Raw genomic sequence first — 1,127,335 nt, forward strand, 5'->3', positions numbered from 1 at the left:
GAATGCATGAAAAACACTTTACTACTATTAATTTTAATTTATAAATTGTGCTACAATAAACCCTAAAATAGGTGTTTTTCTAACCACCTAAAACTTCCCATAGAGATAAGATGCACAATAACTCATATTTAAGAAGGGAGAATGATAAGTGCAAGCACGGAAGAGCCCAACAATGTAACCACTACACAACCCCCCTTCCAAGATGATGATGGCAAATACCTCATCGTGCCATTAGTTGTTATAGTTTTTGTGATGTTACTTTCACTACTTGTAAGTTGGTTATGTTAAATTTGCGGTTGTTAATGAGCCTTTACAGGTGTATTGTATGGCGAAAAGAAGAAAAATGGACAAACTTCGCAGAGATGTTGCCAGATTATATCATTTCGACCAAAAAGATTTGGAAAGGGAATCACTTTACAGCCAAGAACATTCTTATTATGGTTCAGGGAATCAAACCCCCCCCTTTATGAATGAGGGGGAAGATATCATGCCTACCACAAATCTATAATAATGATGTGTCATCATTGATTTTTTTGTAAATAGTTATTACCAATGCAGATCTCATTTTGTTCCAACAGGGGAAAAAGCCAATTTTGGATTGTTAAAACAATGACTCCTAATTGGAGTGGTACACTGCACATATTTCTGACTTATTAATACATTATTAGACCATTTGCCTTTTTGTGATATTATGAACATGTTTTATTGGTAAATCTCTATATGAATAGCTGAAAAAATTTTGACTGAATGAACAACTTTAGAGGATGTTGGTGGAAACAATTATAGAAAAAAACTGAGCTTCAATTAGAAAAAGTTTTATTGCTATAATTTGTATTTTTCAGACCTACATCTATTCCCATATTAATGATCTCCCAGAAGCTGTGAGAAGGATCAAGTTTGTGATATTTGCTGATGACAGAACTTTTTCTTTGGAGCTTCCATGCCTCAGGTTCTTCATGACAGGCCAAGGAGCATATTGTGCAATTCCGCCACTTCAACTCCTTCACTCCTGTGTGTGAGGCATCACTTCTGAATAGAATCAAAGAAAAAATTTGATATTTATTAAAAGACGCTAAAAGTAATCTTCTATGAGAGAGAAATCTATTAATATCACCAAGATTATTTTGTAGCTCTCAAAAATTTCTTGATAATAGAAAAAACATTGAGACACTCTCAAAATTATCTTTTCATTTTAAAAATGGCTCCTAATGACAATAGAAACTAAAGCTGGAAATTCACAAAAGAGCATCAAGAAGCACTCTAATAGTATGACAATTTATTATAGTCAAAAAATGTGCATGGTTGCCCAAGACTGCTTACTTTGTATTCATTGTTTGGATTCCAAGATTCCTTTTTAAAATTTTTCTCATTTACATACTTAACTAACACCCTATATGCACAGTCTCCTTAATTTAAACCTTGTTGGTTGTTTTTTAAGCCAAAAGACATGAAAATGCCGCAGAATATATAGTTTCAATTATTTTAAATTTTATAAGTTTTCCACAAAAAGATTTTGTAAATATATTAAAAGTATAATATGTAATGGAGGTCACATCCCTTCATAAGGATTTGCTGTGAGAATGGGTTAGAAATTACTGATAAAATGGAGATTTGGGCATACCAAAATCTTCAAAATCAATTTTATATTCAAAAGAAAGTCAACTGAGGTCCAAGATATCTATGCCCTTGTATTTCCTTTTCAACTTTCCCAGGCCGATCGTTCCACCGGATGTTGACTCTAAAACCAATTTATATATAAAGCGAGCTATTTTATGAATAAGTAATTCCATCGTACCTTCGAAAGTAGTTCTCTTTTTCTTCGCAGTACTTGAGATGCTTTCGTTTTTTTGGCTAAAATTTAATTTGTTATTGAAAGAGAGATTATGCTGCGTGCAATGTTATTATCATTATTTCTGATTATATATTCCCATAACCCATTCACTCATCTAAGTGTAAGGCACGTACTTTTCGCTCCCCATATCTTTGCGAGAGCTCCTGGTTACGTTTCCTGCTTCTGTGGATTTTGAACCAGACAAATTTAACCAACTGTGTGTCTTTAAAAACCCCTTTCGGACGTAAATGTTGTCAGCTTCATTTGTCGGTTCAGGACGTGGTTCATTTGAAGGACTCTGCATCTTTGAAACGCAAGAGTTGTCAACTCTTATGGTCAATTTTGAACGCAATAGATTTTGAGAGTTCTGCTGTTTCGGAAACTCGTTATGAGTACAAGTTTTGTCGCCTGAATATGTCAATTCTGATCGCGGCCCATTTGAGGAGCTTAGTACCTCTGAAAGCCAGTTTTCAACGCAAAAACTGCACGTTCTTTCTGTCGATTCAGAGGATAACAGATTCGGAGAATCCCTTTCTTCTGGAAACTCGTCTTGTGTGCCACCTTTGTGGGCCGAATTAATAACTTCTGGTGGATTTAAACATTGTTCATTTGTGGAGCTTGGTATTTTTGAAAGGCGTTTTTCAATACAAGCCATGCTGTCTCTTTCTGTCGATTCTAGAGGTAATTGATTTGGCAAGTTCAATCTCTTTGAAAAATCTTTTTGAGTAGAAGCTTTGCAGGTTGAATTAGTCAATTCTAATCGCGGCCTATTTGAAAAATTCAGTACCTCTGAAAGCCAATTTTCTACGCAAAAACTGCTGGTCCTTTCTGTCGATTCAGAAGGTAACACACCTGGTAAGTCCATTTCTTTTGAAAATTCCTCTTGATTACCAAGTTTGTGCGTTGAATCAATTATTTCTAATGGGTGTGTACCTGGCCCATTCGCGGAACTTGGTCCCTTTGAAAGCCGGTTTTCAAGGCAAGATCTGTTGGCTATTTCTATCGATTCTGGAGGTAAAAGACTTGAAAAGACCTGTTTCTTTAGAACATCTTTTTGAGCACAAGCTGTTTGAACGGGATTAGTCACTTCTGATTGCGGAATATTTGAGGAGCTTAGTACTTCTGAAAGCCAGTTTTCAACGCAAAAACTGCTAGTCCTATCTGTCGAATCAGAAGGTAATAGACTTGGAGAGTCTTGATCTTTTGAAAAGTCCTTTTGAACAGAATCATTATGAGCTGTATTAGTCGATTCTGGTGGTACAGAATGTGACTTATTTGAGGACCTGCGTGTCTTTAAAAGCCAATTAGGCAGCTTACTACTGCTATTCCCCTCTAAAGTCGGAAGGATTGCTCGACTTGAACCCCTCTTATTCCCAGATTTAGAGGCATCTTTCAATTCCTTTTTCTTCAAGTTTTTTTCAGTGTTGTGCGTCTTGGCATTAGATAAGTTACTGCAGTGCTTTTCCGCAGATTTACCATCTGACGTTGCTAAAGCTGACTCCCCAGATTCGTTTGTATTACCTAAAAACACTTAAGTTGACTTTCAATTACAAATCCATTTCAAATCTCACTCACATGGATAATTGAATTCACCCTTCAAGATACTTAAGCAGATATCATCCTTAGACATCTTTTGGATATTACGTTTTGCTGCCTTCAAAGACAACACACAATTATTAGCTTTTTCAGAGCTTTCTTGGGTATCAACCATCACATAATGGCATGACTTCCATTCCTCCAGCAACATGTTAATAAAGTTTGAATCTTGCTTATACAATAATGCCTGGCCACCTGCAATTTTATTCATACTAAAGACACTAACATTCAAACTTGTTTCAACTTACAGCACTTCTCAATAAAAACTCTAATTGACTCATAATCCTGTTCATCACAAAATATGAATAAAGCATTATTGAATAAAGTGTCTCTTTTTACTTGGGGATTTATATCTACAACACCCTTATTTCTCAAATCAACATCAATTTCTGGCATATACCTGTATATGTTAGGTAAAGCTGGCGCTTGGTTGATGTCCCTATTTAACTCTGTAAAGAATTTTGGGGTCACTACATATTTCCTTGCAATAAGGTAATGCAATATCGAAGTGCTTTCCATCATTTCTTGACTCACAAAGGATGTTACATAGTAACTGTTGCTTTTGGAGTAGTTATGAGTGTAATTAAACTGTAAGTTTCTAAGAGCTGACATTAAGGAGTATGTGTCTTGCTCTATGTGAATGTTGATTTGGGTTTCTATGAAGCTAAAATTAGGAGCTACTGAATTTTATTATTAAGTTTAAAGAATAATAGAGTTACGCATAGCTGCAATTATTTCTGCCAAAGGTTATAGTGTCCTTGTGCTTTAATTTGACACATGTCTTTATGGAGATGTCATTCACCTGAGTGCCATGCTTGGAATGTGCATCTTGAATGTATGCTATGCCATTCTGTAATAAAGTTTGACAGTTTCAAACTAAAGTCATAAAATTCTGATCTGACTGGTAAAAAACTGATATTTTATTTGCAGAATACAGGCTGTTAAGTTTCACTTTTAATGATTAAACAAGGACTATTTAATTATATACCTTGGTTTGCAGGCTTGCATGCTTTGCACCAACACTGGAATCTTTTATCTGGATATGGTTCCTTCTACTTCGACCAATGAAATATGTGTTATTGGATCCAAGGATATGAATATCTCCTAAAATAATTGATGATTAGTTGCACTAAAAATCTTGATAATACCGTCATTTGGATGTCAATTGCAAAAATTGTTTCAATTAATACATTGACAGAGTAATGAGTCAAATATGGGCTTGAAGAGATGCTCACCATTAGAAAAATTTGAATTAAGTGTATACTAATACAGGTGTCAAAATAAGTTATTAGTGTGTATACAAAATGCCAACATGATATCTTAAAAAATTGAAGGATCTGTGTGAGAGAGACCAAAATAAAATCTTGAAAGAAATCTGGACTTTTTAATACTCCTTTACTCAATAATGAAATACTTGTAGAGATATGTTCATAGAAAGTATTCTGCTTAAAATCATGAGAGCTATCACCATGTGGAACATTCACAAATAATTCTAAGATACTGTAGATATAGTATAGTGTATCTGTATAGGACCTTGGAACAGCAAATTCAAGAACAACTTACAAAATAATTTATTTCACTATTAAATAATGCACTTCAATCATATTTATGCAAATGATAAACTCAGTTAACAAAGTATATATCAATGTAATCATTTTGCCAAGAGTTTATAAGTTTTGTAAAATTTTTAAGGACTAAGGCTGAGAGATGTACTATGTTTGAGAGGGAAGCATCGGCTAAATTATTATCTGCATTTTTAAGGTTAGCACTTAGAAGAATAGCAAGATTGATCTTTAATTATAGTATTGCAATTATTCTGATTTAAAAAAATGTGGATATACTTAAACTATAGTTTTTTCAAAAAAGAGGGATGAAAATTTCATTATAAAAGGCAACCACTTTTTAAAGCTAATTAGTAATAAAATCTAACTATGTTAGGTGTTTCACCAAAAAAATGGTGATGCACATAAACTTAACATAAAAGTATGTTACACATCTCATAAGGCAAGATTCATCTTGAATTCAGGGGTGCGCCTATTGTGCAGAACTATACTGTATACTATTTATACTAAATATCTCATGTTACTTATAGTATTTACCATTTAGGATACTTTTTAACGCTATAACCATGCTTCAACTCTATATCAACTTTTTTAAATCAAATCTATAAAAAAGTGATTTCTTTGCAGGATGTAGAGAATGGCATAAAGTGAAACCTTGTGTGTGCACATTAACACGCAATGAAATATTTAAACATTAATATATATATTTTTTATTTAAAAATATCTATAAAGCGTTTAATCACAAACGGTTAATTATGACAATGTTACTGTCAATCTTGACAGTAAATATGTCAATAACGAAAAAAAGACATTTTGATTGTTCCAAATTGTCGCTCTCGGAGCAATTAGCGTGAAAAATTAGCGTAAAGCCCTTAAAGTTGAAGACTTCAATTAAATAATGGCAAGTGACGTCTTAAGAGTTCCCATCTCCACCTCTCGTTGAAATTTGCAAGTCTCTCATCTGTTTTTCGGGGTGGTGTCATTTTCCTGAAGAAATGTAAGAATTTCCTCAAAATACAAGGTTTTGCGGCCCCAAAAGCGCCTAAATATTGGTATCACAACCACCTTAGCTATTAACGTTCCAGTATGGTTCACTCGTTCATCCAGGTACCTCCTAGAATAACCAGAATATGCCAACATATCTGAATGCGTTTTACTTTTATTTTTTGCAAAAATACCTGTATATAACGATTTTCGCAATGTGTGGGGTATGCCGGTAATAAGATCAATATCAGTCCAAGTCCATTGCCAATTCTAGACTTTCTGCTTCTTATCTTAATATAGAATTTAGTTTTTCTCAGTCTTATTTGAAAATTGTCAATTCAGAACCAGTGTCAATGGCGGGATGTTTAAAAAAGAGGAATTCCGTAAGAAAATATAAGGAAAAGCTGATCATTAACTGCTTAGAGCATATATTTTGACCAAAATACAATAACTTTCATATCTAGTCACTTAATTTGCTTGTCAGTGCAGTAGAAATGCAGCTAAGCTCACTCCTAAATAAGGCTTTAAAACTTGACAATAAGATTTTTATATCAATTAAACTCAAAATGCTTTTTTTACCTCCTTTGATACATGTCTCAAAACCATTTTGTGAACTTTTGATCTTTAATTCCTAAGAGTTAGACCAAGTTATAGAATCTTGGCATTGTGATGTCTGTTAATGCCTTTACTACATTGTTATGTTTTTTATCATATATAGTAAGTATAATATCATCAGAGTATTGTCATATGTATGATCTTTTATTTATATGTTTTTTGTTTTTTAAGTCATGGTTGTATACATCATGATAATATACTTTATAAAAGAAGGGTGAAAAAGGCAAGCCCTGAGGGGGTTCTCATTTAGGAGAAAAAGGGAAAAAATATCACTAATTCATATTTCTAATTGTCTGTATTCTAATAGGTTTTTATTAATCTTAAGTAGGTATTTTGGGGTCGCTAATTTATGCGATTTACAGAGCAGACAGAAATTTTTAATTTTTTTTCCAGGATCTCCTGCAACTCCAATAACAATCTGACCCTTGGTGACTCCAGGCAAATTGTGATAGAAATCTTGCTTTAAGGGAATTACCCAAATTTAAAAATTACATAAGACTGTTTAAATCTAGCCAGAAACTCTTGGTCACACAATTCTAGTTAAGGCCTTGGTGCTCATTTAGGTTATAAGACAAACTACATAACTGTTCTGATTTAGTCAATTCAAATCAAATATTATTTATAGTAAGCTAGTTTCGTTATTATTATTTTTTAACTAGTAATACCTTATCAAATGCTTTAAGCTTTATAGTTGTCATAATAACGTAACAAGTCTAATCATTCATACTGGAGATAGATTCAAAAAGGTTAACATTGGTGCATTCTTATAATGGTTCCTGCGAATCGAAGAATTTTAATAAATTAGTGAGAGCACCTTGGTGCAGAGCCTGTCATCCTGAAAAGAAGGAAATCACGGGACAGACCTGCCCCAAGCTCCATCAAGGATCGTTAGTATAAATTTGTTATTCCCAAGAGTAGAATTCAATGGAGACAGCATTCACAGAATCTACCATCTGATGAAAACTGGCTGGATATTTCACCATTGAATTTCGCTCTAAAACATTTATTGCGTTGCTAATATGACGGATCCAGTTCTAAATCATGGTTCATTTGACGATTATACATAGGTCGACCTTTGCAACCATTCCGCGCAGTAAAGGCTCTTCCATCGACTCGGGTACAGGCGGTGGTGGATCCGGATCATCGGGCGGTTCCCGGGGGCGGGGGCCGCTGGCTTGGACTCGTTCGTTAACCGCGGGCGGCAGTAAGAAGGGAGACCTCGCACGTCAAAAAAGAGCGACATCGATTGCCTCGGTCGAGGTGGGGGAGGAGGCGGCTCTTGTTCAAACAGCCGTCGCCCCCCCTGGAAAATATGCTCATAAAGATGAGAGGGTAACTGCGGCTACATTGTCAAGAATTTCAGAATGATTTAAGTGTTTTTAGCCGAAATCCACAGTTTACCAGAGCGACCCTTCTTCAGCCCAACAGAACGCTTTCGACAAAATTGACAACATCGAGTTCATAGATCAGACTACGTCACCGCAAGATGTACCCAAGGTCAGTAAAGGGTACCACACCCTGGACTCCGATGGCGAGATCAGCGAGCTTAAAGGTCAATCCTTCGAAGAAGACGTTTTTAAGACGCCCCAAAAAGCGCAGAAAGGCAAAATTAAAAACAAGACCTCTAGCGGAAAGAAGAAGAGCAAAAAGATGAAAGGTGAGTAAATGATGACAGGCGGAGAGGATTAGCTAATTCTTTAGTGAAATAAACAAGTCAATTGATAATCTATAAGTAATGGTAAAATTTGCTTCCTTCAGCACAATCGCTAGAACCGAGCGCCTCGGACACCAGAAGCCAAAAATCTCCGCCCAAAGAGCAAGTAACTACTATTAAAACTGTGAAAACGGACACGGAAACCACGAAAATCGTAACTACTACCACCAGCTTGAACAGGTTAAATTTTTTGAAAAATGTTTAGTTATGGAGTGATAATTAACTTTAATTACCAGATATACATTTATGAAACTGAAAGAGGAGGAAAAACGTCCTGAAACGCAGTCTGAGAAGAAAATTAGAACACACAGTTGCAGTAGTATCCCCTACGACAACATAATAGAAAACTTGGCCCCGTTCAGGAAGCGGTTTTGTAATGTGCAGCTTTTCGGCGACAAGGAGAATGAGAAAGGTGATTTTTTTATTTAGAATTACTTTGAATGTAAGGGTTTTAAGAAGAGAATTTAACATAATATGCTTGATGAGTACTGAAAAAAAGCTTCTCAAATAATGTCGCTCTGTAGCGAAGCATTTACATAGATACTAATTTTTCTCTTGAGTAACTTATCTTCCAGGTCCCATAACCCTCGTGACAAACCAAGTAAAGTATAATCGTACAGATCTTAATTCTTTAAAGTTTATTAATTCGCACTAGGGTTGTTAAATATAGGACTTTCAATTACTCGCTACATAATCCATCCAACAGTTTGCTATAGTATGAATAATTTCTAATGGACTTTCTGGCTGAAATGGTGAAAGGAATTTTTGTTGGCCCTCCTACGCTGCCTAATCGATAAATCAGACATGATTATTTGTTATTTTTTGCAAATTCATTTGCAAGAGGTCTTAGAAGAGATCCTTTAAGAAGTACGTCGATTAATATGGTTTATGCAATCGCCAGCGTTTCATAGAAAATTTGTGGTCCTATTCTTCGACCTCTTGAGGTACCTAATCTGATACTCCTCGATTTGTATCTATGGATCTTCAAGTCTCGCAAGTTATATCCATGCACTTCGAGCGAGAGTTTGTGCTCAGGTAATGACTTCAGCTTCTCTATCCTTGATTTTAACATCTTCCCTGTTTACATCTCAAATTTGAAATTTAGACTTGCTGTTATTGAGCGACCGATGTGCGATTTTTTCCAGTGCACAAAATGCAACTTGAACAGGTTGCTATAAAAACGAAACAGTGTTACTTTTTTTAATAATCTTGGTTCTATTGCGGCGAGTTATCAGCCATTCTGGGAAGTCTTAACTCATTTTAAATGGAAGGGGCAGGCACTCGCTACAGGCACAAAGCAGTATATTGTACAGTAGTCCAAAACCCGGACCTTTGAGTTTATCTTAAGTAATTTGTCGAGTACATAATGAATAGGGGTAAAGTTAGGGGGCGCAAATCCTTTGGTGAGTAGTTTGAGTGATTCTATCGCAACTCACACAATGCACCTAATGATGAATTATTATTTATCAGAGTATACAGTTATTACTCAGTCACCCTACAGAGCATATAAAAATATCTGTAATGGTATTCTCCAGTAACATGCACCACTGGGCCGTAGTAATAACTCTCGTTATCTTTATTGCCAGGGAGCCGAAGTGCCGATCCTAAGAGCAACGAGGCCTATATTTTGTTACAGACACTTAAATTCGAATTAGATATTTAACTGAAGCAATTCGGAAACCGTCTAGGAAAATAACACTTCTTTTCGCCCCTCTAATACTTTTCTAAGCGCAAAAGATTCGAACCTGCGGCTTTCGTTCCAACGAGTCGCAAACATTACATCACGCTGTAAGCAGATCGTTCGCTGATAATTTAAATAATAGCACTTTTGTTCAAATGCAATATATTTAGTAAGCAAATAATGGGTTCTATTACCTCACCGACCATGGTGGTGTGCGAGAAGTGTCATCACAGGGTCAGTAGTTTTAAGCACGATTTTGGTTTGTCTTATTGCTATTTGCACAGTTGCGCTAAAAAAATTGTTTTTACGCCAGTTTTTGTTTATTTTATCTTACAGTAATTTCTTCCAAGGTTGGTCAATAATAGGATTTGAAGTTTAACCGGCTGATTTATGGGCAAAACTGCTGCCAGGTGTAACGCAATATTTTTTTATAGTTTGCAAATGTTGCACTTAGACGTCAATTGGGTGTTAGATAACAAAACCTTTTTCTTAATATTGACTTGTGCATATGTATTAAATCGTGGACAGAAGATAATTTCCACACGCAGTGTCAAAATCAACCCTTTCTTGACTTGCAAGAATGTCGAAACTCAAAGGAAAATGCCGTTTTGGTCTCTACTGATTCTTCAAGGGCCACTCTATCGATTTTTTTCTTTTTTAATTTTTCTTTACTTTCTCACATAACGAGGGAAATGATAATGAAATACTCGGAGGAAATTCCGTAAGGCATCAACTAATTATGGTAATGATAAGTGCAGGAATATAATCACTATAATCACTATCTTTTATTTTCTGTAGTATTGCTAACAGTGCCATCGTACAATTAAAGTGTTCTGCTTTCAGTTATGTATTTTCAGACTGAAACTGATAGTCATTTATTGTTGCAACAACCAAAAAATATGATTTTGTGCACCATGTTGATTTAACTGTTGAAATTCTCATTTGCTACCACTGAGGAGATGTCAAAAAATTGTATGCAGCGCCCTCTCACCCCTAGTATATACCTGTCTTTGTTTGTTATATGGGAATCCTACTGTTTTAAGTGGGGAAGTATGCTTTGGATGCGTGGAGACATACGTTATATTTTATTATTACTTAAAACGGTATATTAGGAGAATATACAGCACGATATTTAAGATTCACGATTGAGTCATAGCTCGATATAAACGGCGGCGGCAAATGAGAATTTAAACACACAAAATTAGAGACTTCTTAAAAAATATTTCGATAATTTTTGACGCCGAAAGAAAATGTCTGGACATATTGGAATTTGAATGCGAATTACCGAAACATTTTCCCCACAAGCAGATTGAATTTTTTTAAAAAGTTCAATTAACACACCATTAAAGTGTGCCTTAGGACTCTTAAATGAAGTATTGATGACTTTAACTGGAAGATAGGTTCCATAGAATCTAGGAATGTGACTAATGCTCGGTGAAAATGTTATAATTTCTATGGAAATTGTCCCTCTGATGCACTTGCCAAGATCTTATTTGCTCTTTGCGCGTGATAATTGAGGGAAACACCAGTGAAGGATGGACCCCGCAATGCTAAAATGATCAAGATACGACGGCGGGAGATCGAATAGCCCTTTAATTTCCCAGGAAACCGCACAGCCACTGAAAAAATAGGCATCAATTTGATAACTTAACTTTTCAACTCTACAATCCAATCAAAAAATTACATCCTTTCGAATCCGAACCATCTTAATTCTTCACCAAAAAGCTGGTACCTGCAATCATCCAAACAGAACCGGCTTAGGCGCGAACATACCCGTCCATCACCTAGTGACACGAACTTCAAATTCGGTTTGTCAACAATCGCTTAATCAAAACGACGAGCTCATTATCAAATTATCGGGATGTTTGTTTGTTAGGTTAAATCGTGCTCTCGGACACACATTATCCCATTAGCCCCTGGAGACCTAGTGCTAAATTTAGTCGGAAGGTATATGAGATAATAGTGCGGTCAAAATTCGCAGTGAATCTGATTATGGAGGAGATAGAGGAAGGACAAGATGGACAAGCTTAAAACACGGTATTCACGTTCAATTGGGCAAAGTTTTGATTGTTTACTTTGTAACAAGGTGCAAGTATTTTACATGCGGACCGTTTCAAATTTGTGCTTCATGGAAAAGAGATTTTGTCCGAATGCGTCACTTGAGAATAAACCCTACTACACACTCAGGACTGCATAGTTGTTGATATGAACGTAACTGAAAAAAATTCCCTGCCCGCGGGCGGAAAAGTGTGCTTTACCGCACTGAGCACCGTAATGTTTTTTAATAGCTCTGAGAAGGGCAAGGCTACTTTTCTGTATCAGATCCTTATGAGAAAAATCAAACGGTCATTTGTGCCAAGAAAATGCCTGATTACTCAATATTAGATTTCCTACCTGCAGGTACCTTTCGAAACGGAATAACCATAAAAGAAATGGAATTTAGTTCCTTTATATTGCCACAAACCATCTGAAGTGAATGGTCTTAAGATAACATTATTTCTAACAACAAAGGCCGGTTTATTAGTCACACATTGAATTAGACACTAATCGTTGGTAGTATTGACAAAAGTGCGTATGAATAAGGGATGACCAGAGAAGTGACTAATAAAACCAATTGCATTTGCACTCTTTGTAATCGACCAGTCAGCGCATTGAGTAAATCGTTCTCTAACTGCTTACAGAGGGGACTTGGAACTTGTATCGTCGCAAACGAAGCAATCTTTGATATGTTATTGTAAATTTGATACTTGATAATGCCGGATTAAGACGCAGATGTACGTTTCGAAAAATAGACGCGCTGCATCTTCTAATCAAGTCTGTTATCCCGAGTACGTAACTGATTAGGTACATATTTGCATTGAGGCCATCAAGGTGAGGTTTTACGATCTATTTAGAACAATCCGATAGCATTCCATGCTCTTAGGCGAATTTTCTAGTCAGATTAGCGGAAATTGGTCTGATAATCCCTTGGCTGGGCAATGAGTTTTTTGTGCTTTGATGTGTGGGTTCCGAACATCCCACAAGTTTAAAAATTTTAATATCTCATTGTCTTTGGTATCACAGTTTTCTTTACCCGCTCCGATAAGTAGTCTGTCAATGGGGATAAACACACATTTTTAAAATGGTTCAAGTTCGTAGTGTGATTTGCACGCAATGAACGTGGGTGCGTGGATATATGGAATTTAGGAATTTTTAAAGGAACACTTTCCGAATCGATTGGTGAACACAATGGCTCTCAGGCCACCACGATGGCTAGATTTGAATCTATGTGACTTTTTCATATGGTCTTGAACTGGTAGTTTTTCAAAGAAAGTGCGCGCCCCGAGTACTGCACAAGTTTTAAGAATTTTAACTTCTCATTATCTTTGATATCGCAATTTTATATCCCCGCACCGATAAGTTATCTATGTCAATGGGGCGCCAGATAAACTCTGCGTACAATGTAATTACTCACACTCAGTTAAAGGTAAAAGTTTTTTTACTATGAGGATCTTGTGCGTTTTCGCATTTTGCCACGGTTCAAAATTCGCCTTAAAACAAATAAAATGACTTGCTAACATGATTTTGATGAATACAGTTAGTAAGTTTCCCTCTCGAATCCGCAGCAAACAAGTGGTGTTACAAAGCACTTTTTTAGAGGCGGCCGCTGCTGCGCAGGAGACCGACTCTGACGTGCAGCGCATCGTCGAGGCGATTCTTGACCAGGTCCTTGATATGGCCATTGAGGTCGTCGAAAAGAACCAGTTGCTGCTCATCTCAAAAGCGGGGGAACTTTCACAAAGACCTAGTGAGGAAGGCGAGCAGGTCAAGGACTCGGAGGAGCAAAAGGAGGAGGAGGAATTCGAATACAAGGTAGAGCAAACCGGGGTGCTTTTAGATATGTATGTATGTGAATAATTCCACTGGGGTAGAAACGCATGATGGTAGATGGCTGCATTAACTTGCCAGCCGAGCAATTTTTTTTCTAGCAAAATGGGAAATTATTGGGATTATTGAGCAAGCATTAGCCAGTAATGGTTTATTTGGGTCAGGGTTGCTTAATTTGCATCTTTACGCTAGTAGAGAATACGTGAAAATGTATTTTTGTAGTCACGTATCCGGTGCAACACCGGTGACATACTCTCGGGGTTATATCCTCCCAAAATAACGCACGCACCCTCCAATGACACGCTTGTAGACGCCAAAAGTTTTGTCGAAGATTATGAGGAGTACCACGATTCCTGTAGCGAGATGCCAGATTCTGAGCTGGCCGTGGGGCAGGTAAGGGAGGAAGCGCTTGAAGCGAATTGCAAAAGAACACTCACATCACACACTACTAGAGCTGGATGGGGCTCATCATACTTCATTCCACATTGTTCGTCTTTCATTTATCGGTATGGTCTCATGCATACTAACGTGGTCGTATTGTTGAACGAGAAACCCTTAACTGCATCGTTTACAAAACAGTCATTACCAGTTAATGAGTAATATCAATGCGGTATGGTTGGGAGCAGCTGCTTGTTTGCATTGGCAGGATTCTCAACACTTTAAGTCTTTCGCAACAATTTTAAAATTTTCCACGAACTATTCCTTAACTTAACATTTTCTCCATGAACTAAAAAAGCAAAAAACCTATTTTTGGGTGCATTCCAAGCGATCTTCTAGTTTTAATTAAGAAGTTAATATCATTCCCTTAATTACGTTAAAAATCAATAACGTCCCTCATTATCTCTCTAATAGTAATCACGTGATTTGCCCGTGATTGACAATGTAAATATCAATAAATTCAAATTCCTTTCTTTTATTTCAGCGTTATTATCAGCAATTCACATACTAAGGACGTGATTTTTAAAATAGTTAAAAAATACAGTGTGATTCGCAACGCAGTAAATGTATAACAAGTGCGTTTAAGTTCAGGAATTTTTAGATTAACAGTTTCCATATAGATGATGAAAATCACCCCACTGGCCACCGCGATCGCCAGATTTAAGTAAATGTGACATTTCTGTCTGGGGAAATGACCGGTTGACGGACGGTTGCGTTAAAAGTCGACAACAATGAAAGAAGTGTAAAATGCAATTTAGTATAACATTGGAAGACCTTAATTGAAAATTAGAGTAAAAATATTTAAGGGTGGCCCACACCTAATGCGCCCTTCTTTCATCAGTTCAAATTTTAACCCACTAAAGAGGTCGATAAAAGGAACACCTTGAAGGCATTACTGAAATAGAGTTTTTCCTAATTTTCAAGACATTTCCTGTGACCAATACCTCAGCAACTGCAGGCATGAAGAATGCTTTCATATAGAAAATCGACATATTTTGAGGTTCCTCTACACGCACTTGTTCATTGCGCTTCGAATCACTGTATACAATATAGAAGCAATACTAATTAAAAAGAATAATAACAAACTTTACCAAGTACATTACCCAAATTCCTTATAAAGGTAATTCGAATAACGGCTCAAAGTGCAAGTGCGTCTTTCTGGGGGGAGCGGATTTACGACTTAGACACCCGAGATAGAGAGAGAGAGAGAAAGAGAGAGATAGATCAATGGTCAAATGTCATATCTTTCTTTTAAGAATACGCCTGCGATGGATCGCAGTGGAGAGGGTTTCTTTCAGGATTTCATGATAGAGAGAAAGAGAGAGTAGTAGAGTCATAGGAATCCTTAAAGCGCTATTGCCTTCCTTAGGGTCTTTCTCATATCACTAATGTCAAGAATTACGCCACCCTGGTGCCGTCGCACTCAACCGTGAGAATAAGTACCAATGGCTTTATCGCCATCCAATTGAGTTATCATCTTTAGTCTTGTTCGGTGTCTCGAACTTTATGGCACCCTCAATTATGAATAATAACGGTGGGAGGGTGCGAAAATGAATAAACAACTGCGTTGAAATTAAGAATGGTTAACGCTCTTCAGTGGAGATTCGAACTTGGTGATGTGCGGTGTTGCTCTTACAGTTTGATTTGAATTCTTTTGGTGGTTGTAAGAACAACACAATTTTTTTATTCTTTGACAGGTAATTGATTGAGGTGTAAACGTAGTAACTTATTAAATTTCTATTACGTTTTCGCTATTATTTATCTTCATTATACCGTGCTGCATTATCATCCATGGTGGATCCTCATGGGCGTAGTATTGATAAGCGTTATGCAGTCCTATTGGCGGATTTTACAGAAAAAGTCAGTAGCGCGGTCATTTTTACGCCATTGCGGAGCCATCATCGTACTGTGACGCGAGTTGCCAATCACCCCATTATCTCACCATACTGTTTTTTTTTCAAGTTCTTCTTCGAGGGACAATGTTGCCACAGTTTATCCCGTAGTCAGGTTAATGTTATATCAAATTTGACGTTTGAGAGAGGGCTTGCGACCTTTAAAAGACTATTAAGAGCCTTTTTTGCCGCATTGCAGTGTTCTGGTAGATGTAATTGCATGCGCAGACACAAGGCGTTTACTAAGACTTATAGGTTTATGAGAGTATAAGTTTCTGTACACTTTTGCCAACTAACACTTTCATCAGCTTGCAGTTTTTCCTAGCAGCTCCTTTCAATCTTTTTTATAGTAACAAGGGAATGGTTTTATTAGATTTTAAACGAGCTGGGTGACAGTGTTAATGATGCAATAGCCGACAGGCAACGACTGAAAAAGAAGAAAGAGAAATCCGTGAAGCATGGCGGAGTAACTAGTCTAATCCCCATTGAGACTGATTCCAACGCTGAGGACGACACCGAAGTGCAACAAAACGATATGAGATTACTTGAGGTATGCTGCCTCGACACCACCAGAGCTTGTTTGAGGGTTTGTGTGGGACTCTTAGGTAGGAACGAAGTACAACATCCCCAAAAACCTGTTCCAAAGCGCGGAAATGACGGAAATCACGGAACAAACCATCGACCGTCATGACGAAAACGCGGACAGCAATTTGGAGGTGGAGCAACCGGTGGTTGTAAATTTGCGTGAGCGCGAGGGGAAGGAGGATGACGATGACGTATTTCGGCCCATAGCAGTCAGCCCTGATGGGAGGTTTTTCAAATATGAGGAGGAAATCGGCAGGGGCTCGTTCAAAACTGTTTATCGCGGTTTGGACACTCAAACTGGTGAGTGTGATGCGAATCAAAGGGTTATTTCAGGGCTTTCGGGCAATAATCACATGCGTTAATGTTAAGTTTTTATCCATGACTTTGCACACGCTTCATTATTCTATTTAAAATTCAGGGGTGGCGGTGGCCTGGTGCGAATTGCAAGAAAAGAAGCTCAATAAGGCGGAACGCCAGCGCTTTAGGGAGGAGGCAGAAATGCTGAAGAAACTGCAGCATCCTAACATAGTACGGTTCTACAACTATTGGGAGAGCCCCGGTCCTAAAAGGAAAAACATCGTTTTAGTCACCGAGTTAATGTTAAGCGGAACCCTCAAGGCGTAAGTGGAGTCCGACCCTCTAGAAGTGGCTGCTACGTCATAATTCAAGTGCGTGTTGCTGAAATGATGACGTAGCGGTACACTAACTGATCTCCCACACAAAATAAAACATATGTTTGGATGAAGCACCAATTCCATTGTTATATTTCAGGTACCTTCGCCGCTTTAAAAAAATCAACCCAAAAGTCTTAAAATCGTGGTGCCGCCAGATTCTAAAAGGTCTGGCATTCCTACATTCCCGCGGTCCTCCCATCATCCATCGAGATCTGAAATGCGACAATATCTTTATTACCGGCACAACTGGTTCAGTTAAAATTGGAGATTTAGGTCTTGCCACTTTAAAAAACCGGAGCTTCGCCAAATCCGTCATTGGAACTCCAGAGTTTATGGCTCCGGAGATGTACGAGGAGCACTACGACGAAGGAGTGGACGTATATGCGTTCGGAATGTGCATGCTGGAGATGGCCACCAGCGAGTATCCCTATTCTGAGTGCACTGGGCCGGCACAGATTTACAAGAAAGTTATATCGGTAATTTATATGTTCAATTGGACCGCGACATAGTTGGCTGTAAATCTGTTCTATCTAGGGGGTCAAACCCGCTAGCTTTGACAAGGTTCAAAACCCAGAGATTAAAGACGTGATCGAAAGCTGTATTCGGCCCAGAAAAGAGGATCGTCCGAAGGTTAAGGATTTGCTTCAGCACGCCTTCTTTGAGGAAGATGTTGGTTTGAAGGTTGTTTCTTTGTCGTCAAGCCTAAAAATACGTTTTTGGTCATTTTTATTCTTTAATCAATTAGGTGGAGGTCGTATCTCAGGAAGGCCGGAAAATCGTCTTCAGGCTGCGAGTGGTCGACCCCAAGAAAAGGACTCATAAGCATAAAGAAAACGAGGCCATACAGTTTGAGTTTGATATGGAAACAGACAAGTACGACGCGATTTCAGCTGAAATGGTGAGTTAACTGATGTGACATACACGAATGACGTTTTCCTACACAAAATGTCATTAATTTTGACATTAAACCTCAATACTTGTAAAAGACTTTTCTTTTTGAAAACCGAGTCAACAAGAAGATTCATAACACATGCGCAAAGATTCGTTAAAATGCTAGAATTTTTTATTGCACCTATCCGCGAGCCAGTTTTCCTTACCCGGAAAATCGATAATTTCTAAACGTATTTGTCTAAGGCCAAGTCCGGAATCATCTTTGAGGAAGATGCCAAAACCGTTTCGCAATTGCTAAAAGCCCAGATCGTGCAGATCAACAAAGAGCGGGAGAAGCAAGAGAAACAGAATAAGGAACAAGAAGTTTTGGCGCAACAGCTGCAGTATCAGCAGTACTTGCAGCAGCAAGGTAGCTCGCTATTGCGTTTATTTAATAATACTTGATGTAACATAAATCCAAATTTTAGCTGAGCAGCAGATAAATCAACAGCAGCAACAAAATACTCAGCAACAGGTATGTTAATATTCCGTCAATAATTGGCAAGTTTCAGAATGTTTTCCGCGAATGTAGTTCCAACAACAACAGGCTCAATATCAGCAGCAACAGCCAAATATCTTGCAGCAAATGCAGCCAGATCAGCAACAGCAGTTCCAACAGCAACAGCAACATGGCATCGTTCAGCAGGAGCAACAACAGTACCAACAACCTCAGCAGCAACAGCCGCAAGATATGCAACATCAGTTTCCACAACAGCCAGCCTCACAGACGGTTATGAATGTCGCACCTGAAAGCCAGACTCAGGTAAGTTTTCGAGAATATCTTTAAGTTTTTAAATTTATAGTACAAACGTAATATACAACCCGTTTTCTATATACTCATGATGAACCTTTCGATTATTTCGTTAAACATTCTATTTTTTTTTAGCCTCAAACAGTTATCTACCAACAACAAGCGGCCCCTCAAGCGACCCAATCTCAGGGCCAACCTCAAGTCGACCAGCCACAAGTGTCGCCTCCTTCAGGAGTACAGTTGCAAAGGCAAACTTCAGTAGAGCCCAACGTTCAAAGTCAGCCCATTGTCCATAAGCAATCGGCCCCCACTCAGTTCATACAGCAGAATTATATGCCTGAGGGAGTTGCGCAGCATGCTGAATATATACAGGTAAGAATGTCGAGAGATTATGAATGATTTAAAAGAGATTTCGAAATACTCATTTACGTAATAGCAGGTAGCAGGAGTGAACCAAGCACCTCCTCATGAATCCACCTCCTTGCAGCCGGAAATGTTGCATCCCGGCCATGGAGACCAGCACCGCTTGAGTGATACTCAAATAGAAATTCAAACGCAAACTCCAAGCTTCCAGCAGCCTCAAAACTTCGCACCTCAACAACAACCTAACTTTCAGCACCAGCAGACCTACCAAACTCAACAGAACTTCAATAATGAACAGCAACAGTATCACCAGCAATATCAAGCAGAGCAGCAGCAACAGTTCGCCCAGCAACAGCAGCAATACCAACAGTCGCAAATGTAGGAAATTTAGATGCAAATAGGACCAAAAGTCAGAAAAAGCCAAAAAATATTTTACAACTTTCAATATTTCAACAGATACCAGCAGCAGACGCAAGTGTATCCACAGCAACAACAGCCGCAACAACAACAGCAAATGCCAGTCTATAATCAGCAATACAGTCAGCAACAGTCGCAGCAATACATGGCGCCCTCTGTGGAGCAGCAGCAACAATTTGTAGCATCTCAGCAACAGCCGCAGCAGCAAGGTGTCGACCAGCAAGTGTATCAGCAACAGCCACAGTTTACGCAAAATCACGTACAGATTCCACAAACGCAAGCACAGCCACTGCCTGTACAACAACAGACACAGCTGCAGGATATAACGCAAGAGCTATCGCATTCCATGGGTCATCGGTAAGAAAGAAATAAACTTATATATCTTAAATTTCCGGTGGTCTATTTTAACGACACTTCATGTCAAACAACGAGTACATTAGTTTGTCTTTTTCACTAAATGGTTTTACTCTTTTTTTCTTTAAGATTGTCAACCACCGAAATCCCCCCCATGAATCTTGAACAGCTGCAACAAAAGCTGGCTGCTCAAAGTCTGAAAGACCAGCACCGCGCCTCTACCACCTCCTTACCTCCCATGCCGTCCTTCGATCAAAGTCAACCGGATCACCGCAGACTTTCCACCGTCTCGCAGCCTGCCTGTCCTCAGGAATATACCCAATTACAACAGCAAACCATTACTGAGGAATTGGCGCAACAGCAACAATATACTCAATTGCAACAGCAAACCATAACTGAGGAAGTAGTTCAGCAGCAGCAACTGCCACACATGCAAGAAGAGGTTGCCCTTAAAAATGGTTTAGTAGAACCGATTTTGACAGCGGAACAGTTGGCTGCGAAGCTGAATCAGCAAAATACTGCGGCGATTTCGGGGCATACTCAACCACAGAGTGATGATATGGATCTGTCGGTGTCCGAGCAGGTGAGTTATGTAAGCCTCATTGTCCTTTAGAGTGTGTTTAGTGTTGGAATTATTACTAATTACATAGCAAATTAACTGCGTAACAATTGTAATATCAAAGCCTCTTGAGTTCCAATCTGTATGATCCTCAACAATCTTGACTATGTGCATAAAAACCTAACTAACACTCAATTTTCACGCCGTTCTCCCTAAAAAAGGACCACTCGTCTTCGACTAGTGCTGATCCAGAACCGTCGAAACGTCGCGCAACAAAACGTTCCTCGATCCGGCATCGACTTATAGTGGATTCGGTCCAAGCAGACGGTACCGTAGAATGCCGACTTGTTTCAAAACAACAAACGGTCAGTTTCAAGTTCAATCGTTTGGACACGACCGCGTCCGATATCATAGACGGCATGACCAAACAGGACTTGTTAAAACCCGGACAACATGAGAAGTTGAGGGTGCATCTCCAGGAGGTGATGATGGAACTCAAATTGAGGCCCGATCAGATCCCGGAGTGTGCTCGTTCTGGGTCCCACGGTCGCGAGGGGCGGAAGGTAGGTTTTGGCCATGATAAGTGAATAGTTTGGGTATGCGGAGCGCACGTTTTGTTTCAAGCTTTAGTAATGAATTTTTTGAAGAGATTTTTGAGTTCCTTTCGTGGGCTAAATTTTAATGTATTAATTTATAAATAACATTGTAAATTCAGTTATTAAAATTGTAAATTTATTGTAAATCAAATAGTCAAGTATTTATAAAATAAATTTTTATTCTGGCGGGTTTCGATAAATTCTTAATGCGTTCGACTGGTTAAGACTCTAGTTAAAATTGCGTTTATCACATTTTCAAGAAACATTTTTTTCCTTTCTAAAAAATAATCATTATAAACATGCTGCTGGAATAAAGGTTAGGCACCCGTCTCTTACGAGGCAATCCCACAAAAAAACCCACAGGCGGCATCGATCTGTAAGTATGGAATCTACGACACTTAAAGCTCGTTTCATACTTCGTTCACACTTTAATGTGAACGGATTGACTGTGACATAAGGGTCACTGTAGCATGAAACGATCTTAACAGGGCAGTTTTTAGAGAATATTTTGAGAAAAGAGCGTTTATCAAACTATTTCTTTCACTTCTAGAGAGACGAGACAAGTAGCCAACCTTTCAACGCCAAACTCGAATCAAACACAAACCAGAATGATCTTCAGACCATCAAAACCACCTTAGCAGATACGATTTACCAGAACCTAAGGTAGCATTAAAAATTTCGTAAGATTTCCAGGTAATTATTTATGACAATTTAGGTGCAGGGAGAGCTTAAACTCCAGCGGCACTGTCTCGAGAAAAACGAGCACCGCCTCGGAATATACCCCCGAACACACTTATGTCACCAACACTAAGGGGCCCCAAGTATTGCTGAAGCAAACCAGTGTCAGCTACGCTAATGACAGCTGCCTGGTGGCTCCACAAGAGGTCCCCACATCTGTAAAGATAGTATACATACAGACTTGCAAAAAATTAATAAAATCTTTCAGGTGCAAACTCAAGAAATCAACCATCAAGAAGAGTTCAGGAGTGACATCCCCGATCACTCTGACGCTTTTAAAACCGAGTTGGCCAATAGCTTAAAGCAAAAGGAGTCACCGCCACTGATACCCGGTCAGAAAGTGAATCTCAAAGTGTTTGTTATGAGTATGGGCAATGATACTCCTCCTCAAAATGGGGCTGGAACACCTAATGGAGAAGCATCCACTGAAGTTCCTAGTGAAGGTGCAGTTAGTTAGTTGGATATCGTTTGAAATTTTGAGGTTTATTATATATTTTTAGGTGGAATAGATCTTGCAAAGCCTTTGGAGAAAGTCGAGTTAAAAGATCTGCCAGTTAAAAACGCGCTGCTATCCCCACAACGAAAGATATCCAGGTTTTTGGTGAGTCCGGTTCTCAGTGGTCAGTTAGACGTGCCGAAGGGACTTGACTCGGAAATTCGAGAGAGCGCAGCAGGTGGGAATTTCATTTTTGATATGCACTTTGAGTTCATTTACTTGATTAATTAATTAATTAATTACTCGTAGACGTAACTCCTAAGACTATTGATGGGAAAAAAATTAGATATTCTTAATATCTTTAACCGGAAATCACCTGCTCACTATTGCTATCTTTGCTAGAAAATGCCCAAGTCGAATCCCAAGACGTTTCTCCTCAGCAAACCATTGTTCCTACCCAACAACCTCAACCGCCTAGTAATCAGCAGTCAATGTTGCCCCAACAATCTGAACCACCTAGTAATCAGCAGCTAACACTGTCCCAACAGTCTTTGGTTGCCCCAGTAAGCATTCAGGCGCCCCAGCCTACTAATTTCGAAAATACAGGGACGCCCCTGGTAATCCAACCTGCACAGCAACTGGCTCCATCTGAACCAACGGCCAGTATGCCCAACAGGAAAATATCAGCACCGTTGGAAAGCACAAGGCTGGACGTTGAGAAACCCATGGAGCAGAAAATAAGCGTGTGTAGTTTGAAGGAAGATTCTACAAGGGGAGAAACAGGTTTGTGGCTTAATTAATGGTTAACATTGGGTGGTGAAAGTTTAATAAAATTATGATTGGGACCTGGTTACTAATACCTCACTATAGGTCAAGTGTGTGGGCCAGAATTGATCAACACAATCGAGCAGTTGAAGATAAGTTTGGATAATTTGAAGAACAGCAGTCATCCAAAGAAGGAAGATGAGCCTAAGAAGGTGCTAAATAATGTTGAGGTAACTTAATTTCATTGCATTCTATTATGATGTTGATCATTGTTCTTATCAATACGAGAGATTTCTGACACTTTTAGGTGCCTCCAGCGAAGCAGCCACCCTCCCAACCACAGTCTGCTTTCACTCCCGCTCCGGCGGTGACTCAACAACAGCCCCAATTTACTGCTGTGCCTCCCGCAGCCTCCACTATCACCCAAACGACCGTACCTTCACAGCCAGTGCCTCAATCCCAAGTGGCACCTCCTGTTATCAGTCAACCACAACAAATACTTCAAACTCCTCCCGTTATCGAACAGGCGCAGGGAGTACCAAATTTGCAGCAACCTCAGGTACACAACCCATGTTAGCCATGCATTATTGACATAAATCAATGGAAGTTCCAGCAATATTTCGTTGAAAGTTGGCTAAAATGAATGTATCAAGTTGGTAATGGAACGGTAAGTTAATTATATGCCTCTACTTTAAATTATAGGCCCCGATTCTCGCGAACGTCCCATCAGTAGTGGCTCAGCCTCCACAATACGTGGCTCCTTCCCCATCACAAACCATAGTGCAGCCCCAGTACACGCAGGCCCCACCCATCCAGCACGCCCCTCCGATTCAACCGTTGACTTCTCAACAATTGCCGCAAGCTACACCTCCGATCGAACCGGTGACTATTCCTGTCCAACAAACCGTGGCTCAGCAAAGTTTTGTGCCCATGGGTACTGTTAACGGCCAATATGTGCCACAAGTAGGATTTCTTGATATTTTCACGTATATTATAAATAAAGTGGATGAATTTAGCCACAACCTGGAGTTCCAGTAACACAGATGACGTATCAAGCTGCCCCAGCCATGACGCAATCGGTTATTTCTCCGCAACAGCAAATGATGCAAGTAACCACCAATCAACCCAACGAAGTGGTTTACCAGCCCCAACAAATTTACGCACAACCACAGGCTATGCCTTCCTCGGGATCTGTCCAAAACCTGTCAACGGTTGTGCAACCGGCTCATTTCCAGCCCTCTTTGTCCGTAGAGGAAAACCTGCAAGGTTATGCTAAGAAGGTCTTACCAGATCTTAAACACGTGATTGAGAGGTGATTGTGGGGGGGACTTCCAAGAGATGGTGTTTGACGATGTTTGGGTTTTAGTGGATCTAGTAGGAGCAGCCAGGCTTCGACGCCCCAGCAAGAGATGATGTATGATCTCAATTTTCAGAGGAATCTCCAGCAAAGGTTGTCGAACATGGGACCTTCAGCTGGTCAGTACGTGCCCCCTACTACGGTAAGTTATTTCTACGCCATCTTTTTAGAGGCGCTCAGTTAATATGCTCAGTTGACTGCATTATTTGATCATTTGGCTAGTCAAATTCAAAGAAAAGTCAAGGTAAATTGCAACTCTTATAAATAGATAAGTACTATGAAATGAAAGTTCAACTTTTTATTATTGTTTCAGGCACCTTCAAGTCCCCATGCTTTAATCACGTCATTAGAATTCCCTCAAGAACCGATTTCAGTAGTGATAGGTCTAAATAAGGTGGGTAAAGAGATTTGAGAGGTTTGCTAAAGTTTTCTATTTGAAGTTTCTAAGTTTAAGGCATTTTTGTTTTATTTCAGCTTCGAGTGGAGTCTGGTAGCGGTTCCGGTAGCGGAGCAGCCTCCTCAGAACTACTCTCTCCTGTAATTGAGGTGGATCAACAAACTTTCAACACCTTAAATGGTCAAACTCCAGCTCAGTTCCCCACAGTCACTGATCCTAAAATCAGGGATTTGAGCGATTTGAATGATCAACTGAAGAAGATTAATGAAAAGCCTGTGGTGAGTACTGAATTTGTGGTAAAGGGCAAAGAGCTTCTTTTACAAATGCCACTTTAAAAATATTGCACGAGATGTTTATTACGTTCTTTGCGAGAGGGTAAAATTTATTTAAATATCTATTTGTTGCAGACTTCCAGCGAAGGTCAAGCTCCGCCTCAGGTGTCGGATAGTAAGGCGGCGGATATCATTGAGGAGGCGAAGAGGGAATTGAAGCTGGAATTAGAAAAATTACACGAAGGAGGCATGACTGTTAATCAGGTAAATTATTGAAAATTCGTTTTGAAAGGTGGTTATAACATAATCAAGGTACTACAGTCTGTGCGCCCAGAAGGCAGCGACAATGTTTTTGACAATTCCAGAAAAATTGAGAAATTTTATAGTTTTTCTCCAGTCGATGGTGGTGGTTGATGAGGACGAATTAACTTTTACATGTAAAAAATCGATTTAAAAGTTGTTTATAGTCGATAATCCAGTATCAAATGCCGAAATAAGCTACTAGTGACGTGCTTAGGGCAATCTAATACTCTCTTATTTCTCATTCACAGTTCAGACGTCGTGTCAGTCTTTTTATCAAAGATCAAAAGTTAAAATTGTTGCGCGTAAGTAAACAACAGGCCCATTTTTTACCCCCATCCTACCGGCTATAGTTAAATGAATAGAGAGCTTAAACCCCTTACAACCGGAAAATCAAAGTTCGGATAACTTTAGGGAATAATTTTCAAGAAAACGATCAAATAATTTCACGGTATCGACTAATTTCTTCGTTTCCATGGAAATTATCTCCAATGCAGAGTTGGCGGTTCTTTGATCTGTCGGCCCCTAAACCGTTCTTTTTGGTCTGAAATGTTTTGGCACTGACAACTTCACGGACAAGTCAGGTCAAATATTTTTTAACCACAAATTTTTAAATAGTAATAGTGGCTTTCTAAAATCATCGTCTTAGACATGGATAGTCGCCTCATTGTCATGTCTCAAATAGTTCAAATCATGATCTTATCGCTTTTCATTTGAACTAAGTTGCTAAATAGTTTTTGTTTTTCTCCCTTCTTTACTCGAAATCCTCACAGGCGCTGCAGGAATCAACTCCTGACTCGGCCGCACGTGAACGTCGGGTCTCACGCTTCAGTGTAAGCGTGGTAAATGAACCTGACCGAAGCAGGCTGACCCCTCCGAGTGCACTCAACGAATCGAAACCGAACTTTCCCGATCCTTCACGGAAAGAGAGCAACGATTCCACCTCCAGCGGTGGCAACTCTGCTCCTGTCAACCACGCCGGAGCAGTATCGGCCGCGGGTACGCCCTTAACAGGTGCAGTCCAATATCCCGGCATCGGGAGGGGACAACCAGTGGGCGTGACGTCTGGCGCGACTGGACAAGACTTCACTACAGTGATCAACACAACCTTTGATTCACTGAAGACGACCCTGGTCAAATCATTGCCCAATACTGGGGGTAAGTAGCATTAAAATATTGCTTTCTTTTACTAATTACGATATTGATGTTCTAGAAGAATTGCCTAGTGAAGAAGAAATCTCGCAAGTGAGGGTAAGTTGCTGCGTTGTTTGAGGATTTTGTTCTATCGCCGCTTGTTGTGTATGTTGTTGTGTTTGCCGTAGCAGTAGGGAACGATTTATTTTTTAATTAATGTTGTCAATCACCACCATTTCCTGCCCATTAACGCTTCCGTTGATTTTTGTTTTTATTTTGTGTTTTATGTTTATAGTTTCCTCATACCACTATCACCAAAACTCCCTACATATCGCTCAATCTAGATTATCCGGCTCGTCCTCTGAGGAAATCGTTGAGCTACATAGATTTGAAAAAAGAGATAGAGACTATTATGCCCATTTCAAAGAGCGAGGACGAGAATGTGCGTCGGGCATGCATGATGGGCCGCAGAAAGTCCAAGACATTTCGACAATTTCCTCAAATCGTGGTCGTTCCGCCTGAAGCCGACAATAATCTAACTACGAGCATGCCCGACATTCACAAGTCTTTGGATGACTCACAGACCTCCAGTTTATCTCTGGTTTTGAATAATGTATGGGACAAAAACATATCTTGCCCAGATTTAGCCGATTCGAGCATGTTCAAAACTCTTGATATTCAGGAGTTCAATACCAATGCGGGAGTATTTGACTTTAAAGAAGCCACAGCTCTTAAACCACGCAAGTCAAATACTGTAGCTGTCTTGGAGAGTCAATGCGGTTACAAGCGGAAGAAGAAAAGACGTCTAGAAACGCCCACCGAGGTAATAAAAAGGAACTGGAAATCTAAGCACTCCAAATCAATGCATAACTTGCTCAATGAGATGCCAAAGGCGGGAGTTGATGAACAGAAATATCACACCATTCACTCCTCAGAGCAATTATTCTGTCGTACCGATCAGAATCTCACAAAGAACATTTTCAATCGCCAATTTGTCTTTCCCCCTTACCCAGACACCAGGACATCCACTCATCAAACATCTCCAACGTGCAATAATTGCTGCTGTTCTGCATTTTCTACCCACCGCAGCTTATCCTGTCAAAACTTGTCCTGCTGTTGGAGATGCAACATTCCAATTTTTTCTTGTGATACATGCCCAGTGGCATTAGATGATAGGGAACGGTGGGCGTGTTCTACTAGACACTTTGAGGCGAAGCTTAGGCGTAAAAAGACGATTCCTATTGAGGAGTATCTGGAGACATATTTTGAGGGCGAAACGGTAAGGGGAGTTGAACAGATCAAGGCAATAAAATAGCGAATTTTGGGCTGTTCAGAGCGAAGTCTATCGTTTTCCTACTTAATTAGATAACATAGAATCAATCAGATGCTTTGACTGACGGGGACTACTTACAATAAGTGGGCTATTATCGAATTTATGAGACATTCTCCCAGAATTCTGGCTCATTTAGTGACGGGGCATCTTTCGTCGTAAAAAAATGCATGGTAGTGTATATATAACCAACCTCATTTAGTTGTCATTAATTACTAACTGTATAGAATTAATGGAAAAATTACCTAAAATATGTTTTACACCAATCTTAACCGCTTGTGATTAGTAGTAAAAACTGTTGCTTTTGCTTCAACCATTTAATCAAATAGAAACTAATTTGGGTAGTAATGAGCTCTATTAAAGGGGGCGTTAGTTAAACAATTTTTCTCTCTCTGTAATCAGGAAGAGACTTTCGAAGAAATGCTCAATAGACAGAAGGCGGAACTGAACGCTCTGATGGAAGCACACAGAAGACAACAGCTTGAATACATGGGGAAATACAAAAGGCAAAAAGATAGAGGTGACACCTAGAATAACACGGAATGAATTCAACCGACAGGTAGGCATCACCAGACTGATTTGTATATTATTTTGAATTTGAAGTTGCTCTTTCTGGTTAGAGTGAAGCTGTACCAAGAGGATAGAATTGATTACTACATTGAAAAAATTGTGAGAATGAAGGCTGTATAATCATAATTATTGTTTATATTGTATAATATTGATTTCAAAAAGTCTAGTTTATTAATTGTATTTGCTAATAATTTATTTTTAATATCCTGTTATTCTAGTTTATTGTTTATTATGATGAAAAGAATCAAGCAGTAAACCTTACTATAGGCACAAAATGGGCATTTTTTTTCAATTGACTATCCATTAAAGATCCTGAATTCTTACCCCTACATATACCCAGAGTAGTATAAATATGAATAAAAACCATAAATATTGTAAAAAAAATAATTTTTTCATAGAAACTGGGAAATCATAGCCTTCATTAACCAAACAAATCATGGAATGTTCCTCCATTGTATCCAACATCACTGGAAGGGGCATTCTGGAAAGTTATATACATCCTAAAACAAAGCACTTGCATAATCTTAATGTTTCCATGCATCCATAAATTTGGAAGCAAACCTAGTTGGTGGTACACCAAGCGCTTGCTCCACTGCTGCATATAGAGCTTTAGCATGTTTTTTATTTTCGTTAACTCCAAGCCCTCCAATGCTCAAAAGAACCCCTTGTGCTGTAGGTTCAGTGGTACCACCAAATGCCATATTTACACCTCCCACTACTGTGGCTGCACAATACTACATAGAAAGGTACTGTTCATTGAATTATTGGGTAAATTGATATGATTTTTGAAGAGCGAAAGTGGAATATGGTTCAGGTGAAAGTGGAAATTTCACATTTAGCGACGAAATGATAAAAGGGTTACATAACAGGTCATGTTTTAATAATTAATGGGCGAAAAGTGATATTGTTTTTTTGCACTTACGCTAATGGGCTTCCCTATCGACTTGGCAATTATCTCGCAAAGGGTTGCAGGAAAATCCTTAGGAATTTTTTCTTGGGGCACATTAGTTTCAAGCCGAAAATGAGGCATTTTGAGGAGAGAAAATAAACTTAAAATTTAATTTGAGACCTTTTAGGTTACAATATCAAGTGCGACTGTCAGCTGTTTTTATATACCTAATTTCGGATTCTGATGATTATCTGTAATGAAGGTTAGTCACCAGTTTTTCCTCATCAATTTTCAGTTGTCACGTGATAGTTAAGGAACAAAACGGATAATAAGTCACGTGATAGAAAAATGAGAGAGACGAAAACAAAATATGCCATAACCTTAAAAAATTAATAATACACAAGAAACTATTCGAATTCAATGGAAAAGAATGTGGTTATTTAAAGATTTATTTTCTGCGAGAAATACTTTAACTTGGCATCTATGCAGAAGTAAGGGTAATGGATATGGTATTCCATTTTATAATTTTATCACTTCACATTCATTGTACCTTCCTCAAAAGAAAATGCTAAAAATTCTAATTTATACTAATTAGTTTATCAGAAGGTTCTGTAAGCATTCGATTTAATGAAGAAAAAAACAACCCAACTAACTACTACACAGAAATTACAACGTTAAGAATTTATCCACAGATCCTGCTGAACTCTTCCACTAACAAAAAATGGGCATAAAGGACTTATGGAGCATTTTGGACCCATTTTGTGAGAGACGTCCCCTTTATGAACTGCAGAACAAAACTCTTGCCATAGATTTGTCCTGCTGGATTTGTGAAGCTCAAAATGTAGCTGATTACCAAGTACAACCTCGAATGTACTTGCGGTAATAATCATATCAATTTAGTATTTTAGTTTTATGTGATACTTTCAGAAATTTGTATTTCCGCACCTGTTATCTTCTGCTCATGAATGTGAGCCCAGTATTTGTGCTAGAGGGCAAAGCTCCAGAGCTGAAATATGATACAATTAGTGCACGAAATGCTGTGCAATTTAAAGGAGCAAAAGCAAAGACTGCAGGAGTTAAAACTGGAAAAGACAGATCCAGGTAAAAATATTGTCATATTTCTGTCATATGGCTTAAGGTGGGATTACTTAGGTTCCATTTTGTGTTGAAACAATGTGAGGAAATGCTCAACTACATGGGCCTTGCATGTGTTAAAGGCCAAGGAGAAGCTGAAAGTTTTTGTGCATATTTAAATGAGGATGGTGTAAGGGCAAATTTTTTGTATTATACTTTGATGAAGAATATTTTTATTTCTTTATTTTATCTTGAAAAATTGCAACTTTTCCTGTATGAGAATTTGTGAGCCTATATACCAATAAAAGCAGCTTGTAGATGGGTGTATAAGTCAAGATTCCGACTGCTTTGCTTATGGAGCCAAAGTGGTATATCGAAACTTTTCAATTTCAACTCAGGGCACACAGGTAACAAGTGGAGGATCTGTAGACGTTTATGATATACGAGTGGCAAATGAACGACTTAGTACAGTACCCTATAAGGCCATTGATTTATTAACTTAACCAATTCAACCCATAGATTTTGGACGCAACAAAATAGTGGCCATGGCCCTACTTATTGGATCTGACTACTCTGAGGGAGTGCATGGCATTGGCAAAACTTCAGTATTAAAATTCTTCAACACAGTCTCAGATGAGGAGGTTTTAAATAGATTAAGGTATGGTGGGAATATTAAAAATGTGTTAATCTCTTTCATTTCTGGCTCCATGTATATAGAAGTTGGAGGCAAAAGGAAAATCTTTATACCACCTATAAGAAACAATTAAATGATAAAAGTATTTGCTCTTCCTGTGGGCATAAAGGCAAGGTGCAAAGTCATGCAAAAAGCGGCTGTGAAGGCTGCAAGACTACAAAGGGTTGCGAGCCTTTTGAGTACAAGGAAGACCGTTTAAATACCAAAAATGAGATTGCCATGAGGAGTAAAGCCCTTGAAGACCCACATTTCCCTGATGAGAATTTAATACAGGAATTCTTGGTGAAAAAGGACAATGTTAAACAGTTGGATTTGAAGTGGAAGCAGCCCAATCTTAAGCATTTTGTTGTAAGGAAAGCGAAAGTAACAATTTTTGTGTATTAAAGGGCAGTTTTTAGAACTTTGCAGTAAAATTTCTTCAATGGGAAGAGCTCTATGCATTTGAAAAAATGTTGCCAGTGCTGACAAGGTGGCAATGCAGAAATCCTGAATTTTTGGAAGTCAAAGATGCACTGAAAGGAGTTGTGAAACCGGAGAGGATAAAGAAAGTTAGGAATCCAAAAGGTAGGTACTCTGAACGCTATAAAGTAAAGAGTAATAGTACTCACTTTGCACCATACTACTAGGAATCATTAAAGTTAAAGCTTAATATTTCGGCAGCAGTTTAATTAAACAAATTTCAAAACACTGCAAAAGGCACTCGCATTCATTTATACGTTTTAAAATTACAAGACTTTGAAAATGACCCGAAACTAGACTTAAAAATCCATCGACACGTATTTATACAAAAATTCGTAGACGGGAGTGTAACTTTTTGATAAGGAGACTATCGAAACAAAACAATAATGCTCCGGTTATCAGTGTTAATGGCGTCTCCGCCTTTCTTCCAATTTCGCTTGCGAAAACTAACAAATTTTGAGTGAAAATGTGAGAAAATTTTGGAAAAGTTCGCATGGAATTAAAGGACAATTTCACAAAAATGTCATAAGTGTACGTAGGAGATTACACCTTGCTGAAAACAGGTAAAAGACGTTCTTCGTTTCGATTTGGTTCAGAACTACCGGGAATTAATTTCGTTTACAAAGTCGTTCGACGACCGAGAAACAAACTTGGCAAGAGCTCAATTTGAATTTCGCTAATAGTTTTTTGCAACGTGACAAAAAGTCCTTCGCGGAGGTGCGATCAGTGCAGTATTGGGTCAAACATTATCAAATATCGACATTTAATTAAACTCTGTTTTTATGTTATAAAGATAATTTGTTAAAATCTTTATAGATTCAACTTTACTGTAATTTATTAACTAGGTCAAAAAAGTTTGTAAAACTACTTAAAACGAGCATTTACTTTTAAAAAATTAGTATTTTCTTGCACTCCTCAAAACTATTATTTTAAATTTTTGCATTATTTTTTTTATTTAAAACGTATTATCGTTATTTCTTCTTAGTTTGGAACGATAGGAACGGCGAATGAAACGCAAACAAGAAAATATGCACTACAGTATGTCAATTTAACTAATTCTTAAACTAATCTCACAGTTTTTTCCCACGTGCGGCCGTATTTTGAACTAAACTTTCCGCAAAAATAATAGAAATGGTGTATAACTATAGATCTATCTTACCCTGATTTACTCCTATCCCCCCATCCTGTCCGTGGGACTATCCTCCCTTCACTAGCCTTCCAAAAAGGGGCAGAACACCCAATTATCGTTTTATTCCGCACGACGAAGGTCTTATTTGCCTTTGCCCAACCGCTCGACTGAATCATCTAATAAGTGATACCGGTTCAAACCATGCAAAAAATCCTTTAAAGCTTGTTTTCGGCAAAGATGTACTCGCAAGTCGTACCATAAAGAACGATCAATACGCGGCTCCAAATACAGTGTTTCCAGATTTGGTTAAATGGGAGAAAAGTTGCGCATTTTAAATTAACAATTATTAAAAGAAAAGACAATTTTCAAATTTCCTTCTTATCGTTCCTGCGGTATGGTGAGAGAGAGGGAGACGAAAATCACCTTTTTCTTAACAGTTTTTCTTATAGGATTCTACAAGGCCGTTTGGTGTTATTTCCCATTTCGTTTGTCAAGAATGACCAACTTTTTTTGTCAAAAGACAACCCTGATAAATTTTTCTGTCGATTTTAACACTTTTTTGTTACAAATTCATTGATATACCCTACTTAGTAATTCACGTAATGCTTGGGGTTTTTTTTATTTAAATATCTATCACAGTTTACGAACCCCTCTGTTGAACGTCTTTCCTTGAATATTTGTGTATCAAAAACTATACAGGGTGTAGTATATCATCATGGAAATATTTTAGAGGGCGATAATGCAAAATCAGCAACATAATAAAACGTGCTAATAGATCTATGAGATCTATCAAAAACATATTTTCAATATACAAGGTGGCCAAGTTTCAGATATGTGTTTCTTTCACTTTTGGATTGAATTATAATTTTTTACAATTTCGTACACCTATTTTTTTTAAGTCGCTCGACAACAAAACATTAAATTGTCGGCAACCCTATACAGGGTGTTGGGTCATATATGCAATTTTATGGTTTGTATCTTTTTTTGAAATTCCCCCTCTGAATTCTGAGACCAAATTTAAATACCTTCCTCAATTCTTGGACTTTTTGGTATCTTGTAGTATTTTTGTCTCTTCCACTGATTTCTTAGCATTTGCAAAAATATCTATCAATCCAAATTAGGAATGTAAATGATTCAGTTATCAACAATCCGAAGCAATACGAAATATTTAATCAAATTCCTCAAAATAAAAAATCTAAACTAAAATAAAATCATAAAAACTGTTGAAAATGTGCCACTCTGCACATGGAAAGGCTATGTGTTTTAGTCTGCACGATGATATATTAAGAGTACATCCTGTATAATAAAATTTTGGAAAATCCAACCGGAAGTAACTTGATAGGTTTTTCTGTTTTTTAGGAGTTCCAAGCTACGAAATAATCTGGTCAGACAATAATGACGAATTAAAGGATTTAGTTCCAGAAGACCAGATAGCCAGCAGTAATACTGACAAAGAAAAACTTTGGTCGACGATAGAACCTCAACTGTTGGTAGAAAAAGCGTATCCAGAGCTAGTGGAGCAGTTTAAGCAATCGAAAGTTAATCCCAAGAAAGTTCGAGAAAAGCGTAAGAGAGACGTAAAAGAATTATCTGAACAGTTGCAGAATGTGTCAATTAGTCAACCCTTAGTTAAAAAGCTTACAAAGTCTCGAATCGCTAAAACAAAAAATATCGATGTAATTGAAAATCCAAATTCAAGCATCAAACCGTTAAACACTAAAAAGGCAATTAATACAAACACCAGGAAACACAAGGCAAAAAAAGTCGATGTTGCTCAGAAAACTTTGGACACTTTCGTGAAGAAAGCCACATTAAACTCGTACAGCCAAAAAGCAACTTTAAGCCCCATAGAAAAATATTCCACTCCAGTTAAAGGCACTAGGAGTGAGCCCGTATTTGATCTAGATATGTCATTATTTAGCGATGAAAGTGATGGGGACTTATCGGATATTGTAGACAAAATCATTTCGAAGAATCAGGCAGCAAACAAATTTAAAAATATAGCTGAAAATTACCTTAACAATCAAGGAAATGCCGATATTACTGCTTTAAACAAAACACAATACAGTCACATTAGCAACAGCGCAAGTTTCTTTACAACTAATCCTGGAGATGATGTAGATATGTTTGAAAGGGACTTTAATGAGACTTATAAGGACTTCCGAAGCGACACAGAAGAATATGAGTTTGATGATGATAGTGGTGAGGAGGTTGAACATCCAAAGGAATTAGATTCTGATGACAGTTTCTGTGAGAAGAACTATATACCTTTATATGATAGATTAAAATTAAAGATAAATAATTGATACAACAAATTTAATAATATTGGGAGATTAATACATTCCAAGATCTATTAAAGTATTTGAAGTGAATTCATGAATAAAATATCAGTTTGATTTTGGCGATAATGATATTTTTTATTGGGTAATTAATACCAATGATTTCCACTTCCTTTCCAAGTAATCACACGGTACCTAGATGCCCGAAACGAATCCAAGTCCCCCCTGATAATGACTACATAACTACTTAAGGCTCCTAGCTGGAAGGGGTATTCAGTTCTACCTGGAACGCCGTGTACCAATGACGCTTTTTTGTTTAAAAATTGAGGAGTCGACACAGGCACTAGTCGATTGACCCTATTCTCTTAAAATAATCAAACTTTGCGTGGAAGCCAAAGCTTAAATAAGCTTCTATCTGAAGTATGAAATGCGTTATCAATTGCCGCAGTACTTACTTTTATGTATGGCTTTCAGGTTAGCTCTCCGAGAGTTCCAGTTACAAGATAATTATGGAAAAAAGTTAATTTACTCAGAATTCAAATTTATTCACTTTTAATTTAAAAAAATTCAAAAATATCATGCAAGAACACAAAAATACAACGCCGAACATTTAAAAGTGGTTAATGATAATCATATCGCTAAATGAAACACAGAAAAAGGAAAATACCTGTATTGAGTATGCCTCCTCTAGGAATCCTGTCCTTATGATAGAAATCCCTTTGACGAATCCTAGATAAGGCTAAATTTGGGGGACCTTTCCAACATTTCCGACTAAAGCGATTAAAGACCGAACAGAAATCCTCATTAACAGATGTGACACTCTTTAAATTCCTTTTCTTTTTAAAACATCCTTTAAGCTTATTCGGACAGATTGCTCCGCAAAATCCCAAGTTTTCCATTTTTCAGACCTGGGATAAAACATCAATGTACAATTAAGTCGGAAGGTGTATTAAAGCAATATTTTTTGTGTTAATACATGAATAATGTACTTCTGTAAAAACCAATTGCTACTTCTGCCTCTATTAATTCGTGGAGTAAGTCTGAATAACGTGGGAAAGCTCACTTCTCAGTGAGGTTTTCGCACGATGCTTGAGGCATGAAGCAACAAATGTAGCAAAAAAAGGTATTAGAGCAAGAAAACGGAAAGTGAGGTTATGTTTGCTTTGCTATTTACCCTCATTCAGGTCCAGATTAATCCTCGGATCCTTTCGTTTTTTATCCTATCCTCGGGCAAATCCCTCCGTAATTCGTTCCCAACCTACCCGCAAGTTTGGATCGTTATAGCAAAAAATAAAGATGAAAGTTATCCCAATTTTTTGCCATGTTTTAAATTAGAGCCAATCTCCAGAACAAATATCTAATATGTGGTCTAAATTAACTTTTGACTAATTTAAGAAACTTTTCTGAATGGTGGCTTTTGTGAGAGTAAAACGAAACCCCCCTTCCCCTTTAAGTTTTACAAACATCCTTGAAATCCTTAGTGATGTTTCCATTGCAATCCAGAGCTTAATTTATCCTCAATTTCTGTTGTGTCCCTCCACATTTATCCCACATGGCTCAAGAGCCCTTTCCATCAGTATTTTCCTTTTTATCCAACGTTGTATGTCCAACATTGAAAAACAAAATACAATATTAGCCACTTATCAAAACTACACAGTATATTTTGCAAAACTCATCCGAAACACCACGAAGATTGTTATAATCATAAACTGAAACGGTGGCGTTTGAGTGGAGTTCGGATTCGTATCATGATCTTAATTTAATTATTGAAATCTTGCACGTTATTTACAGGAAATAACCTCGAGATATGGACAATAATAATCATTAAAACTGAGAGCGCAATACACATCTAATATGAGCGTAGAAAAGTAAGGAAAGCAATTTTTAATGATCAGAGGCAAACGCTCTTCCCAAAGGTAAACCTAGAAAAAATACAGTGGTGATAACAAACAAACTTCGAAATTAAATAAGATATTTTTATCACTTAATAAAATTATCGGAAAATCAATAAGCAATCACTGGAACTCATTGATTCATGTTCCAGTGACTGACTGACGTATCACATCTAATCGTGTACTTAAATCTAATAGATACTGACCTACTTCGATCCTTAAGAACGAGATCTGCTCCTGGAATAGCTCCTTTTGACCGGGCTGTAGGTTGGAGAGCCTCGTCTGCGTGGAGAGAAAGAGCGAGACCTCGATCGCCCTCCAGAACGGCGGCTGTCGCTTCCTCCTCTGTCTTCTTTCACACGGATGTACGCTACTTCACCCTGCAAATAGACGTTTTAAATCCTTAAAGTGTTCTTAAACTTTCCGTTCCGGTTATAACAATGTCCCGCATAACCTTCATGTATAATATATCAATATGAAAAAAAAAACAATATAATTGGTGCACAAATGGAAACACACTTACTGGAAATGTTAATAATTAAAACAATTCCCATTATTATCTATGGACTTTTGTCATTTATTGGATAGATGATAGATGCCGTTAAGATAGAAATTTAGTGTTTTTGAGGTAAAAATTATTTTTTTAATCATTTGCGAACTTTCAAGAACCACTTGCCACCTCGATGAGACTGCATTAATCTGAATAAGTTAAAACTGAAAGGAATTAAGTCAGAGAATATGCCGCATACTGGAGAGCCTAAAGAGAAAATGACTTCTTCCTGGGTTCGTTTTATTGTATACGGTCGAGTATTGTCACGCAGCAATATTACTTTCACTTCCTGGACCGCGTAAAGGACTCTTTTTTTCTTCAGAGTTGCACATAATTTGATTATTTGATTCTGATAACGTTAAACTGCGTCAGATAGCCCAGAATCTAGAAGTTCTTGGTAATAACTTCCAATCTCACCAGCCAGATAATGAAACTTTCTTAACTCAATATTTGATTTTGTAAATAAGGTTAATTGCTGCCCTAGATCAACCAATGCTTTCCTACGTTTAAGATTCTTATACAGTATCCACTTTTCATTGCATGCAATAAGTTTATGTAGAATTTGTTTGTTTTATACCAAGAAAGCAAGTTTATGCAGATGTATTCTCTTTAACTTTAATTTTAACTTTTTTCGTATTCAGTTAGATTAGAAGGACCTATTTTGTTTTTTGGAAACTTTCCCATTACATGCACTCAAAATTAAATTGCTTGGTGAAGCATTCCTAACTATTCTACAACCTTTTTTTCAGTTTGACATGGATTTATGTCCAATAAAGTTGGACTACAAGGGGTCTACGCCCGAACCTCGATCGTTCTCAAGGCAAAAATTTACCTTCCAAAATTCCTTAAAACACTTTAACTCCACAATCCAAATTAATCATTTCTGTAGTTTTAGCAGCTTTTTTTTTCAATAAAAAAAAAACCTTAATATTCTTAAATTTTGCCTGGAAATATCCATCACTTAATTGCATATTTCATGTACCGAATGACAGCTTCAGAGCAACTGAAATTTTTATCAGTAAAGAGCAATTATTAAATGGCACACACAAAATTACAGACTAATTGGATGCATTTATGTAAACATTTTAATGTAATTAACTTCACTGCTCAGTTTGTTTTTGTACATCTATTATGAGTAAAACTTCTACATAACAATTACTATTAAAACTTCTGAGCTACTCACCTCATGAGACCTAAACCTGGAATCATCCAGCTTCTTGATGGCATACTTCATATCCTCATATCTCAAGAATTCCACTACTCCTGAGCCGTCCTTAAATGCATCGGCAAAACATACATCTCCAGCTTCACGCATGTGGTCCTATAATTTAATAGTACCTCTTCAATATTTCATCAAAGCCCTTTTTCTAGTTAACATGATTCAAACTTTCAAAAAATATCAGTAGAGTGTATAGTGTGATTAATGTCAATATGAAGTGTTCAATGTAACACAATGTACAGCATAATTAAAAATCAATTTTCTACCCATTTTATATAAACCTCATTGAACAGAGGAAATATTTTGTTCTCACACTGAGTAACAGTTGCAAGTAGTGATAATCTCACACCTTCAATATTTTATCAAGAATTACCTACCTTCAAATCTTGCCAAGAACCACTGGGTGGTAGTCCTGTAACTAAGACACGGTATTGACTTCGTCGGGCCGGAGGGCCTCGGTTTCCCCGACCGCGGCTGCCTCCACGGAAACCACCACCACTGCTGCTGCCACCCCCACGGCCTCCACCACTTCCTCCTCTGGGAAATTCAACCCGGAGGCGATAACCATCATAGTCATAGCCATCTCGGGCATGTACCGCATCTTCAGCATCTCTATGTAACAATAATATTCATTTTTTTTTATCCCGGATAAGTAGAAAAGAGGTCCGCAGATTCTCGTCATAGAGAGTGAACTGTCTACTACAGAGAAGACTCATACAAGTACTCACCTAGGATCTTCAAATTCTACGAAGGCAAAGGGGGGTCCACGCCGATTTTTCAAATCTACGAATGTTACTTTACCAAATTTGTAAAATAAATCTTGAATGTCTTTGGTGCGGATATCTGGGGGTAAATTTCCAACATATATTCTGCAATCGTTTCTTCCTCCGGACATATTTAAAAGGTATTGCTAAAAGGTTTATTTCAAAAATTGCAGATTTGGGTTGCTGGACAAATGAAGTAATATACTAAATTTAAACAAGAAACAGTGAAAACACAAGGAAAATGTGGAGCAGAAAAACGTTGAAAAGAGAGACAACTTTTAATGGCGATGGCCTGACGCGTCTAATTCTGCTAGACTAGACATGCGCATTGTATTGCGCATAAGGCACAGATTTCGACAACCGTCATAATACACATCATTTCTACTACGACCAATCCGAGTGCTTTGTTACTGTCAATTTCAAATTCAGGTTATGATGAACTTAAAAATTTTGTTCTTGTATGATTTTTGGATTTCTTAAACAAATAGACTCGAAAAGTAGATTCAACTCAATTTTACTCTTCTCACCAGTGCTGACTAGAACTACAAATAGTATGAACTAAATTTTTTTCCTAGCAAAACTCAAATATGACTGAAGTAGATGTTTTTATAAGCAATTACACATTGGTTGATCCAGAAATTTACCAGCTATGGATAGAAGGATATACAGGTAATCTTTAACGAATATTAATCCTCTAAATCCAAATAACACCACAATCATATTGGAGCTAGTGAAGCTGTAGCGATCTTGGACAAGAAAGGTCTAGGTAAACAAACTGGAGCCACACTAGAGCTAATTGCCAGTGATGTGCTGGACCATTATCGCACTTATTCTTTACTAGAAAAACTGTTAAATAATCCTTACAAACTAAAGGAACAATCAGCCTTTCAAATTGAACCTGAAACCAGGTTGCTGCTTATTGAAAAGTATTATGAATTTGATGATGATGTGGTTAGGGAGTTGTTGGGAAAGAAATTGAGTTCTAAAAACCGTAAAGATTTGGATGAAGTGTCCGATAAAACTGGAAAGCCTTTAAAATCTTGCAGGTATAGATACAAGTATTGCAGTTGCAGTAACTATGTGGTGTTTCATTAATAAACTCAACAATGATAATTTCACAATAATTTGTAAAATTGTTGAAATTAACACTGTAAAAACAGTTTTATTGAAATTTTTAGGAGACAATTTGACAACATTAAAAGAGTATACAAAACTGTAGAGGAAATTCCTGGATCAATTATAGAAAACATTAGAAAATCATTTTATGTTTCTGAAGAATTAGCCAAACAATATGCATGTATAGTATTCCTATCCTCTATTAGATTTGAAACTTCAAAAAAGGTAATGATTCACCACCAGCCTATTCTTTTGATATAAGTTCACAGAATTCTACTTGTGCAGAAACTGAGCACAATGCAGTTCTCTGCCTGGAAAAAATGCTGTGAAGCTATAATGACTCATTGGACATATAAGCTTATTGGACCAGAGTACTATGACACTGAGATGGACAAAGAATTTTTATTGGAATTGAGGGAATTAAAGATTTTATTGGACAGAGAAAAGGAACACAAACAGTTAGATTTTGCCAAAACTCTTTAGATAAGAGGCAAATGCATTGAGCTTCTTTCAGATTGGTGTGTGTTAACTTGAAACCAAAGCTGTTACAGAAAAGTTTTACAGAACTGGATGCAAATTTTCGAAAATATACAGCAGCAATTTTAACTTTAGCTTCAACTCTGCATCGGTCTAGAGACATGAAAAACTTGTTTGTGGAATTTTCCCAGATATTAGATTTGTTTAAGACTGGGAATTGGACCACCCATGATCTGCAGCAGTTTTTCAGTGCCTATAATTCCTGTGCATTGGAGCTTGATGCAATTAGGTAGAAATTGTTACATTAGCATTGCTTCATTACTTATGAAATTGTTTTATCTATTTCAGAAATGACCCAACTCTAAGGACTTCTTGGGAAAAATATATGAAAGTTGTAGGAGTGTGTATGGTGGTAATGTATGCTGCACCTTAAAAATTGGAGCTTAAATAAAAATTGCATCAAGAAATTCTGCAAGTTAATGTCACTGTGAAAGTGGAATAAGGCATAATTTTGCAAAGTTACTGTGAAAAAAATAACTAGGACTTCCGGAATTTTTCAGTAGTAGTCATTGAACATTAATGTATGCTGTACATTATGTATATAGAGTATTTAAATATGTAACATTACAATATGTAGATATACTATGAAAGAATTTGAAGATAAAATTGTACGTAACGTTTTAATTTATGTTCATTTGAAGAATATATTAAATTTCCTTTGAATTCACCATATTGTCAGAAAAACAATAGCTGGCCAAATAAGGAAATTTGAACTTGTGAACGTATATAAAATAGAAATCAACAAGAAATATTTTTTACAATTTTCGGCTAATTTTACGCTGTTTTCCCATATATGGTAAGCAAAATTAATACTGACTGATAATATATTGCACATATGGCCCCAATTCTTAATTCCAATAGATGTGACGAAAAAGGAATGACGTTAATTTTATCCTTCATAAAACAATGGCCGCGAAAAGTCAAATGACTTGATTTGAGTTTCTTGCGAGCCGCATGTTGCCAGTGAGTCACCTATGGTACCGGCCGGTCGTTATATTAAAAGCTTGTTTTATTCAGATATTCATATTTGGTTATTTATTAAAATTCCTTTTTGTATTATTCAAAGCTTCCGGGATTGATATTTGGAAAATTAAATTATTATTATTATGATGTTTGAGAACATGTGGCAACAGTAGCAAGATTCGGACATTAATGGCAACAATGGCAAGATCCAAAAATCTATGGCAACACCGGCTGCTCCTTACTCAAAATGGCCGCTGCGTGAATCTCCAAGTCTGCTTTTTATTTATTTTTTTGCAGGAAGTTTAATTAATATTTTGATTATATTTGCGAAAAAGGACGTTGGTAAGACTATATCGCTTTTATATTTCCTAACACTGCTGCCCTCTTTTACCTAGACCCTCTGGTTATTGTGTTTTACGCAAATGTTTATTTATGGATGAGCAGCAGGAACATTAATACAAGGGAATGTCTTAAATATCTAAATAAGTAATTGCGAACTTATTCTAATGGGAAAACCACAAAAGGCACGTGTCGACAATTCAAAAGAACGCATCTAAAAAACAAGTTGAATCTCTTCCCTTGGCTTGATGGGACATACTCTATTTATAGCCCATTACTTTTATTTCGTATTAAATGTGACATATTTTAGAAAATAGCCAGAAAGCGGCTATTTTTACCACAGTGAGAGCGTTTTTTCACCTTTCTTTCGGCTTTTCAGAGCCGCACTAACGACATGGTTTGCGAAAAGTACAACTAAATAAGGTCAATATTACACTACTGCAGCCTGAACTTGGCTCTCATTCAGCAAGTAAATATGCCTGTGTTAAGCCCTCATAGGAGTTCGTCTTCAGGACTCTCAGGCTCCTATAGATCGACTTACAGTTCACCTTTGGATCGATCTTATTATGGAGGATATAATAATCCTCGTGTTTATTCTGAACGATTTACCACCAGATCCTACACAGATACAGACGGAAGAAGAATATATTCAAGGTAAGGAGTGGTCCTTTATGTTAAATGAAGGAATAACTTTAAAATCTTATTATTTTTTAATAGAATTTTTAATAAACAGTAATTTTTGGATCCTCCCACATCTTCATAAGCAAATAATAATGAGAAACAGGGAATCTGTACACATAATGACAAAAATAAAATCTGGCTGGCTTCATAACCTTGTTTTTTCTAATGAACAATGAAAAGCTATTAGATTCAACAGATTCCTGCATTTGCTAAAAGTTACTGGCAATATATGTGTTTTCACTTTAAATGTAAAAAGCTCAATTGTATCTATAGTAAGAAAACAAGAGCTATCCATCTGAAGTAATTATTGCATTGTTGCAGTTGCAAGTCTTTTTTGGTAAGAACAAGGCCTTATTTATGAAATCTCAAGAATTTGGGGACCAGTTAACCTAAAAAAACTAAAATACTCAATTTCATTAATTTCATATTACCTTACTACTTTCAGAAGTGGATCCATAACTGAAGATGGTGTCACAACTAGATTTCATGAAGAATCAAGAGAGGATTCTTTATCCAGAGATAATGGAATTAGTTCTATCAGAGAGGGAAGCCTTTACGATTATCCCATACGTAGGCAAGTCGCAGTGTCTACATTATTCATAACACAGATCATGTCAAATCTAATTTTGTAGGGATAATTCTTCAAGTAGATCAGATAGATTGTCAACATCAGGAGTTATAGAGTCAGTGGCCGAATTAAGGAATAAATATTCACCTGCCAATTATGTTCCAGCCATTTACAGAAACAAATATGAGAACATCTCCAGATCAAAATCAATAAATGATATTGGTAAGAATGCTGATACAGACTGTTATAAATAAACTTGAGAGATAAGTGAATAAGAATGTCTCAAATGCTTCAAAAATCTAAATGTGTCAATAACTATTGGGACCCTTTTATTAATCTTGCATATTGTGAAGAATAGAAAGGACACGAATTCGAACGTTTTTGGCCATATTTGGCAAAGTCAGCAATGCACGCAGCAAATTTATTTGCGATTAACATATTTCATCGAAACTTTCCCAATAATTGTTAATGAAATACAGCAGACGCTCGATAACGTAAATATGGGATAACTAAAACTTGCGCTAATGTAAACACATACTTCGTTCTATAGCATCAAACGGAACACGCGATAATGTAAACAATGTATACGCTCGATGACGTAAACAACTTTTTGCGACGGTGAATCGCCGATTTATGTTGGGGATTCACCTTTGCAAGAAAGTACGACAAACCTGGCAAACCAAGCCAGTCGTAGATGGTGTTTAGAACACGTTTATACATACGTTATAACAACCAATACATTGCATGCGTTAATACATTTTTACGATCATGGCATCCATGTCGTATAAAAGAAAATGTTTAAAATTAAGTGAGAAAGTGAAAATTATAGAAGAAGTTTCATTAGGCGCTGGAGTAACACAATTAGCAAAAAAATATGGTGTATCAAAAGCAACAATTTGCAAAATTAAGCGCATGAAAAGACAACTTTTACAAAGAACGTGCAATACATTTGGAGGACCGGGAAATAGAAGAACTTTAAAAAATGCAAAGGCACCCAAAATGGAAAATTCTCTGTATAAGTGGTTTTTACAACAGCGGGAAAATCATGTTCCAATTAGTGGCGAAATACTTAAAGAGAGAGCTAAATTGTTAAATCAAAAACTGAAAGAAACTGAAAATTTCGTTGCTAGTGATGGCTGGCTGCAACGATTCAAAGGAAGATATGGAATTCGACTGTTATCTATATCTGGTGAAAAATTATCAGCACAACCACAATTAGTACAACCATTTAAAGAAAAATTGATAAAAATCATTAAAGAGTTAGATTTAAGAATGGAACAAATTTACAACGCAGATGAAAGTGGTCTTTATTGGAAAATGTTACCAGAGAAAACTTACGCTGCATCATATGAAAAATCTGCTCCGGGTATAAAAACAGAAAAACAACGAATAACGTTTTTGGCCTGTACTAATGCTAATGGTTCACACAAGATAAAACCATTGGTAATAGGAAAAGCACAAAATCCACGATCATTTAAAAATTTTAAAGTTCCTGTTGATTATGACTGTTCAAAAACCGCCTGGATGACTAGCGGTATATTCCTGAAATGGTTTCATAAGCGCTTTGTTCCTCAGGTATAACAATAAACAAACACAAATGATCTGTGCATAATTTAAAGATGTTTTTCAATTTGTAGGTAAAAAATTTCCTAAAAGAACAGAAGCTTCCAATAAAAGCGTTATTACTATTGGATAATGCACCATGTCATCCTCCAGAACAACAACTGAGGAGCAGAGATGGGTCAATTTTTGTTATGTACATGCCTCCTAACGTAACATCAATAATTCAACCAATGGACCAGAATATAATAAGACTAACAAAACTGTACTATCGAAAGTTTTTACTTTCATCTGTTTTGTCTAAGAATCCTCAAAACATATCTGATGCTTTAAAAAAAGTAACATTAAGAGAAGCTGTCACAGATTTACATATGGCCTGGAGTGAACTTAATCAGGAAACTATTGCAAAATGTTGGAATAAGCTGTTTAGTACCAATGATGAAGATAATGAAGAAGAGAATGTTCCCTTAAGTGTAATTAGAGAACGTTTGCTATCCAGCGTTGACTCTATTGTCAATAGTGCATCATTGGATGTTGTTAATTTATTGAAAGTAGTGAATCCTAACACTGTTTGTACCTCAGCTGATATTAATATTTGGAACGAGGACAAACTAACGAATGATGCTACTAAAGATGAGAACAGTGAGAATGATGAAGACGATTCCATTGAAGCAAAAAGTTTGGTGACTGATGCCCAAGCTGTACATATATTTAATGAAGCTTTAGATTGGGCTGAAAGAAAAGAAGTGTCATACGCGGATATTTTAGTTCTTCGTAAATTACGGGCTCAGGCATTGGAAGATAATGCTAATCGCAAATTTACGCAGACTAAAATTGCTGATTATTTTTCTTCTAATTAATAACTACTTATTACTACAATAAAAGAATATTTGTTAATTTTTTATAGGTATGTTAGTATTAAACGTTTCTTTCAATAAATCTTTGAATTTTTAAATTACGTTCGCTAATGGAAACATTTCGATAATGTGAACCACACTTGGTTTTAATTAGTTCACATTATCGAACGTCTGCTGTAATTGGATTTTTCCGTGCTTTTGTTATACTTTATAAGGAAAAAAAATTTTAGCTTGGTTTCTCTAGGTTTGCCGCCAATTGAATCAAAATCCACAAGTCCATCTTCAGGGTTGTCGCGCAAAAAACAGGTAACTCTTGACGATACTGGCAACAGCGCCGCTTCGTCCGCTAACAGCAATAACGCTAACTGCAGCAGCAACAGCGCAAATAATAGTAAACACGGCGGAGCAACTAACGCGAATAACAGCCGTAGTTTGGCAGATTTGCCGGATATGGACGCGAACGGTAATCGACGCGCTAGCGTTGCTGACTTGTGCAGGCGGTTCGATGATAGACCGCCACGCACGGCCCCTGCCAGGGTCGTGGGAGGCCGACAAATAAGACGGGGCGACGAAGCGACCGCGAAAGTTCATAGAGAGGTGTGTTTTCACTCATTGTTATTTTTTTTTCGATAGTAAAGGTTGCGATGATTATCCGGGTTTGGTAGTTGCAACACTATCTCTGATAATTAAATTTTTGGCCAAATCGAGCTGAATTTTTAGGATGACTTATGTATTTTGAAAGATACAAAATAAAAAATATTTTGATCTATCGCCTGGCCAGGAACAAATTCCAAACATATTCTCCTGACAAAAGTCCAAACTCGAAAATTTTAATGTGAGCTAATTCATTTTTAAAATGTTCCATTTAAAATCACTCTGAAAATTCAAACGACTCGTCATTTGGCCAGAGGCTCGATTTTCAACTTCAAATTCTTAACATCATTCAAAAAAACGTTACATTTTAAACCAACTTGGAGAATAACATCTCCACCTCAAAGTTTAGTTTCTTCATGTAGCATTTTTCCACACACAAATCATACACCTCAGCCATCCTCACACGCATTTGTCCGCTTTTGCAAGGCTTCTCCGGCCCCACCCATCAAGTCGGCAGCTTTCAGTAACGGTCATCTGTCAGACACGCCGCTTAGCAATGGAAGTAGTAGCCCCACCCCTGTTTCGCTTAGCAATGGGCGTGCCAGCCCCTCCTCCCCCGTGCCTCATGACAACGATGATGGCTTGCTAGAAAATGAGCGTATGGATGAGGTATTAGAGATGCTGTTTAAAGCTAATTCGTTGTTGACACTGGTTGTTATCAAGCCATATGGTTGTTTTTTTTTTTTAGTTTAAAATGGATAAGAACGGAATTTCAATTAAATCTGGTGACTCTGAATCCGCATTTACCAACGTCACATGCTTTTTTCTTAAAACACACCGAGTTACAAATCTTGAGCAAAAAATCGCAATTGCCTTTGTAAATTAGAATAATTAAATCTTGCTTTGGCTCATGCTTCCGTGCTTTTTTGACAGGAGTTTAGCTGTTGGATCAGTTTAACTATGGTCACGGTGATTTTGCACTGATCAACATACTCATCGTGTATATATCATCAGGTCTATGACCAGTTCCAGCAACGAATATTAAATACCTACAACCAACGTTTTTGGTTGAAACTGACGCCTATTACAGAGAGAAAATTCTTCCAAGCTTGAAGCAAATGGCGACCAAGAAAAAGACGAAAAAGTGAACGGAGAGGAAAAAAAGAAAAGTTCCAGAGTAAACCAGTGTGCCAGTTTTATACCGAACGAGCCGCCTAACGATGAGTTGGAGAGCGAAAACGAGAAGATTGGAAGAAAATACAGCTATGTAAGTAGATAATAGCGGATAATTATTAAACAAAAAAACCTCGCAGTAGATGCGAAACCGTAATAGTAGAAGGTTGATTGAGCATCTGACTGAACCTACTTTCCCACATGGCGGTCAAATTAAAATTCTTTCAAACCCGTGAAAATTCATTAACTTGTATATATTTTGCTACCGAACAACAAATGCCGGACCGGTTAAATCGGCAAGTGGATGTAGGCTGAGACATGTATTAATCCTAGGCATGTCTCCTTGCATTTTGTTTTGAGGATGACCCAGTTCTTGCAGTTTGCCCCTAATTTTCTTCCTAAAATCCACATACAGTGTGAGTACTATTTTTCGTTCAAATTTGGTTCCTCCCACCAGTCCCCTTCACGTGCCATTATTTTGACAAAATCACCTTAAAAATTTCTACGTCAATTGCGTAAGTACCCAAAAAAATGAACTCTTAAGAGCAAACGGCGACCTTCGTACCTTCGACGTCAACAAATTTAAAACTATGTTGAAGAAGCGACCTACTCCGATACTCTTAACGAGGGAGCAAATTCTGGTAATGTACCTCTAAGCACACAAAAATCTCGGGGACTAATAAAATTTTATTAGGAATATAATACCAAAGTAAACAATCACTGTTCATTGTAGCAATTGATCTTAACGATAAACGGCTCTCCTCGTAGATCTCTTCGATAAGGAGTAGACCTGTGACCTCCTTTTCGTCCACATTCTCCGTTCCACCTTTGTTGACCTTTATTAGGCAGTATTAGCAACCAAGTTTAGTGCGGGTGAGCCTTTAAGGCATTTAGTTAATCTGAGGCGGTACGTAATTAATAATAATGAAAATTCAGCTAGTTTACGAATCTCATTGCTAGCCTTTCTAGTAAAACACGCATCAAATCAAAGTTTACTAAGTTTCATTATATAATTTAGTTATTGTGCCCTAAGTGGATAAACAAATTTAACTCTCGTTTTACTCAAAATTTAATTTCTTTTTGTACATACTGTAATAAAAAAAATGAGAAGCAAATACCTATGACACCGGACTAGGGACGTAGCTAAAAAACTAAAATGTAGTGAGTTTTATTGCAAACCATCGGTTCGGGATATTCGAGTTAAATTAAACCTGTATTTGCGAAAACTCCCTCACTCCGGACCTGCAATCGCCCAACTGAAATCACGCTCTTCTTTATAATGCTCGCGAAGGGATCGTTAGCATTGAACGACATACTCGAAAATCTCAAAGATTACGTCACCAACTGTAGCAGGAATGGAAGTTTACTTTCTATCTCGATATTACCCTAAGAAATAAGCGAAGATAGGTATATGATCAAGGAACAGACGGCGATGTGATGCGCGATGAGCAATGATAATTATGTATATATATATATATATATATATATTTGTAGATAATTTTGATAGACCAAATTACACATAATGAAAATATGTGAAAGTGTCGTCTAGACAAAAGGCAAAGATAAATAATAGATAGGCACATCATATATGTATGTTAATGGATAATGATGTGTGAATTGATTACATTATCGTTAGCGAAAATGTCGCTAAAGCTCCTCGACGACTCATCCTCCGTTCTAAACCGCGAGATATTTTTGATACCCCGTTAACATTTGGAGGAACGATATTTTTAGATTGAAACGTGTGTTTTTTCTGAATCGTCACGAATAATATTTAAATTTGGGTGTATTGCTTAGTTAATAATTGATGTTTATCGTCGATAGTTTATGGCTTACACCGCCTGAAATTTACCTTTCTCGCGCTAAGGAAATGTTTATCATCCGGTGATGTAACATTTTGACGAATCGTTCGGTACAAAGTGATAACGACGAGTGTAATGATAAGTTGACGTCTCGACGTGTGAACTAGCATTTAATTTATAATGGTGATCGGGAGAATCTTGGTGATTATCTAATTTTTTTTTCTCCTAATTATTACATAAACCACCTGTTGCTCCTCATAGAGGGGGCGGACATGGCCAGCATTGATATGATACACAATTTAAACTATGTTCTCATTGTTATCTGGAGCATTCTGCTACTAGCAATAGTCTACGGCTTCGCGGTATGGATTTTCGCGAGTTCTTCGCGAAATCTGAGACCATTTGCTGCCGAGGGACGCGGAAAGTATGAATTTTGTTGCTTAGGCGGAGTGGTACGTGATCGTTTTGTATCGCAGCATTTTCGAAAGTAGATTGTGGGAGACGGAATTCGGAAATTTCAGCGTTTTAGTCACCAAATAGGCCGACACCCCAGTAATCAAACTTGGGCATATACTGTGACTATCTATAATGCGTAAATTTATCTTCGGCAATACGTTTGTCATGTCTTAAAAAAGCAAATTGACACCGGGTGGTTACTGTTGCAATTATTGTAATCAGAATTTCCAAAAACGATGGCAATCACTAGATTAAATTAGGAATGAGGTGCGCATTTTTATTTACATTTACTCATCTTGGTAGTAGATTTGTACTGCTCTGGCTTCTGAGCGTTGAATTTATCAATTTTACATTGAAATTTCGCCTTGGGCTGCTAGTCCAGTTTGGCGGAAAATTTTATGATATTGAGTGGGTTTATTCGGCTTGTTTCAGCCACGTTGTCAAAATAAACGGGTGCATTCACTGAGTGTTCCAAATTTTTATTTCTAAAATCGACCTCCTTTTCGCTGAAAGATTCATGGTGATTTGAGTAGGTTTATTCAGGTTAGTTCAAGTTGGTGTAACCCTTTTTTTCCCTTTGCATATCGATATGTCTAGAATCGCTTCATATTACAAGATTTTTTTCTATTATCCTTTTCCAACATTTGTTATGCCCTTGTGGTTCAGATATTTCAGAAGCCGAACAGATAAATCTCTTCGACGTGGATCCTGAATAACCATTGAAATGTGCAACTTTTTCTTGATTTAACCGAACTTATAACCCTTAATATGCCATTTTTGTTTATTATTTTGTTGCGCTAATTCAAATACCAACCACCGAAATATTCCTTATATTACTTACGTATACGGTACTGATGTCAAGCTCATTTAGACCTCATTCCAATTTTTCCGCAGGACGTAAGCACATCGACTTCAACGGGCGGCGGGACTAAGGGAGGAGCGCGTGGCGCCACTACCGCCGCGGGCACCTCCCTCCGACGCTCGCTAGTGACCCTGTCCACAGACGGAGATGACGACGATTTGGGACAGACGCGCCTCGGCTTATCTTTAGACACCAAGAGCGGCCAAGGATTGGTCGGATTACGGAACATTGGAAATACTTGTTTTATGAACAGTGTTCTGCAGGTATTTTATTAACAATTTTATAAATAAACGCTGCTATGTCATATTTGTAGTGTCTGAGTAATACCAGGGTATTGTTGGACTACATTAAGAAAGACGCCTACCAGAAAGACGTTAACACCTCCACGTCTGCAATGAAAGGTTTGTTAATAAGAGTTTAAAAACCTGAAATTTCATGTAATCTGTTGTAGGAGCTCTGATTAAAGCCTTCGCGGAAGTCATTAAGGAATTGTGGGCTTACGATTCATCAGGCCCGGTAAATACCGCAGCTTTGAAGTCGCAGATTCAGAGATTTGCACCGAGGTTTATGGGTTATTCTCAGCAGGACGCGCAGGAGTTTTTGAGATATCTTTTGGAAGGTTGGTTTTGGGTTCTTTTGCACGGAGCATTTTCTTTGAAAACACGCGTTTTGTTTTATTTGAAAAGGTTTGCATGAGGAAGTGAACAGGGTGACCATCAAACCGAAACCGATCACCACAGATATCGATGACAATTTGCCGGATTCGGAGAAGGCAGCCGAGGCCTGGAGAAGGTATTTGAGGTCCGAGGATTCCTTCATAGTAGATGCCTTTGTCGGACAACTAAAGTCTACTTTAAAGTAAGAAATTTTCCTTCCTAAGTAGAATGCAGACAAATCTATATACTGAGTTTGATTTAAACAAATGCTGTGTATGTTGTTTGACAATATTTTCCCTATTAGATGCACCCATTGCGGACATTGCAGTGTAACTTTCGATCCGTTCTGGGATTTGTCGCTCCCCTTGCCGTCAGGCCGAAATGCAGGCCCGCTTCGTTTGTCGCACTGCTTGGAATCATTCACTAAAGAAGAGACGTTGGACGGTGACGAGAAACCGAAATGCGCCAAGTGCAATGAAAGGAGGAGGTGTACGAAGAGCTTTACCATTCAAAAATTCCCGCAAGTAAGTATAATTAAAGATAACTGCTGTGACCGTTCTCCTTAACGTTAAGCTAAGCTACGCAATGTGACATTAACTGTATGGTTTCCAGAAAAATGTATTTCTTTTTAAAGGTCCTAGTCATCCACCTGAAAAGGTTCTCACCTATGGAACGATTCCGGGGCAAGCTAAACACTCTAGTTGAATTCCCGTTGGAAGGTTTGGACCTTACCCCATATGCGGCGGAAACCCAAAGTGGTCCCAGCCCTAGGTATAATTTGTACGCGGTGTCGGAACATTCAGGTACTCCGTATTCGGGCCACTACACCGCCCATTGTAAGAACCCCATAGATGGAAGGTAAGTAGTTAAATTCATTCCAACAAGCCAATAAACTAATTCTATTCCGGTAAACATATGATCAGTAATCGATTGCGTGTTGCTGTGTATTTTTCTGATGTTTCGGACCTCTTTTATTTTTCTGATAGAAGGAAGTAATATTTTATGTTCTGATAAATTCTTTTTAGGTGGCATGAATATAACGACTCCCGGGTGAGTTCTGCCTCGAGCCGATCCGCCATCTCTCCAGAAGCATACGTGTTATTTTACGAACGCGAGGGCGGGGGAATCCAACGGTCATGTCTTTAAGTCTCTAAACAACATTATTGAGGCTCTATTCAAATAGCGACAAATACAGGTTTTCTCCATTTTAGAGGTAGCTTAAATACGAAGCAATTTCGTAGCAAGCAAGAAATTTAAGGTCAAAGTAGTTGAGCTTTCGATGGTCGGGTTCCAGTCTCTTAGCGAAACCTGTATTTTCATTTTGGTAGATCCTTGTAGCCATACCGTTTGGGCGTTTCCAAACCAAATTTGTACTTATTAAGTTCACCCGTCTAGTCCATTATTTTGTGTTTTCAGATGGGAAGTGGTTTTTGGAGAAGATACAAGTGATATTATTGTGTTTTTTTTCTTTTTTGAAAAGGTTGTTCTCGTGTGTACATATGATACATTTTGTTGACTATTTTTTGTATGTTCGACAACGCTTAACTGTCTTCGAATAAATTGCAGTTTTCCAAGGAATTGCAATGTTGTGGCGTCACAAATATTTACAATTTAGTTGTTTTGTTTTTACTTATTATTTAAACGTCTAAATGTTTTTATTATGATAGAGGTTTCGTTCCAAAACCACTTTTCTTCGAATTATTATTTTTGATATCTTTAAACCCGTTTTCTCTGGCGTTTCGCGTGTTTTGGCCTTTTGAGGTAAAGGCCGCTGTCCGGGAGGGAAAGGGCGCTGTCCTGCACATCCCACTACTCACTCTTTAAAACAATGGATACTCTTAAACACAAATTCTATGAGAATGTAATATATTCGATTTATTAAGCTTTGTATTGAGAAAATTGTTTTAAAAGCACTAACTTAATAAAAACTGTTTGCAAAGTGTTTTATTTCCTTTGATACGTCAGCCACGTCTTCTTTATCCTATTAATATTCTGCCCAGTTCGGATGTCGAGGTTTTAATAGTCATTTTCTTTTCTTAGCAAAAATTAAAACTGACTTATGTAATACCTATACACGAGTACGACTCAACCTTGTTTCATGGTACGCTCTTCAATGACCACAGGGAATTGCCGTATTGAAACACGAGAAATATACATATACATATTTAAGCACCTTGTATTGTCGACCATTAGTACAAACCTTGGTTTAGACATTTCACTCCCTACTTGCAAAACGAACCTTTACTGTACTAAATACAAAACCGCTACAGTTGACCATAAAACTATAAACAATAATATAACAACAAAACAACCACATTGAAAATGCGCTCGCGCGACTACTGCGAGTAAATAAGAGTTCAATCAATTTTCAGTTTAGCTTACAGCTGTCCTAGATTCTAAATTAAATGTTGGAAACAATTATTGCATTTCTGGATCACATAACACTGCAGTCAGGATTTGCCGATGGGTCAGCACTGGGGGGCATTGCCATTGGATTTCCTGTGGGGTCGAATTGGAAGGGTGTATCTACCTCTCCAACCAATTCTGCAGGGGGTTGACCATAATCCTGAAGCTGAAAGTCAAAACGTTTTGAAACCCGGCAGGAAAGTTTATAAGGAGATAAATACCTTTTGCATGAGGCTCAGAACCTTTGAAAACCTCTCCTTCTTCACCTCTACACTGTCATTTGCCTTCTCTTTGTTCAGTTCTTCCAACACCTCTTCCATTAATTTTTTCTGATTTTCATATCTTTCCACCTCTTCTGTTGGCAACGTGTTTTTATTTTTTTCTAGATATTGTGGTAGTTTCTCTACAAAATCTTGAAGACTAGGCGCCAATACTTCTTTTGACAGAAGCCCCTGCATCATACCTATAAGGAGGTCCTTCTTATTCTAATAAAAACATATTCTTATTATTAAATTGCCTTGCATAAATGGTAAAATTTCTCCCTCCTGTCCTCCACCTGCACCCCCAAACATCTTCATCAAATCGTCTTCATTGAAGGGCGAGCGGAGACTCTCTTGCCCTTCATTTAAACCTTAAATATATTTGTTATTAAGTTTCAGATTGATATATTATTAAAGACACACCTGCGATTGCTTGAGATATGCTTGCAGCAAAATCCACTGACTCATCAGAAATCTCAGTAGGATTGCTTAGCACCTGCTGTGCAGCATCTGCCATCTGCTTTAGTTTTTCCTGAACAACATCTGGTGATATTTCATTATTTGGGTTGCCCCCCGCCAAAAGTCGAGCGAAGTTTTCTTCAAATTGCACTGCGGCTTGTTGAACAAATTCGGTTGACCATTCTTGAGGGAGCTCTAATAAGAAAATTGATCCGTGAGAAAAAAAGTGGTTTATGCAAAAGAAAAATTGTTGATCCTATTTTAGTAATAATACAGGGAGTTCCACACTAGCTGGAACATTGGGCAACTTGCATGAAATTCTTTTGAAGAACCTACAACGTGGCAGAGAGTATGGCTCACCCTGTATAAAACCCTACCTGCTGCATTAATAACATTTGCCTTCTCAGTTGATTGTGTTCCAGCTTTATTGTCTTCTGAAGATTTGGCACTAGGGGTGCTGTCTCTAAAATCTTGGAGGGCACCTAATAAGTAAAACAATATATCAAATCAAATGAAAAATAGTTCTATGTGCTGTGAGAGAATGGGTAGTAATGTAAAGCACTATTTGATTCTCAAAATTACCCGAAGTTTTTCCTATTTAAAATGCCTACATTTATTGCTGGTTTTAGAGCTACTTGATGCAAAACTACTGAAGTGCCCATTAATTAAGTTATTTTTACATGGTTTATTAAAAAGCTAATACTGAAATTGGCAATATGAAATTTAACACTATTTCTTATGCTGGTTCATTTTAACCTCCCAATTCAACGAATCCTCCAAGTCACTATCAATATCTTTCACGACTTCCTCCTCTTTTTTCTCCCTTGATGTCCAACCGAAATCACTTAATCTTTGTAAGATAATATTCAATAATAATTCTCCACTTGTCTTGTTTGTGGTTGCATAATTGTACGTCGGCCTCGGTTCTCTTCTACCCCTATTTGCAAGGACACTAAGCCCCTGATAACACTTCAATAATGTGGCTCTTATTCAATGCTTTACTTACTATCCAATAAGTCTGCAAGCTCCTGATCCTCATTTTTGGGAGTAGACTTATCCTGTTCACTCATTTTTCTATAAATATTATCAATGATTTGCTATTTTAGCAATTTATTTGGACTTTTGACTATTCAGTTTCTTAATTAACTTAAAATTGGGGGTTGGGATCAGTCTACAGTATCATGTAACCCTATCTATTTTTGTTATTAATTTAATGTGAATTTTAAGCGTTATATTAATTATTTTCTAATAATCAAACTAAAATTTTTTTATGAAATCGTGATGTAATTAAACGAATAATCAAGAATTTGCATAGGAATTTTTCTGGAGGAAATTTGAGTTGAGACATCACATGAAGAAAAGCTGCATGTATGGCAGGCGTCAAAGCCATACACCATACTGTCAAGATACTCGCGTTCATAACTACACCTAGTGCATGTGATGATCGTTTTGGCCTATGTGGAAAGGCCTATATGGTCTTCTCACAGATAATTTGTTAGTACTCACTCTCATTGATGAAGAAATTTAGAGAGTCGTTTTTAATCCACAACTTCCAAAAAGAAATTGCTCCATTTGTGGACTTTGAATTGGACCAGAACCAGGATGGAACGAAAACTTCTAACTTTTAATCGAAATGGCAGTTGGAGGAAAATCAAAACATTTAGAAAAATTAGGTTATGTATTGTTGATTACCTGGAAAGAGAAAGTCGTGCGACCCAAAATTGCTGAGTTTTCAATTGTATATTATTGAATTTGAATTAGATAATTCAGTAGGAAGGCAAATGGCTTCAGCAAGCAGTACTTCTGCCCGTTCCTTATTTCAAGACTCGAAAACTCGTTTGGCAGACAGAGTGCAAGTAAATGTAAATAGCATTGTAGCTGTAGCCAAACAAATCATGAGGGGGTCAAAGAGTCAAGAGGTAGTGTACACTGACAGAACACATTACTATCCTCAGCATATTCTAGTACTACTCTCACTGATTCTCCTTTTCAGATATTAATGCATTCGGCAAGAAATTTTGCAGCACAAGAAATACTTATTGAGTGTTCAGAAAATAATTTAAAACGTTTGCAACTGCTTAGTGCCCATCTTGGCGTACAGCAGGACGCCCTACAAAGGCGAGCCGGGCAGATTGAGGAAGTGAAAGAACAAGTCCAAGCTATGCAAAGATGATTGGAGTAGTTAATTTTGGTTTCAATTTAATGATGAATACTAATATTATGCAATGTATTTAAAGCATGCATAAGAAACTTAATCATCATATCTATATATATTCATTTCTCTGTGATTTTTTTACCCTTAACAATAGGAATTTTTATCTTTAAAAGAATTAAAATACCTTCTGTGTTTGTTATATTATAATGTATGTATTTAGTTTAATGTGATCATATAGTATAGTCCGTAAAAGTGAATCAACATGTTAATTAAAGTAAACAATTGTGTTATCGGAATTTTAATATAAACTCCTTGGAACTTGGATATTTCAAATGCAAGACTAAAACTTTAGAAAATGGCCCCTGATTTAATCTTTCGCAGGATTGCCAGTTTTTCCGGTTTTCGTTTTGTTTTTAAAATTACTATTATTTCTTCAACTTTGTATCATTCTGCATTTTCTACCGAAGTGTTCTCTGTTGGGAATTTGGAAGAACTAAATCTATTCTTATGTCAACATTGGAAACATTCATATGTCACTGTCAATAAAAGTCACAACAAACAATAATGGCGTTAGAGGTGTATTAAATTTTCCTTCACTTCTTGAAAGTTAATTGCATTTTTCCGGCATCTTCCAAACGAAAATGTGAATTTCCCACCCCATTCTAAACAAAAACTCTACGAAAATGGCCGCAGCTTTAGAGAATATCGCTCCTGAAAAGGCGTGGGTGGAATTTTGCGAAAGACATGCCGTCGCCGCTGCACAAGACTTTTCCAAAAGTTGCCATAACTATATTAATATGTGTTTGCCGGATAATGCCCGGAATTTAGTGAACCATAAGGACCTAATGAAAAAATTTGTGGAGTACTTTAGTGAAGAGTTCGATCGGGATTTCAATAGAAGAAAATTGGGTACCAGCAAGTTTGCAAATGGAGTTGGAGGGACCACTACTGAGGATAGCTTTGATGCAGAGGATGGGAGTCCTAAGATGAGCCATAAACCTTTCTTCAGGAGGTATGTGTGGGGTTTTGGAATATATTTATGTTTCTATTATTATTTGTAAATGAGGCAATTGTGTCTATATAAAGCTTTCATTCCAGATTTAGTTTTAAAATGCTTAGAAAAAGTAAAGATCTTTTTCATAAGTATTCTGAAGAAGAGTCTACAGTAAATAATAAGACTAAATTGGCCAAAATTGTGGTGGAATGCCGAAAGGAGGGAATTGTCAACTATACAACCCCAGAATGTTTAGATCAACCATCAGGGCCTCCCAAATGGGAGAGATGTAGATTACAGCTTGTAAAGGCAACTGGTGGTTATATGTTGGAATTTTACTCACCTCCAAAGAATCCCAAAGTGAGTACTTAGGTACTTAGTTAAAGTAGTTCATTTATGTTGTAGTAAAGTGCATAATTTATGCTGTGATATTAATGAAGAAATTTGTATGAGGTTTTGCAACGATCTTCATATTATGGAGTAACTACATGTTTATTGTAGCCTCGTAGCGGAGTATTCTGTGCCCTTATTACAGAAGCTAGAGAAACTACAGCTTTAGAAATGCCTGACCATGAAAACACTTTCGTGTTAAAAGCCAGCAACAACATGGAGTTTGTTATAGAAGCTCATGATACAGATGATATGCGGTCCTGGTTGGCCACCATCAAGTAAGAACCCATGTTAATGAAAATATGATGTTATTGTCATTATAAGGGCTATTTAATCCAACAAACTGGCAACTTGACCTGGAAAATCATTTTTATGGAAATGTTGAAACTAGCCAATATTCTGCATTCATTTCAATATTGTTAAGCAATTTGTCTTGTCAAAATTATTTGAGCTTTAATTTCTTCTGTTCCATCAAATTTGGAAAATAGGCCAGCAACATAATTTCTCTAGAAATTGCAAAGTCAAACCAGCATCTTGGCAGAAAGTTATCAGGAGCTTGAAAAACCAAGCTTAAAAGTGGTTACAAACATCAATTTTTTTTAGGTACTGTATGCGTTTAGGACCTGGCTCTATAGAACCAGGTAGTGGGAATATAGATTATCAAAGTAATGCCCCAGATCTGCCCCCCAGAGTCTCTGGTGGTAGAGGAACAGATAGATTATCATCTAGTTCCAATTTCGAAATTTGCCCCAACGGTGATGGCCAAAGTGAGTTTTAGTTATATTTATGAGACAAAAAAATATGTCAATTATTTTTATATATACATATATACATTTGTAATATATGTAACTTCAGATGCAGAGTCAGATATAGGTCAGACCTTGAAAAAGGAGCTTTGGTTTCATGGTATGCTACCGCGATCCGAAGCCACCCAGCAGGTGTTGCATGACGGAACAACTGGACATGGCCGGTTTCTCGTCAGGCAGAGTGAAACTCGTACTGGCGAATTTGTGTTAACGTTCAATTTCCAAGTATGAATTTCTTTCTTTCTTTTTTTTTGGAAATAAGTGGCAAATACTAATATTTCATTCCAGGGCAGAGCCAAACATTTACGAATGACAATAAACGAGCACGGCCAATGCCGACTGCAACACTACTGGTTTTCCTCCATTTATGAAATGTTGGAAAATTTCCGCACTCATCCAATCCCCTTGGAGAGTGGCGGAAATTCGGATGTTACTCTGACTGATTATATTTTGAATCCATCTGCCCGGGCACAGGTAGGTTACTCTCCACAGCTATCCAATAAATGATGTAACCCATATTCTCTGCGCAATAGCTTCAACATTCAGCCACGCGCAGTAATGTTCCTTCTCCAAACACCGGTGGAACAACGCAGCCGAATGGGACGGAAGCTGTCGGAGCTATTCGAAGAGCGCCGATTCCGATACCGGAAGTCAGACAAGTGAGATAGATGTTAGACTGGATAGTAGATGTTAAATGTGAGTGCGAGAAAGAGAGTGAGTGAGAGGGGTGAGAGTGAGAGAGAGAGACAGAGACAGACAGAATGCGGTGATTGTATTAATTTATTATTGTCTTTTTTGTTTGTTTTTAATTCCGAGTGATGTTTTAATTTGTGCCTGCGCAGCTTTCTCGATGCACTCTCGATATTTTTTAGGTAATTTAAGATCTTGAGAATTCAAATTTTAGTACGAGTGTTCAAAGTTTTGGTTGATTGGGAGTATGTGGTTGTTTGCCTGATGCCTTAAATTAAGCTTTAATTCGTTGGGTGTTGCGAATAAGATATATACTTCTACACCTCTGTCACTCTTTACCTCATCATTTTAATTATTTTTTAAGTTATTTTTATTATCACTTTCTTATCCTCTACAAACTAAATGCGTCGGTATAGTTAAGGCTTTCTATTCGCCTGGATATCCATTATTACAACAATTCCTAGGAGGTTCATCATTAACCCTATTCTCTGGTTATACGCATTTTAATGTCATTAATTTTTTTTTGTTTTTGTAATTTGATATTTTCGTTATGGTTGTTATTTATTTTTGATATTGAGAGAAGCCATCTTTTTGAAACTACCTCAAATTTTTTTATTTAAATTATGAAAAAGAAAAACGTAATAATTTTAGAACATGCTTTCAAACAAACGTTATAATTTGTTTCAAAATCCATGTTCAGTGCTAATGAAGAATACTGCTTTTTAATAGTTAAAAGTCGCTGAAACTTCATATGAAGACCCGCGAGAATTTATAGTAAAATGATTAACAAACATCACAACGCAACGTTAGAAAAGGAGTATAAAACCGGCCGTGTGAAAGTAACGAAATGAGGTTAAAACATTTTAAAAGCATGAATATAAAATAATTGACTCTTCGGGTATACTATTTATAAAGTCACCGTAATGTCAAGATATATAATCCGTTGTGGATTTAGTTCAGGTTAGAAGGAATATGAATCGCTGTTTTACAATCTGTTATTCTATTAATTCTTACGCGTAGTAGTGAATAACAAAACAATATAGTAAATTTTGCTTAATTATAAAGAAATTGTTTACCATTGATTTTAACGCTTCGTAGATACTGATTCTTCGAATATGCTATTAAAAAAGCCACTATAAAGTCAAGATTTAATAGGAACTATTAAAAAGCAGAAGCAAATATAAAAATGACTACAAGTGTAATCTATCGGGTATTTTTGGGTCACAGCTATATAAATTCTCACAGAAATCTTTTTTACTGATTTACTTATCCAATGGGATTTTTCATATTATATTCAACGAGGTTACTGTGGGTGTTGAACATGGATTTGCTTTAGAACATCATTCGAGTGAATGTGGATATGTGTTGAGTTCACACAGTTCTTTCATTTATCATACAAACTGTGTAAAAGTAAAGTGCAATTTTTATTTATTTATTTATTAAGATTTAAGTGTGGTATATTTAATATACGAATTTCTATTAAAAGTAATTGTAAGCAAATGCCAGAACTCAAACGAAACCCTAATTGATAGATTTCTACTTTTCTAATTCTCCTGTTCTGGGATACATACAGCAATAATTTCATGGCTTTACCATAGTTTTTAAGGGTTATTTTTCTTAGATAATTAGCGTAGAGCTGAAAGGTCCGCTCGCAGGGCGGTCACCTTTTTTTTGTTTTGTGAAAACGTAGGCTTTACTTTTTAAGTACAACGTTCGTGTAAATATAAACGTATTCTACATTTTCGATTTTTTGTTTTATTTTGAGGTCATCCCCATTATCGCGTCCGAAGATTCATACAGATAAAACACAAATCTGTTAAACTGTGGGCATATTTAAGCCATTTTTTGCAGGTGGTGGCGCATGGAGGCAGCATCCGGACACAGGAAGCGGCATCCGAGCAACAGACTGAGACGCCCAGTAGAGCAGTGGAAAATCAGTACAGTTTCGTGTAAAATAATAATTTTTTCACGTGATACGTTTTTTATGCAGTATTATTTCTTGTCAGTTGTTTATACGATAAATACTAATAGCTTACATTCCATTTAAAAGCTTACACGTTTGAAAATATACAGGGTGATCATTATGGGTAAAAGTTGACTTAGTTTAAGATCAACCACTATTCTCTTTATGAGCTATTTTTTCGAAGGAAATAATCCTGTATGTCCTGTATTAGCTTTGTTGATGCTGGCTTCGTGTTCAAACCACCTTGTATTTAAGTGCCAAGTTTCAAATAATTTTGCTTTCGCATTGTACTATTTAAGGGGCACATCCCTACATCTGAGCATAAATTTTGTGCATGATATGATTTCAAAATGTCCAGTTGATGTCCTTTTCGTCCTTTATCCAAAAATGTTAACATTTCTTACACAATAACAGAAATATTGTAATTTTCCTATTGAAATGTCAAACTACATAAAAGTGATAAGAACAAAAATTATCTTTTATTTCACTAATTTTCGAGTTTACTCTAATTGATCTTCCAAAAAATAATCCAGTTGTCTGTTCAAGTATTCTTCAAACATATTCTCTGAAAGAGTCTCTTCTCTGCAATTGCCTATAATTCTAGCCAGATACACAGTCAATACATGGCAACAACTGATCCTATTTTTCAAATTCAGGACATGCTCTTTGAAGAAGCCACAATGGCAGAAATTTATATTTTCAAAGAGAGAATATTGTTCTTTCCTTGAGGAGATTTCATAGATGCCTCTCTGTGCGTTTGCAGCGCTGTATTTGACAATCCTGATTTTTTCCACCATTTCTACTGCCTTAAAGAAAGGCTCGCCAAAATATGAGTGCAGGATTTCAAGGATATCATTGGAAACTAGAAGAATAAGTTGGAGTTATCAATAATCATAATGTACACAATGGATTGAAAGAATGTTTACATTTTATATTCTTTTGTACATATTTTTTCAAAATTTTCAAATAGATTAAAGTGATGCATAACCCTTTGAAAAGGCGAGGATAAATGTGTTGCAGCTTAGTCCAGTTTTTATACAAAATAATTCAAAATTAGAGAATAAGGGTTTTAATTTATCGAAACATTTTTTTTTTAAATGAATATGACATATATTACTACTGAAATAAAATAATGAATTAATAGTTTCAGTTTAACTCACATGAGCCATTCTCCTTGAACTCTCTTTCTGCATCTTTAAACAGAGCAAATGCTTTTTCTGGTACAAAACTTTTCTTAAGCTGAATTTCGTTATCCTGCATTTCCATTTTTCCATTGATTACTTGCCACTATCTGTAAGGATTTAAAAAACAGCCTGCTATTTAATATTCTCAATTTTCAGTTTTTTACACACACACAAAAAATCTTATGAATTACTCAAAACACAAACCAGTTTAATGCAAAAACCTAACCTAAAATATATTATGGACTCTTCATAAAATTAATATAACTTTAAATGCCCAGTAATTTTTTCCAGAACGCTCCTTCGGGCGGGACCTATAGCAATCACAGTTCTAGTACCTAAAACTTATATGGTCAATATACAAAATTTTCACCCTATCAACATAAATAACCTGGGGCCACTTGTGTTTGCCCAGCATCTCGAATAATGCAACTTAACACATTATTCTCTTTTGCTTTCCTATCCAGCTCCAGCATTTGATCTTCTGAGTCAACTCGAAGAGCAATTTTAGTACCACCTAAATATCACAGATATAATAGATATTTAGTAATAATATTTTATCATATTTACCATTTTTAAGCCAATTCTTTAACAAACTAGGGGATGTGCTCAGTGTCGTGGCATATGCAGCCATCGCTCCATGCCCACACTGAGCAGCAACTTTCCCTTTTTGCATTTTGAGGTCGTTTCGAACCCCCAAAACCAGGCGAACTTCATCATCAGTGTCTCTAAACTAAAATTGATTTGATGTATAGATAAAGGTATGATTCATATATTTGGCTTCGAATGGACAGAACCAACCTCGTAGCGTTCTTCCATGCCATTAGACCATACAGGTTCGTGTTTTAGTTTGGGCTTATGGTGCCACTGATGCCTGAATTTCAGGATAAAGTACGTTGAGGCTGCTCCTATTAAAGTACCTGCCCCAAACACTGCTAAATAGGAGTTAGTGGTCATTAGGTTCATTTAAGGTTCCTTGTTGGTCAGTTAATTATGCACCTAATTACTAATTTTTTTTAATTTTCAATTTTTCATTGAGGTTAGAAAAAACAGTTGATCTGATCGGACTTTTAAATGTTTGTTGCAACGTTGCATGATTGGCCATAACTGTGAGTTAATTGTATTATAGTAAAGAAGAACGTGAATAGGAAAGAAAATGGAGAATCATATATAAGATCAAATTTTAAAATGTGACATTTGACCCAGTAAGTTATTTGATTAGACGACAATATTATCATTAAAAAAATCAAGAATTCGCTCTTAATCTTTTTCACATCATTCTTTTGGCAACACTTGGCAACACAGCGAAGGTCTTTCACTCATACTCAGCGGTTTGCTATCAAAATGAAAACCACGTGTTTATAATTTAAAAAGTGCAATTTAATTAAACAAACCGCATATTTCTGTTTTTAGCTATATTATACCTCTAAAACTAGTTAATTACGGTTAAATATGGACAATTCCAGCGAACTGAGTGATAAAACTCAAATGACAAATGAGGAGAGACTGAAATTATGTCGAAAACTTGATGCGGATTTGGAGGAATTTATCACTAATTTGCCAAAAAGGAAGTATCAGGATGGTTGGCCTGAAGATAGATGGGAAGAGGTAGGTAGACCGCGTATGTGGCTCACATAAAGAGTCAATCACGCTCGAAGTATCGTCCCCAAAATTAAACGTGAAAATGTTTTCGTAGTTGACCTTTCCCATTTCCTAACAACATCTTTAAGGTCTAAATTATTGAAATTTGGCCACAATTGTTCAATATTATTTAGCAATATCATGCATAGCATTTTTAGGAAATGGCCAAACATCCATTTTTCATGAAAAAAGTCCCAGAGCTTGGAGAAGAACTTCATCCCCTGTATGAGGGATTACAAAAATTGAAATATGATCCTGAGGAAAATGAGCCATATGGTAATAAAACAGTGTTTCTGATTAGGTATTTTAAGTCATAATGGAATGTCTATATAGAGTATTTGTATTTGACTGTCTCGTGTGCTTCTTGCAAAGATCATATTCAACCAGTTCACATTAGAATAATGCATTTCTAGACTTGGCCATTGCCTACAAAGACGACGGAAACTTTAACTTCAAACACAAAAATTACCGACTGGCAATAGTCGCCTATAGTGAGGGTATTAAGCAAAATTGTGGAGACCACGAGGTTGAAGCGAGCTTACTAAACAATCGGGCTGCTGCACACTGGTTTTTAAAGAACTACAGATCATGCCTGAAAGATTGTGAATTAGCCTTGAAAATTAAACCTATGTACAACAAAGTTTTAAACCGGGCTGCGAATTGCTGTTACCACTTGACTCAGTATAACAAAGCTTTGGAATTCTGTGATAAGCTCCTAGAAGACAATAGCAACAATAAAGAAATTCTAGATTTGAGGAAAAAGTGTCTTAAGGAGTTGAAGGAAAAGGAGAGGAATGAAAGGAAAAAAGATATTGAAAAGAAAAAGCAAAAAAAGCTGGAAGACGATTTAATTAAAGAAATTGTTGCAAGAGGTTATCAAATTGAGCAAGGATGTAGTGGTATGTGTGGTCTTGACTGCACCACTTCTCTACATTAAATCTAAATATTTCAAGGAAACATAAATTTGAGTCAATTAGAGCCATATTTTCCTGAGCTAGCACAATATAAGGTGTCCTTGAACAAGGAGTCAAACAGCCTAGTATGGCCAGTAGTATTTGTTTACCCAGAATATAAAATAATGGATTATGTTCAGCAATTCAATGAACATGACAGGTACCCTACAACAAATCAAAATAAAGTAAGCGATAATTATCCCATTTTCATTTCAGCATTTCCGAGCACTTGAATATAATTTTTGAAACTTATCCAGAATGGGATCAACAAAAGAAGTATGCGCCCGGAAACATAAATGTGTATTTCGAGAACTTGGAGCAGAAACTCGTTAAAGTTGACGACAAAAAACCGTTGGGGGAAGTTTTAATGAACCCGGGGTAAGGAGTTTTATGGGGTAATATACGTTCTAGCCGGAGATTATTTTGCAGTTATGTGATCAAAAGGGGCACTCCGTCTTTTATGATTTTTGTCAAGGGTAGTGATGCAGAGAAAATGTATCTTGAAATCAAATGATGTTGCTAGAATAATTTGTTTTTGCTGAATACTGTGTCAGGTATCTTCAGGCAGCCCCACCTTTTTTTGCAGTAAGCGGGCTATGGGACACATTTTATAAGAACAAAGCATTGCACAGGGTGACAACAAACTTACCCTTTCCGACCTAAAAATCTTAAATGTGAGGACAAAAAGACATTTCTCAGTTAATAAATTACTTTATTGTACTTTTAAGACATAAAAACAGATCAAAAAAATAAAAACATTTGAAATACAATTTTTGCACCTCACCTAACATTGTCGCTACTGATACCGATGGCTTTGTACCGATTATAGTCATAATTTATGCGGTTAGATATTACACGATAATCAAGAAATCGCCGTAACGAAACACGAAACACGCTCATCGAATGAAAATAAAGAAAAACGAAAAGTACATATAAAAATATATTTATAAGACTTACACGATAAGAAATCATTATTAAACGAAACGAAGATGGAGGGCTGGAGTAGGTAGACGTGGATCCAACAAATCGCGTATTTTCCCAAATTACAAACAAATACCTACAACTTTTAGACTTATTTAAACAGGACCATTTCTAGACTTCCTTAAGTAACAAGAGAGTCTTGTTCCAAGACTTACAATCTTAGTCTAGATATGAATTTCACAATTATTACTATTAATAATTAGGCGTCGCTAATCGGAATTTCCACCTAAGTCTATGGACTAGCTATTCAGGGGATACAGTTAACAGTTTCTGTAAAAATAAGGCTAAAAAGGCTAATGTTTATGTCATAGAGCTACTGCGAACAATAAGACTTAAAGCAAGGACACAACGATAAGACTTCCCTGGTGCGCGAACTTACAGTTCCAGAACACTATAGTAATTTCGTCACAACTTATAAATGAACAGAGTGATTGTGGTGTAAGTGGATCAACGGGCGACGCCCCAGGAACAGCTATTATTACAGGGACCTATCCGCCAACGTTGATAGTTTTCAAATCTAACCAAAAGGTGTTCTCCCATGACTTACTCTTATTATTTTATGATGAGATGTTCATTGTTAACGTAAAAAAACGAAACGATGAATGACTTAACGTTAATTAAGAACGGAGTTTTGTGATTCATGGCTGACGCAAATTGGCTCGGATAAGGGGAGACCATCGGTTCCATACAAAAAGTTAAAACGGGACTTCAGAAGGTTGTTTTCATCTAAGTCTTGAAATTCGCCGGCTGAACTACACACTCAGCCAGTTTCGTAATAATCGCAATAAAATCGCCCGAATTTACAATACAAAAAAGAGGTGGCAATGATCCCCCGTTACCGCTGGCGCAATGAAAACGAATTGAACAACGAAAACAGATCCGAATGGAAGAGATCTGTCTTAAAACTAGACAGCACTTGCTCCCTCTTTCTCACGCTCAGTAAATATGCCACCGTTTCACTTCTTTTTGTTTTTGTTAGTGGCGCCGCGGGGTGGCGTCACCGGCCGGCCCGCGTTCATGTTGTACTGAAATTTCCGTTTGTCCGCTGGCTTCAGGATCTGGAAGGAGCACATCAGCGTCTCGTCGACCGACATCATCGCGCCGGCGTTGTCAAATTCGCCTGTAAAAATAAAAAAATTAAATGACTGCTGAAATTCGTCTGTGTCAAAGCGTCAGTCCACAGTCTTGTCGTAGTAAATGTGAGCTGCATGGTTGTATTATTTCGTCAATACCCAGAAAACGGAGCGAGACAAAAATTGTCATCAGCGAATGATCTATAATAGATATAGAAGTATAAAAGAACTAACTAAAACAGAAGGCCGCCAGAGATTCGTCATGCACGTGTGACACATAGAATATCACGACGACGCCACTTCATTCGATTTTGCTATTGTGGATTAGAGTCTCAGTAGTTAAAATTGTAAAGAAACAATGCTGGTCGTAAATCGGTTTTTTTCCTTGCAATTATTGGAGATTGTCGAAAGACGGTTACTAATACCTATAGAGAGAATTGCAGGTCTATATAATAGGTTGCACTAATGCTTGCTTATGGTTTCCTCTTTTTTCCTTCCATCCTTAAGGCTAGACTTGCATGGATGCATGTTTTCAAACACGAAATAGAAACACACCTCATCGATTTCTTTAACATCCTCTTTCCCTGTCAAACGTTCGACTGATTTCATGGACTTACCGCCGATCTTTTCTCCATATATTATCCGCCACGAATATACACAGCAAGAATCCGTGGCAAAACTGTAGTGGATATATTGAACGCACCCCCGACACTGGTGGATCTGCACACAAATGTGCATTCAACTTCAGCAATGCGCAGCGCGCGTGTACTGCCTCGAACACACGCATGTCTAATGAAGCCAATAAGTAGCAACGCGTCACACTGGACTGCCCAAGGCCCGCTTCCCACTTCTGCTTGAACGCGGTCTATTTCCACTCTAGACTTGTCGATAAATTTTCTTACATCTACTCCAAATCGTTGTAGAATTGAAGCTATTATATTATCAGTTACATTGGGGCTGATTTTATTTAATTTTTTGTAATAAAGCAGCTTTCCGTTCCTTTTTGTTTGTAATTGAAAGTTTTTGAATATGCCCGTCAAGTTCTTCCCATAAATTTTCGATTGGGTTAAAGTCTGGCGATCAAGGAGGTGTATGTAACCTGTGAGGAGTGTTATAGAACAGCCACAGACGGACTATCTCTGCTGTATGTTTCGGATCGTTAACGTGTTGGAAATATTAATGATCCTCAAAGAGCAATTTTTCGGCACTAGTTAAATTTTCTTTTTAAATATTCAGATAGACACGTTTGTCCATAATGCAGCCCATGAAACCCAAATTTCCTACTCCATTTGCTGCCATACACCCCCATACCATTATACTACTTCCACCGTATTTAACAGGGAACATCAGATTTTCTTTATTTAACGCTGTCCTGGTTTCCACCACATTAGTTTTCTTCCATCGGAACCTCAAACGCTATATTTACTTTAATCAAATAAATATGACAATTTTCCAGAAATCTAAGGGCCTATTAACATATTTATTTGCAAACTGGAATCTTTTTTCTTAACTACTTTATTAATGTAAGGCTTTCTTCTAGCTACGTGAACCGTGAATCCTGCGTTTCTCAGCAAATTTCTAACGAGTCTTGGTGCAACACTCTTTCCAAATCTATCTTGCAAGACCGCACCTATATGTAAGGTTCACGGTTGGAAGGTAGAGAAAAAGCGATACAAGTTCTCGAAGCACTTCTTTATTCCCTGCGATCCAAAAACGGAATCGCTGATACAACCCGGTATCAACACCCAGAACACATCTCCTCTGCGTGAGAGAACCGATAGGATGGAAGGGTTGCCCACCCTTTTTCTCACAGTTATCTTAGGAGGAATTTAGAGCCAAAACCCCGTGATATTTTCAGATAATTGATTAATAGTTCTAACATAGACAAAGAATGTTCACACACACACACTATATATATATATATATATGTATATATACCTTAATTTTGTGAACGATTAAGGTGTGTATCACAATCGATTAAATAAAGACCTACAAAAAGTGCTCCCGAGTTTTGTTCGCCAAGTTCCATTACACTATTGTAATGTACTGATCAACCCTATTTGTATTTCCCATAAAGATTTATTCATACCCTATACTAACTTAACCTTTAGCCCAATAACCAAGCAATGAGTTAAGTCTGGAGTTCAACCAATTATGTAGTAGTTAATCACCCTTCTTTCGATAAGATACATATAAATACAGACTTAGGTTAGAGGAAGGGGGCAGTCATTATAAGGAATCAGTTATTATGAGGGAGTGGTCATTATAACAGAAGAACAGTTAAATACATCAGACCTAATAGGACCAATATGTTTCTTATAAAATAAGTATTATCTGTTATTCAGCATCGGGTTACGTTACACTATCAATAAATCGATTTATATTCAGTAGAACTCGGGTGTAATGAACACGTGCTTTAACGAACACTCTATTATAAGGAACGAATAACGAAGTCCCATCCAAGTTCCTATAAAGCTAATGTATTTTTATCCGGTTATGACAAACTCGGATGTAACAAAAGCTCGATTATAACGTACCATCTTTTTAATGTTCGAAAGCTTTGAGCTCGGTCGTAACGAACCGTCGAGAGATGCTGGTGTTGGCGAGCTGCCCGAATAAGCGCTGGTTATTATTGTTCTTTTATTTATTTTCCGGAATTGACTGGTGTCCGTAAAAGTTATTATAAACTACTGACCTCAGGGGAATAAAACTTGTTTAATGTTCTATTACGAAGTTGTTTAGTTTGGGGTGAACGATTCGTTGGTCAGTTATGAATGGAATAAAAACAGAGAGACCATTAGCAAGGGTGGCTGGCGAGGCAACTTAAGATTTGTAAGGTATTCGCTTAAGGTTTTTGTCAAGTAAAGATCCTATTGTATTTTTATCGTGGGTAACGCAAATGATTCGATAAAGCGCCCTAATTTCAAACGTATCTTTAAAAATGTGCAATGTTAATGAAGCCAAAGGCAAAGCCCTTTCTTTATCACATAAATTGAATATAATTCGTAAATTACAAGACGGTTATGCAAGCGCTCAAACTTGTCAAGAGCATGGGCATTCCAAGTCTACGGTATCAACCATTCGGGCTCAAACGAACACATCTTTAGACGTCCAAACACACACAAGTTCATCAGTGAAAAAAATTCACGAATCAGAAAGAAAAGATGTGGATGAGGCTTTGGTCAAATGGTCTTGATTAGAACGGAGTTAAAATGTTCCTGTTTCTCGTGTCGTCTTGCAAGAAAAAACAAACCAATTTACAAGATTGTCCACTTCAATCCAGGAAGAAATAGTCAGCGCTTTGGAGGATTCTAGCTGCACAACAGGGCGGATTGAGCGCCTTAAAAAAAATTCACAATAAACACAGTGGGAAAATTCATGGGGAAGCTGGCGATGTATCGATCGAAATAACCAAAAATTAGCTTACAGCAATATTGCCAGGTATGAAACAGTTGTTTGTATTTTTTTTTAAATTAAACATTACATTTTCATCTGTTTTATTGTATCTGGATTGCGACGACGGTATGCTGATAAGGATATTTTTAACGGTGACGAAATTGGCCTCTTCTACAAAATGCCACCCGATAGAACTCTTTAATTCAAAGGGGAAAAATGTTCTAGAGGAAATTTGTCAAAAGAAAGAATCACGGCTTGGGTATGTGCAAACATGGATAAATCGGAAAAGAAGAAGCTTCTTATAATAACAAAATCAAAATTGCTCAGATGCTTTAAAAATCAACTTCGACTACCTGTAATTTATAAAGTTAACAAGAAATCATGGATAATGCCAGTTATTTTTATCGAACTCCTAAGAACCTAGAATGATCTAGAAAAAATAAATAAAAGAAAATTTTCATTACGATTATAGTCGTCGATAACTGCCCTGCGCATTTAAAAATTGAAAATTTACGAAGGATCGAATTGGTTTTCCTCCCCCCTAATGTCATTGTGACCTTGCAGCCAATGGACCATGGGGTAATAATTCGATGTGTAAAATAGAATTACTAGAGACAATTATTGTTGAAATCAATTTTACTGTTTAATACAATCTGGAGAAACGTGTCTCAAAAGACAATTTCCAACTGTTTTAAATACGCTGGGTTTAATGTTGAGGAAGGATATACACACGAAGATAAACTCTTTGTACAATGGATTTTAACACAAAACAAGGCGAAAGGCACAGAATTGCATTTAAGAGAATGGGCCAAAAACCAGCACGTTTTTGAAAGAAATTAACTTAAAAGAATAGGACATGATTGATGAAAACGTGGAAATTACCGAATTTCCTAGTAATATGGACATGGTTCAAATAACTGAAAATAGTTCGAGTGATGAGAATGAAGTTAACCGGAACCATGAAGTTTTAATCTCCACAGTTCAAAAGGCTCTTTCTACTTTAAAAATCGCAGCATATTATATACAGATGACGTATCCCGGAAATTAAGTTTTTAATTGCGACAAATCTTTTGCAAAAGAAAATAACCGAAAAGATAGTGAAAACCCATACGGTGCAGAGTCGAATTACGGACTTATTTTCTATGTAAACTTCGATTTTATTTAAGAATTATTATTTTTTTCTTATCTAGATAATATATACCTACTTATTACAAGAAAAAATTGTTTTTTTTGGCATTTGATTGAAATAAAAATCCTGAATCAACAAGCTTTTTTCGTCTGTCGCCTAAAACGAACGACAGGCCAAGTCCCTTGATGAGCCTTTATAACCGAGTTCTGCTATATCTCTTTCGTATTTTACTTACTAATCTAACCTGAACTATTAAAGGTGTCACGCTTTGATTATATAAGCAAATGATAGTAATGACTGGGAAAATGTCTTATTCACATACATGAACATACTTTTGTCTCAACTCACACCCTGCCTAGATACTGTAGTTAAAATGAAGCCGATCTGTACATGTGTCCTCGGTATATTGCTTAATTTCCTTTTCGATAAACAATGTTATAAACAGTGGTGACTATATTTAGATTGTATTCAAAATAATTAGAGCACGACGATCATTTTTCAGACGTCATAAAAAATTTTCAGAAAATTTCCCATTGCGCTCTATTAGTAGAACAAAATGTAAAAATCTCCACTCGGTTCGCTTAGATATCCTTAATGGCCGTTGGACTATTGATTAATGAGCTAATAAAGCATCAAACATTATCTGAATCTGTTTTCCCGCAAAAAAAAAATGAAATAGATATAAACAAAAAAAATCCAACTTACCGCAGTAATTTGGAGCACTAAACAACGTAACAAGTTGTCGTTTGGCGAAAAACTCGTAACCATCCTCCACCACTTGATGTGCCCGGCAGATCAAATCGAAGTCATGTTTGTGAAGGAATTTGCCAACAACTTCCGCTCCAAAAGTAAAACTGACACCTCTGTCATTCTCGCCCCAACCCATTTGATCCTTGTCTGGATCCGACCAGAGGAGATCGCAGAGCAAACCTTGATCGGGCACGTCCGTAGGACGCATTATTCTCCTGATCTGTTCCATTGATTGGAGGTCGGGACTTAAACCTTCAAAGTTTAATACTTTACAAAACGCACGAGGTTAAATTGGAAACTTACCTCCGTGACAACAGAAAATCTTCTCGTCCACAATGGCAGCTACGGGAAGACAATTGAAGCAGTCTGTGAACGTCTTCCATAATTTTATATTGTACCTGAATAAGAGGAATATTTGCTTACATTTTTGCCCAACTAACAGCTGGCACAAGTACGATTTTTTAAAAAAGTTTTTACCTCCTTTTACATTCATCGTAAAATCCATAAATTCTATTAATGGAAGCACACTCATGGTTTCCTCGTAGGAGGAAAAAGTTCTCGGGATATTTGATTTTGTAGGCCAACAATAGGCAAATTGTCTCCAAAGATTGTTTTCCACGGTCCACGTAGTCGCCTGCAATAATCCGCGAAAGAAACCGCCTTAATTTACGTTTATATGGCAATTACTGTTAAACATAATATTTATCATCTCCCATTTAACTTTCCAGTGTTATTTATAGATTTTGACAAGGGGTAAATTTACCATATTACATCAACCTTATTACGCATGGGATGATGGAAATCCAGCATGTACCAAGTACATATACAGTTTGAGAATTAAACTTGTGGAGTTACGTCAGAAATTTGTCGATCGTACTAACATAAATTAAGAGAATAAAACTGGAAAACAATGTCATAGATATGTCGCGAGCTGTTAAAATATTTGTCCTCTTCTCTTGATTTTTGTTCCTTCTTCTCTCTTCATATCTTGTCAATTCCTCAGATTTTCCTGGGCTTTCAAATCATAGCCCTATTTAACATAAACCAGTGCAGTGCCAGCTTAAATGTATAATATCTCTAATTGGAACAACCTAAAAAAGTCTCAAATTAAAGATAAATCCAATTTAGGACATGCGACCATTTAGAAAAATGAGCAGGACTGATAACGCTACTCCGCAAGTTTAAAACTCAAGCTACTGATAACTCCATAAGCCTGCTAGCATAAATTCAAATGCCTTATACACCACAAAGGCCGATATTGATGGATATTTTCATTTTTAGCGTAATAGAAATCAAGATAGTTAAACGGAGTGAAACTCATGAAGAAATACTCCGTACCTAAGAATAGATAGTTAGACTCTGGGGGAAATCCTCCATACTCAAATAGCCGCAGCAGGTCATAATATTGACCGTGGATGTCGCCTGCAAAAAAAAGTAATGGTCATTTCACGGTCAAGGGAGAGTATATTGGAGCCTATGTAAGAATGTGATTTCTGCTTAGAAAAGCTATTTAAGGGGGAAATACATATAGAACGTTAAGTTTTTAAAGAATTTTCTCTCAAAAATTATTGAGTCATATGATTTGCAATTTTATATAGTTATTGTTGGCTATAATAACTACAAAGTATTTTTTTAAATACTTATTAAGTGTAAAAAAATGGCGGCTTAAAATTTACATGTAAAAAAATCTACGATTTACTGCGGAGATCACTATATTTATCTGTAACAGAAGCATAAAGAAATATAATTAATTCATGAAAACATGTCCTTAACAGGTTCTCATATATGGACCAAATGTTAATTTGCATATTTTAGTAAAGAGAAAGTGGGTGGTTGTATTCTTCCTGTCCAAACATTTCCACTAATTGCATGTTCCAATCGACCTAACGTTATAGCACTTTTAGCAAGAAGTAATACAGAAGAAAACCTGGAATCATCTTCACAACTTTTTTAAGGATACTCTAGAGATATTTTCCTATCATTTTAATAGGGAAAAAATGCTAACACTTTTTTTTGTATATGTATTTCCCCCCTTAAGAACATACCAATGATTCTCCACAAACTCAGCAAAAACGTATATTCTTCTGTTCAAAATACAGAATAAAATGCTGCATTTTAAACAAATGTTTTTGAGAAATTGCATTTTTTGGTTTCCCAGAAAATTAAAACTTATTAAGACCTTCAAGTGACTCATGAAAAGATATATCAGAATATACTTAACTAACATATATTTAAAGGACTTTAAAATAGGCCCATTTTCATATTTTTCTTAAAGGTATTTTATCTTTAATCATATTTGCCCAATTTTCCATACAATCAAAACAAGTATTCTTATAGATAACTATACTTATATACATGTTAATGTGATTGAAATTATAAATAAAGATGGAGCTCAAAAACCAAAGCTTTCAGGGCATTTATCTTTAGAACCAATAAACAAACAGTTAAATATCTTAACATGTGCATTTCTAAAAACAGGGTAAAAACAAGGGTCTAAATCGCAGTTTTAATTGGCTAAAAACCAATTTTTTGTAGACCTCTAGACCATGTGCTCTTTAAAATTATCTATTTATTAAAAAAGTTTCATTCAGCTTCATGATTGCTCATGAAAACTTTTCATAGGGAAGAAGTTTGGAATCAATGCAAATGAAAACATGATCACCTCTCATGTAAGGTTAGTGAACTAAGGTTAAGATGGTATTTTAAGAACGAATTTGGGATATGAAATTAGGGTTTAGGTTAAGCACACATTAGTCTCTAGGCAGACACCCATAGCATTTGTCCTGAAAAGGGACTGAACATGCCTTGGTACAAAATGAAAAGCTGTTAGTAAACATGCTTTGGGACATTCCATTGTTTGCAAGGTAGATAAAGAATTAAATTGAGCATAAATAGTCACAAAATGAAATAGTTTATTGAGGAAATTAAGCAAAAAATAGATGCCATTTTAAAATGTGGACCAACTTCTCCATATGTAATATATAAATAAAAAGGCATTTTTGGAGAGAGTGACTGTAAAATCACTTTCTGCAGATCTATAAATACATCTGCTTTACCAGTCTTTTCTCTGGGGATTTTTGAATAATAAAATCTTAAATTACTTTGACCTTTGCTGTATCAAAACTGACATAAAAAAAAAATTAAGAAGAAATACATGCAGAAATTAATGTAGAGGAAGCAAAAACTATAAAATGAAAATTAGCAAGTAAATCTGATTTGTGGTTACTTCATTAATTGTAATAAATGACAGGGCAGATGTGAATTTGAGAAAGACAAATGAACTGAACAACTTTGAGGACATGCAATTGATAGGGGATTAGCCCCTTAGATTTTTGAAAAGTGACTTCTAGTATGCAGTAATCTTTGGAAAGAGATAGAAAAAGTACCTTAACAGAAACAGATCAAAGATTTTGATGTTGGTGAATGGTGAAATGATAAAAAATGAGGGGTTGCCCAATTTGTTTACCCTTAATGTAGATACATTTGCTGAGCATAAAAATCAATAAAAGAATGCAATCTCCCATCCCTTTTTTTTAAGCTAGACGTTTCTGCAGTGTTTTGCAGGATGAAATACTATTGTTCCTTATGATATTAACCATTAGAAATTTGTGTTTGTATGCCCAAAAACAACAATCTATGAGCGATGAAATATTCATATTGTTATCATTACTCCATTAAACGGCTTTTACCTTCAATTGGTGCTTCTGTTTCTCACTTACCACATATTTTCAAAGGAGCCTCTAACTCCAATAAAATGGGTTGGCTAAGGAAGATTTCTCTGGATTTTAAGCATAAACCTCTGATCTCGTTTTCCGTAAGTTGGACATTCTTCCCGGGTCTGGCACCTCTCACTAAAAAACCACAATTCCTTGAACTTCACCCCTACATCTTCCACGACGAAAATATTCGGATTTTCTAGGCGTAAACCTCGGCCGCCATATTTTGTCAACATTAAAAAGCTTGACCTTCAGACATTTACCTTCCAATAACCGGGCTATAATCGAGTCAATATTCAGTTTATCGGCTTCGGCCATTGGGAATGATGTTCCTGGATATTTTCCGGGCTATTTTTGAAAGGAAATTAGGATGATTAATAAGATTTTTACTGATTTTTTTGTGGGAACCTGAAGTCCCAAACGTAAACAGCGAAATTTTTGTTAAGGAGAATGTCAGCTGTCATTTGTCACGAAGGAAAAACAATCGAGGTTGCCAACGTGGCCAATTCAAAATTGCCTGCCAATATTAAGAAGCGAGATGGGATTATTGAACTTGGAAGTTAATTGGGATAATGGAAGCAGGAGTTAACTCAAAATTGTAACAACAATAAATATGAGCGTCCATTAATGTATTGTACGTTAGGAAAGAATTTTTTTGTTTTGTGACTGTAACATTGGCTACACTAACTTGTCGAATCAAATCTGCCTCGTTGCCAATTTGCCAGGATATCTTGTTGTAAAAATTGAATTAATTTGCAATTATGAGTTGTCGAGCTAAAACTTGGCTTAACCGATGAATTAAACCACTCTTGAACTTATTTTGAATTTTTTGTGCAAAAACTGTAAAGTTTCCTTAGGATTTATTAAATTGAGGATGCAATAAGAAATGGCGAGTGATTTTGTTATTGGCAACATTGCCGAATTTTCAATAACGTGAAAACTAGAAATCTGTTTAGGACTTTGACAGGAAATGGCAGGAGCAGGATATGAGTCTAAGGTGACAGCTAAAAGGCAAAATGGTGTTGTAAACAAGTTGTTTTTCTTTTAACGTTCAAATAAAAGTAAAATTCAAACATAAAAATATCTAAAATGTCAGAATTAAGTGATAAATTCATAAACTTAGAAGCATGCGACGATATCTTCAAAGATATAAAGTATTTTATTACTGGAGAAGTTCATGAGAAGGTAAGTTAATGCGGCTAACTGCCAAGATTAGAGTAAAGGGTTTCGATTTGCATTGCGTTTAGGAACCATTAATCATATTTTTCCATTAAGAGCAATAGCTGAACTTCATTGGTTTTTGAGTATTTATTAATACAAATTATTAGTATACACAACGAAAGTCATTCAAGTGCGGTGTGGAAATTGAAACTCTTTCTATTTTTCCAGGTTGAAGAGTTGTTGAAGTCGGGCGGCGCAGAACGTCAAAACTACTTCTCCGAATATGTAACGCATTTAATTGTGGGCAACAATCCTGAAGAGAATGATGTTGCTGATGCAAATGATGTCTATGAAATTCCTGCAGTAACCCCCAAGTGGATTATCATGTGTGCTGCACTTAAAAGGCGCCTTAATCTTGAGCCCTATCTCTTCACTACTGAATCAAAACTTTTCACTGGCTTTTCCTTTTGTTTCTCAAATATAAGAGAGGACAGAAATACTCTCTGGGGCCTCATAACTTTTAATGGAGGGAGTGTACATTTAAAATTATCGCGATTTTGCAATTTTTTAATCACTGGAGTAACTAATAGCCTTAAATATGAAAAAGCCTACTCACTTGGTGCTGAGCGCATAAAAATTGTAACACCTGACTGGATTTTAGAAGCTGTAAAAACTAGATCTCTTCCAGACCCTGCACTCTTTCATCCAAAATTGATAAACTGGCCCAAACCAGTTAAACCACCAGAGCCAACTACTGTGATTACTGGGTTTGAGCCTGAAACATTAGAAAATGGCAGGAAGGTTGAAGAAAAGGTTTTGCCTGATACAACCCAAGCATTACTCGAAAAATTAAAGCAGCGCATGCCTTGGAATCAACCACCCCCTACTTCAAGTCCCTCAGAAGTATCCAGCAGTGAAACTGTAGGCCCTCCTAATGTAGTTGCTCCAAGTTTTCTAAGCAAAGTTCATGCTAGTCAGAGGGAGCCAGTATTTAAATCACCAGTATCACAAACTCCTCCTACTCATTCCATGTCAGTTCCTTCAAGTTTTGTGTCTGCAGGTACTCAACCACCAAGTCATGTTGCTAGATCTACAATCCACCACCCTCCCAATAATCAGCAAAACCATCAATTGTCACAACAGTCAAACGTCCAAAATAGCCCTCTTAATATCAGCCGTTTACTAGGACAAGCTCAAGTTAATAAACCTAACAGTTTACAGCAATTGCGAGGGCAATTAAATACTTCCCAGATCCATCATCAGTTGTTGCAACAGCGTATTCAGCAACAAAACATAATCCAGCGGACTTCTTCGGGGCAGGTCAATATAAACCAACAATTGTTGCATCGACACCTAAGTCAAGGACAACTCATAAACCAACAAAACATAATGAACCAACAAAATATAATGAACCAAAATCAAGGTTTAAATCAAATGGGACAAAACCATGTGGGCCAAATTGATTCTCAGAATCAAGATTTAGTTCAACAAAGTCAGAGCAATACTCCATTTAGTCAGTCTATGGTTCATACTAGTCAAGCAAACCAACAGGTTGATGCCAATCACCAAAGAAATCAGATTGAACACTCTCCAAGCCGCAGTCAGGTGATGTCTCCTCAACATAATCAAAGTCCGCTTTTAAGCCCTCACCATCAGCAGCAACAGATTCAGAACCAACATTTGAATCATCAGCAGCAACAGCAAATGTCGGTAAATCAGTTACAACAACAGCAACAAAATCAATTGCTTCAGCAGCAGACCACTCAACTTTTAAACCAGCATCAAATTCAACTAAGCCAACACCAAGTACGGGCTAATCAGCTACTAAATCAACAGCAAAATCAAAATCAATTGAGCTTGCAGCAAGAGAGGGTCAACCAGCTTTTGGGACAACAAACTCAGAACCAAATTCTGCAAGGGAATCAGCAGTTACAGCAGGCTCATGATGATTTACAGAACCAATTACTTAGCCCACCTCAGAGCCAACAGCAAATGATGCAGCAAGGCCAACAAAACCAACAGTTGATCCACAATCAGATGAATCAGCATGTGATGCAACAAAATAATCAGTTAATGCAGCAAAACCAGTCTAATCAAGACTTGATGCAACAGAATCAACAAGTTATGCAGCAGCAGAATCAACAAGTTATGCAGCAGCAGAATCAACAAGTTATGCAGCAGCAGAATCAGCAGGTTATGCAACAGCAGAATCAACAGGTTATTCAACAGAATCAGTTAATTCAGCAAAATCAAACAATGAATCAGCAAAATCAAACAATGAATCAGCAAAATCAACTCAGTCAACAGCAAGGTGCTATTATTAGGCAGTCGCAGATTATCAATCAACAGACTCAACAGTTATTGGGACATGGCAATCAACCCAATCAGCAAGCATTGCTGAGTTTACCCCCAAATCACCACTTAAGTCAGTTGAGCCCGCAACAAATTCAACAGTTGCAACAGTTGAAGAGAGAACAACAGCAGTTGTTAAATCAAACTCAGAATCAATTAGGCAATTTGAATCAGCAGAATGTGGGATTAAATCAGCAGAACGTGGGTTTAAATCAGCAAAATTTGAATTTAAGTCAACATGCTGTTGTTAATACCAGCCCAAATCAGCAGTTAGCCGGTCAAAATCAACAAATTATTGGGCAACAACAGATACAAATAAATCAGCAACAGTTAATTCAGAATAGAGTGATTCAGCAACAGAATTTAAATCAGCAACTTAATCAAGGGCAGGCTTTTGGAGCATCAGGATTAAATCAGCACTCATTAAGTCAAAAGCAGCAGATGTTTGCTCAACAACAGCAAATGAATACAAACCAAAACCAGCAAATTCTTCAAAATCAGGGAAATATGCCGAACCAAACGCAGTTCATTAGTCAGAACCAATTTGAAGCAATTCAGCAATCAAAGTTGAACCAAGTCAGTCAAAACCAATTGGGGCAAATAAATGTGCAATCCTTAAATCAGCAATTACAGCAGCAAAATTTAGGGCAACAGCTAAATCAGCAATTGCTGCAACAGAGCCAGCAAACCAGCGTGAATCAGGGTTCCCTCGGGCAGCAAAATATAAATCAGACTTTGGGGTTGGAGCAAAATTTGGGGTTGATCAGTCAGCAACAGACGGGCCTAAACCAGCAAGGGGGTTTGGCCTTAAATCAGCCAGCGATGAACCAGATGAATCCGGGGGTCAATCAGCAGGTGATACGGGGACAATTTCCGCAACAGGTGCTTGTGAATCAAGGGCAACAAGGGGGTGGACAGAGGGCGCAGTTGAACCAACAGGTTTGGGCTCCACAGCAGCAGCAGGCGCAGCAACAGCAAGCGGGGACGCCGATTCAAGGTAAGCTGGATTTAGTGGGATTGGTGTAACGAAAAAATAACCATTTTTTCAATGGTGAGATGTAAGGATTTTGTACGTGGTGAGTTGTTTATTAATGAAGGTGCTTCGGGTTTCAAATTCTTGTGGATGTTTTATTGTAGCTGGAACCGGAAAGAAGTTGTGTTTTTTTTCTTGTTTTAGAAAGTAGAAAAGTTTCTCGAGTTTTTTTTCAATTTGAATTTTTTCATTTTAAAAAATTAAAGCAAAAATCTGCGCGTACTGGAACAAAAAGGGTTCCTACAAGTTGAGATATGTTTTTTGTGTATATATGACAAGAAATATTAGTTTTAAAATAAATTCATAAAAAACCCACAAATATTCCTATTATATTCAGACAGCATAGGAATTTTGAATTTAGTTTGTAAATTCCAGTGCCTATTTGCTTCAGTTATCATTTGCAAGGCACATGCAAAGGATCAACATGAAACAATACTAATAACAATCATTTTATTATTATATTGTACGTTATTAAGTCTTATTCGACATGTGTGAAGAAGAAGAAGAGAATTGGGAACGTAAGCATTAACTCTTTAAATGCAATTTCCCTGCCCTCGTGAAAAATTCTACCCTAAGTGTCAGAACTTGATCCAGGCCAGCAGATAATCCGCCATCCTGTGAATGTGGCAGTACAGCAATCTGCTACCAACGCTGCCGTCGGCCCCAGAATACAGTGGCCTCCTGGACAACAACCTGGAGTACCGCAGAGGCAGTTCATCCAGCTTGGTGAGACAAAAATATATTACGCTTCGGGATTACTGACGTATCTTTTTACAGATGCACATACGCACAATCAGTTGCAAAAAATGCCGCCTGACCAGCAAGCCTTATTCGTGGCTAAATTGCAACAGAAACAGAGGCAGTTGCAGATGGCTAAGCAAATGCAACAGAGAGCAGGAGGCCACATATTAATCCGAGGTGGGATAGAAAGAAGCCGAAAGAATATTTTTGAATTTCTTTTACATTTTTTCGTGCAGGAAACGTCCCGCAAGGTTTAACCCCGCAGCAACAAGTACAGTGGTTGCAGCAACAGGCCAAACAGCAAGGAATAGTGTTACCACCGAATATTCAACAGAATCTAACTGCAGGTAAATCTCCAATAGCTCCAGGTTGAATTTTTTAATAATTTTAATTCTCATTCATTTTTTTAGGTAATATAACGCCCCAACAACCAGCAGCACAGTCGCCGGCTCCACAGCCGCCCCAACAGGCCCCCGGCTTGAGCCCCATTAACCCGCCAACTGCACCAGCAACCCAGCCATTTGTCGGAGGAGATCAACCTACAGCGCAGCAATTGCAGATGAGGCAGCAATATAGGTTTGATTTTTTTCTTATATGAGGAGTTTGTATCGAAAACTATTGGGCGAAATGAGTTGAATTTTATACAAATTTATTGTTGCATTTGTTACATATATATTATTTGAGAATGTAATACACTCTCATACTTTCTTTTCGGTACAGGTTACAATTGCAACGCGAACAGGCCCAGAAAAACGCACTGGTCCAACAAGGGCCGGCATTGCCAGGCCAAACTTTAGTCAGACCAGCCTTGGTTCAGCCCCCTGTCGCGGACTCCACTACCAACCCTCAAGTCCAAGTTAATCCGAAAACTAAGACTGCGTTAGCTAATATGCTGAGCATCAAACTACAGAGTGGTGGAACTGCCGGACCTCCTGTTCGACCTGAGGGTATTCCTGAACCTTCCGCAGCGGGTACTTTAAGGTATGCTCTTCGTCATTACAATTTATTTTTAAGAATGTATGTTGTCTTATGCAGAAGTTTATTCGTTACTTTGGAAGGTTAAGAATCGTTTAGAAGAATTTGTTTGAACTTGTTTAAGTCGTGGTACAAGAAAGAGAAAAGTTATGTTTTTTCTGTCCTTACGTTCAGAGCTAATGCTAGATATTTTTGTTTTTTGGATATGTTTAGACTGATTATTGAGATGCCTCATAAAATGCGTTTTCAGTGAAAGTTTTGGATGATCTTTTGTGAGTGTGTTCTACTCACCATAATGTTAAGAAAGGTTACTTCTGTTTAGAATCTAGAGAATCGTAATTTACAAATTGTTGGCAATATGCTCAGGGTACTACTTTCCTAGAGTCAACACTCCTTTTATTCATCAAATTGAAGAGAATAAGTTTGAAATGCATACTTATTCTCTATTTAATGAGAACTCTGATCGCTTTACAGAATGATGACCGCTCAACATAACGCAGCCATCAATTCGAAACCTCAAGAAATAATCGCCCTACATCAGCGAAGGGCCATCGGCGGCCCTGGTGGGGAAATAATAAAACCTCCAACCGGAGTGCCCACGTTGCCCCTTACACCTCAAAATGAGCCTCCAAAGTTGCAATTCAATCAAAATAAGGCTCCAGTTCCAGTCCAACATCGGGTCGGTCCGTTTTACGGGCATAACCCTAATCTAAAATGTGAGTTTGAGCCTTAAACCGGATTTTACGAGTTATATTAATGTTCGGTTTTTATCTTGAATTGATAGTTTTTAATATGGCTTAAAAATTCTGGTGTTACGGTGTGTATTGTACGTAATTTTTTTTTTTAGTACCCCCAGATCTATTTCTTTTGGGATGTATTTTTGTTGTCGTAGAAGTTGAGCAGTATTTAGAGGAAAAGTTGCCTGGATGGCAACAGAAAATTGAGAAATACGGAGGTAAAGTTGCATTTTTTACAAATAATTTGAGTTACATTTCGAGTGTGTTTTAATTTTTAGGTGAAGTGGAGAAGCAATATTGCAATAAAGTGACTCATGTCTTGTGCGAAACCCAGAGACATGGGGTAGTTATGCAAGCGTTAAGGGACATGAAGAGATGTGTGACTATACGTTGGCTTAGCGACGTTATCCTGAGAAAACAGGTGGGTTAAAAAGAAAATTAAGTTAATTTGGCTTGTTGAAAAACAGACATAAGTCTTACATGAATTTTAGGTCCTTCCTCCTTGGACAGCTCTCCACCTACCTCAAATATACTTAGACATAACCCCAGCTTCAAAACATTTAATCTCCACCAGCGGCTTTGAGGGTAATTTAAGGCAAGTGGTGAAGCAAATGGTGATGTATATTGGGGCGAAGGTAAGGGTCAAATAAAGAGTGATAATTAAGTATATAAATAAACTTGATGGCGTGAACCTTTAAAGAATTTTAAAAAACATTTTTTTAATAATTAATAATATAAAACATGTTTTCTTGGGGAGTCTCATATATTTACTAAATTTTGTGTGTACCAATAGACGGCACCCCATACTATGATATACCTGAAGTTAAATAGCCATAACTTTTTCATAGCACACTGATTACAATTTTGAATGAAAAAACCAATTGATATGCATTAATTACCATCAATAATTTTAATTATTGCAGTGCACTGTTTACTTTTCCAAACATAACACGCTATTAATATGCTCAAAAGCCGAGGGTAAGAAATACAATCACGCAAAAAAATGGGGAATACCAGTGGTAAATGTCCAGTGGTTAACGGACATAATCCTCGGCAATTTCACTGCCATGAACCAAATGGATAGCCAAGCGTATCAAACATACACGAATCCTCCAAATTTGAGCTTTGATCCCAAACTGGTTCCAAACATGATGAGTAAGTTTGAAAATTTGAAAATTTAGTTTGATATTAATTTACTCGATTAGTGGCGTGGAAGGCTCCGATCAACATTTCTCAGGAGTCTTACGAGAGGGTGAAACGGTCAGCGTCTCCGGTCAGTTTGCCCAAAACTAAAAAGCAGAAAACTGAACATACAGATGAGAACGAGAATATCACGGAAGAAGTCGTGAATTCTAATTATAAAGTGTTACTGTCACATTTTGATTCTGCGAGGTCGAAAGAGTTGGCCAAAGCAGTGAGGTGGGTTGATGATTTTTGACTTTGATTGGACGGTTTCAGTATAGGATTTTTTTTATTGAATTATATTAAATTTGTACCCAAAAATTCATATAGAGAAAAAAATTGGGTTCTTTTGTATAAACCTAATTTTTTTAATAGATCAAAGGTTCTGTATGTTATATGTAGAATATTAAAAGATATCATATTTTTGTGCTTTCAAATAAATTTAAACGACGTGCATTAAACTTTTAGGGCTTTATATGTTTCTAAAAGAATATTAATTTGTAGGGAACTGGGCGGAATCGTAGTCAAGGATCACAGAGACTTTACTCACTTGGTAGTACCGAAACTTGCAAGAACTCACAAACTGTTATTCGCAATTGTCAAATTTTGCCACATCCTCCCTGAAAAATGGCTTGAGGATTCTCTGCGTGCCAAGCAGTTCCAACCAGAAAACGGATTTTCCCTTCCGCTGGAAGAATTCAACCAAACCTACAACGCCAACTTCGAAAAAGTTCTCCAAACCTCCACCAGACAAAACTTGCTTGAAGGAAAATCCTTCTGGTTGACGCCGAGCGTGATTCCAAGCAAGAAAATTGTAGCCGAATTAATCGAACTTTCCGGAGGGAAACTGGAGAGAATACGCAGAAGCAGAGCTCAAATCGACGCTACTAATCTCACCTCTTCTCTTTCATACTTCATTATAACAGCGAAGGAGGATTTGCATTTGGTGGGGGACCTCCTAAAGAACAAAAAAGGCAAGCAAAGGGTTGTGTGCAATGTGGAGCTGATATTCAGTGCAATCTTGAAGCAGGAGTTTGAGATAGACCCGTACGCGGTGAGTGTTGTATGATCTTTGAGAAAACGGAGGTGAGATAGGGTAAAGCAACTACGCGAAATGCTCCTTGATGATTCGTCCTCGGAGAGCGATAGTTTGCCGGAGCGTCGGGAAATTTTTGATTGAAAGTGAAAATTTGATGAGTTGGTTGAGGATTTTTTTTTACAGAGAGACAATTTCGTGGTTATTTTGGGGTAAATTGACATGAGTGTAAATATGGTGCCAAAGTGTGTGAGTAGGTTTCTTGGCGGAAAAAAAACTTTATCCGCTGAAATTCGTCACAACCAAAGGCTTCTCCATACTAAATGAAGTACAAAACTAGTTCATCAATTGTGGTACTTACAACCCTGAAAACTGAGGTTAATTTCCATGTGTATATAGTTGTTTTTACTCCTGGATATAAGTCGGAATTTAGCCTTTAGGGTTAGGTGTAAATATTAGTGAGAGGTTTCCATTATTGTCATTAGCGACTCATTATTAATATGTAATTATTATAATAGGTTTCGATAACTTACGTTTATATATTGCAATATTGTATATGTTTATATACGGTGTTGCAATATTACCTTTTTGTTCTCATAATGACAAAACTATATTCTTGTGCGAACAAGTTTAATAACGATCTCGAAAAAATCATTTATTTTGTATATCTTCTATCTATCTACAGTGTATAATGTAACTTTAGTAAGTTTTCCTAAGAAATATCTTGGTATTGTCTATATAACTTAAGTCATCCCTATGCTGCCACTTACAAGATTCTTAAATCTCTAGATCATTGTGATTTATTTGTTACAATACGAATACCTACTTAAGAGGGTCTACAAGCTGGTGTTTAGTAGACTCTGTGATAAATAAGTAGGTAGTACTATTACCGATAGTTAAAGCACAATTTCACTTCGCTATGCGGTCAAATTGTATATTCTTTTAACTTTTGTTATTGTTAGGCATTATGAAGCTTAAACCAAGTTTTTTTACCCTATAGCATTTCATACATATGTAGTACTTGTAAGTGCTGTAGGTACCGATTACTAATTTGCCCTATGGGCAACTCTTATGTAAGGTGTATAAATGTTCAAGTTTAATACGCTTACATGTCTTCAAATAAAGATTTGACTTTAATTTAATTGTTATCCTTGATGCAGGCGGAAAAAATCATTCACCGAACGGGGGACAATTTGTCCTTATTATGTCGAAACACTCAAATAACTAAAAGTCCAACGCCCCGAAACAAAAGAAGCATTATTAGCTAATTACCATAATCATTATGGTAATTTTACATATAATCATACAATAAGCTTATTACCATAAAATTTCATTACCTTAGTTCATTGGTACCCGCCTTTATGAAACCGGGCAGGGTCTTTTGTTACCTACTCAAGAAAATTGGGGTGTCTGTCATCAAGCTCCGAGAGGCGTGATGCATTGTTTCCTTGTCTATCTTGCATAGGTAAACTTAATACGTATGTCAGGTATTGGATAATGTGCGGCGCTGCCAATTTGGCTTAGGTAAACTGCTCAACATTTTGGTTAACTCTATTGTATAAACTGATATTGCTCATTATTTTAGTTTGATTTCATTGTTTTTTCATTAACTAGGGCAATACACATAAAGAAGAATCTAAGAAAATAAGTGGCAAACATCTATCTTCATCAAATATATGTATCATCGTAAATTTTACATAACGAATAATTCTATGCAAACCTTTGATCTTACTTTGTTTTTTTATTAAAAGCTCCCCAAAAATAAATAAAACATTTTAATAATCATGAACGTTTAGATATTCTTCAATTTGCTGCCAGCTTATTTTGTCAACATTCCTAAAGGGTTGTTTTTTCGTTATCGTAGAAGCGGCAACAACGCAAAGAAACACACAAAGATGGCGTCGTGAAATGTTTCCTCGTCGGTGTCCCTTATCTCGATTTTGATTGAATAAATAAACAAATAGATCGAGGCGGCGTTTAAATAACGTTTAAATGATAAATGCAACAAACAATCTAGCTGTAAACCGTAAAAAATTTACGGTTTTAAGCCAAAAAGGCCGCGAAAATCGACCGTGAAAAATGTGATTTTCTTTGTTCGGACGGCTGTGCAAGTGTCCATGTTAGATCTTCAGTTGTTTCTGGTTATTTTTTGGACATCTCCGATCTCCCTGTGTCCCCGTTTTACCCTTTGGAGCATTTTTCCAGGTAAGTTTTACTGAGTTTCATTAAATTTCCGGTGATTTCCGTTAGTTTTCATTGAATATTTAAGTGTATGTTAAAAGTATTATTGGGCGTATCAGAGGGCACTGCTGCGAAGATCATATTGGGCCGCTGTTTTGATATATTAGGGTTTCTTCCAATTTTTATTAAAAATATCGATTGAAAGGTTATTGTGCTTTCCATGCGAGCCATAAATGGCCCTTAAGGATTTATAGCCAGAGTTAAGCTTAGTTTCATCCGGTTTACTTGAAAAATTAGGTTTGCCACTGGCAATTTATAGGGGTAGAATTCCTATAAAATGTTTCGGTTTCTGCACAAAGTGTCTTTATTTTTGGCGGTTATAAGATGCAATTTAGATTCTTAATCAGATCCTCCCTTTTCAACTCTCCCTTTTTTTAATTGTCTGAACCAATCTGCAAGATTTTTCTCCCTAAGTTTTTTTGCCCTACATATCAGTAGGTCATAGAACACTATTTTCATATTTATCTGTCAGTGCAACATATGCAAGTAGTCAATTTCAAATTTCCATGGTTTACGTATTCACTATCAGTTTGTTCAACACTTTTCAATTAAACAGAAAATGAAAAATATAGGGGAGCCAAAAATAAGGTTATTAATTAACTACATCTATTTTAAGCAAATATAACATTCCTTGATAGTAATATTTCAAAATCAGAACAAGCTCTTTGATATCCTGCATGTGATCTCCAAATAAAGTCTTTGTGATTTGATGACACCATGTGTAAGTCTCAAATGATGTATCTTCTCTCTGACTACTTCTATATTTTAACAATATTTGAGATTTTGGATAGTGTGTGTCAACTGGATTGTGATAAGTTTAAAGTGCGGTAAATAGCCAATTTTTTGTAATTTTTGAGATTTACATGTGTACAACTATTAGTTCAACTTTACATATTATTGATTTCCTTAAATAAAGGTAGCTTGAAACGGATATTTTATATAGGGTGTTTCTAAAAAAATGAGCGAAGTTATAACTTGGTTGTTTATGAACAGATTATGATAAACTAAAAACCAAATAAAATGATATTGTTCAGACTACTACCTAATATTAGTTTTTTTTAATTCAATTTCTTCTGTTTCATGAGTCAACTTCAGAATTCTAAACAGAACTCCATATTTTCATTTACATTTTTTGATAAAAAATAATTTTTAACTGAAAAAAATTTATTATTCTGGCAGCTCAACAGTCCTCAAAATTTTAATTCCTAAAACGCTCAACGACAGATTTATTTTAAATTTATGTCGAAATTGGCTAACTGCTGTGTTCCTAGGATTCTCTTCACTCCACCTGTGGTTGTTTCCTCAAAAACTCCATCTTTTGTAAATGAAGCCCTAGTGACAAAGAGAATATTTTTCATAAAACCTGGTTTGCGCTTTACTTTATGGAAAAGCCAATTGTAAAATGCTATCCTTTGAAAATCTGTTGGCAAGAGTTCTTGAATTTGTTAAAGGTGGTGCAGATATAGGTGTTGTTTCTTAGTTATCCCCCACACTATGGATTAAGATATATTTTGCATAGCATTCATTCATCTAATATTTAACATATTATCTTCTTTAAAACGCCTTAATACCTGTTCTTTATTGTCAACAGTTCCTGTCGTATGCAGTCTGCTAGTATCATTGTTAATGTTTCGAAAAACTTCTTGTCTCTCAAAGGCAACGGTCAATTAAAACAAACAGTTGCCTCGAAGGATTTCCCTTGTTAGGTTATATATTTTGGTATTATCTTCTTGCTGTCCTTGATTTATTGTCACATTTGCCAAAATTAAATGCATGACAGTAAGCTCTTAGAAAATGTATCTTTCAACCGATACCATTAAAAAAAATTACAAATAGTTTAGAAACGAGCAACATGACAAGAATCTAAAAGACTGACATTGACGAGAAAAAATAATACAAAAACATGGAAAGTTAAATATCTGAAGCTTCAACACAATGGTACAGCAGCGTGCAGTATCTCATACTTAGTTTTCTTGAAAACAGTGCCGTTATCGATTTTAAACGAGAGTACTTTTTTTGTGAAATTTTAAACAAACTTTAAGAAAAACTGACTAAATATATATTTTATTCTCGAAAAAAAAATCTATTGAAAAAATCTCTACGTCACCCAATTTTTCGCCACCGCAGTAACTAAGAATAATAATATAATAATGCTTCATTAAACAATTGCATTCAATTCCGTCAACTTTATGGCGTCCAATAATAGTACACAATAATTTTTTACAAATTAAATTTTTTTTACTCGTTTTTATCTATTTTTATTATTTTTTCGAGTTCTGTGTATATTAGCAAATTTCCTTTAAAACAATGTATCCTGTTTTTTTGCTAAAATATTATATTTCATGAACGAATACTGTTTTGTGCATCGTCTCTAAACATGGGATTTTTTTGGCATTATTGCTGAAAGTGGCCCATCAACGCCATGATGGTGGTAAATCATGCAGTTGTTTAAACAATCGGTCATCGCACATCTCTGGGCCACGCTGAAAATGATAGTCGCAGTGCAAATTTTGAATTTAACGCGGAAAGACAGAAGCTCGACTCCAGGTCAGTGGAACTCATACAATAAATTAAGTTTTATGGCTACATTGCATAGTTATTGTGAGAGATTGTTATTCAATAATCTCTTTTTTTGTTGTTTCATTCTATTGACTGAGAATAAGGCCTGACACACAAGTAGGGGTGGAATTGCACATTATTTGTAGTTATTCTGTATATTAGCAAATCCGCTAAAAGACAGTTAAATTTCCTTTATAATGATATATCATGCTCCTACGCCTAAATCGCCATATTTCACTAATAAATGCCGTTTTGTGTATCGTCTATAAATATTGAATTCTTTCGGCCCTTTTGCCGAAGGTGGCTTTGGAACGCCATGTTTTGCCAACAATTGCGTGTGATATCTAAGATCTCTGGGCCACGCTAAAAATGTTGCTGGAGCTGCAATTTCCGAATTGAATGTGAAAAGTGCAGTGGCTCGAATCCAGATCAGCGGCGCGCAAAAGTTTTATGACGATTTTGCCAAACAAATGTGTTATCCAATATTGTTGTGGAACAGTCCGTTTTTTTTTTAAATACTGTTTGTCGAAAAAACACTTCAAATAATATTAAACTACAACTTTTTAATCAAGTAAACAACAATTTTATTGTTTTCGTGTTTTCCCTGGCGGGAGGAACCATCTAGAGCGCAATATTGCAGTTGGCAATATTGACAAAGGTTGAAAATGCACGAAATGACTTAATTGAAAATATCGCGAAAACTGTTAGAAATGCGAGTCCTTTCGTAGAACACATTTCTGATACAGAACAGGTCAGTATTAAATAGAATTCGTAAAAATGTTAAAGCTATCGCCACTCATAGAAAAATTAGGTCGACTTATGCACCTTGGTAAGGCGCAAGCTTTGTATTGGGCAAGTTTAGCTGAGTCGCACCCAACACTCATTTGCACGATTGTTTCTGGACATCGTATATATGTCTACATATAGGACGCCGTCCTATATTTTAATTTTTAACAGTCACTCGGTCTGGGACACGATCCATTTTGCGTATAAAGTTATTTTAAAACAAATATCTCACAAACTGCTAGAAGCTCAACTAGAAATTCTAGATCATCGGCTGGAGGGAAGGCCAAGATATGAAAAATAATTAAAAGTAATATACTGTGTTGGCCAAAAGTGGATGAACTAAAAATATAAAATACAGGTTTTTAATAATTCACACTATAAAGCTTGTATTAAATTAAGTGGAATTTTTCGGCCGAATGGCTAATTGAATTATCAGGTATTGTTAAAACACGTGAAAAAATAAGGTTTTTTCTAACATAAAAATTATTACTCTTTAGAACTAAAAATTACTAGTAGTTCCCATTTCCGCAACGCTGACTGGCAGTAATTTTTGGTGAAATTACTGTCGTAGCGATTCTCAGCTGGGACCAGGGACTGCTGGTTCGGCGCACTCGCAATCGAGTTTTTAAATGAGCTGTGATTTATTTGTGATTTGTTTGCGGCATTTGCTAGTTATATTGGAAGTTACAGTATTGCTTGTTTCTTCTCTTTCAATTAAAAAAAAAATGTTAATGGACTTCGAAGGTGAGTTTATAAATTAAATTTGAAAAAATCAAACTATTATAATAAATAAACTAGGCAATATTGTTTTAGGTGAAATCAGTTTCTAGCTATAAACGAATACTTCTTTTAACTGAAAAACGAATTAGTTTATACATAAGCAAATAAAAAATAAACCGGGCACAACAGCTGTGAAAAATTTAATATACTCGTATTTATGGCAATTGATTGTCGCAGAGTTATCCAAGAATTAAGGTATTACCATTTTGCTAAAGTTATTTGAAAACAGCTGGAAAATACTGGACCGTTATTACAATAAATGAATTGAAAATAATAAGTTCATAGGAACAGGAAGAAAAGTTTTTGAATTTGCTAAAGCATTGAGGAAGCTGTATGAAAAAAGAAATATGTGAATCTTGTTTTATTACTAACCTCCAAAACAATCCACGAGGTAAAAGAAACACCAGTAGATCTGATGATCTTACGTATTGTAGCGGAAACTTTTGGTTCTAATGTGCAACGTGATTTGAGTTTAAAACGGAAACTTGAAAAAAGTCATTCGAAATCAAATACCTATGTATATCTAAAAAAAACATCGAATAGTGTTGGAGGAAGTACGCCAAGATCGTTTAAAATACCAAAACGCCAAATTCGAGCTGTTAAGACATTCACAGTCGGAAATGTTAGATTTACTTTGCCAAAGAATTGAAATAGAAAGAGAAAGAAATGAAATGAAATTTTAAAGAAGAAACTTTACTACGTTAAATTAGTTTAATTTTTATATTTTGTATTAATTTTTCTCCCTTAAGAACCAATAATACTTGTTTTTTTGTTACTGTAAGATTTTTTCACTTAAAAAAAAAAGTGATTTTGTTGATACTTTACTTACTCTTACATTTGATTGGAAAAGCTCTTCTAATTATTGCAGAGTTTAGTTTTCTAAAAAAACGAATTGGCAACGGCGTCTCAAACTTCCTATGCAGTTCTGTCACCTCCCATATTGTCTTCATTTATCTCATTGCTATTACCCTGCCTATAACCAACTTAATTTCCAGCTTCGTCTTCAATATTATTCTCAACATCAACATTGTCCTCTAACACAATGTTATGTAACACAAATACTAATCTTATTAAATGAACGAAGTATTTATTTTTTCTTAATTAATGTGATACAGTTGTCTAAATTTTTGTTTCAGGTTGCCAAACAAATTTTCCATAACGAATCTGTTACGTGCAAATTTCAGACTATAATTTGTATGGATATTATTAAATTGTCCATAATCCTTAAAATGTGTTAATTAATTTTGTAGAGGATGACAATTATCGTCCAGAATAAAATAAACTCCACATTTGGTGTTATGCTCGGCATATAGATGGAAATTTCGAAACAATCTGCTATCGTGAACTGATCTTCGGTGTCCAAAAAATATGAGCCCTAACAATTTCGTAAAAATACACATTCTTGAAAAAAAAACAACTTCATTAATGTGCAAATATATAATTTAGAATAATCACAATTTCAGCATAAATTCTCACAGAACATTTTGAGAAAAAAACGATGCAGTTCCAATAGTTAAGGGCTGTTTTATCTTGCCCCATCTCGCTGAGTATAGTATGGGCGCCACTTGTTCACGATACAAGCCGTCATGATTAACATGATACAACTATATGAGGTAGTGTGAAATGCAGATGATCACAAAATAATGCAGATGGCCCCATGACGGTACAGACGATTACATAATTCATAATGTCCAAATTTAGGATACTGATAGCTACATAATTCACATTGTTTAATTTTTTTTAAGTAAAAAGTTGTTTTAACATTAACTTGTCATATATCAGTAAATAAAAAAAATTATTTTCTATTAAAAGATGTAAAAAATGCAGTTCTATTTGAAATTCCGAAGTTGAGACCTGAAGCTGAAGAATTTGAGTTAAAAACAATCAACTTCGACATTATTTAGTTGTCCGAAAAATGTCATTTTATTTAGATTTCAGTTCGTCAAAATCTATTCATAAACAACTGAGGTATAGCTTCGCCCGTTTTTTTTTAGACACACTGTATATCTTAAAACCGTATTTTTGAAATTAGCAATAGTTTTCTCGTAAATAATTTTGAATTGTATTATAAAAATACAAGCCCAGATGTTTATCTGATTTTTTATGATTGGCACAAACCTGTGAATGCTTTCCAATATGTAACTCCTGGGTGCACCTCGACTAATTTGGTTGTACCTGGGTACGCATCTTTTTCGTTGAAAGGTATCATACGTTTGCGTACGCCTCGTGTAAGCGACTATGTATTTTCTCCTAGCGATAAAGATGAGTAAAAGAATATTACACCTAAAAATACAGAACACGTGGAAGATCTGAATCGTCTAGTTTTTATTGATGAGGGAAAAAAATTGGTCAAATTCCTGAAGAAGACTGGTAAATTTGATATTGTTTACAGTTGCCAACAAAAATAGAATTAATTTTTGGACCTATTTTTCAATATTTCTTTGTAACGAACAGGAAAACTGTAACGGTGAGAACTAATTCAACCGTTTTGGTGCAAGCAAAAACTTTCGTGGATAATACATTATTCTCGTAAAATAAAAAATAAGAGAGTTTCTTCTTTTGGCAGTTCCATTCGCAGATATACTGTAAAGTATTTTTCTTGGGGAAATAAAAACGAATTTAGTTCACGGCGAGAACATCTGCAAAAATTGTGTTTAGTAGTGTTAGACCAACAACTACGAAGAAGAGTGGTCTTCTTAGTTGTTTATAACAAATCTACCAAAGGACATAAAAAATAAGCCCCAGGCATACATGCAGTCCAAAACACCTCCGGTGGCAGGAGAAGCTTTGCTCGAGGTTAGCAGTATGTATGCAAAAAAAGAAAAAGCTGTAAGTCATGTCATTTAAACGAAAATAATTATAAAGAGCGCATTTATGTTTAAATTTGCATGCAAACACAATATACTACAACTATTTGGAATTGGAAATAAAGAATGATGATACTTCTGAGTAGTTTCATCAATCTTCATCTTCTATTTCATGTTTTGAATTAATATAGTTAATTAATTTTAATAAAAATGCGTAAATGAAATCTCTTTATTGACTCTTTAAATAAATATTTCCAATAAAAACAAATATTTGCTATATGTATCTGTAAGGTCGCGCCAGGACAACGCGTCCAGTCAAGACAACGCGACTAATGATATTGTTAATACCCACTTGACCAACCGAAGGTTAATGGCCCTGGCAAGTCTTTCTCCAACTTTTTTGGGAGGACCCGACTTTTTTAAACTGATACACGTCCCCTTTGATACCACCTTTCAGTTATCATGCATACAGTAGATCTTGCTAGTGGATGTTATTTTGCAGTCTCTAACTGACTCACTCCCGCATTATTAGCAGTTAACACACGTAGTTTAAGATCTTCGCCAATATTCGCACCGCGTGGGATTTTAAAACGATTAAACTCACTACTCACTACTACAATATCTACCAAAGTGATACTGCTAGGAACTGATATTTCAATGCTAAAAACGCTCAGAGTTTTTTTGTTCATTCACTTTCTTACTTAAACTAATAGTCGGTCGATAGTTTTTCGTGCAGCCTATCAATCCTTTTTACATGAAGTCTGTTGTTTACTGGCTCTTGAATGTTCTACAGACCTGAATAATATGCCGAACAGAATCGCGAACAGCCTAAATATCTCGATTTTAACGAACCGAACAACAAATGCATCCTGTTTGTCGTGTGTCTTCAAACAGCAAGCAACGCGCATTCCCTTTGATGTTCGGTACAAAACCGACACGTGATGTGGGAACACCGCAAACTGGTTGCAGAAATGTCATGGTTTGCGAACCTGTTTGCGCCCCTTTTCAAATTGGTGTTATCGTTTGCCGTGTGGTTCGTTGTATTGCTCGTGGTTCGGCGAAACGTTCTCTACGAGTTTCGCATTAAAACAGTGATTTGTAGGAACGTCGTTTAACTTAAAACTTAAAATTGACAACAAGTAGTTAATAATTTTGACCCCATTCACCTGAAACCGACAAATTCGAGCTCCAACTAGAGCCATTAGGAGACACCTTGTCCGAAGTATCGGACCCCACATAACTCATCAATTATCAAATATTAGCCCGTCTGACTATCCCCGTTCGCAAGTTCTGCGATCCTTTGCCACCCTTTCCGCCAATTTGGACACTTCCGTTATTTATCATGCTTTACCAAGTTTCTAAAGCATTTTGCCAAGTGTCCGGTGAATACCCGTCGGCCACTTAACAACTATTTGCCCATTTGCACCCTTTATGTTTGCTTTTCAAAGTTGCGGTCCTGTCCCTTGACTGGAAGTTTATTATTTATTGAAGTTGATGAAGTAGTCATTTTACCCTTGTTGTTTGGATTAAGTGCCCTCTGAATAGGATGCACCTGAGGCCGTATTATTTTCCTAAAGCGTTCACTTTATTAAAAAAGAAATTAATTTCCGTCTAGCGCCGGAATTGGAACGTAGAATTTTAATTAAGGAACGAGATAGAATTTGTATGCCCTTGGAGTGCATCTATGCACGTACGAAGAAAAGGGCCCTAAGGGAAATCGTTAAAGATCCGTCAGCGAGGGCCATTTTTCACGTCACTTTTTCCATGATTAACGCGAAACAATAAAATTCCACTCTAGGAAAAAATTAGCCTTGATTTACGGCAAAACTTTTTTCCGGGAGCACCTGCTTTATTCTCATGGCCCGCTCTCCTTTTTTCTAATAAACTTTTATGAAGTGGAAAACGGCTTTCATAATAAAAGCTCGGCCTCGGAAAATGTATCTAATTATACCTTTAATAAAACCTCTGGATTAGGGAGAGGTGTCGCATCGCCCTTCACTATGGGCCTCACGTTAAAAATAGCCCTAGACTTTCTATAAAGTCATTCTGTAACCACTGACGTCAGCACCCGGGAACTCCGCCATTATTGAATTGTTAACCAAATAAGTAGTTTTGAAGGTGGAAACTTTTTGGATGATTGCTAGTTACTTTTTGATTTATTTTAAATGGAAATGCACCAATAAGTTACACAACCTGGGGCCCCGCAATTTGTTAACGATAATTGGTGAAACATAGTCGACGACGTCATTTTCTCGTCACTTTAAAAACACAGGTACCTAGTAGTAATGAGGCCTACGTCATATTGACGTCATGCCTTGACCGGCGTTGATGCTGCGACAGGCGGATGGGAACTCTGCCAGGATAAATGTTATGTTCATTGCTGCCTCATTGATGTATGATCCAAGAGGTTCTATTTCATCAGCTGGTTCAGAATTAAACTCACGTGTAGACCACTCGTGTTTGATTCAGTAGCACTGTACAGGGCGCTTTGCTGGGCAACAGACAAGTGCGTCTAGTGGATCTCAAAACCAAACGTCGAAATCTACTTCTCTCTGTCAGTCGCATAACAGTTTAAATGATTGATTGATTCGTTTATATATCTCCAAGAGTTCGTGTTGATTTCAAAAATCGTTAGTGAGAAACTTCAAGAATTGTCGTGGTGGGCGTACGGTGGTGTGACTGCCTAGAATTTTGCGTTATAGAATCATCGAATTTTTGGAAATATCCACGAATGTTGCAAAACTTGAAAGTCCTCAGAAGCTTTTTTGGGATGGTTTTTGTAGATCCCATGTTGTCACAGACAATAATTTCGTTCATAGTTCTAGTGAAAGACCTGTGATTGAAAATTACTCTTGCTAATGCCGTTTGACACGCAGTGACCTTCCCTCCAAAAATAACAACCTGACGCAAAAACTACCTAATAAAACGAGTGAAAATACTTAAATCCCCGAACAATATAATCCTTTTTCTCACTCCCTAGGGTTCGTCGGTATTCCCGGTTTGCCGGAAAATGTTTTTGCCAGGGATTAAGAACTTGCTATTCGCACATCCATATACAGGAGGCCGAGCTCAGGGGCCCCCCTGTTTAAAGTAGTTGTTAATTGGATTTCGCGCCCGGACGTTGGTCCACGTGGGGAGGTTTAAAACAAATTCTAATTTCGTTAGTATAGCGCTTGTAGTCCCAAGTGCGATATAGTAACCGCATACATTTTTAAAGAGGTTGTTATTCATTGTGTTAATGTGCTTTTTGTAAGGTGGTGGTGGAAGGAAATCAAACTTTAAAGTCGCCAGGAATATCTTGGAAAACCATAATAAAACCAGAATGTCTTAATTTTCTTGTCTTCGCTAATAAATCACTCTCTAACTCTTTGAGGTTTTTGCATTAAATTCTAAAAAGATTTTAATAAGATTTGGTTCCTTGATGAGGCAAAGTGTGGTCAGGGGATTCGGCTCGAAGGGTTATAAATTCGAATTTTCTCTTTTGGTTCAAAATTGGCAAATCGATATGAATTTTTTTATGTATTTAGTTTCCTAGGGACGTGCGGTAAAATGGATTTGCCGCACGCATTTGCAAGCTGAGCGAAAGCTTTGAAAGTTTTGTTCGTTTGTTTCTATAGACAGATATTCAATACTTTCCATGTATTTACTGATTTTTGTTGGATCACTTTTTGCTCCAATTTTTAGTAAAAATCACTGTGAAATCGGGAAATGATTGTGTGAAAATGACACGGAGGTCCTCAGCGGATTCATCGAATTAAAGAGGCCTTTTCCCATACTTAAAACGCGAAAAAAAGCAATGAATAAATGTTTTTCAAATGATATCTATTGTTAATTTCTTAACTCTAATCTATACGGTAAACGGTGACTTTATTAACTACTTGGTATGCGACCGCAAAAAAAAAGAAAACTTAAATCACTGTGGTACAATATAAATGTTAATGAGAAGTGCATAATTTATTGTGCAAAAAAGTGGCAAAATCCAATTTTTCAGGACGAACCTCGCATACACCTTTGTCGATTTTACAAGGTTACATGTACTTTGCTTTTTGTGACGATCGATGACTGAAAGATCCTTGACTTAAATTCTGAATTTCGCTGACCCCTTCACAATTTTTTAAAATATTAATGATCTTCTCCCCTCATAACCGTACTCCGCCATTCCAGATCCCCTTATGATATGAAAATTAGACCTCGAAGATAGCTACCAATTCTAAAGTCGATTATTTCAGTTGGCAGGGAGGAATTTATGTTTAGTCATAGATAATAATTGAAGATAATCAATGACGCAGCATTGTTTTAGGTGCATTTCGTAAAAATGGCCTTGCTTTAATGCGACGTGACTATGGAAGATATTGAACTAATTAATCCAATTACCGAGCTGGGGCTGATGCAGTTTCTGTAACGAACGGCGTTTACAAATTAAAGCTTCCTCTGTGGAATATATTGGGGTTTTACCATAAAATTTACAACGCGCCTAAATAGTTGGTAAAACACCTCGCACCTACATTAAAATGCATTGACTGGAAATACTTTAAGGTCTTCCCAGACTCAATAAAACAATAATTAAGAAGGCCCCCGACAAAGGCCCCAGAAGGTGCGAAGGTAAAAGCCAAAAGGGCGTTATCGCAATGCAATTAGGGTGTAAATTTCTAGCACCTGTCGTTGCGGAACTTATAAAAATTACTGGGTAGGCTTCGTCAGATAAAACGGAGGGTTGACGGTTTTGATTGATTAAGGGTAGGTGCTCCACTACAAATTACTTCCTCGACGCAGACGTAACAACTGCGAAAGTTCGAAACTTAGTCATGCCAGAAATATTCTCGTCTTGCCATTGCCAATTCCCACGAATTCCGAACTTTCGCACCTCCCCTGTCGGCAACCTAAAACATTTGAGGTATTCCCAAGTCCAACGTACATACAGGGTGTCCCACAAGTGTTTCATTATATTTCAGTGGGTAATAGTACATTGAAAAATAATACGACTCCCTATATAAACCATATTCCAATAATGCTTCATTAAGAAGATACAGGGTGTTAAACTTAAAACACACCTAGAATATTTCAACGTATCAGAGTATCAATGAACAGGCGAGCTCAATTATGTATTGAACAAAATGGCCACCAATTTGAACAATTTCTATAATGTTATAGCAAATAAATAATATTTAAAACAAACTTAATATTATTAAAACCATTTAGAGAATATCGTGCATATAGACGGTATTCAATTTTTTACTGGCAAACGATACGTCGGACGAAAAAGAGTCAAGTGAGCATTTTTCTTCTAAATGAAATTAAACTTCTAAAAATAATTTTTATTTTGATAAAAAGCAGTGGCGCACCATGTTTTTCTTTAAAAATGTGCTGAAAGGTGTCCGTACGCACGTCACTGGTGAAACGAAAAATAGCCCTTTTGCATAAATAAATGCGTCTACATTAACTCTCAAAACATGCCAAATTTCACTTACATATCTCAAACGGTTTTGAATATATCAATAAAAGTTAGATTTTTTAAGTCAAGTTTAACACCCTGTATCTTCTTAATGAAGCATTATTGGAATATTGTTTATATAGGGAGTCATATTATTTTTCAATGTACTATTACCCACTGAAATATAATGAAACACTTGTGGGACACCCTGTATAGTTACATTTTGATCGCGCGTTCTAATTTCTAAAGCAAAAATTAACGCAAAAACTTTGGAAAATTTACACGTTAGCCTCTTCGGCTGTCCCGCGGCTCTCCAGTTTACAAATTTTGGAGAAATGCCCGATGAGGTCATTCGAAGCAGGGATCTCAGGCTACGAAATAAAGTTGGGACTTCTGAGAAATGTTGCAAAATGCGAGATGAATTATTTCAGAGACGGCAGTGAGGGCAAAAATTCTGCTATTACAAATTCCCACGAATTCGGAATTTCCTCACCTTCCCTCTCGGCAAACGTTATAAAACACTTGAGATATTCCAAAGCGCAACCCACATAAACTTCTATAGACTGTATAAGCCTCCATTATTATCAATTTCACAAATGATTTTGTGGCTAACTTTTACCTGCATTTACCGTTGGCCTTGTTTGCATCGAGTAATCGCACGAAGTACGATATACTTCTTTTATTTCGAATCATTCGACCAACTTCTACCTGAAAATTTACCAATGAAGAAGTGGATTTTTTGGTTTGGTTGCGCTCCTCCTGGCTTTATGTTAAAATATTTGAAAAAGGATTCTTCGAAGTTGATCAAACACTCTGAACTAAACCATGAAATGATAGAGTGGTGCTTGCAAAGACTGCGCAATGGGTCCCTCGCAGCGGCGTACCGGTCAGATACGCTCACCTCTACAGGCAACACATTGTTTCAAACGAAATGCCATTCATCAAAGCGAACATTTTTTAATTGCTACCTCACGACTATTCTTTGACTAAATTTTAACGGCAATATCGCTCATAATTTTCAATCGGTACAAGGCTGAATATGGGTCGTCGATTATTTTCGTGCTGAACCTACTGCAGAGAGTGTATCACGTTATTCTGTTCACTAGTTGGAACACAAGAACCAATCACTTGTGATCGGCATAAGGGGAACCGACGGTCCCGCAATAAGAATTGGGACATATTGTGGCGGTTCCGGAGTTCGATTGATACCGGTACCCTAGCATTCAACGTAAACAGTATTTATTGACTCACCGAATTAACATAACTACCATTCGCCAACTGATAGTTCATTAATAAATCACTATTTCATTACTAAACGCTTTAATACCGCTTAATGCAATCGCATCGTTCTTATATCTGTACCAGTCGTTGACTCACTAATTACTTAACAACAGTCCTCTTATTTAAAAAGAAATAAATCGTTTCGAAAAGAGTAATAGCAAATGCACTTAAAAAAAACACACCCCGTAGAGCTGAAGTCTTATGACAAGAAAATTCAATAATTTTCTTAGGAACGTGGAAACATTAGATAGATTGGGGCGGCCGCTCGCTGTAACAATATTATTTGGAACCAAAATGATGGGGAAGAGAAATCAAATCGAAATGAAATGGAGAGGAGGCTTTTTGTGTAAAATGCTGGTTGTAATAGAGAAACGAAAAGGCCAATGCGAACTCGTAAGATTATTATAGAAATGTACGGTTCATAATTGTACAGAGGTGGCGCGTCTTATACAAAATTCTACAGGGTGTTCCAGATGCCTTAATAGAAAGGATAAATATACGCGCAATTACGTTTTGACATCTCATCACCCAATTTGCACTAATGTTTCCGGGGCACCTTGTATAGTTGAAAAATCCACAAATTTTGCGTATTCCCTCTTTCGCAGTTCAAATCTCGATTCTTTAGTATCCCTCATACTTTTTTGCTTCTCACACTGTCTTCCGGTTCACATAATTTTTCCCCCACATTCAAGCAAATTTGTCTAGAGGGGTTCCTTAAATATATATATATAAAAAAAACAAACTTAGAATTATGAATTTATGAAGGACGGTGTCTTTATGTCAAACCTTTGTCTTCGGTATCTCGGAAACGAGATGTTTCCGGACCCACGCTCATATCAGCTTTTATTTTACTTGTCGCCAATTCAATGAGGAATACACCTTCTGTCGCCGATTGAATTATTGAATATACGAGTTGTAGATTTGTTTTCATTTATTTTAACATTCAAGAAATGTAATTTTCCAAGAATGAAGCTGCCGATTCTCTCTCTCTCTCTTTCTCTCATCCTCCGTCCCCCCCTTCCACATTGTTTGCCGCTCTACCCTCTTAACCTCCTTCCTCTCTGCCTCCTCCCTCCCTATCATCCTTATCAGGTTTTCAATTTTTCCTATAATCGCTTCAACCTCTGCTTTACTTTTTTCCTCGCACATTTTCGCTTTAAGAATTTTTGCTGCAATAACGTAGATCTTGAAGGGGGCCCAAATAGAATAATTCAAATGTACTTTTTTTTGTTTCAGGTAAGCGGAGCGTTCAATCTCGAGGACAAACAACCACAAAAGTGCCACTAACTGCACAATTGCTACCAAAGTTTCAGTGCGCAATATAGAGGTGGATGTAACTTCTGTTTGCACTTTAAATTTGCGTACGCGGTGAAATTCTTCCATATCGGCAGTATTAAATTTAATTTATATTTAACCAATCGCCGACAATTTTCTATTCACGTTACTATCGAATGTTTAATCTTTTCAGTGGGGGGGATTAATGAATGCCCCGTTGGTGATTCAAAACGTGATCAAGGCATTTCATAAATCGTCCCCAATAGTTCGAATTCAAATCCGTTTTGCCTTATAACACAGGCATGCAAACAAACGCATCAATTTTTGATCTTTGAGCCTCTATATCGAGAACCTCGTTGTGCTTTCAATGCCTGGAGGCCAACCCAAAACCGGTGCTCTATATTCCAGGAATACGTGTAGAATTTATTTATCCCAGCTGTTTCGTGTTTCTCGTTCACAAACTAAAACGGTTTATAGGTAGATATGACACGATTTCAAAATTCGGTGATATTTGCGTAGGTGATTGGAGGATGGATTTCGTCACGCGTCCAATTCTTGTCGAAAAAAACGAACATCCATATTACCAATCAGTGGTGCATTTGGTCGTCAATTAAAACACTCCTTTACCTTCTTGCCAGCGGCAAACAAGATTACGTCGTTCCAAGTAAATTTATTACTCTTGATTCGTTAAATGAATACCCCTCTGATGATGTAAGGGGCCAGTGGCAAGAAGTAGGTGCTTCAGCCATTGGGAAGGAATTCGTTATTCCTGGCAATTACAATTTCTAAAAACCTTTACCTACAGCTCGGCTTAACAAGACATGGTGTTTGCCGTGATCTACGCACCTTTAAAATATTAATATGGCTTGCATTGTACAGGTTTTATGGGAAATTATGCATTGTTGTTAACTAAACGAGTGTGCCCGATGATGTAACCCAGGCATAACTCTGTAGATGCATGTTTTTCTAGATACGTCTACCTATAAATCGCAACTTTCCCTTTTTGACTCTTTGTGTGTTGGAATCCTTGGGGCTCATTAAGAAAATTGTAAACGGCTTTCATTGTGCAACTCCGATGATTTAAATTTTTTTTCGTCTAGCTATATGGCCGCGAGTGATGAATGTTCGTAGATGCGTTTTTAGCACTCAAAGAATCGATTGCGGTAATGGTAATTAATATTTCCGCTAAAAGTTCATTCTCCACAAAAAAGGAAGAAACGCCAGTCTGGCTATTGAGCTGTCAAAAATGTGTACCAATCAATTCGGACGAACGTTTGGTGAGTCACGAGTGGGTTTTGGGTTACGTCGGGTTAGTGTGGAATATTAAGTTTTTAATTGCTTTTTATACATGCACTACGAGTGCTCAGATGCAGTTTAAGGATGATAGAGAAATATCAGGAAATATGTTTGAAATGAAAAGTCATATAACTACAAAAGTGGAAACTTTCAGTCAAGCCTAAATTAGCGCTGTATCCAGTTTTCTCTAATTGAAACATTTCATGTTCACTTTATGAACTTTCCATTATTTTCCATTGAAGTTTTAATACGAGTGTTTTTCCCTGAATCCCGGTATATTAATATGTCGCGTTGTACGATGAAAACTGTAAAAGTGTTTCCAAATTAATAACATAGAGTTTTCCAGCAATGAAACTTATTCACAAACATGAAAATATCTGGACAGTTGCTATTTAATTGCATTTTTTGTGTGCGGAAATGTAAACATACTTTTTCTAAATTTCTTCCAAAACGATATTTTCGATGACGCATTTAGCTGGCACGAGTTTGACTGAAGGTTGGCATAAGAAATGTGATACGATGTGACAGCACCGGGAAACCTGTCACATTTTAACCGCAAGATGTCAATGACGTAAATGAGCGGACAACTATTAGCGGCGAGGTTTAAATAATTCGAGTGTGATAACTACATATTTGAGATTACCTCGGTTACCATAGGAACATGAGTGATTGTGAAGAGTTTTCTGATACTCGAAAATTGAAAGAATGGCATTTATTTCTTGACAGAATGGTGTTCATTTTTTTGAAATTTTTGACTTATTATATCTCCAAAATCCGTCAACCCATTCGGCGCGAATATCAAACGAGTCGCTTCGACGTGTTACGCGAATGTCTGCTCGCGTGGCTTTGCTCAGCGTTTCCCTAATCGATAATCCATTACGTAATCGATTTTCCGATATTTAACGTCGTTTAGTGAAACCGCTGTAAACTGCATATGCAGTATTAAGCGTGCGTTTCTCTAGTTGAAGCATGTGTATTTATAATTTAGATCTAAAACTGTGAGTTTCAGTTATGACTAACGAAATGCACCATTGCCAAAGTATCCTCTCCTCTTCTGTCGAATCGCCCCGTACTACGAAAACCTTTTACATAGGAAATGGCATATGCACAAGCAGTAACAAATAGTAATTGTTGCTTCCCACAGAGACCTATCAAACCGTAAGAGATTAAAGTGATGATTAAATGGGGGTCAAAGTTCTGCAAATCGTTTTCTTGCTTTTAAATTGAAAAGGCCGGCAAAATCAATCAACAAATCGATAATTAATCACGGTCAAAATTCGTATTGATTTTATCACGAATTCCATAAACGACCTGAAATTAGCGAGAACTGTATGTCTTCATTTCCAAAGCAATGCAATTACATTACGTACCACGTATAAGAATTAATGACCTTCGAAGGCTCTTTAATATGTACACAATGTTGAAGCGATTGTTCAATTTCGACTTTCTTGTTTATTCGTACAGAATAAACCCGAAAAATTAATTGCCTCCGCTAACAATTAAGCATTCATAACGTTGATTGTTTTCATGTGTTATCGGATATTATGTCCCAAATGTACGGCATAACTTAAACAATTAGAGAGCAACTTCCAACCCTGATAAACTCTCAGAAGTAACTTAGGAATTTGGATGGTAATCTTGTTATTTAAAGTTAAGGGGCGGGAATATTTTATGGGCTCTAACGTGGAAAATTATCATGTAGTTCGCATAACGAGAGCCAACTGCTGGTTAGAACAATGAGTTACTTGCGAAATTACTTACGAGGAAAACTCCATATTTGCACATTTCGGAAACAAATCGTTTGCGTCTTAGATCTTTGAATTCACCGCTGGTACAAAATAGAAAACCAAACGTCAAAAGTCAATAAATAATTCGCCCTGCGTTCCCCGAACGGTTTTAAATATTTATTCGATAAAACGCGATCCAGCTGTTTCCAAAACGCTTTTCCATTTTTTCCCATTCTCGAATTTTAAACAATGGCTTCCTTACAGCCACCAGATTTTCCATACCGGCCGGAGATTTAGATTTTTTACCGTGTTTACTTTTAAATATTCCCCGGTTCCTTATCGCCACATTCACGCTCGGTTGAGATCATGCAAGTCATTCGGAGGGTACTTAAGAAAGTTTTTAGGTTTTTAAAGCCGGGTTCGTGTTTTATGGGGGTTTTTATGATCCGGGGGAGGGGGTGGCATTAATCCAACTATGCAACTAATACCGGATCGCTCGATATGCTAAAGTATTCAGAGCGAAAAGGTTAGGAAAGTCGTTCGAATTTCATGTTCTATTTGTGAGACTTTCGAAGCCGTCAATAGGGGTCCCGTTCCAACGGAAGATGAATCGATTCTGACTCGTTTAAAATATGCGCAGTGCACCGATTGTGACTCCTTGCACATACATCTGAACGTTTCTCACGATCCGGTATTGGTGATCTGTCCTGTTGGAACACGTCAAGCACTCAGACAACCTTCTGCGTGGGCCATTCAGAAATGTGTTTGCGGACTGGTTTTGATTATTGCAATTGGTGCGTTTCTCGAAATTAACGTTAGAGGTTGATTTAATACCTCGCTTTATGTCAAGTTAGTTGAACGGATGTGCAGCTGGATCACTTGGGGCTTCCACGTTCCATCCATAGGTGTTCTAAGAGTTTAGCGCTTTTGAGTGCATTTGAAACTTTAGAAAGTTTTCTCAAGTTGAGCGAAACAGAGCCTAACAGGTCTTAATGAAAATCTAAACCTGGAACAATATCATTCAGTAACTGTGAAAAAACTCATTTTATCGGCTTAAATTCTATTTTGCTACAACAATTCGTTTCAACCAATGACTCAGAACTAACGTTACTACTCCGTATCTTATAGTCACCCTGCTGGGTACGCGTTCTTCAATTAAGAAGAGAAAGAGTGCGTGTCTACTGTATCCAGACTCTATTTTACTACTTAGGATATCTGGATTTTTTTTTCTTTTTTTTATGTTCATTACAATCTGTCATTACAGGACATTTAGTAATATTTGATGAATTACATATACTAATTAGATTACATGTTTGTATAGGAAGTTCGACAATTCGAGCTCCCAATAATTATATCTTAAAATTTATCCGGAACTTCGAGAGGATTGAATCTTTTTAGTCTGTTGGTGTATTGTGACGAATCCGACAGATTGACGGCCAGATGATTGGGATGATGGTTAAGTCGGTCCAGATATTTGTTGCTATATTTGGTGATTTTTTCACGAACAGTAGGGGTTCGAAGGTCTGTGTGCAGAGTGTCGTTGGTCACATACCATGGAGCTCTGGTCAGTATTCTAAGGGTCTTTGGTTGGAAACGCTGAATGATATTTATGTTTGCTTGACTAGCTGTACCCCACAACTGCACGCCATATGTCCAAATAGGTTTGATAATGGATTTGTAAACATGTAACCTGTTGTTGAGGCTTAGTTCAGATCGATAGCCCAAGAACCAAGATAATTTTTTTAGTACTATATTCATTTCCTTTCTTTTTGCTTTGATGTAGTTTCTCCATGTTAGCTTCCTGTCTAGATGGACACCTAGGTACTTTGCCGAATCTCGTTGTGGGAGAGGGACTTCAAGCAGTTTCACAGGAGGGCAACTCCCCCTACGCAAGGTGAAGGTTACTCGGCTTGATTTGCTTTGGTTTATACGTATTCTCCATTTTCCTAGCCACTCTGTCAGTTGCTCCAGGTATTGTGGGCGTTCTTAAATTAAGACAGAAGAGAGAGCGTACGTGTCTACTGTATCCAGACTCTATTTTACTACTTAGGGTATCTGCATAGATATAGCATCCGGTCTAAGCTCATATAATAAATAAATGCAGTTTTACGTGCAGTGGCCGGCAAAAGTATTCATACATCTATAACGCTGTTAAATAAAATTAAATAACAGTATATTGCAATATCCTCTAATTATTTTACTTCTAAACGGCAACATGTCAACAACTCATCTGTAATAATTGTTTTATTAAATAATATTGTTTGTAAGTACTATTGCAAAATGTTTACAAACATGTCCCAAAAATTAGACCGTAAAAGTATTCATCCACTGCGTAGGTACGAATAAACAAGTCTACCTGCAATTGAGGCGATTATATCTACGGATATTTATTTTAAAATTGTGCAAGTTAATTGCAGCAGCTTAATTTATTAAACATTAGATCAGAGATTAAATGAAAAAAACTGTTCCAAAACTTAATGGGTCAAAAATTGGGAGAAACGACAGTTGCTGGAAGAGAGATAATACATAATGGGGTTACATAAACGAAATAAGTCGTATCGAGAAATAGGGCAAATAGTTAATAGGAGTTTCGCAACTTTTCAAAACATTGTCGAAAAGTTTAAAAACGAATACTCCGTTGTTAAAACAAGCGAGCAAGACGACTAAAAAAGATGACCGTGAGAGAAGAGAGAAAAATTGTACAAAAAGTCCAACAGAATCCAAGAATAAGTGGTTCGCATATGGCTGCAAGGATTGAAGGTATTTTTTTGAAAAAAAAGTAAGCCCCGATCCTGGACGATGGGTACCGAAAAAAGGTGGACACTTTTTAAGAGTGGCTACAAAGAAATATTTTATAAATGAAAGAAATAAACAAAAACGTTTTCAGTTTTTTGGATGAAAAGAAAAACTTAATATATTTGGTTCAGATGAGCGATAGCTGGTGTGGTGAAATAGAGGAAAAGCTTTAAATTCCAAGAATCTGCGAGCAACAATTAAGTATGGAAGTGATTTCCTGTATGGTAAGGGGTTACGTGTTAGCCAATGGGGTGGGAAACTTGGTAATCATTCCAGGAACCATGGATGAAATGGTCTAATTGAGTGTTTTAAATAAGAATCTCCTACGGAGCGCCTTAAAATTAAACATGCCTGGAGTTGATTTATTTAATCAGGACAGCGACCCAAAACAGTCCGCGAAAGTTGTTTAGGAATGGTTAATAGACAACATACCGAAAATCGTCAAGCCTGTACCACAGTCACCAGACATCACCCCTATAAAAAATGTATGGTATGAATTAGAGAAACGAATCAGGAAATGTCAGATAAGCAATAAAAGCGACTTACAACGAATTTTGCAAGAAGAATAGTTAAAAATTGATCCCTCTGTAACCCAAAACTTGGTTGAATCGTCACCTCAACGCTTGACGCTTTTCATTTAAGCTAAAGGCCATGCCACAAAATATTAATATTATATATGGGGTGTTGAAAAAAATAAACACGGCAATATTTAAGGGAGTGATTTCTCAGATCATTTTATGAAAAAAAAAATTATAAGGTAAAAAAATACAGGGTGTGACTTTTTAAAATAATAATGGTTTTTGAAATTTGGTAACGTTGTATGTAGTAATAAGGGGCTGATTTGGCCCTAACTAGATTAAAATGATTAAGTCCAGTGGCATCAGGGATGGGAGTGTGGCACACGTTTACCAAATTTATTAACAAAGGAATGGACGCCACTGACCTTAATTAAATTTCGATATTTTTTTGAGATAAATCAACTAAAAAGGCAACTTATTTGTCTCTTAAATTTTCGTCGTGCCTTGCTTCGTTTACGTGATAAAAAACAAAAATCCGTTTTGTTATATGTCCATTTATCATACAAAAACATTTTCAAATATTCTAGGAATATTCGCGAATAATTCGACTAAAAATAACTGCTTTATTCACTAGGATACGTTTAAAAATCAATAACGTGAATGTCATTTGAATGCGTCTCGTGATTAATCATTTTGTACCTGTCGAATTTGTTGAAGTTTAAAGTTTTTTCTAAATTTAACACCCTGTATCTTGAAAACAAACATTTCTGATCTTATGCTTGTAGGAACTTTTCTTCTTAAAATGACTGAGAAATCGCCCCCTTGAATATTGCCGCGTCTTTTTTAAACACCCTGTATATTTTAATATTGTTTATATTGATTTGCGTGTTTGACTTGTTTGTAAACAGTTTGGTATAGTATTTATAAACAATATAATGTAGTAAATCAATTATTATAGATTAGTTGGTCACGTGTTGCTGTTTAGAGGTTATTACAATATACTGGATATACTATTATTTTAATTTAATTTCAATGCGTTGAAGGTGTATGAACGCTTTGCCGGCCACCGTCTATACTGCGGAGTATGTGCAGCCGACTGTGATGTAAGAACAGCGGACATCGATGTCTAATGAGAGCTTTAATGGTCACAGCAGCATTTTTTACTATTATTTAACCTGTCCGAAATTCGAACCTAAGTAGAGCAGTCTTCAAAACGGTTAAGGATGCGAATTTCCATTCGAACACTATAGTGTTTATCGCACATTCTAAGTTCCCTCGTTCAGAACACGCCCGATTGGTGGTGACCCTCTTAAAATCTCTCCATGTGAATTCGTACCAGCCGAATGTGAGTTTAACGCCCTGCGGCAGATCTGTGATTTGTCTCCTCAGGTTAGTTTGGATTAGGTCGAGCCGAAATCTCTGAGCGATTACCTGAATTGCCTCGACCTTTCCGATATCTAAATTGTGCGTACTTCCTCGCAATGGAAAAAAACGCACTTAATAGACATAAATCTTTGACATTGAAACCCGAATAAACCGATTAGTTGTAGGCGTAAAACCATCAGACAAATAAAACACCGTTCGGTAAATAAATAAAAGAACGTATCGATGTCCTTACAGATTAGCCGAAGAAATCCATTGTTTAGCACCACAATATTAAGTAGTAATGAACTTAAATGCAGCCTATTATACGACCCAAATAGATACGAACCAATAAAAGTATTTGACCTATACTATTATTCTCGTTAAAAGTTGATTATAAATTCATTGTGTGATTAATCTTGGCTGCATTGCTACGCCCACAGGTTTACTGTTTGATCGTTGAATAACGTTATTAAAAGTTAAATCTTATGTGGGGTAATTATAACATTATCCCAGATAAGTTCATTAAGACGTCGCGTCGGTTATCTTTATGTATGACACCATTAAGCCGATCTAAAGCAAGCCGCAATTGCATCAGAGTTCAGAGAAATAGACCGGGATTTCAATATAGAAAAACGAGGTGGATGAATGACATTCTTATATTCGAAGAATAAATTCAATTTAATTGGTTAATGTCAAAAGGGAAACTTGAGGCCCTTTGCATATTTTAGCTCTTATTTCTGCACCACTTAAAGTGGAGTTTCGGGTTAGTCTGCATGAAGTTTGAGTAACGCGAAATAAAATATCTATAGTGCAAGTTTTATATTACTAAAGTTCTTCACGAATGACGTTATGACTAGGCTTTCGCCGGATCTCGTAGAGGAGAAGTATAACAACCTATTTTGTAAAATTTTACACGTTACGTCGGCTTCGTGTTAAAAGACAAAAGGTAACAGTATACCGGGTGATTTTAAATATAAATGGGACAAGCAAGTGTCTCGGAGCCGAGGAGGTCCACAAGAAAAGGGTCCGAATGAAGTCTCTTATTTTCGGAGGATCAACTTTTCTTTTGGAGGTTCCGACTTTTTGATGACAGTAAAAATGTTTCAGCGTTTTCTGCCGAAAGTATTAAAATTCATAATAATACTAGATCCAAAATAAGCGCTTCGTTAAGGTATTTGAGCAATTTTATTTGCTTTGTAGTAAATTTTATTTTATAATGAAACAAAAATCAGTCCAACAAATGTTCGGAATGGTGCCCCCGCTGTTCAAGGCACTTGACAATTCTGTTTTGAAACGATTGTGTGGTATTTTCAAACCATTTCAGGTGTGATGTGTCGAGAAGCGCGCATAGCATATACGTAGCACGGGCGTAGCGTAAGGGTAACTTAGTTTATTAATATCCAGAACTTGTTGCAAATATTACGAGGAATTTGACGACACTGAACGCGTGCGAAGTCTAAAATTTGGGTTTGGATTGGAAATTTCATTTGTCCGTTTGTTAGTTCAATTTTATCAAATTTTTGTTCAAACACTGCCGAAATGAGAATTTATTTTCCCTCTAGTGTCATTACGAATTTTATCACTTTGAGCAAAAAATGTTTCAAGTAAAAAAAAAAAAAATTACTGTCATCAAAAAATTCGAATCTCTAAAATATTCTCTTTGAAAAAATCAAGTCACCCCCAAAAGGCCACTGAATGTGATTTTGAAAAAAATAACAGCACAAAAACTGGGGCACCTGAAAATAAAAAATACTTTGTTCGGCCATTTTTCGTAGCTCTTCTCGGTTTCCGCATATTTGTTTGTCCCACTTATCCAGAATCACCTGGTGTAGGGCGTCTTGAACAACACAGTGAAATGACCACTCCATCCAAAAGCCTGCCGACCCTCCAGTATGTTAGCATAAATGACGAATGCTACATCTTTCCATTACGTCCAACCAGGACTTTTTTATTACGTCCCATAGGGGTTTCGACAATGAATGTAGGTTCTGTGCTTTTTCACGAAAATGTCTTCATGTTTGTTTTACCTTGCCGTTAACTGTTAAATAATAAAGCAAATATTAGCGAAGTATGATGTAGAAAATTGATAAATTTTAAACGTTGCATGTACTTGCTGATTTGTACGAGCGAATATTCAAACGAGTTAATAATGCATTAGTGGTGAATTAATTTTCGAAGGCCTACAGCGTTCCTAATTGTTTAATTTAAATCACCCTTGAGGGGGAGACATGAAAAAACACCCCAGTTTTTCTTCCATTTAGCGATGTGTCTAGACGCCCTCCGGCTTAGAAAAACCCATAGAGAAATAAATTCGAAATGTGGCTGCGCCCCCGGGGGTTGGAAAACATCTTCGTGTCCGTGACGTCGAAGGCTCACCAACTGACGGAAACACCTCTGAACGATACAATATTAAATTTGGAAAATCCGAACAGCCTGGAACGCTCACAATAACATTCGATAGAAGTTTCCAGGCTCGTAGTTTTAAAAACGCACATCACGGCAATTTAGGGTCCTGGAAGCAGACGCGAGGGCTAATTGTTAATTTCGCATCACCTGTACTGGCTGGTATTGGACTTTGCGATTTACATTTATAGCGAAATACGTCGAAATGTTTAACAACTCTATGAAAATGCAAACGACATGGGGGAAAAAGGAAAAAGGTGTGCACTTTTTGCCAGTGACTGACGTGAAAGACCGCAGATTTAATTGATTAACTACCGTTTGCACGAACATGTTTAAATTCCTCTTTGAGCCTATACAGGGTAAGTAAATAATGTTTTATTATAATTTACGGTTAAAGTCGGAATAACGTGCATGTTGTAAACACATTTTTATGGTACTTTCTGGGAATTATTTGAAGCTAGTCACCATTTTTATTTAGCATGCCAACGTACGCTATAAAGCAAGAGCGTCAGGGCACGTCCCTGGCGGTTTCCGAATGAGTTTGTTGCGAAATATTGTGTTCATAGGAAATTTGTTGTTTTTCCGTAATTTCGAGGCGACCCGCAAAGGAAATCCAAAACTTCAAGAAGCGCGCAAAGCTGCATTAAAAAAGGATTGTTTCGTTATCAAAATTGCAAGCGATTTCCCCTTGAACAAAACCAAACTGAGCCTTTTGTATTAATAATTCTGATTCAGCTAAAGTCCAATTTATCACCACTTGTTCTTTATCGTTGAATTATTTACCAAATGACTCTCAGCAGATTTCAGGAGACAATGATAAGCTTTCAGGCGAGGCAAAACTTGATACGCACGCTGCCGGAACTCTTCATCTGATCCACTACTCTAAATAAGTTTTTCCTCTGGTAATTCAAAACCGTTCTGACCTCGCTCGCGTTCGATATTGCTCCTCGTGCAGTTTTTTTGTTACATTTTTGGATTCAATCTGAATTTCACCGCCCAAATGTGCGGAAAAAATAGCAACAATTCAAGACAATTAATGTCTCGATTGCAGGAGGGCGGCGAGCCGGCACTATTTTTAAAAAGTCAGGCTCTCCTCGCATTGAGATCCTGGACCGGTAAGCAGCATTACAAATGTCGAACATGTGTTCAGTCCTACCTGTTATTTCTAGTAAAGTAACTCCAATGCAACATTTATCGGTCAGTGACATTTCAGCTAGATTTTCCAGCAAACCGGTGAATAAATCAAAACAAAAAAAATGTCACTCGCTGCCCACTTAAATTAAATATTTATAAAAATCTCCTCGATTTGAGTGCGTTTTAATGATTTTCGGATCGAGATGGCTATCGAACTTGGCATATTACACTAATAAATCGTGGATATGACGTAACTCGTCTATAATGAGTTAACATTTACATAAGTACATGTCTGCGTGCGGTAAGAGATCGGCAGCTGTATTCCATATTTTTTCGTTTAAAGGCAATTAAGGTGTCGATTTTTCAATAAGGCTCGCCTTAGGTTGTGTCATCACTACTTTCTCTTCTCTTTACTAACACTCGACCAACTGTTATGATAATTCAATAAGCCGTAAGTTTCGTCATAAAAACGTCATTTTACGCATCCAGAGACTCAGCTAGTCGAAGACTCGAAGATCGTTCTTTATAAGATTTGGATTTATATTTCTCTCCCCCTTTGACTGCGGTTTTGACAGGACGGGAGCGAAATCTTCATCTTGATGGATTTACGGCCTATTAAATCTCAAAATTTAAATATAGAGAACCAGTTTCGAGAGGGTGTCACAATGAAACATATGTCGTCTACAGTACGTTTTTGATACGGGCATTTTTAAGTGCGAGGGTGGGAAAAATCGGCGAAGTTGTTACTTGTTTAGCGAGTTGAAAGGTGTGCCGAGAATGGGAGAAAATTGAGTTGAATCGGTTCTTTGATATTGAGTTATGAGGGGTTTTGTTAGAAATGTACAATGGTTTAGAATTCTTTGATGATTGAAGATTTTCGAGGTAGATTTTGCGCTCAGTTGTTCGGTAAAAGAGTCGCTAAAAATCACTAAATACAATATGATTTTGTTTAATCCTGGAACGAGGGCAACGCTGAGCCCTTAGGATTTGTTTTTGAAAAAGGTTTATCCAAACAATTTGTTGGAAGGAATATGCGCCTTGTGAGTAAGCAACTTTGCCGGAGTGACGTGGAAAGTCAGTAATATGGCGCTTAAAAATTGTAATAGGTTTTTCCAAGTTTCTGATAAAGAGTTTTTGAAAAATTCTGTTCAAGTCATCTTCAAAAGTTTCACTTCATCGGCTTAAATTATACTTTTCAGGGAGTTTCTATTCGTGTGTTTCCGACTGAATTTCCCTTTTTTTTTTTTGAAAATTTTCATATTTCAACGGGCCTTGTTCGTAAACTCCAAACGGCGACCTTTGTCTAAATTAAATCGACCTCGTCTGAGCTCCAGACACCCGCTATACATGAAGTGGTAGCACGTTAGGTAACGGCTTAATTTTAATTACGTCCCGTGCTGATGCATTCTGTTACCCTACAGTTATTTATCGTACATAGCTGCATTATCAACACGGGTTCCTAATGGTTTCCTCTCAAAATGCCTTTCCAAATACATAACCGATCATAATATGATAAATCTGTTCAAATGGATTTCACAGATGCTCAACTCCTACACCTATAGCGGATATTTACAAATACCCATACTTCATCGTATTCATTTCCATGACAAAAGCAAGTGCAACGATTTGCAATTTCGTGCACTTTCCCAATAGAAAAGTGTGCGATTTTTCGGGCGTGCGCCCGATGTCTCTTGGTATCGCATTAAGAATCCGTAAAACGTTTCCCAATTTCCTAGCGAAAAATCCTCCCCGAGCGTCGGATTTGCATAAACCACCTTCGAATTGTACACTTTGTCGCATTATGACGGGAAATATATATTAAAAATGAGATTTACCGGGGAAATAACAAAATGTAATTTTATACCTGAATGCGGATCTATCCGCGCCTCGAATCCGGAATTAGATTACGTCGGGCGTGCGCTTATCGATTTCAAAATCGAAAGTTATTTTCGTAATCCTGGATTCGCAAGAAGGATTATTTTAATCTGCAGGCCCAGCGACGTGCAGCATCTATCAGGAAATTCTTTAAGAACATGTTCTAAAAAATTGCGTTAAAATTAGCCTCACTGTGCTCTCCTGTATGCACAATCAAAATCCGCAAACGCTTTCCCGCAGTCGATTTTTCATAATCAGAAGGAATGAAACAAAACCCATCGACAAGGAGGGTTGAGATCCATTATCTACAATATTTACTCATTTCCTTATGGAGCTTTCTCTCATTTTGCGGGTGATATATCGATTGGGAACCATTCTTTGTGCTGTGCCGAAAGTGTTAATTTTTTTTTTTCCGCGAAGGGGGGAGGGGAGGTTTTATCTTTACGTTTACGCCCCATCGGTCGCGAATGACAATCAATTTTGCCATTATTTCCAAGGGAAATTCTGAATTATGGTCCTCGAATTCAACGTAGATTGGCCAAGGAATATAGCCGATAATTTTGAATCTTCTTATTTTGAAAAGAAAAGGCGAGTTTTCTAATTGCCGAGTTAATTAATATATTGTTTTATCGACCTTAATTAAGTGTTTTCGGGGCTAATAATGATCTTCCACGCATAGAAAATTTATGTTTTTCTCATGAACCTTTCAGTCTTGTTTTTTTCCAGCTCGCATCAGTCATACGTGTTAAAAATTCATTTCTTTTCGAAGAGTTTTCACCTCGTGTATTTGACTTCTCATGGTAGACAGTCTAGCATATCATCATGGAGATATTTCAGGGGCCTACAGTAGTCCGCAAAATAATTTAAAAAAATGCTAATTACACCCATGATCAGAAAGTTTCAAGTTGTTTCTCATATTTTGCGTTTTTCTCATGCACGCCTTGAATGAAATTTTTGAAAATACGAAACGTCAAAAATCATAACAAAAGTATTACAATGGTTGAAGCACAGCCGTAGCATTTTACATTGCAGGCCGGAATATGTAAACTGGATTTCCTCAATTTACATTGATATGTATTTTTTTCAAATTCTACGAAAACAGTGATAGATACGAAAATACTGCAAGAAGCCAAAAGGCTAAAAAATTGTACCCTGTAGATAGGTATGGATGATCGTGACACTTTGTTGTGAAAGGTCACAAAGAAATAGGTGCACAAAATTTCCTAAAGTTTAACTCAAGGTTTACGTGAGAAAAACGCAAAATATGAGGAAAAATGTGAAACTTTACCACTCTGTATATCAAACAAAAGTTGCATTTTTGACCATGACTATTAGCATTTTTTATTATTTTGTAGAGCACTATTGACCCCTGAAATTTCTTCAACATTTTATGTTATACCCCGTATATAGAGAAACTAAATCGGGCACCCTATGACGTAAAGCAAATGCCTAGCCATCATCCGCGGATAGTGGTGGAACAAATCTTGATATTAGGTATATCTGACGTGTTTTGATGTGAAAATTACCATTAAGTGTAATTGTTTGATAGAAATCTCTATCGACTTAAGTAGAATGGCATCATCCCGTTTAGCGCGTGTTTTTATGAAGCACAGCAGATATTGGAGATTTTTACTTGAAAATTAACACGCACGTGTCAGAATTTTCAATAAAGTAGTCCGTTGCTAAAAGTTCCGAACTGCCTCGAAAGAAAAAAATATGGCAACGTCGTGATTAGAGTTCGTTTTTAGAAATAACAGTTATAGGCAGTGAACAAATATTTATCATAGAAAGTTTAATCAACTGCGGCACCTTGATCTAATCATGTTAAAGCACCATCTGAAAAACTCAAGTGAATTTTCAATTCCGGCGCTTATTGTGACCCACTCTTGTCATCATATGGCACGCTAATAGTGTATTACTTTACGAGCTTTTTATAATAGTCATTATGCTCTGAGGGAGACGTTTACGTGGCGAGGAGCTTAAGTCACTCGAGGGAACAATGGCCATAAAAAGTGAGTACATATAAAGCTATTTCGTGCCTAAGGTATCTTAAACGCAAATAACATTAGATTGCGCTTTAGAAATTATTGTCAAATGTCAATCTCGATTTCGCGTAACCGCCACTGCGCCATCTAGCAGTTCGACAAAGCTGACTGATGTGCTCTACAATAGGCGGCAGGATTGCCATGGCAATATGTGTTCCTTAAGTGGCCAGTAGGAATAAAGATTTTACATCATGTAGATCTCTCATTGTCCCCTTCTGCTGGAATCAACAACCTGAATATTGGTTCATTATTACGAACCGAAACTGTTTAATCATGAATGTAGGAAATAAAGTTACTACTTCCAGCGAGTGCGTGAGGTAGGACTTAACGGCTGTTTTGTGTGACTTTTCTATAACAAGTATGCGTTCGGTGGTATACTCGGATGTATCGATACTGTTCCCCTGGGCAAAACTTTAAAAAAAAAACTGGAAAAAGTATTGAAACCATTTGGGGAAATGGAGTAGGACAGGTCTCTTGAGTAAACAACATTACCGGACCGATTATGAAATTTTGATGATATCTTGTGGATATCGCGAATTTAAAATTTCTTCAAAATTTCCAAATATTGCATTAAATATGATTTAAAGATAGAAAAACGGAATCATTTCGAGGTTTAAGCTTCAAGGGCCAATGTTTCTACAGTTGTCGTACCGACGAAGAGATTCTTTCCATGGACGCTGTTTTTTAAAATCATTACTTAATAGGTCGTCCATCCAAGGACCAGCGTCGAAGGGGACTATCCAGAAATATCCAGTAACTACAGGAAGAGTTCTGGAAAATAATCAGTTGTCTAGAAATAGGTATGAATTAGAGCCGCCAGTGCAGGCGCTAATTCTACTTTTTGGGTTGCACAGAATCACATAAACAGTGTACGAACAATAGGACAGTTCAAGAAAAACATTTATGCCTATTTCTAGTTTGAATTTCGAATGGTCAGCTCTGTGATTTGAAATAAATAACGATCAACAGCAGTATTTCACCAGTGCTAAAGTGTGTTAGTCATCACAGCATACCACACAGCGGGCACATAGGCCACGAAATAACCCAATCCGAATATTAATTTGAAAACCATTACTTCCACATATCCAGCCAAAACGACATTGAGTCAGTGGTTCGTACCGGTTGCTAACCATTATTATTTGATTTGTTCCAGGTCCGCCCCTGCTTTGTGTGGAACAGCAATTGGATCCAGACATTCGACGATGAGGGACTGCAAATATTTGATGTGGATGCCGAGTGCGAGTGCCTTTGGATGCAGGTCACTTGTCTTGTGTTAGAATTTAATGGTCTCGTATTCCCCGTAATATTCATGAGGTATGTTCCGAGTCAAGATGAACTTAGCGCTTTGAAGTACTGATGTGTCGTTGTTTGCCCTACGCTCAGGGAAACTGTACAGATCGGTTCATGTTTATTCCGTTCATCCGCATCGCGATATTTATCCACGTGGAAAATGCAGAAAAGAAAAACAAGAAAAGCCGCCCCAGATACCGTGTATACGGCGACAAACTAGCTACTTTCGAAATACGACGTTATAAACTGTCTGGCAAAATTTCCTCAAACAAAAAACACGGAACTTAAACGAACTTTTAAGTTTAACTTTGGGGGAAATTTATCGTCTGGGAGTTACAATGGAAAATTTCAGCCGGCAAAAAGTCTCAGTATGCATAAAAGGCGTGTCCGAAGATAAATACGGATATTAAATGGGTTCTCAGAAAATAAGTTTATCACCAGGTGTACCAATTTATCAATTCATTAATAATTCGCGCACTTGCGCCGCATTAAACCGTAAAGTACCACTTTCCGCCCCGACTATTAGCAAATAGAGGTCACTGGTGTCGTGTAATCGAACCGTTCCCAAAACAATTATTTATAGGGTGTTTCCTTACTTCACGCTTGTTGTGGGAGTATTGTAAAATTTATAATAACCGCTTTTCTAACAGGTCCGAGCCGTTGCACACACAACTAGATAGTATTTATAGCCTATAATTTACTATATGTGTCACAATAAATTTATTGTATTTTGCATCGTTATTGAATTATGCAACTCTGTGTGTGCAATTCGAGTGAAGGTCTCCCTGGGAAGATTTCCGTGTCTTCTCATTGGCCGAAGCCTTCGTAAGCCTATAAAATATCCATTAGATACGTAGTAAACGGATAAGTGTTATTCTTCATGTTATTACGCCAACACTGTTGATCCGCGAATAAGGGTTAATAATGAATCTTATTGCGAGATTTTAATAGTTAATGTTTGCGGAGGCGGAATTGCGGAATTCGGATTTTTTTATTTTTGAAATTCTTAGCTGAATTATTCGTCAATCGTTCCGTCTACTTTCACGTCGAATTCTGTCTTCCCTCAAACCAAAAGATACCAAGGGAGGCAATTTCCCCAGAGAGATTGGCGCAGTTAAGCTTAATTGCTTTATTTTTGGCTCCTTGGTACCCATCTCTGCCAAAGTTCCTGGGCCTCCCCATAGAGTTTCAGCTGTATTGTTGTCCTGACTGCTAACAAGATGATGGATAGCGAGACACGCCCATTGAACGGCCTTTGCCTCAAGACAAATGCGCTGGTGTGTCGGAGACTCAATGGTAAACTCAAATTCAAAATAAAGGAAGGCCGAGAGGCGGCAAACCGATTTTCAAAAAATAGTCCAAATTAGATTCTCAGACGTTAACTAAAATTTAAGTTCTCTGATATCTTCTTTTGTTGAAAAGTAGCCTTTCCTGCCACTTTTTGGCCGGAGTTCACAATTTTGATTACCTTCTAACTTCAGCAAGAAGCATTTACAGTGGGGACATTGTTTAATAAATAAAAGCTAATCGTTGCCTTGGTAACCTGACGCATCATCACAGATATCTACCAGATTTTTCAATAGTAACGCAACGTCCATTTTGTACCGGAATAAATGGTCGATACGTTCCCGACATACATAAATGCAGAATGGGTACCATGTATTGACAGGCAATATGCTGGAATATCTTCGAAAGTAAAGCGGTGAATCAAAATTTTAGAAGAATGAAAAAATTAAGATAAAAGAATATTTAGTTTAAAAAAATTAAACACGTTTACCATTGGCGCGCGGAAAAAAAGTTGGGGGGGGGGGGGGTGACCCCGAATTTCCCTTTTCCGGTAAAAATTTTTTTTTACGTAAATTATAGGAAGAGAACGCCTCATCGAACTGTGCATCACTACAAAATTTCATTGAAATGCGATAAGAAGTACCGAAATTATTAACCAAATAAATTTATTTTTTAATAACTTTAACACTCTGTATATTGAGTATAAAACGCCAAAGAAAAAAGTCGCATAAGGAAAGTCGACTTATTGTCGCTCAAAGAATCTGTGGTTAGCGGATTGGCCTACTAATTTGTAACACCCTGTATATGTAAAAACTAATTGTCGAAATTTTGGACAGGACATGACTCGAAATCCAGCCAGTAGCATTTGCTGGTAAAACTTCTCTTGCAACTTTCCAAGTTCTTATTATTTTTTTTTCGGAACAAATATAACATGAAAGTTCTTGAAATGAAATTCCTTATTCTTCCTTGGGCTCTCAAAGAAATGCGAATTTTTAGAGAAATTCACGCATGAATTCAACCCAGCAAAAAGACTCATTTAACTGGTTTGCCAAAACGGTTCCTTTTGGAGGGCTGGATCGATATTTAAATAGTGACAAAATGACTATTTTCGGTTTGGCCAATAGTTTTTCCATCTTTCCAAACAGTCCCCTTGGTGGTGACACCGCCCGTATGTGTGTCCAGTATGTCCAGCGGAGCACCGTTAATCACTGCCAAATAACAAAACCTCCTTTTCGCAACCTAAGCGCGTTTCTTTAGCCATTACGGAACAAAACTGGGCAGGAAAGTTCGGTGTCAGGCCCTCCCGCTTTAAAAATATATCTCCGAACTTTTTTTAACTTTGATATTCGGCGAGTGTCAAGCCGTCGTACAAGAAATGCCCATAAATTTTGCCGGGCGCCTGTTTAAAAAGCCATAAATATTTTTGTATCATATTTCTGGACTGATACATGCCGGCTTTTCGTATGTCAGCCTGGGTCGCAACCAACGACAACGGAAAAAAGATTGTCGGTTATGTAAACGAAATTTATAATTTTTGATGACAGGGGTTTCTTTCCATTCTGGATAAATTAACGTGAACTGGAAACAAAACTTCAGACGACCCGTTATAATTTCGTATAACACGCGGTATACTAAGTTTTTCTATTTGTGACTCACATGTCTCTTGAATTTGCAGAAGTTGCACCATTTTATTGGTGTCATCGCCAAACATACGTACAGGGTCTCCACGCAAAAAGTCCCATTCCCCCTTTAACTTCTCAATGTAATGAAATAGATTTAAAAAATTCTAACAAAAAGTACTTGAAAGTTCATTTAGTTTTTTAAGATAATAAGCAGTTTTATGCGGGGTGTTTATTAAACGTGTGCCAACCCATTATTGCATTTTTTTTTTTTTTTTTTTTTTTTACTTTTTTTACGTATTCAAATTCTGCGTTTTATTAGAAATTCAACGACATACAGTGGTGGCCATAGAAATTGGACCACTACTGGTTCAATTTTAAACATGAAAAAAAGTTTATTGAAAGTTATTCTATCTCGTTCGAAATGGGGCTCTAAATTTCTACAAGGTTGGTAATTATGTGTGTCAATAGAAACCAGGGTAATTACCTTATACTATAATTGTACTTCCCCTGTTTCGTTTAGACAGTCAAAACTAAGGTGGTCATAATAATAAGACCAGTGTATTAAAAGCTCGTTATTTTTTTAATAACTTTCATAATTCCTCATTCATTAGAATAGTAATTGAAAGGTAAGTGTAATTAATTATTCCGAAGCATTTGGATGCATTTTAATAATTAATATACAAACAGGTGGGGCGTAAAAACCACTGTTCTTTAACTGAAAGAATTAGAATAGAAACACTTGGAGATGAGGGCAATTCCTTTCGTCAAATTTCTCAAAAACAAGGAAGATCGAAAACGTTAACAATAAATGCCCTCAAACACGAAGAACAACAAGAAAATCGCGGTCGTAAGAGGAAAACAACCATTTTGACCGGCCGCCGAATAAAGCGAGAATCCCAAAAAAACCCTTTTAAGTTCCAAAGAACTTCAAAAGGACCTAAAATTGGAAATAAGTTCCAGAACTATCCGAAGACGATTGCAGGAAGTTCATTTACATGGCCGAGCGGCTCGGAAGGTACCGTTGTTATCAAAAACAAACAAATTAAACAGAATAAAATGTGCAAAAAATCATCTTCGCTTTGAAAACGAAGATGATAACATAAAATTGTGAAAAAATGTTCTTTTTTCGGATGAAACAAAAATTGATTTGTTCGGTTCGGATGGTCGACGGTACGTGAGGCGGCCACCAAAACAGGAATTGCTTTCAAAATATACTCTAAAAACCCTTAAACATGGAGGTGGTAATATAAAATTGTGGGGTTGCTTCTCTTGGTTCGGTGTTGGTCCTATTTATTGTATAAAAGCAATCCTGAAGCAAGAGGAATACCTTAAAATAATGAAAAATGTTATGCTGCCGTATGCTTCGGAAGAAATGCCATTAATTTGGAAATATCAACAAGATAATGATTCGAAACATACGGCTAGGCGAGTGAAAAACATTTTTTTTTAATGAAGCAAATTCTGTTGTGCTATGGCCTTCACAATCGCCGGATCTGAATCCCATCGAAAATCTTTCGGTACACCCTAAGGCTACTGTGAGGAGTCACCAAAAATTAAAAAAAAATAAAAAATAAAAAAGAACTGTGGTCCATAGTCCAACGGGAATAGGAAGCTATTCCTGTTGAGCTCTGCCAGCGTTTAATACGATCAATGCCTAAAAGATTAAAGGCAGCGATTGTCCAAAAGGGAGAAGCACCCAAATATTAAACGTTAGGCCATATTGAATTGCTAATTTCGTTTTTTTTCCTTTTTTTTTTCTTTGATAATGTTTTACCGCTCCTATTTTTATGACCACATATTTATTTTGTTTTTATTGTTTTATTGAAGACTTTTATTTATTTTTCGTTAAATTATATTTTTGTATATTGTTTTCTTTATTATTAAATGTATTCTAGTTTTTTTGTTCTAATTTTTTATCTCTATACTGATAAAAATAAAAATTGAAATTTTTGAAGTGGTCCTATTTCTATGACCACCATTGTATATGTCAGACTTCAAATCTTATATTTTTTAAATATTAAAAAAAATTTACTCCCGCATAACATAGTTCAATGGCGGTGTTCTGCAAATATATTTCAATTAGTTTTAAAAACAATATGGCTGATATGGTCAGTCGTAGTCATCTGTTTAGTCGTTGTTATCGATTGTCTCAAAATTATATTAAATAGTTTATTGCGTTTCTAATCAATATTTTCTATGAAAAATGGTACTTACTGAAGAAAAAAGGTACGAAATTTTGGCAATTTAGTTAATATATGAGAAAAATGCTTCAAAAAGTTTTTTTTTTCTTTCAAATCCAAAAGATATTTAATTTCAAGCACTTTTTGTTAAAAAAACGTTTTTTACTTCAATATATTAAAACGTTAAAGGGGAGGTTGGACTTTTCGTGTAGACATTTTGAGGAAGGCTCAAGGCAGTTGAATTTGAGGAATTATTTAAAGGAATCGATATTGAAAAAAGCATAAAAATCTCTTGATAAACAATCCAACAGCCCATCTTTGTCGAAAAGACTTTTGTTCTTAGATTCTTCCAGTATTGAGGTGGTTGGGGATAAAACTTTGGAGAACCTCCATTATAAACAAAACATTGCAGGTAACTGCATTTCCCCTTAGTTAGTTCTCTTGATCAATTACGCGATAACGCTTAGATTTATACTTTTGCTTATATTTATAATTTGTTTAAATTTAAAAGGTGGCCTGTGGCCATCAAAATCGTCGTGTATAGGCATTTTAAAACGCTATAACGTGAAAGAAGAAGCATGCTATTCTTTGCTTAAATTACCGACTGTAAACTTCCCCAATTACCCTTTTTCACATCACGCACACCTGACAGGAGGATAAGTAGCCATTGTGGTAACCGGCCAAATACCCGGACGAGACAGACGTGCACTAACCCCAAAATGACCAAAAACCCAAACAAACACGACAAAAGAAATGGAGGTTTCAGCCCCCGGAGAGATCGAGCTCACACTTAACTCCAGGTTTAGCCCCATGTTTATCCAACAGATTATTTTTCTTTATAGTGTTTACGTTTGAAGGCCCGGTATGTTTGTAATAAGTAGAACGTTTGAGGGGCCCCGTTTCGAGCTGTTTTCTTTAATATTTGTTTTTCTTTCATGATTCTTGGGGACAAGACGAGCGGAGCCCTTAAATTAGATCGCCCGGCCTGATATGGTGGCGGTTTTTGTTTAAAATTGAAAAACGATGGAGATAAACAATTGCGGTGTGGGAGATCTCTCCGAGAGACCTGTGTTTGCTTAACATTAAATCTCTGAGGATGGTTGTGGTACTCGGGATGTTTAGTGCGGCGCAAATAAGCGTGATGTAGGGTCATAAAGGCGGCATGCAGCAACGAACAGGAATTAATGACGTTCTTCTGGTCTTAGCCTTGACACACTCCCATCTCTTTGAATTCATTAGAAATAATGCGAATTTATGTTCATAAGGAATTTTCTTCATTATGATTACCGTTGCAATGTTAAACAGACATTAGTTAACCTGAACAAGTCTCTATATTACCAACACCTAATTAATATGCACAACAATGAAGCGGTGTATGTTTCACATTCTCGTTTTTAACTGAAATTTGAATATGTATTTGTGAAAAATGCATTGAATGTTCGGAAATGAAACTCTTGCTAGAAACGACCGAAAAGCGAGGCATTTTTGGTTTTTCTTTTAAGAAAATTGTTTACTCGGCATTTCTCTGACACCTGTTTTTATTTCTTTTTGTCCTAATTGTTTAATTTTGGAGAGAATTTCGGAATTCACCAATAAATCATTAACATAACGGTGTAACGATTTTACACCCGTTTTAGCAGAAACATGCTACGCGTTCCCGATTCGGATTCAGGTCTTTTATTTACTCCTCTCTATAAATCTATGATGAAGCAGTTTTTGTATTCGTTAAGTTCGATTGAAGAAAAGCACAATCACCGTGTTAGAACTTCCTATTGAAATAGGCAATTAAAAAAAAGACAACATTTTAAAAGAACAAATCTCAGTGAAAAACAGTCTCATGTCATTCGATAGTTTACATAACGAGCTCCACTCAAACATGACTTATTGTGATTTAATGGCCCACCAAAGGAAAAAAACACATTTTAAACGCCCAATCGTTTATTTTGAAATATATATATTCACCCCTCGGAATGCCTTTTTGTTTACATTTTTCGAAAGCCCCAAGTTGACGGATTTAGGGCGTTCGAGAATGCCTCTGCATCTTATTCATTAAAGAGTTAAATAGGCTGTTTTGTGGACGTGTCGTCGAGGAATGTTTAGACTCCATTCCTTCTGTTGTTGCTTTTTTTTTTTTTAATTTGGATATATTTGGTTAAATTGGGATTTTATAGACATTAAGTTTTAATGACTATGTCCTATAATGAGTCTTCACGAACGGTTAGTGAGACCTAATTGAGAAGACAGCGGTTCAGAACCTGATATCTTTTGAGCATGTCAAATAACTACTCACTTCGAGTGATACGGGGTTGTGAACTACTTAGCAGGGCCAAAAAATGCGAAATTCTTTAATGCGTTCACAAATCCTGCGAAAATTGTATACCAATAATACAATATATTTCTGAATGAAACAATCTATTATGATGGACAACTTATGAACAAATTTTATTAAATATTCAAATAGTAGCTACAAAAAATCGACGGGTGTCGGATCGAGTGATCTTACTGGCCATTTTATGACATCTCGCCTGCAAATCCATTTGCCGTGAACCAGACAGTTGAACCGCTCTGTAACCGATGCGACGTAATGAGGGGCACCTCCATCTTGTTGAACATAGAGCTTCATTTTATTAAATTGGGTGTCTAAGGTTCGGACAATCAAACGCCTCTATGACGTTTTCGAAGAGCTCCAAATGCAAATGTCCCGTTAGATGTTCTTCAAGGACGACCGGCCAATAATTCCGTGTCCTAAAATGCCTGCCTTTACGTTGACTTTACGTGGAGGTTGTGTATATTGTTTCCTACGTATGTGCGGATTTTTTGTTTTGCGAGTTAGAGAGTGGGTCAACCATCGATTTCTCGGTAAATACATTGGTAGTTCCGGTGCAATAAAATGACCAATAGGGCATCGTTTCTTTGATAAAAAAGGAAAAGCTCCCCGAAAACCCTTGTCCTTCTTTCTTCGTTAGTGGCAATACTATCGAAAATAGGACACCTCGTACACTTCTGAATTCACGCGCACATAAATGAATGTGAGGAGAATTTGCGAAGTGCCATTATTCATTAAAATCATTGCTCAAGTATTACCATTATGTGGCATAAGGATCTGTATAATGAGTCATAATGGCAACCATTACCAAATGGAAAAACTTTCGGTAGAACTTATCTCATTCTCCTGGTACTGTAATAATAATAATAAGCAAGGTCTTTTCGGCACTGTGATAGGAAAAAAGGAGACACAACGAGAACACGCCGTAAAAAAGAACGAAACACGTATAGGAAGAACAGTTGTTTTGGTGCCTCGTGCACCGCGGCCAAGTTGCACCTCGTTTCTTCACATCTCCACCTCCTGGTGTTGCACCGCAGAACAGACCGTGGTGCCCGAGAGCCCTAGGTTGGCAACCTCGCGCCCATGCCCACTGAAATATTTAAAACCGACCCATCTTGCCTCCATAGATCGAAAGTTAATAGCGGTTACTCTGTTGCCAAGTGTCCCAAATTGTATCCCCTCACGGGAAATCTCCATCTGGTTCTGGCTAGTGCACACGTATGCGTAATGGAATTTCCAAGTTAATGCGTTTCGCCAACATCAAATTTATTGCCTTATATAAAAGTGATGCTGCGCTTTCATTATAATGCGTTATGGTCGTTAAGTAATAAATTTATAGCAATCAACTTCCCAGCCTCAGGAAAAGCATTTTGATGTGATAAATATTTTATACCTGTTAATAGGCTGTAACATAAGTTGTTTAAATTGCATTTTCCGACTTAAAGGTGCATTGTTGGCTTGAATGCTCCATATCTGTGGATAATCTGGTAATTTACAGCTGGCAACACCGCTTCTCCAAGAGGAGATCGGTGAACTTGAGGTGCGCTCTCTTCAACGTGTGTGCAACGTTGCCGAGAGCCCGTTGGAATTCTTCTCGGTAGTTGGTCGGTTCATACCTGCAAGTCAGCCTGTTTTTTTTTCACAGGCTATGCATAACATTCATGTTAATAGTCGAGTGTCTTGAGAATCGATCAAGTTTTTGCTTGATTAAAACCGATGTTCATGCGATTTGTTAAACTTTAAAGAAAACTCGAAAGAATTATAATAACTTGAATTTTTGCTTAAGGAGTTACGTGGTTTTATGAAACGTTACTAAGAAACCGGACAACAAGGAGAATGAGCTTTCACCGGGTTTAACAAGTTTTCCATTAGAGCCATTGAATAAAGAGTTTATATCCCGCAGATCCCTCATTATTCCGTCGGAAGCTGTATGACTCCCATTTTAACTTCAGTCAACAAGCCGGCTATCGGTCGTAGGTAATATATTAAACGTGCATACAAGTTCTTTGGTAAGAAACAGTTTCGTCTTCACGGACGCCATCAGGCGCTTTCATGACGCTTAAAAAGCATGGGCTAAGCTTGCATAGTTTTTTGAAGGTATAGAGGAGCATGGAACAACTTCTAGAGACGTACAAACTTGTTTGCTTTCTTGATACGGGAAACATTTGACGGTGTAACGAAAGAGGACATTCTTCACAGTGCATGATAGTACAGGTTAGGTTCAAATAATAAAACAAGAATATGAGCAATATGATGCGGCAATGATGGAAATCATTTTTGGGCATCCTACAATGAAAAGACTACTCCGGCTACTCAAAATCAGTTGAGCGGACGATCTCTTTGCACTACACAGAACTTTTGAGCCAGAAAGTCTGGGTATTTGAGAATTTATTGCTTTATGATTTAAATCTAAGATGAAGCGTACCGTAAAAGTCCAGAAATTTTTCATTTTTGGTAATTTAGAGTTGCAATTAGTCTTTCAGAATAAATTTTGCTTAGGGCTGAGTAAATTTTTGAAAAATAAATGTTTGCAGGAGCTCGCTCTTTGTTTTTTTTTTTACTGGCGTAAAGCATCACATTCTCATTAGAGCCGCTTAGAATTTCACCCTGTTTTAAACGCCATAAACTCAAATATTAAAACCGGCCATTTACCATCATTCCGCCTTAGAATGTACGAAGAACCCCTAATTTCGCACTCTCCAACGAGTTTTTAAAGTAATAACCTACAATGTGAAATATATTTTTGGCTCCTTGAGCTCCGGCCGGGTTTTCGCCATAATTTAAGCACATAAATCTGAACAAAAAAAAAGTGACATTTTACCCTCGTTCTGCATCAAAATAACTCAAATATTTTTCCGAGCATTCGTGTATATAATTCCACCAGAAGGGCCTTAAGTTTTGCCGTAAAAGCTTTTACGAACCGGCAACGTGGCTTTGCCACGGAACAGTTTCATTCTGCTTTTCAGTCAACTTTCAGTAAAGCTCTGAATACGGTGGAAGCTATTTCAAGTCGATAAATTCGGTAAGAAGCGTGAGATTCCTAAGGAACATTCCGCATTTCTTTCGTTTTGTTGACAGAAACCCACCGCGTTGCGACCTGTCAGAATCGCGTTTGACAGTTCTGGTGAAGTCAAACAGTAAACGAGCACGGCAATTATCTTCAACAGCAAATCCCGGATCGAAGAGTGCCTTGCCCGTATTTGACAGGTCTTCAGTAACAACAGTGTTTTGTTTGGAGATTTAGCATTTGTTACGTTGTTGGTTTGTTAACGCCGTGGTATCGCGCTCCGCTAGATTGGGAAACTGTTATTCAAGTGTTTCCGATCAGATTGTTCGTGCTTTTGTTTTTTTGGAGGAGTAAAACCAGTTCTGTTTTCGAAATGCGAATTAATCGGCTTGAAAAAGGTGCTTTAAGTGAGTTTTGAAGTTCATTTTGTGGATGGTGAACGTAAAGAGGATTTAGGTGGATTATGTCCGCGGAGGAGATGGAAGTAAGTTTTTGCCGTTAGGTTTAGGAGGTTTTCAGGCTAAACTGGAGGTTTAGCAGGGGGATTAAGATAAGTAGAAACAAAAAGTTGTAGAGGACATTGAAAATTAGTTCAAGTAGTTTCACGATGCAGATTCTTTTTTTATCTCACTGAACACGGATCGGAAGCTGAATTTTACCATGAAAATAATGGAAGATGGAATTTACCTCTTAATTACCTGAACGCGAAACGTTGAAAAAAAATTGAAAAAACCCAGAATTTTGTTTCCATATTTTTACATTTATTTCCAGCAAATTTGAAATATTTCGAAAAAATCAATTTTCATTTCACGCAAAACTTCATTAATTGTTTGAAGCGAATATTTGACAGTTCTAAAACACACAAGTTTCAGATCTAAGTTCGAACAGAAGGAAAGCCGCCCGTTTAACATGTTGAGCGCTTTGCCAGATACCGGTGTCCACTGGTATTCTGGTGTGCCGGACAGCACGCACTCCAATTGTAACTGCAAATCTCGCTGTGGTGGCCAAGTCAAATACGTCCGTATTCTTGGGCAAAATATTATCACAGACCTTCATTCTGATGGTGACCGCTTGTCTAACTATTAAGGCTCTAATTAACTTTGTAGCAGACGCTTCAGTTCATTGTTATGAAAGAGTTGCCAATAGCTCAAACGTGTCGTTCTCCGTCGCGCAAATTCGTATATACTTAAGGTGTCAATCATGGTCCTTTCAATTCGTCATTTGTGTCCGCTAAACGTGTCTGTTCTGGTCCACATTTTGTTATTGTAAAACTTTCAATATTGGATGATGTGCTGAGTAGGTTAGAAACAGAAGTAGCGTTCAGAGCCGCCATAACTGTGAATACACGACACCCTCCATAAAATCACAGTTTCTCTTGATCTGCTTTCAATTATTTTTTCGCTCCCTTAATTCGTCCTTATTGTTTAAAATTTGAAAAAGTTGGGGATGAGAAGTGGTTTATATCAGTAAATCTTGCATGATTCTCCTCAGTTCTATCGTTATTTCTAGACTTTTTTTTCAACACGGCTCTGATTCCTGAAAAGGTTACAGAACGTCACGGAAAATATTTGTAGATGAATGAAAGTTTGAATTTTTTGCACTTGTTTCCAACATACCGCAGTGGAGATGTGAATCGCAAGCGTGGCAAAAGGAAGCTTTAAATGTGAACCATTAGTACTCAGATCTGCGTTGTTACATTCTTATTGCAAATTGAACTTGAAAAATATTTTCGAAAACGTAGGAGTTCTGCATAATTTGATTATCTTTTGCGAATTAAAAAAATGCATTTGTTTCTTGAAAAAATAATCTTATTGCAGCTTTATTGAAATTGTACAATTTTCCGCCAGGACAAAGCGCTGTCCCAGATAAGCAAAATGACGTAAATTATATCGGCAGTAAGGAAATTTAATTAATTAAGAAACGCCTTTGCTTATTAGCCGCTCGACAATTCGATTAGTTCCGAATGTCACAAGATAATCCGAAGAAATCTGGAAAGCCACAATTTTTATTTTATTTATCCATTATTGTTCCAACACAATAGAAAATTCTGCAGTTTGCACGATTCGGGTTATACACGTTCCTGCCCCAACAATTGCTAAATGCTTTGCAAAGAAAGAAAATGTTTAGTGGCACTTTTTATCCAGGAAGTCTTGAAAAAATAAGCCGGATTTTTTTTGTTTTTATTTTTTTGAATTTGGACACGGCAGTTGCGTCAGTATTTGGGCCGCCTGATTGCCATTCAGCCATGTCCAATATCAGTTCGAAAGTTTTCTCCTCGCATCCGCAGGTTTGTGAGTGGAACATTTGATCTAGAGTAATTAGTTGCTGTTCTTATAGCTAATAAATAAGTTTCCTTCTCTCTCAATTCAAATTTGAAATGCACACAATCAAGTTAATTTACAAAGTAATTTGCATATGATATTGCAAATGAAATTCACGGTGCAAAACAACAGGCCCGTAAGTAGATAATTTACTTGGCTGCCTAGCAGTTATACGAATAACAGCCAGACAACTGGCAAAAGTTGGAAAATCATAATAAATGATTCATAATCTCCGTAAAAACTGTTTTATTGCGAAATATTCAGAAGCTTTTTTATTTAATGAACAAGAGGTCCAGAATATAAATGGATTAGTGGCATAAAGCCTCATTACTTACCAGTTACATGCAACCCGAATTCGTGTCCTAATTTGCTAATAATTTTACTTTTAAGTGAAAACTAGAATACACATCTCTGAAATGCCTCAATCGACGGCTTAAAGAAATACGTGTCCACGAGTCAATTCAACCACCGTCAATTCCGTAGTAAACATACATGTTCCATGCTTTATTTTACTAGGATTATAAATCCACCTGCTTTATTGTACTACGACTTTGCATAAGTTTATGGCCGGCAAACAGTGTCATAAAGATTCGAGTAAAGAGCCCTTTGAAATGGAATCCGACATTGAAAAATGACCAGTAAAAGCAGCTTAAGAACAGCATTACTGTCATAGAATGCACAAAAAGTGGCAGGAATCTTTCTCTTTTCTAACCCCATTTTGGAAATTATGTCCATGCTAATGTTACGAGGAGTTTCATCGTTTCAAACTTGGTCAATTATTTCCTAACTTTTCTCTGAAATCTTAAATTTTGAATGTGCTCGGGGCAAAAAAGCCAAAGTTCGTAACGTTTTAATCTAATTTCATATGTCTTGAATAGTGGCGCTGCAAGGATGCCTGGTGACCATGATAATTCCATATCTATGAGTAAACGTACATAAAAACTAACTGATAAAGAGTTGACTTAGTCTTACGACCATGATAAATATTTTTGTTGCGGAGACTCGTAAAATCTTTATGGTGGTACTAGGCGTGAAGAAAATTAGTTTGATACCATCTCTTCAAGTGGACGTAAAAGCGGTGCTGTTTACAATCCGAATCACCTTTAGGACTTTCATAAACTAGGTCTTTGTGTACTTGTCCGTGTACGTTTAAATACCGAAACAAACCGGCATGAAATTAGTTATCACTTTCGTTTGACATGCTCAGATATACAGGGTGTTTCCTAATTACGTGTAAAAAATTTAAAGGCGTAATTCTCGACTGATTTTGAGTCAAAAATGTCTAATAAACATATGTCCGCAAATGACTTGTTTCAAAGATACAGGGTGTTGAAATGTGACAAGAAAAAGAAATTTTATTTCCAAAATGACTCAATTTGGGTGTTTGAATTTTAGAAAAGACAATTCCGGGGGTTCCGGAGTTTTCTTCAATACGTCTTAAGATTTCTTCCTCCACTTCTGGTGTTCGACGTGTTATTGGCTTCCCTCCTCCTGGAGTTTTCATAAGAGATCCTGTATCACAAAGACGTTGAAAGAGGTTTTTAAAGGTTTGGTGGTTGGGAGCTTGGTGGTTTGGAAACCTTTCCATGTAAGTGCGCCGCGCTGCTAACACTTACCATCAGCAAGGCCGTAAACAAAAACCATATTGGCCATTTCTTGATTAGTGTAATTGGGCATTTGAAAAATTTTCAAAACTGAGGTATAATCTGATTTTTGGGACACAGAACTAAATTCTTTCACTTTAGAGAGTAAAACGCCAAAATAACACTGACTATCTTGTTTATAGTAGTGGAAGTAGCAAAAAAAAACTAACAATAAACAAGTTAGTAAATACCACCAAACCTTTAGAAACCTTTAAAACCTTTTTCAACGTCTTTCAGTCAACACCCTGTATCTTGGAAACAAGGCATTTGCGGACATATGTTTATTAGACATTTTTGACTCAAAATCAGTCGAGGATTACGCCTTTAAATTTTTTACACGCAGTTAGGAAACACCCTGTATTTTACCAAATCGACGATGATTCCTAGTTTTTACTTCCGCAATGAATTCACGTACTATTTAATTTTGCGTAAGTATTGGGGTTTTATGCATTATTTGCACATTAAATCTTTTCCTTGTGATTTTTTGTCCGCCACTTTCACAGGTAATTTAGTGCTCCGATCTACACAATCTCGGAATGCAAAAAGGCACTTAAATATTCCATTTTTTTTTCCTGTTATTTCTTTTATGTCACAATTTTCCCAAATTCGTCACAAAACTTGCGACAATGGTTTGGCGTGTCACAAACCTGGGCAAGTGACGATGGTTCCTAGAACGCTAGGTAACGTGATACGATCAGTGCCTCTTTCTAATTTGATGGCGTTGCAGAGGAAGATCCTTAAAAATGCTTTTCAAGGCGCTCCATGAAGGTGTCCAGGATTAACAATGGATCCACATCACTCCACTAAATCGAAAATCGACATATAGAAAATTTTGGTATTTTTTCTGAATGACGAGGGAGGGGAAGGCGCCATCGTTCATTTTCAAACGTCGATATCTCGGGAACTCGTGAACTAATTGTTCCAAAAAATAGTCCAAACTCACACAAACAGATTTCCAACAGCTCATTAATCTCTAGGAATCTATGGGCAGTTCAAAAAGGCATAGTTGAAGGGTTTAGTATGGTGAGTTCTAAAAGAATAAAATTACGACAAGGCAGAGTTGATATCAGAACTTTTCTTTTAAACTTACTCTCCCAACACACATCGCGACCTTTCCTTCCATATGGTACTCGACAATCGATTGTCGCATTGGCATTTATTGCTTTAAAAACGTAAAGTTATTCAGATCTCTTTATTGTCTGTTGGGTGAAGGTGAAGCGCGGGCTCCTGTTGCTGCGAGATACAATGCCCAGATCGAATGCTAAAATTATTACCTTATTGGTATTGAACCATTAATGCCTCTCGAACTTAAAAATGTCCGTTGTAAACACGAGCTCGAAAGTGCCGTGGAAAGGTCAATGCGTCACCATTAATGCACTTGCAATTTGATTTTCGGTCCAAAGGTGGTCACATAAACTGTTATTTATGTGACACGTGCCAAAGTCAACGAGAGAACCCCATCCAGATAGTCGTTTGCTCCAACTAGAGTTGCACAACAATCTCCGTATTGTCATTACTGGATTTTAATTTATTGATAACTTAGGGCGATTTTAGCGAAAAATGTGTGGCGCCATTCATGGCAAAAGGACTTATGTTCCAATAAATATACCCAGTGGCGTAACGTGTTCCGGAAATTTGATCAATATAAAAAATATTACGAGTCGGCCATTCTTCTTGAGTTCAGTAACTGTATGCGTGTAAATGTACCAAAATGAATAAATCAATAAACTGCTGATAATAACGCCCTCTTGCATGTTCGATTCTTTAATACATCATTAGTTGAAACTGTTTCAGTTAACTTAACGAGAATATAATAATAATCACGAGTTGAAAATCACTGTTTCTCCGTTTCTGTCATCTGTTTCTTCAAGCTAATAACTGCCGTTTGTTTAACCCCTAATTTTTTTAACTAGAAAAGTGGAATTAATACCACTTTCCCATTTTCAGTCTTCAGGGAAAATTCAATCCTAATTAAATCCTCCGTTAAATCCTTCTCTTCAACTAACCGAGGGAGGCATTTCTGGTATTTTCGGAAAAAGGTAATATACGTTAAGGCTCTTAACAGATAACGTGCTCTCACATCCCCAATCGACAACTAAACCCACGCACCGACCCACCGGGCCGGTTCGTTAGCTTAATTACGGACTTATCCGCGATTAGAAAAAGTTCCAGTTAGGTTGTGTGCGGTGTACCCTACTGGCTAACTTTTCTAAATCAATTTAACGATAAAAGGAATAAAGCGTGCGGTGTAAACGCGGTACCCAAGTGGGGAAATAGAGCGGATCAAGGCTCGCCAAAATTAGGTAAAAATGTTTCCTTTTTTTGTCGTTTTGTGTAAGATGTCACAACTTTTGGGCAATGGGTAAGCGGGTCTAGTGAGGCACGTCACTATTATTGTTGTACGATACGGTTTTGTGAGTAGTGTGGACAAGCAAGAAATCTGCATTTTATTTCGGCTATTGTGACGGTACGAGCTGAATTAAATTCTAAAAAGAAAATTTTTAATTTGTTTAAAAGCAGTAAAAAGGCAATAGGAACAGAAGGTTGAACAGAAACTGCTCAGATAGGAGCAAAGGGAAGAATAAAAGGTTCTCGAAGGGGAATTAAATGGATCGCTCTCACAGCTAGAGAACAACAGCTATAAAACAATGATTAAGACCGTTAATCAAAAAGTTCTGGAACAGGAAAATAAAATCTTGGAGAACCACATTGAAGGTGGCAACAATTATGCAGAGAGTTTTAGTATTTCTCACGTTAAGATTACGCCTCATAATTAAAGAGCTGTTCGTTTGGCTAGACAACCTGCAGAGGCTCACTAGCCTGTAAAGTCACTCAAACAGTCCCAGACCAAAGGGAGAGTCGTTCATCTGAACGAATTACGGAGATACCATGGAGGTCCGTCTGTTCGAAACGAACAGCCTTAAGAGGAGGCTATTGTTACGACTGGTGGATCCTCGCTGCAAGTAAAAGACATAGACAAAAAAAAGGTTTTATCGTGAGCGCTTGGCCAGTGATTTATTACTTCTTGTGTATGTCGAATGTTCTGGTGTGTTTGTTTATGCTAATATTTGCATGTTTGTAAGAAAAGTGTGGAATCTTCTAGTCATAGGATCTATAGTTATCATTGCAGCTATAAGAGCACAACGATTGTACTAACCGATATTAAATTGTTTAGTAGTAGTGAAATAGTGATTTATTAGTGGACCATTAGTTGGCGAATTGTAGTTCTGTTTATTTGCCGAGTTAATAAATAGTGTTTACGCTGAAAGCGAGTACGCTGGAATCATTCGAACCCCGGAAATCGTAACAATATGATTAATGTTTCGTTAGCGAATTATGCAATGTTGAAGTTTTTGCGAGAAATTCCTGTAGAATGCATTGAAATTGGTGTGTACAAACAACAAATCTCCAGTTAATACTAATGCGGAATACAATTTACAATTCATATTTATTTTCGTTTTAGAAATAGCACGTCGATCTAGAACATACATAAAAACTAAATCCCCTTGTAAAAGCCTATGTCCAATGCAAATTTGGCCCTGCATGGCTGCATTTCGCCTTCTGCATCACCCAAACCCAGCCCCCTCGTCTGATAGACGACTTCCCCCCGTGTTTCCCTACCAAAAATAAGGTTTCTGAACTTGGTATATTTAGGCTATAGGGGAAGCTTAATCATCCTTTTGCGTTTTTTCTTCGGTCAACATAAAATCAGAAAGTACCTCACACGGAACCAATTTGTCGCAAATTCACCAAACAATGGTCGACTTTTTCTCACAGGATTGTCGGGCGATCTCTGACACCGGCACTGAGCATTGTTGTTTTTAATACGATTTAGAGGACTTTTTAATCAGCGGTTGCCAGAGGGTCTGCTGGTTTTTCCCTGCCCTGCTCTATTAAGGTAATAGAGCGGTTAATTCGGTTCGTTAGAAAGGAAATACATTGTTTATTTTTTCTTGCGAGCAAAAAGTTGGAAATACGTTGCCTGAAATGTGAATTTGCAAATATCTACCAAATGCATCAGTCAGTCATTTGGTCGAATTGGGTAAACTGACCACATTTACACGTAACGTATGACATTGGCTAAATATTTAGTTTGCTTTCTACAAAAGTCTGTTGTTTAATCGAAAATAGAGTCAAATATTGAAGGAGAAGGATCAAATATTTACTTGAACTTGTTGACGAAAAATTTACCTTTCAAGACATCCCGTCACATACAAAGTTACTCATAATGTTAGTTAGGTACCAATATTGATTTTTCTTTGTTCCCATGATGTTCATGTGCATTTTACATGAAAAAGTGACTTGTTGTCGGTTTAAAACATCGAAAAAACCCTAATGTCATAATAATTTTGTTGGAAGCCAATTTAGCGAGAAATACTTTTCCCGGCACGCAAAGTCCTTTGGGTAATAGATCGTGAGTGCCGCCATGCATTATCTGCGCAATGACATCGGGGTCTTACAATTGAAAGTAACGACTATGACAAATTGTTTTATTTCATTACGAGCTTTTTGCTTTCTGGTCGTACCCTTTGCACTGGGTCTCCACAATTACAACTCCTACGTTTACCAAAGAAAACCTAAATATCCGATGTTTAGCTTAAATTCATTCCATGTTCAAATAGCAATCATTCTTAATAAACTTAACTGAGTTCGGCATATCGTTTGTGCTTATCATTGTTATCTGAGTTTGCACATAATTAACTCTTCTGAGTGCAGAATTCTTCCAATTTTAGAATGTATCAAATCACCGTTAGCAGACGCGTATTTGACTCGGCTTAACAGATTTTATATCTCGTTAGGTCTCCGGAGACTCCTAAACTTCTGGAATATATTGAATATATACCGGGTGATTTTAGAGAAACGGGACAAAGAAACATAATGAAACCGAGGAGATCTACAAAAGAAATATTCGAACAGCCTTTTTAATTTTCGAGAGCTCGACTTTTTATGCTGTAAATTTTTTTTCCCCCAAAGTCAACTTCTCCTGTTATTTGGGGTCAACTTCGTTTTTTCAAAACGAACACCAAATTTTTTCTAGAGATTCAAATTCTTTATTTGCAGTACAAACCTCTTTAATTGAAACATTTTTTACTTAAAATGATAAAATTCATTATTGTATTAGACACAAAATAAACTCTTATCTCCACATTGTGGCAGTCAGCGGCAGTCGTTTTTCGAATTAATTCCTATTTAGGTTAAGGTTTAGTTTAGACTGAAATCAGGCATTCCTTTATTCGGACTCGGCTAGCCTGGGAAATAATTTTATTATAATTTAATTTATTTTTCGTCCAAGTTTAAAAAGTTTCAGAAAGACAGTCACGTCTTTAGTCGGTTGGATCTTAGACTCGCATTTAGTCTCGTCAAATTGCTCCTAATAGTTGTATCAAGGAGTTCTCAATATAAATAAACCGTAATGTACCCGTATAATATGCCCATCTACTTCATCATTTTTTAGCCACATGTCTGACAGGGCCAGATTTCAGTATCCATTATTCTCAAAACCATTTTTTTGCTAGAAGAGTTACCACAGCTTCTTGAAGACGTTAATTTAGAGTAAAGATTGACAATGTGGTTTCCGCACTATGGCTGTCCTGCTCATTATGCGAGAAATGTCAGAGAAGTTTTAAAAGAACATTCTCCACAAAAGTGGTTTGGGCGTGGCAGTGCACTTAGCCGGCTAGCCCGTTCGCCAGATTTGACTTCATCAAATTTTTTTGTGGGGCCATTTGAAACACACAGTTTGTAGATCGAATGTCAGCTATTGTCGAAGACATGAAAATTCGAATCAGAACCGCTTGTCGAGACATCATCACACCTTAAATGCTAGAAAATACCACACAATCATTTTAAAATAGAATTGTCACGTACCTCGAACAGCAGAGGCACTATTTCGAACATTTGTTGGACCGATTTTTTTTTAACAATAAAATAAAATTTGCTACATAACAAATAAAATTCTTTAAATATCTCCAACTCAATATCAAATCGTTATCAAATATCAAAGGACAGATGGAGGTGACCTCGGGAAAAATTGACAGTATAAAAAGTACTTTATTCGAATAATTTTTGTAGATTTTCTCGACTTCAAGATATTTTCTCGTCCCATATAGAAGCACCGGGTATATAATATACATATGCTGGGTGTTTGGTAAGTAGTGTAGGTTACTCAATAGTGCATTAGAAAAGGTTATGCTCAATTGATTTCATCAAACATACCTATATATCAAGTGTTACAGTTTTCCTGATAATTAAGTTTTTAATATTTTTTAATTTGACCATACTTTTCCGCAATTATTGAAGTGCAGAAGAACAACAAGCTCTATTGTTAGCATTGATGTACTAAGTTTAAATTATTTTAGTAATAATATTCGGAAAATTATGTTTATAAAGTTCTAAATAACAGCGCAATTTTAGATTTTATAGCTTAAATAATTTAAACAATCTATGCATGCGTAATAAAAAAAATTACTACGTTTTTGTGATAAAAATAGAGTTTGTTCTTCTGCAATGTAATAATTTTAGAAAAGTGTGGGCAAATAAAAAAAAAACATGAAAAACATAATTGTTCAGGAAAACCGTAACACTTAGTATATAAGTATGTTTGGTTAAATCGATTCAGAATGATCTTCCCTAACACCCCATTCAGTGTCCTACACCTTCTACCGAACACCCTACATCATAAACAGCAATGGTATCATTGACATCACTTGTGCCCCTCTGACACATGAAGAGTCAAAAATTTACTTTGGAGAATTCCTTAAAACATAAAGGTTTTTCGGAATATTACTTATCCTGTATGTACAAAATCATGATTCACGTAAAGTCGTTGAAAATCTAGATTTAGATGTTTTGCCAGGGCGGAGATTCTCGTCAGTTCTGGAACCGAAACAAGTCAATTTTTTGTGGTTCACAACCAACAACTGTTCCTTGAACATTTCTAGAAAATCCGAACAGGACTATCACGGCAACTTGGAATTGCATAATTTTAGTGATTTCACTACTTCTAGAATAAAAGATAATTGCTGATTGATAGCACTTCGGCATGCCGTCTATGCTGATCACCATTCAAAATTCGTTCCTTACGCATTCCTTCAAATCCTCGCCGATCGGTTGAGACCCATCGAAATCCCATCGGACAAAACCTCAAAGCCTAAACCATCGCAACTAGTCCTTTAACCCTTTTCGAAAAGAAAAAAAAACGACAGCGCCAGGTGGTAACCGAACCATGAACACCACCCATGTGCACCCATCCCAATTTTCAATAAAATTATCGTCGTGCCTTGAGTTCTGCGGTTTCCTCGACGATGACTTCAAAGATTGTGCCTGCTCAACCCAGGCAAATAACACACACATGAAACCTCACATTAAATTGTACTTAGAAAAAAGGCTATTCCGGTGGACCAGAAAAAAAATTAGCCGGCCCTGTTATTAACTAGGCGTAATGGTATGGTATTAGTTTGGGGAATTAGCTGGTATTTTAATAATGACCCGGAATTTGAATGCGGAAAATTGGACGGTGTTATTGTTTTCCAAAAATGCTGCTATTGAATCGTTGGGCAGAAGTTGAGGCTAATAATTTCGTACATCTCGCGAGAATACACGGGATGATTCGTAATAAATCATTTTTAAGGCTGTGCGAGGAGTACGCTCTGTGCTATCAAGATTCTGCTCGATCATCGTCATGGCTACTCGTTGCAAGATATTCGTTTTGTTTGAAACAAGGGGACCCACTATATTCCGGGCCTCGAACGTTATTCTTGCAAATTGCGAATTTTGGGCATAAAATTGCTGCTGTTCGTAATTACTTTTTTACTCCTCGGTTTCGCTGGAAGTTTATGGGATTTTGGCTACAGAACGTGACGCTTCGTTGCGACAAAGCACTCAACCAGGAGTAAGGAAATGTAACAACAATTTTGGTGCATGGAGGAAACGATAAATTTCGCGTCAGATTTTAGTCACTACGTATATTATTCTGGTCAGTTAATTTGTGATACCACATCGAATGACCTTGAAGAGCCCCCCCCCCCCCCCCCCCACCGCTCAGTCACCATCCCAACCTTTTAACGTCGCATATTCGCCAATTGCGCCGGCGCACAGTGCACCCCTGTCACTGCAGGAACACTAATGAATGGCGACCTCTGGGCTGGAAACGGGGCCACTTTTTATCTCGACAAGTGCTAGAAAGGATTGGGCCGTTTCTTTTTTAGCTTTCAAGATACGTGTTCGTTTATTTCCCTACAATTTCCCTGCTCGTTCTGCCAAATAATGCGGTACAGCCACGACAAAAAAGTTCACCTTCTGAACACCGATTGCAGCCCTAATTGCGAGAGGTGAACCTCATTATGCCGTAATTTGCTTGAATTCATTAGCATAAAAGCTATAAACGCACAACTGGTGGTTTCGGAGCCCATTTTCCCCGTCATTTTGAGCCCGCTCGGATAGTGTCTTATGCGATGTCAATAGCAATTATTCTGTAATATTTTACCCTTAAACCCTGCTCGGTTATCAATATTTTCGCAGTCCTGCAGGGTTGCAGTCCAGCCAATCCGTTGAAAAATTCTTTTGATCTCACACTCCATCACATTTATTACGGCTAATAAAGTGCCTTAATGCAAGCGGATATCCTTCAAAAAGGGCTCAAATTACCCTGCAAAGCGTTTTAGGGACCTCCCTACCTGGCCTAATGCCTTGTTGGAGCAAACTTCGCACAATGCTGAACAAATATGACGGAAAATATGATAGTCCCGCTTTGTAGTTCTTTGTAGGGGTTCTCATATTCATATTTTTCTTTTAAATTTCATTGCTTTAGGGTTCTTACATTGTGTGCCTGGCGGGGCATTAGCTATTAAGCGCACAAATGGGTCTCGATGCTTAAAAAACTATTCGAAGACCTTATTGAAGCCTCTATTATGTTTCCCGAAGCGCTTCTTTCTAATACTGTTGGCCACTCGTCGGTGCAATAATAGAATAATAAAATTCCCCTGAATTCGATATTGAATCGAAAGCAAACTTGGTAGTTAATTAAAATCGAATAATTTTATTTCAAATATATCGCTTAAAGCCAAAATCGAATAATATCGTGTTTCTGTTCTAGCGAAATTACATAGAACAATATTTAATAACTTCACGGAAAGTGATGTTTTGTTGAACTAAATGATAACTATAAATATTGAGGCGGACAGTCTCATTTAAACTTTATTTCCCGTATTAAACATTGCCAATGTTTTTCCATCTAATTTTAAACAAATAAATGAATAAAAATTGAACGCACAATGGAATAATGTAATTGTGTTTGGAGTTTCATTTCGAATTTCGTATTTTTTACAAAGTGTTCTTTTATATTAAATGTGAATGCCAGTGTTTGCAGAATGGGAGCCTAGAAAATATTTCTGTGCATAATAACGGTTGAAAATCTTCACAATAACCTTTAAAATGCATATATTTATGTGAGCAACCTTTCAAAACGATATTTTCGAAATGAAGAGTAGAATATTATTAAACGATCATGTAACGGATGCTATCAGCCCCGATAGGAAAGTTTTTCCCAAAGGTACCTTGCTCATTATGCGCGAGCGGCGTATTACACTTTGTCCACTGGTAAATGTCTTTTGACGTTTCTTAAATTCGCTAAAAATCACCTTTAAATAGCTGCATCGGGAGAGTCCGTTGTTATCTACTCTAGACGTCCCATTTTAACGCCAACCCCCGGTGCATAAACAGACCACAATTAAAACAACTTTTCTTAATTTTCCAACAGTTTCTCGACGTCGTGGTGACTGGTAAACTATCAAATTCATTTTGCCATTTTCCGAAACCCCGGCTCGTGACGGAGAAAGGCTCGTGAGTTTCATCCACACCCTCCATTAATAACGATTAATTTATAGTGACTTGCTTTACCGAAACCGCGATTACATAAGAACTAGTGGTTACCATAACATTTAATATATCGGCTTGACAAATACTAGTAAGCCGATCATATTAAATGTCCCATTCCTAATCGAGAAAATTAAGATTATCTCGGAACAACTTGAATAAACATGAGATTAATATTATAAACTCGAAATAGGAATATCTTGTAATTAAAAACGGTCATAAGGAGAAAATCGCACGGTTTACTTACGGGAATTACCGCAATCTTAAGAAAGTCAAACCTGCCTTTAGGGATTGAACATATTGCATGAGCTTGTTTGTGAGAGTTAAAAAATTTACCATTTTCTATTTCAGATCTTCCTCCTGTGTGCTGCTTATGACTAATCGTTCGCACCCAATCAGTGAGTACTTTTTTTTTAAATTATTATTCCGTGGTTAACCTAACATCACATGAACAAACCTAGCCTGCGTAACACTGCTTTCTCACGTCTCGGGCAGAAGACAAATTGGGGAGATACGTACATAATACAGTATGTATGAAGCGGTATATGACAAATAAGGCGGTTTCGTTCACAATCTCTGATATTATAATAAAATCACGTAGACAACGGACTAACAGGCCCTCAAAAAGTGCACATGCGATAAAATAAAACCGCGGAATACCTGCCGCTCATAAAAATGAAGCTAAAAAACTGGAAACCATTAAAAGTATGCAAGAGATGGTCCCGAAACGACTCAAGAGATGCTATCTCGGTTTATAAACGAGACATACCGTCCTTCTGCCAACTTAGCCAACGGTTTTCGCATTATTCACGTTAGACTCGTTACGTTTATTGATGGTTAATGTAAGTGCCTAAATGCACCGTTAAATGTGGTTTTTGGATGGTTTTTGGAATTGTGACGTGTTAACAAGGCTTACTCGGGTGATCAGGTTCATGTACCCCACTTTGCAGTTTACCAAAGTGTTTGCAGTAAATGCACTCACTTCATTTCGCGATCACACTATAACTTTTCGGACAATTAGGTGGATCCGGATCGGTCCAAGCTGCACCTAATGCGGACTCGGTTTTCTCGTAAATTCAACCTCTGCTTTCAGAGGAATTTGAAGTTCACACACTGGGCGTTCCTTAATGGTGTATGGATATTTTAAGGTGGAATTCTACATGAAAAAATAATGACAGTCCGTCGTATACGCTACGTTTCAAATATGTTTCGTTACGAAAGCGTGAAACTGCAAGGTTTTAGAGAAAAAAATGGAAATTACCGAATATTTCCGAAACCGGTTGAGATATTTCTGTGAAGTTTAGTGTGTAAAAACGCTTTGTAAAGGGGACTTAATTGCATTAAAAATGTCCGTTTTAATGCAAACTTATTCAAAATTATTTTTATACGGCAAATAAAACAATAGAAAATTTAGCACGTTTATGGGTGGACATCGTAATGAAATGTGAATTACAACTAACAAGAAACAAAAAAAAAAAACGATTTTCGCAACAAGTGTTGAAAATGCATGCCCCTTTTACTTAATATGCATACTAGTTTACAATAAGCCCATTAATACTATAGAAGAAATAAATGAAAGTATGGTTGCAGCACGTGACATTATACGAAATACTCCGGGAAAATTGGAAAGAGTGCGCAATTCGATAAAAAGGGCAGAAGCATGCATATTAAGTGAAAAGTAATTTTAAACACTTATTGTAAATATGTTTTTTTTGTGCCTTGTTGGTTGTAATTCACATTTCATTACGATGTCTACCCATAATGTGTTAAATTTTCTATTGTTTTATTTGTCGTATGAAATAATTTTGAATAAGTTTGCATTAAAACGCATATTTTTATCGCAATTAATTCCCTTTTATAAACTACATTTACATACTAAATTTCACAGAAATATCTCAGCGATTTCAGAAATGTTCGTTAATTTCCATTTTTTTTCTCTAAAACTTTGCAGTTCTATACTTTCGGAACGGAACATTTTTAGAACATAATTTATGTGACAAACCATCATTATTTTTCCATGTAGATTCCCACCTTGAAATATCAACTCATCATTAAGGAGCACCCTGTATATTTCGGTGTATTATTATTATTATTATAGTACTTATTTAACTCCCTTAGAAACGGACCTCTTTCCGCATTTTTTGTCTGAACGACAATGATTCGTAGATGTCCATTGACGTAATACCAATCGATAACAAAACAGTATTAAATTGACAAAAATAATTGGGATCGTAACACTGCTAAACTGTTTTACAGAATTAATCTACTTTTCGCTTACGCATATTCCGAATTTTGCTCTGTTTCCGCTCTCACTAACCCTTATCACTAAATTTGAAACTTCTAAAGTGGTACTTAACGGGGGGCTTAAGAGTAATCATCATCAAAAGTTCATCAATAACCCCCGACACGAATCCTCATAAACTACCGAAAATTAATATCCCTGAGCCGGATAAATAGATAATAGTGCTCGAACCGGACGTTCATACAAATTTTAATATAATAAAAATTATCCATTAGAGCTCTAACAATACGGTTCTATAAATCAATATCTTCCAAATGAAGCTTCGCTCTCCCATAAATGGTATCCGCGTTTCATAGGGGCTTAGTGAATTATGACAGTATTTCAATATAGATTTCTATTATCTGCCATATTGGGGCGATTACTTAAAGGAAAAAACAGCCCATCGGCGGAATGTCTTATTAAACATTAAGCCCTTAAAGGAAAGTTAGAGTCGATTTACTTTTAAGCTGCATTTTCAAAGCATCATTTCTTATCATGGTCCCGACACGAATTTGGCGTGGTCGATCCTTAAAATTCGTCTCGAAATGCTCTTGAACATCGATAGATCGAAAACAGACATCTACAAGTGATTACGGGTCTTTGACAGATTTATCTCGAATCTCGGTGACGGACAGGCCATTGGCAGACCGGGCAGCAATAAGGGGCAAAAAAAGGCAGATAAGGGATCTTTTTGGTTAGTTAGAACAGATTGCATGAGGGAGATTAGAAAGGATCAGGTTTTTCTTAGGGTGTCACGTGTTGTTGAAAAGTGCTTCGTCTGGAATAATTGATCGCTGACGAGTGGTTGAAAGATAATTTTCATGGAAAGAGATAAGATTTTTTTATTTTCGGGTTTCGAAACACCTCTAAAATAGGTCCAAAAAGTTTCTTTTTTAAGAACCTCCGATACGCCATTGAAATTCACTGCAGATGTAGAATTTAATCTCCTGCATAAAACCAAAAATGAGGATTCCATCAAATTTCAAACGGGGAGTGAAACGAACGCTCGAAGTCGAGTTCTCAATTATGCTTGCGAAACTTTTTTCCAAACAAGGGAGGGAATGGACTTTGGGATGCGCCAATAATATTCGCTGCAGATGTACCCTTTAGTCTTCTATTCAAGCATAAAAATTTAAGGTAATTATCAGATTTGCCGACAGTTGCGCACGGGGGCCGGCACCCCAAGTGCAAAAAAGTTTCCGAACTCGGCTCATATAAGAACAAATGCTATTTTAGCAACCTGTTCTTCGCGATATATACGGTCAATGTTGAAAAAATCAAAACGAGTTATTAACTAAAACTATAGGACCTTCTGACCGCTCGATACCGCCTCGGCAACTCATCAAAACGCTCGTAAATCATGCAATTACACGGCAATCGGCAACGCCGAATGTCCGTATAAAATTTGCATTTAAATGTGTTTGCTTTATTTAATATAATGACTTTGGTAAATTCAAGTAATTCCCAGAATACCTCGGTGCCTTCGCACCGTTTCGAAAAACCTGTAGGGAATCGCTTATGCATACGATAACGAAAGGAAGTAACGATTATTGCCCCGCGAGGCCGCCGGATCTAACATCGCTAGACGTTTTTCACTAAGTAATTAGCACCAGGAATTTCGAAAGTAAAAGACTACAGGAAGTGTTGTCTGAATGTTCGTTCGAAGTACAGCTCATCAGCTTTTCCTGTGATGCAAAACTCATTAATTTGTAATTTATATGGCACCTACCCGAGTAGTCACTCCGTGGAGACCTCCATATCTAAAGTATTTGTTCGGCATTGACAGCGTGACCAAAAATCAACGATTTATGGCTTTTTAAATAATTTATTTTTCCTCGAAAACTGTTCGGAAATCGCTAAAACCATTAGTTTAGTCATCGTTTTTACCACACCGGGCGTTAAGTAACCCGCCCGAATAGCTGCGGTTTTTGTCTGATACTTTTTGAATTTCAGTGATTATTACCACTAATGGTGGCATTAATCGTGTTTTAAAGGCAAGCGTTTGTAGATAAAATCGAGATTTGCACGGAGCATAATGAACTCTTAAGTAAATTGCATCAGTTTCAAGTACGCAGTCAAAAGAAAATTCGAATGTGAGAGATGAATGTAAATGGAGAAATGCGAAAAAATTGTTGGTAAGCAAAATGTTAAGGGCGCTGGAGTACATGTAATGCGTATATCTGGAAATCTGAAACCAGAAACTGGTTATTTCCAAAGATCTTCGTACTTGAGGAAAAATTGGTGCTTTTGCTGTTAAAATAGCTAATTTGCCACTGCCGCGCCAGTGTCTTCGAATTGTATACAGCGCCATCTACCCCAGAAAATATAGAAGTCTTTGTTTGTTATAGGCGTGGTAGGTGAGGAGTCCTCTACTCTGATTAACAAAGTAGGCTCTGCATGCAGAGATTGATGCGTAACCTACATCTTTTATCTTCATTTAAGAGCATGCACCAGAAAGAGATGGTTGCGTACTACACAGAATTTCACATTATATTTCAGCCTTAGGTCGATACGAATAGTGGTGACAAATGAGATTTTGCCCTGACAAAATGACAATTTTTAGTCATCGATGTTAAGTGTTTTGATTGGTAATTTGTACGTTTATGGGAGTGTTCCCTAATATTGATGTCGTTTTTTCTATTGCTGCGACAATTACTTCAGATTGCGTCTGTAAAAAGCTGTTCGATTTATCAATAATCCTTCGATTATAGATATAGAAATGGGGAAATCGTGTGCATAAATGTACCCATCGTTTGAAGAACGGAACGCAGACAAAATTTATCGATTCTAAAAATAACGGTTGAGCACTATTCGATCAACGAAACTATTAAGGCCCGAGAAATTCGATTCTCGAAACGTCAATTACTCCATCACTAATTGGAAGTTAGCGGCTCTTCTGTAGGCGTAAACAACCAGAAGTCCAAAAAAAAAAGTACTTTAGCATAAGTACAATTCATGTTCTAAATATTTCTTAGATTTATCCGTAGTTGACGGTATCGTCAAAGGCGAGATTTAATACAAGCAAACTCAGAATTTCCTATTACACTGTCGCTTGTAACTTCGTTTTATTTCAAATTTGCTTCATAGACAAACTTGAACTAAAACTTACTCGCTGTACTACTGTGTGAACCCTAATTCATTTTCTCTGTGTCTCAGTCCCCTTTTCATCAAGGCACAAAAGTTTGTGAAAATATGGCATCGACAGAGATTGGCCTCCATTCAACCAGAAGTTCCGTCGAGATTATCTTTTATTATGAAAGTATGCCCACCTTACAAAAAACAGAATGGCTGCACTAGTTTAATATCCTCAAGAACCCGAGGAACTGCGCCTTGAACAATAAATCTCAACTGTAAACCGATTGGACACGCTACCGTCCAGAGCTAGACGGTTTTAATTAATTCGGACAAAATCGTGAATATTTTTTATTTATTTTTTTGATCGGTTCATTTCAGATTATTTCGTAATGGCAAACGTAGAAACAAACTTTCTTCTTGGGCTCATTACGATTGCGACCTTGCTGGATCACGAAATCATACCGACAGCTGAAAACTTTTCATTCTTCAGATTTCAAACAACTGCGATTTTGATTGAGCGGCACAAAATGGTTATGAAAAAATTACAAGGATACCTAAATCGGTTAAATTCCTTCCCTCATCTTGAAACCAGAAAATGTGAAATGAAAGGTTAGAACCAAGGTTCGGTCATTCCATAAAGCTTTTTATATTAAAATGGTGTAATGATGGTCAGGTTTCAGGACTTCATTAACTTAGACAAACAGCTTGCCGGGCAAAACTGAAACTTTTCAAATATTTGCCGGAAAGCAATTTTCTGGATCGCTCCAACCCACATCCAAGGAAAGTAAGCAAACTATTTCTAAAACATTTTTATTTTAGGACCGTTATTATTTCCCGACAACGTTCTAAGTTATTTTTATTGTGTTTACCTAGTTTCGGCGCTTATCGAAGACAATTTTCTTTGCGAACTTTTAAGTGGCTAGTTCGATTTTATTCCACTGCTTTAGATTACGTTTTCTAAAACGGGCTGTGGTTTTATTAAGCTCTGGATTTATTCAGTATGTTTGGATTATGGTGGGTTCTTGGCTAAAATTGATAACGGGGAAATGTCAAATATTTCCATTGGCGACATTTGGATATAGACGATGTCACTAAAGCCCTTGGAACGAGCAATACGAGTTTACCCAAGGAAGGCGGATTCACGGGAATTTTTTTTTATTACCTGAACTCTACTTTTTTTTTTATTTTTTTATTTTTTTTATATATATATATATATATATATATATAGAGGAGGGAAACCTTCGAAAGGTACCCGGTCTGATGTTGTAGCGACCGGGTTATGTGGGATTCATCCCTGTGTGGGATGCCTACCCACCAAAAAACCCTCCCCTCTTCACCCTGGGTCCCCCCCGATATCGCCGCCAGGCATTACTTCAGGGTGGGGGACCTGAACTCTACTTAACAAGTAAAAACCTTGCAGTGTGACTTCCCGTCAAATCGCCAAATTCGTCACTGAACATGACGAAATAGCAAATGATTCTCACGAAAGGCGCAGATCTCGATTGCCGGTGATTGATGTTAAACCACACCATTAAATAATGCATTTGGAGCTCGTCGTCACTCTTAATCAGTACAAAAACACACACAACATTTGCATAAACATTCCGGATTATTGTTTTTAAGACTGTTCCCAGTAGTGTTGACAATCTTAGGCGTGGGATGCCATGCCGGTGAGCAGCATGCAAAAGTGTCTGAGGAAATAAGACACTACTTGTTCCAAATTTTAACGACTTAGTACCGGGAATCCAACCGCAAAACCACTTAAAAATCCTTCTCGGGACCTCCTAAATTCACTGATTTATGCTCTATTGAGCCAGGCAATAAATTTTAAGTCCGCTTTATTCAACCTATATGCAAGCCTAACAAAGAACTTTTCACTGCCGCATATCTATGAGAAAGGAAGAACAGAGGTTCGTCGCGTGACCGCATCGCAATCAAAACCCAAAAAAAGAGTAACAATTTTTATAATCAAGAAAAGACATTTGGTCGAATATTTTTAAAATTATTAAGTTTTTAGGAGAAGAGCGATAAAACAGACATTATGGGCTCGGCCGTGTAGATTCCAGAATCGGAGTTTCAGTTTTAATGCGAAGCGATTAGCGGACGGTCAATGCGTCGGCTTTAAGAAGTTTTATTGGAGCTTTGTAATTCCGTTTTGATGTCGGCCGTGTAGTGTCTCTAGAAATTGCGGAACTTCATGCGATAATTGCCATTAGAACGGTAATAAGTGGCGGTGTACCGTAAGTTATGAAATTGCTTCTTTGATGCTGTGTCGTTAAAGTGGTAGGTGCACTTGAACCGGCTTAATACAGGGAACAAGTTGAATTATTGTAGGTCGGGGTCTTGACTTGTTGCCTACCTAGTTTCGAGCCCAGACAGCCCCCTTGCAGGAACTATAAGGCAGTCGCAGCGGAGGATCCGGTGGGCGACCGGATCTTTCTATCAAAACATTTTTACAGTCACACTGACATAAAAGCTTGATTCGGAAAACAAATTGGACGGACAAATTGGTTAATGGTAAAGTAAATTAGCCGAACGATTTCGTACCAGGCATCAATCACGTTTGGTGTGTGTCTGCATGTACCAGACATGGGATTCCCGTATCACCAGTCATTTCACTCCAACATTAAGGATGTATGTACATTCACAAAGTGGTAGATTCTAGTTGATCTCGCGATCTCTTTCGCAGTTCAAGTGCCCCCCCCCCCTCAATATTTCGTGAAGCATAGCCCGAGTTTTTAATCTGATAAAATCTTATATTAACAGCCGTTAGAAGACTCCGGATACCTTCATTTTGAATGTTTCCCTCCCGATCTCCTTCCGAAGGTTAACTTACGTAAGAGATTTCCCTTTGATTCCCCTGCCTTAAGTAGTACTTAATAATTAATTAATTGGATAAGTTCCGATGATCCTTCCTTCCACATGCATTGGATATGCCGTGAATTCTGCCTAATAGGAATGTCTGGCACTTTAATAGGTTCCCCTTGATTCCCTTTGCTACTGCGCTCGAATCCTTTGACATAAAAGCTCTATCATCTGCGCATAGCGGCATCTAACAAACTGTACTGGGTGGACCAAATGCGGGGCTCGTCCTTGGGATGTTAGAAACTAAATTACGCCTTCAAGATGTCGGTCTCATTCCTCTTAAATAATGACGCAAGTAAAGACATGAGCAAAAACCGAAAAGAACGCGAACCAAACAGAGTTTTAAGAATCGATTCCCCACTGTTTCCTCTCTTGTTACGTAATGCACGAGCCCTTATTGATCGGAAATAACTCATACTCGCCGGCCATTCGTGAGCAAAGAATAATTGTGATTAGGCGATAAACATGTCCAAAAACACAAAGCCATTGTCCCAAGATCGTTCCAAGAATGTCTGCTGCCATGCCCTTCCACCAGCCGAAGCGTAATGAAAATCAATATAGTGTGCTAATGCTGCTAACATCTTGGCACAAAAAGACCATAATCTTTAGGGCCAATAAATCCCAACCCTTCGTTAGCCAACCCAAAAACAAATTACACGCTTTTTATGGTCCCCTAATAAAGACGTTTGCTGGCAGAATGTGCTATGTGAGGGTAACAGATTTCTATATACTGCGACCATATGGCTGTATTGTTAAAAATTCGACCCGCAAATCCTGTCAATCTTTAGGTTTCCGATGCGCATTGCAAGACAAATTGTTAAAGACGACTACTCCATTTTAGCAAGAAAATAATCTGCAAAGCAACATCGGCTAATTTCTTTATTTCCATGGCAATTATCTTTTAGAGAAAATTATCAGAACGTTGCTTTACCGACCCTAAGTGGTTTGGCTGAGTTCTGTTGAGAAAAGGTTTTCCTTTTTGGAGAGATATTGCAATCAGACCATCAGCAGAAAAAAAATTTTCCTCGTTAGTTTCACTAGAAAGTTTTTTAGTTCCACCAAAACAGTTTTTTCTTCTATCTTTTATTTATTCTTGGACGTTATGGGTGTCTTGTAAGTTGAAAACGGAACGAGGCACCAAGCTCACATCTGCCGCCCAACAACTCATGCACCTACAACGTTAATTGATGACAGTCACGATTCTCACAAGGAAATTTTAATCGAAACCACCCCGTACTACCTGACTTTGTAGGGCGCTCTCGTTTAGGGTGGCAGCTGCACCCTCGAAAGAACAGAAAAGTGCCCCACCGGTGTCAATGAGAATGATATTCAAGGGCGACGTTCGGGCTTTAATCAATGGACAAACATTGTGGCCCATTTTTCTAAAAACTGAGCTTTTAGGAGGAATTTAAAGGTGGTCAATGTGTGTTAGTCGGGGATCAATATGTTGGGGCTTTGTTAGGGGGTTACGTTTGGGACAATAAGACACGGATGGTGAGATTGTACTTTCAGTTGGGGATTAAGTGTGTAATTTTTCAAGTTCGTTTGTAAATTTTAGTTTGTGATAAGGTTTTGCCGTGTGTTCGAACTGTGCGGAAGCGCTTAATTATCTTGCAAACTACATATCAGAAATGGCTTATTTCGGTATCTTGTTAACTTAAGTCGAGCTAAATGTCCGAATAACTACTTCGGTTTTGATATATCTCTGGAAGTTGTGCAGCTTTCAATTTGTAAATTTATTCATCGCCATGTAAACAGACTACGCCATTGAGTTTCTAGGACAAGTTTTTTTAATGTACACTTCGTCATATTAAAATGCTTCAGTGGCGGTCATGTTAACTTTATATGATTTGAGTTTCTAAATAAATGTTCCAACTTTGTTCATTCTTCAAGGCGAGTGGCGGCTTCAATTTGAGATTTTGTTGCTTGAAAAGGAAACAGATTACATCTCTGAATTTCGAGCTTTCTTTGCCGCATAAAAAGATTGCAGTGGTGTATCTTGTTCATTTTAGACGGCACTTTGAAAAATTTAGTACGCCCCAAATTTTAATTATATATTTTCTATTTTTGTTAATTTACTTTTTTTAAATAATACTTTCTCTATTCTGCGATTTTCCACCACTTCCTTAACGACCCCAGATTAACACGGAAATATTCCGTATACGGGGTGTTAGGGTGGTAGAATTTTTTGCATATAAACCTCCAGTTGAAAATGGGCCATTCCGGCTCTGGAACATTTTTTCCCCAGAAATGTAATGTTTTCCCATTGGCACTGAAAGACATTGATGTTTAAGTAATTTTTGAATACTCGTTCAAAACGACGATTCAAAACCTCACTACATCAATTTTTGTTTCTACCACGAATGGATCTTGCTGCACGAACAGACATGGGCCACCATGACTTCCTTACAGTTTCTTCGGGGCGGCTATTGGGGTTTCACAAGCCAAGGATTTGATCTGATCACAGAAGAGAGAATCCAATGGGGTTAAACCGGGAGTTTGCGCTTACCCAACTGATAGGTGATGCTGCACGTGGCGGGTAAAATGTGAAGGTGCACCATCATGTTGGAACCACACTCAGTTCTGCATTTCCATGGAAACATTAGCATTTTTCATTATCTGGGGAAGCACGCCGTACAAAAAATTATTTAAAATGTGCCGTGTTTGTGTCATCTTTGATAAAAGTTTCTTAAAATCGACGTCTTAGTTTGATCGAGAAAATTTTACATTTTTGGACGAAAACTGCTCCAGAACCAAAAACAGCTCGTTTTCCACTAGGTGTTCATATGCAATTTCGTAACCCATCGATTTCTATACCCCATTCACGTTTGTCACCACCTTTTTGAAACAACTCGTATGTGTTACTAGCAACTGGCAACTGGCAATATCGTCAGGGTTACCGGATGCTGTTTTGCTTCTAAATAACTAAGTGTTTGCATTTTTTAACGCACTGGCTTATTTCCATGAAATATGAAAATTTTACGTAATCTCGTATTCCTGAGCCCTTCTATTAAAACATTCCAACCGGTGCATTTACATATCGTTACACTTTAAAGGGAATTCTATTGTTTTATCAAAATAATTGCTGTTATTGAGTTAATTGGCTGGTGTATGGTGAACAGCAACTAAAAGCTTTCGCTATTTACGAAGTAGGGAATCCATATTGTAATTTTCAACAGGCCCGGAATTCAATTATTGTATGGGTACCCAGCTGAATTTGACTTTTTTTTTGTCATTCTTCGTCGAAAAGTCCCTCTCCGCCCTCTCGAAAGCAAATTAACTGAAAATCGAAAGAAAAAAAAAATGTCCCGTTGAATATCGTTTATTTGAGAAACACCTGAGTTCCCAACCGAATCCAATAATAAAGGCAAAACGATTACATATTCTAACTGCACCTCATTATCCAGCCCATCTGGATTGAACTTTTTAATCAGTGCCCAATGAACCTGGCAAAAACTTGAAAATCGTCCTATTAAGCAACTTTCCTTGATTTAAATTCAACAACTCTCCAAATCGTTAATTTATAGATTAAGTCTTAATTCCCTGAATCTTTAACGAACCAATTCGTTTCTGACAGATTCGGTGTTTCGCACGTGAATATTTAAAACGTCTCAGTAATGAGACAATTTTCATAAACACAGTTTTCCAATGGAACGACGACGGACCGGACTACACGGTTCTAAATAAAATATGTCCCAGGGGGGCTCTAAATATTATAATCCCGGGCAAGTCGGTCAAGTATACACGTAACATCAGTGTTACCTATGGAAAAACTATCCGGAACAACGGTGACGGGAAAATTTAAATTTTATGCGAGTTGAAATATTTAAATAGTTTCTCAAAGTTTCCTTATGCGGGAATTATCAGAGAGAATTTATGAAAGTTGTTAAACTTTAATGGGAAGTAATTATCCCTGAAGCTATCGATTTTCTGGGTGGTAAAAGTGGGCAAACAATGACGACGTAAAAATCTCAAGGGCTTTGCAGCACTCAAGGTATAACCCACGATAAATCCACGTGTAACGACTCGGTGACACCCCTCTCAAAAATTCCGACTACCGAAGCGTTTTTCATAAGGCGGTGGCAAAGGGCGGCATAAATTTGTAACTCGGGCGTCGAAAAACTGCAAGGCCCGCCATGGGCGGTCGTTTTTACCGTGCAAATCCGAATAAACCGATGTCAAGGGCCGTAAATACATTAACGGGCCCTTTCTCTGTCGAGGATGCCCGCTGATACTTCCAGTGACAGTTCAGGGCCGGAATAGCAATGAGCGGGTGGTTTCGGGTAAATTGGAGAAGTGATACGTACAATAGAGATGTATAATCGTTTCTGAGGAAACCTTGACAGTGAAAAGCGAGACTAATTGGCTAAATAAGTTGCCAAGCAACGTGACATTTTTGCTGAAAAGCCCTGGGCACGTTGAAGTGTAGCAATTACAAATAATGGGGTCTGCATGGGATGAGCGTCTCGCTTTAAGCGGAAATTCATGAGCAAGTGGTGGTCAGGGTTTTGGTTTAAGATCGAATTTGCCTAAATACCTCATCAGTACTTCTTTTTTGGGCTCTGAAGAGCTGCACATCCATCAAAAGACCTCCACCTTCGGTTCAACGTGTTCGTGTTCCGAATCGAACTTTTTCTATGAAGAGGGTCCGTGCCTTTGTTGGTTTTGCGTCATCACAAATCGTAATTCGCCCAAAACGTCGTCCCCTCATAGTGGAAGCAACGAACCACCACAAATCATTCGTATCATCATTTCTCCTTGCTGCGTGAAACCCATTTGCCTTTGACCTAATTGGACTTTATTAGTGTGGAACGCCATCGGCAGGGGTCATTTGAGGAATGTCCAGTAGCAGCAGCAGTATCCTTTCTAATTTCGGTTAATACTCTCCGGACGCGAATCTTTATTTCGGCGGCGGTGAGCTTAATAAAGAGATTAATTTGGCGAAGAAATCCCAGCTGGGAGAAACGCGTGAAACACCCATAATGAACTAGGTACCATTTCTCTTCATTGTTGGCAATTAAGCTAAAATTAGTTCCCAAGCCCGCCCGTATAAATAAACAAATCAAAACAAGTCAATTGACCCAATTCGACGCCCATTCCGGGTGCGATTAAAGATCCGAAAACGGTTCTTAATTTCACGGGTTAAATAGATTTAACAACAAACGAATTTATGGAGCTAATTTAGATTTATCGCCTTCTGCTCGTTCTCAATTTGCATAATAATTATTATACAAAGTCCGCGATTAACGTTTTCTTTACGTTTTGGGCGCCGAGCCGACGAATTCTCGCATCGTCTGCTTTGGCGACGGAAGAGAACCTTGTTCTTATGGTTCTTAGTCCTCTGACGTACATTTTAGCATGGGCTTTAACTTTATGCTATTTGGCGTGAAATTCTCCGGCATTCTGGAAGAAATATTCCTTTTAGTCTCCGGGCGCAACGAAGAAGCCGAAGGGGTCTTAAGTAAACCCTATTGTCCCTTGAGATCTAAAAAACTCAGTTTTTTAACTCTCAGGTGACAAAATTGAGAAAAAACGCAGCGATAGAGAGCCACCGACTAATCAATCAGTAATTGAGTTGAAATAAGGCCAAGTAAAAAGTTACGAGCCGGCAACCCAGCAAGTCAGGATGCCAGTGAGACGCGCACTAGTCACCATTTTGGACCCTACGTGAGGGTCCAATGATAATATATCCCTATATATTCCATCCCGAAATCGCATTACCAAATCTTAACCAAACGTGCCAAATGAAGAGGTCTGCATTGTTGTCACGTTTAGCTTCTTTTCCGATATTTAAAGCACTTTTAATGGACCGTCGAATAATTTATCGGTGATTTTCAACCAACCGGATTGATTCACGACGACAACCAACCAATCCGATTGGGTAAAAAGATTTATGCGGTCCAAGCAAAGCGGTAATAAATCAAATCTGCCTGCACATTCTCAGGTCCGATTTCCTTCCGAAGTGAAATTTTATGTGCCGGTTGCCTCACGGCCACAGGGCGTTGTTGTATAATCTTCCATTTGATCATGGCGCCGTATCTCCGCTATTATCGAAGATTACAATTCAGGCTTACGAGGTGGTTTTGACTGGCGAGCAGAATTTAAGCCCATGGATGGACCGGGGAAAGAACATACCCATTTGAGGTACCCGACGTCTACCAGTCGAAATCGCCTTTGGGGTGGCGTGACTGGTGGTGCTAGTGGCTAATGACGGACCGTTCGAAACATCAATTGATTTGGCAACCCCGAAATTCTGGATTCTTTGATGGCAGCGTTCCTTGCAGTTTGCGCACTAAGTGGCGCTCCGGTAAATTGCAGAGGGTGCCCCACCGAGGATGATCCGTAGGTGTTTCCCTGAAATGATTATTCTGTCCCGAGGCAACAGTTTTGCGTATAAGTCGCGGGACAATCTGTCTCGAAAGACGAAACCGATAACAATAAACTACGCATTAAGCCCAATAATTCCAAAACGGCACACAATTAGTTACAGTTATTAATGCAATTCAAAATTAAATCCTCAATATCAAGCCGCAGAACAATAGCGTAATATCCAGAAACGCGGCCTTAATTGATTGTATCCAATGCCACCACATGGGAGTAGAGATATTTATTAATTATCGTTAAATTAGAATTTTCCCCAATTAGATCTCTAATTGATTGCGTTCCGTGTGTATGTGCAACGAAACCGCAGAGCGAATTAGACCCGCACAAACATAGGAACTCCTCGAACTGGGGCAAACCATTATTTTTAATTCCCATTGCCGCCTTTTAGTACCCAATTAAATGCACGTAAGAAAGTAATTCATTCGAAAATATTCCACGAGTTCGTGAAAACTTGTCAAGAGCAATTTACAGATCGATACGCGCATTTATAACGTTTGTTTTCTATTGCAGAAAGTCAATATGAGAAGGAAATGAGTTTCTCAAGAAGTTCGGACAACAGCATGGCTTCTGACCGATGCTGTTGGAGGTCGTCGGAACACCGTCTGCGCAGCTGCGAACTGAGCAGACGTCCCAAGCGTAGTCATGGCAGAAATCGCGAGAAACGCCATCGTCAAGAACAACAACATTCGGCAATAGACACGTCCAGTGTCGACGTCACCAGTGACCCGAGTGAGTGCGGAACGCGCCTGTCCGCATGCGCCCCTGAACAACTCGAACCTAAAAATGTCTGTGATCGTTTATTTGAAGACTGTAATTTAGCGTTTAGTTTAGCGTTATCGGTACCGTGTAAGTTATTTGTGTGCCTATACTATCTAATGTGCGCCAAAGTGCGGAGGTCAATTTTCGACAAAGCGTTGATTCTGACGGTCTCGTTGACTGTGCTCGGCTCAAGTGGCGCGCACGCGTGGGCGAACGAATTGGACAAGAGCGAGCAATTCCTCGACAAAATCAATTTGGAACAGAGCATAGCAGCGGTGTTTAATAAAGTCGCCTATGGTAGCACCACCAAACGGAGTATACCGGATAATTCTTACCCTGTGACTACCATGGCAACGATGCTGCTCACCACTTATAGGTACTTTTGCGGTGAATTTAATGGATGTGACCTTACTAGTGTTCCTTTTCAGATATTCTGATGGATCGGACGAGTGGGCAAGAGTCGACTTGAAGAACCGGAATGCGCCTGTCGATTCGGATAGATCGAATGTTGAGTTTGACGACCGTGACTTTGAGCCGGAGAACAGTCGGAGGGACTTAGATGGGTATGGGTCTGACTTGGAGAAAGACCATGCTCTGCCTACGTCGGCCCCAGCGGCCGACATTTTGAAGAATAATAACAACAAGCATTACGGAAATCCTAATAGGTAAGCCATTTTTGCGAAATTTCTGATTTTGTCCAGAATTCTGGAAGCAGGAGTCTCCCAATTAGGAAATACGGCCAGTTATTTTATCGGCTTCCAAGATATCACCAGTGTGCAAAAAAAACCCGGTTGTACTCCATAAAAAAGTAATTTTATTTTCGTACATTTTGGCCCAAATTAACATGCGTCATGTGTACAAACGGCATTTAATTAAAATCGAAACTGTTGCAGGTGACCACCCTGCAGTTTTTAAATTATAGTCAGCATATACACCCCGAAAACCTAAATTTCAAATAACGAAAATTCTATTACGCACAATCCATGCGGATAGCACAAGTCCTCCTACTGTTTCCACGATATACAGCAATTTACGGACGTTTGTTTCCACAAACTACAAGATGGCGAACGTCTCACTGACTCCTCCGAAAGGCGCGACAGTAAGTAAAAGAACTAAATTAGAGCCCCCCCGAGTGGGTTGTCCGTCATTCGGCCTGTGAGCAAGTAGAAAAAAATATTTTCTTTGCACTGGAGGCCGACTCCGGTGATATTGAAGTGTATCCAGTATATGTAGTCAAAGAACTCCAACAAATTGACTGATTCGTGTTCAGCTTTCTTCAGTAGGAAAGCTGCTTCTATGCAAGAAAAATCATGGCCGACGCCCTTGTTGCGCACATTATAAGACTGGAACTCTGTAACTTTCTTGGTGAAGTATTTCCATAGTGGGTGCCTCCAAATTCGGCTCCCGATTACTTCGGCATTCCTCACTTGAGACAGCATAGTCTGGCAACTACAGTAAACTTCACTACCTGAGGCATCTAAAGCGGTAGTGTTCGAAACTCTGGATACTAAATTCTGGGATTTCGTCTCAAAAAGTCCTCGTTGAAAGCTCTCTGCGTCATTGTCATCGAACAGCTTTAAGATGCGAGTAAATCTCCAATATTGTCGAGACCGGCTGTCCTGGTACCACCACATGGCCAGGGTACTGCCTTTTGTGGCTTGTTCCTGGTTTCTAATTAGAGACCTCCATATGCCATCTTTTTCTAGGAGCCGTGTCCCCGTTCTTACCACCTCACGCACCGCCTCAAGCCCCTCCTCAACGGCCTCCGACTTACAGTAGCTTAAATTCTCTCGCCCCAACCCCATCAGAGCGATCGACCAAATCTCCTTATCGATGCTGTTAAAGATTTTGCCCGCACCTCGCTTTATGCGGCATCCCCCCGATTTGACCAACTCCAGCAATATGTCCTCTAATTGACCGGTGAACTTGACGGCCGTTTTGGTGATGATCATCTCCTCCTTGTCCCCCCCACCGTCCCCTGGGACGAGTCCCCTTTTCTCACCAACGGACTCATCCGCGCACGCGTCCGAGTAAACCGTCTGCAAGAGATATGAGCGCGGCAAAGCATAACAGTGTAATGGTATTCTTCGCAAAGTGCTCAGCAAGGTCATTTTTGGTAGTTTTCGATATTTTTTGTCAGCATTTTACGTGGAAATTTGAATGGTCAAATTGACAAATTTTTGATTTTCGAAAATATGACATGATAAATAAACGGTTGGTGGACACGCGTGCAGGTCTCGTTAATACAGGGGGGAGTTCTTCATGAAAATATTCACTAAATGGTGGTTTCATGTGTGTGCATCTTCTCCAAAGTGGAGATGCGAGATCGGTCACATGCACGTGATTTTTCTTGGAAAAATACCAAAAATATTAAAAAAAAATATATATATATGAGAAAGGGGGCTCACACAAACTTGCACTAAAAGCAGAATCTTAGACGTGTATGCGCTCATTTAATGCGCCCTCAGGGCAGCCGTGTATGAATTCAATTGGACGGCGCGCTTATTCAATTGTAAACGTCGTTTGACTCGCGGTACAAAACGGACGAGTTTCGTGGAAAACCTACTCACACGTTAACCAAGGTCTTGGAAAGGATGAGTTATTTCGTTAAACAATTAAATTGGATACGACATGTTATCCGGAAATGGCCTTTATACATACACGTAGCTATTTGGCCATAAGCCAAGGGGATATACAGAGCTCAAATTTTAGAATGCGGCATTGCGTATGTTAGAGGCATTCTACTCCTTTGTTTTATCCCTCTTACCTAACAATAATATAGTAATGTAACGAACTTGAAGAAACTACTGTTTATCAATAGAGAATTTATATCATTTTCATACAGTGGCTTTTCCTCTAATCCGCCGAATTTATTTCAGGTACAACAATGACCGAATACGCCCCGACGTCAACTCGCCCCAAGAACAAGTCACCGAGAACATCTATAAGACAACAACGACTTACAACCTCCTGCGCAACGTCAAACCCACCAAATCCATCTACGGTAAAGCATCACCCAGCTATGTACCACCAAGCAGGGCCTTCTTCACACCTCCTTTGCCACCAGCCCTTCAAAACCCTTACGCCGACAAACCGACCTTACGGGGTACCAATTCCGATAGCTTTGCTAACAGGCGGCCTATACCTCCCCCCTCTCTGATGCCTACGAAAGATCGCATCCCTTTCAGACCGGATTTGCCTAAAGTTAACGTGGAAAAACCTGTGATGAGGCCTGGGGGGGATGTGCAGCGCCAGGCTAATCAGCCCAGCAGCGAGGCCAAGACTGAAAAGAAGAAGACCTTGAACACTCCCAGTCAAAATGTGAAAATTGGAGAGTTTTATGGCAACAAAAATGATAACATTAGTAATTTCGAGTATGAGAAAAGGAGTGAGAAGTCGAGTATTACAAGGATTTTGAGTGGATCTAACGGGAGGCATGACGAAATACCTGCCATACTTTATCAAAGTGTTACTGCCACTCCTAATCTGGATAGGCCTGAGCCTAAGGTGCCTAAAACTAGGGCTCCAGCGGCGGAGCCTAGTTTGAAGAGGCAGGATTTAGAGCCGAAAATACCGGATTTAAGTGGGGTTAATGGTGATGATTTAAGCGGCGATGTAAATAAAAAGGAAGAAAATGTCCGGCAATCTAAGGATCGCTCAGAGAGTGTTACAGTTAAGAAAGATGTTCCATTGTTGGAGAAAAAGGATGTTAATGTGGAAGATGTTACTACGCAGATGTCAGACAGTGTGAATTTACCTAATGTAAAGGAGAAAGAGGCCAATGTAACTGCAGTTGGTTCCGATCAAATCTGGCAGATATGCTGGAACGTCCATGTCTACCTAGTGGTAGTGGGCTACGTTCTGTTGGCAGCGTTCAGCATTTACAAACTAATCCGCTACGAAAATGATCCACACATGTTCTCCAAATCATACTTCTTAACCATACACCTTATGCTCACTGTAATCTGCGTCTTAAGGATTTTCTACCTCATTTACGATGCTTATAACGTGCACGAGAGTTTCAGCATCTTCCTTTACGACTTCCTCCACGGGTTCCCTTTGAGCCTCTTGGCGACCACATTCGCAGTATTAATTCTATTCCTCTTGAAACGCACTTTAACCCACTTGGAAGTGAAAACCCGTCCAGTAGTCCTTGTGGTATTTGCCTTGCTTCACATTGTTTTGTGTTTCTGTTTGAGCATTTTCGAGTCTCTGGGACTGGGCCCTGACAGGGCTTCATTTTTGATTTGTAAACCTGTTTTTGTTCTATTAGCGTGGGCACTTGGTTTTAGCTATCTGTATTTATATAGAATAATCAAGAATGTTTTAGCAAAGAAAAGTCAGAATCTCTCAGAAATGTGCACTCAAAATATTTCCTACGCGAGTCACATAACTATCGCTGTAGCTTTGTTATTTATCCTCTTAGGACTGGTGCAGTTGTACGCTTTGTTTTTCATTAAGGTGCATAAGTTTACAATTACACACCACTGGATTTTATGGGGATTTGAACTGAGTGTGCGCTTCATTGAAATTTCCATTATAACCCTCCTGGCGATCGTAGTGAGTCTGCGTATGTCCCAAAGGGAGAAGCAGGCCTCTGGGGGATTTCCCCTGTTCCCGTGTACCACCAGCGATTCAAGCACGGACAATATTTACCCAACAAACTGCAATACAAACCCCAATGCTTTGAATTATAGCAGGCAAGAGATGATCCTGGATAGCTTGCCGACTGAGGCTGTGGATAGACCCAATTTACTTAAAAACGCCTTTCAGAACGACTCATTTGATAAAAAGAGCACCTTAGAGAGATATCAGAGCGATTCTGAGAGAAATTCCAACTTCGAAAGATTTGAAAGGCCCAAATGGGGATCGGACAGATTCGATTCTAGGCAGAACTTGGATCAAGGGAGTTTCGGGCAGCCCAGCAGTGGTAATTTCGAGAGAACCGGTCAGAATTCTGTGCACAATTCCATAAGGAATGAGAGGGGGTCGGGGCGAAAACACAGCGCCTATGAGCAAGCAAGCAAATATTACACAAACAATGAGGAGTACCAAAACGATATTCTTGCCAATTCCGAGAGGAACATTTATAGTGAGCCCATAGACAATCCGCATGGGCATCAGTACGAGAGGACTCGGCATGAGTTCGAAAGGAACGACTTCGATAGGAGGTCGAGGAACTCCACGAATACCTCAGGGAGAAGGTCCACAGGGAGGTCGCGGAAGGGACATCCGAGGCCGCATCTGGGAATCCAAACATTACCTAACCACGACAGGAACCAAACCATGTTGGTGGACGACCAAGGGTTTGTGCGGTTCAAGGCGCTTAGGCCGGACCAGAACCACTTTTCGGACGCATAATGTTTGATCCGGACAGAGAAAAAATGTGCTAAGGGGGAGGTTTTTCTGTAAGAGGGAGTTTTTGGTTTTTTCCTAATTTGGAGTGACTGTAGATGTTTTGGTTTCTTTTGGATTTCTAGGTGAATCAGACACTCCGTAGTAGTCTTGTGTTTGGGAAAAATTGCGTTCCTTCTTATGAAAACCCTTCTTTTGTATATTCTTTCTCTGTTGGTGATAGATCAATAGACTTTCCCATCTTTTCGGCTAGGATAACAAGCGATAGTGTTTTTGGCCTAAAAGTTACAAATGTTCCGTATAGTGATTGGAAATCGTAGACGAATGAATCTCTGAGCTGTATATTTGCGAGAGACTAATGCGAAGCGGTGAAACAAATGTTATATATCAAAAGGCAGAGGTAGTTTTCCTCTAAATTGATAAAGGCGGATATAATAATAGGGGGTGTCGTGAAATTTTGTGGACGAATTAAGGGGGATAATTTGTTAACAATACTAAGAACAAAATCCTTATAAACGTATGTGTTCATAAATGCTTTTTATACCAAAAACCAATTCCCACGAAAAATGCTTTGCCAGTGCTTACTGTGAGAAGCAAAGTGTTCGATAATTATTAAGTTATGTAATTATCATATCCAGTTTTTAACTACTACACTTCTCAAAGCATTCAATAATGAAATTAATATTCAATACTACTTAAGGATCCTTGCAGACCGCAGGCTACACAGTTGGCTGCTCACTTATTTGGTCGGATCAGGGTGTATCATCATGCGCATGCATTTATTAGCCGACTTAGAATCGGTAAATGTACTCGCACACGTATGTCTTTATAGCAATTATGCAACCGACTAAATTGTCAACCAGACTAAAGTCTGTGGTCTGCGGATGCATTAAATAACTAAAGCCGAGAGGAGAATCAGCTACAAAAATGTGTTCAGTGAAGTTCCGTTTTTTAAGAAAAAAAGTCACCTAAATGTGCATAAAATTCTATTGAATTCATGTTGGCATTAACGGTTGTTATGAGAGAATGTGCAGGCAGGTCCTCGCTCGAATGAACTCGGAAGGATGTTTCACAAGAATTGTATTCAGGAACCAAGTAGATTGCATTAATAAGACATACATAGATAATCTTCGCTTCGGGTCAAATGGCAAAGATTGCAAAGCTGACCATTAACTAGAGGGATTTTAGTGGCAAATATCAAATTACCTAAATAATAGTTTGCGTTAAACGCAAACTGTGATCAATATAGTAAGGGACTTGTCGACGCTGTCTAACAAAACATTTTCTGGACAATATGGTGGAAATTTTATTCAGATAGAAGTTTAGTTTATTAGATGGAAGTTTAATTCAGATATCACTTAAGATAAGAGGAGGATAACGGATTAACGGCGGCTTAACGATTTCACGTGGGTTCAACTAGCTTATTTGGAAAATTGCAGTTTCAGGAAATTTGTGAACTTTGACATATTGGCATTGATCTTTGCTTCATCAGATAGCAGTCTTTATGTCGTAGATTCTTAATAAATCCGTGAAGATTTGTTAATCATTAAATTTTTCTTAACGCTTTTTATATTCTAAATCTAAATGAACCTTTTCCAAACTTATAAGGATTTTTTAAAAATATTTTCTTGAAGAATGACCTTCTGAGGTGTGTCCCAGAGTTTTTGGATACCCCTGTAACATATGTAAAAAATCCATTTCTAGTGCCACCGTTCAAAAGTAAGTTTCGCACTAATCTGATCTGATTTCGAAATTATTGACCAGTGGTATACTGCATTCTCATGATTCGATGTAGGTTTATGTAAATAAAACACAGGTAATAGTGTTTGGAAATGCATTGAGCTTACTTGCTTCCAATTAAGGTTGAATTTCGTCCTATCTCAATATCAGTAAACGCACTGTTCTGTTTCACAGGCGGTAAACGGACCCTTGGGATTATAACAGAAACCACCCTAATGTTATGCTAATATGCAGTGGTCATCGAATTGGAGGATAGAAATTTAGAAGTTTGTTTTTCTTCTTAGGTGTCTTATTTTTTCTTAGTGAGACTTCGTTATCTATTTTTTATATTTTAATACACTTATTTATGTACTTTCTTTTTTAATGCGATTTAATGGACTTTGTATTTCTATTTTTTAACTAATGGTGTGAGTTTCCAATATAACGGGCATAAAAAAGAAGATATCTGCAAATTAGATAAATTCGAGAATATCTGTCAGTGTCATGTGAAGGGCAATGACAATAAGTGTCAAGTGTCAAAGTTGAACACATTCATGGTTTTTCTTTAATATGTCATTAGTTTTTTCCCGATTTAAATGGCCTTGTAACTAATACCCTCTCGGCAGCTCGAATGGGGCCCATCGAAATTTTATCAGCTGACACAACAATTTAAACCGCAAATAACCATTTATGTTAGTATTCATTTAAACCCTTGATCCCTGAAAATGTGCCTAGCAATGGCCCAAACCGCAGCTTCGCATCAATCCCTCGCATAAGCACAGCCCAAGCCTAAAGTGACTATAAAATACAAGCAAATCTTAGAACAAAATAATATTTATTTACACAAGTTTGGTAACGAACTGAGGAATTAGTGTACAGCGCAATGTTAATAGTTGGTACCGTCGGCACCTGCGGCAGAGCCTATTTTTCGGGCCCCTTATACAAGGTTAAGGTCGAATCCTGCGGTCAAGCGGATATCGAAACAGAGTTTTTCCTGATGTATAAGTGATATAACAAAATACTCTTAATTCGCGTTTTTTTAAATGTTGGAAGCGGTTAAAATATAATATTACACACTATATGGTTGTTAGGACTACGAGTGTACGGGTTATACACTTGCGCACAACGCCGCACTACACGTTTCGAATACTTTTATAAATCTAGTCCCCGAACATGCTGTTCCCGTGGCACTTGTATAACCGTCGGAATTACAAATATATTTAACTTATTAGACTGTAATGAAAAAAGTGTATAAACCTGCAAAGAGCGTGTACATACATAAACAAATTAAGTGCGAATATACATACATATTAATTTTAATTTTTTATATAATTTTTTACATTATGTGTACAATACAGGGTGATTATATAAAAGGGCAGCTGCATGTCTTAGCTACACTATTTAGCTACGCGAGCGGTAGCCTTGTTAAGCATGCTATCTGTTAAAATAGGAGAATTATGAATTTATAGGTTTAATATACCAGGAGTTCAAAGAAAGTGTCCCATATAGCTCCGTACTAAGTGTTTCGCTCTACTTCTTATTGATACTACATTTGACTGGTGTATTTTTAATACCATAGTGGAACCTGTGTAATCAGTTTTACGTTCGTATGATGCGCTACCTGGCGCGATTGTTTATACAAAAAGATTCGACTGAGTAAGAGATACATTGTGTAACACAGCCATTTATTTTAATTTCCTAGTATACATACTACTTAACAAAATTGACTATTACTACCGTCCTAAGTGTTTTTGTGCGTTACTTTTTGGAGTATTACGTGGTTACGTGTATGTCGAAAATTTTATTCAACAAAATAATCGTCTATCACCGGCCACTAGTGTCCAGTGTCGCGGACTATCACGTTTCGCGTGTCTAGCGCCTCATTTGTTTTTCAGTGAAGTCCAGATGCAACCGTAAGGGAACAAAAGCTCTGGTCGTAATTGTCTTTTGTTTCAACCGCTGTCGCGAACTATCGCGTTTCACTTGTTTCACACAGCGTTTGTTTTCCAACGAAGTCCAGATGCAGCCGTAAGGAAACAAAGGCTCTCACCGTAATGAATAAATCTTTTGTTTCAAGCGCCCTCGACTCCGAAAGGGCTCAGAGGGCGCTCGTTTTTCTGAGCGGAATCTTCGACGTGCACGAACCGCCCGCTTTCTGTGTAAATTAGTTGTATATAGCTTGTATTTAAAAAAATGGTATTATTGCCGCGATACGATACACTTGCCATCTTGATTTTAAGCCTTTATTTTTGTAACTTTTTTTACAGTATTATTGATGTTATTTTTGTAAATGCCGTATGTGACTCGTATAAGTACGTTTAAGGCGAAGAGAGCCCGTTTGCTCTTGCGCAAACAGGAATTTCACCCTTAAAAGCAACGAGTTTGTGCGTCCTATGAAACATTCCTCTGTATTCTTGCGTGAAACGTGTCCGCCTCATTTCGTGTGCTTAAAATCAAATTCTCAGTTCCTTTTTAACGAAACGTACTTATATCCAGCTTCCTCCCCATTTGCCAGTATTTAATTTAATCAAAGTCGCTCACCATTTTTGATTTCTCTTTGTTTCGGTGGTCGAGTGAGAGCGATTGTACCTCTATGCTGAGTGCGCGTGGAGCCACTTGAACAAAGATGTATCAAAGCTTTCACTAAGCGAAAACTGAGCAAACCGAACATGTAGGTAAATGTTTTCAGAGTTATCAAGGAAAAAATTGTAAATATGGCGATTTTTAAAGGTTTTTAAAGTGTATATAGGAACGATTTTAAAAATCGAGATATTTATAGGCTCGAATCGATTTTGTTGTATTATATACCTGTAAAATATAAACATGATATGATAAAAAGTTACGTACGTTTTTCTTTAACATGTAGTCCCGCATGCCCTTAACAAGAATGCTTAACACTCCTCGTCCTTAAGCCCCTTGTAGTTGGATAAATTTCTAGAACGTTCTTCGGTGTTTCACTGCTCTTTCGAAACAACAATGGAAGAAAAACAAAAAAAAAACTCCTTAAAAAACGCCAAAAAAAAAGAATTTTTTTCAGTTTAAAAACCGACAACTTTTTTGCATTTAAAAAAAAACAAAGATATTTTGCCTCTTAAAAAAAACGAAATGAGTTTTATGCTCTTTAAAAAAGGGACGTTATTTTTAAATGTATTGTAATGAATATATTTCTTCACATAAGTTTTCATGGATCCTCATGCGAAACGCACACATACACACACGATTGGTTTCTCAAATAAAAATTCCCCGGATCATCTCGCCTTGGACTCAAATTATTAATTTTTTGATTATTAATATTCGTAGGCTTTCTCAAGATGTTCTCTTCCAAATTAAGAGATTGTGCAATTTTCGTGAAGGTACTCATTTTATTATTGATGTAGTTGGTACGCGTTGTCGTTCCTTATCATTTCGGTTTGTATTTAAAATGTTGGACCATGTTGCCCCCAAGCCCATGAGTTTTACTATGGTAGTGGGCAGCCTTGGCCAGTACATACTTGGCGGAATTTCATCAAAACGAAGGTCGCGTACTGTAGATGCAGCGAATTAGCACATTTTTTTCCTCGACTTGCCTCACTGCAATAAAACTTTCACTACTTGTAACCGAGCTATTATCTTTTCAAATGATTATTCGCCAAGATAATAGTAATAACTCACATTCGGCTTCTAACCAGCAATTATTCATTTCTCGTGGAATGTGTGTCATCAGATAGTTACCTTTACAGATCTTACTCATTCTTATTTTAGCCCGTCATGTCTACGTACGCCTTCTATTTTATGTAAAACTACCTTTTCTTGTACAGGGACGGACTGAGATGAACAAGAGTACAAATCAACCATGTGCATCTATGCGAGGCGGTTATTTGTGGTGCGGCTTTTGAAATTCCCATTACTTGTGTACACGTCTGATTATTGAAATAAATGTAATGCAGTTCTTTTTCAAGTTGATTGGGCACAAGTACGAGTGAAAGTATGCAATGCAACGGGGGTCAGGTGTCAATCAGACCTCCTTATTCCCATGTTCATTTGAATGCGATAATATGTTACGATCAAACATCGTACGCCCATCGAATAAAAGAGCGACTGCAAAAGCCGAACTAAAGCACCGACCAATGACGCAATTGAATCCATTGAAATCAAACGCTCTTCATCCTTGATTACTCGTACAATTAATAATTTCTAAGAAATACCGATACTGAAATAATAAGCTTCGATCAGCGCTCTTAATAAGATTTATTGTTGCTCGATATGGATTTATTGTTTGGGTTGCCATCGGGGATACCTACAAATATTTATAAACGTTTCTTTGTTTGATTCAAACTGCAAGACATGCACTGTATTAGTTCAGCTTTGGGGTAATGCATTGTGCAGGTCAGCAGAAAAGCAATAAAACGGTATGGTCGACTGTGTGGAAAATTTCAAGTTTTTTTTTCTTTTAGAGAAAGAAAACTCCTCTGAAAAAAACAGGGCATGTTTTTCGCGTTATTCGATTAAGGTGGTATTTGCGTTTCCGATTGATTAATAAATTAAATGACGCAGCCAGGAGGCGTGTAGTGTGAATCCTGCTTTAGTGAACGCTAGTAATCTGAGCATTGTCTCCCTTTTTATTGTTGAGCATTTAGAGGATGATTGGAAATTAAGGATTTTGAGCAAAAACTTGAAAGAATGGACTCTCTTTGTTCGTAAATTTAATCAAACCGAGAGACAATTCTTTTGAAAAATTCCTTCAATTCTAAAAATTTTCATGGCTTATACGAAAATTTGGTCATCGAAAAACCAGTGGCGTTCATGACAATTTGGCATTAAAAAATGAAGTGAAAATTAAAATGCTCCGATTTCAACGATATTGGGTTTCGCAGTTGGCGTACTGTACAGCTTTGATATGTCGCCGTCAAAACTTAAATCGGACAACTTCGATTTTTGGGTCTAAAAAATATCATGGACTATACATCATGAAAATTTTTGACCAAAAAAATCGAAGTTGTACGATTTAAGTTTTGAACGCGACATATCAAAGCTGCAATGTATGCCGACCGCGGAACCAAATCTCATTTGATTTAAAGCCCTCAATTGTCACTTCATTTTTTTTGCACAAAATTGTTGGGTACGCCACTGATTTTCCAATCCTCAAATTAGTAAGGTTGTCGCGCTGTTTATATATTTAAAAGGTGAATTTTTCATGATTTTAGGAACAATATATTTTCATTATTGGTTTGTCGTATTCCGTTTGTGAGGGGAATCGAAACGTTAACTTCGCTGATTTGCGTCATTGCATTATAAGCAGACATGCCTCTAGTGCCATAAATGAAAAGAAAAGCAGTGAAAACAATTTTCATTTTATTTTACACAAATCACGAAAACAAAAATAGTATTGCAGTTTGTTCTATTACTATACATGAATAAGGCTGAGCTTATCTACATCCTGCTAACAATATCAATCATATATGGAGAAAATTAATTGCCTGAATATTGGAGCTGGGACACAGATAGATATATCCTAAAAGGTACTAGAATTTTAACTAGAAGTAATAATATAATTATTTAGTTGATATGGACGTAGGTCTATATGCTATAACCCGAGACTATAATTTCTATTACCTACATTTTGTTATCGGACAATATTACACTAATCCCTAGGTATGAAGAGAAACAGTTATTTGAGAGTTAAAAGTATAAAGATTTACCAAGGAAAGATATGTTATCTTAATAATACGAATTTCGTAATAACCGTTTCCCTTTAAACTGTATAGTAACGTACAGGATGGGCAAATTAAACGACCAAAAACATGGCATTCTTGGTAAAATCATCCACTCCGTATATTTTCTTGTCCTTTAAAATAGCTTATTTCGACTAGTACTAAGTAAACCTACAGACAAATGTTAGGTTGACTATACTGATTATTACACAGTTTTGAGCTGAAAAGACATGACATATACATTTGCCTTAAAAGAGCATTTATCAATTTAAATGGAGTTAATGTAAAATGCAAAAAAAATTATGTAAAAATAAGCATTGGCAATATATTCCATATCGATCTTAACAATCCAAAACCACAATTGGACTCTTTTAAAGAGAATATTTTAGGATTACAATTCACGGGGAGCCAATTGGATGCGAAATTTAGCATTTTGCAAGATTTATCGAAAGGGTGCAATAAAGCGGCTTTACCGCACGCCTTTGCGAGATGAAACTAACTGGCTTCTCGATTACCTTTATTTAAATGTGAACAGCGTGCGGTAAAATATCACTTTTTGCATTTGTTAGGTAAATAACTATTACCGAATACAAATAAAGGCTCAATATATGAAAGGCTTGTAACAGGCTTACAACTGAATATACAAGGTGTTCAGTTGTGTGAAACACTCATGGTTACATATTTAGACTGCTCATAAAGCGGATTTTTTTTATCACACTTTTATTATTACATTTTATGCCTAAGTTCCGTATCTTACAAAAACTTTTACATAATCAATACTTAGCCACTTACCAGTAACCACCTTGCATATTACCATCGTGAATCATCCTTAAAGAAAATTTCACTGTATCCTTCTTAAGTACGTGTTCTGTAACCTACAAGTAGTAAAGCTATTTTTAGAAGTTCCTCTTTGTAGCTCTACTTCACCTTAATCTTGGATGTGATGCAAAAATTGTCAAACCTACCTTAAGTGCACTTTATGTACATTTTAAATGTGCAAGGCTTTGTGAGCTTTAAAAATTCAATAAGGCGTTTTCATTCTACACTATCAATGAAGGCACTATTAAGTGCCCCGGATTGGTATTAATGGTCACGTACTACTCTATGTGTAAGTTGAAAAACAATAATCTCTTTGTGAATTAGACTATCTTTGATTTCTTATCTACCGCACACATACACCATAGCATAAAGAATAATATCAAGACTTTGTAAATATATACTTCAGATTATATATTATTCTAAAAAGACGCTTTCCTGTGGCGCCTTGAATTAAAAACTATGTAAAAATATATCTCTACAATAAACGTAATAAAATATAAATAAAAAGATAAAAATTAAAACTTTGTTCGACAACGAGGAATGTACGGTAAATTCAAGATCTTTTTTCATTGAGATTCTTGGAAATAAAGAAATTGCACCTAACGCTCTCGCTTATAATAAAGATGCTACAGAGCTAAGAAAAAAGTTAAATAAAAACTATATACCCTTACTTAAACAAAAAACACGATTATTTCCAATCGCCGTGTCATGCTGGAGAAAGGCCCTTTCGAGTCGTAAACCTGCATGGTAACTAATAACGAAAGTGCCTATTTTAGGGACTATTTTGTGTACTTAAAAGCTACTCAATTCTAGATTAATGGAGGTGTTTATCTAGGCTTGAAATATGCGCGAAAGTTCGCGAAAAAGGCACTGTCAATCATTGCAATTCCTGTAGAAATGGAAGTTGTAAACTGCGAATTCTAGCCCCAATTTGCCTTCTTCTAGATCACACAAATTCTAAAATAAATGGAAACGTGAAAAAATATTTTTAATGTCAAACAAAAACGAAATTATAATGAACAACTGTTTAGCGGTATATATAATATTGGTACACTTGTGCATTAAGTCCATACCCGCGGCATTCAACTACATCATCATGCACTCCGAACATTTCCGGAAATGTACGAACACCATCAGCTTTGACTGACAACTGGGATTGTACAAACTGCACACTGTAATTATTCTCTCAACGTTCATAAATTTTTAGCTATTTCCCTGACTGCCTGATTACAAATGGAAACATGAACCAGTATACTATGTTTTTTCTTCTGGGGCAAGGAGGAAGGAAGGAAAACCATAGAGATTTAAGCAAGTGACCTTACGTGTTATAAGGCTACAATTATTTATTATGGAGAGTAATGAAGCTCTTTGAGACCTACTGGATTCTAAATATACTCCCTTGCTTACTTCCTCCCAATGCGGAGTGTTTCATTTATTACGACACAATGCGTTCAATGTAGGCTCAAAGTATGGATAGAAAGAAAAATCTATCCATAATTTCGCTGTCGATTATTTCCATCGGCAAGAGAAATTTCTTACCTCAAGATAATCACTCAGACCAATCCTATAGGTCATCACTTTGAACTGGAAATCAGCCATGTCGACTTCAAACGAAATACTACCTGGAAGGTCCTCTTTATGAGCACTTTTGCTCTCATCGCTGTAATTGCTATAAGGGCTACATTCGTAATGTTTCAATTCATTCGGACAATTGTCGATAATAGTCGTAAATTTCCCTGTCGAATTGCACCTAGAAGAAAGGATAAACAGTGGCGAAAATGTGAAATTGGGCATAACTTACCTGAACTCGATATTGACAAAATGATCAGGCATATACTTAGATATCGGAATAGCATATGAGAAATTATACGCATTGTACTCCCTAAACTTAAGGTAATTTTGATTCATGGGCACGCTGAAGTTCTTTCCTCGAATAATCACCTTGCAAATCTGCTGGTCGTCTACCATCACAAACAAATAAGTTTTCCTCAATCCCGGGAGTAGCGCAACTCACCTGATAAGTCATTGTCGACATTAGCAACATTGCTTAGCTCGTTGCTATGCCGCCGTCTCCTTCTGTTTTGTTTATAAATGTCATTCGAGTGAATTGGTATAGAAATCCGGTTTTTCTCTAAAGCAACGCTTTGTTGCTCTTTAAATGGTGGCGGTACACTTTGAGTTGGACAGCAATAAATCTGTAACAAAATCTTTGTAGTAAAATGACTATAACTCTACTGAGTAATTACTTGACAAAACTTTTCATCCAATCGTTGATCTACAGCTTGACATTCATCAGGACTGCCGATCATCAGCGAGTGTTGCTGTTTTGGACTAGATTCTTGTAATATTTTATTGATTTCTGTATGATAATGAAAATAGTAAGAGATGGTACAGAGTTAACTTATGGAGGTAAACATACCATCATCTCGGTTCTCACGAGTGAACGAATTCGTAGAGCTTAAAGGAGGCAAAGTGGTCCACCGAGTATCGTATTTAGGCACTGAAGGGCGCTTGGTGGAGTACGTACTGTGGTTTAATTCCAATCCGGTATATACATTCCTTTTTATGCTATTTCGCGGGTTAGTTTCTAATAGATATAATGTGGTAATCGCTGCCAAACTAAAACGATGTTCCTGTGTTCAGAAAACTGTGAAACAAGCACAACTAAACTTACCATAAAGCCATAATAAGAACTAGAATAACTATAACAACTTGTATGAACTTATTCGAACACAAATCAGCCTCCTCTTTCTCACAGTATTTACACTTGTGCCTCTTTGAGCATGTGCACCTAGACGATGACTGAGAGTATTTTGAGCTGTACACTGCAAAATTTCCAACAGTGTTCTGATTAATATACTTTCACAATATTTAATTTCTTTTTACCTGTACTGTTTGACTTTAAACTGTCCCCCCTTTTAAGTTTATTCAACTTGGTGCTGATGCGTTCCATTCTCTCCACTTGGTCAATGCGTGTTTCTAAGTTACTCACTACCTTGCACAGCTCCTTCACAGCTCCTAGATTTTCCATGAAAAGTCGAGTCTAAAATAAGAAAAGGTGAAATAGGGAGATGGGTACAGGAATAAAGGTGGCAGACTGTGAATTCCATGACCAATTTTCCTTCCTCCGGATCGTTAAAAAATGCGGATCATGCACCGCATAAATAATGTTAAACTATTTTTTAGTTTATGTAATATTAGAAAACTTGTGCAGTTGATCTGTACTCGCGCTATGCGACGACATAGATACGCGCTACGAATGCTTCCGGAAATACACGAACACCACCGACTTTGCCCGAAAACCGGGATCATGTAAACTGCACAACGAATATGTTTTCTTCATATTCAACATGAACTTGTTATGGGTTAGCGAGTGAAATTCGCCTGATAATTTTAAAAAGAATAGCTTAGAACGCGTATGTTCTTGATGTAATCGAAACTCTCACCTCACCTTATCGACAACTAAAAAATTCCGAATCAAGGTCCCATCCTCGGATATAAGATCACCGGCAGCTCTCACGGCATCCGGTAAAATTTCGGCTACTTCCTGCGCAATCACACCAGTGTCTGTGAGATTCTTCTCCTTACTCAACTGCGACGCCACGGATTCCTTCAGATTATACCTATACACCTTTATCCTTCGGACGTTCTCCAGCTGGTCAGCGGAGTTCAATTCGACTAAGTTGCTCTTGGCGCGAGAGTCTGAGGGATGGAGTATTTGACCCGTGACTTTGACGTTCCCGTGAACCACCAGGGTTTCGTCAGGTCTGTCAGTGTTTATTCCGACTTTTCCGTTGTGAAATATGGAGTCCTAGGGCAAGGAAAAACAAATTTTGTATATAGATATATAGAAATATTTGGTGTGGTACCTGGGTTTGACCCTTTTGCCAGCACAGCTCTACGTCGCTCTCAAACTGACCCGGATTCGAGGCCTGTCAAAATGTCATTTACAAATGTTTGCGGAAAACCCATGAGAAAAACACTTACTCGAACAATAATTTTCTGACTAGCATGACTTATGACTGCGAAATTTCCGTTGCTCGTGTGTGCGTGGAGACCTACCACCAACTAAAAGAAAAACGTAAAATTTCACCAAGATGCTGTTGCAGTCTGAATTTACCTGAAAATATCTTTGTTCGGGGTTGGGCTTTCCCTTCTTCCGCATGTTGTTCGACGTCGTTTCACTGAAATGCAGCCTGCCTACTGTTATTTTGGTTACTTGGGAATTCACCAATTCTACCCTGAAAAATTAAGTTTACTGTTTCATATGCTGAACGACCACTTACCACCCTCACGGTAAAAGAACGTAAAAAACTGACAATGACATTGGTTAGCTTTGTTACCCAAACTTTCCTAATTTTAGAAGAAGAATGATCTGTTTATATGATATGAAATGATACACGAGACGTTGATGTTAATAAAGTGAAGAATAATTCCGCCCAGTAGAGAGGCCATCAACGAAATAAACATACTCGATTTGGTAGTAAAACAAAGATCTAGAAGGACTGCATGGATATTTCTCGGTATTTCAAAAAAATTACTTAATTTTTAGGCCAGATGGCGGCCATATGTACGACATAAGATGCCACGATGACGTCATTATGATTTCGTCGCCGTTAACTAGGGTCTATTTTGCTAAAAAACTAGAAAAAGCAATGCTACATACACTTCTTCTAGATCGTTATTAGTAAAATTAAATTCTGAACAACCTACCACGCCCGCCGCTGTAAATAAATTAACCTATTGGCTAGGTTTACCTTGGAGACTTTTCGACTTTTAGAAACTTTAAGAAAAGAATTCTTGTCGTAAGATTTCGCAGGAGACGTCGTTTCCTTTTGTGAGAGCAATTGACTCGAATTAATACAAGGTGAAAACTTACGGCACAGGATGAAAAGGCTTTTTGCTACGGTCGCTCTGACTCTGCTCCACTTTGATCGTCTGCGATGGGCAGTCATGCTTCACTCCGTAGAAATGCAAATGAAAACTGGAGATTTTCTTCAATCCCTCTGGCGTCTTCACGAACTGAGCATCACCCAACAACTGCACATGGCAAGTTATCTAAATACACAAATAAATGTTATATTATCACCTCCTAACATTTCTCTCTCGTTTCGCTACCTGAAAATGGTTCTTTTTCTGACAGACAAACGCGTCATCAGAGTTAGAGAAGTTGAAACCTTTATCTGCGTCCACTCGATAATGAGGAGTAGCCCTGAAAGTTCATCTTATTATTAGTGTCCATCACCGAAATTCTTAAACTCACAATTCTGCCAAATTTTGATCGCACAAAGTGTGCCAACTATTTTGCTGAAACGGACTGAATCTGATGCACTGATACTGCGACTCAGACAGACAGGCTTCGGTAGATGCGTAATCTTCGTCTACAGACCCGCCGAACTGATCTGTAGGGCTCAATTGGGCTGTGGGGCAATGGTCTGTTTGCAAAAGAGAAATGATTTTTGATGCTACCATATTTATTGTGATCAAAAAACGAAAAATCCTCTTACCAGGTTCACTTTTCACCAAAGCGTTCCCATCCTGGCTGATCTTTCTCTTCTTGCATGGACTCTGCAAGTTTGTATACACGTTGGGCAAACTGCTTTCCAGACTATTCTCTATGTTGATGTTCGCCGAGTTTATGTTCGTCCTGGACACATTTTCCATCTCTGGGGAGAAAGTGAGATGCACCATGTTATGTTTTTCATCCGTAAATTCCTTCTGCTCGTACAGGGGCCTGCTGAAAGTGGCTCCTTGCTCCGACTGAACATTGGGCAATAAAATGTGTCTGTTGTTATCTGAAAAGCCATTAAATCACCAACAATTTCGACTTTTCAGGCGAATAACCCACCAGGTACATTGTCGGATAATATTATGGTATGATCACTGGAAATGCTATTCTGCAACATTCGACTGCTCAAAATATTGGAGTTCCTGACGTCTTGAGTTACCAAAAGCCTGCTGTCCTGCTTCAAAGATCAAATTAATAAAAGCCGCAATTCCCCGACCATCCTCCCAAACCTGGTGCAAAATCTCATTTCCATCAACCAATCCATCACCATTCTGGTCAGTAACAACGATATGAGACCCCAAAATCAAGTTGTTGTAGATATTCGGTCCTAAATTGGAAGTCAGAGTAGTGTAGATCGAATCGGTCCCATTTAAGGGGGCTTCGCATCCGTCTTGAGGGCTGTACGGATGTTCTGAACTGGAGTCGGGAGGGCTTTCCGGTAATGAATGCCTGGGTATCCAATAATAGAGACTGTTTTGGGGGAAAAACTGAAAAATGTTGATCATTTACCCATTGTTGTTCCTTTTATTTTCGACGATGGCATTGGGAAGTTTGCCTTCAGGTGTGTGCGGCGTCAGATCGTTGAATGCGAAGTTTTGCTGAGTTCCGCCGTCATTGTTGAAGAACTCTTCATTAAGAAATGGTGGGAACACGTTGTCTATTGCTTCGTCAAAGTCACCTCTCCCTTCTGAAAAAGAATAATTTTTAATGTAACAAAAGCATTTAATGTTATCGCTTAATTATGTGTTTTTTTTGCGCTGATGAAAAATATACAGCAATTTCTCGCCAGTGGTCAGTAAAGTTCTCAGTTAAAGGTCGAACAATGAATAGTTACTTGCAGATGAAGCGTTAATAAAGATGCGCTAATGAACTGTTCCTGAAGATCTCACCTTTTCCACATAAATACTATTTAAATAAGTAACGAGTATTAGGTTCTTTCCGTAGATTTACAGAATCAAACAAGGAGTTTCTTTTCTTTTTCCTGCCTTTTTTACCCCAGGTTCTAGGCATTTCTCCCATTCCGCTCTATTTGAGAAATTAGTTTCGCGAATGAGCCCCAATAAACCGTTTAACCCCCCCACTTGTAATTCTTGCCGACTCTGAGATCTAAAACGCCGTTCTCATTCTCGAGTATCCATTTCTTCTGACTTCTCTGCCGCATTCTTACGCATTTCCCAACAATTCGTGCGCAAAACGCCCGACCATCCTCACTTGAATGATGTGAAATAGCGAGCAGTGAACTCACCAAAATTTATCACTCATAACAGAATTACGTATACTGTGAGTCTCAAAAGATGCGCACTATTGCCCGGCAACCACTAAACAAAGCCCAGATTTATCGAACAAATAAACAGGCAATTGAGAGTATGCTCTACCACTTTGCTCAGACTCTAAAATGGATTTTCCATGTAAAATGGCGGACTAGGGACGCTGATGGCGGAACGCCCTGAGAAAAGGCCAATTTATCGCAAACATTGTAAGATAACAATTGATAATTTATTGCGATGACGAAATCTTAGGGGGACCCAGAGGGAGCTCTGGAGGAGGCTTACAGAGTTTGGTAAAAAATTAATTATGCAGATCTTTTGCGGTAATCAGTGAAAGGCTGCCAAACCTCTAAATCAACTAAGCCACACAACCGTTCACCAACCTGAGCCATTTCTATTGATTCTGGTCTCGCGGCGATCATCCATGTCCCAAAATTCCATATTTCCCTATGTAGATAACATTATCAACGACGACTTAAACAGATTCAAAAACGCACTAAGACGCGGAGAATTTCCGATAATAACACACGAATGCACGAAGTCTTTATAGGAGCAACTTCAACAAAAGAACCCTGAAATGGACTGTTAGCGTACCTAAATCAGGAATTATATCGATAAAATGAAAATTTGTTATTTCCACCCCCTACCCCTGGTATGTGGTTGCCAGGCGACCAATCTACCATTAAATTGCAGGCTCAGGTAAGTAAAAGCTGGATAGAACTTGCAGATAAGTGTTTTCTCTGGTGATTACTAATCATTAAGCCACAATTTCAGTGAGAAATATGCAACTTACGCATATAGCATGCGACAAATTAGGCGGTTATCATTCCCGCTGATAAGATGTATAATCGCTTAATTATTAATTAAACAAAAATCTGTAATTTTCCAATTTTCTCATGATTATTTAACGCAAAACCATTGGTCAGTGGTGTGCAGTATCCAGGCCAATGATATAAGTAGAAATATCGATCTTCCTTCTCATTGGCTTCGTACTTAAATGCTGGTTTGCGTGTCTAGGGTCATTTAGGGTGAGGGAGATAAAAAGGCTGAAATTCGTAAGAACTGTATGAGGAAAATTTAAGGACCCCATAAATATGAGAAAAACTTCACTATTTGATTTTATCGCTGAGCAGTGGAAAACTGATACATTGCTACACCAGTTCAAATGGGCACTTTAGAAAAACGCCCTTGGAGACGCGTTATACTCGTAAAAATAGATAAATTGAGATGTAGCTAAACCTCAGAATTCGCGATTCCGGAACTGGATATAAAATGCTTCACTAAGAATATTTTAAAGAGCATGCTTCACACTTCAGGTTATTGTTTATTATTGTCACTAACATCACAAAGAATTAGATGTTTCTTTATACTTTTTATTTCCAACAAACGGCAGCAGCAAAAAGCAAGTTCTCTCAGCTCAAAATTATTTGCTATTCCTTCATAGAAACTTCGCAGAGTTTGGCGCATTTTGTAATATCCTAATACGTTGGCCGGCTCGCTCGCCAGATCTATCCCCATTAGATTGTTATTCGTAAAGAATTATGAAACACCTCATTTACAAATCTGTACCTGCTGATATTAGTGAATTACTAAGCAGCATTGCGACCGCTCAAAAGGACCAAAGTGAAAAAGCAGAGACATTTATTTAAAGGTCAATGCAAAATTTGGGAAAGCGCAAAGGTGTGTTTGGGCAAACAGGGTATAAACGTATCGGACACCTTTTATAATTTCTTTTATTAGTTTGTTGATGCTCGTAATCAGAAAAGGAAACGTCGTTCAAAACGTGATAATCCAAGAGGGCGCTTATGGAAAAAAAAGGAAAACTGATGATGGTTACCGAAACGTGGAATTTCAAATATGAAATCGCCACGTTGTGGAAGAGGAAAGGTTCAAATGACGAAGTGTCAATCATTTTAACTGACCTCGCATCATTTACGGTCATCGAGATCCCCATGGTTGAGCTCTAGAAACGGACACCCTATATAGGTCCGTTAGTATTAAATAAAATAGCAGCTTCAACCACTTCGAGTCAGTAAAACAAATCTACAATTGTCCGCCTGTTCAAAACCTTTCAGTACACAACCGCAAATGTGATATTAGAGAAATCCGGATCCTCAACGAAAAAGGAAAGGCGGCCACCAAATCCATCCAAATCAAGAAGGGTGATTAAAATGCCATGCTCCTATACCATTAACTTAAATGCAGCCGTAACCACAAAGAAGGGACCGACCCTATTAATCCACCGTTGGCCATTTTATTGATCAAACAAACCTGCTGTCATCGATGCATAAAAATGCTGTAAATCAAGATGGTGGCCGCACGCGACCAAAGCATTAAGAGAACACGCGCGGGCTTTTTATTCCGGTACTTCGGATTTATTTTGGCGCTTTTGTCCCCAATTTTATTTATTGAGAATCCGTCGGAAATATGCGATAAGAATCTTCCCAAGACACGCCAACGTTTGGTGATACTTGGTGGTCAACTGACCGTGCAACCGCCATCGCCTCCCTGCAACGCCATTGATCACGATGGCATGAACAACGAGCATGACTAATAAGCATTAGACAAAACGATTAGGACCAAGAGGGTGGTTTTAGCATATTCGAAGAAAAAACATGAAGCGCACATGAAATACTTCAACGGGTGGTCATGTGGTACTGAAAAAGTTCTAAAAAAACGTTTAAAGGAAATAAAATTATCCGCTTTAGCCGAAACAATGTGAAGAATGCATTAATGTTGGGAAAATGGGATTGCCGGTAAATGTACAAAGCGAAATTGTTATAATGGTGTAAATGAAGGTCGACCAACTTTGACTAGTGCGACGTAATTCAAATCGACAAAGGTGGAATGGTAAATGTTGGTATTCGCGCTATTTCAGTGCCCACGTAAAATGATCTATATAATCTCAAGAGCATAAGGGCCGAAAATTTGCTCGTTAAAATTAATGCATTTACACTAAATTTTATAGCATTTGACCATCTCGTGCACATGTCCGGCTCGGAACTTTTCCCTATTCACTACGAGTCTACTAAGTAGCTCTCACGACAATTAGCATGACACATTTATCGTTTACCGAGAACTTTGAATTAGGATGGTTTTTTGGAAACACCTAACCCATACTCAAAACGCATCACGGCCCCTACCTATTTCATTCGTTTAGTACCGATACTACACTATGTTGCAAGCAAAATATCACATGCAAATTGCAATAAGAACCGCAGCAAACGGAGTGTAAACGTATCGTAAATGTACAAGAAGTATCAGCAAAAAACATCACTTAAGCTCCTGCTAAGGCGTCTTTGACTTCTTCATCAAACTGTTCTTTAGTCCAAGTGGATCCGCATATGGCTGCTTCTTCCTCTTCAAAAGCGGTCTGGTTTAGGAGAATGATTTTGTTTGTAGTCGATTGCAACCTCAATTGCAAATAACCTGAATATGTCTCAATTTCGGGTTTGCGCATCATGGCCAGGTTCCAGGTCTTCAATGGAAGTGCCCAGGGTCAAACATCACCGCTGGACGAGTTGCTCTCTTTTTTTCTCAGTTTCTCAGATGTGGATCACTTTTTAATACAGATTTTCTCGATTTCAAAAATGCTTTGAAATTAAGGTCCTCTAGAATCTTAAAAATGTAATTTGAATGTTTTTAAAGTCTCAATGGAAGTATACACTGTGTCAACATAGGGCCTACTTACGTCCATTAAAGTATTAAACATCACTGTAAAAAATCGAAATTCTTCTGAAAAATTTCAAAGGGGCAGAAATTTCCCAACTTTAACCACTTTTTATATTGTTAGCGTTTACTTTTTGGAAAATCCTAAGAGCAATTTCATTAAAAATACAAATAAAACTAACGGCTTCAATAAGATCTACCAGTCTGCGACTGGTGGATTGCTCTCCTTCTTAGAGTTCCTGAGATATGGAAGGTATTTCAATCTGTGTTTTTGAGATGCTAGAACCGACAACTCTGGAACCCAAAGATCAACCTATTAAACTTCAATAATGATTGTACTGTTATATCATGTGTTACATATCTTCATGTTATATAAAGAGTTGATGGGGCTGATGTGATGTGGTGATTAAGACATTATCCATTGGTGTGTAAAGAATTATGAACTGTTAGTTCAATCTCTGTGTTGTATTATTCAGGTGAAATTTCAAGTGAAATAATGTAACGGGGTGACGTCAATGAGTTACCACATGAGAGTGGAACTGCCTCATCTGCAAGCTGGTTGATTTATGAGGAGTGGGATACAAAACATTATTAACATCAACAATGCATTGATAGGCAGATGGTGTTAGTATTCTTCTTTGACACAGAGGCATTTCATTAAACAAAGATCAACAATATTTGTGATGATGTCTTTGGCACCCATAGCACTCTATCCCAACTATCTGAGAGATTACCAGAAAAAAATCAGGATCACAAATGTGCATAACACCCCCAGTACTACTGAAGCTCAATGCCAAGTATGAATTACTAAGCTAAGTAAAAGGGGAACCATATAGAGCATAAAGGAGAGCAGAAAAAAAGTTTCTCCTAAGAACCTAATTACAGAGCTTTGGACAGTCCTCTTTAATATTACTTCATTTATTAAGTATTGGACAAAGTACACAAGGGCTATTGAAGGCTGTACTGGCTACACTCAACATTCAATTCAATCAGAGCATGCTTATTGATGCATAAAAAGGACAAATATCCGGATTTGACCAGCTCCTAAACTGTCATTTTATTTATTATTATATACAAAGTACATTAACAAGGTCCAAGGAAACTAGCAACAGATGGATGAAATTTGACTGCACATTCTCATGTCTAATTTTCAGATAAATATTTATTTTATAGTGATATTGTTTCAAAGTTAACTTTATGTATTTTTAAAAATCAGGGCGTTTTTGAAAAAAATTTCACAGTAATATATTGTTTCTCATTCAATTGGTTATGGGGCATGAAGGGCTCTTATAGGGAAAATACATTTCTAATCAATTTTTCAGAAACTAATAGTGATCAATATATGAAACCTTTCATCACTGGAATCAATTAAAAGAGAGTAGCTGAATCAACCATTAATGCACAGCATGTTCCATTAGAAAAAGCAAAAATAATGAAAAAATTCCCTAAACGAGGTAAATAAATCAAATTGGACAGTTCCGCAAGAACAGATTGTGATAAAAATTTTCCAAAAAATTTAGCTTTTATTACATTGTCACATCAACAACAGTCCTAACTAATGTTTCTATAGAATTTAAAAAGTGATCAATATTCCATTACAAGAAGAGTAGAAAAGTTGCAAAACTTTATAAAAAACTTTAGTCACTTCTAAAATAACTACACACGCGGTGCACATTTTCGAAAACTGAAGATGGTCATAAAAGAGACTGAAACTTCAAGATAGCTACGAAGGATATTTTCACAAAACTCAAAATGGTCGCCTATACCGCTTTTTCCAAAATTCAAAATGGCGCAGTATGGAGCAGACTCTATCTATCCAGAGTACTTTTATTGGTCCATTTGTTCTTCACAACCCAATTCAAATCAAACGACCACCTGTTAACCTGTTGATCATCTTCCAATGTCGCTTTATTTATGTGTTAAGAATGTAAACATAAACCAGTTATAGATTGGAAAGAATGATAGTTTATAAACAGGCTGGTTAAGTTCGTATATAGCATTTTAAAATAAATAGCTGTAAAAACACAACACTCCCCCCTAAGAGAAAGAAAGGAGCTGATGCATTTTAGACCCAAATTATTCAATTTATTTATTAAACTAGTTAACAAAGGAGGTAATTTGTCCTCTCTAGCATGAACTCCTATCAAATGAATCAATTAGTGGAGGATGCATGCAATTATAGCAACTATTAAAGGTGAAAATCTACTCAAAGTTTCAACATATTTTGTCTTCATGTCCTATAAAAAAAATGATCCCATTTGGATCAAACTGAGACTTACCAAGAATTGTTATTAAATCCTCGTTATACTGTTCCTCCATTTTCCAAAAAAACCACTAAACGTATCAGTTCATTTTTGATGCGAAACACTTTTTTCCCCGAAACGGAAGAGATTTTCACATTTTCACTAAAGTTTTGAACTTTTCGTTTGATCTAGCAAGCTGCTGTTTTTCTGGGTTTTCCACGTTATTTGACTTTGACAGATAACTCTTGACTAATTACTTCGTTAGCAGCATAGGCAATCAACATTACAGAGTATTTAGAAAAGAAGATAAGAATGTGTACGGCGGTAAAAATTTGTCTCGCTCTTGAAAAGCTAAATAAACTCCGAAACATCCAATCGAAAAATCCACAATTTTGAATCACAACGGCAGTAATATAAATAAAAAAAGAAAAAGCCCATAACTAAGTTAGTTGGAGATGGCGCCAGGTTAGAGCATTATAACATCCACGTCGGATATGCAACCAAACAATCCCGGAAAATAAAAAAAAGCTCACAATAATAAAGTTTTTTTTTCATTGTTTTGGCTTCTGCTTGGTTTCACATCAAAACTAGATAAAAAATTGCTCACTATAATCGCGTTATCTGCTCACCGTAAGGTGACATTAAATTTAGCCCCGTGAGTTACAGTCCCATTGATAATAAGCGTTTCCATTCATACAATTTGACTTTATTGATTGAAACATCTGACATTTCTTTGAAGAAAATCTAGCAAGCGATGACCTACTCTACTAGCCCGACTGTTTACAAATTCGAGTAGACATGGCCGAATTTTCTTGCCAGCATTTTCCACTAGTTTTCCAAACGAACGGCGTGTGAAGTTCCGTGAATTTCGTCAAGGGACGGTTGTTTTCCTATCGCATTGTGATTAAATCCAGTGAATCAGTTGACAGAGTGATATAAGGGCGTTGAAGCATTTCCAGTTTCCTCAATTTTGAGTGGGCTTGGGTATGTAGCAATAATAAACAAATGATTTGCGATTTTATCAATTGTTTCATTGTTTTGCTTTTGCGTGAATGGATTGTGTAAAACATCATAAATTTCTAAATTTACAACAATTACCCTGAAAGTTTTTATTTGCAATGAAATTATTTTGAAACTTGAGTAGTGATGTTTATTGAAATGGTTTAGAGCAACATGATTTGTGGTATTTTGAGGATCTTCTAGGTTTGGCATTAACATTTACTAAGCATAATAACGAATAGTAACATGTATGCTTCAGCTGTGTGCTGATACCTTTTTTCCAACATGTTTTCACAATCTGAGGATTTTGAGAGTTTCTATTTCTTGTCACTAACATGTCTGTAAGGAGGAATCTACACCTGCCCAGAGCCAATGTTGGTGCACAGCAGAAACAGGCATAATCTAAGTATCCCCACACACTAATCACTGTGCCTCATAAGCATTCACACCGCCTTGCCCCTAAAGCCAATTCAAAAATATACAGATACATATGTTTTGACAGACCAAGTCCCTTTTTACTGCCCCAACTTTTTTGTGGTACATCACTGAGATTTGCTGACTAAAACTTTACCCCTTGAAAGAATGCAGATTAAAACTGAAATATTATATATAGGATTCTTGAAAACTCTGTATGAATTTATAATACAGATAATATAAGGAAACATGCTGCAATTTGAAGCACCATAAAGTGGTTCATTACCTCTTCCTTCCATTTTATTGGTGAGTCACCTGCTTCATTGGCTCCATTGTCTACAATGCAGTTTAAACTTATAATTATTGTTGACCTCTAAAATGTGCAAATATAATTGTTCTCAGAAGAATTCTTAAGGCAGACACTTTATTCAGTTGAGGAATATTTATTTTCCCACCCTGTATATTGTGGGACCTAAAACTGCATTATTCAAAACTCACTAACCAACAGGATATCTACATAATACCAGCCAGTTTTTAACTACAAATAAACACACTCTTCTTTTCAGAATCATCAGATTTGCCCATTGTAGTCAAAATGGAGGTTACTGAAATTGAAACAGTACATGAATCAGAAATCCAAGAGACAACCAATCCTCCATCAATACCTCCAACCAGAAAGGAAAGGAATTTTCCGTTCTTGAATCTGACAGATCAAACTACATTGAACACAAGCACCCAACCAGTATTAATAGTACAGAGCCCAAAAACTCCTACTTTGTCTAGGAAACTAAAGGCGGTTAGTTTAGACAGTGAACCACAACAGCAAGGCAACACCCTAGAGGTATGAAACATACTAAGCTCTTTATTTTTTTGTACACAATTTGAGAGTCATTTGTCCAAAAAGGTATCTCGAGATGTCTTCTCGATGCCAAACACTCCTAAAAAACAAATCAAACAGAAGCACTCCTGTGATTTCGACGACGGGGCTCCCAAGAGCACTCTAGCACCAAGTTTCAACTCCAATCTCAAGAAATTTGCGTCGAACAACAGCATCAGTGGATCGCAGACCTTGAAAACTTTGCCTGAAGTTAATGCCCTGCAAGATTTTTCGGATTGCCCCAATCCAGAACCTCCAAAAGTTCGAACTAAGGGTCTATTGGAAAGAAGAGGGTCAAATGCTAGCTTGACCATAGATCTTGGCTCCACCCTCAATATTGCAGAGGTGAAGCCAGTGCCATTCAATAGATTGAACACTGCAAAAAGCGTGTCTAATTTGTATTTGAGTTCTATGAGCAGTGAGAAATGTATTTGCGCAAAGAAGTGTGGAGAAGCAATTAAGGTAAAAATCATATTTAAAGGTCAAATTTATGACAAGTATTATTTATTATAACCAGAATAGTACAGAACGACGGAAATCTCAAGAAGCTTGTGGAGACTGTACAATTTACGAATCGGAACCCAAAGTGCATTCGGGAAAACCGCGATGTCAGAATCTCAAACGATGCCACGGGTGTGCAAAATCACGGCGAAAATCTTTGTCCAATGAAAATCTCTACGTACCACCATGCGGATTTTGCGAAGGAGAAAGCAAGGAAAGCTCAGAAATGCGAAATTGCCGGAGCAGCAATAGAAAAGCGGTGTTTCCCAGACAACCCGACTTGGATTCCTCGCAACTCCTCTCTGACGACTTTAAGATGCACATACAGAACGTTCAGTATCTACAAACGGCCGGTAAACCCATGACTGTCGAAGATCTGAGACAATTTTGTGAGGTAATGATTAGAGAATTTAGTGTTTATTCAACATCACCAAATTCTAGTGTTTATAGCGTTAACCCTGCATCGACATTCAATCAAAAACACAATATTGTTGGTTAGTTCAAGACCCAATATTTGATTCTTTTACGATTGTTTTATTTATAGGCTGGTCGGGTAAGAAAGCTGCAACAGGAATTTTGGGAAGTGCCATTAAACCTCCAGGAAAAATGTTATGTTTCCGGAAGCCAAAGTAAAAACAGGTATCGGGGAGTGTGGCCTAACGAACACAGCCGAGTACGTCTTCCTAGTAGCGGGGGGTATATACACGCAAATTACATAAAGGTAGGACAGTTCAAAAGAAGATGGTTGGTTAGTTCAACCGATTTGTTTCTTTAGGGACCTGATTATACTGAAACTGCATATATTGCGACACAAGGGCCGTTATCGCATACTTGTACGGATTTTTGGGAAATGGTTTGGCACACACAAGTACGTTCTTGCTCAAAACACAACAAAATTTATTTTTGTGTACTGAAAACCCCATTTTTCTAGTGTAAATGTATAGTAATGCTGACAGGGCTAGTGGAGAAGGGTCGAAACAAATGCGAGCTCTACTTCCCTTTGGGTAAAAAGACTGACACTGCAGAAAAAACGTTCTTTTACGTCAAAACGCCCAAAGTGCGGGACAAATTCACCTTTGATAGCCATTTAAACAGCAACAGTTATGACATAGAAACTTACGAGTTCGAGGAGAAGAATGAGGTTACGTTTGGAAAATACAAAATAACTTACGTGGGCCAAAGAAACATTGACGACTGTCAAATCAGGCGATTGGAATTGATAAAAACAGATATGAATGTGGAAGCAAGGACGATCAATCATTACTGGTTGTCAAATTGGCCTGACCATAAAAAGACCAATGCAGCACAGGTGCTGAAAATGGCCATTGATGTGTTGAGATTACTAGATAGTTCCAAAGATGACATATCAGGGGGTAAGTTCTAAGTCAATTTATACACCCAAAAACATGGTTAATTCATTTCTGTTATTAAATGTTAGGACTGGAGCCACTTCATTTATAACAAAAAAACATTCTTTCTAGAATTTCTTAATGCAGTTACCAAACCTGGTGGGGAGTTGCCACAAATTGATCTCAGGAATGTTGAACCAGGGGGCAGCCATCCTAGGACACAAACAACTAGCGAATCTACTAATAGAATAGGTAACAATAGTCGTAGAAAAGACAACGGAAGTCAAAAAACGTTCAACTTCTGCATGGATAATAGTGAAACTTGCATAAACATTGACTCTCAGAATTCACAAACGGTCACCTTTAACTTTACTTCGGCTACTCAGTACAGTGAAACTGTTTATCAAAGCATTACCACTAGTGAATCCTGTTTGGCTCAAATAAGGCAAAAAGAATGCGAAGCTTCCACCAGCCAGTCAAAAAGCAGGGAAGGCTCTATATCTGACTTTAACAAAGAAGTTCTGACTAACAGATGCAGCTTAGACTCAAAGTTGCAGCATTTGAATAAAATGAGCGATTTTAAAAATAATTTTAAGCGAGACGTAGGGCCTCTGAAGGCGAAACCCTCAAGTTCGGAAAGAAAAAAGTCGGCCGAAAATATTCGATTGCCAATTGTTTGCCATTGCAGTGCGGGTATTGGTCGGACTGGCTGTTTTCTAGCCATTTTAAACGGAATTCAACAGCTTAGATCAAACAGTAATGTAGACATATTAGCGATTCTGTGTTCCCTGCGGTTGAATAGAGGCGGTATGGTTCAGACTGCTGAGCAGTACGAGCTAATACATCGAGTATTAAGTTTGTATAACGAGAGTATCTGAGATTTCTAGATTAATGGGCATTTATTTGAGTATTTAGTACGTTTGGAGAACTGGAACTGTGTTAACAAATATTAATAAAGTAAGTGATTGTATCAAAACGGTGGCCTGAGACACGCACATTAGATAGGAAATAGGAGAAGTGAGTTTTTGAAGAATTTTGGGTCTGTATAAAAGTGTACTTTAATCAGAGGCAAAAGTTATCATAATGGTTAATGCACAAGGTGTAATAAATGGGTATCTCTTTTGGGTGTTTTCAAAGTAACTGCAATCTGTATGATGTTAAAATTTAATATTGACCACCACTGAAGAGCACAATTTTGTCCGTATTTCACCAACTTTCTATCTCTTGCGATTTTCGAGATCGTCGAGTTGGAATTCGAATTTGAAACATTCTCAAAAAAGTCAAGTAACATAGTTAATTATCATATAAATCATACTTTTCTTTTGTAAACAATATGAAAGTGTTTGTTAACGATGGACATTAAATATTGTCAGAATAACCAGACACACACTGACTTGAACTGTGCGATAAGGAACCTTTTCCACCCGCACAGTTTTTCTGTAGAAATATTACAATTAAGCTAAAATTTTCCCATGTGAAAGTATCTTGTACAGTTTTCGATATACAGTATATTAAAGTTTATCTTATTTTTTTCCAATTTTAATTACAGCTCCACAGTTTTTGAGATAATTCCTTCAAATGTTCTATGCACTAGTTGAATTTCTTTTGGAACAGTTTCATGAAATTTAGGAACTCTTTTTCCCCCTACATTTTATTCTAAAGTTGTCACCATTTATAAACATAAAAAGTCTTTACCAGTGGATACCCGAGGGTAATAATTTAAAACAGACATCTAAAAAAAACTGTCGGAGCTGAAGGCAAAATTTCAAACCGATATCTAAAAAAAATTAGCCGAACTAGAGGCGTAATTTGAAAAAATATGCGAGTGACAGTTCTGTGTGTGGTTATCTAAGAACGAAGGCATAGACGCCCAATCGAGTATAATGTGTAATTTACACTTAAGGAATAAAAGACCATTGTATCGGACATATAGTAAAGCTGACCTTCATTGGCTGATATTTCTCACCTGAGTTGAAAATAGGGTTTTCCTCTCAGCTGAGCAGTAAAACATTCATTGTAAAGGCACAATATTAATTTCTACCCAACTTTAGAGACTGTCTTCATCTCCAAATGATGTTTTTAACCTAAACTAGTGAGGAATGTGAAGGAAATTATTTGAACTCTGAAAAGGTTATTTTATGTTACCATTAAATAAACCATCACTTTGTGCATAGCTCCAAAGTTTGTTCTCCCCCAGTGAATATGATTGGCACTAAACCCTCCCTTTGCTTATAACTTAACACTAGCTTAAAGCTCCGCCATTTTCCATAAAATCCTCGTAAACCCCAGGATTTTCTTCTAAATACTGTTTATTATGTGATATAATATTTTTAACTGTTGTAAATCTTGTACATATTTTTATATTTTTTTATATGTTATGTTATTGATTTTGTATGAGAAGGTATATTATATTATAATATCAAATGTTTTTATTGTCGGAGGATTTATCACGCAACGCGCGAAAGCAAACGGTTAGATTTAATCTATAAACCTATTGTTCAACTAATTTTATGTCGTGTGTAACGTGGATGCCAGAGAAGGCGTCAAAAATAACCGTTGTATAATTGTTTAGTTGCAGTTGTAGTTAGAAATATGGGTATTATTATTTCAGCAATATATACAGGGTTCATTATTGTACTATTATTCCCAGGGTATTCTTTTCAGTTTAACGAATGCTATCGAAGGGCGTTAAGTAGTCACTTATTGTAACTAAAAATATTTGAATAGGACATTCATAGTCATAATTCACTAATGGATGATCCAAGAAAATTTTAAAGTCGTATTTGCAATCAATTTTATAGTCCAATTTAATTAGCTATCAAAAATATAATTTTTCACTAGCAATGTAGTTAATAAAAGTAAATACAGGACAAAACTAGATGTGCACAAAACAACTGTTTTCTGCATAAGCTGAAAAGAGCCAGACAAAAACTACAACATTTAATTGACTTGAACCAGGAACCTTTTTGTAATAGCTGCTTGATTCCATATATTTCTTAAACTCTCCAGTATTCAGTACAAATTTTTTCACTCACGTCTAAATTCATTTTTGTTTTTACTATAATGGCAGTTCCCACTAGACACTCTTGTATTTTTTCCGTGTAAGTAGCTAAGGACGTTAGTAATAAATCAGTCTAAATATGCTCAAAAATTATCTGCGAATACCGAATGTGTAGACACAACCTTGTTTATCCAATTTTGTCGGTATTTGATTATCCTAAAACCTAATATTTTGTACCTAATAAGCAAATAAAGCTTTTAATTAAACAAATAAATTTAATACTAAAGTAATTATTACAATGTTAGATGTATGTGCCATATACTACTATTATACATACTAACATTTTGAGTAACGTACTGCATGGCAGGTGTCTCTTTTTCTGTAAGAAAACTTTGGGATAATACTTACGTCCCGTTTGAAGGGGTTTATATTTAAACGTTTTTTAATTGTATAAAATAAACAAGTAAAGTATTATCATTCTCGTTTTCTTCAATATTTCACCAATTTTGTAGGCACCTATCAGTTGATTGAAAAGGCAAAGGAGCTGTCTTTCTATCAACGGATTGTCTTGGATATTTCTCCAGGGTGGCGATTCTCCATGAGGTTGAAGGTTTGTTTTGCAGAGTAGCTCCCTGAGAAGCCCTCACTAACACCTGTATTTTGCTTGTGAGCCTCTGGAAAGAGACCTGAGCTTTGTTCTCTTTTAAAGAGGTCCCAGCGGATGACAGTGGTCTGATATGCCGTGTATATCTAGTATGAGGTCGATCACTGTTTGTTACAGCTGAAAGTAAAAACTCACCCCTTATCGACGATCTCAAGATCAATGAAGCCCAGAAACTTCATCAAATAGAGTCTCTTGTTTTGTTTCTGCCTGTTCATATGATATAATGAGAGTTAGACTTATTGTAAATATTCAGACCAGTTTTGTGCAATAAAAATTCGAGATTCTTAGTTCGCTTTAATTGCTGCTTTACTTTAATGCTGCTCATGTAAAAATATTAAATATAAAAGGACAAAATACTTAAAAACATTAGACTAATTCTGTGGAAACCTTTCTCTTCACATCTTACATCCAATCATTCTTTGATTGGTGCATCTTTCACATCATTTAGCCACAGAGTCTCTGACTTTCTTCCTCACATGTCTTAATCATTCTCTCCCATTCATTGCAGCTTTAGACAGGCGTTGCATGTCCAACTGAGCTTGAGCTATATCACTCAAAGCTGCCTGGATCTTCTCCAGTAATTCTTGACCAGATCGTACCACTGCATCTAAGCGATCTGCAGCTTCTTGATTTTCTTGTTCTAATTGGCGAAGACTCGCTAACTAAAAATAGTATTGAAATGGAAATATGTCACAATTTAAAAAAGTTGAACTTTTTGAATCTTCAAGTAGTAAAGTTAATATAAAGCAATCATATCTGTGCTTAATTACCTACCTGTAATTCTGTAGAATTTTCTTCGCTGGGTAATGATTCTATAAGGGTGTCAATATCCTTCGCACATCTTGCAATCAAGGTGGTAAAGAGTTGAACATAGTCTTCCTGGAGGAATTACTTAATAGATTTGTTTTTTTATTCACAAGCAATTGCAATATAAAAAGTGCCTGGGGAAGCCAAGGCAAAGAACAATTTTTAAGATATAAACAACTGAGATTATGTAAAACTTTTAAGTGGGAAAGTATGGGATACAAGTAGGTACCAAAATAAATAGAGAGTCAACTGGGGAAGTCTATGGTCCCCACTAACCTGGGTTTGTTGTTGGGGCGTCTGTGAACCACTCCTATCGAAATTTGGGAATTTACTAGGTGGAGCAAACTGCTGCAGAATTCCTATGCTGTTGCAGAAGTGTTCTGCTTGCTAAAAATCAAAACTATTTTTTGCCTTTTGCAGCACAACTTGGGAATGTGACACAATGTCTTGTAGTCTCCAAAAGCAAAGATACAAAGAGTCATTTCTTACCTGATTTATACAATCTTGTAGTTGTGTTAATCGATCTGCCATTGTATTTATATTGGCCTAGGAAATTTAATAGAAAAAATGCACTTAACACAAGGCACGAAGCTCTAACACAGATCGAAAGACCGCTGTGAATTCTGAACCAACATGAAACAAAATAATACTTAAAATGTAAATATACAAATTAAGTGTGTCACTGTCAATAAAAACACATTGACACTCAATTAAACTTACAAGTTAACCTCAATCTCTCATAACATCGGGGGTACTCTGAAAAAAACAACCGCTGGAAGGACATTTTGACCTTAAATTAGAAGTTTAAAACCATAAATAATCAATTTCAATTCAGTCACCCCCTATGCCATTAAAATACTTCGCTTCTAAAAATAAATTCATCAAATAAACCACAAAATACCCCCATAGTGCAATGAAAGTTTGGAATTAACTTCCGATGACATAACCTCATTATTCTTCTTAATAGCAATTTTTTTTCTATTATAATTTAAAAATTTTTAAAATTGTTTTTCTCAATTTCACCTCAAAGTAACAAGAAAGGTATATTTTCGATAAACAAGTAAAAACACCATTATATTACAATGTGGCCTGTAATATTTGCAGTGCTAAAAAGGTACTCCCCATATGTAACCCTGCCCTTTGCAGGGCTTGTGGGATTCATTGGATATAATTTAGAAAATATCTTGTCAGACAAATACACTCCTTACAACAGTAAGTAAATTCCAACTCTTTTCTTAATTTACTTCTTAATGCTGCACTAAGCTCATATTCCTTATAAGTTTTAGTCACAAATTTTAACTTTAAAGAGAAATAAAACTAGTATTTTTTCTTATACCTAGTGTGACAAGTTGACACTATTTCACTGTTCAATTTTTAGAATCAATAGAAGAACAACGCAAAGAGCGATTATTGGATGAAGAGAAACTAAAGAATGCTGAAAATATTGATAAACTGAAGTACAAGGCTAATGTTTTAGGGCAGAATTTATCCCCCTCTTTATCCAGTTAATTCTTAATTTATACTAGTAAACCAGGTTTTGTGATGTTATAATACTTGAGAGATGTCAACTAGTTATTAATTTATTTTGTAAAAGTAAATGTGAGTTAAAAAGTCAATGTTATTCTTAGTCAGTTTTAATGGGGTGTAGTTGGCAAATTCGTCGCTGCACTAACCCTTATTGGTATGTGAAGAGGTATTTAAACGAAACTGAAAATAAATCCAAGAATTCAAAATGTTAATACCAAATTTAACGTAATAAATTTGTTATTTAGCAGCGCTCGGCGCAACACTCCACTGGCCCGTGGCACCTCCGCCGCTTAGTTGACAAACGAATAACAGAAATTTTTGTCGCTCGACACACAATTTCAGAAATCCGAACGTATACGAAACAATTTTTCCAGTATTCTCAAATACGAATTTGAAAAGTGTGTTTTTCATCTGTTCAGCCAGACAGTCTTGCATGAATAGTCGTTAAGTTTCTATGAAATTAACTTTTAACTCCGTATAAACTTTTCGGAAGTTTTTTCACCCGAAACTTTAAATTTTCGAAACCTAAATGAGAAAATCTAGTTATGCTATTAATACTAACATTTTAAACATAATTGTTTTGTATCCAAAGCTTTTTTCGCAAAAAGTGTCGCACTCACGTAACACATTTTTATAAAAGCTTATGTAGATTTGTTTAAACTGACAATAATCAAACACTAATCACTTACCACAAATTAACCTTTTGGAATGATTGAGACAAGGAATTTTTAAAGTCTTTCGCATAATTTACATCCTCGTATTTTATACGCTTCAGTTCTATTAAGTTCTATATTTTATAACAATTTTCTCGTAACTCCTATTGATGTCCACCAAAATGTCAAGAGAGGTTTTTGTCGGGAACCTTAATGAACGATAAATATTAGTCTTAGTTTCAGTTCAGAATAGCAACGAAGACCTTTACAGGTGCGTGAAGAGTTTTTCTCGAAAATAACATTTTTGGGAAATTTACAGTTTTCGGTAAATTAAGTAATTTATTGTTTTCCTCTCAAGCAGGAAGATATTTTTTAACGTACACTGCTTTGGAAAAATAGCACTCAAAAAAAAAACAAAATAACGATAAATAATGAAATTGAAAAGTTGAGCACATATGCATGTATGTGCTAAAAGTCCGGGACAAAACAAATGCTAGCAGCGTTACCATAGAGATGAAATAAGTAGTTATGTGATTTCCCGCAGAAAATATACAAAAGGAGTCGCGCAAACACCAGAAAGAACAGAAATATAAATTCCATGAAATTCGTGGTTAATGTAGAAACTACTGAGAGACAAGGGCTTGGTAAACAAAAAATACTGTTATTTAAATTTGTTTGCGGCAGACAGAACTAGTAAAATACTAGGTGGTTTAAATTTAAAATGCGATAATTCAAAAATTTTTACATATGCCTGACCTCATAAAAATGACATACGTATATCAAGAGATGTTCATTGTATAAGTAAAATATGCAAACAATAATAATCAGAGGTAAAGATACTCAATCTAGGACACTGACTACATCCCTACTATATAAAAAATAAATCGATATTAAATATATCAAAATGAAGTCTTATGTCTAGTCATTGAAATGCAACCACAGCGTTATTAAACGGTAATCTAACGGAGTCATAATGGCAGGACTGCCTGAAAGAAATCCTAAATGCTACCAAACGAGGCGAATCACGTTATCAGCATGCCATAGGCTGCACAGGTGAGTTAATTAATGTTAGATCACTCAGTGGTTGATTCGGTAAACTCAAAGCTTATTGCAAGAAAAACCCCTGACAGCTGTTTTTTTTCTTCATTCTGCTCTAAGGATCGACTCGACATAGAATAAGCATTTTCATGTTGTATCGAATTTTACAATACACTCGTCACGCACTAGAATCTGAGTGTATACCATAAGTACACGCTGGTTCGAGATATTTGCATAACGTATTAATAATTTTTTGATATGTTTCATTGGAAAAAGTGAAGATAAATGACACTATTCGTACTTGATTCCACACGCCCATTTGCATTCGTTGCTGTCAAATATCGTATTTATTCAGCCCCAAAAACAAAATTGTATTAAGAGAATGTGTAATATATAGGGTGTTTCATAACAGTTTATAAAAAGTTGAAGAGATGAATTTCTGAATGATTTTAAGAAAAAGTTCATATCAACATGGACCTGTTTTTGCTTTATGCCTGAAACACTGAGTGATAAAAAAAGTTTCACTTCATCTTTTTCCCCAATAATAAATCAATTCCGGTATTAAATATTGTAAAGAAAATTAGAGAGTGTAAAATAGGCATAGAGACATATCTTTCAAGGGGAAAACAAGATTTTTAATTTTATCAATAGCGGCCCTGTTGTTGTTCCCCTGAATATTTTAAACGAAAAATATAATACGCCCCTGGTTAAAAAAACAAAAATAATTTTTTGAATGTTACATATTTTTGCGGAAACAAGTATCTTGAATATTTTTTGTAACGTATTACGAAACATTTTGCATAAAACATTGGGCCTGAAATCGTTAATAAACAATAATAAACATAGAGATTATTAGTGGCTAAAAATCCAACATAGATTGGAGACAAGAGTGGAAACCTCTGGGAGAAAGAAAACCATCGAATTTTAACACAATCACCACACGCGATACTGGTTATACAGGGTGTCTCAAAATTTGTAATTTTTTTATTACGAGTTTGAGAATTTTTTAAAACCCCTTATATATTCGGAGCGCACAAGACTCAAGACCATTTTTATTTTCAACTTATTTTCAAATTAATTCGACAATTTTGTATTTATAATCACATTTTGGTCTTCTTTTTCAGTCCACATTTGTCTGATGAAGATAACAAAAAAGTATTCGGAAAATGCAATCACATAAACGGACATGGTCACAATTATATTAGTAAGTTTTGAACCATTTAACAAGATATTTTTGTTCTTAGTATAATTTGGCACTTGCAGTAAAGGTGACCCTATTTGGGGAGATAGACTACAAAACTGGCATGCTAATGAATCTCACTGATCTGAAGAATTATATGGACCACGCTATAATGAAGCCCATGGATCACAAGAACATCGACAAGGATATTGAGTACTTTATGGACAAACCAAGCACCACTGAGAATGTTGCTGTTTATTGCTGGAAGCGTATGAAGGAAGTTATGGAGCATCCTGAATGGTTGCATGAAGTTGAGATCTATGAGACTGAGAATAATGTTGTTCGATATCGAGGAGATTAGCGCACTTTGCGGAATGGTGAGACAGGAACCAGAATATTTTATTTGAAACTAAGGAGTAACCATAATACTCCATATATCATATACATCATAGTCTTATTGAATTATATAATAATATAGTACGAGTTATACAACTATATACAAAAAGTTATACAATTTAAATTTATAAGGCACTTTAGGTATGGAATCTGAATCATTAAACGAGTTTTTTTATGTCGGCCATTTCGATTTAAAAATCAGCCATTTTTGAACTTTGGTTTTTTCGTCCCGAAAATATTCCGTTCCTTCATTAATTAATATAGCACTTACACCCGGAACAGATCTATTTTTGAACAAATTCCTGATTACATGACAAAGGGTGTTCGTCATTACGTCACTGTCAAATTTTGGACAGACGGACGAAAATGGAGAGTGGAAGATATTTTTTTCATTTTTTCGATGGAAACATTTTGATAAATTACAAAATTCCGATCAACACTCCATTTTAGCCGAAAATAAAGGATCTCGCTTTATTTCTCTTGAAAATGGCCAGTGCTAAAATAATAGAGCTTAACGAAAGCAACACATGTAAAATGTAAGTAAAATCCAAACGCTTTTTGGGTGTCAGTAGGCATTTACAATTTACCGATTTTGTCTTCATTTACCTCTAAATTTCATTGAATGAATAATGAAGACTGAAGATAAGTTTCCTGGAAAATCAATAAGAGATTGGATATTTAGTGCCGTGCCCCAAGATACCTAATTAATAAATATAATTCCATTCACCAAATCCCAACATAATTTACTACCACAAGGTAATTGGTTAATATATAGGGTTTCCCGGAATGTGTGGACGATCTCTTAAATTCACATAGAATACTTGAAAATAACAAGGCAAGTTCTTATAGATTTTTGTCCCACAGGCTCCCCTTACAGAGATAATGCAACCCAAAACTGGGCTGAAGATAACTTATATCATATAAAGTCCTGTCCAGTAACAATTTCTTGATCCTAAGGCAGCCATTCTCTAGGCAACTATAAATCAACCAAATCTGTTTATTATAAAAACCTAATTTATCACCACAGCGCAGTTAATAAAAAAATTCTATAGATGTGACAATGCCCTGGCAAGATATTCCTGCCCAAAATGCAACATAATCTATTGCTCCCTAACCTGCTACCAAGCAGTGGCACACCAGGAATGTTCAGAAAACTTCTACAAGGAAAATGTCATGAGTGAACTGAAATTAGACACCAACGATCCTCAATCAAAATCGAAAATGCTAGAAATTTTACAGAGGGCCCATGAGAGCAATAAACTGCCATCCTTTAAAGTTTCCAATGCAAGTAATGAGGACTCTGATAGGTTCTATTGCTGTTTTTGTATTTATTAAATGTGTTAACTTATCTAATTTTCAGTGAAGTGGACTTAGATGATATTGAATTAAATGGATTAGGGCCATTCTCTCAGTTTGTAGATATTGAAGATTTGGAGGAGGACCTGGACTCAGATGATGACATTGATTATGTGGATATTTCTGAAAGATTGGCTGGTGAAGACAATTTATAATGGAAAGTTGAAAAATTTTTGTTTTTAATGTGGTTTCATAGGTGTAAATCTTGATGATACTGAAATGGTTTGGGAAAACCTGACTGCTGATGAAAAGCAAGATTTTATGGCTTTCTTAAAGTAAGTTTTAGCTGAAAAAGATGAGCATTGAAATGAAATTTCTTTTAATATATAGATCAGAGGATGTCTCCAAATTAATTCCTTCCTGGCAACCCTGGTGGCTGCACAGGGAGGAAAATAAGGTTACAGAATTAAGCGAGGATGCAACTCAGACTTTCAAAAATAATTGTCCCAAATTGAGAAATATTAAAGATTTTTCCAGTATTTCGGTGGGTAAATCAATAACTGTTAAATCATAATTTCTTATTAAAAAGGTTTTAGACAAAAACCCCAGCAAATTGTGTCAAATATAATTTGATAAATTTGCTAGCGGCTTATGCGTTTACAGCGCGCTATTTCAATGGAGAGCATATGGACTTTCCTAATGAAGCTGTTGCTGCAGTAGCAACTACATCATTCGCTCTTAAAAAGGGTCAAAACTTCGAGAATTACGAGACAGCGTTGAAGAGTGTGGAACAAGCTTGTATTAATGTAAGTTTGTGTTTTGTCTTGTGTTTCTTTTAGTTTGGTTTTATTTTACAGAGCGAGTGGATTATTACTGATTCTGAAAACCTGGATTTAATGAGTGAAGATGTCGAAAAAATCTTGAACGGCCCAAATTCGGAAGAAAAGTCGTTTTATGTGCTGTGTGCTCTTACTGATTTTCAAAATTTACTGAGGGAGTGCCAAAAACCCAAGGAGCAAAACTCAGCTGGAGGTGATATTTTTTCTTTATCCGACGCCTTGGCTTTACATCGTATTTGTTTAGCTTTCAGCAAGCAATTCCCTAACGAACATTTCCCGCAGTTGCAGTACGAGACCAAAGAAAAGATAAAAAAGTATCTAAAAAAAAGCGATTACTTCCTGAGTTTCGCCAAAGATGTTCTGAAAATGTGATAAATTAAGTACCATATAAATTCATATAAGCGCTCGTTCGTTTATCCAGAAGCGCTGTTGGTTGTTTTTTAATTTTATATGATCCAAATCGCATGTAACTCGTACACAATATAAAGTCTTGTTTGTGTCTATTTGACTGAGTATTATACGAAACAGTTGAGAATAAAGAAAAACGTATTTCAGCAATGATTATTTCTTATTACAAAAGGGCCACAACGGGAGTATTTACAAGACAGTTAATTGAGAGGGGCCAAAGGTGTTAAAAATTACTTTTACGATTATGTACTTCGGCAATGGGCTCATCAATCCCCCCTATGTGGAGTTACAGTAGTCCAATTAACTCTATGTTGCTGACAAGTATGAAAATATCATTCTACCTTCATATTCGTCGCACATACATATGTGGCAACGTGCTTTTTCCATCTTGCAATCGCGTGCAATAAAGTCATTTTATCGACTATTCATAAGGAAACTATATAAAAATTGATCATGCTTATTATAAAAATAATAATTATTATGATGCAACAGCTGTCTCAAAGTTGCGTTAACCTTCATTACAAAAATGTAAATATAGGCAGAGAGCATTATTAGAAAGATATATTTAGCATTCTATAAACATGAGCAAGCATCTACTTTATCGATTTAAATCAAGTCGGTCAGGCCGCAGCCATACCTTCCTCACTTATTTCACGTAGATCCCTACTTTAATCATTCATTGTACTCGTGTAAACATCGAATAGGTACTATTATTTGATATGTGTATTGTAACCGTTGAATGCGCAGAGATATTACATATTAAGACCGATAGCAGCAATCTTTATTGCCCTTGGAATTAAATTATTCCAATCAAGTTGTGTAAATATACAAAAAGGTTCTGATAGTGTTAAGATTCTACATTAAATACCCAACTAAACAAAATAACTGTGCAACAAGAAGTAGGTAAGTAAGAAAATTACTGCAATAAATTAACTTCTTTTGTTTTGGTGGTCTAGAAATGTCTGATATAGAAGAATTTGATGGCCTGGAAAAAATTCTGGAGAGCAATTTAAAAGGAAAGGATTACGAACATGTCAGACAGCTTCTATATGGCCGGCCTGTGGTGTAAGTACTCGATTTTCCACGCTACATAATCTTAAAGGAAGCCTCCACAGAAATTTGAGCATTCCTCAATCCGCAAAAGGCCTGAGTTTTGAGCTCAAGGCCTACGGTATTCCTTGTCCAGAAGAACAACTGCGTAGCCCAAAAATCGTCAGAGTGGGTTTATTTCAAGTAAGACTTATTAAATATCGCCAAGTTCAAGAACCTCAAAGTCAGTTAATCTGTTAGCATCAAATACCACTACCTGCTACATCGAAAATACAAAACATGAAGGAAGCAATGTTCAAGATGGCCAAAGAAGTCATTCACACTGCAGCCCAAATGGATGTAAACGTGTTTTGCTTTCAAGAAGCTTGGAGTATGTGTCATCTCTTTAAAAAAGGTTGCGAATTAATGTATTCATTGGTTGATCACAGATATGCCCTTTGCGTTCTGTACCAGGGAAAAGTATCCTTGGTGTGAGTACGCGGAATCTGCCCAATATGGGCCAACCACAAAATTTCTGCAAGAAGTACGTCGGCTCTTCGAGTAACGCCCAATGTAAAATTAACGAATTTTCAGCTGGCCAAGCAGCACAATATAGTATTAATTTCGCCAATATTAGAGAGAGACGAGACTCATTGCGACACAATTTGGAATGCAGCGGTGGTAATAGACAACCATGGACAGTATTTAGGGAGACACAGAAAAAACCATATTCCAAGAGTCGGAGACTTTAATGAGTCCACGTATTATTTTGAGGGAAACACTGGACATCCAGTTTTTGAGGTGATGAATGTGACTGTACACACAGCAAATAAACTAATAAAACGGTATTTTAGACTGAATTTGGTAAAATTGCAATAAACATTTGTTTTGGAAGACATCATCCTCTGAACTGGTTGGCGTTCGGAATTAACGGAGCGGAAATCGTCTTCAACCCTTCAGCTACTGTAGATCAACTTAATTTGCTTTATTATTCTCCTTTACAAGTACTCAAAACTTTAGGTGGGCAGCTTAAGTGAACCCTTATGGGGTATTGAGGCTCGAAACGCAGCTATAGCTAACGGATATTTCACTTGCGCTATTAACAGAGTAGGCACAGAGGTATTTGAGAATGAGTTTACTTCAGGTAATGGGAAACCTGCCCATAGAGACTTTGGGCATTTTTATGGGTCTAGCTACTTGGCGGCGCCTGATGGATCTAGAACCCCGGTAAATCAAAAATACTTGTTTAAAGGCTTATAAAGAACCGTCTTAATATGCTCACTTGTTTTAGGGGCTGTCGAGAACGAAGAATGGCCTCTTGGTTGCTGAAATTGACTTGAATATGTGCCGGCAAGTGAGAGATCATTGGGGATATCAGGTATATTTTACATGTTATCAACTTAAACCCGATTTACGTTGTTTTAGATGACCCAGAGATTAGACTTGTACTCGAAATTCTTGCCAACAGTACTGGAGTCTGATTTTAAGCCTCAAATAGTGAAAAAACAATGATGATAATTTTTAAACAATTTTCAGGAATTTAAATGTGATAAAAGCCCTAGTTGTTTTACTTACTTATTGTATTTCTTACTAATTTCAAGTGCCGCTCGGTACAACTGAGCATTGACAATTCTTAACTTCATATTCTCTTCCGATAATTTTTTCCTAGTTAGTTCCTTTTGCACCCCTTTTTCATCATCAGAAAAATCTATGTCTTCAGTTTGAACTTTTGAAATAACAAAATCCTTAGAATCATGGTCTATGCTCCTCTTTAAGAGCTTGATTACCACTTGGGGATTTAAAGTCTGCACATAAAAATTCGCATAGTTCTGGACAAATTTTACATTACTAATCGCGGCTATATGCTCGAACTTCTGCAGAATTTGTTTGCTCTTCATTTCCCAGGTATAAACAAAATGGTCCTCCGCTGCTGTGGCCAAAATGCTGTTATTGAAATTCAGCGCCAATGCCACGATCTTGCCTTTATGCCCAATAAAATCTTTAGTAGGAGGAGTTTCCACAAAATGGTTTAAAGTTCTAGGAGGGCTCTTCAAGTAAAACTGCTTTACCAAACCAGATATTGTTCCTATATAAAGATTCCAACATGGGGAATCAAATAATATGGAAGTAAGCTGTTCCTTGAAAACTAAAGACAGCAATAGGTCACCTGTTGACAGGGTGTATAAGCGTGCAGTGTGATCGGCTGAGCATGTGGCAATCCTTGAACTGCGCCCAAAGCAGCCTGTGAATGAAAAGGGGCACTTCTTGGGAAACAATCAGAAAATGTGAAGTTTTAAAGAGAGCAAGCCAAAAATATGAATTAAATTTTAGCTCACCTAAATGGATATCTCTAATTGGCATGCTATGATCATTTCTAGTATATACAGGCTCAACTTGCCCTATGCTGCTTTGAGCTAACAGGCTATGATGAATGGCTATTAGGTTGGCAAGAAAATATACCACCAAAATCCCATCTTCACCCCCAACTACAACATATTCCCCATCACTTGAGAATTTTATGCAGGTTATGGGTTGAAAGTGCCTCTCCTGAACTGAAAGCAGTTTGCCCGAAGACAGCTGCCAAATATACAATTTTGTTGATATCGCTACTGCAAGATACCTGTTTTGGGGACAAACGGCTAGGCAGATTATTGGCCCAGGCATGATGAGTCTAGAATATTTATGTATTATTTTATGTTAAGTCTTTAAATATAGGTACCTTATATTTTTGTCAATTTCTTGACTGTTCAGGGGCCATGCATGCAGCAATGGTTTATTGGTTTCGGCAGTTAAAATGTAGTCTTCTCCAACAACTGATAGACACTTATTGGGTACAGTACCTCCATTTTTGTAGAGCTTTAAGACGTTTTTTGTATTGTAATCCCATAATGAGACAGAAAATTGTTGGGAAGATTGGGAGGTGGTTAATAGAAGTTCTTGATTTTCCATTTTGAGTTTTGCCCGTTTCACAATTGGACACTAGTTTGAAGTTTAATGGTTTTTATCACGTTTAAAGAGAAATATATAGGATTAACGTCATGAAAACGTGCTTTACAAGAAATCCCCCTGTTCTCGCTCGTATTTTTAGATTTAAAATTTAAGACTATATATAGATAAAAGAACGGTCACATAAACCTGGCTGAACGTTGCTATGGTGATGCAAGGCCACCGCGACAAACAACAAAAAACAACAGCTAGTTGGAAAGGCAAAACATTGAGGTTAGTTAACTGTGGTGTCTTGTATGTACAATTCAATTTATTAGAAATACCCCACTTTTGTAGTCTTGTAGGCTGTTTACTACATACTAAAGAAGAAAAAAACATTTTTTTTCCGACTACTTGCTCTTTTCCTAGCAGATAACGTAATTTGAACCCTGTCTATTGGACGCTGAAATACTTTGTGATGGCTTTAAAATGGGGGACCTCTGAGTGAAAGCTACTAAGAGAATGGACGTACTTGTTTTAGACATTTCAAAATTGGTAACTTCTTATTAATTATAAAGCGTAATATATTCCTTAGTTGCCGTCTATTTTAGATTAGAGCTAAACATATTGCTTTTAAAAAAGATCATACAAAAGACTTCGATATTAGCATGAAAGAGAGATTTCACCAAGACAACTTCAAGTTCAACATAGAACTTTAGGAATACTGAGTGAGTCAGTTTAAACTGATGTAAAACAGCAATATTTATCTTGAATACCTACCTCATGTTTATAATATGCACTTTAAATTTTCAAGGAAATTATTCAGTGGAAATATTTCAAAACCGTTAAAGATATGAATTTTTTTGTAGAATGCTTTTTTGTAAATCAGTAAATCAAAAACTTTGAGATTTATTCCCAGCATAGAATGAAAATGTGCAACTTTTTTATCAGGCAAATTTATCTAAATTGTTGTATTTTGTACACTGCAGTACTCAATACTAAATTGTATCATTGCCTTTGAGATAGCCTATTGAAAATTTTTTGTGAATATGCGAAATTTGGGAGAACCTCAAAACGAATATTAAAACCTAAATACCACTTTCAGATTTATCTAAATTGTTACTCTATAACGAATCTACTTCACTTTTCTATTACGTTGTTCTCGTACTGCCAAAACTTACCTGTAAACTACAAAAAAAGCACAATCAGAATCTCCCCTTTTAACTTAAACTGCAAATGCATCTTACCCCGATTTTGTACTCCCATCGCCCCATCCGAATGTGGCTCCATCCAACGCCGTCTTTTTAATAACGTTATCGTCATTAACGAAGTAAAACTCACCTGTAAATCCCAAAAATACAACAATTCGGATCTCTCCTTTGAAATTAAATTACAAACTCAACTTACCCAAATGTTTAATTCATATTGCCCCATCTTGTGACTCCTCCGAACACTAACAGAATAAGTACTAGAAGTTATACTTTCACCACAAAAGGAGAAAATTGTTTTTAGCGGCACTGATTTGCATTCTCTAAATGGCAGCTACATGACACCCAGTTTAACTCACTAAATGTCAGCGACGCGAGACGCACTAAATTTTCACTACATTAGTAATGCATCTCACGAGTTTTTATAACACGGGAACAGCCGATTATCCCAATCATGAGTTTATTCTGACTAAGATACAACTTGTTTGCAATCACACTAATTTTCGACGGAATCATTTAAGTGATATCCCTACAAATAACACAAAAAATTTTACAACTCGCCTTCGGCAAAGGTACTACTCATAGGTTGTACGATAAAGGACGATCAGTACGCGACGCAAAATTATATATTATTCCTGTTAGAGAAATGGAAAGTTAATTTGGTAAATGATCATTTCATTTTATCCTTTTATTGGGTATCCGTGCCTTGGGCACCCTATGGCGTTCAAAGTAGCGTTGGTAGAATTTGTATCCCACTTTTCGGTTTCACATCACCATTATCGACTTTACTTTCTTAAATATGAACATAGATTTATTAATCACATCTGAGATATGTATATCTGACAATGGCTATTTTAGCTACAAGAAAAAAACGCAATTAAAAGTTTATCTATTTCGATATTATTCCGTTTTGAGTTATGTGGGAGGACCTGTATTTGTATCTCTTAAAACTTATATTTAATATCAAATTCTGCGCTACTCATTATATTACCTTTATCTATAAGAGCAAAAAAAGCTCATATATGTATATACATATATATATATATATACAGGGTGGTCCACTTTTTTGTAGCAGGATTTTAACAGTCGATAGACAAACTTATTTTAAGAAGAAAAGTTCATATCAACATAGGCTCATAAATGCTTCGTCTTAAAAATACCGGGCGTTGAAAATTAAAAAAATATTCGATTATTTTTTTATAACACTCTAACCTTTAGAGATATTTAAACAAAATTTGGTGTACAGCATCACATTGTATAGTGCCATATTCAGTAAAAATATTACGGCCCACGAGCAACTAGTCTCGGAGTTGTAGGATTTTACTATCATAAAATTCAATAAATTACTAATACGGTCCTGTCTAAAGTCAAATTTCAATTTTTTTCTTAAATGAGTAATTCATTTTCTACAAAAAATGTCTCTTGACATTTTTTCATATCTGGCTCTGTTGCGTAACAAATTTATATTCTTTTATTAGATAGTTTCTATGAAAATGAGTAAGATAATAATTTTTTGCAGTTCTTAAATACAGAAATGCATAATATGTTGGAGGAAATTCCGCTGAATTTGAGATTAATGGGTTGGTTCCAACTTGACGGTTGCCCAGCTCATTTTCATAGAAATGTAAGGAACTGGTTGAACCATAATTTTCCGGGAAGATGGATTGGACGAATGGGGCCTGTCGCTTGGCCTCCACGTTCCCCCGACCTAACCCCGTTGGACTTTTTTGAATGGGGATTTTTAAAAGAACAAGTGTATGCAACTCCTGTGACAACAAGGAAAGAACTTATTGGCCGCATTAGAGATGCGTGCATTGAATTGAGAAATCATAATTTAATTGGGGTTCTCCGATCTATTAGACGTCGATGTGAATTATGTGTGCAACAAAACGGTTCATATTTTGAACACATACTTTAAAATAAGTGAATTTTTGTAGCTCTTTTTAAAAAATTGTTTTTATTTAAATAATGTTTTTAATTAAAATTATGTTTTATCTAATGAAAGAATACAAATTTGTTACGCAACAGAGCCAGATACGAAAAAATGTCAAGAGACATTTTTTGTAGAGAATGAATTACTTATTTAAGAAAAAAATTGAAATTTGACTTTAGACAGGACCGTATTAGTAATTTATTGAATTTTATGATAGTAAAATCCTACAACTCCGAGACTAGTTGCTCGTGGGCCGTAATATTTTTACTGAATATGGCACTATACAATGTGATGCTGTACACCAAATTTTGTTTAAATATCTCTAAAGGTTAGAGTGTTATAAAAAAATAATCGAATATTTTTTTAATTTTCAACGCCCGGTATTTTTAAGACGAAGCATTTATGAGCCTATGTTGATATGAACTTTTCTTCTTAAAATAAGTTTGTCTATCGACTGTTAAAATCCTGCTACAAAAAAGTGGACCACCCTGTATATATAACGAAAATAACGACGTTAGGGGAACTTCAAAAAATATTTAAAAAGACTTCTTAAATAAATGCCTACGGGGTTGTAGAAATTACATACTTCTCATCGTTTATGTAACTTTAATAACGTACGGTTAAAACAAGAATAAATAAATACATTTACTATACAAATAAAACTTCCCAATACGCATGTAATATTGCACTCCAGACTTTGCTAAAACCCACTCTTCTGACGCTAAAACTTTTTTAAATTTCTTATATCAAGCTACAGTCTGCCCCAAAATCATGAAATAGTGAAAAACGTATATCAAACTAAATCTTTAATATTTTCCTTAAAATAAATATCAATATTTAAAGTTTGGCCACGATGGGTTGGCCAGCCCGAAAGCCTGACTTCAATCCCATAAAATATTCGCGGATTAAACTACGCAAAAAATAAGGATTTAGACTGCCTTTCGAAAACGTTGGCTGAGTGAAAATCTCTCTGTAAATGATGCGGGTAGAAATGATCACGGAAACCTGATATTGATTATTATACCAGACCCATGCTCTTGGATTACAAATACTGAAGGCGGAAGCGCGCTTTTTAATCGTTTTATTAACATTTTTAGTGCTCGTTCTTTGATATTAAATTTGATGTACGTTTTTGATTATTCCCTCATTATGGAATCGAGTGTATAAGTTTATTCTTCTAAACGATTCATTTTATCGGTTAGGTCATATATTGTAACGTTCAATTTGTATTGTTCATTCGCATTAACGCTCGCGGTCAGGTTACAGTCAAGACCAAACCGATAATATAACTCGTTCGATTACTTAAATAACATGATAAATATACAGTGCATTTCTTTAAAGACACATACCTAATTAAAGTAAAAGGATTGCTTACTATTACTTACTTGATGGGAAATATTGCGCCCTAAGAGACACTGTATAAAGCATTGCATAAAATAATATTAACATTAATAGTGCTAAGATGAAGGTCTTAGAATGGAACAGCTTGACCAAGACCTCTATAACATGAAACTTTTTTCAACATTTTTTTAAATTTATTGGTAATACTGGAGATTCAAATCTTTTAAGTTTCACTGCATCTACTTCTAGCAGTCAACAACCTTTGCAACGATTTATGTGTATCCTTTTTTCATTAATTATTAATCAATTATCGTTGACTATCAAAGTTTGCATTGGAAAAGCTGAACATTTATACATAAACTTCTGATTAAGACCAACAGGTAAAAAGTAAATACATATACAGTTAATGTCCAAATAACCATTAAATATATAAATAATACTTTTCTTAGGAAACCAGTTTCCTTGAAAACAAGAAAGTAGTATGATACAAAAATACTTATTATATGCAACAGTACTTATAAAATATTCCTTTCATGATGATGTGTAGTCAGCATAAGAAGTATGACAATTGTTACTACTCAGAAAATTTCCGCATTTCCTACTCCAAACCTAAAAATTACTAATTTCGCCAAATGTCTTTTTTGAAAAATTCGTCCAATTCCTTATTATTTGCTATTGAAAGGCTTTAGTTCAATAAACCACCACTCAGGGTGAGCGAGTGTTACGCGTTTAAAATTCGGAAAATAAGCTCTAAAACTATAGAATTGTCGCCCAGATTGTTGGAGGATATCCGATGCAATACCTGAATCAGTTCATTATCTAAACTCAGCATGTAAATCGGGGCCAACTTAAGGCCACCACTCCCAGCTAAATACGAAACCTGGAAAATAATTATAGGAGAAAAAGAATTTTCGACAAATTTCGGCTTTTTAGTTTACCTGATCCACATGTAGCGTTGCCCTGATTCCCACCTTTTGACAATTATTGGATATTAAAAGGTCTAGATACTTGACGAGCGCGGTGCAGCACGCCTTGGCTATACTTTCTGAAACTTTGGAAATGTCTACTGGATCCTGGTTCCTAGGGTTGTCTTCTACGTTCTAAAAGAAGAATTAATTGTATGCACGATAATGCACAAGTGTTAAATAAAATAGCTTACTTGTAAAATGAAAACTTCTGTCCATCTGACAAGGGTCATCCCGCCGTTGGACAGATAATCTTGTCCGTTATGAACCCTTATAGATGGAACACCTCTCAGGTCTTTTAGGTCGATAGGCGATTTCACCCTTTAAATGATATATAAATATGAGACAGAAACTCAGAAAATCTCCGAGGTAAACCTAGTCAATAGTCCATATGGTGCATGTCTCTATTCTTTGAACCGTTGTGTATGTTGAGTTGCCTACCATAACATCCTTGTTATGATACATTTTGTATCTTTGCCTATCACGTTGTTGTGGAAAATTTACTTATTTTTGCAATGCCATTGTAAATATAAATAGTAAAATATCGACTAAAGCATTATATTCTTGACCTTATCTTCTATAGTCCTATTTACTCCAATATTGGCTAGGTTTACATGGTTCAAAATTATTCTTACGAGCAGATACTATCAATTTTACATTTAACTTACCCGGAGTTGAAGTCACAGTCATTTTCTCCCCAAACAATACTAACACTCTCATCTGAGTCCGCATTAATACACCCACAGGCAATAGTGTGATTCTTCATATTACGCAAATCATCTCGAATTTTATCCATATGTTCAGACGGTATTTGAATCATCAGCCCATCTTCCACAATGTTGGATTTCGCAGTTAAACCGCTGCTAGACTTCAAAGACCCGTTGAAAACAATGAAACTGGCCCCAGTTACTAAAAAAAGATCTTTTTTAGATATTTAAGACAGGAATATAGGAATATTTCTTACTTTTCCTGGGTTTATTGTGGATGTTTATAGCGTGAGTGGTGTAACAGTTCTCATGGCCTTGCGTATCTTGAATACACACCAAATGCGAATCGGCCTCTCGGCTGAAATTACCCGCAAACGCCAGAATATGATCGCTCGAATTGCTAATTGACTTCATTATCTGTAATTAATCATTAATATTAAAGTCCTTAGAGTAGTCGGCAATACCAACCATATCGTAACGATTCCTAGGTATGGTTATCGTAGTTTTCTTGTCCTCCATGTGGATTATTAAGCCTCGTATTTGAGGTAAAGAGTAGGTGAAATTCCTAAAGTCCTTTTAGGACAAAAACTCAATTATTGTTAAAATTAGTTTCGAATGTTTTTTAAACCTTACAGCGAGAAGATTGATTATAGTATGTCCGATTTCAACGTAAACACTATCCCTATGCCTACTGGAAATTAACGGGCTTGGATAATATCGGTACTCCGCTCCTAATCGCAAAATCAGCCTTAAAGGGAAGAGTTTAGCCCAGGGGGTTTCCCACCTGAAATATTACTTTACCAAAAGTTTTTTTTCGAGTCAAAAGTACCTATGTATTAGAATTCCTATCAAATAGGGTTCCTGAGGGATGATCACGTTCTCTAAACACTGGAATGTGGGTTTGATATATACGAAACCTGCGTGGTTTTTGGAGTCCAGAAAATTTGCAGTGTTATGCAGGGAAATGCCCAGCTCTTTGATTGATGTACCTATGGAACTGTATTTAAGATACTATATCGTTTTTTAGCAAAAACCATTTTTACCCTTAACAGCTTCAAGATAGATGTTATATACGTGGAAAAATACGTCTTTTGGCACATAACTCTCCTCGTCAATATACTCTATGAGGTAAACCACTTCGTCGCAGCCCACATTGATAAGTCCTTCTGACGAAAAGCACCAGGCATGTTTGTTTATGCAACAGCTCACTAAAGGAGGAAAAAAAAACTAAATATGCAGTTGAACAATATAAGAACAAACTTACTGTTGACGATTTTAACATGCACGAGTAAGTTTTGATTTAGTGCAAATGCCAATGACTCGTTTTTCAACATTTCTACCACTCCCGGTGAATTGGAGCATTCAGAATATACCATATCTGAAGAAACTTATTATCATAACTATATTTAACGCTGAGATCTGAGGAATACTACCTGTCCTATTCAAGGCCACAGTGGGTGGCAAACTAGTTTCACTCTTTGGTATAAAAGAGCCGGTACTTTCCTCGATTTTCGGCATATTTTTGGTGATTTTTGGAGCTACCACTACAGGCTGTACAGACTCAGTTTCCTTAGTTGCTTCTTTGGGTCTTACCGGAGATCTGTTGGTCTTTGCTTCGGGGTTATAGTTAAAATCTTGGTCCAAATTCGTCAAGTCACTTCCAGGTGCTATACCGTCACAGAACATCACAGATTTATTAGATTTCTTACTAGAACCTGTTTTAAAATATAAGTTAAATAGTGATTATTATATCTGTCAATAATCCTCCTACCTTTTCTTTTTAACACCCCAACTGGGACCATCACTGATGGCAATGATGTTCCAGTTTGTCCCGCCTGTTGTAACGGTGATACAGTGGAACAATATTCCAGAGGATTATTCGGATTTGGCCTGAAAGCTGGGGAATTACCGGAATCTGAAGACAGATTGTCCGAGCCAGCGTTGTCTGCACTATTTCTAAAATAGAGGAACAAGTGTGCCTTAATCCACACAGAAAAGGGAAAGAAGTGAATCTCAATATCAGTCATACTTGCTCAAGATCGTGTAGCATTTATTGCAAACTCTGGCTTCCGAGTCCAAGTATTCCAGCCTACACCGGAGATTACAGCACTTTGAACATAGAACCTAGAAAAATATCAACGTTTACGCCGGGCAATTACTTAAAGCAGGTACTCGATTTTATAACATCATATGGGTTTGAGAGTAAAGTATTTAGCGACGATACTCTCGCAAGTTATACATAGACCCACAGAATCCTCTACTTTACAGTATGTATGTAGAAATGTATTTTCACGTGACTTTTTATAGAACATCTTACCAAACCACAAGCTCTACAATGATGTCGTCTCTTTATTACGGTAAATTTCATATCACAGTGCAGACAGGCCGCAGCATCAGCGTCGGGTATCCACAAGGGCGCTTGTTTTCCCAACCAAGATTTGTCTAAAATTATTGATTTCCAAGGGAAAATGTTGAATGTTAGTCTAGAAATGAGAGGATATTATATACCTAAAAATGTTTCAGTTGTTTGCCCAGAATCTTCGCTAGCTCGAGATTCATTTATAATCTCTATTGAACTCGCCTCTTGGGAATTTTCCAGACTTGCAGCTTGTGTTACTGTTTGTTCGTTTATTTCGTCACTATCAATAGACCCTGCGGGGAAATGTAAAACAACAATTATTTCCATATAGTTGCAATAACAAGTAAAATTTAAGATATACTTACACACATATACTCACCTTGTATAGGACTGTCCCTCTTTTCTAAGGTACATCCAATATTCTCTGATTTAGGTTTAAAATTATGTCCTAAATTGGTATTTTTTAGTCCCACACTTTTGCTTGTGAATTTGTCCTCATTATTAGGCAACTCTTCAATTGATACAGTACTGGCAGTGCTGGTGCTACCGGTGCTGCAGTCAGAAAAAGTTGGACTGGCGGAACTAGTGTAGTCAGACTCAATGTTGTGTGTTGTTTTGGGGTCAATTGATTTGTTAATGTATACGTTGTTGTATGGTGTTGAACCTGGACTGCCTAGAATACAGTGAGACTCAGTATGCCTTCGTGGATGATATAAGTGAAGTAAATATACAAGGAAAATTGCTAATCATGAAAGATTCTAATAATATAAGACACATTTGGTCTAATAACTGACTACCATTTTTCAAAATCAAAAATATTTAATAGATCCTTAATAAAAATATCTAAAACAATATTACACAATGTTGCATGTTCCATTCCTATGATAAGCTTGTTTCATACCAATCAAGTTGATTTTTCTTCCTCCAGTCTGATCACTCAGCTGGTTGTTCAAAGACAAATCCTGAGGCCTGCTCAAGGACTCTTCAGGTTGATCATGTTGCAAGAATGATTCTTCCCTTCTGGAAGTTTCCTCCTTAATTGTGGAGCAAATTTCTACAGTCTCATTTTCAGGTGGAACTGAAAACGACTGCTGAGCCTTTTGCTGCGGCAGTACTTCCAAACACTTAAGGATTTGAGGCGCGGATGACGACGTTTCTTCTGCCAACGCAACTTCGACTACATATTTTTTTGTTCACTATAGGCAAATCAATTTTTTATAGAACTTACCTTCAGACATATGTATTTTCTCATTATCTGTATCTTCAATATCTTTGTGAGCTACCTTTTCACTCACTTCCTTATCATTTATTTCACACCTTTCTACGCTAATGGGCTCTTCGATCGGTTTTAAAACATTTTCCTCTTCAAGTTCCAGCTCTTCCAGCATCTTGTTCAACTGATTCTCATCAATATCTATGTCAGCAGAAAACCTAATTGCTTTCTGCAGAGAGACTTCAACAGCTTGAGGCTCTATTTGATTTAATTCACTTGCTTTTGTAGTGACTTTGTTGTTCTCAATTGGAACCTTATTATTTGTAGTGAGTTGTTTATTTGAAATAAAGTTCTTGTCTTGGTCTGGTAATGTTGCTTCCAGTGTGGGCTCTGTCAATTCTACCTCTTGCACTTTTTGGTCAAGCTTTTCTTCCTGAATCTGTGGAACATTAAAACAGTAGGCTAAATGAATGAATTTAATTTGCCTTGATGTAGAAAATACAGTTATACCTGAATTAGAAAATGATGAAACAAGTAAAATTCATAATCTTGAACAAGCTTTAACTGGCCCATGTAAATATTAAATCCCAATGATAAATTTTCAAAGCAACTTACCACATCATAATTATCTATTTCTATTACTTTCTCCTCACATTTTTCCTCTTCAGCCTCCCTTTTTTGTTCTGTAAGTACTGCAGATTCATCAAAATCTTTGGGTACCACTTCTGATATATTGTGTGTTTCAGTAACTAAATTTTCTTTAGTACTGTGTTCCTGATAATCTGAAATATCTACTAAAACTCCTTCTTTATCTATATTAACTTCTTCTGCAAGCTCCACATGCTTATCACAATTCTCTTCTGCCTCTGCATATTTTACACCATCAAAAGCTTTCCAATTTCTATTCTTATTAGAAAAATTAAAATCATTTTGCTCTAGCAAACTATCAGACTTGAAGTTAACATTTCTATCACATTCAGAATCATTATTTACAGGGTCTAAAGCTATGACCAAAGCTTCCTCTGTATTTGTATCAGTCTTAGGTGAATCGACAGTATTTGTGATAGAATTTTCCACTGGAGTTAAGCATGCAACTTCACTTGCATATTCATTATCAAAATCTATAGGTTTTTCCTTGGAATTAACATCAGTGTGATTTTTCTCATAAAACTCAGTCAACTTATTATTTGTGTTTAACCCTGGTTCTGACCTTTCAGAAACCTCATGTTTATCTGTATCTACAGTTTGTTTATCATTAACACTAAATTCTAGCTTATTGTCTTCAACATCAGGGCTTTTATTTTTGCGTGTATCACTCGTTTCTACTGTATGGTTTCCACTGCTAATGCTACTGTTCAAATCAAGGTTTAAATACTCATTTAAACTATGGAAAACATTGTTTATGCTGTGTTTGGTCACGGAGGGTGATTGGAAAGGAATATGGGGTTGAGAACTTTCAGGACCATTTTTTAGGTGTTGGTCTGTGAGTTCAGAGTATTCAAAGTCATTTAGCACTTGATCCAGATCCACAGTATACTTATCCATCTAGAAACGAGTGCAAAGGTGCGTTTATTGACTGAGAGTAATGTTTGAAAGAAAAAAGGACAAATATGTTTATTTTGTGCAAATGGGATAGAAATTAGCAAGAAAACATTGGGAATCTGCAACTACCTATTAAGCTACTTTTAGCACGATTTTTATTGCTTTCTCACCTTTTTCAATTATGTTTCCGGTTCTCATTGCCTTTTTTTGAAATTTACGAATAATTTTTACAAAAAGTGCTGTTTTTTTTTATCTAAATGTTTTTATTTTTCTTGCTACAAAAAGAAACTCGTCAAAACTTGAATAACGTCAAATTTATGAATCTGCTGTCAACTTGAGTTAGGGCTAACGTATAACTTAGCCAGTTCAAAAATTTGACGTTTCATTGAGGACCTAAAAAGATTTCAAAACTTTATCTGTATTTATAGTATATTAGAACAGATTTAATATATGTCATTTTAAGTTTTTACTGTATTATAAATTACCAGGCTTTATTTTATGCAATTTGCAAGGATTTCTAGCGAAATTTCCTCACTTCTTTATAATATTAATGTCGTTTATAACCCTTCAAAGTTCACCATACCACATTCTTAATTACGTCACATAATTAAAATCTTTTAAATGATATATACAACTATAATTGTCTTGAGTTGCCAACATAACGATGACAGCGAGTACAAGGTTACTGATTACTTAATGTACTAAAGAATGTTTAATAATATGTTACTAAAATATATATTTTGCAAGGAAAATTACAGTATTTTGTTTTTTGTTTTAAAGAAAACGATAGAACAATCTTCTGGACTAGACCTCGCTCTTTATGTCACAAAACTTGTACGTCAATGGTTACGAGTATTGTTCACTGGTATAAAAACATTGCTCATCTCTATTGCTGATGTACTTAAAATCAATACCTAACCTAACCCCACTTTCGTTTTTTCACAATTTTCGTTTCCTTCGCGTAACTTTTTGTTTAAAAAATCAGTAGATACGTGTAATTCGACTATCAAAATAGGTTTTCTAGCTCTTTCCAAACTTTTTCTGTTGCCAGGCAAAATGTCTGATTTGGAGGACATAAAGAAACTCTTAGAGGAGTGTAATCAAAGCCATCTACTCAAATACTGGAATGATCTCAATGAGAGTCAGCAAAAGGATTTCCTGGCTCATCTTAAGAGTATCGACTTTAAAGAGGCTTTGTGGATGTGGCATAAAGCTGAAGCTGATTTTGAGGAATGTGATAAAATAACTGAAGATGATCTTATGCCTGTTGATGTTGAGGTGTGTGTCTGTAAACACAGTTACAGCTTTCAAGGGTCAACCTTGATGTTCATTATTATTCATTTAGTAAAATATCGTGAAACGTTGATGCAACATTGTTTTTTTTATTAACAATTTATAAAAATTTACTTAAACTGCTTTTGTTGTAAATGATTTCAGGTTGAAAAAGATTTACCACACAGCACCATTGAAGAATATAGAAGTATAGGTTTAGAAGAGATTTCAAATAACAAAGTTGCAGTCATAGTATTAGCTGGTGGACAAGGCACCCGTTTAGGTATGCCTTATCCAAAAGGCATATGTCCTACTGGCATTCCCTCAGGTGATTTGCTGAAGCTCACAAATCAGAGCATTTAATCCTTATTGTATTTTTAGTTGCATACAGAAATTAATTTCTTTATTATTGTAGGCAAAACCTTATTTCAACTACAAGCAGAGCGAATTCAGTGCCTTGAGGATCTAGCAAAACTTAAAACAGGTAATAATGATTATTGAACAAAGAAAACCCCCACAAAGCTTGTATAATAATAACGTTTTTTTCAATTAGGTAAAAGCGGTACTATTTATTGGTACTTGATGACAAGTGAGGCAACACACATGTTAACTGAAAAATTTCTCATACAAAACAGACATTTTGGTTTAAACAAAGACCAAGTGACTTTATTCAAGCAGACACAAATTCCATGTTTTGATATGACTGGGAGAATAATCTTGGAAGAGAAAGACGAAGTTGCAACATCTCCTGATGGTAGTTAACAATGGCAGTTTGAAAGTTTGATTTCTTGAGGGTCAATTTTAGGTAATGGAGGGTTATTCAAGGCGCTTCAAGAGCAGGGGATGCTAGAGGATCTACAAAAGAAGGGAATTAAGTATGTTCATGTCCACAGTGTGGATAATATTCTGGTCAAAGTGGCGGATCCTGTTTTTATAGGCAAATGTGTGAAGGATAACGTTGATTGTGGTAAGCATTTTTCCAATTTTAGAACTATTTATCTGAGCTGGACTTTTTTTGCAGGGTTGAAAGTAATAAAAAAGACCGATCCCACCGAACCGCTAGGCGTAGTAGTGCTTGCAATGGATAAAATTGACGTGGTGGAATACACGGAGCTGCCACCCACGACGGCAGCTTTACTATCTCATTCGCGGGAGAATTTAGTTTTCAATGCAGGCAATATCTGCAATCACTTTTTCACAGTAGATTTCTTGAAAGACATTAGTAGCAAATATGAGTTTGACCTGAGGCTTCACATGAGCAAAAAGATCGTCACCCAAATAGGTCCGGACGGCGACAAGATTCTACCCCCGGTGCCCAACTGCATCAAAATCGAAAAATTCGTATTTGACGTAATAACCTATGCTAAAAACTTCCTGGTTTGGCAGGTGGAAAGGACATCAGAATTTTCTCCAGTGAAAAACAGCGATGTTTCGAAAAGAGATTGTTTTGCAACTGCGAAACGTGACCTTTTGGCTTTACACAAGACTTGGGTGGAGAATAATGGAGGGAAATGCCAGGGAGCTGGTGTGGAGGTTTCCCCCAGGTTATCTTATGAGGGGGAGGGACTTGATTTTGTCAGAGGAAAAGAGTTTAAAGAGAACGAGGTATTGATTACTGATAGAGAGCAAAGAATGCTAGATCGAAAAAGTTGAAATCAAACGTTAAATTTCGGAATTGATCAATGAAGGCAAAAATTGAATCAGGTTTCTTTTTTTTTCCCGAATTTTTTTACATAGTATTATAGCATTTATAGGTGCTCTGCATTGCGTGAAAAATAAAAATTTATAAGCAGTACCTGTGTTCCAGACTTTATTTGTTAAATACTTTGTGTATAAAACTACTTATCATTAGTTACAGTTGTAAATGATTATGGTTAAACCACCTATTGATGTATTCCGATCGCGGGTCGCAACTGAATGGTTTCTGTTAAAACATTCTTGATTCTGTTAATTTAGAATTAAAGTTAAATCTATTGGGGATGTAATATTAAAGAACTAGTCATAATAATCGGAAAATACAATTTCAAATCGTTTTCGCCGACTTTTATTTGCCCATTGGTTCATTTTCAGTTGGTTTGTTTAGGAAAATGTGATGCCCTAAAAACTGTAGTTTGATGCAGAGGATGTCGAGTTTGAAACTGTCAGTGTACGGTCCCACTACCTCATACCTCAATTAAAAAAGAACTACAGTCATTGGGCCAGTTTCGGTAATGGTTTATTTTGGACCTAATATTGTATGGAAATTCCACAGAATTCCTCTTTAACCTGAAAGTTCGTTTATTGATCTATTTGCAGAAGATAGGTACTCTATGTTGTTTCGCAGGAAAATCTATCCGTGATAACCTCATATCGATCAGCTCAGATATGCCTTTTTTTCGCTACCAAAACGTCTAAAAACAATAGTCCGTCCTTATTTGCCCAACATTTTATCAAGATTTCCATAGAGTAATTGACCAACATAGGAATAAGGGAGCTGCATTATTATTTTTGAGAGAACCATCTGTGTATGAAAATGGGCTAAAAACTCCTTCAAGAATTGTCTAAAGAGAGCCATAAACTCAGTTAAAGTTGCGACAAGATTGGTCGAAGCGTTTCATTAGCACAGTCTCACCGAAGTCGTCCCCAAAGGAGTATTGCGGGTGTTCACGAGTGGTTGGACAATCAATGTAAACCAGCTTTCTTTCTATATATAGTTTTTATTATCCTGTAAGTTTGTACATAGGACCTTACGCTCTATCTTTACTTCCTATTCTAAATTATATCTCACTTTTTTCTGTCGCAACAGCCGCTTGCATCTAGTGAAATTTATTAACGCCCCTACAGACTTTGGGCTTGCATTGATTCGAGTTCACAGGATTTCCAACGCGTGTGCAGACGACTTTTCAGGTGCTTTTTCTGTTGCTCAGTGTCGGCACACGCGTTATTAAATTTAATAATATCAAAAAATTGCCACCTAACAAAATCTAACTACTGCAAGCCACTGCTGTATTTTTAATTAGGTACCTATACGGTTAAGGTATAATATGTAGCTTTTAAGGACTATCTTAGACGTATTGCGTTTATGTTATTACACCTCTAAAATTATTGTTTGTTGGATATATTATTATTATTATTATTATTATTATTATTACGCAGACGCTATATCTTTATAATATTTATATAGGTACTTGTCTTAGGTAGTTGTTCTCAGTTTGCTGAAAAATATAACAATATACGGGGTGGCCTCAGTAGAAGACCACCCTGCATACCTCAAACAGTACGCACTGAACACCCAGGGCTCTCCGTTATATCTGAACACATACTTATTTATTTGCACATCTCAAACGCTCTATCACAAACATTTGGCTCAATCGCTAATAACACGAGTTCTCTTGTTAAGGACTGGAACGCGCGTTCTGCTGGTTATTACTAATTTGACCATGGAAATTCTTTTCTTTGTCAGTTCTCAGGAATGAACCACTCTATATTCCTTCCTTAAAACCTACTCAGTATCCACATACATTAGACTTATTCTACCATAGGTACTTATCCTTTACAATATATTAAGAATAATCCTTATTTTCTGCATACGAATAGGTACTACTTTACAACCTTATGAAGTTAACGTTTTATGCACAACCTTGAGTAGAGCATTTCTGTTTTTATACGTGTACCTATATTATATTGCGCTATTTACATGGAAACAACACGGATTCAAATTGACGGGTGTCTGGTAGGTATGATTGACGGAAATATTGCTTGTATATGACGCTTTGGGGTAAACATCCACGTAGTACTTTCAACTCTATTTAATCTTCGTTGACTAAGAAATTCTCGGTATGTAATACATCGTCTGAAAATCAACATCGTTTGGTTGAAATTCTGACTTCCAAGCCCGACTTAGGAGCTCGACGTTGGATTCAGATTTGGCGCTGACACGAAAAGGAGTCGCTGGCCTGTCCTTGAAACTAAATCAAACGCTCATGGCAAAACGCGTTTTCGTTCAACGTTATCAACATTCGACGTCACGTAATCATTTCCCAAACTTGGAACGCGGCGTTACATAACGCCAAATCCAAATTTAAGAGTATAAATCGAGCTGCTCAGGAGCGCCACGAAAGCGGCGACGTCGGTATCAAAATCGAGTTTACAAGTTCAGTTTTAAGCTTGAATCTCTCACCAATAAATGTTCGGTTTCTCCCTTTTCGCCGGCATGTGCGGTGGGGTTCTCAAAGAGGTTGAGGCAAGGGCGAAGTGATCGCCCTTTCTTTTCCTATCGAGGATGACCGAGGTGACGTTAAGCCGCTTCGCGTATCTTCACCATTTTTGTCCAGGTGTTGAAGTGTGCTTCAGTTAACGTGACAAATTTGTAATAAAAATTGCTAGTTTGCAGCTAATTGGAGGTTGAATCAAAGCAGTCAATAAAAACTTTGGAAAATACCTTGAAAGACATTTTGGAATAGTTAGTAACGCTGCTGTTGGTAGTTAACCTCATGAAATATATGCTCAGACCGATCGCAATTCAGTAAGTTACCGACAAGTGTAGGGTTCTAGTTAGGAACTTAATACAATTTCATTTCTATTAATCACCTCACCTTCGTTATCAAGATATAAAAATGATAATGCCCATTTTCGTCAACTCATACAGTTCATGTTTAAATCACTTTTTTATACAAAATATGTTGTTAGGCAATGTTTGAACGTCCAGTGGGAATTTTCTTTCAACATTTTTCCTTTGATTGGCGTCATTGCGAAGAGCATTTTCAGCAATTCTACCATGAACTCACAGTATAAATACAACTAAGATCCAGTGGCCACCTAAGTCAACCGTTGTTGAGTGGCGTTACAGATCACATCGACCATTCCTTGGGACAGTGCCCACCGCAAATGCGGGCGAACTGGGGATACGCTTTAGTATACAATTTAACCGGCCATGAGTGCCTTATTTAGTAATTTTAATTATTATTGTTTACATGACAAAATCGCCAACGAAGAGATTTCTGCAATAATTTCTCTTATACACCCTTATTTCACAGTTCCTCGTTGTAGAATAAACTTTAAAGGTCAACAACAGGAATGATTCAACAAAATTGTATGTACAACAGGTACGCATGTGTGCATTAAAACGAGGACAACGAAAAAAATGGTGAATGGAAACGGGGGTAGGAGATCGCTGGGGACAAACAAAAACAAAACGGTTTTGCGCTGCTGCGAATTTCATTTCTCGTATCAAATATTAATATTTGTTGATTAACAACAAAGGAAATTCTAGAAAATCTATAGTATCAAAAACATCGGACCCATAGCCTAATCAGGACGTTTTGGCCTTTGAATATATCATTAGGTATGATATAATTGTTTCGCTTAGGACTAACTTAGCGCTAAGAGTCTAATTATTATTATAACTAATAATAAATTACTAAACATCTTAAAAACTGTTTACAAGCTATGTATATGTATATACTTTACAACCTACAGGCTACGACTACTACATTCTAAATAAATCTTTGGATAACAAAAAACAGACAAATATAATTTAATTTTAAGCTCCTTAGGGGGCGGCGCTCAAACGGTGGAACGGCGCTCGGGGAACCACCTAACGACCCTACAGTCGCTAAATAAAACCTCTCTCTGTCAAGCCCCTTAAAGCATCGTATCGGCCGAAAACTGAACTCTTTAGCAAACATTAAAACAAACCACTACCTAACGGGTTGAAAAGAAACGAGTTTGGCTTATTCGCGTTACGGTTTCCAAAAAATTGTGCATATTAAGCTCCTTTGAAACACTTTTGATCGACAACGGTGTAATTTTGATTCGCGGTTAATGAGTTAGACCGCGGGCCAAGCTTCGTCGGCTCTCCAAAACGGTTTTAATGGGGAGAAACAACGGCAAGAGCCCGAAATCTGCCCCGCGGCCCCGTTATAAAAATCTACAAAAATTCAACAATTATCATTATATAAACGTCACAGCCCAAAAATTTAAAAAACGTTCGTTAAGAAATAAGCGGAGATGTGAAACATGAGGCTAAAGCAGAAAAAAACCGTTAAACGGGTCAAAGAGAATGCAGGGCGCAATTGACACGTATCGTTTATATACGTTTCGATAGTTGAAATTGACAACCAATTGACTGCAAAGAGCCGTGCGGCCTCGCGGGGAATGACACGCAAGGCGGGGCCAAAGGGAGAAGTGGGTCAAAAAAAAAACAAGATTCCGAATAATGAACGAATTGCATTTCAGTGAACTTGAATTTTCGAAAAAGGTTATGTCAACTTGATCAGTTTCAAGGAGCTGTATGGCCTGAACTTCAAGATAATTCATGATTGTGGGGCAAACTCCCTCCATAGAAGCTAGAAATGTTACAACTACACTGTCTGTTGCATTTAGGACATCAATATTATAAGGTTAAACTGGCGGTTTTTTTTAGAAGGGCGTTCATTATTCGGCATTTTCCGGTTCTCGGTGTCGCAAGTAACTACTGAAGACCTATGCGAGATGGCAACCATTTTGAGCAAGAATCTCACTTTTTGTCAAGTTTTCTTGGACAGCATGTGTAACCTAAACCTGGAAATCACCGCAATCGGTCCATTCGTTAAAAAAGTCGTTGTTTCATCGTCTAAAATCACCTAGCTGTGAAACTGAGGCGGCGATTGAGTGTCCCATGAATGACAATCGGAAATGACCGCTGATGGGAGCGGGGAGCCTGTCAGCGAAAATGGGTCCTTCTCCAGAATCTGTATTCTGGCGGGATCTTGGTGGCAATGGTTGGGGTAGGGTTGCTGGAAACGCGGTTACACATATAATCCCGAAAGAAATTAACGAACCTTAGCCGAAAATCTAGTAACCTTACATATTAAATAACAAGAAAGAGAGAATCACTTAAATATATCTATATGATGTATATCAATAATGTTGTATATATATTTCTTATCTTGATATAACCTAAAATATATTATAATATTCTGTATTAATTTCCCGTTATAATAGTTATGTATTTATCACTATATCTACAAACGTTAACGCTAAAAACCAACTAAAGATCTATCAACTGACTTAGCTTCACCTTAAACTTAACAAATAATGGCATATCACTTTTAACCAGACGTGACTACATTCCATGCCGCACTATTGCAACGTGTGTGGGAATTAAAGGGAGCCACGCCAAACCGAAAATCCGCGAATTAATATTGTCATTTTAAGTTTCAATTCAACTCATCAGATTGCAGATGGGAGAAAGGAAAAACACGTCTGGGTAATATCAATTTTTATCAGTTAACGTTCTTTCGGTGAAATTTTAAGCCCCTCCCCCTAAATTACCTTAAGAACGAATGCTTTAGGCACGGTTTGTCCAAATAGCGCTACGGCTATAGACAGATGACTTATGCGAAATGTTTTTAAGTGAAACACCGCAACACTTTATTCCTGGTTTCGTGTAGGCGCGGGCGAAAAGGCCTTTGAAACTATTAACCGATGGACCGTATTTGGAGTTTCTTTTCAAGGTGGTTTTAAGCATGAGGGAAGCTTCTTTTTCAATGGATATCCTACTTTGTGGAGTACCAAAGTCTAAAAAATTGGGAATAATGAAATCCAAATTCGCCTCAGTTTCTACTTCGGGTATTTCTGGGAGGTGATCCCCCATCTGAGTTTAACCACAAATAAACTACGTTTAAATCGACATAAAACATAGATTTTTCGCGATGCTATTCATACCTTTTTCCATATACAGGGCGTCTCAACATAACAGCACAACAATTCTTTTGTTCATGGTAATAGTGAAGGAGGGACTTTCGCTTCATCGTACGTAAGTCTGTGTCAAAAATCTACAAAAGTATTGACACACTGCCACTTTCTGACGCTTTGATGCCCCATTTAAGTGCGAGAAGGTGTACTTGGTGAAAGTGATTAAACCTTTGAATAATCTTCTACACTTGTCAGTTAAATGATTACTGATTACAATGTTATATCGCACATTTCCGAACAATGCGAGCATAGGGTATACCTTTTTCAACATTTTAAATTTCGAATTAATTACATTTTAAAAAATCAATTAGTGGAAAACCTTTGGGGAACCACCTTCTAAGAACACCCAGTACTTCCTTTTCAGGTGTACCACAAATGATTAAAAATACTAAAAATTTTTGATATACTGAGCTTGGATCTGTTTATCTGATTTTTTTTGTTAGCTAACCTGAACTCAAAACTTTATAGCACTCAATTCTCAGAGAATTCCCCTTCCAAAGGCTTGCGTTTTGTAACTGAACACACGTCTGGTCTCAGATATTATGTACAACAGTATCGGTCAAAGCTAATTAGGTGGTTGATGGATTTGATTCTAATGAACACTTAGTAAATTAACATTTGTCAGATAAACAAATATCGATAAGTTACTGCTATATAATTATCAAACATTGCGAAGCAGAACTTCAAAAATTCGTTGACGATGCGAGAAATCCGTTTTTCTTAAAATTTAACCATTTTTATTAATGATCTTGTGCTAATCTCATCTTATTGACAGGATTGTGTTGTTAGCTGAAGAGAAACTTCCCTCAACACCTTAATGAAACACACGCGCAGTCACACAATCACCAAACAGCATCAGAAGAAATGGACGAGACGCCCCACTTGAAGTCGCTTAAGTATATTTACCGCTATTACAAAATATAATACATTGCTTTGACATCTGAAGTCAAACGAATTTTTTCTAGGCATCACTAAAATTAAAAGGAGAATTATTAGGTCAATAATGTGGATAAATATTGAATAATATAAACTGCTAAACCATTGAAACGTGTAATAATGCCATGATATTAATCAGGAGCTATGCAGTATTCCACATATTGGGGTACCTAAGTGTTTTCGAAGACCTCATTTAATGGCGATATAAAATATCAAAATTTTAGGACGATTCCTGATTTATATTCCTACTTACATATTTGAAGAGAAGAAATGTTGCCAAATTTCTACAAAAACCTCCTTAGCTGGGAAATTTTAAATAAAGGAACACTTCGAAGTTTATAATCGAAAGTGGCATTATTATGCGTTTCTATGTTCCAGCTGTTTAGTTCGTTTGAAAGCTTTTCTGCAAACGTTTTACGTGCTAGTATTGACGCCTCGAAAAAAATACAGTGTTGTACTTCAGCCTTTTCAATTATGAAGGATTTGGTGTCGGTTCGATTTCGATGGTCCGTTACTTCAGAGAACAAAAAGCGTAGGCATTAACAAACATTAAATTGAGCTTACAAAAAATAGGAACTTTTATATTAGGCGAATTTGTTTGTGAAAATTGATAACCAATCTTGCACCAATACCTGCCGATGTAGTTGGAATATGTAAGGCCATGAAAGATTCATATTGATTCTCTAAAATCATAATCAAATATGACCTTATCCTGCAGTTGGTTCTGTAAGTATCAAGTTTCCACTTAACCATCAAATTCCCAGACATTCTAGGGTTTCCCCTTAACTGGCTTCATGGACATCGTGTACTTGAATTAATACTTAGCGGGTCACTTCCAAATAAAGACTATGTAGTCCAAACCGAAACCAATTAAATAGTCGAACCGCCGAATGAACCGGCTCCAAATCCGATGGGCTAACGGATTAAAAAACACTTGTACTATGGAATTAGTTTCCTAGTTTTTCTTGCGTTTAGGTGTACCTGGATGGGGTTAAATTTTAAGTATCTCCACTTGGGCAGCCAGGCCATCCTCCTGTGAGAGCAGTGGGGCATCCCCGGCGCCGATTTCGTTCGTTGAATTTCCCGAACCGATGCGGCGTGGTGGTTTGCGGGGCCGCCTCGTCGGGGGAACGAAACAAGCTTGTGGTGGTTGCTAATAAAAAAGGTAAGATTGAAATAAAATGTAACTAAAAAATAAAAATCATGTTTGGTAGTGTGTAGTTTGAAAAAATAAACACAAAGGTTGATTTGTTAGAACATGCATAACCACTGAAAAATCGTTGTCATGCGGTTACTGGAGTTGGGGACAAAGAAAAAAAATCACGTTCTATAAGTTATAAATTAAGCTTTAGAAAGCATTATTATTTAAAATCCTTGAAACCATTTACGAGAATGTCTAGGTGAGTGTGGCTACCTCTCACACCCACCAAGCCACTTTTCCTAGTTAACACCTGAAATTTTACTGAATTATTCAATCTGAAAGTAATTAAAATCTCTTTGAAGAATTCAAAAATTTCTTTTGAAAATAGGACGTAAAAACTGTCTTGACATTTAACCTGAAAACTATTTAGAACAACTTTGTCAGAAGGTTTTTTAATTACTACCGAAATATCACCGAATTTGGAACTTCGATCGTTTTCTAAATTCGACTACCGTCACTTTTCATTACATATTCCACTTATACAGGGGAGGAACGTTTACTTTGCGTGTTATTCCATTTATTTCTCGATGTTATTCTGTGTTATAAATATATAGATAGTTGAGCCGCATCACGGGAATGCCGACAGGCCGATACAATCTCTTAAAATAGCTCTTAGTATTTATGGCACATTTGGGCATCCAAAAAAATGCTATGCTATCTCCCTAAGTTTAACACGTTTAGAAAAATGGGTCATATTCTCGCCTGACTAGATTTTTGAATATGAGCAGTTGAACGCTATGGAAAAGTCGCAACAAAATGGCGCGTGATGACATCTTGTATACAGATATCATCAATTCAAGTGGAGCATGAGGATTTTGCAAGTAAAAGAAGGACCGCACAAGGTTTAATGTGATTCGGATAGACCAATGAAGTGGATTGAAAGACTAACGGTTTAAGTAAGCGGAGTTAGTCTGGTCGGGATATCCACTCCGATGTTTAGAATGGTATCACTTTCGCTGTCTTCTCGGCGAAGAAATTTTTAGAGATATCACTGCAAAATACAGCAATGTGAATAAAAAAAAACGACGTGTATTTTATGGCAGATTGGAATATTGCTTGGCACAAGGAAGTGGTTCGTTAGAGAATATCTTAAAATAATTCGGATTTTGTGCTTTACGATTTTTGTTTTTATTAAAACTTTTCTCGGTTAGTTTATTACACAATATTGGTTCGTTTATTCTAACATGGGACAAAATTAAACAGCCACAAAAAATTAATACGTCCATAGATGTGCATATTTATGTATTTTTTTGATGGAATTAACTGATAACATTAACATTCTCTCTACGCTACTGATTATTATTTTAAACGATTGACGATTTTTTTCCCTTTCCTGTAGGAGTTGACCTCGAAACTAATCAGTACTGCCGGCTCAGTCTTGGAGCCACCCAAAGATAATAACCAAATATGAGGGAATTCTAATCATCATATTCATTAACGGCATAACAACGTTATACGTTAATGGGAAATGTACAAAAGTTTTTAAATAAGTAAACATTTTGAAATTAATTTAATCCACTACTGACTTATATCAGAAAAAAATCTGAAACGGTGAGAGATATGGCATCAACGTAATGAATTCGCTCACTTCAACTCGGTTCATCTCACAATTCACTTCGTTGGTTTTTATTAGAGGCATATCGAACTTTATGCGGGCTTCCTACTTTCATAATCTCTATGTTTCCATTTGAACTAATGATACCTGTGTACCAGAGTTGTTTTGAATGAATTGTACTTAAGTGGCGGAGGATGACAACCATTTAAGGCTACCTTCATGAGTTCCCGACCTAAATTGAATGGAATGTGATTGAAACACGTAACAGAGCTCTAGACAACTATCAGTTTTATGGAATTATGTTCCACGAGAAACAATCGACGGTTGAATGGAAAATATTCGTTGAACTCCACAGACTTTCGCAATCACAGCAAAAATAAGAAAGTTTTAACAACAGCCACTGACGTTCAAAGGAAAGACATGGAAACAAAGAAAATAATTACTAGTTGTTCGTATATCCTATCTAGACAACAGAACAACAACCACCGAAACCAGCTTACAGCCCAAAATCACACTCAAGTACCTGCATCTTATAGGTGTTGTGCTGTATATTAAAAGGTCGGTTAGTAAACGGTCTCCGTGGAGCGCCGTTCATCTGCGGACCCCTCCTTTGTTGTTGTAGCTGGAGAGGCTGCGGAACAGGAAGCGCGTTTCGAAATGGTAAGTTGTTATTGTTGTGTTGAATGGTGTGCTGTGGGGGTGGCCGGCGCCCCCCCTGCATCGACGCGAGGTCTTTTTCCTGCTGGTAATCGAGCGACAGGATGGACACCACAGGAGTGGCCGTACTTCGTTGTTCGGACGGCGGAGAACCCGTCATGCCAGAGCGAGGAGTGCCACAGTTCTCTAGTCGGTCAGAGACTGATCCGTCCTACGTGCGGAATGAAAGTGTTAAAGAATGTTGGCTATGCCAATATTAAATCGCTATAAATGCTCTCAAAAAATGAAACGTTTTAAAGAAATTCTCCGCAAGAAGTCTGAAGAAAGTTTTTTCTACAATCGTCATGTGACAAGACATCCGTATCATCCGTAAAAACCGATACATTTTTTCATTATTAATAATTTTTCGCATTGTGAGTATTAAAAAATTAATTTTAATTGTCAAATGTCACATTTTATAAAATGACACATTCGGCTTACCTCGTTTATAGCATACGGGTTCGCAAGCGGTCCAAATTGTCCCATCGCGTGCGTAACCATAGGATCGAAAGTCCCGTCGGTGGAGGCATAAAGCGGCCCCGGGGCTCCGATGGTCGGGTCCATTGCTGCCGGATGAAACAAGTGCGGTGGTGGTCCGGAGTAAATTATGGCTTCGGCAGGCCCAGAAGCCGGCGCGTAACAGGGGGGCCGAGGCGGAGAAGAGCCACCGTTAGAGGCTGATGCAGTGGAGGCGAATGGTGGAAGCACGCCACCGTTTGCTGGCGGCCCCCCCGCCCCTGCGCTGTACAGCGTATAGTCGTACTGAAACGAATAGAATTTAATAGCTAGTTTTGGTACGGAAACATGTCGAGATAAAAACTTGTCCCCACAGAAACAACATTGAACCATTTCTATACAGGGTGTTTCCTAAATGTTAGGCAAAAATTTAAGGGGCCATTCTCTGAATAATTTTAAGAATTTCTTGTCGTTTGATGATTTTAGGAAAAATGCTTTATTTCCTAGATGCTGTTCATGAAATTCATTAAAAGCTACAATAATTGTTTAAAATGACTGCCGCTAGTTTCGATGCATGCTTCTAATCTTCTTCTCTTTCACAGCTGTACTTTTAAAAAAATACCAGAACTGTTTTTTATTGAATTGCAACTATAAATTATGCGATTTTTCAAATCTTCCAGGTTTCCCACTAGAATAGTGTAAACTAATGATTTTAAATGACTCCATGGGAAATAATTCAGAGGGTTTAAGTCTAGAGATCTAGCTGACCATAAGTGTGTTTCGCCACGACCAATTCAGCGATCTAGATATGTTCCCCTTAAATATTCATGATAAAAAAAGATTAAAAGCGATAAATTTGGAAACGTATTGAAATTAAATGAAGTCCAACATGTTTATTAGCCTTGATTTCAATATTCACACTATTTTGCTACGCTTATTTTAACCATTTTAATAAAAAAAGAAAAAATTTGGTTCATAAATATTTATAGTCTCGTATCTACGGAACGGCGTGTCGTTCCTAATATTATCAAAGAACAAAAAATTCTTAAAATTACTCAGACAATAGCCCCCTAAATGTTTGACTAACATTTAGAAAACACCGTGTATAGTTAGAAGAAGATCGTGAACACATAAAAGAATTTCTGAAAACACGTCACAATGACAAATGTTATCCCTCGTTTTTTCTGTGTAGACGAGTATTAACATGCAATAATGGCTATTCAACACAAATATAATCGTTAATATTTTCAAAATCCAAAACTGCTACTATATATCAACACTAAATTAGTTTTCGTCTAAATTGTAGTGCTTGAATAAGGAGACTAAAAAAGGCAGAGCTGACAAAAACTTGCCCGATACGTAAAAACCCGCATGGGTCTTAAAATCTCTGACGAAAACTCACCCTGATTTTACCCATTTGAATTTTTTTGTTCAGCAATACACACTAAAGGAAAATTCCTGAAATTCTTGAGAAAAAAAAGTCACAACACACAACATTTATAGTACCAATAATTAACACAGTGCTCTGCTGATACTGATCAAGCCAAAGAGTGCCCAACACAAACTGCAATCTCTTGGAACATCATTCAATTAAATTAAAAAAAGGAAAACTACTAATAGAATGACAACTTGGGTCGAACCTCAATACTGAAGCTGGGGCGCGGCGCCTGCCGCGTCCAGCAGCACGTAGGCTTGCGGCGCCGGGGGATAGAGCCCCGCCACGGCGCACTCCAACGGGCCTCCGAGGCACGCTTGGGCGGACTGCAGCGGTGCATTAAGGACAAACACAAACAATGGTTACTTTTAACGTCAATCAATTACAACGTAATTTTGGATAAATTGGAAGCTAATGTTAGTAACTACAGCAATAAATACAGGTTGTTCGCTTTTTTTTGGACTCTTTTTTTTTGTTAAGCATTGGATAACTGTCGAGATTAGTAGTAATCCAAATATAATCACACACTTGTACAGTTTCCAGAGGAAAGTGCCACAATTCAAAGGTGACAGAAAATGTAATGCCTAATTATGTTGAATGTGACTCCTTAAGTATGGATATAAAAACTAAATTGATACTAAAAAAACTTTCAATGGAAAAATGAAACTCCCACAAAATAATTATTTAAATAAGACTGTGTAGTGGAAAATTAAACTGGCCATATCCAAATATGTAGCTGCGAAGACCTGAACTTACCGGCACAAGAGAATACTGTTGCGGCATGTAAATGGCCTGCGGAAACATCATGGATGTGTAAGGGCCTGCCTGCGGAGGTCCTGTTTGCGTTTGATACATAGGAGGTGCTAAAAACAAGAAACAAACGAGATTGGATTAATTTAAGGTACAACCTAAGCCAAAGTTGGATATATATAAGAAACTACTTTCCATTGAAATATAAGAAACAACTTTCATATAAAAAGTTATATTAAAATTACAACTTACCTTGGTATACAGCTTGTTGCGCAGCAGCCGCCGCTGCTGCCTGTTCTTGCCCAGCTTGTGAAACTTGCACCTGCGCCTGCGCTGCTGTGCTTACCATGGTGGGCACCGGAGGTCCCGGATAATAAGCCGTCGCTCCAGGATAGAATGGCGGCGCGCCACCAAAGAAGAATGGGGGAATGGGTGGCTGAAGTGCGGCCTGGTGGGCGGAGGGGGCGGAAGAGCGACCGTCATTTTGACATTGAGTATCATATGGGGGAGCTGCCGGCGGACGTCCAAAGGGTTGTTTTTTGATGGCAGGGGCGATATTGAGACGTCGCTCGCGCAGAATAATGTTGTCAGGGTCGCGTAATGGACGACGGGCGTCATCCTAGAATATTGACATTAGTGGCTTTGTAAAATCAGACCTAAATATAATGGCTTTTACGGGCATAAAACTCAATAGATGACTTACAATATATAAATTTATAATAATCGAAAAACATAGAATGAGAACCACGACAATTTTTTCCCAATTTTGCTTTCTTGAGTTTTTTTTTGGGACATAGGGGGGTTCCTGGTAATGAAGAGGCAAATCACGTGACCTAATTGTGTTCTGGATCAATGTCTAAATTTAGTACTTGGGACAACTAGTCTCTCAAATAACTCCGTTTAGAAGAAATGTGGCAGCCCCGTTCTCTTGGCTTATTCAATTAATCAAAGAATCACTCAATTAATCAAAACTAATTTAAAGAAACGGAAGTGAAGGTCAAGTGTCAAAGACCTTGATTTGATGATCTTTTGGTCCTCGATATATGACGTCACTGGGTTCCTATTGCAACGAAACCCCCCCTACTAACCTCACTTTCGAAAGTAATAAACCCATATCCTTTGGAAACACCAGCGCGATCCTGAATAATTTTTGCCGCTTTAACGGTTCCGTAGGACGAAAACAGCTGCATCAGCTCGCCTTCAGTAGTACTGGCTGATATTCCACCGACAAAGATTCGGTTGGGAACCAGAGTCCCTGAAAAAAATATCCGTTACATATCAGTTTGCAAACCTAAATTAAAAGTCAAAGGAACAAATGTATAGTCTCTGGCTTTGCTCTTAGCTTTAATTTCGACCAGAATCTAAATTTTGAGGTAATTCGACCTCAATTCAACCTGAAAAAGAAATCTCTTATTGGATATGTTATATTAATTGTACTTTGGCATACACTTAAAATAAACAATCATAAAACATAAATATGAGTTCCACACACTGATCATTAACGAAAATTGCTTCGAGAAATAATATGTTGGGGTTGAAATATAATACTCATCTTAGGTTGCTTAAATCAACTTAATGGTTTAGTCTGAGTTTATTATTTAGGAGACGGAGCTTATCCGGCATGTTTATTGTTTGTGATTTTGTCTTTAAAGGGTCACCACTCCCCAAAGTCAAAAAATTATTCTAACTATTTGATTGCCTTCTCGATCACCTGATCTCACATACTTCGATTTTTATCTACAAGGCCTAAGGCCTGGCAAGTTTTACTGATTCATGGGTGAATTAAGGGAGATTTTTTGATCAACAATGGGATAACAACTTCAATTAACTACTATAAATTGGATAATCATCGTTTACATAAAAACAAATAATTTAAGATTGTTAATTGATAAATAGTTTAAAAAATATATATATGTGTTATTGTGCAATAATTATTACGGTGTTTTTAGTTTTCCTCTTGAGGGCATTCACCGTTAAAAAATAAAGTCACAAGACTGCAAACACCGATTCCGATCAATTAGATATTAACTAAAATCTTCCAGGCTGAAAAACGCAGAATTTTTGAACACACTATTCGTGCAAATATACTTTCGCCAAGTTCCACTTATGTAGAATTGTAAAGTACAAATATATCTAATATACTATATATAACACTTGGAACATTTTACTTACCATACTTCGGAGCATTATTTATCAATGGGGGAGGACTTGGCCCTTGCTGACCCGTCCCATTTTGAATAGGAGTTCCAGCAGGCGTAGGACCACCAGAGCTTCCATTTGAAGGTCCTTTCTTGCCGCTTATTGGGCATCCTCCATTGCTCTGCTGGAGGGAATTCTGCTGTGGTTGTTGCTGTGTCATTACTGCATTAGTCGCACCGTTGGACATGACCGGCTGCGGGAGTTGCCTTGCAACTAGACCTATGCCGATTTCGTGATTAGTGGGACAATAAAGTGTTATTAAATATTCTTAAAATTCGAGGAAGAATTCAAAAATGTCAGTTTCGTATGAAATAAAGGACTTGGTACGGTCGAAATTTTCATTACGCTAAAATAACGGTAAAGCTCAAATAGGCGCTGTTAGCAAATGGGCTACGAGAAAACCAGTAAATTTCGCTCACTTTTCTATAAGAGAATCTATGACTCAATTTGCGTTAATATGGTTCGTACAGTCCAATCACAACCCCCAGGACGACTTTTTATCGTTGTCGGCGTCGAAAATAAGTGTTTTTAATAAGTTAGTGTCAACAGGCAAGAAAATCAACAATGTAATAAATGCTCATTTTGCGAGGGTGACAGCGATAAAATTACGGTCTGGTGTACCTTCCGTCTACCTGAATAGGTAAAGTCGCCCTGGGCAATATAATTCAAGGGCGAAAGCAATTTTGTCCGACATAAAGCTAAGATTCTCTTCTATTCTACCTACTATTGTTCATATTTGAAATTTCCAATGCGATCGTAAATAGAGGCCCCCTAAAATCTTCATTTTTTAACCTCCTAGAATAGAATGTCACATGATATAAGGCAACTACTGTACAGTGTCACAAATTTGATGGTTTTTCCCAGTGTTTTAGTTACTACTAAAATTACGACATATTTCGTTAACTTCCTATGTTACAGGATTAAAAAAATAGAGCCTTTAGTTACGACTGTCGTGGGTGGGTTCCCTTTTCAAGTGAAATTTGGTTAATAAACCCATGTGCTTGCCTGTATAGGGCGGCCGCAAAAAATTGAATTAAATCAGTGTTTGTTTCTGAGATATTTTATACTTAAAACTATTTACATTCAAAGTATAAAATATAGTTCCTGATCTCTGGTTCCTTGCAGCCATAAGGTCCAAATTATTAATACGTTAGCAACTTTAACACCAAATCAGTTTCCCTAGTATCTAGACTTTATGTGAACTTCATATGGAAACTAACTGTAAGTTTAATTTAATAGCATTAATATTTTGGACCCAAATCACGAACATTTTCATATATGATAATCATAGTTATTTTATGTAACTTTAATTAACCTTCCAATACTTTGTCCAAAATGAACTTAAAAGCATCTATTTTTTTAACTAAATAACCCAGTAATCTAGAATGTTGCTAAAATTGGTCCTGTTCTTTGAACGGAACTCTGTCATTCACTAGTACCCTCATAACGTCGAAGAAATACGATGTAATGGTGACGTCAGTTCCCCCGATTTTCACGCCATGGATTATTACCTAACTTATCTAACAGGATGGATAAAACTGAAAAAGTTTCACTTCTAGATTCTTGGGCAAAAAATTATAGAAAGAGCAGGAAGTCAGTTAGTTGAATATCCAAAGAAATTTGGAAGGGACTGTAATCCAAATAGGTTTCTCCTACATAAATATAAGAAAATCCGTGAAAACCCTTCTAAACATGAAAAAAAGCAGTGAGATTGACGAACTGAACACCCTCATGAGAATAGCTTTGACATGCAGAGAGTTTTTGCCTATTAATTGTGAAGTTTACTGGATGAACTAATAAAGATGTGGGAGTCTGCCTGAAGTCTGGCAACATCAAATCAGACTTAATATGCCAATAATATACTAAAAAACATAAATCTTAACTTCAATTTTATTGAAAATGAGTGTTTCTTGTAATTTTATATAATCATACTGATAAAGTATGAATGGAAATATGTGATAAATAAGCTAAACATTTTTATCAATTCCAGGAATTAAAAAAGGAAAGGGCATGTGTTAAAAAGTGAAATATTTTACCTACAAGATGATTAAAAACCTTTTAAAACCTCATAATAAGCCCTTTCAAAAAGTCATTCAGGAGTTTTACGCAATTAATTGTTAGTAACCTCAGATTAAAGGGCTGTATGGATTTTTTTTTATATTTAAGTCAACAAACACCTCATAAGACATTCAGGTTAGCATTGAATAGAATAATTTTCCAAAAAAGCTTATTTTAGAGTCAAATAGTCGCGAAAAAAAAATTGAAGTTGAATAAAACAACACTTTTCTCCAGTTTTTTGAGGCATGGCTTACAAGCTTCTTTGTCTCCATGCTGCTCGTATCAACGTGAAGGGCACTATCCAATACAATTACCAAGAATGTTGGGACTTTAAGTGTTATAAAAAAAAAACTGCAAATTCCTGTTAACTTTCTTAGACTTGACCCACTTTCCGTGGCCCATTTCCGCATTCATCGCTTTCCAACTGATTTTTAGACAGAATGCAAACGGATCTAGCTCCTTTCACTTTGCTCAATTAAACCAATCAATAGTAAACAATGAAAATGGATTTTACACGGTTTACACACATTTTATAACAGGAGATATCTGTAAAATATCGAAAAATTTGTTCTAATAAAGAATTTTTACCCATTTCGAGGCGAACAGCCCTAGATGAACTGTTTTTCGGGGGCCACTATACAACAATGCACCAAACGAAAACACTGCAGTAAAGCTGCGGATTTTTAACACGAAACAGTGTGGGATATTGGTTAGTTTTCACGGCTAGTGGTACGAATCCTTACTTGCTTATTTTGAGGCCTTTGCACGCACATTGATTTGATCTGTATCTATTACAAAAAAACTTAAAACTATGCCGTTTTTCCCTATCTACTCAACAACTAAAAACTGAAAACTGACGATAAGATGGCGCCCACCAATAGGATACCTGGGAAGTGTGACGTAACACCTCGAAGCACACTTTCGCCGCGTTGCCGTGACTCCAATCCTTCCCCAAGCCTAGGCAGCTTCCAATCCACCAATCATTAAATCGAATAAATTTATCTAATATTTGAAATGCAGCGACGTAATTACGTTAAATACGCAAACTGCATGACTTAAAATGGCGCTGTACAGTGCATGAGCGTCATCTAGAACTTTGTTGAAAGAGTATTTGACACCTACTGGAGAATCGCCAAAATGACAGGATTTTCTCCAAAAATCCTTAGCAACGCAGCAAATTTATTTAAATAAATTATGACCGAAAAACTGACCCGCCAATTTCGATTTAATGATCAATTATTAACGATTTATAGCTCTTGTTTTTGGGAAAGACGCAACGAGTGCGGCTTTTTTGATCTCTTACCTGGTTGGCGAAACAAATAGATAACTGTTCCGATTTGAAGAGTCAATCCGCGTCGCTAAGTTTAAGAAGCAGATCTTCTAACGTAACTCTGCTATTTCCAAGTGCATTTTCTTCAAAATAGAAACTAACACAACGTGAACAGAAACTGCAAAAGTCAAAAACTTCAGAACTTGAAAAACAAACAATCAATTTACTGGTAAACCGAGTGCAACGCCAACTTCGACAACGAGGTTTAGGTAGACCATCCGAAGGTTATATTGTTGCGACAGTTAATACATTCAGATTTATGGAGAAAGAAGACTAAAGGGACTGGGACCCTTTCTTTTGCCCCTGTCTTCACCCCTCTCCGAATAGTGAGGGTGGCGGGTAGTGGTAGTCAAGGTCAAGATTCATGGTGTTCACGAGTTTTGCTGTACATTGCATTGTCGCTCGGCGTAATACGAGTTGGCAACAACGTAAAAGTTCAGTGTAAAGAGGTGACACTGACAGAGACAGAAGAACGGACCGCAACCCCAATAAATCGGACATTTTTGCATTTTTTGGCTTCCTTTACCTTTTGCTTTCATGTTACTACAATTTTTGGCTGTTTACAATAAACTAAGAAGCAGACGTTTGATTTCAAACATCATCGCTATCATTAATCTGTACATTTCAAAGCTTAAAATGAGTTTTGTATAGCTTTTGTAAAAGGTAACATAACTCTTTGTTGATGGCGCCATTTTAGAAAGTTTGTTTATTGAAGTGTGTTTTAATTAACTTCGGGTTCAAGTGGTTGTGGCGGGCTCCATAAGATTTCATTAAGGTAACTAACCTAATACTCAAATAGACACACGAATGTAAATATAATGCACTAAATTTTCAGATGGAGGGAACAAATGGCAACAGAACTGAAGATGCATCTCCAGAAAGAATTTGTTTAGAGGCAGCGTCTGAAGTTTTTAAAATGACTTTAAAAAATGAGACTGAGGCTACACCGCATTTATTTAGTAGTAATCCTAAAAAACGCAAAGTTATTAACTGTGATATGTGGGCAAGGAAAAATTTATTAACAATATGTTCTTCGACTCCTCAAGCATCCAGCACATTAAATGATAGTTTTACACAAGAGTTTGAAAACATTAAAATTGAGACCAGCTATATTACTGTAGACCTTTGCGATGAGGGACCAGCTTTAAAGCTGCGGAAGTCCAATAAGTAAGCCATTTTATAAATTCATTTTTGTGTTTTGTAAATTTCCATTGATATTTCTCTTTAAGCTGTGAGAAATTAGTGACGCCACCTTCCACCCCTGAATTGCATTTTAAATCATTTGATAGCACCCCTAAAAAAGCTAGCATTTTTGCCAGATGTTCCTCAGCTTGCAGCATTCCTTCCCCCTTGAAAGAACAACATGACATTTTATATCCCACTCTGAAGCCATTGGATCAATCCAGAAAGATATTAACTCCTCAAAAGTTGTCAGAAACAGCCAGTAGGAAGAAATGTGTTGCTGAGATTATTCAGAATCAATGGGGAGATAGATTGTTATACAAGATCATTGATAATGATGTTATTATGGGAAAAGTGTTTAGCTACTTGTCAAATGGGGATTTGTTCAGGTTTTCCAAAGTGAGTAGGGCATTTAAAGATGCCTTGTTTAGGAATCCAAAGGCTAGTTTAAGGTATGTCCAATACAACCCTAAATTTAATTTTTTATGTTCTTCAGACATTCAGACTTTACCTATTTGGAATGATTGACCTAATCAAACAGGGACATCCTATGTGAAGTGTTTATTAGTTTACAGGGTGCTTTCATTAAATAGTACCATTATTGCTGAGAAGCTTACACATAATTTAATATTCTTTTCAGGTGTGATGTATTCCAAGAGTGTCACAAGATAAATAAAGAGAATTACAAAATTACTCCTCCCAGTAGTCCCGAAAGCCAAACTTTATTTCCTGAAGGATCAATTAGTCCAAATCGTCAAAATTTTGCAGAATTTGCGGAAATGGGTAAGTTTTTTTTTGCAAAAATAAAAGAAAAAAATAATATTTTTGTACTTACAAAGGGGAAGAAAGAGTTATTTATAACAGTTTATATTATTATACTGTGATAATTAAGCTCTTTTACGGCCCATGCATAAATTAAATGGAGTCGGCTTGGTCTCGTGAAATCCAGGTACCTGCAGAGGTGTTCTATCTGGTCACAGTTCATTTGTCTAATTCTTCTCAAAAAGATAAAGACAGGTCAAAAATCGTTAATGTGTGGGCCTTTTCCGTCAATATCTTTATGAATATTGCCAATATAACGCTAAATTATTTAATTCTTATTAGCTGATATAAATCTTTTGCCCCCTTCTATTTCTAAATTAAATTACCCAACAAACATTTAACTACACTTTCGTCCAATGCCAATTTTTTTTTGCCTTTAAAAACAAAATTAAATGTGACTTTGATGGCTTTTATCTAATTTATTGTATGTATATGTTATCAAGGTAGCCACTTGAACCCAACTCAGTCCTTAACAAAATGCCCAAAGTGCACAAGACCCTCCATTGTAGAAGACCACATTGCCCAATGCCAAGAAGGAACCTTTTGTGGGTATATTTTCTGCCAGAAATGTAGTAGCTTCGCATATAATCCAAAAGAATTTTATGACAAGTCAGTTGAATAAAAAGCTTTAAGAATTCTTTTTTCTACAGATGATTAATTTTAGATGCCGGGGCTTGACTCTAGGCTGTTCGCCATTGAAAAGACGGCCGAAATTAGAAGATTTAACAAACTCATCCCTCGATTTCAATGTTAGTACTGTTTTTAATAGCACTGCTGAAAATGGATTCTCCTCTGGTGAGCATCTTTACTGCCACGTATTGCTGCAAAGTTATATCACTCATTTTACAGGCTACTATTCTGGATGTGATTCCACTTACAGTCCCCTATCAGTGAGAAGAAATTTGAATTCCTCTTTGAGCAACAGCAACGAGAGTTCGTTGAAGTCGCAAAAAGTTTTGTTTGAAAGCAACAGATCTTTGAGTACACCATCTATTAAACGCGAAGACAAAAGGAGATCCTCAGGCAGTATTAAACCTATTGTAAGAACTAACACTGTCAAGAGAAGAATAGAGGTAAGTTACTTGTAGTTTTGGCATTTCAATGTGCAACAGTTTTTCTATAGATTTGTGAACCCTCTTCACCACCAAAGGGACCAGTCTACAGTGCCTGCTCGAAAGAAAGTAGAAGGAGCCTCAAAAGGTTAACAAGGTGAAGGGCAATGGTCCTAAATACTAAAGATCGTCTTGGTCCGTCACATCCAAAAAGCTTATATTAAGCTCTCCTTTATATTAACGAATTCATCACGCAGTAGATGTAGGTAGGTACGGAGGAGTATGTATTCTCAAGACATTTGTTTTTTAATGTTACCACTCGGTTGTTCTTCATTACGTGTTGCAAACGTTGCAGTTTTATTCAAGTGATAAAAAATTTGTGTTGTATTTATTAAGGCGTTTTGCTGTTTAATTCACCGTTGTGGATCAAGTTAGGTAAACTTGAGTAAATTTACCAGGATTGGCCTATTTCCTTTTACTTAAAGGCACACAACAGCTTTATAAATGGTTTAAATTTAAAGCCTCATTCTGTGCATACAGATTTTATGATTATTACTTCAGGAACGGATAAAAGAGCAAGGTGTGTTGCTTAAATAAATTTAGATCCTAATTTCCTTGATTTCTGAGTTTTTAAAAAATGCAGATTTTATTTTTTTATTCACTTTTTTGAAGACATTATCACCATATAACTTAAAGGAATAGGACCTACGTTTATAAGAGTAACCTAGCATAAAATGCCTTTTTCTAATGGTACTTCTCCTGTCCTGATCATCAAATCTGAGACACCTTGTACAAACCAGACATTTTTACAAATGTTCGATCGGCAGTAGCAAAGATTGATGAATACAATAAGGTCATAAAGTTTTAAACAACAGTTTATATCAAAAATCGTAAATATTTTGGGACAAATTCACAACGTCGTAGTGAGAGTTAAATTATAGAAATATAATTTTTACACTATTATTAGAAGGAAATCAATATGTTATAAAACAGAATTGAAAATATAACTTTTTTATATTGAAAAATAAAATCAAAGGTGCAATCTCAATCAAAAAGTTCCCACTGTCTTTTGAATCACGCGTTAGTTATTGTTGATTGCAGGGCAGTTCCATAACAAACAGCCTTTATGTCGGGATATATAGGTTTAGCTTAAACTTCGTCTACGGTTAAACTGAAAATTTTAATAGATATAATCGATTATATGTCAAATCTATATATTTTTTAAGATTTCCGTTCTTATGACGATAAATTCTATAAGCGATGACAGATGCGGATTGAACCACTCGAATCCGTCTTGACCCTAGATTTTTTTAAATGCGTATCTGATGATCTTCATAATATTTTAATTAAGAATCCTTAAAAATCCATCAGTTTGACATCGTGCGAATACAGGATCGCCCGTTTCGTATCTAAAGAAAAATCAGTCCGACTGCCTGATATTTTTATCCCCTATATGCAAATTCGGACCATTTTGGTATCGAAATATGTTTTTAGCCCTATTAAAAGACGCCCGTGTGATACTTTTTTATTTTTACATACTCGATGTTTGCCGTCTTTAATATCTTCAAGGATTTTTACATAAATATTCCGTTTAGTACTTCTAGATGATGCCAATTTAATGTGCCTCTACTATGCTATCAAATATTTATTATTATTACCAAGGAAATTTTAAAGATCGTTAATCTTGCAACTTGGGCACATTGTTTTCTCATGACCTAGACCTTTGTATTCCATTCACTCTTTGCCGACTAGTCTTTACTTGTATTCTAAGACGCGTCAATTTTCTTTTCTTTTGCTGTAGGATACTTTCTCGATATACACAGAGTATTTCTTAAGCATGGTTCGTAACTTCAAGACTCAATTTTTTTATGGTATTTAGACAAAAAAATTCCAATAAACAAGTGACTGAAAACGCTTAGATTCGCTTCGATTCGAAATAAATTTGGAACGCTAAGTGCTAGATTTTTAAAATTCTGCAGTTATCGTACGTTAGTAAACAGCTGCATTTTTGGTATAAAGTTGTAATTCGGCGTGAGTCAGTCAACGTTTTCGCTACAAAATATAGAACACCATTAGATTTTTTAACTTTTATTATTTTCATTTCTTTTCTTCATTCACATTCGTTAATTTTTTATTATATATGCTATGGCAGATGCATCATATATATATATATATATATACATATATATATATATATATATATATACATATATATATATATATATATATACATCTATATATATATATCTATATACATATATTTATATGTATAGGATGTATCTATCATAGCTTAGGAGTTTGTTGCCAAAGCGATTTTAAGTTGAGAATATCTAGTGGGTGTCTATTGTAACCGAGCTTCAAGTATTCTAGTTTTTGAAATGATTTCAGTTACTTTTTAGTTACTCCTATTTCATAAGGTATAACCACAACTAATAATTTTGGAATTGTTAAAAAACTAGAGTGGCTTTAAGCTATCGTTTCCATAATTTCAACTTATTTGCTAAAACTCGTGCTGAGGTTACATTCTGTAGAGGGCACAATTCGGCCTGCTTGGCTTCCAATGAAAACTAATAAAAAAAAAAATACATTTGGGTGTGTATGTACGTATCGTCTGGGGAATCTTCAGAAACCCTGATTTTCTTTGTTTTCTGCAGCTCATTAAAATACTGAGTGTCTAACCCTTGGATCTCTTTCAGAGTCAACTGAACAAATAACAGTAGCCTTGTAGTAAACCAAAAACAGTTTTGTAGTTAATCAAACGTAGGATAGTAGTAAATCATTCATCTCTATTTTCAAATATATTTTATATAAAGCCCTTTGTAAATAAAAAAAATTCAGTTCATTATTCAATTCTCAGGAAAACTACATATTAAAGACCAGTCCAGCCAAAATAAATCAACATTTGGCATTCGGAAATTCGTAACACTATATTGGATATTAGAAAGACAATACTAGAAAAATTTTTAGAATTTTCAAAAAAAGTTGCAAAAAATTATAGGTCTGGAGGCCACTTATTTTTTATTTGAAAAGCACATGTGTGCTTCTAAAACTGCTGAAATTATTAGAAGAATTTCATGTGTAAAGTTCATTTACTATATTCTTTTATCTTTCAAACGGTTCAACTCGTGTAAATGTTTTGCGCAATTTCTTTCCTTGCATTTTAGGTATATTTTCGCCTTGAACTGATAAAATGCTCTGTTATTGAGTTTTCATTATTAAAATAAAAGGAAGGTATCTACTTTTCTTTTTATTATAGTTCTGGGTAGTTTATCAATTTCTAGTGACTTTCTGTCAGAACTTTTCTGCTATTTCTAACAATGCTAACAGGTACCTTGTGCACAAATGCATCGTGCACATTCTATGGACCTTACTTTGAAATTAAGAAATCTTACACCTGCAAGTTACGATTGAACACGTGTCGTGATTTTTACACTTTACCATAAAATAGTAGTGATCACAATAATATATGAGCAAAAGGAATACTTCCCGACAGAAACGTTATTTTCCGCACTTAACACATTGAAAAGTAACCGACGTGTTTATACTGAGAATCACGATCAGGTTACGCTCCTATACATTTAAATAGGTGTTCCTTCGAGTGTGAACATAGGCTTAGTTGTGCTTCTATCTAAAAGGAAATAGACAAATCCCTCTACAGGTCTAAATTTAAGCCCGATTTTTTAGTACTGTGTCTAACAAGATAAACATCAAAAGGGGCATTTCTTTTATATTATTAATTATTGTGTTTTTATATATTTTTTTACTTCATTAGTACCTATTAATCTGTGTCATGTGTAGACGTTACCCACTTAAATGGATCTGTACGGAAGTTGAGGGATGACTTTGTACATACGTATGATTGAAGGCTGGTCTAAATGTCTAGTGTGTTGTAAGTTGATGTTCTTTGCCATTCCCATGATTTTATTGTACCGGTGGTAGTTTATTTATCTACACTTATATGTTGTTCTACTTAATAATATTTAATAAAGTCCATTTCTTAATAAAAATATGTATTTTTGCGATATGCTGTTTTATCTAAGATATATAGAGTGTCCCAGAAATTGAGTTAATCTGCGTTATTTTGCTAATATAACTTTAATCTAGATTGAAGGATTGAGAGCCAACAAAATGAAACATCCTGACTTAATGGTGAAATAATATATATTTAGAACATGTCTGTTATAAATAATGAAGTAAAAAGCATTATAGTCCTTACTGTGTAAATCCATGATTAATAAAGAAACCATTAAATACTAGAAAAAAGAAAATAATAATAATAATAATAATATGAAAAAGAACTAAAATAAAATTATATAGGAGGACCTATGTGCTTGACTAGGTATCCCAAATTGTATCTCATTTTTCCCTCCACCCTTTTAGCAATTTAAGTGTGCTTTGTCGGGTATCTACAATATTTTCTCCCTAATGATTCTAAATAAACTCTTCTACCTCTTCTTTCACATCAACCCCATTGAAAGAATTGTTTAATTTACGATTCAGAGTCATTTCATTCTCCGCTGCTTCTGTAGCTCTGTCATTATTATTGTTTTGCGGTTTATCTACTGATTTATGATTGCTCTTGGGTTGTCCGTGCACAATTCTCACGTGAGTATTGTAGCGAGATTTTGTATTAGTAGAGTAGCCACAAATTTTACACTTAAAGTTGTGCATTTCAGGCAAATGAGCGTTGATTAAATGAGTTTTCAAGGCATTTCTGCTTTTTCCTAAATAAGGGCACTTGTGGCAAGAAAAGACTTCAATCTAAAATGAGGAAAATTAATACAAATTTGGGAAAATCCAGTTGCTATAACTTACTTCATCTAAAGTACGATGAGCCAGTATGTGTCTGGCCAAATTTCCTTTTTCAGTGGTCTTGTAGCGATCCTCCTTTGGACACATTTCACAATAGTAAAATGTCCTGGTGGTTTGATCAGTATGTTTTCGTTGCATATGATACTTTAAATGCTCTTTGCTACTGAACAGTTGAGAACATGCAGAACACTGCACTGACTTCTCTTTGTGCAGGTCATTTACATGCCTGGTCATATGAGACTTGTTTCTAGTTTTATAGTCACAATGTTTGCATGTTACCCAGTTTCCCTCCTTTGAGTGGACAACTCTTTTATGCTGTTTCAGGCGCTCTAGACAAATATCAGTAGTTATCAAGATAATCAGATAAAATCCTTTTGCTTACCTTCTAAGACAGTCACATAATTGCAGGATTCACAACTATAGCTCTTCAGCTCATGAGGATTCTTATGCTGTGTCAAAGAATGTCTTTTAACATTGGCATGATTGTAGCTTCTATAATTACATATTTCACATTTATATTCAGTCTTATCATTGCGCTCATGTGTTTTCAGGTGCATTTTGAAGCTGAACCATTTTATTACTTTTTTGCAGTGAGGGCATTCTTCATCTGGCTTAGAATGTTGTTTTACATGGCTATTAAAATAGTACTGCTGCTTGGTTTCAAATGGGCACAGCTTGCACTTGTAAATGTCACTGCTATGCTCCTTATCAAAGTGACTTCTTATGGATATGAGGTTGCTGTGGGTATAGTCACATTTAGCACATTTATAGTCCTTGCTGTCTAATTTAGTGTACTCAGATGAACGATCTTTATAAGGAAGACTTTGTTTAGACTTATTGGCCTTTTTGTTTGTACTCTTTGATTGAAGAAGATCCTTCTTTTTATTGGCGTTTGACAACTTTTTCTGATTGATAGCACTTGGCTCTTCAGGCTTTGCCTTAGTTCCATCTTTACTTCCACTACCTTGGGTTCCATACAGTTTACAGAGCCAATTATCAAGTTTAGTTAGTTTTTCTGGGGGTTGACCCTGTAGGGATTTCTTACGAGGCTTTTTGGCTTTCAAGACTTTGCCGGAAGTGCTACCTGTGGGTTTGGCTTGAGCGGGGGCATTGGAGGACGCTTTTGTACGGGGCTTCGATTTCATGTTTCATTTAGTTTTGAGACTTTCATTGAATTAATGTCAGAACAATTTCGTTGAATAAAAAATGCTTGAAATGAAAAATAAATCAAAATAAAAGTGTAAACATAAACAACTTTCTTTTAAAAATGCATGAAAAAATCTGAAACGTCAAATCTAAATACTGACAGTGACAGAGGGTGTGGAGGGGTACAATATTTACCAAATTACTAATTTAATTTAAAATGTTACTGACAACGTTCCCTTACTATATAAAATTAGAATTTTCATAAGAAATAAATAGATTTTAGGACGTTTCTTTAGCTTAAATACCAAGGACAGGCGTGAACCAACAAACGAGGTGAGAGAAGAGGTCTTATCGAAAAACAGTTCTGCAATGATAACAAGGGAACTTTGTGAAACCTCAGACTGCTTTCCTTAACGTAACTGCTAGAAGAATGTGAAGTAGTCCTCTGGACTACTGCCTTTGAGATAAAAAAGGACGGGAATGTATAAAGTTAAAAATACGTTCTGAATATATTTTATTTTGAAATGGGATCATAATCTATACCAAGCACAATTTTCTTACCGCAATATACTGCGATATAAACATTAGTACATATTTCTAACATGGTTACCTATAAAATATACACTACATAATAACCAATAGACTGCTGTTTTGTGAAAAATTGCAGTAAAAATATCCTCCAATTTTTCACTCTTGCAGCCTTTCTCATTCTACCATTTACTTCAATTTAGTGAACAGCTCTGCAGTAACACAATGGTCAACGGCATGTAACAAATCAAACAATTCTTCAACACATGTTTCTGCTGTTTGGCTTCTTGATCGCACTCTATCGTTGCAGGCCTGATACTTTTCAGCAAGACTTTTGCAGTGGCTGGTTTCATTGCATTTTTCCTGCAAAATCCAGTAATGATTAAAATATTTGTGAGTTGGTTAAAAATTGGTACGAAATATTCATAATTCCATAGTTTGAAATGTATTTTATGAGATATACATTGAATCTAAGATAAGGATGTGCTGCATGGATATCTCTTAAACAAGGGTAGATATGGACTTGAAAGGATAAAAATGGGTTTTAAATCTCTATATTGTAAAATTGCTTCTTCAAATATCCCATTTTCCTACCATTTAACCCAACTGAAAACCTAATTCATAACCACTACTTCAATTTACTTCAATTAGTTATGTGACAACTTTTACCATTCAATATTTCCTATTCTGTATTCATCAAAATATCTATATCAATACTTTTTTTTCTTGGAAAATCAAACATTTTATACATAAAAAAGCTGTAGTTGTGAAACATAGACACTATTTCTTATTGAAGCCTCTGTTTTAAATTATGTTTTTTTCACTTATTTTTGGTTAGAGTCTCTGGCAACTAGGAAATTTATTTTAGCACACTATAGAATGAAAAAGTTTTTGAGCTCCTTGCAATGCAGGATGAACATGAATAGTGATACATTGCAGAAATCATACCTATGTTTACAAACTAATAAGGGGCTGTTTATGACATACACCAAGAAACTGTCTTTGTACTAGATTTAATAACTGGGCTCAAGGTTAATTAATTTATTAATTGTAGGCTTAGAGAATTCTGCGATCAACTTGAACTAGAGCATAGTTTTTGCTGGGGGTCTCTTACCCTTAAAACCGCCTGAGGATCAACTAAATCAGCTTCTTCCTCATCTTCTTGAGCTTTAACAGTAGGAAGCTTAGGGAAGAACCTATCAAAGAACATTTTGTGTCGGAAAATTGGCTGACTATCACTGTAAGAAAAACCTTTTTTACGTAATACGAAATACCGAGTTCAAAAATTTATATTTGTGACTTTTTTCCTCATCAACTCTTAAGACTTCCTGTTACTGTCAGTGTCAAGTGTCAAATTCGGCAGGAATGGAGGCAAATACGTGAGGGATATCACGTAATTTTAAATTATCACATTGCCATTATTCGACCTACTTTATAATGAACGATGAAATGCTAAATATAACTACGAGTTAACGTGGGATTTTATTATTTCTAAATATTCTCCAAAATTTAAAAAGTCTATTGCACAACTTTAACCCTCTCCTGCTTCTTGAATTTCAAGTTTAAGGAACTTGAATTACGCGCAATAAAAAAAAAGTAGCTTTGAGGGAAAATTGTTTAATCTGGCAACGTTATTTCAAACTTCGTATAGGACTAATTGCGAATTTTTTTCTTGTGATGTCCTCCATCCGTAGTGCTCCCTTTCTCTGTTTGCTTCACACATTCTGAACTCTCTCTATCTTACTAAACCTCCAACAGCTGATTTTATTGACACGTTATATTTTCATTTTCTCAAATTGTAATAATTAATCTTAATTATTGTTTTTTGTACTATTTTTTCTCATAAAATAGCACAACTATATAATTTACATTTTCTTCGAAAGGTTCTCTGATCAGCGCGATGTAAGCATAAACATGTCTAGCCTCAGGACTCAAATGCGATATTTGAATCCCTTTGAGCTTCATAAATTGCTAATCAACGATTACGTCTTAAAACACCCCGGAGACACCAAACTATTCCAAAGAGACAAATCCAAAGACCGCAACGACTATCATGTCCTTAAAGACAATCATCGATTCCTGTGGGACGATACAGAGCCTGATACATGGGAAGAACAATTTGCCAAGAAATACTATGAGAAGCTTTTCAAAGAATATTGCATTGCAGATTTAAGCCTTTATAAAGAGAATAAAGTAGCATTGAGATGGAGAGTGGAGAAAGAAGTTGTGTCTGGAAAAGGGCAGTTTATGTGTGGCAATAAACATTGTACTGAGAAAGGAGACTTGAGAAGTTGGGAAGTAAATTTTGCATACCTAGAGAAAGGCGAGAAGAAGAACGTGTTGGTTAAAATAAGGCTTTGTCCTACATGCTCTAAAAAGCTGAACTATCATAGTAAGAAGAGGGAAGTGACGAGACTGAAGAAGAAAGAGAAGAACAGAACTAAAAAGAAAGATATTAAAGAATTAAATTCTTCTGTAGAAAGTAGAGATAAAACTGAAACATCAGAGTTGATGAAGGAAACTGCAGGGCCTAGCCGATTAAGTCAGTCATTAGATGAATCTCCTTGGGAGGAGCACAAACCAGTGGAAGTAAAGTCCCGAGAAGAAGAAATGGAGGATTATCTGCAAGACTTGTTAATTTGAGTATCAAAGCTGGTAGGAATATGATGTTGATTTTCGATAAATAATAAATATTTACTAATAAAATTGATGTGTATCATCTTAAGTCTAGATTACTTCACTTTAGATCTGTAAATTCAAAGTCCATTATAGAGAAATCCTCTAACCCCATCGCATGTAACTTTTTAGAGAAAATAGATTTTCAATGGATACCTTTTCTTAGTAAAAATGCTGAAAGCTGTATTGTACCGAAAACGATTCAGATTCATAAATTGTGATGTCAGTAAGTTCTTTTACAACCTGCAATTCTGTACACACTCACACTAGGTGCGTAATTTCTGAACCCCTTCTTCCTAAACATTACAAATGTCAGCGGCCATTATCATGACCCTATGAGACTGATGTCAATATGTTTATTTACATTTTATGTTAATTTAAGTAATTTCTTTATTGCCTGTTTTATTTTACTAAATTTATAGTTAGTTGCTTTTTATTCGTTATTTCAGGTTCATTTTACATAATTCTTAATAATTATTTAATTAGAATTATCAACTTCTCCCTTATCAAGCCTTAGTTTAGACATTCTTACCTAGAATACAAACCAGAGGTTAATGATTATCTCTCCACTTCTCTAACAAACACAAGATTAAACCCTATTTCTGTCTTTAATTAATAAGGCTCTTGCAACTAACGAACCGTTTAAATCTCTGAAAAATGCTTTTCTGATGGCCTGTAACATAAATTTAAACTATGAACGAGACCGAAGGTAGAGTGGTGTTCAATTACCTAGCAGAGGAAATAAATATTGAAGAGGAAGCAAGAAAACAAGATGATAGTTTTGACGAAAACCAAAATTCCAAAGACCCAAAGTCTCATGGCAACAGAAAATGTAAATCTGGGGATCCTGGTTATATTGAAAGCGCTGCTTCTCTTCAAAAGAAAAAAAGGATGGTTTTTGGCAAAAAAATCAGCCCAAAATTAGTATTTGAGGGTATTAAAAATGGAGTTAAAACGCTGATAAATAAAGACCCTGAAATGTGTTTATCAAATGGCAATGACAATAATTTAACTGAAAGTTCTTCTAATAATGATATCTGCTTAGGAAAAGTGATAAAACTTGAAACTGCTGAAGAGGAAGCTTTAATGAATAATGATCCTGAAATAAGTCGCAATACTCCTTCAGAATGTGAGAATATTGGTAAGTATTTGACATCCACTTGCAAGAGGGTACTTTGGTATATTTAAGTCAACGATTTAGAAACATTGGATGTAATCAACAATTGTTGACATTTCATAAAAGTTGGTTCTATTTTAGGAAAAGAAAATTACCATATATTAATATCATAATGATATTTGTCTATAGTGATGTGTTATGTATCAATGCTTGTATGTGCCTTAAGATTTTGAGATGACTGCTAGAAGCAGTTTTATCCCCCTATTGTGTTCCTTTTTACAGTTTATGTAACACAACAGAACATTGCCATACCTTAACTTAAGCATATTTTATAAAATATTTTAATAAGTACTGGGAAAGCAGTATGTAAATTGTTACTTACTAAAGTATTAAATCTTATTTTGGAAATGTAGTTTTAAGTATCATCATAAATGGCAAATTAAAACTTATTCACATATTAAATTTTGTCTTAAAACTCTAAATTTAGTTTCATTAGTTGTGTTTGACTAGCTTCCACTACAACAAATAATATTGGCACCTCCCTCTAAAGTTTCTGTTTCAAATTTGGCTGAAGTCAATGTTCCACTAACACTAATTGCTGCTCTAGTGTGAAGACTAATCTCTCCCACACGCACTGAGGACCTACCTTTTGCCAGAGCCATGAAAATAATAATCTGATCTTGACAATGCTTATCTACACAAGCTTTCTGTTGTATAGATTTTAGTATAGCCATACCAGCCCTCTTTCCCGTTTTTTTTGGAGGGTCAGCTTTTTTTCCTAAGGCGTCACCTCCTAGAATACACCCTGTATTTGTAATGGCTGAAAGAACTATTCCAGAAGCGCTGGATAGTACGATTTGTGGGTGTTCCTTGTACCTAATAATGTCAATATTTGGACATATAGATGATAGTATTTGTTCAGCACCTTCTGCCATTCTCAACGATAAATGGAATGGTAGTTTCCCAGCTACAAAACTCATGCCTCTTATTGATGTAACAGATCCAGGATGTGTTAGTGTAATCCCATTGAGCTGCATTACTGGTTGAATTCGGATTTCCACTTCTCCTCCCCCAACAGGGAAATATCCTCTTTTTTTGAGGTAGAACTCAAATGTTGCACCAAACTTTTGCAATATGGGTCTAAAAATTTCCAACATGTAGTCCAACTGAGGAGCCATCTCAATGTTTGTTCCTCCACCCAGTTTAAGTACAACTTCAGAGGGTGCAAATAAGGCACATGGAAGTGCGACTTGTAACAGCAAGCTGATACTTCCAGCTGTCTCAATTAAAGCCTGGTAGTGACCTCCCATGATCTCTCCTGGGAAAAATGTAATTTCAGTTGATCCTATCTCTGCCCCATACACCACACCATTGCAGATGTCCTTTATAAGCTCAACTCCTTTTAGATGTTGAGATCTCAGACCAGGATTGTTTCTGTCCACTCTTATTTTGGTTATATGCACAGGTATTCTTTTTATACAGCTCAGGGCCAATGCCACTCTTAGGACTTGGCCTCCTCCTTCAAAACTAGAACCGTCAATTTCTACAATAGCATGAGACATGTTGGGAGTTCGCTAGTATTGCCAATCTAGGTATTTTTGTATTAGTCACTGATTAGAGTTCTAGATCTGTGCTGATTGTTAGTATCAATTATCAATACTATTATCGGGGCATTTGCATCGTTATATCGACTGATAAGATAGTTTTTGATTTTTTTTTTCATTTTTAGCTGTAATTCTCTAGTAATAATCTCATTTTTTTTAGATATAAAGGACGAACCTTTCGATGAAACAACCGTGAAATTGAAATGTGAGCCTTCCGAAGAAAACGTTAAAAAGAAGAAAAATATTGCAAAAAAAGAAAATATTCTCGACTCATTATACAGAGAAATCGACTTCAAACCAAAGTGCAAATCGTCAGTATTCCTCTCCCAATGCTTCAATCTTCTGATGAAATTTCCATTTGTAGGACAAAAAGTATATTCAAATGCAACAGTTGCCTTTATGTGGGGAAGTCCAAAGGAAACCTGGAACGACATGCCTTGATTCATATGGACCCCAATGATATTCTCTGGTATAAGTGTTCTGATTGTGACTACAAATCCAAATATGAAGCCCAATTGAAAGGGCATATGCTAATTCACAAAAGCCCTGACGAAAAGGAATATTTCCAATGCCCTCATTGCGAGCAAAAGTGCACGAGGAAGCACAACCTCACCAATCACATTCGAACCATGCATCACGACAGAATCAATACTTTTAAGTAGGGCGATTGTCCAGAATGTCCTGAAAACTAGCCTAATATGAATTTTTTCAGATGTGCTGAATGCGAATATACAACATTTTCAAAGGACCGTTTGGCGGCTCATGTAAAACGACACTCCAATGAACTCTTCACCTGCCACATGTGCAAATTCGTTACTAAGCGAGAAGAATACCTTCAAACCCACTTTAAATTTAAGCATACAGATCTAGAAAAGCCTTATCCATGTGACACTTGCTCCTACAAAGGCAAAACAAAACGGGAATTAGATCGGCATTACAGTAGGATGCACAACAAAGATCAATTGAAGGCGTATCAGTGCAGCCACTGCGAGTTTAGTTCGATTTACAAAAAGAATTTGGAATATCACTTACTGCACATGCACAAAAACTCTGAGGGCTTTCAGAAATATATATGCGGACATTGCGAGAAGGAGTTCGCCTATAAGAATGGCCTTAAGGTTCATATTGTGAGGATGCATTTAAAGTTGACTGATGAAGACTGGCAAAAGTGAGATTATTCTATCAATTCTATAAAATTTTATTATTTTATTAAAAATTAGAATAGAAGAATTTATTAATATCAAAAATTTTTTTTTAAGATGCCAGGAATGTAAATATAAAACGAAAGATGTCAGCACTTTGAAAAGGCACATCAAAAGAAATCATGGAGCTCCACGGCTTCTTTGCAATCAATGCGATTTTACAACCAACAGATCGAACTCCATGGAGGCCCATTTGAAGAGCCATCAAGTGGAAGATGATGAGATTTTAAAGGTTTACAAAATTCTCAATAAATCTTTATGGGATAATTGTTATGGTTAATTTTCCAGTGTCCTCTATGTCCGTATCGATTCACTCAGGCAACGTCTTTCTTCTACCATATGAGGGTAATACACGGTAAGCCAATTGCCTCCAAAGATGTCAGCAAGTATTATTTGAAAGGGGAATAAGTACGTAAGTGGAAGTAATGTTCCGATTTATAGTCAGCTATATTGCCTTTTGGTTGCTTTATTTATTTATTTTGCAACTTTTTATTGATGCACAGCTTATTATACACGGAGTTTCCTAAACATAGCGGCGCATTTAAGGGGATATTCCTTGGATTATAATAAAAATAAAATTTTTATGAAGTTGTATCTGGAATTTCTTGATTTTCGACACACAAGGCGTTAAAACAACAACGCCCCTGAAAGTCAAGAATAGAGATATTTTAGTCGTCATAATATTCTTATGAAATAGCGGAAAATTTAATTAAATCGGTATAAATATTTTTTTAATACATGTGACGAGTACTGCAGGTTCCGCGTCGTCCGCAAACAGATCATATTATTCATCGTCCAATTAAAACAGGATTTTGAAGGTAACTTGTAGTAATTTGATTTATGACACAATTAATCGAAGTATAGACAATTTGAAGTAACAATAAACTACAAAGTAAACAAAAACAAACATTAAAAATATACTTATAGTAATAAATAAAAATTATTTTTATATTAGAATTTGTCTTCTAAATATAACATTTTATTAGTTATGATGATATTCATTAAAACATTGTAAAATATTTGAGGTACCTCTGGACACTTACGACGATACGTCTTTTGTAATTTTTTTCTTGCTTCCTGGTGTTGGTGAACTCGCTTGTGTTTTATGTAGCACCGAACGCACATCATTATCATATATTTGCCCTGTGGTTTTTTGCGGATAGTGAAATACATTTTTTATTGTTTGGGACCTTGCGCTTTTAAATTCTAATCATTCCTAAACTATAAGCTTTATGAATGTTTTTAATTAATATTTTCTGTTTTTTTGGTTTCTAATAAACAATATGTTTATTCACTATAGAAGTACCTACTAAAAAATGAATTGGTAGTTTCCGATACCATTTTATGTTCTTTCGAATTGTTGCATTTGATGCCATTTGGTTGCTCCTGCCAATGCAGGAGTTTCCAGTGTTGTATCCTATGATTCCTAATGGTTTTATTTTTGTTGGACGTCCGCGAAGCGTGGAAGTGTTTGAAATTGGCACCATGTAGGGGCATGTTTCGATAATAATACTCATCACAGGCATCTCTCCAGTTCAACACTACTACGCCATTATCGTCTTCCCGTAACATCACTTCACCTCTTTTCAATGGGTGAAGCATAACAGCTTTTGGCATCAATGTCCTGATGTGGCTTCTCGTTCCAACAACATGGGTTTTTTCATTTATTGCTAATTCAAAGCTTGTATAAAAATTGTCGATAAACAAGGTACGCTCTTCGTTCAATAGCTTGTTCATGAGCTCCATGCAAATTTTTTCGCTTATGCCAACTTGCCTGGTTCCACAGGTATCATGTCCAGCATGTATTTTTGTGGATCATGATGTCCTTCTGTAGAACACAATTTGAATAGTTTTATGCCATATTTGTACGTCTTTGTTGGCATGTACTATCTGAATATTAGCTTTCTCCAGGAAATCATTGTCTCATCAACTACAATTTTCTGGCTTAGTAAAAGTATTTTTTCTTCATTACCTGTAAATATCTGCATTAATGGAGAAACGTTCCTAAGTCTATTAATATGTTCTCTGGCTTCGTTGTTTGTGAAATGTAAATTTGATATCGTCACATGAATGCAATAACTAGATAACCCGTAAAATATATATTTTGTGATATGGCAAAAAAAATTCATTAAATAAAAAATTTCTCTTTTTAATCAAATATTATATTTTTTAAAACACTTTCAATTGCTTATATTGAATAAGTTATTCTTTCAATGAATAGAATGAACTAAGCAAAGCAAACTTTATTCTTTCAATAAGAAAAAATACAGGAAACTAAAAAACCATTGCTACCTACTTTGTGCCCTAACATTTATTTTATTAGTTAATAAAAAAAAAATCGAGGCAAAAAGTAGCTATATCAAGGTAAGTGCTATAAATGAATTCTTATTTTAACGTTTTACAAAACGAATATCAAAAATTGCAGTGCAAAAAGGTAAAACTCTATGGACATATTCGCCAACTCAATGTATGTTTCGTGACATACACTTGTAGGAAAAAAATAGCAGTTCTTTGAGGAATTACCAAACACATATGCATTCACAAAATATGACGAAGAAAATAATAGCAGTGTTTCATTAATTTTTATTCGTCTTATAAAAATACACAGGCAATTTGTCACGACCTTAATATTTTGTCGTCAGCCCTTTAATGGCAATGACAGTTTCACATCAACGATCCATGCTGTGGCCTAAGTCTTGGCATCTAGTAACAGGGATGTTTTTCCAAGATCTTTCTATCAAGGCCCAAAGATCATTTTAAATCTTTGGTGTCTCATTTGTCACACCATGTTTGATACCGCTCCATAGATTCCCTATGGGATTCGGATCCTGGCTTTGAGGTGGCCAATATAAGATATTGATATTTTCATCTTTTGCATAAGTCTACATGACTTTTAAAATGCGATGATAAATTCTAACCGTCATTATGATTTTTATCCAAAATGTAGGTCCTAGTCCATAAATGACAAGCATGTCCACTCCCATTTCGGCCAATTCATCTATTCGGAAACGTTCCGTCCAAAGCCAATCGCACTTTCCTACTAAAATGGGGTGGGTCCCGTGTTGTAAAAGCCACATGGTTTGCCTAATGTTTAACGGTAGCTCATCTAACAAAATCGGCAGATCATTTCGTAAAAAGTTTAAATCACATTCGCTAGTTAAACGATCTGGTAAAATATGGGGTTCAATGAGCATTCCATTCACAAGATGTGTCCATAGATTGACGGAAAATCGATGTTGAAAATTTATTCGTTTAATTGCACGTAGGTTTTCAACAGACCAAACGTGCGTGTTTTGGAAGTTACTACGTATGCCATCGCAGCTAATTTTACTTCATCCACAGCCAAAATGGTTCTAGTAAAGTTTTCGTAATTTTCGTATTTTCCTAACAGCTCTTCACAGAATTTAACTCTGCGCGGATGATCTGTAGGTTGCAGCGCCTGTACAGGCTGTTCAGATTTCAAGTGTTTTAACAGGGAAATCCCCTTTCCCGACTAGATAGGGAAAAACTACCATACATGTCAAGAGCTCGAGTTTAGAGAAAATATTAATGACGTGAACCGTATTTCTATATTTTTACAGTCCACGGCGCTAGAGGGCGTTTTTTAAATTTCGGCCATTTTCAAAATTCCTCATCATTTTTTTTTAGAACAATATTGAAGTAAAACACAAACGTTCTTAAGGCACTTTTCGATGTAATTCCAGTGGCGTGCTTAGTTTTTTGCTACAGCGTATCGTTTTGTCAAAAGCCGGCATAACTTTTTTATTTTAAATGAAAATCACAGTCGGTTATGACGTCAAAAAAATCTCCATTTTAAAGCATTTTCAACTATGTAGGTATGTTTACAGTTATTTTTAAAAATAACTGAAGTATTAGACTATTGGAAATTTTTTTTCTTCTAATACGCAAATATACAGGGTGTTTGGTAGGTAGCGCAGTCTTCTGAATAGGGAATTAGAGGAGGTCATTCTGAATTGATTTAACCAAACATGCCTATACACCAAGCGTTACAGTTTTCTTGATAATTAAGTTTTCAATTTTTTAAAATAATTTGACAGTGCTTTTCTACAATTATTGAAGTGCAGAACAACAAGCCCTTTTATCACAAAAATGTGCTAAATTTTTTAATTATGTATGAATAGATTGTTTAAATAATTTACACCAGAAAATCTAAAATGGCTTTGTTGCTTTGCAAAGAGTCAAATTCAAATGTGGATTTTATTCGAACGCTAAGGTGTATATTATGTTTATTCAAATTTATATCGTACTGTCTGCATATTCGCATTAAATAATGTACTACAAAATAATATTTTATTTTCCAATGTAAAGGAAGGAAGTATTCGGGATTTCTTAGTTGATTTTGAAAAAACAAAAAAAATCTCAAATAATGGTAAATAAATCATTAATAATTGATTTATTATGTTCAAAATGAGAACCACCTTTCTCAATGCATCTACGTGCTCTATTCCTTATTGCTGTTGTGCTACTGAGCCGCTTTTCTCGCTTAAATTGTTGGGAACCTGGTTAAATCTGGCGAGTAAATGGTCTCTATTTTGAGCCTTTTGTTCATATACCAGCGATTTCATGCGAACATGCAGACCGTATTAGGAATGATAAAAACCCAAAAACCTCAAATATCTGGAAATCTATCTTAAGATAATAAATGGTTAGCTTAGGTTCTGGCGAATGCATCTAGTGGATACTTAAAAGTTTTGAGATTAATCGCTAAAAATTTTAAAATACTCCTTAAGAAACTTCACACAAGAGTTGAAAAACCGTTGCCCAATGAAATATTTTTTTAATTCAAACCAACACACCTAAACGTTCAGATAAAATCCACGTGTGAATTTGACTCTTTCCTGTACTACATAATAGGAAAATCATGTTTATGAAGTTCTCAGTATGTAACAACGCCATTTCAGATTTTATGGTCTAAATTTTTTAATCAATCTATTCATACGTAATAAAAAAGTTTAGCACATTTTTGTGATAAAGCGGCTTGTTCTTTTGCATTTCAATAATTGTTGAAAAGCACGGTCAAATTAAAAAATATAAAAAAAATTATTAGGAAAACTGTGACACTTGGTGCTTAGGTATATTTGGTTAAATTAATTTAGAATGACTTCCTCAAAGTCCCTATTTAGGATCCTGCATTACCTACCAAACACCCTGTATATTTGCATACTAATAGGGAAAAAAAATTTCGATTTTTTTTTTTTCGAACATTCACTTATTAGGGTTGGCAAAGCCACGTTTTCTACTTATTCTTTAAAATATTTATTATCATACGAACTCTCATTTTCTGAGCTTGAACTTAATGCTATAATATTTCAATTTTTTTTTTCTTAATTTGAATGCTTCAACACTACTTGGTTCACTTTCATTTACACTTTTGCGCTGTCTAAGAGGCATGTTGGGGAGCAACAGAATAAAGATGCTACATTTAAACGATACATTACATCGCATCGCTTTCCTCGCTTTTCGCTTTTTTTCTAAACTTTAACACCTTGTAGTTTGGAATTCAACTTTATCCTTATTTTGACCCAAGGAGCATCCCTTCTGCGCCATGGTTTAGGTCACCCCTTGCATAAGAGCGTAGAAAAGTAGTGAGTAACAATCAAGTGCCTTTTTGGTGGTGATAATGAAGTTTGATAATAATTGATCTTTTAGTCAATACTCCCCCTTAAAGCACACATTCCATACTCTTTTTTTCTGTTTTTTTAATCCCTGTTCTATTGGGAAATTGGGCCTTTTTATTGCGATCAAAATAGATTATGGCGTTTTCAGTTAACAAATCGTGGATTTATCTTGTTACCTAATACTCGTTTTGCCCTTTATGGCATTGAAAAGTGCAATCAAGCTGTCTGGTTTCAGTGTTATACTCGAGAATTTTACTATTTTAAGAGCTTTCCACCCATTGTTTTGTTACTTTGTTACCATGGATGGTCTTGTTAACCTTTGATTTTTTCGCTCTCTGATAATTTTGTATAATCCAACCCCCAATTTCTCTGTTAAGGAGACTTTAGATATTTTGTTGGAATTATTTCCTTATGTTTGAGTATGCATCTAAAAGTAAAAGTCCGAAAAGGGTTCTTGCAATAGTAACGAACCATATGCACATCGCCTTTTCGTTTTCTTTAAGAAATGTTAATTATATGTTTTCGCTTTCTACAAAACAATTTATTGTAACATGTGATCATTAAAGGAAACCTCACTGTGGGTGGCGAACTGTAAACGTAGGACGTTGATTAGATCACTTCTGAGTTACCATTAAACCTCTGACGTATACTTAACAGCCGATGAATTTATCCAAGATATGCCTGTTGTATTTCAACGCTTACTGGAGGCATTCTTTAATGGTCACCCTGTATTTTTATGTTTAGTTTTGTATGGCTTTTATGGTAGTATCATACGTATTAGTTAATTTTATGATTTATTTATTAATTATTAGTTCTTCACTCGGCACAGCCACCAGTATATTTTGTATGCTTATTTACGTGTTTTTTGTATTATAATCCCAAGTAAACCGACCATTTTTGTATTGTCAGACTGTGAGAACTCACGACAGAAATAAATAGATTTTTCTAGCCGGAATACCGTAATTTGTGGTTAGTGACACTTCTTTAGGTATACTTCAGTTCCAGTAATGAGTATCTCAGGTTTAAGATTAAGAAAAAACAACGCTAAGTCTGCGAATGAGCAATAGGAATCAAATGTATCTGGCTTTGAAACATTACTTTCTGGACCGTCCATCACTTTTCTACACATATCGAGAAGATAAGTTTGTTAATGACTACATTCCGTTTAAACGCCGAACTGTTTCCCCACTAAGTGAAATGCACTAAAATATCTCGGATTGGACGATTTCACTCCTCCCTCCCCTTAAGACCATTCCTAAACATAATGCATCAAGGGGAAGGTGGGGCGATGTTAACCTTCAAACTATTTTCTCTAGCAAATCAGTTCGCCCTTCGTATTTATTGTGTTAAAAAATGTTCTTCTGCAAGATCGCCACGTTTCTTTTTTCTGTAATACATACAAACCAAGGTATTTGGGATTTCGATACGTGAATCACGGGGGTATAAAAAATTTAGTGTTCCACTATATCTGATTTTCCTCAATATTGATAATCGGTAATGACCTTGCCGGTTATATTGATTTACCGCATAGTGCTCCCGTATTCCACTTCTCTCTCAAGTTCTACCATCTTTCCTGACATTTCGTCATAGTTTTTCTCTGAGTCTGCTTTGGACTCTTCTCCAAGTTCATGCAGGTTCCTTAGTTCAGCTCTTGTTTATATGGGTAGGTCAAATGGTCTTAAAATTGAAATACGCAGAAGCGACACAAAGAGTTGAGCGCATAGAATTTCTTCATTTCTTTTTGTGGGATCTCCTTTATTTTCAATGCTGTTTCCCCCTCCCATCCATTTTCCCCCCTTCCCCCATCCTTTCCCCTCCCCCTTCCAATGGGAGTTGTTCCGCATCACTCACGTCCTTCCCCATGCTTTCAAAAAGTGTATTGCAGATTCGAGCAAATCGAAAACCTTGGATGAGACTTACGAGTTCGGGGAGCTGCCTTTCTACGAGAATAACCTTTTATTTCAGCCCTAGCTGTAAGAACGATATTGAGTTATTTCAATAAATTGGAAGATTATGGCAGAATAGCAACGATTTTATTTTCTTTATACCTCATAATAGCTTTCCTTTAGTAAGTATTTGGGTACTAGTGCACACTCAGTATAACTTCAACGTGGCCTTTTTTTTACGATGTGTGTGGCACCCAGTGGTGACAGGTGAGGTAGACAAAACTACATAGCGTTCGGTAGCTAGATTGCCGCACACTATGTTTCACTGTAATCTATTGGGTAACCTGTTATTGGATATGGATGTCTAGGTTCTCAGCCATGGTTCTGCGCCTACATCGCCAACCAAGAGAGATTATATTCACCCACGCATTGCTATCCCCATTTATTGCCCTTCAGTGTCTACCAACAGGAGTAAAGGTGTCTATTACAGCATCTACCCAACCCAGGGATATATACATCTATTTTCTATTTTTTTCCAAGTGCATTTTCACCGCTCGCCCATCACCAGAGGTCTCAGATTTAATGAAAGTTTGGGTCAGTAAAGAGAGATATTAATATTGGTCCTCAATCACTAAGTTCTCGATATACGGTGTGTTCAAATTAAAATTTTAATTTCGTTTTTTTACCAGGAAATTTGAATGTTTATTCATCATTTTGCTTGCCGAAAGAGGGCGCCACATACTATAATATACTTTTATGTTTAATTAATAAAAAAAATTAGTCCCCCATTCATTTTTACCGTTAGAACTACTTAACACCTTGTATAAACCAATCACTAGTTGTGCGTTTTACTCAAATTCTTTAGCAAAATAAATACAGTAACTCTATCTAATTTATGAATCACTTAAACACTAATTGTGCAATAAATCATTATTATTGTAATTTATTGATTAAAATGGCACTCTAAACGCAATTACATATTTTTTCGAATTGCTAACTCATCAATCTCACCAGTTTCTACTACCCTGGATATCGTGAAGAGTTCGATAGGTACTCGTCCAACAAAATCCTCATAACTGACCGGTACGCTCTGATTTTCTGGGTTTAAGTGGTTGTTCAGCGAAGGCCGTCTGGTATTGAGGCCGTTTTGAAAACTGGTGTCCGTTAGCTTTGATGTTGCCGAACCTAAATCCATGCATTATTAATCCGCATGATAATCAAGGTCTTATAGACCAGAAGTCGAGCGACGCTCATACACACACTCAAATGAGAGTGGCTCTAGTTTGTCTGATAGTGAAGTGCGACCTGCGCCTGAGTTTCACTTTCGTGTAAACACACACACACACACACCGATTGCTTTTCCATGCAATTAAATTTTGAGCTTTGCTTGAGCGGAGCATGCGCATCGCAATATTATGGAACTATCTTTACCAATGCTATCCCTCTTAGTTTTTAACAAGTCAAAATCGGGAAAATCTAAGGCCGGAATATTTTTAACCATAGACCATTTTAGAACGTTGTCTAAGACTGGATCTTTAGGCGAGATGTGCTCGTTTCCTTCAGCATCATCGGGCAGTTCAGTTATCTGTGGTTTTGCAAACCTTTTTTGATTGTACATCCCTAAAACGAAACCCATAAGATATCATTAAGATTCACCCTCACCACCACCTTCAAAAATTTCTTCAGTCCTTCTTGTCAGTGGAATAATAACCGTATGCTCCCCAATCCCGAAACTGGGTTCATAGGTGTGGTGCCCAAATTGCTCGATGGTGCTAGTACCAGCGTTGCCATTTACCTCCATAATTCCGATTTGAGTGGTGCGGACGTGGTAGGGAAAATTTTTATTGGCAACACTGGGTGTGGTTAATATCTGATGTACAACAGTCCTCAATTTTTTTTTTTTATTATAGTGGAATACTTACCAGGAACATGAGGTGTCCTCCGAAAGCTATGAAGAGCAATACTGCGTATACCACAGATTCCCTAACCCATTTGTCAATGTAGTTATTGGCGGATATTATAAAGGCAGGTCCTGCCACGAACCAGATAGTGCCGAAGAGGTTGAAGGGGTAATAGAAATTCGACTAGAAGTTGAAATGTTTATGTGAAATCTAAAATTATAAAAATACCTTCTCGGGGTATCTCTTGAGGGTAAACACTGTTGAGTAAACGAACATCCCCCATGCGCAAAGTCTGAGCATTATAAGGCCGTAACCAGGGGCTGATTCGTAGAGATACAACACTTCTCCAGGATCAAATACCTACAATACTCTCCCATTTACTGAGAACATAAAGCAAAGTTCCCTACGTACCATGGCTTCATAAACAAATATGGTCAAGTAAGTCATTATATAAAGGCACATGAAAACAGTCAATTTAACTGCGCCCTTCAGGGGCAAGCGCCCTCTTGTGATAGTAAAGCCTTTGGCTAGCAGCAGCAGCAGAAGGAGGAAACAAGTTTCTGAGGCACTCAGCAACATGTTTGCTAAAATTTTCATTTATTTTACATTATAGAGCACGTAAATCTTTACCGAATCTTTTGAATCTGGGTGATTCCCTGCCGCTGACAGCCATTTTGAGGTAAACAATGCACATCAACAGTATTCCCAGCAGCTGGAGTATACAGGATATTACATAAATTTTATAGGTCGTGTGCAGCAGTTGTCTCTGCTTCAATTCTAGGGAGCACACAGTAATGGCGAGCATTAGAACAGAGTACGCTATTGAGAATGTCATGAGTATGGGCAAGATATCTGGAATCAATCAATACATGGCTGTTGCGTTATTTGAAAGTGTGGAAGTCTTACAGAATTCGTCTGCGGAAAAGTGTTCGTGCCAGTAATCCCCCGGAGGTCCGTTGGTCATGAGAAGTTGGTAGTTTATATCTATTCCCTTAAAATAATATTAGGGGAAGGTAAAATACTACGGGAAGTTAACATAATATCAGGGGAATAATATGACATGAAGGGAAGCTGAACTAGTTTTAGAAGTTCAAGACAACCTACTTTGGTTTCATTACAGTTGCTCACAGCAATAAACCACCATCTCTCCCTAGAGCTCTTGAACCGCCTGGCGTTATGGCAATTCAGAAGTCTCCCATATCTATCTGGATTTCTTGTTACAGGTTTCATTGGCACTGAACGCTTTCTTATGGGAGCCGCCTTGTAACTCATGGTAAGAGAATCCTGTTGTTACATCGCTGGATTACAGTATGTAGTCTCCAGTTACTTGTCTTCTACTGTCGCAACTTACCTCAGTCATACTCTCAGTTGCCGCATCTAAAATAGTTGTATGTTCGGTCCAATCCGAATAGTATGTCGAGTATTGAAGAGGTGTGGTATTTGGAGGTGTACCCTCAAAATCAATTACAGTCTCTAAGGAAGTACTTATGGGCCCTAGTGTTGACGTACTTTCACTTGCAGGTGATATGGTGACTGCAGGAGTGGTTGCTTTTGCTGTGGTTGAGGACATTTTTATCGTCACACTTCCTGGAAAAATGTGGTGCTGAAAATGTATTTCTAGTCGAAGACATGAGGTACCTTTATGAAAGTTCGTTTTGCCTTTAGGAGCAGGTATGTATAAGGCATAAAGTGGGGCAGGCGTAGTGGTATAAGTTTGAGTCCTAAATTTGCATCCGGCAAATTCACGTGCTGCAGGTATTCGAGCCGTTAAATTCACAATTTGGTTTTGTTGTATATTTAACACAGCTTCGCGCTCTTTACACGACTGGAAAACGTTACATTTCGGTGAGCACATTTAGGTAAGCATGTGCTTTATCTAAAGCTTATCACAGGTGCTGATTACCTTATTCGATTTGTAGACTGCCGGCCATTGGCCGTCCGTATCGTAGTAGAGTAATAAGTTGATGTCTCCTTGATTTTCATTATAGTCTATGACGTATTCGAATTGACCTTCTTCGGATAAGAAGCAAAATCTGGCCAAAAACGCCCAATTCTAAACAATAATAAAAACCCATACAGCATATAAGACACGCAGTATATTGGTAATAAATATTTAATAATTGCTTTTTATTGATTAAGCAGTCGTTTGCAGGTGCATGTTCGTTAAAAAGGGCAAATGCAGCGTGAATAATGAGTCTTTAACCTGCGTTATTACACACAAAACATTTGAAAAAAAAACATAAAAAAACAATAAGTGACAATAAAAATTACCTCTCGTGTCTTAAGTTCGCCCTCGACATATTTGCAGCTGCACAAGTAATTAAGCAAATTTACTAGCAGACCTATAGACACAAAAATAGAACTCATAATAACCGATTTATCGTACTTATAGATGTATAGAAGTATAATAAATATAATATTTAGTATTTGGCCTAAATCATAGATAAATTGTATGAGAAAACTTTATTCAAAGGTGGAGGAGTTGTACGAATAATCAATCATTAAGGAGTTCCCATAGAAACCACTAGTGGGTTCACAACATTAGACCTATTTTCGTTCCCTGTACTTCTCTAATAATAATGGCGTGGAATACTGTAAGGGCACATTTGCAGTAATTACAGAGTTAATTAAACATGTAGTAAATTTGACTCAAATCAATAAGCCGCAGTAAGCAAATTTGGGGTTGAAAAAGAAGATGCTGTACATTTGTAACAGTTGTAGAGTTTTTGTTGCAAATTTTGTCGCGATAAAATTTCTATTGATGTCTATGGATCAAAAACAAGCAAAGTGGACGCGTGCATTTTTTACTTAAAATTGCATTAACGCATATCACATTAAAGTAATTGATAATTTTTAACTCCATCATTTTCAGTCAAAATTTGAAATAGACATAAGCGCTTAAATATCTCAGAAATTGTCGGATAGAATACTCAGTCAACCGATAGGTAAACAACCTATAGCAGGAAAATTATTGAAGAATTTTTAGCAAAAATGAAATGTAGAGTTAAAAATATTTTATTGTTATTTATTTATTTATTTTGTTATTTAATTGACTCTCAATTAGATTAGGGAAAGCCGTTCAGCAGCTAACAAAGGTCTTTTTGAAGATCTTTGAATTTATTTGTTGAAATTTCTCTGCTCTTTTAGCTTCTTGTTTTAAAAAAACATTTAAGCCCGAAAAAATAACTGAAATTATTTTAAAAGTTTAGGAATTGGGTCACAAATTATATTCAACTTAATTACATATCAGAATCACCCCGTTTAAGTTTGGTTTGTAGCTTCATCTATAGATGGCGCAAATGCTTCTAACAGCTGAAGACAGAAATCTGTTCATTTAGTGTGAATTGGATAGCATTTTTCGTAAATTTATTGCAACCTTGTTTAGCATTATAATTTGAACGAAGACAGAAGATAATCCGTAATTAACACTCCTTAAATCGAATTTGGTTGTTTAATTTAGCTGTCAAAATATCTGTTTTGGGTGGGGTTGTCCCTTTTTTTCATATTTTACGTTTATTTTACATAAAAACCTAGTTTTTAGATAAGGCAATTATCGCTTGTAATATAAAATAACCACAATTGTGTTGCAATGGCCTTGTTTTTGAACAAAAAGAACGCTTTCGTCGTTCCGTTTGTATCGTGATTTTGAGGTTAGAAATCCAGGTGACAGTTCCCACTTTCTACCTTCTGATAGTGCTCCCCAAGTTGTTTTCGTAATTTTCGGATTTAATTCGTCCGCAAATACTGGATTTTCCAGCTGGATAATAACTGTGGGCTTTTCTTCAATTTTTCGTCTGATTATAATGTGAAGAGTCGCACGTTTTGAGTGTGTAAGTGATGGTGTAATTTTCGTCGGACGCCATTTTGTGTGATTTGCAGCTAATATTTTGTAAGTTTTCCTTGTTTTATTGTATTTTATGTGTCTCAGTTACGCTTTTCGTTACAATTCCATGTCACCATTTCGCTGATTTACGAACGAACATTAAGAAATGTCCTTTTAATTAGGAGCCCTAAGATAATTTGTAACAAAGATCTGTAGTGCATAAATAGGACAAACTTTAAAGCACACCCTCAATTCATTCACCAGAGGAGAGCAAATGATTTTCTTTTCAGAAATTGTTCTTTTACATCTTAGAGATTCAATTTCTTAGGGAATTGATTGCATTTGTAATTAAAAAAATTAAATGATATTAAATAATTCCTGGCTCTCCTTGGAATACCTCCTAATCTTCTCCGCCCAACAAGTTGACCAGGGATGAAACTGGATAACAATTATGCAAACTGCTAATTGAACTGAATTTTTACTGCAAGGTTTTGTTGTTTGTAAGCCTTTGTTTGTGATTTTGCTACAAATATTTGTTGCAGTTTCATTTTGCATAATTGAAATTTTTAGCAGGCAACCGAGTTAGGAGTATGATCTTGTGTATGAAGATATGGAAAGGAAGTGTGTGTCCTTGGTAAAAAAAAGGATTTTTTAAAACCTAAAAATTTTAATTGTTTATTTAAATTATATAATTTAAGAAATAAGTTTTAAAAAATCTCAAAAAGTGGTCACTGGCCATTTCTAAATAGAGCTTTGGGAGTCTTAAGTGTCAGAAATGTCTTTTTTCTGATTATTAGTTTTTGAATTGCTTTAATATTCTTACAACTGGGTAAAAAATAAATTTTTCTTATTCTTAACTTGGATTTTTCATCATACCTTATGATAATGTTTGAGTCCATTCTAATCTCTGCTATTGTCTAATCTTAATAGTATTTTTATTATTTCCAAGGAGATCTGCCTTTCATAAAATGATTCACAAATCTTTGCTTTCTCTGGGAATGTTAGTATGATTGGGCAATATTTCCCTAAACTTACTAAACATAGATATTAAATGTTTCTGACAATTAGTACAGCCAATTATTGTAACATAATCTTTTGTTTCACCAAATTACTGATGCCTAATAAAATTAGATTAGATTAAATAAGAATTACTTATGGCATAAGACAAAGAAAAGTTAGATAAAATTTACTATAGAATTAGTTTTGATTTCTTTTGAAAGCCGGTTTTACAGAACATGGTCGCATATTAGCTGCTCCGCTTGAATCAACATGGCGCCGGTGCCCCGGCCAGGCAGCCTACGAGATCCAGACATTGCTGAGCTCTTCTTCAAGCATGATCCTGAGAAGATATTCGAGGATCTGCGCGAGATCGGCCATGGCAGTTTCGGGGCGGTAAATAACACATCAAACTATACAGGAACTTTACTTACATGTTTAATTATCAGGTGTACTATGCGCGATGCCTCATTTCCAAAGAAGTGGTGGCCATCAAGAAGATGTCATTCAGCGGCAAGCAAAGTTTAGAGAAGTGGCAAGATATTCTAAAGGAGATCAGGTAAGTATTCCTTAATTTTGCATGAATGTTTCTGCTCATATTATCTGAGGAAGGTTTCTGAAGCAACTGAAGCATCACAACACCATAGAATACAAGGGATGTTATCTCAAAGACAACACTGCGTGGCTGGTAATGGAATATTGCTTAGGCAGTGCATCAGACATCATTGAGGTGCATAAGAGACCATTGCGCGAAGACGAGATTTCAGCCATTTGTGATGGTGTACTTAGGGGGTTGAGTTATCTGCATGATTTTGGAAGGATTCATAGGCAAGACTTCCTGGCTGTTCGGGCGAAAAGTTGAAGGATTTGTTTCAGAGATGTGAAGGCCGGGAATATACTGTTGACTGAGAATGGGACAGTTAAGTTGGCGGATTTTGGAAGTGCGTCCATTAAGTGTCCAGCCAATTCGTTTGTCGGTACACCATATTGGATGGCTCCAGAGGTCAGTGCACAATTTCTTCCCATTATTTCCATATTGGATCTGCGATTTGTTGTGGTTTTTAGGTAATTTTAGCTATGGATGAGGGCCAGTATGACGGAAAGGTGGACGTGTGGTCGCTGGGTATTACATGTATAGAACTGGCGGAACGAAAGCCGCCATATTTTAATATGAACGCTATGTCTGCACTCTACCACATTGCTCAAAACGACTCTCCTACGCTCTCTTCGAACGAATGGACAGACGTTTTTAAACACTTTGTGGAAGCTTGTTTGCAGGTACAATTTTCACACCGTATTTGCAAACTTCATTTTATAAATTACGCAATTTTAACTAGAAATCGCCCCAATTAAGACCGAGCTCGCTGCAACTTCTCAACCACATTTTCGTGACCAGGCAGCGATCACCTAATGTTTTAACCGACCTAATTCAAAGAACCAAGGCGGCTGTACGTGATTTAGACAATTTGAACTATCGCAAAATGAAAAAAATACTGATGATTGAAAATTGTGAAACCGAGAGCAATATTGATTCATTACCAGATGTAGATGATGCTCCAGAAGAACCTACCGGCGGGGACAGTTCAAAGAGCAATTCCGTCACCTCGGAACATTCAGTACATTCAGTGGGAGTGTCCGCTAGCAGTCAGTCTAGCAGTACAAATAGTTTACCTGCAGGTAATTTATCGTCTAAAAAACTTTTATTGATTTCTTCAAAGAAGCGACTGAGTCTCTTCTTAAATTAGTTTCTGCATGGCATGTAGGAGGTGAAGATGGTACTGCAAGACGACAGAGACCAATCAATCACGTTGCAGCCGCCGCTTTAAGCGAACATTCTAGCGGCAACAATTTCGCCACCATTCGGACGACGAGCATAGTGACCAAGCAGCAGAAGGAACATATGCAAGAGGAGATGCATGAGCAGATGTCCGGGTATAAGCGCATGCGGAGGGAGCACCAGAGCGCGCTGATGAAGTTGGAAGACAAGTGCAGGATGGAAATGGAAGGACACAAGAATCAGTTGGATAAGGAGTATGATGCGCTGCTAGCGAATTTCAGCAAGGAGTTGGAGAAGTTGCAAGCCAGGTAAACGCAGTTGAAATATGTGCTCATTGTAACATCAGATTAGAGTATCTGAATTACTGCCCTTCTGAAATACAGAGTGATACATTTTATTTTATTTTTACACCTTTCAAAGTTTTCGCGTTATTTAGTTTAAATTTGAAGATGTCTCAAGTCAAAATTGTGATGAGATGGTGAGTGTGTCCCTTTTAAATAAAAAAAAAGACGTTCCATAAGCAACAAAACTTCCGACTGAACTTTGACGAAATAGTGAAAACGCGGCCTGATTTTTTCCAATCAAATTAAGAATTGATTTTTAGGAAATCTAAGGAAGCAATTACCTTAAAAATCAATTATTCAGACAATCTTCAAACAGCCCTTGTTAATGTAGCTCTGTATTCTCTTAAAGGCATCAGCAGGAATTGGAGCGTAAAGCGAAACAAAGTGCGGCGGCGGAAAAGAAGCTTATTAAGGATATTACCACCCGGCAAGACAACGACAGAAAAGCCTTTGAAGCGCATAGGAAAAAAGAATACAAAGCCAATAAGGAGAGGTGGAAACGAGAACTGTCCCAGGACGATTCCACCCCGAAAAGGCAACGGGATGCAACTTTACAGTATGTCAAATATTTCTCGCCTTGAGACATATAAAGGATGTTCATTTTCAGAATTCCTACCTTGAATTTCTCGAAGTATGCGGATTTGTGCCGAATATATTACTTAGGGGGGAAACTTTTTATGTCATGATTATATCCCCTCTGATTACCTATTACTGGCGGGCCCCTCTACTTGTAGAATTTCAAATACTTTAAATATCGGTGTTGTATTTGGTAGTAAAGAGTTTAAAGTATTTATTTTCCTTTAGAGAAATTCATGATGGGAGGTTCTGAAATTATCACTTTTTTTCGGGTTATTGTTCTTTTTACATAATCCATTTTTCGTCAATTTTCAGGACTCATAAAGATAACTTAAAGCAAGTGGACGCCCAGGAGGAACAGAGGTTAATTATGGGGCACAGAGCCGAGCTAGATTTAGAATTAAGGAAGTTTAGGAGAAAACGGCTATTAGCCTACCATCAATTAGAACAAGTAAGAAGTATCGGATTTTTTCCCATCCGGGTTTCTTAACCGTTTATTCTTTTAGAATTTACTAAGGCAGGAACTCCACAAACGCCAGCAGCAATTGGAACAGGCCCATTCTATGTTGTTGCGACATCACGAAAAAACCCAAGAACTGGAATATCGGCAACAAAAGGCGGTGCACGCGTTACGTGAGGAACAACTCAAAAACCAGCATGACACCGAATTGGCCAATCAAGCTGAATACATGAAGCGGACGGAGCGTGAGATGCGCAAAAAACACGCGTTGGAGTTGAAACAGCAGCCGAAGTCGCTGAAGCAAAAGGAGATGCTGGTTCGTAAGCAGTTCCGGGAGACGTGCAAGGTGCAGACAAAGCAGTACAAAGCTCTGAAGGCGCAAATTCTGATGAGCACACCGAAAGAGCAACAGAAGACGGTTATTAAGAAACTGAAAGAGGAGCAAAGGAGGAAGTTGGCTTTGTTGGGAGATCAGTACGAGCAGAGTATTGCAGAGATGTTGCAGAAGCAGTGCATTAAGCTTGATGAGAGTCAAGAGGTGAGTTATTGTAATAGTTTTATTATAACCGGATCACTCTGTAAAACTTTATGATTTTATTATATAATTTCTATTATCCCTTTCCTTTTTTCAGCTTCAAATTCAGCAAATGAAGGAAAGGTTGCAATATGAACTGGAAATTTTGATTGCATATCAAAGCAAGAACAAAATGCAGGCTCAAGCTCAGAGGGACCGGGAAAGGAGTGAATTACAGGAGCGAGTAGAAGTGAGAAAGGCTTTACTGGAACAAAAAGTATGATAGTCTGTTTTGACTTTAGTATAAGGAATAAAAAAAGAAATTGTCCAACAGATGTTGGCAGAAAATCAAAGGTTTATCGAGGAGCGTGGCGAAAGGATTAGGATTCTGCACGAAAAGCAGGAGAGAGAATTAGAAGAATTTGATGACGAGTCTGTGAGATTGGGTTTTAGGTATGTATCACTGTGCATTGCCAAGAGTGCAAAAACACATAAATACCTGCTAACTCATTTTAATCACCATCAACAGTTCTCTGGCAATCGCAGAGATGTCTCTGCCATTGGAAGACATGAGCCGTGATGATTTCGACGGTGAATCTAGTCTGTCAGGCTCGATGCTCAGCTTGGCGCATTCGAATAGTTCCACCAGCTTCTCACCCAACTCCGTTTAGTACCGGGCTTGCAAGGGAATGGCTACCATTTTAGCCCACGTTTCAGATTGTTTAAGCGAGGGGCGCTCAACGGAAAATCATGACTTCGCCAATTTGTCAGCAGCCTTAAAAAGGTATACGGGTTTTAGTTGCAAGTATTTGACTGTCTGAGCAAGAAGTTTGGTACTTGTAGTTGAAAGGATATAGCGAGAGAGAGAGAGAGAGAGAGAGAGAGAGAGAGAGAAAGAGTGGAGGGTGTCAAATGTCTAAAATTATTGGTCTTGATCATGTTTCGATAAAAGTTGGTTTTACAGACAAATTACAGACTAAATTGTGCTACAATGTTTAATGGGTTTTTGTTTACGGAATTTCCTGTACTAAACAGGCGCACTTACGCATCTGCGAAGGGTGACTTTACAGTCGCTCTGTTCAGCAATGGGTAAGTTTTTAATTTATTTCATACGTTGAATCAAAACAATATTTTTGGCTAATTTCTTCAATGGTTTGCTTTATTTTGTACCTATTTACGCTTAATTTCATTTCCAATCTATCTAATGACCAATTGTAACCAGTGGAACGACCATCAAGCAGATTTGCCTGCAAATTTCCATTTTCTAATTTTATTATTCGTTTGATACTCATACTTATGGGGTAAACGTAAAAAATTCTAAATCTGGACAAAATCGACTTTCGACACGCTCTACTGGAACTAACAGGTTACATCGTGTTGAAGGTATACTACCAGGAAAACTAGTATTTAGTGCGCCACGATCCATTTCGTAGCATAAACGAGTACATTCTAAATTAAACTAATAATTAGTGACCCAAAAAAAGACTAACTATACCAAATATTTTGGTATGTACGCTTAATATTAATTGTAATTACAACAAATCATCTTAACTGGCTTCTTAAGTATTTGTATAAAAGTAAACTTATGTAATAGTCCGGAAGCTGATGACAAGTCGGTGGTAATTTTGTTCAGTAGGGCTTTCACCAGGCTTAAACAGTGCGTCCATTAAAGCCTGCTCTTCATATAAAAAACACATTTAATATGACATTGTGCACGGTGTATTTTCTTAGTTTTTTTTTTATTAAAAGGTGCTGTATAGTTTATTGGCGGCATACTCAGAACTTCAAAAAATCGATTTATCAAAATAAAAGTTCACGTGACTGTAGTACGTCCTTTATGGTGAACTTCCTACCTCAATTTTAATATATACTCACCACGGCCTGAGCAAAATTGCAGCCAAACGTAAGATAGGCTAAACATCCTTATTTTTGTATATGAGGAGCGCGCGATCATTCTCTTAAAAAAACCCTGTTCATAGTTACAATTTACGCGTTATTTAGCCCTCCGAAAGGCATGCTGAGCAATATAGCAACCGCGAATCAATCGTTACTGCTGGACTATAAGTTAGTAAATATACCCGCTTCTTTTTGTACTTTCCTTGGAGCAGTCTTAGAGGGCGCTTGGTATGTGTTTTTGGCTGTTAGTGTCAGATGGGGTTAATGTTCGTTATAACTCTGCGATTCTGCGTACAAGAGGGTTACCACAAAGTGATGTCATTAAATTTTTCTCGTAATTTTTTTCGAATTTTTACTGTTCTGGAAATTCTTTCTTTTGGCCGTTTAAGAGTGCTCGTTGTGTTTTAGATATCTCGGATATGTATCAAAGAAAGATGTGTAGAAGAAAACGAAGTTCTTAAGAGAAAAAGGGATTAAGCTCTAAGACAGAGTTCAAAATCTAATTTCGAGGCAAATGTCAAAACGCACTGGTTGTCAAAACTTTCTCATAGGCAGTAAATCTCATTAGAACTTACCTGTAGTTAGTTAAATAATAGTACGAAAATATAATTGTTTTTCTTGTTGAATGATTAAGTAAATGATAGTAAAGCTTCGTGCATGCGTCGGTTTCAACACGTTCACATTGATTTATAGATACTAACAACCAAATGAAAATATACAGGGTGCCCCGTTTACGAGGTCGGTTAAATTTGGGCACGCTTGCGCAGTTTAAGTCGCGAACGCGCACGATCTAAAGTCGGCAGTGTTGCCAATACTCCCTTAAAAATCCTTGAATGCTTTTTTAATTACTAAAATTCGCAATTTGATCAGTAACCATTTAGAGACGTGCAGAAGGAATCGACACAAGACAGTATAGTAGTAGAAAAACATTTTGAGTTGACTCATGGGATGAGATCGATCTATACACGTGCGACATCAGTGAACTTGTGCAAAGATCGGATACTGGGGCGACGAGAGAAACACAAGTCGCCGTATCTGGAAAACTTGGTACAGGGGAATAAAATTGATTACGCTGTTAAAGAGTACTCTGAAAGTAGGCTCTTAGGATCGTTTCAGATCCGTCCTTAACGAAAAATGACACACTAAAAATTTCCGCTTTTGCGGATATTTAGCTAAGTGTGTTGGTAACACTGTCGATGAGCAAACGTCCACTCACTCATCGCACAACTTTGTTCTAATTTAACCGGCCTCTTGAGGTAACTTGAGACCCCATCGGTGAGGTTCGTCAAACGGAGCACCCTGTGCGTATTATCCGCCAATTAAGTATAGCGATTTTAGAACCACCAAAACCCAGCTCAGATATTTTAAAGTGTACCCAAATATAAGGTAGGACGTAAATCTACGGTTATGAAATCAAAACATGTTTTTGTTTTCATCCTGTATTAATAGGCTTTGTAGATATTGTTAATTTTGTTTATTTTTAGTAGCCGAAAATTAGTTAGTGTACATACATATGTTTACTTACGTTCTCTTTGTAACATTAATTATTAATCATTTACCGAAGACGCGCAATAAAGTCTGGAAATAAATGCTCAACATTCTGTCGAACTACGGTCGGAAGGAGATTTATCGTGAGGCGTGTGCGGGATTTTCGAAAAAAATCATTTAACTTTCTCTGCAGCAATGCCCGTACGTGAGTAAAATTTGCGAATTGACTCAGTTGATTAATTATTTCGATTGAATGGAAACTAACACGCAGACGTTCCAGACAAACACATCAAATACAGTCGACTCCTAAAGCGAATGTGAACCTAATTTACATTGTAATCGTTGGAAAAACATCAAAATTTCCCCCTTTGATATATTTACTTAAAATAAGTTAATTCATCAGATTAAATATTGGGTCATTTGTTAATAGAGGTAGTTAACGAACTCTCCATCGATTTTCGCTTCTACTCGCTAGCCGATAACTAATAAAACTATTCTCTGCGTTCGTATTAGGAGCATTTTTAGATTTACAGTTGGGTTATTAATTATTCGTCCACTTAGAGTAGTTACAAGAAATTACGATAAAATTCAAACTGCTTAAATTTATTTCAGATTTGTTATAAGAGTGAAAACTGTCCTTCTTGCGCCAAATATAGTGACTAAATATCTAACATTAACATCACATTTCGAAAATAATGGGCGGAAAATTATTCGTCTGCTAAAATTTTCCTCCAATGTGCGTCCATAACCATTTAGTTCCCACGTGTTCAATCGCATTAAGGTCTGGAGATAGGAGAGGCGTTTCGAACACCCTTAAGTGCGGTATAAAAAACCCACTGCAGTGTGCTTTGGGTCGTTGCGTTGCTGCAATATGAAGTCGTTTTCCACCCTTATTTAGGGAATTAAATTCGTTGGATTACACGTGCCTCCTCGCCATTTTGTCCAGAAGTACCTTTTTGGATTTATCAATGAACTTAATTATCGATTTGTCAGAAAATACGACGCTTTTCCGATAGTCAATATCCTTGTCCGAGCAAAGTCGGGTCGTTTCTATTTTTCGTAATTGGGAATGGTTTTCTTGGACCAATTCGTGCTCGTATACCTTCGCTTTTTGAAAGTTTTCGTATTATTATCGCTTTGCGGTCAACTTTCGTTGATCACCAGCTACACTTTTCGCTCCATCTTCAGTTCGCGAATATTCACAATTTTTTCTTATTATCACTCGTTCCTATCGATATGTTAGTATACTTTTTCTTCTCCTCTTTCGTAAATTTGTTGTGGTATGATTTGTTTTGTATTTTTTTTTTATGTATTGAACACTTGAGCGGCTTCTCCCCAAAATGTTCCCTGCAATTCTCTGGGATTTTCCATATTGACAATATTTTATGATCAAATATCACATTTCATGAGGCATCCGTGTTGACTTGCAACCCATTTCAAAATCTACAACGATCTACAAGTCTCAGAAAATCGTTCGGGTACCTATATTTAGACTTGATGTCAATGTTGGATGTTTAACCATCGTATTTCGTATATGAAAAACGGCTTAATTCCCATAACGAAACTCAATTAAGTTTAACTGGATCAAGTTTATCTGATTTCTTCACGATGTGTCCCTAGTGGATCAAATGGCAATTAATCACCTGACTGCGTACTGTGAAGAAACGTGAATTAAATTTTTTTATTTCGGTTGCTCTGGTTGATTTGGTTTTAACAAATTCGTGGCTGATAATTTTAGTGAAGTAACGAAGGAAATACTTATGAATGACATATACGTTATTGGAGATTTAGTCAATACACTGTACATAATTTGTTAAAAAAGCTACTATTTGTGTCAAATTTATTATTATTATATAGTTATTATTAGTGTAATTTTTTTAACTTAAATTATATAGTCGCTCGTAAAACCAGAGGTGTGTTTCATTTGCTGCAAATCCTCAGCATTCGCTTAGTTCCTTCTCAGACACCCCGTTTCAATGTGAATTACGAATGCAGCAAAAACTACGTGTGATTCACCGAAGTAGTCGGCGAGCCATCGAGGGAACGTTTGCGTGGTCCACGTCACAGTTTAGGAAATGCAAGATCATAAAAACACTCATTGAATTCTTATCATATGATTTTTTATTAATGCGTTATCTATACCAATACCATTATAACTTACGCAATGTTGGGAAAACTTAGAGCTAAAATATGTTAATGCAATATATACAGAAATTCGTTAAGGACGTAAATTAAATCAAAAGTAGGTCTAATGCACAGCTAAAAAATACAAATAAAACATTACTACTACAGATATTAATTTTCTGTTTTGTCGGGAAGCCCCAATACTAAAAATATAGTATAGACTATTTTCCATGGTTGATAACAGTTTTTTCTAAAATCGGCAACAAATGTGGCGTCTAACAAAGCAAAACAAGCTATAAGGGACAGTGGGAGTAAAAAGTTTCAACGGTGAAAAACAGTTTTTGGGAGATGTCAATGAGGTTTGCACGGCCAAAAAGGCAAATTTACTCTAATGTCTCCGTTACTATACAGAGTGTTTAAAAAATACGCGGCAATATTTAAGGGGGCGATTGTTCAGGTCATCTTATTAAAAAAAGGTCTTGTATATAGGTCAGGAAATGCGCAGTTACTTAACTTAAATATCTTTTGACCAATTTTTTAAAACTTTTGAAAAACCACCAAAGTAAAAAATATTCTTAAGCAACAGGGAAATAAATCCTTGAATTTTTTGAAAATGTTTTTGTATGATAAATGGACATATAACAAAACGGTTTTTTGTTTTTTATCTCGTAAACGAAGCAAGGCACGACGAAAATTTAAGAGACAAAAAAGTTGTGTTTGTAGTTGCTTCAGCTCAGAGAATATCAAAATTCAATTAAAGTCAGTGGCATACATTCCTTTGTCAATAAATTTAGGTGAAGGTGTCCCCCCTGACGTAACTGGATTTCAACAATTTTAATCCACTCAAGGCCAAATCAGCCCCTTATTGCTACAAACGAGGCCATGAAATTAAAAAAAAAATCTGTCAAAATATATTTAATTTATTTTTCAAAAACTGTTATTAGATAAAAATACGCCTTCTACCATGAAACAATACATTTTTTGATTTGTGTTTATAGGAACCTTTTTTCATAAAATGATGAGAAATCACCCTTGTAAATATTGCTGCGTCTTTTTTAATTTTAAACATCCTGTATATTAACATAGCCGCGGCAGTAATTGCTAATTTCCAGCGTGTCAAGCAAATAACCATGATATTCGCCAATACTGACCATTGTTGCACGAAATACAAATTTCAGGTTTTCTGCAATTCGTTTTGGGAAAGAAAGTAAATTACAGTGAATTTGTCGTTATGTGCATTACTGCTCCTTCATGCGTTAATGTTTTTGTGACTCAAAATATTCCCTTTGAGCTCTCTTACAAGGGCACTTTTTTGAAAGAAACGTAAAAGATCAGATATAGATGGAGACTATATTTCCCTCTACACCTGTTAATTAAAAAAAAAAAAAAAAAAACGCCTCAGGGGTAAGAGCCAATTTTCGTCAATAATAGAGTTATGATTTCTTTAATCGTTAATGAAGCGTTTTTCAGTTTATTTCTTACCCAAATATTCATTTTACAAATTTTAGTTGATAGAAGTTTAGCAACAATAATTCTGTACTTTCGAATCATGTTGAATGCCAAAAAAAGAGAAAGTGCTTTTTCCGAAATTATGTCAGTCACATGATTAAGGTACACTTCCAATTTTTAGCATCTTCGCAAAAGTGAAAGATAATAATAAGTAAACCCTCAGACAGGCGTTGAAATATCAAAGGTACATCGTAGATCCATCCATATCAATCTGTTGAATTCAAAAAGTAACGAATCAAAGCATTCATCCTAAACTTTACCCATGAAAGATCACGACATTTGCTCCTCAACTGCAGTTTTTGGTGCTTTTTTAATTAGGCATAATACAATGTAACGTGCTGTGAGGCATCAAGTACTGCAGTACTTTAATGCTGTAATGAAGCGCTGCTGCTCCCTGAAGACGACTAACGTTTCTCTCCAAAAATAACAAAACAAAATTCTTTCCACATAAAACCTTTATTTATTTACTATGACTATTGAATAAAACAATTATATAATGGCGTCATAGTTCAGCCATTTTGGGATTCGACCAATTACGGTAATTTAAATTGAGGTTGGCATAATTAAATGGCAATCAGTATGGGCGTTCCGGCAAATTCCATTTTAATGGTTGGTGAATAATATACCCGAATGTTTCCCATAAGACCACAAGCCAAGCTTAAGGCTACGCGTAGCTTATTGGACAATTTTGCAGGCAAGGCCGAGTTGTTGAGCCCAGGTTAAAGCTTTGTTTACTTAATTAAACAATTTAAGTACGGACAATAGCAATTCCTTTATTTCCATATTCGGATGCCATACTTCAACAACTCGGCCTGAAGACATCGGCTTAAATTGCGGTTAGACTCGAGCTTTGCTTGTGTACCTATGAAGAACCCGGAGGTTACATTCATTTCGTTTTTTTTTTCACTAGAACGCAGATCATTTTTTAAAAATATTAGAAATTGGAACAAACGACTGCCCAATTGCTTTTCAGGACTAGATTTTTTTTTGATCGAGTGTCAGACAGCATAGCTGTGAAATTAAAACTGGTGCAGGCCGGAAGTCGCCACAAATCTGAAGATTTCGGGAAAATTTTATGAAGCCGATCCTACCGTTTTTCCGACATAAAAACGTTCCAAACCATATGTATAACCTAAAAAATTTGAGTTCAATCTAACCGATTTGAAGATGAGTTTTGGAATACATCATTGGAATTAACAATAAAGTATATAATACGATAACACTAATAATTGCATAAAACAACAAAGATGTAACTCGCCGACTTCCTGACGCGGATAATAGATATTCACCTAACGAGTGCGGAAAGTGGTACTCTACCGCTCGCTGATTGTAGTTGGTCAGCAATCGATCACACACTGACACGGCTGTCGCACGTGCTAGGTACTAGTTATTCACACGGCAAACGGAGGGAACAACTCCGAATGCACGAGTGTGAAAATTGAATTGTGCGAGGGTTAAGAAACAGCCAAAATACTAATAATAAATAAATAAATAAATAAAGTTTATCCAACAGCGATTCGGACCCAGAGGGGGCATTCGACATTACTTTATCGTTGTAAAATCACTCTCGCAAAGGATTGGTGGATAGTTAAAAATTCTTAACACTCGCGTGTGTCGACCCTTGCTTTCGCGACTACCTCCATCTGTTATGTATATTCCGTAGGGGGTCGTGAGAAAAATTATTTAACTAAAATTTGTTGTAACTATTAGCGAATGTGTGCTAATTTATTGACTTGTGTAAGCTCAATGAGACATCGGCGTGCCGTAAAATTTTTCCACACACACACACACGTGTGGTAAAAAGCTTTAGCACACGTATGCTAAACAGCGACAAAAAATTTTGATGCTGACGTGCCACTTTGATTTGCGGGCGGTAAAGCGACAGTTTCTGTTCGCAAATGCGTACGGAAGAGCCACTCTACCGCAAGCTCATAGGAGAAAAAAAGTACCAAATCCATTTGTGCAGCAATTTGTGACACAAATAACCCAATTTTTGCTTTTCCCAATACATATCACAACTATAGACCGCTCGAACCCGACTTCTTTGCGGAAAAGCAAAAATTAGAGGTCCAGAATTCGATTTTTCTTCGCAAAAATGCGGAAACCTTACCTAGCTCATAAAAATCGAAATTGGAAGCTATTTTTAATAAATATACCCGTTTCACCTGTCTTTTTTCGTTCTCATTCCATTGAAGAGTGCGATCTGTCTCCCACGTTCTTCTTTGGTAAGGACTGTGTCCTCGATGTGAACAGTTTCGCTTGCTTACTAAAATAAAGAGAAAATTAGTAAATTGAATATAGTGGAGTTGCGACAAACGGACTTACTTTTACTTAATTTTCTGTTCCATACGATAACGCACTTGGGGAGTGGCAAAAGTTCCAGTTTTCGGACTAAGCTTTTGCAATTTCGGGTAAGTTTTCAGACTTTTTGCAGCCTTCGCAGTCCTACAGGGATTCATTTCGGCCTCTGAAAACCCACCGACTGTTAGAAAATACCAACAAAACGCACTGCAGCAAATTTACCTATGCATCTTTTTTTCGTTCTACCGAAAATCAGACTTTTAATGGTCTCAGGCATGTCCTCCAGCTCGTACATAGCGTCGTGCGGGCTCGTCCCGAAGAAATTCTTGACTTTAGGATCCGCATGATGATCCAGCAGCAATTTGACAATCTGAGTGTTTTGTGCTTCTGCTGCATGGAACAGGGCGGTTCTGCCGCTGGTCTGATCCCGGCAATTCACATTTGCTTTGTTGCCGATGAACAGTAAAACCCCAGCGGCCCAACCTCGAGTACAGCATATCATCAAAGGGGTTAAACCTAGAAAGAAATGCAAATCTGCGTTACACCGGATAGTATGGGTAAATAAGAAATTTGACCTAGATGAATATACAGCGCGTCCCAGAAATACGGAAACATTTCCTTACCTTCGAAGTTATAGTCGTTTATACAATGAGAGCACGACTCAAAGGACTTATGAACAAGAATGATTGCCAATGCTTCGTGCCTTTGGAACATAGCGCCCAAATGGAGGATGTTGTTGCCCTCTCCATCGACGTCTTTGAGGTCCGCTCCGTAGTCTAATAAAGTCTTCACTATAATGCTCTGTGCGTTGTTGATGATGGCTAACTGAAGGGGCGTCTGGAGAGAGAGAGAACACATTATTAGTTTTCAAGGCTGGAGTGCAACAATACTTGTATTATTATGCTAAATAATGGCCAAGAACACGTTTGAGCCTTAAATTTCGTTGTAAACTGGGCATGGAGACAGCGCAGAAACCTCTATGAAGCGCCTTAGTTATCAGGACCTCCAAACCAATTTTACCTAACATTTTTACGAAGGTGTCATTTTTTTAATAGGTGAATGAAAACTTAATATATAAAATATTTAAGTTTCTATAGAGCCTCAAAACCTAAACTAACCCAAAAAGGTTTCCAAATTCTGTATTACAACGTACACGCAACATGTGCGTCCACCATTTTGTCAACAACTTAACTGCCCCAACATATACAAAATACAATACAAATACAAAATTGAAGAAACTATTAAAATGCTCATGTTCTCTTATTGCAGTGTACATACCAGTCAGGCAGGCAGGCAGTCATTGCATGTATTTGCGATTTTACGAAAGCCTAAATTAGTACACAAGGTATCGCCTTAAAAACTGAAAAGGGGTGGATAATTTAAGAAATTACATAACACTGCAAATTAAAAAAAGTTAACAAAAAAACGAGTCTGCTTAGGATAATGGTGTGTGAAGCGGCCATAATCGTTTTAGCGTTGTTGAGTTTTTTATATTTCCTTTATAGCAAGCTTGCTAAAAATGTTTTTTTTTTTGTTAAACAAATCAAATGCTTAAAATCGGATGACTAACGTCTGAAAGCTAAACCCAAATAATGGCAGATGAATGTGGATTTTCAGTGTGATGCCTAAGAGAAAAATATGTTTATTGGATGAAAATTGATCAAAAAACATCAACGCCTTTTGGATATTGCAGATAGATGAGGCCCGCCACGTTTTGCACATCCCTGACAATTTTCCACCATTTTCGATTCAAAAGCAGAAACCTCTAGGAATGTACGAGATTTTTCCGTGAAGCGAAGGCAACAGTAAACTGGACTTGCTCCGTGGCATGTAGATCGACTACGCCAAATTTAGCAGTTTAGTGACCTTTTGAAATTTTTTTTTTATCGAGTAAGTGTTTTTGGCATCGACAAAGTAAGAGTTTTACCGCTTGAAAACAAACAGATTTTTATCAATATCTTCAAGGTAACATGACCAGTTTGATTATTTTCCAACGCCATATTTAACACGACAATCGCTTATTTGTTGTCAAATATTACATTTTATCATTAAAGCAAATTTCCCACATTGAATCATCACCAACCAAAAAAGTTCCTCACGTTACACCACTCGTGATTTGGTGTGGTTTTTTTGGTCACTGTGTGTCATGCTTTTACTGTGTAACAGCGATTTTGAATCGGCACATCAATTTCATTCCATGAAACATCGGGTCTTGTTAAATTCCATGTGATGAAATTTTTGTCAGTGAGATTTTCAGTGTGCAGTAAATTGTTTATGAAATTTTCTGTTAAATAGAATTTTGTCTATTAGAAACTCTTCAAAAAATAGCAGTAATATGTCTTATTGAATAATAATAGCATATATGGCATATTGGGGTCCAGCATCATTCGAAAAACCCCAATGAATATTTTGTGTTATTTACGGTGAATCCCTGAAATATTCGGACCCTTACACTTACAATCTTCTTTTGTGTATAGTAATAATAAAAATAAACAATTAGGAAACGCGACTATGGTATATGTTTGGTACTAGGCTTTGATTACTAAGAATGTGGAAATGTACAAAAAATATAAAATATACAGTAGTGGCCATAAGTATGGAAACTTTTTTAATACTTTATCAACACCCATGGTATATTGGTAGTTATTGGAATTCGATTTGGAGTAAATATGAAATAAAAAAAAAAACTCCATCGACCGATCTCCTCCCGGAGGAACGTGCCAATTTCAGAGCTCTTCCCCGGGTCACGGAGGCAGATAAACGAGACGTCAGGAAAACGACAATCCAAAGGTGGCAAACATGACTGGCGGCCAAGGGGCAGCGGATCAAGCGATTGCTGCTTGACCTAAACCCACGAACGTCGTGCAAAAATTGAGGCGCCTCAACTTCTACCTCACTCGGGCGCTGAAGGGAGGCGGTAGCTTCAAGAGCTACAACCACAGAACATACAGGAAAAGGGGGCCGGGATTGTGAGATCTACGGGGTTGTCGATACCGCAGAACACTTCATCCTCCAATGTCCGTTATTGCAAGAGCAGCGACGACACGTGCCAACAAAAGGCACGGGCAACCTAACTTCGCCATCCCTCATCAAGGGGATGGAGGAATTCAAAGCAAAGTTAGACCGCCGTAACGATGCCATTTCTTTGCGACGGTCTTAGGGGAAGAGGAACTCCTGGAGAGTTCCACTGAAGAGTGCATGGACTAAAAAAAAAAGGGACGGTTGGAACAAGCCATGTTCGTGCAGTAGTGCCCACCCTTGAAGTGACGACACAGGTGCGAGGAAGAAACGGACGACGTTAAAAAAATCAAAACAATTAAAAGCTGAATTACCAGACCCGTCGACACTGAAGATTTATCTCCCAGGGATAGCTCCGGGTCATTGCAGGCTGCAGGTCAAGGAAATCCGAAATTTTTAGTGGACAAATGCCCCGGCCTATTCCTCATTATGAGATCGCCGGAACCGCAAAGAGGGTCTGTCTTGAAGATTTTCTCCGAGGAAAAAAAGTCGGTATAACTGCACAACCCCAACGGAAGATCAACTTTGCCATTAATCTAAGTGTCACGCATTAAAGCACAATATTCATTTAGCCGATAATTTCCTCTTAGCGATAGTGTGTCTATGTATGTGTGTTTAGTACTTATCAAAACTAGTGCAACTCTCCTTCGAGTGAATTTGTGCATTGGTTACGTATACTTTGTCAGTCGATTTTTTCGTTTTTGTAACCTGATTGAAGTGCAACGTTTAACAGCGAAATAAATTATCGGGTAAGTTGTTCCTGACTTTGCTGTTCCAAGAGCCCCTACATTACCTTTAAAGTTTTACGACAGTATGTAAATACATGTTCAGTACCGGCCTTACGAAAAATCGAGATTTGACGATGGTTAAGAAGAGACTGCGGCCTTTCCTGGTCAGCGCCCTTTGTCGAATTTGGGGGGGAAGATGGTTAAAAATTTCGCCCAGAACTCCGGACTTGCTAGGCCGGCCCTGTACTTATTGTTGAATTTTTAAAAGACCGTTTTACCCGAACTGTTACCTGGATCTACTTTGTTGAATCGATCTCAGCCTCGTTCGCATTCAGCATTATTTTAACTTATATCTAGTTTTTCACAAATTACCCACCGATGTCGTCCTAAAAACGGTATGTAACTTCTATTCCTACGTACTTTGCAGCCGCACGAGAACAGTCTAATCATTAGATGCAAGCCTGAGCACATTCTAATTTACAACACATTTATTCAAATTAACAAACCATTTACAATAAAGAAGTGTAATTCCCACGAATCGATGTTGTACTGTTGTATAGCGTTTGTAGCACGTGAAAGCTTTAACAAACAATTTCTGCTAATTAAGCCAATCAGCATTCATGAATATTTTTTTCAAAAGGAACAACAGTTTATATGAGGTAAAAAGTAAAGTACCACCGAACGGTTTTTCCCGGGTTTGTCGAACTAATGCAGTAGAGAGCAGGGGGAACCACAGTATATCTGCACAAACACTCCGGGGCATCCCCATTTCCAGTCGATTATTATTGCAACACGATGCATTAGTTGTTGCAATTACTTGTCAATATCGGTTAAGTGGGGGGAATCTCAAACTGTTTACAATGGAGAGTTACTGCTTCCAGGCAGTTTATTTGAAGAATCGTGTAGGTGAATATTACGCCACAAACAAATAAATACGAAATAAAAATTCATAGAAATAGTTCATTGTATGCTATCCTCAGATTAACATCATTGTTATTGCAACACTCAGTAAACAAGTCAAATTTTCAACATACTTCTAGATTACAAAATTACGGCAATTATCTGGAAATTTAACAATTAATTTACGGTGATTTAGCATTGACCACGTTTACATTTTAGCTGGTTTCAGGAGAAGAGTAAAATGGTTTTGTGCTTTACTGCCGCATTCGAGTCTAAAAATAATCGCATAAATGGGGAATCTTCTGGGTGTTTCACTAGCCTTGAATAAACTATCGACTAATGTATAGTTGATTAATGAGAAATACATAAATTAACAGTAATGTGTGGAATGGTAAAGTACCATCCGCAGCGGCTGGTGAGCAAATAGATTCTAATTTTAATGGAAGTCTCCAATTCTGGGGCTGCAAAGGAACAATGCATGATTTTCAGTGAATTATCGGGTAAACATTGAAATTTCAATTATCGTGGGCAAGAACCTCGAAGGCAACAATTTTGGCCAGTAGTATATGATTAATTGTCATTTACGTGTTAAATCACTCAATGTTCCATTGCAGGATTTTGCAAAACAGACCGTTAATTTCCATAATGACCTTAACGGAATTTTAATTTTGTAATAATTAGTTGATGTGTATTTAAACGGAAATTTTTCATCTGATAGGATCTCGTCAAAATATATTCTTTGCTGGCTAATAAGCGGCAAGACGTCTTGACCATTTATAAAATACACATACCGAAAACCGCAAAAACTATATCGAGTGATTTGAGAATTTTGGCACATTTTACCTTTGACTTAAAATTAACCGAAATTGAATGTTCTTCTGCTGCAAACTTAATAATTTCAGATATTTCTTTGCCCCGGTGAAGTCATCGAGTCTACGAGTTCACTGAGAGATAAAAAATACCGCATCTGGCCTGAGGTCAAGCTGTGACACTGCATACTTTATAATCTCAAACCTCGAGAGTATTCGACGAAGAAAAATTTGAGAGCAATTTAACTCGGCGGGCCGATGAGTCGATTCAATGATAGTTTAATGAAATAGCAATAGAACTGGGGCAGAAATTACCAAGCTACCACAAATTAAAAAAATAATAATAATAAAAAAAAAATAGACTCATTTTTGCATTCTGACTTTTTGTTGGGAAATTTACACTTGCGTCCACTGTGCAACGTTACTTGTGCCTTCTGACAACTACAAGGGGCGTCCCAAAACTTCCCCGCCGGGACTACTTTGAGGAAACTCTTTAAGAATGAATTTTAAATAATTAAGAACACCTCGACGGAACATCTTTGAGACACCATGTACATCGAGAGAATTTGAAAGAGCAAAATTAAGTTTAACGAAGATTCCGGGAAGGCCTTAAAATTTCAGAATTTGCCCTCGTACATTCAGCAAGTTCTAGTTTCTCAGCCGCCCGCGGTGGCGCCACCACTAGAACTTTTCAATCGCCAGTATTGCGCATGTGAATTTTTTACGTCATGTGATAGCTGTGCCGGCTCGCCAGTGGCAGCTGGGGAAAAATTTATTTAAACAAGTCTGTAATTACGCAGTGAAAACGAAAAAATCGCATTTTGTCTAAGGACAGGATGTGATCCTGCATGTTGCACAACTTTTAATCTCGAAGGTATTCGACAATCATTCAGGCTCAGTTTAAAGCATCAGATGAACGCTGGAATTAAAAATAATCCAACAGATTATTGAAGCTGCCAAATACAAAAAAAAATAACAATAATAAAAAAATAATTGTCACAGGAGAGCCACACAGCTAATTGTGCTCGAGAAAACCGCCTAAAGTGGATAAAATCCAGACACAATCTGATGTAATGTATGGAATGCCCTTGGGAAAATACACCGTAATTCCAGAAAAACTGTTATAAATACTTAGAATTTGATAAGGAGCTGATAACGTTTGTGTAAATAACACGTAGGTACTCGTGATGCTTCGGTAAACAATATTTGGAGTATGACCTGGAAAATTACATTTGAGAAAGTACCTATAACTTATCGTTTTCTTCGGGACCGTATCGGATTAATCGAGTTATGTAAAAGATTTATCAATAAAAATCTTATGTGGCAATTGAAATGTCATCAATGAGTCGACTCGTGCCTGTGAATAATTGTCAAATGACAAAGCTTAAGCTGGCAAACTTGCCAATTTTCAAAGCTCAACCAGTTTGATTTTTAAAGGAGAAGCCCAAATTGGCATGTTACAAGTAATAAATTTCTAATACTGAAGGAATATTTGTTTTGGATAAAGTTACATGTAAACACATCATTGTCTACAGCTGCTAAATGAGATCTACATGTACAGGGTGTCCTCGAATTACGTGGCCAAAATAATACCGCAGATTGTTTGAGTGAAAATTAGTCGATTTAACTAAACTTCCCTCAGTCCAAAAGTTGATAATTATGGAGCTACAGGGTGTTAAAGTTGAAAAAAAAAATCACATTTTCTTTAATATCTTTCGATTTCTTTGAGTTAATTTCACGAAATTTCATATTTGAGGGTGTTTTAGGATACGAAATTCAAATTTATTAACGATTTAGTTGTTTCTTCTAGGGGGCGCCACAAGCGACCATTAGGACACATTTAAATCTCTGTAACTTTTTCGTGCCACGGTGTATATTATTTTGGTATTTAAAAACCTTTTTCCCTACCTTTTATACTTAGAAAAGGTATACTTTATTGACGTCGCTAGAAGCAACGGTTTTGGAGAAAAACGCATAATTCTAATGCGCTGCATATTTGCGTTAGAGCTTTTGAGTAAATAACTCAGTTGGCTATGTTTTTAATTGACATTTTAACACTTGAATTTGTTTCTCAAATGTCAGTTTTTTTATTTAGCCCTTAGTTTTTCTTGTCAGTTTCGCTTCTTGTTCCTGTAAACATCCATAAGTATGGCCAATAAATTCACTTATTCTGAAATGGTGGATATGCTGTTAGTTTATGGACTTTGCCGTTGTAATAGTCAAAATAATATCTGATTTTGAAAACTTATTGTTATACCTTTACTAATAATTATTTTTGAAAAACTTAATTTTTTTTAACGGAAAATAATTTTAAGGTAATTTGCATGCATCATCAGGCTTAGATGTATTTTTCTCCAAAACCGTTGCTTCTAGCGACGTCAATAAAGTATACCTTTTCTAAGTATAAAAGGTAGGGAAAAGGGTTTTTAAATACCAAAATAATATACACCGTGGCACGAAAAAGTTACAGAGATTTAAATGTGTCCTAATGGTCGCTTGTGGCGCCCCCTAGAAGAAACAACTAAATCGTTAATAAATTTGAATTTCGTATCCTAAAACACCCTCAAATATGAAATTTCGCGAAATTAACTCAAAGAAATCGAAAGATATTAAAGAAAATGTGATTTTTTTTTTCAACTTTAACACCCTGTAGCTCCATAATTATCAACTTTTGGACTGAGGGAAGTTTAGTTAAATCGATTTATTTTCACTCAAACAATCTGCGGTATTATTTTGGCCACGTAATTCGAGGACACCCTGTATATCTGATAAATTCATACACTATCTGGCCGCAGTATTTCCATAGGGAAAACCCACAGCAGGACGGTATGTTAATTAGTAATTCGCGATGCAACGTAAATTTTTCACGAGTGTATGCTCAGACTCTCGATCTTATCACAAGGAAAAACAAATTTCTTCAAACTGTCATTGAAAAACCGCGTTAAAACCGTCAAAAAAAAAACAAAAACAGACACAAGCTTGAATCAATTGATAATCAAATCAAACGAGCATTTACACCATATTTATCGTCAATGAATGACATATTTCTGACTCTAAAAGGGGGGTACTACACATTATTGACACACAAAAATTGCGTAACGTTATGGTTATTATCGTGGAATATATTACGTCGACAAAACTCCCTGGCGCAATTAATGTACGACTTTTCTGAAGAATCAAATGAAAGGGAACAGATGTGCAGTAACTGTATAATGGGAAAAGAACTTATTTCAGAAATATTTAGATGAATGTCATTACGAGTATGTAGTACTACAATAAATAGCAGCAAAAATTTAAAAAGTACTTTAATGATACTAAAAACTTTAATAAACGACTCCACAAATGAAGCGAGCTGTAGACGCTGCAACCAACGACGATACAAACGTATCGGAAAACAACTAGGAAGGTTTAGAAGTACAGAAGTGAAAAATATTGCAATTAATAAACAATGCAAAATGCGATAAAATAAAAAATCCTTTTTTGTAAATGTTCAAAATTAAACTATTAACTACAAGCGCCATGTGCATATGGTTAATACTCGCCAGGGCGTTAACACCTGTCGAATTTTTCCAGTTGTGCTTTTCCAACAAATAACTTTACCAAATGCCAAATTAACCTGAACTAACCTTTACGGCTAATTAGTGTTGGCCATTTCAAACTTGAACATTTCCAAATTTCGGTAATTGTGCGCATTACATAACGGTTTATTGTTCCGGTAACACGATGATGTTTACGTAAAAACCAAAAACCCTCGTGCAATTGCGAAACCAATTGATTATGCAATCATAAAAGCATTAAATCGTAAACTTATAAATTCATACATACGTGTACAAAATGGGACAAAATTGCATTAGAACTTAACGGAAAAGTTAATAAACAAATTATTGATCATAGTGCGCAAGTCACTAATCTATTGAAGGTTTAAAGGCAAATTATTTTTCGCCCACTTTTAAATAATTAATTTTGTCCAGGAAAATTTGCATATGCTCCCACTGTACCAAGTTTGTATTTCCTTTCGACGTCACAGCTGGTATCCCAAAACTCACCTACTAAGGCCATTTTTCGGATTTTTTTTGAAAACCAATTCAAAACCCTAAAATCACCCCTGTAGAGCAGCTTCCCAATCTCACCTACATCAATCGAAGTTAAAAGAGAAAAATTAGGTTTAGTCAGGACGCCAACGTGGGCTTAAAATTTCCACATCTACCCTCGTATATTGAGAAGATACTATAATGCTATTTGATGCCATATGATACTATGAAACTATATAATATCTTATAGTTTTATAACTACGCATCGAGGAGTGTTTCCACTCGAATTCTTCCATTATCTGTATTCAGCACGTGACTTTTTGTCATCATGTCGCACTAGTGTTACTTCGCCAGTAGTGCTGGCTCAAGAGCTATTTCAACAACGAGAGAACGAACAGTTTTGACTTTCTTTTAAATTAATATGCTATGGAGTACAATAGGTGAGCTTTCGACGTTCCCCCTTTTCGGAACATCTAGATCTTTGGCGACGCTGGTAACCAATGTCAAAAACGAAGACAAGCGTTCCTAAAATTTGCACTATCACTGGTATTTTCACTGAAACCTTGAACTAAACATCCAAAAAATTCTTCTCCGGTTCCCAAAGTTTTCGTTGAAATTTTCCTAAAGCACTAACAGGAATCGTGAGACATAAATTGACAAACAAGCTACTTCAACGGATTCAGCTTCCAGGTACCATTACTAGTTCTTATTAAGTTTCAAACTGCTGATATAATCAATAACGATGTTTTCGCTAAATTTCTGGTGATAAGCTCGAATATACAAAGTTTTCGTACAGAAAATGGGAAAACTGACACATTTCCTGTATTGGTTCATGGAACCCATATTTAATGCTTAAACGTGCATTACGATTTTATTGATTTACGATTTGGTTGAACTGAGAGATATGCAGTTGAAATCTATGTGGCCTACGTGAGTGACTTACTCGACCTGGACGCGAGATGTAAATCATTATTGGACTATCAAATCGCATAAAAAAGTTTATTTAGTGTTAATTCGGATTGTCAATTCGGGCCTTGAATAAACCTGAAGCGATTACTTTCTATTATTTTAGAGCCCTCAAACCGAAAAAATTGCGGACAAAACTAACTAAACACAAAATGGCCTTAAACTTTTAAGTATTTACTGAAGCCGTCATGTTTTCAAAGGGCCTATTTCGATCAAATCATATTTAGACTCAGAATTAAAGACTCCAAAAGCCCTTTGAGTACATATTTGTGGCCTTCATCTTCTTAAAAACAGAAACAAAACTACTTACACATCCATTGTGAGTTTCCAGATTGATTCCAACTTTCCGAGCTTTCAGCGCTGCGCAATGCCTTTTAACCAACCTTAATTCGTTGTGTATGACTCCTTCATGCAGGGGCCTAAAAAGAGAGTTCCAAATATACAGGGGGTCTCAAATTTCACGGTCAATGCTTTAGGAATTGTTGGAATAGGGTTTTTAGCGGTGGTCGAGATAGGTCCTATTTGTTTGCGTTTCTGAGTTACAGGGTGGTAACGACAAAAAAAATTATAATTTTCTTTTGGGAACTTCCACAGCGCCCCAAACCAAATTTCTATAATATATGTATCTATATGACTTGCGTGATATATCTATGACTAATGTTTACAGTTCAACTGTAACAACTGTTCAATTCTATAAAGCAATAAATCACAAAATTCAAGTTAAAAAAAAACGGAGATAAATAACGAAAAAATCTAAGGGGAAACCTTTTGTCTACAATTGAACCGTCGATACCTTGATATCGCTCATTGTTCCTTTTTCCTGATGAGAATTTATATTTTTTTAATCAACTTGTATTTTGTGCTACCACTTGATGAGGAAATTCTGGGTATCAAATTTGATTTGAAACGATTCGACAATTTTAAAAAAATACAAAAACTGAAAAAATTGAAAAAAAAAAGAAAAATAATCAAAGAAAAACAGAAAGAGGAAAATCTAAAACCACGAAAATCATGACCTTCATTTATTAGGACGGGTATATGCATAACTCGCCCTAAAATGTCGTTTTTTCTAATCACCCCGGATGTCCGATTCTATAGCAGCATGCGAAAGCAAGAAAGAGCGTTTGGCAAAATGAATCGGTCAAAATATTTCATTGGACGAAAACATTCACCTTCACTCTGACGTGTTTCTATAGGAGCAGCTACCTGAAGTCCTGATCATAAAATCTGGGACACCCTGTATATTAAAAAAAAATAATGGAGAATTTAAAATAACCTCCATAAATCGAATTTAGATAAATGCCTACAAGATTTTGTGCATCATTATTGAGAGTGACTAAAATTCGTCCTGCCTTCAGTTAAAAATGAAATTCTTTCATAGAAGTATATTTATTTGATGATAATAGGATTTATATGATAAAAATGAACAATGCGCATGGGTGTGTTGTGCATTTTTTAAAAATTAGTCACGTTCTTTCCTAGATATGTATAAATACAAGACATTTTAGAAACTCGACCAAGAACGGCAAATTAGCACAAGCCCACATAATCCCCCGTTAGGAAATAAGAAACTCTGATAATAGTTACGAAATCGAACTACTGTGATATCTGATATTTCATGGAGGTTTTTTTAGCAGTTAATTCGTTTAGCAATTTTTTGATAGCAGTGGCATGACGATCTAAAGGAATTTTACAGAAACTCGTAGAAAATTTATCTATCGCAGCAGTGAGAAAACTAAACAATTTCCAATGCCAATAAACGATAGAACTCTCTATTACTCGATACAATAAAGTAACTCCAACAGCTTGAACTTGGTTTCGATGGGGGCAGAAGCAATAATCAACTTCTGATAAATTTGTTGTCTGTGAACCACCCCGAGTAAGATAATTCCCGATTTCCTACCAATGGTATTATTAATACCTATTATTTACCTACAGAGAAAAATGTGCTGTTTCGCCTTTAGCTCTAACGTACATCATCTAGATTCTTTGAATTAAAAAAAAAAAAAAAAAAAAAAAAAAATTATCTACGGTTTTATGAACCTTCGAGGTTGAGATCGTTGTTTCGAGGAATTTCATAACTTCACGATATTAACCGAGAGGAAGTCAGCATTTGGAGAATATTAAAAGGAGTAAAGTATTGAATAATAGTGATACCGAGAAGCTTCAGAATTCTCCGACAAACGCAAAAGCTGGAAAAAATATTTAAGCGAAAGTGAACATTTTCCAAATGGAGCAGAATATTCTTGGCATATTTTCGATTTTTTGCTAGAGTTTCTTAAGAGCAGAGGAATGTAATTACGCCGATACCAAAGCTCATCCAACCCACATCTAACGCTAGGACTCCTAGATTAATCTAATGACGATTACTTCAACACTATTTAACACACGAGTGAATTAATGATAACCAATTGCTCGACCTCTCGACTTTTTAAACGTCAACTCATGTGACATTCTGACGTTCTACCACTGGCAGATTAAACTTTCTATTGAACCATGACAGACTGCATAAGAAAGCTTCCTCCCAATATTTCACGTTTTCACATGATACTTTGCAATTTTTCATGTTACCACTCTCATGATATCTAAGTTATCATCATCAGGATTAAAAAACTAATCTAAAGCACCATCCCACAGTAAAATCATATGATTTCTCATACTTCAAAGGTATGATTTAAATTTGATGCAATATAAAGCAATCTTTTGGGGCCGTCAAAAGCCTCGTCATTGTTCTGATAATTCTGAATATTTCATTATTAACAAGTAGAGAATATTTCTCAGAAAGGTATAGTTATTTTGGTAAAGTTAATCATAACCGTTGTCAAAAGTTGCATGTTATGAATGAATTGTTTGAGAATTGAAATATCATATGTTCATCATACTTTTCTGTTATTTCTTATTTTTTCTTACTCACCAGAATATTATACAAAGTGCCGATACGCTTAAATGGGAACTTTCTGGGAATGCCAGCAAAACGAGGAACATGAATGTCCCGAGACCGAAATGACAGCGACTAATTGGACAAAGACTAATATGACAGGGACTGGCGTCATAGACACTAATATGGCAGAGATAAATATGACAGAGCCTAATATGATATTGATTAACAATTTTTGTTTCATCGTGCTCATTCGGACACTGTCCGAAAAATAGTCTTGTAGTGAGATTTGTTGCAATTTATTACAATAAGAGGGAATGTTACGGTATTAGCCATCCCCATTTTAGCATATTTGTACACATTTGATGTTAGATGGCGCTGTAGCTGGCTGCAACGAGTGAATAACCGTAAATTTACAGGTTTTAACCATATTTGTTATTGCAAGGAAAACTTTAAATGTTTTTTTTTCAAAAAAATATTTGTTGTAAGGTAGCAATATTAAATACCAACACATTTTTTCACATGAAATTACGTAGTTTATGAAAAGGAATGAAAACGTACTAAAAATATGCATGTACTCATATGAGCACAGTGGATACATGAGGTGTCAACAAACATGTGTAATTATAGGCCAAACTTCCTTTCAGCCGTTTAGATAACAGATTTCAACAGGGAATTCGAGGCAACAAATCGAAGCACTTTTAATGGAAGACGTCGTAGAACCCTTGAATTAGTACCTGACGAAGTACCACATTCAAGTCATCAAGACATAGACCTTGTTACAATTCCACCTGAGGTGGCCTATCAGACTGATAATAAGGATTCTGTTAATGACAATCTGCAGCTTGACCTCTTCCCAAGTAATATCCCGGGTGAGATAGAGCTTCAATGTGCAATTGAGGGCGAAGGTGAAAAAGATAACTTGTCACTTGCTGTAATTCGACAATGTTGGGTTGTTGTGCAGGGTAAAATGACATCAAAATTTAACCCGGACATCAGTGTGCCTGCAGGCTATACAGGGTGTCCCACGGAGAAAGGCCTCTGTCTGTATCTTGAAAACTATGACAAGGAAAAAGTTCAAATTTGGGTATCATGCGTAAAATGGAGGTGATTTATTGATTAAAAATATTTTTATGAAAAAACATTTCTGGTCATATCAGGAAATTAATGGAATTCGCTTATTTTAAATGGAACATCCCCTATATTAAATCAAATTTTGATTTTGCGGAACATTATGGACATTTTTCATGTATGATGTTCCATACGCAAAATTTACAGTTTACGAGATATTTAGAAATTTACCCAAAAAATTATAGTTGCAGCCGTTAATGTATTTTCTAACAATTCGCAAATAGCCAAGTATTTTGGATCCTTTGACTTGGATCGGTGAGTTAAATCGCGGTTTTTCATACAGGGTGTAGAGAAAGATGGCCCGAATTGTCATCCAAAAAGTGTAAAAAGCTGTAATTTTTTAAATAGGAACCCCCCATTTTTTTAAAGAATACGTATTTAACGCCCAAAATAAGCACCACCTCTAATTCGATTGCCTATATGAAAACCTAACTTTTTCCAAGTCATAGTTTTCAAGATACAGATAGAGGCTCATATTTGTGGGGCACCTTGTATAGACAGGTCGGATAACGTGAAAAATCAAACTGAAGAGGCGACGCCTGTTCAAATATTTTAAACGTTTATGGAGGACGAAATAGTTGAATATAACGTTAAACAAAGAAATTTACACGCGAATCAGAATAATAAGTTTACAGTACAAGTGATTAAAGAACAAGTAAAGATAGAGTTATTCCTCTTTTGAGTGGCTACCATTGTTCGCCAAGAGAGTGCCATTATTGGAGTTCAGATGAAGACCTGCATGTCAATTCGATGGCTTAAAGCATTTCAAGAAACTGTTTCCAACCAATCAAAAGGTTTCTACACTTCTACACTTCTACCGATAATTCACAGATAGACAAGAGCGTTAAAATACGCAAAATAAGACCTCTTTTGAACACGCCAAATGTAAATTTTCAACAATTTAGCATATTTTACAATCGTCTATTGATGAGGCCACGATCCAATATGGTGGAGATCACTTTGTTAAACAGTTCATAAGGGGAAAACCCGTTAGGTCCGGCTACTACAATTAGATGCTTTACTGTTCAAGTGGCCATTGTTACAAATTTGATACGTATTGTGGGACAATACCTGGTGCTCAAAATACAGGCCTCATATTAGGATCAAAGATGGTTTTGAATATGTTGAATTTCCACAAGTATTTGGCAAGTTAGAATTGGATGAAAACTCTAAAGAAGAAAGCTTTTCAAGAAACAGGTACCGTAAAAGAAAAGCACATAAAACGACGTTCTCTGAGGTGTTGCAGGAAAATGAAAAAGAAAAATCGTGGTACTGCTCTAGCGGCCTATTTGTCATGTGGAAGAAAAATAATGTCGTCACCGTTTCACCAAATTATGGCTCAGAGTCACTTTCAAAAGTAAAACGGCTGTGATCTAATACTAAGAAAAATATACATAGATGACCCTCGACCAAGACAGTTTTCTTCTTATAATGTCTCAATGACCTTTTCCATCAGGTCGTAGATACATACCGAATTAACGTACAAGGGGAAAAATGGCGGTGGCCTCTATTTACACGTCTGCTAAATGCCGCAATTGTCAGCACATGAAGATTACAAATTACAAGTGATGAAACTATGAAAATGAACTTGGGAGCTTTCTAGTGAGAGATAGCACGACACCATTTCGGAAGACAAACGCATCGGGTTTAGTTCCCATAAGCTTTATACGCAGTGAAGGAGGGCATTTCCCAAAAGAACTTTAGAATCATCTGCGTTGCTGAGTATACCATCAAGGGGTATGTTGGGCCTGCATAAAATGCGAATTAACTTTACGTTTGGAACGCGAATGCTTTGAAACATTTTATATGAAATAGTACATATACAGGGGTGTGCGATTTAAAGTTGTGATTGAAGATTACTTAAAAACGGTATGTTGTATGAAAGTTTCAAATAAAAGTTGCCTGGTAAAGAGGGCGACATGTCATGAAGATAGTGAAAAACGTCGTTTTAAGGTCATTTCAAGAGCAACTTTTTTTTTAACGACAACCCCGTATTTTTTTCACAAATCCTTGTACATCTTTAAAAAATTAAAAACTTTTAATTGAGCAATTTTCTTATTAGACGTTTAGCTGCAGAGTTATTCTAGAATTTCGTCCAATTTTTGAGATAGTCAATATTAGTGCATGAAGATATGAGGTGAAACGTTCAGAATTAAAAATCATGTCTTCTAAATGTCTTCCATAAACTTCGATGCAATTTTGAATTCTACATTTAAAATTTTGCATTATCTGGTAGAGCAAATTTCCATCTTGATTTTAATCTATGAAAAAAAATTCATCAAATTTGTTAAGTTTTAAATTAATAATGAAAATGAGTAGTTCTGCAATAACGATTTTTAAAAATTTTATGCCTGATTATTCATCAAATCTTTATCAAAAAGCGCCATGGTCGAAAAGTCGTTTGTTTTGCGAGGTGTAGCCACAATTTTAGAGCTAAAAAAGTGGATTGGAAATGAAAATAGAGAATAGATTGAGATTTACTTCATTGAGTGATACAAAATTTTGAAACTAAAATTAAAAATTGCATTTAAGTTGATGATGGGCGTTTAGGACACATGTATTTTTAAAATTGAAAAATTATCTAAATTAATAATAAATCCTATAAAACTTGCTATATTGACCAAATTTTTTTTTCTTTAATTAGAAAGTTTTTATATGACTTCAAGTACAGAATCTAATATGGGGCAGCCTGTATGTAACACCTTTTAATCTTTGCTGGAACACTTCTTAACATGAATAGAAGAAAATCCTAACAACACATGAAAATACACATCAAAATGTGAAATGAAGTTAGGGCAGTTATGAGTTTCTTTTTAGGCCTGGCTTTTTTGATTCCTGTTAATGTTGCCAGCAATATAATTCCTGTAGAATTGAAGAAATTGGAGCATTCCCCAGTTTCTCCACTTTCATAGAAATTATTTTGTCAGCAAAATTACTAAAATTTTGAAAAATTTTCTAAGCTAATAGTATAATACATGGAATTGACTGATAGGGTTTTTGGTAGGGCATTGTGAGGAGCATTCAAAAAACATTGACGCATAACATAAGACAAATAAAATTTTTTGTGGAATTCTTAAAAAACCTACAGGGTGGCTGATTTGAAATTCACTGAGCAATGTGATTTATATTTAAATTGGCAACAGCATAAATTTATTTGATTAAGGACCAAATTATCAACATGCACCTGCTTTAGTTACAAGCTAATTTTCATGGAATCTTTGGATATGGATAATTGGTACTGATTAGATCCTCGGTTTCACTGAAAATTGGTTGCGTGTATTCTAATTTGGCCCTTAGGTTTTTATGAGGAAACTAGATTAACTTTTGAATATGTGCCAACTTTCAAATATACCCTGTAAAGCACAAATTTATAAAATATCTCCCTCCTTTATTAACCCAAATTGATTAAAAAAGACTAATACTTACAAATTTCCCTCAGTATTATAAGTAAGGCATTCTCTCAAGTCAGTGAAAAACATCAACTTCTTTCTCATTAGATCATTGTTGTCACGTTTCAGACTGCTGCTGGCTGAACTACTCAGAGTACTACTATTGCCCAATTGTCCACTATCCACTTGTACGAATTTACTTGCTATTTTATTCATGGAAGGTCCAAGACCAAAATTAACATCTGATAAAATCACTTTACAGTACTGGTCCATATCATCTAGTGAAGAATCGAAGAAATTTGTAGGTTCAAATGAGGGGATTAGATCTTGCACATCAGTTTGTACCATCTGGTTATTAAACTGTTTCTGTTGGCAGTCCGTCTGAACCCCTATGGAAACATTGTGCAAGTTCTTATATCTCTTAGCTTTGGGTGCACTGATGTCTTCCTGTACCTCTTCAGGTTCATGAGGGTCTGTTTGTACTTCAATAGATTGGTTATGCTTCTTGTTAGTATATTGTTTTAGTTTAAGTTCACTGTTTTCATCTCGTTTTGTTGATAAATTCAGAGCCTGCATTTTTACTTGATTGAGGATTTTCAAATTGGTAGCTGTAAGTAATTTCGTCTTTTTATGAGGCACTGTGGAAGCAGTAATGTGCTTCTTGTCATAAGACTTGACCACCTTTGTAACCTTAAACACTGGGAATGTTTCACTTATATCACTGTCAGAAAGATTTTCAAGCTTCAACTCTGTGGGTTTCACAGAGTCTGTTGAAATATCAACAGGAGGATTCACAGGCTGGTTAGTGTCGCCACTGATTGCAGTATGAATACTGTTGGTTATTTTTGTTTTTATCAGTTTTATTTTCATAACCTTATCCTTATCAGTAATCCCATTTCCTACCACGTGAACTTGTAGCGGGCTTTTTAAACCGCTGTTAATCAATTGTTGCTTCAGTAGAAAAGTCCTTTTCCGAACTTCTTTAGGAATTTGACCTTCAGGGACCACTTTCAACTTTTGACCATTCAATTCAATGAACTTTTCTCCATGCTCGTCCACTTGGACCTTAGATACGTTAAGATTTGATGATGAAGTGGGTGAAGGTTTTAGTACTTTAATTTTAGATTTGGGTTTTGTGCCAGCACCAGGTGAACTTAAGGCAGAAGTCAAAACAGGCAGACTGTTATTAAAACCGAGTAGAGTGTAAAATTCGTCAACTATGGGTTGCTTGCCCTGGTTGTAGTAGCTCAGTTTGGGATTAGTCGGGTTCAGGTTGAGAATCAACTCCATGATCCAAAGGTAGAAATGGAATCCTAAAAAATACCATAACCTGTATTTCAGGGGAATTTCCCAACGATACAAAGGCGATAAATGGGAGTTACACTGATTACTTACCACAATTTCACCAATTCCAAGTTGTATTCGCAGTATTTTCAACGTAGAAAGGAAAAATTTCGAACACGTTCGTCGGAAAAAGGCCAGGATTTACTTCATGGGGAAGTCCCCTTTGCCCTCCCATAACCAAAACCGAAAACCAGAACTCCACCATTTTGTGCAGCGATTGTTTTGTAATGCGCACTCGTTTTCTCACTCTTGGGTTTTCTTTTCCAAATCACGTGAATAGCATCGAGATTCAATTCAAATGGTCACGTGGTACGAGTAAAAAAGTAAAATGACAGAGGGTTAAATGTGATTTTGTTAGTTAGATGTCGCGATGGAGAGACAATGAATCGTAAGCGGTGTTGCCAGGCGCAAGATTTTTGTCACATCAAGACGTTTTAAAATGCTCACGTTTTATGTGTGTATCAAATGGATTTAAAGGGAAACACGATGCAATAGGGCTGATTCGCGCAATATACGGGACATCTTACTTCTTGTTTGAGTAATTGTTAAAATTCCTGGAAGAAAAGTCTAACAATGACAACTGGGCGAACTATAATAAATGTTTTATCATTTAAATAAGTACTGTCAGATTAAGTCTTAACACTGGTGATTCACACGACTATTGAATAATTCCCATCCATTAGGCAACAATACCTTCACCATCACCCATTACAAAATCTATGCCCCTGTTTAACGGTGAAATTGGATCAAGGTCGGCGTTGCAGCTATGGTTTACCGCTAGCGCCTCTACCAGGATTATGAAGTATTAGTAGTTTTTAGGGTAAGACCATCCTACTACTAGGCAACCAATCGTACAGTAATGAGGAATATTTGTATATAAGACTAAAACTACACTTGCATCACATATGTCCATAAAAGAAATCCATGAGTGTCAAGGTAGAGAAGATTGAAAAATTGGGCAACCCTGCGATGCGTGTTTCTACTTATTGGTTTTATTAGGTATATACGTGCATTTCTCCGAAGACATATGCATATGTGTGTTCCCAGAAAGGAAAGAAAAGAAAAGAATATTTACACTACTTTTAGCGGAAAAGCCGTTTCCACACATGAACGCGCAAATACGTTCTCATTTGAAGCTTCCCACCATTGGTATCCATGGCAATACCATTGGGGAGATTCTGGACGAAGATCTGGTAAAAAGAAAATTTAAAGAGGGAAGGGAGTACAAAATAAATGAACTAATGCCTGTCTACGGTTTTCATATTCTTTTCCTTTCCATCCTTTTTAAGGAAATATGAGTATATTTCGTATAAATAGAAACACATGTCGCCGGTTATCCACAATCTTTCCCTTCCACTTGATATCTCATGGAATTTTGAGTGAATATCGTCACAACTTCCCTCAAATTCTTTGATGACTTTACGCTGATAAAACGGAGATAAATGACTTGTTATAATTCTTGCTGCAAACGTGATTGCCAAATAATAAATACATTCAATAATTCGTCGGATATCGGGGGTATTTTTATATCAAGGAGTCGAGGTGACTCGTAAAAGTATTGGCAACATTGGTTGGAGAATGCAGGCGTGTAGAGCCCGAACTCGACTACGCAGTGCGCTAATCTGAATTAATTAAATGTATGATCAATATTTTGCGACAATTGTCATTTTGAGGGCAATTGTTTAAGATCACTAACGAATAGCCACATGTACCTGGGAATAATGCAATAATTATTTGGACTTGCAATTATTGAATTGGTGATGCAGTTATTCAAATGCAATTAGCTGATGTCTGGAACAAAAACAAATCTATGTTTAAGCTGTTTTTTATATTTTTTTCTTAAAATAATTATTTAAATCAAAAGTAATAATAAATATGAATATTATGAGATGTTTCAGGACACTTGCACCTTTTTTTCCTAAGTGGTTTGAAAAATATGTAGACCACACGAAGAAATCTTGATTAGATGGCGAAGGATATAATTTTTTTTAAAGTAATGAATTCATTCGATTGGATGTAACTGTAGAACTATTATTGTGGAGTGATTGAATGAATTAATAACACATTTTTTTAATTAAAATAAAACTACAGAGATAATACAAAGTTTACATATTTAAAAAAATACGAAGTTGGTTTTGACTAGGCAGGTATCTATTGAATACACACTTAGTCAAAGTTAAATTTCTAGACTATATATATTCATTAGTTGATTTTTTTAACCTTTAGGTTTTGACACATCTTAATCTTAAATATTAAAATAAGAAAATAACATAATTTAATTTATAAAATTAGGAATTATAAAAAATTTAACAAATAGATAAAAAAATAACAATGTTCGACTAGTATTTAGATACAACATTGCAGACTCTTCAAGATTTGTCTGTTAATAACAATACAATCACATATATGATGACAGTAGAGTGATTACATGAAGAAGCCTTGATAAGATGGTGACTGATTGTTTTTGTATAATACTAACGAACTAATTTAATTATATGTAATTGTATACTTCTTATTGATTTACGATTGAATTAAATAAAATATATTTTACATAATAACTGATATACAGGTACATCATTGAAGACTCTTCATCATTTGTCTTGTTAATATTAACGCAATCACGTATGGGATAAATTGTAGTACTTTCTGGAACCAATACAACCTAAAATAGAATTAGTTAGTTAAACATAAATTTACATTAAAGATAAGTATAAAATGGGTATTTAGGTACCGTGCCAAGGTAGCATAAATACACCTATTAAATATTGTTCACCTATTAAGCTTCGTCCTTGCTCTCGGAAGACTGGTCATCTCATCTTTCAAGACATAAATTCTGACTCCTTTCAGGAACACTCCTACATAATCCTCCCACTCAAAACCACTTCCTAAACTGAAATCAACAGGAAATCTCTCGCTATCCTCCATGGTATGAACTGCTTGAATTAAAGATCTATACGAAGCTGAACTAAAAACCCATTCATGGACCGCAAAGAAACTCCCTGCTTCCAATGCTTGGTTAACTTTCCTCGAGAATTTTAACATCCTGAAATTGCATCATTTAGATTTATTGTGTTTATTTTATATTATTAACGAACTTACATGGGCTTCTTTCCTACACAGACTAACGATAAATCCAACAAAGCCGATGGTATATTATGGCATAAAGTGGCGTAAATGCAATGCAGAAACCTTCGGGTAGTGTAGGTAAACCCCGGATACCATGTGACGTATTTACTGGGATACTTATGGCTTTGTTTGTGAGTGTATTCGCCAAACTCTTTCCATGTAACTGGGTTTAAAGATCCACTGGTGCAGTTGTATACTTGAAGATCACCTGACCTACCTCAGGTGTTATTTCTCCCATGGTGATTTGAGCGGGTACTCACTTGTGTGTTACAACATGCCAGGCAGCTGTTATGAGAGTGTTGACTACAATATCAACTGGGACCAAGTCCATTTGGCAATTTTCATCTGCGATTATGGATCGGATTGTGCCTCTTCCGCATTCCATCATAATACCGGTGATTCCACTGAAATTGTCCACCCAGCCTGGAGAAGGCTCTTTCCAAGCTGGAGTAACTAGGAATTGAATGGGGAGTTTGAGGTTTCAATGGTAGTCAAGGTATTAGAGTACTGACTTATTGATGGACGTACAATGGCAGTGGGGATATTTCCGGAATTTTCTTGAACCAGTTGTTCTGCCAGGGCTTTGGTGAACGTGTAGGTATTTGGGTGTTTCCCCTAAAATTTATAAAATTTTATATGAAAAAAAAGTGGTAAAACTCACAATTAAACGTGGCGATAAGGCCTCAACGATGTCTTCAGGGAGGTTTTGAACTATGTTCAAGACCGCATGGGCGTCATAAGTGGGTGTATAGACTCTCTCTTCTACCACTCGTTTATCTGAGTTGGAGAAGGCAGTAGATACATGAATGCAGCTCTACATTCAAATTAATTGACTAAAATGTGCTCTTGTCATTTACTATTTGCTTTAGCTACTCACTTTCAACTTTTTCATTTTCCGGCATAGGTTGAGGACCCTCTTCGTCCCTAACGTATTCAAATCTACAGCAGTTTTTAGATTCTCATTAAACCTGAAATTATTTATTGCAGATGATTTGGTGCTCTTACAGCATTAATGAACTTACTTTACTGTGGCGGCTGAATGGAACACTATGTTAATATTTTCAATGAGAAATTGCCGATCTCCATCGGAGAGCCCCAAGTTGGGCTGCCCAACATCCCCAGAGATAAGTTTGATTTTTTCAAAAACATCCGGAGTTTTCTCCCTCAGTTTATTGAATACCTAGGGGTCCAATAAAGCTATCTGCGTCACGGACTTGGAATGGGACTTACCGAATTTTTAAGCAAATCGTTTAGCCTTTGCTCCACAGCCACTCCCCTTTTTGGTCTTATTAAAACAAAGATTGCGTCCAATTTTTGACATGACCGGAGCAGCTTTTCCACAAGGGCCTTGCCGACAAATCCTAAAAAACTGGCATTAAAGTGGACGAAAATAAATAGTTTTTAAGCTTACCTGTGGCACCTGTTATGAATACTTTTGTATGAGAGTAAAAGTCGGAAATGGAGGGAGAATAATTCGATTTATGGTGGTCTCCCATAATTAGGGGTCGAGAACTGTATCAAAATCTGAAAGAAGTGCAATGTGTTTGACAATTGCGGTTTAAATCCTTTGAAATTAGTGAGGAGTTCATACAGGTGCAATTAAATTAAAAAAAGAACTAGAAATGAAAGATATATGTAAAATAAGAAAATTAGAAATAAAAAGTATACAGATAAAAGAAAATTTAAACAAAAAAAATAGAATAATTATAAGTCCAAATTAGCAACAAAAGTTAGTTAATATGTCCGTTATCGCGTAAATAAAGCATCACAGGGGGATAATATTTATCAAAGGATGGGACAGATATGAGCATTAAATCAATATCTTCCTCGAATTTCCTGTTTAATTTTATATAATACCTACCTCATTTCAGTTAGCAACAGTGGAGTAACAAAGTCGATCTGCTACTGTGTTCTGCAAGATCAAAACGAATCAGCTACAAAATTACACAGGTCAACAAAATTACCTTTTTAACAACAATTTCTCTTAATTTTTTGACGATCGCTTACGATTAAATTAATATATGAGTATATATATATATATTTATATAATTTCTATAATTATTATTTATGACGTTTAATTGGACTGAAATGTGATGCCTCTAAACCTGGTCGATATCTTCGTGGCACTTCAAATTATGGAAAAAAGAAGAATTCTATGAACGGTATGAGACGTGAGAAAATTTGGATTTCACTGTGAAAGTCTGCGATGGGCGCGACTCCCTAATCTTATCAAGAAATTAGATTTCTGTAATGGGGCTCCTTTCCAATTTTCACAAAACTCATGTCGGCCAGTGTTATTCGTCCATGACTCAGTTGTGGCAATTTCAATGGGCCGAAAAATTCGCGATTAAGCCTGCTGAATAAAATTAACTTACAATTGTTTTAATCGATTAACTGGTACCCACGCGGTCGTAGGTACTCGCCCAAGCATCGTAAGTCGCAGTTTCTGCCTTAAAAACATATTCGTGTTTAACATGCGAACTGCTTTCCCAGAATAGTTTGCAGTTAGAATCATGAAAATCAATAGTCAATTAGTTGACCAAGTTGGAAAGTAGCTGTTCGCTGCTTCGCTGAAAGTGTCTCTTTATCTGTATGAAGCGAGAAACTTCGGGAATTGTCTATTAGGAAATTCGCTGACGTAGAAAGTAGCTCTGAATACCTGGTATACCAGGAAAAAGTGTCAACCCTGAATGTCTTTTTTGTTGTTGTTTAAAAAATAACATTTTCTGATTAATCTTCGTTCTATTTGAATGGTAAAGTTAACAGACATAACTGTCGTTACTGCAGTGAGGTGAATCCTCATTTGTTCCGAGAGACCCATACTCAACAACCTCAAAAATTGAACGTTTGGGCAGGGACTTTGGGTGATTACATTGATTAGTTGGACCATTTTTCATTCCAGGAAACTTAAATGGAGAAAACTGTTTGCAACTTCTACAAAACGCCATGTTTCCCCGGATAACTGACATATTTCACCAAGACCCGCTTCTTAGAACAAAAATTAGTTTTTCCACAAGATGGAGCGCGTCCACACTACGCTGCTACTGTCCGACAATTTCTAGATGAAGATTTCACTGGAAGATGGATTGGCAAGGACGGTCCAGAGGAGTGGACCTCAGTTCCCTGGATATTTTCAAACGGGGACATTTGAAGAACGAAATCTATAACACAATCCAATTCCTTCGAGGAATTGTCAAAGAGCGCAAGTCGATAACATTAGAAATGTTATATAATGTGCGACGTCGTTTTGAGGATTAGCTGTAGATTCGCATGGAAGTCAATGCAGGTCACTTTCAACATTCCGTGCCATAAAATAAATAAAATATCAGTAAAAGTGGTTAAAATCGAGTTTTTGTTTAATTTCTACAAGACTGACGTACAAAAATTAAAAAAAAAAACAAATTTTATCGTGTTAAGAATAAATTTACCTTTCAAACGAAGTACCACAAAACCCTTCTTCCAGTTGAAAAACTTCGAAGAGGTGGTTCGCAGTAGTAAAGGGATGAAATTTCAAAAATAACTTTTTCGTCGAATGATGTAGCCCTCTCATCAAAGTTAACGTGTTTTACCGTTTTTTTACAAACTGACGAAAATATATACCGTGTGGACTCTTTTCCTTGAGACACCATGTATATTTTTTTCGTCTAGATACCTGAGATTTTCTACCTCACGGATCTTTTAAATAATTACCTACGCCACTGTTTTGCCTGACCTAGACTACCCTGAACTAACATTGGTCTTCATTCAACGCTCACGGGAGTGTTCATTAAAGAAGAATTGTTTCCTTCATCTCTCTTGACCCAGATCTTTTATGAGGCATTCGCCCGATTTTTCGCAGGATTTTCAACCAACTTTTAATGCCTCAGGTTATCGCGTAGTTACTCTTACGTTTTATTCGAGCATAGTTCGAATTATTCGATTATGTATTAGAGCATAGCACAGTCCTCCTCCTTTCAGCTCTTGCGCTCTATATTCAATTTCTGCCCTTCTATTGGTTTTATCGCTGCCTGAATTGCTAAAGCGTGTAGATAAAATAATGTTATTCATTCGTTATCGGTTTGAACTCAATGCTTTAATTTGAAATAGGCAAGAGGGTCGGTGAATTTGTTTTAAGCTTCGGCGGTACCACCTGCACATTATACAGAGAGGGACTTTTGCAAATTACAATTTTACTCCAATTTCCGTCAATGAGAATACCACTAAATAAATGTGTAAATAAATGAAAAACGAATAGTTTTTGTTTCGTTGTCGAACTTTTGCGTTACTGACCGTTTCGTAACAAAAAAAGAAAAGAACAAGAAAAAAAGAAACAAAAAAGAGAAAATTAAGAAGAAAAAGAGTAAGAGAAAAAAGATGCGGTTAAATTGGTCTTGTACAAACGTTACTACGGGGTGCACGTCTCAATAAACGATTGGAAAGGAAAGAAATGATCAGGGGTACACCACCCTATGGTTGTGGAGGGTGAATCTAAATGCCATCAAAATTTTGACGAAATATTTCCCAAATTATGAAAGCTATTAAAAGCAAATGAGGGGAAAACAAGTGAAACTTTAACGCCCTACATGTCACAAACCGTTAATTTAGTACGTACAAGATAAACCTGTTGCGAACGGCAATAAATTTCACAAATATTTTAGATGTAGATAGGAAAATTTCAATTACTGCAACAATTTATTTCCGTTTCATGTATATTCTGATCGAGTTTGCAATAAAAGAAAAAGGAATATGAGAACGGATTCATTCAAATTCTTGCACTAAGTTCTAAACTCAATTAAGTAAGCAACTAGAAGTGAGTTTCAAAAGTTTCTCTTTTACCGATAATTTTAATTCTTGAAGCCGGAACCATCAAACTTATCCCGAAACTCGCTCATACTTCTCTGCTTCCAATTATTTAATTGCATTTAAAATTCGCCCTTACCTGTAGTATAAATACACATATTACTGGATCGAATTGCTACATTTTCTAATAACTTTTACGCGAACGAAAGCAAAATTTCAACTGATTTTGTATGAGAGAGAAGTGGGCCGTTTGGTGAAAGTAGGAAGATCGGTGCATATTCATATAGGAAGTCCCACATTGCAGGGGAATGGTGCATAAAATGCATCTGCAAGCATTAGAGATTCAGTGATGTCGCTCGATTCTTCTTTGCGATGTGACAAAAATGAAACATAACACGATTCAAACTATGGTTTATTACTACACATTCGCAATTACCTCAACTCAAAAGAGACTTTATACCCATGCCGTGGCCTCAGCACCAGGTTGGTCTTCAACTCAATCGCCTCAACGCTCTGATAGGAGGTGAACACTCTGTATTTCCTCAATACGTTAGCCAGGACGGTTTTCATAGCCATAATCGCGTACTTCATTCCTACGTTTAAATCTGCAATTACTGAGTCATCAGCATCTCAAGCCTTACCGATGCAATTTCGAGGTCCGTATGAAAATGGAACGAAGGCACCTGGTGGTCTCTTGGCTATTTCTTCTGGTAGAAATCGGTCGGGATCGAATTTGTAAGGATCTGGATAGTATTTCTCGTTCCTGTGCAGGTTGAGGACTCCGAAGACTATGGAGCAGCCTTTGAGGATTGTGCAGATACCTGTGATATCATTAATCACGATTCTAAAGAACAGGGGATGAAAACTGTACCGAGATCAATGTCTTGTTCTGCGGTTCTCACGAAGAACCCTCCTACCGGGAATAATCGTAGTGTTTCTTTTATGACTCTCTCTAATAGTTTAAGCTGGGGCAAGTGCGTTAGGTTGATGCTTTCGGTTGGTCCTACTACCTCCAGGATTTCATTCAGAACTTCATTCTGTAAGACAATGCATTAGATAATGATTACCTGTGTCCAAGGAATTAACCTGAATATTTTGGTGAAGGCCCATCATTGTTAAGACAAAGCAGTCGGTAGAGGCACTAGTGTCCGTTCCCTGTGATAGATCGAGCTTTTATCGAAATAATATAAGGACTAACTAAAATTTGTGTCTTTAACTGATTTCAAGATTCCTGTACGCGTTCGCAGCATCCTAACATTGATACTTTTACTACTGAAATTCCCATTTGCCACCACAGTGCTAATGTGATAAAGGATATTTAACGCCACTTGATCCGAATCGTGTTGCCATCTTAAAGACATGTATTAGAAGAAGATGGTTATATGTTTCGCATCAGCTAAGATTGGCTTGAGTCATAGGTTAATAAAAACAGTGGGAGCAAAAGAGAATTTGGTCAGACAAAATTAGAAAATTTCTTCAATTTTCAGTGATTGATGTGGAATGTTTTTATTGATCATTTCTATATTTTTGGAAGCTTTTGTTTATACTTTTTTCAATTATCAATTCGGAAGGTATTCAGGAGTAAAGGAATAAAGTCCATGGTATCTTGTTTGATAAAATTGGTTGATTATCCACCATCATAACTTACTGCGGTCATTATAGTCATTGTTTCATCCATTAGCTCTTCGTCTGTAAATTTCAATCCCCCCTCTTCGTTTATATCCATGAGCAAATCCAGAAAAGCCTGCCTTTTCCTGAAAGCTATTTTTTCGATTTTTATGGAGTTGGACTTTTCATGATACTAACCTGGATCATATTCTAATTCATCTGGGGATTTCATGGCCCGAATCGTTCTTTTCTTATGAAGAATCTATTGAAATAAGCATTAGATTTACATTTGAATTCGTTTTTTTTTTTCAGAAAATACCTTATGAGCCAGGGAGCGAATTTCCTTGGTAAAAGCATAAAAGTCCCTTCCCATTTGGGAATGCTTGAAAATGAATTCACTATGATAAATTATATTGAAAATTCTGGTCATGATGATCTCAAGTAATCTATAAACAAGTTGAACTATCAGAGAACTTAGTCATAATAATGGTGCTTGTACCTGTCTAATAGCTCTGCTATTTTGCAATCAGTTGTCTGAGCATTTAGTTGAACACCCATTGCTGTCTCTAAAAAAATACCTGACCATGGTTTTACCGCTTGTAGCGTTATAAGTGCTTTATACCAGTAATAATGTCCAAAGTGCAGGCAGACATAATTTTAAGCACGTCAATTTCCCCCTTTCCAACACTCTTTTCTAGAACTCGAACAAGAATCTCCGATTGTTGTACGAAAACTTCCACAAATCCATCCAGGATCTTTTGATTGAAAGTCGGGATTATTAGCTTCCGATGTTTCCTCCAATGTGGTACTAAAATTAGCTCTTTAAGATCGAAAAGTCACTTTTCAAGCTCTGGATTAATACCTGACAATGCAGTGAAAAGACCCTGTCCAAGAATTGGAGATGCCATACTGTAAAGGTTCTCTTTTTTGAGGGCATGGGGACTTGTAAGTAAAAGCTCGAAGTACTTAGCGTCTGAGACTGCGTAGAACATTCTGTTTGCGAACCAGACTCTGAAGATGGGAGGATATTGGGCGAACATGTTAGTTATTTCTCCAAAAATGTCTGAAAAGTAAGAGAAAATTATGAACGTTGTCTTTCTCACGTAGGGATCCCAGGGAGAGGACAGTCATGCCTCCCTTAAGGCGGCGAGTCTAATGGAAATGCAGCTGAGCGATCCAGTTGAGCAATCCTGTTGAGCAATATTATAGCTTTCGCAAGAGTTCTAGCCTGAACTAACCCGTTTCTTGTGACAACGGATTAGATTGCTGGTGGTGACCATTTGGAAACGTACATGGGTAGATTAGTTACAAGAAGCTGTTTGGAGAGTATCTCACCCATTGGAGCCCCATAATTCTTCAACATTTGATGCATAATATTGATTTCTTCTTCTCTAGTTAGTCCAGGTTCTCTAAACTTTTGATAAATCATTCGAACCAGAATAAGAATCTCCGAAATTCCCGAACATCTCTGTTTGACTTTTCTCAATTTATTCAACATTCTGGAATGTCTTCAGGGCTAATTTTGATCCCAAATATTTCAGTTCAGAGCGGTTTGGATGTGTTGAATATAAGCAACTAGTCATGTAAGCCAACCATTTTCTGTTGCACGTTTGATATTACCTAGGTGTCTTATCATAATTTAAGGTGACTTAAAGAAGCTGTGTTCTAGTAGTGATAAACGTAAATATTGAGTATATGGAAATATGATGTATGTTGAAGTTGTCCGAAACTTACCATAAGGATTCCCCATGAAATGAAGGGCAGATCCGATGAAGGGTAAAGCCAAAGGTCCTGAAAGTTTCATTGACTCTCTGTATAATCTCCTTCTCTTCCATAATACCCCTAAACAGTACACAGTTACCGTACTTAGGAGAAGATATATTAGGAAGTTAGATACCATCGAACTTCCCATTAAGTCTTGAAATATGAACCCCAACATGTCTGAGTTTTTAGATATGATCGTACCAAGTTCTCTTAGCAGTAGTTACTAAATACAATCACTTTATTTTTTATTTTCGCAAATATAAGTGGTAATCTAGGACAATGCATCCATTTTAGTCTTTAATGGTTATAGCAGGTCACCTTCATGACTTGTTACACAACCACCACTATTCTTCTAGGTTGACACTGAATGTGAACATTACTTTGGTTTTTGCGAAAGGGTCATTGGTCAATTGTTCTTGGGTGATGCCAGACGATTATATGATTTTTATGGAATTTGCATTGTGAAATAACAGCGACGATGGAAAAATTCGTCCAAATTTACGTTTTATTTGCTGAAAATACGATATTAAATAACAAATTTCTCTTTATTTGAGGAAGAAGTTTCAAAGGCAAGAAATAGTTTTCGAGAACACCGAGGTTGATCTGATGAAATGTTTAATTTAGTAGTGTATCTTCTAATTGAGTATTGTTCAATTATCTTTCTTTTCCCATGCAGAATCAGTTTCCAAAGACAACTTTTCCCCTGCTTTTTGTAAAAATAGGTATCTTTAATGCGATATTATGGCAAACAAATTTTAGATAAAACTGCCAAGTGATATGATAAAATGCAACCATTAACATACCACTATATTGAATCTAATCTCGTGGCACGTTGGCTCAAAGTATTCTTCCGTCTAAATAACGAGTTGTACTCCGAAATGAATAATATTCTAGTATGGGTAAGAATCTAAGGTAATAAGAGTAAGAACGAAGATAGAGACTTATTTCTTCATCCACATATTTCCCTCGTTTCTTCTGAATTGCAGGCAGTTTATTGAATATTTATGAAGTCATTCAAACAAACAGTCAAAACAGTTTGAAACGGGTTTTTAAGCAATAGAAGCAAAGAAGTAAATGGAGAACAGAATTGTGATAGAGTACACGGGGGTGCAACGCATATGCGCCATTGTCGATTTATGGTGACTCCTGAAATGATTACAGAAGCCAGAAGTTTCCATATTAGGGTGTCTGATGTGGTATAGGCTACTTTCAATATATGGTGTGATTCATTAATGTTAATCTGGAATTATAAAATCAATGAAGCAGTTTCTTGACAACATGGTGATAAAAAATATATTTGTTTAAAACCCTGTATTGTTGGTTTCATAGAACTGTGGACCCATGTAACTAAAGTTAATCAATAATATTACATACATAGTATATGATTTTTCATTTACCTCATATATACGTTCATGTTCTGTATCTGCTAAAAAGTACAGAGTAGCTGTTCCAATCTGATAATAAAGAAAGTACTGAAGATAGAGGCTCGTTTTTTTTTATCGATACATCTCCCTCTATATTTTTTGAATTATAAGTAATATATTGAGCATCTACGAAGGTCCCAATGTCATTAGTCTTGTTAGGTTGAGTGTTCAAAACGAACTTTGTGGCAATCGAAGCGAAGAAGTAAATGAACAAAATGGAAATACATTATTTGGAAATGTGAAACTGACGAGCTCTTGTAAACTGATAGCGGAAAGGAAGAGTGGTATTATTAATAGAGAGGAAGGGCGGAGCGAATTGACTGAACCTTATATGTAGAATAATGTTTTATTTTTAACTACAAAACATGAATATAACAAAGTGTAGAGCTGAATATAAACAGGCGAAAATGACTGAAAAAATAGCTAGTAGCTGTAAAATTGTTTATTATTGCAAGCATTTTACAACTATTTTTTAATCGCAAAAAACAATAATAACTATTATAAAATATCGTTTACTATTTTGGTTGAAACTTGCGTAAGCTTTCATCTAATATATAATCTACAAACCTATCTATAGGTTTAATAATAAACGGTATAGTAGTGAGTCCTATGACAGTAACAAGCCATGTTCTGGAACTGGTTGGCAAAGACTTCCTTTTTTGCAATAAATAGTACGAAAAGGCGCAAACTCGATTAATGGCGAATCCTGGAATGGCTACTGAAGCCAGAAGTTGCCATATTAAGGTGTCGGTTGTGGTGTAGGCTACTTTCGATTTGTGGTTTAATTCATTTATATTTGCCTGGAATAATAAAAACGAATTAGAATAGTTCCTTGATAATATGGCGGAGAAATGTTTTATGTCTTCAGAACCTTGTATTGCTGGTTGCCTGGAACAATGGACGATATACAACTGAAGTCAATCAATAATATTACGAACACAATTTATAATTTCTTATTTACCTTGTAAGATTTCACACTTTTATGTCCTGTATCTGCTAATACATACAGAGTGGCAATTCCGTAGGTTACATTGACCCACTTTGTGCCTATAATCGATCTGAACGCTTCACCTACTTCATTCGCGTAACCTTAAATCGTATTCAAAGGTAATTCTAGGGCCAATTTTCTAATCATAGCAGCTGTACGTACCCAAATATCTCACTGGAGTGTCCCTGTATAAGTCTACTGTTTTATTTTCATTCATTTCTCTTGGATTCGTGCGAAATTGCTAAATAAAACGGTTTGGTTTGATTCAGAGTGTATCGTTATAGAAGAAAACCACGAGGGGATCACAAAAAGTACCTGCTGATCTCTACTTGTGAGGTTAGGTGACAGTGTCATGAGCATGATTTTAATAAATTAGTATGTTAAGAAAGACGTAGGGTGGAGTGTATAAACAAATTATTAAAGATATAACTATAATAAATAATAAAATTTTTTATTCTGAATTGAATGCTTAAGTACAATCAGACCTATTCGCTTTTAACGGCCTGTTGGTCTAGGGGTATGATTCTCGCTTCGGGTGCGAGAGGTCCCGGGTTCAAATCCCGGACAGGCCCGTTTGATACTTTTTTTATTTTCTTTTTTTACATTAAAATTTTGTTTTAATGAATTAGATGTTTTCTTAAGTTGTGAAATTAAATTTATATTTTTGTTACTATTAAATATGATACAATTAAGGGCGTTATTGTTAATTTATTGCCTATGAGAGCGGGAAAATTTTGGTCACCATTCTGTCAATAAAAGAGTTATGAAATTTAAGTCTTGAGGTTATTTGGTGCTGTAGAAACCCTGAGATTTCGGGTTCAGTCTAGAATCAATTAGAAAAAGGTTGTATAACGAAGTATATATTTCTGATAATAAATTATAATTACAAAGGCAGTACATGCAGATAGGTCCTAAATGACAACATAGTTATATAATGCATTATACGGTCATAATTTTGTTCACATATTCAATAGTCAAATAAGTGGTACATTCGTTATTAATCTGTGCTTCATCCAGGCAAGATTCTATAAGAACTAGTACTTAATCTAATCTTGTCTAATTCCTTTCACCGTCGTCAAATTGAAGAGCATCATCGGTTATGAGAATTCCAGCTATACAGGCTGTCATAAAGCACACTAATGCCCCACCCACAAAAGCCCTGAAGATCAGCCTGCTAACGTTTTCCTTCTTCTCTGGAACTAAAGCAGCCATGGTGGAAACTAGGATTCCAATTGAGCCAGGATTGGAAAAACCGCAAATTGCATACGTTGCTATTACTCTTCCTCTTGCCTATAATATGGTTTTTAGACGAATGAGGGAAAAAAGGAAAGTGTGCATACTGATAACTCCATTTCCTTTAACTTGGAGAAAGCCACAAATTCGTTAACCATAGTTTTGATCCCTATGAGCTGGGCCACTCTTTCACATTCGTGCCATTCTACTCCCATGATCCAAGCTATTGGGATGAACACTTTACCTGCTATAAGCTCCAAAGTCCACATATTGGCATCGTCAGTAAAACCTTTTGAAGGCAATCACGTAGGTAAAATATTTAACTGATCGGCAAGCCTAGGCAGTTCACTTACCCAGCAGAATTCCAAGCCACGACAGCACTCCATTAATTACATACACGAAAGCAAGGGTGGCTGTTACTCCCGATATAATGGCTGCAATCAAATGAAAAGCATCTGTAGCCCCCTTACTGGCTGCGTCGATCGCTGACGTATATTCTCTGCAAAATTACACTTTCCGGCACTCTCCTTAAAGCTGTTAGAGAGAGATTCATACACTTCCACCATGTGCACGTGCTCCTTCTTAATCTTAACTTCCTCTACTTCAGGATAGAGCAGCTTGCTAAAGCATAGAGCCGAAGGAGATGACATAATACTGGCAGTAACTAGATCTTGAGCCCTTGCTCCGTAGATTATGTAGGCGGCAAATGTCGATCCTGATGATTTTACAGATAAGTGAAACTTTATGGTTTTTGGAAGATGTCGTACCAGACACGCAGGCAAATCCTGCTAACATCATAGAATGCAACTCTGAGTCTGTCAGGTGTTTCAGGTAGGGTCTAAGCATCATTGGCCCTTCAGACTAAGAGATAGGAGTAGACGATTAAGCTGATTATGAATTTTTAAAATAATTACCATTCCAACGAAGGCCATTGCTACACTATTAACACTTTCACATATTGTCGTTCCCATAAAATACTGCAAGCACTCTCCCAGCATATTGATGAACCTCTGCATGAGACCATAGTAGTAGAGAAGGTTTACTACAAAGCCCACCAAGAATATTACTGATAAGGCCTAACAATGGGAAGGTTTATGTAGTTGTTGGAGTTTTGAGTAAGATTAAACGGACCCTAAAGGCGAAGACTTTTTCTTCATTCACAAGGAGTGGTCCATAAGTGAATGCAGCGGCCTCGGCTCCATAATCCAGGAAGGTGTTAACATGGTTGGAGAATGTTTCTAATACATTTCTGCCCAGTTCCCACCTAATTGTGAGGAAGCCGATGGAGAATTGAAGGATGATACCCCAAGCGACTGTGTGCCAAGGTACCTAAAGGGGTGAAGTAATAAGGAACCAATGTTGCAATGAGGTTCTAAATAATATTGAAAATTCCTTACATGCTTATGATTTGCTGAAATTAGAAATCCAAAGATTAGGAACACCGATAGCCCTATTAATGGTCTCAGTCTTTTTTTGCTATCTGATGTATCAAACCATAGATAAATCAAAGTAGCGGCGAGCAAGCACGCGTAGAACAAAAGTGATCCATATCTGGAAAATATTGGCAATTTTGCGATTGATGAAATTTGATTTAAATACAAAAATGTGTACTTAATTTTCCCGAGGAGAGCCTTTCCTGGCTTCCAAGCGTGTGCATTAATCACTGGAAACCCATAAGGCTTTAGCAGATAATAGTAAAATAAGGACCAAACGTAAATCAAATATAATATTATCAGGAGGCCGTAACCCTGCGCTGTGGTCTTGTTGAAAGCATACCAGCTTAAGTCATCTACAAATTGAAATAGTGTGTTTTTATATAAATAAAAATACAAGTAATAACAAAAAAGATATAATATTTGCTTGCAATGGTAGTCCTACTTGTATGGTTAATAAAATACACGGTGGCTCCAATGGTGTAACCAGTAATAATTAAGAATATCAGAACATATATCACAAATTTTCTTATTTGGGGCTGCAAGTAAATCCTCTCTGGAATGAACCTCGTGAAAGTTTTTGATTTCCGTGTCTCATTTTCGTTCTTGTTTAAATCGATTCTGTGATGAGAATCTTCCGTTTCCTGAAAAATTTATGATATTCTATTTTTTATGCAAATTAGGCGTTCTTCGAATTTAGACTTTAAGGTGACATTTCTATCAATATTGAATGTGTTCAATTTAAAAGCTTTATTAAGAGTTTGTTGCCTATGATAAGTAAAATTTTTGGTCACCATTCTGTCAGCAAGAAAGTTGTGCCAAATTTCTGTTAAGGTTAGAAAATTACTTTTATTTATAATCATTTTTAACTAAACTTATGATAGTTAAAGAATCTTATGGTAAGATTATTACCTATAATTTTCATTTCATTATCTTCATCAGAAAGAAAGTTATGTGAAAAAATATCCAAACGATAAGACTCCTTTGGAGGGTCATATCTCAGTAACGGTATTGTTTCTCAGAACTTTTTTTAAAACTATTTTTAGTTATACTTTTAAACCCATAAATTTTCTATACATTTTTTCAAACACCCTACTTTTTTTGTTTCTTTTTAACACTTTTTGTGTTTTTTATTACTAGATACCTTGCACTTAAAGGTTTTACGAATAATTTAATTTATTGTGAATAAAATAATGTTTCGATGTACCTTTTACAGCTGAATAAACAATAATGATAAAAATTACAAGTGTAGCACAAACGCACCGTAGTCCATCCTCTTGTTTGTTGTTGTCAGAATCTCATTTCCAGTGATTCATTTCTTGTTTCTGTAATTTCGGCGAGCGTATATTTAAGCAAGTTAGTTTCCGTTAAAATGGTTACTTTAGCCCATGAGGGTTGCAGACAAGAAGATATTGTACGGAGATTGTATATCTATCAATTGATTCTTTTTCGTGTAATAAAACGATGCGATGAGACTGTAGATTACAAAAATCGCAAGGACGTAAAAGATGTACAATGCGTAAAAGATGTACAATTTGAGATTGCATTTTTTTGCGAAATCGTTCACATACGAAAACCATTCACATACTTACGGCTCCATATCTGAAAGGCGAATTATTTATTACTAGACAAATCAACATAAGTGTTAAAACAGTAATAAGAAGACTAAAGGAAACGAATTTAACTCCCAAACAGTCTGCTAGAGTCCCCGAGCTTAGGCCACGTAACAAGATCAGGTGGTTACAATTTGCAAAATCTTTTGCTGGTTGGCATGACTAGAGATCTAAGATCAATGAGGAAAAATCCTTTTTAGAGAGGAAACAAGAATATAATTATGGAAGTCAGATGGACCTAATTAAGCATACGAAGATATTGAGAACGGTTGGCAGAATGTAATCTCGGGTAAAACATTACCTTTGATGGTGGTTCCATTAAGCCTTGGGAAGACATTAGCTGGGAGAGCCGCGGGGACCTTATTGAGGTAAATTTCAGAACGAATGCTGACTAGTACATTCACAATATCCTTCTAGAGTATGTTTTGCTTTATTTAGGCTTTATTGGATAAGATAACGTTGCGCTATTGCATGATAATACCCGCGTCCATGCCGCAAGAACAGTGACCCAGTACCTCGAGGCTGTCGGGATTGAGGCATTACAGTAGAGCCATCTTCGAATCCTGATGCTAATCTCATAAAACATCCATGGAACATCCCGAAGTAGTAGATTCATGGTGATATATTTATATAAGAAATTAACTCTCTCTCGAGATATCGCCTCTTAAAGTCTAATTTTTCAAAATGTTTTGCACAATAGATATATTTGTATATAAGTATGTTACCACGAATCGATATGTATTTGACCAAAGAATATGCGGTTAAGCGTTGGACCCCTCGTTCAGAGATACCCTGCATGCAAGCACGAGATTTAGCTCCTATCTAAATTGCAGCTTTAGGAATTGCTGCACAGGAAGAATGGAATCGCATTTCGCATGAAACTATCAAAGGTCTTCTGCGAAGCACGTCTAAGAGAATGCAAGCTATCGCTCGAACTAGAGGAGGAGATTTCCTTATCTTAGAATATTATTATACAGGGTGTCTGGAAATAACGTAGAAATATTTTGAGAGGTGATTCTAGAGATGAAAATAATGACAAAGTTTTTGTAAACGTACCCCTAAAATTGTTGATTCAGCGGACTAGAACCTCTTAAAGGGAGAACTTCAAAGATGGTTTCGCCGCCATATCTTCGAAATGATTTGCGTTACAATTATGAAATTCGCTACACTTTAATAAATTCGAATGGGAAAACTTTGTTAAGGTTAATAATTGCAGATTTTAGTCAGGAGCGTCATATACAGGGGGTTTCCCACATAAATATTTCCCTAGCTTTTTTAATTATGACATTTAAAAATGTTTTAAATCGAACTTCTGAATTTCAAGGATTTTTAAGCGAAAAAGGCATTTTATCTCATTAGGATGGATGGATTTCCTGAAAAAATAGTTTTCATAAACTTATGCACGATTACGTGGATACTGAAATGAATCTTAATAAGTATAATAGGCATCCTTTGCGATAAAAATATGTCTTTTATTTGCCAGCAATAACGTGACTAAGATTATTAAGAATTTATCATTTATTCACAACAAATGTTGATAATGGCCTCCGTTTATTTCAAAGCATCCTTTAATAATTCGTTTCGAAAATATTGCGAAAGAACTATCATCAGAGTTCTCCCTTTAGGGGGTCTAGCCCTTTTAAAATGCAAGTTTTGGGGTATGTTTCCAAGAACTTAAAAAAAATTATTTTAATGTCTAGAATCACCTTTTAAAATGTCTCGACGTAATTTCCGAACACCCCGTACTGTCGTTATCGTTACTCTCTTTAATTAAATCTTAAAACCGAAATCAGGATGATTTATTAAATTCTCTACGAGTTTATTGTAAAGCTTCGGCTTTTAATTTGTTTTTCCAATGAAATTTTTTTCCAAAAAAAAACAAAAAATGCCAAAGGAAACAAAAAAATAATGACTTAAAATAAAATAAACAACATTTTTGTATGCGAGTGTATTCGGTCGACATACCGGCGTTATGATACCTCTAAGGTTTTTATTACTGTATAATTTTATTCGCATAATATCGGCAACAAATACACAAATTAAGGTGTTTTGGATTTACTATTAGAGATAAGGATAATGACGTAAATAATAATTCGGTAATTGCTTAGTATTTGTGTAACATAAGATAATCAAAAGAGAAGTGTACTTAATATGAATTGAGTATCTAAGATATTTTTTTCTTTTTGATTTAGACACGGAAGTTATCATTCAAAATCGTACTATTTTTATACAAGTTTTCAAGTGATCTCCATTGACGAGCTCCCCTACTGAAGTTCAAAATCATTAATCACATTCAACTCGATGAACAATAAAGACACTGATACTTACCGAATCCGATAGTACCATCTACTAAAGGAACTAGTAAGAACAATTTTTTCGGTTAATTAACCTAGACTTACTAACCTTAATGATATTGTGTGTCGAGTTGTTGTTGCTTTCCATAATTCCGTTCTAAGGAATTTTTTCTAACTCATATCGCTGACCTGAAAAAAAATATTGTTCTTATCAAGAATTCGGTACCGATATATTTAAATGGTAGGAACTACATGCATATACTGAGGAGCTAAAAAAATCTCGGTCAATCCCAAAGGTTTTTACAGCAACTGGATGGCTTTAAGGTCATTAATGTATAAAAGTCGCTACAGAAGGCCCTTTTAAAATATTTGATGTGTTTTTGCTATTTCGAACCTCTCTCTCATACGTCCATTTTTGACTCAGGATTAGATCATCATAATCAAGAAGTATACACCGAGGTTTCGACACAAAATGCATTAACGCCTTTAACGTACATAGGTCGTTACAGACAGTAGTTTGAAATTTTTCATGAAAAAAGAAATAGTTTGCTTTTTTTCAGGGGAGGGGAAGGAGTGGTAAAGAAGGCTTTAGTTTAATACAGAAATAACAAACTTATGAAGTTTCATTACTATCCAACAAACCAAGGAAGTTTATTTTTGCATACATTTTTGTATTTTGTATACCGAGTGTATTTTTAAAAACTTGCCACCCTCCAGACTTCTAGAAGTGCAACTAAAGTTAAAAATATCACGGTAAGTCGACTTTAGAATGGAGGGTGAACAGGGAGAATGAAAAACCATCGATCGACAATATTGCAGGGGTGGAAATCCTTTCGTTTTTACCAATAGAAAAACATGGGGCAAGTGACACATCGTTTTGAAAGTCTTCAAATTTTCTAAAAAAACCTTCCCAATTTTTTTTTAAATTCAAATTTCGTTGAAGAAATGGGTTATTTTGTGAAATTATGAAAAGAAGGAACAAAAACGGACGCCCAATACTGGGTGGTAATTAATTCTATTTCCAAGATGGTGCCTTGGCGCACTGTGCTTTTTCGGTTCGACAGTTTCCTGAGAATAATTTTCCTGATAGGTGAATTGCCAGAAGAATTACCATCGAGTGACCAACTAGACCTCCCGATTTCACGCCTCTCCACCTTTTTTCTTTGAGAATTTGAGGATTAATGTACAGGATTTTCAAGTATGACATCGAAAACTTTTACCACCTTGTCATAACCTTTCACAACAGCCGTTTGAAAAAGTGCAATTAGAGTTTGAAGATCGTTTGCATTACTGCATAGAGAATAATGCAACGCATTTCGAACATCCCTAAAAAAAATTAAAATTAATTATAAAAATTAATTAAACAAATTGGTACTGTTGCTTATACAATTTGAATACCTTTTATACCGATGTGTCACTCGATCCATGTGTCCTATTTAAAAAAACGAAGGGTATGTTACCTTTGTGGTATTCATGATTGGGGGTGAGAACTTTATTTATTTTTCGTCTCCCTCATCCCTTCTATGGTTGAAGCGTCTCTGCACTTTTACCTTTAGCTCACACTTCTGAAAATCGAGGGGCGGCAAGTTTTAAAAAATACCCCTTGTATGTTTTATATTCGATTTCTTCGTATTTTTTGGGTCAACTTGGACAATTGTACGAAATATCCCATGAAATTTAATCAACTTTCCATAGCTACCCGTCGAAGACTATAAGACCGCTTCACAATCTATGACCAAAGGCGCGTGGAGGTTTTATTCTTCGCAAAAAGCTCATTATTGGTTAAATTTAATTTAAGTTTTAAGTATACTCAATTTTCCCCCTTTATCTTGCTTAATATAAACTTTAATTTATAACAGCAGGGTTTCATTTTCAATCGGGTACGACATCGATCTTATAGATGGTTTGTATGGGACAAACTCTCATATCAATCAATAATTTACCTCCGAACGATACATTCCATTATTGATCAATGCGAAATAAAATAGTGTACTCGTATATCGTACATTCATGGTGAGTGTTTGTCGATGATTAATGGGGGGATCTCGAAAACTGGCAGAGTTAGAAAGCAGCTTAACCGCAGCAAGAACTGTTTCCTTTTTAGGAAAATTAAAGGCTTTCTTGATATTTTTATACCGCCAGTTTTCAAAATGAAGTCTATTTTTTCGGAATGAATATCCAATTTTCACTCATTTAGTCATAGAAGCAGTTAGAACAACTTATTTTTATGAGTAACGACCGCTAAGACAATTTTTTTTAATGCAAATATTGTGTCTTTTTATATTTCTGGATTTTGAAAATATAAATTTTTTTTCTTGTACTAAAAATGGTACTCTTTTTCACTTACAGGTAACACAAAGTTTTCAGCTGTCAAAAAAAATTCTATTTCAAGCAAAAACTTTTAATTTGGGGCTAGTACGGCCCTGTACATGTTTGGCTTTGGTGCTCAACTGAGTTTTCGAAAGGATTGGTTATCAAATGGACCATCCAAGGCGGCCACAAAATTCAAGATACATTAGCTAAGCTATAGAAAAAGCACCAAATCAAAAATTTGTCAAATTCCATGAAAAATTCTTTTTAAAAAACGATAAAATTTATTTATTAAATTTTGATGTATTAGACGGCTATTATTCAAAGTGCGGCAACATTTAAAGGGGTCATTTAAGTAGTGGCCAATCTTCAAGGACTGATTCTTTTAGTGATTTGAAAACAAAAAGTAATTATAAACACAGGTCCGGCAATGCCTCGTTTTCAAGATACAGGATGTTATTTTTTTTTTAATAGTTATATAGGGTGCCTCTAAAAGGTTTGTACGAAATTCGTCCACAGAGTCCTGAGGAGAAAACATGACGTTTTTACCCGGTTTACCTTAGTTCAAAAGTGAAGGGTTGTAAAATTGCAGGTGAAAATTCAAAAAAGAAAAAAAAATTACTTCCTTTGTAATGGTACCATCTAAACAAAATCACGTATCAAGGAGTTTTTAGGAGCGAGAAATCAGAATCCATTGCATTTTCGATGCACATTTTGAAAAGCACCGTCAGCGTTAGGTGAACTCTGTTTAAAAGGGCATAACTTTTTTAACACCCGGTATAAATTTAATTTATCGTCTTTCCTACATGTTTTAAGAAAAAAAAATATCTTGGTACAAGTTTCTACGGATATTCGATTTTGAGATATTTGAAATTTAAAGTTCGCTGCATGTCATGAGAAATAATTTTTCATGATGATTTAAAGTACATTTGTATAATACAGTAAGATAAATAATAAAAAACTGGTATAGTCTAATAAAAATATTAATATTTAAAAAAATGATAAAAATTGAAAATTTATTGAATAAATATGCACTTTAAAGCTATTTTTCAAAACATGTAGCGAACTTTAAACTTGAAATATCTCAGAAAGAAACGTCCAGAGGGACTTGTACCCACATATCTTTCTTTCATAGACAATGTAGGAAGACACAAATTTTGACATAAATAAATTTTATACCGAGTGATAAAATAGTTATGTGCCATTAAAAAGAGTTCTCCTAGCGCTGGCAGCGCCGTCTGCCATGTGTGTCGAAAATGTAAACGGGTTCTGGTTTCTCATTTCTAAAAATCTGGTGATGCAACATTTTACTCATATTGTAACTGAAATAATATATATTTTTATTTTCACTTTGACGTCCTGTGTTTTCAAAAGCATCCATTTTTGGACTAAGGTAAATTGGGTTAAATCGTCATGTTTTCGCCTCAGAAGTTTCTTGTAGAATTTTGTAGAAATCTTTTAGAAGTACCCCGCCTTATTCTGTAGTCATTTGCATTTCATTCCTCCTCATCCTGTTCTTCAAAAACGCATGGCGTCGTGCATAAGTGTCGCCCTTATGTTGTTCAGCGACAAGGGACAAGATAGAGCAGCCCTTAATTATTGGAATCACATCGTTCTTCCTCATAATTTTCTGTGAGCAGGGGTGCTGTAAGTGCGACTATCGTAAATTAGTTTTGTAGAAAGTATTTTTCTGAATCTGATGATGTATGACAAGTTAATATTAGAACAATTTTAAACTGAAAAAATTTAAAATGTCTATTTCTTTGAATACTGATACGTCGGCTTGAATATTACAAAGAAGATTTTTCTTTTGCATTTAACAATGTATTTATCCCTAGTTTACGTAAAATGTTATTGCCCCTTCTCGTCGGGTACCATATGAACGCCAGGCTCCAGGCATGTTTGGACAATAGGATGAGATGAACTGAAATGCAGATGATCACAGGATAATGCAGATGGCCCCATGACGATATAGATGGTTACATAACTCGTAATGTGCAAATTTACCACTCAACATATATATTGTTCAAATTTTTCAATTTTTCTTAGTTAAAAATTGCTTTAACATTAGCTTGTCGTCCATTATGAAATTAAAAAACATATTGTCTATCAAAAAATGTAAAAAAAGAGTTTTATTTGAATTCCTGAAGTTGATACCCGAAGAAGGATAAGTTAAATTTAAAAAAAATCTTGACGTTATTTGGTAGTCAGAAAAATATCACTTTATTTGGTTTTTAATTAATCAAAATTCGTTCGTAGATAACTGAGTTACAGCTTCGCCCGTTTTTTTGAGACATCCTGTATTAAAAATTCTCCTAAGTAACAAAAAGATGCAAACTAATATGACGGCAAAACTTAGTAACAGTTTTTAATGTAGAATAAATGAATAATTTTAAGCTAGAAATTTTTTTGTCTCCTTTTGCCAATGGCGTACACAGGAATAACGCCGGAAACCTAAGAAAAATCGAACAAGAAAAACACTGTTAAATCTACACTTGAACAAATGGTACTCATTTTTTGAGTAAAAAAACAAACGTTTATCAATAATTATCACGAAATTTATAATAGCCGATGAAAATGCCCTTCAACCTCAATGCCGGCATTAGCTGTTCTCAATGTTGCGGAACAGGTTGAACTATTCCCGGCGTACATCTTATCTGATATCGATTCGTTCTATCTGATTCCTTCTATAAACGAAGGACTTTAGATGCCCTCAAAGGGAAAAATCTAACGGATTCGAATCCGGCGACCTGAGCGGCCATGAACGTGCGTAATGCGAAAAAATATAAATGTTTAAAAAAAGTCAGCGGCGCATAAATAACGATAATAACCATAAGTAAAACCGTCGAATTTCAACAAAATCGGCCATGGATTATTAAAACTTTTACGAAAACGCGATTTTTTAAGAAAACTTAAATACCCTGTGTCCTGGAAACGAACGACCTATCTTTATACAATTGTTTCGTCTTAGAATCACCCAGAGAAACAACCCTTAAAGTTGGTCACGTACTTAAATCCCACTCCGTATAAATAACTATTAGTTCACTAGTGTTTAAAAAAATTATTTTCTGCTGGTCGCCTATTAATGCGGCTGATTAATATATTTACCGAAAATCGACCGTTAATGACGCTCTTTCACGCACAATTTTTCAAAAACTGCTTATGTACATTTATGGGTTATTTTATTTACCTTAAGTCCACTAATTTCTAATAATTAAAAATACGTTACATTTAAGATTTAATGCAAATTAAATTTTCCACAAAGCTCATGACTTAAATTTGTTTATTCACTTGCTGGTTCACTTGTTGAAACGAGACTTAAGTAAAACTGCACCGATTTATAAACAGCAATCTAAATCAACTGGTGCGCGGACCTAATGCGAAGAAGTTCTTGACGAAGTGACCTCGCCCATAACAGTTTACACGAGGTCCCCGAAGCGAAATTGAACTGCTTTAATTAAAACAATTTTAATTCGTTTAATATCTGCGTGCGGTTATTCTAAAATGTATTAAAAATCCTTTCCAAATACAGTACTTTGTTAAATGGGTTTTACCGAGGGATTGAAAGGCAAGTAAATATGGCCGAAAACCAGTTACGACTGTATTAATTAATATACGTATTGGATTAGATAAATTTAACTTCATTTTATGTGCGAATCACGATTTCTATTGTAGTAAGCAACACAAGTACCGATCAAAATCATTTTTCGAAGAAATTTTGATACTCGAATGATTTCAAGTATAATCCACGTACAGAGTGGTTCAACGAAAAGCACGTGCCTATTTTGCACATATATTTAAAATTGAATACGAAAATGCGCGTACACACAGATTTCCTTTTCACGCGGGAAGTTTTTGATGCGCAATCGTAAAAAACGTCATTCTGCGCATCAACAACTTTCCCTTACGATAACAAAATAGCTGAAATGGCGACTGCGCAGAACCACAGATCACACTTGTGCGTTCGCGGCTTTTACTTAGCGCTTTCCCCCTCGAGCACAAAGTTAACGAACCTATACACGATTTTTTTTTAACAGACGAAAATCACGATGCATATTCCTAGGCGGACCACAGTGTATCACATGAAACATTACACAGCCTGAAAGACTGTAATAAAGGATACGAGATTAGAAGTATATTAACCAATTGTTTCTAAAGCTGATTCATTAATAAAAGTATTGCGCAGCTTGATATAGAAAAGCTAATTGATTAACGCATAATGGGAAAAGGCACGGTAAACAAGATTGTACGTATTAGGTGTATTGTCCTTACGGATGTGTAATAGAAACGTTACGATGATAATGAACCTAAATGATAATGAAAGCTGGCAGTAAGTTTGTTACAAAAGAGAAAATACTAAAATGGTTACAAAGAGATTGCGCCCGCTAGTGTTCGACCATGAGGATCATCTCGGTAACCATAGGAGGTACGAGTTGGGTTAATTTGACGCAAAGTTGCGCAATTCAAGAATAAAAAAAAATTAATTCGTAAACCATGGGAGAAACCGAAATTTTGGAAAAAATATTACATTATTTCCGGATCGCATTTGACAAGCTGATCCAAAACGATTTCCATTTCATCACTGCAATTTTGCCTCTTCTACCACGTGGCGAAGCCACATTTAAAATCCGACGTTTCGATTTCCTCACAACCTTCGTCACTTTTGGCTCGCATTATGGGCGTCTTTTCCATTTTTGAATTAACCTCCTTCTCTTGGATAGGATGATGTATCACATGTTGAGGTTCAGTTTAATCAAAAATCCCGTTTTTCAAGTTTTTGGGTAAAGGCAAACAAGGATTTATCAAAGAATGTGCGCAAAATTACGATATACGTAGGTTTGTTGGTAAATAAAGGGTGATCATTAAAAAAGATATTCCAGTAAGCGTCGAATGTCAGAGGCATGTCTTGGATAAATTCATTTCTTACCTGCTGTCGGTTGGATCTCTGATGGTAAATAGCAAATGGCTTAATCAACGCCCTACGTTGACGGTTCACCGTCTACTGCCAGTTTTTTTTTTTTAATGATTCACCTGTTACAATTCATTAGCTCAAATTTGCACTTGATTTAAGTTCCTACGCTAGATTGCATCGAAACGCTTCTGCTATGCGCACATGTTATTTAAACACCAACCGGTGTGTATAGTGAGAACAGTACATAAAGTTCTCATAGCATGGACTAACTGTTGTAATGTGTCCATTCGAGCGGGATTCGTCATTTCACTTTAACTGTGCACGTTCAAACAAGTGCAAAAAAAAAAATTAAAAAATAGAGAGATTTCATATGTATTTTTGCTTTTGAGTTCGAAGAGCACTGGAATCTTGACGGGTTTCGGAGAATAGAGCAAACGGAATAAATTATAAATATGGTGTGAAATACGAAGTTTATCCAGAAGAGCGCTAGAAATGAATTAAAACAGGCTATAAATTAAATGAGGGCGGGAAATGGAGATATGTCACACGAACTTTCCCAACCTGTAGTGGGGTTAGTAATGATAAAATTATGCATGTGGTGCAAATATTCAACTATCTATTTTCCGCAATTACGAGCAACTATATCTGAACGAAAATATGAAATTTTATCTAAATTATTCTCAAGTAAGTTGATATTTGTTTTCATGACCGTGAATCGCATTATTTTCATCCAAAGTGATTAAAACGGTAATTATGTTAATTTATATGAATTAATTAATACTAGGAGTTAAGTGATCAATGCAATTAACTGATTAATTAATTCGTGCAAATGAGTATAATATATGCATAGGTTCCTATAATGATGATGAGTATTTCGCAAGTAATTGAAGTAACTGATTAGATTTCAAGAATGCGTCTCAAAGTGAGTTCCTTAAACATTTAAAACGTATCACGAAATTAATTTACCTGCTGTTTGTTTTTAAATCCCCATATTTCCTAACAAGTGAAGAAAAATACGAGCTGATTTCTTGTTTAATACTTAAGGTTTTCTTCGAAATTGTAAAACAAAACTAGATATCTGTAGCAAACGTAGCTAATTTTTAAGTTTAATATACAAATTCAACTAATTTTACGCGGCTAACACACAAATCGAACTGATAAAGTTCAATAAAGGATAATGGGAAATTATCATTATTATTGTGGTTTAAATACAGGGTGAAACGATTTGATTTTTCACATGGATATTTTACAATTTTAGCCCCAAATGAGACGCGAGTTTAGGGAAATATTTGTGTGATAAGTTTTATAAAATGGACGAAAATTTCGAGGCACAAGTTGGATTCTCACGTAAGTTAGGGCCTCACTTACGACAAAAAAGACCCGGTAATCTACACATCCGGTAACTTGGCCGAGCTAATCGGGGCTACTTTCCAATTATTGCGGCCTAATACTTAATGATTGGCATATTGAGTTTGCGAGAGACATTTTTCAAATAATTAAAAGCTCCCATATCTTGGAGGTAGATCAAACAAGTCATCGGCATGACTTGTATTTCCGTCAGGAACTATTTTCCACTTGATTAAACATTTTACTATGAAATTTTTCTTATTTAATGCGTTTAGAAAACTGGGGCAAAACTCATTTTTTAACAGCGATAGATGAAAAACAAATAATGTCACAAGAAGTTTGCCTTTCATGATAAATTAAAATGCTTTTAGTCGATGAGAAGATTTACAGTATCCATTAATTTCCATTAACCATTGAAGTTTATTTTTTGAAATTCACCAATAACGAGACTCTTGACTGCATGGCGAATTCGATATTTATTATTGCACAGGGTGTTTCAAAATAGTATGTCTTAAATTTGAGGGGTGATTCTATGAGTGATTTTGAGAAAAAAACTTTATATGACCCTAGGTCCGTTTTCGCTTTCTGTCTGAAATACAGGGTGTTAAAGTTTGCTATATTTTTAAAATTTTTTTTTAAGTACGAACCTGCATTAAACATGTTTATCAAACTTGGTGGGCGTAAGTTAGGTGCAGAAGCACTTCTTTTAAGAGAAAATCGAATTTTTAAATGCAAGCAGTGGCGCCCCCAAGGCCATGATCCTGACTAGTTCTTGTGAAAAATATGTTACGCCGCTGCTTTTCAAAAAAATAAAAATCGTTTTCTTGATTCTAATTTTTTTTGTTATAAAAATGGTCTCTTAAACTTTTTTCGTAACATCAAGCGTTTTCATACAATTTTTTTTTTTTTTTTTAATCGGTAATTTCTTACTTTATTGAAAACCGGATTTTAAAATTCCTTAGTAAGCTGACTTTAAGGGGTAATAATTTGTTGGTTATTCGCTAAGTGTTCTCGCTTTTTGTCTTAAATTGTATCCATGTTTATTGTCATTGTCACAACAAAATGGATAATTTTGCTAATACGGAGTTGGCAGATATCCATTTCATTTATGGTCTCGATGATGGCAACGCAGTAGAAGCTGCCCGATTGTATCAAGAACGCTTCCCAAACAGGCTCACGCCAGATAGACGTACATTTTCCGAAGTCCATAGGAGATTAAAGGAAACTGGTACTTTTAAACCTAACAACCGTTTAAAAGGTGCCTCTTAAACTGTCCGAACTCCAGAAATCGAAGAAGCAGTTATCAATTTAGTAGAAGAAAATCCTGAACCGAGTATTAGAAAAATTGAAAATCAATTGAATATTTCGCACGTTCTGGTTTGGAGAATTCTACACGATTTTTCATTGTACCTATATCATATTCAGCGTGTCTCAAGCCTTACTTCTTCAGGATTTTGCTTTGAGAACCGGTCTCTGCCAATAGATTTTACAAAAGATTGCGCTAAATCCTCTGTCCAGTAGTGAAATAATGTTTACGGACGAAGCTAGCTTTTCAAAAATTCTATCAGAAATTTTCACAATAATCACTACTGCATCGAGAAAAACCCATATCGAATTGAAGAATCTCACCATCAAGTGCAATTTTCAGTTAATGTATGAGCTGGAATAATTGCTGATTACTTAAACGGACCATTTTTTGTACCAGACAGATTAAACGGCAATACTTATCGTCGATTTCTAGAGAACAACTTGCCCTTTTTACTTGAAGTAGTTTCGCTTTTAACGAGAAACAGAATGTGGCTCATGTATGACGGTGCACCACCTCATTTCAGTGTTGAAAGAAGAGAACATTTAAATCGTTCATTTCACAACCGGTGGATTGGTCGTGATGGATCACAACCATGGCCTCCTCGGTTTCCCGATTTAACGTGTTTGGATTTTTTCGTATGGGGTCAACTTGAAGCTCTGGTTTACAACACTCCAGTTGACAGTGTGGAAGATATGAGAAATTGCGTAATAGCTTGTTGTAACACTATCAGAAATACTCCGGGAATTTTTCAAAAAGTGCGCGATAATATGAGAAAAAGGGTTGAGGCATGTATTCTTGGAGGCGGAGGACATTTTCAGCGACTCATTAAATTTTTTTTTATCTGAATGGTTGTTATAAATTGCTACAAATTTAGTATTATTATAACTGATTAGGCCGTTATTATAATTTACAATGTTAATCAATTCGTTTGTTGTTTAAAAACGCTTGATGTTACGGAAAACATTTAAGAAACCATTTTTTAACAAAAAAAAACTAGAATTAAGAAAACGATTTTTATTTTTTGGAAAAGCAGCGGCGTAACATATTTTTCACAAGAAATAATCAGGGTCATGGCCTTGGGGGCGCCTCTGCTTGCATTTAAAAATTCGATTTTCTCTTAAAAGATGTGTTTCTACACCTAACTTTCGCCCGTCAAGTTCGACAAAAATATTTAATGCAGGTCTGGACTTAAAGTTTGCTAAATGTTTTTTTTAACACCCTGTATTTCAGACAGAAAGCAAAAACGGACCTAGGTTCATGTAAACTTTTTTCCCAAAATCAGTCATAGAATCACCCCTTAAATTTATGACATACCATTCTGAAACACCCTGTTGTTGAACTTTATACTTCAAATTTTTTCGATCAATTGTGAAGTAACGTCATTGGACTCCCAAAGGAAAAAAACAGCAAATTCAGTCGAGGAAAAGAACATCAAACGCACCTCGTCCATGAGACTGGATAAGCAAAATTAAATTTATGTTTTACGGAAATGCGATGAGATGAGGGAAAATGGTGGGTAGTGGATTCGTTTACATTTGGTGGGGGGGATATCGCCCCTAAGAAATCATCTTTTAATCATGTTACCGAGAAATTGCGGAAGAGCTGGGAAAGCTGAAGCCCGGAAAGGTGTCTTTAGTTGCTTAAAAAATTAAGGATTATTAGCTCTAATTCGATTAACTTTCTAAGATGATTTAATCAAAAGAAGGAATTTCTTCTCTACAACAATCATGAAAAAACTATTATTATATATAATGTAGATGATTCATTTTTCTTAATAATCCACTTACTAGAGCTACATCTTTGGAAGCCTTCGTTAATGCTTATCTATATAATTTAATCTCCATATATTAAACTTTATGAGGAAACTTGCCGTTAGTCCATAAGTCGGTTAGTTTATAAGCCCAGCTTAAGAATTGTTCCACTTTACCGAGAAAATCTTAAAACCCTATGGGTACTACCTCAATTTTTTTTTTCATATAGGAAGCTTCTAAAAATACACATTTGCAGCTTTTAATACTTACAAATTTTTGTTTGGTTTAAACTATTTTCATTCAGACACAAGTGCAATAGTAATTTAATAGGCGCTGAGGGAAAGGTACGTACCTACACTTGAAGTACTCGAATTTGTCTTTCGACGTCCTAGCGGACTGCAAAAATAAAAAAAAAACGTTCTAATGCAAAAAATAATCATATGTAAAAATATATCATAAATCAGTGCATTAAAAATTATAAATTTAAAATTTAAAATATTATTTACTTAAGACTTTGCTTCTTCAAGTAGAAGCGGTGTATCGATTTTTCGGCCTGTCTGCCCTACTTTAAAATAAATTGCTTCTTTTGCTAATAAATTTTTCATTTGCCACCATTGTGCCAATAAAGTTAACTTAATTATCGTGAGAGCCAGCTACTCTGCATCATATAGCCATCTTTGTTTATTATGTGAGTATAGGCGAGGACAAAGACGAATGATATATGTATATGATACTGACCCTGTTACTCTAAGTAGTACATTTGGCTCTGGATACAGTGGACATGTGTGTTATATCTTTAGTCTTCTTTTAAGTGCATGTATGCGGCAAAGATGATTTTATACTGTGCTGGGGTTAGATTTGAGTTGAAACCGAATAGTGATGGTAATTAGGAGCTTAACGATAAAAAAATTAGGACATTTTCTTTAATTTTAAGTGAATGATATTAAATATTTTTTGCTATACATACATATACGCAAGAAAATTATCTACAATTTTCTTTGCACTCATTAAGTCAAACCTGATAATTCGATCCGACTACTAAAGTTTCAGTTCTGGAAAAATTGAGCTGTAAAAAGAGAGAAAATTCACAGAAAACAATATTTTGAATTGCTCAAGGAGACTAGAGTGTAAATGCCCAGATAGCATTGTCCGCATAGATATGGAATGAAATAGGACAATGAAGTAGGGAAAACAGGGACGGCCAGTCTATTCTAATCCCATAAGCAGTTCGATTTATTATGAACCTAAATAATAACAGTTTCTCAAATGTTCCCCGAAAAAAAGCCATAAACTCCCAGAAGTTCCCGCTTCTTTGGGTTATAAATCTGATTAAGTATTCCAGAAGTTTGTAATATTTATTCGCCTGTTTTGGAGGAGATGCCAGAAACTCGGTTAGAATCCTTAACTTTAGGGAGTTGAGGATCAATAACCCTATTTTTAGTACAAAATTTTTTTAAACAAGCGTTTTAATCCCTTTAACCATATTTGTTACTCGACTTCCCTTGAGTTCTTACAACTGGTTATAAAACGGGTTGGTTGGTTTTGATGCTAATTTGCTTTGAAATGGCCTTTAACGTTAGTATTCAAGAGAAAAATGTAAAATTACTTGAATACCGCATTGGCAAAACAGCTGTGGTAACTTTGCCACTATATTTAGTTCTTATAACGCAGCTAATGGGTTCCTTTGAGGTCTTTGAAAGAACTCTTTTGAAAATTATTACTTTAGGGGGCACCGTTAGGGAACGAAACAGTTTTTATGTTGTTGAGTTTTATTTTCATCCGCCGATACCCGGTCGAAGAAAATAAGAACCCCATAAATTTTGTTGATGATAGAGAAGAGTCACAATGGAGCTCAATAGGGCTGTAATATGGAAAGTGCATCAAAAGAGAGTTTTAAATAAGAAACTACGAGACTTTAAGGTTAGAGACTCTTCCAAGCTTTCTTATGCGGCATTTGGGAATAAATAATTGTTTTCGCCTCTCAATTTCAATGCTGGAATCTTTCCGCTCTGATGTTTTATTGAAAATTTTATTTATTATTTATGGACGTTTGAATGTTTAACTAATTACACTCATTTCGTTTTTTTCCTTTCAACTACGCGATTTATAAAACGTGGAAATTAGCGGGTTTACAGTAGTCTGCAAATAGAAAAAAGGTATAAAGTAAAGTGTTGGCAGTGGCACATTAAATCAGCTTCATGATCATATCATGGTTTGGGGCTTTTAAATTATCTCCTGAATTCTCTTTAAAGTCGCTTGTTTCAGAAAATAATTTTTCCTAAAGAATTAACCTGAACTAACCTTTTTTTTTCACGAGGTGAAATCTTCCTAAAATGCATAGTATAGCCCTCTGGCGACTGGGTAGTGAGGAGCTCACCAGGACTTTATTTCCCGGCGCATGCGCTTACCTACAAAAACACCTTTTCTTTTCTCTCGCCAGGAATTGTCGCAAACCATTGCTTCTTATTACCTCAACTAACCTGAATGTTCCTGAAAAACTATGGAATAACAAAGCGATCATTTTGAATGAATAAAATTTTTGCCTAAAGAACCTTAAACTCAGCCAAATCTTCAAATATTTCGCACTACTTAACCCAATGTATGTAACAATACTGATTCTCATCAAAATTCCTGATGTTACAAAATTGATTTTCTGAGTTCAGCATGCGACTAGCCATATCAGTTCGCGTGGGATCTCGACCATTCATTTTATTGTTATCGAATCTTCATGGAATTTACGTTTTCTTCAACATTTCAGTTACGAGTTTAATACTGCATGTTTAGTTGTATTGGAGATTTATCGAAAAATTTCTGTTATTTGTGGGAAATGATTGATAATAAAGACTAAAACTATATGGTTTTTTTATAGCGTTTTTCAAGGTTTTCCATGTCTTCAACCATTCGACCTGATCATCAGTATTATTCGTATGGTGTGTCACATTTTTCCTGCACAAAGAGGTTCAAACTGATGGGTGTCATACACCAACAGATTATCAATGTATTAGGCCCTCATTAATTTCCCACACCCCTAAATTTCATGACTGAAGGCCTCCTAGACAACGGCCTTAACCCGGATACGTTAAAAATGCTCCATTAAGGACAAGCACAGCATAAATTTTTTTTCTATGAAACGACTTTTTAACCAAATAATAAACGCATTTGTTAATCCACCATCAAACACTAATTCCGATTAAAACAACACAGCAAAAACTAATTTTAACCATCACCACATGCAAAAGAGCAATACAAGGGTTCGGCGTCTCCGAATTAGAAAAGGGCCGGCGTCCTCTGTATCGCGCGGATATGGCGTCGCGACGCCAGTAGATTTCGCGCGTTGTCGAGAAAAAGACGCCGCGATAGTGCGGTCCGTTGAGATAAACTTTTCCGAGCTTTTCCGAAAAGTTCCTGTGCTTTACTGTGGTTTGTTTTAGTGTCTTTTTGGTGGATTGTTTCTGCTGACTCGGTCGTTTCTGGAAAATACTTCCAAGGGAAGATTGGAGGATTCAGGTAAGGTTTGGCGATAATACTGATGTTTTTCTGTTAGAGTAAATAAGGGGGGAAAATGCTTGTAATTACGCACAATTCACTAATCAATATGTAGGTTATCTTCTACGAATGCGTTTATCTCTGATAGTAATAGATGGTTTATTAACTGCTGTTTCTGCAGTGGTTTCATTTCAGCAGAAGGTGCCTCTACCTTTTCCTTACACTAAAAAATTTCAGAAAAATCCAGACACACGACAATAATATTTCGAAGGGTGGTGAATAATGGCACTAAGCTTAACTTCGCGGAGATGAAGATCCCAGTCATTAAAGTCATGTTTAAGGGCTTATTAGAGTTTTCCGACACATCATACAACCTTTTGGGCTATTTTCCTCGGTAATTATTATTTAAATTCGGTTATCAGCTTCCATTGTCACATTAGTACCGGTTTTTACGATTTTGAAAGTATTGTAACATAAAGGTCCCTAAAAATGCTTATCCAATTCTTCAGGATCTCACTTGAGGCATCCAGGATTTATATAGAATTCACAACACTTCATTAGACCAAAAATCGGCACATTAAAAAAATTTTAATTTTTATAAAAAATTCGAAAGGGGGCAAACTACTTTTTGGCAGTTTTTAAATTCGAAACACCGATATCTTGGGAACACGTGGAGTAATTGTCTTAGACAATAGCTCAATGGTCTCAATGCGCTCTGCACCTTACCATAAACGGATTTACAAAATATTTTTTGGTTCCTAAGATAGAGGCCCACACTAGTGCCCATTTTCGGTATTTTAAAGGTTCCTGCTTGCATCATAGACTCGTTACCATAGATGCATGTTTGATCAATTTAATGGTTGATTTGTGTAATTCCTGTCCTATATTAATCTGATCTGCGTCTATAGCTAAGGACTTCAGTCAATTTGTGTACACCAAGTACCATCACAATCGTCTTATACGTAGAGGAGTGAAAGTTACGCAAAAGTTCGTTGAAAATCTAAGGAATCATTTTTCATGAAAATGTTTAAACATGTAAATCATTGTTGTTATTTGTACATTTTTTGACACAAAAGACATTTATATAGAGTTGCCCATGAAGTAGGTAAATGGGTTTTTTAATTTTTTTTAAATTGAACCCCACGTATATTATGACGTTTTTGAGTTCTTTGAGAAGTTCCTAACGTATTTCATATAACATACCCACGTTTACGTTCAAAGGTTTTCGAAAAAAAAACAAAAATAGAAATAATGATAGAACTATTAATACTTAAAAAATAACAGTATAAATTACTATGATCGAATATATTAAAGGTTTCAACTGTGCCTCGTTAATCTACTCTTAACCTGAATTAACCTGACAGTGGGCAAGCTGCAATTCAAATTTCTTAAGAACTTTTTTTTATAATTTGGGAAGGTATTTGTTGAGCTTCTTGAGTAATTTTATTTTTTAACTCTTCTATATTATAGGGTTTATTTAAATACGCCTTATGTTTCAGATAATTCCATAAAAAAAGTCCATAGGGGTGAGATCAGGCGATCTAGCAGGCCACTCTAATTGCCATATTGCGAAAATATTTCAATGACTGGTGAATTTAGATATGGGTATGTTACATCAAATATATTTAGAATTTCTCAAAGAATTAAAAAATTGTCATAATATACATGGGATTCTATAAAAAGAAATGAAAAACTACATTTAGCTATTAAACGGGTAACTCTGTATACAAGGCTGTTACATTTAAACCTGCCCAACAAAAAATAATATTTCACGTGTTCAAGCATTTCCATGAAAAATAAAGTTTTTTCAATTTTGAACGAATTTATTCGGAACTTTTAGTCTTTTATGTATATATTTTTATATTTTCGATAGTCGTTAAAATAAATTTACCTGGGAAATTTTGAGTCAACAAAATCCGTCCACAATGATGAAATTAAAAAGATAATTGCTCTGAAATGGGCGTTAAAGAGGGCTGCTGCGAATGTGGTATCGGAAAGTTACACATTCCATTAAATTTGTTTTTTAAACATAGCTCTGGGGCTTAGAGCTTTGCCCTCGGAAGGGCCAGGCGAATCCAATTATTTGTCTTGCTTGAAAATTTACGGATGTGCATTAGAATTTTTCTGAAATTGAACGCAAGAATCAAAAAGTTAAGGGCGGCTTCCATTAGAAGGAAAAAAGCACTTTTGAGCATTTGTGATAATTATTAGATAAGCTTATATGGACACAGGAATAAACACAAAAAATGATTTTCTGGTTCGGTGGATTTATAGCCAATTCCGGGCTCTTACAGGGTCTTTACTCCAAAAAGTAAACGAACCTTAAATTATTAAAGTTTCTAGATATATTCACTGCTTTCCTAATGGAACGGTTTATCTAATTTTTTCCACATTTTGACTTTTCCGTAAAATCCTTCTATAGGACATAAAAATTTTTCATTAATTGCGAATTTCTGAAATTCTGCAGGTCTTTGCAGTATTCAGTCTAAAGTGGATGGTTACACTTATGTTCGTTCCAGTTATTTTAGGCTAACAAACGTTAATTCGGGTCTGTTGACTTGGGTACAGAGTTCTCCGACTATTTTGTTTTCTTTATCGTTTTACTATGATGTTCATTTCAAGTAAAAGGCACCGTACTTATTTTCCGGAAATTCCACCCAGCCCAGCAAAGAAAATTTGGGTCAATTATGGTCGTTTCAGGTTAGCAAACATTAATTTAGGCCCATTTATGCCTGTGCGGAGTCTTTTCCAAATAAGTAGCCCATCTCCTTGATCGTTTCATTACGATGTTAATTTAGATAAACATAAACGGATCCATTTTACAGAGAGACCAGCTAGTCCGGCATAGAAAATTTAGGAGACGCAATTAGATTATTTCGAGATAAATCCGACTTAACTCAATTACCAGTGACCCGCCGACTTTATAACCCGAACTAAAGCTTTCACCTTATGATGAAGTTTATCACTTGGAGTCGAGGTTAAATCGGGTTAGTTCGGACCGAGCTTCGTACAATCGTTTCCATTAAATTCGTTAAATCAAGTTAATTTGGTTTAATACAAATTAGCGCCAAGACATTCGTAATGCAGAAGTTTCATGTTTTCATGTCAGCCTTCTTACGTCATTTACTGCCAAAGTTCTCTTTCAAAGCGTCGGGACCTTTTGGTCAATACCCGGGGGCTATTAGATTTTTTTAAAAATAAATAAATAATTAGAAATAATTTTCGATTTCCAAATTGAGCGAATTCTCTCCAATTCAACCGATATGGCATCTTTTTTGGTTACCGAGATACCCATGGTTGAGCTAACGAAACGGCCACCGTCGCTCGTCCCAGTTTTTCATGAAAAATAGCGTATGCAATATCCGTCCTTTACTAATTAAAAATGGTCGCAAACGGGCGATTTAGTCCATGGTTGATTATTTGCTCGCGTCAGTTATGTTCGTGGCACATTTACAGCGTCATAAAGCACAGATATGGCACATATTAAAATGAAATGAGCGATAAAATCAAGTGTATATTATTGGTTTTTAATTTGTTCGTCGTCTAGAATCGTCAGAAAAATATGGAAACGAACAACAGTCTTAATCCGTGATTAATCCACGTTTTAGAAGCGGCCGCAGCAACTTGGAACGCACCGTAGGAGGAGTTGGAGAGGAGGGCTTCCTTCGCGGGTTATTCCGAATTGAAAATTCGTGGATCGCGGAGAGCCTCGTGAGACTTTCTAGTTTGATTGGAAAATGGAAAACACCTGCTCAACATTGGGAAAGCTATTTCAGCTCAAAGTGAGCTTGGTTTTGCGTTCATTAATTTTTCCGTGTTTCCCTCTCTATTTACGGCTGAATCAAAAGAGTGAACACTAAAAAGCGTAGAAAACGAGGTCTTCATCTATGAAATCGAGCTTCCAAAACCAACCTTTCAGGTCTAAATATAGCAACTCATTATTATTACAACCTCCGGATAGTTTGATAGACGTGTCTAATTTCGAGTTTAACAAACCTCCCTCTTCCTGCAAACTTCTGACGGTTCCTAATAGAACCAACTTCCCAACAAGTGGCCTCACCGCAATAATTCAAAGTGCTTACACAATAGTAATTCTATTCCTTAATTAGGCTGCTGAATCGAACACTCAGTAAATTGTTTATGGGAGGGTGTGCGTGTTGTTTATACCTTGAGATCTAATTAAATTTGGATACATTATCGATCCGAGCTTTCAGTTTCTGGGGCAAAAATCGCGTCAGTATCGCCTTAAAACGATTCAAAAAGAGAGATATCTCTATCAGATTGAAATCATTAAACTTCATTAGGCGTTGCGGTACTAAAGATAATTTGTTGGAAAACCAAGGATCATCTGGAAAACAAGGCACGTAATGTAGTTCCGAATAAAGCTATACAACCCCCAACACCCTCTAAAAGTTTTTATTGTGCCTCGGATAATGTATGAGGGAGGATTAGCATAATATAAGGGTGTAGCTTCGTCAGTCGACAGAATCCAGTAATTTTGGAAACTCACGGGGACCGACATTATTTTATTTGCTTCACACAGGTTACGTTTTGCGATCACAATCTTTTAAGGTATGATGAACACTTTGTTTTTAGGCATTTTTCCTGAACCCCGAAAAAACGTTCAAATAATTAGTGACGTTGATTTAGCGTCCTGTATAGATATTTTTCCAGAGATTCCGCTAAAATATTCCCGTTTGAAGTTCCTGTAGTTGTGAAGCACTTTTAGGTTCAGTGGCTCATGATTCACCCTTGAGAAGCCGCCCTGGCAACAAATTCGAGGCAATATTTTCCTGCATATGAAGCAGGGCGTTTTGTCAAAAGGACCATAATGGTGCGTTTAAAACGTAGCAAGAAATGTTTTTGCATGTGCTCGTCATTACTTATGGGAGGGATAACGAATTTTGCCTAGAAAGGGGCAATATTTTAGAAGTTGAAATTTGGATCCGACGACGGGACAACGATATAGTATGGAGTGAGCTGAGACGAAATGAGTTCAATCTTTAAATGAGAATGTTATTGGCTTCTCAAGCTTACCTGCTTAGAAAACTGTTACTCAATTACTTAACCTTCGAGAGGCAATATGAAGTCAAATTTTCAGGAATCGCCCTTGAGACACAATAAAACGACAATTCCATCAGCAACTTTCTGCATGTTAGAAAACTTTTCTTAAAACGTTTATTTCCTTCCATCTGGAAAGTTTTCAATTTTGGAAACTTTGGAACGTGGAATATTCTCATATGCCTATTTCTAATTTATACCAACCAAAATGCATTTCTCTAGAGCTTAAGTTGTGATAATGTCTTAGGTAAACTTACTACGTGTGTTAGGGAAGTATCTCTATCTTGGAATCTGCAAGAGTTCCAAAGTTGGGTCAAGCAGAAAAAATCTGGGCAATCATGTCGTTATGTAGTGGAGCAAAAGCAGCCGTCCTATTTACACCCGTATTTGAGAAATTTTGGACAATCGTCCTAAGGTCTTTCCCACCACTTCATATCAAAGTTTGTCCAAGTTTTCTGTCTCACTTCCTCACGTGTATTTTAATTCAAGTCCCTGTTTACCGAGTTATTCTAAAAAAATTTATTTTTATATCTATCTCGGTGTCCTGAACTATCAACTACAATGCTGTTGGGAGAGTTTCACCATTTTTAAAAGGTCTTAGAGTCTCAAGCTAAGACTCGCATTGCGGGATTCTGTAGAGGAGTTTTGAATTCTGGTGGATATCTTGATTCTGCATTTTCGTCGCAGTTGTCCCTATAAATTCCGCAATGGGAAAAAGCACATTTGACGATTTATCTGTTACACCGGTTTGTTTAATCAATTCCAACAACTCCACCTGCTCAAACTCTCAATCACTCACTTTATACATGTTTGATATGGATATTAATCAGACTTGTGCTGATAATAATATATCAACGTCATAACGTAACACAATTACAGGGTGCAACTTGAAGTGACATTGGTAGAACTTGTTGGAAATTATTCATTGGAAGTGTGTAATAGTTCATTATTGGTTTGAGGGCTTTACTGGGCGATAAAGACCGCGTTTTGCTATTAGAGTGATGAATTGAGAAAATCGCTGATTCCCGATTTAAAAGTTACATAGTCTGATGACTCATGCATGCAGCAACAGTTCATGTGCAACAATGGCCTGAATGGAAACGGTTAACCTTCGCCTTCACAAAAGGTTCATTTCCAGAACCCTCACTTTTCCAATAGCAATTTATATGCCTCCCCCCTTTTATACATAACAATTTTCCAGTTAAATTACCCTGCATGGGAAAGAGCTTCTCCACCAGCAACCTTGACATAAATGGCCACATTTAAAGGAAAATTAGTATATTTTGGGAATATACTCATATCGATTCCGGTGTCCCGCATAACCCATTGATTTTCCTTATCGTTTCATCTGGATCGTTCAGTTTCGTGCCGGCTGATCGTTATAATCCCAAATGTAAACTGATGGGATTTAAATTCATCAACAACTGTTGTGGATGCGTCTCCGACTAAAACAACTTTATTCTGAATTTTCCCTTGCAAAGAGTAAACCAAGAGAAGATGAAAGATCGGTAAAGTTAGAACAACGACGTCGCAAATCTCGGTGCGAATTGATGTCTTTTGTGAGAGGATGACGGTGCAAATTTGCTTGCATTGACCTGATTACGAAAATAGTCACGTATTCCACGGATTTTGCGGAAATCTGGGAATCTATAAATGCCCTAGAGAAGTCTCAATAAATCACCTGCGCATGTTATTCCACAGAGGTAACGCCTCACCTCTGCAGAAGCCCTGTTTGCCGCTCTATAAATCAGTTTTTTACACCCTCGAAATGTAATTAATTGATGTATGAGTGTCCAGAAGATTCAACACCTCTGGGGTTTAAATATATTGACTGACGACGTAAATTCAGGAGTTTAACATTAGATAAGTGACACGGACTCACGATGATCCTGAAGTTTTCAGAATTCTATAGGTGCGGAAAGTCGGCACCATTCATCCCAAAAGCCAACAGGGTTTTGATTTCTTTTAGGTACTTTTAGCCCAATTCCTCCATTGTCTTATCTCCTTCTTGTTTATTCATAGCAAAAGTTTAAATAATGGAATTTAGAATTTTCGCTGGTACGGCGTTTTCCAAACCATGAAAAAACGCTTAAAATTGATTATATAAAAATAGAGCTTAATTTCTCCTTAACCTACTTCTCCCTCCAGCATAGCGCCCTTTTCACGTCTGATTACTCCTGAAAGGCGTTTACGTTGTCCTCCAAACAAGGAACAAACACTCTAAAATTCATGATGTAAAACATTTAATTTCGCATCCTTTCTCCACCGCTTTTGTACAAAAACCTGAACAAAAATTTCGCGAAATAATCAGTTGATTAATATACCCGCGCCTGACAGTTTTCTTGCAACTTGCAGCTGAAGCTTGCACTATGCAATAGGAGCTTTAAGGGCGCAAAATGTGGGAAACTCTCACGAAATCATCTGCTGATTTAAAAAGCGCGTGCGTCTGGCAATTTTATGCAACTTACAGCTGAAACCTGCGCAGTGCAATGCGAGCTTCGACCTGGCAAGGCGCAAAAAACTTTTACAAAAAGACGCATGCGTTTGACAGTTTTCTTGCAACTTCCGTGGTGTAAGGGCTTACGTTATGCGAGGAGGATAAATTAGATTAGAAAACTATTTCTCAGAGACAAAACACCTTTATAGGAAGTAGGAACTGTTTACACCAAAATAGTTTCCCAGAAATTATTGGTTTAATTGAAAGTTACAAAGTACACGAATAGTATATTGGTTCTATATGAAATGCGGCACATCACGTAATAACGACTCTGTAAGCCCTTTAATTAAATCACCCTTTAATAGAGTGTCTCTTATTAAAGGTCTTTGGGCACGTCTGGAACAAAGCTGTCCTTGGAAAGAGTTCAAGAGCCCATAAGAAAGGCTCTTAATTATTGAAAAAACTTAATTAAGTATTAAGTGATTATTAACTATTTTTTATTTTGAGGCCACACTTCATTACATTACGTTTCCAAGGAACAGTTTTCTCTCAAGCACGTATTTCCAAGACAAATAATTTTCTTTCTGGCTTGTGACCATACTTGTCTTCACGATTTATATTTTAGACAGTAATGCGACGTAATATTAGCACCATCAGAAAGTTTCTTGTAAACTTTTTATCACTAACTGCCTGGAACGGAGTGATCAATCGATGAAAAGAGCCTTATAGAGAGGAAGGTCAATGTCAACTCACGAAAAACTGTTGTAAATCATAGGAGAAAATATTTTTCCAGGGGCTAACGTATATGGCTTTACTTGATGTTTTGACACAAATGCGACACAATTAAGTAGAAGAAAATGGCAGTAAAATAAATAAAAACTTTCAGAATTTAATCTCGGCCTGGGCATGATCAGTTTTGGCAGAGCAATTTGTTGTGATCCAGATGTTGTGAGTCGGAGTATTCTGGCGAGATTTTCGCCGAAGGAATTCCAAGGATTAAATCCAGGATTTTTGGTTCCGCGCTGCTTTATAGCAACCTGACTGAATGTTCATGAAAATTTCATTCATTTTTAACTTATCGTCTGTTGCTTATCGCGGTTTGGATTAAAATAGCCTGTGCTGGAACTGATTAAGGAATTGTTGGAAAATACTGGAAATTAGAATTTAGCGACTAGGAAATTGTGCAGATATTATTTTCAAATATCTGAGAAATGGAAATATAGAATGAACCAGTCACTAGCATCTTATTAAATATTCTCAAACGTATTTCATCACAATAGTGAACGAATGATTAAATAACTTAATAGAAGAAAACAGAAATAATGCGGTACAGCCGTCTACCGAAACGCTCTTCTACTGAGGGAAGTATGGGCATTCAAAGAAACATTTCTTGACAATGGCGAACTAAAAATTAGAACAATTAATAGCAGAAAACAGATACAGCGCGTTACAGCCCTCTACCGAAAAGTGCTTATAATATATTCCCTTGAGGATATTCCAAATCTTTTTAATTGGATTTTCTGTATTCAAATTACGTCTCTCCCCTTTCTCTAATCTTCTTAGAAATCCACTTAAAATGATCTGTATTTGAACGCGCCTTCAAAACCGTGAAATTAGACAGATCCGGTATATCAGTAAGTAACAGACACTCCTTTCTGTGATACTTTCCTCTTTAAGGACACCAAATTTTCATAGTAATCAATCTCGGACGGGGCTTTAAAAATAAACCTTGAGCCCAACGAAAACAAAATGCTAGTCTAATGGAGCTATGACCTTCTGAGTGAGCGAGGCGCGTCCTCCATAATTCAGCAAGTCTTGTAATAATAGGCATATTTCCCTGAGGAACGGTAGCAGGAATATAAAGCTTAAACATGAAACGTCACGTATAATCAAGCTGTACCGGTGGCTCGACTAATATTTAAAATTTCTATACAGCGACAAAGTTGCCTATGCAGGAATGCATTCGTTCATCTATGCCCTTTAATGTGAAGGAAATCAAGATTTAGTTTCACTTAGGGATCAAGTTTCTAGGCAAATTTCGAAACTTATAAAGACCTAGAAAGTTGAAGAAATTTGAAACTATTCCTGCTAAAAATAAATGAATGCCGCTTTTACGCCATTAAAGATTCACCTTCAACGCAGATATTCCTTTCGAGGAAATTTCAGGAAACAAACGAAACTACCCTCAAGTACGCTGATGTTTCCCTTTCGTTCCCGGCTTTAGACAATAAAACAGAACCCCGTACTAGACCAACAAAACCAAAATATAATCGATAATAGTTTTGGGCGAGGGCTAAAAGCATTCAGTCCGGTTCTATCTTGATTGAACTTGACCCGGATCGGTAACTTCAAGGAATTGATAAAAATATAGAAAGTTATATGGACGAGGGAGTATCTCCAATCCCCTGTTTATAGCCTGTAACAGCCCCTTTAATGATATATCGCTTGATAGCAATTTGAGAATTCCCGAAAATGAATTCTTAGGATCCTATTACAGATATGTAAACAGTCTCAATTGTAAATTCCTATAAATAATGATATTCGGTTTATTTTTCTCTTTAACTTGTTTGGGGTTAATGCACCACATACAAGTAGTGGTTGTCGAAATGGAGATTGCACTCTCTATTCTCAGTTGAAACTAATGGGGAATCACGTTCATCTAAGAGCTCCAATGAAAATCTTTGTTGACCTTTTGGTGACCGTGTAAGCTAAAGAGAATGGTTATTAAAAAATGACAGAACTTCATCGTATAGATTGTGAGTGGCGTGTGGTATATGGATTTCCCCACATTTCTGCGTGTTACTTGCAGGATTTTTTACATCATTTGAGAGGTGTTCAGATTCAGAAACGGCAAAAACTACGCTTTAGAAGCGCTCGAGGATTTTTCGGCTTCTAAGAGGTCAATTTTGGTGAATTTTCGTTAATCCCGGTTAATTTATTTTTTGGGAGATTTTTGAAAAATTCTCGATGTACTGGAAGAGAAGCCCAACGACTGTGCTCTGAACGACGTATTTTATCCAGTGAAAGAGGGAAGATCGCCAGATTTCTAGGGTGGGAATATCAGATTTCAACTTCCTTAAATGGATTTTTTTCCTAAATGTCTGAGCTACTCGTTCCACCAGTTAAATTTAATATTTTCTAACACCTTGTCTTTTGCACGAAACGTCCTTCATCTGAACAAATGGAAAATTGATCACAAATTACCAATTTTGTGCTCAAGTAAAAAGTTGACAACCACACAGCTTTCTAACTATTTCGCTCTGGATGATGTTGATTCAAACAATTTTAATGAGCACATAATTTTAATTTGTTCCTGTATGCAAACAGTGGTTCGTGTTTAATGATGGAGCGAATCTAATTTCCGACGCTGTTCGTATAATATCCATACATGCGTTTATTTTATTGGGGTAATTAATTATTATTATGCACGAAATATGTATTTGGAATGGAATAAAGTGACAGTGGAGGTTTACGTAAGTTTATTGGAAATTAGGTAGAATGGCTGTACGTATTAATACTGGCTTAAATGAAGATATATCAGGTTAATTAAGGTTAACGCTGACTGGTTAAATGTTCAAGCCTAATCCATAAAAATCCAGTCCTTAATTAGAAAATTCTGATCGAACGGAGCTGAGTAAATTCCCTGTTTTCCATATCTTCAACGGTCTTAAATGAAAAACAACTTTCTAATTCTTTCGGACGCTCTTAATGCTTAATAAACCCTCAATCTCCCTGGTATTAATTACTTCATGTTTTCATATCCTCCTCCTAATTTATTTATGTAAATCGTATGGTAATTTAATGAGGATACCCTATACAAAGCAATTTCGTATTAATAGCTCGGCTCCTATATTCCTTACTGTATGATGCCTCTCTTAATTGATAGGAAATCGATCATCTTTTTTGCCTTCCCCATTACAGCTAATGGGCCAACGTGGACAATTTTACTTTCTTTAAATTTGTTCGATGCACCTCTGGAAAATTACATATTTAATATAACAAGAATTCAACACTTTCCAAGTCTGGAATTCAATTTTTCCTCGTCTGAAGAAACTTGTAATTTCTAAAGAGGCTTCAGCGAAATTGCCAAGTTTCCCGTTGATAAAGTTCACAATATTTAAAGCCATTTACCTTGGCGTGTGTCAACTTTATACATTACATTACACCAAAGTGACATTACAAGTTTAGGTAATTTTCCTGCAACGATTTATTCATGAAATTCGCAATGCAGTGGTGGAGGTAGCAATAATGATCCTCATAAATTATTGGGCAAGTCATGGGAATTAATCCCGAGATAATAAAACGAAATGGACCAATTCATCAGGTAAAGGAGCTAACTATTGTTAAATTCTGTATTATTTAAGTCTTTAATTATTAAAAATTAGTGATAATTTAAGCTTAGCATAGAATGTAAATTTTGGAAAAAGAAAGTTCCTTTTTGTTGCAAGAGCAGTGAGGCCCGTTTCCATGGCACCTTTAAGATAATAATAATTTAATCAGATAAAACCTCAAGCGACACACTTCGGGACTGATTTTAAGAGATTATTGGTAACAGAGGTTCAGATATGCTGCTTGAGGACCTGAGATAAGCAGTGATCTCACTCAGACAGTAAGAGTGAGAAGAAATCGATATAGAGGATTAAAATTTCTCAACTGGAATTTTCCAGTTTCTAGTTATCGGAAAGTGTCTGGAAAACCTTTTTTTTGTTATACTAAACACAAAAGGATTAATTGTAGTTCTTGACAATTGTTCTTTATAAAAAATCAATAATAATTGCGTTTTTTTTCCAGTTTACGTCCATATCTATGGACAGTGACAGGTGATCCACTAGTGAAACTCTTTCATCGCTGGTAAGTAGTGCTTGCTTTCAGAGAATTAACAATCATTAAGTTTCGATTTGCAAACTAGATCATAAGTATCATAAGATAATTGTTCCTGCGAAAAACTAAAACTTAAAAAAACTTTGTAATTTCGTCTCATTAAGTTCTCGTGTCACCATTATCATTCGTATCGGTCTATGACTCGACCCTAACGCTAGTTACTGCATATCATGTAACTATCTCCTTTTGATACATGGCGTCAAATAAAAATAGAAGATACAACGTACATGTGCAATTTATACACGGCCCAATTTATCACTTACGGTTCCAGGATAGCTTTTGCCTTCATCTAAATTAATGCGGTAAACGAAGACGACTATATGGTGCAGTACAGGCGACGCTATTAATAATCTCGTGACATTGATGGGAGAGTGGTGCCATATGAAAATTTTAATAGTTAAAATAGTAATTATTTTTCCAACACTGGAAAACTCATGTACGTTCCTGTGTTGTGAAAATGAGCGAAGGGATAAACCCTTTATTTGGTTTACATTTTGCATTATGTGAATAGTTATTTAGACTTATACGATATAGTAAAACTTATGAATGTCTTCAGCACCTAATACAAGCTATATTTCAGAGGCTCGATGAGAGAGGTTGCTTATATGAGAAAACTTAGAGGAACACCGAAGCATTCTTAAGTATAATCAATTATTTTGAGTTGTCTCTAGGCTCATTTCCAACTTTTACTGCCTTACTACTGGCACTAAATATTTCAGACCCTTTAAACAAATTCGCATAGCCTCAATATATCTTTAGAGAAAAGACTTTAACACACAAAACAGACCCAGTAGCAATAAATCTCTGGAACGTCCTGGAATGAATGTCTTGGGAATATATAGTTGAGTTTTAGATAAAAGTCTCAAATTGCTCTTTCAGTCGACTTTTGAAACGTTTCTATTACGCCTTACAATTACCATCAATGTCGGGCGTGTCACTCTGAAAAGCTCTATTTGACGCCAATAAATTTGATTATCCAATGAACTTCCTGAATACCCTAATTACCCTCAAATCCCCCATGACAACTTCGTTGTTTTCGTCCAACTTTCTATAGTGAACCACAAAATCCATTTAAGTCTTCACACAAGGACTTTTTAATAACGTAAAAACCTCCAGCTACTTTTTACGTGAACTCTGGATCGATTTCCCCTCCGATTAAATTCAATAAGATTAGATTAGGCCACATCCCGACTTTCGAGGATAACATTTAACTAATTGCCATTCTCTGGATCCTGCTGGAGTACAGAATCCAGGTCAATACGCATTTTCGGTTAGTACGTAATTATTATGCATGTATTTGCCTTTGTTACAAATCACTGTGGAAACATTTACAAACAAACCTTTTGTGGAGACTTCGAATGCATAATGCCATATTTTCCTTCTGAGTATGTTGTTTTATGGGTCTGAACCTGAGATATGTAGATTTTATTAAATATTTGTTGTTCAGAGAGGGATTAGTGGTTGTCAGCTGTTTACGGAGGGGTGAAGATTCAAAGAGAGTTTTTATGAAATTTTATTTTAAGTGAATTAATAGATGTCTAGAGCGCGACAAGGAGGAAGGAGGGTGAGTGAGATAGGATAGTGATAAAGGAGTGATAAAGGAGTGTGACAGTTTCTGATATGTCAATACTTCAAATTCTCCAAATAAACTGTGTCTCGACGTATACTGAAGAAAATTGAAACCTCCAGTGTCCTTCTTAAAAATATTCCAATACGAATGTCGTTTCTAGCTCAAAAGGGATTCAAGAGCGACTTCCTTATATCACACTTCTTTTATGTATTGCCGACAAAGTGAAATATCTCCAAAAGACAAAATACCTGCTCAAAGGCCCTGTTGGAGCCCTAAACTGGGACAAAGCCAGATGTTTATTTATCCATGGCGTCTGGCTTCTAAACTGGACGCACAGGAGGGACGTATAAACTGTTTATTCAACTTTTCGGTGTAAACAAGGAGGAACTTGACGTAAATAACGAAGGAATTTTCTGATACTCTACCTTTTCGTGCGGCAAATGTAAAAGAAAATTGAATTTTATGCGCGGAATTCAAAAATTCAAAAAAAAAAACGCAGTCTGGCGGTTATGTAAGACATGCTGCTATCAGAAAATCGGAGAGGCGAGCCCCAATGCCAGGGCTGTTATTTAAATTTGGTCATTATTTGTCGGTGGCTTTTGAATACGCTTCATTCAAGGGTATTTTTGGATAGAACGCGTCCGATATGCCATGGCTTCAGTGTAATGATCCGGTTAAATGGTTTATTTGGGTCAATATATCAAACCCTTGACAATTTTCCAATAAAATATTTTTAATGGAAATCATGAGCAGCTTCAGTCATAAGACGTGTCTAGAGAAGCAAAGATAGAAAGGGGGGGGGGGGAGAGAGGAAGATAGGGGTTGGGAGAGGTGGTTAATGAGTTTATACAAACTTTTTGTAATGTCGGTCCTTAACATTGTAAAACCATTTAAAACATTTGTAAACATTTCGTCGTTTTAGCAATACATCCATGCGCCCTTTAAAAAGAAAGATGTCAGCTGCGAGCTTGCAGGATTCCGAATCGGACAAAAACCTCCCGGGGTGCATTCAAAGATCCAAAACAAGGAAAAGGCCCAGCTCTGCCCCGACTACTCTCACAATCCTGACGAACAAAGAAAAAAGAGACCGGTGCGGAAACAGACCCACATTTAACGTTTTCTTACACATACGCCATTTTCCCAACCACTGTAACCGCGGGAGTCAGATACGTCCTCAAAAGGAAAGATCTTTATCATTAGTACTATGACGATACCTTCAATACCCTTTACGAGTTCTGATACTTTACATTCGGCAAAAAAATTGCATCTATAATAGTTTTCGAGGAATTGTCAATTGTGCGATTCTGACCGTGATGCGCCGCTGATGTGATTCGAGCCACTGTACTTTTCACATTGAGCACGGAAACTGCATCTCGACCATCATTTTTTGTTTGGCTCTGAGATGCTTGACATGTTTCACAATTGTTTCATGGCGTCATGGTGTGCATCGTCATAGCGTTGCTCGGCCACCTTCGGTTTGATATATCGGTTTGAAGAAAATTTAATTGTCTTGCAGCGCACTTGCTAATATTCGGGACAACTGAGAATAGTGCACAATTGCACCCCTGCTTGCACTTTTCTTGTTGAAGACTAGAAGAGCAGTTCTCTCAGTGACAACACCAGATGGGCAACGAAGTGTCAAAATAGAGTTCGCACTACTGCACTGGCCCACTGACGTCGGGTCCTGGACGAAGAGGGCGCTGCTTCCTGTGATAGTTCTTTATTTTTCTATTTTAATGGCGAAATAAAACCCATTTAGGTAAAATTCCATATGTTTAACATATTTCATCAAAACTACTGCATAATAAAATGTAGAATAGGTGAATAAATCTAATTCCACTATATATGGTCATGTGATGAACTCTTTACAGTACAATTACTTCTGTAACTACAAGACGTTTGTCTAAATGATAGTATATATTTAAATTATTCCTTTCCTAAATGCGTTAATTCTTCCTAAACATCAAACCATTAAGCATGAAGAACCAGAAAATTTTTTGCAAGTGCTTTTTCTCAGTTATTGAATTGAACATTGGAGGTGGCAATTTCAATTACGAAAAAAGCTGCTATTTACTCAATGTCCCTGAAGAGTGAAAAAGGCACTTCATCAATAATCTGGTTAGCTCCTGTTGATACTTCGGTATGGTCCTTAGTGCTTCCTTGTTCTCCCAAGTAAATTGGCTATGTTTTGATAATAGGTTGCAAACACCTTCTGTTTTCTAAATTCCTAAATTTCAGTGATGTGATTATGTATATGTAAGCTTCTTTGAAGAAAGTGATACGAGAGTGCTTATCAATTCGTTTAACGTGAGTGTAAAAAACATGTTGTCTCATAATGATAGTGTTATAATCTAGCCTTAAGCATAGCCAGTATGTCACGAACACCTGTTAGTGTCTTATCACATTTTGGAAATGACCAAGCTTGTATTAGTTGGAATAGATCATCTGTGATAAAAGATAAAGAGGGTCTGTTTATGATCTTACCCAAAGACATATGGAAGTGTGAAGAGAGTGATTAAGGGATGCAAGCGTGGGAAAAATGGGGAAGTTTTGGTGCCTGTTCTAGAGACGAAGAACAGATGCATCCGGGGTGACTCCGATACATTGTAAGGGGGGGGGCATTCGATCCCCGATCTTAGAAAATTAAAACTTTCTGACATATATGTGTGCTATACAGGATGTTCCAAATTTTTCCAAAATCGCTACCGGAATATCTCATCATCAGCACGTAAGGCTGAAAGTCCGCGACATTATACACAAAAAATTCATAAATATAACAAGAACACTTCCCGGGATTAATATCAAAATTGCAAAGGTGACAATAACAAACGTCATCTGTTTAATCAAACAACGCAATGACCAATCAATGCCATTGCCAGACAATGATGACATGATGTTATAATGGAACTTCTGAGTTCGAATCGCAACGCTCTCTAGGCAAAAGGCCCCACCTGTTCAACGCAGATGTCTATACCGCGAAACAACGATATACAAAACCAGAACAACAGTAATTGTCAAAAGCAAACCTATTCGGTAATTTAGTTTTCCGTCTCTATCGGTTCTGGCTCTATCGTCATTTTCAGTTTGACCTTGACTTGTTTGATACGTCATACCACTTTGAATCATTAGGCGCAAACGCAAGTTTCAATTGTTGTCAACCATCATGGCGTTCCAAAGCCACATTCAGGAAATATACAAAAATACTCTCCAACATTTAGGGGCGACACCCAAAACAGCATTTATTAGTGGTTTATTACGATTTAGGTATGGTGCACCGTTTCAAAAGGAATTTTAACTGCCTTTCAGTTCGTTTGCTAATACATATACAGAGTAACTGAGATGAGCATGCAATTCCCCAATACTTGTGCGTCAGGTCTGATTCTCAAACAGAATCAAAGGAGGAAAATATGATCGTTGCATAATAATCATGCAACATCCTCATAAAATTGAATTTGTTATACACGCCACTGACATGGATTCGAACCACTGAACTCCTCTTGTTCAATATACAACTTGAACCTCGACTATCATTTTTAGCGTGGCCCGGAGACCTTCAATACGGTGCGCACACGAATATTCAATTGTTTTCCACCTTCATGGCGCTGCATAGCCACCTTCGGCAAAACTGCTAAGATAACTCAATGTTTAGAGGTCATCTCCAAAGCACATATCAACGAAATATGATGATTTAGGTTTAGGAAAATGATACTTTGTTTCTGAAGAAGAGTTGATTGCCTTTCAGCAGCTTTGCTAATACATAGAGTACAATAAAAAAATGTTTTTTAGACAGGTTTATTGTTCAACCGTAAAAGCATTATTTTGAACCATCTTGTACCATCAACTTCGCTTTTTCTACGTGGGACAAAATCAAAGATCTCTTCGAACCGATTTCTAAAATGTCTGTCTTTTGTGAATTCAAATCGCGTTGTAACAGAAGTTTTACCGGTGCCTTATTTGGAAGGAAAAATAAAAACTTAATTAATATTTCGAAAAACGCTGGATATTGGTAAAGGAATCACTGGGCAGAAATGGTTAACAGAAAATAGTGGAGTTAATAATGACGTAATACAGGACGTCCCCTTTAATATGTCGGAGTTCCCACTATTTTTTTACACGGAATCTCTTCAGAACAGTGGTACAAGTGAGCTTTAGATGCTAGGGACAACACAAGTACCTACTAACGTACACCAGCTTACCTTCAAATGTAATATAGAAGATTTTTATGTATAATCTCGTGAGTTTGTAGCGGTAGAAGCGTTAATTTATTTCCATATTGTCGAGATTTCAATATTTTAACAAGTACCAGAAAACCTTTTAGTGCTGAATCTTACCTATAGAAAAGTGCGTAGTTACCGGGTTAAACCAAGTTGATGCCAATGGAAACCTTGGGATACAGGACTGGGCGAAACGGTCCCATAAAATAAAGTAATTTATGGTATGTAACCATTGTGATCAGAGTCCTAAGTCGTAAACTGGAGTCTAAATTTATTCTCTCAGGTAGCTGAAAACTTTCAGTAAGCTGATAAATAAGCTCTTGAAAGGTTCTTTACCATCATTCGCATGCAAATACGGAACTTGGAATAAGAATTTCATTTCGAGTGGACCACTGGAGTAGATCACACTATTATTTCCCCTCTGACAGTGTTTGCGGTAAAAATGGCACCAATGAAGAAATTGCCGGAAAAACCATTTCAAAAGTCGCAGTGGAACATATCCAGAAAAGGGTGAGTAGGTATTTTGAATGTCTATAGATATCCGATGTCATTGCCTTGGTTAACATCACGGAAAGGCTTCGATTAACTTGCGTGATTAATATCAGGTAAATGCCAGTGTTAATCGAGCGTGCGTTCTTGTTTCAAATTCACTCAACTTACAATGAACAAATTTACTTTCTCAATTCAAGAAAATATATTATCCTGTGGATATATGAATAAAAAATTACTCAATGTGATCAACTGATATTTAAATCAAGCTTTTTATTGTCTAGCAATGCTCAGCCCGAAGAACTTAACTTGAGGAAATCACTACTTAAAAGGCTTTGGTTGGAGCAAGCTGCAAAAAAAATTAATGACTTCTTAAAGAAGATGGAGAAAGGGAAGAAGTGCAGTAAAGAAGAGTTACAGCAGATCTTGAGGATGCTACCTAAGAAATCTTCGTAAATGAGACACAGGAAAAAACCTGAAGAATTTTTTGGTGACGCAGGTGATGCTGAAGGGAACAACAGGTGTGATAAGGCAAAGACGTAGGAGAGCTTGAACATAGTTCTAAAGAAATTGTAACTAATCAGGGTATTGTATATAATAGAGTTAATAGAATAATGTGTAGGAAATTATATTTGAATGTATTTTTATTTTTTAATTTGGTAACCGCAATATTAGTGTCACAATAATTTACTTTATTATACCTTTATCAGAGTTATAAACACATTAAATAAATTTTATAGATTATTATTGCTTTATGTTTTATTTTCAAATCGCGTTTATTTTTAAATAAAAATGAAAAATAAGTATTTAAATAATAAAAAAAAATGAAGTAACATCTCACAACAAGTAGGGGTTGTTGCTGTTGCAGTGGAATTGCAAAACTATTTTCAGGTAAATGTAACTAAGAATAATACTTTTATTACGCACTCGTTGTTTTATCCTTTTTTCTAAGATACCAACGACGTTTGCTTAAACATTAACAACATATCTTGTTGACATTTTGGTGACCGGTAATTTATTTGAGAAAAAAGATAAAAGATATGAAAACATAAATAGTTAACTGAAATGTATGATAGATAAATATTTACTGTAATTGTATGAAACTAATGAAATTGATTAAAAATTAAAAAAAAGAAAGAATGAACAGTCCGTTTCAAGGAAATAGAATATATTTTGTTATTGAAAATGTAATATAAATAAACAAAATTTTGCTGAGAGTACCTAATGTCTCGATTGGTGTTGCAATAGTCACGGCGATAGTTTGGGGTCGAAATATTGTGTACATTTTTGTATTTGAATAAAATTGTATAACATATAAAAATTGTAAACATACAAATAGTGATTTGCACTAAAATGTCTTTCTCCCGTGTATTACAAAATGTCTCAAAGAGTTATAACTGTTTTTCCATTTAAGCAAGTTTTCTTTTTCATATTTCCAAGAACATTAACGATTTTTTCTAATTTGAGACCCAAAATGCGCATTAACCCAGCCATGACATAAACCTGAAATCACACCATAGTTACCGCAGCCAATAAAGACCTTCTAATCTATTTATACCAACCAATTTATACTAAAAGCAAGATAAACACTAAATGATAAATGACAGTTTAATTCAATTTGCAAATGGAGTTTACGCCAATTACATCGTATTTGCAGTAGCTGTATATATCCATCTTCCATTGCGGCGTATTTTTGTAACTTATTCCCCAGTCATAAATCATCGAGAATGGACATTTTTCCTCAAGTTGTCTTTGACAACAAAACGCCTTAAATTCTATGTTTGAACAATCGCGATGGTAAAAAAATCAAAATTTTTCATGTGCCACCGTCTCTGTCCATTTTAAATAAAAAGGTAACATTTCCGTATTTCGATATTCAGCACGTTTGGTTCACTAAATTGAAATATGAAAATCGCATGAGCAATACTAATTTTTGTCTAGAAGCACAAAAATAACTATATTGAAATTTATGGCCCATGCTGAATAGTGCTACAGTAAGTTGACCCTTCATGTATAGGGTGGTTCCTATCACAGAAACTGGAGAATAATTTTGAATGCACATTAATTTTTTTTATATATCTGTAGCACCATAAATCAAGAAGTATTTTCCTATAATTATTAGTAATAAATCACAAAATATATTACTTTACCTATTAGTAATATGTATATCGTAATACATCTGATGATGTTGCGTCACTCCACCAAATTACTTTTAACATCATAGTTCGTTTTAGAGATATCTAAGAAAACGTTAAATTTGAACTTCAAGGGCCTGCATGGCAGAAATGGCGCGTCTTAGAAAAATAGCGCAAATTATTTTTTGATTATTATTCGGTTTCCGAAGTTCTTGTAACGGAAATCGGACCACCTTGTATATATATATATATCAGTTTCATTTGAACAATATTGCTAAATTGACCCTGCAGTAGAAAAGAGATATCAAGTGTCAGATTAGAGAATTTTGCTGGAAATCATATTTCGACCACTGAATTATAGATCAGTTGCCAGGCGCGTGTTCAAAAATATTTCCTACTTTGTTAAAAGTACTTTCATCGGGACGTAGTAGGGCAGAAATTGATTTTTCTGCTGCTCAGGTAGTCCGCAAATATCCAGAAAATCAATTAAATATCATTATCACTACCAAGCTGTTAATACTGAAATATACATATATACTTTTGGAACTGGACGATCGTGCCAGAATCAGGTACCAGTGTCGGATCTGAGCGCCCAGGGTTCATTTGTGGGTTGAACCTTGATCTGGGTTCTGAATGGCCAGGGGTGTCCTTTTCGCCAACCCAAAATTAAGAAAATCTATAAAAATGGGGAAATCTGAGAGAGTCGATTAGGAAATTCAGGGTCAAAAATTCTATTGCAAGCACGGCGAACTCAACTCCAGGAGACACCGGGACTAATCGAGTTCTTTAAAAATTCGCATTCGTATGAGGGCGAGTTGCATTTCTACTTCTAAACTTAAACTAGAAATTGCACTCATTAACCAGGTCATTGAAATGTCAATGCGAAAGATGTTACGCAACTACTTATACAGGATGTTATTGAATAAGTGTCCGATGTTTCACAGGCCGATTTTTCAAGATCTTCTAAATTGAAAAGTCCTTATTAACCCGTGTTCTAGATCGTTTAGTTTTTCAGATAGGGGGCATCAAAGTTGAAAAAATAAATGACATATGCTTTGATATCTTGCGATCTCTTCTAGCTAATTTTACGAAATTTCGTATCCTGCAGTTTTTTGGAATGAGGACATGAAATCAATAACGATTTAGCCTTCTAGAGGGCTCCGCAAGCGATCATTAGAACTTTCTAAATAGCTGCTACTTTTTTATGTCGCACCGTGTATCACTTTTGAATGGAAAAATGTCTTCTCTACTTTGTACAAGAAACGATTTCCGAGAAAAACGCATCTGCAGCCGATCATGCACATCAATTATCTAAAAGTGGGAAAATAATGAGCCTTAATGGGCGCTTGTGGTGCCCTCTGGAAGATACAGTAAAATCATTAGTAAGCTTGGTCGTTTCATTCCAAAAAAAGCCTGAACAGGAAATTTATTAAAATTAGCTGGAAGAGATCAAAAGAATATCAAATAATGCGAGATTTATTTTCTCAACTTTGATACCCCGTGTCTTGAAAACTCATTCGGCCAGGAAAAATGTTTATAGGAGCTTTCTTATAAACAACATGTATCCACTATCAAACTACTTGAACAATCACCCTCTGAAATATCGGACACTTATTCAATAACACCCGGTATTGGCATTCATTCTTCTTCCGCGAGAGGAAAACATTTAAATGTAACTCAATTAGAATCCAATTTGGCCAAGACTAATTTCTCTTTTTGCTCTAGAGTTCTCTCAAAGTTTTTATTTGGCATTAAGAAACTTACTATAACCAGTAAAGTTTCCTTAAAGCGCAAACTGCAAAACTAATTCCCGTTGGCCAGACGTGTTCTGCACCTAGAATGTTTAATCCAGCAAATGGCTGCACAGATATACAGAGCATTCATTTCTGGAGGTTTAAAGTCACAGTCCGTAATTGTTATCCAAGCCTGAAATATTTCTTGGTAGTTAAGTATTTCAAATCACGGAAATGTACGTGGGCCGGCACGCCCGACAGGTCTGTCCCCATTTCACCCTTATTTATGGGTATCGGTGAAAGATTCCATTTTAAATGTGTATTTATCGATATTAATGAAATTTTATTACACCGATTAGACTACGAGGTTAACGTGTAATAGTTACCGAGATCCCCTTCGTTGAGTCGCAATGACGATCACCCTGTGTAGGGTACCCATCGGCATTCATATCTCACTATTTTAACCACTAACGCAATATATTGAAACCTCTCGAAGACCTAATCAATTTAAACCATTAATACTTTAAATCAATATAGTTTTCATTGGAGTTTTATCGATTTTCAATCACTAACAGATATTTCAGAAATTCTTAGAACAAAAGTAGTTTATACCCGTATCTCATAATAAATCACCTTGATGGGGAAACAAAGGTAATGGGACATCGATGACGATTTCGGCCATCCATCGACCAAATAAAAATTACCATCGCCTCGGATATACGGACAATCGGGCGTGACATAAATGGGAAAAACGTCCCGGCAATGGAAATGGATTCTCCTGGAATAATACGCGAATTAAAATTCGATCCGGTGCTACAAGAGACAAATGTGATTAATCAAAATTCCATTCTAATGCAAAGTTTTGCACCACTTATTCCACAGAACAAAGATACCTCAGGCAAAAAAATTAGCTCATGGGATTACGGCGATTCATTTCCTGTTGAGTGGAAAACTTATTATTGGGTTTAATCAAGCAGATAGTTGCCTGTAATGGAAAGCAGTTGTGCTTTAATGGAAAACTATGGAAGAAACGAGCAAACAAGGCAAATGTCATTTATCAAATAATATCTCGTGGATTAAGTCCACGTTTCCAATCGATTTTCATTGGTCGAAATTGATTGTTGTAGATGCGAGGGTCAAGGGGAGGTTTCGTATTTAGAGACGAATTAAACATAGTTGAAATGAGAATGGTGAAAAAGTTTGTTTTGGGAATTCGATGGGGGAATTTTCGGTTATTGCAGTAAACGGAGGACTGAGACCCTCGTGCTAGCTCAGGGCCGTCATTCATATTTCGGCAACTTCAAGTGAGGAAACTGTAGGCAAATTAAAGGTCGTTCCAGTGCGAGAACAGACAAAGTTGATTAATTAAAACGCAATTGTGATGCAAAAGTTTGCACCTGTTCCGTCGCATTCTGGTGCAAAATTTTGCATCAGTTATTTTGCATTCTGATCCAAAATGTAATATTTCACATCACATTTACGAAACTATGGCTTTGATAGTGCATAAAAAGTTCTTATTGTATACGACTGATGTACACCATCATACCCAAACGCTCGCTTATCTGTTGGAAGGACAAAACTAAAATGCAGATACCTCAACAGTAAACAAAGTTAATTAGTTATAGTCCATATGGAAAAATGTGGGTTTTTATTACAAAATGGTGCAATATATTTTTTGACAGTAGGTATCAAAATACAGAGAAAATTGCCATTTTACGAACAAATAAAGGATTTTTAGAAATTTTTCGATAACCAGCTGATGATATAAAAAATCAAATAACAGAGATTCCGGCATATGTCTTGGGTCCCTATGGGTCTGCGGCAATCCTGAAAAGAAAAATAAACTCATTAAAAATTGTGTTATAGAAATGTAAAGTTTCCATGGATCACACAATTATACTACTATTAATAAGTTATACAAAAAATCAATACAATTTACGCTTTAATTAATGCATTAAGGAGGCATTACAATTAACAACCTCCATTGAGTTATTCAGACATTCTTGCGGTAAAAATTAACGCAAAAATTATCTGTTCCTGAACGTCTATAGACAAATTTATTACAAAAACCTGCAACATCTAAGCACTTTCACCCACCAACTCCGTGTTGTGTATCCGATACATTTAAATGTATTCATTAAAATTTATAAAGGTTTTGATTATCTCTGGGATTGTCCCGTGTCGCCAAATTCCAGATTCGTTTTCCTCCAGTTAAAACAATTTTAAACAAATCATACTCACATCACGTCGTAATACAGCGATTTTTGCAACAATCGCAAGGATTCTCGATCAGCTTCTGGCCCTCAGGGCATGTAGTTTGGCACCATAAACATTCAGTGGGAGGTGGGCAAGTTCTTGCAGCCTCTGCAGTAAAAGCCATCAGGCCCATTGTCATGAAAAGAATACACAAGACGGCAAATTTCATTGTTGCTTTATCGAGGAGCTTCTGTCGTGTGACTAGTGCTGACTCGCGGTGCTTTATAACCTTACGTTATTAATAGCAGGAATCCCCTGGTAGCAAAAATTTTGCTATTAAGGCGTGTTTAAAGTATGACGATTGTTTTCATGTATAAATGTAAATATTAAAAACAGGTTGAAGCATCGTAAATTGCAAAGTATGCATATTGTTTAGACATACGCATCTGCTGAGCAGTTTTGTAATAATGGGTGTATTATAGCACGAGTGTTTAAGAAAGCCCTTAAAGCATGCGCGACGTATTGTAACAAACAACGCTCAGTGTAGTGTTTAATAAAGCGCAAGGGCTTTTATATGATGAATATTATACACATTTTTTTTAATTCTCATAACTATGACATGCACAGAATCTGTTCACCACATGATCAGGATTTAAAACTCCTTAAAATACAGTTTGTACAAAACGCGTAGATGGCGCCAGCTATTAAGCCATTATGTTTTGTATTGTGGAAACGATGTCATTCGCCATATTGTCAAAAAGGTATTTAAAATGTTGTTCCATTAGAGAAGTAGAAAAATAATTATAGTAAAATTCCCTTGCAAAACTTAAAACCAGGTGGCATCTATTAAATCTCCTTTCGCCACTCTTTAGAGAGCTTTAAGGTTGGGAGATGGTACCATCTGCTATTTATTGCCGGACTGGAGCATTATCTTTTATATAGTGGGAACCCGGTATTCGCAATATTATGAAGAAACCCTTTCAAATTTCCTCATATTAGGCAATTCAAATAATAAATCTCCTGGAAAGGTTGAAAAACCTAATGGTAGTCGTTAAAGCTTTCTATCTGTCTTCTTTAGCTTTTGCAATTTGTCAAAACTTTTCCGTAATTAAGGCGTTTATAAAATTGTTTCCTTACTAATTATGAGTGCATCATAAAGACTCTAATAATACACATTTATTAGTTTTCCACGTCAATAAATTTAAAAATAAATTCTGCTCGTACACGATTCCATTAACTCAGTCAACTTTCTTTTGGGAACAAAGTTAAGCCACACTTAAATATTTATTTCTACTTTACTTTTATATATTCGTCCCATTTACTTTCTTATATAACTTTCGAATGAACAAAAATGAGAACAAAAGTTTCGTCAGCTTGATCCAAAGCTCCGTTCTTATACATCAAATTTATCCCCAGACGTCATCGAAAATGGGTCTCAGGATAATGACAGAGGAAAGTTTTTTAACTTTTCTGTATACTTATGGAAGGGTATATAGCTCCGTTGATGAAAGGGGAACTGAGAAAATAATTAACTGAGTTGGTCAGTTTGAAGAGCCGATGTGGGAAGGGCAGCTTAAGTATGTACAAACCCGAGGAGCACGATAAAATTAAGTTTATCTGCACCTTTAACTATTTTTCCATTAATTGTTGCCTACAGAACTTTTTATTGTCGTATCAATTAATTCCAAATTTCACTACAGTGACATAACAAAATGGAAATACCTTTAGCTGGATGTAAAGTTTTAATGGTCGAAATGCGAATTTCAGTGGAAAAAACCGCGAAAATTTGCATTTTTCCCCCATCCGGCTCATTTCCCTTTTGGGTTAATCAAGATAAATCGAACATTTTCAGAGAATTCTACAATTCAGTGTGGTGCCAAGTTTCGAACGATTTTGATTGCTGCAAACTTCGGTTGTCCACTTAACTTAGAAGGGTCAAAGTGAATGTGCAAATGGGGTCTAAAATTACATGAAACTTTAGCCCTTCCCAGGAAAAGCATCGTCCTTCTTGTATGACATAACTGACCGGTTCAACATGCTCGACATGGACAGATCTAATAAAGTACCTAGAAGATGATATACAGGGTTCGCCTTAGGGAACTGACACAATTCGTATAAGGAAAATTACAAATTTAATGCGGTTTTGAAGTTTATGTTTTGTTTTGTGAAAAAAATTGATACTGTAAGAAAATAAAACAAACAATCAAAATAAACATTAAGCAACTTGCTGGTGTGAAGGTACGCTGTTGCGCTCATTACCTGTGCGGTATAAAGTAGTTTATTCGTTTTCTTCGATTTACTCAAAATGTGTTCATTTTTGACACTTATGATGTTATCCTACTTGTGCATTATTTTTTATCAATCTAATAGCGCAAAAATAATTGTAATGTACTCTTTGAGAAAAAGACTCTTTGAAATATACAAATTCTAAACATCAATAATTTTTTCAAATATTTTTCTCATTTTTATAATTGTTTAGAAAAACTTGTTGGTTTTTCAGCAGTTTAAAATTTATTTCATCAATTTATGTCAAATAGTTTTGTAAATAATTGAGTTTTAGTAAAACTATACAAGTGCCGAAAAAATCGTAAAAATAAATAAAAAATAGTTGAGAATCAGTATTATGTTGTATTTTGAAATTTATGATTTATTTTAGACAAAAATCCTAATTTTATTAAAAAAAAACTATCATGTTCCATTTAAAAAGACGAAGTAAGGGTCAGTTTCTGGTTCAACCGGAACTCATATCATGTTTAAAGTATTTTTACAATTTCAGGTTTCTTCCACCAAACAAAATTACACACAAAAAAAATAATAATTAAACTTGTAATTTTTCATATACGGATTGTTAGTTCCCAAAAGTGAACCCTGTATAGGGGGTCCCCGATTTTACGTGAAAGCGATTATCTCAAAATTTCATGGAGTTAGGAGAACAGTTTAAGCACGAAAGTCAACATTGGACATAATTTCAAGCAGACGGTGTGGTTAACAGGGTGTATTAGAATTTTTTTTTGTTTTATATCGAACCTCTGTATATTGTTACCCTTTTGAGGCTCCTCGCAAGTGTTTCATATTATTTTTTTTAAAGCACCCTTTTTTGCTTTCAACCGTTTTACCACTACGAACATTTGAAATTGTTTCTTTTTATTTTTTGGAATTACCAATTTCCAAACGGTTTTAATCATAACGAAATGACTTGGGCATTTAAAATTTTTTTTGCAGATTTAAAATATTTGATATTTTTCAAAATTAAAAAGCTGCATTGTGCCAAACTTCGGTATTTCGAGAACATATATAAATCAGATCGAAGGACTTTGCACGAAATAACCTTAAAAATGTGTAAGGAATCTACAAATGCAACAATATGTTGAGCGTTTTGTTTAAAGAAAGATGAATCCTTATGGATTTTGTTGAGCCAGCCCGTATGCTTGAAATTATGTTCCATGTGCATATACCTGTATCTGAGTTTCATAACTTTTGGATTTGAACGGTTCTTGTATCTTTTAGATTTTTTAAGATAATTTTTATCTTACTCTTTACACCTCCCAAGAGCTTCAATTGGGTATCAAACCTGCGGAAACTATGGGTTTATAAGGAATTTTCGGTGATGATTTTAGTTTTTGTTTAATATATTTTCGTAATTATTTTGATTTTTAACCGAACATTAAATAAGTCATAAAGCGAAAATTGGAGTTTAACTAGGCAAAAAATGATGAATAACTTACATTTTGCTCTAAACCCACGTTTTAATGACTTCAAATGACCAATTTTTGATATTTGATTTTGGAATTGCTGGCATATATTAATCACTCTCAAATCTTATATGGATTAAATATATTTTTCTGACTAGAAGGAAAAAATCAATCGACTTATGCAGTGATAAACCTAAAAATGACATTAGTCAGGCAATCTGACGACATCAAATCCTAATTTTCTATAAATCAGGCAACTTTATTAAATTTCCTCCTTCTTTTAATATCTCAAATCGATATTACTTCCTTTCAGCTAGGGTGTCTAATAAGCTTCAAGAACACCCATCAGAGACTCCGAAATGCCTGGTATGTTGGAAATAAGGCATTAGAGAAACCTTTGAATTTCTGAATTTTTTATTTATCGAGCTCCAATCGCCGCAGATTTTTCAATTAATTATTATAAGCACTAATCAATATTGAGTTTACTGGTTCCTAATTATACTCAGTTTTGACATTTAGTAGGGCTTTAAGGAGCTTTGGCTTGTCAACGTGTAAAACTGGCCCTTTGGTGCCTTCAGCTCACTTTGACTTTTATTAAATTCAACATAAATTCTAAACAAACTATAACTTCACTGAGGGGCCCTGAAAGCTGCTGAAATTCCTAGACATAAATCTTTTAGATAAATTCGAGCTGAAAGTTTGAGATTTCATCTGCATGTCATATCATTTTCGAAATGAAATTTAGACAGTTAGTTTTATTTTCGTAGCTGGGAAATCTACTTTTGCACGATGTTTTGAGGGAAATGTTTGAGTTTCTGTATAGAACTAACACAAGGAAATGCGGTTGGAATGAATACCTTTCGTCCCCCTTGAAAGAACGCAGTTTGTCGCGGAATTCAATTTAACGCCAGTTTAAGAGACTTCAAAGAAAACTCCTACACACAAGACAAAGCTTAGAACAGTTTTATTATAACTGCAATGAAAAGGGTTGCGAACCTTCGGAGTGCACCAGTAAATCGAGCCAGACACTTGAACCTCTACAAAAGTGTCACCTCTTTTGTTGTCCTTTTATAAGCCTCATGGGAAATTAAATCTGTTCAGGTCAAAATTTTTACAAAGGCGTAGAACCATTCCAGTAAATGTATATTTTTAAAGAAAGTATAGAACTTTTGATCGAGTATGGATTAGGATTTTGTTGTCTTATGTGAGCGCACTATTAAGTGGATTTTTCTTTAAATACAAAAATTTCAAAATGGGGCAGTGAGCAAGGTCATATTTTTTCAGGGAAAAATATAGAAAATAGATTTTCGCTATGAAATACGATCGATAGTAAAAATTTACTCAAGAACACATAGAGCCAGAATTACACGAATACATCGTTCGCCATATTGTGTAGATTTTAAGCTTCCTTAAAGTTCCGTTTGAACAAAACATTAAGAAATGGCGCTAGCTGTTACGGCATTATGTTTTGTATTAGGGATATTTGCCATCCGCCATGTCATCAAGAATTTTTTTAAGTTTATTAGGTAATTAGAAAAGTAAGTAGAATGAAATATCTTTAAAAAGTTTAAAATCTGATGGCACATAGTAAAACCTATATCATTCTCTTTTAACTTTTGCAACTGCAGTAAATCTCAAACACAACTATTCTTCCAATCTTAGCCATTCTTTGCCCTAAAAACAAACTTAGAAAGCGATTATTTTGGCTTCTCTCACCCTTAAAAAGATGATTTCATACAACTGCAGTTTACAACCATTATTTCCAACAACAGGAATTAAAGCATGTGTCTGGCCCGGTTCCAAAAATGGCCAATTTTCTGAAATTATTAACGTAAAGAAAAACATAATTTATGGTTATTAAGGGTACAAACAAGTTGATATTTTACTTAATAGTGCACTTGGAAAATGGGCTTAAAGTCACGGACGTATTATTTACGGACTCATAAGGCGTGAAATTGTAAAAATTCTGCGACTTCAATAAAATTTCGCCATCCGGCCTGAAAGTGTTCGGTTACCATGACTTAGTGTTCTATTGTAACTGCAACAAGTGGTTACCATGGGCAAATTATCCTCATAAGGGCCTCGTTGCGACCTAGAATATGATGGAAATCGACTTTAGGTAATGGCTTCTCGGCAAAAAAAAAAAACCAATCTAACATATTGCGGGTCAGGAGCCGTTGAAAAAGCAAAAAGGTTCATTTCGCTTTGCTCCTCCGACCTTTTGCACAGGGAGCAAAGTGGATATTTTTACCTTGCTTGAATCGACCGCGAATTTTTAGCACATACGTCTTATAAAACTATAATTGCATTGCGGGCCATGTTCAGCAATGGGACGCAAAGAAAAACGTTGTTAAATTTCGTAGACGTGGAATAGTAGACGTTCCAAAACGCCATTATGCTGAAACGTGGAATTAAACTGATGGGTTTGCACAAAGGAGCTGGAAAGAAGGGGTATTTGCGCGAAATCTGGGATTGCTCAATTTCAAAAGGAAATCGAGAAACTTTCCCGATATAGCACTTCTTTTGTAGCGTCATTATTACTTTGCATTAAGTTTAGTAACTGTAGCCCTTGACATCAAGAGAATTCAGTGTTTCTCTATTTAAACTGCTGTTAGGTACGGGAGTTCTTGACCGAAAGTGCAATCAACTGTCCTTGCTATAGAGGACTTTTTCCGATATTCAACATTGAGCTCGACATAATAGGCACTTCCAACGCCTGATTTCAAGAGTTTGCCAGAGTGGTTAAGGAGCTTGACTAGGGCTCAAACTTTGACTTATAAGAAAATTAGCTTTGTTTTCATAAATCTATAGTGTCCTCTTGCCCAAATGAGCAACAAAGCGCAGCTCGTTTTACGCCCCAAACCTGTGTGGGTCGATTTACCACTGCATTACGAAAATCCCCAAAACACACAGCCCCTTTCAGCGCAGCTTTAATAAAAGTTTCGAAACAGTCTAGTCGTATTGTATGCTTACAATCTGAGTCTGCTCCAGAGCACATTTAATTTATTGTTAAATTGAAATTCGATGGGAGAGTGCTTGAATCTGATGCCCAGGATATGACCAACATGGGGACCATTTAATGCAGCGAACTTTTGTCACAAAAATGTTCAATTCAATTTCGTTTCCACTAAAAAACGTCTCGTGAGATTTGTTAAAGGAATAACTGTTATATAAGGCATTTTTCTGGCCTCATGCTTCCATTTCTGAGTCAGAATAAACCGCAATATTCTTCTTTTTCTAATGGAATGAAGGTTTATTCACGATAATGTCTCGTTGTTAAAATCGTGCAAAGCTTCCAAATAATTTTATCAGCATTAAGGAATGCATTCAATTAAAACTGGCTGTCTCTTAAAGGCTATTTGGAGTGGGTAATGTAAATAGAAGCAGGTTGTAACGATAGCAGGAAAATTATAGTGAACCTGAGCCTTAATTAAAACAGAATGGCTGAAAAAGTTTCTCGTGTTTTTTAAACATCCGTTAAAATTTCATACTAACTAAACAAGAATTTAAATTAGGTTGGAATGCTGAGAACGTCGATGGCTGCGAAAGTTGTAAAGTTTGGCAGCTAAGCACACAACCATTTTAATTAAAGAAATTATGAATTTTTCTGGTGGGTTATTTTGAGCAAAAAGAAACAGGAGCGGCATTTTTAATGTAAAAAGCCTTTGAAACCAATTATTTCTGAATTTTTGGAACTTGAAGGCCAGCTGTAAGGACTACGTTGATAATGATGTTTGAAGGCGGTTTCGGGCTTTAACAAAATCTCATTAAGAACCGCGCATTATTCCTGGATTTAAATGTAAAGTGAAACGACAATTTGGATATTTGTTGAAGTCGTAGTTGCCAACTCAGGAGTTGATCATATCAATTAACATATTATGATATTTTCACAATCAGAAGAAGAGGAACGAAGTTGGATAAAACTCTGCAAAGAACTTGAATCGATTGTGTAACATTGGATAACACCGTGGAACTTCATGATAGAACATTCTAATGGTTGAATACTCTAAAGGTGACATTCGCCATAATGCCAGGAAAGAACCATGCAGCTTACTCCAAATGGTGCTACCACTTGTTACAGGGTGATTCAAAATTGAGGGCCAATATTTTAAAAGAGGAATTCTAAGGTCAAAGTAAGAGTATAAACCTGTGCCCTAAAATGCACCCTTTCGGATCTGGAGTTATCGAAAGTTGCGCGGAAATATCGGTTATCCCGAACTGTGATCATAGTTACTGATAAAATGCAATCGAATTTCAACGAATCAAATAGCGTACAAATTTGGAAGCCTTTTTAGGCGCTCTATTCGTTTTTTGCTTCAAAAATTATGTAAATCTAATTTCAGAAGGATTGGAGGGAGGTCCACACTTTGCATAGCCCTCATTTTATGTTTCCACCGAGAAAACTTAAATTTAACTATCATCGTCTATTATACCATAAAACAATCTAAAATTTTGATATAACTCACCGTTTGCAAAAAGTAGTTGTTGAATGAAAGGCGTGGTAATGGGACTGTGACCGCTGCGACTGCCTCTTATTTATCCTCTTTTTTAAACTTTTTTTCTTCTCTTTTTTCTCTCTGTTCTTTAGTGTTTGTAATCATTGTCGACGCTTTGATTTAGTTGATTTTTTTTCCTGTTTTTCGTTACTCGAAAGCGTTAACTCGTTAGCGTAGTTCGTGCTTCTTTTGTTAGATATTAAAATGAAAAATAAACAATATTCATTTGACCATGACATGTGTTATGTTTGCGGTCTACCTAATGGTACCTGAAGCTCGAAAATTGTATGCACTGAGATTTCCATACCGCTGCCTCCTAATTGCCGAACTTTCGCATATCCACCTGGGCCCCTGCAGGAATATAGCAGATTTCACACTTCAAGGTATAGTATCGGCAGATATCGAGAACTTGCAAGTTAGTGATACAGGAACTGATCTTGAACATTATAACAATCCTGGTTAATAGTACTAGACTGTAAGTACGAAATTCGCATGTTTCTCAATTTACTGTCTGGCCTATTTTGCAGGAACACGGTTTATATCCGTATCATATCTCACGTGTTCAAGCTTTTCCTCCTCAAGATTTTCCATCGGTTATTGCAGTTCGCAAAGTGGGAATGACGGAAGTGCGCGAGGGATTTTAATTTTTTTTTATCTCGGATTCCTTTCAAAGACGAAGCTCACTTTATGCATGATGGCGCGGTGAATTACCACAATCTATATGTGTGAGCACAGAAAAATCTACACGAGATAAAACTATCCCGCCGATAGGAACAGTTCAGCCTAAACGCACGGGCAGGGATTGATGGAGGTGAACTAATTGGTGGTTTTTTCCACGGACTTCAAATGGTGGTACGTACCTAACCTCTTTGCAAAACGAATTGGCTGGTTTATTGGACAATGTACCTTTAAACATTCGTCAACAAATGTGGTTTATGCACAATAGTGCCCCTCCCCTCTTGTTTTCGAATAACAGTGCGCCATCATTTAAATTTGTTGTTTCCAAATCGGTGGATTGGTAGAATAGGTCCAATAGCTTGGTGCCCACCTTCCTCGGATTGCACCGTACTGGACTTTTTTTCATGGGGGTATCTAAAAAGCTCAGTTTACGATGCAGGACCAGTGCCGTCGGTCGTAGTTCTCCGTCAACGCCTCTTTAATGTTTTCCAATTTGCAAAGAAAACTCCTGGAATTTTTGAACTTGTACGACAATCTTTGTGGAAAATAATGGAGGTTAGTATCGCAGCAGGGAAAAGGCATTTGCAACACTTCTTATAAACAATTAAGGTAATTTTTTTTCTTAATAAAAAAACAAAATCCAAAATAGAAAACAAGAAAAAATATCTCATGAGTCGCAGCGGTCACAGCCCATCAAAACTGGCCTTTCGTTTAATAACAATTTTCTTGAAGTTGTATTAAAATAACGCAATAGCTCAAAATTTTTGAGTTTTTCCTGGCCTAGTAGACGATGATGATTAAATTTAGAGCTTGTCGGTGGAAACATAAAACGTGGACTATGCAAAGTGTCGGTCACTTTCCAACCATTCTGAAATTAAGTTTACATAATTTTTGAAGCAAAAAATTAATAGGGCGACTAAAAAAATAGGGGCTTGAACATTTCTATGAAATTTTTGATAGATAATTGCGGTCACGCTTTGACATAATCGATTTTTATCTCCTAAATTTCGATGACTCCAGTTCCAAAGAGGTGAATTTTAAGACACAGGTTTATGAGAAGCATCAATCTTATTTTGACTTCAAAAATAATCTCTTAAAATATTTGCGTTTAATTTTGGATTACCTTGCATTGCCAATGTCCAAAGTTAGGCTCTTCGGAAACAATCCATCCTCCAACTTGTCAAGAAAAATGTTAACATCCCACTAATTTTTTTTCCTTTCAGCTGATGCACTCAGTAGCTGTGCCTGAAAAAACATGTTTTGAAATTAAACTCGCAGCAGCAATGAAGTTTGTTGTTATTTATTCAACAATCTAAAGCTAAATGCATAAAAAAACCCACATTTTATTAATCTAAAAAAAGGCAGAACTAATCCTTCAGTAACACGCATATCATGCGAAATTGGAGAAGCAAATGTATGTTAATCCTTCTCAAAGCCTTTAGAGAAAAACAGCTTACCCCACCCTTTTTAATTCGTTAAACCTAAGGGTTGTTAATACTTTAATTGACTTTCCACCTTTTTTTAGATCCAATTATGTGAAGTAGGTCCTACAGTAAGGGTTACATTATTTGCATTTCGGCCTTTTGTTAACATGGAAGACAAATTGTTCCAGTTTATCTTACAAGGACAAATTATTTTCCCTCGCGATAGTAATTGATTGACTTAATTGTGCCCCATTGAAATTTGAAAGTTCAGCAAATAGCATTAGGTTTCTAGTTCAACATAATGACTGGCTGCCTTCGTTTCTATGCAAATGATTGCAACTAGTCATGGGCTTTAACTTCTGTTATTCTATTGTGTTAATTATCGCTCCAATTCTCAAATCTGATGGAAATTCTCCGATGCCAGAACTTTCTGTGAAAAGTGGGAAGAAGTTGGATCCGCACTTGGCTTACGGCTTCGAGTTTTAAATTTTGCTTACTTACCGTAATAGAAAATTGCCAATTTCGACCATTTTCACTTATATTTATTTTCTTTTGTACTGAAAACTCTTATTAAACTTGAAAATAACTGCTAGAATATTAAACGTAAATTGGCAGAAAATGCCCCACTTAAATAATTAATATAAATTGTGGAAACTGCAGGGAGATCCTCGTTAATAAATTGAGCACTTGCCGATCGATTGATTCACTTCCCTCCTTTGGGTATTTATTGACTCAGTTCACATAAAAATTTCATTTCTCTGTAATAAGAATTGGGCTTTTTATGGTTCCAAGTTCGGACACACAATAAAAGAAAACAAAGAAAGTTTTATTTCCGTTCCACATGTAAAAAGCCATTTGTGGTGATCCTGTCAGCGTTTTTTCACTGCAAACCCCTGCGGTTGATTTATTGTTTTACACGATGTAAAACTTTTCCCATCTTTATTCCTTCGTACTTTACATATGCCAACATCCACACGGAAAGAACTAAACAAGAAGGCTCACGGCCAGGTAGGGATGGCAGAAAACATAAAGAAATATTTTCACTTGGTCGACTTTAAACGTTCCAAAAATATATTGAAAAATTTTAGGGTGTTGGGGAAGATAATCAGAAGAAAAACTTATGAATTAAAAGGACGTTAAGCTGCTTCCTGATTAATGGTACCGTATTTTTCGTCGGGATCAGCACGAAAAAAGAATTTTATTGCGAAGAGATAATAATAAAGGTCGCTGTGTAATTTGGGTAATTGGATTTCTATAGAGAAGAAAAAAACAGGTCTGAAGAGACCAAACTTTTTCTTGCTTCTTGCTTAATTTAATTTCACATAAAAAGGGAACCAGAAGACTACAGAAATTAAAACTGGGCAAAAAACAATCCTCCTTGTACTACCAGCTTTGTTGGGATTGGTGGAGCAAAGAAGTTATGCAAAAATATATCATTACGCCGGTAAAGTCTTACTTATAAAGGACTTAAAAGAATGTTTTTTTTGCCACTTTATAGGAGATTTAATACAATTACCCACCTCTTAACCCGAAAACATCCCGTTTCAGAGTCGAACTCGGAGCCTCCACTTGAGCCCTTTTTGGTATATGCGATTACGTTTTTTTTTTAATCTCTTTCTCTCTCTCCAGGACATTTCTATCAATCGTTGCAACCCCTTTAAGGCAGGGTATAAGAACTTTCGAACGGGGGCTGAGTTTCTTGCGCTACTTTCAAAGTCGGAAAGGTTATCCGTTTGTTTTCACACACCCCTTTGATAAATTGGTCTTACTTTTGCAAAGCGGATCTATACTAATTTATCGTTGTGCTGATTAATGGTAGTTTACAAGCAAGGCTCTATTAATTTCAATCTCATTTGCACGTATCGTTAATAATCCCATTATTTTTTAATCAACTCTCACATCACATGAGGTATAAACCAAAGAAGAATTAGTCCGATATTTTCACGAGGTTTGATGTATTATTGTAAGTCTACAACGAAGGTGGACTAGATCATTTTTAACATGTGCACCTTGTATTATAATGGATATTGTGTGTATTAAAATGGAAATTGTTTGTTTTTAACGCCAAGTTGAGTTTTTTGGCCCACAGGGATGCTTGAAAGTGCTTTATGTTGTAGCGGCCCGGTTTTTGTATGAGTGATTTCTAGGGATTTGTATAATAAACTTCAGGAGGTTGGATTTTTTATGATGAATTTAAGGGGAGTAAAACGCAAAGATTTATAAAAGCTTTTAAGAAAAGCATTTCGCCGTTATTTGGGAAGATGAATCTATTTAGTATAAATTTGATTAGAATTTTGCAGCACAGTTCACCCCCACAGAATGTCAAGAGAACCCACTCAACTTACTTAAACCAATTGATGCTGTTATTCGGAAATGCACTTTTCCTTCATTTCCATAGTTTTTCCATATTGCTAAGAAAGTATTGAAGTTTTAAATATATTCCATTCGGTTGAGGTGGATTGTTCATTTTTCCTTTTACGTGTTGTGGAAATAACACTTCATACACACATAAAGGTTATTGGATCGGTGGATATGTATTTCGATGGTTTAACAAAAGTAAACTGGAAATCCTTATAAAAGTTCCTAAGAAAGACATTTCCATTTTCCAAGTATTTGGAAAGAATCGGCCGATTTAGTACAAAATTGAGCGGGCCATTCAGTAAACATTACATTCACCATAATGTTAAGAAAGTAAATAAAAAATTATAAATGTTAATCGGGAACAACCTTTTTCTCCAGGCTGTCAAGAATACTGAAATTTTCTTTGCTTCGAAATGGGAATATTTCATTCAGACCTTTTGGCTCGCCGGGAGGGTGGTTCGATTCCTTTTGTCAAAAATTAACTTGAAAGTGTTTCGTAATATGAGTGGTAATATCGCAAGATCGGCTGAAATCAGAAATTCCGAGCCGAGCTTCACATGAGCACGCAAAGCAATTTGGCACTACTGAATCATTCAAATCAAACAACCCCAGCTGCAGAATCCCCAAAAGCAGGTATAATTTAGATTCATACATAATACACACATTTGGAACAAAAATTCCCCCCCATGAGAGTTATAATTGTATTTCTTCTTATATTCTCGGAAGGAGAAATTTAAAAATAATATTTCCCTATCGACCTGAGGACTACATTTTAATATGCTGCTAAAGGATCGATGCACCATGGAAGCACATCACATAGGATTTATTTTTAACTATCCGCATGCTATTTTCCGCATAATACTACTCAGACAGGAAAAAATACTGCACCGTATTTTGAAGATACATGCCGTCTCCAAGGAAGGTGCGTATTGGCTGGGCAATTTCGTGGAAAAGCAATTTTCCACTTGCTAAATCATTCAGATCGTACAACACGCAACCATTTGATAACGGGACGAGGAAATATATAAGAGAAACGATATAACAGAAAACTTTATGAATTCACTATAATATAATCCGCGCTAGAGGGTGTTTAAATTTCATAGCGCGTTTTACGAGAAAACTATTTTGAATAATTTTACCCAACTAAAACACGCGACCTATAACTTTTTAAGATGGGCAAGTTCCAAGGAAATTGGAATATATCTCATTTTGTGAAATATTTCAGCATCTTGGAAAGTTTCATTGAGTAAAGATGGACGCGATATAGTTTCCATTGAAGGCGATTGGGGCACTGAGGAAGGATTTGATGAATGTTTGGAAAGGATGAGAATTGCTAAAGGGGGAGTGAAGTGTTTCTGCTTAATTTCAAACAATTGGAGCATCACATCTCTAACGTCCATCTTATCAAGGGTGGGCCCGAAGTAACCAAGTTTGCTCTGTTTTGCTGCACAGGGTGGCCCATAATTCATGGCACACAATTTCACTAGAGGGCGTGTTACCCTGTTTTTAAACGTTGGCACCACGCTATTATCGATTTGTTAATGGGAGTAAATCAGAGTATATCTTAATATTAATACATGAGGAATCTGTGATTCAGCTAGGTGCCGCCATTAATTATCGGACATCCTGTACGTCTTCCAGCAATTTTGTGAGCTCGGAACTTCAGAAACTGTTAGATATCCGTGTAAGGATTATAAAAAAAAGTTCGAGCTGTAGATTGTGCCTTTTGAATTAAAAATGTATGCAATAATTCCGCATTTATTTTGTTCGAGAATTATGCTTCACACAGAAGTGTGGAAAAACTTCTACTTGCGTGTGAAGCATTATTCCCGAGATAAGTCAAAAACTGAATAAAAATCGGGATAGATATCCAGAAAAATTGGAAATGTCAATTTTAATTTTTATTTGATGTGGCGTTATTATTTATATATATATATATATATAATCTTTATTTCATACGAAATAGGCTATCGACCATACTGGTCTTTCTGCCCTTGTTACATAACCAAGTGCCTAAGTTTATATAAAGAGTGGTCAAAACGGTATACATTTGGAGATAAAAAAAAAAAAATTCTATTGTATATCTTCACTCAGTTCTTCGTATAACGTATTGGGAGGGGAGAGAAAGTGGGAATGTCGTGTTTGTCGTCTGAGGCAAAGTGGGTTAAGTATTGTCCAGTTGTGTCGGTTGTTTTTCCATTTTGTCTGTATTTGTGATAGTCTGTCCGTTATTTTTGTCATGTTCGTACGCTCGTATAGTAATTGTGTGGAGGGGTTGTGCAAAGGATTATTAGGATGTCTTGTTTTAGTGATGAGTCTCAGAGCGATTTGTTCTGTTGTCTGTATATGTCTTTTGGTTTTTTCGGTAGCGTTTGCTCTCACTATATGTCCGTAGTCTAAAAGGGGTCTGCAGATCGATTTGTAAATTCTTGTCGCTGTCTTCGTGCTGATTCCCTTGTTTTTGTATGTCAGTGATCGAAAGTGTTTTGTTCGTCTCGTAATTTCTGTCCTTATGTTTTGTACATGTTTGTAAAATTTCAATTTGTGGTCTATAGTTACGCCCAGGTATTTTACGTCGTTAGTGGGGTGTATTGTATGTCCGTCTGCTGTAAGTGTCGGGGAGTTTTCCTTAGTTCTGTGATTTGTCAGTAAAAGTTGGTTCTTAGCGGGATTTGGTGTTAGCCTCCACTTATAAAACCAGGTCATAGTGTCGTCCATTAGCGTCTGCAATCGGTCTACGGCTTTCTTTGTCGTTTTGTCATGTACTACAAGCGCCGTGTCGTCAGCATATTGTAATATGTAAGCCGTTAAGTCTATGTCGTTTTTGTTCAGTAAGTTGTGGTTATAAATGTCGTGGCAATATATGTTGTAAAGTAAAGGGGAGAGGGGCGAGCCCTGGGGCAGGCCTTGCTGTGGGGAGAACGGGAATGAGAGCGTGTTATCAATTCGAACTTCAAGTAGTCTATCGTCAAGTAAATTTTTTACTATGTGAATTAAGTATTTCGGTGTGTTAAGTCGGTGTAGTTTGAATAGAAGTCCTTTATGCCAAACACTATCAAAAGCCTTATTGATGTCCATAAATAGGCAAGCTGATTTGTTGTTGTTTAGTTGTGTGGTCTGTATATTGTTCGTCAAGGTAAAAAGAGGGTGAATTGTTGATTGCTTCTTCTTAAATCCAAATTGGTAAATCGGTATGTGTCGTGCTAAATGTTCGTCAAGTCTGTTTTTTATGATGTTTTCAAATAGTTTACTTAAAACTGGAAGCAGCGTAATAGGTCGGTAGTTCTGTACTTGTGAGTTGTCTTGTCCGTTTTTCGGGATCGGTATAATTATGCCTCTTTTCCAACAGTCTGGTATTGTGTTATTGGTCATATGGTGGTTTAGAGCTCTCAACATTACATCGTGGGATTCTGGTGTTAGGTTTTTTAGTATTTGGCTCTTTATCATGTCTTTTCCTGGTGCTGTATTTTTGAGGTGGGTCAGTCCTTCGTTGTATTCCGTGTCCGTAATTAGATTGTTTAGGCTGTTTGGGACTATCTCAAAGTAGTTGTCGTACCGGTCGTTTATCTCTTCCCATGTCTGTTGGTCAAAGTTTGGGTTGGTTGAGTTACTGAAAGTCCCCTGATAGTGTCTGGCGAATGCGTCAGCTTTTTGTTGGTCTGTGTATAGTTGATGTCCGTTTTCGTGGATGTATGCAGTGATATTATTCAATTTGTACCGAGACAGTTTTTTTATTTTCTGCCAGTACGACTTACCTCGATCGTTTTCTATCTCCTGGCAAGCTTTCAGCCATTTGTCCTGTCTGTATTCGTAAATTAGCGTCTTGATATTTCTGTTAAGTTTGTTTAGCGTCCGTTTTAGTTCATTGTCCTGTAATAGTGTATACTGTCTGTATAGGTCTCTTTTCTGTTTGATTAGGTTATTATTTATTATCTTCGAAAACTCGTATTAACTCGTACTCACTATTAAAGCCGAAAAAAATTGTTTATTTTCGGGGTCACTGGAATTTTGTGGCGACTGCAATGCTCGGGAATCGAACTCGTAAGACTCTCTATAGCATGCAAGGATTAATTACTAAATTTACTGATAAAAAAGCTTAATGCCAACATCACTTAAACTGAGACCCATAAACGTTAAACACCGATGTGAAGCTAGAAAATATTATTATAATTATCCATTTAGCTAATGGAATCGAGCCTCCCTTTGGAGAGGAATTTTATCGAAATGGATCATTGCGCACTAAAGAAAACTGAGAAGGTCATTTCGTGTACACACCCGCCGTAGCAAAACGATTTTAAGTTAAGTGAGCGACAGAATTAAAATATGCAATTTTATAAGTCTGACTATTTAATCTAGCAGCGATATACTTTTATAGATGTATGTGAACCCCGTGGGCCTTTGATGTTTCTGAGATATCTTGCGCTATTATATTCTCAACGTGCCCTGCATTTCACCTTTATTTCCTCGCCCATACGACACGTATGCTGAATATTACATCATTGAAAAATAGCTTAACATTTATTTTGACAAAAAGGCGAATGCAGTTCACATGCTGTTTCGCGGAATATATTCATACGAAATTAGGTTAGTTCAGGTGGAGTTGTACGTACAATAATGTTGTTATAGCCAGTAGCTTGTTACGTAACGATCATAGCTCCAGTGACAATAACCCGATCCCCAAGAGAAGCTTCAATTCCATTAGCCTAAGTGGAAAACGTCCTCGATTGACATGGAAACCGAATTAATGCAAATATTTTTTAATTTAATCAATGTCATACACCATACGCTAATTCAGTTCATATTGTATATGTAAATTATTTATATGCATTAAAGCCCTAACAATTTATATTATTGAATTGTTGGGATAATTGGGACTGAAAAGGACTTAAAATGGGAACAACGCCATTTTTCTCATAAACAAAAATAATTTCGATGGGTTTAATTCGATTTGGGCTGTCAAATGCGAGTTAAAAATCGAGCTACATAAACAAAGAGAAATTAGCAAGGTCCAGTTAGTGAAAAGACCTGAATAATGGTGCGGGTTCCACAGTTCAGTGAAGCTCATTTTTTGGTTGAAGAGTTTAGTTCGGAAATCCGAAACTACACATTTAATGAGTCGAAAGCTCGAATTTATTCATTTTAATTATGTTTTTATTGTGGTTTAAAATTAAATTTCCGAATTATTCAAAATGTAGATTTTAAATTCTCTTGTGAGGCTGGTTTAGACGGTGAGTTGCGCTATGAACTCTCAGCTATATTCAAATTTTATAAATTGCGATTCACTGTATTTTGAAAATTTTTCATGGAGCTCCAAAAAATGAAAGTTGTTTCCTGGATCCCAGATTAATGTTATTAAGCCTGGCTCATTCCCCCCTGTAAATTTATCCGCAGATAATTTTTTCCACTGCGTAATAAACCCTGGCAAAGAATAAAGCTCTAGAAGACCGAAGGAAACAAATAATGAAGGCGAATTTATCAACTTTTTAAAAGCCCTTTATTGCAAGTTTCATCTTCTAAGGCTAGTTTAATATAACTTTGTATGGAGCATTATTTAACGTCGGCCTAGCAAATTGCTGGGGAGGAAGGATTTTAATCCTGGTTATTCGCAGTATTAGGAGTGCGACAAGATCAATTTGCTTTAACCCTGAAAGGGAGCGAATTTCCATGCGGTTCTGAAAATTGCAAAAAAAAGGGAAATCATATACTTAAGTAGCACTCGTAAACCCAGTAAAACATGCAAAAAGTATGAAATCAATTTTGGCTCAACTTAGAGGGCCCTTTACTTCGTTTTTGTTGAAGATAAAAACTCCACGAGAGGTAATTTTTTAGCTCCATTTGTGTACTTTAAACTCATAGGAAATGCTTTGTGGAAGCAAGTTCGAGATTAACAAATACGTGTTTCAAAGTATAAATAGGGCAAAGGCAACATTAGGTTTGAGTAATGTCTCGCCCCTTTTTAGGTCATTTGGAGATCAGAACGCAGGACTCGTTTCAGGAATAACGCTTGCTTTTAACAGTTTAAGGAAATTTGCAGGGGAAGAGTGAGATATCTGTGTAAATTAAGCCCAGGCTCATAATAACGCCACTAGCCTTATCTTCAAAATATTCTCATTTGGTTGCAACCCAGGAATAATTGACTTTTCGAAACTCATTTCTTTGATGCTTTCCTTAAAAAATTAGGGAAATTAGTATTTGGTCCAGGAGCCCCTAAACCGGATCACTGTACTATAGACATACAATTTAGGTAAATGTGGGGCTACAATTCAACAAAAGTTATTCTATGGTAAGTTTTATAATATGCCAGAAAATTGGGAAAATTCTGCTCTACATTGCAGGAGTGTTATTATATTGTTACTAGCAAAAGCATCATAATTTAGCATCACTCATCTACTTTAAATTACCTTCCTATACATCTAAGGTAAAATGTTTAATCGAGATTCGCCATTGTCAAGAAAAAGTTTGTTTTCTTGGAAATGGCGTTTTCTCGGTGAAAAACCTACCTACCTTCTTGAAGCTAAGGACCAGTCTGTTGCTCCTTTCATGATACTTGAGCCGTAACTCACATCGTTTTTTTTTGTATTTTTAGCTATCTACATACTGACCTTTTCGTGATCCTTCAATTACGTGGGCACATAACACACTGAGGGAGTCATTATAAATAATGGTATTAAAGTCATTGGTTGGTACACACGTAACTTTAATCTTAATTAGATCAACATCAAAGGGGGGCGTGACTACACGTTTAAATTTAGTTGAAGTGTTTTTCAACGAAAGACCCTTGATGAAAACATGATAAATTGCCTTTAATGTGATACATTACTTTCTCTACGACCCCATACGGAAACAAACCTAACAAATCGAGATGCTAGTCGCGCAAACAGATGTTAACGCACGCGTGTGTTAGAAAGGAGAAATGAGTGATGAGCAAAAGCACAATGAGTCATACTAGGTAAAATAATTATAGAGGAGTAACATAGCATTGTACTATTCAAGTTGGTGACATTATGTCGTCCCACGTATCTTAAAAATGGCAAAAATATGCTAATTTTCATAATAGTGATCAGGAGACTATCAGGAAATGAGAAGTGTATACCGCGCGACTCTAAATTCTACTACCCCCTCCCGACTTTTTAACAAATCATTATATGAAAAAGAATCAAAAGCAACATGAAATAGGATAAAAACTACTATCTTTTGACGTTTTTTTATTTTTTTAAATGTTGCTTATTTCACCGGTAACGCAAAATGACCGGTTAAAAAAAACTGAAACATGAGCCAAGTGGCACCTCAAAATAAAGGTCTTTCAAAACTACATTTAATGATGTTGCGCGATTAAAAATCTATCAATTAGTTTTACAGAAAAACAGCCATAAATTTGATAATGAATTCAATACAAGCTCATTAAAATAGTATGTAAACAATGAAAAAAATTGTTTGTTGATAGGAAATTGGCTGATTTTCGATTTTGTACTCACAAACAGTTTTTAGCTATTTTTATTTATTTATTTATTAATTTTTTTAACCAAAGAATGTTTGTAATCAGAAAATCGAACATAAACCAATTTCCTATCAACAAACAAGTTTTTTCATTGTTTATATACAGGGTGTCTAAAAAAACGGGCTAACCGACTCAGTTATTTATGAACGGATTTTGATGAATAAAAACCAAATAAAATGGTATTTTTCGGACTACTAAGTAATATGTCAAAGTTGTTTTTTTTTAAACTTAACTTCTTCTGCTTCAGGTGTTAACTTCAGAGTTTCATATCGAACTTCATATTTTTTTTCCATTTGTTGATAGAACATGTTTTTTTGAATTTGATGAAGTACAAGTTAAAAAAAGTAAAACAATTTTAAATTGAAAAAATTGCGAAATGTTATTTCTTTGTTTAATAATACAGTGGCTCGAATTTTAAAAAACAGGATTTTTCTTCTGCATTAAACAATATATTTATTGAAATTAACATTTGATAATTGTCGCCAATAACGCTAATAATTATTTTTATTGCATTAAAGGGCAAATTTACAATAGCCACAGTTGCAACATAACTGTTCACAGAAAATTATGAAAAAGACGGATGTGGTTCCATTAGTTAAGGGCGACAGTATTTCTTTCCTTCTTGCTGGGGCCCATGCCTCATAGTCTTTGTACAAGATGATGCAACAGAAAGAGATGGAATGTAATGTAGACGATCACAGAATATCGCGGATGGCTCCATAACAATACATATGACTACATAACTCATACTTTTTAAAATTTTTCATTTTTTTATGCTAAAAATTGTTTCAACATTATCTTGGGATACATCATTAATTTCAGATAAATGTTTTCTATACAGAAATGAAAAGAAATATGGGTTCCATTCGAAACTCTGAAGTTGACGCCTGAAGCAGAAGAATTTGAGTTAAAAAAAATCAACTTTGACGTTACTCAATAGCCGCAAAAATGTCATTTTATTTGGTTTTTAGCTAATCAAAACCCGCTCATAAATAACTGAGTTGATATTTTTTTAAGACATCCTGTACTATTTAACTGAGTTCGTATTTGCATTTTTTACCAAATTTATAGAGATTTTTCCCAAAAACTAATCGATAAATTTTCAATCGTAACGCACCATTCGACGCAGTTTTGGAAGACCTTCAATTAGAGGTGTCACTTAATCCATGCCAGAATATTAAAAAATCGGCCATTTTGCGCTTCCGGAGACGTTAGCGCCTTTCGGAAAAAAACAAGCACACCTCAAAAGAAAGTATTTTTTGTTTCACTTAATGCTGCTTTCGAATTTTTGGGAAAGAACAATTCATTGATGGGCTAACAGGGGGGAGGGGGACAATTTGGAGCCGCGCGATGTAATTCACGAGAGGGCACGCTCGCGCGATTACGCCGCTCGCCTGCGGCGCGTTCGCGACGTTTCACCCTCGTGCGTTAAAAATGTTTCGCTTTTTTTTGGCCGCCTTCCCTTGTTATTTAAACCACTGTCATATGTGTGCGCAATGACACCAGATTCATCTCCACCCCGAGCGCAAGGCTGGAAAGATCAATTTAAATTAGGCAAAGGGTGTGAAATAACAGGGGAAAACTTCGTTCTCTCACTGTAACTATACGTGGATCCCGCTCGAAATTACCGGCAACAAAAGGCATAATTATTAAGCATATCCGGCTACTCTCGTGCACTCTGCTTTGTTTGCCAACTTTCAAATACAATAGAGCTGGCTTTTACAGGGAAAATGTTTAGAGAATACAAATGCATGAGCTGCCGGACACGTCCAGAAGTAATTTACTAATATACTTACAAAGAGCGACCAAGGTGGAGGAGTATTGGCCCTGAATTAGTCAGATTCGCCTAGGGGATCAAAACTTCCTAATATTTTGTCACAATACAGCTGTTGTAAAGTTTGAAGTTCACATATGTTACCGAGCACATGTAACGGAGCTCCGTTACGACCTGAGCAACTTTCTGCCTAATTTGAACAATACCCGTGCAAAGCAGATTGCTTGTAGCGACATGATTTTAGCAAGTGCTGTTTTAATCATATGTGCGTGTATATCTCCCATCTACAAATTGTTTCCTTGTTTCAGCTCATACCGGGGGACCTGACTCGGTGTGGAAATTAATTAATAGTACGTATATCAGGATTAGACGCTCTGGAATGGAGCGGAAAACTTAGTGGAATTTAAACGGTAAGTAGATAAGTTTCCTGAAAGAGTCTTTGGTGTTTAGACAGCTTTGCACCCAGAAATAGTTTCCATTGTACTTAAACTACCCCAGCCAATTTCCGAGCCCAATTACCGCTTGCAGGAATTGGGCCTTCAAAACTGCGCAATTAATCTTCTTTCTTGGCAGCACTTCTCGCATGTTTAGCAAAAACAAAAATTTCATTAAAAAAAAAAAAAACAAACTTCGGCCGCGAAGTTCGTCAATTTCTACTTTGTCTCGTTCCCCAGTTTCTCCTCATGTCAATTATTTAGCGCTTCGTTGGAAACTGTGTCAAACTTTATCTGTCCGTAAGCCCCGATTTAGTTAAAATCGGAAAGAGGGACTTGAAATGCAAATATTTATCATTTTCCATTCAAAATGTGTGTTGTTATACCGGGTTCTGCGAATGGAAATGGAGAGGTCTTCCACGAAAATTGGGCGAGTATTCCGACACAGTTTTAAATTTCTGTTTCAATTTAAGTGAGTGCTGATGAAAAGAGACATATGTATCCATGAGAATTTTAGGGCCAGGAGAAATTCTCCTCGCAGAGGGGATCCCGTCCCCTTTCTTGTGTTTACCGCTCGTGGAGGACTTGACTGGCAATCCTTGACTCTAATCCTATGAGAAAGCACTCGAGCTTAAATATTACATGATTTTTCAACATAGTCTCTTTCGAGATTGGCACACTTTTCTCAGCGACGTTCCATGGCTTCTATACCCTGTTTATAATAAGAAGTTTCGAATGTTTCTAAGTAGGCATCAACCTCGGTCTCCACCTATTGGCAAATCTCTTTCGATCAAGTCATTTTTTCAAGTTTAAAAATAGGAAATAATCTGAGGGGGTTAAATCTGGCGAATGGGGTGGGCGAGAAAAACGTTCAAAACCAAGTTGATTGATGGCCGTCGCAGTTATGGAAGCGTGGACTGGTGTCTTGTCTTGATGAAATAAGACTTTTTGTACGATATTCTCCGTTTATTGCTTTTTCTTTAGGGAGATAGCCACTAAAAATGATCCCACGTGCATCCCAAAAAACAGACGCTATCATTTTCCCTCCAAATGAAACGGTTTTGCCTTCTTTGGAGTTGATACTCCCCCGTGAGTTCAATGCTTTCATCGTTCTGTCGTCTCAGGTGTGATATGACAGACCCACGTTTTATCTATAGTCTTTATTGCTGCTATCCTTTGACTAATACTCCTTTAAAGCATCATCACCGCACCGTTTCTGCTCTATTGTGAGTAATCGCGGCACCCATCTTGCGCACATCTTTCTCATATCAAATTGTTCGATCGATATGCGATATCCAGTAATTTTTTAAATGCGTATCATGCCCGTTAATTCGTGCAATTTTAGCCGACGGTCTTTTTGGTCGATTTGCTCCACAATATCTGGAGTGGTCAAATTTGGAGTGTCATTGGGTCGATCAGTGCGAAGTACGTCTTGGAAGCTCGTACAACCGCGTTCAAACTCTGCCATCGAGTATTTGAGAGTTGTTATCGAAGAATCAGATGCCCCCAGAGTAGACTCTTAACTTCATTTTGATGTTAGATGGACTAAGACCTTTCAAATCACCATCGATGACCAATTTTTCCATGTTCACAAAAATAGCTCCAAAACAGACACATATCAACATAGCACCCTCAAACTTTACATCTAAGGCTTTAAAAGTTGAGTTTTTTCTAATATGGGCCATTTTTTAACAAAATATCGCGTTCGATGTCAGATCGGACACTTCTGGGACTCTTTTCTTATGTGTACATGGGACTTTTAAGGCAAGGAAGGCTTCTCCTCACTGGGGAATTTTGTCTCTTTTCTCGTGGTCAATGCTCGTGGATAACTTGAGTGGTAATTCTTAACTCTAATCTTATGAGGAGTCTCCTGGGTTTTCTCTAAGAATCCTCATGAGAGTCATATGACGGAAACATCCTCAAATTCCTTAACCGATCATAAAACAGAGGACTTATATAAATATTATTCATGCCTAATATGCAGTGTGTTTGCTGGCTGTGCAGGATACTGCATAGCGTATTACAGGAGGTCATTGTGAATTGATTTAACCAAACATTCCTATATACCAAATGTTACACTTTTCCTGATAATTACGTTTTTAATATGTTTTAATTTGACCGAGATTTTCTACAGTTATTGAAGTGGCGAATAACAAGCTCTTTTGTTACAAAAATATACTAAACTGTTTTATCATGTATAAATAGGTCGTTGAAGTTATTTAAACCACAAACTCTAAAATGACTTTGTTGCTTTCTTAGAACTTCATAAACATGATTTTCCTGGTTTGTAGTGCAACAAAGACTGAAATTCAAACGTGGATTTTATTTGAACACTTAAGTGTAAGCTTATTCACATTTCTTAAAAACTTCCTTAGGCAACGGTCTTTCAGTTTTTATGGAGAATTTTTTAAGAAATATTTTAAAAATTAGACCAATTAATCTTAAAACTTTCAAATATCCACTAAGCGCATTCGCCAGAACTTAAGCTAGCCATTTATTATCTTCAGCTAGATTTCCAGATTTTCGAGGTTTTTGCATTTCTATCATTTTTTTATACGGTTTGCGTATTCGTGTGAAATCGCTGGTAAATGAATAAGAGATTCAAAATAGGGACCTTATAATCGTCAGAATTAATCAAGCTGCCCAACAACTTAAACGAGAAACGCTGCTCGGCATGACAACGCCAAAGAGGAATAGAGCACGTAGATGTATTCAGAATGATGGTTTACATTTTGAACATCATAAATAAATTATGACTGACTTATTTACTATTATTTGTTTTTTTAGAATCAGCTAAGAAATCTTCGAATACTCCCTTTCTTTGCATTGGAAAATTAAATATTATTTTACAGCATTAAGTATTATTTAATGTGACTACGCAGATCAAATTGAAAATTATATAATCCCAAAAACCTCGAATATCTGAAAATCTATCGTAAGCTTATAAATGGCTAGTTTAGGTCTGGGAGGAATGCGCTTGGTGGGTACTGAAAACTTTTAAAAATAATTCCTTTAATTTTTGAAATATTCCTTAAGAAACTTTTCATAAGAACTGAAAAACCATTGCCTAGGAAGTTTTTAAGAAATTTGAATAAACTCGTACCTAACTGTGCACCTAAGCGTTCAAATAAAATCCATATTTGAAGTTTACTTTTTGCTGTATTACAAACGAGGAAAATCATATGTCTGACGTCCTAGGTACGTAACAAATCAATTTTTGATTTCATGACTTAAATACTTTAAACAATCTATTCACACATAATAAAAAAGTTTAGTGCATTTTTGTGATATAAGGGCTTGTTATTCTTCTACATTTTAATAAATGTAGAAAGGCACGGTTAAATTAAAAAAAATCATAAACCTAATGATCAGGAAAACTGTAACATTTAGTATACAGGGTGTTTCCTAACTACGTATAAAAAAATTAAAGGCATAATCCTCGACTGATTTTGAGTCAAAAATGTCTAATAAACATATGTCCGCAAATGCCTTGTTTCCAAGATACAGGGTGTTGAAATGTGACAAGAAAAAGAGATTTATTTTCCAAAATGACTCAATTTGGGTGTTTGAATTTTAGAAAAGGCAATTCCGGGGGTTCCGGGGTTTTCTTCAATACGTCTTAAGATTTCTTCCTCCACTTCTGGTGTTCGACGTGTTATTGGCTTTCCTCTTCCTGGAGTTTTCATAAGAGATCCTGTATCACAAAGACGTTGAAAGAGGTTTTTAAAGGTTTGGTGGTTGGGAGCTTGGTGGTTTGGAAATCTTTCCATGTAAATGCGCCTCGCTGCCAAACACTTACCATCAGCAAGGCCGTAAACAAAAACCATATTGGCCATTTCTTGATTAGTGTAATTAGGCATTTGAAAAATTTTCAAAACTGAGGTATAATCTGATTTTTGGGACACAGAACTAAATTCTTTCACTTTAGAGAGTAAAACGCCAAAATAACACTGACTATCTTGTTTATAGTAGTGGAAGTAGCAAAAAAAACTAACAATAAACAAGTTAGTAAATACCACCAAACCTTTAGAAACCTTTAAAACCTTTTTCAACGTCTTTCAGTCAACACCCTGTATCTTGGAAACAAGGCATTTGCGGACATATGTTTATTAGACATTTTTGACTCAAAATCAGTCGAGGATTACGTCTTTCAAATTTTTTTCACGTAGTTAGGAAACACCCTGTATAGGTATGTTCGGTTAAATCAATTCGAAATGACTCCCTGTAATACCCTATGCAGCATCCTGCACTACCTACAAAACACCCTGTATATATAACGCACGCATTTTCCCATTCGAAACAAAAAAGTACACGTGCCGAGTTTCCAGGCTGTCCGTAATTACGACTAATTAAAATTAATTATTTTGTTCCAGTGCAGACTCTGTATAGCGTTGAATATCTTTTAGTGCGTTGTTTAGCCTACTGAAAAACTAAATAACAACCTTCCCGTGCTAGGGTTTCCAAGTTGATTATCATTCTTGGGAAAAGTCGCACTCAGCACTGACTGTATCCCCGTGGATTTGATTTCGTGCGACTGATCAAATCTCTGTGCTGTAGATTCTGGAGGCTATAATCTGTTTCTATAAGTATCAAATTCAATAAATATCTAATTAATTTTCAAACATATGGCCATCGACTTTCTGTCACCGACAACATACAGAGTCTATCGATTCGTTCAGACCAAAAACAACAATGGAACTTCTAATTTTTGCTCAAATTTTTAGTTCCCCCTAATAAAAAAAATTCACAGCATTATCGATTTTGTTGACGAGTCGCCACTGAATTATCGAGCAGAATTCCTACTTTCACGTGGTAAACAAGCTACGATCTGAAGGTACCTCAATAAGTCCGTAGTGAAATTCATTAGGGGCCTTCGGGGAACAGGGAATTTTTCCATATCGAGGTAACACTAGTCCATCGCAACCATTGCGAGCGTTGGAAACAGCAGTAACGAGAACGAGGACGCCGGCGGCTTGTCAAAATACCCACGGAACAGCTGCGTACACAACAATTGCGAAAATTGATTATTTTTTATTGTTCTTGTTATGTATTAACTTAGATCAATCTGGAGAATATTCGCTAACTGTTTCCAGATTTCTTATGAGCCTGAAAAAATTGTTGCGGTTAAAAAAGCCCAATTTGCACTGCACTTCACAGTAACGAGGGACAGGAGTTTTCAAAATTTTAGTCGCTTTTCAAGGAAACAATGCTCAATTTTGTCTTAATTTAACCGGTCTGGCGTAGATACCGATATCCTTGCGATTGAGCTTCAGAAACGCACACCCCGTATCGCTTTATTCTCTAGAGCGATGGAGCACTTGAGTTTTCTAATCATCGATTCATTGCGTTTTTGCAGTTTCGACGATTTTCTCTCCGCTTTCTTACCGCTCGTTTGCAGTATTCATCCTCTCTGCAGTTTCATTCTGAAAAATTCTTCCATTATCTGGTTCATATGCCTCACCCTAGGGTTTCTCATGCAATCGAAATGGAACTAAGTCTATATCGGCCTACAATCGGGACCTGTCGAGAGCGGTGCCTATTGCCGCTCTTATATAATCGATAGACATTTTAGGACTTCATAAACTGAAGCTCTGCCAAGTTTGATTGGAAGCTTAACCAGATTAATACTGTTCCGAGCCGTGGACTCACATTAATCCAAAGCAAATTGGAGATAACCCGGTTAAAATGTCTCTGTTTCTAGTGCGCAATGTGTTCATGAAGAGCTAATCACTCCAAAATTAGTGGAAGTTTATTACGGAAAATGCACTGAGATGTATGAATTAGTGCGAGCTGGAGAAGAACTCTGGCAATGTGGGTTAATTGGATACCATGTGAATGAATATTTATGAGGGCATGAGTAGGGTCGAACCAAAAATCTCTAAACCCTTGTCCAATATTTACTAAGTTTATTTTTGGAACAGAATGTGATTTCTGCTGAAAATCGCCCTTTTGGGCCGATATAGAAGACATTTTGGTAGGCCAAGGTTAGCTTGCCCTGTATTGCTAATTGAAGCCGGAAAACGCTCAGCTGCATGACTAATATCGTCAGCTGTACAATAGCTGCGTTCTCAATTCATTAGGCCCGCATGCTCCTTTTATAAACAATGCCAGTCAAAGGGGTAGATTGAGAACCCTAATGATTTATTTCACTTTGGATCTTTTGGTGTAAAAATGTACATTTTCATGTTTTCTATTAGTTAAAAGCCTCTAGAGCACCATGCAGCGTTAATTAGGTTTATTTTTGAACCAAAAGGTGGTTTTTTCCCGGAATATCTCTCTTCTGGCCCGAATCTGATGGAATTTTGAGAGCCACAACTAGTTTGGTATTTATTACCAAAAGCGCCATAATCCGCCCAGCTGCGTGATTCATTTCTCCAGCTGCACCATAGCTGAGTTCCCGACTCAACCGGCTTCCAGTCGTCTTTTATAAATAATGCTAATCAAAAGGGCAGATCGACGATGTTGATGGACTTATGCTTCCATTTGAGGTTTGTTATAATCCGATTTACCCCCAGGAGAATCTCGCATTAATTGGGTTTCGGAAAGTCATCGATGAGGAATGATGGAAACTGTTTTTGTCTTGTTGTGAATCCAACTTTTCAAAGCTCTAAATTCCTGCTTGTGACAGGAAGATGAGGGATAGTTCATAATTAGGGAGCATTAACAAAGATGCTTTTGAGTCTCGCTTTCCAAACAGCAAATTTCCTCTGGATATCGCTATAAATCCGAAACAGCGATAGCTTCAGGTTCAGGAATTGCAAATAAAGGGATCAAAAGATTAAAGTTTCGGGAATAATAATATCCAACCGTTGGGAGCGGGTGCACGGAAGCTCTCCAAAAGTAAAATATTTGCAATTGAGGTTTGGGCTTTCTTAGGACTATGGAGAAAGTTTTCGATTTTTGATGTTTTGCAGGGCTGAACCTTGGGAATAGATTGCCTCTGGTGGCTGACATGGGAGGGTGATGGGCGTCTTCGTGAGGGCCGCCCCTTTTCTAATCACTTCTCCTCGTGAAAGCGATAAAGGTGACAACTAATCCATTACCTTACCGCCCGCTAAATCGACAGGAGCGACTCGAAATTAAAAGCTTTTCATTTGGATTTATTGAAGTCAAAGGGAGAGATTTCACCGGCATTTAGCACTAAGTGCCTTCCAATTTTCTTTAATCGACCGCTTTACCACCTGCCTCTGCTCAGCGAATCGACTGAATTTCCGGTGGAAATTTTGATATGAAACTCGCGTATCCGTCCACATTGCACAAAACCCTGCCAAAATATGTTGCCACTCTCACACGTCGTCACTGGAAAGTCAATAAAAAAGGAATTCGGACCTGATCTAATAAAAAATTCTACCAAACATGTTGTTTCGGTAAATCTTTAAACAACTTCATCCAGAGGAAAACAAGAAAAGCCAGACAGGCCAAATTGGCTAACATTTTCCCCCTATCCTGAAAAATCCCGTTTCGCATGTGCTCAGTCAAATAAATGAACTTCGGATTTGCATTTGAAAAGTTCACATTTTTTACTAAACCTCCATGTCGAATATACCTGAAAGTGCTCGTTTTCACTCCGACGGATTTCAGCATTGAAGTAAATTATGAAAAATGTCTTGTTGATAATATTGTGCCGGGATGAAGTGGGGTCCTCAAAGGGCCGATAATGATAATATAATCGACCGTGATGTTCCAAAATTAGTTTGGGAACTTCGTTGAGATAGGGGAATTTGGGAAAGTGTTTCCTCAGATTTAAAGTAAAATTTACGTCTTAATACTCTGTGTTTGTAAACTCATATCGCACCGCTTCACAGAACTCATGAGAGAAAAAAAGCTGCATTTCCCAGCCATTTACCTACTTTTTAAGAGAACATTTTCCGGCATCTGCATTTCTTGTCTCGCGTGGGAAAACATTGAGGTTTCTACAAAATTGGGAATTTTCTTGCATTTTCTTCCTGCAAAATTTGGATTTGATCTAATGATAAAGTCCAATTCTCCGGTTTAAAAATGCTTGGAAAGCAGAGAGATTTAATTCCAAATTTCCTTTCCCAAAGAAGATCCTACAATCGAAGGATGGACTGCGGAGCTGACAATAACTCCTAGATTGAGCCATTTTCGATGAAAAGGCTTAGAGGATCAAAAGTGAAAAGGAAAATGTTGATAAGAAAGTTCTGGAAAGTCTGACGGCTCCTTTTATATATTTATTAGTAGGCAATTAGGAATTTTTTTGTAATATTTTCCTAAATGTCTTTTAATTCGCGGTCTTATTTGATGTTTTTAAATAGCTTTGGGGTCAGTTCTTTAAGACCTGGGGGTACCCGCGGAGTTCCTATGTTCAGCACGTGCTTTCAATTCCTCCTAGATTATAAAAATAATTCGTCAACTTGTTATTAAATTAAAAATTCTGAATGATTTTATTACCAGGGCTCCGCAGTTAAGAGAATTTCATAGAAAACGTTTTTACTTTATTTGGTATAAATTTTAATCAATTTAAAGGCAATCAGCACCAGATCTAGTGCAATATAGCAGCTGCACGCAGAACCTTGATGTAAATCGTTTCATATTGCTTAATAAATATTTCAGCGAAGAACCGCAGCTATAATTGTAAATGAAATTAAATGCGATCCTTTCCCCACCCCCCATATTTTAAGCAGACTCTCACCACGAGCTGCATTCCATTGTGTCTGAAAATTACCTCAGCCATTATCTCCATAGAATATGCTCAAATTTAATTAAGTGACTAATTAGTTTCAATATCACAAATATCTTCTAGGAGTTGCCAGAAGATACCATTTTTAAAAAAATATAGGGAGGCTCAAAAATGTTCAGGTATGTGCTTTAGCATCTAGTTTGATAATCAATTAATTGTGCAGTAAAAATGCCTGGAAGTAATATTTTAGTGTGCGTAAATGATGCCTTTGGTTTCTTTCTTATCATTGCTTTTTGGTGCTACTCTGTACAAGATGCCTGTTCCTGGAGCTCAATCACCATAAAACATACGAGGTCGGTTAAATCAGGACAAAATTGTGCAATTGGGAGTTCGGAAATATCCGGTTTTAAGATTTGAAAAATTCCGATTAGTCTTGGTGATATTCGATAAAAAAAGCAATTGCGGCAAAAACATATATATATGTTCCTCTTCAGCTTATTTTTCAAGATTATTCACGATTATTTGATACTTTTCAACAACGTCGCGGTATCATATTTGAAATCTAACATTTCGATTTGTGGTAAGTTTCATCAATCTCGTTTTTTCTCGGCGGCATTTTGAATTTTCGTCTTTTTGAATTTAGTTCTTTTTTCTGATTACAATGATGCATCATCTGTTAAGGCTCAGACTTGCAGCTTGGTGAAAATACCAACAATTCTGTTTCTTGTGAGCTGCAGAAGTGGACACCCTATATGTTCGCCCGAGACAATAAAAGCTTATTTCCACCAACAGTTTGAACAATTTAATTTAATTGGAGAACATTTGTCTGATCGCAATACGAAATTAAATTAGATCCAGAAGTTTCTGCACCACGAGCTCAACTGAGGTAAATAAACGGAATTCTCTGGAAAATAGATTTATTCAATTCCAATCTGTCACCTAAGGAAACAGCAGTCGGAAATTAAGTTCATCGATGGCTCTCGACATATAAAGGCTTTCAGTCTATTAGACGTTATTTAAGAACTTATCTATTTAGCGGATTTGGAAAAAATGTCGATCAATGTGCTTTATTGACAGTTCAATGTAGGATTTTGCATATGAGAAAAGCATAAGTAATCCAGAAACAACGTCAAAGCTTTTACAGAAAGGAAAATATTCTTGGAAGCGGACACAATGAACTTAAGGGTAAAATATGAAGAATCACAATTTTTAGAACAGACGATAAACCGGTTAAATTCTTCTCGTTTTTAGTGATGAAACTCCTCATATCTGTGAAAAATTTGGTCGGCCATATTCCCTCACTAATGCGGACACCTAAATTCGCCCCATTTCAACCGTAATCAGAATCACGTGCAGGGGGAACATGCATAATGTACAAAGTGTCCTCACAGTCATTGTATTGAGTATTTATAAGAATTTTTTACTCACCTATGATAACCCTAATTACACAAGAGTCGTAGGTGTTCTGGAAACATGCAAATACCTAAATTTGAGCATCGGCTACTTTTCTGATTTCTCACTTCAATACTTAATTCTAGTCAACTTCCTCATGTGACACACCAAGCTGGCAACAAACTACTAGGTTCCTTTACCAGAGGTGATGCTGCCATCTATATTTTCATGAAACACAACAAATGGTTATCGATTCAGAATCCAAGAACTCTTTATCGATTCTGAGAATATTTTGTTTAATCCAATGTAGTTTTCGGTTTGTAGTTACCAGATGGCGGTTTGACTTCCCTGAAATGCGGGAAGCTAAAGATCAATATGAGGAGGGGCGCGATTTGTTGTCTAAAGGTTGTAGGAGGGGGCATGAAAGATGAATGAAAATGACTATGTCGGATCATCAATAGGAAGGTTTTCCATGATGATATAAAGTATTTAGTTCACTTTTAATAGCAAGAATAGAAAAAGGGCAAAACCAACGAATTCGCTACTCACGAGCAGCTTGCCAATCTAATCTGCTTGGCCATTTTTGTTTTCTCATTTTCCAGATCTCACGAGTCCTTGTTCCCCATGAAGGCTCGCACACGTGGCCTCTCGGTTTCGCCCTTGGTAGTAGTGACCTCGTTCGACAGTGCTTCGTCTTGAGATGGCCCTGTCAGTCTGCCCTTCATCATATTATCAGCTCGTAATGTTACACTTTATCACTTAAGAACTAATAAATCTTCTTCACGGCTTTCCTGACAAATCACACGTCCTTGGGTGTGTCTATAACAACAAAAAAAGCCTATTATATTTCTGCTAACCGGGAAAGTATCCACAGCAAATCACAAAGGTTTCCATCCTTAATCACCACAGTGTAATCTCAAGGTATTAAATCGAATTTATTTACTATTATGACTGTCATTATTTAAATATCTCATCATCAGCCGTAAGTCACCTTCAAACAACCCTTCCTTCGTCATGACAACTAGGATCCCTCTACTCATTAGCCACGCTGATCCCATTAGGTCAAACTAATTTTGACAGATCCTCAACGGTACCTAACCGTACCGACCATGTACCATAGTCCTACCAAGCAATGCAGCAGCAGTGCTTCACAGCACTCTCTACCATACCCCATTCAACTATGTACTTTACGGTCTCCAAGACCTCACACACTGCGGCACTTGCCACTATATCCAACAGTGCTCCACAGTACTCTGTACCATAGCTCATAAAGCTAGGTACATTACGGCCACCAAGACCTTCCGGACTAATATCACATTGGCACAACTTCGTCGCGCCATGATCAAACTACATATGTTTGCACTTGCAACTATTGTGATACATGTGATAATTATCCTCAACAAAACTGATCCATAGCGTCTGTTTCAATACTATCATCATCACCAGGAAGGTTGTTCTCCAGTAACTTTCTTAGATTTTCATGGGAATATTTATAAGTTCTGTTATTAGAAAAAGACTTTAAATTATATCTGTCACCTTCAAGAACATCTGTGATAACGAATGGACCTTTGTACTTAGGGTCTAATTTAATTTGATGCCGTTTTTCGTTTCGAAGAAGAACGTGATCGCCAGCTTTAAATTTAACGACCTCAGATTTATTATTATCAAACTTTTTCTTATCATATAGAGCATTTTGCTGCATAAAACTGGTATCCCTAGATCGAAGTTCAGTTATATCCACAATGGTTTCATTGTCTTCATAAGGAACTAGGCCTATTGGTCTTGCTGTCTTACTGATCAACAATTTCAAAGGATTAGCCTTAGTTATACGGTTGATAGTACAATTTAAGGCTAATTCAACCTTGTCTAGTGTGTCTTGCCAAGATAGATTTGAGGCTTCCACTTCTGTGAACACATTTTTGAGGGTACTCATCACTGTTTCAACTTGCCCGTTCGCACGGCTAGATCCGGTTGCTATTAGATGCAGGTTTATTTTCTTTGAAGAACAGAAATTACGGAACTCTTTACTCGCAAAACACCTACCCTGGTCAGCTATAATACGAGTAGGGACACCAAACAAGGATATCAAACGTCTTTAAAATTCGATACAGCTGCCAATATCGATATTAAAAGTATGATGTAGTAAAATATATTTAGTAAAGCTGTCAATCAAAACAATTACATACTTTTTTAAATCGCTTTTCCCACTTTATTTGTCAGTTATATCAATATGTACCGTGTTCCACGGTATGACCACTTTGGGGATAGGGAGTAAATCAGCTTGGATCTTACTAGACGGTGGTTTTGATACTTTGCAAGATATACAATTTTCAACAAATTTCCTAACGTATTTTGACATGTTTTCGAACCAATAATGTTCGTATACCTTGTCAAGAGTTTCCTCCCACCCTAAATGCATTACCGACTCATGAATATGATTAATTACAGACCATCTGAAAGCTCGGGGGACTATAGGTAGGAACGTGATATTGCGCTCCGTTGAACTTTCCGATAAAGAATGCCATGCTTAGTCATATGTGTTACCTATTTGATCAGGTATGTCATCATTATGCAATCTCGTAATAATTGATTTTCCTTCATCGTCTTTTTGCTGTTCTGAAAGAAGCCAATTTTCGGAAATATCTGCAAAATTTACGCGTTGTTCTTGAATTCTATTTAAAGTTGACAAAGGTTGAGTAGGATGGTTTTGAGGAAGAAAATCTACATGGACCACACGTTCCCCTTCTCTATACTCTATGTCAAAATCAAAGGACTGCAAATAGGTCCACCAGCGGTGTACCCTTGGTGTTAAATCAATCTTTGTCCGAGATGCTTTTAGGGAGTTGCAGTCAGTATGTACTACAAATTTATTGTTAAATAAATAATGGCGAAAATGTTTTATAGAGTTGAAAACGGCTAAAGTCTCTAGTTCATATGAATGATATCTTGAGTCACATGGGGAAGTTCTCTTACTATAATATTCGACTACTCTCCTTTTATTTTCAATTTTCTACAATAGGATGGCACCATATCCGTCAGAACTAGCATCCGTGTGCAATTCTATGGGGTAGTCGGGGTTAAAAATTGTCAGGACTGGTCTATCCGTTAGAATTGAGATAATCTTCCGCCGTAGTTCTTCGTGTCTCGGTTCCAATCCAAAACTATTGTTTTTGCAAGTTAAAGAATATAGCAGTTTCATGATTAATGAGAACTTAGCGATAAACTGCCTGAAGTAAGACGAAGCCAAATAAATTGTCTCACCTGAGTCACAGTACGGGGAGGGGATAAAGTAACCAACGCCTGAACTTTACGAGGATTAGGACTAACTTTACCTCCCTCAACTTCATATCCAAGATATTCAATTTTGGTCTTGAGGAAAGAACATTTGTCTACATTAAATGAAAATCCCGCCTTCGTACGGGTTTTAAGTACCTTTTGCAATCTCTCAATTGATTCGCTAATAGTAGGGGCGACAATCAGTGTATAATCCATATAAACGATAACGTACGAGTATGCAAGATCACCTAATGCATTCATAACTGCCCGTTCAAACACTGATGGGGCATTTTTCAGCCCAAACGGCATGACTAAGAACTCGTATTGACCATCAGGTGTTACAAATACCGTACGTTCTGTCGAATTAGGATGGATAGGTATTTGATGGAAACCACTCGTCATATCTAAACAAGTAAAATATTTTGCACCTTGGAGTCGAGCAATTTGGTCTGAAATCAAAGGTAAGGAATATTTATCAGCTACAGTGCTAGCATTGAGTTCACGATAGTTCACACAAAGACGATCAGAACCGTTTCTCTTATTAACAAGTAACATAGGACTAGCAAAAGGTGACGAACTAGGCCAACAATGCCACATTTTTGTAGTTCTTTAATTTTGATTCTTACAAATTCTCTTTCGTCAGCGCTAAGTCGATAAGGACGTCTTTGTACAGTTTTGTCAGGATCATTGAGACGTATTTCAAGCCGACCAGTAGTACGGTGCGTATGCGGAAACCCATTTGTAAAATATTCCGAAAATTTAGTCAGGACACTCAATAATTGATCCTTTTCTTCGCCAATCAGTTCGGTATCGACATTACTGATATTTAACTCTTTAACTTCCAGAATATTTGTGACTTTACTTCTAGAGATAATTAAACTGTCCTGTGTGATGCTAATGTTAAAGCCTTGAACGATAGGATCCCGACTTATCAGTACATCATGTTTTAAACAATCATCAGGAATGACATGGAACAACATTTCCAAAAAGAAATCATCTATTTGTACCTGGCTTAATGTCTGTAAGGGACTATTAACGTTACCATTACCTATGCCTTTTAGGACTACCAAGTTATTACATCTCTTACCTGAAAATTTTCGTTCTACAGTCTTTTTTATCAGAGAACATTCAGCGTCTGAATCGAAACAAAATGGATACAACTCACCTGATTGCACGAGCTTGCCAATGGGCTCCATCACACTACTCACATTAACACGTTTTTCACTAGAGGTGTTTTTGGGACACACTGTAAAAATATGGCCTACGTCCCCGCACTTAAAACAAGTCGTTTTTCTCCTTGTCGACATACTATCAGTCATTCCCTTGCTGTTTGAAGGTAATTTTAATCTGTCTTTCTTCACCCTACACTCTGCCATTTTATGCCTAAGTTTACCACAAGAATGGCATTTTATACCAGGGTTTTTTGCTCTTTTGTTTTCGAACTTGGATGGTTTGGAGAGATTTTCTGTTTAAAAGAGCATGCTTTTAACTCTTGGTGTAACTCTTGCTTGGTAGTTACTTTTGTGGTGAAAGACATGCGTTGCAACTGACTGTCTAACTGTGCCACATGAGCCAGAACCAATGATGCAGCGATTTCTTTTATATTCATTGTTTTCCATCTTGACATCAATGATGTGTTCAGCCGGGTAGTGCAGACCGAGAGACATTCATTATCCTTTGGACGACTGTTGAGTGGATTGATAAGGGTGGCAGCAGGGGTTTCAGAACCTCGAAACCGTTCTATGAATAGTTTTTTAAATTGCGCCCATGTAATATCGGGAAAACATATTCGCGACAACTACTGGGAAGCATTTCCTTCCAAGGCGCTACTTAGTGCCAAAACTAGTTTACCTCCCTTCAATGGGTTCCCTGAAAAGCACATTTCCAGGGTGGTAGACCAAGCATCAGCGTCCGAGTCAGGATTATCCGGGTTGAACTTCGGTAATGACACGATTGGCGCATTGGATACACTAGGCTGAGGAAACCGCACTGCCTTTATCAACTCTAACATGTTTTTGTTTTGGGCTTCTAACAAAGCACGCCACTGAGCACTATCACCTTGTTCGCGGTTGAATTCCACTTCTGATGTCGGATCATCAACAAGAAGGTTTTCCATGATGATATAAAGAATTTAGTTCACTTTTAATAGCAAGAATAGAAAAAGGGCAAAACCAACGAATTCGCTACCACACGAGCGCTTCTCGTCACTTGCCAATCTAATCTGCCTGTCCCTTTTTGGTTTCTCGTTTTCCAGATCTCGTGAGTCCTTCAAATCCGAGGGATAAGGTACCCGCTAGTCCCTGTTTCCAACAAAGGCTCGCAAACATGGTCTCTCGATGTCGCCCTTGGTGGTAGCGACTTCGTTCGACAGTGCTTTTCCTTAAGGTGGCCCTGCCAGACTGCCCTTCGTCGTATTATCAGCTCGTAATGTTACACTTTATCACTTAAGGACTAATAAATCTCCGACAACTACATACATATGTAATAGATGGAGTGTTGAATGAAGAACGGTATTAATGAGATTTCGGGTTTTAATTATGTTGATCGGATTGTTTCTTGTGCTAAAATGTGAATTTTTAATTTAGAATGACATGTAATTTCACACGTATTCATGTCAAAATTTTACTTCGATTTGAGGGGAAAGAATATTTTTCTTCATTTTGAAAATATTGAAGAATAGTCCCGGGTTATTTTTTCGAAAAAACTGAAAATAAGTGAATTCACAATTATGTGGTTTCATATTTAATTTAGTATATTTTTTAAATTCAATCTAATAATTATCGAATTTAAATTGTTATTTTCTTTCTTCTATAATTTATGAGATAATTTTATTTTTTATAGCAGTTTCCCTAGCCTATAACAAGCGTCTCTTAAAAAACTCCCGATTACTTAAGAGCTGAACAAATATCTTGAGCATATGAGGTAATAAATGTATGTTTCCACTGTTTTGCCCTTTTCCTTTGCTGATCTTTGATCAGGGATTTTAACAGAGATTATTGTTTGCACCACAGCATTGTTCATGGTAATTTTCTTCAAATCATTAAATTAAAAAAATTATTGACTCCACTAGACTATCCATCATTAATTTAGGCGCAGGGAAAATATATTTTTTCAAATTCTGTCATCTCGGAAACCACAATGAAATATCAGCATCACACGTTTTGTTTTTCTGGTTCTTTAGAATTGATTTTATTATTTTCATCCATCTACTGATACATATCTGCAAATTTTTAATACTGTATGTTTCATATTATGTACATATAACTTCTTTCCACCTAGTGCTTTGTTGCCAAGAATAATCTGCGATCCAGATCAAATTAAAATCAAAACTTTCGAATTTTGACCTAATTTTCAGAGTCGTTGAATTTCGCGGATAACCCGATAATTTACGAATTATCCCACTCCAGGCTGTCGAGCATCGCAAATAGCAAATTTCAGATAAGGCTAAAATCGTGATTTAAATATTACATGAGTCAAACCAGAACAAACTTGCTTGTTTGCAACTTTATCTATATTTTTACAATACAGTGAACTGTATAATTAACCACTGTCGCTCTCTTTAAATCCCTCATTAAAAATATCCCCTCACAACATTCCACAAGTCGTCATGCCCATTCTGGAAAGCTTTTCCATGGGTCCCGGCTTGACGTAGCGCCGATCCAGAGTTACTTTCGCGTGACCGCGGCAGCATCGAGTTATTTCGCTCGTCCATTGTTTTGACGAGTGACATTCGGGCGATTCGCGCTTGTTTTCGAAACGTGTTTTCCCTCGCCCTCCTCGCCTTCATTAGTGAATAAAACGAGTAAAAGTGGCAAAATTTTGTGTAACTACATAACTGAGTATAGTATGATACGTAATTAAACGAAATGAAAGTAATGTTTTGAGGGATTATGGTAAAGTTGATTGGAACATTCCGGTTTGCGCTGGGGAAGTTCAGCAATTAAGCAGGTTTCCGAGTGTTATTTCAGTTGCCAGTTGAGAGTCGATTAGTAGTCAAATGTTGATATTTCAACAACAACATTCTCTAGTTTCGTCTTCATTTTTTCCAGTCTTCCTGTCTCTACTTTCAGTCCAGATTACTGCTTTAAATTGCTTCATCAGACGTACATTCGTCGATTAGAAATAACTGAGTTATGAAATGGATTATTTCGCTTTATTTTACGACCCCTTTGTCATTAAACCTAAACTTAAATTATCTGTTTTATTGTTATTGCTGCTGCTAAAAAGACCGATAATTCAAGACTTTTAAAGGAAGATTTCGGTTTTATGAGTGTTCCGACAAAATTTTACTGGTTTCAAAATACACAAAACTTGGAGACCCATCGAAAGTTTTAAATGTAATCAGAAGAACCAACATGTTATGTGGAGTCCGAAATTGCCGATTTCCTCCTTCGTGGCAACACAAATAATCATACATTTTTTGGAGGTAATTCATGGCAAAAAAAAAGAATAATTTTCATGTATGTTCAAATTTAAATCTTTTCATTTCATCATTCCCGGAAAACAAAGGCAGAACTGAAATGAAAATATGTAGGATTTGCAGATGTTTCAAATCTCCCGAATAATCATGCATCATAAGCTTCTTATGGAAAACAATACATGAATTTCTACTATAGTTCCATCAGCACTCTGTGGCACGACAGGCTTAGAAATGCAATCAATGAGAGCATGTTCGATCGAATATTTCAATGGGTGATGTCGTCAGGCTGTTCAATACAAAAACATAAAAAAAAAATGAGTCTATTCCTCTCATTTGAAGTGAAAATTAGTACTAAGAAGCCCCATCACGTATGAATGCTAAGTCTCCACATGGCAACCACCGCAGCCCGGAAATTACCTCTAATTGTGTTAAGCAGAAGCTCATGAAAAAGGGTGTGAATAGCACACGTTTTTAATGTTATAGGGCAAGGTCAAGTCAACATAGATCTATTTTTGTGGCCCATTTTGTTCCAGTTTATTGAAGATTCATTCAATCCTTCAAAACAAATCTCAGCTAATAGAATTCTCGGTCTTATACACAAACAGTAAAAAGAGTTTTTCTTAATTTTCCTTCGCACTTGACCATGAGTATTTTTCATCGGTAAGAAATCAATTTAAAACCTACACAATTCGCACTACCTCAATAAAAGCGAAATGTTCCAAAGCAATGTAGAGTCTAGGTACGTTAAAAGGTTACTCATTGCCTCTGATTGTGACTCTTCCATTATACCTTCTGGAACGTTTTTGTTGGGAAGAGGGTCACAATTAATTTTGGACAAATATACGAGAATAAGAAAAACATGTTAAAACGTGTCTGGTTGGCAAGTTTAGACAGCTTTGAATTAACAACCCAATTTTTTTCCCTTCCGGAGGAAATTAGGAAGCTACATCTCAAATACATAAAAGACATTCATCTGCGCACACAATAAAGAACCATAAAGTGAAAGAAATAAAAGACTGGTTATAAGGGACTATTCAAGTGGAAATATGGTACATCTCGGACCGGGGCTCCAATACATTGCCGAGGGTGGTAGGGCGTATTTCGACCCCTCTAATCCCGACGATGTCGCAATTGAAGCAAAGAAAATTGTAAGTATTGTCGGTTTACTTTATTGCTGTTTTTATCTAAGCCTGTAGCCTGGGAAAATGTCGTGAAATGGTCCTTAATCATTCAGGGAAAATTGCTAAGACAATGCAAAAAACCATTGTCAAGCGCTCTTAAAAATTCATGATAATAAAATTGCCTTCGATGAGTGGCAGTTATGGGGTTTAGTGCCGGTTGACTTTTAGCATAGCGACTAAATTTTCGGAAAATCGCGGGAAGTAAAAACCAATCTAGATCTGAAAGAAATTATTAAGTACAATTAGCTTTAGATATCAGATTGATGAAGATCGAGAATTTGCAAATAAAATACTACCGTGTAAGATGGCAACGTCGCGTTCGGCATTTGTTTTTTGAAACGTGATCTGACGGTCTCGGCTTCATAGGAAAGTGCCACATGCCGGGTTGCCAGATGTAATAATAAAGATGAATTTTGGCTGTTTCGTAGAAAAAAATTAACGGTAACAATTATCGAAAAATGGAAATTATTTTAAGTCTTTAAGTTCATCGCAAATAATTGGTATTATGACCAATACTCATGACACAACGCACACATGAACATAAATTTACATGGAAAAAAATCAGATATGTAGCGGTACTAATTTTTACCTGTGGTGGCACCAATTCCTTTAGTCCGCTTCAAGACTACACATCTGTTAAATTATTTAAGCCATCGAAAAACAAACAATTTAATGAAATTACTTGAACATTCTTTAAGCATCCGAGCGTGCCTTTGCCCCGATCTCCTTTAAAAAAAAGAGGCAAAAATATTTCATACCTAAGTAAACCCCGTTTTGATTAAACAAGGAGATTGAGCGAGGTTATTCAATCCAGAGATGATTTAAGTCCTTGAGCTCCTCGCAGTTTAAGCTCTCGTTGGTTGGGAAAGCACGCCTACACAGCTTTCTCTGAAACATTAAAATATTTATGAGAGGAGATATTAAGCTCAATTTAGATTTATATTCAGGTCTTGAGGGGAACAAAAATATTAATAGTGACTGACTGAACCTGAAAAACTGAAGGAGCTAGGAAATTGGCTATTAAGTCCGCTTTATTTTTGATTTGAACTTTCATCATCGCGAACAAAGGGTGCAGAAACCTGCGAAATGCCCGTAAATTAAACTTTCGTTTCCCCATGGAAAATTAGAATTTCCCAGGGGTTTTGGTTCATAAATCTTATTTCCTATTTTCGTTTTCCATAAAGCGCTGCTGGAGGTGTAATTTTTATTTTTAAATCACCCACTTGCGAAGCGGCTTCTTCTAAATAAAAATCATACAAATTCAAAACCATTAAAAATAGAACAATAGCAGCTGCTGATAACCCCGGGAATTAATTACGCCACAATTTTTATCTAGCAACCTTCAAGGATTAAATTTAGTTCGTTGCGAAGTCGGAAAAAGAGGTTAAGGACTCCTGATAGAAATTTGCTGTTTCAATGGATTTCACGGTTGCAGCAGGCAGAAGGGCAACCTTCGATGTTAATGGGTCATTCGTGCACTTAAAGAAATTATATGGGAAGGGCAAACGCGAGATTAACATTTAGAAGCAGGGAAACTTACGTCCCGAATTAATTGGCACAAAAAACTCCACGTGAATTACCGAAAAAGTAAATTAATTTTTTTTCTGGACGAATTGAAATGTGAAATTCTTAAGTAAATATTTAAATTGGAGAATAGAGAGAGAATGGAATTCTGACGGAATGCCCTGTGTAATTTGAGTGAAGCGTGAAAAATTGCACTTGAGAAAGCCTGTTCTCTCTGGAATGTCAATATAATTCGATACAATTCCACGTAAAACCTCCCACCGAGTCTAGAGTTTTAAATTTTCTCTCATGTGCCCTGTTAGGTGAAGATAAAGTCGCGCCACTTAACGCATAGAGGAATTTGTAATAAAATACCATTCTGCGCAAAAAAAGCTTTAAATATACCACGAACTTATGTGTATGCCTCAAAGTATTTCCAATGAAACTGTGCCTTTAGGAATTAATCCGAAACTTTCAAGAGAGAGGTAAGAAAGATGAGTGCAATAAAAATAACGACAGGAGAACAAATCTATTAATTCTAACAATCATACTTATATACAGGAAAAATTGCAGGATTAATATCACGCTGAAATGTGTCATACATTTTATAACAAGAATCAATCAGTCCGGGCTTGGCAAGCTTCAGATCGTTCCACATGAGATTCAGCAATTTTATACAGCTTAAGATCTGAAAAGGGGAATTTCTGTTAAAAATTTTATTGATTCCTTTGAGAGCGAAATTTAATTAAATATATATCAAGAGGATGTAAGAGGAATATTAAGATTGACCACCCTGTAACTAACAAACTCCAAAATATCTGCACCTTATTATTCATCTTGTGAATCTATATTGAACTACTTGATTAGTTATTTAGGTACAATATGGTTCTCTCGATTGGGGGCTTATGTCGAATTGAACAAAATTTACATAAAGAAATTAAGTTTTGTTCAAGAAAATTTTATTTTTTTAATCTTTGAACTAACACATCAAATAGAGCTTTTTAAAGGTGACTTTACCGCAATAAATTTTGTAAAAAAAAACCATGACTTCTAACCCGGGACAGTAACGGATCTACTTTTCATGTCACATTTTAATTTACTTTTTGGCAGTACATTGAATTGTCTAATACGTGAGAGAACTTCCAAATGGCGTGAAATATGCTCTATCTGGAACACCGTACGAGTGTGTCGTCGAACAAAGGGCTCTAAATAACTTTTGTGCTATAAAAAAACATACGAGATTCTTTAAGGAAAACATAGTTAATACAGCGTAAGGATATGTATTTTCGGGCCAATGTACGTTGTACATCTAGAATTAGGCCTACAATTAGATTTAATTTGTACAATATTGACTACGTTTAACCATTAACGGGAAAGGAATAATTTGTCACTCCCAATTTTTAACCTTATCTACGCCAAATATCCGTTCGATAGTCGTGGTATGTTGTAAGTCGAAAAATTTCTATTTAGTTCCTAATTTTCCACTGAAATATTTCCTTTTGTGTACAGAAATAACGGACAAATAGAGTGGCTTTCTCTATTTTATGCGACTGACAATGTATACAAGTTGTGAAATATTGTTAAAGGGCCCACATCTCTCCGAGCTTGTTTGATACGCTGGTAAAAGGAAAAATCTATCACACGTGTCTTGTTTGGCGCTTCACTCTCGTCCAGAGACCGGAAAATAAGATGTACTGCAATTATTTGATGGAAAATTGCTTTCATCTATAAAAACTGATAAAAGTCAGGATATTCGTGAACACGTGAAGATACATTTTTTCGCTATTTTTTGCCTTTGTATGTGTAATAGATAAAAATTTTAATCACTGAAAAAACCATCCAAAGTCAACACAATTACATACATTACTGTTTTCATCCTTTCCCAACATTTGCCCTTGCAAATCCAGTATCGTCCGAGCCAAAGTCTTAATAAATTTATCATGAGGCGCGATTAAGGAATCCAGATCGTGCGCTTTTTCTAGCTGCAGCTGGAAATCAAGAACGGCCTTGGCGAAAACCAACCCAAACACGAAATGCTGCAGACTGTTCATTGCATTAATCAAACAGAATTTTAAGCGAATCATTTGGGCAATGGATCGGTTTTTAAGATTTGGTTTTACGGTTTTGCGAACCAAATCATCGGAGTTTGATCCCATATCTAGAAAAATACCATGACAAAATTCTTGTAGAGCCAAATGCCTGAAATTACCTGACAGAGACATATGGTTAAGCGTGTATAAGGCCCATTTAAGTTTCAGCAAAAACTGGAATATTCTATTGTAATGCTCTAAATGATCTCTGGTGATTATAACGTTCAGTGGCCAGGATATTTCGAAGTCGAGTCGTACAGAGCTGCAGAACTCCAATGAGTTTAAGTACCGAATAGGATGAGTGACTTGCACTGAACAGTTAAAGTAAAATTCCGGATATAAGTCCATAAAAATATCGTGCAGTTTGGAAGTGAGCCATACGTTATTTGGACGGTATTTGCTTGAGATTTCCGTCTAAAATATCGGATTTTAATGCTGTTCTTGTTCTTAAAAGGCATAATTGTAACCTGATTAAAAATGCTTCGGTAAAATGGAGATATAACGTCATCGAAGAATAAGTATAAGTGGTTGAGGAAATTGAACAATTTCTCTAGAAAATGATCTCGAACCAGCAAGTTTTTAACCAACAGTCCAGTTCCCGAAAACCTGTTTTCTATAATTTCCAATAAGATAGGTTCAAAAAAGTTTGTTTTGGGAAATAAGTGGGTTGTAGTTTTGGAAATTCTGAAAATGAAGCAAATAATTGACTTTAGTATTGTTCACTCATTAATCTGCGTTACTGAATAAACATTTTAAGAGTTAAAAATGTTTGAAGAACGTAAAGTTAGGAAAAAATCACTAATAATGTTGAAAACCTTTCATGTAAAGTGCTAACACTTTTCATTTCCTCCTGAGGTTTTCTAATGAAGAAATTCTCAAATGCAGCCATTAAAAATCCATCACTGATATCTATCATGTTATCAAGCCTCTGCAAATCTGGATTCGTACGGGGAACATCCGCCCCAATGACTGGGTATATGTAATCGGGTTCATCATTATTTTCAATTGAATCCGTGTTTGTCTTTAGTTCAGTACTGGCCTGCGATGAAGCTGTCCCTGTAGCGTTGAATTCCTCAATTTTTTGCAGAACTTTTTCTATAAATTCTTGGAAGATTGAGTCTAGAACAAGCACGTAACTCCTGAAAATTTTATTGAACAGTTTTTGGATTAACTATTACCTTTCAAGTTGACTGTATCATTGTGTTTACCCAAACACCTCAAAAAATTTACATTTTTCCCTATTTCCAAAACTCTCTGCAAAAATATCTTTAAAACCGAATTTCCTTTGCATTGCTCATCCACCTCTCCATTCACAATAAACTGCCCGTAATCCCCTTGTTGCCTGGAAATTTCCAAGCTGAATCTAGACCTCACTGAAAACAATCCTCACTTTTTAATCACAAATTCTCCACAAAAATCAGTTAAATCGTTCTTCATCAGCCACGACTCAGTAATATTTAAGTAAATATATAAGCTCTCCAAAAACAGAGTTAACTTCAAATCTTGTTCTTGCTTATCTGCAGCAAAATCCAGAGATTCATGTAGACGTTTTATGTAGGTAGCCGCACAGAAACAGGCAGATTTTTGAGTGGGATCTACTATTACTTCATCATGTATTCTTTTAAGGACTTCAGCTGGTTTTAGGATATTTTTCAAGTCATTGGCGAGGTTTATAAGTGTATATGTAGTTTCTAAAATATTTTGCAGTTATTATAAAATTGGTTTGAAATGGTGTCAAGTTCTACCTTGCTTTCTGACCTGATCTTCCAGATTGCATATTTGCTTATACACTGGGGTTAAAATGGCTCTAATACAGCTACAATAGCTTTGATATGTTCGAGGCACTAAGTCATTTTCCTCAAACAAATCTTTCTGAACTGAAACTTCAAACTTCCTGAAAAACTCCAGTAGTTCTATGTACGGAATGAATCCATTTAAATAAGTGTAAAAGGCGAACTGGAATAAGGAGTTTTTAAGTATAGAACAATGCTTCATTTCCGGTCAACTTACTGAGCGCACACTAGCCAAAGTAACATCTGGCCTCGGCCTAACAGTATTATGAACCAGCTCAAATGTTTTTGAGTTATGAGGGCGCCATAACTGCCATAAAATTTCTCTTATAACTATGTATTCAGAAATTATTGAGGGAGGTTTTAGGGGTATTAATCCTTGGACTTGGCTATTCACGAAATCCTCCCTAAGCATTGAAATAAGCGATGCAAATTAACTTACAAAATTCATTATACCATAAAATTCCAATATTGGCTTCTCTAAGCTGACTTTCAGGCTTCATAAAGCAATGTTCCTTTTTATACCAAGTATGCTGGATTGTGGCCATTAACTCAATTCGACTAGTCCGCAAGTTCAAAATGCATCTGTCTTCGTTAGTTTTAATTTGTATTGGTAGGGAGGAGTTTGAAAAATCAGCTGAAGATGCAGCTAGTTCTGGAGTTAAATCATTGCCAAAGCTTTCAAGAGAATCATCATCCTAAGGATAGAAAAAGGATTTTTTATTTAGTATAAGAATTCAGTTAATTCAGCAGTAGTCACAACTGAACTTACACTTGATTCATTGAAATGTGAATTCCATTGCTCCATGCCTTCATTCAAATAAGCCCCCCAGTCAATTACTTCTTCCTTTTCACCTCTTGTCGGAACAAACACTTCCGGATGATTTAAAAAATGCGTTGTTGGCGATTTTGAGAGACACAACAAGAACTTTATTAAACTGAACCTGTTCATACTGTCAGGCTCAGTCTGGGCTGCTGAAGTATACGTTTCATAGGCTCTGGTTAAGGCAGTGGCTTGCCTTGGAAAGCCATGGAAGCAGAACTTCTCACACATACTGTTAACATTGTCATCAACATTTCTCTTGTCTACGAAGTGCGTTGTGCCTGATTTCTTCAATTTCACAGTGAAATATTTTAAAATGTGTTTAAATTGCTGAGTATTTTCCTGAAATATCTAGAGTAGTTGGAGTTGTTGTTTGAGGTTAAACTTACTTCAAAGCCTGATATTTCGTGGATGAGGTCTTTGAGCAGGCTGGCAATGTTTGCAGAAAGATCTCTGGACATTTTCGTGCTGAGTTCTGTGTTTTCTTATTTGCAAAATCATGAAATATTGAATTTTTAACTAAAATTATATTAAGTGACATTCAAACGTTTATCCAAAATTTAAAATAACAATGTGACGTTGTCAGTTTGCATAGCTAAAGCTGATTTTAATCAGGTTTTGAGGTCAACAACAACATATCATGAGAGATAGTGCATTAATAATTGTTGCAGAGTTAATATTTTTAATAATAAAAGAAACGGTTACTTTCAAGTGTTTCAATTATGTTTTTACATCTAGTTTTATCAATCATATTTTCATATAATTTTGCAAGTTCAACTTTTATTGGACAATCTGGCAACAAACGGCATTAACACTGTCATATGTGCAAAAATAATTTTTATGAAATAGACCGTAACGTATTGGTTACCTTGAATAATCTCATATGATAGACAAGAATACATACTACACTACATAATCGTCCTAAAATAAGTACTTGAGGCGTCTAAACGCGTTCGATACACTAAAAATAAAATAAATATACTACAGTTATGCAACCAAACCAACGAAATGAGGTGTTATGGGTTGCGCGCGATCCTAGTTTATTGATTTTCTTTTAGAAGAATGGCGATGGTTGGAAGAAGAGTGGGGGGAAGTTATGACGTACGAAGTGCTACGAGGGTTGATTAATTAATATATAGTTTTCAAATATTAGGATTGTTGAAATGATGATACGTATGAAGAATTACAAAATGTTTATTTCCACAACAGGTGGTGCATAGATAGTGCGTAGGTAATTCATTATTATTGACTTACGAGTTTGCATTAGCTGGTGGAATCTTCATGATTAATTCCATTCTATTTTAAGCAAAAAAATGTCTATAAAAAATGGTATTATTTCCAGTATATCGATCGATCATGATCTTATACATCGCTTGCACGCAATTGAAAATTCTATATTTTCAATCCTCGAGTAATACGGAAAAATAATGAGCGGAGCGCTATTAAGGCATGCCTTGAATTTCTGCCTTAATTTGTTTTGTTTACATCATCCATTATGATAATATTCATTAAAATTTAGCATTCCCTATACTACAATTTGGTCGACCTGCCTAATGTGCCATTGAAATGTAAATGAGGTCTGATTGCATATATCTATAACTGTGTAAGGAGAATTAAGTATGTAAAAGTACATACGACTTTTCTTCTTCAATAAACAGTGTAACATATGATATGAACTTTGAGTGGCGCGTTATAGTTTTAATAATAAAGTAACATAAAATGTACTGTGTGCAAAAGTTAAAACAGGTATGCGATGAAAATGTCTTCGGATTAGTTGAAATCTAGGAGGAAATCGGGAAATCATCTGAAGAAACAACATTTTCTAATTATTTCTGGTATATTTTACTTTTTTTTTTCAGTTAATGATGGAGAAACGGGACGTAGTCCTCACAGCTGTCTTCTCCTCAATAGCTGCCCTCATCCTCCTTGCAGGCGCAGGTGCAGCTTGCTACTTCTTTCAAAAAAGGGGTCGCAAGCGTGAGGAAGAGGACGAGGAGGCGGAAGGAGGTCGCATCGCAGTCGAGGATAAGAAATCCAAACTCAATGGATTTCTTAGCTTAAAGACACCTTTGATATCGACGAAAACTCTGGGGTAAGTACGCAATTGAATTTGGGCTAAACTGAGGAATTTGCCACGAGGCGGCGCTGGTGGAAAATCAATACCAGCTTGGAGCTTTTCATAAGGGGGGGGCGGTAGTTGTGTTTGACCTTCGTGGCGTCATCTATCGCTGGCTTGTTCAGAGAAAAGTGAGGTTCAATAAGAGGCCCAAAAATCGTTACAAAAATAGTCATATGTTAGTTTTTCTTTTGAAAATCCGTGATGCACCTCTGTGAAAAGGAAGAATGTGAGGTCGTCTCAATTTTGATATGACATGACTATCGGTTCTCCCCAGTTTGTCGCTTCAAACCGAAAATGTATTCACCTCGAAATTCTGGCAAGCGATAACCGATATTTCGGTTGAAATTGCGGGGTTATATCGTTACATTTCTGCCTTGGGCAGGTATTAAACTATCGCTGTTAAACAGATCGACTTGCTAAATGGGTATTTTAGAGCCCTTATCTATCCCCAAGCCTGACGACAGTAACTTGCACCAAAAATTTGACTTTTAAATGCGCTATACAATCTACAGTTTGCTTTTTCTTTTTTCGAGACAACTTTGCACCTGTCCTACATTTCTCTTTTCAGCATATTTCACCTCCACCGCAATAACTAATACCTTTCTTTCTAACTTTGCAGCATCGCTAACACAATCAGGTAACTCGCAATGTCGGTGTTATAGATTTGTACTTTTGTGGTCGTCATGTGTGTTTTAAGTGTTTTTATTTTTGGTGTGTTAACTGTTTTAGTATAATGGAATCTGTGTATAGAATGAAGTGAGTGTTAAAATGCGACGTTTTTATTCACGTACTTCATTATTCGAAGTAACAGACAAAAGAAAATTTCATCAGTACAATGACTGCATCAGGGTCGCTTTATTGCATTTTCCGCATTTCCATTTCCGCATTTGCGATTGATGAAGCCTTGTCTGAAAAATTGGACTTGAAATCCGATTGTGGTTTTCGAGCCATTTGGTGTTATCATACACTAACCAGATCAAATATGCAAACGGCTATCTGCATGGAGCAAGGTTTGAAATTCAAATTAACGGACACCATGCTAATCCAATAAATTCGGCCATTAATTAGAATTGTAAAATTAATTTATAAACGAAATTTCGTATAACTGCCTGGATTTTATGGAAATAAATGGAGCGACACGCGACATCCATGTCGCTCGCAACCAGCTTCAGGTTTCATAAATCATAATATGTTTTAAACGAATTTCTGAAATATCGCTATAACTTTAAACTGAACAAGTTATCTGCGGTTTTGGGCGAAATGGAGAATGTTCGATAAAATAACGTAATACCGCTATTGAGAATTTTGAGAAGAATTTTGATTAATTCTTTTCGTTGCATGGTACATCCCCCTTTCCTTTGAACCGTTTTCAGCAAGCGCCCTGAAGGGCACTTTATCCTAATTTGCTCATCCTACCCGCAGATTTAACCCTCAGAGAGGTTGCAACGCCCCATTTTTCGCGTGTCTCCGAGGCAATCGATGCTCCCAAATGTTGTAAATTCCTATCCCAAAATCCTAACATTTAATAAAAGCCATGTCCAGGCATACGATGGCTCATATACGACAAATTCCTGAAAATACTGTGAATGTTGGCTTAAAAACGAATTTTGTAAATTATTTTAAGCCCTTATTGCCTGAAGCACTGTTGAAATTAGCCAGCCGGGATGCTTGATTTCTGTTGTTAATTTAATATAAGCACTGCCACTCCCTTTGGGGTGGATCTGACTGTTAACGACTTTAGGATAACTGGATCATCTAGTGAAATTTATGTGAAATTCCCTTGATCCTAATACCTATGATATGTGGGCAATTTCAAAACAAAGAAGTTGCGGAAAGGGCGTATGTAAATTTCGTCCCGAGGGTGCGCTACATTTAAATACATTTTCAGGAATTTCCCGAAACCCACAAAAGTTAGAAAAGATGGAATGATTTCCAGAAGTTGATAACCATTTGCAATTTCAAACACTTAACAATTTAATGCATCTGTCAGTTTGTTAATAAGTACATTTTATTAACACACTAAAAATGATAAAATTAAGTCTTCACACTACTTGGATTAACATGTTTTTTGATGTAATACAGCTCTCTAGAAGCTGAAATTTCCATATCTTCTTACATGCTAATTTTACCATACATGTGGTGGAAAAGCTCCCTTGTGTGGCGGATGTTATTTAATCAGTGGGTTTTTGATTGGATAAATTTTCTAGGGACCAATTTTACCCACTGTTTCTGTTTCAAAGTAATATCTACCTAATTGTTATTGGAATGTCTCTAGGTTTTCTTAAATCGAAGACAAATCAGACCTCAAGAGGTTTAGGCCCTCTGGTTGTTAGCTAAACTGGACCGAAAATTAATTGTAATTTTTCAGTTTCAGCTATTTAAGACCTATCTCTTGTCGCAAAACTTCGGATAAAGTAGCAGATAATTGTATACTTTTTTTTTTATTTTTCCACGGTTCAAAAATTCATTACTGCTGGGAATTATTAAGGAAATTGATTTGTGCGCGTGATGTTTGCGCTTGATTTTTATTGCATAATGTGGATTATAAAACCTCTTTGATTGTCTCGAGGTGCTTTAAATTGAAGGTGCCTTGAGAAACATTCCCGAGGTTCCGAAACCGCAAATAAAGTATTCTGAGTTAGATAGGATTCGTAACGGTCGATTAGAACTAAAAAAACAGCTCAAAATTTCACAAAAACTTGTCTGAGGGCGAGGTGGGGAAAACCACCATATAACTGTGTTAAAAGTGGAAACATGGCTTTAATTCGAAACCCTCTTGAACTTTCCCACGTGCCAATTTTAATCCACAATTTCCCTATTTGTTAAGGAAACAAGAAACTTTTCCTTTTAGAACAGGAGAGATAAACTCTGCAACATTTGAGATTAAAATGTATTATCTTTGACCCACTAGGAAATTAAGAATTTTTGCCAAGGAATGTGGCCTTTGAACTGCTTGCCCTTGATTACTTCCAACGTTCTATTCCCCATGCGTGCATGAGTTTCGATACAATCGGGGTAAACTAGGATTGCTTCGTATAGACGGGCACATAGCAACTAGGGATAAGTATAATTATCTCATTACTCATGAATTAATTGGATCAAGTGTTATTAGAATCTTGGCAAATTGGTGAATGTGTGCGTACGAGGAATTTTTGTGATACTTCCCCATGATAAAGTCATTTGGTAATTTGAGGGCAAAAGATACATTGTAGAGTTCTAAAATATGAATTCGTGTGATTCGATGATACGGAGGCGAGAAATCGGACGGAATATTTGAAAGAGCAAATTTTGGAAGTTAGCTTAAATTATCCTGAGGAGAGGCGGTATGAATTTTTAGTCAATATTGGAGTTGTGGCACGATGGATTTAAATAAATCGGTAATTAATCAATAATACTGTATTTTTACGCTCCCGTTCATCTCGTATTTCGTTGAATCTATCACGCATCAAAAATTCATTAATGGGCTTTTTTACAAAACAATTTACCAGATAATTTAAGCTTTTGGCTGAGGCAGTCTTATTCAATTTACTATAACAATTTACATTCCAACTTCTCTAATACTATTGTTAAACTCTCTAGGATAGAATGGAAATATGCATAATTTGAGACGGTATGATACACAGATCTCTGTTCATTAATCATTCGTGAAGGTTCCGGGTGGGAACTAATAACTCATCCGGATTTTTGGGCGAGGTTTAAGGGTGGGGATTTTATTTCTTTTATTTCCATGCGAAATGAATAATAACCAGATGCACGCCAACTTTTGGTAAAAGTTTGTTTTATTGATGACGTTTTTTTTCATACAATTTGAGTGCAGCAACTGCTTATTTACAAAAATATTCAACTTATTTTAAGAGCTGGAAAACCCTTTCGTAGCTGACAAATATCCTCGTAGTACTGGTACTTCTGTAATCTTGACTTATTGACTGTTGTCTGCGCATCTCGAAAACGGGTTGAGACTCAAATGTAAACGCTAGGTTGATGTAACAGGAACAGCTGAAATTTTGCTCAAAACATCCATGAAATATGATCAAAATTGATTTGTTTCGGTCTCTTAAACCATTCTTTCCCATTACTGAAAACCAATTTCGTTGGTATGTATTTGCATTGATCAGAACCGGGATCATATGGCGAATTGGAATATTTACATAGGTCTACTATTATTCGAATCTTCAAAATCGCCTTATAGGAAATTGGGTATCCCAAAGGGTAATGTCGTATGTTGCGACTTAACTAAAAGGCTCGTAGGAGCATGGGAGGCACGAAAATATTGTCATTGCTACATATAAAATGGAAGTTTCCACTGTTACGTTCTCGCAAACACGTGACAACTGGAGCGTATTTTGTAACGTCTCAGTGGAAATATTCATTTGTTCCAGTTTGCCCAATAGTTCGGCAAACAAGGAATATTTACCATTCTCACACATTTCCCTTGGAGAGTTTTCCATTCGGCAGTTTATGAGGTTGCGGCATGATCTCTTACCAAATAGTTTAATTCTTCTGTTCGCTACGAAACGATGAAAGCTCTATCGCCTTATGAGTAAATTTTCTCTCCTTAGAATTGTCTTTCAAAGCTCATATTAAGCAGCTTCTGAAATTGCCTAAAACGTGAAAGGAGAATAAAAATTCATACCTATAACTTTCAATTTTAACCACATATTTTGCCTCACTTTTCACGTCCCTTACCTACATGCAGGTAGGATTATTCTCTATCAAGCTTTACTATGTACCTTTTGCCCTAAAGCTGCCAAGTAGATTCATTATGGGAAAGTATCACAAAAATCTTCAAATGCGCATTCACCAATTTACCAAGATCCGACTAACAGCTTAACCCAATTAGTTGATAAATGAGGAGGTAATTACAGTTATCCCTTTACTGTGTGCCCTTCCATCCGAAGAAAACTCAGTTTAACCCAGTTACAACGAAACTCGTGTATGCATGGAGGATGGCAACTTAGGGATTTCCGAGAGCGAGAGGGGGAAATTCAAAGGACACATTCCTTAATTTGCTCAGCAAAAAGCTTTAATTTTATATAGGGTTGAAGATGATACATTTTTATCTCAGATGTCAAAGAGTTTATCTCTCCTGTACTGAAGGGAAAAGTTCCTTATTTCTCTCGCAAATAGGGAAATTGTGGGTTAGAAATGGCACGTGGAAAGTTCAACAGAGTTTCAAATTTAAGCCATGTCTTTATTTTTAAGGCTTTAAAACACAATTGTGTGATAGCTTTTCTAGGTTCCAATCAAATTTAATTATTATGAGCGTGAAGTTTCAAAAAAATTGTCAGTGGCAGTACTTTCGAAATTTTTGATAAATTTTCGAAATTTTTAGAAATATCAAAAAATTTTCAGTTACTGTTTCTCGCCCTTTTGACACTTTCTAAGATCATTTTCAACCATTTGACATTCTTTCAGGATTCAATTTTCATTATTGAAACCTAAATTTTTTAAATTCTCCCTGTCCTAATCCGAGCTCAATCAGGGTGCGTTTCAACCTTTAGAAAAGAAGGTTCTGTTGCGCCCTGAACTATGGAGATAACTTTCATGGTTTCGTCATGCTTTTTGGTTTTAATTTTAAGTTCAATTTAAACCAAGATGCATTTTAAGCATTTCTCTGCATTAGCTTGAGCTTATTAAAAATTGCGGTAGGGGCTGTAGACTCGAATCGAGCAGTACATGATATTTTTTATTGCCACGAGGAAAATTGTCAAAAGACGCCCGAACTGGTGTTTAGGTGGCTGAGTAGTGTGGGATTCCCCGAAGCCCCGAGTTGTTGAAAACCTCGGTATGAAAGAACCCTCTCCGACTTCGGATCTGTCCCTGAAGGATATATCGGCGAGGATTGCGAGTACTGTGCCACTCGTTTTCTGCTCACCTTTTGTGTTTTTAGAATATTTACTGTCTCTTCGGGTCATTTCGGTTGTGTTTTACTTCTTTTCGCCCTTCGTGAATTGAAAGGACCTTTGTGATGGCTTCGCACCTCTCCACTCTTCCTCCTTCCAATCACTTTGTCTATGCCCTTCTGGCTCCGCATTCTCTTGTTACAAATCCTGACCTATACATCCAACAGAAATGTCTACTTTTTTTTCGGCAATGGAAATTATTCCTGCATGTTTGTGTTTTTCCATGAAAATTTCTATTTACGTTGTTGCGTTCATACCTGTATGGCCGTCTTTGGGTATTTGGTTCCTTCGTGATTTCCTCCGGACCTTTTATGTTTTTGCCCCCAAGGGCGGGTTTCTGATGATGCACTCGGTCGTTTCTTTGGCAGCCCCGTGTCGAGACACTCTTCGGTGTTACCTATTGAACATCCGTCTGTTCCCTCTCTCTCCCTCGATCGGGACTGGTTTCTCGAACTCAAGGGAGGAGACATCCAGAGGTCATCAAGTGGAGGTGTGGATTAGTCTTTGATTTCCACTGTGTGAAATCTAGATAATTCCAGGCATTTTCCCAACTTTCAGTATACTGACGGTACCAATTTCATCGATTGATTTAGATTTTTTCTGTGTTTAAAATATTGTTTTGGTGCGACACCAAACGACGGGAAAATCGTTCAATTTGGGTTGATTTTGGGAGGAATTGTGTTATGTAGGGCACTAAATTAGCGACGGGAGCAGAGAGTTTAATCTCGTCTATTTCTAAGCATAAATCGAATTCACATTAATATTTTGCTGCAACCTGTTCTTTCCCAGCAGATAAAGGATGAAATAATTATTTTTAATTTAAAATTTTCCTGCAAATTGCAGATAAGCGAGGAGAAAGTTAATTTAAAAGCTGTCCCTGACAAGTCGGTACACTAAAGCAAATAAAGAAAATCGAGGAGGACTTTCCCTTGGAAATTTCCTTTGCCGTTCATTTACGGTGCTTTGGAAAATCGACTGACTCTTTACCAAGAGCGTCCCTATTAGAACGTCCGATAAACGGCAAAGTTAATATTGAAATTTTGGTTTTTATCTCTCTTATGAATAATTTGTCTCTTCATCATCTGGAGGTGAATTGTCCCAAATTGCGTAAAAGGGGAAAGTTAGTAAAAGTGTCTTTACTGTGCGCTCCCCGATTTCTCCCATTTCAGCCCCTAAGTGCACAAAATCCATCTAAGTAATTACCATGGCATTCAGCAACGTAACACAATGCTGCCCATTTTGCTCTCTTTGTAGTTCCGAATGTATTTTAATTTGCATCCATCAACCTGCTTCCAGAAGATCAAAAATGTACGTCATTATCTGGATACTCCATAGCGGTCATTTAGACTGAATTCCCATTGGGCGCAAATTAAAAGGGCTCACAGGGAACGGACCGTGTATGGAAAGTTCGTTCAATTAAGAGCTCAGTTGACTTTGACCGGTTCCATTGGGGAATATACAGCGTATGTAAAAAGTATTAAATTATTTATCACTTTCACAAATTCAATATTTAGAAACAGTGCTTAAACACGTATGATTTCGCTTGAAAAAAGCATTTAATGCGTTACTTTCGATGTTCAAATTTCTCCCCTTCGTACGTCTACCCCTAGGAACTTTATTTTCAAATGGAAAGGTACCCATTGTAGTATATCACGTGAAAGGTAATTGAATAAGGATTAAAACGGTTTACGCAGAACTACAATTGTACCTAGAATTTCCATAAAAAAGGATAAAGTTTATATCTTAAAAAGAGTAAAAGTTTCCTTCCTATCCTAGGTAGATAAGCGATTCTTATTTTACTTAGAAGGAGAGTGGAAAAATGACAATAAGACGTAGAAATTCCGAATCGTCTTCAATGTAAACAATTTTTTAGATATACAATATTTTGATTTCACAGAATTCACTGGTAGCTGAATGCAGTTGCTAGGCATCTGCTACAGTTCTAATATGAAATAAATGTATCGTTTATCTGAGAAGCAAAGAATCGAGATTTTAATTTTTTTTTTTAGTGTAGATATCGCAAAAGCACTTCCGAAGGCGTGGGTCTCGTATTTAACGAGAAATATTCAGACCCACTTATTGATAGGGGTGTACTTTGTCGAATTAATAAGAAATTTCAACAAACCCGAAGTGTGAAAATTGCTCCAAAATGTGGAAGAGCAGCAACTGGTGGCGATAAAGCACTAGATATTCCTCTATTTATCGATGAAAATCCCATATAATCTACCAGAAGACTTGTCGATGAATTTGATGTATCGGTAAAATCAGTAAGCAATCTTTTAAAACGAGAAAAATTTCATTCATACAAAATTTCCCTCACCCAGGGATTGACGCCTGAAGACTTTGATCGCAGAATGAAATTTTATGAATTGATGAAAGCAAAAAGGCATTCAGGACAATGGATTCTTTTCTAGAATTTTATTTTCTGATGAAGCAGCGCTTTGCTCAAATGGATTTATTTATTGACGTCATTATCGCTACTGGTCTACAGACAATAGTCATTGCGTGCAGACTCCGCATACACAACATCCGTAAAAACTCAATGTAGGGATGGGTGTAATCGGCCATCAGTAAAACGGTCTATTTCTTATTGAGGGACACTTAAACAACGCATTATATTTGCATTTATTACAAAACGAAATATACAGGGCGTTCCAAATCAAAGTGCAAATATTTTAACCATGGTTTCTACTAATGAAATTAACAAACACGTATTTTTTCTTTTTGTCTAAAAGTCTGTCGTTTAAGTTCTAGAGCTCTTTAAATATGGGGCCCCATTTGGATAAAATAATTTGTGTTGGAAGAGCCCTTCGACGGATTGTCATGAAATTTGGCGTACAAGCATTTTTCGATTGTAGCAGTTCACAAATTAAAAAATGAAATATACAGCTTTGCCATAACATAGATATAAGGGCCGGACTATGAATGTAGGGGCCCGTATTTATTTAACCGTTAAATATTTCGATCAAGTGATTACATTACTCGATTGTACCTTTCATTTAGAAACTTTTTTGTCTTTTGGAGATTTTTTACAGAATGCGTCGTTTTCTCGTAGTAGTTATTTTAAAGCGTTTTTCATCTTCCTCGGATTAGACCGTGTCTGCCTAAAATTATTTATTGATTTATTTGAAACAAAATAATAAAGAAGAATGAAGTTATACGCTACAAAAATTGTTCAAAGTGACCACGAGTTTCTGGACTTTCTTTAAATGATAAGGGCACTTATCTCATACAAATATCGGGCACATATCTTACTCATAACACCCTTTGAATACTACTTTTTGGGATTACTAAATCATGCTCAGCATTTCTTAAACTACTAATTTTATTATCCTCAAAGTAATTGAATATTTCTTGCTCATCATCTACCCCATAATGCTTAATATTATGATTTTCTCCTCGTTGAGGAGCGAAACTACCAAATTCCCTCAATCTGATATGAACATTTGTAAACGTTCTTGCATTTGGAAGTCGTCGATTAGGTTATCACTAATGGTAGAGAACTCTAGCTCTATGAGCATTTTGTCTGCACTCACTTTAAATCAAGTGAATATCAGCATACTCGGGATCGCTAAACGGAAGAGCCATTATAAAACAAATAAAAATTAATTTTTATGTTATTTTATAATTAAATATGGCAATTAGAACATTAACGAGTAATACCTACTGCTAGTTGACCACAATATGCCAGAAAATGACAATCAGAATGATTTTTTTGACAGGGAAAATGATGTGGCTATTCGAGCCATGGTCCACTTAATATCAACAAATTCCTGCAACAAAAAGGCGTAAAATTTGGAATTGCTACCACTAGAAAACGACGCATTCTCCGAAAAATCTCCAAACGACAAAAAAGTTTCTAAATGAAAGGTACAATCGAGTAATGTAATCACTTGATCGAAATATTTAACGGTTAAATAAATACGGGCCCCTATATTCATAGTCCGGCCCTTATATCTATGTTATGGCAAAGCTGTATATTTCATTTTTTAATTTGTGAACTGCTACGATCGAAAAATGTTTCTACACCGAATTTCATGACAATCCGTCGAAGGGCTCTTCCAACACAAATTATTTTATCCAAATGGAGCCCCATATTCAAAGAGCCCTAGAACTTAAACGACAGACTTTTAGACAAAAAGAAAAGATACGTGTTTGTTAATTTCATTAGTAGAAACCATGGTTAAAATATTTGCACCTTGATCTGGGACACCCTGTATAGCTCCATCTATCGCTATAATTTTTCCAGGCGAGACGGAGGAACAAGTAGCGAATAATATTTGGTTCCAAGAAAGTAGTGCACCATCACATCATGCTATGGCTATACATGAGCACCGCGATGAGATTATTCTCTCAAGATGGATCGGCAGAAGTGGCGCAACAGAACGGCCGTCACGATCTCCGGATCTTACGCCCCTCGATTTTTTTATGGGGCCACTTCAAGAGTTCCGTTAACAGAAATGTATCACAAAATTTAGATGATTTATGTCTCAGAAATTAAAACACAATTAGAATTAATAACACTGGATTATTGCAAGAAAGAGTCGGGGAACGACTGAGTCATTGCCAAATCGTTACTGCGGCATAATCTGAATAGTTATTGTGGGAATTTCAATTTTGTTTGATGTAATAGTGATTTAATGTGACGATGCAAGTGAGGTAATAGGTACATTATTTTCCATTTAATAATTTTAATTTTAATGGGAATTGTAGATCCAATTCTAGTTCTGAATATACCGTTTTATTCCTGATTCAATTACCTTTCATTCGATATACTACAATGCGCACCTTTCCATTTAAAAATAAAGTTACTAGGGGTAGCTGAACAGGGGTGAATATTGTGAACATTGAAAATAATACCTTAAAAGCGTTTTTTTTAATAAAATTATATAAGTTTGAGCATTTTATGAAAGTTATAAATATATTTCAATACTTTTTACAGTCGCTGTATGGGCGGCAAATGGGGCCGCTTCGAAATCGACCTTGCCAAAATTGAGGATATTAAGATTAGGGGTTATTAATGGTGTGATTAATGAGGGGGTTCAAGCTGAAGATTAAGGAGATTAATATACATTTCGTGTTTATTGAGATAATCTACTTGAACCTCCTTTTAGGCTTTTCTTGGCTCTAATCCCAATGAGGATGTTAAAATAAAAAAAAAAACTTTTAAAGGTTTCCTTACTGCGGTATGGAGGAAATAAAGCGTCCATAATGGCTTACTGGGATTTTCCTATAACATTGTTAGGACTTGTGTACTCCAGAAATCCACAGATGACCGTTTATTTTTTATTTAACCAATTCTTTTATAAAGGGTGTTTCATAAATCTACCGACAAACTTTCAGAGGATGTTGAGTTCATAAAAATAAATATTGAGATCGAATAAAGTTAGCTCCGAAATCGTTTTTGTTCCGAACACACAGAGTGTTTAATTTCCCATTTCAACATTTTTTTAAATATTTAAAAAATTAGAGATACGATATGGCGGGCTAAATGTGCATGTTCTGGACTAGGCGGAATATTTCCACCTACACCAGTGGCGTTGTGCCGCCATCCAACGTTTCTACATGTCAAAATGGCTAAAATTTAACGGGACCATACTTTGGTAGAAAAGTATTATTTTGCGATGATGCATGTTTCGCACATGCTTGTCTTCGTATCCTCTACCTCTACTAAAAGAGAATCAAATCAATTTCTCCTAGAGAATTTGAACAAATATTCACTCGCAAACCTACATCGGTTTGTTTTTCGATGGGCAGATGAACGAGAAATTATTTCTTATCTCGAAACCGGCTACCTGAGTAACCGGACACTAAAAAGCCTTTTTTTGTTAAGTATTGATGGAATATTCGAGAAACATATTCGTTTTAAAAAAAAGTTAGTGAGGTACAATTTTTTCATTAAGAACATCTCATTGAATGATCGCACGGACGCCACTGGTGTAGGTGAAAATGATCTGCCAACTGCAGAACATGCTCATTTATGTCGCTGCAGCGTTCCCCAAATCTTGTGTTTCCATCCCAAATCATTTTTGTAATATTGGAAAAAAAATTTTTGAAACAAATTAACCACTCTGTGTTAATGGAAGCGAAGTGGTTCCGAATGTAACTTTATTCGATCAAAATATTTGTTTTTATGAGATCTACATCCGCTGCAAGTTTGTCGGAATGTTTATAGTTCACACTGTATATGGGCCTAGGTTCAACGCTCGTAATCAAATACCTTTTAAGAGTGCGTAAGTAGCGTCAATCGTTTTAATAATTAATATCTACGTTCAAGTTTAGTTTAGACTGAGATCACGCATCTGTAGCTTAAGCTCAGCTAGCGCCAGAAAATTATTAATTATGTTTTTGTTTATGTTAGTTAACGTTTTAAATCAAGCAGATGTCACAAGGAAAGGGGTTGAAGCACGATTTTAGGTCTATCGTGCATTTGCGGTTCTTCGTCGTACGGTCGTTCACTCGCAGAAACGAAATACACATTTTTGAATATGAAGGTGCGCAGTCGCGCTCAAAAATCCGCAGCGGTTAAAAAACCGCAGCGAATCGAACGTTGCAACTCGCTCGATGTTCCCTACGATCCGCTGTCGCGAATTAAAATGAAATATCATAGGCCTGTACGCATTCGTCGTTTTGTAATTGAAGCCTTAACATTATTTGGTGTTTTGCCACTCAAAGTGAATTTGGATTTAAATTTCACTTGTGAATTATACCTACAGTTACTCACCGACATAGGGTAATAATAATGTCGGAACGTTCTAAGATACTTTTGGATGTTGCCGACAGTGAACCATTAATGCTAGCGATAGAAAACATACCTGCACTTTACAAAAAGAAAAATTAAATGGGCAAACGTTCTTCTGTTGAAACTTCCATGTAGTGTTTTGGTAAGTTCTATGAGGCCCCGCAAGTCCAAGCGGGCCACCAAATCTATTTGCATTCATCTGATAAAACTGGAAGAACTTTCGATGATATTTTATTAAATCGTGATAAAAAGTGTGAAATGCCCTTTAGCAACCTCCTGCTCATAAGTGAATGCATCGAATAGAGCTTTTGCTCTTTTTCCGATAGTGAAAGATAAGAGCGATTACAGCACCTATCTCCCATCTCTTCGAATTCTCTCCGTCTGTTGTAATATGAAAAATAAAATCGGAAGGGGCACATATAGTTTTTTTTCGTACTACAATAACTAGCTCACACTCTCTATGCTCATCAACGTTAAAAATTAGTGAAGGGGTTGATTAATTTTCACGAAACAGTTCCCTGGGACTTGAAACTCAGCGTGGTCCGAACGTAAGACGTCCAGTCCAAACTCGTCCTCGGTTGCCACTTTGTGGAGGCACAACATCTCCATCATCAAGAAGGATTAATGATTTGGTCCTCAAGCTGGACCATATAAAACTGATCCCTCCAGTCGGATCACGTACTTGGAACCTCTACCCTCAAATTACATTTGAGTCTTCCATCGGACCGAACGAATATCGTTCCCGTTGTTCCTTCACATCTCACAGCAAAAACATAAAAGTTTCAACACTGAACTGAATCGAAGTCAATGAATAGCCGATTTCTTCCCAAAGATTTTTCCAAAGTCGAAGGATGCTGCGAAGGTTAGTTCTTACTGGACTATTATCGAGGAGAAAGAGATATAGCTTTTTTGGGCTAATATTAAGTTTTTCAACAATAATAAAACGATACTTAAAAACAATCTAAAAAATCTGAATTTTATGAAATTTTATCCCTAAAAAAAACCTATGTTGTTTCTGATTCTGAATTAGGCCTTTTCAAGGGCGAAGAAATGACTGAAAATGAGAGAAGTAACCTCCTTTTTATTTAACTTACGCAGGAAAGTGTCCGTTTGCGATTTGCAGATTCTTCACGATTTCTGTCTTCCTCCCTTCATCCAAGGGAAAAATTCAGAATCTCAGGTTTTAAAAACGATCCGACAACACTGCTCATCTGCTATCGTCGAAGCGCACCCATACTTAAAACAAATGCTAAACGCTGCGTTGCGATTTCCATGACATGAATATTCTGATTGTTGCTTTTTTCAACTTGGTGCTGACTTGAAAAATTGAGTGAACTCTCATGAAAATCACTCAGGAAACTTGCAAAAATGCTAAATAACTTTCTAGCGAAATTTGAATATCTGATAAAACTCTCAGAAGGAACAATAAAAAAATCTTAAACAGAAATTCTCCATGGGGAAAAAATCCTAAAGGAAATTAAGAATTGCCAAAATTCTTACACGAGGCTTTTTAGATAAACGCTTAAAGAGAAATTACCTTTTTTCTATATCATGTGGCAACGTGGCTTGTCTTTTCAAACAAATCGCGAACGCCGCGTTGTCATTCCTCTGATTTATAGACTAGTTGATAGCAGTTGACAACTAGAGATTTTTGTGAATTGACTTATTGGAATAACGTGAAAAATACCGGAAAGTCAATAGGAAGTACGACACAGGCGTCCTGGCGCGTCCGGCACTATTGTCCACTAGAATGACTATGACGATTACCATTATTCGAATAAGAACGAGGGCGTTGCCAATTATTACTTGTTTAAAGGAAATGCCGGAATATGGGTTTTCTCATATGAAAGTGTCTCAATGGAAGCTTAATGTAACAATCCCAGTTGTATGAACAGGAATTAACCAGAGGGGGCGTGAGCACGGATTTCCATTCATGACTTTCCCAATCAAAATACAAAACGTACGCCTCTGTTGTCGGCAAAAAGCCCCCTTCTCTCTTCTGCGGAACGCATGGTCCATTTTCAGGCTCCGATTCAGTTCTGCTCTACGATGCACGTCCTGAGCAGGGATTCGAGCGGCGGTCCTGCAAATCTCTAACCCGAACCCTTTTTCGAACTTTCCGAACTTTCCTCTATCGCGTCTTTTCTGTCTTATTATTTTCTCACCCTCGCGCGTCATCAGCAAAACTACCCCTAAATTTTCTGTCCAAACTTCGAATCTGTGTAGTGCAAATTAATGGTCCTCGCTCTGTAGTGATTTCACTTCTTCGTCATGTTCTGTTTGTAATTAAAGTTTCGACAGCTGATACAAAACGGTGCTAAAAATTGGAAATAATCATATTCTAAAAGTAGGAGTTTGTTGTTGTAAGTGCTCTCATCAAAGTTTTAATTGCGTATTTTGTTCGGAGCTTGAGATGGTTCTAATGGGCGTTTGTATTAATTAGCTGTGAAGTGCCCAATTTTCACTTGGAAACGTAATTGAAAGTAAATTAGAATGCTGTTTGAGGGAATTTTCGGTTTTCAAAGCTGATAAATATTTCAATGTGCGTTATGTTTAATTATTAAGTTTAAATGAGCGTCCTGCAGACTCGAAAAAATACGTGGAAATGTGAACGTCTGTGTGCACGAAATCAAATGAATTCAGAATAAATTAAAAAAAAAAAACATGTAAATGAAAAAACAAATTAAGTGCTGAAATTCCCCTCCGTTGCAAATTGAAAAAAAATTAGTCCGAGGTAAGAAAGCCATTCAGGTTAATTCACTTTAGTTCAGGCCTGTCAGAATATTTGACATTGATAATAACGATTAAAAATCCAAAAAAAAAGGCCGACATTTTCTGAAAAACTTAGGAAAACCTGCATACGAGTGCTTCCTAAAATCTCCGATAAAACAAAAAAAAATTGCTTTGAAGCAGGAGAAAAACCAATTCGGCTTAGAGTTTGTAGTAAAGCATTAAATGAAAAAAAATCCGAAAACAGTGTAAATGTATTTCTTGAATATGGCGAGAACCACATTACATTATGAGAATGGTAAGGAGCATGTTAGGAGCGAGATGAAAGCCTGCGTTCGAGCCGCAGGCCAGGTCAGTAATTTCCGCGAAGAAGGAACTTTCAAGCTGTTCACAATACTTCCTCCATGCCCTCCTGCCGTTTCGTCACAAATTTATTGAAATATTGAAACAGTCACTCTTTAGAGATTGTTCTGCTGGCATCCTGAAATACTGAAGCCGCACATGAAATCATGTATATCTTTACACGCCTGTGCGAATCAACTGGTAAACATAGTAATATTACATAATATTATGAGGATTTATTACCTAACAGTTGTCAACAGTCAATAGTCAAGTGGAAATTTCCGTTGCTTGTTCCAACTCTGAGTTATGCTCTCAATTGACGAACTGCGTCTTTCCTCTTTCCATTTTCCCGGGCTCTTAATTTAATTATTTGCTTCAGCATCTCGGAGGTCACTTACCATGACTCCTCGTTTGTTAGCACAACTTTCAAACAGTGTTTTCAACTATCACTTCTTTCCCATCGAAATTGTTCTGTGCCGTACGTCTTATGTCTGGAAGTTCTATGAAGGCAAAAAGGAAAACTGGCCTGTCCTGAACTAACCTGAACTAACCTGAACTATCAAGTATCTGGACACTAACAGAATAGTTTCCACCTCGGCATCTCTTAAAGAATGTTTCGCTTCCCTTTCAGCTCTTTTGGCCTTCTTATTTCGAAAATTTTCCAAAATTTTTGCACGCAACTTTTGAAATTAATTTGAATTTTCAATACTTTAAAAAAACTTTAAGTCGAAGAAGAGAGAACGAGATACTTTGAAAAGTCCTATTTTGTCGAAAGATATTGTGGAAATAGGACGATTCATCCAAAATTTTCCTAAACCATTACGGATTATGAATTTAAAAGCTTGATTAATTACGGTTCGAGAGAATCGATTTAGCACTTCGTGCCTTTGTCTGCAACGGCTTCTGACCACAAAATCTGAAAAGTTTGTTAAATGTGCCATAAAAGAAGATTAGACGTAATTTACCACGTTCAACAAAAGTTGTTAAAACGGATCAACCTGGGTTGATCTGTTTTCACAACTTTTCCCAGGCCCCTGGCCTAGGAAGGTCGTGGCCACAAATGAATTTTCATTTGAAAATGCAGATACCGAACTAATAGAATATTCCTCTCGCGATTCGTGTATAATTCACAAGATACCACTGGTGCAATATTCTTTTGTTCCTCTACGACCACAATAGTCTCCCATAAACTTACCTGTTATGTTCTTGTTTCGATGCAGTAATTAACAACTCCTACTAAACTTCTCGAATTTTGGGCCTTTCACATGCCACGTTGATTGCGTTTACCTGTACAGAATATCCATCATCATTGCAGGTTATAGAGTACGTAATTAAAAACAAGGTGTAGCATAATCAAAAGTTTTAACGGTTAATGAAGTTAAATTAGTCAAATATCAAGTGACTTCCGGTGGACTTTGTTATATGTGCCGTTTCCATTAGTTCAAAATGTCGAACATGGCTACTCTTTCTCCAATGGATTTCTTCGATGGACTGAAGAACAACAAGACTTTGTCGAGGTTCCTTTCGCAATCTCTGTAAGTACTGGAATTTTAATGAATTTTAAAACTGTCGATTCAGGTCTAAAATTAGAATATCATTTTGTCTCTACTTTTCCTCATTGGGGGGCAACAAATCTGGCGCTTTCTGCATTTTTGCGCAATCAAATAGTTCTTAAGCTTTAAGGTAATTTTTCCGGCCTTTAATAGACACACACGAATCATTAAAATAAGTTTTTCCGGGTTTTCAATTTTAAAACGTTATACATTAATTCTACAAAAAAAACAGGGGCGCCCGCGTACTTTTCTGCTAAAATAGCGTCGACAGCTGATACCGTGAAGAAGAATGCCATAAACAATTAAAATAACTTTCGTCTTTGAAAACATTAGACGGACCGCACTGGATTTTTGTAGTGTTTTAGATTGAACTTTTGATACCCTAAAAAAACAGCGACCCATTTAGAATTGGTATCCATGACGCGAATTATCAAGAACATTCATGACGTTTTCAAAAAACTCACCCTTTGGACAAAATTGGGCGTACCCCATTAGATTTTTGCGCAGTGTTTTTTGGGTCCAACTTCCATTAATTCATACTAAAACAGTGGCGTACTTATCTCATCACATAAAACATCGGTACGAATTCAACACAGCAAATATACAGGGTGCGGCGTGAGAATAGGATGTTTTTCAAATAATAACGGAATGGTTAGTTTTTGATATATAATTTGTTTTTTATTAGAACAGCATGGTCGAAAATATAGCATTTTGTAATCATGAACAGAAAATTAAACATGGCATGTGCTGTCCGTTCTTGTTGACGCAATGATAAACTCGTTCAAAAAAATGGGCTTCCACCCTTTCCAGCAGATCTCCATTGATTTTGGATTGCTTCTTCTAGTTCTCCTAATGCACGAGGCGTAGCCTCGTAGACATGTGCCTTGAGATAACCCCATGAAAAGAGATCACATAAGGAGAAGTCAGGGGATCGAGGAGGCCATAAAATGTCACAAATTCTGGAAATGAGATGATTGCGAAACGGGGGGCGAAGAACAGCCATAGACGCCCTGGCAGTGTGCGCGCCATTGCCCCATTTTTTTGAAACCTCCACTGTCGCCTGTCAATATCTCTTTTTCGTAATTCAGGGATGAAAAAAGTGTAGCAACGTAACGTTCAAATGTTACAGTAACAGAAATCCCATTTTCTTCGAAAAAATTGGGACCAATAACGCCAAATCGTACATATCAATCTTACGTAATGCTTAAAGGTATACAGATAAGGCCGCTATTCCTCATTTTGGACGACAAATGTTTCTCACGCACGACAACCCAACAAAGTCCCATTTCAAAACAAGATCTTTTCCGGTCGTTAGACCCCGAAACAATTTCTTGAGGCCTCATTTTCTCGAAAAAAAAAAAAAAGTTTGATGAACCGAGATAACAGATCTGCCACTTGAATTTTAGAGGGTTCACCAACAAAGAGGATTTTTAAGGTTGCAAATTTATTTTATGGAGTACATTCAGAGGAGTTCAACTAGAAAAAAAAACTCTTCGGTTAAACATGAGATTTTTTCGAATACTTTCGGAATCAGCTGGAATTCGCCAAAACAAATCCGTTAACCTGAACTAACCTAAACGAATACGAACCGTATTACAAGCAGAACATCAAATTTTCGTACCTAATTTTCGGGGTAATGTCACGCTGTGATGTTGCCCCGAAAGTTGTGAGGTTTCGTTTGGAAGATTAACGGCTTAAAAAATAAATGAAAACGCCAGATCCGTATTAAAAAAATATGAAACCGATGATCGGTCTAAAAATGCGGAGTGCCAATTAAAAATTGAATGGTCCCATCTTCTAGAGAGGAAAACGTGTTTATGAAAATTAGGAGCTGTTTTAAGAAATATCTTCAAATAAGCTCAAGACAAAAACTGAAGAAAAATAACCAAAAAACCCCCTACTAATCTGAAATAACCTAGATGATAATCAGAACATAAATATATCCTCTTATTTCGTTTTAGTAGAGACCTGAAAGTGACAAGAGTTGAAAAGAGTCTAAACTCGAGAAAAATTTCCAAATCCATTTAACTAGCAATTCTATTTAGCATTTAGCTCCAATCCCACCTTTAAGGCATTCAATTAACTTTGTTGGGATAACTTCGACTACTCCCTGCAACTCCACTATTATTATGCCATGACGAAGTTTTGCCAGACAACTTGGCAAATAAAGCTCCAGAATGGAAGAAGCTCTTTTGAGAATTTGATGGCACAATGTTAAATTGGATACATAAAAGTTTTCTTTGAGCTCTGCGTAGGAGATTGGTAATTTGTTAGAGCCCAAGCAGGGCGTCGAAGCTCAATTTGCAGGCGAGGCGTAGCGGCTCAGATTGATAACTTCTGTTAATGCCCGATTGTTGTAACATTAATGACTGTTTCCAAGAGAGTATTATCGGTGCAAATGTTAGGTCGCATAGAACTTCTTCCATTTTATTAAGCATAGTTGGAGAGAAGCAATCTTTGTAATGTTCCCATCATTTAACGGTGGAGCAGCGATCTGGTTTTAGAAAGCATTAAGATAAGGACGCAGTCTCAGACCTACATTTGTCTGTGAAAGAGTGCGGTCAAAGGAGATAAAAGTTTGCTGAACCTCGCCAATATCCAGGAAGCTGCAACAACAATTATTATAGTGGAATCTTGGTGTGCTCCGCCAGAGAAACTCAATTTTCCACTGGAAATCGCCATGGGGACTCGAACAGGGATATCGCGACTTTACAACTACATAATGTAAAGATGGAATCAGGGGTTGCAAATTACGTCATAGAAACACACAAGGTTCTCTAATAAGCTCAAACTTTAGAGCGAGTGCTCCGAGCATCACGCAGCAATTGCAATTAGGTCATTTGTCATTTGCAGTATGTAGCATTTAATGGATCCATGACAGTAAATTTTCCAGAGTTATGGCAAGTCTAGGCAGGAAAATTTTGCCGATTATCGAAGAAGTGATTGATTATCCTATTATATACGTGGTATCGATAAGGTATCGAATTTTCGGATTTTGAATAGAGCAGGAACTGGAAAACAAACCGGACTACGTTTATGGAATTTACATATCTAACAACGGAGCAGCGAATTTGGAACAAAACTTTGTTCTTCATGGTGTTGCAGTGGCCGCGTTCCGAATTTTTAAGTTCAAGCGCCCAAAAATGCAATTTTCAGTTTTGCGCATTAACTCGAATAGACAGAGCTATGCAGATGAAATTTTAATGAAAAATAGGGGAGTTTTGAAGCTATTTAGCATAAATTTTGAGTCTTTATCCATATGAAGGACCATTGAATTCGTTATCCCCAATTTTGATCTTGATACTCGTAGGAGATACGAAGTTGGTTAAAGCGGAGCAAACTTTGTATGCTCATCAATGCTGCGTTTCGAAGTTTAGAAAATCCCGACTTGCGCAGGAAATAATCGAAGAAAACCGACTTTGCCTTAAATCGTTTTTGATTTATGCCGAGCTTATTTGAAAAGATGATAAAAATAAATGTCACCTCCTCGTTACCACTTTTGGTCCTCTACACAACTATTGAATTTTTAATACGACGTTTCGATTTTTTGCAACCACCATCACTTTTTTTTTAATACTTATATTGCATTTTCTGAAAGCCTTTGACCTTTCGAGTGAAATCGAGCATCCCAATGTGTCCGAAGCTTACGCTTCTCGTCTAATACTCTTTCGAACTATCACTATAAAACCATTTAAAAATCTTCCAAAATTAAGCTCTCAATAGTTCTCTGAGTGCGAAATTTATCTTTCCTTTGGACAGTCCAGCTGCAAACTTCATGCATTTGTCTAACGCCGCAAAGTAATGGACTAGCTGGACGGACCTCCGGACAATTAAATAGAGATTACGCTATTCTCAAATTTAATTGTGCAATGCTGTTGCTCTCAGCAATAAGCCTTGTCACCTGGATTAGAGTTTATACAAAAACGGACTTTTTAACTACGGTCTCAGACTGTTAAAACCGTTTTGTAATAATGTTGTTCGATGTGAGTGAAAAAGAAAATGAGAGAGTAAGAGAGTGAGGGAGTAAGAGAGTGAGAGTGTGAGGGAGTGAGGGAGTGAGAGAGTGAAAGAGTGAGAAAGTGAAAGAGGGAGAGAGAGAGATCAATTTTCGATAGCTATTTTTCTTTGCTCAGATTTACTTCTCGATGTCCTCATTACCCTTGCAGGCAGCTTTGGGCCAAATTGCTCCCCACAAATCTCTATTTTTGCATGTCCTTATGGATCATGATTTCCTGTCTACGTTAGACGTCAATGAAACTTTTCGGGTCCCTTTTCGACGACGTTATATTGGAGCCCGATCAATGTTTTCCTTCAATTGGGAAAACGTTCCGAGGAGACGTGCCAGATGTTCTCAACAGTGCAGAGTATCAGTTGTTAAGGACGTCCCGTATTATCCAGTTTTCATTTATATTAAATAAAGGTACAGAAATTGATGGCGAACTGGGGACTACCAACTTTTAGAGCGTGTTAAATGGGGCATTTAAATTTGAAAAATTCCCCTTTATCGCGCTAATCCTCGAGTAGGAGAACTTCCATGACAACTTGTCTACTAATAGTGATTGCCCTTTTTAAGGGCTTTTCCATGCTAAGTTCAAATTTAATTTCCGTAATTCAAATTCGTTGATGTTTCAAAACCTAAATAAACTTCGCTTCCCTTGCAGCATTTGCTTAAGCATGATAAATGCGATTATACAGAGAGTCTGCATTTTCGTCTAGTTCCACTTGCTTTCATTACTTGTTTTCTCGTCAGGTTCCGTCAATCTGCATCTGACTCTGAATATTAATTCTCGAAGTTTCCCCACATGTGCCCAGAAAAACATCGGGGAATCATTTGAGGGCAATTTTCCATCATATTCTCCGCCTAAACTACATCGTTTTATCATATGTGTGTATAAAATAGTGTACATAATGGAAAATTGATAACAAAATTACATTAGGATCTGTCGAAATATAATAGATGGCTAAATGAAAAAGCTCTGGCGTCTCTGGAGACCTAAACTAGGTCGACCAAACATGGTGTAAGGTTTTGTTCTTTAATGCTTTTCTCACAATAAGGCCTATCTGGTTTCGGACTCTCCTTCAAATATTAACGGTTTTTCAATAAAGAAATAGAGAAAATGGGAAACTGTTATCCTATACAAAGTGAAACATATCACCATGGAGATATTTTAATGGGCGATAGAACTCTGCAAAATCATTAGAAAAATGCTAATAGATCGATAGACGAAAAGACACGACTTGCGTTATACAAAGTGGCAAAGTTTGACAGTTTTTCCGAAACAAACTGTTGAAAATGTCTTCCCCTATAAAGATGCAGGATTCTACTCGTTGCATCATAGACAACCGAACCCTCTCAAATATTCCAAGAGTATTGTGAACAACATTGCATGAATCCACTATTCTATTTTCCTATTTTTCTTTTTTTTCATTTGTCCTGATATACCAGATTTCGAGCGTTCTTAAAAAAATCCAGACTATTCAGGCCGGGAGATCCAGGAGGTTATAACGTAGGCCCATCTTCTTCCAATAGGACTGGCAGCTTCGGTTTTTGGTTCGAATGTAGGTGTACAAAACTTCAAAAATTGAATACAAAACATGTGTAAGGAAGACGCCAAATTTGAGAAAAAACTTGAAACTTTACTGCTCTGCAAATCGAAATGGTGCGTTTTTGACTATCGGTCTATCAACATGTTTTCATTGTTTTTGCAGAGTACTATCGCTCCCTGAAATATCGTGATGACGGTATGTTACACTCTGTATACTGTAAGAATTTTTTTGTGATCTGCTTTGCTGCCATTTTGCTGGAACATTGAAAAGTGCTTTTTTTTCAATAAAATGAAAACGATTAGATATAGACAATTTATTTGAAAGTAGTACTCATTTTTAGTGTTAGATATGTACTCGTTGAAAAAAATATGGTGTTCCTATTTGAAAAATTTGAGTTTTTTACAATTTTTGAATTTTAATTTTGAACAATTTTTTGGAATACCCTGTATAAAAAAACTCCAAGGACTGTAAAGCATTTTGTACAAGAGCGCAGAATTTCATTGCAAAATACTTAGCCATTTTTGAATGATTAGAAAATAAATTCATGGTTGAAACTCTATTTTTTTTTAATTCTAAATACCTCGAGAACCGTAAAAATTACGTATAGAACACTATGCACGAAAAATATTCATAATGTTCCACAGAATCGAAATTTGTTGTAATATATAGGATGATCCAATTAAAATAAGCAAGTTGACATTCTTTTCCGGTATAACCGGAAGTGGTATTTTTATGAAAATATTTTTAATCAATAGATCACCTCCAATTTAATATGATGCTCAACTTTCAACTTTTTCCTAGCCATGGTTTCCAAGATACGGATAGTGGTCCATATTCGTTGGACATCCTGTATACAGGGTGGTGGCTAAAGACACTAGACGTCAAATGGTGACAATGGAAGAAAATACACCTTATCCGAAAGTTGATAGTTTCTGATGTACGCAGGGTGTTGAAAGTTAAAATTTTTTATTCATTTTTTGACCCTACTTTGAAAATATTTAGGTCAGATTCTTGAAAATTCGTAAAGTTATGTTTTTTAAGGTGACGAATAAGGTGCATTTTTCATTTTCCGCATTGCTAATAGAGGTCGCCACTTGCGGTTAATTTTACAGAATTAATAATTAATAGCTCTTTGTCCTGAATGTCCACCATAAGATTTGGTTAAATATCTCAAAGAACAATCATTTTTTCATTTATTATATATATTTTTTTCATTTCAATTACTGGATCCATTTTTGAGAATAATATGTTTAACGGACACTACGTTTAAATTTGATTGTACGAGAAATTAAAAGCGAAACGAACAAATAGATTTTTTTCGAAAAAGGATCCATATATCGAAATCAAACAACAATACAAAATTAATGGGAAAATTGGTCTTTCAGATGTCGAATCAAATTTCATATTAGAGATACAGTGTAAAAAGTTATTAATTGAAAATTTCACTAATTTTGAAGAGCTTAATTTAGGTGTTTTTAGAGCAATGGCACAAATGCGAGTTAAAATGTTAACTTTCAATAGCTTGTATATATCCGAAGCTATCAACTGTGGGATTTCATCCAATCGTCACCATTTGGCGTGTGATATGTTCAGCTCTCGGATGTCTCATCGTTGATGAATCACCTTGTATAAGCAAAGATGTGTTGATAACTTATAATTGTTTGTCTGGGATGCTGAGTCATAATCTCTCTGTGTAAAACGTTAAAAAATTCAAATTAAAATAGGGATTGAAGTCGCCTCCAACTTTTGTGAAATTGAGTTGAAAATTTATGTAGGGACTCAACATCTGCGCCGAACTTAATCAAAATAACCCCAGAAATGTAATTCACAAGGCATGTGGTTGCACTTTATGGTTTTTTTTTTCATTAAATATCGGAGCAATTTTCGTAGGCGATTCATAAAATTGTTACGCAGTCACTGGAATTTCATAGAGAGTCAATGATAATTCAAAATCGGCACAATTAAAAAAATCCCATAGGGATTCCACTGGGGGAGGCTTTAGACAGTCATATCTTCTAGTTAATTCTCCATTTGCCATTTTTTCTATTCCCATTAGCTTTATTCCCGTTTGAACAATTTCTTCAGTTGTGTCTCCAGCTACTTGTTAACCGAGGCCAGTATTTCGCATCTCATTAATCTGAGGTTTTGCAAACACTTTACATATCACGTGTTTACTTTTGTAGTAACCGCATATACGCTAACTTACACTGCGCTGACCTTAAGGACCATTATCAAAACATGGCCTCCCGACCATGACCTAAACACACAAAAGATCTTTCAAATTAAATTAAATTCGGCCATCTTTTTGCATTATAACGAGTTTAATACTTGGGGCTTTGAGCCTGGAAAGGGGACCTGAAATTTTAATAACTGTTAAAAACCACGTGAACGCTCAATAGAATATTTAGTGGCCTTTAAATATTTAGATGTTCTAAAAATCTCACTTGCTTTACACCCTTGGAATTCATCTTTTAAGGGATACTCCTGCCAACTATTTCTCCTTGGATCTTCCTTATACGGGATGTTTACTTTGCTCCAAGGCACATCACGCTCCCCTTGTTTGTCAATTTGACTTGCGTCTATTTCAGCAGGGCGTATGTCTCCATCGCTGGTTTAATGGAAAACACTTCCGTTGGGATGATTTAAATGGCCGAGGAAACGATGTAGTGTCTTCCAGAGGCTATAAGTTCGCTGCAATATGTTATGTCGTAAACGATGAGGGACGGCACGCTTAATACCCCTCTAAATCCCTGGGAATAATAAATTTAATTTTGTATTGATAAGCTAACCCCGACTCTTGTTTACAATTTTGGGGTGCATTATTAAATTTATGCAGAAAATTATCAGAACCTGCTATTACGTCGTGTGGCTGCCTTCTGCGAATCTCTGCAAACGAATGTGCTAAATCTGTGTTATTTTCTGAAATATGGGGCCGCATTAGTTCCCTCCCTGGCCTCCCAAAAAACGATTTTCCTACGCTCCACGACATCAATTGAGCTATCTTGGATCAGAATATTATCGCAATGGCTCATTTCAGTCGAAAATCGGTGTATCGAAAATGTCGACTTTTTTCTTAAGAGGAGAAGTACCTACTTCTCCCCAGTTTTCAAACGTTAAATGCCGTTAATATTTCGGGAACACGTGGAGCAATTGCCCTAAAAATAAATAAAATTAACCGCTTGAATACGTTTATGAGCTCACACAAACAAATATTCAAATTCTCTTTTGGTTTCTGAGATGCCGCGTCGCATTAGCACCTATGTTCGGGACTTTGGGGGTATTGTAAAGTAAGGGTCACCAAAAGTTATTTTTCAAAGGTGCGGGAATTCAGTTGAGGTGTCCAAGATCAACAGTAGATCCATACTCTTCGTGAAAATCGGGGATCAAAAGTTTTCAAGAAAATTTCCAAAAGGGGAGAGGCATTTAGTTTATTTTAGCTTTAAACTTTAAACGTAGATATCTCGGGAACATATGGAGCAATTGCCTCGCTGTTACATGTAATCTCTGAATTGCAGTTCCTCTCTGGCATCTTAAGTAGTCAAATTATCTCCATGATTAATCTAATTGAAACTCTACTAATACTCGTGACACTGCTGTTGCCTTACTGACATGCAGATTATCTTTAACTGGTGTCTTTACGGAGATAAATCTCCGTGCGATGAAATCCGCAAGTTTTAATACATTGAGGTAGGAAATGGAAACAATTTTACCTCTTTTTTTTGGTGATGTACATCCTAATTTTCTAAAAGCGAAATAAGCTTTATTTTACTAGACAGTTTATTTTTCTCTCCATAAATTTGCAGAAGTAATTTCTAATTTCCATAGAAGGGAATGTCATTCTAGAGGAATTTATTACCTTGACGTGGAGCAGCTGCGAATTGTTCATTTTCATTAAAAAAGACACTTATTTTACGTCAGAAGTTTATGATTACCATAACATTGCAATAGAAATTGCTATATTTTTAACAACTCTCGACCCTTATCAGTCTGAGAGTTTAATTATTATTATTAAGTTTGTGTCACGTTCCTGGCAGTAGATAGCAGGAATGTCTGCTATTTAAATGAGAAGTTTAAGTGTGTAGATACGGGCTTCATGGAGGGCAATTCCCATTTGCCTGAAGACATCATTTGCAGCACATGCCTCCGAGAGAGACCTTTTGATGGCCTCAAGTAAGACTTTATATTTATCAGAGTGTGAAGGCTTTTAAGGATGATCAAATAATAAAACTTGTGTTCCAATCAATTGGATACCATATATTGACGTTTGGAGTATCCAGATATCAACCCATAGAGCTGATTTTTGATTGTGGTTTTACTCAGTATTTCTTTCAGCGGGCTCAATAGAGCGTGAATTCTAGTTGGGAAAGGGGACTTTTCAGAGCATGAAGGAATATTCTACTTATGGGAAAGAACGATATTTTATACGTTCCTTCATTACGTGACGTGATGCAGTTTTGCTCAGGCCGCCATGTAGCCTATGTTGAAATGGAAGTTAAAAAGTTCATGAGATTGCCATTGGCGTACCATTAGCCGCTAAAGGGCTCTTATGGTCAGGTATATTTATTTTAGTAATCACTTTTCTGCGCTTCTGAACGTTCTGGCAACAAACAATATGCTGGGTTTTGCTATACGGGGTGCGCCTTTGGAAGCTGATACAATCTGCACATGGAAAATTACAAACTGAATGTAATTTTGAAATTTGCATTTTTTTTTGTGAAAAAAAAACACGACATTGTCATAATATTTTTAAACTGATATGACTCCAGGTTAAACTGGAAACTGACTCATACTTAATTTTTTTTATTGGAAATAGCAATTTTTAATGGAAAAATAGTTTTTTATGGACAATAAACGTAAGTTTCATGATATAACGCATTACCGATTCTCAATCGTTTTTGATTTATTTTGATTTTTATGGCTTTTTCGACATTTGAATCTATGATGGCTAAATTTTTAATAAAACAAAAAAATAAAACAATCGATCAAAATAAACATTAAGCAACTTGATCGTTTAGAGAGGAGCTGTTACCGTACGTTTAAAAAAATCGGTCAAATAGAGTTCGGAATTGTTTGATACTGTGTCTGTATGTCTTTGATATATTTTTCTTCATAATCTCGAACATCAACAAAAAACCTGACCTCACTTAAATACGATTCTGTTTATCTTTATTATTAGTTAGATTTTCTTAGAAAAAGTCTATTTTAACACTTATACTTTAATCTAATTGCGATATATCAGTCTCTTTTCATAATCCAGGGATTGCAGACCCTGAAACACCTGCACCTTGTATGGATGCAATCCCAGATGTTTTTAAAAGAAATAAACGAGAAGTTTTGGGGTTCACTTAGTTGGTATCCCACTTCCCAATTTCCTTTGAACATTGCCAGTTTCACGAAACAATTTCACAACATAATTCAAAGGGTCGGGAAATTGCCATTGCAGCACTGCATAGTGGGGCCATTTTTCAAGAAACTCTTGAAGACAAGATTGAATTTCAAAGATCCATTCTCCGTTTATGAACTGTCGACCATAACGACTTCTTGACCGAATCTAAACACCATTTTTAGCACTAATTAGAATTGAGAAAATAATTGTACAGTTTTATTTGAAACAAAAAATGACTTTTAAATTTAAAAATGTAACATTTCAATAGTCGATACATTTTTTTTCCTTGATTCTTTAATTGTATATGAAAATGTGTAAATTTTCCAGTATATTAAAATTTATTTCATCAATATATGTCAAATAGTGTTTTAGATTATTGAGTTTTAGTAAAGGTTTGCAAGTGTCGAAAAAGTCGTAAAAATGAAAATAAATTAAAATCAGTTGAGAATGGGTACTATATTATGAAATTTATGTTTATTTTCGGCAAAAAAAAAATTTTTTTTCATTAAAAAAACTACTACGTTCCGTTTAAACAAATTAAGTAAGGATCAGTCGTTGGTTTAATCTGAAGTTACATGAATTTAAATACGTTTTTGTAATGTTAGGATTAATTTACAAAACAAAAGATAAACTTCAAAAATTCAGTTAATTTGTAATTTTCTATATACAGGTTGTCTCAACTCCCAAAGGCGAACTCTGAATATATAAATAGGATTAGTAAAAAAAATCTTAAAACACATTTTCTACAGAAATTCCCTTCCTTCAATCACTAAGTTCATACTCACGATCACTAGTTCGTAAGGCATAATCTAATTTAGCAATAATTAAAGCCCACCTATCAACGTTAAAAATATTCACAAGTGACCTTTTGAATAATTCAAGTTCAAGTCGTAGTTTTGGAAACCGGGTTGTATCTTGGAAAGAAATTTTTGCTTACTCGACGTAATTGAGTTCAGAGAAAATTCTCTGACGCTTTTAAACTATTCGGATCTCCTGAATTAGGCGACCTTTCCTTGAAATGGTTGATAAGTTCGTCGTTCTTCAAATAGATCTGCCACTGGTAAATTACGATTCAGTGGAACATAAAAGTTTACTGCCCTGGAGGTGCATGCGAAAACTTCAATCGATATATCCAACAAATTGTATACACAAACTCCCTGGAAAGTAACACTCCACGGTCAAAATTATCCGGCAGAGGGAACTCAAGCTGTGAGTTTCCTGAAGTTTTCTATAGCTCGAAAGTTTCCAAAAGTTTCAATGCTCGCCTTGTTTTCCCAACTATTTGCAAACATCAAAATCATTAACTCTCCGAAGTCAAAAGGAGAAATTTAATTTAATTAGATTGTTTCCGGATCGAAATGCGACATCGAATGCGACATTTCCACTACTATACAGTTCTCATGTTGCGACAAACCGATGGACGCTTCCCCCCATTGACCTTTTGCCTATTTCTCTCTTTCCCTCATCAATTCTTTTTATGTCTTTTTTGTGGTGCCATCCCTTAATTTGTGTTTGTTTGAGGGCTGCCATATTTTATCGTTTAGTGCGTGAAGAGCTCTGCCAAGAAAAATGCCCCAAAAGCGGTTCTGGTCATGGGTTTTATCGATATTGCCCTATAGGGCATCGTCGGTTTGTTTTTTTTTGGCCAGTGGTCCGATCTGTGCTATTGCGGGTGAGAAAAGAAATGGAATTTATGATGTCGGAAATTGTGGCTTTTTCGTAATTTTTCCCTTATTTGTGCCGGATTTTGACGATTTGAGTTACTCATAATGCATATGTGCAGAGGTGTTTGGTTCTATCTTATTTCATTCAAAAGTTCAAGTTCAGCAAATAAAACGAACGACAAAGCCCAAGAGAAGAAAAAATACTTGACTTTGAAAGCCATTTACGCCGCTGACTTAACAACTGAAATAGAGACGGGGCGTTTTCGCTTGCGATTTCAGATATTTTCAGAGAATCTAACTCATGTTGTAGTTACTAACATTTTAAGGAACCTTTCGTACATGTAAAAGAACCTCATTCTTTGATGCATAAATTTTTTCTTAAGGGACAAGATACGCCCCTGACTTTTTACATATCATATTTTTCTTAATGACTTCTGGTGTTTTTGGTACATGCAATCGAAAATCAGTGCCGTGCCAATTACAATCTCTACAAGTTGCAAATATCTTCTGCAAACTGGCATTTGAAAAGAAAACAATTGATTTTTTTTTAGTAGTGGTTTGGTTAAGTTACTGTCTCTGATATTTCTAACGAGTCTTGTTGTAAATCAGTGTTGTTCCCACATTATCATTTCAAAGAGCTCAAAATGCGCAGAAGAAGTGAATAACTTAAAGTAAAGGAACTGTTTCCAGACCGTCTTTAAAAATGATCCTCTTCTGAGTTTTCTGCGATACAGATTCATCAATGCTTTGGTTCACAATCTTGGATATTTTCGGTCTGCTACAACTGTCACTTTAAGAAACTTAAAACAGCCGAGGGAAGGGACTTCTTTTGAACAAATGAACTCTTCCAAAACACCAACTACGCCACTGGCTTAATTCTGCTTCAATTTCAATTTACTTGAAATGAAGAGATATAATCCAAAATTAAAATCTACAAGACCCCCATTCACGTAAATTAAATAGCAAATTGCTATACATCCATCCGCCGTAAATTTGAGGACATACAAACAATAATCGTTAGAGGCGCCTCTAAGAGAGTCACGTTGAGACTTTATATAGCCCGGAGTAAACTTAAATAAATGTGAAGGAATTTTCATTACTTTTCCGGCTTTTACGGCCCACCACAATGAAGTCCAAATGAAACCAAAGGATTCAACACAAACTCCCATATCTCTTCCTTGAAGGCGCAAATGAGGACAGCGTTATCCTCCCAATTAGTTCCCGATATGTTCTTTATGGGATTCCCCGCACAATGAAATATTTTTGCCGGGCCTTTGTCATGCAAAACACCATGCTGGAAATGGGAGATTCCGCAAATCTAATAAGTAAAATTAAAATAAGCGTCGGAAAAGCTTCCACACGTAGGGCCCGTTTTCTATCTCGACTTTTAAAGATAAATGCAAATTGTCAGATGGTTAAACCCGGAATATTTCTGTTTACACTCATGGCCACAAATTTAGCTTTTCTAGGCTGAAAATTACGTGAACAGTATCGTCGTGTTCTGCGTCCTAACGTGCTGTGAAAGTGCCCTTTGAGGAATTGCCTGACGCCTCCTGAACTGGACCAACTTGTTTATAATCTAAGTTGGGACATGTTTATATTCATGACCCTCCCGAAAGCAGGACGTATGGGCTGCTTTTGCAATCTCTTTTACTTTTAATCTCAAATTTAGAGTTATTGCTCTTCAAGTTTCCTTTGGTGGAATCTAATCTAAAAGTGAGTATTTTTTTAAACGTAGTGATTTTCTAGACTAAAAGAGATAAACAGTCGGTCGAATGGGGAAGAGCCTGCAGTTTTCTGAGCCGAGTTTAAAGCCATGGTTGAAGGCTCAAAAAAGTCATACCTTACTAGACAGTTACAAAAAACCAAAATGTAAAAAAACTAAAACGTCTGTGGCCCCCTTATCATCGATAGTATCAAAAATGTGTAATCAGAAAAGTTGTAGATAATTTTTTCTGCAAGTGTGATAAAATAGGTATTTTCTTTTCAAAAATAATAGTTTCCGAGATATGACACAAGCTTACATTTTTAAAATTGAAATCATATTAAAAAGGGGGATTATAAAATAGCATATTTTTCTCCTTTTTAATGATGTAAGCTTCGATATATTTATTTTCAAAATTGCTAAAATTATAGCACTTTTAACGGTTTTAAAAAAATTTTTTCATACTGTGCTTTGGAAACAATAAAATTAATAATTAAATGTGGTGATTATTTCACAATAACACAAGCATTTTAACATTTTTCAGTTTTTACCTCATATATTGTACCTAACTAATGGGTTTTTTCGATTTAAAGTTAATTTTTCTAATTTAGAAAAGCTGAGCTCCCAAAATAGCAATTTTTTCTCCGTTTGGCCGACTTTCTATCACTATGCATGAAAAAAATACTCACCCTGTGCATCTTGCAAAATATGGACGAAAATCGGACAGTAACACTACAACAAGAACATAAATAGCTTCTAACGTTCTCATTTGAAAACTTAACTCCGAGAATGTATGAAGATGGAGCCATTTAGAAGGCCGGACACGTACCTTCGCTCTTCTTCTTTTGGGGTTAAAACGGTTTTATAAGAGAGCATTAGTGAGATTGCTGAGGCTTTAAAACTAAAAAGAAATGGAGTGTCGTATTTCTAAGTCTTTTAATATCCACTCCTGTCTGGAATGAGTTTTTTAAATGTTTTTGAGGCTGCTGTGGGGGCAATGAAAAGGTGGTAAAATGGCAAATGTATTCAAATTTTAATTACTACACGAGAATGTCTAGAAAGGCTCATCTGAGGTCCCATTACACCAATTGGCGGTCGATAGAGGGGCATGTAGGGGGCTAAGATAGCTTTAGTACTGAGAAACGGGACGAAAGGTGGAAGGCAAAAGTGGGAGCGATAAGTGAAAAATAGTAAAAATGAAGATTTAAGATGTTGCTAGCAGCGGGGCAATACAAAATCCAGACAAGTCAAATATGGAACCAAACAGTAGCAACTGAAAAATTTAAATTTTTTATTGTTCAGGAACTTATCAAGCTTTGAGCTTCGATATTTCTGAAAATGGGGGAACAATTTGCTTCAAAAATTGATTATCGGAGTTTTAGAATCACTTTTAGTTCCTGAGCTATTGAGTCGCTTTAATATTTCTTATGCATTGAATTTTTAGACCTCTCAATATATATATTTCTAATTTTACATGCACGCAAATACACACATCAACAGACTCTAGGGATAATGATGAAATATCGAAAAAATTGTTTAATTTCGTACGAAAATAAAAAAATCGCATGTGTGGCGTTCCTAACATCTGTCATAAATTAATTAAAGTGATGAGGTTTTGTAAAAATAAAAAATTAACAAATGTTAAAAAATAAACATAGACTGTCGCAATAGCGAAAATCTTGAAATTTCAAATTTCGACATAAATTCAAAAAATAATGCAAAAACATTTTTTAATAGTTATTGTGGCATAATGTACTGTTTAACGCTGCTCCGCATAGTCTAGTTAAACCCATAATGAGCATAACGGTATCGTTTTGATCAATTGCCGCCCACTCTCCTTTTAGGCACAAAAAGGTGCTCGATGGAGTTCGAGTCTCAAGAGTGGTCTGGCCGGGACAAAACATCAATGGGAACATGAGCGAAGAAATTTTTAACTACACGTTCGGTATGCGGACAACGTTATTTTGCATAAGCGTGAAACATTGTCTAACGACTCTTGCATAGGGAATCACACATAAGATAAAAAATAATATCTTTAGCAACTTACCAACGTTCTACCATTCTGGCTTAGGATCATATCCTAGTTCGCCGCCATGAATTTAGTAGAACACCAAATCGAGATTCATCGGGAAACAGGGCCGGGCTTCATTGTTCATTTGTTGAATTTAAACGTTTCACATGTCTCTTGCTTCTCGATTTTCACGTAATAAATGGGGAAATGTTGGTGGGCGTCCAGCATGAAGGTCGATTCATGTCAACGCCTTTTGAGTGTCCACGCACCAAGCGTCTCATTATACACAAGGTCCGATTCAAATACCAACTGATATGTTGTTTGAACTCTGCTCCGTCTGAATTGAAAAGTTATGAAACGTCTTTGAATCGAGGCTGTTAGGCCTGTTCGACGTAACATACACTTCTCACCTTCAATGTTTGTTTCGTACGCCCGATTCCAAAGTCTACTAATCACGCTTCGAGAAGTTTGCAAATGAGCAGCAACATGGGGTTGATCTTTCGCCATTATTCCTAGAGTCCGTTGATGAGTGTATATTCCGTGCACTACTTTTAATAATCCCCTTTATGGCTGACTGAAGCCTCTCATGCAGCTTCACTGTGATTAGTATTTAATTAAATTAATTAAATGCTATTCGATTTTCATTTTAATTAGGTGCTCTATTCATGAAATATCTACTATCTTGATGATCAAATGAAATGCTCCACCGGAGTTAGGGATATGGTCAAATCTTAATAAACAGCAAATAGCGTGCTAGTAAATATATTTTTTTCGTATCAGGCTTAAAGCGTTAACGAATAATATCAACTAACAAATTAAGTTTATTATTGTTAAGGGGTTCCTTCGACAAAACGAAACCACGAAAACGACAATTTGGTTTACGAAATTGGGCTGTATTTAATTTTACTTATTTTAAATAACGACAGAATTTGTTGGTCTAAGTGCGAAGAGGGAGAATGCTTAACTGGGCGGGTTATGAACTACGATTTGGATCACATATCCGACACCGACACCGCTCCAAGGCGAAGAGAAGAAAAAAGAGAATAAAATTACTTCGATTACCCCTTAAGTACTAAACCCGAGGAATTCCAACCAGGGGCGCACCACCACCAAGAGCCTTTACGGGCTATGGCCGAGTCGGATACCATAGATCGCGGCCATCTGGTGAATGTCTATACGAGTCGCTCTTCTGGGAATATTGCAACCGAACTGCAGATTGCAGCAATAGTCCCAACCGAGAAAGCTTCTTTTGGCTAGTAGCATATTTCCCAGCCATAAAGCACCCTCGGTTGTGGCCTGATGGGCACCGTGGTCTGGCACCCAGCTGGTATTCTTAGAATAAGCATCGAAGCACATGGGCGTAACTTAAGGGATGAAAGTACAAATAAAAACAACTAACAAAATAAACTACAACAAAGGAACCAATAACTTAAAGTCCCTAACAATTATTTTTTCGATTTTTTTCTTTACATCTAATCAAAACATTGATGTTGGATGCCGTACCATCTGGGTGGTTCTTGTTACTTTACTTAGTTGTATCAACGTGTTCGAACTCTTTTATAGCGCTTCGGGGAAAGTTAAGTTCAGGAGAACAAAGCGGAGCTTTAAGAATGCTGCAGGCTGAATAAAAACAACAGGATATTGTCCAAGTGTTCCGGGTTTCACACATTGTGATATCCAGACTGTTAAGCAGCTTTCAACAAACTGGAAACGTCTCAGAGAGACGGCGCACAGGGCTATTGGAAAAGAAAACGCGACTGCGCAAGACGGACTTACTGCACTTCCTGCGAAGAGAATCGCTGTCGACAAGTAGGCATTTGACCACTACCCTATCGAATGCTATTGGAGCCCAAGTTTCCTTTGAAACAATTCATAGGAGACTTAAAGCAGTAAACACAGTCTCGACACGCCTTTTAAGAAGAGTTTCCCGTTCCCAACGAAATAAACTTGCAAAACTAGAGTGGGCAGCGGTGAACATCAATTGGGTTTAAGGGTGGCTTTTTGTATTTTTCAGGGACACGCCCAGATTTCGCCGTACTCTGATAGCATGATCGTGTCTGGACAGACCGTGGGGTACGCAGAAACTTAAGAACTGTACAAGAAGTGCATCCTTTTAAGGGGGGCACAATAACGACTTGGAGCGGAATTTCCTAGGGTGGGAAAAGTGAGTTGTACGTGTGTGAAAGAACTATGAATGCACAAATCTATGAAGAAGACGTCATCGACAATATTCTGCGAAATTTTCAGGCTGCTATAGGGAAAAATTTACGATTTTTGGACGACAATGCCCTACCGCATCGTGAAGCAATCGTTGTAGATGCGATTGAAAATGTGGGTGTCGAACATTAACCGTTTCTGTTAACATCGCCTGACCTTAACCCAGTTGAACATGTGTGGACATGTTGCAAAGAAGTGTAGAAGAACATCGACCACGCCCCCAAATAATGCCACAGCTTCGAGAATTTCTTCCACAGTTGTGGGAAAATTTACGACAAAACAAGACAAATCATCTCACCGAAGGTGCGCCAAGACGATGTGAAGCAATTAAACCCATTAGCGGAGGCCATACGGCATACGGATTTTTTCAGGTGTAGTTTTTATGTTTTTTTTTTTTTTTTTTTGGTTTCCTCAAATAAAGTAAAAAGTATTATCAGCAACGTTTTCCTCGCTTTTTGACTACAAAAAAAAAGAATTCCTATCGCTAGCTCTAAGCAATATCCAGAACATACGAGTATCCCTAACTCTCCTGGAGTAATTTATTTGTTCCGAATTTTGACCAAAATTGCATTAATTAGGACCAACTTTTTTAATTGAGGCTTAAGGCACATGAAATGCATGATGGTTTTATCTCACTTTTCAGTGCGTTTCGCAGCAGAGGGAACTGAGATAACGTTCAACACATTTAGGTTTTTCACTATGGCTATAACTATATAATATTAGTGCATTTGTGTATAGGAATCAACGTGGAATTTACATATTTGATAATGTCAAGTCTTCCTATGAACGCATTTCCATACATTGGCGAATATTTGCGCTTATATTGGGTGTAAAAGTCATTTTGTAACCGCTGGAAACCTGGCGAACGTTTGGAAACAGCATACATCCTTTGTTTACTCTACTGAACGATAAAAAACTGAATTTATGAGCGTTTTCGTCCAATTTTTATTGCGGGATTTTTATTCCAGAAGAAACGTACGTGAAATTCAGCTTGGATGTTTAATTTAAAATAGAACAAGCGGGATGATATTGAATGAAAAACCCCTCTAGGTGAAACAAATTCTTTTTATTAATATTATCCAAACATGGTGCATTCTTGCGTAACGAGTTCGGAAACACACAGTACGTAGCATGGTTGTCTGACTGCATATTTCCTTAAGCACAGTAAGATTTATGTCCCCAATAAGATGTGGTTATTTGTCAAAATAGAATCGCTTTATTTTGGAGATTTGTTCTGGTTATTCCAGAAAGTATTGCTGTGGCCAGTGACTCTTATTCCGAACATGTTTACCAGTTATGCGATTTTGGCTTCGATAAACATAAATTTATCTAAGAGATTTAAGGTGGGCGAAGTCAAAATGGTCAACGTTGGTAATGCCTCAGGACCGGCTCCAGCTTATCGAATAACAACAATGCCACAAATCGATACCCAAGGATTTCACACACTCACCTCAAGATCTGGATACGAGAAGAACAAAAAATGTCTGAACACAAATGAGGTGAAGACTATGTTCTGTTCTCGGATGCATTCGGTTCCCTCAGGTGTCGGTACTTTGACGTTTTAAAGAAGACGTTGTGACACATTGCACTGGGCACAACCCCGCCTGCCGTGACACATTCCATTGGTCACTACAGCATCTCTTGTGACACACTGCATTGGCCACAATACTATCGCTCAAAGAGTCGGAGCCATTGTGCTGGCCATATTAAAATCCGCTCGATTACTGTGAGAATTTAGCAGATGGCAAGTGATAAATGCAATTTTGATGTTTAGTTAATTCAATTAAATATTTCGTGAACCAATCATCCCCATGATATTACCAAGTGGCGCCACTCAGTGGTTCGTATGGACGATTTGCGCTACAGAGTCGCTCTCCAAACCGATTCGTGCGGAGAAGAATGAAGGAAAGGGAACGTGCAGCGGTAGGAAAACCCAGTTTAGCCGGGAATAAAATTAATTCTGACAAGTAAATTTGCAGCACAATTAACAGTTATTACTGGAAACAGCAATTTTCATGCAGTCACTGGGCAAAAAATTGCCACGGCGCATTTGAGGTCGAAAAGCAAATTGTGAAGCCACATGGGCTCAAATTTTGTTTTTTTTAAAACAGTGTTAAATTTATATTCAAATTTGTGTGCACTGCCCGTCGGCGATAAAGTAAAAAAAATTGAAGGATGAGCCGCATCAGGATTCAATTCAAGCGATGAGAGGATTTATCCCAAACAGTTTCGTGTGAAATCTTTACTTAAATGTTACCGTCTACGGTCAGTGACGTCCCGCTTCACACCAGTTTGACCATCAAACTCAAACTTCGTTCCGAAACATACGCCGTTTGAGGCTTTACCTAGAAAGTGAACAACCACGGGACGATTGATTTAGAACGGACTTAATATTTCAGGGCCGAGCGCGGGAACCATTATTTACGGGCAGCTAAAGGGGATACGCCCCTGAGCGTCTCACTTAGTCACAAAAGATAAACGTTGATATGACCCCTGACCTTGGATTTGCATAAGAATACAACACGAATCGGACCCCTTTTGTACGAGTTGTTTAAGTTTGAAAACTGACTGAGAAGTTTGTGATTATCCCCAAAAACCGTGCAACTGGGGGATGCAAAGATGTTTCAATTTCTAATTTCCACCTTCTCCTCCAGATTTCGTTGCAGCTCCCGAACGAAGTATTACTTCTTTGGATCCAAGGCGCAATTTATACGTCTATATGCCTTCCACACACACGTTCTTTCATATTTCGATTTCTATTTCAGTCAAGCGAAAAACTGATGGCTTTGACTGCCATAGAGGCAGCTTTTCTGCTTTTTAAATTTTATCAAACCTTCGGCATTTTCAATTATTCTCATTTCCGTGCCCATTTTCGCGGATCTGTGCTTATTATTAGTTATTATTACCCTACAAAACCATTGAAGGTTTTTAGTGCCAGTTAGCACACTAGAAGGGCATTCTCGATGGCGACTAGAGCACTTAGAAGGAGACGTTGGTTATTTTATATGGACTTGTCTGCACTCTATAGGGCAGGACCATTAATTCTGATGCACATAAAAATTCCATTACCCTTTTAAAATGACCCCGTAAAGTAACGTCACCGATAACGAAATTACATTCCGGGGTTAACACATTCGATCAAGCATTGGAAAATAAAGCAGATAGAGATCTATTTTCCAACCAACCTCGCCAACGCTCCATCCAAGACATGTAATCAGGCTTCTGGAAAAGCTCCTGGATTTCTCTAGATATTTTCGACAGTGATGCTGTAGCATTGAGAAAACAATCGCACTTCCTCCTAATATGTCCGATTTATTGCCTGGAAAACGGTCGAAGACCGGTTAATTATTTATTAGCTTGAGGCTAAAATTTAGTTTTACTCATACACAAGATTTATCTTTAACAATTTGATATGTACGGAGAGTTTTCTATTCTCAGGAATTTCCCGAGCTATAAGGAGTGCCAGGGCATTTTGCACGTTTTACTTTACGACGGGTCGTGAATTTAAAGATTTTATAACTCTATTAATCCGTGTCTAAGCCTATTTTCTGATTCAATACCAGTTATTTTGGCCATTTTAAAGTTGGAAAATAGACGTTAAAAGTCGATTTCGGCATTTAAATAAGGACCTAGCTCTCACTTTAAAGATTTCAGGAATTCTATTTCAGATAATCTGGTTTATGCAATAACAGACTCGACTGATTCTCAGATTTTCGATTTGCTCAGGAACTCTTCTTTCGGGAAAAATTTAAGTTCGCAACTGCAGTTTCCCGTAGTTTTATATGCTCTTTTTGCTCCTCTTGGTCATTGTTTTCTGGTTTTCCAAAAAAAAAAAAATATATCACTCCCAATTGAATTTCTCATGTCGGGATAAAACTTCTTGAATTTGAAAAAATGGTGAGAAAATTGAAATTGTTGTTCATGACTCCATTTCGGAAAAGCGAAAAAACTGTCGAATTCCGGATTTATGATATTTTTTCACTTTCTCCAGTGGTTTCTCTTGCTCCTCCTCTTACAAGTTCCATATTAATCCCAGTGTTCTAACAGTTCTTGAGATATCGAAAAGTGTCCTAAAGGAAACGCGCCTAAAAATGCATTTCCAATCCTCCCGCTTTCAATTGGGGGTTCTCTACAAAGGCAAAAAATAAAAAAACCCTGGAAAACAAAATGGCAGGTCGCAATAGGTAACTCAAAAGTTTTCTTAAATTAAAATTCGTTATCGGCCTTCGGTCTCTGTTCGCTGCTACATTTCTCGTTGTTTTCACTGCCACAGAAATTAATAACCAACATGAACCTGAACAAACTTCCATCTTCGCATTGAACAGAAATTATGTATATATTTTCTCTGCAAGCAAAGAAAAAAAACGCTTTCCTGTGATACGAAATAAATTCAACTGAAGCAGCAAATTTATGTGCTTTGCCTTTTAAGCTTTCTTTGCTGCGCTCTTTGCCTTGTTATAATAAATTGATATTCACTCGCTCCTACGTGTCCATCAGGGAAATATCGATCATATAGTCTCAAAAATAGACAGAGCAATTAATTCTCAAAGAACGTAGAATAGTGAAACAAATAATAGATCTGCGCAACAAGTTCCGGCATCACTAATTCCCGTCAACGGGCCCACGCGTTCCTGTTTTGGAGAATTTCCAATCCCGTTTTGGAGAAGTTCCAATTTAGAAACAAATGGACTACATTGTCCTACCCAACATAATAAACGGAACTTTTCCGTAATCTGTTGATGTTTAAATGCAGTTAAAACCATTGAGGTACTCGCAATTGATAGCGAGTTGCATCGATAATCGGACAATAATTCAATATTTTGCTCTATGGGCAATCAGAGATCGCGAAGCAAGCATGAATATTGAGGGCATTGTAGTTGGGAAATATCATTAAATTCTATGGAAGCTGAAGCCCCAATCAGTCTCACCTTAGCGCACCGGACTCCCAAAATATTTTATCTAAATCCGAGGTCATGGAGATTTACCCGTTTAAATCAGATATTAATAACAGTTCGATAAGGGAAATTAGATTAATCAATCAGGGTTTCGTTTAATTGTTCAAAAATGTGCACTGCAGGTGAATATCAGAGTCCACCTCTACCGATGACGGAAAGATTTGGTTTTCTATGCGAACGGTAATAAAACCGCGAAGCATTCTGCATTATTTGCTTTTCATGCTGGTTGTATGTCGCTTTCACGAGCCACTTGGCACCATCCCAGATGCATAAAATCGGCATAAAATGCAGGGGAGACTGTAATTTGTCAGCTGTAAAAAATGCACATATTTGGCGGGAAATAATGTAGGAAATATGTTATGAATAGTGTAATATGCAAAGGAAAACGTCTTAAGGACGAAATGCTTGCAAATCTTAGCCCTTGTTGACCTAGAGGACGAAGTAGCCGCTATCGAGAAATCTATAGAGCAAACGAAGTTAATTTGTTAAATGCAAACTTCTCTTAAATGTAAATTAGAAGCGACAGAATTTTTTTTTTTTTTTAATTAAAATTTTATAAAATTTTCATTTTGGTCAACTAAGATTTGTGTTAAAGTGAAATTTTAATTTTTCAAAAAGCGCACCAGATACTTTGGGATGGCCTATATGCTGTCACATCCAAAGAAATATCTTCTACTCGAGTTCCTAGTATGAATATTAGAAGCCTCGCCCCCTTCATCCTACTATAGAGAAAATCAATGTTCCCAATCAAAATCCATTAAATGACAGAGATAATCCCAAAACCATCCGCCCTGATGTGTCGATGGCGATTTTTTTGTTAAAAATTGGCCCATATTACAAAGACTTCAATTTAAGAAGTTTATGTCTAAAGCTTGAAGGTGCTAAGGTGATTTTGCTTATTTTGAGGTTGTTTCTAATGACCATTTGTAGTGTAAAAAAGGGGGATTCATATAAAATTATTCCCCATTTTTTTAAATTTTAGTATAAACTCGGTGCTTCTTTGTTAAAACTCGTATATTTTATATATTAACAGAGTCGCGCACGCACGACTTAGTTGTGGCGGCATTAAAGGAAAGAGAGCGATGAAGACGTCTTTCCAATCTTAAGCATGAAAACACTGGGCACTAACCATGGGCGTGCCCTGATTAGAGTGTAATTAAAAACTGTCTAGCATGGCATAAAGCAGTTATCATGCAGGATTTCATTCTTCATTAAAGGTTCCGACACTAGACGGAAACACTGCTCTTTTAAAATCATAAGGAATACCGCTAGGAAAGTTCCTGCCGACAAGGCACCTTATGCTTAATCTTCTGAGCAGCGTTGTGATTCCATCCTGCGCGAAAACGCTAACCATAGGCGTAACGCAGGGAATACACCAACCTGGCCTACCTTATGATAAACTAAAAAAATTTATATGTATATATATAATTAAATTCTAAACATTTAGAGATTTTCTTAACATGGAAAAAATTGATGTTCTTTAAGTATTTCAATACTTTTATTTGAACGGTCTTAGTCCTTCCAATATCAAAGTGGGGCTAGATTTTGCTCTGAGAGAATTTCGTTCCTTGTTAAAAACTGTGTTGGGGTATTCTAGGGACGCCGTCTTGGAAATCCCAACCATAAAAATAACTTGGGACCAGCACCTAATCCTGCTGGGTAATAGCCAATTGGTACAGTACCACCGTCTTTCTCGGGTACTGCCGGATTACCCAATTCAGTTTCGGCGGTTGTAAACCCGGCTCAAACTCTGAGACGAAACGGCACGATAATCACGTTCGAGCGGGTATAAGAAGGAGCTCTCGAAGAGGCGAAGTAAGTTTCTACTCACAAACACTCTTCTTAGTGCAAACACCGACTATCGCACTTCCGCGTTCCTTTATCGCTAATATATACCATAATTAATTCCATACCAAGTATTACATACAAGTTCATACCAAGTACTACTTTGGCGCATCAAATATCCCCATAATATGCCAAAACTGTAAAATATTGGATGGCAAAATTTGAACATGATCGTATGAGCTGCTAAGACGAACCTCGCAATGGACGACTCAATGACACTCCAGATTTTACCATTCCAGAAATTGTGGTAAAAATTCACAAAACTATACTGGCAAACAGGCATTTCAAAAGGTGCTGGACATCGCATATTGACCGAGCAACTCGATATGAGAAAACTGTGCGCAAGATGGGTGCCGCGATTACTCACAATTGACCAAAAGCAGCGCAGTGAGGATGTTTCAAGGGAGTGTTGGCCAAAGATTCGCAGCAATAAAACTGAGTTTTTTCGTCGATTCCTAACCACAGATGAAACATGCCCGTGTGATCATTTTTGTTGACTATTTCTTTAAAGGAAAAACGATAAACGGAAAATATTATACGAATTTATTGCAGCATTTGAGCCAAGAAATTAGGAAATTGCGATCGTATCTGGCAAAAAAAGTCTTATTTCATCAGCACAAAGCACCAGGCCACACTTCCGTAATTGTGATGAGCAAAATCAATCAACTTGGTTTCGAACTTTTTCGTTACCCACCTCATTTGCCAGATTTAACCCCCGTTGATTATTTTCTATTTCCAAACTAAAAAAAATGGCTCTGTGGAAAAAGATTTGCCATTAATGAAGAGCTGGAATCCGAGGTCGATGCTTAGTAAGAAACATTCGAGGTTTTTTACTAGAGACACGGTATAGAACGTCGCTGGGAAAAGTGAGTGAGTCTCAAAGGAGATTGTGTTGAGAAATAACGTAATATTTTCCTATGTTCTTATTCTTTAATTATTAGGTCGGGTACTTCTAGGACAATCCCCGCAACTTTATCATCAAATTTTCCTCAAATATATTCAATTATTATTACTACTAGAGGAAGGTTATTCTCTATTATTTAGCTCTTCTCCTGTGAAATTGATCCGTTGCAATAACATAATCCCATTTTCATCAAAGCTTATTAATTGCACAACGTTCTAGGAAAATGTGTCAGTTTGGTTCCACAACAATAGCAACAATTTCATTAATGACATCGGGTTTAATGAGCTGTGATTTGATAGAGATCTTTGATGGGTTTAAGGGATTGAATGATTAAAACATTGATTTGATTGAGGTGGTTGTCATGAAATTGTTCAGGATTAGTGGATGATGCTTATGCACAAATGACTAGATGAAAATTGAAATTGTCAAAGAAGGTTGGTCTCGGTTGGAAACCAGGAAGAAATTGGCATTATTAACAACAAATGTCTGGGCATGCACGAGAGGATCGTAATAGCGTCATCTGCCATGAACGTTTTCAATTCGTCTTAACCAAAACGGCCAATTTCTAAAAATAAAACATCAGAATTCATAATTCCGGTCTGTATCATTCAATTTCGACTCAAATTTGAGTTTTTAATTTGGTTGCAGGGAATTTTCCTGTGTCTCCGAGTTGTCCACTTCATGGCACACACTGACAATTCGTCAGGACTTTAATATTTTCGTACCCAATTCGGCAGTTTCTGGTTGGTTTCGATTTAAAAGACTTCCAGAAGTTAGATTGAGTGACGTGGTTACAAATCATATTGCAAAATGTGCAAATGCTATGCTGCGAAAGTGTAATTAAACCCGCTGATTTCGAGGAATTCCCAAGATGCAGTAATTTTATCACAGTATCCATTAGCGTCTGTGATTAGAAATCTCTCTATTCGTTTCTCCGTAAGATATTCTTCATGAATAACCTCAATAATAAGTTTCCATGTTCCTGAATGTAAATTTATAAAGGAACTATCGGGGGATTCACATCGCACTGGAGGGATTGAAGAGAATTGCGTGCGAGATTCGTTCCATCGAAGTACCGGAAATAAGCTTTTTCTAGCAACTTTTTCCGCAGGAAAGACCTTGTGAGCGTTTTTTTGACAACAAGAATATTTTTGGTTGCGCGTGTACCCGAAAGTTTACTTTTTCACATGCACTTGCGTGCGAAAAGTGGTGACACTAACAAGGGAAAAAAATGTTTACCACCGAATTATTTTTTACTGTACTTTATTGGCACTTCCCTAGTGTCTTTTCACTTGCGTGTCGAAAATACTACTTGGGTTCAGTGTCGGAAGAAGTGTGCTTTGTCTTTGGGGAGACAAGGAGGCGGGAAAGAGATGAAGGAAGAGAGAGGAAGAGGGAGGAAAACGGAGAGAGGAAGAGAGGGAAAGGGGGAGGGGAAAATTGGGAGAGAGGAAGAGGGGGAGAGGAAGAGGGGGAGAGGGAAAGGGAGCATTGAAAACATTGTCATTGTGCGTTGTGTCTGTAAAACCTCAAAACAATTTGAAGAATTCGCCAAAATTTTGTCGCCGTAGGAATAAATTCAGGGATCTGTTGAAAAAACGGATATCCATTGAGAGCTCGTAGGATCGTTAATCGGACCTAAACCCCCCGAGGGGACTTTGAAAGGCCCTAAACAAGTAAAGGGTCCAACTCTACCTCTACTAGTATCTCAATGAACGCCCATAAACGCAAATGTGAGTTGTTGATTATCATGGCGTTTTGAACTACCTTTGTTAAATATACGAAGATAATCTCCAACGTTTATAAACGACACACAAAACAGCATTTATTAGTGGAAATTTCATTAGTGCAGTAAATGGAGGTTGTCAAACTAACTAGTATACCTTTATTCCTGGTTTGTTAAACCGAATAATATTTTTTTATTAATAGGGTTGCTGGAGCTGCGTAGAAAAAAATTAGAGCCCTTTTAACTAGCCAAGACGGTGAAAAATGGCGCCCTCTATTAGCTCGAATTAAATTGACCGCACTATATCGTTTTCCACGTTCGAAACCCTCCGGATACCAAAGTTTACCATTATTGGTCAAAAAACTGTGAAGATATAAAATAAAAAATTAAAACGAAAATTTCATTTTTAACTGTTCGTATCGTCGTTAAAATTAACTTTCGAAATAAAGTAATTGCGCGGGATTTTAATATTTTCATGGCATGACTGCCGTTGCTCTTTCCCCCATTGTTTTTGGGATACCCTGTACAGAGGTTCAGGTATAGGAGCATGATACATCGTTTTAATGGAAATTTGATTGTGTAAAATTCGATTCTTGTTCGCAATTTTTGATACCTGGTCAGGTTTGGTTACCTCGGAGGAATTAGTCCTAGTATGGGCCATCACAATGCATTTTCATCCACGGCAGCATGGCATCCCGACAGGCATGGGTAACACATGAAAAGTATAATTCACGATTACTGCACTGCAAGACAGAACGAATTAAGGTGTACTCACTGGGGGTTAGGTGGCCCCCTACTCTAACCGTGGCTATCTTGCTTAGGTATGTTAGATGCCCTTGCCCTAATACCTCGCAACAATTCCAAGCGTTTACGTATAGAAATAAAAATGTCTTCGACAGCTAGCTAGTGCCCCCCTAAAATAAGTATGGGCTCCTCCGGACTCACATCTGTGGCCAACAGGTAGAATCCCAACGGAAACAGCAGGGGATTACCTTTTTGATCATCTCCAACCTATTTGTGTCATTCAGGCCGCATGTAACACCTCTAAGTTACAAGACACGACACCCTAAGGAACGGCGCTCGCGCCCTGATCAACAGGCAAGTGCAGAGGGTTTTAATAATATCATATTATGGCCATCAACACACAGTTATACACAAAGTGTATATTAACATTAGTGAACAATGAGTCTAGGCGAACGACATACCTGCTCCTGTTTGCCACTGTTCCCACACACAGGACTTCTTAGTAGAAGTCAATCAAGAACTCTTCAATAATTCAGGGTTTACACGGTTATCACAGAATAATACAATACTTTCATGTACTACCACCCGTCTTGGGAGTGCTTTCTTCAGCTCGTGTCGGGACTCACTGCCCCTCATCTCGCACAGGGTTCGCCATCGTGGGTACCACAGTAAAAGTTCTATTAGGGAAATTTAACATATGCTTTGGCTTCCTAAAAGAAAGGTGGTTAAAGTTTAATTGTTTTTCAATTGTCTTTTAGTGTAATAGCAAATATACGGGGTGTTCCATTTTAGAAAACATTTTAGGTTGGTTTAGGGACTAACAGTGCGAACATTAATTTTGAGTCATGCTGTTCAAGGAAAAGTTGGATCTACCTAGAACTTCCTACATCGGTCAAATTCTTGCACCTTTCCGGAACAATCTCCCAAGTTTCTGTTTTTCATGCTTTACCTTTAACCTGTAAATCCTGCCTCCTGGGCGAATAATGTTTGATTACAGAACAAAGGGTCGCGATATTGGCTTTGGAGTAACCAACTGCAGAAATCAATTCTGGTTTGAAAATCCCTTTGGCCATAAATTTTGAACAGGCGTAAACTGGCGTGGAAACAGCGTCTCTTACCGTAGAGGTCTAGAAGTGCATGATTTGCCAACTTCCATCGCTTCAAAGGCACGTCCGAAGCTATTTCTTTGAATTCTCCATTATTCGGACGAAGATTTCTTCTTCTCGATCTGCAGCGTTAAGTTTTGATCTTCCATTATCCGGTTTTGAAGGAAACTAACCGGTCTCGCGCATGATTATGACTAATTTTCGATTTTGCAAACATCAATTAAAATGCCGAAGATGGTGCTCGCGTGAGGCTCTATTGTTTCCACGGCCTACCGCGGAATGCACGTGGTTTATGGGTTGATGGTGGTCATACGTTTTGGTCATCTCACCGAGAGACTTAGTTTAAAATATCACGTGAATCGTTGGAGATATGGGCTTTTTCAGAATTCCCTACTGATAGAGGAACGTCCAGAGAATCAGATTTCATACCAACGTTGAAGTTAGCGTTAGTGATAAAAATATATACAGCAGCGGACCAAAGTGGAGCAACAAACATATTCTTGAAAATATTCGAGGTTTATTACGACTTATTCATAAATTATTAATATCAAAATTATGTTAGGATATCTAGAAATAACGCTGCAAAAAATTATAAATTTGTTCCTGAATTCAAGGCATTTAACAACAAAAACGAATAAATGTGGCTGAAAAAACTAGAGCAACAATATATAAAAATTCTGTCTGACATCTTTTTTTTATCAAACTCTTTTGAGTTTAGTATTATTGGTGAAAACCAGCAAACATGCCTCGTGGTAAATCTCTTCCCTCAGTACATCTGAAACAATCAATTGTTTCTAAGTTTGAATCTAGAATGTCCCAGAGTGATATTTGTTGGGGAAATACCCAACATCTTCACCCAGTAATAAATTTCCTTTTTTTTCAATATAAACCTTTCTTAATCACTCTTAAGGGTGGTGTTTACATTATTCAAATGCATACACATTCCCCACTCTTCCCACGTTCATAACTCTTTTCACCCATCATTTTTCTCACACCTTCATGGCACCGTATTGATAGGTAATCCTTATTCCTCTGAACTAATAATTCACATTAATTGTTATGACTATGAGGTGGCAAAAATATAAATGGATAACATGAGGTTCACATTCGGTGGGAAAAATTAAGATTTGAGGCAGTTTCATATAGTCTCTCATACAACACCTCTCCAATTCTCTCTATACTTCTACAGCCTTAGTAGGATCCGAATACTGATCTCAATTGACACATAACATTTGTCCTGTGCCAAAAGAAAACTCCTGATCGTCAAAGGTTCGTGATAATCGGTGGTTGTTTGTGGTTTTCTAGTTTGCCCTAATTTTATACTTTGTTATGACCTTTGTCACTTTTACAATAGTGTTGGACATTTAATTAAATTTAAGTGTATTGTTATCAAGTGTGTTTTGTTCTGCATCGGTTCAGCACCAAATAAGCTGTGGTTTTTCGAACGAAATAAAATCGACATAAAATAAATACAGTTCACCTCGGTACTGCCAACCAACTGTGCCCCCCTTGTGTCTGGGGTGAGACAGCAAGCGATACGCAAACTTGTCCCGAACAATATTGATAGAGAATTGTAATGTACCCTTAGGCTACGCCTATGGAATACGTTACTTAGTAGATTGCCCTGGGATGACCATATGTTGGGAACCCATTATTTTCCTATAAGGGTTTTCTTATATAAAGAACCTCTCGCTCCTTACCCTTATCAGGACGAGAGTCTAAGCATGTAACCATTTGGCTAATAAATCAACACATCTGCACTTCCTCATAAATTTCCCTTTTGCCATTCTTTTAAACGTCACGTTTAAAAGATATGGAAAGTTACCAGCTATCGATCACCCTGAAAAACTAAGGAACCCAGGGTACCCCTATGAACACCGACCCCCACATACTGGTACTAAAAATAACCTGAAAACGGGAACCGGAATGTGCCAGAAGAAAAAGATACGTGTGTCAAGCAGGACTAAAGAATCTCCCAACATCTTTTCAATTAGCTACCTTAACTTAGAAAATCCTTCATACCTTAATTTTGTGAACGATTAAGGTGTGTATTATAACCGATTAAATAAAGATCTACAAAAAGTGCTCACGAGTTTTGTTCGCTAAGTTCTATTACAGAATTAAATCTTAATCGCTCTATAATCTGTAGAGTACTGAGTGCCTACAAGGTTCGCAAGAATGTGGTGAGTCCTCGAAAGACAACAAGAGTTCAAGACATTAAAATTGCAAACATTTCGAAAGGGGATCCATATAAAGCAGAGGTTGATATTGCACAGGAATGTAGTGACTTTGGTGTTTCTGTAAGATCGATTCGAGGACGTTTACGAGAAAAAAGTTCGATTGCCCACAAACCCGCTAAGAAACCTTTCATTTCTGAAAAGAACAGGATGACCCGGCTCCATTTTGCAAATGACCATCCCAACTGGAGTTTCGAAAAATGGAAAACTGTGCCTTCCTCCGACGAGAGTAAATTTAATTTGTTTCCTCGGAAGGAATGCAATATGTCAGACGTCCTCCAAATGAAAGGTACAAGCCAAAGCACACTAAAGACACAATTACATTTGGTGGGGGTAACGTATTATTGTGGGGATCATTTTCCGGGTTCGGAATGGGACCATTCGCAAAAATTGAGAGCATTATGGACAGGTTTAAATATCTGGAGATATTAATGGATCATATACTTCCATTTGCAGAGGAAAACATGTCATTGTCATGGATTTTTTAACACGACAATAACCCGAAGCATACTGCGAAAATAATTAAAAAATATTTGAAAGAGCAACGGGTAAATGTAATGCAGTGGCCCGCCCAAAGTCCCGACCTTAATCCAATAAAGAACTTATGGGAGATAGTAGACCGTAAGATAAGGGCAGAAAATCCACAAAAATTTAGAAACTCCGCAGAATTATTCACCGTCATTTCAACTGCATGGAATTCCATTTCAGAAGAAATCATCAATAAATTAATAAAATCTATGAGGAATAGATACATTGAAGTTATTAAAAACAATGGCAATGCTGCTAAATATTAGTTAAAATTTTTGTAATCATTCAAAATTTCATATGTTGCTCTATCTTTGTCCGTCATACTTATTCGTTTTTATTGTTAAATGCCTTGAATTCAGGAATAAACTTATAATTTTTTGCAGCGTTATTTCTAGATATTCCAACGTAATTTTGATATTGCTAATTTATGAAAAAGTCGTAACCAACCTTGAATATTTTCAAAAATATGTTTGTTGCTCCATTCTTGTCCGCTACTGTATATATATATACAGGGTTATTCAAATTCGCCGCTCCTCATTGGTATCTTAGTAACTACAAGAGATATGAACTTGGTTAAATTGAGGCAAAGTTGCCCAAAGTGGAGTTTAACAAAAAACATTTTCAAAATTTGAAAAGTTCCGATTACTTTCGGAGATATCCGCAGAAAAACAAAATTTTGAAAAAAGTCTCTTTACTGAGCTTATTTAAAGAGATAATTAAAAACAAATGATTTATTATAACTGCCGCTTTTTATCATCTACAAAGTGGTGATGTCATATTTGAAATCCGACGTTGAGGTTTCCTGCAATCATCATCAACTTTGTTTTTTCTTATGATCGTCATCTTGGATTTTTACATTTTTAAATTTAGTTATTTTTCTGATTACTACGATGTATCACGTGTTCCGGTTCAGTATTTCAGTTCGATCAAAGAATTAAAAAAAAAAAAGATTTTGTTAAGAGTGCTTTGAAAAACTTGATTTTAATGGAATGATACATCGCACGTAAATGTTTTCTGAAATTTATTTAATTTATTAAATTAATTTTACAGTCCAACAATCTCGGATATCTAATGGGTTGTTCGATAATTAATGTCGTTTTAATCTAATAGATGGCTTAATTTATACATATCGAGTAATAGTGATCTCGTCGCTTATGTTATTATATGCCATTTTAAAGTTTATGTTTTAGACTTTTTTCGATCGAAAATTGAACGTGATTAGTAAACAAGAAGTTGTTTAAAATTTAAGTTGAAGATGGACAATCAAAGTGAGCATTATCGACGCATTTTATTATTTCACTTTCGAAAGGGCAAAAATGCAATACAAGCTCAGAAGAAATTGTGTGAAGTTTATGGTGAGAACTGCCTTACTGAACGCCAGTGCCAGCGTTGGTTTCCTCGCTTTCGTTCCGGAAATTTTAATGTCCAAGATGCACCACATACTGGACGCCCAATCGCCGTTGATAACGATAAAACAAAGGCCTTAATCGAAGCTAATCGGCGCATGACAACAAGAGAGATAGCAGAAAAGTTGAACATATCGAATTCAACCGTTTCTCTGCATTTAAAAAAGCTCGGGTACGTTAGCAAATTGGAAGTTTGGGTTCCTTACGAATTGAAGGAAATGCACCTCACTCAACGCTTTAACATATGCGATTCTTTGCTGAATCGTAACCAAAACGACCCACTTCTAAAAAGAGTCATAATGATTGATGAAAAATGGATTGTCTACGATAACGTAGTCCCAAAACGATCATGGACCAAACAAGATAAACCTGCGTAATCGACGTCCAAAGCCAATATTCATGGAAAGAAAATTTTGCTATTTGTGTGGTGGGACTGCAAAGGTATTCTTTATTTTGAACTGCTTCCGAGAAACCGAACTATTGATTCGAATGTTTAGTGTTGTCAGCTATGGGAATTGAACGAAGAAATCAAAAGAAAACTTCCTTGCTAATCGCAAAGGGGTACTGTTCCATCATGATAACGCTAGACCCCATACGTCTTTAACAACGCGTCAAAAATTATTGGAACTAAATTGGGAACTGATACCTCATCCACCATATTGCGCTGAATTGACGCCATCAGATTATTATTTGTTTCGTTCTCTTCAAAATCAATTGAATGGTAAAAATTTCGATTCTGATCAAGCCGTTGAAAATGAGTTAAATCATTTTTTTACTTCTAAAAATCAAGGCTTTTTCGAACGCGAAATTTTCCAACTTGCCGAAAGATGGCGAAAGGTCATCCACCAAGATGGCCACTACATCATTGATTAATGTTTATTATTAATATAAGTATATTCACTTTGAAAAAACATAAAAAATACGACATTAATTATCGAACAACCCAATAACATACCCTTTTATCTTTATGTCGTTAAGTGTTTCCAAAGCATTTTCCTCTTGGAGCTCCATCAAGCCGATTCTCATATTCGCAGCGGCTAGTGTACAGCACCCATTTCCGTGGGAACTTGCAACTATCAAAATTTTCGAGTTTCCGGAATAACTCGGAAGCGATAAATTTTTTATATAAGACTCTTTACATAAACTGCAGGTAAAAACATAATTTGGCACTACCTCACTTTTATGAGGGCCCTTGCACATTTAAAAATAATTTTAAAATTCGTACTTCTTTACGACTAAAAACTTTAATATGAAATTTTTCCTCATGAAACTTATGTTTGCAAAATGTCGCCCCTTTGACGCATTATTGAGCAACTCTGCATAACCAAACGTAACCAATGAGGTAATATTGTTTCTAGGATACCTTAAATTTCAAGCCGTGGTGAGGCATTAAGGTAACCGATAATACCAAACTTCTCCGGTGCATCTCAGAGCGAACAATATCCAATAAACCCTTGAAACTATTATACAGAAACGTAATGAAACTGCTATTGCCTGCGGGAAAACCTCTTGAAATAAATTGGAACTAATTACTTACTGTCCTTCAACTAATGGCCAGTAATAATATTTCCGGAAGTAAAAATTAAAACTTCGAATTGAAAATTTCCGCATAATTGGCTAATTAAGCAAAAACATCTATTAGGGGAATACAAATTGTCTCAAACTTTGTCCCATGCTCTATACAGGGTGAGTCGCAGCGAAATCGACACAAAGCAGATGACATCCGAAGTTGCGAACTTCTAAAAAATAGCTCGTTTGAATGACACGTCATCACAACCCAATAAAATTTGGAACATTTTTTATTCTTATACAGGGTGTTTTCTGACTACGTGTAAAAAATTAAAAGGCGTAATCCTCGACTGATTTTGAGTCAAAAATGTCTAATAAACATATGTCCGCAAATGCCTTGTTTCCAAGATACAGGGTGTTGAAATGTGACAAGAAAAAGAGATTTTATTTCCAAAATGACTCAATTTGGGTGTTTGAGTTTTAGAAAAGACAATTTTTTGGGGGAATGCTTTAATGATTAATTATAAGAATTGCTGAAAATGACCACCATTACTTCATAAGAGATCCTGTATCACAAAGACGTTGAAAGAGGTTTTTAAAGGTTTGGTGGTTGGGAGCTTGGTGGTTTGGAAACCTTTCCATGTAAATGCGCCTCGCTGCCAAACACTTACCATCAGCAAGGCCGTAAACAAAAACCATATTGGCCATTTCTTGATTAGTGTAATTAGGCATTTGAAAAATTTTCAAAACCGAGGTATAATCTGATTTTTGGGACACAGAACTAAATTCTTTCACTTTAGAGAGTAAAACGCCAAAATAACACTGACTATCTTGTTTATAGTAGTGGAAGTAGCAAAAAAAACTAACAATAAACAAGTTAGTAAATACCACCAAACCTTTAGAAACCTTTAAAACCTTTTTCAACGTCTTCCAGTCAACACCCTGTATCTTGGAAACAAGGCATTTGCGGACATATGTTTATTAGACATTTTTGACTCAAAATCAGTCGAGGATTACGCCTTTAAATTTTTTACACGTACTTAGGAAACACCCTGTATACATTTTTAATTGGTCCAAATGTGAAATCGATAGATACTAAATAAGGGTTGGATTGGGGATAAGATAGAGTCTAAAAGAGTGGGACATTTTTTATCTGTAAAATAAGTAACAAACGGAAAATACCATTTGTTAACAAATTTAATCCTAAAACTTTTATTTTCTTCAAAATTTGTCGAAAACCTTATCAGTTGTGACAAAATCGCAGTTCAGTAGGATAAAGCCAAACCAAGTTTAAAGGGGTTTAAAGAGATTACCGGTTAGAACGATACAGTTTTCGACCGGTAATCCCCTTGTAATTTACCGAAGTCGCACAAGTGACAGTTATCTTAACTATGGCACTACACGATCATTTGACTGGTAATCCCGTTAAATTCCGTTAATTTGGTTTGGTTCCACCTCACGAGACTACGATTTTGTCAAAAATGATAACGTTTTTGGCAAATTTTGAAGGGAAGCAAAAGTTTTAGAAATAAATTTGTTATTAAACGATATTGTTCGTTCATTAATTGCTTCACAGATAAAAAAAAACAACTCTTTTAGATCTTGCCGTGTCCCCAATCCAACCCTTACTGGACACCTATCGACGTTACATTTCTACAGATCAAAGATATTGATAAGGGTAAAACACGTATCAAATTTGATTGCGTTGTGATGACGTATTACCGAAATATGCCGTTTTTTAGAAAGTTATAAGCCAACTTCAGAGGTCAATATCTCCCGAACTATCAAGCGTGAAACAAAAAAATTCAACACATCGTCATATATCGAGGTCCCCTACACACACCTACTCTGTGTCGGTTCCATTAGGACACACCCTGTATAATTAGCAGAGGGCGATATATAAATCGTGTTGCCCCTAGAGTTACTCCCTAGAGATTTTCAAATGGTGCGTAAAGCTAAGCAGGATCTTAAATTATCCAATTAAGGGTGAAATTAACCTAGACCTAGAACCCTAGACGTCGAGCTTGTGCCAAATTGACTTTTTGATTCAATTAACTAAACAGCCCTCCAGGATTTTGTTTACCTCACTTTTTTTTTTAATTAGTTGTCGTAGCATGGTCATTTGTGTTCGCCCTAATGTGTGTCTTGTAGGATATACGTTTTTCCCAATTGTTCCTTTTCTTTTTCCTTTGTTTTACCATCTGACAAATTCGTCATGAACGAGGACGAATGGCGGTTTTTTCATCATAAAAGTGAAGATGCGTTTCGCATTTCGCTCTTCACCTCGATTTTTCCTAAATGGTCTTACATTGCGCAATGATTTATTTTCATTAATGTGTCCTTTAGAATGTAAATTTTTCTCGATTTTTTCCAATTCTAAATCTCCTCTTAACCCAGACAAATGCACCGTGAACGAAGACGAACGACGCGTTTTTCTCAACAAAACTTAAGAAACGTCTTGCACTATTCTGTTTATGTATTCTTCTTAATCTCGGAAGGGAAAAATTACACAATGTGCGGGTTTTGACAAGCACTTTTCGCGCTACGTCATGTTGAGCAAGTTTACATAAACGGATGGAACATTAAATAGAATTCTTTCTCCGAATGTAGCCATCTGGAGAGGCGAATATAATTTATTTACCCCTTGACAGAAGAATTATACGCGCCAGGCCTTCAGCATGGGCGTGTCTTAAGCGGAAAGGGAAAGTCCCTGTACGTATCTAAATATTTGGAACCTTATAAAGCCTTGACAGATACAAGATCGGATTTTATCTCTGAGAAATTGCTCTGGAGCGAATTTATTATGTTATTGTGTCATATCGCAAATGACATTTATTCTTCCTCTGCAGGACAGTTCAATTGTCGTGCTTCAGCACTGTTCCCATCTCCGAAAGCATTAGAGCTGGTAGGTCGGCCAACGGAGACCAAAACAATGGGGACATACAATGAGTGAACAAAAGTGTGAAATATTTTTTGAAACAACATTTTCTTGGTGATCATTTTTGTTTTTGTCTTCGAAGTTTGTCGATGAGGCAAAGCTGTGTTCCCAAATTCACCCTACGACATTTGGCTCGGTAATTCAAAAAAGTCGTCGTGAAAAACAATTTTTTTGTTGGATGAAAGTATGAAATACAATGTAGCGTTGTTGTTTATGGGGGCATTATCAGTTATTCAGTCCGATTGTATGGCTTTACCAGGTTTACCGGTATGAAATGAGCGCTATTTTGTGAAAATTAAACACCAATTTTAACAACGAAAGAAAATAAAATTATTCAAAATATTTACCATTGCTTTCTACACATTTTGACCACCTTTCTGGCAATTTATGGATACCACGCCAATAAAAATGTGCCTATTTGACATCAAACCAATTAGACACATCAAATTTCTACTTCTTCGTAGGAATCGAAGTGCTGCTCAGCCAATGCGTGTCCCATCGATGAAAACAAATGGTAGTCCCAAGGAGCCAAGTCTGGTGAATACGGCGGATGGAGTAGCAACTCCCAGCCAAGTGTGTTGATGGTATCCTGAACCGGTGTTGCTTTGTGTGCAGGTGCGTTGTCATGGAGCAAAACTACCTTCCCGTGTCTTCTGGCCCATTCTGATCGTTTTTCGATCAATACATTGTTTAAATTAGTCAATTGTTGTCGGTAGCGAACAATATTAACGGTTTCACTAGGTTTTAAAAGCTCGTGGTGCACCACACCTTTTTGATCCCACCAAACACACGGCATTGCCTTCTTGCCGAATCGAACAGGTTTTGCAGTCGATGTTGATGGTTGTCCCGAATCAACCTATGATTTTTTCCGTTTAGGATTTTGAAAATAAATCCATTTTTCATTTCCAGTAACAATTCGATGCAAAACTGATTTTCTTTCGTGCCTTTGAAGCAAAATTTCACAGGTGTTTTTTCGGTTCTCCATCTGTCTTTCATTCAATTCATGCGGCACCCATTGTCCACACTTTTGGATCTTTCCCATAGCTTTTAAACGATCAGAAATTGTTCGTTGTGCAACATTTAACATTTCTGCTATTTGCTTTTGACTTAAAGCGTCATCCTCATCCAATATTGGTTGCAGTTCGGCGTCTTCAAACTTCTTTGGTGGTCTGCCACGTTCTTCATTTTGCACATCAAAATTGTTATTTCTGAATCGTTGAAACCATCTTTTGCACGTTGCTTCTGATAAAGCATAATCACCATATGCCTCGACAAGCATTCGATGCGACTTTACAGCACTTTTCTTCAAATGAAAGCAAAAAATTAATGCTTTCCGCAAATCATCATTTTGTGGTACAAAATTCGACATTTTTGGCACAATGAAATAATATATTGTTATTTGTTCAAGAACTTGATTTGTACTAAATACGTTTGTCAGTTTGCATACCAACCAAGCAAACAAAAAAAAGGTTTGTTTACAACAAATGCCCTATATCGAGACATTTATATCCTGACGCTCACTTCATTCCGGCATACCTGGTATACGAAATATGCAAAAGGAATTGTGTTTTTCGAAAGACTTTGAAAATTCAATAGTCCAAGTGTCAAGCGATGGCTACAACCAAGAAGACATTGCAAAGATGTTAAAAATCGGCAAAAGGGTTAAGAATTGCAGTGAAGTAGCCCTTAATATCTAAGAAAAATCGAGGAGCCAAAACTGAATTTGCTCAGAAACATTCGTTTTGGTCACTTTCAAAGTGGAGCACTGTTCTTGTCAGTGATCAAACTAAAGTTAATGTTTTGATTTCTCGAGATGTAGTCAATCATTGTCCACCACCCGTTGTGAGTTGTGGCAAAGGAAAAAGAATACCCTTTGTCCAAAAAAACACATGGGCAAATTTGTGCCTTGTATAAGTGGACACAGAATGGAAAATATGTGTGCGGTACATGTTATGCAGCTGACCACAGATCAGGGAGGTTGGCAATGGTGATGTCAAAGGAGAGCAGAACACTTTGACACGAGAACCAAGACAGTTGCGCTAAAGATCCTTCGGGAATAATTATTGTCACAACTTGTTATCTCCTTGCTATAGTTGGTAACGTAAATAAATAGAAACCATCATCAACAGGTGATTTTAACTTTACTCAATGTGGCATAGATCACATATATATTCATCACTGAGTGATGCGAGATGATATGAAGATAGTAACCATTATCCTACAGTTAATATTTTTAATTTTTATGGAAAAAGTTATGTTTGTTCCACGTGTGGGGACTAGGCTTGATCTGAACTATCAAAAACCAACAGCGAAACATAGTGGTGGGAGTGACATAATATGATGGGGATATTTTTCTCGATCCGGCGTTGGACTATTGTCCTAAATCGAGGGAATTATGGATCGGTTGTAATACAAAGTCATCCTTGAGGACCATATGCTGCCATTTGCTGATGAAGGTATGCCTTTACTTTGATGTTTCCAGCAGGACAAACGACCCTAAACATTCATCCCGATTAGTAAAAAATTGGACGAATGTTAATAACATCCCCGTATTAGAGTGGCCGTCTCAGTCGCCGGATCTCAATCCGGTTGAGCATCTCTGGGAACACTTAAAACGAAAAATTTGAGACAGGAATGTGTTTAATCGGGATGATTTGTGGAAAGTCCTGGGGGAAAAATGGGCGAAGATTGAAATGTCCATTTGTGAAAATTTAATCGATTCAATGTACTGTCGATGTCAGGCTGTTATCGATTTAAAAAGACATGCCACTAAATATTAGTTTATTTAAAGTTTTGTATTGAATATAATGAATTTTACGAAATATTCCATTCTTTTGTCAGAGAATAATTTTATAATAATAATAATAATAACTATCTTTATTCGCCCGGTGAATGGGCTATCGGCCCCTTGGCCTTTCTGCCCAATTGACATGTATAATCTACAGAATGAGAAAAAAAAAGCCACGAGGCAACCATAAGTGTGATAAGGATGAGAGAGGAATGACTGTTCGCTATTGTCGTCCGTCCGCAGTCCGTTCATGGTTGTTGGTAGCGTTCGAGGAGGGTTTCGGAGGGATAAAGGAATCGGGAATGTCTAGTTTGCCGTGTCAAGCAGAGGGGGTTGAGTATTGTCCAGTTATGAGGTTTGTCCTTCCATTTTTTCCGAAGTAATAATTTTATATTTTTATTAGTTTTTATTTTTTTTATATTTGCAGGTATGAAATTATTTGTTTTTGTTTATAATATTGCTAGATTGGGGTTTTTGTATAATATATTTATTTTTTAATAATTTACTATTTCAATATAACACTATAATGAATTTAAAAGATTCCATTCTTTTGGCCAGGACTGTACGTTGGCCGGCATGATCACCAGATTTTTCCCCATTGGACTATTATTTGTAGCGAGTTATTAAAAACGCCAATTATAAGTGTGTCCGCCGATATTGCACATTCATTGCAATTACTTCTTAGGATTTTTTTAATGGTGTAAGAAAATGAAGCGATGACACGATCTAACCTGAACTTCTAAATTAGTTCCCTCGGGGAAGTTTTCAGGAAACTTTCCCAGCGAATTCTTTCTGTACGCGCCTTTTTCAAGCCATTATTAAATTCGTTGGCCTAACACCCTTTCAGACTTCTTACATCTTCAACTTCATTATGAAGGCTTCTAAAATACACCTTCGCTCCGTAGTAAACGCCAATGATAAAGCTCATAAAATGCTCTAGACGAACGGTAAATGAACCGAAATATTTATTACAAAACTGCTAGGAAAACAATGAAAAATCACATAGTTCAATTTGGATTGCAACGAGGGACAAAGAGCATGATCAGAATGGGAAGCAGTATTAAAAAATCAATACTGATGTATAGTACACAAAAATATTTAAGCTCTTGCTAGTTGGCTTTAAGGGCACTCCTAATGCGCCCTCGATCGCTACGGAAAGACCGATTAGACTCTTCCACGAACGCTGAATAGCCAATGTTAATGGAAAACCTTTAAATTTATTTCGCCATAAAAATAGCTGCTTGATTATTTTTAAATTTGCAATAACGATTTATAACTCTCCCAACATTTTATGACCTTTGCTGCAGGCATACGCTCCAGAAAGTGCGGACAGAAATTGTTTCAGCAGCTGCGGGGAAAAAGTGCCTCGTTATGGCCCTCGAAACTTTAATAATACGTTTATTTTGTTCTCACGGAACGAGGCTACAGAGCAGCCAATAATTTACCAATACCGAAACAACCAAATAATGAAACTTTGCCGTGAAGAAAATGAGATTTTCCTACCTACAAAGATCGTTATTTATCAGGCACCCTCACAAATCTGATTTAAAATTCCTTGAATAACCAGAATTTCGCACCTCCTTGAAGACTGAACTGACAACAAAGCCTGAGGGATATTCAAACCAACACGCGAGTGCAATACAAAGAACTTTTAAATATGCCAAAGAGTTTACAGGCCTTGTTATGGGCGCAATATCAGAGCTTTAACCCTATAAATCAATTTAAGCACAGCATTCCCTGAATTGGAATGAGCGAGGAATCTTTGAAGATGAAAGCTGTCCGTTCCCACTCTCAAGGTGTCGTGTGTGTGACGAAGCTCTAACCGATTATCGCTGGTAAAAATACATTTCCAGCTTCGAGAATTTCTGAGGAAAACATTGAGGCATGTCACCTCATAAGGAAAATGTGCGGTTCTATGCACCGTAAAAATCGACTTATCGAACGTCATGATATACCTGTTTGGTCCTCGAAGACCTTGCCACGGAATATGCTTGAAATCTAAGAGCCTTGATAACTCTAATGATTTTATCTGGATAACGCGGCTCTCCAGAATTGGAAGAGGCTGAGGCTTATTTTATAGGACGTTAAATATTAGGACGGGTTTTCGTAGCCTTAAAGCTCTTGAAGCGCAAAGCTCTGAATAACCCTCTGAAACTACTTGTCACGTTTCTGAGCCATTTGGCAAGCATTCAGGTGCAATGAGCGCTCATAAAGACGCGGACAGCTTCCGCTCCATCTGCTTTGAATTCAATTTTCAGGAAATTAAAACTTGATCATTCTAGATATTTTCCAGTTATTTAGGCAGTGTGATCAGATTTAATAACCCACCTTTGTTTGTCTCCACACTTCCTTGCACCCGCCGATATTTGGTTTGATGACGATAGCTATAAAACTGCACGCAAATTACTTTTAATTTGATCACAGCCTATCAGAGGGATTAGCGATTCCAATCAGCTTACTGAGCATCAGCTCTGAAACGAATTTGAGGATTATTGGCCCCCTTTTTACCAGGGATTATAACGTCCATTGAAAGTGGCACTTCCAACAGACCAACTGAATATTCGATCCGTCTGGTGCGGGAGACAAAAGGGAGTAAAAAGTTGAATTTGCCTTTTTAGTAATGTGACTCTGTTTGAACTCTCGAAAGCCGCAAATCATTAATTTAAATCGTAGATAACAAAACTCCGGCAGATATGATTTAGGAAATGCGACGAACTTCATTCAGCCTGGATAATATATTTCAGTGACGTCGAAGTAACTAATAGTTCAGCAAATTGTAATTTATGGAGATATGTCTGCTGATTCGTCGGAATGTGGGAACTGATATGACAACGCTCTCGCACTGGCTAATTTATTATCGGTGAGCGGGGTCGAATCCAAACATGTGGTCTATGATATTATAATCAACTAGAGTTAATCAGAGAAACGCATATCTCTGAATTATAACTGTGCCAGACGAGCCGACCCGTGTGAAGAACTTTCTATCGGGGTAATAGGAAAGCTCTAGATACTCATCGAGCCTGAAATTTCGAAATTTTGTTCTAGAATATGAACAGGGTGCCTTTTTCGAAAGCTCAATCGCGGAGATTTCGGCAATCTCAAAAGGTACGAGGTCGGTTAGATTGGACAAAGTTGTGTAATCTCGAGTTCAAAACTAAACCATTTCAAAATTTTGGAAAATTCCGATGATTTTCGGAAACATTCGAAAAACGCTCAAATATTTAAAAAAAGTTAAAATTTTTTCCTCAGCTTATTTTTCGAGATAATTGAAAATAATCGACATTTTGTCATCGCGACTTTTCCTCTTCTACGTTTGGTGAAGTCGTATTTTAAAGTTGACGTCTCGGTTTTTGGCAACCATCATCAACTTTTATTTCGCCAACGGGCGTCATCATGGACATTTAAATTCAGATTTTATTTGTGATTACGACGATGTATCACACGCCCGGGTTAGTTCACTGAGGTCTTTCATAGTTCCCCGTAAACTAAAATCTAACGGGACAAGATTTGGTTAGCGTGCCGGCCCCGGCGAGTGGCTCTATTGTTTGAAATGGCACTATTGGAACATATTGCTCTTGTACCTTGAGGAGCAAATAGACGAACCGGAATGGTTGGTAGCCCGATAATTATATAATGAAATAAAATAAATGAGGAGTTAGAATAACCGGAATAAAAAGTTTTTTACTATGGAGAGAAAATAACCCGTAAACTTTTTATTGTAAAATATTACGTTTTTTCCGTAAAAATAGAATATTAATTTTTGTTTTAATTATTTTAACCTTGACTGGGTTATTGATATCAACATTCAGCCCAAATTCAACCACATCAACATAAATTTCGGGAAATTTCATTTATCAATTATGAGAAACTTTCCCATGCAAAACTCTTGTCAATTTCAACCTATTTGAATTTCAAAATAGCCCCAAATACACTGGATTGACTAGAAAACCGTCATTTTTTCACTCAATACTCGTCGTTTGCGAGCTTTTCCTTCGTTTTCTCAATGGTTCGGATTTTAATGGACACTTCTTTACTTCAAATCCTCCGAATTTTTTATGCTAATGCCTACTCCAAGGTAGACCCTCTTCTCCTTGAACACACGATAAATAGGTATTTGATAATTTGATATGTGGGTTGAATAGAGCAAATCCCATCATATTTCTCCCTCGACAGTTTTATTGGCAGCCCAAGTAAAGTTTGTCTTACACAGTAGCTTGGCGCCTCCCTTATCGCCTATCGATAAATTTTGCTGGTTGCAAGGTGGACATGATCGTTTGTTCGTAAACAAAAAAGGGAAATGGACACGAGTTTATTCGGACACGAATTGCAGTGCTGGCCAGAAAACCGAAGTAATCGAAAGCTCTGGAATGGCATGTGCAGAAGAATTTGTTTGAATCTGGAAAGTTTTTCGATTGAAGGGACTTTGTTGGCATTCGGAATTTTACAACGGTATGGCTTCAGTGCTTACACGAAAGCCAACGAAGCAACACAGTCAAACTCCGACCTCTGCAGGGTTCCAAGCATAAGATCCAGAGTTAATGACACTAATTTCTACACGACCCATTTTTATAACCGCAAAATGAAATAGGTGCCCTCATGATGATAATTTCCATAGAATGATACAAAAGGATGGGAAAAATGTTGTTTGCCATGGTCATTAGAGTTTTGAAAGCTCCCTCGGAAATATAAAGAGACTTCATTAAGTTAAAAGCCGCAGGGAGATGAACGTGACTTCGACGATGAAATAGGCATTTGAAATCCAAGACTAAAGAGCTAGACGAAATTTTAATTCAATTTTTAGGGCTGGAGGCAAACGAGCTTACGATCAACGTAAACAAAACGTCTGAGGTTCTCAATTTCACTGAAAAGGACCGAGCAATTATGGTTTGAATAAACATTATTTTTTCATTGGTGAACCGGCCAGAAATAATCATGGCCCAAGTGCAGCGGCTCATCCAGCTCAAGTGAACCTGTGAATGCAGAATGTCGAGTCCAGCAGCTTCGTGATTAAGCACACTTAACCGGTTCAGTAGTACCAAAAAATGTCATGGTAAACACACAGTATTAATTCAACTGAACTTAATTTAAGTTCATTTAATCATATTTAATTTAACCTAAATAAATTAAATTAATCATATTTAATTTAACCTAATTAAATTAATTAGATTTAATTTAATTTAATTTAATTTAATAAAAAAATTTTCTAATATGTTACGAATCACTGGGTGATTGCTAGGGTTACAGTCAGATGTGAAAAGATCTTAACGGGTTAATAACCTAAACTAACTTGGACTAACCCAAATTTTCGAAGCTTAAGCTGCCTAACAGATTCTGAATTCAATCGAGCAACCCGCAAGTAACCTTCAGCCGATTCGTAAACTAAAATAATAAAGTTTTCTTTTATTTCGAAGGAGATTAGCTAGACGAAGTTCGTCGAATAGACGTGAAGTAATCTGAAGTTTCTAAAAGCAAAATTAGTTAGTTACCTAAAGTTTTGAGGAATATTGCCAATGTATTTTGAATTAATTTATGTCTCGTGTACGTACGTAAGCTAATACTGAGGTCTAAACTTGACGTCGGCGTCATAAAAATGTACTTCACCGCCGAAGGTTATAATATCTCGTTAAAAACTTAGAAGGAAATATTGCTGCAATTCCTATAAAGCAGGATAGGATACATCCCTCTGATCACCCATTTAACTCTAAGTTCCCCAAAACGGCTAAGATGCACTATACGACACATAATCTACCCTCTTATGTCCCAAACCATCGTTTTTATCTCTCGGCCGGAACCCCTTTTGAAGCGGCTCAAAAACCCCAATTCGGAGCTTGAACCGAGACACTTTCAATTTTGGAGGCTCATAACTCGCTTCGATGCGTCAATTGCCTTGTTCATATAATAAAATTCTGTGAAGCTTAAAATGGAGCTAGAGCTGATGACCCGATGCAATGTTTGTCTTTTATACAGCGGCAGGTATGGCCGGCTAAGTGTGGCATAAAGTTTTAGCAGTTCCTTTCGAATATTGTCAATCTTGTTTCTATTTCTTTTTTATTTGAATTAAAAAAAATGAAAAATAACGAATAAAAAATATTAATAAATTAATTAATAACTGGATTGCAAGTAGAACGTTTTCCAAAAATTCCGAAAGATTACTACGGAAAAATTTGCTGTGCATTTCTCCATTTAAGTTTCCTTCAATGAAGAAAGGCGCACTTAAGTATTCCCCAATAATACCACAACATACATTCAGTGACCATGGTCTTTGATGTTCAACTTTTCAAAGCTAGCATGGGTTTGCAGCACTCCAAAAATGCTGATTATGACGATTCCTTGCACCATGGTTTGTGAATGTGAATTCGTCCGGGAACAAGACGTTGGAGAAGAAATTTCCATTTTGATTTAATTGCTGCCTAATTACAAAAATTTACTCGGATTTCAAAATCAGTTCCATGAAGTTATCGATGCAAAGAAATGCGGCACAGATGGTATTTATTCACCTTCAAAATTCATTGGACGCTTGTCTTTGATATTACTGAGTCAGCAGCAATGTGGCGATACCTTATATGGGGATCGAACGCAACAGCTGCAAGAGCTTCTATTTAATTGTCTTCAAATGTTGCACTTCGGGAGCGATTGCGTTTTTTTGTTTCCAAAGTTTCCGTTTGTTCGAAATTTTTAATGATACTGTAAAAGGTCGTCCAATGGAGAACTCTTTCATCCGGAGACCTTTCAGCATAATGTTGTACTGCCCGACTATCGTTTTTTCCAGCCTCTCCATAAATAAAAATAATTTCTAATTTTTCATCTAAAGTGTAGCGATCTATTGCAATTATTGTATTTTGAAATGAAATGAATAATTTTTGAATAATTTCACACAAAACAATTAGATTGATCGCCGAAAAAAGAACATCTATTTCCTGCAGACCTCGTTATAACGTGGACTCTGGCAAGAGGAAATTTAAGAAAATATTTTTTCCGATTAAATGGAAGGAATGTTATGAGTTTTAAATAGAATATGCATTGCAAAACTTTTCTAGAAAAAAATGCAATAATTTCGGCTATCAAAAGTTGGACAAAAATCAAAGATAACTTTGCAGCAAAACGTCTAATAAAAAAATCATTCGAATAAAAGATATTTATTTTTTGAAGGCCTACAAGAATCTGTGAAAAAAATACGAGTTGACCATTTGAAAAAAAAGTTGCCCTTGAAACGACCTTAAAATGACATATTGTCCTAAAGTCACAATTTTCAATATATGTCCCCGTCTTCACTGCACAACTTATATTTGAATTTTTTTCATTCAACATGAGTAATCTCCAATCACAGCTCTAAATGGAACACTCTGTACTATGAACTTACAGTTATAAAACTTTAAGATGACTGTCACAACACGTGACTGCTTTATAGAAGGTATAATTGTGCTTTATAAATCTTTTCATCTGTCAGTTCAGTTTATTTAACATATAAGTAACAAAATAATAAATATGTAATAAATTGTGCTTAAAAGGTTAAAGATTACACTTTGGACGGAGTAGAGATCCTAATGTCTGGCTGCGGGCGTAATCTTTCCCCAATTCGTTTAAACCTTATTATGACGGGACCTTCAGTGATCAACTTCTTCAGCCTTAAGTCAAGAGAAAAATCGTATTAAATACTATAGTTTAATTCTCTGAAAATTTACTTTGAAATCAATAGTCTTCATAAATTGCCAGCTAACGATATCAGATTAAACTTACTTTTAATTAGGACTTAATAGAATTATATTAAAATTCTTTATTAAGAAAGAATGTAGCTGGAAATCTACTTAAACTCTGTTAAATTGCGAATACGTGAAATCAGTTTAAGGTAAACTAGTTCAGATATTTAATGAAAACACCAGACTGGTGGGCTTGGTAGATCCCCCACCTCGCCCATTACCTCTCAGACAAAATCAAAACTTCTGAAGCGAATTTCCTTTGAAAAATCTTGATAATACCCTCTATCCCTCTACTATTACCACCATTGTCTTGGAGCACTTAAAGAACGATTTAAATAAACTAACCCCTAGCCATATATCTGCTTGACGCATGAGGGTTTTTGAGTCTATCCGTGACCTTAAGGGTTTAAATCTTAATTGGTATCCATACAAAAAGTAGACAGTCGATGGAAAAATGATCTTTTGTTGCAAGAAAATATTCTTTGTAACTTTTTTCGAGCTTTCCGAATGTGGCCAGAGATTTGACGTCCGCGTATCAGTTTTAAAATTCATTGCTAGATGATTAATATGATTTGGTCGTGAAACTTTCCAGGGAGAAAAAAAGTTTTATTAAATTTTTGGGCTGGAAACATTGGAAGTCTCTTTAGTAGATGCTTATCCGTTCCAGAGGAAAATAGCTTTAAAGACCCTCCAACTAATCTTAAAGAAGAGTGAGGCTCGGAGATTTATCGATTTTATAAAAGTGTACATTTGGGTGTAATTAATTTAAGGAGGAGGAGATTAAGGGCCAAATTATGCAGATTTTACCAACCACCATTAGGGTTCCATTTCAGCTCGTTCTGAAAGAACGTCTCGCTACTGTTAGTGTCAAATTTAAGAAGCGGCTTTTAATTGCTATTAAGGGCCTAATTTGAGGGCTATTGCTGAATTTGGCTTGAAAATTTTTACAGCCGAATTTAGGGTTATCTGAGGTTTGCACCGCTTTATGCTAGTGCTCCCCGCTATGCTGAGGAGACAGATCCTGAAATGGTCACTTCAAAACCCCTCTAAAGAAGAACTCGTCGCCACCCAAAACCCCCAGCGTTTCATCCATATTCATTCCCCTATATTTAAATTCTACATATCTTGTAATATGCCCTTTGCCATAGCAACAATCTACAATAAAGAAATTAGCTGTGGCGCCTGAAAAATCTCAGATTCATTAACAGTCCCAACACAACATACTTCTAAAGAAAATCCTTTTGTCTGAAATTATGGCCCTAATTTAGAGAGGACTTACATGATGTTAAGGGTATATAGGAAGGAGGAATGTGAGAAGGATCCTCGGGGCTTTCTTGAGGAAATAAAATCTGTGTATTGTGGTTTTTGTGACGGAGTAATTTTCTCAGTTTTCATTCACATCCGAAGAGATAGGGGCGGAAAATAGTATAAAATGTAATAAAGTTAAACACTGAGAATCGCAAAAAGAGGGGAATTATGGAGGTATCATATAGTTTTCTGAAAAAGGATTTTACCGATTTGTTGCTGAGTGACGCTCAGAGAAAAATTTTCCAATTTTGGTCGTCGATATTTCAAGAATTTGCTGACCAATTGTACTATTCCAAGAAGTTTTAATGAATTTTGGGAATTACCGAATCAGGCCTACTCCTACTACATTTTTCCACTTCCATTTGGCATTTGCTCGTTTCAGGTTGGCTGTCCCAAAAAGCTATCTAACTTTAAGGCCATATTGTTCTCTTCACCCAGACCATCAACGCATACATGTCACCTCTTGCATGCCTGTGCAACCCATAATTCATATGCGAGATCACTAAGCTCGCATGCCTAAGAAACATCTTAATTTTCGCATCTGGAGGCAATTTACCTAGACACGTTTCAATTTATTTCAATTTCAGCTTCTGTACCAATAATTTCATCTACAGAAACTTAATTTAAACTCAAACTAACTGTGAAAAGCAATAAGCAGGTGCACCGTGCGCGTCTCATTATATTGGCGCACCTGACACATTAATTTCCTCAAATTGGAACAATTATGGAAAAATTGACCCCGTGTGAAACTTTGGAAAATAAAACGTTTTGAAAATGCATGTGGGTATTTCATTATGACTTATTGTTCCTCAATCCAATAGAAATCAAAAATGAAAAAATGAGATGGACAGGTATCATATGAACAGAATGCGTTGTTATGAAATTTCCAGGTATTTTAATTTTTAATTGGGAAACCATTTGTTTGGCAAAAATACCAAAAACAAAGCTGTTTTGTGGCCACAAATGTGGAAACAATGAAAAGATGTCATCGAGCTTTAATTTCAGTCCGATATTGCGGCATGGAAAAACGCGTTAGGGCAGAGATTAAATGAATGGCAAAATACTAAAGAAGGCAAAAATTCGTGGAAATCAGTGGAAAAATTATTCGAATCAGGGGAATAATGAGCACCAATAATTTTTCAAGCGCCCAGAGGAAGAAGAAATTAATTAATGGGATAAAAATTAATCACGCGTTTTCGCAGAGGATATTACATGAACTTGTGCTGGACGAAAAAGAGCCTAGAGGGTACCGAATAGGGCAAGAACTAACCCATGATAACAAAGCTGCTCTCTCTAAATCTTACTGGGAATACGGCGAGATTCCGTGGTGGAAAGCTTCCATTATCCCTATTAAACAATTTTTTGAGCCCCGATCCAAAAATTCGCGATGGCCCGAGATCGTTTTTATGCGCGATTTCTTCTAATGAAAGATAAAGATGAAGAATTTTCATCATTTTTCTCTTGATCCAATAGCTTTACTCAAAATCTCTATAACGACGTTTAGAATAGTAATACCCGCCTATTTTGAATAGTCGCATATATACCAATACGTGCATTGCATCAATACACCGTATTTTCTGTCTCCATCCGAATACCAAATATTTGATTGGTCTACATAAAAATTCAGTTTTATACCCAGGAATGGAGGATTTTCGACCACGGAAAATCAACAGTGAGAATAAAATTGCAAGGCAGTGGCACTGCCCATTTAGCTTTAACTGAACTTTTTAGCGTAATTAGATTTGTTTCCGTGGCAGAACTAACTTTACTATTAAAAATTCCGTCAGCGAGCTAGAAACCGCAGTTTGTGTCTTCAACTTGGCCATAGTGGCAACTATGAAGGTCTGGGAGCTTTATTAGAGCATTGAAAATTTAATTCAGACGTTCAGACTAAATGCTGACAGAAAGTAGGATGATGTGCCTCGTAGAATGGAAATTTTAAAGTTAGTTTTTGTTCAAATAATGGGAGAAAGTTGTTTGAATACCTCTAGAAGTTATGAAATAAGTGTAGTATATGGTTTCGAAACTCCCTTAAAATTTCTCCCTCATATTCTCCCTGAATGCCAAAATTGAAACTTTCCATGCAATTCTCCGTTTAAAGATGAGAACGTTTTCATGTTTGAGTGGAACATTTTGAAATTGCTGCAAAATTCCACAAACATAATTTAAGGCTATATGACTCACCTTTCGTTACAAAGATCGCTTTCATGATCCCATTATATTAACAACACGTCACTAAGCAGATTAGTTTCAATGCGATATGGAGAGCCAATTTCCAGCTAATTAATAGAACTCATTCATTACATGGTTCAGATAGTAATTGATCAGTAATTGAGTATAATCACATCAGCAATTTTTCTTAATATAAATGTGATTACTCCCATTGAGGTATAGACTTTTTTTGAATGGTATTGAAAACTTCTATGGACCCTAATCTCCTGGATATTGAAGCCGCTTTAAGCTTCAAAGGAATAAAAGACCCTCTTCCATATGGGGAGTTTAACCCACTTTGTTGTCAGGGTCACACGACAGGTTAAAGCGACCCCTATGTGTGCGAGATCGAAGCACTTGTTATTTTCAAGTCAATTTAATGGTTTCATAAAATCACTGGAAAACAAAATCAATATTTTCACTTCTACTTCACTTACTCGCTGTATAGATGGCTCTGCATGAATGCGTTTGCCAGTATGGGACATATCGACTTAGCGCTGTAAAGACTCTAAAGGGTCAATATTGTGAATTTTGCACCCCTTACGAGATGGCGCTGATTATTTTCGATGTAGGTCAAAAGTTCAAGTTTTCTTATTGTTTTTGCAATTTGCAACAATGATCGTAAGAAATTTTTAAGCTTTTATTTCTGTCTGAATTCAATATGATTAGCCAGACAGAATTAATCTTTCTGGATGAAGATGTGAGAAATTTGAATCGCCTTTTAGAAATTATACTGATAAATGCAATTTAACGGTGTAAATGAGTATTGTTAGTGTATGAGTGCAAGGGGAATCTGGCCTGATATTTACTCGTAAATAACAGTAGTTGGCATAAACTGCAACAAAATTAAATACCTCCGGACACGATTTCGCGCAATAATAATAAATTCGGCATTCAAATACTACACCAATAAAGCTAGTTTAACATTGATATTTATAATTGTCTGTTACCTTTATATTTTCTCATTTTTGCTGCCGTTGATGGACCATTCCAGTTAATAATCATAACTTCACTCAACGCCCAAGTGAACCGAAGATTCCTATCATAAGGACCATTCCGATTGCCGATTGGTCACGATTGAAATTAAAAGTCTCGAGACATAGAAAAACTAAATATTGCGCTTGGATTCCCCAGAAAATTAAATGGATTATTGGGAGGATCAGGAAATCTTTCTCATTGTGGGTACATGTTTAGTGATTCTAAATTCTGAGTAGAGATTGGATGGATGCAAAATACACGTTTTGCATAAGGAAAGTTGGCGCATGGTAATCTGCTTATGGAAAGCTTCGGTTAGACTTTTAGAGGTTTACACAACGTTGTGTTTCTGGAAGCGTGCGGCATCAACAGAGTGTTTTGACTATTGATTTAATTTAAATAAAGCGTCATAAGCTCATAATTGAGTTAATCATACGTAATTATTTATTTACTACTTTTTACCATGAAAGCTGTTCGTCAATGCCATTTTCCGGATTTCCTCAAATTTCAGCAAAGTAAACACGATTAATTAACTATAAACTGCGGACAGTGGGTGTTACCCATCATGGCATCAATGCTGAGGCACGCTGCCCAGTCTGGGCGGAGCCCGAGCAAGCAAAACTTCCAATAAACTCCGTTTCTATTGCTGACCCCTTACTATAGCTGTGTTAATTTCAAGCATTTGGACGCGCCTCCGCAGGATTGTATCCTCACACACACAGTCCCTTAGAAAAACTCAAGATATACAGGGTGTCAATTTAATAACTTACCACCATTATTATGTCGAAACGCGATAAAAAAATTTTTAATCGCAGGAACATATCGATTTTTATTTAGATGGACAATTTATATGTGGAAATCACTGCGCCTCTTTCAACTCTGTGCACCCCAAAGCCACCCAACCAAATATTTTAAATGGTAAAAGGGATTAAGTGACGCATCATTTTAAAGGACTTTTCATTCTCTACATTTTGGTACTTCATTTGTTACATTTGACTGTTGAATTATCAAATTAGATGTCTTTGATAAATATAAATTAATTTTTCCTATTAGAGTTTCGATAGCGTTGAAGCTAAGACTTTTCATATAAACATGTCATACGAAAGAATTAGAAAATTGTTGTAATCAACCTCTGCATAGCTGTTTTAATTTATAAAACAACTAATTTTCCTACTGATCTTTAAAAAAACACGTACAACGTTGGAATTCCTATTCTTAACACTTATTGTCTAGTAGGTGTCCGAAATGTTCCCCCATGTGTTTTTCCAACAATAATAAAACCTATTCTGAAACTCTTCACTGACATTTTCAAATCGTCAATATTATCAGGCAGGATGTGTAAATAACCGGTTTTATATGGCCCCATAAACAAGAATCCAACGGCGTTAAGTTTGGTGATCTTGCAGGCCGTTCTATCGGTCCCCTGTTACCAATCCATTTGTCGAGAAATCGGTCATGCAATCCTTCTCGCACTAGGCGAAAATAATGTGGTGGAGCCCCATTTTGCTGAAAATATATTAAGCCTTCTTGCCAGATGTTTCCACCAGCTTGATCTTCCCAATGAGTTATTACTAGAGGTTCAATTGCGTTTTCAGGTAAGTTTAAGTACAGTTCTTCAGTTAATTTTTGCTCAATGATCCTCAATAAGCAAAGGCCCTATAACGGCATTTCGAAGAATATTAGCTCAAACATCAATTTGTTTTGGCCACTGGTTAGCAACCTGTCTAAAGACGTAGGGATTTTTGTCACTCCAATATCGGCACATCTGTTTATTGATCTGACCATTAAGGAAAAGGGCACATACCTCGCCGAAGTAAAAGTTTGTTTAAAAAAAATTGATTATTATTAATTAAGTTGATCATAGTTTCGCAAAACTCGATTCTTCAATCAAAATCGTGGTCATAAAGTTTCCGTGGAATTTGTATGTTGTAGGGATGAACTTTGTTTAATTTTTGTGGTTTTTGTGCAGTTTCATGTGACATTTCAGTTTGACTTGCGACCGTACGCAGTGAATTACACGGTTCTGCAACGAAGGTTCCCACAATTTCCATTTGAGCAATTTCGTTTAAAATTAGCGGAACAGCCCGGTTTTTGTTTGAAACAAAAGCCGTTTTAGTAACTTATTTTTATTAAGTCTAAAACGTATCTGCGACTCACATTTGAATTCGGATTTTCAGTATTAAAAACTTCCGCTGCTCTTCTTGAGCATCTCGCTTGCTCCCCATGAACAAAAATAATTTCGAAAATTCTTTGTTGAACTGTGTGCACCATTTTTTCAATTTCTCATAACAACACACAAATCGTCGTGATAAGTTTTCACTGATTTGAATACTTAGAGACATCGACCACAGGTAATTTAATAACATTTTCCATGCAAGATAATTTCGAAATTTATTGAAACGATATTCTATTGCAAACAAAAATAAACAATAAAAAAATTCATGTTCTACGTAGATGTTTCTTTTCATTAGATTGATGAACATTTGCGTCAGACATGAATATATTTTTCCTTTTCATCATAATAATCTTTTTGACAAATTATTAGTCAATAGGTTAGTAAATTCATTTCTTACAACAATTTCATAATCATAAAACATTTTTGAATTTAAAAAAGTTTTAGTTTTAACGTCATCAAAACACTAATGGGAAAAATGAATTTAAAATTTTCAAAGACACCTAATTTTATAACACAACAGTCGAATGTAACAAATGAGGTACCAAAATGTAAAGGACGAAAACCCTGTAAAATTAAGTACCACTTAACCCTCTTAACCATTTAAGATATTTGAGAGGTGAGCTCTGAAAGGCAGAGGTTTAAAAGAGGCGCAAGGAATTTTACATAAAAGTTGTTTCCTCAATAGCAAAATCGACGTGCTCCGGCGATTTTTAACAAATCTATCCCGTTTCGAGATAATAGAGGCGGGAAGTTTTCAAATTGATGCTCTGTAGATACAGTGGTGGCCATAAGTATGGAGTATTATTTTAATTTGATAAAATATTTATTAAAAAGTATTAAACAAAAAGTACACAAATGCTTGAAGGACTTTATTTAATTTCCTATAATTATAACATAAAATTAAGATTTCTAATTGAAAAACTTTTCAGAAAAATGAAAATGAAAAATTACACTTGGACAAAAGTATGGAATATTTTTTTTATCATGGTATGGAGCCTGCCATCTTAAGGAAACTCAATATTTTGTGGCATACTCCTTAGCATCTAGGACAGCCTGACATCGACGCTGCATTGAATCAATTAGATTCTGGCACGTTGAGGAAGAAATGTTTTTCCATTCTTCTTGTATGATCCTCCATAATTCTTCAGTATTTGACACGTGTCTTTGTCTAATTTGTCGTTTCAAATGGTCCTACAGATGTTCGATGGGGTTTAAATCAGGAGGTTGTGAAGGCCATTCTAGGACATCCATCTACTTTTCAATAAACCAATTTTTAATCAACCGCGAAGAATGTTTAGGATCATTATCCTGTTGGAACCGCCATACCAGTGGCATTTCTTCCTCGGCAAATGGAAGCATATGCTGCTCTAGTATATTTTTGTATAAAAACCGATCCATTATTTCATCAATTTTGGCTAATAGGCCAACTCCAGATCTCGAAAAAGATTCCCACACCATGAAACTCTGACCGCCATGTTTAACAGTCGGCTTTTGGTACTTGGGATCAAATCTCTTCCCTATTGGTCGCCGAATATAAGTTTTTCCATCCGAATGAAATAGTTTGAATTTGGTTTCTTCACTGAAAAGGACGGTTTTCCATTTTTCGGGTGTCCAAAACAGATGTGAGCATGCAAACTTAATTCTGGCCTTCCGGTTTTTTTTTGGAAATTAATGGTTTCTTCACTGCCAATCGTCCAAACAATACATTATCACATAGACGACGCCTCACAGTACGATCACTAATTTCAATATCACTATTTGTTGTGATTTCTTCCTTTATTAAGCGCGATGATTTTTCGGGATCTTTGGAGGATATAATTTTAATATGTTGGTCTGTATGGGCTGTAGTTTTTCTGGAACGTCCTGTTTTCGGATGGTTTTTTACGGCGTTGAATACCCCAAACTTCCTCAAAATTTTCGATACACACCCCTGGCTCACATTAAATGTCTTCGCGATGTCCTTTTGATTGGCTCCGTTATTTGACATCTCCACTCTTCGTGATCGAAGATCTTCCGAAAGATTTTTTTTTTAACCACTTCGACTTCAAATTTTATCGAACTGTAACACTCAATACTGAATACTAAATCCGAAATAAATTTAAATCTATGATATTCCATACTTTTGTCCATCTAAAAAAATTTGTTTATCGGTGAAATTTTTGACAGAACCATTCCATAGATACTCTATGGTTTTAAATGTAGAATTGACCTATCCCAATTTAAATACACCAGAATGGAAGAGAAAAAGTAAAGGCCCTTTAGCTAAATAAAGTTTCAAAAATATTCCATACTTATGGCCACCACTGTACATGAACAGGGTCTAGAGTGTCAGAAATATTTTACCCACTCTACAGAGTTGTTCATATATGTAGTGTTAAACGTTTATCTGTTACTTCTCATCCATTAATTGCCTCTGGCAGAAACTTATTAGTTGGATTGTTTTTTGTCAGACCCGTAAGGGCACGTTTTTTCCTACCATTAGATAATTCTAAGAAGATCTGCGATTGATTTATTCAGTCGGTCCTGCAATTATGCTGAAAACGCAGATGCTCACCCAGCATGTTTTTGAACGACGAACACCAGATTGCGGTACCACGAATTAGTCCCTCCCGCCTTGCTTCTGACCTGGAATCAGCCAGAATTCACACAGGAAAAACGTCACTTCTTACAAAAACGTTCACAACACACATAGCGACCAATCAGCATAACATCTTACCCCATTTTACTAATATACTAAGATATACCACCTTATAGTCATTAAAGATCGTTGTATTTAGATCCACTAATTTAATATCTAATAATTGATAAATAATGTTTTTTAACCGACATTGTTATTAATTGAACAATTAATATCAGTTTGTTTAGGGGAATTTGACAAACGAACAAAACATGTAGGTTTTTATTTCGTTAATCTACGGTATAATTTACAGATTTGTTTATGAGGGTTGGCGCGGCTTTTGTCTTCGCTTCGAAATCGAATCGAATGTTAGCAGGAATCAGAGTTGAAGTAGAATAGAAATTCCCCGTCTTCGGGAAAGTCTTAAATACTAAACCCTCTGGCGGCATACCATGGGCGTACCCTGATTGGGGGTGCCATCGACACCGCGTGCTCAACCTGCCACATTGGATCGTGGTGCCGAAGCTGATAAAAAGTTCTTCGTCGGCGGTAATTGCGTCTGGATCATTAGAGTCGACAAAGCTTATCATAAGTAATACCAATTTTGACAAAGTCTTCCGCGGGGGACTTCCATGCCGACAAAGTAACCCGGTGGGAATTCTCACGCTTCAACCAAGGTCTACCATGGGCGTGCCAAAGAGTTACATCGTCTCCTTAACAATAACTTAACCCTAACTTTAACTACAATTTACCACCGTTCCAATAGAGTCTCGACGTAATCGAAATGCACAATTAAAAACTGTGTACAGGGTGGTTGATTTGATTACTGGATCTTACATATACATAATGGTCCATCATGCTTTATGCCATCACTTTCATTAAGAAAAAAATCTGTATTCAAAAATGCGAAAATTCAAGATGGGATTCGTACGGAAAAACAAAGTTCATAGTGATTGTCGGAAATCGAAAAGTCGGATATAAAATATGACATCGTTAAATTGCAGAAGAGGAAGTCTTGTAATGATTAGTCGTCAGTCAATATGAATTACCTTGTTGAATAAGCTTGCGAAAAAACGTTTTTCCAAAATCACTGTTTTTTCAAATATCTCCGAAAGCCATCGGAATTTTTCAAAATTTAAAACAGCATGTCCTTGAACTCCTATTGCGTAACTTTACCTCCATTTTACGGACCTCGTACGTTTTATAGTTACCGAGTTGTCTTGCCTAAGTTTGAGAAAAGGACAGTGCTGCATCGGGGGCGGGTTACCTTTTGATTTACTAAATTACTGATATATTTTGAAACCGTTTTTTTGGTTTTTAAAATGGCTAAAATTGTAATTTTCTCAAACTGAATTTTCAAATGCCCGGATCTTCAATTGAGTTCGCATAGGATTCAACGAGTTTATGGAAATATGGTGGGAGACAGAGAACTCCTGAGTTTCTATTGAGGTCTAACGACGATTTTGGCGTCTGCGTGTCCGGAAAGTTAAAACTCGCCTTTTTAAGGGAATAATTTTTTTTTTTCATTTAAAAATTAACTCTTGGTTTTTTATTTGAAAAAAAAAATGTTTTTTTTTATTTAAATGTTTTCTCTCTCTCTCTCTCTCTCTCTCTCTCTCTCGCTCTCTCTCTCTCGCTCTCTCTCTCTCTCTCTCTCTCTCTCTCTCTCTCTCTCTCTCTCTCTCGCTCTCTCTCTCTCTCCCGTGTAAGTTCTATAAGTTTTGCCGAACTGAATTTCGTCCCATAAGGCGGACTCAGAAGTTTAAGTCGTTAGTGAACCAGCAATTCAGATTATTGCGACCCCGCCTGGGGTATTCTAATCTTCAATCAATTGGCGATACCTCAGAAATGCACGTTCCCATCTAAACTTTATACATTATGCCGCACGTGTGCTCCTGCCGTAACAACATGACTGACACATTTCTAATACATCCACACCTAATGAATGCATAATAAGAAATAACTTTCGAAATGGCAGCTGGAGGGTCTGTCGAGACGCAAATTTTAAAAATTCAACGTGCAGAATTTTCTACAACTTCTGAATACTTTATGAAAGAGGGTCCAAGTATCGATTCGACCTTACGGCACGTAAGACGTGCACTAATGGGGCATATTACGAACAACTCGTGGGAAAATTATAATACTTCTCAAAGATACTATGAACTTTAAATTGTATTAGATTCATTAAGTCAGATGTTGATGCTGGGCTTATTATTTCAAGTTTAAGCTGTGCTTAGGCAATAAGGTCAGGCACGAGGCGGAAATTAGTACGTGAGACTCTCATTTGCTTAGAGTTAATTTTACAAAAATATATTAAAAATACGGGGATTTCTCTTATGTAAATAAGCCTTCGTTTTCCCTTATAAAATCGTTTTTTTCTTTTGCAGGCATTTTTCTAGAATCATTTAGCCCACCGAGATGAAATAGGGAACCGTCCATAAAACAAAGGATTAGACTTGTCTTTTTAATTTGACTAACCTATTTATTTGTTTTTTGTATGGGTAAGATATGGTTTCAGTAGCTGGGTAAGAAAGCGAGGGACATTAAAAACTGCAGAAATATTTCACTTGATTTAGCCCATCTGGAAAATGAAATTACCCCCTGTTCATCGGTCTTTCCCCGCTTTAAAAATGCAAAAAACTTGAAATATTCACAATCTGCCTCGACTTTCGCCACGAAACAGATTTCGGGGCTTATTGTCGCCTAAAGTCCTTTCAATTTGACAACCGAATAGCGCCGGGACTGCCTCGAATTTTAATTTCCCTTCACTGGTTTATGAAGTATTCAGAAGTTCGACGGACCTGAAATTTAGGTATTCTGAATTTTATGGTCAGCTAGCTGCAAACCATTTACAACTTCCGGCATTTTTTGGAAAAAGTACATCGGGGATTTTCGACTATTTTCAGCATGTACCGGCGTATTGATGTTTTGAAGTTTCGAATTTTCCACGTAAAATTTGAATAATAACTGATCTCTGATATTTCATTTGGCTCAGTGCGAGATACGGCTTGAAAATTGTCTGCAGTGCCCTTGGCAAGGGGGAATTACACAGCGCCTGTAAAAATGTATCGCAATACCTTTATTACTTCCACGGACCTGATATATTCCCAAAATGTTTAAGCACATCTAATACTATTTTAAACAAGGCAATTAATAAATTATTATTTTCGATGTTCAAATTTGTCATCCCTATCTAGCTACCTCTACTGATTTTTTATTTACAAATGGAAAGATGTCGTTGCAGTATACAGGGTGTCCCAGAATGAGGGGGTCAACGCTTAACCATATGTTCCTTGGTCAAAAATATATCGATACATGGTGATATACTTATGTACGAAATTACCTCCTTCTGGAGATAAAAGCTCTTAAAGTCTCACATTTTTTTAAGTTTTGCAGATAAGCCGAAAACGGCTGGATGGATTGCTACGAAATTTGGTGCATAATCTTTCTGCTTCTCGGGGCTTATTCTGATAAAACCACCAGGGGTAGCGGTCAATTGCTACAGGATCGAATGTTAAATACGCCAGAACTTTTTTATTCGTTCATGCAGACGGTTGGTTTTTTTTTATGAAATTCCTGGTCAGTTACGCAACTTAAAAAAAAAATCTTTTATTGAATTTTGATTTGGAGCCTCCATTAGACGAAAAAAAAATTAAAATTGTTGATAATGTCAGCCCCTCTTCAATGGCCACCTAGATCTCCAGATCTAACTCTCTGCGACTTTTCCATTTGGGACACTCTAAAATCTCGTGTATGTGCTATTCCTATTCAAAAGGAAGACCACCTAAGAAATAGAATTTCGCAAGCAGCTGATGGAACGCGCAATGATCCAATAATGATCGGAAGATTAAAATTTAATTTTCTTCGACGCGTGAATCTTTGTATTCGAAAACGGGGTGGACACGTTGAGCATTTATTAAATTAATTGTTTATTGAAATGTATGCTTTTATTTCTTTCTGAATGGTGTGTATTGACTAACATTATCGACCATTTTAATTTTTTTTTGTCTAATGGAGGTTCCAAATCAAAATTCAATAAGAGATAAAAAAGTTGCGAAACTGACCGGGAATTTCATTAAAAAAAAAAACCAACCGTCTGCATGAGCGAATAAAAAAGTGCTGGTGTATTTAACATTCGACCTTGTAGCAGTTGACCACTACCCCTGGTGGTTTTACCATAATAAACCCCGAGAAGCAGAAAGATTATACACCAAATTTCATAGCAATCCATCTAGCCGTTTTCGACTTATCTGCAAAACTTTAAAAAAAGTGAGACTAAGAGCTTTTATCTCCAGAAGGAGGCAATTTCGTATATAAGTATATTACCATGAATCGATATATTTTTGATTAAGTAATATGTGGTTAAGCGTTGATCCCCTCATTCTGGGACACCCTGTATAAAATAAAAGGTAATTCAATAAGGGATACAACGGTATAGTCAAAAGTAAAATTGGACCTACGCATTCCTTAAAAAATAAAATTATTGCATATAAACTAAAGTAAGTCACTATCACATTCAATAAAATTGAAATTCCTACAATAACTACTCAAATTAGGCTCTAGAAACAATTTGGCAACGATCCGCCCGTTCCTCGAACTCCTCCTTGCAATTCTAATTGTGTTTGATTTCTGAGACGTAAGTCTTCTAAATTTTGTGGTCTATTTTTGCGAACGGAAATTTTCACGAGACCCCACAAAAAATCGAGGGGCGTAAGATCTGGAAATAGAGGCGGCCATTCTGATGCGCCTCTTCCACCCATTCATCCTCCAGAAAAAATATCGTGCAGATACCCTCTCATAGCCATAGCGTAATGTGGCGGTGCACCATCTTGTTGGAAGTAAATATTATTGGCTACTTGTTCCTCCTTTTCTCCAGGAAAAATTGTAAAGATAGATGGAACTATTTCGTTTTGCAATAAATACAAGTATAATGCGTTGTTTAAATCTCTCTCAATGAAACATCTACTGATCGACTTATGACCGAGTAAACCCACTCATACGCTCAGTTTTCGCGGATATTTTGTATGCAGTGTCTTCATCTAATGAGGATCGTCCGTAGAATTTTGTCGATGAAAAGGTTAATTTAAGCAGAATGTTACTTCGTCTGGAAATAAAATTCTGGAAAAAAATCTATTATCTTGAATACCTTTTTCTTGCATTAATTCATGACATTCTATCTTGTGATCAAAATTTTCAAGCGTCAACTCTTGGCTAAAAGAAATTTTATATGGATGCAATTTTTCTCGTTTTAAAAGGTTGTCTACTGATTTACTAGCTACATCAAATTCATCGGCAAGTTTGCTGATAGACTGTATGGGGTTTTCATCGATAGATAAAATAATGTCTAGTGCTTTATCACCACCGGCGGCCCTTCGAGTTTTTCCATATTTTAGAGCAGATTTCACGCTTCCAATTTGTTGAATTTTTTTCATTAATCCGATAAACTACAGTTTTATCAATTTATCGATCGGGATATTTTTCCTTAAACATGAATCACATCTCCTCTTAAGTTCTTTGCGATCTCTATGCCCAAAAAACGTTTAATTTCAATCTTTTGCTTCTCAGATAAACTATCCATTTATTTTATTGTCGAACTGTCGCTGATTTCTAGCAACTAAATTCAACGATTAATGAATTCTACGAGAGACAAAATATTTTCTATCGAAGAAATTGTCTACGTTGAAGACGACATGGGACTTCTGCGTCTCATGGTCATTATCTCACACTCTTTCAAAGTGAAATGAGAATGGATGGTTAGTCTAAGAGGCGAAGATTACATTTTTTAAAACTTTTTCAGGTGTGGAATTTGTTCTATTCTTTTTAAGGAAACTGTATCTCCCATTTTAGTCCCGGTCATACCGCGGTATTCCTTATTGAATTACTTTTCGTTTAAAAATAAAAAATTAGTAGCGCTAGCTGAATAGGAGTAAACATTTGAACGTAAAAAATGGTTTAAATGCCTTTTTGAAATAAAAGGCATAAAAAAAATAAAATTGTACATATTTAAGTTTTTTTCGTAATATCGGGTTTGTGAAAGCTACGAACGTGTTGCAATACTTTTTGCAACTGCAGTAGAATCTCCACTGCGCAGCTGTTCTTCAATAATCTGGCTATTTTCCTTGGAGCGATATGGTGCAGTCGCAATGGAACGCACTCCGCACCCTTACAGAGCCACCCTTAAACCCTCAAATACGTTTAATTTCGATATTCCCCACACCGAGCAATCGGAATGACGCAGACATATACACGTATTCTATTATTGAGTGGAAAAGTTCCATTTTCCGATCTGCTAAGTATATTCAAAGGCCAATAATGAAAGTGTCGTTCATTACAGGTCTCCAAACACAGCTACCGGGGGCTTGGGGCAGTAGTGTCGCTATTTTTGCCGTTTTTAAATTTGAATCTCAGATTTTTAAGATCGTCAAGAAAATACCGGAAGACATTTTTCCAGCGTGGGACTATTACCGCCTGGTGCGAGGAAAAGATATGTAAAGCAAGGAAATGAGTATTAGCGGTTTGCATGACAAAAAGGAAAGGAGGTACAAGCATGCATGAACGATATTCCTGTTTACTCATCTGAGAAGGTAATTCCAGAAAGCTTTTTGCCTTATAGATTCGCTTTCTGCTATAAATATCACCAACTTTTCCAAAACATAGGGATTTTCTTGCAAAGTTGTTTACGAGTTTAAAAAAATCAACTGCTCTGGAGTAAACAACTGAATTGCCGATATTACTCAACGTTTTCAAAGAGCAGTGATGAAAATGATCGTTAATTATAATAGCATAAGGTATTTTTGTTGGCTTGCAGCACTTCCTATTACGCATGACGGCTGCTCGAGCGACGCCAAGTCTGGGCCCTTGGATCACGGGAAAATTCCCCACGTTCGGCTTGGCCTCGCACAAGCAACTGTCCCTTGTGAAAGATGGTATTTTACGGATTCGTAATGAAACGTGTCCTCACAGGGTCTTCTAAAGAAATATTTTTTCTTCCTTTTTATGTTTACCGAATAGAGTTTTTACTATTGCGACAATTTAGTTGAATATTTAACAAGTGTTGCCTAAAAATTGGAAGGTCTGGCACGAAGTTGGCCAAAGAGACAATAACGAAGCGTAGCTGAATTCGGAAATGTGAGAAGTTTGAGAATTTTTCTAAACTTTATTATGTTACACCTACTCACAATCTCTTAACGTACGACCCACCTTTCTTTGCGATTCTCTTATTCTACCTGTTTTCGTGGACCCGCCTCTGGATTCGAGCCTAACACGATTTACCGATTAAAATACTATGACAACATTGTAAAGGCAAAAGATAAGCGAAACTCATTTAAAATTTATAGTTTAAAACATGGTCGTGGCAACGTAATTTATCTCGATGGAAACTTCGGCTTAATATGGAGTTACGAATGGAAGTTTTCTCTTTTTGTTTAATTTATGACGGAGTGAACAGTGCTTTGGTACCATGTGGCGGGAAACGTCGGTTTTCTAGTGAAGCAGCTTGCTGTTTAAGTTATGTTGTAGATTTTCCTGTTGCAAGTAGAAACGTGTCATCAAAACACGGGAACCGAATAGAAATTCCGTTTATGAAGGGGAATGTAGGAGGAATGCGCAAATTGTGCACCCTGATTGGAATGCTGGCCTGAAATACATAGTAGAAATTCCTTTGTATACCTACTCACACTTGACGAGCCATTCTTTGCCTACATCCGAGATAAAAATATTGGGCAGATTGTGACAACATGTAAAACGCTTTCCAAATCGAATGATCAAGTTGATAGTATCCAGGGCGTTTGCAGCCAGCATACATTTCCTGAGCGAGTTTTACCATCGTCAGCAAATAACGTCACATGAACGCTCCCTCTTGGATCTTCAGTGAGATTCAAATGTCCAAAAAACCAAACTGAAAATTGTCCTTTTTGAGAACACCGGATGAAATCCCAGAAGGAGGAACTGGCTCAGCTAATTTAGCGCAGACGCTCTGGATGTATTGCTAAAACTTTCCTTAAAGCAGAGGTCCAAAAAGTAAACGAAAGCTTTTCGTATTTGAACCGAAAAGTCAGGCACAATTTTCTGCAAGATTTATTTCTTTACACCGGAAAGCTCGTAATGCAGGTCCTCCAAGTTTGCAAGTGTGTTGCTTGGACCTAAAGGCGTCGTTAGGTTCGATGATATCGGAAGTTGTGAAAATTTTTCCTGCTTCTTATGTGACTTGTGAAAATTTACAAAAATGAATTTCCAAACATTCTAAATTTCGACTTAAGCATCCAAAGGCAGTATGGGATCCTTGTCAGTCGATCCGAGTGAAAAACAGCAGCTAAAACATTCAAATTTTTCTCTACTTTGGGAAAATTCTGGAAAATGTTTGACCTTTTAGTCCTGATATCTCGGGAATCCTTGGAACATTTGCCGTAGACGAATAACTTAAATTTATGGCTCCTCTGTGATTTATGACCTTTGGTAAATCGCGTTGTAATATTTATTTTCGAGTTTCTGAAGCACGGGGTCGCCTTAATGCCAATTTTTGTGATATTTGAAATTTAAAAAAATGGAGATGCCCGGACGCACTTCCAGGGTCTCGGGACCTCAATTAAAGTATATCGGGTCAAAGTCGGAGAGATATCGCTCGATCAGAACCCAGATTAGTACCTTAGAAACTTTGCCTGCTTTTTGGTAATCTTTAATTTTTCGGTGCCGATATCTCGGAAATCGGCGGAGCAAATGCCTTAAAATCAAAAATACATTTAATTCGGCCTTTATGAGTCATGAGTCGATTAAGTAATAGAATTTGCCTTTAAAAGCTCAATTAAAATGCTAACTTGGCATCCAAAAGAGCCCGTTTTAACTGGAAACGTTTACAGGTCCGGAATTTATTACTGGCCCAATTAGTTCCCCGCATTGTGCCTTCAGAATTGGAACCGGAAACAATACGGCACCTAAATTAAATATTAAACTATTCCTTACGACGTTGCTTGGATTTCCAATGCAACTAGCTGCAATATACAGGATGTCTAAAATGAAAATGCAAATATTTTGTCAATAGATTCTATTAATAAAATAAGCCGAAGCGTTTTGCAAGGCGAACCGAGTGGGTTTCAGGGCGGCGGGGAGAGTCGCGGATGCTCGGGGAGTCCCACTAAACAGATTTCCGGTCGAGCAACTAGAAATTTTTCTTCGGGCCCCACTTTAGCTGGCACTTTATTCACATCAATAACACAATGACACATCGATAACTTGTACACATTTGACATGACAGGGATCAGAAAAACTGAATAACACAGTTCGGAAAATGGTTTGACCGACCCCTTGGGGCAATTTTCCTGTCAGGTAAATAAATTGGATGGAGAGCGTGTACTTTCTGCCCCGCCGTAAAAAAATTATTTCGAGGAAATTATGTGCGAACCTTCGCCGGAAAATTTCCCACACGCTCATTGTCCGAACGTTAATAAAAAATAAGTTTATCATCCAGTGTGTTATGCGCCTTTAGTCTAGCAATTTAAAGCGGAAACGTCAGCAATTTAGTATTATTGCCAATAAAAATGATCTACGATGTGTCCCAGTCAGTTATTGCTGGAAGGCGGACGCTCCTCTTCCATTTTATTCCTTTCTAATGGACAAAAAAAATGCCCACTTTATTCATAGTTTTTCCAAGGGGGGACCCGTTAGGGTCTGATGAAATATTTATTATATATCTAAGGGAATCTGCGAAGATGCGATTTTTAAATTCTAAATGTGACCATCAGGAATTCAATTTAATTCATTTTTATCCATTGACAAAATATAAAAACTCTTATTTTCCTTCCTCGTTCTTACGATGTTAATATATTTTTCGTCATTATAGGAATTAATTGAATTTAGGATTAAGATTTTAGCGGAGGCCTTAGTTTGATCGGTTTTCGGCCTTCGAGGAAAATTCGTTATTTATCTCTTGAAATACCTTAAGGCGTCATTTTCTCGCACGCTTTTTTCAAAGTTTATGGTTATTATTTTTATTCATATAAAACGTGTTTTTACTGTAAATTCTAGAAGCTCTCATGAAAGCTCCATTAATTTACGTAGGAAAAGCTTTAAGAAATGAAAAAAATCCCTTCATTCCATCATCCGTGACCCTGTAAGAAACGCACATATTTTCAAGAAGCATAATAAAGTAAGGGCCGACAGAAATTGATTACATATATGGGTAAAAGATGAAAATAAACTTCATATTCCTTGAACGTATTTAGAGACTACATAGAACCGAAATTTCACTCACTTGCTGCGCGCTTCTTTCGTTCCACATGAGTGAATCAAATTCTAGCAAAATACTCAAAATGGTAAAACAGCAAAAGCTTTCATGCTCTTAACACTACTTCGAGATAAATCGAATTTCCAGTGTCCAGTAGATAATGAAAAAATACGAACTACCAGGTTTTCTCAATTTCCTGTCACAGTATTTTTCCGTCCAACTCGTGCCACTTTGGGCTAATGATAATATTTTCTTCTAAGGGTTTCCGACTGTTCGAAGAAACGGGGTGTATTATGAATCGCCCCAAAATAGCAAGCTTAGCGGTTCCATTTTTTCTTTCTTCGCATAATATGCATTCAAATTATTTAATCCAAAGCTCTGACAATAATTATAACCTGAAGGTATATTTTTTCCCTCTCAGAATTCAAATAACAACTTTACTCCCTCTGCGGAGTGAGTGAAGCGGAAAGTTTACCCTCAAGGGAGTGAGGAATTTTTTTGTTTGAGATCGCGTCAGCCGAATATTAATATGTAAATAAAACACATCCTGAAATTGACGATTGTAACACCATAAGGTGATATACGGGGACTAGAATGGGCTTATCGCCCGTTGAAGCGATAAGAGATCTGTTTAGGCCAGGGGCCTCTTGAGTTCCTGCCTAACAGTAGTGCCTGCCTCACTAGGCACTCCAGGGAGATCCAGATACGCTGGCGGGGTTTTATGCTTGCGTCAAAGGACCAGACGGGCTACCGGCATGAAATAATAGGGGTCCAAAGGTTCGAGAGGGTACAGAAACTCTGTTACACGAATCACACTAAATTTAACCACAGAGTAGTTGCAATACAGGGTTGATTAGCGATTAAACTATTAACGATAATGCCCGTGTACAGATTTCTATTGCAACGAGATGCGGTAGAAGTTGGTAAAGTGATTTTTTCCAACTTGTGAAATCGAGAGAGAAGTTGCTGTTAACGTGATGAGATGAGAAACGGTTCCGATTTTGCTCCAAAAGGGGTGGTGCTCTTTCCCGAAAAATGTAGATCCCAGAGTCTGGTTCTTTCCCACGATTTCATGGAAAAATCACCACCTTGAAGCTTTCACACCATTGCCTTATCGCTAACACCCTCCGGTTCTTGGGCCACTTGCGCGGGCTGTTACGAGACATCCCATCCTAATTTACTGCGGCCCTTTATCTATTTTACGATTCGCCCTTCATAAATCAAGATGGAAGTAAACCAGATGAATGGTAATTAGCGCGGTACCCATGGTTTGGCACCTAACGGTATGTCGAGGTTGGGGCTCTGTTTTCTATCTATTGTTAGTTATTTCCGAGATGTTAGGGCGTCGCGTTTGAGCGATCTCTATGTTGGTATTTCTCCAACAAGATCAAAAATAAAAAAATAAAAAATCATATTTATAATTATGGTGTGTGGGACCCATTTTCGGCCAGCTTTTGCAATTGGAGAAAATGCGGAATTTAGAAAGAAGTATGAATCTATTATTTTTAAAAATGGACCCCGCGATATGGTACGCATTTTCAACTAAATTTGTCGAGAAAAGCGGCTTCCATTATCGGCTTTGACTTAGGTACGACTCAGCTCGAAAACATGAAAGTTTCGGAAAATTGCAACTTCTTTTTATTAATTCATTTTAGGTTACGAAATTTGAGAGAAGTTTCCTTAGTTCAGTACGAGTTGGTTTGTTGGCAGAAACGCGGATCCCGTAATTCCCCGGATTTGCCGTCTGGAAAACCACTTTAACCCAAAATCGGATCTGGAGTATAGGGACTTACCAAGGGCGAAAGAAAAGTTCTCACCTTCTTAGACTATATTTTAATAATTGGATCATATCTGGACTTAAAAGGAATGTGAGGATATCGAACCTAGAGAGTTATCCTGTGAACTCGCAAAACACTCTGAAAACAAGTGGCAAAACCCACAGAATTCTTGAAGTAAGTCCGCATGTCTAGCAGGAATTTATTATTTCCTGAATTTCCTTCGTGGATCAATTGCACAAGCAGCCCTTCAATTCCAGAGGGGATTCCAACAAATACACTCGTTCGTGTAAGGCCTAAATAGCTAGTTGTGATGCCGCTTAACCGAATAGCACCGGCTACCTTGGGAAGTCCCAGAAATGCGCTATCAACTAGGACACAACAACGATTTCCTCCAACCCAGTTTGACCACGTCGATATTTTCATAACAACTGTTCAGTTTACGCCAATAAACTGGAAATCAAATTAAACTTTTATGCCTATAACATCGATAGTTTTCAGATAGTTTCCTACCGAGAAACTACTAATAAGTTACCCCCTTCGCTTGCATAGTCGGACTAAGTGGTGAAATGGCAAGTTTGCCTACAGCAAAGTGACTATGAAAACTCGCAACCAAATTAACTGGAGTTGGTCGTAGAAGATAATTCGATTCAAATATTATTATTTAGCGCATAATTTCCGAGAGAGGGGAGATTTATGGAAAAGTTGCCGATAGGGATGCGAGGGTTAGTGCACATGTGCGATAGTTACAAAAGCCATAAACCTCGTGAATAAAATGTCGATAAAGTTTCTAGAATTAACTCAATTATAAATAAACCGGCACCGGAAGTGTGTTAGCTGGAAATAATTTTAATCTCCGAGTCTCATTTCATTTTAGTGTGTTTTTGTAAGGCACCTCAGGGACCACGCCCTGGCCAATTTTCATATTGTCACTTTCCAGCCGGGGTAGATTACGAAGTTTGTATAGCTTTTCGGGGATAAATTTCCACAATTTTCCGGGCTTTCGACAGATTTCCTGCCCATCTGGCCGCCTTTAATTCTTGCCACGATTGAGTCGACTGTGTAGATGTTAGATCAAAGGCATCGCGTGCGGCGGAGCGGTTTACGATCAGCGTTGCTGTTTTTGGATAATTATTCACAAAGCTCATGACAATCAGCACACGTCAAACGAACAGAATTCGTATTGACTACAACACCAATAAATATTTTTCATTACCTCTTCCAGATAAAATGTTATCTGATGTCCCTCATGAAATACCAATTATTATTCATTTTTCGGGCCTCCGTGCCAAAACAACTGCTGTTTTATATTAAATAACTCCGATATCAGATATTTTCAAATTATTTCATCACCAGAATAAACAGATCTCACGTATGCAACACATGAAAGCCATTTTCATATTAAATGTCCTTTTAAATTTCACGACTGATCCTAATTGAAATTATATGTATAATTTTAGTTGGAAAACTCTTTGTGTCGGTTCGGATTTATTACTATCTCGTTACCCGCATGTATATACATCGGAAAAGTCTAAGGATATGTTTAATAAATAAATTTATGTTCCTCCAAAATTAATTAAAAAAATAGCGTTATGCGTTTAACGTTAGAGAGTGTTTAATGTACCACAAACTAAGATTTTGATCATAAACTTTAAAATTATATTGATTTGTTCACAAGCTGTAAATATAACTAACAATGCCCTTCTGCCCTTCTTTTAACTTTAAAAATCGTTCTCAGCACCCAAAAAAGACGAAGCCTAACACTATGGCGTCCACGGTTATTAATTATAGCCCTAATTGCGTTGTTAACACTCAAAATTGCTATGTTGATTTCCCTTCGTGGTGTCCTTTCCATTCTACCAACAATAGCTCCCGGAATCGAAACGCACAGTGATTGTTAGCCATATGTGACGAAACACTTCTTCGAAGAATGTCTTAGACATGCCTAATTGGACCCAGATCTGGCGATTGCGCTGGCCATGGCAATGCGGCGATTCCTTCGTTGGTCAACCAGCCCGTTACAGTACGGGCGACATGTGGACGAGCGTTATCATGCATGAGGCGTGTTGAGCGATATGCAGGGGTTCCTTCCGACGAAGAGTATGAGTTATGATTAAGGATCGGCGATGTACCGAATCGCCTTCAACTGATGAGAGTGACAATCGTGATAGTAATGATGATAATGATACTTCCCAGCTTCTCCCAGCCCTTAATTACTGGAAACTGATGGTCAGCAGACATAGGCGTACTCTTAGCCGGAGCGCATTTCAACCGAGGAATGCCCATTTCGCCAGGCCTGACGGCCAATGGGCAGATTATCCCGTGACCCGAATATTGCCTTCATCCCGAACGGGACGTGATGGCACCCCCAATTACGACCACCGCCAAAGGTAATGGTGGGGAATTCCGGTACCCAAGAATCACCTCCGATGCACATTTATGAATTGAGTACCTCGCAATTTAGCTCTTAGCAAAAGTACAAGGGACGAGGAATTTGAACCATAAATTATTTCTAGTGAGTCTAACGGATCGCGACATCTGGAAGGCAACAAATGTAAGATGTGCAGAGGCGCAACTTGGGGTTTTAACACGATCGATGAAGACATCGAGACTTGGTTCACCAAGGCTTAACAAGGCGAAAGTTTTGGCCAACCGCGTCAGCAAAAGGTCGGGCTGTAGGGTTGAAAATGGTATCGATGTATTATCGAACTGTCGGAAATCGATTTGGAAAAACGAGGTCGGTTCTGCCGCCAATCCTTATTCCGGCCCACACCATTATTGTACCAATTCTATACGAATGGACCTCCTGGACATGTCGTAAATGTTATGTTATAACGCTCTTATTCGATGGGAATCTGAGGTAATTCCAAATCTGGATTTGCCAGTGAATAAAACTGTAGCCCAATCAACTCAATTCCAATTTCTATATTCTTGACACCACTCCAACTTAGCGATGGGATTGCCCCTGAAAGAAGCGGACAGCGCAGTGGTCTTCAATCATGAAGTTCGGTTTCATATAGACGATTTTTGACAGTATTTTGACCTATAGTCATGAGGTGCGCCCATTGTAAATCTGTAACGTCTCGACTGTACCAATTGCAGATTGCCTTGTGGCAGTTAAAATTAAATAACGATTTTGAGCTGCAGTTAGTCACCATAATCGACTGGCAACACTTTGGGAAAGCTACTTCAACTCATCTAAAACCACCTTGAAGAAGTTCTACCGCTCGAACCATCTCTTCCAGACTTGAGCGTTCTCGTCCCATGGTAAAATAGAGCATTTTCAAAACATCTGTTAAATACCAGCTAGAATCGAAAGAATGAAATTGAATCAACTTGATGATTTAGCAGAGTACAAAATTTGAACTTTTTCATTTTCTCAAGGAAATCGTTCATTCACATTTAGATTTTTTTCAATTAATTGAAATACGTATACAGAGTGAGGTATTGCTGTGATGTGGTGCCGCATGAACTACAATTGTCATTATTTCTTATCGATTTCACGGATTTAAAAAAATATATCCTTAGACCTATCCGGTATGCGTAAATGCAGATTGAAATCAAAATTCAACCGAGCCGAAAAATCTGGTTTTCTTCAAATCGGTTGTAATGTACCTGTAACTTTAGACCAGATCGAGATCGAGAGCCCTTTCCGAAGCAAATTATGATGTCTCAGGTGCCGATAAAAACCTTCAGGCCCAAAAAGGGGGATCTGGCACGAAAACAGGTGCGATTTGTTGGAATTTGTACTGATTTTAGGGGCATAAACAACCATTTTTACGCGTTGAAAGCATTAAAGCGGAGCAATTAGAATGCTTTCGAACACGCACGGAAGTTGCATATCGAAGGTCCAAGTTGCACCTTTACGGAGAAAGTTGGGAAAAGTTTTAAATTGAAAACGTTTTCAGTTATTTTTGGGTATTTGCATAAATAAGCATATTTTTGAAAAACTGTGCTCCCCTGTGATCGTTGGTTGGTTAGAAAGGGAAGCAATGTCAATGGAAAGCTTACACTAGGGCTAATAACACATTCTTGATCCCAGTTGCCCCCCATATTTCGGATATGTCAAAGGAACATTTGTATATAGGGCTGTGGCTTCATGGTCGTGTCCAGAAAATTTCTATCTTCCAGATATGTAACTATATCAAGTGAAATTTTAGTATTTAATATATTAATGGAAAGGTATTTGAGGGTTTAATACTGGGAAATCCAAAATTGCTTCTACCTAAACGCTACGCCCTGAGTTTCTCTAGATTTTCTCGCATGACATCGTCGTTTTAGTGCAGTTTTTGAGACTTCTATTAATCCGGATCTGAGAGTTAAGGTCGAGGATGGTCCATTTTTAAAGACATCAATCTGTAAGTCTAAAGTCGTCTTTCCGTTTGGAACCGTAGAAAATATGAAAAATGCTTAAAGCTTCGCGAGTTCCTCGCAAAGAAATTTCCCATTGTCTGAATACAGCTTATGGCTCCTCTGAAATCGGCCCTCGTCAGAGGACCACCCCATTTTTTTAACCCCACAAAGCATCTTCCCTCACTGTTATCGATCACTCCCTTTTACCAAGCGCCCTTCAAACAAAGTATCATAAATTCGCCCATCTTTGTCGCATTCCCTCGGAGACATGAATAGCTGGCGAAACAAAAGGCCACAATAACAAATAAAGGCGCCAAAATAGGGCCCCCGAACATTACCTGCAACTCAGTCCCGACCTACGTCCGCACATGTTCCAAGTTTGACCCGCATTCTGGATGGGAACGTACTTCTGGGATAAAGTCTGGAACGGCCGGCTCGACGAGCAGATATGGAATCAGTCGCAAAGCGGCATTTCCGACTGATGTGCCAACAGCCAGGCACCGAAGACGCGGTTCTAACGCGACTTGGACAAAGTTTCTTTGGTGCTGTGATGGACAATTTCTAGTGGAGAGAATGTATTATTTTATGGCTGGTGTAGTGCAGAACTGCGAGAATATTTTAAGGTAAAATATCAACGTTAAACGTCGTTCTTAATTCAAATAATCATAATGTGTGTATCGTACATTCATGAATTACTAATATGAGCTTTTCCGCCCATGAGTTCAGTTCTACGCACCAAACTCCGATATTTTTCTCCAAAATATTTTTTCCGCTCTACCTATGTATTTAGTTGCAATTTCCCGGATTCCAAAGTTCAACAACCCCGTGCCCTATATTTGCCTATATTTACCTGGATGTTGCAACTCTTCCCGGTGCATCCCCCTTAAGCTCGCAATATTAACGAGTTTCTTCGGAGCGTACCGTTCCCGACTTTCCAGAAAGTTTCCTTTGAGGCCGTTTAATGAGGGTTGTTGCATTTTGTTTATTCTGGAAATTCAGGATGCAGAATGTTAACGACCTGTTGCGGCGAAGCGCATGCTAAGTTTGCTGCTTGATTGTGTTCTGACTTAGTTCTTCTTTGTTTCGTCTGTACCAACTTTAATTATTCCGATTTGTGCAAACGTATATATTACTTTTAACGTATGAAAGGGTCGGCGTTACTACGAAATTAATCCCTTTACACAATTTCCTAGCCTTTAAGTCCATTTAAATTCTTTACCTTATTCTGCAACAATTGGAAAAATTATGGCTTATGGCATGAAAATCCTGAAAACTCGGTATCTCGGAAGCTTTAGGGGATATGAGGTTGATGTTCGTACACAGATACCCTCAAAACAAATCATTTAAGGCGATTTTTTGTTGGTTGATTTACACTTTCCCCAGATATCGACGGTACAACATTGGAAAATGCTCAAGAAGTGGGTACCTCTTCGTTTTGTGGTGTCAGAAAGTTGGAGAATCGTGTAGAAAAATCTTCGACTTCAAGCTATTCACATGCAGTTTCTCAGTTTAGAAATTTTAGAGAGTTTAAGTACTACGTAAATAATTTGGAAAATTTTAATGCAAGGAATTTGTCAAATATTCTACAAATATCCTGAAAATTTGGAAAATTCGTGAAATTATGAGAATTGTATAGAAAAATTCAGTGGTAATCCTTCAGCGGCAATATTCGAATATTTTGCACTGGGTCTTTCACTCCGATTTAGGTAGAGTTAGTTCAGGTTAATTTGGATAGATTATTGGCACCTTGCCTGACTCGCTTGGATTAAGATGAATTAATTCTTAGAGGATCTGGATTTGGCACCCTGAATGAACGCCAGAAAACAGAGCTTTTTTTACATTATTTATTTCAAAGTACTACGCGGCTCTAAATTGTATCCCCCTGTTAACTATAACGATTTTTTTTAATTAAAAAGCGACATTAAATAGGACAAAACATACTATTTTTCGATATTTTGTTTGATGTTGCTTACGTCACCGGTAGCGCAGTATGATCGATTTTTAGAAAATTGGTGTCAGTTCACAAATGTTTCAATTGTAATAAATGGGCCGTTTTGTAATACCGGTGACGTAAGCAACGTTTAAAAAATGAAAAATGTCATAGCAAAGTTTTTTTGTCCTACTTAATGCTACTTAGGAAGTAAAAAAAAATTGGTAAAAAGTAAACAAACGGGGGAGTCAATTTAGAGCCGTACGGTATATACAGGGCGTCTCTAAACGGTCTTCACAACGCCCTACCATGGGTAGCCCAGACCAAAATATAACGATTTAACCACATTTGCCGTAGTTAAAAAATTTATAATAACCGAGCTACAGGGTGTCAAAGTTGAAATGTAAAAATTAATTCTTAGTCATAATTATCAAACGGAAAGAGGATAATTTATGAAATTTTCTACAAGGGGTTTTTTCGGTATGACGAATTCATATCTGCAAACGAAATTTTGTAAATCGTAGAGGGCGCCACATTCGCATTAGGTACCTGTTCAGCTCCTTAAAGCTTTTTGTTTGTAACGGTAAACCACTTTTGGGCGAAAAAACGTATTTGCGCGGTGTTTTTGCATAAAATACGTATGACTTAATCGAGTCGCTAACTACAACCAGTTTCGAGAGAAACGCTTCTGAAGTATCAGGTGTATAAATTAATTTACGGGCTTTTTTTAACAATTTAGATTTTTATTTATAAAAAAAAGAATTACAATTTAATCATCAAAATAATTTCCCTTACTTTCAACGCATTTCTGCCATTTATCAGGTAATTTTCGAATCCTATTTCAGAAGAAAGATGGCGATTTTGATTGGATAAAATCTTTCATTGTCTGGTGGACTTCTTCGAGACATTGAAAGTGTGTATCAACCAGGTGATGTTGCAATGCTCGAAAAAGGTAATAATCGGAAGGTGCAAGATCTGGTGAATACGCTGCACGAGGGAGAACTTCCCAGCCCAATGCGGAGATAATGTCAACGGTGTCTTTTGCCGCATGAGGTCGCGCGTTGTCGTGCAACAAAATTACTTGCCTTGTTCCACTACCACTAAAAGGTCTTTTTTCTTCAATAGCATCCCTTAATTGTATTAATTGGTCTTGATAACGGTTAGCAGTAATAGTTTCTCTTGGTTTAAGGGTCTCATAATAAATTACACCTTTGGAATCCCACCAAATACTCAATAACAATTTTTTTCCGTGGATGTTTGGTTTTGCAGTACTTGCTGATGGTTCTCCCGGATAAACCCACGATTTTTTTCTTTTAGGATTGTGATACAATATCCATTTTTCATCTCCAGTAACAATTTTACTTAAAAAGTCTTTTTTTCCGAATCGCGTCGGTAGACACATTGCAATTGCGCAGCGTTGATTTTTGTTTTCTGAGCTGGGATCATGAGGTATCCAGTGACCTTCCTTTTGAATCCTTCTTAATTTTTTCAAACGTATGGAAATAGCTGGTTGAGTAATTCCGAGTGCATCAGCAAGCTCGTTTTGTGTTTGGCAGGGATTTTCATTGAGTAAGTTCTCCAACTCTTCATAGTTAACCTCTTTTGGTTGCCCGGGGCGTATTTCATCTTCACGATCGAAATTTCCTTTCCGAAACTTTTGAAACAATTTTTTACACGTACTACAAGATACAGCATTCTCTCCCAAGGCTGAACAAATCATGTCTTGCGCTTCTGCAGCATTTTTTTTTAAGTCGAAGTGCCTTAAGCGCTGCTTGTCAGACTACATTTTATTTTGTAGTGTTCTTCGTGGTTAGATTAATCAAATTAAGTGGTTTAATAGCTCACAGATGGCGCTTCAAAAGGGACTATATAGTTAGAAAAAACTGTAAATTCAGAGAGGTGTTTTAACCAATTTTATCTAAGGGCCGAGAATTAATTTATACACCTAATAAGTACAAAAAATGAATACCTTTTCCAGTCTCAATCCCTTCAAGTCCATTTTTAGCTGCTAAGGAAGAATTAGCATTGTTGCTTCAGTCGAATTGATCTTCCGTAAAGTGATGAAGTATTTTTGCAAGACTTTTCATTTTGTGCTTTTAAGACCAGTGGTAAAAATAAATTTTGAATTTTATTCACATTATGGCGGTGCACTATACCAATGCAGAATACACCGACATGATACTACGACTAAAAATTAAATATTACATTTCAACTTTGCCACCCTGTATCTCGGTTATTATCAATTTTTGAACTACGGCAAATTTGGTTAAATCGTTATATTTTGATCTCAGCTATCGATGGTGGAGCGTTGTCAAGCCCTCTTAGAGACACCCTGTATATTCATCGAGGAGGCATGATGGCCTACTGATTGATATATGTTCGCTCCGTTAAAAACGCATTGCTGTGTTCTTGTAATCTGTGAAATGTGTAGGAAATTACGCAAATTTTTTCCAGAAGGAATTATTTCCAAATCATCCGGAACAAAATACAACCCAAACGATTTTAATCTGTGTAGTAAACTCGTTGAATATAATGGCGTGAATAAATCATATCCCCCAAAAGTATTGCATAATTTGTAAGCTTATATGTGTCACGACAGCATAGGAAAAGCCTGATTCGGATAGTATCATCAATCTCTGATGAGACACGATCGATTTTCGCCATTTAATATTATTTTTTATGGGGTAGGGCCAATATTTAGTTTGGTGGTTGGTACAGATAATATTTGGTCTGTAAAATTTGGTCTGTGCTACAAATAATATTTGCTGGAGATATAATAACAATCTAGGTTGAAGGGTTTTGCATGGAGACACCTGGGGCTATTTAAGTTTAAAAATTCTGGCCGGGGTCCACCAAACTGCCCACTTGTAAAAAATACATAGCTCTGAAACTTGGTGAATTATCGACGAATATCTTCCCTCATTGATAGCTCTGAATATTCACTATAAATTGTTAAATCCTCGTTTCCCTGGAGAAGAAAATGAAAAAGCAATAAATGCAGAGAGAATGTGTTCAATGTGGAACGAAATGGCCCACCAAATAGTCATATTAAAAAAATCTATAACTCTAAAGTAAGGGAATTATCAAGCCATTTTTCCATTCATTAAGAGCTCTCAATATTCGCTATAAATTGACAATATTTCATTTTCCTGAAGAAGGAAATAGAAAAGCACCGGATGCAGGAATCAAGCCTCTGCTGTGAGGCACAGTGGTCCAGCAAAGTGTTTAATTATCAAAAAATAATAACTCTGAAGCTAAGCGAATTGCCGGCCCACCTTTCCTTTTATTAATAGCTCTCAATATTCACTATCAACTCCCACATTTTCATTTTCCTGGAAAAGGAAATAAAATAGTGCCCGATGGAGGCTTTTTCAGAGAAACTACAGGGTGTTAATTTTAGTACGTGCGGATATTTCAAGGAATGAATCTCTGACGGATTCCAATACAAAAAATTCCTATTAAAATAACGTCGCAACGGCTCCGTTTAAGAGATACAGAGTGTTTAAATTTTAATTTCAATTTGGTTTCCTGTGAGTATTTTTGTACGCAAATGAGTCAATCGGATGAAATTTAATACTTGCGGAATTTTTATGATGCAAAACCCAAATGTTATCTTAGTTTCTTGATTACTGATAGAGGGCGTCGCTTACAGGGTTTCATCACATTTAAATTGGCTCCAACTTTTATGCCCCACACTGTAGGTCACTTTTGTATTAAGGGCATTATCGTACATTTAGTTTTATTCAAAAAAGTACTCTTGGGGAATATCTATTAAATTTCGCCCGATTGACTCATCAGTGTCCAAAAATATTCACAGGAAACCGAATTTAAATTAAAATTTAAACACTCTGTATCTCTTAAACGGAGCCGATGCGAACGTACGTTAATAGAAACTTTTTGTAGTGGAATCGGTTAGAGATTCATCCCTTGAAATATCTGCACGTACTTAATTAACACCCTGTGTATGGAAGCTACCATGTGCGAACAATTCTCAATTGTTAGGATTGAATTATTTTCTGATACACCATACAGAATGGCACCTTAAATATGTTGCTTTAACTAAGTTATCCTTCAATTCCCTCATCGTTTGTGCTTTTTTTTTCAGTTTTTCCATTGTTCCCCTGCATTTGTAAAGCTTTTCTTTATTTGTAAACTTGAATTCGAGGTAGCAAAAAATCCATTTAGCCGTGCTACAGTAACACGTTTAACGTGGTAACCCATAAACACAACTGTTCGCACTTTTAATGGAACTCAATTTACCACTGCTTTAACTCTATACGTTTTAAGGACGTTTTAAGTACGTGGAAGGTGAGTTTTACAGGTACTTTTCAGAGCATAAGCCGCAAACTTTCCATGCTAATAAGGCAAAGTTAATTGTCTGTTTGCGTATGTATATTAGATTTGGGCTGTGTTAGCTATGTAGGAAATTTTGATGGAAACATAATCAAGGGCAAAGCGAGCGCGAAACCGACAAATATATCAAAGGAGGGCATGTGAGACTTCAAGAAAAAGGAGGGTCTAAATATAGAAAAATAATTTTTTTCGATATTTTTAGGTGCAGGTTTTTCGGGGTTTCCAGCTGGCGTCCCCTTAATAATTAGACCCCTTACGAAGTTTTTGAGGAGGTGGAATAAAAACTCTACGACAAATAAATTCTTAGTTTGGTATTCTATAGGGAGTTCTAGCATCGTATGGGGAGTTTCGGCAACGCATGGAGAATTTTCGCATTGTAGAGCGTTTCCTAGAAGCCACCTTTGAACAAGATCAAAGAGCTTTTCTAAACGAAATAATTTTCTGAATCGAGATTAGACGGCAACTCTATCGCTGGTAATTAACGATGAGAGTGTCATTATCATCGAGAATCGCCGCAATAATTAGATCACCCTTTGGAAAGATTTACGTTTTAGGGTCACTGGGCTGAATCTAGTGGCCGTCCCAGGGGCAAATAATGGCTTGTGAAAAACCCCAGTTCCCCCTCGTGCAAAATAAATAGTCCCCGTCTAAATTGCGCCTCTATCAGATAAATTGGCATCAGAAAGGACACCAGATCCTTTGTACTAAATTTGATTGTCGCGTGGACCTCCTGGGGATGCTCTATGACTTTATTGCAATTTATTCCTTCTCTTTATATGTTAAATCAGATTTTCTTGCTTTGCAATGGTAATTGAGGATCGTGGTGCAAAAAGGAGATGAGTGAGCTTTTAAAATTTTTCAGGAGAAACAAGAAGAGTTGTATATGTATTTTTTTAGTTTTTTGCGTAGAGTACATCTTGTGTTTGCGCAACAGTGAAAGTTCTGTTACTTTATCGTAAAAACTCGGAAATTAAAAAAAAATTCTAGTTGGTGCAAGAACTGGTTGGGCCAGTTTAGAACTTTCACGACTCAAGTTTCAAACTTTCAAAGGAAGAATATTGCAATACACAAAAACACGATGCGATGTGAGACAATCAGTCAGAGCAGTTTTCCTCTTCATCGGGTGGAACGTCTGAAGTTTGCAAAACACCAAAGTCACTTTTTAAAGTGTCATAAAATGACATGTCGGCTTTTGATACATGACAACTTATCCCGTTGTTGCAGCAAATTTGTGAAAGGAATGAGTCAAATGTGCTCATGATCCCATTGTTTACTGAATATTCGTCTCATTTGTTTACCAACCAGTGGTTTACTATTTGGAGCAAACCGTGGAACTCACGTCTCATTTTTCGCAAAATGGTGACTTGCCCCCTTGTTTCGCCAATCTGCCCAATTACTATTAGGGGAAAAACTCGAGTGCAGAAGCAGGACTATCGAGCCTTTCAATATTCCTCCTATTGCATAATAATACACGGGAGAAACAAAGAGGTGTTGATAATATGGATTATCTAGTTTTCATTACGAAGGTATTGCAAACAGTCGCTTATTTACCAACCGAAACGCTTGTTAAGAGATAAATGTGGCAACTTCCGTTATTTACCTTCGGAGTTACATGATGAAACAAAGTGATACATTTTAACCTGGTGGAGAGTTGTTTGTTCCCTTTGCCGATGACAGGAAAAAGCTCAATTTATCTGGCATTTCCAAATAAAACAAGGAGGAATTTTTTAAATTATTGTTTACGTGAATTGTCTCAGAAGTACACGACCTAACATGTTAACAAACGAAAAAGTATCAAATTATTTCGCAACATAGTCTCGGTTACGATTGACGCACTTTTCTCAGCGATGTTCTAAGGGTTCCTTGCACCTTGTTTATAATAAGAAACTTCGAACGTTTGAAAATAGGCATCAACCTCGGACTTCACTTCTTCATCATCGGCAGATCTATTTTCATCGAGAATTTTTTTTTCAAGTTTCGAAATAGAAAATAATCTGAGAGGGCTAAATGCTGCGAATAGGGTGGACGAGGAAAAATTCCCAAACCAAGTTGATTGATTTTGGCCATTACAGTGACGGAAGTGTGGATTGATGTATTGTCTTAATGACACAAGGCTTTCTTTTTTCGCCCAATTCGATCGCTTTTTCCTAATTTCCTCGCTCAAACGCTGCCATAAATTCGTATAATGTTTTCCGCTTGTTGTTTTTCCTTTGGGAAAATGGTCAATAAAAATTACCCCATGTGCGTCTCAAAAAATTTTCCTCCAAATGGAACGATTTTTGCTTTCTTTGGAGCTGACACTCTTCTTCGAGTCCAACGTTTTCGCTACTTCTTAGGTGTGAAATGATGGATCAATGTTTCATCCATTGCTACGGATCGGCGCAACGACTCGGTTTTAATGCCGCAAAACTTTGCCAAACACTCTCTTGAAGCATCCTCACGGCGGTGGTTTTGTTTAGTTGTGATTAATTACGGCACCTATTTTACGCACAGCTCTCTCTTATTCAATTGTTCGGTTAAAATGCGACGTACGGTACATTTTGAAACGTCTATCATGTCTGCTAACTCGCGCAATTTCAGCCGACAGTCTTCCACTACAGTTTTGTGGATTTGCACCACAATTTCTGGAGTGGTCAGATCTGGAGTGTCACTCGGTCGACCACTGCGGCATTCGTCTTGGCAGCTTTCACTACCGCGTTTAAACTCTGCCACGCAATATTTTACTGTTGTTGAAGAAGGGCCAAATTCCGCCAGAGTAGAGTCTGACTCCGTTTCGATGTTGGATGGACTAACACCTTTCAAATGAAAATACCGAATCAGGCATCGATAACCAATTTTTTTTTATTGTAAGATCACAAAATCTCTAAAATCGTTCGTTTTTAAGTCGAATTTTTTTTAATACAGGCAAATTTTCGTCAAAAAAAAACGCCATCTATGTATCATGTCGGATACTTTTGAAACTATCCTCATATGTGTCGATGGAGAATTGCACGTAATTTCGCAGTCAAGGACTGCGGGATGAGTGAACTGGTAACTTTATCCGGAAAATTGCTTTCATGCAAATCAAGAAACTGGATAGGATGACTTCCATGGATATGATTCACTTGGAAATTAAGTTGCCAGGACTTTCCACGATTTCTCAGTCCCCGAGGGTAGGCTGCGAGAGGGTCGACTAAACGATGTTTAAGATTTTTCGAAATTCAATTTTCTGATTAAAATTCCAATTAGATGAACTATAGTTTTATATCTAACAGAGTTATTAAGTGTGCTTTCACTCATTGATAGCTCTTAGTGTTAACTATAAACAGACAAATTTTTATTTTCATAGGAAATAAAATAGAAACGTACCGCATACGGAAAGCAATTATCTTATGGGGGAGAGAGTGGGCCACCAAAGTGTCGGATTTTCAAAAAACTTTTACTCTGAAACTTAATAAATTACTGATCCACTTCTTTATTAGTTGACAGCTTTGAATACTCACTACATATAAAAAATTTTTAATTTTGCTAGAAAAAAAAATAAAAAAGCTTCGCATGAAAAATTAAGTCACACTGGCCTGCCAAATGAGCTGATCTTTATAAATTATAACTCTGCAACTAAGTAAGCTATTGACTCATTTTATCCATAATGATACAATGAATTACGAATCGAAAATAATATCAAGGCAGTAACCGTCTTCCACATAATGGAAAACTTCTCTCGTTAGGAGCTATTTGGTTGATGAAAAACAATTCAATAATATCCTTAATAGGCTTTGTAGCAAGAACATAATTGTCCCTGAAAGACGTCTCTTGACGAAGTCTCCAGACGAACTCTCCTGGCAACGTGCCAGATAATGGATTTATCGTTTTCCAGGCAATTTAGGCTTTCCCAGCATTGTCAACTTAGCAATGCAGCCGGTATTTTTAGATCCACATTTTGTCACCAGGTTTTAGAATAATCAATCGAAGAAAATTTGTATTTGGTTCAGAAAATTGGGAAACTTTCAGGAGAAACTTGTCAAGAATTCATGATTCTCAATAACTTCGAATGGCTTACCCCTAAATAACTTCTGAGACATCCGAGTAATAGCTGCTATAAGTAACCTGGATTGAACTGAAATAGCCCGGATGTTTGACAGCGATTTTTGGAAATTATCTTTTAATTTTGAGTTTAAAGCTGTTCAATCCGTGACTAACCTTACAAAAGTTTAAGTATTCCAAAGTAACCTGAAGACTGGAAGAGAATTTGAACTTTATAGTTTTATTCGCTATAGCGGAATTTTAAGTAATTTAGAAATAGTTTTGAAAATCTCGAAAAACCCTGAAATTTAAAAGGGAAAAATGGAAATTCTTAGAAATCTTGGAAGAGAAATTTTTGAACTATCTCCTGGTGCAGGGTTAAAAAGTTTTGGAATCCCTGAATGACGTCGAAATAGTTGAAGTTACAAGAAATTTTGGGATTTATCAGGCAGCTCAAAATAAAGAAAACATGATTTTCTGAGCAATTAATTTTTTAATTAAAACTCAATTAATACGAAGCACTTTAAGGTCCAATTTTGGAATTTCCAAAAACCTGTTTGGTGTAGCCAAAACTAACTTGATAATTAATAATGAATTTTGGAAATTTACGTAGGCCAACGATCAAGTTTTAAAAAGTACTTAGATTTTGGGTGGAATTTCAGGTGCTGCAGCCCTTAATTTTTTGAGATTAAAATGGCATATGCCTTAGACGATTCATCTGCGCACTTTTGTGATTTCGGTGACGAAAGGTTCTGTAAACACAGGACTTCTGCGTTATTTTCTCGTGCTTAAATACCACTTCCAAGCATTACTTCCAATGTTTTTGAAGCAAAATTTCGCCACCCTTAGGTTTAAAAATAATCAATGGAAAATAAGTTTGTCCCTCGAAGGAAAAATTGCCAATCTTCCATTAGCTTTTTTCCTGGCGTAACTCGTCGGGCACGTGAATGAAATTGGATGTGACCTGGAACTAACTTGGGAAACCGATTATGGAAGCACTTAGGGCTCGATCAACAGTTGAGTCATCAACGGAACATGATGATACATCGGAAATTTTACCAATTAAGGCCGTAGAGAAATTTTCCTGAGATGAACTGTGCGGTTGTGAAGGAGGAATAATCACAGTCGAGTGTTTTTAACCTGAATTAACCTGTTGAGCTCCGGATCCAGCTCCATTCACGCCAAAGATTTATCATCATTCCAGGGGCTCTATTACGCGACGATTCTGAATTATCTCATTTTCAGACATAATCACGGCTAATTTGTTTGACTAGACAGCTGCCACATAAGTTCTTCTTTGACCTATAAGTGGGACTGAGCGACGTGGGTTCCCGGCAGAAAAACCAATCAATCTTAATCGCATTGAGGGCGGACCATCGCGAAGTTTTTCCTCATTAGAATTTCCCTCTAATTATCAAAGTGCCAATAAAATTCCAGTGAACGTCGATGGCAAATAGCCGGCAGGGCAAACAAACTGGTTTGATAGAGTATCATTTAAGTAAATAGACGTCTATTATTGTAATTGAATTTATTGGTAAACACCGTTACAGATAATGAATTAGAGTGAGAGACACAACGGCGTTAAACTTTAATTTTCATATTTTTCTCATCTTAGGGTCAGTCTTTCCGATTCCCAATTAACGACGAATTAATTCGCCTGCCAGACGCACTGCCAGGTAATCTCGCCTGATCAGGCCTAACAATTAAATTTTCTAAAACTCATTTATATATTTCCAGGCGTATTTGCTCAATTTGCTTCGCGTTTAATATGTTTTAACTGGCAGTTTAATCGTCAGCCGTTATATTAAGGATGAAAAATTATCGTTCCATATCATTTTCGGATCCGGTATTATAACGGAGATTGCAGACACCTGCAAGTAATTATGGCAGATGAAAACGCGCCTGGATAACGACGGAACTATGGACTAAATCCTGATTTAATGTTCGTCCTTAGGGGTAGTGATCAATAAGGCTGTAAGAAACGTGAGATGGTCCAAATAATCATAAGCTTTGAGGCAAAGCCGGCTTTAATTTCTCGGCAGCGCGACCTACTTAAACTCGCCTATGAATAATCCAGATGTCAATCTAAACGCAATCCGAGCAAAGAGACCAATTTTAAGCGAATCCATTTGGAGATTTATGGCAGCGCTGAGCATTCGGGGAGAGTTTCTAATAGCAGAGCTACAAAAAAATCTATTTTTAATAACAACTATAAATTAAAAGTCTCCCAACGAGCCCTGCGTAGCTGCGAATGGCCTTTTATGGATTTATAAATTCCTCTCCATGGCGTTTCCGTCTCAATGAGCTGGCAAAGACGAATGGAAAGTGTGTTGACGACTACAGAATCGGTTGGGACAGTTCGTTCCTGAGGTGCTTTTTATCGCATTAAAAAGGTCTGGAAATTTTGTAGAAATAATTTTCCGTGAAAAAGTAAATAAATGTTGTTGATAAACAAGCGCATCAGGAGCAATCTGAGCTTCGAGAATATGTTGTGCTTAATTTTGGAAAGTTACAGTGACTTTCGGAGATATGAAAAAAAAACAGAGATTCTGGAAAAACATTTTTTCGTCATCTTACCAGGTCTGTAGGTATGAAACCGGAATCTTTTAACAAAAAGTATAACTTAGCTGCGCAATAATTATAAAAAATATTTTATTCGAAATATTTCCCATCGTTACATATACAGTGGCACAAAAAAGTCTCCGTACGGTTAGTTATCACACAAACTTATGGAGTTTTAGAGGCAACACAAATAGTTTATCAACAAAATATATAACAATCTACAACAAGGAACATTCCTTAGTCCATTAACAATGATAATCAAGAAGTTAGTCAAAGAAATTCCAATTTTAGACGAACTTTTCTTAATATTGGACATATTCTTGAACAAAAAAGTCTCCGTACGATTCAAAGATGTACGCAATAAACTTTTTTGTTGCTAAGGAACGCCGATAAATAAAAATTCCTATGTAGTTAGCTTCGCAATAATATGTATCAGTTACTAAAAACATCTCAAAGAGTACATCATGAATTCAAAAAATCGTGAAATTGATGCCGATTTGAGGCAGTTAATCATTAAATTGTATTGTGAGGGCCATTCAATGGCTAAAGTAGCAAACATGGTAAGGAGATCTAAGTCAACGGTACAATATACAATTGAGCGCTATGGAAAACATGGTATGGTAAAAACAAGACCAAGAACTGGACGCCCAAAGACTCTGAAAGCGCAAGAGGAACGATATATTGTGCGTCACATTAAGAAAAATCCAAAAGTAACCGCCACGCAAATCAATAAAAATTAAAAAAAAGACTTAAACCTAAATTGTAGTGACGAAACGGTTCGAAATGTTCTAAGATGCAACGGTTATAAAGCCAGATCCATCCGCAAAAAGCCCTTTATTTCGAAAGCGAACAGGCTAAAACGGTTGAAATATACTAAAGAGCATTTAAATAAGGACCAGGACTTCTGGAACAACATAATTTTTAGCGACGAGAGCAAATTTAACATTCATGGATTGAATGGCAAAGGAAAAGTGTGGAGAAAACCGAATACTGAGTTTGAAATTAAAAATTTATCTGCAACGGTCAAACATGGAGGCGGAAGCGTTATGGTTTGGGGTTGCATGTCGGCAGCAGGAATAGGCAATCTGTGTTTTGTTGACGAAATAATGGACAGTAAAGCGTATGTGAACATTTTAAAAACAAATCTTAAAGCTAGTGCGGAAAAGTTGGGCCTTAGTAGATCTTTTATTTTTATGCAAGACAATGATCCAAAACATACCTCGCGTCTAGCAAAAGAATGGCAGTTATATAACGTTAAGAGTATTCTAAATCACCCACCCTAATCGCCTGATCTAAATCCGATTGAGCATCTGTGGGAACACTTGGAGCAAAAAATAAGATCATATACAATTACTAATAAAAATGACTTAAAAGAAGCATTATTAAAAGAATGGTCCAAAATACCGCCTAATGTAACATCAAATTTAGTTAATTCTATGAATCGACGATTACATGCAGTGTTAAAGTCTAAAGGAAACCCCACAAAATATTAAACATTTATTGTTCCAATAATTCAATTAAATTTAGTTAATATTAGTTTAGTCATATGAAATCGTACGGAGACTTTTTTGTGCAAGAATATGTCCAATATTAAGAAAAGTTCGTCTAAAATTGGAATTTCTTTGACTAACTTCTTGATTATCATTGTTAATGGACTAAGGAATGTTCCTTGTTGTAGATTGTTATATATTTTGTTGATAAACTATTTGTGTTGCCTCTAAAACTCCATAAGTTTGTGTGATAACTAACCGTACGGAGACTTTTTTGTGCCACTGTACATTTTTCCCATCTCTCTGGCAATTTGTGGATGCCACGCCAAAAGAACTGTCGTTCTTTTGAGGCAAACCGTTCATCGAGCCATTTTTGAACTGTTTCGTAAGAGGTGAAGTGCTGTTCTGCAAGAGCGTGTCCCATCGATGCGAATAAGTGATAGTCGGATGGTGCGAAGTCGGGTGAATAAGCCGCATGCGAGAGTACTACCCAATCGGTTCCTTCACCAGTTTTGCAGAGTGTGATGGTGCATTATCATGAAGCAATATCACCTTGTGTTGCCGTCCTTGATATCCTTGTCGTCTTTCACGCAAAGCTGGATGCAAGTCCATCATTTGTTGTCGGTAACGTTCAGTATTAACTGTTTCTCCAGGTTTTAGCAGCTCATAATAAATTACACCTTTTTGATCCCACCAAACACAGAGCATTGTTTTCCGTCCATATCGATTTGGTCTTGCTGACGATGCTGATGGTTCGCCTGGAGTCACCCATGATTTTTTACGTTTGGAATTCTCAAAATTGATCCATTTTTCGTCACCAGTCACAATTTGATGAGGAAATGACTTTCTGTTATACCTGGTAAGCGACAATCGGCAAGTGGTTTTTCGATTTTCTTGCTGTCTTTCATTGAGTTCATGTGGAACCCATTTTCCTATCTTCTGAATTTTTTCCATAGCTTTCAAACGAATGGAAATGGCTTCTCGTGTCACATTTAATTGGTTCGCTAATTGTCGTTGCGTTTGAGTATCGTCCTCATCTAACAAAGCTCGCAACTCGCCGTCTTCAAACTTTTTCGGTGGTTTTCCACGCTCTTCGTTATTGACGTCATAATTGCCACTTTTGAATTTTTTAAACCACTCACAGCACTGTGATTTTCCAAGGGCATGTTCACCGTAAGCTTCAACAAGCATGCGATGTGAATCTGCAGACGTTTTTTTCAAGTGGTAACAGAAAATCAATGCTGTCGGCAAATCGTAATTTGTAGGCACAGAATTCGATATACTCAAAGCTATTGCAAGCTGTACTGCAGTATTGAACCTGTATTGTTATGATTTGAAAATCATTCTCAGATGTAAATAAGAGATATGGTACCCTAATAACACGATAAGGTAGTACCTATATTGACCCCTGGGGATATTTGGAGGCACATTCCGGTTTCATATTTACAGACCTGGTATTTAACGAAGTAATTCGATTTGACTAACACCTTATCATTGCATTTCCTTTTTTACAATGTGACGACGTCATGTTGGAAATCCGACTTTTCGATTTTTGACAACCGTTATTAACTTTGTTTTTCCTTCTGAATCCCATCTTGAATTTTTGCATTTTTTAATGCAGACTTTTTTCCCATTAAAAGTAATGGCATAAAGCGTGATGAACCATTAAGTATATGACTGCTCTTTACGGTGGGTAAAATATTTCAGACATTTTAGCTCCTGTACAGGGTTGCCTATGTATCTACAGGGCGTCAAATTAAAAACCTCCGGCCCTTATTATCTCGAAACGGGATAGATTTTTTTTAAGCGCCGAAACACGTCGATTTTCTTATCGAGGAAACAATTTTACATAGAATTCTTTGCGCCTCTTTTAACCCCCTGCTTCTCAGAGTCAATCTATCAAATATCTTAAATGGTTAAAGGGGTTAAATGATGCATAATTTTTCAGGGGTTTTGATTATCTACAATTTGATACCTCCTTTACTAAATTCGATTGTTGTGTTATAAAGTTGGGCGTCTTTGAAAATTCCAAATTCATTTTTCCCATAGTTAGTGTTTAGTGTGCTGATTCGAGTTGTTATATACCTTCTTATTCTTAAACCAAGCATCTGTCATATGTCTTCTTATCCCGGACAACATGCATCTTTTCCAATAATATGAGGTCATCATAGGAATAATTTAAAGCAGTTGGACTATCACCAGACTGCCCTTTCATCTGTACGTGAACAATTAACTGTGACCAAAGTCTCAAGTCCCCGGGTGTCTGCCCTTAGCAGTGTAATTTAGATAAGTTGTCCTATACATATACAGGGTGTATCAGAATTATGGTGAAAAATCGATAGAGGTAACAGATTAAATAAAAAAAATAAATATAGTTTACTTAATAAAAGGTCGTCTTAAGACCCGTCATTTCTGATATACAGGGTATTAAAATTCTACCATTTTTTCTTTTTTTTAGTTTATTTTAAAACTACTGGGACTGTTGAAATGAAAATTGGTGTATCTTTGTTTCGTAATCCGATAATGGGCATAATTAAAATTTTGTACATAATAGAGGGCGCTAGTTATACATGTATCATTACATTTTTTGGTCCAAAATTTTTTTAAATTTAGATTTATCGGTAAGAGAGTTCAAGAATATTAAAGAACTGTCAATTCTGCATAAAAAAGCTACTCTTAGAAAAAAACTCTAAAGTGAACGGTTGTCCAGAAAAATGACAATTTTTGTCATATCGACTTTAATTAACCATTGTGCATTAGAAACTACTTTAAAATGGAGTATACTTTTCCGGAGTTGACTGATATGGTGCTTATTTATGGTGAAACTCAAGGTAACGCACGAGAAGCCAAAAGAATTTATAAAGGAAGATTTCCTACTCGACGATACCCTACTAGGGCAAAATTTCCAGCAATTGTTAGGCTCGATGCTGATGCACCAAGACGGGTTCGTTCTCGACAAGTAGAAGGGGACATCCTCCAAAGAATTGAAAATCAACCATCCACGAGTACTTGGGCAATTGCTAATGAATTGGGAGTTTCAAATTCGACAGTTTGGAGAACTTTAAACGATAGAGATGATAAGAGATCATCTTAATGAGGTTTATGTAAGTTGCTGGATAGGTAGGTTTGGTCCAGTGGCATGGCCTCCTCGTTCCCCTGATTTGACCCCCCCGGATTTTTTTCTTTGGGGTCATGTGAAGGGTTTAGTGTACACGAAACCAGTAATAAATGTTGAAGAATTAAGTGAAAGAATTTTCAATGCTTTTGATGTGATTCAGAATACTCTAGGAATTTTCCAAAGGGTATAACAAAGCTTGTTACGACGTTGGTATTTATGTATTGACCAACGCGGTCATCACTTTGAACATTTATTGTAATATTAGGGTTTATTTCATTGTAGTATCAAAAGGAATGATAGAAAAATCTCAGATTTTTTTTTGTAAAGACGATTAAAGTCGATATGACAATAATTGTCATTTTTCTGCACAACCGTTCACTTTAGAGTATTTTACTAAAAGTAGCTTTTTTATGCAGAATTGACAGTTCTTTAATATTCTTGAACTCTCTTACCGATAAATCTAAATTTAAAGAAGTTTTGGATGAAAATATGTAATGGTACATGTATAACTAGCGCCCTCTATTATGTACAAAATTTTAATTATGCCCATTATCGGATTATGAAACAAAGATACACCAATTTTCATTTCAACAGTCCCAGTAGTTTTAAAATAAACTAAAAAAAAAGAAAAAATAGTAGAATTTTAATACCCTGTATCTCAGAAACGACGGATCTTAAGACGACCTTTTATTAAGCTAACTATATTTATTTTTCGATAATCTGTTACCTCTATCGATTTGTCACCATAATTCTGAAACACTCTGTATGAGTAGTTTTCAGTCCTGAAAATCTAACAATTCATTATTATTCTTCAGACAGAGTACATAATGCTAGAAGCTCTTAAAGTCCTTCGAACAAATAGTCCAGAGTAAAAGTATAGAACCTTAGTAATAAAATAGAGAGTGAGTTAACGAGTCTCCTCAATCCTGACAAATCTACATCGTGGTGTCGACAACGTATAAAATACCGGCTGGTGTCACAGCAGTGTTTTGCTAGCGTTGAAACTAAGAGTTTTTTATTCAAACATATTTTACAATTAGAAAATTGTTGTAATAAATCTCTTCTCTAATGTATTGACTTATCGTTTTTCGAGACGATCATCAAAAGGAAAGACACATTAATCACTGACGTAAATGTTTATCAATCTAATAAATCTCTTCGGTGCTCGAAAAGAAACATCTACGTCGGATATGAATTTTTTTATTATTTATTTTCGTTTGCAATGGATTGCCGTTTCAATGTATTTTGACATTATCTTGCACGCAAAATATTATTAAATTACTTGCGGTCGATGTCCCTAAGTATTCAAATCAGTGAAAACTCATTACTACGATTTGTGTCTTATTATGAGAAATTGAAAAAATGGTGCACACAGTTCAGCAAAGAATTTTCGAAATTATTTTTGTTCATGGGAAGCAAGCGAGATGCGCAAGAAGAGCAGCGGAAGTTTTTAATACTGAAAATTCGAATTCAAATGTGAGTCGCAGATACGTTTTAGAATTAATAAAAAAAATTAGTGAAACGAGTTCTATTGCAATCAAAAACAGGCTGTTCTGCTAGTTCTAAAAGAAGCTGTTCAAGTAGAAATTCTGGGAACCTTCGTTCCAGAACCCAGTAACTCAAAGCGTACGATCGCAAGCCAAACTAGAACATGTCACATGGAACTATAAGAAAAGCGTAGAAATTAACTCAATTTCTTCCCTCCAAAATGCACATTCTACAGGAATTTGTGACGACGAGTTTGGTCGAAAAATGGTGTTTTACGAAACTATACCCAACTCAACTAATAATAATCAATTTTTCTAACAAACCTTCGCTTAAGTGATGAGTGCATCTCTATTCTTAATGATAGAGTCCGTAAATGGGTCTGCCGATACTCGAGTGACAAAACTCCTAATTTTTTTAGAAATGGTGCTACACAGTGGTCAGAATAAAACAAAGGTTCGGGCTGGTATTCTCGTAAATACCATTATGGAACCTTTGTTTATTGGGAAAAACGTAAACGAAGAGCTGTGCTTAAATTTACTTGAAAAAATAATTGATTCTTCAGTAACAACTTATTTGGAAGAACAAACTGGTGGCAACATTTTGCAAGTGAACCAAACATAGTCCCAGCAAGATGGAGCTACACCGCATTATTTTCGCTTAGTGCGAGAAGGGTTGTATGGCCGATATTTCGATAAATGGATTGGTAGCAGGAGACCGCTAGAACGGCCTGCCAGATCACCAAACTTAACGCCGTTAGATTCTTGTTTATGGGAGCATATAAAACCGGTTGTTTATACAACCCCGTCTGATAATAATGGCAATTTGAAAAGACAAATCGCAGAGACAAGCACATCTAGTCCAGAAGCGATATTTGAAAATATCAAGGAAAAGTTGCAAAATAGCTTTTGTTATTGTTTGGATGTTAACGGACAACATTTCGAACATCTAATGAACTAAAAGTGTTCAAAGTAGGAATTTCCATTTGGCGCCCATTTTTTTAACTAGTAATAAAAATACTTTTTATTTTATAATTTAAAACGATTATACGGAATTTTATTACAATGACTTCCTAATCGTAAAGCATGTTTGAATAAAAGTCTTAGTTTCAACAGTATCAAAATACCTAGAATAAAAATGAATTTAGAACAATCAAATACTAACTTGATAAGGCTACAGTCAAATGTAACAATCGAAGTACCAAAATTTAAGAAATTAAAAGCTCTTTAAAATGATGTATCACTTCACTCCCTTTATCATTTAACATATTTGGGAGGATAATTCTGGAGGACAGAGGATTGAAAGAGGCGCAGAGAACCTACATAAAAATTGTCCACCTCGATAACGAAGTCGACGTGTTTCGGCGATTTTTTAAATATCTATCCCGTTTCTAGATAATAGGGGTAAGAAATTTTAAAATTGACACCCTGTATGTAGAAATAACTGGCCTGGGGTTAGAAATGAATTAAAGTGACGATTGATACCATGGAATTATCTGATTCAAAAATTTGTTTTCTTAAATAACCACTTAACTACCTCGAACAGATTTGGCTTCATGGATGGAGCCCTTTCAAATCGGGTTTGCTAATTATATGAAATAGCATACAATCCATTCCCCTTTCAACATATAAGGCCCTTTTAAAATACCATTAGATCAACGATTCTAATGAATCATTTGAAGCTTACTTAGACCCTACAGGCATTTACTACACCTGTTAAGCGAATTTACGGATTAGGAAAAGTGAAAAAGAAAAAGATAAATTATTTTGTAACGTTCCTAAATTCTTTATGGTTTTAACGCAAAAATTGACGGCAATTAAATCCAGTAAAAAACGTTAAAACTAGTCTCAGAAGGGCTTCTTGAGGAGTACATTCTCACAGCCGGCGGTGACCCTCCGGTTCTGCTGTCTGTTGCTGAGATTTGTTATTCTTTCATAGAGGCACCGCTCATTAAAAATGTAATTTACCATTCTCAAGAATTATTTTAAGTTTGATATCTCAATTTCAAATACAATCATTTCTATTGTGCCAGTTTAAGAATTTTCGTTAATTAAAATTCCTTTCTTGAGTGCAAAAATATTAACGGAATTAGAACTCTTTAACCAATTGATCTCTAAAATTTACTTTCCCAAAATGCCTTTGCGATGCATTAAAACAAATTGACCAATTCCAACTGATTGGTGACTTCACCATCTTTTTAACCCAGTAAAATGCAAGTTGAATGCTCAGAACCGCTCAAAAAGCTCAAAAAAAAAAGTCTAACGTAGAATTGGTGAGGCGGACATTTCGACAGATGGCGCTAAGGGTTTCGTTCAGGTTTCCGTTGTTGACCTTGACCGTGGTTCGACAGAGGTGTCATTTATGTCAATTCAAAAACTTCAGTCGCCATTGTCAAGAAAAGTTTCGGTGGTAATTTAACTATTATTAAGTAATAGTTTTTCTTCGTGTAAAACAAACATTGTTTACGAAACACTAGTGTGCAATATTTCATGTTTCGTAAATAGCAAATACCCTGTAATGCCCCTATTAGGAGGATAAAATTATCCACAGAGTCTATATAACTAGCCTAGCAAATCAACTGCTTTGATGTGATGTACTTTGCAATTTGATGCGAATTTCCGATAATTTTAGGTCTCGAATGGATTCTATGACCTCCTATTTTGAACATTTTCCTCTATTAACATGTACACGAATCTGAACTGCAGTGAATTAAAGCCAACGTATCGCCTCAGTTTAAATGCTTCCCATTCGACGGTTTCGTATAAATTTTGAATTCAAATGGCTGGGCACAAAAGTCCGCAACCTAAAAGCTTGCTTTGAATATCTGAGCTCCGCTCATTAGTATTTATTATGCGGTAAACAAGCTGATGCTTGCAGCTGAAAGAAAATTATTAAATTCGCGGCAATTTCTGCAAGTTGCCGCACGTGGTGCCAACTTCGACTTGGGGAATGCCCGTCCAGAGTTGAAAGTTAGTTATAGCCGCTATTCTTTATTGTCCCTTTGCTTGAGTTTTTCGTTGGTCCAACAAAGGCAGCGTGACTATGCCTGACGTTGCCCCGGTAATTAAGAACCTGGAAACCCCACATTTCAGGGGTTTTCTTACTCGGAATTTTTTTGGGGCGCTAAATAACGGTATTCACAAGTTAGTATTACAAAAAGTTTTCTAATTCCTGCTGAGTAAAAGAACCGGGGATAATGCATTTTCACTTATATGTAAAAGATAAAGAGTGCCTTGGGTTCACCTAATGCTTAAAACTTGGGAGCTTTAAGCTCTCACATTAGAGCATGGTTTACGTTGCCCAAATTGAATTTCGTTTCAACACTGTTACATATTGTGTGGGAATAAGACGAAACTTCTTGTAGAGTAAAGAAATTCCCTCGGGCATTATCCGTAAAATAAATTGCCTCTGGAAAGTTTGGACCAACTGACGGAACTTCTTGGCGACCTTTCGCGAGCCACGTGCCTGTGGTTTAGCAGTCCTTTTACATGGAGATAAACACATTTTTCAAAACAACAACTCTTTCAAATAGTTGTTTCCACTGCGTTTACAGGAGTAAATATGATATTTTCCATCGTTTACATATATGGTCCTAAAAGCTGACGGTGGAAATAAAAATACCGGCCGCATCGACGTGTCCTGTTGGTTAATGCATTTTACCATCAACTCAGTTGTTATGAATTAAATACCCCTTCGTTCGAAAATATCAAATTTATGGATATTTGGAATTGCAAATCCCAAAAACTGTCTAGAATTGATTAATTTATTCTGGTTGAGTTACACCAATTTTAAATTCCATGCCTATTTTTAATTTACATTTTTGTTTTAAATTCACAACGCAAATTTATAGAGTTCGCAGGGTTTTGTGGTTGTTCTGCTCTTGGATGTCTTATGAATAAATGCCCGGTTAGATAAGCTGCTGTGACAAACACATCCAGACGTCCTCCAAGAAATACGACCAAACCAGCTCTGTAACATTTATTTTATTGTCCCTATTATGAAGACTGATTAAGGTAAAGACCACAGCAACACACATAATTTACAACCCCTAAAATAAACAAATCAGGATTTTGTCCTCATCCGGAAATAAATTCTTTGTCGTCAAGAGACAAGAGAGATATGAAGCCACGTTTTAGTGATACAAAGGGCTTCATTAAGCTAAAATATGATCTGAAATTAAAATAATCGCGGCATCTATTTTTTCGCCACTCTGTCAGTTAAATAATTTCAGTTTTTAGTCAGAAATTCTGCATAACAGAATAATGTATGCGGCAATTAACCGGCAAGTGAAGGCGTTTTCTTATATGGCAATTTGGATAAGAGAGTGGAAAGTAAATCAGGTCTCCCTGTGGGGTTATGAGATGTGTAATACAATAATAAAGGGAAGTTTTGATGATGATTATAGTGGCACAATAAGGAGAACTTTCGTTTTAGTTCTTAATTAATTTTTCAGCTCTTAATTAGTCATAGAAATTCCCCCCCCACCCCCCCCTAAATGTACCTGTTTCTTCAAATTAATCATGTGAATTCACTCAGATTGCGGCTAAACTTCCTGAAATAAATAATTTTACTACTGAACTCGAACAGACACGTGCAAAAATTGATTATGTAAAATTGAGTGGTTCTGTCTCGCATCCCCCCTTCTCTTTGTACAACGCGAGATCGCGTTGTTGTAAATCACAAATTTTGGCTATACAGGGTGTCCCGTGACACAAGATAGAAATAATGGCAGAAAAACAAATTGGAATTTGAACTTTGAACACGCCGAGTGCTTCCCAAGTTTCAGCATAAAATATGTGCACACCAAAGGTCACCAGCAGACAAGCAGTTTTTTCAGATTACGGATATCCCATTGTTAATGAATCTACCTGCATAAATAATAATTAATAAAGTGTCGAAAAGCAATATACATAAGTCAGAATCGTCTTAGTGTTGTAGGAAGTCGTTGCTCCTTGCCAGCGCTGCCTCTCCGTGCTTGGCTCGTAGTTCTGTGCCGTTATGAGGCATTTATGCCGACATTTAGCACTGCGAGCTCGTTGAATTTTAATCAACATAATAACGAAACACTCCCGTCACTTTCCTTTACAGAAACAACAATCCGAGAGTGGCCTTCAGGCACCATGTCATGATGATGCTTCCATTTCTTGTATAATGTATCTCTGCGTATTATATAGGAGATCTTCAAACTGTTGTAAATCTCCATTTGACAAGCAGCCGCATTATGCTACAAGACAAAATCCCACGTCAACAGGGACTAACTTTTCCTAGTTAAACTATCTATTACAGACATATCAGTTGAATGGAAAGTCAAAGTGTGATTAAAAGAGCACCGAAGTCACCTGCCTCAATTTAAAAAGCCCACCCGAAGCTTTGCAAATTCCTTCAGAGGAAATACTCACAAGCCCATTTCGGTAGATGGCGCTAGTGCACTGAATGGGTTCTTTACCATATTGGGTAACTCCTCAAAATCTCGGTAGAGGCGCAAGTTGAGGCGAATAAAAATTCTCATTCGCCGTTGTCAAGAAATATTTCTGTGACATTTTTATGTGTCTCTGAATTGGTTTTTTTTGCATATTGGTAAATTTTATGATTTAAAAAGGTAATTTCTTAGCATCCCTCGTTCTCGTAGACGTAAACATTTCTACGACACATCATTCCTTCGGTTTATTCCGACTCCACAAATACTCATTATCTAGTAATAACACTCCACAAATTCCTCAGGCAAACACAAATACAAGACTATTTTAATACAAATCCCCAACAAATAACAAACAGAAACTAAATGAAATTAGCTTGCACCCGCGTGACCTTAAAATTTATCTTCTATCCTTCGTTGATAGAAATATTTGCTTTTAATATCGCATATTTGCGTTTGGTTTTCGGTTTGCCTTATTATCGCAATACAGAAAAATCAATACATTTTCATCCGAAAAACCTCGTATTTTCAGACGTAGTTGAGCTGAATGTTGTACATCCATTGAAAAGTTCACATGCAGGCTTTTTGCGCGTCAATTGTTGTAGCCTGCAATGTTTGGTTTGGATTTCATATTCAACACACGCCATTTCCATGGCAATTAGCCAGGGTGATTAATTCAATACTAAAAATTTCGGCTTTAACGTTAAAGGATGCTTAAACAAACACATTATTTAACAAGGTCAATAAATGCTCCATTTTCACCTCATTTTTCCGTAAAACCATCAATTATTCAGCTCTCGTAGTGACATATAATTTTGCCCTTTTCGAGTCAGATGCGTCGAGTTTCTTTATCGTTTTAGCCTGGTTTTTACTACAATTACGCGAGCACTTTTGATTTGAATAAATAACGAAGCGGTATAGATCGTTGAATCTTAACAATGTTTTGTGTTAGTTTAAATTTAGAAGACCTTAAAACCACATTACTCTCTGAAGTTTAATTTAATTTAAACTTCGGTTCAATAAACACGCCCTTACCAATCCAATTCCCCGCTTAAAACCAAACCAATAATTTGAACATTCATTTTTTCTATTATTCAGTTGAGAAAGGTTAACCCTTTAAATGGATTTCATTAAAGCTCGTCTTAACCTCAAAGTTCAAGGTGAATTTAATGGAGATCTGGCCTCACTCATGAAATTAAAGCTGTTCCAGACGGAAAGTTGCGGTTTCCGACGTGTCAAGAGCCAATTTTCGAAGTAGAAAATAGTAAATCAATGCTTTCCCGCATCCAATTTGGGTGATTCTCTGCCTTATTGTGCTGCATTTAATACATTATATGTAGGTTCAAAGAATTATATACAGGGTGATACTAATATTTTATGTGCAGGGTAACATGCTTAGTAGACATATGTGAGTTGAACACCGAGTATTTTGATATTATTTATTATCACAAGGTTAATGAGGGTTGACGAGGTGAAATCATCATTCGTAAGTGGCAATTCTTCCATTTGCATATTTTCATATGAGAAAGTGCAAATTTTTAAGAACTCGTCAGGGATTAGGTCTTAAAGAGACGGACTCGAATTGCCGAATGGACGCACTAATGGAGAAATGTGGAGAAAAAACTGAATGATTTCTAAGTGAAGAGCTTGTCCTAAGTTGAGTCAAATTAAGGATGGAGGCAGATATGTCTAAACCAAAATGGGGATTCAAACGAAATTCTGAGCAGTTTTTGAGGGCTCCAGATATGAGTTAAAAAGTTTAAAGTAAATAAAATAAATAATAAAATCCATATGAAATGTGCGCATTTTTAGACTCAAAAACGTGGAAACACGCAAATATCAGCACGAGAAAAAATGTTATTTCAAAAATCAACCCATTTTGAAGCTCTACCCTTGCACCCTTTCCATTGCATTATGGATCACCCTGTATACTTGATGATTTCATTATTTAGCAAAATTCGAGTTTAAAATGGCTGTTTTTGAACAACAACTGAAAAAACGACAGACATGAAAATTAGGGCCTGTCTTCGTATGTTTTCGTTATTGCACCTGTTGAAATTCTTATGAATAGGTAGAGAAACTCTGGAACAAACACATTGCTCTTACAACTTTAAAGTGGAATTCTTCCAGGAGCATTTGTAATAGGAAACAAGTACTGTGTGCATAAGCTCCTGGGAAAACTGCTTGAAACTTCCAGATATGTGGGTAGTTTATTTACTTTATCCACTCGTTCCAAACTTCCATTGTAGACCTTTAAAATGCAACATTTGCCTATGAGTTCAATACAAAAACAGCAAATAGAGCCTTTAAAAACGCATAATATTGCAGCACAATCATTTTTGCATTATTGGTTCCACACACCCTATTCAAATCGAATCTCGTGTGCGACCTAGATTTTGTCACGGAAACATAGGTCTTTTGTCTAGATTTCTCCCTGGATTTTAAACTTACGTCTCATTTTCTTGGATCAGTAGTTTATGTGATTCGGGAACTAAGGCAATTTCTTCTTTGGGAAGAATATAGCCAGGAAAACACTGCTTCGTCATTATCTGAACTTATTCACCAATAGTACGATGGGGCAGCTCATTGATTTGGGAAGAGTTTTAGACCTCAGAAAAGAAAAGCCAAGTCCTCCAGCTCATGTATCACTGAACGAACCCGGAACTAACTCGGATTAAGTTAAAAAGATCACCCAAACAAAAATTGAACATACTCGCAAATAAGTCAAAAAGCTGTTAAAACTCGTTGAAGGAAAATAATGACAAGCGCGTTCCGGTAGATGGCGATAACACACTGGTTGTGATCTTTACTAAATTAGATAACTCCTCTGAACATCGGTGGAGGCGCAAGTGGAACGCAATGAGAACACTGATTCGCGATCACTAGGAAATATTTTTGTGATATTTGTACTTCACACACCTCACTCAAATCGAATCTCGTGTGCGACATAGATTCTGTCACAGAAAAAAATAAATCTTTTGTGTAGATTTCTTCCGGGATTTTAAATTTGCATATCATTTTCTTGGATCGGCAATTTATGTGATTCGGAAACTAAAGCAGTCTCGTTATTCGAGAGGGCTCTAGCCTAGAAGGCACAACTTCATCATCATCCGAACTTATTCCCCAACATTGTGATGAGGCGACTCATCAACTCGAAAAGAATTTCAAACCTCTGGAAAGGAAAATGAAAGGTTGTGGCCAATTTGCTACTCTAAATAATGTAAATGCAGACCTTTCCAGAGGTTGAATTTGATCAAAATGCAAATTTATGCCCAACTCTCCTGCTATTAACGAACTTCATGAATTCCTAGGAGGAATCTATGGTCTGACTTATGAATGTGTATAGGTCTGGGACATAGATAAGCCTCGTTATCGTAGTTTTCAAATCTGTGATGAATAGGGAAATTGACTCAATCAATTTAGTTGGAATAATCAGCGAGGATTTCTTGAGAGCTCTTACTTATCATAACTCGGTCATTAAGCGAGGAAGAGTATTTAAAGGAATATAAATTAGGAGTGCTTAGGGCTCCACTTCTAAAGTCAATATTCTTTTCAGGCAACTTGAGGAATGAAGAAATAACTACAATAGTTCTGTTTGATAGTGATGGAAATTCGATATTTTTCTTAGGAATTAGTCTTTCAGTTGTTGGCCCATTAATGAAAATCGGCAAGTTTGACGGCTGTCGGCGGGGAGGCAATGATCATGCAATCCTGAATCAAGCACATAAATAGAAGCAACAACAAGTTAAAGAGAGGTCTAAGCTGCTGCTTAAGTGCGGTGTCTTGATACCATAAATTCCTTATCTGGCAGCGAATTTATCAACTTATCTGAAACCTTGCAGTTTTAGGCAAACTGGCTCAGCACCGCCTAATATGCAATTAAGCTGCGGCCAGCTGCCTCATTAACCTAACCAAACCTACAGGCTAATCATTCTAAGCACGCCATTGCATCTTTCGGTTCGGAAAAAAAGGATTTCAGCACACTTTCTGACTGAATTGAACGGTCACATAATCCTTAATATTTATTGCCGTACAGCAAGATGCCATTCCTACACATGAAAACAAATGCGACGGATTTCTGTAGAGGCCGGGGGCCATTAAAGGAAATACACCCCTTGGCGCGGGTGGAAAGAGGAACTACGTCGGTGCAATTTCCTCCAGAGGCTGTTATTAACACTCTGCTTGGTAAGAAAATAAAACATGTTAAAACTCAGCACGCTAAATATCTCGAAAACTCGCACTTCAAAGACGGAAGTAGTTTCGCAGCTTGAATGCCAAGAACTCGGAGTTATTTCGTAGCGGGAAGGTCGCAGGAATACGTACTACCGGTTTTTGTCCGAGTTGGAAAGAAAGTCGAAAAAGACACGACATGAACCTTCTTTTATCAGTTTTCTCTTGGGGGTTGGTGGTCTGTTGGGTACAGCCGCATGTGGCGGATTATTTTCTCATAACGACTAGAGGAAATGGATTTTTTCCAGTTCTGTGCCATTTAAATGAAAAAATATTAAAGACCGGATACTTTCAGAATTTCCAAGAATATTCATTGCAGTCTGAAGGAAACAACGAAAGGTTTCTTTCCCTGAGCTTTCCAGACATAATTAATTTTTCCGATTTAATTAAAAACGTCTAATATCTATATAAATGGAAACGGGCGTTTTCATGGCCGAAGGGCATGTAAGTCCTGAGACGTTAATTAATGGCACAAAGTCTCTTCTCTGGCTTTGACAGGTTTGTAAAACTGGAATTAGAGAATGGATGGTCGAGATATAAAATGCAGAACTTGCATGTGTGATGCACACTCAAATTTTCTCAGTTAATGTGAATGCATCATCATTGTTCCCAACTCCGCCTTTGGAGTCGATTTAGTCATTTGACCAGACGAAACTTCCAATTTGAGCATTCCTATCGGATAACCGAAAGGAGTTTGTTGCCTTCAATTTTCCTCAAAAATAAACCGGTCTTGATCTCAATCCCGTTGAAGGAGTCCTCTCGTGCTGTAAAAATATTTGATTCTAAGGATGCATGAAAACGAGAAAATGTGTATGTCTAAAGGGCATTTGCTCCCCTTAAACTTAATTGGGTCTTAAAATTTCCTACATAAACGATATTACTGGCAGAATATGTTACTTAATGTTTCAGTGTCAGCAATATATTTTATATAGGAATGTCCCCTATAGCTTAATGACTTTAGAACACGTGCAAATGACCCTTAGTCGAGACAATCCACCTTGCCCAAACCAAGGGTCTCTTTGATGCCCTGTAAAGATAATTGGAAGATTGGCCCCATTATCAGTTAACAATGTTCTGATACATTCCACTAAGTCTTGCACAAATTGGTGTTAGTAATGCGAGCACTAAACAACCGGCAGGGACAAAAAGGAAAACTGCACTAGTGCAATTTCCTTCATAGGCTTTTATTAATACCCTGCTTGTAAAGACAATAAACAATGTTAAGTCCCTTCAGGCTAAATATCTCGAAAACTCGCACTTCAAAGACGGGCATAGTTTTGCAACTTGAATGACAGGTGCAAGGAAGTATTTCAGAGCAGGAATACCGCAGTGATAGAGGTTTTTGTCCAATTTTCAAAAAAAGTCCAAGAGGATGAAACGCGAAGCTTCTTTTACGCGTTACCGCTCTCCGGTGGATGGTGTGCTTGACATAGTCGCATACGAGGAATTCTTGTCTGACCGCCACTTGAGGAAATCGTTTATTTTTTTTCAGTTCTTTGCCACTTAAATAAATTAAAGGCAAAAATTTTCCAGAATTTCCGCAATCATTCATGGTAATTTTCAAGAAACAACCAAGAGGATTCGTTTCCTGAATTATCCCGACATAATTAATTTTCCGAGGATAGTCACAAAAGTACCCAACGTAACATTTAAAGAAAAAAAATTGAAAAATATTACATTATTTATCAATATGGTCTCCTTTGAGATTGACTCACTTTTCCCAGCAATGTTCTATGCCTTCCATATCCTGTTTATGGTTAGAAGTTATACAGTTCTAATGTTTCGTAATAGTGTCCAGCCTCGGACTCTGCCTCTTCAGTATTGGCTTTTTGCACTGAAACATTTTTTTTTTGTTTGTTTTGAAACAAAAAATAATCTGACAGGGCTAAATCTGGCGAATAGGCTGGTTAAGGAACAAGTTCGAAACCAAATTGATTGATTTTGACCATCGCTATGACGGGAGTGTAAAATGGTGCGTCATAAGACTTTCTGTTTCTCAAAATGCAGACGCTTTTTCCTAATTTCTTCGCTGAAACGCTGCAATAAATTTGTATGATATTCTCCGTTTATTTTTTTCCTTTAGGGAGATATCCTTACCGAAACGAAAACCAGATCAGCTTCCGTGTTCTTTAGACCCGTTTCTCCCCTTTGAGTTTATCATTTCAACTGTTAGTTTATCTGTGGAGTAAAATTATGGGCCCATATTTTATCCATAGTTATGAATCAAGGCAAAAAATCGGCTACATTTCTGTTAAACTTTCCCGACACTCCATTGAAACATCCTCATCGCGCTGCTGTTGATCAATTGTGCGTAATCGCGGCATCCATCTTAAGCACAGTTTTGTGACATCGAATTTTTCGGTCAATATGCGATGTCCAGTATTTTTTGTAATGCGTATCATGCGTGTGAATTCGCGCGATTTTAGCCCACAATCTTCTGGTACAGTTTTGCGGATTTTCACCACAATTTCTGGAGTGGTCAGGTCTGGAGGGCCGCTGAGTCGACCACTACGAAGTTTATCTCGGCAGCTCGCATGACCATGTTTTAACTCTACCACTCAATCTTTTATAGTTGTTATTAAAGAGGGTCCAGATTTCCCCAGAGTAAAATTTGACTCCACTTGAATGTTGGATGGACTAAGAATTTTCACATAAAAATATTGGATCACGCATCGATGACCAATTTTTTCCATGTTTACAAAAATGGCTCTGAACTAAACGCAACTCAAGGTATGATCCCCAAACTTCAGAAATAAGCTTTTTAAGGTTAATTCTTTGAAAGAAAGGCAAAATTTTAACAAAAATCGCTATCTACATGTAAGATTAGATGCTTCTGAAACACCCCTCGTAACATTACGACGAGAGCAAATGTACTTTTTATGAGAAATATCAAAGTCCCCATAGCTTGATGGTTTTAGAATGCACCAAAATTGCCCTTAATCGAATCAATCCACCACGCCCAAACTATTGCAAATGTTTCTTTTATGGCAGTTTAGAGATTTACCCTATTATCAGGTAACAATGTTTTAATAAATTCCACTACATTTTACACAAATTGGCGTCAGTAATATGAGCATTAACATTAATTGGACTATTCGCTAGTCAGTGCAGATCGACTGGTAATGGGAAATAGTGCCAAATGAGACCGGGAAAATTCGTGTTTATAGACCTTCTCTGGACTACTCTTGTTTATACTAAATATTTAATCAATAAGAGAGAATAGGCGGTCAAATTGCTTGCTGGAGTGACAAGATACAGTTGAGAAATATCCGATTTCATTTGATGTGTTTGGGGAATATGGGACAACTTCAAGATTTAATTTAAAGAATTTCTCGAGTAGCTGCCGTTGGTAATGAAAATTTACTCGTGTCTTTATTGAGAGAAATTGGCCTCGAAATGAACGCTGCTTTAGCTGCATAACCAGCTACAAACAAAACTCTAAATTCTAAGGAGAATATCATTTGAAAGGACAAAATGGTGGTAGTGCATGATATACATATATTATTCACTCAAATTTGACATACGCTTGATGTTTCTTCGCAATAAATTTAACGTGCAACATCCAGTGATGCGTCGTTTTTCAGGCTCATGAGAGCATCGTAAAACTCTACTGTCCAACTTTCTGGCCGCTTTGCCACCACTTTTGTAATAATCGATTGTCATATGCAAAATTCACCCTGTGTACAGGGCGTTTCATACCGACAAAATTTAACGGGATGAAGAGCTCATAACAGAAATATTTAAATCGAATAAAGTTAGATGCGAAATCTCTTCGTTTCCAAGATGCAGCGTTTAATTTTTGATTATTTTAAAAATTTTTCTAATATTTCAAAACGTTTCGTGAAAAGCAGAATATTTCCGCCTGTCCTAGTGGCGTCCGTGGGGTCATTGAATAAGGTGTTTATGATGAAAAAAAAATGGTACGCTACTGACGTTTTTAATACTAATATATTTTTTAATATTTCATAAATTCTGAATAAAAAACGTTTCTTAGCATTTATTACTCGAGTAGCCGTTTACAACACCAAAAATAATTTTTCATTCCTGCGCCAACCAAAAACCCGGTGTAGGTTTCCAAATGCGATTTTTTTTTTCATTTTTTAGAACAAATTAATTAAATTTTCTTTTAGTAGAGAAAAGGACGTGAAAACAAACACGTATGAAACGTGCCTGGTGGCTAAAGAATATTCTTCTTCCAAAGTATGGTTCCGTTAAATTCTGAACCTCTTACACATGTGGAAACGTTGGATGACCGCACGGACGCTACTGATTTAGGAAATTTACAGCCTATTGTGGGATATGCAAATTTATTCCGCTATAGCGTGGCTCTTATTTCATGTCCTCATGCTAAATCGTCTTTGAAATATATTGAAAATATTTTTAAAAGATTAAACACTTCGAATCTTGGAATCGAAGCGGACTTGGATCTAACTTCATTCGATCTAAATATTTGTTTTTATGAGATTTATATTCCCTGAAAGATTGCCGATATATTTATGAAACACCCTGTATGTTGTGAGAAATAAAATCTAAAATGCTGATTAAGCATTCTAAGGTGACATATTTTCCAGGCGGTTTAGACATTTTTAGATTGTCTTCTGGCAATTGCTGAGATAATCGAGTGATATCAGACCATCTCATCATTTAATTTACCACTTACCCTTTTTGTTGCCAGTTCAAGAAGATTTTAATCACAGGACTGCTCCACAAAGAACGCGATTTCCAATGGTTTTTTTTTAGAGGTTTTAATCATTTATACGAGAGTTATAGACTTTTGATTAATTTCGCGTGGATTTTCTGGATTCTCAAGCTCTCAGCCCCAATTTCCAATCCACTAATTTCCTCAATAAAGCACGTGCCGTACACACAAATCGTAGCTAGCTTTCCGCCATTGTTCAGGTTGATACCTACGTATTATGATATGCATTAGTTGCGTTCCAGGCACTATACACTACAAAGGGCCCACGTCGTAGTGAAAATGAGCTTTAAAAGCCGTGGCCGGAGACCAAATGCCATTAAATTGGAATAAGAGGGTGGTCTGAGTTGGTAAAGGTCGCACCGGGGTAATTTAATTAATTTTACTTATCTGATGATGTCATGAGGGTTTTCTGCGTAAAATAGGAAATTTGTTTATTACACAATAAATAATAAGGCCTATCCGTTGGCACAAGAGCCGGAGGCGAGTGTAGCAGGTCACATGGGTAGGAAATGGGCACTTTACGTAAGATTGTACGAAGATAGTCCCAACCTAACACTTAGTGGAAGAAAAATGGAAAATATTGCGTTTTTTCTTAACATAGTCTCCTTTGAAATTGACACACTTTTTTCGGCGATGTTCTATGGCTTACATACCCTGTTTAGAGTAAGAAGCTTCGAACATTTTATGATGAGCATCAACCGCGCACTCCACTTCATTATTGGCAATCTCCCGCCACTGAGTTGGTTTTTCAATTTCGGTAATAGAAAATAGTCTGAGGGGGCTCAATTCGTCAAACAAGGTGGACGAAGAAAAGTTCAGCGTCAAGTTGATTCATTTTGGCCACCGTGATGACGAAAATATGGACTGGCGCGTTGTCTTGACGAAACAAGATTTTATTTGGAATTGATTTTCCCCTTTAACCGCATTGCATTGGCTTATTTTTCCCCAGGTTTCATCCATGGTTATGAATTGCAACGCAAAATCTTTGATTTTTTGCTGCGGAACTTTGCCAAGCATTCGCTTGAAACGTCTCCACGCGCAGTTTTTGTTCAACTGTGAGTTAGCGCGGCACTCATCTCGCGCATGGTCCTCTCATATTAAATTGTTGCGGCAAAATGCGCTATATAGTACCTTTGAAACTTCCTATCTTTCAATAGAATTTTGGTAGTTTTTACCACAATATCTGGAATGGTCAGATCTGGAGTACCGTTGGGTCGACCACTACGGAATTCGTCTTCGCATCTCCTACGACAGCGTTTAAACTTTGCCACTCCGATATTTTACAGTTGTCAATAAAGGACCAGATTGCCCCAAAGTAGAATTTAACTCCGCTTTGATGTTGGGTGGGCGAAGAACTTTCCAATGAACGTATCGAATCATGTATCGATAACCAATTTTCTCTATGTTCACGAAATATCTAAAACCTTTAACTAAAAACAGTTCCAAAACAAACACAAATCAACGTAGTACCCTCAAAACTTAGACTTAAGCTTTGAAAGCTTAATTCTTTATAATAGAGGTAAATTTTTAACCACCAAAACCGCCATCTATACGTCAGGGCGGGCACTTCTGGGACCATCCCCGTACGACACTTTCTTCGACAATAATAATTTGCGACAAATAACTGAAATCTGTTCTTAAAACTGCAAAATTCGACGCAGTTTGCACCCATTTCGCCCACGGTCAGTTAATGTTTGTGTATTTTTCTCGTAGCTATGGATACCGGTGCGAAGCGGTGAGAAATGAGTTTATTTCCTTATCGTTGCACACGCAGCCTGTAGAAAATAGAAGTGTAGCAAAATCGAGGGTCTTTCGATATCATTTCTGAGTGGATAAAAATGCAATATCCTGACAGCTGTAGAAGTATTTTATTTACTGAGAGCAAAAGAGGAAAACTGCAAGGTCCGGTTGTGTTCCCTTAATTCGAGCTCCACCTGAGACTAAAATCAAAATTGTTGCCGGTAACCATTCATGGAAAGTAAGTCAAATATGAAGTTAAAGCCCTTACCAGAGCACATGAGATCAACAAGATTCCACATGTGGTTTTTTGCGGGGCAGCTTGAAACTCAATTATCCCCAAACGTGCCCCGTTCGGTACCTTCTTAGCTTGTATCCCATACTTTTATCTGACAGTTCGAAACGAATGTCCAAATTTTGAGTTGCGATCTCCCTTACGGGAGTCCCTCACACTCTCGTAAAATTCCAGAAAAAACACTGCATATATGTTTCACCCGGTACGCAATGAAAATGGGCATTTGCTAAAAATTTATTTACATGATGAGACTCCTACAGAATGGGCCTATAACCGATCATAAAATTCACTAAAATCGGACTATAAATGTAGAACTTATTATTTTTTTCATTAACTAAAATTTGTGGCATATGTTTGCATGTGCGTTAATTTCGTCCCGGAGCTCATTTCGATGCCCGGAAAAGACCATTTTCGAAAGCCTCTGATTTTCTCTTCGTTTACTCGACACTGCTCCTTTCAATCTGAGCACACGCCCCTGGATCATTATCATTGCCCTTGAAAGTTTGAGGGCGACAAGACGATGCCATATCGACTAATATTAAAATCCTGGAAGATTTCATGGAAGTCTGTTTAGTCCATTACTGTCACAGTCCATTATTAAGAAAACTTTCTTGCGTTCTTAAGCTGTTAATTTTCTTTGTTCTTTAACGAGCTTTAATATAATAGAAGGTGTCAAGAGTGCTTGAAGCGAAGAGTTTGTTGATGTAAACAGGGGATAGATTAAATTGTAAATAAACCCATTGTATGGTTTGACCTAAATAAACAAGTGTGATTATTACGTTTATGGGAGATGCGGCATATCTTAATTAGCCCCCTTGAGGTTTCCGGAAAATTGGATTTGAACTAATTACACTGTATAACCAATAAGGGGACTGATTTCGATTACATACGGGCAGAAGTCGTAGATAGACAAACAATTTGTTTCCCGCAAATTTCATTATCCCTTAGGAGTAATTTTTATCGTTTCCATTACGTCACAAGTTACTGCACAATTCCAAATGATTTATTCATAGAAGTAGTACATCAGCAAAGTATTGAAATTATACAGCTTCGATAGTTGCGTTGTGGCCATTAAAACTGTACTTGGGTCTTTTAGATACATCACATTCTTCAATTGGTCAAAGAAATAGTCTTCAGAGAAGCTTTGAACTCTTGAAAGGAACCAGCACATTTATTAGTTTGAAGAGGTGAAAAGTGAAATTTTCAGGGAGTTTTCATTCAACTTTCTGATTTCTGCTTTTTTGAATTCGCTTGAAATTTAAAAAACGTATTTAAAGTTCAAATGAAACATGTTACAATTTTGTAAAATGTATATTAGGTGTAGAATGAGTTTTCGATCATCAGACATAATTTCAGGGAATTGACTAACTACACGAAGCTTGCAATGAATTCTCAACAGTGCATTAAATCGAAAACATTCTGAAATGTTTATCAAGCTTCTTGAGAAATTTGCGTTTTCAAATTCCTTCGAAATCTGCAACATCGTTTTGAGCTTCAAGCGAGACATGTTGCAGTTTTGCAAAATCTTCTCAAATATGGAAGGAGTTTTTGATCATCGGACGTAATTTCGGGAAATTATCGTACTTCACCAGATCTGCAACGAATTCCCAATGATGCATTAAATCAAAAAATTCTTGAAGCTTTCATCAAAGTTCTTGATATATCTGCGTTTTTAAATTCCTCTAAAATCTGCAAAATCATTTTGAGTTTCGAGCGAAACATGTTGCGGTTTTGTAAAATTCTTAGCGAGAGTCGAAGGAGTTTTCGATCATCAGATGTAATTTCGAGGAATTCTCACACTTCACGAAACTTGTACTAATTTGCTCAAGATGTGTTAGCTTGTCTTCCATAACGCATTTCATCAACACAGGTTTTTTCCGGTTCTGAGATCATTTCGAGGTGATAACCGTTGGTCCTTGGGTGCGTATTTCATTAAGTATGTCACCTCGATTTTGACAATGCTGTAAAAAGAAGGGGTTTAAAGATGTCCTTCCAGTACTCCATGACTTCAGTTGAGTTACTCAGGGTAAATCAGATGAATTGATCAGAGCTAAAAGAGCACCGCGGAAATTTCGGAATTTTCCTAAAAACTAGCTAATCGGCGATATTTGGAGAAGTTCTACTAGCAATTTTTACACAATTTTTTATTATTTTTCAAGTTTTAACGTCAGGATTAGCGCCCATCAGAATATGCACGTAATAGTTTTCATACGATCTTTTGAGAGGAAACCGTTGAAAAATGCATTTTTCTCATATCGGCAGTTTGTTTCCTTCCCTAATCCTAATTCTCTGTCAGCCTTATTGATTCCGATAAAATTTCATCTTACACACTCGCACCGGCTCGAATATCTGCCATATATTATGATCATTTTCAGTGAAGAGTCCTTTCCGTCATAAAGCCCTTAAGTACGAACCTTTATTATAACAGATTAATGTTTAGAATTTCTGAAATTCTGGATCGTCACAAGAGAAATTTGTTCCCGATGTTGCAGTGAAGCCTGGATATTTTCCGTGAAGGCGCAATTTTATAAATTTATATCAATGCGGAAAACGATATGCCCTCTTGGTGAAAATTGAATAAGGTCTGATGGTATGAAAGGGAAATTGGGTTTCCAGTGCAATCTGACTATTGATGTCACCTTTGAGAGCGGGACAAAATATCGTTTAATCCATAAATCCTGATAAGCCCTGAAGGACATCGTTTCGCTTTGGAGCTGGTCCAATTTTTCGCTGGGGCACACGATTTCTGATTACTACCCAAAGTTTCCAGACATTCGCATTAAGGCCAAAAACAATTCATCATTTCAGACTTTCAGCTGCGGCAAAATTGCGAATTCAACATATTAGGGCGATGAGCTCCCACGTGATGTCAGCTGAAAATTTCGTCTAACGCACATCGTATTTTGCTTAAAACTGAATTTTAGCCACAGGAAATGAAAAATTGCACTTTTTCACTGGGGTTGAATTTTCAACGTCCACGTACAGTCGTAGACAAAAATATGAAATAATTCTAAGAAAAATGCTTTTTTGTCGCTCGTTCATGTTTTTGTCCACAAAGTTTATTGATAACACAAGGTAAATATGGTTGAATTTATAATGCGATATTTGTCTTAGGACTGTTGTTCTCAACAATGTTCTTGTTAATACCAATTTTCGCCAGACAAAACAATGGAATCATGTGTAGTTTATGTTAGCTATAGGGGCATTTTCAATTATTCAGTTCGGTTGTGGGGTGGATTTTATACATGCTATGACAAAGAAAAACAATTTTTCTGCAGATTTTCGAAATGCAATATTTGAAATGTCCCGTCGTGATTGCAGCCAAAAGAAATGCAAAGATTTTGGAAATTAGTCCAAGGGGTGTTTTCAAAATATTTAAGAAAAACACTTTTGGAGAATGAAAAAACTATTTAAAATCTGGACGTCCAAGAAAAACAAACGTAACTACTGACAAATGGGTCAAAAAAATATCATCTAAAAGTCCCAGAAAATCATCTAGTGCCATTCAGAAGAAAGTTCGTAATACCAACATTGCTACGAGTGAAGGAACTGTAAGTCATCAGTCGTGTGAAATGGGCTTGGTAGGAAGGATTGCAGTGAAGAAACCATTTATTTCTAATAAGAATAAGAAAGCAAGAATAAAATGTTCTTTCGTTTTGATCTCTTTCAAAGTGGGGTGCCATTTTCTCTAATTATGAAACAAAAGTTAAACTTTTCGATTCGGATGAAAAAACTTATGTTCGGCGGCCAGTAGGAGCTAAGCTTGATCCTGAGTATCAAACACCAACGATTAAATATGGTGGTAATGGTTCAATGGTGTGGGAATATTTTTCGTTATTTGCGTTGGACCATTGGTTAAAATTGACGGAATTATGGATCGGTTTCTATACAGGGTGTCTCAGAAAAGTAAATTTAAGGAGTGATTCTATGAGTGATTTTGAGAAATAAAGTTTATATGAACCTAGGTCCGTTTTCGCTTTCTATCTAAAATACGGAATGTTAAGATTAGCTATATTTTTTGTTTTTTTTTAATACGCCCGGACCTGCTTTAAATATTTTTATCGAACTTGGTGGGCGTAAGTTAGGTGTAGAAACACATCTTTTAAGAGAAAATCTAATTTTTAAATGCAAGCAGTGGCGCCCCCAAGGCCATGACCCTGATTATTTCTTGTGAAAAATATGTTACGCCGCTGCGTTTTCAAAAAATAAAAATTGTTTTCTTAATTCTAGTTTTTTTTTTGTCAAAAAATGGTCTCTTAAAGTTTTTCCGTAACATCAAGCGTTTTTAAACAACAAACGAATTGATTAACATTTTATATTATAATAACGGCCAAATTAGTTATAATAATACTAAATTTGTACCAATTTATAACGACCATTCGGACAAAAAAAAATTTAATAATCGCTGAAAATATCTTCCACCTGCAAGAATACATGCCTCAGCCCTTTTTCTCATATTATCGCGCACTTTTTGAAAAATTTCCGGAGTATTTCTAATAATGTTGCAACATGCTATTACGCAATTTCTCATATCTTCCACACTGTCAACTGTAGTGCTGTAAACCAGAGCTTCAAGTTGACCCCATAGGAAAAAATCCAAACAGGTTAAATCAGGAGACCGAGGAGGCCGTGGTTGTGATCCACCACGACCAATCCACCGGTTGTGAAATGAACGATTTAAATGTTCTCTTGCTACAATATTAAAATGAGGTGGTGCACCGTCTTGCATGAGCTACATTTTGTTTCTAATTTTTTTTTTTAAGAACTAAAATTAAAAAATGATTTTTATTCTTTGGAAAAGCAGCGGCGTAACATATTTTTCACAAAAAATAATCAGAGTCATGGTCTTGGGAGCGCCACTGCTTGCATTTCTCTTAAAAGATGTGTTTCTATACCTAACTTACGCCCACCAAGTTTGATAAAAATATTTAATGCAGGTCCGGACTTATTAAAAAAAAATATATATATATAGCAAATCTTAACACCCCGTATTTCAGACAGAAAGCGAAAACGGACCTAGGTTGTTATAAACTTTTTTTCTCAAAATCACTCATAGAATCACCGCTTAAATTTATGACATACTATACCGAAACACCCTGTATAAACACATTTTCGAGAAGACATGTTACCATTTGCAGAGGAGGAACTGCCTTTAATATAACGTTTTCAGCATGACAACGACCCACAACATTCATTCTGTCTAGTTGAAAATTGGCTGACTCAATTTAAAATTACTGTCTAAGAGTAGCCACTCCAATCACCATATTTAAATCCGATTGAGCTTCTCTGGGAACACCCACAACGATAAATTAGAGACATGAATGTGTCCAGTTAAGGTGAATTGTGGGAAGTCCTGTACGAAGAATGGTTGAAATTTTTCCATTTCTATCTGCAAAAATTCAGTGGAGTCAAAGCAACATCGATGCCAAGCCATTGTAAATTCGCAAGAATATGCCACTAAATATATTTTTTTATGTTTTGATTTGTTTTTAATAGAATCTGCAAAGTATTTCGTTATTCTGTCCAGATTAGTTCATTATTTTTAATTTTTTTAACATGTGTAGAAATGAATTCAATATTTTTTATTCATAATATTATTCAACATTTACTTCGGTATTCGAATCACATGCTTATTTTTTTATAATCAGTATTTTGACTGGAAATAAGTTGAGAATATTTTATATTTTTTGCCGCCACTGTTAGTTTGAAGGGGCGGATATGTGGGATATTAATCATTTCACACAAACGGCCAGGTTGAAAAGACGGCCCAGGCCCGGCGTCTTATCCATTGAAACGAAAGCTCAATGTCTCAGAGAAGGAAGGATGATGGGGTTTACCAGTGAGTAGTTTGTCAATACTTGAGCGTGTTTTTTGTAAAAAAAAGAAAAGAAATAATTTTAAAAATTCAAGAAATTAATTAAATCTCTGAAACCGTTAAAGCATGTTCAGATTTGAGGTTAGAATCGGCTATGAATCTCCGTAGTGGTTAGGTCTAAACTTCATAGTATATTTTGAAAATTGTTACAGAAAAATAATTAGCCGTATATATCAAGAATCTAGTCACTTTGGAGAACTCTTTTAGCAGTTAGGGCCTCTAAATGGAAATTAACTGAAAGTGGCACTGACTCCATGAATTTATCCCTGAAAATTTCCGAACCAACTAATTTCCCCCAAAATACTTACCTCTAACACTTTCGCGAATTTTTTCAATTTTCAAAATTCTGAAGCTGTGTTTTTTTTCTACCGAATGTGTGATCCATTTTAGCTATTTTATACTTCCAAAAGTAGATTTTAACATAGAATCAAAATTATTTTGCGCTAGCAAGTTGATTGCAGAATAACCACCCACGTGGGTAGTTTCCGTGGGAAAACCGGAACTGGTGATATAAGGAATGCGCTTAGTCTTAAAGATTGCTTTCAGAAGTAATGATTGCCAGGGAATAGAAAATAAATTATAAATTTTTCCTCGCATTCAACAAGAACAACCAAGTTCTTAAAGGCTCTGCTGGCCTCCTTCCAGAATCCAGAATTAACCTTTTTGTTCCAAAATTTATATTTTTGAGCCTCCAAAGAGGGTTTTACCCATTTTTTTTAATCTCATAAATAAGTGCAAAATTTTGTATTGTTAGTAAAAAAAGTTTACTATCACTTGTATCAAATCCTGTAGCGCCATCTTTCGAGACACCGTACAAACTTTTATAAATTGATTTTCCACCGTCGCTTTTCCACCTTCTGATCCATCGCATCTGATACGCCATCCATTTCCAGACAGGAAAAATATATCCCATGTGTTTTTCGAGTTTTCCACTAGAGAGAGTTGCTGGTGCTTTTCGTCACGTCACATCAAAGCTGGACATTTCTTTAAAATATCCGCAAAACTGCACTTAATTGTCTAATAAATACTTGAACTGACATCATTTCTCTCTATCTGAACTTGACTTGATAACAAACATTTTCAAGCCTTAACGGATATTTAATCGAAGCATCGATTAAACAGAGGATTAAATTAGTTGGACGATTTAACTTAGGGATTAACTTTAATTCGATGCTTGATAAGGACGAGCGATCGATCAAAACGATAGCTTATTAGCGTCCATTTAATCATCGGATTTAAAGTAGGTTGAGCTGATTTGGCACATCGTTTCAGAATGAAGAATTGAAGTGTTCTTGAACTACATTCTATTCTCGGTATTATTGAGAAATTTCCAAACTTAGCGTGCACTTTTTTTTTAGATTTTGAGAGACTTTTATGTCGATTTAAAAGAAATTTTGACGCTAGTGAGTGAAATTGGCCTGTAGGAGAATAAATTGCCTGGAAGAGAGTGGATTTTATTTAGTCCGATTTGGGTTTTTCATCCAGCTTAAAACGGCTTAAAGGGACTTTTATCATTTTAATAGAATTTAAATTGATTTATACCGGCAGTGATGAATGATCTTGGTGAATTCCTTATAAGTCCGGCAATTCGAAGTAACATAAACTGATTAGAATTAAATGTATATTGCTCAGCAGTTTAAGTAATCGGCTATTTTTCCTTAGAAACCACAGATTACTTCAAGATTCTTCTTGAAACTGAACAAGAAATGTGTTTCCGCTCGTAAAAACCTGTATTTTCCATACGCTGCTGACTTCTATCATTTGCATTTATGCATTGATCTCTAGAAAAAGTCACAAATTTCAAAAATTCAGTTCTGTATGATAGCTACGCTAATGGAGGTGACTATCTATTAGTATTAAATTCCTATCTCTCATAAACCCTTTAATATTTGCTACTCTCTGACTAGTAACAGGTATCTCAGAAAATTTGTATAACAGAAAACTCAAAATTTGCTGAATATTTTCACTCTTCGCAAATCGAATTTCATTCCTTTAGCTCATAAATACCCTTAAACTTTTTACGCTTTTGATATTTGATAGAGATAAAAACGACGGAGTAAGTGCAATTCCCAAATATTTTGGTGCATGTGAGGCCTACACAAACTTATGATAACTTTTCAATCTATATCAATGTGATTCTATGCATCACAGACATGGTTGAATTGGTTATGCGTCTGGCTTTTACTATACAAGATAATAAAAAAATAAGGTAAAATATTAACAAGTAATAGAATGTACCAAAATAATCAAAAAATTCTTAATAAACATGGGCCCGCAAAATAACGGTTTCGTGGATATGAAAGTTTAACCTTTTTTGAAACACTTATTAGCAATTATTTATTACTTATTTATTATGTAAAAATAAACGAAATAAGCTTCCAGCAAAAACAAAAAATAAAGTTACATGTAGCGTTCAAATTCCCCTACCTCGACTTCGAAGCAGGCACGACATCTTTGTCTGAAGGATATTCGAACTCTTTCTAAAACCACCTCATTGGCTCAAAATTTATTAGTATTTTTGATTAATTCGCAGCTGCAGCTTCTCGAGCCAATTTACAGGAGTAACATAGACCAATGTTTGCGAATATCCCCAAAACAATTATTCTAGAGGGTTTAAATCAGGCGATCTTGCAGGTCGTAATACAAGCCCGTCCCTCTTATCAATCTACAAAAACATCTTTGGTGCAAATGCTCTCTAACGTCAAACGAAAAATTAGCTGAATCATCATTTTGTTAAAACCATATTTGTTACCTTTGCTTTTGGTTTGCATTTGCTGACCTCGAACCACTTCTTCTACTCTAGGAGTAGGTACCAACTTTGATTTTCCGGACAAGTACTATTATTTGCTCAATGAACCGGTATCACGTAATCTTTGGTGAATTGTTCTCAACAAACGATGCGAAAGAATCTGGCGATTAAATGAGTTTCAGCATAAAGGCGTCGCGCTTTGATGATAATGCCATTAACACGAGCATACATGAAATGCATGTCGGTTCATTCTATGTTGGAGTAAACAGCCATAAGATACCAAAAACTTGTGTACTGACAGTAGGCAAATATTTAATGTTTATACCATCATAATAAATAGCATGTTATAGTTAGCACAATAAGAAAAGTAGTATAAAAACAATTACTTTTCTTCGCTTGAGCATAATAATTGCAATAAATGTTTAAAAAAATAATAATCTTCCATATTAATATCGCCAATGACCCACAATAACAGGATCTGGCATAGTTTTCTACTGTTGTGATGCCTGCTTTTGGCAAATGGGACACTCGGCCATGGCGGCGATATTGGAGGGAGCCATGTCACCATGTGGCACGCCGATTGCGCCAGCGCGCGACGCATCTGTTACGACAAAAGCATGTCATAGAGACACTAATACATGGCGACCTTCCGGTCAAGAAATTCCACCAGTTTTAGTCTAATAGATTTTAGGGATATGTTTAGTACCAAAACCGCTTGGCTTGACCCCGACGTCCAAAGCTTGCTGGAGCTTGATAAATTGTCTTTCGGACGGATAAAGCAAGACGTTACTCGTACATTGCAAAGCTTCAAATAAACACAAAAAAATCCGGGAGATTTTTAGATAATCCAATCGATAAATTGAGGTCTAGAAGGAAAATTTGGGGAACGTTTATTCAATTACTACTTGTAATCAGTCAAGCGAAAACGTGTTAAGGCCTTAAAAAAATTGTAGAAAATTCTTAAAAGGATCTTGGTACAATTTAAGGGATTCGAAGACTTTGTGCAGTAACTCAAATTACATTTTTGTAGCTTAGAAAGCTCTGAAGTAAACCGAACTTCATGTGAATCAAATTAGTACTAATTAGCATTAATGACTGCGTTGTGAAATAAAAAGCGCACTACTAATACTAAAGAGGCTTTTAGCTAACAAGGAGTATAATATCTATTATTACACCTTCCCCCATTAGCTTTTAATTAAATGTGCCGCACGAACTTTAGACTTTAGCCCTAATTTGCACCCGTGGGCGTATTTACCATCACAAGCGCCTTGTTTCAAATATTATCCCCAGTTAACTCAACATTTCACTCCATTCGTTACCCCGCTAATACTTCAATTTTTTTTGTAAATTCTTTTGCTACCACTAAACCTTTAAAAAGCATTATTGGAAATTTTTTCCCTTCAATCCTTTTTCCGGGCTGAATCGCTTCGGACGGGCAAATGGGACTTTTTTCGCTGCCCTCTAATGCCCTTTCCTTGTGCCAATCAAACTATCAGAATAGCCTGAGGGAATCGGATTATTTGTTAACAATAAAAATTCGAAACGCGTAGCACCATCTCAATGCTTTTTAAATCGACATTGCGTATCGGGTGTAACCATCGATCTAATATCTTTTCTTAACTTCCTGAGCTTTACTGCTATTTTTTATTTAAAAGTTGTAAAATTCGGGTTTTGCTGAAATTTGGGTTTTCACTTCCATTACCCCACCAACCAGTTAAGCTTGCTATGAGTTGGGTGCACTAATTGAGAATTTTTCTGCTACTGTTGTTAATTTGTTCTTTCCCGCACCGGAAAGCGTGCGAAATTTTTTTTACTGCACTCGTGCTGGATTTTTTGTCGGTATGAATTTTACACTCTTTCCTTATTTCTATAGTTTTATTAGATATCATCAATTTTCTCATACGGCTATAGATAGATAAATTTTAGGATTATGCTGTAATTTTAAGTTTTATACTAAAATTAAGAAGTTTTCAAAGTTATTTAAAAATTAAATAAAAAACAAAAAAGTGTGTCTATTTAATCGCGGTAGTAGAAAAAATATTGTTATTGATTTATATTAAAAGTTGCTCATAACAATTGCGTGCAAAAAACTGTCGCTTTTCTCACTAGTTAGAAAAAAATATTTATATGACAATTTTTTGTTGGTCATTTCAAAGTGAAAACATTTCAATTATGACGCGGCTAAACTGTTAAAGCAGGGGTTCTAATTTTTAAAGATGTCAAAAATAAAAGAAAATTTTGGTTCTATTCATAAAAATCTTGAAAACTTTGTTCTGGAAATTAAAAAAAAATCAAGTTTCGAAATTCTAAGAGGATCTAGAAGTATTTCAAGAGGGTCCCGAACTATTTCATTTCAATTTTCAAGTTTCAGAATTTCAGGAAAGTGATCTCTACTCATAAATTTTTTGGGAACCCCCTCTAACAATTTGAAACAAAATAGATTTCCAGGAAATTTCCTACGATTTTCAGACTTGAAAACATACATGACACGTTATTTCGATATAAGAGGCTTCTTTTGATGACTTTTCAAAGAAAGTTCTTGTTTTCGAACGCCAATGGATGTTTGGAACGTTTCGAAGGATTTGAAAATCTTTTTGGAACTTCTTTTCTAGGAATACAACATTTGTTAAAATACCAGGAAATTTTCTGGATTTGAGAAGGTATCCTGAACTAATCTGAAACACCCTATAAACCAAGTAATTAAAAAGCAACAAAATTAACTAAATTTTTTTATTAACCTAAAAAACATATTAGGCGCTTATTTTGACAGATAATGGTTCCTCAAAACCATCCGAACGATCAGTCCAAAAATTTGTTATTTATGAGCTTATGAACCTAAACAAGACATTAAGCGAGAAGTCACACAAATCCCATATCTATTTACAAATGTATAATGTATTATACACTGCTCCATTGAAAAATACCAATGATTTTGTTTCTGGCACACAATATTCATGAAGGAGTTTTTATGTAGATTTCTAACAGACACTAATAACAGGTTTTAATAATAATGAAATTCATGGTAAAATATATGAGATTCATCCCGTTTCCTTCAACAAGAGAAGTGTAATCAACGGCTTCTCCATTAAAAAAAAAAACAAGATATGACATCAAAGGGAATCTGTTGTAAACATCTAGTTCTATCTCTCTTAATCACGAAACCTTTAATTTAGTGATCTTGAGAAGGTTGAAGGCATAAAATATCAAAACCTTTTGCTGCATTAATTGACATTATCATCAGAGAGGAAGGTTTCTCTGTCATGTTACAAACTCACGATTTCCCTGCGCAAGTTAATTTCAAGTAAACATAAAAGTGATATAGTTCTCCGTACAAGGTTTATAGCTCTTTATCCTCAAATCCAGTACATCGATGGTTATTCCCTTGAAAATGGGGATCGGTTGCATGAGCATCGAGGCCCAGGCAAAAGGGGTCGATGTTACCATAGCAACGTAGTACTCACGCTTCTATTTCCTTTTAACGCTTCATTTTATAAATTTATGTCATACCTGCCACACTAATCGCAATTAAACGAGGCTCGTGAAATTGCGGCCGTGAAGCGAATTTTAGTCCATAACACTCATTGGGATAAAACTGAAAAAGAACTTTGAGTGTAACCTGTTGCCAGTACTCTGGGAAGTGCTAATTCCCGTAGAGACATTTTCCGGAATTACGAGGAGAAATTTTAATGTAAGATGTTGTGACAGGAACCTCCAATTCATTTCGAACAAGCGGGGAAAACGAAGCCCAAAATTGAAATGTACCGAAATCAGATTATCGCGAGATACACGCTGCGAATTTGATAAATGGAGGCGCCAATTCGTAAAGCTGTAGACTCTCGACTCCCATCAAATCAATTTGCATGTGGAATTTATAACTCGGTTACATCGTTTACGATTGGTGCCAAGTGGAGTTTTCGTTCAGGTTCGAAGCCAATTTGAACATTTCACATTGGGAGAATTGATAAGAACCTAGAACGCGGTAAAAATTTAATAATTGTTATAAAATTCTCGACCCTCATCGATCTATAGGTAAAGCCTATATTGTTAAGATTGCTATTCATTAAAGTCTCAGAAGGTTTTTGTAGCACGTTCATTGTGTAGCAAATACTTCGTTAAAGACTTTAGACAGAATGCCATCGAAATAGATGGCTTCAGGGCCAACCGCAGGTGGCATAACGTGAAGCTTGATGGGATTAATATCTAATATATTAACTCTGTAATGGTAAATTGCTGCGGACAGCCGCGACAAATGATGGTGGTTAGCGATATAGTTTATTGCATGGGAGTATGAGTGAAAGACCTAGAGCATCAGTTTATCAGCAATCAGGTTATTAAAAAAGTTGGTAACCCGAACTAACTTAAATTAATCTCAACTAAATTTTGTGACAAAACACGGTAATTTGCAGATGTGAATAATTGGAGATGCTGAGTAGATTTCTTCAGAGAAATGTTAACTTAAGGTCTACGTCATAAGTACATTACATGGAAATGTGCTATTCTGCCCGTAAATTTAAATAACTCAAACAGTCCTGTTCGGAAGGAATGTTCATAAATCTCCAAGGAATCGATCGCATCCCGGAAAGTCTTGCAGATACTAAAGAATTTAGTTGATATTCTTTTTTAGTAATTTGTAACTGGCCGAACATTTGTAAATATATTAAAAGGAGAGACCAATGTACCATCAGAACCAACACTAATTTAGATAGCTTCTTCACTGTCCATAATTCGATAGGAAAATTAACCGAGGGTAATTCATCATTAATGCGCACTGACCCATGTGAGCGAGTTGTGACCCAATTGCAATGATTCACTGCCTGGAAGACCGAGATTGGGAATGAGATACTGTTATCATTATCTCCTCAAAGTTCGGTGCATTTGTCTTGTAACACTTAGAAGATAATGCACTACAAATTGCTATTAAGTTATCTAGAACCGCGAATTATCAATAAAAAACAACGAATTAGAAGTTATTGAATATGAAATTTATATCTTTTATTCAGCATTAAAGGTTAATAATGGAATTAATCCGAAACATCTTGATTTGTACTACATTACCTCGAACATTTAAAGTAAATATTTAGATTGGGATTAGATGAAAGTTAAAAATTCGCCTTAAAACTTACCATACAAATTTCATCTAATTTCCTTTATTTAACAAACAAAAATGCTCGCAAATATTTATTTCGCTATTGTCGGTATTTTTTTTTCTTATTTGGCTTGAGAGTCTATCCCATCAGTGTTTGTACAGAGATTCAATACATTTTCCAGGCGGATCGACTAATTTGATTAAAGCCATAATAAAAGCGATTTTCTCTGTGTTTCTTTCCGGATTCCAGTAAGCTACATCAAGTGATTAAAATGCAATTTAAGGGCAAATGTCGCTTTAGTATTATAAGTCATTCTGGCATTTAAAAGTTGGACTTAACTTGCCAGAGATGCCTCAACTTTATCGCTTCAAACTTTAGAACGGAAAAATTTAGCTGAAAAAGTTTTCAATTTCCCATTAAATTTAATATACAAACTTCAAGTTGAAATTGGGACCTGCCTGATAAATTATGCAAAAGAAGCTGTTAGTACATGTAATATAATTTTCTGTTTGTTTCAGGTAAGTTTTCTCCAAACGACGCAACCGTAAGTACGAAGATTGATCGAAATGTTTGCGCAAAAAGCAAATTAAACCACACTAAAAATCATTGTGGGGGCCATGAAAAAACTGAGCGCAAAAAAGGTTTTTATTGTTCTTTTATAGCTTGCAGGCAGCAGCAGCCGAGATTAAACCGAAAATTGTCTGCCAGAAATACTTTCCTGATATTACCGAAGTGAAAAATGTTTCTTTTGTCGTGTCTAGACCAATAATTTTTCCTTTCATCGAAGACGTTTGTAGGCTCGAAAATTCATCGTGAAAACAATTACTTGAAAAAGCTTCGAAAAGCTTCTTATCTTAATATATGCCGGAGGTAGCTAAAACGCGAAAGGAGACTCTGGATTAGTCAACGTAGACTAATCCATGTTAAGCGGATACGATTTTTAGCTATGTACTTTTATCGCATTCATGGAAATTTAACTAGTCTCGTAAACAGCATTAAGCTTCTTGTACCTTGATGGCGTGAGCCAGTACGTTCAGGGCGTTCGGAATCTAATTTCACAGACTTTAGATCCAATTCCTAACCTAATTATTCTCATATAATGTGCAGACGCTGGAAAGCCATAAATTTTAAATGTTTAAGAATAAAGACCAATGCTGCATGTCGAGCAATTATATTTCAATAATGAAAAATCCTCAGGACCTCGTGAGCCAGAAACAATTTAAGAAGAGTAGAAGTATTCTTAGACTGGAAATTCCTGGAAATTCTGGCTTAATAAGCTTCGCTGATGGTTTTTTTGTCTCTTTCAGGGTTACATTAGTGTTAAGAAATATTAAAAAGTACTTAAATTTTTTTTTATTTCTCATGAAATTTGCTATTCAAACCCCTGGAAAGTCGGCATTTCAGCACGATATGAAATGACGCAGATCACATCATGAGAGAGAGTAAACAACACACCCAATTTTGTATAATACCGAGAATCTTCTTATTAAAGCCGAATCGGAACTCCTTTTTTGCTTCCCAATTTCAGCCAATTTGAATTTATCATTTACATATTCGAAGAATACATGGGCAACAGGTACATGCAGGTGCTTTTTCACTGTTAAAGTCATTAAGAAACTAAAAAAATCCTTAATTGTAACTGTCAATGCTGACACGTGACTAAGGACCAGTTCTTCAACATCCAGTTTGAGAATGACAGCTCTCAGTTAACAATAATTTGCCAAACAAAGCACTCGTATTTTCCAAATTGATGTTAAAACTTAATCAGCAGTTAAAGTATGGCTACAGAAACTTGACCCGCAAGTTACTTGAGCAGTACATTAAAGAACCCATCTTAAGCTAAGCTAATTCGTCTGGTAATTCTCTATTAAGATCCCTATGGAATTTCCATAACAGCGTCCATAGAAATTTTGACCCAAACATACTGTTTCTGTTTAAAATAATAATGTTATAGGGCTTTAAGCAGATTAGTGTACATATGAAACTGCTTAATATTTTCGCATAAAGTTAGAATGAAATTTGAATCTAAGTGAGAGTTTAATTCTTGTTAAAGTCCTTGTAAACCCTGTTAAAATCCCTATGGAATTTCCCTCCTTTTTACTCATAGAACCTTTCACGCACAGTTCTTTGAGAAATAAACTTTTTGGCCATTTTCATATTCTTATGGATTCATCTCTCAGAACATATTCGCAATTTAGAATGGTGGAATGCAGGTACTGTTATTCAGGTACTTTCAGAATAAATGTCAAATGTATTGAAACTAAATTTCCTTCCCATTTTCTTTATTATCAAGTCGTTTTATCACTACAACTTTCCATAAAACCTTGTTAAAGTTTCTATGAATTTTATATACTTTCGCGAATGGAATTTTTAAGTGGTCTTTGACTTTGAATAGACAATTTCCTATGTCCATCTTTTTCACTCCTTTCGTTCAGAATTTTTTAAAAATCTTTTGTGGTTTTGTCTTTTTAGCAGATTCCTCTCAGCTGACATAGAATTTATTTGATTTCGTCACCACAAACAGAGAATCTGGGACGCGTTATTTTAATCAGAAATAACGGGTCAGGTAGTAATGCGATGATAAAAATACATTGCGGTTTCGTTACTTTTCGTAAAATTTAACGTGGTCAAGTGACTTGATAAAGACGTGTAAAATGACCACCAAATGACGTCGCCTGCTTCCTCTCTATGGTTATGTAAATATGACTTCATGTATGCTTATGGACGCCTGAAGCCGGGCCTGAGCTTTGGCCTCCATAACAGACCGTTTCATTTCCCTAATTCTCATAGGCTTTTCATCTCCCGAAATTCAAAAGATCTGCAGTATTCCATCTACGACACACACGCATACACAAAGGAAAAGGAAAAACAGACGTAACTCAAAATTTACCCCGCGCCCGACTTCTTCACTAAAGAGTGCGTGTTGCACGCTTCGCTCCCCCCGCTCCACCCCTTCCAGCCCAGAAAAATCGCGCCACAAGTGGTAGTGTGCCATGGTGCCCTAGACAGTTGCGAATCGGCGAACGCGGCGGCGGCTCACGCGACCAAACAGCGACATCGTTGCGCCTTTGTTTTCCGTTACCCCACGCTCGGACCGTCAATTGTTTCTCGTCTCGAGGATGCTGTTTTGTTTTCGTTTGGGTGTTGCTAACTCTCTGCGGTTTAATTATTCCAAGGAATACACTGGTTGTTGATAAATGGTTTGTTGGAGTTATTGATTGCGGAACGAAAAGGGGGTCACATATGTTTACTTGCCATGCTTCTTGTTTTATGATAGAGATATAGAGGAAGAATGAATTTTAATACACGTGCAGATTTGTCTTTAAATCGGAACAGTTGCGATGATCCAGCGCTGGTAACATCTGTTTCAGTAGTTCGTGAGATGAACGAGGGAAATTAACTTGCCTTCTTATTCTGCACGTTTGCTCGATTTATGGGCGGCAGCTGAACTGCAGAAAGTTTCGTTTTGGGAAATTTTGTTAACTGTGGGATTAGATTTATCTTCTACTTTAATTGCAGAGCAGCTCTTAGTGGTTTGCACAAAGAGAGAAAATGAAATTAATTCGCATACACCTACAAAATTGTAAAACTCTTCTCCATCGTCGCTCCGATACTCTGCGACTTATTACATAATTTTTATTTCTAATTTAATTAATAACTGTTTTGGACGTTGTTGGTGGAGACTTTCAACCGATATCGCGTGGCTTTCTACGTCATAACTAATTCAACCTGCTTCTATATTTATACATGCAGTAATTGCATGGGCAATTTGCTCCCTCTCATACCCACAGTTAACTTTATGTCTTATGCAAACTATCGCATTACTGGAATTAAATGCCCAGGATTTCTTTGTGGTGGTCGTGGAGGAGATTGATGGTATTAATGAGGATTCCTGTCAAGTATCCACTCAAGTAAGTTATTAATTACTTCACGCAAGAAAGCCCTTACCTGCAATCTATTCCCTTCACGAACACCTGTAAACGGTTCGGGCGTTTACATAGTTCTTTTATAATTTTGATAACATAATTTATATCGAATTTCACCCGGAAATTTTCTTGTAATCTGTTATCGATTTCCTAATGTTCTCACATTGTTTAAAGTTCTCAATTTCACTTTGTAGCTTTTACCGGAAACGGTGAAATAACCTGTTACTCGACGGCATTATGTTCCTACAAGTCAATTAGAGTTCTTGAAAAAACGACAGGTTTACGTGATCAAATGAAACGAGTCACGCAAGAGGAATTTGTAAAATGTTTATAAACCAGTCAGCACCGAAATTATACTTTTGAGCTCGATGATGACCCATTTTCATCAAATTGGGTTCCATTAAGGTCATATTTGTGCCTATTTTAGATAATGACTAGGTGCCATTCGTAAAGGTTAAGTATAGGGGAATTTGTGAAATAAATATTACCTACGTGTGTAATAGGGAAAATGACATGGAGTTTTGTCGAGCACCCATTGACCAGGTGTGAGAAACAATTATAATTTACTGAGACTAGATTGATTAATTCTACAATTCTGTAAATTCTATCGATTAATCCATTAATTATTCTATTAATTTATTATATTAATTTATCTGAACATACAAATTAAAATTTATTTCTATGGGCATACTGTGCGAAATTTGACTCTTAACTTTTAAATATCTCGGCCACCCTTGGAAATACTGGTTAAATAAAGATATAAGAATTTAGCTGTACGCCAGATTTCTGATGAAATATTTTATGTGTATCTAAAACATTTACAATATCTCTTTAATTTCAACTAAAAATTACTCAAAAATAGTACTTTCAAGTGAAAGAGTGTGGCTCTCTCTATACCATTCCCTGCTAATCATATTATTATTTTAGTTGTTAAATTCCCTATGAAATTCCTTTATATTCATAGGGCTTTGCCACAAAGGTACCCATTCAATGGAATAACATCTTCGTGCTCACAAATAGATAATTTGCTAGAATTCTGGATTTATTAGGAATTTTCCAGAGTCTATCCTTTTTAAGTTGAATAAAACCTCTACGGAATTTCCGTATTTACAATTTACCGCAAAGTCTCTACGTAATTTCTGTATTCTCGCACATAAAATTTTTAATTTGAACGTTAGGTTTTACTGGGATTGTTCCGAAAGTGCCCTCTTTAGTATCTTTCAAATCCCCATGGAATTTCACTTCGCAACTTTTCGTGAAGTCGTAGAATTTCTTTATTTTCTACTTGTAGGCTGTTGGTTCTTACATTTTTATTACCTTTTACCTTAAAATGAATTTTTGGACTTTTTAACGTTTATATATATAAATAACCACCACGTAAACCAGAGAATTGGTTTATTTAACGTGTAAATGAAATCAGTGAAAATGTGAGATTTGGTTTTGAAATGTCAGTCAAAATCAACTTGTGAAATGAATGCATAAAAATTTTCTTTATTGTTAGGTAAACTGACTGTAAAATCACTATCTGCAGGTGCATGCAGGCTGCCTTCAGCAACGCGTTTCCTCTAAAGAAATTTGAATAAATTAAGTTCCTTTTAAATCGCGGAATTTCCTTCCTTCTCACGTGTGTGCTCCGGAAAAAAGTTATGGGATGAAGGCAGGTGGAATATAACTTTAAACAGACGAGGTGGTGCAAAAAAGGTTATCAAAAATTTTAAAACAAAAACTTCTACATCCTATACATAAAGACCCTTTGAGGCAAATATTTCGAAAACTGTTAGAGGAAAAATCCAAAATGGTGCTGAACCTGTCACATTTGACCGGCAACTTTTGACATTTGACAAATTCCAATTACAGCCTTAAGGTGAGGCAAACTATAATTTGGGACACCCTGTATATCTTTCAAAATATAAATCTTTTCCCGCAATATCCCTCCAACAATTCTCTATTAAAAACACACCCTCATTGTGCACACTTCGATGACACTATCCCCTGTTGTTAACAACTCAATGGGTTTTTGAAGGTCGCCCATGTATAAACGTCGATTTCAATTTGAATGGGTATTATTTATGGGACATGGGCTTAATGGAGCTGGCTGCGAATAGCCTCCTGTTTCAATTCAAAAGAAGGGAACCATGATTGGTGGCTGTCGCTGAATACATTATTTCAGATATCCTCCTAAACGGGGGAGTTTTTTACTTAAATTTTTAATGATCTCATCATTGAGGAAGAAGGAAAACCGCTCAGTAGTAAAATCGCTCATTAACTTTCACGATCGGAAAGTTTAAGCCTCGAGTACAGTGGGGGCCTAAAGAAATATAGCCCTTGGCTTAGAGGCTCAGAAACCTGACGTGGTGAGATACCAGAGAATTTAAGCTCTTTAATGTAAGTCTAACTATTTGTATCAGTTAATCCACTTATCGCGGAAAGAATATCTTTTACGTATATCGGTCCCAAAATCAACCAGATGGAGCGCTTATTGGCCCTCAATGTTGAACCTCCGAAATACAATAGCTTAAAGGAAACATTTTAATCCTTTTAGAAGGGAGTTCCCCACTTCTCTTGTTGTATATGGGCCGTTAATTTACCCCACAGTAGAGTTATACGATATAGGCAAACAAGCAAAGGCTTTTAAGCAATGCCTAACATGACCTTAATGGAAATGCTGCCGGTGATACCTATGGAGTACATCCATTATAAATAGATATAACACATGGAAGCAAAGCCCTTTTAAATTTGTCAGGCTTGCATCTCTCTCTATTTTCTCATATGAATTGGAGCCATTTTTAAAAGGGATGCAGAAAAAACTGGGAGAATACGAGAGTGGGTAAATACCTGCTTTCACACAGGTAAATTGGAAGCTACGTCTTTCCCTCAGACTTGCAATTTATGTTTCTATTTTTCCCTCGTGCATGCAAATGAATAATTGCCGCCTTTAATTGAAATAACAATTTTGGGTTCACCAACAGCGATGACTGATCAGTTACAGCTGTAACAAACGTTAAATTTAGCATACAGGAACTGCATACAGATGAAATGCATCAGGCACACGTGGGCCATAAAGCAGTGTTCCCAACCTCATAAAAATGGTTGATTTAAAGCTGGGGCAAACAGGTGTTTTTGCACGATTAATTTCTCCCATTCATACATTTTTTACCTTTAAGCCCATGATTACGGACCGACTCCAGCCTAAGAGAATAATTCTTCACGAACACTAAATCGATAGCTCGACGTGACTTTAAGACACTCTGAGATACCTGATTTATACATATTCATGGTACGGGCTATGTATAATTTAATGGCAGTACATATTTATTAGTGCCGATATAAATAACATTTAGGTCAGGAGATCCCGAAGGAGGTTTACTTTAAGATACGAAGAGCGGTAGAAGCGCTTAAGAAAATGAAGTCACAGTGGTGTCTATTTTGTACCATTCTAAAGGGGTTGTAAAATGAAAAACACTTTTCCAAGGGTTCAGGATATTAGTTGAGGAATCCAGAATCAACGTAAAACGTACATTACTCCACCAAACTGAAAAATGGAATTTTTGTAAAAATTTACGATCTATTTCTTGCAACCTGTCAAATTTTATTATGACATCTCAGGAACAGGTTTGAGCAATTACCTTAAAAATTGGTTAAATTAATCATGTTAATGTGTTCTATGACTATCCAAAAACGAATCTGCAAAATCTCTTTCGGGTTCCGAGATACGAGGACACGTTTGTGTCTATTGTTTGAAATTTTGAAAGGGCCATAAAATGGACATCCCTAAAAATGCTTTTCCAAGTCCGTAAAGGTCAGTTCATAATTTGTTGTAAATTCAGGAAAAGGCCGAAAATTGTTGCAATATTTCGGGCATAGCGCTGTTTTTTAATTTCTGCCAATAATACACGTTTACTTCCATAACAAGTTTGGTTTATGAATATCTGCTATAGTTCGTTGGATAATTCAAGTCATGATAAATTATGCAGGTCACGTTTTCAAGCAAAATCTAGTGGTAAACAGAGCATATTTGACGAATTAAATAATAAATTTTTGTGTTATTACGACATTAATTACATTGAAATGAATAAAACATCAATTTTGTATTGCAAAAGATTATTTATTTTAAACAGCTTTTTTCCGAAATTTCCAAAATTTTGCAAAAGGAAAAATGATTTAAGAATGAAAATCACAAATTTGGAAAGTTCTTTAGCCTCCGTTAGAGAGCGGGAAAAAAGCGCGGCAAACACGAAATTCCTATGAAATTTTTAAAACAGGAAAAATCTTAAAAGCAAATTGTCTAGTCAGCATTCGCCTTTTCGTCTCTTCTTTGTCGTTTTCGTCCATGCTGTCTTTAACACTTTTCAGCATTCCTGACTGTTCAAAAGAGTAAAGTAAAATACATTTTTCTTAATAAACTAAATTTTTTATTAAATTAAGAATTAAAATAACGTATATGCAAAAAAGGCACACTCAAGTCTTCTTTGCTAGACCTCCCGCGTTTTGATTTAACAAGAAGCCCCTTAAATCGCCAAGGGCTTTGGGAACCCCGTAACTTCTGATAGCGTCTGCATAATTTAGTGGGGGCCGTAATAAATTATTAGAAAAGTGATTGACAGGAAATTAAATTTGAATTTTATGCGTGAATTTAACGGCCTCGGCCCTATAAGAATTGCTAGCGAGACCTTAACGGGTTTCAAATGATTTATTGGTTCTATATATTTGGTGTCGATTGAAATGGAAAAAGTGAACATGACAGCTTTCGGTATGCTTAATGGAAGTTAAATATTACAATTACACAGCCAATACTTTTTTAACAACAAAATTTGAGCTTGGTAGAGCATCTGAGCACTCTTAATTCGATTGATGCGCTATCTGAAGAACTTCATTTGAGGGGAAAAATTGACACGTATTTGAGGCAATTAGCTTTGGCAATTTTTCCAAAGCAGATAAAATCAACCATCCCTTTGTTGCTAAGACTCATGCTATGTCCCACTGAAATATAGAAAATTTATTTCCCCGCAAACATTTCATAACTCGACTCTCCCTTTTCATTTTCCTTTTGTATTGTCATCTCCACGGCTGTTTTCTTTCAAAATTCGCTCCATATTCGTAGCATTAAAACCCCCCTAAAGATTCTGCCCCTCAGGCTGGTTTACTACCTGCGGAAGGGGATTTTGTTTGCTATATGAAATATAAATATTCCTCTTGCAAGGAACAATTGGGGACTGGGGGCCAAACCCCCAATCACATTAAAGCGATGTGGATTGTGTAACTGATAGATAAGAGAAACTGAAGGAGGATTCGGGAGTGTTTATGGTCCTTTGGAGGGTATTGATGAGCTATTTTATTACTCACAAAGTGCAAGTTGTTTTATCGACTGTTCGGGAGCAGCTTAGTTAATTGATTTCAAAATGGCTTATCGATCGAAAATAAAACCGTAATTTCTTCGATCACAAAAAGTCATTTTGCAGGAATTTAAAGCAAATTATTCAGTACTAAAGGCGTGAAGGTTAATTAACTGCAACCCTGATTTAATGCCCCTGGCCAGTATTAATTCGTTTAAGGGAAAACGACCTGACGTTTATGTAGATTTAAAAGTACATTCACCCAGGAGTTGGGGTTTTAATAAGTACACTGTACGTGACTCTTATTTTAAAACTGATCTAAAGTTTCTTGGTAAAATCGTTTCACCCGAAACCCGTCCCTCTAAAGGGTCGCTAACACCCCCAAGTAAAGTTGTCTAGGATTTAACTTTTAAGCTTGTGGTAAACGGTTTCGAGACAACATTGTGCCCCATTCTTCTATAATTGTTTCGAAGCTCAAGCAGAGTTTCTCGTTTGATAGAATTTAAGATCAGTTTTATTAAGCTCTTTGGTTTAGCAAGAATGCTTTGCACAGAAAAATCCATGATTCATATATTTTTTTAACGGCTACTGAGGATGAATGCGCTCTATTCAATTTACCTACTCGAAGGCCGAGTCTTGTCAGTGACGACCAGAAAGTTTACCTAAGGGATCAGCAAAACTATTTCCCGGGCCCTGCTTGTTTGGTTGCATCGATCCCTGTGTCTACAAAATAATACTATAAAGCTTTGAAAAATGGCAACGTTATAAAATATTGAACAATATGAAATAGAAAGAATGAAACAAGCATCAACCGGAGAGGGTCGTTAAGAAATTGTCAAACGTTTCGCACCCGTAATGCTCTGCTCGCGTGCAAAACACTATTTCCGGGTCCCGAAAGGTACATTTAAATCCTAAAATTCCATTGAATTCTTCGCCTCATTAATTCGTGTCCGCCATTTTCTTTAGTTTACGTATTTTTATGCATCAATTAAAATTGTTTCAGCTCTGTTCAGATTAGTCCGGGTCTATTGGTATCTCAGAATGTTTGGCTTCGCATCCCTCTTCGATTTTCTTTCAAATTTCGGCTTTATTATATTTATCTTACCAGAACTGGCAATCTCTTAACTAACTCGTGTCTTTCATATCGAATAATTGAATGAAAAATTCAAGTTAGAACGTGTAATACAAAAATGCCCCGCCTTATCAGTCTATGCGTTAAAACCAAGCTAAATCCATCTCTTTTCGATATAAATCGCGCGCGTATCTTCTCGAATAATATAGATGTATTTTCACTCGTGCATGTCGTTCATGTAATCTTGAATTGACGGGAATATTGTGTGTTAAAGTGGAAAGAATAGGCTCTGTTAGTTCCACATTTTATATAACGAGTCATTGAGATGGCTTTTATACAGCCTTTTGAATGATCCTCGAACAGTTGCCGCTTTTGATGTCGGTTGCTCCTTTTGACGCCCCTCGTTTCTTTAGACTTCAATTGTTCCTTTTGACATTAGTTGCTCCTCTTGACATCTATTGCTCCTTTTGACGTTAGCCGAGTGACTTTCGACGTCGGTTGCTTCGTTTGACATAAGTTGTTCCTTTTGACATTAGTTGCTCCTCTAGACATCTATTGCTCCTTTTGACGTTAGCCGAGTGACTTTCGACGTCGGTTGCTTCGTTTGACATAAGTTGTTCCTTTTGACATTAGTTGCTCCTCTAGACATCTATTGCTCCTTTTGACGTTAGCCGAGTGACTTTCGACGTCGGTTGCTTCGTTTGACATAAGTTGTTCCTTTTGACATTAGTTGCTCCTCTAGACATCTATTGCTCCTTTTGACGTTAGCCGAGTGACTTTCGACGTCGGTTGCTTCGTTTGACATAAGTTGTTCCTTTTGACATTAGTTGCTCCTCTTGACATCTATTGCTCCTTTTGACGTTAGCCGAGTGACTTTCGACGTCGGTTGCTTCGTTTGACATAAGTTGTTCCTTTTGACATTAGTTGCTCCTCTTGACATCTATTGCTACTGTTGGCGTTAGTTGCTTCGTTTGACATAAGTTGTTCCTTTTGACATTAGTTGCTCCTTTTGCCGTCAGTTGCTCCTCTTGATATCAGTTGCTACTTTGGATTTATACCACGTTTTTTTTTACATTACAATTTCCCCGAGAACGAAGTATCTATTTCCAAACCATAAAAATCTCTTCGGGAATTATTCACCACGAGTTGTTTACGACGATGCCGAATTCTCACGTGCCTCTACTAGATTCCCGTGCACGGTGCTCCAAATTTCGCCATCCCGATCAATCGATCTCTTCTTAATTAAACAGCTTTGAGTCGTGTCTCTATTTAACGCCTCTATTCTGTCTGCATGTTAAGCATTAAAACTTCCATATAGAGGCTCAAGTTAATGAGTCACGAAGAATGAAAGTGGAATGTCTTATTGAGTTGAATTTCTCTGGGAAGAACAAAATGCAATTTTCCTCGGCAGTACTCGATACAATCCTCTTAAACAAGATTTTCGTTGTTCTTGCAGAAACAAAAACTTTGTAGACTAATTTGTAGCAAAGAACATTCTTAACTGACATTGCAGCCAGCAGAAAAACCTTGAGTAATAGGTTTACGAGTATTTACACTCCTGCTTCGTATCACCTGAGCACTAAATCCCTCTTATATTATATTGAGGAGCTTTGAGACTTAAGCGAAATTCCTCGATACTCAGCAACAGTCTCCGAAATTCGTTTGCTGTCGATTTTATTTCCGACATGTAAAAATAGGGTAAATCAACTTTTATCGAAGAAAAATATTATTTGAGAGATGCAATTTTAACAGTCGTTTCAGGAGTTGATGACTCGCAACTTCGAGTTGCGTTACCCTGAATCTGCCCGCGATTTTTGGCTAGAAGTCTTGATTTACCTTTTAAGTGTTAAAATTAAGTTTTTCCGTTTAAAATGCCGTTTAAGTGAATATTACTGCATGGAATTTCGCTGGAATTTCAAAATGTAATGAGCACTTAAAACGGAAAAATTAATAAGTAAATATTCAGGCATCCGTGTACGTAAGTGCGAACTATGTGGATTTGGCAGACATCCAGGTAAAATATCCAGTTTTAGGGGTAAATTCACAATTTCAACTTACATTAAATTGAATCTTCCAGAGATTTTAATCCAGTTAAAAATAGATTAACATTAAGTATATCTTTTTTACGTTTCTCCATGAAGATTTGCGAAATGAGAAAAATGTCGTTTAAAGGTGTATTGTGGAGACTTCTGCTGGCTGCGACATTGCTTGAAATGAAATATGCAATACGCACTTCAAAGGTAAAAATAAATAAATAAACATGAGCAAATATCTAGATATGTAGGTGTGACCTATAACGATATGGATTCAGTAGATATACAGGTAAAATACTCAGTTTTGTAAGTAAATACTTAATGGCACAACTTACATTTTTCGGTATTATAAACCTTTGATGAGATATCTGTCGAGCTTTTGAAGGTGAGCAGACCAAGAGTTTTCAACATCCATCTATGACTTCAGAGGACTTTAGAATGCAACTTAATTTTTTTTATGTACTGAGACCAACTGTTAAGACTTAAGTAATCGACGCGTCCATCAATGCCCGTTTCATTTTAATGCATTATTAATTTGTATATGTTTACGTTTAGGTAAGATACCTAATCAACCACCCTCCAAATGAGCGCAATTAACATCAGCCGTTTCTGAAGTTCATGATTGTTTATGTTTAAATTCAGCCAAAATCATAATCTCACACTTTTTTTTAAAATTTAGCTAGCCTGGGAAAATGTATGGTTATCTTATTTTTATATTTAGTTTAAGTTGAAATTGTCGATCAGATTTCTTTAAGGCAGTCAGTAGCATCTTAATCTCAGACATCTTTAGGTACGCGCATGGTCTTGAATGTAAACGCGCTCACGTAATTTTTCAAAATTATTGTATCAGGAAATAAATAAACCTTAATAATTAAAACGGTAAAGGTTGTTGATCAAATTCGTACGAAATCGCGTCTCTGAACCTGCAAACTCATGGGGGTCCGAACGCGACGTCCAGTCCATCATCAACTAGGCTGCCACCGTGTGGACGCCTCACATTTCATCCACAGGAAGAATCAAACAAAGTGGTGCTGAAGTCGCACCACACACACTTAGACCTCAATCTCAACTTTCGTTTGGCCCTTCCAATCGCACCTCACACTAACCTTTATCTAATTCAATTGTTGCAATGAGGAGTACCAAGGATATTCTTCAAAGGGACATTCATTTCGTTACTGCAATTATTTCATAACTTGAACGATTTCATTATTTCCACGATTTCATTATTTCCACGATTTCATTATTTCCACGATTTCATTATTTCAACGATTTCATTATTTCGACGATTTCATTACTTCAACGATTTCATTACTTCAGTGAGTTAATTACCGCAAGGCGCGATCAATGAAAGTTTTTCCCACGGACTTCTCTAAGCGATATCAATGTCTCGGTTATCTCCTCGGAACGTGAAACTGACAAAACTGGAAACTTCTCGCAACCGAGTGGCGGTCGGCCCTTTAATTCAAAGCTTTATTTGCTAATGCGTCGCTTTCAATTATAAAAATCGTCGTACATAAACCTTAGGAAACAATTCGAAACCCCATTTCCGAGATGTCGCCCCGTTCCAGTCTCGCTGGTCCAGACCGTCCCAAATAAGCAGCGATAAATCTTTTCTTCCCTGAATCCGAAATGAAAATGAAAATTAAAACTCCCTTCAAAACAGAATTTAAATATAATTTATGATGATTAACTTTGCAAACACAATTTGTGATAGAAGATGGGAGCGTTAAGTTGTGAAATCTCTGATGGCAAGTGAAAATGTTGTGACTCCTCTTGGATTTCCAGCAAACGACGTCAATTATCCAAGTCGGTGATGGCAATCCAATATTTCAAACAATGGCAATCGTATCAATAACCTTAAATTAGTGGTGAGAGCAGTTTCCAATATCCAGGAAAGTGATAAGTTTAGACATTCTGGACCCAAGCCATGATGAACAATGTGGCAAGCGTTTTCAAGGTCTATAGAAATCCTAGTGGCGTTCTTCGAGTATTACTCGGCCAGGTAAGTCACACCCGAAATTCCGTTAATTCCTCACCGTCCCTCACAGGACAAATCTCCTTTAAATCCGCAAAAAGCCGCTTTGCAGCGACCCTTTTCAAATGATTTTAGTAGTTCTTGTTATCAAGGGAATTTATCGCCGGACGAGCTGTGAATATCAAACTGCGGCAAAAAACCACTGTTTATGAGAGATGCTGTTTTCATGAAACGAAATTAGCCGCTATTCTAGCCGTGAGTAATCGATGCTGACAATTCATAAACTCATTATGCACGCAGTAGGCATTATTCACAAGACCAAATTGTGCAAGCCGCAGCTGAAACTGTGGATTCTATTCGAGAGAAATTGCCAATAGAAAACAACTCTAATTCGAGCTTCAGGGAGCCCACGTGTTTACCAGCTTTAACGAATGATAAACTAACTTATTTGGGTGCTCCTAAGTTTTCCAGGAACTTGGGCGCAATTGACCTAAAAACTGAAAAAACTCACGAGTTAACAAAAGAAAACGACGATCGGCAGGTAATTTGAGCGTTTTATTGTAGGCAAAGCGAGGAAAAAGAAAATAGTTTAAACGAATCGTGCACGCAGTTGTTGATTTAACGGTAATAAGGCATTAAGGTTAATCAGCTTGCATGTTAATTTTTCATATTACGAAACTTTGTTCTTTCTAGCAATTCATATTTTTTTCGAGATAGTTTTTCGTCAGGTTTGTTGCAGTCAGTTCAGGTTAGAACTAAATTGAACAGTTAGCTCACGAGTGTTTCTTTCACGCCCACTCAGGTGCCTTCAAAATTGTCGTTTCCAAGTCAGCTCGAGTTAATGGAATTAACTTCGAAAACTATAGAAATGGTCGTTTCACGCGAGTCCAGTTGCTCTAAACCGATTAAAAAACTTTATTGAAGTCGGATCCCGTCACGTCATCACTCAGTTATTACTTGCTCAATTATGTAATTCGATTACTGAAATTTCGTTAAGAAATAAGTTCAGATTCGTCCAAAAAATTACTTTTTGCGTCATATCGGATCGGGGACGGATAACTGACTTCAAAACAGTCGTTTACATGTTTTGAAGTCAGTCCGGTTTACTTCAAAATTCCTCCAACTTCAATCTAGAATAATTGGAGATAGTCCAGAATTACCAATGACAAAATGTCCCTCTTCGGGAAAATCCACGCTGCTCACTCGGATTACTCCAATATGACTGACACTGTCTCTGGAGGAAAGCTCCGATTTATTAAGCTGAATAGATTTGCTCGACTGAAATCGGGTTACGCCCAAATTGCTGAGTCTTCCTCTTACTTAGGTTACTCCAAAATGACTGCCATTTCTCCACATCTCGGTTAAAAAGCAGACAACAGGGGAAAATGAGCCTGTCAAAGATAAATTGTACATACGCTTCCAATTTTTTTTCAAATTCGCTTATCAAAACAGGAATTTGACGCTAGAATATTATCATGCGGTTTACGTATGATAATTTTCTAGCTTCAAAATAAGCCAATATCAATGGCGTATCGTGGATTTCATAGCTGTGAAGCATTATATAACGAACAAAGGGGAAAAATGAATTTTACAAAATGAAATTTTCCGTCAGTCGTGTTTTTTTATTCATTTCAAACCTTCATTGGAACACGCCCAGATTTTTTTTCGAGATTTTGGAATATCACATAAGTTTTGGGGTTGTCGTCAGGATTCGACAAATCAGTTCGATATCTAACGAATTCTTTCCAGGATGGTTTGCGTTATTCTAAAATTATTCATTTTCTTTAAATTTCAATCCAAGTTGCTATTATTGCTATTAGAAATAAATATAGCCTAATCAGGTCAGATTTCCCAAAAGTAGTGTCATCATCTCATCGAGATTACTTGGTAATTACTGTTCTATTTCTAGGGAAGTCAGTTCAGTTACTGACCCTAACTATATCTTTTAAGTCAACTCGGACTGCATTAAAATTACACAGTAGTTTTGTTTCGGCAACCTCGAGCCGAACTAGCCAGGACCTATGACCATGTTCGATAACTGAGAAATTTTAACCCTCTCCCGATTACGTAGAAAGTACTCCCAAATTTAGTCCGATCAGATCGGATTACTCCAAAAACACTAATACTAATTTCTCTTCAGGTAAGTCTAGGTCGCCCCAATACGAATTAGATTAGTGCGGTTAGTTCAGGTTAGTCCAGATTCGGTTAGTTCGAGTTACTGCGGTTACTGCGGAAATTACTTCAGAATTGTACCAAAACTCTCTCCGAACAATTTCGAATTACTCCAAAATGTTCACTGTTTTATATTTTTTTCGAGATTACTGAGTGTATGAACTCAAAAGTATTCAATCGCTGAGGAAGTTTCGCCTATTGAAATTTTACATTATACCTGAAGAGTCCTGAGGAAGTTGCGTGGTGTAGGTCGCTTAAATTTCCATTGTAATTGCGTCATAATCTCTTAGAAGTGACAAATCACTATTTTCTTAGTATTTTAATTTTTTCAACGAATTTAATCTCCTTCCGCGGACTACAGAGAGTAAAACCTTTTTACACCCTAAAATGACGTACTTTTAAGAAAATTGTGAATTAGGGAACGCCAGAGCAGTGTGGCCGTAAGGGGGAGGGGCGACGGTCCATGGCGCAACACCTCCTAAGGGTTACCTGCGCCAGAGATATCTTACGACATGGCCTTTTGGGCTATTCAACCTCAGAAATACATACAAACCCAAATCTAATTTACAGAGATCGTAATGTATCATAATGAAAGTATTAAGATTCCTGATAAAATCCCTTGTACCCTAGTAATCGAAACCAGTCAAATGAACAATGCGACTAAATGCGCATTTGCATAAAGACGGTAATTTAACAATTACGAGATTATCGCCTTTAGTGGTAATTTAGAGTAGCCAAGAGTAATAACATCAGACTTATTAGGGCCCATTCAGCTGGTTATTAGTGTGCGCTAATTTTCTATGAACATCATCGATCGATTTTTCCTGAAATTGAAAAAGCGACTGTTGTTTGTATTCCTCAGACATCTATTCACTTATTGCCCTCTTAAACATAATAAGCTCATTAAAATTCATAACAATTCCACCCCATTTTAAGGGCTGAGAAGACTGAAGCAGATAACTCTAATGACGTATTCAAAATACAATAGCGATGTGAGCTCCTCTCACTTCGATGTGCAAATAAGAAGAATATGTAATTCCATCATCCATGGAAGATTTGCCACGACTTCCCTGGAAATTGCGAATAATATACGTTGATGATTGTGACGCGCAACGATTATGATGATGATAACAATGGCATCAACAAAAGTAAAAATGTCTGCAGTTGTTGTGGCGATAAAAGGAGATAGAAAAGAGTGAAATAAAGTCTAAATATAAATTCATGAAATGTATAAAATTGAATTTAATAAACGAAAAATTGGTGATTTTGTAGTGCTTCTAAATATCTGGGTCACAATGGCTCTTATTAAAATGCATAAGGTATTAAAATGAGGGATAATCCCTAGCTAATGGCTTCTATATATCAGAGAAAATGCACCCTTTAATCCGAGAAAAAAGCTAAAATAGTTTAAGGGTGGAATTTGCCATGTGTTTGAGCAATAGGGATTTAAATCCGTAGGATTTATAAGGGATTTTGCATAGGCAATATCGCCTCGTCAATCACTGACCGCCGTTCTACAGCAAGGGGCTCCAATATAGAGAGTGTCTGTTTCTGAAGCTCCTTTATGGGAATCTCGGTAACCATAAGGGATGCGTGGTCAGTTAAATTAGGGTAATGTTACGTTAATTGCAGTACAAGAACGTGCCGTTCTACTTTTTTTATTCGATTTCTGAATAAGGCCCTGCACGAAAGTGGCGCAACGCGCATTTCAAATGGACTCGTGGCGTCCAAAAGTGCCGCATTTTCGGGTCTGTAGATCAAAACCTGCAAAATTTATTTCCACCTTATCGAATTAAAAAAATGATTTTGGCACTCTGCCGAATAAAAATTAAAAACTTTCATATGAAGAAGTTCAGCTAAATCGCTTTATAGTTCTACCCCGAAGCACCCAATGCTCATTCGAAACACTATTTCGAAGGCACCATATATCAAATCTCTGGCAAATATGAGAAATGTTATGCATACAGGGCGTTATTGAATATTTGATGTGGTGATTTTTCAAGTAATTTTAACATGGATAAGTTCTTATAAACATATGTCTTAGTTTGTTAAGGTTTTAAGATAGAGGTTATCAAAGTTGAAAAAATAAATCATACATTATTTTGATATCTTTCGACCCTTCCAGCTCATTTTGCGACATTTCGCATTCGGGGGTATTTTTAGGGTGAGAAATTTAAATAATTTAGTTGTATCTTCTAGAAAGCGCAACCAGCGACCATTAGGACACTTCTAAATTTAACCTATAAATTTGGGGAAATTTATTGTAATGGTTTGTTATTTTTTTACGACTTTAAATTTAAATTTCGCCCGTTCTTTAAGAAAGTCATTGTACTTAGGTGTCTTCAGGAAATGGCAAATTTTACTAATTGAGAACTAGCCGATATATAATTTACATATGGGCTTGCTAATGGGAATGCGTAAAAGACGAAACGAATATGCGAAGAACGATATGCGACATTTTCAGTAACATTTTCAAGAATTCATATTCGTTTAAATGAAACAAGAGCTCTTAAGACATCCAGTCATCTTTCAGGAACCCCTGTTCACGAACGCCCGAGATTGAGGAACAAATTCTTTATCAAGTTAAGGGATACCCGGAAACAAGTGCTGGAAAAGTAGCGTCAACGTTGGATATTTTCCACTTTCTGATACGGAAAATTCTCATTGATCCTATTTTATATCCATACTGCAGTCAAAAAGTGCAAACTCTTCTTTCTCGTGAGTTCCCGTATTTACTTTTGCGTGTGGTTTGGTGAAAATTTTTTCGAGATCCTGTATTTAGCACTAAAATCTTGTTAATTGATGAAGCTAATTTTTCACGCAATGCTATACGTCACCGTCACATCAATCACCTATGGTCAGAAAAAAATTCATATGCACTCGAAAAATCTCTCTTCTCTCTAAACCTCTGGGCTAGAATTCTTGGTGATTGTTTGTCAGGTGCATTTTTTCTTCCTACGAGATTCAATGGTAAAAATGATTGTCAGTTTCCAGAAAAATATGTGCCGGTTTTACTCGAAGATGTGCCGATTTTGCTTAGAAGGAAAATATAACTTTTACATGATGGTAGATCCGCCCATTTTAGCATTCAAGCCTGAGAAATTTTGAGTCAAAATTTCAACAATCGATGCATTGGCCGGAAAGAATTTCAACCGTGACCTCCTAGATCACCAGAACTTAACAGTTTTGATTTTTTTTTTTTTTGATATCTGAAAGCTTTGGCGTGTCAATCGCCCAATCAAAGCGAACAAGATCTCGGAAATGAGGTCATAGAATCATGTCGAAGGATTCTAAATACTCCTAGAATTTTTCAGAGAGTTTACAATTCAATGAAAAGGGTACTTAATACATGCATAGCGCAAGAATGAAGACATTTCGAATACTTATTTTAATCTTTATTATCTATCTAGCTTCATTTCGTAATATTCCAACAAAAATTTATTATTTTTATAATTGCAAAAAAATTCATATCACTTTTACTAAAATCTAATAATATTAAAATATTCAAGTCTTATTTCCTTGTTTCTGTGGATAAAAAGTAAGATTGTAAGTTATTTTAGAGCTTTTGGATAATTAACATGCACGAGCAACTTTAAATGTGCTTTTCTCGGAAACTGTTGTTTCTAACGTCGGCAATAAAATCCTTTTTTTAAACAAACAAAGGAGAGGAAAAGATTTTTCTATTCGAAAGTGACATATAGCGTGGCACCAAAAATTATGCAGCAGTTTAAAAGTATCCTAATGGTCGCTCGCAGCGCTTTCTAAAAGATATAAGTAAATCGTTGGTAAATTTGAATGTCTTATCTCAAAAAAGCCCCAAATACAAAATTTACTCAAATTAATTGGAAGAGAATCAAATATATCAAATAATATGTGAATTATTTTTTCAAATTTAATGCCCCATATTTTGAAAATTAATCGGTCTAGGATACATGTTTGCAATAGCTTTTTTATAAACATGTGTTCACGTTAAAGCTACTTAAAATATGACTCTGTGAAAAATCAGACATTTATTCAATAACACCCTGTATACGCGAAACCTCCAGATATTTAAAACGAAAAATAAAGAACATCCAAATTAGTATCAAAAGCCAAATATCACTTACCACCACTACAACAGCATGAGCATTGCAACTTTCAATTTTACCACAAAATGAGAAAAAAGCTATTGGTGACACCCACTTTCACTCTCTTAATGGCAGTTCACGACATCAATCGTCATACGATAAATATGAGTTAGACAAGACTCACTTGAACTCACTCACGCGAAATGCCCTTCACTCATTAAACGTCAGCCACATTATACAGGGTGTTTTGTAAGTACGGTACATAACTTCGGGAGCATATTCTACAGCTAAAATAAAGGTAATTTTGTTATATAAATGATATTCCAAAAATGCTTCGTTGCGGAAATACAGGGTGTGAAAATTTTATTGTCTGCAATTTAATGTCTCACGCACAGGTAAATAAACGGTGTTGGTGACTAGTAAAATGTCGACAATTTCGCTACCAAACAGGCAAGTACACAACAAAAAAATTCATGTCTTCATACAAGTATTTCTTATCTTAAGAATAATAAAAAAAGAATGAAAAAATTTAGCTGCAATGTTTTTTATCTATTTACTCGAAAACGGTGCGTCCTACGAAAAAAAGTTTAGAGACCTATTTTCTTCCAAATCGAACACACAATTAAAAAAGAAACAAAATATTGGAAAAGAACGGTGGCGTACCACATGTTTCCTTTAAAATATCCAGCAATTATCCTGCCCGCAAGCCACTGGTTTCACAACAGCCACTGTTTTAGCGTAAAATACGCACCGTTGCTAACTCTGAAACCCTGCAAAATTTCATTAAAATGTCTCAAGTAGTTTCGTAAATATTTGAAAAATTGTAATTTTTTAAAGAAATTTTCACACCCTGTATTTCTGCAACGAAGCATTTTTGGAATATTGTTTATATAACAAAATTACCTTTATTGTAGCTGTAGAATACGCTCCCGAAGTTATGTACCGTACTTAGGAAACACCCTGTATAGTGACGTATTTCATGAGTCTATGAAACTCAAGAACGCTCGATTAGCCTGATTATCAGTTTATTCCTCTTTAGAAACATCCTTTGTTGCCCCCTTAGCACTTGCCTGAATCATCTATGTATGTGTCATCTCCTTCAAAACATGCAAAAAACTTTAGTCTGTTTTTGCCAAAAGTACAATCATAAGTCGTACCATAAAGGACGATTGGTACGTGAAACGAAGTAATGTGTATATTTCTACCTATTGAAGATCTGGAAAACGCCTTCATTGCGCCAGTTTTTTTAATTTTATTTTTTTTATTATTATTACGTGTTACAATCTGTCACATAATTAAGGTTACAAGGACAATAAGCAACTCTTCTCGAATGGATTCGAAAAAGAAAAAAAAGAAAAAAACGGAAGGGGTTGGAGGGTGAATGATGCCTCAGTCCTCTCTTATAAGAGAAGCCGAACCTGTCTCCAAACTCCAGTGGGTTATGTCTGTTCAATCGACTAGAATATCTAGAGGAATCCAGGAGATTCACCGCGAGGTGGTTGGGGTGATTGTTTGGTCGGACCATGTACCTTCTGGCACAAATCTGGATTTCCTCTCATATGGTCGGTATTTTGAGATACAGAGTAACGGTACTCACGTACCAGGGGGCACCCGCTAGCATGCGCAGAGTCTTTGCCTGGAATCGCTGCAGGATCTCGATGTTAAAGTTGCTAGCAGTACCTCAGAGCTGGATACCATAGGTCCAAACTTGCATGACTATGCATTTATAAATTAGCACTTTATCGTTTAGCCTTAGTTGTGAGCGGTAACCCAATAGCCAGGCCAGATTCCTAAAAGTACCATTCAGATGAGCTCTCTTAGCTTGAATGTGTTTTTTCCACGTCAGCTTCCAATTTAGGTGCATTCCCAGATATTTCACGCAATCAGCCTACGGAATTGGCTGTTTAAAGATGTTCACCAATGGGCAGGTTTCTCTTCTCAGAGTGAACGTTACATGTTTCGACTTATCTTGGTTGACTCGAACTTTCCATCTGCTCAGCCACTCCTCCAGGTGATATAGATATTCCTGGGTTTTGACGGTTGCAGTCTGAGGGTCTGTGTCGCAGGTAAGGAACGCTATATCGTCCACAAAGGTCGATAGCATACCATTGTCGCTCTGGACTGCATCTGCAGTGAACAGGGAATAAAGGAATGGCCCCAGGACAGATCCTTGAAGTCTCCATGATGTATTTCACAAGAGCGAAAGTGGCTGTCACCGACCTGTACGTAGAATTCTCGCTGGGACAAGTAAGCTTTCAGGATTGCGTAGAATTTTGGGATTAGCTTTTTGATCTTATATAGCATTCTCGCGTGCCAAGCCCTGTCAAATGCCTGTTGTATGTCCAAGAATACACCCGAGCAGTACTGTTTTTGTTGGAGCGCTTCAGTGATTTTATGGGTGATCCGGTGAACCTGTTCGACTGTTGAATGTTCCTCCCTGAAACCAAATTGATGATCGGGGATGATGTCGTTCTCCGCGAATTCATTTTTAATTCTCTTCAGGAGAAGTCTTTCGAACACCTTCGATTGCATGGGAAGCACACTGATTGGTCGATAGAAGGAAGGATCATCTGCAGGTTTTCCCGGTTTCTGAATTGTTATAATATGGGCCGTCTTTCATTGGGTCGGGTAGAAGATTGTCCTCGAGATGCAATTGACTAGTTGTGCGATGTAGACAATTGCCTTGCGCTTAAGCCCTTTGAGAATTTTAGGGATTATCCAGTCATAATCGGGCGCCTTTTTGGTTTTTAATTTGGCGATGATGTGGATTTCTGCTGGGGTGGCGTGGTCAATGGGAGGATCCATTGCCAATGGACTGTCTAGGAAGTTGTTTATTTCAGTTCGGAATTCCACCTCATCCTCTGTAACCATCTCTTTCGGTTTAAATATTTCGCTCAGATGAGAACTACATATTTAGGCTATTTCATCATCCTTCCTAGCCCAACCCTTAATCAATCTTATTGGAGGTTATGCAGTTGGGGTCGTTTTAGGTATTTGGTGGCCTTCCAAAGTGAGTAGTTGGTTCTTTCTGTAGGATTCAAGTTCCTGAGTCGACTTTGTAAGGTCTCGTCCTTTCGTTCTTCTAGTAGTCTTTTGAGTTTCTTTCCAAGTTTGTCAAGGGTTTTTTTATCGCTTGGGTAGTGGGTTTCCTGTCGCTTTTTCCTTGCTCTCCTTTTTTCTTTTACTAGTGACTTTATTTCTTGGGAATAAAGAATATTATTACAATTGTTTTGTTTTGTGTTTTCCGGAGTAGCTCTGATTGCCGCTTCATGGATGATCCTTGTCAGGTTTTCAGTTGCCTCATCAACATCTGCCTGGGTTTTGAGTGCTACGTGCAGATTTATGTTTGCTTCTATATATACCCCAAAGAAGTTCCAGTCTGTGTGAGTGTTGCATAGGTATGTATCCTGGTTCTTATTAATCACCTTGGTGCTGACTGTGAGGATAACTGGAGAGTGATCAGAACTTAGATCAAAGCAGGATTGTATAGTAACATAATTGCTAGAAATGCCTTTTGATATGTAAAAGTCGAGGAGATCTGGGATCTTATTTAGGTCAGTAATTGCGCCAGTTAAGTTTGTTATTTTAACAAACGTATAAAAAAAACAAAAAAATATTTATTGTCAACTAACAAATACAAATTAGGTGACAATTGTTGTGAGAAGTCTACAATAATAATAATTTCATGTTTGTTTATAACTAACTATTTATGTGTTTGAAATGTTGAGTTAACATAACTATTGATCTATTCTAGAATGGATATTTAATGTAGTATGTGTTTTTTGGGTTCCATGACTCGCTTTTTACTAGAGAATCACAAATATTTCACTGATACTTTTAGTGTGTGCCTTAAAAACGTGGGAATAAACCGTTTGCTTGCTACAAATATATGACCATTTCCATGGGTAATAACACATGTCACACGTGAAACCCATAACACGCTCCATATTCAGCACCTTCAGCATCTTTTTATTATATAAGCACATTCCATTTAGCACCGATTATTATTACAATTAGAAAGCTTATCCATGTAGTTAGATTAGACGCTCCGTATTTTTATTTTTTTCAATAAAATATATAATTTAAAAAAAAGTGAAGTAACTAGGGAGTCAGCATAATTCTACCTACCTTGGAATGGAAGATTCATAAATTGGAGAAAAACATTTCCGGACAGTGGGTAGGACATAGTGAAGAAGTGGGCGTATTATTTAAAATCTACAAATTATGTGAATACATCGGAGTAAAAAATTAATTAGCATTAGATGCTACAACATTGATGAGGCGATAATTGAGGTGTTGGAGTTAACTATAGAGAGTTAATATTATAATCATTAAATTTCTGAAACGGAGAGAAATTAGCAGTCTGGAAGTTTAAATTTTCGAACGTAGTAGACAACAAATTTACATTGTTCGTATAAGGCCTATGTCAATTAATGGAGACGACTCCGTTCTAAATTTCACTTTTAATACCGCGTTTACGAAATCAAATTTTATAAGTTGCGAATATCTTTCATGCCATACATGGCAAGTATATCAGATCAAATCTATCGATTAGGACATATATTCAATGTTAGAACGATTTCTGTAGATTATTGATATTCCCGTGGGAAACTCGTGGGAATTTTTGATGTTCACTTTTTTTTTCTAACATGTTATTAACTATATTGCTCCCAATAATAATGGAATACGATTTTTCGTTGTGATATTGTGACTCAAAATGATTTCTTTTACGGTTAAACACTAAGCATATGTAAGTGCGTTTTTTGCCAGGCCGAGCTTTCATTCCCAAAATGTCACACGTTTAGCACGCATACCTAGATTAGCCATTTAATGCGGAGTTTAATTATAATTAATACCCAACAACTAAATGAATTACTAAAACTTTAATCTCGGTGAAGCTCAGTTAATTGCACGAGTGCCCTAATTTGGCTTTGCAGTCGACCAAATGCCTTTATAATTGAAATCACAACAACGCTTGCAAATATTGTGTATTCACTAATGCATAGTCAATAATTATAATAATTAATCATAAATAATTTGAAAAATATGTAGGTTTTTAAGAGTAATTTAACATCCAGGTGATGTGCGCGAGTTATGAGCCCAATTCGATTTCCAACCGCGTTTCCATTAAACCTGGAACATTTTGCGGGATGATTAGGACCAGTATTGGTTTGTGTCGGAAAATTATTTTCATTTTATTTGGGAATTCGAAGGGAAACGCGTTAAGCTTGAAATATGACGCTAAATTAATAAAAAAATTATTTGAAATTTCCAATTTATTGATGGAAACACAACGCTTTACAAACATGATTTAAACCTGTTTTTATCATGGCAATTTTACTTCCTTTTCTTAAGGCCTTTTCTTATTATTTTGGAGACTCATTTCACGCCAATAGACGTCAGTAATAGAGGGGCATTATGTTTTGACAAATTGGAAGCAAGAGAATCCTGAAATCTGCGGGTTCAAATCGTATGGAGACTCTCAAAACTGAGATGAATAATTTTGGACGGGCTCTATGCAAATTGTTTCCGTTAATAATACGAAAATCCCCTTTTCTTCATGCCCTTGCATGTGAAATTTTTTACTTTTGCGCACACTTATATTAAACAATTATACAGAATGTCCCAAGGAAAACGGTCTTCCTTGAATATATCTTCTGTTGTTTGTTCAAAGAAAAAAACACTAAAACATGTCAACTTTGATGGAGAGAGGGACATCATTTGGCGAAAAAGTTATTTTCAAACTGTCAGCTATCTACTCTCAATAAAATTACCTTTTAAACGAGGTATAACAGTTCCTCTTTTAATTTGAAAATGCCAAAGGGCTGGTTTCCATAGAGATAGAGGTGTGACATTTCGAAGATAACTTTTTCACCAAATGAAGTCTCTCTCCCTATCAAAGTTGACGTGTTTTAGCGCTTATTTTAACAATGGAGAGATAAGAAATTCAGAGTGAACATTTTTCTCTGGGACCCCTGTATGTACATTCAGATATGAAAGTTTCACATTTTGCCCTTGTCGGGTGAGGCGCACAGCCTCAGTTTCTGATAATTTTGGATTTCGAATTGTCTCATCATGAAATCTCTTCTCATTCAAATCAAGAGACATTCGAATTCAAATCGCACCAGAGCGATGCTTTTTGCCAAGAAGGCTTTGAAAACAAAACAATAACACTTCGATTGTTTTGAAATAAAGGCGTCTCCGCACGTCCTCCGGTTTCAGTTGTAAAAAACAGAGAATTTCCAGTGAAAATGCAAAGAAAAATTGAATTAGTTTATGCAGACCTGAAGTATAATGAAATATAAACGTAATTAATGTCCGTATGAGATTGTGCCCAGCTGAAAACGCATAAAAATGGAACTTTTGAAATTCGATTTTATTTGGAAATACGGGAAATGTCGCGTCGTCTGCGTTCGGACCTCCGAAGTCGCACGATCGTCCAGCAGTGTACATGGACGGAGCTCAAATTGAATCGAAGTGGAAGTTTTGGTTGTTGAAGAGAAAAAAGTCATGAACGTTCGTGAGACCGAGCAGAGCAGTGCGTCCTACATCGAAAATAAACAGTAACTGAAATTCCTCTTTTCAATGGCCGAGGACTGACAGGAAATTGATTTGTTTTCGATTTCGTGCTAACAAATAGTCTTTTTGCATAATGCAATTTTTGCAAATTTTTAGGTAGTGCTGAAAAATGCTAATAATTTGTCAGTTATTCGCGTTTTAGAAGAAAAAATTGAGAGTGTGTTTATTTTTGCCGAAGCTGGTTACAACTATCACGTTGCTGAGAAGCCCATTTTATTATTTTAATTATTATATTAGTGTTCCAGGGCGTCAAGATTTCGAAAAATTATATCCAACTTTGTTGCTTCTTATGACCGCCATATTGGATTTTGGTGGCGGCAAATAGACAGTAAAAAAGCTTTTCAACGGTGTATCACAAAGGTGCCCGTGGACCTACTGAAGTAGAAAAAATAAACATAAACATAAAAATCCTTTCACATGGCTTATAAACAAGTGCTATGTTTTATACCATTCAAACAGCACTGATCTAGCACCTATTCTGTTTAATGAGACAATAACAACTTAATGTGTTTTTTAATATTAACGCAATCATAATTCTACAAATTTTACCAAAATTAACAAAGGACCACAGTGAAGGAATAGGTACCTTTACTTACTATGAGTAGGAATTACTAATCCTAATAACTATAAAAAATGTTTAAATATTTCTCCGTTATTGTTGACACAAACTCTACAGCGCTTAACAACAGACATACAAGCACTTTTTACCATATCTGGAGGTATTCCTTGTGTTACAATAGATTATGAAAATCTTTGGGACATTGATGCCATTTAGTGGGTTCTGCTTCCACGGCTGGTTCCCGGGGATTTTGAAGTACCAGGTATACCGGTATGAAGTGAGCGTCAGGATATAAATGTCTCGATATAGGGCATTTGTTGTAAACAAACCTTTTTTGTTGTTTGCTTGGGTGGTGTGCAAACTGACAAACATATTTAGTACAAATCAAGTCCTTGAACAAATAACAATATATAATTTCACTGTGCCAAAAATGTCGAATTTTGTACCACAAAATGATGATTTGCGGAAAGCATTAATTTTTTGCTTTCATTTGAAGAAAAGTGCTGTAAAGTCGCATCGAATGCTTGTCGAGGCATATGGTGATTATGCTTTATCAGAAGCAACGTGCAAAAGATGGTTTCAACGATTCAGAAATAACAATTTTGATGTGCAAAATGAAGAACGTGGCAGACCACCAAAGAAGTTTGAAGACGCCGAACTGCAACCAATATTGGATGAGGATGACGCTTTAAGTCAAAAGCAAATAGCAGAAATGTTAAATGTTGCACAACGAACAATTTCTGATCGTTTAAAAGCTATGGGAAAGATCCAGAAGTGTGGACAATGGGTGTCGCATGAATTGAATGAAAGACAGATGGAGAACCGAAAAAACACCTGTGAAATTTTGCTTCAAAGGCACGAAAGAAAATCAGTTTTGCATCGAATTGTTACTGGAAATGAAAAATTGATTTATCGTCAAAATCCTAATCGGAAAAAATTATGAGCTGATTCGGGGCAACCATCAACATCGACTGCAAAACCTGTTCAATTCGGCAAGAAGGCAATGCCGTGTGTTTGGTGGGATCAGAAAGGTGTGGTGCACCACGAGCTTTTAAAACCTAGTGAAACCGTTAATATTGTTCGCTACCGACAACAATTGACTAATTTAAACAATGTATTGATCGAAAAACGATCAGAATGGGCCAGAAGACACGGGAAGGTAGTTTTGCTCCATGACAACGCACCTGCACACAAAGCAACACCGGTTCAGGATACCATCAACACACTTGGCTGGGAGTTGCTACTCCATCCGCCGTATTCACCAGACTTGGCTCCTTCGGACTACCATTTATTTCCATCGATGGGACACGCATTGGCTGAGCAGCACTTCGATTCCTACGAAGAAGTAGAAATTTGGGTGTCTAATTGGTTTGATGCCAAAGAGGCACATTTCTATTGACGTGGTATCCATAAATTGCCAGAAAAGTGGTCAAAATGTGTAGAAAGCAATGGTCAATATTTTGAATAATTTTTTTTTCTTTCCTTGTTAAAATTGGTGTTTTATTTTCACAAAATAGCGCTCATTGCATACCGGTAGACCTGGTAATCGAAGGGCCACTTTCGGTTTTTGTCAGACCGATAGGAACTGAACAGACTTGAGAAGTAACCTTTAATCGATTTATTTACAACTGAAGTCTTAAATTAATTTAGTTGTGTAATCGGTGCAAGTATGATCACCGTTTTGTGAGTACCTCACTTCTGGGGGTTGCAGCACCAAATTTTTGTTTTCACAAGTTGCGGTGAATTTGAAAAGTATGAAAATTTTTTGAGCGGGTTATCTTGCGAACTGCTACGTTTGGTTGATCTTGGGGAACTGATCGGTCTCTCTTTTTTCTTCCTAAAAAATCTGTTTTTTCCGTTCCACCCTCAGTCGGGGCTTGGAATTCCCCGTCTTAAAGTCGGGCGTAACGCAAAGATAACCCAAGTTTTATGGCTTAAAGGTCCTTGCCCTTGTAGACCCTTGGTTGCCGACATCTGGACATTTATTTTATTTGGTTGCAGCCACCAGATGTTGGCTCTCACCTTGAATGGTTCGCACAAGTGAAGCTTCCAACTCTACTACTGTATCGTAGGATCTGCAGTAAACCTTATCTTTTACTTACTCCCATGCAAAAAAATCGAAAGGTGTCGAACCGAGGGAGCGTGCTGGTCAACTGACAGGTCTTCGATCTCCAATCCAATTATTTCCATACGAATCATTTAGATATAACATAACAGCTAATGAATTATGTGGTGATGCCCCATCCTGCTGAAACCACGTGTTAGCTACAGTAGCCAGTAGGAAATCTTCAATCGTTTGCGCGACCTTCTGCTGCAGAAATTCTAAATGTCTTTCCTCGGTATGTTTTCCGTCAAAAATATCATATGTCCATTAAGAACTCCAAGCTCTACATTAAAGCTCCATTTGACGTGATTTCTCGATTCCCTGTTCATTTGCGGATATTCGTCATTCCAATATAAGTTATTTTACCTGTTAAATATTCCACAATTTGTGAAATGTGTCACGTCAGACCATAAAACTCTAAGAGGAAATTGAAGATCTGCTCTAGGTTTTCTCGAAAACAGTTGCATGCAACAAAGCAATTGCAAATATGAAAATTTCTCCCGGTGTCTCCATCCCTAAGACCTTGGCCAATACGTTCCTGCTACGGTTTAAATTGATTTTTCTTTAGGACCCGATGAACAGGTGATCTCGCTATACCACAAATATTATATTTTATTGGACCCAATGAGATAGGAGGGTTTTCACCAACACTTCCAACAACATAGTTTGCAATATTTTCATTAATCCTGCGCATTCAGGATTTCTTCTCAAATGATCCATACTTAAGTAGATTCATACTAAGCCTATTAAATATTGCCTGCCCAGGTTGGCGCGTCTCTGGATAACTCTGGAGATACATATTTTGAGCTCTACCTGTATTTCTTCCACTCAAAATGCAGCAGTCATTAATCTCCAGCTTTTCTTGATTTGAAAACCGTTTAATAATTTTATTGCTTTACAGGTTTTGCAGGATTAAAGTGCAAAACTGATACAAATTATTTTGAAAGCATCGGAGCTGACCTCAAATGCAATAATAGTGAAAACTTGTTTGTTGTAGCAACACTAACGTCTAGGGGTGTTTTTTTAGTTATAAAACATAGTACTTATTTTTAAGCCCACTAAGGTGAAATGATGCTTATGTTTATTTATTCTACTTTGGAAGGTCCAAGGGCGTCTTTGCGTTACATCGTTAAAAAGCCTTTTTATTGTCTATTCGCCGCCACCAAAATCCAATATGGCGGCCATAAAAAATAACAAAGTTGAATATAATTTTTCGAAATCTAGAAAATATGGAAAAAATCTGACAACGCCGTCAGCAACACGACAGTTGTCGATAGTACAGGACTGCCAATTTTCGTAGAATTCGCTCACACGATGTACTCATAATTTATGATCTTCGAAAATCACAGCTTTCAGTTTTTTGCTAATGTTTTAACGACCCCTGTACATATTTTTATTCGAGAACATTTTTTGAGCGGGCACAAAAATGCGCATGTTTTTTCTAATTTGAGCCACCTTGTATCTCCTACCGCCTCCATAATCCCCATCACTCTATTTGAGACACTCCGCATACAGGGTGTCTTGGTGTTTTTTAACAGGATTTTTGACACGTATTTTACGCACAAAAATAATATTAACGTGCTACCTAAACTATCTTCAAGAATCATTTTTTGTAGCAAAACGCAGGGTGTTCAAGTTTTATATACAGGGTGTTTCCTAACTACGTGTAAAAAATTTAAAGGCGTAATCCTCGACTGATTTTGAGTCAAAAATGTTTAATAAACATATATCCGCAAACGATGCGTCGGACGAAAAAGAGTCAAGTGAGCATTTTTCTTCTAAATGAAATTAAACTTCTAAAAATAATTTTTATTTTGATAAAAAGCAGTGGCGCACCATGTTTTTCTTTAAAAATGTGCTGAGAGGTGTCCGTACGCACGTCACTGGTGAAACGAAAAATAGCCCTTTTGCATAAATACATGCGTCTACATTAACTCTCAAAACATGCCAAACTTCACTTACATATCTCAAACGGTTTTGAATATATCAATAAAAGTTAGATTTTTTAAGTAAAGTTTAACACCCTGTATCTTCTTAATGAAGCATTATTGGAATATGGTTTATATAGGGAGTCATATTATTTTTCAATGTACTATTACCCACTGAAATATAATGAAACACTTGTGGGACACCCTGTATAAACAATCTTTATTTCCTTAGAAATAGGCTATCGACCTGTTAGGTCTTTCTGCCTGTGATACAATGGTAATCTTTTGGTGACTAACTACAATACTAATACATTACATCTGGAAGTGCTCCCAAAGGGTGCTCGAAAGGAAAAAGAGGCGGGATTGTCTTGTCTGTCTCGTTAAGCAAAGTGGGCTCAGTATTGTTGAGTTGTTGGTGTTCTTTTTCCATCTGTTCTGTAGTTGTCGTAGTCTTTCTGTTATTCTTATCATGTTTGTGCGTTCATACAGTAATTGGTTGGGTGGGTTGTGTAACGGGTTTTCGGGATGTCTTAGTTTTGTGATTAGTCTTAGTGCAATCTGTTCTGTAGTCTGTATGTGTTTGCTTGTTTTTTCTGTTGCATTTGCCCTCAGTACGTGCCCGTAGTCCAATAGTGGTCTGCATATGGTTTTGTATATTTTTATGGCGTTTTCCATACTAATCCCTTTGTCTCTGTATGTCAGTGTTCGGAAGTGTTTTGCCCTTTTTATGATTTCTAGTTGAATATTTCGTACGTGTTTCGTAAATTTTAGTTTATTGTCTATTGTTATCCCTAAATACTTCACGTCGTTCCTTGGTTTAGTCGTGTGTCCGCCTGTCATTATTGTTGGTGATATGGTGATTTGAAAGTAGAAGTTGATTTTTCGTGTCGTTTGGCATTAGTCTCCATTTGTAAAACCATGTCATGGTTCTGTTTGTCAACGTCTGAAGCTTTTCCACGGCTTTCTTAGTAGTTTTGTCGTGTGCAATCAGCGCTGTGTTGTCCGCGTATTGCAAAATGTATGATGTATTGTCTATATATTCCTTGTCCTGTAGATCATAGTTGTATATGTCGTTGCAGTATATATTGTAGAGCAGTGATGAGAGCGGCGAACCCTGTGGTAGCCCCTGTTCCGGGGAGAAGGGGAAGGAGACGGCAGTGTCAATTCGTACCTGAAGTTGTAGGTTTTCTAGCAGATTTTTGATTAAGTAGATTAGGTATTTTGGTGTTTTCAGTTTGTGCAATTTGTATAGCAGACTCCTGTGCCAGACGCTATCAAAAGCCTTATTAATGTCCATTAGTAGGTTCGCCTCAAGTTTTATATTTTTTCCAATTTATCTTTTATAGCTCCTGAAGTTGTTGAGATGTTTAGCTCAATTTTTGAGCATAAGTCACTCTTTAGGATCTACATGATTATATAATACTAGATGATCGTAAAAATCTACAAGGTAATATTTTTTCGAATTATGACCAGTTTTATCGCTCAAAATTTTTTTACGGGGCCCCGCGTAGCATTTAATTTTAAAAATTCAAGCTGCCTGTCCAATTTAAAAACTTTTATGTATTTTGACCATTTTAGCATCTGTAACAGTTTTTCAGTTATTTGCAAAATGGTGAAATAATGCATGTGACTTTTCCCATCGAGTATGTTTGATTGTCTTCTGTCATTTTTGACATTCTACTGACATTAAATTTTTGACACACTACTGTGGTGTAAACAGCAGCATCAATTTATTTAATGACGACCCAAGAGTAAAGCGGATTTTTAAGAGGCGAGAGACAAAAATATGAGTAGAAAAAAGGGCAACGGTAACTTCGATTACAGAATAAATCGAACAGCAAACTTTTATTCGATAACAAAATAATTTAACTCAATATCAAATAATTGTTCTTACAGAAATTGTTGGAAATGATTGCCATTAAATTCCACGCACAAATAAGAACGTCCCCATAAAAACGGCCGACATTTCTCAAATGCTGAGAGATTATTCTTATTCGCCCTATAAGTCTTCTTGAGAGTTTACGGGAGCAAAGTACACATTTTCTTTGCTAAATCCCCAAACATAAAAAGCTAGTGGTTTTAGGTCAGGCAATCGAGGAGGTCGAGCAAGTGGTCCTTCACGACTTACCCATCTATGTGGATTGTTTGCATTTAGCCAGTTCTTTCTTATCAGGGATTAATGTGAATGTCATCTGTTTTTGTTAATAATTTTAATTATCTTATTAGCTGGCTCAAAATTTGAACAGAATGTTTTAGGAGCTTTAGGGGTTAAAAAATATAAATTAAAAAAATTATTAAACTTCAATATCCTGTATTTTCTTAATAAAAATTTCTCGAATCTAGTTTATGTAACAATATTATTTTTATGCGTAGAATACATGGTTAAAATTCTGCTACAAAAAAACTGAAGACGCTGTATACAATATTTTATATATTAATTTGATATTATTATTATTATTATTTATATCAACTATCTTATTATTTGTTTATTGTTTGTGTACAATAATAGTATTGTGTCTAATTTTGTATTTGTATATAGGTTTGAACACCACATTCAATGACAATTTTGCGTCATAAACAGCATTTAGAGAATACACAAGAGTCAAAAGACAGTATTTCTTGTCTATTTAATGTCGCTTGTGAATGTGAAGAAAGTAATAATTTGTTAAAAAAATAGCAGGGGGGAGGTGTAGCTTAAAGCCGCACTGTATAACCGGTATTCTTGCATTTTTTTCAAAAATATTGGGTTGTTTGATAATTAATGTCGAATTTTTTATGTTTTTTCAAAGTTAATATACTTATATTAATAATAAATATTAATCAATGATGTATTGGCCATCTTGGTGAATGACCTTTTGCCATTTTTCGGCAAGTTGGAAAATTTCGCGTTCGAAAAAGCCTTGATTTTTAGAAGTAAAAAATTGATTTCACTAATTTTTAACGGCTTGATCGGAATGGAAATTTTTACCATTCAAATGATTTTGAAGAGAACGAAACAAATAATAATCTGATGGCGTCAAGTCAGGGCTATATGGTGGATGAGGTATCAGTTCTCAATTTAGTTCCAATAATTTTTGACGCGTTGTTAAAGACGCATGGGGTCTAGCGTTATCATGATGGAACAGTACCCCTTTGCGATTAGCCAGTTCAGGAAGTTTTCTTATGATTTCTTCGTTCAATTCCCATAGCTGACAACACTAAACATTCGAATCAATAGTTTGGTTTCTCGGAAGCAGTTCAAAATAAAGAATACCCTTGTAGTCCCACCACACAGATAGCAAAATCTTCTTTCGATGAATATTGGCTTTGAACGTCGATTGCGCAGGTTTATCTTGTTTGGTCGATGATCGTTTTGGGACTACGTTATCGTAGCCAATCCATTTTCCTTCAACCATTATGACTCTTTTTAGAAATGGGTCGTTTTGGCTACGATTCAGCAAAGAATCGCATATGTTAAAGCGTTGAGTGAGGTGCATTTCCTTCAATTCGTGAGGAACCCAAACTTCCAATTTACTAACGTACCCGAGCTTTTTTAAATGCAGAGAAACGGTTGAATTCGATATGTTCAACTTTTCTGCTATCTCTCTTGTTGTCATGCGCCGATTAGCTTCGATTAAGGCCTTTGTTTTATCGTTATCAACGGCGATTGGGCGTCCAGTATGTGGTGCATCTTGGACATTAAAATTTCCGGAACGAAAGCGAGGAAACCAACGCTGGCACTGGCGTTCAGTAAGGCAGTTCTCACCATAAACTTTACACAATTTCTTCTGAGCTTGTACTGCATTTTTGCCCTTTCGAAAGTGAAATAATAAAATGCGTCGATAATGCTCACTTTGATTGTCCATCTTCAACTTAAATTTTAAACAACTTCTTGTTTACTAATCACGTTCAATTTTTGATCGAAAAAAGTCTAAAACATAAACTTTAAAATGGCATATAATAACATAAGCGACGAGATCACTATTACTCGATATGTATAAATTGAGCCATCTATGAGAATAAAACGACATTAATCATTGAACAACCCAATAGTTAGATAGTTCTGGGGGTCTATAGAAATTTCTGAACGTTTTTGACCTTCCCCGATCTTGGTCCCAGAATATCTTAGATTGACCATTCCTTAAGTTGCTCATTCCATTATATCAAGCATGAAGTTTTAATACAAATTCAAGCTGTAATCTGCTCTGTGGGTGACATGAATTATTCAAGGCAGCTAAAAATCCCTTTATCTATCGATTCTAAGATTGAAGTGGGCGAGTGCCAAAGGTTTAGAAAAGGTCAAAAAATTCAAGAGGATGCTCCATGCCTCGTTTGATATACTAGAATTCAGGAATCTGGAATGACGAAAATTTCATTTGGTTTCGAAATTTAAGTCTTGAGTTTGACCAAAAACCCTGTTTTCTAACATGCCACGTACATGGTTTTCTTTGCCTCCTGAGGCATGTTAAAAATGGAATGTATTTTATTTTTTGTGTTTTCTCATTCGCTGTTGTACATGAGGTCATGTTAGCTTGGCATGGTTTTAAAGCAAATTTATGCAAATTACATGAACCTGTATGAATGTAAATAGCTACATTGCTATTGCCACCACTAGAGAGACGAGTTTAAGTGCCTTTTTAGCAATCCAAACATAGAAAGAAAAATTGTAATTAAAAAGGACACATTAAAAGGCAATTTTCACGGCATATCTCGCTTTATTACCTGGATAATAAAAGAAGCCGAAGAACCACTGCAGTCTGAAATAATCATATTGTTATTTTGTACTCCTTAGACATGATTACAATGATGTTAAGACAGAATAGAGAACGTGCGAGCGGAATATCAAACAAACTGTTCTATAGATTTCCCAAGCCTCACCCACAAAGAAAACCTAAAACGTCTAGAAAATAGAGCAGACATGTTCCGTAATTTGTTCTAGCTATGTCTGTAATGATTTTCTTCCAGTTGCTATGAGGATTTGTTTATATTCCATTGAGGTGTTTGTAAAACTTGCCGCACATGTTCGCCAAATTTCAATTTGCTACTCAAAATTCTGCGCGGATCTCGCCCATTCTCGTAGAGTTAAGTGGAAAAGAAGTCAGCTCAATCAGGTTCTTAACACATCGTTAGGAAATTATTAATGGTTTTGCTTTGCTTTTGTAATTTATCTAATCCTCAGACTTCTTACGCCTCATAAAACTGTTCCGGTTGAATTGGACTCAGCCCCTCAGCAGCAGAAACTTAGCATCAGACGGCAGGACGAAATTAATTTCATTAAGCTAAACTGGACGTTGCTTTGAATTTTTTAATTAAAATTTAATTTGTGATTTAATTTATCCGATGATTAATCACACTCGCGTGAATTAAAACTCGCCCATATAGGTCAAAATTGATAGAATACTGCGTGGAAGGTTATAATTTATTACATCGATTCGGGGATGTAATGGATATCTTGGAGGTTGTAAATGCTGATTTTCTACCCTGCGGGTAAGATAATTTTCCAGTTTTTGTTGCGAAACTGAATCTCACGTTTCTCCGTCATTGACCGATTGTAAAATTATGGTTTGGGGAGTGAATCGACGCACAGCGGCGAGCTTCAGAAATTTCTCGTCACGTGCGACATTATCGACTTGGAGGTCAATTTTTGTATTTTCTTTGCCCTGATGATGAATGTTGCGAAACGTTGACAGGCGAACAATGACCGAACTTTTTTTTCGTCCCATTTATCCTGATTACATGCACCGGTTACAAATGGAAGTGTAGTGAATTCGCATATCAAAGAGGGAAAGTAAAATGAAATCAGATAGGAATAAAGGAGCAGGAATGAAACAGTGTCGTATCTCAAGCTTATCTCAAATCAAAAGTGAACACTCTATGTTTGCAACAAGTTCTCCTGTTGCATAATTTAAAAGGTATTTCCCATCGCTCCATCAACCAAGAGCCAAAATTTAAACTAAACAAAACAATATAAAATTAACAATAAATCATTCACGTGCCATATTTTCTAGTTTGGCAAAATAACCGCCAAGTTTATAAATTGCAAAACTTACCCTGGAACAATACTGGAAGGTAATAAGTTTAGTCGCGAAATCTGGTCAAAAACTGGGTCAAAAGTCGTGACAAATAAGCGCACAATTTGACTGAAAAACAGCTAAAATATTTCATTTTAGAAAATGTTGTTTTGGCTGTATTAGACCATAAACCTATATCCTAGGAGAAGAGATATACAGGATTCGCCTTTGGAAACTGACACAATCCGTAAACGAAAAATTATGAGTTTAATGTAGTTTCGTAATACCTATTTGTGTTTTACGGAAAAAACCTAACATCGTGAAAATATTTTTAACCTAATATCTTCCGGTTAAATTGAAAAGCGACCCTTACTTCATTTTGTTTAATGGAAAATGATAGTTTTTTAGATGAAATTGAGTTATTTGTCGAAAATGAACATAAGTTTCATAACTCAAACATAGCGCCGATTCTCCACTGTTTTTGGATCATTTTGAATTTTACGAATTTTTCAACACTTACAGTCTTACCAAAACTCAATTATCTACAAAACTGTTTAACGTAAATCGATAAAATACATTTTAAATAACTGAAAAATTAAATAATTTTTATAAATGTCAAAGAAATTAACAAAAATATTTGAATTATTTTTTTTTTTATTATTGAAATCCAGAAATTTTAAATTAAAAAAAGTCATTATTTTCACATAACGTCCTATAATTATTTTTACATCATTAGATTGACTGATAGGAAAAAAATGAACAAATACCGTAAACATAATAACTACCAAAAAACATTCACATATCATTTATACTTTAAGTTAAGCAAATCGAAAATAAGTTAATTCAATTAAAAAAAAAACCATAATATTCTTTTTCGTTTTTGATTTATTGATAAATAACTGCATTGAAATGCGCCTTTCGGGAAAAGTGTAGGTTTTTTAAAGCTTTACAAGATGGCCTTATGAAAATAATATAGTTCCATTTGATTTATTAAAGAAAAATGAAGAAAACCGCTATTACCTGAAAGAATGCCCTCTAGCGATTTTGTTCTGCACTATGGATTTTTGGTCAATGTGGATATTAAATCGGCTTATAATTCCCTCACAATGAAGTACAGAATCACTAAAATCGGACAATTAGAAACAGAGATATGATAGTTTGAACTTAAAATGATTCATCGGTTTCCCCCACTTTTATTATGTAAGTTATGAAATTATATGTCGAACAAGAAAGTTTAAGAATGATGTAATCTTATTGATAGTAAATTAAAATGTGCTACTCAACTTGTGACTTAGTATAGATTTGTCGATTTTAAGAAACTACCGTCCCTACTACGCCCCCTTACGGCGATTTCACGAAGCTGAAAATATTTTCTAAGGATTTCTCATAGTCACATTAGTAATAAATTTTTTTGTCCGAAGTTGCTACTTGCTCTACTTACCGAGATACAGCCGCTGTCCAACGTAAACCGGACAGGCTGTATATATATACAGGGTCATTCACGATGAGTGTCCTATTAAAAGTTTACGGGGTTCTAATATAGCTAGAGATCTGAAATTTTGGATACTCATGTAATGAAGTTTGATCTGTTGAATTAAAATATTGGTATCGTTGCGACGTTGACAGATCTATGTGTAACTGACGACAACTTTGTTATTTTTAATTTCGCACCCTGTATTTTATTACATTTTCGAATTTCCCGGAAGATTTAAACCCCAGTTTATGTATCATATGCCATAGCTATGATGAACCGTTTTCGAAATAAATATTAGAAACTTTGAGAGTAAAAGGCACCACTTATTAGTTGATTCGGTTAGGTGGAGGCTATGGGTTAACGCGACAGTTACTGAATTTATAGACAATTTACTATTAAATTTATATGGGACCTGTTGGCATCAATTAGATGGTGCTCCTGCTCACTGCACCAATGAAGTGAGTGCCAAACTTACTTTGATGTTCGGAGATCGATGGATACGGAGTCTCGGTCCTTGTCATTGGCCACCCCGGTCACCAGATCTTACACCGGTTGATGCTTATTTATAGGGTGTCATTAAAAATAGAGTATACCGGGACGAGGTGCAAAATATTGACCAGTTACAGAAACGGGTGAGAGAAGCATTTGATCTGCTTGATCCAAATGATCTCCAGAGAACTACAAACATTCATGTTCTGAATTCAATCCAAGAATGTCTCAAAGCAAACGGGGGTAATTTTCAGCAAAATCTCTAAATTTATTTATATTACGTAAATCTAGTTTATTATAAAGGATGTTACAATTTCGTTTATTTTACGTTGTTAACCCATAGCCTCCACCTAACCGAATCAACTAATAAGTGGTGTATTTTACTCTCAATGATTCTCATATTTATTTCGAAAACGGTCCATCATAGCTATGGCATATGATGGATAAACCGGGGTTTAAATCTTTCGGGAAATTCGAAAATGTAATAAAATACAGGGTGTGCCGTTTAAAATAACAGAGTTGTCGTCAGTTATACATAGATCTGTCAACGTCGCAACGATACCAATATTTTAATTCAACAGATCAAACTCTATTACATGAGTATCCAAAATTTCAGATCTCTAGGTATATTAGAACCCCGTTAACTTTTAATTGGACACTCACCGTGAATGACCCTATATACGTATATATGGTATACCCCTCTACACGATAAAGTTGCTTAAAGCTTATTGTGAAAGGTTGTTTTGTTTTTTAGTTTTAGTCAAAAAATAGCCGCTATGGATTCAAAAACATTTTCAAATATTTATCTTAATTTTTTTTTTTTTTATAAAAATTTGTAAATTTTATTCCTTTCTTTTATTTATTAATTTAATATCTATTTCATCAATTTACGTCAAAAAGTTTGGCAGATAATTGAGCTTGAGTAAAGCTCTACAAGTCATTTCATTTCGGAAGTTACATCAGACTGAAAATAATTTGCTCCGTATCAGATTTCTTCGACAAAACAAAAATACATTACATTGGCAATTTTCTATATACGGATTGTTAACTCCCAAAGGCGAACCCTGTATAGCCTATAAGCCCTTCATTAAACAGAAACGTTTTAAAAATATCAGCTTCGATGTTGGTGTCGAACTTTAGGAATCATTGCTTGCAAAACGAAAATCCTCTAATCGAATCCCCATTAAATCTTTGTTATTTTCGCTTTAGAGGCAAATTGCAACATTTGCGAATATACTAGAGCCCATAAATCATTTTAAAGAATAACAGCTTTCTGGAGAAAAGGAACAAAGCTAGTTCTTAAATTTGTATCTTGTTCCCTGATTAATCTGCTAATTCTAGAGGTCGTAGATTCTAATTTAAACCGTTTTTGAGAGCAAAAAAATTTGAATTTATGAGAGAGAGAAGAGAAAGCTAACCAAAGAAGGTATTGCCATGAACAATGCATAAATTAAAAAAATCTCATTGTTTCTCATGGCTTAAAATTTTGTATTTAGAGCGTAAGACATTATGACGTGAAACGAATAAAAGAAACGACACTTATCAGCTCATTTTCAGGAGCATGTAGATATATTTCAGGAATTAAAAGAGCAATGCGGTTTCCCCTGAACTTTTCCCTAAAACTTTTAGTCGTGGGGAAATAAATTTAATCCTGGCTGAAGAGTACCCTGGACGATGAGATTTTGCAGAGTTTACAAAGGGTTTCTAATAGATTTAGAGATTTAGATAGTTTTAAAGAAATTTGTAGACGTCCTGGGGAATCAACCAAAGTTTTCTCAAGAACATTTTAAATGATCAAAGTTTTAAAATGTATTCAAAGGATTTCGAATAGTTTTCTAAGAAATTGAGCGACTTGCATGGTTTTGAAACAGTTTTTGGATTATTTCAATTAGCGCCTATTTTGAGATTTCTGATTTTGAAGTGTTTCTAACGGATTTATAGAACTCTTGCACATTTTTTGCCAACTTTCGGGAGTTCCCTGTGTTTTTTTGGCATTCCCAAAAGATACATTTCTAGAAAATTTCTCAAGTTTTTGCTGCGCATCAAATTAAAGACTCAAAACTCCTAAATGAGAAACCTGTATCCCCTTTTGACTTTTTCGAACCTTTTTTTGATCAAATAAGCAAAAGACATTTTTGAATTAAACTTTCCTATTTCACTTTTTTTTTTCAAATGCATTTCAGCCTATAATTCATTTTAAAGCATAACCGCTTCGTGGAAAAAACGAACAAAGCTTGTGCTTAAATCTAGATCTTCTTCCCTGATTAGTCGACTAATTCTAGAGGTCGTAAATTATGATTTAAGCCCTTTTTAAAGGGAAAAAAAATTTAATTTATGAGTGGGAAAAAAGAGAGTTAAACACAGAAGTATTGTCACTTCCTGAATTGACGATAGAAAAAGGTTTTAGTAAAACTTAAAAAACATGTCATTGAATCTATTGGATTGAAATTTTGCATTTAGAACGCAAGTCGTTCTGGCCTAAAACGAATAAAAGGAGTGAAACAAGGACATTATGCTTCCCATGAAAAACCTTTTCACTTATACTAAATTTGAAAACTAATTTAAATTTAAATGTCTTCCATTCCTCTCTAAATTTCATTCAATACTGCTTTTACTCTTGCTTGTACAGACCCCATAATCCAAGCACTATGCATGGAAATACAATATCGGATCCAAAGTTTAAAATATCTCTTCAACATATTTAGATCATCCTATGAGGATACGAAAGAAATAAAAATGCCTTAAATACAAACCTAAACGCATTCGAATGTGGCCAATTACTGAACTAATATTTCATGGGAGATTCAAATAATTTCCATACAATAATTGAGTACGTGCTGGGAATCCATTAAACTTCCCAGAAAAACTGATTTTGGGATGGAGATACAGATCTATATTATATGTGTTGGTAAATGGTAATGTGGTGGGCCTCATAATAATTGGATTTAAATGGATGATAAAGGAGAATTAGAATCAACTGGTATAAGTGGACTATATCCTGAAATGGTAATGAGGTCGGGTCAGATAAGAGAGTTATCTACCTAACCAGGGCGGAAAGTGATACTTTACCGCATACCGATTGCGGTTGGTCAAACGACAAGATGCACGTGAACTTTGGTGTCTTCTGTAAACTCTATTTGGGCACGCGTAATAATGTTACAGCTTGTTGCACGATGTCGATGTCAAATTCTCAGGAAAAGCCTTCGCAGTGACACACATCACTTTGACCCTAACGACGACACATGCCACTTTGACTGCAACGGCGACACATGTCACCTTCATCGCAACAGGGACATATGTCATCTCGACTTTAACAGTGACACATGTCACCTTCATCTCAACAGGGACATATGTCATCTCGACTTTAACAGTGACACATGTCACCTTCATCGCAACAGGGACATATGTCATCTCGACTTTAACAGTGACACATGTCACCTTCATCTCAACAGGGACATATGTCATCTCGACTTTAACAGTGACACATGTCACCTTCATCTCAACAGGGACATATGTCATCTCGACTTTAACAGCGACACATGTCACCTTCATCTCAAAAGGGACTTATGTCATCTCGACTTTAACAGCGACACATGTCACTTTGATCCGCGCACGATAAAACTCCTTACCGCAACACGTGCAACAAAGTACTACTTTCAGCGAGTCCGATAAAGCCGCTTTGACGCACGCTCATAGGAAAACTACTCTCTCCAGTGGTTTAACAACCGAAAACGACAGCAAAACCTCGAATTTGGGACAATTATTAAACGCACAAAGTGATTGATAGAGCTTTCGTGTTTGAAAACTCATGCTTTTCGACTACTAATTTCCGCTATAAATTACACGTGACGTCCCCAAGAAAACGCCCTAAACTTACTCCGAAAACTGCGGCAAATTACGTTCATTGGCAAATCGACTTGGAAAATATAAATTCTAGCCGTGCAAATAAAAGAATATTTAAATGAATAACTAGATGGGAAGTCTAGATAAGGATAGTGAAAAATTAAATGTGTATTTTTATGAGACCACGAAAAAAAGAGCATGAAGGTGTATTATGTGAATGCTAACAATAGCTCAGAACATTTATCCAGCAGGAGTGAAATGCAAAAGTTATCGATCGATGATAACAAGTCACGCACAGTAACGAAATGATCATTTATCATTATGACATTTCAACTGCGAGTCAGTTGGTTCTGTAAAGCAGTCAGATATTGTTCAATCTAGGAATGATACTGTAAATTCTTTATTTGCGTAAACGAATGGGTTTACTGCATCAATATTACTAAATTTCCTTGTGCTGCTCGGACATTCTACTATTTGTTTTTCGCAAAATGAGAGATGAAAGTCAAATGAATTGGGAGATATTTATTCAAAGGCCGAATGGCTCAAGAACCGTTGAAATTTCTTAATCCTGAACGAAGGCTTTTTAAATATTGAAATAAGTCAATTCTGCCGAACTCTTCAATTTTCCCCGTACATCTTTTGATTCTAATTTTGGGAATTGGAGCGAAAAGTTTTATTTACACCGACAAATTAAAAAATAATTTTCTCAAGATACTAATTATCAATTAAAAAAATTAAAAGCTAAAAATTAAAAAGATTACGGTCATTCAATATTTTAACGGCTCAGATCATCTTAAAATCTCAGAAAAAAATTTCAGGTCTTCTTTTGACTTCGTAGAATATACTTTGAATCTTCGAAATCCAAAAAATTTTTAATCCTGAATGAGAGAAGGACTTTTTGACAACATAAATGTTTCGAAAATTTGATTTTTTTAAAATTTATTCTTTTAATTTTTTATATCGTTTTCAACTAGTTTTGAAGATTTCACAGCCTTGATAACAAAATTCAGGGCTTTGGCACGTTTTTAGGATTTTTTCAGCAATACCCCAACATCACTAAAATTACCAATCCCTCTTAAAAGAACATCTAAATAAAAAAAAAATACTGGGTTTTCCTTTTCACCCGACCTAAAGTTTAAGATAAGGAAGAAAAATATACAGGGAGTTTCCTAAGTGCGGTACATAACTTCGGGAGCGTAATTTACAGCTAAAATAAAGGTAATTTTGTTATATAAATTGTATCCCAAAAATGCTTCGTTGCAGAAGTACAGGGTGTGAAAATTCCTTTAAAAAATTACAGTTTTTTGAATATTTCCGAAACTACTTGAGACATTTTAAAGATATTTTAATAAAACAGGCAAATACATAACATAAAAAATTCATATCTTCATACAAGTATTTCATCTCTTAAGAATAATAAAAAAAAATGAAAAAATTTAGTTACAATGTTTTTTATTTATATACTTAAAAACAGTGCGTCCTACGAAAAAAAGTCAAGAGACCTTTTTTCTTCCAAATTGAACACATAATTAAAAAAGGAACAAAATATTGGAAAAGAACAGTAGCGTATCACATGTTTCCTTTAAAATATCCAGCAATTACCTGCCCGCACGTCACTGGTTACACAACAGCCACTGTTTTTAGCGTAAAGTACGCAACGTTGCTAACTCTCAAATCCTGCAAAATTTCATTAAAATGTCTCAAGTACTTTCGTAAATATTTGAAAAATTGTAATTTTTTAAAGAAATTTTCACACCCTGTATTTCTGCAACGAAGCATTTTTGGGATATTGTTTATATAACAAAATTACCTTTATTGTAGCTGTAGAATATGCTCCTGAAGTTATGTACCGTACTTAGGAAATACCCTGTATAATAAAATACACTTATACAAAAAATAAATAGAATTCAGGTTTCACCTGTAGTAGCAAACACAATCTGTATGTGGACAATTACAAGTTGAACGTATTTTTGTTTTGTAGAAAAAACCTGACATTGTGAATATATTTTCAACCCGATTTGACTTCTGTTTAAACCAGAAACTGGCCCTTCGCTACTTTTTTTTTATGAAACATAGCAGTTTTGTAAAAGAAAATACGTTTTTTGTTGAAAATAATCATAACTTTCATAATAGCACCAATTCTCAATTATTTTTTTAATTTATTTTGGTGTTTATGAGTTTTTCGACCGTTTTTCATTCAATCAACTATTTACAAACATACGTATTTGACATAAATTAATGAAAAATATTTGAAAAAGTTTTAAAAAAATTATTAAAATTAAAAATTTTTAAATACGAAAAATTAATTTTTGTTTCAAACGTTTTGCATCATTAGATTTATAGAAAAAAATTAAGAAAAATGATAACGCTCATAGGGATGAAAAATTAATATTTTTTGGGTAAACCGAAAAAAAACCTGTAAACTACTTTATATCGCGTAGGTAATAGATACATCAGGGCACCCTTACACGATTAAGTCACCCAACATTTACTTTAATTGTGTGTGTTGTTCTTTTTATCCACAGCTATCAACTCAGTAAACTTGTTGGTAATGTATTTTGTAATTAATATATTGTAATTTTCTATATCCGAACTGCATCAGCTCTCAAAGGCAACCGTGTACACCTACCTTAGAATCATATTTTTCAAATCAATCATGACCGTTGTAATCATGAGAAATTTAAAAGTTAACTGTACCCTACTGAAATTTTATGATGCGGATTAAACGGACACAAACACTTTTTCTCCCCATAAATCCCCCTCTCCCCCATTAGCTAGGTGCCTTATAAATATTGCGGTAATTTAAGTGGCCACTATCAAATCGAGAGATCTGCTGCCATGAGGCAAAAGCTCAGCTTTATTGCTCTGATTTATATCTGAGGCTATAAAATGTTCTCTAGCTGCATTTCACCTTAAATTTATTTTTATTAACTTAGTTTTATAAGAGCATGGAACTCGGCTATAAAAAGCATACTACAATGCGATGTATCATGTGTACAACCGATATATCGTAAAACCTTCCGAAAATAATTCTATATCAGACCAAAATTTATTAAAAGTTATAATAGAAAAATTAATTTTGTTCTATAGGCATTTCATCAGCGATCAAACCGAAAATTTTAAGCTGATTTAATAAATCGAGGAAATAATTATTAATATTCTGATTGACCAATTAACAAGCTTTCATGGAGTTTTCGATATATTTGAACTTTAATCACTGTTTAATTTCAAATAATTATCATCCTTTATATTCCAACATTATTGCAATTATTGTTAGCTCCCTCTAATACAGAGTGTTTCATTTAATTATTGACTGAATACGAAGCGTTGCATTGGCAATGAAATCTAAATTAGGCAAGTATCAATATTTTTTTGTTTCACGAAAGCAGTAATTTTATTTTTTTTTAATTTTTATCTTTCGAAATAGATTTTGCAATGTTAAATTGGATAAATCTCCAAGCGTTATGCAGTTTGAGGCTTGATATGTAAAGAAACAATGGAGTAATACATGGGACGCATTGAGAAAATTTATAATATTTAGAGCTTTAGAAGAATCGAAAACTTTAGGTTACTACCGATTAGTGTTGTACGGAAGCATTTTCCAAACTTGAACATTTTTAGTGTAATTTTTCGTCAATGCATCTAGGCCAATGGTGCACATTATCGTATTTCAACGGGAGTACGCCGTTTCGACCACTTCCGTTTCTGCCATAATAGCAGTAGCTTCTCATCCACAGTTACCAAATTGACCATACGATAAACATAAAAATTAATAAATTTGTTACAAAAATATATTCATATGCTAGTTCTGTTCTAATGAACGTATATACATTTATAGCTATTGCAAATAAATATAGAATAGAATATGGCACAAAAAAAATCAAATTACACAGGGTGTCCTTTTGATGTAGTTGGGGGATTTCAGGCATTTCCTAAATATATGGAGAAATACGGTTGCCGGCGCCCTTGGCTAGATTTTTGAGCCAATTTCTATGATCTAAACAGCATTTTGACATCTCGGTTCGTTTGGAACATACAGGTGTTTTTGATTTTTTTACGATTTCTTCAAAACCCCATTACTTTTTGTTTGTGAATATTTTTAATTCATGACAGAAACATCTGTTGTGAATTTACGTGCAGTCTAGAGGCGCACTCGAATTTTCTCTAGGGTAATTTGTTTTCTAATTACAGGCCAAAGTTGGTTTTCTTTAAATGGAGACCATAATTAGCCATGATTCCATTAACTAGAGATTTTTTAGCTTTCCGAAAGTATACAGTTCCATTTATTTATCGCGGATACATAAGAAAATTATAAACGATTTTTTGGAAAACACCTGATGAAGTCACCTACAAACCTTAATTTAGTTTACGCATTCGTAACTAGTTATTTGGGTCTTCATGCAGTTGTTCCCTATAAATAAATATTAGAAATGTAGATGTAGTTAGATTTAAAGATATATTTAGATTTAATGTTTCAAAGCTTTGCTTCGAATAATAATTCATTATTAAAATTAATAACTTTTTTGTGGTGGCTCATGTAAATGATACACACGAAGCACGAAAATGTTAAAAAATTGAATTTAATTGAAATGAAAAAACAAATTTTAATCATCAACTAACGGAGTCATGGCTAACTATGGTTGTCATTAAAAAAAACTAACTTTGGTCCGAAACGCGAAAAAAATTTCGCTAATGAAAAGACGACTACGCCACTGGATTGCATATAAGAGAATGCTTAAAAGATGTTTTTGCTAAAAATTAAAAATATTCACAAACAAAAAAATTATGGAGCTTCAATGAAAACGACAAAAAACGAAAAACACTCTGCATCTTCCAAACGAGGAGAGGCGTCAAAATGCTGTTTAAACCATAGAAATTGGCTCAAAAATCTAACCAAGGACGCGGACCACGGTTTTTCTCCATATACTTGGGAAATACCTGAAACTTCCCAGTACATCGAAAACGGGACATTTTATACGGTGAAAATCGCGAATAACTACAAGCCGCATATAGCAACGGACATTCGGACGTTTGTTTGGGTTTACATTTACCCCATTGTAAAAGTCGCTTTTATCGTCCGCAAAAAAGACATTTTTATAGAATTGCTGGCCGGTGAAGGCGATACTACGAGATGTACCATAGTATAATAGCGATAGTATAAAGTCGACAGTGCCGGAATTTTTCGAAAAGATATTCAAAGAGTGTCCGACATTTTTTAAAAAGCAGTGCCTTTAGCGGATTTATAAATAAATAAATCCCAGTTTTAAATCCCATCTTTTTAATATACATATTTGACACCTATAGTGTTGGTTAACAAAGTCCAAGTTTATAAAAGCATTATCAAGCCAGTTTGGACCTATGGTAACCAGCTCTGAGGTACTGCTAGCAACTTTAACATCGAGATCCTGCAGCGATTCCAGGCAAAGACTCTGCGCATGCTAGCGGGTGCCCCTTGGTACATGAGTAACGTTATTTTGTACCTCAAAATACTGACCATAAGAGAGGAAATCCAGATATGTGCCAGAAGGTACATGATCCGACCAAACAATCACCCCAACCACCTCGCGGTGAATCTCCTGGACTCCTCTAGATATTCCAGTCGATTGAATAAACATAACCCACTGGAGGTTGGCGCAGGTTCGGCTTCTAATAAGGAGGGGACTGAAATGTCAGCCACTCTTCCTTTTATTTTCATTTTTAGTTTCTAGTTTCGTTTTTCCATTTCTGTAACAATAGTTGCTTTTTGTCCATGTAATCTAAATTGGGACAGATTGTATCTTGTAAAAAATAAAAAAATAAATATATTGGTTGTAGTTTTTTTATTATTTCATTGTATGTGACTTTATATTGCAATTACTTTAAATACACAAAAATCTTTCTCTTTGGGCTATTTACCGAGACTAAGCGACAAAAACTACGACAAAGAGGTTTGTTGATCTAAGCCAAGAAATCTGAATTCTTTATGTACCGATATTTTCATTTACGTTTCGCTTCAGTAAATGGCTCACGAAAATTAATTTTTCATAGAAGAGCGTAGAGACAATAGAAATTATCGGAAAAATCCCTAAATTATAAACGAGGACTGTATAAATTATAAATTACGTTTATTGTGTGTATTCAGTTTGTCTGCGTTATTAACATTTTCTTGCGTTTAAAAAAAAACTGACTTTCAAAAAAATCGCAACACCAAGAAGAACACATCGTACACGTTTGAAATTCTGGCATTACGTTGAGTCGGGTAATAGATAAAAACGATCAAAATATCAAAAGAAAATTATTGTGAATAAGTGAAAAAATTTAATAATAATATAATAATGGGCGGTATCTCCTCTTAAATTAATACATTCCTGTAAGCGACGTGGCGTGCTTAAAATTAAATTGTCAATATCTTCCTGCGGTATTGTATCCCAGACAATCTGCACCTGCTCGCGGAGTTCATCTATGATCTCTGGAGGGCGAGCTAAACGTTGAGGTCTCCGACCCATTATATCCCATACATACTCTATTGGGGACAAATCTGGAAACCGAGCTGGCCAAGACAAAGTATCCAAATTTTCAGCTTCCAAATACCTCAAAGTATCGTTGGCTACATGTGGCCGCGCATTATCCTGTTGAAATGTGCTTCCAGGATGGTCATGCATGTATGGTACAAGAACTGGTTCTAAGACACTATTAATGTACCTCTGAGCATTTAATCTATCATAAATGAAAACAAGAGGAGACCGACTACCATACTGGATGGCACCCCAAACCATGACACCTGGTGTTAAACCAGAATGACGCCTTTCCAAAAAGTCCAAATTTAATCGCTCTCCTCTGCGCCTTCTAACACGTAACCGTCCATCAGATCGCCATAAACAAAATCGGCTCTCATTACTGAACACGATTCTTCTCCACTCACCCACCCATTGCACTCTCAAACGACACCACTCCAGTCGGGCCACCCTGTGGTTTCGTGATAATGGAAGCTAACGCATAGGACGATATGAATTTAGTCCTAAACTTCGAATTCTGCGATACATCTACTACTACTAAGGGAGACCCTTCGATTTAGGGTGGCTACCCAGTTAGCACCAAGAGATGGAATTGTTTCAAACGGGGCGCCTGTCGCTGAACGACGAAGTCGCCGGTCTTCGCGTTGGTTCGCCATTCTTGGACGGCCACTACCACGATGACGATTTACTGACCCTTCGTTAGACCAATCTCTCCAAGCTCTTAGCACTGTTGATGCGCTTCGATCCAATCTACGTGCAATTTCGCGGAAAGGTAAACCTGCCTCATGCATACCAACAATTCTTCCCCTTTCAAATGGAGTTAACTGCCGATAAAGTGCATTTTGGCGTACACGACACATTTTGCACTACCACACATTCAATATGGTACTAACAATAATACCTTTATCGCCATCCACCTGTAAAAAAATTTGCAAAAAGAACGATCGTCATAGATAAAAAAGTAAAGAAAAACTTCATATCGCATTAAAATACGAACTTGAAATTTTTATCATTTTTTTTCTTTACAAGTCTAAAATCATACCAAAATTTCAAATGCATACAATGCGTTCTTCTTGGTGTTGCGGTTTTTTTGAAAGTCAGTGTATTTCAAGAAAAAGAAAAGTTTCGTCCATCAAGGTGAAAGGTGTGATAATTTCCAAACTTAAAGCCAACGAAAGCAACAATACCATTTTAAGTGATTTCCACTTATCCCACTTAATTGTTTCTACAATTTGAAAGGACCGAGAAAGTATCGAGAATTCGGTTAATGAAAATTTGTTCCCAAAGAAAAAGCTTAAGTTGTTCGGGAACGTTGATCAGGCAATATTTAAGTGGTTAAAAAAGGAAAAAAGTAAAAGATCAGCAATCGGGGGTCCAATAGGGCAGGAAAAAGCGAAACAGTTTGCGATACTAATGAATGAAGGCCCGGAATATACGAGCATAGTCACAGAAGTGCGCGATCGAACCCTCAAAAGACTCGAAGAATTGGAAAATATTACATTAGTTCTCAATATGGCCTCTTTTGAGATTAACACGCTTTTCCTTGTTTATGTATACCTAGTTAGGCTTTAAACGTTTCAAAATAGGCATCGACCTCGGACTCCGCCTCTTCATTATTGTCAAACCTCTCTCAACCGAGCCATTTCTTCAAGTTTAAAAATAGAAAATAATCTGAGGGGGCTAATTCTGGCGAATAGGGTGGACGAGGGCAAACTTCGAAACCATGTGGATTGATTTTGGCCATCGCGATGATGGAAGTGTGGACTGGCGCGTTGTCTTGATGAAACACGATTTTCTTTTTCGCCAGATACGATCGCATTTTCCTAATTTCTTGTCTCAGACGGTGCAATGCATTTGTATAATGTTCCCCGTTTATTCTTTTTCCTTTAGAGAAATAGTCAACAAAAATGATCATACGGGCATGTTTCATCCATGATTCCGAAGCGACGGAAAAGCTTTATTGCGCGAACCTTTGGCCAACACTCCTTTGAAACGTCCTCGGGGCGCTGTTTTTGCCTAATTGTGAGCGAACGCTGCGCCCATTTTGCGCACAGCTTTCTCATATTTGAGTGTTCGGTCAAAATACTATGTACAATACCTCCTGAAATGGTTATTTTCCAGTACTGTTTTGTCGATTTTCACCAAAATTTCTGAAGTAATCCGACTGAGTCAACCACTTCGAAGTTCAATTTAGTAGTTCGTTTAAACAATGTCATCCAATAGTTTTTAGTTCTTAACCAAGGACCAGATTCCCCCAGGGTAAAATCTAACTCCGCTTTAATATTACTGTAGTATTGGGATTCAATGGAATATCAAATTCCAATACTAGAGTACATACGGGATGGTGGTTATATCTACGAAAGAAATCACAGTTCAAGAACAAAAGCTATAAGTGTGTGTTTATTAACTGTAATTTCTTTCGTAGATATAACCACCATCCCATATCTACTCTAGTATTGGAATTTGATATCCCATTAAATCCCGATATTACATTTGGGACTCCTCCGGGATCACAGTAACCAGGAAGGCTATAAGTGAGTGTGAAGTTACGTCAGTACTGCGTGTAAAAGTTGTGACAAAGTGCCCAAGATTAGTAAACCATGGAGGAGATAACCGACCAGGTCGCAAAAGGTGTCGCCGCGGTAGAGCTAGAAGACGCTCAACTTTCAAGAATGAAAGTTCCAAAGCTCAAGGAGGAGCTAAGACGGCGAAATTTCCGGGTGACAGGTCGCAAATTTGAATTGTTGGCGAGGTTAAGAGCGGCACTTCAGCTTGAACGAGACCACGCTGCCGGCAACGAGGAAGAGGAAGAAGACTTCGAGGATGATGAAGAGGAAGAAGGCGAAGATGGTGAAGCTGCCAATGCCAGAGGACTTGGAAAGGCAAGGAGTAGTCCCGAAAACGACGAACTGAGATGAGACAGGCCTCGGTCCGCTTGCTCTTCTTTCTTTTGTTCTTCTATCTTTATTTAATAAACATACACTTACAGCTTTTGTTCTAGAACTGTGATTTTTTTCGTAGATATAACCACCATCCCGTATGTACCCTAGTATTGGAATTTGATATCTCATTGAATCCCGATATTACATTACGAAGACCTTTCAAATGAAAGTATTGATTCACGTATCGATTACCAATTCTCTCCATGCTCATAATATCTCTAAAAACCTTCACTAAAAACGGCTCCGAAACAACCTCAAATTTTAGACATAAACTTTTTAAAGTTAGATCTTTGTAATGTAGACAAATTTTTTATAAAGAACTCACCATCTACAGTGTGTCCGGATACTCCGTGTACAGCGCTCTATCAGATATAGTACAACTCATAATAAGTCGATTTAACTAGATTTGCCTTAGTACAAAAGTTGATAATAACGGAGCTACAGGGTGTCAAAGTTAAAAAAGGAAATCAGATTTTCTTTTTGACTTCTTCAAACTAATTTCGCGAAATTTTGTATTCAGGGGTTTTTTGGCATGAGAAATTCAAATTTATAAACGATTTTGATGTGTCTTCTAGAGGGCACCACAAGCGACCGTTAGGACACTTTTAAACCGTCATAACTTTTTTCTGCCACAGTGTATGTCAATTACGAACAGAAAAATCTTTTACCCTATCTTTTCTGCTTAAAAAAGGTATATTTGTTAAATGTCGCTAAAGCCAACCGTTTAACAGATATTTGCAATTTTATTAATAGATGCAATTTTTATTTCAAAGCATTTTATGACAAAAATTTCATAGCAAATGCTCAAAATGCGCACCATTCTATTTGTATTGTAACTTAGGTTTTTTGTTGTTTCCATGAAAACGTTTAAGTAAACAAATGAAAATAACACTGCACGTCTTAGTTCCTTTTTGACGTTATTAGAGTACTGAAGTTATATTAAATCAATAACTATCGCTTTTTCACAAATTCACATAAATGCCGCTTTCTGTATCGTTTCTGAAGGTGGAATTATTGTGGCAATTTTGCCGAAGGTGGTCCTGGAATGTGACAGTGACTGTAAACAATTCAATTGTTGAAACAATTGCGCGTCGCGCGTGGTACTTCCTTGGGCGACACTAAAATCGACAGCTGAGCCACAACTTCTGAGTTGAACGCGAGTAAGGAATGAAGTAAGGAAGAGTTAAAAAGTAAGTTACTCTGTTTTATTATTTACCTGCCCGAGCCCCTTTTCGAGATATTTAACAATAAAACGGTAAGAAATGGCTTACAGCCGTCAGTCACTCAGCGATTTAATTATAATATGCAGACCCGCTTGACAAAAGGGCCGGAATTGAATTTCAACAGAGAGAATTCCCGTTCAGCACCCTTTGTGTCGCATATGCCAGTTGGCAGCTGGCACCAAACTGGCACAAAATAGGGCCGGAAAGCGCTCCTGTGTCCTGATATCAGTCCCACCTGTTTGCCGGCAGGAGCGACTACTAAATGCAAAACTTACTTGCAACGAATTTCAATAAATTCCATTATGACTGAGAATGATAATGCGAAACGTCTCTATGGACGTTTTTTGGTTCGTGTACTTTATTAAAAACGTCCTCATGATGGTTAAAATTAGACTGTATTCCATTAGCAGGGTTGTTATTTGCCCGTGTTGCACAGACCGATCCCTCAAAAAGGTAAGTTAATATTAGTTTTAGGGTGATGCATGGAAATTATCTGCTCCAATTTGCCCTACTTCGTGCTTAATGGTATTAATTACTGCACTGAACACATAAAGTGTTTACCTGGTTACATGGCGTTTCAAAGAACTTTATACCATTTGGCTTAGTCGGAAGTAAGAGTAATTACGATTTTTTAAATGATACTTATTATTAAACTTAAGGACGCGGGTTCGGTCTTAAGGACAGGGGAACATTGCGGTGAACAATTTTTCCATGGAAACCCTCAGTCAAAAACGGGCCGTTTTGGCTCCAGGGTCACTTTTGTGCAAACGTACAACGTTAGCTCGTCGACAACAAAATACTTCGATATGTCATTCATTTTCATTGAAGATGATGCCAAAAAAATACAATAAAGCTTGAAAATGTCGACTCCCGACGTGATTACCTAAATTTGTTTTTTAAATTAGTGAATCGCTCACACGTCGCAAGATCCGCACGGCACCTTGTTGAAGGAAAAGAGAAGCTGCCATCACTCCTCTCAACGCGTCCTCTTCGGTGGTTACAGGAGTTTCATACAGAAAAGACGTGATAAAGAACTTTGAGAAAAAAAATCAAACGGGCCTAAATCGGGTCCTCGCGCTGGCCACCTCACAGATCCACCTCTCCCGATCCACCTCCCGTTAAAATGTTTATTTAGATAATTTTTACAGGCAAAATGTGCAGGTGTACCGTTATAAGGAAACCGCATTTTATCCCGTACGCCCTTAGGAACGTGTACGTGGTCGAATAGCGTAAGAACTAAGCCTTACAGAAAATTTCGGGAAATTTTCCCAATTTGCCGAGGAGCTAAGAGGAACGAACCAATTAAAAAGTTCCCGGCAATACCGGCCCACGTGTCTATAGAAAAACCAAAACGAGGTTAGTTGGTGAAATGCTGCAAAACTCGTAGAGGAAAATGTACCTAAAAGTAAGGCTGCAAGATCTGCTTGTAAAGTCTTCGCCACAATGTTCGGTGGACAGCATTGCCTTGCAGCAGAGTGGCAGTGTGAGGATCCAGAAGTTTAATTAAATAACTTTAATCACAATAAATAAATAATGGAAATGGAAGCTTCTTTGAAAAATATAATCGATTAATTTAGAAACGCGTTGGCACGAAAGACCAACTTCCTCAACTCGGTTAGTTCATCCTCCTAAATTTGGTAATTTTAGACTTTAATTTTTAATGCCCTTCCGACCAAACATTCGCCCATTCTCCACCAACAAAAGTCTATTCATAATTGCAACAATACAAAGACAATTAAAGAAAATAACTACGCTAAATGCATGTTTGTACATGCAAAACAGCTAAATCGCTCTAGGTAGCATGGAGGGGCGTAAACCGCAAAATTACCCTGAATTTTGCACCTCTATTGTTGTGGGTACTTCGAAGTAGACGAAATAAATTATTGCGATGTTTGGAATGTTCCCGAAGAGCTTTTAATACCCCTCAAGAGTCGTTGTAAATAAACACCCTTGGAAAAGGCTGGGACTATAATTCGTTCTCCGAAGTTTAATCAACTTGATTAAAATTGCTGGTCAAAATGTTTATCGAAGGGGATTTAACTTGAGCCAGTTTCGCCAACATCTGCGGTTGATGCCACCGAAAGTTGGCAAATTAACTCAAGGTGGAGACAGATGTTTGATGGAAAAAAATGCATTTCATGACGCGACGAAACTGATGATGGTCGCCGAAAGTGGAAACGTCGGATTGCCAATATGAAATCGCTGCGTACCGCAACGGAAAATGTTAGAATGACGGAGGGTCAATCGAGTTGAATTTTCTCGCTAAATAAGCTGAGTAAAAAACTAAAAGCGTTTTACTTAAATTTTTTTCAAAACCCTTCGGGGTTGCTCAAACTTTAAAATGACACGCCCTTGAGCTCTAAATTTTGCGTTACTTTGCTTCAATTCAACCGTCCTCGTGCCTTTTACAGTGACACTTTGTATACTATATGTACGTATGGTGATGACACTAATACTAATGCAATTTTGTCTTTCTTTTCATGTCTCACTTGGACCCTCTACAGAGCTCAGTTAGAGTAAGTATAACTTTAGTTAAGAAAATTATGTAAATGTTCAAAGGATGCAACATGGTTCCAATCTCAGCTGCTGAAATCTCTCAGAAGATTAACGGTCCTGAAGAAGTGTCACAGGTAACAAAACGAGGATTTAACCCTGTCGCAAACATGCTTCGGAGGCATTAAACCCCTTGATAGATTTATCTCAGGATTTCCTTAGCATCAATTTTCGTTTTTTCTCGACTACTTTCGGTCGTATTTCCTTTGGTCAGCGATTTACGAGGGAAAACTTCCACATTTTCCTGTTTGTTTTTGTAATTTTCACTGAAAGATACACATTAATGGCCCCCCTAAATATGGCCGCCAGCTATTGCGGCATTAATTAACTTAAAGTTCTGTTAGTGTACTCGTTTAGGAAAAGGACCACGCGGAGATGTTTGAAGAAAAATAAAGTTCTGCTTAATTAAAGTACGGAATAAAGAGGGCGAAATTGAGCTGCAGAAAATTGGAAATCTGGCATGAGCAAAGAAGAAAAGTGGGTTAAAGAAGAGGAATTGGGGATTTGCCTTTGTTTTTTTTTCAGTTAGATAAGGCCGCTTTCTTTGTTCTGTTAAATCTCTGGTTTTCCAGACACCTTTACCCTTTCAAATTATACACAATGGAGCCTTAAGAATATCATTTCTGTTGCCACGGTGATTGCATTTAAATCTACCATGTCCTGCCTTTGATTTTTCGTGACGGAAATCCTAAAAACGTGGGGGACTTTATGGTCCAAAGAATTCTCACGAACTAAGGACTCAGCCACTCAAGGTAATTCCAGAAAACAAAAAGAAGAAACAAACATTAAAAAAATAACTGAAAAAAGAAACAGATGAGCGGTAAATCGAAAAATTAAACTGAATAATCGATTTTGCCTATTTTGCTTTTCAAAATTCAAAATAAAATATTTTGGAATCTAAAATCAGCTGCGACAGCTGGCACTTCTTCAACTTATAAGAAAATTTATCTCATGACAATATTTAAAGCTCATATCCTGGAAATTTCTGACATTTAAAAATCTAATAAAAGGATAAAAAGAAGTATCGGATTTCAATTTTCTATTTTTAACGCTGCAGGATTCCCGATAAGCGAACAGTTTAAAATATATGACCCATATAAATTATAGCTGAGCAGGATAGGAAACGAGGCTGAAGGTTCCAAATTGAAGTAAATTCATTGTCAAAGGGGAATGCAATAGGGAAATGATAAATGTGCCCCATAGGGTATATGCAAAGATTTTCTTTCTCTGAAACCCTTATTATGAAATATAGAAAAAAAATGAAATTCCTAAATGATCTGCACAAATGATGTGGCTAAAAGTGATCGTTTTATTGTTCGTCATTTGGGTGTTACAATAGAAAAATGCTTTTTCTCAATCAGAACTGGAAGTTTCTACGTTTTTCCTTTTATAAGTTAAATATACACGTTTGATGTATCAGTCTCAATCTGATCGGATTAAAAAACAAAATTTTAATGTGCCACGGCTCAGAAATCAAATTCGAGCAATTCTTCAGTGTGGATAAAGTCACAATATATTACAGCACAATCGATGTTTTGCCAATCCTCTCCAAACAGTTCTAAATCGGATTCAACTGCACTTTCTATGATTGCTCGAGCTCTGAAAATCCCACAAAAGTCGGAATTCTTGCCCAATTCCTCAGCAATTCCCAAAAACATCAAATTCTTCAAGATCCAATGGTAAAGACGAAAAAATGTCATTTGTAGGAGTCTAAATGGCAACCAAGAAAATCGATTTAAAAAATTATTCGGGAAAGGCGAATCGCAAATTTCCACGCAAACTAGGAAAAAATCTAATTTTAGTCCGTTAACGACAAATATGGAATATGGAAGTTGATTCGAGGAATCCCTCAAATCTGATTTTTTTCTTACATCTTTTCTTGATGTTTTAGTAGGAACTTGAAAAGTCTGAAGAGCACAAATGAAAATGAATTTTGCTACTTATGGTCAATTGCTTCGATATACATGGATTTTTTTTTAATCACTAGTGAATTAAACGTTACTTAGAGCACTGCGTTGATTAATTGATTTGTAGTACGTTGTAATTAAATAAAATTAATTTCAGAGAACAAACAACTTTTTTTCAGATCTTTTGCGACTTTATAAACTGGAATAAGCTCGCCCAGGGTTAAATTTATTGTAACAAGAAACCTTTCTTGGCCGTATCTGGAAATACATATATGACTAAAGGAAATTCCTCCTCAGGTTACCCAATAACCACACAAAAAGATTCGTAGCGAATGCAACGAAATATTTACAAAAGAAACTTTTCAAATTGCTTTTCCTCTTAATTCCAATTTTCCGTCCATAGAAAATTCAGGTACCTGCATCAACTTCCTATTATACATATAACAGTTTATAAATATTGAGGTAGAGATACTCGTTCCATAACATGTTAACATCAACGACGTTGCGGTAGTAAATGTGCTATTATTCCCCTTCGTAAACATACAACTATTTTTCATTTTGTGAAGCAAAGACCTTCGTTCACGTTTAAAATTTTCCTAAAATTTCCCTCGTCCTTGTCCTCAACTTAACTCACTTTTATTCGATTAAATAACTCGATGTTTCCCATTTTAGGACTACTGGAAGTCCTCAAGCAAAATCTCCAGCAGGCAGCAGTGCGGGGGCACTCGTGCCCTCAGAGGCCCGCACCCCCAACGCCTCCAACAAAGCCCTGCAAAATGTCAAAGGGGACCATCCGTCGGTAAGCCAACCTGGCCAGGATGTAAGCATGTTTATTGTATATTTTGCTAGATTGTTAAGTGTCCAAAAGTGAACTAAATTTCACATAATAATGATTAAATTCATTAAAGAAATTTGAATCCCCTTGTCAGGCCCAAATCAGCTGGGATTTAGTTCATTTCACTGTGACTGAAGCTCCTTTTGGTTATGAATTAATCATTCGGTCCCAAGACTAATTAATCAACTGATGTCAGGGAGTAATGCGGTGCAGCTTTTTTCAAGTTTTACCTAATTTTAATTAATTTTCAGAGGGCCAGAAAAATTAATTTTATATTACATAAAAAGTGTGATTAACCGGTGCCCATATGGAATTTTTTACATGAATATTCAAATTGCCCGAAAGATATGAAGCGTTATGACATTTTAAGCAAACTTACTCTTAGAATCAGGGGCAAACTGGCCCTGATAAAATGTCAGTCATTCTCAATTTTCAAAAAATGTCCATTTTATAGTTGTCTTCCCCTTCTCACAAAATTATAAAGTTTTAAATGCATAAAACAGTCTGTATATTTTTCGACACTAATTCAGGGATGCAATTTCAAATACACTCACTTTCACATGAAATGCACCACCCAGTAATACTAATAATTAGATCTTGAAATTTTGGCAAAATAATGCTTCATCATGGAGTATCAAATGATCAGACTTTCAGTAAAAAAGAAAGAATGCTGGTGGTTTTTTGTCATTGACCTTTTAGATTTTTTATTCAATTGTAAATAAATAAAATAATATTTACATGGAAATATCAGTTTATTTTGTTGTTGAACTGTGAATAAGACATTTCAAAATGCCCCCAGTGAGACAGCGTCGAAATTTTTCCCGCGTTTTGGACTTTGATAGAGGGCGAATTATCGACACCAAGGAGGGTGGACTCTCTTTTCGTGAGATTGCCCGAAGAACGAATCGGAACCACACCACGATCTCCACGGTCTGAAGAAATGGTTCAGCAACATCGTCCAGCTGGACGTCCTCCCCGTAGCAGCAATGCACGTGAAGATCGACTTCTTAGACGGATGGCCACTGGTGATCGATTTCAACCAACAATGTGTGTTGCAGTAGATCGGATGGGAGCTTAAAATCGTCGGGTGTCGATGGCAACAGTTTATAGAAGAATTTCGTCTTTTGGCCTGCATTCATACCGCCCAAATCTACAACTGCCACTAACCGCCCGACACCAAGCTTCCAGATTGGGTGTCGAGAACAAGTTGATTGGAGTCATGAGTGGAACAATATCGTCTTCAGTGGCGAGTCGTGATTTTGTTTATGGATCAATGATGGTCGTAGAAGCGTCAGACGATACCGAGGTGAAAGAAGAAATTTGCAATTTTGTGAAAGGCGCCACACAGCTTTAACACCTGGTGTTATGGTCTGGGGCGCGATATGTGTCGGTCGAAGATCTTCTCTTGTGTTCATTCCAAGCACCTTAAACGCACGTCGCTACATTAACAATGTTCTGAGGCCACTATTAGTACATTAAATGCAAACTTTACCAAATGGCGTTTTCCAACAGGATAATGCAGGACCACATATTGCGAACATTACTCGACAATACCTGGAAGACGCACAACTGGAAATACTGCCTTGGCCTGCACGGTCACCGGACCTATCCCCCATCGAACATCTTTAGGACATGATGAGTCGCCGTCTTCGAAATTTACCGAGGCCTCCAAACAATGCGGATGACCTACGACATCATCTTGAGGTAGCATGGAATGAAATATCCCAGGAGGATATTGATCATTTGTTGCAAAGCTTGCCGCGAAGAGTACGTGAATGCATTGGCGTACGAGGCGATGTCACTCATTATTAATTTTTTAATTAACAAATGTTGTATCTTTTTACTGAAAATCTGATCATTTGATACCCCATTATGAAGCATTATTTTGCCAAAGTTACAAGACTTAATTATTAGTATTACTGGGTGGTGCCTTTCATGTGAAAGTGAATGTACATGCACCTATTTCTAGCAATTTTGAAAAGGATTTTTTCTAATGTCCGAAAAAGCGCTATTTTGATCCCTTTCGAATTTCCAACTCCCCACTCCTCGCCACTTTCCCACTCCTCCACTCCATTTACTACTCCCCAAAGTGGGATCGTAAGAATTTTCTGCCGGTAAAAAAATATTGGCTCACAAAAACTCTCCAGCCCGCCCCTGACTAAGTTTGATTTTGCTACCTACAATACGGAGACTTTGAGCTTCAGTCGCATCCAAGTAACCTATATATAATAACATAGATGATGTCTCAACCCCTTATTGGTAAATATGAGAATTGACGTAGTTCTTCCTTGTAATTTGCTGCTGGTAGAATCTCTATGGTAATATTGATATTAGTCAGCTAGTCCCGGACCCCCGGAAGGGAAAACTGGACTCTACCCTAGCATAGAGGGCGGACGTGTGTAAATAATCATCATTCTCAACAATGATCAGTATAAATTATAGCTGTCTGTTTGTCGTGCCATTGTAATAATCGATGTTATTATCATTGTTTATTAATTATGTGCAGCTACTGAATAATCTCCTCTGTTATCAATGGTCTAACTGAAACTGTCTGAAAATGGTGTTTGTAATGGAAAGTTTCAACGTAGCCGGCAATTTTCAGTTAGGCCATTATTTGATATCTGTGGTAAATAAATTGTTGCCTGATGCGACCGAATGCCAATGTTCTATGTGCCCTATTTGTTGGATGTTTCGATGTTCTGGTTATAGTAGAGAGGTGCGTGTAATTAACTAAAGCCTGTGTGTTTTACGAATAATAGTTCTCCACATGCCACCAGCCCGTTTTGAGGTTTGTTTTTTGTAAATAACTCGCCACTGTAGGCAATAATTATCTTTAATTTCTTTTATTGACGACAAGTTTCAGTTAGTCCTACGTAATATTTTGAGGCATTCCATCCCCCTTTGGGGGGCATCAAACTTTCAAGATTTTTTCCTACCTACAATTCTGCACCTCAGAGCCTGAGCAAGCTATGTCGAAAATGATGATTTTTCAGTAGGATCGACTTTGCGTGGACAATATTAACTTCAAGGTATTTGTCACTTAAACTTGATTACAAATACAGGGTGGTCCCTAAGGGTCTTACGATGTCTAAGGAGCTGATTCTTTGGATTGTTCTAAGGCGAAAATGTTATATGAACGCACGTCCCAAAATGAGTCGTTTTCGAGATACATAGTATTAAATATCATTTATTGTAACTCGGTATACCTACACAGTAGTCCAAACAGTGCATTTCCCGTCTGTTTAAAGAGAAATGGTGTTACTATACACGTGCGTAGAGATTACCATGTCAATTCTTATAGGGGAGGGGGCGGTACGCTACTGGTGTTTCCCACATTGGACATATTTATACATACGTAAACGCATTTGATTGCGTTTTTCTCGTTGCGTTGCGTTGTTCCGCAGCGTTATTAAAGGTACTAAAATAACTAAAATGGAAAAAAATTGTTGAGCTATTTTGCGAGTATCTCATACTATATGACCTTTTTCACGAGGCCCAAAATGTTGGAAAAGAGGGTAAGGTTGGGAGTAAAATAACGAAAGAAATTAATAAAGAATGGTAAGGAACATTATTTTTCCCGAATTAAATTAAAAAAGTGGTATTGGTCTCGTATAGAAAACTCGATTTTTGCTGCTCTTCTTCGGTCATTTTCAACATTTTGAAACACTCCAAGTTTCGGCTCTACTGCGTGTAAAAGTTCAACAAACCCATCTTTATATTTTTTTATTCGAAAGAAATTACTTAAGACACATGCAATTTCCCCATTAAGAATAGTATTATCAATTTTGGTTTGTATTGGTCTATAGAATATATGCTGATATACTAAAAACATTTTCGACCGCTATTCTTATCGTACAGTTACTTTGACATAAATTTATAATCCGGGTCAACAATAGCCATTAACATTATTGAGAACTTATTTAAGTAGTACCAATAATTAGACCCAGTTTTGTCTGGATACTGAATATCATAGTAATCATGATTTGACACTACGAATACAATTCGGTAATTGCCATATATTTCTAAAGTCTTTTTTGAATTTTTTTCCATATTTCTGTAGTGGATTTGGATAAATGCAGAGTGTTTAGTAAAGAGATAGAAATTTTTCAAAGGCACATAAATAGATTCATTTTGAATCTATATAACAATATTTGTTCTTATGCAAAGTCTCATCGTTTTTAAAATAACGGCCAAGGGGGGAAAGACGGGAGGGCAGAGTAGAAGGAAGAAGTTATTGTTTTAGAAATAGGGGACCTCATTCTGAATATAAAATTTATTGACAGTAGTATTTGTTTAAATTAGAATTAACGCTAAAACTTTTAACATAATTAATGTTTATTTAAATTTAATCTCCCTTATTTTCTTGTGAATAATATTTCCTTTTGTTCTTAGTTTTGTGAAGTATAATCTTGTCATAATATCATATATTATTTAATAGAGTATACACAACAGAAGTTCTTAAGGCTATTTGAACTTCTTGAGCTGACGGCGTATTGGAGAACATTTTGTTTAAAATGTAAGAATAAATTGGAACAAAAGTATTTTAACACGTCCATTTGTGTACATAATTGTTTATAGCAATAATTCTTAATAAATTTTTCTTTTACTTTATTATTATATATATATTAAGAAGATTTTAAATAATCCCCAAAAGCTGCAAGTATTTATTATCAAAAAAAATCACCTCCATTATTTCGTATGAAAATCTAAAAAGGCAAATATTTTAAAAACGTTGGCAACTTTCCATAAGGATTAATGTGATTATATATATTCAAAATAATTCCATTTACCTCCCATTGAAAACTTTCTATCCCTCAACTAAAGACCCTGTACCGAGTTTTCCAAATCCAATCTACTATCATTACCATTTCTTAAACGTTAAGAGTTACATGGTCGGTTAAATTAGAAAAAATATTATCAAAGTTCATACTCTTCTTAGAACTATAAACAATGTTGCCAAATGATTTTTAGCTTGTGAGTTATTATGAACAAACTAAAATTCGGTCAAATTTAATTTTCTAAATAAATCGAAAACTAAAGGTTTTTCATCAAAACGTTCTATATAAAAACTTCGGTTTTCTTATGTCTACAAATCAGTAAATTTCAAAATTTTAAATGTTGCTTAGTTTTTGAGATAATGACAACAACTTGATTTTTTTAATACGGACCTGTACATTTTTTGGCCACTTTTAAAAGTGCTTAGTAACCCCTTTACAATGATGTATCACAAAATAAAATTTCTTGATGTTTTAGTTTAAAAAAAAAGTTTTGTATTTTTCTCTTAATAAGCTAGGCCGATCCTGGAGTTTTAAGTAAAAAATGCAATTATTATGTCTTTGAAATGCTCTGTAGGCAAATATATTATCAATCAAGCTATAGATTTATAAATTTCTAAACGGTAAGAAAAGTAATAATTCAACTCTTAATTTAAAATGAACTTAAAAATCTTTAAATAAAAAAATGGAGAACTAATATGATACAATCAACGGTCATTATCGTTATAATTTTTACTAATTATAAGTGTTCAAAATAACCTCCGATATTACGAAGACACTATCGACCATTTTTTATAACTTTTTTTTTTTATTTTCTTCAACTTACAAGGGATTAGTTTTTGACAAGCAATTTGAATTTTTTGTATAAGTTCCCCCACATTCCGCGGTGTTGTTTGATAGGCCTGATCTTTGATATAGCGCCATATAGGGAAATCCCCAGAAGTTATATTTGGAGACCGTGTTGGCCAGTTAATGGAACCATTTAACGCCATACCAACATTAATAACATTTCACTAATTACTACGCTTACTAAACAAAAATAAAGTTAAAGCATTTTTTACTTAAAACTCCAGGAGCGGCCTAGCTTATTAAGAGAAAAATACGAAACTATTTTTTTTGAACTAAAACACCGAGAAATTCTATTTGGTAATACATCATTGTAAAGGGCTTACTAAGAACTTTTAAAAATGGCCAAAAAATGTACAGGACCGTATTTAAAAAACTCAAGTTGTTGTTATCTCAAAAACTAACCATCATTTAAAATTTTTAAATTTACTAATTTCTAAACATAAGAAAACTATGAAGTTTTTGTATCAAACGTTTTGTTGAAAAACCTTTAGTTTTCGATTTATTTAGAAAATTAAATTTGACCGAATTTTAGTTTTTTCATAATAATTCACAAACTACGAATCATTTGGCAACATTGTTTACAGTTCTTAGACTAGTATGAAGTTTTGTGCATTTTTTTTTTAATTTAACCGCCCCTGCAACTCTTACCGTTTAAGAAATAGCAATGACAGCACATCGGATTTGGAACACCTTGTATATACATTACAAATATCTACATAAAGCTTCGCAACGTTCTGCAACTATGACACTTACAGTCGATAACCGAACTTTAAACCTATGGCCAGTTGTATAAAACACATCTCCAGTGACCAGATACTTAAAAATAATATTTTTTTAGGGGAAGAGAGTTTTAAAAAAAGGAAGAATCTACGAAATATTTATGCTAAATACATTAGGACCAACAAAACCAAAACGGAACAAGAGGCCTCTAATACAAAAAAATGGATATGGGCAGATCACGTAGAAGCATTCAAACTATTTTTAGATTATGCTAAAACTCCATGAAATGTCAACAATATCTATTCACAAGAATCTACAACGATAACAAATATGGAGCACTCTGAAAGCGTAGAAATATTTGAAACTGAACCAGAACAAACGAATAATAACGATTCCGAAACTCCGAGTACGAAAACCTCAACGTTGATAGCTACAAGTGCTGCTTCTGGAGTTAACGCTTCGCACACTCCAGTTATTCCCAAAGGAAAGAGAAAATGCAATTCTAAGCAATTGAGTTCTGTGAAAGATATGATCACATATACACATCGAAAAAGGCTAAGGATATTTTTATAAATAGATTGAAGTTCTTTTGATACTAATTTGAAAATAACGTTAGATATTTAGTGTTAGAAAGTGTTTAATATATGACAAAACTGAGCTTTTGTCGATAGAATCCTAAATTATATAAATTTATTCCGAAGTTGCAAATATAACTAAAAACGCCCTTCTTTTAATTTAACAAAACATAGAGCCCTAATTCTGTCACTCAATTTCAAAATGATATTGTTGATTTCGGCTTGTGGTGTCCTTCCCAATTCTTCTGACAATAAATCTCAGGATCGAGAGGCTCCGTCAATGTGGACCATATGTGGCGATCCCTTCTTTGAAGCACGTTCCCGACATGCTCAATTGGATTCAGATCTAGCGATTGTGCCGGCCATAGCAATGCGATGACTCCTTTCCGGTCATCAAACAATGTGTAACAATAGCGACAATTTGTGTACGAGCATTATAATGCATGAGGCGAGTGTTTTGGCCAACAGCGTCAGCAAATGCCCGGACTATGCGGTCAAAACTGGTACCGATGTACTGTCGAGCTATTGGAAACAGATTTGGAAAAAGAAGGCCGATTCTGCCGTCAATCATTATTCCGGCCCATGCCATTATTGTACCGATTCTATGCAAATAGACTTTCTGGACATGTCACGAGCGTTCAACATTTCCAGACCGCCTCTACATTTTTATTCACGATGAGAATCTCGACCAAGTCAATTCCACTCCAACTTCTATATTCTTGACACCACTCTAATCTTGCAGCGCCATTGTCGCTGGAAAGAGGTGAAGTACCAGCCACCAAGACGAACTCCACAGTGGTCGATCCGACGAGGTGTACTGGACTGTGCTGAATGACCGTCGTCTAAAATTGCGCGAGCTAGCAGATAGGATAAATATTTTGAAAGCATAATAGACGTCGCATTTTGCTCGAACAATTCGATATGAGAAAGTTGTGTGCAAGATGTTAAAGTTAAACAAAAATAGAGCCATAAGGGTGTTTAGAGGGAGTGTTTGGCAACCTTTCGCAGCAGTGAAGCCGAGTTTTCATTTGATTCATAACCATGGTTGAAGCATAGGTCCATCACGTCACATCTAAAATGAAAAAGAAATCAAAACAATGGATTCAAAAGGGAGATCAGCTTCAAAGAAGGCGAAAACCGTTCCATCTGCAGGAAAGCTGATGGCGTCAGTTTTTAGGGATTTTTGCTTCAGAAATATCTCCTGCAAACAATAAACTGAGAATACCATACAGATTTCTTGCAGCGCTTGAGCGAAGATATTATGAAAAAGCGACCTCATTTGGCGAAATAGGAAGTCTAACGACACAAAAGTTCATATTTCTATCATAGCGATGGTAAAAATAATTCAACTTCGTTTCGAATTTTTTTTCTCATCCAGCTCACCCGCCAGATTTAGCCCTGTCAGATTATTTTTTGTTTCAAAACTGTAAAAAATGTTTCGGTGCAAAAAGCCAATACTGAAGAGGCGGAGTCCGATGCTGAACTCTGTTTTGAAACATTCGAACTATGAACAGGGTATGGAAGCCATGGAAAATCACTGGGAAGGGCGTATGAATCTTAAAGGAGACAATGTTGAGAAATAATGTAATATGTTCGAATTTTTAAAATTTAAGCCTTAGATCGGATACTAGCGATACTATCCTCGTGCAATGATGTAAACTGCTGAACTGTTGTGTAACAACAATCCCATTACAGCACAATGCCACGTAGCAACCGTCTGAGATTTGTACTATTTCAAAGTCATGCAAATTTCAAACGTAAAAGTTCAATACGAAAGCTGCTTCTGAAACTCGGTACTTTGTGCAACAATGTTCTTTCATGATGATCATAGAAACAGACGAGGCAATCGCTTCCCTCAGAGAAACAGATCATCTAAATTTCAATTTCCTGTTTCGCCAGCTCGGATAAACTTTATCAGGAAGCCGTAAATTCTTGTTTGAAGGCAAGTTTAGGGACTTAATTAAATCCTCCCGACATCGTCACTCTAAATTTGTAAATGCAAATGCACTAGTTTGAACATATGTATAAGTTGATTGAACCTGATTAAACCTCTTTAATGAAAGTATAGGAATTGCAAGAGCGAATGCAACCTGCAGGGACCTTTCGACTCTAATAATGCTAATAGAGCGAGTAATTTATTGATTGTTTGTAAATAATTGAATTGCTTCACATAAAGAGGAAATTGAGCTTGGACGCAACATGTAAAATCTAAAACTTCATCACGCCTCTAAAACAAAATTTAAGTAATTTCTGGGAAGTACACCAACTTTGCCTCAAATTTAAGAAATTTCATTGCAGCTGTAGTTCAAGCTGCACTACTTACGACCCCAGGTTTATTAACCCTACCTGAATTCTCATCTCAAAGTTTCCCTATTTTAAACTTCCCTAATAGTTCAGCTAGGCTAGATTTTCCAACGAAATCTCCCGGGCAACTAAAGTCCTTGATATTCCACAAACTTTCCTCAAAGCCGACTTTTTAACCGCATAAATTCCCACCATTTTTTCACCATAACAGAGTAATACCCCCTTCAGCTATCCCTGCAATCCCTGCTCGGCTCATTACAATATTTCTCCCATTGAGGAAAGGGGCGGGGAAGGGGGGGCCATTTAGGTACCGATTTCACTTGCCTGAATGACTTACTGGTGACACACTCTTTTGCATGACAAAAAGCGTTATGATTTAAATTACTTTGGCAAATTGGAAAAGTTTCGCTTCGAAATCTGGATGGATTCACACAAAGCTCTCAGCCTTCCAGTCGTGTTCAGTGGTATCGTTGTGATGGGGATGAAATGGGATAAAATTTGGAGACTTTTGTTTCTAGATGCGGAGGTACTTCTCAAGGTTTTCGGTATAAGTGGGAATGTAATTTGCATTTATAGAGGTAACATTGACGACATAAAAGAAGATTTGTTGTTTTCTTTATCAGGAAAAGGGCAAGCACGATTAAGCTTTGAGGCAAAGATTACCGTTAATGGAACCCCTCGCGACCAATTTGTTCGTGCCGTTTCGAACAAAAATCGCCCCATATTGTTTCGAAGAATTCATTAAACCAGTTTTCGACGTCCCCTTCGTTGTCGACGATAATGCCCCCTCATTTGGTTCGACAGAGGACGGAAAAGATGGAAATGGGTTGACGCAAAGTCTGGAAAGTATGCCGGATGTTCATGGACTTTCCGTTCGAGCTCCTAGAAAGCGGCTGCGAAACATAAGGCCTAGCGTCGTCGTGAAGCATGAATTGGCCTCATGGATGGAGCCTTTTCCGCTGATTTGCCTCATTCCGAGGTGAAATTGGGCAAAGTTCCTAGTTCACCGTAGTGTTCTTCTTGAGCATCTCCCAGTCACGAAACCTTCTCATTCTTACCTAACGCAAATCGTGGATCTCTTTTGGATGGAGATCTTGCTTCTCTCAGGGTTTCAGCGCATCGCCTGGGCCCTCCACTGCTTTCTTTGCCTTCGGTACAGAAGCTGCTGCTTGTGTCCACGTATTGCTCGGTATAGGGCGAGATATGCAGAAGCAATTTAAAGGCCATTTCCCCTGCGATTTTCGATAAGCTCGTAAGACACTCAGGCTCTCAATTTTCCAAAATTCCGTCGACTGAAGATTATCGAGAGTGGTCTGGTGATCGCAGCTGATTTTCCCGGCTAATTCACGATTTGTTTGTCGAACGTGTGAGAAATTTGATTTTTTTAGTAAAATGAGGAAAACAATTTTTCTCGCGATTTTTGTTATCTAACCGCAATAAAATTTTATATGCACTCGATTTCACACGAAATGCACCACCCAGTAATACTAATAATTAAGTCTTTTAACTTTGGCAAAATAATGCTACATAATGAAGTATCAAATAATCAGACTTTCAGTAAAAAGATACATTTGTTAATTAAAAAATTAATAATGAGTGACATCGCCTCGTACGCCAATGCATTCACGTACTCTTCGCGGCAAGCTTTGCAACAAATGATCAATATCCTCCTGGGGTATTTCATTCTATGCTACCTCAAGATGATGTCGTAGGTCATCCGCATTGTTTGGAGGCCTCGGTAAATTTCGAAGACGGTGACTCATCATGTCCCAAAGATGTTCGATGGGGGATAGGTCCGGTGACCGTGCAGGCCAAGGCAGTATTTCCAGTTGTGCGTCTTCCAGGTATTGTCGAGTAATGTTCGCACTATGTGGTCTTGCATTATCCTGTTGGAAAACGCCATTTGGTAAAGTTTGCATTTAATGTACTAATAGTGGCCTCAGAACATTGTTAATGTAGCGACGTGCGTTTAAGGTGCTTGGAATGAACACAAGAGAAGATCTTCAACCAACACATATCGCGCCCCAGACCATAACACCAGGTGTTAAAGCTGTGTGGCGCCTTTCACAAAATTGCAAATTTCTTCTTTCACCTCGGTATCGTCTGACGCTTCTACGACCATCATTGATCCATAAACAAAATCACGACTCGCCACTGAAGACGATATTGTTCCACTCATGACTCCAATCAACTCGTTCTCGATACCAGGCCAATCTGGAAGCTTGGTGTCGGGCGGTTAGTGGCAGTTGTAGATTTGGGCGGTATGAATGCAGGCCAAAAGACGAAATCCTTCTGTAAACTGTTGCCATCGACACCCGACGATTTTAAGCTCCCATCCGATCTACTGCAACACACATTGTTGGTTGAAATCGATCACCAGTGGCCATCCGTCTAAGAAGTCGATCTTCACGTGCATTGCTGCTACGGGGAGGACGTCCAGCTGGACGATGTTGCTGAACCATTTCTTCAGACCGTGGAGATCGTGGTGTGGTTCCGATTCGTTCTTCGGGCAATCTCACGAAAAGAGAGTCCACCCTCCTTGGTGTCGATAATTCGCCCTCTATCAAAGTCCAAAACGTGGGAAAAATTTCGACGCTGTCTCACTGGGGGCATTTTGAAATGTCTTGTTCACAGTTCAACAACAAAATAAACTGATATTTCCATGTAAATATTATTTTATTTATTTACAATTGAATAAAAAATCTAAAAGATCAATGACAAAAAACCACCAGCATTCTTTCTTTTTTACTGAAAGTCTGATCATTTGATACTCCATGATGAAGCATTATTTTGCCAAAATTTCAAGATCTAATTATTAGTATTACTGGGTGGTGCATTTCATGTGAAAGTGAGTGTATCTGTATGCGCAAATAAGTGTAAATTCTACAAAGCAAGTCAGAAGTACAAGATAACATTTGAAAACAAAAGCCGGACCTCGTTGGACTGTTATGGGTCAAGAAAAAGTTCAAGATCATCAAAAAGTGACAAATTAGCCTAGTAACTTTTATTTGAGACATTTTTTGTTAGAAAAATTATTAAAAGAGTTAGTGCCAGGATTCCCTGTATGCGACTGACCCTGTGTACAGGGTTCTGGAATATACAGGGGCTGCAATATAAATACAAAAGTCTAACAAAGAAAAGTTAGTTTTGTGAGGTAGCAAGGCGACGTGGCCAGATGGATGTTTTGCAAAACGGGAGCGCAAGGTGTTCACAGTAAGTTTCAGGTGAATTTTCAATGATGAGGGGCTCTCATGCAAAAAAATTTTCGGCTTATGCTGTTATCTTACGGAACTTTTAACCGAGAGCTCATTGAGAAATATCAGTTTTCGTCAAAAGCCTCTACGACTATGATAATTTCCCTAAAAGGACGAAGTTGCACCTAGAAAATGACATTTAAAGCAGGATAAGAACATCAAAAACCCATTACCTGTTACGACCTGGCCTTATCTGAATCCTAAAACTCCACTTTTCAAATGAAACCAAATGCTTTTATGAGGAGGTTGTTGAAAATAACTAGAGGGTTTTAAAAATTAATTAGAAACATTCCAAAAGCACCAACCCACACTGATCGCTTGATATTAAAATGTAAGTAGGCCCTTAAATCGATAATTTCTCTGAAAAGTTTTACGTGAAAGGGCCATGCATTAAGGCTTTTTGCCGGTTCGGCAATATGGAAAATCCTGTTGTTGTTCACGGCAAAATAATTTGTCATATTTTACGAGCAAACTGTAATTTTCCGCTCTACATGTACTGAAGAACTTTTGTAATTATTGCAAAATAATTTCAAAACAGAAGTTCGACTCGACTCAAAAGTTTAAATTAAATACCATTGATGAGGGCAGGTAGAGGTCAAATTTCTTTAATCTTTAATTTTCCCCCAAAATTGCCCAAATTCAATGTCTGCTGTGAAACCGAACTAATCTAAATTAATGCTTGGCCAATTTCATCAATTGTGTCGTATTCAAATGGAGTTGACCCTTTAGGTCGTAAATAATGGCAATTTTGGCAAGATAGATGTACCAATATTGAGGTCAAATATTGAAACAAATGGATATGGACCAGTTACCATAAATCCATCCTGAATCGGACGAGGAAAGCATTTACGTGAATAATAGAGTGAAAGAAACAAATTGTATTATTTAGGATTTTGACGTGGCTTAGCCTATATTAGGCTCAAAAAGCGATAAACTGTATTTGGAAGCCTCAGTAAATATTCTGGAAAAATCAATCAAGATGGGTTTTCAAGGTTTCCGAATTTGGGCACGTGTTGCTTTAATCCGGATGAGCCGGCACGAAATATTATGCCTCCAATGTCGAAATAATGATTGTCAATATTTCATAAATCCTCGACTGAATAAGTAAACAGAGTGGAAAATACCACATTCGGACGGTAACCAATCAATCTTCATTAAAAGCAATTTGTTTCGGGGTTTGTTCACAATCAATCAGAGCCACGAATCCACAATTGAACAGTGATGTCCATTTAAAGATTACTTAGCCCGTTAAGAGGAGGTATGTCAAAAATTTGGCAAATGGTTAATAATTTGAAAAAACATGAAGGATTCGTGCCTGTTTAGATGAAATTTTCAGGAGTTTTCCTTTCGACAATAACTTTTGGCAAAACACCGTGCCAATTAACCCATCAGCCCCCACCAGATCATGAGCCCATCGGACTCCTATCGGTTCATTTGCGGTTTTAGAACAGAATTCTTAATGGGGATGTACAGTCGAAGAAAAAGTCTGCGTGCAAGCAACAAAGTTCGTTTCAAATCGAAAATTTGACGAGAACATTTGCCAACAAACGAAAATATCGAGTCAAATTGATTATTGTGATTATACAGGGTTCGCCATTACTCCGGCCTTGGTTCCTGGTGTCTTTGCATAAATATCAATATGAAATGTTTAGTACAGTATTCATTTATATTGGAAAGCTGCATGATTTAATAATATTTTTGTTTATACAGAGTGTTCCGTTTTCGCTGGGCAGCATAAAGTTATATTTTTTTAAATAGCAACCCATAGTTTTTTTTATGCCATTTGATGAAACCTTAATTTGAAAGGAAAATACATTAAACATTTTTTAAATTGGTTGCGGCGTTGCCATATTAGAGAAATTTCTTTAAAAGTGCAGCATCAGAAGAAAATTATCACAAAACTGAGTTTTTTTTAAATTAGTTTTTGTAAAGTAGTAAATGAAAGTCAGAGATACTTAAAAACTTTAAAACATTTTTTTAATGCATCATACTTTTTTTGTATAAAAGCGCTAATTTGCAAATTTTACAAATTGTTGAAACTCGTTTTTTTTTTAAATGGTACCCATGATTTTTTTCAAGTCCTTCTAATGTAGTTTTTAATTCTCTACTAATTTGCAATAACATCTTTTCATCTAACATTTACAGTTATGGAGATATTTGCAAAATATCAATCAAACTGCAACAGGCATTATCATAATCCAACAGATTTATTCTAGTAGCCTTTGCTTCTATTTAACAAAAGCATAAATTACTTATTTCATTTAGTTGTCATATTACCTGCCACTACCTTCTAATGTGGCAACGCCGCAACCAATTTAAAAAATGTTTAATGTATTTTCCTTCCAAATTAAGGTTTCATCAAATGGCATAAAAAAAACTATGGGTTGCTATTTAAAAAAATATAACTTTATGCTGCTCAGCGAAAACGGAACACTCTGTATAAACAAAAATATTATTAAATCATGCAGCTTTCCAATATAAATGAGTACTGTACTAAACATTTCATATTGATATTTATGCAAAGACTCCAGGAACCAAGGCCGGAGTAATGGCGAACCCTGTATAAATTAGTCTCAACAAAAATTTACTACATATGTTATATATAATAATAATGTATTTAAATAAAACCGATAACAAAAGGAAAGAAGTATGCGTGTATCAAAAAAATTAGATTATTTTCTATGAAGTGAGCCAAGTTGAAACAAGTCGATTGTTAGTATTCAGTACTTGTTGCCCAAGTCTAGTAGAAGTTTCTAACATGATTCCTAAGAATAAGTAAATTGCAGTCGAATTGAGAGAAGTTATGATAAAACTATGAAAAGAGGGAAAAACACTAAGGCAAGTGGGTAAAATTGTTAGTATCCATCGGTGGAAAGGGGAACTCAAAATTACAAAGAAACAGGAAATCTATTAGTAAAAGCAGGATCGGACCGTCCCAAATTGATGAATCTGGGAGAAGAGCAGTACATGTTAAGAACTCTTAAAGATGATCCTAAAGTTGGTGCTCCTAAGCTGGTTGCAATCATTGAACAACAATTTCATAAAACCCTTTGTACCAAAACTGTTCAGAATTTGTTAAAAAACTATGGATATAGAGGATGTGCTGCTCGAAGGAACCTTTTTGTTTTTAAAATGAATGAGACGAAGAGGTTGCTGTTTACGAAAATTCACGTTAGTACGCCTTTGGAGTTTTTGGACCGAGTTATCTGGACTGACGAAAGTAAATTTAACATTTGGGGTTCAGGTGGAAGGCGAACTGATGGAGAAAACACAATACCAAAATGAATCCAAACCATTTAATATTAACTGGAAAGCACGTTGGTGGACACATTACGGTATGAGGGTCCATAACAACAAGTGGAGTGGAAGAGGTAGAATTTATTGATTCTTCGTTTTGCGGTTTTGGACATTTTAAAGAGAAAATTAAAACCTTCAGTCGAAAAGTTGAACTTAGGGGATCAGTATATTTATCAACAAGATAATGATCCCAAACGTACCACAGGTATTGTTAAAGGATGGTTGCTGTGTAACACTCCTAAGCAATTGCATACCCCACCTCAATCGCCAGACCTTAATCCCATCGAGCATTAATGGAAGTAATTGGACGGAAGCATAGTTCAAAAGTTGTGCTTAAAGAAATGTTGCAAGAAGAATGAGCAGGAATTTCCAAGAGGAAAACAGCTAAATTAGTCCACTCAGTACCAAATGGGTTAAAGGAAGTCTTCAAACTAAAAGGAGGACCAACCGGCTAATAAAATTTCTAATTTCATTCGCATTGTTAATGTGCGCAAACCTTTTTTTCGTTGCTAAATTCGCTTTTACTTAAGTATTGTTAATAAACTTCATACCTGTTCACTTATTACTCAACATTATTATAATTTTCAACCTGCTGAATAGAAGTTAACACATGGTTAAGGTAAATTTTAGTTGTTATCTCATTGCTCCTAACTCGTGAGAATTGAAGCGATTTTTGTTGCTTGTACAGAGACTTTTTTCCGCCTTTGAAGCTAATGAAGCTAAATATCGAAATTAGTGACGACCCTACAAGGTGTTCCAAAAAAGCGAGGCGTCATGAAGTGTAGTTTTTTTAACCCTTGTGTGACCAGCCAAAATTTGCCACACTAGTGATTACCCGGACTCAGCGTTGATTTTACTGAAATTCCGATATTGTTTTTAGATTAAAAGTAAATAAAAGCGTAATTAACAGCTTCTCAGGCTGAGTCGAGAATAAAAAATGCATGACCTCAGTCCAGATTAAACCTAAACATCAATAAAAATTAATTTTGAACGGGTTCACCTTCATTTTTTTTTCAAGTGATAGAGTCCTCTCAGGATCCTGTGTTAGTTCATAGATTTTATTCGCCTGGGATGCCGTTGGAGAAACTCCAACATAAAGATCGCTCCAGCGCAATGCCCTAACATTTCGGCAATAAATAACAATAGATAGAAAACAGAACCCAAACCTCGACATACCATTAGATGTCAAACCATGAGTATCATACTAGTTGCCATTCATCTGGTCTACTTCCAACCTGATTTATAAAGTGCGAATCGTAAAATTGACAAAGGGCCGCAGTAAATTAGGATGGAATGTCTCGCAATAACTGCGCAAGTGACCCAAGAACCAAAGGGTTATAGCGATAAGGCAATGGTGTGAACGCTTCAAGGTGGTGGTTTTCCCACGATTTCGTGGGAAAGAACCAGACTCTGGATCTGCATTTTTCGGGAAAGAGCACCACCCCTTTCGGAGCAAAATCGGAACCGTTTCTCATCTCATCACGTTAACAGCAACTTCTCTCTCGATTTCACAAGTTGGAAAAAATCACTTTACCAACTTCTACCGCATCTCGTTGCAATAGAAATCTGTACACGGGCATTATCGTTAATAGTTTAATCGTCAATCAACCCTGTGTTCCAACTAGTTTGTGGTCAAATTTAGTGTGATTCGTGTAACAGAGGCTCTGTACCCTCTCGAACCTTTGGACCCCATTATTTCATGTTGGTGGCCGGTCTGGTTAGTCGACTCAAGTACAAAACCCCGCCAGCGTATCTGGATCTCTCTGTGGGTGCCTAGTGAGGCAGTCACCGCTGTTGGGCAGGAACTCAGGAAGCCCCTGGCCTAAACAGATGCAGTGACTTTTAACATTTTAAAAGAAAATCTAGACATTCGCAGTGCCTCATAAGAAAATTAATATCGTAGTTAGCTTAAGTTAGATTTTAGTAATTTGAAGATGGATAGTCATATAAGATCACCTTAACAACCAAAATGCACACCGGATGTTCACAAGAACTACTCAAATTATCACCTATTCAACCTCAATTTTCTTGATTTTTTCCAATAGAGTGGTGTGCTTTTTTATGACGTCAAAGGAACGAATATTAAATTTCTTTCATTTTAGTATAAAATAATATCTATTTAATTTAAATATGAATGGGATTATTAATTACTGCGGCAAAACCTGCATTCGTGGCGATGGGCCGTAGCGTTAATCATCCGTTGCCATGGTTTCAACGTTTTTTTCGTTTTAAATCTTGACAACTTATTTGCGGTTTTTGTGTTCCCTCGAAGTTTGTCCAATTTAAAAATCGCCATCAAAGTAAATTATACTCGACAGGAACTTATTGCCGTGATTTTTGTAATTGATTCACGTGATCGAAATTGATTATTAGCACCTCGGTACGGCGATTCCTACGTAATGTGATGTAAGCAGTCTAGAACATCTAAAAAAGCATTTTGAACGAACAGGAAGTGTGAATTATGAAAAAAAGTAGAAACAAGAGGACCTTAGGAGCAGAAAGTGAATTGAACGTCAGTTTATTAGTAGCAGAAAACCTAGGAGTAAGCTTAAGTGAAAATAATCGCGAAGTCAATGAGCTATCGAAATTTAATAGAAAAAAACATCGAAACCATGGTAACGCGTGATTAGCACTAAGCCAATTAGCCATGAATGCAGGTGTTCCGAAATAATGAATAATTCCGTCCAAACATTTTCAGTGAATACGACCTCATTTTATGCCAAAAAGGCGAAAATTGAATTTTATTTCATTTTGCGACGTAGAAAACACACCATCCCATCGGAAAAAATTAGGAAAATGGAAGTTAAAAAGGTGACAGTTAAAGTCGTTATTGTGAACGCTCTGTGTATATTTTTGCCCAAATGATTTTTGGTGCCTGTTAAAGTGATCTCACACGAGGGTCCGTCCTAAAATCACGAAAATCTATTTGAAACTGACTGTGATATTAATTTTTTTATTAAACACTGCGAGTATATAAAATTTCTTGTGAAACATCACAGCTTGAAGTGGCTGCGTCCCAGGGAAAAAATCTAAGAACTAACGCAGGATCCAGGAGAGATTCTACGGCGTGAAAAAAATGTCTACAAAAGTGACAAATTATGGCCCGCGTCCCGCGTTTCGCGACACCATGTAGAACTGCCATCAATTTTAAAATTTACCTTCATTAGCCTCATAGATTCCCATAGTTGTTTTTTTTATGAAATTACAAATAAGCTCATAGGAGCCCAACAAGCGAGTAAATTAACGCCCTGTATGAGTAGTTAAACGAGGGGGTTACCAAGCCACATGGCGAGTTTTCGCATAGTCGATTTAAGGTGAATTAACGTTATTTTGTCGTTCCGTAATTGAAGCGCCAGTGTTGTATCGATATCGCTTTCCAAATCAAAAGGGTAAGTACGGAACTGCCTCAACTGGGTACCGACACGCAAAAACAACAGTACGCTCCTGACCCTCTACTCACAATAAGAGACAGAGATACATTTAACGCCATCTTTAACGTAGCGACAAACTCCCTCCCATAAGACTACATGCTAATTTTTACGTAACGACAAAAAATACATTTCGCAATGCAACGATATACTCACGTTACGACTTACGCTCGCCCCACAACACTGGCACTTCCGTTACGGAACGACAAAATAACGTTAATTCACCTTAAATCGACTATGCGAAAACTCACCATTTGGCTTGGTAACCCCCTTGTTTAACTGCTTGCATGCTCTATGGATTCGACGTCAAGAACATCGCTCACTTAAGTAAAACACCCTGTATATTTTTAGAAATTTGAAAATTGCAAGCCGGGGGTGATTAAAATATGAATCTCCGCATGGCAGTGTCTCTACTTGTTTCGAAGTCACCGGATCTTTCTTAACTAACACTCGGTGTATTAAAATCCACCTTTGCATTGAACTCAACACCAAAAACTTCACTTTTTTCAAATGAACGCCCTGTTAATAATGGGAATTTCCCTACTCCCTGACTTCCTGTTCAACTCAATAAATTTACCCTCGACGAAAAGCTATATAAAGAGATTAGAATGGGGAAATATTGTTGTTTCATTTGTGATGAAATGTCGAGGAGAAAATTGACGGACTTGTCTCCTAAAACCCCTATAAGGGTTTAAAAATTTAGGAATTTTCTTACTGAAGTTAATTCAAGTCTCCAGTAAATTTACTTTCAGTGAGGAACTGTAATCTTATAACTTACATTGCTAGGTAGTTTTCTCATTGAAAACGACCTAGCCAGCGTTGCCTGTAAGCACCTCACACTTTTACTGCGAACTCCCTTTATCCCCTCCCTATTCCCCCTCCATAGTACCTGCACGATGGCTTTCTAACTCTGAACCATATCAAAACAATCATTTCTTCTCTCTCAGAGTGATTGGTTACTTAAGTAATAAAGTCTTGTAGCAAGTTCTAATAAAACTTGATGAAACTACACGTATTGCTGCCTAAATGAGTTCCTCGTTAATAAATCATTAGGGAGAAATCAATATTGGTATCTACTAATAATACACGCGTATAGCCAGCCTTATAATCATAATGTTGACTTTCTTTCATACGTATTTCCATTGGGGAATTATGGATAAGGTAATGGCGCAACCACTAAACTTTCCATTTGGGCTATTATCTATGTTATATAATTATACTTGCGGACGAAATACCAAGCGTTTTAATTCGTTTATTTATTTTCATTCCAGATGGCCTTCTTGCAAAGCCGCTCAATATCATTAGTGGATATGTACATTGACAATTCGGAACCTTCAGAGAACGTCGGACAAATTCATTTTTCACTGGAATACGACTTTCAGAATACCACACTTATTCTTAAAATTATACAGGTAAGTTCATCGTAGCACTCTCCGTTGCTCCCGTATATGTTTATCTTATTACAAAAATCTGGAGCTCAGACTTTCCCGGAATGTTCATGGGAGAATTTCCCAAAGAGAATTTCGAGTTTTCTTCGGGAATCCGAGGATTTAAGAACTTTTTCCCCCCGGAATCGTAAGAAATTTTAATACAAAACGCTATTAAGGTTTTTCTCTCTTCTCTTCATGAATACTTACTTAGCTTCTTGCATACAATTTAAAGCACATGCTCAATAAGTTTAACGTCGTGCTTTCAAATTCAAAATCGTCAAACTTTCCTCCAAGGGAATAGTTAACTGGATGGCTAGAAACTTCCAGACAAACCCTGGATATTAAAACTCTGAAGACTTTGAATAAGTTTCGCGATGAGGATGTGAGTTAACTGCGAGTTTAAATTCATTTGTGGCTATAGAGCCGAAATATGTGGGGATATAGTTTCCATGGTTTTCCTGAGTTTCTAGCGAAGTTTTTCTAGGCTTTTCCATTTAAATTCCCTCCTTCTAAAGGTTAATCTAATACACATAGACACTTTCAAATCGGATTACCCAACCCGAGACTTTGGGTTAGGGTCAATTCGAATGTTCGGCTTTAAATGTCCCTCTGCCGAGAAGTTGACGATTTCTCGAGGAAAGGTTAAAAGGAAATTGAAAACAAATATTGGATGAAGTGAAGATATCTTGAGAATGTTAAAGTTGGCTTTTCCAGATTATCCGCTGAAACTCTTGTTGGTTCTTTTAATATGGTTTTCATGTGGGATTCAACGGATTGATGATGAGACTCGAGCAATTTTTACTAGAAGAATTGGGAGCGGTTGGCGATTTATTACGCTTAAAATTTATTGGTTACAAGGAACACGGAGGGAATTACTAATTCCTTTAGTAATTAAACACCCCATTTTTTCCCTTTAATAGTTGCCAAGACACATTCCTTCTGTGCGTTTGGTCCCCCTCCGTCTGAGATTTCCGCTATAGAAACTCATTCACTAAATGGTCCCCCACTTGGCACTCCGAAAGTTTACGCACATAGCTCGGCCATAAATATCATCGAAACCAATTCTGTTATCAGATATTGTTATCTATTGATTCCGACCCTCATATATTTGAGCATTTAAGCCGATAAATCCCGGCAAAACTCGCGGCTTCTGTTAGTTATTCCATAACATGAAATGTATTTGTTGCACCAACTTCCAGATTCTGGAAATGTGGCTTTTCGACGTTGTGCCAGAGTTATAGCGTATCTGCTACTTCCTTCCGGCAAGAGATGCCAAACTCTCTGTGCATAATTTAAGTATAATTGTGCATTATAGTGGGGTTGGTCAATAAATTATTTACGACTCCACTTGTGGGAGTTGCATTTCTCATGTGTCTGGGAAACGGGATTAATGAGATTTATTTCAGGGTAAAGACCTCCCAGCGAAAGATCTCTCCGGCACCAGCGATCCATACGTGAGGGTGACGTTACTCCCGGATAAGAAGCACCGATTAGAAACAAAAATTAAAAGGAGGACGCTGAATCCGAGATGGAACGAGACCTTTTATTTCGAGGGATTTCCAATACAAAAACTGCAATCGAGGGTCTTACATCTTCACGTCTTCGATTACGACAGGTTTTCTCGAGACGATTCCATCGGCGAAGTTTTCTTACCATTGTGCCAGGTGAGAAACCTCCTTCACTGCATTGGAACATTGTTCAAGATTAATTGAGAAGTAGATTTGTGGGCGTATTCTGGGCTTGATAAAAGGGAAGAAAAAATTAACCAGTAAAAACATCCCAATATGAGAAAAAACGCAAAACGTCGAAGGGTTACGCAGGTTTCGGTAATTTATGTTAATCGCTGGACAGGTGCGCGCGCACGCACTAAACGCGAAGATTTTCATAGGGAGCTAGGGCTTTTAAGAGTCTTACTATTGTGATCGAAAAATAAGATGAATTTAGTTATACAATACAGAAGAATTTTTATTTATTTTTTCAAATAAATGCCATCGCTTTTCAAGTATTCTCGGTCGGACACAATGCACTTAAAGTATCTAACGATCTTGTTCGTACACATGGATTTGTTAAAGGAAATGCTTAATTTTCGCTCTCAGAAATTATGTGTTTGTCGGATCGTCAATAGGGAGATTTTCCATGATGGTATAAAGTGTTCACTCTTAATAGCAAGAACAGAAAAGGGGAAAACCAACGAATTCGCTATCACACGAGCGCTTCTCGTCACTTGCCAATTTAATCCGCCTGTCCCCTTTTGGTTTATGGCTTTCCAGATCTCGCGAGTCCTTCAAATCCGAGGGATAAGGTACCCGCTAGTCCGTTTCCCACGAAGGCTCACACACGTGTCCTCTCGGTTTCGTCCTTGGTGGTAGCGACCTCGTTCGACAGTGCTTCGTCTTAAGATGGCCCTGTCGGTCCGCCCTTCGTCATATTATCAGCTCGTAATGTTACACTTTATCACTTAAGGACTAATAAATCTCCGACATATTTAACTGTTTTTTTTTATTATTAACAAGAAATGTATTTTAAATATACGTACTTACGTACAAAGTTTTCAAGGAATTACTAACAAAACTAACCAATAAATTTAACAATAATACCTCATTTTCCTACAACACTTGATAGTACACTTGGTCTGAATAGCGTGTATTCTAAGCTATTGTAAACAACTTTTCTTCGTACCCTACAAATGAGTAATATTTAATTGCACACTGTCGATTCGTTTACTGTTTGCATCAGTCTCATACAAAACGCCCAAACCAAAACAACTAAGTTGTGATTTTAAAGAATTTATTGCTAATATTGTCGTGAAGTTTGTCCTGCGTGTTGCTACAATGGACTGGACGAGTGCGAAGGACCATCCTGAATTTGCAGTTTCAGACGCACTGTTGTTTGGTCAAATCAAATCGATCACCGATTAACAATGACCAGCACAATTTATTGGGCACCAACAATTTGAGCAGTTTAACGAAACAAAGACCTTACAAACACTTAAACTATTCGTGATAAATTGATTTGTGTGTGAGGAGTAAAATACATACAGAGAACTGAAGAAGCTAAGAGTCCGCAGGTGATTCCCCAAAGAAGAGAGGAATTGATCATTTTCGAAACCTTAAATGCTTATGCAAACCTTAAAAGGCTTATGATATGCCTTCATAGGCGCACCTAAGCTAGACGATCATTGCTGCTACATTTCCCACGTCCTCTCTCATAACTAATGTTAACAGTATAATTGGGATTTTATTAGAGGGCGGAAGGCACAACAATCAGGGTCGCCTTTAAGTGGTGGTCCGTACAAAAAACGGTGGCAAAGTTTATTATACCGAAACTTCTTAACTTGGGGAAAATGCGCTCCCACATCTAGGCTTAGGGTAAGGGTAGCGGTACACTGTCTAAAAAAGAAGGAAACATTTCATGGGCGTAGACCTGGGGTTCCCTACACACTTATCCTACCTTAAACTCTACTTAGACACTCTACTTATACACGTACAGTCGGCCGGCCGGCCGTCCGTGATCGGATTGATAGGTACGGCCGACCGACTGTACGTGTATAGGTACCTTATCAATGAAAGGCTATAGCTTAAGAAAGATAGATCAATTACTTAATAAAACATATTTTACGATTCAATATATTATAAATAAATTTAAAAACGAAGGCGCGATTTCCAACTTTTTAAGAAGAGCGAAGGAAAAGAAGTTAGATGAAAGAGATGAACGTTTGATAATAAAGAAAATTTAGAAAAACCCGAAGATAAGCGTATTGGAAATTCGCTCAATGATCGAAAATGCAATAGGAAAACATATTTCTAACCAAACGATCCGTCATGTATTATGGAAGTATCGTTATCGTTGTAGAACCCGACGCAAGAAACCGTATATTAGCAAAGGAAATTGGCGTAAGACACTTTTATTTGCGAAAGAACATATGAATAAAGATCAAGAGTTTTGGGAAACCATAATTTGGTCGGATCAAACAAAAATTAATCTTTTCCAAGGAGACGACGTCCATAGAGCGTGGAGAAAAGTAAATGAGGATAATAATCCTCCTTATTCACTTCCGACTATAAAACATCGAGTTGGATTCCTAATGATTTGGGGCTGCATGTCCCGAAATGGAGTTGGAAATATTGATTTTTTAGATGGTTTTACAAACAAACGTGGTTGTAATGATATTCTAAAAAAGAACGCAGAACAAAGTGCGCAAAAATGAAGTATGCCCAATGTTTATAGATTCCAACAGGATAACGATCCTAAGCACATGGCTTTAACCAACAAAGAATGACTAATTTGGAATCTTTCAAAATTGTTAAAAAGCCCTCCGCAATCAGCAGACTTAAACCCAATTGAACGTTTGTGAGCAATTAAAAAAAATCATATAAGAAAACATCATCGAGAACACAGCTGAAAAACATTCTATCAAAAAAATGGAAAAAAATGAGTCCTGAAATATGCAAAAAATTAGTTTATTCTATGAATAGCAGACGTCGAGTGGTCATCACAGCAAAGGGTCACTCGACGAAGTATTCACCAATTATGTCGTAATCGAAAATCTTGTTTAATTTTATATTTAAATTTAAGTGTATAAACGAAAATGCTGTATGAAAATGAAGTGTTTTTATTAAATTTATTGATTGGTTTTATTATTTATTCTTTGAAAGCTTTGTACGCAAATACATATATTTAAAATACACTTCTCGTTAATAATTAAAAAAAAACAGTAAAATAAATCATTTCTGACGCCGAAAATCGAGTCTTTTTTTAACAAATATATGTGCATGAACAAGGTTGTTGGATACCGTGTGTCATCGTTTTTCCAATCCTCGAAACAGTCAGAGAAGCCTTTCCGGAATGACTTTCAATACTTTCTTCGATTCGACCTTTATCTGCTCGATCGAGTGGAAACGGTGTTTCCCGATCGGTGGTTTGAGCTTGTTGAGCAGCCAGAAGTCCAACAGTGCTAAATCAGGCGAGTGCGGTGGTTGAGAACCTATGTATATGGATCGAGTTTTTGGCGAATGCTCCCAAAGCAATGTGAGACGATGCATTTTAGGGGCGCAAAAAATAAAAGTCTTCCATAGTTCTGGCCTTTTGAAGCGAATAGCTTCACGCAAACGACCTATAACGCTGAAATAATGTTACTTGTTAACAGTTTGCCTTGGCGGAAGAAATTCATAATGCACAACACAGCGATAATGGAAGAAGCCTGTCAACATGAGCTTGATTTTTGAGCAACTTTGACGCGGTTTTTCCGTTATAGTTCACCTTTCGCAAGGTGATTGTTATCGGTTCGTACGCATAGATCCAAGTCTCATGACGCTTTTCATAACAGCAGTCATTTTTTGACAGATTCCAACGCGACGCTTTTTTTCCAAAAAATGTGTGTTTTTGGATTCAATCGAGATTTGCCGCGTTTGAGGTACAAAACATCTCTTAAAATGATTAGGGTTGATTCCAAAAGAAATGTCCGTAGCATTAGCCAGGTCTCTAATTCTCCAGAGACGATTTTTAAATACCAAATCTTTGATTGTCTCGGCCTGGCTTTCAACGATAGATGTTGATGGTCGTCCGGAGCGTTGCTCGTCTTGGACTCCTCCTCCTTCCCATCCTTTTTTAAAGCTTCTGGTCCACTTCTAAACGTTTTTTTTGCGACGTAACCGTATCACCAAAGGCCTTCTGTAACATCCTCAACGTTTCCGCGGCAGAATTCAGATCATCATGAATCAACAAGTCATTTCGCAAACAAACTTTAATGCAAATCCTTCGCTCGGCAAAATTGGGCATTGTAAAAATCGAAACACTCACCTTTGTACGTTTATAAAAGTATTTGTTAATCTGGAGCAATTGAACATTCAGTCGGGGCTAAAACTATTGGGAACACTTAAAAAATAAGGTATTTCTCCATTAAAAGTCATTAAACAAACAGGTTTTTTTTACTACAATGCCTTGAATCACCAAAAATAAAGAGTTATAGTTAAAGTTTTCAAATATGTATTTAACAACAAAAATTTGCAATAAACAAATAATCAACCTCTCAATGATTCAAAAATATTGGGACGATTCCGTTACATACCCTTAAAATGACTCATAATGTTCGTGATATCAAGAATATGACTTTAATAAAATAAAAACTTGTTTCATCTTGTTGCGTGCTATGCTAAGTAGTGCTATTTAGTTATCCAATTAATTACAGTATGGGGTGCGGTAAAAAAAACGCGAGTTTCGTTTAAGGCTTTAAAAGAATTTTAATTTAAGTGGTGCATCATTATCAAGAAGACTCTTCCTATAGGAAAATTGCTTTCATATTAGAAATAAGTAAAAATACAACAAAATACATTACAATATAAGAATGAAGGCAAACTGAACTTTATTCCACAAATTGACCATCCACAACTTTTGAATCACAGAGACCAACGTCTTTTTATGCGAAAACTTAAGGAAGATCCAACAATTAATGTTTCATAACTCCAAATTTTATTAGGCCAAGATGCATGGAAAAGGGCATTCCTTCAAACAATACGCCCATGCATCCATTCTCATGGTTATCATGGAGGAATAGCACGGAAAAAAATTAGGGCTAAATGAAAAGATTAAAAAAGTACGGCTAGAATTTACGTCCAGCTACATCTTAAAAGAAAATAACCACTGGTCAGATGTAATTTTCTGTGATGAGTTCAAATTTACCATCTTTGGCTCTGATGGGCGTTCGAAAGCGTGGAGAAAGGCAAATGAACCGTTGAAAACGGAGAATCTACGTTCGACTCTCAGACATGGTGGAGGGTCTGTTATAGTTTACGGATGCATATCAAATGCGGGAGTTGGAAAATTGGTATTCATAGAAGAAACAATAGACAAAATGTATTATGTTAATCTTTTAAAACGAAATTTTAAATGTAGCGCTGAACATATGAACATTTTAAACACGTTCGAACTCTATCAAAACAACGACCTCAAACATAGCGCTCGAATAGTTCAAGAATGACTACTTTATAATTGTCCTGAGGTCATTGGAACTCCTGCCTAATCTCCAGACCTTAACCCCATTGAGAACGTGTGATATTTTCTTGAGACGAAAAATAAGAAGTCTTCAAATTATTAATAAGGACACTTTAAAGCAGGCAACGCAAAAAGAATGGCATGAATTGAATAGAGATTTTCTACAAAAAAATTATTTGTTCAATGCCAAAGCGGTTAAAAAGCATTATTAAGCGAAAAGGTGCCCATATTAAATATTAAAAATATCTGTATTTCCCATAGAAGTATAAGAACTGGATCGTTCCAATATTTTTGGACTGTTGAGATGTTACCATTTTGAACATTTGTCCATTGTATATTTTTGTGGTTGAAAATTTCAAAGCTTCTACTGTAAGTCTTTGTTGTTGGTGATTTAATATAATACTATAAAAAATATCTCTATTTATTTATCACTTTTAAACAGAAAAATATCTGATTTCGTAAACTTTTATCCTTCGTCCCAATGTTTTTGGTACCTACTGTATGAACAGCACCTTTCCCGATACTATGGACATGAAGTTTTAGTGAGTGCAAGCAAAAGGCAATTAGGCGATTGATGAGTGCGACAGAGACAGAGTACCGTTTTCCCTTCCATTGTCAACGACCGGCTAGCGTCGATTCGCAAGCAGTACGCCGCAATCCGAGATGGATTTGGTCCTATGCGATTTTGGAGGACGCAAATTTTGTACATATATTGAGATTGAAAATCTCAGCTACAACGAAATTTATCTTTTCTAAAAAAGAGGTTTATAGAAGGTGCTCAAACCGACCACTCATCTGTGCTAAGCAATACCTGAGACGATCGTAGAATTCCCTACGAACATTATTTAGCATGTCCTGAATAACTGATTAACAAGCATCAAGAATTTTTTGCCTAAATCCTGTTAAATCAAGTGCCAGATCTTCCTCGTATTGGAATATATTTGATTTGAGACAACCTTATTGGAAAAATCAATTCGAGTTAAATCGGGGGATTTAACGGTCCACTGAATATTCTCAAATCCACTAATTAGACGATTAGGAAAAATTTGATCTAAGAATCGTCGCACTGCTGTGCAGGAAAACCGTCATGCTAAAACCAAAGGTTATTGATTTCACTAGTAAGAAGCTCAATAATAGCTGGAAGAACTTGATGTTCAAGAAGTTCCAGATATTTTTGACCCTTCAAATTTCCATCGATAAAAAAAAGTTCAATGATTTGATTGTCCAAAATCCCACCCCAAACATTAAGTATTTGCGGCCTCTGAATCTTTCTATCATAAGTCTCGTGAGGATTTTCTTGGGCCCAGCCTCGAGCAATAGATGAATTATGTTTGCCATACAATGAAAAACTTAATTCCCCAGTGAAAATGGTGTTGGAAATGAAACTTTCACCCACGTTCGCCTTTTCCATCGAGGTTTCACACATTACCATCCGAGGCTTGCGATCTGGATTCACAAACTCGTTTGACTTATCCAGTTTCTGTAATTTTATACCTAGTGTTTTTCAGAAGTATTTTTAAGTATACTTTCAGAATTAGACATACCAACTCTGCTTGTTATGGTTTCAATAGAGCTATGAGGTAGATTCGTCTTGAGCAGCAAGACAAATGTCCAATTTTTCTTCCTCATGAAGGTTTTCTCGATTATGGTTGTGTGAATTCGTTTTCCCTCACTGAGAAGAATTCCCCCATCCGGATTTTATCACATTTGCAACAAATATCCTGATAGTGCTCACCGAAGCAGCGGGTCGATCAGGAAATTTTAAGGCAAATTCCCGTTGAACACCCACTAAGGAATCGCCCTCAAAATAGAATATGCAAACTTGAATGCGTTCTCCGAGAACAAATTCCATGATAATACTTGATGTAGCGTTTTTCCTTGGAATACAATGGTTAAAATGGTAGTTTAGAACGTATCAAGTAAAACATTTTCATAACACGATCCAATCTCGGATTAAAGTGTACTGCTTGCAAGTCAACCACGCTAACCGATCGTTAACAATGGAAGGGGAACCGGTAACCTCTCTCTCTCTCTCTCTCGCACTTACCAATCGCCTAATTGCCTTTCGCTTGCTCTTACTGCGCACTTTGCATGGACGTCACGGACAGCGCTACCAATCTGTAAAAAAAAAAATCGCGATTTTATACTACGCGCGAAGTTTAAATGGAATATCTACCTTATATTTTATAGCGTAATATTCACGAAAATTACAGCATTTTTTGTTACAAGTGCATCATGTTATGACTAATTGACGCTTTAGACATCTGGAAGTGTTCTGAAATTATAGAAGTATATGGACGTGCCGGAAACAAAATTTGAATATCGTTTTCACGGCGATCACACGTGGATTATCAAAAACGCTTTATGCACGCTGCAGCATGCCATAATCACGAATTATAACACGATGCAGTGTGGTGTAATGGCCGATTATGATGCATGCATAATAAAACAGTAATTGCCTGGTCATAAACTTAATTGTCCCAAAGTGATTTACTTTGATCTCCTTCCAGTTAACCCTCAAAAATATATCGTCCCTCTTAATTCCAATTTTCACGAAAGCGCGGAAATTTCTACCGAGATGCCCGAGAAAGGCCATTCAGAAGTCAGTATGAAAATTTTCCGGGAAGCGGAAAAAACGTTTTCAATTAACCTTCAGGGTTTAATGAGTACCATTACACACCATAAAATGAGATATATGGGCTCGAAACTTTGAGACTATTGTCACCGGAACTGGATTAACTTTGTGTTAACTTCACGGAGCACCAGAAACTCGGAATTATTCAAATCGAAAAGCCACTGGAAACTTTTTGGAAACTTGTTGCTCAGCATAGTAACCGAGCTGATGATATTAAACGAAGCAGTTGAATTATGGAGACTTACGCCTTAAAACTGGAGTTGGCGAGGCGCATTTTACGGAAATCCAAACAATGGTATCCATTAAAACGTTGGACTACTTCCAGAACTAAGCGGGATGGCTTTTAAATAAGTTCCGGTGCAAAGTTGAGTATCTGAATTGGAGGCTTTATTTTTAATCCAGAAATTGAGGGAAATATTTGTATGACTCTTAATAATTTTTTCGGTTAGGGACAAAATGTCTATCTGGTTACTAGATCTTAATTTAAGAGTCCCATCCTGATGCCTTTGGATCGCGTAATTCGCAGATTCAAATTGCATTTTAAGCGGTCCGCGCATTTAATCCCAGAAGCAGAGAAAATTCCTTTAAAAGAATTTCCCTTCAAGACTGAAATTCAATTTATGAGCTCTTTAACAGAAAGAGATTCCTCTTAAATATTCTTAATAAATGCCTTTTGGGACTGTTGTACAATAACGCATATTTTAGGTCGACCTTAGCGAAAAACCTTCATTCTGGAAAGCCCTCAAACCACCTGCGAAGGACAAATGTGGAGAACTGCTGACGTCACTCTGCTATCACCCCAGCAACAGCACCCTCACCCTCACTTTGCTCAAAGCACGCAACTTAAAGGCCAAAGACATAAACGGAAAATCTGGTAAGTCTCCTGAAGTATTGAATCCAGGGCAAATTACATGATGTCTGAAGGGTGACAAACAACCCTAATTTTTGTCTTCGCGTATGATAAACGGGGCGAGAAATTCCCATTTCAGCTGCATGCTTTCGGAATTTATAGTCGGGCTTCTCAAATGTCATAATAATTCGCCTGGAATAATGCGGTCATATTTCCTGTTATATGGGAGAATGGGATTTTTGGTTTATTGGTTTGAGTTTCCGTCAATATCTCTGAAATAAGCGTAAAGAAAGAAGTCTCAGTTGAACAAAAGTTGAGAAACTTTCGTAAATAAAGTATGGCGCAACTCAACAAACAAGTCTCTCTCTTCTTACCTCCCTACCTATCTCCCTTCCATCCTTCCCCCCTTTCCCATCTTTCTGCCCTTCTCTCTCTCCCTCCACCTCTCTCGCTGTCCATCTCACCCCCTCTTTCTCCCTCTCTCTCTCTCTTCTCCCTCGCTCTCTCTCTCTCTCTTCTCCCCCCTCTCTCTCTCTCTCCCTCTCTCTCTCCCCTCTCTTCACCATTTCTCTCCCTCTCTATTTCGAAAAATTTCTGGCTTAGTGATGCAAATTTTGCCGTCGGTTTGAGTCTCGTTTGTATGTGTCCAGGATCATCTGTCCTTTCCACCTTCCTGGTTAACATTTTTTTACTATTTTGCGTGCGCCTGCATAATGTATCGTCTGTTCTTGTCACCAGATCCCTACGTGAAAGTGTGGCTTCAGTTTGGCGACAAACGCGTAGAAAAACGTAAAACAGCCATCTACAAGTGCACCCTAAATCCTGTTTTTAACGACTCCTTCGCCTTCAACGTGCCATGGGAGAAAATCAGGGAATGTTCGTTAGACGTTATGGTGATGGATTTCGACAATATTGGACGAAATGAGCTGATAGGACGAATATTACTGGCTGGTAAGTTCACTTATTAAACCTTCTATTCTCTGCGTGAAAGACTTTGTCTCGAAGAAAAAAGAAACACAGGACAGTGCTGTAAGTAATTTGCAAATATAGAACGGACTAAGTCGTGAATTTTCATTATTCATGATCTTGAAACGCGCTTTTAAGGCCCTTTTTCCATTTTCTCTCCTTCAGTTTCTCTCCCTAACGTCGAAATTTACCTTCTAAGATTTTCTTTCTGCACTTAACACCCTTTATTTTGTTCTTTCTGAAAAAAACCCAAGTCCTTTTTGCTTTTTGATGTAAAACTCTGGTAAATTTGCTTTTAATTTTACACTTTGAATGGCCTGCTTCCCTTTTCTCCGCTTCAGTACATTTCTTCCACATTCAATTTTCATGTAGATCCCCTTCAAAATTTTCTATATATCCAAACCGTTTAATTTTTTCAATATGTATATTGTTATTTATTGTACGTTTATCATTACTCTCATTGTTTATTGTTATACGTTAATTTAAATTTAACTTTCTCTTTTTTTAAGGCAAAAACGGTTCAGGTGCCTCCGAAACTAAACACTGGCAGGACATGATCACGAAACCCAGACAGAACATAGTGCAGTGGCATAGGCTCAAACCCGAATAAGCCTCCCTACTGGCCACATGCTAAATTTAAGAGCATATTATATTCTAATGCCATTTAATCCTTTGTTATTACTAATTGTGTGAATCCATGTGTTTCAATTATTGCCAAAAGTTTCAATTAAGTATTGACAATAAGATAAGACACATCTCCATGCAACCAAGTTTGATACGAGTAGAAACCTCTCTATACAAAATTTCTCTATTGATATTTATTTCAGAAGCCGCTTTGCAAAATTATTGAACTTGGTGGCATTGCCTCTTACAACGTTGATTTAGTATTTTTTGCTTTTGTCATTTTCCTGGCGATTCAGTTCAATGGTTCTCTTTGTATGGAAATGTTTGACGAGAAAAAAATCATAACTTTTCAAAATAAAATAAAAATAGAAATATTTCTTCAGAAGGTATGTAGAGGACCTGAAAAATAACAAAAATCGAAAACTATGCGCAATTCCAAAAATTTCCTCGAAAAAAGTCGAAAAACAACAAAAGCTGAGCGCGACATTGCCGCGTTTCTTTACTTTCTGATTTCAGAAGGGACTTCTGGAAGCTGTGTGATCTTTGAAACTTTAGAAATCTGGACAAAAAAAATGGAAATTGGAAAGCTTGGATCAGAACTACAAAAGAGACTCTGAAAGCATAAACATAAATAAATTAAAAATAACTTTCGGAAACCTTCACGTATCAACTCCAACATCAAGAGATTGGCTACTTACTTTTGACAGTTAACGAAAATCTGTAAAATTAGATGCTCCTCTGCAGACATTTCCATGCAACCAAGACGCCTCAGTATGGCTCCTTAAGTTTGCTTGTCATAAGACTGCCGGAGTAATAATTTTTAAGCCTCAACTTCACCGCTCCCTTGAGATCCCTTTCACATTAAAATCTCACAAGTTGAATTGCCAAAAAGCGAAACTACTGCTCATCATCGACCGCATATTCAAAGGTGAAAGATGTAGGAGAGTGTAGGATAGAGTGCTTTTGTACAGGTGCCTTGCAGTAGATATTGGGACCATTTGAATATGCCTACAATGCTGAGCCCAGTTTTCAATTCTGTCAATAAATAATATCAATGAAAATCGCACAATTTGATCATATAATAAGTCTTCTTGGTAGCTGTACCTCTATCAGTATTAATTTTATAGCCGGCTTTTAGTTACTCGTTACCACACGATTCAACGCTTGAAAAGTCCTCTGAGAACCGGACATTTACGAGATCTGGCATCTGTGTATAAACACAACTTATCTTTTAGAAAAGAAGCACAACTTATCTCTTACCCCCTCTATCGTACGTCTTTGAAACATCTATACTCGTTCTTCTTAAGATTTAATCAAGAAGTGTAAGGAGAATATCTCTTACCAAAGAAAGAGACATATTTTTTGTGATACCTTTAAATGTTAAATATAATATTGTTATAAATATGAATATTTTAGATTTATGGTAAAATTAGGTATTAACATTATTGAACGTTTAAACTTAGTCTGAGGTTCTATATTCAACAACCGGATAGATTAGTCAAGTCGGTCTTCTTGCAACAAAGTTTCTCATTTTAGCTTGATGTGAATATAGAACGTTGAAAATTGTTATTAAAGTATTTTTCTTATATTCGTATTTATCAGTATTGTTACGTTTTCCTTGACGAGCGAGAACTATAATTTAAAAAATTTATTATGCATAATCGGTGTAATTTTTACGAAGTAAATTTATTACTAACGTTAGATTCTAATAATAAACTTGAGTGTTAGATAAGGATAGGAGGAATAAATTACCAAACCTTAATTAAACTAAAAAACGCAAAGTTTTTATTGCGTAAGTGTTGCATTTGATTGTTTCAGAGTTGCAAGTGTGATCACACCTTTAAACTTTCGATTTTAGTTGGATTTGTATGTCGCATAAACCAGAAAAAATAGGAATTTTGATGTGCTATCAAGTACCTAACACTAGAGAGGTATATTGACGCTGCAATTGAGATTGGAATATAATCAGTTCAATGTTTAGCTGTTCCACACATGTATTTATAAATTAGAGTTTCAAAAACTGCCCTTTTTGTTGTGGTAGAGTGTTTAGTTAGAAACTGCGTAGTTGATGATGTTAACGTGTCCCTTTGCAGCACTGATTATTGTTCAAAAACTATATGTTCCCACAGTTATTCATCAAATACAAAGCTGTAGTGGGGAACAATGAAAATGAATTCCGGGTTTCAAAGCAAAAAAACCGAATTCAGCTTGAAACGAAGCAGAAATTGGTCAAACTGTAGTGCCTGACTTCAAAACCAAAACGTATCGCTTGCGAGTACCTCCGGTGGAAATTTATATTGAAAATATCGACAAAAAAGTATTTTTATGTTTAATGTATCGTGGCAGAGAATTTTATTTTTATGCGCAGAATGTTTTGTACAGTGTAAAAATCCTGGATAGAGACGTGTTTTAGGCCGATAACCATGGATCAGAGTTTCTTGTAATGGGCGTGGTTATCGCGGTAATATCCATGTAAATGAAGACTTTATGGGCTATTCACACTGTACTGTGGCAAAATACAGAGTCGTACCTGACAGACAAAAGTCTTATAATAGATTCTACTTGTACTTGAGTTATTGCTCTTGGGTTCACGGTATAGATCTGGACAGTCACTAACGTGTGTGAATAGTGCTCCTACGTGCAATGATTATTACCCAAAATGCGCTTGTGGACTTATTAGGATGGCGCAGTATTTTTTTGAGCTCTAAATTATTAATTTTCTTTTGAATTTAGCAAAAAACTATTCGAAATTGAACTTGAACAAAAATAAAACTCAGAGAATTATATTAATTCGAAATTCTGGAAAATGAACGAGCTTCATCTAGACCTCTGAATAACTATCAAATAAACTCAAAATATCTTAGGTGCCAGGAAGTCACAGCAGAATTTAAATCAGGTTAGAGAAGGTCGTCAATAAACCGCAAGACTGGTCGAGGCTTGACAGTGCATGCTGGCCCATCAGCTGCGAATACTCACCGATACCGGATACCTATTTATACCCAAGCAAAACGTTTTGTCAAGTATGTGAAGATGATTCTGGGCCTTTTCGCTGCGATGCTGGTATAGAATCAATAAAAATGTATCTGTTAAGTAAACCAAAAAAACGTTCATCCTAGAGCCCCTCCGTGAGGATTGTTACTACAATATAAGGAATTGCGTCATCCTATTGCTTACAAACAAATTTAGGGGAACATCGTAACACGCCACACCATTTTTTCTTTTTCTTTACATCAACAGAACGACAATGAAGACAAAACTGTGAAATCTTAATTTTAATTAAATAGCAACTTTAAGGAAAAGAAAAACCACGAACCGTTTGATGGTAAACAAGGCGATAAACGAACGTCATCACCATATCTCTTGTATGTGGTTTTTCGAATCCATCATGAAGCGAAAACGGGTGGTTTCGAATTAAAATAAAGCGCAAAATAATAAGTTTCAGAATTAAGTGTTGTATGGATTAACTTAGTATGTAAATATATGTTTTAGATTTTAGAGGATTAAGAAATATTGTAGTGGATTTATTAGGAAATAAACGTATTTAAGTTAGAGGATTTGGGTTTTACTAAAATCATCAACTATCTGGATTCGGCATCGTGCCCGGAAATGATTCCTTAAATAAATTATTGGAACAATAAGTTTATTTCTGCACAACATTAAACTTATCTTAATATCGTTTTATACAAGTACAAATTACACGACTTCATGGTACTATGATTTAATAATATAAAAGTTACATATGTATATGTATTCACATAAATTACAGACGATCTAAGCTATTTACAAGGAAAAAATGAACCATAAATGTCTATTTCTTTAACAAACAATATTTTCAACGACTATGCTCCCTAGAAAATTCCCCGTCATTTAATTTCCTTAAGTACGTTTAAACCGACAGATAAATTAACTAGCCCTTGTCTAACTCTTAACTCAGTCTTATCACAAACGTTTAAGCAATATGTCTAGAAATTGATAATTTTATACCTACTATTACTAAGCTGTATCATATTGTTATTACATTGCGGCAGCTAAAACGAGTTTCTACAAAAAGTCGTTGAATGATTTATTACTTAAATGATATTATTTTTGATAGATGGAATGAATTCTAGACAAATTCAACCACAACACTATCTTCGAGAGTCGTATCCCTTCTGCAAAACGTCATCGAGATAGTTTTGCAGAGCGTCTCCTTTACTCAGGCATACGAAGAGTCTTTACCTAAATTGCTGGAGGTACTGGAGCGACTAGTGGAAGATAATCTATAATTTAGAAATTTTACAATATTCGAGAACCGTCAAAGAAAAGCTGTAAAGTTAAATCTCACCTTCGAAGATCGTTTGCTATGGAAGACTTATCATTTTTGATTGGAGAGCCCAATTTGTGATTGGCGAGGAAAGTGTTAACGGATTCGTCTGAGCCGTAACTATCATCCTCACTGTGAATATTAAGCTCATCAATATCACCAGTAACGATGATTCAAATTAGGAATGAAGAAAAAAGTAATTTTTTTTCACTGAGAAGAGTGAGTTATCAAGTATAAAATAACTTACCTATCGGATTCATTAGAGATACCATCTTCTAATTCTCCCTGTATGGCCGATTGAAGATCATCTATTCTCTTGAGCGCCAATCTCAAATCCGCCCTTGCAGTGGCTGATTCAGCCTCGAGGGTCTCGCATCGCTTCTCCAATTCTTTCTTTTTGATTATCACTTCGGATTCTTTAGCCAGGCTCTTGTTCAGCTCTTCTTTAACCTCTCTATTAAACACAGAAAAAACTTTTTTTGTAAAAACTAACACTATGTCAATTATAAAATTAAAACAAAAACCAAAGATGCGAAAATAACGCTTTAAGTAGTATCACACTCACCTGAGCTGTCTCTGTATCTTCCTAACTTGATCCTGCGCCTGCTGCTCCTTCACCCTCGACGTAGTGATCTCATTCTGCAATTTATCCACAGTCTCTTTCAATCTGGTGATCTGCACTTCCATTCGAGACCTTGTAGTTTGTTCTAGCTCTAACTTCGACTCCAACTCCTTCACTTTTAACTCTGACCGCTTATAAAGTAGATTCGACGAGGCTCCTCCCATGCTTTCTGCAGTCTCCAATCTCGTACTCATCTCAGCCAGCTGCTCTTTCAAGTGATTCCTCTCTACCTCAAGTTCGGAAACCAGGCAAACTTGCTCCTGTAGAGCCATTTGGTCCACAGACATCTGTTGTACTGCCGCCTTGTATTTCTTCAAAACCTCCGCTAATTCTTCTTCATTTTCTTCCACTTGAGTCTGTAAATCGGTCTTCTCACGCAGCATCACATTTGCTCTATCTTCAGCGTCGGTTTTTTGTTTATGTGCATCATCCAATAGCAATTGCATTTCCGCTAATTCCTGCTCAAGGCTTTGTTTTGTCTTCAAAGCAATAGCCCTTGCGCACTCTAAATCTTCGAGCTGGTTACGGAGTTGCCTAATCATGTTTTTGCCTGGAGTTTCGGCCTTTTGACGCTCCAGCTGCGCTTGAGTGTCTTTAAGCAGCACTTTGGTGCGTTTGAGGTCGCGTTTAAGGCGATGTAAAAGAGCCTCGTCACCTGCGCGGTCTTGCCTTTCTGCATCAGCTGCTGCTTGAAGTCTGCGCTCTAATTCGTGTTTTTCACGGAGAAGGGTGGTGCGTTCCTCGTGCTCGTTTTCGAGTTGCTGTTCTAAGGCTACATAGAAAAAAAAATCATGGAATATTTGAGAAATTAATGATTGTGAACAAAACAAATATTTATAATAACAATTTCTGAAATTTATCACGTACTCATTCCTATTTGACCAGTTGGTACAACTAGAACTTTCTTCTTACCTTTCACTTTCTTCTGCGCGTTACATCTCGCCTCCTCCACTTCTTCCTCTCTTATCTGCGCCTCTTTTTTAGCTTCTTTTCTCATTGATTCCAGGGACATTTCCAATCGCAGTTTAGCTTGCTCCAACAGCTGTACCTGGCCTGCCAATTCATCTAATTCTTCCTCTTGGTCTTGCAGACGTCTTTCGCAGTCGATTTTTTGTTTCCGGAGAATCGTTACTTCTTCCTCAGTTTTGCCTAAATCAAGTTCATATTTATATCGTATATAGACGACTATAATTATGGCTAATCTGGTTTCGGATATCTTTTATCAACTATAGAAATTAGAAAGGCCGAAATTACCTCCGCAAGTGATTTCGTCAAATTCGCGCTGCAAAGCTGCCAGTTTTTCTTCTTTCAATTCAAGTTCCAACCGAACATCGGCCAGAGAACTATCCATTGCGTATTTCTCAGCAATGTACACCTCTCTCTCTCGGGACAGTCTATCCTTTGCCTGTTTTTCCTTTTTAAGCTCATCGTGTAGCATCGCAGCTTCCGAATCATATTTCCTGTTAAGGAATACAATCAAAGAAGATCAAAACACATAAGAGTTAATACGAACAACTATAAATAAATAATAGTCATAATACTAATAATAACAATAATAATTATTATTATTATCCAACACTTTCTGAAAATGCTCCTACCTTTGTTTTTTCTCCAGCAAATTATTCCTGCTGCTCTGTTCCTCCAACAACAATTTCAAATCGTTCATCTCCCCAGTTAACTTCTGCACTTTCCTCTTCCAAGTGCCCACCACCTGTCTTTGTTCCTCCACTTCTTCGTATGCATCAGCCAACTGCAACATTCCGAAAATACATAAATTTTAATCGGAAATTATTATCGCCCATCCATTTAACAATCGTACAATGAGCTCATTATTACATTGCGGACTGAATCGGTTATACAATATACTCCGTGTGTTTGACGTTAAACAATAATTATCAGCTGTTCGATAGCAGTTTAGCGCCATAAAATTAATCTCCTGTAGCAGATTCTTATGATAATGGGTTGACTTTCAGTTGTGAAGGTTTTCGATATTTATTTATTAATGATTTTGTCAGAGGTGGAGTCGGTCGATTTAAACGAAGTGGATTCCGTATAAACTCATAGAAAATTTATTTTATGTTTGAAAAGTAGAGGGAATAAACGAAATTACGGAATAACGTTAAAGTAGTAAAAAAAAAGGAAAAAGGAATCAAAAGGAAAGGTGTAAAAATCTGGTTATAGTTGTTTTTATTGACGTAATTTCACGTTACACCACTGATTTTAGATTTCTCTAATAGCCCAACTGAAGCCGAATTATTCCTTCCATATTCTCGAAACATAACTCATTACTATAGGGGAATTATACTCGGATATGATTAAATAATTCAACGGCGAGTTGAATAAATTTAAATGGTGTCAAAATTTGTTTGTACTTTTCCTATTAAAAGATTTCTTCTAGGTGCCCTCTATTAATCGCCAGATTAATACTTTTATTAGTATTAAACCAGTGGCTGAAAAGGGTCTAAATCGAATACGCAGCAAAAAATAAGAAAAATATGATCGAATTTTTAGAATAGAGGAATACATCAGTAGATCAAGCAAACAATTGTGTCAAAAAACAGCATTCTGAGAGTAATTTTAAATTAAGGTTAAAGTTTAAAGTCGGTAATAAATACTCCTACACAACTACTCCTAGCTGCATAGTTCGAAATGAACTTATCAGCCCTGCCATACCACCTCTAATCTCAAATATACCAACAGCGGCTCCAAATCCACCATCTTTGTTTGTCATACGTGAACAATAATGCGGCACTTTTTATTATTTGTATATGGCAAATCCCAACCAAAGTAAACAAAGGCAAGACGATTCACTCCTACTACAATAAGCAACTCGTGAGGAATAATGACGGTTTTGTAAACCACACTATACAAATAAACCAGACCCAAAGGTTTATTTCTGGTTTCGAATTACGCACAGTGTGCACCGAGCCTTGCAATCAACAAGTGCCACTGTATCAAATATCTTATTGTTTATCAGAATTGTTATTCTTACATTGCTGTTATTCGTTGAAGGAGCATTGTGACCTTAGCTGAATTGCTTTTACGAAATGAGAGAATTTGAGAAATCTTCAGTAAACTTAGAGAAAACATCATTGGCGAATGAAGGATGCGTAATTTAGAGAACAAGTTTTTTACTGACCTTTTTCTCTAGTTGCTTCTTAAGTCCCACAAGTTGCTCTAAGTCATCTTCGTGCTGCTGCTGCAGCCTCCTCTTGGTGAATTCCAGCTCCTTCAAAGCTCTCTCGTATCTCTGTTTATAGACTCCATCGCCTTCACCTAAAAAACAATTGTCAAATTCACAGGAACAATTCTCTAAATATTGAAGTTTCACTCACTTCCTTCTTCATCCTCTTCAGCAATGCCATTTAAGTCAGATTTGGCGTACAGGAGCTCCATTTCCAACCTTTCTGAAGCCTGCTGTAGCTCTTTGTTCTTGTGTTTCGTCTCCGAAAGCTCTTTTTCAAGGCGAAGCCTCTCGGACGTCTCGGCATCTAATCTCTCCGCAGCCAGGGTCGCGGTTGAGTGCTCTTCGGCCAGGTCTGCTGTCATTTCGCTCAACTAATAGAAAAAATAATTTAGAAAATACAACATAATTACATCGAAGTTATAGGTATTTTCCATAATGTCAGCACCTCTCAGGATGCTGCTCAAAGGTCACAGAAGTTCAATAATCGCATGCAACTTTTAGACTGGAGGATGAAGACGTGACCACGTCAGGGAAAAATACTTGGCTGGGGACATGTAGAAGTCAGCGTCTGCCGACCGATAATCGATCTGTTTACCATAAACTTGTACCAAAAATAACCATTTTTCCATAAATCTAAACGGATTTTCAAATATTGCTACAGGTATCTCCAACGTATAATTATTGGTTCGTTAAAATATTAATGCATACAGATATCGCTAAATTTAACAAACAAGCACAAACTTACGCACCATCGATAAATTATACGCCAAGGTCTGCATTTTGCAATTTAGGCCTTTTGCTTTTTATTTGAAAAGCTGCCAGATTAAACGCGTTAACGACCTATAAACTCATAATCCGGTACTGTGATATTATGCACAGAATACATTGGTCAAGTAATTGCAAAAATGGGGCTGTGTGTACTGATCTAATTGCTTGATAATATAAGCATTTGTGGAATAGCGTATGGATTTCTGACCTAGTTTTCAAGCTACCTTACTTGTTATAATTTGACTCAAAATCAACTCACGCTTTGCGTATAGAGGATCGAGAGTCCAGTCAAGTAGTTTCATGACGCTTCCTGAGGAATGCTTAATTTCCTCATTATTGATGATTGTAAGGACCAAAACTCATATGTTCTTGATCATCACATTTTCTACAACTTTCCATTAGCGGTTCGAAGGAACTAAGTTGGAAACTTCTTGTTTGTCACCCATTCGAAAATATTGTATTTAGTCCTTCGCAAACCTTCTAGAGTCTCCAATTGTCGAGTTTTTGTATTAATTTTTTTCAAATATATTGGTCTGAACACTCGGTGAATTTTTTCAACAAATTTGAAAAAATAAAAAAATATACCTTTACTGAAATGTATCAAACAAAAAGAGTGTTCAATATACTGAAAATTCCATAAATTTGATTCGGAACAGTATCTGAAGATATCTTTAGCCACAAGAATGGGACTATCTTCTTCACATTGTCCTGGTGTGGCTAGTAGACACCGCCATCAAACTACTCGACTTGGTGACTAACGAATAAGAGTCCCTCTAGTCTGAGAGCGTATCTATTTGGCAAACTCTCAAATAGAACGATGCACTTTACTCATTCCTGCCCCATTTTCCCACGAAATATGTTCAAATTCCTGTTGTTTTGAAAGTCATTAATTACAGCTGACTAATAGCCCACCTGACGGCATTTCCAAACTCAAATATTTTTAGAATCTTCGCGCTCATTTCTAACCTACTTTGTCAAATTATGGTGACCAATACCTCATCAATTTCATTATCAGTGTTACACTCCTCCACGTCAGGCAAGTCATGGACGGCAGAGCTCCTAGAGAAACTATCACCCCTACTGAGAAGACACCCCTTGATCATAATGTTGCTGGCGCTTTTAGACCTTCCAGAATAAGGCAAACCATTCCTCTTCATGCGCAAAGTGTGCTCCTCATCCTCCTTACCTCCCACTCTCTTCCACTCATCCATCACGTAGTCAGTCCTCTGGAGAAAATTGGAGATTTTGTTTGATAAAGCGTTAGAGGCACTTTCTCGTTCCAAATGAGCAGGAACAGGCTTTACATTTTGCCTTAGCTGACCTCTAGTCCCTAATACAAAGGACAAATTGGCGTCATACACTAGAGATGAGTCATCTTTATGAGAAATATCATCCTCGCTCGACTCGTAATTTTGAGGAAACACTCTTCGCGTTGGTGGAGGGCGTTGGTAGTATGTGGGCGAGCTTGGTAACTCTGTACACGAGCTTCTCAAATTTCTCAAGGGCTGGCAGCTGGGTTGATAGCTCGTAGGTTGATAACTTGTAGGTTCGTAACTCATGGATTGATAACTTGTTGGTTGATAACTCAAAGGTCTTTGACTCATGGGTGTTTGGGCAGAGATGTACCTGCTTTGGTACGGAGGGAGTCTGGATGGGATGTAATCGTCATCTTCATCGGAGTTGTCGTACAAAGTTTGCAGAAAACTGGATTTGGAAGTATAGTTGGAGGGCAGCAGCGGCATTCTTGATCGAGTTGATTTAGATGAGTGGAAGGAACATGAAACGCGATAGAGAAAACGCGACTGGTGGAAAATTGAGAGGTACTGGAGCGTTTTAGTGTCTGTGAGAAAATACAATGCCGCAAGGCTAGGAAGTGCTTACTATATTTTAAACAGGCCAGAATAGTCAATTCCCCCAAAACTAATTACTAGAAAAAAAATCGCAAAATTTCCCGAATTTGGACTCAATCTATTTCCAATAATCCAAATTTCACTCCCAAACCACAAAACAATTTCAGGTTTTCTGGAGGAAATTCATCTGGATGATCGTACATCGTGGGCCTCTTGATTGGGACGCGATCCAAATAACCGACCTAAAGTTGAAGAGTAACTAAAATTAGCCTGATTCATGTAACCACCAGGCTCCAGTGCATTATTTCAGCCATTGTCCAGTATTACGGTCGATTTGTCCTTGCTGTGACGACCTGGACGTTAAATACACTTCCGGAAGTCTGATTTAGATGTCACAGTCGATTTTTTCGCACTGAGATGACGACGAACATACTGTCATAGCAAATAAATCAGAGTGAGTATGGAGAGAATTTAATGAATTGTGAATCAGAAAGTGAAATTGTGTTTTGTATATGTTATGGTGCGGACGAAGTGATGAAGGTCTGTGAATATACATATATATTTATTAAATTTTTCAGGGGTTTCTTCCAGCTCACGCTGCTTTTGCATCACCGCTTTTCTTCTTGTTCCCTTCGCTCTTTATTGAAACTTGGCTTTTTTTCATTCTCTCCAGTTGTCATATTTCTAGTTTTCACAATGCTTGCCTAAAGGTCGACAGTTCAAAGTCCTGACAATCTTATCTGGAATATAACTTCAAAAATTGACCACTGCTTCGCCCTTATTTCATCGTTTCTGTGAAAACGTATTCTCCTTTCGGGAATTTTTGGTAATTTACAGACATTTTGAATAATTGGATACCTTTCTTGCATGAAGTTATATACTGTTGCAAATACAGTCGAATGTCAACATGAGAATCTTTCAATCCTCCAGAGAAATGAATTTTTTTCCTACTTGAATATATCTTTACATTTTTGAGGTACTCCATTTGGTTAAATCTTAAGAGAGATACCTAAAATTATCCTCAAAAGGCCTTTAAAAGAGATATGCAAGCAACAACTCTCCTGAAAGGACGTTTCAAGATTCAGATCTAGAAAGCACTATATTGATTACATAAGTTTGAAGACCATTTTGTATTTTGCACATCTTCTAACTTCAAATAGTGGAAGTTCTCAATTCTATGAGAATTCCTATTTAACTGTCTGAAAACCAGATTTTCTAACTCTCGTGTTCCTTCTTGAGGGAATGCAGTTCGACCTATCAAATAAACTGGATTGCACCTAACTGCACATCAAAAGTAGAAGAAATAAGGAGGTTTTTAACCTCCAAAAAAGCCATGAATTGAGGCTGATCTACTTAAGAGCAGGTAGGGCATAAAACTATCATAAACATTGTTGAGCCACTCCTTTATAACAACGCAAGTGGACGCGCACGCAAATGGATACTAAATTCAGTTAAAGTAGGAGGAAGTGATGTCCTAACTGTTGGATTTAGAAGTACATACAATATTGTGTTGGCAAACTTCGACATTTTTGTCCATTGGACGGCGTCGATGCCGAATAGGACAAGTAAGAGTGCTTATGATATGCATTTTCCAAAAGATAAGAGGCATGGGAGCAGTAACAACGGGCGAAAAACCAGAACAATTGATTTGAAGAGATAGAACATTTTAAATCAAACACGAAACCAGGTAGTCCTGTCAATATAAGCTGCGACAGCAGGAAATCATTACAGTGGCAAAAAGTGCGTAATTGAGCACATTTAAACTGATTAAAACAAGTCTTCTTGATTAGTTAACGGTGATGTAATCTTAATACGATTACTCGCCATTAAAGCGAGTGTGGCAAAAACCTGGCTCTGGTGAGACAGTTTCAGCATTGCGACTGATCCTAAAAATGGTCTACAGCCACCTGTCTCGATTTGGATCGAAATTGCCCTACAGAAAAATCAATCAAAAAAAGAAAAATCACGGTCCTCGGTTAATGAAGACAAGTGACTTGCCGAAATCAAATTGCTGCTTTAAACTCTTGTCCAAAAAAAAATTGCTTGGAATTTTATTATAGCGTCTCGTCCTCTTATTTGCGACATGAATAGGCCGATCTGCCTTTTTCTTTTTAGATCACGTTTTAATCCAATTTAGTTGCTCAAACGCCGACTTTCATAAGAAGTTACTTTCATTCTTGTCTGTCTCGTAAGGCCAAAGCAATTTATGGGATTTTACATGGGATTTTAAGTCTCAAGTTTATGCATCTAGGAACTATATTGGAGTTTCAATATCATTAAAAATATCACCGATTCTTTGCAACTTCAGAAACCGCAGAATTTCCATGGAACCGACGAGATCTAAGCAGAGGATCGGCCGAATCCTCTATTTTCATGAAAACGTTTTGGTAAAGCCTCCAATTCTGCCAAGAGATGGTGCACGGCTTAATGGCTCAAACCACTTTAAGTGGACCCAAACGTGAACGTCCACCAATCACGTCCCGAAAATCTAACGTGAAGCAATGTTCACACGTCTCGTTTTTACGCTGTGCATAAGTAATGTCGTCTTCGTAACCTAATAGCGAATGGAAGTGGTCACTAAGTGGTCACTGATTACAAAACTAGGTCGAAAAACGTACAATTGCATACCTTGGCTTCTAGCTTGTCGTTATCGGTCTTCAGGGACGTCCTATCAGTTTCTAGTTTTTGGAGCTTCAGTTTCAATACCTCCAGCTCTTCCTGCAATCAAAAATCGATATTAGTGTGTTTTAAATACTCGACTAATAAGTGGTCAAAGCAAAGGAAACTCTAGTGCCTCTTATCTCAGCTTGCATATGCTTCAGTTCAAATATTTTATGTTGACTTTGGCATTCTTGACTCCTCTATGGGGCTAACTAGAGTGGTCTATAGTAGATACCATCGCTCTCTATTGAAATAACAGGTAGATATGCCTACATTTTATAGATAATGTGAAATTTGGTATGTGAGTGTCGTCTTTACCACTCGAAGAGCTTCCTATACCGCGCACTGAAATAAAGTGCAGTTATGTCATGATCCTCATATGCTACTTGAAACCTAAGTAAAAGTGCTTCAAAACGATTGTCTTATCCTAATTTTCACTTTAATCGCTTACGACAAATTTATTAAGTGATATTAACGTGTTGCTCTGCCCAATCTAAAATCCATAATTATCACCATTCCTTACTATATAACACTTCACAGTAAAATGGCTAATTACGAATACTGATCTGACCTTAATCTGTGCAACAAACTATCAATCTACAATTTATTTGCAATTTATGATCATTAAAGCTCGATTCACAATACGTAAAAATCGCGGCAATTTTATCAATTATTCTAGCAAATTATGAAATCAATTCCAGCGTAATTTCACGGCACAGTTCACATGGAAATTAGGCCTTAAACGCAACAGAAACAAGACCGAAACTGGCTGACAATGACGTTCATGACATGCCCATCAAGGAAGGCAGGCAGCTACGCCTTGCACCATGAAGAATCGTGCGAAAACGCAGACAATAGTTCACATTACCATCAACCCTTCATTATAGTGTACGCGAGGCATACTAATAAACGCGGCATTATGATACTAATAAGAAAATAGCACTAAGATGCGAGATTATTATGATGGGTAATTTGCACTTATATCATCGAAGATGGACATGCAGAACGTTTTCAGCACAATCATCAAATTGACTAATAAATTGATGACGCTGATTATATCCGGAAAATTGAATTGCGTGACATGGAGGACCAACTATTCAACTACTGTTAGGAAGATCAACAATAATACTAAATTTTCCTAGATAAACGTTACCTTTAAACCACTACTGCACCATGATATTACAAACAATGACTGAGAACCACTGTGCTCTAGCCATGATAGTGCTCCTGCTATGATTAAACTGTAATTCCTTGTGGGAATTACTGCGAGAAGAGGAAAGTAATTTGAATAAAATAGCAGTTACAGTGCATCATCCTACCTACAGTATCGGACAAAATTAGAGCAACTTTCGAAATTGTCTGTTAAAAAAAATTCATTTTGTTAAAAATTAAATCTATTTTTATGAATGTTATTTCTGAGGTTATTTAAAATTTATTTATGGGTTAGGAAAGTTGAACAATTATTCTAAAGAATCGAATAAAAAACAACTTTATTGATTCAAAATTGAGTGCGACAAAATTAAAACCGCTTTTTAGTTACTTTGGTAAAAAAATATTTACAAAATTGTTCATTTCATTGAAATAGCACTTGGTCCAGTACCCCTTATTTGCAATCACTTGTTCATATCTACCTGGCCTGGAAGGAATTAGATTGGTAATTATTCGGGAATCCTTGAATTCCATGCATTTTCAATCTCATCAAATAACACGTGATTACTTGTGATATTTTTTAAGCGGAATTTTGTTCTCAACAATTTCCCAAAGATCCCTATACGGTTCAAGTCCGGAAACCGCGCGGGCCACTCCAATAATCATTCAGGTTTTTTTTCCAGGAACCACTTTTTGATCATCTTAGATGTGTGCTTTGAATCATTGTCACGCTGAAAAATAAACTTAAGGGGCATTTCCCGTTCTTCATGTGGCAGCATGACATGATCCAGTATGTTTTGATGCACAAATCCATCCATTTGGTCTCTTATCATATAGAGTGTGGCCCATTTGTTTTGGGGTCAGTCTGTAAAAAGTTTATTGATTGCGCGATTTAGCTCGGATTTTTTTAAATTATAGAGCTTGATAAACTGCACATTTTCATCAAAAATGGCCTGGTTGGTATAAAATTCAAGGTCTACTATGACGGTTTCTAGAAGCAAAATTTTAATAAATCATATTAGCGATTTTTTTAGAAAAAAATCGTGCACGCCACTGGATTGGCCGCCTCTCAAAACGGGCCCGTGCAAAATTTCATCGAAAAATTTTAAGTAATAACGATTTTGTAAGAGAATTAAAAATGTACACTAAGTACTTACTTACACCTTATACTTTCTCTGGGTATATTAAGGTCCAAACTAGCCATCCTAATACTATTTCGGGGATTGTCGTTTAAATATTGCCAAATTTGATTGTTATTTAGAAAAAGTCCACGACGTCCATTTTGTCTCGTTATTTCAACTTACTGGTCTATCTGGATGTCTGATATTGAATGCTGCATTCTGCCGCAGCTTCTGCTACCCAGCGCACGTTGTCACCAACAAGACGAACAATTTCTGTTCTTTCTCTTACACTTAAATTTTCCATAATTATCATGATTAATAATTTAATTTCCATAAAGTTCAAATAAGTTCAAATATCGATGATGATGTTCGTTGCGTTTGTTTGACAGTTAAACCCTTCACTTGTTCCGACTATGAATTTTTGAAAATAAATAACTACTGAGGATACATTTTTATTTCTTTTACAAAATCGTTGTTACTTAAAATTTTTCGATAAAATTTTGTACGGGCCCGTTTTGAGAGGCGGCCAATCCAGTGGCGTGGACGGATTTTTTCTTAAAAAATCGCTAATGTGATTTATTACAATTTTGCTCCTAGTAACTGTCATGGTAGACCTTGAATTTTACACCAACCAGGCCATTTTTGATGAAAATCTGCAGTTTATCAAGCTCTATAATTTAAAAAAATCCGGGCTAAATCGTGCAATTAATAAACTTTTTACGGACTGACTTCGAAACAAATGGGTCACACTGTATATTAGGCCCATTCTAATAGCGCAGAAACAACCCCATACCATAATATGTCCTCCCGTATGTTTTATGGTGGTATTAATATACTTTAGGTTGAGCCTTTGACTTGAGAACGATGTATCTATTGAGTGCCATCATTTCCATAGATACAAAACTTGGATTCGTCTGAGAATAAGACCATTCTCCATTGGTGGGGATTCCCATTGGTATTCTAGTATCTCTATTTTTTTTAGAGAAAATTGTTTTTTTTGTCTGTTCTTCTTCCTTTTAATACACCCCCTAATAATCGACATTATATTGTCAATGAAGAAACATTTGTTTCCCCAACAGATGCCAATAGGTGGTGGGCTGACATTCTTGGAAGCTTTTTACTCGACCTCTGCAGACGCCTATCTAACTTTTTAATCGTTTTTTCTAGGTCGACCACTGTGCTTCGTGTTAGTGACAACCCTACCTTCTCGAAAATGTTTAATTGTTGTTGAAACCACGTTTTCCTTAAAACCAAACGTTTCAAAAATAAACTTTTGCGATTTGTCACTATCAAAGGCACTAATTATTCGTTTTTTAAGGTCAATTGAATAATAAACCCTCGGGATATGACTAGGAATGTTATTTCGATAAAGGATCAAACCGATAAGAAAAATAGTTTTAAAGATGAGTTGTTCTTATTTTGTCGCAAATATTTTCATTGCAAAAATGTTTTTTGTTGACTTGCGCCCTCGAAACAAATTAAACTTTCTTAGTGGACAAATAAATTGTAAACAGCTTCAAACATAATATTAGTAATAAAAAATATATACAGGGTGGGCCACGAGTAACGCATCGGAATTCCATGACAAATCCAAGAGATTTTTTAACTGTTTCTTTTTTGAGGTGTATACAGACTAACTAGAGCTACATTTTAAAATTATTAATTATTATACACTCTGTATACTTTGAAAATAATTTGAAAATGTAGCTCTAGTTAGTCTGTATACACCTCAAAAAAGAAATAGTTAAAAAATCTCTTGGATTTGTCATGGAATTCCGAGGCGTTACTCGTGGCCCACCCTGTATTTTCAGCGAAATATTTTTTATTTAACGCACATTTTTAAAAGTTGCTGTAATTTCGTCCAATACTGTATATAAGAAAACTTCATATTCTAACGTATTAGACAAATGATTGTTTTTTATACAAACAAATGTCCTAGTTAAATTTTTCTGCTTAAACTGGATAAAATGAGATAGTTCAATTGGCCCGACGAGATAACTGTTGAGTAGCTGGAAAAAATCTAGTTCCTTTGCAGAGACACTCAACTGGCCATTGGCGAGTTTAGGATGCCTAATACAAACGACCTCTGTTTATGAGCCTCTCTTCAGATAATAGAGATTCATAAATTACCCTTGCTTCAATAATTTACAGAAAAGCTAAGTTAATTTACATAAGTCAAAGCAATCCTGCGTTCTGACCTACTCATACCGTTTTCAACCAGGAATGCAGAAACTGGGGTAGGTGCTCGCACAATACCAAACCACTAAAAACTGTTTTCAATTATGTTTATTTTAAATTAAAAAAATAAAATAAAATAAATCCTCCTAGATTCTTTCATCTTCATCCAAAAATGCATTCAAAACACATATTTAAGACATTTTTTGTATCAGGATTGTAGAAATTAAGCATGGTAGCTTTCGTCCCATTCTCTAAAGGAACTTACATATGGGTTTAATAACGGAACCCGTAAACGTAATTAAGGCAACTCTCTGCCGAGAATACAGAAATGAAACAATGATAAAGTGGTACAAAGTACCATCTTCAACTGCTTATCTTGCAAAATTTTGACTTACTTCCTTGAAGCTTATTCGAAAAGTGTCAATTATAAAATGAATGTTTCCTTGCACCCTGTTAAGCCAACCCTAGATTACTATCCGGGGCCCAGAAATGATTGCTAGTAGGTTGATTATGATGGGTACCAGAACCGCCTTCGGGTACTTGAGAGGACGGCAAAGAAAAAGGTTGTCCCAATAAATGTGTGGGTCAACGAGTACAGTTGTTAGAAAGACTCTTGTTTCGTATTTGTGTACAGAATGTAACTTAAGTGATGTCATTAATTTTAAGGGGTGATTCCTTGTCATATTTTATGAAAAAATGTTCTTATAAACATGTGTCCTAACTTGCATCATTTTCGAGATATTGGATGTCAAAGTTTTATTAAAAAAACTAATTTTTATTAATTATTCAAAAAGCTTTGAGGCGATTTTGTTGAAATTTGGCATGTTAGTTAGCATTAATAAGGGGCTACTTTTGATGTTATTACATTTTAAATAATAATTCCAGTGGTGCTGCAAATAGTTACCTGATTGATATTTATGGTGTGATTATTGTATGCCATCGTTTTTTCTAAATTTGATATTTGTATCAGACTAAACAATTAAAAATACAACTTTCTTGTCCTTTGACTTTTTTTGTAACTCACTTAATTGTTGGTATTTTTAAGATTTAAGATGAAAACAAGTTTTAATAAGTAATAAAAATTCGATTTTTTAATGAAACTTTGACACCCTGTATCTTGAAAATGATGAAGTTAGGACACATGTTTATATGAACATTTTTTCATAAAATATGACAAGGAATCAACCCTCAAAATTAATGATATCACTGAAGTTACACCCTGTATAAACTAAAAATTCACATGAAAGTAAATATAATTTTTACTCATATGGCACTTGCCGAAAAATAGGCAGATTGTAAGTGGTTGAGGAGGAACTCAGGTAATTTGTTTATAACTTTCGATTATCAATACATTTTCCTCACAGCGTTCAACTTTTCTCAGGATCTACATTTTCTTGCGACACCACATTTTTCCTGTTTTAAATTATTTCTTCGGATTATTCGAGTATTGGACACGAGTTATAGATGGATCAACAAAGAGAAATGTGAATTTTTCAGTAATTTTTGCCTTAAAACTTGTTTATGAATTTTGCTCACCATATATAAGTTTTTCTAGGCCATTCTGTGACAATAATTTTTTGATTAATCATTTGATCATTAATCAGTAAAGTACACATTTTCTGTGTCTTTTGACTTCATTTTCGTTCATAAATTCATTTGACGCGTAAAATGTAAAATTTGGAAGAAAATTTTGAAATTTTCACACAGTCGACTGTCTCTTATACCGAAAAGGCAGATATATGAAGGTTACGTGGCGACACTACACATCAACCAAAGACAAAGTTAGACACTTTCTGGAATTTTGGCCTTAATTTGTGCTTACGATTTTTCTCTGCAAAAACGATTAACAAGAATTTTCTCAGTTATTTTTATTTGCCTCAGTACCATACGTAGGGACACTCCTCTTGAATTTCACCAATTATTAAACAGAAACTCGCCTCTCCTGAGAGTGAGAGCCTTACCAAAAAAGTCGCTAAATGTCGCCAATTAACTGCACCTGTCCAAACGACAGTACCAACGTTTTGTACCTTGATAACCTTTAATTAACGGACCCAGTGGCTTCGTGCGTTCAAACACGTACTTTCTCCTGGGGATCATCGAACGTTCCACGATTTTATTTATATCGAATCGCATATAAAATCGTCGAAATTAAATTCTTTTCACGAAAGTAATTATTACGTAGTCCATTAATAATAGCTGACTATTTACACTGACAGCAAATTCGGGGTCAAACTGCCTTTGATTGGCTCGCAGAAAGCGTCGACCAGAACCTATCGATGACCATTATGACGATTTCACCACGCATACAGAATACCCCTCGAATGGTAATCAATTTTGATCGGTCAATTTCGATTTATTTAGTAATATCTAACTTGAACAAGCCAATTTCGACAACTTTGTCGTCGAAGTGAAAGGAGCTGTAGATTTGTTTGTTTTTAGCTGTGTGATGGGTTTGCGGAAGTTTCTGAGCTTCGAGCTGGACCATCATTTGAATTTAAATTGAAAAGCAGTTATAATCGATCAAACGACAGCCGAACTAGAATGTACGATTATTTATAATTATAATATATAAAAAAATGTCCAATCTATTTATTAGCGAAGCTAGTTAAGTATAGCTAATTCTTGGCTTAAAGCTGCCCATAAAACAACTATGATGATAAGAGTGCTTACGTCAGACTCATAGATAGGCCGTGAGCAAACGGTAGTCTCCTTTGAAGATCTCAAAAAGGCATAGAGTAGGCAACTTGCTTTGTGGAGCGTAGGATCAACACACAGAGTCTGTTTTCATGTTGACGGTTGGTATTGATTTATTTGCATCTGTCATTAAACATTATCTCAGGTTATTTGCCAACATTATGTATATGTTAAGCCATTAGTATGCCCGTCCGATTACTGGGAATCTATTATGCGCAAGTTATGGATGTATTGTATGCTGTGCCCCCCATTATATGCCAACCAGAACCACATATAATTGCATTTTATCGATAATATTAAATAATGCAAATGTGTCAATGACAACCCGTTAATTATCGAACTTGTCTAACAGATATTAGTTCGCTATTGGGGTCAAACGAAGTGCAGTTTTTGTATACGATTACATGAACATTTATCTTGCACATGTCCACTATTATCGGCTTAAAAATTATCATAATTGGCGCACTTTCGGAGAAAGTTGCATCTTATGTAATTCGTCTGTGGCCATGATGCCAACAAGCAGTTTGCGGAATTTTTTAAAAATAATTATCAGACAAATTTTTAGGTCCTCTAGTTCCAGCCTTGTGAACACCATCGGACCATAAAGAGAATCTTCTCTAATGTCAGCGCGAACAATAATTAAATTGCGCCATCGAGATTAAACAATTATGTTCTTGCCATTGTTTTCCTTCCACAACCTTGGAAAGTATCCGGGGATCATTTCTTTTAATCATTGTTATGGGGTGCCGTTTTGCGGTTGAAGGTCTCGCGAATGCGAAGCAAAAATAGAAAATTCGCACCGCCAATGGAACCCAGTTCATCTTCAATCACGCACTTTTTTGATTATATGTAGTCGTGGGTTCCCATGTCCCGCCAAAGATATCAATCAAAAAAAGCCTTCACATTTGTGTTTTTGTGAGATTACAAGAATTTGCCAAATTGCATCCGGGAAACGGCATTCAATTGCATTTCATTGCTCAGAGATTGTAAAACCAATTGAAATAACGACAAGTAAACTGTTAATGGTTATGAGGCACCTCTGGGGAAGTTGGGTTCTTCCTAAAAGTGTTGTATACCAACGGTTTCGTACATATAGGGCCCCCCCCTGCCCGATGGCCCAAACTTCATGCCTATATCCATCTTCCTTGTATCTTCCAACTTGCCCTATGTAAACATCGCCAGTTTACGATATACAGAATGTTGTACACCACTGGCCATTTCAAACGCCTGGAGGCAATCGAGTGAAACTTTTGAGAGACCAATAGGAAGCGCAGGTTTTACAATAAAAGTTGTTTTTTTTTTGTAAATTTTGCTGGGCGTATCAGAAAGCCACTGGAAACCTTTCAAAGAAGAGCTGTTGTGCCTCTAGCATTTCAAAAAATGAAAATTGATCCTTAATTTCCTGGTAATTTCTGAACAAACAATCTCTCTTCAGTTTTCTTCGTTTGAATCTTCGTGTGGACACTTTGAAAAAATTCAAATAAATGGAAAATTTGCCAAGAGAGTAAGTACTTGCCATGGACATCGTTCACTTTTCCTTGTCACTGAAATACTTTATATCGCTATAAACCTTCTTTCATTCTTGAGCTATTCACTAGGATAAATAATTCATAACACGCCTTTGAATGTCAATCGAAGAGTCAATGTTTTAGAAAAAAATTGATGGGCAATGGGATTTATGGTCGTTTTTGCCTTAAAAACCGGTAGAAAGTTGGCTTTCGGTGGGAATGTAAGTCGCCCGACATGAGAAACCGCGATCTTGCTGATGGGTGTTTACTATCGTTCAAATTTCAAATGAGACACTTATTAGGTGTTAACAAGCCGAGGCCATATATTTTTTTAACACAAAAACCCGGCAATTTATGACATCAAACACCAGAGTCGGTTATTGACATTCTGAAGGCACATCCCAATTTTTATGGTTTACATAGAGCCTAAACAATTTACATTAACGATACAGGTATTAGACAAACACCACACACATCCCTCGAAGATTACTAATTAATATCTTACACATTCTACTAATTAAAGCTGTCGAAAGAGTCTTTAAGAGGATGTTATGCAACGTTCTATTACGCATACGTAACTAACATTATTTATTGGTTCTACTGCCAAAGCGGAAGCCTTGACGAGATTTTTCCGATAGAAGAAATAATATGTTTGCTCATCGTTGTTTGAATAACAGCTGGTCAAATTTCCATAAAAAAAAGACTCACCGTTTTGGCTCTCAATTCCTCCTCGGTGCGGTGAACGTTGAGCAAGGGGGTCACTCTCACCAAAAGCCTCCACCAGGGCCAGTCTCGCACCACCATGAATTTCCTCACGTTTCTTTGAATGCATCTTACGGCCAAATCCTGGAGCTTCTTCTGCTGCAACTTCCTGCGAGCCAAGTAGCCCCTGCAGTTGGATTGGAAGGAAACTATCACCCCTGAGAGACGCTCGTCTCTCTGGGATTCTAGTTGAGACACCACACCAGTTCGGAAGAATATCTGAAATAGATAATTAATATTTGTGGCTGTTTGTTGGTTCGGTACTAAAACCAGTAATGCCAAATTGAAACGGAAACTGTAAAATTATAACTCAAATATGAAGTTAAATATCTCGGTTTTTGGAAGTTTTCTCTTTACAACTGTTTACAACACGGATCAGCCCCCTTTGGGAGATACGAAAAACTGCTTGAAAATTTCTCAAATTCGGCACTTCTTCTCTATAAAAAAGAATATTTGTCTACAAGGATTTTTTAAAGAAAAGTTCCACGATGAAAAATATACAAGAAAAAAACGAAGAAATGGGGAGAATTTACCGCTCTTGAGTCTTTCGTGCAAAACGCTTTTAAAAAGCGTCGTGATTTGGATGAAAAATTTTCTCATTAGCTCAAAGTATTTTTAAAAAAGTGCTCTCCGAAATTCTAGAAAATTCCTATTATTGTAAGTTTTTCTTACCTTCAGTGTTATATTTCTTTTATTTCCGGAAAACATTCTATTATTGGTTTACAGAGGTTTTTACAACTGATTTTGACCAGGAAAAACATCCAGTAAATTCATACCTTGTAGGAGTTTCAGTGGTTTTTAAATTCGTGATATGTACCTCTGGAAAAATCTTTACAGACTTCTGCTTCATGAGAATTCTTCAAGCTAAGTTTCATGAACAAATACGAAATCCCATATGAGTTTCGGAAATTAGATGTGCACATGTGACACTTTTTTTAGTACAAATTTAATTTGAAGATTATAGGAAAATCTGCAGAGGATTATTAGATAAGAGCCTCTCTCGCAATTTTCCGCCTAAACTTCAAAAAAATTTACGGAAAAATGACTAAATAAGCGTTGCATTATTAGGGTAAGGAAGAGAAAATTTCGTGTTTGCAGATTCAGCTGGAAAATTGTGGCTAAACTGCAGAAAATCATTAGCATAACTTGCATTTTTGACGCAGATTTCTGATGCAATTTATAGAAAAAGCAGTAGAGAGTGTTTCTTGTGCTTCATTACCAAAGGGACACTAATATACACAACAGAATATATTTCTATCAACAATTTAATTTTAGTTAATAGCTCAAATTTTCAAAATAAAATGCCTACAAAGAGTATCTTTCATCCAAAAAATCAGTTTCTATTAACGAGTATTGCGAACCACAAACCTTCTTGGGGATTTCATCCACAATAACAGAAATTTCACAGGGTACTTCCACGTCATTAATTGTAGAGTCTAAAACTGTAGGCAAGGATTCAGTGCTGGTTCTACTGCGAACCGATGCAGTCGAATGCGACTCATCACCATCCACTTCATTGGAAATATTACCGGAATCATCAGAATTATAATCCAGATGTTTATCTGAGGCAATATTTTTCGGTTTATTGTCTTTAACGATGAAATCCTCAGAATTTAAGTAAAACTTATCCTTTGGAGGCACTTTATCCAGGAAGCTTTTAGTGCGGTTTAAGTCCAGTTTCACGGCTTTTTTTGTGGGTTCAGTTTTCTTCTCCACCACAGCTACTTTCTTGGAATCCTTCGAAGGCTCGAGTTTCCTCAATGCGATGTTTCGTTTAACTTCAACTTGCTTCTTGGTAGAACCCCCAAGGTTCTTGTCTTTGACCGTTTTTGTAGTCTCATTGTGTGTGGGTTTCACCTCAATTTTTTTTACTAGCTTTTTGGTCACTTCAGGCTTAGACTTACTGATGGAATTATTAGCTACTGGAGGTTTTGTAATCGTACTTTTGATAGCCTTGGCTTTAATGTCCATCAAAGGCTTTGCAGCAACTCTGACAACCCCTTTAGAGGCATTAATTTTGTTTTTTACCAACTCGGGTTCGCTTCTCCCTAACGGTTTCACCAAAGACAAACGAGGCTTATTTAAGTTCTGAGTACTCTTAGATTTGTCACCAATCGTTTTGGATTTGGCCAAATTCTGCACACTAGCGGCTTTATTCGGGGCAACTACAACTGGGAGCGACAGCTTCGGTTTGGTTAAATTCTGGACACTCTTGGTCTTACTCAGCTCAGCACCTCCATTGTTATCTAACTGATCTAGATGGCAAGGAGTGCTAGGAAAGCTTTTCCGCAAATTTGAGTTGACCGGTATTTTGCTAACAGAACCGTGCTTCTTCGACAGACTTAAGTTAGTGGTACTTACAGCCTTCGAGAGTACTGGTGCAACCTCTGGATTACTTATTTCAGTAAGGCTGTTCAAGCGCTTTACTAGTTCTTTGACCTTCCCTGGGGTCTCCACCATTACTGGCTTCGACGGGGTTATTTTCTTTTTGATTTCTGGAGGTTCTATGTAGATAGGAACAATCTTCACAGGTGATGAGTTAACATCCAGATTAGTCATGCTCTTGGTTTTTACTGGAACATTCGGCAATGAAGGAGGAGGGTTTCCCGAATTGGCCTTCTTCAAAATGCACTTGGACTCAATGATGCTGCAAGTTTTGGCTTTCACGAGCTTGGGAATTTTCGTTTTTGGGGTTGTTGTCTCGGGAGGTTTTGATTTTACTACCGTCTCCTGTTTTTGTCGCACCCTAGAGGGGTGTTTTCTAGGAGGGGGCACAACCTTGATTGGAGCTTCTGAGGGTTCAGGGGCAAAATTTGGCCTTTTAGGGGGAGCTTCTATGGTTACTGGCAAGTTATTCACCTCTGGAGTAAGAGTGCTGTATTCGTCCAGAATTTTATCGAAGCTGTTGATAACAATTCTGAGCTTCTCAGTGCAAAATGAATCTGTGGTGTCCACAGGCTTAAACTCAACATTTTCATATTCCGGCACCTTTTTCTCCTCATCGGGCTTCTTTAAAGTTTCAGCTTTTTCCTGTCTCTTAGAATCGCCCCCAAGCCATTTTCTATGGGTCTCGTAGATCTTTTTAATGAAAGGTTTCCCCATGTATTTATTTTTTTGTGTGCCCGACATCTTCAGGCTCTCATCTTCTAATTAATGGTCTTCTAATGTCCACGCCACGGTCTCTTTCACCAAACAACAATATAAAAGGGAGTTTACAATTGTTCCGATTTTACTTTTTAATTCAATCTGGGATACTTGTGGGTCACTGTAACGCGATAGTAATGCTGATTATTTGGGCATGGCACAAATGCAGGTTAACCTAGTGGAAAGCTATTCCGCCTTTCTTTAAGTGCAATAGAGAGATTTGTGGGTACGGTTTGTTCGAATGTGTTCGGGTCAATAGGGTCAAACTTTTACCGCGTCTGATTGCGAGATAAAGGACTCGCTTCATACGAGATGATTTATGGACCTTTTCTGGAAAGCGAACTTAATCACCGCAAAACAAAACAAATTTTTCTCAAGGGAAACAAATTTTGACCGAGACCGCGACGAAACGATCCGCGAACCTTTGAATGAATGGTGCTGGCACCGTCTTCGAAGCGGCAAGGACAAGAACAAACTGAAGTGAAGTCACGAAGTGGACCATGAAGACCATGAAGCCGGTGCCACCGGTAGTACCGGCGGCGTGGTGCACCAGCTCGTGCGTCTGCAGTTGGGTACAGCTGCAGGTCTCATCGCTGGGACGACGATGGAAAGTAATGTTTAGATTGCAAAGTTTGGATTTTTGCGGCGATTTCTTGTTTGGTAAACTGTTGAAAGGTCTGCTTAGAATTTTGAGAGGTCTATGTTGGGTTTTCCATCTAACATTGTGCTTAAAAATGTTTAAACATTTTCAGTTGCCTCCAGTTCCAACCAATGGAAGTTTTATTATGGAATTGTTGAAATTTTCGTTAATGTTGAAATTCAGAAAAGGTCACTAAAATATGTAATTTTAGAAAAACGATAGTTTAAAAATTTTTTTTTTTTAGAAGGGATTTCTTTTGGAATATAGACTCAGTCTATAAGTAGTCGATGTAATAATTGTTTTCAACGCCTCTCAAATCAATTTGCTCGTATATCAAACCCAAAAATCTCTGATTCGTTCACTGTATATATCGCAGATATTAATAAGATAGATAAACTTTCATGACTGGCATCTCCCTGATAAATGTACCCGTACTTCCCGGCAAAATTAACCTGTACGATAAATAATTGCACATCCAGATGATCTTTGCAATTACGGCCCCTATTATCATTAGCAAACGTCAATCTCTGGCGGATTTTTTGTCCACGAAAACCATAATTAAGCGCATTACATGGTCCGTCTTAGACCAAGACCCATTATTGGTGGTCTTGCTCGACTCTCGATGAAGATTCAGCCCTGAGACCCAATGTGGAAGAACCAGTCACGTTTCTTTTACTCAGTTAATCGACAAATTGTCTCTTTTTTGGTCGACAAATTGGCGGCGGGCCAGTGACCCTCAAAAAATCTTTGTTCCTCGGATAAAATGGGCAAACCTTGAGAAAGTGTCGGTCAACTTAAAGGAGGTTTCCCACGGAAAAAGTGGTCATAAATTAGTTTTCCGTTCCTGAAGCTATAAATATTGCACTCTAATTAAACGGAAAACACACGGTAAACAACAAATCTTAATTTCAACAACCGAGATGATCTTCTCGATAAGGCGCAGACTGCACGGAATCCGCTCTTGCATGATCAAAGGTGTAACGACCAGGTTTACTCCTCTTGCTTCATTGATTCTAACAGATCTTGTGTCATACCCATGGACTTAAATTGAAGTCAGGAGTTTTAGGCCTAGTGACACGTCTCGGTTCTTTTTCTTGGGAGTTCGATTGTGGACGAAGCTCAAAAGCGGTGGATTTTTTCTTAGTGTAAACCAAGTCATTTCGAAAGAACTAACCACAACTTAAGAAGTAAATTTATATTGTGAGCGGTTGGTAGCAATCTCATCAACTTTTATTCGAACTGGCTTACCATATGCTGCTAAAGGTTTGCTCAGTATGGAAGTTGGGAATCGATTTGTGAAAGAAACGACAGGTTTCTGAACGGAATGGTTTTTATTCCTATAAACCTAGCTCGAATCGCCATTGGACAAAAGGCTTCAGCTATTTTTACGAGCTTCGTTTTGAAATGTTAATTCCTTTTTTTCTATTTCACTTTTTCAGTATTTGCTCTTTTTTTTCACTGTCGAAGACCGACTAACTGAAACGCAACATATTAACCACGATAGTGGTAACGGTATCGCGATATTTAATAGCAATAAATTATGGCAATTTTAACGCCTCTCCGGTTAAATACGGCACATGTTACGACATTAATAATTTAATTTCATGTTTGAAAGATTTGTGCCTCACATTAACCAATCATAGATGCATATAAATTAGTTGTCATCTTCGGAGAAAGTTTTCCCAGGCTTTTGTGTGAGGGAAATAGTCGGCGATTTTCCATTAGCAAGAAAAAAAGTTTGATTCTAAATCGACATAAAAAATTATTAAATATCTTAGATTAAACGATTTCATAGAAAAATGATAAAATTTCTAGCCGTTAACCGGTGACGCCGAAATTTCAATCACCTGTGATGACATGGAGTCTGACATGTTCCGAACTATAAGTACGACTTTTTCAAATCTTTAGATAATTTTTGCTTTGTCAAGCTTAAAACCCCCATAAATGGTTTTGATATCTTCGAATAAGGCGATAGAGAATTTCGAATAATTTTAGAAAAACTAAAAATTTCGAACTTCCCGACATTTCTCGTCCCTAGAATACGCACGGAGGAGATCCAAATATCTCTCGCAAATAGGCAAAATCCTCTACATCTGTGGTACTTTCTAAAATCCAATTTTTTTAAATCCTTCGCTTCATTCAAAAGACACCTTCCACTCGATAAGATAATTCAAGGTAGGTGCCACATCATAGTAGGCCCGTTGAAATTGGAGAAAGGTACCAGCATCTCTGGGTAGACCTCCTCTTCCACCTTCATCTTCGATTCGCTGAATAAAAAAAAGAAACAACGGTACTCAGAGTGTAACAGGTCTGTGTCGAACAGGTGAGCCCAAAATCGTCGTTTTTGTATTTATTCAAATGAGGCTCGGGATAAATGATGCACGAGGTTAAGTGTGTCCATTTGCGGGAACTGTCTCTCCGATCGAGAAGAAAGAAAGCCAAAAGGAAGAAAGAAGAAGAGTTTGTTTATGTGTACTTTGAATGCCATTTTGGCCGCAAACGTGGGAGGTGAATTGTTTGTTTTGTTTAGTCGAACTGATAGTGTCGGTTCCTTCAATGTTTTTACAATTTCTCACAACCAAACAATTCAATTTCTGGAAAGTAGATCGAACGACGAACTTCCACCGAATCAACCTGAAAACAAACGGATCATTTCTACGATTAGTCCTCATCAACATATGATAAACGATTCGTAATCCTGAGGTGATGAGGCTGCGAGTTAAACTCGGATTCGTACAGCCAGGACCTAAAATTTCATAACTCGAACGAACCCTCCCCCAAAGATCGCCTCAAGCAATTTTGCAAACTAGCCCGAGCATCAGACGTAATGAATTGGAGAATTTCGGTGAGAAACGATTCTGACGAATTGTTGCTAAGGATTTTTCTTGAATATGTGAGGGAGTAGCTGTAGTAGGCCTTCGAAGCGAATATCGAGAATAAGCTCGGTGATTGAGTGAACCAAATACGAAAAGGTGCCTCGAATAATAAGTACCTGCTTGTAGTTCGTATTGTTCTTGATATCTTTCAACTGAAAAATAATGACGCAACTGGCTCCACAGGGCATATGAACATTAAGCGATTCGAGAAGATGATGGGCACTAGAAGCCTAGGGCTTCCATAAAACCGGGCAATAACCAGTGCTCAGCATTTGCATGAAATAGCTGTTATTTGCCTACTATTTAGATATACATATATTAAACAGTTTCACTCAAGTGAAATTCCTTCGGCCAAGAACTTAAAGGCAGCCTTTATATGCAAACACAGAAAGATGTTCCGATGCCATTCACGTTGGGTTTATGGTAGATTTATTTTTTTACGTTCATTTAATTGCACCGTTTAGTAGATTTACGCTATCCAGTTCTGCATTTACATGACCATTCAGTGGCTACTGGATTTAAAAATTCCTATTAAATCTGAATTGATGATGGCCTTTCAGTAAGACCGGCTCGATTATTCTCCTGCAACGATTTTTCTGCCGCAGCGTACAGTGGTTTACGGTTAGAGCAATGAGAGTGCACAAGTCGCTTCCATATGAGGCACATTTGCAGTTAATCTAATTTATTTTACATGTTATAATCTCTGTTGATCGGGTTAAAATACAGTTGGGTGCCCTCAGGGTTAGGGCGATGCCTCAGTTTATTTAGTTTTGTTGTGGGATGCGGAAACAGTTAGCTGTTGATGGGTATTATTCGAGCAGAACGATGGGTGTGTGTGTGTATTAATAATTGTTTCGGTCATGTCTGGATTGACTTTAGTGTACCCATACGCGGCGGCAATTACCCGGTGAACTCTGACATCTGGGAGATTTTTACGCGATGGTCCGGCGTAAAAATCCGCACTGAATCAACACCGACTTTCCCAAGCTTTCAAGTCGAAGAATTCAGAAATCAAACACCAGATACCTGCAACTAGCGACAATAATTTTAATTAAATAACACCGTTTGCACATACAACAAATTCAAGCGAGAAATGTAAAACCATCGTAATTAATTACAAGAGAAATTCTCCATTTTGACTTAATCAGTTCTGATTTATGGGCAAACGGGAAATATTCGTGGGTTTGAATTTTGCAACGAGTACAGTTGCCATTTGGGGTGAGAATACTGGAAAATTTCTAATCGCAAATCCAAAGGAGAAGAACGCCGGAATAAGGGGGGATCGGTTGAGGATTTGCATGTGGAGAATTGATCACCTATTCAACTCTCGAATTGGGACCAAAGGCACATCAAAGAGCCCGTTTGCAATTCAAATATTTTCAAGCAGTGAATGAAACGCGCCGATTTAACGGCGAACACAACCTAAAGAACTGTTAAACGTGGCTTTAAACCACGAGTTCGAAGTTTTTTTGAGCAACCTTTCCTTAATTTAATTCAACGCATAAATTACGATTTCATTATGTCCCATTAGAGCTCACGAAATCCGATTTCGAATCCAGAGCATCTGATCGTAGCCGATTATGTCATTTCCTCTACGTTGATAAACCTCGATAAACCGATATTTCACTATGATCAACGAGTTAACAGCTCGATTTCTTCTAGAACAGATATAGCAGGAATGTTACCGATACAATGACAAAATACACCGCTCCAAATATGGAAAGTTTCATCGAAATGTGGCGATTTACAAGATTCTGCAGCAATAAATTTTCCGCATTTTAACGAATTAAATACTAATTAGATGCCGCCGCAAATACATTGAAGTTTTTGCTATTTTACATGGAATGAACGTAATTGATGTTTGACAAAAACTGAGAACTCTTAGGATGATGAGATCGCTTTATCAGACACGTTTTAAATCACAGGTATTCATGAAGTGAAATAAATCGCTAATGCTAATTATAAGCGATAAGGTGGAAGAAACACGTATATATTAATTAAGTTGTAGGGGGGCCTTTAGGTCTGAAATGGCGAGAGAATATTCATGAGATTTGTGATAGGGACCAGGCAACGATCGGAAGAAACAAATTTAGATTAATTTGTCTTTTTGTTGTTCGTTCCGGGTGAGATGAAGAACATTTTTATATTTTCGCTCGACTTTCGCATGGGGCAGAAACAATATACTTTGAGCCATCGCGAGCAAATCGGAAATAACCGCACAAATTACGAGCTGGATAAAAAAAACTGTTTCTATTTGCACGTTGTTTTTCATCAAATAAAAAAAAGGAGATGAAATTTACACCTGCGAAAATACAACACGTATGCCAGAAATATCTTCACTCCACTCAGTGTGGAAAAATACCAGGTTTCACATGGAAATGCGCAACACCAAGAAAATTAAAAAAAAATTTTTTTTTTCTTCTTCAGCTAATTCTTTTCAAAACATTGAATTTCCCGAGTCCCCTGTTGAAGATCAAAAATCCCCGATTTGGCTCGTGCAGATTGACGATTAGTCTGGAAATCTCGAAAGATGGAGCTCACGTGCTTGTTCTGCAAGCTATTAATATGCAGAACCTCTTTCAAAAGGAAAATTTTCTTGTGGGAACTTAAATTGCACCTACTTTTGTTAACAAATCTGCCTAGAATACCTCACAACAGTTTACCCAAGAACGGAAAGGTAGGTTTAGTGGTGGGCTAATAATTATTCCTTTGACTAATACAAAGAAATTATGCGTAACGCGTTTTATGGAAGCACTTGCATTATTTGCTTGCAATACTGGCTAATTACAATGTTTTACTCAGAGTGCAACATTTTTATGCAAATACTATGAATTATCCACGATAATTATCCACAATATGCAAAATACTACTTCACTACTGCATTTGGTGATATTTGTAGGTGAAGGTGAGGTAATCGAGGCACTCCTCTGAACATAAGAAGTACTAGCAGTACTAACGAGGAGTCCATTCATCATTTCGTGTTTGACATCTGTTAAAGAAGAATGTTCGAGTACCATTTGAAAAAAATGAGTTTTGAAGTAGGGTACTTGCGATATTTGCAGGCACGTTTCGTGCTGCATTCTTAACATTCGACTAACGGAAATTACTATCGTTCATTAATTATGTCACCTATTTGAGATTTCTTTCAAGGGGCCTTGTCTACTCAGCTGTTTAATCTGATCTCACTCAGAATTACCGATTTAACCCAGCAAAGAGCATTGACTCGAGATTTGAACAAACATGCCCAAAGCAATTTAATTTCCATTATTCTTATGAATTATTTGTAGAGGCTTAAGGAAGATCTCTGAGAATTGGAACCATGAACAGCTAATTTTGTAATCAACGAGTGGATATTGGAGTGAGATTTTCATAATAAAGAGATTCTTTATCTGTGGGAATAAAAAACGTTGGATTAATGACGACATTGTGGGTCAGTGTGGATGTTACAATAATATTAGTCATAGTGCGGTATTCTGGCTTCGTTAAGCGCCTTTTGCTTCAGTTAATCCTCTGCAGAGAAATGCGCAAAGTAGTACAGATGATGAATAATGTGGATCTGTAATGTACTGGTAAGTAGTTAGATAAATGATGGCACTGAATACTTGTGGTTACTCAATTCGTTATTAATCAAAACTCATGAACTTGCAGCTGAATGCTCTTTCTAAGTCTTTAAACATACAAGGAAGTGCCTTCAGACTGCAACGCATAACATTTCTTGCCTACCATCTAGAAATCGCTAAAGCATAAATCAGTACCTATTCGTTCTGGTATCTTTGTGGGACGCAAAAAAACCAATTTAAATATTAGTTTAGTGTCTACAAAACCATTGGTAAACTTCAGATTTTCCAACCGCAACAGCCACACGCGGCGCCGAATACATCTTTTAATTGCTTTCCCGCACCTCCGGAGAAAGTTGCAAGAAAAACTGCCACAATTCACTCGATTTCCGTACTAGTGGTTGAAGGTGATTGCTCCACTTAATGATATGTACATCTCAGCATCTTATGTAACATCTTCAATTATTAGTAGATATCGCGGGAGTCAATTAGAACAAAAAATTATGTCCTGCGTAATTCATTCATTCTTCAAGTTTTTGCCAACGAAAATCTTGAAACATTAGTGATTCTCAACAGCCATCCAAACTTTTATAATTATTAATTTTCTACCACGACAAAAACCGCCGGTAAATAACACTTTTTGTTCCTTGAAAGAATGGAATACAACGAACAGTGTCAAGACCTAATGAGTCGAAGACTGTAGGACCTTTTTCTGGGGCACTGGTCAGTCCTGCACGCTTTCACTCTCAAAAATCCAATAAATTGGTCTGAAGAAAATTTAAAACAGCAAGGTTTATTGAATTTCCAACACTCTATGTTAAAGAGCATGTTTGGCGTGCGTGCAGCGGTCATTGGATTAAAAACTGCTAATGAACGCTGCATGTCCTCCTAAAGGCAATTAAAAAATACTAGGAAGTATCGTAAGCTTTAGTCAATGAAATATTTCAAAGGTTATTTCGACGTTCCCACTGGCGATAACCATGAAATGAAAGTTTTTATGAAGTAGGAAGATGCAGTGGTATTTGCCGTTAAAAGTCGGTACCGCTTAGTGGCAATAATAATTAGAAAACACTAACTGTGAAATGTGGTAACGCAGGATTTGTTATTTGGTGAATTTTATTATTTTATGATGAATGCGAAATTTCCTGATTAAAATTATTAAAAATTTGGCAAGAAAAGCTTTCAGAGATCAACAAATAAATGGTGATTTTTGGCCATAAACGAGAAAGCCTCAAAATGTTGGAAATCAAATGTCATATGATTATCACTTTCTCTCGAAATAACATTTCACATGTGTGAGGAATTATAATTTCGGGAAAATTTCGGTCGCCTTGGTATTTCTCCGAGTCCGCTGTTACATTCACCGAAAAATGCTTCGGAAGGAAAATGCCGCTAAAAATAATTTGAAAATTCTGTTTTTGACCGTTTTCGAACTGGTGAGACGTTGAGACATTTTGAGATGTCAAATCGCCGTCATGTACAACCAAAAACGCCATTTTCCAGAAACGCAAATGACGTAAACGAAACAAACGTCAGAACATCCACGTCATTTTGACGTCGGTAGTTCGGGAATTGAATGCTTTCCAAATGTAATAGAACGTTGGTCCGTTTTTTGTCGTTTTTCCTGAACTTATTTTATCCGTCAATAGAACGCTAAATTAAATAAAGTAGCTGCTATCCCTACTTTACGCCACATTACAATTACGGCTACTACTGGTCAGACCGATTATGTCACCCTGAAACTAGTATGGAAATTCCATCCCTATTACATGACTGAATACATAAAAACCGGTAATTAGAAACCTGATAAAGACCGATTAGGCAAATTGCCTAACTGACAACCACGGTATCGACCCCAAGCGCTGCTTTTGGGCATGGGGAAGACATAAAAAACTAAAGTTAAATGCCGAGACACTTTCTCCTGCAAGGCGTGGAAACAAAACGAAGGATGAATCTACACTTGTCCGCTTCATCGACTTCTTAAAAAGAGAACGTTTGCAAATCTTCGCATGGGCAAATAATGGGGAATGAATTCCATATACTAATTGGATTCTGTTAGAGAATTTCCTATGTAATATTTACTCTTTAACAAATGCGTATGTCTGGCAGCTTGAAAAATTGTTATGGGAGGAAGATAGCTATGCAAGTTAGTGCGGAAATGTGAAACCTCCATTTCACCAGACAGGCCGCATCCGAATGAAATAATGGGATTTTTACTATTATAGACTTGATCTATGCGTAAGTTCTTGCCTTCCTCGCTTTATGTTTTTCTTTTAACCGTTTTAAATGAGCTGCTCTATTTATGGGCTTAATTAAAACCGAGATTTACTTAATTATTGCTACTCCTTCGCTTCCCACGAATTTTGAAAAATTTTCATTTTGCAACAATGCGGAAGCAAAATTTAAAATGTTTTGCCCGCAGTTCATAAAGACAATCGGCCATATGGCCGACCTGCAGCGTTTCGCTACGGCAGGTATATTTCATTCAATTCTCTAGATGTTACTTTATTATTGCAAATATTCATAATACCGTAAATAGGCCTCTTGCCTTGTAAATCTTGTAAATTTATTGTTAATCCGTTCGATGCCGCGTAAGGCCAACGACGTATGAATTATTACAGTAAGGGGAGATTAAACTTAGTGTCTATTATAAGTAGTAAAGGCTGTGAACTTGGCTTTACAAGTAGGTCACAAATTTAATATCTTCGGGGGGTTGAGATCAACTCACTAATCAGGAAAGACTAGATGGACAAGTCGGGTGGATAATCAACACTAAAAAGGTAATTCAATAAATATGTCCAGAGAATTTAACCGGAAACGAATGAAAGCTTTGAGTCAAAAAGGGCGTTTAAGTCTTTTAATTCAAAATTATTTGTATAATACAAATCCAAAAAAAAGCTGTATTTTATATCTGAAAGCTATACGTTTAAATCGCTGTTTCGACACACCTGAATATTTACAGGTAATCATATCTTAGGTTTGTTTTCTAAGAAAAAATCTTCCAAATTGCGAATAAAAAATCCCTTTCTTCTTTGACTTGATGACGTTTAAATCTTATCTTGTGCAAGAACCTTTAAGCTCACGCATTACATTGCGCAATACACATTGACGAATCGTAAGACTTTTTTAAATTACAAAACGAAGGCCACATTTTTAGAATTACAAAATAGGACCACTTTTTTCTTTGTTCTGATCACGTTTGAATCCCATTCACCTTTTTCATATTAAAAATTGTAAAATAAAATATCGTTACTCTCAAAAACTCACCTGACTTAATCCCACCCTGTAACTAGACATCTCCAAATCCATGGCCAACAGCATGTCCTCCACTGCTCTCCTCTCATCCAGGACCAGACTGGAAACTTTGCTATTGCCAGCCAAAATGCCAAACTTTCTTCGAAATTCGCCTAGAGGCATAAAAGCAGGATATCCCTGTTTATACAGGCGAACTGAGTCTAAAATTTGCGCCCCCCGAATCTAAATTAAAAGAATAAAAACGAAAGGAATATACAGAGAATTCAATTTAATATACAGGGTCTGTTTCAATTAACCCTTTTTAGGTATTTCATTAGTAACTAACCTGTGATCTTATTAAGGGCACATTCAGTAAATTATCTACTGTATTCCCAGAAGAAGGTTTAATACCCATCAAAGCGCTGCTACTATCATAAATTCCGCCATTGTGTTGGGGGAGAAGACACTGTACAAATCGTAATTTGGTTCTTCTGAGGGTTTCGATGAGGCCATCAATGACGAATTTTGTCTAAGAATTCGATGCATTTTGAACGTAATTGAAGAAATAAAGAAATTTACCTGCAAACAGACGCTTTTGCGTTTTATGGCGGCGGTACCCCCAGTGAAAGTTCGCCTAATACTGGAAGCACGTCTTAAGGATTGAGAACCATCCAAGCCCACACAGGATCCACTAAAAGTGGACGCTCCTAAGCCTCTGATAGCTACGAATAACTTGCTGACGTCTTCTCTGTAATGGAAAGTCGAAGGTATAGAAAACATCATAAAGCAAAATGTGTTATAAATATTTTAAAATTAGTTCAAATTGTTCGTAAAATAATATTTATACCAGGCAAGAGCACAAGAGAGACAGTGTCAGGTAAAAACAAAAAATTTTGATACTACCTACTTAAAACTCGAGAGTACTCACTTGCAACTCTCTTGAAGAATAGTCATAGCGGCCCTGGAGACTGGGTTTTCTCTACTCTGCTTTAACCATCCTTTAGCACTATACAGCACTGGATTCGTGCCTTGAAGATGTTGTAGCATAAATTGGTTATTCCCTGCAGCTTTTCTTAGCAAGAGCTGGTGATCCCTGTCGCCGTAATGAGTAAAAAGTCGGTCCAGAAAAGAATCGTCACTCCCTAAAAGAAACAAAGATGCATTTATTTTTTAACATTTAAGAAACCTCTCCTTCCCAAACTTACCACCAGGATAAATTGATTCCTCGTCAAGCAACCATAACAACCCCCTTCTGTCTGCCTCATGCAAATCACTTTGCGACGTCCTGATAACCGTACTCTGGGCAGTTTTATCTAGAAGATTCACTAACGGCAACGGATTGATCAAATTCTCATTTTCATTTTCATCATAGGTAAAATCAATGTTTTCTTGCAGGTACCTAGAATAAATAAAACCCATGAAGGTTAGTTCTTTACACAAAGTATATTCAAAATGTTGACCAAGCTTTTCAAGACGTTATGGTAAATGCACCAAAAACCTCATAAAACTTATTGAAAACTACTAAAAATATTCCCAACAATGAACTAAACAATGTGAACACCATTTTAAATTTACCCTGTATAATTTAAAAAGTGTAATTTTACCGATCTTTTGGAGCCACCAAGTTGGTGTGATGGAACAAAAGTTGAAGCCTTTCTTGCAAGTAATTGTGACATAGGTCCTCGAACGTGGCTCCGGTTTGTCGGCCGCAAGTTGCCGGGTTTTGGAAACCGGGAACGTCCACCAGGAGAATCGAGTTGTTGGTGTAAGTGTTGGCGGATATAGCCCTTAAGAATTACACTTTAGATTGGTTTAACTATTCACTGAGTGCTAAATTATAGAGTTCATAAAACAATTAATTTTCTCTCAAAAGTATACATTTTTACTAATATAATTTTCGATAAACTTTCATCTGTATGAATAATTTGTGCATACCTGTTAATTAAATTTGCAACACAATTGAAAAGTTCGGAATACAAGCCCATAGCAATTCCTTCTATAGCTTCCAAACCAACGGCCTCTCTTTCCAATCCTCTCTCCGTAGGCGAGGGAGTCCTAAAGGGAACTCTAGGCTGATTGGGGGTTACCTTAAAAGAAACATACAATTTGTAGTAATTATTTCACAGGACATATGAGAGCTTAACATTAATCCGTTGGATGCTTTAGAGGATATTATAAATGACTCATTTGTTCGGGGTGAATTTATGGCTTTTTTTGAGGGAAACTGTTATTATACCACTTCAAAAAGTCACAAAAATCAAGTGGTATACAGATAGCTTCTTTCAATGTAAAATGGTTTTATCTCTCAACTCGGTTTTTTTCGAACTCTCATCATTAAGTCGCAGCTGTCTAAATTAGTTACTTTATGAAGAAACTCATGGATTGAATTATTGAATTTAAACTGATTATAATGACAATAACATCGAATAGAATTTTTATATCATTTTATTTAAATTTTTCTCTATTCCATTTCTTAACAATCCACAGTAATTTTATTCAATTTGTTACTCACCATTCCTCCGGATGTCAATCCAAAAATCACCCTCGAAAGCTCTTCAACTGAAGTCCCCAATAAATTTGCCGCTCTCTGTGCACTTTGAGGATTGCTGAATTGGTATCTGTTATTATTTCCAGCTAAACAAGAACCAATTAACAAAATGTTATTATTTTTTCCTTTAGTACCTTTCACAGCCCCTGCGCATCCCAAATGGAAAATTGCAGCCAAAACCGAGAAAATAACCTTCTGCTCCCCTTCGGTAACCCCCAACGCATTGAACGCAGAACAAGTTTTTCCAAACTCCTGCTGTGCCCTCTGCTTTTCCTCATGCTTCTGCAGCATATTCATCAGAAAATTTGTTTCATTTCCCGATAAATTATCTAGGAAAAGCTCCTTGCGTAGAAGCCCTTCAACTCCACAAAGCAACCAATTCATAATATGAAAAACGGTCTCCCCTTCGATTTTCTTCGCAATCCGACTTTTTTCCAGCAGCAAAATCTGGATACTTGCAGAAGATATTGCGCCGCTTTGATCAAAATCCAGGCTAAAAATCTGCGTGAATCTGGTAGCGTTGGAGTTCATGACGGTCTTGCAATTGCCGAAGCTTTCCAAAATGGTCCACATAGCAGTGAGTTTCTCCAGAGTGAGGATGTTGTTCACCGTTCCGGATGCAGTTACTAAATACTTAACAGAATGCCGAAAATTTGAGGTTTTTCCGGAACAGGAACGGCCTAAAAATACCAAGGACTGGTCCTTGCGACTAGAAAGCATGTTGTGGTAGGCCGACTGAGCTATTGAGTAGATGTGAGGAGGCATATCTTCCGATTTGCACCCTTTGAAGAGGGCCACTACCTGGAAAGAAATCATTTTAGACAAAATCTCCTAACATAACCGAACTGGAAAATGTTTTGCATTGTGTTCAAACAAAAGAAATTGTTAAGCCGCTCTTAAGTCTTTCTTATTCTGTGTCAATCTCTGACAGTTTCGTTTTCGTATATAAATCTTTGAGATTATTGAACTATTTCAAAATTTTATTATTTTTATGATTTCCCCGAAGTATGTAGAACTTTGGATTTCCTAAGATATCTGTCAATTCATCTTTGAGGTTTCTTTATCATTTATTACATGATTTCTAAATTTTTCCCTTACTTTTTCCGAATATATCGCCAAGGGTGCCATAGGGTTAACAACCAAAAGTGTCCTGCATCCGGCATAAGTGTGAATTAGATTGGTAGCATATCTTTGTCTGAGTGTGTGAATAACGCTGGACTCGTTAAGATGTCGTAATGCTGCCAGGTCTTCAGCTCGATCGAATTGCGGAGGATTGGCCTAAAGGAAGGGTTAAATTAGTTACGTTTTGACTTAACGGAATCTCAGAAACAAATCATTCATCAACCAATATCACATCAATATAGCTCGCACTAAATACTGACTAAAAGTGAAAAATTAAAGCAAAAAAAAAAAAATTGCAGAAACTCAAAAGACTTGCCGAGCCCTTCGGCCGTTATTCAGAGATTTGGATTGACATTCTGATTTCTTTAATGCAAACTGGCAACGTTCGCCACGTTTGAGGATATCAGCAGTGGCAGCTCTCCATGGAAAAATGGAAAAAAAGCATATCACAGAGTTTCCATCTATGTTTTAGTGCGTATTTGAGTACATAATGATTTTTTGGATTTACAGGAGATTACATAGAATTTTGTTGAAAATCCAAATTATTTAAAATTGCATGTCTTAGACTTATGTGATATTTTCTGATATTTCAGTGTATATGTTTAGTATTTTATGATCATGTTATTTTATTTAGCAGCTTTTTATGGCATTGGAATTACTTCCAAAGTGCATTTGCAATTTTCCGATATAGATCTTTTATGAAGGAAATAAACAAAATTTATTTTAAGAAACATTTCAGATATACTCGGAACTATTTACTTTAATATTTCAATGAAATTGTTAATTAATTGGAGAACTGACATTCTGACTTATGTCTGTATTATTATCTAGGAGAATTCCTCGAGGATTTAAATTAAACTCAGTTTAAACAAGTTCAATGCTCTCTCTGGAAGATGCAAATGTAGCTCATATTTTAACGTGAAAGAGAGGAAATTATAAACCAAAAATGTCTCAAAAAAATAAGTTAATTGGGCAATTAGCACATGAACACAATCCATTAACTGCGCAATCATAAATATGGGAATTAAGAAAATATTTTGACAACATAATTGGTTCCGTCTAGACGAAATTGCGTTGCCCATATTCAAATCCAGGAAAATGGAGGATGCATATTGTTGGATTAACCAAACCGAATATATTTGTTTCATAAACCTACCTTTTCAATATCGTCCTCATCCACCACCAAAATCTCTCCAGACTGTTCCAGTTTGATCGTGATCTTTCCAGGCTCGGAATTCGGATCGGTCTCTCTTCGTGCTGCCACAAAACCACCCCTGTGCATCAGCCACACCCTTTCCGCATCTAACCATTGTTTCTCCTTCTCTAAATGCTCCTCTGATTTCGCCTGTAAAAATGGAGCAAAATTGAAAAAAAAAACAGTAGCCACATGTGCGTTTTCATTGCCCCTCCGGGAGTTTAAATAGAAATTAGATCCGTTCAATGACTTCCTGATGTACTACAAATATCATTGCAATTAATGGCCTGTAGCCATCGAGAGCTCTCCAAGCACTTGTTCAAGCGTGTTCGGTAAGTGTAATCAAAATGGGTTAAAAAATCCGTGGGATGCGAAACAGTCAAGCGCGATTTCTAATACTTGTACTCAAACACAAGTGCGTGCATTAAAAGAAAAGCTCAGGATCCGCCTCTGGCTCTTAATGCTTAATATTCATCATTTCTGAAAATGGGTTGTGCGCAATTTGTTTCGAGCCATAAAGACTGCTCCTAAATAGACTTTAAACCGCTCCGGCGCTCTACTTTCATCATTGATTATGGGCAAGTAACTTAAAAGGAATGTTTTTCTTTTTTCTAGGACATGCCCATGACACCACAACAGCTTTTATTTGCATGTATGTGTCTTAACTCTCATCCAATAACACATGACTCAAACAGTTCATAAACCAACTCACGTCTGAATAAAACATAGCAAAATGACGATTTCCTCTGAGAGTAAAAAAACACATTCCTCACTCTTTATGCTTGTAAATTCTGGGGGAGATAAAGAAGAAAACGGATATACGCACACAAAGTGTGCTCATTTTCCTAAAGCGTCGTATTTAATAGATTGTTTAAGTAAATAAGACGATTCATTTGTATGTTGCTTTGTGGATGGAACTATACATACATACGTATATGAACGTGTATACGCGAAGGAGTACCTACGCAATGCGTTCAAAGGAAATCAGGGTGTTAACTAAAATTTTAATTGGGAACCTACTTCATTTTGTCCATATTTGGGAGCATGAGCACGAGCAGCATGAGTCCGGTGATGTAACCAGTGGAAGAAAGCGTGAAAGAAAATTGTTAAGAAGTACGACCTTCCAAGGTCCTGAGGAGAATGGAAGATTTGGTCAATTAAAGCTCATAAATCTCATTATTTCTTTATTGTTAAAGTTAACATGACAAGGTTGCGTAACACATACCTTTTTTTGGTTTTGACGAGACTGGGTGAACGTTGCCAAAACCACAATTAAAATTAATCAGAGCTGTTTCAAATAACCCTTAGTCTGTTTCGATTAGTAAAAAATGGAAAATTATATGGCAAATGAAACAAAATTTATAACAATAACAATAAAATAATGAAATTAATAAGAAAATACCAATAACATAATCTAGAAACGTTTCCCTATGGTCGTAAATGACAGGTGTGATAACTCTCTAAGCAAAACCTTAAATAGAAATCCATCGCCGCGGTGCCATTTGGACTTTGATTGCTAATGTTAAGTAATGAAACTCAATAATAATATGTCAATACTGACTTAAATTAAAACAAAGTTAGGTACAAGCGCACTTGTTCCAAAATCTATCACTTAAGTAAAAATAATAATATTGAATGATTTTTGGAGATCAGAACACTTCTGATGATCATAAACATAAAAAACTAAACAAAATGAACTTGGGTGATAGTTCAATTATCAGATTTTATTCTCGAAATTTTTTTAGAACAAAATTTAAGTAATGCGTATTACGGAAGCACTGGCGGACGGACAGTGCCTGTTTAGTACATCCTGATGGCAGTAGTCAAAAGATGATCAAATTATGGCTACATTTACCTTCAGACAAATGTCCATTTTATCTCTTGTAATAGTTTAAACCAACCAATGCAAAAAAAACACTTAACTTCGGACAGATCGTCTTAAAGATATTCTTTCCTATAATTCACTCTACTACAACTACATTCAACATTGGAATGAAACTGAAGAAAATATCCCCAAATCTTGACATATACATAGCCAAGAATTTGCAGATTGTTTTTGCTATATTTTATGGCATCTGTATGTCTGAACTTAAAGATAAGCATCAATAAAATGACCAGAATTTCACTTTTTTCCAATACAAGCCAAAGAAATTATGATTCATCAGAAATAAACAAAAGGTTGAGTAATTATGACACAAAACAGCCCCAAAAAAAAATCAGAAAGAGGCTCACCTCAAAGTTTTCACCGGTCTTGCGCAGAAACGCCCCCAAATCCTTTAGGCAATTCACTTTATCATTAATACTGAAAAATCCCGCACTCCTTCTCTCACTGCTCATTGCAAAGACCTCTTTATATTCCACGGGCTTTATTTTGTTTCTCCTAAAACTTCCTCTCAAATTGTTCCTTGGGGGCACTTTAGGAGCGTTGTTTTCCAATTTGACGTTCCTCCTAAAAGAGCCATTTCTCGATCTCGCCAAAGGACTCTCGCGATCGTCAGCGGTGCTCCGAATTGACTCATTTCTTGACCTCACAAAGGGAAGATCTCCTTCGGAGGTTGTTATTTTTTTCTTCATGAGGTTGATAGTGCCCTCATCTGAAGCTTTTCTGAGCCCTCCCATCCAACTTGCCTCATCGACGTCGAAAATATCCAGATGCCGCATTTTCGCAGTCTTGGCCTCAGATGCTTTAGTACTGTTGCTATACAATCTAGAGCAGACGTCATTTTGTTTCTTTAAAGCCTCTTCCGAGCTTTTAGTTTTGTTATCCGAAGATGAGTCTATCGAGTCAGACTCGCTAAAGTTTTCAGAGCTTATGGAGGCAGTTTTCGGTTTTGGGGGCACTGGGGGTTTCTTTGGGAGCTTCCCTCTGGAGGATCTCAGAGATGATGATCTTTGAAATGAGCTTTCAGCATTAGATTTCCTCACTGATGAAGCTCTTTGGAAGGGTTCTGGAGAGGACTCAGGAGGAGTGTTGTAGTTGCCATGTCCATGGGCATCACCCTTGCAACCACTATGCTGAATGCTTCTTTTCCTAGGGGTAGGTGACAGAACTTCACTGCTCCTCAAAGAGTTCACAAAAGTCGACGCCAAATTAAGCATTTTTATGCTATCACCATGCTGTGTAAGCAATGCTATATGTTTCAGATGACCGTTTAACAAACTAAATGTAAATTCAAAATAGACGTCATATGGTCAAATCGATCAATGGTGCTTCCACGCTGAATAATAATCATGGTTGCGCAAACTGTCAAGGTCTGGGCCTGTGTGTGACTTAACTTTTGAACATATGATCTAAATTATTGGTTTAATGCGAAGTGCTGAGGTTTTGCAATTTGCTAAAATTTGAGAGTGCAGATTAATTTCGCAGTAAAGTGTTCATGAAAATATTATTTCGGTAGATATCTCGTCGTTTCGGCAATTATGTTAAAGCGACCTTTAGACCTGCATCACGCAGGTGTGCAAATGACATAGTGTGAAATGATCAGAATATTTATGATGCAGAAGAAGCGTTTCATGATAGTCGAGAAAAAATTTAAGAGTTTAGCCGAGATGATTAAGTGTGGGTGTTATGGTAGTGATTCATGCGTTAGAATTCTTCTAGTAAAATAATACAGCACAAGATTTGTTTGGAAAATGCTGCTTGAAGACCAGTCATAAAATTAATTTTTTTGCAAACTTCACATACATTGAAGTCTTTGAATGACCTCAGCAAATACCTCCCGGAGAAAATCTCAATCGGTGAAATGCAAATGGGCAAGACTTACATCATAATAAAGCACGATTGTAATAATCATCCTGATTAAGCAACGATCAGTAAAAACAATAGAATATTAATTGTACTGTGGTCTGCATTTAATGTTGATGTAGGTTTGATATTTTATTAATGCTATAACTTAGGAGAGGCCATAGGTACCCACACAGCACATGCAAGTGGTTAATTATGTTTAAGGTGTCTTAAAGCAGTTTAAAGATATAACAATTAGAAGGTATAAAGCGATCCAAGGGAAACGTTCCACCACTGACTATTACATGAGCAACAAAAACCAGAGACGTGTCAGACCGGAAAGTAATAAAACGTATTTCACAAAAAAAGTTTTTCGTATTGCGTTTAAATAAATAGTAAAAAAAACTGCAAATTAGATTTGAAATTCATCTACTAAGCAGACATTTATTTCAATAGAAGATGGTATCTGTGGAATAATAACCTGAGGAATCCGAAGACCATACTTCTACGTAAACGCTAAAAATTTCAAACTTAAAGTCGATAATCATCGAACATGTTTGCCTATCGACTTTTATCTCTCTGGCCAACTTTCGGTCGATACCAATTAGCGTACTACTCTCCAAGATATTGTAATTATGTTATTATTTAACAAGTGAAATTTCAAGTCGAGAGTAACATCTTCATTTCGAAGGTCGTTTCAAATATTTCCCAAGGCAATTACTTTCTGTTAAAATTTTTAATTAGCGCCATTAAATATTGACATTTCCATGCTGGCCCAGTTAGTACGGAAAAAATTGGAATGCATATATTGCCTGTTTTCCAGGTAATTCATTAACAATCTTAAAGCTGTTAATAAGACCATGTGGGGTAGGGATTGCATTTTATTACACACCTAAAAACTTAATATACAGGACGTACTTAATTTCGTTTTGCTTCGTACTTTATTCCTATTTCTCGTGGGAGCTGAAACAATTACTCAGGAATTGTTGGAGGCAGCACATTCTTGACATTCTTCATTGTTATTAATTATTTCTTAGTCGGTTTACTATTACGAATTAAATTTCAATTTTCCTGGGTGTTGCTATGAGTGAACCTGAACTAACCTAAACTTGTAAGTATTTATTAATGAGTAATTACAATAGTTTCGATATTAATTAGTATCGTCAATTTGAACATTTCCCAATGAAGCCGTATTTGTAGTTTTCATTAAATAATTGCTCAAGTTACAGATCTCGGCCCACGTTTTAACCGAAAGTGGACAGAAAACCAGTTTCCAGGTCTATTTTACATTATTATGCGTCATAATAGTCGAGTTGCTTTTAGTAAATCTACTTAGCAAGCGAAAACATAAATGTGAAAATTAAATTTTATAAGATAATTAGTAAACAATTTCGAGATTTGGTATGAATAAGAAGTCGGTGAATTAAGGGTCGGGTATTTTGTATCAGGATTAGGAAAAAACATGTTTTTATTCATTTGAAATAAAAAATTTGTTTTTAATTCTTTCAAAAAAACTATTACCTCATACTTTCAAAATTTTAGCGATGGAATCTGAAGAATCCGAAAGTATATTTCTTTAAAAAAAAACTCAAATAGTCGTCTCACTGGACCGAAAAAATAAACACGTCAATGAATTCGAACATTTTTAGCAACAGGAACCTCCTATTAATTGTCAATTTTGGAACCCTATCAGATGGTACTTCGGAAATCCGTGCAGCTAAACTAATTGGCATAAAAAATGACTCAAATTAAGCGTTTCGATTACCCCTATAAACCTGGTTGTAATATTTGTCAGGGCTATAGCTTCCAAAAATGGACTCACTTTAATACCTGTTTCTACGATTTTCAAACTGCTCTCAAATGAAACTCACCTAAACTCCATTTCAAAATCAAAATCTACAAATTTTACCTAGGCAATATCGAAGTCTCCGTTTTTTTGTTTTTTTTTTTTTTATTTTAATTTAATTTAAGGATTAACCAAATATCCTTCTAAAATGATAAATTGAAATGGTATTATGGTGAATTCTGACATAAAAGTTCTTCCTCCGAAACCTATTGCAAAATTTTGTTAAAATTTTATAGGTGTTTTAGGATTTAAAAGGAAATTAAATCTTTCTAAGTCTAAACTCGAACCCGATTGGCAAAGGGTAAAATGACTGAATCAAAAAGGCAAAAAAGCGAAATAAGTAATGAAGGAGACGATCTGACGTTATTCATAATTATCCATACAGATTTCGAATGTAAATGCGTACATAACAAAATTGATTAGTTAATAAAACCAATCAATCAAACATTAAGAGAAGTAAAGGAAAACAAATTATAATTTTTCTGGACATTTTCTTACATTGACACTAAATGGAAGCCGATAAAAAAATCTAAAATGGAAAAATCTACGTCATTTGAATAATAATTTTGGAACTCAAATTAATAAATCACCATAAACAAAAAAACCTAAGGCATGCACACTACGACAAATTCGCCCTTGCAGTTTGCCAACTCTCAATATGACATCCAATGAAACACTCAACCTTATCCAACCCTCGTCAACCCTATAGACACTCCAGAACCAACTTTCCACTTTACCCACTCAAACACCGCGATTTTTGCAAATTTTCTCAGTCACACATCCGAAAGACAGGAAAATCGCCCCCGATAAGTCCGGTCTGAAGTAAGTTGGACTTGCGCCGCACCCGCTTCAAACAATCGTCGATCGAAAAAACAAAAGGCGCGCGCGACCGAGCACCCTACTGTCAAAGCCGCGAGTGACGAAAACCCGACGAGAAACTGATCTAACCTCGGGATAACGATAAAGTGGGAAGGCGCGCTCTTAGCACTCCACATTAGCATGTGCATGTGTATCTTAAAGTTCGGTTGATGATGGCCAAATTGAATTATCGTCAGCTTTCTTCGTTAACGCCCATTAGCACGTTGAATAAATTTGTTGAGCATTATTGGAACGGACAATACGAATTGTTTTATACAAAACGTTGGTGGTATTTCTTCAATAAAACGTTAGATAATTGAAAATTTGCCTTGTTTGCATAGTGATGACCATTAAATTTTACTATTAAAATGAAAAATTTATTTCCTGCGAGAAATATTTTATGTTTGAATTTTTTTGTGATTTCGCAGAATTAAGCACCATGAATAAGAAGTAAATAATAAAATTACAATTTAGAAATATGCTAGAAAACTCGATTAGAGTTTTCTGGACATTATGCTCTTGATAAAGTTATTTGGACTTTCGCATTTTTTCCATGGCATCATAGTAGCTCTTCTATGTTTTTCTTGATGTATTACAAGCTATTAAACGTTGACATTTCCATACCAACTATTTCCCATAATTACAATAATCGCTTTAAAATAATTCTAAAAGTTCAAGACTTTATTTCACTTTTCGATCGTCATCACCATCATCGGCAATTCTTCCGATTACCGCTTATCCAGGACTTTCCATACTACTATTTCCACATAAAGAAATGTTGCTCATTTATGTTATTTTACGAATTAGGAGCTTTAAAACATTTATATGTACTCTTTAACGACTTGTAATAATCACAGTAACAATTCCTTATAAGTGACGTTAATCATCATTCTTAACCAAACAGCAATTAACACTAGACATTTCCATCCTGCAACCAGCATTTAAGACCCATTTATTAAAATAAAAAATGTAGCCATAGTTGTATAAGCTTAAGGCGGTTTTTATATGTGTAACATTTTAATGCAAATTCTTCCAATCATCGTCTTCGTTTGCACGTTTCTGAATGCGATTTTGCTTTTTAACAATGAACAACTGAATAATATGAATTGAGCTTAACGACGTTATTATTCTAGCAGGTGTTTGTCGATAATTTCTATTATATGCCTAATGAGATTTAACGAGATTTACTTTGTACCACTGATATAATGTAAAGTATAAGAAATACTTTAAACCGGAATCCGTAGTCGCTTGGACTGAAAAAGACAATACCAAAATTTCGACATTTTCCTGAATATTTCCTTAACGAAAAGAAAGCCGAAGAGAACAAAAAGAAAGTTAAGAAAGGATTAAAACTTGAGAGAAACACTTGAGAACAGAAAAATAATTGAAGATTCGAAATTAAGAATTAATTAAAGAGATAATGAAGAAGAGAAGCAATTGAGATATCTGTTGAGAATTCCCCCGAAAAAGTTTTGCAAGAAGCATGAGGGGCCTGCTTTTTGTCATTTTTCAACGTTTGATCGCCGACACGTCAGGAAGCCGTGGAGCAAAAGTGCTTTAAAACGAAATAACTTCAAAGCCTTGAGGTGCCTACTTCTTCCACAAATAAATTTAATGAAAATGTTAGTTGCTTCCTCTATAAAGTTACCAAACCAATCAGCACGTCTTCATTCAAAGCGATCTCCTAAATCACCAAAAACTCAAAAATAGAAACTTGTCACCCCTTTCTAATTAATAACCATCCGGAATAAATTTAGATCGCCTTTGAGACGTATCCCTCCAATCTTATTCTAAAAACAACTGCATCCTAAAAATACCCACAGTTTTTCTTGCCCATTTCCATCTCAGACACAAAAAAATCGAAGGTCAAATAAAGGCAAACAAATTAAGCCAAAACGTCCCACATCGATTCAGGTTTTTGAATGTTGTGAACAAAATTCAATTTCTTAAATTTATTCCACCTTAACATTTGATTGCCTTATTACTTAACCAAACCAAAAAGGAACAGGTTTTTGCCACTCGACTTAAGCCTTTTTCGGAACAATTCATAATTTAAATGGTTTAATCGAGACGACGAATCTGGGCCTCAATTTTAAAGTATAATCAAGTAGAATGTTTGTTGGAAAATAAGGCCAAAAGCACTGAAAAAATCTTCTAAAACATGGTGCCTACGACCTACGACGAAAAAACGGTCCAAATTCAAGTGATAAAAAGAGGTGTAGTATACGAAGAGGTATTATGCTGTTAAGTCTCATGGTGGGCGAGTAAATTGAGAAATAAAATTTTTCCTTTTAACTGCTATTTATTTCTATTAAGCCATAAATATTCTGGTTCATGTACGTAGCAGTTTTGACGTGAAGGACGATAAGAGTTGCTTAACCCTAAAGGGGGAATTCAGGGTATTTGCAGCAGATTGGAACGCCCCCATTCTTTCGCAGTACCAACTCGAAGTCTTTTTTTTCATCGAGAAAATAATTTATTTATTTTGATTTTGGAGTTTACAAATATTTATGATATATCCACCAACACATGAGTACCTCACTAGAGTCGTAAAGATGAAGGTTTGTAACAGGCACTTCTACGTGCTTAAGTACACTGAGAAAACAAGCCACCATGCTTAGAAAACTTAACGGCGGCGTTACTTCCGCTCGAGCCTTATTCATAGAACGAGAGGTTCGTGACTAGTGAATTAAATTATGCCAAATGCAAGTGTTGTGCATTTAAAATAGACGAATTTTCTCTCATGGGCGTACGTTTAAGTGTAGAGAGGTGAGAACTGAAAATGAAGGAATTGCCATTGACTTAAGATCGAGAACAGGATGTAAAGAAAACTTCGCAGAATTTGCTATTCCAGCAGACGCTTATATTTCGCAAATATGTCAATTTGTCGAGATAAACCGCATTTGAAGCAAAAGATCAAATGCTACCTCCCTCCTCCCTTCCAAAACTAACAAAAAGTCTAGAAAAACGTTTTTTAAAAGGAGATTATTTTTGCTTAAAAAGAGAAAATCTTGCAAAAACTTTAATTAGAGGACACGTTAGAACTTGAGCAAAATCCCTCTTAAGAGTTTATATAACGTAAGAATTACATTTTTTGAAAACTTCCAATTCATCTTCAATCAATAATCTTCAATCATCCAGGTGTACTGCTCGATGATTTAGGTATAATGATCAGACCCTCATCACTTACCTCAAATCAACCTTTTAACATCATTATCCTTTCGGAACCATATCAAAAAAACCATCATTCCTCAACCTTGAGAAGAGGAATTTCAGTTATTGTTTATTTTCAACACAACACGCACTGCACTGCCTCTTTCTCGCGTATGTTCATGCCTTTTTATCTCGTCAACCGAAACTTCTACTTCACTTCAATTTAAGCTCCATCCAAGTGCGCTGATCAGTAATCGTGCAACTTCGTAGATCCAAAAGTAAACGACACGATATTCTCTGTTTTTTCAAATAAAATCGAATTTTAAAGTGTCATTTTTATCTATTTTCAGCCGGACACAATGGCGTACGGACACTTATTAGGAGTCTATTTAATTAATTTGCAACTCCGCACAAACTGTTCCCTTGAAATCTGATATTTTTTGCAAGTGAATCAAAAGAAAACTTGCAGACGCCATTAATGCAAACAACCGAAGCGGTATTGTTTTGCTTCCAAAGCTTTTTTAGCAAAAACCATCCCTTTCTTCTGACGTCAAAATGACGTATCATTAGAAAAGTACATACCAATTTGTTTATACCGAATTTAAGCAAGTTATGGTTGTATTTTCATTTTCTACTACAGGTTTAAGATTCTGCAATAAAAAAAAAAGAAAACATTAAAATGAGCTTAAAGTGTTTTTTCAGTGTAAAATTTGCCTAATTTCACAAGTTTTTTTACAATACAGTAAATAAAATATAATGAATTCATGTCCCTTTCCGAATCACCTCTCGGGTGCTTTCCAAAAAGTTAATAATTCATCCTGGGCTGTCTTCCATAATTCCTACCACGTCAAAACACCATTCCAAAACAGCAATAAAGCAACAAAACGCAGCTTCCTTAACAGGAAATCATATTTCACAACTAACCGAACAATTTTGCATATTTCGAACAATATCAAGCCTCTCCCAAATTCCAACAGTCCATACAGTGACATAATGCTAAATGCAACTAATATTTTACAATATTTTTTAATCTGAAGGCCGTCAGATATGTTTATCTAGGGCATTATGTATGCAGGTATTGTTATTATATTATGTTAATCGTTCTTAACTGAAACGCAGGATCGGACTTTACGGCAGGAAGAATTTTATATAAGTTTGGAATATTTACATGAAAGTTGAATGACACAACTAGGCAAACACGTGCGATCAGTGAATTTTATATTTCATTTGTCCCGGTTTCGAGCTTTAAACGTTATCTCGCACAAACACTCATAAAAATTACTTCCTTGAAGATGACACAAGCCACATTGTTGGCTAATGCATTGTTATTACAATATGCACATTACCACACTCTTCGGTCATCAACAGATATAAATTTGTTTCTTTCAACCACAGTTATTTTTACCTGGAAATAACAGTTCTCCAGTTTCTCATTTAAGACTAAAAGGTGCCCACAAGGTGACCTTCCAAAGTTACTAAATCTCTTAAAGCAATATTGGCAAAATGCAAATAATCTGCAGGCACGTGGGCAGGTCAAGTTTATACACCTTTATACTACCGGTGTATGTTTCACTTTTTTTTACCTGTGAGCCGAATCTATAATCTGCGCCACTTCCAAAGACTGATGTAAATAAGCCTCTAGAACATTGTCGTCCAACGTCCAAGGAAGTGAATTTTATATTTATAGTGCCCACGAAACTTGATTCCAACACCTTTGAGTCGAGACACTCACAGTTGGTCACATAAAAAAGCATCTAAACTTATCAATTAATGTATGTTCTCAGCACAGGGTTCTTGTTAAAATTTCGTTGCACTATAAAATTTCCCAATAGGAATTAGTAGATTTTAAGAGGAAGATAAGCTGGTTCGGGTCAAAACTCTTACTTCATAAGAGGCATATCGTTCTCACAAGAATTCCACGACTGTAGAATTAGCAGTAATAAATGCTTATTAAGGACTGTTGCAGAAATCGGTATTGAATTTGTATCTATTGTAATAATGGCAGATTTATTGAGCAGATATTTCCCTTATAAATCGGGCATGAAAGCTGTGTCGAAACGGAAATTTCATTAAATAGCAGTCGAAAAAGTTGAATGAACTATGATTTGACATTTACAGGAAAGTAACTTTCTGTAGACCTTTTTGGAACACACCTAAGGGCAGTTGTGGGACCCACTCACTATTTGGAATATTAAACCGAACGAACAAAATTGAGTCTTTAGAAATTGTTTGCTCCCCAAAATAAACAAGTTCTTGAAAGAATTTCGCAAGAGTTCCAAGAACGAATATAACGTAGTCAGGATTAAAAACTTGTTCAAATTGAGTAAATTTGTTCCCAAAATATGCCATGTACGTGCGGAAACAATTACATTTTTGAGTTCAGAAATGCATGTGAAAACACCATTTAAATGCCGATTGCACTTTCCTGCTAATAGACCACGAGGAGCCTGAACAAGGGTTCAAAGATATCTCCAAATAATAATAATAAAAACATGAAAGATCTTAAATTCATTCTGGACGAAGTATTCTCATTTTTTCCTTTCTAATCCAATCGCGAAATTGACGTAATTCCATAGTGCTATTTTAAAGTCTCATTTAATGTTAATTATCATCATTTAAGTATTTTAGAATTGCGCAAAATTGGTTTTTATCGCGATCATTAACATTAATATCAATAAGTAAAAATAATCACACACGAATATCACCGACCTGAAAATCTAGAGTTTTCATGTCAGGATGGCCGAGCGGTCTAAGGCGCCAGACTCAAGGTTTCCTTGCCTACTCTGTAGGTTGTACGAGTGTTCTGGTCCTCTTTGAGGGCGTGGGTTCGAATCCCACTTCTGACAATCTTTTTTTTATTGCAAATCTAATTTCTTAGGCATCGATTCATGTAAAGCGACATCCAAAACATTAGAAAAATGAATTAAAGGCCCTCTGAACAATTTAAACAACATTTCGTGCAAAATTAATTTATTATTTATACATCTGCCGCCTAAATTACCATACAATTCGTTTTCAACAAATTCATACCTATCATGCGAAATGTCACGGTCTGCTAAACCTTCTCTTTATTTGAACTTATTAACTACTTTAATATTATAACATCCTCAGGCACTCCCCTTTTCAGCTTTCTGTCCCATCAACAACAATAATACGAATTACGAAAACGTTCCTTTCTCCATCAGCAAACAAAAATCCGTAATGATAGGTTGCAAGTGGAATTATCAATTACACGATCTTTAAGGTTCTAAGGCCCTGAGGTACCACTGCCAGGTGGTAACCACTTGTTAAAGCAACGTGCCTCCGTTGTGTAATGGATCATGGAATATGTTATTTTGTTGTTGGGTTGGAGTTTGCAGATCACGCCTCGCACGGCGTCAAATGGTGGAAGTATTGAGGTTTAAATAATACCACTAGCACAACCCCATAAGGTTACCTGAATGGAGCAATTCCAGAAGAAATTGGACAAAAAATCAAAAAATAATCCTGAAGCGGTGTGGATAAATGTTTAAAACCTCCCATGTGTAAAAACAAATGAAATTGAGTACTCTTAGATTCGTTTGGTCGTCCTAGACTTACAGAACTTCAATTTCTCAATAAACTACCTTATAACAGATGAATAATCATAATTGGGTATCGATAAATCGGCAGTGCCTTCAATTTCTCCATACAATGCTTCTGAATTAAGGTCTCTATTTTTCTGCGAGCCAAAAATTTTCTATGAACTCTAAATCATATTCATTCATTCACGAATTCTCAACAAGAATTTTTCATTCTTTCTAAGATTAAGAGTGTTTTCCTATATACATTTTTTAAATCACACTTTTCATCAAGGAAATTTAATATTTTGTTACTACAGTTCTAGGAAAAAATTTTCTATACCAATAATTATTCAAAGTAGCATAATTAAGTCACCACGTGTTGAAGACATCGAATTCATGAACGTAAAATTCAGATAAGGTTGGTTTAATGGACGTTGATAAAAACGGTTTCCCAAAGAAATTATTTTCTAAAAACTAAAGCTGCCCTGGCGCCATCTACACAGGAATGGTTGAAGCACTGCAATGTATAGAAAAGAGCACTACTGCGTACTATGAACGAAATCAGTACCAGAATGGTATCGACCCCGTCGGTGCCATTCTCGTATTGCTTGCAATGAAGTGTCAGGCAACCAGGCAAACAGTAGGCGCGTATTTCTTGACGCTTGGTGAAAGAAGTCATTGGACTTACTTTTCATGTAAGCAATGATTTGTTGTTTTCCAATTACCTTTTTACATTTATGGGACTAAACATTTTGATGATTCGACTTCGGAAAATCTATAACATCTAAATTCGTTCTAGTTTTTTAATTTGACACTGTTTGTTAGGTTTATGGTCCTTTTTTCCTTTCCACAAAGGAACTTCTTTTAGGGTTCTCACAAACTACTGGGCGTTTGATAATCGCAGACTGTTAAATTATAGGAATATAATGAAACCATCCTACTTCTTATAGACTTTATTTTTTGTCTTCCTTTTTCGGTCACAATTTGTCCTCCATTTAAGAGAATAAGAGACTGCAATGTTCAAACTGCAATAATGAAACATTATTTCTTAATATCAAATAGATCCAGTCATGTATTGCTATTTTCTGCAATTGAAAGAGAATATATCTGGCTCTTTGAAGTGGAAATTTCTTTTTGTAAAATCCTTCATTTTCAAAAGTTAAATTATATATTCTTCTATACCAAAATAGCAAACAATTTTTGAACCAAGGAATTAGATGTTGGTTCGGTAATAGAGACTCGAATCTTGGTCTATCGAAAATGTTTTTGTCTCAGCATTTTAAGCTAAAAGCTACTGGTCAGCATTAAATAAGTATTTAATGTTTTCAGGTTGGTTTTTTCTCTTCTTCCACTTGTTTTACAATATGGTTGCAATAAAGAGAAGAGAGAATATTGAGTTACTGCCTTCGAACATCAACGTAAATAACACATTATACAATGAATTCAATTCTTTTCTAATGTTCACTAAAGCATTATTGTCCAACCGTAACCAAACACATATTAGCATTTTCAATGTTTTTTTTCACGTAATTACGTTGAAAATGATAACAGAGTGCCAGGCAAAAACTTAGATTTATGATCCTATCAAGCGATCAACCAGAACTGATTTGTGGTGAAGAGGTTTTGTCTCTTTCACTTTACTTTCTTAGCCTTAATTGATTCGGATTTGATAAACGCCGTTCATTCTATATCGGGAACAGAATCAGAAAATTCTATTGAACCCATAAATAAATATATGTTGAATGAGTTTGACTAGTTTTTTTGCACATATAAAAAAAAATTGACGTGCTCAATAATCTCTATTCTGACGTTAAAACATGTCTTCAACATTGCTGCGCGTTCTTGTCATTACTTGCCGCCTTGTGCATGCTAATTAGCATTAATTTTCCGACTAGAGCAACACTATTAACTACTTTCCTGTTGAAGAAGAAAGCTTTCATTGTTTCTAGTCCCGATAGCGAGATAATGCAGCGAGGAAGTTGCGAAATTGTTTTAATGCAACAGAATAATAATTTGTATCCTGTGTTTGTGTGTGTGAGGTCTGCACAGCTACACAAAGCCAAATAATAATAGTGAAAATACCGGCAATTTTAACAGTGAAATGCCAAGAAATTGGTCGAAATTTGCACGCAGTCCCTGATCACGTCTCCGAGATCTTAGAAATGTGTGTTTCGCTAGGATAACAACATTGTGGTTTCGTGAACTAATTATAACTCATTCAGTTAACTTTATCAGAAGAATGATTTCCATCGCAATGACGAAGCTGGCACTAAAGGAAGAGAGGGTTGAATTTCTAAGATTATTTTTCACATAAAGTTACCACTGCTGAAGTCTGTTGGCCCTAAGCCTGGAATAATGCTGTTTATAATTAACGGCATCAGCTGTTTGCAGTTGTATGTCCTCTCCTGGTTTGCAATTAATTAATAACAGTACTCGCAATGTATTGGAATTTGTTTATGTCGCTTTTAGTGTGTCATACACGAAGTTAAGCGGAGGTATGTGTCAGTAGTACATCGGTCTTTGACCCACATATTTGAGAAAATGAATCATAAATTCGATTATTACTCTTGATATTGTTATTGGCCTTGGTTCTTTTATTTGCTATTAACTGACTCTCAAGACGCAAATTATAAATATCATTGGATGATTTTGCATACAGAAACCTTCTAATATGTTCCTTTAGCTGGAATTCCTGGACTAAAAATTCAAGTTTAATTTAGGTGCCAATATGCGGCTGAAACTATTTTCGTAATATTGAATTTTTCTGTAGTTTTTGTTAGTTGCGCATTTTTTCGTTTAAAAAGTGACTGATGTCATTCAGATGCAATGTTGTTGATGCAGCCATTTCCTTTAAGTTCATCGCGAAATTAGTATAATTCCAAATCATTACTTTAAAATGTCATCTAATGCTAATTGTCGCCGTGTAAGTATTTTAAAACCCGATGAGATTAATTCCTATTCCGATAATGCCTCAAAGATAAAAATAATTACAAACAATTATCACCGGTCCGTTATCACCAGGTTTCCATGTCAAGATGGTCTAGCGGTGTAAGCCCCAAGCTCAAAGTTTACTAATCTGAGTGGTTTTCTATGTAGCATTATCAACACTCTGAACCTCCTTGAGGTTGGCAAGTACAATCCCAACTCCTGGCATCTTTTTTTTTATTGCAATCTATTGTCTGTGCACCGACTGAAAATTTACTCATCATTCATAAATTTACATTTCAGGCTGTTAAGAACTCAAAAATAATTTCTCAATATTTTCAACTTTCCCAATTTTATCACAGGGACGAGGAAATATTTATTGCCTATAGGGAGGCAAATGCCCTAAGCTCCGCCCAGTTTAACTAAAATGAAATTTAGCCGAACATTTGATACCGCAGTCGTCTCATTTAGATCGGCCAACTGGCACTGACCAACAAACAAAAGCCCTCCAAGGAGAAAGCGGAAATCTACAAGAACAATCCAAGCACTGTCACGACAATGCAATTTCAATATGCACATAAATTGTGACGGATATGCCATAATATGTAAATATTGTACTGTTGTGTGGTAATTAAAGAATTTAACGGTTGTTAATGAGATAAGATATGTGTACGAAGAATAAGTGTCATTAGTACTCGCGATGGGCGTGCCCTAATTTTGTGTGAGACGAGACTATTTGGTTGGATAGTAATTGGCATTTATGGGCGGCAACGCGACTGACAGGTATGGAAGAACTTATTAACACAATCTTGACGTCTCCAAGACTTTCGATCAAAGGCGGAAACATTTCAAGCCCCAAATAAACACACAGAAAAAATGGGTTAGTTTATGCCAGCTTTGTATATGTATGTTCAAGAATGAGGAAACACAATATGTATATCAATTCCAGTGAAAAATATACTATTTGTTTGCATTTGACATTGCGACCCTGTTACTGTTATTTACATAAACCAAAAGGCGGCTTTCGACACGGAAATAGTTCGTTTAGTCTAACGGCAAAACCATTCAAGGTTTCGAAAACTTGACACCGCAATTACCCACATACACGTGAAATTTAAGATAGGAGTTTTATGCTTTATAATCAGGTATAGAATACGTAGTGCTAATAATTGACAGCGACCTAGTTTCGGCCCTCGAAGCACCCACCCACACCAGCTCTCCGAGCTAGACATTTCGTGCCTTGAAGGATCCGTTCAATTACCATTCGGACTCACGTTCTCACTTTCCTGTTTCGGCCCAACAAAGTAGTACATACCTATTAAACAACTCAATAAAGAGAAAATAAAAGTACATTTCAGAGGCTTCACTAAAGTGCACTTACTAGACATTACCCACTAACCTTTTGCCGCGGCTGTTTCAAGTCATGCAATCAAACAGTGCCGGCACATGAAATGCCCATTAACTGAATATCTACGTTCGGTTTGGACCTGCATGGTACCCGGGAAAATCAGGTGAATGTACAAAAAAAAAATTACTGTTCCAGTTTCATTCAATTTCAAATTTCCCATCCTTCTTTAGTTAACCAGCTGAGGACGAATTAAACAGCACATCTAAGATGAAAGCCGAATTTTCGACTCATATGAAAATCATCCTCGGGGGCAAAAATCCAAAAACAGTTCTGAGAAGGTTAAGGCTTGAACGGCAACAAAAAATACAATTAAAATGAGGCATCGATTTTGTTTTTCTGTTCGAGTGTAGTGCATCCCGTGGATATTTCTTGCTGTTTTAACTTGAAGACAACCGAAATATGGGTCGGCTTCAACAAACCCAACTGAAACGTTATCAAATTTGTCTAAACCCAATTTATGGATGAAATGCGGCAAATTCTGACTTTTTGGATCCCAAACTCAACCTCCCCAATTGGCATTTTTGTTTCGCGTTTGCAACTCTTTTGGTCTCGAATGGATGCCACAGACCTGCAGTTCAGTGAACCCTCAAATTTCAATTTATGTACCGAACTTAAGCATTTTTGGAGTTTGTGACCCGAACTCGATATCCGGAGATTCGATTTTCTGTTCAGAATAAGAATGAAAAAACTTTTGGAATCCTCCACTCAAACTCTCACATACTACTCAGAATTATATGCACTTGTTTACACTTTTGTGTTTACATTAAAACTAAACGAGTGCGGTAAAATAGCCAAACTAAGAAAAACCGCGTTTCCACACATTATCGCTGATACCATATATTATACGAACATGTGTGGTAAATAAACATTTATTGACAATTTCTGAGACCTAGATTTTCGTATTTCCCCGCTTACCTACGCCCATGGCAACTCTATCACTCTCTCAGTTTAGGCGTTTAACAGAAACCTGTTATTCGGGTGCATTTTTCGTTGTGTTACACTTATTACATGATAATAATTATATCATTTCCTTGTAAGGTGTGTGCAGTCGTTCCCGAAATCAGTTTAATGCAGTGGAGAGGAGTGGAATTAAAAGATACTTTCATTGCGGTTATAAGTGAGATATCGCAATAATAAATATTTACCAATAAATTCATTCAAACTAGTCATAGATTATGAGAAAATTGACGTGAAAGCGAGGATTATCATTTGTGGTTTCCGATTAAGCCCGTTTAGGCCCAGTTACACCAGAGGTGTTAAACCGAAGAATAAAATTCTCAGGCTTAATCTTCAACTTACCAAACTACACTTGTTAAACCGCCTACTCCCCGACCTCTTCAATGTTCCTCCCCTGATGTTAGCATCGTCCAAATGCACCTCCCCACCATCATAAGCAGATCTCCGACTAAGTTCGCTCAATTCCGCCACGGGTTGGACCTAAAATGTGATCCCATTAATGAAAATTTTAGTGGTATTTGAAGAAATAATAAACAATTGGTAATGGTACATTGCCTCAAGATCTCTAGAACAATATAGATATCTCCGATATAAAGATTTAAATCGGATTTTATCCGCATCTTGCTTATAGGTATTGTTCTCATGACGTGCTATTGGGAAAAATTGTGTAAGTCAGAAACAGATGGTGTGTGTTGAAATTGAGTAGTAACGCTGATGGCCAAATGGTGATTTTTGAGGTGTTTCCCCAAAATCGCTTTAACAAAAAAAAAGGAAAAATCCTATTTCCGGTTATTGAGTACGAAACGAAAATTCTAAAAATTGTCGACATGGGCAAATATTTCATTAGCTTCAGGAAATAATGTAACCGTTTTCTAAGCCAAAGGTACAATTATTGCTGTGCACCTACCGAGAACTGAAATACATGAATACAACTAGATATTATACATTGATATTTTTAACTAAATAACACCAAATGGCGCAAAGAACAATGATTTAGCGTATTCTGTAAAAACGCGAAGACTTATTGATGAACACCCTAATACCATTCAATAGGTAATGAAAAATTACATATCCTGGTAAGTTAAAAAAATATAGCATTGTATTTAAATTAATCAAGTTATAGTCACTTAAAGTTCTTATTTCATTAGTTTTAATTTTTGCACACCCTGTATAAAATGGCAAGTTTATCATGATTGGGATATAAAATGTGATCTATTGTTACACTGCACTGTAAATTACACTTGCATAACTTAAATACTTCTTAAGCGTTTAAAACATGAAATTTAGGTCAAATTTTGATAAAATTCAAATTATTTAAAAAACCTTAAATTTTAGGTATAGTAAACCTTATTAAAACAGACATTTATTTTGATCGGAGAATCCAAAAATGCAATAATATACAGAGGGTTCCATTTAAAAAAACAGAACTTTGATACTTTTAGAGCTTTTCGGACACCCTGTATAATATAAAAATCATTTAAAAAAATAGCCATAATAGATCCCCATATAGCCCAAAAGTGAAACCTTTTGAAAGCCTCGTATTTTAGCCACAATATTCCGCGTCGTATAGCGTGAATAACCCTGTATATATTATCCTTATCAATCAATATACAGGGTGGAAATTAAGCGTGTAACATTGTCAATATGTCAAAAACTGTTTGCCACATGTACTTCAAATAAATTTGAGGTATTGCTGGAAGTATCTGACAAAAAAGTCCGTCGAATTTTTATATAATACAAGCCGTCGTCATAAACGCAGTCAACTGTGTTTTTTTAATGAAATATGGATATCAGTAAAACTCATTAAGACGATTCCAGGGAAATACGATTTGATTGATTTGTCTGTCAAGAAAGATACAAATAAGCAGTAATTACTTATCAGAACAAATTTAGGCATAGTAAACAATCTGTATCGAAGATGCAGGTCTAATGAGGCTGTAACTCTGACGGATTCAGCGAAGCTGAATTAAGAATATTTTCTCCGCAGTTAATGAATCAGTTTGTAGCTGTCTGGACCGTTCCCCCCTGAGCATACAAAGCAGGATTTTTTGGATCACAATGCGGAGACGTAAATCTTGGTTTAAAGACGAAAATGTCTTTTAATGTATACCCCAAAAAGCAATAAAAATTAATGATGGTTTAAAGCATTAAAATGTGCGATATTATTGCGAAGCCGGAGGTCCAGTGCGGTTGACGGAGGATGACGTTTTTTATAGCCACCATGGACATATCAAAGAATTTCTTAAACCTCAAACAATTCTTCTCTCCAGCTTCCCACATATTCGTTTCAGACATAATAAGATAATGAGATCTAGCAAATGACGGAGAAATGTAAATATTTGTAAACACGTTGTTTTAATTAGGGTTTTAATGTTTTCGAATAGGGGTGGTGCGGGAGGTCCCTGGCAGTCGCCAAAGCTTCTGAGCTATTTTTTTTTAGATGTTTTTAATGTAACTTATTTAGTTCAAACACACATTTCCAACTATGTTTTCGTGATCACGAAACGATTTCGCAGAGGCGCGGCTGAACCAGCCAAATGAGTCACACACTTTAGACCAGACTACATCAACATATTTGCAAAACAGATGCCATGGCAATTATCTCAGAACCAACAAGATGCGATCTGTGTCATGATTTGAAAGTGCAGATATTTTCCCCCTCAAAAAAAAAAGCATTCAGTCTCTCGCTCTGATTCATTTTTGAAGTACTCACTACTGCAATTGATGTTCGTTAATTTAACCATTTTTCCGTTATAGTGACTCACAGATTATATGAAATATCAGGAGGTTCTATTGACATTCCGAGCATGTACAGGCAAAACGTTCGTTATTTGCTGTAGTAACGCCGGAAAGTCTCTAGAGCCTGTCTGGAAAGGGATATTGCTTTCGATGGGGTCCGAAAGCAATTCAATGAACTATGCAGTTGCCAAATTTCTGAAACATTGAGAAGCAACAGTCTAGACATTCAAGCTCCCAACGCGATTTTGTGCTTGGAAAGTCTCCAACAACACAAAAAACTCAATCTTTTTCGACCAATGACGGGTTACAACCAGCGACCTGCACGTTATTAGCACGACGCTCTAACGAACTGAGCTAACGGGTCAGTTATCTATCAAAATTAGATAACTGTGGCTGTCTAAAATCACTACCATTCGGTCTTGGCAATCAGCCAGGTCAAGGGCAAAATTAATTGTTTTATTGGCCATGATTACTAACCAACCAAACTGCCGATATAAATAAGATAACTATGTAAACAAATTGATGATTCTAGCTCGGAAACTTTCTAATATCAAACTTTTTCCAAAATTGAGTAAATATTGCAACGTGCCATGGCGTGACTAAAAGCGGCAAAAACGCAATTATTAAAGTGCCTAGTAGCCCAGACGATACGCCCCCCAGTCTGATAATCCAAATTAATCTCTGTAAGGTAATCCTGTTGATAGAAAAGAAAGTTGGGTCATGCTGTCTAATTATTATCCTTTTACCTGCCTGCCTCATTTCGCCGCGTATTGTTTTATGTTTTAACAATTCAATGGCAATGGCCAGTAAATGCACTAATAGGTTGTGAGAATATTTTCTGAGAAGATTTCTGACATTTTTCTCTTAAAACCATTCGTCATTTAGTTGGTAATCGATCGAAATGACTGTAACCGACATAAACGAAGCCAATGCCTCAGTAAATAACGCGTCATTGTAGACAATTGCTGATACACGTTGACATGCTCAGATGTACAGGGTGTTTAAAAAAGACGCGGCACTATTTAAGCGGGTGATTGCTGAGGTCGTTTTATAAAAAAAAGTTCCTATAAACACAGGTTCGTAAACGCATTGCTTCCAAAATAAACAGGGTGTTAATTTTTTTTCTTTCAAATAACGGTTTTTGAAAAATAATTCAAATATTTTTGACCGATTAAAAATGTTTTTTTTAAATCCCCAAAGCACAAAATATTCTTAGGGAATGAGGAATTAAACTTTTAAATTTTCTAAAAATGTTTTTGCATAATAAATAGACCTGCAATAATTTTTTTTCTCGCAACCGAAGCAAGATACGACGAAAATTCAAAAGAAGAAATGTTGTATTTTTAGCTGCTTCACCTCAAACAAATATCAAAATTTAGTTAAGGTCCGTGGCGTATATTTGTTTATCAATAAATTTGGTTAAGACCCCTCCGCGCAACTGGCCTTAATAATTTCAACCAAATTAGGGACAAATCAGCCCCTTATTACTACAAAGAACGCTACCAAATTAAAAAAAGTTGAATTAGTTTTTAAAACCCGGTATTAAAAAAAAGGAACACCCTGTGTCCTGGAAATCACACATTTTTGGACGTATGCTTATAGCAATTTTCTTCCATACAATGACCTGAGAAATTATCCCCTTGAATATTGCCGCGTCTTTTCAAACACCTTGTATATTGGGCAAAACCTAGGCGATTTTCTGCACTTGGAGGGTGGTTTAGATACATGTAGTTTCACATCCTAGTTCACTCCGAGATTTTAAGTTCTGAAATTTGATAGCCTGTGCACTTCCGAAAATTTCGACTATATACAGGGTGATTAAAATTCACTTTGACAAATCTCTGCCGTGGGTCGAAAATTGACTGGATTTTTGAATAATCGAAGAAATTTGGGTGGATTGCTTCCTATACCTATATTCCCAATTTGCTTTCAATGGAGGTAAATAACTCCATTTTGCTCAAGCACAATTAATTCCAACCGCCGACCGAAACCAGAGTTATTAACCTAGCCGGAAACAAGGAAACGTGGTGTGCTATACTGGTCCGAAAATGGCCAATTACTACTGTCGAATTAACATGTTCCATGTTACGGAACAAAAAGCGCTCTTAATTCATTAACCAACTTTGTCTTCGGCAGAAATACGATTTTAACGAGCCAGTTAAGTGAATGATGACCAGTGTTGTAGATTAATATGCAATCTAAAAGCGCTTACTGAATGGAGTTAAATTTTTGAAAGCGTACGCTTAATTATTGTTTCATGACTAAAAGCTCTTGTCAGTAGGCGTTTAAAAATCTGAGCAGAATGCTTTTGTACGTGTGTGTTTATAGAAAAGTATTTCCATTTCCCACGTAAACTATTAGTATAGTTGCCCGGCTGCATTTTATTGATCTAACCCAGGAATGCAGTAAGATGATTAGGTAGTCCCCAGCATGTTTCCCTTAGAGACCTTAAGATAAGGCCAATTTATATAAACGCTGCGCAATTTAGACTGCAGGGAATTTATTGGACTTCTCAAGCTTCAATCGCAATTTAATTTACTTTATCTGCAGGTCTTTCATTTGAGTCACAAGCCGCACGTTTGATCTTGCGTTGGCACTTTTAACAAAACTCTTTCTAGTTAACATTCTCACAAATTTCTAATAACTACTAATAAGCTTTTTCCAGGACATAAAAATCTTCGTTGACCTGCAAGTTATGCACACAATGCGCCCATATCGAGTCAATTACCAAACAATGGCTCGTTTAACAGTGATTAAAGGCATAACTGTCTGGTGTTAACAGGTCCTAATGCACGGAACCGAAATTTATAGGTGGGCCCTCTGGGACGAATGTTTCTTGCACTCTAACACCGGCATTCATTTCTTCCTGGTGATGGTCGATTTCGTTTATTAAGCTTTATGGTCGTGAAAGAGTTCAACGGGGAAATACCAATATTTTCGCAAATCTCAAACCCAGATCGTCGATACTTTGAGGGCTAAAGATTTTGAGGTCGAGATTTTGAAGACTAATTCTTACAATAAAAAAACACATTTAATGAGTCGTTTGCCGACCACTATAAGCCAACACCAACGTGTAAAATCTCCTTCAGTTTTCGAGATATGAGGTGGTTTACCTATTTTCTAGAGTTTTAAATGTGTATCCGAATGACGAGGTCTGAGAAAACAATTTTAAGACTTTTATCGTTCGATTTAAGTGTAAAATGGCGCTCCAAACACTTTCTGAAATTTTAGTGGAAATTTCGGGCGTGGCGCGTGTGGCATGAGCAATGATGGAACGGCGGGAGGTGCCCAGATGGTAGACATCTCGAGATTCTGTGGATTCTTGTGCCCATTTTGCGCCTCAGGAAGATGAATGGATGGGGATACTACGACCATGAATATCCCATGGTCGGAACCCAACTTAGACAATTTCAGTAAAAAACGTCAACTCAAATCGTTTTCTACCCACTTTTGAGTCGTAAAATCCTTTGGAGTCTATTGCAGTATTCGGGATAACTCTTACAAACTGAAAGTTGCGATTGGCAATTTCCTCCGTTGCCCCCTGTATTACTTACGCCCACCACCTCTTCTTTTTTAACTTGTGCGATGATTCGTCCAGTGACTCAACATTAAATGACGACATTGCATCGCCTGTGAATGAAAACACGTAACTGAATTACATCTTACGAGCCGCTAAACCATTCAATACGTTCCCCAAGGTAATTCCCTAATAACAGCTCCATGTCCAGTTGAAACGGTAAGTAACAGTTATCTTATGTCACGGACCGAGGACGTTGGAACTCATGCAAAATTCCTCAAACGTCGTCAATATTCGAAATTAATGAATTTACGCTTAGAATCGTCAGCATTGTGAGTGAAATCTGTTACGTATAAATACTGCAAACAAAACAGCAGGAAACTATAAACTTCTCTCCATCTAAATATTAATTAATTCCTGTAGCTTGCAGTTACATAGTGGTTGATTAAATCTCGGCGGAGTATAAAAGATTAATTACCATAGAAGCATACCTTTTATTGTAACGTAATCCGCGGCAATTAAAGCTAGATATAATAAGATCGAACAAGCGCTTTTTACCGCATTTTAACGAGAGTACGATTTATGTTGAGTACTTTTATCAATTGGGACATCGGAAACTGAAGAAATATTACTGGTAGTAGCCATCGTCCGAGCCATCTTCCTACCGAAACTTTAATTGAAACGTAAATAATTTACCTTCAAAGTTACGCTCTCCCCAGAGGCTTTGATCATGTCGATGATCTCCTCTCTATTACGATCCTCCACGGGGATTCCATTTACCTCCAAAAGTTTGTCTCCGGGGAGGAGACCAGTTTCGTTGTGGTGTTGAACCATGGTGCCAGGTTCGGCGAATATCACAGCCCGCATACTAACTCCACCTGTGAACAATGTTTTTTTCTTCAGTTTAAAAACGGCGAGAAAGGAAAAGGAATTGGTAGAATATGTTCATGACGGGAATATTGGAAAAAGGTCTTGGGAACAGAGATGCAATGGCTCACAGCTCAAATAATGCAGTCGATGTTAAGAGACGTTAACTTGTCACGGGCACAATATTTATTTTGAAAAAAGGACATAATAAAATTGATTTAATATCACTCTTTGGAAAGCACTTAAAGTAATATTTTGCCTCAGATGCGCCACACTTAGGTGACTTCTTTTATGAAATTATGTCAGATTTTTTTTTACCAATTTAAAATATCGCAGCGTAAATGACGTAAAACGCCCAATTATCAAATTAACGAGGGTAACCTATTTCTGTAAATTAATTTGGCATTGCTAATACTGGGCCGGTCCTCCATTCTCATCAATGACCGCCTGTAGGCGTCTCGGCATTGGATCTGCCAACTTTCTTGTTTCTTCTGGTGTAATGGTGCTCCAAGCTTCAATAATTTTTGATAAATAATTGCTCGTTATGTATTTTATTTTTTAATGTCAATCTCAAGTTTTTCAGGTACATTTAAATCTGGTAACTAGGCTGCAGTTTTAATACCATTGGGGCAGTTGTAAAGCAACCAACTGCGAGCCCGACGTGATATATGCTTGACTCATCGTGATAAAAGCAATAATTATTGTTAAATCCTAATTTTTGCGCCTTGGGTACAAGATGTTGTCTTAGTATGTGCAAATACATGTATTAGTTCATGACTTCTTCCATAAAATACCTATTCTTGCAGATGACACGCACCCCCAGTGGCATCAGTCCACTTCCACCGTGCTCCACCATAGCTTTGAAAATTTTTAAATTCAGGTCTTTATTAGACCTTTGCCGCACTGATATTTTCCATCCGACTCAAATAAGTAAATTTTGGTCTCATCAGCAAATATTACTGAATTCCAGCATTTTAAATCTTTACTAATGAGTTCTCTGACGAACTACAATTAAGCCCTCCTATGTCTTTGATTCGTAAACGGTTTATTTTTGGTAGTTCGACCGTGTATGTAATTTTTTCTAAAAATACGTTGAATAGCATCTTTTTCAAAAATGTCCTTTCAGCAGGACATACAATTTTGGACAACTCTTTTTTAGAATTATTGGTTATTTTTAATGCAGTAGAATTGATTTGTAATGAGCACGAGGTTATAATGAACGGACAAGAAAGTCCCATCCAAGTTCCTACAAAGCTAACGATTTTTTCTATTCGGCCATAAGGAACTCGGATATAACAAACACTCGGTGATAATACATCATATTTATTATTTTCTGGAGCTTTGAGCTCGGTTGTAACGCATCGTCGGGAGATACATCTGTAAGTGAACTGCTGGAGATATAAGCGAATGAGCCAAAAACCAGCACATTTCTGATTTTTGAGGAAATTAACTTAAATGAACATGAAGTGATTGATGAACACGTCGAAGTTGGTGAATATCGTAATGGTATTGACGTTGTTCAAATAACTGCCAATGATAAATATATTTTAGTGCCCACAGATCAAGGCGCCCTTTTTGCTTTGAAGACTTATCCAGAAACTGAACACTTCTTAAATGTGACAGACCTTGTGCAAAACAAAATACCTAAAGAGATTGAAGAACCACAAAGTGCAGAGTCTATTACGGACTTCTTTTCTAACTTAAGTTAGATTTTATACAAAATTTAGGTGGTTTTTTCCCAATTTTTGTTTCTTCTTTTTCATTTAATATGCACCTATTTGCTACAACGAAAAATTGTACAATTTGGTATTTGGTTAAAACAAAGATTTTGAATCAACAATCTTCCTCGGTCGCCTATAACAAAACTCCGCCTATAACGAACGACAGGCCAAGACCCTTAAAGGTTCGTGATGGCCAAGTTCAACTGTATTTTATTTGGGGGCCACCCGGAACTTAATCGCAATTCTTTTTTGACTGCGGAAAAGCTCGGTCACATTCTGAACAGTTGATGGACATCTGTTTACCATTTTGACTGTGTCCCTTGAACTGTATCCATTGCTGTAGTGGATCAGAATTAAGTTTATTGCACTAACCGTCGGTGGACGACCCATTCTTATGTAGTTTCGTTTAACTAATTAAAATTTGGTTTGGAATGTGAAACTAAGTTAAAACAATTACTAAATCAGTGCCAACATCTTATATGAAATTTGACACTTTTTGCACCGTTTTTTCTAAACCGCATCGTTTAATCTGTGATATTTAAATCTCACATAAAATTCCATAAATATTTATTGTTACTTAAGAGCGACATACATATCTGAGCAACATTTTTACTTATTTGCTTTTAGAACACTCATGTTAATTTAATGCCAGTATATTGTGTCTCTAAATAAGGGATGTTAGCTCTTTCCAATTCGGAATGCATCATTTAACCCTAGAACTGCACGCTGGGGTCTACATGATCCAAGCAACTGCATTTTATCTCAGGGCATGAGCAAATAAAATTTTGTAAAATTGGCAGCTTGCTGCAAATTTTATATTTACTTAGTTGCGTAGGATTGCATATTGTTTTAGTGCAATACAGGTGCAATACAGGTGCGTAGATCATTTAGTTACCTGTTGGAAGTGATTCATACAGAGCCCAATGTGCAGTGCACGACTGGTTTTATAATTCGGTATCTTTTATCTTCTGAAATAAATTACAGCAGACGTCGATAACGTAAACACGCGATGATGAAAACTTTGCGTTCGTGTAAACACAAAATTCGTACTGTGGGATCAAGAGGAAAGCGCGATAACGTAAACAATGTGTACGCTCGATGACGTAAATAGTTCTTGGCGACACACGAAATAAAGTCAATAATGATGGGAAAAGCAAAAAATTCGCACTCTTTTCAAAATTTTAATATCCCTGTTGATCGTGATCCATCAAAAACCGCTTGGATGACTAGCAGTGTATTCCTGAAATAGGTCCACAAGCGCTTTGTCCCAGGGGCATGGCAACGAATTTGTAATCACAAATGTTTTACATATTCATAATTTGAGTATTATTTCATTTGCAGGTAAAAAACTTCCTTAAAAAACAGAAACTTCCAATAATAGCGTTATTGCTAACACATAATGCACCAAATCATTCCCCAGAGCAACAACTGAGGAGTGAGGATGGGTCGCTCTTTGTCGAGTACATGCTGACGAATGTAACTTCATTAATTCAACCCGTGGACTAGAACGTACTAAGACTCAGCAAACTGTACAACTGAAAATTTCAAGTTTCGTCTATCTTACCAAAAAATCCTGAAGACATATCTCTGGCTTTGAAAGAGGCGACATTACGATAAGTTGTTTTAAATTTGCATATGGCCTAGAATGCAATTAAATAGCAAATCATTCAAAAATATTGGACAGTCACTTCAGTACCAACCATCAAGCTGAAGATGGTGTTCCCTTAAGCAGATTTAGGGAACAATTGCGATCCAATGCTGAGGTTCTTGTGAGTGCGTCATTGGACGTTCTTGATTTATTGAAAATAGTGAATCTCAACGTTGTTTGCGCTTCACTTGATATTAATTTATGGAACAAAGATAAGCAGATGAATAATGTTAATAAAGACGAAGATGTGGACAGTAAGGACGATGAGGACGTTCCTATTGAAGTTAGAAGTGTTATGGCTGACTCACAAGTTATACAAGTTTTTAATCAAGTTTTAGATTAGGCTGAAAGGAAAGAGGTATCATACACGGACACTTTAGTTCTTCGTAAATTCCGGGCGCAGGCATTGGAAAATAATGCTAAGCACCGATTTACGTAGACTAAGATTAGGGATTACTTTTCTTCTAATTAAAAAATACTTATCGCTATTACAATATTTGTTTATTTTGTTATATACAGGGTGGCCTCAGATGCGGTTGCCACTACCACGCATGTACCAAATTTTGCATTTTTCAAGAAAAAGTTACTCTTCATAAAAGTTTTTACTCGTTCCAAAAGCACCTTTTATTTTAAGAAAAAATGATTTTCTTATGCGGGGAGTTTGGAATCTTTCAAAATATGGTTTTGACTTAAGAGTAAACTAACTTTATTTCTTATATATATATATAACCGATCTTTATTTCTCAAGAAATAGGCTATCGACCGATTGGTCTTTCCGCCTGTGTGTGTACATTTGATAGAGAAGAGAAAAGGAAATTTGCTTAACAGTAAAGGATAGTAATAATTAACAATAAAAAAAATGAAAATAAAAAGAAGGGTGGTATTAGGTTAGGTTTTCTAACAAGGAGGCAGCTGGGAAAAGATAGCGGGATTGTCTGTTTGGTCTTGTTAGGCACAGTGGGTTCAGTATGTTCCAGTTATGAGGATTGTTTTTCCATTTGGTCTGTAATTGTCTGAGTCTTTCCGTTATTCTTGTCATCCGTGTCCGTTCATAGAGGAGTTCGTTGGATAGGTTGTGTAAGGGGTTTGAGGGATTTCTTATCTTGGTGATCAGTCTAAGTGCTATTTGTTCCGTGGTCTGTATATGCTTTCTGGTTTTGTCGGTAGCGTTTGCTCTGAGAATGTGTCCGTAGTCAAGCAGCGGCCTACAAATGGCTTTATATATTTTGGTTGCTGTTCTGGTACTGATTCCCTTGTTCTTGTATGTGAGTGCTCTAAAGTGCTTTGTCCTTTTTATAATTTCAGTCCTCGCATTTTGTATGTGTTTCGTAAATTTCAGCTTATTGTCTATTGTTATTCTCAAATATTTTATGTAGTGTCTTGGTTCAGTCCTGTGACCGTCCGCCATTATTGCCGGTGAGTTGTCTTTAATTTGATAATTTGGTATTATCAATTGGTTTTTAGTGGCGTTCGGTATTAGTCGCCATTTGTAGAACCACGCCATAGTGTTGTCCGTTAGTGTTTGTAGTTTTGCTACGGTTTTCACGGTAGTTTTGTCGTGTGCAATCAATGCCGTATCGTCCGCGTATTGTAGTATGTATGCAGTTTTGTCGATGTGCTTTTTGTCTAGCCGATTGTGGTTGTATATGTCATGGCAATAGACGTTATAAAGAAGGGGGGAGAGTGGCGATCCTTGTGGAAGCCCTTGTTCGGGAGAAAAAGGAAAGGAGAGAGTGTTGTTAATGCGTACTTCCAATTGTCTGTTTTCGAGTAGATTTTTTATTATTTTAAGTAGGTACGTTAGTGTTTTAAGTTTGTATAGTTTGTATAGTAGACCTTTGTGCCAAACACTGTCAAATGCTTTGTTAATGTCCATGAATAAACTTTATTTCTTATTTTTAAGCAAAATGTAACTTGTAAAAGTTCTTTAGAATTACTTTAATAGCGAAAAACCAAATTTTTTTTTGGATTTTGGTGATGATTTTGACCTTTTCTGTGGCATCAAGTCAATAATTAATAGCGTGGTTGCATCACCTCCATTATGAGTTTTTCTTTGCCGCTTTACGTTTTTCATATCACCAATCCGACCTGTTTTTTTTTAGTAGAAGTTTTTTTAAATTCTGTTCACTAACTTGTAATTTAAGATATTTTTGGTGCAATATTTCAATAGCAATACGACAAAAAATATCACCAATGCCATAGTACTTAACCAAATAAATTTGATGCTTTAAAGTGAGCATTTCTGCATCAAAATTAAAGAAGTGTGGCTTATTTTTTGAAATGACGAGAGTTATGTTTAGAACACCTGTTAAAACCTGCTTATCAGTTATTTACATGTACTTATTTGCCTACGCAGTAGCAGTAGCTTCTTTAGTTCGCTTAAGAGTTATTTATCAATTTCAAAATAGAAACAATTGAAATATAAAATTTTGACTACTAAAGTAGTTCTAAGCAACTTATTCGAGTAACATTTTGCTTAAAAATAAGAAATAGAATTAGTTCACTTTTACGTCAAATCAATTTTTGGAAGATTCCGATTTCCCCGTATAAGAAAATCGTTTCTTCCAGCATGAAAGGTGCTTTTGGAACAAGCAAAAAACTTTTATGAAGAGCGACTTTTTGTGCAAAAATATAAAATTTAGTCCATTTGTGGTGTAGGAAACCCCATTTGAAGACACCCGGTGTATATACAGGGTGTTCCGTAAGTTAACGACATTTCTTGAAGGGTGAATAGGACAACTCAAAATAAATCGATTTAACTAAACTTAGCTTAGTCCAAAAGTTGATAATAATCGAGATAGAGCGGGTCAAAGGTGAAGAAATAAATCACATTTTCTTGAATACGTCTCCCCTACTTCGAACTAATTTCGTAAAATTTTGTATTCGGGAATTTCTTGAGATGATAAATTCATATTTATTGATGATTTAGGTTCTAAAACGTGCCACTGGCGACCATTAGGACTCATTTAAACTGCCAAAACTTTTTTGTGCTACGGTGTATGTCATTTTGGACTAGATAAATATTTTCTATCAAGTTTCCTGCTTAAAAAGGTATACCCTATTGAAGTCGCTAAAAGACACAGTTTCCACGAAAAAAGCATCTAAAGCTGATGATGCACGAAAAAAATTTTTTTCTATTAATTTTTAAATAATTATTTGCTATTTTAAATTTTAGTAAATATATTGCAAATTTACTGCAGAAGACCCTATGTCTCGGCGATTATCAACTTTTGTATTAAGGCAAGTTCAGATAAATCGACTTATTTTGATTTGGCCTATTCACCCTTCAAGGGATATCGCTGACTTACGGGACACCCTGTATATATACATTAAACGTTTTTTTTAATAAATCGTTCGTTATTTAAATCATGTTCGCTAATATAAACATTTTAATAATGTGAACCATACTTGGTTTAAATTAGTTTACATAATCGAACATCTGCTGTAATTGTAAATACCGAATAATTATTATTCTTTATATTTTTGTAATGAACTTACACTCGTAATAATTATTATAAATTGGTTGTCTTAGATGAATAAGGTTTAATTAATGTTGCGTTATAGAAATGTTTATTTCGGCGTAGACGATTCATGCATCATCTATGATAGTAGAAACAGAGAGACCGATAGTAATGGTTGGTAGAAGTGTGATTCGAACCACGTAAGATTTTGTGATTCATTCGGTTAAGACTTTTGTATGAATAAAGACGTGCCGCATTTTTATCGTTTGTAACCCTTCTTTGTATGTACAATGGCTACGTCGAAGTATGAAGACAACCGACCGTTGACTGATGAACAATAACAAGAGGAAGCTCTACGACTGTAGGATAATGAAGACTTTAACATCCATTATAATAGTTTCGACACCCAGGAAGACAATTTAGAGGAAAGGCCCCATCAAGGTCAAAAAAGTTGAGAAAAGCAATACTCTAATATCATTGAAGAAAGCGACCACGAAGAAAGTGTCAACGATAATAGCGATGAATAGGTGCCACTTAGCAGTGTTATAAAAAGAATGGCAAATCCTGCTAGTTTGCTGAGAAGAAAGGGCCACAGATGAGGAACAGTGGTATCTTCCAGACAAGGCCGTGTAAGAGGTTATAATTCAGCACTTTTTTAAGCGGTTCTAAAGGAACAGCGCAAAATGCCAGATCTTCAAAGAGAGCATGAATTTTATTGTTTAGTGACGCTATTATAGAAATAATTATACGTCATACAAATGAAGAACTTGTAAAAAAATCCTCTGATGTTGCACCTCAAAGTTACATTCCACCAATATCTAAAGTAGAACTCGAAGCATTCATTGGCCTGATGTATATATCGGGTGTTTTGCAAACATATAATTGTAATATAGATGGTTTGTGATCACCGGTATTTGGGAATAGTATATTGCGTGAGATGGAAAAGAAAATACCCCGAAAAAATGGTTTCTTTTTAATAGTTTTTGGTACGCACGTTCGTATATGGGAACACAAAAAACCATTAAATTTTCAACCATATTTATCAATATATTAACGAGTCCTCAGGAATTTTAGGTTTTCTTTTCAATATAAAAATTGCAATAAAATATCAACAATATAACTGGAAAATATTATTTATTGGTGTACAATATGCTTAGAAAGTGCTTTTATATCAATCAAATACGCCCAGACGCAGAATGAAGTGAAATTTTCATCAATTGAGCGAGTTTGAGAGAAGTCGAATAGTGGGTCTACGAGAGGCTGGTCGGTCATTTAGGGAAATCGCCACTAGACCGAACCGTAGTATCAGACATGGTTCCAAAAAGAACAAACAGGCAAAAGGAGAAATACTGAACGATCCCGAAGAACTACAGAGCGCCAAGATCGCTGCCTTCGAATAATGGCCTTAAGAGGTATGTTCGTCTCTTCGAGGACGCTGGCGGATCAGAGATTTGCTGAATATAGAAGGTATGGAAGGTCCGTTAAGATTCAAATCACTTAAAGCCACATAAGAAGTTTTGGACTGATTTCCTATCTTCTCTATCTTGTGTTACTCCTCACTTTCGACCATCGACTGCAGTAGTGCAGATAACGGACACATTTGAATTTGGAACGGAAAAATGTCGTATTTAGTGACAAATTCAGATTTTGTTTGGGTATGCATGATGGTCGGACAAGAGTAAAAAAGAAGACAAGGTGAAAGACGGGATCCTCGGTTTACAATACAGAGACGTGTCCATCAGACTGTTGGGGTAATGGGTTAGAGTGCTATTGCATATGGTACCAAGTCAGCTTTACTTTTCATCACAGGCAGTATGACAGCCCAACAATACATCTAAGAAATCCTGGATCTTATGTCGTGTTTTATCTGGAAACTCTTGTTAATCCAGTTTTCCAGCAAAACAATGCACGACTGCATGTGACTAGAATGGTTGTGGACTTCATTCAAGAAAATAAACTCAATTTGCTCCCTTGGGCACCTCGATCTCCAGCCCTCTCCGATTAAACATGTATGGGATACTGTAGCTAGAAGGTCGCATAATTTACCCTATCCCCCACAAACGCTAGCGACGTTATGTCATGCCGTCCAGTTACTCTGAAATAAGATGCCCCAAGAGGACATTAATCACCTCATTAGATCAATTCCTAGACGTGTACAGGAATGTATAAGACACCGTGGAGGTCAACAAATTATTTATTGTTTTTTAACAATAAAATTTATTCAATTTTTTTAATGAAGTATTTGTTTTAGCGTAAGAAATATGTATACCAAAAATAATTTAAATGAAACCATTTTTACGTGGTGGTCTCTTTTCTATATAGTGTATATACAGGGTGTCCGGAAGTAACCCTGGGAATGTATTGACTGACACTATCAACAATTTTAATTTTTTTTCCTCTAATGGAGGCTCCAAATCAAAATTCAATAAGAGATAAAAAAAAAAGTTGCATAACTGACTGGGAATTTCATTAAAAAAAACCAATCGACTGCATGAGCGAATGAAAAAGTTCTGGTGTATTTAACATTCGACCTTGTAGCAGTTGATCACTACCCCTGGTGGTTTTACCATAATAAGCCCCGTCGAATGTGCCCCGAGAAGCAGAAAGATTATACACCAAATTTCGTAGCAATCCATTTAGCCGTTTTGGACTTATCTGCAAAACTTTAAAAAAAAGTGAGACTTTAAGAGCTTTTATCTCCAGAAGGAGGCAATTTCGTATATAAGTATATCACCATGAATGGATATATTTTTTACCAAGGAGTATGTGGTTAAGCGTTGACCCCCTCATTCTGGAACATCCTGTATAATAAGAATTTTTTTTTAACCTCTAGAATCACCTCCTAAAATATTTCAACGTTATTTCGGACACCCTGTATATCGTCCAACAATGTCTCAGCAAAGGTTTCGCTTTTTATTGAAATACTTACGGTTTGATGACAAAAACGGCAGAAAGCTACGAAAAAGTTTAGATGCTTTCGCGGCAATTCTAGAAATATGGGACATATTTATCAACAATTGTAAGGAGTATCATAGACCTTATGAATATTGTACGATAGACGAGCAGTTGGTAAGTTTTCGTGGTAACTAAAAGTTTCGTATTTATATGGCAACCAAGCCAGGTAAATACGGTATAAAGGGATGATGTCAAACAATTCTAAAACCTTTTGTATGGTTCAGGCATTTCCTTACATTAGAATAGTAACTTGAGATAATAACGAACCCGTTCCTGCTCAGCACGTTCAAAAGCTTTCAGAACCAATCTACAATACCAACCGTAACGTTCACTATCCATAATTTGTTCTCATCAATACCTTTTGCCGAAGATTTGTCTAATAATTACCAGTTAACACTTGTTGGGACTTTACGGAAAAATAAAAAAGACATTCCAGCCGAATTTTTACGAAAAAGGAAATAGGGATTTCGTTATTTGCCTTTGATAAAATTAAACCACTAGCTTCCTACACTGCGAAAAAAATGTATAAACGTATTCCTCTTGTTAACAATGCACCATAACAATGGTGTAAATAACACAATAGAAAAACCGATAATCATCCATACCTATAATGAAACAAAGGAGGGCACTGATAGTTTTGAACAGCTCTGCCATTCCTATGCAACTAATAGGAAAACTAGATGTTGGCCCCTCAGAATGTGATTCAATATGCTGGATGGCAGCGGTACAAATGGAATGGTTCTGAATTCACTGTCCAATCCAAAATGGAAAGAAAAAAAATTATAATTGGAGAGTATTCCTAAAAGATCTTGGGATTTTGGCTTTGATAGAACCCCACGTCTATAAAAACGACTGAAAATTCTCAAACTGTGAAAATCAGTTCGTTTCAGAGTTGAAGAAATTTTTGAAATCGGCAAGACAGAAATCCAAAATAATGCATATACAGGGTGTCTCTAAAAGGTCTGTGCAAAATTGTACCACAGATTTCTGAAAGTATAATTTTTTCGTGTTTATGTTTGGTATCTAAGTTTTCAAGTAATTTGTAATCTATTTTTAAGTTTTGATTTTTTTCGATCCAAATGTAAGAATAGATATGTAGTACTTTAAAATTATTGTTCAAGACATGCAGCGAACTTTAAGCTTCAAATATCTCAAGAATGAAGCCTCGTAGAGATTTTTAACAAGAGACCTTTTTCCCTTAAAAAATATAGGAAAACACAAGTTTAGTCTTAATAAATTTTATACCGGGTGATGAAAAAGTTATGCCCTTTTAAAGAGGGTTCATCGAGCGCTGACAACGCCCTCTACATTGTGCATCGAAAATGTAAACGGATTCTGATTTCTTATCCCCAACAACCGTCCGATACGACATTTTGTGCAGATAGCAGCATTACCAACCAAGAAATAAATTTTTTTGTTTTTTTTTGTTTTCACTTTGACACCCTATATTTCGAAAACCGTCCACTTTTGGACTAAGGTAAATTGGGTTAAATTGTCATGTTTTGACCTCAGAAATCTGTGGTAGAATTTTGTACAGACCTTTTAGAGACATCCTGTATATTGGCTAAACGAATTAAATGTAAAATTTTGTGAAAGAACCAAAGGCAAAAAAACAAGTTTGTATGAATTGGTGTCGTAACACCTATTGCAGAGCATAGACCAAAATTATATAAACTGCAGGACCAGTATTTTAAAAACTGGCTAAAAAAACTGAATGACCTTTGAGATTATTCTAGTTTTTTTTATTGCCCTTTATGTTCCCTATATTCTCTTTTTGTATTTTTTTTTTATTTTAGAAGTATTACGATTTTTTTTATAAATCATTTAAAGTGTTGTACTTTTACGTTATATTTTTAAATAATTAAATTTAATCCAATATGTAGATTTTTTTATCACAACGACTTTACATATACACTCAGTCAAACTTATATGGAATCACCCAGTACTTTACTGAAAAGTGTTTTTACTGATTTGTTTTTGCATTCAAATAAACAAATGTTGTATTTATTGATAAACAACGTTTAGTTCAATAACATATTAATGTTAGTACATCGGTAGTATAGACTTTATTAATTTAGAAGTCATGTCTCAGGTTTTCTCATTTGAATTTTTTGTTTTTAACCGCCTTAAAATGCCTTTTGTGGGATTACATGATATACGGAGAGGAAGAATAATTGTCTCAGTGAAGCTGGGTATGTCCCAAAGAACCGTTGCTCGTACAGTTGCTATGTCGCAAAGGGCGGTTTCAAAAACTCATTCAAGGGTACTTAGAATTGGAAACATTGCAAAACAGACCAAGAAGAAGTCGCCAAAACGTTACTACAGATCGACAAGACCGATTTTTAGTGCAAATAACTGGAACAAATCCAACGGTAACAATTCCAGAGCTTCAAAAGCAATTTCTACAAGTGACAGAGATACGCGTATCCGTGGAAACGATTAGAAAACGACTTCGAGCTAGAGAATTATTTAGTCAAAGGCCACTAATAGTCCCCAAATTGACGAGATAACATAAACGCGATAGATTAAATTGGTGTTTGCAGCACCAAAATTGGACAATGGACGAATAGCAAAACGTCCTGTTTTCGGACGAAACCAGGATTGGTCTTAGATCTGATAATCGGCGATTCCATGTTTTAAGAGGCCGTAGAAGGCAAACCAGGCTCCAAACTGCCCGATCTGTCCCAAAATATAAAGGGGGAACAGTAATGTTTTGGGGCGGCATAACTATTGAAGAAAAAAATTCCTTTAATTCCCATTCTACCCACCTTAAATGGACAGAAGTTCGTAGATTTGGTGCTCCGACCAATGATAACAACTTGGACAGGTGCTGCCGGAGAGAATTTTTATTTATGCACGACAATGCCCCACCGCATACCAGTAGAGTCGCGAAAAATACCTTGAAAACGGAAGGTATCGGAGTTTTAACATGGCCTGCTTATTCTCCAGACCTGAATCCCGTAGAACAGTTATGGGACGTGATTAAAAGAAAGGTTAGGGCTCGTTAACACAATCTGGGAAATACACAAGAACTGATACAAGTAGTTCTTGAAGAATGGAGAAATCTTCCTCAAGAAAAAATTGACGGCCTTTTAAGAAACATGCCCCGTCGCATTCGTTCTTGCATTGAAGTTAGAGGTAGAAATACAGATCACTAAAACGCCTCAAAAGGTCTATAATTTCATTTATAATTTAAATTTCTTATAAATCTTGCTTTTACAAAATGAGAGCGTTTAGTTTGTTTTCATTATTACATACAGAATTGTTTTTTTTCTTTGAATTCTTGCAATATAAATATTTTTTCAACCTAATCTTTAAATTTCTAGCACATAATTTCCACCAAAAATCATTTCTTTGCAAAATACTCGATGATTCCATACAAGTTTGACTGAGTGTATTTATCGGTGAGTACTAGTCTAAATCAAACTATGTTTTTTCCATTAAGTGTAATTTTGCATAGCCTTTGTGCTGGTTAATAGAGCCCCAGTGTGCAGACTACGGCTCAAAAATTAAGTGTGAAGTTCCAGGTTTAAGCTGTGATCAAGTGTACATATATAGTGTGTCCCATTAAACCTATTATTCTGAATTTATCACCATTTTCTTTGTGTCATATGTGGAAAGTTGTATTTGAACACTTATCACGAGTGAACGTTGAGGTTTACTTATGGAGAATTACACGGGTGCACGACGCATAAATATTGTGAAAATCAACTACCCAAGTGAAAATTTTCACGGAGACTCTTGGAAAATGTCGTGGCATTTTCGATCACCATAATACACTTTTTCACAATACAATGGTCCGATTAAACGACATTTGAAGCGATCCAGTTCAAGTCCAAAAGAGATTTGTCCATGATCATCCAGCTCGGTCTAATAAAAAACATTCCAGCAATTAGTAAGTATTGCCCAGAATCCTTCCACTTGAATTCGACATTGTTCTTAAGAATTGGGCATTCGCATAGCAGTTTACAGTGAAATTTGACTAAAAATCTGCATTTACGAACTTTCAACATTCAATTGACACAACATTTAAAACCTATAGAAATGCAGAGCGCCGAACGGTCACAGAATATATGTAAGAACAACAACAAGCGAATGGTGATTTTTTTTTAAAGAAAATCACTTTCTCTGATTAAGTACATTTCCAACTTGATGATTACGTCAACAACAAAATTGTCGCATTTGAGTAGCTGAAAATCTAAGAGTAAACCTGCAATGTCCTAAACATCCACCAGGAAGCACTATTTGGTACGCATTTTGGATTGATAGAATGATTGGACCGTTCTTCTTCGAGAATACGACTAACAGTGTCGTCACCGTCAGAGACGATCATTATAGCGAAATTACAACCAACATCTTCTCGACTAAAATTGCTGCAATGGATCTCATGAACATGTGGTTTCAACAGAACGACATAGCCTGTCACACAACAACCGAAACAATTAAATTATTAAAGACAAAATTTCAAGAGAGTTATCTCGTGTCAGAGCGATGTGGTGTGGCCTCCACAACCCTACGATTTGGTGCTGCTGGATTTTTTTTTGGGGGTTTTTTGAACAGGAGCGCATATGTCAATAATCCAAGAACAATTCCTGAGCTAAATGACAAGATTCACAGCACCATTCATGAAATTGAAATGTCACTATACCAAAATGTAATCGAAAATTTCGTCAAGTGAATCAACTGCTACCATCAGTCAAGTCATAAGGGGCTATTTATCAGAAATTGTGTTCCATCGATTATATATGTAACTATACACTTTATTGTAATAAACATGTCTGAGGTATCAACTTTTTAAATAAACACTACGTTTTTTTCCAATTTTAAAATATCCGGTCTTAATGGAACACCTTATATAAACGTGGAAAATGAATGGAAATGTAAAAAATTGTAGTAAGCATGACGGGTTGTGTACATGACAGTGAAGTACATCTCAGCACATCGATTGCATTTTTATATTTTTGCTCTATTATGGCACACTTTTTCCGCATGATTGTTCCTATCCCATTATTTCCCCTCCCCTTTTATACTCCCGCTCCACCATTAACTTCCCCATTATCCCCTTCCTTACCTTCCAAAGATTTTCCACTGAACCGCTCCAGCACCATCGCCCTCCTCAAAGAGAATCCAAAATCACTCCTTGGAGGTTTCTGCCGTTGCACTATCAAAGTCCTCGGCTTCGGCAACACTATGGGAACAATTTCCGGTAATGGCAGCTCAATTTCGTCGAAATTTGAAGTCCGCGACCATCGATGGAACCCTTGAGACTCCCCCACGGGGCTCAACGAAAAGGGCGGGGTCGCGAAGGAACTATTCGTGGTATCAGTTAAACTATCCGCACTTGGCGACGTAGAAGTAATAACCATCAACTGGCTGCTCATGCCTTTGCTTACACTACAACTAAACCCATTCTGTCCAGGTACGTTTTGGTAAGTTATCAGTTCATTCTGCAACGTGTTTCTGACTAAATCCACATGGTCCCCGTTGTGATGACCATTAAGGCTATTGGAACTATCTTGGGTAAGGGTAACTTTGGGTGCCTTCAAGATACCCCGCTTGGGGGGTTTTGGAGGTAGTGGGGGTACGTTCTTTTGATTCAGAGAGTTGAGGCTCGTTTCCGAGCTGTCTGACTGGGTGTAAGCACTCTCGAAATTGTTGATTTGGCTGGGAGAGCCGGGTATTAGAGGGGAATCGGTTCGTTCCAGACTGGCCAGAAAATCAGCTGTGTAGTCTGCGGTTATTCCGGAGGGGAGCTTTTCTTTGTCTTTGCGGCGACCGCGGAGTTTGAGAGATCTTCTGACCTGGAAATGAAGAGGATGGTAAGACGCAATTAGAAGTTAAAAATACAAAATTACACAACTGAAAAATATGAAAGCAAGATTCAATTATCGAAGGTTAATAAAAAGCTAAGAATTTAATCTTTCTTTTCTTAATTGTTTGTTGCTCGCTCCTATATCTTATCTAAAGTAACTTTAGGTTTGTTTGCTTATTTAATAACGTAGAAGTCATGCCATCTTCATCTCCGTTGTTCACAGTTTTAAGGTCACTCGCATTTGAGAGCAGCGAGTTTCATTAAGTTTCCATAAAATGTCTTCAGAATCCAATGTTAATTCATGACCTTCTGAAGTAAACTCCGCAATTTTATATCAAGTCTTGCTATACCTTAATTTTTATCTAACTCTACTGCCCGTCATTAAGTATATTGACATCGAAACCTATCAATTATGGAAATCCTAGAATTCCACCTCCGAATTAGGTAATTTCCACATTCTACAGAAATATAACAAAATCAGTTACACCACTTGCAGCAATATCCTCAGTAATAAATCAGTCCGATGACTGAATTCTAATCGAAATATTAACAGTTTTTCAGCCTATTTACCTTGAGATTTGATCAAGTGTATAATGTGTTTATTGATATTTGCTAGTCTGTATTTAGTTATTCTTGAGCAAATACATGGTACGGGAGTCTAGGAAGAACCTCACCCAGATCTATGCGGCTGAGATGACGCCACATTATGAAGGATGTAACGCATGGCTGGTTGAATAATAGAAATACTTGCTGAAATATATCTCGTTCTTCCTTGTTTTGGTTATTCGACGCTATGAAGGATAAAAATTTTTTTAACAGAGTATAAAAATCACGTTTCTATCTTGTAAAATTTCGTTTTTGTTCCATTGTCCCGTAAAGTTTTTATTCTCTTTTGGTGTATTTATTGTTCCCTTTTAATTTGAAATTTTTGCATTCTATTCATTTTCTTCTTATCGACGTTGTTTTGCGAAATTTTTACTAAATTGACTTCATTTCTCTTTTATTTCCCTATATTTTTTGTTTTATGCATTAAGTTTCATCATTATGATTTTCCCCTCTCTATAGTCTGCTTCCCTATTCTCCTACATGTCCATATACCAATTAACAGGATTATTAACCGCACTCTTTGTCCTACATTCTAGACTAGCCATTTAATTTAATTAATCTGATCGAGTCTGGGGGCACCCTGCAGTATATTTAACAATTAGCCCACAATTCCATTACACTCACATTAAATTGTTTAGTTACATCATAGAGACCACAACAGACGTGTTACAATGTTTATAATACGCCAAACCCACAATAAGCAAATACCTGAGCAGCAAGTGCACTTTCCATTACAATTAGCATTTTAAGTCTGCATTATTTGCTATTTACCAGCTTTAAAGCACAGTTAGGAAAAATTGCGTTAATACTATTAAATTATGTAACAGACGGTAAAATTACTTTATGAATTACTAATTGAAATCAATAACTGTTATTAAACAATTTTATCCATTGCGTATTGAGAATTATGTGACCCTCCGGGGACTAAAGTCCTACATATGTATATATATTTAAATTTAAAATTTACTGCGTCACATAGAAAAGGAGACCACCATAAAAATACTTTAATCTAAATCATTTTTGCTATGAGTGTTTCTTATAATAATATATTATACATAAGAACATCGCTAAAAAATTAAACAATTTCGATGGTTAAAACCGCGAACAAACTTAATATGTTGGCCTTCCTCGTTGTTTTATGCGCTCCTGGACACATCTAGGCATCGAATCAATGAGATGGTCAACTTCCTTTTGAGGGACTATGTGCACGGCATTTGTGAGTTTATATGCTAGAGTTTATGGAGAATAAGGTAAATTTTGTAACCTTCTACCCACAATATCCCAGACATATTCGATTGGTGATAGGTCTGGAGACTGGGGTGGCCAAGGTAACAAATTGATTTCCTTTTGTTCGAAGAAATCCATAGAAACACCGAAACCACGTGTGGTCGTGCATTACCTTGTTGAAAAACCGGATTGCGAAGCGTTCTGAGGTAGAGCAGAAGATACTGCTCCAAGGCTTCTCGGATGTACCTTTGAGCGGTCATATCGCCTTTGATGAAAATTGAAGGTGACCTGCTACCATGCCTGGCTATAGCACTCCACACCATTATCCATGTAGTGTGGTGAACGTGTCTCTGGACTGAAAATTGAATATTCTGCTTTGCACATCGTCGCCTTCTCACTCATCCCAGATCATCCGGCATGCCCAAACAAAATCTGGATTCGTCGTCGAAGACTACAGTATCCTATTCCAGATCCCATTGCACCCGTTCTCTGCACCACTGCAATCGATTTTGTCGATGAAGAACGGTAAGAGATAACACAGAATGGGGTTTGTGAATGAGCTTCCTAGAACCATGCTCAACAACGATTCACCACGGTATTTAAACTTCTATTCAACTTAGTGGCGATTTTTTCCAATGACAAACCAACCTCTCGCAAACTCACTATTCGACGTCTTTCGTCTTTTGTTATACTTTTTACAACCGAAAATATACCTAAAATTCCTGATAACGCAAAAACGCATGCGAAAATATAATCGAAAAACATCATTTTTACATACCAAAAATTATTTAAATCAAACCATTTTTACGGGGTGCTCTCTTTTCAATGTCACGCAGTATAAATTGATTAAAATAGAGAATTGCTCAAAATTAGATACTTACTTCTAATCTTAAAAGTTCTTCCGCCGACAAAGTGGCCCGGTCCACTTTTTGTTTGTCCTTCCGGTCTTTCTTGTCCCTCTTCCGCTTGTCTTTATCATCTTTGTCGGATGTTACGCCTTTTATGAAGCTTTTGAACATGGTGGTTATCTGTAAAATGCAAGGGAACGAAAAGGGATTAAGTACGTACACCCGTGCGTGTGTATGAAATATTTGCAGGAATGTAAGAGTTAAGAGAGTAAAAAAAGCAAATAGAAGATCAAGCCAAATCCTGTAACCACTTTTCACTTTCTATATATGTTTACCTTAATGTAGCTACTATTATGATAAAATAATATAAATACCATTAGAACAATGACTACGTGACACGAGTGTTAAGGTACTGTTATCTCGGTTATCAACAATCTACATGAAAAACTTGCTTATTATGTACTAGATAAGCATACCATAATTGCAAGTGGTTAGTAAAATACCTGTTATGTTGAATATTTTGGGAGAAGATCCAAGATCCGTGATAATCGCGGTGAAAAATAAACATTTCGCTTGCGTAAATTTCTCTAAATTGAACGTAACTTTACGTAAGCTTCATTAAACAAAAACTTTGATCTTCTGGGCTAAACTGTTTGCTGATCCATTACAGGTACATTACCCTCAATTCTGCATCTAGATAATAAAGATCTGGTTGATGCAAATCGCGGTTTAAATAGCTCTTAGGGTTTGCGTACTTAATATAAGTACCTAAACTGCATAATGACCTATAAAATTAAAAGAATTCCCACATCTGTTGCATAGTAGATAGGTCAAGACATAGGTACCTATCGTGCGGAAAATACAGAATGTCCCATTAATTATAGTAGATAACGGAATCACAGATTCCTTACGTAATAATTTCAAGAGTCAACAGAATTTCCCTCCATTTAAAAGTTAATAATAACCGAAATAGAGGGCAGCAAATTAAAAATTTATTTTTAGACTTCTTTAAAGAATTCCTGAACAAAACTAACATATGGTACTAAATGTAATATCAGGGGTTTTGTTGGGGAAGAAAATTGACATTTTAGTAAAATTTTAATATATAGTGGAAATGGCGTCGCCAGCAACTTTCTCCTTATGTTTAAATACTCTTATATTACTCATAATTTGAATTAACTGCTAAATTCTGCAATTCTTTTTACGTGAATAGGGTGTACTTTAAGGATCTCCCTCTAACGCCTCGTTTTCCAGATACCTCTATTTATGTGTCTTCATACATAATAAAAATCAAAGAAACTGAATGTATGTAGTTCTTTTTAAGAAAAATTGGAAATAAAAATTGATATTTTTTTGTAGGTTTGAATATATAAATTGGCTTATAGCTACAAAGTTGGGTTCTCTCAGAAAAAAACATTAATTTTGTAGTTTCCATTCCTACAAACAATCTTTAACACAAAAATCTTTTCTTCAGTACTAAATCTCAATTTAAATCTCAGCTGATAAAGTTGCTTAAAATGCTCAAGAAGTTTAAAAATGACTTGATCTTATCGAGGGATGATTTTTGGTAATATTGGACCTACCACACAAGTTGGGAATGGGATATTATGTGATGTTGGCAATTGAATCAGTGACTACAGTTTTCCATTGTAAACACCTGAATTTTAACGATTTGCTTTTCATTTTTGACAAAATTGTTTTATCTAAAAGATGTATCTAAAGATTTAAACCGATGATGTATGGGATATGCAAGATGTTTCAAAAAAAGCAAAGATGTACTTTATTTAATGGGATACCCTGTACACTGCTCCTTATTTCAATAATATAGGGTTTTCTAATACTAATTCAACATGGACAATAGAAGAAGATTGGTGTAATTATTCTTATAAACCATATATTTGTTATTTGCAAAGAAGTGGTAAGAAAATAGCAATACACAAGATGTCTAATTTAAAAAGTCTTAAGTGTGTTCTTCCATGCTTTTTAAAACAGCCTGTATATTCCAAATATTTTTTATATTTAATTTTTGTTCAAAAACTTTTAAAAAATTAAGTTAAAAATGGGACCATTGATGATGGACATCACGCTCCTAATCTCTGTTTTGAATTTATAGAAATACGTATAAACTGGAGTAAAAAGAATATAGGAAACAGGTGAAGAAAGTGTCTTTAAGTCTTAATGAAATCAATAAGTTTGAGAGGATTATACATGCTTGTGAAGGTCTGTTATTCTTAGCTAATTTAACTTGAATTCTGCTTGAAATGCCATAAATTTATAACCATTCTTTCGTGTAAGAAAACCTGCATATGAGCCAGTTTCCTACTATAAATTCGCTATTACCAAGGGAATTGTTTTGCCTTTGGGCGATAAAAATGTCAATAAAAGCTAATCCACACCTTTTATCAGTCGAATATTAGCCCAAATCTCTGGTTATAATCCTCGGAACACTGAAAATCACTATATCACACTGCACATTGTAAATTTTATTTTAAAAAACACTGGTAAAAAGGAAGAAAATTGAGAAAACTCGATTTTCACTGTTTTTCGATCTGTTTTGACAGTTCAATACTCCATACGCGCACCCACCACAACATTGGTCGTTCAACTATTTTCCGTTTCCATATTCCATTCCTTTTCAGCATATCCTTCCTTGCATAACTTCCTAAGCCTATTACCCGTCTTTGTTTGGCGTAAATAGAAATAGTAATCTGTAAGACAATGATGGAAGCTTGATAAACTGTGTTAGGATAGATGGCGCTAAAAATTTTGTGTATTTATATATTGGATTCAGGTATAGGCAACCATTTACACTATTGACAATATAGACAAATTGATGAAAACTTAAAAGATTTTCAAGGAAAGAAAAATTGTTTTCTTATCTCGCAAAATTTTAAACAAGCTAAATTTATAGAAAGAGAATCATAGACATCATGAGACTGTAAACATTTCTAAAATTCATCAAAGTAGACTGACCCCACTACTTTTATTAAGGATTTCTACAGATTGGATTTCTTGGAAAAATAAATGTAATTAATCGACTAAAATTACACCCTACATAGCATTCACTACTATTTTTTTTTGTATATAAAATTTTAATATCATGCCAAAAATACAAATTCTACTTAGTCTCCTCAGTTTAAATATGTGCTAAAAGTCATGCGTCAAATTTGACATGTCCTTCAAATGACGTCATGAAAATGGCTAAAAACAATAAACGTTCCATATAGCAGTCAGCCGTCAAAGAAGCACAAATTTTCCGTTTTTATAGCTTATTTATTTGTGTTTATTTCAATTCTATATATCCCCTTTGTGGTCGAATTCACCGGCAACCCGGTAAGCATCTAGCTCCTGAAATTCTCTTTCGAGAACTACTATATACACAAAAACAAAAAACGCCTTATTCCCTTGTTTATCTTAACTAGATTCCTCATTACTCGTAGCTGTTTAAACTTTGTGACTAATCTAATTTGTATTTGAAATGCTGAATAGCTTTTTAGCACAATATGGAGAACCCTTCAGGCTCCACTAGGCCGCCCTCGAAACTGGAGCAGACCCAACAACAGGTTAATGAGGTTGTGGGTATCATGAGAGTAAATGTGGAAAAAGTTTTGGAAAGGGACCAGAAGTTAACTGAGCTAGACGCAAGGGCTGATGCCTTGCAGGAGGGGGGCAAGAGGTTCGAACAGCAGGCTCAAAAATTGAAACGAAAATATTGGTGGAAGAATTTAAAAATGATGATTATTATAGGGGTTATTGCTGTTATCCTGTTGACCATCATTATTAGTAAGTAATAATGTCTTGCTTATCTTATCTTTAATCTAGAATTGTGGTAATTCAAATTTATTTGTCACAATGAACATTCCCATTATTATTGCAAATACCCAATGATATTACTTATTATTTTGTGTATCAAAAGTTGCTTGTTTGAAATTGAGTTATCTTAATAGAAATTAAACATTTTATATGAAATATATGTACCCCTAACAAAAGGGTTTTTCAAAACTTTGCAGTTTCCATAGCTAAAGGTAGCGGTTCTGACTCTGACTCAGATTCTACCATGAAAGCACCACATGAAAATATGAAGATCCAGTCTGTTGATCCAACAACTTCACCTCACTGAATTTGTATTCTCTTCATTTTTTGGGCAAGTAGACTAACTGTATATCTTTTAGAGCATCTTCAGGTGTATATTTTTAAGATCTGCACTAGTGGGTCAAGTAAGCCATTAAGGTTGTCTATCTCAATGAAATATTTATTACTATTTCTTGGTTGAAATGCCAATTTATAGATTTACTACTACAAAAATTGATTATTAGTTCCACATTGATGTACTGTGACTTTAAATCATCAAGATGCCAATGAGTTTTCAATTTACATTTTCACCTTAACAATACCTGACCAACCCACCTATAATTTTTTCTCAAATATGAGGCAATTTTATGGGTTTTACATGGTGCCTTAATACTGTGTCAATTAGACTATAAATAAGTTTACACAAACTACTTATTTTTTATATATAAACGTTTTGGAAAATATACCTATGTGTCTTGAGATTAATAGAAAATTTCTTTTAAGTATTAAATAATACTTCTAATCAAAAGCATATTTTATATACTATACAATATACCCTATATTTCTACTTGTTAGTTATGGTTTATATTATCATTATTCATAGTTTATAAGCTGTTAAATATTGCTGCAATGAATTCTGCTGTGGTAGGCAATAGAAGAGAAATTCAAAAAATTCTTTATTTAGCATTATTTCATTATTGGTGTCTTAAATTCTAAGTTTTGCCGATAATTAACCGAACTAAAAGCTTATTATTTCAGGAACATTAGTATTAATTTCTAGGATTAATTCCTTCATTTTGATTTATGTGATTTTTGTGATTAATGTCGCAAATAAATAATATTAATTTTGATCTCCTGAATTTATATCCCTATGCAAATATTTATTTTAAAACTAACTTGCAAATTCGCAACTTTGTACCTCAAAGAATATACTTACAACACAAAACACACTTATCCAAGACTGTGCCGAGTCAAGACTTAGTTTTTACATGAGCATTGTCATTTCGCCAGATAGCTTTAAATTATTGTTAGATGCTCACAAACTTTTGAATATTGTCTCTAAATAGTTTGCTTTCAATAAAAGGCAAATATATATAACTTACACATCCTGTCTAATCTAAATATCTCAAAAACGGCCCATCGTAGAACTGCGTAAATCACACGAATTTACATGACGAACAACTTGTACCGGGGTGATATTTAGCCATTTAATTGCGTTTCTTAACTACATAAAATCGCATATTATTATTTTACCTGAATTTTCAGGGAATGTATCTCAACCATATGCAGGGTGTCCTCGAATTACGTGGCCAACATAATACCGCAGATTGTTTGAGTGAAAATAAGTCGATTTAACTAAACTTCCCTCAGTCCAAAAGTTGATAATTATGGAGCTACAGGGTGTTAAAGTTGAAAAAAAATATCACATTTTCTTTAATATCTTTCGATTTCTTTAAGTTAATTTCACGAAATTTCATATTTGAGGGTGTTTTAGGATACGAAATTCAAATTTATTAACGATTTAGTTGTTTCTTCTAGGGGGCGCCACAAGCGACCATTAGGACACATTTAAATCTCTGTAACTTTTTCGTGCCACGGTGTATATTATTTTGGTATTTAAAAACCTTTTTCCCTACCTTTTATACTTAGAAAAGGTATACTTTATTGACGTCGCTAGAAGCAACGGTTTTGGAGAAAAATGCATCTAAGCCTGATGATGCATGCAAATTACCTTAAAATTATTTTCCGTTAAAAAAAATTAAGTTTTTCAAAAATAATTATTAGTAAAGGTATAACAATAAGTTTTCAAAATCAGATATTATTAAATAGAAAACAAAAATAATAATTAACAAAGAAACAACAACAAGCGAGAATAACACTTACTAATTAATTAAATTATTATTGGCCATACTTATGGATATTTACAGGAACAAGAAGCGAAACTGACAAGAAAAACTGAGGGCTAAATAAAAAAACTGACATTTGAGAAACAAATTCAAGTGTTAAAATGTCAATTAAAAACATAGCCAACTGAGTTATTTACTCAAAAGCGCTAACGCAAATATGCAGCGCATTAGAATTATGCGTTTTTCTCCAAAACCGTTGCTTCTAGCGACGTCAATAAAGTATACCTTTTCTAAGTATAAAAGGTAGGGAAAAAGGTTTTTAAATACCAAAATGATATACACCGTGGCACGAAAAAGTTACAGAGATTTAAATGTGTCCTAATGGCCGCTTGTGGCGCCCCCTAGAAGAAACAACTAAATCGTTAATAAATTTGAATTTCGTATCCTAAAACACCCTCAAATATGAAATTTCGTGAAATTAACTCAAAGAAATCGAAAGATATTAAAGAAAATGTGATTTTTTTTTTTAACTTTAACACCCTGTAGCTCCATAATTATCAACTTTTGGACTGAGGGAAGTTTAGTTAAATCGACTTATTTTCACTCAAACAATCTGCGGTATTATTTTGGCCACGTAATTCGAGGACACCCTGTATATTATGTTAAGTAATTCACAATTCTGATCAAATTTTTCAACAAAAAAGTTGATATTTTCACATTAAATACATGACGGCGTCATTGATTTGTAGATTTGGTATAAAATTTTCAAAAAATTACGAAAGAACTTATTTATGTTGACATTAAGGTGAATATGATCCGTTTTAAAATTTATCATGTGATATTACAATTATTATTAATAGCAGTTACTGGCTTCATAGTTAGGAATATTTTAAAGAGAAACGAAGCTTTGTTGGTAGATGGAGCAATTGATGAAAATGCAGTTTCCATTATTTTAAAAAGTTGCAACTGACAGGATTTTGTTTGTCTTTACGAGTGTACGACTAATTTTGAGCTTGTGATGGTTACCCTGCCCCCTAAAATCTTGTTTTATACTACCAACTCGTAATAATTTAGCGTGCTTCGACATATGTAAATGAAAATCGAATCCGAAGAGCCAAAATTATGACCTGTATACTAGTCGGAGAATAGGTTTCCAACCTTGTGAGTACACGACTTGATCAATCCTTTCTATATAGTTCCTCAGTCAGAATCTGCATCTTGCGTCTACCGACAGATGGCACTAAGCACAACCGCTACCTTCTTTCGCCATGAAAACGAAATTGAATTGCCGTTCCTCTTCGCTGTAAATTTGTCCATTAGAGATTGGACCCTACGGGCCTTAAAGGTTGGCAGCACAGAAACGGCGGAAACGTCATGATACTAACCCGCATGTGCCCACCACAATCACCGCAGGCGGCCAGAAATAATCAGACTAAACAGTCTGATTGTGTAGGCCGTCACCAGGAGAGAGATATCCGAGGATCTCGTTTGTGATAGTGGCATGGGGTGATGCGGACGGCAGCGATGATATATTTATGGCTTTCGCCGTTTAGTTGCTGCCTTTGAGTGCTCCGTGGAATCTAATTAAAAATAATTCCCTTATCATCCCTTATCATCACTTATCTTGACGTTACGGTAAATGGAGATTTATATTTTTACAATTATTCATGTTGGTCGAAATTCTGAATTTTCAGACTAAGAGAATTTCATTAAAAATTAATAAATTCCACGTACGTATCACATTTTTATACTTAACCCCAACCAAATGAGCAAAACGAAGTCTAGTAATATAACACCAGTTAAATAAAATAGCATTTTCTAATGGAGTTTGGTTTATTTTACAATTTATAAAATGTTATATACCTTCATAAATCAGTAATAGACACTGGCAAATAAAAAAAAAACGTAAATATTAAGATTATTACAAATTACGCTATAAGTACAATACCTTAGTCTTAAGTTCGAATTTTGATTAAACTTATGTAGCATCACAAAAATAATCAGTTCAAGTTAAATTTTTTTCTACTTTCTGTGCGTCTTCTCTGATTTTGTTTTTCCTAGGACGAAGCATTGCCTCAGCATTTACTGACTCTTTTTCTTCCTCATCCCCATTCTTGATTACTGTTTTATTGCTCTCCAATTGCTGTCTCCACATACTCGCATAGATTCCATCCTCTTTTAGAACTAAATCTTCATGTCTATAAGGGATCGATTTCAGTATATTTATTTGATTGAAAAATTATGCTTCAAATCCGCCACCTTCCTCTCTCAACAATTGCCCCGTCCTTTAATAGCAAAATCTCATCCGCATTGATGATGGTAGATAACCTATGTGCAACTACCAATGTAGTCCTATTAGCACACATTCTGCTCAAAGATTCTTGAATGTTTCTTTCCGTGTGAGTGTCCAAGGCACTAGTCGCTTCATCTAAAAGGACGATTAAGGGGGCTTTCAGAAGAGTCCTGGCAATAGCCACTCTTTGCTTTTCGCCACCACTTAGTCTCAGGCCCCTTTCTCCGACCTATAGAGAATTTAATCTCAAAGTTCTTTAAGCTTTTAAGATGTACAATACTGTACCAACCACTGTGTCGTATTGTTGGGTAAATGACATTATCCTATTGTGAATATCTGCCCCTTTCGCAGCTTCAATTATCTCAGCCTCATTCGCAGATACTCGCCCATACTGAATGTTATATCTATGGTAGTTTTTTCGCTTAAGATTAAAATAATTTTTGAGCAATTATATCTTACTTGATGGTTTGATTAAAGAGTACAGTATCTTGGGGTACCACTCCAATTATCGCTCTCAATGATTGTTGTGTTACATCGCTTTTAATGTTATAACCATCGACAGTTATACATCCGGAATCTACGTCGTAGAACCTGAATAGGAGTTTGATTACAGTGCTCTTGCCGCTTCCAGATGGACCAACCTAAGTATAAAAACATTAATGGAGAAATATGGTTAAATGCATCATTTTCCTGACAAGAGCAACGGTTTTCCCAGGTGGTACATTGAAGCTGATGTTCTTAAGTATGGTTATTTCGGGGTTATATTTAAAAGTGACGTCTTTGAATTCAATTCCTCCTTCTTTAGGAATCAGTTCTTTGGCATTTGGATCGTTGACCACTTCTTGTTCTTGGCGCAGTAGATCGAACATGTTTTCCATGTCCACGAAGTTGTTTTGAATTTGCCTGGAAGTACCGTAATTTTCGCTATAATGCAAAGTGATTTACTGCATTTGATCAAATGGATTAATGTTCGTTATTACCGGTCTTACGAATATCTTTAAGTCGGTGAAAGTTTTTTTGTTTGATTGTTACTGCATGATGCCAAACGGGCAGCAATTGCCTACATTTTTTATCCAATAGGCGAGCTTCAATATCTGAGAAACAGCTAAAGATAAATATATAAATAATTATATATTCAAAATCAGCGAAGAGAAGTCTTAATCTCAGCACAAATATATAGAATGATGTATTAAAAAAAAACAAGAGTGATATTATTTTTAATGATATCCGATGCTGATTTGTTCATTCTTTCTCTTGTTTGTAAATAACACCTCACACGTAAGAAAAGGTTGAATTGAAAGCAATATTCGCCCTTTACTACTTTACCTAAGGACTAGAAAGACAATTTTTGTTGACGTTTTGGTGACAGTAATTCTTGCATAGAAAAGTTTTTTTATAAAAAAAAAATTAAATTCACAGAATTCAAGTCTATGGAATGCCCGCATGAAAAACATGTGATAAACACTCAGACAATCCTCATCTCTGTTGATGAGGAATGACTGAACATTTTTTTGCGAAGTAATGTGAAGACTAAAAGATTGATTTAAGACCAGTGAATGGTGTTCGATCATCATGCCTAATTTAATTTGTTTTTTCTTTTTTTTTTAAATTTTATTAGCTATATTCATGAATCCTCTAAAAGGTATTTGTTAGTTTTAAATTTATTCTTTAAGTCCTAGGTTGATCTTTTATTCAAGCATATGCAGTCAATGAATACTCCATTTCGGGCAAACAAAAACTTTTTAAAATTTATATTTAGTGATTTTCTTACTCAAATAATATTCATTATACCTCCTTCTATATACCCGCTAAAAATTTCAAACTTAAATGCATTACCGACTCCTATCTATATGTATTTTCCTTAATGCAAAACTACGAAGATTATTCGAAAAATCAGCTATTTGTCCTAATTTTTGGAATTTTATGATTAGAAATAATGAAAATACAATTATATGTATATAGTTCCTTATGGTAAGTATGGCTTAGAATTCTCCAGTTAAAAAAATTACTGGAACACAGTGAATGTCAATACCCAGGAGCTACGTATTAATTTCAATTAAATGAATTTTGATTTTATCATTCCATCCCATTCATCACTATAAAAACACCTATGCACATCATAGCTAATTTGATGTTGAGCAGATCTTGACCTGACTGGCCTGATGTTTACCTAACCGATAGCGTGAATCGTTTTTCGTTTTGTATTGTTGAGACCGTAGCTTGATCAACAATATGAGTCACTGCTACATTTGCAGTTTTTTCCATTTGCATTTCTAACATTCAAACAATTTGTGTTTCATATCTTCTGGACTTACCGATACTGTATTCCAAACTGATTCAACGGCGCGTACAACTGAACAATATAACTCGCAAACAGCACATAATCTCCAACGTTGAACTGATCAGTGTACACTACATAATAAGCACAGAGTAAACTCCCAGCCAATAAGCCGCAATTGGCGATGAAGTTTTGAGCTGAACTCATCATATTCATTGTGATGATGGTCTTAAACTCCTCGACTTGATACTTGAGGATGGCGTCCTTGAAGACCTCAACTTCATATATCTCAGCTCCGTAGTACTTAACAGTCTCGAAGTTGAGCAAAGAATCCACACTCCTGGCACGCGTTTCATTGTCAGCCAAATTCATGCGTCTCCGGAATTTGGATCTCCATTCAGTAATGGAGATTGTGAACACTGAATTTAAGCGATTTTGGAGTTTTTCGGTATTATTAGACTTAAATAGACTTACTTAAATACACGGCCATTGTAATGCTTATTATCAAACCAAACTTGTAATTAAAGGCTACAAAAAAGTACACAATTGCAATGAGCAAGTCGATGACCGTCGGCCCGAGATAGAAGAGAATCATTTGCAGCAGGGTGTTAATGCTCTCAGTGCCCCTATCCATGATTCTCAAGACTTCTCCAGTCTTTCGGTTTAAGTGCCACCTCAAAGACAAAGAGTGCAAATGCCGAAAGAGTTCCACTTGGACTTCTTTGGTAGTGTATTGCTGTACTCTAATCCAGAGGAACGATCTGAGGTTGTTGAGGAAGCCTATACCTCCCCCTCCTCCTCCTTGCATGAACTTTAGAGCTACATAGGTCAGAATCCAATCCCATCTAAATTCTAGGGGATGGGAGGAAGTTTCCGTCAGGGAATCCACTAAAAATTATGGGTGAGTTTCGAAATGAGTTTCGAGGTACGGAAGAGTTACCGATCTTTTTATTGTACAGTGGGATGAGTAAATTCGCAGCTCTGCCAATTCCAAGTAACACAAAGCAAAACATTACTCGGATTTGAAGTATGGCTGATTTTTTGGGCCATAGAAAAGGAGCTAGAGTTTTGAGCTTTTTCCATAAGCCTATCCATGTGGATTGTGTTTCCTTTTCCTGGGATAAAGATTAACTTCGCTAAAGAAATCCTTAAAGACTTACCTTAAATTTGAGCTTGATGCTTATGTTGTCAAACTGCACTTTGTCCTTTTTCGGTGCATTTGGGTCGATAGCTTGCTCTCTTTCTCCTTTTCTGAAAAATGCTCAATTTAGATTAAATAAACTGTTCAAAAAGGGGTTCAAGTTTCAAAGTAGAGGCAGAAATCAGTCATTAATACAGTATACTTTGATGCACGCTATTTTTCGATATAATCTGAACAGGTGCTAATAAAGAAAGGTTTTATCTATAGGTGAAATTTATAACGTTTTCTTAACATTCACCTGTACACCTTGAAACCAAGGAGCAGTAAAATGGGATTTTGGTGAGTATGGGGAATGGTCAAATCTTACTTGAATACATAATTAATGTCGCGACGGCGCATTTTTAGGCACACGAAAGTTCAGATTTGCAATTGAAAATGTTATTAAAGCATGTCAAGACTAAATACCACGTATAACTCCTGTTCAAACAAATGTATCAGATATATCTTTTATCTTTCAAAATATGTTGTGTTATAGAGAGAAAAACGCAATTTGCGAAATATTAAAAATAAAAAATAATAAATATTTGTGAAAGCAAAGTTCCTTAAGTTCTTGTACTTAAAGTTCTACCAAAGTACAATTTTCCTAGATATTTACAGCTTATCCACATGTGAGTTTCTTAAAGGCACAATAACGTTACACCATTTTTCATCAGTATAAATCCCCCCATTCGAACCCAGTTTTGTTTATTTCAGGTTAATTCTATTGTTTCTCTCAATACGTATCATAAAGGGTTCTTATTTTGAGTAGTAAACAAGCTGTGTATTATGGAATTGTGTTAACACGCTGATTTTGATTCAGCGCCATTGTCGATTTTTGTAAAAATTCCCAAAGCGACTTTTCGTTGTATAAGAATGAAAACGATTTATTTGCTAGATAATTGTATTTGTTCGAGGTTTATGAATTAATTATGTAAGTGTGATGTAAGAAAAAACCGCGGATTTCTTCGAAATCGATATAAAATATTATGTAATTCCAATATTACTAAGGCATAGATACAAGAAAACAATAAACACGATTAAAAAAATCACAATTTTGTTTTTTTTTTTCAATTTTAAGTCTAAAATGGTTGATTGAATCCAAAGTTCAAGCGATCGTTTGACATGTTTCGCGCTTTTTTAAATGATTTTTTCATCCTTTGTTAATTTTTTACATATGTCTTAAATTGTTGAATATTTTTATTTTGAAAACCTCATGAAAATTCTTAAAATGTTGCTAAAGTGTGACTCTTCTAATGGAAAATAATTAATTTTCCTGAAAGAGAATTTATGCTTTTTCTGAGTTCCTCGTAGAGGATTGAAATTGAAGGGAAATGTTCATGCAATTGCTTCTCTTTTTATAGGTATTTGTGAGCGCGTTTGCTGGACACTAAAGCCCATGCTGAAATTTCAAATTAAATGTTTTCTCATTTTTGACTCCGCAAAAGACCTGAGAAGTAGCCTGAACCTGCTCCAGCGTGTGAAATAAATTGCAGTATATGGATACTTTACTTTGATATGCACTATACATAACTGATCTGCAATACGATACGTAAACATTTTTGAAAAGTTGTATTAATTTGATTTGTCCATTTAAAAATTATTTATCCAATTAATGATACCAATAGCTGTTCGTCGGCCAATGAAACAACAAATGCCGCATAAAGATGCCAGCAAAATTAACTCTTAAAAGAGTCTACTCAAAAATACTATCGTATTGTATAAAGATAAAAAAGTTAATATATTTTAAACCTTACGTGAGTAGAGATGTCAGTACATTCCCATCCCGATGCTTAGGTCTACCTCTACCACCCATAACGTAAACACGAAAATTGGAATTCCCCGTTCACCCGTCGTCCATAAAATGGTAGCACCCTCGCGAACTGTTAATTTAACTGTTCTAGTCAAAGGCCGACAGATTTACCGAGGTTTCACAATACAACAATCAATGTATGAATATTCAATTATTATTTTAAGGTCATATTTCATCAACTCGATAAGATTAGCGCAAATTGTCAAATGATTAAGCACAAAATTCGTTTTCAGCTAGCAAACATAATTACTATTCCTGTGATCATCAGTTAATTGAGGGAAATTCATCGGAAAGGTATATAAAAGATCTATTTTTAAACAAGTTAGGTTTCTGCATTAAAACACGTGTCTGACTACGTTCTGCGATTAAATCATTCAGTTTTACATTTAGGAAGAGCTGTCTTTTTTATAGACAACGATAAAGTAAAAAAAATGTGGTTGTTATCGATTATACTTCCTAAAGGTTAAAAATGAAATGAAAATCTCAAATTTCATATCTCACTTTAATAATCAATAAAATATAACTAACACAATATAATAACATGGGTTAATATATGTAATAAGGCTAAAGAGGTCTAGAAGGGCCTTCCTACGATGGCGGGCAACAAGTTCTATAATATGCAAAAATAGCAACATTCACCCTTTTAAATAAATACATATTTCGTCTCCTTGCCCTATTATTCTTAATCAAATTTCAAAATCAATAAATCGCAAGAGGCATAAGGAGATTTCAATCTCCATATGAACACTCTATAATCACATTCTTAGCCCTATTCAATACAACGATTTTACCCATTATTAATCCAAGCAAAAATCAACATTTTTCCCAATAATTGACGAAATACCAAAATACGGATTATTAATGAAATCATCCATAAACCTACGCTTAACCATGATAATCCACTTTACCTATAATAATCCAACTTACCTGCTACATTCTCAAATGAGTATAGAAACAGAAAGTGTTAAAAAAAATAATCTAGGAAGTTTTTTTCTGGAAAAAAAAACTATAAGAGCTTCACGACGTAGTGATCTGCTCCAGGCTGTTTTCCACTGATCCATCTTTGCTTTCCAGCTGTTGTTTCCACATGTTGGCATAAACCCCTTCTTGCCCAATCAGATGCTCATGCCTAAATAAGTTTTCAATAACATATGCATCGGTGTACAAATGGAAAAACTCTACCTTCCTCTCTCAACAATCTCGCCATCCTTCAATACCAGAATTTCGTCTGCATGGATGATGGTAGAAAGTCGATGGGCAACTATGACGGTAGTCCTATTGGCGCACATTCGATTTAAAGAATCCTGGAAAAAAACCATTAAAATGTCTTGTGGAAAAAAGAGTAATCCTAAGGATGATGTCTGATGATTATTGCTATATGTGGGGAACGCCTTTTGATAACTTAAATTTCAAAAGTTCAATGTATTTTCTGTTTGAAATTCCTGTTTTTACAACTGATTTTCTTCCAGAATTAACGTATCACATCTTGCAGTAAAAAAGAACTGATACAAAAGATGATGCCTGCGGCCGAATTTAGAAGCCTAGTACGCAGAAGATATTTATTGGCGACTGACGCTGTCACTTTTTCTCTCGTGTTACATACCTAGTTATGACATTATTGTAATTTTGGGATTCGATGGGATTTAAGAGGCTTAATTCTACGTATTTACTAATGAAGTGCATTTTAGAGGGCTCTAGATATAAATTAATACATTAATAAACCCAGAAATCAGCATAATTTTTTTCTCCCCTACATGACTCAGATTACAATTCCTTGCTACCTACCAACTGGACGTCTTATCGACCAAATTTGCAGCCAAAAAACTCACTTGGATATTTCTTTCAGTCTGCGTGTCTAAAGCACTGGTGGCCTCGTCCAAAAGAATGATAGCGGGAGCTTTTAGTAAAGTTCTGGCAATCGCCACTCTCTGTTTTTCACCCCCGCTCAGTCTTAAACCTCTCTCGCCCACCTATAACCAACAACTATTAAAAAGAACTTAATTCAAATGTATAATTGGTAGAGTACTTGAGTTTCATACTGCTCAGGGAATGTTAATATCTTATCGTGAATATCGGCTCCTCTGGCAGCCTCTATAACATCCGAATCAGTGGCGGTCATTCGGCCGTATTTTATGTTGTATCTGAAGTGGAAAAATATATATTTATATATACGTTAAACTAATGACTCCGGGATATTGACTATCGTCTATTCTATCTATTAAGATGTGCAATAACTCATTGCTAGATTAACTTATTTTGATGAAAATGATAAAATCTTACTTTATCGAATTGTTGAATAAAACAGTGTCCTGCGGAACTACTCCCACAGCCCTTCTAAGCGATTCTTGCGTGACGGTTTTAATATTCTGACTATCGATTGCAATAGCGCCAGTTTCGACATCGTAAAATCTGAACAATAACCGGATTATTGTACTTTTGCCACTGCCAGACGGCCCTACCTAAAATTGGAGATAAATACATTAGGTGCCCCATAATTAATACTTCATACTTTTGAGGAAAAATGATTTTAAACTTTAACATCCCGTAACTCGCTTATTATAATCATTTATTACTTTTATGTAAATAACTTGTAGCGTAACTATGTAGTATTAATTATGGGACGCTCTGTATAAACACGTGAAGCATTTTATAAAAAGAGCGTTCCATATCTAGGGAGATTCCATATATAAGGTGCCTTTTTTTCAGCGAGTTTTCAACTGTGTGCAAGGTAAGAATGTCTAGCATCACGACCTCATAAAAGTATGATACAGACAAGACTTGCGAATCACTGACACACTAAATTTTATAGATTGTGCCCGTGGTATGCGATTTTTGTACACTGAATGCAGACACACTGTAATAGACTCAGCATATATAAAATACAGGGTGTCCAATATAAAATTGTCCTAAATAAAATTTCAACATTTTCAATATATAAAAGTATTAAAATTAAAATTTATTTAGTGACGCGCATTAATCGTTCTTTATCAAACGACCCGTGAGCTGTACGTTTGCAAAAATGTTGGCTGTAAAGTTTTTTATATTTCGAAGGGATACCATTTCTTAGACGATTCAGTGGAATATTAACGTAGCGACAAACATGGTCTTTGTTATACGGAATAAAATAATAATCGACAAAGTTGGATTCTTTTCTTTGAAAGACTCGTGCGATACGCCTTTAATGAGTGAAAGTGGATGTTGCTCGGAGGTGTGTTCCTCCCTTAAAGCTAACTAAAACAAGGGTTCTCCCCTTGCTCTCATATGTCAAAATCCCGTTTAACATGGGGAAGTGCGATACAATATAAGCGCTACGCCCTTTCAGGAGGGAAGGGGCTACTCCGAATGAAGAGAGATACTTTTAAATATTTTTTAAAGTTTACACGTAAACTTTTAAGGGTTAACGATATATTAAAAATGTTATTGGATGGAGAGACGCTCAGAATGGGGCGAGGGGGTAGACAATCGGCGTTAAATAGAATTATAATTTAAACTGAAACGGGAGATTCTGATTGTAGTTTTCTGGCGTTTTCAAGAAAGTTTTATGTAAAGTAAGTCAATGACAGCGAAGTAATTAGAAAAACGCCATTGGATGATGGTACTACCAGAATGTGGTCCTGGGAATAGAAAATAGAGGAATAAAATTTTTGGTTTACTTTAAACAGGAAGGTTCTGATTGTTATTCATTATCAATAATTTTGAGAGCTTCCCATAAAAAAGTATAAGTTGTTGTCACCAAACCTTTTTTCAGCCATTTCGTATATTTTGCTGTAATTTTAAAACACGTTCTGCATTACTCCGGCAACTACCGCATTCAAAATAATCTCATTACAAATATTGAGCAATCCTGCTTATGTGGAACACCCTGTATGTAGCTGCTAACCTGAAAACTAACATTGCATTTTTTAAGAGTTCATCTAAAGTGGTCATTATGAAAAAGTTATTGAAAACATCGGATAATGTGTTAAATAAATTCTTGTTGAATTGGCAAAATTTGATACAATTCTTGTGATCATTACGCATTTACTTTTTGCAAGGATTAATCTTGCCGAATTTCAATATTTAAATGCGTCATAATGGGAGGAAAAAAAACGATTTTAGGATCGAAACCTTCAGCATTAACTAGCTTAATTTTTTTCAGCAAAGAGATAAAATGAGCACTGAACATAAATCTACCTACTAAAGCTACTGTTTTCCCTGAAGGCACTGAAAATGTAATATTCTTCAGAACAAGTCTTTCAGGCACATAACTGAAGCTGACGTTGCTAAACTCCACAATCCCCTTCTTTATTACCAAAGGCCCCGCCCCTGGGGCATCAATAATCTCTTTCTCTTCTTTTAATAAATCAAACATATTTTCCATATCGATAAAATTCTTTTGAATCGACCTAAAAATGCGTTCTATTAACAGCAATTCCATGATTCTCAGGAAGAATTTACCTATAATATGTTCCAAACCAGTTAAGAGGCACATAAAGCTGTACAATATAAGTGGCGAATAACACGTAGTCTCCGGAGCTTAAAGTACCCTTTTCCGCCACCATGTATGCGGCAAGCAAACTTCCAGCCAACAACCCTCCGCATATAATGATATTTTGAACTGTGTTCAAAACATTCAAGGTTACATTGGATTTCCACTCTTCATCCTAAAAACATGACATTTTGAAATTTCAAATTGAGCTACAACCCATGTGAACTGACCTGATATTTATATATAATATCTCTGAAAGCATCCACTTCATAAGACTCTGCACCATAATATTTTACAGTTTCAAAATTTAACAAAGAATCAACGCTTCTAGCTCTAGTTTCATTGTCAGCTAAATTCATCCTTCTGATAAATTTCGTCCTCCACTCAGTCACCCAAATAGTAACACCTGAAAAGCTCCAGCTAAAATCCTGTATAATGAACACACAAGAAACTAACCAATGTACAGAAGCATAGTGACAAATACAATAATTCCAAACCAGATATTGAAGGCGCTGCAGAAGAACACAACTGCAATTAAAATGTCAATTAAAGTGGGCACTATGGAGAAAAATATATAGTTCAAGAGGTTGTTTATGCTATCGGTGCCCCTGTCCATGACCCGCAGGACTTCTCCAGTTTTCCTTCCCAAGTGCCACCTTAAAGACAGGCTGTGCAAGTGTGCAAAAAGTTCAACCTACAATATTTAACTTATGTTCAGTTTTCTTGCATAAAAATGTCACAAACTTCAATCTCTCTGGTGGTGTACTGTGAGATGCGAATCCACAAAAAAGAGCGTAGATTGTTCAAAAATCCCATTCCTCCTGTACCACCGCCTTGCATGAACTTAAACGCCACATATATTAAAATCCAGTCCCATCTAAAAGTGGGTTTTGTAATGCCATCCGAAGTTAAAGAATTCACTGGAAAGCTCTCAGTTATATCTGATCTCAAGTTGAGATCCAAACATACCAATAAGTTTATTATAAATCTGAACGTAAAGATTGATAACCCTGCCTCCTGCTAGTAGCAATACACAGAAGAAGACTCTAAATTGTAAACACGCATCCTTTTTGGGCCACATGAAGGGCACCAAAACACGCATTTTCTTCCAAAAGTTTTTCCATGGTGACTGGTTGATTTCAACCTAAAAAACTTCAAATATTCAAATTTTGAAACTTGAGATTAGGAATTAGTTTAAGCTTTCTTGGTAAGGGAACTGTTTACTTTATCATGTGTGACAAGATTGCACAAATGAGCATTATTTATTATTGAACTTACATTAGGCAGGTTCCTAGAGGAATCATTTAAGTTAAAATAATCAATGTTTTGTATGATTCCTGGGGCTTTTAATCCCAGGACGAACAACACCAGGCAGGCTACATATCTAACTATAAAGAAGGACATTTCCACTTTATTTGTGATGCTGAAACAACATTCTTTTACCAAAATATTCCTTTTAAACAAGGAACTATTCACCCTTGCAGCTGGAACCACCAATTCTTCTTATTCAAATTTAAAAATATCAGGTTTTCACACACAAAAACTAGAGTCCAGAATAATAAAAGCACTACTCCATGACCTCTAGTAGGTACTGAAGGCAGTAAATAGTGCCTTTCCACTCTAATCACCCATAATGAGTACATGAAAGAAAACACTGTCAGTACTAAAGTTGTCACCTAAAAATTCCTTTATAAGCTTTACAAAATCAAAGCCTTAAATTAGGTTACCATATATCCATAAATAGCAGAATTTTCAAATATAGTCACAGATAGGATGAATCTAATGCCATCAAGCACTGGTATGAATATTGTTAAAAGCATTTGCAGAATGTAGAGTTTGGATTTTGTAAGGTGATTTGGGGAGACTTCATTTCCATATTTTCTATAGATATATAACTGAATGGTACCTGGAACATCCTTTTAATAAATCTGACTTTATTTGCATCTATTTTGTTAAATATAATAATAAGAGTATTATCCCGTGGTTGGTATTTTATTTGAAGGTAATTATCTTACCTGCTAGAAGAATAAATCCGGCAATAATAGTACTGGTGAGACTATCCATAAAACAAGGATTAATCCCATTGTCCACGTGAATCTGCCAAATTGAAGCATTTGGTGGACAGTAAGAATAGTTAGAATGGTTGCTTCGATCCATGGTTATGATGTTTCTATGAATTACTCTAGTTAGCACATCATGGAAGGGAGTAAAGCTATTTTTAGTGAAGCTTTTAAATTTAGATAGGAATCTCCATAATCATTGTTTAATAGCATGTCAATGTTCAAATAACTTCATCTTGAAGTAATTCTATACTTTAACGTTTCGCATTAAACACAGATACTTTGTATTTTGTCGTTTTCTTGAAGAATTTGGTGCTAAATACCTGAATATCTCACTTGTAACGTGATGATTACATTTGTAGACCTAGAAACAGGTGCTTACCTACTTCATCCAGACAATTGAGACAAATCTAATCATAGCTTAATGAATAAATTAACAAAAAATTACAAAATTGGTTAGTTTGCCTTATTTTTGTTTAATCATTTACATAATTTTAATGCAACAATCAGGCACATCTTACAAAGTCAAGTGTCAACAAAGATTATGTTTTGGAGGTTAAATCTGAGTCAGATGAACGTCAGTGTCAGCAGCTGCGCCTGCACAGTATGAAGAGTTGAGTCACTGATCACATTGGCCCGTTGACACGAATTTTGAATTCTGGAAGTTTAAAATTTAACTATTTACTTAATTATTTTTAATTAGATCCTTTTCTATTTGACCCAAATGATGAGATTATCATCGAAGACCTCTTGCAGGCGTTTTTATAGCGTTGATTTTGCAGTCTATTTAGGAACTACGTTGAAAATATGACAACCGCGCGGATGGTGCCATAGGAAGCCATTTTTAACTTTATTTTGTTTGAATTTCAAGACAAAGGGAGTTTTCAATAATTACTTTGGATTGTTTATTGCTGAATGAAGTGTAGCCAATTAATTGTAACATCAGTGCCATTAGGAGATAGTTTTCATGCTGTAAAGGCGTTATTTCGAGGGATCATCAAACGCAATTGGCGATGTTCGCCACAGTTGCAGTCGAAATACCCGGATAATTTTCCTAACCGATTCTATTTCGGAAATCACAGATTTGATTGCTTGACCTACTCTGGGATTTTTTTTGCTTTTTGGTGGTTTGATGAAGAACTTTCAAAATTAAGTTTTTTTCCCTTATGTGAAAGTCGCAATCGAAAATAAAACAACGCCATCAAATTTTCGTTAATTTATTTCTTACATTCAGTAAACATACTATAACATTAAATTTCAAATACACCAATAACTCGAAATATTATTTCTAGATGTGTGCTCAGAAAATCTTCTATTATAGGACGACGTATATAGTGTAGGAAAAGAAATGTAAAAGATTAAAGGAATAAAAAATTCGTTGTGTCCAAAAAACGCCGGAAAAATAACGTTTTATGCAGGTGATACAGTACGACGACACTTAGTAATATTTTCCTGTTTCTTAATAAGTAGTACTTAGATGTTTATTACAGACATAGAGTAATAACAATATATTTTATGTTCAGTTTAAATTTAAGTGGGTCCTTCTTCGAATAGTCCTAACTATACGTTCCTTAGAAATTTGAAACTATGTACAAATTGACTATTTACCATATTTCAGTACGAAAAAATATCACAGATACAAATATGGTGTGAAATGAAACAATCTCAATCGGAACTGAGGAAAAGAAAAATAAAACAATGGCGGGTAAGTGAAAATGAAAAATGCAATTTTTATTTAATAAAAATTAACAAAAACCAGGTTTCTTCTTTATATAAATTAATAATTACACTGCTTTAACTTACAACAGCTTTTTACAAGCCCGCACTCGGTCCTTCAACGGAAGATTTATTGTACAAAAAAAATCTTTCAAAATATATTATAAACTTAACTAACATCTTTAAAGCTTGTCTTTCATACCTAGAAACCTACCAACCCAATGTTTCCTTTACTTTAACATTAACGTAACACTTAACGCTGTTTTGTCACATAATAACCGAAACAATCCTCAAATCATATAACACATTCCCCCGTATACAGTTTGTGAAACGTATACTGCAACTATAAATAATGTCTTTTTTGTGATGGTTCGATTTACATTTTTACCCTTAAATCGTAGTTTGCGAAATGAAAAACGAACATTCTAGGCAAGAACATAATAAGAAACTGAGGAATATAATTCTCGAAACTCTGAGCGAACTGCAGCTGTATTCTCTATTCTTCAGTGGCGCGCTCAGGTTTTGATTTTTTTGCCCCTGTGTTTTGCACCCAAAAAAATCTCGAGACTGATAGGAAAAATCGCAAATACTCGCGTCAACGTAAGTACATTAATAAATTATACGTATTATATAATATAATATTTGAGCTATTTTGGTAGTTTTAAAGGCAGTCGCCCAACTGACCTATCTAAATATACATTTAAACTGTCTATCAACCCTAAAAACTAATATAAACCTATTCAAAAATAAAAATATAAATTCTCCTTATCGCTGTCAGGCGACTGCCCTCGAAACGATGAGTAAATCGCAAATTAACTAACAATACAAGAATTATAAACTCTGTACAGCCTTAACTAAAGCGGTATTCACAAGTTATGTCTTTATAAACTTTCCTATGCACAGCTTTACAGGCAAAAACCTCTGTCTGTTTTTGGAGATATCAACAATTTTACAATTACATATTGCCGTTGTTGCGAAGCCGGAATTTCGAGGGGCTCATTTAATAATTAATAAAGCTATTTCCCGTGTAAAAAATGGATTCGTTGTTAATCGAGGAGAAACAGAGAGGTAGGTTGAGATTTGGTAAGTTTATGTGGAGGTTCAATGGGAAACTTCCGGAGGGCGAGTTGGAAATTTGTGTTTGAGAGAAGTTTGAAGAAAATAAAAAAAAAGGAATTTAATAAATATAAATAGTCAGCTATTATATAAATCACAATAAATATATTTAAATCACAATAAATTGCATATTTTTGAAAAAATGTGCAATAGCAACAATTTCCGAACAATTTGCAATTTGCCTTCAAGTTATTCAATTTCACCTAAATTGAAAATATCACTGATAATTTTCGCCGTTTTAAAAAGTCCCCCGATCTCGGGCCATCTGTCCCTCCTTCTCTATTTCAACGTAATAAACAAGAACCGGTATAGTCCGCTTCACTTTGTAAATTTCGTTATCTCTTTTTTTGAGATTGTTTAACAAAGAAGAAACAGAAACCATAAAAAAGTTTTTCGTTATTTGAAAAAAATTATTCTGTCCAGCTTTAAGCTGGCATTACGGCTGCGTCCACGCAAGCGCAAAGAGAATTTAGCTGCTAAGAAAACCTTTTTGAAGATCTAGAAAAATCACGTTTAATGTAAGAAGCGAAGAAATAAATTTTGTGTACAAAATAAGCAATAGATATTTCTCCTGTTTCCTGCTAAAGCAGCGTAACCGCTGAGGACCTCGCGGCAGCCACTTTAAACGTTTATCTTTCTGTTGACCGATGCAACAAAATATGGACAGGCATATCCAGTTCCAATTTCTCTAATTTAGTATTCAGATCTGTGGAATTATGAGGCTCTTAAACAATAACAAACAACCTCAATTTACTGATTTATTGAGTGGCCCTAAGAATGTTTAACCTCTTAAATATTAAAGTAAACATTAGAGTACGGCTGTTGTGTTAGAAATTCTACTAAAAATTCAGTTAAATATTGCGGAAAAAAATCAGATTCTTAAATTTTATGGGTGAACACCCAAATTGGAAATATCTAATTCGGTTTCAAAAGTAACGTAAGAAAAATTTTCTACTTCAAATAGATCATCCTGTAGGCATATTTGCTCATATCAGAATTTTACGTCAAATTTTACAAAATCAACATTTTCAATTTTGCAGGCTTTTTTTTCCATCTGCGAACAAATAAAATTTTTATCCAGCAGTTTTTGTGGTGTTTCGAAGTCAGTGATGTCACCGACTTTCTTCCACATCGAATGATTAAGCCATATACAGAAAATTTGCGCACCTCTCAACGAGGCTATTCCAGACAGACGTCACACTAACTCGACGCGGCCCTGCGTGGAAACCGCATCCCATCACTTTCATTCATAAATGAATATATACCTAAATCTAACCCCCGAATGAATTCGGTAAAATCGGCAAAAATATGACACCCTGTACAACTTTTCAAACGTTGTTCCTAAATTTTTGAAATCTCACCTATTCTTTAAATCGGGGAAATTAACGGTAATTTCCGTCACTGTGTAAATGCGATGCGTCTGCAGCTGTGCAGACTCATTTGAAGGTGAAAAAGGAAAGAAGTGTGGTCGTAAATAAAACCCTCTCCTTATATTTTTGGACCCCGTAGAAAAACTTCGGGCAACTACTATACAAATACATTTTGACATAAACGTCAATGTAAAAAATGACAAGTGACAGATCGGCGCCAATTAGAAAAACATTTTTAAATGGAACACTCTATTATAGGATTTTTGGACTTTCAAAATTTTAGGAATATTTCGTGTGACACGCACCATTCCGATGTTTGTCCGCTTTCCGAGTACTGAAATTTCCAATTTTACTTTTTTGCGCTATCCGCGGCTGTAAGTTCCTAACGATTAAACTTACAGCGAAATGCATTTCACGTTGACATCTAAACTTTTCAAGTCGAAACGAGATATCGAATTTGGTGGGTTCAAAAAGTGTTTTGATACAATGTCAAACTGAGAAAAGAATGCGATCAGTTAGATCGTGAAAAATTAAAATCAAAACTAAAGTGAACTCGTTTTCGCTTTAACCGTAAACCGTTAGGGACTCACATCCGTTTAACGTACGAAAGGAGTGAAATTTTAAACCTCAATATCTGGGAAACAGCTGAACACCGGAATCGGAGGTGTCATGCGAAATCATCTTGAAGTTCCGAGACTAATCCAAAAATTCAATAATATCAAACTGTCGACGACTGTCATTTGTCACTGTTTGACATTTGACGTTTATGTGAAAACGAAAAATAAATAATTTAATAGTTAATTTCGATTTCAAATTACCTTATTGTAAATGGAGGATCGACGGCAACTTCAAGGAAACTCGGACAGGAGCTTCCTTCCAACAGCTTCGCCAGCGATGCACGTACGAAATAAAAACATTACGAGCCCAATGTCATAGCGGCAATTAATCTAATATTTGCGGGAATTTGATTTTAATTACGGCAAAATGTTCGTTCATCACCAGCGACCTTAAATTATTTCATATTTAAATAAACGCCGCTGCTATTAAGTCGCTCTTGCAGCGTGAGAGTATTGCAACACAATATTACGGAAGTGAAGGATTTCCTTCTTAAAGAAATCCGAAAAATACCTACACAACTAATTTTTAACAAGTGCAAATGACTTTCGTCTCGCTCTTAAAGCACAACTTACTCGTAAAAAATGAGATCATCGACTATATGCGCTTTTTTGAAGCCGCGAGCCCCCCAAAAACCGGCCGCACTTACACTTTACTTAACCATCTAGATTTACTTATCCTTGAGCCCTCCCAGTATCGAATGCTCCATCAAACTCGAGTTCGGCTGATAGTTCCTAATCTGGTGTAGTGAAATTAGCTGATTGGGAAACCCGTTACTCGGCTGACTTTTAGGGATATCGAGACTATTTTGCTTAGGAAACGAGAGTGCGTCATAAATATATGGCCTATTGGGTGCTAGCTGATGGTTTAGGTGGTTCAAATGCCCCGACATGGACGAATTGATCGGGGTAAAAGCCGAATTGGTGTTGTTTTTCGATATGGAGGTGTCGTAAGAGTTCCCCAAGTTGGTACCGGGGGCTCCGGGAGGAGCGGACGCGTTCTGACTGCTCAACTGCTGCCTGATGATCACTAGATCTTCGTTTTGCTCCAGCAACCCTCGAGGGATATCTGTGGGGTAGTCATGCATGTTCTCGGCACTGTCCGGAGATACTTTGGGCCAGTAGGGGTGCTCCAGTCCTCGGTGATTTAATCCTGCACAGGTCATTACTATTATAGACCAGTTGGGGTTAATATGCAGGGTCCCTCATATACAGATTACTTCTCAATGGATGGTAAACAATTAAAGGGGTTAACCATGAGCTTATCTTAGGATAACAACTACACAACTAGATAAAAACTACATAGATAGGCGTGTCCTAAATCGCTCTCATTTTGATTTACAGGGAGTTGAAGTTTCACTTTTGTTTTATTTTCATTAATTTCTCCGTTATTTGTTAAGGATTTTTTCCTGTGCAAATTAATTCGGAATTTGTAATAACAAGCATTCTAGCATTACGAATAAACTGAAAGAACAATAATTAAAAATGCTCTACAGAGCGTTAGTTTTTTCGTGGTTGGTTTCAATATTTTACATCAGATCTTTTTCATGACGTTTTTAGATTTTATTCATTACCTTCAGTTGATCCTTTATATCTTTCATTAACTTTTTTGCCTCTTTAGTTTTTTAATTGGGAAAAATGGTTTAAGAGATATTTGCATCAATTAAAACTACCAATTTGGCTTGTAATCAAAGTAATTGCTGAAAATGTCTTCTTACCAAAATACAGGATTCTGCCCTTCTTCTCATGGATTACCGGAGTCTATTACAAATTCCAGGTGTATTTCTAATAGTTTGACAAGCATTTGCAATATTTTATAATTTTTCTACCTTGTCGCTTTGTCATACCCCTAGGTCAATCGGGGGGAATATAGTTAGATATTTTTGCAAATATCTCTTAAACTGTAGTTCCTAATAAAAAAAATCTGAAGAGGCAAAAAAGTTAATAAAAGATATAAATATTCAAATGAAGGTAATGGATAAAATCTAAAAACGTCATAAAAAAAGATCTGATGTAAAATATTGAAACCAACCACGAAAAAAATAACGCTCTGTACAGTATTTTAAATAATTGTTATGTCAGTTTGTTCGCAACGCTAAAATGATTGCTCCTACCTATTTTAGGTTACTTGTCTTTACAAATAAACCAGAAATTAATGAAAATCGAAAAAAAAACTTCAACACCTTGTAAATCGACATGGAAGGAATTTACATGCCTTCGTGTGAAGTTTCTGTCTTAAAATAAGGTCATGATTCACCCATTTCATTTTTTATCATCCGTTAAGAAACACCCTGTATATGGAATAATGGCAATAGCCTTTCAAATAATTTTTTAATCAAAAAACGCTTTAAGTAAAAGTTACAAGGCTAATTTGTTGTCTCTTTTTACGACCTTAATTTTTTTTGGCCCCATAACAATCGAACGAAGTCCAACTCTTCTTTTTCAAATACGGCAATCTATATCTGACTCGTTTGATGGAATCTACACTTATTTATGCATTCCAATATATCAAATTTTATTGGGGTTAGATAAGAAATATTTCGACACAAAAATTAATTTCCTTCCTTTAGTAAAAAAACAAATAAATCAAATTCACTCAGAAAATAGCAAAATAAAAAATTACTGCTTACAAAAATTAATGGTTATTTAATCTTCAAAGCATTTGCTCAAAATGTCTTCCGTCGTTATCCAAACACAGTGCTATTCTTTGCTTGAATGATCTTTTCACCTGAACCTACGTGTCTTGCCTGATCGATTGCATTACACCGACGATACGAGCTCTCAAGTCATCCACGTTATTTGGCCGATCCTTATAAACTTGATCTTTTAAATTGCCCCCAAGGAAAAAGTTGCAGGCATTTAAATCAGGTGATCGTGCTGACCACCCTATTTCAACGAGGAAAAAAATTGATACTGCTTTTCTTTAAATTCCAAATTGTGATTTCCGGAATGGTGCCAGAGTCTGGAATGATGTTTAAAACATACACAGGGTGATTTTGTTATTTTGCTTTTCTGATTGAATTTAATTCTTTTAATAACATGAGGAAAATAATTTTTCCTTGAAATTTTTCTTGTCCGACTCCTAATAAAATTTGATGTCTGTATGAGTAAATAAGTGTACCATAAAAACAAGTCAGGAATAGAGGGTCGCTGTTGGAAAACAAAAGTTGGACCCCATTGGACTGTCATGGGTCCAGGAAAAAAGTTCAAGGTCATCAAAAAGTGATAACAAATTACCTTTGTAACTTTTACTTGAAACATTTTTCGATTCAAGTATTATTTAAAAAGTTATTGCCGTTATTCCATATATATGACGGACTCTGCAGAGTGTTGGGGAGATATGTGAGTTATTGCGGCAGAACTGGTGTTTGGGAATTTATTTGAGCAAATTAAAAGTCAGCATTGCTTGATACGCCACTGCGGACATTAATTTCCTACTGAAAGTTCCTAATACGAATAAAATTTTTCGTTTCTCCATTATTAATAAAATTAATTTCATTAAAATGTTGGGCATTCCGGGCGTCTCTACAAAGCGTAAATATGTGGAACCACCCATGTTACCCTTGTTGTAGGGTACTTGACACGCCACCGAGTGTGTCGACTTCACTAGAACAATTGCCAAAGATCAATAGATGTCGGAACGTCTTTACAAGGATTGCTGATCCAACCTGCGATACCTTCTTTCGAATTACAAAGGTGGGAGCGAAATTTTTATATTCTTTGATATGCCACTCAGCCTTACAACAAGGGCGGTCCTAACATACGAATGTCTAGAAAATTTATAATCCTCCCAAAATCAGTTTTGCGACAATAGGCGCATTCAACAGAGGTAGCAATTATGCCTCTGTTGACTCTGCTGAACGCAGCTGTACGAGGCACAAATATTCCAAATTTCACATTCATATCAAAAAAGGAAAATCTCGAAACTTACCTAATCCCGGACCAATTGGAGGCCTTTTGTCCGTCCTCTCCGCATGCTTTTGCATGTGTTTTTGCAGATATGTCTCTTGAGTGTAACTCTTGCCGCAATATTGACAGATGTGAGTCTTCAGGTGCTTGCTCTCCTTGTGCTTTGGTATGTGTTCTAGTAGTGAAGGTTCGTCGCTGAAGCACTTATAACACGAGTTGCATTTGTACGGTTTGTCGGTTTGATGACACCTCGAGTGAGATTGCAGGTTGCTGAGCTGAGAAAACGCTTTTTGGCATCCAGGATGTCGACACCTGAAAGAAAAGAAACTTACGTTATCTATTCGTTTAATTGAGCGATGATCGCTTAATAACAATGAAATTATGAGCGCCGAAAGGAAATGCATGGAAAAAAGAAATGCTCACCGGTTACATTACAATGGAAGGTCTTTGGCAATGATCTTGACGATTTATATGCAACAAATGCTAATGTCGGAGGCAATTAAACGGCTAATAAAAAGCGACCACCATGTCGTGTCAAAAGAATCGAATACATTCGTTTCGATCCGATTAACAATTTAACAAACAATTACAATTGAAAATGAATCAGATTTTCCCTGCCCATGTAACGTGCGAGAACAATAATGAATATTTATCGTACCGCGATTTACACTTTTTTCTGTCAAGGTCAATAAACATCGGGTTTTTCGGTTTTGGAGTTAAAAGGGCGGATTTTAAAAGGCCATGAAAGTTGTTGTGAGGCAGAAACTGCGTACAGGTAGTTACATGGTCTCAGCTTCCTTCATCTGGCCAGATATATGTGAATGAAAAACACGAAACAGAAACCCATGACTTACAGAATTACAAATACGAAGAAGATAGAGGACTCTTTAACATAATCCAGATATACGAACAACGGAATGCTCTGGATTCTGGATGGCTACATTGATTCTCGAGATAGAAGAACGTGTCTGAAATGCGATCCGTCTGGCTACTTCGCTATTGTAGACATGATAGAAAAACGTGGCGCTTTTGCCCATGACTCACAAAATTGCAGATGCGAAGAGCACAGAGAGCTCTTTAACATAATCCAGATATACGAACAGCGGAATGCTTTGGACTCTGGATGGTTACGTTGATTCTCGAGATAGAAAAACGTCTGAGATGCGATCCATTTGGCTACGTCGCTATTGTAGACATGGTAGGAAAACATGGTGCACAAGCCCATGACTCACAAAATTGCACATGCGAAGGGCACAGAGGACTCTTTAATATATATATATATATATATATATATAATCCAGATACATAGGGCGCAGAGTAATTTAAACTGTCATCTTAGCCCTGCGGTCAGGCAATTGAAAAACCTCTGACGGATGTCTTATTTCGCTACGTCATTAACGTAAACCTCTAAATGTTACCCGTAAGCATAATGGAATTTGCATATTTCTTGACCTTTGATTTACGTCATATTGCGGTAATTGAGTGCTAATAATTCAGCACTTGGAGCATGTCAGTGCTGCTGACAGAAAATGAACTGAATTCGTTCTCTTAACAGACCTAATGCTCGCTTTACTTTTTCGAAATCAAAGACAGTTGTATTCGCAGCTCTAGATGGTGCTCAGCCTTGATTGAATTTAATGAAATGAAACGAATGTGAAGTACAGAGGACATGAGGACGGAGAAATAATTTTCCCTTATATTTTTTGATCCAACTGAGAAGAAACGAAGAAGAGTCCGAGATCTAGAAAAGTTTATGTAATTCGTCGTGAAGAAGCTGTAAAAAATCTAAGAATAGAACAGTTCCCTGCATTAAAAATCCGAAACAGAAAAAAATAACATAAAAAAAGAATTCAGTACAATATGTGTGGCCGGTTATTTCTTTTGGATATTTTTGAAGATCTTGAAGATTTACGTCCAGTAGACTGACTGAGGGATCAACAGTGAAATAATAATTTATTTTGAAGATCTGGAGATATTTCAAAGACCTTTGAAGATCTTGAAATGGGTTGAATCTCTCTATTCCAACTAAAAGAGTTAATTAACGAGGAGAAGAAAAGATATCGCGTTTCGGTTTTTCTTGTGCGGACGCACGAATGAAGGAATGAAAAAAAGTACTTTTCAAGAAGCAGATGGGAATTCCTCTTTTCCGAAAAGCCATGACCTTTGTTTATTCTTTTAGAGAAAAATTTATTGTTAAAAATTGAAAAGTCATCGCAACTTTTTTCTATAGCTCAAGAAGCTGCTCAAAGTCTTTGTGCATGATTCCACGTCATCCTTCGTGTATAGCTACCAGGCCCATGGAATTTTGGACTTGGTGACGTAACCTATAGATTTATCATTATTTAATTTTACAAATGTTTATTTTAGTACTAAATGCAGCTTGTTCAATTCCTCCACATATTTATCGTTATTTTAGCGGTTATGACTGCAATCTAAACCAATAGAGGAAAAAATGGCACATTTTCGCTTACATACATGTACCTTGCTCATAGACAGCAGCATCGACTCCGAAATGGAATCATAATACGAGCGCGTTTCTTGAAATAACAAAAACCGAAAGAACAAAATAAACACGGCTCCCGCTCTAGTGTAGATAAACACATTTTGATTATCTGAAACAAAATAAACGTCTTTTAATTGCGGCCGAGATCCCCTCGGATTTTAATGGTTGATTTTGATTTGCCTAATGTTTTATTAATGGTTCGTCTTGACTTGATCCTCCTAAGGCTACAAGGCATTATCGCCTCGTCTCAAACCTCAAATGAAATTATTAATATAAATATCAGACATTAAAGTACACTCTGGCGGAGCTAAATCGGGACATCCCAGAGGCCGGGGGGCCTTACTAAACGCTGCACAGTGTCGAAGCCGGAACAACGATAAAAACGTTGTTATTAGTTCAAGCGGTGCGCGATGAAACAAATCATGTAAATTAACCTTTATATTGCCACAATCCTTTACGCCAAACAATTTCAATTGTGTATGTGTGTGTGTGTGTGTGTGTGTGTGTGTGAGGTGTGTGAGTGTGTGTGTGTGTCTATGTGTGTTTTAAAACAATTAAAATGTGAACAAGCCACCTCCGTTTCCTACATTCAATTCAAATTCAGCTACAGCTACACTTACTTATATGGTTTGTCCCCAGTGTGCGTCCGAATGTGCTGTTGCAAATGACTTAGTTGCGTGAACTTCCTTTGGCAGATTTCACATCTGTAGGGCTTGATTCCGAGGTGAATCCTGGTGTGTTGTGAGAGATAGGAACTATTGGCGAAGGCTTTGCAACACTGCGAACACTTGTACGGTTTGGCTTCGCGCATATGCGCCTGCGTGTGCAGTTGCAGCTCAGCTTTGGAACTGTATACCTGCAACAAGAAAAAGAGTTGAAAAATGGGAAACGTGCGCTTTTTGATATAAAAAATGTGCAAATTTTGGCATTTTGCTGTTATAAATTCAAAATTGAAAATAGCTTCATCACTGTGACTCGATAAAGTGGTTTCAGACTGCTATTCAACTGACCAATCTGTTGTAATTATGGGCAGAAGAAGTGTCGAACGCTTCAGATTCCACATTAAATAAAAACAATTTTAGAATTTTTTTTTGATTGGAAGGCAACTTTCACAAGTGCTTCAGGCGTCTTCAGCCCATCATTTCCTTACCCGAAGCTTCGGGATACACTCGATAACGATCGTTATGAAAATAGCACGGTTTATGCATATAGGAAACTACCTGCACGAGAAAAAGAAGGACAAATCGTGTCTTCAAAACGTGGGATTTTCCCTGAATAATTTGCAGGAACAACTTACCATAAGGATTGGATAATGAACAGGATTGGTTGAAATTCAGCTGAAACGGATCAATCCGGTCTGTGTCATCATTTCGAAAAAGGTCGAATGTTTTAAAAGATGCCTTTCACCATATTTTCAAGAAGATGTCGTTCCTTATATTGTTGAGAAAATGCGATTCATCGTATTGTCAAGAAAATTTAGTAATTTCTTCGACAGCGTCTGTCGTGAATGACAACTATTCACAATCCTCGAAAAATCGTCCGCTTGTAATCTGAAGAATAGCGTTCCCGAACGAAAATTGTGACATTAAATATGAATCGGTAGATGTCAGATTGCCAGGATCGGGTACGAACTAGCCTAGGGTATCAGAATCCTGAGCTAGGCAAGGGCGTCAAATATGCACCTGAGCTTTAGGGGTTCAACCAACACCGACAATCGCTTAATTATTGTTTTGTTCTATCGGCAATCCCTTTATCGTCTCCAAGCTAACCGAGCTCGAATTATCCCCATACCCCAAATCGTTCGAACCCAACTGGTCGCAGCTCTAGGAAAAATCCCGTTACGTATAGACCGAGCCCGTCAGTCAAATTTAATTATTCCGGAGCGAAACTAGTTTTTCTTCTTCGTTTTTTTTCAGTTCGTATTATGTTGGCTGCATCGGACCAGCGATGGCCTTTCAGTAGCATTCGGATGCTTTTATGTCGGCTAATTTCGAACGGGCCACAACAAAAAAGGCGGCCCTCGAACTGGCGATGTTGCTATTCGCTTACATTAACAACGTCGGACTTGCTGTTATTAAATGTAATTGGGTTTTGCTACACTGCCACGGATGCCGACTCAGCTCCTGTCGCTGCGCTGAATGGAGATTTATGGTCCTAATGCCGAAATTTCGTTTTATACGACCGCACGCCAATGACCAGCTCCAGCATGCATCTAATCATTATAAAACGATTCTTTATTTACTACGCTATTCCATCATCCATCCGATCGTCTTAACCTTGACGTCTCGAGTTTGAAAAACCGTCAGACAATTGACCTAGGAAGCAGTACCCATTGCCAAAATACCTCCGGGTTCCCCGGTGCCGCCGCTCACACACGCCGCACCTCTAATTAAGTACATATGCATTGTGTCACTGAAGTGGTTTACATAATGTAATGAGCCTCATGAATATTCATCGCATGATGGATCTTCAACTCGTTCTTGATTTATCGTGTTTTAGGTGCGTGGACGTCCGAATGCGAGAAGTGCGTACTATATTTGACGTTATCGCGCTGGTACTATCTCGGTTTTTTAGCATGGCTCTAATAACGTATTTCCTTCTTTCGCATCTGCTGTAGTCGCATCAAAAATCCATGGTAATCGGATTTTAAACGAATCGCGAAATAAAACATTCCACTTAACAATCACGAAATCGATTTGGCAGTAAACAACTCTTAATTATTAAATTTGAAAAATACGTGTTTAAAATATAAATTTCCGGTTCGATAACACCCCCTTTTAACTGCAGAGCTTTTAACCCTTCGGAGCCAGATTTATTTCTATTTAAAAGCTCCATAAAAACATGAAGGCTTGTTAATTATGACTCTTTTTATTGTTAAAAAACAATCACCGCTGAGTGATATAAAGTTAAAACGGCGTGAGGGGATATTTCATAGAGTACGTTGTACAAAAAACGTCGGTATATCTAATATGACATGCTCTGAAGAGGGGGGGGGGGGGGGGGGGGAATGTAAATTTGCAAAAACAAACTTCCATAAAAATCTTCGAAAAACCTCTCACAATAAAATAGGAAATGTTTCAAAACATGTCAATTGGTGCAAGATAAGGCACGCGGGACGGCCAGTTGGATTAAACATTTGAAAAACACCGATATTACGCTTAGTGCTGTAATTTTCAAAGATGCCACCCGCTTTAACGCTGTACCGTGAGATATTTCAAAATGTCACCTACACCAAGATCCGGGGGGCGGAATGGTCGTAGTAATTTCTTCGTCGGCTTTAATTAAATCGAGCTATTTTGTATTTAAATAAACTCTTTGGGCCGAAATAAAGTTAATTCTGCAGGTGTTGGTACTAAATGCTCGCCCAAAAAAAAAAAAAAGAAACAGAATTCAGATTGTCACCGAGATGTTCAAGACGATAACGCCGATCATTAGCGAAAAACGTGCAATTGGGATCATTAGCTCGAAATAATTACCATATTAACATAAAAAATACATTATATTAAAGCATTTTAGAGTTTTCGTATTTATTAACAAACACGAATGTCTTGTCGCGAATTCTCCTCATTAATTGACTGATTAAAAATTTTAATGCTGTTAGACAACAAAAGGCAACGTCTTATGTGTTGGCCTTATATAATTTATTGCAATTTGTTAGTAATTTATTTACCTTTAGGTTGCTAAAAATTGTTGACCTTATAAGGTCACGTTTTCACAATTATATGCCGCTCTAAATTACCTTTTAGGTTACTTCCATTATATTCACAGAAATTAATTTAAAGGTACAAAGTATTTTGTTATCTACCTAGTTCAACGGTCGCAAGTTAAATTATTAATTACAAACCAGATACCTCAGGGCCAGATCACTTACTTTAAAAGCAGAAAGAGTTATTAGGGGTCAAATTTTAGAATGGAATATGTACCAACAATAAATATTTAAACAATAAGCGTCTGCCCGTTCCACTAACAATTATTAATAAAGTATACGTATTAGGGTCAAACCTTTAATTCACATAAGTCATGAGGCCATCGCCTAATTAAAATTTACTTTTTAATTCGAATTAATATATTAGAAGATTTCGTGCGGTAAATGGACATCAGAGGGGTCGTTCGTATATTTTAATGAACATGGAAAAAATGGCGTGCATGTGCACTGACGCAATCCACCAAGGTCTCCTCCAAATGGACTATATTCACCGCGATCATCACGAGGTTCTTTCCATACATGTTTTTTGCTCTAGAAGATTCACACTTAAGAGAACGCATCAGTGGAGCAACGCCATCGAAATTGAATTATATCAACATGAAATCAATCACTTTCAATTTGCTGTTAATGGCATTGTAATGTAAATTAATAACTATAATGGTCAAGTAGCACGATAGGACATGGTAAAGTTTCATATAGTAGCGTTAGCGAATGCTAGACATGTTTAATGGAATTGGAAATTATTTACTTCCAAAGAAATGGCTTTGGACTTCCCGCTCACCAGACCTAACACTTACTGACTTTTTATTTAACTGACTCTTATAGTTATTTTTGAATGTGTAAGTTTTGACACTGGTTCAAATCATCATTGTTTCTATACTTCTTCAATTTTGCACCGTACACCGGCCTTGCTCGTTGAACAGCCTGACTTAGCACTAGTGACTCAAAAAACAAAAAAACTATACAGGGTGTTATGTATGAATAAGCAGTGTTTTAAGGTCATGAACAAAATATTGACACCAATGACCAAGAATTCCTGTTACGCCTATATTGAAATGGTTTTCAAATAGTTATCTGCAACACCTAGTTAGCGCAGTTGTGAGTCTTATTGGGTGGGAATAAGCGGCTGTAATTAACATTCTCATTTCAGTGACTAGGCACGATATATCATAAAACTTATTCTTTCAAACCAAGAAACACAAAGAACGAGCCATTCCACGACCTTCGAAAATTCAATACCATGGTCATGTTCAATGTCTCGCTTGTTCTCTAATCTCGATGCCTTTTCTCTTTACTTCCCGGTTTCTTTAAGACCTCCACCACGCACTTGTAAAGGTGCATCAGAATTTGAACAAGGCCGTGTGTCACATCAATAATTCAGACGCTTAGGAGAACTTCTTGCTCCTCCTCAATTGAAATAAGTGAAGCAGGGATGAAAAGCTGGACACGAGATTTCTGACGGTATCAAGTCCATGCCATGATTGAGACTCTTAAGTGGACATTTAAATATTATTGTATGTATTAATTTGCTCTGTAATCACCGGCTAATCTGAATCGAAGTGTTGTTCAATGTGTGTGTGTGTGTGTGTATGTGTGTGTGTGTGTGTGTGTGTGTATGTTTTAAAAATGGGTTATTGTATCGCTATTATTAGTCTGATTGCCAAGGCTATCTGTTTTCCCGCTTGGAAAAAATCCTGCAATTTTGCTTCGAACTACTCACGTTCGTTTGTTTTGATTTAATAGACGACATCAGTGGCGCACCCGCACCAATCTGTGAAAAGCAATTAATCAAACATTTACAAATTGCATTAAAAACCCTTAACATTCACTATCCGAGTAAAACTAGAGGTAACACAGCGGCGATTTGCTTTTGTTTATGACGAGTACCCTCAAGGCAGTGTTGCCAAATGAAGCGCGAAACGTGAGGTGCTGGGATTTTTTCCACTCGATGAGAGGAATATTTATCGGACTGTCCTGGAATTTTTACCTGAACATCGCAAGATTTTTACATATAATTGTATTTACAAGATTTAACGTGCTAAGAATGATGGATGTTTTATAGATGGCTGATGGTAAAGACGTTTAACAAAAAGTAATTAATGATTCGCTTTTTTTGATAAACAATTATGGCGCACAATGTAACTAACTAATATTCTTTAATTGAATAGAAGATTTATTTTCCGCGAGAAATATTCTGAAATCGAAATTTTTTTAGCGGTTTACGTAGAAGCACAATGGACGTGAAGAAAGTAGAAATTACTGAATGCAACCTTAGAAGCAAATCTGCTGATTAACACAGATACAAAAGGATGAAAATGAGTATAAATAACCACCACAATAAAACCGAGAATTCAGTAAATTGAGCAAAACTGAAATTTTTTTGTCTTATGTCATACCTTGTATATTATCAGGAACAGTTTGGAATTTTGAAAGGGCGGAATTTTAAGGGTTTGCGCCGAAGGGAAGAATATAAGAAATGCAAGGATCGTCAAATAATTAGTAAAACTAAAAAATGGAAATTTGCAAGCAAGTTTTCTTTGTCATTGATTACAGGTTCAGATTGATGCATTGACACGCGTAAATGCATTGATACGGATAGATGTGTTGATACAGATATTCAGAGTGTCCCTGAAGTACTTAGCCAAATTTCAGGTGGTTCTGTATATCAAATGCTATCAAAAATGCAACGTAGAAAATTTCGGAAAACTCAGCCCACTTTAAGGAAATAATTTTTTTTTTTTTGAAGACCTGTCGTGTTTTGTATTCTAAATGTCCCCGTATTTTCCTTTGCATTGTCCCTGCAAAAAATTCCAAGAGTACCGTTGGAACGTCATTTTAATTTCCTATTTTAAATAAGCATTGTGAGTTCATCTTACTTGCACTTTACTGGCTTTTTAGAGACCTGAACGTGAAACTTTATTATTTCTGTTTTTAAATTAAATTTTCAACTGTCCGTTGCTCCAATCCTCCACCAAATCCATATTGTACCATTTCACACATCATAAAAAACATTTGCAACCAAGTACCTTTCTACCATTGTACAGAACTTTAGTTTACCTTATTTTTAAAAGTGTGAAGGAGGTGTCAGTTATTGAAAAGCCCTTGTGTACCAAGATAACGTGGACAAAGATGAAGAACTCGAAGAAAGTGCCTGTGCAGTTTGGGTCCAAATAGTTGAGAAGAGAGGAGAAATCAGTCGTGCCGTCTGGACCATTCTTTGGAGGTATGGGTTGTGTTTGAACCAATAGCGGGGGCATTGTGAACAATATTTATAACTTGTAGTATTTTGTTTAAAATGTTTTTAAATTTTTGCAAATACAGTTTGTCTCTCCGCAAGCGATCTTCAATAACTAACATCTTAACACTTTTAAAAGTAAGGTAAACTCGAGAAATGGTATTACGGTAGAAAAGTACTTGCTTATAGCTATTTTTCATAGAGTGTGAAAATATATAATATGGCGAACTTTTTGGACCAATAGACACTTGAGAATTAAAAAAAAGGAAGAAATAAAAAAGTTTCACGTTTAAGCCTCTGAAAGGTCAGTTAAGTGCAAATAAGATGAACTCACAGTGATTGATTAAAATAGGAAATTCGAATGGCTTTCCACCGATATTTTTTAAATTTTTATAGCGGCAATGTAAAGAAAGATACGGGGGCATTTAGATTACAAAACGCGACGAGACCCCAAAAAACAAAAAATGAAATTTCCTCAAAATGGGTTGAATTTTCCGAAATTTTCTACCTTACATTTTTGGCAACATTTGATGTGTAGAACCACCTCTTGAAGTTAAGCGAGGTAGTTCAGGGACACCCTGTATATGTTGAAACGGGTAAAGAAGTTAGGGTAAAAATAAGATTTGGGTTTGATATGTGAATTTATGCCAACACGTGAAATAAATGGTAAAGAAACTTATCCATTTTTGGACAGAGTGAGTGTAAAATCGCTGTCCGCAAGTGCGTCACTGTTGTTACTGACTCACAATTCAGAATCAAATCAAATTTTAGCCTAATTTATCCAATTCTCTGGTTCATTTTGTGGCTATTTTCACTCATTTATATTCTCTATCTAACTGTAATAATCAATTACATTAAATGGAATAACCGCAAAACAGATTTGCTTGCACATTCCTATCTTGTGAATTCTACTTCTATGTAAAACGCTGAATAAAATTCAAATTAAGGTTTTTTTTTTTTAATTTTGAAATTTGGAATTAAAAAAAAAATGCGCAGCATTTTGCATATCCACCTGATATCTCTCTCCGAGCTCCTGGTGGCCACCATTTGTATTTAATCAAGTTCGAAACCATTAACAAGATGCAAATATGAACTATTTGAAACATTTACCCAGACCCTTTGTTTATTCGATCGCCTAACGAGCCACCACCCACCATCTACCTAATACAACTCAAAAGATTTGGTGGCCTGGCTTGTAATTGCTTTGATGCCAGTCTCGCCCAGTTACATAAACTCATACCGGATTACATATGTAATATACGTAGATTGGTAATGACCTTGGTTCTGTTAACGGTTAGTAGTGGTAAAAGCTTTCATACTCATTTTAGATTGGAATTAATTCATATGTGTCTGCTTAATTATTTACTCCTTTGGATCACGAGAATTTCTGTTCTTATTTACAAGAATTTTTCGTATCGGCCTGAGTGACCTGGCCAAACACATCGTCGAAGATCTAAACCTGGCCCCGGGGTCTAAACACATTAAAAAATCTGATTGTCCGCCAAACTAGTCTGTATGATTTCGGCTGTTTATCATCGGTCTCTTGTGTGGGTTACGTAATGCGTAGTTTTTTTTACACGCTACGGCTTATTGATGAGGAGGCACAGGACGGGAATACGGAAAGAGGGCCCCCGGCACGTCGTTAAGATGTAGGAGGACCTCCTAGTTCCGAGGACTTGAAGATGCGAAATCTTTTTTTTTTATCGACATGTCATGGCACGCCACTGGAGACCTCAATTTGTGATAAAAACAAAAGTTAATGTAAAACTCAGAGGCGGTTCTAAGAGGAATGACGGACGACTAATTAAAAAGGAAAGTGTGTTGGCTAGCCTTAAGAAAATCTGTCCATCACTGAAGAGCTAGATTTTGACTTGTTTAGTTATCCTACAACACGAAAAGGAATGACAATCTGGAATTTAGTATAATATTTTGTCGCTCACTTCCAAATCTTGACTCCTTATCAATTTTGAGCCAAGAAATAAGCAAATAGTTAACAATTTGTCGGAAACTCAACTTGGCTGATAGAAAAACTCGAAGGGGGATTGAAAATCGGAAATTTTCTCATCAAAAATTGCATTCATGCCCCAAATTCATCGTAAATTCCAATGCACTCGTTATACTACATTAAATAATTCACGATTTCTTGTTGCGTTTCTCGCGAAACTACTGTTGAGCTGAAATGCGAAAATCCAGGCACCACCAAGTGTTTTGTACGCCACTGGTGATATGAATTTTTAGCTGAGAAATAGGCCGAACAGTTCACAATCTCCATGAAACTAAATATTAAACAAAATATTTGCTGAATATCGAGTTGGTTGCTCATTTCCCTGAGACGCGTTCCAACATCTTGTAGGAACTATTAGAAAAACTAACGGACTTAACTTAAATTCTCTAGCAGTGTAAGGCTGAAAAAGACGCTCTAAACTTGGAAAAGTTCTACTAAGTTCAAGTATTAAAAGTCAGGAACATTTCTTGGAGGTTTATAGATCAAATATCGTAATTTAACTAGGCACCAAGATATTGCTGCCCCTTTGACATACTCTGACTTGACTGAATTCTGAGGTGGGTGCAGCCTGCAGAGCTCACAATCTCGATTCGGGTGAACCACTAAGAGACGTCTCTAGAAGGGTGGATAAATTCCACATTTTCACTTCTATCAATGCTTTTCTTGATTGCAAGAGATTTTCCCAGCGCAGTTTTGAGCTGTAAAGTGAGTCAACCTAAATAAGAATGTCTGAAAAGGGGTTTTTGGAAGATTCCACGCAAAACGACAACGATGCAAAGGAAAATCAGATAATTATGGGAGATTCGGGGGGATTTTAAGAGTTTTTTCGTGAGTATCTAAAAGGATAAGTTTTGAGGTTTGGGCGAATTCCCTAGATTTCCTCATTGGCTGCACTCCAAATGGAAGCTTTAAGTTGTTTCAGTGGCCAGTCACGTCAGAATTAGCTCCTTCGGACGAAAATTAATTCGTTCAAATGGTTTCGGCTCACGACTCAAGTTCTCAGCGACCACCGAGGCTATCGCAGCCGTTCCAAAACTGAAGAGATTCCGGTGCGGTCAGTTCTTCTGCACGAGCGTTTGCGCTCAACTAAGACTAGTACTTGAGCGCAGCAAAAAACCATTTGAAGCTGATGAATGGAAATCCTAACTAGCAATTTCCTTCTTCTCGCCTATCTAACCATCGTTTAGCCTTTCAGATTAGATCCGATCAATGAAATAATGACGTCGTCGAGTAGACTTAATCAAAGTAACAATAAATCGTGGTCAACGTTGTGTCACATCATGTTTTCTAATGGTTGAGTATAAATAAAGGTGTTAGTAGTAGCAATTACACACACCGTTTTTCATAATATCAATTTTCGATTTATCGACAATAATAGCGCAACGCGAATTTTAATCGGAACTCGACTGTAAAATCACCTTCGAAATGACTATATCTACTTATAATAATAGAAAAATTAATCTTGAGATGGTGTTGCTGCAACGCTTTAGAAATCTTTTTTTTTGCAGGAGGAAATTTGCGCAAGGTAATGCTGGTAATTAGGACTCTGTCCTTAAGGTATGGATTTTGATGCTATTGGAACGAGAATGCTAAATTATTCAAATAGCTTCGTTAATATAATTCAGTTTGGGTCGTAATAATGTATAAATCCAAAGTCCCAGCTATCTCTCGACTCGAAATCGAAAGCCGAAGCGGAACTACGATAATGCGATTTGATGGCCGAAAAAAAGGGAGACCATCAAAGACTTTTCAATTGTTTCAATGTCTCTCGACTGCTTTCGGTTGGTCCTCTTTATTTTTCTCTCATTTTTTGTTTTTTTTTTGTTTTTTTGTATCTCTGCGGTCGCGTTACCAAAGTGTGTCAAAATCATACGTGCGCGACGGCCGTTGTGCAACAAAACCGAAGGAATAATGATCTGCGGAGACAAAAACTGGATTGAAAATTAGATTTTAATTTCCTTGAAACCAAATAAAACATGCCGCTTTTTAACGGCGTATGTTTGCTAAGATTTATTAAGATTTTTCTCGTGTGTTACGTAAACCAAATTGGCCATAGCTCATAGAATGCGTCGGTCGATTTGCGAGCGCGAACACCGTACATGATTTTTTTACTTTTAGTTTACTTAAAAAATTTTTATCGGTTTGATGTTACGGAAATTATGCGGACTTTGCTGAAGCATTTGACTATGCAGCCGGCCAATCAAGTGTTGCGATTCTTTGTTCTACTTCGAGTTCCATAGAAGTAGCATTGGAAGACGTTGTTGAAAGCCTTAAAGCAAAGGTTCGTTGGCGACGCAGTTGTGATTATTGATAACACCCATAAAAGCGAGGAGAATTTAGGTGGACTTTTTTTAGAGCCGAGAAAGATGTCGGAGCCGCTACAAATCAACTGGCTCGGAATAAGGATTCTACTAGATTCTCCTTATTCAAAAAGAACCCTGCGTGCAATTTCCTGCACGAAGTACAAAATTTGCGAGATATTTCTAATTTACTATTTGCTTAAACCTCATTTATATCTCGGCAGTTCTGGCTTGAACCATCATGTTTAGGCCGTACGTTATATTCTACTGACGCACACTAAAAAGCAACCAGAGGAGCTTACTTCGGATCCACCATTTTATCCAGAAAGATTTGAGATCAAAGAAATTATAATGTACTTGTTCATTCATAACCCATCATAGACGTAAAAACCAACGCCATGGTCACTAATTTAAGGTCATTAGTTTCATCTACTAATACGAATTGACTAGAAAAACCAAAACAATCCTCTATTAGGTAATAAATTGGAACATAATGATTAGGTTGAATTTTAATTACTCTTGTGATTTGAATTTCATTTAATCGCCAAATTTTGTTTACTATGATAACAATAGAATGCTTTTTAAAGTAATTTATGTATCCCAATCAAGGCCATAGATGGAAATCATACATAAATTAAACAATGGAAAAAGACACAGGCCAAAATTTCAAACATTGAGTTTTCTGTTATGGATAATTAGTTTCCACCTTTAATGGAAAAGCCAATTACCATTACATTTTTCAATAATTGCAATTTCGTCATGACATTTAATTCCAGTAAAAACATTCAAATTGCCAATGAAATTGCCTATCATCCTTGGTTCATATGTATAGCAAAATCTTATTAAGACAGGCATCATGGGAAGGAAATTATTAACGGATGAGGGTAATAATAAGGTAACAGTTTACCTGTAAACGGGATCTAGATCGGCTAATAAGGGTTCGTAATTAAAGGTTTTTATTAATATTCCTAAAACTTGATTTCTAGCCTGCTTTCCGATATTCTCCTATAAATAAAGTTTGGATTATTGGATCAATATCCAATAGGTAACGTCGCCATAGATTTTTAAGTATTATTTCTCAGAATTCAATTATTAACAATATTCATAAGCCTTCACCTTGAACGTTGCCGTCTAGTCCAAAAACTCGTTCTTGCTTTTGGCAAAAGAATTATTATGTGGGTAATCTACAGTTCTATCTATAAATCACTGCTGCATTCACTTTGCTGGATTATAATATTGTGTTATATATCTACCCGTGACGTTCGATCTGTGTATTATGTCTCGGTACTAGCAATGAATAGAAAGAAGTCAATTGAGTTGCATTTTGTGGCGTAAATTCTAAATAAGGCGAAGCCGGTATTGATGAAGTCGAAGAGGCTCGCTCTAGAAGAATTGGAGCTCGCTACGCTGTGACAAATCTAGCAGAATATCAAGCGCCTATAGAACTTTTCTGAGGTAATAAGGAAAACTAAATTCTGTCTCCGTTAATATCCAAGACACTACGAAGGACGGGGTAAAGTAAAAATCATGCAAAAAAAGGAGAAAAAGAGCGAATAAGGTCTTGAAACACTTCGTATTAAACTTTCAAGAAACGAAAGGAAAGCTGACTTTCGTGGAGACGAAAGATTTGAAAAATAATTGATGGAATAAAGAGATTTTAAAACGTACAAAAACATTAAAATTAAATGAGTTTTTTTTTATAAAATCGTAGTAAACGTGTGAAAAATGCAAGCAAACCATACATTAATTATACTTTGAATGCGAGGAAAATAATATAGAAAAATTATGCAAAGTTCTAGGTGATTTTCTTTGTTGTGGCGCATTAAATACGAGACATGATTTGAAAAAAAGGCAAAAATCACAAAAATCACTGGGATTTTCTTTCTACTACATAACATTATTATGTGATAAAAAAGATTTGACAAAAAACTGACTTTCGTGCCAAAAAATAATTCCCCACAAATGATGATAGAATAACACCAAAAGATCGTTAAAAATTAGTGATAATTTCCTGTAACCAAAAAGTTCAGTCAAACAGCATCAATAATAAAAGATATAATAAAATGGCAGGTAGTTAATTGAAACTAGCGATGTTTCTTCCACAAACCCGCGAGATAACATGGATAATCACAAAGAACAATGAATGATGGAGAATGGCGCAATGAAGAATCACCGATAACGATATTAAAATTATAGTTAAAAATCATCATTTTTGCAAGGGGGTGTGGTACTCCAACGCACGTTCCAATTGGGATAAATAAACACATAGAAACAAATTTATGTTTTCGATTCTATGTCGACTCTTTCCAGAAAGCAACAAATGGCCCAAATAATCTAGCGTCACCCCCTTATTTTCAGATGCACTGATATTCTCTAGCAACTAACTCTTTCCGAAAAATATTTCTAGAATTCGATAAGTTTTTTATTTTGAACCGTGAATAAACGATGAATGGAGGACAATTTATGTTTAAAGGTGACTTAATAAGTAAAAATCCCATCTAGAAACCTTAAATTGTCACTATTTACTTCGATCGCTAAAATACGAAACTCCATAATTGGAGCTCATCACTGAACACGCACAGGACTCATCGAATCCCGAAATTTTAAGTTGCAACTCTAACTATACTTTTACATTTTCCGACAAAATAACACAGCGACAAGGAGTTACAAAGCAAACTTGAACAGTTCGGTAGCAGATGGCGGCATTAGTCTTGTGCGCGCTAATTTCCTTTACTCGTTTAGTAATAATAATTGTAAATATATCTGCTCATATCTCATGTGCATATGTATCTCTCGCACAAAATAGTTTCTGTCCTTATTTATGGGAATAATTTAATTCAATTTTTGGTTCACAAAATGCACCATTTTCACCCTCCTTCACGAGCATTCCTCAGAATAATTTTAAAGTATTTTAGGGCCGGTCACAATTCTCACCACCCTGTATGTAAATGCACTAGGCCATATTTCAGGTTTAAACCCTGATTTTCTACTCCCCCTCCCCGTCTTTTTTCTTTTCCTAAGACAATGTTCAGGGTTCGCTGCAAGGTGCATTGACCTTTTATAACAACAATTGCCATAGAAAAAAAAACAGAATAGAACACGGAATGGCAGATGGATGGAAATAAAAAAAGTGGCAAAGGGAAAAAACTAAGGCAAGACACACTTACTTACATATGCACTCTTTAATGTAAGTTTTATTCAATTCTTGATTGAAATTATCAGATGCCAGTGGGTTTTCTGAAGTTTGAATGACTTGCTTTTAATTGTTTATAGCTCGGTTTACATCCATGAATTGCTTTTTTTGGCTTTTGGTGAATTTGATGGATATAATCAGATGATGTTTCTTTAATTTTAGTTTCTCTCTTTGTGCTTTTAATAAATGTTAAGTTCATTTCAATGCGCTTATACGCATATGTACATTATTTTTTAGTTTGTTTATTCGCCCATCATTTGAAGTATTTTCCAAAGGAATTTTTGATGATGAAAAGAGTATACGGGGGGTCCCAAACAAGCGACTTCTACTACAACAGGTGTGTGACATCTAGGAGGCCTGAAAAAATCCCTGGAATTTCATTCGACTTGCCGCTTTCAATGACGGAAAAATGCCAAACTTCGTGGAATTTACTCCAACGGTTCGGTCACGATTCATAATTTTCCAAAATCACAATTTTCACTTCCTTACTAATATTTTAAAATTCCACGTACACATCATCTTAAATACCGCATAATCCTAATTGCACTGACTTTATTTAGGACACCCCGTATGTCAATGCCAGTGGGGGCCTTATTAGCTCACAGTCGTTCCTGTTCCTCTCCTTCTCCATAATTGCTTACGTGAATTCTCATAACTTGCTTTTGAACCTGTATAAGCTAAACCGAAACTACAGCCAGTGTGCGGTAAATTACTAGTTTCCGCGCTCGTTAGGTAAATAACTATTTTCACCTCCACTAAAGAAAAAAACTAAATATACTTTCACAAATTTCTTAAGTTTGTGAATCGTGGGCTGCAAATGGAAACATAAAAGACCACATTAGAAGTTCCAGCGATTCACATGATCTGAACGAATCTGTGACTTGACAGACAACGTGTTAATGAGAAATATCAAGGGGAAAATATTTGCGGAGAGTCTATAAATCCGATAAAATTTTTGGTGGTCAGCGGGTTCGTGTTGAATCAGGCGGAAATTTAAAATGTTATAACCGATACCTTGGTTTAAGGTGTAAACTGTTCCTTTTTTATGCATATTGAGAAGTCTTTTTTCTGCTTATTTGGGCTCAAGATGAAAAATTTTACATAGCTACGCGTAGAGGATCAAATGGACTTTGCCAAGTTTGTATGGGATCCGGGGAAATTCTCTATATAAAAAAACAGAAATCTGAACGTTTGCGCCAGCCCTGACCTCGCTTTTCCCTCGGAAACTCATGCATCCGAATGTCACCCCCACCTCAAACCTCATTAATCAAACATTCCCTCCCTATAAATAACACAAATACGCATCGATAAAACAAACAAATTAGCTACGCACTTACCTTTTCCTCATGAAAGTTTTCCCCGACACTCAGCGGCGTGGGTGGGGTGGTCGGAGTGGCCCCCCGATCGGTCCCATCGTCTCCCCGAATTCCGCCGCCGCCGCCACCACCACCGCCCCCCTCCAACGACCTTGAACTTTCTCGCAGGTTTTCCAAATGAGCCTTATATTCCCGGTATTTGAGATCGCTAAGGTCGGGATTCCTGTCTGGCCCGTATCCCAAACTGTTCAAATTTCTGTCCAGACCGTTCAGGTTCCCTCGGTCCCCCAGGGGTCTTTCGTTGTTGTTTTGATGGTGGGTAAGGTTAAGGTTGCGATCCAGACTCTGGGTCAAGGACCGCTCCAGATTGAGCCTCTCCAGATTCAGGCTGTGATCCAGGTTCATGCGTTGGTCATGGTGCATGGATCTCTCATTCAGTATCCTTTCCAAGTTCCGTTCTTGTTGCATTCGCTCTTGCAAGAGGCGATCAGCTGAGTTTAGACTGAGGTTGAGCTCCAGGCCGTTGTTTAGGGGTTGATGTTGGTGATTGTAGTTCCTGTCGAGTCTGTCGCCCGTTCTGTGATAGTCTTGGTGGTGGAGGTTAAGGCGGAGGTCCACATTGCGGTCTCCGGCAAGGCGGTCCCCCAAGCTACGAAGGGTGTCTATGGACCTTTGAAGGTAATTCGTGTTGTTTTCCAAGAGCATTGCGGAAGGAGGCTGGTGGAAATCCAATCCTCCCGTCCGATAATCCAGTCTCGACTCCAGGGTTGAGTGTTAAAGTCACACTTGCATTAATCGCGTATAAAATTTTAATAACAGTTCTCTAGGTTTGTAAAAATAGTCATATGTAAAAATTGTTTTAATCAAAAAAGGACCCGTTGTCAGTCGAAAGTTTCCCAAAAAATCACAATCAAATATCACTCTCCGTGGGGGTTTAAGGTACAAAGTTGTTTTCTATGTAGCGAAACTACGAAATTGAACGGAAACGTGCAGCGTTCTCGAAACCAAAACAAAATACTACGTTCAGAGTTGCGGCAAGTGAACGCAGCTAAAAAACGAACGCGTCTAGCGAGGGCAAAAACTACACTAAACATACTAAAACATTACAAAAAGCCGCCGCTTTCTGAATTGAGTCGACGGCAGCATCCAGTGAGCGCCGGCACACCGAGGGGTATCGGTGGGGGTAATTTGTGCGTCGAACCCGGTGGTGGGGGTAGGCCGGTCGGTCTGAAATTACGTAACGACGTAATGTTCGAACAAGTGAAGATCGTCTGCCGACGCACCGGAGGGTTGGGGAGGGGGTTCGGGCGGCGCGGCGTCTCGGCATACGCGTTTCGAAGTGCGTGTGCCGTGTCGTTGTTGATGGCTCCTTGAACGGCGACGAGACGTTTTTTTTGCGTTCCCGAGCGGACGAGAGGGCGATTTATCGCAAAAAACGCCAAATTTCATTCATGGGGACCTCAGATTGGCACGCGGATACGTTTTTTTCTTTGTGTCCGCACGGAGGGACAGCTGAATTACGTCTCGGGGAGATGAGTCGTGTTTCATTCAGTTTGGTAAAATAAATTTCCAATATGGTACTGGGCGTCACGAAATTCCGGGTCACTCGGGGCTTCGATAGCGTGTTCTCGATGGATTTAGGGGGGTATTGGCAAAGCGGTAATAGATCGATGAAAACTGAGTACATTGTCGGGTTCGACCTTCCAGAGAAAATTTATGGCATCACTATTTCACGGCTACCTTAATTCGAATGTGATATGCAGGGCATTCTTCAAAATCTTTCATTTAAACATGGCGCCTTATATCGGTCATTATAGGAGATAGAACAGAAGTTCAAATAGGAATTTTTCAGAAAGTTTTACATGCAATCACTGGAGTACTTCAATTTTTTTCTATCCATGGCGGATTTTAAGTTCCTATACAATTTCATTTCTCTAAAAGAGACACCCTATATATTATGATATTTGAATTGATCGTAATGTAAACAACTTTAAAAAAAGCGAATACACTTTTTTTATCATTTCAATTTGTTTCACTATTTTTTAAAACTTATTATGGCTAAACAACGGACCGGTAAGAGGGCGATTTATCGCAAAACAAATTCAAATTTCATTCATGGGAATCGCAGATTGGCACGTCGATACGGTTTTTCGTGTCCACATGGGAGGACAGTGGAAACATGTTTTAAGGAATTCAGTCGTATTTTATTTAGTTTAAAATACTCCGTTTTAGATGTCCAAAACTAAACAATTGCTAAGATATGCACAGGGTGTACAATTTAACATTTTTCAAAGCTTTTATTCACAGAAATTTCAATATTGGAAGTATATTATTCTTTAGAATCTCCACAATTACGGTTCACTGCTGTTACAACTTGAAGGGTGGCACTCTTTCGAGATTCAGGATTTTTTTTACTACTAGAAATTTTCGCACACCATTGACGTACCGTTTCTTTAGCTAAATTTGAACTATTCAGGAATTTTCGTTCGTTGCATTATTTACGCATTTGTTACCGTTATCTGGTTATTGGCAAAAGCATTAGACCAACCGCTCGTTTGACCAAAATTTCGGTACTACAAATACCTTTTATGGTCCAAAAGGTCATTTATGGTCATTGCCAGGGAACCACTTTAAAACGTTTATTCAGATTCACCATAACGAGACTTAAAAAGCGTACACAAAAATGTAGAACAATAAAACTTTGAAATTTTTTGGAAATTACCGATTTATTATTATTATTTTATTACATTTAATAGTATTTGAAATACATTTTTTCTTGTATAAATAATTAGTTTTACATTAAAACATGTTCAGAGGAATTACGGAAGAGAGTTTTATTAATTGTCTTACATCTGTTCACTCAAAAAACCATAATTCAAAAATGGACATGCTTTTTAAGTTATTTTACGTACCTTTTTTTATTAAAAAAAAAATCTTTTTACAGATATGGTATTCCCATATCAAAATTTTAAAGGCGCGATTAAGCAGTTTTGTAAAAAAAAATAGGCACATGTATTGTAAAAATGTACTTACCCCCTCCCTTTATATTTGGTTTATTTTTAAAAATCTCTTCCACAGAATTATGCCGAATTTAATTCTGTTGCTGGCGTACTTCATAACTTCAAAAACTTTATGTTGATAATAAACAGCGCTTTATGATACTGTTTTGCGGTCATAAACTGATTCATTATAGTTTTAGTGCAATAAAGCAGATGAATTTATAATTGTTGCAAAATAAAATTCAGCAGGTTAGTTCCAGTAGATTTGATACATACTTATACATGGTGTTCCACGAACATAGGTTACTATCGATATTTTAAAAACTATGCCTAGGAAAAAGTTGAGATTTAGGTAACATATTAAAATTGATTAAAAACATTTTCATGAAAATACCACTTTCGGTTATATTGGAAATAAATGTCGATTCGGTTATTTTTAATGGAACACCCTATATATTATATCTGCAGAACATTTGGAACCTTTATAAGCATAACGTTCGGAATATAAACGTTCCGATTTTCGTGATATTTAGAATTTTCTCCAAAAATAACAGTCGCAGTCATTAAAGTGCTTTTTAACAATTCGCAAATGGTTAAGAATTTTGCAATTAAATTTAGCGCTTTTGTCCAAATTCTTCTGCCGTTGTATCAATCAGTTAAAAAATGCTTTTTTATACAGGGTGTTTAAAAGGATAGCAGAAAATTATCATTCAAAAATAGTAAAAAACTGTCAATTTTTTAAATAGGAGTTCCCTAGTTTTTCAACAAATACGTATTTAACATTAAAAATAGGTACCACATTAATTTCAGTCAAGCAGCCTATACCTAAACCTAACAGTTTTCATTTTATTTAAGAAAAAACACTTTTCAATGTTCAGTAGTTTACTTTAAATATGACGGCACCCGTAAATTATTTTACTTTATTTTAGTTATTGCCTCAATATGTTTATTATTTATGGCGTATGTAAGAAAGTTTTATCCAAAACATGTCATACATTTGGTACTCGATATCCAGAAAAAAGGAAGATATCACGAGAAATCCTCAAATTCGTAATAGATAATTTTTAGTAATAATATTAAAACAGAGTTTAAACTGTCAATAATAAAAAACTGTCACTTTAATAATTATAAAATTTAGGTATAGGACTTTATACATAAAAAATGTTTATAATGTTCTTCAGAATCCAATTTTGATATAATATATAGGGTGTTCCAGTTAAAAAAGGCGAGTGGAAACTCATTTCCGATATAACCGGGAGTGGCATTTTCGTGAAAATATTTACAATCAATAAATTACCTCGATTTTAATGTGATACCCAAATTAAAACTTTCTCCTAGTTATAATTTTTAAGACGCGGCTAAAGGCTCATATTCGTGGAAAATCCTGTATACAAACTGAAAATGATGAAACGTTAAATGACTGTCAACGATCTTCATAGAAAATACAACCTCCCTCATTTGAAGTGCGGAAACGCAGCACTGAAAGCACTTTTGATCGCTAGGGAGGAAAGAACTGTTATTAAGTATATCCCTCTTTCCGAATCATAAATACACGATAGTTATTTCTGTTTGAAAACAAAGAGAGCGACTTTTACTCTCTGGAATGTTTATGCGTTTCGCTGCGCATCGAGTCCCAAATTATTGGCGGGAGTAAAATTAGGATTTTCTTCGAATGATGGTCGAATAGCTATTTTTCCATGTCTCGAATAAACACATGACAAGTCCTATTAATCCTTACGGAGACGCAGAGAGTATCGAGTGTAACTTACAATTTGGTTGCATTGGTTCTTAGGATGCTCTCCATTAGTAATAAACGCTGAATATCCCAAGACACTAAATATTTCTACGGAATAGGTCCAATAAAATACTCACATGTATAACAGCCGCTAGAGTATATAGTAGGCCGTAAATGTCAAGTTTCACGAGGTCATGAATTTTGATGCGAAGACTTTAAAAGAGTTTGTTGTTAGTTTGGTCCAAAATAAATTACGTGTAAATCAATGAAGCCCCAGGAGTAACCCCGGGGACGAGAAAACCCTTGGAAAATCAGTATAATTTGATCCACTTGTGAGTAAAGGTGAACAACAATAGCTTGTTATAACGAAAGTATTTAAAGATGATTTTTAGTTAATTAATAGAGAGTGCGAATATTTAGCAATGGACAAAGTATCGTATTGTACTCGCGCATAACGAGCATTACTCCCACAGGAAAACTTCTCCATTGGGAACGATGGCCTTCATTATAAGTTCGCCAAATAACATGCTGTTGTCTCTTTCATCATCATCCAAAGTTCGTTCCTTCACACTCGCGTGCACTATTTTTCAACAAGATACCAAACTAATTATTCTAAAGGTTTCGTACGCTTATTCTATAATTATAGATTTCTGTATAACGACCTTCTCCAGTCTCGTGGTGCTTTCATTTCGTCTTAAAATGTATAGTTTACCTTTAAATTTAAGACAGACTAATAATATTCTGACATGCAAAGGAATTCTTCAAAATGACCAGGGCATTAGCGGTCATTTTCCACATCCGTTTCATTAAGAGCATCATAATGACGACTCGCCGTGTGTGTATTTATTTAACAACCGTCAGGGGTTCATTATTAGAAGAAACAATCTCCCATCCATCTCAAGTGTCCTAGGACAAACACGTTTTATTGGTACGGTCAGAAAAACGCACATGGCACGAGCCAAAAAAAAAATCGTTACAAAAAATACGTTAAAAACTAACCCACCGGGCTCCCCATAGAGAGGTTGTGACATAACGGAAAAAAGTCCATTTCAATGGGAACTGATTACCTCCCAAAAAAGCCCTCTTTTGACCCCTGGTCACCGGCCTCAGAATGTGACCGGGCCGCATTTTATGCAAGGTGGTTCACGTTTAAATTCGCATAAAAACACCCATTCAGTACCCGCTAAGACCTTTTTTTATTATTTTGATTCAGATGCCCCTATTCAAAATCTGACCAAATAGCCAGCGGACCGGCACAAATCCCGCACTCTATCCCGTAAATACATGCCCAATACATCGTTGGACGACCCATATTTAAATAAGGGGAATCCGTACCATGCCGGAGTTTCCGTGAAGGGTCCACTAGACCATTTGGGCTGAAAAAGGACCGAGATACAGGTATTCGTCCATTTGCATATCTTCGTGAGAAAAAAAAGACCGAACGTGATATGTGAGGCTCCGTCATCCGTCAGATGCTGAGTATAAAGCTCCCGAAATAATTATTCCAGAATTCCTCTAATCGTTTGCCATTTCTCGCATTTAAATAAAAAATCGATTAGAGAGGTTTCGTAGGCCCTTATTAGGGTCGTTTTTTAGATGCTGAGTGATTTGTCAAAATTAGTTTTGTACCAGACGAGATAATTTGACGCGTCAAAAATTCCTCGTGATTTTTATGCTACCAAGAGAGCCATTGTGCCACTCAGAGAAAAATTGAATTTTTTAAATATGGAAAATTAATGAGGTGCTTAATGGAAATTTTATGTGTGAAAAACTATAAGGAATCGTTTGCGTGCGGTATGTATGGATTACGGATCACTCACGTGTGGGCGAAGAATTCATCGAGTAGGAAGGATGAATAGAGCTAATTGTAAGAGAAAATTGAGGTCATACAGGCATAAAACCTGGACTAATTTCACTCTCTCGGGGGCCAAACCTAGAAACTGGTGTTTGATTAAGATTATTGCGAAGAGCTTTTCGCAGGTCATTTTAGGTCAAATCGATAGTCAGGGTAAGTACTACATTTTTTTAAATTAGAGCTTTGATAGGGTGCGCTTCTACTCACGATATTCAGTTACGTAGTTCGAAATCCTGGGCCTCTGGAGGTTTATCCATAGTGAACCAAATGTCCCGCGTGAATACGTTAAAAATTAAAGCAAATATTTTTCATGAAAATACTGGAACACTTTGAATACTGTTTTTAGTTGTAGATTTTTTGACGTAACAGACATGTATACAGGATTATCCATGTAGTCGATAAATGTACTTTTTAATTCTTTTCTTATGGATCCGCATGTATACTATGATGTTTTTGAGTTTTTTGACAAATTCTGAATCTATTTCTCCTAATATATCCATGTCTAAATTCAACAGCTATTAAAAGATTTGCGAAATATGACAGTCAAAGTGGACTGCGAGATCGCTTGATCTTGCGCCTATGCACTTTTTTTAATTCGGTTATCTGAAACATACCTTGTATTTAAATAAGTCTAACAATATAGAAGAGTTAAAAAATACAATAAAAAATTACTCAAGAAGCTCAACAAATGCGTCCTCAAATGATAAGAAAAGTTTTTGAGGAATTTGAATTGTGGATTGTTCAGTCGGGAAGTCCACGTGGAACAGTTCTAATATTATTTCTATTTTTCTATTTTTTTCGAAATCTACTGAATTTAGAAATGGATATGTACATGAAATATGCGCAAAATTTCTCAAAGAATACAAAAACACGCACAATATACATGGAGATCCATAAGTAAAAAATTAAAAAGTAGATTTATCTACTGAGAGATCATTTAAATTTCACATCTAAACAATTGTGAAGTTCGTTAAAGAAAAGAAAGTACGTCGATTATCGTTTGTGTATATTTGATTATCTAACTAACCCACATAATTTGCTAATTTTTCATGCCGAAATGCTTCTCCCGGAGACATTTAGCCAATCATTATTTATTGTTTTGACTATTTACCATTCGGCCTTTGCATTTTTTCGTTTTCCTTTCTCCTTTACTCTATTAATTTTATCCGTTTTACAAAAAATCGGTCTTTTTTAAGACCACAGTATAGTTTGTGTTTAAACTCGGTTGTACGTGCTGCAAAATAGTGTTCATGAACAAGTAGAAAAAAGTTATGATCGAAGCCAATTTCCACAATGGACATCAAATTTATGGAGAATGGGTTGATGAAGTTCAATCTTGTTTTCAAGAATTTCGTGAAAAATTCCCTGAAGTTGCAGCAAATGAACTGAACTTCACAGATATACTGGAGTGTGTCGTAAATTTATTCCGTTAAACCGGAAGCATTTAGAAAAAGTCAGGCAGCACTAAAAGAAACGCACTCTGGACACTGTAGAAAATGTAGGACAGATAATGCATGAAAGCCCGAATACTTTCTTGAGGACATTGTCACAGCAGATCAATTTACCTTATGGTTCCTGTCACAAAACTCTCAAAAAGGTCCTAAATTCGTTTCCTTACAAAATGCAAGTGTTCCATGAACTTCAGCCTTTAGATTGTGAAACGAAGATAACATATTGCGCTGGTCCAATGAAAAAATGAATAATCTTTTGGATCTATCATTTTCTAATGACGAAGCCAGGGTTCATTTGTCAGGATATGTGAACTTTCAAAATATGCGAATGTGGAGAGTAAATAATCCTCACACATTTCAAGAATCTCCATTGCATCCGCAAAAAATTGGAGTTGAGGTTTCTGTCTCCAGAAGACGTTTAATTGGACCAATTTTCTTCAACGAGAGTGTTACAACAGGTCATTATGAAAACCTGTTGGACGCATTCATTAAGCAACTATATCTTGTTGAATAACAACAGGGTTATTTCCAAGATGGTGGTACAACAGCGCATAGGGCTCGTACCACCTTAGATCATCTAAGAGAATATTATGTCAATCGTTGAATAAATTCACATACAGAGCGTATCTACCCACCTCGGTTCCTAGACCTTAGGTCGCTGGATTAATTCTTGTTCCCAACATTAAAAAATAATATTTTTAGACAATCAGTACATATAATCGAAGATCCTAAGGAACGGATCAAAGCAGAGCGTGCAAGTGTCACCCCCAGAAGTTCTTGGCGATGTTTTCAACAGTATGAAGTCTCGGGTAAATTTGTGAATTCAAGTGAATGGACAACATTTTTGGTAATCATTGTGAATTTTTCAAACAGTTAGGCTTTTTTCATTAAAATGTGTTGTTAAAAAATAGCTTTAATGTGAAATTGAAATCTTGAAAATTAAAAGTAAATAAAGCAACATAACCTTACTTGGCTCCTTTATCAAAAAACGTTATCTTCAACGTCATTTTGCGGCTTATGATCAAGCTACGACCTACTTTTTATCTTCTATTTCTCTTGTGTAAAATCTCACAGCTGGCTAGATATGAACTTTAAATGATCTCACTGTATTACATGGGTAACCCTGTATACATGTCTGTTACGTCAAAAAATGCACAACTAAAAACAATACTTAACGTGTTTCAGCATTTTCATGAAAAATACTTCCTTAAATTTTTAACGAATTTAAGCAGGACTTGTGGTCGTCTATGTGATATAAGAAAATACATAAACTTTCAGTTTTTTAAGAGAAAACGTTCTATATAAAACCCGGTGGAGTATTTAGGCATTTTGACCTTGAGATAATTTCGAAGAATCTAAATTATTTAGGTGTTTTGTAAAAAATCAGGTCTGTATTTAAAAAAAATCATTTTTGGCGATGGCAAAAAAATGAAATCGAAGAGAAAAAAGGATTGGCCTCAGTAAGTACATCTCAAAACATTTATTAAATTTCGTCGTGGAGACTTTCTGGAATCGCCAGATTAAGACTTAAAAAAAACATTTTGACTTCTTCCCAAAAAAATTCACTCAGGTTAAGTTTCGGTTGTTACAGTTCGGGTCCCTTCCAGTTTAACGGAAAATTCAGTTAAAGGAAACTCTGTTCACGTCAGGTTTATAACAAAATTAAGTCAAGGAACTGCTGGTTTCCTTTAGAACTCCTGGAAACTACATTTGTTCTATGGCATCATCTTGTATGTTATTGAATGTTATGAACCTGCCAGCCGCAAGCAACAATAAATTCCTTAACACGTTTTGCTACAACTACTTTATCGCTTTGGAAGTAATTTGAGCCTTCACGATTTAAAGCGTTTCAACCTATGTTCAGAACGCTAAAACTTAATTTGTTCACCGTGTATAGTATTCAACTTTTTGAACTTGCTACTTCCTACAACTATTCCTAAACTCTTCTCTATTATTTCTAAGTGACAACGAGAACAAGAGTAACGTAAAAACTGAAAATTGCAAATCTCAAGAGAGAAAATAATTCCTGAAATTTTGGCGATTCTTGAAAGATGACTGATCTCAAGGAAACCATATGACGGATCTTGTAAAAAATGTAAAATTGATGTATTTCCCAGGTTTAAGGGCGGACGAGAGATCAGGAAAAACAGATAGGCGTCCCCGAACAATAAATTGAATTTTTCGTTTTTCGAAACGCTGTGGAACCGACCAGAATCAAAATGGTCGTTTTTGAACAAGTACGGAAAGTGAAACTTACCCGCGCGCGATTGCGTTGTTTCCCAAGTAGTTGAATGAGGGAAACACATTTTCCGCACGAAGTAGAAATAATATTTTTTTCTATTACTGCGAATAATGAGAAAGTTTCTCGTTTTTAATTGAACATATCTTTTCAAATAATTACACAAATTTTAGAGTGTATTAAAAAACTTTCACGAAATACAGTACGGTGGCAAACAAATATTATATTTCACTCGCAAAAGAGTGAGGGAAAGTGCCAACTAACCACGGCAGTAGAAAGAAGAGTTTTCTCAAATACGTAAAATGTGCATATTTTTTTGACTCAAGAAATGAGCGATTTGAATCTGAGGATTCCATGGAAGAGAAAGAGACCGGAGTAGTCAATGTGGGATTCAGGAAGTTCGATCGTCCCTCAAATAGTGCAAAAATGCTGCGGCAAAATTTAGGTCGTGTTTTGCTTCTTTCACTAAATTATTCTGAATCTTGGAGTGACAAGATGGAGGATAAAGATAGAATATTGAACCGAACTTCCCGTGATTGCAGAAACTAGAGGTTCACACGAATCGCATTGGCCAAGATCTGAAAGTCCAAGGACGAAATAACACTCCTCTCAGTCAATTACTCTTCTTGAATAAATATTTCTGGGCATTTAAGTCAAACCAGCCCCAGCTGAATTCATTGAGCCGAACGAGTACAGCTTGGCTCGCGACTGGTGAATGGTTCTGGTGGTACTGGTGGATGGATCTCCATTATTTTTTCCATTACCAAACACAATCTTGTCTGCGTTTTTACGCAATTCAGTTCAAGAAGCAAAACAAGTTCAACACGCGGCGTCGTCGAAAGTGTCTTGAAAAACCGCAGGTTCATTGAAGTAGGTTTTTTCCGATTTATTGTTCTTGGCCTTGTTGGGTTCCGTCGAGGTTCGTTTTCTTCATCGGCAGCAGGCTTTTTTGCGGCCGATTTGTTGCACCACTATTGCAAGTAGTATCTAAACCGCAAAATATAATATTCCACGCTTATTATTATGTGACTTTTTTTGCGCAACATTCGATTGACGTTTGAATGGGACTTTTAATAAATATTTTATGGTCCAACAATTATTATTTACGCGGAAATTTCGTTAAGATCTCTTATTCATCAACAGGCCTTAAACAGTCTTATTTGTGATTGGCATCAATCATTACAAACTAGCAGCTATTTTCCTAAAAAAAAACTCGAATTTCCGACACTCATTTCTACTTTTTCCTCATACATAACTATGTTTTTTTAACAATTATACGCGTTTAATTGCGGTCAGGTCGTAATTAAAATTAATGATCTTCATAGATGATTTCCCCACCAGTAATTATTCTTATATGACAGTCTTTTGCAATTTTCCAATTTGATTCCTCATAAATGACGTAGCATGCGCAGTACTACCGTACCATGAGAAAAGCAATCGTTGAGAGGGACATTTTCTGACTCCTCAAATGATTATACAGTGACTGGCAGAAAGTACGGGTCGTATCAGATTTTTTTTAAATTTAAATTTATCAGAAAATTAAATTTTTAGTAAAACTTGGTGTATTCCTATAAACTCAAAACGCAATTTACAAAATTTGTATATTTCACTTCGTACGGGGGAGATTCGAAAATTATGAGAGTGGCTAACGAGCAAAGTAGCGTTATTTTTATTTTTAGAGGAAACGTGTATTATGAAAAATTGTTTAGAATTAAAAGATAAACTCAACAATAAAGATTAAATTTTTGATTCTATAAAACACTTTTTCTAATTTTTTATGTTTGCCCCGTATAGAAAATAAAACAAATTTACTTAATATGCCAGTTCCTTTTCAGAGAGGATTAATTAAAAATACAAATAATATTATATGTATTATTTGTATTTTTTAATGAATAAACTTTTATCAAGAATATATTTTTTTTAATTCTACCTGGTGGGCACTTTCTGCCGGTTACTGTATATAGGATGCTACATTTTAAGTGGGACATGGCAAAACCCGAGTTAGGAGACATTAAAATATGACGATTATACCCAATATAACTTATATCAATGTTGCGTGTTCCAAAATTACAGGGTGTTAAAAGTTGAAATGTTATTTTAGAATTTCTTAATGACTTTTTGCGTTTTCACAGCATCAACGTCAATATTGATATACTTAAGTTACGTAAGTTGCCAACTAAGAATTTTGATCTGATTTTTACGTAACTTGTATAAGGCGGTAGTTACAACCTAAAACTTTAGTATATATAATTGGTTATATTTTTTTACGAGTGCAACCAAACTAAAACTCAATTCAATATAACGAGAGCGTCCATTTTCACAAAAAATTTTTTTTTTAAACGGCACGAACTAACTTATGGGTAAAAACCTCGTAAACAAAGGAAGATATCGGGTTTAAATGAGAATACCTTTTTTTGAGAAAAAATAGACACTCTTTCCTTATATTGAATAGAATGTGACCTTAGTTCCACTCATAAAAAATATATGACCAAATATACCGTAGCGAAGGGTCGTAACTAGTGCCCTGTAGGAGCTACTTAAAAATTAAATCAAAATTTTTATTTGACACTTTACAAAACCTAAGTATACCAATTTTGGTGTCGATGCTAAGAAAACACAAAAAGTTATTAAGGAATGTAAAAATAAAATTTCGACTTTCAACACCCTCTAATTCTGAAACACCCAATATTGGTGTAAGGTACATTTGGTCCAATAGTTATACTTTGGTGTCCCCTATCTCGGTTTAGGCCATGTCACATACCCAGAGAATTACCCTGTATAAACACATACTGCTAGTCCACCTCCAACGAAACTAAACACGTTTTTGTTTTATTTACAGCTATTTGGGCACTATTTTACCTCCTAAAAGTACCTTAAAATTGCGCAATAAAGCGGCTCTAGGAACCTTAAAGTCGTACGACCCTTGTAAACTCCTGCCCGACCGTAACAATAAACCATCAGCTAAACAAGGGCTATAAAAGAAAGGTCTCTTCAACCCTTTCCGTATTTTGAAAATTGCCCAATATTACTTAAACGGCCAGAGACGCACGGAAGTGCTGTTAGGTCTTTTTGTGGGTAAATGAAACGGTACTCAGGGACAATTTTTTTTGTAAACTCCTCGTAAAGTAATAAAACTATTTTCTCTCAGTATATAAATCCCTGGACAATGGTGACGCAAATCCGGAGTAACTTAATGGAGATCAAATTGAACTAATCCGCCGACTATACTTTGGCGGGATTATAGGCAAGCGGAAGAGGGTCGTTAAAGGCACCTTTTGGACAAAAACATTAGAATTCGTGGAATGAGGCAGTTAAAATCATCAAAATTTTAAACAAAATTCAAGTAGAGTTCCCACGTCGCTAATGGCGGAACGGAGTTGTAAAATTACCTTTTCCATAGAAGCAACGCGCCCCATTAAATAAGCAATCAGAATTTACGAAAAAGGTAACCTGAAACTAATCTAAAGTCGGAGTCCCACGGGACAACTGTTGGAATTGATTTACTTAACGTCATCCTGGCAATTCATCGAACAAAGCAACGACCGAAAAAGATAAGTTGGAGTGAACCTAAAGTCGACTTCCCACGAGGCGATTTGACGGGCCTACTTTGAATACTCAGAATCTATGTTGTAATTCTCCAATTTACCCTCAACAAAATCGTATAAATCGACGTATCAGTCCCGTCACCCAACAATTCTGAAAGATCACAGATGTTAATCTGCTCCAAACATCCAAAACAAAAATCGTATCAAGTTACTATTAGAAACCCACTATGACATCCTAATAATGTTTGAAAATATGTCTGGCCACAATAATATAGATCAGCCGATAATCTCTCCCTTCCCAACCACCCCTTTAGTTGTAATCGGAAAAGTAACACCTGTAATCTCGCACAATGGCTCCATTTTTCAAAGTACCAATAAGTGGTCCATTTTACCCATTGATCGACCTTTCTTCAGATTGATCTGCTTTGCGACCTCAATCGCACGAGCATAAATTTCCTCTTTTTATGATGCAGAGACATTTTGTCACCCCAAGCACCCGAAAGGGGTGCGAAGAATAGATTTGTCAATATTACGGTGCCGTTAATATTGAAAACCGATAAATATTTTGAATTGGTAAACGATCTTAAATGCCGCATATTTTAAAAGGGTCGTATTTTATCCGGCTAATGGATCGCAATTTTGATGATCTAGTTAGCATCTTTTCCTCCCTTTGTCGATACGCATTGAAGTGTGCCGTAAGATCAGTGGGAAAGGTGGTTTGCATATGATATTGTGTCACTGATGGATCACTCTATCAAAACCTATGCAAATCTTGCTTGCGGTTGAGCATTTTTCGATTTTTCTCACACTTCTTAACATGCCGTTGAACCGTCACAATTTAAAATAGGCTGTGTCGTGTTAAAAACGCTTTCGCGGTTTTGATGTTGTAATTTCTCGCGTGCTAAATCCTGGAATGGAATGACCAGAGGTCACGAAAACGATAAAGTTTCATTTAGTCCTACCGATAAACAAATCACTAAATTTATAAATTCCTTTCATGGACTTTTTGTCGTTAATTTGGACTTGGTAAGGGGTTGCGCGTCTCCTGTGCGATTGAACGACTCAAAGTTCGGTGTGGAACGATTATTTGAATATGGGCCCCCCCACCGCAATCTTTACACTCGGGAGATTTTTCTCCTCGTCGATCACCTTAAGCGTCTTCGCCGAAGATTCTTAGCACCAAAAGCAATTAAAAAGGCCCCATAAACTGAACCAAATATCTAATCTCGCAGGATCTTTTATAACATGCCTCTTTTTGTCCGGCAGCTATAAATATATCGAAAGTCAAACCGCTCTAACGGTACCAAAATCGCTCGAACCCAATGCAAGTTAGCCGGTCTTTTTCTTAATACCTATTTAACCCATTTTTTTGTGCAATCTCTCTTTTCTGACAAACATAAAATGTACCGTAACACAGTTGACCGAGACTGACACACAATCAAAATTACGTATATTTATTGGCTTCTTTAGACGAACAGATTTTGTTGCGTTTAGATCAGACAAAGGAAGGTAAATACCCGAAACCCAGGTAGCTAAGTGAAATAGACAGAAGTTCCAAAACGAAGAATTTTCGAGAATATAAGGACAAAATATCAAGATTTTTTTTTTCTCTGCGTAAATATGTTAATCTCATTCAAATGGCAACACCGCGACGCGCTTTTGTTGACAGTTTGGCAAGGGACAGCTGTCACTGCTTTTACGTTTGGCACAATCCTGGGTGAACGTTGCCAGATCGCTTTAAATAGACCTAAAGCGTCAGTCCAAATCTTCTTTGAAGAGTGATAGGAGTACGAAATTAAGCGATGAGCTTAGGCTTGTTTGCACTTGCTCTGTTTACACTCTTTACTAGACGAGAAGAGTCTTGAAAAAATATAAATCTCGCCCATTTAGAATTCGTATCACCCAGGTTTGAAATATTTCCCGGTAGAGACATTTCAAACAATGGAGACGTACGTTGGCCGGCACGTTCACGAGATCTCTCCGCCGTTGGACTATTATCTATGGGGAACTATGAGAGAGCTCATTTATAAATCTGTACCCCCCGCTATTAATGATAGAAATTTTGATATAAATGTACGTAAATACATTTTAATAATTAAAAATAATTGATTCTTCTATGAAATCGAAGAACATAAAGGTAAAATGCTGAATTACGTAACACAAACACCAAAAAAAAAAAATCGTCTTTTATTGATTTAAATTTTTCTTAACCTTTTTTCAGTTCCTCCTTTATCAAACTCAATTTCAATTCGTTTCGCTCAATTTTCCACGAAAACATTCTGCCTATTTACAAACCAAAACAATTTTTCAACGGGGGTCTGGGGATGATTCTGAAAAATTTTTTTAGGGGCAATTGGCAGCGTTCCCCATCGCCATATTCCTCAATACAAAGCTCGACGTTCTCTTAAAGCTCCTACTTCACCGTAATCCAAACAATGCTTCATTGTATCCGAACAAAAATTAAGAATGAAATTGAAAAACGCAGTCCGAAATCCAAAGATCGGAATCTGTTTTTTATTCATTAATATTTACACCCTCTCGTCAATTTCTCGAGTGCGAGAGGGCGATAATAATATAGGTCTCAAGGACACGCCGCACAGCCCTAATTTCTGTCTCTTTTCCTCCTCGCTTTTGTTCGTAAATCGGTCTCTTTTCCACCTGCTGCCCTACACCACCTACGATTTAGGCCCTCGGCGTTTTCTCACAGTCTGGACTGGCAACGACCCAGATGCTCAAATCCTCATAAATTCCAACTTGAAAAATTAACCCCAGCAGGGTGGATCGATGGTCCCGGTGGATGTTTACTATTTTTACGAGTGTTTTGGGGGCATGGAATGCATCGGATGAATGAAGATTTTTCACTGCGCCCTTTTACAAAATCGCATATGAAAGAGCATTTAGTGGATAATTCAGTCTAAGATTTTTTTCTTTCACATTTCCTAACGAGATTAGCCCTAATGGTCAGTTTTCGTCTCTAGAAGGCGAGCATAATGACAATAAAAAATGACAGCTGGCTCCCAAGGGATGGACACTGATACGTCCGCTCATGACCACATGAGGAGTCATTAAAACTAGAATTTTAATTAACTAGGAGATTTTTTATTGGGGGTGCTGCACGTCTAGGCAAAGTCGTCTTATAGGTATCGTCTCATTAAATGAGATTAAGGCGACTCGTTTTTCTCACTTTCAAGCACATGCCCGCTTGAATCGGTTATTAATTTTTTCCTCGGGCCCGCAGCGGGAAGCGAAGAGGGAAAATTGAAGTCAACTTACATTACAAGTTTGGAAAAAAAGAAAAAATGATTTGCGGAGGCGAATGACAGGGCCAAAAGCGAATCGATACCAAATAATACGAAGTAAACAGGCGAGCGAGCAACGCGGAATTTGCTTCAGATGCGGCAGTCTTGGTTGTTATATTTATAAAGAATATGAACAATCAATATCAAAAGGGCCTGTGACGCCCTATCCCACCCTGATATTTTTTGGGGCTCCAGACGGCGGGACAACAGTCGATAAAGCCAGCGATTTTACAAACAAACAAGACCGGAGAAATTTCTAAACCTCTCAATACATTTAGTAATTTTAACCGTCACCACCCCAAAGCGTAATACTCCATTTTCCGTTTTTGGTACCTGATCTCCCCGAAATCAATTCGCGTGCTTCGCACCCCCAAAAACCCCTTCATTATACCGGGCCACGCGAAAGTCAAAACGCACGATAGTTAACAAAACCAATACAAAGCGTTGATCTCCAAATATAGATCGCTCTCAAATAAACGACCCTTTCCTATAGCTCATTTTCCACCCTTTTAGCATCTACCCTTTCGGTATTGTGTCGAAAAGACTAGACTCGTTGCCGGCGAATGTATCGAAATTAGGGTGGATGTTATAATTATTGTCGATAAATCGATTGGGATTTTGTCGATAGCTCGCATTAAATGTAAGAGAATAATAGAAATGCAAATGGATAGATCTGGGATTTGGGTACTTAAAAAGATGATTCTTGACTTTTATTAGTCGTTCATATAGGTAAAAATTTTATGTACAGGGTATTTGAAAGCTCATGATTTCATTTTTAATGCGCGATTAATCATCTAAAGAGAATTGTGGATTTTTAAAACATCTATTGTCAAGATGTGATAAAGAGGAACCCAATCCGGGGATAAAATAATAAAAAATTTGGTGACGACGATTAATCGAAAAAAATCTGAAAAATCTCAAATTCAAAAAATTCAGTGAAATCCCGTCAAGTGCAGAAAAATTACCTAAAATGACTCGAATACAGTAGATACAAGATTGGCTCAAACTAAGGCAATTCAATGAGATCATGTCATTGGTAGACAAATTACTGATGAGCGGCCCCAATAAGAAAGGAACAACCGACCAAAAAAAGGCCCGAAAAAGTGCCAATAGCAGCCATTTAATTAAATCCTGATAAAGGCAAAAAGTTGACCTCAAGGACAGCCTAATAAGGCGGAAATAACTAATCAAAAAGAGTCGAAAATGAATTTGTCGTAGAGACAGAGAAGCTATTAAATAGTGACCACAATCTGGGGACAAGCCCTAGTCAAAAAATGCTTTGAAAAAGTTCCAAATGTCATTTTCGGAGAAAAATTATTAAAAGACATCTCACAAAGGATCTGCAAAATAGTCTAAATTCAATAAAATATCAGCAACAAACTGCCTAAAAATGACCCCAATCCGGAAACCACAGCTAATCAACAAACTAAAAAATCTAAAAAGTGTGAAAGTTGTGGTTGTTCGAGGACCCCAATTTGGGATTACTTACCTAAATATGAACCTAAAAGCGGATCGTCGAGCCTTTTTTAATGTTATTTTATTATCATTCTATTTTTTACATTTCGCAATCAAAATGTGAGTTTTATCGCACTGTTATGACCTCAAAACCGTATCGAAATAAAGTTCTTTTGAAACCATTTTTTGAAGTGTGCCCTTTGATCTTGGCAGCATTTATTGCCAAATTAAATATCTGAAATTTCCTGTTTGTAAACCGTGAAAATGGGCAATATTGCATCTGATTTAAATTGATGATGACATTATTCCCGTGAACGTGGAAGAACTGTGTTACCGATATAAACTGATGTTCGCATCACAAGGCTCCTCAGTCTGGAAAAATGCTATTGAGAGCACATCCAGTAAATCTTTGTTTAATATTTATTACAAAATATGAAAATTTTACTGCCAGATTTCCCAATTTTACTTGATCGCGTGTGCTGATTTGAATTTGCCCGGGAAGTTTGAAAGTTGATTTTCGAGTAGTGAAGTGTTTCAAAGGAACTTTATTAGAGTTTAACGTAATAAAAGCCCGGAGAACTTGGAAATGGAAGAAGTTAGGAATAATTTTGTTTTTCGCACGTAAAAACACCCTTAGCTGAATAAATCGATTTTCAATGCAGTCAATACAGAAACGTGGATATCTATGAACTTGTCTTCAGCTGTCCATCAGGGAACTACGAAGTCGAGCTCGGTCAATTTATTCTTAATTGGTCATTTGCTATTACAGGCAACCTACTTATTTACGTAAAACAAAAACTCTTCAACCTACGCAAGGGTCTGTTTTTTACACATGGAACTGGTTCAATATACTCATTTAACAAAAGTAAAGGTCAAGTATGAAACTAAATTTCCCCAAGTGCTACAAAAACGCCTTTTTTGCTGAAATCCCCAAAAAAAACAGCTAATGGCAAATAAAGCATCATTTTTTAAGCCGTTTTTAATGCTTTAAGATAGGTCATAGTGGTTATTTTACGAGCTTTGTAAAAAGCTTTAGCGAGTGACTACTAATCCTCAACTAATTAAAATGCACAGTAAGGGCAAACTACAAATTAGGAGTCTACTTCTTCCGTTGATAGCATCCTCCAGCGTCTATCAGCTGTTGCCTTTTTTTCCTTACCTTTTTCCAAACGCCATCAATGTCATTATACCCGTAATAAAGCACAAAAAACTGACCACTTAAACCCTTTCGACATGAGAAAGTGACCGTAAAAAACATGGGAAAAAATGTCGGAAAAAATCTAGGCCAGCCTGATGACTTCAGTCGCCACCTGTATTTACCTGGGGTTATTTGAATAATTTCACTTTCGGTAAGATAATGATTTATTTTCGAGTCGCCCGGTATGCGTACGGCTAAGCGTGATCGGCCAGACGAGGGAGGAAATCTATGGCGCAGGGACGTACAATCTCCGAAACGAAAAAGGTCGTTAAAAAATTGTTCCACTAAACGTGCATTTTAAGGGCGAAAATTGTCACTTGCTAATTTTCCCTCAAGCAACGCTCTAAAATGCCCTTAAAATTGAGGCTTAAATAACAACAACAAAAACATCAGAAAAGTTTCAAGGGCGCCCATGCTCCTACCCCAAGCTCGAAGGGCATGACCCTTAGTCTCGGCTTCCCTAGATGCGTTCACACGCTCTCCGAGGGCTCTAATCGACCAGATCGTCATTTGTTTTATGCCCTTGCATCTGGCTGTCTTTGTCTAACGCTCAGGTGGTTCACTTCGGGGATGCTGCTTTGAGGGTGCCTGGCTTGATTTGATTTTAACGAGGGCGTTTCTGGTCAGAACTATAATTAATTAAAAGTCGATAATATTAGAAGACTGGAAAACTTGTTTCTGTATGGCGTAGGTCCAAAATGTGTAGTCAAATTGAGAGGTAAATGTGTTTGTCGGTGGACTGGAGGAAGTCAAGGTTCTATAGGATGCGTCAAAAAATATTCACTAAATCTGTAAAAGACTTTGTGGGGGGTGGTTCTGAAATGGTACAGATCGGTCTACAGAGAAAAGAGCAGAACAATAATTAACTAATAAAAATATAAACAAGGCAATGACTAAGAATAAGAAATAAACTGAGTTAAGAAGTGGAGACGATAATAACTTTAGATTTACTGTGTTGGTAGAAACCCCCAAACATTCTCTTGCCAATCGAGATAGTGAATATTTCTTTTAAAATATGGAAATGTGGTTGAGCGGAAATAATGGAAATTTCTTAATTTACAACAAGGAAATTTTAGAGAAAAATTACGCATTTGAGGAGATGAATTCATAAGCAAAACGTCTGGATGCTCATAAGACATTTCCAAAGAAAGTTTTGTTGGGTCCACAAAAGTCAACTTCCCTTTCTTTCTCGTAACTTAATCATCCTGTAACTAGTGTTGGGTTTTTTTTTGTTTCTTTGTAGTTTTCGTTATCTTCTTTGTTTAAAATATTCACGACTTATATCCGTATGCCTAAAAGTTATTCTCTTCCCGCATCCGGTGCAAATCTGACATTCAAAATCCACAAAACCCACGGACTAGTCCGACCAGAAACCCACAGGTAACCTCATTGTTTGGGCCATAATATGATGGAATGATTGCCGATGGTCGATGCGGGGTTAATTAGCGCCCCTTTTGTTTTCGACGGCCTGCGTTTGATTGCTTCAAGTGGCCTACGAAGATTAAAGAGGCCGCCCCGATTTACCGAACTTCCAACGTTACTGTAGGTAATCTCCTGAAAGTTTATACAGTGTGGGCTAGCCAAATGGTATAAATTTATTATATCAATTGTCTCATTTCAAAAACATATACCGAGTGACTTTGAAAAATTGCATAACACTACATACGTATGTCCGGTGTGATAAATTTATCTTGATTACGTTTCATTTTGAAATAGCTTTTTTGCTTTTAAAAATATCTCTTCGGGACAAAAGGCTGTTCTCGAGGGCTTCTGTACAAGCTTTTTGTAAATTTAGAATAAATTCCTATAACTGTCAAATTTAGACGTTTATTAACGTAACTTGCAGTTTTTTTAATGGAACATCCTGTATATATTTTCATTTTCGTATTTTAGGGAACACGTAAAACATATCTCGTATCACCCAGTATATCCATCTCTTGCCATTAACTCAGTATGCCGATTTAAAAATTGTAAACAGTTTTGGTATTATTCAGGTAGCTTCTTGCTTAAATTGTCTTTAATTAAAATAAAAATTTAACGATGTTTGATTTTTCCATGTGGGCATTCATATGTCAAAAGTAAAATTGACGAAACTCCATGCAATGACATTCAAGAATTAAAATTAAGAATGACCAATGATGTCTAAGAGTTAAGACGTACACCGGAAATTCTCATTAATCCTCTCCGACATACTCTTAAAGTATATCAAAAACCAAAAAAAGAGCGACAGGGTGGGTGAGTTCGGCAGTTTTTCTAACAAATAGTAGCAAATAATTATTTGTTATTTATTTTTAATTGTCAATAAATATTTTGAGTAATAAAGAAATAAGTCTACGATATTGTAGAGAAAAATAATTTCTAACTAATAACTGGACTTAAAACCATTTAAAATTTTTAAATTGGGATTCTTGGCTAATGGTAAGAGATAGATATACTAAGTGTTATATAAAATATTTTTTTATTTTCCCTAGAATACGAAAACTGGAAAATATACAGAATATTTCATTTAAAAAAATGAAAGTTACGTCAAAAAATGTCAAAATTTGACAATTATGGGAATTCATTTGAAATTTTCCCAAAAACTTGGGAAGAACTCGTCGAGAGCAACCTTTGCCGCGCAACGATATTTTTCAAAAACAAAAAAGTTATTGCAAAATCAAATGTTATCAAGATAAAATGATCACACCGCACATGATGGTATCGTGGCAAAGATGTTTAAAGATTAAAAAAAATCCTTTGCATTTTTATTCGAAATTCTTTTCGTTTTCGAGATACCGGAAGTCCAAATTTTATTTTAAAATTACGCATTTTTGCATAGCTCCTTCAAGACTTAATCTACTTTAATGAAATTTTGCAGTTTATAACAGCTGCTATCATGGATGGTGCATTTTTTGCCCTTTTTGTCCGAACTGGTGGTACATGGCTCTTTGTGATTCTCTTTTGCGGCCGTAAAGGGATTCATTATAGTCCTACTACAATAAAGCAGGTAAATTTATAATCCTGTTAGAATGAAGGAGATAACGTATTACGTGTTTATTGTGACAATGACTGAATATGGACTGACGACATAAATTTTGTTCCTGTGAACTCGTTATTAACATGTTTGTTTTCTGTATATAAAATCGATCATTAGTGACCCACATTAACGCTCAATTTGTCAATTGTTTTATTTTAATGGAGGATTTTATTGTAGGCAGTCAACGTTTCATAAAATCGACAAACACGCTATTGTTCCCCACTTGACGTTTATCCGACAGACAGAGATAGGTTAGACAATGTGTCTTTTTTCTTCACGTCACGACTCTGTCACTGTCATCGAGTTTGATTGTTTAGAATAGACATCTCGCATACGTCCAGGATTTGGATTACTTATCGGATTGTTTTTTAGAAGTTTTTGAGCTAATTTACTGAGATTTTCTTTAATGTATTAAATTAATCCTATATTGGCAAACGATCGAAAAATTGCAATCTTATGACGATCAGTTCCCCGAAAAACAGGCAATAATAAGGGTTGGTGTGCGTTGCACAGGTGTCCCATGTGGCAACCCCAGTTTGACCTCACAACCCAACAGGCTTAAAAGTCATTTAACCGTGGAGTTCTGAGTTTTTGGTGAGAAAACATTTGAATACATGGGTTGTAATCGATGTTAGAGGCAAAGGTCATCGGCCCAAATCCGGGGAAAATGGTTAGTGGAAGTAATATAATATAATAATTAGGATTAAGGTTTGGCCCATCATCGCTTACCATAATCCGAGTGCTAATTTCAATACAAGGGCCGGTAGCGTGCGTGGCGTTAATCCACATGCATTAGCCACCAGACTCGTATAAAATAAAATTTTATACCTCTTAGTGATCATGCAAGCTGTCGTTCAAAAGACATCAAGGTCATTAGAATTCTGTAATAACTAATTATTAAATTTAAATCATTATTAGAACGAAACAGGAGACTGTGAAGCAACAACCAGCATCAGCGGCTTAAGAGCTAGTTTGGAAGTTCGGTAATTCCTACATCTGCGAAGGCTAATGTTGGCTTAATTGCATGATGCCTTAGAGGAATGAGTTAGGTATAAGTAGCAGCGAATTGCACGCATACAGAGCCGGCTTGGAACACCTTTACTATCACAAAAAAGTACTTAAAAATAAATTATCCATTAACTTTTTTTGGGGCCAAATGCGCCACGTCCCTTCGACAACATCACGACCGATCAAACAATAATTTTTTTGTTATCTACTCAACCAACATCCCTCTAAAGAGCGCACATTGCGTCCATCCGCTCCGCTCAACAAAAGTAATTTAAATAAGCGCAACAAAAAAATCTCAACAGTCTAAATCCGGGCGGCGCGGAGTCCTAATTGGTGCTCCGGAACAAAAAACGAATTTATAATAATAATTACCATTCGGCCCTATTGAGTGCACCTTTAAAACAAGAAAAGTAAAACCACCACCTGTGCCATATAAAGAAAAGGACCTCCGACCTTGTATACTTTTACTTTCGGGACTGGGTTTCCATATGGTGCTCGGGGCGCACCCATAAAAAATAAAGTGTTAACATGTTTTGTTGTTTTTTTTCTCGCTGGTACACCCGCATGGCAGTTTTGTTTATTCAGGTAAAAAGGGATAGTTTGTGAGGAGTGAAAGGGAAATCTATGATCGGAGATATGATCAAGGGCTTGACTGGTAGACGTGTAGAGAGGAGTCAAGATGGATAGTTTCAAGGTAAAAGGGGGCTAACCCTGTAGGTAAATAGAGCTTTGGACTATCTTTAAATTTCCGTTCCGCACATAAAGCAATTTGTCCAAGTTCAATGTATCGGATTAAAGGTTTTGAGGGACGTGAGTTGCCAGGGAAAGGGTTTCACAAATTTGCATTTTTTCTTGCACTTCTCTCTAAACTTAAAAACATATTAAGTTAAAAGGCTAAAGATTACTCCTTTTTCCCAATTCCTTGATTTTCCCAACATTTACGGAGAGACTTTGATTAGGTGCGATACAAATTTTTTTCAGAGAAAAATGCCCTAATGAGGGAGGAGTATGGAGTACTCTGTAAAGAAACAAATGAGACATTGTTGTAATTCCTACATTACGTTCCCACATTAACCCCAAACAATGCCCCCATAAGTAAAACAAGTGGGCGTGAACATAGCGGCCATCGCAGAGGACGGAACACACCGAAGAATTTGTGGGATTGCAGTAATTTGTTCCGGTACGATGTAAGTAATTACGCCACATTACATTAATACGTCACATCATGAGACAAAGTTATGTCTTCATTATCAGTTGTGTTCCTCAGCATTTGAAAGAGCCTCTTGATTGTTATCCCCCTCCCAAAATCTTGGAGCTTGCGGTAGCTGCCGGGTGTTCATTAATGTGAAGTCAAGTGTACAATTTTCCTTGATCTTTGTTGTGTTTTTTGCCTTCTTCATTCTTCCCGCTTGCTTTGTCTATCGCTGTCCCCCAAGGCGGAATATCATCACAATATTGTTTAAAATGACGTCGAGGATATTTTTGAACACCTGGACCTCAAAATTACCATCGTAAAATAACCTGTGAGAACACATTTGCCTACCCGAAACTGTCCCCCAATCCTATCGATCGTCGATTGTGGAAATGCACCACCCCGTAAACATCAAAGTACTCAGCTCAGGCACTTTGTCAAGTTACATTTTCTTTATAGTTCCTTTATGAGTACACCCCCAATTCAATGGAGCGTGTCTCTCTCCCTCTCTCTCTCTCTCTCTCTCTTTCTCTCACTCTCTCTTTCTCTTTGAACATGACAAAAATACACATGTGACATCTCCAAGCAAGAAAATCGATTATTCGACTATCAAGAATGCGAACTTAAGATTATATATTAACTACCATCAGGTAGAGAGTCTTTAGGACTTTTAAGGACCTTGTATCAAGGACTCCGATGTGAGAAAAGGAGTTTTCGAACGTCTCATTTAGCGCTGGTGCTATGGCCTGGAAAGGTCTCTGGAAATCTGTCGAGCAAAAACTCTGTAGAAAACTCATCTGAGTACTTTTATTTGAGGTCCGCTGCGGTTCCCGAACATTTCGCCCTCTCCAAGACCGAAGAGGGTAATATTGGGTGTGCACTGGAAGAACTACCCATAAATTTTGGTCACTGAAAGCAGGTAAAAAAAATGTTGTTGACCCCGGTCTATGGTAGTTTAAAAAAGTGAAATCGAATTGATTCTCGGGCCAGCAGAATTTTGATTGAAGGACCAACAGTGATTGAGCTCACGGCATGTTTGAAGCCTAAACAAATTCTCATATACCACGAACTACCGCTAACGGCAGAGAACTTCGAAACTGCGAGGAAAAAGGTAATGTTGTCAATTTTATGGTACCAAGAAGAACCCGTCTTTCATAGTTAATACAGTTAAATTAGCGCTGAAAAAAGTTAATTTATTTTCCATTAAAGTGAAAAAGCGAACCACGTGCTAGGCCATGCGCCAAATGTTTGGTGCGGCTTTTAATCGAGATTCAAATTGATAGAAAACGCCAGTTTATCGGGAAAAAATGGGTTCTTCTGCAGAATCGATTTAACGAACGAGGAACCGTCATAATTGAAAAATTATAACGGTGAAGTTGTTGTTTGTATATGAGCTTAGGCTTCATTGTTTAGGATGGAAAAAGTTGACCGCTTATGGGATATGAAGATTGCTAAAGAAGTGCCAAATTGATTCTCTGAAGCATCACGTATTTGGTCAGTTTTTGCTGTGGATAACAATAATTTGTGAACGTCTGACACACGTCTGTTATCTTTGCATCGGCGATCTGCCTGAACGGGATATCTAAGGAACCTCGCAGTTTACGAAACATTTTTAGGGGCTTTTTCAAAGTCACGATTGCACGTTTGCCCCTGTATCGCAGGAACTAAAAGATATTACAGCTCCATCTACGTAGACCTCGTCCACAACATTAATGTCATACAATGTTGTGGTCAACTGGTTCACAAGTTCTCGAGATATCCACGAAAGAATGTCTGGAAAAATTCAAAAACACTTTTAGAAATGTTTAGATATATTTCAAATTTGGAGTAGATGATGTTAAGCAGAAGACTGATGCGATGCTAGAAACTGAAAAACAGTCGAAGTATTCGAACTTTTTTTAGTACTTTTTTACGTTGAAATCCTTAAAAACGCGGCTCACCCTCTTCGAAAACTAAAATTAGACCATTAGGGCACTAGATATTACCTTCACTTTCTTGAGGTGAACGCGATCTTGTGGGAAGAGATTTTTTTCAATGTGATCGAAGAAACAGGTGTATTATACATAGGGGGTGCAAGATCCGCCTGACGGCCCACTATACCCCCGAAACCGCCCTTAAAACCAGTTCTTAGAGGGTTTTTGATGGTTCTGTAGTAGGCCTCCGTACGAGCCCGATTTGCAGCCGCTCGATTTTCCCATAGCATTCGAAGATTGGATGTGACGCAGCGAGAATCCCGACGAGGGGGTGGGGAAGGGGGGGGGATGTGAGACGGGGGTGAAATGAACTTATACGCCATGTTAAAGATTCCAGCGCTTAAAAATATCTCGTTTCAACTAAAAAACTAATTTTGCACCCTCTTCTCAAACACAGGAAACACCCCCTACGCCGGAAACGCGAGTAGTTCGTGAAACATTCTATTTTGTTTCGGATGTAGGTATAGTTAAAGGAAGATCGAGAAAAATTGCTACTTTTTTGTGATTTTGTGTGGGAAGTAAGGGGTCGTCGGGGGGTCGAAAGGAAGTTATGGTTTTACTTAGGGGAGATGCGCGTTTGAGATTTGTTGTGGGGGTTGCACAGTTTTAATTGCGGAGTTTCAAGTTGTTATCTGAAGGAAGAAGCTGTTAATTGGATTTCAAGATTTTGTTGTAAATATTGAAATTTCGATTTAATTAATACCTTTTCTTAATGTTTTAAGACACCTTGACGAGCATTACCGAACATCTTGCTCTCACACAGATACTATAGGTATAAAGTCATAATCTTATTACTTACAGGAAATGCTGAGCTAGCTACGGTCCTGGCATTGGGCTATGTTAAAAGAGAAAGATTCCGTTCAAAGTTTTGAACTTGAAATAAACCTTGCTACGCCACTGTAGTTGATAATTGAAATCTGGGATTTCGATATTTGTTGAGGTGAATATATTTTTTCTTATAACTAATCAGTGGCGCAGCTCATTTCTGCACGAATGTCTCCCGTAATGCGCAAAAGTGTGTTTTCAGATCCTTTTTTTCTCTTTGAAATCCATTTGTTACTCGTTATTACGCCAATGTGGTTGACATATGAAATCTGCAATATTGTTTTTCGCTCAAGTAAACATGAGAATGAACCAAAATATGCAAGTTGATTTGTCCTTTGCTACGCCACTGTCGTTCATGGCCATATAGTTTTTAGTCAAATGAATTTTGTTGAAAATATGTCAGTGGCGTAGCTCATAGCGAAGAAAGTGCACTTAGTTGAGATTGTACGGGCTGTAGATTTTGAGACTTGTTCGTCGATATAAAAACTGATCTACCCCCTGTTACGCCACTGTGAAGACGTTAAGCTTGAGTTTACTCGCACTCTCAACAATTTTGCTTTTGATTAGCCAGTGCCGTAAATCATACCTTCGTTATCAATATTATGTCGCAGCTACCACTTGAGGCAACTACAGAGTCAGAGCAAAAAATTGTTCAAGACTTGCTTTAGGAACAAGAAGCGTTCGTTTCGTCGACAGACCTATACTTCTAGACCTACCTGAGGACACATTTTGCACTGATACTTCCTCGGTTGCACTCCCCCGTTTTGCATGCCGCCCATTTTGGTTGCGTTGATGGGTTGAGGCACCACCAACAGAGCCGGACTCGAACCTGGAACCCCAGGACTCGAGCTGCTTGATGTGGACCTTCCCGACGTATACAGACCTGGAGTGCTCGTCATGTGATCCTCCATTCCGGCGTACACTGGAAACAAATCAAATTTCGATACTGACAAATATTGTTAATAAGACGTCATTAAATTAGAATAAAATTCTCATAAAACTGCACGTTAACTGGTTCTGCGGCCGGTGGCTTGCGATTAAAATGAAAATGAATGATTTTTAAGTTCTGATGAAATGGAAATGACTGCTTGACTGTTAGGCATTCGATTTGGAGTTAATTGACGGATTTATGAGTGTTTTATAATAGGTAGTTCATTGTGGCTGCGTATACGTACGTATCGCAGAAAGGCATCAGAAAACGGGCTCGCAGAAACCTGCTAGTGGCTTAAGATAACACCCATCGGTTTGTTAATTAGTTTGCAAAGAAATTAGCAAGATATTGCTCCAAATTAACATCAGGTCGTTGCGATAAACGTTAATTATGATAGATGCGACAGTTATTCGTGATGAAGAAACTTGATGCAGAGATGTTGTTTAGTTTTACGAGACTGTATAAGGCTTGCGCACTGTTTAATGGCATATCTTTGCATTAAAAAATATATATATATGTATGTTTATGATGGTCCGCGCCCGGAAAATTATAGCAACTTTCCCACGTCTTTGGATTGAAACTAGTTAGTTGAGGTTGATGTTTGCACAAGACGTGGAGTGGTCACAGGTGAGGTTCAGCATTATTTCGTATATGGAGGGAAGAGGGATGTAGGAAGAAAAAGTAAAAATTTTCCGGAAATATTAGAAAGGGTTGGGGGGGGGGGGGGGGGGGGGGCAGTAGCAGACGTGATATCTCTGGAACTCGTGGAGCAGTGTTTTTTTACATAATAACTCGACTAAGATCGGCTGGACGAGCTGTAAAAGTCCACGGAAGCCACGTTGGGGCGTCTCATTTAGTTTCCGAGATACCGATCGCTTTCGTTAGATTTTCGCGATTCTGTAGGGGCTCGATGATGAAGATGCCTGAGAATCCCGTATCGCGGATTCAGAACTTGACCTCCGTTGTCCAGGTGGAATCACCTATTTAATCATCACCATGTCTTCTCCAGGGTGTCGGCCGGCACCGGCCCCTCTCATAGTGCTCGCATGTGCTCCCAGACGTCGAGGGAGCCGTCCCGGTGCAACACAGAATCCACGCGATTGGAGCGGAAGTCAACGATCTGCATAAGTTTTCGATGTTCTCCAAGTTTTCAACGTTAACCAGTCGCTCAGTTATAAGAATAATAACCCTTGGACCTCCATAAAAATCAAAATGCAACGCTTTTTTTTTACCGGTACAACAATACCGTTAATGAAAAACGGCAACTTTCCAGCCAACAAACACTGTATAATTGACCTTTCGAAGCCGCTAAACTCCCACTCGAGATTGTGCATCCACACATTTAATATTATAACTTTTAATTAAGTTTATAGACGAAATAAAAAACAAAAACTAGGAAAGTATAATAATAAAACGCTAGACTGAGGGCCGTAAACTTCGGTTTGTTTTTATTTTTGCTGCAAGGGCCGTAAAAATATACTTTTATGTTTATGTCTATCCCATAAAAATTCTGCTTGCTAATCTTTTTTATTTTCGTTGCCTTTTTGTATTTTTTTTATGACTTTCCAACGCAAAGGGCATAATATTCTTCTTTAGGTGGAGTGGATGCAATTGGAGCCGCACCCCCCTCCCCCCCTCACCCTACAAATCCCACTTTCGAACGCAGATTTACGAAGACAAATCCGCAGGAATTAATGCGGCTCAAATTTGGAGCACCTTGGACGTTTTCGACCTCCGTTTTTCCGGAGCCACGTTTATACGACCCTCTCGATCTTGAATGGGCTGCGGAATGGCCTCCCGGAGCCTCCCTACATGTTCGATAACACCCCAATTGACGGAAATTAAATCTTGCACAATAGTTAAAGACACAGGTGGCCTTCAATATTAAAGTACCCGTCGAGACCTTGCCTCGAAGAATGTCAGTTGGTGTTTGGTACCCACATTTTGCGCGTGCGACCTTGGCTACTTACATCATGCACGAAGCATTGTAATGCCCATGTAAAAATGTCTTCTTTTGCCTGTGGGGTTTTATTGTTTGTGTTAATTGCTCTTCCCAGTTTGTCCTTTCGGTTTCTCATGTTCGAAAGCGCCACACAACGTGTTTGAAGAGAAATTGTTGCAAAATGCAACTAATTAGCCGTAACGAACAAAAACGGTGGCCGTACAAACAAAACGGCGTTTTCTTCAGCCCAAGATTGAAGTAGGTATTTCAACCCGTTCATCGTTGTAACGCTTCGCTAACCCTATTATCAATGGTCTAATAGAAAATGGAATGACGAAGGATGATTGTGGAAAAAAGCGATTTAATCGAGAACTTATGAATTAAAGTAGAAAATATACGAACATGCATGAAATTACTTTTGTCGTTACTCGGTGCTCTCCGATTTTTTTACTCTTATGCAGAGAATGCATTCTAAAGCCGGTTTCAACGAAGAAAACCCCTGTATAATAGTGTGAATTAGCTCCTTTCAACAATGATTGTTTAAAAGCAAACGGCCATGGCAAAGAACTTAACAATCTCCCGTGTTAGTTTGGCATTGCCGCGGGCGCCCCTCGTCAGATTTGATAGTTTCCTGTTCGACCGGTACCCAAATTTGGTACTTAATCGCACGGTAACATTATGGGTAGGACCTCTATTATATCTGCGAGCGACCGCGAGTTCGTAGTAGAATATTTCACTGATTTGTATCTTTTTTTTAACCACGATCGAACAAGCGAAACAATGGAAAAAAAATTATTTCAGAGATTTAGAAGTGTGAGAACGGTTCCTGGTCTTGGATGCGGCGTGAGCACAATTGTTGGGTCCGAATCCCTATTCTACCATCACTCTGCTGTACCGCGGTACTTTGAAAAGAGTACGATTTATTCAGCAGTGTTTGCTGAAGCTTGGCAATACAAAGCGGCAATTCGGATAATTACAACGGCTGTATGAGAAACACAAAAATCCTTTGACGCGACCACTTTTAATTAATTAATTATTTAATTGTGTCTTCCATAAAAACCAAAGGGACCATCCGAAACTAAAAATGTTCTCTCAAAAGCGGCATGAGCGCAAATTTATTCGCTACGGTGAAGGTTCGAGATGCAAAAATCGAAGAATTTTTTTCTAAATATTTAACATAAAATACCTTTAATGATTTTTAAGGGTTCATTTTTTACTTATTTTTATTTCAATTTTTTCTTTTTTTTTTCTTTTTTTTTAAATTTAATTCGTGACAGGGCTAGTCCAGCATTTTAATTACCGCATAGCGATGTTAATAAATACTTATGGAAATCCGGAGTCAATCCAGAGGCGATTGTGGGCATTTAAAATAAAACTGCTGACGTTAGCGCTTTACTTATTATTAGCTCTTTAATAATAGTGCTACCGAAGGGTGTTAAAACTACAACAGGGTTACGCGACTGGCAACTGAATTCAGGTGGCTTCGTGGATTGGAAACTTTTGCCGTGGTCGATGGGTGCAGATTTATAAATGAGGTTTTTCACAGTTCCCCACAATCCGATGGGGGTAAATCTGGAGAGCGGGCCGGCCAGCGTTTGAAATGAGGAAGTGTTCAATTCATTGCCGATCATCACCTTCGAGGGGGTTTTAACATTTTATCCTCGCGAGGGAAATTTTCACTTCATTTCCAGCCGAGTCGCGAGCACGTCTTTTCGGCGCAGACCATGCCCCAGCCTCGGCTGAAATTGGCCGGTCCGAGCCTACTAACCTAAGCAACCTTGCCGCAACCCTCCCAGCTTCAATTCCAGCAGTTTCGTTCGTATTCAATTCAATGCCGAACCTCCCGAACATTCGGGCGAAGCAATCGCGAATTTTTAAGGATCTCCACGAATACTTGAAATCTCCGCTTAGAACCGTTCGACTTAGGTACACGACTAATAAGGGAATTTCTCTTTCACCTGTTGCCGCGCTTGCAAATTTCGGGCCAACATACAGGCGCAATTTAAACCCTCCATAACAAAGTTATGACATAATCATCATCCCGCTGAGATATTACACAATAAGACGACACATTCATGCATAAATTTGCAGTTTCGACTACAAAGTATAATCTCTGGACAAGCTCATATAAAATGTTTGCATGTCGTTTATTGCGATGTCTCGTCGACATAAGCGCCAATTTCAGGAGGGAAATATCAGCACTAAAACCGATTATCGGCAATTACTGCGTAAGTTAAAAACCGCAAAAATACGACCCGTTTCACGCAAAACGGCCCCATAAATTTCTGCAGGAAAACTGGGCCATCCCGCGTCATCAGTGTAATGACCGGATGTCGAACGTCCCGTCTTAATTAAAATCTTTAATTTTATGTCTTCATGTATGCGACTGCATCATCGGCGTGCATCTGAGCCGAAGAGGCAGAAGTCATGCAGGTACAATTAGTGAGGAAGACATTCGGAAGATTATGTTGGCGGATTTACACAACGTATGACGATGTTAAATTACCCACTTCGGTAACTTATGCAAAGCTCTTCTGATGAGCTCAGCTCTGGATGGCCTTCCCATTATCTTAATTCAGCGATTAACTTCGTTATAACAGTGTTTGGTTTGCTCGGAGAAGGCGAGTGGCGACATTAAGGAAGCACAATCCGTGTCTTCGTTTCGGGTTTCGGAATTGGGGGGAAAGAGGCCCGGTGATGGACCGATAAATACATCTGTAATATAACGCGCAACGTGTTTACCTGTGGAAGTTTTACCCTTCATTTTGGGGGTAGAAACGTCCCCAGACATGTTTCTCGAAACGAATGCGCACTGAGGCTGTTCACTAAACCGCTCCCGTGAATTGGGGATGAAACTGATCTTGCGTCACACATGTTTGTGGTTGGCGATCGAAATGCTAATTTCGCTCAGATCTTTCGGGGTGTAGTAAGTAGTGGCGACCATCGAATTAAAAACGACACATAAGAGAAACGAAAAATATGGTTCCTTGGCAGTAAACTTTAAAAAATCGTTTTAAAAAAAATCGACAAACTCCTCGAACATACAGTGGTGGCCATAAAAATAGGACCACTTCAAAAATTTCAATTTTTTATTTTTATCAGTAAAGAGATAAAAAATTAGAACAAAAAAAACTAGAATACATTTAATAATAAAGAAAACAATATACAAAAATATAATTTAACGAAAAATAAATAAAAGTCTTCAATAAAACAATAAAAACAAAATAAATATGTGGTCCTAAAAATAGGACCGGTAAAACATTATCAAAAAAAAAAAGGAAAAAAAACGAAATTAGCAATTGAATATGGCCTAATGTTTAATATTTGGTTGCTTCTCCCTTTTGGGCAATCACTGCCTTTAATCTTTTAGGCATTGATCTTGTTAAACGCTGGCAGAGCTCAACAGGAATAGCTTCCCATTCCCGTTGGACTACGGACCACAGTTCTTCTTTATTTTTGACCTGATGACTCCTCACAGTAGCCTTAATGTGTACCCAAAGATTTTCGATGGGATTCAGATCCGGCGATTGTGAAGGCCATGGCACAACAGAAATTGCTTCATTTTGAAAAAATTGTTTCACTCGCCTAGCTGTATGTTTCGGATCATTATCTTGTTGATATTTCCAAATTAATAGCATTTCTTCCGAAGCATATGATAGCATAACATTTTTCATTATTTCAAGGTATTCCTCTTGATTCAGGATTCCTTTTATCCAATAAATAGGACCAACACCGAACCAAGAGAAGCAACCCCACAATTTTATATTACCACCTCCATGTTTAAGGGTTTTTAGAGTGTTTTGGAAGCAATTCCTGTTTTGGTGGCCGCCTCACGCACCGTCGACCATCCGAACCGAACAAATTAATTTTTGTTTCATCCGAAAAAAGAACATTTTTCCACAATTTTATGTTATCATCTTCGTTTTCAAAGCGAAGATGATTTTTTGCACATTTTATTCTTTTTAATTTGTTTGTTTTTGATAACAACGGTACCTTTCGAGCCGCTCGGCCATGTAAATGAACTTCCTGCAATCGTCTTCGGATAGTTCTGGAATTTATTTCCAATTTTAGGTCCTTTTGAAGTTGTTTGAAACTTAAAAAAGGGTTTTTTTGGGATTCTCGCTTTATTCGGCCGTCGGTCAAAATGGTTGTTTTCCTCTTACGACCGCGATTTTCTTGTTCTTCGTGTTTGAGAGCATTTATTATTAACGTTTTCGATCTTCCTAGTTTTTGAGAAATTTGACGCAGGGAATTGCCCTCATCTCTAAGTGTTTGTATTCTAATTCTTTCAGTTAAAGAACAGTGGTGTTTACGCCCCATCTGTTTGTATATTAGTTATTAAAATGCATCCAAAAGCTTCGAAATAATTAATTAGACTTACCTTTCAATTGCTATTCTAATGAATGAGGAATTATGAAAGTTATTAAAAAAATAACGAGCTTTTAATACACTGGTCCTATTATTATGACCACTTTAGTTTCGACTGTCTGAACGAAACAGGGGAAGTACAATTCTAGTATAAGGTAATTCCCCTGGTTTCTATTGACACACATAATTACCAACCTTGTAGAAATTTAGAACCCTATTTCGAACGAGATAGAATAACTTTCAATAAACTTTTCTCCATATTTAAAATTGAACCAGTAGTGGTCCTATTTCTATGGCCACCACTGTATAATCAAGAGTATTGAATTAAATAATGATATTAAAAATAAATAAATAAACAAAATGTAAAATATCTAGAGCGAGTCCGTTGGCTTTTATTCTTCTTTACTTCAAGGCAACGGTTTGGTATAGATTTACTTCGCGCCTGACAACGTTCCTCAGTAATGGAATACCACACTTGCTTAACAGCATAGAATAAATCTGGAATACTTTTGATGTTTTGTACTCTCACGGCCTTCTTCACATCATTTCACGAATTTTCAATGAGATTTAGGTCCGGACTACAGGAAGGCTTTTAGAGTTCTGGTTGAACTAACCACGAACAGTAACTGCCGTATGCCTTGGATCGTTGTCTTGCCGAAATTTCCCAATTACAGGCAAGTTCTCTTCAGCATACAGTAGCATTATAGCCTCCCACAATGCTCTTGTGTGGAATCTGATTCATAATCCCCGCAGTTTCATGAATAGCGCCTACTCCGGATCAGGAAAGGTAGCGTGAAACTTGAATCGATTCACCTCCATGTTTCAGAGCGATTGTGGTGTACTTAGGATTATATTCCCGGTTGGGAGGACGCTGCATCTGTTATCTCCTATCTAATCCTATCCGATTCATTTTTGTTTTATCGGACCAGAGATTGTATTTCCATTGGGACAAGGCCCATACTTTATGGTCGTCTGCAAACTGTAATCCAGATGTGCGATATTTTTTTTTAGTCATCGATTTTTAATGTGCTGTTCATCGACGCAAATTGTTTTCGTTCAGATGAGGTCTACTAGTTCGCAGGGATAACACTGAGTTTTAATTTTCGCAATTTTTTTGAAAAATCCCTCTCTGGATATCAACCGCCGTCATCTTGAGATTCTGGCGAGAAAGTTTCACAATTTGTCTATCTATTCCCGGATGTGTTCATTCGTGATTCCTTTTCGTGGTAGGTTTTAACCTTGTTGCAATATTCTTATACGACATCCCAAAAGACCTTAAAGTAATAATTAATTCTCCAAGTTACGATGTGGAACTTTTTGATTTTTCAATTGTTTCCTATACACATAAATCGTCCTTATTCCCAAAGGAACGGGTTATCGACCATTCGGTCTTTCTGCCCCTGTCGTACAATTATTCTATTTTGCTAATACATTTCACCAAAACGAGAAAAATGATCGAAAACGTAGCAGTACAAAAATCGGAAGGAAGATTCAAAAGGCAAAGAATAGCTCTGCTGCCAATAGCATTCTAGTAAGGGTTTCGACGGAGGACGGAATTTTGCTGGTTTCATCTGTCCTGCCAGCCAAAGTGAGTTCAGTATCGTCCAATTGTGAGGGTTGTCCTCCATTTGGCCTGTAGCTGTAGTAGCCTTTCAGTTATTCTTGTCATGTGTGCACGTTCATATAGCAGTTGGTTTGATGGGTTGGGTGGTGGGTTTTCAGGGTGTCTGATTTTGGTGGTCAGCCTAAGTGCAATTTGTTCTGCTGTTTATATGTATCGTTTGGTTTTATCTGTTGCACTGACTCTCAACTCGCGACCGTAATCCAGTAATAGTCTGCATATAGCTTTGTATGTTGTGGTGGCATCCCTGTACTGATTTCCTCTGTAGGTTAGCGACCGCAAGAGTTTCGTCCTCCTGACAATTTCTGTTCTCGTGTTCTGTACATGTTTAATTGTTTACTATATTTCGTTAATTCTCAAAATTTAAATCTTATAAAAACGTTCACGAAGATTTAACAATAGATACGCTAAACAGACAAACCAACAGCGTCCTTAAATTAATGTCCACTCTCTGTTAATACTTGAAGTGCGCTGATTGCTTTAATATTTTCATAAACATGGGAATTTCTTAACTTCTTATGAAATAGGAAGACCTCAGGAATCCCTGAGATACTTTGAAAACATAGATTCATACAATGCTGCCAGATTTTCAACAAATTAAGTAGGCGCTCTAATTCTATGGTCATCACTGTATGCGGTTTTTTCGGTTCCATGAATATACAGGGTTTCCGTTTCTAGAGCGTAACCAAAAGGGTCTTGATAATCATAAAAGAGAGCGGTTGAGTTTCGATAGAGGGGCTCAATTTAGCGTGCCCGATGATGATCAACCGTTTGGGATTTTAAAGAGAAAATTTTAAAATATTTCACAATATAAGGTAAATCAACTCCGTTTTAGTTCTGGCTTTTTGTTCCTAGTTGTCTTTATTGAGTTGTTGTTATGTTATTTTCATAAAGCAACATTACAGATAAAATTCGAAAGGTCGATAAAAGAAAATTGGAAGTCCCCGATACAGAGACTACAGGGAAGATTGCAAGGAAAAGCAGCCTTAACAAAAGTTATTGATGGCCACTGGACTCTTAAAACGACCAAGTATTTCAAGGTTTCTTATGGAGTAGTAAACAACCGGAATCCAGAGATTCAGAACTGAGTTTTTACCAAGAAACAACACAAATTAAATGAGCTACTATGTATGGGGAATTGTGTTTTCCATCATTGACTAAATTTGAGGCATATGGCTAAGGATCTTTTGCACCGTCACTAAATATTCCTATGAAGACCGTGGATCGTTAATGTCGTATTATTGATAAACATGTTTTCAGTTTCCTGCATATCAGGAAAAGACACAAGAGCTTCTTTATTCCAAAATCACCAGGGATTACAAGAATCATTTTCGCCTTGAGGATGGCCACAAGGGTACAATGTTTTTTTTTTTTAAGTTAAATTATCCAGATGGTACTGTTGGGGCGCGCCGCTGGTGGAACTACACAGCTACTACAGCAATCGAAGTGTTTTTAGTAGCTGACGATTTTCACGAAACTTTAAAAAATCGGACAAATTGACTCTCTGTATCTCGAAAATTACGAATTTGTCTTTATTAATGAAACTGGATTTAGTTTTCGATGACGTATTCATTAAGATTTGGCATCGGAGTTCACAAACAGGCTGTATACTCACATTTGAAAATGTCTTCCCCCTTTCAAAATAACCCTCCACTTTCAATTTTCCTCCAAAATTAATATTGTGCTTTCCTAATGTACCTTTTAATGCCTCTTCTATTTCAGCCTAATAATACCTACAGGGTGGCGCAAATAGAATTGCCACCCGCATAGCGTTTGCAACTTTCGAATTATTAGAAAAGGACAGACGATGTTGACTTTTTTATCAAGTGCGAAACAGATTTGCATTAAAATGACTCTTTTGAGGAGCTAAAGTGTCGGTGATAGTTAAAAGATGCCCCAAATAAAGGCTGGCCATTAACCTCATATAGGCATTAAAATATCACAGACTTGTCCTTGGTTAAGTCCATTTCTTATCAGAGAGCTAGGCAGCTGTTTGGTGGTAAATAGCAAATGGCTCAATCAGCGCCCTACGTTTATGACTCACTGGCTACTGCAAGGCTTGTCTTTATGATCATCCATTGTAAACTCAGTGGTTTATTGCAGTAGGAAGGTGTGAAAAGATAAGAATTAGGTCGGTTTATGATGGTACTACAAGGCCGGCCTTTGCTGATTTGAAGTAGTACCACCTAACTAATTGCATTTTAGCGCAAATGTCCTGTTGTGAATATGGATACAAATAAAAAATTAAATAAATAAAATTGTTTATCTAAGATGAGTGTTTTTTCTGGACTAATTTTCCTCTTAAATTAGGATTTAAATATACTTGGTAATCGGGCCACGCCTTTATACTTGTGAGAAATAGTACACAAGGTGTCTTTGAAATTGTACCATAAACTGAACCGCATAGTCTAGGTCCCAAAATATAACGCAAAATTCATATAAATATACAGGGTGTTCATCTAGCAACCCCTCGTGTTCCTATGAGTCTTGTCATGATGGAATAAAAAACTCAATTACCGACAAGTATATGCAGATAAAATTCTAAATTAGTGAAAATTCCACAGTGTTCCAAAAACGCGGGGCGCCATAAAGTGTTTTTTTCCCAAATGGGACAACCTGTCCACATGATAGAATCCACTCTAGATTCTATGTTAGTCCCCAATGTTTTTATCTATGGGATATAGTGACTCGAAACGAATGACGTTATAAATAAAATTTTTTAGATATCTGCAGTTATTAACAAAAATAAATAATACCACAGTTAACTCAAGTCGGAGTTTGATAATTTTAGGATGAAGTCTCATGTCAGATCACCTCAGCAGGCACGAATACTCATTTAGGCTAAAAGACGTACAGGGCGTTCAAAATAGCAGTTTAAATTTTCATATTTTGAACTTTATATTTCTTGATTTTTTCAAATAAGATAGTGCGTTTTTCATGACGTAGAAGACTTGTAGAGACAAAGTAAAGAAAATTGAATTTTCTATACTTTGTTTTAAAATAATGTCTATTTACCATAAATGTCAATAGAATTATTAATTATTTCGAGAAAGCCTGCGTTTACGGTTAAATGCCGTAGTGTTAATCATGCGTTGCCATGGTTTCGATGTTTTTGATCTTAAGTTTTCACAGATCATTTACGGCTTTCTATTCCTTCGAAATTTGTTCACTATAGAACTGGTTTTCGAAATGAAGTATTTTCAACAAAAATTTATTGGTATGATTTATGTAATTGATTCATGTGATGGAAATTGTTTATTGGCATTTCGGCCCAACGATTTTCGAATAGATAACATTTTGATCTAAAGAGCCTAAAAAGTTTAAAGTAGCGTTTTGAACGGACAGGAAATGTTAGTTATCGAAAAAAGCCGAAAAAAGACTCTTAACGGAAGAAAATCTACTGGACATCACCTTAGCAGTAGTAGAAAACCCAAGCATTAGCGTAAGAGAAGTTAGTTAGAAAGTGAATGAACTGTCAAAATTTAAAACAGAAAAAATCGAATCCGTGGCAACGCATGAATAACACTAAGGCACTTAGCCATGAATGTAGATTTTATCTCTTAAGTTATGTTAAAATAAAGAAAATTGAATTTTCTTTCATTCTACGTCATAAACAACGCACTATCCTAGTTGAAAAAATTTTAAAAAATGAAGCCGAAAAAGTGAAAATTAAAATATTGTGAACGCCCTGTGCGTATTTTTGGCTGAATGAGCACTCGTGTCTGCTGAGGTAACGTCACGTGAGAATCCGTCCTAAAATTTAACTTAAGCTAACTGCGATTTAATTTTCTTTTAAGAGACACTGCAGATGTATAAAATTTCTTTTGAAACGTCCTAGCCCCCAGTCACCGCATCCCAGGACAAAAAAAATTTAGGAACCAACATAAGATCAGAAAAAGATTTTATAACTTGGAAAACTGCAGTTGATCCAATTTAAAAAAATTACACTTTATCAACTCTCTCTTTTCTTTGGACATCGTGTAGGGTTGTCGCTAATTTCAAAAGTTACCTTCATTAGCCTCATATACATTTCCTTAATTGATTTTTTTATATTATGTATATTTTGTATATGTTATATTATATACTATATATATTTTATATTACATTATGAAATTACAAATAAACTCTTAGGAGTCCGAGGGGCTGTTGAATGGACACCCGGTAGATCGAAAAGCGCTTCGTTTTCTATATACATACCCCGTGTCAAAGGTTTATTTTTGAGGATAATTACTTTATGACATTTTGGCTTTATTATAATTTCTTGCGCTCTCTTTGAGCATGCGTGAAGAAGTTGCCACATTTTTCTAGGGACCGGCAATAAAGCAAGATAGTGCTTAAAAAGCACCTAAACTCTTTTGCACTTAAATTTATTGACGATTTTATAGGAAAAATATTAAATTGAAAAATTTTTAAATAAAAAAAGTTCGTGTTAAAAGTGGAAATCTCCGAGAGTCTTCGAGAAAATTGAAATTTTACAAATCGGTGAATACTATGTTTTATTACATAAACATCAGGTTTAAAATCCATTTGACAATGAAATGAAACGAAAAAATATTTTTGATATTTCCGTATATGACATTTATTAATAAAGTCTGGTGGTTTTTCGTCGCCACCGGAATAGTGTTTTATTACAATTATTGTTTAAAATATGAATAAAAAAGGGTTGTTCAAATTGTGCTTCACCACTTGACGCTGTGAATTTTTTCGAGCCTTTTCAGGAATTTTACATCTCTAATCCTGAAAACCCCGAATACCTCATATCCCAAATAAATAAAAACCCGAACCAATTTCACTTCTATATCCAGAAGAAGCTTTGAATTTTCCACGAAAGCGAATTCCTCTTAGAAAACTTAAACCCTCAAATACCCTTCAAAATCTAAAATATTCCTAACATCCTTCAAATGTTCTCCATTTCAGAGAATTTCCAGAAATTCTTGCGACTTCTTTCACATACCTTTCTGCATCTGGTTGTGCTCATTCATCTTGGACTCGTACCCTTGCTTGCCCATGCCCATACTGTTCCGCGTCCAGTTGGGGTAGTCGTCCTTACCGTGCTGGCCGCACTGGAACGAAAATTGGCCCTCGTTAATAACTGGCAATCAAAAACTCCCCTCGTCTGATGTTAATACATTTCTCGCTTAATAATAATTCATATCTTCGTCGATTAAAAAAAATCAACAAAGCAGAGGGAAGAAACATTAGGTCGGTATGAAAAAGTGTCTGACGGGGCAAATTGGGGGGGAAGTCTGGGGGGCCAACAGGCGACCTTGTCGTTGCTATGCCCACCAGACAACGCTTACCCCCGCGCCACGTCTACGCTCCCCTCTTCACCGCCTTCATCCCTTGAGTCCCTTCTTTCGGCCCAACTGGCGATGTTTCTTTGAACCAGCTGCTCGAAAAATTACACTTGTCAACAACAATTTTTCAGGCAAAATTTATTAACCCACTAAAAACAATTGCTAAACACTAGAACCGACGAAACTTCTCCTAGACAATCTTAACAGGGAATGGATTTTCAGTGCCTAAAGTCTCCTTTTGACAGTGTGCCTTTTCGGGAAAAGTCTATATAAACAGGCTAATATATGTTTCATTTGGAGAGGGAATTTCATATATTGAATTTGGGAGAGTCGAAGCTGAAAGGTACGTAGAGGACTGGCTGAGGGCGGGCGGGGGCAATATTGAAGCTAAGTAGAATCGAAGCTCTTTTACCGTGACAGGGAGTTTTTCAATTTGTCAGCCGCTCAGGTGGACAAGGGCTACTATATCACTTAATCGAATTGAATTAGGGGCGTTAAGATCAAAGGACGTGAGATGAGAAGACTGATATTGTAAGTAATTGGGTTTTGGAGTAAATTCAATTTCCCCAGCCAATGACTACAACTAAGCGTTTAAATGGTCACCTGAGTAACCACTCATTTTCACGATCGAAACATTCAACATCGTCCAATGAACACATTAACCATTCATGCGGGTGTTTCTATCATTTGCCTACATTTCTTGAAGAAAAAAACAGAATAATTTATTGGTCATCAATAAAGCATTGAATACCGAACTGAACCGTATTGAAAAGGGTCAGTTCAAGGATTTATCGATCCATGATTTCGTTCATGGGTGCGTAAGAAAGGAGGAATCCATGACCTTACTTTTGAAAGTTTTATCGGGAAACTCTAATGAGTAAAACTCTCTCTCGAGGGAAACTGCTAAATATTCGTGGTGCTGCAACAAGTAATTTATGGCTGGCTTTTAGCCCAATTACCGGGGTTAACTTGATTTCGGTCTTGGAATTCACGTCGCTTTTCCATTTTCCTTTTATCGCTTCGCCTTTGAAAGCCATCGTGCCACTTTCGGACCTACTTTTGACTTCATTGTTTTCCATTGACCTTAAAAGATTTATCTTTGGGGCTTTGACTTTGCCAACTTTCTCTATCCACAATGAGTAGGACAAACTTGAGTTTATTGTTTGTGTAGGTCTTTTCTTCTTCTATATCGATTTAGTATCATCGATAGAAATTCCTGTATAATGAAGACTATCGAAATGGGTTATTGGGTGCATACGTGTGGCGAATGGATCAATCCAGGACACTAACAATTAAATTTATTGGTCCAAGTTACTTTCGGCTGTGCATCAACGAATTGAGAAATCAGTTCCTTCGAAAAAATTCTTCAAATAATGCTTATCATAGATGCAGGAATTCCTGTAAGTTCGAGAATTTGAGATTTCGATACCATACAGGGAATGGGAGAAATGCTGATCAAAGCAAAAATGATATTGCTGACAGGATAGCGTCCACCAAACCAATTATTAACTTCTGTCTCCAACTTAGCAGGACCTTTAATTTATCTGGCAAGCAATTCAACGGTTTAGTTCTCAGAACATCATTGTCATTATCGACCGTATACTCTGCCTTGTCTGCATTAGCAATATAACAATATAAAGATTCTTCATGGTATTCGTTTTTCTAAAATCCAGGAAGAATATCCATCATCTGGATATTCTTTTTTGTAGGCAGTATTTCCAGGACTTTTAGATCATTTGAATTGATTTTTCTAGACAGTCCAAACTGAACTTACAGGATATTTTCGAGGGTTGGGACCAACCCCAACTAACCTCTAATTGCTATTGGTTTTAGGGAGTAAATTTGGAGATATATTTCCAACTTCGAATTGGATTTACAGCGATTTGTGCCCAACCCGACTAAGACTGACGGCTGCTAAGGTTCCTAAATCTATGGATAATCCAGATTGACCACGAGCAGGCTGGCCAGTTTCGAGTTCTGGATTTTTCTAAGTAAACCCGGAACTGTGTTTCCACCGATATTTTTAGGGTTTAGTTCGTTCTAATTAGACTTCATCTAACAGCATAATTTTACAGAATTTTGGATTAAATCAAATTGAGAAACGAGAAATTGTAACTGTCAAAAATCGAAACTTAATCTGAGATGAGCTGAACCGTCGACTTAATCGGATTTATTTCAGTTCTAAAAAGAATCAAATTAAAGGCCAAAGTACCTTTCTATCGGTTTTTGAGATAATGATGAGAACAATATCTTAAGTTTGAGCATCTGATATGCGGAAATTGGTGTTTCAATCCGAAAATGGGCAAATTTCAGATCATCTCCACAAGCCGTCCCAAACCCCACACACATTTCCCAAGTCCTGCAAGATGAAATCTTCGTCAAAACCAAATAGCCCCATCAATCTTTCAAATCCCCCTTTCCTCATTTTCTCTTCTCTGACCAAAACAATAACAACCGGATCCAAATCGTATCGATTAACACACAACAAAACCGTCGAAGAACCGGCCGCCATGCCAACCAGGTCTTCCTTGGCCGCTTCTGCTGGAGACCTGCAGAAGTGCGTCCGCGGTGCCGCAGGTCAGGATCGGCGACGTCGAGGCGTCGGCGTCGCTAGACATTCGGGAGACGTCGTAGGCGGCGCGCGATCGATACAGGACGCGGGGGAGTTTCGAAGGGACGGATTGAGGCACAATTCGACCCTAAGAAAAGATCCTCATTTTCGGAAACGTTTGTCAAGAATACTGTTTGTTCTGAGCTGAGATTTGAGACAAAACAAACTGGACAGACACCTTTCTTCGGTTACGGCATACGGGCTAAGCGCAGTAAACGAGAACAGTATCTTGAAGGTTCCTCTTGAAGTTTATGGATAAGTGCATTATCTAGCAGTTGACAGTTCATTTAGAAGAGAAATGTTGGCGGAGGAAAAGCAGAAGAAAAAAATTGGAAAAGAAAAACAATTTCAATGATGGCAGTTTCGACCAGTAGCAGGGCCGGTTTGAACACGTACTAATCGTTCTATAGAGTTTTGGCTATTAACTGAGTCAATTTTAACACTTGTTGAACCGGCATTTGAAGGCTTCCTTTGCCACTCGGTGTTTTCTATTCAAAGTTTGGAATTAAGGAAAAAAATGCGGTCCTGTAAGTCGTGTTCGTCGAGTTTGCGCCACATGAACCCCCGTATACCTCGAAAAAACGACAAAAAAGACGATTTTTTCGTGTTTTTCGTTGCTGGGATTTTTTCTTGTTCTATTTTCGTTCGGCGGCCAGGCAGCTATACCACCGTTTTATATATCGATAAACGGCTACATTTTGCACCGGCTGCACTCGGGCTTTCTTTGTCTGCTTCGTATGGAATTTTTCCATAAAACCAGAAATATATTTGACGTGGAGAAATATCGTGCGGGCTCTCTTAATGGAGATTTAACGCTGGCGTTTATGAGGAACCGCGCTTCTTCGGGGATAAATAGATTTCAACTTGGGAAAATGTGATTCATAAGCACCGATGTTATGCTCAGTGACAAAATGCCTTTCGATTATTCAAACAGCCCGACGTATTATAAATGCTAGCCATTTCTTGAATCCTGCTTTTTCTTGGGCTCGCATTCCCAAAAGTGCAACGTAGCCGTATGCAGTTCGTGAACCATAGATCTCGAAATGAACGCCATATATCAAGACAGTATATAGAAAATCCAGTTTTTATTTCCCTTATGTCCACGTTCTCGAGTTGGAATGGTCGTGGAATAGGGATTTTATAAACAGAGAGCGACAGAAAAGGTTTTGCTCTTGAAGGTAGCTGGCAGGATTATCTGGAAATTCAGGAAACACGCTCCTACAATAGATTCTTAAAATTGTCTTATATTCCGAGAGGGATGCAACACGAAGGAGGATTCTAAACGCGCCATCAGCCTCGAGAAAAAAGAATAAAACTCTAAAATTGGAGTTGTCGAACTTAGCTACAGGACAAACCAAGAAAACAGCTAAGCGCGAAAGCATAAGATCAGGTTAATTACGATTCATGGAAGAAAGAGAATCTGACAGGAAAAGTTTTCCCAATTAAAGCCAGAACTGCACAAATTGAAACTAACGGCATTGGTGACACGAAAATTAGAAAGCGGAAACTAGAAATTTCAAAGCCTCCGGGGTACAGAAAGTCATAACAATGTCCACTAACGACACTGACCATGTGAAAATTAGAAGGCTGAAACTGAAATTCCAAAACTTCCAGAGGACGAAAAGTCATCACGACGGCAACTAGGTTAACTCAAATTCGTCAAGAAAGAACAGCGAGAATTTCTGCAAGTATTCGGAAAAAACCAGGGAGAAGATGTGAAGGAAAAGTTCTTCCAAGCAAGACACAAATCGAAGAGAAATACACCAACAACGATCTGAATTTAGAAATTCGGGAACTTCGACCTAACAGGTGATCATTAAGAAAGATCTCGTAGTAAAATTAAGGAACCAGAACCTAAAAACTCCTCAAGGAACTAGAGAAGAAACAATTTAATTAACGGACGAGACCACGATGTGGTACGAACGAAACTCACTTATGTTGACACTCTCGGCAAAGATGTTGGTTGAAGGAATCTGATGAAGAAAGCATTTGCTGAAGAACACGAAAAGCTGGTTACTGATGGCTTGGCCGAAGGTCTAATTGATGCGATATCGGTTTATCAATAACTGAAGAAAGTACCACTGTAGATGAACCCGCAGGAAATCCAAGGAAACAAATTAATAAGAAATGAGAATTTTTAGAAAAGCGAACCCTTGAGGGCAGCCTAAGCTGAAGAAAAGTCTTATTGAAACTAATAGACCGACAACCCTTAAATGTCGAAGGCAAATCCATAAATTTACATAAAGACAAGATCCACAATTTGGCAACATGAGATAGATTGTGACAGATTTCGTCAGGCTATCTGCAGCCACAATAAGGATTCGAACAAAAGAATCTTGCCCTGTTGCCACTTTTTTCCCTCAGGTCGAGTCTCCAAATTCCTCCGCGTGAAAGAGACGCGAGGAGGTCAGGACGATTCTTGCTTTCACTACTTCATTCCACGGATGAATAATAACTGCAATTTTCAGGAATTCAATCATATTATTCTATGCGTTTGGACTTTGTACGACCCACTTAATGCCCCCCTGGAAGGATCTCTTTTACTTTTATTCGAGGAAACAACAAACTATTAATTGGACATCTCTTGATAATAAAATAAAATACGTGTCGCTATCGAAAAAATACATAAATAAATAAAATATATTAATGACGAAAATGTGTCGTCCAATCTGGTCGAGACTATAAATCCGCCGGCCATGTGTTTTCATGAAAACATCTTGAGTATCGAATTAACAGGCGGCTTCAGACACAATTTGTGGAGTATACCGGGAGGTAAGAAAAGTCGCTTGGAATAATAAACGTCCTGGTTTATTAACGTCTGAAGTGGTTTTATGGCGATCCCTGGAAAGTGTTCCAGGTGAAGCTAGGTGTGGCAACACTTTTTAAAGTGAGTTGTCGATAATTTCTTCAAGTTCCAATGTTAGAAGTCTCTTCGAAATCACCGGCATCTCTCTCCCTCCAAAAAAACTACACCAATCGAAAAATTTATGCACATACATAAATGACCTCAATTTGCATATACCCGCGCACCTTTCCTATCTCGTCGAAGACAAAAAACAAGAACAAAAAAGGGCAACCCTTTAATTTTTTCCATCTGCTGATTCTCCCATCCGCACTTTTTTTTTTATCTTAAGCCATTCTCTTATCCGTAATATTCTCACGATGCTAAAGCTCCATAACATCATTTATCTTTCATTTGTCTATTCGGTAATAAGCATTTTTGTCACGGAGAAATTTGCATACCGGCAGAGTTGATGAGTGAAGAGCTATACCCAAATTGCCACCCTTATGCTTCGGAGAACTATGCAGATGCAGGGGGACAGAGGTAGAATAAAAATTTAGACTTTTACTCTTGACAAGTCGTTGCTTATGGGCTTTTTATCTCTTCTTTGGGGCCTCTCCGTCCCTGTACAGGAACACTTTTTATATGCACCTATATACTTGCACCATTATCAGGCTCACAAAGGGCCGATGTTAATTCTGTTTGTTTATGCACGGTTTCGTGTGCAAAGGAATCTCTTGTGACCGGATTTTTTTGGAGTATCCGAAAAAAGTACCGAGGACTATGTGAAATAGTTTACCCCTTTTTTATTTGCAAATGAACGTTAGAGGGATGGAGTTTTTTATCTTCCATTGACATAAAAAAAGTTCTTTTATCAGACTCAGGTCACGATTTTTTTTAATTTTACAGAATCTCTATTAGTTTTCGGGTAAAATGGGCATACATAAGCGGAACACACGACTTCAATCCAATTTTAAAGAAGTTTGCAATGTAAAGTCCTGGAAAGTCGATTTTTTCCACAAAACACCCTGTATATTACTGAATATTGTGAACTTATCAACAAAAAAAAAGAAAAAATAATAATATCGGTTTCGGCACAATTGTCTTATGAGTATTCGAGTAATTTGAGGCCTTTCTGAGGCTGTTAGTTCTATATTTTTAAAATATATATTTGTTACGTTTGGGTCGCTCTAACTTTACTTTTACAAATAGAACTTCCTGAATAATATGCGATTTTTTTCATTTCCATCATTGCAAAGAACATTTTCCAGCACCCGATGCGTAGCTATCTTTATCGGTTTTCGAGCGATACCTTCATGTCTTGTTTTCAAAATATTATAAAAAATAACATCTTTCACGATGTTTCCGACGGTAGAACTCTCCTTTTTGCCAGACAATTAAGATGAATTTGCCTATATAAACCCACGCCCATCTCTCCGTGACCCTCTTATACAGGATGTCTGTTTTAAGTTGTATTGAGCACTCCTATTTCTGAAACGGCGGAAGCCACAAAATTGATTAAATTAGAGAGATTTGTCGGTTATGGAGCTCTTCCTCGTAGAATGTTATGTGCCGAATGGCCTCTGAGATGGTTACTTCTCAATTACTTTGCCCAATATCTCAGAAACCACTTTGAGCGTGTGTCAAAATTGCGAAAATTTCATAATTTTTCTAATTTAACCATGCAATCCCAACCAAGCGGCGATCGAACGCACTTAAAAAACACCCTGTGCATATTTCTACTAGGAGATCTCCATTACCGACCTATCCCTATCCATTACTATTTTGTTTGTAGCGTATATCTCCATAACTCACTCCCTCGACGTTGGACAACTACAACGCAATTGCGAAGGTTGGAAGCGGCGTCGACGGCGCGATAATTAGAGCCGAGGCGCGCGTCCCGACGCTCTCCCAAAGGACGTCGGCGTCGAAGTGTTGGCGCTAACGAAGCCCCAGGTGAGAACCCAACTAGCCTTGAACGTTCGCATTTAGGGGTCAGGAGCGTATAGTTTCGAGATTTGGAATAATGGGTGCATTTACATCAATTCCTAGTATGCAAATGCGCCCTCCACAATGCATCCCTTATTAATTTATGCGAGTTTGCTTAGTCTTAATGCGTGCCCCTGGCATATGCAAAGTGGCATATCCATGAGACAAATGGAAGATAGATGATGCTTTTATGCGTTCGCATCGTGAGAAAACAGGTAAGAGAATGGTTGTAGATAAAAAATTATAGGGTAGAAGACAAAAAAATTAAGGGTTAAATTTTTTGTCTCAAACAGGAGTTTGAATGGGGTTAGCGAGGTGAGCGCCTATGCAGATGAGGTCTTGTTTTTTGTCTACCGGAAGCTGGGACGATCCCTGATTAGGCGTTTGTCTTTTGGCGGTTGGAGCATCCAGGATTTCTTTCCAAACTTGTGAATCAACGGATTTTTCGGTCTTTTTACGTCGAGAAAGAACACGAACAACAAACTTAGGATGTTGAGGCTTAGACTTAAGAGAAGACTTAACCTAAATCGCCCTCTGCGACGGGAAGATGTCCAACCACCTGAGCAAAGGACGCAAGAAAGTTGTAATGATGATGGTGGTGATTCCTCAACGAGCATGTGAAAAGCAAACTTTCCGCACTCGGCCGCATGGCCGTGCTCCGCTACGTGTGCTTCCTAGCAAGAACTCTTTCTGCACCTGTGCACGCTACAAGTGCGGAAACTTTTACGCATACCATTGCACTTGGCCAAACTATGCAGTAAATACCCATTCCCTAACAAGGGTGGAAAGTGACACTCCACCGCGCACTGACGAAGAAATGATAAGTTTTCGCCTTTATTAATATTGCGCTTATTAAATCACGCACTTCGGGTATCGACCTGCCTTCACAACGGGAAAACTAGAATTGCAATTTCTGGATGTCTTCACAAACAAATTCCTGGATTTGTGCTTGTTAAATTTCCGTGCCTCATTTCAAAACAAAAAGAGAAGTTTACAAAAAGTATCGAATTACATGTGCTGCTGCTCATTTCAGCTCATTAGAATTCCAGAATAGACGTTTTTTTACACGTTGCCTGTCGGGCATTTTTTCACATCTCCGTCACATAACACGCACACACACATGGTAACGTCTCTGCTGAGTGTTTTCGTGCCGACTATAGTCGTCATTAGGGGGTCCGGTGATGCGACAAATGTGTTCGATACAAAAAAATAGTCTAAAAAGAGCTTAAAATCGTTTTTATCCGCCGTTTTTCAACTGCTTTTTAAGGCAAATTTGCACTTGGCTTACATCGGTTTTTACCCGCTCGAAAAGACTGCAGGTTGTTGGTGTTTTTGTGGGTACCTTTTTTACGGAAAAAAATGTGTAAACAACTCGTGCCAAAAGACCTTTGGTTTCCTTCTTTTTTTTTTTTAGATTCGAAAACCGTCTGATTTGGAGGAAAAAAGATTTTATATTATCGATCTTAAGTGATGAGAGGCCTAATACATCTGCTGTTTCCGGGGCAACCCCCTGTGTAAGATTGAAGAAGAGTCAATGACTTGGCGTGGGAAGAGATTAAATAAAGAAAAATCCCTTTAATAGCCCTACACACATATGTTTTAGAGGTGTTATTGTTCTTTTGTCTGGAGGCCACTTTTGCTTTCCTACTGAGAATAATCGAGAGCGTTTTAAATTGCGTATTTTAATTCAAATAAATTCATAATTAAATATATATAATTAATTGCAACAATGCACATATGATGTTGCCACTTTGCTAATTTTCTGCATTGAAATACGTGTTAACATTAACAGGCACTATCTTAATGTTAACTGCGTCACACTAAGTTACCCCTTGAATTTGCAGTTATCTTCACTTTCAACCCTGTATTTAGCATACGCCGGGTGCAGCCTCTAGATGCATCCCTCTATAGTCTTTCTCACGATGACTGTACTATCCTAAAACACCATCTATCTTCCCCGATTGTCTCACTCCTAATAAGCATTTTTAGTACTCAAATATTTACATAAACGGCATCATAGGCACTCCATGGATTCCCTTTTGTCCCCTTGTGCAGTTCCAAGTGGATTATGCTAATGGTCATTATCTCGGAATTTTTAACTAGGCGGAGATTCTTTTCATGGAAATGCAAGAAAGGGCGTAAAGCAGTAATGTTGACTATATTAAGCAATAATTCCTTAGGCAGTTAAACATCACACTACTTCAATTTTCCCTTAAAAGTCACTTTAGCGTTACGAAAAGGATAATTACCGGTTGTGGTGTTGGGTGAATGGTTTTCGAAAAGGATCATGAGTGAAATAAAGGAAGGATTACCAGAGGTGGATCATTAGTGAGACACCTTTTGCGGATTATGCAAAAACGATGTATGTAAGTGAATTTTGATGGGCGTGTGAAAAAATTGCGCTCTTGAAGGTAACTACATAGAAAACAATGTAGATCGGCTATGGAGATGAAGTGGATATGTTATTAGTCGAGTCATCAGGTAAGCAAAATTCGCAATGGAAAATATGTGCAAATTAGTTGCTTCCCTATCATTTTTCTGTAGATATGCAGCTCTGAACGCTACGTGTTTCGAGAACGATCGCCTCAACGAACCCAACACATACGTGTAAATAAATGGGTTGTGACATCTTTTTCAGTTCCCGAGATACGTGAATTATTCGATACATTTAATTATGTGATTCTAACCGAAGGCCTAACGGCCCGTCCACAATGACACACACACACACAACGATTTAGGCGGCTCAAAGGGCGCTGAGAACTTCGGCTATGAGTTTAAAAATTCCCAAAAAACATCAATTATCACAGAATTAGTATGGTTTAAACACATAAAACCAGTGGGCATCTCTAAATCCCTATTTTGAGCATTGTTTCGTTGTTTTCAATTATTTGAAAAAATTCTCTACCTCTTGGTCCGGCATGGACACATAAATTTGATTTAAGTGTCCAACGCTCGAGAGCCTCCAAGGGGGTTCTATTTATAAGTAAACAATTGTCAGAGCTACCATTTCGCGGTTTTTAAATATTTAAGAAAATTCATAAACTCCCTCTACGCCACTAGAGATCTCGATTTTGGCCTAAAAAATATTCAAAAACGTATATATATATTTTTTTAAATAATAATAATAATTATTATTATATTAATTATATCAATACTATAATTCTATAGTTGGCTAAAAACTGCGAAAAAAAATCTTGGAAAACCATTAAAGTTTTATTTGATCAATGTCAGTTCTCATACTTTAATCGTCGATATCTCGGTAATTAGACCACCAAATTGAAGTGTACATGCTCCGAGTCAACATCTGTAACACCCAGAAATCAAATTTCACACTGCAATTTTTTAATGAATAAAAAGCAAAGGCCTTTTGTGTCGGTTACTAATTCGGTTATTCAAACACGCATGCTAATCCCGTACGCAAAACAATGTGACGAAGCGAATTTTCTCGCCCTTATGGTATTCACACATTTCCTTACCCCTTCGCAGCGATTTAATAAGCCGGTTTGATATACTGGGAGCAAAAAATTGTTCAGTGTAACTGCTTTTTTTGCCTCGTAGAAAAAATTGTGTGACACCCCTTCTTGGGGGGGTAACACAATTTTTTATGTGAAGACAAAAAAGGCTTGTGTAACTGGTTATTTTGAGCTTAAAGCCTTTGCTCTGAGTGACTAATCACAATTCTAAATGACAATCATCTACACAACAGCAAGTACCAACGGCATTTCCCATATACCCCTGGAAGACCCACACCTAGTTCTCGGGGTCTATTAAAATTCAATAAAACCATCCCTGAAAAGACATTAAGCATGTTAATCTTCAACATCTAACCTCACTAATAACAGATCCCGGTTGTAAGACAAAGGCTCACACTTGGACGATTCGCAAAGGGCGCATTAGTCGGGCTCAGAAAAGATGATCACTCGGTGTATGGTAATGTGGGGCCATCCAATATGATAATAGCCGATTATGTAAAAACTGGGGACCCTGTATACAGGATGCGTTTTCTTTACAGACGCCCCGCGGAGAGGTCGGATGGTCCGCTTTAAGACAAGGAAGCGGAAGGGTTGGAACGGGGTGAGGATTAGTCTTCAGTTTTTTTGCATAGGTTGGCGATTTTTTTTGTGTCGAGGAATTTGAATTTGCCGCACCTCAAGGGGAGGATTTGGGTGTTGTTGGGGCTGCAAAGGAAACCGTTTTCGCATCGGATCTGGTCGGTTTCGGTAAAACGTCTTGATGGAGCAATTTAGAGGTTCAATTTTGAAGAGCCAAGAGCATTGAAAAACTATGAACATTTGTCAGGTTTTGACCTTGAATTTACTTAACGATCTGTAATTACTCTAATAATTGGTAAAATGTTGAATGCGTCGCACAGAAAAAACAGTGGCGTATTAAATTAGTCTCTATATAGGGTGTTTCATAAATGTACCGAAAAACTTTCAGGAGATGTAGAGCTCAGAAAACAAATATTTAAATTAAATAAAATTAGGTCTGACACTTTTTCGTTTGATTTCTTATTATTATTTCTATCGTACACATATTTATATTCATATTCTTATTATTATTATGTGTTGTATACAGGGTTACTGGTAACTCGGCGTTCTCTTTTGGGGAGGTGATAGGGTATGAGGTAAGGACTAAATTGAACCCATATATGCATATTTCAAAACTCATTAGATTCAGAGTTATTTCAATTTTTTGTTAATTCGGAGTGTTAATGATTTCACAACGATTTTTAAATAAATCCCTTTTGGATTTTCTTACTTTAGCTACTCGATCACTTGTCTAACATTGTTATGTTCCGTATCGAGCGAACTATGCCCCGAAACATTAATATTATGCGAAGATTTAGTTATTATTTAAATTTAAGTTAAATTGTTCATCTAAAGCATTTCGACAATTTTTTTTTTAATGAAACTACAAATGATTTGTTGAACATATAATGCCTCAATGGATACTCAGTGAAACTAGGACATTTTTAGAGCAATTTGTACGCATGTTTCAGATATGTTTGTTATCATATGCTCGACCTTTACTAAAAGAAAATTAAACTAGTTTCTCCGAAAGAATTTTAAAAAATTGGCCTTAAAAAAATAAATTGTTTTTTTAGCAGAAACAGGAAGAAGAATTTGATTTACCTTGAAAACGGGTACTGGAGCAAGAAAACACTGACAGGCCTTTTTTTTATTAAGAATTGATGGGATATTAAAAATATATATATTCATATTGAAAATAAGCAGCAGCGTACAATTTTTTTCATTAAAAACAGGTCATTGAATGACTATCCGGACGCCTCTGGTGTATATGGAAATATACTGCTTACTCCAGAATATGCATATTTATTGCATTATATCGTATCCCTAATTTCATGGGCCTTATTCTAAGCCGTTTTTGAAATATAAAAAAAATAAAAACAAATGACACTAAACACTCTGTAACTTGAAAACGAAATGATTTCGGACCTAACTTAATGCTATCTAAGTATTTGTTTTTATGAACTTTATATTCCCTGCAGGTTTATAGGTATGTTTACGAAACACCCTGTACCCTTATATCCGTTTTAGAGCTCTAGAACCTTATGCCTGAGCGAAGTTCAGATAAAAAATATAAAATAATAAAGTTTAGTCTTCGGGTATTCGGTAATGTGTGAATTTGCTGAATGAATCTAACCACAAACAGTGTCGCACTATTCCCTGAGGTCTAATGTCTTAACTATTTCTTTAATTAAACGTAATCAAATTTTGCACAGTTTGACTCTCCGAAAAGTCAATTTTTTCAGTGAATTTTGTTCAATTTTAAGTCTTAGAAATATTCAATAATCTGACCTTTTCATTTCTACCAATGAACCAAACCGGAATCTTCCTTTTGTAAAGGTTTTGCCTCAGTATCTTTGATGGTTATTCACTTTCTGTTCCTACACCGATCCTGTTGAAAACTGTAAGATTCATTTCGCCGACCCACTTCAACTATGCGATAAATCTTTTGGGTTCGATTAAGCCACTTGTAACCACTTTAGGATTTTGTAATGGTTTTAGCATCTGCTCTGCCACATTAATTCCTAATATTAGATACTTATGCCTCCCTTCTTATCAATGCTCTCGGATTGACACTCTCTCTCGGGCGACAAGTGGGCGTAGCGCGTTCGGCTGGGTCAAGACTAAATTCACGGTAAAACTATGGGAAATCCCAGGCAGATTTTTGGACGTTAAATTAAACGAAACCAGAGAAAAGCAGTGTTAATAAGCAAACACCGCAACGACTACAAACCGTAACTAACATCATTAATTTCTCCCAATATCGCACAGAAGCGACCACAAAAATAACCATGTATAGGAAAAAGTCTAAAACAAGCTATTCATGCTGGAAGAAAAAGATAATCATCCCTATGTCTACGCATTCGTTCCACCAGGTAGCCAATGACTCGTCTGTTTTGCTTCCTTTCCTTTCCCGGCTCCCCTATTGTTATCCATTGTATGTGGAAGAAACAAAACGTAGTCAAAACGCAGTTTAGAACTGGAGACAAATTCATTGAATCCCGGGATGATTTATGGACAAAACGGAACACGGAATAAATTAAAATGTCAATACGTTTTGGAAGCAGAAGGCAATTTGGATCCGATAAATCTAAGCACAAAGAGGGAGAGCACAATCTGGGACACGAAATGTTTTTTTGATGGCCTCAGGTACACAAAAGAAGAAGGCGAAAAGGGTTGACTTACCTCTTGGTTCCACCCCATGTAATGAGACATCGCGGGATCCATGTGCTCGGCCATTACACTCATCCAATGCACCAACCCTTGTGCCCCCTGGCCGCCCATGCCCCCACCCTGGGGGCCTGGTGGGTTGCCCCCGGTTTGTGATGTGTCCCATCCGAATGCCTTCTGAAAAACAAACGTGTTTTAAGCTGAGAAATTTCACGAACCAAAGAGATTCTGAAAGCTCGTTTGCTGCGCTTCATTCGCGCCACTGCGAGACATTTGCTTGCAGCAGCATTTACATCTTACGTTATTTTTCAATTCAAAATTGCGACGTGTACACCCCTGCTTTTTTGCACCCGTAATTTTTCAACTTATAAAGAGCTTTGATCGCAGCCTATTACCATCCAACAAATTAACGCAACCGTTCTTAATTGAAAATTGTGTTGTGTACGCTCCTGCTTTGTGGTAATTAAGAGCTGTTAACGGCCATGATAAGCAGTGGCTTGCGATTTTTATGCTGTCTATAAATGCTGACTGCCAAACCTGAAAATGTTTCCTTTTATTTTTTTTTTACGGTACGACCCTGTTTTTTCGTTGCCCCTGATTCTTACTTGAAAATTGTCCTCGGTCCGCCACAAGTTTTATTGGCGTGTTTGTTGTCGTGTTCCAGAGAGCCCTCATAGGGCAATAGAGCAATATAACGAAATTATTTCTTCCTTTTATAGTTTTTTTATTTTTTATTTCTCAGCTAATGCATCCGCTACTGCTTGTCAGATTATAGGAACATTAAAAATCAGTCTTATTTTTTGAAAAAGCTCATTTTTAATTTATTTAATTTACTGAAGTTTTGTCGGTTCGATGATTGGGGATTTTATTAATATATTGACTGTTCAAGAGGGAATGAGTTTCAATAATTTAGACATCGTTTCCGTGCCTAATTCGAATTTTCCTTTGTATAGTGAACACGTAAAATGTCAATTTCGGGTCTCAATCAATATTTTAATTGAGGTGTTTTTCTTGATGGCCGAAGACCATTTAAAAGTCCCCGTTCCTCGATCGTTTGCCATAAACATCATACTTTTTTCATCTGTAATTATTGTATTTTTGAACAGCAAATTAAATGGCAAACTAAACGGGAAAACAAGGGCAATTTCACTGTACCCGTACAATAATTTGTCATGTGTGTGCGCCACAGGGACACGTGTTTTGTGCCCCCAGTAAGATGTTAACAATAATTAATTTAATTCCATGGTTTGATCGAGTGCCCCAAAAAAACTTGTAACCAAATTGGCACTCAATAAATAATTGAAATTGTATAAAAGTGCGTTTTTTGCCTTTTATTCGTCGTAATTAGATTGTTCATGTTAGTCCAAAATTGCTTGGCGATAAGATTACAGGAAACAATGTGGTTTTGAAAAAATGAAATTATTAGTTTCAGGTCAATCAAACTGACATTTTTACTTTTTCTACTGAACTCTGCAAAACTGGCCTTTCAGGCTTAATAATGAAACTGAAGTCTGACAAAGCCCCAAAAGCCAACGGAATTCTGATGAATGAAACGGTCCGATCCCCTCTCTGGTTTAAATGATACAGTTACGAGGGTACCAAGTGCCTCTGTCGCCCCTTCATAGTCAATAGAAGTTACTACTTTAAGTAGAACCTTCATGAGTTTTTCCGGATTTTGAAATTTGTGAATTTTCTGTCGTAGCGAGCGGATAATGACCAGCGTCATAGTTTTTTACCTAACAAGTGACCGAACACTGAATGCAATCGAGTGCGGTAAACGCACTGCCCCACGTGTTAGGTGGCGTATTTATACTCCAACCGCAAGTGTGTTAAACTTTTTGTCTTCGGTAAAACTTCAATTAAATATAAGCGGGTGGTAAAGATTTCACAGCCAAACGTACAGTAAAGAGTTTTATTACCACACTGACATCAATGTCCAATATCCACAAAAGTTTTCATATTGGCACATGCCACTATGATTTGCGCGCAGTAAAACTTTTTACAGCACACCTGCGGTAAACCTTCACTGTCAGCTCGAAAATGTGCGCGGTAAAGACACTTTAGCGCACGCTCGTAGGAAAACAGAATTGTCACAAGGAAATTAAAAAATTCGTCAAAATTCGAGAATTCCTCTGCGAACTTTCGCTTTTAGTACGGCGAATTTGGACTCCACTTCGCAGAATCTGGTCAGGTTTTTTATGCCCAATTTCGAGCACAAGGAGGACAAAAAATCAGCATTGACAGATTAAATTTAAGGAAAATGGGAACTTTTCAGAAATCGAAATTTCATCGATTGATATCGTTACCTGATCGAAATCCCTGTCTTTCCCAAAAAACATGTTCTTGTAAACGTTGTTCTTGTCGTCTCCATTACTGCTGGCTATCACCGCCTTGGCCAGCAGAGTCTTATAGAACTGAGTGGGCAGCAAGAGTTGGTTGTTATTGTAACTATCCAGTTTATTCATTATTTCGTTATACTTCAGAGCCGGCTTGTATAAGCTCAAACTTGTCTCGTTGTTGTTTACAGTACCACAAGAATCGCTGGAGTCTGAGCTGTCCATCACCGCCTCCGGAATGGGCCGGATCGTGGTCATTTTGGGGCCGAAGAGTTGCTTAAACATCTGGATTAGGCTTAACTTGTCTCTAAGTCTGTCTTACTGGCTATTAGAGGGGTATTAAAATATCTTAAGCTTCTCTTTGTTTCTACTGTATAGTAAAATATGCTTTAATATAGATTTCTTGCTTCTTAATAGGAACTTGGTAGACTTGGAGGAACTATGACGGTTTAAAGTGGCGTTGCGGCGACTCTAACCCATGGGATAGTTTTGTGTGTTGGTTGTCGAATAGTCTTTAAGCTGTGAGAGCTAAAACGTGATAATGGCTTTCTTGGGAAAACTGGGAAACTGGATTAATGACAAAAATTCAGTCTTGTTCTCGAACTATTTTAATAATCGATTCCTCCAACAACCCCGACCTGAACATTACTTGGAGTCATTACCGGAGAAACGAGGTATTTGATATTCGATTCCTTTCTGGAATTATTATTCATCGAGCGGGAATATTAAATTTTCATCTTCGTAATGGATAAAACCTCAAAAAGCATTCGACATCAGCGTTATTTCAAATTAAAGTGAGCTTTCTTTTAAATTAAATTAAATCTTTCGGTGTATCAAAAACAAAGGAATAATAATATTATTAATAACTGCAAAAACATAATAACTTGGGCTCCATTAAAAATTTACCAAATGCACACAATATTAATTTTGTATAATATAATTTAACGTTAATATATTTTCGTTATTTGCCTGAATTCGAATGTTAAAGCATTTATTAGCATTTGTAGGCGGTGGTTATTAAAATATTTTAATTAAATTTTAAAAAGCTTTCAAATGAGTGTATTTCGTAATTATTATTTGTATGATTCGTTTATAATATGTTTTAATATGCCCGGGCAAAAATTAATATATAATTTATCATTATATTCCGGTTCGATATTATATAGACGGCCGATAATTAAATTCGGTATTTTGTTATTATAATGTGCAGAAAATGAAAAAATACACCAGTCGAATCGGCGGGGCTCGTATTTTGTTTGAATTAATTATTCCAGCTTTATCAAAAATCATTTAGCTTCAAAAGTAATTACATATTAATAATGAACAATTATTATTAGTATTTTTTGCCAAGTTTAATAATTATTCCGATAGTTGATGTTTCCGGCGGAGTTATTTAAACGAGAAGCGATGAAAAACTTTCATTTATGCGATTGGAAACTAAAATCCAATATTTGAATTTCTACATGGAAAAAGATGAGTAGTTTTTTCCATCGTTGAGAGTCGGACGCGAACCACGAACCTGAAGAAACGAAAGGAAAAGTGAGCGTGAAAAGAAGAAGCCAAAAGAAACAAGAGAACAAATTTAAAATTCCACAAAAACTGGCCTTAAAATTGCAAGATGAGTAGATTAATAGAAAACGTGCTTTAGAGTCCCAAATTAAACCAAACTCTTTGACAAATCTTAAAGTTCCCTAATTACTACTATTACGGTACATACAATATAACATCTTTTTGACTTCGTTCTCCAAGGGTGTTTGGTACCCCCGGGTGTAGGTTTTTTTCTATATTGTTGGCAGCACCACCGTTCGACAACGAGACCTAATTGGTCGCTTCAGGCACTTGCAGCGCATCGAATCGGTCACGCGATGGAAACAGTGGATCTGAATCTACGGGAATATGTAAGAGTGAGACATTACATAGGTCATTAGCAACGATTCGAGGCCTTGAATACGCCTATTGTTTCTGCCTTGTGGAAATCCGTAGTTTTACGACACAGTTGACAGATCCAAAATTTCGGTTTGACAATTTAAAACGCCCAAGAAGGTTACTCCATAATCCGAAACCAATGTAAATTGAACCCCAAGAGAAAGTAGTATCACCCATTGATTTGACGATTTGAAACGATTGATATTCCTCGAGGAAAAATCTGTCGAACTCAAGCCTTCTGCCCACCCCAGCTGTATCAAATTTGCATTTTATATTGCATGCCAAAAAAGCTTTTTCCTCTGGTAGAAGAGTCCCTAATAAGGATAGACGCATACTGCTTAAATTGTGACAGGCACTGTGATGTCAAAATAAAAAATGCACAGCAAGTTCGGAGACAATTTGTGCGAACACCAAACAGAAGCATAGATGATGGGTGAAATCGTCCTTTTGTAGAGAGATCTAGAGATCTAATTACTTCTAAATCAAAAATAAAAGGTCAGTGCGGCAACGTCGGTGAGGATATCAACAGCCACAATTCAAAAAATGGCCAACCGCAATGTTGTCAAACTTCCGTAATATAAAAAAGTGATCCGATAAAGACTGTACTTTGAAGACGTACTTCAAAATACAATGACATGACTTTATAATGACTGATTGACAAAAGTTTGATCAATTCTCTCAAAACCCCAACGAAACGGTTTTCACTTAATAAAATGTTCAACAAACATCATGAATAAAAAGTTAGTTTGCACCGTTGGCTCAAAGTGTGGATTGTCGTATAGGAAGTTTTCTACAGTTTTTATGAAAATTACAAAAATATTCGGAAATTGCATGGAAAAAGACAGAAGAGAATAATGAAAGAAGCTTTCGTGCCAACACCAGTCAAGCCGTAATTTGACAATTCTCAAAAAAGCACAAAAGAGTGCAATCAATCAAGAAGGAAAACACTTTTTCCAAAAAGCAAACCAACAATATAAAAAACGCCGCAAAAAATACTAAATAATTAAAAATTTTAATTAATACTTCTGCTCAAAAAAATTACATACTTGAACTTTAAAAGCCATCCAATAAGACGGTAAAATAGGGACTTAAAAAACCTGCTAAATTCTCTCCTTATACTCGACTCACAAAAACTCGAAGAAGGTGAGTCACCCTGATATTTAAATCAAGCAGAAATTCAAAGTAAGTTTTCTTATAGGTATCCAACACCCCTGTTAAGATTTGGGAAACGTACAAATGGCAAAAACTTCTAAGAAAAGGACTTTAAACCTCGCCCAGACAACAGTAACGGAGAAAAAAAGTTCGAAATATTATGTATTTAAAGTAATCACCAACACCTATTAAAAAAACAATCAAAAATAAGTAGGAGAGAACATTTAGATAGATATCTACGCGTTCCGTAAATATTTTTTATGCAAAAAAAAGTAGATAAAATAGAAAAAGGTTAAAATGTAAGTGTTTTGCATAATCCATTATAATATGATGCGCATTTTCTACTTTTAATAGATTTTAATCGAACCGATCAGGAAATATCTCAGAAAACTTTACTTTCGTCACTATTCAACGTTCATAACAATTTTTCCAATATTCTGATAAATTTTGTTTTCATTCGAAAACAAGACTATTCCAGTTTCCATGCAGTAAAATGACTTGCACTTAAAAAACTTAACCCCAAAAAAGACCTTTTTATCACCCAGTTAGAAGAACAAAAATGGCCGATCGTTTGACAGCAATAATCCCTTCATACGGGCTGAAAGTGACGCGACTGTAGCATCCGTCGTAACGCGTCACGCCTGTCATAAAATCACGTGCGTCCAGCTCTCATTCACACGAAGCGATCTCGAAATTAACCCCCTTTAATGAGCGCACAGACAGTGGAAGGGGTAACCCCTCGCCCCCGCGCCGTCCCGTCCAGTCACCCCTCGCACTGTCCCCCGCCCCCCTCTCGCACACCTTCGCACTTAATTTAGTCCGTGTGTAATTAGTAGGGGAACGCTGGAGCGAAGAGTCCTCCTCTAAGGGCTAGTCACTGTTAAGGGTTGAAGGCTTCACCCAAACGGAACGTGGTGCAGCAAAAGTGCATAGACTGCAACGATGCCGACGCTGGACTGAAGCGGCGCGTCGGCGGCGTCCCGACGCGAAGAAGTAGGTTAGGAAAGAAATAAGAAAAAGAAAAGTGCATCGGCGTCGTTCCTGGTAAAAAATTGTAAAAAAATGTATGTACATATACGGGGAAATAAGGTTAGAGCACATATAAGAATTTAATATTGATTGGTTATACTTCTTTCCTTGCATCGCGGGCGCATTCGCCGTCGCTGCCGTCGTGGAGCAGGGGGCGGAGACAAAAGAGGGGGTCGAGGGTGCATCAGAGACGCCGGCGACGACGAAGACGGCCGATCGGCGGAGGAAAAAATGCAGTTGGCCGAGAAACCGATGTTGGAACGGTCAAGATGATGGCCGGCGGCAAATCGACGGATTGATTGGATGCAAATTATTTTTGTAGTCCGGGAACATGTGAACGAAAACGCCGAGAGAGGCATCTTTCTTTTCAACAACCGCAAGGATCAGGAGTAAATAGTCAGTCTGACGATGTCGGATTGGGGTTGACAGTTGGTGACATTCGCCAATTGTCGCGGTATTGGCGAAGCCCGATTTTGCCAAAGTTTCTCCATCAAAAATATCTATTTTGGCACATTTCTCCTAGAAATTGACGGACAATGGTGGACGTGATATCATGAATAAATTTTTTCCTACGGATACGCTTTTTTCCGAGTGTTTCCGATTGCGGACTTTCATTAAGAAAATCTTCCTCTGCGAGCGCCGTTCTAAAATAACTCTATAAATAGTAAAATACACCTAAATAATTTACAGAATTGAATGATTAGACGAAATAGAATCAACTACTCCATGGCAAATAAAATAAAATAAAATCGCACCGACGGGCACCAAGGCCTTATCGATTTTATGCACCGGTGCGATTTTGTTTTGCTTACTTCGGGTCAGTTCCGGTTAGTTCCGTCAAAATTTGAAAAATGTTTTAGGAAATGGCAGGTTCCGCACACTTTCAATTTTAACTCTAAAGTCCAATTTTCCAGGAGTAATCCGTGAGAAAAAACTTGACCGTCGCGTAAAATGTGCCATTTGAAAAAATAAAATGGATTTTTCTTTTACCTTAAGACTTGAACTCACCGATCCGTTTTTCGAGAAATTAATTTTCCGTTTTTTCGTGCACGACATGAGGCGCGAAGTTCGAAACACTCTCTACTGAAAACACTTCCTGAACCTAAAGGGCTTAAAATAATTTCATAAACGATTTAATAAAGCATTAACTTTAAAGTGTTGGTCAATTGAATCATTCCTCACACGTCAAATCTGATTTCCGCAAAGTGGGCGAAAATGATTAAATTCTTTAAATCGGGTTAGAAATACAATCTGGGGTGACTAAACCGATTTTTGACTTATCAAAAACAGGAATTTAAACGACTCAGGATAGAACGATGTGATTGACGACTCAAAATTTAAGAAACGTTTTTAATAAACTGCGGGAGGGCAGATAATTTATGACTTTCAATTAAGACATTATTTGATTTAAACTGATTTAACCCGTGTCAAGTGTGAATGCAGCATAAATTGAGACGATTCAAAACTATTCCTGATGCATCATTCAGCGAATTGAAAAAGAGAAATTATGATTCAACGCTCTCAAATTAATTGGATTTAATCTGATTTAACTCAATTTAAACTCAAATCTCATATAGCTTTTAGTTAACTTATCTGATATATTGAAGTTGACTTCTTCAAGAAAACAATTTATAGTTTAGAACCTGATTGAGCCGAACTGAACGGGGATATTGATTTCACCATAATTTAAAGCATTTTAACCCGATTTATTGAAGATTTTTGTGATTCAAACATTTCAAAAGTTTGCATTTAGATTGTGAGCATTGCTCAGGTCGCACGTTTTAATTCCAAACGTCACGAAACTAGGAGGCTCGGGCAATAGTCTTAACCTTGCCGGAAACTGTTTTCTTGGCAGTCGAGTCGTTTAATTAAATACAAGAGGATTCTCCTTAAAAGCGAAAGTGTCCTCTCGACATCTTTGGAATTCGGGCAAAAAGCAAAACGACAAATCCCACTTCTTGCTCTAACTTTAGAGGCGAGCGGAGCGCTCTCTGGCGAAACGAGGTTAATAATGAGTATTCTATGTAATCTCACTTCTATTTAGCGCGAACTTTCGCAGAATTGAAACAAATGCAGCCCTTTGTGTCTCTCTCTTTCTCCCTCTCTCTGTTTCTCTCTCTATCTCTGTCTCTCTCTCTCTCCTTCGTTTCTCCCACCCTTCTGTAATCAACACGTGGTTCAGATCAACAACTTCGGGTCTTTTACTATTGGTCTGTTAATTGCTGCTACAGAAAGTTTCCGGGTGACAAACAGTGGTGCTACAACAGAGCCTTCACTATCCGACCCAAAGAACGTGATTTACGACCAGAAAAACGTAACAATAACTATTTTCGAGTCGAGCACATCACACAGAGCATACAGCCGCAATATATTTCCACAGTTCTGGCAGAAAACTCCATTATACTCAAAACTGAAGCCGAACACAATTTATTTGCCTGCAAAAATGAGCAAATAAAGTGCATCGGATGTTATATATTTTTATGTGTTTTCCTTGAAATAAAGTTTTTGTGCTTTTTTTCGTCATAGCGCGCTCGGAGGGTTGCGGGACTTGCGCTTTGTGGGGCCGCGTTTTATGCTCTTGTGTCCCCCCCATCTCCCGCCGCGACAGGCCCCCGGGAAAATTCCCTTTGCACCCCCCCTAAACTCTCCCCACGCCCACCCAATAAAATATACCTTGCTTCGGTTTTTTTTCCTGTGTCGTGAGTGCAACGAGACTAGTTTTCTCTGGAAATCTTGACATTTATTTTTGAGCATAAAAAATTCACAGATAGAGAAATAATTGAGAAATTGGGTCCTATTTCTTTGTGTTATGTCCCAAAAGCGCCTTGTTTTCATTGCTGTCATAAAGTAGGATCAAACACTCTTCCTGCAGGGCTTAAATCGGTTCAACAAATTCTACGGGCAAAATTCACAGACAAATAAATTATTCAAAAATTGTACTTTATTTCTGTTTTTCCAAATATATGGGCAATATCCCGGAAATGAAGAGTTCTTGTTAAAATATTGTAATTTTACTTGTAAATTGTTTTCCGAAAACTCATCCTTACGAAAATACAGTCCTTCAAAATTTGATAGCGAAAATGGTGTTTACTAAAGAACTTTTCTCCCAGTTGATGAAATGTAATGAACTGATTTCATAGTAACAAATTTAACTTGTTACAATTTCAACACAATTCCTTTTTCGTTTGGTTTCTAGGTTATACAGTGAAAAATACACGGAAAATTCCATTACTTTTGTAAAATACGTCCTTTGGCAAAATGGTGTCTTCTGGTAAACGGTTTAGTTCATGTAGATCATCCAAGAGTACCTGTTTTTCTTAAGTACGCCAGAAGTCTAGTACACCGCATCACGGTTAAAAATCGCGAGATCTTAAAAGTTTAGGGAACAAGAAGTTGAGAGTGGCCTCCTCTTCCTCTCCCTGAAGATGTAGGAAGAGTTTTTATCTCTTTAATCTTAGTGTGATAGATTAGCGACCCAAAATTCATAAAATTTCATCAAACTAGAAGAAAAGTTATTTAGAAAACACCATTTTTGCTATCAAATTTAGAAGAGTTGCAGTTCCGTGAAGGTAAGTTTTTGAAAAACAATTTACAAGCGTAAATACAATCTTTTGTCAAAACTGTTCACTTACAGGATATTGCCCACATTTTTAGAAACACCCTGTACAGTACCACCTTGCACACGAAGTCGCCCCCGTCTGTCTGAACTTTTTCTTCACCAAACGAAAAACCGTTCGTACAGGGTTTGAACTGATTTCACCAAAATCTACGGAAAACTTTCCCAGATAGACCAATAATTCAGAAATTATGTTTATTTCTTTGTCTTATATAATAAAAACAACCTGTTTTCATTGCATCGTTACACAGTAGCACCTTGCTCATGGAGTTTTGCCCCTCAACCCGACTCTTTTTTTAACACTAAAGAAAAAATCTCTCTACAGGATTTAAACCGGTTTAGCTAAATTCCAATCTCTGTTTATCACATTATTTACCGTTAGTTAAAATAACCCAACTAACACTCTAACGAACATTTCGTATATGCTATCAGTGCACGTGCAAAAACCAGCTTTGCAAATGCACAGGATCGACCAAAGGTCATGAGATCTTCCCACCATGTATGAGAACTAGTGCAAAAACTTAGCACATATCAAACGGCTAGATTTATCCCCCGAAAGGGGTTGTTACGTGCTACTAGGGCAGGTTTTGCGAGTTTAATAATTAAAACCAGCCCATGAGATACTTTTTTGGCAAATTAAATAATAGAGATGACCAGTGGTCGCTGACCGGCTATGCAGATTTGTAGACTGGTATTACTGGGAAATTTGTGATTCTATGAGAACGGAATCGCGACAGTTCACGTGGCGGTATCATGGGAATAATAGGAAAAGGGTTGGTGGATGCTTAAAGGGCGTTATGCAGGTTTCAACGGTTGGTTGTGCAAAAAATATGGCGGTTTACTTTTGGATTTATTCTAGAGAGACAAAAGTTGGAGCCAGTTTGCTGGAGAAATCTTATCAAATCGCAGTTAACAAGAGCTGCAAGTTCCTCAATACGGGTGAAATAATCCCTGAAGCGTTGTGAATAAACTACAAAATTCTAGTTTCGTAAATACAGAGAGAGGCACTGGACTCGTAATTGAGGACGCGGTAAAAGACATAATAATGAAAAAAAATTTTTTTTGCAAATCATACTTGGAACATCTCATAAAAATGAGAAATTTAGAACAATTGCAACTGCTATAACCGACCGCCGATGCCTGTAAATTTTTGGGGGGAATGATCGTTCAAACGTGGTGAACGAATAGCAAAACATGCACGTTTAGAAGTGAACAGATAGAGAGGTCACAGAATAATATTTAAGGACGCTACAAATCACCCTTGAAAAACGTTAAAAATATGGAAAAATAAAAAATTGAAATGTTTGAAGAACTGCCAAAGTGCACCTTGTATATTCACGCTAGTGAATTTTCGAGTACATAAGCATTTAATTATATTTGTGTGTGATTAAACAACAACATTTGCTGATTCGTAAAGCGTAAGTAAACAAACAATGATGTAGTGGAGCCGCATTTGAAGGGATTGCAAATTATACTTGCAGAATGTTACTACCCAGATTGACTCTCCACACCATTGAAATTCGGGCTTAATAACCTCTGGAGTATTGTGAATAAACAGTACAATTTTCCGCTTTATAATTCAAGAGAGAATGGAGTGATGTAGCCGCATTTAAGGACATTACAAATCACGCTTTAAATATGTGAGGAAAATGAGTAATTTTGAAAAACGGTTACCACTGAAATGAACCTGGTGCGCCAATAAAATTCGGGCCGAACAATCCCTCGAGTGTTGTGAATAAACAGTGAAATATTCGATTTGGTGAGTAAAGAATCGGTGGTGCAGAGGTCGAGAACATGACAAGTGAAATTTTAGGGAAATGAAGTATTTTGAATATTTCTAAATATTTCGTCTGATTTCTTACGGACCCAATTGGCCTTTCCTACGATTCATGCCTTTCTCTTTTCCCTCTGTCTCTCTTTCTCCTCGAGGCATTTTTAGGTCGTTTTATGCCCTCTGATCAACGCCCCCATTAATTCATAGCTACTCAATCGTCGAAATATTCGTCTCAATCTCCAAATCCCCTCAGTCTTAAAAATCCATCCATCCTGGCGAAAATCCCGCGAAAATGGCCGCAGGCGGGACAAAGAAAACATTCGATATCCCGCTTTTGGGAGCTCCTAATCAAATATTTAGGTCGCCCGCCCCGGTAAACTTTTTCCATTTTTCCATCATAATTCTCCAGGTTTTAAACTTTCCCACTCGTAGTTTGTCAGACCTCATTTTACCCCTAAAACTACCGATTGATCTATGACTTTTGGTAAGTTAAAATTTCCCATTAACTAAAATTTCTTTTCTTCGAAAACAGCAGCGAATTTCACGGAATTGAATTAAGACCTCCTTGTTTATATCGGTACAATCTTATTTAATAAATTAACGCAGACCCAGGTGCAATGGCGGGTTAAATTATGTATTTATTAATGTTAAGTGTATTAGTGTTTCGATTTACAGGTGAGAAACGGGGAACCGAATATAACGATGACCTTATCCGTTAATCGTAATTCAGCGCATTGAATTCAGGAATTTCACAACGTATCTTGGCAATTATTACCAATATTGTTTGAGATTAAGTCCAACTGCAAGACGTACAGTTGCAAGAGTTTGGCATATGAGTACCACCTGCAGGATTTTATTTCCGTTTTTTATTATTTTTTTTTAATGTCAAGACTTGAAATTCTGCGCAAAGTGATGCAACGTGCAGCAGCAAACAATGAGACAAAAAAACAAAAAAAAAAGCGAAATTATTGCCATTTTTAGTCGCTCTCTAACCTACTGGAAAATTGATAGTAACAAAAATTTCGGTAGTGGTTTTAGCGGATAAAAAAAAATCAATTAATTTCGTGTCCGGGTTCATTCAAAATTGCAAACTTCGTATATTTTCATGCATCTGGTAGTCATTGGCAGCCAGACCACCAGCCTCGATCTTTTCTCGACTTGACCAATTTCAGCTTTTTGTTTCCTCCTGCATATCTGGCTCTCTATCCGTTTTTTATTCATGGGGCAGGTTGCTACAGGTCACGAAGTATTGTTCGAAGTGCAGATCAGGCCAACATGTTGCAAAACTCGATATTTTCGATAAAACGATATTTTTGCAGACTCAGGAATGAAATCGAAAAGCAACCAAACGTGCCCCGAGCTGTGCTCCCCTTCTTTGCTTTTTCGCATACGAGAATGGTCTGAACATTTTTTTCAGGAGTTGTACATTGAAGACCTTCACCAATAAAGCGAATGAGTCCTTTTCGAGATTCAAATTTGGTTCTAAAATTCGCTTGACAGATTTCGTTTATACAACAGTTTAGATTGAAATTTAACCCCTCAAGTGAATCAAATTCTACCGACGTCGTGGTGTGCCCCCCTCGCTCTAGGCGTTCATAATAGTTTCATGAATTAGTGTTTCACCTCAAATCAGAGCGACATCAAACTCAGTTTTGAATACTCAAAAAAGCATAATTGAGAGTCTCTTTAAGGAGATCCAAAAGAGAGATTTTATGTTTCTTTAATACGTAAAATTCTTATAGGGCGATGGCATTATTAAGGCCAATTTGGGCCCGAAAAAGAAAATTAGGCTCGACCAAATTGACAAGGTACGTTTTTTGCACATCTCTTCGATTATATTTCAGGCAATTTTCCAAAAGGTGGCTCATCTAACTTTATTCAAAGAGCCTTTGGCAAAAACTGGCCAGAAAATGCGAAAGAAAAAAGATTAGTTTCTCCAATAGAAGCGCAACACTTTCCCCTACCTCCCACACGCTCTCCCTTGAAATCGAAAATTCCATAAAAACTCCGAAATATTCTAATTCGAAGTCAATGTCCTGAGGCTCTGTATCAACCCCTGAAGGGCCTGCCTCGACATTTGAACGAGAAAAACAAGACAGTTCCTTCACCCCGGATTTGACCTTCGCCGGTAACAGGTTCTTGACCTACATCGATCCCCAAAATTCGGAGGGTTGCGTGCAAGAGAGGGGTAGGCCTCATTTACACGCTGTTGTCGGGGTTGAATATTGACTAAATTGATTAGTTTTGTGGGCTTGTCTAATTCACAGCCAAAAATAACAGTTTTGCCGCACAGTTATGTCGTTGGAACAATATCAAAATGAGGACCATTGTTTCTGATTTTATTATGAGAGGCTTTTTTATTAGACCGTTTTACGCCAAAAGAACTGATTCAATATGGTCCTAACAAATAACGCCGAAGAAATCTTAATCATAGTGGATTGAAACGGGCAACACATCCGACATAAACGTCCTACCCATACGAGGCATGGACATAGAAATACCACGGAACTGCATGAGTCTGGAACTGGTTTAAATAATAGTGCTAACAGTACAAACAGTTAAGGCAGGAATTGTGATAACTATGAGAGATACTCAGGAAATTTTCGACAAGGAAATCGGGACAGGCACTCAGATTGAACTGCTTTTATCACCACGTTCGCTCTTTAAGGGCTAAGTTGAAGAACGCTGTGTTGATTTATAATATGTGATTATTACGACTTACCTTCAATATTCAAGGACGGTTCTGATATTTTTTCATACGATTTAGAATTGAATTAATTCGTAAAAATCGGTTTTTCTCGATTATTTCCGAAACCAGTCAGAAAACATTGACTGCTCTGACTAACCTGACCCAACTTAGTTTAACAAATTTCAAAAATTTTCAATTTTCAATTTGTACCTTTACGGTTTTCGAGATCCCGATAATGAGCAGGGAATCTGAATAACCCTATGCACCTATAAATTTGATGGAATTGAACTTGTTGCACTGCCGGAATACGAATTTATTTTCCATCTAGTGCAATGATGAGTTTTGTTGCTTTCAGCTAAAAATGTTTCAAGTAAAAACATTTTCACTGTCAACAGGGCGTTTGAATCTCCAAAAGAAAAATTAGACGCGCCATTTGAAACAACGAAGTTGACCCCAAAAGACGGGTGAAGGCGATCTTAGAGAAAAACTTGCAGTGTGAAAAGTTGAGACCCCGAAAATAAAAAAGTCTTTGTTCGAACATTTTTTTCGTAAATATCCTCGATTTTTATACACTTCCTTGTCCCACTTCCCGAGAATTACCCCGTATGGCGGCGAAAGGGGCCATACGTGGTGCTTACACAATTTTTAGCATTTTTAGTCTCGCCGCCCTAGCAAATTTTTTAATTTCATCCCGGAGATCATCCCCTAAGCGATGTATCTTTAAGAGCTACAGACACGGCAAATGGATACCTGCCAGGCAATCACCGCAATAAGTGTTCGATAATTGTATTCCTCAAGTGGATAGTTCAATAAAAGAGGGAAATCCACACATGGATTGTCTTGTTGAAAAGAGCCTCGCTTGTTAATTAAAATTGATTAGATCTTGGTGCGATCGAATAGATCATCACAATCCCCCATGTTTTCCCAATGTAGGTCAAGAGCCGAAAAAAGGTCGTGAAAAGAAGAGGGATGTCGTTTTTCTATATCGATTTCCACGTCGTCGGAAAAAAGCGAGGCGTCTAGGCCCTGGATCGGCACTTGCCATGAATTTTTTATAGCCCCCGAATCAGGAGGTGTCGGGAGCCCTGAGGGCGGCAAGGGCCCTTTTCCCAGCTTTTAGAGACAGGTGTCTCACAACCAATTCAGTAAACATGTTTCTGCGATTGCAGCGATACCTTTTATCTAAATGGATAATCTGTTAGTTCTTCCAGCACAAACGCCCATTAATTGCAGCCGTGTAATGGCTCCTGTGTAAAAGCCTAGGGGCGTTATCAAAATCAACGATCGCGAATTTATCTAAAAATTGAACTTGATATTAAAAAGCTGCCGATTTTATCGTGTGGGACAGGCAATTGCGATAAGCGGCCTCTGCTTAGGATGCAATTAAAATATATAATTTTTCTTATCTTATTTGGTATTTGTACTTGTCGGTAAAATGTTAACCCGGCGGTAATTAAAAATCCTCCTGGTCATATTTTTTGGTCTTGTTTGGATGTCCATTGGCTCACCCTGTCCCGCGGCAACGTGAGGCAGTGATAAACCATCGAGGAATGCAATGGTGGCGATAAAGTGAGGGGTCTTGAAGATTTTTTTTTTTTTTTAGTGCCCGTACCTGGTCGTTCGTGTGGATTGAAGTCTAGTTTCCGAGATGATTTAGTGCATTGCCTTCAAATTTAAACCTCATTTGAGTGGTCATTAAAAGAAAAAGATTGTGAATGACGCGGACCGTGGGTCGCTCAGCACGTTTGCAATCGAGCGCCGTAAAGACACTACCGCCCGTGTTGAGCTGAGTATTTGTCCTACGAATGGCAAAAACCAGGGGCGCCCTACAGGAGCTGAAAAGCTGAAACAAATGGTCAACACTAAACTTTCACTTTGGCCCGGAAAGAATGCCGGACACGCAGTTTGATGGGCAACTCAAAATTGATAAATTGAAACGAAACACTTTCCGGGGGACTGAGACTGAAGAGAAATTCGGGGCTTCCTTGAACCACGCTGAAAATGCTCATTTTGTGTTAAAAAATTAGTAAACACTCGAAAATATCGGAAACTCAGTTTGATATAAACATCAAAAACTAGGGACGCCTCTAAAAAGGTTGATAAATTCACCGCCAAAAGGACTCAAAAGACTTCAATTTTGGGCCAAAATTGCTGCTAGAATCAAGAGCGTTTTTAACAAGGTTGATAAATTGAAAAAAAAACTTTTTCAGATTTTCGTGCTCGAGAAAATACCGGAGACCTCCATTTTGAAATGAAAAACTACTGAATACTTCTTAGCATACTTAGTTCGACGTTGAGAAGACGTTAAAAAGTTTCTCTTCGATGCTATGTAACTCGGAAACAATAAAAGGCAACTATATGGACACTTACGCAGCAATGCACCACCTTTAATTAAGGTTTCTACAAATGTAAAAATATACAGGGTCTTCTGAAACAACGGAGTTTTTGGTGGCAGGAAGGCCAAGGCATTGAAATGGTTTTAATTAGTCTGGCTCAACAAAACCGTTTGAGGCAAGAAAAAGCTTAAAAACAAAACCAACGCCCGAGGCTAATGAACTTAGCTTTCATTGATTAGAAATTAGGGTAAGAGAGACTTTTATAATTCTGCAAAATTGTTCCTTTGAAAGACGGATACAGTAGCAATTAGAATATGAATCTTTAATCTTGAGAATAAATGGGGTTGCTTCAGCTGATGGATATAAAGCTGTTTGCGGTCAGATTTCTTAAGTTCCTCCTCATAGTTCACGTTTTCCATGAATTTTGCATTTTTTTCCTTCATTCTCCAAATTGTCAAGAACAGATTTTTTTCAAAAAGTCCTTGAAATTTGATTGAACATTCTGTACTTGACAGGCGAAATAAATTTTCTCGAATTGGACGAGAATAACTTCCTATCAAAAACATCTCGTGTGGCTAACACGGTATTAACCCAACATAAATGTCCCGAAAGACCACTTCCAAAACGGGCATGCCCGAATATCGTCTGGTATTTTATCGAAAACGTTCTCGAGAATCGTCCTTAAGCCCCAGTCAGTGTTATTACAAGCTGCTTTCTCTGATAACAAGCTAAAAAATGAAAAAACAACAAGGCTCGCCTGCCCGACTCTAGAATATACATAGAATATATCCTATAAAGGGCGATCTCTCTCGCTCTCTTCTCTCTATACTTACTTATATTGGAAACATGATTGAAAATTGAAAAATGCCTGGGAAAAAATGTTTATTTTCCGGGAACGGAATAACACGCGATTGTTTTTTCGGTGTTTCGCCAAAGTCCCGATGATCTGCGGTCCGGTTGTTTGACCGAAAGATTTTTTTTATGTTTTTTGTGCTTTTGCGAATAACTGAAATTGAGTTCCAAATCGTTCGAAGAATGTTTGTGTTGAAAATCCGCATGTCGACAACAATTTCCCTAATGTTGCATCTACCTCTGCGCGAATTTAAATCGCGACATCGACGAGTTGAAGCCTAATGAGCTTATTATCCGGTCAATATTTATAAATTCGCCAATTAAAGAGCTTTTAAGCAGGAAGCGAGGAGTTTATCTCAAATCATCTTTCTCTTACAGCACAGGAAAAATTTCTTTCATTTTCTGTAATTTTTTTCCCCTTAAATTACAGGAAAAACATTCAAGAGTAAATCTTTCTCACATTCTAATCGCATGTGCAATCCTATATAGGTCGATTCAGATGGTAATTACACCCCTCGACAAAAACGCACGCCCATAAACTAGGATAGCGACAATAGGGTAAAAAGAAGCGATATTTACCCAACGCTTTATTCGATTAAGCCCAACAATCGTAATTGGGTATCTGGGGTGTTTGCTGTGTTTGCGGTGTAAAGTGACAAAAGGGCTTTTATGGAGATTCACACAAATATTAGGTAGCTAAAGAAATTGCTGTCCTTTGCCCTGCCTACGGCAGGGGAGGCACGGCTAATTTGATATTCAAATCTTATGCTTTTGTCATATGGTATTATACAGCGTGTTTCATATTCCATAGTTTTAGGGTATCTTCGCAACTAGCAAGAATACTTAGACAGAAGCGGTTTTCGCAATCTGGCGCCCCTTTTTATTAACTAAACGTGCTTCAATCGAAATTTTCATGGTTTTTATTCTTAGCTGCAGGACGATGTAGAAAATTTATCGATTTGCGACGGATTCGAGGAGAGAGGTGAAACTTCGAAAACTTGTAATAATTCAAATAGACCATCTACGTCAATGAATTTCAAGAGTAATGCTAAATATGGAGCTTCGACAGAGGCATTTGGAATTAGATTAACTAAAGAACAGTGCAGTAGAGAGGAGGAGTCCGATGACACTATAAAATTAACGTAAAAATTACGTGGATAAAACTTTAAAAAGTTATAAAAATTCAAATAATACATCTACGCCAATGAATTTCAGAATGAATATCCTCCAAAGTATGGCACATTACTAGTAAAGCGGTAAGTTTGATTCAGTAAATAATAGCGTCGTAGAGGCGCCATACACGTTTGTCGAAGCTACAAAATGAGTCTTCAAAAACCTATAAATATTCAAATCGAGCGTCCAATGGCCTTCATAGTTAATGTTCCCTATAGCTCAATTATAATATTACCATAATATATCTCAAAAGGGGAAACTGTCTATAGGGAAATGTGATAAACCTTGAATAGCTGCGCCCCGCTTTGGACACTTCCCATTCAAGTCAAGTTTTGTTTTCAGGCACATTATAAGTATGCTTTGAAAATTCTCTATTAAGTCGATATAAAAAGGGGCATTTATCAAAAATTCACATTTTTAGTGATGGAAAATCAGTTCAAAATAAAGGAGGAACCTAGAAGGAAAATTTTCACATTGAAGATGTTGGCGCTGCCACAAAAAATCGAACTTTCAGGACATCTGCTTCGAGGAATTCTCTACTAAATACCGTTAAAGAGGCAAAATTCAACTTTTGAAGTCACAATTTAGTTAAGGTAGCGCCAACAAAGCGGCAAAATTAGATGCACAATATGGTCAAATTTCAGATACTGCAATTCCCTCTTAAACCTCTGTTCAAGTAGAGCTTTGAAAACTTATACTCAGACCAATTCTCGATTAAATGTTATAAAAGAAATAATAATTGTCTGAGTCGAGAAAAGGGGATTTAGAGGAATTTCTGAGCTGCAGAATGTTCCTGAAAACACTAAGCGAATTTCATCCCAGGAATTGGAACTCTAAGAGAGTTTTGAGAATATTAGAAAAATGGAAAACTTGCGAATTGTAGTGTAAAGTAAAAATAATGGGGATATCTATGATTTTGGACGTGTTTCAAGGCGATGGGGAAAGAAACGCCCAAGAAACCTCTATTTGAAGACGTACGATTTCATAAAAATTTTCATGATGTTCTATGCATGGATTTATTATGTTTTTAATAACAAATGCATTGCTGTCCAAAAAAAAAAAAAAACAAGGAATTCGAGCACTTTCTCGTCGATGATCAAGTTCGTCACGTTGCCCCAATCATGCCTCGAATACTGTAATTACTATGCGACACTTAACCAGCTGAATGACGGACGGTCAAGGACAAAAAGCCATCAGAGCTTCCAACGGCTACACGAAATATCTCCGGCCCCTCTATAAGTATTTCTAAAATCCAAATCCCAAATATAAATTGCCGAATTATAAACGGGGGAAATGTTTAAACGTCCGCAAAAGGACCGAAAACACGAGGTCGGTCGGCGCAAGAACAAAGGAATTTTTGAAGAACTGTAGACGGATTGACGGACCGCTGTCAAACTGCGCGGACAAAAAGCAGTCACCCGGTGGATTTTTCTGTCCTTTTGCTTTGTCTGTTTGTGACAAAAATGACGACGAATGCAGCTGACGATTGCTAATTCCCGATGTGGCCGCCTCGGTCATTTTGGGCCTTAATTTATGGGTCTCGCATCGTCCCCGAAAAAAATTCCTCCATTAAGGGCCAATAGATCAAAGTACTGGTAACTTTAACTAGAAGACGCTAATTAACCATTGATAATAAAACAACTATTATTTCGTTGCCGCTGTGGAAATCCGTCAAGTGGCGCAAGTAAAGACTCGATAAGACACCAAATAAGCACCAATCAACTTAAAGTTAAGAAACCCTTAAATCACAAATAAATGGGGCATTTTTGAATTAAGGTTAATTTAACTTTAACCATTTGAAAACTGCTTGTCGAAAACGACTATAAAAGAGATAGAACGCGCCATCTACAGCGGGGCGACTAAACTACACCCGAAAATACTGGGGCCAAATCATCCCCTAAGAAGAGCATGGCGCATAGAATTCTATAGGATGATGGACCGGGGAAATTCGATTGGAACCAGGCGCTGCCATCTAGCGGCGAATAGCCGAGGTAATTTTAGGGTGGAGAAGGGCCGAATTTCGACAGGGCGCATATTTAATGAAGGTCGGTATCGACCCAAGCAGAGATTTCTGTTTGGAGTTACAGTTTGCGTCGATAAAGAAACTGCAGCCCGTTATAATGCGTTAATGCTTTTTTAATAGTGTACTTTTAATTAATAAATAGTTTTGCAATAATGTATTTTGTCTTACTATAATCTCTTTTACCAATCAATTCTAAAGTTATTTTTTGCATACCACGTCTTTCTGCTACAGATTCGTTAAAAGCTACTTTGAACATTCTGCGTTGCAGGAGTTTAATAAGTAAACGTATGTAATAATAATCCGACGGTTCACGCCTTCCCTGTCTATCTATTCTCAACGTTACAATATTATATAAACCATATAAACAAAAATAATAGCAAATTACATTAAAAAATATTGTTTAAAATATGTATCAACAAACTATTTATGTATATTATGTATCATTAAACATATAAAAACGCATTTTTCAATTATTTATTATATTCTCAGTAAAATAAATGAAACATTCCGAACCACTCTCCGAGGTTAACCAACCAAATTAACTCGTAAATTACACCACTAATAACTAACCAATCACACTATGTAATTACCACTATCACGAAACTATCCTCTCCCTAACTGCACCCCCCACCCCCCTTCGAAAAAAAAAACAACCACACTTGGGCCAATCAAATCAATTATTCCCAAAACAACCTCAAGCTTCCAAAAAAATTTCGAGGAACTCTTTAAGGGTCAAGCTCCTTCGTTGCGTTTACGTCACGGGTGGAAATGCATCTACCTGAATGACGTCATTTTCAGTAGGCGTGTCTGTCCTGATAAATGAAGGCGGTCGAATTCCTTGATTGGCTTGGGCGGCGACGCCCATAAAGGGGTGGGAGACGCCTCCTGCCGAAAGCTTTCAGTCCGACTCTAAGCTTCAGCTTTTTGTATATTTCGTTGGCGGTCAAGGAAAGAGGTTAAGGAGCTTTATTTGAAGAGTGTGGGTGATTTGATTGGTTGGTTGAATGTAAACAATTGGTTTAAAGAGTTCTTGGTTGGGTAGGCTAAAGCAAATCAGCTATTTACCTAATGAGTGTGGAAAGTGATGCTTTACCGCAAAATAACAATTGAGCCTGGTAAAGGCGCTGCCGGACGTGTTACAGATATGATATTTTTCCTAAGAGCTCAGGTGTGTTACTTTTTTTTCCATAAGTGTAAATTCGATTAAACAGTAGCGTGCAGAAAAATATTTTTCTATCGCACGCAAATCAAAGTGGCATGTGTCAGTGTCAAAACTTTTTGTGTATATTTGATATTCACATGCATGAGGTAAAACTTTTTACCGCACATGTTACGAAAAAATTGCAATTCCCTTCAATTTGTTTTTAAACATGTCAAATTTTTTCTTCCACAAAAACTCGTTTTTTTGTAAATTATTTTCTCATATGGTCTTCTGCGAACAATCATTCGCACGAACTCCAACGTCGTCTTCAATTTCTTCTACAATTCTTCATAACCTTTAACATTATCGCAAAAGAGAGAGGGAGGGGTGGGAGAGAGAGAAAGGTGTCATAATCTCAAGAGCCGCATTCGTGAATCTCGGTGGGAAGTTACATCGAAGTGGTTCAGTCAACACAATCAAGTCAGGTGCGACGTCAGCAAACACAGGTCATTTTGACGTCATTTCTCAGAAGAATTTCCTATATTAGAGAAGCGGATCCCATTTGACCCATTCTAGCATCATTTAAATGTTTATTTCTCTAAAATCACCAAAAAGTCTTTACCGCGCTACAGTTTTTTCGATACCTTTAAGAGAAATTCACAATTTAATATTTTCAGAGAATTTTTGTAATTAGTTCACTCCAGAACTCCACATTTAACTGAACTCTGTTTTTTTCATATTTTATGTGTCCATAATGCATTTATGCATTAAACGGTTTTGTATAGATATGAACGAATTAGTGGTATTCTTTGCCTTTTTTTTGTTTTTTTCCTAGTTTTACATCTCAAATGTCCAGTAAGTTTATGTGATTTATTAAAGGAATTTGATATCCTCTAATAGGGTCTGTTCAAGGCCTCAAATTGCTGTTACAATTATAAAATTGTGTGAACTCTCAGGAATCAAATCAGGGTGGTAGGGCACAAAAAGATGAAAGCAAATCAGTAAAAAACTCATGGAAAGTTTACTTGAAAAATAGAAAGTTTTGAGTAGGAATTGCCGTAATGCAAGACTGATCAGACAAATGGTTCTTAATTAATTCTCCTCCGCCACCCCTCAATCTGTTCACTATACACCACGGCTAAAACACCATCAATAACGGATAATCTGAAACATCCCCTATAACAGATATGTCTCGCTGGCTTGCCGAAAAATTGTCTAATGTTCCCTTTAATCGACAATCAATAAAATCAATTTATTTCGGTCCCCTTTACGACATTCGACTCTATTGCCTCAATATTTTCTTTGACCTATAAGAACAATGATGACGTTATGCCTTGTGGATTCCGTAAAGCGTCAATTAATCTGTGAATTGCATGCATTGGGAATATGTATCATGCCTTTAAAGAACCACACAAGCATAAGGAAGAAGATTTATTAGCACATGCAAGTGGAACACCGGAAAACCCTTATGATTTGCATTGGGAAATGGCAATGTCTTTGATGCATAAATGATATTTGCATGGGAAAGAATGAGAACTAATTATGTTCTGTCATGAACTATTTAGTTTTAAATTTTGTTAAAAATACATACAAAACAAACATAGAAATGCATTTATTTATTGTGCTGGTTTTGCGCCGGACGTGGACAAATGAGTCGAAAAGAGGGTGGCGAACGCCATTATCGTTAGCCCTGAGGCGCCCCACAGGGATGGGAGTATCTTCTCCTTTCTCGGCATCAGCAAAGAGGACGTCTGTCTGTCATTAGGATCATCAATAAACCTTCACTCACTGTGTGGGTAATTTAAAAACCCGCCTGTGATTGCCGATTATATACCCAGCGCATCCATGTGGGTCTAGAGAGAATGAAATTTGAAAACAATATTTGAGTGCCTCACAAAAAAATTGATACTGCTAACAAGTTCTAAGAAAATCACTCTGTATATGGGGTTTGATATGTTTTTGAAGTTTCACTTTTTGAATTTTGATTATGGCAAGACTTCAACACAGGCGAAGATTGGAAGCTTATAGAACCCTGGAAAATCTCATTTTCAGTTGAGCACCGTACAATATTTTTTACGACCGATTTAGACTCATGTTTTTTAAATTTTTATATCTGAGTTGACAAAACCCTAACATAAACATGTTTCCGAAGACTTTTTCAAAGAGATCGAAAAATGGTTTTGCCGGTCTCTCATATCGACGTGAAACTCAATAGAAAGAGCGCATTTCGGGCTTCTCTTAAAAAAAAAATTGTGCCTTGGCCCTATTTTACTACTTTTACCACGCCTTATGGTACATAATCTTTGACTCATCTGCCCGGTCAAACATTTTAACCGTATTTTACCGAACATTTCTACATTACAAGTTTGCAGTACATGTCTGATGGACGTATATGTAGGGGGACACCTTCATTGTCGTCAAATTAATACAAAATTTCACGGTTCCCTCTAACAAAAGCCAATTATGCCGGTATAGCTTCAGACAATAAGTTTCGTTTTGCCCAATTTACCCGTAGATACTTCATTAAAACCAGAGGCGGAACTATGCCCCTCGTTAACGCGAATGAAACCTCATGTGGGGAAAAAATACTGCTGTCGGTTCTTGTTTACTTTAAAAGTTTGTTTTGCCCAAATAGATTTTCTTTTGTTCTAATGGATGTTTACATTAATAATTGAATGTGAGGAAAATGTGTATACTGACAGTTGAATTTGACGATCATGTTTATACTGACAGTTAAATGTGAGAAAAATGTTTACATTGACAGTTGAATGTGTGCATTATGTTTATACTGACAGTTGAATCTGAGGGAAATGTCTACACTGACAACTGAATGTGAGACAAATGTTTACGTTGACAGTTCAATGTGAGGGTCATGTTTACACTGACAGTTAAGGAAAATATGCAGCACTTGATATATAATTGAGGTTTCTTTAAGCGCATTTTCACGAGAAACTTTCCGTACGACCTAATATATTTCTTCAAGTTTCTTCGGATTTAACTTGCAATCGGGATTTTCAAGATCAAAAACTTGTGCAACGTGTAAGACGGGCTTTAGCTGGCGTGCACCTACCTGTCTAACCTAAAAATCCGAAACCGCATGAAGAGAATTTTCGAAAAAATATTATAATTAAACGTCTACGTCACTGAGTGAACAAGTGGAACTACCGAACATGACTTGTACTTTTCGAGATTTTAATTAAACTGGAATCGTTGGCGGCGGCGCTCCGCGTAATTACTTTGGGTATTACTTGCTGGTAAGAGGATGATGGGCTGATACAAAGAATTCCGTAAAATTGCCGTAACAATGAGGACAGGTTATTGCTACTGGTCAATGCATTAGGATCTCCTTCGGGGTCTATGGCTCGCTCGGGTATTGCAAAAAGTAGGGGCACGAATGCAAAACTCAAGTTGATTTAATCTAGTTTGCTTCGGTTCGTCTTTCTTTAGTTTAATTGCAAATAGACTTTTTGCAGTAATGCGTTTGGATGAGAAATTTCTCGTTCTTTGAGCCACTCTATAGCAGAGCGCCGGAAGTGACAGCACCGATGTCATGACAAATGAACCGGCGCCGCACCGTCTTTTGTCCTCGGTCGCCCTGACTTTCGATGTGTTCACTTTTTTCCGCTTCCAGCGAAATAATGTAGCGGATCTAAGCACATCAATTTTCTTTAAGGACGCGGCCAACGTTTTGTTTTGGTTCGTATTCATTCATTCGATTCCTTTACTAACAAGGTTATGTTGCAGTTTCGTTATACTGCATCGCCATTGGTCTGAATTTATTCCGGTTCGCCCGCAATATAAACTTTAACAGTTAGAACTTCGCTTTGTGTCTGGGAGTGACATAGAAAACGACGTGGAAAATTAGTTTGCTCAGGGTTTTATAATTGCTTCCGTTTTACAGTGGATTATCGACATCATCCCCGGCGAATTGAAAAATCCCCTCGATGCCCAAGATTACTATCAAGCCTAAACCAGATCACTGGACCAACGTCCTGCGAAGTTTGCCTGAAATGTCGTTTCCATGGAAACCGCAAAGCTGGCCAATTCGGCGTCTTCATTTTCACGTTTTCGATTTTCTCATCTGGTTCGTTCAATTTCTGAATTAAGGTGAGAACATTCCACTTAAGTTTCTTAATTTATTGAGTCGCCGTCCGCAATGCTCCCAGCAATCTGGACTGCCCTGATAACTTTCCTAAGTCCAGTTTGACCAGATACCAGGAGAGATTTGCTTCAGTTCTTTGGACCGGAAGCATGATGATTTAACGAATCGGAATCAACGAAAAAAGACCGAGTTTCATGGCCCAAATAGCCTGAATTAATTGTGATTATTGCATACATCTGAATGAATACCTAGGAATTTTATACGTGCTCTTGAGGCTTCGCCAGGGCCAAAATTCTGTTACGGCCCATGCCGATGCGACCCCATTCATTTCTACTTTCTATGATCCAGAGGCGCGCCGCAGAGAGAACAGGAAGACAAATTCCATTGACGTCTTCACTAAGCGGGAATAATGTCCGTTACGACGGAACTAATCAACTCCTCCTTCCACTAATTATTGCATCCAAAATTAAAAATGAAACCAGTCCCTAATTAAAGTTTTAATGGGCAGTCGCGTTATCATCCGGATCGGACCTATTTAAAAGATGTCGTTAATTCGTCCGTTACTAATCCGAACCCGATGGCTTTCTACTTAAATCAAAAGTCAATAATCACTTATTTCTAATTATCATTTGGCTGTTAAACGCCATAAAAGCTTATAATGACGTCCAATCATCGGGGACGCGGAATTATGGACATAAAACGCGAAGATTCATGTCACAAGGGAAGTTTTACACATATTTTGTAGCCTCTAAACCGTTTGCAACCGATCGGTGCCGTTGGCAATTAGTACCTGAGATTGAGCAGTAAAACTCCATAAAATGGTTATTAAGTAGAGAGCCTTCATTTCATGCTTAATTTTGCAGGAACTCAAAAAATAAAACGACGCTTCTCAAATTCATCCTTATTCAAAAACCAGTAGATAAATCAAAGAGGCATCAGTGTGCTCGATAATTACATTAAAGACATTTGATTAAACGTTAAAACCTAATTTAACATAAGTACCTTCTCGCCTACTGTCTATACTCATTAACTCACCTGGTCATTATTAATTAGCTGGATTATAGGGGATGGACTGCTTCTACATTGTATATCATCATAATGTGAAACTGGAGCTAAGAGCAGTTATAGGGGAGACGATGGTGAATCGAGACGCGAGCAGCGCTTTTACGCTGAGGTTCACTCACGCCGCGTTCCCCTGAATAGCTCAATTATTACATGATTGCCATAATTTGAGATTAATTTGTTATTACAGAGACGGCTAAAGCTCTGGTAATACTTTAATTTGCAGGACTGACCTTGCATCCTGGATAATTATTGTGTGTTTAAGTTTTCCATAAAACCTTATTTTATGTTAATTCATGCGATCTCGTTTGGAAGCTGTTTGCTTGCTGAGAAGGAAATTGCAAATATTGTGTCAATAGCCTAGAGATATTAGCACTGATAATCACGCCTATGTTGGAATAATTCATTATGATATAGGGACAATTCTGTGACATTTCCAGCTCATATAGAGGAAATACTAGAGGTGTACTTCAAGTGCTAATCACAAGTTGCGGTAATCGAATTAGCTTAATTGATCGAGATCAGACAGCAGCATCTCGAAGACAAGATATTAATTAATGTAAAACGACATTTCAGCTAATGATTAAACACGGATATCCTCCTGTCAAGGTTTATTTAGCTCACTCTAGAACCGGACGTAAACCACTAATGATTTTAGTTACATAACACCTTCGCAGATTTAATGTTAGAACAAATTTTTAGGTTCATTTTTCAATTTTTCAATTCAATTCTGGACACTCATGTGGGCGCGAAACCAAGGAATTTCAAGTCAAGTTGGCAACAATGGTCGGGAGTCGATTGCGGTGATTTGCGCTCGTGACTCTATCGGTGGATTTCTAGAATCTTTCCGAAAGATCGATTAACTGATATTGGACCTGTGTAGGTCAGAAAATTATTAGAATTTTCGGTTTTTTCAAAGAACAGTTAGTGTTTTGGACTTGCCCGTTGATGTCCAGAAGTATACCAATGGCAAAGCTAAATGTTACTTCATGGGATTTTTTTTCATTTGCACTCTCACATTACCTTTTGCAATTTCTCACATTAATATTTGCAATTTAATTAGTCATGGCAAAATGTCCAATAAATCAACGTATTTATGTTCTAAAACAGTTTAAGCATATGAAATTATGCTATCGTGCAGAAGCAAAAAATATATCGATCAATATTTTTAATTCGCCGTGTTTCGGAATCGCATCAGGATTGAAATAGCGTGGAAACGCTTGCAAATGAAGGCGGAAGATTTCATATTAGGGTGACCGTTATGTCAGAAAAGTCAATTGTCAACTTCTAAAATTCAATTGTCTCTGCTCGCGACTGCAGTGAGCAACTCTACTTAAAAATTTAATCAATTTGCGCAGCCCAGACTCCTTCGCTTTCGCACCATATTTGCTAAAATACGCAGGAAGAATTTGAAAGCAAAAAAAATTAATATCTGAGTCTGTCAAATGTCTAATTAATAACGTAATTGTTATTTTGTCGCGAAACTAGTCGAACTCAACAGCTTTGACAGCAGTGACAGCACTGACGTTAATCCCAATTAGCACATGTCAGTTTAATGGCCTGCATAACTCTAGGCGGCGATGAAATCGAGACTTAAGAGCCAATATACGCCCTACGTCTTAATTTTACCGAAACTGGAGTCAGCTGAATTGATTTTCACAATTTGTCCAAGAAGTATTCAAACTTTCCTAATTTTTCAATTCACCTTTTTCACAATAAAGGGCAATTCTTCTTATCGATCAGGTTCAAAATGAGGTTTGTTCCAACAGGACAGAAACCCATTGTCGGATCGTAAGAAACACCCAGAGATATATGCAAAGAATCCCGACTGGTATACTGCGCACATCTCTAACCATTTATTTCTTTTGAAACAAACCTGCTATAACACGCGTTCTCTATCGTTGAATCTCTGATAGGACTGTGACCGAGGTGTGATGAAATAGTGACCGGACCGCAATGGGACCGTGATCGCATCATGACCCATAATATGTATCTTCCTTAATCAAACCTAACCTGTTGATTTACCCTAATTAGAACTGATAAGGTTTCTAAAATTTTAGAACATGAAATAATCTTAACCAACTTCATAATTCATGCTTTATCCAGTACCTAAAAGTAATAATAAACTATAAAGGAAATTTCAACTAATCTGTTCTCGTATTTCATAATACTCGTTATGCACTTCTTCTATAAAACAATAGTTTATCGTTTTATGTATCGCAACTATTTTACGCTTTTAATCATCATTTCTAGTAATTTTGATTGTTCTAAGTCTGAACCGTGCCATTGCTTAAAGATGCCGAACTATCGCAAATCCATCAGTTATGTGGTTACGTCGCCTTTTCCATGACGTGCAGCTGCATTTCATAAAACTCATTTTTCAATAAATTTATCAAGTTTCCGTATATAATGTAATGAACGTTTAATAAAGATCCGCATTAAAAAATTTAATACACTTTTAGTAATCGATTCGACAGTTTTAGCTGGAAAGCAACCGTTAAGCCGTGGAATTATGTTATTGAAATAGCCGAGGTTTGCAGAAAAAGAACTTGCGTAGGTATTTTTATTTATTGTTTAGGAGGTATTTGTGATGTGTAATTTGCATATTAGAAATAACCGGACGAGCGCCAAAGAACCACTTGGTATATGTCATGCGAACGCTCAACAGGTCTCAGGTTACTATGCAAGACAGATGTTTTTTCCTCTGTAAATTAAGGACAGTGACATATGCCAAGTTTGACACATGCCTGAAGTTAGAAAGTCGACACATTCCTATTAATGACGTTTGATATTAGCCGAATTTCTAACCTCACTCGTTGGCTAAATTCGGCAACTGTGAAAAAATGGCCATAAGCGGAAGATGAGAAAATGTCACACATGTAATGCTCTCGTCTGATCGGTGTAAAAAGGATTTTCAGGGAGCGTTCTTATCCGCCTAGGATTTTCCGCTATAGACTGCGTACAAAAAGTCCGGCAACCCGGAAATATCTTGAAAAATATACAATAAAAAAAACTTTGTATGAAAACTGAAGGAATTTCAAAATTCTACCATTCTGCCGAATTCAGAAATATACAGGATGTGTCACAAATTAGCAGTAAATTGAAGTTGTGTATTTCTTATAAGATAGCAAACTTTTTATGACACTTTCTGACTCGCCCTCGCATTCTGAACACATTACACGTAACATATCCTATGGCTAACTTTAACAGTTCAGTAGCTACTGCAAAACTAAAGAAAAAAAAAAGAAAAAAAAGAAAATTGTTCTTATGTAACTGAACTTATTGTTGTTGAAGGAAGTGCTCAAAATGTGCCCCCTGAACGACTTGACAATGAACTGAATTGTAATAGAACTTCTCGACTACATGTTCCAGCATTTGAACTATAACGAGACGGAATTCGTCAGTAATTCTTCTTCTTAACTAGCTTACATCTACCGGTTTCCTGGCATACGCCTTATTTTTTGAGAGGCCCCATAGAAAATAGTCCTGAGACGTCAAGTCCGGTGATCTTGGGGACCATTCTATTTTATCTCCACGTCCTATCCAAGCTGCATAATAAGCAAGCCGATTACTAGATGGATTACACAAAAAAAGACAAGCCATTATCACCCTTATTAATGAAACTCAGAATGGCTTTCTAGATCGTCAGATATGTCGTATCTGCGCATTTTGAGCACTTAATCCCATACAAATATGTTAGTTCGTTTGGTTTTCTTTACGCCCGCAATCGCTGCTGAACTGTTAGCCTTAGGACATCTTACGGGAAACGTGTTCTGAATGCGAGGGTGAATCAGAAAAAGTAGTAAAAAGTTTTCCATTCCACAAGAAAAAACTTAAGTTCAGTTAACGGCTACTTTGTGACGCACTTCCTGTATTTCTGAATGTCGCATTGTGGCAGAACTTTTAAACTCCTTCAATCTTTATGTAAAGTATCTCTCAATAAATTGCATATTTCTCGAGTTACTTCACGGTTGCCGGACTATTTATACACAGTGTATACATGTGACGATGACCCTCACTGCCCCTAACTTATACAGTGGGAAAATATCTTCATTACGCAGCAAGCTCGAAGTTAATAAGTGGGAATAAGATATACACATTTCACACATCTATCACGATAATTGCAAGCTGACCGTTCCAAGGTGTAAAAATCCAAATTAAAAACAAAAATTTGTTAGGAATGCCTCAGTTGGCCGATAGCAACACGTCCCCGACCATTACTATCGATTTAATCCCCTATTTAGGTCAACAAACCTATCTTATATTCACTATCAAGGAGAAATTCGCATATTATCCGTCTTAAAAGGAGTTTGTTACTTCACTTCAATGTCAATGTTACATTAATGATGTACGTATAAGGTGAGAACGCATTAACTTAACGTATATAATGCGGTAAGTGAATGTCAGTTCATTTGCCGAGGCATGAATGAGGTATTTTGTAATGCGCGAGTCTGAATTGTCAATTGCAAAGGCGACATTTCGCCCTGGAAATTTTTGGCCTTAATTAGACGGAATTCTAGGGTACTTCCTGCATGTATTATAATGAAATAGTAAAGTAATAAAGCAATTACTCTTACATTTTTAAAGTGCTCCTGCGCTAACGACGTTATTAAGACCGAAAGGTTGTAATCAGGACGCAATTCCGATTTTCCCGGTAAAAATTACCTTAGAGTTAATACTTGGTTGGACGTAGCGCTGACTTAAGTCACAGCTCATCATTAAAGTCCTTAATGCGTCCCCAAATGGAGTTGAACGGCCTCAATTAAGACATAATTATTTTTGTTTTCTTCACTAGATATACGGTTTTATTTCCTCGACGTACCGATAAGCGGACCGGGGGCACAAATGTCCCCCCATATACTTTGCATGAAAAGCGAATTATAATGGGGAGACGGCTCATCAATAAAACCCGAGTAATCGAACCAAAACAAATGAGTTCCCATTTACATTTCAATTATGCTGATCTTGTCTCAGCCGTTGATGGTGCCGTTTCTTAATGCAATCGAGAGCTTACAGGTCTAATTTTCGACTTTTCGTCTTCCGTTTATCGAGGATTTAAAAGTTGGCGGGTACCACAAAATTCTCCCACTTTTTGGTAGAGTTACTAGTGCTTTAATATATTTTTTGCAGAATTCATTCGCCAAGTTTCTGTTCTGATAACCAACGCCCTATGGAATCTCTTTGGAACCCCCTATGCGAGTCAAAGGTGAAGGTGACCCCATGGCCGCTGAAGCCGGTCACCTCATAGTCTCCGTCACGTCAAAGTGCAAAATGATAGTGGCTGCGACCATCCATATTTTATTTAGAAATGGCAATTAATTGGAAGCGACCGCGTTATAACAACCCAAAAAATTAAAAAGTGGAGGTACTTAAGCGTGATATGGAAGTGACGCCACTTAGGACCTCCACGGTTGTTTTAACACTTTTAAGTGATTCAGTATCAGTTCTCGAATGAATTTAACTTTAAAATTACATTAAAATTTCATGATCTCACGTAGGCCATTTGGACGCAGCTGCACTGCGCCGCCATTATATGAGGCAAAAAATTTAGAATCAGTAATCATGAAACAACTAATTTATAGCAAATAGTGCATAAAGGGTGATTAGTAATTTATAGTTGACAGGACTTTTGAAAAATATATCCGTTGACCAGATGATCCAGCCACTGAATTCTTTTCACCGTTTCTATGGCGACCGCCTAGTAGAAACGACCGGTTCTGTCTTGTCGCTGTCGCTTCAACGCTGAAGGTTAAAGTTTCCAGATCCGTGGGGCCACGTGGAACTCGCTGAAAGTGCCACTTTGAAATTTTTTGAATATACCCGAATTGGTCGGAATTCCTGAGGTATCGAAGGCGACATTTATTTAACTTGTAGTTATGCAGTCCTGCCGTAATAAGCACGCTGCCATTCAAAGAATCGAAATGCCATGCTTGAGCCCCCGAAAAACGGTTTCCCTGTACCTGCACATATGTAGATCCGCTTAGTGTGCAAAGAGAGTGTTATTATCTTATGGTTTACGACAAAAAAACCAAATACCTTGCGCAAACAAAGTTGAATTCTGCATAGAACTCTAACGGGGTCAATCCAATAATGCGAGTTTCCACATGAACACAATACATAACATCATGCGAAGGGTCACCATGAAGCGGTAATTTTCCTTAAGCGTAAGCAATTTATTAATTATGAAATTATTGGACTCGGTTCAAGTTCATACAAGTCAATAATTAATATAGCGTGCAACTGGTTTTTCTCGTCTCGCGTATAGGTAAATAATTGACTGTGAAGGTTCACGCGCCGCTGGCGTCACCCAGAAGATGGATCCGATGTCTTTTGCCCGTTTCTTTTGTCTCTGATTACGGTTTCTGAGCAAAAAAACCCGATGATTTTCCTATTCGATCGTTAGTTGCGGCTGATTTGCCTGTAAAAAGTCAATAAGTAGTAAATGTACTCTTCGTGCGCTAAAGAGGTATAAATTTTGGAGTGTTGGTGGTTGGACTGTCGCTCTGGGAGGGGCGAGTATTTACTACTCTTGTATCGTATAGAGTGCCTCGACAGTAATTTAACTGGCAAATATCCACAAGTACATCGAAATAGGAGGGAGAGTCAAGACCGCACAGTAGCGGAGGCGAGATGCCGCCGACCGATAAGGCCATATATTTAAGAGCGCGACAAGTGGGGCCGTATTGCCGATTTCAGTCACCAGATAATGCCACCAAACATGCCTCTATATTATAATCCCCGAACGAGACCACGGAAGATAAATATGCTTCTCGACGACCGTTTTCTCATTCCAGTTCGAATACGGATTTACATGTATACGTGCGAGTTTTGAATCTTCTGCATGTGTAAGGCGTCCGATACCGGAGCCCAATTCAAATGTCAATTTTCGTCAACCGTCACCAGCTATCATTTCAAGTCGTGCCGTTTGGTGGTAGCATCAAAAATCCTGTTCATTAATATCGCTGGGTACAAATTTATAAATGAGACCTTTCATATTTCCCCATAAATAACGATCCAATGGAGACAGATCTGGTAAATGTGCGGGCCAATGCATTGAAGTTGCAAAACTCCTAATGGGGGCAAACTAACATTCACCAGCGATTTCGTCATCGGGTATAGGTCAATCCAAAAAAGGGCCAATGTATGAGGCAGCGAGAATTTATTTCCTTGTGGGAAAGACACCGACATTAAAAGAGGAAAAATCCGTATCGATATCTGGTTTCTACGGTGGTAATACGTGCGATCAGATAAAACTACATTTTCAAGACAACAAGATGACATTATTTTCCCTTTTTGCGCAATTTCCAATACAACACTAATTAGCCGTATCGGAGCATATAGAGGCTCAGCTCCTTAACGACGTGTAATAGTCTGTCATAGGCAATCAGGCAGCAACCCAGAGGCCCCTCGTTAGAAAAATAGCACTTTTTACCCGCCGCCAAGTGTTAATTATCCGCATTATTAACTAATTAACAACTTCCCAAAGGAGCAAGTACGACACCCGTTCAAACACTAACAGCACCGCATTCCTCGGCTTTTGTGCTAAATCAAAGAATTCGTCTACGGATGGCGGCTCTATCTCTATAGTAGGCCCGTTCTTCGTTTCCCCGTGACGTCACCGTAACGCAGTTTTACGGTAATTGACGGTAGCGCGTAGTCCTTAGGCGATCAATTAATTAACAGAGATACAAGATCAATAGTCGATGTTTATCAGATCGGCTTCTCGGGTCGTGTATTGCCTCTTCGATCTTAGGGAATCGTCTAGTCTGATCTGCGATGCCTCGTTTGATAAGATTAGAGTGGAGTTGGTGGTTAAATTTTTGACAGTTGTTAAGAGTTTCTGCGCTGCTGACCGTCGGACAGAGCACAATTTTCTCCCTCATTCCTCAGCAACGCAAATGAACCAGTGGCGTTTCAAGTGAAGATCAAGCTGACAAAAAAAAGTTTTTTTTTATGAGGAAGTTCTAGAAGACTTTTAATGAATTTGAAGAATTATTACTCTGAAATGAATCCTCCTACGCCACTGCACATGTCACCATTGGAAAAAACACAGCTTTCGGTGGCATCCCCTTACCACCCTTACGAAAACGAATGGATAAACTGATGCGAGGACTAACGGAGCCCAAGCTAACCTCTAACGAAATGTTTGGCACGAAAAGAATAATTGTTTCAGAAATATCAAAACTCTAGAGAAACTGCATATTTCCGACGAGGAAATTGCGATGTTATTCTCGTTAATCTTAAAAAAATATTCTCATAAACCAAAATCTCAAGTCGCTGACGATGATCAATAAACCTTCACGGAATTTAAGTTTTGGACAGCTGCACTGAAGTGTCTGGTCAGTCCTTGATCAGTACCATATGATAGAGCATTCCTGTCACCGCTTAGACCGTTTGATAACTCCAACATTAAAATACCATAACAAATGGCAAACCAATTTCCAGCAACTGGTGCCGAGAGGCGCAATGAAACATTTCCCGGCATCTTCAGCACGCAGCAAGGCAGTGTCGTCGCTCGAGACGGGACTTAATCTAGTTTTTCCATGTTGGGTACAAGACGGGTCAAGGTGTCTGAAAAATGTGGTTCTTAATTTTTTTTGCGCGCTTGCCAGCTATTCGGTTATTGCTGGGCGCGTACGACAGGAATGATAATTTTATGCTCAGCTCAGTCGTTTTAATAACCGTTTTTGATCGAAAATGTACTGATGACATTGCTGAAATGACAGGAGACCTTATTACCACTGCGCTGTGCATACAACTACACCATATACTTACTAATACTTGGTTCGTTACGAAGGTTCCGTTTGTGAAACTATTTTAATTAGATTAATTATTTCGTTTGCTGGTGGGACCTTTTTACTAATGAGACTGATGCTGTTTATTATGCAGACGCGTATGTGGATCAGGTTGGGTCAGGCATAGAATCACATGCCAGAAAGGCCTGCAGGTTTTGATTTTTAATTCGTGTTTCCGGTCGTGGAATATGCCCGTTTTTAATTTTCCCAGGGTGAGTCCGACGACACCAGTCTCAGTAAGCCATCAGGCCATGGAAATTGAGATTGATGAGTGAAGAGAACATGTCACCTGGGCAGCGATATCTAAAAGACATTGACCGAATCGTACATATGAAACGGTACAAAAATTGAGACCTAAATCATTTAAGGAAATTCTAGAAAATGGGATTACATTTGTACGTGCCCGGAAAGCAGGATGGTCGGGCCTGAGAACTCATTGAGCGACACGAACATTGAAACGAAGAATCATGGACGTTCCACTTCCACCGATGTTCACAGCCAGTAAATGGCAGTATCAAAAATAGAATTTATTCGATAAATTGTGAAGAGACATCAGACACTTTCATCTGGAGCACTCAGTCGATGCAGTTTCTGATCAAATAAAAGAATTAGAAAATTTTGCATGTATTATTGTGATTTCATTTCAAGGTGAAGTAGCTTATCTAGTCGTGAATTGCTCTAGAGTTCTTAATTTAATCAAACCGAGATCGGTAAGTTTCCGGATGATTCTATGAAACTTTTGCTATACGTTCAGTCGGGGTTTTCAACTTTCCTAGCAATTGATATTAATTTGGAAAATTGTTGAAAACCGACAAAATTCGGAAACCCTACCGAAAATCTACTGAATTATCTTAGCAAATTTAAGGATTTTCTTCGTGTAAAGTTCTTCATTTAGGAAACCAATTCAATTCCCTTCAAACGCTGTTAGATGCTCGGTAGATTCTCAGAAAAAGTTGAGAATTTCAAGAAGAATGGCCATCACTGAAGAGTTTGATAAGGCTTTGTCTGGCAATTTGTGTTCCTAAATGGTCTCTAGAAGTCTCAGTGATCTTTCCAACTGGAACATTTTTATGTTGAAAAAGTGTCTGTTCCTTTTCTTTAAGATTCCACTTGAAAACCTGACGAATTCTCGTGGAATTTTATAGATTTCTAAAAATATTTTAACAGAAACCTGAATAGAATGTACGCTCATATCGGCATTTAGGCCGTATCCTATTAGAATATTCCCAATTTGGAATTCTAAAACCCCGAGAAATCCGCATTAAATTTTGGAAATTTCTAAAGGAATTCTGGTGATTTCTCAAGGAACTTTGAAAAATTATTGAGGATTATTGTTGGCAACTCTCTAAAAGACCATTCACAAGTTGATGCCGCAAAATGTCGGACCTGCGACATCCTCCTCGTTTCAGCATTACCATCTCGTCTAACACACTCGATCTCGTTTAATTGCTGAGTTGATAGCATATCTAGATATTATCTAGCAAGTTCTCCCTCCTCGTGTATACATATTACATCGAAAAATTAAAACTGAATTCTAGAAATTCGACTCACTGCATCAACCTGCTCGGTCGGCTTCTAGTCATCAAAGTAGCAGGAATGTATCAAAGGTTCGCATTCGTAGAAAACCCGTTTCCGAAAAGCCATCAGTCTCTAAAACGACGGGGACACGTTATAGTTGCCGGCACATAATAAGCTAACTTTGGACAAAACGGGTAGCCGCTTCCGAATTTGCGAAATTGTTGCCCATTGTGTTCCTCGACGTCTTTTTCTTCTCATTCGGATGCCTTTTTAATCGCTTCGAGATCGAAATTCGACAAAACTAACTCCCCGCAATCGATATCATCGGAATTATTGCCATGATTGCACGAAACGAAGTACCTATATTTACGTATTCCAACTGAGACGAAACGCATTATCATTCCAGTTGTTGGTCGCATCACGTATTCCAAATGGCTTTGTTTTTACAATTTAAGCTCTTGCTACCAGCCGCATGTTTATGGTCATACGTGGGCGTGGCCCACCTGACCAAGACCCATGCCCATTGGCCCAACAAATGACGACGGTTGACATTTTTGACGTCTGTTTCGTGACTTTACCAGAACAATTAAGTAGGGTTTCGCCTTGTTTCATGTGATGAAACGATCGCGGAAATAGAAACAATGATGGGACTAAAAGGTGTTTAAATTCTACCTTGCTTTGGGTGGCATAATCCAAAGCCAGCATACAGTCGTTGTAGCCATTTTCAGTCTTAATGGTTGTCGCCATGGGAGCGCAAAGCTGGCCCAACTGATGACCTCCCACGGAGTCACGGTACCATGGGTACATATTCATCTGAAAAAAAAGTTTTTATTAGTTTTGAGAGACATTAAAGAACCACCGAACATTCCTAGGATTCCTGCGTGTAACACACATTCAGGGATAAATTTTTTTCACAACTCAGACGTGGCTTGAAGTGCAGGTATCAGAAATTTCCTGATATCCATAACGTTCGCAAAAACTCGAAAATATAAGCGATTTATTTTTTGTCAATTCCGTCGTCGAGTCCGGAAAATAACGTTTTTCCGTGCGCGCAAGACAAATTCCCATGTAAGACGGAGCCGAATACCGGAAATCATGTAAACCCGGAACAATGCATTTCGGACTTGTAATGAACGATACTTTTTATTATTGAGACGCTGAGAACGATAAGCAATAGATCCAATTAAGCTGCCTGCTACTGGTTTGGAAAAGCTGGTAATATTTGCAATTTTATATTACCAAGCCAGTTTTTACAGCAGAAATCAACTTTGTAACGCAGAAAGTTTTGTTGAATTAGCTTCTCACATGAATAAACAAGGACATTGTTCACACAACGTTGAAACACCCCGTTGTTGGTGTCATGCAAATTGCTGTACATTCTTATTTTCCAGAGGTATCTGTGCTCGTATTATTCTTATGTAAGCCTGTCATATGGCAGCAAGGAAAACAGCGTGCCGAAAATACGAGGCAGCATTTGCGTGCGCCTTCAGCGTTTTGCCGCGCGCTGATCGGAAATACGTATTTTCGGTGCAGTCGACTGACTCTTCAGAGCAGTTTAATGGTGTTTTCGCCGCATGTGGTGCTTTTCACTCCCGTTCTCGTGTTCCTCCACATCGGGCATTGCGACAGGATCGTCCGCGAGTAATCGGTAATTTTTTTTAAGCAAATTTATCGGAGAAAAATTTAGAATTGGCTTGAAAAAAAAAACGAAACAAATTGGAAAATATCATATCGCGCGTCCGTATTCGAGCTCTAACGGAAAGAAAACCACAAGAAAGAAAAACAAAACCGCAGCTTAATTGACGACATTGCGTAACAGATCGAGCGATGTATTTGGACGAGAAGATTTAAATGGAAACACAATCGATCTGAAAAAATTCTTCATCTCCTGGAAAAAAATAATGAACCATTCTGGCGTGGATTCGTCAAGCGTACAAAAACCCAACGATGGAGGCACTAATTAAGCTGGTATAGGACGGTTTTCTATCGCAAGAGTTGCGGTTTAGATAGTGATATTTAGCTTTATACGGCGGATCTCTCTTCGGGGCTTCTTTGTGAGATATTGACGTACTTCGGAATACTGTGGGCATGTTTTGAGGCTCTCGTCGAGCCCCTTTTATAGGGGCATCGGAGGAATCCATGCAAACAAGGAAACAACAGGTTGTGATAACACAATCACCACCATATAAACGTAATGGTCGTGCCCCTCTATGAGTTATATAAAATGGGAATGTTTTTTTCGTGTTATTTATTGTTTCTGCAATGGAAAAACTTTCTATTTAATGGTAATGCATGCAAGCATGTATGCATTTACGCTAGTTTAAATCAATATTTAGTTAATTTTAGTTTCGTGTCATGCGATATAGAAGCGTTTCTGTCTTGGTTTCTGTACTGCACTTTCAAATTGGAGGTGCGTAGCCCAGCGAAGATTCTGGAATGTTCGTCGAGATTTCAATTTAAAATTTTTAATACATAAAATGGAAAAAAGTATGCGGCAATTCTGTAAGTTTCTTTACCGTTTATGGTATAATAAAATTAAATTATGTTTACGTTATAATTAAATTTAAGGGTATTCCGCACTAATTTTCAGCGAAATATTAACGGGCCGTCAGTTCAAGATTATTCTCGCAAAAACAACCGAAATGACAATCTGTGTCTCGTTCAGATTTTAAGGAACTATCAGAGTCTTTAGATCTGAGGTATTCGACTTCAATATAATATCTATTTTACTCGATCGCTATACAGGGTGTCCCATCAGTGTTTCATTATATTTTAGTGGGTAATAGTACATTGAAAAATAATATGACTCCCCACATTAACCATATTCCAACAGTCCTTCATTAAAAAGATACAGGGTGTTAGACTTTAATTTAAAAAATCAACTTTTATTGATATATTCAAAACCGCTTGAGATATGTAAGTGAAATTCGACACGTTTTGAGAGTAAATGTAGGCGCATTTATTTGTGCAAAAAGGTTATTTTTAATTTCACCAGTGGCGTGGGTACGGAAACATCTCAACACATTTTTAAGGAAAAAAATGGTGTGCCACTGCCTTTTATCAAAATAAAAATTATTTTTAGAAGTTTAATTTCATTTAGAAGAGAAATGCTCCCTTGACTCTTTTTCGTGCGATATAGCGTTTGCTAGTAAAAAATTGAAAACCGTCTACACGCACGATATCATCCTCTAAATAGTTTTAATAATATTAAATGTGTTCTAAATATTATTTATTTGCTATAACGTTACAGAAATTACGTACCCACGCCACTGGTGAATATCAATAAAAGCTGGATTTTTTAAGTAAAGTTTAACACCCTGCATCTTCTTAATGAAGCATTATTGGAATATGGTTTATGTGGGAAGTCATATTATTTTTGAATGTACTATTACCCACTAAAATATAATGAAACACTTACGGGATGCCCTGTATATATATACAGGGTCATTCACGGTGAGTGTCCTCTTAAAAGTTTACGGGGTTCTAATATAGCTAGAGATCTGAAATTTTGGATACTGATGTAATGGAGTTGGATCTGTTGTATTAAAATATTGGTTTCGTCGCGACGTTGACAGATCTATGTGTAACTGACAACAACTTTGTTATTTTAAATGGCACACCCTATATTTTATTACGTTTTCGAATTTCCCGAAAGATTTAAACCCCAGTTTATCTATCATATGTCACAGTTATGATGAACCGTTTTCGAAATAATTTTTTTTGACTGATTTGGCAACAAGCAGCTTTAAATTGAAAAGTGCATATCATTTCAGCTATCACAGCTAGAGAGTTGAGATTTGAGCTACAGACTCTTATTAGTTATTTGTATGTTTTAATATTATACATTTTTTGGATTTACATATAGAGCGTGGAAAAATTAGTGCGACATCAAAAGGATATAAATATGAGCATTAAATGAGAATCTTAAATAGAACACCCTATATTTTTGGATCGCATCTGAAAAATCTATAAATTCTCTATCGAAAAGTATTCTACATTAATATAATTGTTTTTAGTTTGTTTTGAGATATTGGCAAATATTTCTTTATAAATTTTTTATAAAAATTTTCAGCAAAATCTCTAAATTTATTTATATTACGTAGATCTAGTTTATTATAAAGGATGTTACAATTTCGTTTATTTTCCGTCGTTAACCCATAGCCTTCTCCTAACCGAATCAACTGATAAGTGGTGTCTTTTACTCTCAAAGGTTCTAATATTTGCCAATATCTCAAAAACAACTGAAAACAATTATATTAATGTAGAATACTTTTCGATAAAGAATTTATTGATTTTTCAGATGCCATTCAAAAATATAGGGTGTTCTATTTAAGATTCTCATTTTCTATTTTTTTTTTATAGGGAGGGAGAACCTTCTAAAGGTACCCGGTCTGATGGACTGGCGACCAGGTTATGTGGGATTCACTTCGCTTGAAGGGAGGCGCCTACCCACTAAAAACCCACCTCTCTTCACCGTTGTTCTCCCCCGGAACCGCCTAAAGGCATTACTTCAGGGAAGATTCTCATTTAATGCTCACATTTATATCCTTCTGATATCGCACTAATTTTTACACGCCCCGTATGTAAATCCAAAAAATGTATAATATTAAAAGGTACAGGTAACTAATAAGAGTCTGTAGCTCAAACTTCCACTCTCTAGCTGTGAAGGCTGAAAAGTTACGCGCTTTTGATATCTGGGAATCCCGAGACCTAAGTCACAGGAATCCTCTCGATGAGTGGCACAGTGTGAGGTGTTTAAATAGAAAGTGAGCGAATAAAAATGGAGCTTCCGTGAAAAGCCTTTCTCAACAGCTAAAAATTATTCAATATAAAAAGTTTGAAGTATGAGTAATCAATAAGCTTTTTCAGTTAATCCATTGAGAAACTTCCACACGAAACTCGAGCGAAACCAACAAACTAGTTTTTTCGCATTTACTCTCGTTTTTACCAATTTAATTTTCATTATTTTCGTAGTGTGACTGACGTGGCAACGAGTGATGAAAAAAATTACTCTGTATGCATTAGCGATTAAAAACTATAAAATAAATGGAGGCATATGGAAATACCTCGAGCTTTAGTACATCTACCTAATCTCACATCTTCTTACACTTTTCCCATTCACGAACCATTTGAATTCGATCAAGATAAACATTGAACTAACTTCAACACTTACTGCATATTTATCAAGGACACGCTCTGCGATCGTGCAATTTTTGCTGAATCGTAAATGTCACGGTCGTACCACCCAATTAATGCAAAATTGCATTGATAACGCTAATATTATGGCCGATTTTAATAAGCTTATTATATTTTAATAAATACTAGCGATTAATATGGAATAAGGACAATTATAATTATTATTATTATTGATGTATAGATCCAGAATTTACTGAGCCATAATAAGCAGAAAGCAATTAGGTAGAATTTCTGGGCGATTAAGTTGGACTTAGTGATAGCACTATCAAATCCGCGCCTTTGGCGTAAATGTACGAATAGGCCTGAAAGTGGTGATAGTTCGAAACATTTTGTGAAAATTAAGGACGAACTACTCTGAATTCTCCATACTGCCCATCCCCGGATGGGTGTACCAACTCTTGTAGAAAGTCGAAAAATTTCTACTAAAACTTGCGTTTTTTAGGGCTCATGCCTGCTTAGTTAAAGGGTAATTGTTAACACTAATCATATTTTCAAAAATCTTATTTTCCTGTAAATAGTCGTTCCTGTGTCAAATGTGCATAATGTTATTAAGAAGAATTGTTCAGAATCGGGACGCAACTCCATACGCTAAATATGAAAGCCCTCGCCTAACTTTGATTTCTCACATTTTGTTGTATTTCCCAAGTCAAAAAACCTTATTTTTACCGATTTTTGTTCTATAAAAATGATAAACTGTATCATTAGATAAACTTAAAAGTGTATAATCTCGTATCAAACTTTTCTTGGCTAAATGATCAATTTGATGAAAGACGGTTTGGGAGAATGAACCGGACATTTCTTCAGCCGAGATACCCCGATCTAACGACAATGGATTTTTTTGCTTGAGCAAGAAATAAACAAATAGTTGATGAAGACCACTTACCAACTAAGACAGAAATATTACAAAACAAGATAACACAAGCAGTTTGATTAATTCCCAGAGAACACGTACAGGCAGCTTTTAGCTTTTAAGCTTTTCAAGTGTTACACCTTATTGAAAAATGTGCAAATTGAGGACGTGTAGTGGAGCTTTAAGTTTAACATGAAATTATACATTTTTAAATTTATATGATGATAATAGTTCATCATTTTAATAAAATAAAAATTGGTAAAAATGATATTTTTTGGTATGGGAAATACGACAAAACGTGAGAAATCAGGGCTGGCCGAAGGCTTTTATATTTGCCGTTTGATCTCAGGTCCTAGTTCTAAACAACTTTTTTTAATAATATAATGTCGTATTTGACACAGAAAAGACTCTTTACTCTACAGGAAAATAGCTTTTTTGAAAATTTCCAAGACATATTTGATTTTCTAAAAGTGAAGTTAAGTTAGAAAATAGGCCTTAACCAAGCGGGGCTGTATCTAAAAAAATTTTAATTTAAATCGAACGTTTTTTACCTTTTACAAGTCGGTTCACCCACCTGAGAACACGCGGTATGTTCACAACGACGCCATTTTACGTCATCATAAAGCGAAAATACATTGGGGTTGGTCGCATTTCGTCCTTCATTCCCGCGTTTATTTTAATGTATAATCCTGCACTGACTGACCATGTCTTCTCGTAAATCTGGACCTTCCGATCTTCGCTTTGTTTTCTTAAGTGAATTATCAATTACCTCGACCTTATTAAAACCAATAATACACAAGCCACCCACGAACACGATAAATTACCCATAACGCAAATCAATCTCGATAATAATAAATTTGCAGACTTTTTGCATTCTGATGGTCGTTGCCAAGTGCATAAGATCCATTAACCACTATACATTTTAATATAAAATATGCACGGCGTATATGCTATAATTAATTCAAATTTATGAATTACATGTATTATTCTTTAGCAGAACAATATTACAAATTTGAATTTCTAATTACATTTCTAACGCGTAACACATTGCTACACGTAAGAGGTTACCTAACGGGCAGTCTACCTTGACAGACAAAGTGCAAGTTCAAAGCTAAGGTCTCTTCTATAAGTTCGACACCATGCTGATTCCTGAACAACAACGAGCTTAAAAACCGCACTTCGAGATGATTCCAAAAACGACAAGCATCAGAATCAATGAATGGAAATGTAAACCATTGATGCATTCCATCAGCCAGGCCAAAAATTGCAGCTTATGGTTAATGGGGTTACGGTAGCGTGCAACCGCAATAACCCCTAATCATGGCACTACTTAGAACAAATGGAAGTTAAGAAAATTACCGCTTCGGGTTTAAATGAGGTGTGGAAGTCATCTCATTGAGGTAAAAGATGGATATCTTCAGGCGGATGTGACCGCATGAAGATTGCTGGGTTGGTTCAAGGTAGAGTTGTAAGTTGTCCGATGAAACGCGAAAAGTGGCATCTTAAATCGACCTATCACAAGGGACGTTTCCCTAATGCCACTTTCTGTAGCATCGTCAGTTCTTGAGTAATTTTCGATCTTAATTAAGTCATACGTAGGTAATTTCGGACGCAAAAACAAGCCTTTGCCATGTAGACCAACCTGCGTTGCGTGCGACTTTTTCGTTTTGCTACCCAACAGTTTATTTCACCCACTGTCTGTAGCTGTCATATGAGTATGTCACTTATACATCAGACGTCAAAATTTTTGATATTATTGACGTGTGTCAAATATTGTAGCGCTAATTTACCGTACACAATTGTCCCTTCAACTTTGATCAAAGGGAGAATACACAATTTCAAAATTTGACTTTCTCACTCATGTCTGACTTTCCAAAAAAAACAATTTGACTTACAACGTACATAATTCCCTAGATAAACGTTGCCTAATTTGATACCTACCCGACAGTAGTAAAATGGGAAAAAATAGGTGGGTTTTTACGGACAATTACGGCACCTAATTACCTTTAATTACCGAGTGCTTCCATTGTTTACCGCTGGATATGTCAGTTTCACCAATAAGCGTCCGATATTCTAATCGTTAACTAGGGAGTTATATCACTGGCTGGTGGCTAATTAAAAATGGTATCGCTCGAAAAACTGCCATTTAACTCGGCTGTCATACTTAAAAACAGAACAATAAATTTCCCTTTACACGAGTATCAGCTTTTAACAAGTTTTTTCCATCAGGCGTAGTTCGCTTTCCAAATAAATTAGAGGATATGATGTGATATGCCTCAGGCTTAGTGATCACTGAGGAGCGTCACTTAAGTATAAAATTTATTTCTTGTAACGAAATGCTCATCAAACACGAATTGTAGTCATAAATGGTGCAAATCAAGGTGCAAACCGGGAAGAGAACCGTAGAAGAACGTAAAATTTAATAATACAGTTAATCAATTAATATTTCAATGTATATTACTTACCTACAATGTTTTTAATAGTTAATTGGCTCGATATGCAATGATAAACTTGCAATTATTATTACATGCTGGTATTTGAAAGTCATGAAGATGTGACAGCAAGAATTGAGGAAGTAATATCTAAAGCTTCGTATTCGATAAATATATGCGAGCTCCATAGTTAAACATATGATGTTTTTTCAATATTATTTCATCAGAGGTCTATAATATTAAAGGGGAAAAATAATAGATTATACATCAAGGGTACAAAGTATATTATTATGACCTGAATGCCATGTTTAAGGGCCATAAGAATTCGCCACAGCGGTTTCCATACGACTTTTTTTAACTATCAAATTTAACCAGATTTCATGGAAAAAGTCACGCGTCTTGAATCATAACCACCGGTAACGTTTTATTGTGCAACCATTTCCATGGCAACCATAATGAAACCCGTTACTGAATTGTTCGTTACAAATTTAAATTAATTTTTAAACAGTTAAGTACCCCTTCCAAAATAAATTTTGTAGATATATACAAGGTGTTACCAAGGGTACTTCACACCTCACTTAAAAAAATTGAAAATTTATTTGAACGGTCGATGGCGGGGTCTTAGAGAAGCATCTCCGAGCTATCGTAAAACTTTCTTCTTTCCAAAATAATGAATGCGACATTACGAATAACTTTTTATTCGATGAAAACATGCGTTTTTCCGTTTTTCAAGTCAACTTATTTGTTATTTAAACTGCATTTGTGGCATCTGAAGAAAGAAAAAAACATAAGATTTGGTTTAAGTAAAGTTTAAGTAATAAACCAGAAAATATACGATCTGAATAATATCTACTTTTTGCTCTTTTTCTAACCTAACAAAAAGTAAAAAACGATAAACTGACAATTGACATTCAAACGTCGTGCGTAAGTCCTCAGGGGCAAGTAGAACTGGTCAAGCAACCCAAACCAGACAAGTGAGGAACTAGAACTAGTTCTGAAGGTTTGTGAAAGAAAAATGGAAAATGGTCATTATTTATTATTTGACGTTCGTAAATAAATCCAATGAGCACCCGTATCCGGATTTCAAATTGGGGTCCTTTACAGCAGTAAACTGATAATAAAGAAAAATGCTTTTAGGGTGATTATTTTTATAAAATTAAATATTTTTTAAACATAAAAATCCATTAAAAAAGTAATGCCCCGTAATTTCTGCGCATGCCCATAAAAGCAATGAAGCAAGGATTTACAATTCGTTGTTTGATCGTTGAAGGGAGAACTGATCAGTGTTCTTCGCGGCCCTCATTTTCGTGGCTATCACGCGTGGCGACCACCTATCCGATCACTTAAGTGGCGGATCAGGTGGCCGAGACGGGGCGGTCAAGTATCTGCGCATGGAGAGATCTTTTTTCTATAATTTTTACAACGGTCTTGAAAAAGTTTCAATCATTATTAATAGTAAACGTGTAGAGCGAGCAGTCACATGTTCACCTCAAAAATACAATAATTGTATTAATGATGACGATAACACCATTTTAGATCCAATTAAAGTTAAATTATAATAAAATCATCATCTGAAACGTACACGGCATAGATGTAGATGCCCTCTAAATAGTGGTTGCTCATGGGATGATTTATAGACAAGGCGGTTTTTATGTTTTACCTCCTTATCGCTTAAAGTACCCCATAATTTCGTTTTATATGTCATGGATATCAATGTTTGTGTACCTAATGGTTGCCAATGCGTCAGCCATTTTCTAAATTATTAAAAATTAAGAGGTAAAATTATTGAATTTCCATTGCAATAACATTGATAACCTTCCTTCATTTGTTTTGTCCTTTTGGTACTTAATTATGCTTTATGTGCTTTTTCAATGAATTTTTGCGTGACACATTTCTTATAAAAATCGATAATAAATATAATGTACTGGGGGTGGTTAAACCAAAGACACCTTATATATACACGTAAATTTAAAAAATGGGTAAAAATACCCCCTCACAAGATTGAATGAGAATAAAAATGATGTGAATTTATTCGCTTTGAGTTTAAAAATATATGAGTATGCAGGTTTACAAAATATGAAGAAAAGCCCACTTTTAAGAAAACACACTTAAAAATTATGATTTTAGAAAAATCATCGACTATATTTGTTCAAACAGGAGTTCAACCGAGGCCTAGCGGTCTAAGAAAATCCTATAAAATTAGACCCTGAAATACGAGTTTTGTGATTATGGACAAATACCACTCATATAATATATAGAGAATGGTTCCAAGCCCCTTAAATAGACAGATTTTGAACAATCATTATCACAACCATCAGTGAGTCACATCTCGGAGTTACATTGGCAACACCCTGTATTACCTCAGTTGAAACCTATAGGTATGCACATAAAAGTTTATGTTGTTGTTATCATATAATTTTCTTAAGTGTTCGTGATATCCATACCTTTACAAAATTTCTGTTTCTAAAACTTAATTATGAGAATCTGGATAATCGTAAAAGATACGACGTCGGGAAAATTAAGGCGATATTTTACAATTTGGAGGGACGTTTATGCCGTTTCAAGATATGAAAAATTTCAGTGACTTTCAGAGGTATTTGAAAGAATCTAAAATTTATCAATATAAATTTTGCTCTTCTATACTGTAGCGATCTCATATTTGAAATCGAACATTTCGATTTTCGAATAAGATCAACATTATTTTCTCACCCGGCCGCCAGTTTGGATTTTCATATTTTTGAAAACGTCATGATAAGTGTCAGTCATTTTGAATTACCTCATTAAAAAAAATAAAACGTTTCTCTAAAATTTAAATTTTTCTAATACTTTCAAAAATCAACGAAATATTTCAATTTTTGAAACGGCATATTTTTAAATCTCATATTGCGCAATTATCTCCCAATTTAACGGGTCTCCAGGTTCATATAGTTTCCACTACTTGGAGCAAGGGTTAGACTAACTGGAGCTAAAGAACTCTCCCTTGGGAAACACGGCTGTAGTCAACAACCTGCCTTTTAATGATCTGGGGTAGTGTTTAATTTAGGGTAGTTGTTTATAAGTATTCGGGGAGTGATTCAAATGCAGGTTAATGCACCCTCCAGAAAAAAACCCTAGAAGTGGGCAAACTGGATTCCCCAATTAGGTGAGAAAAAGTACAGGTAATAAACACTTTTTTTGCGTAAACAGACTCAGATAAAATAAAATTTTTACCTTCAAATGCACTCCAGAAGCTCAAAAATACACTTAAAAATCCAAGAAACGTTTTGGCACCACACTGAAACTGACACGTCCGTCGATCTTGCCTCGCCTCAATTTCGAGGAATTCCAAATACCACGTGACCGGCCCCGACGAATATTTCAAGTTTTTTTTATCCGCACCTTTTTACCTGAATTTACTAAAGTTGGTGTTGGTTTTATAGTTCAGAAAGGCTGCGAATAAAATACATGTTTGTATGAATATACTCAAATGCAAGAACGTGGTTTCCAGTTACTGTTAAATGAGAATGCTGCTTCGGATCGTGAAGTGCATAGGCGCATATAGAGTCTAGTAGGGAAGACCCGCAGCACAAAACATGTGTCCCGGCACTTTTTCCTTACAAAACAAGTAGCAAAAACGCCCCATTTAGGCGACCTCACCAAAAAAACGGGGGTACGATCGGCAAAAACTCCCTTTCCGCACTCAAAACACGTGACAAAAACTTTGAGGTTTTTTGCCAAAAAAATCCCGACCGAACCTTTTTTCAGCTACCGGAAAACATGCCCGCTATGAATCGCAGCAACCAAACCGCGATCGTCGACTGTTCGAGCGACGTCGAAACGCGGCAACGGTAACTTCGCGGCCGCTTCGGGCGTCTTCGCGGAATGACACCGCCTACTGCCATCGAAACAATGCACCAAAGAAAAGCGTGGCGCGAGCGAGACAAGGAAAGTGAATTGATTGTGTTTTTTTTCTAAAGTCGGAGAAAGAAGGATTTATGGATGTCCCGGTGGAATGGAGCGGGATGGTTGCGGGTTGGAAAAAATTGCAGGAGCAATGTCGTATCTACGGAACGAGTTGAGTTGGACAGTAGAAGATTTCTAATAGCTCTCGAGAATATTTGCAGGTTGTTTTGGATGGCCGGGAATGCGATGTGAGCCGCAGATTATTGCTGTGCCATGCTCGATGAGCATTTTGTTTGATCATTAAATCAAATAGATACATACAGTGCGTGTCTAGCGTCGCCGTGCCCCTCGCTTCTATCATACTCTACACGAATTGAAATACCGATGAGATATTGACGTTCGGAGGCCTAATACTAAAGGGCAAAAAAGCTACTTTTTTTACATAAAACTACCATCAGCTCGAAGTTTAAAAGTAGCGACAGGGCCCCGTTTTGGATTTTTTTCATAGGATAACATGTGCAAAATTTGAAACACTTCAGGGAAAAATATAGCCTGCAACCTATTACTAAAGGGCACAAAATACAGTTTTTGAATATAAATCTGCCATCAGTTTTAGGTTTAAAATGGCGGCTATACGCCATTTTGCATTGTTTTTGACATACGTTCCCGCGTGCAGAGTTTAATGTCCGTCTTCCCAGTAAACACTTTTAGCAAAGAATACAATAGAGATTTCACTTTTTCTGCCGTGAGACAATCAGTGAAATTCAATGCATCTTCTTCAAATAACGTGTGTTGTGATCACCCGCATGCTCAATAACCTATTACTTAAAGCTTAAAGACGAACCGGAACTGGCCTCCTCCAAATGCAACGCAAGGGAAATAAGGCGTATCCTCTAAATCCTAAATAGGGGTTGAAACCGTGGAGTTATTGTTCCACAAGATGTATCCATAGTAGAAACTCATTCCTTAAACCTAGGCATGCACCCTGTTTTGATCAGACTTTTGCCAGTTTCTACCCAAGAAAAACGAAATTGCTAAGATTTAGTAAATAAAGAAATGATCCTGAAAGGTATATGGGTCGAAAAATTAATTGGCAAGATACCAGGGATGCCAATGAATTTGCTTTAGTCCCGCATAACACAAACGAGAAAAGCAGAAACAAGAAAGGGCAATATTGTGAGTCATACAGAATGTACCCCGGTCAACGCCTGGGAAGAGAAAATCCAACACCTGTCAACAGAAGTGCTGACACAACGAAGGAAAACTAGGGGCACTTAAGAGACCTTTCTACCAAAATTTAATACCTGACTAAAATATCATGGGCACATATGGGCATCAAATCAGCTTGGCAAGCTTCAAATTACGGGATGTCCCAAATGTTGTTCTTTGGCAGTTACTCCAAATCCTCGTAGAGAAAGCATAACGGTTTAAATACAGAAGTGATAACACTGAGGCAGAACCAGAGATTGAATATAATTTAAATATACAAGGTTACTCACAAACTTGCTTAATTATTTCAGTTTGCAACTATACTTGCAGACCCTGTAGATTTCGGTATCAGCTCTATAATCCTATTAATCCTCCCAATGACATGATAATTCAGTCTTTCTCATCAGCATTTTCAAGTCCATAAATAAAAACCAATTAACCTAAAAAAACAACCGGAACTAACCTCTTCTAGAAGTGTTAACTTGTTCATAGCTTTGAAATGGTTCGATCTTACTCTCCAAATTTCCAATTGTGGAAATCGATTTTTAACGGTTATAAGCACATTCAGATCGCCATTTAAAACATTCATAATTTTTAAATTTCAACAATGAAAATTTAAATAAATAAAAACACCCGAAGAATTATCTCGGATGTTTTTTTTTTTGTTTAGTCGTTCTGGTGAATAAGCATCTCATATACCAATTTAGTGTTAATTAGACTGGATTTAGGCAAAATTTTGAATTCGGAAAAAAAATTATTTTCTCCAAAAAATAGTTTAGTTTTGCAATTTTTAGGGTTTACGCGGGTACAATGAATATGAAGAGAGTAATAAAATTACAAAATGGAAATTTATAATTTGCTTGCAAATTTCCATTTAGTAATTTTATTACTCACTTCATATTCATTGAATCTAATTTTCAGTAAATACTAAAAATAACAAACTTAAGAACATGGATTGCGTATGTTCGGGTATAGTTTTTATTTAACTGATCATTCCCATCAAAACCCACTAGCGAAAAAACGATTAGAAATAATTGCATAAAATTTTATATCCTTGAAGGTCACAAGAATAAAAAAGCAATATAGAGGGTGTCCTATATAAAACCGAAATATTCTTGTCACTTGGCCTTAAACCGGAAATACAAAAAAAAACTTCCAGTAGTTTTTCTAACGTACTTTTATACCAGTTATATAATCTGCGCCATTCGCCCAACTTCCACCATTTGCAATTCCCTTGAGGGAATTACGTTTATTACACGCGAGTACAATACTATACATTACCTACGGCTAAATATACCGATTTTTCGCAATTAGCTAAAATGGTATAACTTGGTCTACGTGAAAAACGCTCAATACCATTTTAATACATATAGCTATCGTGTTACACCACTGATGTGTTCCACGGGAATATTTTTTCTGCTTAGTCAATTCTACATAAAAATTCTCTGTTATGCGTTTGTGAGACTAAAACAGTGAAATTATTTTATGACAAATTTCAGAAAGGGAAACCTGAACACTCTGTATGAAAAAATTAAGCCGTTGCGGATATACGTTCATACGAACTTTTCTTCATAAAATGGCGTTAAGAATCACACCCTGATATATGAACACCGTACGAGGGAAACACTCACGTTTTGTTTATCACCAACCCTATCATGTACCAAATTTGGCCTTCGTCTTGTTTAGATCAATTCGAGACAGTTTCGAATTTAGCAGGCGCAACATCTTAGAAACAAAAACGTAGACGGCATCCGGAAATTGGCAAGGATCATTTATTGGGACAAAAACGTTCTATTTGGGTTCGTTAAGATGCCCGCCCCTGTTTAAGAAAAAGTCGCGGAAAAACGGGGCCCCGCGCAAAAAGCCCCGACATATTTTACCAAAACGGCGACGCTCACCTTTTTGTGGGGCGCTGCGCCCCGACGACGATGGCCTTGCCGTAGGTCGGGGGCTCGATGGGGCAAAAACTGCCATTTTCTCCCTTTGACTGACGATACTTAACTCTGCTGCCCCACTTTTGTCTTTCGATCTGACGATACCTATCAGGACGGAACGGGATTTTATTGGGAATGCCAAAAATTAATACGACGTGTGAAAGGCAAAAAACATACATACATCGACTAATCTTAGTATGAAGTTTGATGTAAATCGCTCTTTCAAAATTTTGATTTAGGCTCAATTTTTTGTGTTTTTTACGTTTTGCAATGCTCTCGTGATACATTTCCCAAAATAATCACCACGAGAACACCACAAGACTAATAAAAACGCAAAAATTGTTCTGAAAAATACAAAATTATTCTTGATTTAAGATTATGACTTGATTACTCCCTTTTTGGACCTTTCGCAGAGCCCTCATCGGCATTTTTTTTTATCCTAACCTGCATGACCGAATCATTTGAGCAGGCTGCACTTTAAGTAGCCCTTTTACTCCACTCACTGAGTTGGCCATTAAGTATACCTAAGTGTAGGGGCCAATTGTTCTTAAATTAATATTGCATTTTAAAGAAGCCATTAAAGGTTTTAATTCTATTAATTACATAAAGTCTAGGAACTACAAGCAGCCAAGTTTAGCCGAACTGACAGGTATTATGGGTAAACCGCGTTAAACACACATGACATAATGTAAAAACCTACCCGCATTTCTATATTTTAAAAACTTTTCATAACAAATTCAGGGAGATCGAAACGGATTAACAAAATCGAAAGAGGTTCTGCTAAAAAATCGAAAAAATACGACAAAAATGTGAGGTTTTTTTTATTATTCTTATGGCTACAATTAGTTTAAAAGTTATGATAGATGACGCTGCGAGCTTAATGTGAGTAACCTATGGGTTCCACAACAGTGTAGTTGAAGAGGAACTGAGTCACGTGACTAAGCGCCGTCAAATCGTGGTGTGCCATTAAAAATCGTTCGTTCTATTTGCTCAGACGTCTAAAGTAAAAAAACGTCATCTAAATAAAATATAATGGCGCCTCGGCCATCATTATGTGGTGCATCACGCACACACGCCACCTACGCCCTCGTCGAAGAAGCTTTTTAATTAATTGTAGCTTGTCATTAGATCCGCGATAACTTCCAACCCATCCCCGTGCATTCGCCGCTTATCTTGGCTACCTATTGCATAGAGGTCTGCACGCCAAAGCACCAAAGGCTGCCAGCGAACTTTTGATGTATGGACGGGGCTCGAGCCCAGACAAAAGAGAGGTTTTTTGCAACTGTAAATGCATTAAACATAGCATTTGAGCAGGGGGCGTGGTTCGAGCTTCAAGGTAGGCACGTAATCGCGAGTCCGAGCGTCGGCCAATCGAGAGGCGGGACGCGAGCGCGAGGGGGTCTGATTGGCGGACGCCGAGTATTGCTTCGAGGAAGCGCGTTGTAAGATCGACGGCCGTGCCGTCTGCTAAAGATGAGGTAACTTGCTTCGGGGGTTAGGAAGTTCAGGTTGAGTTACAAATGAAATGGGTAAAATGAATAGTTTTTTTTCTTTGAAGGCATGGATTCGATTGAATAATCAGGATTTTTCCCCAAAAACAGGATAAAATCTTGTAAGTTTGTATTTTCTTTTAAATATAAAAATTGTTTATATTAACATACTTATAAACTTGTTCCGATGTTTCATTTCGAAAAAACCATCATCAAGTTTTTTTAAAAGCCATTTATGACCAGAAGAAATAGGTTTTCAGAGGGTTAGTTTTTGTTTTTGCCTCGCAAATTTACGAGCCGAAATTTTATTTTTTTGAATCACAACATGTACTTCTTGAACGTAACTTGTACAGAGTGGCACCTTTTCGATGAATTTATAGGGAATAGGCAAAACAAGCAAAAAGGTAATAGATTGATAAAATCGATGTAACATTCTCGAGTTCGATTCTCAAGTGAAATTTTATGGCATCGTTGTTTCACTACTAATCTGATTCGTCTTCCATATACAGGGCGATTTTGAAAATTGTAATTTGTTACAGCTCTGTTATCTTTTTAGTCTTAAGGAATATGAAATGCTATCTAGAAAATTTTATGACGTAGAATTGACCAACCTCTCCCAAACTGAAACATTTTTCAACACACCCTGTGTATCAAAAGCGAATCAAGTTGGCCTTAAAACAATAATTTCATAAATTTTTTCCCGAAAACCGGATTCGACGATCCCCTATGAATAACAAATTTCATTTATCCATTACCGTTTTCTCAATACCCTTTAAGTGCATCCTAGGTGTCATCCTACAGTGTTTATTCAATTTCATATTCGGACTGTTAAAAAGTCTAAGGACAATATTTTCACGTGAGTGTGATAGCTTTAAGCAAGTATTAATCTTTCTTTTCACATTCTCATTTTGTTTCGTTTTTTTCTGATGTTTTTTTTTTTGTATAACTGGCCACTTTACTTGTTTCAACTGATTTTCATTATTGTTCAATATTTCGTAAACGAATTGAATTTTTACAGCACTACTTTTGTATATCAGTTCACTTATCAATTCAAAGTTCTCCTCTCATTTTTCCCATTTTCAAACTTTAAGAGTAACTCATACCCATATGATTTAAAATCCTTTATGGAGTATCCTCCACTCTTAAACGAGTTTCTGTTTTCCAGCCTCAGTAACCCTTTCTCACTACACCCTCACTTCCTGCCTTGATTTTCAGCGTCATTTTGGTTTAGTTACTTTAATGTTTTTGCCGTATGGATCCTCATACAAAGGAGTCAAATCAGATTCCCTATTTAGAAATAATAAATATCAAATTGGGGGATGAAATCGACGCCAGGATGAGTTATTGGGGTGCAAAGTGAGAAATTAATTTATTCCTCTTCGACGTCTTATTTATGTCAGGGGCAAGATCGCTTCTAAAAGGGCTAGAAAGCTTTTAGGAAAATTGGCTTTCATCTAGAAGTATTTAATTAAAAAATCATTTATTAATGGTTACGGGTGTCTCGAAGTATCACTTGCCACCACCACCCCGGGTACATCCCAATATATCAGTTTCAGTGATTTACTACCAGCACGTTAATATTTATGCAAAAAAGCTCAAATGACTATAATGAACCGAGAGTTCTTTGTATTAACGGCCGTACTTAAACCCATCACCTAAAATTAGTCATTAACCTTTTTATGCCCACATTCGACCTTTTGTTGCCGATTTAGTAGTTACGTTCTGCCCCTGTGTGCAAGGCGGTACGTTGCTTGGATAGCTGCAACCTATGTGCAAAGGTTACCGCACGGTGCGCGAAGTGGCATTTTCGGCAGTATTCTATTATGGGACAATTTTTTCAGTTGTTTGTTATCGTTTTTTGTCCTCTATAAGCAATTTACTGAAAATTTTCAAAATCAATTACGTCTAAAACCAGGAATGTATAAATATGTCCCTGGTTTTTGTTCGGTGAAAATCACTGGAGAGCAAAGTTCTAATACGAATACCTGCGGATTTCGATTATGTCTTGACCGACCGCAAAATAAATTAACTTTCAAATAGGAAATAATAGAGTTTGGGCGACTACACTTTTCGGTAAACGAATTTTGCCTTTTTTTTACTTTCCCCGATAGTTAATTTTGTTGAGGTTGAGATAACTTAAATTAGCTTTATTTAGACGATTTGTCAATTTCTAACCATGCGCTAATTCACGAACGAATAAAGACGGTTTTGAAAAAAACCTGCATCACCACGAGTTGGGTTTGCTGCTTTCAGTTCTCCTTTGATTAACGCCGATGGTGATGATTGTTTTGCGTAACAATGCAAAAATCTGCATTCAGTAATGAAGCGCGGTCGTTTCTTTGCAATAATTGGAGCCGCACAAAAGCAGTAGTCGACTGAATTCTGGTGATAGTCAACCAGAAACAAGTTAGATGGTTTATTGAATTCGGTTTTTGCCGTGATTCTGGTATTCGGTGTTCATAGAACTTTCGTGGCGTCTGTAGATAACTGTCTCTTTAAGGTATCCACAGTGTAACTCAAAAGGGCACACGTTCATCCAGACTTTGTAAATTTTCCGGAAAATTGGGGAATTTCTAAGGTGCTGATGTGAGCTCTGCTTTTAATCCCACACTGACTGACGCTACCTCGGGGGTTATCGCAGCAATTAGAACAACAAAATGGCAAACAACTAAAAAGTAAAAGAGGTGCTCTCAGGGCTCATTTATATCCATGCATACCTCTATGCATCTCCTCAAATTCTATACGGATCTCAAAGCATCTTTTCTCTCTAATTTGGGTGCTTAAAGTTGTAATGATCTTTCTTCGCAGCTCATTAAGAACGATGGGTAAACGTTTATAAATGAGGTCTTTCATAGTTCCGCATAAATAATAATCTAATGTGATTAGATATGGCGAGCGTGTCGGCCAACATACGCTATCGCTCATATGTAGAGCAGTTTTTTAATTTCTATTTTTTTCTATAACAACGTGAATTTAATGCAATCTATTACATTAATTATTAATTAAAATGAAAAATAAATATTTCAAGTTGAGGTTTATTTGCTAAATGGGTTTAAACTGTAAATGAAGGCAATCCTAAACTATATGAGTCAAAAGTAGAGCAAATAAAATATTTCCTATATTTTCCCTTACAATTAAATCTTTTATTTAGTATCTAGTAGCATATCCCTAATTTTTAATTACTTCCCAACATCTGTTCTTCATAGACTTTAATCATTTTTCGGTATAATAACCATCATGTATTGTGTTCCAAGAGTTTTTGAACTTCTTCGAACACAGTCGCTATATGTGTTATTTTTCCCGCATGAATTCTTTTGTCAATTTCATCCTATAAATTCTCTATGGGATTCAGGTCGGGCCTTCGTGCCGGCCAGATCATCGCATCAACGTTATGTAATGTTAACCACTTTCTAATTAATTTGGAGATGTACCGCTTTCCTAGTGAAGTCCCATTTTTACCATTTTGCTATATTTACATGATTGGTATTTGTTTATTTTTAAAGCACTCTTGATAAAAATCACGTTTTAACATTTGCACCCAACGGCAAGGCCGAAGTTTCACATGTACTACATCATTGAAGTCAGGAATGAAATCCGGATTTAAAATGTGAGAATCCAAGATGGCGTCTGTAAGAAAAAACAAAGTAAACGATGGTTGCCGAAAATCGATTTCAAATAAAATATCGCCGCGTCGGAAAGAGAAAAAGTTGCAGCGATGAAACATCAAGAATTTTTCATTGTCCCACCAAATGAGCTGAGGAAAAAATAAAAACGTTTGTCCAAAATTTCAGTTTTTTCCCAGCATCTCCGCAAATGATTGAAATTTCTCAAATTTTGAAACCTAGATATTCTTGAACTTCGACCTGCGCAACTTTGACCTAAAGGAGATCCTCGTGATTGAGCTCCGGAAACGAACACCCTGTACATGAATTTTTGCTCACGATTCTCTGATCTTAAACACCTATCTCTCTATGTACTGATCACTAAATTTGTCCCTTTTCAGTGAAATCTTTTACTTCTTTCTCATTGTCAAATATTAAAAAGCCTGAACTCCCTAATTCCCATATCGTAAACATACAAAAATCGGAGAACCGAAAACGCGATAAATCATTCCAAAGTCGTTTTATATTGCCTTTGAATGGGGAAGCACGCTTTTCGGTCGTGTGTGGTGTGCACGGTTATCTAATATTAAAGGCCCGACGACTTATGAATTCCACAGAAGTAGATTATGGGAGATGAAACTTTTTTGATCACTGTCCAGTGTGACCGGGGACTCCCAAACTGTTTCGGGGCGGACACTAACTAACCATTAAACCTGTTACGGTGCTAATTGGAACAAAGCACCGTAAAAAATCTACCTTCATGTGAGTTCAAAAACAGTTAGTGGGCTATTTAGCGCAGCCCGCTAATTATCTACCTATCATAGCCATCGATGTATTTTTGCTAATAACGCCTTCAGTAATTACCTGTATACCAGCATACATTACCACATCTAAGCTAGTAAATTTTGCTTCTAAGCGCTACCGGTTGACAAAAAAACATTTGATAGATTGTTTTAAGTAAAAGGCCTTTTGCTGCCGCATATGTTAATTGCTACAGGTCTAACCAACATATTTAGGTAATACCGGCAATTATTATTCCTTTAGGTTTTAGTGCATCTGAGGGCCGATGTCTATTTTTTGCGGTTTACAACTAATGGGCCGCTGTGTACTATTAAAACCACAGAAAAAAGTCCCTCATAGTCATAGTTGTTAAATTGTTGTTTTTGCGTTCAATTAAAGAAAATTGGAAATATCGTTGGTGGTATTCGGGAACACTCGTTAGTGGTTCAAAAAAGTGAGCCGGGATGCAACTTTCCCTAACGTTTTTTCGAGTCATAATGAAACATTTTGGCAACTGCTGGCGGCGAAATCTCTAGTGACCAAGGGGCAACATCTGTTGTAAAACACACGACTGGAATATATTGGCGGGCCGAAAGTGTATTTTCCGGAATTTGCATTCAGGGTTTCGATATTGGTCCTTTGTTGAATACGTTGACAGTTGATGGCAATTAATACAGGCACTTTTTCCCTTGCCTGGGAATTGCTTGATCAAAATTTCACTGAGCCGCAAAAATGTTGCGTGAGAGACCTAGATTTAGAGCCTTTTTAATTCAGTGCAATAGACCCCATGGTAACGTGAGCTCCGTAAAATAAGAACGTTATAGAGCTCACAAAGACGATTAATTATTTCTGGAAAGTGAATCCTCACAAGCCCGAAATATCCACGATCAAGCTTGGAAACGTGATTGTGTTATGACTTCTTTAAACACAAAGAAAAAAAAATTGCAAAGTTATTTTTTTCTGAGGTCGCCTCACACTTTACCGTCCAGAACGTCTTTCTAGTGTTCCACTGAATGTTCATTGAATAAAATATTCTGTAAATCACCCTCATTTAACCATTTTCTTCTTTTGACGTATATTCAATTGTACACAACAGAGCGTAAGACAGCGCGATAGCGACATGTTACCCCCGCAATAAAGCGCTGCAGTGGTGCTGCTCTCTGAATGCGCCTAATATTTAACAAATGACTCAGATGTACGGGTTTTCCTACAATCATCTCTCGATTTCGCCGGTTTCAGGTACGAAGGCAGTACCTTGGAAATATTTTTAAAATGCTTTTCTTGATCATGTTCAGTACTAAGATTGTCGTTCTGAATTTGCAAAATTTATAATTTCCGAGATGCAGGTCGCATTTTTTTTGTACATCTGGTATCAACTGACCTTTTTCACAGTTTAATCGGTGGAATCGCTGTTTGATGAAAGTCGGTTAAATTAGGGCAAAATTTCCTAATTTGGAGTTGAATGAAATTCTTCGTAGCCCTTCAACTAACCAAAACCGCAATATTTAGTACAAAGCGCAGTACTAATAATAATAATTATTGATTATTTAACTATTTGATATTGTTGTTGATTAAAAATAGCAATAATATTGGTGTGGCGCTGCAATATAGCGCTGCAGCTCCCCGAATGTGCCCAGTGACGGAAATATTCCTCAGACGCAAACGCAGCTTAAGCGCGAAAAACGGCAATTCTGTATAGATGAGATTTTTTGCGCTCACCTGACTAAGGCAAAGTGCTTATGTGTATAACAGAGCTTAATAGATTTCGCAATTGCAATATGGTAACTTTCCACTTAATCTATTCTTAAATTCCACTTATCTGGTAAACTACTTTATGTAATTTATTCACCTTTTGTAATTTAAAGCGGGTAAAATTGCACAAGGATCGACTTATCTATAAGAAAACGAGGAAAAAACTGCGCAAGGCTGACTTTAAACAATATTTGATTTAACCCATTACACGTTATAATTGCGTTATTAGTTTTTTTTTTAATTTTAATTCAGTCACATGTCAGCTTTAATTTCAGCAGTTTAACTGACGAAAAGGTCCCTAAAAATGCCTGAAACCCAAACTAATTCCGCTGATGCTCTCGATTGTGCTGCGTCAGCAAATTTGACTTTCTCGTGCTGTAATTACGTCTGGAGAAGAGTTGAAGACAATGTTGCGTGAAGTAAAGCGATTCTCCTAATCTATTTTCCGTGTTGAGCGTAAAGGCCTCGGAAAGAGTTATTATTGCAGGATTACAAAGCAAATAATGCCTTAGTGACAAACTTGTCTTATACCAAGCCCTTTAGGCCTCCTTTCGAGAGCACTTTTTGCGGATGCTATAACTGCAATTATATCATAGCACGACAAAGTCGAATTTGGTGATTCAGCAGGAACTACTGCGTCGTTCAATTAAGTCCGCTTTTCATCCCTCCTTGTGGGCCAACACCCTCCCCGAAGAAATCAAGATTTATTATTTGCAAGAGGGTAACATGTAGGTCACTTTTTTGGCCCCCGAGACCGGGGAGAAATCGATCGCTGCTGCTCTGATGCTGCATATTTAGGAACAGCTGATCGTACCCTCTGCCATTGACACTGTGATGGGGTTTTTGATCTTGAGCAGGTAAGAGGAATTAGAAGCCAGTTAACCCAATTATTTGGTATCATAGTTGTCACGGTAAACGCGCCCAGAAAAAAGAGATTCTCAAACCATCAAATTAACCTTTTTTTTGTCGGTTTTTTCGGGCTCTGCTCTTAAAAGTACATTAACAGTATGCGAAGTGGTGGTGCACATTCGTAAAACGTGTTTAAATTATAGTACAGTGGCCTCGGAAAAAGTGTTAAAACGTTACACATATGTCTCGGGGCGACAAAAAATATGAACCACATGTTCCTTCCACTGCTGGATGTATTAATTCCAAACACACTTGTCGCATTTCCTTTATGCACCGGGATGTTTTTACTGATTGTGCACTGAAAACATTGATGTTTCACAAGCTTTTCACCACAAAAAGTGTTGAATTTCACAAAAAATTGGACGTACAAATCTCGTTTCACGTTCAACACGAAGATCTCGAAAATCGATAGAGATATGTATTGAGCCGGTTAATTCAGAAACAGTATCTTATGTCTTACTTGGACTCTGTCTAACCACGCGGCTCTCCGCCTCCAATAGTTCTCGAGATCCCCGGGTGAGTGTGGAATGTGGGTCACCATGTTCATATAAAAATCGTATGCAATTTTACTGTCAGTAACGGGAAATTATATAAATTGTATAAGCGATGCCAATCAACTTTCGGAGCAGATCACGTCAGTGTTTCGTAATCTCGTTCATCAAGATCTCTAGAAATCACCAAAATAACTTGATTTTCACAGAATCAATATTGCGGGTCGAATTTGGTAAATGTCTGCATTTCGTTTTGAAAACGGTTTTCTCTTAGGTGTTGAGGCAATTTTAAAAAAACAAAAAACTTGCGCGGCCGCAGAGCCGCTGTAACTGCTCGGAATCAAAGTGTTTTTAAAATTTCTAAATACAGCGAGTTAAAGGATGCACCAGATTAAAATCTAAAAACGATCTCTTTTTGGAAATTTTTTGAACACGATCTTATACAACGCGACCCAAGTCGGGTATCTGAAGAATCGTGAGAATTAGAGGAACCTTTAGGAAGTTTAATGGTCAGTTCGATCTCATTTTTGGGTTAACTTCCAAATATCTACATTATTGAAAAAGTGCTGTAATTTTTCGAAATTAAAGTATTTTGAAAATCTGTAAAAACCCTTATAGAAGAACTTTTGACCAGCCATCAGTGAGGACTTTCCATTCTCAGTTACGATGTTTTGATTCTGAGACACGAAGATGAACTTTGTTTCTCTTGTCGCATTGTTTTTTCATATGAATAAATATCTTTCATCTGCGAATTATTTAGTAGAAATCCATTTTTAAAGGCGTCAGTCTGCCGCAAGGCTATCTGAAAAGCATCTAATCAACCTAAAAAATTAAAAAGATTTGAAGAACCATGGCCCGGCGGTATGAAATCGACGAGCGCAATAAAACAAGTTGATGATGTTACTTCAGACCCGAAACGTTGTAGTTAAAACTTAAATGCGCAGGCGCGTGACTTACAAAAAAGGTCATGAAATATTTTTTATAGACTTGAGACTATTTCAAAATCGCACAATCACAGTACAATCACAAATCACAAATACAGTACGTTTTGCACCATTCCTATAGGTTTTTTTTAAATAACTCAAAAACTAAAAAAACCTCGTCTTTTGGATTTTTATTGTATTTTAAGAGAATTGGGATGATTTGGCAGCGGCAAAAAGATAAACAAGGGTCTATTTTTTATGGGTCTACGTCTTTGCCAATAGGGCTTGAAGGTGTTGTCTCTGAAGCGAAGGGTTTAACAGCGCAAAACAAGCGTTTTCGAAAAAGAACTATTATTCTCAAGTTCAAAATCTTTTCTTGTTTCAAAGTCTTTCACTGAACTTTCCTCAGGACCGACACTGTTGAGTACAGCGCTATTTCAAACCAAAAAAAGAGGCTTCAGAGTACACAACTTCTTTCTCTAGGTTACCAATCGCATCCGAGCCTCTACTTGCAAACATGTTTTGTCCACTCAGAACTTCGGGATGGCACACGAAGGCTGCTCGTTTCTCTAACCTTAAGGTTCTCGATTGCCGGCCATTATATCACAAAACTGACGAATTCCAACATATCCGACTCATAATTTGCCAGCATTTTTCTCCTGCAAACAGACCGTCATCATCCGGAAAGCGTAGCAGGACAAAGGCTGTATTAGTCAGGATTAGGCGGGGCAGCTCAGCTGACGAGTTCCGGTTTAAGCTAACTGGGTACTAATGGACCAATTTGTCAGCTTTTTCATCCCCGCGCTGTGCAAATATGTCTCCAGATTCGCATTTTTTCCCCTCCCTAACCCCCTCATTTTAATTTCCGCATATTTGCGAAAAATAATAAAATACGAATTTGCGCATACATCCGGCGACACAAAAGGGAAAACAATCAGTCACGAGGGCCTTCGGGAGGGTGGAAAAGCAATCGTCCCGAATGCAGCGAAGTCCTGCGTAAGTAATACACCATAGGGCTGTCCCTTTCGCTCATCATTTATAATAGTAGATTAGCCTGTTCCAAATGAGCCTGGATAAAAACCTTTTGAAGGATTTGCGCCTTCAGACACTTCGCTAACTGTCTTCTAATTCCCTGTTGTCTATCTCGGCGCAAATCTACCTAACCATCGATTATGGAGGATTACACCTCCAGACAGCATCCACTTTAGCTGATTTCCATCATCTCGGCTGATAAGCTGATAACTGCCACAATAACACTCTTCTCTGGTCTTACGAGCAATGGGGTTATCTGTTTGTGACCCGAGACAAGGTCGGAATATTTTAAGAGCTTCCGCTTTTGCTTGCGCTTTTCTAAGAAAGCAACGCAATTCCGAAGAAATGGGTCAGTAAGTATCCACCCAAGGAATTCCATTGACCTGGAAATTAAGTGTTTTTGATTGGAAAGTGGGTGTATAGGAGCAAAAGCAGCCAGAATAAATCCAAAACCACCTCCGTAAAATACGATACGTTTGACAGATAACGAGGGATATACAGGGCGGTCCAAATTGGGCCTAGATGTGAGGGTGTCTCGGGGACTATGAGAGCTAAAAAATGATTTAAAGAGAAAAGTCGAAAGAAATTTAATGGCCAACGCCGGTTTGAACGCGACATTTGAGGAATCGAGGTTCAATTTAGGGTTCACATTATTCAGTCGATTAAAACCAAAAGTGCAATCTCATTTTTTTATTTTAAAAAAGGAAAAAGCACCACTTTCTGACTAGTTTTTTTTAATTTCCTAAATAAATAAAAAATTAAAAGTGTTTGAAAAAATTTTCCCAGCTGACTTATCAGAAAAAAGTTGCGAATTTCCTTCATTTCCGTGACAATACCTCAAGCAAACTAAACCTCATCGCCTGTGGCTTCAGACGGATAAAAAGCAGATCCTCGTTAGTCCTTTACCTTTTCTTTCGAATACGCAGCATTTTGATTTTCCTCCAGACCATCCAATAGACTCCCTTCAGCTTTCTCTATCTCTCCTAACTCTCCAGACACCCGATTTGGCCACCTCGTATAAGAGCGATTGCAGACATTTTCCAGTAAAAGAAAATTGTTTGCCTTTAATCTGAGGGATTATTTAACTATACCGCAATTTTTCCGTAGAATTAACGCTTCGCTACTAGTTCACTTTCCCTTCCACTAGCGTGCCTCCTAATTTGCGAGCTTGGGCACTCATTCCGCCATTTAAAACTAAACCGTAATATAATAATTAATCAGGAACAATGGATGCCACACATAGAGCCTAAGACACCCAGATAAGAGGGAGATAATGATGTGAAGTGAGCATCTTAATTCAAAATGAGAAATGCCAGGGACATTGGGGCCCTCTTGTGCTCGGTTACAAATGGTCCTTCCAGGCCAGGGTCAGACGGTAATTTTAAACAGATCCACAAATTAGGGGTACTACTCCAAGATAACTTCATTCCGAGATGATGTAGAGCGTCTCGGGACAATTATTATAATTAAATAGAGCGGGTATTAATATTTCAGCCTGTGGTGAAGTGATAAAGTGAGCGATTTTTGAGCGAATGTAGTGAGGCAATCTTCGTAACGATCGTTTAAAGTAATTTAAAATGTGTTTAATAACACGCTTCTTGATTAAAATACGTAATATATGATACAGGATATGGAAATATGGGTGTGAGAACGGGCCATTAGGCAGATACGGCAATCAGTCTATATAAGACAAAGTGGGCACGGCCAGAAGTCCTCGAACATGACATTTTTGAGGAGCTACAGGGCGGCAGTTAAAAAGTAATTTACTGAGGAGATAAAAATTTCGTTAAGGGCAGCACCTCAGGATGAGTGTTTTAAGTGACGTATTAAGGGCTGTGTACTAAACAGAGAAACAAGGATTTTCGAGCTGCTGTATTGTGTCGCCAATAGATGTCAAGGCGACCCTGTTTTAAAAAACGAAGAGAAACTGGGTCTATGCGGAATTATGCAGCTCACTGTCAATACGTAATTTTTCCGGACGATTGCTGTGCACAACGCTGTCGAACGTACATACTATGTGGATTCTCAGGTTCCAATTCGTGCCCTCTCAAAATCTCCACCCTGCTTGGGACGTTGCGTTCCCTTTGAGGGTTCCTACCTGAAAATAAAAGTTCTCAGCGATCACTTTCGTTCGATTCTCCGCAGAGGCATTTCGAATAACGGAGACACCCGTTGGCCGGCAAGCTCACCAGATCTAGCCCCATTAGATTGCAATTTACACGGAACTGTGAAAGACCTCATCGAACTGACCTCGGCATGTAATGCATCGTCGTAATCAGAAAAGAAATCTCTCTTTAGAGATGTGAAAATCCGAGATGGCGCCCATAAAAAAAAAAACGAAGTTGATGACGATTTACGAAAGATCGAAACGTTGAATTTTAAGTACGATATCGCCTCGGTGCGCGTTGAAGGACAATGTGCAATATTCTGTCCACTCTAGCTGTTTTACATATCTATGTATTCTATGTGTATATATATATATGTATATAGATAGATATATATATATGTATATAGATAGATATATATATGTGGGATTTCTAAGATATCAATGTGTATATCTCAATCTCTGCAAAATCTCCACTCTGTATAGGACGTTGCATTCCCTTGAGGGTTCCAGACCAAAAAATGAAAGTTTTTAGCAGCTAGTTTGGTTTGATTTAAGCGGAAAAAATGCGCTCCACTTTTTAGGCATTCTTGAAGAGCAATTTTCCCCACATGGTAATCATCATACAAGCTCAATAAATTGCCCCTCAAACTGTACGCATCTTGTGCCCAATAAATCTGTCAGCCATAAGATCGTTATCAAGGCTTCCTGAAGGCTGCTTCACACCGCAGACCATCGAACCCGGGCCTTAGCTCGGCGTATTACGCGGATAGATTTAATGGCAATAAAAAACGGAAGTGTCAAATTACAAAACACCGCCGGTGTGAAAATACTGTCCTGATGGCTTTAAAATTATAGCTTATGCAAGTTTAGTCCAGGAGTAATTGGTCGAAGAATGAGTTTTTATATGTGGGTTTCAGGCATTTAAAATGGTAACAGGTTGAAAACGTGAAGGTGCAAGAATGCTCAGCCATGAATAATGTATGGGAGCCAGTCGGGTGTACGGAGTTGCCTATTTAAGATTAGCTCTCGCCATTTGCAAGATACTTAAGGACCACCTAGTTACACACGCGTGTTCGTCAGCTATAGACTACCACACCACGCGAAACCAAGAATGAAGAATCGCAGGAAATTTCTCAACCTTCGCCCATCTAATTAACGTTATAAGTGGCGCATTAAAGGCACAAACTCATTTATGTTAAAATGGCGAAGTTACTGTTTGGAATTGTTTTAATTCGAACATTAAATGTGGAATTATACGATATCAAACTGTCGGATTACAAATTTATAGCTAACTCATTAGTAAAGTCTAAATTATCGGTTATGAGCCAAATTATTATCGTCCCATGAATAACTCCTTCGGGTTAAATCTGCCTCCGCCGTTGTGATGCACTCTGCGAGCCGTGAAGAACGAGATTACGTGATGAATAGGCGCCATTAAAATATGCTTTACCACAAACAAGAATTTCTAATTTACTGGATTCTCCAGATGCCTCTTTGCATATTTAATTAATTATTATATATCCGTACTAAATTCAGACGTGTTTGTAAATGAAGAAATAAATAATGCTATGAGCCGTGTGGGTCGGATCATCTGAATAACCGCCGGATGCAGAGCTAAATCGATGCAGACAACTTGGAAGGCAGGACCGGAGTGCAGACGCGGCGGGAATTTGGATTTTGCAGTCTTGTAGTGTATAATAAACTGTCCACGGAAAACACCGAATTACAGAAAATCTGCCGGACACGTGCATCGGCCGGCACGTTCGCCAGACCTTTCCCCCATTAGTTAAAATTTTTCTTCTATTTCCATCAAATTGTAAGACTAAGCCTTAACCGGTAATACACCGTGGTAATCAGAAGAAAAAAGTCAAGTTCAAAAAAGTGAAAATCCATGACGATCCCCATAAAGAAAAACTAGGTTGATGATGGTTGCCGAAAATCGAAACGTCGGATTTCAATTTTGGCGCCACCACATTGCAGAAGAGGAAAAGTTGCGAATAGGTCGAGTTTTCGAGTCGATTTTGTTGTATGTTATGAGCTGATCAGTTTCCATCTTTTCGCATTTCCACAACAGTCATTAGAACCAGCTCATATTTTGAACAATTGAAGAATCTATCTAGAGGCTGGCAATGCCAGAAGATGAGCCCCCTAGGTTCTTTCCATTAGAAGGTATACACTTGTGAACTTCGTCGAGTTTTCTAGTCGAGTTTTTTGTACGTTATTGGGTGGTGAGAGTCTGTTTTCTCTCATTTGCACGACAGTCACCAGAATGAGCTCATATTCCAGACAATTTAAGAGTATATCTAAAGACTTAAAATAACAAAAGATGGGTCTTTGAAACTTTTTTCTTTAGAAGTTACGAATTCGTGTGTTTACCAACCTCATATAATCCTTACCAAAAACGAACCTTCCACGAGCCTTCTCTGCGGGCACTGTTCTTCACAGCGCATCTATACATGGTTTCACTGGAAATTAGCGCACCCTCAAACCGATCCTCCTACTTCTTTTCATAAAGGATTTCCGCATTTATTATGCAGTTGAACTTATACATGCCAACGATATTATACAGGGTGTTAGTAAAATAAGTTCAGTAATTTTAATTAATGATTAAAGACATCAGTTTAAACAAAAAAAAAATTACAACAAGGGTCGAAAACCTAATAGTTTTTTCAAAAAAAAGTTAAAGTTGGTAGCCGAAAAGCTGTGATAAGCGTAAAATTTGAATAAAGTGTTGAAAAACCTATTTGCCAGATATTGATTGTTTGACGTGTAACAAAAAAGTTAAAATTATTCAGCATTAACATTGCCAAAAGCAATTTAAAATTTAATTAAAACTAATAATATGACTCAAACAGTAGAAGTAACCTAAGCTGCAACGCAACACTGAACCCTGGAGATCTGATCCTTTAAAGGGTCGCTCAAGTTAGCTTTGCGGGTGAAGCGATAAAGCATCAAATGCGCAGTAGACAGGTTAGTTCAGGTTATTTACCGTGTCAATATCTGAGTAATGTAGCCATCTGCATTTTATCCCATCTTATCTAGCATATCCTGTACAAAGATGTCTGGCACCATGGACAAGTGGTATCCATTAGGGCCCAGTTAGAAGGTACAGGATAAAACCGCCCTTAGTTTTCGCATTTGTCATAGACTGTATGTTGTTCCGTACTTTTAATATTTTAGTGTGACATCGTTTTTCGTTCGAATGCTTCCTCTATCATTACGCGCACCTCACCCTCAAAGTTAATTTGGGTGAGGTGTACATCAATTTATTTCGAGTTATTAACAGTACTCAGGTGAAAATGTATTGTTTATGTCCAGTTGTCGAACACTTAAATCATAATTTTGAAGGAAAATGGATAGGAAGAAATGGTCCCAATCATTGGCCTGCCAAATTTCCGGATCTTAATGCTTTGGATTTTTCCTTTTGGGGTTTGTGTAAAATGTGTAACGTAACGTATTATGCTAACTAGAGGTGATTACAATAATTTAAAAGTAAGCGGGTTTTCAAAATAATCAAATAAAAATCACATAATGTTTACATTTGAACCATAGAATCTATCGGACCCAAAAAAATCCATGTAAATCGCTGTATGTAGTTTATGCGGCTACTTACGGAGGGATCAAAATGAAATAAACACGGTGCGACGTTGCCAATTCTTAAAAGGTAGTTTTTTTGTATTTCTAAGCAAATTTGTAATTGCTGTATTTACAACTACTACAAGGAACTTGTTTGTTTAAAATGATGGTCTTAATTATTGGTTAAATTTACGAAACTTATTTTACTAACATCCTGTATAATATGATGATGTGAGGGTTGGGGGGTTAAGAGAAATTTAGGGTGAAAGGGGGGCAGTAATAAACCTCTCCACGTGCAGTGTCGCCAATAATTTTGACTTCTCGCGTCAAATTCGTTGAGGAGCTAATAAAAAAAAAAATTCGAAATTTCAGTTCTTTTCCAATATCTACGACCGAAATGCACTTAATTTTATAATTCTCGACCCCAAATGGCGCAGCGCTGCCTCAATTTAACTGACCTCGCTTCTTTTATAGTTTGAGCCCCCCATGTCTTGCAAAAATGTGCATAGCAGCAGTGCATTAGACTTGCTTCCAGAAGCACCATTATTACATACATTGGGCCGATTTAAAAGGGAAACTTCCCCGAAGTCCCTCTAACAATAAACCAGTTTCTGGAACAATGTAGAAACTTGAAATAATATCCGGAAAGTAGCCAAGAATACAAGTCGAATAGTCTTAAACTTCTATCGAGCTGAGAGCCCCTTATGCGACCTTAAATGCGCCCTAGGGCGTCGTTCTTGATGCCGGCACTTGTTTGGCACTTTCCGGGCTTTATTTCTGTTTATTGGGCACTTATGGGCTGCCAACGGAATTAGTTAAACAAGTTTCTCCATGTCTTCGGTCGTAAAGGAGTTATGCTTTTTGATACGATCGACTGACTTCAGGAGCGTTTCAAGGGGAACGTCCCATACAAAGTGGACATATATCGCTTTCCTGAAGAGTCGGCTAATTTGAGTGGACACGTCGACGTCTGGAAAGGAGCAGGCCACTTAGGGAACAAATGAAGCCATTACGGAATATAAAAGTTGACAAATGTCTGCACTCGGATTAAGCCTGGTCCTCACTGATAGCCACTACACTTTCGAATATCTTAATCTAATATTTTAGACCCCGAAATCGGGGGTGAAAGACTCTTGTCGGATTAAAGTAAAACAGTCTTTGGCCTGTGCTGCGCACAGTAGCACCAGCCTCCATTACCAACAAACAACCGCTACCGTACCATAAAAAAGGGAGTACCCATAAAAAGTGTATAAATATAAAGCCTATTCATGCAGGCAAGTAATTGGTTTTGTGGGTGAATGTGTATTATCCCTTTTGATCGGCCCGGTAGCAAAGAGTCGACGTCCCATTGTTATTTATAGGCATATCATTGCGGCTTCTGATTAATCTTCTTCAGCGTTATTGATGCTCGTAAAACATGTCCGAAGACTTCGGGCCCGCGGGTATACGGGATGAGGCTCTAATTTGAATTTGTTAAGGTTTTATTGCGCCCACGACTGAAGGCAGTTCGGACAAAGATGTTTTATGGGGCAGGAACTGCTGGGCATCGCATTGGGGATTCACCTCTGCCTCAGCTGGAAGAAGGCTTTGGTATACCAACTCTCGAAAAACACACTTTTATTACTTAAAAAAAAAAAGAAACCGTGTAGTCTTCAACCATCTTCGCCCAACCGTTTTGAACCATAATCAATCATGTTGCAGAATCGCCGAACATTTCGTATTTCTATTTAGGTGGTCACGTTACTTGCAATATCCGCAACTTTTCCCATTTATCGGCCAAGAGGGCAAAAATGATGACTCGAAAAGGAAATCTGCCGAATTAATTCTACTCATTCTTCTGAGCTATAAAAAAAATTTCTGAGCTACTTTTTTGTTTTTTTTTATCGTCCAAGGGCCAAGTTCGACTTTAACTAATCGAACTGCTTCTGCAGCTTTCGCTGCGCCCCTGGAAAGCAGTTTTTTTTTTAATTATGCTCAGGTTAGTGTTGTTGATAGGGAGCGATTTTCGCTGTTTCTATTTGGACTAGTACTTGTCTAAAACTTGTTATGGTCAATTTGGTCTATTTATGTACAGCGTTGGGTCGTATATCTAGACAGCGCCTCCTACTTTTGTTATAAAAAAAGCGATCGTATAGGGAACGCTAAAGAGGAAATTATCAAAAGGGTGAAACATTTCTGAACATTAACGTCCAAGGGAAGGGGGTTAGCACTAAACCGGCTCGACAAATGTACAACTCTGTCTGGAAACCACTGTTAGACCAAGAACACGTATTAAGGAGAAATGCAACAGAAAGGAACTAAACGACATATGCACAAAACAGAACAGATATTACATTGAGATTAATGACAAAGACAATTATAAGATGTCCGAACACTCTGTTATCAGACCCTCCCAACCAATTATTATACGAACGCAGACACATAACAAAAATAACCGAGAGACTCCCACAATTTCAGAAGAAGTGAAAGACCAATGCCCGCAACTCAACTATACTTAATGAACTTTGCTTAACAAGAAAAAAATTTGATTGTCCCGCGTAACCGTTCGAAGCCACGATTGGCTAGAGTCGAGGTCAGAATTAAAAAAACACAAAGTCGCAAATAACATAATAAGGGCAAAAGCCCCACGTTCAATGAATTTTCTCTCTTTATATACAGGGTGTCCCACAAGTGTTTCATTATATTTCAGTGGGTAATAGTACATTGAAAAATAATATGACTCCCTATATAAACCATATTCCAATAATGCTTCATTAAGAAGATACAGGGTGTTAAACTTAAAACACACCTTGAATATTTCAACGTATCAGAGTATCAATGAACAGGCGAGCTCAATTATGTATTGAACAAAATGGCCACCAATTTGAACAATTTCTATAATGTTATAGCAAATAAATAATATTTAAAACAAACTTAATATTATTAAAACCATTTAGAGAATATCGTGCATATAGACGGTATTCAATTTTTTACTGGTAAACGATACGTCGGACGAAAAAGAGTCAAGTGAGCATTTTTCTTCTAAATGAAATTAAACTTCTAAAAATAATTTTTATTTTGATAAAAAGCAGTGGCGCACCATGTTTTTCTTTAAAAATGTGCTGAGAGGTGTCCGTACGCACGTCACTGGTGAAACGAAAAATAGTCCTTTTGCATAAATAAATGCGTCTACATTAACTCTCAAAACATGCCAAATTTCACTTACATATCTCAAACGGTTTTGAATATATCAATAAAAGTTAGATTTTTTAAGTAAAGTTTAACACCCTGTATCTTCTTAATGAAGCATTATTGGAATATGGTTTATATAGGGAATCATATTATTTTTCAATGTACTATTACCCACTGAAATATAATGAAATACTTGTGGGACACCCTGTATTTAACCTCTTATTGAAATTCAACCTTGCCCCCGACCAATCGTGGTTTCGAACGGTTATGTGGAATATTCAAAATTTTGAAATTTGGAGCCGTTTTAAGCTAAAACGACCCTAATTAAAAAAGTTCAAGATACTGCGGAACGATGGCCGGTATTGATTACTATGACCCCCATGTAAAAGTTTTTCAATTTGATAATCTGCGCAGCCGCAAAAAAAAAAAACGATTTCCTATGTAAATCTCCTATTTTCGGGGTTCGCCTTAACATCCGATATACAGGGTGTTCTTTTTTTTCGATAATCTGTTACCTTTATCGATTTGTCATCATAATTCTGAAATACTCTATAAATATATATATATACATATATACAGGGTGTCCTGTAAACCTTCGACGATACTTCGCCTGATTGAAGGCTCATCCTTTAGAAGTCAGAAAATGAAAAAATAGCCTAAATGAAAATATTATGGATTTCGTGATATTTACGCTTTTTTCAAAATCGACAAAAACTAACATTACTTGATATTTCGTACTACCATTGTTACACCACTCCAAGTGGAAAAGCAAAATTTCTATACTGGTTTGGTCTAATTGTCATTGTTCAAAAGCACATCGACAGATTTTACATATATGCTTCGGATTTTCAAAAAACATCTTTATTTCAACGGACTCCTGATAACTCCATTTCAGTTATGTAACTTTTGCTCCTTACTGTAGCAATGGGTGTACAGCTATCTTGAAGCCCATAGGCTCAAAAAGTAGCGCCGTTCTTCTAGATTCTCAAATGGTATAGTAAGTATGTGTTTCTTAAACAGAAAATATTTGTTTGGCCCGTTAGATGAAGCAAGTACTATTTTTCCACCACATTACAATACTGTTTATTTGCGCTACTGATGAAAATTAATACTAAATAATACTATTTATATAAATAAAAACTTAAAGCGAGTTTCCAAAATGACCCCCATTGACTCTTATGCACGTTCTGCATCTTTGTATAAACGATCTTTTCATTGATCTATATTGAGCTTCGTTAATTTCTTGCGCTGCTCTAAAGAACTTTTGACGTAGCTCTTCACGATTCTCCGCTAGCCGTGTGTAAACTTTTTCTTTCAAACAACCCCAATAAAAAATCCAATGGATTTAGATCCGGCGAGCGTAATGGCCACAAAATAGGTCCTCGACGTCAAATCCACTTACCAGGAAAAACGTTATTTAGGTGTTTTCTCATAACCAGGGAAATATTGTCGAAAATTTACGAGACACCCTGTATATATATGTATATATATAAATATATATATATATATATATAGGGTGTTTCAGAATTATGGTGATAAATCGATAGAGGTAACAGATTATCGAAAAATAAATATAGTTTACTTAATAAAAGATTGTCTTAAGACCCGTTATTTGCGAGATACAGGGTATTAAAATTCTACTTTTTTGTTCTTTTTTTTAGTTTATTTTAAAACTATTGGGTCAAATATATAAAATAACACCAAATGGCGCAAAGAACAATGATTTAGCGTATTCTGTAAAAATGCGAAGACTTAGTGATGAACACCCTAATACTATTCAATAGGTAATGAAAAATTACATATCTTGGTAAGTTAAAAAATATAGCATTGTATTTACATTAATCAAGTTATAGTCACTTAAAGTTCTTATTTCATTAGTTTTAATTTTTGCACACCCTGTATAAAATGGCAAGTTTATCATGATTGGGATATAAAATATGATCTATTGTTACACTGCACTGTAAATTACACTTGCATAACTTAAATACTTCTTAAGCGTTTAAAACATGAAAATTCGGTCAAATTTTGATAAAATTCAAATTATTTAAAAAACCTTAAGTTTTAGGTATAGTAAACCTTATTAAAACAGACATTTATTTTGATCGGAGAATCCAAAAATGCAATAATATACACAGGATTCCATTAAAAAAAACACAACTTTGATACTTTTAGAGCTTTTCGGACACCCTGTATAATATAAAAATAATTTAAAAAAATAGCCATAATAGGATCCCCATATAGCCCAAAAGTGAAACCTTTTGAAAGCCTCGTATTTTAGCTACAATATTCCGCGCCGTATAGCGTGAATAACCCTGTATAATATTAAAGTATATATACAGGGTGTCTCTAAAAGGTGCGGAAAAATTCTACCACAAATTCCTGAGGCGAAAATATGATGATCTAACCCAACTTACCTCACTCCAAAAGTGGATGATTTCGGAGACACAGAGTGTGAAAATCTCAATTTGGTTTCAGTTTTTCATAAATATATTTTTTTAATAACTGTTGTATTATCACAATATTCGCCTAGGGAGGTTTTTTTGGGGTGAAAAATTGAAATCAGCTTTCATTTTTATTGTAAAATATAGGGGGCGCCACCCGCGGTATTTTACACACATTTAAAACGAAATAACTCTTTTGAGCCGCACTGTATTTTACTTCTAAACAAAATTTCTTATTCTCCAACGTCTCTTACCTAAAAAAGGTATATCTGGTAAGAGTTGATTTGAGCAAGCGTTTGTAAGATATGGGAATTTAAAAATTTTTAATTATTGTTAATTTTGATCAGAATAAAATTAATTATGGCCCATCTTTTGGTAGATGAAATTCGTGAAATTCCTAAAAGGCCTCTGATTGTGAACGGTGTTGTTGTTGATGTTTTTGGTACATCGTTGCTTTTTTTCGGGTGTTTATGTTTTAAATTCCAAATAGTACTGAAAAATCGTGAAAAAGAATTAAGAAGCACCGGTGAATTGTCAAACAATTTACGAATTAAATTTTCATCATGGCTGTTCAGTATACCAATGAAGAAATGACCGATATGTAATTGATTTTTGGATATTGCCGTGGAAATGATTTGCAATCTTGCAGAAAAAGTTCCGAATCGTCGCATACCAAACCATATAATTTTCGCGGCAGTTGAAAGAGGTCTTCGTGAAACGGGCAGGTTTGCGCCTGTTTCTATTAATTATGGTCGTGCACGCACGGTAAGAACTTCAAAGGTTGAGGAAGATATTCTGAATCAGATTAGAGAAAGTCGAAAATTCGAAGCAGCAAACGATTGGTCTTAGAGCTAGGGGTAAGCAAAGATACTGTTAATAGGGTGACCAGAGAACAACTACTGCACCCATTTCGTGCTCAAGGCATACAAGATCTTTTATCCCATGATTGTGAACCGCGCCTAGCTTTTTACCGGTTTATCCAATAATATAGAAATTAAGATATCAATTTTACACGAAGAATTTTATTCACAGATGAAGTCTGTTTCACGCGAAGTGGTATAACTAATGTGCATAATGAACATGTCTATGCTGAAGAAAATCCTCATGCGACTACACTAACCCATTATCAGCATGAGTTTAAGATTAATGTGTGGACAGGAATCATAGATACTTTCATAATTGGTGCTGTCATTTTACCACCTCGATTAAATAGTGAAAATTATTTGGAACACCTGCAACATGAATTACTAGACTTATTAGATCCCCTGTCTTTGGAACTTCGCAGAAAAATGTGCTCTATGCACGACGGTGCTCCTCCATAAACGGACGTAATTATTTGAACGAACAATGTCCAAATAAATGGACAGGTAGGGGCAATGATGCACCCGCAAGTTGGCCACCTCGATTCCCTGACATGACCCCGATTGATTATTTTTTATGCGAAACTTTGAAAACCCTTGTGTATTCTAGGCCAGTAGATACAGAAGACGAATTAAGGAGACATATTCAAACTGGAATTGACGCTTTGAAAAATTACCATGAAATGCTCCAGAGAGTTAAATTTAATTGTTTACAACGTATTAATCTTTGTACACACGAAAATGGAGGTAATTTTGAACATTTGTTAAAAGCGTTTATTATTAATTAACTTTTTGTTGATAAATCTTTTATTGACTGTTTTTATTAGAGAATAAAATTAACAAGGCATTTACGTGTTACTATTGTGACAATGCAACACGATTATTACAATTAATTTATACCGGGTTACACACGAAATGAACTTTTTAAATCCAGATATCTCACAAACGGTTGCTCAAAACAACTCTTACCAGGTATACCTTTTTTAGGTAAGCGACGTTGGAGAATAAGAAATTTTGTTTAGAAGTAAAATACAGTGCGGCTCAAAAGAGTTATTTCGTGTTCAATGTGTGTAAAATACCGCGGGTGGCGCCCCCTATATTTTACAATGAAAATGAAAGCTGATTTCAATTTTTCACCCCAAAAAAACCTCCCTAGCGAATATTGTGATAATACAACAGTTATTAAAAAAATATATTTATGAAAAACTGAAACCAAATTGAGATTTTCACACTCTGTGTCTCCGAAATCATCCACTTTTGGAGTGAGGTAAGTTGGGTTAGATCATCATATATCTATATATATATATACAGGGTAATAAATCTTTTTAAGTACCTTTCCTTAAATCTTATTTTTCGAAGAGAACCTGTACATTTAGGTATAGGAAGGTGTAACGATTTTTGATTAGTCATATGTTTATCTCTTATTTCGAGTAATAAAATATGGGGTGTTCTATTTAAATTAAGCAAGTTATTTCCTTTCAAAACGAATGCAATTTTCATGTTATTTTTTGGACGCACTGTATGAGATATTTCAATTTTAATAATTCTGGCATAAAATACGTCTCATATCTAAGGTTTGGTATGAATTTCTATTTACTCCAATTTAAACTTCCTTCAAAACAAAGTTTTTAAAATTGCATGATTTTTTTAAAAAAACTTAATTATTTCGAAATCCTTAAGATTTAGGACAAGTAAACCTTAATGAAACTTACATTTATTTTTCTCAAGAAATCTAAAACGATATTAATATATGGGGTGTCCTATTTAAAAAAACATAACATTGATATTTTTCACTTATTTAGAACACCCTGTATAAAACGAAAACAATTTTAGAATGTACCCATAATCGAGTTCTATATAACGCAAAAAAAAAGTAATTCAAAATATTAAATTGTTTAGCCGTAATCTTCCGAGACCGCACTAAATGACCACCCTGTATATATATATTTATTTATTTTAAAACACTGTAAATAAAAATTTTGTAAGGTTTATTTTAAATCGTCAGAAAGTGTTACCTTACATGTAACAGGTAAATATCGCAACTAATTTAAATCATACCTAATCAATGGGAATATAAAAAATTTTAATATCTCTGTTGATGATGACTGTTGAAAAACCGCTAGGATGACGAGCCGCATATTCCTCACATGGTTTTGCAAGCCCTTTGTCCCTGAGATATGGCAATGAATGTGCAATCACGAATTTTCTACATACTCATTATGTGAGAATTATTTAATTCGTAGGTCAAAAATTTACTAAAAACACTCTACATTTTAATAAGAGCGTTATCACTGTTAAATAACGTCTCAGGTCGTCCTCCAAAGCAACAACTGAGGAATGAGGATGGGCCGCTTTTTGCCACGTACTTGCCGACCAACGTAACTCCATTAATTCAACCCATGGACCAGAATGTATTACGACTCAGCAAATTATACAACCGAAAATTTCTACTTTCGTCTGTCTCATCAAAGAATCGTGAAGACATTTGAGGCGTTAAAACAGGTGACATTACGAGAAGCTCTTTAAAATTTGCATATGGCTTGAAGTGCAGTTAATCAGCAAACGATTCAAAGATGTTGGAACCGTCACTTCTGTACCAATGATCAAGATGAAGATGATGTTCCCTTAAGCGTAATTAGGGAACAATTGCGATCGAATGGTGATGTTCTTGTCAGTGTGTCCTGAGATGTTCTTGATTTATTGAAAATGGTGGATCCCAACATTGTTGGCACTCCAGCTGATAGTAAGTTATGGAATGAAAACAAGTAGACGAACGATGTTAATGAGGAGGAAGATACGGACAGTGAGGACGCTGAGGACGTTCCTATTGAAGTGAGAAGTGTAGTGATTGACGCGCCAGCTGTACCAGTTTTTAACCATACTTTAGATTGGGCTAAAAGAAAAGAATTGTCGGGCACGAATATTTTAGAATTTTTCGTAAATTGCGGACGCAGGCATTGGAGAGTTATGCTAAACACCAATTTCCGCAGACTAACATTACCGATTTTTTTTTTTTTATTAAAAAATCTTGGATAAGGAAGGGAAAAATGAGTTTCGGTGATAATGAAACGACACGAGTTGTCAATACAAGCCAGAGCACTATATTTTATTTTATGGTATTCAAAGGACGAGATCTATACCTGGACTAACTAATAAGCCCTTCTCTATATCATGCTGTATCCCCTATTTCCCTCTTTTGTTTATATTATCTAGTCGTATATATATATACTTAATGGGTCCAGACGTTTACATCATAAAGTATGAAAACTGATATTACTATTTATGCCTTTTTGGATATGAACCGGCAATATACATATCTCTAATAAAAAATACTTATCATTACTAGAATATGTATTTATTTTGTTGTATGTATGCATTAAACGTTTCTGGAATAAATAATTTGTTATTTAAATCACGTTCGCTAATGTAAAAATTTCAATAAGATGAACCCCACTTCGTTTGAATTATTTTCTTATGCCTGCAGCTAAGGCCAAATTCTATTCAATACAGTAAGTGAGCGTCCATTTTTATTTTTACTCAAAAAGGTATTTTCGCTTAATCCCGATATCTCTCTTCGTTTACGAAACTTTTATCCATTAATTGATTCGTGTCGTATTAAAAAAAAAATTAAAGTTATTAAAAAATGAAAAATAACTGTTATTGCAAAATTCGTTTGAGCAAAAACAGAAATCGTATCGCACATCTCACTAAAGGAAAAACCATTGTGCCTGGGCATTTTTACTTTTATTTAACTTTACTTTTACTTAATTTTACTTTTACACATTTTTTACTTAACAAGAGCAACTGACAAGAAAATAGTCTAATTATTTCCACAAGCTAAAGTAATTGCTAAGTAATACATAGCCATGCCAGCGAACTATAACCACTGTCGTTTATGAGGATTTGAAATGGTACGACACGAATTAGCTTATGGGTCAACATTTCGTAAACGAAGAGAGATGCGGCAATTAAACAAGGCCGCAATTTTTGAGTAAGCATAGACGCTCTTTGACTATTAAATTAAATAAAATTTCATCTTAATTGCGCTCATAAAGAAATATAATCGAATATACCGAAGCGGTGGCTTGTAACTAACGCCCTGTATGAGCTGCTTGAAAACAAGATTACAACCCTTACTTGACATTTCACAAAACCTAATTGTATTTGGTATTAATGCTACGAAAACACAAAAAATTACTAAGGAATTTTAACTTTTTATTTTAAAATTCCTTAATAATTTTTTTAAATTTAATTAAATTTTATTCTAAAATTCCTTAATAATTTTTTTAAATTTAATTAAAGTTTAATTTAAAATTCCTTATAAATTTTTTAATTTAATTAAATTTTATTTTAAAATTCCTTAATAATTTTTTTAAATTTAATTAAATTTTATTTTAAAATTCATTAAGTCATTTTTCCCGCATAATTGGTATAATGTACGTTGGGTCCAATCGTCATATTTTGATGTCCCCTACCTCGGGTTCGGCCATTTCCCGTCCCAAATGAATCATCCTGTATAACATACTGACATTTGATTCAGCCGTTAGCGCTACATTTGCATCTCAAAATCAGGATTATATTGTTTTTCCCAAATCGCGTTTGCCCTAAATGCATAAATGGCCCCAACATCACCAGTAATTATTATTTATTTTGCTCTCATGTTATTGTGATTTTTAAATTTTCGTTTTTCGATTATAGAAAATCTTTATCTTGTTTTCATGGTACTAAAATGCAGTTTGTTTATGCAACTTCTAAATTAAGGTATTATTTCCTAAACTAATACGCAATTATGAGCGAATATAAAAGGTTAAATGTACGGACAAATCCTGTACATTTCGCATTGAATTTATGTTGTTTTTTTTTTAATAAAGTCGTAATTTTCGTGATATATTTTAGTCAAGTGTAAATCGTAAAATGCCGCAATTTATTGCTGAATCGATTTAATTCATACATACACTCATTATTCTGCTTTAATTTAGTCTATATATGCCTTGAGTCATACAAGTTGTCTTATTTTCCGGTCTGTTTGATACCACATCTCACGATAAATTAAGCAGTTGTCCCCAAAATATCTTTTTTAATGGATTAAAATGAAGCTGTATCGAAAACTGGATAAGTATTTCACCGTGTCTTCACTCTCCAAGGCATTTAACTCCTCCAGAAATACTGTTTCTTGGATCTGTCAAGAACGTATAAAAGTCCTATCTCTCTCAGGAACTGCAATAGTTTATTCCCTTCAGATCAAATCAGATTAAGTTAGATTTGATCCCCGTAAAAATGCTCTCTTAGTAATGTCGCAATCCTGGCAAAAAGTTGCTGCATCTCAAAAACGATACGAGTTTTTTGCTCTTTTTCGGACGTTGCTCGAAGGTGTATGTGCTGTCTCTAAGGGTTAAATTATTTGTATTTTATCAGCTTTAACAGGTTTTGTAGAAACCAAGAATCCGACCAATGCCCACCAAGCATTACTACAGCTTTTCTACGTAAATTAGTATGCAATTTCAAAGCTGTGAACAGGAAGATAATTGAGGCGTAAAAAATCCCTTTACAATGGCCCAAAAAATCTCAGAAATTGAAAGAGTTGTTCCGTTCGTCTTCGGATTGTTTCAAGTCAATAACTCAATTTCACCAAAGAAAGGCCTATATATTTTTTGATAATTACCAGCAACTTCAAGGTAAACAGTTCAAATATCCTAGCATCCATCGTTTTTTCCATGGAAAATTCGATCAATTAAGTATGTTTTTATAGCAATTAACTACCGGCAAAGGATGATAGCAGGTTTTAAGCCAATTACAAAAATACGAAAAAACTGGACTAACAGTCGCTAATCAAACGCAATTATCGGTAAATGTGTAACAAAAGCTGATGAATACGAAAATGTATTAAGGTAGAAACAATGTCAAACACAGTAGATATTTCTTTGGGACCATTATCAAATTTTAATGGAATTTTTTTCCATCTTTTGGTCAACTAGCGAGTTGATCGTTTCTGTGGACAGTTTGATTGTCCAACATAATTGTTAAATTAGATGACGTCGTGCTGGTGACCAAGTAAAGAGGGTTTTGCAATATTAATTAAATTCTCTATTAATACCTTAGATATCTGGCTCTTACGGTTTCTGAAATCTAATGAGTGTAATATTGAATTTTTAATGAGTTAACCGACCTTTTGGACAATGTGCCCCAGATATTAAGTCCTTTTTTGTGTTAACTAGATTTTTTATCTGAGGCTGTGCATTTTGATAGAAAAGAGTCAATCTAAAGAGATATTCTGAGAACACCTTAGTTAAGAAAGAGGCGCAAGGTTCGGGTTAGATTGAGCTAAAAAAACTTCGGATATAAACCTGGCGAGTTAAAGCAGTCGAGAAATTGAGGTCTAAAGAAGTTGTTTACCTTTCAGGAAAAATAATTTGACTTGAAGAGATTTACGTAAAGTGATTGATACAAAAAATATAAATATATGTTGGCTGGATCCAGCGGCCCCGGCGTCATCTTGATCAAGTTTAATTGGGGACGCCATCTATCAGAACGCGCAGATTTGAAATTTTTTGCAATTTTTCCCTTCGGCATTTCACAAATGGGAAAAACTTATCAAAGAGGGCCATCTCTCGAGTGTCAGTCGGGTTATTCTATAGAAGACAAAAACTTAAGCGCCATCTGCAGAAATGCACAACTGATTAATTTTCGCGGCAAGTTTTCCTGGGAATCCTGAGGTACTCTTTGAACCTTTTGGAGTAGTTTTTCAGTGTTTCGGGAATGTGGCAAACTTCGCTGCGGGCGCCACATTTCAAAGTCTCCTAGCGGGGCTCCGCCGCCCCCTACCCCTGTAATTTACTACTTCTACAAACTAGGAAACGCAAATACCGAACTTCACGTGCAGCTCCGAGAACGTCAGCGATCCCAAGAGGGCCGTTGCTACATTCCTCCCTCTCGTCAAATAATTTTCGATTTCAAATTATTTAATAAGCAAAAAACCGAGGTCCGGATATTTCCTTAGCGGGTCTTTCAGAAATATTTGTCCGGCAATCAATCCTGCTCTACGGACGAGTATTATGCGCATATTTGAACTACTGCGGACCAAACCGCGGCACGGACAAAAAGAAGACCCTGGCCGCGTCTTCTTTTGTTCAGCCGCCTGTAAGCCGGCTAATTCGAATAGTTGGCCATGCCAAAACGTTAATGGGATACCGGGGAGAGCGTTTTTCAGGGAGCCGTGGGCAGAATTAATTTGATGCCGAATTTGCTACCGTTTTAACCGCAGAAATCGTCTAAGGACGTTCAAATTTGTCCGAGACAAAAGCGGCCGCTTTGGATATGAAACTTTTGTTTTTTTAATTCAACAGTTTCTGCTTTCAATCCCGATATGCCTGTTCATCGCTATATCATTAAACTGAAAAGAGATGTTATTCGAATTTCCAGAGAGAGACAGAGAGAGAGGGAGAGAGAACGAGAGAGAGAGAGAGAGAGAAAGAACGGGAGAGAGAGAGAGAGAGAGAGAGAGAGAGAGAGAACGAGAGGGATAAATTGGCAGTTTCAAAAGGACCGCATTTATCCCAGAAAGGCCTGCAATAGTGCAACCGAGTGTTAAGATACTGTCATAAATATACCAGGTCTGTAAATATGAAACCGAAATTTGCCTCCAAATATCCCTAGTGGTCAATATTACACAGGGTGAGTCGGGAGGATCGTGCCAAGCTTCAGGAGCGTGTTGTACATGAAAAATAAATGTAAAAAAACTCAAATGCTGTTATCCGATTTTCATTCGTTTACAAGTTATGGCGTAAATAAAATTAAAACATAAAATTTAAAAAATTTATAAATTTCATAATAAATTCCATAAATTAACGTTTGGATATCATAGTAAATGTTCAAAAATACTGTCATTAACTTCTAAACATTTTCGGCTTCGTCTATGAAGAGCATTCGTTGCGCTCCTGATTGTTTCATGTCTTTCTTTAATAGCAGCTGCAGCATTTCTAATGCGTTGAACTAGTGCATTTTGAGTGTCCACTTTTACTCTGGACACTTCAGTTTTAAACCAACCCCACAAACAATAGTCTAATGGTGTGAGGTCTGGAGACCTTGGAGGCCAACTAATAGGGCCACCACGACCAATCCCACGTCCAGGAAACGTTTCGTCTAAATGTTGCTTAACCTATCGAGCAGAATGTGCGGGAGCTCCATCCTGCTGATAGTACATTTGGATTCGGATGTTTAAAGGAACATCCTCAAAAAGTCTCTGCAATTCGTTTTGAAGGAAATTCAAGTAGCGTTCTCCCGTGAGACGATTCTCCAAAATAAAAGGGCCAATTAAATAACTTTCAATCATACCACACCACACGTTTACTGAAAACTTATGTTGAAAATTACTTTCGACTGTTGCGTGAGGATTTTCGTCTGACAATACATGACAATTACGTGTATTATTAATGCCGTCATGGGTGAATGTTGCTTCATCCGTAAAAAGAATGTTTGATACAACACCATGATTGTTATTGATCCATCCACAAAATTCCCTACGTTTAGCATAATCTCCGGGTTGTAAGTGCTGTACTCTCTGAACGTGATATGGATATAAGCCTTGGTCGTGAAATGTGTTTATTACTCTTTTTTGTGGAATGCCCAATTGAGTAGCAACTCTTCGTGAGCTGGTTGTTGCATCTTCTTCTACTAGATCCAGGATATTTTCTACTTCTTCCAAGCTTTATTCAGTAGATCGTTCAGATGATACTGAGAAGCTTTCCGGTCTCGCACAAATTGTTGAACACTCGGATAAATACGTTTTTAGAAGGATGTCTTCAGCAGCAGCTCTAGCATTCCCATTACAAAAATCATAAACAAACAACATATTTGCATATTCTAAATTTGAATAGATGTTTGGCATCTTGTAACACTTTAATTGAACTCGAAAATAAACATCAAGCTGTATCAATATCACTAATACCAAAGGTACGTTCATGGTAAATAGAATCCTAGTTAAAAAAATTTATTTACGCTATAACTTGTAAACAAACGAAAATCGGATAACAACATTTGAGTTTTTTTACATTTATTTTTCATGTACAACACGCTCCTAAAGTTTGGCACGATCCTCCCGACTCACCCTGTATATATTATCGTGTTATTAGGGTACTATATCTCTTATTTACATCTGAGAATGATTTTTAAATCATAACAATACAGGTTTAATAATGCAGTACAGTTTGCAATAGCTTTGAGTATGTTGAATTTTGTGCCTACAAATTACGATTTGCCGACAGCATTGATTTTCTGTTACCACTTGAAAAAAACGTCTCCAGATTCACATCGCATGCTTGTTGAAGCTTACGGTGAACATGCCCTTGGAAAATCACAGTGCTGTGAGTGGTTTAAAAAATTCAAAAGTGGCAATAATGACGTCAATAACGAAGAGCGTGGAAAACCACCGAAAAAGTTTGAAGATGGCGAGTTGCGAGCTTTGTTAGATGAGGACGATACTCAAACGCAACGACAATTAGCGAACCAATTAAATGTGACACGAGAAGCCATTTCCATTCGTTTGAAAGCTATGGAAAAAATTCAGAAGATAGGAAAATGGGTTCCACAGGAACTCAATGAAAGACAGTAAGAAAATCGAAAAACCACTTGCCGATTGTCGCTTACCAGGTATAACAGAAAGTCATTTTCTCATCGAATTGTGACTGGTGACGAAAAATGGATCAATTTTGAGAATTCCAAACGTAAAAAATCATGGGTAACTCCAGGCGAACCATCAGCATCGTCAGAAAGACCAAATCGATATGGACGGAAAACAATGCTCTGTGTTTGGTGGGATCAAAAAGGCGTAATTTATTATGAGCTGCTAAAACCTGGAGAAACAGTTAATACTGAACGTTACCGACAACAAATGATGGACTTGCATCCAGCTTTACGTGAAAGACGACAAGGATATCAAGGACGGCAACACAAAGTGATATTGCTTCATGATAATGCACCATCACACACTGCAAAACTGGTGAAGGAACCGATTGGGAAGTACTATCGCATGCGGCGTATTCACCCGACTTCGCACCATCCGACTATCACTTATTTGCATCGATGGGACACGCTCTTGCAGAACGGCACTTCACCTCTTACGAAACAGTTCAAAAATGGCTCGATGAACGGTTTGCCTCAAAAGAACGACAGTTCTTTTGGCGCGGCATCCACAAATTGCCAGAGAGATTGGAAAAATGTATATGGAGCGATGGGAAATATTTCGAATAAAATATTTTTTATAATTATTGCGCAGCTAAGTTATACTTTTTATTAAAAGATTCCGGTTTCATATTTACAGACCTGGTAATCGAAGAATACCCTCAAATTACTACATGAAGAACTGCATGGAAACTTTATTAAACGGCATCTATCCCTTTGCGGGGGACATGCAGCCGCATACATAACCTCCCGGGTCACCCGGTATAAGCATTTTAGATTATTTTTTTTTGCGTAATTTGACGTCGCTAGTTTAAAAACTGGTAGGAAAAACATACTGAAAAAATCTAATCTCCGGCAAGGAGGAACTAAGGTTGATAGTTTAATATCAGTCTATCTAACCAAATACGAGAGACTTATGAACCACTAATCCATGCAGTCTTTGGGCGGAGTATTCAGGATAGTCGAGACTAAGCCACCAGTGCGAGTTCCAGTCCAACTCTTCGATAAATACAACTTAACTGAATCGCTGTATTTTCTACCCTCCAGGGTCACACAGTTATTTAAACTATTGTTCCTGAAATACTCTCGATAAACTTAACTGTAAGACCCAAAAAATAACAATCCTCCCCTTTTAAATTAATCCGCAACCCATTACACCCCGAACTTTTACTTTTATGATCCTCTGCCACTTTCATTCATTAAATCTCAGCTGCAGGACACGCAGTATCACTCTGTACCGGCCAACTGCATTAGTGACGTAATTTACTGCCGTTTTAGACTGAAGAACACCCGATTGTCCCGATAGTTGATTTATTCGGTACTAGAAATATTTTGATTGCTGCCGTGCTAACACTCGACTTAATCATCTACATCTCACCATCTTCAGAACGTCCAAAAATTTCCCAGCCCGCCTTTGACGAAGGTGCAGCACATAGGTCGTACCAGAAAGACCGATCAGTACGCGATACGTAATAATGTATGTATTTTTCTACCCATTAAAGATTTCGCAAATTATTTGATTGGACCTTTTACTGGAAATTCAATGACGCTGACACAGCAATAATTGAGGTTCTTAAATTAAAGGGAAAAAGGAAATGAGAAGTCATGATAATTAAATTTCTAGTAAATGTTGAGGAACCGGTAGTTTGGAAATTTCAATTTTCGAACGCAGTTGACGACAAATTTACATTGTTAGCATAGAACGTCTGTCAATTGTTTGCGACTACTATGTTCGAAAACTTTACCACATGAATGTAAAATAAAATTTTAAAAATTACAAAACTTTTTATGCCGCAGTTGACAGGTCAAATCGACAGATTAGGAAATACGATCAATACTAAAACGATTTTTCGGAGATTTTGATCTGTTCCGCTATTTGACCATCGGACAGAAGAGCGCACACAACCAATTAATCGCCACCAATGTCAAGGGCCACACCAAACGATGTCGTGTAAATCACTGCTTCTCATGAAGTGCACCACCTGTAATGAAGAGGTTCGTCGTTTTGGAGTTTGAGCTGCCTCAGGAGGCCTGTCTCCAGAGAAAGCACACTGCAGTGATTGGTTCTAGATGTATTTTCCCAAAATGACTTGTGAGTCTTTGATTTAGCGTTCGCGACCCTTGTTCGTTCGATTCACCAAAAGTATCATCCATCTGATTAATTTTTGCTCAAACTCCTTTTCAATTGCTCTACCGACTTCTATGGGTCATCTCCGGCGCCTGCCGGGTCCATTCAAATTGATAAAACTTTTTGCCATTTTGGCGATTGTTCAACCGACTATTAAATGGGTCCGTTTTCGTGGTCCGAAATTCTATTTTCATATCGCGCGATTTACAGCGCTTTTTAGCTTCACAGCTACAAGTAGCGAATGAGAAAAAATCTACGTGCAGGCTCCTATAGCTGAGGAGTACCGTACGCCGGCAGCCTGGCAGTGGGTGAACGCATTCAGAGCGTAAAAATTGAATTTTATTTGCGGAATTCTTCAGGCCCTCGGGGACAAACAAAGTGCACTCAGATAAAAGTGCGGGATCCTTTTCACTCCTTTTCACTGCCGTTTGAAAAATGGTACTTTCTAAAGGCGATCCCCGAACCGAGCACAAAAGAAAATCGGTGGTCCGACCGGCTCGCGCTATTTTTATGAAGCAATTAAATATGACTCTCGCCGAGCGTTAAATTATGCATTCTAAAAGGAGAAAAACGAAATTAAAATAGTGGCGAGTGTGAAATCAATTTAAAACATAACTAAAAACTATGGCGAAACCCGTAATATAAAATGCACGCACGTACCTGCGGAATGCATAAAAACAATTGACGACACTTTATCGATCTTGAGCCACAATGTGCGAATATCGATTCGAAATGAGTGGGGAATACAGATTGACTCAATGCAGGTTCCTAGAAGGGATCCGCATTGACATTTACTTCTCACAATTCGTAGGGCTCAGTCTGCCAGATTGCTGAAAACAATAATGATGTTGCAAGGAGGACGTGGAAATAACAAAATAATAAACGAGTGAATGAAGAAACACATCGAAGTTGCTCCCAAGGCCCACCCGCCGTCTCCAATCGCAGCTGTGTGCGTCTCCTTAAATTCTGCATTGACCTTAAAACGTTTCCCCTTCTTATTTTGGTCTTTAAACGTGTGATGTTCTTTCTTCGCGGAATATTAACATCGGTGATTCATAAACGAGGTATTTCTAGTGCCCGTGCATAACAATCGAGAGGGGACAGATCTGGCGAGTACGCGGGCCAACGCATAGAGACTTAGAAAATGCCGCAAACTCGGCCAAACGTCTATGATGGAATGGAAGATGTAATCCCTTGGAGACGTTGTCTGGTCGAAGGCAATCCAGGAGTCCAGGATCGCCTTAATGATAACGCGTTTTGGAAATTAGAATTTTTCAACTTCAAACGCAAGGAGAAGAACTCGACTCCAGAATAGTTGAAGAAAAAAATTGAGCTGAATCGCCCGTACGCCCACACTGCCTCGGTTTTCAGAAAAAATTTGGCCAAAAGCTCGACCCTGCATGGTTCCACAACCACCGCGTACGCCCGATTTAGCACCGTTGGACCTCTGGCTGTTCAACAAGCTCAGCTGGGGGCGCCGTTTCGACTCGTTTGGGGGGTATAAAAGCCGAATCGAACAAAGTGTTGAAGGCCATCCCGGAAAAAGACTTCTCCGACTGTTTCGAGGATTCGAAAAAACGATGGCATAAGTGCATTGCGTCGGACGGAGGCCACTTTGAAGGCGATGAAATTTATTTGAGGGAATAAATAAAAGATTTTTCATTTTATAAATAAATTCACCTTGTTTTTTGTTGAGAGTAGTATTATGAATGGTGCGGGGTTGCCAGTTCTTCGGTCCCCGTTTCTGCACGTTTGAACCGATGCGGACGCGGTATTTGCTCTGGATAGGTGAAATGGGTCTCCGCGCCACGCGCAACAGGGAGACGGGCGACCATGGGGCCCTTTTAATCGACTTTTAACGCGCTCCGGGTTCAAGAAATCATCGGAGACGCTTAAGCGTTTGCCCAACAAAACGGCACGTAAATCTCCCGTTGTTTGCGAGCATCATCATCAGCAACAGCAGCAACCTCGAGACAATATAGATTTTAATTACACTCGAGCTCCCTGACGAGAATCCGCATCATATATACGAACAACAAAGAGTAAAAGGAGAAGGAAAGCAAGTGGTGCCAACCGAATGACAAACTGGCTAACTGTGGATCCGACAAGCGGCGGACCGGCAGCAAAAACTGGCGGCGGCGGAGGCAGCAAAAAGTGCTCTTTTCGGGGGGCGGCTGCTCCGAGAGGGCGAACGCGAACTCCAGAACGGAATTAGTTTTAGTTTCGTTTCAGTTCCGGCTGAAATATCGATGTAGGGGCACATAAATTTAGGTCACAGAGACCGAGATTTGCCGCCAGTCAAACATACCTAAAGATCCTCAAAAGTCGCTTAAACGTTCCTTGATAACGCTCAATTTACATTTTTATATAAAATTAGTTTATGTATTTATATTTAATCGTCAACCTAAGCAGCCCTCTGCAACAAATTGGCTTATACGTTGTGTGCAAACACCACATCAGAGCCGGGCTTTGAGAACTCCTTTGTGAGTGCGTCTTAAATGGAGCTGGTAAATAATTAAAAGAGGTTTTAATCTTGCATGGTTAGTTTAATCGGATTGAAGGGGTTTTAATGGGGATGGGGGCTTTAGTTTTAAGCCACATGCTAAATATGAATATGTTTTTGTGCGCGTACCTGAGATAGCATTGGCCAACCGGTGAGTAATGGTATAGTGCAGATATCTATTTACGCAGATCGTTCTAGGAACGATGGTACCAACGAGCGCTGGGCGCTAGGGGGTGAAAAATGGAGCGATTCGGCTGAAATCGTCTTAGGCAAAAGTTGCCTGTTTCATTTCACAGGGAGCCAAGGGTTTTTAAAGGTTCTTTAAGTTTGGGATAAGTCCCCAATTTTTTATTTACAAACTTAAAATTCGCCCCAAAGGGGTTTTTTGGGTCCGATAACTTCATATACGACAGCGGTTTCGAAGCACACCTGAGGGATGGCCGCTCCTAGGGCGAGTTGGGTGGTCGCCCCGTCGCCTCACCAACGCCCAAAAATCCATCAGATTTTTCCCGCAATAACTTAAATATTTTTAAAAATGCCGAATTTTTTTTACGTAATATTTTAATAAACAAACTTCCACCTCTAACGGTTTTAGAGTTATTTTCAATTAAGCGACAGATCGATACATCTTCTTTGACCCAAATTTTGCCGCATCTTGAGCTTCTCAAACTAATGAACTAGGGTGTTCGTGTTTTCAACACACGTGTGATTCTACATAGAGGAACAAAAGTCTTTCATAAATTCGTTAAAAATTTAAGAAAATATTTTTCATGAAAATGCTGCAACATGCCAACCATTGTTTTCATTTGTGCATTTTTCGACGTAACGGACATGTATACAGGGTTACCCACGTAATAGATAAATGGACTATTTCATGTAATATACCCTTGTTCAAAAAAATTATAATAAAATAGAAATAATGATGAATTTATTAAGGCTTAAAAAAATAACAATATAAACTGCTACAATTTAAAGTTTTAAATGTTCGAACTCTGCTCCGCTGACTTCCTGACAGTGGACAAACCGCACTTCAAATGCCTCAGGAACTTTTGTAATCATTCGAGGACCTATTTGTTGAGCTTCTTGAGTAATGTTATTTTTTAACTCTTTTATGCTGTTGGGCTTATTTAAATACACCCCATGTTTCAGATAACCTCATAAAAAAGTCAATAGAGGTGAGTTCGGGCGATCTAGCAGGTCACTCTAATTGTTACACTTTGCTAATATTTCAACAACTGTTAAATTTAGACGCGGGTATGTTACATGAAATATGTTCAGAATTTCTCAAAAGGGCTATAATTTGTATGAAGTTTCATAAGCAAAAAAAAAGAAAGAGAACAATTATCTACTACGTGGGTGAACGTGTATACAAGTGTCTTGAGGCAAAAAGTGCACCACTAAAAACAATATTCGACATGTTCCAGCATTTCCATGAAATATATTTCCTTCAATTGTGGCAGGACTTTTGGTCCTCTATGTATAATACATATACGCTTTATTTGTGGTTGGTTCAAAGAGGCCACAGTGCTTTTAGCATTAAATCCAGAATAAATTCGCATCTCTGCAAGGTTGTTGGTCGCTGTTAAGCCACTACGAAGTTTACCCTCAAGAGTTCCAGTTCAAAGTCCTTTTGGGCTAAGGGAGAAGCTTTTATGGTCTATATTTCGTATAAGCAGGTTTGCTCTTTTCTTGTGGACTGGCAGCAGGACTTTCCCCCACTAAAGGCCGATCTTCAAGTCTTCCTACAGATTTCTCAGTGGTTTTGCTATAAAAGCAGTATGGTCACTTTGTTGCGATGTGTATGCGGTTTTGTCTGTGTGCTTTGCGCCCTTTTAGGCGATGGTGGTGCATATCATGGCAGTAGATATTATAAAGGGGGATGAGCACCGGGATCGCTGAGGGGACCCTCGTTCAGGGGAAAAATTTGCAGGAAATGGTGTGATCAATTTGTGCTTCTAGCCATCGTTTACAATAGATTTTTGATAGCACGAAGCAGGTATGTCGGTGTTTGAAGTATATCTAATTTGTAGAGTGAACCACTTTGCTGGACGCTGTCAGACGCCTTAATAAAGTCCATAAATCCACTTGTTGGTCCTCACTGTCGCCAACGATTATTGTTGTGCAGGAATTATTTGTCATAATTTTGCCAACCGCTAATCCTTCATTTCATGCATATTAGTTAGCTAACCGGGCCATTTCAGCAAATAAATTACGTAATCCCTACAGCACTATCATTACACTCCATTAGACACAGCCGGTATTTCAGATATTATTTTATATTTCCCGGTTAATTTTTTTTTCTTTTATTACCTCAAGGTTTTTTGTCCGTTTGATAGCAACGATTCACAAACGGCAATCTGAATTGCAAAAATATGAACATTAGCGCGCCATAATACATCAAGATGTTCCCAGGGAACGGGGAAGGCAACAAGGAAGTCGCATCAAAGCGGGCCCCCGTCATCATCCCTTATCAGACAAAGAGTCGCCTTGCGGTGACGTGGAAAAATTGCACCACAACATAACATTGACCGCCCTAAGACATCCATTGTGACACTGTCAGAGGACGTCGCGGCTTTTCGTATCGGATAAGACCGATTGCCGGGAATGTATGTTCACTGATCCGTGCTAATGATCATCCCTCTACGTATACCCCATCTTGATACACACGTAAGAAAGTTGGTTAACATTACTGAAATCTATTGAAAAATACAGTTTGTATTAAAAGAGACTGGGAAATGGCAACCCCGCGATTAGCCTTTGTTTTTTTTACAGTTTTAGGTTGCCGGATGCAGCAATAAATCTGCGATCTAGGAATTTTAATTAAAATAAAATGGATGTTGCGTTTTCGACAGATTGTTTCTTTTTTAAAGTCTTCTACTCAAATTTATCACCTATTTTTGGATAAGTTTCCGTGCCATAGTTGTTCTTAAGGTTCTTTCAGTGCCCTTCTGTGTGGCACTTCCGAGGCTTTCATCTCCTTTCTATCCCCATGGAATTTATTGTTCAAGAGAGAGAAAACAATTATTTGTTCAATAATTGTTTACCTTTTATTTGTAATATATGTATATTATTGAACAAATAATTGTTTTATCGTCACGGGGCAAAAATTCTTGCATCTAAATTTTAAAATATGGTCCTCACCTTGGAGTTCTACATTTTCTTTACTTTCTGCCATATTGCGGACCACGCGTCGCTCGTCCCGCAAAATCGTCCAACAAAACTACAGGGTGGCCCGACGAAAATTTTGCATCTCGATTTTCAGTATTTAAAATACAAATGTATAAAAACGCTCAGAACCGTCGATTTTTTATCCGCGGGAAACAATATTTTATTGCCTTTTCAAGCTTTCAACGTCAATCTCCGAACAGGAATGAGAGTTTTCTCCAAAATTTTTAACATGAAGGCATATCGAGTGATACCTCATTTTGGAGGTAGTTTCATCCTGATCATAACCTCCAAGTTTGAACTCACTGTCATTACTTCCGTTGATATGACAGCTTGTCAAAATCTATGGGAAAAATGCCTTCAGTTCATAATTGGTTTACCACAATAAAAGCTGCAGACTTCAGAATGAGAGTTGGAAAGACCTTTGAAAGTGAGGCATCACTAACTGTCTCAACCGACGTAAGTTTTACCTCTAATTGTAATATATAATTCATTAATACTATCAAATTACACCGGAAATGTTACGTAACGTGTGACAATGCTTTGAGCAAAATTTATTCTATTGTAAGGAGGTAAATGGTGGTCCTTGCCAGTATTTAATAAATTGATTAGGAGAGTAATATGAACGCTTTTTTCCCCACGGACTTTGACAAGCTGTCACATCGACGGGGATAATGACAGTGACTTCAAACTTGGAGGTTATAATCAGGCCATCTTTAATACCAGTTACCATTGCCCCCCCCCCCCTTTCATTAAACATTTTGGAGGCACTTCTCACCTCTGTTAAAGGGTTAAAAAGGCAATAAAAATTGTCCCCCTCAAACCAACAAGCGACAGATCCGAGTACTTTTACATATTTTGATTCTAAATATTGAGAATTGAGATGAAAAATTTTCATCGAGCTACCCTGTATGTATTTCCTAACTGCTTGCGTAAAAAGCTGCTAAAAAAACTTTCAATTAGTTTTAGAGACCTAATCCAAATTAAGCTAATTCAGTCTGAAATATTTCCATAAGTGGGCTTTTCGTCGCTTGGAGCCTTTTTCTTAGGTCACAGTCACAGTGCCTTCTTCTGAGTCATGTAGTGCTTGTGTCCACCGATATATCGAATTTATTGTGTCTGTTCAAGAATAGACTCTGGAATGCAACTGTTTAAATTGATAAAACTATTTTTGTAGCAGCCAGTTCCTGATGGAGCTTCGAGCTTTAAAGTCATCTTACTCTTGCAGGCACCATGCGCCTTGCTGAAGAAAAAAACCCTCCCAGCAACCCAACAGATCTCCTTTCAGATGAACTTGGTTGAGATGGATGGTCAGCTATTCATAGCTGACCGGATCTAGCCCCTCCCGGACCCCGATAACTGGGTCCGGAATGAGGATTATGTCTTCGGGTGGCGTGCTCTTAAGATGTGCGTGTTCTGAGACATATCCAAAGGGCTAACTCTCCCTGGGACGGGACTTGCTGGTAAACATATATTCCTGTGAAAAAAAAAATGTGAATTTTTCAATTAAACTTCGCGGGGACTATAAAATTATTATCTTTTTGTAGGTTGGAAGCCCTGTGAGCGACATCTACGTAAAGTTCCGTGTCATTGTGTTCAATTGCTTACACGAGTTACACGTGCGAATGTAAACATACAAAAATGAGTTTGTCGAGTTTTGCTATGTCTGATCTTGTTAAGCAAAGAATTTGCATTAAATTCTGTTTGCGGAATGAAAATTCTGCTGTAGAAACGTTAAACATGTTAAACGAGGCCTTTCGTGATACGGCTATGTCGTAAAAAAATGTTTACAAGTGATAGAAAGACTTTAAAGAAAGCCGAGGAGCAGATGAAGAAGGACAGCACCTCTGACGACCACCAACTTGAACCGATGAAGGCCACATCAAAGAAGTCAAAGAGTTGGTGCTCCAAATTCGACTATTGACATTTAGAGACCTATGGACATTCCATTTGGATCAACCTTAACCGTTTTAAAAGATGTTTTGTGACTCAAACGCGTCAAATTTGGATCGGTTTCAAAAACATTAAATTTTTGGGAAAAAAAGCTTCGCGTTGAAATCTGCAAAAAAAATGACTTCTGACTATCAGGACGTCATGAAACGCATCATTACGGGGGTGAAACTCGGATCTATGCATACAAACCGGCAACAACCGGCCAATCATCGTAACGTCGTGCGAAAGGTGAACCACAACCGAAAAACCGTGTCAAAGTTGCTTAAAAATCAACTTTATGTTGACAGTTTTCTTGGATTTTCATGGTATTATGCATTATGAATTTCTTCTATCAAGCCAAATTGTTAACGAGGTATATCATTTGAGCGTTATGCGTCGTTTGCGTGAAGCCATTCACATCAAGAGACCAAAATTATGGGCAGACAATTCTTAGTTCTTGCATCATGATAATGCACCGTCCCACACTGCATTATGCATTCCCACACTGGTTCTTCGAGAACATTTTGCCAAAAACTCGACCCATATCGTCTCACAACCACCGCATTCGCCTGATTTAGCACCGTTGGACTTCTGGCTGTTCAACAAGCTCAGCCGGGGGCACCGTTTCGACTCGTTTGAGGAGATAAAAGCCGACTCGACGAAAGTACATTGCGTGACATTAAAAAAAGAAGACACCGTAAAAATGGTTTTATTTAAATAATTTTCGTTACACATGTTTCTAACACTAAAACTGCATTAAAAAATTGAATAAATTTAATTGTTAAAACGTAAAAAAGTAATAATTTGCCGATCCTTGGCGGTTATACTTTCCCGTTCACGTCTAGGTATGGATCTATTGAGGTGATTGATGTCCTCTTGGGGGATCTCATTCCAGGCTAACTGAACAGCATAACATAGCGCCGCGAAGGTTTGTGGAGGATGGGGTAAATTATGCAACCTTCTACCACAATATACCATAAACGTTTAATCGGTGAGAGATCTGGAGGTGACAGGAGTGGCAAATTGATTGCATTTTGTTGAAAGAAGGCCATAGTCACATCTGGTGATGCCTTAATTTACTGGGAAACTGGATTAACAAGAGTTTCCAGATGAGGCACGAAATGAGGTTCCAGGACTTCTTGGACGTATCATTGGGGTGTCACCTGCCTCTAATGAAAAATAGAGGTGATATGCTACCATATGCAATCGCACCCGAAATAATTTCCCAGGCAACAGTCTCATGGACACGTTTCTATATTGTAAACTGAGGATCCCGTCTTGCACCCTGTCTTTTTCTTACTCTTGCTGAACCATCATGCATACTCAAACAGAATCCGAACTCGTTACTAAACACTATATTATCTCATTCCAGATTTCAATGTATCTGTTCTCTGCACCACTGCAATTGATTTTGACGATGATTTAAGGTGAAAGGTAACACAAGACGAAGTAGGAAATTAGTCCAAAACTTCTTATCCAGAGATAAATGATTCAAAACCCAACGGGCCTCCATATTCAGCACACCATTGATCCGCCAACGTCCTCAACGAGACGAACCCATCTCTTACGGCCATAGTTTCAAGGCGACGATCTTGGCGTTCCGCAGTTCTTCGGGATCGTCCAGTACTTCCCCTTCTACCTGTTTGCTCTTTTTGGAACCATGCTTGGCAACCTCTCACTATAGTGGTTACAACACGGTTCAGTCTAGAGGCGATTTCCCTAAATGACCAACCAGCTTCTCATGGACTCACTATTCGGCCTCCCTCAAACTCGCTCGATTGATGAAAATTTCGCTTCATTCTGCGTTTAGGCGTATTTGATTAACCTAAATGCACTTTCTTATCACACTGTAGACCAATAAATGATATTTTACAGTCATGTTGTTTATATTTTATTGCAATTTTTATAGTAAAAACAGCCTAAAAGCCCTGATAACTCCTCAATACATTATGGCTGAAAATTTAATCGTTTTTTGTGTTCCCATATGCAAACATGCATCCTAAAAATTATTTAAATGAAACAGTTTTTACGGGTGGTCTTTTTTCTATGACACCTCGTATATTTGAAGGCCATCCCGGAAAACGACCTCTCTGTTTCAAGAATTGAACGAAACGATGGCGTAAGTGCATTGGGGAGTACTTTGAAGGGGACGAAATTTACTTAAAATAATAAACAAAAATTTTTCATTTCGCAAACAAATTCACTTTATATTTTGGTCACAAATCAAAATTTTCTGTTCCTTCCTCCGCGCCGCGGTTTGGGTGTTCCCGCAACACGCTCAGCCCGCTTCTGGCTCCCTCTATTTTCCTTCCATTCTCTCCAAGCTAGGCCCACATGTGCGTGTGTTTCCGGGCATGGTGCACACGCATGTCTGATGAGGCCAATAAGCAGAAACACGTGTCGCCGGGTTTCCCAGCATGCTATTTCAGCTTGAACGTTCGACTTCGGCGGACCGGTCACATTTTTATGAAATTATTATTGGACTGATGAAGCCATGAGGAAATCGCTCTGGGCCCCATTACGTAACGCAGATATCGATTGGGGGTTTGCCAATGACCTCTGGCTTGCATTGAAAGCTTTAATGGCTGTTAAATCAGTTCTTTTTTTTTCATTATATTTTCAATTTTTTGCGTTAATTTGCAGGATGATTTGTGCATTATTCGAGTGCCGATTAATGAAGGACTCGAACGGGAACGTTCACGTTCACTTTTTGTCGCTAAACCTGCTTTAAAGGGGTATTTAAATTTTGTTAGGATCAGTGACGCATGCCTTCCTTCTAGCCAGACATAAACCGCATTCAACCGGGCATAACATAACAAACGACGGCAGTCAGACCCAAATGAGCACCGTCCACGATAAAATGCTTAATGTAATGTTTATTTTCTCAATTGAGGGTGAGCATTTAGCGAACCTCGACGTTCTCCCTTTTTCGTCCCGCTCTCTCGGTTATTCTTTCACCCCACGTCTTCGCCGACATTATACCAATTTGCTCCCATTCTCAGTTGCGCCATTTATCTCTCTATTTATTACATGCCCGTACGATTATCAATCATTTCCAATGGCTAAAAATTCCTGCTCTTACAGGTGTATTAGTCCAATTCCATACTCATTAGATTTCCCAACAAAGTTAACAGCCGGATAATAATAATCGAGGAATTATTATTCATCGAGGTAGTTAGCGTTGATTATACGCCCATGATATACCGCTTAATATACAGGAGACGAGCCTGAAACGGATAAACAGCCACAGATGCGTCGAAACCTGCGAGACATCTGCCTGACGATCCTGCATTTTAATGTTAACATTTGCACCAGTTTTAAAAAATAAAAAATCGAGGCCTACAAATGCCTTAAGGGAGATGCACAATGTTGCAATCAAAATAATTCATTTCGACTTAGGATTAATGGGCCTTGAAAGCATTATTTCTGCTCTGGGTTAATATCACTTTATCAGGTGGTTCCGCCTGCATGTACTTAATTCAGCCTAATCAAATCCCAGCTGGTTTGATACTGCTGGTTGAGAGATTGACTCCAACTACCTGTATGGCTGTAGGTGAACCAACTTTATTTTTAGTCCTGGAACGCATGCTTTCGAGAGGAAATTGCTGGCTGTAGAGGTTAATTTATTACGTCGACCCCTATGTTATGGTGTAATAGCGGTAGCAATAATTCTATTAGCGCAAGTAAATTACACACATTTATTCAGCAGGGTGTCCGTCTCCAGTCCAATCTGTCAGTTTCTTGAGCTGAACCGTGAAGCAAAATTTGGGACAAAGGTGCGCAATTTGGAGTGCAACTTACTGCAGCAAGTGCTTCGACTCGATTCCCCGTGGAGCCACCTCAAACAGTGGAGACATACACTGCCGGCCAAGAGTTTAAGACCACCCTGATTAAAATGGAAAATCAAAGACAACTAAACATTTCAAAGTGATATGAAGCACAAAGTTATTAGGAGTTGGAATTAATTCGTAGCGGTTTATGTAAGAAAAAAATTTATTGATTTTAAATGAAAAAAAAATACATTAATTAAAGTATTGCCCATCGCTTTCTCCTACTCCTGACCATCTTTCGGGCAGGGCACGAATACCGCGTCGGAAGAACGCGTTGTCTTTAGATGCAATCCATGAATCGACCCATTTTTGACAATCTTCGTAAGAAGTGAACTTCTGCTCAGACAGACTCTGAACCATCGAACGAAACAAATAATAATCAGGTGGAGCAACATCTGGAGAATACGGCGGGTGGGGCAGGATTTCCCATTTAAGTCTTTCCAGGTATGTTTGTACCGGTTTTGCGAAGAGTGGACGAGCATTGTCGTGCAGCAAAATGACTTTGTCGTGTCTTTTGGAGTATTCCGGCCGTTTTTCTTTCAATGCACAGCTCAATCGCATCAGTTGTAGTCGGTAGCGGTCTCTAGTTATGGTTTCTTTCGGTTTCAACAGTTCATAATATATCACGCCCCTCCGATCCCACCAAATACAGAGCAGAAGCTTACACCATGGATATTCGGCTTTGCCACTGATGTTGACGGTTGACCGGGCTTAATCCATGACTTTCTGCGCTTCGGATTGTCGTAATGGATCCATTTTTCATCACCAGTGACAATCCGATGCAAAAAACCTTTTCTTTTTTCCCGTTGAAGCAGCAGGTCACACGTCAAAAAACGCCTCTCAATGTCCCTTGGTTTCAATTCGTATGGAACCCAATGTCCTTCCTTTTGGATCATACCCAAAGTTTTAAGACGTTTTCCTACCGTTGATAAGTTAACTCCCAATGATGTAGACAATTCTTGAAGTGTTTGACATAGGTCTTCGTTGAGCAATGCCTCCAAAGCGTTGTCTTCAAATTTTTTTGGCTGACCAGGTCGCTCCTTGTCAACCAAGTCGAAATCACCAGCTTTAAAACGTGCAAACCACTTCCGACAGGTTTGTTCAGCTAGAGCATGTTTATCATATACTTCCACTAAAATACGATGAGCTTCAGCAGCACTTTTGTTCATATTAAAGTAATGAAGTAAAATTCCTCGCAAAAACCCTTTATTCGGCGCAAATTGTGACATATTCAATAAATTATAAAATGTCGTTATTTATTATTCAAAAAGTGGATATGGAAAGCAAATGACCTCTAATGACCGCTGTTTCACGATAAGTATATTATTGTAGATAACAACTAAATACTGTACTATCAATGCCATCCCTTGTAAAACGCTACGAATTAATTCCAACTCCTAATAAATTAACATGTATTATAAAGTTCAACAAATCTAGGAGGTAAACATAAACATTAAATTTTAAAAAGTAAAAACAAATTCATATATTTTATTCAAACTGATTTTTCATCAAAAATTCTTCCTTTAACATTTGATTACTTTTTTGACAAGTCTAGGCATCCGAGCAATTAATTTATCAATAGTCTCTTGTGAAATATCGTTCCAGCTTTGCTGTAAGGCTCTCCACATGTCTTCACGCGATGAAGGACATCGTACCCGAACCTTTCTATCTAGCTCCTCCCACAAAAGCTCGATAGAATTTAGATCTGGACTCTGAGGTGGCCAAACCACATTTTTCAATACTCCTTCGGTCTCCTTTTGTTTCAAATAACTTCTGCATAATTTCAAACTGTCTTTGGGATCATTATCTTGTTGACAAATGAAACCATTGCCAATCAATTTTAACCCCGAAGGAATGGCGTTTTGTTCTAAGATTACTTTGTACTGCTCCTTTTTCACGATTCCTTCGATTTTTATTAGTTTACCGATTCCATAGCCCGAAAAACAACCCCAGACCATAATGGAACCACCGCCGTGCTTTACGGTCGATACTATACAATCTGGCATCATCTTTTCTTCAGCACCACGTCGAACATAAACTCTCCTTTTCGATCCAAATAATTCGAACTTCGATTCGCCAGTCCAAAGAACTTTTTTAAAATCATCTTCTGACCAATTTCTATGGAGAAGGGCCCACTGCAGCTGTTTTTTTTTGTTTTGAGACCTCAATAAAAGTTTTCGGATAGCGATGCGACCAAACAAATTGCCTTTCTGCAATCGCCTTTTCACTGTAGTTGGTGATATCGGTTTGGGTCGATATTTGTTTACCTCAACGCGAATTTCTAGTGCTGTTAGACGCCTATTCCGTTTACTGGTAACAACTATGAATTTATCCTCACCGGATGTAGTAGTTTTTGGTCTTCCTGAACGTGGACGATCTCGATTACTGCCAGTTTCTCTGTGTCGGACAATTGCGGAATGAACACAAGTTTTCGATAATTTAAGTTGAGAAGCAATCACACGTCCGGATTTACCTTCATTATATAGAGTAACGATGGTAGATCGCGTATAAGTGTTAATTTCGTGCACTTTCCCCATTTTTTAAAATTCATCGCTGTGAAAGCCACAAGTTGAAACCAACTGCGATTGTTAGTCAAAGAAAGGCCATAACACACAAACACAAAAGTTAATTAATACCAAATCTCTTACTTCAGATTACTTAAACAAATGTACTGTTCAGCCAACGTAATAAACAGCAAAATAATATTTATTGAGGACGTAATAACTATGAACAAACGACTGTACCTTTCTGGCACTCAATCGGCACTAGTTTAAATGTATAAGAAAACGAAATAATTCTATTATCTTAAAAAATCTGCAGACGACTGATTGTTCATGCGTTCCGAAGAAAATAAAAAAATTGTAGATGGTGCAGAAATTTGTTTATAGCTCGGAAATTGAATATGTTTGTAAATAACTTAACGTTTCTATAAGTGATCTCAAACTTTTGGCCGGCAGTGTACGTTGGCCGGCACGCTCGCCAGATTTGTCCCCATGAGACTATAGTTTATGGGGTGCTATGAAAGGTCTCATTGAACTCACCTCAATATGTGATATATTATCGATCGATTTGAAAATACATTGAGCATGAAAAACTTGTTTTGGTCCGGGAAAAATGTTTCATCAAACTGTGTCTCTGCCCCTCGTCTCCGGCGTTTTTCGTTTGAATACTCAAACTGGCGTGAGGTGCAAATCTTCAAATGCAAACATCCGGCCTACTTTTTGCATGAACCCCAAGGAATGCTCCCCCAACTGGAGAATAAACTTCATAAATAACAGGTCGGCACGTTTAACGGTCAAAATCTGTCCAAAACGTGAAGTTGCGGCAACTTAACTCCGTATATCCGTCATTTATCACAAACTTTGTCTGCCCGTGACGTCTACTTATGCCGTATTATGAAGAGCCGAGAGACGCCAAGGGGTTAGACCGCAAGGAGTTCGCCCTTCTTGAGTTCAACTTAACGCACTCTTTTGGCTTTCTTACCCACATTTATTCCCTCTTCAACCTATACAGAAATGCGTATGCAGATGACTTTAAAAAATGCCTGCAGGCGAAAGATCGTCATAAGAGAGTACAATTCAGCATTAGACCATACAAACTAAAATTCTATAGGGGTTCAAACAAAGCAGCGAATTATCTCAAGCCGAAGCTACCAGGAAAGCAAATTTCCGCGTTATTAAGAAAATTTTGAATTATTAACTGCCTTTTCCCCGCGAAATATAATTTATCGTCACCATTAAAGTAACGAGCCACTTGTCAACTGCCGGAGATAGAGAATAAGAAGACAAAACTAACAGAGAGTAAGCGATGAGTGTAAGTAAACAGGGGTGGAATTAATTAATTTTAATAAAATTGAACTCTAGTAACTTACCTGTGAGAAGATACGAGAATTTGCAAGAACGCCTCAAAGGGCTCGTCGATATCTCGGTAATAACTATACGCCCAGGAACTTCCTAACGGCTCTGTGGAAAGAACACTCTTTCCTTTGTTCTGTGAAATATGTAAAAAACATTCTCACTTTAATGCCTGAGAATATTTGTCACGAGTTTCACAACTCTTCCTGTCACAAAGCTGATCAGGCTTCATCTAATAACAATTGATTAGTAGTTCCGCTTACTTAAGCTCAGATCAGGTTAGTTCCAGTTTTACGACGGGATACTGAGTCTGGACGTGTAGAAGGGAATGAGATTATGTGGATGACTTGCCGGTTCTGGTGAGACCAAGAAGTAGAAGCGAATTGGTGGAAAAGGCGTAGCATGAGGTGGACTGAAGATGGCGGAGGAAACAACGGAGTTAGTGGTTCTGGAAGGAAGAGGAAATGTCGCGAGTATGGAAAGAGAAATTGAGGGTATCAGGGTGGCATCGAAGGAGTCGGTGGGATATCTGGGAGTGGAGCTTGAAAGGAATCTCAGTTGTACAGAGCACGTGGAGAAAATCTGCTTGAAAACGAAGGGGGCGACGAATTCGTTGATGAGATAGATGAGTAGAAAAGGAGGGTGTTCCTAGGGAAGAAGAGGCCGTTAGGGACGGTGGTGCTGCCGGTCCATAAAACTGTATGCATCGCCAAAATAAGAGGGCGGCTATTGAGATAGCGATGCCGTATAGAACAGTGCCAGTTATGGTCATCGCGGTCATCACCTGACAGGTACCAATGTGCGAGTGCGAGTAAGAGAACAAGGATGTATGAAAGAACAGCGGATAACAGAACGAAGGCGAGAAAGGACCTACTTGGAAAGTGGCAGAAACGATGGGAGAAGTGTGCCGCGTGGATGAGAGTGTTTACCAGGAATCTGGAAGAATAGGTGAACAGAAAATTGGGAAAGCTGAATCATCATTTGACGCAAGTCATGACCTGCCTCGGTGTGTTTGAAAATCTGAAGAGGATTGAGAGACAGGAGAATGACGAACGTTGGTGTGGTGGAAATTTGAAGTCATCAAGACACGATATGCTTCACTGCGTAGAATCCGACAAGGTGAGAAGGAACTGGGAGGGATAAGGTTTACCGAAGAGAATGTAGTAGATTTGATGTTGAGCAATACGGAATCATGGCGAGTGGTGACGGATATATTGGAAAGAATAATATGTGGTGTTGAGCGGTATGTAAGGGTTCCTTCCTTGGAGGTTGGAGATACCACCCGCGAATTATTATACGAGAGCGCTTACATGCGAGCACTACTTGTAATACTAGTCGGTTCGAAGTACCGATGTTGTGCTTCTGTTTACGAGAGTCCAGGACGTTCTGGACACCTGCTTAGCAAGGTAAAAACGTGGGATCTACCAAAAGTCATGGAATTAGGACAACCCTTTAAACATTAACACCGTTTATTAACTGACTTGTAGCACATAAATATGATTAAACTTAGTTGAAGAAATACAGAATTGGATGATCGCGGTTCCGATGAAGAGTATGAGTTATGATTAACGATTGGCGATGTATCGAGTCGCCTTTAACTGATGAGAGTGACAATCGTGATACTAATAATGATAATGATACTTCCCAGCTTTTCCCAGCCCTTAAGTATTGGAAACTGATGGTCAGCAGACATAGGCGTACTGTTAGTCGGAGCGCATTTCAACCGAGGAATGCCCATTTCGCAAGGCGTGACGGCCAATAGGCAGATTATCCCGTGACCCGAATATTGCCTTCATCCCGAAAGGGACGTGATGGCACCCCCAATTACGACCACCGCCAAAGGTAATGGTGGGGAATTCCGGTACCCAAGAATCACCTCCGATGCACATTTATGAATTGAGTACCTCGCAATTTAGCTCTTAGCAAAAGTACAAAGGGCGAGGAATTCGAACCATAAACCATTTCTAGTGAATCTAACGGACCGCGACATCTGGGAGGCAACAAATGTAAGATGTGCAGGGGCGCAACTTGGGGTTTTAACTTGCTCGATGAAGACATCAAGACTTGGTTCACTAAGTCTTAACATGTGGAAAGGAAAGAGATGAGAGGTGCGACGAAAGAGTGAGGGTATAGGTGACGGAGAGCATGTCATAAAAAAAATTCAAAGATAATCTCCGGGAGAATGGAAAGGAGGGAGATACATTGCAACGAAGGATGAACGGACTAGAAACCAGAAAGAAGTAATGTTAAACAGCAGTTCCTGGGGAGCCAGGATGAAGAAGGAACGTTTTTAGTGGGCAGAAGCCCCCATGAAGACTCAATCCCACATAATCGAGTCGCCGGACCGCCAAACTGGGTAGCTATGAAGGTTTTCTTCCTCTAAAAAAAGAAATGGTTATTTTCAGTTAACTCCGATTAGTCCAGGTGGGTTTGCCAGTCCCAATCTCGATTCGATCAAACCATCCAAACGCTCGCATGTGAACTTACCCGAGTAAGAATTACACCAAGTTGAACGCAATCCGCGAGCATCTGCCTCATTTTCCCATCGATGACGGTGCATTTTCGACCGCCATCTTCCAAATAATCAAATCATCTCCGTAATTACTCCACTTGCGGCACTCGGGATTGTCCGGCCAGAGACGAGGTGCTCGTATTCCGCAATCTTAAACAAAGCTGCCCTTTCGGCCACCCAAACTTTGATATGATTAACGAGATGGCGTTAATTACCGTTGGCCCCACTCCCTGGAGGAAAATCGTTTTGAGCCAACTTGAAGCAAAAATGTCAGTGGCGTACCCATATGAGAATTTGTCTTATGTGCGAAAACGTGAGAAACGCAAATGAAGATCATTTCCGGACTGTCAGAATGATGACGTGAGTAATTCCGACTCTCTTAAGCCTTTGAGTCCGGTTCTCCTCCAGGAAAGTTGTATCCACCTCGGAAGTACCTCTAACATCTTCGATGAGGGAGAAGCAGTTCGACATGGCGCCCTCTATTGAGGTCCACTGGTAGAATCACGGTTCGGTTCAACTAGGCGAGGGACTAACATTAGAGACTTCGTGGGCTCCGGAAAGCGCTAATACTGGAATTCTCGGGGCACGAGCTTATCTATGGGATTCTAAAGTACCGCTTTAAGAGTCCCAGGATATTGAAGGTCGGCCTCTGGACTCTGGACTGAAGTTGGGTTCGACGAGTCAGCCAGCTGTGCTGAGGTCTCTGGAGGTATCACAGTGGCGTTTTTTGGATCAGACGACAGATGGCTGGAACTTTTCGGAACTAATGTGCGTCGCAACTAGGGTTTAGGGGTGGGGCGTGAGCGTGTAACAGAATGATTGTGACTGATTTGAGATTTTTAGCGAATTTGAATTTTTTTGAAATTTGAGACTTCCCCATCTCTGGTCATCTGTAGAGTGTAAAATCAGCAATCTCGTCCGTAACCTTAAACGGGCGATTTAATTTTGAGGTGGACACGGGGACCGACGATAAAATTTTAATATGCGACGATGACCGCAGCACAATTTATGACCGCCTAAAGAGGGTTATTCTTTTCCCCAACCCTCTGCAGCGCTTCCGGAAAAAACTTCTTTATAAATATCAAGGCGGGTAATGTTTCATTGCCGATTTCTTTTTGAAGGCACTTTTTGGCCTTTCCCTAAGAATTATCGGTCTGCCACTAAAAACCCCTCGTGGGGTTGTACGTGCAAAGAGATAAAGGCGAAATGTTTAATTAACCCAGATTTTGGTGTTGCAAACGTAAAACATATTGCGGTTTTAAATATCGCTCGAAAAAACGATAATAATGGCGTGTGCCATTTGCGGTTTAAAACAATATATCGTTTTTTAAAATCCTTGTCCGTGGAGAATGCGAAAAGAAGTGAATAAATTATAATAGGAATTGCTATTTGTCGGGTTTTGATTAATTTGTTGCCAAAGCGGGCAAAAACGCAATTTGCTTTTTTTTTCCTATTATTTATTTCAAGCTCGATTTGAAGGCAAGGTACACAACCAAGTATAGCTACCATTGAGGACAGCCTGGGATTTATTTACTGTTGCTGCTGCTTATCTACATTCAATTATTTAGCTCTGTTGGATTTCTTTACGTAAATTTTCTGTAGGGAGAGCCTAATACGACGAAACTTTGCAACTGCAGTGTGTGTACTTTCTTCAATCAAACATGGCACTTTAGTTTTTTTCTTCCTTATTTTTCCTTTTTTCTTTTCTTTTTTTTCCTTTTTTCTTTTCATTTTTTTCCTTTTTTCTTATTTTCTTTAATCTCATTTTGTATTTTCTTTTCCCTTCGTTCTTCTCATCTTTATTCATTTTTTTCTATTCTTCCTCCGCAAGTATGTGTTCTTATGTGTTATTTACTTTAGATTCCGTATTCCTCGGAAAGAATTGAATAAGCGCTTTAGCCAGGTCTTCCTCCGCTCAAAATTCCCCTTCTGTGCCATTTCTTCACCATTTGTTTGTGTTTTCCAGCGCTCCATTTCTCTACCGCCTTGGAATGCTTTTTTATCACCCTTCTCTCCACCTCAGAAAATCTCCGGTATTCATTTGGCCCGGTTTGACGGACCTAGCAGCGGCTTTCGCTTTCCACCCCTATTCTGCCCAGATATTTCACCAAAATTCCATATTCTGTAAACATCTGTGTAAATAGGTATTGCACTGCGTCCATTCTGCTTTGTACCATTCGATCAGCCATGCCACTAGAACTTTTGTCCACCTTTCGCATCGCTCCCATATTTTCTCCCAGTTCTTCAACATTCTCTCTCTGACATGAATCCTACTTTCCTTCTTATTTTTCCATATGAACCTTTCCTCATCTACAGACAGCTTCTTTCGTGGGATCTGACGAGCACCACCACAGGACGTCTGCCATAGTCCTGTAAGCACTTATAAGCCTTATCCCTAGTACGCTCGTTCTAAAAGCGCCTCGTCCTTCTTATATTCCATTGTTTTGTCCCACCCTGGTAGCGCAACTAACCCTGGCTAACCTGAACTAACCTTCTTTTTGTTAACAAGACGAAATCTTCCTTAGACACCCGGTGTGATGTCCTGACAACTGGGTAATGTGAGATTCACCTCCGGCTCCTTCTCCCTACTCCCCCTGACTTATTGTGGGGAAATGCGGCCTATAAGGCATATATGTATAATATGGACAAGAGTCGTCCCGGATACCTATTCACTAAAGTACCTTGGATTTCCCTTTCGCTCCACCAGGACTCTCTGCACAGTATCACTTCTGATAAGGGGCGGTACTCTAACTGAACTAAATTAAAAATATTTATTCAGTGTTGTGAAAAATTACAGAGATTATGAAAGAAGTGTTGGAAAATTGAAAACTTCTCATCTCCTCACCCATCACTTCACGAACTAATATTTCTCACCTTGCCTTGATCAATCGGCCCTAAAAATAATTTTCCTCACTGGAATCATGAATCGACCCTTATATGATGATTTCGCCGTCAGAAATTCTGCATTAGTTTCCGGAATCTGGCAATGCAATGCCGTAAGTATTGGATTATAGATCACAGCGTGTCTCCGATTATTTTCTAAATACGGGGAGAGTGGCCGCCCCCGAAGGTGGTCAACGTGAGTTATGGCTCCGGAGTGACCGCCGCCGGCCGTGCCGTTGCCGCCGTCGAGATTTTCCCCGATAAATCATCTTCCTGCAGTGTATCTCCTGCACACACACCACTGACAAAACGCTTTTATTTGACAAATCTTACACGACGGCGACAGTCCGTGTTCCCTTTGTTTTATTGCAATATTGTCCTGCGGGATCGACATAATTTATGTTCGCCCTCTGTCTGGTTATTACCGCCATCCCCCGATATTCTTTTCTATTCAATGCGACGTGAAAATTTCTGGTTCTCCAGTTTGTGCAATTTCATAATCGCCTTCAACAAAAAAAACAATAATAAAGCAATTGCTTACTTAATAAATCGCCTTAATGCACACATAAAGCTTCGCGACGTATGTGCAGAAGAAAGCCAAATTAAATACCTGCGTTCACAGCCATTTTGTTTTTCTGACCCCCGTCCGGTTTTTTCCTTTTTCACGTAAACGTAAAACAAATAAAATCCAACAGTCGGTTCGTGTCTCGAGACAAGAAACCAGGAGGAATCTGACAAAGAACGGAGGCGTTCGCCGAGAAAAACAGGACAAATGCGCATTCATTTAGAACTGTTTCGCCAATAAAATCGTACCTGTTTTACAATCGCCCTGTATTGCCCTTATTGGGACGCAACCGCGTTCCTTATTTAATCCCGTCGCGCCCATGTACCATCGCCGCAAATAGGCCTCCGGAAATACCAGACTCAAATCCTAGCGATAATTAGCATTAAGCGATGGAAAATATCAAACCTGCCCTGCAAGGGTGGATTTATAAAGGGACCGACGGAGGACCCATTCAGGAACGTAGCTGCAGCTTCTGAAAGGGCACTCGAAAAAAAAATGAAGACGGCCAGTAAAGAAGACCCAGCAAAAGGCATAGAGAATATGAATGGATGCATTGAGTGCACAATGTCTGGGATGGGCCGTTTCGGCCATTTTGAATGGTTTAATGGTGAGTCGGTTAAGCCTTGATAAGTTGAAAATCGAGACTTGTTGACAGCCGCAGCCTCTGATGGATCTTCAAGAGAGTTTTTTTTTTGTTCAAGCCCGGATTTACTACAGTACCAAAACCCATGCAGCAGCAATTGACCAATCGTGATCGATTAGGCGGCTAAACGGCATCAATGCACCCCTTGGTAATTACCCCATTTAAAAACAAAGGCCTCGGCCCGGATTAGCATTTTCTAAATGGCCACAAAGGGCTTTATCAAATATTAAAAGTGGCGAAAATATGGGTATGTTAATTATATGCAAATGAGCGGCCATTACTAGCCCAACTGACGGCTCGCGCCATACCGGGCCCTCTCAGCTTATGAAACGAGATATTAATTGTGAACAACCATTATTATTACGTCATTAGCACTTTGCTGTCGGCTTTTTATGAGTCTAGATGGGCCGCATAAATTTAAATGAATTTCACTAAATTATTTTCTGGGATTGTGTCCTTAAATCGGGAAAGTTTCGCTTCAAAGTTAATGGATAAAGAATAAAATGGCATTTCCTAATGAGTTTCATACAAGATTTCTTACAAGGCACTCCGGCCGGACCTGTGTTTGGAACACTCTCGGGACCGATTTTCAAGAGAGATTTTATGATATCGCTGTTTCGTGGCTAAGTTAATCCGTTTTTATGTACAGGATGTTTTTTTAAAAATTTTAGTTATAGATATTTTTGAAATTTTGTTTCGGAATCCAGTGGCGTACTATCAATAATCCATAGCAACTTTTAAGTTCTGATAAGCGGTGGAGTTGTTTTAGAAACACCCTATATATTCTACAAATAAACATGAAATACTTGTACAAACTTTAAAGGGTAAATGTTTGAGCAACTTTAAATTAAACAGTTTATATGGACGTGGGTCTGTATCAGCTTGGTTTTCGAAAGCCTTCAAAGAAGCTAAAAAGACAATTTGTTCGTGTTGATTTTGATTATATTTTTGTTCAATGACATGTCAAAATAACGAAATTCTGGACACCGGGAGTATCGGTCATGACAGATTCAAATTTTTATTTACTTTTTTGCTCAATCTTAGCAAATGACGCTAGAAGCAACTGATTAGGAAAAACCGGGTTTGAGCTTAAACCTGTGCTGGAAGGATGTAAATTGAACCACTGAGAGTTTTCAAAAAAAAAAAAAGCGAAAAATTTTCTTTTGTTAATTTTAATTATGATGTGACAAATTTTGATAATTTACAAAACTAAGACGAAACTACTAAATAATGTATTTTTCGAAAACTCGCCCTGATTCAACTTATAAACTTCCACCTCTGGTTTAAGTTTAAATCCTTTTTTTCCAAAACGGCTGCTTTGCTATAACACTGCGTACAGCGCCCTCTAACATTAAACAGAAACCTAAGTAAATGTTTGAGTTGTTTAACATCGATACTCCCGGTATATAGAATTTTGTCAAATTGACATGTTATTGGGCTAAAATATAAGCAAAATTGCAAACAAAATTATTTTTGAAGCCCTGTATCTCAAGAGCTCAGACGACAGGGGACCTGGTTCACATGAAATTTTTATCTTTAAATCTGTCGATGATTCTACAGGTACTCAATAAACACCCTGTGTAGTAAGAATGTTGAATTGTCTAATTAACAGTAATTTATAATTTATTTATTTATTTATTTGATTTTTTTATTGCGGCTTAAGAATACAATATATTTAGAAGAAAATGAGGGACGCTGTTGAATTCTAAGTCTCGAGACGTTCTGGAGATTGTTTTTTACCTCTCTATAAACTGAAAAGCCGCATTAAATCTAACGAAAAATAAAACATTTTATTAGATCAAAAAATGGGCCTCTGTCCACAGAAAAACAGCTAGCTGCCACTCAGTTTCAACTCCGAATTCACAAAATTTCTATTGATTTTCCACAGAACTTAAATTTTACTTTCTTCCAGCACTCTTTTCTTCCATTAAAAGAAAAAAGGAGGTTTTTCAAAACCGCTCCGCACACCAAAAACGAATCACATCAACCATGAACCATAATTGGAAAAAAACACTTCTTGGGAATTCGGACATAACACCGCGTAATCGGGTCTCGCCTATCTACTACCAAAAAATCCAACGAAAAGACGCCACCACCTTCGATTTGGGTCACCCGACTAAATCCTCTGGTCAAACAATTCTGGTCTTCCATCCACTATCGTTTTTTAGCTGCTCATTGCTCATGCCCACAATACCTCTTAAGCCTTTAGCTAATTGAGGATCTGGTAATGACGTTTCTTATCTAATACTGAAAATTACATGCACAAGTGCGATTAACGTGGTGTGGTAAAACCTTCTACGATAATCAATTACAGATTGTTTAAAAAACATGTTAAGCGTAGCAGCTCCTCCCAGGGCCATTTTTCAAACGACTCCTGTCGGAAATTGCACCTTAATAATACTATGATCAGGTACGATAAGAAAATAACTTTAATCGTGGAATAATTAAGTACGTATACCGTACACTTAAGAATAATATATTTCTTAATTTACCGCGTTTCCATCAAACAGAAATTACAGATAGTATCTCCACTTATGCGGGATTAAAGCGTGGCAACAGGAGCAAAAGTAGCGCCTTTTTACTGAATATTGATTAACGACGTTGCATCCCAGACTAAAGCAAAATGTAATCAGCAATTTCCTGCAATTGGCCCTTAAGGCTTAAGGCCGCTTGGCACTCGTTGTCAAAACGCGGCGTCGGGACGTCTTCTCTTCCAGCGTCGATGGCGTTGACTTGCGGGAATAGCTCCTCTCGGACCTGCTGACTGTTGCAATATTAATTATCCTTTACATCTTTAAAAGACACGTCAACAATGACTCCATAACAATGCTTTATTATAACTATATCAGCGTAATTAATGGTTCCCGAGTATGGCGGTGACTCTGGCCTTTGTCTGTAATTACGGGGCCCTAATGAGTTTAAAGTAGCTGCTTGCGGCTTATCGGACTTATATAAGTCGATGAAGGGACGCTTAATGTTTTCGGGGAAACAATGGAGCATGGCTCATCTCGTTAAACTAGGTGACGACTATGACGTGAATTCAATTTTGATGACGATGTTCTTGGTTCCTTCCATGGCATAGTAGTCCATTTCTGGAGCTCCAAGGAGATCTCGGTAACCGTAGAACGGACGAAATCGGTTGAATTGGGGGAAACTGCGTTATTTAAGAATTCGAAGTTTTTTTTATCCGACCAATTTGGGCCATATTCGAAAAAAACTGCAACTTTGGATAAACCTTCTCCTCAACTTATTTGGCCACGAAAATTAACATGATTCACAGTTCATCATTGCAACTTTTCCGCCTTCCTACAACGTGACGATGCTACATCTGAAATGCGACGTTTCGATCTTCGGCAACCATAATCGATTTTGTTTTTTTGGTATGGGCGCCATCTTCGATCTTCGCATTGAAGGTCGAAGGTCGACATCCTCACCTTCACTCTTTTTTCTAATTACAGAGATGTATCACACGTCAAGGTCGGTTCAATGAGTTCTTTCGCAGTCTCCCATAAATTATAATCGAATGGAGGAAGGTCTGGTGAGCGTGCCGGCCAACAGAGGTCTCGATTGTTTAAAATAATCTAATGTGAGGATATGGGAATTTTGCTCCGTCCTTTTAAAACTGCATATTCCTGAACACCAAAATGGCGCCAATTCAACCGACTCGTAACACCCTGTATAAGTTGAAAATTATTTATGCTAGGAGTTCAGTTGCGATGGTCACTTTAAATTTTGAAATCAAATTAATTTTTCGAAATCAACGGGGGATGCTTCTGGCCCAACTTGAAAAGAGCACGAGGCCGGTCGTGGAGGTAAAAATTAACCATCCGTTTTGATTTGAAACTCCAATGGTAATGTCATAGATCTGTTTGCACGGTGACGCTACTGCAATGAATACGCACTTTCTCCCCCATTTAACCAGGTCTTCGTCTCTTACACTGTATTTTTTCCAAGCTTGACATATATTATTATCAACTGAAAGAAAGAGTACCTGAACTGCCCATTACGGGGACCTTCCAAAGGGCATTAATTACGGGTGTTGAGTTGTTTAGAAAAAATCGCCTCGTTTAGCTCCCCTGTCCACGCCTTGACATCCAAAACGCCTCGACTGTTTTTCAAATTATTTGTAAATCGGTAAATCACGTTCGCATTCTTCCCAAATTTCCGGGGATAATTGACCGTTTCCGTGCATTTTGAGGTTAAGAAATTTTAATCATTCACTTTGCTTCGGATGTCAAAATTCTCTTTCGCAGTTTTTTGCCTGTCCAAGATGTTTTCGGAAATTTGCGGGGTTTATCTCCAGCAGCGCAATATGAGAAGTTTAATTTGACGGGGCGTTAATGGAATATTAGCGATAGTTAGTTCCTACGAGTCTTTCCATTAAGCCCCTTTCACATCGAGAAGAAGTATCATCAGTGGCAATCCCCTTAAGCAATTTTCCTTACACAGTTCCGGGGTCGGGCCGTTGACAACGGGGCTTACCTAATGATCTAGCCCAAATTAACGTCTTTGATGAATTGGAACAAACTGATAATGAATCGGCTTAGTCGTCATGCCGTTAATTGAATTGTTCCCTTTACCTCTGACGATTTTCCGAATCCAACATTGGAATTTCCGAGTTTATTTTCCACTTAAGGCGCCCTCTATAAACCTGAAAGCCTATAAATCATCCGCCAGATGGCATATTTTAGCATTTCTAATGTCGCCGTTGCACTGACAACTAAGATATATCGATAATATATGCACTTTAAAATCGGGACCAGCGCAAAACGACAAAGGGGCTGATATATCGAAATCAGGAGACGTTTTATAAATAAACATGGAACGGGGGTTCGTTCGCTCTTTCGACTGCCTTGGGAGGTAATTACAAATTGAAAATCCCTCTAATGTAGTCTTTAAATTAGCTTCAGATCATTTGCAGAATGTGACGGAATTTGATGATGCGCTTATTAGCACACAAAGAAATCAATAATTCTTTCGGGACGAGTGTTATCACAGTTTCGAATCGCATGCGATGGGAGGTTTTTGCGCCCAAACATCCGACCAACAGAAACCCATTTCGTAGTTAAAAAGCATAAAAGCAGCAGAGTTTGTGGTCGTCAAAGAGTTCACCCATGAAGATCGTCATTGATCAGTTTATGTAGCGTTAGTCGTTAACGTTTAGGCGACGTTGTCGAATCATGGGTAGAACTTTCGGGTCGACCCTCGTAAATTTTCATGTCCATAAGGCATGCGCGGAAGTTACGATGATAGCAACCTGACAGCTGACACCAACTGACTTGTCATATGTTTTCGTAATATACGAGGGTCGGATGAGACTCCTCGGCAGTTCGTTATCGCCGTGAGCTCTATCTACCATAAAGCCTGCATCAAAAAGGTGCTTGTATTACCTCACTTAATGTAGTAGTATACAGGGTATCCGTTTTTGGGGCTCGTCCACGGAGAACTTGGTAATCGTAAAAAATGCCAGGTCGGTTAAGTTGCAACAAGCTCACGCAATTTTGAGTTCAGAATACCCAGTTTTAAAAATCGAAATAATTCCAATGACATTAAAACATATTTTTTTAAAGTGACCTTTTAAAGACACAGTTTAGGTTCCTTCCTGAGGTTACTTGGAGGAATAGGTCAAAACGATTGACACTTCATCATCGCAACTTTCCGCTCCTAGAAAGTGACGATGACGCATTCGGACGTTTCGGTTTTCGGCAACTATCATCATTGTTCTTATGACTGCCTTCTTGGATTTTCACATTTTTGAAGTCAGCTTATTCTCTGATAACTACGGTTCACATATCAAAGTCAGTTAAATGAGATCTTCCGTAGTTCCCCATAAAAGTCAAACTAATGGAGCTGGTGAACGTGCCGACCAACATAGGTATGTTCATTGTCTTAAATCATTCCACTAGGGGGAAATCGGGATTTTGTTCCAACAGGGCCATGATATTCCTAGAAAACGCTTCAGGACATCCTAAATAAGAGATTTGGATTATATACGAGGTGAGTGATGAAGAACCGTACATACCTCTACTATGGTGCAAGAATACCGAAAGAAATTCGAATGAGCATTAAAGAGTTGCTCGCGTTTGTTATTTTTATCAGTACTTTTAATTTTAAACTACTTATAGTATGCAGGAAGTTTTACACATTTTTATGAAAAATAGTTTTGACTACAAGTTTGTAACGCCAGTTTGCTTTTTTCATTTTTTGGTGAAAGAGTACACTGTTGCGCATGAGCGAGATAATGCATTCAGGTTTCAAAAAAGTCAGGACCGTCTTCAAAAAATTTAGCAGGTTCTTCCAGGCCAAAAAATCACCCCACTTCTGAATTTTTGAAAAAGCACTATGCACTTTCGCTAAAAAGGTAAACTAATAATAAATGTTCAATCAACAAATTTGTGACACTCTTCATTGGTTTGAATAAAACGAAGTTTACGAAAATGCTACGATTATGTATATTTGAATGTGCTTATCATCCTTATTGTAAATACACGTTGCTTCATATTTTAATATTAGAATTAATTACAAAACGCAAGGCCCCGCAGTATTTATTGGAATCATAATGGAAGAAATGAGATGTGACATGAATAACATTTCAAAATTAAAATAACAAGAGAAAGGAAAGGGTAAACTTATTCTTATTGTTGTTAGAAAGTGGCTAAAAAACCAACATAAGAAATTCAAAATTGGCCATGTACGATTATTAATTTAAGATATTTTCAGAGTGGAAAGTTCTAGATTAATTTCCAGACGGTTTTGAGCTCTATGAGAAATTTGGAACAGATTTCATTAGTTTTATCCCACGTCTAAATTCAGCAGTTTTTACAGCATTACAAAAATAAAAATGACGATAGAACTATTAATGTTTATAAATTAATAATATAAACTGCTATAATCTGTTCGTATCAAATGTTCGAACTGCGCCCCGTCCACTTCCCGACAGCGGGCAAGCCCCAATTCGAATTTCTCAAAAACTTTTCTTATCATTTGAGAAAATATTTAGTAAGCTTCTTGACTAATTTTATTTTTCACTGTTCCATGTTGTTAAACGTCTTTAAATAGACTCAACGCGTCAGATGACCCCATAAAAAGTCCATAGGGGTAAGGTCAGGCGAACCAGCAGGTCACTCTAATTGCCATATTACGTAAATATTTCAATAACTCTTGAATTTATACATGGGTGTACACATGGTACCCATGACCTCCATGTAAGTATGCGTGCATGCCTCTAACTGAAAAATTGATATTTAAAACCACTAATAAGTAAGGATTCTTGGTGCCGTTTAAAGTGCCGATTTACGATTGACGGCAGCAGTATCTCCCTTCCAAATTCGGTTCCAATTTGTCTTTTAATCCCTTAATAATTGTTCCCATGAAGATCCAAATTATTCCCGGTCGGAAGACCCATATGGGCAACCTTAACCGGCGGCTCTTGGGCCTTTTCCGCCGGCGTTAATTAAATTTTTATTACAGACGCGCGGCGACCCTTTCAACCAACTCGGAGGCCAAGATTATTATTATACGGCGAATTTAAAGTGGCTCACGGCTCATTTCAGGAGAGCACACTCATAATTGCTTGTTTACATTGAGATAATGCAATATGGAAGGACGAGTTATTGACCTTGGGCGCCATGATGAGCCGTCGAGCGAAGAGGGCTTACAGACATCACTTTTCTTGCCAAATCATCGAACACAAATGAGTCTCGAGTTGCCCTCTGTAGAGGAGAGTTTGCAATTTATGGGCAAATTTTTCAAGAATATAAACCAGCAGCCTTATTAACCAGGACTAAATACATTTCTGCGACGAGCTAAAGAGTAAAGCAAGGGGGCCTGTTGGGTCCTTACGGTTGATTTTCCCTAGAGATTCAATTTCAATAGCACTTACTCCGAAACCGATTTTTTTCGAGATTAATAGTATCAGTTAAAGTTGGCAACATTGTTAGTTTGGTTAGATGAGGATCAGCGGCGTGCCGGGTCGCACAGACGGAATTCTCTCCTGGAGCTCACCCATGAGGATGTAGCATCCATGAACGACGCAAAGAACAATTATTGGCACTTTTCACGATGTGGCGGTATCATATCGTGAGTCGTACATTTTGATTTTCGACAATCACTTTAAACTTTGTTTCACCTTGCGGGCGCCATCTTGGATTTTCACATCTTTAAAGAGAGCTTTCTTTTCTGTTTGCGACAACGTGTCTCACGCCCAAGTAAGTTTAATGGGGTCTCTCATAGCCCCCTTAAATTACAGTCTAATGGGACAAGATCTGGTGAGCGTGCCGGCCAGCGTAAGTTTACTGTTTAAAATGATTCTTTGTTTTCTTAAGAGAATTTTTTTCAGATTTTGTCATTTTCCCCACACACCTTTCTCGTCACTAGCTCCCAGACTGCGTCGTCACCGGAGGTGGCAACCGTATGAAAGGAGATCAAATTGAGGGGTTTGTTCGGATATAGTTTTAAATATGCCTTGAAACGCCTCGAGGTTTGGCAATACGCAATACGTTCTTTAACAATATCTGCCATCCCTCTAGATTTTCAGCAGCCAAAGCGTGGATTTAAGCAACCTAAGCTACCAGCTTACACACTGAGCGGATTCTCTTTAATAAATTAGGTCTCCTCTATTATTCCCCATGGTATAATTTTAATTAGGTAACGTAAAAAACCGGTTATTAAGAACAGACACAATTTTTGGTCAGCCATGTATGCAAAATCATCGATTCTCATTTTCACGGATTACGGTTTAACGGCAGACACTTTTGCATATATTGCATTGTTATATGCAGCACAAATGGCTTACACACTGAAGAAACGCCGATAATTAAGACGGTTTAATTTGACTTTAAGCTTGTAATTACTGTAAGGTCGTTTTTACGTTGTGGCATAGATGAAAACGTGACTCTATGAAACTGTTTCTTATGTCTTTCAGGTGGATTTAATATTCCGCTCATGTAGGTTCGAGCCGAAGTAGCTGAAGTGATCGATTGCGTAAGGTTTCTATGAGGTAAATAACGTTTAATATAGACATAACATTCCACTATGACATGTAGATTTTATGACGGTAATGTGTAAATGCTCGCTAAAGCAGTTTGCCTTACGTTACGAGCAGAATGGTAAATAATGTTGTAAGCTGCGTGTATCAATATGTTCTAGTTTTTTGATCTTGGTCAACTGGCATGGGAAATTGTTGATTTTTACGTATAGAATGACCAGCATTCTATGACAGAATTTGAGCGGAACAAATTGACTTAAAACGGTGAATGTGACGGGAGCATCCCCCGGTCGCGAGAGGACAAGAACCTAAAAAATCAAAGAGGTTTCCAAACGTTTTTGAACTGTTTTCAGAAACCTTTCAAAGGATTTTCGAAGGTTTTTCAAAGATTTTCCAAAGGTTTCAACAAACATACCAATTCTATCTTTCGATCGTCAACTTCTTTGCCCTTCACCTAAAACACGCTAGAAAGTTGTAATATTTAGCTACTCGCAGACGGTACGCCACTGGTTCTTGGCTAACCAAACTGGCAATTTTCGTTAATCAGAGTAAAATCTAATCTTTACTTTGAGTTTCACGCACCAATCAGTGTCGAGGCAAATTTAATTTGAATATGATATTTTTTCCGAATTTCTCTATTAGAAAGTGTTGCAGAATGGGGGAGTGTTTTCCTCTGCAGAGTATTCGTTTTCGGAGCTGTGCCTTTGGGCAACTACAGGGTGTTTCATTTAAAGTGAAACAAGTGATTATCTGCGACGCTAAATTCAAAATAAAGAAAAGCTTCTAAAAAACATCGTTATTCAAAGAGACGTTTAACGCACATAAGTAAATTTTTCCTCAAGGTTATTTAAAGGACATTTCAAAGCCAACTTCGTTCTTCTTTTAATGGAACATTAATTTTTTTTAATAAATTTTCAAAAAACTTAAAAAATTAAGTATTTTTTGCTGGAATTTTTTATTCTAAATCTTCATTTTTCAAATATCGACAAAATTGAAGTCGCACGTATAAAATAACGCATAACTTAAATTACGAAAAGAAGGTTAATAATCGAAAATAATGATTCACAGATTCTAAAAACTAACACGAAATCATAATAAAAAATATTTTTAAGCATTGATCCGTCAAAGAAAAGTCATGTTTTCACTAAAAAGTGTCCGCAATTTTTTTTTTTAGATGTCTATGCGATCTTTATTAGAAATGTCTCGAAGCGGAAGGTCAACATTTTGAGCATTTGTTCAACTGATAAATGTTAAAAATTATTTTTCTTATAATTTGGTGTTAATTTTTAGAATCTGCGAATTTTCAATTTTCCATTAAAAAAGTGTTTTTCGTAATTTAACCCGCGTCTTATTTTAAATGTGCCACTTCAATTTTAGTGTATATCTGGACAACGAAGTTTTAGAAAAATACTTTTCTCGCAAAAAATATTTAAGTTTTTGAGCTCTTTGCTAATTTAAAAAAAAATGGCTTTCCCTTAAAAAAACACAAAGTTGGGCCTAAAACGTCCTTAAATTAACTTGAATAAAAATTTGCTTATGTGGGTTGAACGTTCCCTTTCATAATAAACAATGTTTTTTTTCAAACTTTTTTCATTTTTTTTGGTTTCCGAGATTACCGCTGGTGTCACTTTATTATGAAACACTTTGTATAAGCTCAGTGAGTATCCAAAAAAAATCTTGAAAATCGAGGAAAAATAAGCACTTTTTCAAAATTTCAACAAAATTTTTCAACGAACTCAGTGACGTTCTATAAGGGTTTCAAAAAACCTTCTATGGAGCTTCCTACATTTTTTTTCTTGAGGGAAAAAAATGTTCGCGCAAGAAACAGCCCTTTGGAGAGCGTTTTCTCTATTTCACAGAGGACGCCTCAAAGTCATGGTAATAGCTACGGGCATGTGGAAAACGGCAATAAACACGAATTCCGTTAAATTGCGGCAAACCTACGCGAAGAAGTCCCAAAATTCTGAAGACTTCTGCTCTTATACCTGAACCTGAGTAATCACTTTCCATAATCCCTTAAATTCTCCATCGTCACTCAGCAACTCCTAACTGACGGCGCTTTAAAACAGGAAAATCCTTTTCTGGAAATTCGTGTGTCGTGCCCTGAAAGTTCATTAATAATTCCACAAGCGGTCGCCCCTCTTATGCGAGTAAGTTTTTTCGCAAACTTTTAAATTGCCCCCCAAGATTGCCCTCATCCCCTTCGTCCCTCAACTTAATGACGTATGTTTGTCGAAATGAGGTTGCCAAATTAACACTGGTGAGTTTGGCAACATAGCCGCTCGTCCAAATCGCATATGCAAACAGAGGAATTTGAGGGGGGGTCAGTCTAAAGAGATTAAGTATGACACTCGTCTAATCGGACCGTCACACAAAAGTAAACCCTGAAAAAGGGAATTAGAACGTCCGTTAAAGAGTCGGTCTTGTCCTAAGCCCTTCTACACATGACAATCCCGGGTAAATCCCGTTTGTTTCGCTTCAGTGGCGAGAAATTAGGTTTCATTATGGAGAATAACTTTTGAAATTCCTCAAAAAGGAATCTTCCATTACGGAAACGGAGCCCCTGGAACGTAGTTCCAGGGGGCCGCAGATAACCGCACAGTAAATAAATTTGTCTAAAATAGTGCGGCCTAAATTATGGCATGCACGATGTCACGAAGGGGCAGGGGGTTGAAAAGGGGGGATGCGGGAGTCGCTTAACCGAAAGCAGGAGAACGTTTAATTAATATTCGCTATCAGCCTGTTCCTCTCTAAGAAACGGTAAATTTATGTCCAGGGTCCGGCTTGACCACAACCTCACTACGGCTTTAGTATTCTAATTGTTCAGATTTGATTTCGGTTTTCGATTAGAATGTCGTCCGTGGAGCGGATTGATGGCGATTTAATGCTAGATTGTTCTTTAGGGGAGATTTATTTGTTTATTTTGCCTGCATGGGGTTTGTAAATACAGAGTGTTCCGTAAAGAATGCGCCAAAGTAGAATCTTAAAATCTAAACATTAAAATAATAGGATTTAACCCAAGTTGGCTTATGAAAACGTTAGTCGTTTGGGATATACAGGGGGTTAAAGTTAATTCTTATATTTGAATTTCTTTAAGTAAGTCGGGTAGTTTTGATTATATCTTGTCCAAATTTGGTTATTTAAGACCGCTAAACTTGTGATTTTAAGCAATATTATTGATCGATCTAACATTTCTAAAGATAAAAGTTATATATATACAGGGTGTCTCGTAAGTCACCGAAATCCCTTAAAGGGTGGATAGGCCAACTGTAAATAAGTCGATTTAACTAAATTTGCCTCAGTGCAAAATTTGATAATAACCAAAATACAGAGTGTCAAAGCTGAAAAAATAAATAGCATTTTCTTTAATACCACTCCACTACTTCGAACTAATTTCACGAAATTTTATATTCGAAAATTTCTTGAAATGATAAATTCAAATTTATTGACGATTTCGGTATATCTTCCAGAGGACGTCACAGGTGGTCATTAGGACTCATTTAAACTGCCAAACCTTTTTTGTTCCACGGTGTATATCATTTTGGACTAGATCAATTTTTTCTCTTGCCCTTTCTGATAAAAAAAGGTTGTACCCTATTGAAGTCGCTTGAAGAAGCAGTTTCTAAGAAAAAAGCATCTAAAGCTGATGATGCATGCAAATTTATTTTCTACTAATTTTTAAATAATTATTGCTATTTTACTTTTTAGTAAATATATTGCAAATTTACTGCAGAAAACCCTATGTCTAGGCGATTATCAACTTTTGGAGTAAGGCAAATTTAATTAAATCAACTTCTTTTGAGACGGTTTGTCCACCCATCAAGAGATATGGGTGACTTACGGGACACCCTGTATACACATATACTTAAATCTCATGAAACATTCTTTTTAACGGTCTTAAAAAAACACACGTACAAAATTCGGACAAGATATCTTCAAAACTACTCGACTTATTTGAAGAAATTCGAAAATAAAAATTAACTTTAACCCCCTGTATATCCTTAAGAACATCATTTTCATATGGCAAGCTGGGTTCAATCCTATTATTTTAAAGTCCAGATTATAAGATTTGTTATTGGCGCATTTTTCACAGAACGCCCTGTATATAAGCGATGCAGCAGAGGAGAGTTAACAGTTGAGAAGAAGACAAAATTAATGAAACACGTTGGTTTAGGTGGATGCGAGGGTTAGCTTAGCTTAGAAATGCGAAGGTTTGACTTTTTAGAAAATGCAATGCGGTTCTTAGAAACTCAGCTGTGATCGCGACATTTGGTATTTCTGGTCTGTACCGCCACTGGTTTTTAGGCAATCAAATAAAGGTCTGATTGGGCATAATGAAGACTTAACCTTTGTTAACCCAAAAAGCAGTGGTGACGTAGGTTATTTTCAAGCAATTGACGTGATAAGTATTCTGTTGGACGCTGAAACCTGAATATCCTGAAAATGCCCACTCGAACGTTTCACGCATTACGCCTTGATCAACACTTCTCACGTTAATTATTGTAAATTCCTATGGACACCTGGTGAATTTCTTAAATATCGCCAAGAGGAAACTGCTTTTTCCAAAAGCAGAATCATTGCATGCAGCAGCGATTCCATAATTAATTATTGCCCAGCATGCGTTATACAGGGTTGGTTTTTTGAATAGTTATGCCAGCAATGGAAAAATCCAAAAACACGTTTATCATAATGTGGTGGGGGAAGATGACTGAGGATACAACGAACTCATTATCCTTTACCAAATGGACCCCAGACACCCGGAGTAAGTTTTTTAAAATAGCACAAGCATGGTTGTGACAAATCGTCAGGAGGCGTTTTCAATAAGCTCCTCATGGTGCCAAAGCTCCTGGAATTTCGCCCTCAAATGGGTCCAACAGTGCCCAAAATTCAAAATCCATGAGGAGGACACTTGGGCGTAAAATTAAATGATTTTCAATCAGAAATAACTAATATATGTAGCTGATAATTCAAAGTAATTAAATCAAATTTTAGTAAGATTTGCCTCTCAACAATGATAATTTTTTATAATGGGTGTCCGTTATATTCACGTTCAAATCGAAGTTCTCGGACAATTTGGCCAAAGTCCATCATAGTCTGTCACTTACTTTAACTGGACTATCAACAGCGTGGATCCAAAAAATTCCACAATTACGCAAATTTCATCCACACAAAATTCCACTTTATCAGGAATTGAATGAAGATGATCCGGACAGATGGATTGAATATCGGCGAGGTGATGTCAGTTTGGAGTACCAACCAGCCCCGACTACTGCTAAACGTTTGCTTCAATGATGAGTACACATTTCACTTGAATGGTCCCTCAATAGGCACAATTGTAGAATCTGGGGTGATTCGAGTCAATGACGTCACGAGAAAAAACTTCCTCAATATCAACAAAATCTGAATGTCTGGGCCGGGATCCTTGGAGATGCTATCGTAGAACCTTCGCTTATTGACGGTAATTTGAATGGCGAAATCGACCGTAATCTTTTCGAAAATGCCATTGAACCGTTGATAATCCACAAGCTGGAAAATCAGCAAGACGAAAATGGCAAATTATAACTGGGCGACAATTTACTAAGATTTCATTGAGATGAGATACCGCCACATTTGGTTCTGCCCGTCAGACAGTGGTCGAATAGTAATTACTTCGCAAAATGGATTGGAAGAAGAGGAGCGATAAGAATGGCCCCCTAGGTCGCCCGATCTCACGCCCTTGGATTTTTTTTTTTTTTTTTTTGAGTGAAGAATTGAAATTTGTAGTGCTCAAAACCCAACCAGAAATAATTAAAGAGTTAAGACAGCGAATTAATACTGAGTGTCGTGCAATTCCTAAGGAAATTTGTCAATGTTATAAATGTAAATATTGATTGCACGCTTGTATGAATAATAATTATATATAAATATATTTTTTATAATAACCAATTATACTATATATACATAATTATTAATATTAAGCGGCAAATCTTACGCTTTGATTTAATAACAATAAAACTTTGAACTAATTATCAGTTTTATTACTATATCTTCTATTCTATTCTATACTTATTCGTGATTGATAACCATTCAATTCTACGCCTAAGTGCCTTACTCGTGGATTTTGCATTTTAGGTACTGTCGGGCATATTTGAGGGTGGAATTCCAGAAACTTTGGTACCATCGAAAAGCTTTTTATTGAGAATACTTTCCGAAGATGTGTTGCAACCATGCCTGGACCATATAAAATAAATGACTTGGGGTGGCTGGGGTCCATTCGGTAAAGGGTAGTGAGTTCATCGTACCTTCAATCATCTTCCCCCATCATATTATGGTAGATGTGTTCTTGGATTTTCCCACTGCCGGCATAATTTTCGAGATATTAACAGTTACAGTTTTAAAAATCCACTTTGTATGTCCTCACGACACTTTCCTTCACTCTGAAACTCTAATTACCGACAACTTTTCGGTTTCATTGAAAAATCTTCGATTAAAATCTGCAATAATTGCCATTTCGGCGCTATGTCTAAGTGGATAAATTCATGTTAATTATCTCAGTGTTATAGGCACGTAATTTCGAAGATTGCCACTTATCAAAAACTTGGAAATAATCAAGATTTATATGGTTCCTCTCATATGTGACAGGTACCGGTTTGGTTCCATCTATAAATCATTTTACTTATATCAATTAACTTTTAAAGTCGCCATTAATCAATACCACGAGCACCCACGGTTCAGTTTGTTTCAAATTTAGTTAATAATTATCATTATAATTGTTGTTTAGATTGCATAAAATGTTCCTTGTTTCTTTCTTATTTTGGCCGTTGAAGCCATTTTTCATAGTAGGAATAAATGCGAGGAAATTTGCTAAATAAGCAAAATAAACATAAAGGCCAAATCTAGGCAAACATAAATCAAGCTGTCTTTTTTTTATTAGACCAAATTTATATTTTCTTTCCCCAGGGCTGAAGTGACACTTTAAGATGTTCCCATTGTCGCCCTTGTTCCCCCTTAATACGAAACCACCGCGCCAACCCTATAAAATATATGGCGTCTTTATATTGCTGCAGACAGAAATAGGAATTTGTCATTATGGAATTATCTTCTTATGTAATGAATTAGTGGAATTCCTGTCTCATCGGGCAAGCCTGAACTAGATACAAATATAATATAAAATGGAATGAAACCCAATATGGGCATTATATCAAATATTCATATTCTAAGTGCTCCTAAATATCCTGACCACTTCGTCCGCCCTTCGTCCAGTCTTTCCAGTGGACAACAGAGGCGTGGAGAGTCGCCATACACCCCAATTCCGGCCACCACTTTTATAGTACATCATAAAACACAACCTATGCACCATGGTGCTCCTAAAAGGTATGCACGAAATAATACCATACATTTCTGAGGTGAAAAAATTGCGATTTAACCCAATTCACCTTAGTCCGAGAGTTGACGGTCTTCAAAATACAGGACGTCAAAATCAAGATTAAAAAAATGAAAAGAGTTCATTGCTTCGTTCGTAACGCTGCTATCTGAAGAAAATGTCGTATCGGGGGTTTTTAAGGGCGAGAAATCAGAATCCGTTTATAGTTTCGATGCACATTGCAGAGGGCGCTGTCAGAGCTATGAGAATTCTGTTTAAAGGGGAGTCAGTCTTCTATCTCTCGGTATAAAATTTATTTATGATTAAACTTGTGTTTTTCTACATATTTCATGAGAAAAGGCTATTGTGGTACAACTCCCTATGGGGCATTCCTCGTTGGGATGTTCGAAGGTTAAAGTTCATTTCATATCTTGAAAACTAACTTTACAGCGCATGCTTATTCGCACAGTAGGGCAAAATAAATGTTAAAAAACTGATATAGTAGAATAAAAACACGAAGATTAAAAAAACATTATAAGGAATGAAGATTAACTGAATATTTTTATTTTTTTCGTTTCAAAGATACAAATAAATACAATAAAATGAGCTATTTTTCAAGACATGCAGCCAGCTTTAAATTTTGAGTATCTGAGAAATACCCATAGATACTTGTACCGAGATACCTTTCTTTTATAAAATATGTATGAAAACACACATTTAGTCATAAATAAATTTTATACCAGGTGTTAAAAAAGTTACGGCCCATTGATGAGAGACCATCGAGCGGTGATAGCGCCCTCTACAGTGTACATCGAAAATGTAAACGGATTCTGATTGTTCGTCCCTAAAAATCCCCTATGATGATACTAATGAAGTATTTTTTGTAGTCTTCACTTTGACGTTCTGTATTTACACAGAAACCTTTGGACTAAGGTGAATTGAGTTAATCGTCATGTTTTCATCTTAGAAGTCTGTGATAGAATTTTGTACAAACCTTTTAGAGACACTCTGTATAACCAATATTTTCTCCTTATTTGTTATATAATTTATAATTGTTTTTGACCAGTTGTAACAGTTATATAACACACTCATTACTTAGCTATATATCTCACCCCATAAACCAACTCACTCTGGATATACTTTTCCTGGCCGCTTCATCTGCCCCTCGTCCAGTCTTCATGGTGGACATCAGAGGCGTAGGCAGTCGTCATACATCTCAATCTACCTCTCTTATATATTGTAGCACAAAGAACAAGTTACGTGACCAATGTTTTGTTCGTATTCGTCATATCCTTTGTATTGTTCTTTAGCTTTATACCGGTCATGTAACATACTCTATATCATACAATCATCTGCTAGCTCAATTTTTCTGAATCCTAATTAAGGCAAACTCACCCCCCTCGCCGTACGCCCCTGCCAACTCGAAGAAACAAAAGGGGTTGTAACTTCCGATAAGAGTCGGCTATTTCTTATCGCCCCATGTCTAATGTATTAGAAACGGCCAAGGGTCAGTTTAACGTGATTTAGCGAAAGGGGTTGATACAAATTTGATTTCTTATTACATATCGTGTGCATTCTAAGTGGTGGGTGGCGAGACATTTGCTCTGGACGGCCATATAAATCGCTTTGGATCTTTAACTGTATGTAGAGCTCGGGAGGGATTGGAGCCGAGGAAGCCAAGGGGTAGATTTTGATTTATCGGGGATGGTAATTCACTTTGTGCGTATTAATAGTCTTTGCGAATGGTAGTGACGGATGGAGTTGCCGGTACAGTTGGGAAGTTACCAGTTGAGGAGGGCATTTGGCCTGTCCAGGAGATGATTCTGGATAGTCTTCTGCTCTAGCAATCTTCGACTGTTGTTGAATTTTCGACTCAATCAAATCTAATTGGACGTGGAGGAGGAATTTCACTCTGGGAGTGTGAATTTTTCTTCCCCTTTTTGATTTAAAACCTCAATAAAATCCCAGGGAAATGAAGGACAAAACCGACTTCAAATCATCCGAGTTGAATGAAAGGAAATCTACTCAATCTTTATATTGCCCAACGACAAAGAAACGACACACCTAAACAGTAGAAGATCTACAACACACAAGTGTATTTATGGACAATATTAAGACGTTTCACCGCGTTCGACACGTGCAATCAAATGTGCTGATCTTCGTGTCGTAATCACAATTTCGGCAAATTATTAAACGTTTTGAATTTAATTTTTTTTTATTTTGCCCGTTGCGTCTTTTTATCATTTTACGTATTTTTAAAAAATTCGTACGTTTTGAAAACTTCATCGATTTTTCAAAATTTTCTCGATTCCGATCAGTTCGGGTGGGAAAGATGATAAAAAAAGACCAAAAATGTGTTCGGTTTTCTTAAATGGTCAAACATTTTGCAAGTAGAGCTTCGCAGAGAAACAATACGCTCTGAATTCTCCTACAAGATTATCACCGAAAAATTGAAGAAAACATGCTTAAATTAATTTTACATAGTTTTCTTGGGTGATTTAATTAAATTTTAATTAATAATTAAATTAAGTTGACAATATTAAAATAGTTCGATTAAATTAGGTTTAGGGGTTCAATTAGATCGACGCGCGTGCCATAACGGCGAATGGAGGATTTATTTTTCAATTTATTAATGATATCGCAAATTTCCGTACACAGACACAAGCAATCAAGAAGTCGTGATTTTCCTCTTAGCTCGCTGATTTATCCGATAAACGTCAATTCCCCATATGAATTGGCTTTCAGGGGGATGAGGGATTGGAGGGCGTTAAGGCGTTAACTGAACCGAACCGATAGGACGCATAAACGACTAACTGATAGACGTCGATAAAATCGAAAATAAGCAATTCATTCACTCCTCCATTTAGTTTAATTAGCCAACTTCCTTCCCGAAACTCTCATGCAGGGGCAAATTTTAATTGGTTGGCGGGAGAAAGTGGGTTGATTAGTATTGGGAACGTTGATGCTGCTGTGCCTCTTGGATGGGGAAAGCAAAGGAAGACTAAATTCCGGTCCATCCAGCTGGCAATAGAATAAATTCGATAACAGGACAAAACGGGAGCGTGCTAATGTCCCTGAACGGAGATATCGTTTTCGGGTGCTGCTGCTCCAGGCATGAGGGAAACGGCGTCGACAAAAAAAGACATTCGCAGAGCCGGACGAAAAAAAGAACCGGGAAGGCGTACCGATGTTTTTTCTCTAGCTGAAAAATGACTCCGGGATCCGGCCGTATACTCGCCCGGAAATCTCTTTTGCCCAGGACCGGATCGAATTCTGCGCCCGAGAAACGAACGACGCAATATTAATTATGCTAATGAGCTTTAATAATTTGCTGACAAATGAGAGTCTGTATGTAATACCGAGGCAACAGGAAGTGCGGAGGAAAAATTTTAAATTAAAAATTCCCAATAAAAATCATCGATCGGCTCCTCTATACGCTGATTAAACGACCATCATGAATGAAATTATCTTCCTCAGTAAAAAAACGAGCGACACTAATGCCGAAACGTGGATAATACCAAGAGCTTGTACACCATCCCCGTTTATTTTTTGTTTCAGCCGATAATGTTGGCGAGCAAACAATGAATGATTAACTTGCGTCTTATAGAGGTCCATAAACCCGAACCGAAGGCCAATTACAGAAGCCGAGATGATGATTGTTGTGGGATGAGATGCAACTAGCGAACCTGCTGGAGCGTGTCGGTGGTGGTTTTTCAGTCCCAGCAGCACGTACCTCATTAAAGGCGGGAAATGTGTGGCCGACACTGCCTGAAATTGTCATCGGTGATTGCATTTTCCTCCTAAGGATTCCATCAAGGCTCAAACATCAGGTAAACAGAAAATACTTAATCTATAGCTTACGAGACGGATTTCGGGACTAGGAGAGGGGTTACAAGATGGATATCGAGAAAGGGTAGTCGCCACTTTTGAGGCGTCTCGTAAATGGACCATAAATTGCGACGATAACGAGAAATCGAAGAGAAGCGTATTCTTGTTATCTAAGTACGTGGCCAAACTTCAAGGAGTGATCCTTTGAGTGATTCTAACACGAAAAGTTTATATAAACATAGTTCCGGTAATTGTTCGTTTTCGAGATTCCGGGTGCTTGCGACACCCGGTTAAAAAATCGTTTTTTTCCTAAATATCTTTACAATCCGTTAACCGATTTTGTTGAAATTTGGCAATGTTATTTATGGTTATTATGGTGATTTATGCGCCACTGAATGTTTAAAAATTTCTATATTTCTTTCGCATTGAGCGCAGTCACGCTCACCCAGGTCACACCGGATTTAAATCCGTTAGATTACTACCTTTGAAGCCGTTAAAGTCCTTTGTTTCTAGAAATACAGTCAATACTGAAAAAGAATGGATCCAACGGATACGGGATTCGTCTTAAGAGGAGCTAGTGCTTGCATTGGAATTGGAGGGGGATATTTTCACCAATTATTGTAAGTTTTATGGTGCTTATTATGAAATGTTTTATTATATAATACTAAAAAAATCGCACTATTTGCTTAAATGTAGTTTTAATACAACATTTTTCGTTCGGTTTTTCTTGAATTTCTGGTGTGCCCCTGTGCAGGCCATTTACGCAAGGAGACACACAATTTTTAGCTCAAAAAGTTCGTTTGAACTACATTAAAAGCTGTTACCACGTCATATTAGTTTGCATCTTCTCGTTGTAAAGGCGTTTTTTATACACAACGATTTAAGGAAAAGGTTTATCACCCGGTATCTAGAAACCGAAGCATTACCGAACCTATGTTCATGTTATGTTGTATACAGGGTAATACAAAGATGAGTGCATATATTTTAAGAGAGCATTTTTTAAGTTGAAATAAAACTTTTTCTTCCTATAAAGCTGCGTTCTAAAATACACCGCTTTGAAACCGGAGTTGCCGAGAGTTGGGCGAAAAACCGATTGTCAAATTGTGATCACAGTTTGTAAATGAAATTAGACTTACATACTTTTTAAAGAAAAAAACAAAGACTTGCAAATTTTCATGAAATCTGATCGGTAACTGCAATTGCAATTCTTCTAATACTTAACGAGAAGAGAATGCACTCGTAGGCGAATTGTCTAGAGTCTTTCGAAGATTTTTTTGACCTGAAAGAAAAGGTTAGTTCAGGGTAGTTCGGGTTAATTCGCTTATTCTAGGGTTATTTGTCTCTGTTCATTAAAAAAATCAAAGTTCAGCTTTAATTTTGAATAGTCTTGCCTAGTTAACAAGTACATATTTCACCGGAAAAATAAAGTTCCTGCTAGAGCACCCGCAAACCCCCCTTGACCCTTTCCCAACCCACTACAGCGGGGCTCCCACCCCATCTCTGGCCGAAAGCAACATTCTAATACTGTTTCGGGCGAGGCCGGGAAACATAAGATTTTTTGCGTTAATTAAGGGCCCCGTCTAATAGAAGTTTTTGCGAGAGCCACATGAGTGAAAAGCAGATTAGTCCGGCAGGCGAGCGAAGGGCCTGCGATAGCGAAGCACCGTCATTAGCAGGGTCTACCGCAGTTACTCATATTCGCCGTTGGCGGCATAGTGAATCCTGGTGATGGACTAAGAAAAATTTTCCATCTTGATAAAATCAAATGTAGCCCACTAAAAGCATCAAAAGAAAAAAAGCGCAAAAAATAGAACATTTATTTTGAAGAAAATAATTATTATTTAAGGTTTTTTTCATCATTCTAATTCACATACAAAATGAAAAAATAATGCTCCAAATTTACAAAACAACACGCAAAATTTTAATCACTAAGACATTACAAAATACACTCCAACTCTAAAAACAAGTTAAACCCTCCAGCGCCATCTCCTATGCAATAGTCCAACTCACATTACCTCCCTCTTCACGTACAATCTGCAACTATGCTTACAACTGTTAAAGTTCCCTTCCTGAAAGCAGAGCACATTGATCGAGTGCCTCGGTGAGTTCGATGACCACACTCAGGGCTCTCTCTTTTTGCCGATAAGATGGCAGCACCATTTAGGCGAATTCTCAAACAGTATTTATAGACCTCCTTGACATTTTTCATTATAGATGCCCCACTTTTACCCGGTCTTCGGCTTTATATGATAAGTTTAGAGGGAGTCAGAGGCGTAGAGTCTAAATACTAAAAAATAACTATTTAGTGGTTGTTGGAAAATTAGATGGATTTTGTAAGACATATGTATATCAATATGTAGCTCGTTATACGAGCTTATAAGTAATTTCAATGGTTTATAAAAACATTTAATTAAATCACTACGTATCACTCAGGATAGGTATCAAATATCCTTTGTTAATATGAATATGATTAATTTAGTACATAAGAAGGCCGTAGCAAAAGCTTTACTATTGTCTACGCCTCTGGTAGGAGTAAATAAGCGTTATCTGTTCCTGTTCTGTGTACACGCCTTGAAATCAATACTTTCATTTGTGCGTGCAATAACTTTAGCTAGTCAGAGGCGCACCTTGTTTTTTGATTTATGCACTCAAATTCGTTTTAAATGAACACTTTAAATGAAACTCTCAAGTTAGTTTTTGCGTAATTTACCATAAACGTTTACATGGGGAAAGTTTGAAATGTGTAGGAAAATAATAAATTATTAGTGCAGCTGATGATGTTAATTAAGTAGGTGGGGATATTGCGCCAGCATTGCTACCTTACTCAAGGGATTAAGCAATCAAGCTAAGTGTCTATAACCTGTTTCCATTTCGGAACTAGTTAGAGAAACTATCAGTTTTTGTATCAAGCCGCGTAAAAACTGAAAAATGAATGCAATGCTTGGTGGGTAAAACAGAAACATAAGAAAGCGGGCTAATGTTATCTGCAATCATAATTTGCCCCTCTCTTTCTTAGTCGCTGATGCGATTAATGATAATTTGTATGCAGCGTACAGCTTCAATAGTTTAAAAAAATCAATTAATATTTTATCTGAAAATGGATAATTCCTTCCTTTCAAAACCGCAAGAGTTTTTCAATTTCCGCAGTATTTTTTCATTTTCTTTACAATTTCATGATCCAATGAAAAAAGGTCAGGGAAAATAACTGGAAAAAAACGGCGAACATTCCTAGAAAATTTCAAGAAACTTTCCGCAAAAAATACCTACCAACGATTGGAATTTTTAAAATTCAAAAACTTCTACGATTAAAGAGCTGTTATGCAATTTCAATCTCAGCCCTACCACAAACAAACCAGATACTTTTTCCTTTGCCATGACTTAAATGCCTTTCATGACTAGATCCATTTTCACCATCACTATGGAAATTGTCCGCGTTGAAGAAATTTCACATTAAAGATTGCAACACATGCAATAGAACATAATTACCTGAAAACAATTTCCCTCCTTATCAAAAATTATCCTATTTATTCAACCCTAACAGAAATCATAAAGTTTTAACATCAATCTCTTCTCGCGGTATTTAAAATTACCACCCATCGCTCCATAACACATGTCGCGCCCATGGCCCCCATACTTGAAACGTCATTCTTCACTACCCATTCGACCCTCATCATTGATGGGAACCATAAAAATATCAGACAGATGTCTTTTGTTTCGGGCCCGATAACCAGCGCCAGCCGTTCAAGGTTATGCGCGGCGGTTGATATTGGCCGTTGCACAGACCAATGAGGAGAAGGCTCCGCCTTTAGAGGCACGCCTTCGCTGAAAGGTATTTATAAGGTTCATTGTTCAATTCTTCGAAGTTCCTACAATTAAATAACTATTGACAGGTTATTCAGAGTACACTTAAATTCTTCGTTTTTTGCCGTCTACCGCTTATTCAAATAAAAAAAGTTAAAGATTCTTTAACTCATATTTTTATCGATTCCCAAGGACTTTTTGAATCAAACGGATATCATTGAGTGCAAAAAAGTAAACGATCACTGTCAATATCAATGTAAATTGTCATCTAACGCAAACGCATTCTACACAACTACTGAATAGAATTATGATTAGTTGGTTATTTAAGGAATGAAACTTTGGGCATGTTGTGGTTGTTGGGTGGCGACATCTTTTGCGTATCGTCCGTTGTTTTAAGTGTACTGTCAACAGATGACGCTTTCGGCCATTTTGGCACTTTGGCACTAAAGTTTACCGCTTCCCAGGTTAGTTGTTCAGACTTAAATCCTGCTGATTCAGAATATCAAACAAAAACCGTTTCAGTAAACGATAAAGGTCAATATTAACACTTTTTTTAATTAAATCTTTGGCAGATGGTCTCGTCAGAGGGTCATCAGCAATAATATACTAGGGTATACGATCATATCCGGCTGCAGGTGTAAGGGCGGCGGTAGGGCTTGTTTTTATGGTCGATGGTAAATTCCCTCCCTCAACCATCGAAGCGAAAAATGATACGAATGCCATTAGCTCCAAGACAATGGGTAATTCATTGTTGTTGAATGTAATTAACCAGTGCCAGAAAGGGTAAATACTTTAAATTAATTTACGACAGAAGTTAACTAGAGATAATCGTTATATTTTATGCTATACACGACATTTCAGAGCGATCTGAGGAAATTTTTAAAAGGGATCGTACACTATCCAGTCGCCCACCACAAGACTCGATGCCTTGGGAAAGTTCTGATGCTTTTTTTTCGCAATTTCGGGGATATCTAACAAGATAACATTTAGTCTACATACAACTGACAAGACTTCTGGGAGGTATCATTCTCCTTCCAATCGCAAAAAGCTTTTCAATGGTTGTTTTCTTCATACTACGAATAATCAATCTCGAAGTATATAACAATTTTAGGGAGATTTCCAATTCGGATATTCGTCTTCGCTATCACTCGGATGTAAATACATAATCACTATAGTCTTTTACACCTACAAAAGCTTCGCAAAGATGTCCCACCAAATAATCTAATTTTAGGAGGATTCTCAATGGATGCGACCTTGTTCTGACTTCAGCAGCGACCTTTTTGAAATCGCAATATTTATGGTCTTTCCTGAGAATTCTACTCGGCGTTTTCTTCTTCTTTACATATCTGTGGTCTTGTATAGGTTTCCAAAAGGAGTTCATTAGGTTGTACCCACCGCTGAATCGTCAACCCGCGTGCTTCCTACAAAAAATCCCACGCTCACGCGCAACACGTTTTTCAATTTTTTTCCAAAAGTGGTGGAATGGTTCAAGATGGCGGAATTTTCTACAAGTGTTTGAGTATGTTCTAATAGTTGAATGAGTAGAATTTCCTTTCATTTAAACCGACACAGTTGGAAAATTCGTTTAATGGCAAAGAAAGAGTTGATATTTCAAGATGGCGGAAAGCTATAATTTTCTACATAAATTCGATAACATTTTTATTCCTTTAGGGACCCGCAAGGGTTGGTATGTCAAGACCTCGAAAGTGCCCAATAATGTTATCGTTGGGTGTGTGAAGGCTTTAATTTATGATAGCGGCATTGCAGAAATTTCTAAGAATGTTCTTAACATTCGGAGGCCGAAATGTTCTTTATTTGGAGTCGTCACAATTGGGGTGTTGGGGGTCTACCAAGGTATAAACCATCTTTCAAGATGACGGAAAGATAGAATTTCAAACAAAATTCTAAAGCTTTTGTTAGTGAGAGCGTGAAATCTCGTAACTAACAAAAGCTGTGTTCGCAAGTCACATAAAAATTTGTATTTGCACTGTTAGGAGTTTTATTAGATACTGTGATAATTAGTTGACCTGCTGTGCAGCTAATAGGATATACGGAAGAATTTTGCCTTAAGTTAAAGCTTTGTTAATACCGATAAGTCGGGTTGCCACGTATTCCTACACTTCAAATTTGATTGCTTAAGGTAAATCATAATGAATTAATGAGTCATATTCCCACATAATCCCAAGTCTCAACTCCAAAATCTAATATAGTTACTCAAGGCGGCCAAAATCAACAAACGCTAGTACTTGGTTCTGTGAGGTACGAGAAAGCTGTGTTCCCACGTTTACGGGTACAAAAAAGTGTTTTTTACTGCCAAACATTTTCTTCGATTCCGGCGATTCTCGGACTGATCGCTCTAGTAGTTGTGTCCAGCCACCACGGCCTCATATCACCCAACTTATTCCATTCCTCCATTGCCCCCATGCTATACAAAATAGCAACGCAAAGAGCGCCGAACATGATTCACACGACGAAATAATTACATAAACTCAGCGTTCGTCGGACTCGACCGATAGAACACGAACAGAGTGGAATAATAAACAGCGGCGTTGCCACATCATCGAAGCATTTCCCCTCTCTCTTCGCAGCACTATCACGTTTGACGCTCTCACTTCATCGCTGGAATTTTACTCTCCTCTGGTAATATTTGTAAAGAAAGGTTTATTGTGTTTGAACGACCCGAAAGGTTTCGTAGAGAAAAGAATAATTGTTCCGAGAATATCAGGGGGCATGCAAGAGGAAATGCTCTTAGGCGGTTGAAATTTAATATTATTAGGGGAAGGTTGTGTTAGAAAATTAGATTGAAATTAGGGTTTTTCAATTTACGGGATTTTATCCGGATCGAGGCTAAAAGTGCAGTTATTTTATTGAGAAATCGTCGCGATAACGTTTCTGGAAAATGGACGTTGCCGCAATTTTGCACAGAAAGTTAGGGACGTGCCGGGGGAGGGGGTAAATAAATCCAGCAGAAATTTGTATTGGATTTTTTATAATAAAAAATGCAAAATAACATTTTACACTTTCATTCAATAATAATTAGATAATTACACGTTAATTAATTACATTTCTGTATTGTACAAAATTAACCTAAAAATAACAATAATTTAAGGAAAAGTAAAACATTAACAGACATCTTAAAGAACTAAAATTATTATAGTAAAAAACAAAAATATATATTTTTTAAATCAAATTCCATAATTTACTACAATATTTACAGTACCAAACATGCATCCTCCAACAGGAAAGAATATAATCAAACGAGCTTGTAACAAAGTGCTTTAAGGTTAATTTAATTGAGAAATAGATTTTTTTTCTGTCGAGATCAGACTATTCTCCGTTTTTCTTTCCGTACATAAAGAAAAATTTTATCTCCTTACGGAAAGAAACATCTTTCTCTCCCTACAGAAGAAAAAACTTACTTTCCTCACAGAAACAGATAACTATTATCAATTATTAACGTTAACTTGATTCATTTTAAAGTAAGCTCATAATTTCCGACTTTAAATAAACTTGATTGAAAGAAACTAAAGGAATGGATATTTACAATTCCGTCAAAGTAACTTACATTCACCCGAATCTTCGAAGGTACAACCAAACACACGCACCATCTCAAGATATCGAAATCACTTTCGTTGAGATTTTTGCAGGTGGATCGAGATTTACACCCAGCTCACCCTCCTACCCAAAACAGCACCAAAATCCAACCCTCCCCTCACACCCTCCTTACCCCTTCAACTTTGACTGTGAGATCCATTGATCCCCCCGTTCAACCCTTGCAGATACTTTTCGTATTGCAACAGTGGTCCCTGATTGAGGTTGAGCCAATTCTGTCTCTTCTGAATCTCGAAGTGCTTCAAAAGCATCGCTTGCTGTAGTGCGGCAAACTGATTAGTTGCAAGAATGGAAGGGTTAAAGTTCGCAGTCAACTGAGCCAGATTCTGAATGTTGTACTTTTCCAAAATTTCATTTGGGCTTAAAGCTGAAGAGGAAGTCGGAGATGTGGAGTTGACGAGCGGAGGCGAGGACTTTAGGGGTTTTGGAGGCAGTCTGGTGGTGGGTGATGGTGAATACATGTGTTTGACTAAAGGGGAAGATTTGGGTGAGTGTTTGGGTGATGGGGTCTTTGGGCTGGAACTAGGAACTTCTGGAAGTTTCGGAGAGCCCAAACTGGGCGATGGCACTTTGAAGTCGCCTTTCGAAGGCTTCAGTTCATTGAGAGGAGACACTGAATTTGGAACGGTGTCTGCTTTCACTGGAGAAATAATTCCGTTGGACTTCATGGTTTTAGAAGGGCTTTGCTGGCCTACAGAAACCGTATAATTCATCCCTAAACTAGTAGAATGCAAACTTGCCACAGTCTGTGGCACCAACTTCTGTAAACTTTGAACTTTCGGGCTTCTTGGATTAGGTAAGCGCGGTATAGCCACTTTAGGGGTTGGAGAAGTATCTTTACTGTCTTGGTCCTGCTTCAGCTTAGTCTTCTTAAACAACTGCGAAGCAATTTCCAGAATGTTCCTTTTGTTCGTTGATGGGACGTTTGGGTCTGGCGACTCTGTTTTCTCCGGCGGTTTTCTCAAAGATTCTTCAAAGATTCTTTGAAAGGTCTGCGGAGATCTTGGAGACAACTTTGCAGATGCTAAAGCCTTGCTCAGCTCGGGTACTGGGGACGGTTGGATTGGAGCTTTCGGGGAAATGTTTGTCTTCACGGGGATCTGAAATTGAGGCTTGGGTCCTACTATCTGTGATACCGTGGTAGACATGGGGATTTTCTCAGTCAGACTTCGGGCTATTTCGGAAAGGTCTTCGTCTACTTGTTGCTCGCTGTCGTTATCACAGAATTTGCTTAAATCTAGCTTCGGCTTTGACGTTTCACCCTCTTCTGGAAGTTTCAGAATTTCTATATAGTTTTTTACTGGAGGTACTATTTGAGGCGTCACCGAATCTTTTTCTGAACCTTCTTTGATTGTGATTGATAATGAGGAAGGTATCTTGCAGGCGCTTATTAGAGACTGAAGCCCGTTGTCCTGTTTTGTGAGAGGAGGGGAGGGCAATGGCTTCTCATACAGGATTATTTTAACCTTTTTGGTCTCAGTTTTAGGAACTTTAGCCTTTTCGGTTTTTAAAGGGCTGGGATTCTTGCGCTTTCCAACAGGTTTAGAAATTATCAGTTGCTTTTTTGATTGCTCCTCAACTTTATCTTCGCTCTTCTTCACTTCTCCAATACATGCCGCAGCCTTTGGCAAAAGCTTTATATAATTAAAAAACTTCAATTTTTCGTCTTCAACCTCTTCCTTTATCTCCAATTTCGTTTCGGTCTGAATCAAAGGCGTTAGCAACTCTGCCTTTGGAGAAACACATTTTTTCTTCAGACTTTTCTTGTTTATAACAAGCCTAGGAATAGTCACTGGACTCTTAGAGATCTTCTTAGGGCTCTTCATCTTCGAGCCCTTCTTTATCGTTTGCTTGATGATATGGTGCCCTATGGGCGTTCCATCTTTGTTGGAAACTGGCTCGATTTTCGTGATAATCTCCACGTTCTCGCTGCGATTCAGGGTTATACTGGTATAACTCTTAGTGATGGGTTTTGAGAACATTTGTTGAGGTTTTGAGGTTGGGATTTTGTCTAGGAACTCTTTGGACAGTTTCAGTACGAGTTTGGGCTCCACTTGATGCTCGGTCTTGATGGTTAATTCAGGCTTGATAGTTATATCTTGGGGATGTTCCTCCGGTTTGATAACTCCACCATCTTTGTCAGTATCAATTTCTTTGCATTTTTCTTCCTTAACTGCAGTTTTGGTGCCTAGAGGCTCTTCTGCTGCATCTGGAGATGCCAGAGCACTATCCTCTTTAACCCTACCAACTTTCTCATTGCTTTCTTCATCATCAGCTTCAGATTTAATACTTTTAGGTGGTTTCAGATCGAAAGTTGGGATTTCCGGTTCGCTAGCAACTTTCTGACTGAACTTACCCACAGATCTTCGGGCGGACTTTTTGTCATCTTTTTCTCGTCTTATGCGCTCGCTTTTGCATCTGCGAAAGTGTCGGGGAATAAATTGAGGGATGTTATTAAGGGGAGTATCGTCAGGGCTTCGCGCTTTATTCTTGTCAATGATGCGGAAGAAGAATTTCATTAATTCATTCTGAAACAATTATTGGAAGTGTAAAAACTGGAGATGTGATGTTAAGATTCAAGTAACTTACCCGCTGCCAAGAATAGATATACGCGATATCTATGAGAGTGTAATGGTCAGGTAATGGAACTCGTTTATACAAAACATCGATCTGGAACAATAAAGTCCGATTGAGGTAAACGTATTCAGGATCGGAAGATATGGAACAAAATTGGTGAAGGAAAGCGAATTTATGGAAAATCGGCGAGTGGAAAATCCGTAAAAGAATCCAGAGTTGAATTTGAAATGTTATTTGCACCAATACACACGAATAAATATTTCGTCAAAAAAATGGGATGGATGTCGGTGGAATGCCAGCAACTGTTGGGTACGCCCCTTTCTTCTACATCTTAGAGACAGTGATTAGAAGGTTTTCATGCATTTGATGTTAAGAATAAAAAATAAAAACCGATTATGCACGCATACACGTACTTTGCACACTTAGATCGTTGAGCAAGGCGCGCTTTGCGCACGCTAATTCACGGAACAATGGTTCTGTTTTGCCCTGAACCTGCACAAAAAAACACGTCATGATACTCACGAAAAACTGATTGGTGTCCACGTTGTACTTGTTTCTGACAAATTTCTTGAGCACCTCGACCCGACACATGCCCGGGCAGAGCAGGTACCTCTTCATCTGGGAATCTGGGCTCTCGTCGATGGTACCGTTATTCTTTAAGGTCTCGGGGTCGGTCGCGATTCCAGGTATTCGAATCGCGCCAGGGGTGGAGTCGTCACTGTAACAAAGAGATTTTTCTTATTGCAAAGGTTTGTTTGGTCAAAGGTTTTTTTAAGGAGAAAATGTTGCGTGATTTATCAGGATATCGGTAGGCCAAAGCACCGCTAGAAGCGTCGACATGTCCAATAAATCAGAGCTGAGAACGGGCAGGCAGAAAACGAGCGTTGCGCCAGCGGAACGTTCAGAAATAACTCCCAGATTGTTATCTTGGCAAGTGGCCCTCCCGACATGAGAAATAATAAAAACGATTCATTCATAATTCAAGCGAAAGGATTTTTCGACCTTTCGGTATGTTATTTCGGGGGCTTTTTGTTATTTTTCTATGTTTTGTTTTCATTAAATCTTCCCTGCGATTCCGCAAAATCTAACATTCAAACGTGACCTTATAATATTCCTGGACATGTCCCAATATCAATTAAAAGCCTGTATCGAAGGCCCCACACCTGACAGTCGAGCCGAGATTAACCCGATGACGGATGAGGTCGTTGTTGGCCCCATTCTGAGACCGACTTTACGGCCTAAGCCCGCGGAAACGAGTGGGAGGGCGAATTAGTTCTCTGGCAATTTGGGGCAATGAAACTGCACACAAGAGAATATATCGAATGCAGAGCGTAATCGATACACGGTACATGGTTATAAAACCATGTCCACTCTATCAAGATCAATGCGAGGGATGCGATAAAAATGGAAAATGGCTTGCGATATTGGATATTACGAGCTTGGATATCGTCCAGGGATGTTTTGAGTTTTTTCGATTCCTTTAAGGGCTTGTAAGAGTTACCCACACATAGGCTTGTGTCAAGTTTTTTCGGAAATGGAGCTGAATATTGGAAGGGTGATTTATTTATTGAAAAGTCGACAGAAAGGGGCGCCCTTTATTGATTTTTGCCTTCAAGAGTTTTCATTGGTTCGGAAGCTTGTCCATCACCTCTTTTAGAAAACTCTTAACGTTTGTATAAAACCACTTTCCCATAGAGGGCTTAAAATAAAGGTGAAGAATACCCTTAAAAATAAGTTACATATTTATTGCCAATGTATGCGCATAAAGAAGTTTGTTGGAAGACTGCACCCTTGAAATCCCAACTCTTGTGAATCCGAATATAATAAATTTTCGAAAACTTAAAATATCACTCTTGAATCACGAATTAAACCACATAAAATTTCCGTACTAAGTGTCCCTTAAAATACAATAAAACGATCTGGAATCTTAAAATGTTTGAGCTATTTGTAAGCAACCCCCCTAAACCCCTTCTCCGTCCCTTTTCCTGCTGTAAATCAGTGGATTCATGGTCACCCAAAAAAGATGCAAAATATTGCACACTTTTTGTGAAACCGCAACTCTTACTCAATCTCTTTCATGACAGTAGCTGATGTTATCTATCTACAGATTTGAGCCTCTACCCGTCACTTCGAAGTAAAAAACTTGGAAAAATATTGATTACAATAACTGTACTCAAAAGAAGCGAGTATCTGGGATATCACAGGGTTTTATGGAATGACGCACAACAACAAACTGGTCAAGTACTGACTGAGACTAGGCCCACGGTAAAGCTTTCCTACCTAGTGAAAAGTAATGTTCAGGAATTGCTAAATAAATCTAAGTAAAAACCTTGAATTAATAAAAATATTAGCTTAATAAAGTCAAACGATGCAGCCTACCAGCAACAACAAGAATTCGTTCACGAACGCGACGCAGATAACGTTGCTGTTTTCGTGTCTAACGCACCCGATTTGATTTTCAGGCATGCCTAGCGCACGGTCGGTTGCTAGATTAACCAGGGTGGGAGTTGGTCTCTCTTGGCGTGTCTAAGCAACTCGGTAAAGATATGGATGTTATGCAATCACCGAGGTTCAGATGTAAAGCGTTTTGGAACGACTGAGAGGGAATGGTAAGCGAACTCCTGGTATTAGGATTTTGCGAAACAGAAGGATATGCTGAAGCATGCAGTAAGTGAAGTTGCAAACCTTCACAAGAAAAACGTCTAAACGTCTAATTGGCTCATTAGTCAAAAGTGCTAGGCACGCGTCGAAGGAGCCGCGTGTTAAGCAATCGTTTTAGAATAATTTAAATATTTCGTATCTTAAATAATTTTCTCACAAAACATACAAAAATTATACAGGGAGTCTCTAAAGGGTGCGAAAAAAATGCTACCACAAATTCCTGAGGCTAACATATGATGATCTACCCCAACTTACCTCTATCCAAAAGTGGATGATTTCGGAGATACAGAGTGTCGAAAGTTCAATTTAATTTTTTATGACGTATTAATCTTTGTACACATGAAAATGGTGGTTATTTTGAACATTTGTTAAAAGCGTTTATTATTAATAAACTTTTCGTTGATAAATCTTTTATTGACTGTTTTTACTAGAGAATAAAATTAATAACGCATTTACGTGTTTTTGTAATTTTTGGTGTTACTATTGTGGCAATGAGATACAATGATGAGTTTGTGTAAAAAATCGTTTTCGCTTCAAATTGTGTTCAATTATTACAATTCATTTAGACCTGGTCACACACGAAATGAACTTTTTAAATCCAGATATCTCACAAACGGTTGCTCAAATCGACTCTTACCAGGTATACCTTTTTTAGGTAAAAGACGTTGGAGAATAAGAAATTTTGTTTAGAAGTAAAATACAGTGTGGCTCAAAAGAGTTATTTCGTTTTAAATGTATGCAAAGTACCGCGGGTGGCGCCCCCTATATTTTACAATAAAAATGAAAGCTGATTTCAATTTTTTACCCCAAAGAACCCTCCCTGGCCGAATATTGTGATAATACACCGGTTATTAAAAAAATATTTATGAAAAGCCGAAACCAATTTGAAGTTTTGAAACTCTGTATATCTGAAATCATCCACTTTTTTACTGAGGTAAGTTGGGTTAGATCACTATATTTTAGCTTCAGGAATTTGTAGTAGCATTTTTTACGCACCTTCTAGAGACACCCTGTATAGTTTATCGAGGACATGGAACAGTTGCGTGGAATGAATGAATAAGAGACAGAAGCCGTTTTTATTGAATTTGTAACTGAAGAAAATTTCTACTGAAGATACCTGGCTATGGCATGAGTATTGAAAAAAAATTAAAAATTGAAACGCACTTTTTGTGATTTTTTCCCTCCGTTTGCCATTTACTTGCCAATAAAACTCAAAACAAAAATGATATAATAAACGCATAAATAATGTGAAAACCATTGGCTTTTTTCCCGGAAAGCAAACGCAATAAAAACAAGTTTATGGACATATTTCACGTCATGCAGGAGGTAAATCGAAAAATCAAATTCGTATTTACCCTTTGAAAGCAATAGAAGCGAGGGCAAATCGCTTGTCGTATTAAATATTACTTGCCCACTTTAAACTAAATGTTAGTTATGGCAGAGTCGAATGTAAAGTAGTTGAAATATTTCTTTTTGCCTGCGTGTAAAGATTTTTAAAATATTCATTTACGGCTTAAATTCAATGTAAACCAAAACGACTCCATCAATTTAATCGACGATGCGGTTCATTAAAATTATCAAAACATTCGTTTTCAGCCCCCAATCATTCAGGTACAAAACAGACACTCTCAAAGCCAGATAAGAATCATCTTTCAAGCTTTGAATAAACAATACAAAAGACTGCGTTCGCTCTTTACGATTTTAATGAGGACCGATTTATGTAAATTCCTGCGCCTACCGGGTGGATTGGTATAATACAGAATACCAACATGTGGCCCTGAACTATCTTCAGATTTGAAAATCATCACTTATCTCAAATCTCGCATGCATAAACAGCCCGACCAGTTTTGAAATTAAGATTTTAGGCAAACTAGTTTAAACTGTACAGACGGAATTTAACATACATAAGTATATACTCTCTTCGCCGTCTGGAAGAATCCTCGATTCATTAAAACCAATTTACATGAGGTGTCTCTCTCCGTCTCTTTCGCACCAAAGACCTCTAGAGAGAAAGGGGGTGGAAACGGCACGGGCTGATTTGTAATCGGGTCAATAAGGGAGCGCGCACTGAAGCGGGGGAGGGACGTGCGGCTCAAATACGGGGGTGAATTTTAATATGTAATGAAAGGTTGCATATTTTTAAATAGGTCAGTGGAGAGTTTCCATCGAGAATTGCCGATATTGGGGAAGTCCCGTACTGCAATTTAAAGAAAGGAATACGATCTACGAGCATTTCAGGATTTAGAAATCAAGTTTTCCAATTCGGCGGGGATCCATTAATAATTATTTAAGTCAAGGTTTACCCGTATTGAGTAGGGCTACCAACAGAGAAAGATTAAATATGAATCGTTTTTGTGTGTTTGCGACTCTGCGTTGCCATATAGAGAGACCCAATTGTACGCAAAATTTTAGGATTTGCGCTGCAAGCTTTTCTTTATAAATCAAGAAAGAGTCACAACTTTACAACCGCGTAATTAACGTTTTAGCATTAAAATGAGAACAGGGGAACAATTCCTTTGATGCACATGGCAGTTTTTCGAAGATTTGCAAAATTTTATTCGTTTTTGGATCCTCTGTGTTTCAGTCTACATAGCTCAAAATCAGGGCAATATTGTAAGAATATAATAACGATGAAATTCATGAAAAAACGTTAATTTTTTAATCCCGGGATTTTCGGGAGTAACGCAATGCACGGAATCTGGGAAACATTGGCTCCGAGATTCCGGGATTGCATTCCCTGCGGCACAGCAGCATTTCCAAGTCTTCGTTCATTGGCTTAATTTACCCATCGGTGATAATTTTAATAGTAAACTCTCTTTATAGCAATCTAAACAAAATGAACGAGCCCCACACATACACTAAACTCGAATACCGCACACGTCGTTGCCGGGTTGACAAAACAGAAAACTGCGGGGTCCTGTGATGTTGAAACAGACCAATTAGCGCTCCATACACGAGAGTACACCGTTCCGATTGAATTAAATGGGGACGTATCAATATTGCTTTTATCGATGAAAACAATTATTGCCCTTTAATACGGAAAACAGTGTAAATTGGGGATTCGTCGGACATAAAGTTCGCATGTGCGTGCCAACGATTCGAATAAACATCGCCATTAATGAATAATGTAACTGCCGTGATTATTTGTATGGCGTGAGTTTATGTTTGCTTTAGTTATTCAATCTCAGAAGGGTCTATGCTAAAACACCCCCTTGTTAATTCCGAAATTTCTTTGCCACATCGAAGTATGAGCCAACCATCATCAAGGATCGCCTCTTCCTTCTTTTCGCTCATTTAGAAGTTTACCCCTCGCCGTGGTTCATTTTCAGGTGGTACCCTGAAGTGACTATTATTTACAGATAAACTTATATCGCGGGTCAATCTGAGAGTGCAGCCGTCGTTACACATGCGAGTTCTAAATGTTGAGTAATTTTTAGAGGAAATGAGCTGACTCCTGACATTCACGTGCTGCGCCAATGAATTTCTTCAAGACGACACCCTTGAGTCTATTTCTAGACAAATTTGACCCACAGATGAGTGACAGACAATCCGGAGGGCACGAGACGTCAAATTTAACCACTATCAATCATACCGTCCAGAAGCGATTACTCGAGATTTCTCAAGCGTTCGGTTCTAATTAGTCGGTCAAGACCAATGACGTAGCACACAATGGTGGTTTTCCACCAAAACGGTCCTGTTTTTCGAACGAAAGACTGCCACGTGTTAGTGCCCCTACTTACGCATGTGAGACCATGATGATGTAATTTTCTCGCCTCCGTGGATTAGTACTTTTCACACGTCAGAAATGTCGCATTTATTCGCGCAATCAGCGCATGTAAGACATGGAACGTCATGATGACGACACTTCCTCCGATTTCGCCGCCATGGATTAGTGCCTCCTATATACCTCATGTCATACTTTCCCTTTACGGACCTACCAATTTTTTTTCCATTAAAATAAATCCCCCTTCAATTGCAAATTTCTCGATAAGGCGAAATTGAGCATTTTTGCGCTTCTTTCAGATCTGCCTGTAATTACTGAACTCCTCAAGTTCTGCGTTGTATTCGTTTCCATTCTTATCCCCAATATCTAGCTCTCTTTGATATCGAGACTTTGTAAACTCTTTTACTAATAAATTGTCCTGCATTGGTTGTATAAAGTCTGGGGGCCTGTGCACCGCTCCGAGCCGGCAGCACATGTCAATAACACGCCCTCAGTTTCCGGCCCTTTCGCCGGTCCTGGTTCGGGGAAAGTACACATAATATCGTGTTATCGGTACGCCATCTGCGCCCTTTGTGTCTTTTCGCGTCGGTAATGAGCCGGGGGCCCCGACCACAACGCTAGAAATTATTTTTAATTAGGCGATAGATGACACGTATCAAGATAAGGATCTTGATGTGTCGATCACGAGTTACAAATTGTTTTTGTGAACTTTCGGCGGGGCGATTTGGTCGGTCGGTAGCCCTTGGTATTACGACAGCTACGAATGTAAGTTGTGTCTCCGCCTTGATATTGAATATGAGGGGTATTCGTGAAGGACTTGGTATCGCACGAGACGGCCCTTAATCATGCATCGGGCGTCAAAAGCTAATACAGCGCAATTAAAATTAATAGCGGTTAAATTGTAGCGCATAATAAAACCAGTCGCGGACTCGTAGCGAATCAACACGCTAGTCCTGCGGTCAAAAAAAGAGACAGCAAATCCAGTTGGGGCAAGCGAGACGGAACCAGTTCGCTTCGTTAGGTGAGCAGTAATTGCTTTTGATTGTTCCTCGTTTTTGCAGAATCTGAGTCAGCTTTTTGGCTATGAATTTGATCTGCGAATAAAGCGTCTAAACACTGACAATAACGAAACAATCTTCAATTTCGAGGAAGACGCATTAAAAGTTAATGAACGCTGACAATAATTGCGACAATAAATCGCAGTCCCATTAGTGAGCGCGGGCTCGAAACGAGTCTTAGATAATTAAAAAATAATTCTGTTTTTTTTACGTAAAGGCCCTTGGAAACGTGCCTCGACCTCTGATGAGGCCAACCGTGAAACTCGAAACAGCTGTTTCTGTTTTCGTATTATTTGCCTTGCTCCGTCTTCGTCTTCCTCGATTCCTATCGAGTCGATTTCGACTCAAGAGGGTGGGGTCGGGCCTGCGTTGTGTGCATGCACTATTTCGAAGTGAGGCCCTTTCTTAGGACACAGCGTGTGTAACTTTTCATGCACGTATTCGAATTTAGAAAAATCTCGACGACATGTCCTCAATTTAAAATCGGTTATTGCAGCAGAACGCGGCAGTATGACCTTTTTCAATCACCTTTATACCGGGTGTCCGCTTCTCGAGTTCAACTGCAAGGGACCAAGAACCTGATCGCCGGGTTCTCATGAACCATAGAAAGTATCAAGTTGGATTAATTTGGACGATATTGTCCGTAACGTCTCCAATTCGAAATTTAATAATATGCCATTTCAAAATTTGAAAAATTTCGATGGCTTTCGGAGGTATTCCAAAAAGACTTTATTTTTTCCTCAATTCAACGTGGCGGTATGATGTTTGAAGTGCGACGATCCGCTTTTCGGCAACAATCCTCAACTTTATTTCTTTAGTGATGCCATTTCGAATCTTCACATTATTGAAATTAGTTTTCTTCTGATTACTATGCATGATTTATTGCACGTTAAGGTTCGCTCTTCCAAGGTGGAGAAACTAGCAGATCTATCCTCCATTTCAATGTTCTTCTTATTTTGGTCCGTAAAGTTATGATCGTTCTTCCCAGCTCGTTAATCTCGCCAAGCACAGATTGATAAATAAGGTTTTTCCTAGTTCTCCATAAATAACAATCCAATGGCGAAAAACCTGGTGAACTTGCCGACCAACGCATGTCCCCATTGCTTGAAATGACTCAATCGTGAAATATCTCACCGTATATCTTATGATTACCGATACTCGCATGGTTGAGCACCATAAAAAAATTTTGAAATTTGACACCCTGCATCTACTATACTCAAGAGCAAAAATATTAAAAAATATATTTTTATAAATATTTTCCAACTCTAGTCAGCTTTCAGATTCGAATGCAGAACTTTGCGTTATCTCAACCAATCCTGCACATCCGTTGCCATTTTCCAGGCTGGTCTCCAATTGGAAACATCCCGTACATATTCGGAGGTCTAATATAAGTTACAAGTAAAAAGTGACATTTTCGTCGATTCTTCCTTGGCGGCAAAATACAGTAATATGTACTCAGCATTGGCAAAACCGTTTTGTCCACACACCGCATCGTCGTCAAGAGGGTGGCGTCGTCGTCACCGCTCTCCCTCAAAATCTCCCCTCCGCTATTTTACCGAAACGCTCATTAGGTCGGGTTTACATAATAATTGGATTCGTTTTCGCAATGACACGTGCATTTTACGACCGAACGAGAAAGGTACCATATCATAACAATCGTCCAGGAAATCAAAGCAAGAACGAAATAATAATTGGCCTGTTATCAAAACCTTCCAAACTGGTCACATTGTCTCGGGACGACCAAGGTCGCGAACAAAGACGACCATACGTACATTCGATAAAGTAAGAAACAGGCGTCTTGGGCTGCGATAAACGGCTTCCGTGCGTGTGTTTGGCCTCTTGATAAATGCCAATAACGACGGCGAACTACGAGCTACTTGTTGGCTCCGACTCGTTTCGAATCTTTCTATAGTCCGAGAGCCGGAAATTCGTCGACGAGATGCTCGGTTTACAAAAAATCCTACATGTCTAAGAAAGCTCGCCATTAAAGGGTAGATTTAAAGACGAAAGCACATAACTCGATCAACCCTGCATAATCAGAGGTTGCGAAAGTAACTTATTGTTACACCTGAGGCTTGCGCACGATAGGGTTATGAGTTTTCGGTGCGTGCTCTCGGACTATACCAGCGACTGCACCAAAATGATTCGCCAGCGAATCGTGTGACGTAATTTTGCACAGTTCCGTGCACATTCACAGCGGTAACAGATTATCCTCTCGTTTCAGATGATGGTGTTGACGACCTTTCTCGTTTAGCGAAATCCGGCGACTAGCAATTTGAGAATTGATAATCCTAGAAGATTTTTTTTACATTAAGAAAAAAGAACCTAAAATTAATCGTTTAGTGTGGCTTGAGTAGCTTTCACCTTGAGCTGTGACTGAGCAAATCTTCGACGCAATTTCTCATTCAACAAATCGACCCCATCAAAAGAAGCTTGGACCGTTCATAAAAACAGTCCTAGGAGAATTTGCAAGTGCCCGAAGAAATAATAGAAATCGGTGCAAATGCGGATGTTCGGAAGTACCGAAACCAATCACAAGGGTCTTTGTTTAGGCGATTTGCGCGGACATTAACCAACTGTCCCATATGTTTCTTAAGGTTATAAAGAAAGTCGATGTTTAGTATTTAAAACTATTTACTTTTGTTCAGTTTAGACCGACTTCTTGGTTCTCTCAATTTTCTCTTGCAGAATCTATTCGTAAACTCTTTATGTGTAAACAACATTAAAGAGGCCAATGATGTTGGTCATTATATAAAACTACATTATATTTTTCTAAAGGACATACAGGATGATTCGCAACGCAATAGACACAGAACGGGTGCGTGTCGAGAACTTTGAAATGTGTTGATATTTTATACGAAGTGTTTCCTGATATTTACGGTTGTTGAAATATCGGTTTTCGAAGATGATTAAAAAATTGAAAAAAATCTCTATTTCAGGAAAAGCTCAACCTAGAATCACCATATTTGGGAAATATTTTTGCTTTATTGAGGTCTTTGTTTACTGAAAATTTGAAGTGGCTGAAAACTTAGGAAGAGGTGGTTTAGGAGTTGATTACCGTTAAAATTATATGAATTTTTTTAACCCTAACCAAATTAAAAACTAAGGTTTATCAATATGATAGTAAATTTAATTTTATATCTTTTTGTACTATTGTAAATTTTTTGAGAAGTCATTCATTATTAAGAAATTTTTTTTTTTTTTTAAATTACGTTCCTTAAAAACTATAAGACCGTGCTCCAACTACTTTCAACTGTTTTGTTGCGAGATAATACGATTAGGAAATATTGTACGATGTTCTTCTACTCTTCTTCGGCAGTTACCTTGGCAGTTCCCAATACTAACATCACATCAATTTGTTCATTAAATGTAATTTTTTCAGCATTTTGACTACAAAGTACTACAAGCAAAATAAAGATATGCGAAAAACTTGTAATCTGCGGAAATTTGAATAACATCAGATTTAACAACAGCCATATCTGAGCAACGAAACAGTTGAAGAGTAATTAGAGCACGGCCTTATAGTCTTTAAGGAACGTAATTTCTAAAAAAAATATATTTTTTTTTCGTAATAACGAATGACTTCTCGAAAAATGTACAATAGTACAAAAAGATATAAAATAAAATTTACTATCATATTGATAAACTTTAGTTTTTAATTTGGTTAGGGTTAAAAAAATTCATATAATTTTAAGAATGATCAACTCCTAAACCACTCCTTACTAAGTTTCAGCCGCTTCAAATTTTCAGCAAATAGAGACGTCAATAAAGCAAAAATATTTCCCAAAAAAAGTGATTCTAGGTTAAGCCTCTCCTTAAATAGAGATTTTTTCAATTTTTTTTATGCATCTTCGGAAACCGATATCTCAGCAACCGTAGGAATCAAGAAAAAATTTCGTATATAAAGTCGACATATTTTAAGGTCCCCTACACGCATCTGTTCTGTGTCGGTTGCGTTGCGAATCACCCTGTATATTAACTTTTTTTCAAACCCCATTTGACACCGTCCTGATTTCTGAAAAAGGTACTCCATGAATTCTAGATTTCTGAGAAAAATCCAGACGTTTCAAAGGCGACAATTACAAAAGGAAGATAGAACACAATTGAAAATTTCGAGACTAACGAGATACATTTAATTCGTAGACATTCAAATTTTCCAGAGGAATGGTTTTGCGTATGAAATTTGCTTAGGTTTTTAATTGGGAAAATTCTTTATGGGTAATTTTGATTACAGTTATATCTCTATGAAGATACAATGCAAATCACCTGAAGCTCCTGCCACTTTTACTCTCCCATCAATAACTAGTTCTAATGCCATTAACTTTCGCCAATTTCAGCCCAATTATTTCTTTTTTTTTTTGGTTGCCGACTCTAGTTCTTGTTTGCTCCTTGTACGACTTCGTCAACGACAAAATTTTAAATTCACAAACTCGGCATTTATTTCTGTAGCATGACTGCTGAATGCCACGTTACTCTGTCTGTCATAATACCAGACGTTAAAGAAGTTCGTCGTATTGCTGCACTGAGTGCATACTGGTGTGGGCGTTCGAATACATCATAAACCTAGAAATTTCTTTCTCTTAGAAAAAAGTAAGTAGCAAAAGCCACAAGTGATACGCCACTGAACAACAAACTCTCGACCCCTCATTTCGTCGAAAGAACACTTCAACAGACGCAATAAGTCCCCAGTGCTGAAATTATTATGATGTTTAATTTAGGATTCGGTCTAATGATGGATGAAGCCCGTTTGGAAACGTGTGTTTGTGTCTCTTTGGTATTTCAAAGCTTCAGCGAACGTTAACTTTAATAATTTGAGGTTTTGTGTAACTGTTCCTGATGACTAACAAAAGCAGACTAATTCTCGTCAAAATCGAACTCAACAAAAGCTGACAACTTCCTGACCCTTGATAAAGGGCTTAGAGCCCTCTTCTCTAGCCGTGCGGATTTTCCCATTTTCCCGGTTTATTATTTACGAACTTCTTTCCAATTGCAGATCTAAATCCCTAAAATAGTGCGTTTCCTATCTTTTCTTCAATTCCACTTTTCCGAGTTTTCCCAGATGCGTTGTCCAACTGGCATTTTTGTGCTTGGAAGTGAGTGGGGAAATATGAAGAGGGAAAGAAAGATACAGAAAGAGAGAGAGAGAGAGAGAGAAACGAAAAAAGAGAGGCAAAATTGGGGGAACTTTGTGTATAATGACTGTGTTGCGCCTGAGAATATTACGGGAATAAGCACGGTTGGAAGTGTTTTCGAGGAAATTATTATTGTGCTTTTCGAAGTCCGGTTTTTAAAGGTTTTTTTTCCATGAAACGCAATGTTTTTGACTTACTGATAAGAAAAGTTTTGGAAAAAAAAATTCAGCAAAAGGGCGTTTGTTCACGCCTCACAAATTTTAACCCTGATAATATATTCATGGCTTACGGATGTATTGAAGACCCCGAGGCGAACCAAGCCGTCTGTCAAGGCGTGAAAATGCTCTGGCTAAAAGGAAATTCGGGACCTTTCTCATCAGAGGGGAAAGAAGCGGCATCCTGTTATTTTTTCTTAAAAAAGCGATTTTTATTTTAATCTCATGTTTTGTCTAAGTCTCAGGGCACAGATGCGTTTTATACCCGCAGATTTGAGTTACTGTGTCAATAACAAGAGCCCTTCGTCACTGACCTCGCCCCTCGCATTCCGCACCCCTCTCCCAAGTGTGTCTATAAAGCACGGCCCTTCAACGGACCATAAAAAGGGCGCCAAATCTTTACGATAAGAGGAATTTGTTCGGGGACATTTATTATTTGCTACTAACAACCTGACTATTAGATTTATGCGTATACGTATTTTTGGTCTTACCCGGTAATTGTTTGTTAATTTAAAAACGCCGAAGCCTCACACAACTGGCACGGCGAAATCGTAAAATAAACGAGCGTCTGCATTCCGGGAACTAATTGTGCCTGCCATGAACTTCTCGTCGTAGTTTTAGATGTTTATGTTCGGCTTTAGAATAAATTTCACATTTTTCTGAAGAATTATTTACGCCTTTTTGTCGATAACCTACTTATGCGCTAAACGCACACCAAAGGCAATAAAAGTATTTGCCATTTCACTAGACGAACGACACACCCAACCAAAGGCGCATATGCGACCGACTCAAATCACTGTTGATTATGGCAAAAATACTGCGAAATTGGGGCGCATTCCGCATCGATTTCACATCATTTTTAATTCATAAAACTGTGGGGATACAATATTAATACAGAGCCGGTAATTAGAATAATGGCTCGTCGAATGTAGACATATGGGCCAAACACATGAAGAGGGGCGGGGCCGGATAAAGAGCTCGGTTTGGGTGCCTAAACCATAGGGTTTCAGTTAGCTCGACGATTATTTATTTATGCCTTTAATAATACAGGTCTGAGAGTAAAAAATCGCATGCAATATTTTCAGTAGGAATTACGTTTTATTGCTCGTTTTGGGGTGCTTAATAAGTATATAGTTTTCTTCATTTCAAACAATTTTCTTGCCAAAATAATAGAGACGATTCAACAAAGTCACTAAATAATATGGACGCCATGCTGGTAACATGATAACTCTGACCTTAGTTACCTAATGCAAACCGAGGCATCTTAAAATTTATCCGAGAGAGTTCTACATTATTCGCACAGAATGACCATCATTCCCTCGGGAGAATCGCGCCACTCTATTCGCTGGTGACGCAAACATCTCTATCAGGGATGATAGCTTTCGTTACATGCTCGTCTAACAATACACCAATCTCACTCGTTAGTGAACAAAATATGTGTGTTTGATTATGCCATGAATATCGCTGCTGCAGTAGATCTGCTGCTCTTTCGCCTTTTGAGATAAATAACTATTGTTCTTTCGTTATTCAAAACAAGATTTTTTTTCGAATCGAAGGCATTTGCACTTTTGTATGATCTCTTTATATCTTGGACATTCGTGTGGTGGTCACTCGCGACAACAGAAAGTCATTAAAAACTGCTTACTCGGAACTCGACTAAACTTCGAAACTGGAGGTTAATCAATTTTTTTCTCTGCGAAAATTATACTTGATAAACCTGACTCTCTAGTAATGTCTGTATATTTTGAATTACCCTAAACCCTCAGACGCACAAAAACGAGATACACATTCTAATGCAGGTCTTATCGTTCCTCGAATAAACGACAAGAAAATAAACAGAGATATCCAGTGACACAATGATAACCTGGAGGAAAATACAAGTTCAATTTCGATTTATTTCTCCCCTGTTGATGCGCGAACAAAAGTACGGGGACGCGTTGCGAGGTCATCTCAGTCTGGCATAATACAATTGCGAGGGTCCCCGGTATTATCGAGATACACTTGCAATTCGATACCGAATTCTCGAATAACCAAAGAGGTTTTGGGTTATAAAACGTAAACAGGGGTGCCGGCTTCTTGGCCTCGAAGCCCTCTTGGGGGATGATATCCTTGAGGTTTTCACTTTTTTTTAACACCGATTAATAAATTTTAATCGCCTTAGTGAAGGAGTGTCAATCAGGGTGAATTTATAAGACTCAAAGCCGGGTGACGATGTTCTTGTTTAGTGGGTAATTAATTGCTTGATTAATTCGAGTTGAGCAATTAACAATACCGGTCGTCGAAGCCGCTAAGCGGCCTTTTAAATTCTCGTTTAATCGTCCTGTTGGTGGTCCTTCTTTGGAACGAACCTTTCGACGTTATTTCATAAATAGGTCCGGTGGTCACAGTACCACTCCATATGTGTCAAAACAGTCGCGGAATTACGAAAAAAGAAAACATCTACCGTCGACGTCTGAGATTAGCATAATCTTGACAGTTATCGTCGTTTGTGCATAAACAATGGAGGCATAAATTAACATTCGTAATGCCAGCTACGCTCTTAATATTTTATAAACGGAATAGGCGTATCGCAGCCTGTGTGCCAAGTTCGAAAAAATCACTATAAATTCACGGCGCATACTTCAAGGTAGATGCCAATGCGGTAGCTCCCATATGTGAAAAACCCATTTTTTTCCAGGTGGTACCGCAAAAGTGGTTTTCATATAAATATGATAGATGGAACTGGCGATAGGCCATTTTAAAGTGGCGGCAGCCGGCGATCATCTAGCAGACACCTATTGCCGCCGATTTTTAATACAGAAACTCAGAGTGTCAATTCAACCTGAACTAAACTGTGGTAAAGGGAATTTGAAATCGACCGAAAAATAAATTTAGCAACTTGCTAAATTTTTAACCTCACCGACTTGTCGATTTCAGCCCTTATTACTGACTGTTTCCCGTATATTTAAATCGGTTAATTTAAGTTTTGTATTTGCACCGGGAAAAAGCATTCGTTTGCCATGGCGCACCGAGACTTTTACACTTCACAACAACATATACTCAGAATGTTTCGGTTTGGTAAAAAGCATTTTACTTCAAACGTGAAGTTATACCTCTAATTAAGATCCGAACGCGTCAAATGCCCGAGACGACCAGTTCAATACCAGCAAATATTTACTCTCCAATTAATAAACCAAACAATAGACAATCGAGCGCGAAAACAAAAGAATAGCGTCGCGTGCACAGGGCGACGCAAGAGGCGGGCTGATCTGGCCTACTGCGATGCATTATTTATGAGTACAGCCTATATCGATTTTCGGGCGACGACGACGTCGGGTCGGGCCTACGTCCCCGCGTGGGGCCCCCAAACAGTCGTCGGACCTGATGGTGACGGCGACGTGCGTGACCGATGGGGGGCGGTAAAGTGGACAGCGGGGGTAAGTGGATTATCGGAAAGAAATTAATGAGGGTTGCACCGAGAAAGTTTTGTCTAAATTGTTTGATATGAGGGGGTTATTTCTGACTTCAAATAAACAGAGATTATAAGAAAGTTTAAGATGTTGGCGCAGTCGATTTCCGGCTGAAGACTCAATATTGATCTGGAGCATTTCTTGGTTAGAAATTTTCCATGTGATATTATTTCAAGACCAAACGAACATATCGGGTCTCTCATAATCAAGGGCAAAGAAAACCAATATATATAACAAATCATGAAGGCTGAGTAGATGATGGAAGTATGGCCGGATGATTAAAGGAAGTTCGTCTCCACCTACAGAGTAGCACAACCCCCTCCAGCGCCTGAATGCTCCTTCTGCATACCTGAGCGTTCGTTACTTCTTCGACGCAAGGTGAACTTAGAGGAGTTATCACTCTCGTAATATGTTGTAGTGTCCGAAAAATAATGAACATTTTCATTTATCTCACCAACCACAGGAACAACGTCGATGAAATGTGATAATCAGAGGGAAGGAATAGGGGAGGTCTGAAATTACGAATCATCCTGTGCAAGGTGGTGAAGAGAGCATAGAGAATGGAGATGGTCTGATTATATTATTGAGAGACGAAGAGGAGATTGTTAAATCAGTCGCAATTTTTAATAGTGCAGGGCAAATATTTTAATTCGAAAAATGAATTTGAGATGAAACAACAAAAAGGCTTTTGGAACGATGCTGTGGAATTTGTTCTAAGGCTGCGGATTGACATGGTTATGATACAGCGAACCCAGATATAACTGATACAGTATACTTGGAATGGAAGGAGTAATTAAAATTTCGTTCTAATTACAAAATGTCGACGTTTTGACTCTTTACTTGGGACTTTATCAAGGCTACAACAATAGGAGAATTTTGTTGTTTCTCCTATTGTTATAGCGTTGATAAATACCCCAAATAAAGAATGGAAACGATTGCATTTTGTAAATAAAAGGAAGTTTTAATTATCAGCCCATTCCCGCTATACCGCAACACAGCTTAGGCCTGTGTTGCTGTTCACTAACATTATTGCTGATATTCCCTTTTATCATAGCTTTGGTAATATAGCCCTGTATTCATCCCCGAATCAGCATAGTTTCAGTACATACCTACAGGATTATATTCCTGGAATTCAGCAAGGATTCTGGAATATATTCAGAACTACCAAGAATGACGTTCTTTACTTTTTTTCAATAATTACACATTTAGAATAAAAACGTGTCTGACTCGACCTTACCTCAGTTACGAAACATTTTTTAAGAATCTAGAAAATTCTCTGTTACTTAATGAATAAAATTTTGGGAATAATGCCGTGTTCTTTAACGAACAAGTATTCTCGGATCCAAACTTATCCGGTTTGTTTTTCAAAAAACACGAAAAATGATTCTCAAAATTTTATGTAAAAATTATTCTGAACTATATTGGCGAATTACAGCGATAATTTACACTAGGGTAATTATCGTCCTGATCGTCTTAACATTGTCGTAATGGACTTCAATATGTTAATTTTGCCATCGCATTCTTTGAGGGTGTTCCTTCTTTGAATTGAATTCGTGCAACTTAATTTGAATTTTTGCCAACTTTTCAAAAATTATCGATAATTTTCATTGTACTTTTTATCTCTGATAATAAATTCCTAAAGAAATCTGAATTAATCACTGAAAAAATATCATCGGCACTTCCTATGCGACATGTAATGTTATTTCCATACTGTAAAAGCTCTTTAACATTTTTATCGGTGAAATTAACATTTTACGGCTTTCATGCGCCTAATTGGTAGCGCACTTCCGTAATATACGCCGTTACAATCATGCCTTAATCCTTTATTACCATTATAAAGTTAGTAAGCAATAATCACCCGGCTACTTGTCTAAGTATATGTAATAGCCCTGGAATGCGAAACAAGAAATTGAGACCATTAAAAAAAACTTTTTTGATTATTTTAATTGATAATTATTCGCAAATAAACATGGAAATATTAATCAACTTATATCTGCGTTATTTACCCTGGATTCCGTATTATATATTTGCAGAGTTTAATCGGTTGGACGAGTCAATAAATTACGTAAATTGACATTACCAGCCGGCATTTATGTATTCGGTATGTTTTCAGTCTTACTTTAATGCAATGGATATCGATTAACGTCAGCATTCCTTTGCGACGACTTTACACGCATGTTCAAAGCTTTTCCCTCAAGTTCCTGGCCGCCTTATCGTAGGACGTCCTTTCAAATTTAACTTGTCAATAAAGTGACCGCCTAAGGGCACCCAAGCGCTGCAAATAAAAGTTTACAGGGCTGTAATGTTCGGAAAGTTTTTTTCTTTATTCATAAATCCGTCCTCAAAGTAATTAGAGGCGACGCACCCCGGGAAATGGGGAAAATCCCCAACTTTGTCGAACTCACAGCTGAGAGGAAAAAATGGAAAAGGTAACGCGAATGGAAAGTTGTTATATTTAGGCAATATTGGCTTGCTCTCAGTGATTTTTTGTAACCTACTTTTTATAACTTTGCAAATTTTAAATGCCGGTATCTCAGGAAACCATGGTGAAGTTGCCTCGAAAAGTAGCGGAAAATCATCACCTTGAAAAGCTCTATAAGCCTGCACAGTAAATGGTAAATGACTTAATTAACGCTCATACGTTTACGGTTCACCGCCTACTGTGAGCATTTTTATAATGATCACCCGTTATATCATAATGCTATTTGAATCTCTCTGTGGTTCATTTGTTTCGGTTTTCTATTAAATAATTTTTTCGCCATAATGTCTCAGTGGATGATCCGTCGTCCAAGGAGAATACTTCAAGGATAAATCTTCAAGTTCAAATCTCTGGCAAGAGCCTCCTACACTTTTAACTCTATTTTCCTGTGGTGTATTTCCCATTGAAATAGTCTAGAAATTACACGAATTCCGCGTTTGCTGGATGGCCGCTGGGGCGCACCTCGAGCCGTCGAAGTTCGCTGCGCCGTGAAATCCATAAATTTATCAAGAAATTTCCCCCCGTCACGGAAACGTAATTAAAATTTAATCGAATTAAAAAGTTTCCTGAAAATCTCTATCAAGTCACCAGGTCCCACTTTGCACAAAGGGTGTTTCAGTATTGCCATCCCGAGAAACTTCAGGTTGATTCAATTTCGCGTCACATTGCGATAATTCATGGCCGTTCAAATTTGGCTAGTTCTCTCGTTCAACAAACTTTAAAAACCCGGATTCCGGCCTATACAATAACGCAGTAATTAAATTCATAAACTGGTTGCACTCTTTATACGAAAACAACAACAAAAACGTATGCTGATGCAGATTAAAACAATATTTCAAATTTATAAACGCCCACAGATGCAATTTCACCTGCACGTTCCCAAATTTCATTATTAATTGGGCCGACACTTTTGGATCGCAATATTTACCAGTGGTGTACCATTGCGGACTTACTTCCATTGCAGCATTCGGCTGGTGGATTTTCGTAGTACAGAACTTGGGGTACTCAATTTCGGGAAGATTTTCTGATTATTTAATTCTTTAAAGGGAGGAATGCGTATGTTATAAATATTGTTTTGTGGGTGCGCCGCTGAGCCTTCAGCCAACTACAAAGCTTGAATTTCACCGAACGACCTCCATAAGCCGGCGTCGCGTTGCGTCGTCGTGGCAGTAGGCGAATCCTCTTAATTAATTATAATCTAACCGTAGTCGGAATCCGAGGTGATATTTTCTAATCTAAAAGCCCTCAGTTTTATTAAAACTTTATTTTTAAATAAATTGCTGTCTTAAACGAGAAAGGTATTCATCACGAAGCTTTGCCCTTTGTCTCATTAATGCCCAAACATTTTTTTTTTTAATTAATTAATCAACCCCGAAATTCGCACTCTGAAAGAAAAGTTAATACGGCGTTGTTTTGTTTAAAAATTTAACACGATTTTTGCATCGCACAAAAAAGGCGAACGTATCGTGCGTCTTTGGTTTGCTTGTCGGGAGAGAATGATTACGGCTTTAAATGCGTACTGAAGCTACACACACGTAACACGAAGTAGCTTTCTTAAATTGGAAATAGCTAAAACGAAATTGATCTACATTAAATTCGCGCATTCGTGACGATGCTTCGGCCATTGTTTCATTAAAGGCGGCACATTTTTAAAAATTAATCCATCAACGTGAAATTCCCACTCTAAAAGGTTCAGAGGACGTTGTTTTATTTGAAAAATATAACATGATTCTCACATCGCACAGAAAAGACGAACGTATGGTACATGTACGTCGTTGGTTTGCTCGTGGGGAGAGCAAGATTACAGCTTTAAATACGTACTGAACTTACAGAGGCGTAACACGAAGACATTTTTTTTTATTTGCCTTAAATCGGACTCGGCCAAAAGAGACTTGTTCTACATTAAATTCATGTACTTGCACACAAATAACAAGCGAACGTATCGTACACCGTTGGCTTGCTTGTCGAACAAGCAAGATTAGAGCTTTAAATAAGTTCTGGACGTATAAATACGTAAAACGAAGATTTTTCTCAAATTGGAACTGGCCAAAACGAGGCTGTTTTACATTAAATTTATTTTGAGAACCGTTTGTTTCATATGTTGACTGACTCATATTTAAAACCCAACTCTAATATTTTGCTTAATCTCTTCATTCCGTTTTGTATTTCTGCGTAAACGTTAACTTTCCATATTTGAGCTAAATAAATTTTTAAATTTTTGTTCTAGCCAAAATGTTCTGGTTACGCCACTGTATCGACTCATTACCCTCGCACTTTGCCGTATTCGTATATACACGATCGGCGTAACTCGTATGCAAATAGTGTTTGTGCGGGTATGGGCTTGTTTTCCTAGAGTCGGTTATGCTTTACAATTTCTGCAAAGCTTCTTGTCTTAAGTCCCGTTGTTGAAGCAGCTGTGGACCTTAAGAAATATATATATATGATTTAAGCAGACTTTCATAGACTTAATCAAAAATTTTGAAACCCCCTAAAGTAGCCAATCACCGCATACTTTGCGAAAACATGAAAGAACAGCACCTTTCATGTTTTCACCGAAAGTATAGGCAATTTCCGAGTCCCGTTTTGAGCCGCTCAACGGCTCAATGTTCAGGCCTGAACGAAATATAATAAGCTTCGGCTTCCCCCAAAAATACGCCTTTTAGTCGATAAATCATTAGGTGGAGTAGGGAAGAACGGGAAACCCGTTTTATAGTATAAGCACTTGCCCTAATGCATTTCGCTGTCTAATGAAAAAGCCCTAATGTTGCTGCATTCGCCGTATTTCTTTTATCGCTTAATCTTTCGGACATAATTTGATACATTATACCACGCGTGTGATAATAGATTGGTTCCGGTAACCGTGAAAGAAATGCTGATATAGTTTCATCTGCAAGTAAATCTCATTTAAGCCGTTCAAACTTTCTGTCTTTGAAAGTTTTTTGTGAAAGAATTCGAGACACATTAATATTAGAATAACATTCGAAATCGCGTCAGTTTCTCCTCAATTTCCCGAGATAAAATTCTTGTTAGTCAGAAACCTGGAATATTTTCTCCTATAATTTGTTTAACTTTTTCTGATCAGTTTTTCTCGCTCTTTGAAAAATTTTCAGGTTTAGGGGACTCTTCTTCTTGAACTTTCGGCATAACTCTTGACAACTTTTTGTGAACTGCTCTAAAGCTCGTGAAATTTCTGACGGATTCGTGAACGTGCCCATTCAATTATTATTGCGTTGATATGCATAGCTATAATGCCTTTATCTTCCCATTTCATCTACCAACAGGAAAAACATTTCTATGTCGCAGTATCTAATTAGGTAACTCTAATGTTCACCTTCGCCTCGCCTGTTGCCTAGCGTCCCGGCCCTGGGGCAACGGAAATCTGATTAGGAAAAAGAAACCAAAGAAACAAATCAAAGCAAAAAGCGGATAATTAAATAGGAGGGCTCATCGCCCGAAATAATCGGTATTTCGACGACGGAGATGCAAAACACTTCGTCCGTAACAGGTCCCTTTTAATTAGTGAATGAATAGAAGCCACTGGGGAGAAGGAAAATTGGCGGTAACTATAGTCAAAAATGTCAATTTTTCTACCAGGAAAACCTTGGGACGAAAGCGTATTAGATATGGCACATTGACGACGAGATCAAATGCCAAATTTTGTGGTCAAATTGGGGCTTCGTTAATTGGATCGGGAGTGTGGAATGGTCGATCAGTGTTCCGGGATTTATATTATGAGGAAATTTTAGGGATTTACATGGAAATAGTGGTTATACAATAACCAGGCAATTACTATTAATCACATCTATGTATAATATATTTTCCAGTTGAAGAATATTCAGACGTAAACATACGTACATGATGCGTATCTATCATATGCTAGATCTGTATTCCATATATGAAAGATTTTTTTATATTACGTTTTGGACAATTGTCCGATTCGTAGTTGCAATTAGCTGCAACAACAATAAATTCCCGGGACACAAAGCCTTGATAATTTATGAATGAAATGTGAATCCAGCTTTCCCTGGTTGAAACGTTTCGCAGAAATCCTCAACTCAAACAAAACCCGTTTCAAAAAGTGCAATTTCAGCTTCCACCTATCCGGGACCATCGCAACTTGTTACACAATCCGGCTTCGTCTCGGACGAGTGAACATACCGACCGACTTTAGTCCGTCATCAAATGGCCATTTTATCATCAAATCTGTATAGAAATCTACACCCAAACACAAGGATAGAATGAGCAAAAATGCGCGCGCATTTAATGAAATTTAGGGTCAAAGCGTTGAACTACTGACAAATTTAAGGGATAAAGTTCTTGTTAACTTGAAAGTGCATTGGTGAGTTGCCCCGAATTAGTTAAAGAAGTAGGTTAAGAGATTTAACAGCCAATAATTATAAATCAAAAATTTCGCTGCCAAAACAGTGACTTGATGCTCTGAAACGTAAGCTGTAATTTTACTTCACTTACTTTCATTTACTACCTTTTTCCGTTGACTGGATCACGAAAGACTAAAATATATTACAATAAAATTACAAACATTCGTCCAAGGGGAACAAGTACTATTGAGCGAGAATGATGAGTTTGTCGTTCATATTAAATAGCACTTGTTTCGTAAAATACACTTTATTAATAATAAACAAGAAATTCTCCAAGCCAGGCCTAAGCAAATCCTCGTATCTATAACTGCTGGCAGAACATTTAGTAAGCATTAAATTTCAAGTTTCAATATAGCCCTTTAATTTTCAAAGACTAATCGGTTAAATACTCAATACTTAAAATAAATTATGTGTAAGTCCATGAAGCTCTAGAAGTAAACTGAGACAAGAAAGGACTTGGAAAATAAAGAAAAGTTGATTTAATTGAGGGTTGTTCGTGGACTGTTATTTGCGTTAGAAAATAAACATCTATGGCTTCTTATAATGGAATTATTTAGCGGGATGTTTTAGTTAATTTGTGGAAAAAATGCGAATGTTTAGTCGTGGAGAAATGGATTTCCTCTTCAGTCCCATAGCGAAAACCCCTATATTGCAAAAATCAAAGACTTCAAAAGTGACATATACCGACCACGTGTCGAACAAATGCATTGTGATTGGTGCAGTTCGCGCAATCGTGACTGCAGTAGGTCGCATCAAATCTATCCCTATCCGCTCATAATGATACATTATTTTTAGTATTCTCCACTTCCATCACGAAATTCAATTTATCCTACTTTTATGCGAAAATAACGCGAGACCATGGACTAAAACTCGCCCAAAGCGAAAACACAGAGGGGAGGCAAAATAAAACGAAGGACGTCAGTCATGCATTCTGCGCCTTCCTTCTCTCGTCCATTGGTTCAACGGCGTCCGTCCTTGTCTTTCACCCTCTATTTTTATCCCGGCGTCATATGTGGTTCTCCCACGCGTGCTGGACGTCATAGCCTCGCGTGTTCTTTACGATGCTGCGTCAGGACGACATCTCCGGTAATTGATCACAAATGATTGTAATTCTGAATTCCTAAATCTGGCAACAGTGAAACCGGAAACAGCCGAAATAACGTTCGTTTCCCGTAGCTACGTTTTCCTTAACCGTAACAAATTCTGCGCTTTATTTGATCGCGAGTCCAGTAACCTGTCAGCTTCCACCTGACCTTCCGCTATCCCGTATCAAACGAAAAGGGGATGATACGAGATCGCAATGCGCCCCCTTTATTATACAAATCCTGACCACCCCATTCCGCAGAATATTACGTATGGAGGAGACAGACTAACGAGCAATATAATGCGCTTGTTAGTATTCATTATTTGTGCGAGGGTTTAAAATAGAGTCAGAGGAGCGGGAGGATTTTCAATGTCTCTAATCCCGTTGTGCCTATTGTTAGTCACCTAGTTGCATAGCGAATCTGAGCTCAATTACTTTCGTAAGTACGAATTATTGTCGTTCCCAATATTATACGCTGTTGAAGGTTGTTTTCTAGTATATTTTTCTCCAAATTTAGAAGGTGCTCTCTTTCAACAATCGCCCGATTTCTGGCTAGAACCCAAAATTCAACTTCGAGACTAATCCAATAAGCGAATCAAAACTCTTGAAACTTTCCGACCGATTCGGCCGATTTTCTACTAAACAACTATATTATAGTTCGGCGAGGTTTTGTTATTCCAAGTCAACCACCCTCGCGATTTATGGGGAGTAAAAGTTTAGAGAGAGGAAAGTTATTTGTTCGATGAATCGATTTACTCTCGACCGTAAAGAATTATTTCGCAAATCCTGTATTATCGGAATAATTAAGAGCCCAATTAAAATATTTATCAACCCATTAACCAAAATTCGTTCCATCGATGTGGGTAAAACACGGGACAACACAACAAACCCGAATACCGATTATACATTAGATAACCCTAAATATGAAAATATCAGATCCAGCTGTTGCGATGCGTGCGGTGAGATAAGCCCGTCCTCATGGTAAATAAATTAGCTACTATATCTCCGTTACATCTATGAGGGACATTCCGATTGTGTACGTTAACAAACTTACCGAATATACTCCATCGACAGGCTGATCATCTCCTGGGGATTGAAGATCGTCCTCTCCGTGTCCTCTCCTCGTCCCTCTGGACTCACTTTACCTGCAATTTGAGGATGATCCCGGTAAAACTCCTTCCTCCTCACCATCTCCCTCAAAAACAGCTCCGGCACCAGTTTGTAGACGATATCCTGCAACGTTTTATCCAACCTGGAAATCGTTAAAGCGAGGGTTAAATTCAAGAATTAAAAACTTGTTCAGAAACTAATTATAAACGAAGACTGAAGAGGTTCACTGACAAGTCTAAGCATTTCACCGAAAATACCACCCCTCGTCGTGGGTTTGCTTTGCTTTCGCCCCAAATTATACAAATTCATTCCGGCCTGGTATTTGGAAGTATCACTCGTGTAAAGGGAAATTTAATCCCCCGGCCCTTCAAGGTGTATCCCGGGAAGTTTTGAATAACTCTCTGTCTTCGTTGAATATATATCAATGTCTTCGATGTTTGGAAAGCGTCGTTTAAAAAATTAGGGTTATAATTTAGGATTTTATCGCAGAGACAAATCGAGGGATATTTCCATATTTTTATTAACCCTCGACTGATCCCAGCAAAATAATAGAAAAACGACGACGGGGCATGAATAAGAGAACGAATTCGCATTTGAAGTTGGTTAATTATCGGTCAAGGACGAATTCATTCACATTCCGGTACTCAAAGGGATGGAAAAAAAGAAAAATTAAAATTTTCAAAAATCTATTAAATGAGATAGGGTTGAAAGACTGTGTGGTTAATGATTTAATATTGATATCAAAGAGTGTTCTTAACTCGATATTTCGTCAACTTCTTAGAGAATAATATTTTTAAATGACGTAAACCTATAGCAAATACTTGGCACACTTCCAATATAAACAGTTCCTATTAAGTTGAGCACAATCCAAATTCTAGTCCTATTATAAGACGCAATAAGTTTCCAAATAGAATAACTAGCTGCACTTGCTTGTGGTATTGAAGCGAGGTTTCGATGGATCGATTTGAAATTCGAGAGGTAGATAATGTATCATATTCTTCATCAATTTTTAATTCTTTCGTAAAATATCTTTCAACATGTTTCTTATGTAGAATATGTGTTTTTTTTTGGATAACTGTCCATTTATCAAATACTGCCTGCAATTAGATTAGATAAGCAAGTCCAGATTTTTGCACAACAATTATGTAATTTCCATAACGAAGCTATATGAAGATGTTTTTTTTAAGCACTTTTAAAGTTGTTCCATTAAATGGAAGTGATGTAATAGATCATTTTTATCCTCCTAAATCTCCATAGAAAATGCCTCTAATCTGAAGTAATCGTGGGCACATACAGTGTCAGACCTCAAAACAAGTAAAACAACCTTACTCTCCGTTCTCGAAAACTGAATTATCGAGAATCAACTTGATAATGTGGTATTAGATCAGATAAAAATATACCTTTCAACTTTCGCCTGGAAACTCGAGACATAAACATCCACCTAACTGTCATTCCCTCCAACCGTTACCCAATAATTAGGGCAATAAGTCAAACTAAACTGGTCCTAACTGGGGGCCCCATTTTAATAAAATTCAAAAAGCATCCGCCGCAACTGGCGCAGGTACATAAATTGCGTATCTTGTGACCGGCAATACTTACTCTATCCTTTGGGATCTTGCGCACCTGTTGGTACCTACTATAAATTTCATATGCAAAGGGTTTTAATACAGTCCCCCCCCGACTAATACGTGTTTTTTGGGCACCCCTTTAATTCAGACTTGAGTGTGTTTGCTCATCCCGACAGGGTTAATTAAGTTTTTGTTTTTCCCGTAGTCCGTTGTCAAAGTCCTCCAGAATTTGGTTTAACTCACGCTCCATTGAACCGGAGCTATTAAAATGAATTATGCAAAAACGGGAACAAATCAAAAATTAAAGGGAATCAATCCGGTTCGCATCTGCAAACAGGCATTAGACGCACGCTAAATTACCCCCTGGAGAATTCGCCCGAATCCAGACCGGGGGCTGCGAACGGGAAACGAAAGGGTTGATCGAGTTCTGAGGATGATGCAGGAGTGCTCCGTCAATAATTGGGAATAACACTAACTGACACTCGGAATTGCCAATTTAGAAATTACGATTTCTTTTTTGGGAGGTTCATGAAACGAGTTTTTTCCACTTCATTGGATATATAGATAGACAGATAGAGAGAACAAAACACACTTTTTGACAACTTATGACATAAAAAATTTATACGCTACGACTATGTTAAAATTTTAAAACTGGGTCGTGATATACTCCCAGGTACTCAATATATTCCTCTTCCTCCTCCTCCTCCTCCTCCCCCTTCTCCTCCTCCTCCTCTAGGTCCTTCAATTCTCTCCCCCTCAATCCCTGTTAGATGTTATGAGGACCATATCATCGGCACATAATACAGTGTTTATCATTAAACCAGCAAACAGGCTTATCACTATTTACAACTGTGGTCTTATTCCGGAAAGCAACTCTGATTCATTCTCTTAACTCAATTACTAATTTACTGAATGATTAATTTGAATAAGCTAATGTAGTATAAAAATATAGCTTTATAATATGTCAGGATCCAATATTTAATCTTTGAAATTGTCCTCAAAGTTAACTAAAAAGTTATCTCAACAGTTTTTTTTTCTAGTAACGAATTGACGATAACTTATAAGTAAAACAGCAGTTCATTTACTTTTTTTTACTTATAATTGCTTAAAAAGATATTTGCAGTGAAAGCTTTTCCCACGATTTATCTGCTTCTATTTTCAGCAAACGCCTTAAGAAATTCTGAAAAATCTGTAAAAGCAGAACGATACATTGTGACAACTATTAGGTTAATGCCAGTTAATTCAAATGTTGCCATCTGATAAATAAATTTCCTAGCAAAATCACGAATACCGCACAACCCGTATGGATCACTGCCAAAAAACCTTCCTTTGAGATAACTCAGTGGAAAGGACGAATGCCAATTAATAGTTTATCAGAGAAAATTGCTTAACTTTACTGCCATCCAAAATATATCCAGAAACACATAGAATCTCATACACCAGCGGATGTTCACATAAAGAAGATTCTAATTCAATTCTTTTATTTCTAGTTAAGTATGCGTTGAGATGCAGAATGTGAAAATACGATCATTATATTGATGAGTAAATATGATTATGCTTTTTGCCAAATACGTCTTGGTGATTGCAATTTAATACCAGATGGTACATAACGGTAAGTTATCGATGACATAGTGCTGCGCAAGCGTTTTAAGGACACGAGAAGCCTCAAAGGCTCTTCTGTAATCCTCTCCACGTGGGGGATTCGGATTTCGTTTAACTTCGCGGGAAGTGAAATTGTATTTCTCGTTGCGTACGGCAGGATTAGGACGAACCGCGGCCAGGTTGACGTTTCAGCATTAAAATTTCCATCCACGATGATATATTAAAAGGTACTTTTGTTTCTGTGGTCGTAAAATTACCCAGAAATTATCATTATAATATGTGCCGAAAATCATATCTAATTCAAATAATCGTACGAATGAATGGTTCTCGTAGAGAGCGATCACAAGAACCCACGATGACGGTACCATTCCGGCAATTGGCACCCAGGGGCGAGAATCCTACCGGGCAGCGTTGTTTCGCTCGATAATGCCTTTCAGCTGTTGTGCCGCCTCAGAATGGTCCATTTATAAGGATAATCTGTTTGAGATGAAGTTACAGGCGATTGCTTCGACAATAAAATTTAATGGTTTAATACACGTTGTACGGATTTAATTGGAGGTTGTTCTTTACGCAACGTGGAGGTTTTGTAATAGTTAGAATACTTCTCTTGTCCTCCTTTTCTCTACGACTTTCTGTACTAAAATATGAAAGTGCAAGAACGCTGAAACCATTTATGTCAGCCAAAGTGCAGAGTCATATATTCTTTCTAGGGCGTGCGAAACACGTGCGAAAGTGTCTTTACCGCACTCGACTGCTGATCGTTAGGTAAACAACTATTTTAAGTGCAGGGACACGGAACATTTTTGAAAGACAAATATTTTTTTTGATGTAACAATTTTCAATATTTTAAAACGTTATTCTTCAGAAACCCACAAGTTTCGCAACTCAATGTTAATCTTCGCTAATCCTTGGTTACGTCCCTGAAGGCTCAGGACAACATTTCAGCAGGACCATTAACATCCTTCTCCAGCCCACACTACGGTAGGTTGCTCTGTTGCTCCCTGTATCTACACGTACTTCTGTCCTATCTTTATAGATTTTACTTGCGCCACAGTTTCAGTGTATGCGTAACGATTTTATTGCTCTTCGTAAAATGTGTAACAATGACATTGCATCGCACAATACTCACACTGTTGCTTTAACCATGACCACTCGGCACATCACTGGATGAAAAGAGCCAAAAAATATCCTTAATTTTCTTCCCTCGTTCGTTTCAGCAGCCGGTTGTCTCCGGTGCGATGGTTAGATCGATATCTGGTATAAATTACGACAAAGAAAGGCAGTAAAATCTGGCAACAATGCCCGGCGAGGTGAAGAGAGAAAGGGAGAGTCGAGTATCGTGGCGAATAGAAAACGTGAGAACACGGCCGGCGCGACTGGTTTATGTACAGGACGATCGCTTTATGCCGATACCTACTTTTCCAAACAATGAGGTGACGTAATGGGTTGGTAAATGAACCTTAATTATTCGACTTCCAGAGACGGTATCGAAAATCTTTGAACGATCTAGGAGAAACACTCATAATTTCTGCGAAATTATGATGAAAGACCACACTCGACCCGAAAAAGGAAAAATCCGCCGAGTTCAAACACGCATTGCACAAACCGCCAAACCAAACACCACTTACTAAAGCAAAGCTCCCTCTCAAAAGAGGATTGAGAGTCAGCCATTTTAAAGCGCATAAAAACCGGTAAAAGCCATATAAATCGAGTGCACTCGTCACGTTTACACCTAATTAACTAAAGTGTAGCGGTACTAATTAATTGAAATGCCGCGGAAAAAGGAACAGTTACAAACAGCGTGGAACGCAATGGCAAAGCACGCGTTTGGTCCTTTTTTCGAAACGACTCATAAATAAATAGTGGTAGTATTTACTTACTTCAGATTGGGCTTCGCCTTGTTTATGATCAACTCACAAACCGGACAGTAGCTGTTGTCTTGCAGAAACTTTATGATGCAACTTCGGCAAACTGAAACAGATGTTTAATGGTTAAGAGTGCGGTATAACTCTCGATGTAACTGAAAAACTTAATTAAGATTGGCTTAATTGCCATCGAGCGAGGCTGCTGATTGAAATTTATGACGAAGAGGCACCGGTGTCCGATACTGTAGATTTAACATCAAAGCCAAGCGGGCTGTCAAAGTTGTCAAGAAGCGACGATTAGTCTCGTATATCATAGATTACTGTATACCCTCAAATCTCCCCAAATACGAGGGAAAGTGTGAGTGGTTGCACTCGACCTATGGGATAGACGACAACAATTTCATCTCTCCAGAGGCGCTCTTCTCCAGAAGAGATTGGAACTTTTGGATGGAAACTATAGATATACAGGGTGTCCTCGAATTACGTGGCCAAAATAATACCGCAGATTGTTTGAGTGAAAATAAGTCGATTTAACTAAACTTCCCTCAGTCCAAAAGTTGATAATTATGGAGCTACAGGGTGTTAAAGTTGAAAAAAAATATCACATTTTCTTTAATATCTTTCGATTTCTTTGAATTAATTTCACGAAATTTCATATTTGAGGGTGTTTTAGGATACGAAATTCAAATTTATTAACGATTTAGTTGTTTCTTCTAGGGGGCGCCACAAGCGACCGTTAGGACACATTTAAATCTCTGTAACTTTTTCGTGCCACGGTGTATATTAATTTGGTATTTAAAAACCTTTTTCCCTACCTTTTATACTTAGAAAAGGTATACTTTATTGACGTCGCTAGAAGCAACGGTTTTGGAGAAAAATGCATCTAAGCCTGATGATGCATGCAAATTACCTTAAAATTATTTTCCGTTAAAAAAAATTAAGTTTTTCAAAAATAATTATTAGTAAAGGTATAACAATAAGTTTTCAAAATCAGATATTATTAAATAGAAAACAAAAATAATAATTAACAAAGAAACAACAACAAGCGAGAATAACACTTACTAATTAATTAAATTATTATTGGCCATACTTATGGATATTTACAGGAACAAGAAGCGAAACTGACAAGAAAAACTGAGGGCTAAATAAAAAAACTGACATTTGAGAAACAAATTCAAGTGTTAAAATGTCAATTAAAAACATAGCCAATTGAGTTATTTACTCAAAAGCGCTAACGCAAATATGCAGCGCATTAGAATTATGCGTTTTTCTCCAAAACCGTTGCTTCTAGCGACGTCAATAAAGTATACCTTTTCTAAGTATAAAAGGTAGGGAAAAAGGTTTTTAAATACCAAAATAATATACACCGTGGCACGAAAAAGTTACAGAGATTTAAATGTGTCCTAACGGTCGTTTGTGGCGCCCCCTAGAAGAAACAACTAAATCGTTAATAAATTTGAATTTCGTATCCTAAAACACCCTCAAATATGAAATTTCGTGAAATTAATTCAAAGAAATCGAAAGATATTAAAGAAAATGTGATATTTTTTTTCAACTTTAACACCCTGTAGCTCCATAATTATCAACTTTTGGACTGAGGGAAGTTTAGTTAAATCGACTTATTTTCACTCAAACAATCTGCGGTATTATTTTGGCCACGTAATTCGAGGACACCCTGTATATATAAACTAAAGAGCTTTTCTTTGACAATGACAATGTTATTCCAGTATGTTCAAGGATATAATTATAGTGTTATTACAGGGTGGTCCAGTTTAACTGGGGGCAACTGCAGAAGCTCATAGAAAATCGAAAAACAATGCGGGTTTCCTTTAAGAATTAGCTCTGAGACGCTCCATTTCCGAGAGTTCAAATTATTTTTTAATTCTCTATCGGCCCCGAAAGTTCCCGCCATGAAAGCCTGCTCGCTCCACACAGACCAAAAGTTTGCTAGATTTCTTTTCAGCTTTATGATTTCAACTGTCTCGTTTTTTTTTCTTATATAATCTGAACTCATAACCAACTTAATAACTAATCTTACATATTAAATCGACCATGGTGAATGTTTCTCAATGGTCTACAAATCTTCGAATCTTATTGCTGCTTTCCTCCACATAATCAGTAAGTTATCTATTGTGTAATTTCCTCGGAGGCGTAAACTCCGCTTAACTCGAAACTTTCAGAACAATCACGAGATTCTCACAAAGCCATGATTTTTTTAATAGGTCAACTTTTCCTAAATTTTCCATAGGTATACAGTTCCAAGATGAAAACATAAATGACCCTTCTTCATCTGGGATTCCGATAGTACCCAAAAACAGCTTGACAATAAAAACCGCACGCCTCTGGATTGAAGCCCACGCACGCCCGATAAGCACGATAATTGAATTACAACAACGGTAATTTACTTACACGAATGTAAACATTCCGAGATCGTTGTGGCGTCTATGAGGTACCCCTTGCACAGATAACACGTCAGGTACTGGTTTATTTCGGTGAGCTTTATCTTTTCCTGCTTCGTCGCTGGAAGTTCCATGATCGGATAAGGGCACCCCGCTGCAACAAAAATCGAGTTATCCGCACTGTTATGTACTGCCATGGATGTCTCACATCAGGATCTGATCGCTTTAACTCTATAAATACAGAATAAATTGAAATTGTTTGATTCACAAGCCAAAAAACGTAAATAAACAGAAAGCTTGAAAGTTTAGACTTGACAAAACGGGAACAAAAACATTGACAGGGGAGACTAGATGGGGATATAGAAGGGAATTTTGCAATAGTATGGGTACCAGCACCTGTGGGTTGCGTTTTGAAGTTGGAACTATGTCAACAATGATGAATAAAAATGTAATCGCTTTAGTGCAATTAACAATGATGAATCAATGACAACAAATTCGTTCGCATTCACTCGCGCTTCGTCGTATATCAAAAAACTGCTTTTAGGCGGCATATTCATATGGAATTTTGCACCCATGACTACATATCCAGAGATGCAATGTTGGCAAAAACTGCAAGAGGTAACATTATCTTAAAAATTTCTTATGGTAATACGTAGGACGCATCCGCCGACCTTATAAATATGTAATAGATTTATCAAGGGACTTATCATTACATATTAAAATGCTTTGTAAGGTATTTTATCGTGGTGTGGCCCTATGTAACCACATCATTCTATTGTCCTTTCACCTCATATTTCATTTGCCGATAAACACATTTGGTATTGTATGCCGTCACCTGCCTAGTTTCATTTATTTTTTCAGCGAGAGCTACCATGTAAGTATTTACGACTTACGAACCGAAATGAGTAGTTTGTTTATGAATTCAATAGAGGGGAAAATTCAGGAGACAATCGAATTTGTCTTCGTAGGAATCGGGTTTTTGGTGACGACTAATGGAAGTAACCGAATTAACCAATTCCTTAAACCCGAATCGACACAGCGTTGTGAGTCATTTTTACTAGATAAATATAGTTAAATTAGGTAAATTCGTATATTTTTTCTTAGTTTGAATTCGGTTAGCATAACGACCAGTTAGCATAATGTGGAAGAATACTATATTCCGACCTTGTCAAAAAGGAGCACATGCACTGAATCGACTTGGATCGGTTGATTCGACTTGGCATGCAATAAGTTGACACGCACTGACCCTAAATTCTTGAAATCGAAATGAAACAATTTCGTATTCGAATACAATTCAGATCTTTGAAGTAAAATTAGCAAGAACTTCTTCGGATATTAAGAATCCGACAAAAGGAGTAATTTTAACGTCATTCGAATGCGAACTTGCTCGAATGGCATTTTGAGAATACCTGTCAAGAATTGGAACACTATTTGCCAATTCAGGATTTGCGAGACTCTTTTAGAAAAACATCCATAATTTTTTGGGTAAGTTTTTCTATGAGAAGGAGAGAAATTGATGTGAATGTTCAAATTTGAAACAGCCTCCAATTTACGGGGATACCATAGGGACGCTAACATATTACAAACTAAAGTCATTGAAATTGCGAATCAAGAAAAAGCATCAATAAAAATTAGCTGATTTAAACGAAAAACGACTTTTCATAAATGCACTTCCATTTGATACTTTGAGATTCTGCAATTGGGGAAAGGTTTTTTTACAATTTCCCAAAGTTTGACCTTCGATACCTCTCTGAAATTTGTGCAGTAAGGTTGATAGCTATTTCCGCAATATTGCACGTGACCTTAAAACATAACTGCCTGAGTTTAACTTCCATATTTAAGTACCACGACTTCGCTAAAAATATCCAGGTACTTAAATTAGGCGCGGGGTACCGACGACGTCGCTAATTTAAGTTTTCTGAAGTTAAATGTCTAGTCAGAGTCAACGAGTCACAAAGATTTAACGTCCCTCCTCTAAAATCTGCTCCAAAGCTGAGGATAAAATGCGGAAAATTCAGCAACATTGACCCACATGTTTCGACTTGCCCTTTTAACCATTACGATAAATGTTTACACCGCCCTAAAAAAGATCGATACAAATTTCCCTAAATCCTTAAATAGCCGCTCCATTCACCGATATCTGGCCCATAAATTACATTGATGACTCGACACTTACGGTAACGGCGAGAGTGCAACAAGACAAGATCTCGTCACGTGAATTATGACGTTTTTAGCGGTGTGAAAGGAGATTAGTCACGAGACCCTCCGGTTTGCATCGGGGCCCTTTGGCATAGATCTTTTATCTCGCTCCATCTACGTCCCGCCGCCTCATTTCCCATCTCTTTTTGTTCTGCTACCTACTTGCATGAGGCGGCTTGGAATGATGATAACGCTAAAGGAGGGTTTATTAGGGCAATTTATTATGAGAAATTTTTGCCCTTCGGAATTAACATTTTGTTAATTCCGGATATGACACTTAACACACAAATTGTATGTTAACCTTAGCGCAAGCGTCTTGGTTTTAAAAGGTCCTCTCATATCTCACTTTGTTTATCTTCAGATATTTGCCTTTCTGTCTTGCTATAGCGGTTAAGGCCGGAATCATATGGGCTTTTGCCATCCGGCCCGGGACCCGTTAATTTCGAAGGCAAACTAAGTTTTGGGAAGCTGCACATAATTTGCAGGGTGTTTCCTTGCGGCGTCAGAGATTAAGTTACTCTATCAACAGCCCTGGATATTAGATTTTAGACCTGTTTTTGCTGGATTTTGATCCGCCTGTATCTCACGAAACGACAACTTTAATCCATCATTGTATCGATTCCGAATAATCCGAATCCTTCCTACCCAACATGCATCTTTTCATTGCGGGCTTTTCTCCCTGTCTACCTGCAAATTTTATTACCTGAGATTCGGGCACGCGACACGTTGGTAGGCAGTGGCGTCCCAGTGGAACAACGAAAAAGGTCGTTAATCATGCCGGTCTGAGGACAAACGATTTTTATTTAAACCGACCTTTAAACCTCAACTTTAATGAACTCGTTCGAGCATGGCGACGTCGTTCTTCTACTAACAGTCCGGCTTTTAGCTTCTGATGGTTAAATTCGAATTAGATGAGTCACTCTTTCAGTGGCAGAGCCCAACACGTATTTGCTTTCATTCAATCAGCTGTGTCAAGCGGCGGATAACGAGGAGAAATAAAATAAAACGCCGAAAAGTGATGGAGATGGAATATGGAAATAATTGCGTACTTTACTTGAGGGAGCCATTGTATGAAGAAGTTCCAGAGGGTCTTAGAATTTCCGGAATAATGCATCGTAATTTGGGGAAATAACACTGAGTTTCCGATAAATGGTGTTTTCGAAAGTGAGTGTGTAGGCACTTCTGGAAAGCTATCCATTCATTTTTTTCTATTATCTACAGTAGTTGCTTTGGTTGACTATTATCAGAAATGACGAGCATTTAAGTATGATTACGAGTATGTTACTTCTGTAAGGATTCGGACAACTCTACAAACCCTTCAAAGAGCTTAGTTATCCTTCTGGGCATTTTGTAAAAGATTCTACGGGAAGAACTGAACAACCCAATATTATGTTACATTTTCTTCTTTTAATGCGGTCGTCATTTGGTATTCGCCCAGTTTCAAGACAATTATATGAAAATGTTTTAAACTCCTCTAAAAATAATCCCCATCTTCATTTTTTGTATTCTTCTACAGGTTTAATATAATCGACCTAATATAGCCTCCCGACAACCTTACAGATTGCCGAATTAACAATTACGAAAATTACATATCTTTTGTAAATTTTTCTTTAGCATCTCTTCTTAAGTTTGCAAAAGTGTTCCGCAGGGCTTCGACCCATCAATTTCTACCCTTAAGAGCTCAAAAGATGCCATCAATTCGATCACAATAATGTCACGGGTTCCGTTTTAATTCTAGATTAGAACCGAAAAAAGGTGCTCTTCGGGGTTCGATTACGTCAGTTTCTTGTAAAATTTTTATTTGAAAGTTAGCACAATTTAACTTTATACACCAGCGTAACTCCGCATCATAAAATTAATTTTTGTGACCCTTATAAGACAAGAAAAACACTATCTTAAAATATTAAGAAACGGCAACGAATGTAAATGAATATTAACAGAATGTTGCCTTTGGAATGGAAAAAAATTTCTATGATGATACGTGGCGTAGTCTTGAAACGCATGGTCATTTTTTCACTCTTCATTTTGTTCTTAAAATATGTTTTTTCTCTTTATTCACATTAAAGATCTAATTGAAAATTGTGAAAATAAGTATATCGTTCGCTTTTCCCGTTTAACGAGCTGAGTGCATCAACTGTTGAGACGTTCACAAGTTCATGGCAACACCGCGAAGGTTCCACCAAACAAGTGCACCCATAGATGAATTTACCATTGAAGCTCGTGACTCGCAATCTCAGAAAGAATTGTATTCGAACCACGATTAACCCTGTATTGCATATCTTTTTATGTCTCGTTCTCGTTCCTCGCAAGTTTCTTGTTTTTGGGGTTAATCTCATGTTAATCACATAATCAACTAGTATGTACTAGAACCTTCTAAGCGTTACTAACCTTCTAAGCGTTTAAGTATTGATAATAAACAAAATTAATACAACTCGATTAAAAATTACTTTAAACATCTGGAAAGTATAATTCAACAAATCACACGCAACATCAACTATAACTACTGTGATTTTATCTGAGAAATCATTGCTGTAGTATTTCTTATACTAGATGAACGAGAGTACAAGAGAATAACATGATAACGCAGGACTGAATTTATAGGGATCTTTCAACATTTACACTACAGAAAGCAGAATATAACACTTTCTAAACCTGTCTTTTGCCTAGAGATAAATAAGATGTAACCTCCTCTTTGGCAGTCCGTTAGATGTGAATCTGAAAATATCTGATCGATTTGTGAACGATTGTGGCATCTATGACGATCCTTTGTCCTCTCTCTGACATCATGACCTTTAAGGGTACTGCACTCTAGGCGTCACCCTTATAGAAGGTTATGACCCCAAGATTCAAAACGCTTAATTGAACCCTTCTAAACTTTCACTCAATTGCTTTCTTAGTTACTAACTAATTTATCTATAATTGAGCCCTTTCACACTTTACTCCCCTTATATGAATAGTTACTTGTTATGTAATTATTTTTTTATCAAATACCACGGATAGTAGATATACACAAACCCTCTCGTAAATTTTAACACTCATAAAAATGCATATTGATGTCACAATAGCAGCAACCTGATGTAAGAAACTTGTTTATATGTAACATATTTGTATATCAGACAGTCAGGTTTAGCAAAATCAAGTCTAGACCATGATTCAACAACTCGGCTTAATATCATTTTCCAATCCTTAACTTGAACCTCATAACCCTTGGAAAACCAAATTTTACTTGATATATTGTCAGATTTTTTTGATTAAATACCTCAATGAGCATTAGTAGATGAAGAAATTTGTCTCATCACACCACGAAACATTCCTCAATCATTTATTCTCTTCCACCTACTAAACTGTGCCGTCAATTTCCCTTATCATTGGAATTTTAACAACAATGTCAATTTCCAATTCAAATTAATCCAATTTTCGTATTTTGACGGATATAACTGTTAGTCAAATTGTCTGTGTCAATTCCGCCGCTAGGTGCATATGGCTTATTGCAACTGTTGGTTCAGCTTTAGCTTCATTTTAAAAAACGCTTCGTCTGTCAGTTAATCCTTAACTGGCGGGTGTTAATGTTTTAACCTAACCTGAACTAACATGACTATTCGATATACAAAAGGTGATTCAAAATTTTTGACTGTTTTTTCCTATAACCCTGTGCCCTACAGTGCGCCCCTTCGAAGCTAAAGTCATTGAAAGTTGGGCGAAAGAAATCTATTGTATCAAACTGTGATCGCAGTTACTCACCAAATTTTATGAAAATTTACAAGCCCTTGTTTTTTAAATCGCTCTATTCATTTTTTACTTTTAAAAAAATGTAAACGTAATTTCAAAAAAAAAAATAATAATAAGCGAAAATATCAGGAGTCGCACCAAGTTTTTTAGTTTGTTATTTCGATAATACTACCGTTTCGTTCAAGAACAACTTCTTGCAAATGGATAATTGTATCAAAAAAATCTGAGACATAATTTTTTTTTCATGATCTACTAGGTAATGATAGTTAAATTTATTGCTTCTCGGTGAAAACATAAAACGTGAGTTATGCAAATTATGGAGTTCCCTTTAACCTTTCTGAAATCAAGTTTCCACAAATTTCTAATCAAAAAATAAATAGAACGCCTAAAAATACAAGGGATTGCAAATTTTCGTGAAATTTTATCGGTAACAGTGGTTATTATTTGACAATCGATTTTTTCGCCCAACTTCCGATGACTCCATTTTAGGATACAGGTTTATAGGCAGAAACGGTCGTATTTTGACCTCAAAAATACTCTTTTGAAATATTTACACTCAATTTTGAATCACCCTGTATGCACATATGTGTATACATGAAACCCGGACGGGGGTAACGAAATTTAGGATAAGATAACCTCATATTAATTTAATTTGGTATTTTTAAATTCATCACATCTATTCCAACACAAACAAAACTTGAGTTTTTGACATTACGAGTTGGATTTGCATCCAACCAATTACTTGCACAATAATCATCCAGCCTAATTAAGAACAATAACCCACAACTGATACATACGAATTTCCGATGGACCGAAGAACGAATAGGGTAAGATAAGCCCAAATAAATTTTATTTAATCTCTTTTTTATACATGGAATTCTATCTACTACCAGACCAATGGGCCGAAGCCGAGATATATCAAGAGAGAGTTTTAGCGATTTATATGGTAAGTGTTACTAATGTTAGATCATTTTTTTTTAGCAAGTTATGGTTGCGAAAACAACTCCTCAAATACTTGTTTCGATATTTCAATTGATCTACCTAGAAGTGATGTAAAAAATATATATGGACGAGACCCCTTTTCGGCGGTTTTATCCCTTATGCGAAGATTCCCTAAGACGCATAATGAACGGAACAAGGCTCGCGGGCCCCACACCAGCGATATAGTCTCGGATCGTGTCCGGACTCTCGGACGCAGGAAATTATCCTCGGAATTATCACGACGTGATTGGACTGCTACACAGGTGACCGAACGGCCACTCCCTTGTGTTTTACGCCGGATTATTTATTATTTGTTAAATGGGTTAAAACGGACACGAATCCCGTTAATGGGGAAAGTTTGTAACGTACGATCCCGCCGATCTGTCATCTACGAGTGTTATTTCGCGTTTGTCTGGGAGTTGAACAGAGCAGGAAGATCAAAGAGTGGTTTAACCAAATTTTCTTGTATTACACACCCGGTACATCCTGATTCCGCTGCCTCTGCCTATCAGCCCGTATATTAATTCAGTGCATTCTACTTCATTGCCCCGGGTCACGGCATCCGTTTATAAAATGGGTTTTTGTCGATTGCATTTTAAATGAGAAAGTTCAGCTCCGGCTTAATCTCACTTATTTATCTTGGGAATGTGACATGACAGTTTACTCTATTATCAGCCGGCCACTCTGACAAAACGAAAACTCTCCCACAACCTTCAACCACCATTGTTGGCACTTCTTCGCAGAACTCGATGCGGGATATTTCCCTCATTCGTTTCATCCTTGTCCCACTCACCGAAGCGCAGGCAATAGTGCGTAATAATTGTACAGGCTGTCTCTGTCTACTCGGGCGGATATCGGGTGTCCGAAGGGTGGTTTAACGCCACATTAATATAGTCTGTTGGTTAGCTGGGTCTGAAAATTGTATAGCAGAAACGCTTTGGGTAAAATATGAGCTATAAAGTGAAACTAATCGACTGCCAGACTTTGGGCAATTAGGTAATGTGGTGCTGTTTAATTATGAACCCATTCATGGTTTGCAACCCGCAGGTCCAGGTATCTAGAGGTTCAAATACACGCCCTCATTGCAAAATTTGGGGTGGCTTAAAAATAACGTATTCTTTAGGGGTAATAAATAAGAAAATGGAACGGAGCAAGTGAATAAAGGTAAAATAAGCCGGGCTCCCGGCAAAAAGACTTTTTGTCCTAATTAAAATTCTTCAGAGAAGTGAATAAATTCTGGAGCTAAAGGCGGTTTGTTTTCAGTAATTTTGAATCCCCAATTTTACGAATACAGATGGATAAGAGGGTACAAGGCGAGGTATAAACACTGAAATAGCTTTTAAAATTTGCCTCAAAAGTGCAGTATTCCAAGGTATTAGACACTCTGAAGAAAAAGAAACTACTGTCACATGATTCAAAAAAACCTTGTAAATAACAATATCAGAGGCGATTTGAGCTGCCAGTGGTATGCATTTGGTATCCAAAATTGGTATGTTTTAACTTTATTTAACCACATGCAGACAGCAACGAAAGATCATACCAATTTGAAGTACCGGATGCTTACCAATGAAGTTTCAGATCAAAACTCATCAGATTCGTTCATATGCCTGACATCGTCCTAGGTTTCATAAGGAGCCTTCGATTGGACTCATATGACGTTTCTCATATCATTTCCATCGCCTTTCAAACTGATAATGCGTGGGAATGTGATAAAAATAATCTGAGCAGTTTGACATTTTGGAAACATTTGTTTTGATTCATTTCGATTTGAATCCATAGTAATCTACTATGGATTCATATTCCCATCTGAGAAGGAAATTGCCTCTTATAAACAACGGACATATGGTAAAAATCCGGGGCTCAAATCCGGCATTACCTGAACTGAAAACCATAAATCGCATGTTTCACCCTAAAACGAGCTCGCTTACATACGGGGTTGGGGTCGCTATCTCCTTGACCAAAATTTTATCCTCATGGACGAAAAGAAAATTTGAATTGCATAGTAACAAAGGTGTAAAAGTTCACTGGATGATTTACTCCAAGGATATATGGGTACACTTCTGCTTAAACGATTAATAAATTAATCTAGATCCACAGACCATCTACGGATCTACATTGAAAGTGCCCGCACGTTAATGTCTTTTGAGTTATAGCTTGAACAAGTGAGCTGCGACATGAAAGATCGTCAAAGGGCGTATAATGCATTTCACCTCAGTTGCAGGTTGTCTCATGTATCAACTTTTTACTAATTATATATTAACCTCTAACTTAATGTTTAAATTACCATCACACTAATAATTTTGCCCTAAGTTAAGCGAAAACAAAAATAAAAAGTTGAAATATATTCAAGAAATATATAAATGTATAAGTCCAAAATGGGTTGATAAGATTCAATACACTAATTTGAGGTATGCGGGAGCTCATATTCACGTTTTTTGAATCACAACACTTTCTACCACGTAGAAGGGATGGAAGTTCTTTTAAAAACTTAAATGGTACACGTATCTGTATATGTATACTTTTTTCTTCAAGATTCGACTGTTCTAACCATCAGAATACTCTATAGTTCAATATAAAAAAGAAATATATTTAAGCTTTAACAATACTCTTTGGCAAGTTCTTTTTTTCGTTGGTCGGGTAACGAACAATTGACGCCAGCTATCGCTGTCACATCATCCGTGTCCATGTTTCTGATAAAGAAGGCAACTAAAGTAACTACCAGTAAAAACGAGAATTGCGAGGACACGGCGAATTCAGCAAACACATCGAATATGCCGAATTTTGCTCTGCCTGATTCTTAGAGGCGCGCGCAGCGCATTCGGTTCGAGTAGTGTAAAATGTTCAAGTGAACGCACCTTAAAGGTGGTCTCAATATTTGAATATTTCGCATCGAATGACCGCAATAAATGGGGTGAACAGTCAAAAATCGCGTGGTGCAGAAATCTGGACATTTCAGTAAAAAGAGTAGAGCTTTTCCCGAGCAATGTGGGGAAAACTGGCTTGCTCAAACGAGTCGAATGTTCGGCGAATTATTACTGAGAACGTGATTCAGCTATTCGTGTATACTTGCGCGTCAAAAAGTGACAGATCCATTTCCTTTGGTTTTTTGTTGGCAACTTTATTGACTTTCTAAGTAAAATAAATCGGGATCAAGAAAAATATGTTTTATGAAATAATGGCACTTATGAAGAGTACTTTGTTCTATAGAACTCAAGGGTAAATCGAATTATAACAATATATTAAAAAGCAGGATGCTTGGTTTAATGAATTGGAACCATTCGCTTCAATTTAAACTTAAAAAAAAAAAAACACGTATGCAGATATACCAACTAAGAAATGGCGGAAAATAGGAACAAAGCAAATGCTCCAAACGCGCCGAATGTACGGAATTCTTGTTCGAAGTGTTTGTTCTATTTATTCCTGGGTGCTCGGCTGGTCGTATTCGTTCGGGTCACAATGTTCAAGTGTGAACGAACCCACCTTTCGGGTAAAATTTGGCGCGATGAGTTCTGTTTGGAACAACGTAATCATTATCAAATTTAAAGGGTGCGCGTGTGACCCATTCGGATTTGACTCCTTCTTATTCGGTTCGTTCGGAATAAAGGAGCACACGCCCTGAATCGGCTCGGAACGGATAACTCGGGTAATAACGATCGGTTCGGCACGGAACGTGCCGACTCAGCATGTTTGAATCGACTACGGTGGAAAAATTGAAAGGGTACAAAATTACTGAAAACTCATAAAAATGTCCATTTTAAAAATATACGACAAAACAGGTTATTCTCTTTTAAAATTTGGAGTAATTAAATATCAAAATTTCAATCATCTATCAAATTGATTTGGCGTTTGTCCTTGGTGCTGGAGCATTCTTATTCAGGACACCCTGTAAATTTCGAATGTAAATTATTGCCGGTATTGGATGTACTGTTATTATTTCGAATTATCATAATGACTCACAAGCTGTTAATTGAAAGTATGTAAGAAGGTATGTCTTTTCAGGTCGATTTCACAAACTCAAAACTTTGATGACTTTTCTATTAGTGCTACGACAATGTTGATATCTTCATCATAGTCTGACAACGTCCAAATCATTTCGAAACGTGACGATCCAAATGCTGTTACAATGATAAATCAAAATCATTTTGAAGATATCGGGATACCATATGACTGCTAAGTAATATAGCTAATTTAAGCCGAAGTTGCCAATACCGTTTCAGAGCGCAATACTTTCAACAGTATATTCAGTACTCTGTGGTTCCGAGTGTAGCAGGCCGAGTCGACTGTTCTGAATCGATCCAGTGCGTTTGGTTCTTTAAGTTTAATTGAATTAGTACCTTTTAGTTCAAAACTAATTTTCATCTAAGATTGTTTTCATTATTGCAGCATTGCCAGTTCTTGTGGAAACCAAGGCTATCACGGGAATTTTAAAACGCAACTCCTGCACCTAAGGCAATTTTTCGGAGCAACCTTAATATTTAAGACGTTTTTCTCATATTACATTTACCTCTACAATTAGTCATTTTTACGGAAATACGATTAAATGGTAAAATCTTTACCTGTACATGTGAGATAATTTTTTTTTACCACGTGAATGTCAATGTCAAACGTCTAGAAAAAATATTGACACTGACACATGTCACTTTAATTGGCATGCGATCAAGCAAATAAAATGGCCACCGGGCTGTTGGTGCTTGTTTGTTTTGCCTCGCTGCTGTGGATACTAGTGCGAAACGGTGCAAAAGAAACCTAATTCCTTATCGTGACGCGCAACTCGTAGAAAATTAAAGTATATGGAATTCGAGACACTCCGAGGTTCAACGTTTTGAATGGAACCAACATTAATTTTTTCAGCATTATTTGGTACCCGAAAAAATTTGCCTAGGGTAGGATTTTTTACCATTTGTTTCGAAATGCTTTGTTCGAAAAGTATGAGTGATAATACTAGGAATATCTATGGCAAAGATGTGGTATTGTGAATGTGAAATTGCATTATAACTCATATATCACCCAACCCTCGCATATCTCTTAACTTTCCCCACATTCGACCGTCAGGAACTGCATAAAACAGGAGAGCAAATCTCTTAGAAAATGGATAAAACGGGCTACGGAATATTGAGTGTTCGATATTCAGGAGAATTACTTTGACGTTCACATAGGGGCGGCAGTTCATGCGTGAAACACCTCAGGCATACAATAGACCCCCTTTAGTGTAAGAAAAATATAACTTACTTGATTAGGAAAATTCCTCTTGGAATCAATTTGCTTAAAACACAATTGTACCCTCCTGACTTAAATTGAGTGTGCGATGGGAATATAATTTTTCCTTTAAGTGTGCAGTTAAGAACAGGTCATTACCGCACACGCATGGTAAAAATTTATGTTGAAATCAAAACAAAAAGGCATGTGTTTTTGATATATGTCTGTAAGTGATAGGAAAATGTTACTGCACCTTAATATTTATTTAAAGTTACGCAAGACAACCAACATAACACACATGCGCTCGTCGAAAAAATATTGTACCTAACGCGTATGAAATTGCCTTTACGGCACTGGATTGGTGCATGAGCCACAGTTCAACGAGCTGCAATCAACGTGCGGTAAAATGTCACTATCAGCACTTGTCATGTAAATAACAATCATTGGTATTTATTTATGATTTCGGTTAGTACGCGAGTAATAATTCCGTAAAGTACAAACTCCTGCTTCTACAGAAATAAAACGTAAATGATCGAACCAGCGCCATATGGCTTTAATAAACAACCTGACAGACACGTGACTTTGAACTTGAGCCGCCTGGTTATAACAGGGGTTTGCAAAGAGAAGAGCCAAAATATCGAAACCTTATCCGCGGATAGATGGCTTGAAATTGGACAAAAGGTGGAATATCGATTTGCCGACTTCCTCCCGCACTTTTCACTGTTTAGATTGAGTGAGCTATTTGATATTCATATCGTGATTTCGGCTTGTTTGGCTTCCTTATTCATGACTAGCAATGACTTTTGCCTCAGTGTCTTTTTAAAATTGGGATTGTGTTGGTTTTCCCGTTCCTAAAACACACACATGCACTCGGGATTGTGGGCATTTTAATCTCTGCACGGTTCATGAACAGAACCGGGTCCGAAACATTCGAAATGAGAAACGAGGAAAAATGGTAATTTGTCTTTTGAGGGGAGGCATGTGACCTGTAATCTGCAAACATAAATTTTTTGCCGTCTGGAGCTAGCATCTACCCCCACAGTATTCTACCCTCGCCCTGTTATTAACGTGTCTCTTTATTAGGCACTTTCGCAGGTAAATTGTTCATCAAAAAGAGCCACCATGAAAGCGATGTGTATGTGGATGTCAAGTTGAAAAAAAGACAAATATTCTTGGCCCGATCCGTTTATCTTACTCTTCCAGGTGTTACTTGCATCAAAAATGAATAATTTAAATTAATATCTCTAATTAAATTGACAATTTTTGCATTGATATTTTAGTTGTTTGTATTCAAAGCTTAGGTCAAAAGTCATTAACGATTCAGTCATTTGCAGTACACACAGGCCAATAACCCCAATTACGCATTACTGAGTGTCACTTGTTGCTTTTACTTATTTTCTTCGCTGATAATTTTGCAGTACAAATTACAGGAGCAGTGTAAATCTTGACAGTGGGTCAGACTGCTTGTAAAAATATCAAGGAATTGTCCAAAAGAGCAGTCAAGGCTAAGCTTTGAAAACACAATATGCAATAAAAAAGGTCCGAAACATCTTCAATAACCAAACTTTTATTGCCCAGATGGGAAAGTTTTCGACCCGAATTTGCCATCCCTTAAAATGGTTTTATTTGCATTAAAAGGGCTGATCTTGGGAATTTAATCTAAAGTGGTGGAGCAAGGTTTTTATGTCGTAGGACAATGCACACTGTTTTTTTTTTTAGGTAAGGTGTGGATATCTGCATGCAGGGCATATTTTCAAACGAAAAATTTAAATAACAGAAATTCAAAAATGGTTAAGTCCAAAAAAAATCTAGAATTTCTCATGTTTGTGAGGCTTGTGACGTCAAAATAAGTACACTTGGTCACAATCGCTGCATATAGCATTTTGAAGAGTTATTTGAAAGTGACCCCCTGTTCAGTAGCAGCAACAGCAACAGTAGCAGCAGTTGTGCAAATTGGGGACCAAAAATATGATCGATCCCAGAGTGTTTGAAGTTTCCTCTGAAGTTTTTTTAAGGACTTTGAAGGATCTAACTATGACATGTATCAACGTTGGAATGTGAATAATGTCATTCTGGTGCTCTGAGGGTGCCTTATTATTTTTGGACACTCTGTACTACTATCCTATACATTACATCTGAATATGTTCAAGGTTAGACAAACTCAAAGATACGTCTTTCTCCTCAGAGGAGTTAAAACTCAAACTTAAGGGGGAATAAAACCCAGGAAAAAAACAAGCCTAGTCAGTAATGTGAAACGAATTTCTTATGTTATACCTCCCTTATTTTGGCAGCAAATAAATAAATACCTATAAAGGCAGAAATAGAACACTTACTTCCTTACTATAACTTTTTTACTTACCTGTATACTAAAACTTCTACTGATGCATCTCCCAGAAATATACTTCCTTTGAACGAAACTATTTGGAGCCTCCAAAGGAGTACGTACACAAGCCACCACTAAAACAATTTTCTAGGGAAAGTTCATGCAAGTTCTCACCACACATTGTCATGATTGTACATCGGTCATTAATATTACCTACTTTACACTGAGAGGTGGGCTTTTCAAACTCTATGAGTACTAAACTAAAGTTATAAACATCTATCTAATAAATAAACATGTTCAAATAAGACGATTTTTCCATCCCCATCTCTATCTTTAAAACGCTATGTAAGTACATACTTTTTGCATGCGCCCTGTACAGTATTAATGACTGACGTCATAGCCCTATTCAACCAATAGAAACGTTCTCTGTTATACAAGCAATATTGGGATCAATTTTAAGGGAATTTTAGAGAAATCAAGAGTTACTTCTATCAGTGAGGATTATTCATGAGATAATCAAAGGGATAATCAATGGGAAATACCTAAAAAGGGCATTTTTCAGGGTTAATTTGAATTTTTAAGTGTTTAATAGAGTTGAGCTGTTAAAGATTCCTATTGGAAGTGTTTAGAAATTTTTGTTTAAAATAATTACTGAAATCGTTGATTAAAGGGTGAAAGAAAGTTTTTCTTACCGTTTCGTGCAGCTAATATCCCGTTTTAATCCACATAATCCAGGTTAAATCCAAATTTCCTGAGCACTTAAAACCGATTTGGCACCACTATTATTATGCGGCTTTTGTTTCTCACTGTCACATTACCAAACATTCGTAGCCTACTTGATTTTTTATTCAAATTATTTATATTAAAGGAAAATGTTTACTTAGATGCATTTCTTAGATTTCCTAGTATTTCGTATGAATTTCCGTTAAAATTTTCGTTAAAATGTTCAATAATGAACACAACAATTCTTAACTACACATTTTAATTAAAACTAAAAAGAAAACAAATGCCAAGTGACAGTAAACAGAGTGCCGCTTGATAACTACGCGATAATCGACCTTATTGGCACGACATAACCTCTATGCACGCACATTTTGCCGGTTTTTTCCGCCATTTCTACAAGATTTCCCACTAGGGTTTCAACTAGACGATAGGAAATCCTTTTCGGTCACTGATGACGAAGTTTCCAACAAATTTCCCGTAGCGTTTGAACAATAAACACGATTTTCCAGGACGGGACGGCAGTCCTAAGCACTCGACGGTCTCGCTCGGCAGACTGATGCGTTTTTGTTCACAGCTGTGCGACAGAGAGGGAAAGAATACATAGGCCGGTTATGTATTTATTTTCCCCTTATGTATCCCAGGTATATAAACCGTTCTACCGCCGGTTCGTATTCTGCCAGCTTTTGTCGGATAACGAGTCTCCAGTACACTGTTAAAATTCTATATTTATTGCAGCTGATGCATCAAGAGGCATTTACTTCGTCTATTATGATTGTGTTTTCGTATGGTTTATATATCTACGGGCATTTACCTAATGAGGTTCCGATTAAGCGACGATTTTAGGTAAATTTTTGAACAGCTCGCAATTAAAAGCATTTACTTTCTTGCCCTGTTTCTTTGCTTGCTTTTGCGGCTCCCAGGCGGTCGTTTACAATCAGGCAGTGGCGTAACTGTTTTCTTTTATGTTTGGATGTCAAGCACACGTACAGAGTATAAAAGCAAATGGCAGTATATACATAACAGTGATATTTATGATCCTAACATAGGTTAGAGGACATATAGGCCTTATGATTTTTATATAGGAAAATCTTGTAGGGACGTAACAAATCCATGAAATCGCCGAATGCGCATGCGCTGTTACAATGTTACTCAGATCTTCCAAAATTTGAAGCAGAAAACAAAATGTTAGAAAACCTGAGTTTGTGTCAGTTTCCAAAGGAGATTTTACCTCGAAGTTTGGAGCAATTTTCGAAAAAACGAAAAAAGGATTATGTATATACCAAGGTTTTGAAGGACACTATTATGACCCGAACCTCAAATTTAAATCTAAAATGTGAGAATCATGAATATTACTCTAGTGGTATATATATATGGGAATACTAGATTGCTGTTGAGCTGATATTGAACTAACCTGAACTAATTTTATGAAATTACTATAAACTTCAAAAGAGGCACCGCGTCTTGAATCATAACATGTACGGTCACGCGTCATTTGACATTAATTTCCATGACAATCATAAAAAAAGTTCTCGCTTGGTGAATAATGAGCCATATACGTGCCATTATTAACCTTTTATTTGACTATTTTAGAAAAAAAGGCAAAATAAAGTATTTCACAATTATTCATTATACCCAATAATGGCGTCTTTTAAAATTAGTAATGGAAAAAGCATTTACTTTGTTGCTGTATGTCTTTGCCTGTTTTGCGGCTCTCAGGTGGTCCTATATAATCATGTTTTGTTGCTAAGTTTTATATACACTAGCAGAGTACATAAGTAGTACATAAAAGGAGTATGGTCCACAGATCGTAAATAGCTTAGCGTATTGTAGCGTATAGAGGTTATCCACGGGAAAAATCCTGCGGGACTTGTGGAGAAGTAATAGGTATTTTCCAACGGAGAGTCATTTTCAGTAGTTGAACTATAAGGCATACACCTTAATAAACTCTTATTTTAAAACTTACAGAACTCTCCATAAACCGCGTTGCCCGGTTATCTTTTACTTCTTACGAAATTAACACATTGCACCCCAAAAATTTCAGAATCTTCTTGAAAAATTATTAAAGGCGAGGACGTACCTTGTTTTGGTACTTTTAAAATTTTGTGATTTGTGGGGAAATTAAAAAAAAAAAGATTGTTATTAAAACGTTTACTTTCCTACCCTGTATTTGACTACTCTCAGGCTCCCAGGCGGTAAATTACAAACAGACAATGGCATAACTGTTTTTAAATACAATAATTTGATGAGTACATTATAGGAACACTTCTGGCCTCCAAATATGTAAGTTAGAATGTGAGATGGAGCTTGTTATACGGGATATATTATGTAGTGAGTTAACGAATCCTGAAACTCCCCAAATGCGCGTGCGTCAGACAATATATTTCCCAAGTTTTTACTATAAATAACCCTTGTTTTGCTATTTTATGAACTTTATTCATTTTTCCACTTCTTTCGGATAGTTTAACTTATTTACGTTTCGATTAGGTGCACTTAAGGTTATCAACTATCGGTTCATACGTGAATTTCCTTATTTGAATATCTTGTATACCTCATTAGCTTTGTATAAAATTATCAGCACTGGCAGCAAGAACACCTATATCTTTGTTTTATCAGTTGTGTTAGTTACGTCCAGCCCTACATTGCATTGATTTCTGATTTCTGCCCATCTAGGTTTAGACAACGCATCGATTAGAGTTTAAAGCCAGGTTGACGTTAACCTGAACTGACCCCAAAATTGAAAATCTGCCCTAAATACGAACTAACCCATCGAAACATTATATACCAGTCATTATTATTGATTCAATTGACATTGCGTATGTTGTACATTGTGTTTTTTGTGACTTTCTAATCACAGTGGCAACAACGCGGGAGATGCAACCTATCACGTGACACATTTTCGGACCAACGGCGACGAGATAACTGTAATGCGGTGTTGTCAATTTAATAAAGACTATGGAAATTATTTTACAGAGATTTTTGAAAGTAAATAAAATGAAAAATCCATTAAATTAATTTGAGCAAATTATCAGGGTTTTAATGCATCCTTTAATCTCCGAAACACTAAAGGAAAGTAATGTCTGAAATAGGCACAGAAGGAGAATCTTTATAGCAGATATCAATCTAAAATCACAGCCGAACCATAAGTGAAAAAAAGCCAAGTTATCGATCTAACAACCTGCATCGTAAGCAAGCATTTATTGCAATTTCATCTTCATCCCTGGCGACGACCCACATTAGGGACAACGGGCCCCAGAGGCCCAAACCGTACGCCCACGCCCTTCGAGGGTGCCCGTAATTAGATGAAATTCCTATCAGAGCCTCTCTTTTGGCAGTTATTAAAAGCTTCCCGTTTTTGATGTCCGAATTGCCTCTCAGATACAGATTGGCGAATTAATATAGATAGGTACGAAAATGATGAACGGGGGATGCTCCCACAAGGAAGTTAGGAACGGTAATTTGTTATATAATATAGTATATATATATATATGTATGTATATATAACTGTCTATATATATAGCAAGTTTCCGAACATTCCAAGCATACTTTCGGAAAATACCGTAAAGTCAATAAATTTAGTAATTTCCTGACCTGTGTAGTTGCGTACTTACGGTACTATGGACTTTTAGTTAGGAATTTAAGTTTACAGACCTCAAAAAGAAATCTGCTAAAACAACTCCGTTCGCGTGTTATATAAAGTGGCGTCCTCTATTGGTAATAACTATACATTTTCTTTAACAGTCAATTTTTCTTCAATGCTACCAAAAAATGGCTTTATCAGTTGTTTCATATGGGATTGCACTAAAGAGTGCTTTAAGGCGGATGTGTAAAGTAAAGACAAATCTAACCCGAAGAATAGCGAATTAACCCTTAGTCCCTGGTGCAAACACAGCCTTAGACCCTGCAGTTGTACATAGGCCAATCCGGAGGGCTTTTAGTCGGAATTTCATTATATCTGCCTTCAACTACCCACGTTATGTATTGCAGCCGGTCGTGGCAGTCGGGTCTCCCAAAGTTTTAGGCCGCCAGTGCCGTGTAAGTTCTTCTGTTAAAAATATTTCCGCATTATTATTAAATGGTAAAAATATAAAAGTTAATTCACGGAAATTGGGGAGGTTAGTTCGTATTGGCAAAATGTCTGGACGCCGCAGTCATGCGGTTTAGACCAGTTTTAAAAGATATATTTGAGGGAAGTTTCGCACCGCTCTAACAAGCTCTAACCTTATTTTAACACAGTTCTAACATTAACGTTAACGGATGTGTTAGCGTTGGGTTGTACAACAGTGACAGCGAAATTCAGTTATATAAAGATGTTTTGTGGGGAGATGCTTAAGATCGTAAAGGAGAGGTAAGCTTTTTGTTATAGTCCAGGCGGACTTTTCTTAGAGGTAAGGGGATGGTGGTTGAAAATTTGTCAAAGGGTCCCCTGGTCTCATCATGGGATCAAATGATGTTCATTAATTGCTGCAATGGAGTATTATTATGAGTTTTCATGGTTCATGAACAGTTGAAACAATGGTCCGCTAGATACTTTATTCGAGTTACAAGGAACAAAAACTGCGCCAAATGGTTCCACCTCTTGAGAACCACCCTGGTGGCTTCTATGAGTAAGCGCCCCACATCAAACCCTTCACAATCAATCGATATACCACTTTTAAACTCATATTTCTTTATTAATTCATCATCTCCTGTCGGAAACACACACCAAAACAGGAGGTTTTGTTACGTCGCTATAGGTTTATACATCGTTGCCGGTGGTGTTGAAGCTGCTCCGAAAAGAGAGAAAGAGAACTCGAGGTTTGCAGTGGCGTGGGGAAATGTGGAGGATTGAATCAACCTGATGTTTATTACCTTTTTTTTTGGTTGATTTATTTTAATTTTTTTTTCTCTGTTGAGACGGATATGCGAGCCAACCTTTCGAGATACCGTGAAATGGGCGTAATTAATTTTATCTTTAAAATATACGGGGTGTTCATTTCTGAAGCTCAACCTTGGGGGTCTCAGTAAACATAAAAGGTCAATGAAATTGAGTAATAAACGCGCAATTTGAAAAATATATCACATCAGTTCGTTTCATTTGGAGTCAATAAAGTATAGGTAGAAGTCGGTAATATCAACAAGGATGTTAGGCTTGCAGGAAAATATTCTACCCAGAGATGCCGATGTTACCTTTGCGATACCGAAGCGCTGATTTGCCTTATCTCATCAAGTGGGGTGGGGTGGCCCAGGTCGTAAGGATACCGCTACTGAATAGATATCAGTTTCAGTAGACTTTCAATTACTGTATGCATTAATGTTGACATTTTCTGGGGGACTGTCGCCCTAGTGTTGCCTCTATTATATATCGATATTTTTTCCAACATTTTTATTGGAAAAGGTGTCAAACCTATTTGTTTTGGCGATACTCTAGTTGCTTCATCCTACTTTGAGAATAAAGACCGCGTTCTTTTAAATCTATACTTAAGGGGCGTACCCTAGTGTTCTATTAGTCGTGAATATCCGACCACGTATAAAAACACTGTATCCAATACTTTCTGCAGCATTGCTAGGATTGTTTAGTCCAGACGAATACCTTGCAGCACATAGATTAAGTGGAAAAGTTGTAGAAGTCCAAGGTAATGTTTGTAACGCTTGTTTTCTTAACTGCTTTGTTGGCCTTTGACTGTGTAATGAGATATATAGGCGATTGATAAGTAATGGACTTACCTTTTCAACACCATCCTACAGCATTGTCTTACACCCCTGTATCATATAATATTTTTTTCTTCCGTGTTTATATACATACATGGACTGAATTTGCACAACGTCCATCAGATGACTCCGTTGGGCGCTACTTCCCAACCCAGAGTCCGGTTATATAATTTGATACTAATTTAAGGTTTACTGAAAGGAGGAAAAATGAGCTCAAAAGATCAAAGAGAGCAGCGTGGGCTAACGATAATGACGGAATCTGAATGCGAATGTGCGACTTGGAAGGATTGTAGTAAGAAAGTTAATTTAATGCAGACTTTTCTATTTTATATATCTACCCGTGCATTGTTTAAATAACATCTCGTTCTTGTTTCAATTTCATGCCCACCAGCAGCGATCGTTGTATTCTCAGCTAAAATTAAGTGAGAATAACATTCACCCTTTACTAAGGGCTCGGAGGAACACACTTGTTACAACGCGTTGTAACAACACGGACGGTAACAGACTTGGCAGCGTCTTCAGAATGATAATCGTCACGTGGGTGTACAATAATACATCATTTCGACGTCACACAGCAGCAACGCTTTTACCAAGAAGGTTTCGGAAACGAAACAATAATGCTTCGGATGTCAGTGTCAATGGCGTCTTCGAGTTTCTTCCTGTTTCCAGTGAAAAATGAAGAAAAAATTTAGAAGATGTTTTAGCGACGTGATGATTAATCGTATAGAAATACCATGACTGTTTGGGGGAGATTGTGCCTGGCTAAAAACAGGTAAATACACACTGTTAAAATTCAATTTAGTTTGCCAATACCAAGAATATAATTTCGTTTACATTCAGGTTTCCGAAGTCGCACGATAGCCGAGCAGCAAACCTGGATAGAGCTCCAATTGAATTTATGTAAAATTTCCTGTTTCAATGCGGAAAGGCAGTGAAGGACAAGTGAGCGGTCTGTGGAATACTGGGTCGAGCGCTACCAAACATCAGTGTTTAATCAACGTTTAGTAAGTATTATGTCAATTTTGATATTAACATTTTCAATTCCTTCTTGTATTCTTTTGGGCATAATGCGACACATGCGTAAAGAGTATTGTTACGCGTAAACCACAGTTAAAACTTAGAATATCACTTACTGTCGTCGATAAATACTCATGTTAACCTTTCGCCGTTGGTAACGTCAACTCTTGTTAATATTTTGTTCCAGCCCTTAGCCAAGGATGAATGTTATCCTTAGTAGGATTTCACTAAGAACAGTGCGCAACAACAACCCCTACAGGTACGTATCGGCTTATTCCAAAAAATTAAGTAAACAATGACTAATTCGGTTCAAACGATGGAACATATGTATAATTATCGTTCACAAATGTGCCCGTACGTTCCCTGAAGGAACAAGTAGTTTCCGTCCCTAACGCAACGTGACGAATATTTCAGGCAGCCAAATACTAAAAAGAACCCTATCTAATTTACTTCCACTTATTAACTGGACAATCCCTGCTAAAAACCTGTAAACAAATTAATTAAATCCAACCATTTTCAACGCTATAAAAGGCCACCCACCCGTTTATGGCCCATCGAAATATCGACCTTCCGGCAAAATAATCCACGCTAAGCGACCAACCAGGGCCATTCCCAAGACGTATCGAAACAAAGGCCAAACCGCCAGGGACACCTTGTTTCTCTTTTTGCTCCCTTCGTTAAACGTCGTACGTGCACTGTGAAAGCCACGTGAAAGACCGAGATAGAGCTAAATCGCGGAGCGTTCGTATCGCCACATGCGAAATGAGGCTTTGTTCGGAACACAAGGGGAACGAACGCAATCTATGTAAACGTTTTACGGAGAGATGGCGCTAGCCGTGTGGTTAGCGGGTATCAGGAGCAGATGGAAAATTTTCATAATATGGTATTAGGAGCAAAGGCAAATTTGGCGTATCTTAGTTGTAACGAAAATGCGTAAAAGCTTCAAATGACGTGACCAGAAAAACCAGTTCTAACATACTGGGCAGTTTATACCTTTCGGTTCGTAAGTAAACTCTTACGTTCCATTGCGAGAAATTTACGTTATGCTTCGTAAGTTTGCAATCCCAGCTTAAGTGAATAATATTTCGTTTAGTAAAGCTATTTGAAGGCAAAATTGGATTGAAAATGAATTCGACATTTTAAAAGAAATGACTACGCAGCTCTGTTAAACGATTTTTGCCCAGGAACGTGACAACCTAACTAAACTCGGTATTTTTTCGATAAATTGACAACAGTTCAGTTTTCATGCACTGTGTGCAATTAGATATGTGAAATTTTACTTTTTCACGCATCTAACCATTTTTCTTTTTATTTATCGTACCTACCTACGTTCCTGTGCATATTTCGCAACCATTCTCCTCTGCGTGCTTTTAGATTTTGTAAATAAAAACTCCCCATTGCAACTATTTGATTAAGAAACAGAATGTTTCTTAATAAAATATTACTTTTTTATAATGTTTCAAAATTTTCATTTAACAAGATGTACATTTTGTTGGCACATCGACTATTTATTAGAAAAACCAAAGATTTCGATTTGGTCGTCATAGAAACAAAAACAGAGCGTGACTGAAAGGCATCAAATGAAGTGGTTAAAGGATAGAATATTCCGTCAGCATGTCCCATCCTGTTCCATGCCCACCAAACCCTTGATTTCATGGCCTTCTGTGACCCTGTGAAAGTATCGCGCAGCCGCAAAAACTTATCGTATCGATCGTCCGAACGGCATCATTTCAAAGCATCCAACGGCCCAAACAAGTTTTCAAGCCCTGCCCGGATTTAAACAGATGCCTGCAGCAATTTTCTCTATAGAATTCCTCTATTTCCTTAAAACTTGAAGATTCTAATAAGGAAACTGTGGAGAATTATTCTTACATAAACGAATTACAAGCGTTTCGAGAATTTTTTAGCTGATACTTGGAATCGACTCGAAGCATGTGCGAAAAGCGATTGGTCTGGTCGCTTGTAAATATCCTGCTTGGAAGCGTTTTGTAAATTCTCTATACTCGTCATTTTGTATAAGTATAGCTTTGGAAGTTCAATTTAAGACGAGGGGAATTTTTATTTTTAGAGCTTTTTGTTTAGACGGGCGCTTCGGCGGACTTGATGGGGAATTACGTGTTTTATGTGCAAGAATAATAGGTCGGACTTTGGGCTTTTGGTTGTTGGTATGACAGAGGTGGTAAAGATTGTCAGGGGCGGTTATAAATCGGTAATAGCGAGTAGGTGAAGAACTGAATTTGTAATTTTGTGTTGCAAAAATCATCTTCGTTGAGTCATTTCATGAGACATTTTCAAATTTAAATGTTTCAACCATTTTAATGTTGAATGTGACTATCAATTTCGCGTGAAACATGTTCCACTGGGCGTGCGCATACCTACATATTTCTGCCAGATACCTCGCTGCACATTCATAGGAACGCGAATTTTCCCAATATCGTGCCTATACACTTCTTTGTTTGCGCACTTCGATTAAAAGTTTAAGTGTATGGTGAGACACAACGAATGTAAAATATATTCAAAGGTACATTTCGTAGTAAAATAATACATGAAACCTGAAGCAACGTGGCAACGCCGCAAACTATCGTAGCACCTTTTTTATGTCTGAGTTTACGTTTAAGGCAAGACATAATTATTGCGCGTTTGCTGGATTCGTCTCGTAAATTACTCGTTTTCTCGAAATTGCGTGTTCACTACGTGTGCTATTGTCCAATATCTTTAAACTTTAACTACGGTTTGTGAACTTTACTTGTTCGAAACTGGATGGCTGAGATTGCAAACTTTGTGTCGTCCGATTGCGAATGTCCAATCAATGGTTGGTCTTGGCGGCCATTTTCTAAAACCCGAATCCCAGTAAATACCTTCGGTACACAAGACTGTGACCACTTCTACCGGATAATTTGTCAATAAATTGAACACTAAACTCAAAGAGGATCGAAGAAAACTCTGTTGAGCCAGCTTCTTTTATCACGATGTTTTCTTTAAAGCTTTCTGTAATCTCCCAGTAATCTCTATTTCTATTTCTCGCATTAAAGTAACCGTTTGAGATTGACGTAATTCAATTGTTTTATTCTCAATTTGATCGTACCCGAAGAAGGTGAAATTAGTAAAATTCATTTGAATAGCGTCTAACAGCGCTTTCCGTATTGTTGAATCTCGTAAGGCATTTGCTTATTTTACGTCATCAATATTAGTTGGAAATATCCGCGAAAGGTGAAACAAACAAATCCTTGAATAAATCGGGAGTGGAGCAAGCGGAGGATTACTAAGCTTAGCATTGCCCTTGTTTTATGTCAATTAGGTTTGGACCTATCCAGATGACACATGGACCCAAATTAAGATGACAATCTCGCAATAAGTCATAGTGCTATTTTCAGGTTTTAGTTTAAATTTGAAGCGTAACGCGATAATTACTTTTAGTGCGACTTTATTCATAAATTATTCATTTTCTCGAAATTGCAAATCCATGATGTGTGTTATTGCTTGATTGTCACATATTTTAGCCACAGTTGAGAAAGTTCTCGATTTTTTTTGTACGAAACAGTATTTCTGAGACTGCAATTAGAGGTGCTCTGATTGTAAATATTCTGTCCGTGGTTGGTCTGGGCCGCCATTTCGTAAAGCTCCAATCTCCGTAAAAATTCGAAACATAAAATTTTCGTCACTCACAAAAGTACGTACATCTATCGGAAAATACTGAGCTATACCGGACTTATCAAATGTGGACTAACGTTGTAAATGAATTGAACGGATAAGCCTAATAGATCCAAGAAACAAACTCCGTTGAGTTAGTTCGGTATACCACGATTTTTTACTTTGATTCTAGTTATACCAACAATTAAAACCTACACCAGTCAAAGTGACTGGTCTAAGAGAATTGGTTGTTTTCACTGCGGGCGAGGTGGAGTCATTTTGAAAATTAAATTCATTATTACTAGTATTGTTTAAGTTAAAATTAACGCGCTAAACTTTAAAATGTTTAATACTTACTTAAATTTAATGGCGTTTATTTTTTGATTGTAAGTAATACACTTACAAAGACAGCAGTTTACTCACGCCATTTTAAAACAACAAAATACGTATGCTTTTATATAAAAAATAATTAGAATTTCAGACACTCGAAATAGATCAAAACATTTTGCTAATTAAATTATAAAAATTAATATACAGGGTGTTCTAGAACTATGGGATCACATTTCTAGGGATTTTTCCGTATAACAATAGAAGACATTTGAGAATAAGAATCCACGTCTGGAAATCTCTCCCTAAAACGCTGCGACCTCATGGGACTTTAAGACAGTTAAGTGCACAAATTTATTTTTTTGAGTTCTAGTACGTTTGATTTTAATTTGTTTATACAGAATAATATTACAGTAATTGTTCAAAATGTCGTGCCTGAACTTAAACGTAACTGTTAAGCATTTGAGTCGGCGATTCGGACAACGTTCGCAAGGTAGAGGTGATCTTGCTCCGTGGCCCCCTATATTACCCGATCTAACACCTTTAGATTTCTCACTGTGGTGACATGTAAATCTAGTTTATTAAACATCGGTTGAAGGAGAGACAATTCGGATTGCACAAAGCACTGCGGCATTTGAATTCGTTTAAAACGATGATAAAATTTTTGTGCAAGTGCGCAGAAACCATATACGTCGTTTAAACAAATGTAATGAAGTTGAAAGACGACATTTTAAACAATTACTGTATCGTTATTTTGTACAAATAAGTTAAAATGAATCGTACCTAAACTCCATAAAACATTTTTGCACATAATTGTCTTAAAGCATTATAATGCCGTAGCATCTTAGCGAGGCAATTGCCACCACGGGTTCTTATACTCAGATGTCTTCTATCGTCGCACTGAACAATCCCTAGAATTTTGATCCTATAGTTCTGAAATATCCTGTAGATGTACAGAACTTAAAAGTAATTAGTTGTTTGTTAGTAGGAAGCTGAATATCTTTGGATTTAATAACAACATTCAACCTTTTATATATATGTAGATTGAACAAATGTTCGTGTTTCGTCTGGTTCAACATCGTTTCAAATATCTTTTAAAGTCAATTTTAGTTTTTTTTTATTACTCATGTTTTCATTTCTTCCCATAAATTCTCTATGGGGTTGATGTCAGGAAACTGGGGTGAGGTACATTATATACAGTAACGGATGGGGTACATTATATAACAACTATTCTTTTTCTATTTCAACGGGATGTTTAGGGTCGTTGTCATGTTGGACATACTACAAGCTATTAAGGTCCAATTTTTCTGTGCTAGCTCGGAGATTGGCTTTTAATATTTTAAGATAGTCAAATCGATTCATGGTGCTTTCTATAAATAAGTAGAAAATTGCCAACCCCAGCTGCCGACATGCAACCCCACACCATTGTATTTCCGCCATTATGTTTAACGGTCCCTGCTAAATTGCGCTTTTCTAATGCGGTATTTGGTTCTCTCTTTTGCTGAAAATGTGCAAAATGTTAAATTTGCTTTTATCATTAAAAATTACTTGGGAACCACACTGTTCATCACTTCAAAGGTGCCACTTGGCAAACTGCAATTTCTTCTTATGATTTTTGTTGCTAATGAAAGGTTATCGTTGGGTTATTCGGCTCTGACATTAAATGTTCTTTAAGGCCTTGTAGAGTGTTTGAAGGGCACTTTTTCTTGGTTCCTTCATACACCTCAACGGCAATTTGTGGAGCTCTTAATTGAGGAGTTTCTTTCTTTACTTTATGCAAAGTAAATGGTTATTTGTGATTGGAAAAAATTGTTGGACGACATGAGCGTTACTTTGAAGTAACCGAATTATTATTTTTTTAATAATTGCTAATTACTGGGTGGATAGGAGAGTACCTTTTATTAGCAAATTAATAATTTCTTTCAACTATTTACCATCCTATAACATTGTATTATATATAGCTTCCCTTAAACATATTGGAATTTCTTCACCATTTTGATGAAACTTTTGTGGAGAGACGAAAAATGACCGTTATAAACTTCTCAAAAGCTACAAAACTAGATTGAAATTATGTATTATTGTTTCGTTAAGAATAATAACGAAATTCCGCAGATGTGGCAACAAGGTTAGTCCAATATGTAAACTTTTATCCTTATGTTTTGTGTACTACAAAAAATCGGGTTTGTTTCAAATCGTGCTCATTTAATGACTTCAATAGAGAAGTCGAATATATTACATGCAGATACTTTTTTCTGAGTGCATTTTCTTATGTTTTTAGTTTTATCAGCTATATTTCTGTTATGCCATATATAATTTAAAGGAGTATACAATAGAGAGGTTCTTAAGGCTACAGTACAACCCCGATTATCCGAATCGCGTTTATATGAAATCCTGTTTATCCGAAATGCATTTATTCTATTTAAATTATGTTGAACAACAAAAAAATGCAACTGCCTCCAATATTTTGCTTATACAACGGTGGAGAGATATTGCAGCCAAAAACGAAAGTATGTAGTGCTAAACGAGGGCAATTAAAAATGACTTCGTTTTTTAACAATTAAAATTAAAAACAATTTTTTTATGTATGTAAATACCTATGTTCAAAAAGTTTTCATATAAAAATAACTTGTATTTGTTCTATTTTTTTAAATTAATATGTAAAAGCTTGTTACGTGAATAAACACATATTAGCATTCAAAATTCGGCTTAACCGAAGTTTCGATTATCCGAAATCATTCTGGTCCACATTATTTCGGATAATCGGGGTTTTAGTGTATTTAAATTTCTTGAGCCAACGCTGCATTGGAGAAAATGTTGTTTAAAATGGAGGAATAATTTGAAAACCAAATATTTTAACATATTAATTTGTCTACATAATTCTATGTAATAATAATTTTTCTTTAATTTTTGTTTTACTTTGAAAAAAAAAAAAAAAAAAATATATATATATATATATATATATATATATATATATAAAGTATTTAAAAGAATATGTCGCTAAACTAAAAGTACTTAGTAGTAAAGAAAGTTGTCTTAATTGTATTAATTCAATTATTCCGTATAATAATCTAAGAAGGGCGATATTTCAAAAACGACAAAACTTTGTACAAGAATAAATATGTTTATATGTATAAATAATTTAAAAATGATTTGTTCTATTACATTCCTATCGTTAACATTTACTACCGCTCCATGTATTTTAAAATCTTTGAACGTGTTTGTTGATTTCTGGTGACTTTATCGATATTAGCTGAAAATTTCCGCGAAAGTTGGTGCAAGAAAAACCTAAAAAAAATCGAGAGTGGAACTTTCCTCGACGGAGCCTCAAAACAACAGCAATAAGGTCCATGAACTTCTACATGTTTGCAGAATTCTAATTGTTTTTGTGCAGTAATTGCTTGAAAATAAAGATACTAAAGAAATATTTACATAGAAAATTCGCATCAAGATAGACGATTTTGCTGAATTTGACAAAATTCAAGTTCGTTTGGAACTTTTAGATTAACGCGAAGAATAAGATCGACTGAAACTCTAATCAGAGTATGATCGCTTAATTTAAGAAACAAAATAGTTGATAAATTCAGACAGTTGTTTTTTGCACGGTTCAACTTGTAAATGATCTATTTTCTCGATATTGTTTGCTCATTATGTATGATTGATCGGGACCAATCAACTTTAACTATAGATAAAAAAGTTGTATGCTTTTTTGTGCGAAACAGTATCTCTGAGACTGCAGACTCTGGGTGGTCCGATTGTGAATATTCAGTCCCTAATTGGTCTAGGCGGCCATTTCGTGAAGCCCGAATCCCGGTAAATATCTGCGAAACTAAACATTTTAGTCAGTTCTGTCGAATAATCCTACCCACATCCCTATGGAATTTGGACCTGGATTGCCCATAAATTGAACATTCTAATCCATTAAAAGCCAGGAACGAAATTCCGGTGAGCCAGTTCCTTTTATCATAGCGTTTTCTTGAAAGCATTACCTAATCTGATAATAATTTCCATGTTCATTTTGTGCATTGAAGTAACCATTTGCTGCTTACTGACGCAGTTTAGATATGTTTTGTTTTCGATTTGGTTGTATCGGAAGAAGGTGAAGTTAGCTAATTTCAGTTTGATAGCGCCTAACCGTCCCACTAGTATTTTTGAATTTATTCACAAAAAAAATATTGATAGACATAGAACCATATTATATCATTAAGGGTTGTCCGTAAAGTGATTGTACAGGGTGTCCCTGAACTACTTAGCCAAACTTCAGGGAATGGTGCTATATGTCAAATACTACAAAAATGTAAGATAGAAAATTTTGAAAAATCCAGTTCGCTTTGGGGAAATCTAATTTTTTTATTTTTGAAAGCTTGTCACGTTTTGCAATTTAAATGCTCCCGTATCTTTCTTCGCATTGTCGCTATAAAAAATTCAAGGATATCGTTGGAAAATGACTCAAATTTTCTATTTCGAATGGCCATTATGAGTTCAGCTTATTTACACTTTACTGACGTTTCATAGGTCTGAACATAAATTTTTTTATTGTTTTTTTTTGTTAAATTTTCACCTATCCATTGCTCCAAAAAATGTACCCATCTCATACCATTTTACGCTTCATGAAAAACAGCTACAACCAGGTACCTTTTTATCGTTGTGCTGTTCCTTGACTTTATTTTACTTTTAACAGAACGAGGGAGGTATCACTTGTTGAAAACCAGTTGTACAGAGAAAAATTATGTTTGCGAAAATTGAAAAACATTTGAAATAAATCACGATCGGGAAACAATGCACAAAACAATGTCATGTCATGCCTGGATAAGTCAACTAATTCCAAATCGGATTGTTATGGAAACGATATAACAACATTGTTTTTTTATGTAGAGAGCTTCGGAGTTTTTCCCGAAAAAATTTGCTTTTTTGGAGTTTACTTAGTTGACTTGCATAATATGAATTTATACAGCAATTACATGGTAAATCACGAGAATCAGCATAGGAGTACGCTAACCTCTTTCCGCAAAGAATTCTACCAGATCGTCATGCGTACCAATCCTGCTTTCAACGACTTAGTGAAACTGAATCAATACGCCCATAACGAAGGGAAACCGGCCGTTATCCCATCAATAATGATGGCCGTGTCCTGCAAGACGTGGAAAAAGATCCATCTACAAGTACCCGTCGCATCGTCGTCAGATTCGGGATATATTCGAAGACAAATGTTCACAGAGTTTTACGAAGAAACAGTTTGCATTCTTCCACTTGTCCAAAGTACAACATCCGTTTGAAACAGACAAATAGAATAGAATTAGATTCTGCCGGTGGTATGTAATTGAATGTAATTCTGTCCAAAATTTTAGGCGCCATATTTTATAGAGCAACGAAGCGGTATGATAAAATTACATAACTCGCACATTTAGCCCGATAACAATTCATATGCAACAACGGTGACTCTATCAGCACCAGTTCCATTCAAATGTTAGAGTTCTTAAGAACACAACTTATTGGTCCTATATTCATGATAAATAATTTTAATCCGGCAACTTGGAACTTCCGTAGCGCAAATGCAAAGGAACATACCGAGACCTTAAGATAACAAGACACGACCAGTACTCAAAAATTAAAACATAAAATTTCCCCAAAGTGAGCTGAGTTTTCTGAAATTTTTCATCTTACATTTTTATTTCATACGTGGAACCGCTTCCTGAAATTTGGCTCGATAGTTCAGGGACACCCTATATAATTTTCAATTGAGTGAACTCAACTGCGTTAAATTTATTGCTAATTTCATTTGGATCTGCAAATTTGTCATGTCATTTGACAGCTGACTATTCAAGGTCGTTTTGGAGAGATAAGCTGATTGGTTCCATTTTAAATTGTTTACTTGCTAACGATTAAAAAATGGAAAACAATAATGAATATTTTCGACATATTTAGTTGTACTACTTCCGCAAAGGAAAAAACGCAACACAGTGATAAAAAGTTATGCGATGTGTACAGTTAGTCACAAAATTGGGCGTACAAGTGTTAAAATGATATAATTCCTTCAGTAGTCATCTGAAATAACCGAATTTAGGAGTTTTTTGTCAACATTAGTATACAGGGTCTTTGGTTTACCGATACATATCCGAAAGAAGGTGGTAGGTGAGGTGATTGTGAACGTAATTGACCATATACAGTCACTCAAAAAAGTATCCGTACAGCCGGAAAAAAAATCTCTAAATTGTAACTTTTGACTGATTTTGTTCAAATTTTGTATAATGAAAATTCAAACCGAAACTCAATTTGCGTAATTGAGCAACTTTTGAAAATTTAACTTTTAGAGTGCTTTGCAGCGTTTAAAAAAAACTCCGTTTTTAAAACTTCTTGTGCGGTGGAAATTTTTCAATGTGGTTTTAACATTTTTGCAGAGAGGATTTTTCTTCATATATCTTGGGAAATTTGATCAAAATCAAACCGCAAATAAGTGAGTTGCCGCTTTTCAAAAACGCCAAAGAGTGACGATTTTCGCGCAAAATGACGAAACTTTGACATTTTTGACGACTTTAAAAAGCTGCAACTCCCTTATTTGCGGTTCGATTTTGATCAAATTTCCCAGGATATATGAAGAAAAATCCTCTCTGCAAAAATGTTAAAACCACATTGAAAAATTTCCACCGCACAAGAAGTTTTAAAAACGGAGTTTTTTTTAAACGCTGCAAAGCACTCTAAAAGTTAAATTTTCAAAAGTTGCTCAATTACGCAAATTGAGTTTCGGTTTGAATTTTCATTATACAAAATTTGAACAAAATCAGTCAAAAGTTACGGTTTACAGAATTTTTTTCCGGCTGTACGGATACTTTTTTGAGTGACTGTATACTGTTATACAAAGTGTCACGCATTTCCAGATATCGCCATTATTCCGAATTTTACCAAATTCGCTGTTTACTTCCGTGTAAGTTACAATAAAAATTTAATAGAACATTTGTTGTGACTCTATCGGTTTTCGCATAAACTTGTATATGTGTTTTATCGATATCAAACATGTAGTAGGATCTGCATATGAAAAAAAAATGTGATGCTTGAAAATTCTAAAAATGAATTTCTCTAATATCAAACTTGAATTTGTAAGTAAATAAAGAGAAAGACGCTAATGGAAGAGTCGTTCAAATATCTTTAAAAACTTCTTTGACCATTGAAAATCATATTTCAAAACGATGGATGTCCGGTCCATTATCAGTGAACAATAAATGAGTTTCTAAATAATCAATTTCCTGAAAGATGCATAGGACGAAATGGACCGATATTATGGCCTGCCAGATCTCCAGATTTTACCCCAGTTGACTATCATATCTGGGGACGAATGAAAGAACTGGTATACAATGAGGAAATTCATGATCGAGACCATCCCATTCAAAGAATTAATGAGGCAGCAAAATTAATGAAGGCTGAAATGAGTCTAGGAGTAACCACCACAGAGATGAGACGAAGACGTCGATGTTATATCAGAAACGGTGGTTCCCGTTTTGCGAATAATAATTAGTTATAAGTAAATAGTATAATTACATAAATAATAATTAGTTATTAAGTTTTTATTCAATTTGTTAAATTGCCCTGTGCATTTTTTCTATTTTTTTTCTTTTTTAATTAAATACCTTATGGAGCATTAAGGCTGCACCTTTCAATACATCATTCGGAAGAGCAATGGTCAAAGATGTTTTTAAAGATATTTGAACGACTCTTCCATTTGCATCTTTCTCTTTATTTACTTACAAAGTCGAGGTTTGATTTTAGAGAAATTCATTTTTGGGATTTTAAAGCATCACATTTTTTTTCATATTGCAGTTCCTACTACATGTTTGATATTGATAAAATACATATTCAAGTTTATGCGAAAACCGACAGAGTCACAACAAATACTCTTTATTGTAACTTACACGGAAGTACACAACGAATTTGGTAAAATTCGCAGAAATGGCGATATCTGGAAATGCGTGACGCTTTGTATAATAGTATATATGGTGAAATACGTTCACAATCAATTTGCCTACTACCCTCTTTCGAATGTGTATCGGTAAAACAAACACCCTGTATATGATATTTTGGATCATAAAAGATAGTAAAATATTTGGATATTTTTCAAATTGAAGAATTAGTACACCAATTTGTCATTATAAATTGCTAAATTGTGATATAAAATTGAGGATATTAATAAACACGCAATTTAGTTAAAAATAAATATAAATTTCAACTTCAATACTTTGTGGAGTTTCCATATGAGAGTGTAACGGCTTAAAGTCGTCATGGCATTGATTGAACAAATTTAAGTGTGTGATGAGTTGACATTTCCTCCTATGACGCAAGAATTACATTTTTAAATTCTTCTTCATTTCAGGGGTTTTTATTTTAAACTTTAGTTTTTAATAGACGCCATGGAGTTTTGATGGGGTTCATGTCAGGACTTTGCGGGGGAGTTCTCAGCAATGTCGGCGCATTATATAAGAGCCATTCGCGGACTATTAACGCTGCATCTTCCGTGTCATTATCTTGTTGAAAATAATAAATCGTTGGCATGATAATTTTTTCAGCTGATGCTCTTAAATTTTCCCGTAATATATTTATATAAATATGTTTATCCATTGTTCCGTCGACGAAGTGAAATTTTCCGCTACCGCTGTCCGACATACACCCCCATTACATCACAGATTGTCCACCATGCTTAATGCGTTTTTCATTTTCAGTTCTGTATTTAAATTTCTCCATAAAATTTGTTTTTCATCCCCGATCCAAAAAAGTTCATTGTGGTTTCGTCAGAAAAAATAACAAAAATCCTTATTAATGTATTCTCGGAGCAAAATTTAGTCGCTTGATTCTATTTACTTTAGAGATGTATGGCTGCTTCCGAGTTATTTTAATTATTTTTTCCAAGTACTCTGCGAACTGTTCTGTAGGTTTTGAGGGTCGAAACCTTCAGCTCACCTCCCTAGTCAGTTTGGGATCACTCTGTTTGGGATCCTGTTTAATTTGATGCGCAGTAAAACGTTTATCATTAGCACAAAGAATTATTTTTCTTCCTCTCTCGGTGTTATTCTCAAGTGTTCCTTTATATCGAAAATTATTCATAATTTTCTGAATTGTAGATTGCTTTTTTCTACTGTTGTACCGATCTCTCGCATACACTTTCCTTGTGAAAAAAATGTAACAATTATTTTCCTTTCGGATTCACTAGTTTCCCATCACTGAGGTTTCATCTTGAAAATTCCTATTAGGCTTCTGATAACTGTACTGAAATTGCATTGCCTATGGGGTACTAATAAATCCAAATTGTTTATCACCAACATTCCGATACATTTTTTCCCGTTCTTTAATTTTATTATAATAATTTTGTGTGAAAATATCCAAGAATTTTTAAATTATTTTGCCCCATTGACTCCCATATGTTATTTTTATTTTCTTCTTCACTTGAAACATTGATGTTTTGAACGAAATAATAGTTGATTTAAATTATTTGGCGAAAGTATTTATTCTCAACAAAAGAATAAGAGAGAATTTATAGCGGGTGGTCACGTGCTCTCAATTTTGTGATTATCAGTATGTACGGTGATAACGTGTTAAAACTTCAGTAGTGCCAAAACTGAATATCCAAATTTTAATCTGGCCATTTTGGTATCGAAGATTCGTTGCGCTCAGGAAGGCCAAGTGAAGTTTATGACGACAAGATGAAGATTTTGATAGAATCAAATCGTCAATTGGCCAAACGGAACATTCCTGGCAGTTTAAATGTATTGAAATCAGGCTTTGGAAACCATTTGACAATTGGATAGGAACAAATTAGGTACGCTAGTAAACTCGATGTGTGGGGCACTACATGAACTCAAAGACATTCATCGAGTTCGGCGCGTAGACGTCTGCGACTCACACTTTAAAGGAGAAGAAACTGACCCGTTTTTGAAATTTACGACAAAAAGTAACGAAAAATGGGCCATCTACAAAAATATCGGACGTGAAAAGTCTCGGACCAAGGGTAGCGAGGCAGTCCAAAATATTCCAAAAGCGGACATGCACCATTCACCAAGTTTTGTTATCTCTCTGGTAGGGTTACAAAGGTGTGGTATATTTTAAACTCCTTCCAAGAACCCACACAGATGAGTGAGAATTCACCAACGAAATCAAGAAATGGCGCCTAGGATTGGTTAATCCTAAAAGTTATGAAGATAATACTAAACTGCATAAAAATTTAACCACCCGGCAACAATTGCTACAACTTGGACGGGACGTTTTGCAACATCCAGTTTATTCCGCACCCCTGGCACCATCGGATTATCATCTGTCTTGATTGCTGTAAAACGCCTTCAGTGAATGAACCTTCGCCACCCATGAAGCTGTAAAAACGTACCTGAGCCAGTTTTTTCTCGAAAACGAATCTAATTTTTACGAGTGCGGTATCATAAAATTGCCTCGAAGATGAAGAAATGTTATTGAACAAAATGGACAAAGTTATCATCTGCTAGCGAAAAAGTGGTCTTTCACTTGCACCGTAAAAAGTAAAATGAGTTAATGGACAACCATCAGCGTGTTAGGCCCGTACTTGTAGGCCTAGTTTGTGACGTGACCACTCTTTGGCACCTGAGAGTCCAAAGGTGGTGATTTGATGTGACTTCGCTTCGAGCGTGAGGCCTTTATTTCGACCGATGAAATTCTTAATTGGATTTTAATGTCTAAGTGTCTCCGTGGACCAACAATAATACCGACATTGTTGCTATTTTGGGCAGCTTTCGTCGGCCACGTTTGGTGGCACAGTTTAATTCCGAGCACAAATTAGTGAGTTCAACATCCAGCTTACGACGCGATCCACAATTCTTTTATAGTGAATTTCGCAATATAATCAAAAACGAAAAAGGTATAATTTTTTTTTTTAATTTTACCCCATAATGTGGAATTATGCATTCCCTTCTGACGATAAGCGGTTCAATTAACTGCTCCATGTCAATACGATTTATGGTCTGGCATTCAATAAACTCCCACAAGTCTCGTCGCATAATGCACCCAATTAATTCAGCATATTCTCCACGAGGCCGCAACACGCTGAATAACAATGGCCCTGATAAATGATAGCGGAAAGTAAATAACGGATAAACGCATATTTCCTGCGGGTGTCGCTGCTGTTGCTGCTGCCGATGCGAATTCAGAATGTTTCGACAGTCATCCGAATCACTCCTTGTTGGTTTTTTCCCCAGAATTTAATGCTTCGAAGCATCGAAATTTTAGCGAATGTTATCATATAAAATACTCGGGCTAATAATAGATGTTTTATGAATTGGAGGTTAATTGCGTATTATAATGGACGTTTCACCGCTGTTAATTGGTATTTTTTTTCTTCAGTTTTCTTCAGTTTTTCTTAAATTTTCCAAATTTAACATGATTGCCAACAGTACACGCGCCTGAATTCTTTTTCCAATAGCTTTCAGATTTTTTTTAGTGCAGTTTTCGGAAGTAATCCAAGCTTCTCATTCTCATTTGATTCTCTGCCAGGTTTCCAATCCTTCCAGGTTCTTGATAGTTTCTCCACCAGTTCTATGCACCTTCCCGTTTCATTTATCTTTTCCTGACATTCTCCCGAATTAAGTAGGTGTTCGAAGCATCTGGACACGGCACAGGAATAAACAATTTTTCGTATTAGTCACGTTTCTTGAAATGCAACCAATGGGGTGGGGCTTGTTCAGAAATTTTCGCTGTGACGTCTGCCTCGAAATTCCATTTTCACTTCGTACACGTCACGTCTGAAATCAAAATTTTCGATAAACCAAGGTACTAAATTGACCGTGAAAAATCGACTTTTCCAAGGGGGAACTTTGATTAAATGTTAGAAAATGCACAGGCGCGTACCCAGGAAGAATTTTAGTCGTAGTAGCTAAAAAATTCCAAATTCAATCTTGCCGATGGTTTGATTGTGGACTTGTGGGGTTGATTAGTGGGAGTTTGTGACACCCTTCACGAAACACGCTGTGACATCTTCAAACTGTAAACGGGCATTAATGAACATACTTTAGGGGTACTTCGTCTGCGTGACAACTGTTCTTTCGCACGAGTAATTTCACTCATTATAGAAGAACTTGCAAGAAAGTATTTGATTGTTAACCACAAAAGGTACTGTCAAAAGCCGACACTACATTAAACTTTCCATAGTCCTGAATGGAGGCAATTTGCAAAAGTTCCATGTTTGAATTCTTTTTTTAGAGAAATTGACATAGCAAAAATCGCGGATATTTCGCAATTTTGCCGACCATAACCGATTTCAAGCAATTTAAGCTCTCTTATTTCAAAACTCCAGTTCTGTTCTTTTTAGTCACTCACTGAAGTGAAAGCTCATGAGTGTCAAAGGCGATTTCTGGCAATTACAAAAGTAAGTTCCGAAACAAGAGTGTTATTCATCAATATCACCATGTAGGTACTTGGCAGCAATCACCAATAATAACAACTTTATTAAGCCATAGTTGGCTAGTTTCGTCTCTTCGTTCTGTAATTTCTCCAGTAAAATATACGGTTTATCGATTGGACGGTGTGGAGCACAGATGGCTATAATCTAAAAGTTTTACAGCCAAGAGAAGTTTAGATGAGCTCTGAAGATTAAGGACGCTCCGAGGATCCGGTCCCAGGATAGCGGAAAATGCCAAAACCACCACCACGTAGTATCACTACGTGTTAAACATTTTTCGATGAATGCAGGACAAGTTAAGTTGTACGATCGATGATGTGAGGTCGCTCAATGTTTAATCGCTTCCTGAGGTGATCGGCACGTTTCCAAAGTGATTTTTGTCCGCTTTTTTCGGGATTTGGTCCCGTAAGATAAACCGCAGCCGTCGCCCACTCGCGGGGCCCCGAAAGGCTCCCCATCGTGCCGTATCGCCTGCCTGCAGCCACAGGTTCATCCTTTACGCCTGTCGAGTCGCGGGCGAGCCGCTTTATCTCTTTTATTCATTGTTTTGACGTTATTGATCATGGCCCCTTTGAAATATTTATGTCTTCACCACTCGGCGTCGTTCGTTTCAAACATTGATCACATTTTAATGATCGGCCGGAACTTGAAAGGAAGAGAACATTGGAACCGAGCTCGGGTCTCAGCGCTATTTGCCATGAGTGCGGTGTCATAAGAATGCTCGAGGTACTTGGTCTTCTGTCGTCTGTTGATAATTGCGTCGAACTCGTTAAATCATCTCACAGCTGATTTTTTTTGATATAATATAAGTTCTACAGTTTCAAATACAGGTCCAGAAAATAAACTTGTTATTATATTGATTATTTCCTCAAATGTTGATCCTTGAAACTGAAACCTTCAAACTGATTGGTTGCCATTTGAATCAGAAAATGCGAAAGTAAATAATCAAGAAATCTTATTTTCACTTAAAAAAAATAGATACTAAGCAATATGCTGCTGACTGGCGGGTTTATATATTTTTTTAGCCTAAACGTTCAGATTTCATGGTATTACATGCTCTAACTGTCGTACTACGCGGTACCATACCCGCGAAGCCCATAATTTGTGGAACGGACCGCTATTGTGTCTATCCTTCATTTATATTTTTCTTTGAAAAGTCGTCATTTATGATTTGTATTTTGATATTACTTGAAAGCTTTGTGAACGTGTCCCTTTTAGCATAATGTGACTGAAAATCTATGTTTTAATTAAGGGAGCCAGGGCGGACACCGTTGTCCTTCGAGTCACCCTTATAGGTTCTGCTTGGAATAATACGTAAAAATGGCTACGAAGTGACAGTGTTAAGATCCAATAATTTTAAATTTTTTGCTTATTTCGGTTTGGTAGCTGTTTGTTATCTGAAGGAAATGGTGATCTGAGCGCCTTAGTTTTTTTTTTTAAGTCACTGATCGGGTATGTCTGGTAATACAGGTCGGCTCACGCATAATTACTGAGCTAGGGGGTGCTACGTTTGCACCTTTGTCGCTGTTATTTCAATGTTTTAGGTGCGCTTTTAATGAATCTAAATTTTGGAGGCATGAGGAGATATATATACATTGTGTCATACATTTTGCATTACATTTTACGACATTGTACATACGAGGATAGTTCCAGAAGTACCCGACCTACCACATAAAGAAAAGAAACATTGAAACATATTAAATTACTTCTTAACATAGTCCCTTTGAGGTTGACACATTCTTTCTAGCGATGTTCTATGGCTTCTATACCCTGTTTATAGTCAAAAACTTCGAATGTTTCAAAATAGACATCAACCTCGGACTCCACTTCTTCATTATTGGCAAATCTCTTTCCTCCAAATCATTTTTTCAAACTGTGAAATAGAAAATAATCTGATGGGGTTAAATCTGGCGAATAGGGTGGGCGAGGAAAAGATTCGAAACCGAGTTGATTGATATGGGCCATTGCGATGTCAAGAGTGTGGACTGGTGCATTATCTTGATGAAACAAGACTTTCTTTTTTGCTAAATGTGGTCGTTTTTCCAAATTTCTTCGCCCAAAAGCTGCAATAAATTTGTATAATATTCTCCGTTTATTGTTTTTCCCTTAGGGAGATAGTGAATAAAAATTACCCCACATACATCCCAAAAAACTGACGCCATCGCCCTTCCAGTAGATGGTTTTCGCTGTCTTGGAGCCGATTCTCTCCTTTGACAACTTTTTCGTATCAAGCGTGAAATTACGGACTCACGTCTCATTCATGGTCACGAATCGACGCAGAAAACCGAGTTTATTGCTGCGAACCTTTCCCCAACACTCCCTTGAAGCATCCTCACGGCATTGTTTGTGTTCAATACTGAGTAATCGCGGCGTCCATCTTGCGCACACCTTCCTCATATTTAATTGTTCGGTTGAAATGCGATGTGCAATACCCCTCGGAATGGTTATATTCCAATACTGTTTTGCCGATTTTCACCGCAATATCTGGAGTGGTCAGATCTGGAGCGTCATTGGGTCGACCACTGCAGCAATCGTCTTGGCAGCTGGTACAATCACATTCGAACTTTGCCGCCCGATATTTTACGGTGGCTAATGAGAGACCAGATTCCCCGAGAGAGAATCTAACTCCGTTTTGACGTTGGACGGAGTGAGACCTTTCAAATGAAAGCATTGAATTACGCATCGATGACCAATTTTTCCGTGCTCACAAAACCTTTAGGAGCGTTCACCAGGACGGCTCCAAAGCTAAATACAAGTCAGCGTAGCTCCCTGAAATTTTAAGCACAAACTTTTTAAGGTTAGATCTCTGTATTACAGGCACTTTTTTGACGAGAGCGTCATCGTCCATATGTCAGGTCGGGTACTTCTGGAACTATCCTCGTATTTTCTCCTACCCACGAACAAGTTCGCCCGAAAGGTTATTAGCAATTTATACGTTTTGGATTTTTGTGGCCTATTACAACTAATCTCGGAAATCATGTAGCCACCAAACCTAACAGCATAAAATCTCGCTGCAAACCTAAATTACACCATTATAAACATGCGAGTTGCACCCAACAACGTCGGTGACCTCCTTCCTATTTTCGCATTATAAATTTGACTGACTCTCCTTGTCCTCAATAGGTATTCATTCGATGTGTATAAAACAAGACACATTAATTTTCGCTTATGAAACTAAAAATAAAACTGCTTGTTATTATTATCGTAGCTTAATTAAGCATTGTGCGTCTAAGCGTCGAAGATTGCCAGTCAAAAGGGTCTAAAATCATTGTAAATTGTGCTGGCAAAACTTATGGTTAAAACCAGTGTAAAATCGCGATTCTGAATAGGAAATATTATCGTCGACACTGTAGAAAGCAGACACCGTCACTAATTAAAATTGAAATATAAATGGCGTCATTAAATGAGGAAAGCTCGCAAACTACTTTCGACCGAGCACAGATGGGGGAATATGATTTGCCACTTTTGCGAGAGCAGTACCGTAACCGAACGGGGGAATATTGGCGCTAAAAGAGTATTATTTCCCTATAATTCCACCTATTGTTTAATTATTGTTCCATTAATTGCCGACTTAATAGCATCATCGCGTTATGGCTGAGTGGCTTTCGTATTCAATTATCGGCACAAAACCATAAAACATAATTCCAATTTGATTAAATGAACAGATTCGCAATAAATTTGCCCCAATAAAGAAATTCCCGGCGTGAAAGAAACAAAAAGAGGGCGGTAAAACATAATAACCGGATTAGGGAATTTGAAAACGAGGGGAGGGTCTCAATGATGATTTAATAATTTTAGTCACGTAGGCATATAGAGCGAAACGCGAAAACAGAATATATTTAAACATTTAATTACGTTTCCAGCTAAAATTGCAACACTCACAGGTTTTAGGGTCAATTTTTTGAATATGTAATAGGTGTACGAAAAGAAACTTAGCAATGTAGTTACAGTAGGTCAAAAAAACATTCATACACCCAGGCGAATGACCTTTATTTACATTTTTTTCTTAACTTAAAAACAATTGAGATAAAAAAATAATTAATCCACACAAATAAGGCACTGTTACACTGATTTCTAAAAAAAATGATCAAAAAGCTGTTTCTTTGTACAAGAAAATCAAAGGAAAATGTCCTCAGGCATGCCCAAAAAAGTGTTCATACACTACCGAAAATGAACATTTGTAACTTTAAACACCAATACAATGAAATCGTTAATATTTTGTGCGATAACCCTTAACATCAATCACAGCTTGCAAACGACGATTCATTGATTCCACCAAATTACAAGTAACACTTTCAGGTATTTTGGACCATTCGTTTAAAATAATATTTTTTAGTTGTTCTTTCCTTGAAATTTCCATTTTCCTAATCTGCCTTTCCAAATGTTCCCATAAATGCCCAATAGGATTGAGATCGGGAGATTGGGGAGGTGTTTTTAATAAATGAGGAATGTTATATAGCAACCATTCCTGAACTAATTTCGATGAATGCTTCGGATCATTGTCTTGCTGGAAGTAGAATCCTTCAGCACTGTTTTTTAAATTGGCCTCCAAGATATTTTTAAACATGCGTCTATCCATGTTTCCTTCAATAAAAGCCGAATTACCCACACCATTTGCTGCCATACATCCCCAGATCATTATGTTTCCACCGCCATGTTTAACTGTCGCTTTCAAATTGCACTTCTTCGATCTTTCACCAGGTTTTCTCCATACCATCTTGGCACCATCTGATCCGAATATGTTGAATTTACTCTCATCAAAGAATATCACTTGTTTCCAAAACTCCATTGGCTTATTAGTATGTTCTAAAGCGAACGCAACTCTTTTCTTTCTATTCACTTTATTTATCCACAGCTTTTGGCTGCTCTTCTCCCATGGAATCCCATTCTCCTTATGTGATGCCTAATAGTTTCAGGATGGATTTGTTGTCCAGTGGTCTCTTCTAGTTGTGAAGCGAGGTATGGTGCGCTTACACTGGGATTCTTTTCAATTTGATGGAGAATGTAGTTCTCATTTCGTTGAGTTATCTTTTTTGGCCTTCCACAACGTCTTAAATTTGCCACCGGCCCAGTTGATTTATGTTTTTGTATTACACTCACCCACAAAAGTCACGGTACAGCACATCATTTCGTCAAAAAGTGTAAATATTTTCTCCGTGCAAAATAAAAACTCCATTTTGTGTAAGTACATGTATCATTTAATATATGTCTACTACTTATACCAGTTACAAAATGAAACAAAAGCTCGAGCTTATTCAAACAAAATTAAATTTCCTATCCTAGTCATAAATTGATTCCACAAAAGTCTTGGTACAGAAACAGAATTCCTATCATTCATGATTATAAAAAATACAAAAACATTTATTTTCCTGTTTTGTTATTCTTTGTAGAGTTTATATGCATAAATACGAAGAAATCTAGTAAGTAGACTTCATTTCATAGTTGCAATAATTTGAAAACATGTGTAGAACAGAGTTGAGTATAAGTGAACGAAAGATAATTATTAATTTAAATATAGAAAGAAAGTCTTACACAGAAATTTCAAAAATTGTAAAATGGAGTTGTTCTACTATTCAAAAAGTTGTCAATCGCTTCAAAAACCAAAAGAGAATAAAAAATAAACCACGAACTGAACGCCCGAAAAAGTTGACGGATCGTGAAACAAGGTACATCGTTAATGAAATCAAAGAAGATCCGAAAAAAAGTGCTTCAAAGTTGGCTACAGACGTAACAGAACTCTTTGGAACTACTGTGCACGAAGGAACAATTCGGAGATCTCTTCATAAAGCAGGATATAAAGGCTGTATTGCAAGAAAGAAACCCTTTATAAGTGACAATAATAGAAGAAAGCGGCTTGAATTTGCTGAAAAATACAGGAAGGTTCAGCTAGAATTTTGGGAAAAAGTAATTTGGTCGGATGAAAGTAAATTCAACATTTTTGAACCATATGGACGTAGAAAAATGTGGAGAAAACCAGGAGAAGCGCTCAATCCAAAATATACAATTCCTACTGTCAAGCATGGCGGAGGTGGATTAACGGTCTGGGGTTGCATGTCGGTTTCTGGGGTAGGCAATTTAGTTATCATTGACGAAATCATGAACCAACATATATATCTGAACATCCTGAAGGACAACTTAAAACAAAGCGCAGAAAAATTGGGGCTATTAGAAAATTTCTACTTCCAGCAAGATAACGACCCCAAACATAAGGCCTATTCCGTACGTCAGTGGCTCATCTACAATTGCCCCCATCTGCTAGAAACACCTCCCCAAAGCCCCGACCTTTACCCCATCTAACATCTGTGGGATCATTTGGAGAAACAAATACGAAAACACGTAATCCAAAACAAACACGATTTAAAAAGAGTTATATTATATGAATGGTCACAAATCCCAAATGAAATCACAAGGAAGTGAATGCGATCAATGCCAAATCGTCTATTAGAAGTCATTAAACAAAAAGGGCACGCCACACGATATAAATTTTTTTTTCTATTAATTATTTACCAAGACTTGTACCAAGACTTTTGTGGAATCAATTTATGACTAGGATAGGAAATTTAATTTTGTTTGAATAAGCTCGAGCTTTTGTTTCATTTTGTAACTGGTATAAGTAGTAGACATATATTAAATGATACATGTACTTACACAAAATGGAGTTTTTATTTTGCACGGAGAAAATATTTACACTTTTTGACGAAATGATGTGCTGTACCGTGACTTTTGTGGGTGAGTGTAATACAAAAACATAAATCAACTGGGCCGGTGGCAAATTTAAGACGTTGTGGAAGGCCAAAAAAGATAACTCAACGAAATGAGAACTACATTCTCCATCAAATTGAAAAGAATCCCAGTGTAAGCGCACCATACCTCGCTTCACAACTAGAAGAGACCACTGGACAACAAATCCATCCTGAAACTATTAGGCATCACATAAGGAGAATGGGATTCCATGGGAGAAGAGCAGCCAAAAGCTGTGGATAAATAAAGTGAATAGAAAGAAAAGAGTTGCGTTCGCTTTAGAACATACTAATAAGCCAATGGAGTTTTGGAAACAAGTGATATTCTTTGATGAGAGTAAATTCAACATATTCGGATCAGATGGTGCCAAGATGGTATGGAGAAAACCTGGTGAAAGATCGAAGAAGTGCAATTTGAAAGCGACAGTTAAACATGGCGGTGGAAACATAATGATCTGGGGATGTATGGCAGCAAATGGTGTGGGTAATTCGGCTTTTATTGAAGGAAACATGGATAGACGCATGTTTAAAAATATCTTGGAGGCCAATTTAAAAAACAGTGCTGAAGGATTCTACTTCCAGCAAGACAATGATCCGAAGCATTCATCGAAATTAGTTCAGGAATGGTTGCTATATAACATTCCTCATTTATTAAAAACACCTCCCCAATCTCCCGATCTCAATCCTATTGGGCATTTATGGGAACATTTGGAAAGGCAGATTAGGAAAATGGAAATTTCAAGGAAAGAACAACTAAAAAATATTATTTTAAACGAATGGTCCAAAATACCTGAAAGTGTTACTTGTAATTTGGTGGAATCAATGAATCGTCGTTTGCAAGCTGTGATTGATGTTAAGGGTTATCGCACAAAATATTAACGATTTCATTGTATTGGTGTTTAAAGTTACAAATGTTCATTTTCGGTAGTGTATGAACACTTTTTTGGGCATGCCTGAGGACATTTTCCTTTGATTTTCTTGTACAAAGAAACAGCTTTTTGATCATTTTTTTTTAGAAATCAGTGTAACAGTGCCTTATTTGTGTGGATTAATTATTTTTTTATCTCAATTGTTTTTAAGTTAAGAAAAAAATGTAAATAAAGGTCATTCGCCTGGGTGCATGAATGCTTTTTTGACCTACTGTATATGCAATAAAAAAACATACTTAGACACGTTCAATTCGCCTGCAATTCTAAGCAGATGTTGTTTATTTATGACTTTTTATATGATAAAAGTTTGAGTTGCTTAGGAGCTGTGGTTCAGTGCACAAAACGTAAATAGAGACATGGATATTTCCAAGCAACATTTGAGAATATCAATGTTGTTCTGTTTTAATATGAAAAAAAAATGCTACAGAAACAACAGAAATGGTCAATTCGGCTTGGGGAGATAATTCCGTTGGTGCTTCAACTGTTAGGAGATTGTTTAAGAAGTTTCGCGAGGAAAATTTTTGTCTTGAGGACGATCCACGTGCGAGTGTCGAAAAAAAGTTTCAAGACGAAGAACTGCAAACTTTACTGGATGAAAATCCATGCCAAACTGAAAAACAGCTTGCAGAGCACTTAGGAGTAACTCAACAAGCAGTTTCAGTTCGATTGCACGGAATGGGAAAAATTCAAAAAGCAGGAAAATGGGGTCGTCATAAGCTAACCGAAGACAATAAAAATCGAAGAGTTCACATCTGCACGAACTTGCTTTCTCGGTATAAAAGAAAGAATTTTCTGCATAATATTATTACGGGAGATGAAAAGTGGATTTTGTATGACAATCCTAAGCGCAGAAAAACGTGGGTTGACCCAGGCCAGCCATCCACATCAGTTGCAAAACCAAACATTCCTGCCAAGAAAATTTTACTGTGTGTCTGATGGGATTGTAAAGCAGTCATTTACTATGAGCTTCTGGAACCCGGTCAAACTGTTACAGCTGACCGTTATCAGGCCCAAATGATCAAATTAAGCGATGCTCTGGAGGGAAAAAGACCATTTCCGGGCCAAGGAAGTCGGAAAGTGATAATGCTCGTCCGCATACAGCTAAACCGACCCAGGAACTCATCTTTTCGTTAGGCTGGGAAATACTCCAGCACGCGGCGTATTCTCCAGACTTGGCTCCTTCCGACTTTCACTTGTTCATATCCATGCAGTCTCATTTAGCTGACCAACGATTCTTTAACGTCGAAGATATTCGAAAATGGCTCGATAACTATTTTTCGTCGAAACCACTAAGCTTCCATCACGAGGGCATCCATCATCTACCCAGTAAATGGCAAAAGACCATGGACAGTCATGGAAATTATTTTGATTACTAATATTTTCAATAACTATGTTTTTAATGAAACTTGATTTCACCAAAAAATGCACAGTTTTTTTTGTACACCTATTATTTTTAAGATTTTCAGCCTTTATATGGTTTTTTTACTACGGTGGAAAACCCGGGCTAAAATCGTTTCTCATCGACGTGACTCGACAAAAAACTTTATATGGTATTACTGAATTCCAAATCTAATCTAAATTGATAAGGTGTTGAGGTGTCAAATCCGTTAATTCCTTATAAATTCATATTATTACCCATAATAATCCTTTTGCCTAATAATCTATCAATTTCCTTTTCACGTGGCTCTCAAAGGCTTCTTGCCTTTCTTCGTAGTAGTTCTCCAACGTCTTGCTTTATTCACCGGCTCCGGCGCTCATGAAATTTCTCTTTGATCTTGAATTCTGTTATTTTTCCGTTGACTTCTGCCCTCGCAATATGTATTCTTTATTTGCTTGGGCGCTTATCGAAGATGTCTTCTCTTCCCCTGCTGATTCCGGCGTTTATGGAATGCACGTTCTTTATTATTAAATTGGGCACTTGTCGAAGGATACTGTACACGGTTTTCCCCGTTTTCCTCGACCCTAAAATCTTTATTTTAGGAAATAGAAAAAAATAGTTAAGACAAATGTTTCGGTTTTTATTGTGGATTGTCAGAATCCGCCATCGGATGAAACGAACGAGCATCGTCAAGCTGTCAAAAAATGACAAGTTATGTTTTTTTTTAAATAGAACACCCTGTATATTTATACCTTTTTGAAATTTGTTCGCCTCCCTGATTTCAAACATATATACAGTGGTGGCCATAGAAATAGGATCACTACTAGTTCAATTTTAAATATGGAAAAAAGTTCATCGAAAATTTTTCTATCTCGTTCGAAATAGCGTCCTAAATTTCTACAAGGTTGGTAATTATGTGTGTCAATAGAAACCAGGGGAATCACCTTATACTAGAATTGCACTTCCCCTGTTTCGTTTAGATAGTCAAAACTAAGGTGGTCATAATAATAGGACCAGTTTATTAAAAGCTCGTTATTTTTTTAATAACTTTCATAATTCCTCATTCATTAGAATAGCAATTGAAAGGTAAGTCTAATTCATTATTTCGAAGCTTTTGGATGCATTTTAATAACTAATATACAAACAGATGGGGCGTAAACACCACTGTTCTTTAACTAAAAGAATTAGAATACAAACATTTAGAGATGAGGGCAATTCCCTTCGTCAAATTTCTTAAAAACTAGGAAGATCGAAAACGTTAATAATAAATTGCCTCAAAGGCGAAGGACAACAAGAAAATCGCGGTCGTAAGAGGAAAACAACCATTTTGACCGGCCGCCGAATAAAGCGAGAATCCCAAAAAACCCCTTTGTTAAGTTCCAAAGGACTTCAAAAGGACCTAAAATTGGAAATAAGTTCCAGAACTATCCGAAGACGATTGCAGGAAGTTCATTTACATGGCCGAGTGGCTCGAAAGGTACCGTTGTTGTCAAAAACAAACAAATTAAAAAGAATAAAATGTGCGAAAAATCATCTTCGCTTTGAAAACGAAGATGATAACATAAAATTGTGGAAAAATGTTCTTTTTTCGGATGAAACAAAAATTAATTTATTCGGTTCGAATGGTCGACGGTACGTGAGGCGGCCACCAAAATAGGAATTGCTTCCAAAACATACTCTAAAAACCCTTAAACATGGAGGTGGTAATATAAAATTGTGGGGTTGCTTCTCTTGGTTCGGAGTTGGTCCTATTTATTGGATAAAAGGAATCCTGAACCAAGAGGAATACCTTAAAATAATGAAAAATGTTATGCTGCCATATGCTTCGGAAGAAATGCCATTAATTTGGAAATATCAACAAGATAATGATGCGAAACATACGGCCAGGCGAGTGAAACAATTTTTTCAAAATGAAGTAATTTCTATTGTGCCATGGCCTTCACAATCGCCGGATCTGAATCCCATCGAAAATCGTTGGATACACCTTAAGGCTGCTGTGAGGAGTCATCAGGTCAAAAATGAAGAAGAACTGTGGTCCATAATCCAACGGGAATGGGAAGCTATTCCTGTTGAGCTCTGCCAGCGTTTAACAAGATCAATGCCTAAAAGATTAAAGGCAGTGATTGCCCAAAAGGGAGAAGCAACGAAATATTAAACATTAGGCCATATTCAATTGCTAATTTCGTATTTATTTTGTTTTTATTATTTTATTGAAGACTTTTATTTATTTTTCGTTAAATTATATTTTTGTATATTGTTTTCTTTATTTCTAAATGTATTCTAGTTTATTTTTGTTCAAATTTTTTATCTTTTTACTGATAAAATTAAAAAATTGAAATTTTTGAAGTGGTCCTATTTCTCTGGCCACCACTGTATATGTCATACATTTGTTCTAGCCGTGTGCTCTATGGACAAGTTTAAAACTTTCCTTATCAAATCAAAGTTGTCATGGAAAGAAACATGGCCGCAGCTAGCTGTCATTGCTTTGTAAACTTTGTTAGTAGTAATGCTGCTAACACACCACAAAAAATATTTTCCCATGGGATTTTCTCTTGGAGAAAAATTAAATATAGTACGACTATATCTTGGAAATGGAGGAAATTCGGAAAGAACGCGCCAACACTTTCGACACCATTTTCCAAATATGCAAACTTCATGTAGCAGAACTGCAAGGAATATAATAAAAAAATTGAAGAGACAAAGACTTTAGAAAGGAAGAAGAGAGTTATCCAAGAAAACGAAATTGATCTAAATATATTGTATTTTGAAGGTAACAATTTTGATTATTGAAAGAGTTTTTCAGTAACTCAACATTTCAATATTTTAGAAAATCCTTACAGTTCAGTACCTGCAATGGCTCGAATGTTTCACAAATCTTACAGGAAAGTTTATAATATTTTGAAGAAACATAAGTATCACCTGTATAAACTAAAACTAGTTCAGGAATTGACTGAAAATAAGCACAAAATTTCTGTGCTGAAATATTAAGGATGTTGGCAGAAGATCCAAATTTTGCCAGAAAAATTATATTCACAGATGAAACTTCTTTTACGACATCTGGTATGTTCAATCGGCAGAATAAAGGGTATTGGAGTATGAAAAATCTTCATGAGCACCAAGTAGTCAAAATTCGGGGCCGTAAATCGATGAACGTATGGTGTGGAATTCTGGACAATAGAGTCTTGACACCAGTTACTTTTCAAGGCTCCTTAACTGGTCAGAAGTATAAAAGATACTTAAAAAATGAAATTGAAAATCTTTTAGCAGACGTTCCAAATCGAGAAGGGCTTGTTTGGTTACAGGATGGAGCACCTTCACGTGATGTCCGAAGTGTCACTAATTACCTAAATATTAAGTACCAGATGTGGATAAGCAGACATGGACCAATTAAGTGGCCAGCAAATAGTTCCGATTTAAACGTAATGGATGTCTATGGTGTTTTCTAAAAAACAAAATTTATTACAACAAGCCTGAAAATCTCGAAATGCTTCGAAATAAATTAAACGAAGAAATTTTGTTGCTTAACACAGAGAATAACCATTTTATTAGTAACGCATTATTAAAATGGAAAAATAACATAATCAAATGTTCCGAAGTGCAAGGAGGATATATAGAAATATAGAAAAATAACTTAAGAACTGTTAAAATATAAAACGTTACTAGTCACTTGTTTATTTTTGCTTTAAATATTGTTTTTTCCATGACAACTTTGATTTAATAGTGAAAATTTTAAACGTGTCCATAGGGCCCATGGCTAGAACAGGTGTGACATATACAGTATTGCCCATAAATATAGCAACTTTTTATAAATTCATTTTTTTAACATCCCTTTACTCTTTCAAGATCATTTGTTTATATTTGTTAGAACTGATATTGACAACAAAGTCGATGTTTACACTTCCAAAGGCCAAATCACATTCTTTGAAATTTTAACAATTTTTTTCAATTGTTGACTGGTCAAAAAGATAGCAACTTCTGCTTTTTGAACAATATATTTTACTTCAGTTGTAAAGTTCCGTTTGATTAGTACTGTGTTGCATTCTACAATATTTCTTATAATGGGTCGAGGTAAAACAATATCAAAGGATTTAAGGAAAATTGTGATTGAGAGATTTGATAATGGCGAAAAACCTATCGAAATTAGTCGAAGTTTGGGCAAAAATAAGTCGATAATTTCTCGAATTATTGCACAATACAAGACTAAAGACATCATTGGTCCGAGACCAATTCCTGGGAGACCTAAAACGACACCAGAAAAAACCGATCGCTTGATTGTTAGGATTTCGAAACAAAATCCATTTCTGTCATCAACTAAAATTCTTGGCCAAATAAAAGGAACAGGGGAAAAGATGTTAGTGCAAGAACTGTGCGAAGAAGATTAGTAGATGCTGGACTGTTTAGTAGAAGGCCAGCAAAAAACCATTTTTATCCAAAAAGAACGTGAAGGCCCGATTGCATTTTGCTGAACAACACGCTGACTGGAAGCCTGAACAATGAAGAAAAGTGGTTTTTAGTAATGAATCGAAGTTCAACTTGTTCAGAAGTGATGGTGTAAATAATGTTAGACGTCCTGTGGGAAAAAGGTTAAACAAAAAGTATATTGTACCGACGGTTAAGAATGGCGGCGGTTCGGTGATGGTCTGGGGATATTTCTCCTGTCAGGGAATGGGTCCCCTTCACAGAATTGTTGGAAAAATGGATAGATTTATGTATAAAGACATTTTAACTCAAAATCTAATACCATACATGGATGAAAAAATGCCCCTGAGATCGTATGTTCAACAAGATAATGATCCCAAGCATTCGTCGAAGCTGGTCAAGAAATGGTTTGAAGATGAAAAAATTGCTGTTCTGCCGTGGCCATCTCAAAGCCCCGACTTAAATCCAATTGAGAACATGTGGGAGTTTGTTGACGCGAAAATTCGTGACAAAAATTATACAAATGTGAATGACTTATTCCTTGCATTACAGAAAATTTGGGGAGAAATTAGTGAATACTACATTAATAAATTAATTCTTTCCATGCCTGAGAGATGTAAGTCTGTAATTAAACAAAAGGGTTTCTATACTAAATACTAACTAAATATAGAGTTTGTTTTTGTTTTGTACAATTTTTGTTTCAATAAATGTAGGGAATTGTAAAAATTGCTATCTTTTTGACCAACGAAAAATGAAACTTTTTTTTTTATATTTTTATATGATCTCTTTATTACATTTTCTTTAAGTATTCTAAATAGAATGTTGAGTGATAAGTTAAAAAAATATTTATAGGATTCTTTATCTGATATTTCCAGTTTTATTTCAGTTTTTTAAAAGTTGCTATATTTATGGCCAATACTGTATATGTATTTGAAATCAGGGAGGCGAACAAACTCCAAAAAGGTGTAAATATACAGGGTGTTAAAAAAAACTCAACTTGTCATTTTTTGACAGCTTTACGATGCTCGTTCGTTTCGTCCGATGGCGGATTCTGACAGTTCACAATAGAAACTGAAACATGTGTCTTACCTAATTTTTTTCTATTTCCGAAAATACAGATTTTCGGGACGAGGAAAAATATGGAGAATAACCCTGTACATTCATCGACTTCGGCGCTCATTAGATTTCGGTTCCATCTGGAGCCATTTTTTATTTTGTTGACTTCGGCGCTCACCGAACCTCGTTATTCGTTAATTCTTGACGCTTAGCAGACTTACGTTTTATCTTAAATTCTTTTCTATTTTTGGCGCGTGCAACGCTCGTTGGATTCTCGTTCTTTACTAAACGGCGTTTGCTAAACTGTTGATGACTACGAGAATAGCCCCAGAAGTACCCGACCAGACATCCACACTGGTCAAAACAATTACGGAATATTTCAAAATATTGTCTTAAAAGTTTTTTTGAACCCCACGAAACGTATCAAAACAACTTATATTTGTAGTTTGAAGTCTTTTGCTGATAAAATAAAGCACTTCTTGTTGTTTAAACTTGATTTGACCACTTGTGAGAATCCTGTTTGAAACTGTGCAAATTTTTAAATTAAAAGGCGACGGTTATCCAATATTAATTTAATTTGGTACAAAAATGAATTTTTAATAATGAGTGTGGCCCCCTCTTGCTGCTAAAAATCGTGACGGCAATGGTCCAATCAAATTATCAAAGACGTCTTAGGGAATTCCCTTCCATTCTGCAATCAGAGCATTTCGAAAATCTGGAGTAGTTCGAGGTGGTAAATTTCTGCTTGCATCGCGTCCTCCCAAAGTATTCCGAGCACGCCCAATTGGATTTCCATCTGGAGAATTGGGGGGGCCATACCATTCTCTCAATATTCATTTCGTCCAACCAGTTGGCCGCGATGTTAGCGCGATGTGCACAAGCATTTGTAACCATAAATGTGAACTGATTACCTATTGCTCCGGCATACGGTATTATAATAGGTTGAAGAATTTCATTAAGATCCCTTTTGGGGTTTAAGGTACCATTTCCAATTAAATAAAGATCTGTATGCCCGCCAAGGCTAATACCAGGCCATACCATGATGCCGCCTCTTTGAAAGTGAGATCTTTCTCTGATAAACTAATGATTGTTTCGTGTTTCGCGTTCACGCCTAATCAGAACACGTCGATTATCAGATTATAAAGTGAACCTCGACTCGTCACTGAAGAGCACCCGACCCCAGTCATTACCGGGTCCAATTTCGATGAAGCTCAGTCCGTGCTCTTCTTGCCCTTTTGTGTTCCACAGCCAGTAGAATACACACCATTGGTTTTCGGGTGTACAATGCGACATTGTGAAGTCAATTTCTTATGGTCTGAGTGAATACAAGCCTCCCGATACCACGGGCAAACACGCTTCTTAGAAGTGTTGCGTCGACATTGTGATTTCTTCTCGCGAGCAATTGGAGAAATCGGTCTTTGCTGGGTGTTGTTGATGGCCGACTTTGTTCTGGTCTTCCTCCAACATTTCCCGTCTCAAGAAATCAATTTCGCAATCTTGAAACTGCACTTTGGCTGACATTAAACACTTGGGCGACATGCGTCGGTGTTCGCCCAGCTTCGAGTTGCCCTATGGCTCGCCATGCCTGACTTTCCATTAAATTATGTTGCTCCTTCGTTGTAGGAATAACGAAATCAAAAAATTGCACACCACTTATTCCTGAGTGCAAAAATTCGACCGACACCTCAGTAGCACTTAAGTGCCCTTTTATGCTGTTCGTGAGAATTTAAGTTAAAACCTACAGAGACCTCTACCGCATGCATTGTTGGCGTGTTTAATCCCGTAAAATTATTGTTATCTGAAAGGATATAAACGAATAAAATTGAATACGAAAATTATGTTCATAAATAACATAATATCTCCTAATTGTTTTGAATAGTGTAGATGGCATTTATGGATAAAAATTTGTTTATATTACAAAAACCCAACCTTAAAAAGCTTTTGCCTAAAGTTTGAGGGTACTACATTGATTTGTATTTACTTTGAAACCGTCTTTAGTGAACGCTTTTAGAGGTTTTATGAGCACGGAGAAAATCGCTCATTGATACGTGATTCAATACTTTCATTTGAAAGGTCCTACTCCATCCAATATCAAAGCGGAGTGAGATTCTACTCTAGGGGAATCTGGTCCTTGGTTAACACTTGAAAACTATTGGCTGACACTGTTTAAACACGGTCGTAGGAAGTACCAAAATGAACTCCAAAGTGATTGATCCAATGACGATCTGACTGTTTCAAAAATTTAGGCAAAAATCTGCGAAGCAGTACTGGGAGATAACCTTCTCAGGAGGTACTACACATTCGCATTTTGACCGAACAATGAAATATGAGAAAGCTGTGCACAAGAGAGGTAGCAGCTTCGCTAGGCAAATATTCACAGCAATAAAGACCAATTATTGCGTCGATTCATAACAGTGAATGAAAAATGGGTTCATTATTTCACACCTGAGATGAAAAAGCAGTCACAACAATAGACTCAAAGGGTAAAATCGGCCCCAAAGGAAGCGAACATCGTTCCATCTGCGGGGACGGCGAAGGCGTCAGTTTTTAGGGATGCATGTGGGATAATTTTTATTAACTATCTCCGTAGAAAAAAGTAATAAATGGAGAATCTTATACAAACTTACAGCAGCGTTTGAGTGAAGAAATTATGAAGAAGCGACCGCATTTGGCGAAAACGGAAGTAAGGTTTCATCAAGACAACGCGCCAGTCGACACTTCCGTCATCGCGATGGCTCAAATCAAATAACTTGGTTTCGAACCTTTTCCTGACCCACCCTATTCGCCAGATTTAGCCCCATTAGTTTGCTTCCTATTTCCAAACTTGAAAAAATGGCTCGATGGAAAGGGATTTGCCAATAATGAAGAGGTGGAGTCAGGTCCGAGGTGGATGCCTGTTTTGAAACATTCGAAGTTTCTTACTATAAATAGGGTATAGGAGCTATAGAGCATCTCTAGAAGAAAGGGTCAATCTCAAAGGAGACTACAGTTAGAAATAATGTATTTTCATTTTTTTTTAACTGTTAGATCGGGCACTTCTGGAACTATCCTCGTATCGTACTTTTCGACTGTTTCACAAGCATATTATTTTTCGATAATTTTTGAAAACTGCTTGATCATTTCTCTTTATCCCTTGATTGGCACGTTCATCTGACGCTATAGATTTCTCTTACAGTCCTTTTGTTTACTGACTCCGGTTCTCAGCATTCAACAAATTTCTATTTCATCTTTAACTATTTTCTATTTATTTCAGTCATTATCAGATTTGCGTTCCTTTCTAACTTTGGCTCGTGTCGTACATTCTTCTTTCCTCGTTAATTTCGACTCAAATTAAGATTTGTGTTCCGCCCTGATTTTTGTTTTGTTGATTTAGACGCTTGCGGAAAATCCTCCTTTAAGCACAAATTGTTAATGAACAGGCCTATAACTGTTTCGTTCTATTCAGACCTGCAAATAAATGGTGAAGAACGACATTCAAGGCCGCATCAGTCGAAAAGATGGGCCCGAACCCATTTTGATGCCTTGAGGTACTTTAGAACCTTTTGAGAAGTTATTCCGGTACTCCTCTATAGAACCTTTAGAAAACCTTTGCAAATTGACGTAGTAACGTAATGGGAAGGTATTTTTCCACTTTGTCATATGGTCTTTATGTGTAAAAATGGGGATTTTTTTTGGTGATTTTTACACAAGTGTCTTGGAATTTCTTAGGGTTTTTGAGCGATTTATTGGGAATTTCTAAATATTTTTCGATATTTACAAACATAAGCTTGAACGAAACTTAACAGTTTTCTAGCCTATATTTGTTTGAACCGTAAGACTGTTCATAACTGTTTTGAACCGATTGTTATGGTTTCCACTGATCCCTCGAAATGATCATGATTTTCGAATAAGTTTTAAGTGTTTCTTGACACTTTTTGCGTGTAAAAAAATAAGAATTTTTATCAACTTTCTTGTCAGTTTTACGAATGCACGAAGTGACCTGATCACGTAAGACTCTTTTCTTCAAAACTTTGTCACCGAACCACTGATGCCAAGGAATTTTCTGGCTTATCGAGTTATTTCATAAGGTTTCTGAGCAAAGTTTATGGAATTTTGAACCATAGATTTATATGAAGTTTTCTTTTAATTTTTTTTTTCAGCTGACTCAGAAACCTTTTAGGGCTACGACGGATACAATCATGTTGATCATTTGATACCCGTAAACGAAATATCGACGATAATCAAATTTTCACTTTCAAAAATTTCTCCTCTCTTGATTTCCTTTCCAAATTGCTCTTAACAACATCGTCGTGCTTCTGACAGAAACGCCGCGTTATCTACATTGCTCTTTAATTCCAGACGTATAGGGGCAAATAAAAGATCGAAGTCAAGGGGGCGAAAAGGCCGCTTCAAAGGAGTTCCAGCAGGGGTGAAACTCGTGAAGCGTAACCAAGGAAACCAACAAATAATTCCGCTTCGCGGGTCACGAACACGCTTCCGGAAGTTGGAAGGTCGTTTACTCGGAAATTGTTTCCTTCATCATGATAATGATTACGTATAGGCATGTGGCATGTTATGATGACACTGAGGGCAAGAATTCATTAAAAATCCACATTCCTCAAAAAGACTACATTCATTTCTAGTCTCTTTCAGTTCATAAAACTCTATTTAACACCGAATCAATCAAGTTAAATGACAAATTGAGTAAGTTAGTAATTCAGCTAAGAGAATATTTCAAAGTTAGTTTCCTTAAGAGGACCTCGGCTGAAAATAGTGAGAAGTCTGTATGGTCGTTTAATGATGAACTTCGGAGTATCCACCAATTTGTTGTCTGAAATAATTCGTGACTGGGGAAATTCAAAAATAGACTTAGATGGTACTGCAGGATAAATTCGCCCAAGGAAACACACGAAAATATGAGGAGGTCACTCGACCAAAAGTAAAACGTATCTATTGATCATGAACTATTCGAAAATGACGACGCGACCAAGAGGTGAAAAGTGCGCAAGAGGGTCGTAATTTTATCAGTTCTTGTCTTGAATTGTGTGATAAAAAATGATGAAAGTTTGCCAAACTGTACGTTAATACGCTGCTGAGTATTAAAAAATACTTAAAAGAGGCCCTTTGTTCAAAGAGCTTATAAGACTATCCAGCGAGACTCGAATATAATACTCGTAAATTCAATTTCAGTTTATAACCTTGAGCAATCTGAATGTATAATAAATTGACTCGTTGATTACAATATGAAATTAGCTATAAACGTTCAACAATATACACTGCGCACTGGGACCTCACACACTTTCTCCCCTTCCTCTTACATTGATTAGCACCATAAATAAGTCTTCGCTTACCTGGTTCTACCTGCAATTTTAAGCCCACTGTTCGTATACCTTTGTAAATAAATTAGAATGTATGAAATAGGGTAATGAAATAGCTTAAGTATTACTGACACCTCTTGTTTACCCTGGAAGATCAAAAAACAAACGGTAAACATGCGGATTTACAAAACGAATGAACCGACAGTGAGTTTAATCCAGATTTAGTTGTCATGAAGGCGATGATTTATGACCAATTTGACTCCCGGACCCCAATTCAATACAATCAGGGGAGACCACCATTATTTTACTCTCCGAAACCGGTTTGTTTTCGACCATTACTCTTTTTCGAATTTTTACTGCTCGTTTCAGGTAGAGATATTTGTTTATAATTAACTTAAATGACAATCGAGACTACAGAAACAAATTTGGAATGCTCCCTTTAGTTTCGCAAACGTTCGCGATCTTGTTTCTTTGAGGTTCACATGAAACTAACCGTGGACGTATCTACTTTTTGTCATCGTTTAAGCCTTGAGAGAGGATATCTCAAGAATCCGTGAAGCGTCAATTGTTTACAAAAATTGAAATTTATCGCCTCGTTGAGCTCATTTCGCCCGCGCAAATCGGGTGGCAGCATCCGTTAGTTTTTGAGATACGGGGTCACTTTGATACTTCATTTTGCGGTATGGTCATGTCTACTAGTTTTGGTTGTCAATTTTGAAGTTGCAGACGAATTTTCTAATTCGGAAATGTGGCAAAGCCAGTGTCGTACCATCAACATGAGAGCCGTTAAAAATACTAATACCATAAAAAAGAAACGAAGCCCTGATACTTAAAAGCCCGGTAGTTGCCAAGGAACGCCCCTCAGGCCGCTGAAACCTGATATGGAGAAACTTATGGTCTTTGATAATTGCAAAAATTATCAACTTATACAAGGTGATTTTTTTTTACTCACCGACGAAGTGAGGCAGATGAAAGGTGGGGCCATTTTAAGAAAAATACTTTATACAGGCATATGTCAACTGTTTAAGGATTTAGAAGACTTCAAAGGCTACTGCATACTACCTATTAATAACTAAAAATTATACAAATGAGACAATTAAAAGTTAGAATCTAAGTTACTCAAAATATCCTCCTTCTGCAAGAATATATGTTTCATAACGACGAAGTAATAAATTTTTCACCCGCATCAACATATCTGGAAAATTTCTTACATCAACAGCAGTCATATGGATTCCATCTAACGACTGTTACCTTTCGTTAATCATCTCTTCGAACGCAACTTGTTTCAGATGAGCCCATAAATTGGAATCCAAACGGATTTAAGTCGGGAGATCGCGGTGGCCACGAAACTGGACTGGCATTACATTATTAATGTTTTTAGTAATAAATACTTCGGAAACCCGTTACAAAACCCATACAACTAATTACTGTACAAACGCACGCACTTGACAAAACTAACCGAAAGACTATTACAACTGCAGAAGAAATGAAAGGATAATCCCTACAACTCGACTGTACTAAAGCCATTTTGCTTACTAAGAGAGGCAAGATAATTCCGCGTCTTCTTTCCGTCGACCACCCTCTTGGAACACTTCCAGATTTAGATCATGAGTTTGGTTTGTAACAATATTTAGTCTAATTTAAAAATATGTGCCATGGCATAAACACCAGTTTGGTCAACATCCTTTGTCCGAGGAAATATACAGGGTCTTTGGTTTACCGATACACATCCGAAAGAGGGTGGTGGGTAAGATGATTGTAAACGTATTTGACCATATATACCATTATACAAAGTGTCACGCATTTCCAGATATCGCCATTTTTCCGAATTTTACCAAATTCGTTGTGTATTTCCGTGTAAGTTACAATAAAAATTTAATAGAACATTTGTTGTGACTCTGTCGGTTTTCGCATAAACTTGTATATGTGTTTTATCGATATCAAACATGTAGTAGGATCTGCATATGAAAAAAAAATGTGATGCTTGAAAATTCTAAAAATGAATTTCTCTAATATCAAACTTGAATTTGTAAGTAAATAAAGAGAAAGACGCTAATGGAAGAGTCGTTCAAATATCTTTAAAAACTTCTTTGACCATTGAAAATCATATTTCAAAACGATGGATGTCCGGTCCATTATCAGTGAACAATAAATGAGTTTCTAAATAATCAATTTCCTGAAGGTTGGATAGGACGAAATGGATTGACATTATGGCCTGCCAGATCTCCAGATCTCACTCCAGTTGTCTATCATATCTGGGGACGAATGAAAGAACTGGTATACAATGAGGAAATTCATGATCGAGACCATCCCATTCAAAGAATTAATGAGGCAGCAAAATTAATGAAGGCTGAAATGAGGCTAGGAGTAACCACCACAGAAATGAGACGAAGACGTCGATGTTATATCAGAAACGGTGGTTCCCGTTTTGCGAATAATAATTAGTTATAAGTAAATAGTATAATTACATAAATAATAATTAGTTATTAAGTTTTTATTCAATTTGTTAAATTGCCCTGTGCATTTTTTCTATTTTTTTTCTTTTTTAATTAAATACCTTATGGAGCATTAAGGCTGCGCCTTTCAATACATCATTCGGAAGAGCAATGATCAAAGATGTTTTTAAAGATATTTGAACGACTCTTCCATTTGCATCTTTCTCTATATTTACTTACAAAGTCGAGGTTTGATATTAGAGAAATTCATTTTTGGAATTTTAAAGCATCACATTTTTTTTCCATATTGCAGATCCTACCACATGTTTGATATCGATAAAACACATATACAAGTTTATGCGAAAACCGACAGACTCACAACAAATGTTCTATTAAATTTTTATTGTAAATTACACGGAAGTACACAACGAATTTGGTAAAATTCGGAAAAATGGCGATATCTGGAAATGCGTGACACTTTGTATAATAGTATATATGGTCAAATACGTTCACAATCATCTTGCCTTCCACCCTATTTCGGATGTGTATCGGCAAACCGAACACGCTGTATATTTACAGTGTGGCCCATTTAATATGAAAACACTTCTGCAACTTTTGCATTAGTAATTCGAAGTCAAAGAACCAAGGTTCAAATGACAGAGAATGAAATCGTCTATTTATGCAGTAAAAATCATTTTTTAACCCACACGACCATTGTCTATTATAACTTGTTTTCTATGGCAAAAATCGAAAAAAATGCATAAGCGTATATTTTGGAACAATCAGCACGCTACTGAATTCAACACTTTTGGGTACGTACCAAATTTCATTAAAAAATTAACAACTATTAACCATTTCAAGAAAATTTATTTTACAGTTGCAAACAATATTATCAAGATGGCCATAAAAACAAATTTAAACGAATTAAATTGAATGATTAAGAACGAAGTTAATAAATGGTGGTGAAATTAATTTCTTTTTGGACGGAAATCTAAATGGCCCAAATTTTCAAGAATTTCTTCGGGCAAGAAGTGATGAACGCTTTGGACGATTTGCCACTCGCTTATTTGAGAAACCTCCATTTTCAATTGATGGAGGTCCTGTTGACAACTCCGCTTGTGTGCGACAATGTATAAATTTGCATTTTGAAAATAAATGGGTAGGCCGCAATACACCATTAATCGAATAGCCTTCTACGTCTCTAGGTCTTACGTTCTTGGATTTCTTCTGTGGGACACGATCAAAAATGCAGTTTATAAATCGGGTTCTCACGACATTGAAAATCTTCAAACCCGTATACGCAAAGGTTATGAGGAAATAACTCCACAACAGTTGAAAAGTGTCCAAAGCAACATTTTAAAAAGATGCAATAAATTTGTTAAATTAAAGAGTGGTCCAGTGGAAACTCCCGGGATTTAATTTATTAGTTTATTTATTTTACTTTTTATTCGTTTTTTTGTTATCTTGATAAAATAATATTGTTACCAACTGCAAAATGTATGTAAGTAATACTAATTTTTTTGATAAAATTTGGCATATACCCGGTTTGAAAAACGTTGATTTCAGTGGCGTACTCACTTTTTACGAAAAAATACCCTAATCCTTTTTATCCGACTTTTACCAAAGAAAACAAGTTCTACTAGGCCTTGATCGGGTGAGTTTAAAAATAATTTTTACAGCATAAACAGAGCTTTTCGTTCTCTATCTTCTGTATTTTGGTTCTTTAAAATTGAGTTACAAATGCAAAAATTATTAAGGTGTTTCCATACTAAATGGATTACTCTGTATATATAGTAATAAATAGGTAATATGCAGAAAATTTAGAAGTTTTCTAAATCCTTAAATAATTGAAATCCGATACATATAGACATATATGTATGTATATGTCTATATGAAGTTTTTTTCTTAAAATGCCCTCACTTCTCATCTGACACACTTTGTCGGTGAGCCGAAAAACCACTTCGTATGTTAAAAATCAGTGGTATAATAGATGGTTTGATTATGGAACAAAAAGAACGATTTGCAACGTTTTTAGTGCTTTTCGTGCGGCGACAAAAATTTGAGAATGATGAAAAGAATTCCGTACTTAAAACTTCAAAATTCTATACTTCTGTTCACCATAATGACCCTTCGGAAAATTGATGCGTGTTAGTTTTACCTCGTTGCCAGGGATACCGGTACAAAGCCGTGAGAAATAAGCTTATTTCCTTACAGTTGCGCACGAAACCCGTGAAAAATCAATTTAGGGAAATTCAAAACTTGGAACCTTCTTGCCGCTCCTCTGTAAGATTCACGCTACCCACTGTGGTGGAATTTGAAATCCTCCAACACGCTGCTTTAAATTCCTGCCGATTCTCCATTAAAAAACGTTGTTTCAAATAGATTTAAAAGGGAATTCGAACGCAAGGAAAAACCACCCAAATATCGACACCCTTGAAAGAGCTATACGTTCGAGCAGACAAATTTAAACGTGCCAGACCCTTATAATATAGTATTATGGAAACTGTCCAGAAATCCGGGTCCTTCCACAAAAATTCAATCCATCTTTGATCAATATTCCAATACAGGACTAGTGTTGGACATTGGACAAACATCGGGTGATTTTCCCCTTCGTCGCATAATCTGAATTGCTTCATACTTCAGGTGGGCTGAAATCGATTATATTATTCTGCATATCGCCGACAATAGAGAATAAATTTTATACAATTTATACTTTCAACAACTTATAGTCCGTCGTCAAGAGCTTTTTTAATTTTTTGTAAATCTAATTTCAAAACAGTATAAGAAATGTGAGATTACTTCATATTCCATTTATTCCATTAATTATTCCTATATTGTAGTTTCAGTTAAAGCTGAAACATAGAAATATTATTGAAAAACAGGCAGTGTGTCCCACAGTCTCATGTTAGATACAGTCGTAGGTATGGAAAAGCTAGAAACCATTTTTTTAATAATGATAATAATAATAATTTCTAAATTAAACAAGGAATTCACATATTGAGATGTAAATGGCCACTGTCCTACTATGACAAAAGTTTAACGTAGAAAATCAGAGAAATGAGTCCTATCTACCTATATAGACTTCTTTTTTGACCTCCTTTTTCATTACCGCATCTGGCAGTTTTCCCATACCAACCATATATGGTACCTCCTAACACCAAGGAATTTTATTTCTAAGATCTGAAAAATCGTTTGTTTTGAATCACACGTTTTATAGTGGTGGGCGGGGAAACCAGCGCGCGCACGTTGCTACTGGAGAGCCCAGCGCATGCCTACTGTCGCTACAGTTGGGAGTGTATTGATGCAAATGCGGCATGAGGGTGTCCCGTGTGAAAGACAGTCTTGATATATTTGTTGCTTTTTTGTATTACTATGAGGACCCAGTGAAATATTATTATTTATTTAAATTCTCCTATCGGGGACAAAACACCCTAATCGTGCCGTAAGTACTAAAATAGCGATGCCCTACAAACGATTGAACATGTAGCCAATGACCATATGATGAATTATTTAGGGTCCACTTAACAATATTCTGCTAATTTTACCAAGAGGATAATTTCAATTTAACCGGAGAAATTGGCCGCCAATGTTCGCCCGCATTTTTGTCAGTTTTATTGAAATTATTTTGTTAGTAAAATTACCCCAAATTTGGTAAATTGGCACTTACAGTACCTAACATTATCTATCACCGTTGTAAATGAAAGATTTTTTTTTAGTTAAAATTGATTAATTAATTAAAAAATCGGTTAAAATTATTTTTAATAAAGCCGTTCAAATTTAACAATTATTTCTATTGAGCGGATCATCAAAACGTGACTTTCCAGCACTTTTTTGTCGCACGACCGACTGGTCATGGATGGTAAATTTCCATTCTTGATCTTTAAAGACCAACCATGATTTCTATTTAAAAAAAAATTATTGTATTTATGTTTTCCCCGGATCTTAAAATTCATATGTATTTTTTCTCTTAGGTTTGGTATTTTGATTCTTAAGACATTCCCCTAAATTTCCTTATATCACTTCAAGCGGTTTTCGAAATATTTTATTTTATTATTATCATTACAATATAATTATATTCGATACTTTTTATCCGATTTGTGTATTTTATTTTGTTTATATGTAGTTTCTAGATAAAAATAAATGATGAAAAAGCAATTTTTCTCAATTTAACGGACCCTGCAATTGCATGTGTACTCTTGCAGTTTTTGAGAGGTAACAATTCGGCAAATTTTCCCATTTTTCGCCGATTAGAAACTTTGTAATTACCATACGTTTTATTGGCCGACTTCGTATCGTGCACACGTGATCATTAACTCTAGCAAAGAGTGCGGCTGGCGTGATGGCGATCAATAAAAATGCCCGACCGTCATTTCCACGTCGGACCTCAATTAAATATGGATATTACGGCACGCGCAACCCATTTGTCGTGTTTCCCATATGGTCTGATGGCCACTTGGGCCCCGGTTAGATCATTAACCAAGATGACTTATTCGGGCAAATGATTTTAATCGGCGGCTTTTTGCCAACCACTTTCTCGAAACTCGAATAGGTGGAATCGGATGTCGGATCGCGAGATATGGGTTTTTCTTGCACGTTGCAGGTTGCCCACGCATGGGAAAGGTAGGATGGGTTTGCAACCTAATTATTAGTAGCGCTTTGGTATTTGTATTCCACACGGTTGCTTCGCATATAAAAAATTGATCATTTTGCATAAGATTATGATAGATCGGCTGAATGTCGTGTAGCACCGGTTACAGTTAAAAAAACCGGCATAAATTTATTAACAAAATGCTTTTTTCAAGTGAAAAAAAGGAGATATGCCAGAAATTTCGCAATTAGATCATTTAGCAGCAATTAGAAAAGAAATCTAAAATAGGAAATATGAAAATCCCAGGTGGTGCTCATAAAGAAAAACAAAGTCGGTGATGGTTAGCGAAAGTCGAAACGCTGGATTTCAAATACGACATCGCCATATTTGATTTTTTAGTTCGATCGGTTTTATACTAAGTAGATTTGATCGTTACTGAGATTTCCCCAGAAACAGAAACGGACACCATGTAGAGCTTGATGAAATGATTGAGGTATTTTATAAAGCAGTTGCTTGCATTCCTAGACATCCGCGTTGAAGATTTCAAAAATGGCAAAAATTCTACGCAAGGAATTTGCTTTTTTTCAGAATAACTACATATTGTTTTTCTCTTGGTTTAATCGTTTTCAATAGTATGTAAAACCTAGAAATCCCATTTCGGGTCCTCAAACCCCACAAGATATCGAGGGCCTCTTCAGAATATAAAAAACAATTTTTTGAGCGCCCTAAGGAGTGCTGCAGAAAGCCATTGGAAATATTGATATCACTCGTTGGAACCTTAAGAAAGATGGAAAAATCTTTTGTAACCAATTTTGAGAATTGCATCGACGATATTACGATTTTCAAGATGAATAGAGATGTGACAAGAATCGAAGAGAACGGAAGGAAATCTTCGAAACCCTTAGAAATTAAATCCACAAGAAAGCTGCGTGCCGGGCGTCTTTACGTTACGTTACGTTACGTTAACTTTTCACTGCGTTATGTAGATCTATAAGCCGGGCTTTAATCTCCTTGAACTAAATTCGTACCTCATATTTGAACTAGTATTCGCTACGCCACTGGTTTAATAAATTTGTGGCTTAGACCTTCTACAAAATTAGCATGAACAGTCGATAACCATGAAACCGACAACGAACGATCTTACAACTGCAAATTTATTCAATATACGATCAATATTTTTTGACTTGCATTTATACTGACTGGCTCAAGGCTATCACGTCGGGTACCCGTGATAAGGTTATGTTTGCCTGAAATCTGCGAAATTCTTCTGATACTCAGGGTCAATTCAATGAGCATTAGCGCAGATTAATTTTTGAGCTTAAACAAGTTAATGGGCGTCTTAAAATATCTGTCCGTTTAATGACCCATTTGACGCGTGGTGATTACGTTTAATTTATAAAGCTTCCAGCTGACTAACCAAATATTTAAACCCGTTTAATGTTTAGCAAATAGCAGCGTCGGCTTCAAAGTATCTGAACCAAAATACACTGATTAACATTCCGTTTACACAAAAACAAAGTCTAAGGTCACTTTCGAGCATTAAAATAAGCTCGACGCGTTTAAAAATATATACGAGGGATTCGTTCGATTTGATTCGCCATTGTAACGAGTCTCAATTGGCGTTCGTGTGCGGTAATATAAGTTTTTTCAGGTTAAGAAAGCTACAGGAAAACATTTTATTTCTTGAGGTCAGTTTAAACTTGGGTCAAACCATGGTTTAAGCTAGGGTTCAATTTAAACTAGAATTTGAACAAAACTCTTATGATTTATGTGTCAAAATTTTCAGTTTAACGAGACTGCGATTGAGCGGGTTTTCCGCACGAGTGAGATAAAAAAAATTCCGCACAAAAACAAAGTGGCATATGTGGGTAGAATTTTTGTATGGAACATGTGCACACATAAACTTGTATGAGTTTGTGGAAAATGTCGTATCTGATGCGTGCGAGAAAGTTTTTACCGCACTGGATCGCTGACCCAACTGCGCCTGGTGCCGACAACTAGAATCAGCGGGTGGTAAAATATCATTTGCTTGTAGAGTGCAGTAGAGTATCTTCTCCACACTCTAAAAAAACTAATTATGCTGTCTTGTCGGTAAAAAAATAACTTTATATTTTATGAAAATATGAAATCGAAAAAACTTTTTTATTTAATAACAATGACAATTTAGGAAACTTGCTGATATGTAGGTTTTTATCGATGGTTGACCAACGGTGTGGAATAATCACCAAATTGTTAACCTTTTGAATACAATGTGTTTTAAAAAATATGTCCGTAGCAGAAGAATCTCATAAACAGAAAGAGATGCGAAGCAATGGACTTAGCTAAATTAGGAAACAGGAGTGCGGTTTTCGAAATTCATGAAGTTCCCTCTATTTTCGCCTTGATGCGTTATGAACAGATCTTCCAGTGGAATTAGAACCTGTTACTAGAGTTTTCATATTATTCAAGATGAAATTAAAAAAAAAAAACATACAAAAGATATAACAAATTTTTTCTCTTGCGAGTGCGGCACTGAGTTTCCACACTTTTTAACCAACTTTTGCTCGTAAACTTTCCGCAACGACTCAATCGATTTTTCAGTTTTATTATATTTGAGATTTTCAGGTTTTATTCCGAGTGTATTTCGTTAATTTCCACGGTAATCGCAGAAAATACGACATTACCACACGATCGTAAGACAGCGATATTTATTGCACTGTTTTAAGTAGCCAAAAGCCCTCGTAATATCAACAATTTATGTACGTTTAAAAGCCAATAAAAGCACCCGATAGCCGGACACAAAGCCTCGGTTTTACCCACACACGTGGGGCCGAGGGAGGTCATAAAGAATTCGTAATGGACGTCGCTTGTCTGTCAAGCGGATACGAGGTCCGGCGAGACCCGAGGGATTTAAAGGCGGATGAGGTGGGTGATCCGAGGATCGAACCGTCAAAGGAGAGATATACGCCGATAGCCATGTAAGACGAGAAATCGGTTAACAACAAATATAGAAAATGTCAGAGGTGGTTTAAGCTCATTTTATACAAAAAAAGAAATGTTTATTTAGTGCGTTGATTAAACAACTGAAATGAAATGTTGATTATTAAGTAAAAGGCTTTCTTGAGAACCAAAAAAAAATCGGAACCATTCAACAATAGATACAGGATGATTCATAACTATAAAAAGAAAGTATAAGGATGCATTATTTATTATATTTTTCAACTGTTTTTTTGCTTTTTTACCCCGCTGAGTACCTCAATTAACTACACGGTCCCGAACGCTTGCAGATACTTACATGGACAATATGTAAGAAGAATCCACGTATTACAATATGAAAAAAGAAATTTTTTTCAAAGAAGAAAGTGATATGTTACCTCACCCTGTATACTAACACACAAATCACCAACAGTTACTAAAAATTAAACATTGTAATTTTTGTTAGGATTTGCACAGAACAATTAGCTTAAAAACACATCTCTACAGTTTTAAAAAATATATATTTCTTTAAAATCGAAAGTGAAATTATTTAAAATTTGGCGCATGAAGTCACCTAAATATTTTCTAAAATCCAAGGCCTTTTCCTAAAACGCTCCAGCAGTGCAGCTAGAAATCTGCATCATCTCTAGGGAGTTATTATTTATAAACTCAACGTTGGATTTGGCTTTGGTGCCCGTTCCGAACGTTAACGCTCTATTCGCGACATAGCTTCACGTTCTAAAATATGTGCTTGATGTCGGATTTGGCGTCGTGTCACGGGCAACTTCGGCTGTCCTCTTGCGAGGCCTCGAAATAATCGGGACTGGACCGAGAAGGGTATATGGTATCTCTCCTCCTATTCGTTGGCATCTGCTCAATACCAAACTATTTCACTTTCTGGCTTTGAACACGTCAATAAAAACGAAATTATAAAAAATATTAAAATATTCTTTAAATAACCTAACCATCCCGTATGTCTTAAACTATGTGCCTCGAGAGAGTTTTCATTTTTATGCACCGTTTTGTGAATCGCCCGGTATATTGGAACATTTTTGTCAATAGGCGCAATCAAAAGTTCCAAGCGATCGTAACCGCTTAAATCCAGCGCTTGGAAGTATTTTTCAAACGGTTCCTATTTGCGTGAACGGTATCGCGGCCAAAAACAGCTCAGTACGCTCTATTTTACTGTCAGCCCCGGCTACGCCTCGTTGTCACACGAGGCGTAGCCGTAGTATTTCAACTTCGTACGTTATTTACTATCACTCACTGGCCTTCTAACGTTAATAACAATTATCATAGGATAAAAACACGCAACTAAGAAACAATATGCTCAAATTCCCGCAATGCTATTTAACAAGTAATGCCAAGTCAACACGTTTGCATCCTTCTTTGCGTTCAATCAAACGCGTAACAGCAAACATTTTAATTAAATACAATTTGTACAATGTGTTTCTGTAACTGTTTTATTTTATTTCTAGCGGTTTTTCACCAAGGCATAAAGCATGTTTGACGATTAAAAACAATTTCGTAATCAGGTCTACCGTAAAGCTGTTTACAGTTTACTATGGAATTAAGCGGAAGTTGTGATAAAGAGAAAGAGAGAGAGAGAGAGAGAGAACGGAACTCGGTAATGAGGCAACAAACAAGTAGACTTTTCAGTCCTACAGGGGCGGATTTCAAAAAGATGAATGCAAGTGTGTAATAACGCGGTGTGCATGTGTAAAGGTCAAGTAAAGCTTCCTTTAAAATTTGTTTGATATGCAAAATCGGTTCTTTTATTAATAGTTGCATCAGTTCAGTTTTAACTCGAATACACTTTAAGTAAAGTTTATATCGTCGAAAGAACTAGGTCACTTTTTTTTTACTTAAAAAAATATATTAAGCCCTGGAAACGTTGAAGAATGGAACGCGGATTCATCCGTATCAACTAAAAATATTTTTTTACTTAAACCTAAAAAAATCCCTCAGGCTCAGATAATCTGTGACGGATGCATCTGTCAACGGGCAGTAAAATGATTCGAAATTATGCTGTAATCATTGCTTGAACCGTACATTAAAACGTAATACAGGGTGTCCCCAAGGACTTGAGTTCCATGAGAACCATGAAATCCTTAAGAGATACAAGGTGATTCAAATTGGAAAAAACATGCGCATTTTTGTGCCCGTTCAGAAAGTGACCTCGAATTAAAAATATACGCAGGAAAATATGTATGGAGGTTGTCAAAATATGAGCAAAAAACTGAAAATGGTTATTTTTTGGAAAATAGTAAATTATGAGTAAACCATTTGACTAAATTCTATGAAATTTAGCAGTCCTCTATAGCTGACAACTGCCAATCGAATGGCGATCTCTGATTTTTTCCGGGCCTTCTAGATTTCAAGCAATTATATCCAACTTTGTTATTGTTTATGGCCGCCATATTGAATTTTGATGGAGTCAAGTGAGCTTTAATCGTGCTTCTAATCAGCGCTCTTCATCACATCGGATGACGGATTCATTGAACAAAACCTTGCATCCACAAAATTCATTTCTTCGGAGTTCGCATTTGCATCGTCATCCTTGTTGTGATTTTACTGTTCCGTTTTCATTGGCTGCTAATAAATTCCCTCGGCACGATTAAACTTATATATGTATCTTCTTTTTCGCAACTTGGTTTTCTTTAATATTTCTTTAATATTGTAAAATGCACTTTGCGGTGAAATCTTATGTGCAGCTTTACAGATCATGCGGATACCAAGAAGGCTGCTAGGGACGGTAACTAGTTTTCATAACATTCAAATATGGACCTGTTACCACAAATATCTACACTATAATTTACCTCAGGTTTCATTTTGTCTGAGGTTGAACTAACCTGGACTAGTTTGAATTTTGTTTAACCTGAAATATTTTTACACCAATGGACTATTTCTTAGGTTTAAAGTGTTTGTTCCAGACCTACGTAATTTTTAATTTAGCGTTAGAATTTGCTGGGAATAGCGCGGGTGTTTGCCAATATAGAAGACCGACTTGCCGTGTTGGACGTATCACAATTCTGGAACTGCTGCATATTTTTCATTAACTATACGCCAATCTTCCTTTTTAGGTCATTTAAACACTTGATATGGTACATATTGGCTTAGAGTGTAGTATCATAATGGCGTATTACCTTGTACTGCCTTACATATTTGCCCACATATCCAAATATATCGCCGATATTATACTTAAAACAATGTGGAACTTACCTCCGGGTTTCTTTTATTGATTTGATTTGATATCCGCGATAAGATTAAGTTGCATTCGCATGTACTCGTTATCCATACTTTTAAACTTGAGACCATTAGGCAAAACATGAAGCGGTGGAAATTTCTAATCTGATAATTTAGCTGTGTTTATTCTGTTTTCTGGTTGCAAATTTTCTAGATAACATACGCCCCGATAAACCGAAAAACAACGAGGTTTTTCACTAAAGTAAGGTTGTTTTGAAATTTATTGATGTTTGCTTAATTTTAACGCTGGTTAGTTACTTAGGTTCGTTAATAAACATCTAGACCTAAGTGCCCAATCTCCGTTAAAACTAATCTAATATCCATAAATCTAAAAAAGTCGTACTCCGATGCGAGACATCGTTGCTTCTAGATGTGTCGAAATGTTAACGCTAGAACAGAATTTAGAGCTAGATTTTCGAAGGCCTTGATGGAATTGTGTTATGTTCCCACGTAAAGATATATTTTATCATAATTGTAGGCTACAGAAACACAGAGTAGATAATTCACAACTTGATGTTCTTACGGATGACTCTCCTCCGATAGATGCGACACTGTTAAGTCAACTGTAAGCTCGCGTCACAGTATTTGAGGCTAAAAACCGCTCTGCCACCACCACAAACGCAGCCCATCTCCATACAAAACAAAACAGCAACTGTCGACAATAGAAAAATTTTCCCTTTGAGTAAAAATTGTCTTTTATAAATTATACTAAATTTATGTTGCGATTGATCAAAGGTGAAAAAAAATTATAGTCACTACACACGCATGCACAAGATAATGAACTGAAAAGAACACTTAACGACCTCAACAGAAATATAGACACCAATATTGACGTTGATATTGTGGTTGGAAGCGAGCCAAGACATCGACAAATTATTAATTATTACTCCGCGAAGATGGAGCAGAGCAGAGTTAGCCAGACAGAGATAAATCTAACGCGTTTACCGGGCACTTTCAGTAGACATAATATAGTTATAAAAGCTCCCCCCAATGCGATGGTCAGTCAGCAGGGTGATTCTCAGAAGGACTTTCCTTGCTGCTTTCCAGCAAACTCGCAGGCTGGGAAGGTCTCACCTCGACATTTGATCTCGAGGTAAGGTAACACCACAAACCGTAACATAGAGATGCTACGATTTATGCCTCCTGCGTTCTCTGTTTTTTTTTATTCATTCAAGTAGTAATCAAATAAAACATAATAAATAGTAAAAGTAACGTAATATATAAAAATGCATGGAGAGTCTTACTCCAATCTCTTTTCAGATACCAACGAGAAAAGTTCGCTATAAGGACTATTTCTTGAGGGAGATTTGATGTGCTTCTCGGCCTCTAAAGGTTCTTCGTCGTTACAAATATTCACAAATTTACCATCTACTTTAACCTTATAGACATTTCAGAACCTATTCAATCGATATTAAACCCGCTTGACTAATACTCGCAAATCGCGGTTCTTCCGAAAGAAACCCGAAAAACTAACATTGCTCCTGAGTCATTATCCCACGAACCTCTTGCCACATTCCAGAGGGATTCACATTTCTGCGTTTTCGCTGAAATAAACGAATTGTCCTGAAACATTGGGTTCATTGTGTCTATTGGTAGCGAGAGACTTTTCTTCAAATTTAGTTACGGTTGCAAGTAATCTGTATAACCATGATCATTCAGCTGGCTCTGAATTTTCCGTCGACCAGCGTCAGCTAAATGTTCCGTTAGCTAATAATGTTCGTTAACAGTCCATGTACATCTAACGAACGGTTGGTACAGTGAGAATTTTCATCTGTCACGATGATAATCACCATAACATCAACCTATTTGCAGTTATCAGTAGGTTATCCAGTTTGAAAAAGAATTTCCTTGCCGTTATAGAGCTGAATTAACCTAGCGAGCTGAAATAGGGGATGATTGCGTTTAGTGCAGTCTTGTGCATACATGAAAAATTTGTAAAATGCTTGAATGAAGTAGAAGTGAGAAGCCGCCTCCTCTGTGTCCATCATTGCAGTGTTTCTCCCCATCGTGATGGCAAAATGGAGCACTCTTAATACCCCTACAATAAAAACAAACATTACCCTAACCAACGACTGCCCACCGCCAATTACGAACACCTTTAATAAATACTTTACAGCTGCAATAAAATCAATCCTTGTCAACTGTTTCCCATTCATCATACCAGCTTCCCCTCCCAAGAGCCGACGTGACAGCTGCCGAAACTATACAGCTTCGTTAATCTGACTTGGCTATTACGAAAAAGATCCATCAGCCGAGCCAAAAATAAAATTTGAAAACAAAATCAAACACACACAGCACACACAACAAAATGGTATGCGAGTTCCCTGCCTGCCCGAAGGCGCCGATCGGGCGCAATCGTGCTTCCTCGCATGACGTCAATGCGGATCAGACGAGTTGATTGGTTAGGGGCGGAGTTAGATCCAGGCGGGTCGAAGCCCAAGCTCGGTTCTTTCGGGCAGCTAGTACGTTCGAAATGTCTTAAAAGTAAGCACGTTGCAGCCAAAATCGCGATTTTTACCCTGAAACCTGTATTTTCCTACTATTTCTTTTCGGTGTAGTGCTCGAGAAGGTTTCCAGTTGCCACTGTGAAATTTTCATCGAAATCGAACGGTTCTAACCCGGTGAAATCGTAAGGTGAATCCCAAAATATTTTAACATTAATCTGTGTATGTAGGCGATGCAACGTTGCCGGTTAGCGCGGTCATAGACGTTGCCGATGCGATTTTTTAATGTCGAGCCATCGCGGCAACCATAGCGAGTGAGGCCCGAGACAGTTGAATGCGCAACTTGGAGGTAATGTGATTTTTTGTGTCAATGCACTGTTTTTACCTTTGATATGCTTTCGCTTGCACTCTCTTTAGCCGCTTTCGTAATTATTGTTTGCATTGGATAATTGCTAGTTGGTAGTTCTTGCAGCTAGTTAATTATAGCGCCTGCCTAGCATCACCGTATGGGGAGTGTGCTTATAAACAAATTGCAGATGTGGCCCACAATTGCACAGCACAATGGTGAGGCGAATTCGGCCATGACAATAGGCACAATGTCGGTCCTGAGAAAGGACTCAGAAAATGGTCACCTTGAATAGAAAGCCATTAGTTACCATTGACACCATAATATCGAAATCTTTTTCCGTTTCCACGAAAAAAAGGCCATAATGGAAACGAAACTTTTGACGTTTGAAGAAGAAAAACAGATGAGGAAGCTCAAAAGATGGTTTAATGTTAATGAGTTCCCAAGGTTGAGACAACACGAGACCACCCGTCTGGTGGTCCAACCTGGCCAAGTGGAACCACCATACATTATCATGCTTCACCACAGTACTCGATACATATCGAAGATACCTCTCTACCGAAAGCGAAATAAACAAATGCCGGCGCTGCTGCACGAAATAACAAACGACGACGGCAATAAATACATCACATCGGCTTTTTCTCTCCATCCTCGTTCCGCCGCATAGCACCGCGTACCTCTTTGTTTAAGTGCTAGTCACGAGTATCGCCGCTTTTCTTTTTTTAGGCAGCCGTAATGACACGCTATCCGTCTCTCTCGCAAATTACTACTTGCTTTCGACTTGCTCCTCTTTCTTTTCTGAAGCGGCGTTGCCACGCGTCCTCCTGTCTTCGCTCTTCGTTGGTTTCGTATCTGCGATCCGCCCTCTGTCCTCGTCTATTTCATTAAATTTGAGCCTCCGAGCCGGAATGTTACGGTTCGAGAGGGCTTTAGGGATCTCTCTACAAGATTACGCCGGTTATGGGTTACGTCCCTTTCTAGAACAGCGGTATGTGTGTTTGTTTCCTGCCTGAGGGGTGCAAAACGTAAAAAATAATATCGTCAGGGGAGATCGGAGGGTCGAACTCGTTCGGATGGTTTTAGTACGAGTACGTAGGGATGCATGGTTTTGTGAAGTTATTTGACGATCGATTTTTTGAGCAACTGCGAATGAAGCGGCATGGCAGGAATAGGAAGGAAGCAGGAATGGAGCATTTGTGGCCAATGGATAATGCACGCTTGTAGTTTTAGTTGTCAGTATCTAGGTACGGAATTCATTTTCTCAATCAGATCACTATCACCTGTCAATTAAAGGTGAAAGAAGATTATAAGGTAAGTAACTGCGGGCTTTGCAAGAAAACAGAGTGCGTCGCCATCTGGTTAGAAAGAACATCGATCTTTCAGTGGTAAATTTCAATTTCATTCAATTCAATTTCTTCAGGTTGGTAATGTATAGTCCAATCCAAATTATTTGTCACCAAAATTCTTGTTACTCATAGAATCCTGACAAACATTCAGCGATATCTTCAGTCCCGCAGAAATATAGAGAACCTGGAGAACTTCGTTATACTGGTGCATTCCCTGAATATAATACAATAAAATAGTCATCCCCATTTAGACGTGTGTGTGAAGTTAGTTAAAGCTTTAAGATGAGTCAAAGACAACTAATAGCATGTGTTTCTTTCAGTACTTTTAATCCAGGATACGTTAAGACTTATATAAACTAGAAGAACATCAACGACTTTCAAAAACTACTTCACTAACACCCATTCATAGCATAGTTAACAGGTACAAGCATCAGGGGGCAAGAGATCATATAAAGTAGATTGTGAATGATTGTGGCAATCTCAATATTACAAAGAAGAAATTCTTAGTGTCTTTATGACTCTATGAAAAGATCAAAGAAACAGTTTTTATCCATTGTTTTCTGTAAGGACTAGTCTAGGACTAGTCCAAAGTTTCCGTCAATGTAGGTAGTCAATTGGATGGTTTGGGGCTATTAATGAAACTCTATGTTGTTTCGAAGCCGTCAACGTTTCTTCTACTTCTCCTAAGTCAAGACGCAATCAAAACCCTCTTAGTCAAGAGTAACATCTAAAAAACATAAAAGACTCCGGATAATAAAAAATCTAAATATATATGTGAAAGATAGAGAAAAGGAATATAAAAATAACTCAGAAACGGTATCTAAATACTTCTGGCTATAGATACGTCATTTTACTGTAGAGGACAATATGGCGCTCTCTACATACTCAGAGTTATCATCTCGACAAATTCTATTGATCTAATTGATTTTCAAAAACGTATCATTTCCCCTTAATATTAAATTCTTAAACTATCTGTTCAGTGAAGTTATACGCTCAAATTGAGCCCAAGGTAACTGACAATCCAGATCGCTCTCTTAGTTACCAGATGCCTTCTTTCTTGGTTTGATGGAGAATTTTTGGAGAGTATAGCTTTATTCTAATACAGAGCAATATCAATCGTTAGAATCAGTTGAAGATATGTGTAAAGAGTTCCGACCAGAATTTTCTGCAAATTTTTGCCTGCCCTTGAATGTTCAGGATCATTTTACCTATTTCTCTGTTGGAACAGGCCTCGAGGTAAAAACATTGTTCTCGGAATAGACTCGGAAGTATGCGTCGTCGTTGTCTAGGACTAACTTCTTAACATTTACGTTGCAGAACTATCATGTACCTTGAGTGGAGGTTTTCTACGAATGTTGTCTATCAAAAGTCAGACATATCAATCTGTGATTACAAGCCCCTATAACAGAACCCATATAATTCCTTATAAAAACCATAAATTGGCTTGACAAAACCAAATGATCATCATATTATCTAATACTCCATTTCCTGCTACATAAACAACCTTTGTTAACTAATGAGCGATTTTGTGAAGATTACATTACGTGTTGAATTGACATTCATGACATTACTGTTGCAACTCCATTTTAAGTTCCATGATAATATTCCTGCCAAGTCAAATATGTCTCTTTGTTTAATAATTCTCATATTTTCCCAATGGAATTACGAATTGGCAACGATGCTTTTAAAGGCCAAAATTATCTTGTTTTTAAGCTTATAATGAAGAGAAGCAGAAAAATAATTTTGAGTGCGTAATGGAGAATCCAATCTAACACCGAATTCGTACATCCGAGAAGTGCACACTACGTGGCACAATATGGCTGCCAAATGCTGTGTGCGTCTAACACATTACTAGACGTCATAACACTGCAAAGAGAGTAAATAAAGTCGGTCATATTGTTGCATTGCGTGCGCACTAGTGCGGGTCTCAGAACACGCTCATAAGTTACCTTAGATCATAGTTATGGTATTCTAGAGGTGATCCTTCCTTTTGAAGCTTTTATTTCCGTTGTTCAGTATATTTCATGGTTATGTTTTCTGGCGCTCTCTACAATCGTAAGAAAAAAAAGTTCATGAATCATTCATTAACCCTTCTGCTTATCAACCGACACCTGGATCCAGCAGATAGTTCTCTAGGGAAAAGGTAACAAGTCGCATCATGTGTGATGCAGAAATTACGGTTTTGCAGGATAGCTTTCACATTTGGCTGAACCATAGTGCGATGAGGAATTTTGTTTGAAAACTCTGTTGTGAAAGAGTGGTTCAGCCTCAGAAATATGGAACTTAACCAGGGATAAAAGACCCAAACGTTGAAATCGGATAGAATTTTCGATTGAACGTTTGAAATTGTAACAAATATGAGTAGCTCCTGTTTCCCTTCTTTGCGGGCAGCAAAGAGAAATAGGTTTATTTAACAGTTTTGAAAATGTACTTGAAAGGAAATGAAGCAAGAGCAAAGATTTTGAAAGGAAATGAAAAGAGAGATTTTGTCGAGAACGAAATAAACTGGTATCTCCTATTAGAGAATTGTATTGAGAAAGATTTAAAAGGGAGGGAGATTTATAAGTGTTAACCCTGAAACAACCAACACGAACCCCATTTAACTTTCAAAGAAAAAGAAGGAGCTTCGAGATTCTAGAATTTTTGCGTCAATTTAACTCTAACGACATTTTCAGCTAGGAAAACTTTTGCAAGGCTATGATTAAAGAAACTCTCCCTTGAGAGGTATGAAAGTGCAAATGGACCATACAAATGGACTTTAACGTCAGAAGTACTTTAGATGTTTTCTAGAAACCTTTTTAAGTTGCTATAATAACCTAAAGAAGGAGAGATCAACGATTCTCAGCAATCACCCTCTAAGAAAGTTCGAAAAGGAATACATTCCAACTTGCATAGGTCGATAGAAAATTAGTGTAATGGCCCTATGTCAATTTGATTTTTTCGGAAAGTTGTTTACTGGCTCAATGAGGGTGATCTCATGATGTCTGGATGCTTTCTAGATTTGAATTTGAATTGAGAAGAGTGACATCAGAGAAGAAAAACTGTATGAGTCGAAAGTTGGAGAATGCCGAATGGACACATTTAATATAACAAAATTATCTACGATAATTCCCTCAAAAAGAACCAAAATGGAGGCAAAGCTAGATCTTCTAACTAAATCCAAACTCCTCGTTTTCCCCCATCTAATTTTCAATAAATTCGATGTTTGTTTTCGCTTCGAGTTGACTGTTATTAATTCTGTTTGGTTTACTAATATAATCATAGAGTGTTTACTTAAGTAGTTTGCATGTGGTGCCTGATGGAACTTTGCAGTCTGTCTTCGTAGTAATGGGTTTTTAGAGTTGTTGGTTCGTTGACTTGAACTTTAATGCCTCGTTTTTTTACCATCGATTCAAGTAATAATTGAGAATAGCGAAGAAAAACAACAGGCTTTCGTCACGCAAACTGGGTAAGCCCTTCTTCACTGCCGGGGCTCATAAAGCCGTCTCGTACGAGAAGTGAATACTCAAACAGAAGAACCGGATACGGAGGTTTATATACAAATTATTGCCTGGCTTTGAAAACAAGTTGTATGAGACTTATGTGGAAAAAAACAAACAAAAGTACTTGGTGAGATTTATCAAAGAATCTCACCTGCACTAAACACACCTTACCTATAAATCGGAAGCTTTGGTTAATTTAACACTTAACTGGTCTCAAACAAAAACGCTGAAATTAGCCTACCCAATGGAGCATGACTTTCCACGAAGACTGCTCGACTGAGAGCTGTTTACTAGACTTTCTCGCCTTCCATGAATAAGCAATTAAAACATAGCTACAAGATCAAAAAAAGCTTTAAAGACAGTAATACGAGCTTAATAGAATCCTCGCAGTCGATCAATTCACCCTGAGCACTCAGCAAAGACATAAATTTTAAATATGAGAAAGGGACAGCTGCAAAAATAGTTCGGCTTTACCCGATTTAAGGGCGTCCCGCCGAAAAATGCAGCTCCGATCTGTCTACTTTCGCTACCCATAAGCCGAAAATAGGATTTGCTTTTAGTCTCTTCACATCTTAATGACTTGTCCCATTAAGGGAGAAAACTTGAAGGGCGATGATTGGTTTATATATAGAGGGTGTAGTTTTATTCATGGAAAATTGCACCTGAATTGCCACAATATCAAAGATTCATTAATCATTATAGTGTAACCCGAGCGTGGGTTACATGTCTGTACTTAATTATACGTTGTTTGGCAGCAACTCTGTATCTTCGAGCAGAAGCAATTTGTCTATTCGGCGAATGATGGATTGCTGAGAGATATGTATGTAAAATGAAAGTAGATGTGCGGAATAATCGCCTGATGATGTTATAATGCTTAAAGCGAGAGATGTACAAAGTCCAGAAATAATCACAAAATTAATCACTAGTGAAAAATACTTATACTTCGAGTTAACACTGCATTAAGAACACTCATTGACATATAAGTAGATCGTCGTAAACCCAACATTATTCAAGAAAATGCTTTTCTCAACAGTACATGATATTTCATATGAGTCTTTCTTTTCCTAAATTTTCAGTTGAGTTTTTTGTCGCGTAAAAACATCGAACTCCCCGCAAACTTCCAAATTTTTATTCTGGTTCCTATAAAATCGGAGGTTTCCAAAAAACTTCCTTTTGATAGAAAATCCGTTTGTTTTTCAATGATGTATGTCGAGTGGCTTGATCGATGAAAAAAAGTCGTCATGTCGTTAGCGGCTCTTATTTAATTTTGTCGGTTAAGCTTATTTTGTCATCACTACCAACAAGCGCCCTGTATAACAGACCCGTTTTATAGTATAGCTTGCGGGAGAAAACAAATAACCACAAAAACGGTAGGACTAATAGGATCAAAAATAACCTTTATTTCTATAAATTGCAAGTGGAAAGAGTCGTCGTGTGTCTAAAACAGTACTTATTTCTCAAAACTCACAATGACATTTCCATCAGACACAAATTTCTTTGAAAACGTGGATTTTTAAAGATATTTCTAATTCTCCCTTCTTTGCAAGGTAAAGTTAATGTCATAATTTAAGCTGCCAGTCGGTCAATCGTCAATGTACATTAATCGGATGTAAAGCTGCATCGTAAATTAAAGTATCAGAAGTTAAAGAATGCAATGGCACATCTATTGAGGAAATATGTTGCCGTCCAATCGTTTATCGAGAGAATATAGTAAAGTTCTCTTTCATCAAGTTAAGAGAATAATATTCTTAAGTATTTATGTGATATTTAATATGACTTCAAGGACATAGGTGCATTTTTTCCATCGGTTCTCTCTCTTCTATTTAAATCTTCATGTTTATCGAACGAGTTCGAAGGACCAAAAATTACGGTTGGTTGAATAAGTTGAACTATTGTGTATAAAATTCAGTTATCATTACAACATAACAGTAAAATTAAGCAAATTCGTGCCGCTCAGCGAACAATCTTATTTCAATAGAACATTTTAAAGACACAATGCGTGATAAATTAAGTAGATAAAATTTTCAGTGGTACTCAGGCTTAAACAAACTTGGAAGTGAGCGGAGTGCGATCACCAACCGACTCAACTCAATTGACAGGGGGCCATTAAAGCAGATCGTTGCCAAACACTTTTAACGTCGGGCGATTAAAACTTTGATTTAAATCATTGCAAAAGTTTACCACTATTACAGTGATTTTATCAAAAATCATTTTGGAAACGTAAAAATTCACACTATTACTACGCTTTCATAAGGCACCATCAAGATAACGCTGACTTTCCGCCAAGCAGATAGTCGCCATATTGACGTGTCAATCAAGCACCGATAGTCGATTGCTTGCCGTTGATTAAAAAACCACCCAAACAACGGTACACATCCTCGATAAAAGGCGGTTAGATGTAAGCACCCAGATTAATCGGTTAGATTGTGTTTAATGTATCCTCAGATACCTGTCACTTGATATGCTAATACATAAACAAATAACGTTTGCTTATTTACTATTAACGCGTGCTCCTACTTGTCAACTAGTAAAAAAAACATTCAATCCATTAATATCTGATTACCATATTCACGTCAAACCCACCCCTAATTGAGTGAAACATATGCCGATCGTTCGCCTCGTCACCCCCCTGATACGTGCACCGCGGCTTTCTTCGGGTTAATTATGGCCCCCACGTTCGTATGTTTAATAATGCCCAGAGGGAGAGCGAGGCCTACTTGACGAGTCACGTTCAAGGGTCGGAAACAGGCCACTCCCATCTCTTACGTCATTCTGATCTCCTGTTCGGAGACCCTGCGAAACCACGTGGCTGAAGCGGGCGGCAAGGACGAATTTCGAGGGAAGAGATGTATGTGATGATGATGAGGGTCCGAGAGGCGATGACTTACTTATAGAAGTTTATGGGAATATCGGTAGAATTGAATGTGTGGGTAGAGGAGATTTTTTAAAGATTTTTAAAAAGTTGGGTAGTAGAGGAGAGAGAAGAAGGTGGGAAAACATGCAGGAAAAACAAATTCTTTTATTGCACCCCACACAGTATATATATACATATGTAATTCCCGTTTGTATGTATATAGGGTAAACAGAGAAAGAAATAACTACATTCTTGACATCTTTTTTGTAGGTAGGTGATCAGAAACTATGAAATGGCATCCATTTCAACATATTTTGCTGCTGCGAATAGAATTTGCAGAACTGCAGCTATCATTATTGTTTTGTATACTAGCCCCATTTGTTAACTGCGTTACGAAAAAATAAAGGCGTTCATTACTCAACGAGTTGCGAAATGAAACCGGTTTAGTTACTAATTTCGATTAAAAAGACCTTTATGTGTTAAAATTAGAAAAACAAGTAAAATATGTAATATATTATTAAAAGATAACATTCACTCAGGTAGGAATCATTTTAAATATCCTAGCTACGCTGTTTTTAATCACTTATTTATTATTCATTTGCACGTTGCTATGCGTGCAAATGAATGCATTCATTTGCATGTTGTTATTTCGAAAAAGGCGCTGACCGATCCATTTTTCTTTTCAGTTATACGTTAGTTTAACTACATATTTTTTTATTTATATAGGGTGTTTCAAAAACAAATTATGATACCTTATTTAATTTTTTTCTGTCTCGTACGGGCGTTGATGATGATTCTTGAAGAAAATCTTGTTTTACATTTAACGCAAAGAAAATAATTCGTAATCGTAATTTGAAAGAAAATCTTGACAGCGGCGCGTGAACGCAACCTGCCATTCATGGAAGTATTGTTGGAAGTATGATGCGAGTGGCTTATTTCACAAATTCAAACCAATTACAGTGATAAAACTGTTTCATGAAGCAAAAAGACATATGACAAAAACCTTGTTACGACCATCTGGTTACGACTCTAATCATACCATACAAATGTGCCTAACTGCTTTGGTAACGGTTACAATTTTGACATGACCTCCTCTTAAATCCTTAATTTTACCACTAGAAATAGACAAAATAAATCGAATCTGCTCTTTCAGGCTCGCAAAGCGAGGCGTTTTTTCTCTCCGCCCTTTTTGCTCTGCGAGTTTAACTGCGTTTCGTGACTCTGCCGACTATAATCAGGTTGACGTTGGTATAATAGTTTTCTCCCAACTTTCAGATTTAATGCTATTACTCGACGACTACTACAAACAATTTCTTCTTCAAATCCGATACAATCATGTCGTGAGTTCCAGATTTTGGTTCGTCGAAATAAATTCTGTCGAGTTCGACACACGGAACACTGAAGACCACAGAAGCGGAACGCTTTGTTGCTTGATCTACTGCCTATTCCACACTTCGAGTCTTTTTTACGCAAAGTTACTCGTTAAAATACGTCACAAACATCCGGGATGTAGCAGTAAACAAGAATAGATACAAAAAATAAAAATTAGATTACAATGAAAACAGACTGATATCGGATAACAGACAATGTTGGCAGTCTCTGTGGAAACTTCAGATATTACCGTAAACCGCTTTTTAAGTCGCATGTGGTATTTTTTTCGAGTATTCCTGAGCAAGAAAAATTGTAGACTTTTAGTTACAACTTGAAATTTAAGGAATTGCTGGAAATGTTAGAGGAAATATGAGGGATAGATAATCCATTGAGAAAATTCCAAAATTCCACATAAAAGGAAATTTTTTTTGGTAGGACACATAACGATGTACCATATGTAACAAGAATGCCACTGAGTGGTCTCAAAGTCAAATTTTTCAATTTTCCAGGTAGTTTGTGTGCTTTTCTCGGGCCGTTCCCATGAGAATTGAGCCACGCAACGACCGAATTTCAACGACACTCTCACCTTATTTTTTGGGGTTAAACCTTATTACCATTTTCCTTAACTACTTCGGTATCATGGTTACGAGAATTCTACCTACATTCAAAAAAAGACAACATTTCCAGATGTCATGTAACCAGTTTGCCAAGAAACCACCGACATGCGAATGATAACGACATTCATCATCATTTCGATACCAGGGATCTGATTTCCTGGAGACATGTGATAGTCAGAGAAGATTAAAATTTTATCCAATGAATTTGAAGAATGATAATTTTCAATCGTTCAACATGGTCAAAAATTTCATTTCTACCTCACGTTTCTATGGAATCACGGTTGAAGTGTAGCGAGAAAATGTATATTATGTTGGTCGCCATCAAAGTGCTGGTTTAAGAAATTAATTGTTTGTTCATTTAATACAGTGAGCAGTTTTGTTAAAAATGATCATTTTGCAATTCATCATCGTGAATTTTTCCAAGAAGTGAAGTTAGAATTTCGTTTCGATAGCGATCTGCGCTCAAATTCTATAGAAATGTGTGGGAAATAAAATTTTGGGCGACGTTAATTAGTGAAAATATTTAATTGGAAGCGTTAATTAGTGAAAAGAACTAATTCCCACCCTCATGTGTTCGGATAGAATCGGGGCTTAGCAGTTTGTTTCATGGAAAACAAATAATACTGCATTTTTTAAAAAGTAATATCAAGAAATCCGAATAACAATGAAATACAACATTTGTTAAGAATCACTAGTTCGAACTTTTTTATTATTCATTTTTCGAAAAAAGTTATTTTTTATAAAAAGTTCTGCACAATCTTAAAGCTGAAAGTAAATAATCAGATTTGACGTGTTCGGAGTCCTGTACCAGCTTACTTAAAAATATAAATTTTGTTCAGAATTTTTTTTTTGTTAGTTTGTAATCCACTTTTGTATCTTGTTTGTTTAAAACACGATAACCTTTCGTCTATTAATATGTTTTTATAATATTTACGCAATTTAAATAAGTAATTAATGCACAACAATAATTTACTTTGCTAATAACAACAGAAAAAGAGTTAGTAATTTGTCCAATTATGTAGGATTATTTACTTTAAAATCGTCCCACTAACACCTTGATATAGCCATCGTCCCTTTCAAAACATTTAATTGTTCTTCGATAGTGAAATTTGATATGAGTTAGAATATTTAACCGTCAGAAGAAATGTCAGCAAATTTGGTTCCGACAAGGCGGCACCTCACGTCCCAGTACCTTAGCTGTTAGAGAATACCCTCAAAATATTCTTACTAGAAAAGTAACTCACAGCCATTCAAATGTGTTTTGGCGTGCGAGACTTCCTGACTTAACCCTTATGGATTATTTCGTATGGGGAAACAGAAAGTTACCAGTGCGGGCCGTTTCAAGGTTAATCATTTGAAGAGGATCATTTCGGAAACGCGGCAGGTGATTGCTCTAAATGTGACAATTAATGTAGTAAGAGAATTTGACAAAAGAACGATTAAATATTTTGAAAGAGAGGGTGCCAATGTTAAGGCTTTAGAGGGAAGATTTGAACTAAACAAAAAAAACTCATATAGCTGCATAAATTATGAACTGTTTGTCTTTTCCTATTAGCAAAATAAATGATTGGTTTACATTAATTTCCTATTTAAATTGCAAAATTGTTATGAAAACATATTAAAAGGCGAAAAGTTATTATGTTTTCAATAAACCAGGGACTAATGTGAATTATTGAAACTAGGAATGATGAGATTTTCTTAAGCAAAATTCATATTTTTGAGACAGCTTGTGTACTACGACTCCAAAAATGTGATATAGGATTATTTCTTTAAAGTTCGTGATAATGCAAATTTTTTTACGAAGAATAACTGTTTTTCGTAAAATTAATAACAAAAAAGTTCTCTATCTGATTCCAATGTAAGTAGGCCCGCAGTACACCGATTTACGCTGCGTCTTCTATTTTGCACCGATAAAAACGAAATTTTTAAGTTAATTGGAAATTTAAAAAATCGAAAGTACATTTACAATATTTTACTTCCCTTATAGTATCCGTTAACAATAAATTCTAAAAAAAGCCAGTAAAATCTTATTTTCGCAACAACAATGACCTTATAAACAATATTTTCCCCTAAAAACAAATCTAAATCAGGAAACGATATCGCAATTTTAATCGGTAACAACAACAATTGCGACAACAAATTCATAATAATTATTAAGTCGGGCACATTTTTGTGCAAGGTCCCTTCCTCTCCTTCTCCGTGCCCTTTTAAATGGCGGGATCAATGAAAGCAAATTCACCCTCAATAATATTTGCACGAACCACGGGTATTACGAGGGTTGAAATGATTTAGGGGATGTGGGATTCCTTCTGCGCAGTTATGTTGCCCTGTTTATTGGCCCTTTAAAACCACGTGGCTAAGAGTTTTGCAAACCGGTTTCAAGGAAAATTCGCAACTTGGAATTTCAGAGAATAATGCGTTGTTAACATTTTGGAATGAGCAACTTTTAATCATTTCTTCCATTCGTAAGGAAGAAAATTGTTGATGGTGTGAAATTTAAATAAATTGGTATTTATCAATAATAAATAAATAAAGAAATAGTTACAGATTCATTTTATAATTGTCTATGTAACATTCGTGTCTGGAACATTAGTTTTCCTCGCCATTTTGGTTTTATGATTATGACTAATAAATGCAGGTCGGATTTGCCAATAAATAATTTCAAAACACTTTTGGCCATTTGAATTTCCAAGACAGGCCAGGCCCTCTTTAGAAAAATGACCTCAAAATAACGTTTGTTTGATGATTTTCGACATTGCTGTGCTGATTGAGTCATTTCAATGTCGTACCCAGGAAATTCGTTGTTCCCGAGATTTAAGAATTTGGAATCTAGCATTGAGAAACCACTGACAAGAATTTGTTATATTATTTGATGTGAATTAATTGTACATATCGTTTCTTCACTACCGTATCTGTTCTCATTGCACATTACACTTTACATGTGTACCTTTCCCTGATGGAGCGTCGATACTAAGATGAAGTAGAAAACGTATTAATGCGTTGTTCTACTTGTGGTTAATAAATAATTTTCTTGTCAAATATCTATAGAGAATTTCGAAATTTAAGTGAAATCAATGCGAATTTTAATTTAATTTTAAATATATTTTCTTCTTTGAAAGATATATCGTTCGTTTACCTGATGTTTTCATTACTACAGATAATTTTAATAACTAAATTGATCACGTTACAGCTTAAAATGAAATGCATTTTTCCATAAGTCCAGAGACATATAGAAACTCCCTCTTTGTAGACTTTCCATAGCCCTTACATGTAGAAAAAAGAACGAAACCCACCACCTTTGCGTTCCATTAAACAAAAGCCTCGAAGATAAAAAGACTAATCCTGACAAAAGCCTATTTACGAAAATCACTGGAGGGTAGTATGAAAGGGCCACTCCCACCTTCTGCGCCATTCTGAGCTCCTGTCTGTGAGCCCTTTCAGGCCACGTGGCGAAGGGCCTACCGACAAGGTCGCCCAAAGGACGTAACGCGTATGCGGTTCAATACCGTTCTCGGAGTAGAACAAAATGTCCTCCGTCCTTCTTTACCCATGAGCGAGAGGAAGATAGTCAAAACCCCGGCAAGCGTTTTGGTTGGTTTCAAATTAGGGCGCTTTGACGGGTTGTTGGAGGGGGTTGGGCGGCAGAAGGGGGGTATTGACGAGGGTTGCCGGATGGCGTCTTAGCCGAGGGGTGCATGATAAATGAGTTTAGGGAGATGTGAAAGGAAGCGGAAAAAGATAGGACGAGGATTGCGCTATAAAGGAGTGATGAGTGTGGTTTATTTTTTTATTTCCGGTAGTGTTGGTATTTGAATAGTTTGACTATAATAGCAAATGTGCGTTTAAAAAAAATGCTATATGCAAGAGCCTACAGAATGTTCATTTAGGAGTTGCTAACTTTCTCATATCTCCTCTTTAACCATCCAAGATATAAACTCGACCCGTTGGTTCTTGCAGAACCACTCGAAAACTCCAAATTACAGAAAAGTGAAGAGAAATAAAATGAAATCATACTTCCCAACTGGAAGAACCTGGAAAGTTTATCTGAGCGTTATCAAAGCCTACATTAGCGCAATCTGTTGAGTTTCTTAAAAGTACTTGACAAAACTAACTAGATATCTCCAAAACGTGCAAAAACCTTCTGGAGAGATAAACCAAATTTGAAGTTGTAACTTCCAAACAGAAAATCTTAGAAAGCTTTTATTAAAGTTATCAAAGCTCTCATGTCTAGTCTTGCAGTATCGAAAATATCGAATTAATCGGTTGAACTGAGAAAAATTGTCTAGAGAGCACTAAAAGCCCAAAAATCAACTAAAGGCAGATAACAGATTTAGTTATAAAATTGGAACTTCAAAAATGTACGAACTTATAAAAAAAATTCAGTTCATGGTAGTGAAACGTACTATTTTTGTTCTTCAGCACATAAATTATCATGTCATCTACTGATTTCTTTGGAAGTAACTACTGGGCAAAACTGACTCCGAAAACTCAGAAAATCCACTTGAGATATAATCAACATTCAAAAACAATCCGTTCCAAATGGTCTTAATTTGTAAAGCTTTTTTTAAAATTTTGGGAAGTTTTCCTGTATTTTTATTATAATCGTAAAGCTTCAGATTTAGCAGTCAACATGGACCTGGAACCCGAATTTCGAAAATTGGATTATCTCGCTCGATCTGAATCAATGTTTTGTTATATTTTGAAAGCTTCAGTTCGACGATTCAGTACGGACAGTTGTCAAATAGTAACGATCATACAAACCGTGCCTTAGAAGAGATAATGATCGTGCAAATCAGGGAATTGCCAAAGTACCTCGATTTAGAGCAAAGCTCAAAAATTTAACAATTTGATACACTTTCTCACAATATTTTAATTTTTAAGAAACACCAAACTGGATGTCGATTTTGGATGTATTTTAAAGTCTTCGCATTATTCGATATTCGAAAAATGTGTAGCACCTCAAGGTTCTCGGCTAGATCGTGCCGTATTTGAAAATTCGAAAGTCCATCACAGATTAATTAAATTGGAAATAAAATTATCACCTAAAAAAAAAAATTTATTTCTGCATTATCAAAGCTCTTTTAAATGCATCGAGGTATCAAAAGTGAAACAGTAATTGTATCGATAATCCGAGCGTGGCCTGCCGGTTCTTGTGGGTTCTTCTCATGCAGGGGTCAGTAGGAAGTGGGCGTACGTTTGGGAGGGGCCGACCTGGCCAGGCATGACATGGGTACCATGCAACTGGCAGGTCCTCTTTATTATGCATCTTCGAGGCTTTATGATCCATTGATTTTAATAAAGAATTTCATTCATAACTAAGTTTTTTAAAGATGGATAATTTATCTTTCAGGTATTCTAACACGACAAGATGGAGGGTATCGGCAGAAAGAAACTCGTCAAGGATTTAAATGATGTTTTTATGTGCAAATTGTGTCATGGATACATCGTGGATGCTACTACTTTGGTCGAGTGTTTTCATACGTGTAAGTTACTATTTTGGTATTTATTTTTATTTTAAGCCGCGCCCTGTGTCTATGGATCTACAGCAACCTATTTTCATTATCTAACTGGTCCGATTTATTAACTCAGTTAGCAAATGAAGATGGCTGCTTTAATTATGTAACTAGTTGCGAAATGAAGCCCATTGGGTCATATATTTGGATGGAAAAAATTGTCGCACTACAAATTTGTTTTATTACAATTTCAGTATGTTACTTTCACGTATTAATGCTTTTTTGCAGTTTGCCGAGGTTGCATCCTGCGCCACTTTGAAAGCAGCAAAACACAAGTTCAATGTCCAGTCTGTCCGGCCCTCTACAAGAAGAAATCGCAATGCTTCAGGTAAATTCAATTCTCCCAAAAATCAATGAATATTGGTGTTCTGGCAGTTGATGAATGCAGCAGATTTTGAAAATTCTCTGTAGATTTTGCGGTTCATATTTTTCGAAAACGCAGATTTCTCAGTTCGCAAACCGTGAACTCGTGTAAGTTGACACACTCAGATAACATGAAAGATGTTTTTGCCCCTGCCGCTCAAAGGAGCTAAAAGGGGCAGTTGTCAATATACGTCACGATTAGAAATATGTAGGAGATTTAGAAGCAAAAATCATTGTGTAGGAATCTCGGTTGTTTTGATATATTGAATCAAAAATCGGTAGATTTACCGAGAACTGATCGCAACACTTGCCGATTGATCTAAAAATAATTTTCAGAAGAAAAACTCAAGTTTTTCAATTATTTTCTCTTTCCTTCTAGGGCGGACACCCAGATGCAAGCCCTCATCTACAAATCGGTCCCTACGTTATACTCGAAAGAAATGCAGAGAAGAGAAGACTTCTACCGAAGTACCGGAATGCGTGCAGGCAGTTCTTGCAGCGATGACAGTGTAATAGACAGAGAACGAGACATGATGCACGAAATGGAAGAAATGGTATACGACGCCCCTTTAACTGTGACCACCGACTTCAAAGATCGAAAATTGCAGATCTCACTACCCTCAGATGGTAGAGCGCAGTACTTCAATCAAGACGACTTGATTTCTTTATCACTGGAGTACTACCGGCCCCATTTGGACACCACTGACATCAGTAATAGTGATAATAAAACGGACTCGATTGCCTCGAAAGAGCCTAGTAGTAGTAGTAATAATAGTGCGAAAAACAACGGACTAATTACGAGTGATAATAGTGATAAAGCTGAAACGACTTGTGATATAAGGTACCTGCAATGCCCTGCCGGGGTCAACATGAAGCATCTGCAAAAGTTCGTCAGAATGAAGTACGGACTTAGGGTTGATCACAGGGTATGAGGGATGATTTTATTTATTTGGGAGCTTTTTTTGTTATAGTTCGGTTGCAGGTGGATATAATTTACAAAGGGGAGGTGCTGCCCAATGACTTCAGCCTCATGGACGTGGCCTATTCTTTCCAGTGGGAAAAGGTGAGCAGTCACATTAATATTAGATTTGAAATAGAAAGTCGTAGTAAAGCGGCCATTAATTATCTCGGGAATTCGTGGTCTTCTGGAAACTACATTTACGTGATTGATTATGTGCATTATATCGCGAAACACTTGTCAATCATGAATTGCATTTATTAGGGATTGAATGAGAATGTTCTTTGAAAAAAAAGAGCCTTTGATATTTCAGAACCATTGACAATCATCCATTTTAATTGAAATTTTCTCTTCATCGCCGGTAAATGCGTTATTAGGCTAATGAAATCGGTTTCAATCGTAATGCACACTTGCTAATATAAACGCCAACAGTAAGTAACGTAAGCATCGTGTTAAGCCATGTCGAATTTATTTCAGAATTTTATTTATACACACCCAGGCCGTTTCACAAGTTTTATTATTTGTTATTGTGTTTACGTCACGGTTTATTCGCTTTTATTAGAGTCTCGTTTCTGCCATTGAGCAGGGGTCTTTTACAATGTTGAGCGTTTTGAAACCAGGTTATTTCTGGTTGACGTGGAGTTTAACATATTAATTAGAGCTCCAATTATGATTTATTGTTTCGTGTTAAAATTACAAAGCCCGTCCTGTAGGTCGTCTCCATTAAAGATCTACGCCAATGCCTGCCGAACTTATTAAGAATTTACTCGTGCTTTGCGAGCTTGGGAGAAATCCTTTTACGGGCACTGTTTACAATTTTTTCGATATATTTATATATTTTATGCACGAGCTAAACAATGGTCCCCACATCGGTTACCGGAACAGGGGCCCGCGTTAAGACACTTATTATCATACTATCACTCAGTACAAATATTTGCCTTATTATAAAATTTCGATACTGCAGCTGTTTTACTTTATAGGAGCTACACAGTCGTCCGCGGAGTGAAATTTCGTGCAGAATTTTTATTTTTCTGTTAAAAATTATCGACATAATGAATTTTTTGCGGGAAACGCCTAGGAGTTTTAAATGAACTTTTTGGCCATTCTCGAATTCAATTTTTCTGATTTGCTGGGGAAAGTCGGTCCTTTGCGGCCATGAATGTCGAACCTTTACGTGTCCCTTCTTATCGGCGGGGCCAAAAAAATCCGAAAAATAACACGAAAAAATCTACTTCCATGAAAAGATACGAAAATGCCGGTTTTCCGGGACAAGTCGCGCCATCGACTTTGTAATTCTCTCAAAAATCAGCCCTGACGCGACTGTGGCCTCATCTCCCTCAATTTTTGGTCTGCCGAGTCTCGTTTGAGGGACATAAACACCGATCAAACTCGAATTTGCCCTAACTGATAACTAAATGCCAAACTTCACGTTTGCGAGGGTAAATACTAGCGGCCTGTAAAGTGATCCAGCATAATCTCAACAGACAGGGCAATAATTATGTGAATGAATATGCTAAAAGTAAACGTCAATAAATGAAGAAGTAATGAGATATTATAAAATATAAGCGACTGTGATATTACCGCATACTCTTCTAGATAATGATCTAAAATTTATAATAATTTTTAATTATCTGGGGGTGATTTGTGATTTGTTGAGCTAAGGTTCAATCGACAGATTGATAATGTTTGAACATGTTGGCTGGTTGTTTCTCTGGACGCATACTGTACGCGGACATTACAGTAGCCATCAGAGATCTAAAAATTGCAAGCGTGCAATTTTTTGGTAAGGACTGTATTGGAGTATTTGACGATAGTTACGTCATCCATTTAGTAATTTCACAATCGTTTAGAAACGGGACAGTTAAACCTGTTAAAAAAAGAAACGTTTTCTACACTCCGACATGCGACGAGTTGTACTTGTCTTTTACTAGTCGGAAATTTTAGTTCAGACTATCCATCAGTCCGTCGTCACAATAACGCTTATTTATATTTGTTGTATAAGCGTATGAACAGAAAGTGATTATGAAACACTGTTGCTGAAATCAAAGTTATGCATATCTACTTGAAACGTTCGTGGAAGATAGTTCTTCAGATCAATTCGGTTTCCTTCGAAATTACATACCGGTTCTCATCGAGCCAGTCGGAATTATTCCGTAGTTCAAAAAATTCCTTGTCGGTTCGGGTTTCTCGAAAATTACCGAATAAATTTCCAGATCATTTCAGTAAATCCCCCGTCAAGATTCGCCCAGAATTACATGTATTAGGTCGTGCAGTATGAAATGAGTGGAATTGAATTGAAACTTTCGTTTTTTTTTTTCATATAAAATGTTTTTATAGTCAATCGAAATATGCACCGCCATTATCGATACACTTCTGCCATTTAACGGGAAGTTCATTGATTCCCCTGCTGTAAAAGCCTACAGGCCGGGAGTCGATAAACTCGTGGAAGGCAGCTTTGACAGCCTCGTCGGAGTTGAAGGTTTTCCCTACCAAGAAGTTATCCAAATTTTGAAAGAAGTGGTAATCAGTGGGTGATAAGTCGGGTGAATACGGTGGATGACGAAGAGTTTCCAATTTCAATTCCTGTAGCTAGGCCAAGGTGACTTGTGCGGTGTGTAGCTGAGCGTTGTCGTGCAACAATAGCGGTGCGCTTCGATTGACTAATCTTGGCTGCTTAACCGTCAGTTGCCTCATCATTTCGGTCAGTTGTCGGCAGTAGACATCAGCCGTAATCGATTCACCAGGTTTCACGAAGCTGTGATGGATGATACCTGCGTTGGACCACCAAACGGACACCATAAGCTTCTTTTGATGAAGATTTTTTTTCGCACAATGTTTTGGTGGTTCATCTTGATCCAACCACTGCGATGAACGCCTGGTATTGTCATATAGAATCCATTTCTCATCACAAGTAACAATCCGATTCAAAAATGGATCGTTATTATACCGGCACAACAAAGAAACACAAGCTTCGAGACGTCGTCCTTTCTGTATGTCGCTCAACTCATGCGGTACCCACTTGTCCAGGGTTTTCACCTCACCAATTTCAGCCAAATGAGTCAATATCGTTTTTTTGGTTACACTGAATATTAACGAAAATTCGAACGCACTTTGACGTGGATTCGCTTCCACCACGGCTTTCAGGTGATCGTTATCCACTTGAGTTTCAGGTCGTCCACGTGGTTCATTTGTTAGGTCAAAATTGCCAGAACGAAATTTCATGAACCAACGAGATACTGTTTGCTGTGAAGTGACTTAAGTACCGAACACATCATTAATATTGCGAGCCGTCTGAGCTGTTGTGGTTCCACGGCGGAACTCATATTTCATTAACGCACGAATTTCACTATTTTGCATGGCTGCACAAAAACTTTTATAAAAATAAAAGTTTTCAATAATTTTTAAAACTTTAAACTTTGATCGAAAGAGGAAGAATGTGCCTTTTCCACATAAAAAAGTCAAGTCCAAATATAGATTTAGAGTGAAGTTATTCGCAGTTGAATGTGGCATTTCGAGAATCTACTCATTTCATACTACACGACCTAATATTTACTGGTTTTTCAGAGCTCTTGAAGCTGCTCCAAAATTCTACAAATTTCCTTTCCGATTTGCTCTTTTTCATTTAGGCTTTGTTTCCGTTTTAAGCTTTCTCATATTTTTAATTATTATTCCAACACTTGTTCTTTCAAGAAGTTTTATCAAACTCCGTGCACTTTGCCTTCGTCCCAACACTCCGTAAACAAGGACGAACAACCTCGATCAATAATTTATACACCGAAACTCCCTCAGCACCCCATTTTCCGCTTTCGTCTCAGCGCATTTCATAATAATTTTATTACGGTCCTAGCTACGGAACTCCTGGAGGATTAAACCAAATTGATGGACAATGTCGGGGCTTTGGGAGGAAAAAGTTCTCAACTTTTGCTTTTGACGACATAGTCACGCCAATCTGCTTTGAAATACGCATAAATAATCTGCAGACAAGACAACTATTCACCTGTAAGGCAACTGTTACGACTGCGTTATTTTGCATAACTTCCTCCTGTAATTTAATACAACTGTCTACACAAAGTAGTGGATATGTGAAGGAAATTCTTCGACGGTAAAAGATGCCATTCGGTGTTTGTTACAATTTCGTAATGGAATTATGTGTAAGTTGCATGGTTTGTCATCCTATAGAAACCCGATAAAACGCGCTTTTGAATGTTATCTAGCTGCGACGTTATCGACGCACGTTACACAATTTACAGCAAAAATTTGTTATTGTTATTGATAGCGAATTTAATAGCCGCTATTGTTGTTACTGATAAAATCCGCGAACCTTATTTAGCTGCCACTTGAGACTTGGAAGTGGCCAAGGTTGAGTAGGCGTTTGTGTTGTCCTCTTCGAAACCTTCAATGCACAGTTCCCACGGCAGATGCCGCGTACAGCACCCACGGCCCGTGTAAGAACACGCGCCGCGAACTCGGCGCAAGAAGGCGACGTCAGTCGTGAGGTTAGGTTCAAAGTAGCCACTGCTTGTGGTAGATAGATCAAAATATGTTTATTTTTATTTTCTTTGTTTCGGCCGTGGTCTCTATGACTGGCATCAGAATTAATTCTCTGATCTAAAAAGCCATCTTCACTCCCCCTTTATACGTATCTGTGCTCGACATCGAGTTCTCTATTGTTTGAGCTGAACTCGGATCCACTGTGCGACACTTGTTACATTTTAGCTTTCAAGTCCTTTGAGTTTTTGTCAAATTTTAAGGAAATCTCTTTCGGGATTGATCTTCGAATTAAAATATGATCTACCTATCCTCGATGCCACCCAAACATCAATTCTCAGCCCGACCGACAACAAAACGCAAATAAGGACAAAGTATACACGGTAATCGTGATTGCTTTGCACATGTCAACTCCTTTTTAGGCCGCAAACTTCCACGAAGTTAAATAAAACTAAGTAAATCCCATGCTCTAAAGCAGTCAAGTGGTCCATTCAAATGCAAACGACTTCGTGTTGGCAATTATCGCCTTAACAAATGATCCCGCTCCGGCATTCCCCGCCGACATAAGTGAGAGAGAAATGGAGTGCTTTTCGTATAGAAACGAAGGGAAAAGTTTCGTGCCCTACAGAGAGGATAAACTCGTTAATGAGATTACAGTTTTCGAATAATCTGTTGGGCAAACTGGATGGAACGGCCAAGAAGAAAATTTGAAAACTGAGTGGTTTTTTCCCTGCCGCGTATCAGCACCAGTGGAGCTATTTCAATTCTTGAAACTCCGCAGAGAGTTCTTCTTTGAGATCTTTATAACCGAAATTCTTCAGTATGTTAACTTGCATTAATAGACAAGGAGTTCTCATTTATATCCGCTCTCTGTAAATCCGAAAGTCTGTCGACACCATTACAGGCTAGACTACACCTTTTGTATGCTAATTCCGAGTTTTTGAGAGCACAAGTCTGAAAATATGGACGGTTCGTTGTGTCGAAATTGCTCTGAACATTTCTCCGAATCTTTCTTTCTTCTTGATAGTATTTGAACTTGTTTCGACGTCACTTTTATTAGCGGAAAAAAAGGTTAGCTACCGTCTGGTCCTTCTGGCCTTGTGACAAAAACCGCTTTCATCAACCATACATAAAATACATAAAAAAAAACCGAAAAAATCCATTTCGAATCGCTACAATACAATGATTCAAGGGAAAACGAAACGGAAATGTTTTATAAACTGTGCCGATTGTCTTTCCATCTTGTTTGAATTTGTTGCAGTCTTTCAGTTATGCCGGTTTTTGGTGATAATGAAGTATGTATTTTGACGTTTGAAGGTCGTAAAATTTGTATATTAGACCACTGTGTCGGGTACTCGCAAGTGCCTTAATAACTTCCACAAATATACGTGCAGATTTGGCACTGTTTTGATGAGTTGTTTGTGTTGGTACGTCAAAACAACAGTGGGTGAATAGTCGAATGCTTCGGCTTAACTCCAAATTGATATATTGATGCATGTTTCCGATTAGTTCTTGCAGTCTGTTTTTCATTACATATACCGGGAGTAATGTAATAGGTCGGGTCGGTAATTTGATATTTGTGCATTGTCAACGTTTTAACATCGGCATTATTATGATTTTTGACATGTTTGTGCTGCTCGTAACACAGTTATTGACATAATTTTTTATTTTTTCCCGTAAATTTTTTTCGTTGCCTTGTTCAGCGTCTTGGCACGTTTCCAACCACTTGTCCTGTCGACATCAGCGTGTCCACGAGAGCTCATATCTCCGTAGCGACATCTGTAATTCGGCTCATTGCGCAAGAAATTTAATAATCTTACATTAGGACGTTATTCAGGATGCATAATTGGGACGATAACGTTTTAAGGTCGAGATAAGGATAACGTCATAAATTTATTGTTGAGTAACATGAAGAAATCTAACGAGAATCGCCATTTCAATTTCGAAATGACCAGAAAAGTGTATCTCGGTTTCGCAACGGAGGATCTCACCGGGCGCGAGGGAAATTCATATAGTAATAAAACGTATAAAGCTCATTCTCCGAAACAAACTTCCGCAATACGCTCGGCGATGTGTGAGAGGCTGCAGTGTAGTCGACATTGTACGAGGTGGAAGGTAACTTATCAGCCACCGTCAATCCCCAAAGTGACAAAAGAAAATCTATCTAATAAGAACCATCTTCCAGCATTATACCAGCCCATGAGGCGTACAAAACAACGTAAAATTGCGGACATGAACATCCAAAGGCAAAACTATTTACGAACAATAGCGAAACAAGTTTCAGTTCAACAACCTGCAACTATCTCTTTTTTAGCCTATCGCCTGTCGACATACACACACTTTCGGGTACCGCTTGATGTGGTGTCTAGTGGTAACCAGCTAATAACAAATGCTCATAAATCAACCATTAACAATACCTGTATGCGTCACGGATCCCATGTTATCTCACCGAGAGACATAGTAAAGGATTTCTAGCCGTAAACCTCAATAACAATTTCCTTGTATGGTAACCAAATGTCGTTTGCAACCGGACTTATACCTTATCGGCTTCGCGGTCGATGTAAGGCACCCAGCACACGTGCAAAAGCGTGGTGCGACCAGTTTGCTCGCATCGGAAAAGAAGTATCGCAACTAATCTAAAAATAGTCGGAAAAACTCGCGCATTGGCCTATTTTCTCATTCACTTTAATAAGCGCACATAGCTAAAAATAATCCTTTGTTCCAGGTCAAGCCCATGAGATTCTTCTACCGGATCTACACCCCCATGAAAATCCGCCCCATTAAAATCGTGCAAACCCCCTCCCCCACCGGAGGCAAACAACTGCAAATCGTTCCTGTGACTACCACCAACCACATCCCTCAGCAACCCCCAGCGGAAAAATCTCCTAAGTTGGAAAACTCCCCGGAATTGAAACAGTGTCTGAGTGCTAGAGAGGAAACTGAGAGCGAGCAGCAAGACAAAGAACGACTGATGGCCAATTTGCAGCTGCAAAGCAAATCTAAGGCTTTGCAGCTGGCGGAGGCCAAGAAAGTATTGCAACAGCCCGAGAAAATCATCAAAGATTGTGTTTTTGAATATGAGGAACCCGATCAAGAGGAGATAAAGCGGTTTGCGGAAAAGAGAGACAGAGAGTGGGCGTTGCAGAAAAAACTGGAGGAAGAAACTAACGCTGATAGGGATGATTTCCTCTCGAGTTATTCGAGCAAAAAGAGAAAGAAGAGTAAACATTCGAAGAACGAATCGAACGGGCATAAAGAGAAGAAGCGGAAACTCCATGCGGAGATCACTAACAATGACAAATCGGACTTGAAGTTGAAAGTCAAGATCACCACAAACGGGCACAAACACAAACATCACAAAATAGAAAACAGCTCTGAGATGAGCAACAAAGAAAAACTACTGCAGATGAGGCAAGTTAGACATAAGCAAATGTCTGGAGGATCTGGAGATGAAAGGCCCATCCCCACGATCAAACTCCCTAAAGCTTACGCTAGAGGTGATCGTCCTACTGTCGGCTATTTAGAAGAACCTGAAGCGAAGCGGAAAAAGGAGAATCCAAAACCTGCTGGTCAAATCAACAAACACTTAAATACGGACAACAATAACAAACCTAATATTAAGCCTCGAGTGGAACCAGTGACCATAAAACCTTCGGCACCAGAAAATAAACTTTCTCGACCAGTACCCCCTCAAAAACTTATAAAAAGAGAAGTAGGAGTGAAAGTCTTGGATAACGGACAAAAGACGTTTCTTAAGTCGGCTCCAACTGGTGCCGACAAATACCCGAAAGATCACAAAATCGGCCAAACAAAAGGGGAGGGTATTAAAGCTGCGGGAACAATGACATCATCCAAAGTTCACCCGATCAGCATCACTACTAACAACAAAACTCTGGATAGAAAAATTGCTAGTTTACAGCAAAGGTGCACTATCGAGCCTAAAAATCCCACCCCTCCAAATAATAATAAAACCGGGGGTAAAATCACCCCGGATAAGAACAAAATCATGACCCCTCAGTATCCCCCTGGGTTTACTGTGAGTAAAATTGAGAGCGGTGTGAAAAGGAAAGAAGAAGGGGGTGAGAAAGACAAGAGACCAAGCCTCGAGATCACCCTAATTGCTCCTAAAACTGCAGAGAAGCCAGTGGTAATGAACAAAAGGCCTCCACCAGGAACGATTCCTCTGGAGCGCATCAAAAATGCTGTGAATTTAAAGTCTGGTATCAGCATAATCCCAAAAATGCCAGACAGGACTGATAGCATTGGAGTATTAGACTTATCAAAGCCCGGCAAGTCCCCAGAAGCATCATCTCCAAAGACTGAAACGATGAACGGCATTAATCCTGCGATAAGGCAGATTAATAACGTCACTCCAAGACCCATGAATTCCCCAGGAAGAGCCACCCCTGAGAATAAAAGCATGCAATTATCAAATCTCCAAATGCTGTCCAAAGTTGCTACTGAGCACCCGACTTTGAACAAACTTCCTCCGAACAATCCCATTAAAACCAGACCCCAAATGCCAAATTTGCAGACCATTGGGAAGCTCACTCCCACTGCAATTAGAAGCGGGCTGCCGCCTCGTATGCCCCCTAAATTATTTAGGCCCATGAATCCCCAAATTAGGAGTTTGAGGCCCAATCAAAATCAAAATATTCGAAACATACCCAATCCTAGTTTGATTTTCAATAGGAATCAGAATTTAGGGCAGTGCAGGGTGGTGAGTACTGCACAAACTGAGAGTGTATCGGAAAAGAAGGTGGCTTCGCCGAAGTCCTCACCAATACCTGTGAGTTCCACAACTTGTAGTACCACTGCAAAAGAAGTGCCTACTGTTGTGACGCCAATAGCTGTGGAGCAAAAGGTGGTAGAAGCGAAGGAGATTTCGGTTTAGAGTTGCGGTTGGAGGGCCAAGGCATTAGCAAATTGTGATAATTTCTAGGTTTAGGTGTCGTTGGGTGTGTATATACTGTAAACACGTCTTTATAGGTATAGTACAATAAATTCTGGATTTTTTTTTAATTTAAAAAAACACCCAGAGATTGAATAAATCTTTGGCAAAGAAGTACATGGAGTTGGCTATGATATATGAATCATATTAGCTGCATTCAGCTGAGGTAACAGTCGCTCAACTGTTTATATGGATTTCGATGGTGACGAAATTTGAACTGTTGATTTTGCTGAACGCAGCTTCTTCATTTTGTCTTTTTATGAATATCATATATATGATGCAAGATGTTCTAGCTGACCCTGTATATCATCGTGGGTAAGTTTCTGCATTTAGTTCCTTATATCGCACCGACATACAAGGCTTTTGCATAATAATTAATATTGATGTTGTCTTCATCGATTTTTATATTGTTACTGTTTTTTATTTGTTTTAACGCTGTTGTACAATTTTGTTACATTTTATTCGTCTATGATTTGTCGATATTTCGTTTAAAAACCGTACCTCATTGTTAATTTTCATGTGTATAAATTGCTTTATCGTGGTTGTACAATAATATGTTTGTGTACATATATTTTTATTGAATTATTGTGTATTCTCCGATGTAAATACAAATTTGTGAACAGTAAGTTCTTATATTTTAGTACAATTTTAATGCAGTGCATTACAAAAAAACCGTACAGTAAATTTTATTTAAGTGGTTGTACTGAAAGAGTATACATATACGGTATCCTATTATTGTACTATTAACGTATTTTATTATTAATTATCATAATTATGCATTAAGCTTGTAAATTATTATTCGTTTATTCAACTGATGTGAAATTTTGTGTAGATTATGTGTATCAAAATAATTACTATAAGACATAAATGAGTTTTTTCTTTAAATTTCCTCTTTCCTCTAAGCCAATAAATGTTTCCACTATTATTATTTCCCAATCGGTAAAACTTACAAAATCGGGTAAATGGAAAAAAAATTGTGATTTTTAATATATTGTAAACGGTGTTGCCAAATTGTTTTGGTTTGCAAACTATTACCAGGAATGTTAATTTGTCAAAACTAAATCTAAAATACTTAACAAAACCATCAGTCTAAAAAAAAAAAAAGATTTTTCGTGTCAATTTCTTCTCTCTACAACGCAAGCCAATTTTCCCGACCATCAAAAACAATGAATTTGATATCTAAAAATGTTAATTTGTTAATTATTTTAAACAAATCGGAAACATAACTTACATGGCTGAAAGCTATTATTCCTATTCAGTTTGTAATAATGAAGTGTTAATGTTAAACAATGTTGAATATTTATTCTACAATCCATCATAAAACTAATAAGCATTCAGTGTGGAAAGAAATACCTAACATTTTACGCACCAGTGCGCACAGTTGTAGGGAAATAACGATATTTCGAAAATTCAGCTATTCGGAGAGGTGAAAGTTTTTTTTTTTCAGGTTGAAATTCAACTTCAGCGATCGGGGTGAGCAACAACTATTAAGAAATTATTATTGCCGTGATGAAAATGTGGTAGGTACTGACTAAAAATTTGTGAGAAACCCGAAGGAATTTGTTCAATTTTTCGGTTGAGAATTAATCATTACTGTCGATCAAAAACGTTCGATAAATAATTATATAAATAAATTTATAATAATTATATTATATATTATATTATTTATAATTATTTAATTTTTTTTATTATAAATGATAAAAAATTCTTCATGAAAAGAAAAATCGCACAAAAAAATGTTTATTGTAAATATTTTTTTAAAGTCCATTTGAACTGAACAACATCAGCAGAAGGCTCTATTTGTACATATTTTTTTAACTGAATATATGCATTTGGAACCCTTAATTATGCCTGAAAATTTCTTGCAAATCAAAAGAAAAAATAGAAATATCTCCAGAAAATTAAATACCAAACTAGTATTCAAAGTCTGTGGGAAACGCCAAGAAAAACTGATTTTTTAATTTTTCGCAGGGTTCGATTTCCGGCTCGATTTCCAATTAAAAATTAATGACTCCAAATTTATATAATAATTTATGACGATACAGATTTTTAATGAGCGATTGCAGATCGAATTAACCTGTAACCGGCGGGATGGAATCTCCCAAACTCCAAAGAACTTTTTTTAACTTGTCAGTAACCAATTTCTTCATTATATGGCAAGATTGTTAATCAATATAACCTTTTAATGTCCATGGGATAAAAAGTCTTCCAAATTAGCGGCATTCGTTATTGAACTCTCAACGTGTTGAAGTAAAACTAAAACGATCGCATTCTAGGAGAATCGACCTAAGTTGTTTTAATAAACAAATAATACTACTTTTTGCATTGTATGCATTATTTGAACCTTTTTTAATACCTCTCGTTTTTTCATTTGCACGAAAAAATATATTTTCTTATTTTTAATGCATTAATATTAATATACAGTACTATCCGTAAAGTCCGCATCATGTGGCAAATTGTTTTACTTATGAATTTGAGTAAATTTTGGCTTTGCATTCGGGTTATGCTTCATAAATGATAAGAGATAACATACAAATTGAAAACTAATGAGTATATCTATCGAATTGTAATTTTTTTAACATTCAAATTCTACCATTATTCCTCAAAATTTTTAAAAATTACAAAGGAAGAAACTTTTTAGTTTCTTATTTTCTATCCATTTCCCAACTTTCAACTTTTTCAGACGACTTCACTTTTTTTTTATTTCTCCATTTCCAAGGTGTTCAAATCGGTCACCAACCTTATAAAAATAATTATAGTATGTCAAAGTAGTTCTCTGAATGAGTATTCATTAGTGAATGTGATAATAAATACATATTTTTATAGAAAATGTAAAATCCATCAAAGACACTACATATGCCTTAATTCAATGTTGATCTAGTTTATAAAGAAAATTTTCAATTATATTGATTGGGCATTTTTGCTCCTTATTACGGTATTTTTTATAAAGTTAATTGACACAAAAATAGATATACAGTATCGGACTAAATTAGAGCAATTTATGAAATGTTGTTCTAATAAATTGCTCTAATTTTGTCCGATACTGTATACAAACAAATAGTTAATCTTACAAGATTGCTGACCGATTGGCTACATTGGAAATGCAGAAATTCAAAAAAATTGTTAAAAATCTGTCCGAGAAAGTCGTAAATTGGCATATGAATAGAAAATAAAAAGCTAAAAAACTATTCCTTTTGTTAGTTTTCAAAATTTTGCGAAATTAAGATATTTTTTAAAGTTAAAAAAATACAATTTGGCAATTATGGAAAGTCCTTTGTTATTTCTTATCATTTGTGAAGCACAACGCGACGACACAGTCGAAATTAACACAAGTTCATAAGTAACAAAAAATTCCATGTGATGCAAGTTTTATGGTAACACTACATGCAGTTTCAATAAAATTTTGAGATATTTTACCAGGTAGTATGATTTTCTAAGTAGCAATGGCGGATCCAAAATCGGAGCCCAACGCCAACTCCCCTCTCCCCCTCCCCCCCCAAAGAATAATCCTGTTTCATCACAATGTATTCGGAAAGATGAAAATCCATTAACCGAAAAATCAAGGAATACGATGATTCGAATGTGAGATTTCGCTTTTTTTCTTTCAACTTTACATAGTTCCCTCATCTCTATAACTCCCTACTTCGTAACGTTTGAAGACGTATGAATGTAAGTATTACTTAGTACAACCCCGAATAACTAAGGAAAGATGGACTGTGTTTCACAACATTAGGCAATATTAATTTGGGTGAGTTTTCAAGGAAAAATTATGTTTTAACACCTTCTTTTTCATTAATTTCAATAATTTCTACACTCGAAAATCTTTCTCTTAAAGACAACAGTTGTGTATAATTTTGGAGTTTCGCAGACTCCATCTCACCCGCTATGTCACAAACAACCTCCGGGTTACGAATTACGAGCAGTAAGACGCCAATGCAATTAGAATAAGAAGTTTTAGAAAAATATTAATATAAACAACATTTAAGGGTCGGTATGTTTAATAAAAATGACACAGGATGTGAAAAACTACTCGTACGCGAACCAAAAACAAGAACATAATTGCCAAACTATGTTACCAACAAATTTTTCGTTCAAAATGAGATTTTCCATCATCAGTTTCATTTTGGAGATGTACAAAACAATAACCAGATAAAAGAAATTGAAATGATGCAGATGAGAAGCATTTTCCACGAGAACGGAATTGAGAAATTGCAAATGGTGAAGGTTATCTAACAGACTGTGAAACTCTGCCGTAATGTCCATTGTTTCTGTCACCAACAGTCGAAAGTGAACGAAATAATTAATCATTATTCTAATAAAAACAAGCGGAATTTCCCACAACTTCTCCCGTGTAACTAATTCAATATTTACGCCTAATTTAACTAGCCTACGTGAATATCTCAGATCAAAAACTGTGACCCATCCGTAAACGACAACGACTGAAATCCCACTGCATTCGGTGATAAAACGAAATTAAATCATAATCATAATATAAATCGCATTTACAACGAATATCTCGATCCTAGTTGGCTATGTGACCGCGTCAGCAAAGCAAACCGAAACAAGCGATAGCGTGACGCTGAAACTGGTTTCTGGGCCGTGGAGGGGCGCAGAGGGGGCGAGAGACGGAAGCCCGATTCACAGTAGGCATTACAAAAATCTATAACAGCCGGCACTTTCTGGGTTTTCGAATCGAGACCCGAGATGATGAGCTTTATTTAAAGAGACATTATGACGCCATTATTTTTTATCGAATCTGTATTAATCCAGGGGCTGCCTTTTTCATGGTGCGGTGGGTTCAACTTGAAAGTGGAGATTTGTACTATAGATTGATAGATCTTTAAAAAAAAATCAATGCTTTAGTTTTGATTGTCGATGTTTCCGATCGAAACTATATACAGCCGGTTACAAAAGTGTATACAGGATGCTTCAGAATTCAGTACCAAAACTTTAGAGACATATTTTTGGGGCGAAAACGTCTTTTTTCTCCACGAACGTGGGTCTGCGAATGCTTAGTTCTCTATATACAGAGTGGTACAGTATCGTCATTATCAACATTCATAGCAGACTATGACTGCGCAGTTTGACAGTCCTACGCGTTTTTTGTCGAATTTATTGGATTCTAAATCTCAGGAACAGCGCCGGCAGAAAACGGATTATTAGAGGAAAACAAGATTTAAAAAAATATCCATATTTATTGAAAGTTTTCTCGGTTTGCCAGCATTGCTCCTAGAAGTCTTCGAATTGCCATATGCTCGGAGATGCAGATGAATTCGATCATTGAGGACTTGAGAATTCGTAAATCTTATTGGCGCGTTTCCCTCGATCAGATCACAAACACAACGGACGTCAGCTAAATGTACAAATGAGCATTGTTCATTTGGCAAATAAGTTCTAGTGTAGATTGATCAAAATGAAAAACTGAACGAAATGTGTCAAACTTCAGCTAAACCAAACTTTCAATAAAATCGGCAGAAAATGTCGAGGATTCTCAAACTACGCAGTCCTAGCTTATTATGAATTTTAATAATGATAATACTGTAATACCCCGTATAACGAAAACTAAGCATTTGTGGACCTACGTTTACAGAAAAATAAGTCTTATTTTGACCTTAAAAATACGCTCTCAAACTCTTTGTACGAAACTTTGAATCACTTATTGTCTTTAATTATTTACTATTTAATAGTGGTACTCTAGCAACAATGCAAAACATAAACATAAAAAAAATTATTTATTATGTATATGCAAAGTTTATGTCGACATTTTTAACTGACCGAATTGATACTTTTATTTTCTAAATTAGCTCGAGCGGTAGAATTGAGTGAAATTTCCGATCTACCTTTCGATTTCAACATTAATGTTTTATTTCGAATCGTTTCACGAAACAAAAAAATCATAATTTACCATTGAAAAATCAAAAATCACATGTCATACGAAGTTGGTTAAACGCGGCATTCTTGCGCATATTTATGCCAAACAAAGCTACGTTTCAAAATGTTTATTAAAACTCCGACTGATTCCGGATTATGGAAAAAAAACGATATTTGTTCAAATTGCTTTTATTTCATTCTAAACTTGTTTGAACAGATGATTAAAAATAAATGAAAGCTCGAAGAAAAATTTACATTATTTCAGCAAATATCGGACTTCCCCCGACTAATCGGAATTTCCTACATTTAAAAGCATTGCATTGTTGGGCATTAAATTGCGCAATTTGTGAAATTCTCCCCAACCGAACCCACTTCGTACCTCTTTCGGTTATTGAGATGTCGATGGTGACCAGTGCATTTGAGTAACACTGTACAGTAGTTTACACTAAACGGTCGGACGAATTCCTTCATAAATTTTTAAATTGTCGTCATGTCGAAATTTCGATATCAACTTAGACAACCGCACTGTCAAGATAATTGTCACATTTCTGGAAACCGTATCCAAAAGAGATGAGGAATTAGGACATCCGCGTCAGTGCCGTAATATGGCCGGCGAACGCCTTATGCATCCGTCTAACATGTTATCAAACGTCATAGCAAAACAAGGACAGTCAAAAATGTCGGCCATGTTTCCGCTATGATGGCACAGATGCCTGAATTCGCAATCTGTCAACCGTAACCGGAACCACACGCGAAAGAAAAACGCTCTGTGTGTTTATATAATGTATAAATACACTTAATTCTATTTAATAATAATTAAAATTGATGATCGAAACTAAGACCACCTTTAAGTTAAACCATGCGTTTAACAACACATCGATATTTCCTCAATCAGACTGTCGATACCCTAATGGCGGAAATAGCTATACATCGATAAATCCAAAATTACTTTTTCTGATATCTCAATTATACAGGGTGTTTAGTAGTAGGCCAATCCGTTAACCGGAGATTCTTTATGTGAAAATAATTAGACTCTCTTTATGGCACTTTTTTTTTGGCGATTTGTACTTATTACACAGGATGTTGCAGTTACATAGAATAAAAATAACTTTTGTTAATAACTGATGTCTCTTAACATATTTTAATGAAATTTTACAGTGATGTGTAATTCGATTAGGTGAACATTTCCTATGATTTGATTAAAAAAAAATTGGAGAATATGGAAAATGGGGGGCCGTTACACGTTTTTCCCCAACTTTTTTTCGCACGCCAATGGTGCATTTGCTTATTTATTCAAATTAGTTGTTTCTTTATGTGCATATCTTCATTCCTGGCAAATTTTGATGTACAGCTTACTTTAGAAGATACTTCACTTTGTTGCCCCCCAATATGTGGGGTCCATTGTTTATTTATTTAATTAGCTAAAACGGAAGACGAAATTTTACAAATTATACTCTGGGTATAGCACGAGAACGATCGCTTTTCAAACGGAACATCAAGTCATTAATAAATGTACCACCCCACACTAAGTACTAAAACGGCAATCTGTGTCTTTTGGAACTAGATTATCGACAAATAGAAAATGGAAGCCACGCATTGGGGAGTAATAAAGAGAAATATCCTCTAAGGTATGCTGCAAATAAAAATTTTACAAGAATGAAGAAACTCAGATAAAGAAACAACTACTTTTTATAAGTAACAAATGCGACAATGGCGTGCGCAAAAGAAAGTTGAGAGGAAAAGTGTACGTGACCCCTCATTTTGCCCTTTGTTTCTCCAAATTTTTTTACTCAAATCATAGGAAATGTGCGCCTAATCGAACTAAACATCACTGCAAAATTTCATTAAAATGTATTAAGGAACATCCAAGTTATTATCGAAAGTGATTTTTTTTACTAACTTTGACACCCCATGAGTATAATGCGCCTAAGAAAAAAGGGGCATAAAGAATATCTAGCTTGAGAAATCATCGGATAACTAATTGGTCTACTAATACGAGATACCCTGTGTATCAGTCATGATCAAGATGTTCCTTGAAGGTAGTTGATATAGCAAATAAGGCATTTTGTAAACTTTTAAAGCAAATATAAAATAAGAACGTTACGTGAATCGTGAAATATGAGTCTATTTAACGTGTAGGCGTAAGCGTAGATCATGTTAACTGTTTCTCAGTCACAAAAAATCAATTAAAATGATTTTCCATTAATTTTAAAACGATAAGTAGTAGGTCTCCATTACTTTTCATTAATGGATTCTTGACTGCCCAGCGTTACATACAGGAAGTGTTTTGAAAACGGGCTTTTACAGCAGGATAATGCATGGCCACATATTGCTCGTATAAGTCAGCTCATCTACAACATCACAATTTTAATGTGTTTCCTTCGCCTCCACACTCTCCTGATCGTTTTTTCATATGACACGTAGTGGATATAATAGGAAGAAGAATGAGTTACCATACTAGAGAACCCAACACGTACTTTAGCAGCGTTAAAAAAATGCAATAAAAGTGTCTTGAGATACACTACCTCCAGAGAACGTCAACAATTTGCTTTGGCGCATGCTCAAAGGAGTTACTGAGTGTGTAAATTCATTACACACATTATTAAATTTTAATACTCTTTTATATATCTGAGATCTGTATCTATATCTAAATATTTGATCTATGTATAATATGGCATATATCTAATTCATCCTGTATGTTTATGTGCCGTGAGTGTCCCACCAAAAGTAACCTCATACCTTTTCGTAAAAATTCCATTTGGTGGTTAGTTAATGGACGAGAATAATGTCAACTCTATTAACGAACTTACTACGCTCACGCGTTAAACAGTCTCTGTATTCAGCAACCACTGCCACTAGTAACTAGACTTGTAGAGTTTTTTTATAACTTCACCAAGAATTACAGGAAAAATTTTGGCTCTAATGGTGGTCAGTGACGTAAAATTTTTTGTTTTAAAATAACTAAATTAGTATTGTTGAGCACACCACTGGTGATATCGACACTAAGATTTGTGCAGCAAAGCGCTTTTAGTAACAGTTAATACCCATAAAATTTACCAAAAATTGTGCGAGTGATTTCAGACTATTTTTTAGATATTTAAATTGGATTATAAAATTTGAACACCCTGAATGCGGACATTAATATATTAATCAAGCTGAAATTATTGTTTGGTTATTTAACTCTCCTTTAATTTTAGCTCCAAAATTCACAAAAGTTCTGTCTAAGGGATGATGTTTCTGCAAGTAGACTTTTTTCTTGCGAACGAAGCTTGTTTCTTCACATTGAGACAAAAGAAATATTGAAATTTCAGTTTAGCGGTTATGATTCGTATTTTTGTAGAAAATGATTTGGTACTTCATTTTTATTTCGCTCTGTAGCAGATTGCAGATGCGTTGGCAGGTGCCTACCCAGATTAGAAAGTAACATAGTCTTCTCTAAGCACATAGAAGAATGAAAACGTCGGAGAGAAAGGAATTATTTCCCAAGGACAAAAATTGGAAATGTACAGAAAATATAAAAACTTTAATTTGAAAATAAATCAGAAAGTTTCTAAAATTTCTTCTTAATTTTACTAAATATATAAACATAAGTTTCAGAAAAATTTCACGGCATTTTAATAAAAAGGACAAAATATCTCATTTGGATTAGATTATGTTGGATGAATTGAATTGACTCACTCGTCAGTCCATTGTTGGATGTCTATTGGTGGTTGGGCTTTTCCCCCCGAATATACGAATCTTGAACTTCCCGCTTTTTCTTTGTTGACTTATTGATGGTACTTCTGATTTATGAGAGGAACGACTTATTTCTTAAATTTTCAACCGATTACGGGATTCAGAAATTCGTTTACGCTCTTAGTACGTTTTTTTCTTCACCTTACGCCGAATTGTAAGGTAAAGAAAATGTTTCGTATTATCTACTCCGCGCTATTCAAAGTGAGCTTGATAAATTGCCTTTGAAGGCAAGTTTCGTCACTTTTCTTATCACTATTTTTTTCACCTTATTGGTGCATCCGTAGTCTGCTCCAGAGCGAGACAAAAATGAACTTCCGCATGAGGTTTTATTCAAACTACCCTGTAAGTACAAAAACTAACATTCAGCTATTTTTTCTCCTCAGTATCACTACTCAAGAAATATGCATTAATTGAAGAACAAAAATCAAAATCCAGTTCCGCCTCTCGAGAAAACTAACTTTGAAATTAAGCCAAGTTTTAGTTGCGCATAAATTGTGACGCAAAGAATGTAATAAGAATAAGTACGGTAAGTAAGTATGTTATTGCACACATTATATCTATACAGTACTTAATCGACAAGCGTGTGGTCAAATATAAAATGGCGTGCGGTGAAGTAACATTACAGCACGGCATGCAAGGGTGTATTAGGTACTTCCAACGAAGCATAGTAAATACTTTTTACCACAGATGGTGGATAAAAGGGATTTAATGCCTTTAGGCTTGTAATTTCGACACAATTGTCAACAAAAGGGCCGACGGACTATTTATATTTATTTGGTTTGCCTCGTGGCATGGATATGATATGAAGCTGTCCGAAGTAAGCGAATTTCCTTATCGTCGCGTCTGCATTACGTAAGTTGTGCACATGTATGTGCATACATTGCATAACTGTAAGTACGGAAATCAAGGATTTTTCGAAATCTTTCTTGAGACACAGTTGTAGAAAATAACATCCTCGTTACGTTGATATGAACAAAAAATATGATTCATTTTGTTAAGCGATTCTTTTATGTAAGAGTTGATTGTTTCTTGCGGTTGCCCCGTTCGAACAAAAAGCATAATGCGAATTCCATCGAAAATTTAGTACAGAATGGGTCTCTTTCTATAATTTTACACCAAAACATATTGTTCTGTTTTACTGTGTAAAAGGATGTTTCCATTTTCAAACCATTATGTCTACTTTACCATACTGCTAGCAATCTGATTATGAACTAAGTTACCATACTGCTATAGTTTTTTTTCAGTTACCTAGGCTGTACAATTAATGTAGACCTGGGGACCGTTTTATGAGCCTCACCATTCTCATATCTGTTCTGTCAAGAAACACTGGGTCGGTTAACTAAAGGTAAAGTGGCGCAATATAGAGTTTAATGAGAATACATTTAGCAAGTAAATCAGCAGGGTTGCCGATATTTCCTGAAAATCTCTGTAAAATTTTGATTTTTCTTTGCTTATAAAACGGAAATGGCGCATTTTAACGGGATACATTCGTACAGTCTTTTTGAGAGTATTTTATTAGTTTTTTTTGTATTGCATCATGTTTCTTGGAAATATCCGACAACTTTAATTATGCTTATGACCGTCGTACTAGATTTTTGCATATTTAGGGAATGTTGTTTTTAAATGAATTAATACGACGCTTGTCATAGTTAGTCCTTTGATATTGGTTAAAACAGAGAACTTCCCTTTCTGGTAAGAGAGCCATGGGGGCAAAAAAACGAAAAATATTTCATTATTTAATTTGTGACATTGCAATTACAGATGGGAAGTTTGTAAAATATAAACTAAACTGTCACATTTACGAAGCGGCTCACCAGATTGCAAAACGAGGATCAGTGAGATAAGCGCTGCCTTATCATATATGTACATAATTTGTATGTTGCATCTTAACGTACTCCTTATTAGTACAATTCTTATACTACTTTTTTATGATAGCCATTATTCCAATTTTGGTCAACAAGCTAAATACATACATGTTGGATGAATTTCAAGTGGTCACGGACGAAATAATTTCTTTACTACTTCAGCTTTACTAGTACCTGCGTCTGCTAAGGTCGACTATAAGCGAGCCGTCTTAATACGTTTAATAACATGTAAGATAAACCTCGATTTGGTCATTCACATGCGAGACATTATGTACCTATTGGACCTTTGTAATCGAGAAATATAAAAATGCATAAGACAAACTGCGCATGCGCAACCGAGAAACAAATAACAATCATAATCAATTTCTCGGAAAAACAAGAAACTAACCCAAAAACTAGATTCGACTTAAAAAGAGGTTCTCTTGCTCGGCTACACGCGGCATCGTCTGCAATGCGTAAACTCCGATCTAGCCCGATCGCTCCCGAAGCTCAATGAGGCCCGATTCACACCGGCCGATAAAGCATGCCGTCTAAAATGAAACGAGAAACACGAAACAGGCTGCGGTTCTGTTTGGAACTTATGGTATCGGTTTGTTTGCGTTTGCCATTTGTTATGGCCCACATGCGTGTGGTTATATTATTCGTTAAGTTCGAACAGATTTCACTGCGATTTCTGGTGCCTTGATCCTTTTTTTATATTTATGAAGTTCATGGTGGTTTTTCGTGACGCAAAAATTTACTCGTCATTCGTCGTTTCAGTGCGGACGATGATAAATTTAATTTATTCATGCATGGTCCGCTATGCTAAAGTTGTAACATTTACTAAATAATAGCCTGCGCAGTTGTTTGTTGTTGCATTAGATGGCCAACTAGTGCGTAAATATACCACTTCGTTTTTTGTTGGATGATATGAATTTTCAAAAATCGATCGAGAAACCTAAAGAGATTTTTATATGTAAACAACCGTAAAAGAAACGTACCAAAACTGTAACTAACACAACGGAGAAACTGCTTAAGCGTATTCTCGAAATTAGCCACATTTTCACACTAGTTCGTTCGAATTACCTAAGTCCGTTATTTATTTTTATTTTTTATTGTAAACATTTAGATTTGGTTTTAATTGAACGCTGAACGAAAGGGTCGTAGACTGAACAGCAAATATCAATACTAATTAAGGTTCTTGAAGAACACTTGTCTCTATTCGCTGAAAACCAACAATTACTATAACATGCGCATAAGAAATCTAACACTACAAAAATTGGCACAACAGTTAAGACTAGCTAGGAACAATATCACAAGATCCACAAAAAAAGTTTTCTGGGGCCCCGCACAACGTATGCGGCGGAGCGGAAAAAGCGCTTTCTTAACGTCTTCAAAAAGTTGAGGCAAATGCTACGTAATACATGTTAAATTTACTAGAACAACTGATAAATAAAATAAAATAAAAACCACAAATAGCTAAACGTTGAGTGTTTTATTCCTTGTCAAAAATTCACGACACATAGCGACAACTATTGACTGTACAGAACAAGTTAGAAAAAATGACAATTACGCACTAATTCATGACGGTTAAATCTGAGGAAGAACGGTCACCCATAATACTTCGTCTTTTATACAGGGTTATTTTTTTTAAGTAAAACAAGGCAATTATTTTAATTCGATCTTAGAATGAGTTTGTAAGATGTATTAAGCATAGTAATGTTTTAAGTCAGGGGAATTCATTTCAACACCTTTCATATTACATAAGATGGTCGAAAAAAGGCATAACTATAAGGTCATTTTCTTGAATGGGCACCTCGTTATTTGCTTGCATACTATTTTTTAACGCGTCTCAACGTTTCCCAATGAAATTGCGTTTTCAGAATCATATATACCTCCTCACATGTTCCTACAGAATCGGGTTCCAGAACCTTGTGGTCTAACTCCTAATAGTTAGACCGTTGAGCTTTCAACTATCAACTTCGTCAATAAACAGTACAATTGAAGTTTTATTACGCACTTACATTGGATTAACAGTATCAGTTAAATATAAAACGATGCAGTATCCTTATTAAATGATAGTTTTATCGAAATCCCGTAGGTAAATATAACCTACAAAGCTGCCCCAATAGTGGAGTATATTTTATTAAACAGCTTTCGATAAAATTCACAAATTTGACCACAATGAAAATTAGAAAATTTTCGTATACTGTACGTTAACAATCCTGTGAAAATATTTCCGTACTATAACCAACTATCACCAGCTGGCACAGGAATTATCCCGGATGAAGGCAAACCTGTTTATGGTAAAACCTTCGCTGTCCCCCTTCGATGATGGAAAACATTAACGGCTTAAGAATTTACATTTTTCACTCTGATACTGCGCATGCGTAGATGTCAATTAACATTACAACATTTTTCTGGCGGCATGCTCGAGAACTTTCTATTAACTTAAACGTTCATATAGTGAGCGTTAAGCAACAAATCACGAAATAGTTTTCGTTTCGCCTGCTATAAGTTGCAGTAACCTTTACCGCAATGCATATTGTTTACGTTATTTGCCGATTTAATTTATTTACTCGTATACTTAATGTTACCTTCAAAAATTGGTAATGTGGTTTGATTTACTGAATTTCGTGTCCTTAACGTTTATTCAATTGTATGCAAGTTGCCGGAAACCTATGGAGGCGATTAAAGATGACTTGCATTTTATGTCAACATTGTCAAATACCTTATTGGAATCTTATCAGTACAATTTGGAAAGTTAAAACCTAAGAATTGACCTTTATGATCTTTTACGGCAACTGGCTGCGAAGAAACTCAGACGTAGTAATAGACACTTTAGAGGCAGCATTATGACGGCATGTGAGCAAAATTTTGACACTCAAGCCGCCATGTATTAATGTCCCTATGACTTTATTTTATCTTCAAACGTGCTTTATGCGCTGACACAAATGACACGAAAAGAGTCACGGTAACTTCACTTACTTTGATTTTGATGCCTTCAATTAGGGTCCACGGGCCATTGTGACAAGTAATCTCATGGTCTCTCATATGACTGGACTACCTATATTTTTGAATGATAAACAATTGCCACATATATATATGTAGGTGTGACACATGGTATTTTTTCTTCCTTCAATATAGTGCCATTGTGGTTTTATAGATCTAACTATAACTCGCTTTATTAACTGTCATTCAGAAAATGCTTCATCTTCTGCATTATTTGTTGCTATTCATAGCATCAAAGCAATTCAAAGCAAAAAATAAATTTCCCATAAACTTGCTGAATAAACGAAACTTATATTCTCAACTCTATGGTCCTTTTTGCCAGCAACCATTCGCCCACCTCCATTCCACCATCGAATTAGCCATTTGGTCAATAAAAAATACTCAAAGAACCAGGACTTTCTCAAAACATCTGCTGTACGTCAACCAATCCCCATCGGCGGTGGGCTGACTGGGGGCGCGGCTTACCCATTCTCCTTTTACTGTCCCATCCAATAAGCGAAGCTCTCTCGGATCTTATTCTCCTCTATCAAGCTCGTGCGTCAGCAACTTTTCACTCAGCCAGCTCAATGGTTCTGGGCTCCTGATAGGTGAAATCGGAAACTGTTCGAATGTTATTCAACTGTTTGTTGTTAGGCCATACGCCAGAGGTCTCCCAAGTTGAAAATCTGTCTGGTGTCACTTACTGGCCTCGTTTGCCGGCATGGGTCTGCGTTTGTGTAATTAATTATTGGTAACCCTAAGCGACGCGTTGTGTCTGCGTGAGTGCCTTGTGCTTATTACTATTGCTTTCAACAGTGGCGTGGAACCGTTGTTAATTTCGGTGATAACTTCAAACTTAAATAAAATGTGTCTGAGTTCGCCATGATAGGAATATAAATTATAAATTATAAAAACTGAACATTATAGGACAAAAAATTAGAAAGTTTTATAAAATGAAAAATTATGAATTTTAAAAATAGCGGGGGATTTAGATATTGCTTAATCTCAAAACTGCAATGACAGTTCCAATTTTCATGTTTTTGTGCCCTATTTTTCGCGTATAATATCTTCTATAAAAAAATTGAAAACGTAACTTCAATGAATACAAGATTAACTGATGCAATATGTTTTCTAACGGAGGATAGACATGATTTGAAGCAGAAATAATTTAATAATCCGTCATTTATCATCATTAACATGAATATTTTGAACTGATAAATATAGTATGAGTTTTATTGAAAATTAGGTGTTAATAATTTTTATCAGTTCTGGGAAGAATGTGGACATTAACAAAAAAATGAATGATAACTTAAGTGCTTAACTATGTATACTAAAAAAATTTTATATAACTTAACATTTAATGAAAAGGGGGCGAAATTGCTCGTATAATAAAATGTACGTGTCGAAAACAGCCTGAGCCCAAAAAGCAACTTCGGCATCGCCCCGATGCAACAATAACCAACACCCCGTGAGTTTCGTGCAATTTAATTTGTATTTCGGCGAGATTAAAACGAACGGAAAGAGGGGTGCCACCCCCGTGACTCATCCCCCGAATGAGGCGCCCGCGGGATATCGGCAGACAGATCGCATTTTCGGGCTAATGGATGCGATTGTATTTTGGACAAAGAGGAAGTGATACAGGAAACGGCGTATGGAATATACGGTACCTATGTAGGAGGATAGTCCCAGCAGTACCCAACTTAACACTTAAAGAAAAAAAAAGGAAATTATTACATTTCTTCTCAACATGGTCTCCTTCAAGATTAACGCACTTTCCCCAGCGATGTTCCATGGGCTTTATATACTACTTATAGTAAGAAGCTTTGAACGTTTTAAACTAGGCATCAACATCGGACTCCACCTTTTCAATATTGGCAAATCTCGTTCCACCGAGCCATTTTTTCAAGTTTAGTAATACGTAATAATATGAGCAGATTGAATATGGCCACTAGGGTGGGTGTGGAAATAATTCGTAACCAAGTTAATTGATTTTCGCCATCATGGTGACAAGTATGGACTGATGCGTTGTCTTGATGAAACACGACTTTCTTTTTCGTCATGTGCGGTGTCTTTTCCTAATTTCTTGCCTCAAACGCTACAATTAATTGGTATAATATTCTCCGTATATTGCTTTTACTTTAAGGAGATTGTCAAGAAAAAAAATTATCCAAAGTGAATCCCAAAAAACTGCTGACATCACTTTTTCTGCAGATGGTACGGTTTTCGCCTTCTTTGAACCGATTCTCCCGTTTGAGTCCATTGTTTTGACACCTCTTTCGCCTCAGGTGTGAAATTATGGACCCATCCATCGTTATGAATCGACGCGAAAAGTCGGCTTTATTGCTGCGAAACTTTGCCGAACGCTCTCTTGAAACATCACCACTGAGCTATTTTTATTCAATTGTGAGTAATCGCGGCACCCATCTTGCGCACAGCTCTCTCATATTCAATTGTTCGGTCAAAATGCGACGTACAGTACTTTTTAAAATGCCTCTCATGCCTGCTAACCCGCGCAATTTTAACCGATAGCCTTCCTGTACAGTTTTGTGGATGTTCACCATAGTTTATTTTTGAAGTTTAACTCTGCCATCCAATATTTTACAGTCGTTAACCAAGGACCAAAATCCCTCAATGTAGAATCTAACTTCGCTTTAGTGTTGGATGGATTAAGACCTTTCAGATGAAAGGATTGAATCACGTCTCGATGACCAATTTTTTCCATGTTCACAAAGTCTCTAAAAGCGTTCACTTAAAACAGCTCCAAAATAAACACAAATCAACGTAGCATCCTCAAACTTTAGATATGAGCTTTTTAAGGTTAAATCTTTGTAATATAGGCAAGTTTTTATTTTTTAAAAATAGCCATCTATATGTCGAGCCGGGTACGCTTGAAACTACCCTCGTATATTTTCCCACAAATTCTGTACCTCTGGAAATGAAACTATGGAAGTTTTTTGTTCGTCGTTACGCTTTTAAACTGTTGCGTATAGATTGAGTACGTTTACACCGCCTCTTAACCGCAGTTATTTCCAGGGATAGATCTAAACTAATGAGCCGTGCACTCCCTAACAGACCAATCCTTATCTGAAGCAATGTCTCTCGAATCAGATGACGATTCTGTAACACCCTGAATATCGCTAAGCTCCCTACTCTTAATGCTAGCAAAATTACCAATTACTGAGATGTTTGCAGGATTAAGCGAGAAAGCTGGAACTCTGTTTTATGTAAATTGCAATATTATGCATTTTTTGTAAAACAGTAAAAAAAACAGAGTATGAATTGCAGATAGTGTAAAACAATATAAAACAGACATCGCGACATAATTTTTAAAGTGGACTCAGTTGTTTTCCAGTATCGAGATGATTGATATAAGCATTAGCGACAAAATGTACAAATAAACAATAATTTTGGTCATTTCTATGCTGAACAAAAAGTTCACAACAACGTTTAAATGTTTTATGAGACTCGCCTAAATATTTTCCCTTGAAGCGTCACTTATTGCTGAACAAATTTCTCCAATGATTAGATACTGATTAATTTGAAACTGAACAAATATTTTAGACTTGTGTAAAATTAATGAAAAAGTTGACCTGAAGTTGCAAATGATATGAGGTTTTGCAATTTTTGGACTTTTTAATAAAAATACATGAATAAAAAACCAAATCGGTTGGCGGCGTTCGTGTAATGTTACTGTGTTACAGTATCATGGTTTAATATTTCCGTTTTTTCTTACTGGCGATAGCATAGCGTCCGATGATTTTTTTAGTTAGTAAAAATATTGCAAAAAAATCGACAAGTGCCACGAATTTTTTCCTATTCAACACGTTCGCTCAAACTGACTGAAAGACCGGATTGATCTTTTCGAGGTAAAATTCGCAGTATGTTCGTGTCGCCGAATAAGATTTACCTTAAGCTTCTTATAGATCCGAACATTTTTAAACGAATAATACAATGGCGAATAAAACACTAGAGGCGGAGTCTCATGCGATTTTCGTTGTTCGAAAAAAACACATTCGTAACTGATTTTCACGTCAGACATTTGTCTTGTCCAATGAAAAACCTTGATTCCGTATCTTATTTTAGGGCTTTTCGTAAAAGACGATCTGGTAAAAGGTGGTAGTCAGCCAATCCGATCGATTGAAAGATACCTGGAGGGATCAATGTGATCAGGACCATCATTTCCGAAAATGCCTTGTACTATCCAAGTACGATCATCAGAGTGGGAGGGAACCTATAATAATAACTTTGCTGCCATCAATGAAGATTGACAAAAATGAAGAATTTAGTAGCAACTCTTCCTCCTAAAATCATTTCAGGTAACTGAAAAATCTTGGAAATATTCCCTTCAAGTCAGGTTTAGTTGGTCCTTAATCAAAACAAATTTTCCATAAACGCAATTGGTTTCACTAAAAAAACCTCCTTTTATAACTATAAGAGGTTTTTCGTAAAGCTTAGTTTAGACGCGATAATAACTTGCTATAGCATTTCTCTAAGTGACTTGCTCTGGCGTTTGCCATAAGCAAATAATTTAAACAATTTCTCTCTGCAAGTATTATACAGACGCTAATTGCGTGCCCGCAGCAAGCGATTGCTGTACTTGTATTAAGCAATTTGCCCAATCTAAAAAAGTGTTTTGTTGCAGAAAGAAAATTGCAGCAGTTGTTATTACTATTAAGTATAAAAAAAAATTGGAAAGTCCAGAAAAGAAAGGAAATATGGGTTAAATGTTGGATTACTAGAAGACCTGTTTTGGAGCTTAAACGATGTTGTTATTCGAGTTAAGAAATTAAGATCCAAATCGGATGAAAAATTTTCTGCATATGTCAGACGACGATTTGGAAAATTATCGATTAGATATTTATATGCGTCGAAATATTCCCAAGTAGTTTTGTAATAGGTGTACAAAAAGAAACTGAGCATTTTTTGGTGAAATCAAGTTTCATTAAAAACATACTTATTGAAAATATTAGTAATCAAAATAATTTCCATGACTGTCCATGGTCTTTTGCCATTTACTGGGTAGATGATGGATGCCCTCGTGATGGAAGCTTAGTGGTTTCGACGAAAAATAGTTATCGAGCCATTTTCGAATATCTTCGACGTTAAAGAATCGTTGGTCAGCTAAATGAGACTGCATGGATATGAACAAGTGAAAGTCGGAAGGAGCCAAGTCTGGAGAATACGCCGCGTGCTGGAGTATTTCCCAGCCTAACGAAAAGATGAGTTCCTGGGTCGGTTTAGCTGTATGCGGACGAGCATTATCACTTTCCGACTTCCTTGGCCCGGAAATGGTCTTTTTCCCTCCAGAGCATCGCTTAATTTGATCATTTGGGCCTGATAACGGTCAGCTGTAACAGTTTGACCGGGTTCCAGAAGCTCATAGTAAATGACTGCTTTACAATCCCATCAGACACACAGTAAAATTTTCTTGGCAGGAATGTTTGGTTTTGCAACTGATGTGGATGGCTGGCCTGGGTCAACCCACGTTTTTCTGCGCTTAGGATTGTCATACAAAATCCACTTTTCATCTCCCGTAATAATATTATGCAGAAAATTCTTTCTTTTATACCGAGAAAGCAAGTTCGTGCAGATGTGAACTCTTCGATTTTTATTGTCTTCGGTTAGCTTATGACGACCCCATTTTCCTGCTTTTTGAATTTTTCCCATTCCGTGCAATCGAACTGAAACTGCTTGTTGAGTTACTCCTAAGTGCTCTGCAAGCTGTTTTTCAGTTTGGCATGGATTTTCATCCAGTAAAGTTTGCAGTTCTTCGTCTTGAAACTTTTTTTCGACACTCGCACGTGGATCGTCCTCAAGACAAAAATTTTCCTCGCGAAACTTCTTAAACAATCTCCTAACAGTTGAAGCACCAACGGAATTATCTCCCCAAGCCGAATTGACCATTTCTGTTGTTTCTGTAGCATTTTTTTTTCAGATTAAAACAGAACAACATTGATATTCTCAAATGTTGCATGGAAATATCCATGTCTCTATTTACGTTTTGTGCATTGAACCACAGCTCCTAAGCAACTCAAACTTTTATCATATAAAAAGTCATAAATAAACAACACCTGCTTAGAATTGCAGGCGAATTGAACGTGTCTAAGTATGTTTTTTTATTGCATCTAACTTCATTGCTCAGTTTATTTTTGTACACCTATTATATAATATTTCATCTTTGCCTTGACCACCGCCTCTTTTTTTGGATTTTTTCCACTCCTGATTGATATCTGCATTAAGGTTATGACGTTTTCTCGCAATTTCAGCTTCATTGTGTTGAATTTTTCAGCATTAGCGTTAAACGCTTTTTGTTTTTGCATCCTACGCCTATCAACTTTTGTTTTGATTTGTCATAGCTCGGGAAATTCTTCAAACGCGCTTTATTATAGCAAAAGTTTCTTCCTTTGACCAAACACGTTTTTCGTTCATACTTGTTCGCTTCATTTACAGAGAACTTTTTAACAAAACCGAAATAAATACGTAAATATTTCCGAAAGAACTGTCCCAACTCGTTTGGATCTGCAATTGATTCTTTCCGCAATCACTGGCCACAAATTTTATTATTTGTTGGGAGAGCGTTCACAGGCAGTGTTTACATAATGCAATTCATTAGAAAGTACTTTCAGATAGAAACTTGCGATAGTTTTAATTGCTCATCTAATCTACGCTTAAGGGTAATTTGTTTTAGTCGGAAATTCAAATAGTTTAACCTCGACCGTTAGGATGGTCAATAGTTACTCAGAAGGTCAGTTCCGTGGGTTCAGTCAGGTGGTCAATCGTGAAAAGATAAAAAAACTGCAACAGCAGGCAAAAAGGCAAACAGCAGAACTGGCATTGAGACAGAGGGCAAAAATGAGCAGAATGTTTAATTGATATAAACTTGGGGAGATTTTTTTTAATTCTTGATTCGCTGTTATATCGCACTTACGAAAGAATATAACCATTTATACAGGGCAAGTTCTTAGTAATGAAACACAGAACAATGTCGGCTCGTTGACATGAAAATAATGCAATTTAACGAAATTTATATTATACCAGAAGTTAATAATAACCGAGATACAAGGTGTCAAAGTTAAACAATGAAATCGCATTTTCCTTAATATCTCTCGAAAACTTCGAGCTAATTTCAGGAGATTTCGCATCCACAGGTTTTTCGAGATAAGAAATCCAAATTTATCGACGATTTCAGTGTACCTCCACAAGGACGTTACAATCGACGATTAGGGCTCATTTAAACAACTTTAACTTTTTTGTGTCACGTTGTATATCATTTTGGACTCATATTTTTTTTGCCTACAGTTTCTGTTTAAAAAAATTGTACCTTATTGGTATTCCTAGAAGTAACGGTTTTCGAGAAATTAAATGACATTATTTAAATTCTTATTTCTTCTACTAGTTGACATGTAACAGCATACATTTTTTGTATTGTTGAAAAGGTACAAAAGTAATATTAGAAATGCTTAATCCACAATTGGTCTTCTATTAGCATATCTAGTAAAGATTCAAACAAATACTTTAACAATAACTAAAACGATTAGTTACATGAACAATTACGATGTTACTTCATCATTAAATTATTAAACAAAATTTAGAATGCAGTAACATTATTACGGAACGGACAATTGCTATTTAAAATAAAGCAGTCGTTTTGTAAAAGGTCTGCACAATGCATCCATGTAAATGGTGGACACATCCGGCATTTGTTGTCACAGGAAGATATATTTTATTTCTAATTGTTTCAGTTATTGTTAAAATATTTGTTTGAAGCTTTACTAAATATATAAACCAACTATGGAATTAAATTGTTCTAATATTATCTTTGTGCCTTTTTAACAATACAAAAAAATTATGTTGTTAAATTAATATAATCTCTTGGAAACCGTTGCTTCTAGCCATACCAATAAGGTCTACTTTCTTCAGCAGAAAAGGTAGACAAAGAAATTTTATGAGTCCCAAATTACATACACCGTGGCACGAAAAAGTCGACGCGGTTTATATGGGTCCTAATTACAGATTGTGGCGCCTTCTAAAATACTATACACCGAAATCGTCGATAAATTTGAATTTATCATCTCCAAAAACCCTTAGATAGGCAATTTCTTAAACTTAATTGGAAGTTTTCGAGAAATATTAAAGAAATTGTTATTTCATTTTTCTACTTTGACATCCTGTATCTCGGTAATTATTAACTTTTGGCGTAACACAACTTTAGCTAAATTGCATTATTTTTATGTCAACAATTCGCCATTGTTCCGTGTCCCATTACTAAAAACTCATCCTGTATACAGAGAAGACAAAAAAAGATATACAGAGTTATTTAAAATTCAATGCAACGAATTTAGAAGCGTATTTTTGAGGTCAAATAAAGATTTTTTTTGTAAACGTGGATCCGCAA

The 1,127,335-nt window shown here is 36.8% G+C and overlaps 49 protein-coding genes, 6 long non-coding RNA genes, 2 other non-coding genes and 2 pseudogenes across 141 annotated transcripts; 27 read left to right on the forward strand and 32 right to left on the reverse strand.

Moving 5' to 3' along the window:
* Positions 1 to 799: 799 nt before the first annotated feature.
* LOC136344837 (uncharacterized) lies at positions 800 to 5,757 on the reverse strand. 2 transcript variants are annotated; one of them, XM_066292695.1, is made up of 9 exons: positions 5,527 to 5,757; positions 4,416 to 4,531; positions 4,147 to 4,277; positions 3,676 to 4,091; positions 3,407 to 3,622; positions 1,966 to 3,352; positions 1,796 to 1,851; positions 1,622 to 1,738; positions 800 to 1,029 (listed from the first exon to the last, which is right to left on the reverse strand). In XM_066292695.1, the coding sequence occupies exons 1-8, from the start codon at positions 5,555 to 5,557 to the stop codon at positions 1,659 to 1,661; spliced, it is 2,433 nt and encodes an 810-aa protein (XP_066148792.1). In that variant the 5' UTR covers positions 5,558 to 5,757; the 3' UTR covers positions 800 to 1,029; positions 1,622 to 1,658. The 2 variants fall into 2 exon arrangements, with proteins under 2 accessions (XP_066148792.1, XP_066148791.1); XM_066292694.1 differs by having other exon boundaries at positions 800 to 1,738.
* Positions 5,758 to 7,312: 1,555 nt separating this feature from the next.
* Positions 7,313 to 28,983, forward strand: Wnk (Wnk kinase). 4 transcript variants are annotated; one of them, XM_066292690.1, is made up of 41 exons: positions 7,313 to 7,475; positions 7,656 to 7,920; positions 7,972 to 8,245; positions 8,347 to 8,482; positions 8,539 to 8,714; positions 13,621 to 13,835; positions 14,073 to 14,243; positions 16,251 to 16,295; positions 16,554 to 16,730; positions 16,786 to 17,065; positions 17,184 to 17,385; positions 17,537 to 17,915; positions 17,974 to 18,120; positions 18,185 to 18,337; positions 18,574 to 18,739; positions 18,798 to 18,844; positions 18,902 to 19,132; positions 19,256 to 19,492; positions 19,557 to 19,861; positions 19,940 to 20,257; positions 20,384 to 20,837; positions 21,035 to 21,376; positions 21,726 to 21,785; positions 21,960 to 22,072; positions 22,125 to 22,305; positions 22,356 to 22,590; positions 22,648 to 22,821; positions 22,986 to 23,366; positions 23,454 to 23,578; positions 23,656 to 23,907; positions 24,051 to 24,311; positions 24,365 to 24,660; positions 24,715 to 24,847; positions 25,019 to 25,099; positions 25,180 to 25,380; positions 25,510 to 25,638; positions 26,448 to 26,832; positions 26,888 to 26,925; positions 27,104 to 28,087; positions 28,541 to 28,697; positions 28,759 to 28,983. In XM_066292690.1, exons 3-40 carry the CDS (start codon positions 8,239 to 8,241, stop codon positions 28,667 to 28,669), a joined length of 8,346 nt encoding a protein of 2,781 aa, XP_066148787.1. In that variant the 5' UTR covers positions 7,313 to 7,475; positions 7,656 to 7,920; positions 7,972 to 8,238; the 3' UTR covers positions 28,670 to 28,697; positions 28,759 to 28,983. The 4 variants fall into 4 exon arrangements, with proteins under 4 accessions (XP_066148787.1, XP_066148788.1, XP_066148789.1 ...); XM_066292691.1 differs by lacking the exon at positions 16,251 to 16,295; XM_066292692.1 differs by lacking the exons at positions 14,073 to 14,243; positions 16,251 to 16,295.
* A 95-nt stretch (positions 28,984 to 29,078) lies between these two features.
* Positions 29,079 to 29,828, reverse strand: LOC136344853 (macrophage migration inhibitory factor homolog). The gene is made up of 3 exons (XM_066292723.1): positions 29,631 to 29,828; positions 29,270 to 29,442; positions 29,079 to 29,208 (listed from the first exon to the last, which is right to left on the reverse strand). The coding sequence occupies exons 1-3, from the start codon at positions 29,736 to 29,738 to the stop codon at positions 29,130 to 29,132; spliced, it is 360 nt and encodes a 119-aa protein (XP_066148820.1). The 5' UTR covers positions 29,739 to 29,828; the 3' UTR covers positions 29,079 to 29,129.
* Positions 29,829 to 29,999: 171 nt separating this feature from the next.
* On the forward strand, positions 30,000 to 35,361 carry Gen (XPG-like endonuclease). 4 transcript variants are annotated; one of them, XM_066292705.1, is made up of 9 exons: positions 30,000 to 30,088; positions 30,290 to 30,476; positions 30,525 to 30,698; positions 30,750 to 30,861; positions 30,983 to 31,136; positions 31,191 to 31,329; positions 31,389 to 31,713; positions 31,764 to 31,929; positions 34,313 to 35,361. In XM_066292705.1, exons 2-9 carry the CDS (start codon positions 30,319 to 30,321, stop codon positions 35,257 to 35,259), a joined length of 2,175 nt encoding a protein of 724 aa, XP_066148802.1. In that variant the 5' UTR covers positions 30,000 to 30,088; positions 30,290 to 30,318; the 3' UTR covers positions 35,260 to 35,361. The 4 variants fall into 4 exon arrangements, with proteins under 4 accessions (XP_066148802.1, XP_066148803.1, XP_066148801.1 ...); XM_066292706.1 differs by having other exon boundaries at positions 30,008 to 30,094; XM_066292704.1 differs by having other exon boundaries at positions 30,041 to 30,088; positions 30,201 to 30,476.
* A 395-nt stretch (positions 35,362 to 35,756) lies between these two features.
* Positions 35,757 to 39,952, reverse strand: SF2 (splicing factor 2). 3 transcript variants are annotated; one of them, XR_010733042.1, is made up of 6 exons: positions 39,622 to 39,952; positions 39,271 to 39,505; positions 38,858 to 38,995; positions 37,331 to 37,504; positions 36,407 to 37,154; positions 35,757 to 36,140 (listed from the first exon to the last, which is right to left on the reverse strand). XR_010733042.1 is itself a non-coding variant. In XM_066292719.1 (5 exons), the coding sequence occupies exons 1-4, from the start codon at positions 39,786 to 39,788 to the stop codon at positions 37,343 to 37,345; spliced, it is 702 nt and encodes a 233-aa protein (XP_066148816.1). In that variant the 5' UTR covers positions 39,789 to 39,952; the 3' UTR covers positions 35,757 to 36,816; positions 37,331 to 37,342. The 3 variants fall into 3 exon arrangements, 2 of the variants coding, with proteins under 2 accessions (XP_066148816.1, XP_066148815.1); XM_066292719.1 differs by having other exon boundaries at positions 35,757 to 36,816; XM_066292718.1 differs by having other exon boundaries at positions 35,757 to 37,154.
* Positions 39,953 to 40,080: 128 nt separating this feature from the next.
* Fibp (acidic fibroblast growth factor intracellular-binding protein) lies at positions 40,081 to 41,934 on the forward strand. Of its 2 annotated transcripts, none has more exons than XM_066292714.1 (6): positions 40,081 to 40,326; positions 40,385 to 40,703; positions 40,836 to 40,998; positions 41,059 to 41,231; positions 41,288 to 41,539; positions 41,599 to 41,934. In XM_066292714.1, exons 1-6 carry the CDS (start codon positions 40,245 to 40,247, stop codon positions 41,681 to 41,683), a joined length of 1,074 nt encoding a protein of 357 aa, XP_066148811.1. In that variant the 5' UTR covers positions 40,081 to 40,244; the 3' UTR covers positions 41,684 to 41,934. The 2 variants fall into 2 exon arrangements, with proteins under 2 accessions (XP_066148811.1, XP_066148812.1); XM_066292715.1 differs by having other exon boundaries at positions 40,389 to 40,703.
* A 536-nt stretch (positions 41,935 to 42,470) lies between these two features.
* LOC136344838 (ubiquitin carboxyl-terminal hydrolase 2-like) lies at positions 42,471 to 53,760 on the forward strand. 3 transcript variants are annotated; one of them, XM_066292697.1, is made up of 14 exons: positions 42,471 to 42,615; positions 42,992 to 43,266; positions 43,739 to 43,867; positions 43,926 to 44,083; positions 46,523 to 46,875; positions 47,359 to 47,541; positions 47,963 to 48,139; positions 51,198 to 51,428; positions 51,479 to 51,566; positions 51,617 to 51,784; positions 51,852 to 52,023; positions 52,126 to 52,345; positions 52,456 to 52,679; positions 52,847 to 53,760. In XM_066292697.1, exons 2-14 carry the CDS (start codon positions 43,088 to 43,090, stop codon positions 52,965 to 52,967), a joined length of 2,403 nt encoding a protein of 800 aa, XP_066148794.1. In that variant the 5' UTR covers positions 42,471 to 42,615; positions 42,992 to 43,087; the 3' UTR covers positions 52,968 to 53,760. The 3 variants fall into 3 exon arrangements, with proteins under 3 accessions (XP_066148794.1, XP_066148795.1, XP_066148796.1); XM_066292698.1 differs by lacking the exon at positions 47,359 to 47,541; XM_066292699.1 differs by lacking the exon at positions 47,359 to 47,541 and having other exon boundaries at positions 46,523 to 46,584.
* Positions 44,095 to 46,325, forward strand: LOC136344843 (jerky protein homolog-like). The gene is made up of 2 exons (XM_066292708.1): positions 44,095 to 45,436; positions 45,499 to 46,325. The coding sequence occupies exons 1-2, from the start codon at positions 44,630 to 44,632 to the stop codon at positions 46,279 to 46,281; spliced, it is 1,590 nt and encodes a 529-aa protein (XP_066148805.1). The 5' UTR covers positions 44,095 to 44,629; the 3' UTR covers positions 46,282 to 46,325.
* Positions 53,761 to 53,971: 211 nt separating the features above from the next.
* Pex19 (peroxin 19) lies at positions 53,972 to 56,320 on the reverse strand. Its single transcript, XM_066292717.1, has 6 exons — positions 55,953 to 56,320; positions 55,324 to 55,428; positions 54,911 to 55,141; positions 54,745 to 54,858; positions 54,449 to 54,690; positions 53,972 to 54,393 (listed from the first exon to the last, which is right to left on the reverse strand). Exons 1-6 carry the CDS (start codon positions 56,014 to 56,016, stop codon positions 54,256 to 54,258), a joined length of 894 nt encoding a protein of 297 aa, XP_066148814.1. The 5' UTR covers positions 56,017 to 56,320; the 3' UTR covers positions 53,972 to 54,255.
* A 1,322-nt stretch (positions 56,321 to 57,642) lies between these two features.
* Lnk (SH2B adapter-like protein Lnk) lies at positions 57,643 to 62,375 on the forward strand. The gene is made up of 8 exons (XM_066292710.1): positions 57,643 to 58,113; positions 58,200 to 58,455; positions 58,597 to 58,763; positions 59,089 to 59,252; positions 59,341 to 59,516; positions 59,580 to 59,765; positions 59,825 to 59,950; positions 61,833 to 62,375. The coding sequence occupies exons 1-8, from the start codon at positions 57,785 to 57,787 to the stop codon at positions 61,932 to 61,934; spliced, it is 1,506 nt and encodes a 501-aa protein (XP_066148807.1). The 5' UTR covers positions 57,643 to 57,784; the 3' UTR covers positions 61,935 to 62,375.
* A 733-nt stretch (positions 62,376 to 63,108) lies between these two features.
* Positions 63,109 to 64,211, reverse strand: LOC136344852 (probable peptidyl-tRNA hydrolase 2). Of its 2 annotated transcripts, XM_066292722.1 has the most exons (5): positions 63,927 to 64,211; positions 63,696 to 63,858; positions 63,517 to 63,642; positions 63,355 to 63,463; positions 63,109 to 63,235 (listed from the first exon to the last, which is right to left on the reverse strand). In XM_066292722.1, exons 1-4 carry the CDS (start codon positions 64,089 to 64,091, stop codon positions 63,384 to 63,386), a joined length of 534 nt encoding a protein of 177 aa, XP_066148819.1. In that variant the 5' UTR covers positions 64,092 to 64,211; the 3' UTR covers positions 63,109 to 63,235; positions 63,355 to 63,383. The 2 variants fall into 2 exon arrangements, with proteins under 2 accessions (XP_066148819.1, XP_066148817.1); XM_066292720.1 differs by lacking the exon at positions 63,109 to 63,235 and having other exon boundaries at positions 63,316 to 63,463.
* Positions 64,212 to 64,431: 220 nt separating this feature from the next.
* On the forward strand, positions 64,432 to 66,489 carry Dpit47 (DNA polymerase interacting tpr containing protein of 47kD). The gene is made up of 6 exons (XM_066292711.1): positions 64,432 to 64,733; positions 64,925 to 65,042; positions 65,180 to 65,665; positions 65,720 to 65,879; positions 65,936 to 66,097; positions 66,149 to 66,489. The coding sequence occupies exons 1-6, from the start codon at positions 64,578 to 64,580 to the stop codon at positions 66,231 to 66,233; spliced, it is 1,167 nt and encodes a 388-aa protein (XP_066148808.1). The 5' UTR covers positions 64,432 to 64,577; the 3' UTR covers positions 66,234 to 66,489.
* Positions 66,490 to 66,646: 157 nt separating this feature from the next.
* Positions 66,647 to 77,228, reverse strand: LOC136344848 (serine/threonine-protein phosphatase PP1-gamma catalytic subunit B). Its single transcript, XM_066292716.1, has 7 exons — positions 77,028 to 77,228; positions 76,768 to 76,899; positions 74,387 to 74,470; positions 73,526 to 73,682; positions 73,352 to 73,446; positions 73,004 to 73,300; positions 66,647 to 67,820 (listed from the first exon to the last, which is right to left on the reverse strand). Exons 1-7 carry the CDS (start codon positions 77,080 to 77,082, stop codon positions 67,657 to 67,659), a joined length of 984 nt encoding a protein of 327 aa, XP_066148813.1. The 5' UTR covers positions 77,083 to 77,228; the 3' UTR covers positions 66,647 to 67,656.
* A 501-nt stretch (positions 77,229 to 77,729) lies between these two features.
* On the forward strand, positions 77,730 to 87,118 carry Ptip (PAX transcription activation domain interacting protein). 2 transcript variants are annotated; one of them, XM_066292689.1, is made up of 15 exons: positions 77,730 to 77,949; positions 78,154 to 80,853; positions 80,911 to 81,274; positions 81,905 to 82,036; positions 82,088 to 82,228; positions 82,288 to 82,398; positions 82,462 to 82,627; positions 82,772 to 83,032; positions 83,501 to 83,742; positions 83,874 to 83,981; positions 84,042 to 84,184; positions 84,255 to 84,398; positions 84,687 to 84,918; positions 84,969 to 85,182; positions 85,450 to 87,118. In XM_066292689.1, the coding sequence occupies exons 1-15, from the start codon at positions 77,854 to 77,856 to the stop codon at positions 86,012 to 86,014; spliced, it is 5,619 nt and encodes a 1,872-aa protein (XP_066148786.1). In that variant the 5' UTR covers positions 77,730 to 77,853; the 3' UTR covers positions 86,015 to 87,118. The 2 variants fall into 2 exon arrangements, with proteins under 2 accessions (XP_066148786.1, XP_066148785.1); XM_066292688.1 differs by having other exon boundaries at positions 77,731 to 77,949; positions 78,154 to 81,274.
* A 762-nt stretch (positions 87,119 to 87,880) lies between these two features.
* On the forward strand, positions 87,881 to 169,129 carry LOC136344803 (uncharacterized). 6 transcript variants are annotated; one of them, XM_066292586.1, is made up of 6 exons: positions 87,881 to 88,186; positions 119,454 to 119,614; positions 144,201 to 144,247; positions 158,965 to 159,589; positions 159,642 to 159,878; positions 162,093 to 169,129. In XM_066292586.1, exons 2-6 carry the CDS (start codon positions 119,553 to 119,555, stop codon positions 164,572 to 164,574), a joined length of 3,453 nt encoding a protein of 1,150 aa, XP_066148683.1. In that variant the 5' UTR covers positions 87,881 to 88,186; positions 119,454 to 119,552; the 3' UTR covers positions 164,575 to 169,129. The 6 variants fall into 6 exon arrangements, with proteins under 6 accessions (XP_066148683.1, XP_066148684.1, XP_066148688.1 ...); XM_066292587.1 differs by having other exon boundaries at positions 119,454 to 119,558; XM_066292588.1 differs by lacking the exons at positions 87,881 to 88,186; positions 119,454 to 119,614 and adding an exon at positions 129,990 to 130,496.
* LOC136344804 (cytosol aminopeptidase-like) lies at positions 160,011 to 161,392 on the reverse strand. The gene has a single exon (XM_066292592.1). The coding sequence runs from the start codon at positions 161,322 to 161,324 to the stop codon at positions 160,326 to 160,328; it is 999 nt and encodes a 332-aa protein (XP_066148689.1). The 5' UTR covers positions 161,325 to 161,392; the 3' UTR covers positions 160,011 to 160,325.
* Positions 167,952 to 170,175, reverse strand: LOC136344805 (uncharacterized). Its single transcript, XR_010733035.1, has 2 exons — positions 169,939 to 170,175; positions 167,952 to 169,857 (listed from the first exon to the last, which is right to left on the reverse strand). It is a non-coding gene; the product is annotated as an uncharacterized lncRNA (long non-coding RNA).
* Positions 170,176 to 171,601: 1,426 nt separating this feature from the next.
* LOC136344863 (myelin regulatory factor-like protein) lies at positions 171,602 to 185,997 on the reverse strand. Of its 2 annotated transcripts, none has more exons than XM_066292735.1 (20): positions 185,801 to 185,997; positions 179,095 to 179,272; positions 178,815 to 179,034; positions 178,645 to 178,759; positions 178,304 to 178,591; positions 178,060 to 178,231; positions 177,915 to 178,008; positions 177,676 to 177,854; positions 176,917 to 177,037; positions 176,784 to 176,864; positions 176,666 to 176,728; positions 176,248 to 176,607; positions 175,683 to 175,839; positions 175,471 to 175,621; positions 175,216 to 175,415; positions 175,043 to 175,155; positions 174,811 to 174,991; positions 174,598 to 174,757; positions 174,336 to 174,546; positions 171,602 to 173,753 (listed from the first exon to the last, which is right to left on the reverse strand). In XM_066292735.1, the coding sequence occupies exons 1-20, from the start codon at positions 185,838 to 185,840 to the stop codon at positions 173,670 to 173,672; spliced, it is 3,168 nt and encodes a 1,055-aa protein (XP_066148832.1). In that variant the 5' UTR covers positions 185,841 to 185,997; the 3' UTR covers positions 171,602 to 173,669. The 2 variants fall into 2 exon arrangements, with proteins under 2 accessions (XP_066148832.1, XP_066148831.1); XM_066292734.1 differs by lacking the exon at positions 185,801 to 185,997 and adding an exon at positions 180,236 to 180,431.
* A 310-nt stretch (positions 185,998 to 186,307) lies between these two features.
* Positions 186,308 to 191,865, forward strand: LOC136345078 (receptor-type tyrosine-protein phosphatase S-like). Its single transcript, XM_066293084.1, has 8 exons — positions 186,308 to 186,748; positions 187,744 to 188,018; positions 188,082 to 188,516; positions 188,572 to 188,949; positions 189,100 to 189,276; positions 189,331 to 189,423; positions 189,487 to 189,928; positions 190,037 to 191,865. The coding sequence occupies exons 2-8, from the start codon at positions 187,773 to 187,775 to the stop codon at positions 190,780 to 190,782; spliced, it is 2,517 nt and encodes an 838-aa protein (XP_066149181.1). The 5' UTR covers positions 186,308 to 186,748; positions 187,744 to 187,772; the 3' UTR covers positions 190,783 to 191,865.
* A 1,985-nt stretch (positions 191,866 to 193,850) lies between these two features.
* Positions 193,851 to 195,110, reverse strand: MED21 (mediator complex subunit 21). The gene is made up of 4 exons (XM_066293092.1): positions 194,866 to 195,110; positions 194,653 to 194,763; positions 194,344 to 194,448; positions 193,851 to 194,231 (listed from the first exon to the last, which is right to left on the reverse strand). The coding sequence occupies exons 1-4, from the start codon at positions 194,905 to 194,907 to the stop codon at positions 194,055 to 194,057; spliced, it is 435 nt and encodes a 144-aa protein (XP_066149189.1). The 5' UTR covers positions 194,908 to 195,110; the 3' UTR covers positions 193,851 to 194,054.
* A 211-nt stretch (positions 195,111 to 195,321) lies between these two features.
* On the forward strand, positions 195,322 to 195,992 carry LOC136345085 (small integral membrane protein 12). Its single transcript, XM_066293093.1, has 2 exons — positions 195,322 to 195,588; positions 195,755 to 195,992. Exons 1-2 carry the CDS (start codon positions 195,459 to 195,461, stop codon positions 195,883 to 195,885), a joined length of 261 nt encoding a protein of 86 aa, XP_066149190.1. The 5' UTR covers positions 195,322 to 195,458; the 3' UTR covers positions 195,886 to 195,992.
* A 1,416-nt stretch (positions 195,993 to 197,408) lies between these two features.
* purple (6-pyruvoyl tetrahydrobiopterin synthase purple) lies at positions 197,409 to 199,345 on the forward strand. The gene is made up of 3 exons (XM_066293091.1): positions 197,409 to 197,609; positions 198,719 to 198,798; positions 198,858 to 199,345. Exons 1-3 carry the CDS (start codon positions 197,530 to 197,532, stop codon positions 199,133 to 199,135), a joined length of 438 nt encoding a protein of 145 aa, XP_066149188.1. The 5' UTR covers positions 197,409 to 197,529; the 3' UTR covers positions 199,136 to 199,345.
* Positions 199,346 to 199,507: 162 nt separating this feature from the next.
* Positions 199,508 to 201,863, forward strand: LOC136345081 (zinc finger HIT domain-containing protein 2). The gene is made up of 8 exons (XM_066293087.1): positions 199,508 to 199,706; positions 200,223 to 200,477; positions 200,531 to 200,664; positions 200,723 to 200,801; positions 200,857 to 201,010; positions 201,063 to 201,272; positions 201,324 to 201,498; positions 201,550 to 201,863. The coding sequence occupies exons 1-8, from the start codon at positions 199,657 to 199,659 to the stop codon at positions 201,675 to 201,677; spliced, it is 1,185 nt and encodes a 394-aa protein (XP_066149184.1). The 5' UTR covers positions 199,508 to 199,656; the 3' UTR covers positions 201,678 to 201,863.
* Positions 201,864 to 202,310: 447 nt separating this feature from the next.
* On the forward strand, positions 202,311 to 204,316 carry pyd3 (beta-ureidopropionase pyd3). 2 transcript variants are annotated; one of them, XM_066293090.1, is made up of 10 exons: positions 202,311 to 202,616; positions 202,670 to 202,778; positions 202,829 to 202,946; positions 203,004 to 203,133; positions 203,192 to 203,286; positions 203,337 to 203,543; positions 203,597 to 203,707; positions 203,763 to 203,969; positions 204,034 to 204,120; positions 204,168 to 204,316. In XM_066293090.1, the coding sequence occupies exons 2-10, from the start codon at positions 202,672 to 202,674 to the stop codon at positions 204,252 to 204,254; spliced, it is 1,149 nt and encodes a 382-aa protein (XP_066149187.1). In that variant the 5' UTR covers positions 202,311 to 202,616; positions 202,670 to 202,671; the 3' UTR covers positions 204,255 to 204,316. The 2 variants fall into 2 exon arrangements, with proteins under 2 accessions (XP_066149187.1, XP_066149186.1); XM_066293089.1 differs by having other exon boundaries at positions 202,311 to 202,612.
* Positions 204,305 to 205,834, reverse strand: LOC136345080 (WD repeat-containing protein 18). The gene is made up of 3 exons (XM_066293086.1): positions 205,462 to 205,834; positions 205,079 to 205,413; positions 204,305 to 204,984 (listed from the first exon to the last, which is right to left on the reverse strand). Exons 1-3 carry the CDS (start codon positions 205,689 to 205,691, stop codon positions 204,314 to 204,316), a joined length of 1,236 nt encoding a protein of 411 aa, XP_066149183.1. The 5' UTR covers positions 205,692 to 205,834; the 3' UTR covers positions 204,305 to 204,313.
* A 142-nt stretch (positions 205,835 to 205,976) lies between these two features.
* LOC136345086 (uncharacterized) lies at positions 205,977 to 206,579 on the forward strand. The gene is made up of 2 exons (XR_010733098.1): positions 205,977 to 206,222; positions 206,279 to 206,579. It is a non-coding gene; the product is annotated as an uncharacterized lncRNA (long non-coding RNA).
* A 2,815-nt stretch (positions 206,580 to 209,394) lies between these two features.
* Sara (Smad anchor for receptor activation) lies at positions 209,395 to 217,490 on the reverse strand. The gene is made up of 20 exons (XM_066293083.1): positions 217,106 to 217,490; positions 216,009 to 216,938; positions 215,409 to 215,832; positions 215,082 to 215,357; positions 214,560 to 214,853; positions 214,330 to 214,473; positions 214,139 to 214,263; positions 213,851 to 213,945; positions 213,593 to 213,777; positions 213,255 to 213,536; positions 213,086 to 213,199; positions 212,865 to 213,029; positions 212,651 to 212,810; positions 212,455 to 212,605; positions 212,290 to 212,394; positions 212,079 to 212,238; positions 211,783 to 212,023; positions 211,309 to 211,435; positions 211,088 to 211,249; positions 209,395 to 211,029 (listed from the first exon to the last, which is right to left on the reverse strand). The coding sequence occupies exons 2-20, from the start codon at positions 216,936 to 216,938 to the stop codon at positions 210,871 to 210,873; spliced, it is 4,299 nt and encodes a 1,432-aa protein (XP_066149180.1). The 5' UTR covers positions 217,106 to 217,490; the 3' UTR covers positions 209,395 to 210,870.
* Positions 217,491 to 217,632: 142 nt separating this feature from the next.
* Positions 217,633 to 220,240, forward strand: LOC136345079 (UDP-N-acetylhexosamine pyrophosphorylase-like). Its single transcript, XM_066293085.1, has 6 exons — positions 217,633 to 218,213; positions 218,373 to 218,535; positions 218,623 to 218,691; positions 218,761 to 218,961; positions 219,013 to 219,174; positions 219,229 to 220,240. The coding sequence occupies exons 1-6, from the start codon at positions 217,992 to 217,994 to the stop codon at positions 219,858 to 219,860; spliced, it is 1,449 nt and encodes a 482-aa protein (XP_066149182.1). The 5' UTR covers positions 217,633 to 217,991; the 3' UTR covers positions 219,861 to 220,240.
* A 643-nt stretch (positions 220,241 to 220,883) lies between these two features.
* bol (boule homolog, RNA binding protein) lies at positions 220,884 to 238,767 on the reverse strand. Of its 5 annotated transcripts, none has more exons than XM_066293255.1 (8): positions 238,513 to 238,767; positions 235,125 to 235,370; positions 234,041 to 234,207; positions 233,205 to 233,571; positions 232,959 to 233,065; positions 230,753 to 231,073; positions 230,139 to 230,483; positions 220,884 to 228,012 (listed from the first exon to the last, which is right to left on the reverse strand). In XM_066293255.1, exons 2-8 carry the CDS (start codon positions 235,336 to 235,338, stop codon positions 227,851 to 227,853), a joined length of 1,683 nt encoding a protein of 560 aa, XP_066149352.1. In that variant the 5' UTR covers positions 235,339 to 235,370; positions 238,513 to 238,767; the 3' UTR covers positions 220,884 to 227,850. The 5 variants fall into 5 exon arrangements, with proteins under 5 accessions (XP_066149352.1, XP_066149351.1, XP_066149350.1 ...); XM_066293254.1 differs by lacking the exon at positions 238,513 to 238,767 and adding an exon at positions 237,953 to 238,103; XM_066293253.1 differs by lacking the exon at positions 238,513 to 238,767 and adding an exon at positions 237,798 to 237,945.
* A 245-nt stretch (positions 238,768 to 239,012) lies between these two features.
* Positions 239,013 to 245,602, forward strand: LOC136345132 (uncharacterized). The gene is made up of 8 exons (XM_066293162.1): positions 239,013 to 239,314; positions 239,375 to 239,706; positions 239,769 to 240,173; positions 240,362 to 240,504; positions 240,987 to 241,152; positions 241,208 to 241,338; positions 241,393 to 241,616; positions 241,667 to 245,602. Exons 2-8 carry the CDS (start codon positions 239,375 to 239,377, stop codon positions 241,754 to 241,756), a joined length of 1,491 nt encoding a protein of 496 aa, XP_066149259.1. The 5' UTR covers positions 239,013 to 239,314; the 3' UTR covers positions 241,757 to 245,602.
* A 136-nt stretch (positions 245,603 to 245,738) lies between these two features.
* On the reverse strand, positions 245,739 to 247,699 carry LOC136345133 (zinc finger Y-chromosomal protein-like). The gene is made up of 3 exons (XM_066293163.1): positions 246,790 to 247,699; positions 246,411 to 246,736; positions 245,739 to 246,356 (listed from the first exon to the last, which is right to left on the reverse strand). Exons 1-3 carry the CDS (start codon positions 247,550 to 247,552, stop codon positions 246,027 to 246,029), a joined length of 1,419 nt encoding a protein of 472 aa, XP_066149260.1. The 5' UTR covers positions 247,553 to 247,699; the 3' UTR covers positions 245,739 to 246,026.
* Positions 247,700 to 248,050: 351 nt separating this feature from the next.
* LOC136345137 (cytochrome b-c1 complex subunit 6, mitochondrial-like) lies at positions 248,051 to 249,329 on the reverse strand. The gene is made up of 2 exons (XM_066293165.1): positions 249,196 to 249,329; positions 248,051 to 248,444 (listed from the first exon to the last, which is right to left on the reverse strand). The coding sequence occupies exons 1-2, from the start codon at positions 249,289 to 249,291 to the stop codon at positions 248,271 to 248,273; spliced, it is 270 nt and encodes an 89-aa protein (XP_066149262.1). The 5' UTR covers positions 249,292 to 249,329; the 3' UTR covers positions 248,051 to 248,270.
* A 481-nt stretch (positions 249,330 to 249,810) lies between these two features.
* LOC136345135 (protein FRA10AC1 homolog) lies at positions 249,811 to 250,787 on the forward strand. Its single transcript, XM_066293164.1, has one exon. The coding sequence runs from the start codon at positions 249,996 to 249,998 to the stop codon at positions 250,722 to 250,724; it is 729 nt and encodes a 242-aa protein (XP_066149261.1). The 5' UTR covers positions 249,811 to 249,995; the 3' UTR covers positions 250,725 to 250,787.
* A 98-nt stretch (positions 250,788 to 250,885) lies between these two features.
* Positions 250,886 to 261,274, forward strand: LOC136345131 (zinc finger protein 711-like). The gene is made up of 6 exons (XM_066293161.1): positions 250,886 to 251,898; positions 253,639 to 253,789; positions 253,843 to 254,136; positions 254,191 to 254,646; positions 254,738 to 254,912; positions 254,969 to 261,274. Exons 1-6 carry the CDS (start codon positions 251,451 to 251,453, stop codon positions 255,086 to 255,088), a joined length of 1,644 nt encoding a protein of 547 aa, XP_066149258.1. The 5' UTR covers positions 250,886 to 251,450; the 3' UTR covers positions 255,089 to 261,274.
* On the reverse strand, positions 251,991 to 253,499 carry LOC136345134 (RNA 3'-terminal phosphate cyclase pseudogene; annotated as a pseudogene).
* A 1,558-nt stretch (positions 261,275 to 262,832) lies between the features above and the next one.
* LOC136345138 (transmembrane protein 145-like) lies at positions 262,833 to 266,888 on the reverse strand. The gene is made up of 13 exons (XM_066293166.1): positions 266,378 to 266,888; positions 266,010 to 266,159; positions 265,745 to 265,931; positions 265,458 to 265,693; positions 265,211 to 265,390; positions 265,013 to 265,097; positions 264,737 to 264,958; positions 264,518 to 264,690; positions 264,335 to 264,466; positions 264,128 to 264,289; positions 263,874 to 264,075; positions 263,637 to 263,825; positions 262,833 to 263,390 (listed from the first exon to the last, which is right to left on the reverse strand). Exons 1-13 carry the CDS (start codon positions 266,471 to 266,473, stop codon positions 263,179 to 263,181), a joined length of 2,226 nt encoding a protein of 741 aa, XP_066149263.1. The 5' UTR covers positions 266,474 to 266,888; the 3' UTR covers positions 262,833 to 263,178.
* Positions 264,465 to 264,989, forward strand: LOC136345139 (uncharacterized). The gene is made up of 3 exons (XR_010733099.1): positions 264,465 to 264,544; positions 264,599 to 264,785; positions 264,853 to 264,989. It is a non-coding gene; the product is annotated as an uncharacterized lncRNA (long non-coding RNA).
* Positions 266,889 to 267,550: 662 nt separating the features above from the next.
* On the forward strand, positions 267,551 to 277,890 carry Tao (Serine/threonine-protein kinase Tao). 3 transcript variants are annotated; one of them, XM_066292644.1, is made up of 14 exons: positions 267,551 to 267,995; positions 269,150 to 269,321; positions 269,375 to 269,484; positions 269,538 to 269,753; positions 269,802 to 269,928; positions 269,991 to 270,203; positions 270,263 to 270,602; positions 270,671 to 271,010; positions 271,396 to 271,602; positions 271,938 to 272,073; positions 272,129 to 272,620; positions 272,715 to 272,873; positions 272,931 to 273,049; positions 273,126 to 277,890. In XM_066292644.1, exons 2-14 carry the CDS (start codon positions 269,199 to 269,201, stop codon positions 273,265 to 273,267), a joined length of 2,724 nt encoding a protein of 907 aa, XP_066148741.1. In that variant the 5' UTR covers positions 267,551 to 267,995; positions 269,150 to 269,198; the 3' UTR covers positions 273,268 to 277,890. The 3 variants fall into 3 exon arrangements, with proteins under 3 accessions (XP_066148741.1, XP_066148740.1, XP_066148742.1); XM_066292643.1 differs by having other exon boundaries at positions 269,162 to 269,321; XM_066292645.1 differs by having other exon boundaries at positions 269,162 to 269,321; positions 270,689 to 271,010.
* Positions 277,891 to 278,078: 188 nt separating this feature from the next.
* Positions 278,079 to 301,386, reverse strand: LOC136344826 (uncharacterized). The gene is made up of 7 exons (XM_066292646.1): positions 301,160 to 301,386; positions 299,802 to 301,077; positions 292,677 to 292,785; positions 282,538 to 282,751; positions 282,137 to 282,430; positions 281,939 to 282,080; positions 278,079 to 281,879 (listed from the first exon to the last, which is right to left on the reverse strand). The coding sequence occupies exons 2-6, from the start codon at positions 301,052 to 301,054 to the stop codon at positions 281,941 to 281,943; spliced, it is 2,010 nt and encodes a 669-aa protein (XP_066148743.1). The 5' UTR covers positions 301,055 to 301,077; positions 301,160 to 301,386; the 3' UTR covers positions 278,079 to 281,879; positions 281,939 to 281,940.
* A 1,787-nt stretch (positions 301,387 to 303,173) lies between these two features.
* LOC136344831 (putative fatty acyl-CoA reductase CG5065) lies at positions 303,174 to 309,171 on the reverse strand. Of its 3 annotated transcripts, none has more exons than XM_066292668.1 (12): positions 309,153 to 309,171; positions 306,096 to 306,146; positions 305,646 to 305,758; positions 305,465 to 305,595; positions 305,257 to 305,414; positions 305,112 to 305,202; positions 304,896 to 305,048; positions 304,747 to 304,849; positions 304,495 to 304,687; positions 304,208 to 304,447; positions 303,882 to 304,151; positions 303,174 to 303,770 (listed from the first exon to the last, which is right to left on the reverse strand). In XM_066292668.1, the coding sequence occupies exons 3-12, from the start codon at positions 305,728 to 305,730 to the stop codon at positions 303,683 to 303,685; spliced, it is 1,512 nt and encodes a 503-aa protein (XP_066148765.1). In that variant the 5' UTR covers positions 305,731 to 305,758; positions 306,096 to 306,146; positions 309,153 to 309,171; the 3' UTR covers positions 303,174 to 303,682. The 3 variants fall into 3 exon arrangements, with proteins under 3 accessions (XP_066148765.1, XP_066148764.1, XP_066148763.1); XM_066292667.1 differs by lacking the exon at positions 309,153 to 309,171 and adding an exon at positions 306,199 to 306,355; XM_066292666.1 differs by lacking the exon at positions 309,153 to 309,171 and having other exon boundaries at positions 306,096 to 306,202.
* Positions 309,172 to 309,432: 261 nt separating this feature from the next.
* On the reverse strand, positions 309,433 to 312,589 carry LOC136344830 (cytochrome P450 4C1-like). Of its 3 annotated transcripts, none has more exons than XM_066292663.1 (11): positions 312,356 to 312,589; positions 311,484 to 311,684; positions 311,244 to 311,429; positions 311,121 to 311,187; positions 310,941 to 311,067; positions 310,820 to 310,883; positions 310,662 to 310,774; positions 310,100 to 310,168; positions 309,885 to 310,050; positions 309,655 to 309,834; positions 309,433 to 309,606 (listed from the first exon to the last, which is right to left on the reverse strand). In XM_066292663.1, exons 1-11 carry the CDS (start codon positions 312,558 to 312,560, stop codon positions 309,446 to 309,448), a joined length of 1,539 nt encoding a protein of 512 aa, XP_066148760.1. In that variant the 5' UTR covers positions 312,561 to 312,589; the 3' UTR covers positions 309,433 to 309,445. The 3 variants fall into 3 exon arrangements, with proteins under 3 accessions (XP_066148760.1, XP_066148759.1, XP_066148762.1); XM_066292662.1 differs by having other exon boundaries at positions 311,121 to 311,199; XM_066292665.1 differs by lacking the exon at positions 312,356 to 312,589 and adding an exon at positions 311,860 to 312,215 and having other exon boundaries at positions 311,121 to 311,199; positions 311,484 to 311,811.
* Positions 312,590 to 314,173: 1,584 nt separating this feature from the next.
* On the reverse strand, positions 314,174 to 315,216 carry LOC136344811 (mitochondrial fission process protein 1). Its single transcript, XM_066292607.1, has 3 exons — positions 314,960 to 315,216; positions 314,771 to 314,898; positions 314,174 to 314,609 (listed from the first exon to the last, which is right to left on the reverse strand). Exons 1-3 carry the CDS (start codon positions 315,012 to 315,014, stop codon positions 314,325 to 314,327), a joined length of 468 nt encoding a protein of 155 aa, XP_066148704.1. The 5' UTR covers positions 315,015 to 315,216; the 3' UTR covers positions 314,174 to 314,324.
* An 81-nt stretch (positions 315,217 to 315,297) lies between these two features.
* Positions 315,298 to 315,369, forward strand: TRNAP-CGG (transfer RNA proline (anticodon CGG)). Its single transcript has one exon. It is a non-coding gene; the product is annotated as a tRNA-Pro (tRNA).
* A 272-nt stretch (positions 315,370 to 315,641) lies between these two features.
* LOC136344828 (uncharacterized transporter YutK-like) lies at positions 315,642 to 329,741 on the reverse strand. Of its 7 annotated transcripts, none has more exons than XM_066292656.1 (13): positions 329,559 to 329,741; positions 321,480 to 321,559; positions 321,405 to 321,422; positions 317,909 to 318,107; positions 317,642 to 317,819; positions 317,428 to 317,581; positions 317,162 to 317,359; positions 316,945 to 317,106; positions 316,798 to 316,891; positions 316,586 to 316,745; positions 316,384 to 316,529; positions 316,138 to 316,319; positions 315,642 to 316,087 (listed from the first exon to the last, which is right to left on the reverse strand). In XM_066292656.1, the coding sequence occupies exons 2-13, from the start codon at positions 321,516 to 321,518 to the stop codon at positions 315,854 to 315,856; spliced, it is 1,764 nt and encodes a 587-aa protein (XP_066148753.1). In that variant the 5' UTR covers positions 321,519 to 321,559; positions 329,559 to 329,741; the 3' UTR covers positions 315,642 to 315,853. The 7 variants fall into 7 exon arrangements, with proteins under 7 accessions (XP_066148753.1, XP_066148754.1, XP_066148752.1 ...); XM_066292657.1 differs by lacking the exon at positions 329,559 to 329,741 and adding an exon at positions 328,608 to 328,754; XM_066292655.1 differs by lacking the exon at positions 329,559 to 329,741 and adding an exon at positions 326,871 to 327,201.
* Positions 329,742 to 336,316: 6,575 nt separating this feature from the next.
* On the forward strand, positions 336,317 to 647,385 carry Syt7 (Synaptotagmin 7). 17 transcript variants are annotated; one of them, XM_066292677.1, is made up of 12 exons: positions 336,317 to 336,506; positions 348,775 to 348,834; positions 383,433 to 383,534; positions 410,534 to 410,766; positions 411,413 to 411,430; positions 608,346 to 608,357; positions 610,974 to 611,121; positions 631,610 to 631,750; positions 633,175 to 633,432; positions 642,099 to 642,267; positions 642,982 to 643,194; positions 643,719 to 647,385. In XM_066292677.1, exons 4-12 carry the CDS (start codon positions 410,537 to 410,539, stop codon positions 643,817 to 643,819), a joined length of 1,290 nt encoding a protein of 429 aa, XP_066148774.1. In that variant the 5' UTR covers positions 336,317 to 336,506; positions 348,775 to 348,834; positions 383,433 to 383,534; positions 410,534 to 410,536; the 3' UTR covers positions 643,820 to 647,385. The 17 variants fall into 17 exon arrangements, with proteins under 17 accessions (XP_066148774.1, XP_066148775.1, XP_066148768.1 ...); XM_066292678.1 differs by lacking the exon at positions 348,775 to 348,834; XM_066292671.1 differs by lacking the exons at positions 336,317 to 336,506; positions 348,775 to 348,834; positions 383,433 to 383,534 and adding exons at positions 400,548 to 400,760; positions 402,219 to 402,435.
* Positions 360,621 to 393,642, reverse strand: LOC136344834 (uncharacterized). 6 transcript variants are annotated; one of them, XR_010733036.1, is made up of 5 exons: positions 393,628 to 393,642; positions 371,191 to 371,312; positions 366,610 to 366,710; positions 361,247 to 361,516; positions 360,621 to 360,832 (listed from the first exon to the last, which is right to left on the reverse strand). It is a non-coding gene; the product is annotated as an uncharacterized lncRNA (long non-coding RNA). The 6 variants fall into 6 exon arrangements; XR_010733039.1 differs by lacking the exon at positions 393,628 to 393,642 and adding an exon at positions 383,147 to 383,161; XR_010733037.1 differs by lacking the exon at positions 366,610 to 366,710.
* Positions 394,988 to 398,983, reverse strand: LOC136345100 (uncharacterized). The gene is made up of 8 exons (XM_066293110.1): positions 398,719 to 398,983; positions 398,033 to 398,332; positions 397,730 to 397,954; positions 397,024 to 397,271; positions 396,853 to 396,960; positions 396,136 to 396,364; positions 395,828 to 396,000; positions 394,988 to 395,587 (listed from the first exon to the last, which is right to left on the reverse strand). Exons 1-8 carry the CDS (start codon positions 398,981 to 398,983, stop codon positions 394,988 to 394,990), a joined length of 2,148 nt encoding a protein of 715 aa, XP_066149207.1.
* Grip128 (gamma-tubulin complex component 5) lies at positions 404,482 to 409,501 on the reverse strand. Its single transcript, XM_066292642.1, has 12 exons — positions 409,064 to 409,501; positions 408,624 to 409,016; positions 408,308 to 408,549; positions 408,072 to 408,258; positions 407,807 to 408,017; positions 407,452 to 407,752; positions 407,240 to 407,403; positions 406,877 to 407,180; positions 406,529 to 406,745; positions 406,181 to 406,475; positions 405,834 to 406,129; positions 404,482 to 404,659 (listed from the first exon to the last, which is right to left on the reverse strand). The coding sequence occupies exons 1-12, from the start codon at positions 409,133 to 409,135 to the stop codon at positions 404,510 to 404,512; spliced, it is 2,832 nt and encodes a 943-aa protein (XP_066148739.1). The 5' UTR covers positions 409,136 to 409,501; the 3' UTR covers positions 404,482 to 404,509.
* LOC136344918 (uncharacterized) lies at positions 636,365 to 640,716 on the reverse strand. 5 transcript variants are annotated; one of them, XR_010733055.1, is made up of 4 exons: positions 640,619 to 640,716; positions 640,303 to 640,559; positions 639,570 to 640,238; positions 636,365 to 639,510 (listed from the first exon to the last, which is right to left on the reverse strand). It is a non-coding gene; the product is annotated as an uncharacterized lncRNA (long non-coding RNA). The 5 variants fall into 5 exon arrangements; XR_010733056.1 differs by having other exon boundaries at positions 640,303 to 640,430; positions 640,494 to 640,716; XR_010733053.1 differs by having other exon boundaries at positions 639,570 to 639,848; positions 639,995 to 640,238; positions 640,303 to 640,716.
* Positions 647,386 to 647,456: 71 nt separating the features above from the next.
* Mhcl (Myosin heavy chain-like) lies at positions 647,457 to 731,379 on the reverse strand. 8 transcript variants are annotated; one of them, XM_066292633.1, is made up of 27 exons: positions 731,163 to 731,379; positions 728,800 to 728,946; positions 725,345 to 726,074; positions 710,318 to 710,499; positions 703,708 to 703,845; positions 684,914 to 685,102; positions 683,734 to 683,913; positions 682,770 to 683,436; positions 682,600 to 682,721; positions 682,023 to 682,174; positions 681,692 to 681,874; positions 681,293 to 681,486; positions 681,016 to 681,229; positions 680,667 to 680,835; positions 680,434 to 680,616; positions 680,121 to 680,330; positions 666,583 to 666,855; positions 657,192 to 657,281; positions 652,094 to 652,316; positions 651,898 to 652,034; positions 650,357 to 650,508; positions 650,013 to 650,218; positions 649,671 to 649,907; positions 648,702 to 649,530; positions 648,384 to 648,590; positions 648,158 to 648,268; positions 647,457 to 648,092 (listed from the first exon to the last, which is right to left on the reverse strand). In XM_066292633.1, the coding sequence occupies exons 2-27, from the start codon at positions 728,935 to 728,937 to the stop codon at positions 648,029 to 648,031; spliced, it is 6,180 nt and encodes a 2,059-aa protein (XP_066148730.1). In that variant the 5' UTR covers positions 728,938 to 728,946; positions 731,163 to 731,379; the 3' UTR covers positions 647,457 to 648,028. The 8 variants fall into 8 exon arrangements, with proteins under 8 accessions (XP_066148730.1, XP_066148731.1, XP_066148734.1 ...); XM_066292634.1 differs by lacking the exon at positions 657,192 to 657,281; XM_066292637.1 differs by lacking the exons at positions 703,708 to 703,845; positions 710,318 to 710,499; positions 725,345 to 726,074; positions 728,800 to 728,946; positions 731,163 to 731,379 and adding exons at positions 687,185 to 688,112; positions 691,205 to 691,435.
* On the forward strand, positions 697,264 to 697,379 carry TRNAL-CAA (transfer RNA leucine (anticodon CAA)). Its single transcript has 2 exons — positions 697,264 to 697,301; positions 697,335 to 697,379. It is a non-coding gene; the product is annotated as a tRNA-Leu (tRNA).
* A 566-nt stretch (positions 731,380 to 731,945) lies between the features above and the next one.
* On the forward strand, positions 731,946 to 733,688 carry LOC136345185 (synaptobrevin-1-like). Of its 2 annotated transcripts, none has more exons than XM_066293251.1 (3): positions 731,946 to 732,099; positions 732,256 to 732,549; positions 732,777 to 733,688. In XM_066293251.1, exons 2-3 carry the CDS (start codon positions 732,270 to 732,272, stop codon positions 732,884 to 732,886), a joined length of 390 nt encoding a protein of 129 aa, XP_066149348.1. In that variant the 5' UTR covers positions 731,946 to 732,099; positions 732,256 to 732,269; the 3' UTR covers positions 732,887 to 733,688. The 2 variants fall into 2 exon arrangements, with proteins under 2 accessions (XP_066149348.1, XP_066149349.1); XM_066293252.1 differs by having other exon boundaries at positions 731,952 to 732,099; positions 732,264 to 732,549.
* A 2,806-nt stretch (positions 733,689 to 736,494) lies between these two features.
* Positions 736,495 to 742,490, reverse strand: LOC136345184 (ATP-binding cassette sub-family B member 6-like). Of its 3 annotated transcripts, none has more exons than XM_066293247.1 (10): positions 742,190 to 742,484; positions 740,416 to 740,506; positions 740,196 to 740,370; positions 739,730 to 740,143; positions 739,293 to 739,674; positions 737,673 to 737,880; positions 737,437 to 737,618; positions 737,267 to 737,381; positions 736,944 to 737,206; positions 736,495 to 736,882 (listed from the first exon to the last, which is right to left on the reverse strand). In XM_066293247.1, the coding sequence occupies exons 1-10, from the start codon at positions 742,246 to 742,248 to the stop codon at positions 736,690 to 736,692; spliced, it is 2,082 nt and encodes a 693-aa protein (XP_066149344.1). In that variant the 5' UTR covers positions 742,249 to 742,484; the 3' UTR covers positions 736,495 to 736,689. The 3 variants fall into 3 exon arrangements, with proteins under 3 accessions (XP_066149344.1, XP_066149346.1, XP_066149347.1); XM_066293249.1 differs by having other exon boundaries at positions 736,497 to 736,882; positions 740,416 to 740,501; positions 742,190 to 742,483; XM_066293250.1 differs by lacking the exon at positions 736,495 to 736,882 and having other exon boundaries at positions 736,973 to 737,206; positions 737,263 to 737,381; positions 742,190 to 742,490.
* Positions 742,491 to 742,733: 243 nt separating this feature from the next.
* Positions 742,734 to 749,323, reverse strand: Hmt-1 (ABC transporter ATP-binding protein/permease Hmt-1). Of its 2 annotated transcripts, none has more exons than XM_066293246.1 (16): positions 749,156 to 749,323; positions 748,729 to 748,883; positions 748,441 to 748,619; positions 748,190 to 748,389; positions 747,992 to 748,136; positions 747,683 to 747,857; positions 747,458 to 747,633; positions 747,170 to 747,407; positions 746,944 to 747,119; positions 746,683 to 746,888; positions 746,423 to 746,630; positions 744,526 to 744,704; positions 744,272 to 744,386; positions 744,075 to 744,215; positions 743,428 to 743,549; positions 742,734 to 743,374 (listed from the first exon to the last, which is right to left on the reverse strand). In XM_066293246.1, the coding sequence occupies exons 2-16, from the start codon at positions 748,868 to 748,870 to the stop codon at positions 743,263 to 743,265; spliced, it is 2,514 nt and encodes an 837-aa protein (XP_066149343.1). In that variant the 5' UTR covers positions 748,871 to 748,883; positions 749,156 to 749,323; the 3' UTR covers positions 742,734 to 743,262. The 2 variants fall into 2 exon arrangements, with proteins under 2 accessions (XP_066149343.1, XP_066149342.1); XM_066293245.1 differs by having other exon boundaries at positions 744,526 to 744,700; positions 746,419 to 746,630; positions 749,156 to 749,322.
* A 651-nt stretch (positions 749,324 to 749,974) lies between these two features.
* On the reverse strand, positions 749,975 to 881,906 carry LOC136344827 (zinc finger protein rotund-like). 7 transcript variants are annotated; one of them, XM_066292653.1, is made up of 9 exons: positions 881,282 to 881,905; positions 881,001 to 881,219; positions 869,985 to 870,125; positions 831,804 to 831,965; positions 817,363 to 817,471; positions 804,263 to 804,468; positions 760,622 to 760,857; positions 757,521 to 757,810; positions 749,975 to 754,742 (listed from the first exon to the last, which is right to left on the reverse strand). In XM_066292653.1, exons 3-9 carry the CDS (start codon positions 870,123 to 870,125, stop codon positions 754,261 to 754,263), a joined length of 1,626 nt encoding a protein of 541 aa, XP_066148750.1. In that variant the 5' UTR covers positions 881,001 to 881,219; positions 881,282 to 881,905; the 3' UTR covers positions 749,975 to 754,260. The 7 variants fall into 7 exon arrangements, with proteins under 7 accessions (XP_066148750.1, XP_066148747.1, XP_066148751.1 ...); XM_066292650.1 differs by lacking the exons at positions 869,985 to 870,125; positions 881,001 to 881,219; positions 881,282 to 881,905 and adding exons at positions 834,095 to 834,652; positions 837,733 to 838,117 and having other exon boundaries at positions 804,263 to 804,375; positions 804,430 to 804,468; XM_066292654.1 differs by having other exon boundaries at positions 831,804 to 831,962; positions 881,001 to 881,906.
* An 86,673-nt stretch (positions 881,907 to 968,579) lies between these two features.
* LOC136344888 (polycomb group protein Psc-like) lies at positions 968,580 to 1,020,200 on the reverse strand. 4 transcript variants are annotated; one of them, XM_066292770.1, is made up of 8 exons: positions 1,019,631 to 1,020,200; positions 1,018,975 to 1,019,072; positions 1,004,521 to 1,004,664; positions 1,002,127 to 1,002,217; positions 997,021 to 997,218; positions 972,308 to 972,503; positions 971,798 to 971,878; positions 968,580 to 971,736 (listed from the first exon to the last, which is right to left on the reverse strand). In XM_066292770.1, exons 3-8 carry the CDS (start codon positions 1,004,642 to 1,004,644, stop codon positions 969,328 to 969,330), a joined length of 3,099 nt encoding a protein of 1,032 aa, XP_066148867.1. In that variant the 5' UTR covers positions 1,004,645 to 1,004,664; positions 1,018,975 to 1,019,072; positions 1,019,631 to 1,020,200; the 3' UTR covers positions 968,580 to 969,327. The 4 variants fall into 4 exon arrangements, with proteins under 4 accessions (XP_066148867.1, XP_066148868.1, XP_066148866.1 ...); XM_066292771.1 differs by having other exon boundaries at positions 1,018,975 to 1,019,085; XM_066292769.1 differs by lacking the exon at positions 1,018,975 to 1,019,072.
* Positions 1,004,983 to 1,006,124, forward strand: LOC136345032 (uncharacterized). 2 transcript variants are annotated; one of them, XR_010733089.1, is made up of 4 exons: positions 1,004,983 to 1,005,128; positions 1,005,372 to 1,005,384; positions 1,005,440 to 1,005,553; positions 1,005,615 to 1,006,124. It is a non-coding gene; the product is annotated as an uncharacterized lncRNA (long non-coding RNA). The 2 variants fall into 2 exon arrangements; XR_010733088.1 differs by having other exon boundaries at positions 1,005,372 to 1,005,553.
* Positions 1,020,201 to 1,078,237: 58,037 nt separating the features above from the next.
* LOC136344884 (polycomb group protein Psc-like) lies at positions 1,078,238 to 1,105,367 on the forward strand. Of its 2 annotated transcripts, XM_066292765.1 has the most exons (7): positions 1,078,238 to 1,078,559; positions 1,093,577 to 1,093,709; positions 1,093,968 to 1,094,067; positions 1,094,482 to 1,094,656; positions 1,094,711 to 1,095,028; positions 1,095,085 to 1,095,165; positions 1,102,274 to 1,105,367. In XM_066292765.1, the coding sequence occupies exons 2-7, from the start codon at positions 1,093,595 to 1,093,597 to the stop codon at positions 1,104,440 to 1,104,442; spliced, it is 2,958 nt and encodes a 985-aa protein (XP_066148862.1). In that variant the 5' UTR covers positions 1,078,238 to 1,078,559; positions 1,093,577 to 1,093,594; the 3' UTR covers positions 1,104,443 to 1,105,367. The 2 variants fall into 2 exon arrangements, with proteins under 2 accessions (XP_066148862.1, XP_066148861.1); XM_066292764.1 differs by having other exon boundaries at positions 1,094,482 to 1,095,028.
* On the reverse strand, positions 1,097,254 to 1,098,619 carry LOC136344885 (histone-lysine N-methyltransferase SETMAR-like; annotated as a pseudogene).
* Positions 1,105,368 to 1,127,335: the final 21,968 nt, after the last annotated feature.

This window comes from Euwallacea fornicatus, chromosome 18 (assembly GCF_040115645.1).
Source record: "Euwallacea fornicatus isolate EFF26 chromosome 18, ASM4011564v1, whole genome shotgun sequence".
Taxonomy (NCBI): Eukaryota; Metazoa; Arthropoda; class Insecta; order Coleoptera; family Curculionidae; genus Euwallacea; species Euwallacea fornicatus.

Excerpts from the sequence above, each read along its gene's own strand:
- LOC136344803 (XM_066292586.1), top strand. The coding sequence starts at position 119,553 with ATGCAGGTCACTTGTCTTGTGTTAGAATTTAATGGTCTCGTATTCCCC. Across the intron at positions 159,590-159,641 it reads ATGCTGCTCACCACTTATAG|ATATTCTGATGGATCGGACG; the intron begins GTACTTTTGCGG and ends GTTCCTTTTCAG. Across the intron at positions 159,879-162,092 it reads CATTACGGAAATCCTAATAG|GTACAACAATGACCGAATAC; the intron begins GTAAGCCATTTT and ends AATTTATTTCAG.
- LOC136344831 (XM_066292668.1), bottom strand. The coding sequence starts at position 305,730 with ATGGGAGACCACCATAAATCGAATTATTCTCCCTCCATTTCCGACTTT. Across the intron at positions 305,203-305,256 it reads CATTCAGCCGCCACAGTAAA|GTTTAATGAGAATCTAAAAA; the intron begins GTAAGTTCATTA and ends AAATAATTTCAG. Across the intron at positions 305,049-305,111 it reads GGAAAATGAAAAAGTTGAAA|AGCTGCATTCATGTATCTAC; the intron begins GTGAGTAGCTAA and ends ATTTGAATGTAG.
- LOC136345185 (XM_066293251.1), top strand. The coding sequence starts at position 732,270 with ATGGAGAACCCTTCAGGCTCCACTAGGCCGCCCTCGAAACTGGAGCAG. Across the intron at positions 732,550-732,776 it reads CCTGTTGACCATCATTATTA|TTTCCATAGCTAAAGGTAGC; the intron begins GTAAGTAATAAT and ends AAAACTTTGCAG.
- LOC136345137 (XM_066293165.1), bottom strand. The coding sequence starts at position 249,291 with ATGTTCTTTGATAGGTTCTTCCCTAAGCTTCCTACTGTTAAAGCTCAA. Across the intron at positions 248,445-249,195 it reads ATCCTCAGGCGGTTTTAAGG|GAAAAATGCAATGAAACCAG; the intron begins GTAAGAGACCCC and ends TGGATTTTGCAG.
- Tao (XM_066292644.1), top strand. The coding sequence starts at position 269,199 with ATGGCGCCGGTGCCCCGGCCAGGCAGCCTACGAGATCCAGACATTGCT. Across the intron at positions 270,603-270,670 it reads TACAAATAGTTTACCTGCAG|TTTCTGCATGGCATGTAGGA; the intron begins GTAATTTATCGT and ends TTCTTAAATTAG. Across the intron at positions 273,050-273,125 it reads TCTGTGAGATTGGGTTTTAG|TTCTCTGGCAATCGCAGAGA; the intron begins GTATGTATCACT and ends CACCATCAACAG.
- purple (XM_066293091.1), top strand. The coding sequence starts at position 197,530 with ATGGCAGGACTGCCTGAAAGAAATCCTAAATGCTACCAAACGAGGCGA. Across the intron at positions 197,610-198,718 it reads GCATGCCATAGGCTGCACAG|TCCACATTTGTCTGATGAAG; the intron begins GTGAGTTAATTA and ends CTTCTTTTTCAG. Across the intron at positions 198,799-198,857 it reads ACATGGTCACAATTATATTA|TAAAGGTGACCCTATTTGGG; the intron begins GTAAGTTTTGAA and ends TGGCACTTGCAG.
- LOC136345079 (XM_066293085.1), top strand. The coding sequence starts at position 217,992 with ATGTCTGATTTGGAGGACATAAAGAAACTCTTAGAGGAGTGTAATCAA. Across the intron at positions 218,536-218,622 it reads TCCTACTGGCATTCCCTCAG|GCAAAACCTTATTTCAACTA; the intron begins GTGATTTGCTGA and ends TTATTATTGTAG. Across the intron at positions 219,175-219,228 it reads GAAGGATAACGTTGATTGTG|GGTTGAAAGTAATAAAAAAG; the intron begins GTAAGCATTTTT and ends CTTTTTTTGCAG.
- Ptip (XM_066292688.1), top strand. The coding sequence starts at position 77,854 with ATGTCAGAATTAAGTGATAAATTCATAAACTTAGAAGCATGCGACGAT. Across the intron at positions 81,275-81,904 it reads AGCGGGGACGCCGATTCAAG|GCCAGCAGATAATCCGCCAT; the intron begins GTAAGCTGGATT and ends AACTTGATCCAG. Across the intron at positions 84,919-84,968 it reads ACTGGTTCCAAACATGATGA|TGGCGTGGAAGGCTCCGATC; the intron begins GTAAGTTTGAAA and ends TTACTCGATTAG.
- Dpit47 (XM_066292711.1), top strand. The coding sequence starts at position 64,578 with ATGGACAATTCCAGCGAACTGAGTGATAAAACTCAAATGACAAATGAG. Across the intron at positions 64,734-64,924 it reads CTGAAGATAGATGGGAAGAG|GAAATGGCCAAACATCCATT; the intron begins GTAGGTAGACCG and ends TAGCATTTTTAG. Across the intron at positions 66,098-66,148 it reads GAAGTTTTAATGAACCCGGG|TTATGTGATCAAAAGGGGCA; the intron begins GTAAGGAGTTTT and ends ATTATTTTGCAG.
- LOC136344830 (XM_066292662.1), bottom strand. The coding sequence starts at position 312,560 with ATGTTGGGGTTCATATTTCAAGACTTAATGGGAAGTTCGATGGTATCT. Across the intron at positions 311,430-311,483 it reads TCTTTTCACTGCATTGTCAG|TACCACATTGGAGGAAACAT; the intron begins GTATTAATCCAG and ends AGCTAATTTTAG. Across the intron at positions 311,200-311,243 it reads CACTTTGGACATTATTACTG|GTATTTTTTTAGAGACAGCA; the intron begins GTATAAAGCACT and ends AACCATGGTCAG.
- pyd3 (XM_066293090.1), top strand. The coding sequence starts at position 202,672 with ATGTCTGATATAGAAGAATTTGATGGCCTGGAAAAAATTCTGGAGAGC. Across the intron at positions 203,544-203,596 it reads CTGGACATCCAGTTTTTGAG|ACTGAATTTGGTAAAATTGC; the intron begins GTGATGAATGTG and ends ACGGTATTTTAG. Across the intron at positions 203,970-204,033 it reads CTGATGGATCTAGAACCCCG|GGGCTGTCGAGAACGAAGAA; the intron begins GTAAATCAAAAA and ends CACTTGTTTTAG.
- LOC136345078 (XM_066293084.1), top strand. The coding sequence starts at position 187,773 with ATGGAGGTTACTGAAATTGAAACAGTACATGAATCAGAAATCCAAGAG. Across the intron at positions 189,424-189,486 it reads AAATGGTTTGGCACACACAA|TGTAAATGTATAGTAATGCT; the intron begins GTACGTTCTTGC and ends CCATTTTTCTAG. Across the intron at positions 189,929-190,036 it reads CAAAGATGACATATCAGGGG|AATTTCTTAATGCAGTTACC; the intron begins GTAAGTTCTAAG and ends CATTCTTTCTAG.
- SF2 (XM_066292719.1), bottom strand. The coding sequence starts at position 39,788 with ATGTCCGGAGGAAGAAACGATTGCAGAATATATGTTGGAAATTTACCC. Across the intron at positions 39,506-39,621 it reads GTAGAATTTGAAGATCCTAG|AGATGCTGAAGATGCGGTAC; the intron begins GTGAGTACTTGT and ends ATTGTTACATAG. Across the intron at positions 38,996-39,270 it reads GTTCTTGGCAAGATTTGAAG|GACCACATGCGTGAAGCTGG; the intron begins GTAGGTAATTCT and ends ATTAAATTATAG.
- LOC136344837 (XM_066292695.1), bottom strand. The coding sequence starts at position 5,557 with ATGGTTATAGCGTTAAAAAGTATCCTAAATG. Across the intron at positions 4,278-4,415 it reads ATGCAAGCCTGCAAACCAAG|AATGGCATAGCATACATTCA; the intron begins GTATATAATTAA and ends ACTTTATTACAG. Across the intron at positions 1,739-1,795 it reads AAAGAGAACTACTTTCGAAG|AGTCAACATCCGGTGGAACG; the intron begins GTACGATGGAAT and ends AATTGGTTTTAG.
- LOC136345138 (XM_066293166.1), bottom strand. The coding sequence starts at position 266,473 with ATGAGTTCTATTTTTGTGTCTATAGGTCTGCTAGTAAATTTGCTTAAT. Across the intron at positions 265,098-265,210 it reads GCAACTGTAATGAAACCAAA|GGAATAGATATAAACTACCA; the intron begins GTAGGTTGTCTT and ends TATTATTTTAAG. Across the intron at positions 264,959-265,012 it reads CTTTTCCGCAGACGAATTCT|ATATCTTGCCCATACTCATG; the intron begins GTAAGACTTCCA and ends GATTGATTCCAG.
- Wnk (XM_066292690.1), top strand. Across the intron at positions 23,908-24,050 it reads CAAATTTGCAGCAACCTCAG|GCCCCGATTCTCGCGAACGT; the intron begins GTACACAACCCA and ends TTTAAATTATAG. Across the intron at positions 24,848-25,018 it reads AGTACGTGCCCCCTACTACG|GCACCTTCAAGTCCCCATGC; the intron begins GTAAGTTATTTC and ends TTATTGTTTCAG.
- Hmt-1 (XM_066293246.1), bottom strand. The coding sequence starts at position 748,870 with ATGGATCGAAGCAACCATTCTAACTATTCTTACTGTCCACCAAATGCT. Across the intron at positions 748,620-748,728 it reads CGGATTTATTCTTCTAGCAG|GTACCATTCAGTTATATATC; the intron begins GTAAGATAATTA and ends AGGATGTTCCAG. Across the intron at positions 747,634-747,682 it reads GATTTATAATAAACTTATTG|TGAATTCTTTAACTTCGGAT; the intron begins GTATGTTTGGAT and ends AGAGCTTTCCAG.
- LOC136344863 (XM_066292734.1), bottom strand. The coding sequence starts at position 180,293 with ATGGAATTTTGGGACATGGATGATCGCCGCGAGACCAGAATCAATAGA. Across the intron at positions 178,592-178,644 it reads ATTATCCGACAATGTACCTG|ATAACAACAGACACATTTTA; the intron begins GTGGGTTATTCG and ends ATGGCTTTTCAG. Across the intron at positions 174,992-175,042 it reads TGGATGAAAAGTTTTGTCAA|ATTTATTGCTGTCCAACTCA; the intron begins GTAATTACTCAG and ends ATTTTGTTACAG.
- LOC136344811 (XM_066292607.1), bottom strand. The coding sequence starts at position 315,014 with ATGAATGAAAATAAAACAGTAGACTTATACAGGGACACTCCAGTGAGA. Across the intron at positions 314,899-314,959 it reads CACTCCAGTGAGATATTTGG|GTTACGCGAATGAAGTAGGT; the intron begins GTACGTACAGCT and ends ATACGATTTAAG. Across the intron at positions 314,610-314,770 it reads AAAGTGTGAAATCTTACAAG|GCAAATATAAATGAATTAAA; the intron begins GTAAATAAGAAA and ends TTATTATTCCAG.
- LOC136344853 (XM_066292723.1), bottom strand. The coding sequence starts at position 29,738 with ATGCCTCATTTTCGGCTTGAAACTAATGTGCCCCAAGAAAAAATTCCT. Across the intron at positions 29,443-29,630 it reads CGATAGGGAAGCCCATTAGC|TATTGTGCAGCCACAGTAGT; the intron begins GTAAGTGCAAAA and ends CTTTCTATGTAG. Across the intron at positions 29,209-29,269 it reads CTTGGTGTACCACCAACTAG|GATGTATATAACTTTCCAGA; the intron begins GTTTGCTTCCAA and ends GCTTTGTTTTAG.
- Pex19 (XM_066292717.1), bottom strand. The coding sequence starts at position 56,016 with ATGAGTGAACAGGATAAGTCTACTCCCAAAAATGAGGATCAGGAGCTT. Across the intron at positions 55,142-55,323 it reads AAATGTTATTAATGCAGCAG|AGCTCCCTCAAGAATGGTCA; the intron begins GTAGGGTTTTAT and ends TTTTCTTATTAG. Across the intron at positions 54,691-54,744 it reads AATTTTACCATTTATGCAAG|GTATGATGCAGGGGCTTCTG; the intron begins GCAATTTAATAA and ends ACCTCCTTATAG.
- Sara (XM_066293083.1), bottom strand. The coding sequence starts at position 216,938 with ATGGATAAGTATACTGTGGATCTGGATCAAGTGCTAAATGACTTTGAA. Across the intron at positions 212,811-212,864 it reads CTATCTTGAAGCTGTTAAGG|GTACATCAATCAAAGAGCTG; the intron begins GTAAAAATGGTT and ends ACAGTTCCATAG. Across the intron at positions 212,395-212,454 it reads CTATAATCAATCTTCTCGCT|GACTTTAGGAATTTCACCTA; the intron begins GTAAGGTTTAAA and ends TTGTCCTAAAAG.
- LOC136345135 (XM_066293164.1), top strand. The coding sequence starts at position 249,996 with ATGTCTAGCCTCAGGACTCAAATGCGATATTTGAATCCCTTTGAGCTT.
- LOC136345133 (XM_066293163.1), bottom strand. The coding sequence starts at position 247,552 with ATGAAATCGAAGCCCCGTACAAAAGCGTCCTCCAATGCCCCCGCTCAA. Across the intron at positions 246,737-246,789 it reads TTATGTGACTGTCTTAGAAG|AGCGCCTGAAACAGCATAAA; the intron begins GTAAGCAAAAGG and ends ATATTTGTCTAG. Across the intron at positions 246,357-246,410 it reads CTCATCGTACTTTAGATGAA|ATTGAAGTCTTTTCTTGCCA; the intron begins GTAAGTTATAGC and ends TCCTCATTTTAG.
- MED21 (XM_066293092.1), bottom strand. The coding sequence starts at position 194,907 with ATGGCAGATCGATTAACACAACTACAAGATTGTATAAATCAG. Across the intron at positions 194,764-194,865 it reads TACAAGATTGTATAAATCAG|CAAGCAGAACACTTCTGCAA; the intron begins GTAAGAAATGAC and ends TTTGATTTTTAG. Across the intron at positions 194,449-194,652 it reads CGCCCCAACAACAAACCCAG|GAAGACTATGTTCAACTCTT; the intron begins GTTAGTGGGGAC and ends TAATTCCTCCAG.
- bol (XM_066293253.1), bottom strand. Across the intron at positions 233,066-233,204 it reads GCAACAAGCTGTATACCAAG|CACCTCCTATGTATCAAACG; the intron begins GTAAGTTGTAAT and ends TCTTGTTTTTAG. Across the intron at positions 230,484-230,752 it reads ACCCGTATGCTATAAACGAG|GACGGATCAGTCTCTGACCG; the intron begins GTAAGCCGAATG and ends TTCCGCACGTAG.
- LOC136344827 (XM_066292647.1), bottom strand. The coding sequence starts at position 834,409 with ATGTTTAAGCAACTCTTCGGCCCCAAAATGACCACGATCCGGCCCATT. Across the intron at positions 831,966-834,094 it reads AAGACAGGGATTTCGATCAG|AAGGCATTCGGATGGGACAC; the intron begins GTAACGATATCA and ends TTTGTTTTTCAG. Across the intron at positions 817,472-831,803 it reads ACATGGGGTGGAACCAAGAG|TGCGGCCAGCACGGTAAGGA; the intron begins GTAAGTCAACCC and ends TTTTCGTTCCAG.
- LOC136344888 (XM_066292769.1), bottom strand. The coding sequence starts at position 1,004,644 with ATGGAACTTCCAGCGACGAAGCAGGAAAAGATAAAGCTCACCGAAATA. Across the intron at positions 972,504-997,020 it reads CTGTCGATGGAGTATATTCG|TGACGACTCCACCCCTGGCG; the intron begins GTAAGTTTGTTA and ends TCTTTGTTACAG. Across the intron at positions 971,737-971,797 it reads ATATCTATTCTTGGCAGCGG|AATGAATTAATGAAATTCTT; the intron begins GTAAGTTACTTG and ends TAATTGTTTCAG.
- Lnk (XM_066292710.1), top strand. The coding sequence starts at position 57,785 with ATGGCCGCAGCTTTAGAGAATATCGCTCCTGAAAAGGCGTGGGTGGAA. Across the intron at positions 58,456-58,596 it reads CACCTCCAAAGAATCCCAAA|CCTCGTAGCGGAGTATTCTG; the intron begins GTGAGTACTTAG and ends TGTTTATTGTAG. Across the intron at positions 59,951-61,832 it reads CGATACCGGAAGTCAGACAA|GTGGTGGCGCATGGAGGCAG; the intron begins GTGAGATAGATG and ends CATTTTTTGCAG.
- Mhcl (XM_066292633.1), bottom strand. The coding sequence starts at position 728,937 with ATGTTCAAAAGCTTCATAAAAGGCGTAACATCCGACAAAGATGATAAA. Across the intron at positions 726,075-728,799 it reads AAGAACTTTTAAGATTAGAA|GTCAGAAGATCTCTCAAACT; the intron begins GTAAGTATCTAA and ends CTTCATTTCCAG. Across the intron at positions 649,908-650,012 it reads TGACGAAATCACTTGCGGAG|GCAAAACTGAGGAAGAAGTA; the intron begins GTAATTTCGGCC and ends AACTTGATTTAG.
- LOC136344826 (XM_066292646.1), bottom strand. The coding sequence starts at position 301,054 with ATGGAGTTGATTCTCAACCTGAACCCGACTAATCCCAAACTGAGCTAC. Across the intron at positions 292,786-299,801 it reads TATAATACTGAGGGAAATTT|GCCCCTGCATGAAGGAGTCA; the intron begins GTAAGTATTAGT and ends CTCTCTTTTTAG. Across the intron at positions 282,431-282,537 it reads AAACGACTATAACTTCGAAG|GTTTAACCCCTTTGATGATA; the intron begins GTAAGGAAATGT and ends ATTTCTTTCTAG.
- LOC136344838 (XM_066292697.1), top strand. The coding sequence starts at position 43,088 with ATGCCTGTGTTAAGCCCTCATAGGAGTTCGTCTTCAGGACTCTCAGGC. Across the intron at positions 51,785-51,851 it reads TTTGAGATATCTTTTGGAAG|GTTTGCATGAGGAAGTGAAC; the intron begins GTTGGTTTTGGG and ends TTATTTGAAAAG. Across the intron at positions 52,346-52,455 it reads CCATTCAAAAATTCCCGCAA|GTCCTAGTCATCCACCTGAA; the intron begins GTAAGTATAATT and ends TTCTTTTTAAAG.
- LOC136345132 (XM_066293162.1), top strand. The coding sequence starts at position 239,375 with ATGGAGGGAACAAATGGCAACAGAACTGAAGATGCATCTCCAGAAAGA. Across the intron at positions 239,707-239,768 it reads AAGCTGCGGAAGTCCAATAA|CTGTGAGAAATTAGTGACGC; the intron begins GTAAGCCATTTT and ends TTTCTCTTTAAG. Across the intron at positions 240,505-240,986 it reads TGCAGAATTTGCGGAAATGG|GTAGCCACTTGAACCCAACT; the intron begins GTAAGTTTTTTT and ends TATGTTATCAAG.
- LOC136344852 (XM_066292722.1), bottom strand. The coding sequence starts at position 64,091 with ATGAACCTAATGACCACTAACTCCTATTTAGCAGTGTTTGGGGCAGGT. Across the intron at positions 63,859-63,926 it reads GCATGGAAGAACGCTACGAG|TTTAGAGACACTGATGATGA; the intron begins GTTGGTTCTGTC and ends AATCAATTTTAG. Across the intron at positions 63,464-63,516 it reads GCAAACACAAGTGGCCCCAG|GTACTAGAACTGTGATTGCT; the intron begins GTTATTTATGTT and ends TATAAGTTTTAG.
- LOC136345085 (XM_066293093.1), top strand. The coding sequence starts at position 195,459 with ATGTGGCCTGTAATATTTGCAGTGCTAAAAAGGTACTCCCCATATGTA. Across the intron at positions 195,589-195,754 it reads CAAATACACTCCTTACAACA|AATCAATAGAAGAACAACGC; the intron begins GTAAGTAAATTC and ends TTCAATTTTTAG.
- LOC136344848 (XM_066292716.1), bottom strand. The coding sequence starts at position 77,082 with ATGGCCGAAGCCGATAAACTGAATATTGACTCGATTATAGCCCGGTTA. Across the intron at positions 74,471-76,767 it reads GGCTCCTTTGAAAATATGTG|GCGACATCCACGGTCAATAT; the intron begins GTAAGTGAGAAA and ends TTTTTTTTGCAG. Across the intron at positions 67,821-73,003 it reads TAGTGCTCCAAATTACTGCG|GCGAATTTGACAACGCCGGC; the intron begins GTAAGTTGGATT and ends TTATTTTTACAG.
- LOC136344828 (XM_066292656.1), bottom strand. The coding sequence starts at position 321,518 with ATGGAAAGCAACAACAACTCGACACACAATATCATTAAG. Across the intron at positions 317,582-317,641 it reads GCTCTCCTCGGGAAAATTAA|ATATGGATCACTTTTGTTCT; the intron begins GTACACATTTTT and ends AATATTTTCCAG. Across the intron at positions 316,530-316,585 it reads CACGTGCACATGGTGGAAGT|AGAATATACGTCAGCGATCG; the intron begins GTATGAATCTCT and ends GTAATTTTGCAG.
- LOC136345184 (XM_066293247.1), bottom strand. The coding sequence starts at position 742,248 with ATGGGTGGTAGAGGTAGACCTAAGCATCGGGATGGGAATGTACTGACA. Across the intron at positions 740,507-742,189 it reads GTACTGACATCTCTACTCAC|AAAAGGAGAAAGAGAGCAAG; the intron begins GTAAGGTTTAAA and ends AGCATTTTTCAG. Across the intron at positions 737,207-737,266 it reads CCCAACAATACGACACAGTG|GTCGGAGAAAGGGGCCTGAG; the intron begins GTTGGTACAGTA and ends AATTCTCTATAG.
- Fibp (XM_066292714.1), top strand. The coding sequence starts at position 40,245 with ATGACTGAAGTAGATGTTTTTATAAGCAATTACACATTGGTTGATCCA. Across the intron at positions 40,704-40,835 it reads AAGCCTTTAAAATCTTGCAG|GAGACAATTTGACAACATTA; the intron begins GTATAGATACAA and ends TGAAATTTTTAG. Across the intron at positions 41,540-41,598 it reads TTGGAGCTTGATGCAATTAG|AAATGACCCAACTCTAAGGA; the intron begins GTAGAAATTGTT and ends TATCTATTTCAG.
- LOC136344804 (XM_066292592.1), bottom strand. The coding sequence starts at position 161,324 with ATGACCTTGCTGAGCACTTTGCGAAGAATACCATTACACTGTTATGCT.
- Gen (XM_066292705.1), top strand. The coding sequence starts at position 30,319 with ATGGGCATAAAGGACTTATGGAGCATTTTGGACCCATTTTGTGAGAGA. Across the intron at positions 30,862-30,982 it reads CATATTTAAATGAGGATGGT|CTTGTAGATGGGTGTATAAG; the intron begins GTAAGGGCAAAT and ends CAATAAAAGCAG. Across the intron at positions 31,330-31,388 it reads GAGGTTTTAAATAGATTAAG|AAGTTGGAGGCAAAAGGAAA; the intron begins GTATGGTGGGAA and ends CCATGTATATAG.
- LOC136344884 (XM_066292764.1), top strand. The coding sequence starts at position 1,093,595 with ATGGAGGGTATCGGCAGAAAGAAACTCGTCAAGGATTTAAATGATGTT. Across the intron at positions 1,094,068-1,094,481 it reads AAGAAATCGCAATGCTTCAG|GGCGGACACCCAGATGCAAG; the intron begins GTAAATTCAATT and ends CTTTCCTTCTAG. Across the intron at positions 1,095,166-1,102,273 it reads ATTCTTTCCAGTGGGAAAAG|GTCAAGCCCATGAGATTCTT; the intron begins GTGAGCAGTCAC and ends CCTTTGTTCCAG.
- LOC136345100 (XM_066293110.1), bottom strand. The coding sequence starts at position 398,983 with ATGGAAAACCTTCTTGTTGATGATCCGACATCAGAAGTGGAATTCAAC. Across the intron at positions 398,333-398,718 it reads AGGGAACCCATTGAAGGGAG|AAAATCTCTCCAAACCATCC; the intron begins GTAAACTAGTTT and ends TCTTTTAAACAG. Across the intron at positions 397,955-398,032 it reads TGGCAAGCTCGTGCAATCAG|GTAAGAGATGTAATAACTTG; the intron begins GTGAGTTGTATC and ends GAAAATTTTCAG.
- Syt7 (XM_066292671.1), top strand. The coding sequence starts at position 402,334 with ATGGTACATCTCGGACCGGGGCTCCAATACATTGCCGAGGGTGGTAGG. Across the intron at positions 631,751-633,174 it reads TTATTCTTAAAATTATACAG|GGTAAAGACCTCCCAGCGAA; the intron begins GTAAGTTCATCG and ends GATTTATTTCAG. Across the intron at positions 642,268-642,981 it reads AGACATAAACGGAAAATCTG|ATCCCTACGTGAAAGTGTGG; the intron begins GTAAGTCTCCTG and ends TCTTGTCACCAG.
- Grip128 (XM_066292642.1), bottom strand. The coding sequence starts at position 409,135 with ATGTCCAGAGATCTTTCTGCAAACATTGCCAGCCTGCTCAAAGACCTC. Across the intron at positions 408,259-408,307 it reads GCCAATATTGGAATTTTATG|GGAGGATTTCGTGAATAGCC; the intron begins GTATAATGAATT and ends TTCAATGCTTAG. Across the intron at positions 406,746-406,876 it reads GTTAGCACTTTACATGAAAG|AATTTCCAAAACTACAACCC; the intron begins GTTTTCAACATT and ends CTTCATTTTCAG.
- LOC136344843 (XM_066292708.1), top strand. The coding sequence starts at position 44,630 with ATGGCATCCATGTCGTATAAAAGAAAATGTTTAAAATTAAGTGAGAAA. Across the intron at positions 45,437-45,498 it reads ATAAGCGCTTTGTTCCTCAG|GTAAAAAATTTCCTAAAAGA; the intron begins GTATAACAATAA and ends TTCAATTTGTAG.
- LOC136345081 (XM_066293087.1), top strand. The coding sequence starts at position 199,657 with ATGGCCAGTGCTAAAATAATAGAGCTTAACGAAAGCAACACATGTAAA. Across the intron at positions 200,665-200,722 it reads TATTTCTGAAAGATTGGCTG|GTGTAAATCTTGATGATACT; the intron begins GTGAAGACAATT and ends GTGGTTTCATAG. Across the intron at positions 201,499-201,549 it reads GGAGCAAAACTCAGCTGGAG|CTTTCAGCAAGCAATTCCCT; the intron begins GTGATATTTTTT and ends GTATTTGTTTAG.
- LOC136345131 (XM_066293161.1), top strand. The coding sequence starts at position 251,451 with ATGAACGAGACCGAAGGTAGAGTGGTGTTCAATTACCTAGCAGAGGAA. Across the intron at positions 251,899-253,638 it reads TTCAGAATGTGAGAATATTG|ATATAAAGGACGAACCTTTC; the intron begins GTAAGTATTTGA and ends CATTTTTTTTAG. Across the intron at positions 253,790-253,842 it reads TTCAAACCAAAGTGCAAATC|GACAAAAAGTATATTCAAAT; the intron begins GTCAGTATTCCT and ends TTCCATTTGTAG.
- LOC136345080 (XM_066293086.1), bottom strand. The coding sequence starts at position 205,691 with ATGGAAAATCAAGAACTTCTATTAACCACCTCCCAATCTTCCCAACAA. Across the intron at positions 205,414-205,461 it reads GAAATTGACAAAAATATAAG|ACTCATCATGCCTGGGCCAA; the intron begins GTACCTATATTT and ends TAAATATTCTAG. Across the intron at positions 204,985-205,078 it reads AATTAGAGATATCCATTTAG|GCTGCTTTGGGCGCAGTTCA; the intron begins GTGAGCTAAAAT and ends TTTCATTCACAG.